The sequence below is a fragment of the Sphaerodactylus townsendi genome, linkage group LG01, assembly GCF_021028975.2.
Source record: "Sphaerodactylus townsendi isolate TG3544 linkage group LG01, MPM_Stown_v2.3, whole genome shotgun sequence".
NCBI classification, from domain to species: domain Eukaryota; kingdom Metazoa; phylum Chordata; class Lepidosauria; order Squamata; family Sphaerodactylidae; genus Sphaerodactylus; species Sphaerodactylus townsendi.
In genome coordinates, this window is record NC_059425.1 from 126358273 (window position 1) to 127354070 (window position 995798).

General features: G+C 41.6%; 1 protein-coding gene, 1 long non-coding RNA gene and 1 pseudogene across 3 annotated transcripts; all 3 read right to left on the minus strand.

The window, feature by feature from the left end:
- Positions 1–167238: 167238 nt before the first annotated feature.
- GRIK2 (glutamate ionotropic receptor kainate type subunit 2) lies at positions 167239–824112 on the minus strand. Of its 2 annotated transcripts, XM_048493875.1 has the most exons (18): positions 824016–824112; positions 817695–818171; positions 616356–616532; positions 612207–612464; positions 583625–583806; positions 578367–578420; positions 572011–572184; positions 479073–479216; positions 475677–475784; positions 467756–467869; positions 455765–455971; positions 414372–414595; positions 363693–363811; positions 358019–358236; positions 226342–226567; positions 187456–187706; positions 178212–178389; positions 169445–169594 (listed from the first exon to the last, which is right to left on the minus strand). In XM_048493875.1, exons 2-18 carry the CDS (start codon positions 817807–817809, stop codon positions 169581–169583), a joined length of 2763 nt encoding a protein of 920 aa, XP_048349832.1. In that variant the 5' UTR covers positions 817810–818171; positions 824016–824112; the 3' UTR covers positions 169445–169580. The 2 variants fall into 2 exon arrangements, with proteins under 2 accessions (XP_048349841.1, XP_048349832.1); XM_048493884.1 differs by lacking the exon at positions 178212–178389 and having other exon boundaries at positions 167239–169594.
- LOC125442540 lies at positions 461534–463603 on the minus strand (annotated as a pseudogene).
- LOC125431174 lies at positions 714838–728418 on the minus strand. The gene is made up of 3 exons (XR_007244289.1): positions 727795–728418; positions 717717–717720; positions 714838–714848 (listed from the first exon to the last, which is right to left on the minus strand). It is a non-coding gene; the product is annotated as an uncharacterized LOC125431174 (long non-coding RNA).
- Positions 824113–995798: the final 171686 nt, after the last annotated feature.

Sequence of the window (995798 nt, forward strand, 5' to 3'; positions counted from 1 at the left end):
CCCTCGACAATACAAAAAAGAAAAACCTATATTCAATTGAAGCTAAACTATCTGGACCTCACTTACCTGTGAGTAAGTTTTGCATACCACAGTTTCTACTATAAAGTCAGTAATTTCTACTATAAAGTCAGTACCAGGATAATCAGTAACCTCATCAAGGAAAACTTTGTCCAAGAGTATGGAGTCATGAAGAGTCTTCATGTAGGATGTATGTAGAACTGAAGTCCAAAATCTCCCTTCTTTCCTCCATTGCTTCTCAAAAGTCTTGGCAGAGTAGGGGGCATGAATGGCCCCCAAATACATTATTAATGACATTTTAATATTGGCATGATAAAGCAAATGAAAAGCTTCCCATGAAAAAAGACTGTACAAATAATATATGCTCTTTAAAAGCTCATTCTTGTTGTAAAAGATCCCATTAAGGAAAAAAAATCTACATATTTTTTGCATTACTATAATCCAGTATAAAATGGAGAGCATATGTCTGTGGAGAAAAGTCTGAGGACAAGGCAATAGAATTCTACATGTGTTTTCAAACTATCTTTCTTTGGCACTGAAGGCAGAATGATGTTTATGATGGCATATTGGAACAGTATGTCACTTATGCACACAAACATGCATGTTGGATTACTTAATATGCCTGTATGCACAAAAGTACAATAGCCCAATACTAAGACATAGTGATACCTGTACAGTCTTGATTCACATCACTGTTAGTAAAATATTAGTCCCTGAAGCTACATCAGTGTTGTAGGGATCAAAGTCAGTGGTGGGATTCAAAAATTTTAACAACAGGTTCCGATGGTGGTGGGGCCAACGGGACCAGGAGGGGAGTGACACGGTGGGGGCGTGGCCTGGGCGTTCTGGGGGCGGGGCATTCCAGAGCAGGGTGGGCAGTGCTGCGGCAGGGGTGCAGGGTCTGCGCGCCCCAGGTGCAGTTCCCCCTCACTCCGCCTCTGGATTTTTCTGTACCTCCCCTCCAGTACTGTTGTTGGTACTTTCACCAGTTTTCAAGCCCAGTGCCCTCCCTCATGAGGCAGAACTTAGCCTCTACAAAACTGAAAGTGGAAGGTCATATTTTCTTTTAACAGAGATGTATCTAGGGAAAATGGAGCCCGGGGACAAAATCTGAGTTTTGCGTCCCCACCCCCATGGGTGGCTGCCCTCTCCCACCATGACAAAACAATGAATTTTTTTTGCCCCAGGTCATACCAAAGTCACAATCACATTATAGAACATGCCCCAACTCACAAATCTGAACACAGCAATGGGGCCGTGCCACACAGAAGAAATAAAATTTGTTGACAACATTTTCAAAATGCTTTCAAAATGTTTTATTACTGCCGTGAAAACGTTTTATGGAATTATATCCAACACCCCCAATTGCCTCCCCCCCAACATTGGAAACACAGCACAGAGCAAGGGAGGGAGGGAGGACAGGGACAAATCTCAAGTCATGTTTTTCACAGTAGTTGCACTCACTGAATTTTAATACTGACAATGCTCTTAGTCTCAACTTTCCCAGTCCCAGGCTCTAACTGCTTTTCCTAGTTCTACCTTAACTCTGCCCATCAACTGACACTCTTCAAGGCATACCTCATCACACACATTGCGTAAAAACATGATTCTTTGTGGTCCGTTGCAAAGACTACAATCTTGCTTGGCATACAATCAAGGAACAAGCAGAAACATGAATGCGAAGATAGACAAAACACTAAATTTTTCAAAGAGCTTATAGAGGTGATATGCAGTGCAAGCTTTTGGTTAGGATCTGGGATACCCAAAGTAGCTTACGACATTATCCCCTTCTGACAGTGCCTGGCCCAGTTTCCATATCAGAGTGGGAATTCAGACTTGGGTCTCCCAGATCCTAACCACTTCATCATACTGGCTTTCCTGGTAGTAATGCCTACGCAATTCCAGTCTACTTTATTTAATGCATTTTATTTATTTATTTATTTATTTATTTATTTATTTATTTTATTATTTGGGTTTATAAACCGCCCTCCCCCGAAGGGCTCAGGGCGGTGTACAACATAGATAGAGCACAACATCAAAAATACAATAAATATAGATTAAAACAGCTCTAATAAAAATAAACCCTACCCCATTTAAAATGCAGCATTTATTAACTAAAGATGGCGCCTGCTATCAATTCCCATAAACCCCAAAACGGAAGGGGTGGCAGGATCTCCGATGTCATAAAGGAGGGAGAGGAAAAGGAGGACCCCTTATCAACGGCTGGTCTCCCCAAAGGCCTGGTGGAACAGCTCAGTCTTGCAGGCCCTGCGGAACTCAGCAAGATCCCGCAGGGCCCGGACAGCTGATGGAAGAGCGTTCCACCAGGCAGGGGCCAGAGCTGTAAAGGCTCTGGCCCGGGTGGAGGCCAGCCGTATCATCGAGGCTAAAGGGATCACCAGTAAATTGGCCTCTGCTGAGCATGAGGGACCTATTTGGGACATATGGGGTAAGACGGTCTTCGCCTCCCAGGCTCAGGGGAAGTTTCCAGTGTATAATAAACAATAAAATCATCACATTAAATAGTATTTGAACCATAGATGAACTAAAAACATCCATCTTAAATTCATTAAAAGTCTAAACTTAATACATTTTGGCTTATCACTGTAACAGAATAATTCCTTCTCAACTGGGTCAAAGGTGGACCCTGTTTTTAATACAAAGGTAATGCAGCCTGCATTTGGCTGCTCTGTGCTATAATATTCAAGTGTGCAGGAACAGCTGGGCGCAGATCTGTTACAACCCCACCCCCAGCAAAACATTTCCCAAACTGTACCTCACAGCAACGGTAACAGGATGGTAACAGGAGAAAAATAAATCTCTCTACAACACATAGTTCTCTGCTCTTCTATTTAAGATGGGACTCTTGTACCAGCCTTAGGGAAAATAGACTGTTATGGTCATGCTAGGGAAGAACATGTTGTTTATATTTCTTTCCATTGTGCACAAATAGCAAAGCTAAAGTTCACTGGCATTCATTTGCAAAGAACTTCAGCTAAATTGTCGAAGGCTTTCATGGCCAGATTCAACTGGTTGCTGTGGGTTTTCTGAACTGTGTGACCGTGGTCTAGTAGATCCTGTTCCTAACATTTTGCGTGCATCTGCAGCTGGCATCTTCAAAGTGTATCCCATAGAGAAGTGTGTTGTGATACACCTCTGAAGATGCCAGCTGCAGATGCAGGTGAAACATTTAGAACAGTGATGGCGAACCTATGGCACGGGTGCCAGAGGTGGCACTCGGAGCCCTCTCTGTAGGCACGCGCACACAGAGTTCGTTATGTGGGGGGCAGAAAATCACCCTTCCACACACACATCTAGGCTGGCCGGGGCCTCTGTGCGTGCACCGCGGTGAGCAGGGAGGACTCGGCTGGCGGGCCTGGTGCCTGTGCTTTGGGTGGCTGCTGCCTGGGGGGGAGGGGGGCGCAGAGGAGGCAGAGATGCTAGAGAGGTGCACAGAGGTGTGTGCGGGACTTGCTGGAGGCTAGAGCAGGCTGGCCCCTGCTCGAGCGGGTGGGGCGGAGGAAGAGGGAGCCAATAGTTTTCTCCTAAACTAAAACCGAGTTGGCACTTTGCGATAAATAAGTGGGGTTTGGGTTGCAATTTGGGCACTCGGTCTTAAAAAGGTTCGCCATCACTGATTTAGAACAAGATCTACCAGACCACGGCCAAACAGCCCGGAAAAACCACAACAACCAATCTATTTATAATTCATGAACAGGAAAGGCTGCCCTTTGCTAATCCCATAACTTCCTCATATTCATAATTAATGATTAGATATGAAGTTTAATTATATTTAAGTTTATTTAAGATATGAAGTTTAATTATATTTTTAACAACTCATTTAAAGGACAAGACGCATGGCCAACAAAAATTAAACTTCCACATAGGGCTAAAATATTAGAATATAAACAGTAGTAATAAATAATACCTCTATGTATTATATTTGTATCCTTTGTTTTGAATCAGCATCTGGGCATGCTATGCAGAAACTTCCCTTCCCCCCCCCCAGTAGCAAAAAAAAAGGGTTCTCCCCCAAACTTTTAAAATAAAAAAAGTCTTGCTTTAGCATAATACAGTAGTAATTCCACCCATCTGCAGATTAGCAACTCCAGTCTTTAATACACTTTTAGAATGAGACTTCTGAGATCGTTTTAGAACTCTGGTTACCTCCCTTTAATTTATTAACATTAAAAGGAAAGGGTGTGTGTGCACTGAGATCTCCTTCCAGAACTTCCAACAAGTGATGGCTTTTATTTAAACATAAGGTAATAGACAGAGTGTTGCTTTGCAAAAATCTGGGAGAAAGGAAAAATGATCCCCACTCCTGCCTTCTGCGCCCACTTCCCCAAACAGGTATTTTGCAATCCTGGAACACGGATTTCCCTGCATTGTTGCTCCCAAATGGAAGACCTGATGTGCCAGATCTGTGATCTGCTCCAGGTTTTGCCCTACCTTTGAAAATCTGGAGAGGACAAATTCAAAAACTGAAAGTAAACTGGAGGTTGCAATGCATAGAAAGCCAGAAAAGGACTTCTGTGACTGCAGCATCTTTGGAACTAAGGATAAGTGGGGGAAAAGGCTGAGGAGAGGAAAAGGCTTACTTAAGGCTATATGTTTAAAAAACCTAACCCTAACTTCCCCCCCACACACACACACACACACACCAGCTCGCTGCGTGTGCCCTATGGGATCCAAGCCTGCCCTGCCTGGCTGTGCATGAGCAGCAAGCAGAGCCCAAGCCGCGATGTGGGTGGGTGGGGTGCTTCCTTCTAGGTGCTGCTTGGACTCAGAGGCCACCGTGCCCATCCTCCTCTACCTCCTCCTCTGGGGTAGGTCCTCTGGCGCTGCTCTGCTTACCCTTCAGCAGTTTCCAGCCTGCCTCTCTGCCTGCTTCTCCTCTAACCCTGCGTATCTGGACTCCTCTCCCCTGGCAGTCAGCTGCTTCTCCCCTCTGCTTTGCTCAGCTTAGCTGTGGGCGGGGGAGGGACGGAGGCTGAAGAGAGACAGCCAGGCAGCAGGCTGCAGAAAAGAGACTTAAGTTAGGGATCGTCTGCAAATTCCTATCTCGTTCTGAAACGAAAGTAAGTGTGTGAGGGGTTGGGGTGGGATTGGGGTGCCATGGAGGGCAGGGGGGTGCCATGGAGGGCAGGGGGCCTCTGGGGGTGATTTTGCATCCCCCACTTGATGAGTTTTGTTGCACCCAGAGACAGAGATTGCCCCCTTGTCCCTTATGGAGTTAATCATTAACAACAGGTTCTGCGAACTGAGAAAATTTTAACAACCGGTTCTACCGAACCGTCTCGAACCGGCTGAATCCCACCTCTGACCAAAGTGTCACTACCCTGTTTCCCCGAATATAAGACAGTGTCTTATATTAATTTTTGCTCACAAAGATGCGCTATGTCTTATTTTCAGGGGATGTCTTATTTTTCCATGAAGAAGAATTCACATTTATTGTTGAACAAAAAAATGAACATTTATTATATACTGTACAGTAGTTGTAATCACAAACCAGCATAACTAGACAAAATGTGAATCCTATCAAGAATTTGTGCCTTCCCTCCTTCCCTATCTGGGGTGGTCTTGTCCCTGTCTGAGACCCCGGTTTTAGGGAGTCTGTCATTCAATAAGGCTGTTAGCCACAGAGTGATTGCTGTCCCACCCGTCTTCCAGACTGCAGGATGTCCCGGAGTTGTTGAAGAGGCACCACCCAGGGTTTGCCTCTTCCCTAGATACCCTCCTCTTTTCCCCTCCTTCTGACTCTCAGGGCTTCCAATTCCCCCTTCCCTTCCTGGTAGCCCTTTCTTGCAGTTTCTCTCTGTTCTCTCCCTGTCTTGCTTCGTCTTCTCTCTCTCCCCCCTTGCATTTCTCTCTTCTGTTTTGGCTCCCTCTCTGCTCCTTTCTCTTTCTCTTTCCTTCTGACTTTCTCCCTGCTCCGTTCACTCTCCTTCCTCCACCCCAGCGCCTCCTGCTTGCCCCCAAGCTGTCCCCTCCGGCCGGACTGGCTGCACGCCGCCAGCCTCCTCGTCTCATCCCGCCCGCTTTCTTGACAGCCCAGTGACGCTTCCTCCCCCTCTTGGAAGACTCGAGGGGCTTGGGCTGAGCTGTTGCTGGGCTCTGAAGTGAGCTGCAGGTTAGGGCTGCTAAGTCCTGAGAGGGGAATCCCGTCCGCCCCTTTCCATCTCCTGCATGAACAACCACACCCTAAACCTCAAAAGTCACTCTTTGCTTCTTCCAACGGGGCCTAAAAGTACGCTAATTCTCCCTACTGGCCTAAGCAGCGGTGCAAAAGCGCTGCAGAATCCAGCACCGCTAGGGAGCTGTTTGGTCCCCCTTCCCCACTTCAGCCGTGCATGCAGAAACCGACCCGGTGCGCCTTGCAAGCCGCGGGACCCATTGCCAAAACAAACCCCGGCCTGGGCCAGTCTTTCCAACCAACCCAAATGTGCCCAGGCCCGGGGGCAAGTTCGCAGTTTTGCATCTCCAGGCATCCCTTGCAAAAAAAATGGGAGGGAGCAATACCCACGATCCTTCCAGCGCTGCTTGCAAACCGCAGGGCGATGCTTGCAAGTTGCAACCCCCGGGCCGTTGTGGGGGGTGCAGGGAAAGGCTGCAACTTTGGGGTCTTTTTGCAAGCTGAAGCTTGCAAACTTGCAGGGTGTGGGGGAAGGAGGAGGAGGTGGTGGAGAAGCGGGGTGGTAAACAAGAGGAGGAAGAAGGAGCCCTGCGTGTGCTTGGTGAAGCTCCTGACCACCGCTTCGACGACCTCCCTCAGCACAACAGGCGTCCCTGTCATCATCCCTCCTGGGGAGATAGGGGCAGGAGCAGCGGCGGGAGAGGCAGCAAGGGTGGCGGAGGGGGCAGCGGCCGAGGCCCCAAGGTGAGCCCGAGCCTTGCAGGCGTGGGGAGGGGGAGAGGAAGGCAGCAGCAGCCCACTTGCTCCTGTGCCTGGACGCTGCCATCGCTGCCGCCGGCGAGCCCCACCAGCCAGAAACAGAGGCTGGACTGGCCCTCGGGCGCAGGTTTAAATGCCCACTTGCTGCTCGGCCAGCTAGCTCTGGGGGCGGGCAGCAACGTCTCAAAATATTAGAAGGGTTTTTTTTAACTTACTAGAAGAAGAGGAGGAGTTTGGATTAATAAACCACCTTTCTCTCCTGTAAGGAGACTCAAGGTGGCTTTCAAGTAGAAGGCGAGAGGGAGAAAAGAGGCACGACGACCTTTCCCAACGTGCACAAAGAAGCTGCTCTTTCCTCGGTGGCCCGAGGTTTCTTTCTATGGGAAAGAAAGGCGGGGTAAAAAGCCAAACGTTGCTGTTGCTGGTGCACTTCCTCCAGGGGCCGCTCCACAGCTTCCTGCTCTGGTGTTCTGTTCCGTGGCGGGCAAACAAAAACTTTGCTACGCCTTATTTTCGGGGGGTGCCTTATATTGATCACTTCAGCAAAACCTCTACTATGTCTTATTTCATGGGTATGCCTTATATTCGGGGAAACACGGTAGAAGACCGACAGTTCTAATGCTACATCATTGTGGAGGGATGTGGAGAGGTGTCCTATGCAATTACACTCACACCCAAGAATTGGAGCAACTTGACTTGAGAAGCTAGGTAGGCAGGGAGATCACAGCAGACCATCAGGCCAGCACCCTGGATGGGCCCCCAAACCATCCCCAATCCATATTGGGGCCTGGGACAAGGAGAATGGGAGCCACCAGGATGCAAAACCCATTCGTCCCCCCCTCCCTGCTGGGGTAGCAGGGCTTGGTTGCAAAGCCTCTACGGCTTGTGCCAAGCACCCCGCCCCACCCCAAGCCCCTTACAGGGGCCCCCAACCCTGGAGAGTTCCAGCACACAGGCACAGCTTCTCCTCCTCCCCTGCCTGACCCCGCCAATGAGCTGCGACGAAAAGCATGCACAAACAATACAAAACAGCAACCATTGAATATAACAAAGCAACTGAAACAGAGCAACAGAGGGTGGGTAGGGTGGTTTTTCCTTTCTCAGGCTGACTCCTGTCGATAATGAGGCTCTGACCACCTGAACTCTCCTACCAACAGCTCCTCCCACAATCACCGGCATGTGACCTGCCAAACGGCCTCGCCACTCATGCGCCGGCGCTACAAACCACCCTCCCTGGAGTGAATTGCTCCATTTCCTCCCTACCCCCGCAATGGCATTCCCCAGGTGATGCTGGGATGCTAATTATTACAAATGGTATATCATTTGTGTGGTATATCATTCTTACAAATAGATATTTCACTTAGGACTGCACATGGGAACTCAAATGGTCAAATGTTTCTCCTTTTTTGAAAAAAACAACCTGTACACAGATGAAGTATCTACAAAAAGTGTCCTAGCTTTTCCCTCTCCTTGACATACTTGCTTTCTATGTGACCTCAGCTTTTCTTTTTGTTTTTAGATGGAGGAAAATTCAGGTTTGTGGCCTCTCATTTGCAGAGGCAGAGCTACTAGGGGGAGGGGGGCATTGCATCGGGCGCATGCCTGGGGGTTGGAAAATCACCCCCATGGCACCCTTGAAGTGCCCCCTCCCCCATCATTTACCTTAGTTCTGTGATAAATGAAACAGTGCAGGCTGGAGAAGCGGCCTATTCCATTCAGGCTGAAAACGGCCTAGTGGGAACTACACTTGCAAGCCCCAAGGTCTCATGGGAAGTGTGGTTCCCACCAGGCCATTTTCAGCCTGAAGGGAACAGGCTGCACTTTTTCACTAAGGTAAGTGTGTGCAGGGCAAGGCAGGCAGGGCACCGTGGGGTGTGTGTGGAAAACACAGAGTGCGCACATACGCGGTTTGGACCAGCTACGCCTCTGCTCATTTGTAGCCCCAGTTTGACTCCTCACAAGGTTTGAGTAAAATTATGCCCTACAGTTGACCCCAAAAAAGCCAAATTCAGAATTGATTTGAAAGGTCCTATTTAGGAGGGCCATCTGAGAAATTTTGCAAGATGAAGAGTATTGGTAAATCTTAAAATATTTTCTTTCAAAAAGGACCAATTAACTTGATCGAAGGCTTTTTGGGCATCCAAAAATAAAAGTGCTGCTGGGATATCTGGTTTGTGGTCTAAAAGTTCAATTATGTTCAATACCATTCTGATATTTTGAGTTGTATTTCTTTTTGGGAGGAACCCTGCTTGTTCTTCACTAATTATTTCATTAAGAATAATTTTTAGGCAGTTAGCTAGTATTGATGCAAAGATCTTATAATCTACGTTTAATAACGAGATTGGTCTAAATTCTTCCTTTGTTAGTATGTTTTCTTTAGATTTTGGTATTAGTATGATGTTGGCTTCTTGCCAGGTTTTGGGCATCTTCTCTCCTTCTAATATATTATTAAATATAGTTTGTAAATAGGGGGTTAATTGTTCAAATATTTTATAATAAATAGCTGTTAGACCGTCTGTCCCAGGAGCTTTATTATTTTGCATTTTTGCTATAGCATTGCTAATTTCCTCCTGGGATATTTTTTGATTTAGCTTTTGTTGTATTTCTAGGGAGATTTTCACAGGTGGATTCTCTTTGAGGTATTTCGTTATGGAGATTATAGGCGCCTTTAATAATGCGATATCAACAATATATTTGGACCAAACAGCTAAAATAATATTTAATAATAATACATCTCATCCGATTAAAATTCATAAAGGAACCCGACAGGGGTGTCCATTATCACCTCTACTCTTCATTGTAGTAGCAGAGGTTCTACTAAAAACATAAGGGAGGATGATATTATTAAAGGTATAGAGCATAAAGGGAAAAAATACAAATCAAGGGCTTATGTCGATGATATGGTATTCTTTGTTAAGGACCCAATAGATAATACACCATTATTATTAGAAAAAATCAAAACATTTGGAGAATTGGCAGGATTTAAAATCAACAAGAATAAGACAAAAATACTGACAAAAAATTTAACGGAAAAAAACAATAAAATACTGGAACAAAGGACTGGATTACAAACGGAAAAAAAGATTAAATATTTAGGTATTCAAATAACAGGAAATAACCAACATCTATTCCAAAATAATTATTCTACTATATGGAGCAAGATTAAAACAGACCTAATTAAATGGGGGAAAATTAATCTGTCACTATTAGGGAGAATAGCCCTAATTAAAATGAATGTGCTACCAAAACTGATGTACTTATTTCAGAACATTCCATTGATAGAGACCGAAAAGCCACTAACAAACTGGAATAATGAGATCAAAAAATTTATATGGAATGGGGAAAAACCTCGCATCAAATATATAAATATGGTGGAAGAGAGAACAAAAGGAGGACTAGCTGTACCTGACCTTATATCATACCATAATGCGAACGCCTTAATTTGGATAAGCGAATGGATGAAACTTAAAAACGTTAATCTACTAGATTTAGAGAGCTATGGCTGCCCAACTGGCTGGCATGGCCAACTTTGGCCAGACAAAAAGACAAAAATACCTAGAACAACAGTAATAAAAAAACATTATATTAGAAAAACACTATTAAAAACTTGGAGCAAATACCAAAAACTATTTTATAACAAATTGCAATTATGGGTCTCAAGAGTAGAATCCCTACAAATTCATGACACCAGTTTTGACAAAAATGGCCCAATTATAAAGATTCCCTGCTTAAACATAATGACGAAATAAGATTCAAAACCAGAGAACATCTCAATTTAAATTTGAAGACTTGCAACTGGTACACTTACAAACGGTTATATAAAGACAGATAACAAAAATTGGGGATTTAACTGGAAAGAAAATGAACTAGATAAAATACTCCTGAATGAAGAGGGAAAACAAATTAGCAAAATTTACAGAATATTGTTAGAACAGAAAACAGAACAAGAAACAATAAAACCAGTAATGTTTAAATGGGCAAATAATATCGGACATAATATACAATTAGACACTTGGACAAAATATTGTGAAGACATATATTCCTTCACTCCATGTACATCACTCAGAGAAAATAATATAAAGATGTTTTATAGATGGCATCTCACACCGCAAAAGCTAGGTAAAATATACGAGAATTACTCACCAATCTGCTGGAAATGTGGAAAGGAGGTGGGATCCTATATACATGTATGGTGGTCCTGCAAAAAAAATTAAGAAATTTTGGAAAACTATTCATAAACAAATGCAAAAAATTCTAAGTTTTCAATTTAAAATGCCTAAAGAAATTTATCTATTAAGTCCGATATTTACAAACTTACAACTTACCACCCATAACTTACACCTCTTTCTTTATTTATCTTCAGTCGCAAGATTGCTTCTAGCTTCAAAGTGGAAAACGCCGGATATTCCAACATTAGAGGAATGGATTCACAAAGTGCAGGAGTACTACACTGCAGACAGTATTTCACAGCAATTAAAATGTCACCAGGAAAATTTAAAGTACCTAATAACAGTGATTCAAAATGGGAATTATGGAAACTGTATGTTACGAATAGATATAAGTTGTAAGAAAGAGATATATACACTGAAATATTTTATTTATGCGGGTAAAATGTTAGGAGAATTCTATAGAATTACTGATACTCGAGTGAGTAGTGTCCTGCTGACAAATGAACATTACAATGAAGAAAATTGTATCACAGGGATAAGCATATGATATGTAACTTACTAATTTAACGATATAAACAACATAAACAACATAACGTTGACATTTTAGTTCAAGGAGAAGTCCCATCACACTGGGGTTGGGATAAGGGTTCTCTCTTCTTTATTAAATCTTTTTCTCTTTTTTCTTTATCCCTCTTATCTTATTTCTAAATTACCCTTTCTTAGGGTTTATTTATTTCTAAATTACCCTTTATTACCCTTCTAAATTACCCTTTCTTTAGAAACTATACTTAAATCATGGTGTTGCCTCCCTTCACACCAGACTGTAAGAAAAGCTGAGAATTTAAGCAAATTTATGTTTCAAGACAAAATGTATGTATTTTACTAGGAACGGGGGGAAGAGGGCATGGCACTTGTACTTCTTTTCTTTGTATAATGTTTAACTTTCCTGCATGTACACAAAACTTAAATAAACAATTTTTTTAAAAAAGTAAATCTTAAAATATTTTACAGATGGATTACACACCTGAGGTTCCACTTGATATTGCTTAAAATCTACTTTAGAAACAACAATCTAAATCCCCCTTTAGGTGAATCCTCTGGAAAATGATGAGGGGAATCAGGAGTGTGTGGATACACTCAGGTATTCATACAATATTTATATACAAAGTTAATTAGCAAGGATTGTTCCTTTACTGGTTTTTTCAACACCGCACAAAATTTAATGTAGAACTGCTTTCTGATTACCTTTATTGCTATAAATTTCAACTGTACTGCAGAACAATAAGCCAAACCACAATCTAATGAAGTTAAGTCATTTGGATTTAAGATGATTAAAGGCTTTATCTTCTATTTTTACTGGGACAGTGTTGCATGGAGATGGATGCATGATATTTCATAAAATTCTACGAAGTTTTGTAGTCTATGTAGTGACCAATAGCCCTTACAAAGATTACTTACTCATTTCAAAGGCCATATATATAGTTTTAGCAATATATTTCATTTATCACAGAACAGAGATACTGGGTAAAAAAGTTTTAGCATTTTACCACCTTCTGTGAGGGGAAAAATGCATGCTGTAATTCTAGTCAGTATATCTTGATTAATTGTTTCAAGAGAACCCAGTATGAAATTTGTCTGCCTTGATATTAGATATTTTGTATATTAGTCTGAAATGAATTACTATGGAGGTGTTGGAATCCAGCCTAGAGATAAAGAGCAACAGTAATACTATTTCAGCTGCAGTAATTAATTACATATGAAGCTTAATCTTAATAGTGTGGGCTAGTCCATCTTGCAAAAATTGGTGAAACATGTCCTGATTTCTTGAATAAAGACTGATCCTTTGACAATTTTTTATTTTCTCATTCTGTTACAATATATTAAGGAATCTTGCCCATGTTGGAGGAATTTTTCTGAGCTAAAATTATCTTGTTAAATGTTCAGACGAAATCTACAATTTGAAGTTCTAAAGCTAAATTGTAAAGTCCATGATCAGATGTTGCAATTGACCTGAACAATAAAACAACAATGAGGAAAGCAATAATTATTTAAAATATATAGGCGTTAGAATTTACTACAAGTAGCAAGAAAATATTGAGAAGATTGGCAGCCCAATCTGGGGGGGAATCCCCCTCTGGAGGTGGTGCAGGTGTACACCAGTGGAGTTGCCCTCCCCAGGGCACTGGTAGAGGGATAAATGTGCCAGCACCCATCCTCTTTGGGGCCCTAGACACCTGACTGTTGCACCCAGCTCTCTGCTAACACTTTTACACTGTGCCCAGATGTGTCAACATGGTGGGGGCAATTCAGTGGGGCTGGGGTGACCTTAGTCAGCCTTCAGAGCTCACTTGGCCCCCATGTGCCAACAGATTTCCTGGCAGAGATTCACCATTCTTACCTGTGAAGGATTTGAAGGTGAAGTGTTTTTAAAAAAACATTTTTGGGCTTTCCACACTGCAGGAAAGCCCGTTAGAGTGGGCTGAGTAGTACTAAAGTGGCATCATCCCCACCTGTCTGACAGCTCTGGATTGAGCTGTAAGAAATGAATCCAGTATAAGTAGCATTTGTTGTAGATTAGATGTAGTGGTATAAATGTGGTGTGATTAATACAACAGGCATTAGAACTGAACTACAATGTAAACAGTATAGTGAGTGTATACAGCAAGAGTACACATTTTCAATTCTTTTGTATGACTGATGGAAAACAAGAAAGAACAAGCTTACCCAACACTGTCAACAAGCAGAGTCAGAACTAGAGAATATTTGTTAATATTTACATTGCAAAGTAAGGACAGAAAAAAACATTTCAATTATCTTCCAGTTCTGAACTATTACCTAGTGAACCAACACACTGTACCCAGCAATAATCAACCAAATGATCTGCGGAATCTCAGCAGTAGGAAATAATAGACCTATTGTTGTCTTCCATCATTTGATAGTTCTGTTCAGACTTCCTCTGAAAGTCCTGGATATTTTTGCCATGTGGTACATGCTCTGGTAACATCTAGATTAGATTACTGCAATGCACTGTATGTGTCCAGAAGTTACAATTGCTACAGAATGCTGTATATAGCAGAAATGCTGACTGGAGTAGCTCATAGGGACTACATCCCTCCAGTCTTGTTCCATGTACACTGGCTTCTTATTACTTCAGGGCCAATTCAAAGTGTTGGCATTGACCTTTAATGATCTATAAATCTCAAGACAAGCATATCTGATGGACTTGGCTGCTCCCATATGAACCTATGTAATCATTACAGTAGTCATAGGTCCCCTCTGCATTTATGGCTAGCTAGGTGATAACCCAAGAAAAGGCCTTCTTAGTTGTGACAATAAAGGAAAATGGCCACACTTTAGGGATATTCAACTGTTCTGCTGGATCATTACTTTTAGTCAGAGGGGAAAGAATTTTTAGTTTCATTGGAATTTTCTTATTGGTCCTCCTTCCTATGCATATTGTGTTTGTGTGAAGGGACAGGCTTCATCTTAACCAAAAAAGAACCAGGCTGTTCAACATTAAAAAGGTGGCAGAAAAGTTTTTAAACTGATCCCTTGGGGAAAGCCAACAGGAACTGAGGTGACTTCGGATTGGAATACAGTATCTATGGGGATACAGGCAGAGAGGGAGGTTTTTCTAAATTAACCACATGCAAGCATGGAACATAGCAATGTGTCTACAAAGGGCTAGAGGGCAAAGCACATAAATCCCAAGTTAGGGACAGAGACAGGGTACATAAGTATCTCTATGCTAAGAGTAGAAGCCTTCGACCTAAAATGGGTGATCTGTAGTACAGAGTTTTGAAGGAGGACATTGATATAGTGGGCATCACAGAGACATGGTGGAATGAGGAGAATCAGTGGGATGCTGTTATCCCAGGTTACAAGCTCTACAGAAAGGATAGGACAGGGCATATGGGGGTGGTGTTGCCCTCTATATCAAAGAGAGCATAGTGTCACATAAAATAGAAAAATGAAAGGAGAGCTGATTCCCCTACAGAAGCACTATGGATATCAATACAAGGTATGAAGGATAGTCTAACATTAGGAATATATTATCATCCCCCTGACCAAAGCACACAGGAGGATTCTGAGATGGAAAAAAAATTAGAGAGGCCAACAAAATTAAAAATGTAGTGGCAATGGGTGATTTCAACTATCCCCACATAAACTGGAAAAATGCATATTCAGGTCATAGTAAGGAGAGAGCATTCCTGGATATGCTAAATGACTGTGGCTTAGAGCAGATGGTTGTGGAACCAACCAGGGGACAGGTGATCCTATGTCTAATTCTGTGTGGGACCCAGGACCTGGTACGGGAAATAAGTGCTGTTGAGCCGATAGGGAACAGCGATCACAATACTGTCAGATTCACTATCTCTGCATGTGAGCAGGTGACAACTACTAATGTAGTTACATTCACCTTCAGAAGGAGAAATTTCTCAAAGATGAGGGGGATAGTGTGCAGGAAGCTGAAAGGGAAAATCAAGAGAGTCAAAACTGTCCAAGATGCTTGGAGGTTATTTAAAAACACAGTAATAAATGCTCAGCTGGAATGTGTTCCGCAGGTTAGGAAAGGCAGCACCCAGTCCAAAAGAAAGCCACCATGGTTAACAATGGAGGTTGAGGAAACTATCAGAAAAAAGATGTATTTTAGAAAATGGAAGTTCAGCTTGACTGATGAAAAATATGAGAAGGAACGCAAATGGTGGCAAAAGAGAAGCAAGTTAGCTGTAAGGGACACAAAAAAGGATTATGAGGAATGTATGACTGTGAACATCAAGACCAACAACAAACAGTTCTTCAAGCACATCAAAAGTACGAAGCCAGCTAGGGAAGCGGTAGGCCTGTTAGATGATGAAGGAACAAAAGGTGTACTAAAGGAAGACAGGGAGATTGCAGAGAAGCTGAATCAATTCTTTGTATCTGTCTTCACCCAAGAGGAAGTGAGGAAAATTCATGCACCTGAATCAAGCTTCTTAGGAGGCGAATCCGAGGAACTAGCGAAGTTAGTGGTAGACAAGGAAGAAGTTCTGGCAGCCATTGATAAACTAAATGCTACCAAATCCCCTGGCCCAGATTGCATTCGCCTAAGAGTTTTTAAGGAGCTCAAGCATGAAATTGCTGATCTTCTCACTTTAATATACAACTTATCCCTGAAATCAGCCTCCATCCCTGAAGAATGGAAGATGGCCAATGTCACACCAATCTTTAAGAAAGGATCTAAGGGGGATCCAAGAAATTACAAGCCAGTAAGTTTGACATCTGTTCCTGATAAATTAGTAGAATCTATCATTAAAGATAAAATTATAAAACATGTAGAAAAGCAAAACTTGCTGGGGAAGAGTCAGCATGGCCTTTATAGAGGCAAGTCCTGCCTTACAAATTTACTAGAGTTCTTTGAGGGTGTAAACAGGCATGTGGATAAGGTAAAACAAGTGGACATTGTCTACTTGGATTTCCAAAAGACTTTTGACAAAGTTCCTCACCAGAGACTATTGAGAAAACTCAGCAATCAAGGAATAAGAGCGGAAGTCCTCCTATGGATTAAAAACTGGTTGAGAAGCAAAGAGTGGGTGTAAATGGGAAGTTCTCACAATGGAGAAATGTAGGAAGTAGTTTCCCCCAAGGATCTGTTTTGGGACCAGTGCTCTTTAACCTATTCATAAATGACCTGGAAGTAGGGGTGGGTAGCGTGGTGGCCAAGTTTGCAGATGATACCAAATTATGTAGGGTGGTGAGAACCACAAAGGATTGTGAAGAGCTCCAAGCAGACCTTGATAAATTAGGTGAGTGGGCTAAGAAATGGCAAATGCAGTTCAATGTAGCAAAATGTAAAGTGATGCACATAGGGGCAAAAAATCCAAACTTCACATACACGCTACAGGGGTCAGTGCTATCAGTCACAGACCAGGAAAGGGATTCGTAGTTGATAGTTCCATGGGAATGTCAACTCAATGCATGGCAGCTGTAAAAAAGGCAAACTCTATGCTGGGGATAATTAGGAAAGGAGTTGATAATAAAACTGCAAGGATTGTCATGCCCTTATATAAAGCCGTGGTGTGACCTCACTTGGAGTACTGTGTTCAGTTCTGGTCGCCACATCTCAAAAAGGATATTGAAGAGATAGAAAAAGTGCAGAGAAGGGCATCGAGGATGATTGAAGGATTGGAGCACCTTCCTTATAAGGAGAGGCTGCAGCGTTTGGGACTCTTTAGTTTAGAGAGGAGACGTCTGAGGGGGGATATGATTGAAGTCTATAAAATTATGCATGGGGTAGAAAATGTTGACAGAGAGAAATTTTTCTCTCTTTCTCACAATACTGGAACCAGGGGGCATTCATTGAAAATGCTGGGGGGAAGAATTAGGACTAATAAAAAGAAATTAGGACTAATAAAAAGAAACGAGTGATTGGTGTTTGGAATATGCTGCCATAGGAGGTGGTGATGGCCATTAACCTGGATAGCTTTAAAAAGGGCTTGGACAGATTTATGGAGGAGAAGTCGGTCGATGGCTACCAATCTTGATCCTGTTTGATCTGAGATTGCAGATGCCTTAGCAGACCAGGTGCTGGGGAGCAGCAACAGCAGAAAGCCATTGCTTTCACATCCTGCACGTGAGCTCCCAAAGGCACCTGGTGGGCCACTGCGAGTAGCGGATTGCTGGACTAGGTGGACTCTGGTCTTATCCAGCAGGTTCTTTCTTATGTTCTTATGTGTGCACATACGTACGCGCATACGTGTGTGCATGCGTGCATTCATGGTGTGCCCCAACAACAATTTTGTTCTGATTTCAGATCAAGGAGAGAACACTTTTACTATTTTTTCTGTCTTTTTTTTCAGATAAGAACATAAGAACATAAGAACAAGCCAGCTGGATCAGACCAAAGTCCATCTAGTCCAGCTCTCTGCTACTAGCAGTGGCCCACCAGGTGCCTTTGGGAGCTCACATGCAGGATGTAAAAGCAATGGCCTTCTGCGGCTATTGCTCCCAAGCACCTGGACTGTTAAGGCATTTGCAATCTCAGATCAAGGAGGATCAAGATTGGTAGCCATAAATCTGTCCAAGCCCCTTTTAAAGCTATCCAGGTTAGTGGCCATCACCACCTCCTGTGGCAGCATATTCCAAACACCAATCACACGTTGCGTGAAGAAGTGTTTCCTTTTAGAACATTATATGTTGAGGATTCAAATCTTTGATGGGGAGGGGGAGTGCCCAAAATTTTGGGACCATTTTTTTCAATGTAAAAGTATATATGAGGGTCTGGTACTACTGTGGCTGCTTCCTACAATAAGTACCGAAACACACACGCACACACACACAAAGCATGGATTTTTTCAAGTGGTGTTTTTGTAGTACTTCAGAATTCTGCATTTGTGTTTACTCCGCTGGGAATCACAGTAACAGCATGTTCTTATGTTGGTTTTTAATACCTTTTTTATTATTTGGTCCTAATTTGGTTCCAAGGCAGGACAGAACATTTTAGATGTAATGGGTAAATAAAATTAGCTTTTAGGCCAATTGTATTAGTCATAATACTTCATTACCAAACTTCCTCTAGGCATTACTGAGGAAGGTTGAGCAATACAGCAGTATGTTGCGCTCTAGTACCAAATTAGTAGTGATAATGATTAAATGTAAGATAATAAGAATACAATAATTGCCCTGCTGGATCCCTCCATTTGTCAGTATACTCTGATATCCCATCTGCACATGGTTCAGGATGCTGTCCAAGAGGACATGATGGGTAATGTCCTTCCCTAATTGACCACACCATCTAGTATTTATGTGTGCCTCAAACATTTTTGTAACACTGACTTGTATCATCCAAAGCATTTCTTAGCAGCTTCTATAAACTGTAAATTATTTAGTACTATTATTATTAATTTAGTATTTACTTATGTTAATGACTGAGTTTATTTACCAAATCCCAATCATTTATGAAGGGATAAAGATTGGAAGGCGTAATTTTAGTGGGGAAGAGTGAATTTAAGATTAGGATGTAGAAAGTATTGCATACTTAAAAGTATTACATACTTGAAGACACTTTCAAAACTTAGTAGGGATGACATTCCGATCAATAACTATTGAAAACGAGGGATGAAGTAATGTGGCCATTTTATGCTTCTTTTTGATTTCATATGCTATTCTTGTTTGCCTAATTTGAGTTGACATCCCTGATTATTATTTTGTTTTATACAATTTGTAATCCATTTATATTCAAATGCCATCTGTTATACATAATTTCTATACAATGTATATGTAAATGATACAAAATAATGTTGAAAGATATGTTAACTTCAAAAAGAACATTTCCACTGATAGGAAAATAAAGGGAGTCAGTGTAGCATAAATAAAGATTTGGAAAACTCATGTTCAAATTTCCGTCTGGCCACTGAACTTGGTAGGTAGCCCTGAGACAGTCACCCTTTCATTCAACCTAACCTACTATGCAGGGTAGTTGTGAAGATAGAGGCAGGGAGAACTATATATGCTACCCTGAGAATCCTGGAGGATGGTTGGGATAAAAATGTTGCAGACAGAGTTTGACGGGTTTATTTCTCACAAGAAAGAAACAGAGTTTAAAGGGAAACATTCAGGCCTGATCCCTAAGAGGTGTGCTTTCGGCAAAGCTGAACCAGGACAAACACCCCAAATATACCCAGAAGAGGTGGCAGTTTAAAGATCCTGGATCCTGCTTTGTCCCTGTTTCAATTTCTTTAAGGAATCCTTTCTCCCGCACACCTCCTCTCACTTACCTACTAGTGCTGACGCAGCCTCCAGGTACCATGTAGGAGACCATGGTGAGTACAGAGCTCCACTGTTGTGAGGGGTTCAGAAATATCTAGGATTCCTCAAAAAACAAGCTTCCGTTAGATCCGAAATCTGAATTTTCTGGGGGGAGGGGACTGCACCAACTAATCCTCATTAACAACAGTGAAGCTGGTCCTTACTGTGTGTCCTGGGAGCTCAAAACACTTAATTCCAGATTGGTTACATTTTTTCGTGAGTCAGAAACTTATCTGGATTGTGCTCAGGCAAACTCTCAATGTTCTAATCAGTTCATATATAACAGAATTGGAAAAGGCATTCAAAACTGGTTCAATAGCTAAGCTGTAGATTGGTGTAAGCACTGGTTTTAAATGCTTGATATGTCCTTGTTCTAAAATGTACAGCTGTATTGCAGGGGGCCATAGTTTATTCACCGTCAAGTTTAATGCCTGGCATCTGGAGTTAAAAGGACTTCTATGAAAGATCAGTACTTCAAATCTTGGAGACTAACTTCTGTTTTGAGATGACCTTGTGCTAAGATGGACCAGTTTAGCTTCTTATATCTCAAAGTGCAGAAAAGTTTTGAATTCATGGATGTTCAGATGGAAAAAGATTGGAAACAGTTGCAAGAAAAACTAAACTGAACAAGAGACAACAAAATACAGCAGCAGTAAATAACGTGACAGTCTGCAATTGCTCTATTCCATCACTAGAGGGGGATCATTCTTAATACTCCTATTTAAACTGGTGAATTCTCAAATATGTACACACACTAATAAGTGTTTTTCAGACCACATTTGTAGAATTATTTTCTTACTTTTCCTTGCTTCTGCAGTCTATAATCATAATGCCTGCTGGATTATTAATGAGCTTGTATTTTATAAGCATATATGAAATGGAAAACTGATAGCACAGAGAAGCAAAATAAAAAATACAAGAAATAAACACATGGCTGAATTTTTTTTTCCATTTGCATAAAATAATGTTATTACTGATTAGATCTTTAGTAGGAACTGCTGCAGAAATAGAATTGAGTTCCAGAAGAGGACATCAGCTTCTGTCTATCTGGCCTTATTTATACATACCTTCTTTATACATACCTTTATACCTTTAATCCTGAGGAGATGACCCAACATATATAGGTCAGACATTGACCACTCCACATGTTAAAAATTGATAGAAACTGTTTAAATTGTTGTTTATTGAGATGTCTTTTTAAAGAAGCAGGTCATTATGTGGGTGGAACATTCCTACATTATTGTATTTAATTATCTGTATTTTCATCCTCTAAAGAATACTTATAGGGAACATGTTTTGCTTTGTATAATGTCAGTTGTATTTATACATGGGGTTCTTATTTATTTCTATAGTTTTTTAAATGTTCTTTATGTACCCCAGCAAGCATTATCTGAATCCACTGATTGTATAGAAAATAAAAATATATATTCCGCTCATCTTTTATCGTCAATTTTAATTTGAAAAAGTATGAAACAAATGTTCTGTTTTCATGTTCATTCACTGGAATCAAATGCCATGGTGAATTCTGTGCCAATAACACTTTCTATACAAGCAATTGACTCATAATACTAGCAAAATGATCTAGAACACAGAATCTCAACTAGAACATTGCTGCTCTGCTTGAAGCTGTAAATAAACACAGAAAATCAAGCTATCTGTTTGTTTCCCCAGGCTACTATATGCTTCTCTTAAAATATCCTGAACAGGGAGATGTTTGTGACAGGTTATGAGACTACAAGGGGCCACTTGTCTTCTTATGTTGTTATTATGAATGATATAACTATTCTCGCTTCTCGGAAAACCCTAGTCTTGCTCTCTCTATTTGGCACAGTCTCATCCACCAATTCTCTGTCTTTTCAACATCTAGAAGCAAGTTTTTATGGATCTGAGAAACAAGGGTTTCCTTCTCCCACCACTAACAGTTGAATACACACAGTGTGACCCTGTTCTCTCCACTACTACCTCTCCCTTTGCCTGAAGGACCAACTTTTGGGACTAAGTAGAATACTTTATGGCCATAAATTCCTGCACTTTCAGGTGGGCTATTCCTCCTGTTCCCAATACCCCCTCAGTTTTTAATAGAAGAGGCTGAAGATACATATGACTGTGAAGAGAATAACCATTTTGCTTGTATATTGCTATGTTCAAAGAAACTCCATTTTGATTGCTGGAAAAACTTACGAAAAACATTTTTAGCTTAGAAGCAGGTTTTTCCGATTAACTGATAGACCATACCATTCACCAAGGTCAAATTTCTCATTAGGTTCTTGGACTGTAAAACACTGAAACACCTATTCAGCATCAAACTCAAAAAAGGGAAAAATCATGTAACATCAGCCATGAATAATTTTGAAGGGGTTAGTATGGACATACATCATAGTAAAAGCGGGGGGGGGGGAGTGAGGGATTGAAAACAGTTTAGAAATGTTTTAGGTCAGTGATGGCGAACCTTTGGCACTCCAGATGTTATGGACTACAACTCCCATCAGCCCCTACAATTGGCCATGCTGGCAGGGGCTGATGGGAATTGTAGTCCATAATATCTGGAGTGCCAAAGGTTCGCAACCACGGTTTTAGGTGATTTGTATAGAAAGGGTCATAAGGTGCATTACAGTATTTTAACTTGGATGTAATCTGAGCATGGATCATCATGGCCAGATTATGCTTTTAGACGAACAGCTATAGCTGGTATATCAGCCAAAGCTTATAAAATACACTGCATGGTACAGAAGGAAAAGAGAAGTTTGGATTTATACCCTACTTTTCTCAATCCTGAGGAGTCTCAAAGCATCTTATTAAATCATTTCCTTCCTCTCTCTACAGCAGACACCTTGTAAGGTAGGTGGGGTTGAGAGAGTTCTGAAAAAACTATCCCAAGGTCACCCAACAGGCTTCAGGTGTAGGACTGGGGAAAACAATCTGGTTCACTAGATTAGAGTTAACATCTCATGTGGAGGAATGAGGAATCAAACCCAATACTCCAAATTAGAGTTCACCATGCTAAACATCATTCTGGGCCTCCAACTGTACACTCAAGTTACAATCCTGTACTTCAAGGGGAGTGCAACCCAGTCCAGGACAGGCTGACTTCTCAGTCTTCAAGCAGCTTTGTCACTGATCAGCAGTACCTCTGTCTTGTCTGGATAGGACTTTAGTTTATTGGCCATCATCTACCACATTATCTCCTGCCAGCTGTTCAAGATATCCACAGACCCACCTGATTCAGCTGTAGAACAGGATGTCTTCTATATATTGGTGGAAACTTACTCCAAATTCCCTTATGATTTCTCCCAGCAATCACATGTGGATTTTAAAAAGCATAGAAGACAAAATGAAATCCTGCTTCTCTTATAGTACCATCCTAACTAGAATTACATACTTTTAAGGTGCTTATCAGTATTCCTGATGTAGTCCTGTTTGTGGGAACATAGCAATCTGGAGGCTAGGGCAATGAATAAACAAGACAAATCATTCTACAAATCCAGGTTTGCAGGAAAATCTGAAACTTTAACAAATGAACACAGTGTGTTAAATCTCCTGAAATAATAGAAATAGTGTTCTTACCTTTAAGAAATTTGAGATCTCAGTGGTCGTTCTGGGCAACAAAAACAACAACAAAAATATTGTCAGTTTTAAAAACTTTGTTTCTGCAGGGAAAGACAGAGGAAATGCCTTTTTCCTCCTCTGCTCACCTTTCTCTCATCCTGGAGGGGCATATCCAGCAGCAACCACTGGGCAACTTGGTACCATGCAGTTTTTATAACATCTAGGTGCAGCATTGGCTATGATTTAATACCACAATCATGGGTCCACCTGAGGCCTCCATACAACTTATAAGACTTGGTCAGGCCCAACAGTGGCTTCCTCACAGCTCACCTGAGTGGCTTGAACAACTTTTGAAACTAAGCCAGAATTTTCTCAGAGAGAGGATTCAAAAGAGAGGGAAGGGGAAGAAAAGTTAAGACTATTATCTGGGAAACAGAGGTTTAAATCCTATCTCAGTCATGGAAGCTTGCTAGCTGATTTTGGGTGACTCATTCTGTCTCAACTTTATCTCACAACTGAGAAAATAAGTGGAGGAGAGGAGAATGATGTAAGCTGTTTGGGGTCCTCATTGGAGATAATGGTGAGGTATAGATGAAGTAAATTAGTACATAAAGTTGAAGATCAGGGGTAGATAAAAGATCTGTGAAGAGGAAAGAAAGAGAAAATGAAGTGACCCCTGCAAGTGCTTGCATGTTCTCCACTTGTATAGTGTATTACTTAATTGTAGGGCTGCTAACCTCCAGGAAGAATGCTCCTGGAACTACAGCTGCTCTCTAGACAACAGAGATCAGCACTCTGGAGAAAATGGAGGTTTTGGAGAGCAGACTATATGCTATTATATTCCACTGAGGTCTCTCTCTTCCTTAACTCCATCATCACTATTCTCTAGGCTCTACCTCCAAATTTCCAAGAATTTCCTAACGTGAAAGTGACAAACTTACTCAATAGAGGAGAAGGGAAGACTACTAAATGACACATTTGATGTCCATAGTGATTCTGCCAACAATTGGAGCTGAAATATTCAGTGAAATTTTAAGCATTATGAAGCCACTGAATGTGTCTATTTACCCCAGTTCTCTACATTTTTGTAGGGATTAAGACTTATTAATAATTCTGTTTCTCAACCAAGATTTCCCTTCTTGGTCTGAGGAAGCAAAATTGAGCAGGTCATATTGGAATCCTATTGAGGGTCTCTTCCCAGGAAAGCATTATTTTGTGTGTCTGAAGTGTCACAGGTCACAGCCGGATTATGGCAACTCAGTAGGATGTAGGGCTCATTCCGCACATGCAGAATAATGCACTTTCAAACTGCTTTCAATGCTCTTTGAAGCTGTGCGAAATGGTAAAATCCACTTGCAAACAGTTGTGAAAGTGGTTTGAAAACGCATTATTTTGCGTGTGCGGAAGGGGCCTAGGATGTTCAAGACAAGAGACTAACAAAAGTGGTTTGCCATTGCCTTCCTCTGCATAATGATGCTGGTATTCCTTGATCATCTCCCATCCAAGTACTTGCCAGGACTGACCTTTCTTAGCTTCTGAGATCTGATATCCAGCTCAGAACAAAGTATCCTTAGGATTACACTATTAGGGAAATACCAGAGAGAATTGACAGGGACTTGTAGGAGGCATATCATTTCCCCTCCCCACTGTTTCCTCTTCCCTTTCCTGAAAGCCCCCATAGCCTCTTCCATTTCTTGTTTCCTTCTACCCTCCTAGGGTTGCCAACCTCAAGGTGGGGTCTAGAAATCTGGAATCCCAATGACAGAGATCCTCTTAGGTTTCCCAGCTTCAGTTTAGGAAATTGTTGAATTTTTGAAAGTGGATCATTGGAAGGGCAAAGTCTGAGGAGGAAAGTGGCCTCAGTAGGGTACAATGCCGTAGAATCCACGCTCCAAAACAGCATTTTCTCCAGGGCAACTGATCTTGGTTTTCTGGAGAGCTGTTAACTTCCAAAACTGAGGAACAATAGTATTAAGAAGACCTTTATATCTCTACATAACTGGTTCCCAGATTAGATTACATGTTACAAGGTATGGAAATTTCAAACTAAGTATTAAGATTGAAGATCATAAGCATTCATTGCAAACAAGATCAACTAATTTGGAAACATAAGTTAGAGGAAAATAAGCATAGCTTACAAGCCATTGAGCAAAACGAGGAGAAACTAGCCCTGTTCAGACAGAAAACAAGCAGAAAGGTAACATTTACAATGAATTAATGAATTTATTTATTTTAATGATCAACTGCAAGCTTAATATACAAAACAAGATCACTAGTATAAAAGAGCCATTGACTTAAAAACCAATATGGTGATATTATTTTTGATGTTTTGTTGTTTCTGATTGTAGTTCACTGTCCTGAGCCCTACGGGGGAGGGCGAAATATAAGTAAAATAATAAAATTAAAACATAAAAATACTGCTGTATTATATCTGATATGTTATACATATCCTACCCTGGTTTAGCTGCGTACTAAGGTACAAATATACAGGCAAATACACATGCATATTTTCAGACTAGACCATATGTTATCACTTAGAGAACTATGTGATTAGTGGGGACCTTCTATGACCCAGCTGCCTTCCGATCTTTCCTAGAAGAAGACAAAATGGAACAACAGTACCTGCAATATAGTGGTTCCCACGTAGGAGCAGGTTCCCACGTAGGAGCAGGCTATAAACAAATTTATAGTTGTTATCAGGGGTGTTCCTAGGCAAACTGGAGCCTGGGGACAAAACCTGAGTTTGGCGCCCCCCCCCCCTGCGAATGGGCTGCCACCCTCCCCCACCATGAACAAACAATGATTTTTTGCACCAGCTCACAAAACACCTCCCACTCCCAGCAAAACATACATGGCTCTCTCCCCACCAACTCTTTTCTTAATTTCCTAATCACAACAGCCCTATAGGGTAGGTGAGTTGTTAGCCTGAAACAACTCCAAGCCAGTTACTGCAAGTGGGTATTAAGCATATGTAAAATCCCTCACAAATCACCCCAGCAAAACATTTTACCAAACAAATGTCAGCACATCATCTACTCACAAAGAAACACCTCAGTGGAATCCACCCCCCCAAACAGCATCACTTTCAATAGGTGCTTAAAGCCTTCAGAGGAGCTCAGATTCTTCTTTTAAATCACACCTTAAAGAAGGGAGAATCTGGGGTCCCCAGATTAAGCCTAAAATTAGAAAGTGATGCTGTTTGGGGAATGTAGTCCCTTCTCCTGAAACAGCATCACTTTTTTTGAGGGTTGGAGACTCCAGATAGAAACAAATACCAGATTCAATGGTCCAGGAATATCTGGAGCAAATTTGAGCACATTTGGACAAAAAAGGAGTGTCCAATTATGTCACATGCCCAAATATGAACAAATCTGCGAATGCAAAGGAATTATTTTGGAGCTTTTGGGGGGAGTATTTTGGAATTGTTTTTTTTCGTCGGCCTGCAGGGAGGGCATTTTTAAAGCTAAGCAGCACCATGATTTCCAGGACATCATCCAAAGAGACTGCCCTGATTGATACAACCCAAGTTTGAGTGATGTTTGGTTCAGGGGAAGCAAAGTTATGGATGTTACCCAAATGGGAATGCCCATCCCCATTGTTTTTCAATGGGGAGCTAACAGGAGATAGAGGGGCTGCCCATTTTGAGGGACCATAACTCTGGTCCCTCCCTGAACCTAACTCCACTGAAACTTGGGTGGCACATCTATAAGAATAGTTACCAGATGATACCCTGAAATTTTTTGAGTGTCCACTAACTTTTACAAAATACACCACTCAGAGCACCCCAAGAAAATTTGCCAAGATTCTTTGTTGTTTTGCAGTGACTTTTGCTCCATTGTAGCCAATAGAGAATTTCACTGGGGAGGCAAGGCTGCACATTTTTTTGAAGATAGAGGCACCAGACTTTCAAGGTGGCTCCAAGGAGGGTCTTAGGTAGTAATAGCATCCAGAAGCTTGGTGAGAGCTTTGTTGATTCTGGAGGGAGAGGGGAGAGTTGAGAGGAGTTCTGAGAGAACTCAGGCTGCTTGAGCTTTCATGTGTGCAGAAGCAAGGAAACAAAATATAAGCCTTTTAGGGGGGGCCCACTTAAAATTGAACCCCCAGAAGCAAAAGGTCTCCAAACCTGGATACACTATTACCAGGAGGGCTTCCTGGAGCCACCTTGAAAGTCTGGTGCCTCTATACTCTTCAAAAATATGCAGACTGCCTACACACTCCAAGAGAATTTCCCCCCATTGGCTTACAATGGAGCAAAGTCACTAAGGAAAACTGAAAGAATCTTGGAGCAACTTTCTTGGAGGTTGCCTGAGAAGGGAGTGTATTTTTAAAAGCTAAGTGAGCACCAAAAGGAAATTTACTACTCAAGTATCATCTGTGCTAACTATTCTTATGAATTCCACCCAGATTTGGGTAGAGAAGTTAGGTTTCCAAGGGGGGACCAAAGTTATGGTCCCTCAAATGGAGAAGTAACCCATCTCCCTGTTAGCTCCCATTGAAAACAATGGGGATTGGGGCACCCCGTTGGTAAGGGGGTCCATAACTGCTTCCCCTGAACCAAGCTGATAATACTTGAATTGGTATCATCAGGACAGTCTCTGGATGGTCCCCTGCAATTACAATACTTGGGTGGTATCATCAGGACAGTCTCTGGATGGTCCCCTGCAAAAAGCCCCCTGCAGGCCAAGCTTTGTAAAAACCCTAAAAATGTTAAAACACCTGAGCGACCCTTAAATGGTGGGTGCCCCCCACGTGATAAATGGGGAAGCCGGTGGGTACCCCCTGTCCCTAGGCAGGTATGCCAGTGATTGTTATTCCTTCCAGGCAATCTAGCTACCAAAGGGCTTATAGTTTCACTATGGATCGTTGTATCAATTTCCTTCAGTGGACAGGAACATATCATCTGGTCATATGGGATTTTCTTGTACCTGCCTTCCAGAACTAATTAGGGGATGGAGTTACTTTTTGTTAGTGTGAACACTCTCCTCACGTTGCCCATTCCCAAGAAGTATAGGTATGCTGCCTGGGCAACTTTGTATCTTAGGTTATCTGGATAAAGGTATCCTGGAGTGATAGCTAGATCTGTTTGTCTCTCTATACCCGGACTCTCTGCATAACTAATGTTCCTGCCTGACTCAGATCAAAAAGAGTTGGGGGAGAAAACCCCGTATTTTGAAGCATGCTTAACACAGTTTTTTGCCAGCTAGATTTGAAGTTATCTTGGGAAAGCAGTGGTAGGAACCCTTGAGGGTTAAGGTAACCAGTAAGCCATTTACAGATTGAATTTATATACTTTTCAGACTCCATCCTAAGCATTCCTGTTTTCAACCTATTCCATGCATTGAAAACATTCTTTGGCACCCACATTAAGGACTGAAGAAATTTGGACTGCACCTTTTTCAAAGATCTAAATGAAGAAGATGGGGGTCCCGAAAAGGTCCCACATGTTAACTGTGAACCTGATTCACCTTTAAAACGTTTAAGGTCTGCCAGGAGAAAGGACCCTGCTTGAGTTTTGCAGAATTTTAGGATACTGTGCACAGAACTTTCCCCACCAGTGGCCATGGCATTGTAGAGCTTTAGCACCTGTGACCTGTAAACTATCGACTTGTTCAATCTCATTTCCCTGTAGTTGCCACCCTCTTGTCTTGGGCCAGTTCTCAAATGACAACATCTTGGTCTTTCGGTAATTTCCAATTGTTCCTGATTACAGAAATGTTTCAACTTATTTAAGGCTCTCCTCAGACCAACCACAGTTCTAGATAGTAGAACTGCATTTTCTGCATACAATAGTACAGAGGTGTGCAGGTTCGCTACTTTGGGAGGATGCAACTTGGGATTATTCAAAAACTCCACCAAGTTATTCAGATAGAAAATAAACAACATGGGGGCCAATAGACACCTCTGTATCATCCCCTTATAGGTTTTGACAGAATCTGACAGGAAGCCATTCAGACCACATATGACTCTTAAAGAAGTGTTATTATGTCGGATTTGGATAAGTGTCAGTAGTCTCTTATCAATAGAGGTGGCCTGAAGTCTATTGCAGAGTCTTGTCCTAGAAACAGAGTTGAATGCTACCCGCAAGTCAATAAATGCTGCACACAAAGATATATTTACAAGGGCAACACAAAGCATATTTAGATTCATGATGAAATGTATGTCTATTCTGACAGAACTGTAAAAATGTGTTACTTACTTTAACAAATTTCATTATATCAATTGATTTGATGAATCAAAATTGGTTGTTAAAACATGTGCCAAACTCTCACCTTACCAATATAGCATATATACATTTGGTTGCACTCCCTGAATGTTTCCCTAAGGCAGATTCTGCATGGGCCAAAAACAGTGGTGTGAAAACAGTGTGAAAATGGTGTAAAAGGGTTTATACCGTTTTCATACCATTTTCACAGCACTGTTTTTGGCCCATATGGAATCCGCCTTAGACTCCATCTGGAAGTTGGCAACACTAGCTTTCTTGGAGGAAATGGCTGCTTTGGAGGGCGGAGTCTATGACAGTATACCCCTCTAAGGTCCCTCCTCTCCTCAAACTCCACCCTTCCCAGGCTCCACGCCACAAATATCTCAGAACTTCCTAACCTGGAGTTGATAACTGTGATGGATTGGGCTTTATAATTGTTAATTTTAAAAGGTGTATTTTTGGTTAAAGGCCTGTATGTGTGTGTGTGTGCGTGAGTTGGGGAGTGCAGAGACCAAAAACTGCTATCAATTCACCCACCCTTGGTACAGCACATATCCCTTCCTGCTGGACCTGTGTTTCACTGTGTTTGTACTGTTATAGCAACCCTATCTCCTTCCCACTCAATAGCCAATCTATCTTTATTTTCCCCTGTACCTTAAGCTGCAGCCTCTACCTTGGGAAACTGTGGCTCAGTTATATGATGCTGGCCACTTGCCAGGTCCTTTTGTAATGATAGGACCCCTCAAGGATAGGTGGGTGATACCTCACTTTCTCCCTTCATTCTATTTCTTCATTCCCTACTCCCGGCAATCCCCATAATATCTCTTCTTTCCCTGCCTCATTATATTCTTCTTAGCCATGCACCAACCTATCTTTTATATATCCCCCACTTTCAGCTATATTAATTATTTATTTACTTAATTTATACCCCACCTTGCTCCACAGTGGGGACCAAAGCATCTTGCATTATTCTGTCATCCTTTCTATCTGCACAACAGCTTTGAGAGATAAGTGAGACTGGAAGCATGTGACTGGTCCAAAATCACCAAGTGAGCTTCCACATTAAGATTGGAATACTTCCTTGCCTCCTCTGCCTCCTCCCCTCCCTGCTCCTTTCCCTCTGTAATTATAATTATATTTTGTTATTTTTTTCTTATTAGAATTTTAACTCTGCCATCTTGCTCTATAGAACTGATACTGTACATTTTAAAGAAACATGTTGACGTTCTTGTTATTTATTATGCATAGCATCTGTTAACTTTTTAAATTTCTGATGTGACTAGCACAATTCTATAGTCACAGGTAGGACAAGTTGGCCAGAAGTAAGTTCTGTTTACCTAAAGCAGAAGTAAGTTCTGTTTACCTAAAGCAACCATTAGTTGAAACCACAAACCAATGTTTAAGCTCATATCGTTATTCTTGAGTGATTATGAAAACTAATTAAGTTGAAACAATATATTTGGAAGTGCAAGAGGGCATATGAAAAGTTAATATCATATTAGAATATCCTGATGACTCTGGAAAATGTCACAAACTAAATAGAGAGTACAGTGTTTTGCACAGTAAGGGACCATGTCTTGAGGAAAAAGAAGGTCCAATATAGTTGAATTTATCTTCTTAAAAATTGAGTTATTTGAAACAGTTTGGTGTGACTTTTTGTCAAAACAACCAGCTGAAAGATGTTTATTCTGGGCTTATTCTGATCCTCAGTTTTTCAAAAGTTTCTGAAGTCCATAATACAATTTATATTTTTCAGTAATACTAGGGAGAAAATGAGAATATTTAACTGCTCAAGGCCTAAGGTATTTCTTTTCAATAGCAGAGACATTAAATTGTTCACAAGTGTTGGGTGTTTAAACCAGTAAAATGCCTTACTACATATGAAAATACTTAGCAGATGATGATAATATGCTTCAGATACTAATCCTGTCACTTTGATTGTCATGGGAAGCCATATCTGGGAGAAAGCCTTTTTTTTTTTTTTACAAAACTGGATTAATTCTCCGTAACTCAAACGCATGCATACTATCTCACCAGAAAAGACTGGCCAAACAGAGAGCATCACCAGCCTTGATTTGTATTGTTCTCTTAGACAAATGGCATCAGTTCTCTTATGTCATGGCCTGTGGCTTGTGCATCAATAAATGAACTGAACTGACAACAGTTTGTTATAGTAAAGCAGTAGAACTGCTCTATTAAAGCTAGGAAACAAGCTGAAAATCAAGGTCTAAAGGGGAAAGGCAAGTCTGGGTTAACCTCTCTGAGAGCCAACTGGAAATGATAAAGGAGGGAACAAATTCTATAAGATTTACTGGGATGTTTTAAAAAAAAATTCCAGTCTACGTAAGAAAGTGTGCCACCCATCATTCCTGCTTGGAGAGAATACGGTGGGTTTAACATGGAAGTAGTTAATGGCCTTCTCTGTACAGCACAAATATTACGACTTCAGGACATTATAAGAAGTGTTTTGGGGGGGGGTGGAACTCTGCATTGCTCTCACCCTCTCTCCAAATGTATTCATGTCATTTTATTTTTCTCAACCCCTATTTTCCAAAAATTGCTAAGATAGCAATCTTTTTTCTCCAAGTTGGGTTGAAGACATTTCCTGCTTGCCCCATGAGGACAAATCATTCAAGAAATGTCTTATTTCTCCCATGCATTTTTTTCTGCCTGATTGTGAAGCTTCCTGCCCCCTCGTTTGCTCTTCTACTTACAATTTTATGACTGCCCACCATTTAGGCTAACTTACTGCCTGCCCACTATTTTGTGAAGTTCACTTAGCATGTCCCCCCCACCCAGCAGCACTGCTGTCCAGCATTAAAGTACCCTTTTCTTCTTTTTAAAAATTTGCCTCTTTAAAATGCAAAGTTACGAAGTTGCATATGAGGGTGGCGACAATGCAGGGTTTGTGAGGGGGCAGGGAAGGTTCTTGTGCTTATTACCATCATATTTTTATTGATTGTATCAATTATTTAAAGAAGAATAGGGAGTGGGAAATTCTTTTCATTGTTAAAATGTTGTACTGTACTGGAGAGAAGGGAGAGAAAAGTATTGGTTGGGCAACTCAGGTCTGCTGTAGAAAATCTCCACCAGTCAGAAGTTTTCTCTCATCTGAGAGCAGGAACCAATAGAAGCAAGAGGAAAGACAGCAACGAATATATCCAATCAGAGTGTGGGCAGCAAATAAGTCAATCAGATCGCTCGAAAATTGGCATGGCTGTGAAGATTCCTGTCTCTGTGGCTTTGAAGCTATGCATGTGGGGTGGAAAAAAAATATTGAAAATAACTATTTTCTGTGTGAAAGAATCAAAATGACAGAAATTCTTTTCAGCAGCTTAAAATGCTTACAGAACATTATGAAAGGCACCAAACAAGCAAAAAGAAAAAGAAAGAAAGAAAAATGGGTCTTTTTAAAATGTCCTGAAGAAATTATATTTGTGCTGTGTGGAAAAAAACCATATGATGTATTTTTCTCACATAATTATTATGTGAACGAGGTAGACTCAGTGCGTAGCACATCTGACTCTGCCCTTCTTTTTTCCTACAATATTCCTTCTAAAAGTAAGATAAAGTTCCTTCATCAGATTACAAAGATTTTGCTTCTTATATCAACTTGTTAAAAGTAATACATCAGTTCTAGAATGGATATTGTATGTTATCATTTTGCACCTTAAGCCATGACTTTTAACAATGTATTCCAGTTCTCAATATTCTGTTACAATTTCTTGAAAATTCTAGTAGTCATAAAATCAATGCTAACCAGTATAAACCCGACATATTTATTAGTAACATAAGACTGAAATTTGGCAAAGAGAATCTACCTGGAGGGTTGTGTAACTGATGCAAGGGTATATGTTATGAATGCCATGTGGTTGGTGAATTGATTCTTCTCTGTAGAATGGCTTCTGCCTCTTAGCCCAACACAAAAGAGACAGCCTGACCCACTGCAGCAGAAGAGCAGAATCTGGAAAGGAGAGTCCTTGAAGAAAGAGGCAATAGAGAAATAGGCAACAGATGCAAGCATGCAAATGGCCATTGTCTCTCTCCCTACAGCAGGCAAATGTTTACCTATAGAAGCAAGTGATCTGTTTTGGTATTCCATAGCAAATCTGAGACTGCTGCACCCAGATTTGTTTCTTTCTGTTACATACCAATCAATTAGAGAATGCGCCTTAACTCTCATATCCTTTTAAAGTAATCTGAAGATTTTGTATATAAAATTATCTATTTACAAACTATATAGCACTCCATATTAAAATATCTTTATAAAACTATATAAATTTTAAAAAATTCATTGGCATAATAAACAACAGATTAATAGTGGTCGCAGAATAATACAATCACGGTTGCAATTTAATGACAACACAAGTACTTAGTCATCATTTCAGAGATAGCACAAGAATTGTTTAATAGATTAGAAAAAATTTTTGTTGGTCTGGTAGATCTTCTTTATTAATGAGTAGAGCGGTCAACAAGTTGGACCTGATTGTCTTATAAAATGGGTAATGTAGAAGCATACATTACAGCAGCATGAATTACAGATTAAGTCTGCTTAATGCCACAATTGCAAATGCTGTCCTGGTAGGAAATTCTTAAATGTCTTCCTGTTGCTTCAGCCAAAGAAAGCACCATGCACCTTGTCAAAAAGAAAGCTCTTTGTTGGTTGGATAAGATTAATTGACTCAGGTATTTGGCTGCCCTGGCTAAGGGAATTTCTAAAAAAAGGGGGAGAGCCAGTCACATGGGGCGGGGTGGGGGGCTCTGCACCACGGGTGCGTGCCATTGGGGTCATGTGTGGTGGAAAATTGCCCCCACAACCTTCCTTCTTTGCCTCTCGCTCTGGCTCACAAGGCCTGACCTGGCCTGGAGAAGGTGACTGCTGGGTGCTCCTGTCTGGCTCCGCCCCACCGTGGCCTGGAACAGCCTGGCAGGGCCAGGCTGTGGGGCTGGACAGCAGCCCAGCCAGGCTGAACTAAGGTAAGTGGGGGGAGAATGGGGGGTGGCTGCACCCCTGACAGGCACCCCAAGAAATTTGCCCAGATTCTCTGCTTGGCGGTGCCTTGGCTCCATTTTAGCCAGTGGGGAATTTCTGAGTGTGCAAGCAGGCTGCACATTTTCAAAGATAGAGGCACCAGACTTTCAAGGTGGCTCCAGGAGGCCCTCCTGGTAATAGCATCCAGGCTTGGTGAACTTTGCTTCTGGGGTTCAATTTTATGGGCTCCCCAAAGGCTTATTTTGTTTCCCCGCTCCTGCTTTTAAAAAAAACTTTAATTTTTTTTAAAGTTCCCACCCTAACACAACACAACAGCCCATCAGGATGAGGAAGAACAGACCCACCAAGCAGATTGTGTGTTTGTGGAGAGTGTTACATTGCTTGAATCCATGATAGACATCGAGGTCATCACTAGACACGTGCTGCAGTGGGGAGGGAGAAACCGGGATAAAAATAGCAGCCATCGATTCACCGGTGGCAGCCATTTCGGCAGAGATGAGCAACCAGAGGCAAGGAGGAAGGGGACTTTCAGCTCAAAGGGTGTAATTGCAGGGAGCTGCAATGATTGGCCCAAGCTGAAAAAGGTGGCAGCAGCAGGACGCATAAAAGCGCCACGCCCAGAGCCTCGGCCTTCTTGGCTTGCCGAGGTTCAAGAGCAACGGGACGCACCTACCCTCCCTAGTTTCAATGGTTAATGGTTGACTTGTTATAATGTTTATCACATAACTGTACTTTGTCGCAGCCCAGCGGATTGGCAACAGGAATCGCAACATCTGGGGGGAGAAGCCGAGCTGGGCAGCCAGTCTTCTCCATGGTTGTGCTCTTAGCAAAGGGCTGGGGGGGTGGGGTGGGCCGGTAGGCAAGCCGGTAGGCTTAGCCAGTGCCCGCCACCCCAGCAGGTGGGGGTGGGGCGGGCCGGTAGGCAAGCCAGTGCCCGCTACCCCAGCAGGAAGGGTTGAAGCCAAGAGGTAACCACCTGGTGGCTCCCAGCTTCCTGCGCAATGCCCCAATGGAGATTGGGGACAGCATGATGTTGCGACCCGTTTGTCTGCCCAGCTTCTTAAGTGTTTTTGATATTTTACCAGTTAATAAATTGGGCTGCGGCCCAATCCATTTCCAAACTCTGGTTTGTTGTGTTATTTGCCGGGGAAGGGTCTACACCATCTGCACTCAAGGTGCTGTTTCTTGTGAAACCTGGTTTTATATGGCTTTAATTTCTCAGTGGGGAAATGGCCATTCTGTTCTGGCCAACTACAAGGCACCTGATATTAGATCGCTAGAGGAACAGATCACAGGCTATATTCTGTTCTTCACGATACTGACTTATTGTCCAGTTCTGCAACACAAACAGTAACACCGGCAAATTGGTTAAAGTAGCAAACTGCATTATCTGGAAAATGAAACAGCAGGGTCTGTTTTTATTCTTTTGTCCTGAAATGTCTTTATTCCAAAGTTGTATTGGGGCAGAACTGCATTCATTGACTCCAATGGCAAAAAATAATGCCCAAATCCTTCGTGTCCTTGACACACCCTGCAACAAAGAAGAAGAGTAGGTTTTTATACCTCACTTTTCTCTACTATAAGGAGTCTCAAAGTGGCTTATAATCACAATCCCTCTCTCCTTAATAGGTACCTTGTGAGGTAGGTGGAGCTGAGAGGGTTCTGAGAACAATGTAACTGGCCCAAGGACACAAGCAATAGAGTTGTCAACTCTGGTTTGAAAACTTGCTGGAGATTTAAGGGTAGAACCCAGAGAATTGGTTTTAGGGTGTGGTGAGACTTTGGCAGTCCACCTTCCAAAGCAGCTATTTTTCAACAGGACAAGAGTTTTAAATAGTCTGGATATCAGTTGTATTTCCAGGAGATCTATAGTCACCACCTGGAGGTTGACAATCATACCCAGCAGACTTGATGTGGAGAAGTGGGGAATCAAACCTAGTTTTCCAGGTTGAAGTCCACCACTTTTAACCAATATATCACAGTGGCTAATTCTGTTGGCACATAGATTTTTAGAACATTAGAATTATTCAATTGTTTGGTGAACAATAGCTTATTAGTGTTCTCTGGTTTATTATGCATGAACTATGCCAAGTTAACCTGTCTGATGAGCCATATTAGATTTTATGGATGACCACTTACAGTAGCATGTAAGTAGCACTTACAGAGCAATTAGAGGAGATTTCAAATTGGATGTCATGCTTTAAGGAGTTATCTATTATAACCTGCACACTGTCCAGTAAAATCCTTTATGTCATTTACCTGTGAGTTTGATTTTACAGTCTTCACATCAAAGAAGAGTTCATTTAACCTCATTTATAATGTATACAGAAAGACTGAAGATATTGATCTAACAGTACAAGGGAATGTTTCCTTGTACTAAGATTTAACTGCTACCTTTTAAACTTGCACCCCAAAACATAACCTGTATGTGGAATAAATTACAGGAAGCCGTGATTACCTATAAGAGGAAAGCATGTCTTGTTTTGTTTGTTATTTTTTCTGGGGCAAGGGGGATTCAGGAAGTGTACTATTTAATACCAAACCAGGAGGATACTGGAATAGCTAATTGAGTTTTCAATGCTGTGGCCTATTTTTTATAATTAACTTCATTTGTACTCTGCTTTTCTCCATTATAGAAACCAAAGATGACTTATATTGCTTTCCACTCCTCCATTTTATTATTATAAGAACCCTATGAGATAGGTTGACAGTGTGTGATGGACTCAAGGTTATCTAAGAAGCTTCCATGGCAGAGTGGGGATTCAAATCTGCTCTTCCAGACCATAGTCTAATACTCTTTCCACTGCACCATAACCACTGGAACATACATTTCACTCTGGTAATCATTATTCACATCTAACTGGAAATGAGTACCACTGAACTTTATGCAACTTCTGAATAAACATAGATACAATATGACACCATACTTTCTTCCAAATTGTGCCTGATAGAACCCTTGCACCAGAGGAAAGTGTCCTCATTGTTGGAAAATTTCCACAGCATCCCTCCCATAATATAGATATTTCTGAATAATGGAATCTGAAATGGAAATGCTTAAACATGTTGATTGCAAGGAACTAAAGACATATTGGAGCTAATTACTTCATTGCACTGAAACCACTATTATTAAAGGCAGATGACCTGCTCAGCAAGAAAAATCACAAAGAGTTCATCATGAATATAAACACAGTTCAAAACTCCAACAAGATTATTTCATTGAGAGACTTCCAGGTCACAGTGGCATGTGAAAGTTCCTTACCCCTCACCTCTCTCTATCAGCAGCTAAAGTCCTATGTGAACTTGGGAATAGAATGGCAGATTTTTTAGACCAATCTATATGAGTCAGCATCTATATGACAGCCATATGTATTCTTCAGTCATTAAACATGTCATCCCCCCTCCATATGCCATAGCCTTTGTCAATTTGACAAGTGACTTTGTATGGGGTCAGTAAGCAAGGCTGGCACCTGAAGGCTTCTTCTTGTTTCTTTTCATCTTTTTGCCAGCTTTTAACTGAGCAGAAACTTTTCAAAAGGAAATGACACTATTAGGTCTTTCTAAAGGCCTTTCTAAAGAACTTTCAGGGGATTTTTTTTTCATTTCCAAATGACCATATTTGGGGTTACATGATATTATATTTACACTATTATTTTATCACATGCTGTTTATTCTAACTTCAGGAGCTGTATCCTGTTCCATGTAATGCAGAGCTTTCTTAATGTGAAAATAACCCAACAGTTGTTTTCAGTAGCTTACGCAAATATAGATCTTGAAGAAGAACATTGTATTAAGCTGGGGTGAAGAATGGTGATAGCAGGTTTTTATCTTTCACTTCCATTTCTGTTATTTTTACACTTCCATGCATCACTGAAGAGCAGAAAATAACAGAGGACAAATAAGAACATAAGAACATAAGAACATAAGAACAAGGCAGCTGGATCAGACCAGAGTCCATCTAGTCCAGTTCTCTGCTACTCGCAGTGGCCCACCAGGTGCCTTTGGGATCTCACATGCAGGATGTGAAAGCAATGGCCTTCTGCGGCTGTTGCTCCCGAGCACCTGGACTGTTAAGGCATTTGCAATCTCAGATCAAAGAGGATCAAGATTGGTAGCCATAAATCGACTTCTCCTCCATTAATCTGTCCAAGCCCCTTTTAAAGCTATCCAGGTTAGTGGCCATCACCACCTCCTATGGCAGCATATTCCAAACACCAATCACACGTTGCGTGAAGAAGTGTTTCCTTTTATTAGTCCTAATTCTTCCCCCCAGCATTTTCAATGTATGCCCCCTGGTTCTAGTATTGTGAGAAAGAGAAAAAAATTTCTCTCTGTCAACATTTTCTACCCCATGCATAATTTTATAGACTTCAATCATATCTCCCCTCAGATGCTCTCACTCTCCAAGCTAAAGAGTCCCAAAGCTCTGCAGCCCTCTCCCTCATGGAAAGGTGCTCCAGATCCCTCCAATCATCCACTCGTTGCCCCTTCTCTGCACTTTTTCTATCTCTTCAATATCCTTTTTGAGATGTGGCGACCAGGGCAGACTGAACTAACACAAGTACTCCAGGAGTGTGGGTGGCACCACTATATAAGGAGCATGACCGTCTTTGCAGTTTTATTCTCAGATTTCCTTTCCTAATTATCCCCAACATAGAGGTTTGCCTTTTCACAGCTGCCATGCATTGAGTTGCCATTCCCATGGAACTATCAACTAAGATACCCAAATCCCCTTTCCTGGTCTGTGACCCAGTAGCACTGACCCCTGTAGCGTGTATGTGAAGTTTGGATTTTTTGCCCCTATGTGCATCACTTTACATTTAGCTACATTGAACTGCATTTTGCCATTTCTTAGCCCACTCACCTAATTTATCAAGGTCCGGCTTGGAGCTCTTACGCCAATCAACTGCGGTTCTCCACCACACTACATAATTTGGGTATCATCTGCAAACTTGGCCACCACATTTCACCAGCCCCTACTTCCAGGTCGTTATATGAATGGGTTAAAGAGCACTGGTCCCAAAGTAGCGGATTCTTGGGGACACCACTCCTTACATCTCTCCATTGTGAGAATTTCCCACCCATTTTACACCCACTCTTTAGCTTCACTGTTTCTCAACCAGTTTTTAATCCCTTAGGAGGACTTCCCTCTCTTATTCCTTGATTGCTGGAGTTTTCTCAATAGTCTCTGGTGAGGGAACTTTGTCAAAACCTTTTGGAAATCCAAGTAGACAATGTCCACTGGTTCCCCCTTATCCACATGCCTGTTTACACCCTCAAAGGATAGTAAGTTTGTAAGACAGGATTTGCCTCTGCAAAGAAGCCAAAATGCTGACTCTCTTTCTCAGCAGGTCTTGCTTTTCTACATGTTTATAATTTTATCTTTAATGATATAGATTCTACTAATTTGCCAGGAACAGATGTCAAACTGGACTGGCCTGTAATTAATTTCCTGGGTCCCCCTAGATCCTTTCTTAAAGATTGGGTGTGACATTTGGCCCATACTTCAGTCTTCAGGGATGGAGCCTGATTTCAGGGATAAAGTTGCATATTAAAAGGTGAGAAGATCTACCCAATTTCGTAGCTTAAGGCTCTTTAAGAACTCGTTAGGTGAATGCAATCTCGGCCAGGGGATTTGGTAGCATTTAGTTTATCAATGGCTGCCAGAACTTCTTCCTTGACTACCACTAACCCAGCTAGTTCCTCGGATTAAGCCTCCTAAGAAGCTTGGTTCAGGTGCAGGAATTTTCCTCCACCTCCTCTTGGAGTGAACAGATGCAAAAGAATTCATTCAGCTTCTCTGCAAATCTCTCACCAATCATCTTTTTAGCACACCCTTTGTTCCTTTGTCATCTAACAGGGCCTACTGCTTCCCTTGCTGGCTTCCTGCTTTTGATATACTTAGAAGGAACTTGCTGTTTGTTGCTTTGGTTTTTTGATGTTCAAAAGCAGCCATCGTTCCTCATAATCTTTTTGCCTCCCCTTACCAGCTAACTTGGCTTCTCTTTTTGCCACTATTTGTGTTCCCTCTCCATATTCTTCACATCAGATCCAAACTGGACTTCCATTTTCTAAAAGACATTTTCTTTTCTGATAATTTTCCTCAACCTCTCTTGTTAACCATGGTGGCTTTCTTTTGGACTGGGTGCTGCCTTTCCTAACCTGCGGAACCACATTTCCAGCTGAGCTTTTATTACTGTGTTTTTTAAATAACCTCAAGCATCCCGGACAGTTTTTGCGCTCTTGATTTTCCCTTTCAGCTTCCTGCGCACTATCTCCCTTCTATTTGGGAAATTTCCCTTTCTGAAGGCGAAGATGTAACTACATTAGTAGTTGGATTTGTCCTTGATTGTTAAGCATTCAAAGATACTGAAAACTGACAGCATTGTAGTCGCTGTTCCCCTATCGGCTCAACAACACTGACTTCCTGCACCCAGGTCACTGGGTCCCCACATGAGAATTAGATCTAGGATCACCTCTCCCCTGGTTGGTTCCACACTTACATCTGCTCCTAAGCCACAGTCATTTAGCATATCCAGGAATGCTCTCTCCTTACTATGACCTGGAACATGCATTTTTCCAGTTTATATGGGGATAGTTAAAAATCCCACCCATTACCACTACATTTTTTTTTGTTTTGTTGGCCTCTCTAATTTCTTTTTTCCATCCTCAGAATCCTCTTGTGCACTTTGGTCAGGGGCGATAATATATTCCTAATATTAAACTGTCCTTCACACCTGAGTATTGATATCCACAAGTGATTCTGTAGGGGAACCAACTCCCCTACCATTGTCTATTTTAGCATGTGACACTATGCTCTCTTTGATGTAAAGACAACTCCACCCCAATGTCGCCCTGTCCTGTCCAGCTTCCCTATAGAGCCTGTAGCCACTGGTATAACAGCATCCCACTGGTTCTCCTCATTCCACCATGTCTCTGTAATGCCCACTATATCAAAGTCCTCCTTCAAAACTCTGTACTCCAGCTCCCCCATTTTAGGTCGAAGGCTTCTACTATTAGCATAGAGACACCTGTATACCCTGTCTTTGTCCTTAACCTGGGATTTATGTGCTTTACCCTCAAGTCTTTTGTAGACACTGTCCCTTGTCACAGGCACATTGCTATGTTCCTTGCTTGCATGTGGTTGATTTAGAAAAACCTCCCTCTCTGTCTGCATCCCCATAGATACTGTATTCCGAACCTAAGTCACCTCAGCTCCTGTCGGCTTTCCCCGACAGGAATGAGACAGAATCCCACTAGAATCACTAGTGTTCTAAACCAGATTACAAATATTTGTGCCTGAATGTTCTTGAGAATTATAGCTTGTGTGCAGTTTATTTATTTATTTATTGTGCTTGAATGCTATTAAAAATTATATATGGACAAAGGCCCTGTCCAAGAAAAGGTGCATAATTTTCCCCCAGCCCTATTCAACCCACACTGAACAGCAAAGGGGAAGAATTCCTAAGGGCTTTGGATAGTTTCCCCAGTTATTCCACATGATTTCCAGTCCTGTTAAAAAATAAAAAGGTATGCTATTTGGCTTTATTTTTTTCACTTGCACGCTCATGTTGGTTTTCAACTGTTTTAAATTGAATTGTACATGCACACTAGACTTTAACAAAACCTCACCCAAAATCAGTAAAATTCCAATTTGGAAGTTTTTCAGCTTTAAAATTATTGATAAAACCAAAAAAGCTGAATACTTGTATCAGTAAACTCAAATATTGTTTGAAAATATTCAGTTCCATCTTAGCCCATGGGGAATTTGTGGGAGGGGGTGTCCATCCATGGGGGGGATATTTTTCAAGGTTGGAGCATCAACCTTCCAGGGTACCTTTGGGAGAAACTTCCAAGAACAGCACCCAAGTTTGGTTTGGGGTGTGTGTCAAATTCTATGGAACCTCAAAGGGAGTGCCTATGTCCCATTAGAAACAATAGGAAACAATTACCTAGCAGATCAGCAGTAGCAGCAGTTTTTAATTTGTCAAAGAAAGGTTGGCAAGCAGACAACGGGAAACCCTGCACGCAGGATCCTCCCATCGCCGGGTGTTGATTTCCCGCTCTAAGCTCCACTAACGAGCCGAGTGAGGTAAGGAAAGGAGGCAAATATGGCCTGTAATCTTACATCATGTGAACCACCAACCAGCCAGGAGGCAAGCCGAAGCCACTGTCGCGCCCACGAGGCTGAAGGCAAACTGCCAGCTGGCAGCCACTGTCATGCCTGTCAGCCCCTACTAGCACCCCCGCTTTCCTAGAGCTCTTTTGCAACAGCCTGCAGAGCAAGAAAGAGACGTCTGCTCCTCTCAATTTGTGGCCTTGAAAGAAGCCGATTTCAGCCAGGCAGCCTTTTTAAAGGCTTGTCTGGCTCCTGTCATGTACCGGTTCCTGGTCACATGACAGGACCCAAGTTAGATCAGCAGAGAGGAGGGCAGCCGCTCATCCCTCTCCTGCTGCAACGGTGCTACAGGTTAATTCCTGGGGCGTGTTTTCACGTGACTGGGAAGGAGGGACACACCCTTCTCTCCAGATTTTTCTTTGCTGCTCCAAGGAGCAGAGATGTTTCTTTGTCTCCTCTGATAGCAGAGCTGGTCGAGGCCTACACTGGTGGTTCTAGGACTACTGGTTGACTAGTTGTTTTATCGTTCTTTCTTTCAACAGTTTCAATACAAGTTAGTATAGTTTTGGTTTTGGTTTTCTGTGGGCTAGACAGTTTTCTTGTAAGCTGTGCCACCTCATACTCAGGCACAATGGCACACACAAAGAAGTGCCGTGCTTGTGACTTGGGCGTAGTGACCAAAAGCGACCATGCAGAATCTTTTGTCTGCCCTGAGGAGGCTCACAAGACCTCCTCCTGCAAGACCTGCACTCAGTTCATGGGCAAGGTGTGCATTCAGAGGGCTGCTCAGGTTAATGCAGCCCTCTGTGAGGCTTCCCTATAACTAGAGGCTGGTCAGGCAAAACAGCCCAGGGATGACAACCTGTCCACCTCTGAAACCACTCAGACTGCAGAGCCATATAAAAAGATGACCAGAAAGATAAGGCATAGGTCAGGAGACTGTACTTCCCCACCGCTGGTGGGTCGGTGCTTCCCGCTCAAGGGTCTCTGGGCCATCAACTCACTATGACTGCCCTGCCATCAGCCCCACCCCAGAGGGCCTCTCCCAGGAGAACCTCCCATCCATTGCATCTCCCATCATCCTTTCTAGAGAAGGACTGTACAGTAAGAGTCAAAAGAGGTCACTTGTCAGGGCAGCACCATCATAGATTGCCACACCTCCACTTCTGGCTCCACTTCTTTTCATTCCCATGGACTCAGCTCCTCTTGCAAGTAGCATAGGATGTAGGTAAGGGGAGTTCCCAGGTTCAACCCCCCCCCCATTACATGTCCAAAGCTTCCCCCGCCCCTTTGAGGTGTTTTGTATTTTAAAGTGTTTTTTCAATTTTTGGCCTGCAGAGAATGCAGTGTTTAGGCTAGCTGCACCAAAATTTCAGAGATTTTCTGGGAGACTCTCCTGATGATACCATCCAGGTTGGGTGAGGTTTGGTTCAGGGGGTCCACAGTTATGGACTCCCAAAGGGAGTGCCCCATCCCCCATTGTTTCCAATGGGAGCTAATAGAAGATGGGGCTACATCTTTCAGGGTCCATAACTTTGGACCCCCTGAACCAAAATTCACCAAACCTGGGTGATATCATCAGGAAAGTCTCCTAAAGATACCCTGAAAGTTTGGTGCTGATAGCATAACAATTGCACCCCTGACAGCAGGCACCCCCCAAATTTCCCCTTGGCGGGGATTTAAAGGGAGAATCTGAGGTCCCCAGTTAAACATTAAAAGTGATGCTGTTTCAGGGTGGGGGAGAATCCACCCCAAACCAGCATCACTTTCAATGTTGTTTTAACTGGGGACCCCAGATTCTCCCTTTCAGGTGGGTTTAAAAGGAGAATCTGGGCTCCCTAGTTTAAACACCATTGAAAGTGATGCTGTTTGGGGGTGGATTCCAGCATCACAGTGGCCGCCCATGGGGGTGGATTCCAGCATCACAGTGGCCGCCCATGCCCCCCTCCCACAAAACTCAGATTTTGCACAGGGCTCCATTTTTCCTAGCTACGCCTCTGCCCGGAGGGGAGGGCAAAAAGGACTGCCAGCTGCTGGCTGGGAGCCCAGCCAATGGGGGGATGGGGGCAGAGGAGTCTGCCATCCCTTGCCTCTGAGAGCTGTTTTTATAACCATTGAGGTTGGGGGTAGGGCTTGGGGATGTGCGATGGGGGCATGGCCCCACCCCCCAAACCCACCCTATAAAAAATCTGTTCAGAATACATTTATGTCACTGTTCAGAATACAGTTATGTTAAATTAACATTGTGGAAATAAAATAGATTTCTTTTCAGATATGCAGTGGCGTAGTGGCTAAGAGCAGGTGCACTCTGATCTGGAGGAACCGGGTTTGATTCCCAGCTCTGTCACTTGAGTTCTGTAGGCTTATCTGGGGAATTCAGATTAGCCTGTGCACTCCCACACATGCCAGCTGGGTGACCTTGGGCTAGTCACAGCTTTTCGGAGCTCTCTCAGCCTCACCTACCTCACAGGGTGTTTGTTGTAAGGGGGGAAGGGAAAGGAGATTGTAAGCCCCTTTGAGTCTCCTACAAGAGAGAAAGGGGGGACATAAATCCAAACTCTTCTTCTTCTTAAATGAACATTGTGGAAATAAAATAGATTTCTTTTCAGATATGCATATGATGGGGCTGCTTGAATCCCAAGAAAATTGAGGATAGGATGCCTGTAGTCAGACACAGATTGGTTGGCGTAAGCAGTCAATCAGCACACTGGAAGAAGTCAGAGTTGGCAATCTGACAGCAGAACCACAAAATAGGAGGAAAGAAATAAAAGAAAGTGAGGTAGCAAAATTGTAAGTCCTTTGTAAAAGCTTAATGTTACAAATGAAACATCTTTGCTTTTCCAACAAATTCATACATATGCAGGAATACAGGATATTATAAAATGTTTTGTCTGGGTGCCTCTGGCAGACTTAATCATCTGGAAAATGAAAGCCATGTTATGCATCTTCATAACTACTCTTTCTTACAGGCACAATAGGAAAGAACTAAATGAACACAGCATCTGTTCTTAGGCTCAGACTTTAAAAAATAAGAATTCAAATATTTAGTTTAGGATCCAGGGTGCAGCAAAATTTTTGCCAATTATATACTGCTGGGCAGCTGGGCAGCTGGGCAGTGAGGGAACATTTCTTTCATGGCAGATATTTCTGTACAGATGTGCTTATACTTGTAGCTTGCTGATCCCAGAAGGCCCACCGTTAGTGAGAGTTTCCTCTTGTTGTTCTGGGTTGTTCCCCCATCCAAGCCAAAAATTACGATTGCTGTTTGGTGGGGGCAGGGAGTTAGCTCTTTACATGTAATATTGATATTACTTATTGCTACCATTCTTTTGGGGTAAGGTTTGAGGGACATGCTGGTCATCGATCCCTGAAAAAATTTGTGGGCGAGGAGAGACTCCTTGCAGAGATTGATGACCGGTATTCCCCCACCCCCCAAAAAAAGAATGGTAGCAGCTTGCACAATATTGATATAAAGAATATCAAAATTACATTTAAGGAGCTACTCCCCCTCCCCACCCGAAAAAGAGCAAATCTTAATTCCTGACTTGGATGGGGGACTGACCCAGAAGTGGATTCAAGTAAGTCGCACAAGACTGCAGCGGGCAGTGGGGCACCTCCTTTCATATAAAGAAGGGAACACAAGAAGGAGACTTGACTGCAAAGGCACTGCAGGCTGAGAAGTAGAATAGGAATTGCTTCATGTTTAATGGGTCTTAGAATAATGATGGTACAGAAACAACACTATTGCAATTTCCTAAAGAAAAATGGTACACACATCAGCCATAACTGGAGTTTAAAGTCCTTTTAATTAAATACCCATTTTTTGCACTTGAGCAAGGAGAGTTACAGCTTGACAAAGTCCGCAGAACAGAAATCTGAAGTTGGCTGAACTTCTTAGTAGTTATCAGATGAGGATCTGTTTATATGTAGATTACCTAGATATCTATTCCTAACACATTTTGAAAGATGAGTGTGGGGAGTATGCTTTTGATTTCCCATTATGCTGTGGCAAGAATATTTCTGTAACAGACAGCAAACAAACAATATTTTGTGGTTCAGCATTTTAAGTGTGCTGCTTGCTGACAACAAAGAAGGATGATAAACAGCCTGTTTCATGTGTGCCTTATACTTGCCCAAAGGCATCCTTAACTTATGCTTTGGCCTCATCAAAGATATGCAGTGCACAATAATCCTTAAATAGCACTGCTATGGCAACAACAACACCAAGGAGAAAGATGTTTCATATGAAAGCAAAGAATAGGACAACACAAGCAATATTCAAATCCAAATATTTTTATCACTTCTGAAGCTTGGGAATAACCTCAACATTCTCAGTGAACACATATTATTACTGAAATTGGGTGGTGTATTTACTTATTTATATGTATTTTTACTATTTGGTATTAGTAAGTGTTGTTTACTAAGGAATTATGGTGACTAAAAAATTGTTCTAGCCTAGTATATACAACATATTCAAGTACATCAATGTGCACAGGTGAGGTTATCAGTATCATGCCTTAGCTTCCACCTATATCCATCCAACCTAATGACTTCATAGGCTCTGTCACTGTTATAAGGCGTCCTGGAAGAGCAGGCAGTGTGTCTACAGTGTGAACACAGATGTTCTATGGTGATAGTTGACTGAACATGCTTAAATTGCCTATACCTGGTTATGTCAAATGTATATATGGTCACACATATGTCTTGAATAACATAACCATATTTTAGTACAATTTTGAATATTTGCATAACAAAACCAATTTACTAACAATATATGACCAGTACTCATGAACAATTTTTAAAAAATCCTTTTTAATGATCACAAACTCTCTGCACATGCAATTTCCATACTGCTATCCCCTTTCCTGTCCTTCATCCATCATCTTTACTACATGTTAGAAAAGACAGTAAAATAAAAATGTGTGCTCTGATTCTGATGGAGTTATTTGAGCCTTCTCTGTTTTGTTTGTCAATTCAGTGCAGATTATTGATTTGTGTTAAATTGGATCACATTTGCATGTTATTGTGCTGCTCCTAAAAAAAGTAGTTTGATCTAGTAAGTTTTAAGCATGCACCAGCATCATGAACAGTGCTGACTGATGAATGCCATCAACTGTGCAGGCACAAAAACAGTACATATATTCCAATTCAAGTGATTTTAAATGATCTCTTCTGTCCAATAGATCTGACTGACACAATCCAAATGAACAAGCAACTTGCAAGAGTATTTGTTAACAGTGGCTACATAGTCAAACTGAATGCCATCACTCTGCAGACATAAAACTACTCAAAGCAATACTCATTTTGAATCGGGAACAGATTATTGAGGCTATCTGTGGAGCTAGATGAAATAGCAAACAGGCATTGCAAACAAAATAAGCTACATTTTTTCAAACATTGATATTTTTTCTGTAGAAGCACAAGCTTAATATACCATGGTGTAGCTGTACTTCAAAGGCACGAAAGACAAAACAAGGGCAGGCTTCTAATTCTGATTCTGAGTATCTCTACATTGACAAAATTCAGTTAAGCCCTTACCATTCAGATAATGGTCCCCTGCCAAATATACAACTGCTGGTACAGTTGCACCTCAGTATACCCAGCCATTCTATTTAATTCCTCTATTCTTCATAGTCGTCCAGTGGCCTCTCTAAACAGAAATACTATACAGATCTTCAGCACACAGGCTATTACCGCTAACAGCATGAGGATTCTGAGCATGGGGCACAGGGAAAGGAATGGACTGCTTGGAAAATAGTATGTGAGGTGTGTATGGTCTTGGGCTACAAATAGCTATAAGCATCCTATGAATAGATGCAGAACCATAATTAAGATAGGAAAAGATCATATCTCTGGTTTCTTTGAATTCAAAGAGCCTGAAGTCTATGTCCTGACTGAATAATTTTCAATCCCAAACCTCTGAATAATAATTCTCCCTCCTCATTTATACCCAGAGGAGTTTCAAATCAAGCCATTTCCCAGAGGCCTAAAAATAATGCAGGACTTTTTAATAATCTATTTTTAAAAACTGGTACATTGTATTTTTTGACAAGCAGAGAAGATAAAATCTGACCTGAAAAATCCATGATAATTGAGAAAGATCTGCTGGAAAAAAAATAGAGGAACAAAACATAACTTTTCTAAAATTCCATTTATAGATTAGATTTTTGGGTAATAAACTATAGCCACATCAACAAACTTGACCAAAAGAGTGTAATGCAAATGTTTTGAATGAATGAATGAATGAATGAATGAATGAATGAATGAATGAATGAATGAATGAATGAATGAATGAATGAATTATATACTTTCTGGATAGAAATATGCTGTGTACTAAATAACAGTAAATTTCTCTGGGTTAGATATGCTGGTCATTGCAAATGGAACAAGTTTACAGGAAGGAGTCTCTGAGATGGCTTTGGATGTGGTATGAGGAAAACTGAAATCTGGGGGGGGGGGGGGCGGGAAAAAATTGCCATACCAACTTTTGATGAGTTATGGGAGAGTTTTTGCAGGAGAGATCTGAGTGGGTAATTTCTTCTCCTCCCTCTTCTACTTGTAGTTCTGCATTTCAAAGATTCCCTCATTCTCAGCAGCAACAATCCATGAGGTGAAAAGGCAACAGTGAGAAGGGAACAACAACACTCATTTCTAATGGATGGACACTTTGTCCATCTACAGTATCCACCCCTTTTTCAGATGAAGTTTTATTAGGGATTATTTTGTTTGTTGTGTGGTCGCTTTTTAACACACATATAAGAACTGTTCTGGCATACTGCAATTTTTTTAACAGAATCCATTCTTCCTTACAATTTGGATTCTTCTTCCCTCACAGAGCAGCTGAGAAATACTAAACAGAATGCTTATACTGCAGATCAAAGGTGAAGAGAATAAAAATGCAAATCTGAACTATCATCAGTATTACAAAGCCTGAAATGAAGAATTCCTTAAACTTATTTGGACTTCAGTGATCTAGAAAACAAGAAAAGCTGGAGAAAACAATTCATACTAAATGCAATGCAATTATACTATTTTGAAATGAGTTTTAATTACAACACACAGTAAAAAAAAATTTGATTCAACTGCATATTTGAAGAGGATCAGATATCAGCCTCCATACAGAGAGTTGGATACTGTAGACGAACAAAGCGTGACTCAGAAAAGTGGGGGGTGGGGGAAGGTTTGCTCCTTTGCCTTTTCACTGTTGCCTTTTTCCCATGGAAGAGCCAACACAACAAGCTCAACAGAACTAACACAAAAACCAGTTGTGGAGAAATTGGTCACATCACTTTAATTTTTCCAATCTGTAGCTCTGTCAGCTAAAAGTCATACCCAGCTGAAAACTATGTTCTTTCTGAATAGGACCCTAATCATCTTAGTAAGTAATTACATCTGTTAGCAATTATGACTGTTGGTCAAGCTGACTCAGCAAATTAACCTGAGAACGTTATTGGTCTGTTCATACCACCTGACGGGTAGTCTGTGTACAACTACCTTTCAATGCTCCCATTAGAGGCTATCTATCTTTTTGTCTTTCTTTGTTTTCACTGCTGTTACGCTGTTTTGATATACTGTCTGTTATCTGAAGTACTTTCAACTTGTTAATTGTTCCCAGTTAGTCTTATCAGTAATAGTTATTGTCATTCTCTGCTTGCATTGACTGTAAGAAAAGTTACTGAATATTTTAAACTGCTATAATTATATTTTGCATATGCAGTTTCAGCTGAGTTGTTTATTGAGCAGGAGCTCAATAAACTTTAAAATATATTTTTCCAAAAAAGTTTTTGTGTTTATGCATTTATGCGCGCACTCTTACAAAATCCTAACCCACGTTTCTTTGTTAAGAGTAGGCAGTAAGCTTATCTCGTTCGTTACACTAGTAATCACAGCAGAGCCACAGACCAATGTGCCAAGCCAAACATAACCAAAATCAAACCAGAGAATTTCTGCAGAAGAAGAGGAGGAGGAGGAGGAGGAGGAGGAGGAGGAGGAGGAGGTGGTTTGGATTTATATCTCACCTTTCTCTCCTATAAGGAGATTCAAGGTGACTTACAAGCTCCTTTTCCTTCCTCTGCCCACAGCAGACACCTTGTGAAGTAGGTGGGGCTGAGAGTGTTCTGAAGAACTGTGACTAGCCTGAATTTAGGAGTAGGAAAACAAATCTAGTTCACCAAATAAGAATTTGCCACTCATATAGAGGAGTGGGGAATCAAACCCAGCTCTCCTGATTAGAATCCACCTGCTCTTAACCACTACGCCATGCTCAAGGGGAGGCCGGGAGTTTGCCAATGGAGAAGAATGAATGGCAACATATAGAACAACTATAGCCACTCCAGCAGGATGGTCAGGAGCTGCAGCAGTCCTAGCACCAGCAGTGGTGATGGAGGGCAGGGGTCGGAAGAAGTCATAGTGGTTTTGAAATAGAAACAAGGAGCTGTGCCAGGCCCAATGGCAGAACCTGAGATGGTGGTGAGCAGGGGTCATGGTGTCCCCAGCAGTAGCAGATGATGGTGTGGTTGGCTGGTAGCCTCCTGTGAATAGTGTCCATTCCCACTTGTAATAAACATATGTGTGTTTGAACACATTGGGGCTTAAATTTAATTCCTGATATCAATAACCAAAAAAAGTTACAAAAATAGAGTGCTAAACACACATATCTCAGACAGGACTGGAAGCAACCTTACAAATTCCAGTTGGAGAAACTGTTACATGGGTGTCTGAGGGAACAATATCTGAGCCAAGCCCTATTTTATTGCTGATTCACACAAAATGACCCAGACAGGAGGACCAAACTATAAAGCTGTTGAATTTGTTCATGGTAGAATAGAGTAACCAGCAAGTTGAACTGTGAAAAATTGGATTGCTAATGCATAAGACATGAATCTTGGGAATTGACACGGTACAGGAAGAGTTTATGACTTCAGTTTAATAGCATGCTCGTCTGTAAATATTTCCAGGCAACCTAAAGGAATGGGGAGAGATTACAGAATCAAGCAACATTTTCAAAAATGTTTCTCGTTGAAGAGATTGAAAAAAGGTTTGGGCAAGTTAAATGAACTCAAACAAATATTAATCAAACTCGGCTGCTCCCATTTGCTGGGGTTTCATTCTATTTCTCTGCTGTTCTTTTCCTCACATAAACATACAGAGAAAAGTTTCTGCTCTGGGGGACTTAAAAGCTGGTAAAAATATATTGTTAATATTCACTTTGCTTTCCTAGCCAGGCAACTCAGACGGAAAACAGTATTTGTGTCCAATCTATCGAATACAATTCCCCACTTTTATATCTTTTGGGATCCAAAATAAAAAAATACAAATATAAGATGGCAAAGACAGAAAGAATATTTCAGCCATGGTGAGGTTGAAAATTGAAGACAAGGGAAAGGTGCCCTTTTTATATCTTTGCCATGTGTATTGCTCTTTACTAATACCAGGATTTCAACTTTATATCTAGCTTTTTTATCTCTCACTACTTCTTCTAGTGCTGTAGTGGCTTTGTGACAAAGCAGATGTGTGTCAGACCCCAAATCCAGAGAGAACATTGGGGGTTGCCAACTTTCAAGAACTGTGGGGCTTCCAGAATCTTACACGCCATAAGTCTGAGCATGTTTGCAATGAAAATTCTGCCCCAAGGGAAATGTATCCTCACTGTGAGGCGGAACACTAGTATATAATCAGCCATCATCTGCAAGCCAAATCCACATTTCAGAAACTCACCATAATTACAACAAAGCATGGTCTCATATTATGGTTAAACAAAGCCATATCCTTGCCCTGTTTCTATATACCTCAACCTCCCCTCCCTTCCTTTGTTGTTTCCTTTATTCTGAATTTTTGATGGCAGGAACATTTAGTAGGAGCTCTTCTAAATTTGCGAGGTACTTTAAGAGGTATTTTGCAACCTAAGTAGGATTTAATCTTTAGTGATTTACAGTATTTGTTGAAGTTTGGTGAATGTCCAGGCTCAGCTGAGAACTTCCAAAGGGAAGGAGAAAGTCATAGTTGTAACTAGATGACTTCATAATTTATTAAAAATAAACACACTAATTTAAACCTGCATAGTTCCCAGAATATCATTATACTCCCCAGTTCAGACCATTAGGGTTTCTGAGTAATGTTTGTATGTGGCAGTTTTGGGTTAGGTATTGATCGTGAAACAGCCCTCAGATATGTAATCCATTGGAGAATGGAAAGTCAACTTCTGAAAAGAAATATAAAGCCTATAAAGACAAACTGGAATCTAATTATAGACTTCAACAATATTCTACCATATGGATAGTCAGCCTTTCAGGGCAATCAGAAAGGCATCATAAATTTCAATCACTATATCCTATGAGAAAAAATCATGTGTATTTTAGAAAAATGATTGATTTTCTGCATTTAGTTTACCTCAAGAGAACACATGGCTGATGACCTTTAAAAAACATCCAATAGGCCAAAAAAACAAAACACAGGAGTTAAAATAAGGTATAAGGCCACAGTTAATGAGACCTTGTAATTTTTCCAGCACCACAAACAGTTGTGGTGAAATGATCTGAGCAGTACTTTATTTGAGGGAATACTTATAAAGACTTAGTCCCGGAATTGTGTTAGAACTTTATTTGGATAAAGGAATTAAAGGGAAAATCTCTTCTGAATATGGGCCTTACTTTCTTAATGGAGAAATCACAACTAACAGTGCATCCTGGGTAAATTGTAAAGATATCCAAAATATCCAAGTAACCACTAGCACAGAATAAGCACTACGTTACCACTAACATGCCACATAGAGTCTCTATTGGCAAATAGATAGTTTAAAATTTCTTACCCTGTTCTGTAATTAATGCAGATGAACTGGGGACAGATGGCTGAGCACCATGTGAAAGACATTTGGGACCTCATTACAGGCCCACAGCAGAGCTGGTATGAACCTGCATCCCTAAATTGAGTAACTGAGTGATAGAATGACATTACATTTGACAACCGGCCCAGTAGAAGGGATCACTGCCACTGACTTGCTTCACACAAGATTCTGTTCTAGCTACTTTGATGAACATTTTTTCATGTGGCATCATTTATGAAACTGGAGACTAGTTAAATCTCAGTATGTTAAGGATTGTTGCTCTAATTGTTGTTTTTATGAACTGAGCAAAAAAATGTCCCAGGTTGCTTTCAAATCTTAATAATGGCCTAAGGGATTTGATTATGTGGGTACATCTGACAGTGATAGGTTCATTCCAAACAGCCCAAAAAAGACTTCTGTGGGGCCTCTTCCTCTTTTCACACTGCACACCCAAAATGAGCTATTCAGGAGATGTCTTAAAAAGAAGCTACTTTTGGGTGCTTTCCAGACAGCAAAGGTGTCAGAGGGTAAAAGAAGCTGTTTCCTGCTGACCCGTTTTGCTCTCTGGTCAGTTTCACCCTCAGTTTGCACCCAACATTTTGTGTGCAGCTGTAAAGATTCTTCCTGCTTCCATTTGCTGAAGGTTGACCAAGAATGTTTGCTCTTCAGGTTCTGATCTGGGTGCCCTTTCAGACCAAAATGTACATAGTTGTACTCAGCTGATCCTACCAATTCCAGAAATATATAGTTTTCCTCTTTTTTATGTTCAAGGAGTTATCTTTGTAGCTACACAGACACACAGAAGAGAATCTTAGCTGCTTGAAAGATTGACCTGCCATTGAAAAGCATTCGGTTGACCTGCCCTCCATGGACTGACAGTTTTTCTGTGTGGTAAGGAAAAGATGCAGAGGACAGGTCAACCCAATACTTTTCAATGGGTGGCAGATTCATCTTCTGAGCAGCTAAGGTTATCTTCTATGTGTCTGCATAGCTGCAACAATAGCTCCTCTAAAAAAATTAAAAACTATATATTGCTGTAATTGGCAGGACCAGATAAATATTGTATGTACTTTTGGGGCTGAAAATGGGCCCAGCCTGCAGAGCAAACATCTTGAGCAGAAATAAGGTGTTTTAGGGATGTTTCGGGGAAAGGGCTGTGTAGAATGCCTTCCTAGGAGTCCTTTTTTTCCATCCTCAGAATGTCTTATTTCAGCTGTCCTGAACATACCATGAACTGAATTACTAACAGATGCTTGACATCATGTGAGACTATCCAAAGGATTTTATAACCATCAGCTAAGCTAATAAATCCTAGAGAAACGCATGGCATGTAGAAGGGCCTGGGCCTAGGAAAACAAATACAATGGCCCTGAGAAATCTAGAGAACATTGAAAACAAAAATGTTTTGAATTACTTACAGAAAAAGTGCTTTAAACTTGCCTAGAACCTGTGTGGCTTGTATTTTTAAGAGTTTTCCATGAGTGATTTTGGAACCATTCAGGAACTATTTATTTGCATACATGCATTTTCAAATTACTTAGACATAGATGTTCCCCCTCTCTATCTGCAAGAAAAGTTTTTAACTTAAGTGGCACTTTCTTTTACTCAAACTTGGGAGGGACTTGTGCTTTGTGGCTTCTTTCTTCAGTATTTTAGCCTTGCTCTTTTTTCTTGCTTTATTACCACTGTAGAGTATTCTCCCTCCAGCCAAGAAGCTGAACAGTTTGGAAAGAGATATTTATACAGCTTCGGTTAAAAGATCAGATCTCATCTTCACAAATTTTGAAGAGGAGCATCCCTACCAAAGAAATAGCAGATTTTAAAAGAAAGCTAGAAGTTAGAAGTGGAGACTGTAACCCTGGCCTTCATCCTCTGCCTTATAAAATATTGAAGTTCATATTATTTCTCATGCTATGTGCTGCAAAATGCCAGCTTCCATGTTTGTATGGGTGGATACCAGAATGTCCCAGCCAAGAGCAAGCCTAAGGCAAAACAGCCTGTTTGCAAAAAGTTAATCTATGAGTTACTCCAGGCAATTATCTGGACGTCTCATAACAAGGACATGCATCTTTGATTATCTTACCCCACCATAGTACTCCATTGACATAATGGAATCTGCACATCTCCTGAACACCACACCCCGCTAAGCTGTTGTGATACAATGGATCCCAGAGAACTCCCTGGTACTACATGTTATATCTGATGTGCTTTTGAGAAACCATTTCCTCAACAGTTGCCTCTTCCCTGCATTTTGTCAACCTATTGATACAATCTCCCTAAATTAATCACTCCCTTCCTAATCACAAACCTCAGCCAAATTTGACTAACCTGAGTGGAGGCTCCAAAGAGTTACTCTGCATAAAGCCATTCTGTGCTTCCTGATTTAATCTAAGAGCAATTGACTCAATTGTCCTGGGTACTTAGAACAATAGATGAGCTTTTGATTAGCTCAAGCCAGCAAGCCCAGCATGGAAAATTCCAGAGAATTTAGGAAAATGAAACTTAAACTTACCTGTCCCCGCCCCTACCCACGCAGAAGGTTTTAAAAATACTGTGCAACAAACAGTTCTTCAAGTTCTTCAAGTACATCAAAAGCAGGAAGCCAGCAAGGGAAGCGGTAGGCCCGTTAGATGACAAAGGAACAAAGGGTGTGCTAAAAGATGACAGGGAGATTGCAGAATGAATTCTTTGCATCTGTCTTTGCCCAAAGAGGAGGTGAGAAGATTCCTGCACCTGAACCAAGCTTCTTAGGAGGCGAATCCGAGGAACTAACAAAGATAGTGGTAGACAAGGAAGAAGTTCTGGCAGCCATTGATAAACTAAATGTTACCAAATCCCCTGGCCCAGATTGCATTCACCCAAAGAGTTCTTAAAAGGCTCAAGCATGAAATTGCTGATCTTCTCACTTTTAATATGCAACATCATAGAAATCAGGAGCACCATCCTGAAGACTGGAAGATGGCCAATGTCACCACCAATCTTTAAGAAAGGATCCTAGGGGGGGACCGGGAAATTACAGGAAGCCAGTCCAGTTTGACATCTGTTCCTGGTAAATTAGTAGAATCTGTCATTAAAGATAAAATTATAAAACATGTGAAAAGCAAGACCTGCTGAGAAAGAGTCAAATGGCTTTTGCAGAGGCTAAAATCTGTCTTACAAACTTTTGGGAGTTCTTTGAGGGATGTAAACAGGCATGTGGATAAGGGGAACAGGCGGACATTTGTCTACTTGGATTTCCAAAGAGGCTTTGACAAAGGTTCCTCACCAGAGACTATTGAGAAAACTCAGCAATGAAGGAATGAGAGGAAGTCCTCCTATGGATTAAACTGGTTGAAACAGGAAGCAAGAGTGGGTGTAAATGGGAAATTCTCACAATGGAGAGATGTAGGGGGGTGGTGTCCCCAAGGGATCGTGTGGGACCAGTGCTCTTTAACCTATTCATAAATGACCTGGAAGTAGGGGTGGAGTGGTGGCCAAGTTTGCAGATGATACCCAAATTATGTAGAATTGGTGAGAACCACAAAGGATTTAGGAGCTCAAGCGGACCTTGATAAATTAGGTGAGTGGGCTAAGAAATGGCAAATGCAGTTCAATGTAGCAAAATGCAAAGTGGTACACATAGGGGCAAAAATCCAAACTTCCACATACATGCTACAGGGGGTCAGTGCTATCGGTCACAGACCAGGAAAGGGATTTAGGCGTCTTAGTTGATAGTTCCCGTGGAATGTCAACTCAATGTATATGTAACAATGAAAAAGGCAAACTCTATGGGGGATGAGTGGGGAAAGGAACTGAGAATAAAAACTGCAAAAGATTGTCATGCCCTTATATAAAGCGCTGTGAGTGCTGGACACTTTGTGCACCCCAACTCCAGTGCTCATTGCTAACTTGAACCTCCCTTGGTCTTGTTGGTGTGAGACATGAATTCATCCTTTGCCTGGATTCAGATGCTGGTCATTTGAATCCTTGCCTTCTTCTAGACTTTCTTCATCTGATTTAGGTAAAGTATAAGTCCCCTGCCTCCCCAAAACTCCTACTCTATCATCCCACCTGTCTTTTCCTCCCTATCTATATACTTAGGAACTGTGTGTATGTGCCTTTACTTCTTACTGTATGATTGCTTGCAAACAAAATTTATATAAAAATATTTAAAACTGCAATTTGTTCTTTTGTGAATTCTCTGCAGATATGTTTCAAGCCGTTTCTGGTATACATAGTCTTAAAAGCCTGCCTCTCACATTGCCAAGCCTAGTTATTTTCCCCATTGCTTCTTTAAAAGCAATGTTACTGTTACACTCTTAGCAGCTGGTGGAGATTCCTTAGAAATAAGTAGGGTATTTGACTGGTGTGCTGTTACACTCTTAGCAGCTGGTGGAGATTCCTTAGAAATAAGTAGGGTATTTGACTGGAGATAAAATAAACATTGAGAGCAAAGCAAATTAATGTTTAATATTTGATATTCATTGCCTTGGGGGCAATGATTGATCAAAGATCAGTGTTGTCCCTATCCTGAAACCTCATTTGTCAGGCCACTCTGTCTTCTAGCAATCACACCCTCACCACATCCAGAGGATGTGGGCCTGTTGAAGTAGTCTAGGCTGACATGCAATTGCAAACTGAATGGCAGCCAGGAAGAAGTTCTAGCGAGCTCTCTCATTTGTCATTCAGAATAACTCCCTGTTGCCCAGCAAACCACAGTGCAGGTCAGGAAGAAAGAAGGAGGACTCTACTAGTGTTCTAACTTTTAAATCTCTCAGGGGGAGGGGATTTTTGGCAGCCTTCAAAGCTTACCTGGGAACCTCACAGAAACCCAGTCAATGTAAATTAAAAGGTGAGATTAATATTTGTTGCCCAATCTCCAGCTTCATAATTGGGCTTAAATTTTTGAGTGATCTTTTACCAACTTTCAGCAAAAGAACCATGGAATTAGCTGATAAGTCGGTGAAAGCTGAATCTATATTTGGCTATTTTGGTTGTCAGATATTCAACTCCCTTTTTCACCACAGGTTTCCCCCGCCCCCAGACAAAATCCCCCAGAAAAAGCCAAAAAGCTTGTGGGGGTTGGCATTTTGTATTTACTGAATGCCCAGACCTAGTAATAAACTTTTCTTGTGTTACTGAAAATGGTGGGATTCTATCCCCTTTAGAGTGAGGAATTAGTGAGAGCAGACTCTTTGCTTATCAAAAAGTCAGGTAACCTCGATATCTCTGTTACCTATGTATATCAAGATCAGCTTTTGCCAGAAATCTGCGGGAGAGCAAAATAAAGTTTAACAAATTTATTTAGGGATAATAGGGGTACACAAGCACATGACAAAGTGGCAGAGCACAAACACAGCCCTAGGCAGTGGTGTATCATTTATCGGGTATCCCATGTCCCCAGGCACATAACATTTCATCACAGGGGGACACCGGGCACCCCGCACATGACAAAACGTACCCTCCCGGGCTCCCTGCAGACTGGCTTCTTCCCTTCACCCCGAGCCCCAACCTCCCCTGGCCTTCCTGCTGGCTGCCGTAAGTGGGACATGGGGAGCCAGGCAGGGGGGTGGCGCACAGGGAGCCAGGTGGGAGTAGCGTAGGGAGACAGTCATGACCCTGGGTGCCATGTAGGCCCTGTATGCCACTGGTCCTGGGATACAAGCAGTGTTGAGAGGATAGGTTGGGAATAGCAGAGGAATTGGGGGAATTCATACTTCAGATCCTGAAGTAGCTTTGGGTCTGTCAAGCAGAGTCCAGTAACCTGCACTTGGCTCCAAGGAAGCAGGGTAGAAAGCAGATGGCACACAGCACAACTTAACCCAATTGTATGGTCAGAAGTACTGGAAGGTACAGTGTGGCCAGACTGGCAGTCCAGACACACTGAACACTGACTGGTGGATGAGGGCCTATTTTATAGAGGAGATAGGACCCTCTAGCCATGCTAAGAGAGCTTAATCTTCCTGGATGAAAGAGAGTTTTGCCTTTCTGGGGAGAGACAAGGCAGAAACATAAAATATAAGTATTGGGGCATTAGTCAATGGGTGAGCACTTGGCTTAAGTGGCTAAACTGGGAATGCCCCCAGAGGGGAGGAAGGTAGCTGAGAAAATTACAGCTGTAAAACATTAAGAATGTAAATAAGGTGGTCTTTAGCGAGATTAGTCAGAGGAAGGAATCAGGTTAGATTTTGTGCTGTTTGGAACACCTTGAAGCACTCTCCTTAGTGTGGCTTTTGCATCTCTGGAGTACCCTATCCAGGGCTGAAGATGGAGCAGCTGTTTCCTGGCTGCAAGTATTGTTTACCTTAATCCCTTGTTAAAAGGAGAGGCATGTTATCTGCATGACAGATGCAGGTGAAAAGAACACCAGATAAAATATTTTGTCCTTGTGGGTAACTCAGGTCATGCAGGAATGTGCTTTCCATCTTGGCACTGCATGCCAGGCACCCAAAGATTGGGCAGGTGGGTAGAAAACAGGTCTTCCCACTCACTATGAGTTGGTATGGTAACATGGATCATAAACAACTCAGGAAGGAATGAAATGTGGAGAACATCCCAGACCACCAGTATCGTCCACTGCCAGTTTGAAGGATCCATCTTATGATTTACTTACTGTTAAACTTTGCTTTTCATGTTTAATATACCACTAAATTTTAAAACATTAGCAGCTTTGTACTTTGGGGGATAATCCTGAAACGCTTTAATTTTCTTTTCTGTTTTTAAAATCTAAATTACAAGGAGGTCTACAATTTATTGTCCTGTTCTACCAAAGAACATGAAAACAGGGCCTTGACTGGAATACTCACACTAAAGTATAATAAGTTATATTTAAAATATCAAAACTAAGAAGTTAGATCAATACACCAATAGTGAACTGGTTTTAATTTCACTCCTAATTGTTGGATTCAAATTCCTTAGTTCTGATCCCGTTCATGGACTAATTGCTTTTTTATTATTACCTCTGTTTCTGCCTCTCATCTCTCTGCTGTTCATTTATATTGCAAATTTTGTCTTTGGTGATGCTACTCTGTAAAGCACTACGAATTCTAAACAAAAATACTAAAAATAACTGTTATTTTGTGAGAAGATAGAAAGCAATTCACTCATTCCTATAGAACCCAGGGATCTGGAAGCAGGTCTGCTGATAACACAATGTAAAACTTGTTTAACTTAAAAATGTTAATCATATTGTAGATGTGCCTGAGATTTTTCTTATTTCGATTAGCAAAAAGAAAGCCAACATGGACTTTCTTTGAAATACCAGAGTTTATTAATGAATCTGAACGCTGGATCTATTTTAAAGATAAAATGTTGTCCATTTTGCTTACAATCCTGTACTTTTTTTAGTTTGCACATCATGTGAGAGAATGTCAATCTACTGACATAGCAGCAGTAAACATATATTCTCAAGAATTTAAAAACCCAACCAAGTTTAGGAACATAAAATAGCACTCACCTTAGAATGCTTTCCCCATTTAATTTAGCAAATGCTGTGCTGTTCTGTTCCAAAGTCTAGTGACGGTAAAGAGAGGGAACATATTGTGGAGAATTATGCCACTTTGCAGACACTTTGAAGTTCAAAGAAGACTAAACATTGTATTTTACAATGCTCTTAGGCTGTTTGCTTTCTTAAAAGTGATAAAAATTACTGAGCAGTCCACAGCCTTCCACATGTCCCTGAAAATGGCTCCAAGTGTATTTACTGGAGCATTGTAGAAAAAAATACCCACTAGCATTTACAAATGGAAAGCTCTCTGGTGCAACTAGCATAATTTGAAAGCTGCAGGGGGGGGGGAGAGAAAAATGCTCTTTCAAAACTGAAGAACATTGTGGAAATCAAAAGCAAATCAAGCACATCTTATACTTGGATCCCAAGCAGACAAACTTGAAAGCACATTCTATAGGAAACAATGGGACTTGCTTTCAGTGAAATGTCATGTGCTCACTAATGGCGTCTTGGAGTTAGCAATTCCTATATGCAATTTCCCATTTCATTCATGGTTATACATATACAGTATAGCAGAAACAGAAGAGCTTTATTAAACTTACATATTAAATTGGTCAATCTAATTCTGCCTTGTCAGGTTTTCATTCAAACAATTTTACTGGGTACTGCAGCTTTCAGATATTATGATGAGCTGAAAGCATGTATTGCTAAATTCTAAGGGTAGGCAGACACAATGTTACCAGGAAAACACAGGCTGTTAATGTGGGTAATGTTGATATGATAATATTCTTCCTCTTTCCTCCATAACATGTTGATATGCTAATATTCTTTCCTCCACTTCATAAGGTCACTACTTGTGGGGACAAGAAATCCCGAAGCACAATCATGAAGTACCACGGGATTTTAGATGTTAAAACATAAAGGAGAAAGAGGTGTGGACAATGAGTTCCTGGGTGTAGCTAAAGATACTGAAAATTTCATTCCCAGTATCTTCAGCAAGCACATCATTTTTCAAGAGTTGCAAGGTGGTATGAATCTTTGATGTCCTCACTTTGCCAACATCCAGTTCCAGCAACTGTTGCACAGCTTTGTGGACACTCAGTATCTGTAGTAATGGAGTTTCATTTCCTTTTGTTTCCTTCCAGTAGATGAAATCAATTCTCCACAAGGTAGTAAATGGTTGGTTCAGGTAATTAAATACTTGATTGTGGAATTAGGACCACCATAAAGCAGTGCAAAAACACATATGTTTGAAATAACTTCAATAACACGGACTTGAATGAGCTTTAAATGGGGTTTTAAAAGGGGTTAATTTATAATCACTGGCTGACTGGGTTGCTTACTCTTTGTTTAAACAATTCCTCCCCACAGTAAAGTGAACATAGCCCTGTGAGGAGAAGCTAGGACTCCCACTGGGCTATGTGAGAACAGGCATGCATGAAATGCTGCTGATTATACTGCACTTTTTTATGTACACAAAAAGTAATAGGAGTGTGCACCATTTTCTCCCCAGTATTTTTCAAATTTATGTTATTGGACATGAAATTTTTAGAAGAAGCTGGAACCTTTTGCTATTTAGTTGATGGATGAAGCCATGTTCAATGGAAGATTTATATAATTGGTTCTAAATTGAGTTACATATTGAATATTATTTTTATTACTTTGAAGACTGTTTACTTTGATGTAAGCCAGGGTGAGCCCTGCTTTTCAAAGGAGAGGAGTATAAATTTGATGCCTAAAATAAATAACTACTTGAAACATGAAACGATGTCAAGTGTGTAACATAATTTTGTTATATTTCAATTTATTTTATTCTTATGTTTTTGAACTAGCCTGCAATATAAAAGTGCTAGAATTGGTAAAATTCATGGTTAGAATGGTGCAACTCTGCTTAGGACAACACTGAAGTCTGTTGAAGTCATGTCTTCATCATTGGTTTGGAAGAATCTAATTTCATAGAATAACACTCTAAAAATGGATCTCCCCCAATCCAGCCAAGTACCACCAAAGATACTCCAACTGACTGTCTTTCCACGGTTCTGGAGATACATGTTTTATCGCCTGCCTTGTCCAGGGTACAGGGCAACGTGTCCTGCACGACTCTCCTGAAATTTCAACTATGGACCATACACAGTGACACCAGGCCTCAATAAAACTTTCCATCCTGTCTTGGAACATCACAGGATGGGGAAATAAATCTCAAAATGGATCTCCATGTCCTTGGATATTGTGCCTAGGCTTGGTGACTCAGATATCTGAATCACCAAAAATGGCCTAATTGTGACCAATTCGGGCATATTCAGGCTATATTCAGCCCAAATACATTTTGCTCGAATACAAGCCAATCCGAATAGAAAGTATTCGGATCGGCTTGTATGTATTCAGCAGCATTTGGGGATCATTTAAACGATCCTCGAATGCTGCTGCTTTCCCCCTTCCCCCAGCAAGAGACTGCTAGACAGAGTCTCTTAAAAGATTCCAGGCTTGCAGGAACTTGGTGGGGAAATGGGGAGGGATGGACTCTCTGTCAAACTGAAGAGAGTCCAGCCCTGCTTCCTCCAGCCACCTGCAAGCCAGGAAACTTTAAAATGACTCCGGCTGACAGGCAGTGGTGAGGGGAAGCGGGGCTGGACTCTCTTCAGTTTGACAGAGAGTCCACCCCTCCCTCCTCTGCCAAGTGCCTGCTATCAAGAGCCCCTTCAAAGATTCCAGGCTTGCAGGCACTTGGTGGGGGAAGAAGGAGAGGGTGGACTAGACCCTCTGTCCAACTGAAGAGAGTCCAACACCTCTTGCTGTTGCTATCCACCCTTTCTTCTCCCAGTGCCTCTGCTATCCACCCCTACTTTCAAATTCCAGTGCCCCTGCTTGCCACCCCCCTCAACAATCATACATCCTATGTTCCATGGCCCCGCAGTAGCACATAAATGTGGTTAAAAAAGCATAGATCCTCATGACACCACCCAAATCTGGTGAACTTTGCTTCAGGGGGTGGTGGGAGATGAGCCCTACTCTTTTGGGGGCCCATAAACTGTAACCCCCAGAAGCAAAGGCCACCAAACCTGAGCGGGGTCATCAGGAGATTCTCCTGAAGGTACCCTGAAAGCTTTGTGCCTCTACCTTGACAAATGTGCAGCCAGCTCACATACTCAGAAATTCCCCATTGGCTACAGTGGAGCCAAGGCACTTCAGATCACAGAATCTGGAGAAATTTCTTGTGATGCCTGCCATGGGTGCATTTTTAAATTTAGCGGCCTTTGGTTCAGGGGTCAAAAGTTATGGACCCTCAAAGGGATAGCCCCCATCTCCTGTTAGCTCCCATTGGAAACAATGGGGAATGGGGCACCCCCTTTGGGGGTCCATAACTTTGGGCCCCCTAAACCAAACTTCACCAAACTTGGGTGGTATCATTTGGAGAGTCTTTGAAATTTTGATGCCACTAGCTTTAAAACTGCATCCGCTGCAGGCCGACACGTGAAAAAAAATAGCAAAAAATACCAAAAAAATTCAGATGGACTGAATATATTCGGATTCGATAGCTGAATATATTCGGGTACACAGAATATGGCATTCAGGCTTAATCAAGCATATAGATACCTTTATGCCCAAATCTGAATTTTACCAAATATTGTGGGTATTGTTCAACCCTAACTGTGCCAATTTACCAATTTCCTGCTGTATTTTACTCTCCAGACATGCAGATCTAAGAGGAAAATGAATAGAATAGTGCAGTATCTTACAGCACATGGAACTTAAAATGCTATATCAACAAAGTAGTATTAGGTTGGAGTCATGTTTCTGTAGACAGAAGGATTTCTGCCCACAGAGCCAAAATCTCAACTTCTTCCTCTCTCTGAAGTCCAAACTACATTCCAAATACTGTTCTTTTAAGCCACCTGTCTCCCAGAGGTAGAATTTCAGGAGGTACTTTGAGCTGCAGTGACATGGAGTGGATGATGGTAAGAAATCCTTCCAGTCACAGAAACACTCTGGTAGATCCAAGCCAGAATATTTTTTTCTTCTGGAACACTTCTTTTGGCAATAATTATTTTCAAAGAGACAATGTAAAACAGGTTTAGTGGTCATGAAAACTCCCTTTTGGATGGTAGTTTTCTTTTACTCTTTTGCCCTGGAATTAAGTGGACATGAGAGAAAAGAAATTAAAGACAGCATTTCACTGTCCTGGTGTCAGTAGCAGAAGCTAACATTTATTCTCTCTGAGGTGAAGACACTTGCTTTGACTTTGAAGTACAAAGACACTAAGTCCCCCCAAATATTCACATATTGGGACATTTACATGTGCTCTGTCTTTCACTATATGATAGTTTGATTTATAGGATAGGGAGCATAAGAAACCTGTGAATGCCAAATCATAGTTAACAAATATAACAAAATCATTTACAAACCTACAATGTATTCTTCTAGGCTGGCAATATAATCATCACATCTATGCATGTTTAATGGCTACTTGTTTTCCATCATGCTTGCAGAATAAATGTCATGAACCCATGCCAGTAGATAATAATGCCATGGAGGTACAACATGTCAGAACAACTTATATTAATTTTACTTCATTTATACCTCATCTTCCTCCCCAAATGGGAACCCGAAGTGGCTTACATCATTCCTTTCTCTTTCATTTCATCCTCACCTCAACTTTGTGAGGAAATTAGACTGAAGGTATATGACCAGCTCCAGACTTCTCTACTTCCATGGAAAACTGGAGATTCAAACCTGGTTTCCCATGTCCTAACCCTAGTCCTATACTGTAACCACTACATCCCACTACTTCTGCATATTCTACAATTTTATTCATGAATCTATTTCAAGAGCTGTGACTAGCCCAAGGCCACCCAGCTGGTATGTGTTGGAGTGCATAGGCTAATCTAGTTCCTCAGATAAGTCTCCACAGCTGAAGTGGCTGAACGCAGTGGTATAGCTACAAGGAGGTGGCACATTGCACTGGGTGTGAGCCTGGGGGGGTGCATAAAAATTGCCCCACCCCACCCACTTTCCTTTGATGTGCATCTGTGGGGGTGGGTGGGATGGGGTGGGGTGGGGAGGGGAGGGGGATGTGCCCTGGGCACCATTGTCTACCCTACAACCCTGGCTGAGCGGGTAATCAAACCTGGTTCTTCAGATTAGAGTATACCTGCTCTTAACCACTATGCCTCTGCTGCTCATTAAAAATGACTTGGTAACTGAAAATTACAAGTGCCCCTGAAAATATCCACAATATCTACAACAATCAAAAATGTGTTTCAGATGTTGATTATATGGGTAATTTGTAGCCAACCATATTTTCTCATATATGCCAAAACAATCCCCACAGTATTATTTGCACTGAAATGGGATTGCAAAATGCACAAATGGTTTAGCTGAACTTTCATGAACTTATAAAAGCAAGGGCTTAGATCAGCTTGACCTGCTAAAAACAGACTGCACTATTCCAAAGGTTTTAAGGCCATGTACCAACAGGCCATGTGTGAGATCATACTCAGATCTGAAGTCGAAACCAATAAGAGCACCAAATAAGAAGTGTCAAAAAGTTAATAGCTGCTATATTTTGCTCACTAAACTGGGTAACTTTCCTTCCAATCTCAATAGGGGGAAAATAGTTCTGATCTCATGTCATGGTAGGCAGATGCCAGCTGTATGACACCAGGAGGATTGTGACTGTATTCATTTCTGGAAAACTGAGTAGGAGGGTTTAAAGAGATCTGATAAGATGTCATTACAATAAGCTGACAACAGGGTTAACATTGAACAAGGAAAACATGGCTGGTGTAATTTATTGGGAAGGAAAAATCAGCTTGACATTTCCCAGGTTAAATATTTCCTCTTATTAGAATGCCACTAACTCAATTCACACTAACCATGAGACAACCATGCAATTGTAGTAAAGATCAGTGACTTTCTGAATAAATCTTGAGTAGGAAATTAATTTCAAGACAAATCTTCAACCAGATATGTATTAGGATTTAATCCAGTTTAGTTACAGTGTCCATAATATAAAGACCTACACACATGCCTAATGAGGGAAAGCTGTGATTTCCAAGATGCCAATCATTTCATTCCCCACATTGATATCCAACCCTTTCTTCAAGGGGCTCATGTTGTGTTGCTAAGGCTATCCCATTATTTTTTCTCAAAACAATCTTGTACAGTAGGTTAGTCTGCTACTGGCTGATTCTATGTTATCCATGGTATCTGATGAATGAAGCTTTGACTGAAAAACTTATACCCTGGGGGAAAATACAGGTCTTTAAGATGCCACTAATTTTGTTCAATGTGATAGTGAACTTAGGACCTAAGTCATTCTAGGCATGCCTGAAGTAGGTTTCTTCGTCCTTGTTTCAGATTTGAATTGACCCAAAATGATGAAAATATGCTCACTATTGGCCAAATAATCTATAGCAATACAAATTATTTGGTTTAACTTGTGCAGCAGCATCGACAGTCCAATCCTGAGAGTTGCTGTGGTGTTGGCAGCCAGCCATCAACATAAAAGAGAAACTGCTGCTCTCTTCCCTACGGACATTCTACAGAAGGAAAGAACAACATGCATCCATAAGTGAGTCTCAGACAGCATGGCAAGCACATGCGAGTCCATAACAAATCTCCGTCTCTCCTCTCTCTGTATGTATTTGTGTGTGTGTTAAACCTTTTGGGGTTCTCATTAGTTGTCTCACCCTATACCTCTTTAAAATAAATGTATACCTGAACCAGCTTAGGGAATTGAAGTGTTCCCCCCATTCCTTCTCTCATCTTCGATTTACCTCAGATCACTATGCAAGAAACTTTATAAAGTTCAACAAATAATTTTATTAAGCACTTCATGGGAATAGGATATGAAGGAATATTGGTTACAAGGAAAGAAGCAGTTCCATATACAGGTATGAAAAGTTCAGCACAGATGGTTTTTGGTTGATTGTTAAGATTCCTGTTGGTCACAGAGTTCATAATGCTTTAAAGTATGGTAGACTTTCAAGATCTTTTACAGACTGAACCCAAATGGAGAAGGGGAGGCAAGGGTGGACTCTTTGACCAAGTCTGCTAGATCCCCACCCCTGTCAGGGCATGGTTCATCATTTGTTTGAGTTTCTGGAGTGTGGGACCTCTAAGAGTTCTGAAACTAGACATGTTAGCCACAAAGTATGGCCTGTTTTCCCTTGGGGGCTTGTGCTCAGTGCTGTCTTAGTGGTTCTAAGTGCACTCTCTTTGCTTCTCCCACTATCAAAATCCAATGCTGTGCACACAGAGTCCCATGCTGTGTGTTCCACCATCTAAACTATGGGCTATCTTGGCTAGAGTTGATGGGGGTGATGTAATTGGATGCAGGGGGCAGGGGCTGGCAGGCACTGGAGAAGGGGATGATTGACTGAAACTATAATTGGTATATGTGCAACAGTAGGGCTTGTGGGTGGAGGACATTCCTGTAGCAAGGACATTTTACCTTTTCCATTGTACAAGTGTCTTTGAGCTAGGATGTGGTTTTTGTGGAAATAGCCTTCCACAAGTTTTGGCATTTCCAGATTGGGACAGCTTAAAGAGCTGACTAACTCTTGCTGTACCCCTGGGCTTGCCCCTTTCCCTGCCAGCACAGCAATTTGCACTAGTAGTGCCCCATGCTGCTACCTCACAGGCAACATGATGCAACTCTGAGCAAGTACTACACCATCATATATTATATGGTGTGCCAGAATAGTTGTTAGTTGATCTCTGAATACTTCCCACTCCAGTATTGTGCCATAAAATCTATCAACTGAAAATATTTTGATCAATTAAAAATGTGTCCTGCTTAATCAGGCAGAAATTTTAGTTTTAGCATATTCATTTAAAAGTATTTAAACCCATGGATGACAGGTTTCCTTTCAGAAGTGACTCCCCTTTTTCTTGCTCATAATGAAAGGAAATTTCTCTGAGGTTGTATCTCATTTTCATGTGAAGTTTTATATCACAGAAGAAAAAGTTAGCATGCTCATCTTTGTCAGAAGCATAAGTTCCTGCATTTTTCTTGTTCACCTTCATTTACCCTTCATGATTATTTAGCTGGTGACAGCCGAAGATGTAAAGACAGATATGTTTTCAGAGCCACTTATGCCAGGAAGGAAGCCGTCTTTTAGATGGTGTAAAAAGGGGGTATTGATTATAGGAAATGCTGCAAGTTGCATTTCCAAGTCCAAATCATGAAAAAAAATCTGGGAAGCTTCCATGAGTGACAAGATAAATGAGGTCTCTCAGAGAGGCACAGAAAATATGTAATGCTAACACTCATTGTAGTTCGTATAAGTACAGTAAGAGTTCAACACAGAGAGAAGAAACTAAGCATAAAGGCTTGAAATGGCAATTACTTTTCTTTAATTGGATACATAGCAACTGAAAACATCGTGGCTAAGCAATTGCGTTATGAACCAAGAAGACCACCAGTCAGCATCTCACTTCAGCCATATTTTTATGAAATAATCTTCAGCAAGCCATTGCTATCGTAGCCTTCTCTCTCCTTCATCAACTGGTGGAATGTCTGGATTCCCATTTTTAGCACAGTGCACAAAGGCAATTTACACAGCAAAGCACAAATGGTCTGTGTGCCGTTCTAAGAACAAACTCATACGCGAAGCATCTTTTATCTTTGCAAACTGACATGAACCCTTTATCGTAAGGAATTCTTTTCTGGCTAGGACAAGGTAGAGATAGGTTCCTAGTCTATTCTAGCTGCATAGCATGGATAGAAATGTGGGATCCACATTCATGATGCCAAGATGAGCTGTTTTGGGATGGCACAATTACACCAGGGTTGAGCGGGGATCATATATACCGGGGCTATTTTATACCAGTTTCTGCTTATGCACAGCTCCCTGCTTCTGCCAGGAGCAGATCTAGGACCTGAAGGAAATGCCCCAGTTTAATCCACAAAATACAGATACTTCTGTATTTACTTCGGAAGCATGTCTGAGTATGCCCAGTGTACCGTGTTTTGATTGGCTGTTGTTTTGAGTGGCAACTTGAATATACGTCAAGCGGGGAGATCAGGCAGCTGTTTGGAACAATAAACTTGGTCTGCTCCTGATTGGTGTTTTTGTGTATGTGCTGTAGGATTAGAAGAAGTTGATCTGTGTTTTTAATGGCTCAAAATAAGATTTTGCTGTCAGAGGGAGAATACTAGTGAATAGGTCTGCTAATTGATTTAAAGTAAAGCTTGTACTGAGGAAAATAGACCAAATGATTGTTCTGATTGGCTGTTGCTTTTGAGGGGCAGCTTGAATGAGCATCAGGTGGGAAGATCAGGCGGCTGGATGGGAAAAATAAACTGGCCCTGTTCCTGACTGGTTTTTGCACAGTACAGGTACAAGCAGGGTCACACCGGGACTTTTTAAAAGAACCTCCAAACTGGCGATTTTTTTAAATCCTGGGCTAAAGTAAATATTGTGGGGCAACTCCAGGGCTGACCCTGTGCAGCTTTGGGAACCATGCGGAATTCCTGGCTGCACAGGGATATTTTTCATGCTCACCCCAGGATATTTTGACTGTGCAAAAACAGCCATGGAGAAAAAAAAATGAGAGTGTAGGGAGAGAAGGTACAAAAGCAGGAAAAGGGAAGTGTTCCCTAAGATTAGCATTCTACATAGACTTGAGAAAAAGTGTAAAATTCAGATTTTGTTTTTTCTTTCTGAAAAAAAATGAATATGTGATTCAGGAAACGTTAAAAAATCTGGTCTGTTAAAGCTTAGGAGGAATTTTTGGTGTGTTTTTCATTTTCCACCTGTAAGGGTTGCACTTTAAGATAGCAGCACCAAACTTGCAGGATGGCTTTGGGAGAACCTCCAGTGAGGCCACCCAAGTTTGGTTCAGGGGGTCCAATTGTATGGACCACCAAAGGGGGTGCCCCCATCTCCCATTGTTTCCAATGGTTTCTACTGGAGTTGGGAACTACCCCTTCAATGACCTATAACATTGGTCCCCCTGAACCAAATTTCACCAAACTTGAATGCTGATATCAGGAAAATCTCCTGAAACCACCCTGAAAGTTTGGTGTCTCCATCTTGAACAATGTACCCCTCTGTAGTCATATCCAGAAATTCCCCAGATTCCCCCATTGAACTGACTTGGCTTTGGCTCCATTGTAGCCAATGGCAATTTCTGGGAGTGTATACAGGGAGCACATGTTTTCAAGATAAAGGCACCAAACTTTCAGGAATCTTCATGGAAGAGCAATGAGGTTTGGCTCAGGGGAGCCTGTGCTATGGGTCCTCAAAGGGGTAGCCCCCATCCCCGGTTGTCCCCTGAACCAAACATCACCAAAATTGGGTGCTCTCATCAGGAGAATTTCCCAAAGCCACCCTACAGATACTTTTATAACTCCCCCATTAGATACACTGGCGTCAAGTCAAGACCAAAGAATCTGGCAGGCTCCAGCAACTATCTATGGTGGGAAAATTTTCCACCATAGACTTGAATGTGTATGGGGGAAAGTAGTTACTTTTTCCCATCATAGATTTACATGGAGGTCTTGCTGTTGTGTTTTAAATTGCACTGTGCTGGAGATTTTATTGGGGGCTCTGGTGGGGGTCTTGCTCTGGGCAGGGACCTCAAGTTTGACACTCCTCACAGGAACCAATCAACTTTGGATAGGTATTATACATTTGACAGTTGTTTTCTCACAGCACAAAATAGTTGATATAAAACTACTTTATTTAGAGCAGATTAAAATTACAGAAAATATAGCAAGTAATCTAGCTCGAACTGTTCATGAGCACCCAAACTGTGCACCAAACAACTGGCTCCTTGCTTGTGGCAGATGAGTGAGACATGAACCAAACCAGTCCAGTGCTTAAATATCTATAGCAGTAATCAAGAAACTTTCATCTTCAGGGTAGTCAAGAAACTTAACAGAAGAACATACAGTGAGAGTAAATTCCATTGAATAAAGTGGAACTTACCTCTGAGTTAACATATATTGGCTTCACTGTAAATTCTGTGCCATTTTACTTTTTTTTCTTTTTAAAATGTCAGCATTCCAGTAGTCTTTGCTAAAATGATCCAATACACAATGTACCCAAACACTATGCAGGTACAAGCTACAGTTACATAATCATGTCTGTGGATGGGACCAGTGTTTGAAGAAGGAAATAGGGATGGAGAGGTAACTATTCACATGATTTGATAGGAAAATCACAAATATTATTCCACATTAGTGGAAATGAGCACAAATTAGACACTGTAATAAAGAACAACATAAAATAAAGTCATGAAATTTAACATGGGGGAATATATGAATGTGCTTCATGCTCTGGCAATTGGCATGAAAAGCTTTTAATGTCATTCTGGTGCTTCTAAATTCAATTTAAACATTTCCACTTTTTACACATCCAGACAAAGCTTCTATTGCACGATAGTTTAAAACTGTATTAACATAAGTTCAGTTCCACAACAAAAGGAATTTTATAACTACTGTAACTTGCATTGTGCTGCCATGGTGAGCACATATTCAACTGGTTTTCTCTCAGCTGTATGGCTCAAAGTGGAGTACCGGATCAGGTTGAAGGTTTTGGTACTGACCTTTAAAGCCCTAAGCGGTCTGAGATTTTGTATCTATGGCACTGCCTCTCTCAATACATCCCCCAAAGGGTACCTTGATCTGCAAATTACAACTTACTGGTGATCTCTGGCCTGAATGAAAATGTCCAATTGTCTTTAGCTAGACTCAGAGCTTTCTCATCCCTGACTTTGGCCTGGTGGAACACTCTTTCAAATGAGGACTGGGTCCTGTGGTATAGTTTTGCAGGGACTTCCAAATGAAACTTTTCTTCCAAACCTATGATTGAGGACAGCATCAGTATCCAACTCAGCTAGTCTTTCTACCTTCCCTTTCTTTTTAATTTTTTTTTTATTTCATACTTTTCTCATGATAGTAAATTCATTCCCTCACTCCATCTGATCTGTTACTCTTTAAGTTTGAAGCACTAGGATATTAATATTGTATAGTGAGTTTTAATATTGTTTTATTGTTATAAGCCACCCTCTCCAGTCCAGTGGAGAAGGGTGGCATATAAATCCAATAAATAAATAAATTTTGTGACAAAAGTAGTTTTAGATTATATTTAAAATAAATAGATCCAGAGCTAGTATCGGTATTGCTTAGCATTTCTTGAACTGAGAAATTCCAGGGAGTGAAGTCAGAATCTTATTCCTTATAAATACCTTTTCCTCAGTAACCTAGGTTCATTCTGCACATGCAGAATAATGCACTTTCAAACCACTTTCAGTGCTCTTTGAAGCTGTGCGGAATAGCAAAATCCACTTGCAAACAGTTGTGAAAGTGGTTTGAAAATGCATTATTTTGAGTGTGTGGAAGGGGCCTAAGTTTTGTAGAATTACTGTATTTCCCCAGAATTTTCCTCTTCCTGCAGCTAAGGGAGTTCTAAATCACAAAATTTGTGCAGCAATAAAGATGTTAAGGTGATTCAATATTCCCTTTCATTTTGCCTGCCAGATGTCTGTACAAGAAGCCCAATATGAAGCTTACAAAACCAGTACCTTTGATTCCTAACTTGATTAGATTAGATCCCACTCCTCCAATGAATATATGTTTATTTTTCATGCCTCACCCTGTTTCCTTAGAAATGATCCTGGATTTGTGACTTCTTGAATTTCTGAAATTCTGTCTATCCTTTGGAAAAACTGTGCAAGCACTATTCTCTGTATGATTTTGCAAGGACACTTTTGGCTTCTCTAGGACAGACACATTCTTGTGCACACAAAAAGGGTTGCACTTTAAAAAAACACTGTTTAGGTTAATTTACAGGGATAAGAATTTCATATTTGTGGGGCAGTCTATAAATCACTTGACTTTTCTGCCTGCTTTTGTAGATGACTATCATGCTGATTTACCAATGTCAGCCAGACATCCTGCACAGTTGTTATTTGCTGATCACCACTAGCACATACATGACCTAGCAACACTGGTGATAATAAGAGATAGGGAATAAAATAATTGCTCAGAACCAACAAAAATAGTTCCAAACCTCTAAGAGAACAGTTGGACATCTCTGGTATAATGAATTCCTGTTTGGTGCTGTAGTTGCTGATCTATGGCACCTGGAAGAATTCTTGGAATGTCCTCTATATGTCCCTGTCAGGTTATATTGCAGTCTCAAATACAGGGGTAAACTCATTTTGTACCAATTGCTGCAATGCTTATTGTATGATGTTCTTTTTCTCTTTGTAACTGCCTAAGACTTTTTGGGAGGTGGGATATAAATTTAATCAATCTAATCTAATAATTTTCTGAGCAGATTAATATAGCATGCTTGCTGGAGTACTAAAATAACATCTTTTTCATGTTCCTGAAACAGAACATAGATTGTGAGATTTGAGTATCCCTCATTTGTTCCTGTATATGGGAATTCCCCATGGATGTAGGGAAGGGACCAGAGCAAGGAAAAGGGTCGAGAAACACCAGCTGCCAAAGGCATTGCATATATACTGTAGAACATTTTGACTTAATGTGGATTAACACTGAGCCTCATCCCCAAAACAATATCATCATTCATCACTATCAGTGCTGTCTGGGCCTCTTCAGAGAGAAGCAGAGACAGCGACTGTAAAAAACATTGCTCTTTCTATCTTCTTGTCAGTTTCTTCTGAAGGACATAGAAGGTGTTTCGGCTCATTTGACTAATTTGTAACCCCTGTGAGCTGGCCTGAATTCCAAAGTTCAACATAAGTTCAAACTCAGAACTCAAGCTCTTCTTGTGAAAAGAGAAAAAGAGCTGAGGCAAATGATTTTGTGTGGAAAATATTGTTTAGAAACAACAGAGTAGGGACCAGAGGAAATGCAAAACTACCACGTTTTCTTACTGAAAAGTCTGGGAGGGCAGTGCAACATTGACTGATAGTGCAGAGGTGTCAAAATACAGAAGGGAGGGGACATCGTGGATGTTTAAGCTTTGGCTGATGGAACCAGGATACATTAGAATTACTTGTTCATTGAAAATATCATGTATTAGCCTGGCTATCTGACATAACATCAAAGAGTCACTCTGGCATACATAAACCTGACGGACAAAGATGGCAGTTTTAGAGAGGTAAGTAGGAGTGTGTGCTCAGATGTAACTGAGCTGGCTATATGTCTGGAAAATACCTCACTGGTATTTTTTAAAGATATATTTTGGTCTCCAAATCATATTCAGGATATTGGTAAATTGTTCTTAAAAATCCCAGAAGTATTTAGGATTAACTGGTAGTATGGGAAGCCAGCATTTGAAGGCTCCTAGGACTCTCTTCTTTTTTTCTAGAATGTCTGTGTCTTTTCTGGATTGGTATTGGCTTGTCAGGTTGATTTGTGTTAGGTTACACCCTTTTAAATTGCTTTTGCTGACTTTGCAAAGTTGTGTTCTTTTCTTGAGTTGCTTCAAGACAGGGTTGATTTTTGCAGTGGATTCCTGGTTTAGATTCTTTGACTGTACATTAGTAGTGATTCTCATGTTTGACAGTGATTCTTGGGTTTTACATTTCTATAGCTCAGGAACTCATGTTTTCCAGCTCATTTTTCCAGCATGGCCAATTGGCCATGCTGACAGAGGCTGATGTAACTGTAGTTCCTGAACATCCTGAGAGCCTAGGTTCTACCTCAAGCATAGCTTGGGGAACTCATGTTTTCCGATAAAATTAGAACTGTTCTATCAGCTACAATTGGCCATGCCTGACAGAGGCTTATGGAACGCAGCCCTGAACATCTGTAGGTTTCAGGTTCCCTACCCCTGCTATAGCTTCTCAAGTTTGACAGTGATTCTTGGATTTTACATTGGTATAGATTCTCAGACTGTACATTGGCTGATTCTGTGAATTTACATTTGCCAGTCTTGCAACAGCACCCCTATCCAGTTTGACTTGGGTGAATCATATATTGTATATTGCTGGTGATTCTCAGGTTTTATATTTTTAAACTTTTTTCCCAATAGGAATCAATGGAGAAAGGCTTGGTGTTATTTAAAGGACAGGCACCATCAGTTTTGCTGCCATTTTTGTGCAAGTAGCTTTAAAAACAGCCCCTCCAGTCCTCTAGAAAGATTCCCCATAGGGAACATTGAAGCTGAAAAATATCAGAACCTCCCCACCCCCACAGCCCAGATCCAGGAATACCAGTATTTTTTCAGCTCCCTAATATTCAGAGCTGAAAGAACTGAGGGGGTTTAGATGCATCATATAACGAACTTGCCCCACCCTGAAGGGCTGGCGTACAGCAGGCCAAAGGGAGAAGGCCTTAGCAACAGCCAGAAAAAGAGAAAAAGGCTCCACAAGTAGAGAACCAACCTGATTGGTTGAAAAAGGTCCAGTAACGTTTGGAAAAAGCTAGGGGGAGCCAGTGGGCTTACAGCACGGAGAGTGGAGTTCAGTTCTAATCAGAGGCTGTCAGAGAGCAGAGCAGAGTTGGGCAGTCTGTCAGCTCTGACAAGAGAAGGATTCTGACTCAAGCTGAGGAAGCTTCGAGGGAGTGTGTGTGGAAGGCCCTGGGTCTTGGTGGAGTGTGAACCGCCGCTCAGGTGCCTGGCAGCTAGCCTGCCCAGACATAGTCTGTCCGTCCCCTGTTCTAAACCCAGTCACCAGAAGTCCAGTCCAAAAAAGGGGCATTTTTAGGCCCGAGTAGTGAGGGACTGATAGGGTAGAGTGGCTAGTGTGTGCCAGTCCTACCAGACTTAGACTTGGGATATATGAACGAGAAAGGAGTGTGTGGAACAGAGACCATCTAGTGTCTGTGAGGTAACATCTCAAGAAATAAGTTTTTCCTTCTGCAACCGCTAAGCTTAAGACAAACTTATTCTGTAACCGACAAGCTTTTGAAACCTCTCAAATCACCTGAGAAGCCTCTTTCAAGCCATAAATAAACATTCTCAGTTTTGTTCATTTAAAATCTGTTCCAGTGTTTCTTTCTGTCTGTGTCTGTGTTCCCCAGTCAGGGTGGTGTCCCCCTTTTACGTTACACATATCCTTACATGTAATGTGAAAATCACTATATGGATCAGTTTTCTGGATCTACTTTAGAGGAAGGCATCTGGTCACACTTGTTGTGCACTGAGAATATACACCAGACAAAAAATCCTGGGGAAAGGATACTGAGTGCACAATCTGATCTTCCAAAACTGCATTGATGGCATACCTTTCTTCAATAATAGCACCTCTATTCTAACAGTAAGTAACACAACTCAGGTTGTTGAGATGTTTATTGATTCACATTGTTTCTCTAACAATGCAATCCTATGGAAAATGTTGCCAGTCAATCCTCATTGAATTCAGTTAGCTTGGAATGGAGTAATTCTGCACAGGATTGCACAGAAAGGTGCTTTTAAAAATCATTAAAAGCAAACTCTGTTTTTTTATTGCTGCTGTCCTTTATATTACAGTGTAATCCTTATGTTCCACTTTCAGCTATATTTTCTACATTGGTGAGTTCTCTATTATTGCCCTATTAGAAAATATATAAGTTAAATGGTTAGACAGCAACAAGACTGTCAGTACACGACAGTGTGTAACTCATTCAAGAAAAAAGAAGACAGTGGGTGTTAGAAGGGTTAGAAGGGTCATGGTTCCATTTGTGAACAACTTCAGGATGTGCAGACCTTCATGGGCTCACTGGTGTGTGTGTGAGGAGGTGAGGTATCATGTGTCTTCTTTCTTGCTCCCTTCTCTTTTAACTTTCCCCATCCTGGAAAACCTTGCAGCCTCTCTCCTTCTCTCTCACTCACCCTGCCTTTATCTGTTTTGTTCCCAGGCTGGGCTGTTCATTTGCTGGTCAGCTTGTCCACCTTCAACACTGCTTCCTCTGCCTATGTAGTTCATGTGGTGGTACTGCCTCCTCCACACTGACACCACCTGACAGTCTGAAATGGCAGTGAGTCATAGCTCTCGGTGTTCCCCTCCCCCACCCACAGCACAGTCTCTTCTCTGTGACTAACTCATGCAGTGGTCTGTGGAAAGTGGTGTCTCATCTTTCTCAAACTCCACCTGCCCACTGGAATCTTGCTCTTCCCCTCTGGCACTAATGCTACTTACATAGTTGAGTCAGCCACTCCATTTCCATTTTGTTAACTCAAGACTTAGGAAGGGGCAACTTAGGACCAGACCCAGGTTTGTACAAACGTTTCTTTACCCTCTGTCTCACCCCAATGAGTGGATTCATGGACCTGCGACCCATGGTCCTCGTTTAGAATAAGGGATAGGATGATTCCTGCACAAATTACTTTATTTTGGGAAAAAATGTAGAATGGCTATCACCATTTAACTAACTTTAGGGCACAGGTTTACACCTATGCTTGGTGTTCAAGAGCTTGGAATAATTTAAATTCAATATTCATTTTACCAATACTTTCTCAGTCCCAGAAGTACATCAAATAAGTGGTGCTATTGCCTATTATAGGACAATATATTTAGTGGGACACCTGGGAAGACTGAAGAACATCCAACAGAAGATATCATTGTGTTGTGCCCCATAAAGAGCACACTCTTTACTTCACAATCTGTTTATTAATCATATTCATCTAATATATTGACTACGTTCTCTGATTGAGGTGCTGCCAAAATGCAGTAATGAATGAATGCATACTAAATTGCCTTGTGCTCATCCTCAGAGCACCATGGCCCTTTCCGCATGGGCCAAAAACGATGGCCTGGGGGCGGTAAAAACGCCGCCCCCAGGCCACTGGCAGGTTTCAACCTGGCTGGCGCTTTGCTGCAACGCGAGCATGCAAGCTAACCTGATCATGCGCTCCCCCTCCCCCAGAGGCGGGCGTCACAAGCCTGGGCCTAAACCGCAACCACTTTAAAGGGTTGTTGTTGAAGCGTTTTTTCCAGTGATGCAGACATCTTACCGGGTCGCGCTGTCCCCTACCCGTTCCCCACTCACCTTGTCCCCATCAGTTGCCTGCTGGCCGTGAAGCCCCGCCGCGCTGTCCTCCGACCCTGGGAGGCTCTGGAGGGCAGCGTGAAATGGGCTTCGACGGCCAAAGCAGGCTACTCTTACGGGGACAAGGTGTAGTGGGATCGGGACAGGAAGAGGCGGCTCGATCGCGAGGACAAGCCGCCTCGGCCGTTTGCCGGCCTCTACTGAGGCCGCCCGCATGCGTGCATGCAAACGGCCTTCGCCTCCACGCCGGCGGAATTCTTGCCAGCGTGGAGGCGACAGGGAGGCCGTGCGGAAACGGCCCATCTCTTATGGATTATAATTACATTTATTTGCCCTTTCCTTTCAGAGATTACAGGGTTAGGGTTAGCCATTCACATGAAAAAAATTCCAAAAATTTCTGATAATCTCCAAATTTACATTATAGCTCTTTCTCCAATTCACAGAAGAGTAGCATGGTGATTTCCTGAAAATCTCTACCAAGGCAATGGCTTAGGGTTCCTGTGGTGACATGCTTTCTACTCCAAGAGTCAGTGTGGTGTAGTAGATAGAGTAGCAGACTGGGACCCTAGGCAACCTGAGTTTGAATCCTCACTTCTACCATGGAAGCTTGCTGAGTGACCTTGGATCAATCAGCCTGGCTTACCTGACAGGGTTGTTATTGTGAGAGAACAGTGTTCTGAAGCAGCTTTGAGTCCCAACTATGGGAAGAAAAATGGGATAGAAACAAACACATGCAAATGAATAATCTAATATCAAAGTTTACAGCCCCACAAGATGATTGCTATGTTTATCTTCTGTGCAGGCAAAGAGGCTATAGAGTGTCCCTTGCTGGTTAATAAGGAAGAAAGTTGACAAACAATTAGACATGAGTCACCTCTGAATGCAGAGCCATTCAGTTTCATATAAATACAGATGACTTGGCAGAAAAGACAATGGGCAAGCCTGAGTCACACCTACCTCCCAGGGTGATTGTTGTGAAAAAAATAGAGAAGGGGATAATGAAGTTCTCTCAAGCCTCAGGTAGGCCAGGTAAGACAAGATCTTTCTGCATTCAGTAGCATGCTGTGAGTGTGTGTGGGTTGGGTAAGATGGGAAAGAAAATTGTGTACCTGGTTAAGGAATAAAGCCATATTTACCCACACCTTCAGCAAGAAGACTCAGCTCATGAGAACAGCCATGACTTCATGTTCCTGAGAAAGCAAAGGATATTCCCCAAATACTGATACCAAGATAATAGATGAGCCAAAATGAATGAAACAGAGATTCAGATAGCCTCACTCTTACCTCCATCTGAAGAGGTAACTGTTGTGCCAAGAAAACAGGATGTACATTCATTCCAACTTCTTTTATCCTTGCTTGTCCAGCAGTGATGTAGGTATAGATTTTTAATGGGGTGGGTTCGGGGGGCAGGGCCACGCCTCCACCCGCCCCTGGGTGTGTGGCCACACCTCCCCAAGCCCCGTCCCCAGGCTCAGTGCTTATAAAAGCAGCTCTCCGAGGCCAGGGATGGCAGGCTCCCCTGCCCCGCCCTGCTCCCCCACCGGCTGGGCTCCTAGCCAACAGCCGGCAGTCCCTTCTGCCCTCTCCTCTTGACAGAGGCATAGCTAGGGAAAATGGAGCCCTGTGCAAAATCTGATTTTGCGGGGGGCATAGGCGGCCACTGTGATGCTGGAATCCACCCCCAAACAGCATCACTTTCAATGGTGATTAAACTAGGAAGCCCAGATTCTCCTTTTAAATGCACCTTAAAGGGAGAATCTGGGGTCCCCAGTTAAAACAACATTGAAAGTGATGCTGCTTTTGGGGTGGATTATCCCCCATCCTGAAACAGCATCACTTTTAATGTTTAACTGGGGACTTCAGATTCTCCCTTTAAATCCATGCTGAAGAGGGTGGATTTAAAAGGAGAATCTGGGGGAATTTGGGGGTGCCTGCTGTCAGGGGTGCAATTGTTAAGCTATCAGCACCAAACTTTCAGGGTATCTTTAGGAGACTCTCCTGATGATACCACCCAGGTTTGGTGAAGTTTGGTTCAGTGGGTCCAAAATTATGGACCCTCAAAGGTGTAGCTCCCATCTTCTATTAGCTCCCATTCGAAACAATGGAGGATGGGGCATCCCCTTTGGGAGTCCATAACTTTGGACCCCCTGACCCAAACCTCACCAATCCTGAGTGGTATAATCAGGAGAGTCCCCCAAAACATCCCTGAAGTTTTGGTGCAGCTAGCCTAAAAATTGAGCCCCCTTAAGGCCAAAAACAGAAAAAACATTTAAAAATACAAAAAAACACAAATGGGGCGGAGCTTCAGACATGTAATGAGGGTTGAACCTGGGAACCCCCCTTACCTATACCCTTGTCTAGTTGTGTTTGTCTATGCACCATGTACACAGTAAACCCTACTGACCTAGAGAGCTCACATAAAAGAACTTGGTCTCCTCTGTAGCAATCTGGAAAGAGAGACTCAAAAGAAGAGCCCTGATCCTGGTCTTGGACTGGGCAAACCTCTCATAATTTATCTGCTGGTGGTGGTAATGCATCCTGTGAAAGGAAGAAGTGGAGGAAGAGATACTTTGTTCAAGTCTAGTATTTGGTACTGAAGCTGGTTTCAGAACTTACTCATTCCCAGTGGCTCCCGTAGGCTTATCTCACGACTTCTCCCATTCCTTGACATTAGCAATTAAAAGCATGCCCAATTGCTACATGACATTCCTTTCCCAAAGGTGAGCCAGCAGTCACAAGTGTTCTACAGGAGTGTAATACAAAAAATACACATATATTCAATTCCAATAGAGAACTTTTATGTTAAGTGAAACATTTGGTGCCAAAGTACCACACCTATAAATTCTTCATGCATTAAAGCACTGGCCTGCAATGATGTCCTTTTTTAAAGAATTCTATTGCAGCCACACACTTGTTACAACAGTAATATGATATAACAATTGAAATGTGAATTAATACCACTAGAAAGGACAATACTAGGATTCTGTACTTCACTAAAAAAATTTGGCAGTAAAACAGCTACAGTTGAAAAGGAGTTCCAGCTTTTATCATTATTCATATGTGTTGACCTTAAATTGTCCCCATTCCCAGATGGCCAGTAAATCTAGCAGTCCTGAAATGCTAACTGGCACCACTGGATTTGTTATGTCATTGGGCAGTGATTCTACTGAATTTAGAACCATATGCCATGTTTTGTGACTGTTCAAGTGGTGCCAAAAGGCACATTCAAGATGGTGATAGATCCACATTTGAGTATGGGAGTAAATGGTTGCTAGTTAAACTGAGGGGAAAAATGTGGGTATAGTGCAAAAAAAAAGAGTACCACACTGGGGAAAATGCGCAGAGAGGTCTGGCCATAGTTGAGTGCTGGTGGAAGAAGTATTCAGGTTCTCAGATAAATCACTTTTACTCAAAAAAACAACAGCACAACAAGCACTCCTCTGGTACACTTGTTGATACATCTCTTTCTCCCCCAAAGTCACACTGTGATCTGTGGAACTGCTTCCTATTGTGACTTTTGGAAGGCAAGCTTTTAAGATAAATAACACCTTTTCATACTAACCAATTAACTACATGTACATAATTTGCTGAGTAAAACTATGGCATCTATCAAAGCCAACCACTATTATGAGAATGTTGTATACAGGATCTACTTGCAAACTGTAAGAACATAAAAATGTCCTTGTGGGATTGAACCAAAAATCCATCTAACCCAGCAATTTCCCATCCATTGCCATCCAGATACCAGATATGTCTGAGAGGTTCACAGGCATGATGTCATAGAGGCAGTTATCCTCTAATATTCATCCTCAGCAAGTGACTCATAAGATGGATGTCCAAGTTTTACCACTCACGCAGAACACTTTGGCCTTTCTGCATAGACACTTTAAAAAGGGTTTTTTTGTTGAAACATTTTCAAGACAGCTTTATTTGCCTGTGCTGTCCCTTTAAGTAATTTCCCACACCTCTCTGCCTTCCCTGCGCTTCTTCTGTTCACTCCTTGCCCCTCACATATTTTTTGACTGGTTTTTTCCTGGTTTTCCAGTAGGATTCTTTATTTTGGGGTGACTAATGATTGAAGATTGGACTATAGAAGGTTCAGAGAGTCACAGCACAAAGCTGTGACACATAGAAGCAATCATTTGGACAATGTAATAAAAAAGGGGAGAAATCACAAAATGCTGGCCAGGATGGGTGATTGTAGACATAGTACAGGAGGGGATTGAAAACGTTTTACAAACATTTCAGAAATTTGTACAGAAAGAGCCTTTTAAAAGACATCCAAACTAGCAGCCATCACTTGTGTCAATAAATTCTTCATAAAATCAACTTAATTGCTTTTCTACATCATTCTAGCTGAGGTCTATGTACAATTGCCTTTGTTATGGCCACAGATGGGCAGTCTTCATTTCTTTGAATCTGAAAAGGGCCCAAGGTTTCCTTGAAACATGATTTCTTAAAATACTATCAACAGGACTCTGTTTTTCACTGTGGTCAAATAAAAGATTCTCTTACTTGTATTCTTTTCATATTCAGAACTTTTCTGTGGCTGAATATCAGCTCCCCTAGTAGCCATTATACCAACAACATTTTGAACTTTAACAGAAATTTGAAAACGCTACTACTAGGAAGGACCATAACAGACTGTCAAGTGCAAATCAAACCAGTGTTTTTGTGTATTTGTTTTTGTACCCTGTTCTGTTTGCTCCTGCTGAATTTTTGCATGAAAACTGCATACTATTGTAGCATTATTTTTGTGCCTTTGTCATAGGCCATTTCCACAAGGCCACGCTCGGGGGTGCGCCGGCGTATATGACGCCGATGCACTCCCATGGGGTCGTTCGCACAAACGGTCCTGGTAGGGGCAGGGAAGACGGGGCAGCCTGCACAGAGGCTGCACTGTTGCCCGATGCCTTACCATCCCTTCGACCTTCCAGCGCATCGCCCAGGCCAGGGGACATGCCCCCCTGCTCTGCGTGACAGCCCCCCTGCCCTGCGTGACAGCAACGCGCCAGAAGGTCGGAGGGATGGTAAGGCATTTGGGAAAGGGGGGAAATGGTGCCTTCTAGCTGCTGCCGTTCGTATGGCAGCGGTTGGAAGTCGCTGTTTCCAAAAAACCTCGCTCAGGGAGCGAGGTTCAGAAACAGCGGCTTCGCGCCACTCAGGGGTTGCGAGCAGCGGCCATGCGAACCCCTCCCCAGGGATGCTGTTTTTAGCATCCCTGGGACGCTGTATTCTGCCCATGCGGAAACAGCCATAATGTGCCCTAAAAGAAGATAATAAAGTGGAAAACCAGCAAAGAAAACAGGAAAGATAGAAGCGCTCATAATTACAACATAATTACAACATACAAAAACAAAGATTTCCTGGTATATAGAAAACTATATAGAAAACTATAAGACAGAAGTTCCTAAACTTAAACAACATGATTGTTTTCTATTCACAAGGTTTTGCTTTCCATGAGAAAAAATTATGCCATCCCTGTGATCTGACATGGTAAAATCCACGAACTGTTTTATCCTTTGATGAAATATCTTTCCAGACTGGAGCCATAACTCCCAGCCCGTAGCAGGGCACACTTATACACAATAAAACAATTGCTAGTGTGCTAGAAGACTAAATACATTAAATAATTAAAGGCTCCTCAAAGTTCCGGTGCCCCAGTGGCCCGTGGGGCCACGTTCGCATGGGGCCGCCGATGCAGATCCCCTCTTATCTTGTCTCCTGGCTGCCGTCACACTGGAGAGGCCAGGGGACATGCCCCCATGGCCATGGCCATGGCAATACCTCCAGGTCTGGAGGCCAGGAGGCATGTCCCCTGGCCTCTCCAGAGTGATGGCAACCAGGAGACAAGGTAAGAGGAGATCTGCATTGGCACAGGGAAAATGGCGGCATCCACCTGGTGCCGTTTGCTCAGCACTGGAAAGACGCTGGCATTTTCCAGTCTGAAAACTGCTGTTGTGGGGTGAATGCAGCGGTGCGAAGTCCTCCCCCACAACTGCATCTTTACCGCCTCCTGCTGGTTTTTATGACCCATGCAGAACAGGCCCATGACCCAACATTGGCTCACTGAAAGTTACTTCCAATGATGCATACACAGAATTGGGCTGAGGAAATCCAGGTCAGGAAGCTTTCACATTTTATGCACTGCATGACTGTGTGTCTCTGGTTAACTCTGCACATCTACACCTCTGCACATGTTCCAAGGATAAAATAATGTAGAAAGTGGTCATAAGCACATTAATGTGCAAATCCTATAGGTTAAACAAAGGTGGATAGTCTGACATTATTTCCCACTTTTCTTAGAATCCTGAGCAATGTCAGTGATGCAGCTGTGGATATTTTACATTTCAAATGAAACTATATTAATATCAAGTACACTGTAAATCTTCTATTAGGCTAACAGAAAATGTCCAACGGGCTCTTTTTCATCACTAGTGCATGTTTATCAGAAAGTCAACTTTCTTCTCTTCCTAAAAGCAGCAGCTTTAAAGTGTACACATCCCCGCCCCCCATGAGTACTTGCTAAAGTAAATGTGTGAGGCAACCTCACCCTTTGATTATCTTTGATAGCACCACACACTTCCGTTATAGTAGAAAGCACCAGTTTTATGCAGCAAAGACATCAAACGTGGAAGCAAAATGTGTGCTTTTCTTTCAACACTGAGGGAGTCAATATGGTGTAAAGGTGGTGCTTGGGGGCAGACCCAGCAGTATAATGTTGGAGCTGGTCAGACCGAGTGTTCAGTTTGGTGCTGGGTTCAGCCTGGTTGGGTCAAGCTTTAAACAGCAGCTTGAGGCCTGAAGTTTAAAGTTAGACCCAGCTAAGCTGAGTCCAGCATAGACAGGGTGAGATCAGTGGGATGCTGGTTGGGTTCAGTGTTAAACTGTGTGCGTGCACCCAAACTCATTGTGGAGTTTCAGGGCAGAGGACAGTAACTCTCAGGCTGTTTCTGCATGGCCAGAGCAGAAGGGCTGCATTGGCACGGTTCATGCCGATGCAAGCCCCAGGGCAGTTCTCACGAATGGCCTCGCTGGTTGCGCAGCTGGCAGGGCAGGCTCCTTACAGCCCCGCAGCCCCCCAAAATGCCTCCTTACCTCCTCCCGGCTTCTGTCACCTTGTGGAGGCCAGGGGACATGCCCCCATGGCCAGAGCGATGACTGCAGGGATGGAGGCCAGGAGGAGTGTCCCCTGGCCTACACAGAGTGACGGAAGCCAGGAGGAGGTAAGGAGGTGTTCGGGGTCGGCGCAGGGAATACTCTGCACAGGATGGAAGCTGCCGTATTCCAAAAACCTTGCTCCCCGAGTGAGGTTGGAATACATCGGTGTGGGGGGGGGGTGAAGAGCGGTGCGTCATAATTTTGGCAGTCCTGCCAGTGCAAACCGTCCCTCCCTTCAAACAGTGTTTTACAGAAAGGGCCTCAGAGACAGCTCTCAGTCACTCTCAGAGGCTGAGGCGCCTTGTAGAGCAGCACCCAGGGCACAAAGGTGTATACCTTTGGAAGCTACCATTTCCTCCATGGAAACTAATCTTCATAGTCTGGGGACCGGTTGTAATTCCAGGAATTTTAGGTCCTACCAGGAAGTTGGCAACCCTAGACTTCAAACAGCTTTTGACCATGCCAATATTATTTCAATAACTGAAATAAATAAATGAGCAGGAAAACTATAGACACAGGGAACATTCTGGAGCAATTATGTACGAGACGTTCAGAACAGAGCTTCATTGATGATGGATATATGTCTGCATGGGCTCACCCACGCAGCACAGTCCTTCAGATAAGAGTTCTGTCAAGTTTTAAAAATCTTTCCTTTTTGCTCCACAGTGCTGGAGGCTACCCAAGAAAGGGTTTATTTTGTTTAAAACTGATTACTTTTGGAAGTCTTCCCAGCAAGAGTTTCTGCTTTGGAATGGACATTACTTGTCATGAATTGTTCTCATGAATGAACTTATTAATGAACATATACATGTGAATGAACTGAATTCTACTGGCCATTACACTCCAGTTACGGAGTATCATTTACCAGGTGTTTCAACTGTGAAAATATTATTTGTTGCTTTTCATTGCCTTTATTCTTGATTGCATACGTCCGTGGTGGCGAACCTTTGGCATTCCAGATGTTATGGACTACAATTCCCATCAGCCCCTGCCAGCATGGCGAATTGGCTGTGCTGGCAGGGGCTGATGGGTATTGTAGTCCATAACATCTGGAGTGCCAAAGGCTCGCCACCATTGCCATACGTGGTTTATTAGTGCTGTTGCACTGTATTTACAGAATAACTTCTGAATTTATATGTTTATAAAATTGCCTTGCCAGAGCCCAGTGGGTGTCACGTAATATTGTCCATTAGCCACAAGGTATGAAAAAAGGATCAAAAGTTTTTTCCAAAAGGTTCATTCTTCTGTCCATGCCCATGTTTGGGTTTCTGCAACAGGAGGAACAAAGTATCAATACTGTTATCAGTAACAGTATCAATACTGTTATCAAACCCCATTTCTTAAAATGAACAATGATATGCTAAAGATAATGAGTTTCATGACAAAAATCCAGCATTGATAGAAAAATAAGCAAACTATTCCTCAGACCCATGGAGCTTGTTACATTTGCCCATGAGTGGATGCCATTCCAATGTGTATTGCTTCAGCCAGAGCCTCATTAGATTGTACTTAACTTTGCAGCAGCAAAGCTATGGTGACGAATGGTTGTGGCAGAATTTCCATACCAAGCCAAGCCAAATATAGAAAACAAAAGAGTGGATACGACAAGGTTTATTGCCCAACTTGTTTGCTCTTTGAATTTTACACTGGTAAAACCAACCTTCTGGCATAACAGGGAGAAGCCATGTGTTGATCTGCTGAATATAATCATGAGGCAAATAAGCTTGGCTGGAACAAAGAGAAATTTGCCTTTCTTTTCTACTTATTAGTTGCAATTATAATTTCACACAGTGTTTGCATAGTGCGATGCTGCCATGCCTGCTGGATCATATTTGCCTGCATGTAGATATGAGAACTATCAAATCCCTCTTATTTCAAACAGGATTTCTCTGGGGCGAGGGGAGGGCTGAGTTGTTTTTTGTTAATGTAAATTATGGAACATTTTCAACAGTATTTACAAAAGTGAAGCAGTCTGATGATTCAAACCAAACTTTAATTTTGTGTATGGAGAAAGAGCAGAAAAATAACTATTTAGAGCAGCGTGTTGAACTTAGCATCATTCTTGGCTACTGGGTGATTTCTGGAGGGGAGAAAAGGAATGCCTCTGGCCCAGCAATTGTTTATAAAGACTGTGCTGTCAAGGTGTTGGAAGAAACACAAAGCATAATATGAAACTGGGAAGGAGAAGCAGAAGCAGCCATTTGGCCATTTAAAATTTTTAATAAGCATGATTGGGATGTCATGGAAGAATTAGGCGAGAAGCTTTCTCCTTGACAAGCTGTTATTTTGTTTACACAAAGGTTTCATAGTGGCAGAAAACCTGAGTCCTAGGCTTATCAGCTCCACATTGGGGAATTCCTGGGGATTTGGGGGTAGACCCAAAGGAAGACAGGGTTGGGAAAAGGGAGGGACCATGGTATAATGCTACAGAGTCTATCCTCCAAAGTAGTAATTCTGGAAGATCTCCACATGGAATATGGGAGCCCTGCAGTGCCATCTTCAATTCAAATTATACAGCCAGGTCGCATGATTCTCCCTCCCCTATGCTGTATGTCTATTCTTCTCTCTGAGAACAGTTTATACATTATGACGTCCCTGTCTCTTTCCATTCTGAGGCTCATTCCGCACATGCAGAATAATGCACTTTCAAACTGCTTTCAGTGCTCTTTGAAGCTGTGCGGAAGAGCAAAATCCACTTGCGAACAGTTGTGAAAGTGGTTTGAAAACACATTATTTTGTGTGTGCGGAAGGGGCCTAAGTCTATCCTGGTCCTGTTGACCATACATTGTCCGGGAGTTCCATGCTTGTAATTTAATTCACATGGGCATGCAGATATTGTCAATGGCAAAAGGAAGAGCTGTGATGGAAAGGGTTCTAGATTATCCTCTCCACTCATCTCAACCCTCAATGGCTGGTTAGCAGAAAGTAGCATACAATAAATGGGTGTGGGCAAATAGTCAAGAAAGCTAAATATCAATCTCAAAAAAGCTGGCTAACTTGGTGAAATCGCTGAGCAGGCCCATAGATGGCAAGTCAAGTTTTCAGGGGTGATTTATTCTTCCCCCTATGTTTTTTACTCATGCAGACACTTTATTTTAACACAATAATGAGTTCACTGTCTCCTCTGCAGAAGGGTCAAAAATCCTATTTTGGCTGACAAGTAAAACATTGTAAAAGTGTAATAGTGAGGCAACAATCACTTCAAGAATTATTGGTTACAGAACTGACAGGATGTTTCTCCAGGCACAGATTTTATCTAGAAAAGCCTCTCTGAATACCAGGATCTCTGATTCTGTCACTACTGACTTCAATATACTGGCAGAAATATTGAAAGAGTGTATTTTACATAAGAACATAAGAAAGAGCCTGCTGAATCAGACCAGAGTCCATCTAGTCCAGCACTCTGCTACTCGCAGTGGCCCACCAGATGCCTTTGGGAGCAGGATGTGAAAGTAATGGCCTTTTGCTGCTGCTGCTAAGGCATTTGCAATCTCAGATCAAGGAGGATCAAGATTGGTAGCGATAGCTCGACTTCTCCCCCATAAATCTGTCCAAGCCCCTTTTAAAGTTATCCAGGTTAATGATCATCAGAACCTCCTGTGGCAGCATATTCCAAACACCCATCACACGTTGCGTGAAGAAATGTTTCCTTTTATTATTCCTAATTTCCCCCCCAGCATTTTCAATGTATTCCCCCTGGCTCCAGTATTGTGAGAAAGAGAAAAATATATCTCTGTAGACATTTTCTACCCCATGCATAATTTTATAGACTTCAGTCATATCTCCCCACAGACATCTTCTCTCCAAAGAGTCCCAAACGCTGCAGCCTCTCCTCATAAGGAAGGTGCTCCAGTTCCTCAATCATCCTTGTTGCCCTTCTCTGCACTTTTTCTATCTCTTCGATATCCTTTTTGAGATGTGGTGACCAGAACTGAACACAGTACTCCAAGTGCAGTCACACCACTGCTTTATTACAATATTTGCAGTTTTATTATCAGTTCCTTTCCTAATTATCCCCAGCATAGAGTTTGCCTTTTTTTTTGCAGCTTCCATGCATTGAGTTGACATTCCCATGGAACTATCAACCAAAACACCCAAATCCCTTTCCTGGTCAGTGACTGATAGTACTGTAGTGTGTATGTGACATTTGGATTTTTTGCCCCTATGCGCATCACTTTACATTTTGCTACATTGAACTACATTTGCCATTTCTTAGCCCACTCACCTAATTTATAAAGGTCTGCTTGGAGCTCTTCACAATCCTTTGTTGTTCTCACCACCCTACATAATTTGGTATCATCTGCAAACTTCGCCACCACGCTGCCCACCCCTACTTCCAGGTCATTTATGAAGCACTGGTCCCAAAATGGATCCTTGGGGGACACCACTCCCTACATCTTTCCATTGTGAGAACTTCCCATTTACACCCACCCTTTGCTTCCTGTTTCTATTTAGTCTCTATAATTCCTTAGTCTGGTGACGCCTTGAAGATTCCTGGGAAACCTGGCCCATTTAGGTTTCTTACCAGCAACTATACAGATGTAAGATGTCTGCAATCTGCATCTTTGCTGTAAAAAAACTTCCTGTGTTTTTCACAGCAATTGTAATGTGTGACTGCCTTTAACACACCACTGGCTTCTTGAGTTCGTTTATACTTCAAAGCACATTCTTTGGAAGAGGAGAAGAAAAAGAGTTTGGATTTATACCTTACTTTTTTCAGCTGTAAAGAATCTCAAAGCAGCTTACTAACTCCTCTTTCCCTCCCTTCAACAGACACCTTGGCTCCTTCCACGCAGCAATAGTCACTTAAAGAATTATAATGGGTTGCAGGATAAAGGAACCCATTTTCCTGTTTTCGCATTTACATGCAACCGTGCAGGCAGCAATTGGAGCCCACAGAAACAATCTGGATTGCTGTTGTGCCTTTGCACAGAGATGCATCTATTTTTTTATCACTTCCCACACATGTATAGCTACACAGGCATGCACAAATGAACCCCCACCACCATGCCAATGTCCCACAATAGACCATCTGCACCTGCGTAGCTATGCAGATGCAAGCTGGAAAAAAATTTAAAGGAAAAGGGAGGAAAACAAAGCACTTCCTGCCCGGCTGTTCACTTGCAAGTGGCTGCAACCTGGGATTTTTGAAAAGACTCACTTGTTCAGCAATTTTCAAAAAACCCAGGTTGAGGGACTGTGACTAGCCCAAACCTGGTTCTCCAGATGAGAGTCCACCATGCTGGCTCCAGTACTATATCTGTAGTGAGTTTTTTGAAAAAATTATCAAGTCATATATAAAGGTGCACCAATTTTCACCAGTTCCCCTAGAATTTTTCAAGACAGCCCTGAAAAAAGATAATGGGATTTAGTGCTGGTGAGTACCAACAAAAAAATACCCCTCCCCAAAAAAGCCTTTCTTTTTATATTAATACCTTTCTTTTAATCAGTGTTGGCTTAGTTGTCTTTAACAAGCAATAGGGATGTGTATTTGGATGTACCTGAACCAAATATATAGCAAAAATACCTTATTGTGTTTTTTTTTCCAGATATATTCAAGTCTCCAAATGGTATCTGGGCTATTCCAGGATTCTAGTAAATGGGTCCCAAAAAATCCCCAAAATATTTGAGATTAGCTGGGAGTAAGAAAGGAAGTGTTTGAAGGTTCCTAGAACTTGACCCCCCCCCCCCACCTTGCCTGTCAGTATCATCCTTGAAATCATCTTGCCAGTTGATTGGTCTTAGATTATGCAGTTTTTATTTTTTTTCATTGACTTCGCAAAGTTGTGTTCTTTGCTCAAGTTGCTTTGTGTCAGATTTGCTTTTTGTGTTGGAATCTTAAGTTGCTGTAGATTCTTAAATTTTACTTGGCTGGATTCTCTAGTTTTACTTTTGCTAGATTTGCAACAGTGGTGCTCATCAGTTTGGCTTGGGCAATTCTTGGGTTTATATTGGCAACAATTCTCAGGGTTTATATTTTTAAAACATTTTAAAATATTTTAAAAGGATTCACTGGAGGATGGCTGGGGACACCTTGTTGATAGGCCCATCAAGCTGGAACTCTTGGGATGTGGAGGTTATTTGAAGTATCGGCACCAGTGGCTCCGCTGTAATTTTGGTGCCAATAGCTTTAAAAACAGCTTCTCCAGCCCTCCAGAGGTATTCCCCATAGGGAATAATGAAGCCAAAAAAATGGAATCCTGGTGAGTGGAGAAATCAATATTTGGAACCAGGAAACTGGAAATACTTATATATATATTTTCAGCTCCCTGAAATCTAGATCTGAAAAATACCTTTTTTAATAAAAAGTTGCAGATCCTTAGCAAGGAAATAATTATCATCCCCTAATATTTTTACTGACTGTGTTTAGCTGGCAGTCAGTCATGGATTGGCCACATTTCTAAGATTTTGTTAGGAAGCTGAAGAAAAAATTTCATTATAATTTCACAACTTTGCCTTCATGCTAGCTCTTCTGGTTTTCAGACTCTTTTTGAGCAATAAACACTACATACAGTATTTCAGATAGCACTGAAGTGAAAGTGAGAAGATGGGAATTGCCTCACCATCACGAATGAGAGCAGGCATTTGAGAAAAATCCATCAAGATCTTGTCAGCTGAAAGTAGAGCTGAGATACTCTGTTAATTTTTTCTGTCATGGTTCCTTCCCTTTGACTTAAGTATCTTAAAAATCTTGTATCCACTGGGTCCTGCAGAACAATCTCATTTCTCTCTATATTAGTGGTAACAGCTTGCTCAGATACTCAACAAGAGTTCTGCAACCAGTCTTATGTAAATCTCTACAGGTTTGCCACCTGGCCTTGATGTGCTACCATTCTTCATAGTTCTCATGGAAACTTCTTTTTCTTTGAACATTTTCAAGTGGAAGTAGTTCTTACTGAATCCAAACTGAAAAAAAGATGTGTATTACAAGAGCCACCTCCTTGTGGTGAACATCAGAGTAAAATACAATATATGAGCAATCATGTATTACAGACAGGTATGATTAACCTACTTTAGACAGTCTCTGTCTTTGCTAGTGAAAAATCAAATAGTTCACTGTGTTTATCTGTGATGTAAATATATTTTAAAAATTTGTTGACCTTATCATTGTCATACCTAATTATGCTTGTCTACTATGGCACAAATAAATAATTTTGCAACCCACCAAAAAAATTAAAATTTTATTTGGTGGGTTGCAAAATTATTTATTTGTGCCATAGTAGACAAGCATAATTATTTGGTACCAAATAGAGTGGAATGTCTTCTGGTAGCTTCTGGTACCAAATAGAGTGGAATGTCTTCTGGTTCACTTGTGCATCACAAGTTCAATGCTAGAAACTCATTTTTCATACAAATCTTACAGTGATCCTTTCAAGTCTATTGCTGCTCCTTACTCATGCAATTCTCTATAATTAATCTTTTTTAACCACTACTAATTCTTGACATCTAATAATATTCACTTCCTAACCCGCCTTACAGCTCAAGACAACCACTTCATATCTGTTTATTTTTAATATTGTATGAGAACGAGGCAGGTGAATGTACTGCAACTAACAATGCCCATCTATCCCATTTTCGAAAGAATGGCCTTGATAGTTTATGAATTTGTACAGTAAAACTACCATGCCAACTGACAATGCCCATTTTCACACAATTTTTGTATACAGCCATAGGTCTTTACAATCTACAACATATGGCTTGATAATCTATGGACGTGTACAGTAAAACAAGTGTAAATTAATAAAGTCATGTTTTATGAGTGGAAGGGAAATATTAAAATGGCTTTTTAATCATTTCAAACTTCCTATTCCTCTGTGTATTTCTTTTCCTGACTCCATTTATGTAGCCTATTTTACAGTTTAGATCTTAAAAGGCCATAGACCCACATACAGACTCTGCTATTCGATTCCCTGTTCAAGAATATAGCCAGTATTAATCTAGATAACTGAATAATAAATTCCCTCTTGAACTATATCTATCACTTATGTTTGTTAGTATTGTTTTGACTGATTCTTGAGCAGAGCTTGTACTGGGCACATTATTTTCTTTGCTTTCTGTGTCAGGATTCTGTATTTCAGAAACCTGACCAGAAATTGCATATAGAGCTATCTCAATGGAAATGACAAACTAAAACTGAAAATTATCCTAAAGATATCCATATTTTTAGAGATGACCTAACCACTAGGCAGATATAGGCAGAGGCGTAGCTAGGCCAAACTCTGTGGACTCTGCGTTTTCTGTTGATTTCGGCCCGACAAAACACTGTTTTGGAGGGGAGCCTTTGCACAGGTGCTGCTGCCAAATCAGGTACTGGCAGCGAAGTTTCGCCTGAATTGATGTTTTTTTCAAACCTACAGCATTTCGAGGGGGTGAGTTTTTGCAAATGCCAGCTCCCATTCAGTGCCGAGCAAACGGCATCGGGTGAAAGCCGACGTTTCCCCCCTGGCCCTCTCAAACGTCGCTTACCTCCTGTCACTTTCTGTCATGTTGTGAAGGCCAGGGGACATGCTTCCTGGCCTCCAATTACAGTGTCATCACTCTGGCAAGGGGGGCGTGTCCCCTGGCCTCCACAACGCAATGGCAGATGACAGGAGGTAAGCGACGTTTGGAGCGGTGCAGCCTATGCAAAGGCTGCACCACGGGCGGTGCACCCAGGAGGACCATCGTACAAATGGTCCCAAGGGGGTGCATCGGCATATACTATGCCAATGCACTCCCGCCAGAGGAAAAGGCCTCAGACAGAAAAGATCTGGTAGATGCTGAATATTTGGACAATAGATAAGTTGCATCACTGAAAAGATAAGCAAATGTGTCCTTTCAAGAGGAAGGATATAGTGGAAATAAATTGTTATCACCATGGAGGGAAATGTGTTCCCACAGGAATTAGTGGGACTAGAGCTATTAAATGTTTTCATAAAAGATTTGAAACTGAGAGTGAACAGCTTGTGGATGACACCAAATTATTCAAAATGTTGAAAACAAAAGGGGTGTTGTCTGGAATTCTGTGGATTTCGACTAACACTCTCAAGTGCACCTTCAAAATCCTGCGTCAGGGATTTTTATGTCCAAGCATTTTGGGATTGTTTAGGGTTATTTGGCCCTGTTTTGAATGGTAGACTTAGCATTTGAGTCTAGACATCAAATCTTCTGCGTGCTGAAAATCATGGAAGAAGGTCTGGCTTCTGTAATGCCAGGTCTAGTTCCACTATTTTTCAATAGATGGTAGACTTGGCATCCAATTCTACTGCACATTGAAAACAGTGCTTCAACAACCAGAAATAATCCCCACATTTTAGGAAATAATTTTTGGGAATTCTGAAATTCAACCAGTCCCTTGCTTGAGTTTGGGTTATTTCCCAATTTGGGATGCCATCAGATCAGGAGTATCTGAGTGCTCATCCATAAATATTGTAAAGTCTTTATACAAGTCCCTGATTTAGCTATATTTGGAATACTGGGTGTTATTTAGACCACCACATATTTTTAAAAAAATTATGAAGAGCTAGAAAAAATATAGAAAGGATTAAGAAAATGATCATAAGGTTGGAGCACCTTTCCTAGAAAGCATCTGGGACTTTTTTTAGTTTAGAAAAAAGGCAAGGGATGACATGACAGAGGTCCACAAAGTAATTTATTCTGTAGAGATTGTGGAACTACCTCTTTCATAACACTAAAATTCATGCACAATTTGTGACACTGATTGGCAATATATTCAAAGGCAAAAGAAAGTACTATTTCATACAACAGCTAGTTGACCTGAAGAGCTCACTGCCATAAGATGCGGTGATGGTAACTGGCTTTGATGGATGTTAAAGGAGATTGGACAGATTTATGGTGGTTTATTGCTGGCTTTTAATCATGACAGGTGAACTGGGCCTCCAGGTTAAGAGGCAGGATGTCTCCAATGGTCAGATGCTAGGGAATACTCAGTAGCTGAGGCTGCTGTCTGTAAACCCTGCTTGTTGACTTCCCTGTGGCATCAAGCTAGTCAGTGTTAGAAGTAGGATACTAGACTAAATGGACCATTGATTGATCCAGCATGGCTAGTCTTATGGGTTTTAAAAAATTATTATTATTTTTCATGTCAGAAGAATTACATATGAATTTTTTGATAGTTGAAAGAAGAAACAAGTTATTGCTCATGACTACTTTTATAGTTGGTAAATGAGAGCAAACGATAAGTGCTGTCAGGACAGAAGGTACTGGGGTGACATTTTTGTTCTATTAAGCCTTTGTAAGTAAGAACAACATAGTTCCTGCTATGTTATGGTGGATGGAACTGAATTGCTTTGCTTCATTTATTTTAAGGTCTTTTTTTGACATTTTCTGTAGTGTGTTCCACCTCTTCTCTAGCCTTTTCCTACTTACAAGCTTCTGGCTCCCCATCATCCTCTATTTTTTTTTCTTCTGAGATGTTGCTTTACATTTAAAATATGGGATTTTATTTCAAGAGTAATTATAATGCTGTTTTGTAAACAATACATGGTATTCTAATTTGTTTTAAATATTCATTGGGAGAGAGGGGGAGGAAGAGGGAGAAGGAGAGGAATTGTTTTGAGTTACATACAGACTCACACCAGGAAAGGCAAATTAGGGAGTGAAAAAATTGTAATCTTGTCAGTTCTGACAACCTTGAACGAATAAGTTGAAAATAACCTATATAGAAATGGATTACAGATGTCTTTTTTATGGTGACTCACAAAATCCTAATAACACTGGTAAGCAGTTGCTTATCTGAAGGAGATTTGCTCTAATTCATATTTGGTGCTGTTGCCATGGAAGCTAAATAGAAAAGATCCCCAGGTTTGCCTGGAGTTCCAGGCTCAACCTTGGAGCCTAACAGTGGCAACAGTGGTACCTGGGTGCTGATCCAAGCCTCAGCATCTGCCCACAGCAGATGAAATGTAGTTTGGCTCTCATAGTTGATCAAGATTTCCATTTGCCTCTCCTGGTGTGAGTCTGTATGTAACTCAAAACAGTTCCTCTCCTTCTCCCTCTTCCTCCCTCTCCCCCAATGCATATTTAAAACAAATTAGAATACCGTGTATTGTTTACAAAACAGCATTATAATTACTCTTGAAATAAAATCCCATATTTTAAATGTAAAGAAACATCTCAGAAGAAGAAAAAATGAGGATGATGGGGAGCCAGAAGCTTGTAGGTAGGAAAAGGCTAGAGAAGAGGTAGAACACACTACAGAAGAAAAATGAAGACATCAGACAAATGGAAAAGTGAATGGAATGCTTAGATCTGGATCAATTCATGCATGTTCCTGCATTTCTTCATGAGAACTGTAGTTTATTTATAATACCCACCCTCCAAGTTGTGAAAGCTACATGCTCTAGGCTTATTTGAACTCTGACATTGAAATAGAGTTGCTAACTGTTGAGATAAATGTCTAATACCTTAGAGAGACCACTTGATGATGCAATATATAATGGATCAAACTGGGGGGGAAAGGAATTTTTGATAGGTTATCAAATTAATAGGAAAAGGGCAAAAATAATTTGAATTCTTTTAATGAAGCAGGAAGAGGAAGATATTAGAAAAATTACTGGATGTGTAGTAACATCAAATTCAGTTAAATATTTGGAAATAAACCTGGCCAGACAAAATAATACATTATTTAAAGATAATTATAAAGCAATATGGCTGAAGATGCAAGAAGACCTCCAGAGATGCTCTAAATGAAAAAAAAAGTATGGCTAGGAAGAATCTACACATTAAAAATGGATGTATTACCAAAATTATTTGTTTTTATTTCATGTTACCAATCTGTATACATTAAAAATCTTGAAGGAATGGCAGAAACATATAAATATGTTCATATTGAATGATAAAAAGCCAAGATTCAAATTTTTACAAGATGGGAAGAAGAGAGGAAAACTAGCAGTACCTAATATTAAACTATATTACTAAGCAGTTTTGTCTGCTTTGGACTGTGGATTGATGAGATATATATACACTGTATTGAAAAGATGGACCTTGAGCTTGTTTGGAGGTTCTAGCAGGGGAATGGGGCTATTGTATTCTCTTGACCGAAAAAGGTACATTCCGATTAGTGATGGTTGTCCTCTTCCACCAAACATACAGCTTCAGAGGGACGCTCATGTAGCTGTGAGGGACGCAGGGAAAACCCACCCTGCCAGATCAGTCATATCAACCCTGGTAATCAAAGGGGTGATAGATTTCACAGCCAGATCACCCTCACACTTATCTTACAATATTGTTTAATGTCACTTTTGAGTTTATCAAATACTATATAGCACATTTTATGATGTATGTTAAGAATAGAAAACGAGTTTGAATTTATAATCCACCTTTCTTTCCTGTAAGGAGTTCCAAAGCTGCTTAAAAACTTCTTCACTTCCTATACTCACAACAGACATCTTGAGAGACAGGTAAGACTGAGAGAGTTCTGAGAGAACTGTGACTAGCACAAGATCACCCATCAAACTTTATGTGTAGGAGTGGGGAGACAAATCCAGTTTACCAGATTAAAGTCCATTGCTCATGAGGGAGACTGGGGAATAAAACCCAGTTAGCCAGATTAGAGTTCACCACTCTAACCACTATACCATGCTGGAGTGGACAGGGGGAGAGAACCTGGCTTTGCTAACAGATCCTAAGGCAAAACATATACACATATGAACACACACAAAGCTCAGGAAAACTGAGCTTTCTTTAATTGGTTGGCAACTCTATAATTGAAAAGCCTGATAAGAACATTGTATTCTGCATTCTTTTTCTGATGGACCTATGCTTCAACACTTATAATCCAAACATTATTATTGCTCTGAGAAATGCCAGTATGACTGTGGATGAAATATTCATGTTTATTATCATTATTTGTTAATTGAATTCCTTTTAACTCCCATAAACATGTGCCTGGGAATTTTGATTAGTGTATGAATTCTCAGACCTGCAGCAATTATAAATGTGTACAGCTTACCTGACTTTCACCAAGTAAGAACAGTATGAAACTTTAAAAAAAATGCAAATAGCATTTTCCAAGTTTCTGAGATCTAGATTAAAACTAAAAAAAACCAATGTAAAAAGCAAATTATGGTGTCAAATACAGGATTTGCATAGTATTACTTGAAAGATCAACAAGAACAATCAAAGAACAAACACCCAAGTTCTGGTGCATTTGCTCATTAGGCAAAATTAAGACTGTAACTGTATCCTGAAGCAACATTACATTTCAGTGAGAAGAGCTTGCCAATATCCAGTTGAATCTTTATTCTGCAGCTGTCCATGTTGCCCTACGGTGATAAATGAACACTGGGGTGTTAAATTGGTTGTGCAGAAAACTGCATACTTTAAAAACAATAGATGAAAAATAGATGTGGTAAAAAACTCCTTAAAGCTCCCTCCACCCTGCAATGACTGACAGCAAAAATGTGACAGCTGAACATTACTGCTGTCATGTTTGGCATTCTAAAAATATTCTGGAATTTTATGGATTTATTTTGATTCCTAGGGTAGCTATAATCTTGTGATTCCACTTTTATTTTTTACTCACAGTGCACACGAGATCTCTTTGTCATTAAAGGAACAAGGGCATGTTTGGTCTGCATAGAGTTTCTGTAGCTAAATTGCTCCAAGGTGGACATTGTCTAAGATATACAGGATGACCCAAAGGTTTTTGGTGCCCGGGGTGACTTGTGACTTTGGCATAGTTTATTCAATATAGAGAAAAGGAGGAAGACAACAACCAATTATAGGGCATTCAAAATTAACAATGAAAAATTAAATTAAATAGATAACCTAGTCAAAAGTCCTTTATGTTTCATCATGGCATCTATGGACCAGACTCAACAGATCTGGAGATTAAAGAAGCCTGTTAACATCAAGCTTCCCTTCAAGCCAACAGAGGAGGCTGTTCTTGCTTTGTTGGTCCCCCTCAAAATCTGGTACTGTAGGAGATTGCCTATATCCATAGGCGAAGATACAAGGGGGCGAGGGTGCGTCTCGCACTAGACGCATGCCTGGGGGGCAGAAATTCACCCCTAACCCCTACCCCGACCCCCTTCATGCCCCCCACATGCCCCCTCTTACCTTAGTTCTTTGTTTCAGGTTTAGTTTCAGGCTGAAAAGCAGCCTGTTCCGTTCATGTTGAAATGGGCCCTTTTGGGAATAACACTACTCAGGAGACCTTGCGAGCCCCATGGATTCCTGGGTAGTGTAGTTCCCACCTGGGGCTTTTTTTCACCCTGAACTGAACAGGTCACTTTTCAGCCTGAAACTAAGCATGAAACTGAGAACTAAGGTAAGCGGGGGTGCGGGGGCGCAGATGAGGTAGGGCAGGAGCGAGGCCCATGGGGGGAGGGGCAGAAAGGGCCTGGATGTTTGACAACACTCTTGGTTCTAAAAGGGTGGTGACTTGGGTAGGTCTCCCTTTACAGAGACTGTGTTTATTACTCCTCAGTAATCTTCACTTTAATTACTTTGTCTTTAAAATTATCTTCTACAAATCTACCCAGAACAGATGCTAAGCTAACAGGTCCTCCTGGATCCCTTCTAAATAGTTAGTGTGATGCTGGCTATTTTCCAATCTTCTGACTCAGAGGCTGACATTAAGGACTCCTTACATATTTTTAGAACAAATATTTTATTTTTGAGGTTTTTAATGACTATTTGAGTTCTAATCATCTGGAGCCAGTTATTTGTTCCTTTTTATTTTTTTTCTAAATAGTCCCACAACTCCTCCTTTGGATACCTCTCTATTATGAAACATTGTTCAGAAAATCATGAAAAATTGATAGAAAGGAAACTGCAAATTTTTAAATATGGCATATAACATGGCTCTTCAGTAAAAAAAACTAGTCAGAGAAGATGAAGATAAGGGCAGACCAAAGTTATTGAGTAAATCTCACGAGGTCATGGTATCAGAGAAGTATTTTTATTGCAATATTCTGTCAGATAACTTTGTTTTTGTGATTGTTTTCAATGTAATGCTAATATTTTTCAAGAAATTCTGGGGGGAAAACCCAGAATAGGTTCTTTCCAGTTTGAACCTGCATTGTAAGATATTAATATTTACCTGCTAAATACTGGCAATGGAAATAAAAGAGGATAATTTGGTGGAGGTTCCTTGAAATTCTTGTGTTTTGACAGCAATGGCCTCAGTGATAGATAGGTAAGTGGGTGGAGGAACTTCCCACTTCCACCTGTTCAGGATGTTACTCATCACCTGGACTGTAGTTATTGTAGGGTATAGAAAGAGGGACAGAGGTAGCTAGCCTCTTCAGATGAGAAGCGCAGGTAGGATTAGGAAAGGAACTTGAACATTCCCTTACTTCTCCAACCTTACCTATCAAACTTTAGCTTATTAAGAACTAGAAGAAAAGCCCATTGTTCTAACAAATGCAATGTGCTTTAGAAAACTATGGGTGGATTAACAGCACTCACCAAAGGGGCTAACTCTTCCTTGCCTTTCCTTTCCATTTTGCCTTGCAATTTACCACACATAACAAAAACCTTCCCTAATTATTCAATGAAAAAAAGGTTACTTATATATTTTCCCCCGCCTACACACACATAGAAACAAGCTTCCCAAAAATGTTGTGAGTTTTTCAGGTTGTGTGGCTGTATTTCAGTAGTATTTTCTCCCAATGTTTTGCTGGCATCTGCGGCTGGCATCTTCAGAGGATCTGGCTGAAGATGCCGGCCATAGATGCAGAGGAATATCAGGAGAAAATACTACTGGAACACGCCATACAACCTGGAAAACCCACAACATTCTCATGATTCCAACTATGAAAGCCTTCGACAAGGCTTCCCTCACTTTGCAAGTGGACTTACCTTTCTCAGATTTCCTCTACACACACACGCACGCATGTATGCATGCATGCGCACACACACACACACACACAGACTTCCTTAACTTTTCAAACAGGCTTATCCAGCTCAGCTGCAGCTTGACAAAGTTTGCCCCATGTTCCTAGGTAGAGAGTTCTTCAAAGTTCACCACAGGGGTCTAACACTGGAAGAGAGAAATGCATAGTAGGGATAGGAAGGGAGTATGGTTTTCTCCTGCACTTTTCCTCTTTTCATGGCTTGTTGCTGCCAGGATAAAGTACATTGTGGGGGATGGGAGGAGGAGATTATGGCTTTCTTCTGCACTTTTCCTCCTTTTCAAGGCTTGCCACCACCAGCACGGAACCAGGTTTTGGATGGATGGCTGGGCCAGATACGTACCTGCCAGAGGGACATATAGGAGCAAATGTCCCCAGGTGCAGGGAATTTAATCATGGGAGGGGGGTTGGAAAATCACTGCTTCTGCTGCTTAATTGTAGCTGACAGTCCCTGCAGTTGCCTCATTTGCAGAGCCATAGCAGCCAGGGCCAGATTGATTGGAAGCACAGTGCCACCCACCCCCACCCCCACCCCCACCCCACAGCACAGAGAGATATGCAGGCTCAGCCGCCACCTCCAGTAGCAGCAGCCGGGATGAAGGCCAATGAGCCACTCAACAGCCTTGCCTCAACCAGCAAATGGCTGGCACGTTGCCTGGAATGGTATCTTGGTTGGGTCACAGTCCAGTGCTCTGCCCATCTTAACAAGCCTTAAATCCTCCTTCCCTTGCCCCATCTGCCTGTGTCTATACCTTCTGCCTTCTGTGTCTATATCCCCCCCGATGGGCCCAGAAACAAGTTACTCTGGTCCAGGCGAGCCAGCAGGCCCAAGGACAGCCCCCACGGCTGACAGGGAGGGCATAAGTGGGGTGGGGCAGGGTGTATGTGTGGGGGAACATAAAAATCAAGTCTTGCCCTACACTCTATAAGGGGTAGAAAACTCTGGTCTTGCCCCATGGGAGGAGGGTCTTGTCCCAGGTGCCATTTTCTGTTGATACGCCTCTGGGCTGAGCAGGGGAAAGGAAAGGATGGCCAAATGATGTACAACACCATCCCAAGCTGTGAGTGTGTGGTGATGAGCTGGAAGTTAGTCTGTCATCATGGCTAGCCTTTTATGTAAATAGAATTATCAGTAATAGTCCATGTTCACCAGGTTTCTGGCACTGATTGTATCATTGGACTATCACTGGAGAGCCAGCGTGATTTAGTAGTTAAGAGCAGGTGGATTCTAATCTGGAGAACCAAGTTTGACTCCCCACTCCACCTGAGTGGCAGAGGCTAATCTGGTGGACCAGATGTGTTTCCTCACTCCTACATTCTACTGGATGACCTTGGGATAATCACAGTTCTTTGGAATTCTCTCAGCCCCACCTACCTCACAAGGTGTCTGTTGTGGGAAGAGAAGGGAAAGGAGCTTGTAAGCCTTACAGGAGAGAAAGATGGGGTATAAATCCAAACTCTTCTTCTCTTCCAAATAAGAACACATATTTATGATGTTAACAATGAATCTGCTAGTGCGTTACTTTTATCTGAACACAATACGATTTGTAATAAAATCACATCTGATCAACATTAGGGAAATACAAATACATAATGAAGATTTCAAATAAATTATCACATATATTTAAATAATTAACTGAATATTTTCTGCCATTTGCTAATGGTCAAAAGTGCTCAAACCAACCATTTTTCAGACATTTAAGATGCGGGATGGGAAGAGGAAAGGGAATGACTTACAGCCCAAACCAGAGGCTGATACAGCTGGGGATGGCTCTGACACTGCACCACCATACCTCTGCACCACCTCCTGAGGGCTTTCAGGTGGCACAGCCAAAAGGGGGGAAAAACAGGCTGCCTGAAAGCCCTCTGTGACAAATTACAGTAAAAATTGTTAATTTAAAAAGGTGCAATTCACTCAAGACAGGAGCACAAAGAGTTGACCAGAGCTCCACCTGATTGGTCGGCTGAAGTGCAGTAGCCAGGAGTCACAGAGAGGGTATGCTCAATATATATAAGCAGAGGAAGTCTGTCAGAGGCAGATAGAGATTGAGCCTGTCACAGTCAAGAGTCAGACACAGATCATGTCAGTCCACAGATCCAGTTAGTTTGAAATCATCTCTAAAGGCAAAGAAGGTCCGGATGGACTTGCCGCACCACCCCTGTCTAGGCGACGGGCTGATTTATGCCCGCCCGCGGAGACTTATGGATCCACTTGGTTTCCTGAATGCTCTGCGGGACCCTGAACCCGCCGGCACACTTGATGAGCAGGTGGAGGATTGGAACTCCTGGCTCTCCGATGCCATCGAGGTAGTTGCCCCCCGGCGTCCTCTACGCCCTCGTTCTCGGCGCGCTCCTTGGTACACGGAGGAGCTGCGCCGTATGAAGCGGGTGCTTAGACGTCTAGAGCGAGTGTGGAGGAAATCTCGTGACGAAGCTGCGCGAACATCTTATAGGACGTTTATGAAAGCCTATGAGGTGGCGACGAAGGAGGCGAAGAGAGCTTTCTTCTTCTCCTCTCTCGCATCCGCTAGCTCCCGCCCAGCGCAATTATTTCGTATAATTCGGTCCTAACCTCCCTATCAGAGAGGTCTTCAAATCCTCAATTGAGTATCAGCTGTGAGGCTTTCATAAGCTTTTTTGCGGACAAGGTCGCGTCGCTCCGCCAGGATCTTCCCTCCACATTGGCTACAATTACTGAACTGGAGGCTCCCTTGCCGTCTTCAGGCCCTTGTTTGGCCCAGTTTTCCCAGCTCTCTGAGGCCGCTGTTGACAGGACCTTAGCTGCTGTTAGACCTACTACCTGTCCTCTGGATCTGTGCCCCTCCTGGCTTGTAAAAACTTGCAGGGTGGAGCTACAACCCCATCTGTTGAGTATCATCAATGGCTCCCTTGAGCAAGGAGTCTTCCCGGATGGGTTGAGGGAGGCAGTGGTCCACCCACTCTTAAAAAGACCACCGTTAGATCCAAGTGATCTGGCCAATTACTGCCCCGTTTCGAATCTTTCGTTCCTGGGGAAGGTAATTGAGAGAGTGGTGTTGGAGCACCTTCAAGGTTTCCTGGATGACGCATCGGCCTTTGATCCCTTCCAGTCCGGCTTCTGTGCTGGGCATGGGACGGAGACTGTTCTCATCGCCGTCACAGATACGCTCCGTATTCAGCTTGACTGAGGCGGATCGGCGCTGCTGGTATTGTTAGATCTTACCGCAGCATTTGATGTGGTCGACCACGACCTTTTGACCCACCGCCTGGCCGCCTCCGGAGTGCGGGGCACTGTCCTTCAATGGATTGTCTCGTTCTTCCAGGGCCGGAGTCAGCAAGTGAGGTGTGGGGATCAAGCCTCCCGGAAGTGCCCGCTTTATTGCGGCGTACCCCAGGGGGCGTTGTTATCCCCACTGTTATTTAATATCTATTTGCGACCCCTTGCTCAGCTGGTACGGAGTTTTGGGCTGGCGTGCCACCAATATGCGGATGACACGCAGCTCATTCTGTTGATGGAGGGGGGAGCGGTCGCCGCCCCTGCGGCTCTGCAGCACTGTTTGGAGGCGGTCGCTGGTTGGTTGCGGCAGAACAGGTTAAAACTGAATCCATCGAAGACAGAGATCCTCTGGCTTGGCCGCGAAGGAGGGGGCGGGATTTTCCAGCCGCCGGTGTGGGAAGGGGTCAAATTGGCGCCGACCCCTTCCATGCACAACCTGGGGGTCCACTGGATTTGTCTCTCTCGATGGAGACCCAGGTGGCCCATGTAACCCGGGTTGCTTTTTTCCATCTTTGCCAGGCCCGGCGGCTGGCTCCCTTCCTCTTCCAAGTGGACCTAGCCACTGTGATCCATGCAACAGTTACCTCCAGATTGGACTATTGTAACTCGCTCTACGCGGGCCTTCCCTTGCGCTTGATCTGGAGACTCAAACTGGTCCAGTATGCAGCAGCGCGTTTGCTCACGGGCAGCGCCAGTTGGGACCATATCCAGCCTGTGCTACGCCAGCTGCACTGGCTCCCGGTGGAGTTCCGAATCATTTTCAAGGTGCTGGTGTTGACCGTTAAGGCCTTACGCGGCCTGGGACCCTTGTACCTTCAAAACCGCATCACCCCATACGTCCCTACGCGGCCTCTCCATTCGGCGGAGGCCAATCTGTTGGTGGTCCCTGGCCCCTCGATGATACGGCTGGCCTCCACGTGGGCCAGGGCCTTTATGGCTCTGGCCCTGTCCTGGTGGAACACTCTTCCTCCAACTGTCCGGGCCCTGCGGGATCTTGGTGAGTTCCGCAGGGCCTGTAAGATGGAGTTGTTCTGCCGGGCCTTTGGAGGGACCAGCCGCTGATGGCGCCCCCCCCGCTCCAACAAATGGGACTCGCCGTCCCTCCCTCCTAGGGAGGATTTTTAAAAGTGGGGTTGCTGGACGCCTCTTGTTATTATCGCTGCCTTAAATTGTTTTAACTTGTGTTTTAATTGTATTTTATGTTGTACACCGCCCAGAGCCCCTCGGGGATTGGGCGGTATAAAAATCCAATTAATTAGTTAATTGATTGATTGATTGATTGATTGATTGATTGATTGATTGATTGATTGATTGATTGATTGATTGATTGATTGATTAATAAAGAGAGACAGAGAGAGAGAGAGAAACGGTGGTCAGCCAGTGTTTTCAGAGAGATCTCAGAGACTGAGAGTGAGACAGATCCTTGTTTTCACCAGGGGGTTGGTGGCCAGGTGTTGGTGGAAGACAAGGGGGAAACGTATTTCATCGGGACACTCCTAAAACCACACAGAGGCTTGGCTAACGTTTCAGAAGAGGACTGTACCTAGATATTGGGACTGGAGAGTTCCTGAGGGTGTGTTAGCTTAACTGGCAAAGTGAGGGTTTAGAGAAACTCCAAAGTTTGATCTGTCCCGAGCCAGTGTGAAACCCTGAGGACTTACGGGTGGGTGTTTTAGAAAAGTGTTCAGGACCCTGTAGGAAAGGTTTATCCTAAAAAGAGACAACTGTGTGTGGATGAAGCTATAACTTGAAACTGAAACAGCCATTAACTGAAACAGCATTTTATTCGTAACATTGAAGCAATATCTTCTTAAAGAACAAGAAATGCTTAAAAACCTCCCTGTACTATCAACTTGAGGGGGGAAAAGCCTGTATATAAATTCTAGTTTGTTTTACTGTTAAAAAGGCTCCATTTTCCCTCCAAAAAGGTGGCAGCATATGTTTCCTGACAGGATTTTGCCTAAAGGGCTTGTGTGTGAGAGAGTGGCGGGGGGGTGTCTGAGCTATCAGCAGCTATCAACTGAGTCCTTCACACTCCCTGCTGCTAGGCCTCTGTCTCTGTCAGGGAGTGGAGTGTGTTGTACCCTTCATAGGGCTGAATGTACTTATGCCACCTTTTCAAGTGTTTAACTCTGAGGCCTGGGCCATAGACCCAGGGAGTGATGATCCACTCCTCTCCTCTCTGGATAGGGTCATAAGTATGCTTGGCAGAGATATCATCCAACCAAAAGTATGTGCCAGTATTCCAAATGAACAGGATTCTCCTAGTTGGTGCTTCTATGCAAAGTAGTACCACGTTTTATCAACCAAATACGAATTAATTGGTTGGGGGGGGGGGGTTGTACTCTTTGTTAGTACCCTGGAGACTAGGTTTTTTCCCTTTTGTACCATGAAAGCCTTTGTCCTTTGTAACTGATCTTAGTTCCCCCCTTCCACAAAATTTGTCATTTATCCCCCTGCTCTGCACTTTTCACTTTTTTCCTGCACTACTCTTTTCATTATCGTATGGCATTTTCACACCCATGTGGATGAAATATACTGTCCCACAAACCTCTCAGAAGTATGCATATAACAATGTCCACTTGCTCATATTTCTCAGGACAGCAACAGAATAGTAGGTTAAAAAGTTAGTCATATAGGACATGATTCGTGATAATTGACAATACAGGATATAGTTTCCTGACAAGGCTATGAGCCAGATGACCATATCTTCTGACACCGATTGTAGTGATAAGAATATTGGAATAGTATCTAGGAGTCCTGGGTTTTAATTTCTGCTTAGACTTGAAGCTGTTTGAGTAACCTTGGTCTAATCAATGTCTTTCTGCCTAACTTACCCCAAAGGACTGTTCTAGAAATAAAATGAGGGAAGGGACAGAGAAGAGTATGTGCTTCCCTGAGATTCTTGGGGAAAAGGTCAAATAAAAATATAATAGCCAGCCCTGTTATAAAAAATATAATAGCCAGCCCTGTCATGGTACAATCTATCAAAGTAGTATTTCTTGGTACAGGTTGTAAGAGCTCTTAAACTTCAGCTATGTTATTACACTCTTCAATGAATAACTAAAAGCAGGTAGAGATTTGAGATGAGGGTGGCTTTCTCTTCTAATAAATAACCCTTTGCCATTCTTATACAAAGTTTAACCAGTTTCGGAATTACTCATGGCCTTTAATTATTGGCAGCTCTGGATTTAAAACCATATGTTATATTCTATAAATTGTATAACTGTGTCATTACTAGCTTTGGAAATACTACAAGAAAAAGGGCACCTTTACAGTCAAGTCCAATAAGTTTTGGAAGGCCAGCTGGCAGCCTACAATTACAGCCAGATTTCTAGTCTTATGACTGTTTCAGCTTGAATCACCTAAGTGAGGAGGAGGAAGACTTAGGAGTCATCAAGGGCAGTGCAATAAAAAAGACTGCCAAGTGGGCAGCCATCAAAGATACAATAAATGGGTTCCCTGGGTATATTTATAAATGATAGTGGTTTGGGAAGTAGAAGTTACACCCTAGGTGGGATTGTTCTTCAAGTCACATAGCTCCCCTGAAGAATGAGTGTATGCTAAATGGAAAATTTGCCCCTTGTGCTCTTCAGCATTTAATAATTTTGAGGCCCTGATCTTATGCACATTTACTTGGAAGTAGCTTTTCTTGAATAAATTCCCACTTATTTCTAACACGAATAGTCTGAAACTTTCTGTTAATAGGAAATGGTATTTCTGAAAGTCACCCAAACTCAAATTAAGTTTGGCTAGGTTTGAGGTGCAGTAATATATGAATTTAGGCCTCAAAAGGATTAGCCTTGCAAATAAGTCATAGGGCTGGTAAAGGAATGGCATTTTCAGAACTAAACTTTGGGAAGGAAATAGTTGTTTTGTAGAGTTCAAATGTCAGAATAATTGTACAATAATTTGTGTAAAACTATTTCCATGACAAGATAAAAAATATTGCTGTCATTTAGATTTAGCCCACCCTTCTGTGAACATTCATATGAATTACAATATTGAAGCAAACATAAAAGAGAAAAAAAAATAACATGAAATGACAATAGATTGAAATCCCAATCTTAGCTCAACAGCAATTTAAAATCCAGTCAGAATGAAAAATCCTTACAGTCATTCTGAGAGATACTCAAGGCCAGTTCAGTTGCCCTCCTTTGCATATGTAATGTGGGCTAACAAAGCACAGTAAAGATCATGTCAATGCACATTTCACCTTACAAAAACAGCCTCATGAAGCAGCACATCAACCTAAACAAACCTTTTCGAGACCGAGTGCCCAAATTGCAACCCAAAACCCATTATTTAGTGCAAAGTGCCAACATGGCAATTTAACCTGAATACTGAGGTTTTAGTTTAAGAAAAACGGTTCATTCCAAGGCGTGCATTACTCAGGAGTAAGCTTGGTGGTAGTCGGTGGCTTTGCCTTGAAGTAACTGTGCAACTCTTCCAACGGGTGAATTATGACCCAAGGAGGGTTTACTCAGAAGCAAGCCCCATTGCCAGCAACTGAGCTTACTCCCAGGTAAAGGATTGCGCTTTAGTTCTTCCCATGAAAATCAGTGGGGTTTAACAGCGCTTAATAGGGTTACCTACACTGCTTCCCCAAAACTAGTTCTTAGGTTTAATGCTAATAATCGAGCCCAGGGGCCCAGGCCAGGCTATATGTGGGGGGGGGGGGCACTCTGTTTGTGCGTGCCTACAGAGAGAGTTCTGAGTGCCACCTCTGGCACCCGTGCCATAGGTTCGCCACCACTGCAGTAGAGCAACAGTGTCTAATCAGCCCTTACCCATGAGAAATTTCTCCCCAGAGTCAGGGGAAGGCTGTCTCCTTCCCCGCTTGCTGGGATTGACAACTGGCATTTCCCTTAAAAAAACAAAAAGCATGGTAGTGGCCTGCATGATATCGATATAACGAATATTGATACTATATTTAAAGGGATAAAAAAGCAGTTTTCATTCTTGACTTGGATGGGGGAGTGAACGATCGAAACCGCAAAGTGTGAGGAAACATTGGGGTTTCCTCACTCTTGCTAACTGGGAGGCTTCCCGGATCAGCAGTGCTGTAAGTGTAAGTTCATCTGTGTAGAAATTCCTGTTGCAAAGGAAATGCTCCCTCACTGCCCAGTAGAGCAGCAGTGTATAATCAATCCTTAACAGCAGGCAGCAATTTTTTCCACCTCCCACTTTATCTACTGAACCCTCCCAAATTTCATTCCTGTATGTCAGTGAACCTTCAGGAACAAAACAAAAAGGTGTCTGCAGTGCAAGGTGTGGAATTAGTAAAAACTAGTATACTCTGTCTCATCAGAAGATCACAGAAGATTTTTGAACTAATCTACCACTTCTTCCTGAACCCTCTTTGTGGTGGAATGCTCTGCTATGGTTTTAGTGCCTACCTAATCCACCACCCCCCTTCTGATTCTCAAAAAGCATTAAAGAATCTCTTTTAAATGCTGCTGCTGTTGTCAAAACCATTATTCTGTGCACTGTAAAAAATTGAATCAAAGTTCAATAAGAGAGCATTTATAGTTCACTGGAAGACTATTAGCAAGAGTTGCCTTTTTTGTATAGTAGCGGTAGCACCCACCATTTTTTCCCCCTTCAGGAGCCTCTGTACTGCCGTGGCCATTTTAAGACTCTTCCCAGCAGTTCACTCTTCTTGCAACTCATCTGGTGGGCATTTCACATCAAAAATAGATAAAGCTTGTTTTCTTGGTAATCCTGCACAAATTTGGTTTTTTCTTTTTTAAAATTTGTTCCAAATTTGCAATATTCAAAGCTTTGCAGATCTTATATTAAAATAGCAGCTGCTCAGAGGATTGGTCTACCTCCTGTTAAGAAGCATTGAGTAGACCTGGCTTTCACAGAGGGCAGGTCTACCGTAATTGTTTTTCCTCTCAAGTTCTATATGGGGCGGGACTCATTTAAGTCTTGTTCTATGTGCTCCAGCAAGAACGAAATTAAGACCTATTGTTTCTGCAACTTTATTGGATTAACTAAACTTAGTTGAGATATTTTGGCTTGGGTGTATGAATTGTGGAATTTCTGACTGAGCTGGTTTCATTCTCGAAATATGTAGATCTCTGTTTTCCTTGCACTTTATTTGATATATGTCAACTTGATGATGACCAGAATGGTCAAAATAGTAGGAAGGTGTTATTTAACCATGAATCAATTATTTGCTCCAGGACTAGAGCAAATTTTATGTTAGCTGCTATGCCGGATTGATGTATTTGCTGATATTCTGTGCTTTAAATTCTGTTCTCTATTATTTTTGTCTGAGTGCTTTAATTTAATTGTTAATGTTTATAGTTTTATGCAAATCGTGTTTCATTTTGTAAGCTGCCTTAAGGATTGTTTGTGCTGAATGCTGGAGTACACATTATAAATAAATGGAATACTGAAGTCAATTTTCTTTACTCCATGACACAGTGAAAAATACATGGATTACTGGATCTCTTGGTCACAGAAACAGAGAAATGGATTGGGCGTTTTTATGTCTTCAGTGCAGCATTGGATTATCACAAAAATTATTTTAGTGGAAAAGAAAGTGGTACACAAAATATCCTGTGAGGAATCCTGCTTTGGTATCAACCAGGTGCTGAATAACTAATTCTTAGCATACTGTGCTAACTGTATACCCCCTTCCAGTGAATCCTTATTAGTAGAAGTGTTACCAAACAGAGGCAATTAATATCCCACAGAGAAGTGCCTATGTGCTTAACCCTAATGGAAAGTACATGCATTAATTTAAGATTTGCCCTTTTAACAAAAATACTAGTACTTGAAATGCCTGCCCCTATAGATGCAGTAGGAACAAATTCCCTACATGGCATTTTGCAATTAATATAATCTCCTTGAACTAGAAACAAACAATCTGACAGGCATGCTTTATGCAAATACATGCTGTGTACCTCTATGATGTAGCTTTAAAAAAAGCAGATACCATCTCTGTTTAGGACTAAATGTTGGAATGATTTTTATAATTATTTCTAGATTTGTTTTTTAAAAAGCCAGCAGCTATTTTGTAGTGATTTATTCTATTAAATATATCTGTTTTGTCATAGAATGATAAACATGCAAGAACACAGAGCTAGAATTAATTATTTTTGGCTTGATGTCTAGTCAATTGCTTTAAGTGAAGGAAGGTTTATATTTGTTTCTGTTGTGGAAAGGGAAAGAAAATGATCCTTGTCCTGAGAAAGTTAGGTACTTCTAAGCTCCGTTCACACTGAAGTCAGAAAGATGTATGCGTACTTCCCCACATGACTCAGTGGGAGCTGAAAGTGTTAACTCTGGCAAGATTATCCCCTGTTTTACTAAAATGACTACACAACCCAGATAACTCAATATTTTCCTTTGAGCAAACCTTCTTAATTCTATAGAAAAACTATACGGCGTTCTGTTAAAATAGGAAGTATATCTATAAGTCAATCTCATTCAGACTATTAGCAGAGTAAAGGTTGCCTCAGATTCTATTAACTGAACTTTATGAGGTAGGCACAGCTGAAGATAGGACTGCGCTTGTTTTTGGCTTGTTACATTCAGTCAGTTTTACTGATCTGGAAGAAGGAAGGAAGCACCTACTGCATTCTTTCTTATGTTGAGAATGAGAGAATACTGCCTACAAGATCAGAATTTTACCCAGCATCAAATTGCCACCTTCCCACATATGAAGAAGGTGATGATGACAACCAGGCCCTGGGATAGCATTGTGAAGAATCTTCCTTGAAAAGGGATTAAATCATTATTCCCATCTAAAGTGGAAATGATGTGGTAAATGCACAAACCACCTTCCAGTCTTAATGTTCAATAGTGTTATTTCTATTCAAAGAGTTGTTGTGAGGCTAAAAAGGAGATGAGAGTGATGCCTGCTGCCCCAAGCTCATTATCAGAAGGGTGGAAAGAAACAATGATAGCTAGGAACTTTATGAGTCCGCTCCATATACATTGTGAGTAGCCATGTCCTCCTGAGTATATATTTATGCTATATCTCAAGTCATCATACCTACTAGAGGTTACTATGAACCAAACTAGATGTTACCTCTCATATGAATAGGGTTATTGTAAAAGTCAAATATTTTTTTAAGGCTACTGTGCCAGAATCCAATTTGGTTGAGGAAACCAGTGTGGGGAGATATGGGGTTTCAGAAATCCCTCTTGTGACATTTCCCCAAGACAAACCAGCCATGAAAGGTCATTTGTCCTATGATACGTGCATTGACTACCTGTTCTGGATGACCTGATTCAGGTCTGATTCAGGTAGAGGTGTGCACTTAAGAAACTCAAGGAATTTAGTTAGCTTTCCTATACCAAATTATTTAACTCCTAGCCAGAGGTATATCTCAGTGGCCTGTAACAAGATTCTAGCTCTCTATGTTTCTATAGTATAAGTATATATAAAGTATAAACAAGTATAATACACAGGTAAATACAATTTGATAATCTCTGGGCTCCGAGGCACTAAAAGCCCTGTTGCTCCCTCTCCCAGGGGAAGGGGAGCGAGGGGGCTTTTAACAACCAGTTCACCTGAACCAGGGTGAACTGGCTGAATCCCACCACTGGAGATCTTGCAATGAGTTCATAAGAATTTCTGGCCCCAAATGTAAGCAGGTCACAGGTCAGGAGCTCCTTTTGAGAAGAAGCTCTCAATCAGTACATCTTCCCATATTTGTAACATTTTAGCATCATCTCCTGATACAAGCTAACTGCCTCCTTAATAAGGGTCACATTCTTGGCAAACTCATAACTTCAAACACTATATGATGTTATTTTTAAAAGATATATTTTAATAAAAGAAATTAGTCTATTTTTTGCAACTTTTTACTTTAACAAAGCCTGTTTCAAAATAGTGACTACAAATTTCTCATTTATATGAATATCGTTTGGCCCTCAACCAATACTCCCATCTTGGAATAATATTTTCACTTCTACAAAGTTGAACATTCTTGTAATTCTCAGATGTTTCTGCACCTTGGCTTCAACAAATTGAATGAGTTGATAATAGGTGAGTCAGTTTCTGATCTACACAATCCCAAATAATTGTTGCCTCCCTGTCCTCTTCTTGCGACCCTTCAAGCCAATTTTATCTGGGTCTCTAGATTCCTTTCTTGGTGTGCTTCTCTAACAGGTCAGGTTTGTTCTGACTATGTATTCCCCAACAGGGCTAGGACCTGGGAGCAGTTCCTATTGGCAACAGAGGATAGAACTCTCATTAATGGGTTTAAATTATGGGCAAAAGGATACCTGCTGGATATTGCCGGGGGTGGGGGAGAGGAAAACAGTAAGATTTGTTCAGCAGTGAAATTAACTGCCTAGGGAGGGGTGAACTCTCCCTTGCTGGCAGTCTTTAAGCGGTGCTTGAATTAACAGTTGTCAGAAATGCTTTAGGACTAGGTCCGTGGTGGCGAACCTTTGGCACTCCAGATGTTATGGACTACAATTCCCATCAGCCCCTGCTAGATGGCCAACTGGCCGTGCTGGCAGGGGCTGATGGGAATTGTAGTCCATAACATCTGGAGTGCCAAAGGTTCGCCACTACTGGACTAGGTTCATCCTGCATTGATCATGGGGTTAGACCAGATAGCCTATATGACACATTCCAACTCTATTATACTATGATTCTAACATTCTCTATGATCTTTTTGGTCATGCCAGAATGGTAAGTTGCAGTACTACTCAGCCCACAGCTACTGTCATGGCAGAGTGGTAAGTGATAGTGCTACTCTGCTCACGACCTCAGTTTATACCAACGGGAATTGGTTTCAGGTAGCTGGCTCAAGGGTGATTCAGCCTTCCATCCTTCCAAGGACAGTAAAATGAATATCCAGCTTGCTGGGGATAAAGTGTAGATGACTGGGGAGGGTGATGGCAAACCACTCATAACAAAGTATGCCTAGCAAATGTTGTGATGTGGCATCATCACATGGGTAAGTAATGACCTGGTGCTTGCACAGGAGACTACCTCTACCTTTTACCAGAAATTGTTCCCCTATACTTCTGGCCTGTGACAAACCTCAGGGAATTCTGGCCTGATCCATGTCAGAAATAATGACCCATTTGACCCTAAAGCCCTTTCTGCACGGGCCAATAACAGCGCCCTAGGTACGGCAAAAACGCCATACCTAGGGAGCTGTTCGCATGGGGGGCGCAGCTGCATCACAGCCGCGCCACCCTCGCTCCCCCCACAGCGGCGCGAAGCCGCTGTTTCCCAACCTCGCTCCCCGAGTGAGGTTTTTGGGAAACAGCGGCTTCCAACCGCTGCCGTGCGAATGGCAGCGGCTGGAAGGCGCCATTCCCCCCTCTTTCCCAAATGCCTTACAGTGTCCTCCACCCTCCAGCACGTCGCACAGGCCAGGGGACAAGCCCCCCTGCCCTGCGACTTCTGAGCTGTTGCGCAGGGCAGGGGGGCGTGTCCCCTGGCCTGTGCAACGCACCGGAGGCCGGAGGACACGGTAAGGCGTTTAGGGGACGGCGCAGCCTGCACGGAGGCTGCTCCATCTTCCCCACCGCAACTGGGACTGTTTGTGAGAACGGTCCCAGGGGGTTGGGTCAGCATCATGTACTCCAACCCAACCCCCAGCATGGCCGCGCGGAAACGGCCTAAGTTTCTTGAAATTTAAATGTTGCTGTTCTGTTATCTAAGCCACATTATGGTCTATTTAATGGTGAAGGATTCTGCAATGTTTCATTGGATTACCTCAACAAGCATCCAACTGCAGTCTAAGTACACAAAAGAACTGTACAATCCACTCCATAAACTCATACTCCAATTTTGACTTTATTGGAAGTTTATTCTTTTGCTTGAATTAAAATCAGTATAAGGGACTTGAACTATAAGACCAATTTGTATGCCATTAAACCCACATCTTTCCTTTATAACAACAGCAAATCAGAGAGAGTTGGTTTTATATAGAGAAACTGCATGAAAATTGAATTCCATTTCCTGCACAGCCCTGGGGCTTATTGAGCCTACAATTGCACTGTATAGACTGACCAAGACTGTGATCTTTGTCTCAACTGTGTGCTATTAGCAAAATGCGTAGGAAGCGCAGAGCAAAACTTTTCAACTAAAGTTAACAGAACACAATGTTTGCATTGTTACTTTGAAATTAGTAGTCTCAGACCAGCAATTGGTCTTTTCTTTGTAAATTAACAATTTAAATATTAATCATATCTTTTAAAAATGTTTTTATCCACAGTCAAATTGCTCACTAGCTGAGTCAGAAAAATCACCAAAGGGTCCTGATCTCTTTCTCTAATTATTATACTCTAATAACTGTAATTACTAATAACTTGCACATGGATTTTTTTTCTTTTGCTGCAGTGGAAAGCATCTTCAAACTACACTTAATATATGCAGAGGACTGATAGATTATAGGAAATAAAACCACTTGCCTGATTTTTTTTCCCCACATACCGGTAGTTATGCAGGAAATCACAACATTCATGAGAGAACTGCAGCTGTAAACAATTTTTAAAGGGGGTAAGTGTGTGTCTGTTAAAAGTGTTATAGCTCAGCAGCTATTATATGTTTTATGTGTGTGTGTTTTTGTCACCAAGTCACATTTGACTTATGGAAAACCCTGGTGGGATTTTTAAGGTAAGAAGTGTTTGGAGGTGATTGCCATTGCCTGCCTGTGTGTTGCAACCCTGATTTTTCTGAGGAGATTTCCTATTCAAATCCTTGCTAGGGTCAACCCTGCTTAACTTCTGAGACCTGAGGAGATTGGGCTACCTTGGACTATTCAATTCAGGAAGCACTATAACGGTCAACTGACTGATCCTCACATGAATGATGAAAGCAATGGAACTGGACAACCCACAGACAAGGCAGAGATCTGAACCTATTTGAAAGAATTCCCGAATGTGAGCAAAATATGACTTTGTAAATTAATCTCCCAAAAATAATGCAATGCAACCTGATGAGAACTGAACATGTTCCATGAAAATCATAATATTGAGAGCAGTTGAGTGATAGTCAAAAAAGAAGACAGAGAGGAAAAAGAAATTGCTGAAGTCAAGACCCTAGGAGCTTGAAGGAAAGGTTTGCAAATGAGGTTTGCAAATAGTTCCCCCCAATTTTTCATGCTCCCTCTCTCCGTTTACAGCCCCTATTTTCTGGCTCTGTTGTCTTCTTGTTAGCTACAGGAGACCTTGTTAAAAATTAATGTAAGTAGCTAGGAGGAACTAGGCACTGGAAAGGGAAATAAGGTTCAAGTTGCTATAGTCCTTGACTACCCTGTGCAATATAAAATAACACCTGTTTGTGTAATGTTATTTAAAAAAACTATGCATTTTTCTGTGACTGTCTCTTTTTCTTTCTCTCTATGTGTGTGATCCAACTATATGAAGATGATAAATTATAGGACGCAAGAAAAACTTTTTCTAAAAATTGTCATAGAGGGACAGTTATGTTATTCTTTGATGCCTCCACTTGCACACTGGCATCCGTGGATTTCAAGCACTTCATAGATAGATGAGAAAGATATGGTTTTGCCATTTGCAATACTCTTTTTTGTTGTATGAAATAAAATGATAACATCAAATACAATAAATTGCAGGTTTCTGGAGGCTAGCAGTTACCTGCACCAGCTTCAATCCCATGTTCTTTTAGGGATATAGTACATCCATTGATATTGCATCCTAAGCTATTTAAGGCTCATTCCGCACATGCAAAATAATGCACTTTCAAACTGCTTTCAGTGCTCTTTGAAGCTGTGCGGAATGGCTAAATCCACTTGCAAACAGTTGTGAAAGTGGTTTGAAAACGCATTATTTTGCGTGTGTGGAAGGGGCCTAAGTGATTTAATGTCTATTAAACCTCCTAAAAGAATTGCAGGGTGGTGTATTGGCAATACCTGCAAAAGAATCCCTTGGCTGCTACATTATATATGTCATAGTTTTATATGGATTTTTTTAAGAGGAATGGAAACAAGTTTCTCTTACATGGGAGACTATTCACTGGCACTCTTTTTATTATAAACATTAGGGAAGGTATCAGAGGGTGGTTTGCAGAGTGAAAAGCAGCTCAGATCTTTGTTATCTATTAAATAATTACATACCAGTAGTAGTATTAGAATGACAGGTGAGCTCTTTGACCAGTTAGCTGAGGGAAAATACAACACCGTTATGAGTCTAGTGATCAATTCCAGTTATTGCTGAATCTTGATTTGCTGCTATTTAAAATAAAATCCAGTTCTGTGAAAATAGTAGAAGCAGGATGACTCTGAAGGAAGGGGAAAAAGATGTGACCAACTTTTCTTCTTGGACTAGTTTCCTGAGGCCACCCATACTGAACTCTTCCAGCATTAGCACTATTAGATGTCATTATTGCATCACTATTCTCTTTTAGTGAAGTTCAGTTTGTTTTTATTTGCATCAACCAAAGAACATTATAAAGTCCTTCAGTTAAATCAACAGTTAAAATGAATCCAATGTTCTTTAAGGATATAGCTATTTTTTATTAAAGAAAAAAACGTTATTTCAAACTTCTGTTAATACAAGCATAAACACATAAAATAATAAACTTACAATATCAACACCAATCTATCAAACAGGGTTAAAACCCGGACTTAAGTTCCAATACAACAGAAACAATATGAAACAGTACAGAACAAATTAAAGATATTCATTAACACAGCTAAACTTAACCATTGACCTCCTTCTCTAAACTTGAATGTGTAAGTATAAACCTTTTCAGCCTTCTGGATCTTTGTATCAATGCCATGAAATAGCATCAGCTTGCTTGCTAGAAAACTAAGCTAAAACTAGAAGGATTGAATGGTGGTAGGGTGACAATGAATGATTAAGCATTTAAATTTAGATTGGCTAATGTGAATTAATTTTGCTGTCATGTTTCAAAATGTTAGTGCCTAGTGGTTTATCCATGTTTTTGCTGTATGCATTCCTGTATCTTGCATCTGATTCAATTTTCCATTTGCAGTTGGTTGTATAATGTATTATGTAGTAATGCCTTCCAATAAATGCCTTCCACTTTAGAGTTTGTATCTTCCCATTGACAGTCATGTCCCCTCCAGGCTGATAAGAACTTGTAAAAATAGAAGCATCTTGCTTAAACGGAATGAACTAACAAAACCTATTTCTTTCCCATCTTTTCTTTTCTTAGATTGCAAGTATTTAGGGGGAAACTGTAGAATGTTCCATGGGACACATTATTTCACACTAACTTTAAGCAAACTAATGAAGTGTTTTATCTCAGTATAACTAAATGAGTAACTGTTCAGCACTATAATTACCAATAATATCAAAAGCATATAATCTAACTATTCCTTTTTTTCTAAAATCCTATTAATGTGATAAAATTATTTTATGGGTAAAATGGCTTTAATCAACCTTAACTTTCAGAGTCTATACATCATCTTATTAATATGCTTCAGCTCAATAACTTTATAAGAAGATTTTCACATATCTGTAGCAGTTTATTATGGGTGAATATCTAAAACCATTTTATTCAGCATTAAGCAAATTGATTGCCTTTTACATTTTCCCACAAATTGGCTTTTATTTCATAGATCCGATTAATAATCTCTCTGTAAACAGTTTACCAAGGTAATGTTCCTTCCATAGTAACATCTTCTGGAGAGAAGTAGTTCAGTTGACCTGGAAAATTGTCATGTTCTCACAGCAAATTGTTAATATATCTTCCTTATATGTTTATCTCCTGTCCTTCATTAGGCCCATTGTACAGGGGGACATAAGGGGACAGACGGTCCCTTAAGTATGAGGGTCCCAGGCTGCAGAGTGCCTTGAAGGTTAACACCAATACCTTTAAGATGATATGGTGTTCCATTGGGAGCCAGTGCAGCTGCCACAGGAAGATATGGTCCCGTATAGAGCTGCCTGCAAGAAGCCGCGCCACTACATGCTGGACCAACTTCAACCTCCACATCAGCCATAATGAAAAGCCTGTGTTGAGCGAGTTGCAATAATCTAGCCTGGAGGTCACTGTAGCATGGATCACAGTGGCCAGATTGGTCTGGGAGAGGTAAGGGGCCAGCTGCCGTACCTGGTGGAGATGGAAGAACACTGCCTGGGTTGTGTGGGCCACTTGGGTGTCCATAGATAGGAAGGACTCCAGGTGAACCCCCAAGGTACGAACAGAAAGAGCAATGGCAGAGAGACCTCCTCGAGCAATGGTGGCTGAAACCCATCCCCCTTCCATCACAACCCACCCACAGGATCTTAGCTGGATTCAGTTTTAACCTTCTTTGCTTCAACCATCCAGCAACCACCTCCAAACAGTGCTGTAGAGCTGCAGGGGCAGATGCCAGCCCTCCCTCCATCAACAGAATGAGCTGAATGTCATCAGTATGTGGGATTGTTGAAAAGAATCACCAAATTGGTGATTTCTGAGAATCCCAGGATGAAAAAAATATTGCAGGACAAACTATAATGAACTTGAAAAGTCCAGGCAAAAGTAACCTTTTAACAGTTCTTTATTGTACTAGCAGTCATAGTCGAAAACAAGCAATGTGAGTTCTGAAGCTTTCATTATTCTGCACATGCAGAATAATGAGTTTTCAAACCACTTTCACAACTGTTTGCAAGTGGATTTTGCTATTCCGCACAGCTTCAAAGAGCATTGAAAGCAGTTTGAAAGTGCATTATTCTGCATGTGCGGAATAGCAAACCTCTTTCCCACCACAGAAAAGATAAACAAAGAATAGTTTCACACAGGCAAGCAGAGATAATACCCAGCCGGAATCCCCCAGCCTAGGCACACAGCCAGAGTAAACAGGCAGGAAAAAGCCAAGGACAATACATATACATTAACATCACCCTGACACAAACCTGCTTTAGGACTGTGCGAACTTCATGGCCAAACTAGGATATTTCCCTTCCTCAATGTGGAATATTTGGATCGTGCAGAAACAACCATAGAAAAAACTGTGCCTTCTACACAATTTTAATGAGAAGGTTTCCAGCGACTGCTCTTCCAGTAGTACTAATTCTGATCATACTGATGATACTGGTTCTTTCAACCCTTCCAAATGCTTATTTTCTGGCATGACAGATGATAGCAATGATACATGATTTCTAGAGGTTCCTGATCACCATAATCTTAATTTTTATGACATGATTAAAAAACACATGAAAATACTCACAATGCTTCTGTGTTGTGCAACAGTGTGTTGAAGTTGTGATGTGGAAAAGTCACTTTCCATATAAATTATGCTTTTCCATGGGATCTCATGTCAGCACATAGCTGCTATCAAAAAGGTGCAATATGGATGTGGAGATTCTAATGCAAAGCGTTCATTCTTCATAGAGATCATATGATCAGTGACTCAATGTATCACTTGTGATACTGTCTATCTACAATCTAAAGAGTCAGTTTCCAACCACAAGAACACAAAGAGTGATGGTGTTTTAGCCTGAGCACCATTTGGAAAGATAAATCCTATCCTGTTTGGGATGGGCTTTAAGTCTCAGGGTTATTTTTTTATTTGCAAAATGCTACTCAAAACTGTTAGGCCGTTTCCGCATGGGCATTAAATGGCAGCCTGGAGACGGTAAAAACGCCGTCTCCAGGCCACCATTCACACGGGGGGCGCAGCTGCAACGCAGCCGCGCCGCCCTCGTGCCGCCCGCCCGGCCTGAAGCCAGCGTTTCCCCAGAGCGCTTCCCAGCGCTCTTTTTGGGGAAACGCCGCCATGAAGCCGCTGCCGAGTGAACGGCAGCAGCTTCACGGCGCCTCCCCCACCCGGCACTTACCTTGTCCCCGGGCCTCCGGCGCGTCGCCGAGGCCTGGGGACGCACCCCCCTGCCCTGCGCCGCTGGAGCAGGCCGGGTCGGCCGGGCATGCCGGGTCGGCCGGGCGCCGGCGCTCCGTGGCGCCGGCTGCCCAGCTGTTCCCAGGACCGTCCATGCGGACGGTCCCAGCATCGTCGGGTCGGCGTCAGAAACGCCGACCCAGCCGTTTCCGCCTTCGTGCGGAAAAGGCCTTAGAGAGACTTATGAGTTGTACACCTGAATACATGAATTATAAAGCTGATCCATAGGGGAGTGTTGTTGTGACATGTTTCAGTGATCCTGCTATATTGCAGGCATTTCTAGCCTTTGATGGCCTAATGATAGGTAACATCTCTTTCTCAGCTGAGTTTATTCCTTCAGCTTTGAGATATGACTCAGATAACTTGGTTTATATGTGGGCTAAAGAAGTGTGGTATTAACCAAACCTATTTAGGAACATGTTTTCAACTAGACACTTTCCACATTAGTTGTGCCTTCTCAGGGGCCCTATCAGAAATTTGTGACAGTCATTGCAAAGAAGTGGCTGAAAGCTCTTTAATAAGTCTGAAGTGTTAGAAAGTGTTCTGATTATGCCATATAGAGAGCAGCTTAACCACCTGTATTTAACTGTGGTCCTGGTCTTTTCAATTTAAGATCTAGTTCCTGTATAAATTTAGGATAATGGGTATAACACTGGAATAAATGGACCAGTCATTTTGAAAAAGTGTGTAATATTTTTTGTCCCTATAAAGGGCCAAAGAGTGATTATTGGTGAGAAACAAAGATTTGTCTTCCACTATTCAGTCTACCTACCTTTTACTTTGAAGAAGAGGTGGAAAGGTATAATGGTAAAAATTATATTTTGTTTTTTAAAAAGGCAACAAAGGATTCTCTGTGCTCCATCCTTCTGATGTAGCCTATGCCTAAAGCAAAAGCACAGAGAGCATATTCTTCAAAACCAAATGTACTCTCAGTAGTACCTGGGCATAGAAAGGAAAACAGTATTTCAAAGAAGCTGTCATTTTTATCAGGCTTCAGGGTTCTACGAATGTAACCTAGGTTTATGTCATAGCCAAAATGAAATTAATGATATAAAAATGTCTTCAGTAATTAAAAAAAAAGTTTGGTGTATCTTTTAAAGGATTATAAAAGTGGAGAACTTGCAAGGACTTTCAGGATCACTTCATTACCCCTTGTATTCCACACTATTGCATTTTCCTCCTCCTGACAGCTCCCATATCTCCTCCCATTTGCCTGCTTACTTCTAACCATCCCACTTACCAACCAGTCTTTCCTTCTGTCCCAGACTTCAGCTTCAGGAAAGGCTCAAGGCCACCCAGCAAGCTTCCATGGCAGAATGGGGATTTGAACCTGGATCTCTCTGATCATAGTTTGACACTAAGCAGCATGCTACACTGACTTTTTACATTTTAATTCCATCCTCTTGGCAACCTGTCCCTGGGATAAATCTGGCCAAGTTGCAAAAATTTCACATAACTCGGGTGATTTATATGATGCCTGATGATTGCATGTTGACCTGACTCTGATAAGTCTTTCCTGCAGGGCAAGAGGGAGGAAACTAGATTAACTGGGAGGCCAAAATACCTTTGTAGAGAACCCTGTTCCTGATTTTTAGTGATAAAAACCAAGACCCTTTCTGCACAGGCCGGAATCAACTATTCCCGCCCAGCAAAACATCGTTGGGGGGATCCTTCACACAGGCGGTGCTGCAAAAATTATGCAGTGCCGCTCTCTCTCCCCCACCCCCCCACACACACAAATGATGTATTCAAACCTTGCTTGGGAAGCGAGGTTTTTGGAATACTCCAGCTTCTATCTGGTGCCAAGCGAATGGCACCAGGTGAAAGCTGGCGTATTCCCTGCACCGGCCCCAAACACCTCCTTACCTCCTTTTGGCTTCTGTTGCTCTGTGGAGGCCAGGGGACACACCTCCTGGCCTCCATTCCCACTTTGACCATGGAGGCGTGTCCCCTGGCCTCCACAGAGCAACAGAAGCCAGGAAGAGGTAAGGAGGTGTTTGGGGGGTTGTGCAACCATGTGGAGCTTGCTCTGCCAGCTGAACAGCCAGCGGGGCCATTCGTGTGACAGCCCTGGGGCCTGCATCAAAATGAACCATGCTGATGCACCCTCTTTGCTCTGGCCATGCAGAAACGGCCCAAGTTTTGAAGGCTGGCACTAAGGTTTCAGAGGTCTATTACTGAGGGTTAGTGTAGTTATTCTTCCGATTTCAGATTCTATTGAAAATCTGAGGCTTTCTTGTATTTGTAGAAAGATCTGTGTTGTCTGCTGCAGAGGTGTAGCTGGGCCAAACTGCACCCGGTGCGCAGTCTATATTTTTCGCCCCCCATGGCCCCCCGTGGCGCCCCCTCCCCCTTCCCACACTTATCTTAGTTCCTTTCCTTTTCCTTGAAATCCAAGGGAGAAACTGGGTAACAACAGGATCAGATTATAATGCACATGCTCAAAGCTTCTCAGGATGATTCTTGGGACGTATTTTGACAAAAAAAATGTTATAGCAATTAAGTCTTAAGTATAACTAGTGTGTAAATGAGAAGGTTCATGAGCAAAAGTCCACTCAGCGGTCATATTTGTGTCAAGGTTCTCAGCATGCCTGATTTTATATCACTGTGATTGTGCAAGCTTAACTATCCTCAGAAAAAAAGTAATTTCTTAAATTCTCTTCCTCTATATATCATGAAGCATGCCCTTCTACAGACTGAATATAACACCAGTTTGGAAACTGTGGGATCCCCATCTCTAAAGACACAGCATTACTTCAGAAGGTAAGGGAACATGGAGGTTAATATAGTTTTGACTGAGTAGTTGTAGCTGATTCCTGGGTACAATTTAAGGCAGAAATAAAATGAGAACAGTGAAACAGTGCCTTATTTGTACACACTAACTCTGCTAGGAAATGGATTTTTAAATTCACTCAATCATAACCTTTTTGCCAGTTCTCTGGCATGCCTGGAAAAGTGATTGATGGTGTAAAAACAGTTTGGGATCAAGGAATGTAAGGAGTCCAGTGGGGGTTGACAGACCTGAAGATAATTTCCTAGTTTTAAGTATCTATGAAGATTCTTCTTCTAGCTATTTGGATTCTTGTGGGTTTTGACTTCCTCATGAAAAGAGCTGCAAAAATAACAACAGACAACACACTGCTTCTATATATATATAGAAGCAATACAAGAAGCAATACAAATCATATCCGTTATAATGTTGTCCTGTAATAGTCACTAGGACCCACCTGTGAGGGAGCATTACTTTAAACAGCCATAGGGAGACTGAATTTGACTGAATTAAAGCAGCACATTAACCATTAAATCATTGTGCAGCTTGGAGACTGAATCCTCCTGTTTAGTCTTTGCAAGTCACAGTCCTCAAACTCCAAAGAAGACTTTGAGGTTTGGGTTTTTTTGTTTTTTTTGCAGGTTCCAAGTGAAACTCTCTATTTATTTTTCTTATTTATTTATTTTGGATTTCTAGGCCACCCATTCCCAAAAAGGGCGTTATTTCCTAGCCAAGTCACTCTATTAATTAAAACTTCTATTTTAGAAGAATCTAATCACTCTAACTCAGATTCAACTAAATATGAACAGATGTCCAGGACACTGGCATGCGCCATGGAAATCAATCCTGTATAACCATACATCTCATTCCTATTTTACCTATGTTTACTTTTTTTAAAAAAAAGTTTAAATTCAAAGATTCTTACCCAGAGGTTTGCAAAAAAATAAAAATAAATAGGTGAAGTATGTTTCACTAAATTTCAGATCTGTGGCTAGAGTGTGTCTAACTTGTATAGGGTTTGGCTATCTTGCATAGAAACTGCTGCCTACATCACTTCACTAAATTTTCTAATTTGTGCACTCTAAGCATCATGAAGAATAACTGCTGCAACACCTGTTCCATATGTACTTGCATTAATGCTGGGAATACCACCATTTATTCATAAGTTATCTTTCATGGCTAAATCTGTAAATTACCTAGAACAGTAAAAATGCATGCTTGCAGATTTATGCAAGAACTTAAAAGCAAGCTCTCAGGACTAAAATGTCAAAGCATCCTTAACAGTGATTTAAAGTTAAAATCTGCAATAGCCCTGGGCAGTGACTGTAGTGAATCTACTTGCCAAATGCATTGTTGAGCCCATGAGTGGGCAGAATACTTAAATAAAGGGGGTAAAGTATGCCCAATTGAATCTTGCAGTTTGTGGTGATGGAGGAAACTATATCATAGTTGAAATAAAACTAAAAATCTCAAGTATGCATGGAAGAAGAATTCTCAATTTTTAAAACCTAGAAAGATACAGAAGTTTAATTGGTGTGTGTGTGTTATGTCAGAATTCATTTTCAGGGCTTATAGAGGATGTGCTTGGCTCAGTGTGTGGTGGACTAAGGTTGCAATGCACCTCTAGGTAAAAGCCTGCCTGTCCTATGAAAATCATTTGCAGAGACAGCTGTTTACCCAGCAACTGGTGGAAAGTTATTTATAAAATGGCCAAATAAATTATTAGCATGCCTGTAGGATATTCACAAACCTAGAAAATGCAAACTCAGCAACTCACTTCTTCTGCATCCTTGTTTTCATTCTCTTCTGATCGCTGAATCAAATAAAATCTCATTCTTAGCTTTGAGCAGTTTTTCTTTCATGTAAGGAGAAAAAATGAAATACAATGGTTCTTAGTATGAATACAATCTAGCAGGTAATATTAGTAACTCCTAAAACTCCTCGTATTCACAGGTTCTCAAAATGCCAGAGGATATTTCTTACAGTTACAGAACTGTGTTGAGGTTTGGAGGAGAGGTGGACCAAAAATGGTCAAGTTCTTCATTTAGTTTCTAGATAAACAAAGCCTTGAATTATTTTTTGTATTTTGCTGCTGATTAGAGTCTTCACTGGAAAATAGCAGGAAATAGCAGAATGTTTAAAACTAGTTTCCAAGGTGTCCCTAGAAAACCAGGTGTCCCTTGTTCAATTAAGCTCACCTTTATAATAATACTGAATTTCTAACAGGATTTTTTGAGTATACAAATGCTTTGTAATCATCTATTTCAGTTATCCTTACCAAAAAGTATGAAATAGACCAGAATTGCTATATCCATTTGTTATTGTTATTGCCATTTTGCCAATAGAGTAGGACTAAATCATGTTTTGTCTAAGGTCAACTTGTGTATTCACAGAAAAAGGCAAATTTGAAATAGCAACTTCCTAGTGGACTGCTAATTTGTTCAGCCATGAAACTGCACAGTTTCCTATGTATAGCTTTGTAGCTTAGGAAAATGCGGGTTGGATCCTGAGAACCACAATTGAACGACACCTCCTCATGTGTCATGGTCCCAAGCAGCATTGGGTCCTGTACAGTGGTGAAGCTACAAGGGGACGGGGGGTGCACCGTGCACTGGGCGAACGCTGGGGGGTGCAGAAAATCACCCTGTTCGCATGGCCTTTATCCCCTGCCTTATGTCATATTGGATTTTCATATTATCTCTTACACTGTGTGCTATAAAATGCCAGGTTCCATGTTTGTATGTGTAGGTAGCAGAGTGTCCATCTAAAAACAGGCCAAAGGCAAAAGGTCTGCTTGCAAAATTAAATCAATGCATGAGTTACTCCAGGCAATAGAATCTGGAAGTCTCATGAACCATGGACATATCTTGATTACCACACCCCACTAAAGATGTTGTGACTCAATAGATTCCAGAGAACTCCCAGATACTGGATGTTATATTTAATCTGCATTTGAGAAACCATTTCCTCAACAATTGCTTCTCCCATGCATTTCTTCAACCTCTAGATATGATCTCCCTAACAATCAATCCCTTCCTGATTCACTCAAGCCTCAGTCAAATTTGAATACTCTAGGCAGAGACTTTAGGAAGCATCTCTGCATAAACCATTCAAGGTTTCACTGATATAATCTAGGACCAATTGACCCCATTGTCCCGGGAAGTAGAGACAATAGATAGAGCTGCTAATTAGCTCAACTCTGCAAGTCCAGCAAGGAAACCCCAAGCAGATGCAGAGAAACGAAACCTAAGTTTGAATTTCCCGCCTTACCTGCACCAAGGGGTGTAAAAATACTGCACACCAGAGCCTCAGTGCTCAATACTGGCCTGAACCTCTCTTGGTCACGTTGGTTTGAGACACGATATATCGTCCTTCGCTTGGATCCCTATGCTGGCATAGAGATCCTTGCCTTCTCTGCAGATTCTAGGTAATGTACAAGTCCCCTGCCTCCCCTCCTATTCTATCATCCAAAACCTATCTTTTCCTCCCTGTTTATATACTTAGGAACTGTGTGTATGAGCCTTAACGTCTCACTGTATGACTGCTTGCAACCAAAATTTATATAAAAATATTTAAACTACAATTTGGTCTTTTTTGCCTTCTCTGTAGAATGTTTCAAAGTCAATTCTGGTATAGTTGTCTAAAAGATCCCACCTAGCCTACCTCTCGCACTGCCAAGCTGAGTTGTTTCCCCATTGCTACTATAAAAATATATTCATAAACTGTTAAGCTAGGTAACAGCCCACAGACCCCTTCCCCTTTCCCCTCCATGGAGCCCCTCTTTCCCCATGTTGTCCCCCTGCCCCCCTTTGCACACTTACCTTAGTTCCTTTCCTTTTTCTTGAACTTTTTCAGGGTGCAAAAGGCCTATTCGCATTAAAAACGGCCTGAGGAACTACTGGTCCCAGGAGACCTTGGTGCTCACAAATATAGTTCCCATCAGGAGCAGCAGTGGCACAGTGGTTAAGAGCAGGTGCATTCTAATCTGGAGGAACTGGGTTTGATTCCCTGCTCTGCTGCTTGAGCTGTGGAGGCTTATCTGGGGAATTCAGATTAGCCTGTGCATTCCCACACATGCCAGCTGGGTGACCTTGGGCTAGTCACAGTTTTTGGAGCTCTCTCAGCCCCACCTACCTCACAGGGTGTTTGTTGTGAGGGGGGAAAGGCAAGGAGATTATAAGCCCCTCTGAGTCTCCTACGGGAGAGAAAGGGGAGATATAAATCCAAACTCTTCTTCTTCTTCTTCTTTTACAGCCTGAAAAAGTTCTAGAAAAAGGAAAGGAACTAAGGTAAGTGTGGGAAGGGGGGAAGGGAGGGTGCCACAGGGGGGCGCTGCAGAAGGGCCATGGGGGGCGGAAAGTATAGAATGTGAACTGGGCGTAGTTTGGCCCAGCTATGCCTCTGGTCCTGTAGCATTTAAAAACTGGAAAATTCCTGAAATAAAATGGTTGTGGCATCCCCAGAGGTGCCATAGTTGTATCTTCAGCTGCTATAACTGTATAAAGTAATTAAAGTTTTCACGAACTGAATAAATCAATTAAAATACCAAAAGAGAGAAGGATTATTCATTAAAAAGTGTTGTTCATTTAGAATTGCCAGGTATCCCCAGCCTAGTCACTATCTGGCTGTAGGAGCATTAAATGTCCAGGCTGGGAAACTTCTGGAGATTTGGGGGATGGAGCCTGGGGTATAAAGCTGTAGAGTCCATCCTCCAAAGCATCCATTTTCACCTCAGTTTTTTTGCTGTTCATGGAGAGCCAAGAGGTGGACAATGACCAAGGAAATATCTGAAGAATTGTAAAGGCTTGTCTTAAATATGCAGATAAATCATTGGGTTCAAGCATTCTTGGATGAGGGAACAAACCCATCCTGTTTCTCTGGTGTCACCTGCACTGTAGAATTGTATCATGAGAAAAAAGTCCTTAGGCTGATGTTCAGCCATTTTTTAAATACATAAAACCATATTTATTTCTGATAGCATTACATGATTAATTTTTCCTGAGCTCACAAACTTCTGATATTTTGCATTTTAGTATACTATGCTGTGAATGGCTTTGGGGGGATTTTTGGTTGAGACAGCAGTATATGAAATGCACAAAATTTTGCAGTTTAGCTACAGTGCTTTTCAAATTTACTTGGACATAAGTACTAGTGAAACCAATAGTAATTGCTCCTTAGTAAATAACATTAGAATTGATGTGTATATAGATGTCAGAGTCCTGGATCTTTGATTAAAACACTTAGAATAGAAATTCTTTTGGTGTCTTACTCTCACTGCGCTAGTCTAATCTAATCTACAGTCTAAGAACAACATGTGCTTAAATGTGTGTAGCTGATTTAATTGTTAAAATAAAGAAACCAGTACATTGGTCAGATCCACGTGCCATTGGGTTGTGAGATGTTTGTGGAACAATAATTCCTGTATCAACTTTTCCATTTCAAATGGGTAATTACAGAAATCCTATGATCACAATGGCTACAAGAAGCAAGAAAACAGAATTTTCACTGCACACACACAAAAAGATAAAGTGTACTTCAGTGGTACTAATTTAATTTCAAATACCTGGAGTAAGTTTTATCAGCTCATTTAGTTCTATGCCAAGGGAAAATGGGACCTCCAGCCTACAAGTGACTCTGCCCTCAATCTCTCAAGCCATGGCTGAAATTTGCCCTTTTCTTCTATGCTTGTACTTTAAAGTTTCAATAATGTTACAGTGTGTGAGAGGCAGCATGGTGTAGTGATTAAGATGCTGGACTAGGACAGGTCCAAATTCCACTCACACCATGGAAGCTTGCTGGGTGTCATTGGGCCAGTCACACACTCTCAGCCCTCACTATTGTAAGTATTTGGATGTGAGGTCTCCAAGGAATATCAAGGAATACCCTGGAGGCAGTGGTGGGATTCAAAAATTTTAACAACAGGTTCCAATGGTGGTGGGGCCAACAGGACCAGGAGGGGAGTGATGTGGTGGGGGCGTGGCCTGGGCGTTCCGGGGGCAGGGTGTTCCGGAGCAGGGTGGGCAGTGCTGCGGCAGGGGTGCAGGGTCTGTGCACCCCAGATGCAGTTCCCCCTCACTCCGCCTCTAGACTTTTCTGCACCTCCCCTCGAGTACTGTTGGTACTTTCGCCAGTTTTCAAGCCCAGCGCCTTCCCGCATGAGCCTCTTAGCATCTACAAAACTGAAAGTAGAAGGTCATATTTTCTTTTAACAGAGACGTATCTAGGGAAAATGGAGCCTGGGGACAAAAATCTGAGTTTTGCGCCCCCACCCCCATGGGTGGCTGCCCTCCCCCACCATGACGGAACAATGATTTTTTTTTGCCCCAGGTCATATCAAAGTCACAATCACATTATAGAACATGCCCCAACTCACAAATCTGAACACAGCAATGGGGCTGCGCCACACAGCAGAAATAAAATTTGTTGACAATATTTTCAAAATGCTTTCAAAATGTTTTATTACTGTTGTGAAAACGTTTTGTGGAATTATATCCAACACCCCCAATTGCCTCCCCCCCCTCAGCATTGGAAACACAGCACAGAGCCAGGGAGGGAGGGAGGGAGGACAGGGACAAATTTCAAGTCATGTTTTTCACAGTAGTTGCACACATTGGATTTTAATACTGACAATGCTCTTAGTCTTAACTCTCCCAGTTCCAGGCTCTAACAGCTTTTCCCAGTTCTACCTTAACTCTGCCCATCAACTGATACTCTTCAAGGCATACCTCATCACACACATTGCGTAAAGACATGATTCTTTGTGGTCCGTTGCAAAGACTATCAAGCCAATCTTGCTTGGCATACAATCAAGGAACAAGCAGAAACATGAAGGCGCAGATAGCCAAAACACTAAATTTTTCAAAGAGCTTATAGAGTCTGTCAGGTCATATGCAGTGCAAGCTTTTGGTTAGGATCTGGGAGACCCAAAGTAGCTTACAACATTATCCCCTTCTGACAGTGCCCTGGCCCAGTTTCCATAGCAGAGGGGGAATTCAGACTTGGGTCTCCCAGATCCTAACCACTTCATCATACTGGCTTTCCTGGTAGTAATGTCTACGTAATTCCAGTTTACTGCATTTATTTTATACAGTTTACATGCCACCCTTCCCCTCCCATGCTCAGGGAAGTTTCCAGTATATAATAAACAATAAAGTCATCACATTAAATAATATTTAAAACACAGATGAACTAAAAACATCCATCTTAAATTCATTAAAAGTCTAAACTTAATACATTTTGGCTTATAATTGTAACAGAATAATTCCTTCTCAACTGGGTCAAAGGTGGACCCTGTTTTTAATACAAAGGTAATGCAGCCTGCACTTGGCTGCTATTTGCTATAATATTCAAGTGTGCAGGAACAGCTGGGCACAGGTCTGTTACAACCCCACCCCAAGGAAACATTTCCCAAACTGTACCTCACAGTAACAGTAACAGGAGAAAAATAAATCTCTCCACAACACATAGTTCTCTGCTCTTCTATTTAAGATGGGACTCTTGTACCAGCCTTAAGGAAAATAGACTGTTATGGTCATGCTAGGGAAGAAAATGCTGTTTATATATATTTCTTTCCATTGTGTACAAATAGCAAAGCTAAAGTTCACTGGCATTCATTTGCAAAGAACTTCAGCTGAATTGTCAAAGGTTTTCACGGCCAGATTCAATTGGTTGTTGTGGATTTTCTGGGCTGTGTGACCGTGGTCTGGTAGATCTTGTTCCTAATGTTTTGCGTGCATCTGCAGCTGGCATCTTCGGAGTGTATCCCATAGAGAAGTGTGTTGTGATACACCTCTGAAGATGCCAGCCGCAGATGCAGGCGAAACATTTAGAACAAGATCTACCAGACCACGGCCAAACAGCCTGGAAAACCCTCAACAACCAATCTATTTATAATTCATGAACATGAAAGGCTGCCCTTTGCTAATCCCATAACTTCCTCATATTCATAATTAATGATTAGATATGAAGTTTAATTATATTTAAGTTTATTTAAGATATGAAGTTTAATTATATTTTTAACAACTCAATTAATGGACAAGAGGCATGGCCAACAAAAATTAAACTTCCACATAGGGCTAAAATATTAGAATATAAACAGTAGTAATAAATAATACCTCTATGTATTATATTTGTATCCTTCGTTTTGAATCAGCATCTGGGCGTGCTATGCAGAAACTTCCCTTCCCCCTTAGTAGAAATAAAATGGTGTCCTCCCCCAAACTTTTAAAATAAAGAAATGTCTTGCTTCAGCATAATTCAGTAGTAATCCCACCCATCTGCAGAATAGCAACTTCAGTTGAAAGGGGGGGTGCACTGAGATCTCCTTCCAGAACTTCCAACAAGCGATGGCTTTTATTAAAACGATGTACCTTTTTAACGTAATAGACAGAGTGTTGCTTTGCAAAAATCTGGGAGAAAGGAAAAATGATTCCCACTCCTGGCTTCTGGGCCCACTTTCCCAAATGGGTTATTTGCAATCCTGGAACACGGATTTCCCTGTATTGTTGCTCCCAAATGAAAGAGCTGATGTGCCAGATCTGTGATCTGCTCCAGGTTTTGCCATACCTTTGAAAATCTGGAGAGGACAAATTCACAAACTGAAAGTAAACTGGAGGTTGCAATGGCAGTTCGCTGTGTGTGCCCTATGGGATCCAAGCCTGCCCTGCCTGGCTGTGCATGAGCAGCAAGCAGAGCCCCAGCCCCGATGGGGGGGGGGTGCTTCCTTCTAGGTGCTGATTGGACTCAGAGGCCACCGTGCCCATCCTCCTCCACCTCCTCCTCTGGGGTAGGTCCTCTGGCGCTGTTCTGCTTACCCTTCAGCAGTTTCCAGCCTGCCCCTCTGCCTGCCTCTCCTCTAACCCTGCTGCTGCTGGCTGGCGCTCCTGGACTCCTCTCCCCTGGCAGCCAGCTGCTTCTCCCCTCTGCTTTGCTCAGCTCCCCTGCCCACGCTCTGTGGGCAGGGGAGGAACAGAGCGGAGGCTGAAGAGAGACAACCAGGCAGCAGGCTGCAGAAAAGAGACTTAAGTTAGGGATCATCTGCAAATTCCTATCTCATTCTGAAACAAAAGTAAGTGTGTGGGGGTGGGCACTGCAGGGTGGGGTTGGGGTGCCATGGGGGGCAGGGGGCCCTGGGGGTGATTTTGTATCCCCCACTTGATGAGTTTTGTTGCACCCAGGGACAGGGATTGCCCCCTTGTCCCTTATGGAGTTAATCATTAACAACAGGTTCTGCTAACTGAGAAAAGAGAAAAAAAATTAACAACCGGTTCCACCTCTGCCTGGAGGCAGGCAATGACAAATGTCTCTTTCCTTGAAAACCCTATGGGTCACCAGAAGTCAGCTGTGACCTGACATCAAAACCCCCACAAAAGTTCCAATGTTTTTCAGCTCTTTAAAAACAAGGAAGCAATAAACAATATTTCGGTGTTGATTTTCAGTATATCTCAGTGTTTTCTCACATCAAAGAGGCAGTGCCGTAGGTATAGATTTTTTATGGGGTGGGTCTGGGGGGCATACCCCCACCTGCTCCTGGGGGCATGGTAACACTTACCCAAGCCCCTCCCCCAGCCTCAGTGCTTATAAAAGCAGCTCTCCAAGGCCAGGGATGGCAGACTCCCCTGCCCTGCCCTGCCCTACTGGCTGGGCTCCCAGCCAGCAGTCCCTTCTGCCCTTCCCTCTGGGCAGAGGCGTAGCTAGGGAAAATGGAGCCCAGTGCAAAATCTGCATTTTGAGGACCCCCACATGGGTGGCCACTGTGATGCTAGAATCCACGCTCAAACATCATCACTTTCAATGGTGTTTAAACTAGGGAGCCCAGATTCTCCTTTAAATCCACCTTAACGGGAGAACCTGGGGTCCCCAGTTAAAATAACATTGAAAGTGATGCTGTTTTGGGTTGGATTATCCCCCACCCTGAAACAGAATCACTTGCAATGTTAAAACTGGGGATCTCAGATTCTCCCTTTACATCCATGCCAAAGAGGGTGGATTTAAAAGGAGAATCTGGGGAAATTCAGGGGGTGCCTGCTGTCAAGGATGCAATTGTTAAGCTAGCAGCACCAAACTTTCAGAGTATCTTTAGAAGACTCTCCTGATGATACCATTCAGGTTTGGTGAAGTTTGACTCAGGGGGTCCAAAATTATGGACCATCAAAGGTGTAGCCCCATCTTCTATTAGCTCCCATTGGAAACAATGGGGGATGGGGCACCCCTTTTGGGAGTCCATCACTTTGGACCCCCAGAACCAAACTTCATGAAACCTGGGTGGTATCATCAGGAGAGCCAAAAAATCCCTGAAATTTTGGTGCTGCTAGCCTAAAATCTAAAAAAAACCCCTAAAAAGTAAAAAAACCCACAAACGGGGAGGGTGTGGAGCTTTGGACATGTAATAGGGGGGTTGAACCTGGGAACCCCCCTTAAGTACATCCTTGCTTTCATTCTATACCACACACATATATTTTGATAGAGCAAAATTGATTGATGCCTCCAACCGGGTAGAAGGGGAGCATTGTTAATTTTTGTACAGTCGCAGACATAAAGCAGGTGTGCATTCTTGAAATGTACATTGGCCAGAAGTAAAATGTGATGACTATATATGCATTGGTCAGAAGTAAAATGTGATGATTATATATGCCCCCCCCCCCGCAAGCCCAACCCATAAAAACTGTGTAATTGGGAAGCCTGAAGTTGCACAGTCCAGTACCACATCTGGTATTTAAAGAGGGTGGCTGAAATCTATTGAATTTAATTGAGCTTTTCTTAATTAGGTTGGGACCAGACTAATTATGTTTTCCCTGAGTTGTGCCTTGGTTCTCTGACCAAACTTTCATTCCCATCATTCAGGTGTCAGCTGTGGGAACAAATTTCCCAAGAACCACAGGGTGAGTCCTATTAGTATCAGGACCACGGTACAGGAGGAAAAGGGTCCTATTGGTCTTTTCCCTGCCCTTTTCCAAAGTGGCCTGGGGGTAGGAGGAGACATAAAGAGATTTGCCCTGTATATGTCCTGTGATACACAGAGAGAAGCTGTGAGCCTCTTTAACACAGCTTAATGGAACACATCCATTCCTCAAAGCATTTTGTAGAACTGTTAATGCCCTGGTTGTATGAACTCAGCTCTTTTGGAAAGTAAATTCTGCTGCATTCAGTGGAACATCCTAACAGGTAAATGTGCATAATTGCAGTTTAAATTAACAATTCGATAAATGGTTTTTTTAAAAATCCCATTTGGCCTATTTATCCAGCTATATACATCAGGATAAATGTTTGAATCAGATAACAATCAAACCTCAGGGCTTTTTAAATTGAGGGTGGTTCATTGTGGTTATTACTAATCCTCATACAATCAGTCAGAAAGAAAAATGTGACAAACTTCAGTCAGCTGTCATAACCATTCATTGTAAAAAATAATCGGAGCGAAACCAAAAAAATTTTTCTTTACATTTACTGGGCTGTTCCTCTCTATTAGATGCCTATCCTTTCCACTAGAAGTTTGCAGGCACTGAATATATGGAGCACATTATTTTTAAAATCTGCAGTCAAGCGTGATCTCTATCTTAAAATAGATATTTGAAGCAATAGGCAAAATAATCATAGGTATAATTATTTTAAAGCAACTTGTTCTGCTTCAAGCATGGTTGAATCCAGGTAATTTTTCAAGATAAGAGACGAAGTTTTCCAAATTTAAGATAAAAAGTTTGGATGCCACTGGAAAATATTTATAAATTGGGGTGAAAGCTAGCTTCACACTTGTAACTCAAATAGGACTAGTATTTAAATCAAGGTTAGTAACAATGTATTCTCAAAAGTTGCATCATTCCAAACCAACTGAGTTTAGAATGGACATAAAAGGGCATAACTGTTCATGGGAGCCCTGCTTAATTGCTAAAAAAACAATACTTAAATATTTAAAGTATTGAATTAAGTCAACGTTTTGAAAGTATTATGTAGAGTCTTCCTAAATATCAGTGCATAACATTTGTCTGTTCATACAATAAAAAAGTATTAATGTAAAATGTAATAGAACCCATATTAAGGATGCCAGCTTCCAGGTAGGGCCTGGAGATCTCCCAAAATTACAGCTTACCTGCAGACTATAGAGATCAGTTCTCCTGGAGAAAATGGATGCTTTGGACTCTGTGGCGTTTTATCCCACTGAGGTTCCTGTCCTCCCCAGGCATTGCTTCCAAATCTCCAGGAGTTTCACAACCTGGATCTGGCAACCCTATGCTCCAATCCCCAGCCATTGGCCAGGAGGGCCTGACAGCCCTAGGCCATATAGACCCTCAGAGGTTAGGCACAATCCACAAACACAGAAGGGGAATGCGTGGTCAGATTATGTTCCTAGGAAGGAGGTGGTAGGGCATGGTGGGTTTAATCCTCATACCTTTATACCCCAGATGACTCGTAGTATGAATGGAATTTGATCTACCTAGCTTTGAGTTCAGCGCAAGGAAATTAAGTTCAGTTTCTATATTCTACATGCATTTCTGCTGTTGAATTGGGATACATTCCTCAACCTGTATCTGAGAACATTTTGTGGTTGCTGTGTTTCTGGATATGCTTGCTTGTCCTTAATGACAGACAAACCTGATAAAGAAAACAGGCTAACCAAGATCTACAATTTCCCTCGGGTAAAGCAATTCATAGTTTCTTTCCCCTTCTTGGCCTATGACAAATGTAAAGCCTAGCATCTTTCCTTATGGGGAACATATCTGTGTCTCATAAGACAGCACTTTTCCATTTTGTCAGCCACACCAGCATACTAACAAAATTAACATTGATTAGCACGTAGCCATTAGTTGCCAAGAAGAATCAATAGTACCTGCAGGGATTAAATTACATGCTGCTTGGTTATGTCAGCATCATATGTGTTTAAAACTTTTATATATCATCTAGTCATAATGGCTTCTGCATAAATGTGTTACTGTGAATACACAAAGTTCCTCCCATATTTATATAAAATGTGCAATCATACACTGTTAAACAGTTTGGGATATGGCTGAAAGTATCTTGAGTTAAGGACTGTAATGGGGACAACTCACCCAACTCACCAGTTTAGAAAACCAACTGGGTATTTTAAAAGCAAGAAGTGAAATAGAAATTACATATGCAATGCAGGCGGGATTTGATCGGTCAAGTTGTGATCCTGTTGACCATAAATGTAGAATGGTAGCTGGCAGCAAAGGAGCAAAGACTTTAAAAAATGCTTCCACTGAAAAGGGAACATAAAACCATGGCAATATGGAAAGTTTATGATGGAAAAGGGCACACCATTATGCCACTATAGGAATGCCACAGGTAACATACAACAGCTAATCTCCACAATTCAGTTCAACAAATACCCTTACCTGGTAAACAGCTACACAAGAACAAGTTTATGTTAACCAAATGATCCTAATATTTAATTTGATCTGTGCAGATAATTAATGCTACTTGTTAGAATTAAGTAGAAGATAGAAGTTCTAATAGAATAACAGTGACATTTTAAGGGTGTAGCAGTGACGGCTGACTTCCTGCCAGCTTATTCAGAAGTAAGCACCACTGAGTCAATGGAGTCTACTCTTATGTAAGTGTGCCTAAGATTGCAACCTTATTCTACTACAGCAAAAACAAACAGATGTACTTAAAATCTAAGAGGTTAATTATATGACAGGAGATTTTGTGGACTACAACCCATTAATCAGTCACATGAATTATTCCTCAGCTAGTATAAATGCTGGGTCAGCCTGTGAAAAGGGGAAGGGGCAAAAGCCCTGCTCACATGCAGTGTAATAGAAGGGTACCAGATGTGGGAGTTAGTGTGTTGATACCTAAACCCAATTTGCTACTGAGCATGCTAGCCTACAGCATCTATATTTGCATTGTGTGGATTTAGCACTGACATTCATGCAAACTGGAACTGGGGAAAGGTCAACATTCTTGGTCAAGGAAACAGATTCTGCATGTATTCAGCTGGTACAAACGTAGGTATTGTGCATAGCAGGTACGGGGCAAAAAAGTATGATTGTGAGAGGTCAGTGTGCTACCTGAAATCAATGTAAAGAGAAAGCAGGATGGGGTGGGCATGAGGAGCTGGCCTCACCCCACCCCCTGGTTACACATACCCACTGGCTTGTGAGCATAGACCCTACATACACAGAAACTGTACATGCATAGGCTTCAACCCTGGGAACAGGAATGTTGCTTTTTTAACCATCCCTAACTCTATGTTCATGAACCAGTGATAGTATATGTGCTTATTTCAGCTTTCCCCTAAGCATGTGGAGTTCATCATACATAATGTTATGTATAAAGGGACTAGTATGTGCTCTTTTTACATAGATTCATAGTACCACCCTTTACCATTTTTTAAAAATTCACCATGCATTAAATTAATGTGAATTTTACTGGATAATTTCATGAACAGTCTGATAAATGTTCAAATTGTGACCATCTGTATTTGGAAAATAGGATTTGATGCAAGTTGTCATTCTGACATACATGTCAGAATTAAATACATCCTGTTAATTAAATGTCAGGAATAAAGTCAGATAGCCATTGGCTAGGTAGAGATTCTGTTTCTATTTTTCTGTTCCAATGCAAGAAGAACGCTACGATGTCTAGACAAGCAATACTGAGATAAGCCAAGTAATAAGACAGAGGATATTGTATCACATCTTGGTATAGCTGATTATGGGTAGCATACTGCCTTGGCTGTTGAAATCTGTCAAAACAGATAGGCACAAAGCAAAATTTGTATTAAATAAAGCAACTGTCTGGGTTTGACTAGAGACAAATCTAGGCATCTGATTTCAATTTAAATATATTATTTCAGAGTTCTGTTTCTTCTTGCTCCTTGAGAACCAAAACCAATATAAAATTATTTTTAAAAGCAAATAAACAAAAAATCCATTATCTCAAAAAGAGCTGGTAGTAAATGAGGCCTAAGAGATTCTATAAACCTTGAAATACTGTGTGAAAGTTGTATCTAACCAGCCTATAAAGTCTATATTATAGATATCTAGGTCTTACTAAAAATGTGTAATAAAACTGATCATTGGTTCTACAGAGGTCTAAACAGCAGGAAAATTCCAGGGGAGTTTTGGGTAATTTCATTATAACTCCTTATCTAATTGCCTTAGAAAATTATATTTGCATGAAATATATTTTCCTCTTAACTTCTTTGCTGAAGCCTAACTTCCTACTCACTATATTAGTTTCATACCTCAGTGAAACAGCAATACCTTGTTTGGGCCTATTCTCAGTTTTTAAGCAGAAACATATGAGTTGTGTGGAAATGTTTTTTGTCCTCAAGGTGCATAAGGTACAGTAATTTTCTGTGATATTATCTTTCACATTGCTAAGTTTGAGAAATTGCAAAAGTCCCCATGCAAATTTACAGTGTGGGTACATAGGTTAACTATGGTTGAATCCCCACTACCATCTTAGCCAGGTTTCAGAACACAAACTAACCAGGTTTGAGGGACGACCTCCCCGGTCGAATCCCCACTACCATCTTAGCCAGGTTTCGGAACACAAACGACCTCAAACCTGGTTAGTTTGTGTTCTGAAACCTGGCTAAGACGGTAGTGGGGATTCGACCGGGGAGGTCGTCCCTCAAACCTGGTTAGTTTATGTTCTGAAACCTGGCTAAGACGGTAGTGGGGATTCGACCTATATGGGGATGCTTTTGAAGCTGGTTCAAAACACAGCAGATATTATAATGTCAGTGCAGGATACAGGGATCATATCAATACTTTTCTTAAATATCTACACTAGCTGTTTCTGAGCACAATTCAAAGTGTTGGTTCTTGGCTTTAGGACTCTGGGGGCCAAGGTATTTTAAGAATTGACTCCTCCTATACTGTTTAGCCTTCCAGCTAAAATCTTCCTCATAAACTACACCCTCTATTTCCTGGCTTTCAGAGGTGAGGCAGAAAGTGACCAGTAAGGCTTTTTCAGCATTGGAATCTCACCTATAGAAGACCATTTCGCTTCAGTCTCACACAGTGTCTACCTTATCTTTTATGTGCCAGGCCATGTTTTTCCTTTTTACCTAAGCTTTTAGTGATCATGGTTGAGCACTTCCCATCTTTTAAATAGTTTGCTGCTAGTCCAAATAGTTTTGAGACTCTAAGCTGTTCAACATTTGTGTTGTTTTTTATATTCTAACTGGATTTGTAATGCTTTTAAAATTATTAACAGCATTTATGTCATCTTATGTGTTAACTGTTTTACTTTATAAGCTTGGTCAAGCATGTTCTCTGGAGAGGTTACATTATTTGTATGTAGTTGAAAACAGAGTCAGCACTGTTCATGGGCTCATATAAAAATTGGTCTATGACATAAGTGATTGTTGCTACGTTCAAATTGGTGATTTTTCCCCCATGTGTGGTCTAACTAGTGTTGATTTTAAAAAAAACACATACCCTATGTTTAACATCGGCTAGACTATGATGAATCAGATTGATGCTGCCTAAGTGGTCACATGAAAAAGGAGTGGAGCTAAATGCTTGCCTGTTTTTCCTTCCTCCTTATTTATTTTAAAGTAACTTGGGCATTTTAACTCTTTTTATATATTCTCCTGGATCATTCAGTTGCATAGCAGTTTCATCTTTCTTCCCTGTAGTTATTTTTTCCACTTCCCTGTTCATCTTCATTGGTTTTCTCTTTCACTTTCCCCCTATTTATTGGTAGATGGCATGCATAATCTCTGGGCATACAGAAATTTATCTTGGAACACTTTAAATTTCTCTCCATTACTCAAGCTCATTCAATTTCACCCATCATTTCCTGCATACTTCCAAAATTTGTTCTGCTGTAATTCACCATCCTCAGGTCTTCCTTCACTCCAAGCTATAAACTAGTGGGGACTGCATTACATTCACTGTAGTTACTTTTTCAACACATAGTGTAACTATTTCATGCTGTATTCACAGAATTACTGGTCAATTTCTTTCCTACTTAGTGAGTCTAAAATTGTTTCAATTGTTTGACTATCTCATTATGCTTTAGTATTAGGTTTTATTACTTTTGCTTGTTGGGTCCTCCATATCCATGTATACAGCAAGATTTCTAGTTCATTTAATCATGTTATATTTAACTCATCCACAAAGCCTCAAAACTATAACACACCAAAGAGTTAGGCATATCTAAGTGCCCTGTAGTCATTGTGCTAAAGTGCATCTAATTCTGTTCTTGGTTCGATGCTTGATGACTCATCAAAAATGACACTTCAGTAATTTAGGGTTTGGTTGCTTTTTGTTTGTTTGTTTGTTTGTTTGTTTGTTAGTTTGTTTCCATATTTTTGTATTGAAATGTTACTTTGGGAAAATGTGTGTGTGCTGTGAGCCCATTCCAGACTGGATGGGTCAAACGCCCCCTCCCCTATCGGCACACAATTCTCCAACAGGTACTTCCAGGTATGGGCACCACAGAGCTTCATAGCACCCCTGGAGGCATGGGTTCTCTCATCACTGCAGGGGTCCTTCTTATGCCAATGGGACGGGAACCCCCATCAGTGAGAGCTTGCACTGCATCCAGTGAGAGATTTCCCTCCCAACTCTGGATTGGGTTCACAATCCCAGCAGATGGTACATACAGTGAGAAAATTAAATACTAGAAGATGTTACCCTGCCCTTCATACCCTGGATTATGGAATAATGGATTCCATATTATTTTTCTACAATATGTACTGGAAAAAGCCAACTGTCATATTTGTGTGCATGTGTGAGTAGCAGAGTGCCCCAAACCTAAAAGCAGACCTAAGGCAATAGGTCTGTTTGCAAGATTAGATCGGTGAATGAGTTACTCCAGTCAATAGAAGCTGGAAGCCTCATGAACCATGGACATGCATCTTGATTACCACACCCCACCAAAGCTGCTGGAACACAATGACTCCAGGCTACTCCCTGTCACAAGGATTTTGCATTTCCTCTGCCTTTAGGTAGAATCTCCTTAACAATCAATCCCTTCCTGATCCAATCAAGACCTCAGCCAAATTTGAATACCTGGGCAGAGTCCTTTAAGATACTCTGCATAAAGCCATTCAGAGCTTCCTTGATGTAATCAAAATACAATTGACTCTACTATCCCAACACTTAGAAACAATAGATAGAGCTACTAATTAACTCAAGCCTGCAATCCCAGCATGGAAACCCAGAAAATCCAGGAATAGAAATTTACAGGAATAGAAACTTACTAGCTCCCGCCTCAAACTGCTCACAGAGGTATAAAAATACAGTGCACCCCAAGTTCCACGTTCTTAATGCTGACTCCAGCAGTGCTGGCTCAGGTTTTTAATGCTGGCTCCAGCTGCTGCTGACTCAAGTTCTCAGTGCTGGTTCTCAGTGCCAGCTGTATAAGCTGGCTATCCAAGCTCTCCATGCTCTCCATGCTGGCTTAAGCTCTTCAGACTGGCTCTCCAGGCTGGCTCCAGCTGCTGCTGGCTCCAGCTGCTGCAGGCCTCCACTCTCCATGCTGGCATAGGAATCACTGCCTTCTTCCAGAACTTCTTCAGCTGAATTTAGGTAACATATAAGTCCCCTGCTCCCCTTCCCTACCTATCATCCAAACCTATCTTTTTCCTCCCTGCTTATATCACTTAGGAACTATGTGTATGTTTCTCCATGTCTTACTGTGTGATTGTTTGCAACCAAAATTTATATAAAAATATTTAAAACTACAATTTGGTCTCTTTTGCATTCTCTGTAGAATGTTTCAAAAGCCAATTCTGGTATAGTTGTCTAAAAGATCCCACCTAGCCTGCCTCTCACACTGCCAAGCCAAGTTATTTCCCCGTTGCTACTTTGAAAAATATATTCATAACTGTTAACCTAGGTAACAAAGATGTGGCTTTGGATAAACTCTAGAATTTATGGGAGACTTTAGTTTTATTAGGGAACACTGATAATTGTCTATTTTGGAAGTTGTCAAAAGATCAAAGTTTGATTTATAAACATTTCACAAATGAAGACAACTTCCGTAGTATGATTGAACCAGGCAAAATCTATCTCCATTTCTGAGGATGAGTCTTAATTATATTCTTATGAGGTAGACTCTCATTACTGTGTTTATCCTATGTGGCAAATGGAATAGCAGTATGTCATAATGACTGCTTGATCAGAATTAAGTATTAGAAGTTGACTTTGTCCAAGCACCTGTCAGAAGACTCCACTGAGGGGAGATTCAAGTCACTGTGAAAAAAAAACACAGTTTAGTTTTGATGCTGGAATAAACAGAGAAAAACAGAGAATTGCTGCTGTGAGCTGGTAGAAATCTCCTGGGGGATTCATTATATCTCTCTTTGGGGATCCGATAGAGGGTAGCAGATATGCTGCTTTGTTGGAATGCCTCTTCGTCTTCATCTGTGTTTTACCTATACATTTATAAATAAAGCAAAATGTCATAATGCATCTGTTTTTTTGTCATTGTCTGGGAGAAAGAGAATGAGGACCCTAACACATATTATGTCAAGTTCCTTGCTTAATTACAAAGCTTTAATTTGTGATCAAGTTGACAGAGAAGATAGTGTCTCAGGGTCAGAAATGTGTATGGGTGAATTCCTGGAACAATTTTCAAGATCTGTGAACTTCCACAAGACCCAAGCCAACTTTGTCTCACAGCGTGGTTAATTTGGTGTGAAAGTATTTAGTTTGTCACAAAGACCTAATTATACTTGATTTTAAAAACAGGGAGATTTAGACTTGGTGCAGACATACCAGAAAAGAGTGGTTACCTGTTACTTGATTGAGCCTTAAAGAAACTTTGGGCCCTGTGATGTGATTGATTTTCCTCCGGCTGATTCTGCACAGCAAAAATATAATATCTTGAGAACAATATAAAAAATGTTTTGGGGAGGAATTCTGCACAGCTTTCTTCCCCAAGATGTCTTCAGGTTAGGTTTTTTCTCCCAACCTGGATTTTTCAAAAATTACTAAACAAGTGTTTCTTTTCCCCAAGATGAGGTCAAGTCATTTCCTACTTGCTAGGCAGAAAGCAGGTGAGTAGGAAACATATTATTTTTCCCACCCAATAATTTAAACCACTTATTTTCATTTTTGCTGCTTGTGCCTGCCATTTTGTGCTGCTGCAGAGATTTTCCATCCTTAGGTTTCCTAAGGAAGGCTCCCGTGCTAGCAGCTCATCTACATGCAATTTCACTGTAAAAAGTATATGAATAAAGTTTGTTTTGATTGGTGATCTCACATAGATATTTTTTGTTTTTGTTTTGAGGGAGATGTCTGTGAAGCTACGACATCACAATATGAGAATTGCAGCCATACAGAGAGCTGCTCTACCTCCCATAAAGAAGCAATGGGTAGACTGTCCATTACTTTAAATCATGGGTAGGCCAGCCCTTCAGAGAGCTGGTCTACCAGCTTCTTAGTGGGAGGTAGACCAGTCCTCCGAGTGGCTTCTTCCCATTGGAGCTTTCTTTGTGGTTGTCATGGTAGCTCTGTACCAGCAGGAGGCACACATGAGGCAGCATAGATGATGAAGCAGTGCATGAAGAGAGGGATAGCCAGGATCTAGATGTTGCTTGGAGACATGTAGTGGCATCTGGGTGGACTCCTCGTGGCTATCATGTGTCTGTCTTATTATAGCTGGCCCTTGGGTCTGGAGGACATTCAGAGATACCTACACCACTCACCTGAGCCATGACATGTACACCAGTAAACCTGGGGTAGTTCCCTGTGATGCATCTGAAGCACCAGTTCTTTTTTGGAGCCCTACACTGGTGTACTCCTCAACTGCAAAATCCACTTGTTTAGTGAACAGTTGGCTCCCTGTTCCCCTCTGTTCCACCCCCATCTTCAGATTAAAGTGGAAAGAACGTATTCAACTGTATGCATCAATTAGAAAAAAAATGAAAAAAATTAGTGACATTGACCAGCATTTATGGCTCCCAATTGCAGTTAACAAAGTAGAACTATGCTAGCGTATATCACATTCCATTCTATCACTGAAGCACCCTGCCAAAAATAAATAATAGTGATGATCTTGCACATTACTGCCAATACTTGTTTAATATGAAATTTCCCCCACCATGTTTGCATTCTAGAAAACTTGAACTTTGGCAGGATCGCTGGCTATTTCTCAAGGCTATTTTTTAAGCACTGACAAACTTGTGCAGTTTTCTGCTTCACTGAGGGCCTTTTTGTCTTTCTTTGTAAAATACCTCACAGGTTGAGTCACTGTTGTCAATGCAGTCTCTCACATCAAGACTTTGGTACTTGGTGGTCTCAAGTCTAGGACTGTAACGGAAAAAATTAATTGTTTGCTATGTCAGGGATTCTTCTGGGGATTTTTTTTTTTTACCAAGCCAGCTTCAAAATCAATTGTAGATTTCCAGTAAATTGAACACTTGGCATAAAACTGAACTCTTTTTATCTGACATTTACAGCTGCCAAAACTGGAAAATACCTTAGTTCAGACTGAAATGGAGAGAGCGCAGTCAAATTGCCCAGTGGTCGACTTTGCCCTATTAGAAGTCATAATGTTTAAGTCATTAAAATTAAAGATAATTTGCCACCACCGTTACTGGGCTATGGAGTGAAGAAAAGTTTTTACTTCTGCTATGTTAAATCTGACTCTAGCCATAAGGAACAACAATGAGGTCATCCATTTGCTAAACTCAGTTGTGGGGAAGTGGCAAGGGATATGGGGAGAGACAGGAGTCATTGCTTTATCTTGTCAGAGTAGACAACCAACTATCCAGAGCGACTAACTGACCCATAAAGTGGGGAGAAGTAATTTAATCTTCAAACAGAGCAAGAAGGAATTTTGTGTGGAGAGGGGAGAATTTTTGCCTGAGGATTGTTCTCTGTAACTCCAGAGGCTTTACAGCCAGGCACTTGCTTAACAGTCTATAACCTGGTGAATTGTGTAAGGCTCTTTTTTTCCTCTGAGACTTTCTGTCATTATCCTGGTACTTTTTTATTCCTTTTCTGAAGCTTTTTGACCAGTCAAATTGTACTCCTGTTCTTTGCTGCCCTGCTCTTTCCCCTCTGCCAGAGGGTATCATTCACTGCCATAATGTTGTCACTTGTCAGTATATAAAGGTAGGTATAAAATGGAGTTCCACACTTGGGAGGAATCCTAGCTGTCAAAATATAGTGTTACTTGCTTCCTACTTCCAAGCCATGAGAAGAAGTTCCAGGGACAAAGCTATTGGATTTAGTTTCTTTTGAAGAAGAGTATTGGAGAATTGTGATAAAATGCATCCCTCTAAGCACATACCCTGTATTATACTCCCAAAGAGCAATCTGTACAGTATCCTTTTACTCAAGGCAGGGTGCCCCTGTGTCTGTTCTCCTCCTTGCTGACCCTACTATGGTGGTGATGGGGTATTAGGGAAGAGTTCCACTGGATTTTTTTCCAGGAAAAGAAATGGTCAATCTGCTTTTGACTGGAACAAACCAGCAACATGTTTAACCAAGCAATGGTGATTAAGCAACTGTAACAGTAGAGTGGCCATTTAGAACTCTGCTGGATGGTCCTACTGAAAGAGAGTATATGGTTTAGGAATTCACCACCAGTTAGTATTATCAGTATTACTTTCTCAGCAGGTGTATTGAACCATATTTGCAATACATCAACCAAAAGAGCCACATTTACTTCCAATTCTGGAATGAGGCCTGTAGTTTTGAGAACTGTCCGCTACATGCCTCACTGGGAAAGGGGCCTAGCCCCACTGGCGTAATGCCCATTGGGCAAAGTGGGCAGCTGCCCAGGGCATCACCTTGTGGGGGGCATCAAAATGCTGGGTTTGTTTTTGGGTATTTTAGTGGTTTTCCATTTCTGGCCTGCAAGGGGCGCAGTTTTTAGGCTAGCGGCACCAAAATTTCAGCGTATCATCAGGAGACTGTCCTTATGCTACCCTCCAAGTTTGGTGAGGTTTGGTTCAGGGAGTCCAAAGTTATGGACTCCCAAAGGGGGTGCCCCTATCCCCCATTGTTTCCAATGGGAGCTAATAGGAGATGGGGGCTACAGTTTTGAGGGTCCATAACTTTGGCCCCCCTGAACCAAACTTCACCAAACTTGGGGGGTTTTATTAGGGCAGTCTCCTGATGAGACCCCAAAAAGCTTTGTGCCTTCAGAAATGTGCCTCCCACAGCCTGCAACCCCCATTGACAGCAATGCAGAAAACTCAATGGAGAACAAAGATTCTTGGGCAAATTTCTAGGATGTTCCTGCAGGGGGTGCATTTTTGGATGTATTGGCACCAACATTTCAGGGTATCATCTGAAGATGATGGCACCCCCCCCCCCAGTTTGGTGCAGTTTGGTTCAGGGGGGGCAAAGTTATGGACCCTCAAAACTGTAGCCCCCATCTCCTATTAGCTCCCATTGGAAACAATGGGGGATGGGGCACCCCCTTTGGGAGTCCATAACTTTGGACTCCTTGAACCAAACCTCACCAAACTTGGGGAGTAGCATAAGGACAGTCTCCTAATGATATGCTGAAATTGTGGTGCTGATATGTCTAAAAATGCACCCCCTGCAGGCACCAATGTCCTGGTGCAAAAAGAAATTTGGTCATGGTGGAGTGGCCGCCCATGGGGGGGGGGGATCCAACTCAGGTTTTGCCCAGGGCTACAGTTTGCCCAGGGCTGCCTTGTTACGCCCCTGCCTAGCCCACTTTCCTGAATCATAAGGTAAGGTGGCACATGTTATAACAGTGCATAGAAGAGCCACAAGTTGTATGTCAGAGAGCACTGAGCAGCTAGGACCCCTCCCAGCAACTGGCAAGAGCTTCATGGGGCTGGGTTGGGGATGACAATCTGCATGCCCAGCATGGTAACATCCCTTCTGGGTTGTTGAGGTGCTGAAATTGTGCCTGGGGACTCTCTTTCTCTTCCCAAAAATCCATGGCTTCTCAACTGGCCTGCTTCCAGCCACTGACCATCTGTGGGTTGGTGAGCAGCCTGATGAATTGGTGGATGATTGCCCACCATTACTGGGAATCCTACAAGCACTGGCACTTGGTGGGAGATGCTGGAGGAGGGGAGGCAATAAAAGTGGCATCATACCAACAGTGCAGCATCATTTCCAGAGTGAACCTGGATTCACACAAAATACTTACAGCTGAACTCCACCAAGCAGCAGTTGGTTGTTGAAGAAACACTGGCATCGTGCCTGGGGACTCTCTAGCTTTCTCTTCCCAAAAATCCATGAACTTCTGCTGGTCAGCTTCCATCCACTGACCATTTGTGCATTGGTGGGCAAAGAGCAGAAAGCCTCCCACTATAGACAGAGACTTGGACATGCAAATGTCTTGTGTTTGCTAGGCAGTTTACATTTTCCTGTAGCTAAATCTGAACACATTTTAGATTCCCCCGCCCTGCCCAAAAAGCATGCCACATCAGTTCCAATTCATGCACTCTGCATAAGTGCAGTGCACTGGTTTCATTGGATACTTCTTATAATTCTTGTTACGACTTCCTTGGACACTCTAAACTTCAGAAAACCTCTATGGAAAGAATATCTCTTCTTCAAAAAGATTAAGCTCCAGGAGCATATTCTGAAACCTTTTATCTCTAATGAGAAGATATAGTGAAGGATTTCAAAAAAATCAAAGCTTACACCGAGAGGAGAACGTTTTTTAAAAAAATCCTTGGCCTTGCAAATGAGCTACAGGCACTTTACAGTGCAATTTCAACACAACATTGGATGATCAGAAATTATTTTTGATGACCAGCAGCAGGACATGGCGGTTCTGAAATGATTCTACTTTTAAAAAGTGCAACCAAATTGCTTATAAAATGGGAAACTATTATTAAGCCTGGTTAGGCACTTTACACTGCAATATCAACACAACATTTGATTATGATAATTCTCTGGGAAAAAAATTCTCTGCAGCCCAATGAGGTAGTCCTTTCAACTCACCAGTGTGCTGGGACTAAAAGATCTAGCAGTGAAAAACAATTTCCCAAGAACATTTTTCTTCTGCCTGGAACTCAGTAGGTGACCTTAGTCAAGATTCTCTTTTCATATCCTCATTTGCAATGTTGAAGTAATATGATTCTATTTTAAAATGTGTGTTGTAAAATTACTAAGAATTTGTCCAGCATCCTGATGTGCTATACAAATACTTACACCTTTAAAAACAGGAATTATTTTCTGATTATGGTGCTCCAGAGCTTTTTAGAAACTTAGCTCTTTGTCTAACATCCAGAAGCATCATTCATTGCTATATTCAAGAAAAAACCACCATGTTTGTTTTCTTTCTAAAAGGATGGAGACTGGTAAGGATGGTGTTTCTTGTCTTTGAGAGTGTGAATGATTATCAAGAAGTTGCCTATCAAGCAATGGAGATGCTATAGGAACGAAAAATAGTCTGAATGTTAAATGTGATATAAAAGAATATGAGATCTATATGAACTGAAAATCAAGGAGTCTCTCTCTCAGAAGTAAAAAGTAAGTAAGTCAGCAAAGGTACAAAGGAGGAAGATCTTATCATATCACTAAGGAATTTATAACATCCTGGAAGAGGACTAAGGACTAAAAACAGCATCTCTCAGAGTCCAAAATACGTCTTCAGCTAGATAGAGAAACTTAGTTAATAAATACAAATGTCAAATACAAATGTTTAAAGGTTAGAAGACTGGTAAAATCTAATCAGATAATTAAAATGTGTTTTTCTATATTTTAATGAACTCTGAAATGATAGTGAAATATATGAAAAGTATATATAACATGTATTCTATTTGAATCACAGATTATAAGAATGGCTATAATCATTTTAACTGTTTTTAGTGAATAAGATGCATGTGAAATCATTTAATCCTGGAAGAGGTTACTCTGGACAGTAGCCCTCTTCAGGAATGTTGGAAAGTGGTTAATTTGATTGAAAAGTTGAAAATAGTTTTATTGCCTGACCTATGGAAGGGGCAAACGAACTAGCATAGTGAAATTTGTGTTTGTGTTAAACTGTTAGACTAGCAAAATTTGATTTTATGGTGGAGGGTATGTATGTAAGAAAATCATGACATACGTATTTTGAAAGTATAAGAACTGAAATCTGTGTCTGATAAATTGTGACTCTAGTATAGAGTACCCTGTATAGAGACTAAATCAGAGCAGTAAAAATACTCTCTTTAAAACCTACGTCTTCGGAAATTTTCTTTCTGTCTTTAAAACATGACTAACCTGGGCCAGGAAGGAGTCCTGGCTCAACAGTTCATGTGGGAAACTGGCCATAAAATGACTGTAGTCTGCCAGGCCCCAAGTCCCTTTTCCAGCTGGCTTTCCCTCATTTCTTCTCTTTAATCCTGCTTCTTCCCCCTTTCTGACAACTGGGATTCTTGTTTCTTTCCGTTTCTTTGTTTCACTGATTTTAGCTGTGTCTGTCTTATTATGTTCAACTGTTGTCCATCCCTGTGGCCATGTTAATAAGATGACATGAAAATTCTGCAACCCACACTTGGGTACTGTGACTCAATTGAGCTCCAGACAGCAGCTATTCATATGCTATTCATCCCTGCATAGTCACATTCCTACTTGAACCTAATTTCCAGGTCTCTGAAGCAATCATAGTAGTCTTTGCTTCATTCCATAATGTTCTGGATGTTGTAAATAGGTCTGAGATGGTCAAGGGGATTGATATAATGGCTATATCAACATCTGTCACAAGGCATGGATGCCTTCATTAAGCAAATGAAGGCAGAGCTATTACCAAATGCAGTTCTTTCAGGGAACTGGGGAGAACTTCCCTTTTCAAGGGGAAAATTACTGGCTTCCCAAATATAGTCTCTTGCCTTCTGGTTCTTATTTATTTATTTCTATTTATATGCCATCTTCCCCGCAAGGGCTCCCCTTGCCTAGATTATGATATTGTCTCTTCCACTGTGACAGCAAAGTTATTTTAAGAGATAGAGGCAACAACAACAAAGAACCTTTATTGGCATAACAACATTATATACACAGATTCACTTAACCAAGTAGAGGGAAACTAAAATAAATGTACAGGTAGAGAAGGCTGATGTTCAGGATTTGCTCCTAAAGCGCTGTTTTATATACAAATCCAAAAATTTGGTGACTGCATCGTTTGCATCACTACTGGAGCTGTCCAACAGAAAGGTAATCTTTTGCAAGTCAGATGCATACTCTTTTTTGAGTAGCAGAGGTGACAAGTATTTGACTCTAGGTCCTGTGTAAAGTGGACAATAAAGTAAAATATGGTCAATAGAGTCAACACAATTCCCGTTGCATATGCATAGCCTTTGGCGGTAAGGGGTTTTAGTGAATCTCCCTGTTGAGATAGAGGCAGTTAGACAACAGTGTGGCATGTTATGAAGTATACATTTTATGCTGCACTGTCAGTCAGTGGCATAGTGCCAGTGCGGCTGGATGAGGTGTGATGTCCAGGCGGTGCAGTGGAGGAGGCATGGCCGGGCCATGGAGGGGGCATGGTGGGGGCGTGGCATTCCGGATACATTTAAGGGCAGGGGCAAATGGTGCCGCAGCAGGGATGCGTGTGCACCTCAGGCGCAGTTCCTCATCACTCCACCTCTGCTGTCAGTTTCTCTGACACTTCATGATCTAAACAAAAGAGGCAGGCCCCTATCCCAAGGAGTTTACAATCAAAAGTTTGAGATTGGTGTTAAAGGTGGATTACGATAAGAGTAAGTTTTATGTATGTAGACATACATAAGTACATACTTAAGATAATTAAGATAATTTCTCCTAACAATGTTCAAGGTGTTACCATGTTCCAAAACATTGATTCTGTTTAACACTACATTTGAAGGATTTGTGATTAGTGTCAGTCTATTTCTGTTTTCTTTTTGTCATCTTTTTATAGGTCTAATCTTCTCCAGCCCTGCAATAGCATGCTACACCCTACAAGAGATGTTTTTGTAGACTAAACTGGGAACCATACCACATATGAGAGTGCAGCAGTGGGGGAAAACTCATTAGCTACTTTTCCATTCCTTCATTCACCCTGTAATAGGACAGGCCTGTGATAGTAGTATGCTTATTTATTACTTCACATCCTTCCCTCTTCTAACAGTTTAATACCCTTTGGCAATTATGCTACTCTTCAGGACAATAGATAAATGTGCCATGGCCATTGTGTCTTCAAAGTACAGGAAGTATAAAGGGCTCCAGACAAAGTAGGAATGGCTTTGGCCAGCCTTCAAATATAGATCCAGGCATCTATCAGTTTTTCAACCAGAAATGTTTAGCTGAGTTCTTAGCTCTTGGTTCATGTTCTAGGAGCTCTGGGTTAATAATACCTTAGAAGGGAAAACAGGGAGTCTTCATACAGAAACAAGTGCAGAGATGGATAGTCACAAAGCAGGATCATTACCTTAAAATTATGTGTTTGTCTTAAACTCATTTGTCCTTTATAGAATTCTCCGCATATACTTTGCAAGATCCATGATGAATAATCTAATATTAATCCTGCCACCTGCAAGATGTGTGACTGCAAATAACATTCCAGTAGGCTGTGGTGATCAGGCTGCATTCACTATTTATCATTGGTGTCCATTTCCCCTATGAAATATTTGACTACTACAAGAGAGAGCCTGCACTTTGTGTAGCACATCAGCATGTCTCAAAGCCCCGGGTTAATTAAATGAAGGATGCTGTGATGAACCTAAGCAGCAGGAAGCGGCAGAAAAGCCAGATTGTAAAGCATTAATCCCTCACAAATCTGAGAGTATGGCCCCTTCTGCACAGCAAATATATAATGGGTTGCAGTTGTGATAAAGGTACCCGTTTTCCTGTTTTCCCGTTCACATGCATTCTGTGCAGGCAGTGAATAGAGGTCACAGAAACAATCCGGGTTGCTGTTGTGCCTTTGCACAGATATGCTGCTCTTTTTTATTATTATTGCCCTGCAACACATGTGCAGCTACACATGCAGGCTGAAATGAACCCCCACAGCCATACCAATGTCCCATGATATGACCGGCTGCACCTGTGTAGCTATGCAGCTGCAAGTCACAAAATAAAAAAGGGAAAGGGGCCTTCCCTGAAATGGCTGGGCAATGGTGGGTGACTTCTTCCTGGAGGACAGGTGGAACGGAGGAAAATAAAGCACCTTCTACATTGCCATTTGCTTGGGAGCAGCTCCAACCTGGGATTTTTCAAAAGGATTGTTTGTTTACCGATTAAAAAAAACATGTTGGGAAAAATAAAATGGAGAAGACTTGTTTTGGGGGTTGGAACTGTGTGAAGTTCCTCTCTTTTAAATGGTTGTATAATGTCCTCTACCTGTGTTTTTTGGCCTGTGCAGAATGGGCATTTGAGTGACAAACTGAGAATTTTAAGATGAGTTAGAGCTTCAGACTAGATTGGAAGAAGTTCCACTCTGAGATCTAGAGACTGTCGATGGGTTTAGTATCTGTGAAATACCTGGGGTTTTGGAGGGAAGACAGTGGTGGGGAAAAGAAACCCTACTCTTGCCATGAAGGGAATTTACTTCTAGGGAGTGAAGAATTCCTAGCCTAGAGCAGAGCTAGGGGGTTTGTGTGTGTGTGTGTGTGTACAGCATAGGTAGAACTGAGATAACTGACTTAGCAAGTTTGTGTCAGAAAGGGACCATTCTTTTGCCAGAAGCCTGGGGCCGCAGACTTACCTGGAGCCCCATTTCCAAGCCCACTGGGGGGGGGAGGAGGAGGGGAGTATGCTTTTCCAGTGCAAGGGCTGGCATTCTGCTGGGTGGAGAGAGCACTAGCTGGCTTCTGGCCCTTTCTCCAGGCAGAGGATCTTCTTCCTGGTTGGGGAACTTTCCAGCATGGCTGTTCATGTCCTTCTACCCAGCTGGCCAATCTGGTGCTGCAGGGGCAGAACTGGGGTCCTTGCACTACCCCCTCCTTGCCTGTTTCAAGTGCTTCTGCTCTTCCTCGACTTCTTGTGGCCACATGTTTTCTACCACCCAGCCCGCCCTTTCTGTTGCACTTTTGAAACATTATGTTTGTGTGATTTGTTCATTTTGTCTTCCTTTGTCACAACCATATTGGCAGTAGTAGCATGGAGCTGGATTCTTTTGGGAGGAAAGTAGCTTGTTTGCCCCTTTTCCTTGCTTTGGGAATCCACTTAAGGGATATCAGTGGGAGTGTTTGGTGGACGTGCCAAGCTTGGGGGCTGTCACGAGCATTCTCACCTTGAGGGGACCACTGAGTGGCCAGAGCCCATGTGGAACCTATCTAATTGCCATTCTGGATGTCCTTCATCCTGACCCATATGACTGACTGGTGCAGGGCAGAGGGAGATATTAGCCAACAAGTTGTTGCCCAATAACTAGATCCATGTCCCATTCTGTGCCAATGCTCTGACAGCTGCTATTTTGATAAAGTTGTGGCCATTTCTCTCCATCTGAGGTGTTTGGTTACTCTGTGTTATTGCGGCTCTGCCTCCCCATTCTTTCCTCCCTCCCTTAATTGCTGGTTCCATAAGGGGAAATTACACTGTGTGGGAGATTTCCCATCCCTAGTTTGTTAGAAGGCTTTACATCAAACACTATGTGGTAATCCTAAAGTCTGAGAAGTCTGTAGGGAAAAGTGAATTGTGGACATACTCCTTTCCATATAGTTTATAGGCACCAGAGTTAACACATGAACCTCTGTGTTCTAATTTGGATATAATCTGTGAAACATCTTGAAAGTCTATCATATTTTAAAAGCATTAAAAACTGACATTTTTTCAAAAACCAATGACCATCTGTGCTGAATTTTGAAAATGTCTCTTTATAAATAAAATAGCTTATTTCCTTTTTGACAACATACCCTCCTTGCCTATTTCCCTGAAGATTTTAATAAAATTCTACTATTTGTTTGTTGAATTTGAAAAAAAAGCCTTTTGCGTGGTTATCTGAAGTAAAACACATAGAGAGAGAGTGAAGGGAGAGGGAATCGCCTCAGTTCCCTAAGCCGGTTCAAGTAAACATTTATTTTGAAAAGGATCAATGTGATACAACTGAAGAGCCCCCCTCCCCCTCCAAGTTACATATGTATTCATAGAAAAGCTGACCAACAGTGAAGAAAAGAAGAGCTTAGGAGAATTAGGGAACATTAATTGTTTTTTGATGTTGGGGGGTGGGAGATTTTTTCCCTTTGTGATTTTTTCCCTTTTTTCACCTTCGTGGTCTGTATCCTTGCCACTTTTTTCCTGCTTACCATTTATTAAAGCTTTTTAATTCCACCTTTCTTGCTTTAAATGGTAAGTCAAGTCAGGTTTCAATGCCAATTTTCATGATATAAATAGTTTATGCAAATACTGATTGTGGAAGTTTTGAGTATAATATTGCCCTGGTCTCCAACTAAGCTGCTGCTCATCACCAAGTAGTTAGTCACCATATGGTCCAGACCTAGTTCCAAAGACTCTGTTTGTTACAGATAGCTAAAACCAGTGGCTATTTTGTGTTGGCATTGCTAGTTCTAAGTCCAGTAGCATCCTAGAGACCAACAAGTTTTTTGGGATATAAACCTTCAAGAGTCAAAGCTCACTTTGTCAGATATGCAAAAGAAACTATGATTCTCATAGTTATAATCCCAAAATAGTGTTGGTCTCTAAGATGCTACTCCATTTGAATCTAGCTGTTCTGCTGCAAACCAACATGGCTTCCTTCTGAAAATATCTTAGCATTATTATATAACACAAACACTTGACCCTAGTTTGTCAATCAGATGTTTGACAGTGATTACTAGTTACTTGGGCACCGTCAAAACAGAAGGTACAAACACGTCCAAAGTCTGATAAATCAGTTATTGACAACAATTCCTATATGTGCCTTATTTAACTGTTTTTACAACAAAGCCTTCTACAAGGCACTATGCAACATAGAGCTGAATGTATATGCAGCATTCATAATGTTACTTCGTATATGAGATGAGTATCATGGTCTCTGCTGAAAAATGCTATTGCATGGTATTGCGGATTCCTTTATCACAACAATATTTTAATGACCTACTCAGTGGATTAGTCTAATCACACACACAAAATTCCTCAGTAGCACTGTATTTTGCTGATGTAAATATCAAATAGTCTTTAGCACATTCTTTCGTAGTACCCTTCTCTGAGTTGTTCTTTTTTGCATAACTGTTGTATCTTCTATAGTATAGCAACTCACTGAACTGTCTATTGTGGGTTTTCCAAGCTGTGTGGCCATGGAAACAAGTGTTACCATGATGCCAGCCAGAGATGTGGGTGATATAAGCTAAAACTACTAGCCATTGGACACACAGCCTAGAAAACCACAACAGACAGTTGATTCCATCCATGAAAGCCTTTGGCAATACATCACTGTACATCAGACACAACTGACACAGTTGAGGGAGTGTCCATGTTACAAGTGAAGCTCATCTTTTAAGCTGTGGTTATCAGAACTAGAATAGGTTTTACTGAGCATGTAAGTCATCCAGTCCTGCACAATGTGTGGTCACTAAGTCAAATGTGAACCACCAACTGGGCATTGTGGCTGGGTATGTTCCTAAACAATCCCCTGCTCTTGCAATCTCAGGCAGGCAACAAAAACTGGAGATTTATCAAGCCTCTCATGGGGCCATGCTTAGTGATACATAGTGATAGCTTTACATATACATAGTGATAGCTTTAGTGGGCCCCCAGGCTGCACAAGTGTGGTGTATGTAGCCGAAATGTCGAGAGTGAATTACAGATCATCTTTTACTGTGTGCCAATACTTTTAAAACAGTGTTCTTCCAATGCTTCACCATGCTTACTATCATAAATATTCTTTAATCTATTTTGATGACAGAAAAAGGGATTTCAAACAAAAAATCATTTCTATTTAAAGGAAATATTTGTTTTGGTGGAATTTCTGTATGCAATGAAATGACATTTCAGAGTTTTCCACAGCTAAATCGCTATGATCTCAAAATAAGCAATTTGTCCTCTTTGACAAAGATGGAAATGGAAAGAAATGATAGACTTGGTTCTCTGAACATTGTTGCCATTACCAGTTCTGACTCAAAATATTTCATGGTCTAGGGGCCATGTACCCTGGCCTCCACTCCCCTCTTCCAATGTTCTTTAAAATTAGCATAATAATTGTGAGATTCCTTCCTCTTATAAGAGTTTTGCCATCATATGGGTTGTCCTGGTAATATTGCCAGTTCCCAGGATTGTTGAATCAACTAAAATTATGGCTGAAATTTCATAAATAGAGGGAATTTTGCTAGAGTTTGGGAAGCCATGTTGTACACACATGGCTTGCTGTGCTGTTTTAAATGGCCCTGAGGAAGAAAGTGCAATGAGGATTAAGGTGTAAACAAGGGAAACAATGACAGGGGAGGAGTGAGATAAAGACTGCAGAGGTAAAGGAGGGAGTTGAAGGAAAAATCAAGAGATTGCTGTCATGACCCCCAAACCAACTACTGAGGCAGTCGTCTCAAGCAGATCTGACCCTGACCACACAGCAAAAGGAGAACATTAAATACATACTAGAGTGGCTTCTCAGCTCAAGGTTACTACTAGTAATGTTGCCCAACTGATATCACCAGTTCCCCCTGATGATCTGAGAGAGCACATAAGCATATCAAAGCATAGTCTTTAACTCACAGAGAATTCCTGGACAGCCTGAGTGATACATAAAGTATTTCCTGAAGAAGGGAAGATGGAAAAGAAAATGAACTCCAGGCAAATCCCCATGAACCCCTACAAGGCCTGTGACATTTCCCCTTTAGTTATATTTTCTTTTTTAATGTACCTCTTTGCTCAGAACAGTGCTCCCCACCCCCCTTCTCAGCCTTTCCATTTCTAGTTACCAAGCAGGGTTTTCAAGTTCTTGCATCAGATGAGAACACCCAGAATAGTGCTCAAAGAATTCATATTTCGGAAGCCTTTATAAATGTTCAAAGAAAGTGGTCCCCTTTGGTTTTCATCGGTTTCAGTTTTCATCAATTTTTTCAGTGAAAAATTTGTCTCGGTTTTCGATTTGCCTCGGTTTTCAATGATTTGCAGTAAGGTGCAGGGGTTTGTGGAGAAAAATCACCCGGACAAAACTGTTGCAGGCTGTGTCTGCAACTTGTTTAATGACAATGTCTTGCCCCATTTCAGACAAATCTTAAAGAGGCATCAGAAACAGACCTCTTTGGACAGCTTTCTGGTGTGACATTGGTCCACTGGCTCTGAAGCTGGTCCTAGTGTTATTGCTTGTTACTGTTTTCAGCAATTAAGCGCTATGGTTATTCACCAAAAATGTGTTTTTGGTATGTTTTTTGGAGTGCCTAGAACAGATTAATTGGATTTACATTGATTCCTATGGAAAAGTTTGCCTCAGTTTTCATCGGTTTCGGTTTTCATCGATTCTTTTCGGATGGATTACCAATGAAAACAGAGGTTCCACTGTAATACTATCTAGGCCTAGAGTTGGAAGAGATCTTCTATCTAGGCTATCTAGTCCAACTCCTTGTTTAATGGTTATTTTTAAGAAGCGCCGTATGAATATTCTTCCATGGAAAAGGACAATGATCTATTATTTTAATCCTGTGGCCAACATTATCTACAATTTTGATCAATTATTTGAAAACTGTAACACAATTGCACTTAATATGACTGTCTGAGAAATAGTCTCAAGGATGCTGAGATGGTGCAAGGCAAGGATGCTGTAATTAAAGCAACATACATAAAGGGGGCAGTTGTAATTATGAATAGGGAGGATTACTGAAAAGAAAACGTAAGGCAATTAAATGATGAAATCTCTTATCAGTCACTTTCTGCTAATTCAAAGTAAGACTGATGTCATTTTGGAAATGGGATTAAAATGATGTTCACTGGCAGACAAAAAGCAGTCTCATTCCAGGATAGCTAATGCAACTCCCTATATTAATGAATGTACTTAATAGAATATAAATCAATATTTATATATCCAAGCATTATTACACAGTTAGCATAGGTAACAAAGGATTAAAAGAAAAGTGGGCAGTCTTATTTACAGAAAGTCACAAAGGACACTTGAACATCAGAAATAGCCTGCAGCTGTAGAGACAGGAAATGAGATCCAGCGTGTTCAGCTTTTCCTAGTCATATCAGTGCACATTTATAGTTTAATAAAGTCTGACAATTCATGCCTTAATTCCAGGGCTTTGTATTTTCTACAAAAGGTATACAAGATTTCATTTTAATAACTCTTGCCACAAATAAGTTTTGTTCTGTATAATGTCGTTATTCCAACTCCCCATTTTAGACAGAATTGAGCCAAAAGATGTGAGTATATGAGACTGTGATTTTTCTGCAAATATTAAAATATGCCTTGACTTTTGGTCATTCTGCAGGGATTACTTCGAAAGGGAATAAAAGTGTTTGCCTGTTCTGGAAATGTTGCATTGAATAAACATGAGCCCTTAGGGGGAGGGCGGTGTATAACATGAGCCCTTAGGGGGAGGGCGGTGTATAAATTTAATAATAAATAAATAAATAAATAAATAAAATATAATGTTCCTCATTGAGTATTTAGCAGCAAGCCTTCATTGGCATAGACAACAATACAGCAATAGTAAAGGACTGATTTTTTTTTTAAAAAAACATAAATATACAATACTGGAAATAAATGTTAAGTGAAAGGAAATCTACTGGCATTTAATAATTTCCAAGAGGAAGTCTGCCACTATTATACAGATAGAAGGATCAGGATTGTCCAGCAAGTAGTGTAATCTAAATAAATTGGGGAGATCGGGTAAGTGTAAAGGAGTAAGATTCACATACTTGGATCTGATTTCCTTAAATCTGGGACAGTGTAATAATTGGTGGGCCAGAGATTCAACTGAGCCAGCATTACATGGGCATAATCTTTTAGAGTCTTCATGCTTGTTAAATCTGCCACGTAACAAGGCAGAAGGCATAACTGAAAACTGAATCCATCGAAGACAGATGGCTGGGCTGTGAAGCGGGGGGTTGGGGATTTCTAGCCACCGGTGTGGGAGGGGCCCAATTGGCACCGACCTCCTCTGTCTGCAGCCTGGGGCTCCTCCTGGATTCGTCTCTTTCAGTGGAGGCCCAGATGGGCTATGTAACCCGGGTTGCGTTTTTCCATCTGCGTCAGGCCCGTAGACTGCCCCCCTACCTCTCCCAAGCAGACCTAGCCACTGTGATCCATGCAACGTCATCTCCAGGTTACACTATTGTATCTCTCTCTACGCAGGCCTGCCCTTGCGTCTGATTCAGAAGCTGAAGCTGGTTCAAAATGCGGTGGCTCAATTGCTCAGTGGTTGTGCTGCTAGAGATCATATTTTGCCAGTGTTTCGTCACCTGCATTGACTCCCAGTTGAGTTCCGAATCATCTTCAAGGTGTTGATACTAACCTTTAAGGCCTTACACAGCCTGGGACCCTTATACCTTCGGGACCGTCTGACCCCATATGTCCCAATCCGACCTCTGCGCTCGGCATAGGCCAATCTTCTGGTGGTTCCCAGCCCCTCAATGATGCGGCTGGCCTCCACTAGGGCCAGGGCCTTTATAGCCCTGCCCCCTGCCTGGTGGAACGCTCTCCCTCCAACTATCCAGGCCCTGCAGGATCTTGGTGAGTTCTGCAGGGCCTGTAAGACCGAGCTGTTCCACTGGGCCTTGGGAGAAGCTGGCTGCTGATGGCGCCCATTTCCTCCCTCTTTTAACTTCTGCGGCCCTTACTACATCTATGGGCTGCCCTGTCCCCCTCTCGAGAGGGTTTTTAAATTGTCTGGATGCTATATTTGGTATGCTGTATTTTAACTGGTTTTAATTATTTTAATGCTATAGAGTCTATATACTATATTTAGATTTGATATTATGAGAGTTATATACTTGTTACTTTATGCATGTTGTTTCTGTTGTACACTGTTCAGAGCCCTTTGGGGGTGAATACTGCTCTATCAGTGCCTTCCCTTCATTCGTCTCTCAGGAACTGTTCTAAGCAAGAAACTTTGGACCTAGACCACCTTCATTGAGGTCATACAAGGTTCACTGTGCAGATGGTCTGTGTAGATCAGTTGAGAAGGTGGTCATTGTCAAGTGGAGAGAGAATAGTAGAATCCTTGGAGCCACCAACTGTAGAGAAATCCAAGGTTATTTTTCCTACTGGTATGCCCCCTGCTCAATAGCAACAGCCATCACATGCTGGAATTGCCATTGTACTCCTGCCCACAGAAACTGCATTGTACTCCTGCCCTGGAGTAGAACAAACACCTTGAAGCAGAGCCACAAGACATGTGAAAGAGTACCTTGTTGGAAGAAGGACTATGTTGGCTAAAACAGTCAGGATCGCATTGTGCATTTGGTTGGAACTATTTGGACCTCTTCAGTCACTATAGTTTGATGGGAGTGACAGAAGTAAGTGGGAGTTACTGTTCTCTGTTTTTGAATGTTTGGGGTGAGAATAAACTAGTTAAGCTTCAGGCTGAGCCTCATCCTTACCTTGGGTTATAAGTTTCTCCTAGCCATCAACAGAGGAGGGAGGGGGATCTTAAGATGAGGTCAGCTTTTAAGAGGTTAGATCTTAAGATGAGGCTTAAGATGAGGTTAGCTCTTGACATTGCCTGAATAATGATTTCCAGAAGTGATGTTATGTTGATGACAATGAGGGAGACACTCTGGCATTTGGGCCAAAAAACCTCTATCGTAGAAGCTCTTTTTTTACCACATAGTTCTGCCCAAATGCTAGAGTGCCTCCCCTGGCATCACCTGCGTGATCACTTCACTTCTGGAAGTGACGCCATTATGCCAACAATGGTGAGACCTAATCCTTATTGTAAGCTTGGTAAGACCCTTGTAGGTCTGCTGGGTGGATTGGGGAGAGGGGACCAAAAGTGAGGGATCCGTCATCCCTGGAAGGGATTTGGCAATCCATTCTCACTATTACTAGACATAGCATGGACCCTCAGGAACAGCATAAAATTCAGGGTATATGGGTAATGGAAAAATGGCAATTGCCAGGAACCTTTATTAGCAAAACTATCACAAGAGTGAAGAAGAATTAGGATCCAATATTATTTGTCAGTGTTGACGTTGACCTTCCTATGTATGAAGCCTGATATAGTTTACCTTTTTGTTCCATTTTTAAAGGCCTGCTTTGAACATTTGCAAGAATATTAAAAAGATATTTTGTATTGGAAGGCTAAGTCTACAGTCCCATGTACACTTATTTGGAAGTAAATCCCAATGTTTATAATAATAAATATGTAATATTTTTAACATATTTAGAACATTGACATTTTCTTGTAATCCTTTCACTGATTAGGTAACATAGGTCAATATTATTGCTGTACTTTAGATTAGAAGCACTGAGGCTAAGAGTGTGATACCCATGGATACCTAGTAAGTTCATTGCAGAGGTAAAATTTCAGTCCCAGATGTCCTGAGGCATAACTCAGTCTGTTAGCTGTTCTGCTACATTTGTTCTATACGTCTAAGTAGACATATATAGGATTGGCAGGAAATTTTTTTTTTTTTGGCAAAACAGTGTTCCTCCAGGTTGGAAGTAAAATATCTATGCTGTTTGTTTTGTAGCTATATTTAATTTGAACCCATTTGCATTATAGGACTTAAGTAACTTAAAGATCACAAAAAAGGTATAAAAATTGATCCCTAGATTTAGCAGACTATCCTGGTACAAAATAAGATGGCTTATCCTAGATCTTTTGTTATATCAAATAACTTACCAGTAGTTGTTTCTGGGCACAGTGGGAAGGCCACAATATTAAATTAATGAATTATTTATAATGTCATTTACAATTTACAGTTCATTGTATGATAGCCTGTTTATTCCCACAATCACTATTTTTTTAACATTGTGTTTCAGATGGTCTTTTTTCACTTGTAAGAAGAGATAAGCAGAATCTTTGTCCCTGACCATACCCTAAGGTATTTTGGGTTGTATATCTCTGAATCCTTCACTGATTCTGTTGTGGAGCAAACATTTCGTCAGAGTTAACTGTTTCTGTTTCTATTTTCTTGAGGAGAGGGGTGTTCAAACTTTATTATTTGTAAATAGATAAACAGAAATGACAGAATATATATAGCAGGGTTTCCTTATTCAGAGAAAGGATAATTTAAAAACTAAGCATGAAATTGCAACAGACAGATAAAGGGTACTAAAGAAAAACATTCCATTAATGAGTTGTATCCTCAAAAAAACTCCAATTACTGTTTTATAGGTTTCAAAGTAGTTACTTTTTTCCACTGTGATGTATTTTTACATTACTTTCAGAATGTATTCTTTTTATGATTTTTTTTAAAAAATAGCTTACAACGTTACTTTTTCATGGTGATAGCTCTATTAATGTGTATTATGATTACCTATGATCATCACCCAGGCAACATAATGAGCGAGCAATGATTTCTTCATCTTGCATGTTAAAAATATTAATTTGATTATAATACCTCTTTATAAGTTTATAACTTAGCAAAATTTTGGCATTATTGGTTCATGTAACAATCATTTTTTCAACACCTTGGTTCATTGGATAGAAATTAAAATTCATTGAGATAAATGAATTAGGGAATTTGATCAAATATGATTCTTTCTTTGAAGTCACATAAAAATTAAATTACTCACAGGTGGAGAGATACTGATTATAAAGTGACAAGAGGGAAAACTAGGAGTTCCCACCTGTATAACTTCATTTCTCAAGTATCTTAAAAATGCAGTTTGGGACAGAGATGTGATTTTTTAATCAGCTCACTGTACCCAGGAGGAAGCTATGGTATCACTTAGATTGCCATTGATTAGATCTCAGCAATTCTGAATTGGAAATAATGTTTTATGTACTTTACCAAGAGAGAATACTATAGAAAAGACTACAAGTAACAAACTGTGGCTCAGTTCTGGAGAATAAGCTTCTCAAGCAGAAAGAACAAGGTTGAACCTCCATCCCCAGTTAAAAGATTTCAGGATCAGGGGTTATGAAAGACAACATTCCTGGAGAATTGCTGCTTAGGAGGGCACATACTTTCCATGCTATTCTCAAGTTTAAGCCTGAGCTCAAAGATCAGGAACAGGGACTGGGAGAGACTTGAGGCCTTGGAAGGCAACTGCTAGTCAGAGTCAGTAAGGGTCAGCTAGGTGAGTATATTGTTTGACTCGGAATAATAAGGCAATTTCTTGTATTCGGGAGACACCTTTAAAAAATTTTTTTAGTCTTCTTATCATGCTTGAAATATTGTGCAGTCAGTCCTCATAGACTTTCAGTATGGATGACTATTCTTTGGCAGTACTATAACATAATATATCATATATCATTTAATAAACAGGGTTGTTACTGTAACCCCCATGCCCAGAATGGGTTGACCCAGTAAGCGGGTGGAGACTCAGAGCAGCAGAAAGGCTGCAAGAGCTCTTTGCAGAAGACAAGGCTACCAGACTCGGACCTTGATTTCTATAAGCCCTTAACACCTTGTTAAGGGTTTTCTTTTGTGGTTGTAATGGGTGAGAGTTCTCCTGGAGACCTTCATCATGTTGCAACCTGTTCATCAAGCCCTTGGAGTCTTCAGGAGCCAATAACTTGCAAGAAGGAGAATTTGGACTTGGCAATATCAGTAGACTGTAAATAGAAGGACTTGAAATGCAACCTGAACAGGACCTTGAATTGTAACGTTAAATGTTGATGTTTTAAAAGTGTAAATTGTAAAGAAAAGTAAACCATTTTGTTGTTTAAAAATTGTTGTTGCAACTCATTCCAAGTACTGCCCCACAGAACCCCCAAGCTGAGGTTACATTACCAATGCACGGGCTACCTTCTAAAACTTTTTAAAGCACCTTTACCTGTACCTTAAACAGGATGTTGATCTGCAAACTTCAGTACGTGGTAATACTATTGGGAAGAACACTAGTTGACAAAAAAGTTCACTTTTAACTATTAATAATATGATCTACCAACCATTTCAACTGGATTGCAGTTGAAACATCTGACCAGTTGAAATGTCTTTACAGCTACTGAAGAAAGTACAGCAGCATAATGCAAACAATAGCATGGCAAACACTGGATAGACAGAAGATAGGGAAGAGGGTGGTGATTTCCCTATACATGTCCATAAAATCTTCCCAGTTACTACTGAGATGGTTATATCAATAGGACCAAATTCAGAGCAATTGCACTTGAATCCTATTGAAATCACTATGGGGGTTAGTCATATTTGAATGAGATTTAAGCACAGCTGTCTTTCTTTGGACTGGAGAGGGGATGACAGAATTACATTTGTGCCTAACATGATTTCATTTGTATTTGTTTTGATCAGATCAACTGTACCAAATCAACTTCACACAATTAGTTTTCATGAAACATACATAATGGAGAGAGCAGGGCACATGAAAATCTTTTGGAGTCTTTAGGAACAGATAACAGGAAATGGAACTTAATATGCACCTAAGAAATGAAGAAATTCCTGAAGAGGGAGGGGAAAATGGGGAACATGGATGAAATATAAAGTTTGTAATATGTTTGTAAGAAACTGGTCCAAATATACCAATAATTTTTTTTAAAGGAACTTAATATGCAGGTTGACATGGCTATACTGGTTCTTTTGAAGCTACGCACGTTGATAGCAAGGAGTATTCTGTAAGCATCAACTTATACTTTAAATAATCTGTGAATCAAGCTTCAATGAACTAATGAGTCTAATAAAGTAAGCTTAAAAATACAGTCAAAGACCATAACCCCAATGATTTATGAAGCAGCCATTCACTTCAATAGAACAAACAACTCAAACAGCCTCATTTCTACTAAGGTGAATAAGAAAGCCTTTTAGGGCATTAGAGACCTGTAGACACCCAAGTGGAACAGTCAGAATGGAAAGGCCACATTCAGGCATTTCAAGGTATTTGATGACTGTGTGCTACACTTTGCACCGGCAATGTAGAAGAGCTTTAACATGGCTATATCTTAATTATGAGCTATAAAATAACCAGCACCAATGGATATGGTGTACATGTGAATCTAAGGCTGATAGGGGGATATTCTAGTTAAATCTGTATTAAACCCCCATACATGAGTCTATCTTTACAAATTGAACTGAAGATTATGAAAACGCTGACTTATTGCGAATTGTGTTCTTCATGTGGTTCCTTCATGTGATTGCCAACAGGCTGGGAGAATAATTTCTCTGCAGACCTTTTATGCGGTTTCTTTATGTAGTTGCCAGTAATTTCTCTACAGACCTTCTTTAAACTTGAAGGTTGGATTCTTCAGTCGTCCTCCACTTACAAGAAAGAACATGTGGAAACCCCTACATAGCAAGTTTATATGGCATCGGAAGGTTGGATATTTTTTTGAACTACTCAGGATATATATCCATTACAGGACTTAAAATAAGTGGATTTTGATGTGTAGTACATTACTGGTTGACAGCCTGTTGCTGTTATACAGACACAGCTGCTATTTCACTTTGTCTAGGTATACCTTATTTCACTTTGCATTTTTGGCACTATTTTGCACTTTATTTATTAAAACACTTTCACTGTTACCTTTTATATTTGTGTAAGCAGCCTTGATATGGTGGTTGCTGTTGTGTTTTGCTATATGTTAATTATAACAGTCAGCAGTGCCCTGAAAAGACAAATATTTCCATTATCCACAGATGACTCATTGTTTATACAAAATAGTGTTTGTATTCTGTTTATTTAAAAAAAAGAAATAAAACGTTTTTTTCCTGGAATAAAAAGCTATATTTATAAACTGTGTGTGTAGGCATGTCCCTACATATCACACTGTTATACATTTTATTTTCAGGATACAAATTTACAGTAAGACTAAGTTAAAATTATTAGGATGGTATCACATCTGTTTGAGCACCAAAAGGGCAGTTAAAACATCTGTTTTGAATATTACAAGGACAGACCCCCCCACCCTGCTGCCTCCAAGAAAGGGCTACAGGTACAATTATCAGATACTTCTTCTGTATGCATCCTGTGGAAATTAATGGAAGTTGTGCACGGAAATATTTGTGCAACTGGCATTCGTTCCTAGAGGTCATACAGAAGATGCTTCTGGCCGATTGCACTCTGTTTCTTGAAACGCTCATTAAACGAATAGTGGCAAATTTGATTTGTAGTAACCTGAAAACATTTTTCATATGCTGTCTTCAAGTAGCAACTTGAACATACTTGCCATCTTCAGGATGAATAGTAAGGATCTGCAGAACATGATCCTATTACAAGATGACTGCAGGTACCAGTTCAGACCGGACTGCACACACATGGCTGAAATCACACAGCAACCCCACCCCACCCATTCCAGAGAACAATTAAAACTGACAATTTTTAAAAAATGTGTGAGTGTGTGATTTTTTTTTTTATGTTGTGCATTGGATTCAAACAGCAAACTGTGTGCACTTTAACTGTTATCACAATGTGGTCAAGAGGTCTGTGTCTTTCATCATTTACACACAAACTGTTCATTACAATATGTTATCAAGCCAGTGGAAACCAGGGGTGTGGTATGGTAAGCAGTTTTGGTAGTGCACCTAGATTTTATATTAACTAATTTGAAAATATTTCTCTTCTAATAGTCCCCTTTTTTCCATGATAAAAATAGTTTTCACCAAACGTTGGTGGTGCACAAGCACTACCAGCCGCTCCTTGCACCACACCCCTGACCAGAATGCAGGTTCTTGAGTTGGTTGATTTAAAAAGTATTACAAAAAATGTCCATACAAAAATTATTTTCATAGAAATGTTGTGTTTCCAGAAATAAACCTGAACATTTTTTTTTCTTTATCTGGGGGAGGAAAAAAACTGCTCAAGAATTTGCGCATTTAAACATGGTGACTGCATTGAGAAATGCAGTCCATTTTAAAGTTTTCCACATTCCCTCCTTTTTTGGTGACCCACCCCACTTCCCCTAGTAACAACAATTCCAACGAGTTCAATTCAAAGCAGGAATGAATGTTTCTAAAACCCTCTAAGGGCAAAAAACTACAAGCCTCCATTGCATGAGATAAACCACTTGCTTCACAGTTAAACACTGAAGTAGTTGTTTAGAGGTAAACATAAGCTACATCATTTTTTCACTGAGGGAAACTTTTTGCATCATCTAAAATACAACCCACCTTCTTTTGATTCTGTGACATTGCATTTCCATTGCAGGTGAACTGTGTAATTTTCTGTCTTACTGAGGGTTTTGTTTTTATTCAGGTCAGCAACAGAGGCGGAAAAAAAGAAGGAATATGTTTTTGGGTTCATTCTTCTATTTCATGGGGCTCAATTTTCATTGTCTGGCATCTCCCATTGAATAAGCTCATATCAAATGCTGAATATAGCATGTAGCATTTGGCCAGCAAACACAAGGTCTTCTAGGTCTGGGAATATGGAACTCAGTCTCTTGCCCTCACACACACTAGAGTTTCAGCCTTTTAATTTCAATGACTCCCCCAGTCACTGCATTTCAAAGTTGCACATTGCTTTTAGAACCCCTTAAAACAGCTGAATTTCAGAAGAGGAACCTGCCATTTCTCACTGAGTCTGTATTTGCAACCAGCCATAAAACTCACATAGAACTTTTCATTCATTAAGGAATGGTGGAACCATGACAAATGGTGGAATGTGCCCACTCCCACCCCTCCCACCCCTTATAAACTTAGTTGATCCGTGATGGTTGTGATTCGAGTCTGGCCTTTGCAACTGCTTAGATCACAGAGTCTCTAGTTCATAGACACAGTGGCATGAGGTAACTCATTTTATTTTGTACAGGTTGCATATTTCCACAGGAAACACTCTCGCAAAAGTTCTTTTGGGAAAATAAAAACAAAAAAAAGACAACAGTTTGTGCTTGGGGTTGATTGGCCTCCCAGCTCTATGCCATGGTTTCTTTACCTGGCAACCTTCTGTCATTAAACGTGTGCATGTTGATAACCTCTTCTGTTTTCACAATAACGGGAGCTTGTGGCTTGTGTTTTAACCGACGCTGACATTTCAGAGACATTCTCAGCTCCTCTACCATGGCACTACAGAAGGACCTCTATGGGGGAAGTTTTCCAAATAATAAAAAAGAAGAGATGAAGAAAAGAAGAACTTATTATTATTATTGTTGTTATATTTCCATATCACATGTTAATTCATATTTCCATATCAAGTTTCAAATGTGCACATGTTCAGGATACTTTTTCTTGTTTGTAAATATACATTATTGGGAACAGTATCTGTCTCTCTGTCTCTATTTGGAAAATTAATTATTATTTTTTAAATAAACTAAGCTTGTATGCTTAGAAGAGGCATTAAGTTACCAGAACTGTCCATACCTTGATGAGGTCTTCCAGCTCCATGAATAACACTCTTTCCTATGTATCAATCATATCCCTAGCTGTATCTTCTGGAAGTGCATTCCAATTCCAAATACCATTTATTGGCATTGTAAAAAACGTATTTTACAATACATAATATAGTAACAAACTAATAGAATTATATAATCTAAAATACAATATTATCTCAGCATGGTTTGAACTAAGAATGAGTGAGTCAGTTGTTCAGTGAGTATACACATCAGGCTCTTGTATTTAATTGTGAATGTTGTTTCATAGCAAAACACAAGAATCTTGGGACCTTTTCAGTTACAATGCAAGACTTGTTATTTAGTAACAGGCAGATTTTGTGTTGGTCAAAAAAGGGATCAACAAGCAGAGGCGTATCTAGGCAAACTGGAGCCTGGTGACAAAACCTGAGTTTGGCACCCCCCATGGGCCAAACACACAAACTCTCCCCCACCATGACCAAACAATGATTTTTTTGCACCAGCTCACAAAACACCTCCCACCACCAGCAAAACATACATGGCTCTCTCCCCACCAACTCTCTTTCCTAATTTTGTCCTCACACCAACCCTATGAGGTAGGTTGTTAGCCTGAGAAACAGCTCCAAGCCAGTGCAAGTGGGTATTAAGCATGTAAATCTTTCACAAATCACCCCCAGCAAAACATTTACTAAACAAATGTCAGCATCATCTCTCACAAAACACCTCCAGTGGAATCCACCCGCAAACAGCATCACTTTCAATGGTCTTTAAACTAGGGGCCCTAGATTCTTCTTTTAAATCCACCTTAAAGGGAAAATCTGGGGTCCCCACTTAAAACAACATTGAAAGTGACATTGTTTTGGGGTGGATTCTTTGGACCCTCTAGACCAAACTTCACAAAACCTGAATGGTATCAGTAGGAGACTCTCTTGATTATACCTCCCAGGTTTGGTGAAGTTTGGTTCAGGGGGGTCAAAGTTATGAACCCTCAAATGTGTAGCCTCCATCTATTAGCTCCCATTGGAAACAATGGGGAATGAGGGCACCCCCTTTGGGAGTCCATAACTTTGGACCCCCTGAACCAAACCTGGGTGGTATCATCAGGAGTGTCTCCCAACAAATCCCTGAAATTTTGGTATTGCTAGTCGAAAAACTGTGCCCCCTGCAGGCCAAAAATTGAAAAAAACACTTTAAAATACAAAAAAACACAGATGGGAGGCGGAGTTTCAGACTTGTAATGGGGGGGGTTGAATCCAAGAAACCCCCCCTTACCTATGTCCTTGCACATGAGGTATTTCCATTATAGTCAAGACCTCTCTAAAAGCCAATGCAGAAACAACCGTGACTTTTCTAGAGCATGTCAACTCACAATTAAGGTGAAGCTAATCATAGCTCCTGACAAATATACACACTTATTACCCATTTAATGTACTCTTAAAAATCATCTAAAAATGTAATGTGTAAATTGGCCCTCTGGGTCGAGATTGATGGTAACACATATCTATATTGTTCTAATCTACCTTGTACAGTTTACAATATAGATGGCAGCCATGTGTGAAGAAAACTCACTCTTTGTACCCAGACACATTATGAAGAATGTGAATTAGGATAAACCATAAAGTTCAAACCTAGCCTGTTCTTTGTCCTTTTCTTTCCTCAAACAATCCCATGAGGCTACTAAGGCAGCCAGATTAGAAACCATGGGGAGAAGTATAATAAAAGACAGCCTGTAACTGCTGTCAGCATTTCTCTTTACCAGGCTCTGATGGCATGTGATTAGCAACAGGCCATCAGAACTCATTCACTGTGCCCTGTTTTCTTTCAGCCTTGGGGCCCCTATCCTACTTGTAAACAGGCTGCTCTACAGGACTCATGGGGCAGTTGTGACTTTCCTTGGTGCTTGCTGAATTTCAATGCATGGACTTTGAAATGGAGCTACAAAGAATCACGACATTTGCTTCTCAGTCTTGAAATGATACAATAATTAAGAAAAATGTAGGAATGCTCTTAATATCATCACTGTTTCAAAACCAATCCAGGAGGATACGAAACGATGACCAGGCAGCTAAACTTGTCAATCAATCTGATTTTAGATCTCCCTTCCTCTGTATATGAATGTAGCCATCATGGTATAATGGTTAGAGTGTTGAACCAGGATCTAGGAGACCCAGGTTGAAACCCTACCCTAACATGGAAGCTTGCTGGGTGACCTGGGGCCAGTAGCACACTCTCAGCCTAACCTGTCTCATAGTATTGCTATGAGGATAAAATGGAGGAGGGAAGAATGTTTCAGGCCACTTTGGGTCCCCACTAGGGAGAGAAGTGAGATTAAATGAAGTAAATAAATAAATATGGCCATGAATCAAGATTCTGCTAAGCATAGTTTTATAGAACATTGGGGATAGGTATAAAAATCGAAATAATAAATAAATACATAAATAATAAAGAGTAGTGCTGAACTGGCAATTTAGCCCAGGCTGTAAAGCCCAGGTATTTTTCTGGGCCCAATATCAAGGGACTGATACATTCATTGGTGTCCTATCAAATCCGAATCACATGGATTATAAAATAAAAAGAGAAAAAATGAAATAATTTATATTCATTCTCTCTCCCATGCCCACCCCCATTCTTGGGTACTGCCTAGCAGATAACGCTTCTAACTCTTATTACTGGTGAAACTAGACATTCTGTGATTATTTTGACATTTCTTTCCTTTTCAGAATGCTGCTGTAAGGGCTGAGCTTTATAGAAGAGGCCTGTGGGGGAAGGAGCTTCTTAACCGTTTGCCCTTTGGCTATTTTCCTACTTAAAATTACCCCCCTTCAGCTGTTTTTATCTGTGTTGAAAAAGCTTAAATGTAGCTGTTTCAACAGGAAAACTGGGTAAAGAAAGAAAGAAAAGAAACAGCCCCTGTCCCAAAGCTCTCCCTTTTACATTTCAGCCATAGCATTTGCATCCTTTGAAAGAAAAGAATGTACCTATCACAATTAATATGGAACTGCTGCTGACAAAGGAAATCCCACACAAAATTATTCTCCCCACTCAATTTATTACAGGTTCTTCTATTTACCTACGGTTGCCAATCTCCAAGTGGGGACGAGAGAGCTCCGGAATTAGAACTGATCTCTAGACTACAGAAACCATTTATTCCCCTTATGGAGATAATGGCTGCTTTGGAAGGTGAACTACATGTCATTATACCCTATCAAGGTTCTTCCCTACCTACATTCCACTCTGTAAAGTTCCACCCTCAAATTCCAAACATGGAGTTGACAACCCCAAATCTACCTTATGCCCTGACAACAAGAGAATCCATTCTACAGCACTCATTGTGACTGTTGGAGGATGGGGGGAAGGGGGGGGGACATATTATGCATAGTCCAGGCAAAGTGGACAGAGTAAGATTTTTCTTCCTCTCCTGTAAGGCTAGAACCCAGAGTCACCTTACCAAACTGACTGGCAATAGATTCAAGACAGCGAAAAGTAAGTACTAGTTCATACAATGGGTCACTGACTTGAGGAAATTACTGCCATGAGTAGTAGTGACTGCCACCAGCTTAGAAGGATTTAAAAGGGGGCTGGGCAGATTTATGGAAGCAATCGTTCTCTCACTGGCTGTCAGCTATAACAGCCAAATGGAGCCTCTGTTCTTTCGCAAAATAACAGAAAGCAGATGAGAGCTGTTGTCTATGGTCTCTGGATGTGTGCTCCTTCCCAGTGTTTGACAGGCCATTATTCTAAACAGGATGCTGGACTAAATGGATCATGGCTCTCAAAATGACTACTTTCACATTCTTTGTTCCTATGAAAAATAATAGCAGTAAGACAAGTTGAATTGTACTTTATGGGCCTCAGTAAGTGGAAGTCTTAACTCGAGGTTGCCTATTTCAGTGGCAGCATCATCTTATCTATAAAATGTAACTTTGGCCTGTGGCAGAGAGCTTTGCCAGCTCTGAAACCTGAGGCCATTTTAAATAGAGATAGCTGGGATACAAGTAGTGCGATTTTTATATTTTCCTGTATAATACTGAAATTTGTAATGCTCTCTATCCTGAAGGCTAACACAAGAATTTCAGCCAAATACAATAACTTGAAGCCTACATTAATTATACCAGCCACTTAAAAACAAAGGTCAATAACCCAGCATTACCATGGTTTCAAATGGCATTCAAGGTTTGGACTAGGTCAGATGGGCATGGGAAGTTGTCTAACTATCAGGCAGCCACTAAAAGTACAATACATGTTCAGAAGGAGTCAGTACAAAGCTCAGATCCTAGTTTGCAAGAGTGGAGCTCACACAAATGGGATTCTATAGTGGAGAAGGAATTTACAGAAATAACTTCCAATCAAAGCCAGTAGAGTGAAGAAGGCCCTCATAGCCAACTTTAAGCATCTCCTGGTATGTGACAGATACGGTGATCTCACGGGCTTATTGGACCATAAATAGAGTTGCTGTCCATGCTTGGTTTTCATAGAAACACTTTTTAAAGAGCATATGCTTTCATCTGCAGTTCTTTAACATCTCTCTCAATGCAGGCAGCTCCACTCATAGCAAAGACTTTCTCTATGGAACACTGATTTATAAAAGCAAAGGTTGGCATGATTACAGATTGTGTTTTAGGCATGGGCTTACAGCAAAAATTCAGTAGCAGCTACAAAACTGCTTGAACAGAGAATGGAATAGGACCATAAATCAGACACAGATGTACATGAGTTTGTTTGTTAGGCATTTTGTCAGTGACTTATTTCCTATCTTTGGCCCATTATACACAAGGTGTCTGCTGCATGGCAGGGGCGAATATCCGTCACAGCATGGTTTCTTGTATGGATGTATTTCTCCAAGCCCTGCTTTCAATTTCCATTCTCCCCACTCCAAGCAACACCACTGTAAATGTAACTAATTTTCTTTGCTGGAGAGATTTGCCAGTGAGCACAGCTTTGCCTTGCACATTTCCCCTCCACCTACCACCACACCTACCACCATCTTCTCCTACTCCCTCACACTCCCATGGACACCTCTTCTATTCCTCCCTTTCAGATTTGTTATTACTTTCATTTTAGTTGTTTATTAGATTGATATATTGATATATCGATATAATCAGAGAATCACTGCAAAATTGCTTTCTTTTATTGTATTTGAAAACCTCCAAATGGTGAATCAGCTATTTTCCTTGTGCTCTCACTTCCAGAGCCATTGCTGGTGGGCTGAGCATTTAATAATAAGCCTCTCTCTCCTCCTGTGGCAGCAGCAGCAGGAAGTACATGTGTGTGTGGAAGAGGCAAGGAGATATCAGTTCTAGGACATGGTCCCCTTCAGGAGCATGTGGTCCAGGAAATTGCTTTGCCTCTTTCTTTTGGAGGGTTACTTTTAGAAAGGGACTAAAATATTGATATAACTGCAATCACTAGTATATCAATATAACTGCAATTTAAAAGGCTTTAACAAAGCGTTTCATCTTGCAACTACCAAGTGTGATGAGAGTTAAGAGAACCAGAAAAAGTAGATTTCAGCCAGTATACTTCATTGGGACTTCAGCAAGCAAGCTGTGGAGCAGGCAGTGAATGCCTCCTTGTGTGTGAACAGACAAATGCTAAGGCTCATTCTGCACATGCAGAATAATGCACTTTCAAACTGCTTTCAGTGCTCTTTAAAGCTGTGCGGAATGGCAAAATCCACTTGCAAACAGTTGTGAAAGTGGCTTGAAAATGCATTATTTTGCGTGTGCAGAAGGGACCTAGGAGATCACACTACAGCCCCATATCACAGCTAAAAGCCCTGAAGTAAGTGTTCCATGCATAATGGGCCTTTGTCTGCTCTGTAAGTCCAAATACCATGCTCTTACATTTAGTCAGTTGAGAGAGCAAGCTATTAATATGGGCAAGTTCAGTTTTCATCTCTTTACAGTATTTTCTGTGCCCAGTGAAATTAATCCAGAGCCTCTGTATGTGCTGAGCGGTACACACAAAACTGGCAGACATGACTACCCAATTTACAGGGTAAATGCTCCATCTCCAGTTTTCCTTCCTTCCTCTGTTAGCTCTCCCCTCCCGACCATCCTGCCTGCCTTATCTGTCCATGCTTCCTCAAACCCACTGTCTATAGCTTAACGCAGCTCCCATGCAGCTCATCTCCTACCCTTACTAGCTTTGATCTCTGTCTTATACGCTGCCTCCACCATTTTTCTTTTCACCTCTTCTCCTCACTTCTGCTTTTATTTAATTTACTTCCTTCCATTGTCAGGCACCACTGTACTAGTAACCCAAAAGGCATCATAAAGAGCTCTTTTCGTTAATGTATATATAGATGTCATGATGGGAGGGGGGAAGCGATCCCCAATGCTTTTTGAACCCCTCTTTGTACTTTTCCACAAACCAGGACTTTCACCCAGCTTTTCACAAATATCTACCATAGGCCTGTGTACTACCATGTGGATTTTTAAAATTCACACAGCCTGTTTGATATGTTGCTAGTCTTAAAAATTAAGCTTTTGCATACCCACAAGTGCTAACTACCAGGCATATCAATATTGGTACTGAAATTTGACACTGCTGCATAACCTCTGCATAAGAGAATTCTTATTACTGTTTATCATCTTTAAATATACATAACCCTATGCATTTTATAATATTAAAAGGAACAATTACTTGCAGTGGGAAATAGCAAGCTTTGCAATCCAATTGGAACTTTCCTTTAATTAAAAACAGCAATACTGAAGTACACACACAAAAAGAAATTAACAGAACATCCATCCAACGCACAAAATATTATATAAAATGGGGAGGGGAACATGGGTGAAGAAACCAGCAAGAAATATAAACGTCTTTATTTTATTCTTACTTGGTCTTTTATCCCTCCCCCCATCCCCAGGTTTTCTGAAGAGAAATATATTTCAATTGGTTTGTCTTTTTAACATCTTTCTCCTCTTTAAATTTGATGGTATTTGCCATCAAATTGACTGTCAAAATCCAGTATAATTCTACAGGATTTACTCAGAAGTTCATTACCTTCAGCCTTGCATGTCAGATATTATTTGAAGCCTTGTTAAAATTTCGTAAAGCAGTAATGACAGTAATCCTGCTGCTTATATCTGATGTTATGGGTCAGTGTTCTAACATCTACCTCAACTTGTCAATCAAAATGCTCTTCATCTTTTTTGAAGTTGCCTGAGAATGGAGCCACATTGCCACTCCTCACTTCCTTTTTAATCAGCATATGTGACTTCCCTAGGGATTGTTTAACTGTGAGAGATAGTTAGGAGCTGTCAGTCTAGAAAGCCAAAGGCAGAAATTCAGGACCTAGGGCATATTTATATAGAAAATACACTCCTAGCGATGTGAAAATGGAGAATGGATTGTGAAAAGCAAATTTAGAGAGTATGGAAACGATTCATTTTGTTTTCCTTCAGGGTTAACAATCACTATATCTGAGTGCATGCATTCATGCTTTAGAATGGCACCAGCTGATGCATATTTCCATGACAGCCAACTTTTAAAGGTCTTGTGAGCCTTTTAAAAATTGCCACCGAAAGTGACACATATTGCCAATTAAAGGCATTGAAAGCACTGAAAGAGCACATAGAGTCCTCCTAAAATGCCTTGGGCTAGGATACCGAGCCTAAATTTCAAAACAATCAATGACATAATTTGTGAATCTGTTTTCTGCTTCAAGAGTTTTCAGACATGTAATAATTCTCAGACATATAATGCACCTAAACATTTCCATACACAGCAACTTCAGCTAATTAAAAAAATCCTGTGACTGTGCTTTGTAACAAAGAAACCTAAATTTAGATCTTCAGGATCTGTGTGCTATTAAGAGAAGATTAAAGCATTTAGTCTGCAATCCTTAGATGTTCAAGTCTGTACATGGCTGCCATTCTGGAGGCACTGCAAAGATATCTGTATCAGGTCTACACTAAGGAAAATTTTATCCCTGACTAGTTGCATTTCTAATGTTTCTTGGATATCTGTTTCATGACTTTGAAGAACATTAGCCTATCCCTGGAAAGCATAGATTAGGGAGCTATTTTTGTAAAGACTACTAGTATTTGTATGCAGAAAAAATAAGGTACCACCTTTTTTCAAATAGGATGTATTAGACCATTGTCTAGCAATCTACATCAACTTTCTGGCCACCTGATTTGCAGCATGGAACCTTATTTTATTACCAGATCTGAATGTGATAAGAATAGAATAGAGATTTTGTAAGTGTTCCAGTATTACCATTAGGCCATGCTATGGAAACGTTGGTGCTACTAGTGGATCAGATCCTGTTACTAAATGATGCACATAGATTTGGCACTGATGGGTAATTTCAGAGCAACCAAAGACCTTTGAGCTGACTCACCTGTGGGTCTAGGTTGCGGATGGTGGGACTGCACTTGTGTGGTTCCATTCTTCCCTCTCAAAGAGATCTCAGAGGATGATATGGGGCAATTGCTCATCTGCCCCGTGGGCTCTCTTTCATGCGGGATTCCACAAGGTTTCATTCTGTCATCCCTCCTTTCAACATGTATGTGAGGCCACTGGGGGAAGATAATGAAACAGTTTGGGCTGTGGTGCATCAAGGGACAGAAGACACACAGCCCATTTTTTTCTTTTTCTTTTTCTCAAAGAAGAGCAGTGAGCTCACTAATATTTCCAGGGCCACACACGAAGGAGTATCAGAAAAGATGGATATTAGGCTGGTGTTGTACTTATTGTGTCAGTTTATTCTTTTGTAGATGCCACTTAAGTTATTGTTGGTGGTAAGATTTTTATTCCAACGACTCTTCCTATTCTTAGATATTGTTGGAATGCATAAAGTTTTATGGAATGTAAAGACATCTCCTTTGAGATTTTGAAGTCTGTGGTCAGAGTATTTATACAATTTCATTAGGAAAACTAGTTATGAAGCTTTTCTATGAGACTTTTATCTTCATAAAGGAGCTTGTTATTCATTTCGAAAGATGTGGCAACTTTTGCACACATAATTCAGAATGCATGGCAGGGTTGCCAGCTCTGGGATGGGAAATACCTAGAGATTTTAGGAGTGGAGTCTGAGGAGATCAGGCCCTGGGGTGTAATGTCTACCTTCCAAAGTGGCCATTTGCTCCAAGTGAATAGTTTTCTGTCACTTAGAGATCGGTTATAATAGTGGGAGATCTCCAGCCACCATCTTTTGGTTGGCAGGCCTAAAGGATGAAGCCTTTTTCAATATTAAAAAAAGGAACAAAAATCTTGCATCATAGTTTAGTGCTCATTTTGAAATTCTGTTCCAGCAAGAAATTGCTACACTACATCTATCATTAAATATCTCTGCATCAGCATCTGTAAATGGTAACTTGTAAGACTGTATTTTGAAACAATGCTTCCTGTATCCTCCACACAGGATTCTATACCCTTAATAACCCCATTCCCCATTTCTACAATATGAAACTGGCTCATCTACACCACATCTTTTTCACTGTTATTTAAAATCAAGACTTTTAGTTATTTATAACTCTGATTTTTAGGTACCTGCAGTACCTCTCAGAGACAGGCAGACCATATACCTGATTAGTATGTACTTCTGTCTACCTCTCCATTGCTGCACTGTTCCTTGCTATCTGTCTTATTGTAACAGGACAAAACTACCTAAAGATGACCAGGGATGTAGGTATAGGTCTTTTATGGGGGAGGCATGGGTTCAATAGGTTTGCCCCCACCCAATCATGTTCTGCACAACAGTAAACATTATTTTCTTTGCATCCACAAATAACATAATTAAATTTCTCTTTATCAGTAACTGAGAAAAGGAAGAGAAGCATTTTAGAATACAGTTTGGTGTTGCCTAGTCTACATATGAAGCAGAATGGGATGGTAGATTTCTGGCATGATAGAATAGATTGTACACCTACAATTCTTGAGGGAGCAAGGGCACATGCTTAATATTCTCTATGTAAGAACTTTATGCATTTTTAAAAAGTACTCCAGGGACAAAGGTTTAAGCCTAATTCTTCACATACTATATTTGATTGTTATTTATAAGAAGTATTAATCTAGGGAAATGTTTAGAAATGTAACCCCTCACCTGTAGTCTGAAATAGCATTCTACCACTTAGCAACATTTCATTCAGCTACAGGTGTAAAGTGGGCTTTATTTGTCAATCTTTTGTTTTGTTTTTTGGGGGGAGGGTTTGCCATCAAGTCATACCTGACTTATGACTCCTCCTGGTGAGGTTTTCAAGGCAAGAAAAGTTCGGAGATGGCTAGCCATTGCCTACCTCTGGGTCACAACCCTGATATTGCTTGGAAGGCTCTCATCTGAATACATGCCAGGGTTGACCATGCTTAGCTACTGAGAACTGATGAGATCAGGCTTCCCTGTGCTATCCAGATCAGGTTATTTAACAGGCTAGCTAAAAATAAACCAAGCTGTTGAATATGGACAGTTAAACTGAAATTATTATTATTATTGGCATTTACATAACCAATAGGTTTGCCCCCACCCAATCATGTTCTGCACAACAGTAAACATTATTTTCTTTGCATCCACAAATAACATAATTAAATTTCTCTTTATCAGTAACTGAGAAAAGGAAGAGAAGCATTTTAGAATACAGTTTGGTGTTGCCTAGTCTACATATGAAGCAGAATGGGATGGTAGATTTCTGGCATGATAGAATAGATTGTACACCTACAATTCTTGAGGGAGCAAGGGCACATGCTTAATATTCTCTATGTAAGAACTTTATGCATTTTTAAAAAGTACTCCAGGGACAAAGGTTTAAGCCTAATTCTTCACATACTATATTTGATTGTTATTTATAAGAAGTATTAATCTAGGGAAATGTTTAGAAATGTAACCCCTCACCTGTAGTCTGAAATAGCATTCTACCACTTAGCAACATTTCATTCAGCTACAGGTGTAAAGTGGGCTTTATTTGTCAATCTTTTGTTTTGTTTTTTGGGGGGAGGGTTTGCCATCAAGTCATACCTGACTTATGACTCACTACAGTGAGGGTTTTCAAAGACAGAAAGAGTTCAGGAGATGGCCAGCCATTTGCCCACCACCTCTGGAGTCCCACAACCCTGATATTGCTTGGAAGGCTCTCATCTGAATACATGCCAGGGTTGACCATGCTTAGCTACTGAGAACTGATGAGATCAGGCTTCCCTGTGCTATCCAGATCAGGTTATTTAACAGGCTAGCTAAAAATAAACCAAGCTGTTGAATATGGACAGTTAAACTGAAATTATTATTATTATTGGCATTTACATAACCAATAGGCTTGTTCAATAATCCATGATATCAATGGATGGCTGAAAAATAACAGTTTCCTCAGGACTAATATGTAAATTCAGGTTTGAGACTCTAAGATCTTAATCAGCAACTTTGGACTCATGGTGCATGCTGTTAACTGCTATATTTGTCAAATACAGTGTGATTTTCTTTGGTAGACTCTTTATTTCTTTTATACATGGGACTCATGAGAGTTAGTTCTCATACCAGTGTTTGCTATTCCATTCTGAAACATCCTTCTGTAAAGAAGGCTAAAAAATTGCTCAAAACAAAAGCTAGCATTTCCACGACAGCAACAAGTAACACTTGTAATGTGTATAAAAGAACCTTGAGGCCATAAAATTTTCCTCTCCAAACACTGATTTGTTCTAGCCTTTTAAATCTGGAATGTGTGATTGGTTATGCCACCATGATTGCATTTAAGAGCTATTACGATTTTGGGAAGCTTTTTTGGTAAAGCACTATTGAGGAGACTTATTCATTCTGCAGATATTTTAATTATACCCACATATTTGGCCAAATGAAAATCTACTAGTCAAATTTAATTGATAACATAAAAGGGAAGCATATTATTTTAGAAAAAGTACGATTCTTAAGAATATCAGGATTTTTTGTATCAAATGTTATTGTTCTCTGTACATTCAAGTCACGATAATGGGCTAGGTAGTTATAAACATCACATTCACAAGAAACTATCCACTGTATGTGCTTATTCAGCACTCAGCTCAGCTCTTAAACTAGGATCATTTTCATATATATGTATATATATGTATGTATATATATGTGTGTGTGTGTGTGTGTATATATGTATATATGTATATATGTATATGTGTATATGTGTATATATATGTGTGTGTGTGTATATATGTATATGTATATACTATACAATGTGTCAAAGTATCCTGACGTTCAACAGAAAAAGGTCCATAGGCATATACTGTTCTCCAAGGTAACTTAATCAAGCTTTCTAGATTGTGGCCTCATTTTGCTATCAGAAAAACAAAATGTAGATGGAGTTCTGGGGCACAGCTGAAAGAACTAGGTTGGGCTCTTCAAGTTAAGTATAACAGTGTTCTAGGGAGAAAGGTACTGCTTACCCTAACAGATGAGTGATGCAGTGGCCAATTACAAACTGGTGCCTGCCAAGTAGACAAGGTTTGAATACATCTGGGTTGTAAATTGCCATTTATTTAACCTTGCAAAGCAACAAATCATTGTTTCAAAATAAGCATGCAGATTAAAAAAAAAACTAGAGAGGGTTTTGTGTGTGCATGATTCTAGTTGTCACTGTGCCAGAAACAATATAACATAGGCATGTATGAACAGGTAGGCTTGTAAAACATTTCCATGGGCTAGCAGATTTTGTGGAATTATTTAAAAGACTTGTAAACCCTGTGGCACTATCTGAAAATTCTTTATCATTGGCATATAGTAATTGCTTCTTTTCATATATACAGTGTGTGCATCCATGCAAGTGAGTTAAGCCTGTAACACCTCAAATCAGCTAAATCAACAACAAACAGACTGATAATTGTTTAACATGGTTTTGGTTTCTGAAAATGCTTAGTGAATGACCTCTAAGTGCCAACATAATGTTACGACCAAGGAGCAGGTCGTTTGCTAACAGAAGCAATTATAAAATGCAAATGGATGTGCACTTATTGCCAAGATTGCCTTAGAAAACAAATGTCTGCTTAATAACATGTCTCCAAGAAGATGACATAATTATGTGTTTGCATTATAAATGACAAGGCAAGAACACAAAATGGTGAGTGTTTAAAAAAAATCAGAGAGAGAGAGAGAGGAAAAAAGCACTTTTAACACATTGGATTGAATTCAGCAATGCTCCTCAGCCAGCAATAGAAAACCCCGCCACTTAAGCATAGGGCTTTTCTGGTCCCTCTAGCTCTCAAATGGCAGCCCAACAACCCTGCAAAACTTGTTCTAAAGAATCTGGAGATTGTAACATGATCCAGGGCTTCAGATCCAACCCATTATAACCATGAATGGTTGGAAACGAAATGTCCAACTCAGGAATCCACAAATGATGTTTCATTCATACAGTCTATATTCATTTCAAACCTTCTCGCTTGTCATACTTCAAACTATAGATTACTCTGGCTAATTAGGAGTAGCCAGCCCTGAAATTTTTAGAATCAAGTGAATGATCACTTCAAGGACGTTTGAGAACACAGATTAAAGCTACCTAGGATATTATACAGCTGTAAAACTACATACATCAACATTTAGCTTAGCACCTTTAGCAAAAAAACATTATTATATTTTCTGAACTGGGGAACGTTTGTGACCAGTGCGTGTGCAAGAGTGGTGGCTCCTTACGATAAAAAGGAGCAGTTGTTACCTCAGATGGCAGATAAGGAATATAAGAGGTTATCAGTGTTGGACATACACACATCTGCAGTCTATCAGCCTCTTGTGGTAATAGAATAAAGCAATGTATACATGCCCGTTGTGCCACTGGAACCCCAATATGTTTGAAATACTTTTAAAAATTGTCCATGTAACTTTTGCTAGGGTACCATTACATGGTATGGCAGATCCAGATCTCTACAAATACAGTGGGCCGTGCTTCCTGCTCCCCAACCAGATGAACAGCATAGCTAGAATACATCGTGGAGCACACTGCTGGACTTATAAGTCTTAATGTTATAGTGATAATTTCAAATACATCCCAGAAGTACGAGATGCAGAGCCACTATACACCTTCCCCTCCATCTATGCAACATTCTCTTTCACTTACCATTTGCTAGATAGGAGGAGGCCATCATGCTAGCATGCTAGAATTACATTTACAAACTATTTGACAGCTTTAGAACTAGGTATCTGTATTGATTTCCTAGTGATGCTTCTCTTTTTGAACAAAAGGCATTCAAAAGATATACTAAAGAAAGATGTCATCAAAATGCATAAACATGCATTGCTTGCATTGATGTTTGACTGCTCCCTGGATATGTGTATACTTGTTTTTTTCCTTTCAGAAAATCTGGTAGTGTGCAATGTCTGAAACAGCACTGTTTTAAACATGATACATTACTCAAAATGTCCTCATTTCTCGGATGCTAATTTGGAGCTTATTTTGTTTATTTCTCAGTCCTTGCATTTGAACTTGTAATTTCTCCATAATGAACTGTCCACATTTTATATTTTGCAGTGATACACCACTACTATATTTTGCAGTGATACACCACTACTATATACTTATGTATTGGCAAAGTCCATGATAGAATCAGACAAATAGGCCTCCCAAAAAACCTAAAGGCAGAATAGAATTCTAATGGACTGTGAGAATTCTAATATACATTAGAATTCTAATATACACATACATTAGAATTCTAATATACACATACAAACAACACAAGCACTGAACCAAAAATATAAACTCATGAAATGTATTTTGTAGGGCCAGTTACATGCTTTGGTTGTGGATCTGCATTTGATGTTGCGTGTAGCAAAAACAGACTGGCATAACTGTTACAATGTTTATTTTCAATGAAACAATGCACAAACAATAAAAATTAACTAATTGGCAGTTAGCAACCTATATGGTCCTCTGTTGTGCAATTCTTGACTACCTGATGAGATTCTTGGCTAAGTAATGACAAGCAAGCAAGCAGTAGAATGCCATTCTGCCTTTCAGCAGATAACTTGATGACCTGCACTGGCACGAATGGATGACATGGCTTGGTTTGTCTAGTGCAAAGGCAGCCATTTGAGCAAAAACCTGTAGTGGCTTATGATTCTATGAACTGATATCATCATAGACAGACTGCCCTAGGTATCTGTAAAGGTGCAAAATGGCTGCACCTACACTGAGAGAAATGGGCCCGCTATAACTTTCCCTCTTTCCTTAGTTATCATAGGTAGCTGCAGGGATCCAGTTTTTTCCTAATAGCAACTTTGTATTGGTGGCAGAAACATGCACTACAGCTAGGGCCATTGCTAGCTCTAAATATGATTTACTATTTTTGTAACTAAGGCTAATTTATGAATTCAGTTTCTGAAGTCATAAAGTCATCACATAGGAATGAAGTCAAATAATACTATACTTAAGTTACCAAGGTAAAAGTGCAAAAATACATATGGTTTCTCCCCAGTAATGGCTACTGTACATGGAAGTGGGATCAATTCCCATCATACTGTTTACTTCCATGCCTCTACTAAAAGATCCTCACAGTAAAATACAGGGCCGTGGGGGGAAAACGGACGTGTTGGGTGTTTAATCTACGTGGCATGATGACACACACTAAGTTGCACACTGTACAGCCAAAACAAAAACAAGTCCCAGTCACTTTCATGTGGCCATTGTATGTAAGAAGCAGTCATTAGCTAAAAGCTAATTATTTGCTCAAAAGTAACCTTACATTCTAAAAAAACGAAGATAAAAAATGTAACATAGCATAATACGATTTGAAGAAACTGGACAGTATATTGCTCAACCCCCAGTTTAATGGCAGACTCCCCTATGCTTCCATCATTAACCTTTTTACAGATTAGCCCATACATGCCAATCATTGTTTGCAAAACATGACTGCACAAGGTTCTTCATGCCAGATATACTTGAACAATTCATGGGATTGTTTTGTACAATGCACGAACTGATTTTTAATATTAGCACATTCTAAATAGTTGCCTTTTCATCTTCCTGCACCCTTTTCAGATGTACACTATACAGAAAAGCCATGCTGTTCACTTCATATTTCAAAATGTAAGAAAAGATACATCTGAGCCTTTTAAAATGGAATCTTATTTGGAGTACAAAAGTCACAATGAAAATGGTCCAACTTCACACAGATACATAAAGGTAAAGGCAATCTGCTGTGCAAGCACCAGGTCACTGTAGACCTTGGGGGGAGGGGGGGATGTCACATCACATCGTTTACCAGGCAGGCTATGTTTATGGAGTGGTTTGCTATATATCTATATCTATCTATATATATGAATATAGATAGATATATGACCATTTGATACAAAACACACTGACATTTGAATCTAACAAATAATTTCAAAACTGCTAAAGCCATTGTGATATTTAAAATCAACAGTCATTTTCTAAAATTAAAAAAATCATTTAAGTGATGAAAAACATTCCAAAATTAGCATGACAGAATTTAATCATCTTACATAATTGGAGAGAGGAACAGAATTTTTGACTTGTTCTTTGTTATTGCACAATGTAAAGACAGATAGACATGTTCAATTAATCAATAAGGAACTTGTGACCTCATCCAGTCTTACTGATTCGTATCAAAATTTCCATGAAAAGTACATTATTAAAAAGTATGTGCTGCTGATGAAAGACAACTAGACTGCAATCCCAAGCACATTTCCATGTCCCAATGAAAAATATGGGATTAAGTTCCAAGTAAATGGGCTCTAAGGTAACAAATGAATTTATATCAGTGCATATTCAGGAGTCCCAAAATAACTTAGATGTATTGAAATATTAACCATAGCATCTGAAAAAGAAAACTCTACATGCATATGCTTCTTGGATTTACTACCAATTTTAATACAGGTAAAATATTAAAAATGTGAATGTAAGGTCACAAGCTCCTCAGTTTTGCATAAGACATATGTTATCTTAATGTTTAAAATATAAATTCAAAGTATGACATAGAAATAGATGACACAATATAGCTCAGCTTTATATATTACATATACACACATCAATATTATTTAAATAAAATATAGGCTTAAGACTGTGCTGGAAAAAGTGATTATCCGCTTGTTATTCTGGTACAGACTGAGTTCTACCTTCTAAATTTTAAAACTGAAATGGGTCCAGTTTACAAGAGATAAAATCGTAATCAGTAGTAAATCCATAATATATTGATCTAATGCTTTTCCAGACGCTACCACCCTATGCCTGAAGAGTAAACATCTTCTAGAAAGGTCATGTTAGAAAGATGTTTTCTAGACTTCTGATTCTGGACTGATACAAACTTCTGCCACTTAAAACCCCAGATTTATCTGTAGAAAGTTAATTTTGTTTCCCAATACATATTTGTTTTCTTCTTCATCCATAACATTAACTGCAGTGAACTTCCAGGAGTAAAAAGGTATCTTTTTTCAAGCTTGAATAAGAAGAGAAATAGTCACTTGTCCTGAAAGCTGGCTACAATTAAAAATATTAGAAACAAATTAAAAGTTGTAAAGACGAATGTTCTAGTGCTCATTCACTATGAACTAATGACTTGAGCTACACTTGAGCTACACTTGAGCTACACATCAGAATGGCTTTTCGGATAGTTCCCCAATAAGTTAAGATTATAACTGCAAAATTAAATGCAGAAAGGACAATATTTACCTTTTCCAATTGAGCATTTTTTTTGGATTTGTACAAAAATTCTCCTACTGCCACAAAGACGGAAAGTACCAATCCCGCTGCTAGCACTATGAAGATTCCACCAATATTCTGTACTCCCAGGGCACTGGCATCTTTGCTTTCTTCCTCTGGACAACCGTTTCCTCGCCACCATTTCTCCTTCATCATATGCAGCTTGCCTTCCTCTTGCAAGTGAAGAATTGCTATAGTTATCTTGTCTCTATATGGAGACCCTGCCGAAGAAACAAGGAAATGCAAAAGTTACAAAAAATGTTCTCAAAGGACTGAATAGTGTCTTTTGGCTATTTTATACCTACCTCAATGAGAGTCTTCTAGTCTTTCCAAAATATTAAAGTCAGGTTTTTGAAGACAAATAGAGACTTTTTTTATACTGAGCTTTTTAAAAGTATCAAGTGCTGGCCATGAATGCATTGATAGATATCTTAACATCATAAATATGAATAAACACTTGGGTGATTATGCTTAGCTTTTATTTCTTTGGAGGAAGGTACTTTATTATTTATTTATTTAAAATTTATTTATTTAAAATATTTATGTGCTGCTTTTCCATTCAAATAAGAGTCCCCAAGGAAGCCAGAATCAAAACATTTAAAATATGAAAGTATGTGAAATATTTTTTTAAAAAAACAGTAAAACTTATAAATATGCAAACACATATAACAACACATCCAGGGAGGAAGACCAATTATGATTACAGAAGAATGCTGAACAAAACAATAATTTTCAGTGTACTGTCAAAGGCTTTCACGGCCAGATTCAACTGGTTCTGGTGGGTTTTCCAGGCTGTGTGGCCATGGTCTGGTGGATCTTGTTCCTAACGTTTCACCTGCATCTGTGGCTGGCATCTTCAGACGTATATCACAGAGGGAAGTCTGTTACATAACACAGATGTTACATAACACAGAAGTCTGTTACATAACACAGCCACAGATGCAGGCAAAACGTTAGGAACAAGATCCACCAGACCACGGCCACACAACCCGGAAAACCCACCAGAACCAATAATTTTCAGATTTATCATATCCTGTTGATTCCTAGAGCTAACTGTTGTCACCACTGGGAAGCTCTAGGAGTCTCCAGGACCTATATGGTAGGAATGTAATGTAAAAAGCTGAATTATTTTTCTTTTTAATGTTTTGCCCAGGATACTGCCCTCTTCTTCCTGTGAGCACTGCCTGGCAACCCTAGAGGGGTTCAAAAATTTAGCACCATAACTGTGACGACCCTTTCTCAAGTCACCATCCTTCTAGCCTCAGATGGTAGGACCATATTAAGATGATTTTAGTGTTCTGGCAGATTAATAGGGGAATAGGTATGCTAGCCTCAAAGGCTTGAATCAGCTGAGAGACAGTGTAGATGGAACAAGATTGCAGTGATACAATTCCTATAACCCACTTCAGTAAGCAATCTGGCTGCAGACTGTAGTTTCTGGACAATCTTTAAGGGCATCACAGTAATTTAATATTCACTGTTTGAGAAACCTTCAGGTTATTTTTGCCAAAAAAAATGAGTTTGGCTGTTTTGACTGTTCTACCAAATTTTAATCAATTGTTTTAGACTTGTTTTATGTCTGTTAAATGATTCTCCGTTCTGTGTTGAGCACTTTACCAATTGCTTCATCTCTATGTTGTGCCACATAATCAGTGATTAAATCCTTTGGAGAAAAAATATACATGCCCCATCAAATGCAACACTTCCATGTTTCTGAATGAACTACTTCCTTTCATGTAGCCAGCAGCACTTATCTTCTATTTATATATTAAAAACTTCAAGCAAACAAACTCTGAGTAAGCATTAGCCAAATTCTGAGTCATAGGCATGTCAAAAGAGTTATCAGCCAGTACATAATTAATATGATGACCTGAGTAACAGGCATCATTGACAATTTCAGCTTATTATTCTGTCTAAGCTTATCAAGCATTTGTAGTTTTGTCCCTCAGAATACATTTTCAAAATCCAAGTTAAAGATGCAAACCCGCAAAATTCTTTTTCATGCTAGATGAAAAGTCATGTGAATATGCACACATGTGTCAGTCAACATTGTATGCATTTTGTATAATTCTTCAGCTTACTGTCAGTGTTCATTAAAATATTATTATTAGAATATTTATTTTATTTTGTTAAGACGTTCAAGGAAATTTACAATAAAACACACACTCACATATGTAGGAACCTGGAAGAATTTGCAGGGTGGACCTCATTTCCTCTCCCCTGTTATTTCCTCCTTCTCTTCCTTGAAAGCCTCCATAGCCTCTCCTCCTTTTCTGCCTCTTCTTTCCTTCCCACTCACCAGTCATCTACCTTTATCCCTCCTTATCTTCAAGTTTCCACCCTTCTCTGCCACTAGCACCCTCTACCTCAGGAACCTATGGGTCAATTGCACAGTGCTGGTTGCCAAGACAGGCCCAGGTTGAACAAGAGGCAAGGTCTTGCAAGGAAACCCCATTTTCCCTATCTCACCTTCTCCACCCTATGTCATCTTTCTTTCTGCCTGGCTATCTCCCTGTCCTCATCCTTCTCTGCTTCCTTCTCTTCTTCCCAACCACTCACCAAACCAACTTTTAATTGTTGCCCCATCTTCAACTATAATTATTATTCATTTGATTTAAAGGCTATCTTTCCCCACAATGGGAACAACCTGTGAGCAGTATGACTAACCCAGACTGGGAGTAAAAAAGCATGGCAAAGGCACCTTTCTCAGATGGACCAGCCTCCCCCTCCCTGATGGAGGGAAAGACAGCCCACCCAACCAGTTGAATATATACTGATTTCTTCACCTTGGACATGCCTTAGGCAGGCTGCAAATTGCCTCCATCATCCAGTGCAGGCCTGGCACTGGTCAGCTTGCCCAAGGGCTGCCATCTCCCTCATGTAGGACTTGGCCAAGCTGAGTTGGGAGCCACTGTTTGCCTTGTTTCATGAAGAGCTTGGTTGAGTTGGATGCCACCAACTGAGCACCACCATCTATCTAATCTTGCAAGTGGTGGACCAGGCACTGTTATCTGTCTTGCTTTGTGTGGGGCCTGGCCAAGCTGAGTTGTTTGCTTAGCTTTGTACAGGCTTGGCTGAGCTGGATGTCACCATCTGTGGGCCAGGTAAAGTGCCACTATCTTACCTTATCTTTCATGGGGCTGGGCCCATGAAAGGTGCCATTACCTGATGCCTTGCCTGGAGCAAGCCAATCACTATCTGACTCCCCCATCTTGCCTCATGCTGGTCTCTAATAAACTGAACTTCATATCTCTTGTTTCACCTCAGGCAGATTGGACACCATCTCCTCAGCCTTGAACAGAGCTTTTGAAGGCTGGGATCAGTCCTTGTGTAACAGAGCTGGCCTGGCCAAGGTTGAGGGGAGACACCAGTCTATTTGGAGGAATCCCTAATCTGCACTTGCCTGGTCTGCTAAGGCATTTGCAATCTCAGATCAAGAATGATCTAGATTGGTAGCCACAGATCAACTTCTCCTCCATAAATCTGTCCAAGCCCCTTTTCAAGCTATCCAGGTTAGCAGCCATCACCACCTCCGGTGGCAGCATATTCCAAACACCAATCACGCATTGTGAAGAAATGTTTCCTTTTATTAGTCCTAATTCTTTCCCCCAGAATTTTCAATGTATGCCCCCTGGTTTTAGTATTGTGGGAAAGAGAGAAAAATGCATGATTTTATAGACTTCAATCATATCCCCCCTCAGATGTCTCCCCTCCAAACTAAAGAGTTCCAAACGCTGCAGCCTCTCCTCATTAAGGTTGGTAGATCCCAAAAAAATTCGGGCCCTGTTCAGGATCGGGCCCAGTGCAGATGTATGAGCTTGGATCCCCCGTGCTCCGAGCCTACCAGGCTCGGATATCTCCGATTTTCATTAACATCCGAGATTCTCGGATACTTTTTGTGTGTGTTTTCCTCTTTTCATCTTCTGTCCTCCCCCCTCCACCTTGCATTCAACCCTCCTCTCCTCCCCAGCATCCAACAACTCCCCACCACAAGGTTCTTCTCCCCTCCCTTCCTCCATGGCGACCTCCTCCTTTGCAACCAACCTTCAGCTGGCCGAGCGCAACAGTGCCCAAGCTCGGCAAGATGGCAGCAGCGCACGGGAAGAGCGTGAAGAAGACCTCGCGGATGGAGGAGCCTGCCCACGGGCCCAAGGAGTAACGCCAAAGAGCCGCAGCAGCCTGAGGGGAGTGCCAGCAGCTTGCAGGAAGGGTGCGCATGCCAATGGAGCCCATTCTGCCGCCAGCCTCCGCAGAGGCTCGCCTAGCGGCACTGTGGATCTCACCAGTGCCCAGCCCAGGAGAAGGGCATGTCGGGCACAGCAGAGTCCACGGATGCGGTGCACGGCAGCGGCAGCCCCCGAAGGGGAGGGGGCGGGGAGAGGAGGCCAGGGGAGCATTGGGAAGTTTGGTGCCGGGCAAGCCCCTGCGGGCACTGCCGCCGCCATGTGCCGCATCTGTGGGCTGTTCTGCGCCTGACGGGCCCTTCTCCTGGGCACTGGTGAGATCCACAGTGCCGCTATGCGAGCCTCTGCAGAGGCCGGCGGCGGAATGGGCTCCATTGGCACCCGGCGCCGAGCGTCCCAATACTCCCCTGACCTCCACCCGGCCCCCCTCCCCTTTGGGGATGAAGACAGAGCTGAGGGTCAGCAGGGAGATTACAGCGGTGCCAGTCCGCTGCTCGGGGAAGGCCTGTTCCAAACGCATGGCATTCGGAACGGGCATAGTTCGGAGGGGTCGGGCCCTTGACCCTCTGAGACCCTCCGAACAGGCTCAGCTTGGCCTGATCCAAGGGTCAGGCCAAGCCGAACCGCCATCCCTACTCCTCATAAGGAAGGTGCTCCAATCCCTCAATCATCCTCGTTGCCCTTTTCCATCTCTTCGATATCCTTTCTGAGATGTGGTGACCAGAACTGAACACAGTACTCCGAGGCTGATTCCGCATGGGCCAACCACACTTGGGCTGATTCTGCATGAGCCAAAAACAGCAGTGTGAAAACGGTGTGAAAACAGTATAAACCCTTTTACACCGTTTTAAACCCTTTTACACCATTTTCACACAGTTTTCACACTGCTGTTTTTGGCCCATGCAGAATCAGCCCAAGTGTGGTTGCACCACTGCTTTATATAAGGGGATGACAATCTTTGCAGTTTTATTATCAATTCCTTTCCTAATTATCCTTAGCATACAGTTTGCCTTTTTCACAGCTGCCATGCATTGAGTTGTGTCCTGAACCACTGCAGAACAGACCACTGATGATGATTCAGGGCAATTTCTTCATCACCTTTCAGCAAATGCAATAAGCAGGGGCAGTCTTAAGTGTGGGACAACTGAGGCAGCCACCCTGAGTTCCAAATTGGAGGGCTGAGTTGGGTACAGGGGTTACTGCCTGCCACCTGCTTTCTTAGCCACCATGCTCCAGTGCAACTTCACCTTTTCACCATGACACTCCATTGCATCCCCCCAGCCCTTGGGCTGCAAACAGTGGGCAATGCCCTCCCCATGCTTGATGATGTTTGTTTCCTGTGATGCTGGGGAGGGGGCCAGATCAGCAGTGGTGGGAGGCCTCTGGGTGCCCTTCAGAGCATCACTGTGAGGTAGCTGGTGATGCCAGGGACAAGCAAGCAATTCATTGGGGGTAGGGAGCTTTGACCATCCTCCACAGCATCCCTGCAAGGAAGCTGGCTGCAGAGGAACAGGCAAGGTGGTGAGGCAAGGTAATCAGCTAGATGGGGGACTGAGGGATAAAGATGGGCACAGGGAAGGATGGAAGCCCTGGTCCTCCATCACTAGTGTCAGTGTGTGCGCCCTGGGTTGTGCCTTTCTCCTGCACCTGCACAGCAGTTGGATGGAACAAGGGAGGCTTAGGACAACCCATCTTTGAATTTTGCCCATGATTCCAGAATGACGAAGACCACACTGGAACTATGAAAAGCTGCTTGGGTACAGAAAGCTCAAGTGCATGTCCCTGCATCCCTAGCCACTTGCAGTGGTGTTTTTTGAAAAGTGATCTGGGATTTTGTATATTAGATCAGCTGTTGAGTTTGCTGTGCATTCTCTTTTCCCATGATAAATGCCAATCTTTTCTCCAAATATGATTACTTTTGAAAGGCCATGTATTATGTAGAGGGTTTTGCTCTTAATTTTAATGAGATATTGTTGTTGCGGGCTTGGAGGGGGTAGTGCCCAGAGACGGAACACTTTACAAACGATATGAATTAATAATGTAAGCATAGAACAGTTTTATTTTTAGCAGGGAGTAAATCACTGACATAAGTGCTTTTCATGTTGAGACTCGGATGAAAACCATAATAGAAGCTTAAAAGCTTACTGTGCTGTGAATTAAATTGTACAGAAAGGTGGTCACTGGTAGCCTTTGGCCATACAGCAAGCTCAATGGGCTGCGTTTTATGCCATACCAGCTAAAACTAAAAGCAGAAATGGATTTTCCCTTCTCCCCCTTCCCCACCCGCCATCTGTGAGCCTCTAAAATGTGATGCCAAAACTTAGACAGGTGGGGGCTGCCAGGATGAAAAGCCACACAGCACAGGTTTCTATAGAAGAGGGGAAGTCCATGGTTCACTTTGCCCTCATCAGTACAGTCACCCAGGTTGTGTTGCTTTTTTTACCATATGGGTTTCTCAAGCCCTTGGTATGTATTTTTGAAGCACATTATCAACTGCTGGGAAAAGGGGAAGCTGGAAAAATCTAATTCTGCAAGTGTCTTGGGGCAAAACTACACATTATGTTTTTAATGCTGCAGGGGGAGGCAGGGACATCTTTCCCCATGCCACAATCCCAAACCAAATCAAGTGACTGCAGGCTTTTAAAATTATGATAGCTGAAGGTGGGCTTCTTGCTCAGAATTCCAGTCACCACGCAGAAAGCAGCAGCATCACTTGCTTAAACCACCTTTCCTCGTCACAGAAATACATTAGGCACAGGAGGTTTTTTAAAAGATAGAAAAATAAACTAGATGAAATTTACTTTAAAACAATAAAGATTTTTTGGCAAAGGAACTCAAAACAGGTAAGTTTATACGGCACTTTTTTGAGATGTTGTTGGTATCTTTCACACTGCTTCAAGTTAGTTCAGTTGTTCAGTCTTATGGAAGAAATTTCAAGCTTCTTATTACTTCAGTTTTCCCAGAGATGTTTTTTCTTTCTTATGATACTTTAATATCACTCAGGATTTTAAAGACTTATAAATGTTGTTACCGAACATTTTTTTCTTCCCAACTCTGAAGAGAGTTCTCTGAGGTAAAATATATTTTTTGCAGATTTTATTTTACATTGACTCAGGGCAATCTGTCCTCAGATGTGTCCCTTCTCACACTTAAATTTGACTAAGATTTCTCTTTTCTGATTCCTTTCAGAATAAATCCACTCTCTCCTCTGTGACTACAACTGACCAATAAGTCCTATTACTTATTTTCCTCTAGTGTATTCCACAGAGATATACAGTAACCAGTGTGTTTTCAGTGTTATACTATTTTACTGGGATCTCAGAACATATCACCCTGTCTGCCTGATTGGTCCCCTCACAAAGAGAAAGCTTTTTCACTCAGAGATCAAAGCAGTTCACTCCACAACTGCCTCCCAGCTTTCCCTACCTCCGACCGACCCTCTGACTGACAATCTGACTGTCTAGCTGCTGGCCAATCAGAAGCTGAACCTTTGTCCTGGTTACACTCAGCAAAGTCCTGGAATCTATCACCAGTGATGTGAAATATTAATGGGTAGAGTTGATGGATAGAATATTATTTAAATGGCATAATAGTTTATATTAATAATGAAAGGAAATGTATACACAAGAAGATGCACTAATGAAATGAGACATGGATGAAAATTTAATTTCAACCTTATATCATACAACTCATGTGAATGATAGAAGGGAACAATCTATATGTTTATTGCTGTGGATTGCTATGGAACTGTCCTATATACAGCAGCCTTCTTCAGATGATGTCTGTTTCAAATAAGGCATACTGAGGAAGACTTTTAACTAGTGCATATTCATAGGCAGTGCTCATTTCCATTCCTTTTTTCAGATGTAACCTGGAGAAAACTAGTTTGGTTTGAACATACCTATGCCGAGATATATGCATATACTTCAATATATCATCATTCTAATAATTCATTAAAATTGGTACTGTCACTTTTGATACAGTTGCATAGTTGTATATTAAGGGACAATTTCTGGAATAGCAACTGATCTCTAGATCATCAATTTTTCAGGAGCAAATGGCTGCTTTGGAGGAAAGCATGGCATTATAGTCTGACGAGGTTCCTTCTCTCCCCAAACCCTTTTTCCCACAGGCTCCATTCCCAAATCTCCAGAAAATTTTCAATAAAAAGCTGGCAACACTAGCATGTGCAGATTTCTAGATTACATTTAAAGATGCCTGGGGGAATAAGAAGAAAGGACACGTCAGTGGCTCAAGGGCAAGGGTAAAAGAGGAGGCAGAGAAAACAAGGCAGCAATGAGCAAGGTATGACAAGGCTGTTAGTGGAGACTGCCATGTACCTCCCCCCCCCCCAAACTACTGAGCCCGAAGCCTCACTTCATTCTGGAGCCCACTCTGAAGAAAATCATTTCCCACATTAGATTTGACATACTAGAAATCAGACATGGACACATCTCCACTGACCAAAGGCGGCATGGGGAGGTATGGACTATACAACTATACAACTGTGCAAGGTCAGATTGATATGTTTCTATGCATAACAAATGCCTAGATTTATGTACAAAATGTTTCAGACAAGTTAACTCACTACATTGTCTACTGCATTATTGTCATCTATTCTACACTTTTACCATGATCTGAGGCATTCCTGCCAGAGGGTGCCACCCATGAGGGCCCCCCGCAAAATCACTCCCCACACAACAAAGCCGGTTGCAGGCCTGTGAGGCACTCCTCAGCCCGAGCACCTTGCAAGAGGAAAAGACCCAGCAGGGAAGACAAAGCAGGAAGGCGGCAGAAGCAGTGGGCCACCGCTGATGGAGGTTGAACTGGGGTGGTGGTGGCAGCCATGGGCCCACGGCAGCCTCACCATGCCTTGCCAGCTGCTACCACCCCCGGCCCCAGCTCCACCTCCATTTGGTGACCATCTGCAGCCTCCCTGCCTTGTCTTCTCTGCTGGGCCTCTTCCTCTTGCAGGGCACCTGGGCAGGCCTGCTGGGTGCCTCTCACCACCCCCCATGGGTCTGCCTGGCCGCCCTGCAAGAGGAAGAGGCCCATCAGGGAAGATGAGGCAGGGAGGCAATGGAGGTGGCGGGCCGCTGCCGATGGAGGTTGAGACAGAGCCGGGGCGGCAGTAGCCAGTGGGTCTCAGCAATCCTGCTGTGGGTCCACCGGCTGCTGCCTCCTGGTCCCGCCTCAATCTCCATTGGCAGTGGCCCGCCACCTCCTTGCTGCCTCAGCAGCCACCGGAGAGGTCTCGCCGTCATTCCTGTTGCTTTGCCCGGTGAGGAGGTGGGCAAGCGGGCAGGGCGTCTTGGCTGGGCCCACGGGAGAGGGGTGCCATTTTTGTTCTTGCCCCAGGTGCCATTTAGTTCATTTAGTTGATCATGATTTTGGTTTCTTTGTTATTTACCTCCTGATGGGGACACAAAATCTACTTCAATGGAGTTTGTGTTATGATGTATACTAGTCATAAGCTTGTCAGGCCATCTGCTAGAGCTGGCGCTCACCGCTACACAGAGTGGAAGTGACTAAGGGTAGCTCTAGGAATCTGAAAACCTTACTTGTAGCCTATTGGAAGATATTTTTTGTAAGTGTCATGTTTCCCATGAACAATATGAAGGACACATAGGAAACAATACATCAGCAACAGAATCAGAATCAACAGAAACAATACATCAGAATCAATCAACAGAAACAATACATATGTAACTGTCAACAATATCATAGCTGGTTTAGAAAATAAGTAAGAAAAATGAGCAAATAAGAACATAAGAACATAAGAACAAGCCAGCTGGATCAGACCAGAGTCCATCTAGTCCAGCTTTCTGCTACTCGCAGTGGCCCACCAGGTGCCTTTGGGAGCTCACATGCAGGATGTGAGAGCAATGGCCTTCTGCGGCTGTTGCTCCCGATCACCTGGTCTGCTAAGGCATTTGCAATCTCAGATCAAGAGGATCAAGATTGGTAGCCATAAATCGACTTCTCCTCCATAAATCCGTCCAAGCCCTTCTTTTTAAAGCTATCCAGGTTAGTGGCCATCACTCACCTCCTCTGTGGCAGCAGCATATATTCCAAACACCAATCACATCAAAGCTATGAAGAAGTGTTTCCTTTATTAGTTCTAATTCTTCCCCCCAGCATTTTCAATGTATGCCCCCTGGTTCTAGTATTGTGAGAAAGAGAGAAAAATTTCTCTCTGTCAACATTTTCTACCCCATGCATAATTTTATAGACTTCAATCATATCCCCCCTCAGACGTCTCCTCTCCCAGCTAAAGAGTCCCAAATGCTGCAGCCTCTCCTCATAAGGAAGGTGCTCCAGTCCCTCAATCATCCTCGCTTGTCCCTTCTCTGCACTTTTTTCTATCTCTCTTCAATATCCTTTTTGAGTGATGTGGCTACCTCAGAACTGAACATACAGTACCTCCAAGTGCGGCGTCACACTACAACGGCTTTATATATATGGGCATGACAATCTTCTTGCAGTTCTTTATTCTCAATTCCTTTCCTAATTATCCCTCTAACATAGAGTTTGCTCTGTTTTTCACAGCTGCCATGCATTGAGTTGGACATTCCCAAGGAACTATCAACTAAGACGCCTAAATCCCTTTCCTGGTCTGTGACTGATAGCAGTGACCCCTGTAGCGTGTATGTGAAGTTTGGATCTGATTTGCCCCTATGTGCATTCTCAACTTCTACATTTTGCTACATTGAAACTGCATTTGCCATTGTCTAGCCCAGCTCACACTGTTAATTCTATCAAGGTCCAGCTTGGAGCTCTTCTAGCAATCCTTCCAAGTGCGGTTCTCACCACACTAATTATAATTTGGTATCATCTGCAAATCCTTCTACACCATGCTTACCCACCCCTACTTCCAGGTCATTTATGAATAATAGGTTAAAGAGCACTGGTCCCAAAACGGATCCTTTAGGGGACACCACTCCTTACATCTCTCTCCATTGTGAGAATTTCCCATTTACACCCACTCTTGCTTCCCTGTTTCTCAACCAGTTTTTAATCCATAGGGAGGACTTCCCCTCTTATTCCTTTCCTTCCCTTCATTGCTGAGTTTTCTCAATAGTCTCTGGTGAGGAACTTTTGTCAAAAGCCTTTTGAAAAATCCAAGTAGACAATGTCCACTGGTTCCCCCTTATCCACATGCCTGTTTACACCCTCTCTCAAAGAACTCCCAGTAAGTTTGTAAGACAGGATTTGCTCTCTGCAAAAGCCATGCTTGACTCTTCTTTCTCAGCAGGTCTTGCTTTTCTACATGTTTAATAATTTTATCTTTACTGATAGATTCTACTAATTTGCCAGGAACAGATGTCAAACTGACTGGCCTGTAATTTCCCGGGTCCCCCCCTAGATCCTTTCTTAAAGATTGGTGTGACATTGGCCATCTTCCAGTCTTCAGGGATGGAGCCTGATTTCAGGGATAAGTTGCATATTAAAGTGAGAAGATCAGCAATTTCATGCTTGAGCTCTTTTAAGAACTCTTTGGGTGAATGCAATCTGGGGCCATAGGGGATTTGGTGCAGCATTTAGTTTATCACATGGCTGCCAGAACTTCTTCCCTTTGTCTACCACTATCATCATGCTAGTTCCCTCAGAATCGCCTCCCTAAGAAGCTTGGTTCTAGGTGCAGGAATTTTTCACTCACCTCCTCTTTGGGTGAAGACAGATGCAAAGAATTCATTCAGCTTCTCTGCAATCTCCTCTCAAGCATCTTTTAGCATTACACCCCTTTGTTCCTTTGTCATCTAACGGGCCTACCGCTTTCCCTTTGCTGGCTTCCCTGCTTTTTGATGTACTTGAAGAACTGTTTGTTGCTGGTTTTGATGTTCACAGCCATAAGCTGTTCCCTCATAATCCTTTTTTTTGCCTCCCTTTATAGCTAGCAAGTAATCTTACTTCTCTTTTGGCCACTCATTTTGTGTTCCTCTCTCATATTCTCTTCATCAGTCAAACTGGACTTCTACATTTTCTAAAAATACATTTTCTTTTTTTCTGATAATTTCCTCAACCTCTCTTGTTAACCACCATGGTGGCTTTCTTTTGGACTGGGCGCTGCCTTTTCCCTAACCTGGCGGAACACATCTCCAGCTGAGCTTTTATGACTGTGTTTTTAAATAACCTCCAAGCATCCTGGACAGTTTTGACTCTCTTGATTTTCTCCTTTCAGCTTCCTACAAGCACTATCCCCTTCTCATCTTTGGAGAAATTTCCCTTTCTTGAAGGGCGAATGTAACTACATTAGTAGAAGTTTGTCACTCTTGTTCACTGCATGCAGAGATACTGAATCTGACAGCATTGTGGTCGCTTGTTCCCTCATCGGCTCAACAACACTGGACTCTCCTGCACCAGATCCTGGGTCCCACATAGAATCCCTAGATCTAGGATCACTTCCTCTCCCCCTGGTTGGGTTCCACAAACCATCTCCGCTCTAAGCCACAGTCATTTAGCATATCCAGGAATGCTCTCTCCTTACTATGACCTGAACATGCATTTTTCCAGTTTATATATGGGGATAGTTAAAATCACCCATTACCACTACATTTTTGTGTTTCTCTTGTTGGCCTCTCTAATTTCTTTTTTTTTTTCTATCTCTAGAATCCTCCTCTTGTGTAATCACTTTTGGTCAGGGGGGACCGATAATATATCTCTCTAATATTAAACTGTCCTTTTCTCACACCTGGTGCATTGATATCCACAGTGATTCTGTAGGGGAACCAGCTCCCCTTTCATTGTCTATTTTATGTGACACTATGCTCTCTTTTATGTAAAGGGCAACTCCACCCCCAATGCCCTGTCCTATCCTTTTCCTATAGAGCCTGTAGCCTGGGTATAACAGCATATCCCACTGGTTCCTCCTCATATTCCACCATGCTCTCTGTAATGCCCACTCTATATCAAAGTCCTCCTTCAAAACTCTGTACTCCAGCTCCCCCCATTTTAGGCTCTAAGGCTTCTACTATTAGCATAGAGACACCTGTATAAACCTCTGTCTCCTTGTCCTTAACCTGGGATTTATGTGCTTTACCCTCAAGTCTTTTTGTAGACATCTATATCCCTTTGTCACATGCACATTGCTATGTTCTCGCTTGCATGTGGTTGATTTAGAAAACCTCCTCTCTGTCTGCATCCCCATAGATACTGTATTCCGACCCGAAGTCACCTCAGCTCCTGTCGGCTTTCCCCCAGGGATCAGTTTAAAAGCTGTTCTGCCACCTTTTTAACGTTGAGCGCCAGCAGCCTGGTTCCTCTTTGGTTAAGATGAAGCTCCTCCCTTTTGTACAGGCCTGCCTTGTCCCAAGAGGTTCCCCAGTTCCTGACAAATCTGAAACCCTCTGCCTTACACCACCTTTTCATCCACGCATTGAGACCCTGTATCTCCGCTTGCCTAGCTCGGCCTGCACGTGGAACAGGTAGTATTTCTGAAAATGCCACCTTGGGGTCCTGGACTTCAACCTGTTACCTAGCAGGCTAAATGTAGTTTCCAGAACCTCCCGGCTAAATTTCCCAATGTTGTTGGTGCCAGTGTGGACTACAACTGCTGACTCCACCCCAGCACTGTCTAAAAGCCTATCTAGACGAAGCGTGACATCTGCAACCTTCGCACCAGGCAGGCAAGTCACCATGCGGTCATCACGCCTCTCGCAAACCCAACTCTCTATATTTCTAATGATCGAATCACCCACTACGAGAAGCCCCCCACCTCCCTGAGGGGTATCCTCAGTGCGAGAGGAAATCTGATCACCAGCTAAGGAAGGGGTCCCATCTAAGGGAGCATCTTCCCCCACCTCAGACTGGCACCCTCCGTCCCCAAGACCTTCATTCTCCATGACATCTGAATGGACGTCACCTTGGGAGTGGGATCCAGCTGTTAGGTCCCTGAAAGCCTTGCCTGTCACCCTCTCTACCTCTTTCAGCTTCTCCAGGTCTGCCACCTTGGCTTCAAGAGAACGCACACGTTCCTTGAGTGCCAGGAGCTCATTGCAGCTGTACTTTTTACAGTAAAACTTACTTTTTCTGAACTTTTTACAGTAAAACATAATTTCAATAGAAAAAAAACCTTTAGATCTTTGGCTTGATTTTTCTTTAAGACCCTGTTTTCTGAGTATAAGAAAAAGATATCTCACTGTGAGATGACCAAGATTTCAGAAGCAGCTGCATTCTTTATGATCAATTGTGTAATCTGGGATGGAACTGAATTTTAAATTTGATTGGGGCTATTGAAATGCAAAATAATTTAATGTATATACTTTCATTTCTTCTAAATGTTCAGTAAGTAAAATTACCTCCTAGGAGCTAGATGTAGCCTGCAGCTGAACCAGAACAGATCTGGCAAGAAAGTAAAGGAACTGATGACCCAGCTAAACCTTATTCTCATTGTATAGTCAGGAAATTGCCGCAAGTATACCGCTTTCCGCTGCTACTGATAAAGGGTGTTTTTTCAATCAGTATCAGTCTCTTTAGCCCAATTCTTTGAGGTGGATATTTATTTATTTATTTATTTTATTAATTTCTGTAGTCCTTATTTACTTCAGTATTACTAATAACAGTATAGAAAATAAGGAATCCAAAATATTCTTATAAATATTCACAATTATGTTTTTTACTGCACACAAAGGTGATGCAGTAGTTCAGTCTTTAATGCATGGGCCTTGAAAGAAGGCAATAAGCATAAAATTAAATAAACATATCATCGCATAAAACTAGAATCTTTATGCATGTACATCAATAGATGTCCTTACACTGTGGCTTGCCTTGATAGCCTACTGTTATTTTCTACTGGTAATGGAAAGTGACCATAGGGTTTTCAGAACAAGAGGCACATACAGGTAGTTTGCCATTGTCTGCCTCTGCATAGCAACCCTGGATAACCCTGGTCTCCCATCTAATTTTCTGCTAGTCACCTTTAAAATCCAAACCACAAGATTGCCTGTAATAATATGAATATTCCTATACAAAATTGACCTTATAATAATTGGGTGAATAAAAGGGAAATAATTATTTAAATGGAAAGAATTAAAAATACTTTCTTCGGTACTCATAGTCAGGTTGCTCTTTTTTCCAGGGAAACGGATCTCGACAGTTTGAACAACATGTGGTCTCCACTTTTAGATATCTAAATCTGCAGATCCAGGTTGCACAAATGATAAAACGTGCCCCAGGTATCGCCCTAGTGGTGCCGTTGCGACAGGGGAGGTAGGAGCGAAATGCCTCCTCCCTCGTATGCCGGCGGGGACCTGTCACATGGCCGGGTACCGGCACATGACAGGGGCCAGGCAAGCCTTTAGAAGGCTGAGCCCGCTGGGGGACGTCCTCTTTGCAAGGCAGGGAAGCAAAACGACCCTCCCACCCTCCCTGGGTCATGGTTTAAGTTAAGTTTTCATGTTTCATTATGTTTTGTCGCAGTTCGCTGGGGCCTTGGGCATAAGAGCACATCCTATTGGGGAAGGCAGTAGCTTACATGCTGGACCTTCCCGCATCAGGGGGGCCTCCTTAGGAGGTCCGAGGTAGTGGTAGAGCTTGATAGGGCAAGCCTTGGGGCTGCGCCAAGAGCTCGCTACCCAGCAGGAAGGGGTGTCACAATTTGGGTTTGCGTCCAAGTGGCATCTAGTAACTTCCTGTTCCTGGGTGTGTGTGCTGGACAGTGTTATCTGTCTGAAGAGCCTGAGGAGTTGGCTGGAGATGCCCTATAACCAGGTTCAGCATTGCTGCCTGGGGGCCAGGATGTGCTCGGTTATGCTCGCCCAGCTTCATGGTTGTTATATTGTTAAAATAAATTTGGGCTTCGGGCGATTTTATTTCCAACAAACAATTAGTTGTCTGTATTAATGCAGCGAGTATCCACACCTCCTCACGCAAACAGATTAATCAGCAAACTGGGGATACCCAAGTTTCAGAACAATCTGAAATCCTAAAAAATGCATTGTGGGGTCCAACAGAAAAGTAGAGATTCTGGTAGGACATAAAATCTCATGCGCTTTGATTCTCTTGGTGATAAAGGATTATGATGAAGATGATTACTTTTGTGCAAATGTATTTACTTATTTTTTGCCCAACTTTGCTGCTATGTGGAGACCCAAGATAGCTCCCCTTTTCCATACAAAACAATTTTATGCCACTGGGGATTTCTCTCCATGGAGTGGTTTTATGCTTACTTCATCTTGTAGATACAAATACTGTCCCAAAATTCTGTCCCTGGGGAAAGATTCCTCTGGGACAACATACATGGATCTGGAGGTCTGTGGAGGGAATGGGAATTGGCAAAAATCACTGCCCTTTTGTCCACTGAATTCAATCCATAGTAAGCAAAAGCCTTAGATTTCAGGAGCACTGACTATCAAGCAGAGGTTTCAGGATCTGAATGTATATGTTATTGATCAGGCAGGAAAGGAAATTAAGATTATTTAGGCCAAATAATTATATATTAATGGAGCCCAGATTTAACTACAGTCTCCTCTATCCCATTCCCAACTGCTGCTTGACAGACAGCAGAGGGGAACTGTTAGTGATTCTGCATCACACTAGTACAAAGAATCACTGATGACATGAAACTGGAGTGAACAGTTGTTGTGTCAGGGCAATGCCCTAGAATTCACCCAAAATGATATGGTTAATCCTAGAGCTTCATGCTGATGCAATGGCATCACTTCCACTTTCACAGTAATATTGTTCATTGACAAGACAACAGTTTGGACCTGCTCCCAAATTCTCCTATGTATTCACCTACAGATGGCAACCCTACAGTTTACAGTGCAGCAATACAATGGATTCCTGCCCACGAACTTCCAAAATTTGACCCAAGGGAAGCTATAAGAGAAAGAAGGATGAATGGCACAGGTGTTCCCACAGAATAATATGATTCCATTGCATTTATTATATTTAGGAGTGAGGGGTGTTGAAGGGTTTCACAGAAAATATAGGTTTGGATGAAAAATTTGATGAAACAGAGGAAGTTTAAATGTAGAAGATTATTCCAGGCCTATACATCGCAGGTTAACAAGTTTGAAACCAGGAGGCCTCCAAGGAACTGAAGATGATGAAGATGGACAAAGGAGATTGTAAAAGGATGACATAGAAGTAATCTTAGTAGCCCTGATAAGTGCATAAATGTGGAGTATAAATCTTGAAAATAAATACATGTAAATATTACAGCAGAGTAATGAGGGGAGCTATACAGGCATTTAAAAGTAAGAACAATTAGTCTGTGCTGTATTTCAGCCCTACAGAGGAGGTACAATGCAGGATTTTAAGGAAGGGTATTATGTTATCAGACAAATCAGAGGGGTGAATGATTTTGGTGACAAAGTGATAGAATTATTTTGGTGATAGAGATCAAAGAGTAGGCCAGAGGAAAAACTGCAGAGGTCCAGATAGCAGATGACTAAAATGTGAATCAGGAAGAACTGTATTTTCACAATGTGGTACGAGCTGATCCAATGTGATTTCTCAGGATTTCTCAGCAAAGTGAATACGGGGAACAAAGGAAAGATATAAAGCTTAGATTTAGGTTTGACAGGGGATATCAACAGCATTCTGTGAGAGGAGTCTTAATAAAAGAGTAATTAAAAAATCCAGGTAGAAACAACAGACAGTTGCAGGAATGGGACTAAATGAAGAGGGTGATTGTGGAGTACAAATGGAAAGCTGGCTGCCATCCAGGGGCAATTTAGGGATAAAACAGCAGAAGATTGAAAGGAAAAGCAGAGGATTAATTTATCCCCATAGATCTAGAACATCTACTAGTTGAAAGGAGATAATAAGGTGGAGGGATTCAAAAACAAAGAAGCCAGTTAAACACCATTTATGTTTCTATCCCAAATTGTCCCTCAGTTTCTTGTGGTAGACGAACAGTTCACGTTATTAGTTTGTGTATACATGCATGATTTCCTGGATCAGTAGAACTATCCTTTCTCACCACTATATATTTTACACTGTAGGTCATTACTATAATATTATATATAAACACAATATAACCATTAAATATGTATTAGTTCTTAATTATAAAACAGCAAAGTTCCCCACAGAGATTTCAACCATGTGTGCTATCCTAGATTTAATTAAGGTGGTTGGAGACTAGAAGCAGGCTCTTGGGGGAGACCAAAGAGCACATTTGTAATACCTCTTATCCTTATTATGAATTTCAGGCCAAGGGAATTGGCTTATGGGAATGTACAAGTCTTTATAAATGGTGCATAATATAAACATTTTAAAGTCCTTGCACAACCCCAATTCATATTTGCTTGCACTTCCATCCCATTTCTTTTCAGTTCTTGGAGGACTGTTATAAGCAGATACAAAACCACTTCGTAAGCTACAGAAATAAAATGTAATTCCAGTAATACTATTACTTAAACTGTTGGGAACACTGGAGCTGCGTGGAAATATGTAAACCAAACATCTGGGAGCACAGTTTTACTGTATTTGGAAACAGATTAGCTGAACATCTGTATCATTTTTATTTCAGTTCACAATCTGCAAGCCAAGGTATTGTTATGTCTGCCATATAAAGACCAGGCCGGCTGGTTGGGATGTAATGCAGCCACTACATTTATATTTTCATAAATGGGAAAAAAAGAAGTATCTGCTAGGTTGCTTCATATCCGCTCTTTGAGGGAAAAGCAGACCCAGCAGAATGAATACTCTTCAGTGAATAGCAAGGCAAACTGTTTCAATGTCTACAAAAGTGTTTATAAATGCAACCAAAATTGATTCCAGATTTTTCTGCTAGGGCAATTTTACACCTTCCATATTCATTTATTTACTATAAATATATCAAAAGAATTTATTAGGAGGGGCTTTGGTGAAGCTGCTCCTATCCCCAATGATTTACCAGCTGTTAACTATTTGAATTGATATAAATTTGCTGCATTTGCCAGCCACTTTGTTATTCTAAGATACAAGGATGACAAGCAGAAATCAAGGATTTACAAATGGTGACACAATTTGAGAACTGAAATCTATCAAAGAAATGCAAAAATAAGGAGTTAGATCCCAAATAGAGTTTCTGTGGGGGCAAGGCCTTCCATTTGTTCAGCATGATTTACCTGCACCTCCTGCAGAAGCCTGAAATGCCTCCCTATTTTAGGCTCCCATGAGAGAGAGTTGCAGGGACATTGTGCTGTAAATTGTGCTGTGCAAACAAAATAGATGGCATCAATAGAAACACCAGGGATGTACGATTAAGAAATTGACATAATTCACTGAATATTTCCTTATCCACATTCTATAATTCTGGATATTCAGAATCTCACTGGTTTCTACAGAAATCAAACTGAATAGACTGGGAAATGAACATATTGCTCAGGTAACCTGACAGAAGGGCAGGAGACAAGGGGATGAGTACCCTTTTTGGTGGCTGTGTATTTTTTTCAAGGGAAGGAAGACACGTGTGACAAATACAGACGGGCACATTCAGGCAAGTATAATGCTGACAGCCCAAAAGGTTAAACTGCTAATTGCCATTATGCATTCCTAAGGAGCAGTGGCGTAGCACCAATGGGACCAGGTGGGGTGCAACGCCCCGGGCAGAGCAGCAACAGAGGCGGAAGTGTAGCCAGGCTGCAGAAGGGGCATGGTGTGGCATTCTGGGGCGGGGGCAGATGGCACTGTGGCAGGGGCGCAGGGCACGTGCATGCCCCGGGTGCATTTCCCTCTTGCTCCACCTCTGCTAGGGAGATTTAATCAGCACTGTGAACAGACCATTACTTATCCTCTCTGCACCCATCCCAGCAATCAATTGGAATTCAAGAGAATTGGGTCCTGATGACTCATCAAGTCTTTCCTATCTTATTGCTGGAACCTTAGAAAAGCAATCAGGAAAGCCAGGGACAAAAAATTGATTGCCAGCTTATTTCATATTACCTCAGGACCCTTTTTGGAGTACAAAATATCGATCCTTCGGCCATTCATAGTTTGGATGTGTGTATTCTGGATCCATGCATACATGCTTTCCCCTCCTTGCTTGTTGGCTCTTTCTTTTGCTACTGGTCATTTTCCGCTTCAGCACTGCTTTCCTTGGATGACCCTTCAAGACTGATAACTATCACCCATCCCTGAAACCCTATACAACTTCTTCACTTTCTCTTAGTGAGTTCATTGCTTAAAATATTTTCTTGTTTTACTATTATTACCCTTTAATTTTTTAAAAAATCCTCCCCATAAACAGAATCTGCCATCATAATGTGATGACACACCATGGGTTAGTAATGACTTGGTGCTGGCACAGGGGACCACCTTTAAAACCATTTCTTAATTATACAACTGCCTGCTCATTTGACACTTTTCACTCAGCACTATCCTTGTATAAATAGGTTATGGATCCCAGTAACCCCTCTTGGCCTCTATCTCAAGCGAATCTCCCCCCCCCCTTCCAAATAAAGTGGAGACTGCCTACTTAGAGTACAAAACAGCCATTCATAGGACTTCAGTTTATTAAACCGTACACAAGCAAAAGTTTATTTGAATAAGCAGTACAGTGTCAAAGTAAAGGGGATTAAATTAGATAATATTCACCTGGGTCCAACAGCCTGTGACTTTGCTAGGGCTCTTGCAAAATCATTAGTAGTAGAAATTATTTTTGCAGTGTATGTAAAACTGATTAGGTCCGTGTTCAAAACAGTAACATCTGGCACAATAATTGCATGCACTTTTTGGACTGACAGCTATGGTAGACTTCAGCAAAATGTCCATTTGTTCTACAGAAATTATATGCAGTTGCCTTTGCAGGACATGTGTAGTTTGCAAGATGCTAAGCAGATCCATAATGGAACCATGTTTTTTCCTGTACTTCAAATTTGCTTTGCCTTTGGTTTTCACTTGTAAGCATTTGTCTGCATTTCAACACACTCTTCTACAGTAGATTCACACAGTGAAATGTGCCTTCTGTACCGAACCTCATTATCTGTGTTTCTGATTCTAGAAGCAAGCACACTTTATGTGAAGAGTAGTTTTTTTCTCAATAAGCTGATCTCCAATCATCTTATCCTCCATAATACCAAATTCATGGGTAATAATTACTTCCTTAGCAGCAATATACTGATAATATTGATCCCCTTACTTTATATTTAGGCTACTAAATTTTGCAGCAATTTGTTCTCATATACTATTTTGGCACATATCTTCAATACAGTCTCATATTTATCATCTTCAAAAAGGGTATAAACTATCTGTTCCAAGACACAAAAATAAGGTGTACATATTTTCTTACATCAAAAAGCTATCTGTTATTTATTGAAACAGAATGGTTCTCAGATATTCACCCTGTGAAAGAAATTGGTGGCTTCCATGGTATGGGGGAATGCTGAAGCTCCCTTTCCATGCATGCTACAGCCACAATCCAAACTGAGCATGGCACATTAAGGAACTGAGGAACTTCCAACTCATTTATAGCTATCCCCCAGGACACAAGTTGAACACTCTGAATCCAACTTATGTTCTCTATAATGTGTGAATCGGAAGTCACCAGGAAGGTTTCTTTTCTTCTACCTTCTTGCGTTTTATCATGTGGCTTGTCAACTCCAGTAGAGACTCCCATGATCCTCTGGCCTTCTGATGCCAAAGTTGAGGGAAAAGTATACTCTAAAAACATTTGGACTTAAGTTTGCTTAAATGAGGGAGAAAATATCTATTGGGATATTAAAGAAGAAGAAGAAGAAGAAGAAGAAGAAGAAGAAGAAGAAGAAGAAGAAGAAGAAGAAGAAGAAGAAGAAGAAGAAGAAGAAGAAGAAGAAGAAGAAGAAGAAGAAGAAGAAGAAGAAGAAGAAGAAGAAGAAGAAGAAGAAGAAGAGTTTGGATTTATATCCCCCCTTTCTCTCCTGTAGGAGACTCAAAGGGGCTGACAATATCCTTGCCCTTCCCCCCTCACAACAAACACCCTGTGAGGTAGGTGGGGCAGAGAGAGCTCCGAGAAGCTGTGACTAGCCCAAGGTCACCCAGCTGGCGTATGTGGGAGTGTACAGGCTAATCTGAATTCCCCAGATAAGCCTCCACAGCTCAGGCGGCAGAGCTGGGAATCAAACCCGGTTCCTCCAGATTAGATACATGAGCTCTTAACCTCCTACGCCACTGCGTAGTGTTTAATGTATTCCCAGCAGAAACAGCCTTGTTTCTTGGGGAAACATTCAAACCTCATGAGCTTCTCACATCCTTTGCCATAAGTAATTACTCAGGTTTATTTAGATGCTACAACCATAAATCCAGGAAAGCAAGCCTGCACCTATCTCCTCTCTCCGGGTTCATTTTCTTTAGACTAATCAAGTGGGAGGAACACACTTTGCAGTAAAAAAGTGACTTTAATCAACATTCACTAATGGAATCGAGACACATCGTGAATAGTTTTTATTGGTTTCTATCTTGCTTTTCATACTAATTTTCTGGTCTGTGTCTTGCTTAGGGTAACAAAGTTACTTGCTGGTTAAATTATCAAGCTGCAAAAAGTGTGTACAACAACTTTTATCTCTGGACTCCTGTTCAGGTTTTTTCCTGTGTATGGGAAGTTCTGGCATGACAGGTTTGATGTAGAGGCTGCTTTGAGTACCAGTCCCCTTCATTTCATTTGTAGTTTAAGCAGCAGACTGTATTGTACTTTGTGCTTGGAACCTCTGTGTTTGCCGCCCTCCTCACTCCAGTGTCAAAGCATTTCTGTGAAGAGTGTATGCTTTTGCACATTAATGGGAAGGTACTGGCAAAGGAAATCTGGGTCTCCTTTTCTCTTTTCAGGATCTCTCTATTAAACTCATAAAATGGGGGAGGAAAGAGATATCTTGCCCAGAAAACCAAGCTCATAGCTCAATTTGGGCTAGCTCAGCTGCTACCTGCGGTCCCCACTGTGTTCTCCGGTAAACTTGAAGGACTCTAGTTTTGCAGCTACCCTTGCCACACAAATCATACTACTAGCAAAAGCCCAGCTCAGTGCTTACCTTCTGTGGAATCTTCAGTACTGAGTGATGGAACAATCAGCAGTAGTGAGCCTGCAAGGCAATAAGCATGCTTCCCACCTTCCTCCAATGACTAATGTCCATTATGCACAAGGTTTCTGCCGCACAGCAGGGACAAATGTCCGTCACAGCAAGATTTCTTGTACGAATGTATTTTCCCAAGCCCCAATTTCAATTTCTATTCTTTCCATACTAAGCATCTTAAACGAAACTTTAATTTTCTTTGCCATTAGAGCAGGGGAGATTTGCCTGTGAGCACAGCTTTGCCCTGGACATATTCCCTCTCCTCACCACCAGCCCCTTGCACTCCTGGGCACACCTTTCCCCTTCTCCCTTTTCAGATTTGTTATTACTTTGATTTTTGTAATTTATTACATTGATCTAAACAGAGAATCATGGCGAAATCACTGTCTTTGCAAACCTCCAAATGGCAAATCAGCCATTTCCCTTGTACTGTCACTTTCAGAACTATTGCAGCTAACAACAGGTTAGGGTGGGGAGGGGGAGAGGGATGTCTGTAGGATGAATTACAAATGGTGGGCTAGCCATTTAGTAACAAGCTTCTGTCTCTTTCTGCAGCAACAACAGGAAGTGTGTGTGTATGTGTGTGTTTGTGTGTGTGTGTGTGTGTGTGTAGGGGGTAGGGGAGAAATATCATTTCTAGGAAATGGTCCTCTTCTTCAGCAGAGTGTGGTCCAGGGAATTACTTTGCCTCTTTCTTGGGGGGGGGGGGGTTGGAAAGGGACTACAATATTGATGTAACAGCAATCACAGATATATTGATATAACAGGTTTGATAAGATCTGTGCCATGAAGAGGGAGTTGATGGGTGAAGTTAACAAAACCAGGAAAGGCAGAAGCCATTGAGACTTCAGCAAGCAAGCTGAAGAGTAGGCAGTGAATGCCTCCTTGTATGTAAACAGACAAATATAACAGTGTGGGATAATGCAGCTTCTATTGTATTATCATTGGTCGTAGATATAGTAATAGAAGTAACTGAGGCCCTTTCTGCACGGGCCTAATACGGCAGCCCCGTTCTCACAGGGGGCGCCGCTGCTTTGCAGCGGCGCGAAGGCTCCGTTTTCCTACCTTGCTCCCCGAGTAAGGTTTACGGAAAACGGCGGCTTCGAGCCGCTGCCGTGCAAACGGCAGCAGCTCGAAGGCACCTTCCCTCCCCCCATGTCCGGTCAACCTACCTGCTCTGCGGTCCTCCGGTGTGTCGCCGAGGCCTGGGGACACCCCCCCTCTGCCCTGCGACTCCGGAGCGGGCGCGCAGGGCAGGGGGCGTGTCCCCTGGCCTCGGCGACGTGCCGGAGTGCCGCAGAGCAGGTAGGTCGAGCGGACGACGGCGCAGCGCAGCGCCGTCGTCCCAGTGAGTTCTGGGACCATTCATGCAAACGGTCCCAGAGGGGTTGGGTCGGCGTCATGTATGCCGACCCAACCCCTACCGTGGCCGTGCGGAAACTGCCAGAGAAATGTTCAAAACACAGAAAAGTTGCTGTATGTAAGAGATATGAAGAAAGCAGAACTGGATAATAGAGTGGGAGAGAGGAAAAGAGCTGAGAAATACTTAATCCCTGTATTTGAAAAAGCTGAAAACTTTATAAGTGGGTAGGGGAAGTACATAATGCAATATGTGGTAAATCTTTCAGAATAATCCTGACATGCTATCCATTGTATGTATGTCTCCAAGAAAGAAAGGCCATTCTTTGGTTAATTTGTGCTCTGCTGGAAACTTCTGTTCCCATTGTTGAGTTTAAGACAACATTGTTTGCAGAGTTTATCTATTTAAGAGTATCTTTCAGGGGACCATGGCTAGCTGTTATATTTATATAACATTCATCTGTCTTTAGCCTCAGAGTGAGGCACACAAGCAAGCTCTTATTTTAATTTACTATTCTTTGTAAGCAACATTCCCCCAGTGTTTGAGATAAGGCCTTCTATGCTTCCAACAACTTATAGCTACTAAAGAAAGATCAGCCAACATCCTGAATCATCAACGTAACAAAGGACTATCCCCCACCCCCCAACTCTAAAGAAAATTCCTCTTTATCAAAGTGGAAAGGGAGGGGAAAAAGAAACTCTGGCAAAATTTAACAACTGAGAGAGAACATCGTATACCTTTCACACTTAGAGCCAATTCACACACTATGTATCACAAACTCTGCATAGCCAACATAGAGGACGCAGTTCCCTATGGGCCCAATTTTGATCCAGGCAGAGTGCAGGAGGACAAAGAGCTTCAGACTTCCTCCCCATATCTTGACCCTAAATGATACCAAGGGAGTCACTATTTTTCCACCAAGGAAACGTATGTATGCTGATGGCTGTCTATGCCATTTTAAGATGGGAATTTGATGTAAGTAGGAGAGTGAAATCTCTTCTTAGTGTCACCATTGTGTTAATCTGAATTGACGCGAAATTGAGTTTCCTGAAGGGGAACTCCAGGACCACATATTTCCCAAAATCTTAAATGCCTGCCACATGTATACCATGTGTCAATTAGTGGCCATTTGTGGTCTTTGCAATGATTGTACATTTCCTTTGGGTTTGATTCTCGGTTACACACATGTTTTCAGAACTCTCCACTCTCACATCAACTCTCCACTCTCACATCAACTCTCCACTCTCACATCAAAAAATCCATGCAGTTTCTGAAACCAGCGAAAGTCTGGCCTTTTCTCTCACTTTGCAGGGAAAGTGGAGATCACTGTCCTTCCCCACTTTCCCTCACTCCCACAACTGCAGTTTCTCACACTCCTCAGGCAACCATTTCAAAACAATCAGAAGACTTTTAATAAATTAATCCTCAAGATCTGTCATTGGAGTGATAGATCCTTGAAACTGACATGTAATTGACATGACAACAACAAAAAGGTACCAAGGATAGGAGAAAAGCACAAATACATAAAAACCATGTGAACACTTGCAACAATTACAATGTATGTATTATTTTTATTAATCAGTTGTACAATGTATAAAACATATGTATGTGTAAATATAGTTCTATTATGGTGTAATAAACAACTTTAAATGATATACACTTGTTTTGTGTTTATTAATAACAAATTTATTTATTTATATTTATTTATTTATTTATTATATTTCTAAACCGCCCTCCCCCGAAGGGCTCAATCTCTATTGATTGATTAAAATTATAAGTAGGTACACCAGCCTTAACTAAAAACATACATGTTAACATTTACATATGCGCTGATATAGCTTCTTGCATATTACACAATATATCTTAAATGATAATCAACACAAATTTCTTTTGGACACCACTTCAAAGAAGTAGATATATGATACAAAACACTTGTAATGTGGTAGATAAAAGTGCTTACAAACTCCCAAATATATCATACAGCAAACGTATAGCAAATACGTATAGCAAATTTTTTATTACCTTGCATCTTTAAAATTAAAAAAGATGCCAATAAGCCCCTTTGCAGCACAGTTGTCAGTATATTGCCAGTATATTGTATAATATACTGATATTCAAACAATACAGATTTATTATTAATAAACACAAACAAGTGTGTATCATGTAAAGTTGTGTATTACAACATCACAGGACTGTATGTTTACACATACATATTTTATACACTGTACAGTTAATAGAAATAATACATACATTGTTATTGTTGCCAGTGTGCACACAACTTTTTTGTGTTTATGAAAGTTACATGGTCTAGAAAAGTAACTCTAGACTAAAGATGGTGCACACATACACACACACAAAAGGTGACAGGCAACCTTTCCAAGTGGAAGTTGCATGGAAAGAACAAGGATGCAGCTTGTAGACAAAAGGATGGAGTGGCTCGGCTAGAGATACTTCACAGAGGAAGAATCCCTGTGAAAACAAAAAAAAACTGTGGGAAAACCTACTGCAAAACAAACAGTTTCTGGATAGGTAATGCATGTATAAATGGCCTGTGCTTGGAAGCTAGTTAACATCAAGAATTGCAGGGGAGGAAAATTTGCAACCTCCATAGTGTGGGAATGCTCCAAGTATTTGTGATGAGGGCAGAGCTAGTTAATTTTTGTTTGTTCAGCAAAATACAGGAAAGCAGCGAAGTTTGGAGATGACAACAGATTATTTAGACTAATCACAGCTAAACTTCCATGGATCTATTTTAGTTTCTACCATATTCTTATCATCAGTTGTAATTATGACACTGATTTATAGGTGATTGAATTGACTGCTCACTGACATGTTCAGTGAAAAGCTGTGCGCCTACGAAAATAGTATGCACGCACCAATCTTTTGCCCATGAATGCTGTCTCACACATCTTGACAACTCTGTCATCCATGCCACACAAACATATTGCTCTTTAATCAAATTATAGATTTAAATAGGTGAATAAATGTTTGAGTGTTTTGTCTTGCCATCATTCTTCAGGTGGGATCAAGGGTTGTGTCATCTGAGATTGCTCTGACGCTCTGCCTGTTTTTTAGCCTGATTGTTTGCTTTGCTATCTCACTGCTTTGGCTGGCCTGACTGTTTCAGAATGATCTTACCACTGTATCTTCTGAGAGTATGGTGATCTGCTCTCATGGGGTAAATGCATGGTTGTACCCACTTGCAAGAAACTCTGCTGGTTAATTGAACCTGGGGAGCAGGGCTGCTGTATTTTCTGTTCGAGTTTTCCTGCCTGAATTCAGACTGGGCAATAATCCTAATCCAGTGTACAACTCTATAGATTCTCTATCAATAAATAAAAGATTTCATTCGCATTTGAGCTTGCATGTGGTAAAGGAGTAGCCTTTTGGGAGAAACAGAAGTGCAAAAGCCTGTTAGGTACTCAAAAAGTAGTTGCATACATATGTGGGCCTGCTGAAATTAAATGGGTGACAATGGTTAGGTCTATTCCTTTATAGCAGTTTTAAATGAGATTATAACTACTTTTCTAACACATGTTTTAAACCTGTTTTTATTTCCCTTTGTAGGGCCAAAACTAGTATTTAGTTTTATACTATAAAATAAAAAAGTTTTGTTAAGTTATTAAAAGGATTGAAGCATTTATTCTTTCATATAACATTTCTCCTTGCTATAGAAAGCTGACAAGTTTTTCTTGTTGAAGCTGCTTTAGAAGATACAAAACAGAATGTTCTTTTGTTATATAAATATTGTGTTATATAAATATTATGATCCGCACAGCCCCTATCTTGGTAAATCAAGGATATCTCTGCTGCTTTATGCAGATGATGCCATTTTGTTATCAGGACCAAAGTAGGGTTAAAGCTACTATTAGCCAGATGTACTGAATACTGTAATTAATTGAAATTAATTGAATACTTGAAATTAATTATTCCAAATCAAAAATCGTGGTTTTTGCAAGCTTGTGGTGCCCTTCTAACTGGATGCTGAATGGGGAAGCACTTGTGCAGGCTAATATCTTTAAATACGTAGGCTTAAATTTTCCTTATAGAGCAGGATGGTCCTCACACAGGAACAAAATAGTTGCCAGTAAAAATACAAAAAAAGAAGAAGAATCTATCTTGCGTTTCTTTTACAGAAATGGTCACCAATTTCTTCCTGCAGCCCTTAAAGCATTTAATGCAAAAGTCTGCCCGCAACTTTATATGGTGTTTCTTTATGGATCCAATCCTAGAATAGAAATATTGAGTGGCTCCAATCTGCCTCTTTGTATAAAATATTTGGACTGACACACTCTGTTCCCTATGCTTCCTTGTGCCTAGAAGCTGGACAACATCTTCTGGAGAACAGGGCTTGGTGCATAATGTTCAAGCACTAGTTTCAACTTTGCTTCAGGCATGAGGACATGAGCTTCATTGCACAGGCTTTAAGTTTTCTGCATGGTGGGCCCGTATAGAAGCGAAGCTCCTTGCCTTTGGCCTGTCTCCCGATGTATAACCATGGCCCTTTCCGCACAGGCCATAAACAGCGCCCTGGGGATGGCAAAAACGCCGTCCCCGGGGAGCTGTTGACATGGGGGGCACAGCTGCTGCGCAGCCACGCTGCGCTTGCACCTCCCGAGCGGCGCGAAGCCGCCATTTTCCGACCTTGCTCCCCGAGCGAGGTTTACGGAAAACAGCGGCTTCCAGCCGCTGCTGTGCGAATCGCAGCGGCCGGAAGGCGCCATCCCTCCCCCTGTGACCAGTCGACCTACCATCTCTGCAGCCATCCGGAGCGTCACCGAGGCCTGGGGACATGCCCCCCTGCCCTGTGATGCCGGAGCGGTCGCGCAGGGCAGGAGGGCGTGTCCCCTGGCTTCGGCAACATGTCGGATGGCCGCAGAGACAGTAGGTTGACCAGGCGATGGCGCTCCGCGGCGCCGTCTTCTCCACTGCAACCGTTCGTGCGAATGGTCCTGGGGGGGTTGGGTTGGCAACCGTTCGTGCGAATGGTCCTGGGGGGGTTGGGTTGGCATCATGTACACCAACCCAACCCCCATCGTGGCTGTGCGGAAATGGCCAAAGCTACCTCCCAATGAGATGTTCTCCACTATAAAATCTAGACTTTTTGAATTAGAATATCAGGAATTGATGGCTCATGCAAAAAAAGTTCTGCTCTCCCTTCTCCCTGGCATCCATACGGCTGCCTAGGTGTGGCCAGATATTGTTCACTGTTTCCGATCCAGAGCACCGATGGCCAGATTTCTTCTGCTTTGAGAGATGGAAGAGGCTCCAAAACACCCCATAGCACGCGTTTTTGCATCTTCATACTGAAAACTGCAGAAACTGTACACCATGTTCTGTATTATTGCCCCCGTCATAGCCGGGTCAGAACAAAGTTCCTCTCAACCTTATTGATGGGCTTAGAGTACTGGACAGACTAGCAGAACACCGTTTATCTGTTAAACAACCAATCCAGCGACGCTCTAGAGCAGACAGCCAGGTTTTTATGCACAGTCATAAACAAACGATCTTAATTTTGCTTTCTCTTTTGTCTTTTAATTTTTGTCTTTTATTTTAATTCTTTGTATTATGCCATTAAAAGTTATCTGTTATCTGTTTTCTAACTATATAAATGTTATTTGTTTTAGAACACTCGGATATAAGCAATCCAGAAAGGTCACTAGAATGTTTATTTACACCAGCAATGAAACAGCTATTTAACTATGAAAGAATATATCTTGTTCTACTTTGATGACTGAAATGTAATAAAGATCACTTTTGTGGTTTTATATTTCAAAACTGAGTTAGTTTTGAGATGTGGATTGCATGAATGAGAGAATGCAACTCATAACATCACAGGGCTGATAGATTTTTAGAGGAAATTAATGATAGATGTTCTTTTGCTCTTGGGCCATAACTCTGACAATGAGTCTTTTAATAACAAATACAGAGTTGTGGTCTTGTGGACAAAAATAATGTCATCAATGAGGTAGACATGAGGTCTCTGTGATGCACCTCTTACAACTTGTGATTTTGTATAAATGTCTGCATCTCACTTCTGTAAATTGCTTCCAACTTCCAGAAACTAGCAAAATATTCTTTTTATTCCTTCCTGCAGTGTAAATCTTTTATTTATAACTTATTTATAGCTTTTTGGGGTTTTGGACTTTGGAAATTTTTGTTGTGTCCAAAAGTGGCTGCAACACTTCACAACCTCAGGCTGTGGGCAGTTATAAGTCATTCTCAGTGTTAAAGTCTACTTTTTAAAATTATCTCAGGTGACTTTCCAAAACAATAAAGAGAGTTCTCTTTGGCTGGTCATTTCTATTTAAGAAAGAAAGAATAGACAATCAATAATTAAAGCTAGTTTTCTTGATAAATAAGTAGAACTCTTTTAAAAAAGGCAAAGTTAGCATTGTAAAAAGCCCAATCATAAAATCATAAGGTTTCAAATCACTCCCCAGAGGTAAAATCACAGGAAATGAACACTAGGTAGCCTAAACAGTTTATTATTGGCCGCTGAGTAGCAATTAAGTATTGGACTGCCTTGCTCTGTGGATTTAAAGCCTCCATGAAGCAGGGCTCTTCACACTAAGGTAGAACTAGCAGCATTGTAATGCACTCATTAATGGCTTAGATAAATATAAATAATTCATGAAGTCATATTCCTTGCAGAGGTAGGAAGGAGCAGATCATAAATTATTGCCTGAAACCCCTTTTCTGCAGTGAAGTCTTTAATTTAAGGGAGAAGAGCATGAAATACCTCTTTCTAGATCCCACGACTGATGAAATAATATGAACATGACTATCTTCAAAATAAGTTTATGCCATGAAGCATTTTAATCCTGTACTTTTCAGCTGACTGGATTTTTTTTAAAGAAAGAAATGTCCTCAAACAACAGTAGTAATAATGTCTGAATAAAAGTTAGGATGCCTGCAAGTAAGAAGCTAATCTAAGTCACGTGCCATATGCATACAAGCTACTATCCAACAAAGTGTATAACTTTTTTGACAAATTAATGAGAGTTACTCTTGAAGAAGACATAGCAATTTTTTTTAAAGAGTGGCATGCAATGATGGTCTTTCCTTGCCCACAGAATACCAGAAAACATTTGAGAATTCAATAAAATGGAATTCCTAGGCACATGCAGTATGAAAGCCTCAGAGTTTTAGTTCAAACTTATGAACTTTTATGAGTATCCTGATTTTAGAAGTTCATGACCACTGTATCTCTGCTGGAAGGCAGTGTGTTTTATCCCCATCCTTTGACATACACCACACAACTTTTAAAAAGTCCTGACAACTCTTCTCATAGTGGTACATGTTATGAGATATAAGCCACATTTTTGACAAGACTAATGCCTTATTCACAAGAAAGGGAAGAGAGAGGAAAGGCTTCTGTTTTAAAGGCTTCTGTTTTAATCTGCTAATATTGATGAAGAAAACATTTGCTTTCCATCTTTAGCCAGTCTACCCACTGGCTTGGAATCTAACCCTGATATTAAGGAACATCAGAGTCTGTTGAATTTCATGGGTGCTATTGAACTGGAGGATTATACATTGTTACCACTTTGGAAACTATCAGGGCAGAGTCCTATAAACTTGGGCTGTTTTTCTAAAGTTCTAGAGGAGGATCAAACTACCGATATTTGGAAGATTCTTAGAAGCTCCTAGTGTATGTGGTGAATAAAACAGTGCTCTCCACTTATAAAGTCTAGGAAATAAGGATACTATTATCCACTTGTTGGTAGGGTGAAACTATATGGTAGCTTGTTATAAAGATGGCTTCACTGCAAACATAAGAACATAAGAACTAGCCTGCTGGATCAGACCAGAGTCCATCTAGTCCAGCTCTCTGCTACTCGCAGTGGCCCACCAGGTGCCTTTAGGAGCTCACATGTGGGATGTGAAAGCAATGGCTTTCTGCTGCTGATGCTCCTGAGCACCTGGCCTGCTAAGGCATTTGCAATCTGAGATCAAGGAGGATCAAGATTGGTAGGCATAGATCGACTTCTCCTCCATAAATCTGTCCAAGCCCCTTTTAAAGCTATCCAGGTTAGTGGCTATCATCACCCCCTGTGGCAGCATATTCCAAACACCAATCACATGTTGCGTGAAGAAGTGTTTCCTTTTATTAGTCCTAATTCTCCCCCCCCCCCCCCAGCATTTTCAATGAATGCCCCCTGGTTCTAGTATTGTGAGAAAGAGAGAAAAATTTCTCTCTGTCAACATTTTCTACCCCATGCATAATTTTATAGACTTCAATCATATCCCCCCTCAGACGTCTCCTCTCCAAACTAAAGAGTCCCAAATGCTGCAGCCTCTCCTTATAAGGAAGGTGCTCCAATCCTTCAATCATCCTCATTGCCCTTCTCTGCACTTTTTCTATCTCTTCAATATCCTTTTTGAGATGTGGCGACCAGAACTGAACACAGTACTCCAAGTGCAGTCGCACCACGGCTTTATATAAGGGCATGACAATCCTTGCAGTTTATCAACTCCTTTCCTAATTATCCCCAGCATAGAGTTTGCCTTTTTCACAGCTGCCATGCATTGAGTTGACATTCCCATGGAACTATCAACTAAGACGCCTAAATCCCTTTCCTGGTCTGTGACTGATAGCACTGACCCTTGTAGCGTGTATGTGAAGTTTGGATTTTTTGCCCCTATGTGCATCACTTTGCATTTTGCTACATTGAACTGCATTTGCCATTTCTTAGCCCACTCACCTAATTTTTAAAGGTCCACTTGGAGCTCTTCGCAATCCTTTGTGGTTCTCACCACCCTACATAATTTGGTATCATCTGCAACTTGGCCACCACGCTACCCACCCCTACTTCCAGGTCATTTATGAATAGGTTAAAGAGCACTGGTCCCAAAACGGATCCTTGGGGGATACCACTCCTTACATCTCTCCATTGTGAGAATTTCCCATTTACACCCACTCTTTGCTTCCTGTTTCTCAACCAGTTTTTAATCCATAGGAGGACTTCCCCTCTTATTCCTTCATTGCTGAGTTTTCTCAATAGTCTCTGGTGAGGAACTTTGTCAAAAGCCTTTTGAAAATCCAAGTAGACAATGTCCACTGGTTCCCCCTTATCCACATGCCTGTTTACACCCTCAAAGAACTCTAGTAAGTTTGTAAGACAGGATTTGCCTCTGCAAAAGCCATGCTGACTCTTCCTCAGCAGGTCTTGCTTTTCTACATGTTTAATAATTTTATCTTTAATGATAAACATCAAAACTTCAACCATGTCAATAACATTTCAGGAGATCTTCATATTGGGTGATACAAGTAGGCTGAAGGGTAGAATCTGGGCTAATCATTAAGTATAAATGAATCCACAAGGACTTGTGGGAGGCATCTCATTTTCTTCTCCACCACTATTTCCTCTTTCTTTTTCCTGAAAGCCCCCATAGCCTTTCCCCTTTTCCTTCTTCCTTCTCTCCATCCTCACATGGGCCAGGGAGCAGTGTTATTTGTTTAAGACTAGGTTACAATGATGTAAATATTCAGTGAGACTGTCTTTTCAGTGGTTGTACAGGTTAACTACCCCTAAACATCCATCGAGCAACCTGTGCATATATGACTCTGTGGACTATAACCTGTATTATCTTTAGTTAAGTTTTTAAAAAGTAGTTTTCTGAACATGCAACATACAGAATAGATTTTACCGTTCTAGTCACACTTGCTTTCTTTAGTCATTTCTTTCTCTCAGGGTTGGTTCTTTGATTCTTCTTCAATTTTCTTTAATAAATGTGTTCTGCATATTTTGTTGCCCCATTCCCCAAGAGGCCCAATTATTCACTATCATGGGTGTTTGATTTATACTCAGTTGCATCTAAATGTTTATGTTTGTATTAATTCACAGCGCCATAATTTACCACCAATTTGTACCATTTTATACTCATCAATGATAACTCCCCACCACCACTGCAAAGGTAAACACTTATTTTACAGTTCTGTATATTTTAGTAAAGCATGTTAGAAATTATATTGTGCCTATGGACACTTCTGTTCCTACATCTACTATATGTTATTGTTTAAACAGGAACAACCAGAAATGCTAAAATATCATTAAGGGATATACTCTGTCATCAAATGAAGAAAAGAACTGGAACAAGACAGAGTCTGCAGCACCAGCACAATGCAATGGTGAAGTTGCTCTCCCCTTCATAAACTGGCTCCCGAGGCATCAAAAAGGTACTACTGAAATTTGGGAACACATGTGGATGAAATGTGAGTTTCAATTGGTAATTGCACTGAGAACAGCAAAGCAGACAAATTAACCGTCTCCATCCCTTTTGTTAGTGAGCCCTTCAGGGACAATTCTACCTCCTTGGTGTAGCTGACCATAATGTATGTCCATCAACACAGGTCCCCAGAGGAAGTGAAAGAAGAAGCCTCCCTCTACAATCATGTTATCTGTCACTGCATAGAATCCTGCTCACTATTTCTAAACTCTTTTTAAAAAATCTATACAGTTCTCAATACTGTTAATTCCATGCACCTTTGTAATTTGAATTGCCTAATGGCTAGTTTTCATTTTTCTTAACTTTTATGAAAAAAACAAATGCTTTGTCATGAAAGGCAGACACGGAGAAGCCTTTCAGAGGCCAAATAAACTTTAAACATTTTCCTGGAATTGCTGCATGTTGAACCAAGAGATTCAATATTTCTTTGCAAAAACAAATCTTGGTCATTTTACACCATGTAAGAATTGAGGCTGAGCATTGTCCTGTAGGCATACCAATTTCTTATTTACTTCAAAACATCCTGCAGTTGGAAATTAGAGAAATTCACTTCCGGGAGTACTCAAGCCATGCCCCTCCACATCAACTATTATACTTCACAAATTAAATACCTTTTATTTGCTTAGTAGGATATCTCACTTTGTTCCGTTGTACACGGGCCTGTGAAGCGGCAGCACATTGGCATATATGATGCCAGTGGAGCCCTGGGACCGTTCGCATGCTCCTATGCAGGCAGTCCAAGAACTGCCACAGCCCACAGAGGCACCTTCACACGGAGGCGCCTCCATTCTTTTTGTAAACTTTCCTTCTCTTCCCTGCGCAGCTCTGCAGGGACGAGAGGATATGCCCCTATGACAATGGCAATGCCTTGGGGTTTGGAAGGCAGGAGGTGTGTCCCCTCATCCCTGCGGAGCTGCTCAGGGAAGAGAAGGTAAGTTTACAGACAAAATGGAGGCACCTAAAATAGGCATCTCTGACCCAGTGCCGTTCGCTCGGCACAGGGTTCAAAACGCTGTTTTTGAAAAGACTCACATGACAAGAACAATCATAGCACTTATTATTCAAATACATTTAATAATATATTTAATGTTTCATTCATAAATCCAAGGCTCCTGAGCCTTTAGATCACCACTCAAATGATCTTTTTCTAGCATTAAAGATAAACATAATTTCAAACAACATGAACTGTGACCAGTAGTTATTTTGAGTAGACTGAAATTTATCTTTTTATATTGTATTACAGGTAACATGTTCTGGTTGATTGACAGTTGCTTTTCTATAGGGAGTTCAAAATCCACCTTAAACAGAATTCCATTCAATTACAACCCCACTGTTTAACAGCACGTTCCACATAGTTCAAAATAATCTTTTCCCCAGATTCAGCTAGCAAGTTTACATAACTGTTGGCAGTACATGAATTTATATTTATTTTTGGCATATTGTTACATACCATTGTTGTAACCTGCCAGAACAGTGGACAACCAAGAGTATATAACTGCCACTGTTATTGTGTTTTTTATAATGAGATGAATGAAGAATTGAAATTTACTCTACATATGTATTTATTTATTTCAATTTTGAGTTTTAGATGAGTGTTCAAACTGGGACATAAGAAATCCTGAGGGCCCATGATGCTACTCCAAGTGACTCACAAGTCCTTTGTAAGGACCAAGGGAGAGCCCTTTTCACATTCATTCAGCTAAAGTGAAGGTAGAAAATTCTCAGGTTTTTAGGAACAGGAGCAGAGGTTCTCTGCTTTAGGAACAGTGGATTGAATCATTTCATTATTCTTTGAGAGGAAGGGAGATTATAGAGCTACTGCTGGCCACAGCTACTACCACCTCAGAGCACTGGCCAGAAATGCTATGAATAAATCAACACAATCTCATCAGATTTTGGAATCCAAGCAGGGTCAGCCCTGGTCAATATCTAGATGGGAGACGATCAAGGAATACCAGGATTGCTACTCAGAGGCAAGTAATGACAAACCTCTAAATGTCTCTTGTCTTGAAAACCATCTGGAGCCACCATAAGTCATCTGTGACTTTATGGATAAATAAATGAAGGAAGGAAGGAAGGAAGGAAGGAAGGAAGGGAGGGAGGGAGGGAGGGAGGAAATAAATCTAATCAGCTGAGTGGCACTAAAGAAAGTAGCATCTTGTATAATCACCAACAACTTCAAGTATAAAGCTGAACTGGTCTTCACTCTATTTTTCAGCACAAAGGATTTCTCCATTGAAACAGAAATTCATGACTTTCCACCTATAGACAATAGTAGCAAATGGCAGTTTTCAATAGAACACTGGAAGCTCATGTTTTGTTTGATAATATATCTATGAGCAAGTCTGAAAAAAAATTCAAAACTCCTTCCCTGTTTGGCTAATGGATGACTAGAAGATTCACCAACTAGGATGCTCTAGCTGTCATCAGTATGAAGGTCCCTTCCAATTAAGGGCGTGAGACTGGTTAGGATTTGGGTTAGGTCTGGTTAGGACTTGCAGGTTGAAGACACTAGAGGATGTTGCATAATTTAAGGTGGCTTGTCAGAATTGGTAAGGAAGGAAGGAATAGCTTTGGGTCCTCAAAAGTGTTAAAATAACATTTTGAGCAAAATATTGCTCAAGTTTGAGAAACACTGTTTTAGATTGGTCAGTTCCATGTCATATCCAAAAGATTAGGCTAATCATTATTAGTACAAACCATTTATCCCAATGATGGTCAGATGTAATCTTTACTTTTTATCAGATTTTAGCTGGGTCCTAAGTCATTAACTGACAAGATACTCAGTGTTCAGTAAGCATTTGAGAATCAACCTCCAGATACATGACCACAACTGTCTGTGTGAAAGGCTAGATAACATAAGAGGTGTCCTCCTGGATTCCTAGTTGATGGAAGGCCAACAAATAAGGCATGCAGGCCAAATTGTCCCCTGGTGTTGAATCCTTGCATTAGTTTTCAGAAGTTTATTGCTTCTACACAAGAAAGCTCTGATCAGAGTTGTTAACTCCAGGCTGGGAATTTACTAGAGATTTTGGGGTGGAACATGGGAAGGGTAGGGTTGGGGATGCCAAGGACCTCACTGGGACACAATGACATGGAATTCAGCCATTGCCCCCATGGTTAGTAATCTCTGCAGTCTGGAAATAATTTCAATTCTGGAAGTTCTCTAGGTCTCACTTGGAGGCTGGCAATCTTATATTTAGTTCATGTGTAAAAGAGGCAGAATACAACAATGAACATGCATATAAGCAAGTCAACAGTCTTCTTCTCAGGGCCTACTGCAATAAGGGCAAGCAAATGCGCTGGAATAAACACCTTTAGACTGCAGTGTACCAAGCAAAGCATTATAAAAGGAAACAAAACACCAAGTCCATGTCTGACAGAAAACAGATAACCTTATGCCAGTTTTAGGAGAAAATAATGTTCCAAATGTTAAGTACTAATTCCCCCGAAGTGACTTGCTTCTAACCAAACAGTCTTTATCTGCTCATTCATTCACTTATTTAAATTTCTTTCCCACTTCATTCCTACAGATTGGAGTACATGTAATAATTTAACCATGTCCTCCAAAATGCAGCTCAGAGAAGAGGTTTTGTAAGATCTGGGAAAATGTTCAGACAAAACCTTAGGAATGCTAGCAGCAACTTGGTACACTATAACTGTAGAACAATCACTAAGAATTGCCCTTTTCACTCTCCATTGGTCTTGCCAATGCTACAGCTGCACAGTCAGTCACTTTAATATTTTTCATAACATCATGTTTCTTTGAAAGCCAACTATTTTCTTCGCTTGAAACCCATGATGTGCTCCAAAAGCACATGGTAGGGCCTCCCCATTTAAACTCACTCAAACATTGCTCAATTATATTACACATTTTTATTAGCACAAAGTTATGCTTGTTCAGCTGTAGTAGTAGTAATTATTTTATTTATATATTTTGTGAGTGATCATGCTTCCCATATATTAATTCAGTAAAGGCATTAACCTATTCAGAATAATAGGAAACAGCTGCTGGTACACTGAATTAATGCCAAACACTTTTTGATTGCTTGTGATATTACCACTAGTAAGATTTCATGAATATTGAACAAACGGGCATACAACTTACCCATAGGAGTTCCGACACCATAACCTTTTGAGTCTATCAGGCCACCAATCTGAGTCAGGTTGCAGTTCCGCTGTGTTACAAACTCAATGGTAGTCGACTCCATTAGGAAAGAATAATCAGAGGTGAGGACACGCTGGATACCTTCTTCATTACTTTTGACAAGCACCGACTGCCTCCTGCTATTCATAAAGGCCCACATTTTTTCATATGTGGCGATTTTTGATTTCTGAAACAAAAAATGTGATGTTAATAAGGTCAATTGGCCTATGATATCATGACGAAGCATGACTTGAATAAAAAAATTTTTGAGACACTTTTTATCATAGAGTAACAGGCAGTGCAATCTTTTACTGGAAGAGGTAGACAACATCTGCATTGTGATTTAATGTTTCATAGAACATTGAACTGTTTTAGTTAGCATGGCTCTGATCAAAGCTCCCCAGCTATTTCACATCTGAGAAGCTGAAGCTCATTTGTTATAGGTCACTAACTCCTTCACAGGACTACATTTTCCAGATTCCTTGAGGAATAAACAGTGAAAACATTGTTCTAATTATTAGAATGGTTGACACAAGCTTTTCTATTACAGGTTCATCATCAGGTTTGAGGATTTAGAACAAATATCAGTAGCAGTTTAATGGCTATAAAACATAAAAAAGGAAGGTGAAATCTGGAGCTCTCCAACATGAAGAAGGAAGAAATGCTGGGACTCAATGATAATTCAATTACAAACATACAGTGGAGTAGGGGGGCGTGATGCCCCAGGCACAGCTGCAGCAGGAGGGGTCGTGGGGGGCATTCTGGGGTGGACAATGCTGCGGCAGGAGTGCAGGGAGCGCATGCGCCCTGGGCACAGTTTCTCCTTGTTTTGTCTCTGCAAACATATACAGTGCATATCTGACATACAGTAGAGTTGCTTCATACTGGTCCATCTAGTAAAGTTCCATTGATTCAAATTAGAGGCAACTCTCTAGAATTTTAGGCAAAGATCTTTCCCAGCTTTGGACATCTGGGATTTTTAACTGCAGATGCTGGTGCTTGCAATTATTGCTGGTAAATTTTCAAAGTGTAACAGTCTGGCTAAAATCACTAGAATATGGTGAAAATGTCTGACAGCACTGCTTGCCACTAATTCAAGAACAAAGTTCCTTTCAAAGTAATGGATAACATGCTTTGTTTGACCTTCTAAGAACATATTTGCACCATCATCTTAAATGGTTATTCTCTCTTGCTCTCTTGCCAGCATTTTGAAATCCAGCTGCCCTCACAAGCAAGAGAGCATATTAAACACTGCATGGAAAAGATGAGTCAAGAAAGAAAGGGACAGCAAGGCTCTGGGCTATTGGGCTTCACAACTGGCTGGGAAGGTAGCTTGGGTTAGGAACAAGCCAGGTGAGTCAGAACAGATAGAGAACTTCTTGCCTTCAATTAATCCAGAAATCTAAAAAGGGAAAGGGAAAGGCAAGCCAGCTAACAGGCAACTTCATCAGGCATCTATTGAACTGGATGACTCACTGGGCACAAAAGCCTCTGCCTAAAATAACTGACATGGCTAAAATATCAAATAAAAGTCTGTTAACACAGTTGCAACTATAATGTATAAAACATGTCTGTTCAAATGAAGTCCAGTACAGTAATCATGAAAAAAACAATTGCTTTTTGCCAAGGAGGTAATCAGATTATTTTCCCTTCTAAATCCATCCACAAGGTCAATCCTTGTGGTTAACCTACCATATATCCTCGTGTATAAGCTGAGTTTTTCAGCCCTGTTTAAAGGCTGAGAAAAGCCCCCTCGGCTTATAGGCGAGTCACCATTTTCTATCAATGGCAAGCAGGCTGAGGGCGGGCCAGGACAACTTCCCTGCTGCCAGAAGCCCCTTGTTGCTGCCCTCCTCCAGGGTGAGGGGGGAAGCTGGAGGCACCCTGGCTGGCTGGGCTTCCTCAAACCAGGAGGCAGAGGGAGCTCCTTATTTGGGCAGTGACATTAGGGGGAGTCACTGCCCAAATAAGGAGCTCCCTCTGCCTGCTGTATGGGTTTGACAAAGCCTTCCCACCCTTGGCTTATACCAGAGTCAATAAGTTTTCCCAGGTTTGGGCAGTAAAATTAGGTGCCTCGGCTTATACACGGGTCGGCTTATACGTGAGTATATACGGTAAGTTAATAAGCAGATATATTGCAAGACAGATAACAATAAACCGTTTTTCTTTCTGCAATGAGCCTTAATGTTATCTCTCACAGTTCAATACTGTAAAAGACATTTATGTCTGTGATGACTGTATCCAAACTGTAGTGAACAGTAAGTCCTTTTACCAAACTAGAATGCTGCCTAATGCTGCCTAATTGCCAGGCTTATTTTTGAAGTGCAGAGATTATACTTGAAGTCTTTCTGAGAGTTTGCAGTGCTCAGGGCTAGTGCACACATAATCTTGTTTTTCTTGATTTTATTATTTATAAAGGACTGAAAATCATCAAAATAATATAAGCTCTGCATGCAGGCTCCAGAGTAATCAATGATAAGAATGTTAAGAAGGAAAAGAAAGGGGAGAAGGGACCAACTGGGAAAAGAAAAGGTGAAAAGATACATGTTATGGAATAAGTTTGACTCTTTGGCGGATTCTGCATGCGTCAAAAACAGCGGAGTGAAAACAGTGTGAAAATGGTTTAAAATGGTGTAAAAGGGTTTACACTGTTTTCACATCACTGTTTTTGGCCCATGCGGAATCCGCTTAACTGTAGTGATAAAGAAAGCTGAATGTCAGGTTTCAGGGTACTGAAAGGAAAAAGGAATACCAGCAGAGAATACATAAAATAATCTTGATAATCAATTAGATGATCCCCTCCTGCCAGCAGTACTCTGCAGCATCACTAAACTGGATTGGGGGGGGGGATGGTACAAAGCTAAAGGGATGTCAGCAGCATCCTAATGTTCTGAAATCACTACCCATGCACCTGGAAGTGTCATCATTGCATTGCTGAAGGATGTTTAGATGGTGCTCTAATAGTTGCAGAAAATCCAAATGATACAGCATTGCTGATGTCACTCCCAGACAATGAGAAAAATATTGCAAAAGATTATTAAGGACATAATACATTTTTTGGTATTGTCCCTTTAGAGACAAAAATTGACTCTGGCTGTTTTGACTAACTGTAAATGGAAAGATTTGGCAAGAGCCAGCTGAAAATGACAAGGGCTGCAGTTGTAGGTGAGTTTACCATTCTGCAAAGGTATCTTTAAAAACAAACAGGAGAACGTGACCTGAACATATGCATGATCGTATCACTCCAGAAATCTATACAAAAATAGGGAGTATTTTCTAGTGTACTAATGATACATTAAATATAATTATAACTTTAGCTCTAGGAAAGGAATTGAGCACATGACTGACATTATGGACCATTTTGAAGTTGAGTAGACTGACATCTGTAGTTTCTGCCCCCAAGGAGGATTAGTAGTATATATGGATCAAAAAGGTGTGACAAGCCTCTCTTTTTTCCCTACTAAGGGGATGCATGTAGTCTGCAAAGATTTTTGGGGTCTAGGTTTGTTTTGAACTATAAACCTTCCTTTCAGTTTCCAGGTGTTTTACAGGCAGCAAAGGCACTGGCTCTAGGTTTGCTGCTGTGAGGTAAATTTTGTGGTGCACAAGGAGATTATTAAGATCTCAGAGGATGAATTTATATATAAACAACTAAGATTTATTTATTGGTTTTAAAGGAGCAAACTAGCAAAAAAGGTCTCCAGGTAGACAAAGGAGAAACTTGGATGAGGGTCAAAAATTTTAACTAGTCATGACTTCAGAGAATAGCTAGACTTTTCTACAATGCTTCCAGGTACAAACACACATTTTCTGTATTGTCGAAGGCTTTCACGGCCGGAATCACTTGGGTGCTGTGTGGTTTCCGGGCTGTATGGCCGTGTTCTAGCAGCATTCTCTCCTGACGTTTCGCCTGCGTCTGTGGCTGGCATCTTCAGAGGATCTGATGTTGGGAAAGCAAGTGGAGTATATATCTGTTGGAGTGTCCAGGGTGGGTGGGGAAACCTTGTCTGTGAGTAACAAAGGCGGCAACCAGGTCAATAGTTGAGGGCATCTGAATAGAAGTATGAGTAACAATGAAGACTATAGCCTGGGAGTAACCCTGTAGATAGCAAGGTCACTGGTGGGAGCATCTGAATAGAAGTATCCTGGCCTTTGTTTCTTTTGTCTATGGTCATCCTGTGTTTGTGTGGAGCTGGTTTGACACAGTCTTGACCCTAGTATTTTTTCAACACTGGCAGCCAAGTTCTGTTCATTTTCATAGTTTCTTCCTTCCTGTTAAAATTGTCCATGTGCTTATGGATTTCAATTGCTTCTCTGTGTAGTCTGACGTAGTGGCTTTCAGAGTGGTCCAGAATTTCTGTTTTTTCAAATAATATTCTATGTCCAGGTTGGTTTATCATGTGTTCTGCTATTGCTGATTTTTCTGGCTGAAATAGTCTGCAGTGCCTTTTGTGTTCTTTGATACGTGTCTGTGCGCTGCATTTGGTGGTTCCTATGTAGACTTGTCCACAGCTGCATGGTATGCGATAGACTCCTGCAGTAGCTAAAGGATCCCTCTTATCCTTTGCTGAACGTAGCATCTGTTGAATTTTCTTAGTGGGTCTGTAGATTGTTTGTAGGTTGTGCTTCTTCATCAGTTTTCCTATGCGATCAGTGGTTCCCTTGAACCACTAGCTCCCTTGAACCACCCTAGTAGTTCCCTTGAACTCCCTAGTAGTTCCCTTGAACCACTAACACATTTTCTGACTAGCTCTCACACACAAAGCCACTCCTTTTCCTAGGCCCTTTCTGCACAGGCCATTTAAGGCGCCCTGGGGACGGCAAAAACGCCGTCCCCAGGGAGCCGTTCGCACAGGCGGCGCTGCTAAAACGCAGCAGCACCGACCTGGCTCCCCTCCTTCACCCCCAGGGCAGCGTCAGGCCGCCTCCAAAAACCTCCCTCCTGGAGGGAGGTTTTTTGAAAACAGTGCGTTCCCGTCCCTCTCCCACTCACCTCGTCGCCTTCATCGCTCTACTGGACTGCTGAGACCCTCCCTCGCTGTCCTCCGACCCCTGGAGGTCGGAGGGCAGCGTGGGTGGGTCTTAGGAGTCCAGCAGGGTGACGAAGGTGACGAGGTGAGTGGGAGAGGGATGGGGAAGAGGCAGCTCCGTGCGGAGCCGCCTCTCCTGCACTGGCCTCTGCGGGGGCCGCTCGCACACTCCTGTGCGAATGGCCCCCACCCCTCCACTGGCAAAATTCCTGCCGGTGGAGGAGCGCCCTTTCCGCAGTGCAGAAAGGGCCCTAGAATCAGACTAAATGACACAAGGTCTGTTTGTCACCAGAGACAGGCTGAACAATTGCACTCTCTTGTCTTTCAGAGATAGAACGAAACTTCTCTGCTATACTACCAGGCAGATCTACCATTTGCTATGCCTGTACTTTTTCCTGAGCCAGACCTGAGCTGTCACTGCTCTGTCCCTGACGCAGAACTCAACTCTCTTTTTCCTCTGTGTTCCTCCAACCAGTCATTCCCCTTTTCAAAAGAGATTGGATGCTGCAACAACACTCCTAAAGGCTAATATGAATAGCTGATTATCACTTCAGGAGTGGGACAGCCTTCTGTCCATCACAGAAGGGAACAACTGTTCTGATAAGGATAACTTAGTATTCCTGCTGAGATACAATCCAGGCCTCATTTCAATTTGCCAAGAGACTTTTGCACATTTATCATTCAAACATGTCTACTAACAGTAATAAAAACAGGATCTCATAACCATCTGCAAGAACTCACTGAGATGATGCCAACCTATGACATACTATTTAAAGCAGGGGCATTCCAATGATAAAATGGGGGGAAAAGCTTAATAAAATGAAAGGGGATCACACAGCTCCAGAAACAAATTATGCTTGAATTCATTTTATATCAATTTTGCTATTTAAGATAGGCTTGATAGGCTAGATCTAAAAATCTACAAATGCCATGGGACTCAAAATGATTCTGTCATTCAGAACAGACAACCAGTGTTTTCAAATAACTGGAAAACCTTGGTATCCAATTGTCTTTTCTGTTTAAATGCTATCCCAAGTGCACAGGATAAGTTTTTGTCTCTCCTGAACAATATGTATTACCACTGTAACATGATAGAGACAGCAAATCAACTGAAACATTTTAGAGGATGTTGAACAACAGAAGGGGCTCAGTGCTTGCATCTGAAAACAACCACCATGGTGCTCAATCGGCAACCTACCATGCCAACAGGGGAGTCTTGTATCTATCTGTTATTTGTGAATTTCCAGCCCTCATTTTATAGAGATGAGTTTTGCCTACAATCAGAATATCTCCCACTGTGGCAGTCACTGTGACAAGCAAGCAGCTTTTCCAAACATTTAATCAGTTGGGAAAGAAGTCTTTATTACTTTTGAAAAGGTATGACAGTCTCTAAAATCTTAACAATCTAATGCAACACAGAACAATAGGCTTCAGACTATAGCACTGTTGTTCACTTAACACACAATAGCACAAATATTAACATCTTATTTTTATTATTTATTAGAACATTTCTATCCAGGCTTTCTATTTTAATAAAATGTGTGTGAGCAATCTCTGTAACAGGAATTCAGCTATGTATCTTCCATTCTCCATGGTTTCACAGAGAAGAAATGACATATTCTTTCCACAGAAATAGAAAAAAAATCCCTACACATGGACCTGTGTTCATTGTCTCCCAGGAGATAACACTAAACTATAGGTATTTTCAGTGCAATCCTAAACACAGTCCGTGGGTTTTGAAGAGCGTAATTTGGTTTAGGATTAGTTTCTCAACTATCACGATTAGTTTATCAGTAGAAGTCCACTGGTCAAATCTTGTAATACTAACATGGGCAGTGGTCAATTGCCGTACAAAATCACCCTTGAATTGAAAACAGCTTAAATGACACTGCAGGAAAGAATACTGAATACGCTCTGCAGGCATTTCATTCTTCAATGGTGATGATAATCATCATTAGAACAATGAAACAAAAGGCTTCAGTTCATGAATAGTAATTTGCCTTTACTGGCAACTAGCACTTCAGTTCCTATGGTCTTTGTTTAGATTGGGGGATTTTAATTATCAATTTGTACAAGCTTGCAGATTCAGTTCAAAAATCCCCATTTTGGTTGTTCACCATATGAAACTAAAGCATGGGCCCTTATTTTTTATATCATTTGCTGAATATTTTCTAGAAAAGATATATTCTTCTATAGATAGGCAGACAGACAGATATTCTTCAGTGTAATATCTACACCGGAAAGCAAGCATTATATATCATGCACATATGATGCACTGATTCCCAATGTTTCTGAGCAGGTGGACATCTTTGACACAGGATGGTGGGCACAACTGCAAAATGGAAATGGAGTCAACCACAAAATACCAGGGAGTGAGGGTATGCTTAACAGTAATTCTTCAACATTTCAGGCAGAAGGTCTGTTTGGTAGGGCATCTTTTTGATTCAACATATTATTTAAAGATATTCTCTTGTTCACACATAGCTCACTTTTAGTCATGTGCTGCTGTAGTGGCAGCTGTTGCCAAAGCAATGATTTCAAACATCTGTAAATCCATCTGATCTCCTGTGGGCAATCAAGTTTTGCTGGGCAAAAGACCCTCCTGCTTACTTTCTAACAACATTTGGCAGGCACCACGGAAAAGGTGGGCACCATGATATCCATGGGCATCACATTGGGGACCTCTGGCATATAGGATGTGTATACACATAAATAAAACTGCAGAAAAAAATGCATAAAAGGACTATACTTAATGGGTACACAAATGGGTGGACAAAAACCTTCATAATGGGAGTATACAAAAACAAAGAAATATCAAAGGTCACGTTCATCTGTTTTTCATTGTAGCAACCCACCCTAGACCTGGAGCTGTGTCAAGTAGGCTTGTCATGAATAAAGGGACCACAGTAATAGAAGAGGTAGCTGCAACACTGAAATAAGGAATGTGACATTCTGAAATCTAGGCAGAGCTGCCAACCATTACCACCTCAAGGCTGATATTGATGCAGGATGATATTAAAATTTACATTGTATTTCTATCTTCCTTATTGTCAGGGAAGCCGATCAATTGATTTAATGGTTTCTGTGATGAAGTGTGTTATTTTATTTTCCTCAGTATCTGACCTAGCAGCAAACAGTCTGCCCCACTTGGAATAATATCTGGAAGGGAATACTTCTGATGGCATAATTTATTAAGCTTATTTTTGCTGCTGTAATGCAGGAGATAATGCAAAGCTGTAAAGTGAGATACTTATGACTTGTGACATTTCTTGGGGAAAAAATGAAACAATAATGACTCTGAAACCCTGAAGCCCATCCTGGCTAGCAAGACAATTAGAGGTTATGGCAAATCAAAGAGTTCCAGTACCTGGTGCTTCAAGATGGCAGATATCACAATGACATGCAGAGGAGAGACTACTTTCTAGCTAACTCAGCTCTCATAAATTAAAGATCACTGGATGATAACAATGTGTCAGATTGTGAATGTAAACAGTGAAAGAACCAAGTTCTGCAATTGCAGTGTGCATTTTGGAATAATATAAAGGGAACATCTTTAAAACAGCTCTGTTATTGCTATTTACAGAAATTATAAAGTCTAACTACATGCACAATTTAGAGACCAAGAAAGCATTTGCAGCATTGTACGCTATAGGAGAAAAGGCAAAAATCAGACTAAAAGAAAGGAATTGCACATGATTGCCAAAATGTGTCAATAGACAATAGAAAACAGAAATTAACAAAAGCCGTTTCCGCACGGCGCATCCCACGCCGACCCAACCCCCCTGGGACCGTTCGCACGAACGGTCCCAGAAACAGCCGGTACGACGGCGCCGTGGAGTGCCGTCACCCGGCCGACCCGGCGTGTCTCTGGCCGTCTGGCACATCGCCGAGGCCTGGAGACACGCCCCCCCGGCCCTGCGCGACTGCTCCAGAGTCGCAGGGCAGGGGGCCATGTCCCCAGGCCTTGGCGCCGCGCTGCACGGCTGGAGACAAGGTAAGTGAAGGGTGGGAGGGGGGAGGGTGCCTTGGAGCTGCTTTCGTTCGCACGGCAGCGGCTCCAAGCTGCTGTTTTCTGGAAACCTCGCTCCCCGAGCGAGGTCGGAAAACGGCAGCTTCGCGCCAATCGGGTGGCGCGAGGGAGGTGCGGCTGCGAAGCAGCTGCGCCCCCTGTGCGAATGGCTCCCTGGGGATGACGTTTTTGCCGTTCCCAGGGCACCATTAACCGCCCGTGCGGAAAGGGCCAAAGTTAGAATGTCGCAATTCCAACCTTTATGAATTTGCTTATTTATTTTAGCATATTTTTAGCATATTTTTATCCCACTTCTGTCTCCCAGGGCAGAACTAAGTGTCTTACAAAAATACTAATATAATTTAAATACATTTTAACAAATGAAACATAGGCCCTTTATGCATGCAGTGCTTATCCCATGGCTGTCAGCTTCACAGCGGGCTTTTCCCATGTTTTTGTTCTTGTTGTTGTTGTTTAAACAGGACACAAAGTATCCCCAGCTGCAAATTATCCGTAGCTGAGCCAAGCCATCATTTTACAGACCTATTTTCCCTGTGCAATCTTTAGCTGAGGAGGTTGCTCTCTGCTGCCATGCGCACGTGTGTGTGTGCGCCACCTAGACCATGTAGATTTCATGTAGGTTTCACTGGTCTATTGTTCCAGTGATAGACTGTCAGTGTTACCTAACGGCAACCATGTATGCCTCTTTGCTAGTTTTGACTTTTACCTCAATCTAAGTGGTACAGATGTTTACAGGTAACAATGAGTAAATGTCATACTATCTGTAAATTTCTTTGCACAACATTTGATGGAATCTATCTGGATTTGAGGCTATAGTGTGATCTCAGGCACAGATTAGGGAATGAATTATAGCTCATTGGTAAGGCAGTAAACCACATTAAGTATGCCTTGTGTTACTGATGATATCATAGAATAATAGGAAGTGGTTGAATTTTTCCAGTTGAATACTTATTGCTACTCTTTACAACCTCCTAATAATTTTCATGTGGACAGGAATTTGCATGATGCAGTTCCTTTATATATATAAACAAACTCAAAAGCTACAACATCAGAGAGATGCTAATTCACATAGTTTCCCTGAAGGATAATAAGATACATATCCAACTTCTGAAAAATAAACATATTAATTAGGCCTTAGTTCCCAGGAAATATGTTTAGCTCTGAGTTTCTAGTTGGCTTGCTTTGATTTTTTGAAAAGAAATCCTAAATCAAGAGAATGATTACTGACTTGTAACCTTAGAAGAATTTTCCCATTTAGCTCTGCCTGGAAAACAAACTTTTTTTCTTTACTATTGCTTTACTATTGCTCATGCATCACTTTTTCACAATACATCCTATAAAAGTTGTAAGCTACCATATCCCCCACCTAACTGCATTCTTCATTTGATACACTGAGGAGATGGAAGATTGTGAAAAATATTTCATGCAGGTTGGACTTGCAATCTATAATGTTGAACAAAATGGCTGTCACTTTTTTATGTGGAAGAACACAATGGGTTGGACCATATCTTAGCTTAAAATTGTGGGAGAGTGTTCATATTCGTCTGGTCTGCTCAGTTGCCAGAACCGGAACTGTGTTGGACCATATCAGTCTGGTTTACAGATGGCAGAAACTTATTTCTGGCATCACAACAAGACTCCTTGCATTGAAGAAAGGTCTACATTAGTGGAATGAATTCACAGAAACTAACCTAATATATTTCTTTTGTCATCCTAAAAAAATAAACATGTAACAAAGGGATGTTTCCACTTGTGTAACAATATGCTTCTGCAGCTCAGATAAAAATGGGAGGAGTTAGAAAGTTTGAAATAGACTGATTAGCAGTCTTAGAATCTTGACTTTAAGAATTTCATGCCAGTTAAACAAGGATCTACAAATAACACAGAAAAATGAAGTCTCCCACAGAAAGCATATATAAAACATGATATAGTTCTTTTTAGCACTCTAATTTTTTGTGAAAATGTATGTAACCACACCCCATTGTTGGGGATGATTTAAAGAGACATTGGAAAGAAACACTCAATAGCTTCAGTACTTTCCATTTCCCTACTCTAAATTGCTTCCCTAGTGCCCTTCTCCCATGGGAGTCTCAAAGTACATTTGCAAGTGAAAAGACACAGTTGAAACTTTGCAGAGATTGCTTGGTAGGGGAATGTATTTGGATAGGGAAGGATTAAGTGACTCCCTCCCTGCTTTTCTACTTCCTGTCATATCTTCCCAAAACAGCTTCAAAGGGAGGAGGGGAGAAAACTACCATCAAACCACAATTAGGTGGATTTGACTGTACGACAAAAATGACTTTTGATGGTTTGCTGAGTGTCTTAAAGATTCTGTTAAAAAAAGATTCACTCCTCAAATAACTGCAAGTACCCAGAAAAGCCTCAATAAAACACTGCGGAATTCAAGGGAAGTTCCATTACTCATATAACAAAAATATTTTATGTATGAAAGATGGTATATATGGATGTGAACAATGACACTTCTACAGTCATTATGTATTGCCTGTTAAGCAACAACTATACCAAACACTCTCAGAAATCAAAAAAAGGATACATCTGTGCATACACTGGAGACTCTGAAGGTTCCTTGGCTAAACCCCTCTCCTCCTCCAATCCCGGATATTTCAAAACCCTCTTACAATCAAAGTTGCCAGGCGGGCATCACGTGATCATCTTTCTCATAAGCTAAAATGGGTTTTCCAGATTGTAACCTGTAACTGTCTTATTTAAAATACTGACTTGGTAATGAAACTTTTTTTTAAAAAACACATAAATTCTACAAATTCAAAGCAAAAGGCTAGGTAACCAGGAACAACTAAATTGTACAATGATTCCTAATGAATAGGCTCCAATCTCTGTTTGCAAGGCTGACATAATATTATGTCTTTACTATACCATTCTAGTGCATTAGTAATTTTGTCTCAGACATTCAACTCAATCTTTCATCTGCTGACTATAAATCTAATGGGTAAAAAAAGTCATCGAAAACTCAATGTGCAACTAAAGTTGAATTTCTAGCCCTTGATGGCTGAAGACAAACTATCTTTATTAAAATTTTAAGGTTAAAAGTAACCATTCTTTTTAGTTTGAAATTGTTTTTCATGCCACCCAGAACTACGGCAGCGTAGTTTGCCTTCAGTCTTCAAGGAAAGGAATCAAAGATGAAAGATGCCTTTTCATTTTATACAACTGGCCTCTTCCATTCTGTGTCCTCGTGGTTTTTTTTTAATCAGAATGCTGAGGCCTGTAAAGCTTTAAGTGAAGCAGCCAAATTTGTTGCATCAGCACAAACTGATTTTTTTTTAAAAAGTCCATACAGTGTTCTTTTACATTGAAATGCGAGTTTTCATGGTCCATAGACCACAAATGAAGAAAAGGTAGGAAAGGTGTTCTTGCCAACAATTCAACTACATAAAAGAAAAATGTATCACTGAGCAAAATAAATTCTATCCTGTGTCCTATTGTCCTGCAAAAGGAGGAAGGGAATAATGTTTCTCTTTAAGAAGCCCCAAATAATTAGATTAAATATCCAAAATAGATATAACATATAACAAATGAATTGATAGTTAATTTTCAGTTATTACACTACCTCAGGGAAGTTTTCCACAAGACTAATATTGCTCCCATTGTGCATCCAGGTGCAATTTAATTCCTATGAAGACTGCCCTCTGGAACACAGCAAACACAAACTAGATGCTTTTGGGTTTCTTACTCAGAGGAAGGAGTAAAAATAGAAACTTCTCTTTACACATTCTGATAGAGTTTGTGGTCTTTATGATTCTATATAGCTTATTGTTCAGCAGGATCCTATTATTTAATTTTGGAATGGCTTAACTTGTTATGTTTATACTTATGCTGTGCTTCAGTTCTTTCTGGTGGCTCCAGACTAAAGTGGGGAAATAGCCCCAGCAATCTCTTTCTCTCCTGCTATGATGACAGCCTTTCCCCATACCTAAGGTGACCAGCCGTCCCGCTTTTGGCAGGACACTCACGCTTTTCCGCAATGTGTCCCGCGTTCTGCGGGGTTTTAAAATTGTCCCGATTAGGCAGTGTGCTCCTGTGGCCACGTGCGCCTCCTGCGCTGCCGCACTGCCTTCTGGGGCGCTTCCCTGTTTCCTGACCGGGGAGCGCCGCAAAAGGCAGTGTTCTCCTGCGGCCGCGCAGGTGCGCGCGCGTGCCCTGTGTTACAGGAGTAAAAATCTGGTCACCTTACCCATACCCATCCCTCTTCACCCTTCCCAAGGAGGTGGCTGTTACAGGAGCAGCCTTCAGGCTTCTCCCAGTGAAACAGGGCAGCCTGGAAGGCCTAACCAGGATAAGATTCTGTGGGAAAAGCCCAAAGGAAGTCTGTCCAAAATAAAGGGCAAAGGGTGAAACTGGACAAGGGATGGTAGTTAACAACAATAATGAGCTGAGGTGGCTGAAGTCGGTTTCCAGTTTGTGCAATTATCTTCAGTATTTTTAGACAGATTCACAAATAAGGAAATAGGAAATGTGAATAAGGAATACTCCCTAGCATTTTCTCCATTCAATTTTGGAACATCTTCAGGCTGATTTCAGTTTTTTTTTAAAAAATAGCAGAAGAATACACATAACTGAATGCCATACCTAACTATTTCTTCAGGAATCCCAGGCTAAAACCTACCTTTTCCCTGAAGCTTTTGGCATAACACCTAAAGCATAACTGCCTACTGCAACAAAGTACATAAAGCGCATACAAGCAAAGTACATATAGGATTTGTTCAGTTTTTGTTAGCCTTTTTTTTGCTAACTATATGCCATAAATTTCTTGATTCAGAGACATGTCATTTGTTTGTGCTGCTCTGCAGAGAACCAAGAGGAAAAGTGGGATATAAATGTTTTAATAAAGAATTAATAAATCTACAGAGATTTTAAAAACCTAATATAGTAACAATAATAACACAAGGAAGACTTATAGATACAAGAGAATGTTCTGTGTTCTGTGTGGTCACTTCCTGAGTGTCTTGACATACCCACATCTTTTTCTCTACCCTTACCTAATAAAGTCATTGCTTTTGCTGAGCAAAATGATACAGGACAGTAGTTGCCCACTTGGTCATCTGATTTGCTGCCTCAGCAAATTCTGTTTGGTTATCCTGTTGGTTATTCTGCTGATTCCTGCAACTAATAATGACTATAAGAATCATAAGAAACAGTCCACTGAATCAGACATATTTAAAAAGTCCAGTTATCAGTAATCATGTCTACACATCCTCCAATCCTAATCATGAATGCTGATTATATTGAGACAGAAGGACAGGTTTCTGACCACTTCCCTTGATCTCATTTTGCAGAAATGCTGAAAGAAGAGAAAGAACACAAAAATAATTCTGTGACATTGAATCACCTTTTGTCTCTTGGTCAATTTTTCATCTAATCAATCCTCTGTAATTGTTGTGTTGCATTTCATTCATGTGAGAAGGAACTCACCAGGCATGTGTTTAAAAAGTGTGATTTCTGTATCATGTGAACTGGGCAATGAAACACTCCATATCTTGTCTAATTCACATATGGCTCGTAGGTTCCTGTCCCATATCAGTGGAATACGGAATAACATCAATGGCAGACTACCATTTCACATGTAAGAAAAGAATTCTCTTTTGTCCACTGTAATATCAGTTGCTAATAAAAATATTTAGAACTAGCAGTAAAGCTCATTGTACAAACAAATACAGCGGGCTCTAGAAAACTGTTGGTGGGTTAATGGTGCCCACCAACCCCTTCTTCGTAACCTGCCCCTTTGATCCCATATCACCAGTTTCTTCCTTGTCCTTCTCCTCTTCCCAGATGCCTGCATTGGTTAATCTTTGAAGTGTCCACAAAAATATTTTGATTTGCCAGGCAAGCCAGTTTTTCCCTAAAGTGTAGCTAGAGTAAGAGTCCCTGGAAAAGAAATAATACATATGTGTTAAGTGCTGTCAAGTCACTTCCAGCTCATGGTAACCCTATGAATCAATTTCCTCCAAAACATCCTATCGATAACAGGTCTTGCAAACTAACACTAATGCTATGAAAAACTTAAAGCAGCAGGAAAAGAGGAAGCCCCAATAGGAAGTGTATTAACTCAGTCAAGGAAGCCACACAACCCTGTTTGCAAGAGCTGAGCAAGGCTGTTAACAATAGGACATTCTGGATATTATTATTCATAGGGGTACCATAAATTGGAAGCAGATTGTCTTGACTGTCCTTAACACACCTAGAGCAAAATAAATTCTGCTGGAGAAGAGTCTGCATACATGATTGAATGACTTTCCTCTGGAGGATAAGAAATTTAAATTGGAAGAAGTGGTTTCTGTTCAAAACCACTGCCCACTGCTTCTCTGCCCATGGAGAAAACTATGCAAAATAGAAAAACCAGGATAAAATTAAGCACCTAGTTCCTCTACCATTCTTCAACTGGCTGGCTATATATTTGTTAGGTTAATGGCTCTGAATGGCTGCTTAACATTGGGTGCTAATTTATCCGAAATAGGCCCTGATGGTTCTGTGAAATTTTCAGAACTGGGAAGAGGTAACCCACCTAACTGAATGGTGGGAAAGATGGATGCCTGTGCGTGTGAAGAATGATTAGCACAAAGTTGTGCTGATTAAAATAAAGTCAAGTCATCATGGTTAATTTAATCAGGTCACATTTATTAATTCAAAATCTTTTGTAATTGATTTCTTGGGAAAAAAAGGATGCAAACATTCATACTTAGCGGAGAACAAAAACACAGTTTGCAATCATCTCTATTGACAGCAACTGTCAAGGAAAAAATCCTTCAAGCCTCACTGGTTCAGAAAGGAGAGATTAACTTTAATTTTTGTAATTTTCATTTTACTAAGACCAAGCAAAATCACATAAAATTTGTAAAATGCACAGCAAGGCATTTATTTGGTGGGGGTTTTTTTGTAGAATGGTACAGGTGCAACATGAGACTACCCAAGGAGCAAAGGCTGCAATTTGAAGAACACAAGGCTCAGTGAATAAAATGGCAGTTACTTCTGAGTAGACTGATTCAGGATTGCTTCCAACAGATCTGAGAGATCATGCCCTGCAAGATCTTCCCTTTGTGAGCTCAATGGCCTGTATTCTCATGCTTTGGTTTGTCTTAATAAATGATGGCACTTGAGTCAACAAGGCCCGTAATTGCGACAGGGGGCAGGGTTACGCAAACTCCATGCACGGAGTGTGCGTGGCTCTGGGCAGCTGTGCAGCAGAGCCTTTCCACCTGGCAATGTTGTGCATGACGCACAGGGCAAGGGGTGGAACATGCTCCCTATATAATAGGCAGCGCGTGGTGGCTTCAGCTTCTTTTGGTGCCTTTGACAAACTGACCCACCCTCCCTCCCCTTATGGGACGGGGTCGTTAGATGTGCTACTACTCACATCACAGCCCTGGCGGCTTCGGCAGGGGAGTGCATCCTTATGGGGAGGTTGAAATCACACGACGGACCTCCCTGCGGTTCAAGGCCTCTGAATGAGACTTGGGATGGGTCGGGCTCAGGGAGCATGCCGGGAAGGCCTCTGCAGTGGAGCCCGATGACCCACCAGTTAGGAGCTGCAAGGGGATGAGCACCCGGCGGCCCGGGATCTGTAGGATCACCCCAATAATAAGAACATAAGAACATAAGAACAAGCCAGCTGGATCAGACCAAAGTCCATCTAGTCCAGCTCTCTGCTACTCGCAGTGGCCCACCAGGTGCCTTTGGGAGCTCACATGTAGGATGTGAACGCAATGGCCTTCTGTGGCTGTTGCTCCCGATCACCTGGTCTGTTAAGGCATTTGCAATCTCAGATCAAAGAGGATCAAGATTGGTAGCCATAAATCGACTTCTCCTCCATAAATCTGTCCAAGCCCCTTTTAAAGCTATCCAGGTTAGTGGCCATCACCACCTCCTGTGGCAGCATATTCCAAACACCAATCACACGTTGCGTGAAGAAGTGTTTCCTTTTATTAGTCCTAATTCTTCCCCCCAGCATTTTCAATGAATGCCCCCTAGTTCTAGTATTGTGAGAAAGAGAGAAAAATGTCTCTCTGTCAACATTTTCTACCCCATGCATAATTTTGTAGACTTCAATCATATCCCCCCTCAGCCGCCTCCTCTCCAAACTAAAGAGTCCCAAACGCTGCAGCCTCTCCTCATAGGGAAGGTGCTCCAGTCCCTCAATCATCCTTGTTGCCCTTCTCTGCACTTTTTCTATCTCCTCAATATCCTTTTTGAGATGTGGCGACCAGAACTGGACACAGTACTCCAAGTGCGGTCGCACCACTGCTTTATATAAGGGCATGACAATCTTTGCAGTTTTATTATCAATTCCTTTTCTAATGATCCCCAGCATAGAGTTTGCCTTTTTCACAGCTGCCATGCATTGAGTTGACATTCCCATGGAACTATCAACTAAGACGCCTAAATCGCTTTCCTGGTCTGTGACTGATAGCACTGACCCCTGTAGCGTGTATGTGAAGTTTGCATTTTTTGCCCCTATGTGCATCACTTTACATTTTGCTACATTGAGCTGCATTTGCCATTTCTGAGCCCACTCACCTAATTTATCAAGGTCCGCTTGGAGCTCTTCGCAATCCTTTGTGGTTCTCACCACCCTACATAATTTGGTATCATCTGCAAACTTGGCCACCACGCTACCCACCCCTACTTTCAGGTCATTTATGAATAGGTTAAAGAGCACTGGTCCCAAAACGGATCCTTGGGGGATACCACTCCCTACATCTCTCCATTGTGAGAACTTCCCATTTATACCCACTCTTTGCTTCCTGTTTCTCAACCAGTTTTTAATCCATAGGAGGACTTCCCCTCTTATTCCTTCATTGCTGAGTTTTCTCAACAGTCTCTGGTGAGGAACTTTGTCAAAAGCCTTTTGGAAATCTAAGTAGACAATGTCCACCGGTTCACCCCTGTCCACATGCCTGTTTACACCCTCAAAGAACTCTAGTAAGTTTGTAAGACAGGATTTGCCTCTGCAAAAGCCATGCTGACTCTTTCTCAGCAGGTCTTGCTTTTCTACATGTTTTATAATTTTATCTTTAATGATAGATTCTACTAATTTACCAGGAACAGATGTCAAACTGACTGGCCTGTAATTTCCTGGGTCCCCCCTAGATCCTTTCTTAAAGATTGGTGTGACATTGGCCATCTTCCAGTCTTCAGGGATGGAGCCTGATTTCAGGGATAAGTTGCATATTAAAGTGAGAAGATCAGCAATTTCATGCTTGAGCTCTTTAAGAACTCTTGGGTGAATGCAATCTGGGCCAGGGGAATAATGATTGGGGTTGGTACCGGGACAGTTGTGATGCTGTCCGGCTGCTAAGATGAGCTTCTCCTGTTCGCTCAGCTTCAGCATTCAATAAAAAGGGCTGTGGCCCATTTCAATCCAGAGCGTGTCCTGTGTTTATTCACTGGGGTAGCATCTGCACATCTGTCCGCAAAAGGTATTTCAAAGCTTTTGATTCAGCTTCTACCATGGACCCACATACTACCTACAGCTGTTTATGCCACAGAGATGGAAACCAAAACAGCACAAAACCAACATTAGAACAACATAAAGCCAGAATAGAAGAATCTCCCGATTAATATAATTTTCCTTGAATAACAGAGAGAGATGAAGTAGAGGATCTTTGGAAACAAGTGAACCGCCCTACCCAAGGACCAAATCTCACTGGGTTATGCATCCTTGAAAATAATATACTTGCAAATGAATTACAGAAATGTAGAACTTTTCCTTTTCTTGTATCTCTACATGTCCTTGTTAGATTATGGCTACCCAACCTACAAAATGATAGCAAGGAAGATAAATCTATGGTGCCGCTTATGTGCATTGACTCAGACTTTTGTCTTACTATCATGGCTGCACAATGTCACCTGCCTGTAAAGAATACTTGGTTTCCAGATTGCTTTCGAAAGGCAAATGGAATCTTCACCTCTGCTCATTCTGCCTGCTGTCAAATACAAATTATAATTTAGAACGCTGCATGAGAACACTTAGCCTCTATTATTAGGTTTAAAAGCAGTATCACCCCATATGGTGGAGAGATGAATCTTATGTTGTTTTTGTTTCACACCAAGAAACTTGGACTACAAATTAAATCTGAAAGCATGAACTTAAAATAAAGCTTACTTATACCTGGTAGCTGAGAAACTGTCAAAAACTCCAGACTTTATAAATCTACAGAGATTTCCTCCCAATTCCTCCCAATTTCTCCTTTACCAATTCTGCAAGCATTTTCAGAACAGAACCCTTTCACTACCACTTATTCCCATCCTTCTCTCAAAAGCCTTTCATAAGGTGTTGCAGACCATCCAGATTCAGAATGTTTTTCTGCTGAGACAAGTAATCTTTATGAAGGAAAGGGCATCTTTGGATCCAACTCGATGGTTTGAATTCAACCCATTTTGTTTGCAGTAAACATTTTCTTCTGCTTTTTCTCATTACACTGGGCGAGAAAAGAGAAATTACTGGTCTTTGTAAGTTAAGCACTTTGTCCTTGAGCATCAGGAAATTCAGCCTTCATTTTCAGTTACTCCTCAAATTAAGACAAATAGTCTAATAGCACCTCTAAAATATTTTACATCATCAGTTTCTGCCAGTTATGTGTACTTCCTAAGGCCTGTGGCTAATTAATCAGCATTGTAAGAGAGGTCAAAAAATAATGGTGAACATTTTTTTCCCAAAAGAACCTGTCTTTCCTGCAACCAAATCTGAAAGATGCCTCCTTTAGAGGTCTTTTGGGAGAAAAAAAGGAGTTTTAACCCAGGATTTTTCTTGACCATAAATAAATTGCCAGCAATACTGAACAATGTGTGATGGTCTCAACTCGAACAATTGAGTCTATTAATGGACCATAGTCAGTAGAAAACTGAACTAAACTATGTAGTAAAAAAAGAAACTTGTTTCATAGCTTGTATAAAAGTAGCACAATGTGTCTAGCATTGTGATCTGATAAAATGTGGTGATGTTTGCTAAAAGTTTTGGCTTTGAACTAAATACACAGTTTTATCTTGGGCATCTGTCCTCTCCCGTATAGTGAGGGACATATTTTACTGTATGTAGATTTGCAGACAAGGCAAGACATAAGGAGGTGTTTTCCTAATAAAACAAAAGGAGAGGCAATTTTATAGGATTAGAAAAATGACAATCAAGGTCAAGAGCTGTTTGCCCATAAATAGCTCATTCCTGATAATGACCAACATTGGTGATGATGTTGAATTTCATTTGGGGCCAGTATCAGACCACCATCTCTTTTAGCAAACAGCAATAAATAAGAGAGGTGGGTATTCCCTGCTGCTTCCTTTCCTCAGGAACCCCTAAAAGCCACCTCAAAGCATTCAGTTCAATTCTAAGAGTACAAGAAATCCTAGATAAAATGTTATGTAGCGTGATCAGCTGTTACTAGAACTGGGCAAAATTGTCCCCTTCTGACATTTGCTTGTAAATAAAATTCAGCAGAGCAAGGTCTCTTACAGCACAAAAAGGAAGGTTTTATTTTGCATGAGACCCCTGCCTCACTGCACCCCCCCCCCAAAACGTATGGAATGTTGTTTCCACAATGTCCACCATTATGCTGAATTAAACAAACTGCCAGCATAGTGTAGTAGTTACAGTGTCAGACTAGAACCTGCAGAAAATGAACTTAGCAAGGGAAGCTTGTTGGACTAACTGCTCTCTCACAGGGTTTTTAATGTGAGGATAAAATGAAAGAGGAGATATTTTAAGCTGCTTTGTTTCTCCACTCCCTACATTTATTGAGATACTTGTTACTCAGTAAGCCTGAATTCATCCAACCGACAGAAATTTATGTTGACTAAATTTATGCGAACTATATCTATACTTGCTGTGAAACAGTCATAGTTTTATCATTCCAAATTTTTCAGTACAGGCTACCATTCTCCTGTGTCACTGCAAAGCAAGTATCTTGGTAGTGATGTATCTGTATTCAAAAACAATCATAGATTTGTTTCTGAATGTACTGAAATTTTACTCCACACCTAAATATGCTTTCAGCATGCTTTTATAGTAATGCAAAATAACTGAAAGCAAGTTTATTTTAAAAATTGATTTCTGCATTTGTATAACGAAGCACCAATATATAGAATTAAAGAACAATAGGGTCAATGTAGAATTTACTTCAAAAGAGTGCTTCCAAATTTTAAAAGATTTATTATTATTATTGACAACTTTTAATGATGCTTGACAAACCTGAGAGTTAAAAGTTTTTTTTAAAGAAAATTGGGTAAGTTTTGCAAACTTACCCAATTCTCTTTATTCTCTAATACTTAATATTTAGTACCTGATCTGAAGGCATCATGAACAGATCATTATTTATAGAGGATCAGACTTATGAAAATACTAAGACTCTACAGAAGTGGGTAATTAAGATGATCTGTCTCCACAACCTGGATCTGACAGGTTTTGGATAGCTTTAGAGGATTTTCCTGCTGATATTTTTTGGTGTTCCTGACAATGCTCTATTGATCTCTGGAAAGAAGAAATAACCTAACCAATTGACATATTTGCTTCTAGATTGCCTCTCTTAATTCTAAGAGCTTAGACAGTGCTTTGTTTTACTGAGGACCTGCGGATGATGAAAAGGCAAGGGAGATGGCTAGAGTAACAGTGGAGAAAGACTCATGATAATGTTACTGCCCAAGAAAATGGTTAAAATATTTTCTTGAGTCAAGTTACACGACTACACTGGCTCCATGTCAAGACGCAGAGACCTGTGTGGTTCAGAAGCCTCCATAAGGCTTGCAAAGGACGTAAACATGTGATTGTGCCCATGTTATATGGCTTCCCTCTTGCCTCTGCCCTTTTAAGATATAATGAAAGCCCCTTTAGAGTTGAATTTATGATTTCCCCGCTGTTTAGGATTATAGTTTGACTAGGTTCTCCAGTTAGTTTAAGGTTTTGTTATTGTTAATTTAGGAGATTCGTATGTGCTTGTACTGTATTGTTTTCCCTAATATTTGAGTTTAGAAATGTTATTCTTGATATTTGTGTTTGTTAGTAAAAGCAGTAGCCTGTAAAAGCTGATATTAAGGGACAATGAAGTTAGCCCTGGAATGCAGCTTAGACCAACACCCTGCCAACTCCTTAGCGAAGACAAAGACCCCCTTTGGTTTTGCAAATTAAATCTGATAGCAGCACCCAGGGGTTCCAGCCATTGGAAAATGTGTCGGGACCACCATTGGACAGTTTTGAGCTCTCCTTTGTTGCGGAGCTGAGGCACGGGAGCCTCAGGTCATAACAGAAGGAAACAGCCATCTGATAACGCAGATAACTGGGTGCGGTAGCGAGCCCACCCAGATTCTCTGAATGGACCTTTTCCACTCTCCTTTCAGCCCCATTGCGAAGTCTCGTGGGAAGATGCTTGACAGCGGGATTTCATGATCCCATTCACAAAAGTTGTAATTGTATCTTGCTTTTGTATTGATGTTTCTTTATCTGTGTTCGGTAAGGGACTTGCCCCCTCACCTGCCCCCGTTACCTGCCCCTTTGCCCCTTTGATGTATGTGTATAAAAGTTCTTGCGCTTGGTTACAAGAGCGCGATTCTCTTGCCCGAGCTGTCACCACCACTTCCAAATAAAATGCTTTGCCTTGAAGAAACATCAGCTTCCTGTGCCCCAATACGTTGCTGAGCTGAAATCACTTATTGTTACCCGAGAAACAGCGGTAACAATAAAACCAATAAGGCATGGATTACCGCTCAATTTAAGCCTACTTCATGGTGGTAATGGTAGCAAAAAAACAACATTTCTCTGCCACCACTGCATCCTCAGCAGAGACCTCAGGAACTTTTTTGGTGGTCAAAAACCTATTGGGTTCTGGCCTAAAAGAAGGAGTTGACTGCTTTGTAGCTCCCTGCAAACATTTTGTTCAACGCTTTGTGGCTAACACTTCTCACATCCATTTTGACTTGAACTGTACAGTGGCAGGATCAGATAGTCTCAGGGGACTGACTTTTCCAGTTGTATAGGATACCTTTTAGCTTGTTCAGTCTGAAGTTGTAGACATGATTTTTGATAGTTTGAGACCTACCATCCCCTTGCATGATCCCTGTACATCCTGGCAGCTAAATTCTGCTTGTGGGGTTCAACTGAGAGGCAACTGGCAGCCAGGGTTTGAGAAACAATAAATAAATCTTTGAGAAAGGTGGTGGTAGCCTCTTCCTTGAAGAGGGAAGTGGTGCACCCACTCCTAAAGAAACCCACTATGGACCCAGTAGGATGGAATAATTACTGTCCAATATCAAATGAACAAGGAGACTGGATGAGTGGTTGCCAGGTAGCTTTAGAGATTTTTGAGTGAAGCATATTGTTTTGAACATTTCCAATCTAGTTTCAGGGCTGAAATGACCTTGTTTACCATGGTGGATGGCCTGCTCTGGAAGATGGATGATGGAATGTGACTCTGTTAATTTTCCTGGACTTTTTAGCAGCTTTTGAAACCATCTATCATGGTATTGTTCTGGACCACCTTTTGAGGCTGGGGTTGGAAGGCACAGTTTTGCAGTGCCTCAAAGGTGCATTTCAGAGTGCTGTGTTGAGGGACTTGTGGATTCATTTGTGGATTCATTTTCTGGACTGTCTTTGTTCCATAATGCTTCGCTTGAGTCCTACTGCCTACCTAGTTCTGTCTCTAAGACACTAGGACTCATGTGGAGCACTCTAAAACAAAGATGGACCAGGAAACGTTGGATGAATTCACACATTTCCTGTCATCTTTATCCTAAACGGGGTATACTTTATTATTCAAACCAGAGGACTGTCCAGCAATAAATACGATGAATATAGTGCAGAAGAAATGTGCACTCATATGCCATGATGATCTTTGCATGACTGAACATATACTGATGGACATACATTGTGTGGAGAAAATGTTTCATGCAATTGCCCTATATCCACTGAAGCTGATGCCGCCTATACTTTAGCATTATGTATACTGTGGCTGTAACAAGGTAATAACAACACTGAACCAAGCTCGCTAAAAGAAGACAAAGAGACTAGGAGTCAAGCTGGTATGTCCTTACCTCACCCAGTGCAGCAATTTATTGCTACCCAGCCTTACCCTGTGGCAAGTGCATATGTTTGAGAACAGAACATTGTGACACTCCAGTAATAAGCATAAATTGTTGAGTCAAGAGAGCATCCGAAACTTAACTAAGAGAATTGCCAAGAACAGTAGGTCACATCTTCCCTTTAAGGGTCTATAACACCATTCAAGCAGTCACAGTTAGTTTAGACAAATGACAAACAATTGATATTTGAAAAGACAGAAGGTGAAAGAGACAGGCAACTGAATGAAAGAGAACTAACAAGTGGAGATAGATGCATTTATTGGCCTATACATTTGTATGCTCCTTTACATCATCACCTTCTACAAGTGATATAGGATGACAGGACAGCGGAACATAAAAAGCTGGAGGCCTTTATGGTGCATTTGTTATATTCCTGGGAACTTTTTATAGTCTCCAAACCAGTTAGAGGAAAGATTTCAAGATAGGAAGAACAACCAAGAAGGGGCTACGAAATAGCATCACTTTCCTGCTTCAGTCCTTATGTTCCAACCACCAACCCCACCCCTGAGGGTGTGGCCACGCCTCCCCAAGCCCCGCCTCAGCCTCAGTGCTTATAAAAGCAGCTCTCTGAGGCCAGGGATGGCAGACTCTCCTGCCCCGGCCACCCCCCACCAGTTGGGCTCCCAGCCAGCAGCCAGCAGTCCCTTCTGCTCTCCCCTCCGGGCAGAGGCGTAGCTAGGGAAAATGGTGCCTGGTGAAAAATCTGAGTTTCATCCCCTCCCCATGGGCGGCCACTGTGATGCTGGAATCCACCCCCAAACAGCATCACTTTCAATTGTGTTTAAACTAGGGAGCCCAGATTCTCCTTTTAAATCCACCTTAAAGGGAGAATCTGGGGTCCCCAGTTAAAACAACATTGAAAGTGATGCTGTTTTGGGGTGAATTATCCCCCACCCTGAAACAGCATCGCTTTCAATGTTTAAACTGGGGACCTGTCCAGTGGTGGGATCCAAAAATTTTAGTAACAGGTTCCCATGGTGGTGGGATTCGAACAGTGGTGTAGCGCCAATGGGGCTGGGAGGGGCACAACGGGGGCATGGTCAGGCATTCCGGGGGCGGGGCATTAATAATGTCTCTGTTACTGTAAAAAACTCTTACTGTTTTAAAAAAGTTCCTAATTTCTAGCTGGTATCTTTGGCTTATTCCGCACATGCAGAATAATGCACTTTCAAACTCCTTTCAGTGCTCTTTGAAGCTGTGCGGCCTAAGTGCTTGATAAAAGCCAATGTTATATGGGTATTCCACAGTGCCACTCTTATGGTGCCATGCAAGGGAGAGGAGGGAGGGGGCCCAGCATCTGGACATGACCCATCCACCCTAGCAGAGGGAGGGGAAGGGGAGGGAGGAGTGTGGCATGGGGTGGCATGCAAGGGAAGGGGAGTGAGGGAGGAAAGGGAGTGAGGGGTGGCATGCAAGGTTGGGGAGGAAGGGGGCCCAGCATCTGGACATGGCCCACCCACCCTAGTGGAGGGAGGAGGAGGCGTGTGGCATGGGGTGGCATGCAAGGGAAGGAGAGGGAGGCGTGTGGCATGGGGTGGCCTGCAAGGGAAATGCAGACACAATTAGTAACCCCCTCTCGGCACACACAAATAATTAGTAACCCACTCTCGGGAACTGGTGAGAACCTGCTGGATCCCACCTCTGGACCTGTCAGAAGGCCTGTTAGAATTGGGTATTTGCTTATGCTGCTTTCTGTAAGATGGAGTGGTGGTGGAATGGGTTAACTGCAATACTGTCTGCCTTTTGACTGTTTCATGTATGAGATTTCACTTCCCAGGTGCTGCCCAAGGTCAGTGGCTGGGCATCTTCCTTGTTATTTGTCTTACAGTTACTTTTGGGCACATTTTCCCAGGATGGGGGGTGCGAGCTGCGTTAATTACTGGATTTTGAACGGGCAAAGTCAGTTCTGGCTATGTCCAGGGAAGATCCACAGGCTGATTAAACTACTGTTCAACACAAGAGTTTGTCTCAGTTTTTGGGATTCTGACAGGACCTCAGATTCTCCCTATAAATCCATGCCGAGGAGGGTGGATTTAAAAGGAGAATCTGGGGAAATTTGGGGGATGCCTGCTGTCAGGGGGGCAATTGTTAAGCTAGCAGCACCAAACTTTCAGGGTATCTTCAGGATACTCTCCTTCTGATACCACCCAGGTTTGGTGAAGTTTGGTGCAGGGGGGTCCAAAGTTATGGATGCCCATCTACTATTCGCTCCCATTAGAAATAAAGAGGATGGGAGCACCCCTGAACCAAACTTCACCAAACCTGGGTGGTATCAGCAGGAGACTATTCCGATGATACCACCTAGGTTTAATGAAGTTTGGTTCAGGGGGGTCCAAAGTTATGGACACTCAAAAGGGTAGCCCCATCGACTATTCGTTCCCATTGGAAATAATGAGGATGGGGCACCCCCTTTGGGAGTCCATAACTTTGGACCTCCTGAACCAAACCTCACCAAACCTGGGTGGTATCATCAGGAGAGTCTCCCAACAAATCCCTGAAACGTTGGTGCTGCTAGCTAAACACTACACCCCCTGCAGGGCAAAAACTGAAAAAAATTAAAAAATACAAAAAACCACAAATGGGTGGGCGGAGCTTTGGACATGTAATGGGGGTTTGAACCCAACCCCCCCTCACCTATGTCCTTGCCTGGAAGCAACTTAATACCACTCAACTTGCATGATTCAACTAGATCTGAATGATTGCTGCTGTTTAACAGGAGGAATTCTTTAAAAACCAGTGTGGTGTAGTGTTAAGAGCTTCAAAGTAGGATCTGGGAGACTCAAGTGCAAATCCCCATCTTGCCATGAAAGCTCACTGGTAGATTTTGGACCAGGCATTCAGCCTAACCTACTTCACAGGGTTAAGAGGAGAAAAAAAGGAAGAGAGTAGAATAATGTACAGTGTTTTTGTCCTCACTATGGAAAAAGGTAGAGATAAAAATAATAATAATAACTATCACTAAATATGGCAGGCAGATAAAAGGCACATTGAATGGCTGAAAAGGAGAGAATGATGAAGGAAAGGGAATGAGAGTTGCCAGGAGGAGAAAAAGATAAAATGAGTGGGGATAGAGGGGAAAGTGAGGTGCTCCCCCCAAAGTTCTTGAGAATTTCCTACTATGCATGTGGGTCTGGTCCAGTGGCCAGCACCATACTACTGGGCCTCCATTTTCCAAGGATGAGGCTGCCGAAGTGAAGGGAGAAAGATTAAGACAGAGTGGCAGATGCAGGTAGACGGGGTGTTGGATGGGATGGAGATAGAGTGATCAACTCTGGGTTAGGAAATACCGGTAAATTTGATGGGTGGAGACTGGATGGGGTGGGGTTTGAGGAGGGGAGAAACTTCAGAAAGGTATCATGTCATAGATTTCACTCTCTAAAGAAGTCATTTCTTCCATGGGAAATAAGGTTGCCAACCTCCCAGTGGGGGGCTGGAAATTAACTGCAATTACAACTGCTCTCCAGGCAGTGGCGTATCTACCCGGGGATGTGGGGTACCCTCTGCCCCGGGCACCACTAACCTGGTCACGTGGGGGGCACAAAATTGGCCCCTCACGTGACCAGGAAGAAGACTGCAAGGCAGCAGGAGGTCCTGCTGCCCCATTGTCTTCCGGCACCCTTGACCCCGCCCATGTCATCATTAACATGGGCAGGGTCCAGGGCGCCCCTCCTGCTGCTCCCCTTGCTCTTGGCAGCCAGCAGCCCCTGCTGCCCTCCCCTCTGGGGAGGCAGAAAAGACTGCCATCTACCAGCATCTGGCACTTGCTTTTATAGCACTGAGGCCGGGGGGGGGGCTTAGGGGACATGGCCACACCCACAGGGTGATGTGTGGGTGTGTCCACACCCTCCCCAAGCTCTGCCCCCAGCCTCAGTGCTGTAAAAGTAAGTGCCAGAGGCCGATAGATGACAATCTTTTCTGCATCCCCGGAGGGGAGGGCAGAATGGACTGCTGGCTGCCGGCTGTCTGGGAGCTGGGAGCAAAGGGGGAGGCAACCTGGAGAGGCTGGGGAGGTGTAGCCTTGGAGAGGTGTGGCCACGCACCCCAGGGCTTGGGGAGGTGTGGCCACACACCCCAGGGTGAGGTGGGGTGTGCCAATGCCCCCTAAACCCCACCCCCAATAGTCGGCTGTCTCCTCTGCCTCCCTGGAGGGGAAGGCAGAAGGGACTGTGGGCTCTGGGAGCAAAGGAGGGGCAGCAGTTGGGGGGCGGAGAGAGATCATCTGTCTTTAGAGTGCTGTTTTACAGTGCAGACTCTATGGCATTATACCCTGCCGAGGGCACTTGCCTCCCCAAGCTCCATTAACAAATCTCCAGGAATTCCTGGCATCCTAAGCGGGAACTGATCTCTGTAGTTGGCAGATTTGTTGTGATTCCATGTGATCTCCAAGCCCCAACCCTAAAGGAAAATGAGGAAGCAGGAAAATGAGAGAAGCCATGGGGACTTTCAGTAAAGGGAAAGAAGAAATAGTGAAGGGGGAAATGAGGTGCCTTCAGCAAGTCCTTGCAGACATCATAATGCCCAAGTAACTTATCCAGCAATTATATCTAAATGATTTACCTGCCCATTTATGAAAGACTTGTTGGGCAACCCTCAAAGTCAGTTAAATAATTTTTTAGGTTTGTCCTTTCAATCTCTATTATTTCAGTATATATAAATTAGTTTACATGGACTTGGAAGTCCAACTAAACTAGTTTGTAGATTTGGCTGTCTGAAAAACATTATGAACCTCATTTAATATTCTATTTTGTTTTAATATAAATGCTGGTAAATAATTAAAACTGTTACTCTAAGCAAATTACTTGAAATTTTAAAAAATAATGGAATCAGTAGGAGTTATCATTAAGACATGTTATCATTGTCAGTATACAAATCTAATATTTTAGAAGGTAGGGTAGACATTTGATGCAAAAATATATTACAATTCAAATAAAATGTGGCAAAGGGAAATATGGGCTAGAATTGTTTTACAGCATTAGATTAGATTTTACAGCATTGGGTTTTACTCACAAACTATTTGGGATAATTTAGATTTAAACTGATTTACAGTGTAAACTTATGCAAAGTTAACTCCAGGCTAAGCACACTAAAAAGGTTTAGGCTGGGTTTTTACACTGACTGCTAGTCTGATATGTGCAATAAGACAAACTGTAATCAAATGCATATGTTCAAACCCTTGCTAGCTGGGTAAATTTGGAAATTCACTCTGCTATCCTCTGCTTTGGTACTGATAACTTACCATTTAATTAGTAAAATACAGACACAGCTTAGAAGTTCTATGAGTAAATACAATTAAGTAGGATGATAAACTAACTAGTTAAGGATGCTCCCACAATTAACTGAGTCAATATGTTGTACTACCTCAGATAAGTGTGTCAGATGCCACTCTGCAGTATGGTGGCTCTTAGAATGCTGTCATAATTCTATAGAATAGCATTTCACAAGCAATGACAACAAACATTTCTTGCAGGGAAATGTTATGCACTTGAAGACAGCAGTTGCTGCATTCAGTTGTTAAACAGTCAGTCAACAAGTTTATCAGTTGGATGTCAAAAAGTCACTGGGCTGTTGATCTGACATCTTGCTAATGATGAATCAAGGTTCTGAGTGACAGCCTGAGTGGCTGGGAGGTTAGATCTAAATTGGTGCATTTTGTTAGCTTAAAAAGTACAGGATCCTACTACCTTGACATTTCATTCCACTACCTATACTTACAACACCAATGACATACCATGTGTTTTCAACATAGTTTCGTTACTTGTTGCCTTCATGTCTATTAAATATGCAACAAAACACTGTTGGTAACAGTAACATGCATAGCCTTTGAATTAAATTCCAGTAGACAACTTGCTGTCTCCTTGAAATTTTTGAATACATCTAACACTGATTTGTAGTCTGTAATCACTGTGAGTGAAGAGGATCTTTTTGTTTAAATGTAAAATGTATTATGTATTTATTTACAAATATATCCTACATTTTTGCCCTTACAAAGGGCTCTAACTACCAATTTAAAATCTATATAATACAATCACATTTTAAAAGATTAAATCAGTCCCACAAACACATAATCAAAACAATTTAAAACACTGTTAAAATACATACAAGACATAAAGACTAATAGCTGACAGAATGTCAAATGAAACAAACAAAAAAGACTTCACTGGCTGGAAGAGGAGATCAACAGAAGTGAAGAGACAAATCTTCTTATGAAGAATGTTCCAGAACTTTGGTGCTTTGACCAAGAAGGCCCTCTCCCATGATGCCATCCACCTAATCTCTGAAGGTGAAGAACCTAGAGCATGGCCTCCAAAGATGACCGTAATGGCTAGGCAGGTTCATAAGGGAGTAAGCAATCATTCAAGTATATTGTTTTCGACCTATATAGGGCTTTGAAGGTTAAGACCAACATCTTTGTCCAGAAAAACAAAGTTGCACTTACCTGTAACTGGCTGTGGAGAACTGATTAGAAGGCTTCTAGAAGCTTCTAATTACAGACTACAAATCAGTGTTAAATGTATTCAAACATTTGGCCTGCTCCCCCTCACCCTCCAAATCTGGAGCTGAGAGCAAGCTGGTTTCCCACCAAACGGTCACATGAAGGAGGCAAGGAGAACACTCTTTCCTTAGTTTTCCCTTTGCTGCCATGGGAGGAGTACCAAGAAAGCAAATGGAAGTCCACAGCAGGAAAAGGAGAGAAGAATGTGTGACTGCACAGAAGACACTCAATGAACAACAGTTACAGGTAAGTACCACTGTTTTCACTGCTGTGTCTTCAATGCAGTCCCACATGGAGATGAAATAACCCGACTGTAATACTGCTGTCCCAACAACTGCAACTCTCCTGGAATCCACATCGATGGAATAATGCCAGAGAAATGTGGATGGAGCAGACCAGGTTGCCACTTTACAGATGTCATACAGGAAAGAAAAGCAGGCTTGCGTCATAGTGAAATACATCTTAACTTGAAGAAAAAAATCCACCTTAGCAGTGGTATATGCTAGTCTAATGGCAGAAATAGTTTAGAAATAGTTTGGGGGAATGCAGCTTTGCCTAAAGCAAATAAATAAATTCTTGTCTCACTGAAATGAATTTATATGACTTAATTTTTTTTAAAAAAAAGGAATACCCTTTGGATATCAGGTGGGTGGAGTGATTAATCACCCGGGGACTGGGGATTTGAGAAAAATGCAACATAAAATCCTGAGACATATGGAACTGGAATACCACTTTAGGTCTAAATTCTAATTCAGGATGCAGGACTTTATCAGGATGGAACCTGGTGAATAGTAAGTCAACCCTGAGAGCCACTAACTTTCCTACTTTCCTGGCCAAGGTGATAGTGACAAGAAAGGCAATCTTACAAGATTAAAGTAAGTAAGACTTTGCTTGTGGCTCAAAATATTTATGTCTAGTTTGGATAAAACCAAAAAGAAAAACTGCAAACAGGGAGAGCAGCTTTAAATACAGGGAAAAGCTTAGTCAGGCCTCTCAAAAATCTTTTGGAATCAGGGGCTGAGAATACAAAATAAGGGCCAACAGGAATGTGGATTGCAGAAACTGCAACAAAGTAAACCTTGATATAAGTGAATAAGTGGCTAAACCAGTATCTTTTAAGTGCAACAAATATTGAAGAGTCAGATAAAGGACAGGTATTAAATCACAGAGCCTGAGATTGTGCTCAGTGGACAAAATGTGTTCACTTGGACCTCTGTGTGGAAGGTTTGTGTGATGTTAGTAACACCTCTGCAACTTTATATAAATCTGGAGCTAGGGCTGGATTAGCTATGCTGACAGGTACAGGAACAGGATGCTGTGGTGAAGAGTGGTCCCTATCATGAGGAAGTCTTCCTCTAATGGAAGGGTCCTGAAATTCCCTTGACAGATCCTGAACAGTGTAGGAAACCAGAAACCCTCTGCCCAAAAAGTCACTATAAGGATTCCAAATGACCAACCTGTGAAGAGAATAACCATTTTGCTTATATTTGGGTGCTGTGTGGTTTCCGGGCTGTATGGCCGTGTTCTAGCAGCATTCTCTCTTTTGCTTATATATTGCTATGATCAAAGAGACTCCATTTTACTTGTTGGAAAAGCTTACAAAAATCTTGTTTTCTAGCTCTCTTCTTTTCCACATAGATTAGAAGCAGGTGTTTGTAGATAGAAATAGGCTGTCCACTACCAAGGTCAGATTCCTCATTATGGGCATGGAATCATCTCCAATTATTTTCAGCTGGATACAACCAGTCAGCTAAATCCCTAATTGAAAGAGTTAAAAAAATGGCGTAACTTGCTCACCTTCCAGAGAATTCTCACTAACTTGATCCCTGATTGATTATTTGGTACTTATTTGGTGTGGCCCACTTATGCCATAAATTAATCTCATCAGAGTTAGAACCGATCTTTCCTTTGTCTAGTTGCCTCTACATGCTTGAAAAACTTTGTTCATGTGCTGTGGACTTCCATTATATTTTCTAGCCAGTATTTCTTTTAGTAAGGCCCTTTCTGCACAAGCCAATAAACGCAGGTGAAGGGCAGGATAAAATCCATGTTGGGTGGGAACTTTGCATGGTTCCCACCCCTAACACAGGGTTAACCACGCTATTGGCTGCAGGGTGTGTTTTCTGACAATCGCATTTTCAGCAATTCTTTTATTTTAACATGCCTCACAGCTGCAGCCGAGCGAACAGCCACGGCTGAAAGGGACATTCAGGGGCTGTGATCAAACTAGAGAATTGCAGCCCCTGGCTTCCACCTGCACAGTAATGCAGGGAGGAATGGGCCATAACATGGCCCTGGGGGCGGTCCTGCCTCCCTGCGAAGCTGCGCTTTGGAGGGTGGCAGGGACCCAAGACAACATGCGCCTCCATGAGAAGGTGAACACCCCATTCCCATTCCTGTGGATAGCCAGCCATATGAACAGCCTGGGGCATGGATGGGTTCATGTAACCAACCTCTCACCCAGATTCATTGGCCTGTGTGTAAAGGGCTTTAGTAAGCACACTTTATTGTTTGGTGGTGTATCTGAAAATACACCTTTTTTTATTCACAGCAAGTTTTTAAAAACTATTATTTTACAACTTTTCTTGTAAATAAAAATATAAAAAATTCACTTTGTGTTTTGACTACTAGTTCAGAACCCAGGGCTTGGTGTTGCTGCCACCCCAAAGGCTTGGATAGGTCTTTGACACAATCATAGACAATCTTTGCTATGGTCTGGTAAATGAGAAGGTAAGGAAGGAAAGCATAAAAGAGGCAGCCTGACTAGTGCAGTGGAAAAATATTCCCCAATGATCTGCTGCCCAATCCCATCCTGGAGCAGAAAAGAGGGCACTTTGCATTACTTGTGGTAGCGAAAAGATCCACATGAAGGAATTCCCATTTTCTGAAAATGGAAACTGAATACTGAGGGTTGAGGGACCATTTATGATTGGACAATGTCCACCTGCTCAGGAAATCTGTACTGTTGTTGCTCTCTGCTACACATGGATGGCCAACAGGAAAACAGTGGCTTAGCTACCATGGGGAAGGGGGATGCGTGTCACACCGGGCATGCTCCTGGAGGGGGGGGCAGCAAAAATGTATTTTTGATATTTTTAGTGTTTTTACTTTGTCAGCCAATAGGGGACGCAGTTTTTAGGATAGCGACACCAAAAGTTTAGGATATTGTCCAGCGACGCTCCTGCTGATACCAGCCAAGTTTGGTGAAATTTGGTTCAGGGGATCCAAAGTTATGGACCCCCAAAGAAGGTGACCCATCCCCCATTGTTTTCAATGGGAGCTAATAGTAGATGGGGCTACCTTCTGAAGGTCCATAACTTTGGACCCCCGGAACCAAACTTCACTAAACTTAGGTGGTATCATCAGGATAGTCTCCTGCTGATACCATCCAAGTTTGGTGAAGTTTGGTTTGGGGGGTTCAAAGTTATGGACCCCCAAAGGGATGCCCCATCTTCCATTGTTTCCAATGGGAGCTAATAGTAGATGGGGCTACCCTTTCAAGGGTCCATAACTTTGGACACCCTTAACCAAACTTAACCAAACCTGGGATGTATCATCAGGAGAGTCTCCTAAAGATACCCTGAAACTAAAAACTACGTCCCCTGCAGGCAGAAAACTGAAAAAAACTAAAAAATACAAAAAAACCACAAAACGAACATTGGGGGGCAGCAAAACTCTGATTTTGCACTGGGCTCCATTTCCCCTAGCTACGCCTCTGAGGGAAACACTGTGTTGAATGGCCAATTGCCACAATTGGGAGGCCTCGGCACAGAAGGACATGGAACCCAATCCTCCTTGTTTGTTAATGCAAAATATTACAGCTGTACTATCTATAGCAATGAGAAGCCATTTTCCTGTGTCTGTGGCTGAAACGGATGCATGAGTGTATCTGACCACCCTGATTTCTAAAAGATTGATACATATGTTGGACTCACTTTCTGACAAATTACCCCAAACTAGCAAGGACTTGCAGGAAGCTTCCCAAACCAATAAAAAGTCATCTGCATAAATCATGACGGAATGTGCCTAGGTGAAAACGTTTAAATAAATTATCTTGAGAAACCCACCAATGAAGAGACTTGAGAACTCCACTGAGTATGGACAGTTTACAACATTGGGAATCTACTTAAGTGTGAATTTCCTAAGGAACCAGTTTTGTAAACATCTCATATTCAACCTGGCATGCGGAATTAAAGAACTAGTGGGATCCATGAATGCCAGGGATTTTTGGATAGAGATTGTCTTTGGAAAATCTGATAGCAGAAAAAACAGTGACCAAGGACTGAATAGCCTTGAATCAAGAATTTGATAAAAAAAATTGTGCATAGAACCCAAAACTGCCCCGACAAACATTATGGTTGGTGTAGGGTCTAAACAGGATTTTTCTGTATTGATCACCACACCCAGGTGAGTTAATGTTTGGGAAGTGCAAGTTAGATCACATCCCAAAGATTGGTAGGAAGAGGTGACAAACACCCAGTCATCTAAGTTGGATTTTAATCCTTCCATGTTAAGAAAGCAATGATAACCAACATGCATTTAGTTAAAATAAGTGAGGCTGTAGCAAATCCAAAAGGGAGCACATTATCTTCATAGAGGCTACCCCCAAACTCAAATCTTAGTAACTTTCTATAGAATTGGTGAATGGATTCATTAACATAGGCAACATTTAAATCTAGAACTACAAACGAGATGTCCCTAAGTAATGGGTGGATGCCGGAAAGGAATTCCATCCTAAATTTGGGTATGTTTAAATCTTTATTAAAACATCTGAGATCCAGGATAGGTGTCTTTCCACCACCATTCTCAAGAAAATATCTGAAATAAAATCCTTTTTTTTTCCAGAAAAAGGTGGAGTGAGTTGACTGATGACACCCTTCTGTAGCAGCATCAAAATCTCGGCTGCAGTTAAAAAGAACTGGGAAGGAGGTGATGGAGAAAAAACAGGGAAGGTTAGATCAAATAGTTAGATCTAAAAGATCAAATAGCACAAATAGTAGCAAAACTTTATTATTCAGAGATCTTGAGTGAACTATTGGTTGTAGAACAATGAAAACATCAAGAAAATTGCATTCTGTAATCCTACCACTTGTTTGCCCCTGGAGGGCAGGTCGCTGTCAGATGGTTCCCCTGTTTTCTTCTTTTGCCTGCATTGGGAATGTCTCCCTTGTTGCTAAGGAACAAATGGAGACATAATTCAAGATTGCTGGTAGTAATATGACTCAGTAGAGAAATTCTTACTTGAATGATGAAGGAAGTATCTTTGTTTTAAATCCACAGCACCCTGGGAGATAATACCCATGAACTTCACTATCATCTGACTTTTCCTAATTCTCTCCAGGTTATTATCAGTTTCCTCACTGAAAAGAGTTTTTCCCCCAAAAGAGAGATCTTCAATCCTGGCTCTGGGGTTAGGAGGTAATGAGGAAACCCTCAGGCAAGCATGCTTTCTTAGACTTACTTCAGATGTCATGGCTCTTCTGACACTGTCAGCCAGATGTCAGGCAGCAAACAACACTTTGCCCAGAGTCATGTTGTCCTCTGGTAAAGATTCAACACATGGATATGAGAAGGAGGAGAATTCAATGGAAATGTATGAGACTGAACCAGAGAAGCTTGTGTAACCCCCATGCCCTGAATGGATTGGCCCAGAATGGGTTGACCCAGTAAGGGGGTGGAGACTCAGAGCAGCAGAAAGGCTGAAAGAGCTCTTTGCAGAAGACAAGGGTACCAGACTCGGACCTTGATTTCTATAAGCCCTTAACACCTTGTTAAGGTAACTGCAATATTATTGGGAACTACTGGGAAGGTAGTTGTTTTTGCTATGTTGTAAATGTTGAAGTTTATTGTTTCAGGGTTTTCTTTTGTGGTTGTAATGGGTGAGAGTTCTCCTGGAGACCTTCATCATGTTGCAACCTGTTCATCAAGCCCTTGGAGTCTTCAGGAGCCAGCCAACTTGCAAAGAAGAACTTGGACTTGGCAATATCAGTAGACTGTAAATAGAAGGACTTGAAATGCAACCTAAACAGGACCTTGAATTGTAACGTTAAATGTTGTTTTAAAAGTGTTAATTGTAAAGAAAAGTAAACCATTTTGTTGTTTAAAAACTGTTGTTGCAACTCATTCCAAGTACTGCCCCACAGAACCCACAAGCTGAGGGTTACAAATGGCGCCCAACCTCAGCGTAGGGGCTTGGAAGTGAGATTGCAACATATAAATTGCTTGCAAAAGAAGCGTGCAGCAAGTTGGGGCTTTGATCCCCATACAATTGTTTTGTTATGTGATGTAAGTTCAAAGAGATGTTGCTATGTGAATTTGAAGCACATGATTCTGTTTGGCAGTTGCATGAAGGAGGGATTCCAGTTGCAACCCCCCCATCCCTTCTGCCAAAACTAATTGGCTGAATAGCAACATTTGCTGGAAAGTTTTTGCAAACTTCTAGATTGCAGCTTAAGTTTGGAACAGTTAAAATCCTAAAAAGGGAAAGACAATGTTCTGCATTCAGATGCACCAAATGTGGTTCCTCCAAGTACCAGGAATCTCTGGGGAAATCATTGTGCAATGATTTCAAGAGTTGCATTGTAATTACTGTCGGGACGACAGAATTTTTTAGTGGGGGGAGAATGTAAGCCCCATGCCCTGAATGGATTGGCCCAGAATGGGTTGACCCAGTAAGGGGGTGGAGACTCAGAGCAGCAGAAAGTGCCTGAAAGAGCTCTTTGCAGAAGACAAAGGGGTACCAGACTCAGGACCTTGATTTCTATAAGCCCTTAACACCTTGTTAAGGTAATTGCAACATATTATTGGGAACTACTGGGAAGGTAGTTGTTTTGCTATGTTGTAAATGTTGAAGTTTTCTATTGTTTCAGGAGGTTTTCTTTTGTGGTTGCTTGTAATGGGTGAGAGTTGTCCTGGGGACCTTCATCATAAGTTGCAACCTGTTCATCAAGCCTTTGAGGTCTTCTGTGAGCCAGCCAAACTTACCAAAGAAGAATTTGGACTTGGCAATATCAGTAGACTGTAAATAGAAGGACTTGAAATGCAACCTGAACAGGACCTTGAATTGTAACGTTAAATGTTGATGTTTTAAAAGTGTTAATTGTAAAGAAAAGTAAACCATTTTGTTGTTTAAAAATTGTTGTTGCAACTCATTCCAAGTACTGCCCCACAGAACCCACAAGCTGAGGTTACACTTGGCATCAAGAAGATGATGGTGATAAACATTGACAGGAGACCTTCAAGTAATGAACCAGAGAATCAGGTTTGGGATGCAGCAGCAATGAGGCTTGGTGTCCTGAAAACTATGAAGTTTGACGTTGAGGGGAGATCTCTGGTGGACAAACCAGGGAATTCAACTGTGAATGTGTTGGCAACAAGTTTCAGTACAAAGTAGACAGCAGCTTGGACTGAGAAGTATTTTAACCTTATTTTTGGCCTTCTTAATTGGGTAATTTAAAGCAGCCTGTTGGCCACTAAAGTTGAGTAAGGAGTCAGTCCAGACAGGATCACAGGGACTGAAGTGTTCAAAGGTTTATGAGCCCTCTTGGAAGATTTTCCTGCGGTAGTATCCATCAAAACAAGAGACTTCTTACAAAGTGACCTTAAGTTTTGAAGCCCATTTATGTCTGGCTTTTGGAACAGAAAGGGAGTAAGATGGGCTAGTCTTAGAGACATGAGTAACACTGAGACAAAAAAGACAATCTTCATGCTCATCGTTTTAAGCCATCTTCATTCCACACTTCTATCATTATTTGAGCAACAGCATTTCGACAAAGAAGAAGCATCCTGAGGTAAAAGTTGAAGAGCTCAGCCAAACATTGTCCTTTGTCCTGGGTGGCAAGAAAGAACTGAGGCAGGAGTTCTCTCCCTGCCTCTATCATGTGACTGTCTGGGTGGGAAACCAGCCTACTTTCAGCTCCAGATAGGAGGGGGAGAGCACTACAAGTGCTCTGAAGCTTCTAGAAGGCTTCTAATTAATTCTTTGCAGTTGGTCTGTGCCTGAACAGTCCGAGTCCCCATGTAGGACTGCACTGAAAACATGATGATGAACACATTGGTACCTAGTATAGATGGGCCCAAGAGTGGAGTGATATGGTCCTTACCACAACATCCTGGGAGCAGCATTCTGTACCAATTGAATTTTCCAAACAATTCTCAAGGGCAGTCCCATGAACAGTGCAATGCAAGAATCGAATCTAGATGTAACCATGGCTGGCATCACAGTGACCTATGGTTAGTTACTAAATTGACGTGTCTTAGAATAAATAACTGTATTCCTTCATTTCTGGTTATCAGCTAACAGCTACTGACAACAGATCATTGGGTAATCTTTGCAGCATGATTGTGTGTTCTGAAATGTCTGCAGAATGCACTAAAGGAACTGCAAACACTCTGCTAGGCTTAACTACATGAAATTCTTACAATAAATCTGATTGTAATACCATCACAGCCTTCACCTTTTCAATGGTCTCATGGCAAAATATATTCACTATATCTAACATACAAGTTCTGCTGTGTATTACTGATCAGTATCTAGAACAGGGAGTTGACACAGTATCTAGAACAGCTAGTTGACACAATTAGAACTAGACTGTCTTCGTGAATAAATGAGTTACCATGGTGTGAAGAAAGGGCAATAACAAGCACTATCAAAAGAAAAATTAAGTTAAAAAAACACAGCACAGAGCACATCTGAAGGACTATCCTGGGGAAACGGTGAAGAAATATTCTAAAATTGCATTTTTATATGGCCTTCTTGGTCTTCACCTGAGGAAGCTATGAAATACTTGGAGGGATATGTGCCAGTTCACATTCACTGATTCTCTGTACTTTTTGGCTGAATCTTTGTCTAACCGTAATAATTTAGGGGTGTACACATATATGATGACAAGACAAGAGCTCTGTATTCTGAAAGAGGCAGGGGTTAGAGTACTTCTTTAAAAAGGCAATCTTTGTCCCACCCATCTGGGTACTTTTAGGATGGACTCTATTTTCTACTTCTGGGCTGTCAATTAAAGGCACACTTGGTAACAGATTAATGGAGCTTTGATTTGAAAGCTTTAGAATAAATGTAATGGGGAAAATTCAAGGTAAGGAAATGGATAACGGAGCAAAAACAAAAGCTTGTGGGATGATTGAATTGCTTAAGGAAGAGGAGAAGAAGAAGAAGAAGAAGAAGAAGAAGAAGAAGAAGAAGAAGAAGAAGAAGAAGAAGAAGAAGAAGAAGAAGAAGAAGAAGAAGAAGAAGTTCTGCGTCAAATCAACAGGGATGTGAAATTCTATAGTACAGATTAAGGAAGTGCACCTGCTAAACTACTGTTACAAATGCTGACAAGTCTTTTTCACTGTATTCTACAATTGTCCGGTGTACTGGATTTTCTTTCTTTCTCCCTTGCTCAAAGAATGAGGCATGAAAGATCTTTGAATTGAATGGGAAAAATGCATTGTAAAAGCTTTGAAACAGAAGAAAGAAAGATGGTAAGGCAAGATGTAAGTATAACACATGCAAGGCAATGACAAGTGGACAAAGCAAGCCTGAGAGGAGAGATGCAGGAGGGAGAATGTTTAAGTCTCTATGTGCCTCTGCTTAGTTACTTCAGCCACTTATTAAAATAAATATAATCACACATTTTAGCTTCTGACAGTTTAGAACATAATAATTTCCTTGAAAAAAAATCATTAAAACCAAAGGGTTTAATCACAGAAAAAACACACACAATATTATTTTTTTACTGAGACAATGGCTTAGATCCCCTCGAGCATTTCCATAAGTGGAAGGATATAGCTCTCCCATTGCAGCCTGCAATGTTTCCTGAAGCCTTGTTCCTGGGGACAGAGAACCTCAGAGACAGAATTTTGGTAAGCATTTCCAATTGTCACAGACTGGGGACAGTAAGGAAACTGTACTAGTTAGTATATATTCTTCCACCTGTGGAAATACTTCAGAGGGATCTAAACTAAAGTGTTTGACTGAGAACTTTACCCTGTAGCCCATTATTCTGATGTTCTGTATTGCCTATCAGACAGCCTTGGTAGTAGCTCAAAATCCAGTTTTTCACCTCTGAATATTTTCCCCATTGAATTCCAAAATGGCTGCTGACTATTAAATTTTATATCTAAGCCCAATCCTGACTATAGTTGCCCTTCCATATGTGCTATACTGATAGAAATAATAAAAGATGGCAGCAGTAAGGATGCCATTTGTAGCTGGGTGTGTGTGCATGTGCATATGTAAACAAATACATTAACATGTACTGAGAGAAGTCACATCATGAAATAGTTGATAGGTGTTATTTTTGACATATTTTCACTGACACTTGTTAAATTTGCTAAAGCTGTGGCTCTGAAGGTACATGGGACCGTCTCATAATTTCCCTTGAGTAATTGCATCTCTGAACAATTGTAAAATCAGAAAGCACCTAGGCATTCCAGTGATATCATCACTCATTCAACCTTGTGCTTTATGACACTTTATGATTCATTCTGGGATTTTTTTTTCATCCAGATGGTGGTATACATTTCCTTCAGGTTGGATTTTCAGTTACTCACCTCTCAGGAACACACAGCACTCTCAGATCTGAGAATGTCCATGGTTTCCGAAAGGTTTCAAAGTGTGACTTTTCAGGGAAAACGAAGAAAATAAATATGTGTTCCCCTTTCTTCCAGTTTTATTGCTCCTCCCAGCTTTCTCCACCCACAGAAGAGCAGTCTCTCCTGCACAGATTGAACAAGGAAGTAGAGGGCAGGTCAAATGGCAGATCAGCTCAGCTGTGGATGCTTCACAGTAGGTTTTTCCTGCTAAATATGTGGGAAAATCCCACTGCAAAGCATACAGCCATGAGGTAAGCACTACATGCATTAATGGCCTTAGATTAAAATTAACAGAAGGACTGAAACCCCATGCAATCCTACTATGTAACTGGAAGTCATGAAAACCTAGTTAAATATGTATAGACTATCAGGGGCAGATTAGCCATTTAACTTACTGTGAAATTTCCTAGTGGGTCACTGTTTTAGTGTGCCACTGGGGACCTGCAGGAAGCACAGCCAACCTCCAGCAATTCTGCCCAGGCCTCAAGCGTATGACATTGGAATTGTATTTCTGGTTGTTAGCCCCCCCAAGCCTGATGGCAGTCAGGAAGCAGCAGGACAGAAGTTGAAAAATAAATAAATAAAAATGTGCTAAATTGCCCAAATCCCTCATCAGTCATGGTAGTTGGTGTAAGCTCACAAATTGCCTATTCTCCTACACTGATGCAGCGAGAGAACTAATGCTCATTGTCAACTGAGTGGCTCTGTAGTGCTTCTGTAGTGTAACACAGCAGGAGCTGCTCAGTTTGATTTGCTCTAGGGCCATTGTCACTTCCCAGTTTGCTCCTGCCAGTTATAATTTCTCACCTTTTACTGGATGAACTTTCTCTGTTTACCTTACCTATTATAATGGTTGTCATTCTTAGCCACTAGTCAGTGTGATTGCTGGAACCCACCTAGGGTTGTTCTAGAAACTTGTAGCCCTGAAGTGCCTTCAAATACAATGCTAGTTATAAGTTATGTTCACTTGTCAATCAATTTTAGATTGTAACTCAGGGGTCTAGGATAACCTAAAATAGTGCCATACTCTTCTAAAGAAAGTGGACAATGTTTGTGTCAACCCAGGACTTCAGATTCCAAAACTACACACTTTACACAACAACAATGTATGTGTATCCAGTGCACTGGTAATGTAAGAAATATAGTTCATATGCTTCCCCATATTCCTGCATGTATTTGTGAGCACTGTTCTTTTAGCTTCATATAAGACATATGAATATTATATAAAGCCTCAGGAAATGTCACTTCATCTTTCAAAACAAGCTCTCCTATGCTTGGTGTTTCCCCAAACTCTGTCGCCCCTCACCACTGATGCAAACAAAAACTCCCCGTGGTTTATCTAGAGTCCTGACCTGTGTCTTGAAAGATCAAATGAGAAGTCTTCAATATTTGCTCACTGGGCATCCACAATCAGATTCTGCTCTCATGAACTTTGTTTTGCTGTAAAGGTTTCATTTTGTTCGAAATCACTAGTTTAGCTGGGGTGTGCATGTAGGATGTGATTTGTCTCCAATTTATTGTCGAAGGCTTTCACGGCCGAATTCAACTGGTTCTGGTGGGTTTTCCGGGCTGTGTGGCCGTGGTCTGGTGGATTTTGTTCCTAATGTTTCGCCTGCATCTGTGGCTGGCATCTTCAGAGGTGTATCACAGAGAAAAGTCTGTTTCTCACTGTGTCTAAGTGAGAAGGGAAAGTGGTAACGTTTTGTGGTAACAAAGGTCTACATAGGAACCACAAAACGCAGCATTCACACCCGTATTAAGGAACACGAAATACACTGTTGGCTTAACCATCCTGAAAAATCTGCAGTTGCAGAACATGTGTTAAACAAAACTGGACATAATATTTTATTTGAGAACACTGAACTTCTGGACAATTCAGAAGCTTACTATGTCAGACTGCACAGGGAGGCCATTGAAATTCACAAACACCAGGACAACTTCAATAAGAAAGAAGAGACGTTAAAAATTAGCAAATTCTGGCTCCCAGTACTTAAAAAATGGACTGATAACCCCACCGCAATACAATGCACTCAACCACACCTTTGCATAGCAAGTTCCACCCAAACACTTAATTATTGGTTCCCCACCCTGGGACATGGACAATATACCACACTAAACTTTCCCTTCTCACTTAGACACATTGAGAAACAAACTTTTCTCTGTAATACACCTCTGAAGATGCCAGCCACAGATGCAGGTGAAACATTAGGAACAAAATCCACCAGACCACGGCCACACAGCCTGGAAAACCCACCTGAACCTGTCTCCAATTTCAATCAAAAGATTTCTCATTTTCCTTATCTATCCACATCAAGTATGATTAATATTTCCACTAAACATTTTCTTTTACCATATTATTCTTCGGCTTTGCTTTTTTCACCCCACTTGGAGTCGTTTTAAAATGCTATGAAGCTAAGTCAGAAAAAGTGTCTGACAACAATCTCACTTTTCCACCTACACACATATTCCACATATTCCACATGATTTATCTAAAAAAAAATCTGAAGTAATTTGGTAATACTTCAGCTTTCCATTTTTTTGCGGAGGCAGGGTGCTGTCATGTGAACTCTCCCCCATAACCTAACACATATCAGTTGGTTGGAAGAGATCAACTGACAGCAAAGGCGTTAATATTAGATCATCCAAAAATCATCCTTCTTTGGGGTTAATTGCTTCACCTCTGTCAAAACAAACTATACAATTGTCTCAGGCACATTTAACCAGTATATGCTAATTACTTTTATTTCTTCTCTTTCATATCTTCTTTGAATTGGCATATTTAGTAAGGTGTTGGAAGATAAGTATGCTAGTAAATCACTTTAATTAACAGATATAACACAAAGCAAACCACATATACATTAAACAAAAACTGCAAACCAACCAGGATACAAGTCTGGGGAAAGAGGAGAGACCTTATTGGGCCCCAGAGATCCAGTGGGTCCAGCCAGTCCAGCCTTACCATGAGGAGAAAAGGTGAAGCTAAATCATAAATAATATTTGATATTTATAGAAACTTTTATTTCCCTGTACTGATGTGGCCATTTATGAGGTGACTATTGTAAGACTTATCAGAACCAAAGTAAAGTGCTACAGTAGAACAAGAAACAGTCTGAAGTTGCTGGCTGAACCCAGACCTTCTGTAGAATATGGAAAGAGTGTGATTGTGCCATTAAAATAAGACTTACAGTTGTAAAAATAAAAAAAAATCAATGCTTTCTGAAATTGCCAGGTCTCACCAGAAGATTTATTTTTGGGTGGTACCCTTGCCCATGTAACCATAGAGATTTCCCCAATTGCCCAAATGTTCCCAGCAACCCTCAGCAATGCACTTACATAGCTGCCAGATGCATGAGGTGTGTCAGCAAAGCATTGAGATGCCCCAAAATCCCTCCTGGTTTTCCATCATTTCCCCTCCTCTAAGGAACATTTATTTCTGAAATTACTTTTTTGCCATTTATATTTTTCTATGGCTTATATGATTATATATATGTATGGAATGGTATCATGGTACATGTTTTAACAAAGCTCCACAAAATAATGTTTGGAACATGCTGAAGACTCAGTAGCAGATTTGGGTGTGGGGGAAGAGGGGACAGATAACCCAGGCGTCACTTGAAGGCATCACATGGGGGGCACCATTGGGTCAGTCCCCCTCCCCAGCCCCTGCCAAAAAACACATTTTGGTATAGTACAGGGGTAGGGAACCTGCGGCTCTCCAGATGTTCAGGAACTACAATTCCCTTCAGCCTCTGTCAGCATGGCCAATTGGCCATGCTGGTAGGGGCTGATGGGAATTGTAGTTCCTGAACATCTGGAGAGCCGCAGGTTCCCTACCCCTGGTATAGTACCTTAAAAAATCAGAGAGTCACTGCTGGCTTGTGGTGGCAACCCATTGATTCCCTGCCTCCACCAGTCCGCAGGAGAGGTGGCAAGCTAAAAACCAGTGCACAAGTTAGGGCACTGGGCAATCTCTGGTCAGCCACTCAAGTCAGCTGGGCAGCAGGCTGCTCTGTTGTTTTGGGCCTGGTGGGCAGCAGGCTGCTCTGTTGTTCTGGACTTTCAAATGACTGCTTCTTTGCCCACTCCTCTTTTCCTTTTCCTCTGCTTCTTTCCAGAGGCGTATCTAGTCAAATTGGAGCTTGGGGACAAAACCTGAAATGGCACCCCCCCCATATGGGCAGCCACCCTCCCCAACCATGATCAAACAATGCAACAGCTCACAAAACACCTCCCATCCCCAGCAAAACATACATGGCTCTCTCCCCACCAACTCTTTCCTAGTTTTGTCCTCCCACCAACCCTATGAGGTAGGCTGTTAGCCTGAAAAACAGCTCAAAGCCAGTACAAGTGGATATTAAGCATATAAATCTCTCACAAATCACCCCCAGCAAAACATTTACCAAACAACATAAGAACATAATAAAGAGCCTGCTAGATCAGACCGGAGTCCATCTAGTCCAGCACTCTGCTACTCACAGTGGCCCACCAGGTGCCTTTGGGAGCTCACACGCATGATGTGAAAGCAATGGCCTTTTGCTGCTGCTGCTCCTGAGCACCTGGTTTGCTAAGGCATTTGCAATCTCAGATCAAGGAGGATCAAGATTGGTAGCCATAGATCGACTTCTCCTCCATAAATCTGACCAAGTCCTTTTAAAAGCTGTTCAGGTTAGTGAACATCACCACCTCCTGTGGCAGCATACTCCAAACAACAATCACACGTTGTGTGAATAAATGTTTCCTTTTATTAGTCCTAATTCTTCCCCCCAGCATTTTCAATGTATGCCCCCTGGTTTTAGTATTGTGAGAAAGAGAAAAATTTCTCTCTGTCAACATTTTCTACCTCATGCGTAATTTTATAGACTCCAATCATATCCCCTATCAGACGTCTCCTCTCCAAACTAAAGAGTCCCAAACGCTGCAACCTCTCCTCATAAGGAAGGTGCTCCAGTCCCTCAATCATCCTCGTTGCCCTTCTCTGCACTTTTTCTCTCTTCAATATCCTTTGTGAGATGTGGCGACCAGAGCTGAACACAGTGTGGTTGCACCACTGCTTTATATAAGGGCATGACAATCTTTGAAGTTTTATTATCAATTCCTTTCCTAATTATCCCCAGCATAGGATTTAAAAGGAGAATCTGGAGAAATGTGGGTGGTGCCTGCTGTCAAAGGTGCAATTGTTAAGCTAGCAGCACCAAAATTTAAGGATATTTTTAGGAGACTCTCCTGATGACACCACCCAGGTTTGGTGAAGTTTGGTTCAGGGGATCCAAAGTTATGGACCCTCAAAGGTGTAGCCCCCATATTCTATTAGCTCCCATTGGAAACAATGAGATATGGGGGCACCCCCTTTGGGAGCCCATAACTTTGGACCCCCTGAACCAGAGCTCACCAGATTTGGGTGGTATCATCAGAGAGTCTGCTGTAAAATCCCTGAAATTGTGGTGCTGCTAGCCAAAAAACAGAGCCCCCTGCAGGCAAAACCCTGAAAAAAAGTAAAAAATTCAAAACACACACAAACGAACCAGCATTTTTGCGCCCCCCAGAAGGGGGCGCCCGGGGACATTTGACCCCCTTATCCCTAGGCAGATATGCCACTGCTTCTTTCTTTTGCTACACCACAGTGAAAGGGAAAGAAGAATGGACAAGCAGTACAAAGATGCAACCATGTGGAAGTCCAAAACTGACAGAGCAGCTCACCACTCTAGCAGGGAGAGCCCAGTCAACTCAAACGGCGAGCAGGGATTACCCAGTGCCCAAACTCACCTCAATTACTTGTTGCTTTGCTCACCACTTCCTATGGGCTAGAGAGAACAGGGAAGCAGCAAGCCACTGCCACGACCCTGGGACTCTCCAACAACGTACCGCAACAAAACTGTTTTTTTACCTCCTCCTCCCTGGATGGTTGGGCACTGACCAGATGCTGAGCCCCCTACTAGGCCCCCTCCCCATTTCAGGTCCCTGGTGTGGAGCTACATTGAGTTCCTGTTGGGAAAAAAGGGAATGAATGAAAATCCTAGTGATCCATGGAACAGAGAGATTGCTCCAAATGCTCCTTCAAACAGGATAAGGCAGAAGAATTACAATAGGGCTGGAGTATAACTTAGCGCAGGGAAATAGACAGTGTGTGTGTTTTGGGAGAGGAGTTTGACCTGGGGCATCTGGGCAGAGCATGGCACCCAGAGCAGCGGGGGTGGGTGCCATTCGAGAGCTTGTCTTGGGCACCATTTTCCATAGATACACCCCTGTGAAGACTACAGTGTTTCCAAAATTGAACTCATATCTTTCTAAAAAGTTCAGGATTTATTTATGTCCTGCTTGTAGCCAACCTGATCTGGGTAGTGTGGAGGGAGATAGAATAGTCTTTCTCCCGGAATGCTGCCCTGTCAGACCTGGCAGAACAGTGCCCTGAAAGCAGAAGTCTGTTTGGATTCAGAAACTTCATTTGGAGACTGTGTCTGAACTTGCGAACAAAGAAGGACACATACACTCACCTCATGCCTAGCTCATACTCAGGAAACAGCATTTGAATATGGACAATAGCACACCTGGGCAAACACAGTTATTTTGTCTACCTCTCTTAATCTACTTAAGAGTCTTCCTCTGACTCATCCTTCTTGTGACCATATATGTTGTAACACCCATTAAGGGTCATTACCTGTATTGTCCAACAGCTGGCAAAACCCATCAAGATAATGGGTCAGCCATCAGGTCAATGTTCTGACACTCTGACTATTACCTCATCCTGGAACAGTAGGAAACATCCTTTGTTAAAGGATTTCCCCTGCCCCAAGATATGTTTTGCCCTATAAAAGCCCAATCCACCCCAGTCAGGTGTTCAATATTATCACATCATGGTGCTCGATAATATTGTTCCAATAGCACTGATCATCCAGAGTCTGCCATTAGGTTTCTGTCTCCTGGACATCCACTACAAGACTGGTAAATATATTCTTTGATGCCCCATCCCTTCTCTCTCTATATATCCAAAACCTGTCTTTCACCTCTAAATTACATCCTAGGGAACCTTGTGTGTGTGTGTTTTTACTCCAGTAATTGAGTGATTGTAAGTGAGATTTTATTTTATTCCATTTGTTATTTTCCCAATAAAGCCACTGAAAAGAATTTATTTTCTCTGCTGGTTTCTTATAGTGAGCTGAAACCCGTATACATAGGCAATATATATATATTGCGCTCTGCAGCTAATTTCCCCAACCAAAAGGGTCGTTGCGTCCCACCATTTTGGGTAACATGTTTATGTGAAGTGCCCATGAAAAACTGCTTTGCAATTCCTATTTACTGGTAAACTTAGGTATGAGTTATCTGAAGAAGAGAGCACAAAAACTGTCTCTCTCTCTGGTCTTTTAAAAATATTTTAAATTATGTCATTATGTCCATTTGGATGTCAAAAAGAATAATCTGTAATTAGCCTCAGGCAAGAGAGCAGCAAATGCAAATAGGAACAACTTCATGACTGTAGCTGAAACTGACTGAATCTTTGCTTTCAGCAATGCCTGGCTATCCCAGCAGGACTTGCACTGACACTACTAGTGCCATCTACAGGCAGACAATCTAATTGCCATAACATAAGAACATAAGAACTAGCCTGCTGGATCAGACCAGAGTCCATCTAGTCCAGCACTCTGCTACTCGCAGTGGCCCACCAGGTGCCTTTGGGAGCTCACGTGCAGCATGTGAAAGCAATGGCCAGACATTAATTTCTTCAATACATGGGAGAGTGAGAAAGATAATCATATAACCTGCCCAACTGTGAAACTTCAGAATTTAAAATAGATTAACTTTAATGAAAACAATACTAAAAACCAACTCTGTAATTCTAATCCTTAAAAGAAGGGTTCTGGGTAATGATTGTTGAGTCATGTCTGAACCTTCAAGATTACCAAGGAGCCAATATACACTCATGATCAGATATCTAATTATAAAACCTGGCCCAGATGTATTTTTAAATATGTTTAGAAAACTTGGAAACACTAACTAAAGCATACTTGTCAGTTTTTGGACTATGTCAACATATGATTTAATCATTTTGTTCCTCTATTCTCATTTTAACACTTATTTGCAAGATTTTTCTGCCATCTTCACCTGCCTATACTGAGAACCTAGACCGACTTTAAATGCAAAATTGCAATGCCTTCCTGCTTTATGGTTCCATTATGTTACATGTGCTGGGTCTGAAGGCCCAGTTTAAATGAGATGTTGTGCATGTGCAAAGTTTCAGAAAGTAGCCATGTTGCTCTCAGACATCAAACAATACTAAACCCTTATGTGGGGCAAGAGAATGATAGCAGAAGTCTTATCAGAGACTTGTTCTCTATATGAGGATGACAAAGTCATCCAAAACAGAATTATACCCTTCTAATCCCATTGTTTTAAAAATGAATTGTGAGAACAGGAACCTGTTAATAACATGAGTCCCACTGAATAAATAAAGGACATTCATCAGGCCCAGGTGAAGGGGAGAGATTATGTTTTACACTGATAGCACTATATGCTATGTAGTACATCACAACAAAGAGCAATCCGGGTGGCCAGATTCTAATCTTTTCTTTCTCACTGATCCTGACCCTAAAAGTTTCAACATCACTGGCAGAAACAGTTTAACTTCCATCTGAATAAAGCTTAACAAAAAAAACCTCTTAAAGCTATTAAAGAGAGCCTTTACACACATGAGTGAATTCTCAGACAGTGAAACTTGTGTGCTGTTCCTGTATGGCAGGAAAGCTTCATTAACTCTGCCTTCATATATGCATATACAATTGCACAGCCAGAACTTGGATAGCTAGATAAGTATATAACAAAATACTGATGTCTATTTCCCTACTCATTTTCCCTTTTCAGAAAAGTTGGAAGCTTTGTGAAGCAGCAAAAGGGAAGGGGGAGCGGGGGAAGAAACCAGCAATGCAAAATACTCTTGTCACCGTTTAGTCATGTACTTTCTGGAACTTTAAGGTGATTTAGTTGAATAAGGCCCTTTCCCCACTCACTGTTTGCTGCGCGCTACTCTCGCCGGGTAGCGCGGGGTCCAACTGCACTCCCCACTACAGGGGCGGCTACAACACAGCCTCCTCGACTCTGCTGCTCTTGTGCCCCCTCAGCTTTTTGCGATGCCTGAGCAGAGTGGACGGGCATTTCCAAAACTGTGCTCCTTGGCAAAGGCTCCTCATTCTGGCACTGCTCAAAACAGTGCCTTTTGATGACCCCGCGCAGGGCGCAGGGCAGTGGGGAAGCCCGGGGAACACAACCCTCGGGCTAAAAAGGTCCTGGACCAGACGAAACGGACGTCATTTAAAAGTGGGGAAACTGCCTAATTCTCCTTAAAGTGATGCAAATCTGCTTCACAACATGGGGGTTTCAGATTACACAATTAAGTTCTAAAATTAATCCATCCAATTCTCAACATGGCCCCCTCTGTGGATATTTAAATATGGAGACTGGGGACATGGAGAGGCAAGACAGAACTTCCTGCAAACCCAAGGAATGCTCGAGATTTGGTGAAAAATCTGAAATAGTAATAAATCTTCCCAACTTACAAAAGGAGTGCCTGTAGATTTAGGAACAGATGCTGTCACTGGCATAACTTGGCAACCACACCACAATTGTCAGTCTTCAAACTTCCATTTCTGTCAGGAAAAGGCAGGGGGAGGGGCAGAACTCTTTCCAGGGTTGTTTTGTCCTTTGAGAGAGGACTCATTGGAGCCAGGCCATGTAAAAACCACCAAGACAATTTGCGGTTACATGACTTACATGACTCATTCAGATACAGCTGCTTATTAATGTTCAATACCTGCCATCCTACAAAACTCAGTGTAGCATACTGGTTAGAGTTTCAGACTTAGGCCCTTTCCACATGGGCGTGAGCGGGGGTGCGTTGGCATAAACAATGCCGATGCACCCCCCCCAGAACCGTTTGCACGAACAGTCCCGGTAGGGGTGCAGGTGGCAGTGCAGCCTTCGCACAGGCTGCGCCATCTCTGCGCCGTCCCTCGTCTCCTGGCTTCCGGCACATCGCAGAAGCCAGGGGACACCCCCCCCCCGCGCAGGCTGGAGCGGCAGCTCTGGAGTCGCAGGCCAGGGGGTGTGTCCCCTGGCCTCTGCAACACACCAGAAGCCAGGAGACAAGGTACAGCACTCAGAGATGGTGGGGGGGGGGGAAATGGCACCTTCCAGCCACTGCAGTTCGCATGGCAGTGGTTGGAAGACGGTGCTTCCGAAAAACCTCAGAAGCAGCATCTTCGCGCCGCTCAGGGGTGGCAAGACCGGTGCTGCTGCGATGCAGCAGCGCTGGCTGTGCAAACCCCTCCCCAGGGACAGCGTTTTTGCCGTCCCTGAAGCGCTCTATTCTGCCAATGCAGAAAGAGACTAGGACTTGGGAGATCCTCCTTTTAATTCCTATTCTGCTGTGGAAGCTCATTAGGATACTCTGGGCCAGTTATTTAATTTTAACCTATTCTACTTCACAAGGTCATTGTGAAGACAAAATGGAGGAGTGGAGGATAATGTAAAATGCTTTGGGTCCACACTGTGGAGAAAGGCAGGATATAAATGAAGAAAATAAATATTAAACACAGCTGAAAGGGACAGTGAAAAGGTAGGATGATGTGTGGGTAGGAAGGAGAGAAAGGACCAAGGAATGGTGAGGCTAGGGGAACTTCCAGTAAAAGGAAAAGAGGAAATAGCGTGAGGATGAGATACAGGGGCAAGTGAATTACCCCTACAAGTTCTCACAGGAATACAGATAAAGTAAGTTGGCTGATAGGTAGGAAGAAGAGAAGAAAACAAAAAAGGGAGAGGCTATGGACATCTCAGAGAAGAAGGGTACTGCAGAAACTTTATACATTTATAGTCAATATGTATTCTCTTTGCTCTGAAAAACTATTCTGTAAATTATGGGACAACAATTTCTGACAACAATCCAGTCCACTTCCTATAGCATGACAAATTTGTCAGGTTTTTAAATATTTTAAAACATAAAATCTCCTGGCTCCTTCTCCCTATGTTTTTTTTAATGACATCTTTCACATACTAAATCCATTTTTACATTCAAATTCCTGACACAGCTTTCAGCATAATAAATGGATGCTTCGACACGTACTCAAAGATAGAGGTAAGGCTGCAAACAAGATACTTCAGTTCTCTCCAGCACAAATTTATATTATTCCCAAGATTTGCTTAATAAAGTTATGTATATTCTTTGCTTATGCCAATAAAGGACTTATTTGATTTGATTTAGTAAAGCAAAGCTTGAGAACAAAACAATTAAAGCTGCATTTACAACTCTAGGACACTTCTTATGTGATAGTCATTTATTTATATCTTACTCTTCCTTATGCTTGTGGCAGCCCAGAATCAATTAGAATCAGACATTTCATAGACTGATAAAAATATCTGAGCACAAAATGCATGCATACTGCTTAAAAATGCAGCATATTTAATATACTGTAAAATGCTTATGAGTGGCCAGCAGGAATACTTACATGCTTACATATATACTTGTGTATATATGTTACAAATACAGATGACATCTGGAGATGTTATGCCACTATTGATAAATCCCAAGATTGCATTAGCCTTTTTTGCCATGGCATCACACTGGCTGCTCATGTTTAGCTTACAGTCCACCCATACCCCAAGATCTTGTTCACACACAACCAGAAGTATATCCCCTTTCCAGTAAGCATGTTTTTCATCTTTGTTACCCAGATGTAGAACTTTGCACTTGTCCTTGTTGAATTGCATCTTGTTCCCATCTGCCCACTTTTCCAGTGTGTTCAGATCTCATTTGAATTCCCTCTGTACCTTCTGATGTGTTCGCTGCTTTTCCCAATTTGGTGTTATCTGCAAATTAAATGAGTAGTTCGTCCACCTCCTCATTCACATAATTTATACATGCTTCTGAGGATGCTCAGAAAGACCTGTGTCTTAATGATGCCTGCAAGGAATCTGCAGGAAGCCAGCCCTCCCCACGGTCAGTACAACCTTCTCCTAGAAAAATAGCTTTACATATAACCAGGATAGTAGCTGGTAGTGTGCTTGATGTGAGTTGGACCTGATCTTCAGAAAACATTTAGACTTATCTCAAAATGTGGATGGAAATTTCAAATTAGAGGAATCCATTCCTCAAACTCACAAAACACACTTCAGAATTTGACACCATCACTAATTTGAACTAGTTTAGTGACCAACTAAATAAGCATAGGCTGTTTCCGCATGGTCAAAATATCCTGGGTTGAGCAACAGAAATGCCCCGTTCTGTACAATTCTGAATGGTTCCTGATCCTAAAGCGGGTTTGCCCCGTGATATTTCCCTCATCCCAGGGTATTAAAAAAATGCCTAATTGGTGGTTCTTTTAAAAAATCCCAGGGTGAACTTGCTAGAACCTGCTATGGTGCAAACACCAGCTGGGAGCAGGACCAATTTATTTTTCCCGCCTAGCTGCCTGATCTCCCCCCCCCCAACGTTCATTCAAGCTGCCACTCAAAAACAACAGCCAATCAGAACACGTGACACCGGGCAAGCTCAGATATGTTTGCTGTTCCGAAGTCCCAGGCTCTTGCAAAATAAACTGGAATATTTCCTCCTGGACTTCACTGGATTCCTTCAAAAATGGGCAGCCATGTGAATGGACACCCCAGGGTAAAATAGACTTAGATTTAAAAAACCAGTGGTACACAGGTATGATTTTGCTATGCGGAAACAATCCTAAAGACAGGAGAAAACAAAATTAAAAACAATGGGAGAAAACTGTCATAGTTTTAAATGTACTTAAATAGAAGTAACAGTTTTGATTTCAGTAGCACACAACTAATTTTAAGCATTTGACCACTTTAGCACAAACAATGACACAATGCCTTTAATTATTGTAATTGCAAGATGCCAAACCAATGGTGAAACTTGAAAACTGGGTTTTCACAAGCTAGCTTTCCTTCTTGGTCCCCCCCCCCCTTTCTCCATCCTCCCATAAAACCTTCTCTGGTTCCTTTCCTACTTTTCCCACTTTAAGTCTGCTCCTGCATCAAGTGCACAAGATCTTGCTGTCTGCTGGAAATATATTCTTCTTTCTTGCAAAAACTATTCTACTTCAGTAGTGAAATTCCTAGCTCTTGGAAAACTAAATTAAGACATATAACAACATGATGTGAGGGATTAATAATCATAATGTATTATAGTTTTTTAGAAGAGACTGATCATTCTACTCCTCTGCTCTGAAGATGAGGAAAAGGTTACTGTTTTAACATCATATGTGTCATAAGAATTTAAATTGGTCCTCTGAAGCTGCAGTTATCTCCATGAGAGAGTGCCTTTCAGATGCAAAGTGGTGATTTAAATCACTGAAGAAGTAAAAGAGAAAAGGGTTAAATGTCCAACCTCAGGAACTCCCCCCTCATCTTCCAAGTGGCTTCATAGGGCTGCTACTTAGCTTTATAAATGTGACATATTTTCATCACAGAGCTCTTATACCATGTCTGGGTTGACGTTCAAAAGTTACTGCCACTAATGTTAGTCCTTCGAATTATTAGAAAAATGTTGAACTTTTTTTTCAAAAAAATCCAAAATCATTTGATCAACTTGGAATGTTAACTCTTCTGTATAGAAGTTTTTGACAACCGTTATTCTCTACATTGATTATTTTTTCCAAGGTTGTATAAGTGAACTGAATATAGAACCAGAATGTTGGATGCCATACCCCATACCAGGATAAAATTATGCCAGAAGTTTGAAAACTGCAATGTTGCTCTCTGCAATTTTTTTTCTAAATTTTTGTGAATTACTTCCCTAGGTACTTTTCTTTATGATTGTCTATGTCAGCTTTTCAAGATAAGGTAATTCTGTGACTGAGCTGGGACGCATGAATTATCTTAGACTGATAGAACACAATACAACTCTTTTTCAAGATTCTTCAGGAACCTGGGTGTTGTCCTGGATGCATGACTGATCACTGAACAGCAGTTCTAGACTGCTGCCAGAATAGCCTTTTATAATATTTGCCTTATTTGACAATTAGTCCCTTACCTGTCTTGTTTTGACTTGGGCACAGTGATCTACAAGGTTGCCTTCAGGCTGGATCACTATAACTCGCTCTACATAGGGCTGCACCCAAGACTTCTCCAGAAGCTTCAATTGGTACAGAATGCAGCTGCAAGTGTCCTAACAAGGACCCCTTGGAGAGTTTCTGTCCAACCCATTCTCCATTAGCTGCACTGGTTGCCGATTTGCTTCCCAATCAGGTTCAAGGTACTTGTTTTAACTTTTAAAGCCCTTAATGGTCTGGGACCCTGAAACTTGCAGGAGTTTTTCCCCTGCTACAGTCCTTCATTCTAGTTAACAAATTGCCCTTGACTAGGTGCAAGTGCCAGTGCCAGTTTGCTAGCTGCTGAGCAATAGGCAAAAGAGGACTGAAGGGCAGTTGGATGATTCTGATAGAACAACTCTTCATGATGATGTGCTTCAAACAGTTTCCAAGGTAACTGGCTGTGAGCCCGGAATCTATAAATAGGGGCACAAACTGGTTTGTCATTCCAAGATATGAAAGCAATCAATCTTCCTCTATAATGTAAGAAAATCAAAATGAAAGTCAAAGAAAAAATTAAAATAATATTAGCAGACTGTGATCAGAGAAGTGATTAATTTAAAAGTAAGACAAAGCCAAACAGATCCTGGCACAAGCAAAAGATTTTCAAGTCTTGAACCCTAACAATGTGACATCTAAATTAATCAATGTAGACATCATACCTTGTCTCACCACAAGATAGAAGCTCAGTTGTGACCAAATACCCCACTTCTTCCTGTGGAATGCTCCACTTGTAGGTCTGCTCCTGAAGAGCCACACCCACAGCAGAGCGTTCCACAGAAGAAGAGTGGTATTTGATCACAATACAGCTTCTATCTTTTGGTGAGAAAAGGTATAGCATGATGCAATTTATGATATTACCAGGATCTTATAGTTACTGATATAGACAAACTAGATGATTCACTTAAATTGATGAAACCTTCTTTCAACTTTTTGCTGCCTTCTTGATCAACAAGCCATGGGAAATAGAGAAAAAGATAAAAGTAGCCAGAAGGCAGTGGCGTATCTGCCCGGGCGCCACTCTTCTGGTCACGTGGGGGGTGCAAAATCGCCCCCCCCCCCGTGACTAAGAAGTTCTGCTGCCTCGTTTTTGCATGCCTCGACCCCGTCTGAGGCATGCAAAAATGATGAGACAGCAGGACTTCCTGCTGCCTCCAAGTGCCCTCAACCTCACCCTGGACTCCCCACTCCCTTCCTTCCCCTCCTGCCGGCTGGGCTCCCAGCTGGCAGCCTGCAGTCTCTTCTGACCTCCCCTCTGGGCAGGCCAGAAGAGACTGCAGTCCCGACCTCGGAGACCTTCTTTTATAAGCACTGAGGCTAGCGTTTGGCAGAAAGATTTGTTATAAACAACTCATGAGAAAAAGGCCTATGAGTTCAAGTTTCGCCTCAGAAGTGTCCTGTTATAGTCCACTGTTGTTTTTTTCCTCACAGGCAAGTGTCCTTAGGATTGTACCCTATGAATTCTTGAGGGTTTTTTTTTTTAAAGTCCTATTTGGATACACATATCATGGGAACACAATCAAAAATATCTTGCCCAGGCACATGAAAACTCTACAATATGGTTAGAACAAATTTCTACATATAAAGATGCTATCACTTTGGAAATCTCATTTTTTTAAATCAGCGTCACATAGCAAGTACTTGAAGACTCTGGACAGCATGGTGAGCGTCTGTTTGGTAAATAGTCCTATGAGCTATAGCCATGGTGCAGATCATGTACTATATATATTTTTTCAGGGATGTCCCTTCCTCACATGCAGAATAAGGCACTTCAATCTACTTTCAATGCACTTTGCAGCAGAAGAGCAAAATCCATTTGCAAACAGTTGTGAAAGTGGATTGAAAGTGCTATATTCTGCAAGTGCGGAAGGGCCATATGTAGTCCACCCCCATCTTGTAATCAGTGGAATAAATAGAACTTACAACTGTACAACTGGGACAATGGCTGCAGTGAAACAACAAACCTCCCAAAATCCACACAACACACTGTAAAACTGCAGCTGAACTTTTGTATCCTTTCCAGTTCAGCAGTTTCCCTATTAGATTATTTTTATTGTTTATGTACTACTTTTATAGGCAATCTATTTTACTGATAATCCAATGCAAGTTGTTAAAAATGCTGTCACATAACCTATATGTCAATATAGCTCCTTATATTTCATAAAATGATTCCGCTTTATTATAATACAAAATGCATTTTGCTACAGTAGTGATTTATTATGCCTTTTTGAATGCTTTTCCCATATTGGCTGGATGCTTATTTTTTTTTCAGATTTGATAAACATTTACCCAGTTATATTTTGAACTTATTAGTTTGATACACCTATTGGTAAGTTAATTTTGTAACCAGGTTGAGCTTGCATTTATAACCTATAAAATAAGGGCTTTATTAGAGATAAAAAGACAAATTGTCTTAAAGTTAAATTCTCACTAAGGACAGGCTCATGTATCATTTTTATCATTAAACTTGAAGAGAAAGACAAAGGGTTCAATTAGTCCAAAATATGGCTGCAAATTTGTTGACAGGTATAAGCTCATATGAACATGTGATACCAATGATGGACCAGCTCCATTCTTATCATCCTGTTTCTGAATGTGTTTTTATTTTTATTTAAAACATTTATTAGTTGTCTTTCTAGCTTACAGGAACTCAAGGCACCATGCAATGTAAGCCATAATAAAATATAAGCGAGAATCTCTTACTTTTGCACACTCACCCTGCAATGTTGCTCATCTGGATTTACTGGATTTACCTAATCTCCTGCAGATTTTTGTGCATTTCAGTTCATTTTGTTTTGTGGTCTCTGTGCTGTTATCACATTGCTTTTGTTTTCTGTTGTGCTTTTGTTCTGGATTCATTGTTTCTTCTGATTCCTATATACACGTTAATGTAATCTACTGTATGAGTGTTTTTTTTTCTTATCTGTTGTTCATAGCTGCTACAATGCAACATTAAAAAATCCATACAACCAATCAAATCTCTAATAGTCAATCAGAAATCTTGCTGGGCAAAAACCCTATTTGGCCTCACCCACTTTCTAAAAACATGTGGTGAATGCCAGAAGAGGTGTCATTGTGCCAATGTACCAGAGGCATAGCTTCCAGGGGGCCAGGGGGTGTGCGTTGCACCGTGTGCGCGCATGGGGGAGGGGGCACGCAAAAACTCAGGCTCAGTTGTGATTTTTTTTTTATTTTTTAGTGTTTTTCCATTTTTGGCCTGCGGGGAAGGGGGAAGCTTTCAGGCTAGCAGCACCAAAATTTCAGAGATTTTTTGTGAGGTTTGGCTCAGGGGGTCCGAAGTTATGGACACCCAAAGGGGTGTCCCTCCCCCATTGTTTCCAATGGGAGCTAAGAGAAGATGGGGCTACACTTTTGAGGGTCCATAACTTTGGACCCCCTGAACCAAACTTCACCAAACCTGGTGGTATCAGAAGGAGAACCTCCTAAAGCTACCCTGAAATTTTGGTGCTGCTAGCTTACCAATTGAACCCCTGACAGCAGGCACCCCCCAAATTTCCCTTTTAAATCCACCTTAAAGGGAGAATCTGGGGTCCCCAGTTTAAACATTGAAAGAGATGCTGTTTCAGGGTGGGGGATAATCCACCCCAAAACAGCATCACTTTCAATGTTGTTTTAACTGGGGACCCCAGATTCTCCCTTTAAAGTGGATTTAAAAGGAGAATCTGGGTTCCCTAGTTTAAACACCATTGAAAGTGATGCTGTTTGGGAGTGGATTCCAGCATCACAGCAGCTGTCCAGGCGGGGGGTGGGGGGGACACAAAACTCAGATTTTGCACAGGGCTCCATTTTCCCTAGCTACACCTCTGCATTGTGCTCAAAGCAACATGTTGGGGACAATAGGTATATGCCCCCATAGGTCTGCCCAAAATTTCCTCTTGGCTGTTCCTTCAGTTTGCATCACTTGCCTCCTAAGGGCTGGACCTTTCCACACTGTCTCTGTGGAATACTTTGCCTGAAACTGCCTATTAAGCCACTATCCCTGGGGGGCTTTGGTGACATTTGTCATTCATTTTTTTCTGTTTTGCTGTTTGCACAATTTTGTTGTAATTTTTTTCCACAATTGTGGTGAGTGAAGAAGTTTTTTTGACAATTATTAATTGCATGTTTAAACATTGTGTTTTTATATGACAGATGTTATTTTAGCAATGATTCCTAGCTAGCCTGAACTTTAGAGAAGACGCTGCATATGCAATTGTTTTAAATAGAATTTAAATAAAAACAAAATAATACAGATAGAGTACCCTACTCACAATGGCTCCATGAAAATGTCCATATTATCATTGGATTGTGAACCCCACCTGATCAGAATTGTGCTGGAAAAACTGAATTATTTCCCTATAATATGTGAATAGACTGGGGCTATTCCGAGTGTGTTCATCCCAGCTGCAACCGGGTCATTATTAGCAGTGCAGAAAGGGCCTTTTTGTATCTGAGGATTCCCTGAACTCAGTATATTGTACATAGCTTAGGATATGACTTATTCCTGAAGTTTTATTTTGGTTTACTCAAAGGGAGTAAAAGTCTTAGTGGTTCACCAACACTGGACTCGGAACTGTACAATACAAGTTGGGATACAATATTTCATTTAACCATTCAGTAACTGTTGTCTTCAAATCTGGCTTTCAACTGAATTATCTCTTACTTAATGTTGACACTTATTAGAAAGAGTTTATAAGTTTCCCATCTCCAAACAAAAGTCCCTCTAATTCCTTCCTCAGGACTCTGAAATAGACCCTGATTTCATAACTCAATCTTGGTCTTTCTTTTTACCCAGCTTTATATGGCAACTTAATGGTTTAGTTCTTTTGTCCATTTCCCCGACACTCTCCTGATGGGCTGGCTCACTGATCAGTGGTGATCGGTTGTTAAGAAATTCCCAGGGGAGGGTCATGCCTTTGATTGTCACACCCCTATACACTCTAACCTACCCCAAAACCTATTTACCTAGATGTTGGTGGGACATTATAGAAGACAACATATGTCTGGCCAACTAGACAACCAGACAATTAAAGAATAGGAAGAGATTTTCTCCCTCCCTTCTTCCATCTTGTTCACCCAAAATTTATTTTATTTATTCATTATAATATTTACATACTGCCTTTCTATTTAAAAATAATCAACATGTATTACAACATCCATCCAAAACAAGTAGACATGGATAGCAATTTTTTGTTTAACTAACTGGAAAATGTAGTTTCCAAAGGTTCCTGACTATAAGATCAGATTTCTTAGGTACATTTACCCACAATACGAGAAGTGTTGCCAAAGCAGCATCTGATTCGCCAGGAAGAGAGGGAGGGAGCAATAGGCTGGATTGAAAAGAGTACATCTTTCAGTCTGCCTCATATGTTGGCCAGCTGCTGTCTTTTTTGCCTTATCAGCTGCTGCTGCCAACTTCGTTCAGTGCCACTTTCTGAGCAATGGAGGGACAGAGATCCAGCTGGGTGAAGCAAGCCCCACTGAATATGACTGGGGAAAAGGAAAAAGAGAGTCCCCCCTTTAGATGCAAGTGAGGTTCCCAAGTTAAACCCCTCCAGCCCCTTCCACACATCACAGGTGGAGCAGGTCGCAGTCAGAATAAAGTAACCTGCTCTCCAGTTTCCATATTTGCATGCATCTGTCAGGCAGCAAATGGAGCCTGCAGAAACAATGCGGGTTGCTGTCACATCTTCGCATGGAGGCGCTTTTCTTTTTTTTTATTCACCTCCACTGCATAGCTACGCGGGCAGGCACAAATGGACCTCCACAGCCATGCTGATGTCTCACAATGCCATGAGACTTCCCTGTAACCCTGCATGGCTACGCAATTGTGAGGTGGAAAATGAAAACGAAAGGAAAGCATGGCCGATTAAAGCGCCTCTTGGCCATCTGTTTGCTCACAAGTGGCTGCAACTTGAGGGTTTTTTTAAAAAAAATTGCAGATAGTGTAAGTCTTTAAAAAAAACCAGTATGGGGGACTTAACAGGGGGAGCCTCGAGATCCGTGTGAAGTCCCCCCCCCCCCGTCGCCCAAGCGATAGAAAAAGTGCGGAGAAGAGCAACGAGGATGATTGAGGGATTGGAGCACCTTCCTTATGAGGAGAGGCTGCAGCATTTGGGGCTCTTTAGTTTGGAGAGGAGACGTCTGAGGGGGGATATGATTGAAGTCTGTAAAATTATGCATGGGGTAGAAAATGTTGACAGAGAGAACTTTTTCTCTCTTTCTCACAATACTAGAACCAGGGGGCATTCATTGAAAATGCTGGGTGGGAGAATAAGGACTAATAAAAGGAAACACTTCTTCATGTAACGTGTGATTGGTGTTTGGAATATGCTGCCACAGGAGGTGGTGATGGCCACTAACCTGGATAGCTTTAAAAGGGGCTTGGACAGATTTATGGAGAAGTCGATTTATGGCTATCAATCTTGATCCTCCTTGATCTGAGATTGCAAATGCCTTAACAGACCAGGTGCTCGGGAGCAACAGCCGCAGAAGGCCATTGCTTTCTCCTCCTGCACGTGAGATCCCAAAGGCACCTGGTGGGCCACTGTGAGTAGCAAAGAGCTGGACTAGATGGACTCTGGTCTGATCCAGCTGGCTTGTTCTTATGTTCTTATGTAGCCTGGGTTTATCGGCCCATGAGGAAGGAGCCTTCCCCTTTCCTTGGGGGTTCCTTCCCACAGCCAAGGAAGATTGTTGGGAGAAGGACCCTTTCAGCAGTGACACTTGATGGTGTCTCTTGGTCTTGCATAATTAAGAGGGTGTGGAGGAGAATAATTTTTGAATGGTTTCAGTAGATATATACAAATGTAACTATTTTGTTCAGTCATTCTCAAAACTTACTCCTGGGATATTTGAACTGAATCCTGGATTCCAGTTAGAACCTGTTCACTGGTGATTATTTAAACTAGAAGAATTGCTAACAGTTTCCAAGTAAATGTTTTTCACTTGTATGCACTGATGGGAAACATTGGCAAAAGATGCATTTTATACTCAAAATATTTCACTGAACCTTTAATGCCTTGAGTTTTTCCACACAAAAAGCAACAGCTGATTGGCACCTGAGCAGTAATGATGAGCAAGCTCTACAAGAAACTCATAAAGATGGAAAAACTGGAAATCATAAAGTGAAAAATGCTTTCTATTGTAACAAAATGTTTTTCTCTGGCACAAAATCAGCAACTTTTTAATATCCTTGGCATTTTTCTGTTCTGCAATTCAGCTTTTGAAAGCATTCCTATCTTGTGTTTTCCTTTCACTGGGTTTCATAAGATATCGAAGAAATAACCACTAATAAAAAAGCCACTTCTATATTCATATGCACCATGCATGATTCAATCGTACAATTTACATTTCCCAGATTCTATCTTGCTGGAGTTAATATTGTCAATCTCCAACATCTCCTCCTGGGAAAACTGAGCAGAAAGTAAAATGTCACCACACATATTTCATTCTGGAAGAAGTCAAGTATGGAAATTCTATCCATACCAGCACTGTACTTAATGCTATAGCAACAGCTTTCAAATTGTCCTCTGGTAAACTATTGGATTCCTCAAGAGCGTATCAAAAGGTTCTTCAAGGAGAGCCATAACGGTGAATAAGCTTCCCCAAAGACAGCTTACTTATTATTACTACTCTTGTCCTGCAAAGTGCAGCCACAGGGGAAGCATAGGAAAAATTCTAGAGTGCCTTTGCAGTTCAGGTAGGGAAACAGGAAAGCCTGTTTTTGTGTGTGTATGCATTGAAACATTCTCCAGAATCCTCTGTGGTGTGTCTAAAAGTTCTGTGGTAGAAACCCAGGGAACCTCACTAGAGAAGTTGATGTGCAAAGACTTCTCTAAAGACAAAAAAAATTAAAATCACTGCATATAGAAAAATAATGACGGGCATTGGAAGATTTTAGGGTAAGGCAGTACTAACGCCCAAGAAGAGAACAATACACATCCTGTACTCTGTAAGAATATATCCAGCCCTGCTTCAAAGAGAGATTAGCTAGACACAGTTAGTCATAGGGTGTTTGTCCCAAGCAAACGGATGTGCTTTGTTCCATGAAATGCATTTTGGACTGTTAAAGAGCAGGCACTATACAGAATTTAGCTGAAGCCTTATTGCTTCAAAGTGGCTGACAGATTGCTGGACTCTGCCTGCTTGAACTCCTGCCAGGAGATAATGTACAGCAATGGTGAGAGTCTGTAAAAGGCTATTACTAATAACAAAGGGAAGGAACTTATGCCGAAATGGAAGATGAATCAGAGAAACTTGTGCAGTAATGCTCTGAAGAAAGGGAAAAAGTCTCTCCAGGAAGTTTTCTTGACCTGCCCTCCTGAGGATTTTTGTTATACATGCCTGAAAACCCAAATCAAAATGGGGATTTATTTAAACATGTCTATGACTGAATTAAATCTTCTGCTTCAGTTTTTGCCCCAATACTACAGTTCAGAAGCCATCATCCTCTCACCTTTCCCAAGAACTCTTGCAGCTGTTTGTAACCACATTTTCTCCCCTCAGCTACTGCTTTGGCATTATCCCCCCACTCTGTTTCCATGTGTTTGACAGATACAAGCCAATCAGGGATCCCATATTGGAGAGTATGACACCATGTCAATCAGTTTTGAATATGTACTGATATGACAAAGGGGAAATTGAAATAAAATGCATCCTATACTAGTCACATGAGTGACCTTAGGATCCACATGACATCATTATCAAACAAAGAATTTTATAGTAATATCCTCTTTCAATAATGAAAAAGTTTTCACAAAATGAACATCTTTTTTTACCAGCCCTAATAACTACTTACTTATTTTTCAGCCCCAATAATTAATACTATTACTTATTTTTAAACAGACAAAATTGATTTAATGTAATATATTTTATCAAAGAGCAAATCGATCTAGGGTGTACTAAAACTGCCAGGTGTCTTGCTCTAAAGCAAATGTGACCCTATTGGTGAACCACTCATAGAACTATTTCTTCAAAACAACCAACACACTATACTTGATTTTGTTTTCCATTAATTTTTCAGTCATTCAGTGTTTTCCATAATAGGCTAATGTTAATTATAATGCTATATTAATACTGAAAATTGCATGTAATACATATTTCACAATGCCTGATACAGGGATGTAGGTATAGATTTTTATGGGGGGGCTTGGGGGCGGGGCCATGTCCCCCGACCCTGGAAACATGTCCATGCCTCCCCAAGCCCCGTCCTCAGCCTCAGTGTTTATAAAAGCAGCTCTCCTGAGGCCGGGGACGGCAGACTCCCCTGCCCTGCCCTCCCCTGCACCCCCACTAACTGGGCTCGCAGCCGGCAGCCCCTTCTATCCTCCCCTGTGGGCAGTGGCATAGCTAGGGAAATCCCGGTGCAGAATCTGAGTTTTGCGCGCACCCTCCCCCCCCCCCCCCATGGGCAGCCACTGTGATGCTGGAATCTACCTCAAACAGCATCACTTTCAGTGGTGTTTAAACTAGGGAACCCAGATTCTCCTTTTAAATGCGGCCTTAAAAGGAGTGGATTATCCCCCACCCTGAAACAGCATGACTTTTAATGTTTAAACTGGGGACCTCAGATTCTCCCTTTAAATCCATGCCAAAGGGGGTGGATTTAAAAGGAGAATCTGGGAAAATTTGGGGTGTGCCTGCTGCCAAAGTTATGTTTGGTTCAGGTGGTTCAAAGTTATGGACCCTCAAAAGTGTAGCCCCCATCTTCTATTAGCTCCCATTGGAAGCAATGGGGGATGGGACACCCCTTTTGGGAGTCCATAGCTTTGGACCCCCTGGACCAAACTTTACAAAACCTGGGTGGTATCAGTAAGAGACTCTCCTGATGATACCACCCAGGTTTGGTGAAGTTTGGTTCATGGGGGCCAAAGTTATGGACCCTCAAAGGTGTAGCCCCCATCTTCTATTAGCTCCCATTGGAAACAATGGGGGATGGGGCACCCCCTTTAGGAGTCCATAGCTTTGTACTCCCCTGAACCAAACTTCACAAAACCTGGTTGGTATCAGTAAGAGACTCTCCTGACGATTCCACCCAGGTTTTGTGAATTTTGGTTCATGGGGGCCAAAGTTATGGTCCCTCACAGGTAGCCCCCATCTTCTCTTAGCTCCCATTGGAAACAATGGGGGCACCCATAACTTTGGACCCCCTGAACCAAACCTCACCAAACCTGGGTAGAATCATCAGGAGAGTCTCCCAAAAAGTCCCTGAAATTGTGGTGCTGCTAACTTAAAAACTGTGCCCCCTGCAGTCCAAAAACAAAAAATCACTAAAAATACAAATAAACCCACAAACGGGGGGCGGAACTTTGGACATGCAATGGGGGGGTTGAACCCGAGAACCCCCCCCCTTACCTACGTCCTTGGCCTGATACAACACTGAGCAGTAGCAGGCAGCAAAGCTGGGTTATTTAAAAAGCTTGAAGAATAAAACAGTCAAACAGAGAGAGTAGACATGCATCTCATTGCTTTGGAGAATAAGGAAAAGGCATTTCTGAACTACATATTTCAATGTCAAAGTGCTAGAAAGATTTCATGTATAACAGTGAGTCTACAATATTATGCACATTATGAGCTAAGATCCCCAAGAAGCTTGAGGGATAAATCTCCCTAGGAAAATTATGTGAGACACATGGAAGAAAGTAACAGTAAAAATACAAAAATAATGATAAGATGAACGTATTTGTGTTACTGTCTAATCTCCTTATGTTTTATTTTTATTTTACTATATTTCTACCCCACCCATCTCAGCCGAAGCCGGGCTTAGGGCAACTTACAAGAGTTCACAAAAGCTCATCAGAATCATGAAGACATTCCCCCCCGCCCCCCAATGATTCATATAGATGGGAGCAGGTTGAGAAAGAGACCTTCCTCCCACCTGCTAAAACCCTATGTTACTGAACTTCAGGTGCCCAAAGAATACTTTATATACCAAACATTTTTGTAGGCTTTAATAGGATTTAAGATTATTTTGCTACTTTCTGTTGAGCTGATTTGAGCACAATTGATTTTGTTGATGATTTCATTTGTTTTTATTTTTGTGTTAGCTATTTTATTGCTTATGCTGTATTCTTAATTAGTGTTTGCAAGCTGCCTTGAGAACTCTGTGGGTAGCAGAAATATTTTACATACATTAAATGAATAAAATAAATATTTTATTTTCATATAAAGTAACCATAGGCATCTGAATGAACCTCATGCCAAAGGAATATCATTTGTTTTCTTATGAAAAGTAAGCAAAGGCCTGTGGCTTTGGTTTATGCTTTCTGAACAAAAATCTCTGCCTCTGAATCTGTGTGCAAAGGCTTTGACTCCATTTTATCTGTGGTAGGAACAGCGCCTTCAGTATGTTCAGTGGAATGCTTCTCTTCATTCACTTTGTGGATATAGAATGAAAAGGTACTACAAATGTAGGATTGTCAAGCAGCACCTGGCAACCAGTGGGAGGGCTGTGGAAGGGAAAACATCAGTGGTGGGATTCAAATAATGTAACAACCGGTTCCGGTGGTAGGATTCAAATAATTTAACAGCTGGTTGTTTACAAGCACCATTTTAAAAGCTGGTTCCGCAGAAGTGGTGCGAACCTGCTGAATTCCACTACTGGAAAACATCCTGGGAGAAAGATTAAAAAAGGAAAAAATAAGGCTTAATCTACTTAAAGAAAACTCTAACTACAGAGTTCCTGGAGATTCCTAGAGCTACTGAGAAGTAAAAAGGGTATATCTATAATTCACCAGAAATTCTACAGTAAAACCAACAGTTCTTACCATAGAGTATCTGACGATTCCCCAGGCTCCCCTTTTCACTTCAGGTAGCATTATGAATTGCCAGGAACATTATGGTAAGAACTTCCTCTAAGTAGAAGTGTAGGGGTGAGCCCTGTGAACCCAGCAGAGCCTCAGAAAGAGCGCATGGAATGCCTGTGCCATCTGTGTCCTTCTGGGCGCACACGCTCACCCATCCCCCAGACCCCCCGTGAGTCACAGGTCATGAACTACCTGACTCACGGTCACCAGATGTCCCAGACAAAGGGACAAAGGGGCGCTTGCCCCCAGGTATGGATTAGACCCAGACGCGAGCGTTTCCTCCCGCACGTAGGCAACCCCATGATGTCATGTATCATATGATATTCTCCCGCTCTCCCGCCTCCCATACACGCCCCTATTGTAAACCCTAATAAAAGGTGCCAGGGACTAGCACACGGCAAGTTGCCAGATCCATGGATCATGCTTCCTGCTGCTGGCTCTCTCCACCGGATGATATCACCGCGTCTCGCCTCTTCCTTGCGACCCCCGCGGGCCAACTTCATAGAAGTGGTCTTATTTTGCTAATTTATCTCCGGTTGCTGTTTCTAGCAGCAGTGGGCAACAGGACCTGAAGGTGGGTGGTGGGTGGGTTTCTCTACATTCAGTAGAGGCTTCCTAGATATATGATACAGCAAAATAAGAACTTCTATAGACACACTTTTGGTGAAATCAACATACAGAAATTGTACATAAGCATAAACTCTCTTTCCACAAGCAGTCAGTGTGGTGGATCACACTGACAATTTTCCATGGACAGAAAGACTTGAAATGCAACTTTCATACCTTCCTCCTCTCTCTATAGCCTGAAACATGCCCCCAAATGCTTTTCCTGGTGGCCACACAATTTCCCAGGATTCGGGGGAGATTTGGGGCTGCAGGGGTAGAGGGAAGTTGTTTCCAAGGAAAACACTTGGTTGTGATCCACCCAGTATCCAAAACAGACACTCACAAAATTTGAAGAACCTTACCTCAAACAAAAAGTTGAGCTTCTTGTTGTTGGCACAACACTACCACAGAGTCAAGCAGAGGTGTGTAAAATGTGTGGCTTGCCTCACTTGGCACTATGAGCAGCCATGGTAAAAATGCTAAGCAAAAATGGCCCTGTGAATATGTGTGAGCGTGTTAATTTCTTTTCCATGTGTATATAGTCCCCCCCCATGTGCAACTCCATGTAGTTCATAAGCAACTGTCCTTTCTTCACAATACAATGTGTGTATACCAAAGAGAATGAAATGTCTTATTCTTTTTGTTTTTGTCCCTTCCTTCCAGCAAAGAGTAATTGTATTAGAAAATGTTTGATACCCAGCAAGAAGAATTAATTAAAGGCAACAGAGAAATGTCAGAGGGAAAGAAACTGAGAATATAAATATGTTATTTTCATTCCTCTCACAGCCTTTTCTTCCTCCCCATCTCTCTGATTTAAAAAACAACAACAACTTGAGTGAAATATATCCATTTTGGCAGCTTTCAGGCTTTTATTTCTTATCATGATCTTAATGGGGTGAATGGCAATGAATTTCAGAAGTATCTTCAAACTAGCTTTTGATTTTTTTTTCTGCCACAGCTGATGGTGAATCACACAAAAGCACCTTGCTATATTTCTGATTAGAACCAAATTGAAAAACAAAAACAAAACCGATTAAATGATTTTGCTGCCTGCTAAAGCAATTTTGTTGCCTGTTTTCTACTTGTCTATCCATAAACTAGTTTTGCCACTGCCCTGGAAAAAAACGTCTAATAAAAGTACCTTACTTAATTTAAATCGTGATTTTGTTTATCACATTTTTATGAGATTTTTTTTAGTAGGTGATAGATGGAATGGAAGGAAGATATGGGCAATTTGGGACATAGATTTGCAGAAAGAAAAAGCACAAGTTGGAAGCATGATAAAAAAAGTGAAAATAGGATTTCTAGATTGGGGTCACTAATGGGTGCCATGGGACCTGCTGACACCTTCCCTGGGACCACCCAAGTGGGACAGATCAAGTGGGGCTTTTCCCAGCAGATCTTCTGATTTGTCACTGGTGATCTTTTCAGTTTTAAAAAGTTGCTTCAGCAGCTGCTGTCACCATGGCACAGGGATCTTCACTGTGTGACCTTTAGAATTATACATGACATCACTTCCTGACATTTTGTGGTTGGCACTGGCAGACATGAAAACCAACTGTAGGGATGGCGTACAGCTGGCAGATACACCAATTAACACTGTACTCAAGAGGAATTCTCTTTTAAAGGTCAACTTATTTTATTTTTTTATTTTTATTTATTTATTAAACTTTTATGCCGCCCCATCCTCCAGGGGCTCTGGGCGGTGTACAGCATAAAACATGGTAAAACAAGTCACTAAAATCTTTAAAACAGCGGTAACAAACATTAATAGTAATCCATAAAATAGCTTAAAACTCATAAAACAGCAAAAAACCATAATACATAATAAAAGGCGTCCGACCCCAATTTAAAACCTACCCCCCATGAGGGGGGATGGCAGGACCCCTCAATATGAGGGGACCCTGATGTAACTGCCCTAGGGGCAGGGCAGTAAGGGGGCACCATGTCAGCAGCTGGACACTCCAAAGGCCCGGTGGAACAACACAGTCTTACAGGCCCTTACAGGTCCCGCAGGGCCCGGACAGCTGGAGGAAGGGTGTTCCACCAGGCCGGGGCCAGTGCCGTAAAGGTCCTGGCCCGCGTGGAGGCCAGCCGCATCATAGAGGGGCCGGGGGCCACCAGTAAGTTGGCCTCTGCAGAGCGCAGAGGCCGAGTTGGGACATATGGGGTGATGCGGTCCCGAAGGTACGAAGGTCCCAGGCCGCGCAAAGCCTTAAAGGTCAAAACCCACACCTTGAAGATGATTCGGAATTCAACCGGGAGCCAATGCAGCTGTCGCAACACAGGCTGGATGTGTTCTCTGAAGGCGCCTCCTGTGAGCAGGCGTGCTGCCGCATGTTGGACCAGTTTTAACTTCCGAATCAAACGCAAGGGAAGGCCGGCGTACAGCGAGTTACAATAGTCCAGCCTGGAGGTGACCGTTGCATGGATCACAGTGGCCAGATCCGCCTGGGAGAGGAAGGGAGCCAACCGCCGGGCCTGGCGAAGATGGAAAAACTTATATAGTTCCTCAATCAGAGATGGCAGGATCATGAACTTAATGGGGTTTCACGGTGTCATACCTCTGAAGATGCCAGCCATAGATGAGGGCGAAACGTTAGGAGCAAAAACTACCAGACCATGGCCAAACAACCCAGAAAATATACAACAGACTGGTCAACCATGATTGTTGAGCCATTTCCTTGCAGTTTCTGATGCATTTTCTGTATCAGGCATAAAAAGTCATCAAAATGTTATTGACCTAAATGCAGCCTTCTTAGAAGCATCCAGGCCTTTCTGAGTTTTCGAGAAGCATGGAGACTGCCTGTCTCTTCCAGAAACAAGTGTGTCACTGTTTCAGCTAGAGGAGTGGCTTATTTCCCTCAACAGGAGTGACTTATTTCCCTCAATTGTTTGTTACAGAAGAACAAGGCCATCAGAGACCTACCCGATGTGCGCAAGGTCCAGATAAAACCCTAAAAGGGTCTGCCCAGTTCTATGCACTAGGATAGCTGCAACACGAACAGAAGATGTAGTCATGCATGGGATTACGTATGTTGCTGTCTGAGGGTGGATCTCTTTTGTGCGAGGCCCCTTACCAATAATACATACTATTCACTTGCTGGGGTAATAAATTGGCCATAGCCATTTTATTGAGCAGAAGCGTGAGGCTAAGCATGGGTCTGGATATGGTCATATGGGTACGTTCTACAGCTCAGCAGGGCGGGTGGCCCATCCCGAGCTTCGTTCTATTGTGGAGCTCTGCCGGGCAGACACTCCTGGCCAGAGATGTTCCCCTTCGGCCCAGTTCGGCAGGGGTGGTCGTTGTTGCCATTCCCGAGGGGAAGGCATAGCTCCCTAGTTCCCTTCCCCTTGCCCTTCCAGAGCCATACCCATGCGCCAACCGCCAAGAACTAGGCTATGACAAAATAAGCATGCATTAACAGGGAAAATAGGGAGAGACGGGTGACCAAATTGTCAGCAGGCGAGCACATGGCCCGGACAAAGGAGAGCGAGCCTCTTTAAAGTCTCTCGAGCCTTCAGGCCTCCTTTTTTCCTGGTGACGCTTAGCCCTTCTTCTGAAAGCTTTGGCTTTCCGCTTCCTCCGCTTTCTCTCCCACCCTCGGAGCAGCAACTGTGCCTTGTGGTGATTCACAGGCGTCTTTCAGGGTGATATAATACAGGGTGATGTAATGCAGTCAAAATGGGATGTTAGTTTGAACATTCTATTAAAAAGTGCTCTTTGAAGCAGAACAGGGCCAACTCTCTTGTAGATGAGATTCTGCCAGCCTGTCATCATACTCTGGGGCATAATGGCATGCTGTCAGGTATACCTTGTCTCTCTGCCCATTTCTGCACAGGCCAAAATCACAGGGGTTAGCCTGGTAAAAACATTGTTTGGCAGAGAGAACTACACACGGCTGCCACCTCCAAATCGAGGCAGTGCTTCTCTCCCCCCCTCCCCCAACAGTGTTTTGCTGCCTTGTTCAATAAGCAAGGCTTTTAAAAAACAGCTGCTTCTACCCGGTGCTGAGAGAATGGCACTGGGTAGAAAACACTGTTTTGGGGCCCTCTGCTTTTGTTATTAAAATTTTTCCCTCTTCCTGCATCGGTCATGGGGACAAGGGGACACGCCTCCTGTCTCTCAAGCTCCCTCAGGGTGCATTGCCAGGGACCCATGGAAGTGGCAGTCCCCTGTGTCCTGACCAGGGACGTTTAATGAGGAAGATGGGGTAAGTTTTAAAAACAAAAGCGGCCTTTCTCTTGCTAAATAAACTGTGCTTAACAGAGAACTTGCTCCTGTGAATCTGAGAGTGAAAGGGAATCATGAGAATTTCCTAACAGTGTATGATATTGGTGCTCTCCAAGAGGGGTCTGATCCTGCCCTGTCCGACAAAGGCATTATATAATTTGGCCTCTAAAAGAGAATTCCTCTTGGGTACAGTGTTACCTAGTGGATCTGCCCACTGTAGGCCATCCCTGCAAAGCAGGACAGTTTCAAGAAATGCTCAAACCCTGTTTTGTACCTAACAGCACTGCTTTGGGTAGAAATCATTTTGTGGTTAACGCCACTTCCTGTGGAAGTCATTTTGGTAGTTGCACCCATCAGCCTGTACCAGAATTTCAAAGGTGCCCCTAACCTCAAAAAGATTGGGACCCCTGTTCTAGATCACCCCAAATGCCATCCAATGCTTCACCCACATCTCAATTGCAGAGCCTTTGAGAGTTTTCTCTATAAACAATACTTCCAAAAATGCACTCCCTGTTAACACTATATAAAAAAAGATCAATTCTCTGCCAGATAGGAAAGTTCTGAAATTCACTGTGCACAGCCATTTAAATTTCCATGATATCCTCCCTCAGTCAACTCATTTGTTTCCCTAGCACCTTCATTTACTGAGAGCTCTTTGGAATAATTCACAAAGAACTGCATATGCTTTCAATCAAGGTACTAATGCTTTTACTGCTCTCAAGGCATTTTTGAGATCATTACCAAGGAGACATCATTGCTAACTATTTACTTTATGAATAGTGATGGACTATCAGGATCCCTTACATGGTTACATACATACACCACCACAGTTTTCGTCTATATGTGAAATAACATAACTAATTCTAGGTCAGCTTGAAGGCTGTCTCAAACATGAACCTGATGTTATCAAGTTCTACCTGTAGTTTTTTTTTCTTTAAATGTAAGCTATTACTCTTAAGGCTGTGGTTTTTAATAGTTCAATGACAGAACAGGTTGAGGAATAGATAATTATATGTACATTGTTCCTTAGTGAGAAAGAAACACAGTGGTAAGTGTGTGAGACTGCAGTCCCAAAATAAAGCAGCCTGTAGTTTTTCTTTAAAAAATGTAAGACTTTATTGAGAGATGAAGCATGCGAGGGATAGACGAATTCTGAGGAAGAACAAAACCTTAAATCCCTGCTGCCCTTGGCCCACCCCCTAGCCGAGCCCAAGAGCCGCAGTTACAGTAAAATAACAAAGGAAAGAATACCAACATTCAGATACAAAGTTAACATTACAAAAGGCAGGGCTTGGCCACACTTTGGAGAGCTGTGGCTGCATTTTAGCTTTTGTTTCCTGGAAGGCTAGAAGGGGGAGGGGGGATGAGCCAAGGGGTCCATCCTGACAAAGTGATTGTCTGGCACTGCTACTGCATTCACATACATCACTGAAGGTAGAACTCAAAGCAATGGTAGCCACAGGATGGCACCTCAATCCCTAAGTCAAAGGCTGTTTCCGCACAGCCTGTCAGACTCTCGAACGTGGCCCATGGGATGCGCAGCTGTTGGAGCAGGCTCCGCGCGATAGTTATGTATTCCCTCCCTCGCATCACAAATACCTTCTCACCTTCCTGCCTGATAGCCGGCGTCGCTCTGCTGTCACTCTGAGGAGGCCAGGGGACACGCCCCCAAGGCCAGAGCAACGGCTGCAGCTATGGAGGCCAGGGGGCGTGTCTCCTGGCCTCCTTGGAGCGACAGCAGAGCAATGGCTGCCAGCAGGAGGTAAGGAGGCATTTGGGGTTGGGGAGGGGAATACGCCAGCTTCCACCCACTGCCATTCGCATGGCAGCGGATGGAAGCCGGCGTTTGCAGGAAAACTCACTCCCTGAGCGAGTTTTGAAAACACCGTTTGGGCAGGCACTGAGCGCTGCTGCATCAATTTGGCAGCGGCGCCTGTGCGAAGGGTCCCCGCCCAAACGGTGTTTTGCCGGGCTGAAGTCGTTGCTTTCAGCCCGTGCGGAAATCGCCTAAGATTTACCAATATCCCTAATTTCCAAAAGGTAATTTATACAGGGATAGAGAGTGGAAAATAAACACTACAGGGAGGGTTTAACAGACACATGCCCAGCTTTCAATCTAGTTCTGCTCTTAAACACTGCAGACTTTAGCATGTAATAGCACTCATCTGAACCACCACAAAATATGCTATTCAAACGTTTCTCATGCACTTCTCAAACATTTTAGACATAACTAATGGGGTTTTTTTTGCATAGCACTGCAAATTTTGTGGGTTGATTGCCCATCAGTTTATGTACCACATTAATCTCATGAAGCTGGTCAGCGTAGAAGAAATGTAAAGGATTTGGATGAAATTCTCATGGGCAGAGATCATCCTGCATGCTTCATGGAACAGAGGAAGCTATAAATTCAGTTTGGCTCAGTAACTGCCTAGCATTTTTTTAAAAAAACCACACGATATGGTGCACCTTATAGTCATCCCGGTATTGTTAATCACAGAAAGAAGACAAGAATGCCATTGTGGAAAAGAAACGCACACACACACACAGTCACAATAATTTCTTGGCAAAAAAGAGAGAAATATTGAAGGCAGGTGTAACACAAGCCATATAACAGCAGAAGCAAAGGTCTGGTTTAGGATGACAGTAATCCAAGGCTTACTTCTAATAAAAAAATCTTTAAATATGAGGCAACTGTGAGAAATGTCTCCCATGTGTCATTCATTGTGTCATTCAGCCTGCAAACATATTTAATGGTATCTGACCTTTGTAAATGGTTTTTGGCTTATTCAAACATCTTAGCACTTGGGTGTTTTCACTTATCTTTCCATAAATCATGGCAGCCTGGACTGCTTAAATTTGGCTATATCGTGAAAAGACCTCAGCAACAGGGAGTTGCAGTAGGAAGTGAACAGAAAAGATGCACCTATATAGAGAGAGCTTTCCCATTTAGTATCTGATTCAAATTGGTCTCCAAGGCCTATTAGTACAGTTAATTCCCTTTTAAAACAACTCTCTGGCTGAAAATGTTTTGAAAATGTCTTCAGTTGTTTTGTGATCTATTTACTATGTTTCTCACACTTCTCTGCTTCGCTGAACCTCCTCCTTAGCACCATTATCTGAGGTCATTCAGTTCCCCCATCTCTTTATTTGCAGCATTTCTCTGTTCTTTTATTTGGGGCGGGGGGGGGGGATCTTCAAAGCATCAAGTATACAAGGAGTATAGAATGCAGCACGAGGATGTGAAGCATTGATTCAACACAGAACAACACAAACAACAACAAAAGGAAAAATCACATGATGGCAGCTAGAAATCTTTTCAAGGGAGTGAGCATAGACATACATAATTGTAAAGTGTGTGTGGGGGGGGGAGGGGGGGTTGAAAATGTTTTAGAAAGTTTTAGGGGATTGTGCGGAAAGGCCAATATCTGGCTTCTGCATTGTGAAAAGTGTAGCTGACTAAAGAACAAAGTAAGGAAGTTATTTTTACAGCTTCCTCTGAGGATGCTTCTGTGACTTGTTGAACATTTCTAATAGCACTGTATTGATTAACCAATGACGATCAGGAGATTGTCTCATTAAAATGGATAATTCCTAACTTCCAGAAATAACTAGACTACAGAAGGCCCACAGCTACTTGCAAATCTAGCTATCTGTTTAATCACAAATACCATCTGAACTCTTTCATGACTGAAAAACTGGCAGTTGCATATACCAACATGTCTGAGAAAAGAACATGCACAAGAGCACAAAACATTTGCCAGCTTTAAAGTGGCAAGAATTATTTTCATCCTGTTAAGTACCATTTAATCACCGTTACACTACATGTGATACATTTGGCCAGCAGTTAGTCTGCCTTAATACTCTCATATTTCTCAAATAAACTAAAGACAATGATTGCCATTGCAACCACCAGATTGCAACCACAGATGCAGTGGGAGACCTGGATGTCATGCTATCAACCCCCCCCCCCCCACCGCAAGATAACCAAGCCCTCTACTATAGCCAGCTAGGACACTCTGGATGCAGGGGCATATCTACAGAAAATGGTGCCCAGGGCAAGAACTGAAATTGCACGCCCTCCAAAACATTTTACCCTCCCTCACAAGAGTTGGGTTTGAAATAGCAGTGGGCACACTTCCTACAGCCTTACTAGAGAAATTAACATGACCTCTCTGTGTTCAAATCCTGCCTCAAGTGGCGAAGCGGCAAGAGGGCGGGGTGTGTGTGCGTTGCGCATGGGCGCATGCCTGAGGGGTGGAAAACTGCCACCGGCCCCTCACCCTTTTTCTTGCGCCCCCGTGCAGCCCCCTGCCCCCTTCCCACATTTACCTTAGTTCCTTTTCTTTTTCTAGTGCTTTTTCAGGCTGAAAAAAACTGCCTATTTACAGTTCAGGCTCAAAAACGGTCTGAGGAACTACAGTTCCCAGGAGACCTTTGAGCTCACAAGGTCTCCTGGGAAGTATAGTTCCTCAGGCAGTTTTTAGCCTGAACTGTGAAGAGGCCACTTTTTTCAGCCTGAAAAAGTTCTAGAAAAAGAAAAGGAACTAAGGTAAGTGTGGGAAGGGGAAAGGGAGTGACGTGGGTAGGGCGCCGCGGGGGGGGCATGGGTGGGCAGAAAAAACACACTAGGCGCAGTTTGGCCCAGTTACGCCTCTGCCTGCCTCTGCCATGAATGTGGCCAGATTTGGCCTCTGTGCTCCCACCCCCAATAGGGAAGATAGTGGCCTATCTTATAGGGTTGCCAGCCAGATGAGGGCAGTCACAGACCACACAATGATGACCAGAGTCATAAAACAAGCCACCAAATTGTAAATCCCATTAAATCAAGTTGGGTTTACTGCTGAGCAAGAATCACCCTTCACATGCTTTATAGTTTGCAGCCTGAAAGCCCGTCAGGAGATGCTCACAACTTTTTCTTTTTACAACTTTCCAAAAATCCATCAAGTATCCTTTAAGACACTGAAATATTAATTGGAACCATTTTGCTTTTTAAAATAAAAATTAGGGCAGTATTCTTAAATGAAACTCTGCCTTTCTAAAGCCATGGATTTCAGTGGATTTAGAAAAAGCCAAGAGGTGCACTGTAGGAGACTTTGAGGGCTGATCAACTTATTAGTAACTCCTGTTTCATTAAGGTGGGCTTACACCAAGAAAAGTGCTTTGAGGATCACAGCCTTTGATTCCTGAACACCTCTTCACCAATGTTCTGGAGATGTCAGTAGAACCAAGAGAACCAGCCAGATATTAGTTGTTTTCGAGGGCCAGAATTAGATTAAACAAATAAGTAAACACAACAATTATTTTCCTCCCAATTACTAAATAGGAGAGGCGATGGCAGCAACACCATAGTCCAGCCAGCAGCAGGAGGCAAGGCTGGCAAGACATGAGGAAGAAGCATGGTGCCTGTCTTCTAAAGGGATGGTCAGTGGTGCCCCCAGTCAAGTAGCCCCCAGGGCACACACCCTAGCTTGCCGTACCCTATCATACTGGCTGGTTTCACAGTTTTGGACAAGGCAAGCTGAAATAGTGGACTATATACTATTAACTCTACCCCTCAAAAATGTGACAGCTTAAGGTGCAACAGAATATCTTATTCTTGAAAAACCTGTCTGCCTACTCCACTTTTGTTACAAATTCTTTTTGACAGGAATTTAAACTAAGAATCATTCTGGTCCTTCAAAGAACAAATAAACATTGTACAGAATGTACACTTGATGGTAAAAAACAAACCTTGAATGTACAGATGTTAGGGACTAATTCATATTTCTTGACGTTTGTAAAAGAAATTGCCTTGACCAGAAACATGTACTTGTTCAATCTGTGAGCTTGTAAGTCTCATGTACTTGCTGACAGCAAATAAACAAAACTGAAAGGGCAATCTGGTCAAAGTTGTAAAAAGCAATAATTGTTCCATATGTTCATTAATTAAATAAAATTGAAGACTATGAGCTCTGAAGATAGTGAGTTTAGTGAGTCTTTCAGTTTAGATGACGGGTTGTTTTTTGAGCTGGTGCAAAAAATCATTGTTTGGTTGTGGTGGGGGAGGGTGGCTGCCCATACCAGGGGTGGGGGGTGGGGTAGGGAGTGCCAAACTCAGGTTTTGTCCTCGAGCTCCAGTTTACCTAGATACACCTCTGTGCAGCAGGGATACATGAAGTTGTGAATTTTTGGTTCTTCTTAGCTTTTAATTTTCTAGGTGCCAGGTTTGTTCCTCCCTGAGTTCTTTTTTTCTCCAAAACTCAAAATGATCTTTCTATATTGGTGTTATGTTAACTGGATACTTGCTTTTCAATGTCTACTTGTCAGAGTTAAAATACCTTCTTAAAATGGAATCCTTTATGCAAAGATTTTTTAAACTTTACAGAGCTGTGGATTATTACCCACAGCAAGATTGGTTTTCTCTATTGTTTTGGTCTCTCTTCCTATGGCAAACTAGAAGAAAGCATGATAAAATCTACCTTGTAAATTAACAAGTGTGTCACTGGCAACCAAGATCAAGTTAATTCATGCTGTAGTATTCCCTATTACTATGTATGGGTGTGAATATTGGTCAGTGAAGAAAGTTGACAGAAGAAGGTAGATTTCTTTTAAATGTGACGGGGAGGAGTTTTACTGATACCATGGACCATCAAAAAGACAAATAAGTGGGTTCTACATCAAATCAAGTGTGGATTGTCCCAAGAAGGTAAAATAACTAAACTGAGGCTATCATACTGTGATCCCATTATGGAAAGACAACAGTCATTGGAAAAGTCAATAATGCTAGGAAAAGTTGAAGGCAGTAAAAAAAGCAGCACCCAAGAAGAGATGTATTGACTCGAAAAAAAGGAAGCTACAGCCTTCAGTTTGCAAGACCTGAGCGAGGCTATTAATATGACAGGACATTTGGGAGGACGTTGATTCACAGAGTTGCTATGAGTCAGGAGCTACAAGACAGCACTTACACACAGGGCTTAAAAAGATCCTTTCTTTCTTCTAGTCAAAGTGAGGCAGCTGCCACTGGCTTGTGGTTTAAGCTGCAACCCCCCCCCACACACACACACACGCACACACATTTTGGAGGCTGCCAAGTTGTGGTGCTGGTGGCTCCCACCTACTTCATGCCCATTCACCTTGTGATAGCAGGACCCTCCCTGCAGCCTTTATTCATGCAGCATCTTCAGTCCTAAATGGAAAGATCACAGTCCATCACATTAGCCCTTTCCCTTTTCCCTAGCTGGACCTAACAGCTTGCTGTTATAGTATCCTTTTTCACAACAGTGTATAGATAAAACATGCAGTTTTATGAGGAGGCACCTTCAGTTTCATGTGGATGTAAAATTATTTATTCTGTTTTTTCTCCATACTATATATACGTATATAATCAAATGCCTGTACTTTGTAATATGAAAGCGATTGCCACAAAAGGTAGCTATAAGGATCTGGAAAACTAGAAGTGACTAAAAAAAAGCTTTCTAAAAACCAATTTCTCTGCTCTGTGGGATAATTCAGATGCAATATATATTATCAAATTAAGTAGGCTCAGCAGTAATGGGGAGGCATAGGTCTGCAGAAGCACACATTTAAGAGGAAGAACGGCCCGCATTCATATACAATTTAGGGAGAGATACCTTTTATCTAATCAGGTATTGATTAGTTAACTGTGGGCAAACTCTGATGACAGAATGTTTTAATATCAAAGCCTTGAGCAATAACAGCAGTGCCAGCACCAACCAGCCAGAACAGCAGAAAGGTTCACAATGAAGATGCTGCACTAAACGGGCTGCCCATTTTCCCAACTTCCTTCTGTCAGAGACTGCCAGATTGCTTAAAGGCTACAACACAAAGATAGTGGAGAGATAATAAGCTGAAAGAGAGCAATTTTCTAAAAGAAAAATGAGATGAGGGGGAACATCCAGCACCTGTCAATCAGAATTAAATGATACCATGAAGATGCTTACCTGGCAGTTGATGAATGACAGGCGAACAGGCCTCTGAAATTCTTCAATCTGCCTTTTTTTGTACACAAAATGTCATTCTTAAAAAAGAAGTCATAAAGTGGCAGAGACGTGTATCTCCTTTTCATAATGAATCTAAGTTATCAAATATTATACACACATGCACGCACACAGACACACACACACACACACACGAGTCAGCTTTCTTGATTAAGTTCCCTTTCACTCTTCTTTACCTCAAAGTACCTATGATGTCTTACTGCACTATTTAAGAAAAAAATTCTCAGATGTAGCAGCTCACCCTGAAACCCACTTCATGGAAGTCTAAAGTTCCTAACTGAAAGCAACATTCAAACCTCCCGCACGTTAATTCATAATTCAGTAGATCTTTGGGAATATGCATGAGTGAAGTTAAATAGCATTCTCTATTAATCTTGGGAGATGGGGAAAACTCTCAAATGCTGGCAAGCAGCAATAATTTCATGATCTAACTGAAATCATCATGACTGAAAATTTGCACAGCCCCTTACACACTTTAATTTATATTTGAGACGTTTATGACAAATGACTAATATAGTTCTATTTTTGAAATACATTAAAATTTAACAAGACCATACATTTGTAAGTTGAAAATATTTGTATAGGATTCTGTTAAAAGGAAGGTTCTTGGTTTGACTATATGAGTGTTTGAATGCAATGAAGTATTTTGACAGACACGTTATGTTTTCTTTTCATATGGCAATGGGAAATAATGGTTCCTTTCTACCCTGAACTATCTCCACAGCAGGCAGTATATGACAGGGAGCCATGAGACAGCAACGTGAATAATCTGTTCTTAAGGAAGGGTCAACAACATACTATCACTTTTCAATTGAAACCAGGGACCAATACATGTTAAATGTGGAGTTCAAATCACGTGCTCATCTGTTCATGTGTTGAGAATAACATGAGAATAATACCATGTAAAGAAAAATCAAAGCCCTGTTCACAAGTAATGCACATCCAATTCGCGCAGTCCACTTGATTTTTGTTTATACATACATTGAGTAATTCTCAAGTTATATCTGATACATGTACAATTGAATGTGTGATTCAAACTGTATATTTCTCCAGGCACTGATCCCCAGTTTCATCTGTAAAGTGAGTGATTATTGGGGTGCTGTGTGGTTTCCGGGCTGCATGGCCGTGTTCTAGTAGCATTCTCTCCTGACGTTTCGCCTGCATCTGTGGCTGGCATCTTCAGACGATCTGATGGTAGGAATGGAAAGCAGTGGAGTATATATACTGTGAGGTCAAAAGGTGAGGCCCTCTGAATAGAGTAGTCTGGCATGTGAGTCACAGAGAAGTCTGTAGACTTAATGTTTATGCCATTGGATTCAATTCCTTTTCCTTAAGCCACAAGTAAAACAGGAAAAATTGCTAAAGAACTAAATGTTTTTTAAAGTTTCCCACACATGCTTAAAAATCAGTTTTGGCTTTAAAATGTAAACTAAGAAGCAGTTTCCCACTTCAGCAGTGCAAGCAGATGCAATGGAAAGTTTGAAGAACCTCCTGGGCTAGATCCAATGAAATGTTGTGGGTGCAAGAACTTCTACCAGCCGAGTGGGATTTCGACATTGCAACCCAAAATCGACTTTGGTTTGGTGTGGAGAGGAAGAGAGCTAAGGAAACCACACTCTGCACTTCATTGGATCACAACACAGCAAGAAAAGCTTTTCAATACCAATCTGGCCGATAATGCACAACATGTTTGCTGCATGGTGGGGGCAAATGTCTGTCACAGCAAGATTTCTTGTACGGCCATGTATCTTCAAGCCCCACTTTCACTTTTCATTCTCTCTGCAGCAAGTGAGACCACACATGACACAGTTTTAATTCTGCTTCACTTCTAGAGCAGGTAGATTTGCCAGTGAGCACAGTTTTGCCCTGGACATCTTCCCTCCACCCACAGCCAACTTCCACTGCCATCTACGCCTTCCCCCTCTCCATGTTGCCAACTCCTTCAAGTGAAAGAAAAGAAGCTCACTCACATGGGCTTAGCTAAAACACACCAACCTCTGGATTCTATTGATATATGGAGATACTGACAAAGAATGCTTGGAAATAACAAGCCTCTATCCTATGGCAGGGGTAGCAGGAAGTGGGGGGTGGGGTGGAAAAATTTGTCTATTATACAATGTCCCCTTCTTTGAAAGCATGTGGTCCAGGCAACTGCTTTGCTCTTCCATTGGGGGGGGGGTTAATATTGATAAAAATGCAGTTTAAAGACTAAGACAGCAAGCTTGATGACCAAGTGTAAAGAGATCTGTGCCTTTAAGAATAAGTTGATAGGTGGAGTTAATAGAACCAGCCAGGTCAGAAGAGTTGTCTGCAGAACAACTGTGAACCCAGGAGGGTATGCCTCCTCATGTGTAAACAGAAAAATGTGTAAACAGGAAAAAAAATCTTATAACTCCACTGCACGCCCACTGTGCAGAGAAGAGTCTCCTTCCCTCCTGCTTCTTGGAGGATCAAGATGCCTGCATTCCTTAGTCCTGGACTAAGAGGAGAGAGGGAGAAACAGCAGACAAGTGCCAGCTCCACTGTGCTCCCTCCCTCCAGCTTCATGAAGCCTTGAGGCACAGCAGCTAGTGTGGCTTGTTTTCTTCCACCTCACCCCAGAAAAGGAGAACTATTAAAGAATAAGAAATCAGTGATGCTGGTGTACATTCCCTCCCAGTAATTTCTCAGTTTAATCCAGGAGAGGTGGACTCCATGAAAGTAGCAGAAAGATTCTCTTTGCTAGTGAGGTCAGTGTGGTTTCTTGGGCTCCTATCACTCACTGGACTTGACCTGAAGGTAACTAAAAACTGTTCAAAAGGAAAATTAATTGCTGAAAGGTTTGTGTGTGTTAAATGTATTGAATGATATTATAATTGGGTCATTTTGTTATTGCAGGGCTGTATTTTTTAGGCTCAATACTGAAGCCTGGTTTCTGTGATGTCCCTTTTGTTCCCTTTTGCAAGATGAGAGCACTCTTGCAAAGAAGAACCCAGAGCTTTGATGGACTGGAGAAATTGGAGTTGGCTCCCAACAGTTAAATTAGCAGCAAGATCTTACTTACTTAACTGAATTCATATAGATAATATGCTAGTCTAGCCTGGCAAATCTCCCACTATATTGGAAATGTTTTTGCTCCTGGAGTTTGGGAGCTCACTGCTGCTCGTGGGGCAGCCGGAGCAAACTGAAAGGAAAAGCAGCATCTCCACAAAACTGCAACATTACTTCCATTTGCATATCCAGAAGTGATGTCAAGGTGTTGTGGTGGCACTTCAGAAAATTTCCAGATATTTGTGGTTTTTACCATGGAGAAAATTCTGCAGCGGTGCCACTATGTCACTTTCAGCTACATAGGAGATGCTGTGGCACTATGCACTATGATGTAACCATTCATCACCTCCAAAAGCTTCCAGTGGTTTCTGGCAGATGGCTGGCAATATAGTGTTACCGTTCACTGAAATATCTATAAACTTCATTTTATTGCTCTGTTCGTTGAAGAGTTTTGAGTCAAATATTTATTTTTTTAACTTGTCTTACAAGTTCTGTTCTTGTGTTTTCCCTATAGGATCCAGACAGGTAGAAGTCACACCAGCAAACATTGTGTTGGAGGATCCATGATGTAACCACTCCCCCACTAGCCTGACGTAGGGATGCCAACTTTAGATTTGAAAATTCCTGGGGACTTGGGAGTGGAGCCTAGGAAGAGGAGGGTGCAATGCTGTAGAGTCCATTATCCAAAGTAACACATTTTATAACTCCAGGAGATATCCCAGCCCCACCTAGAGGTTATCAACCCCAGCCTGACCACTTTTTCAGGCCAGACCAGGCCCTTTGAATTTTGCCACATGTATCCACCACTATTGAGCCCATTTTCAAGCAATAAACATTAAATCTGAAAAGTAGTGGGTCAATAACGAGCCTCAAAGAAGGTTCATTAAACACTGTACTGCAATTTGAATTCTAAGCTCCATAATCGTCACTTCTTATTGAGTTTGATAGGAATTCTGATTTTTACAGCCAACCAATTCAATTCGTAATGCTACAGAAGCTACAGTTCTCCTTAGCACCAGCAGGAAATGATGGATGGAAAGATGTAAACTGCAAGCATTTTATGAATGTTCTCCTACTGCTGATTATGCCTTCCTTATCACAAAAAATAATCCCTGTTGCTTGTGAAGAGGAAGACAAGCAAGAAAGGGAGGCAGGTTTGCAAGTGCAAGAGCGTGCAGAGTGTTTTTCAGGTTGAGCTCAGGCAGGATTTGCTTATGACTAATGCATTTCATGCAGTGGTCCCCACAAGACAACTCTCAAGTATGTAAAAAAAAGTACAAAAGTACAAAAAAGTACACATCTATTTCATGTCACCTTCTGTTATTATTGTGCTAGTCTGTACATGTTTGAATTACCAATGCTCAAGAGGTTGCACAAGATTAAGGACAGAGCAAAATAACAGAGATCTCACCAAAGGGCTTCTAATGTAGACATACTTCCATCAATACATCTGGGAGATAACGGTAGCATCAGAAGCCACTGGAATGTCTAAATCTGTTTGCACTATTACTCAAGGGCTGTTGGCTTATATAGCCAAAACAACAAACAGCAGTTGCTCAGCGCCAGAACTAATATTGTCAAATGCTCCCTACCGTCATGACTCTAAAACAGTACTTCTTCCTATTCTCAGCAGCCTACATGCTTCTGAGTTCATGCCAATGTTGCTTATGCCATTTCTATCCAACTTCAGTTAAGGAATTCCAAAAAATCAGCATGTTAGCAGATGCAGAGCCACATGCCTTGTGGAGTTACTGAAAGTGAATACGTACTCTCTTTAGAATGCCCAAATTGCATATTTATTTCATAGTCTGTGATTGCACTTAAAGAGGTCCTGAACTATTGTTTAAATAATATGTGTTTTAACAGCTAATTACTCAGTCATCTCTGATTACAGGCTATTAGATAAGTACATAATTAGGGAGTCCTTTATCTCTTATCTGTAAAAGCAGGCTATGAAGGTACTTCACTGGTGTGTTTGCAATGTGGTATAATGTGTGGTAAAGATCATTCACTCTTATATGTGGGCTGTGTGAAAGGCATCCATAAAAATCCTGACCCCACTAAGATGTTCATCACAAAAGAAGCTGAAGGCAGCGATAGAGTGGTAAATAAGTAACCCTATTACAGCCAGTGCCCCCATCCCAAACATTAATTAAAGATATTGTCTCATCCTCCTGCAAAATCAAACGCCTGGCAGGAAGCAATTTATCACCTTCACATATGTGAACCTCTTGCTAATATGAGACTATAATTGTGCAGGGCAAACAATGTTTGGGGCTACAAGACAAATGAGTATTTATTAAGGTCTACTAAACAGAACTCACTGAGCAATTCTAAGACACTATGTTTCATCTTGCACACAACTTCATTTTTCTGTGTTTCCACAGGAGCCCTTTCTAGTAGGGGTGTGCAGATTTGCTCCATTCTGCTCCTTCATTGTTCCAGAAGTTGTCCAGGGCTGCATTCCATGTTTTCTTTACCAAGACAATTTCTGAAAACTGTAGTACTGAAGCATGTGCAATTTGTTACAGCTTTCATTTCCCTCTAACTTTCCCATCTCTATATTACTATGTATACTGATAATGCAATTCAAAAAGGCAACCTTGACATGATCATGTGTAAGGCTGCATTAATATAGTTTTTGCTGGGATTTTGCTGGGATTTTATCAATGCACATGTTTTCTCCTTCAGTATAATACCAAACCAAAACACACCCTAATGCAATCAAATTTACAATCATAAGAACATAAGAACATAAGAAAGAGCCTGCTGGATCAGACCAGAGTCCATCTAGACCAGCACTCTGCTACTCGCAGTGGCCTACCAGGTGCCTTTGGGAGCTCACATGCAGGATGTGAAAGCAATGGCCTTCTGCTGCTGCTGCTCCCGAACACCTGGTCTGCTAAGGCATTTGCAATCTCAGATTTAAAAAAATCATATCAATAATGCTTTTTCCCCCCTTACTGTGTTTTATTAAGGTATTCATACACATATTGATGTATTTAAGGAGGTACACATGCCCAGAAATCTGTATGAAAGTGGAAACAAACCAAACAAAACCACAGGCGATTCCTAAGTTTAGTTCAATTTTAAGTGAACAATTTCAAACTCCTAAGAGGAATTCAGATGAGGAAAGCTGTGGAAGTAACCCTACTGGATTGTCTTTTGTACATAATCTATTTTGGCACACTCACCAGACAGTCATACACAAACCCATACCATCTTTCCTCTACTGCTATCCAGAACACTGGTGAACTTTGTAGTACATTCAGACTAAGATGCAGGGGCATCCTTTCTGTAATAAGGTTAGTCAGAGAGAGGATAGAAAACTGGCATTAAAAGCAGAAAAGCAGTGGTTGGAGTTTTCAGTCACAAGTTGTCTACAGTACCTGAATTCCGTAAGATCTGAATTCCACAGTACCTGAATTTCAAAGAAAAACTGTGTTTAGGATTTCACACATGTGAGTGCTGATTTGAAACATAGGGTCTTTTGATCAGGGTCTCCAACCTTTTTGAGTCCATGGGCACATTTGGAATTTTGATACAAAATTGGGGAGGATGGTGCAGCAACAAAATGGCTGCCGCAAAATGGCTGCCTCATGAGGGAGGACCAACCACAAAAGGATTGCCACAGTTTAACTTCAGAAACACATTGTCCTCTGGTGGCAGTTCCTGCCAAAGCAACATTTTAAAATATTTGTACAGCCATTGTTATATCAATGGCAATTGTCACCACTTAAATAAAATGTATGGGGTTATGTGGATTGGTTCTGTAAATTACCAAATACAGATTATCTGCACATGTGGTTGACATGTTGTACAGCACAACCTACTGGTCTTCTATTATAACTTATCTAAAATATACTTTGGTATAGATTTTCCCTTTTCTACTGAGGTCATGCTACTGAGTTACACTGCAGTTTTTTTTTCAAAAGACAAACAAAATTTAATTGCACATCTGTTGACAGCTACTAGACTACTATTTGAAAGATACTGGAAATCAGATTTAAGTCTTACAGTTAATGATTGGATTCTAAAATGTAAGGAAATATTTCTCCTGATCAAACTGACAAATTTAAAGAAAGAATATATGTCACAATTTCAAAAAAGGAAATATTTATTGTAAAAATAGTTTCTATTTATATAGTATAGTATACTAATAAACTTTTTTCCTGAATTTTTTTTTCAACCAATCAAACCTCCAGTAATCAATTGGAAGCTTTTCTGAGCAAAATTCTAACTGGCTCACCCATGGGCCAAAAGCGGCAGCGTCGGGGACCGTTCGCACAGCTGCCGCTGCCAAATCGCTTCAGCGGCGCTCGGTTTCTGCCAAAACAGTGTTTTTTAACCTCACATGGGGAGCGAGGTTTTTTGCAAACACCGGCTTCCATTGGGTGCCATGTGAACAGCACCGGGTGGAAACCGGCATTTCTCCCCCGGCCCTCCCAAATGCTGCTTACCTCCCGTCGCCTTCTGTGGCGTTATGCAGGCCAGGAGACATGCCCCCTGGCCTCCAGGGCTGTCGCTCTGGCTGGGGGGGGGGGCGCGTTGCCTGGCCTCCACAATGTGACAGAAGGTGACGGGAGGTAAGCAGCCTTTGGAAGCGGCACAGCCTGTGTGAAGACTGTGCCACCGGCGCTGCTTCCAGTGGGACCGTCCATGCAAACGCCCCCCCCCCAGCCAGAGCAAATGGTTCCGCGGGGGTGTGCCAGCATAAACTATGCCGGTGCACCCTCTCTCAGCGCCCGTGCGGAAAGGGCCTAAGAAACACTTGGTAGGTGCCTGTCAAAAGACCAGGAGTGTGGGGTTGCACGCCTGAATTGTAAATCCTGGATTCTTTTTCCCCAGATACTCAAAAACCACTGAGTTTTTCTAAGATTTTATTGAAAAACAGAAAATAAGAAAAAGTTCTAATACATAGATTTTTCAGCTACAGCACAATTCCAAACCTGCTTTGTTGCAGACCCGGGATCAGGAGTTGGTTTCTCCTGCCCGCCTTGGGTCATAATCCCCTTTGTTCTCTCCCCTTGGTTCCCAGCGAAACTTTGCTTCCTGCCCCCACCCCCTGTAGATCAACCTCTCTGATCTACCACCGTTTGGCCACTAGCTTCCTTTGTGTAATTTATTCAAAGCATTTAAGCTTCCTATCCGGAGATCAAAGGTTCTTGTCAGGCTAGTGTGAATCTGCTTGATACTGGAATTGGAACAACATCTTCACAGTGCCAGAAAAGATTTTGGCAGGCACCATGGCATCTTCAGGCATCACATTGGGGGCCGCTGCTCTAAAAACTTGAAAGGGCAAAAATAGTATTATTTTAAGAGGAACTATAAACATAATTCTAGAAAATAACAGATATGATACAAATTGACTTACTACGCTGTGCGTCTTGAACACAGAAAAGAGGACAACATGGGAAGAAATAGAAAATGCAAAAACAAATATAATACAGATCTACAGTACACAAAATAAATGTAGCCCAGAAAAAAAAAACAATCTCTGATCTAAATCTGTATATGCTCTATTAACCCCCACACACAAACTCTGGACACTTCAGTCTGAGAACTTTGGCCATGGCCGACCTAAAGCACACATTTTGTATGTAGATGTAACTATAAGGACTGCACTTCTCTTGTCAGCAGCAAAGCTGAAAGCAGTGGTCTCAGCAAAGGAGAACTGGTCTGGCATACCTGCTCTACAATACAGAAGGATAGGCAATAGCCAGATATTGTTCCATGCTACACCTCACTGTCCCTCAGAGATCAGAGACAGTCAGATCCTGCCAGATAAGGGCTAAAAGTGCAAGAGGTGGGCTCTCAAGCTATGAAACTGGCCTTGAATACTGGGAAATCCAAAAGCAGCAAAAGCACATATCAATGGTGTGGCAAAACAGGCTTGGTGGGGCCTGGGAACTGATAAAATTGCTGGGAACAGAGAGGCGAGGTCTCTTTTTGCTGGGCTACTGAAGGGAGCAGAGCTCTTGCCTGGGCTCTGGAGAGCTCTTGCCTGTGCTCATGTACTTACCCGGGGAACTGACCCAATCTTCCAGGTAATGGGAACTCTGTGAGAATTGTAACCTTCTAAGCTTTAGAGCCTACCCTCTTGTAACAACTGCTGGGATATGTTTAGAGAAAGAAATAGAGGAATTGCATTTATATCTCATTTGTTTTGGAAACCTTTGCTCGATCTGGTACAGTGCTAAAACCTACTTGTAACCATTTTATTTTTAATAAATACTTTTGAACCTTAGATGTGGGAACAGTTCTCTGTACCGCCTAGGCCTCTGCCGTTGTGGATGCACTAATGGAATAGGAGGGGACCAGGAGGAAGGGAGGCAGTTGGCAAGCAACTGTTCCTCAAGGGTCTTCAATCTGCCCTGTGGAACCCAGGAGAAGAGAACCAGGGGAAACGGAGGCTAGGCCTCAGAGTTGGAAAGGAAGCTGGGGAGCCCTGACCCTCCCCAGCAGGCAGTTCCTCAAGCAGTCAGGTGGTGACAGCAGTTTACCCAGAGAGAGAAAGCAAGTCCTTTCCAGTAAAAGGTGGCAATCCCTAGGAGAGGCCCAGGGTGGAATATGACCTGCTAGGCAAAGCAAGCCCATTCCAGTAAAAATGGTATTGTTGGATGGTAAAGACAAAAAAAGCAAATACAGTCATTGTATTAAATTAAGACAGAATTATTTTTCATCCTGAGAAGAAGCAATAAGAAACACAGTCAAATTTTGCATACTCTTAGCCTCCTTTTCATTTTGCTCTTTAAATGATAACAAAGACTTGGTCAAATTTTAGAAACTAATCTAGAAGAAACTCCTTCTGAACATAACAGAGCCCTGTTGTTTTAACTATATAGGAACTCTTGTATTTATCTGATTTTCCTCTGGCTTCAGCTACTGACATTTCTACCTCTACACAAAGGACTACTGAGGGCCTAGGAGCAACTATGCTAGAAATAAGAACTAAAATCCATATTTCACCTCTCAAGCTCACTCTGTAAATTGGTTTTGGAAGAAGGAAACTAAGATAGTAAAGGTTAAAAATGTCACTCTAATAAACCCATGAAAGACTGCATTTTTTACTCTTCCAGTCATGTAAGTCACATTTCTATTCATACACAAGAGGAAGAATGTCTGCTGATTCCCCCCTACAGCAGTCAGACCACCATGTGTCTGGCATATTTGTGGCACAATTTAAATATTCTCACACTGATTTCATTTTTCAAGCATTTTAGTTGGGCCACCTATAACTATCATGTGGTTACAGATCTGAGACTGATACGGTTTTAAACTGGGTAGTTACTTGGACTTTTGGTCAATAAATGTGAAACAGAGACAGTCAAATTGTACTATTTAATTTCAAAAACCTTGCTCTTGTTCATCTTTGCAGTTCAGTTAGTGGTGTCAAACAGATATGAATCAGGAATCGCTTCTACTCTGACGTTTACCTGTGACCATTCCAAGTTCTGACTCTGGAAATATCTATTATTGAAACAGACAAAGGGCTCCCTCAGCTGGTTAAGTGATTCTAAATACAGCAAGAAATGCAAAGTAGGTTACCAAGCCTACTGGGAAACAATATTTGGACAGAAAGTAGCACATGCACCAAAATGTCTGATACAGAGCCTGAAGTGAGACATAGCAAGTGATGAGCCCCCATATGTTATGAAAATCACCTCGAGCAGAGAAAATTAGGCTACTATATATTCTGCACTTCTCTTCCATGAGAAAAGGAGGGAGGATGCTACGGAAAAGACATGTTTTTCCCTCAGAGCATTTTCCACGATAATTACTTTTTAATTATCCAATCCATCTTCATTTATGGGCTTTTATTTTACACATGCATATATATTTTATACATAAGCTTATCTGAAGTTTGTATCTTCAAATAATGACCTTCAGAGCTTCTTTTATTTTTCCTGAAATAGTTTTCATGTCCAGATATAGTAGTTTTTATAGAATACAGATCACAAATAAAGACAGAGTGCAAGACCCTGCCATGAAACTACATTTCTGGCATCAAGCAGTGATTTACCCCCTGCCCCATACTCCCATGCTATTTTACTCAGTTCAGTATTATATTATACAATATAAATTCTGTTGTTCCTATTAGCACTTCTTCTTAGCTACTAAATATGACAGGTGGGGAAATGTATTCCTAAACGATAACTATGGAAAAAAAGAAGAGTATATTAAAAAAAAATACTGATGGGCATGAAAACCATCATATTTGCTGAAAGACTAAATGGCTTTTTAAGTTTAGGATCTAAATTTAAGACACAATGCCTTCCAATATTTCAAAATTATTACGTCTAATAATGGTTTAGTAATTAGGATCTTTTCACAAATTACATTTTAAGATGTACATTTAAAATTGTTGAGTGCACGTGAATCAGTCTTGTTCGTACAGCTACACCCTTCCAATACTTCGGAATTACCAATACTTCCACGTTGGGCTAGCTAGCTCTGGGATGGGAAATATCTAGAGATTTTGGAGGTGCAGCCTAGAAAGGGTACAGTTTGGAGGCAGGACGGACCTTAGCAGGGTTTAATGTCACAAAGTCTACCCTTCAAAGCAGCCATTTTCTCCAGAAGAACTTATCTTGGTCATCAGGAGATCAATTGTAATAATGGGAGATCAGTATGTGCCACTTGGAGGTTGGCAACCCCTTGCCCAGTGTACACTCAATGGCAGTCTTGGGTTTGCTATCATGCAGTGGGTATAGTAACCTATGTGGGATTACTTATAACTTGATAAGCATACTATTTCTTACTAGTTTTCACAACATGTGTGAGGGAAAAGGAAATAATGGCAAATAGGCCTCTGAATAAATATTATTCTCTGTCTTGCACAACAGCAAGCACAAAACATTGCTTTCATACCAAGATGCTTTTCTATGAACAGGAGGTTGATCCTTTCAAGAATAGGGAAAATAAAGTGGCTTGCATCCAGTGGTGCAAAAGAGGAAAAAAGACCTTGTATAACACCTAGTGCTTCCTTCCTTGTATATTGTAGTCCCAGAAATTGGTTGCACAATATGTTGCACAAATAGAAATGCAAGTGGAAAATACAATAAATGTGACTTGGCACAACAAGCTACTGCAGTCTTTTTTTCTGCATTTCCATTTGTGAAACAGCTCTAGTGCAAGTGCAAAATTTGAATTGGATGCAAGCCAGTATGGGTACATGGTAATGTCCCCTGCCCACCCCCCGAAAAAAAAAATCAACAGTATTTTTGTACTCAAAGTTTTGGTTGGTACCCTTAATGCAGAACAATTATATTGAGTCAATGTGGCAATAAATCACACATGTCCAATATATTAGTGTACAACATTCCTGAAGTATTAACAGACATGCACGCAGAGTGCCTTCAAGATATGAGAAGAAAAAGATTGGTAGGGAAAAGTTCATGAAGGTATGTCACAAAAATAGCTAGAGTAGTCAAACCTTTCAATTTCTTTGCTTTCCATTACATTCCTCATTTAATATGAGAAGAATCTTTGAATCCTTTTTTGAATTTAAGTTGGAGAGAAATGTGGAGAAATCCAATTTAATTTTTGTGAAGTTTCGGTGTGAAAATTCACAGAGCAAGAATGTTCGTTTTATAACATGCTACACAAATATCTTTTTTTTTTTAAAAAAAGAATCTATTGGTGTTTTTATTAAATGGTACCGATGTTTCAAACCCTGCCATGATATTTTAATGTGACATGCCAGTCTTCAAATCAGCACACTCTCCATATCCCAAATAGGTAATTCAGGATTTTAGGATGTGCTAAATATGGAATAAAAAGGAAAATTACAGATTTTCCTTCCACAGAATTAATGGGGTATAGGTAGGATGAGACATACTACAGATGTTCTGTGGCAATTACCCATTTAACATGAATACTTGACTAATTACTGTGTTAAAACCCTATAGTAATGGACAGAGTACAAATTAAAGCTGCCAATAGTTTTCTTTCAACCAGTAATTTACTCTACTACTTTTTTATTTAATTGTAAAAACTTGTTGGCAGTATTTTTAATGTCAAAAAAAATTGAATTCTTTAGCTTTGGTACTAAACTCTCTAAGCTTTGGTAGTAAACTCTCTACTTTGAAACCAAGCTTATAACAAAAAGAGAACAAGATATGACACCCATTGCATGAGCAAAGCAAACAGATCAAGGGTCCATTCTGCACAGCACAAAAAAGATGTATTTTCACTCTACACACCCAAAATAAGACATCCAGGGGACATCTTAAAAAGCGGCAGCTTCTGGTGTGTTTTCCAGACAGCAAAGACATCAGAGAGGAAACAAGGCTGTTTCCTGCCCAACTGTTTTGATCTCTGGTCTGTTTCAACCTCAGCTTGCGCCCAACATTTTGTGTGCAAATTCTCACGGCTGCCATTTGCTGAAGGTTGTCCCAGGGCATTTGCTTTGCCGGCTCCAATCCTGGACACCTTTTCAGCCCAAACAGTATGCCCAGGATTGGAGCCTGCAGAGCAAATGTCCTTCAACAAATGGTGGCAGTGAGAATCCCTTCAGCTACACACAAAGCGTTGGGCTCAAGCTGAGGATAAAACTACCAGAGAACAATTGGTCAGGTGGGACAAATAAGACACCTACTGAGCTCTGAATTGTGCACAGCCAGGCAGGAGATATCTTGCAGGCAGCTTAGGAGAAAAAGGCACACTTTAAAACGTCCTCCAAAAAAGACATCTTGAGCTAAAAATAAGGCATCCTGGAAACATTTTGGGAAGAAAGCTGTGTGGAGTGCCTTCCCAGGATGCCTTTTTAAGCATCACCAGGACATCTTGTTTAGGCTGTGTGTAATGGACCAAGATCGTTATACGCCTCTATTTGCATCCAATACAAAATGTCCCTCAATCTTTTGTAAGCTGATTCTCAATATATTACAATAATTATTCAAGGTCAAATAAGCTGCCCTGAGACCTCTGTATAGGGTGGAGTATAAATCGAAACAGATAAATAAATAAATAGTGCTGGCTGCATCATTTAGCAACTTTTCTAGTCATCTTAATGTTTCTGGATTGCATCACAATATCTTGCTTTAAAATAAGTATGGTACTGTTTTTTAATCCAGTTCCATAGAACATTACATATTTCTTTTCCTAACTCATAAACAAAACAATCTGTCAGAAAACATTTTAATCTTTCACTGCTTTTCATCTCAACACTTTTAACTGGCCAAGTTAGGGAAAAAAGTGAAAAAGCCATAACAAATTAAGCAGCCAGTACTTGGTTTATGTCAGTGATCAAGCTGATACCTGAAAACAATGTTGGTATTTTAGAATCACCAGCCTATTGTAAAAATTTTAATCCAGGTCTTAATACCTTGTTCATTAAAAATGTCTCTCGGGGCCAAGACTTGATGGACTTAATAGGGCAGGTTTCAACCAATACTTTTCATTTTAATTGTCTGAAAAAGTCAATCCTACCCCATGGGCCTACTTTTAACTTTAATAAATGTTCAGTATTAAAAACGAAGTTTAAAAAAGTGGTGCCAAACAGTATGTGTTTTTTAACTCCAAGATTGCTTCGATTTCAAGATAGTATTCCTCAAATATCTAGGTTAGATCATCCAAACATGCTTACTACTTTAAAATGAAATTAAAACCAGCACTGACAATAATCACCTATAGTTTACAACTTGCTAATTATTTTAGATTAATACTATGATGTTATTTGCCGCATACATGGTATGTTTTTTTTCCTTCCATCAATTTAAGATGAAGAAATAAAGGAAATATGTTTTATACATATTTGTCATCTGATAACTATTTTCATGTAACTGTAGTCTATTAACTCATACCTTTGTCTATCCAAAAGACCAATTGATTTCCAGACAACTGAGGGGAATTATGTACTGGATGCAAACTTGCTTGAATGGAAGGAGTTTATCAAAGAAGATCATCTCCACTTTCTTCTAGCAGCTTCCAATGCAGCACAGAATAAATGGCAGGAACATTCCTTACTCTCCACAGCAGCTTTGTGTGTGTGGGTGGGTGGGTGGGGAGGGAGGGAGGGGGGGGACCTGCTTGGGGAAAGTGGAAATGACTTGCTTTTTAAATGTGTTCCATTTGCATGTGCTTGGATCCAGTTCACTGTAGCTGGAGGTGGTGGGGGTGATGAGAAGAGATGGTTTATTTGTTCCTAAACCTTTGTCCTTCCAGCATGTCCAAAAATACACATATAATAACACACCAAAAGACCTGAAAAAGCTCAACATATTTTCTGTGTTAACCAAAGGTCTTGAAGTATTTTAATTTTCTAAAATATTTACGAGTTTGCTTGTAAAACATGGACACGGAATGAGAACATGCGCCAGCACCTAAGCACTGACCTGGGCACTGAGGACTCTGATGTAGAACCTGAAGACACTATGCATTCAGAGCTGGCTCCTTGCAAGGAAATGCAGGCAGCAGCGCCACTTCCAAGCCCTTCCTTGCAAGCTCAGGCAGAACCTGATGTCATAGAGCTGAGAGAGTCTTCAGGAATCTCAGAAGAGCCATGAAATGAGCCAGCTGTTCAACGGAGGCAAAGGTAGAGACTACAGCTGCAAAGTCAAAGGAGAAGTGCTTGAATTGTTGCAAGGTATAGCAGAAGGCTCTGCTACATGGATGAAACTGTATCTGAGGAGGATTTATCTCTTGCAGGATCTCAGTCTCATTAGCCAGGACTTTCTATATAAATTCTGCTTTGAACTTGGCTCTGCCTGGGTGCAACAAGTGTACTTTCTGGTAAGCTCCATATGCCTGATCTCCCTCTATCTGTCAGCCTGCCTGCCTGATCTCCTGCCTGTGTTTTTGTTTGTTTGTTTGTGTGGTTGTTTGTTTGTTACTGAGATCTATACCCCACCTTACCCCTGAAGGGCTCAGGGTGGCAACAACAATAAAGCTATTACAATAAAACAGAGACAATCTTAATAAATAATTCAAAACAGTATTAAAGCTTAACAATAGATGGTGACTTTAACTTACTTTATCCTCTCCCCCCGGGAAGCCAGAACAGTTGATAAATGAATGAACCGATGGTAAAAACCAGCCGGCCTACAAAAAAGCCCGGAGGAACAGCTCCGTCTTACAGGCCCTGCAGAAGCAGCTTAGGGCCCTAACCTCAGATGGGAGTATGTTCCACCAGGTAGGGGCCAGGACTGAAAAGGTCCTGGCCCTTGTTGAGGTCAGCTGGATGGTTTTTGGGCCAGGAACTTCCAGAAGATTTCCCTCTGAAGAGTGGAGGGGCCTAATTGGGCAATATGGGGAGAGATGGTCCCTAAGGTACGCCGGTCCAAGACCGCTCAAGGCCTTAAAGGTCAAAACCAAAACCTTGAAGATAACCTGATACTCAATGGGCAACCAATGTAGGTGGAAGAGAACCGGTGTACTATGATCCCTACTTGAGGCCCCTACCAGGAGTCTCACTGCCGCATGCTGCATGAGTTTTAATTTCCAGATTAGGTTCAAGGGCAGGCCAGCATAGAGTGAGTTACAATAATCTAACCTGGAAGTGACCGTTGAATGGATCACTGTGGCTAGATCAGCATGGGAGAGATACAGGGCCAACTGTCTTGTATGGCAAAGATGGTAAAACGCAGCCTGGGCCATCCTGGTGATCTGGGCCTCCAGAGAAATCCTGGAGTCCAGAATCACCCCCAGACTAATCACTAATGAGGCCAGGTGTAGGGCCTTGTTGTCCAGCACAGGCAAAACAAAATTGGTCGGCATCTCACTGTTGCCTACCCACAGGACCTCCATCTTTGCTAGATTCCGTTTCAACCTGCTAGTTCTCAACCAACCAGCCACAGCCTCAAAACACAGCTGGACAGCCTCAGGGGCCGAATTTGGTCAGCCCATCATTGTAAGGAAGAGCTGAGTGTCATCCGCATATTGATGACACTGCAGCCCAAAACTCTGGGCCAGCTTGGCCAGGGGATCCATAAAGATGTTAAAAAGCATCAGGGAAAGGATCGCCTCCTGCAGCACCCCACAATCAATGGGGTATTGCCTGGAACTCTCCTCCCCCGACATCACCCGCTGTCCCCGGTCTCGGAAAAATGAGTTCATCCAGCTCAAGGCTGTCCCCTGTACTCCGATCTCAGTGAAGAGGTGAACCAAAAGGTCATGATCTACTGTGTTGAACGCTGCGGTGAGATCCAACAGCACCAGTGGCGCCAAACCGCCTCTGTCTAACTGGCACCAGATTTTGTCAACAATGGCGACCAAGACTGTCTCGGTCCCATGACCAGGGCAGAAGTTGGACTGGAAAGGGTCCAACACTTTGGTATCTTTCAGGAATTCCTGAAGCTGAGCTGCCACCACTCTCTCACCTTACCCAGGAACGGAAGGTTTGAAACTGGGCGGTAATTGACCAGATCCCAAAGATTTAAACTTGGTCTTTTGAAGAGGAGGCAGGCCACTGTCTCCTTAAGCCAACCTGGGAAAGCTCCTTGCTCAAGAGAGCTATTGATGATATCCAACAAGTGGCTCAGTAACCCCTCCCTGCAAGTTTTTATTAAACAGGAAGGGCATGGGTAAAAAGGACAAGTGGTAGATCTTACAGCTAACAGAAACCTGTCCATCTCACAGGGAGTAAACAAGTTGAAATGGTCAAAACTAGGACCAAAAGACAGGCAAGGCGCTTCCAGTTTCCTTATTGTATCATGGCCGGCAGAGCCTGGCAGAGAGACAAGATCTTGTCTCCAAACAAGCTCAGAAATGCCTCACAGCTAAATGCCAATTTGTTATGTTTAGGACCAACAGATGCGATCGTCAATGTCTGAATCACATGAAACAGTTGTGGTGGGCGTGAGCTAGCAGCTGCGATGGAGGAGGCAAAGAAATATTTCTTTGCCTCTTTCGTAGCTCTCTTGTAGGAATTCATAAGCGTCCAGTATGAGCGTCTTGATTCCTCATCACGAACCCGCTGCCACACTCGCTCAAGTCATCTCAGATACTGTTTCATCCTCCTCAGCTCCTTGGTATACAGGGAGCCGATTTGGGATGGGTACAGAGAGGAAGTCTTTTTATTATTATTATTATTATTATTATTATTTATTCAAATACAAATACAAATACAATACCTTTAATGGCATATAAAAAGTGGTAAAATGCAAATTATGTTAAAACCAATTGACTAAAATTTACACAAAGGTTTCACCCTTGATCCAAGTGCCTTTGTTAAAAACCTGGCAACTGATTCAGTAGTGTTGGGATGATGGTCACTAAGCAAGTATGAAACTATTTCCTTGTCTGATCTCACTGAAAATTTCTTCAAGATGGCCTCGAGAAAAAGCAACCCAAATCTTTACAATGAAGGAGCACGTGTTCAGTTGTTTCGGGTAGGCCCGCTGCGCAGGAACAAGTCCTGTTCTCCTGTGGGATGCCATGATATCTGCCTCTTGTTTGGGCAGTCGGTAGCACATTAAGCCGAGCAAGCATAAAATATCTACGGAGATGTGGATTGATTAAATTACTCAGATATTTAGCCATAAAACCCGGCAATGGTGGTGAAATGCCATAAAATGTGGGAGAACAAGATCTGCAGGCTCCAGCTGTGAGAAGCTGCCCTTCAATGTCAAGAGTACGTTGTTTCAAAACTCCGAAAGCCTGTCTTTCGTCCATCAGTAGGAGTTGGTCAAAAGATACACCTATGTTGTTTATTTGATTGATAATTTTGGTGTGCCAGGTGGAGTGGAAGTGGTCGCTTAACAGGAGATATGTCAGACTGCCCGGGAGGGCTCTAAAATGAAGGCGAAGCCAGTATTTAAACAAAGAAAGCCAAACCCGGGAAAAAATCGTCTTGGCTCCGGTTTCTAAACAAAGAACTTGGTACGTGACTGAGTTGGGAAGACCCAATAAACGACGTAAAAACAAAGATTGAACACTCTCTAATTTCTCAGCGGTTTTGCTCCCCAGATTGGAGCTCCGTGAAAGTAATTGTGGCAGTAGTTTTAACTGAAAACTTCCTTTGCGGCAGGAAAAAAGTGACCGCCTCTGGTGTGAAGAATCTGGATATTGCCAACACTTTGGTTTTACTTGTATTGAGAGTCTGGTGGATATGAGAGGTCCAGGTTAAGGAATGGTGGAAGGTGATTCCTAAATATCTGTATGAATGGACCTGTTCAATCAATGTACCGTTTATTTTCCACGTGCTGAGTTTTTTTGACTTCGAAAAAATCAGCACTTTGGATTTGTTGTAATTAATCGACAGGGCACTGTTTGTGCAGTACGTCGCAAAGGCTTGAAGTAGTCTTTGCAGGCCCACCTTGGACCGAGACAGTAACACAGTGTCGTCTGCATAGAGCAGTGCACATGTGGGTCTTTGTCCCAAAATGGGTGCGTGACTTTCAGTCTGAGATAAATGAGGAGCAAGGTCGTTTAAATAAAGATTGAACAGGAGAGGAGCAAGAATACAACCCTGCTTGACTCCCTTGTTAGAAACTATAGGTGAAGTTAGGGCGGCCAGCACGATCACAACGAACTTGACAGGTAGTTGAGGAATACAACTGGCTTAATAAGAAACAGTAATCTCTGGTCTATTCCCAACGCTGTCAATTTTTCCCACAGCTGATTCCTGGGGATAGAGTCAAATGCGCATTTCAGATCTAGGAAAGCCACAAGGAGTTTCCCACCCTTGGGGTGGCAATATTTCTCCGCCAAATGATTTAAAACCAGACAATGGTCAAGGGTGGATTTACCTGTGGCATATCCTATCTGTTCCGGGCCTAGCACTGAAGAGGACCAGGCAGTGAGACGTATCATAAGGTACCTTGCGTAAAGCTTACTAGCCACTGAAAGCAAGCTTATCGGGCGATAGTTAGATGGATTTGATGGATCACCTTTTTTATGTAGAGGTACAATGATAGCTTCAGTCCAATACTTAGGGATACAGCCACTGTTATTAATTTTGGTAAACAGGGTAGCCAAAATAGGGGCCCAGAACTCCGGGAATCTTCTAAAGAGTTCAGGTGGCAGGCCATCAGGGCCTGGCACTTTCCCTTGTTTTAGGTTAGATATAAGGGTGACCACCTCATCGCAGCTGACAGGAGGCCATTCTGGTAAATGCTTTGCTGCTCCAGTTGCACATGGAATATCCAAAAGTTCTGGATTGCAGAAAATGGCTGTAAAATGTGTCCTCCATGCTTCCACTGAAATCTGAGAACTGATGGCTGTATAGGGCTCACCGGCACTTGAATTAATTATGCGCCAAAAGCTTTTGCTGTCTCTGGAGTTAAAGGCTTGATGGAGATTGTTCCAAATCTTTGTAAGATGTAATTTCTTTTTGGTCTTTAAAAGATCATGATAGGACTTTCTAGCTGCGAGGTACTCTTTTGATAGCGACACTTTTCCTCTAAGTTCACAATGATGAAATAACTTCCGGAGTTGGGACTTGCTGCTCATACATTCTCCATCAAACCAGGTGGAAGGATTCACTGAATGTGAAAGTTTATGATGTGATTGATTACTGGAACCCTGAGTGGTTAGATAGGAAACCAGTTCATTATAGATTTGACAAACCTCCTCTGCTGTCCTTGCAGCAGTTAACTGTTGAAGAAAGTTAGCCATCCGATCATCAGAAATAGAATGAGCGACGTTTAGTTCAGTTTCTTGCGTCCAGCGAAGCCGGGCATAACAGGAAGACCCTTCTTCCTGGGTTGATTTGCTTCGAAGGGATTTGTTTATTAGTCTAAGAAGAAGGGGAGAGTGCTCGCTTTCCGTTCGAGCCATAATTGCAAAGTGGTCAATGTGGTTTGTTAGTTCAGGCGATATTATTACATAATCGATCACACTCACTCCACGTGCAGATCTAAACGTGAACTTTCCAGGGTAATCAAAGGGAGGAAGACCATTTAAATTATTATTTATTCAATTTCTATACCGCCCGATCCCCAAAGGGCTCCGGGCGGTGAACAACATAATATATAAACAATAAAAAGGAGCAAATCCAGTAAAATACAAACATAGGCTCCGTCAATAAAACATCTTAAAATACATAAAAACAGCGGCTAACAATTAGCAAATTAAACAAGAGGCGTCCAGGCTCAATTTAAAAACCCACCCCAAGAAGTGGGGGACGGCAGGCCCCTCAATATGAGGAGCTCTGTTGTACCAGTGCCAAAGCAGGAGCAGTGGGGGGGCACCATATCAGCGGCTGGACACTCCAAAGGCCCGGTGGAACAACACAGTCTTACAGGCCCTGCGGAACTCACCAAGGTCCCGCAGGGCCCGGACAGTTGGTGGGAGGGTGTTCCACCAGGCCGGGGCCAGTGCTGTGAAAGTCCTGGCCCGTGTGGAGGCCAGCCGCATCATTGAGGGGCCGGGGACCACCAGCAAATTGGCCTCTGCTGAACGCAGAGGCCAAGTAGGGACATATGGGGTGATGCGGTCCTGAAGGTACGAGGGTCCCAGACCGCGTAATGCCTTGAAGGTCAGAATCCACACCTTGAAGATGATTCAGAATTCAAACGGGAGCCGATGCAGCTGGCGCAACACAGGCTGGATATGCTCTCTAAAGGCGCCTCCTGTGAGCAGGCGCGCAGCTGCATTTTGGACCAGCTTTAGTTTCCGAATCAAACGCAAGGGAAGGCCCGTCTTGGGGCAACCTTCTCGATGGCTTCAGACAGCCTGGAATCCCAGCCTTCTACCAGCTCATCAACAGAGGAGCCAGTGGGAGGAGCATCCTGAAGAATATTCAGGAGTCCCACAGGATCCATAAGCCTCTGCGGATGGGCCCAAATAAGCCTGTCACCTAGATGGGGGGGGGGGCATGGCAGCATCACTCTGGGCCCTTAGGATGTAGTGGTCAGACCATGGCACTCTAACAACAGAGGATAGGACCACATGCACACCTGCTGAAAAGATGAGGTCAAGAGTGTGGCTTCCTTGATGCGTGGGAGTCCCAATGTTCACTAAGGAGAGGCCTAGCGTAGCCATGGATGACACCAGGTGTGTGGCGACCAAAAAGGAGGCCGTATCAACATGGATGTTGAAGTCCCCCAACCCTATCAGGTTAAGGAACCGCAACGCCCAGTTGGCGACCACCTCCAGCAGCCATGCCAGGCTGTCTGCTGGCGCACTAGGCAACTTTAGACTGCCTTTGCCTGCTGCCTGCCCTGACTCTAGACTGGTTGACTACGCCTCATGTGCTGCCCACCTTGTCTGGCCACACTCTTGTTCCTGACTGCAGCACTACAGTAATTTAAGATCACAGAAAAGAATGAGATGCTGTGAATGTTGAGGTTAAAATGAAGAAAAAAGACAATGGAAAGCATGTCCTAATATTATGATCTTGGGTTACATTTGCTTTAAAATATTTGTATTCTGCCTTTCCTAAATAATCCAAAGTGGCTTACAACAATCATAAATTTAATATCATGGGGAAAAAAGAATGATTGAGACCCAGCCAGCTATATCAAAAAGTTGAATATTCCTTTACTAAAAAGGCAATATATAATATATCACTAAACTAAATAAGCATTTCCTACATTTTTTAACATTCCCAAAGAAGCATGCACGCACGCTTATTCATGCACGCGCACACACACATACAACCCTCTACCACTTTTTCATGTTCTTTTTCATGCTTTTTATGTCTGATCAGGTGCTGCTTTGGTGGCATTTTAAAATCTGAATTGAGTGACTTTCACTTAATAATCCCAGCCTGCTAGTGAGTAGGAAGGAAACAGAGTTGTATATTTTTAAATCAGCTGAAGTCAAGGGGCTTAGAACTGTGTAATTCTACATAGGACAGCATTGTGTATCACCAAGGTCATCAGATAGTGGCAAGGGCAAATAAAGCTTCACTGCACTCTGAAAATGCAATCCAACCCTGTACACACCAGAATGTTCATACAGAACAGACACCCAATTTAGAACAATATAGCATGAATGGAAAACATCCACATTTCATTCGGTATTTGGATGTACATCGAATCCTACCTTCATTTTTGCCACAAAGTATTTTCTTTCACAGAAAACATGAAAGTTGCAAGGCAGTAAGGGCTTGCCCCTCCCCCCATCCCATGGCCACTTACTTTTAAGGGTGTAAAAAGCACTAATACATCTTCCCTTCCATGCAGTTCTAGATTTATCAGGCAACCTATGAGCATCTTAAAAGAAGTCACCAAAAGAAATTTTGAAATAATCTAAAACTCTGTTAAAATATTTTGACATTAACTCTATTGTTAGTGTAATACCTGACCACAGATTATAATATATGATTAAGATATCTTTACATGTAATTGCCAACTGTGAAGAAATAGCCCTATTTAAATATGTACTTCTAATGTAGAAGCTGTTCAGCTGCATCAATAATTGTTCCTAACCTTTTGCGCCTGCTAATAAAGTGCAAATTTCAATAAGAGACAATAAAACTTAATTCTGTAGCCTTTATTGATTTGTTTCAGCAGTAAAATAATCACAGGTTCACAGTAGAACGAGAGAGAGACTATCAGGGGACCTGACGAATTATAGAGTCCATAGACCATAATTAGCTATAATTGCAATATTTAATAAATGAGACACCTACCTGTAATGACAATCACAACTTTTCACTGAACTGCGCTTGGTGGATGTGCTGGCTTTTTTACAGTGCCTTTCAATATGCTAGAATATGCTAATAACAATCAGGGGCTTTATTCATGCATTGTCAGATATGCCTAAGTGTTTTCTTACTTTGAGAGAAAAATCAACTCTACTGTATCTCTTTGACAAAGCAGATGTGATAAAGAAGAGTAAGAATTTGCATAGATTTGTCACACATTTTAAATGTAATCCTGATTAAAGCAGCACCATTTTCTGCCACTTAAACAGCTCTCGTAGCTCAATGATCTCTATCCTATTGTTTGTACTTTCCCAGTTTCCTCTAAATTATACCACTCCATATGCCATTGCATATATGAGCTATATCGAGATAAATTCCATCAAACGCTGGGTGCAGTACACATTGCCTTTCAGGACAAAGAGACCCATGCAGGATCTACTGAACACAGAGCACAGTTTGTTAGTTCTAGGGGAAAAAAGTATAACAACAGGCAAATAACAATGTTTCCTCATTTTATGCTGTACTTAAAAAAATAATCTGCAATGTCCAGTTAGGCACACTTTCATTTCAAATAAATTACTCCTTACTAGCACTAAAACCCATTTTTAAATTAAAATAAAATTGACTCTAGATGGAGGGTGGGTGGGGACCACCCTCTCTCTCCCCTCTCCCAGACAGTGGTCCCAAACTAGTCTCCACTTCAGCCCCAGTCTCACTTACATGAGACCAGTGCTTGTTGTCCTTGTCAGGTAAGTCCTGCGGTTTGTTTGGAGTGGGGTGGGAAGTGGTGGGGCAATGTGCTGCCATGCTGTCCTGGGTAGTTTTGGGAGAAGAAGTAGGTGCAATGGAAAGGCTTGGGCAGTGGCGTAGCTAGGGAAAATGGAGCCCGGGACAAAATCTGAGTTTTGCGCCCCCCCCATATGGGCAGCGTCCCTCCCCCACCACCACCAATCAACATTTTTTTGCACCAGGTCATCTCAAAGTCACCATCACATTATAGAACATGCCCCGACACACAAATCTGAACACACCCAGGGCTCCCTAGTTTAAACAACATTGTAAGTGATGCTATTTTTGAAGGGGGGGGATCCACCCTGAAACAGCTTCACTTTTAATGTTGTTTAAACTAGAGAACCCAGATTCTCCTTTTAAATCCACCTTCAAGAGAGACTCTGGGCTCTCTAGTTTAAACAACATTGAAAGTGATGCTGTTTCAGGGTAGATTTCCCACCCATCCACCCCAAATAGCATCATTGTCAATGTTGGTTGTTGTGGGTTTTCTGGGCTGCGTGGCTGTGGTCTGGTAGATCTTGTTCCTAATGTTTCTGCTGCATCTGTGGCTGGTATCTTCAGAGGTGTATCACAGAGAGAAGTCTGTTATACACTGTGTCCAGACTTCTCTTATAACAGACTTCTCTCTGTGATACACCCCTGAAGATGCCAGCCACAGATGCAGGTGAAACACCCAGGGCAAGATCTACCAGACCATGGCCATACAGCCTGTAAAACCACAACAACCAGTTGAATCTGGTTGGGAAAGCCTTCAACAATACTTTCAATGGTTTTTTTTTAATCTAGGGAGCCCAGTTTCTCCCTTTAAATCCACTCCAAAGGAGGTGGATTTAAAGAGAGAACCTGGGGAAAATTTGAGGGTGCCTGTCAGGAGAGCAATGTTTAAGCTAACAGTACCAAAAATTTAGGCTATCTTTAGGAGACTATCCTGATTATACCACCCAGGTTTAGTGAAGTTTGATTCAGAGGGTCCAAAGTTATGGACCCTCAAAAGGGTAGCCCCATCTACCATTCGCTCCCATTGGAAACAATGGGGGATGGAGCACCCCCTTTGGGGGTCCATAACTTTGGACCCCCTGAACCAAACTTCACCAAACTTGGCTGGTATCATCAGGACTGTCACCTGACAATAGCCTGAAATTTTGGTGCCACTAGCCTAAAAACCACGGCCCCTGCACGCCAAAATTGAAAAAAAAACAGTAAAAAACACAGAAAGCAACCAACGAACCTGCAATTTTTGCACCCACCACAAGGTGGCGCCCGGGGCACTTGTCCCCGATGTCCCCATGGTAGCTATGCCCGTGGGCTTGGGGCAGGCTTGGCAGGGCAGAAGGTGACAAAGCACCACTGCTGTGCAGGGCCAGATTGCTTTTTGGGGGTAAGGAAGGGTGTAATGGGGAGGCCAAAGGAGGGCTTGGCAGCAACCTGCCATTGCTCCAGAATGCCGGTTTGTTGTTGGGGGGGGGGGAGACTCCTGGGTAAGAGGAAAGTGGATGGGGACAGGATGGTATGTCACCCACCCCCCCATGGGCATGCAGGACTCACTTTGAGAGTCCTGCATGTCCACTGCTTGGAGGTTCATCATTGGACTTCTGTCCCATAGGCAATTACATATAAGGATAGGAATTCTTTGATTCCTATTCAGATGTACCTGCCCACTATGACTTTCCCAACCATTCATTTCAAATAGAGAATTAAGATGTTTCAATAATACACATGAATGAATTTATGCCTACCAAAATGAATGAGACATCCTCATTCATAATTAGCAAGAACATTTCTTTGTAAAGGGGGCAATTGTGTGTATGGATCTATAAAAGTTTGGAGTATTTGATATTGTCTGCCTATAGTCACCCCATCCAGGAATAAGCTATAAAACTGTTAGACAATAGTGAATTGCAGCTTCTTAAAAGTCAGCTCCCTGCAAGTAAAACCACCAATGGTTAAAAATGTCTGGCAAAACTGCTGCAGCAAAACCTCAGTGTGCTACTGAGCTTTGAGGTTTTTGTTTTTAAAAGTGTGTATTCTGCCATTAGAATATTTTATTATATAAACATATAAGATGGGTGCCATCAATAGCATGCATAAGAAGCTTAAGTGACCCTTCTGTCTCTGTTACAATAATGCATTTGGGATCAGCTTGCCCATAATGTACACTCAGATTTCTCTTTGAACATGATTTTGTGATTGGAAACTACTATAATACAAGAAGTGTAGGACGTGCATTGATAGAAGAAGAGTTTGGATTCATATCCCACTTTTCTCAACTATACAGAGTCTCAAAGCAGCTTGCAAACCCCCATCCTTCCTTTCCCTATAACAGATGTCTTGTGAGGTAGGTGGGGCTGAGAAAGTTCTGAGAGAACTGTGACTAGCCCAAGGTCACCCAGTAGGCTTGTGGAGGAGTGAGGAGTCAACCCCAGTTCTCCACATAGGAGTCCATCGCTCTGAACTACTGTACCATGCTGGCTGATTTGTATGACCTTACAATATGAGATCCAACTTGACAGGACAGTGGAAAGACCATAAATAGGAAGAGATGCTGTGTGAACAGGTTCTTGGGAACCAGTGTGTGCCAACTGCATTTGGACTCCACAGAACTGATAGTTTAAAACAGGTAATACAGAACTTGCATGAAATGCTGTGTCCAAAATCAGATGCAAAGAACTTTGCATTAGATCACTGGAACACAAAGTCATAAGGTGATATATATGGTTACAATAGGTCTGGCTCCATTTGAGGAACCTTGGGTCTAGATGGGATATTATATCAGGTGAGACTGAAGGGTTCAATCTCCCTCCACACATTTTTTCTTCTTGTCATCCTTTGAATTTTATCTGATTTCTTTACAGCTTTACTCAAGAGGTTTAAGCCTTCCATTAACTTTATGTAGCTGACTGTTGATCAACCACTGAAACTCAGAATGGGCAAAACTAGCCATTCTAATCCTTCCCATCCAATTCAGAAGGACACATTTACTTGCAAAAAATTTTATTTCAACACATTATTAGAGACCTCTTGGGAAGAGATTTAACAGTGATAAAGGGCCTTGGTTTTCACCTCCAAATGGAATTTAAATTTAATAATCAGAATGTTGAGGAAAGAGGAATGATTGTTCAATTAGACAATTCAAAGCAAATAGAACAGAGTGTAATGACTTTATCCAGTGCAAACTATTAAATAAACTATACTAATAACGGCATGCAAATAAAAAGTAGAAGTTGAATCTTACAACCACTGACAGGGCAGAAGGAGCAACATTTGATCATCTGCATGCTTTGTTTCTGGTGCTTGTCCTTATGCTTCTAGGTCAACAAATACTCTTCCTTCCCCAGCAAAGGAAAAAGAAGTAATCATAAAGACCTGACCTAGACAGCATCCCTGACCCAGAGAGCCCAGGCTAGCCCGATCATATCTAATATTGTACACTAAGCAAGGATGGCCTTGTCTAGTCTTTTTATGGGAGACCTCTAAAAAAATTCCAGGGTTGTGATGCAGAGGCGGACAATGACAAACCAGCTCTGAATGTCCCTTGCCTTGAGAAAGGTTGCCATAAGTCACTTGTGACTTGACAGCACTTCCCACCACAATAAATAAAGACCTTCGTGGAAAAGATGTAACAGACAGGAAGGGAGGTGAGTATGCTGTGGTTAGGACAAAGAGTGCAAAGTACAGGGCAGAGCTGGCTAGGATGGTTTTCACACAGGGACAGATTTGCATGGTTTCCCATTACTGGTGTGGCTGGTGAGAAAGTGCATCAGCAGCAGGACAATCATTGTTTCTTGCTCCAGTTTTTCAGTAGTGCCCCCTTACCTGGGCCACAGGATATTTTGCAATTTTTAAAATATTAGATTACTTTATTGTTATATTATATGTTAAATAACATTACATGGAGATTAAATTATAACAATATGCATAATAGGCTTTCTGACTTTGCCAGTTTTGTTCTTTTCTTTTCTTTTGTTATTTTTGTTTTTTTAAGTAAGCCTGTAGCTTCTTTCCTTGTGGACATATACCTTTCTCCTGCAAGGGAAGGGGCTAGAAGCTCAATTTGTAAAGAAAAAAAAAGCTGGAAAACCTGAGAACCTGTTACAAATATTACAACGTTATGTCAATATAATAATGTTCTCGTGCTTTAAAAAAAGCCCCCTGGTGAGGAAACAGCTGCTCTGGGGACAGAACCATGTCTGCTATTTGGGTGGGAAAATCTGACTTTTCCCACCATCACAACAGCCAATCAAACTTTGCTGTATTTTCCCAGAACTTTGCATCATAGCAGGTTTTGAAAAAGATCAGAAAAAAAGCTTGGAAACGTAGCAAGATACACAAATGTACCACAATGCTGTGAGGAAATACAGGGGAAAACCCATCATGAAATAGCATGCAAAAGAATCAGACTAATATTTTAGTTAGAACAGATACATCCTGCAAATGCATCTTCAGCAAATGGCGGCAGGGAGAATGCCTTCAGCTGCATGCAAAATGTCGGGTGAAACTGACCAGAGAGCAAAATGGAAACAGACTGTTTTTCCCTGACAGCAAGAGAAGCACGCAAGAAGCCACCTCTTTTTAATACGTCCTCAGACATCTTATGTTGGGTGTGCAGAACGAAAAGTGGCAGTCACCTTTTAAGATATTCTACAGACATCTCTTTTTGTGCTGTACAGAACAGACCATAGTTAAGAATTTGTTTCTTTAACCAGATAAATCAAGCGTGTTTATTTAAATCAAATGCTTTCAAGTCTGGGTAGTAGTTGGACCTACAGTACAATACTGAGGTGGGTAGTTGCAATGTAGTTGGGGACAGCACAGCTACGCTGCCTCCTAAGAGACTTCCTGTGCTGAGACTAGCAAGCCAACAGGAATGATCTTCACAACCTCCATGCAGCTCAATGGACAGTGCCTACCTTTTTGCTGCATAACTCTATGCTGGCAAATGCAGCACCCCCAGGCCAAAAGGGCTCAGAAAGCCAATGGAAGCTGTCTCTGCCTCCATGAATGCCCCCTTCAGCCCCAGTCCTGTGCTGAACAAGTACAAATGTTGTGGTAATGCTGGTTCCTTAGCAGCATGCAGCTGCGGAGCTCCCCAGCACCAGTATAAGTTCCTCTTCACTAACATAAATCTCCTTATGCCAGCACAAGTGGCATTTACACCAGAGCCAGAGGGACATTGTCTCCAGAGGGACATTGTCCCCCTGCCCCCAGGATTGCACTGTAAGAATCTCAACAACAATCAATGTTTTCCACAACAGTTTTTAAAAGAAATTGCTACAACGTTGACAACCAGAGTAATAAATCTGCTTAGAGCTTGTATCAAATGCATTTTCCCCAAAATTATGCATAAGCATCATGAAGAAAGATTCATTTCAGCATGCTTTTAACTCACATTTGGCGCCTCCGCATAAGATTGTTATTGATTTATTCAAGGAGCTTTTTCACACATGAAGTTTAAAGAGGTTTTTGCTTAAATCAGGTTGGAATGCAAATGTGAATGTATCTTTGAATTACAAAATCTTTGAATTACAGAAGCCTCTCTTCTACTTTTTAATCTGCATTAACTATGATTACACATTAACGAACATGTTGCGGAAGAGGCGCAAAGACAATTTAAACCTCAAGTGTGCAAATGCTCCAAGGATCACTTTTCCATGCAGTATGCCCACAGCAGTGGAAAAAAAGTACCCAGAAATTACTTGAATTTGAAAGAAGTTACCTGCAAAGAATTGTTCTAACTAAAAGATTAACCAAGATTAGATCTTCAGGGGACAGGTCTACTCAATGCTTTTCAATGGGGGCCAGACCTGTCTTCCGAGTGGCAAAGGTTCTCTTATGTGAGTCTGCATTACCATGGAGATATCTCTTTGAATGTTTTTTTTAAAAAAAATCGGAAAACTATATATTGCCAGAATTGGCAGGGCCAGCTGAGTACAACTATGTACTTTTGGGGATGAGAGGCGCCTAGGATCAGAGCCTGCAGAGCAAACTTCTTGGGACAACCTTCAGCAAATGGCGGCAGGAAGAATCCCTTCAGCTGCACACAAAATGTCAGGTGCAAGCTGAGGGTGAAACTGACCAGAGAGCAAAATGGTTGGGCAGGAAAAATTAAATGCCTCCTGAGCTCTGCATTCCACAAAGCCAGGCAGGACACTATTTTCAGGAGACTTTTTTAGTATCCCCAGGACATCTGCTATATGGCGTGGAGAACAGACCTACGTTTATTCTTGTAGTCTTTTTTTATGAAAATTAAATAGTTGCTTCTTCTCTGCAGCTCTCTCCAAAGATGGCCTAACAATGTCAACAACTGAAATGTTCTGGATTGTCAACCATTATTTGGTGTCTTAATGTGCCTGTTCAACATCTCTCTATTAAATTACTTTTAAGACATTCTGGTCTCTTGCTAAATCATGACTCTCTGACTGCTGCAGTGAAATATTCAGTTCTTAAGTTGCAGTTTTTGGACCAAAACCAGCCTAAAAAATTATATTTTCTTTCTTAAAAAAAGAAAAGAGACTTTACACATTAATGCTCTTGAGCAATGAAGCTATTGTGCTTCTAATTTCTACATTTCTGGCACTGGTACAGCTTTATTTCTTTATTCAAAACACTTCCAAAAGCAATGTGCTCACTTGTTGAGAACATCAATGATCACTGAGGGAGCAAATGTCTGCCCCACAGATGTCCAACTGGAGCAACACTTTGGCAATAAAATAAGTTGCACTATCTGAGTTAAAGTATACTGAAGCCCTAATCATCTATTGCAATTCCCACAACAGAAGAATCTCTAACTTTTTAAACCATTGAAATCACTTTGGCAGAGCTGTGGTAATAAACCCCATCATATTCTAATTTTCTGACAGCTTGATAGAACCAATGTTCGCAGTAGTGATAAAATGAAATGAAGCACTTGCTTTCCCATCGGGAAGCCTTTTACTCCTACTCTTTGATGCCAACTAACCTTCACATCTGGTTACAGGTTGCTGTAACTTGGCATGATAAGAGAAAGAGTGCCTGAAGAGGCATTTCCATTATATAATTCTAACATCATTTCCCAAACAAAAGGCCAGGGGATGCTTAATAAAATAGTTCGTGATCTGTACCTCTGTGTACAAATTTCTGAAATGATTATCTGATCATTGCTCAAGTGTGCAAAAAAAAAGCATGTGCAGAGAGAAGGGATTTCTATTCCTTTGTGCTAATATATAATTAAGACTAAATTTAATGCAGATTAGATTTATGTTAATCGAATAAAGGATCACTTCATCTCTCAAGTGGGAAAAAACCCATAATGAAATGCACAGAGCTGTAGCTCTTTCTTTTACCAATGAACCTGAAACCAGTCACTTATGACACATGTAATTCAACAACACTGCTGTTACTATTACATATTAATCAATGGGAAACCGCCATTAAAGCACAGCACTAAAGCAATATTTCCAAGCACTGTTTTTGTATATACAGAATATATACAGAAATAAAAAGTGCTCAAGATTGTTTTTAACACAGTCAGAAATGCATGTTCAATGCATTTCTAAATAAATATTTCAAGAGATGATGCTACATAGAGAAAGATTAATCCCAAATGAAATATTTTAGTACAGACCTACACAGCTTGTGACCTTCTCCTCTAAGCACCACCAATCATGTATGCTGATTTACAAAGCACTAGAAAAAGCACTAGCTTTGCTGTCTGTCTGGATGACAGAAAAATGGGGTAGACAAGTACCTAAAGACAACAACATACTTCTGGGGTGCCCTAGCTATGATTAAAGATATGACTAAAATGTTTGACAGTTTGACGGTTATGCCAACCATATTTGAATGAAATATTTTTAACCCCCTCCCCGCCAGTAAAATATTTCTAAGCAATTACTGGAAGCAAGTGATATGCTATGGTTTAGTGCTCATTCTTTGACACAATTTGTATCTCTTTCTCTGTGTACAAAATATACAAAGAATATTCATATACTTCCCTTCCATCCTTTAATAGATCTCTATGGAAATTTACATTAAATTAAAAGTGCACTAAAGTAAAATACACTAAATACACACAATAAGATATGAGAGCCAGCCAAAACAAAATGTACCAAAAAATTATAGGCTCTTTAACATTAACAGGTTTTAATAATTAATAATGGAATCGAAAGCTGACCATTTGGCTCTGAACTCTGGATCTTCTTCACGTCGCAATCAGGTCGTATTATCCATACATTCCATACCCCTTTCTACTCCAAATCTATTTTCCAACTTATCTGTATCTTAGGAACTCTCTCTGTTATTGCACTGAATCAAGAGCTTGTGTACTAATGATCCCTACAATAAAGATTGTCAAATTTGCACTATATTCCTCTTTGTGGATTTTCCTCTAAGAGCTTATGTTTGTACACACTGGTATTAAAAGATCCCTTACCCAGCCTCTCGCAACATTAATAAGCAGTCTGCTCTAAGCTAATATTCCCCATTATATTAAGAGACTGTCTCTCTACCTTGAGTAACAAGGGTCCCCTGCTTGTTTTTTCATATTGCATGAACCACCTTGAGTTTCAGGAAGAAAAATGGATTATGAAGAAAAGAACAGAAAATAAAAGAAATGTTTTCCATTCCTAATATTTTGTGTGGTTTCAATTATGTTTTTACTGGAACTTTTTTTATAATGAGGTGTATTAAACTGACAAAGTAACATATCTTTATAGAAAGACAATATAGGGAAACCATTTGAAAGTTCCTGCAGTTTGTTGGATTCTAATATTGGTTTCCATAACTAGATTGCTGCAACTACTGAACTGTATCCTTGAATACAAAGTTTGTTCATGCAAATCTGTGCATAAAAATAAGGTTTGCCACATGCTTCTAACAAAATATGCAAACCGTATCAAATTAGTGATGCATATATCACAAAATTGCACCTGTCACCCTAACTTAATTTTTTCTTAAAAAAAAAACAAAAACAGAACTGGTAAGCTTAAAAACATGACAAGTTTTTCCTCATGTGACATGGTTACATCTGCCTTTCTGGTAGAAGACAAATGAGATTCTATTTTTAATAGGATGAAGCAAAGAAAATCATGGGCAGATCAAAATAGTATGTACTAGTTTCATTCTCCATAGTGATGGATTTAGCATCAAGTCCAAAGAAATTACCTTTTGATAGAAAAAGTCAAATAAGCTTTTCTGGATTGGTGACCAAGTTAAAGGCACAAAACAAAAGTTTATTTTACAGTGTACTACCTAAAGTAAAGGTAGGAATTTCTGTTAGAACCATGCTCTTTATGCTTTATACAAATCCATTTGAGGGGAGAGCTGGCTTATTTCTAGGTGTTTCATAAAAGGTGCCATATTTACAAAATTTTATATTTCACCTCCACAACTTTTCAGACAATTTAAAGTCCGGGTTTGGGGGGCACTGAAAACCAATGGAAGCCAATAGAAACCATGTCTTTGAGCATCATATAGAACAGAATCATAATAACATAACTTATAACATAAGATCATTCTTGTATAACATAAGATCATAAAACATGTAACGTAAAATATAACATAAGATCATAAAATCATAATAATTTTTAAGTCTATTCACATCTAGGGATGGTTGAACTAATGGGAATTCTGATCACCTTGTAATCACAAGTTGCAACTGTGTCACTGGCCGCTTCTGCATGGCCATGATGGGGGTTGGGTTGGCGTACATGATGCGACCCAACCCCCCCGGGACCGTTTGCACGAAACTCTCCAAAAACTGAAAAAATGCTAAAAAAATACAAAACACACACAAACAAACCTGAAATTTTTGCACCCTCCACTGGAGGGTGCTGGGGGACATAGGGTACCCCATGTCTCCTAGGTAAATACGCCACTGGTTACAGTTATCCATAAAACCAGGGTTGCATTACCTTAAACAGGGGAATGGGTCCTGTATGGTCAATGCAAATAGAATGAGGCTGAGTCCTTCATCTGAGTAGATCTGCTTAAAAGATGGACTCAGAGGCTGAAACACCTCTGGAAACACCCCCAGCCACAGTCTTATCATTCTTAGTTGGAAGAAGGGAATAGAATCCTAACCCCACACCCACTGGATCATACCACCCAGTTAGCCTTTCCCTTCATTTTTCTACCTTTACATTTTGCATATAGAGCTACACAACTTTGCCTATAAAAGCTGCAGACTTTATGCCTTCTTAAGAACAATTCCCAAGAGAAACACGTGGATAAATCTAATACCATATCTGTGGTAGAATAAGAATGAAATCTTTATTCCTTAGAGTAGGCTCATTGAATAAAAGTTGTTTTATGACGTCAGTTTTATAAACGTCAGTTTAAGGAGGCCAAAAAAGAACTGGGAAAAAATCCCTTTTTGACCTTGGGAGTGAGAATGTAGTCATAATCTGATTTACTCAGGAAAAGTTCCCATTTTATTTCATGAGGTTCACCTCTAGGGAAGAGGACTGCAGATCAATCTACTTTCATGCACTTTATCTGACCTATTCACTTGGTTTTTGTGACCTATTCCTTGTTTTATTTGCACTTTTCCAACAGAAGGAGCAATTTAGTTGTCTTCAACTGCAAATACTACTTGTTGGCTGCAGGTTTGCAAGGTTATTGGCCACACTATGGGTCACACCTTTCATAATAGTAAGTTCACCTGGCAAACTCATTCATGGTGAAGATCACCACATCCCTTACTCATAACAACCCAGTGAGAATGTTTACATAGAGAGAAAATGACTGGGCGAAGTCACTCAGAGAGATTTATGACACTCTAAATACTACATCACACTGTCTCTCAAATTGTTAGAATACAATTCTGTGCTTTGAAAACTGGAAATAAATCTCTGGAAAGACATTTTGTCAGCTGGCTTTCCACATAGGTGCAGAGATCATCAAAGCCTAGTTCTTTCTTCTATATAATGAGAGTTTCTTTGTTTCTTTTCTCAGATTCTGTTCTTTAGTTTCAAGGGATGCTCTGAGGTGATTATGCAGGATACAAACAGTTAATATTCAGACAGTGCCAGGTATATACAACAGGCATAGCAGAGTATCTAGTGGGAGCATAAGCCAAATACATGGAAAACATACTCACTTGTAATATGTTATACTCCCTTACATCAGTGTGGTTCATCCTTCCTTCTTTGATTTCTTTGTTCTGATTTCCAGTTATCAGTCAACAATATATTGGAATATCTATGGCTGTTTCTGCATGGGCAGAAAACAGCACCCTGGGGACGGTTAAAACATCAACCCTGGGGCGCTGTTAGCACAGCAGGCGCTGCTACATCGCAGCAGTGCCATGCTGGGCCTGCCCAAGTGGTGCGAAGATGTTGCTTTTAAACCTTGCTCCCTGAGCGAGGTTTTTACAAAGCGGTGTCTTCCTGCTGGTGTGATACAAACTGCACCGGCGTTAGGCGGTCACTTTTGGCCCCTCCAGTATCTGTGAGGGATTTACCTTGCCTGCCTCTGCAGCTCTGGGCGGCTGGAAAGACACACCCATGCTGCCCTGTGATCCCTGAGGGCAGCATGGGCGTGTCTTTCCAGCTTCCCGAAGCTGCACAGGAAAGCAAGGTAAGTCCCTCGCAGACACCCTGGGAAGCTCAGTGCAGAGCCACCCCTAAGGGCAGCGTCGTCGTCAGGACTGCCCGCATGGGACCATGCGAATGATCTCGATGCTCCACTGGCTTCATTTATGCTAGTGGGAAGCCGCTGCCTCTTGCTGTGTGGAAACAGTCTTTGATTAAATCCCAAGACATTCACTCAGGATTCCTCTCCCTGGAACCTGACAGTACTTCCTTAGGAATGGGCCAAATTTTTCAGAAAGTGTGCAAAACCAATATAAGTCATGGTTTGTTATTACTGGATGTTTTAATTCAAATGAAAGGGTTTTCTAGCCAATTACGGATCAGGACTGCTAAGTATTCAGGCTTTTCTTAGTCAGAACATAGTTTCATTACTTTCTTGGGCTTTCCTTGGATCATTTTAAACTCCCTCCCTCAGGGGCGTAGCTTAATGAAGCAGAACCCTGGGTTCACCCCAGGATCTGTGCCTGCTCGAACTGCACCCATGGAGAACAACTGACCAGGGGGGTCAGCCTGACTGGCCCGACCCCCAAACTTCACATGGAGTGTGAGTGTGGGGCCAGGCAGCCTGCTCTAATTTTCATGTGGTGTTTGGAGCAGCCTTTTTGCTGCTGGCCAGAGGCACTGAAAGCCAAAAGTTTAAAGCTGACCTTAAGCCTTGTTGAGACCAACAGCAAACTGAGCTAGCTGAGCTGATTAACTCTAACTTTATACTTTTGGCTCTGCCCCCACCCCAGCTCCATCTCCAGTCAGGTGGAGCTTAGAGGAGAAGTGGAGCCAACAGTTTAAAACTAAAGCTGGTCAGCCTTTCATGGTAATTTTGCTGCTGACCTCAGTGAAGCTTGAGGTCAGCTTTAAACTGCAGGCTGCCCGCAGTTCAAAGTTGGCCCTGGTCAGCTGAGGCCAGCAGCAAATGGGCTACTCCAAACAGCACATGAAGGGCTCCTGACCTGCTGACCCGGGGATCATTTGACCCCCCTGTCCCCTTGGGCAGTATGCGACACCTGTCCAAGCCACCTCCTTCCCTCCCCAGACCCTCGGGGGTGGGACTCAAAGGTGGGGCAGAGGCAGCTCAGAAGGGCACCATGGCAGAGGCTGCCTCCTGGGCCATCCACCGCAGCAACCTGTCCTCCAGCCTCCCTGTAGGCTGGCTTCTGGGCCTGGGAAGAGCAGGAGGCAGCCTACAGGAAGCCAGGGGGTGGCTTGGACAGGCTCCACAATAGTAGGCTGGCCCAGGAGCCAGCCTGCCACTGCAGTGCCCATTCAAGATGCCCCCAGCCCTGAGCCCTGGCCCTGAGCCCCACGTCCAAGCATGGGGGGTGGGGGGAGCAGTGCCAGGGGGCAGGGCAGGAGTAGGTGTTATCCCTGGGCACCATCTCCCCCAATGCACCTTTAATCAGTGTTGGGATTCAGTCGGTTCACACCACTTCGGCAGAACCGGTTGTTAAAATGGTGCTTATATACAACCAGTTGTTAAATTATTTGAATCCCACCACTGCCTCTAATGCACCGTCATGCCCCCTTGCTGTGCCAGTGTCCTCCCTCTTTTCCTTCCTCATTGTGATTTCCTTCATTTCTTCTTATACCCTTTCTGTGATTATTTTGTAAAGTGTGGGAGCAGGTATTGCACTTCACTACTTCCTGTAAAACACATCACTTCTCACAAAATTTCAGTGGTGCCTGCAGGCTTAAGAGTTGGGGTAGTAAAACATTAGCTTCCCACATTTGATGTCATTTTTCAACCTCAAAACCTGCTGATGCCATTTGCACTTTTGGCAAAACAGAAGTTGCCTGTAGGGTACTTGTATAACTGCTGAGGTTGGTCAAAATTGCATGACTTGACAGAATTAACAGTTCTAAAACACAAAGGCAAATCATCCTGGATATCATTCTGCAAGTCATTTGTTCCCATGGAGCTTTTCCAGGTGACAGAGGGGTTTTTCTCTTTGATGCCTGCTGTGCTACCCAAAGCTCCATTGCAAAATGGAAAATGTATTATGCGTATTATTCTCCCCCTTCCAAAAAAAGAATAATGTTGAAATGAGAAAAATATTGCTGAAATGATGGCTACAAACTATTAATAACCTCCTTGCTTTCTTATATATTTGTAAGATATGTAAGCCTGTCTCTCTGACACTACTCTGAGCCTATCTGATGAGGGAGAGTGGTTAATAAATCTAATAAAATAATAAACAAATAATATGACATATTATACTGAAAAAGGTAAAGGAAAACAAAAGAATGGGTCACTATATTGAATCAGATTATTATAATCTTCTTTTATGATTTATGTTTATATTTATATTTTTATGTTATGTAAGAAAACCTCTATAAACATATAACAGCGATCAATCATTAATCATTCATCAGTACGTTATATACATTTATTTAGAACTGTTAGAATTTATATCAAAAAGATCCAATAAAGGTAATTGTTTTAAGATTCCTACATAATAGTATATGTATACTTTTTCTCCTCTCACAGTCTTTAGAATTGTAAAGATGGTAAAATTCCATTTTCATTTTTTGTTATTTTCATTTACAATTTTTTAAAAAGTTAAATGAAATTATGGGTACAATCCTAAAAAAGTAAGTAATTTTCTTAGCCAAAACTGAAACAAAGAGAAGTATATTAATTCATCAAGTACGGTGCCATTCAAGGACGTAGGTAAGGGGTGTGTGTCTCGGGTTCAAACTCCCACATTACATGTCCAAAGCTCCGCCCCCGTTTGTGGTTTTTTGTATTTTAAAGTGTTTTTTGATATTTGGCCTGCAGGGGGTGCAATTTTCATGCTAGCAGCACCAACATTTCAGTGATTTGTTGGGAGACTCTCCTAATGATACTACCCAGGTTTGGTGCGGGTTAGGGTTAGGGTTCAGGGGGTCCAAAGTTATGGACTCCCAAAGGGGGTGCCCCATCCTCCATTGTTTCCAATGGGAGCTAATAGAAGATGGGGGCTACATATTTGAGGAACCATAACTTCGGACCCCCTCAACCAAACGTCACCAAACCTGGGAGGTATTATCAGGAGAGTCGCTTACTGATACCAGCCAGGTTTTGTGAAGTTTGGTAAAGGGGGTCCCAATCTAGGAACTCCCAAAAGTGGTGCCCCCATCCCCATTGTTTCAATGGGAGCTAATAGAAGATGGAAGCTACACATTTGAGGGTCCATAACTTTGTATTCCCTGAACCAAACTTCACCAAACCTGGGAGGTTTCATCAGGATAGTCTCTTACTGATACCATCCTGGGTTTTTTTTGAATTCTGGTCCAGGGGGTCCAAAGCTATGGACTCCCAAAGGGGGTGCCTGATCCCCCATTGTTTCTAATGGGGGCTAATAGAAGATGGGGGCTACACCTTTGAGGGTCCATAACTTTGGACCCCCTGAACCAAACTTCACCAAACCTGGGTGGTATCATTAGGAGATTCTCCTAAAGATACCTTGAAAGTTTGGTGCTGCTAGCTTAACAATTGCATCCCTGACAGCAGGCACCTCCCAAATTTCCCCAGATTCTCTTTTTAAATCCACCCCCTTCGGCATGGATTTAAAGGGAGAATCTGAGGTCCTCAGTTTAAACATTGAAAGTGATGCTGTTTCAGGGTGAGGGATTGAAAGCATCACTTTCAATTGTTCTAATTGGGGACCCCAGATTCTCCCTTTAAGGTGGATTTAAAAGAAAAATTTGGGCTCTTTAGTTCAAATACCATTGAAAGTGATGCTGTTTGGGGTGGATTCCAGCATCACTGCAGCCGCCCACTGGGGGCCCCCCGCAAAACTCAGATTTTGCACCAGGCTCCATTTTTCCTAGCTAAGTCTCTGCCTAGAGGGGAGGGCAGAAGCGGCTGCCAGCTGGGAGCCCAGCTGGTGGGGGGGGGGCGGGAGAGGGCAGGGCAGGAGAGTTTGCTGTCCCCAGCCTTGGAGAGCTGCTTTTATAAGCACTGAGGCAGGGGGTGGGACTTGGGAGGTGTGGCCATGCCCTGGGGTGGGTGAGGGTGTGGCCCTACCCCCAAGCCCCCCATAAAAAATCTATACCTACGTCCCCGGTGCCATTGTGCAGCAATGATAATTCACATTTTCATGTGCCACTGAGATAAGATAGCACTCCTAGAATTCCTCATTGAGCAATATGCATTCAACATAACACATACACACCAGAATTCCAAATCTATTGATAAGCATATTCATGTCAAAATCAGCTTGTACAATTACCACTATACACGTCTTCAGAAGGTGAGATGATTCACAGAGACAAGAATTCTGTTAAATCAGTGTATAAAACTCAAGAGAACAAGTTTTTATCTATGATATGAAGCAGAACTTAGGTTTGAAAACATCTCTTAGAAACAATTTTCATGTTGTTGGATGCTATATGTGAACTGACAAGGAAAAATCATAAATATTTGTTAATGTAGATGCAGTATTCTAACAAAGCTCTAGCCAGCTTGCTTTAGCTTTTAATTCAGTATACTGTTATTTTAAGAATATTGTAGCTGAAGGCGTGGAACTGATTTTACTTTCATTTTCAGTCCAATGCTGTGCTATGCCTCTGAGCAAGTAAGTAACATTATGTATATTGGGAATTCCATTTTGTCATGGTATCATTCCAGCCAGAAAAAGAAAGCACGGTAGCCGTATTCACATTACAGTGAATGCATGTATAACTTGCATGCACATGTGTATACCTGCTTGTAAAAAGAGTCAACAATCATTCATTTTACAAATGAAACCATGGATTAGGCCCAGATAAATGTAGGGTTTTAATTATATGCGCAATTGTATAAATATTGAATGTAACATGAGAAATACACAACGAACATACAAAGATCAATGAAGAGCACTGTACATGTATTCACTGTAACTTGTGAACATGTCTAGTACTTCTACAAAAAGCATTCCTTTTCACCATGATTATGTGCAAGTAGGTAAGAAAATGCACCCCAGGAATCAGCCTGGGGTGTCATTGCAGCAGGAGAGGAAGGAGCAGCTGCTCTCCTCCCGGTCGACCAATTGGGTGCCTGTCACATGGCCGGGAACTGTCATGTGATAGGGGCCGGGCGAGCCTTTAAAGTCAGCACTTGGCTGGGGACCGGCCTCTTTCGAGGCCCCAGTTCGTGTGGTGCGGACATTCACTCTCAGACTGGCTGAAGGCCGAAAGAGCTTGGGGAGTGACGGGCTGTTTAGCATGGCAGCGAGTGGTGGGCTTCCTCGTCCATCTTTGTGCAGCCTAGCCTTGGCTTCTATGTGGCCTCAGCGAGCGCATTGGCGGGCATTTGCCTCCCCTAAAACGAAAGATTGTGGTACAGAGGAGTTGAGGGGGCCATTTCTCAGGCGTGCAGCATGGCGGGGAGTGGTGAGCTTCAGCGGATTAGATGCTTCGGCCATTGCTGCCTGGACCTGGCAGCCAGGAGGCCTCACAGAGTGCTGTGGCGGGCATTCGCCTCCCCTCCCCAAAATTGTTTTTTCTTGTTCAGGGCTAGGTTGTGGGAGTTGGTTAGGCTGCGCGAGAAGGTCGCTGCATGTGTGGAGGGCTTCTCTATCGTTGTTCTCCAACTCCCAATGAACAACTCCCAATGTCTCTCGATGAACCTCTAAAACGGTAGTCGAGATGGCAAAGGAATTGTGTACCATTTCTTGGGATCATGGTATTGTCCATTTCCTTTACCAGCGCATGTACAGTGTACATGCATTTACTGTAACTTGTGAACACGTCAGTTACTTCTACAAAAAGCATCCCTTTTCACCATGATTATGTGCAAGTAGGTAAGAACACAGAGTTCTTTTTAAAAACTGAAATCAGAGTTGTTACTGATTTCTACAATAGAGCTTTCCCAAACCCAGTCACCAGGAAGTCTGTCTGATAACTTTTAAATAATAATACTTCACCTTTGCTCTTGCAGTGCAACGTAACTTTCTATTCTAAGATTAAAACACACAAAATATAATGAAACCCCCATAATTGTGCTCCCCAAGAAACTGCCTGTAGCTTGTACCAAATTAAAAGCCCTTGCAAATAAAATGGCCTTACAATCTCATAAAAACAACTGAAGTTAATGCTCCACTCACTTCCACAGGGACCTCAATACAGAGAAGGAATGGACTCTAGTAAATGCCAAGCAATTAGAAGATGGCAAGACAAATGCCACAGTAGGCACATGGGTTTATTTCTGATATATTTGAAGAAATTGACTATATGTAATAGTTTTAGCAACATGCTCTTCTATTTTTGTTTCTCTTGACTTACCATCGATGGAACACATTATCAGCTACATTCTTTGTAGGATAGAATAGGAGATAGATGGAGATATTTGTGAATCTGAACAGACATTTTATCAGACTACTCACAAAAAGTGGACTAGACCTAGGGCTGCCAGGGGTCCTCCAATGGCAAAAGGGCTCAACTGGCAACAGATGAACCCAGTTTACCTATGAAATTATCATCCTGCATGCATTTCTGTGAAACTATTCAAATAAATGTGGGTGCTTTCCTGAGGCAAATCAATATAATTCCACTTTGTCTTCATTTTCAATTAAATAGCCCATAGATGGAAGTGCTGTTGGTATCATACACTTACAGTCAGTCAACTGTGACCCCATCTGCAGATATTTAATCTGTAGATTGAGACCATGTAGATCAAAACAGTACACACACCCCCCCCCAAGACTATTGACACAGAGTCCCTTGGGGATGAGGCGGTATAGAAATTGAAATAATAAATAAAATAAATAATAAACTGTTCTCCCAACACAGGTAGAAATGGAAAGAGTAGGGTAAGGAGAGGCAGCTGAAGCCATTCTCATCAGCAGCTGAGGGTGCACCCCTGGAAAAGATAGCACACACCTCTCCCCAGTGAGTATCACAGGTTACCACTTGCTATGTATTATATTTACTTCAGGGTTTTCATGAAAGAAATGCTGACGCAAGTATTATATACCCACTGCATGTCTTACATATGACTGCTGCTACAGGATAACATGACATGAAACACCTCAAAGTTTCAATCCAGATAAAAAGCAACACAAAATGAAATGGCAATCCAAACTTAAAAAGAGATCACTCCTATTCGAAATATAGTATTCAAAATATTTCTAAATGACACATAAATCACATAAAATAAAAACAGTAAGCTGCCATAGAAACACTTACCTACAGTAGTATTACTGAAAATTATTAATTTGAAATGCAAATAAGACGTTCAGACATCACATAAAACAATGATTTAATTAAACAAAATGTGTCACATTTAGATTTAACTGTGTCTTCGTACTCTTCCCTGGCAGGGATATCCCTTGCGCCAGTGGAGGGGGCAAATGTGTTGGCAAAGCCCAGTGCTGTTGGCACATACCATTTGGCTTCTCACATCTGGATTGGGTGAACAAGTGAAGGGCTGAGGGCTTGGGGAAGCACCAGCAGCTATGAGCAAATCAAAATTCTTGGAAAAAAGACTAACCGCACCCCCTTCTCTGAGAATTGTCTAATGAGACTAGAAATTGTCATCAAGATTTGAAAAAAATATAGGGTGTTCCTCCATTAATATTCACCACATATTGTTATGGATAGGGGTTGCAGGAGACATACATGGATATGAAGGAACTGGGATTCCCATTGCGACAGCAAAAGAAGGGCTAAGAGAAAGGTGCTCCTCCTCCTCCCTTCACGTGACTTTAAGAAGACAGGTTTCCCACCTTCAGGAAGGGGCAGAGGGAGTGAGTGCCTTCTGGTTGTCTAGAGGAGAAATGAAAGAAGCTTTCTATTCTACCATGGCGGGCCTGCACAGGCCCAATGCAAGACTGCACAGTGAACCCATGAAGATGAACTGGGAGTATACTATTTCCACTCATGTTCGCTACATATTTAGTTAATGGTATAAATATAGTTTGTGTGCAAGTGCAAGTACTAAGTGCAGGTGCACACTTAGGCTGTTCATTTGAATATATGGAGATTGGGAGTAGGCCAGTGTCAGGGACTCTGCTTCTGTCATGAACACATTCAGTAAACATAAAGATGTCATCTGAAAAGGGTTAGTGCAATTGATATACATGCAACATTCAGAAGTATAATTGGTGTCTTAATATTCTCTCTTTTACTGTAAACTCTACAAAATAGCTGCCAAGTTTTTCTTCCCCACTTCTATTTCAGAACAGATTTTAGAAATTCTACTTGGGTTAAAGCAGTTTCCTGCTAGACCTGGGATGCCTGACCTAGGATCCACGGTACTTATTATCAGTAAGTTCTGTGTTTAACAGATAAATCAACATAAAGGAGCCCACTGTATCCCAGGGGCCTTATATTGCCTAAAGCATGGTACGCCATGAAAGATGGGGCCTCTAGGGAAGTTCAATATGTCCAAAGGTATGACAGGGATATGATTGAATTAGGACTATACTGTTTTATGTTTAATACATGATATTTCTGTTTAAGTAAAACATCTGTCTTATTTAGAATAAAGGATCTCCTTTTAGCCACTTCAATGTGCTGACCATTCTTTCAATCTACCAAATATAACTCAGCCATTCCAGTTTTGGGGTTAAACTGAGAGGTCTAAGGTGAAAGCTTGTGGTGTAAGTGAAAATGGTCACAGAATGCTAAGTAAGCTAAGGAGGCAACATAATGCAGGTCATCTCAGAACATTACAGAATGGTGTCATTACAGGTGTTACATAAAAAAAAGGTTTTCAGAAAGGGACCAATATGCAAGGACAGTTAGCAATCTCGAGTCGTGAATTGTGATTAGATTTTTCCGGTATCCTGTGGTAACAAAGACCAATTAAGCAAATACAAAGCCTGCCTACAAAGAACTGGTTTGTTAATCCAAATTAATATGCAAGATCATTACCTCCTTCTTGTTAGCCCTTTACTTTAATTCTTGGTTGCAATTTTCTTTAAACTTCCTTTTTCTTCACTGATTTTCTTTGGGATTCTTGATTCATTTCCTAATTGCAGTCTTTGGGCCATATTCTTTATTGGCTCTCTGTTCACTTCCCTGCTTCCTAAGATGTTTTAGTCCTTAGTATGAGTCACAGAACTACTGCAGTCCCAAAGTTGTTGGAGTTTTTGACTAACTGCTGAAATATTTAAAATATTTAAAATATTTCACCCCAGCCTAGCCAGTAAGAATCAAACAGACAAATGCCAAAACACAATATGGTTTAGACCTGACTGTTTTATCTCTGCTCATATTCAGAACCATGTAGTTAGGAATGAAAACTGAAAGTTCTATACAATGGTAGTGATAGGAAGGAAGAAGATGATCAAGAAGAATTTCAATTAAGAAAAAACTGACACAGTGATCCAGATCTCATAAATAATAATGAGGACAAGTAGAATATCATGTATTTATTTATTCACCCCTTCGTGAGGTATTCTAATCTAATTTTTAAAGCAGATCTATTGTTATATTAAGGAGAATGAAACAAATGAAAAACAACACACATTCTGAGATATTTGCTACCCCATGGTGAGAAAAGCAGTGGAATTCTGGCTTACATCTCTGGTGGTGGTAACTAGCAAGAGCTACATTTTGACAAAACCGAGGTGAAGGTCCAAAAGCCTACTCTTTCTTCCCACTTACTGCCTGCAGGAGCACACAAACCCACAAACCAAGATTACATAAAGATTTTTAGTTGTTAATATTCTGGGCAGAAAATATCGCAGAAGGAAACCCCAGAAGGCAATAGTCACACATATGTTATCCAACAGGTTCACACTGTCATCATGTAAATCTGATTGTTAGTCTCTTGCTGAACAAATGCTAACTATTCCAAAATCATAAGTAACGTTTCAAAAATAACTTTGATAAGCTTTTTGCAAAAAATAATACTATGGGAATTACCATCAATCACAAGAACTATTGTGCCTCACAGTGGTTGGTGCTAATAGCTATTACTGGGATTTCATAGTTTCATTTAATATCAAGGAACCATCTGGAGCCTTTAAATTATGTTGTAATACAATGCTACTGGATTTGCTCAGTTCTGGCAGTTAGTTACTTTATCTTACTATAATGAGACGCAGACATAAACACAGAAGCAAGAACAAATTCAAAACTGTCAGACTTGTACAATGTCAGTAAAATCAATAGGACTGAACAACTAGAAAGTCTTGTTTCACTTCCAGTGCCAAATAAAGCTCTTGACAGTGGCGGCCGTGCACTGGAATCAATGCTTGTACCATAGCTCTGAAAGGTTCCCCAAAAAGAGATCTGTCAAAGTACAAGTCCAGATAGAATTTAGAAAGGAGATACAGGTGGTAAATATCTTGTGTCCAGGGCTGCATAAGGATTGTTTCAGTTGTGTATTTATCTTAAGATATGTAATGATCAGAGCAGGATATAAATTTGGTAAAACAAAGCAAAAAAACTCCTCTGCACACCCTGTTACTATAGAGGTATGTATGTATGTATGTATGTATGTATGTATGTATGTATGTATGTATGTATGTATTTATTTATTTATTTATTTATTTATTTATTATATTTTTAGACCACCCTCCCCAATAGGCTCAGGGTGGTGTACATCATAATTAAAACATAAAATAAAATTTCGGGGGAAATGTATTAATTGAGCTTACTGCACATTCTTCATTAAGTAGCCGTAAAGCCCATTATGCTAAACAATACAACCGTCTCTAGACAGCTGTTGGTGGTAGGCGCAGCTGCGAGGCAATATCTGTTCCAATCAGTAGTGACCTTTGTGGCACCATTTTTTAAAAAGCACACATTGTAAGGTACTGTTCGAGAATATTGCAGCAGTTCTATATGTCGTGCAACTCATTAGCTTGAGCCATTCAGTTGCCTCACCTCCAAGCCATGTGTGCTATAGCCTGTGTCAGTAACACAGGGGCCCCCAATGGCACCCAGGGCAAGATGGTGCCCAGGCCTCACCCCCCCCTGAGGCCCCGCACCCTCCCCCTTCACTTACCTTAGTTCAGCCAGCTACAAAAAACAGCTGGCTGAAAAAGCAGCCTGGCTGGGCCACCGGCTAAACAAAGGTAAGTGGGGGATGCGGCACAGGGGGCATGGCAGTCTGGCTGGGCAGCCACCCAGCCCAGCCTGGCACTGCAGCCTGGCCCTTCCAGGCTGCTCTGGGCCACAACAACAACTTCTGTCAAGCCTGGCAAGGGGTGCGGAGGTGTGTGGGGCATCTCTCGAGCTTATAAAAGCAAAGCCCCCAGTGTGGAGCCTTCCAGTTGCTTGTCCTCCCCAGAGGGGAGGGCAGAAGGGACTGCTGGCTGCAGGCTCAGAGCCGGCAGTGGGGTGGGGCTTGGGGGGAGCCAACAACCAGGAGAGATCGAGGCTTGGAGGGACCTCTGGCTTCCTTGTCCCTGCCCATGTTGATAATGTCACAGGCAGGGCCAAAGGCGCCAGAAGACAAGGCAGCAGGACTTCCTGCTGCCTTGCTATCTTCCTGGTCACGTGGGGGGGCGGTTTTGTGCCCCTCATGTGACCAGATCATTGGCTTCTGGGGACAGAGGGTACCTTCTGTCCCTAGGCAAATACGCTACTGCCTACATCCATCATGACATCCCAAAGCAGGCAAAAAGGCATCCCTGGCAGCCAATCTGGAGAAACCCAAAAAAATTCTGCTTGGCCCCAACAATGATCAGCTAATCTTACCATGATGACTAAAGAGAAGGTGAGTGGATCAGAAAGCAGCAGCAAAAGCCTGTTTAGGTGAATCACAGCTAAAATAAAGTGTGGACAGTCACACCTCCCTGTTGGATGCTACTCTTTCAGTGACCGAAAAGATGTTCATACTTTCTTTGAATCTCATTGAGCCAGGGCAAACTGCTCAATAGCTTTAATGGCAAGAATTTGACTTTTTGTGTTACAATTCAGGACTTTATTAATTAAGAGGAAGCAGGAGAGGGAACATCCCATACCATAGTACAAAAGAGGTTATACTTGTATGGATGACTGTTTGCAACCCCAGAGGCAAGGGTATGGAGCAGAGTGAGGGAGAACATCAACCCTAAACCGGGGGAGGTCACAGCTTTATTAAACATAACCACACGAGCTTTGGTACAGAATGGGGACATGTCCAGCATTGGAAGACCCGCCTGTCACCCAATAAAACACAGCCCCCCAGCATGCGTGCTGATGAGGAAACTACTGAATGGCAAGCCCTGTGATTCTGCGTAAGTTCAAGGCATTATGTGGTGACAACCTGTCAACAAGCCATGAGCAGGGTATGCCATTGAGTGACTCCACCCCCAGGAGTCCTTGAAACAGTGGAGGTGGGCTTATCGGCACCGCCTCCCCTCACAAATGGATCGATCCCAATGCTCAAATCACCATCCAAGGTGTGACAGAAGGTTAAAAAGTACAATATTAACCTCCCCCCCCAAAAAAACCCCCAACCAACTGAAATGCAAAGGATGAGTGGAAAAGCAGGAGTTTGAGGGAACAGCCCATGTTGTAGCCTAGCTAAATAGTAGAAAAGCAGGGCATACTTGCACTGCAACTCCTTGAACAGGCCAGTTTGTAAATCAACACAATCCCTGAGTCTGCCCCTAGAAGCCTGCTGCTGGCCCAGGCTGCAGGGCCTCACCTCTCCCCTGAGCCACTCCCAGACCTGAGTGGCAGACATGGTTCCTGGGCCTTTGCTTCTCCAAATCAACTGGCGGGGTGTGTGTGTGTGTATGTGTGTTTAATTCTTCTAAAGACTTCAATAAGCACCTGTTTCGCTGAAGGCTATTTCCATTCAGAGCAAACTGTGTTGAAAGTCACCAACAAGGGGAACAGTGATTGAAAAAGTTTTAAAAGGTCTATGCTAAATAGAGTCAATAAATAAGAATGAAATATAAAGAAACAAATAGATGGAAGAAAGACAAAGAAACTGGGAGAAGAAAATAAGTATTTTTTTTAAAAAAAACAATAAATACATTTGAGCAACAGAGCACTTCTAGCAACTGGGCTAGATGAAGCTCAGAACAAAAACATACCCCTCAAAATGCTTTCCAGTCGAGCCTGACAATCAGAAAGAATACAAGATCAAAGCTTTCTACCACACCAAGAAATGAAATTAAAGCCGTGTAGTGTTCTTTGGTAACTCAATAAATGCACTATGTCATCTCTTTATGTCCTGGGACTTTAATCATATTGGCTCTTTCTAAAGAAAAATTGCACCCTTTAAACTTTTTCCAAATTTGTTTTATGAGACATCTTCAAAATATCCCTGCCATTAAGGCAGCTCTAACTGATTAGTACTCCTAAAAATTTCTTTAGCCTTTTCTTCTCATAAAAAACTTTCAAAAGGCACTATTCACAACTTCTGTATCACAAGGTACAGTTTCTACAGTACTAAGTACTAACCTGTCCAAATTTTCTAGAGGAAGCTGAAATTTCACTATGAATATACACTAATGCTTACTTGAAGCTAAAAGCATTGTGGACCCAGGGGAAAGGGAGGGAGTGGGTCAAGGGAAGAAGTAACACACCACGTAGCACCAATTGGGGAAAAGAAGGCCACGGGAACACTGACACAGCATGGGAATGGGTCCAGCATCAGGGAACCTGCCTGCTGCCTGATAACCCAAACTTCTAGTATGTCTGCTGTTAGGGGAGAAGCATGGAGTGGCAAGCTACAGGATGACACATAAGTAGAAGCCACTGGCCCTTTCCCCACTTACCTTTAGCCCCGCGCTACTCTCCTCGAGTAGCGCGGGGTCCCTCGGCACTCCCCACTGAGAGGGGTGGCGACAGCGCAGCCGCCCTGACGCTGCTGCTGTCGCGCCCTTCAGCGCGAGGCATTCCCGGCGCTCTTTCAAAGGGCGCCTTTTGATGACCCCGTGGGGACGCCCGGGCGCGCGCCAGGGATGCCGCGCGCTGGGGATTGCGCGCAGCAACCCTCGGAAAAGGGTAAGTGGGGAAAGGGCCACTGAGTGGTTCTCTTGGTACCTAGTGGTGAGAGCCAGCTGAAAGCCCCTGTCCACACATACTGCCTAATACCTCCACCCCATAAAATCCTGTAAGGTGGTCCTCAAAATGGCGGAGACAGGCTCACAGGCTTGTCCCCACAGGCCCCCTCCCTACCCTCCCTTGCATGCCAACTCTCACTCCCTCCCCTCATTCCCCTTCCCTTACATGCCACCCCCTCCCTTTGCTAGGGAGGGTGGACCATGTCCAGATGCTGGACCCCCTTCCTCTCCCTTGCATGCCACCCCTTACTCCTTCCCCTCCCTCCCCTTCCCTCATATGCCACTCCTCCCCCTCCCTTCGCTAGGGTGGGTGGGCCATGTCCAGATGCCAGGCCCCCTCCTCCTCCCTCGCATGTCACCCCTCACTCCCTCCCCTCCCCTACCTTTGCATGCCATCCCATGCCTCCCTCCCCTCCCTCTCCCTTGCATACCACCCCTCCCTCTCCTCCCCTCCCTCCTGCCCCCCATTGGGATTTGTCCTAATACCCAAACAACCATCCCAGCTGTGACAGAAATCAGAATAGAAGCAAATATCCCAAAACTCAACCCATGACAACCAAGGCACAAGGGTGGGTGAACAGGACAGCCAGCATTAAGCGAGGAGGCCTGACTGCAACCCTAAGTAAGGGAGGGCTAGGGAGGCCTGCGTAGAAACAGCACCCATAGGTTTGCCTGGGCTCTATGCTGGGCTGCTTAGCATCAAATGACCCATTCTTCTCACCTTTAGAACCATATATGATTGATTTGATCTTTACTAGAAAAGTGTTTAACATGTTGTTTCTCTTACCACTCCCCATTAAAATTAGAGGGATATCCATGAGCAAATGATAAAAAGATATTAGTTCATCTGTGTATCTTTTATCCTTCTGTAGCACCAAGACTATAGTGAGAAGGGAGATTGTATTAGTCAAGGAACTTCAGTCCCAAGATGACCCTGACAAGCGAGTGAAAGTGTAAAAAAGAGCTAATACATTTAATAGCAGGGAAAAAATGAAATGGAAAAAGTAGCAATTCTCAATGGAAAAAAAAGTGAAGATAACAATTAGAGTATCCCCCTCTTTTATCTTCCGGGATAATGTCCACAAATTTTATACAACTTTACTTGTTTTATAGTAATGATGTATAAAGAAGAGAAAATAACTTGGATTTTCTTCCTCATGCTTCTAGGACTTGTGTATAGTCAGACAGCCTGTGTCAATAGACTGAGGCATTATCTACAACTTCTCAAAAAAAGGGGGGCTGGCCAATATATACTGAATTTAGAAAGCAATTTGGTCTTAATTTGCAGATATAATGGCAATATGAGATACCCATGACAAAAACACCTGGCCAATTTTATTTCTTTGCTAGTTAGAAATGTGTCTTTGTACATATACTGTAATCAATAAAATTGGTATCAGGATTATTTTGATGTGTCACAACAAACTCAAACATCAAGTGCCCGAAATGGGTGCCAGACTAGCACAGATGGACTCTACTGAAATATAAACATAATTTCCTATAACGAGTTGACATCAGGAATAAATAAAAAGAATTTAAGTTAAGGAAGGAAGAGAGAGAGAAAACAATCTCATTTTCCATTACATGGAAGACAACAAAGATGGACATATTGATCCTATTCAGAACAAAATTTCCCTGAGTTAAATGGGACTTACTCCAAACAAGCGATCAAAAGACTACAAACTCCAAGAAAGCTATTTTTTTACTTTTCAAAAATTTAAGGCCTTTGAAAACCTGCCTTTATTGGTTTTGATGAATAATGTTCACTTCCACTAACCTACTGCACAGCAGTAGTGACTTCCCCCCGCCAATTAAATCATAAGGGCCTACCTTGAAAAAAGTCATTGTTGCGCCGTCTTCAACTGCTCCATATTCTATCTTTGTTTGCTTTGCCAAATCATCCGCTGAATCAATGGGGGACTCCATGCGCTCCACTGTCAGAAAGGCGGCTAGATTAGCAGTGTACGAGGAAATGATGATAAGTGTGAAAAACCACCAAATGCCTCCTACTATCCTGGTGGAGAGGGCTTTGGGCATGAGCTCGGAACCTAACGAAAATCAGGGGAAAAGGTGAATCCAGTGCATAAAACAGTTTAAACTTATTGTAAGAATCCAGTGCTTTTTGGCACGATGGTGAGAATAGCATCACTAAGCAATTTTTTTAAAAAAATGTTACATGCTTATATAAATGGAAGATTTAATAAGAAAAATTACACTCAAAATGGAAAAGGTTTTAGGAACTCTTGAGTTCATGAGATGCAAAACATAGCAATGGAGACCAAATTAATGTTGGATCACAAACTGGCTAACGTATGCTATTTTTAACTTAAAGGGACAATGAAAAACGAAATGACAAAGAGCAGATATTGAGCTGTTAAAGAGAAGCATTGCTCCAAAAAAGCCAAAAAAAAAATAAGCAGCAACTCTGAGCCTCTCAGTTAGTAATCATAGCAGCTCTTATATAATCTTCAAAGCATTTATGATAAAGCAGCTCACGAAATGTTTTGACTCCCATAACAAATAAGCTGTTGCCACAAACAAACAAATAAACCCCAAGCTCTGCTTACAAAGGAACTAGGAAATGTGTATCAGGAAAATCTGATACAAAGAGGGGTACTACAAACCTGAGACTCTTAGGTAACCTTTAAAAAATCACTGCAATGAAGCCACATGGAGAAAGGCAATGGTAAAAGAAAACATCCTGTTTCTATGCTTAGCCCTTTAAACAGGGGTGACCAAGCTATACATTTCATTTTTAGAGCAGCAATGAAATAAAATAAAGATTATTCTTTTGTCTAAACTAGACTGAGACAAACTAGAAATGCATTGCTGGAGTTGCCTGCTCATGGCATCAAAAATGGAGGGGGCTCCAGACATTGGTAGGCAATATACGCCACAATGCAAATTTAGAAGGAAACATACCGTTGGAAGCACTTCACCTCCTTTTGTACTTCAAAAGCTCCTTACGTGCTTCAGGTTTTTTTTCTCTTAATTTGCAAATGAAAGTCGACATGCATGAAATTTTTGAAAATGTAAAATTGAATAATTCAATTAACTAATAGCAGCAAGGCAAACAAATGTACATTTTTCTACAATGCACAGAAGAATGTTGCAAGTCATTTATGCAACAACATTTTCTTAAAGAAAAATATTTATATATCTGCAGGGTCATTAATATAATGTATTAGAATATTTAGTCGAATAACAGGGGAATTTCCCCTTTAACTTTTTGTTTTGTTTTGTTTAACTTGGGTAAAATGGAATGAAGGCAAGATGGACTATTTTATTCCTGATTAATTATGCTGTTTATAAAATTGCATCAGTTAAGGAACTGGTCCAGCAAGGTAACACATCTTCCAATGAATGGAGCTTACGCCATACTTAACATCAGTTACAGAACAGAAAAATAAAATAAAATAAAAAGAAGTGGTATCATAACTGGACTATTCAGTCCAAAACAGCCCATCTTACACTGCAGTTCATCTTACCCTTGCTGTTTCAAACAAAAAAAGCTGATAGACTTGGACATGACAGCCAACTCCAGCGCCAGACTTTGCCTAGAATTCTGCAAGGAAAAAAGTAGAAAAGTACCTTTTCTGATGTAGTTGCTCCTAGGCCCTGTCAGTCAGACACTTAGACACTATATTATCACTAATACTGCCAAATAAGCTCAACAGCTTTTACCGCTTTCTTAAAAACCAACACTTAGGAAAGTCAAAGAGACTTGGAAGTAAAGAACAGTAGAAATGTTTGCCATAGTTGCCCCAATTACCACAAGTTCATATCTTACCCAAGGATTTAAAAAGCGTGCCACCAAAGCCTGTGAAACAGAGCCTGGTTAGGGGCTGACTGTCATGTACCCAAGGTAACGTCATGTCCAGCACTATATCCCACAATTTCCTGGGAGCGAAGGGCCATGGGCAAGGAATGTATGAGTTTCCTCTATCATGTAGCCTCCAGCATTCATGAAAATGTGTTAGAACAATATGGTAATGACGGAAGTTTAATGTGTTATCAGTTATTATTATAGTTTTTATGGGAACTTTATTTAAGAATTAAACCCTGATTCATTCAATGGACATAGGCCAAGAAGGGATTTCATCCATATCTCATGCTCAAACCCAATATTTAGCACACACCCATTTTTCTTAACATATCAATTATTGTAAAATCCACATTGTAAGCTATGCTATAGTGTAAAGAAAAGGTATAGAAATATTAGGTATTTCCCTGTTGATTATTAAATGAAGTTATATCTTTGTCCCCTTAAAGTAACAGGCAACATTATGTCTCTTAAGAGAGAAGTGTTTTTGAGTTGAAAATATTTTTTCCCAAAACATGGCTAAGATATAAAGTAATGAACTAATTATTAATGTCTGGGTTAGTTGGGTTCCTCATTCACAGATAATGTTTCCAGTGTCACATGACAATCTACATCAAAACTGTAATTACTTTGAAAAGCATTTTTCAATATGGTATAGGACCACTGCTCAAAGAAATATTTTTTTTAAAAAAAAACCTTGGTTACACATGTCTAAAGTAGTTTTTTATACATATTGGTGTACATTTACACTAGTTGTAAGACTTTTTGCCCAAATGTGCTCATGACAGGAACTGTGAACTGTTGAGCAGAACAAGTCTGACAACCATATTATTGACATTTCAGATATTCTAGATTAGTTCAAATAGTTTTGGACTTGGTTGTAAGGATTAAAGTGTAATTCTGGTCAATTCTGTGTGAGTTAAACTTTGCATTCTAGACTAAGGCCCTTTCCGCACGGGCCAATAACAGCGCCCTAGGGACGGCAAAAACGCTGTCCCTAGGGAGCTGTTCGCATGGGGGGTGCTGCTGCATTGCTTGCTCCCCCCAGCACTCCCCATCCTCGCTCCCCACCTGCGCCACAAAGGCGCTGTTTCCAAACCTTGCTCCCCGAGCGAGGTTTTCTGGAAACAGTGGCTTCCAGCCGCTGCTGTGTCGTGCAGGGCAGGAGGCATGTCCCCTGGCGTGGGTGACACGCCAGAAGGTCGGAGGGAAGGTATGTCGTTCGGGTGACGGTGCAGCGCTGCACCGTCTTCCCTGCCCCTACCGAGACAGTTCATGCGAACAGTCCCGGGGGGGGTGCGTCAGCGTTGTATACACTGATGCACACCCGAGCGTGGCCGTGCGGAAACAGCCTTAGTGTATGGGAAAAGCTAGTGCAATGTAGAAAAAGTAAATGGACCATTGACGTTTTCATAATTCCAACCCTGTTCATGTTTTAGTTGGTCATTTATCAAATTTCTGCCCCTCCATGAGGATAACAAAAATTGTAGGCTGGAGCCAAAAGGATACCTGCGCTAGCAGAAGGGCACTTCCATTAGGAAAAAGAACAATTTTTGACAAATCCCCTTTCGAACTGCTGACTTCTAAGGCAATTTGTGGAAGCCTACAGAAATCGAGTTCCGGAGAGCTCAGCGGAGTGCAGCAAGGTGGAGGAAATAGAAAAATCTTTTTCTACAATCTTCACCACATTCATTTTACTCTGGATTCAACCCCAAATGTATTGCTATGTTAATTTTTTCCTGAACAATAGTTGAGAGACTATTCAGAAATGCCAAGGTTATTCCTGGAAGTACTCACAATTTCCATAAATGAAGATGTTTTAAAAGACAACAGGGTTTTTAAAAACCATTTTATACCTTTTCAGCTTTGCCTTACAAAATTATGATTAATATTCAGCATACAAATAAATGGGATTGAAACTGATACTTTATCTTATAATATAATGAAAACTGTGTATGTACAGAATTGCTCCCATCCTTTCCCATTACCAGTTATTAAAATATAGTTTGCAGATGGAATAATTGAGTAGGTTGTAATCACTAGGCTCTATTTATAGCTAGAAGTGGGGGGAGGGGTTGTGTGTCAGGGGGAACGAGGTTGTGTGTCAAGAGTTTATTAAAGGGAGTAAGACATTGTTTTACAGTGTAATGTATTTGGATCATTAGCGTGCTAAGAACCATAGAACGCTGAACATTGTCTGAACATTTGTCACCAAAACTATAGAAACATTTAAGAATAGACTGTAGACCCCACAGAAATATTGTGTTTAAATAATCTAGCTACAGTAAAATTAGGTTTAAGTCCCATTCATTTCACTGGGTGAGTCTTGTATATTTCTTAACTGTGTGCTCATCATTGTTTTAGTCATTCTGGGTCTCTTTGCATTGTTTAAAAAAAACAAAAAAAAAACAAAAAGCCAGACTGGTTTAAAAGAACTACAGTGGTTTATTAAAGTTTCTTTAACTTCCTTCTCCTGGGCAGTCATATCAATATCCTCTTATATATTTGGTATGACATGCTATCAAATACATTAATTACTTTTTCCAAAAGGAAATGCTGTTCTTTAAAAGTAAATGTTTTTCCCCACAGGATACCCAAAGATACATGTCCATCTTATACACTATTGGCTGCCAAAATGCTCTGCCGAGAGAAATGCTGGTTTTAGCACCTAAGTGTATACAAGTGTATATGTTCCTGAAACTGCCAGCTTTGATTAAATTCAGTGATGAAAATGTGGCCAAGAAAGAGAAGTAGCATGGACACAATTTCTTGGGTATTCCATGGAAACATGGGCAAGTTCTTGTAAAGAAAAACAGTAGCAGTAGCATGAAAAAAGCTCAAATTGTTTTCAAGTAGGAATTTTTATTAACTGTATCACAAACATTACACTGCACTCCTTTTCTACACAACATTATCTTACAGTGAAAAAAAAACTGATGACAATTTGCCATCAATTGCATTGATGAACAATACTGCTTGTATCGACCATCTTGTACATGAAATAAAATGGCTAAATTGAATGAAACGCAACAGGTACAAGAGGAGTGCACTGTATAATCAACAAAAAAACCTCGCTGGTTTATTATTGATTATTAATTGATTGGCATTCCTATAATTTTAGCAACCATATTTTTAAAAAAGAAAATTTGATTCATAACACATTTCTTTACATGCACTGTAAAGCATGCAATACGTGAGCTATGGTTGGCCTGCTGTATGCAGATGCTCATTTCTCAATTGTCCTTTAGGGAAATCTGAAACACAACATGGTTGCAACAATTATAATAAACTGAGGTGACATTTATCAACCATGCAATAAATGGCATCTCATTTCAGGACTAAACAAGGTCTACATCAAAGTGAGACAATAGTGGAGACAGAGGGAGAGAAGTATTTTCCACTCTTGTCTCACAGAGATGTAGGATGTTAACTGTAGTGTTCATGTAATTATGTACCTACATTTGTGGGTCAAATGTTTATTTCTAGATTTGTATGGATTTCCAGGGTACTCTGTTGCCTGAAAGTGAGATTCAAGGATGCCTAGATGTAAAAAAGCTGGTTTATGGTTACATGCACAGAGGCACTCATGCAAGCAGTTAGCGCCAGAGAAAGAGAGAATGGTTACCCCCAGCAAAAAGTGGGACATGGCGCCCAAGAGAAAGAGCAGGCTGAATCGTATACCTTGCTGCATGAGAGCTCCAACTCCAAACCAGAAACTATTTAGCAAGGTAAAATTGTTTTCCACCACGTCTGAGTCGGGGTTGCAAGGGTGTGGATTATACCACTCATAGGGACTAAACCTGTGGTAATTGACAGAAAAAAGAACATATTTAACAAGCAGTGAGCAGAAAGGCTATCCAGCAAATTTGCTGTAAAAGAAACAGAAAAAAAACAGGAAAGGGTTAAATAGAAAGTAGAAAAAGAAAGGCTTCACAAAGTCATTGCATTATATAAATGACAGAAAGCATTACGAGAAAAAAATAATATCACCAATGATGAAACTCAGGTCTTCATTATTGAATTCTCATAGCAGCATAGTTAGAAACATTGTGGTGTCAAAAGTTGTTGCCAAAATTCACTGAAATTGCCTCAGCATTGCTCAGGGCCTCAGAAAATATCACATCTGATAGTTCATCAGCACAGATATAGACACATACACAGAAAAGGGAACTACTACAAGACATTAATTAACAAGGAAACCATTATGCTTTAACATTAAGACTTTGTAACAGAGAATATCAGATAACGATTGCAACTTTTTTTCACACAAATGTGTTAATATGGTTGTTGAAGTATATTAGAACTGCACCTACAATTCAAATGAAATTGCTTATTATGGCAATAATTTGGGGGGGGAGTTCTATGTGGCTTCACCTAAAATAATTAAAAATACTCAGCAGGACTGCCTTTGGGTTGTAATGTGGCTGACTTGAGAATCATCCCAAATCTCTCTCTCTCTCTCTCTCTCTCTCTCTCTCTTTGTCTCCCTCTGTCTTCAACAATATCTTGGGAGTATCAACTTTCAAGAATCAAAGCTTCCTTCATCCAATCTTGTTGGTCTCTAAGGTGCTACTGCTCTTGTACTGTAGATCAATATGGCTACCCTCCTGAAACAATCTTGATAAAGCCAATAGGATCACTGATCACTGGATTGGAAAACATTATCTGGAACTATGAACAGGTAATTCATTTATTCCAAAACTGATATTGACAATATAAAGTGTGATATTTACATCACTGATAGCTTTGAGTCCAAAACCTCATTTGCCAAATGGCTAAAACATGCAAACATGTCTACAGTTTTTTACAGTTTTTTCTCATAGAGAAAAGCAAACTGGGTTGAGATTTTCAGTTTAAATGAGCTTCAGATCAGGGTTTTCATGTACAGGCTCTCTGCTCATTCCCTCAACAATGTATATTTTGATCTCATAATACCACTGTGATGTCTCATTTTTTTTTAGTTTTATCTACAGAACACATTGGAAAAATCTTTTCACACTGGACACAGAGTTGGATTTAAGATGCTTACTTTCTTTTAAATCAAGTCCTCAAAATGTTACACAGTGAGAAAATCTCATGCTTATTACCCACAGCACATTAGAAAAAAATATACAACACAGTTAAAACAATAGATCATAACTATTGCAATAATTAAAATCTCAGAGGAGTTTAAGTACTAAACTAGTGATAATGTATTTTTATAATTTCTCAAATCTTTAAAGCCACTCTGTTACAAACCCAAATTGGAATATGCACTCATTATGAATGTATTAAGAAAAATCTATCTTGTAATTAAAGATATCTAAATAATGTTTCTGTCACTTCAGAGAATGCAATTTTCTTCCCAATAATCTCTTCAACACATTAAAACTCAGAAGATCAAACAATCCATTTTTATCCTCTTAATACAATGATAGAACACCTCCTGACTTAAAAGCCTATGCTTGAAAAACAAAGAAATGTTTCATTTAATTCTCAAAAGTAGAAGTGACATGCTGTTCAGAAAGGTTGATTGGGCTATAATTAAAAATTCTGACCTTATTCCTTGTACAGGATTCAGAAGAATCTAAAATAGTCTTATTCCTTTTGTTGTTATTGTTAAACAACAAGGATCTTTTTCAATTCATTGTGTGTTTAATTGGGTAAATTGTTTAAAAGTTAAATTTAAGAATAGGAAGTATGGCATCTTTATCTTTAAAAGGCAAAAAATATAGGGAACAAAAATTTTGCTCATTTATTTTACTGTAACTTTTGTTCTTAGTACATTTTAGGCACTTCAGCATTAAGTGAAGCCATTTTGTATCATACATTATTTCAGTCTTTCTTAATCACAGTCTCTGACTAAATGAATAACAGTAAATATACTTTCATGATTTTCCTTCCTCCATCTTCTCTTTTCTTTAATCAATAAAACCACCTCCCCTTCCTGGAACAGTAAATCCCTTCTTTCCCACTTCTTATTCTACTTTTTTCTGAATGTTTAAGATGCATAGGATAAAAACCAAAACATTTTAGATTATTTTATTCCTTCTCTTCCATAGAACAAGCCCTTTATTTTATCAAAAAATGTCCATGTGGAATGTGAATGCACCAGAAAGGTTCCTATTTACATAATTTATGACCTTAAAATTTTCTCTAATGCCAAGGGGAGATGTTATTGTTCAATTTTTTTCTTGAAAAGTAACACCTCATCAGTTTTCATACAGTATCCACCAGCTGCATCCAACAATTATGTATACACATTTCATAAAGGATTCATGGCTTCAGTAAACATGCTATTGGGAGCAGACAGGAGGGGACACAGGAAAGCTTATTCCTCTGTTTCAAGAACTGTGCCTTGAAAAATCAGAAAACAGGAGGCACTCAGCACCAAAGGGCAACTTTAAGGAAAGATGACTTGACTTCTAGTAAGAAAGTGGTAACATAATTTGCTATACAAAAACTAATTTTTTAAAGAAGCTCATGTTTGGGCATCTGGTGTTGCCATGATTACAGCACCTATTTTATTCCATGAGTACTGAAAGAAAAAAAAATTACCACATGTATCAAAATAAGATAGATATTTGCCCTTCCCAAAGAACAGAGGATTAACAGATTGCTCAAAGTTACTTCATTTCTTACAGTTATACATATGTCTTCACACTGAACAGAATGTGATGACAGCATAATAGGACTGGCTATTCCTATAGCAATTCACGCACTTATATTGACATGTCAGGAGAATAAGTTTGAAAATGCTGTAAATGCACTATTATTATATGCACTATTTTATTAAATACACTAAGTCAAAGGCCATTTCTGCATGAATGAATGCCGGTCTTGTGTGGGCAGTGCCGAGGTTGCTGGGACCCACAGAGGTGGGTCCACACAGAGCTGCCTGCAGGTCATCCCGTTCACCTACCTCTCCTCCCTGCGCAGCTCTGGAAAGCTGGAGGGACATGCCCACGCTGCCCTCCGACCCCCGGGAGTCCGAGGGCAGCATGGGCGTGTCTCTCCAACCATCCATAGCTGCACAGGAAGGAGAGGTAGGTGAACGGAAATGCCAGAGGGGCCAAAAGTGACGCTCTCACACCTGTGCGCTGCGCACCGCACCGGTGGGAAGATGCGGCTTTTGAAAAGTGGCTTTTTTCAAAAGCGACATTTTCGCGCTGGTTGGGGGGGCGAGTATGCCGCTGTTGCAATGCAGCAGCACCAGCTGTGGGAACAGCATCCCAGGGACGGGTTTTTCCCATCCCTAGGGCACTGTTTTTTGGCTTTGTGGAAAAGACCAAAGAGTAGGAACCTACACTTATTCATTATTCTATAGTTTTGAGAATAATCTGTTCAGTTCAAGAGGTTATTATATTTATTTCATTGAATTTCTGGGCCTACATCTAGGCCTCATAGACTGACTCAAAGGGTTGCTAATGGAACCCAGTTATCATTGGTGTGCAACCTATCTTATGGGGTTCCACAGGGTGCAATTTTATCCCCCATGCTTTTTAATCCCTTAGGACAAATCAGTCAAAATTTGAGGGTTGACTCTCATCAATATGGTGACAATATTCTTATGTGTTCATCCAAATCTCCTGGTAGTGCAGCAGAGGTCCTGAATCACTGCCTAGCCATGGGGTTAACTGGCTAAAAGTGAACAAACTGAAACTAAACCCTGAAAAGGAAAGGTAACGGTGATTGTATGCTTGCTTGCTTATTGATGAGGCTTAAAAGGACATTGGTCTCCCCACTTTTGCTGGAGTTTAACTGGCCCTTTCTGACTGATTTATACTGGACCCAATGTTAGTGTTGGAGAATCAACTTAATGCAACTGGACAAATGGCTTTCTACCAAGTCGTCCTAACCTGTAAAATGCAACCTCATCTTGATAGGCTGACCTGATCACTTGGATCCACGCTGCAGTGACACTGAAGCTGGACTACTATAATGCACTGTACATTGGTTTCCCCTCAAAATCAACTTGGAAAACCCAGGTGGTCCAGAGTGCCATGACTTGGCTATTAACAGGAGCTAGACAGAGCATTTATATCACTTCCATTTTGCAGACAATCCATTTGCTATCCATCTGTTACTGGGTTCAGTTTAAGATACTGGCTATCACATACAATGTCCTTCATAGAATTGGCCCCACTTAGTTGAAGGACCTCCTCTCTACTTATGCTCCATCTTGACAACTTTGCTCATGTCAACAAGGACATCTGTAGGTGACAATGTGCAAATGGGAAAAAAATCAACTACTGCCTGTACACATGCTTTCTCTGTTGTAGCTGCTGCCTTGTGGAATGGCCTGCCAGAGGGGGTCAGAAAAGTTTCCACTCATCTGGCATTCTGCAAATTATTCAAGAGAACTTTCCTGTGCCGGTAATAGGGCTGAATTGTACAAAAAATTCCTTGAATAAATGATCGAGACTATGGTCTATACTGCTGCATATAGTTTATTATAAGTAGGATCCTATTATTATTATTTGTTGTTGTACCACTAATATGTCATGTTAATATGTCATATTAATACACATACTATGCCTCAGTTCTTTCTGATTGTTCCAGACTTCTAAAGACCCATTTAGTTGATTGTACTAACTTACTTTGGGTAATCTGCCTTGAGTTATTGTGAGAAAGGCAGATGATAGATAGAATTAGAGGCAATGGATGAACACTAAACACACAATGCTCAGGTTCCAGGTGAGAAACAGCTGTCTTTTCCACTTCCATACCTGTGTATTGCTAATGACCCAATTTTCAACAAGATTTTTTTTAAAAAAAAAAAGCACTGGGAGGGGCTTTACGATATTGGTCTAACCCTTACCATGGTCTCCCAAAGCAAAAAATTCAGACCCATTCATAAGCTTTGATTTGCAATTTAGGGTGTCTGAATAGTACTTTGTTTTGGCCCTTCCCACTCAAGTCTGGTTGTAAACATGTTGAGTTCCATCTGCCACGTGAAAACATATTCTCATCCCAAATTCACTGTGATTTACTTTTATTTTCCAATACAATTTTGCCCTCTTCCTTATAGAGACCACTCCAGAAAATCATTATTATTGTCTGGCTTGCTTTCTTCTCCCTTTGTGGACTGGTTTTACGCTGGAGCATTGTTGTCAACTATTTTTTACAAATTATTATTTTAAATATAATTTAATCAAATGGTTTTCTTAGCATGACTGTGTAACTTGCGGATTATTGTGTTAAAAGAATCAGCAAAAGCACCGAGAAATAAAGGTGGAGAAAGCTGACCCAGCTCCTGATGAAGCAGACAAAATAGAGTCTCAAGCAGTCTGCCCAACCCTCCACATGTATTTAAGCAAAAGGTGGTTGGGAAAGAATAAAAAGCACTGTTACTGTGGGATCAAGGCTTATTCTGCTTTCAGTGGCGGGGAGTGTTATCCACTTTTTCTGGATCACCATTTCTCATGAATTGTGAAAGGTATCATTTTAATAAAGATTTATCTCCTAAAAAGGGTGGTCAATCTCCTAGTGGGAACTGGAGATCTCCTAGAATTACAGTTGATCTCCAGACTATAGATATCACTTTCCATGGAGAAATGGCATTACTGAGGTCCCTCTTCTCCACAAAACCTGCCCCTCTCCCAGGCTCCTCCTCCAAACAACCAGGACTTTTTAAACCCAGAGTCAGCAGCTATACTCCTAAAGCAGATCACAGGGTTTTTTTCCCCACTTCAATTCCCAGTTTTCAAGCTGAACTAGCTGAATCATGTGAAAGTGGCATGACTCTGCTCCTACAATACAGTTTTATGTGCTCAATATTAATCTAATGGTAAAGTATTCTAATATTGTTTAATTATCTCATGATAAATAATGGTGCTTTTATAGGACATACTTTAAAAAGCCAGGGCTTTCAGGAAAATTTCATCCATGTATTCATATAACATTGTCAATTTTGTATGTTTCACTGATTTAGGAGGATTTATATATATATATTCATGGATTTCTAATTTTAGAAATGACTGAACAGAATCCATTAGTCATTTCTTTTAATAATCTATTGTGGGCCTTATAGATTTAAACACAGCACTTAATAACCCATCATCTTCTAACATAACCAGCTAAAGTTTCATAAAGAAAATCTAAAAATAGAAAAAAATAGAAAAATACCATCAACATGTGTAAAAAGAAACATGTGTAACCATGTGGTCTTTTTGTATTCCATGCAAAAATTAGATTGCATGGTCTACCTCACAAACCAAGAACTAAAGTATTATTCTGTTAAATGCTTCCAGCTTGGCAAAGAATAGAAACACCAGCAGCAATTGTGAAGTGCATTTACAGTACTCTTAACTATAGGTAATCATATGAGTTGAAAGAATAATACCGAGAAACCTATTCATAGGAAATTATCATATTTGCTCCCACAAGTTTCCAACACGAACACCAACTTCTCTCTAATTCAACTTTATGAACTAACTTTCTACTCCCACTATAAATTGTTTTGTTCTATGATATTTTCACACAACAATTCAATATAGCAAGAGAAGTGTTCACCAAGACTAAAACCTTCACAGCTCTGCCCCTTCTCATGTTCAGATATAGGGGAAAAGACATATTTCCGTGAAAAAAATGGGATAGAAGCTTAGTGCTATTTTTAAAAATGAAAACTGGGAATGTAGAAAATTTGCTTGAACTATCATTATAACACTGTAGCTTTATAGTAATATTTTAGGGGCATTAAAAACACCTGAAATCCCTTGTCTGGAGAGGCAGTGGTTTAATGGCAACAGTCCAATCATTGAAAAGTGGTCTGTAGGTGAGTAGGACAAAGAAAATCATAGAAAAAAATGTACCAGGGGGGAAAAAAACTCAAAATTAATTCCCAGAGAAACAAGTCTCAAAAGGGCAGTAAAAAGAGAGCGAAGACAAAAACTAGGAAGTGAAAACAAAAGTCACAAAAACACACATGAAAATCAGGGGATAAACGAAAGCAGTATGGAGCCACAACTGACCTGACCTCCCCCCCCCAAACCTAATGGAGAAAAAAAAGTGTGTTGCGGTGATGCACTGTTAGTCCTTGTGATTTCTATGGAACTTCTGGGTTTAGGGTCTGAAGTTATGTTGTGATATTGCATGACACCATTTTTCCCTCCCTGTTTCTTTTTTCCTGCTGAACATTTGAGCAGGGGTGGGGGAGTCCAACCTGTGGGGAGCCTCAACAGCAGATGATATATGAAATATTTTAGGAGTATGCTTGCCAGAGAAGAAACATTCTTGAGCCTTGGTTTTTTTAAAATCAAGATAGTTTGGCTGGTATCCCTACCCCCTCAGTACTGCTCCAGTTTCAAATTGCATTGAAGTGTTCCAGGTGATTCACCTGAGACCATATTTGTTGTACTATTTTTATGGTTTAATAATGTGAGTTGCTTGGATCTTCTAAAAATGTCAAATCAGTCTTTCACAGATCGTTCAGTGTGAAAATGAAGACCCACTTTGTTAACAGACAAAGTTATGTTATGGGTTTGAGGAATAACTCCCTTTCAAATTTATGGTATTTGATTTTGCCCATTTGGCAAAGACTGGTGCTATAAATTTAGGAGAAATTGCTGCTAGAATGAAAAAATATAGGAAGGATATAAAATGTTACAATGACAGAAGCAAAAGGCTCCTATTCATGGCTGGATTCCAGACAAACCCAAAAATTTGTTCCTGAACAGGGAGCAATTATAGTGATAGATACAGACCTCACCTTCTCCAGATTTCATTTGGGATTCCCTTCCTCAAAGTTGTTGTCTAATTGATCTAATTGATCACTGTTCAGGTTTACTGTAGTGAGAACTTTTGGCTAATGAGGAAAATGATTATATAAGCATACAATACAAATCTGGGGAGAAATGAAGAAGAGTTGCCAAGAAATCCTTGCAGGCCTACCTGGAAGTAAGTTCCACTGTATTCAAGTATTCAATGTATTCCATCTTAACAGAATAAATTTCTTGTACATTTCTTAAATAAGAGTTTTCCTGGCTTGTAAATCAGGGATTAATTTAACGTGGTTCATTTTAATTGAAACATGAGGCTAGATTGACTGCAAGTCAAAGGTTGCCACTTAATTAGAAGGCCAGAGGGAGAGACTTTTAGTGCTGTTTCTCCCTCATGAGCCAACTTTTATTGGATCCAAGCATCCACCCTTGGATTTCAACTGGAGCTAAGCAGGAATTTTGTGGGGGCTTCTTCCCTGGTTGGCTTTTTGGAGAAGTCTTTTTGCCTGCTTTGTGATGTTCAGAGTGGCTGGTTATTAATCGTTTAACTGGGCCTGGCCATTGACAGTTCAAGCCATAATTAGTTTGACAGGGATAGGGTGGGCTGCTTATTAGTACGTAAGGAGCAGCAGTGAGCATTGTGAACCTTGGGCGTGATGGAGGACGTGTTCTGAACAGACCATCACTTGCTTTATGGTTGGATGGACCATGTGAAAATGTGCCTTTGGTGCTCAGCAACCAGGGGGGAAACCTGGTAGTGGCTTCACATCACATCAGGGAAAGGGGCTGGGGCTGGGCAACTCTTTGCACAATATGTGTAGGCAATGACAAACAAGGTTGCCTGCAGCCGTTAACTAAGATTGAAGCCAGGGTGGTTTTGCCAAAACTAAAGATAGCCATGGCTAGCCTGCCTAGCACAGCCTGCTCTCAATTGAACATTATAGTTAATCAATAATGTAGATCAGCTGCTATAAACAAACTAGTTAAACCTATACTGTCATCTCATGTTTTTACTGGGTACTGGGGCAAATAATGCAGGATAAGTCATTCACTAATAAAAAAATAACAAACTTCCAGAATGTTTGGAAGAGATTACTAATAGGAGGGGCATCAGAATTAAAGTCTAGGCCACAGAACATGAAAATGTATTTACGAATTTATTAAAAATTCAAAATTCTTCTATATTTAATAGGAAGTATTTACACACGTACCCAAGAGCAAAAATGAAGTGTTTCTGCTCACACAAAGGCTGTTTCTGAACAGCCAGAGCAGTGGGGCTGCATCGGCATGATTCATGCCGATGCAAGCCCCGGGGCCATTCGCACAAACAGCCCCTCTGGCTGCGCAGCTGGCAGAGCAGGCTCTGCACAGCCGCACAGCCCCACAAATGGCTCCTTACCTCCTCCTGGCTTCCATTGCTCTGTGGTGATCAGGGGACACGCCCCATGGCCAGAGTGACGGCTGCAGGAATGGAGGCCAGGAGACGTGTCCTCTGGCCTCCACAGAATGAAAGAAGCCAGGAGGAGGTAAGGAGCCGTTTGGGGCCAGCATGGGGAAAACACCACCTTCCACCTGCTGCCGTTTGTACAGCAGCAAGTGGAAGACGCCGCTTTTGAAAAACCTCGCTCCCCAAGCAAGATTCAAAAGTGGCTTTTTCTTGCTGCTTGGGCAGCACAAGCACAGTGCTGGTGCGAACAGTGCCCCAGGATGGTGTTTTCACTGTCCCTAGGGTGCTGTTATGGAGCTGTGCAGAAACAGCCAAAGATAGAAAGCCATTACTCCTCAGTATCAGCCTCTTATGCTTAAGGGGGTGCTGTTTTAGATGTGTCAACCTTTTGTGGGTGGCTCTTGCAAAAGCTATTTTAGAAGAATCCATGCATGAGCTGAACAATTGCATACTCCAGTTAATAGAAAAGTCTATTAGGTATAGTGCATTATAGAGAAGTAACTGACACAAATAGTTTAAGTGCTACATTAACTTTAACATGTATTTTCAAAGCACATTTGATTTTATTGAAGTCATATTTTTTAAAAAAATCTTGAAAATTATATTAAAAAATTAAAAATGAACCAATTTTTTAATGTTAAACCGTAAAGACCAAGAATGTCAAAGGCCTGCAGGCTTCCAAGGCACATAAAAGAGTATAACAGAAAGTGTTGTCCATATATCAAAGGCCGTTTCTGCATGGCCCCGCAGGCCCCCCCCCCCCCCCCCCCCCCCCCCCCCCCACCCACCCCCCCCCCCCCCCCCCCCCCCCCCCCCCCCCCCCCCCCCCCCCACCCCCCCCCACCCCCCCCCGCCCCCCCACCCCCCCCCCCCCCCCCCCCCCCCCCCCCCCACCCCCCCTCCCCCCCCCCCCCCCGCCCCCCCCCCCCCCCCCGCCCCCCACCCCCCCCCCCCACCCCCACGCCCCCCCCCCCCCCCCCCGCCCTCCCCCCCCCCCCCAGACCACGCCCCCCCACCCCCCCCCCCCCCCACCCCCCCCCCCCCCCACCCCCCCCCCCCCCCACCCCCCCCCCCCCCCTCCCCCCCCCCCCCCCACCCCCCCCTCCCCCTCTCCCCCCCCCGCCCACCCCCCCCCTCCCCAACCCCCCCCCCCCCCCAATATTCTACAATATACCTGTTAGCCCTCATATTGTGACATAGATGTGTCTGGGTGTGTCAGAGAATGTGTGCAATGGTCAGTGCTCACATTCTCGGACTCAGAGAATGCAGAGGGTAACAATGGGAGTTCTGTTGCTCACTGCTGATACTGTGGAAAGCAGTGATTAAAATACACAGAATATTCATAAAATTTAATCTACATCCTAAGTAAAAATGAGATTCTGTTTCTTTTGAAACCTGGTTGTATCCACCTTTAATTTTCAGTGGGGATTACACCAGAGTAAGAAGTAACTATCTGATTTCAACTTAAGTCAGAAGAGGCACATAAGAAATTTGGCTTGACAAGTTCACCAATTAAAATAAATAATACAGTGGAGCTAAGAAAATGTACAGAACTCTTTACATTTCCATATATTATATCCTATTAATTTGGAAGCTGCCATGAACACTTTTCTAAATTTGGAAATGTATTAAATAAACTGAAATAAGGAATTATTCTTTGCATGGAGGTCATACAACCCAGCAGAGTTGTAGTCACCTATTCACCTTAATTGTATGCTATCGAAATACCTGTTTGACTAGAGCATTTGGATACGTATAGCATATGCAGTGTATTCTTTGTTCCTTTCTCTATGAGGCAAACAGTGCTTCAACTCTGTTTTTCAATGTAGGATCAGATGGCTTAGAAGAAACACCACAGACATACAGGTGGCTAACTGTAATCCAGATTCAGCCGGGGGACACTGAGGTAACTGGGGACAGTGCAGCAAAAGCTTTGGATGGTGCAGAAAAGAAGGCAATTGAAAAAACCTCCTCTCACTGAAACTGCCCCACAGCCCAAATAGACTGGAATATTGGTGGAAATTGAGTAAGTTGACTCCACCCCGGAAATGGCCCAGTACACTCACCCCCTGCGCTGGTGTTCACTCAGATGCCAGTGTAGCTCGATGGCAACATCTATTTCCAGGTTTGCCCACTACAGAGTTCTGGGGTGGCCAGATGCCGATGGAATTGTTCCTTCCCATAGCATGTGTGTCCTTACACTAAAGGAGGAGGAGGCAAGTGCATTGTCACAGCCCTCCACTATAGCCAATGGCCATCCCCTCTTTCTCCAATCTGGATTGGGCTGCCCATTTCCAATCTTTCAAACATTTTAGAATCAGAACACAATGGCTGATACATTCCAAAAGCCTTATTCCTAATAGCATAATGCAAATATTCTACCACAAACTTAAAGAGGTCAGTTGAAATAATCTCGAAATTCTTGTGGTGGACTTCTGAGATGACAAGCTAACAACTCAGCATGTCAAACGTATGTGGTGTTCTTATAAATTAAGAAATACGTCAAATGAAAACAAAAACCTCCATGTGGTAATATATGGTCTAGACAAGACCTGAGATATACAAGATGGCGTGGATCTATGCCTGAATCTGACAAATGGCAAAAGAGACAAAGGAAGGATGAAGAAGCAAAAATTAAGTGCCTGGGATCAGCAGCTGTTTTTCTTTTCAGTCTGATTTTTTTCTCATTTAATGCGTTAAAAACAGTTTTTCCCTTTCCAAGTGGAGAAAACAAAAAGTATGAGAATACTTTGGCCATGCCCTTCATTGTTCTTCAGACTAAGGATACTCTATTAGAACTCAGATGTTAGCAGGTGGAGATTTGCTACGCACTTTCCACTCCATCTGGCCATGCCATTAATTTCGTTCCCCCCCCCCCCCCGAGTAGAATCTTCCATGCTCTTCCTTTCAAATTCTGGAATTGGAAGCATAGCAATTTCCTCCTCACACTGGCAAATATTACAAGTGATTAATTTCCCCTATGTGTAGAAGTATGCACTGGGTAAATGGTCCCCTGAGGCGGTAGGTTTCTGAAATACTATTTTGAAGGCAACATTTTGTATGCGATCCTCTATGCTACAAATACAATGCCATAAATAACATGCTTCTTCAGATAAGTCTTCAGAGTCTTACATGCACAGTGCACAGTGTGAATGCATGCATCAAATGATAGGAACATGCAAGGTACACCTGACGGAGCAGGGCCAACTTTTGATGTTTTCCCTTATTAAGTTGAAATAATTTTACACAGTAGTAAGCAATAGTTCAAAAGCCTTTAAGTGCCAGCATGAGGCCAAGCATCACGACCAGGCATTGTGGGGAGCTGCAGCAGCTGGGCACAAGTGGGTTTGCCCTCCACTGGCATAAGTGCTCCAGAGAGAGCATTTATGCTGGCGGAAGCCCACACTGCATCCAGAGACGGGATTTGCCCTGCCCTCGATTGTGCAGCCTGTCTCAGAATTTGAAATCAATGCCATTGTATTAATTTATAAAGAATTCTGAACATCAACTGGAAGCATAATCTCTGCACTAGAACAGAGAAGGAAACCAGTCAAATCTGTGTAAGAGGAAGGTTTTCCCCCTCTAATGACAAAGGAATTACACTGAGATTAGAGCAGCCTGCCACTCTGATACCTCCCCACCTTCTTGTTTACACTAACCTTGCTTGCCCCCCCCCCAAAAAAAACCCACCATCCTGCTGTGCTTGAAGCTACAGGGTACTGTAAACTAATTACAGCATGCCTGTCACATGAATAGCTGCAAGGCAGCAACTTCATATCTAGCTACCTAGAGTGGCAAACAGGAAAAAGATGCTCATTCAAGTCTTTTCAATTTAAACTACAATGTTTACCACTCTCAGCATATTATTTCTGTGATTCTTTTTGAGTGGGATCAAGGTATATATATATAAAACTCATGATCAAAAGAAAAACAAAATAGGCATATTATTTATAATAGAGACAGACAAAAGAAATTTTATAGTTTGATACTAGAAATATCAAGATTAATGACTGGCTGTAATCTAAATCTCACTGTCTAAGAATAAATGGACTCTGAGCTGCACCCAGTGATTACTGATGTACTCTGCAGCATGCCATCAATGCATGCACTGTGTGATCCAGTAAGTATATCTTACACTTCTAATGCTATCTAGAGCAGCAGTGGCGTGGTGGCTAAGAGCAGGTGCACTCTGATCTGGAGGAACCAGGTTTGATTCCCAGCTCTGCTGCTTGAGTTGTGGAGGCTTATCTGGGGAATTCACACGCCAGCTGGGTGACCTTGGGCTAGTCACAGCTTTCTGGAGCTCTCTCAGCCCCACCTACCTCACAGGGTGTTTGTTGTGAGGGGGGGAAGGGCAAGGAGATTGTAAGCCCCTTTGAGTCTCCTATAGGAGAGAAAGGGGGGATATAAATCCAAACTACTATTCCTCCTCCTCCTCCTCCTCCTCCTCCTCCTCCTCTTCTTCTTCTTCTATCTAGTCATAAATAAAGGCAATACACCTATATACCTAACAGAGGGGCATAGGTTGATAGAAAGGTAAACAGAGAACATACTTATCTCTGTCAGCTTCATATGGTTGCAATGGGCCCAATCCATTGTCCGTGGTAAACAAACTGCTATGTATACACAATGATGATTCTGAAAAAGGATAGTTCAGCACACTATCTTATAATTTACATCTATCCTTTTTTCTATAAGCTCAAAAGGATATATAAACTAACAAATTCTTTTACTCCAGGTTGTACGCCAAAATCACAAATGCTTTGCTTATGCTTGGTATGCAGAAAGAATATATTCCTTTACATTAATCATATAATATATAAACTTATATACTGAACCATTATTGGTTTACTTGAGTAATACTGCTATGTATGCTTTCCCCCAAATTGCTTTATGATGTAATAAATAGTTTCAGAGGTGTTTTCTGGACGGACATAATATCCCAGGGGAAAACCGGAATCATACATACCAGGATGTTTCTATCTCAGTTTCTCACTCCGCATGGCAGCCCATCAGCACGTTCAAGCCAGGGGGAAGAACTACATTTGATTATGAATGGCTCCCCAGTTCAGTTTCATTTTCCTCGCCAACACTGCCATGCTTGTGCTAACTGCCCCGGTTTTCCAACGTTCTTATTGGCTGCAGGCGATGAGGCAGGACAAATAAACTGGTCTGTCTCCCACAATGTTTGCATGGGAGTGGGATCAGTGCTTTAAAAAAAAGAATTGCCAATTTAGCAGTTTTTTAAAGCTACGGGATAAGGGAAATCTTGCGGGCGAGCTCGAGTTAGACCTGGAAGTCATGCGGAAATCATGGCCGAACCGGGATGTTTCACCTCCTTATTCCAAGATATATGGTCAATGTGGAAAACACCAGAGTGTATAAGTCTCTCTTTCTCTCTCTTTGTGTGTGTGTTTGCATGTGTGTGTTTATATAAGGATCTGGACATTCAGCTACTCACTCCAATCAGATCATGAACTTAGGGGAACCTGGAGCTCCAGAAAACCTTCTGAGGAAAGGATTCCTTCCATAACAATATTGAGACACAAGTTCTTTTTTGAACTGCGTTTAGTGGAAATACTTACATGAGGAGGAACAAGATCTACCAGACCACGGCAACACAGTCCAGAAAACCCGCAACAACCAGTGGTATCCGGCCGTGAAAGCCTTCGACAATACGTTGAACGGAAGAAGTTTTAAAATATTTAACAGATCTTAATTGTCCATAACCTATTGCCTCATTTATTGGTCACTGTAATAAGTGTTGTACTATAGAGCCTAATTTTATATTGAACAGCACACTAGAACAATCCAATACTTTGTTCTTTAAGTAGCAACTACAATTGTATTACTCAAATCGGTTTGTAATCATGTGGAATTAAAATTTATGCTCTACTCCACTTTATATCTGCATAAAACAAACCACAGGCAATGTCCAAGACTTCTTATCATTAATTTGAGCATTGGGCACTCCTTCTACTCCCAAACGCTCTAATGTCTAAGCTCTCTTTACAGTACGCAATGCTACAAAAACATTTCAGGAAAAACTCAGTTTCCAGATAGGTGTGGCCATAGTACTATGTTATAGCAAGACAGAGTGTTGTTTCACCCAGTTGGTTACCTGATAAACTCCAATGGACCACAGCATACTTTACCACATAAATTAGATATGCTTACATGAGCACAGAAAAAAGACTGCAAACAGTGCAGTCAAAGGTCAATGAATGCAACAGGTTAAGTGTGACATTCTATGCAAAAGTAAAATATATACAAGATAAAGAGTGATTATTTGTAATACACAAGTTTCTCTACATTTGCTAAGCTAATTCAACAGCTATAGTATGAGAGGAAACCATAACTGCAAATGAAGCTTGATGTTATAGACTCTTTTTGAACACATGGAACTGTCTTATACTAAATTAGACCATTGACATGGCTCTCCAGGGTCTCACAGAGAGGTCTTTCACATCACCTACTACCTGATTCTTTTAACTGGAGATACCAGGAGATGAACCGGGACCTTCTGGATAGCAAGCAGATGCTACCAGCACTAAAACCCAGCCACAACTTTCTTCTTTTGTCAGCAGCAGAGTCTCCTGAGAAATTTCTGAGTCTGATTGCTGTAAATGTGATGTTAAATTGCTTAATTAGAATCAATCAGGAAATCCGATCTTGTTTTGACTTCAATGTTGATAATGGGTTTCTTCATACAGCTAGTGTTAAATTAGTTTAGAAGTCTAAGAAGGCAGTATTATCACTAAATACTGCCATGGTGCCTGTGTTATCAACAGATGAACTTTACATGTACATGTCACAGACAATGGCGAATTCCGCATGGATCAAAAACAGCTCTGTCAAAATGGTGTGAAAACAGTGTAAACCCTTTTACACTGTTTTAAACCATTTTACACTGTTTTCACACCGCTGTTTTTAGCCGATGCGGAATCCACCTATATTTGTGTTCAGAGAAATTAAGAATTCTTGATTGATTCTAATTAAGTACTTTATCAGATTCTAATTAAGCAATTTCTCAGTTTTTCCCTAAAATCAAACAATCCATTTTATTTCCCTCTTTTTTTTAGGAATTTGGAGTGTTTTTGGAATCAATTTCATTATGACCAATTAAAAGTTCAAAGAGAGGAGTAGACAGAGTTCTGCAGAATTTCAGAATTTTACTCTTTAGATGCTCACAGGCAGGCAATCTGTTCCCAAACCTTCCTGTTCTTCTGTTAAAACTAATAACTGCAAGGGATGAAAGCACAAAAAGATGCATAGGTAAGTACCAGAAAACTCCTCTTCTAAAAGAGAAAAAGAAAATAGGAGAAAGTGGTTGTATGCAAAAAAGAAAATTTTTGATGGAAAAAAATCCTCTTCAAAATACTATTATCTCTGCCTCCTGCATTTCATTGTCTTTAACACCACCATTCACAGTTTCTACGCTCTATATCTATATATAAATCTAACAATGGATGACTCTTAAGAATTCTTATGAAATAGACTCTAATCCAAGCAAGTTTATTCTACAATATACCTGTTAGCCCTCATATTGTGACATAGATGTGTATATGTAAATTTGAGTCTTTTCAATAATGGAAGATATGATATACAATGAACAATATATTTTGGTAAATGCCTAGTAGCTTATTTCAGATTCACAATTATTATTAAAAATATTAAAATCATATTTTAGAAATGTTTGTTTCTAAATGTTGTTTTCTGCTGCCACTCAGAACAGCAACAGAAGAAAAATAAAAATTTAAAAAATGGTCACTGAACAGTCATTGGCTGACAGCGTGACATTATCTCCAGAGACAGGTTTTCTGCAAAAAATGACAACAGTGTTCTCTAAGAATTACCGAGAACTCTTTGGTTTTATCACAGATTTTCAGCCAATGCTTAGAAATATATCACTTCTGGGTTTTTCTCACAGTGACATCATGCAATCAGTTGACAAAGCCCCCCATGTCCCTGTCTCCCAATGATTGCCATGAAGCTGTTACAACTTGCCCAGGACTAAACTTACCTGGGGCCCCATTTGCAAGCCTGTGGGGTAGAGGGAAAAAAAGAGGTGCTGATTCTAAGCACAGGCAGCTGCCCACATGGCACTGGGCCAGGTAGAAAAGGCTGTGAGTGGCTCCAGCTGCCAAGGCCTTCTTTTGGGCTGGACAATGTTCTTCTGGGACTGGAGGGACATTTCTAGCATGGTTGCCAACCTGCTCCTGCTGGGCCAACCAATCTGGTATGGTGATTTAATGCCCCATGCTATGCCAAGGTTTTGATAGCTGCTGTTCAAATAATAGTTGTGGCCAATTTATCACCACCCAATGTCTCTGTTTGGTTACTCTGGGGAGCTGTGGTTGTGTCTCTCCATTCCTTCATCTCCACGCACCATCGCTTGGCCCACAAATCATCTGCTGGTTCATATCTGCTCCCTCAGTTAAGACCTGACTTTATCAATCTACACTAACCAGATCTATTTAAGTAACTTTAAGCTCCCGCACACACCATGAAGCAAACAAAGAACTCTCACAGTCACACAGAGAAACAGGTTGAGGACCTTTTAAAAAGCATTTTGGGGAGGAGGAGTTCTCACAGAATTTGTTATCCAAATGCTTCTAACACATTTAATTGGCCAGAACCTTGGGTAAATGAAAATTGCGAAATTAGCACTTTTTTTTCTTTCACCCAGATTGCAAACACTTCCTGCTTGCCTGTACAAACTATGGCAAGCAGGAAGTATTCAATCCCCATTCCCTTCCATGAATGGTGGATTCCCCAGGCAGCTGCCATTAGATTGGATACTCTAATAGGTGGCTACCACACCATACAGGGAGACGAGGGAGATTCTTGGGTGGGGGATTCTTGGCTGTGCAGTTCGCATGGAAACACAGTGTTTCCATTTGAACCATATTGCCTCCTGCCTCCAGGATCTCAGCAATCCTGGCTGGCCCCTGCAGCCACTGTACAAACAGTGGCACAGGCAAATGGGATCCACGAACCCATGTTGCCTGTGCAAAATCAGTCCATGTCCCACTGTAGATAGATAGTACTCACAGTTATGTTGTTAGAACAAATCTTTTTAAAACTGGAAGTTTGGATCCACTGCCTCTCATTTGACGTCAGGATTCTCTCAGGAAGGATCTTTCCTTTAGAAAATGACTCAATTAAGTGAAAGGATAAAATTCAGGACATTAGTCCTATGTCTTCCTTCACTGAGTAATTTTCCTGCACTAAACCAAGGCTTCCCACTCAACAGAAAGGATTCATCGTCCAGGGTATGAATTTGATCTATGCAATTCAAAGAGAAGCTGTTATTCTGTCCAGGATCAACACAAGGGCATGTGAACAAAAGGGCCTCTTTTACACAGTGATCAGTCTTTTCTAGAGTGTATTTCCCACAGAATTATTGATACGTGGGAAAGATTTCTGCGAGTACTCTGACAGCTTGAAAATTCAAGTAGCTTTCCAATCAGTTATCAATAGTTCTTTTGACCAGTGGCATATAAGTGTATTTTTCCCCTTTTTCCCCTTTGTCTTTGAAGTAGGAGATATGATACCATCTTGCCTGCATAAAAGAGTTCCTCTAGCTGCAGAAAAGATATTTGGCTACCCAAAATGTTCTTGAAGTTTGTTTGATTACATGGATTTGCAACGAAACCATAAGTCCATTTAAAGCATGTTACCAGCCAGTCACATATTCTACTGTGATGTACTCCTTACTAACAAGAGTTTAAAACATATACAACCCTTGAGCATTATCTGTATTTTTGCCATGCAGTCATTATAGAACAATATTTCTGAGTTATTTGTAAAAACAAAGCTTGTACAATATATTAAACAGTTTGGCAGGTTGTCATTTGCAAATGTTTTCAGCTAACAACATATTTTGTATTGAATGGGCTAAGACCTGAGCTATAACACTCTCCATTAGTTTTCACTGAGGAAGTGTGAAGAGCGCTGGAAGGCTGTAAACAAAATATTAAAATGCATGAATGCCTAACATGGCAGACCGTATAATCTTGTGATAATTGCATCCATTTAAAGATGAGGCATTCAAAATTGCCACCTGCTCACCTACTAAAGACAAGCAAATAAAAATCTTGTGGATGAAAATTGAAGCTTGCCCAGTGGATGGACATTTTTAACACATATCATTCCCAGTTTCAGATCTCACAGAGTGAAATCTGTTATTTATTCACCCCTTTTTTCCTGAAGCAAGTACTTGCTACATTAATATCTTAGAGCCTCAGGACAAGAAAACAAAAATTCTAATTGCTTTTTTTAAAAAAAAAATCAGGCAAATATTTAAATTTGTTAACATCAAAATAATCTTAAAATTCATTCCTATGGAGCATTTATTATGGCAGAAACGCAATAAAATATATGGGGGGAATAGTGTTGCACTCTGATTATTTTTATTTCCGTCAGTAGATCTGTACAAGAACTTCTAAAGAGAATCATACAACCATCAAGATTGGTTATATATAGTCTATGCATAGGCTGTGAACAATAGTTCCAGTGAGCTACCGTCATATACCATATATAATTCCCTGTGGTCACAAATCACTGCTTTCTGATGACAAACACCCTCCCCCCCGCACCAACCAGCACATAGAACTCAATCCTTCAAACCTATTGGTGGAGAGTCACCCTTCACATTACAGCAACCCCCATGCACCCGCCTGCCTTCTCTTGATCCAGCAGCAATCCCAGCCTGGCAGCCAGTTCACTGCCCTTCCCACCAGGCCCGCCATCAGTTTCCCCACCTGCAACTACCCTCCCACTTCCCCCTGCCTGCCCATCAACTTCACAAACCACCCAGGCTTGGCAGAGGAGCATTACCTTGCCATCTGCTGATCCGCCAGGACCCAGACTACAATCCCCATTCTCACCACCACCAAAAAACCACCCCTGCCTCATGGAGCAGCAGCACCAAGTGGCCTGCTGCACCATCAGCCCTGATACCATTCTCCTGTGTCCCCCAGCCACCCTCCTCCTGCCCTCAAAACCAATCAAGGCTCAGAAGAGAAGTGGCACCAAGCCGCCCTCTCCTCAGGCCTCCTATCTGGCTTCCCATTTCTCCAGCCACCCTCCCGAATTTGAAAAGTGGTGCCAAGTTTCCCTCCTGCCAGGCCTCCCATCCACCTCACAATTCCTCCAACTATTCTCCCCTCACCCTAAAACCCAATCCTGGCCCAACGGAGAAGTGCCAAGCTGCCCTCCTCCCATTCCCCCAGCCACCCTCAGTCACCCCAAAACCTAACCCTGGCCTAGTGAAGAAATGGCACCTCCTGCTGGGCCTCCCATTCACCTCCCCATTCACCCAGCCATTCTTCCCCTGCCCCACAAAATCAACCTGGCCCTCCTTTCTGGGCCCTAACATCTGGGTTTCCACCATGGCCATGGTAACATAAAATGGTGGCAGAGTGTTAGAGTGACCCTGGAGTGAGTGGAGGGGTAGCAGAAAAAACAGGAGAAGCCTGGCCGGGGGACGGGGAGAGAGAAGGTCAGCAGCCAGGAAAACCTGCCATCAGCCCACTCAGTCCCCAGTCGCACTCTCCCACCCCCTGCCTAGAGCCCATTTCATTGCAGTTTGAAATGGGTTTTACTACTAGTCCAAATATAAATAAATATAGTTGCATTAACGCTTAGAGCACAGAGACTAGTTAATGGGAACTTCTTCAGCATAGAGCAGTGGTAGCAAACCTATGGCACTCCAGATGTTAATGGACTACAATTCCCATCAGCCCCTGCCAGCATGGCCAATTGGCCATGTTGGCAGAGGTTGATGGGAATTGTAGTCCATTAACATCTGGAGTGCCACAGGTTCACCACCACGGGCATAGAGGGACTGCTGACTCTCCAAGATTAAAATGTTTTATCTGTGAAACTGTCAAATTCATAGGGTGTTTTAGTTAAGGAGAATCTGACCACAGACTGAAGACCCAAGCAGGTGCCTATCAGGAAACTAAGATAACTGATTTCACAGTGAGAGATCCTTCTGTCAGGAAATATACAGCGCAATCCAAAAAAAAAAATTTGGCGGGGGGGAGAGTGAAGCAACCTCTTGAAGTGGTGAAGAGCTACAATGACAGATTTGCCTTCCCAAGGTCATTTACCCTGGTGGAAAGGGAATAAGATCTACCAGACCACGACCACACAGCCCGGAAAGCCCACAACAACAAGTTGAGGCCGGCCGTGAAAGCCTTCGACAATACTTTCTGTCCTTGCTTTTTTTTTTTGCTCTGGATAATGCTGTTTTCCATGTAAAGTTGGTTAGCCAGGTCAAAACAACAACAACATTGCACACTATTAATTACCAAATAGGTATCTTCTTCTTATTGGAAAATAGTGATACAGGCCTCTGATACAACCTTTCATTTCCAGACAGAGTTGCCTGCCATGTAAGAATTGAATGAAGAGAAATAAGGGTTTAAATATAATACTCACTAACCACTGTCTGTAATCCAAAACAGAGATCTCCAGAAACAAAATAAGTTTATAAAGAATTCTGCTATGCTAAGTTATTTGGGCCTTGTTGATACAAAATATATATTTGTCACCAAACTGTAATTTCTTCATATATTCCTCATCACATACAAACATATTCACACCTCTTTCTTGGAAAACTGCAACTATATAATTAATGCTTTCCACTTGCCATGTCTACTCAAGTCAATTGTACAGCTACATGTTCCAGAAACACACATAAACTTCAAATTATTCTGTAAAACTATGTTACTCACTTTTGGGGGAAAAATAGAACTAAGAGGAGGAAACTCTAGCTGCTAAAAGTAATAATCAATTAAGGCATCTTAAAATTTATATTTCAGCAAGTTAGGTTTTTGCTAGGAGTGGGATTTTTTCTGGCTCAGAGGCTAATTCCGCATGGGCTGTAAAGAGCGGTGAATTGTGCAGCTGGTAAAAAGCCCATGGTGGGGAAGAACTTCACACAGCTGCCGCAGCTGGAGCAAAGCCACAATGGCGTATTCCCTCCACAACGACATTTTTGTGAGTCCTTTAGTAAGTCTTTTGGAAAGCAGTGGCATCCAGTGGCATCCAGCCGAGTGAACGACATCGGGTAGAAGGCGCCTTTTTTCCTAACCCTTACTCTCCTCTTCCCTTTGTAGCTCAGAGAGGATGAGGGGACATGCCCCCTGCCCTCCAACCCCCCAGGCCATTCCCAGGGCCAACGGAGCTATGCAGGGAAGAGGAGGTGAGTTTTTAAAAGTGGCATGCCTTCATGCAAGTGTACGAATAGCACCAGGCCTGCACCTGTGTCATGTACACCAGTGTGCTGCTGCTCCACAGGCCCATGCTCCCCAGGTCCAAGCAGAATCCGACAGAGGGAATCTATGCTTTCTTTGCCATTAAATTGTTAATATTATAATTCTTTACCTGCTGCATTAATCCAAAAGCCTGGGTTTGCTGTAATATGCAGCGGGGTAGGAAAAATTTAATTTGGATTTTGAATATTCCTATTGTTAAGAAAAATCATTTAATTCTTTGCAACACTTTTATTGACCATTTCAATACGTGCAAAGCATCAGAATTGGATGGGATTTTCTGATAGTATTTAATCCTATGTGGCTACTAGCCTTGCTCTGATGAACTGGACAATAACTAAGCAGAGTTCCACCTTTTAAAATCCACTGAAGTAAAGGCAGAACTCTGGTTAGGATTTCTCTGGTGGTATGACATGTGGTCCAATTCACCTTAGCTTATAATTAAATCTAGATGCTTACAATATGAAACAACATCTTCTCTCATGTTTTACACCCAATGTACACACCAGCATAGCTTAATTTTTTTTTTCTACATAAGGAGATTTATTTTATTTTATGGTACAAATCTAGACATTTGAGATAGTTTAATGTACATGCAGACTTGGAGCCTAGGAGTATAGACTGAAGATCAAATCTATTCAAATAAGACTGTTCTATGAATGGGATACATGTTAAATCTTTCACATAAAAATACCTGACTGCATCCCAAAAGCATCCTGGATTAAACTGAAACAAACTAGTTGTCTTTAGAATCCCATTTGGAATGACACTGTTCTCATACAGGAAGGGAGTAGTGCTTGAGAGATTTAGCCATGATGCAAAATTGGTAGCCATGATGCAAAATTGCAGAAAAAAAGGAGTACCTGATCACTGTATCTGCCCACCACAAAAGGTACTGAGAGACCTCTGGCCTATGATTTTGGCTTCATAGGGAACAAAGGGAAAATGTAACTCCAGAGCACTTAACTGTAAATGAATCTTTTAAAGACTGATTTTTTTAAAACTTCACTCTATCAGCAAGCTAATTTTCATAACAGCAAATAGTTTAGAAAGAACGTGTGATGGTTAGAAGGTAAAAAAGTTAATTAATCATTCCACATTTTGTACACTTACTTCAGAACGACAGCACTATTCAAGTCAAACAGCCAATCATGTTTAATTCTGAAAGTTACCCCCACCTTTTTTCATTAAGGTACATTAAAACATTCAAGACTTATTTCAATAGCATAGTGTCACTTACATTGGTCCAATCTAATCTAATTGTCTGCCAATTCTGAGGAAAAATGTAGAAGCAGAAAGGCCTGTAATTAACTGTGGCATTAGGTTAAACAAGAACAATCAATACAATGTCATTGCTTTTCACCACCAGTGCCTTTTACCTACACAGCAAGTCTCCAAGGGAACTCCAGGACAAACTAGACAACCCAATGGACCAATGTTAAAAATAATGTTAATACTGATGCGACACCAGCACAATTGTTAAAAATAATGTTAAAAAATAATTTAAAGACTGATGCGACACCAAAAAAATTTCTCAAGGATACAGGCTCTAATGCAATCCCATTTAAAAAAAAAACTAGGGGCAAATACATTTGGCAAGCAGCAATCAAGCAGCATCCTACGCAAGACATACAACATATAATGCCAAGTGCAGATTCAACCATTCATCACTTTTATGCTGATCCCTGAACTAGGGAAGACTGTGTCATCTGATTGCTTTAGACTGAGTGTGTAAACCTAGAATGCAGCATGCACAAAATAACTTTTCACCCACCCACTGTCAGGGGGATTGTATCTAGGTGATTGAGATGCATTCCTACCTCATTGGAACTGCTTAACACTACAAATCAATGTTGCTAAAATATATATGTAACCAGCCTACTATATCTTACCACTGCCATCTGGGGCATTCTTTCCTTAATCTTTCCTTTATGACTTCACATGCTTTGTAGATAACTAGGCTTTCTCCTGACACCCTGGTACCATGAGAAATAGAGCTATATCTGTTATCTCATGGGGGCAGGAAGCCAGGTGGCTTTCTCTTACTATCTGCCACCGACCTTGGGATGCCTCAGCTCCAGGGACTGTTTTTCACAATTTCTTGGGAATTTGGGAGCGGGGATTCGCAGGGAATAAAGTAGGTGGCAAAAGCCCGGTTTGTCAGAACTGGCTTTGCCAAGCTTTGGTGCTCTGACGCTTATCAATAAATGCTACTGATCAACAATACAGAGTCTGTGTATTGGCTAGAGGTTTGAGGTTTAACATCCACCCATCAGGCCATACACACAAACTAAATTAAAAATATTTACAGAACTAAATGGTTTAAAAGTCTTGAGTTAAACATATTGACTTCTGCTCCTCCCCCAAAAAAACTGTTGCTGAAGGCACAATATATTATTAATACCATGTTTTTTATAATAACTCAAGGACAGTCAAATACATGACTTGGCAGTTCTAAGAATATCATCAGTCACACCAGCAAAGCAAGAAAGAAACTGCTTGATTTCTATCCTTTTCTCTATAATAGTAGCACCATCCACAGATTTTTCCAGCCTAAGCAACACATTCCTGCACAAATCTCAAGGGGAGGCGATACATTGTGACAGATCCCATGGTTAAAATGCTGATGAATCTTTGTGTTCAACAGCTGCATCCCATAACATCCAAGGCAGGTGTTACTCCAGCTTGGATCAGTTATAAATTATAAGCCTTTTATGGCAAGAATGTGCATTAAGAGCTTTCAGAGTTATGGGGCTGGGTGCCATGAGTCCAGCTCTCTGCAGGGCCATTCTATCACTCTGTGATCCGGAAATATATAGCTCATGTACTTCCAGCCATACATCTGCCTTGTTTTAAGTGGGGGTGGTACTCGTGTACAATAATTTTTCTCAACAGGCAACATTCTGTTACTATACTGTGTTGCTACATTTAATAGAACATTATTAGGAAAATGAAGAAGCACATAAGCAGTAGAGTTCAACAAATATAACTTGATCATCTTTGGGTTAGATCCAGAGACCTGTGAGTAAGAAGCAAGTAGCATATTCTGTTCTACAATTGCTGGGGAAGGGGGCTTGTACAAGAATTCACACAGCGATATGGTAGGTAGGTTTTTCTCTAGTTGTTATGCTCCTTCAAAAGACTGCCCAATCTCTCACAGAAATGCAAATACATGCAAAGATTTAGTTCCATTTTTCTTGTGCAGCAATGCAATGCAAGTTGTAAAGAGAACCTTTCATTAGCGAAAAACATATTTCTATATAATGGAGCACCTTTGCATCCAATCCAATTGATACAAAATGTGTACTTTAAATTAGGGTATAGTATGCTTGCAGTATATTAGATTGACAAGGGGAAGGAAAATTAGGGGAAGGAACAATTAGATACAAATTTGAGACTGGCTATCTAAATATAAGGCCAAGTTTTAAACATATAGAAAAGCAAAAGAATAAAATAGTGAATAGAGAATTTTGTTGCTAAATTATCCTCCAAAATAATAGAAGGAATTTCTTTTTAAAATAGCAATGTTGTTCCAAAAGTTGCCACGAGGATTTTTCTGAAGGAAAATTTGAATTCAGCATAGTTACCCAATGTATACCCCATACTAATTTAACATTAATCAGCTGCAGTCCTGTGCAGAACAACCTACATTGAAGTGTATGTCCTTAAAAGATTAAGAGAAAATAATTGCAAACTACTGCTTTGAAAACTCCATTAAGTGACAAATGAAGAATCCAATTGCAAACTTAAAAAACTAATTTACTTCAGGTTAGCTGCTGCCTGTCCTAAAACAATCTGCTTAAAATGTTCACATAGTATTATCTCAGAATTCATCTATATTAGCTACAGTAATCTTTCACTACAGATATGAAACTATCCAGTTACAGACAAATTTCTTCCATTAATAATCATATTTTGATGTTGGCAGAGTGGCTTTAAATTTGAGAAGTATTTTTAAAGTCCATTTCCTATTCCCCCCTCCAAAAAAAAAATGTTTTTAACACCCAATGTATACGGGGGAGGGGGAGGAACAAAAAAAATTCTAAGTATTATCGATACAAAAAATTCTAAGTATTTGTTAGCGTAGATTCTCAGATCATCTAGAAATTTGATACTATATCTTCCAATAATTCTGTAGTGCGCATATATCAAAGATGAACATACAAGCACTCCCAGTCAACTCTGGATAGTGAAGTCAATACTAATGTATGAAAAAAGGAGTTAGAAATGTGTCACTATTATAGCAAAATTAGTAAACATATTTGCTGTTCTAACATCAGTGAGTTGGAGCAATGTAAAGACACACAATGCATCATCAATTTTTATATCTTGTTCCGATCTAAGTGATTTAAATAATAATATTTTAAAATCTACTCTTATGGGTCTTTCTTAATATACATAATTATAGACAGAATAAGAGAATAACAAATTTAGACAACAAACAAAATAAATATAGAAGTTTCTTAAATTCATGTAGTGCTGAAAGTTTGTATCTGAATTTGTAAAAGCAAATATCAAAGGGACATATTACAGATAAAAAGGGAAAGAACCAGAAGACTGAAATACACATAAACACACAGTAATGGTAAACAGGTACAGACATGCTTTAGGATAACTACTGAATATATTTTACCTTCACTGCAAAATTGAATTAATATTCATAATGCAACATAACTGTACACCAACAACAGTTATTTAAATAAACCACTTATAAAGAGAAATACGAAAACGGATAACAATATTGCAATATCAGTAAGTTCAATTTTTGTTTCATTTTTTTAAAAAGGTGATATGTTTAAATATGCTATAATGCTTTCTCTCATTTTAAAAGAACATTTCAAAGTTTGCCTCAGTTGTTATGTTACCTTTCCCACCCCATCTTTACACTAAGAACCCTCTGCGTAACGTAGAATGGCTATCTATTACAACACTGAAGAATACTGAAAATTCCAGGTATATATTCATATTTTGATTGACTCTGATGACAAGATACAATCTTTACCTGTTTACCACTCTGTAATTTATAGCTATGTGATTACAAAATTATCAGCTTTCAAGTTCAATGCATGCAGTATAACCTAACTGGGTAGCTAAAGACTTATTTTCATATTAAGGATTATTAAAAGGGGAAAGCAGGGAAAACTTACCTAAATTCTTTTCATTTAAATATATTAAAATAAATAAATATTCAGGTGCATATTCTGAACCAACTTAGATGACAGTTGCAGCCCTTGGTTTGGTATGGTCATAATGCCAGTAACATTCAAAAAGACCTACAAAAAAGGTTATTTCCCCACAATTGCTTCAAAAGCTAATAGAGGAAACTCAACATAAATTCATCAATTTGGACTTATGTGGAGACTTTGGACATCCTTACTTAGAATGCTGTGTTCTCCTCTAGCCTCTTGTCATACTATAAACGTATACTGAAGAAAAGTTTAAAAAGGAAATGTTGAATATATAATAAATAAATACACATTTTAATGACCTTTTCTACCATGTTGAACCTTACATTTGTGCATAACATATCATTAGAAATCTGGAAAATATTTCTATACTGGACCAAATGGCAGAAAAGTGCCAGTGATATAATGGCTTTATTAAATAATAGCTCATTGCAATACCTTCCCACAGTAATGAACTAAATTTGAAACTGAAAAACCGAAAACAGGTTCTTACATCCTGTTGCTAGTGACAAGTCCTATTGTAACTAGTAGACTTAAGCATAAATGACTGGTACAACTGTCTTCACTTTTTCCAGATTCATGTTTCATGATCATGTCAACACATGTGATCACTGAAAAATGACACAATCCTGTTATTCAAGAATGAGTTTTCCATTAGCTAACACATGCTCAGATAATTGTTAAGAAAATGTAAATGGATAACTTTTCTCCCAAGAAAGCTAATAACTGCTTATTTCAATTCACTTTTGTATCTCCCTGCCCTCTTTGTCCTGTATTTTGGAATACATCAGTTCTATGTCTTTTTGACAGAAATTCTGGCTCTAACATCACAATCCAATTTTGTCATTTAATACCTTAAATATACAGAGTGACGGCTACGTGCTTTCTTCCACCTGGATATATGCTGCCTTCTGCAGCACTCATTGTACCACCAGTGCTTTGCCCATTTACTTTATAATTAGCAGTGGCAGGATCAACTTAGCACAGCTATGTACCCTGGGGGCTGAAAAGGCATCCAGGATCAAAACCTGCAGAGCAAGAATCTTAGGGCTACCTTCGGCAAATGACAGCAGGGAAAATCCCTTCAGTTGCACACAAAATATCAGGTACAAACTGAGGGTGAAACTGATTAGAGAGCAAAACAGTAGGGCAGGAGACAGCCTCTTTTACCCTCTGATACTTTTGCTCCTCTTTTTAAGATATCCCTTGGGTCTGTGTAGTGAAAAGAGGCTATTGCCTCTTTTTAAGAAGTCCCACAGAAGTCTCTTTTGTGCTGTGCGGAATGTACAATTGCTTTTATGATTTTAGGGTTTTTAGTCCCTAAGCTGTTGTTATTGTTGTTTTTATTGTTTATTTTGGTGGGGGTTTACATTATATATTTTTTGTTATTTAAATGTGGGATTTTCTCCAGACTTATAAATACCCACTGTCTCATGGCCTCCTGCAGAGTATTGATCCCCCCACCTCCACACTCTTGTGACCAGTTCATAATTAGATGCAATGATTTTACATTTGTAGAAATCATACATTACTTCATGATGAAATACTTACAAATTAGTCACAATTAAATATCTTTAAACCCTTGTCTAGCCATAGGGTGAAGACTCTGTGATGAAGGTGAAGGATGCAGTATACTGTTCTTTATAGTGAAGCCACCCACCCACCTTATCAGCATACATGGGATATTGCTATGTTTCTACCACATGGACATAATTTCTGATAATTTTTATGTGATCAGTAGATATACCCAAGAGACCTAATGACTTCTTTGTGTAAACTGAATTGAGGCAAGCACTTTCTCAACCTATATGAATTCAATGACGTGTATAGGGTTTACACTCTGTAACTGGGAACCCTGAAAAAACATAATTTTAGTCACATGAAAAAAACCATACATATACATACAATCTAGTATACAAATATTGGTTGAGATAGTACATACTCCAAAAATCCCGTCCTCACATATGCATTCTTTTTTGTCTATGAAGAATGTATAAACAGAGCTTCTGATATCCTTTGATGTACATCAGTAAAACATGGAGCCACAAATGCTAAAATACATCCCTGGAAAAATTAATTTAAACCAAATTATATTTCAAGATAAACAAAATTACTTTTGTTCATATGAGAATGATATAATGTTAATGTCAGGTCGGAGCCTGTCAGTGCCAAATGGCAGGTAGGGCAAGGGGAGGCGGTGTGCCATCCTGTGATGTGGGGCGAGAGTCCGGCATCTTTCCTGCGGGGCCCTAGGGTATTCCGGACACAGGTCCCATCAAAGGAAGGTGTGAACTGTTCCCAGGATCGCAATGCTTTGTACTGAATGCTTTGTAGTTTGTAGAGGGGAATTGAAGCCATTTGGCTCGGTGGGAGGGGGCAATGGGATATAGGCAAGGGGTTTGCACGGGAATCGCCAGATTCCTCTTTTACGATGTTACCTACGCTCTGAATTAAAGGCTTTAGAACAAATCTACAGTCCCCATGATTCCTAGATCCGAGGTTTGATAGTTTAAGAACAATGCAATAATATGTGATTTGTATAAATAATATCCAACACCTGAAACAGAGGTGTTTCTGAGATGCTACTGGAATGCCAATTTAGCTGTTTATTGGCAGAGCCTCTTCTTTGAACATAAATTGAATATCATTTTTGAACATATTTATAAATGGTTTTCAAACAAAATATGCCTATATAATTTTGGTTTAAATAGTCAAAAAAGTGATGTGTTTGGCATCTGTGGTTCCATAGCTTCACACACTGTTGTTCCTTGGTACTTGTAATTCTCCTAATGTCCTGGTACACAGGGGAAAAATAGCTTAGGGTACTAAGGCAATACTTCATTTCAGATGCTGAATTAGTATCCAAATTAAAATATGAATACTAAAATAACTGTGTTATCGGGGGGGGGGGGACAGGGACGTGGGACTGGAACAGACTGGTAAAGTAATGATGGGGGAAATCCATATAAGATTTTTCAGAAAGACTGGCCTCTTTTCAATGTGATATCAGCATTCTTGACAGCAGATTAGCTTAACATGGAGCATCTCAGAAAAACAAGTTATCCACTGTAGAGTGCATAATAATTCATTGTTGTCCTTCACTGTACATTAAATGTCACCCATCACAGTGACAGGAATATAAAAATTATTGCACTATAGCCAGAAACCAGACAAAAGCTGTTAATGTAGGCACTTTGCACATGATCTTTATAACCCGGCTAATTCATTAAAAAAAAGGCCACATTTGAAACAAGACTGTGTTTATGGCATAATTTTTATAAGAGTGAATGACAAATGCCCTTCAAGCATACAAAAGAACAATGATGGCAGAAGCTAAAGAATTTACCAAAATGGCAGTTAAAGTCACTTCTTTTATGCTTTTATGCAATGCTTCTCTCTCCCTCTTTCTCCCAGCCTCCCCTACATCCCAGAAGAACTTATTCTGAGCGGTAGCTTCAGGACCAACTCAAGCAATTCATATATGGAGACTATGGTTCAGGCTGCAACTGGAAACCCTGTGACAAAATCATACAGCCACTTTACAATTACCAAATACCTAACAATGCATAGCTATTCAACTTTCTTTTAGATTTCATGGATTGACCCTGCATTAGCACCCTATATTCTATTTGGGTCCCCACCAGTACCACCATGTCTCACACTGTGCTTTATTAATTATGCTGAGTTTGTTCAAAAGGTAAACAAACTTGCTTGCTTTTAGGCTGTTTCACTGAAATGTTCCGACAGTTTCTGCAGAAATGTATTATTCACTAAATTTTTTCTAGTCCAAGTTGTGAACTCTGAACAGTTCTGAGGTTCACATAAGAAATTCATACAAAACAATCTGAGATGCATACTAAGTGATACTATTTGTATATTAGTTTATCCTGTGTACACAAGATGTCATGTACAGGCTGTAAGTCAGAGTGTCCTTACATGCATAAACCAGCCTATACCTACAGGAGAATCACATGCTATGTACCCCTTCAGACTCCTGGCAGGAAATTATGTGCTTGAATGCTATATTGTGGAAAGGGAAGGAAATACATTCTTTGACCTAATAAAACTAACACATCAAGAAGGGTTAGTCTTCTCCACCCCCCTAGATTGGTATTTCACTCAATTGTTCCATCCTTCAGCCACTATAAATATCCAGCAAATTATTCAGATATAAGGCTCTTCAGAACTGGTTTGGTATATATGCATTTTGCATCTGGTGCAAAAATCTAAGAAAAAATACATTAAAAGGAAAAGACCTGAAAGTTTTTCAGTAGTGGAAAAAGTCATACTAGAACCCCTTATTCTGTAAGAGAACTTTGATATCTACATTTACAGCTTTCACCTAATTAAAGCTGCATTTGAAGCAAGGTGAAAATTCATCTCATTACCAGTAAATGAAGGGCACCCTGACCAGAATTTTGACATGATTAACTACCACAGCCTCTGCACTAACAGGCCTACTCAGAGAAAAAGAGAGGAAAAGAAAGAAAGAAAAGTACTATGTGCAGGACACATATAACTAATTAGAAGCCTCTTTTTAGATTTTTCCTTCCTCTAGGGTTTGATATTATCTTTACCATACTCCATAAGTATAATAAACCAACGCAATATAGAAAATCCTGTTAACTGCTCCTATTTTTCTTCTGGACAGGTCTCATTGCTTACTTTTGTCAGACCTAACACCAGAAAGTTTTCAGAGCTTTTGGTAGAACCTCATTATTAGAAACTTTCCAAACCCTGATAATTTAATAGAGAAGATTTCCCCTTCACACTAAAAATTTTACTAGAAAGTAATAAGGCTCTCATCAAAATTGCCACAGTCCCTGTCAGCTAAAACTGCCTATCGATATACAGATAATGGCACTATGGCCCCTTTTGCACACGCAAAATAATGCGTTTTCAAACCACTTTCACAACTGTTTGAAAGTGGATTTTGCTATTCCGCACAGCTTCAAAGAGCACTGAAAGCAGTTTGAAAGTGCATTATTCTGCATGTGTGGAATGAGCCTATGCTAGAGAAACACTGTTATGTTCCCCAAAACATGTGTGTGTGTGTGTGTGTGTGCACGCGTGTACATGGGTGGGATCTAATAGCAGTTACTAATCTCATAGCTATGCAGAGCTAAATGTGTTTACTATGGACTCAGACATTAAAGTCCTGCTAAAAGATTTGAGCTCTTTCTTATTTAGTACTGCTGTGAGCTCAATAGTTCTGGGCCTGTAAATAATGCAGAAGTTTCATTTAGGAAGTAAGGAGAATACTCAAATATATCTTAGGTCTCCCCATCTAGAAACCAAATCTACTACTAATGGTTCCTCTGCTAATGGTCTCTGTGGGAACTGAAAACACATACATACATACATACATACATACATACATACATACATACATACATACATACATACATACATACATAACCTATTTTAAGATGGCAGCCTGGTTGAGAGACATATATTTATACTGTAAAATCTAATTGAACGTTGATATTTTGCTAACTAAAATAAAGAAGTGAGTCCTGAACATGTTTTTCTGCAGTTCTGTATTACTTTAGAATCCACATGTGTAGAAATGGGAAATACGTACATAAATCCCAACAATAGAACCAATTCCCACAACAGCACCAAAGTACATTCTGATAAAGAACATAAACAACTAAAAAACATAAATAGAGAAGAACCTCACATTGTAGTTAAATTTCTTTTTTTCAGTCTTCCTGCCTCACAGGATTGGGAAGATAAATGGATTGTGTGTGTGTGTGTGTGACCCTTTCCGCACGGGCGTTAAATGGCGGCCTGGGGACGGCAAAAACGCCATCCCCAGGGAGCCATTCGCACAGGGGGCGCAGCTGCTGCGCAGCCGCGCCGTCCTCGCGCCACCTGACCGGCACGAAGCCGGCATTTCCCAACCTCACTTGAGGAGCGAGGTTGTTAGGAAATGCCAGCTTGGAGCCGCTGCCCCCCCCCTTGATTTACCTGGTCCCCGGCCCTCCGGCGTGTTGCCAAGACCTGGGGACACGCCCCCCTGCCCTGCGACGCTGAAGCAGGCGTGCAGGGCCTGGGGGGGCGTGTCTCCAGGCCTTGGCGACGTGCCGGAGGGCCAGGGACAAGCCGGGTCAGCCGGGCGACGGCGCTCCGCAGCGTTGGCGTCCCAGCCGGTTCTGGGACTGTCCGCATGGGGTCGGCATGGTTTACGCCAACCCAACCCCTTCCGCCTCCGTGCGGAAGGGGCCTGTGTGTGTGTGTGTGTGTGTGTGTGTGTGTGTGTGTGTGTGTGTAATGTACTTTGGTTTGAATTCTTCGTGAAAGATAAGGACACAATTTTAAAAAACATATACTTTTATAGTAGTACACATGTACTAGTATAGTAGTACACATCTATTCTGCACAGTCCATCACATTGATTTCTTGCCTTATAAACCTAGTGGTAAATAACTCAGGACCAGTATGGCCGGCACAGCCTTAATGGATATTTGCATTTTCAGGTTTCCACTTGACTATTACCTACCACCAAAGCCAGAGTTTTGAAGCGGCTCTGCACAATGCATAAGAAGCTGAGTGCCTTGAAGATGTAAAAGTACCTACCCATTATGTATAATTATCTTAAAACAGCTACCCTTGAAGAATGTGAAGACCAATCTAAATAGAAAACAGAATTCTCTAAGTTTCTTAAAGCAAAATCATAGGTATATGTGGCTCCAATTTTGACTGGGGTATACCGAAGGAAGATGGAATTTTTCCCCTTCCCTAAATTTCTGCATAGGTTCACTAATTAAAACAGCTTCTGCATTGCCATTTGCAAGAAAGAGGGTAAAATGTGTGCCTGCTTATTGCTCTTTAAAGAGTAGTAAAGCAAGACCAGTTTTGATTAGCAAAATGATGCAGGAATAAAAATATCAACACTCTTCTACATCACTTTCACACATGATTTTGATCTAATCTGGGTCTTTGTAAGGGCACAACTGTAGCTTAAAAAGTTGCTGAGAAGAGCAAGTTATAGATCAAACTAGAATGTCTTTTGATCCTGACGTAAAAATGGGAAGTTTCAGACTTATGCAATTACTTCTTCTTGTAAGATATCAAAGGTAATAACAACAAATGTTCTTAAAGTAAATTCCTGTATTTTTAATATATTCATGATTGAGTCTTTTACACTTATGTTTCCTCTCCCCCACTGAAATTTTTCTGCCTCCTCCACAGAGACCTGAAACTTTGCCTCTGTTGACATGACCATTTATCAGTTTCAGGAGATGGGATTTTTCTATGGGTAATATAACAAAGCAACAAAGGCTAATTAAGCTTTGGAAAGTTTGGGGATCTCTCTTCAAAGAGGCCAGTTACAGACCATACATTGTTTGCTGACCCCTCTCTCCTCAGCTTTCCCACAATACTTGTCTTACTTGCTTCAGCAAAGGCATTCAGGAGGACAAGGCTGTCAGACATTAATTTGCTCACAGACATCAGAAGCATATAGTAGATGACTTGTACTTAAATATACAGGCAGTTATTTTAATCTGTGCTCCAACAAACTACTAAAGGCCTTCACTATTGTTATGACCTCATAGAATATTGTGGTTTAGTCTAAGTGACATTTTAGGCAGATACTTGATTGTGAGATCACAGTGCGTGAATGTATTCCAATGGCTTGGGGTAGGATGTAAAGATTATCAGTGCAATCCTGGGAGGGGGGGAAGGATAATTGCACCAGGGATGGCACAGCCACAGTGCAGCTGTTCTGCTACAGCCAGGAAGCTGACAGCGACACTGTCCCTTCCTCATGTGAAAGTGCCCCAGGGCTAAAAAGCTCAGAAAGCTGACCAGATCCAGCCCTTCCCTTAGGAATGCCCCCTTCGGCAGTAGTGCAGGCTCCTGAACCAGAGGAGCACTGTGGCTGTGGCTGCACTGGTGTTCAGATGTTGCACTGCTATGCTGTTCCCCAACACCTGCGTAAGTACCCTTGCACCAAAATACACACTTACAATGGTTTTTTGTTTTTTGTGCACTTACATCACATCTGGTAAAAACCAGACATGACATGGTAGATACTCTAGCATTTTGCAAATCTCTATGGTAAAACCCACCACCCATTCCTTCCCTGGGACTGCTGGCTGCAGTGTGGCAACTAAACTGAAAAAGGAAAAGTTATGGACTGAGTCTTTTATCTTCTAATGTGCTGCCTTTTTCCACTCTAGGTCTTTAATATGACATGCCATGGGAAAGATCTTTTGTTCAAGATTTCCCCTCTGCATTTATATAGCAGCTATTGAATCCAAATGACCTGCCAATCCCCCTTTTTCTCTGAAGGACTAAAATGATCCTCTCTGCAATTTTAACAGAATTCTATGACAACTTTGTTTTCCATTTTATACCCAAAATATGGCTGGAAACAACAGTGCCTCTTTGCCCATTGTTTGAGGCAATAAGAAAAGATAATGGAGATTGTCAAACACTTTCTATTTGACAGGATGCAATTTATTAAAATACGCTTTTGGCAACATATTGATTTTTACAATCACATATGCTCAGTGTGGCATACTGATGAATGAGGTTGCCACTGCTGTTGTTGCTAAGGTTGAAGCACAGTGCCATAATGGACATATAATGAGTGGTTTGACCATGAGAAAATGGAATGAACTATCCTTGTAGCTCTTAAGGCTGTGACCCCTATAATACACATAAGACTAGCTTAATAGTGACAAGGTAAAGGTTTCTTTTTTTTTTGTGAGAACACCTTGCTTTTTCTAAACTTATTCACAAACAAAATTGACACCTAATATTGCTCTGAAAAGATGATGTACCCTTGATGCAAAACGCATGTAGAACCACCATATGACTAGATTACATCAAAATTTGGCTTTCCAGATGGTGGTTTTGGCTCACCGATGTTACTCTGCTATGAATTCCACATACATCTCATTACAGAATACTGTAGTATATAGAATTCCAACAGTTGCTGCATGAAATGTGAAATAGTACCCTGTGTCCTGTCTCCAGGGCAAAGGAAGGGAGAATTCTAACACTTTCATTTACCAATATCTACAAGCAAGTTCTTGTCAATGTTAATCACCTTCATCTTTCCCTCCTCAAGCTGTGTGTTACAAGCAGTCTGCAAAGGATGCTGTCTTAAATTCATAAAAGTAGCAGAACAGTGAAGTGACATCTATGTTAAGGATAACAAATGCTATCTATTATGAAAAGTGAACAAGGATCTAATTTTTCCTTCCACTGGCATTTCAGGAATTCTTGATTACACAAATGCCAATTCGGGATTTGTTGATTATTTACTTTAATAAAGCAGCAAGCATTCACATCATTAAAACTGTTTGGAATTGGGAGAAGTACAGCAGCTGGGTTTTGTTTTTGTTTTCCAGAACTGACAGCAGTAACCCATCGTACCACAAAAAAGCCATCAGCACACTCCCACAGCGATAACATCTGGTAAGTGGTAAAAGATTGAGACTGAACATGAAATCAAAATTTCAATAAATGTCATTAAGAAAGGAGTTGAAATATTACTAGCAGTGGATGGGTGAGGACTTTTTATGACAGTTTCCATTAACTGCCCTGGCCAGAGACCAGAAATTAAAATGTGTAGTGAAAGAACTGAGATCCTCCCGGTGAAGAGCAGGGTACTCCCATCAAGAACATGGCGGCAGCCCAAAAGAACACTGGAACTACTACTTGTAACATTGGTAGACACTGGACATTTTTTTTTCAATTACCCAAGGTAGAATGATGGTTACAGCTGCAGTAAAATTGGGGTATTTTTGTGGGGTGTCATAGTAGAGTTTAGTTTAGTGGAAGTACAGTATTAGGTCATTGAGTTAATAGGCTTGCACTAAAATTGGATCCTTGTTAGTGTAGGTAGGATGTTGTAGCTTAGGTTGTTTTTGGGTTGTGAAAATAATAGGAAGTTCGTTTTGTGATGGCCTGTGATATTGTTATGCAATGATGTTTATTGTAGATTTAGGTTGAGAATTGCTGGTAATATTATGTTATTGACATTGCTATTGTACTATTGTTGTTGAGACTGTTATGCTATTGTTATATTATTATTATGTGTTCATTGCTATGAAATGTTCTGCTGATGTTCTGCTGATGTTGTTGAAAGTGCATTAATCTGATATTAATTTAACATCTCTACGGGGAGAAATTGTTCCAAGACACACGGAGATTGGAAAAACTACGGCTCAGGAAAGCATACCTACTGTGTTCTCTAACCTTTCTGCTACACTGCAGAGACACAGGTACTATCCCATCATTTCTTGTAGCCAAAAGGACTTTCAAAACACCACCCCCAGTGATTCCGGCCGTGAAAGCCTTCGACAATACAAATCTGTTATTAGTTTGTTAACCTGATACTGATTTATTAAGTATTTACTGGATTATTGATTATTGTGGGGCTATTGTACTGGATTTGTTCTTATGTTTAGTCCTACTGTATTATTATATTATTGTTATTTATTATGTTGTGCACTGCCCTGAGCCCTTTGAGGGAAGGAGGTATATAAATTAAATATCTAATCTAATCTAAAATGGACCTTTAGACAGGTATGTAGATAAATACAGTAATGCTTAGCTATTCTGAAAGGTGACAAAAACAAAGAGTTAGCAACTAATAAATGAATTCAAGAAATACAAGAATAATGTGACATAAAAACTAGTTCCTGAAATGACCACCATTTTGTGCAACAATGTTAAACTATCCATGGGAGTTCACTATAGTAATCTCCACAGATTATTCAAAGTGAAGCTAAATAATATAAATATCTTGTTCCAAAAGCAGGAGAAAAATGATGATTCAATCAGGGTGGCAGATCAGACAAAGTATAGGCAGAAGATGCTATCATTCTTGTAGTTATCATAATTGCAAATCATGTTTGCTTTTGATAATCAAAATAACACATGATTTGAACCTCAAACATTAAAATGTTAGGGTTCCAGAAAATGATGCACAGAAATAAATTTCTTCTAACAGTTCAACTTTTCTGAAAATGTGAGGAAAACACAGAATTCAAGACCAAAAAAGAATAACAAAAATAAGCATGATTAACTCCACTGACTGAGCATAACCACATATATAGATAATTTTGTCAAACAGATACCTAAGAAAAGGCAATTATTCTGTTTTATTACCTGAATATCTAGGAAAAGAAAGAAATTTACATGTACAAAGAGTGATGACAGCAAAATCCAATTTCTAGCTATCATCTGGAAGATAAGATTCTCTTGTCTTCGGATCAGTAATCAGTAGATTATTTGAAGGCTTACAGGTCATGTTTGCACTTATTAAGAAAGTCTGTCAAGACACCTGAATACTTTGCCTATAGTCACTTTTCCCAGATACTCCATGGGGGCAGGAGGCCAGAGTGGAGAAACTGTCTAAATAAAAATGGCAAGAATATGGTTATAAGCATCAGTTTCCAGTCTGATTATATGTTATTATTATAACTAATTTAGCCAATGAAAAAGTTTTACTTCTTTCATGAAATCAATAGACATTTAGATGTATGTGTATTGAGTACTGTGACGAATGCACTTATCCTGCATTCAGATTACAGGGTGGACCCGCCCCTGAAAGAGTTAAGCCCTGGCCAGCCCTGATTGGCCAGAGAAAAACACCAAGGCTATAAATTCTGTCAGCGCCAGTGCTGAGGGGTTCTTCATTTTTAGTCTTCGGACTGTTGGGCTCTGTGTGAGCTTGTGTGCCCTCGGGTACTTTTTGGTGACAGAGTGAGGAGAATCCGCTAGATCTCTCACGGCTGTGGTGTTAGGAATAGCTGAGGAGGCTATTCAGTGATCAAATACCCTGAGATTGGAGGCGTGTGTCCGCCCTCAGGTGTTTTGTTTTATTTTTGAGGGAAACCTCTTAACAGTCTGTAAGTCTGTCCTCCAAGGTAACATCAGTCTTGGGAGGCCCAGCTCCTGTGGCAGAGAAGCCGAGTTTTAGGAGTGTGGGAGAGGGAGGCTGTATGCCTGAATCCCACAGGGCGTAGACTGAGTGTGTTATTTTTGTGGGAAGGTACAGCAGACTGGTATTTTTATTTTTATGAGGGAGTGTGAAACCTCCAAAAGAAACATCTTTGTGAAACATCTTTTTGTGAAACAACATCTTAAGTAAAGCGACACCTGTGAGTGTCCATTGTGTAACATAAGTAAAGTGCCTGAAACCATTAAGCTTTTAAGAAACAAACTTACTCTGAAACCGCTAAGCTTAATCAAACTCTCTGCAACCAATACGCTTATTTCCTCTCCAGTTCACCTGAGAAGCCTCTGTGTTAAAGCCAGCAATAAAAAATTTGAGTTTTGTTCAACTAAAAACTCGTTCCAGTTATTTTTGTTCTCTGTCTGTATGTGTCTTCCCCAGTCAAGGTGGTGGCCGTTTAGAATCAGTTTTATTTTTGTGGGCTTTGTTTTTATATTTTTGGTGGCAGCGCAGAATATAAGCGCCTTCTTTTACAAGTACCTTATCAAAAGTCCTAATTTCTGCAAGTTTGGCTTTTGCTAATATAAATTTGTTTTCCTGTTCAGTTTTGAGATGGCAGATGATTATCATTATACTTTACCACCCAAACAGTCCCAAAGCAGACTGCCCTACTGCTGATTTATTTGTGAAATTATTTACAAAATAAACTTCTGCATTTCTTCTCATGGAAAATTAAGCATTTTTAAGTAAATGGATGAAGCTGGACATTTGGCCAACCAACTGGATCCCTTCACAGGAAACAGTTTCCATACATGGAAAAGTTAGTATGTGGCTACTGTGAAGCAACTGAGGGGTGCATTGCTGCAATATTCACTGCAATATTCACCTGCAAAGTACAGTCATTACCACCCCAGATCTGCATTTGCTAATACAAATGGAGAATATCTTTATTGGGAAATCTTTCTGAAGATTAAATTAGTGTAATCATTGGCAAGCGCAGAATTTCAATCGATGGGTGACAGGATAAAATACGATTTATGTTTAAAATAATTAACTAATACAAATGCAAAATGCAAATCTACAAATGTCATAATATTCTCAATTAAAATACCATATTGATTATATAGTTTTAAAAAATAAATGTTAATTTAAAAGACAAAATCTGAGAACAATTAAATTTTTGAAACTGCCTTCCCAGGAGGCTGACTGGGGTATATATTTCATCAGTTTCCAAAGCATATATTTTGTTTGAACTACATTTTAATAGCCAGACTTATGAAAGTATGAGGTGATTTAAACATGCTTTCCAATGATAATAGTGTTCTACTTACCACCTTTGCTGAATGTTGGACTGTTATTTACTATTGGAAAGAATGCAACTTCAACTAAATCCATAACTCCAACATGAAATACATTTAAAACAAGAATTAAATTATCATTGGCTATGTAGGGGTTTTTTTTCTGATTTAGAAGCAGCAAGTTCTAAAAACATCTAAGAACAAAGTAATAGACTGTCCGGGCTCGGCCACAGCGCCCGGACTTGCCCCGCTGGGTCACACACAGGCTGACACCGTGGGAGATGGGAAGGCGAGGGCACCGGGAGGTTAGGGGAAACGCCACATAGACCTTATAATTTTCCTTGATTTTAGTGAAGTAAAATTTTCTACTTTGATCTTCCATTAACTAAGAGGTTTAGCAACTATAATCCTCTTCTAGCACATATAAGCACCTTACCAATGCATTCTAAGACATAATCCAGCAGGATCACTATGAATTAGCCAGGTGATTGGTCACATGCAATTGTGAAAATGTTAAAAGTTTATTTTTAAAAAATTATTTTTAAATCAAGACATTTTAACCTCTCTGAATTCAAGTCAGGATTTAAATTGCGTGTTCAGAGCAGTGAATATATATACTAAGGTTTCATATTTCATTATCTTTTTAAAAAAGCAGCTCCCTAAATATGCAACCTTCTGGATATGGGAAAACTGCCAACAATGAGAGCTCTCCTCCCTAAACACTCTTCAATGTTGCGGTGTGCCAGCAGGGGTCAAGGAATAATGTCAGGGCCCTGTTGACTTGTGTATAGAAGAATATAAATGTCAAGTATGCCAAATTCCTTTTCAGCTAGTAGAAAAATGATCAGAGAGAAAGAGCAGATCTTTCACTTTGGGATGACCTTCCTTTGGTCAAAAGTAGCTTAAATGATTCAGGGCTTCATCATGACCAGCATCAAGGAGCTTAAGGAAGTAATCATTGGGCCTAGAGAACACAGAGGGGCAAGAAATCCAGGCCCTATGACTTTTTAATGTGAAAAATATAAGTTTAGAAGAACAGAATCCTTTTGTGAATTAGTTGGATCTACCTGAATGACTAAAGCTTTACTGCTCTGATAACTTTCATTATTTTATGGGTTTGGTGAAAGCTTTCTAATGTTCTTTACTAATAAAAAAAATGAAACATCTCTGAAATGATTTTCTTAGTTGTGATAAATGAATACACTAATAATGAAAAGAAACAGAAATCTTTCATCTTGGATACACAATGCCTCTGCCTTGGAAGCTGTTGCTTCCATCTCCAGCCCTGGGCTATCCATCCCACAAAGACAAAGGACTTGTTAATGTGTTTGTCCCAAGTGTTCCTGCCAGTGTTGTATTAACACTGGAGACAGTGAGCAAAAGACTTCTCTCTGTGAAACACCTCTGAAGATGCCAGCCACAGATGCAGGCAAAACATTGAACTAGTTGAATCCAGCCATGAAAGCCTTTGAGGAAATAAATGGTTTCCTCCATATAGTTCCACACTGTTTTTACCCCCAAACATTTCATTTCAAAATGTTTTAAAAGAATCCCCCTTTAAAACAATTATTTGGCCGAAATGTTCTGAAAATGTCTTCAGTTGCTATGTGATCAGTTTACTATGTTTCCCATGCTTCTCTGAACTTCCTCCTTGGCACCATTTTCTGAGCTCGCTCAGTTTCCCTCACCTGTTTATTTGCATAGTTTCACTATTTGTTCTTTCATTTGGAACGGACCAGTCTTTGCAGCATCTACTAAACAAGGAGTATAAAATGCAGCATGAGGCTGTGAAGCACTGAAGCAGCAATTCCACACAAAACTTTTTTAAAAGGGAAAATCGCATAATGGCAGCCAGGAATTGTTGTGTGGGGGCGAGTGCAGAAATACAGTGTTGTAAAAGGAGGGATTGAAACATTTTGGAAACATTTTAGGGGATTTGGGCAGAAAGGGACATAGTAATCAGTTGATTTTACCATACTGACTATCATACCTGCCATGAGTAGTATAAAATAAATATTTGAACATGGGACAATTTTATTTCCAACAGAGCTGGTCTAAGTGTCTTAACAAAACAGATGTATGAAAGGAAAAGCTATACGCCAAGTTGGATAATTAGGAATTTTTATGTGCTTTAAGCCTATAAAACTATTGATATCTCATTATAAAGGCACAGAACAAAGTGAGATTACTAGGGTACATTAATCATCCACTTAAAATTGCTGGAAATTGCTTTTACTTTTTCTTAAATAAATATTGTGTGTCATCAGAGAGACATAAACAATAAGACTCTTTCTGCCAAGGTAACATACTTTAAAGGTTCACTGATTATACTCCAATAAAGTTTTAGTGTCATCCCACTGAAATCAGTGGGGAGCACTTCTGCATAGGACTGCCCTGTTAAATATAGATTATTTCACTCTTCCATCAATAAGGAAAGTGCTTCACTTTGGATGGATCATGCCAGCCTACTGGATAATGGCAATGACAGAGACTGTAGAGATCTGGAACTGAATCTATTCAACATCAATATAAGATGTTTTTGCCTGTCATTTTGTTCATATTACAACACACTCCTACTGAATATATAATTAATAATTTGGTATTTATATTTAAAATAAAATATTGAATAAAAAAGATTAAATCCATATGTTTCACTCAAAATTAATGTGTTTATGCACAAACATTTGGTACAAAAATAGAATAGACATTAAAAAGTGAAAATTTAAATAAAGTAATCTGACAAACTTTGCTTTCAAAAACTATGAAAGCAGTTTTCAAAGGTGGAAATTTGTATGATTTAGTAGAACTTATTAATGTGTAACTGCCCATTTTATCGCATCCTAAGTATGGAATTCAGGTATGCACAAAATTAAATGTAAGATTTCACATGAAATAAATCTAATCTCCTTGTGTCACTTATTCTGAAACTATTCTGAAACTATTCTGAAAGATTAGGATCTTGTTCATCCTCCTCACAGACAGTGAAATCATCCTCGCCTCTTTCAATACCAATATCTTTTAGAGCTTCAGCTCATCAACCACACTATGGATATAGCCTGGACTTACTGGCATGAATCAAATCACACAGTCCAAAGAATTAAGGGCACTAGTCTTTGGAAGAGGAAATGGTGATTTCCATTGATTCCACATTGTACTGCAGACATACTCACATGAAGTTGTTTTATACTGAATCAGACCATTGGTCTACTAATGTCAGTTCTGTTCAGTCTTACTGGTAGCAGTTCTTAAGGGTCTCAGGTAGAGGTCTTGTACATAAACTGCTATCGATCTTTATAACTGGATAGAACATGGATTTCTGCATGCTAAGCAGATGCTCTACCACTAATCCATGCTCTCTCTCCCTTTTGTTTTCTAAACTACTTATAGGAGTTCACTGACTCCCATGAACAAAGAATTGGGGGAATCCTAGGGCTGAAATGAGAAAGTCATGATCCATGAAACCCACTCTTAATTGAATAAATATTCTGTCACACATGCACTGGTATTACTACAGTCTTAGGTTTCAAGAGGTATAGTAAGTTTAGAAGTGAGTCTTACACCAAGAATTTTGGTAACCAGTGCCTTGTGTGTTATTCTGTTTGACTGGCTTTCTTTTAACATGTTTTCTAAATATTCCTTTAAGCGAAGAGAGTCTATGCCACATTACCAAACATACAGTTCACACACAAAAGATTTCCTCATGCACCATATCTATTATACAGTTGTATCCTATTGTTAATGCATGAAAATCTGCTCAGTTTGATAGTTTTAAAAACCTTGTTAAAACAACTATGACTAATTCATCATTAAAACATCTAAGGCCCCTTCCGCACACGCAAAATAATGTGTTTTCAAATCACTTTCACAACTGTTTTGCAAGTGGATTTTGCTATTCCGCACAGCTTCAAAGAGCACTGAAAGCAGTTTGAAAGTGCATTATTCTGCATGTGCGGAATGAGCCAAAGTTACAAATTTGTTAGATAAATGTAGCACAATGAAAACCATTAAATGCAGTAATTACAGAATACATGATCACAAAGATATTGTATATCACACAACACTTCAAGCATACACATCAATGTTATCACATGGATATTGTATCTGATAGAAGGCACACTAGCAATTACACAAATGTGCAATATCTTGTAACTACAATGTAAAAAATCTTATTTGGTGAAACTAAAGACAAATTAGCAGTTTAGAAGGGGAGGAAACTGTCTTCATGACACATAACTGTTTATATGAAGTCAGGATACAACTAACCATCACCTAATTAAATCTACTAGAAACAGCCACTGTCTAGTTGAAAATCTGTTATCAGTCCTCTAGAATGTTTCAGAATTATATCCATCCCCAAAATAGGTGCAATTTTATAATTCTCAGAACATAAAGTTATGTCAATTATCTGTTTCTTTGCACAACATTAGTAATTGATGGTGCTGATAGCATTAGTACTATCTGATTCTTTCTTAAAAACTACATACTAACCATTTGGAAAAAGAAAATTCAGGGGTGTTTTCTTATGTACTAAATACTATATAATGAAAGCTAATCAGCTGAACTTTTAAGAATACATATATCTGAGTTCATGGGATAGTTTAATGTTTAATGTAATTTACAGTGCAATCCAGAGTTTCAGGTGGTGTGGTAAGGGGAGTTATTCCAAAACTCTCCTGCCACCCAAATTGACTGATAGCCCAAACAAGCTTACGTCTGAGAGTTCCAACAGCGGCATTCCTAGACTTGAACACTGGTGGAAGCTGATTATAGTCATGTTTACCCCTGGGAAAACCCTGGTTCACCAAACCCCCAGTGCAGGTGTCCATTCAGAAGCCAGTGTTGCTCAGTAGCAGTGCCCATTCTAGGTTTCACTGCCACAGAACTATGGGGCACCTGGTTGTTGGTGCCTTTGCCTTCTCCACCAGTAATGGGGGTACCCCTTGTGCAATGGAGGGGGCAAACAAATAGGCACAGCCTGATGCCACAGCCCAATCACACACACATCCTATCTGGATTGGGATGTTAATGCCATATGCTAGCAGCAATATGTGCTTATTATGTTTTCAGGTCAGATGTTTTCAATATCTAACACAACATGGCAAGAAATTAAAAGAGAAAGTTCAAAATGGCCCTTTAAAATATGTGGATTACAGACAACATCCCTTCATGCTCAGTGAGGGAGGAAAGGTGAACATTTCAAGAATTAGAGAGAAACTGGGGGATGGAGTGCTTAAATGCTGATCAAAATGTTCCCTCTGCAAGAAAACATTTTTAGGAAGGTGAATTTATTAGTACACCACTTTATAATATGAGTGCCATTAACTTGTTTAAAATTGCACACCATGCAAGAAATTACTCTGTAGAACAGTGAGGGTAAGTAGTTGGCTATTTCCAAACACAAATAATCCATGGCACAACTTCTATATCATTATTTTGCTTGTGTGCTAAAGCATGACATACAAACACAGGATTTTGAAATAGTATGTTTCAGAAATGTAATTTCATACGTTCAAAATATTTCTGAATTCTACAATACTCTTGAAGAAGCTTTCAATGTACAGAGTATAGCTTATTATAATAATACCTTGTTCAAACAAAAAATGTAAAATATAACAAGACTGATTGACACATAAATGAGTTGGGTCAAGTTGCATCTTAAATATCAATGAGATTTCTAGGGTATAAGTTTTTGACAGTCAAAGCTCCCTTTGTCAGCTGTATAATGAAGGGAGCTTTGACTCTCAAAAGCATATATCTTGGAAACCTTGTAGATCATAAGGTGCCACTGAACTAGAACATTGCTCCTACTGCAGACCAACACAGCTACCAAACTGAAATTATGACACATGCATATGATTCATTGGGCCTCTTCAAGTTATATAATTTTACTCAGGGCATATGCAAATAAACAAGTAAAGCAAACAAAATAAAATCATCTCTGCTGTCATACATTCAGTTCTCTAAAGCACTCATCATACTGAGAAAGTACCAAAATGAACTGTGAGAGAAGGGTTACCAACTCCAGGTTAGGAAGTTTCTGGAGCATTGGGGAGAGGGGGAGAGCCTGAAGAAGACAGGTGAAAGGAACCTTGGCATGGTATAATTCCATAGATCCCATCCTCAAAAACAGCCATTTTCTCTAGGAGGACTAATTTCTGTAATCTGGAGGTCATCTGTAATTCCATGAGATCTCTAGGCCCCATCCGAGGGTTGGCAACCATACGCAAGAGTCTCACTGAACATAAGATAGTGCTGACCTAATGTGATGAAACCTAGTTGACATATTTTCTTTCACAAGGTGAGGGATACCTCAACAAACAAAAGGAGACTTCTTGGTCCACATGACAGCTTCCTACCACAAATAGAAAAGGAATGCAAGGCCACTATGATTCTTGCCCCAAGAAAAACATCCTGGGGGGCAGGGGCATTGCCTAAACAGGTGTCAGCGTCTGATTAATAGCATCTTTATTTTCACTCTCTTCACGTAAGTATTTAACACACAAGTGTTTAACAGTGCAGTCTTGAGGGAGGGGGAAGGCTCTGGATGCAGTGTGATCTCTGTGTCACCATTGATGCCACTAAAAGTGGTATAGGTAACATCCTGGGGCACTTATGCCAGCACCAGGGGACTACATAACACCCAGGTTCCAATGCTGCTGAAGCTCTAGCACTTTTACAGCACAGGAGCCCATGCAAATCAGATGGGACCAACCGGGAATGAAACCAACTTTAGTCAGCATCTTTTTTTTGCTGGCATAGACTTATGTCAACAAAAAGGGCGGTGCAGTCCATTGGGAAGCTGAAGATGTTTATCTTTTTTTGCTTGCCACATAGCCACAAACTTTTTTGAAGGTGGCGGGGCTGCGCCACGCCCAATCACCATGCTTCTGTTCACCCTTCAGCAATGGTCTGCCCATTTCTTTCCTATGAGAAGTCACAATCTCTATGAAGCCCTTCTAGCTAGTGTCCTAGTGTAGATGATATGGACTTTACACTGAATCCTACCTATATCATTCTGTTGTCCAGTTAACTTTCTTGGAACCCTTCAATTTCTGTTCATTGGAGTGGACCTTGCTCATATCCTACCACTCCATTAAGCAAAGTTAATTCATTCATTCAATTCAGTCATTCAAATGTTTATACGCTATCTTCCCTTTTGGCTAAAGTTTGAGACTTCCTCTCATCTAAGAGCCTTCTTTCAACTTAAGCAGCTCTTCTGTTGAAGAAAGAGTTACTTAAGTTGAAGGAAGTCTTCTTGGGCTGGAGAGGGCTCTTGGAGGGCAGTTAGTTCCACACCAATGTAACTCATATTAAGTAGTACTAATAAATATCACGGAATCATATCTCACTTAATTGTTTACCTCTTTCCTTTGTAAACACTGACTGTATATTCCTACTCTTTGCTGCTTTGGATGTATAATTTCCCACCTTTTGTATTGTGCCTGTTAAATTTATTTATGATTGTGGTGACTTTAAAGACCATTTACCCAATATTTGCAGATATCACCAAAGAACTGTTTAAAAGGATGCTTCTGACCCCTTCCACACATGAAGAATAATGCACTTTCAATCCACTTTCAAACTGTTTGCAAGTGGATTTTGCTCTTCCACACAGCTGCAAAGTGCACTGAAAGTGGATCGAAAGTGCACTATTCTGCATGTGCGGAAGCGGCCTTAGTCATCTCTTACAAAAGGAGAAAGTAGTACCCATGGAATATTATGAAAGTAGCAGAAATTTAGCACATATAAATAAAGTGAACTATGTTCATCTTCACTGTGAATACAAAGGTAAAACAATACATGCAAAGTTGAGAAAGCCTGTACCAAAAAACCCCCAGGAGCACTGGTTAAGAAATCTTTTTAAAAATACACATAGGAAAACAGGTAGATACCCTTTTCTCTGCCACATTTGTTATCATTTCTATTTTTCTGTGTATTATATAATGAGGATCCCCATAGCACCGTCATAATAGGCTTCTCTTGTTTAATTCAAAAAGTGTCAAAGCTTCCCTATGTGTGACTAAAACAGAACAGTTAATATAGGTTCCATTCCATAAGTAGTTAGTGAAAACTTCAATGGAACAATAAGGAATTTAAGAGAGTAAACAGGTGTTGGAGAGTTTGAAATCAAGAAATCAGCAGCCTGGCATCAATGAAGCAACAAGAGTCTTCAGTCAGACAGTCCCAAGCACAAATATACAATGGCTTCATCATATAGTCTTCAGTGTATTGTTTTAATAGTGGTGAGCTGAACAGTTTGGGTTCATTTGTACATATAGAGTACTGAAACATCAGGATCAATGGAATTAAAACTGTTCAGGATTGCAGTCTCTGTTAAGGTTGCCAGCTCCAAGTTCGGAAATTTCTGGAGATTTTGGGATAGAGTTTAGGAAGGGTGTGGTTTGGGAAGGGACAGGCCTTAACCAGATATAATGTCATAAAGCAGCCATTTTCTTCAGGAGGACAGAACTCTGTCATCTGGAGATCAGCTGCAATTCGGAGATCTCCAAGTCCTGCTTGGAAGTTGGCAATTCTAGTCTCAGTGTCCAGCCTAAATATCTATAGAAACTTTTGAGCAGATGGTGACGTCTTGTCTGCACAGGAGCACCTAGCCATTGCAAAACCAAGGCAACTACACATGTGACTAATGTAATACCCCTAATTTATATGAGAGCTTCATGGATGTGTGGGAGGCCTAGAATGTACAAAGATTCATAGGACTGGGTGCCTGACTCTTGGTGCCATGCAAGTTTCCAGGAAGGAACTCTTAGCTTCACCTTGATCTGTTTTAGTCTTCTCAGGAAAGCCATGTTTTTAGCTATCTGGTTTTGTGTAAAAAGTAGTATTTCTCACCCCAATCCTCCAGGACTAATGTTGATGAAAAGTTTTTTTTAAAAAAAGTTTGTGGGGAGAATGCCGAATAAATTAATAGGAAATAAGACAAGACAGAGAACTGGGAAAATATGGTGGCAGGTTAATCTAGTATTTCCTAACTAACTAAGGCCCAGGCCTAGAAACACACCCAGAGGCAGTTTCATCATTCATTATCTGGTACATTTTGCTGATCTGATGATTTACTATGAAGTAATGCTGCCCTAAAGGAGAAAGGATTTTATTACCTTTCCTAAAATTCTTGTGTGCATAATTTAAATACTTACCTCCTTTTCTAACCAATCCAAACCTTCACTAATACTATTATAAAAAGAAACAAAAATGTGCAGGTGATATCAATTTCTAACCCCTAGCTCAAGTCCTCCAATTTATTGCTAAGAAATGCACATACCCAATCTATCGACTGTTTGGGAGATACAGCATACATGCTTAGAAGCCTTGAAGCATCACATGGTGTAGGGCAATACAATTAATTATGAGAGCCCTTTGCAAAACTGTTTTTTTCTCTACCCACCACAGATTAGAAAACAAGTATAAGAAGTTAAGAAAGAATTTGTGACTTTTGACAATTATTCTTGAAGCAAAAAGGTAACAATTGCCAAAAACATCACAAAAGGTTGACATGTTACCTGGCTATGACAAAGAGCACACAACTGACACCCAAGTAAGCCAGCAGAATATACATCCAGATATCAGGGGACAGAGGATTCAGGAAGGAGAAGACGCCCGGGTTTGTACCATTGGGCTTGCGGTACAAAATACTTATTCCGAGAGTCATAAAGGGCTTGGAAAAGTCGATGACCGTCTCTCGAACATACGTAATAGCCAAGGGCGCAACCGCAAGGTCAGCTTTCTGTTTGCAAGGGGGGAAAAGACAGAAAGAGAGAGAAAGAAAAATAGGCCATAAGTCAAAAGCAGCAGGCAGAAGCAGGCAATCAAATTAAACAAAACACATACTTTACACTTTGAGAAACCTGTCTCATTACCAATTAAGTGGAAATTTAAAGCTATGCTTCTCCTCCTTCTCTAGTAAAGAAGTTGATTTATACTGCTACTCTTCCAACCAAGAGCTTACTGCTCCATTCACAGACACCATTATATATATGAAAGAAAACAGGACAGAAAATTGCTTTGTGAAATTATTTTTTGGAAAATGTTTTCTTTTTAATTCTCAGTTAGTTTAAGTGTCTTTTCAAAAAGCCAGGTAAATGTAATGAATGTCGAGCATAAAAGCTTGGGCTCATTCCGCACATGCCGAATAATGCACTTTCAAACTGCTTTCAGTGCTCTTTGAAGATGTGCGGAATGGCAAAATCCACTTGCAAACAGTTGTGAAAGTGGTTTGAAAATGCATTATTTTGCGTGTGTGGAAGGGGCCTCGGTCTCTATTTTATTAAACCTGTCCTGATCCACATGATGTGAGAAGTAAGCTCATATTTTAAGCACTCTGGTCACAATCAAACAGGGAACCATGCAATTAGCTCTGTGTGGAGTTGTGGGCTTTTGGACTTTTTTCATGATGAAATACATTTGAAACACAGAGAGGTTTCAAAGGCAGTTTGAAAAGCTAAGTGAGAAACTACTGTTATTCTCCACACCATTACAATGAAAATAAAACCCCACAAGAAACGTCTCCATCTGCTCTTTTGTACTCCTGAAGCAATGCTCAGGTTCACAGTCTTCAGCTCAAGTTCAATTTATATTAGTCACTTTGGATAGAAAGTTGAAACTTTCTTGCTGAAATGAACATCAAGTGAAATTCTACACATCTCCGCTGAACATCCTATCTTCCATACTTACTCGGCACTTGAAGAAAAAAGGTTTTGACATTCATTGACTTCATAACTTTACTGCACTTTATGAATCAAAGTGCAAACAGAAGTCACTAGGGGTTTGTGGGTTTTTTTGGTAAGATTTGTTACACTTACATGGCTGCTGTAAGTTAGGGAAACCATGAAAAATCAGAGAAGGTGGTTAATGATTGAGTGTCCCCTTCCCCTGTCTTTAATAAACAATACTCTGAGCAGGCAATTTTCCTATACCACTATTTTTTAAACCCTTTGATGCTCAGCTGTCCTCAGCTTCCAAAAATGCTCTTCAAAATGTCATTCCTGGGGACCAGGACAAAATAATTACAATCCAAAGAAAAGATTTCAAAAATTTATAATAACCAGGACTGAGATTCAATTGAAACTTTCACACCAAGACGGTGTATTTCTTGGCAGGCTGGCTTTTTCTTTCTCAACTGTTTCTCTTTAACTGACACCTCAGCAGTCTTCACTTTCCATGCCATCTGATTAGTAAAGCACAGTATCAGTTCTCATGAGGCCATTTGAAGGGGTGTCTGCTTTTTAATTTTCATGCTAAGGTTTTTGAGGGTTTTTTATTTTTTTGCATAGCTAGAGAGGTCCCACCAAGTATACATACATTTAATCCCTGTCCTATTGATAGTGAAGTTAATTATTGTCTCCAGATGAAACAATGGCTTCCCTCTTCTGGTAGCCTCTCCCAGGAGAAACTGTACAGTTCTGGCTGCCAGGTTGTACTGGGCGCATTTTGGTGATAGAAAATCTGAAAGGATTTGAGACACTTGCCCCTCCCCACACTATTGCCTCTTTCCCTCCTCCTGTCAGCCCCCATATTGCAGCTTTTCCTTACTTCTTCTTGTTCTTCTCACCCACCAACAAACCTTTTATCTGCCCCCTTCAGCAATATTTATTGTATTACTTTACTTAATTTATACCCCATCTTTCTCTGCAATGGGGACCCAAGTGACTAATATCATTCTTTGATCCTACATTTTATCCTCACAACAATACTATGAGGTTGGTTAGACTGGGAGTATGTGACTGGAACAAGGTCACCAAGTGAGCTTTTATAGCAGGCTGGGAATTCAAACCTGGATCTCTTAGATCCTGATCTGAAACTCCAAACACAATACTACACTGGCATTCCTGTGGTGGCTGCTGTTGAGCCAATAGCAAGCAGCCAGTCTTGGATTACCCATGCCAACCAGCCCCAAAGAGTCCTCCCTCAGAAGCCAAAACAGCTCTGTAAAGAGTCTTGCTCCCATCCTTGCTTTTCACTGACAGAGACCAACACATTAAGGCTAACAACACTAATATCATTTATTTCTTCAAGCTAAGGTGTCATTTTTATTATTTTGAAGAGTTTTAACGAATAGTAATAATAACAACTGTTGTTGCTCTTGTTGTTGTTATTATATACCACGGATCAGGAAAGGTAGTGTAAAGTCTAAGAGGTGACCACCATAGGTATCAGGTAATGTGAAGGAAGCTATTAGAGAGGGGGGAAAGCCTTCCTTCAGAAACTGGAAGGCTTACCCAAATGGGGCAAACAAAAGGGAACACATTTATGCACAAAGGAAATGCAAGTAAACAACTGGAGATGCAAAAAAAAAAAAGATTTTAAAGACCAACAATAAGGAATTGTTTAAGTACATTAGAAATGGGAAATCAGTTAGGGAAGCAGTTGGACCACTGGATGACAATGGGAGTAAAAAGATACTAAATGTATCAGGATAAAGCAGTTGCTGAGAAGCTAAATGAATTCTTCTCATCTGCCTTCACAGTTGAAGGTATAGGGCAGATAGCGTTTCCTGAATAGATGTCTTAGGGAGGGGAGAATAAGGACAAATTGTGGCAACATGGAAGGAAGCTTTAGAACATATAAACAAACTGCAAACTACCGAGTCACATGGCTCAGATTATATTCTTCAAGAACTCAAACAGGAAATTGCTGAACTTCTTTTGATGATATGTAACATGTCCCTAAGATCAGCATCTGCATCAGAGTACTTAAGACTGGCCAATGGAACACCCATTTATAAAAAGATTCTAAGGGAGACACAGGAAATTACAGATCAGTTAGTGTAAAATCTGTTTCTAATAATGTATTATCGAAGGCTTTCACGGCCAGATTCAACTGGTTCTGGAGGGTTTTCCAGGCTGTGTGGCTGTGATCTGGTGGATTTTGTTCCTAACGTTTCACCTGCATCTGTGACTGGCATTTTCAGAGGTATATCACAGAGAAAAGTATGTTTTCTAAGTGAGAAAGGAAAGTTTAGTGTGGTATATTGTCCATGTCCCAGGATGGGGAACCAATCATTAACTGTTTGGGTGGAACTTGCTTTGCAAAGGTGTGGTTGAGTGCATTGTATTGTGGGTGGGGTTATCAGTCCATTTTTTAAGTACTGGGAGCCAGGCCCTGCTAATCTTCAAAGTCTCTTCTTCCTTATTGAAGTTGTCCTGGTGTTTGTGAAGTTGTCCTGGTGTTTGTAAGTTTCTAGTAAATTCATGGAAAACATTATTAAAGATAGAATTGTCAAACATGTAGAAGGGCAAATCTTACTGAACAAAACCCAAAGGTAGATTCTGTCCAGTGGTGGAATTCAAATAATTTAACAACTGGTTGTTTATAAGCACCATGTTAACAACTGGTTCTGCTGAAGTGGTGCGAACCTGCTGAATCCCACCACTGGTTCTGTCTTACTAAACTTTTAGAGGGCTTTTTTGTTTAAAATGTCAATAAACATGTGAACAGGAATGAGCCTATGGTCACTGTACGTGGCTTTTGTCAAAGTCCCCCACCAAAGACTGCTAAGCAAACTTCATAATCATGGGATAAGAGGACAAGTCCTCCTATGTATTGAGAGCTTGCTAAAAAAACAGGAACCAAAGAGTGAGAATAAATGTTCACATAATGAAGGGATGTGAACAGTGGAGCTGCTTTGGGAGTGGGTGCTTCTCAACCTCTTCATCAATTACCTGGGTCTTGATGTGAACAGCAAGGTGGCCAAATTGCAAATGACACCAAATTATTTAGGACAGATAAAACAAAAATAAACTATGAAGATGTCCAAAAAGATGTCTCCAAACTGGAGGAATGGACATGAAAATGACAAATGAGATTCAATGCAAGCAATTCAGTGACAAAGTGAGGGAAAACTGCGCCTGGGACATGAACTGTCCGCACGTTACTTCCCGCCCCGAAACACCCCGCCCTGCCCCCAACACACTCCCGGCCCAACACGTGACTGCAATGGCGGTGCCCGGGGCAAGCTGCCCCAGATGTCCCAATTGCAGCAATTGTAAAGAGATGGAGGAGGTCAATCCCTGCCAGGGCTGATGACAGAGAATAACAAGAAGGTAAAAGTTGTAATAGGAGCAGTCACAGATATACGTTGTGAAACCATATACTCAGCCCTCCAGTTCAGGAACTTAAGCTATGCCTGAGACCCAGTTGGCAGTCTCATCTTTGGGATCACCAGAGCCTGTAGAGCAGTGAAGGAGGCATTTATGATGTGAAATTCAGGAGTGACAAAGAAGTGCAAGATTGCTGGCTCAGTGGAGATTAATTCCTGACAGCAGCATTGTTGAATTATAAAGGTTTTGGAATGCCAAAACAACCTAATTAACTGCAACTGGTTTATCTGTCCCAACAAGTTAATTCCCCAATTTAAACAACCAGTGAAGAGAGTCTTGTCTGGGACCAATGGGTTGTTCATATGCCTGCCTGTGTAGCTGGGATATGTGTTGGAATCTACAAACTTTACTCTTCTAGACTAGACCTGACCACACCTTTGGGATTTGTCCTCTTCTGCTTTGATGCTTCCAACTTGGAGTTATCTGTGCTTTACTTTGGAATGTATCCACTGACCATATTCCCTATCTGCTGTAGCCAGCTGCCTGATTTTGGACATTTGGTCAGATCCAGCATGGCCTTTCTTGTTTTTATGATTGCATTACTATCACAATCATTTTCTTGGAAATCTGGAGGGTTTAGTGATGTAGTTGTTAAGAGCAGGTAGACTCTGGAATACCAGGTTTGATTCCCCACTCCTACATATGAATCCTGCTGGCTAACCATGGGCTAGTCATAGTTCTCTCAGAACTCTCTCAGCCCCACCTACCTTACGAAGTATGTGTTGTGGGGCTGGAAGGGAGGGCACTTGGAGATTCTTTATGCTTGAGAAAAGTGGAGTATAAATCCAAACTCTTCTTTTCAGGTTTGTTGAAAGCTCAGCCTTGTCTGTTCATGGCTCCAGTCTCTAAATATTCACAGATTTGGCCATGTTGAAAATTTGTCTATGTTGCCTTTGGCCACACTGAGAATATATATTGATGGTATTGCACATCAGTGCTAATTTATGCTGGTTTCAAGTATACAATGTTTCAACATACAATTGAACGAACATTGGTATAAAAGTAACAGGATCTTTGCTGCATGAGATCTGACTACAAGACCTGCTTACTTCCAACTTACACTTAATAAGATGATTAGAATATAAACTACAGATTACAAAATACAAAATTTAGGAACTGGTTAAAAAAGACTGTAAAAACATAAGGAGAGTGTTTCTGGTTGATTTAAACTCCATTTTGTCCAGCACCTTGTTTCTTAAACCAACCAACCATATGAATTCTGAAAGCAGGGCTAGATGCAAACCCTCTACTCAGCTATTTGTGTCCCAGCATCTAATATTGTCAGGCATATTTCATTTGCCTAGTCTCCTATTAAAACTATCTAAACCACTGGCTATCATAAGCCAGTGTGGCAGTAAATTATGCACTGTGTAAACATTTGCTTTCTTTCATCTTTTCTGAATTGTCATTGACTGTTAGCAATATATGTCAACCCTCTTCTCAAGATAACATAAATTCTCAGAGATGTTGAGAAAATAGCATACAGTTTCCAAAAATAATACCACACTCCTAAATAACAACTGCTTTCTGTTTCAAAGACTTCACCTTATTATCTGTTTCACTCAAAAGAGAGTATAGATCTATTGGAGAAAGAACACAATAGGTTTAGGATACCAGATCCAGATTTTCAGTTCACAGAAAGCAATAACCTAAGGTCAAAAATTGTTATCTTTTCCCCTAGTCTAGTATCACTAACCTGGTACCAATGACTCTGGAGTACCATTGGCAAGTCTTAAAAGACACAATTTGATCACAGGCAGGTCCTACCAGCTAGTGGCTGAAAACTGAGCATGGATGAAGGAGGAAGGAGCAGGAAAGGTCAAGGAGAGACAAGGTCTCCATAAATCCCACCTTCTGCGTGTCATTAAAAAACTGGATGATTTAGGATGTGATTGCCCCCCATTAATCAGGTGGGGGGGGACATCAGCAGTGAGGAGAAAGCCCAATTCAGTGTTGTAGTGATGTCCCCGAAATCACCACTTCCAGTGGAGCACTAGAAGGGATGTCACTGCATCACCAGTTGTATGTGGCTGTCTAGTATTTGGGCAATTTCTCCATGGTAGAAGCCATTTTTAACACAGAGATTTGCCCAAATACCAAACCATCCTACACTGCCAACAGAGAAGTGATATCACTTCTGGTGTATGCCAAAAGAAATGTTTCATTTTGTTGTTGCTATGGCTCCCCCTGATGCTAGTAAGGCCAGTGCCAGCCAAATGATAGACAGCAGGAGATCCTACACTTCTAGCAGGGGCTTGGCAGTCCTAAGGGACTCTGAGGTCGATTCCTCACTGGAAAGATGAAGCCAGATTCAACCAGGTTTGAAAAGAATTGGGAGCTTTTGAGCAAGGATTCATGCTCCCCACTGCTACCTCTACCCCCTTGCTCCTAAACACTGTCGGCGGATCAAATGCGCGATCCGCTCAGGGGCTATCCTGATCAGCTGCCGCATTGTGCTGGGGCGGGAATTTTTTTAATCTTTGAAAGGATGGATCCACGTCTCCACAAGCATGCGTAGAAGAACTGTATCAGGAAGTGGAAATGGGTGATTAAAACAAGGCCCCGTTTCCATGTGCCTTCGTCTGTAATCGTTTAAGACAGTAAATGCAAGGTAGACACAAGCATACACTTCCCCATTTCATTAAAACAACTTTTCCCTGGCTGGAATTGAACCAGCAACCCTTTAGCTCAACAGGCAAATACTCAAACCACTTTGCTATCGAAGAACTGCTGGCTTCAGGATGCGGAAAATCTTACTTAAGTCTCCCTCTCTGTGTATTTCTTTAGTGAGGAAACTGGCCCCATGTTGCTTCATATAGATGTGGATCTATATTACATTACATCAATTATAACAAGAACAAATGAAACCCTCTTTCTGAAAACCTGCAAGAAGGAGAAAATCCTTGTCAAGCCCATTCAAAAATGGCCCAGTTGGCAAATCTGCAGTCAACATCACAGTCTTATTTTGTTTTTACCGCTTTTACTATACACAGTTTCTTCCTGTGGTGCTTCTGTAGTAGGTCTGCTTTAAACCAGATTAGCAATGTCCAAAAAGTATGAATAGGCAGGCTTCTAATGTCTAACAAACTTGGAGCATATATTCAAAGGATAATTACTATTCCAAAAAGAATGCCTGCATTACATAAAACGGTAATGCTGGTTACCTTCAGTTCTGAACTTGACTGCATATTTTTATTGCATATCTCTTTCCAATTGCAAGGAAAATAAGTCAAGTTAGGTCATAAAACCTACAGAGGTTTGACACTCATAAAGCTGCTCATGCCCTCATATGTAAACACCTATATTTTTATAGAAAATAAAATCACCACCTTATTCTTTCAGCTCCATTTGATGTAGTAAAATATTATGACTTTTAAAACAAAGGTTGAATATAAAATATGTAAATGTGTATTGTGAATTGGTCCTCAAGAAGCTGAAATCTGGTATGCACAAAGCTAAGTCACAATGAATCTACATGTCTGAATTTAAAATTAAAACTCATGCTAGAATCTTATGTAATGTATGAAAAAGTTACAGCAGACCTTTTAAGAAACACTTTTTATTACAAAACTTGTAAAATCTATTGAGATTTAACATTTATTTCCATTAGAGTTCATGTCTTTTCAATTCAAGTGAAATTAACTTGCAGAGTAATTTAAAGGGGTAGTTTTAGCAATGTTAAAGAGAAGTCCAGAAGCATCTTAAACATGAATATAATTTATTGCTGCATAGACGTCTGTGAGTCAAAGTTCACTCCATCAGATGCAGGTGGTGTATATCCTTTAAGTTGACACATTTATATTCATAACAGAAAGAAGGGGAAAAGGAAAGAAGCTACCAAAAAAAGCATCAGATGGAGTGAGATCTGACTTGTGAAAACTTATGCTGGAATAAGGTATCACTTTAAGTAACCACTGGCCTAGAGAACTTAAGTGGCACTACCAGAAACATTTAGAACCTCTACATGCTATCCTAATTCTTGTGGCTAGGTGCTGTATTGAATTGCCAGAACTTCCTCAGAAAATGTCAAGGATTTGGAGGGTGGTACATGGAGAAGGTGGAGTTTAGGGAGGATGTGACATCAACAGAGGTGGAGCTACCAGGGGACCAGGGGTGCGTGTTGCACCAGGTGCATGCCTGGGGGGTGAAAAATTGCCCCCGTGCCCCCGCAGCACCCCACTCCCCTACTCCTCCATGGAACCCTCCAGCCCCCACACTTACCTTATTGAAACAGTGCAGGCTGGAGAAGTGGCCTGTTCCCTTCAGGCTTAAAATGACCTGGTGAGAATTACACTTCCCAGGAGACCTTGCAAGCTCCAAAGGGTGTCATGGCAAGTGTAGTTCCCACCAGGCCATTTTCATTCTGAAGGGAACAGGCCATTTTTCCAGGCTGAACTAAGGTAAAGGGGGGGCAGGGGGCAGGGCATTGCATGGAAGAGGGGCGGAAAACACAGAGTGCACAGCAGGCACACTCTGGTCCAGCTACACCTTTGGATATCACTTCCAGGAATTTCCCCTTACCTCTATGATAACGACCACAGAGATGGACAAATTTCTAGAACCTCGCTATGGAAGCCATTTTGCAACCATTTTTCTCTTGCTCCTCAGTTTCTTGAGGTTAAGGAATTAGGATAAGTGGTAAGAGTTTACCTGCTCCAGATATGCAGCTAGTAATCCTACTTCTCTACTATGCCCATCAGCTACCATGCAGAAGCTGGTCCATGTAGCCCCACAGGAAAAATGTAACTAAAACCAACACATGCCCATACAAAATTGGCTACTGCTAGGGCTACTGCAGTAAATGTATTTGGAACTAACTTCCCAATTTGAAAGAGCTGAATTCTACAACCAATTTTATTGGTTTTCTTAAAACAGTTATATCCCACCTTTTAATATGGTTCAAAGCAGCTTACAGTAATTATTAAAACATCCAGCTAAAAGCAAAGATAAAAAAACAAGTTCTAATTTGGGCGTCTTAGTTGATAGTTCCATGGGAAGGTCAACTCAATGCATGGCAGCTGTGAAAAAGGCAAACTCTATGCTGGGGATAATTAGGAAAGGAGTTGATAATAAAACTGCAAGGATTGTCATGCCCTTATATAAAGCCGTGGTGCGATCACATTTGGAGTACTGTGTTCAGTTCTGGTCACCACATCTAAAAAAGGATATCGAAGAGATAGAAAATGTGCAGAGAAGAGCAACAAGGATGATTGAGGGATTGGAGCATCTTCCTTATGAGGAGAGGCTGCAGCGTTTGGGACTCTTTAGCTGGGAGAGGAGACGTCTGAGGGGAGATATGACTGAAGTCTATAAAATTATGCATGGGGTAGAAAATGTTGACAGAGAGAAATTTTTCTCTTTTTCTCACAATACTAGAACCAGGGGGCATTCATTGAAAATGCTGGGGGGAAGAATTAGGACTAATAAAAGGAAACACTTCTTCACGCAACGTGGGATTGGTGTTTGGAATATGCTGCCACAGGAGGTGGTGATGGCCATTAACCTGGATGGCTTTAAAAAAGGGCTTGGACAGATTTATGGAGGAGAAGTCGATCTATGGCTACCAACCTTGATCCTCCTTGATCTCAGCTTGCAAATGCCTTAGCAGGCTGAGGGCCTTAGCAGACCAGGTGCTCAGGAGCAGCAGCAGCAGAAGGCCGTTGCTTTCACATCCTGCATGTGAGCTCCCAAAGGCACCTGGTGGGCCACTGCGAGTAGCAGAGTGCTGGACTAGATGGACTAGATGGATTAGATGGACTCTGGTCTGATCCAGCAGGCTAGTTCTTATGTTCTTAATTTAGGGGTGTATATTTGGCACAGCTGACCCCCCCTCCCCAAAAGATAAAGAATACCTTATTGGTATTTACCAGTCAGAAAAAAAGAGGTTTTAACTTGTACCTGGCAATCCAAATTCACAAAAAAGTCAGAAAAAGTGACTTCTTTCTGGATCATTTTGGGATCATTTTTGTGGACTGTGAAGAATCTTTCTGGATCTCGGGGTGGGGGAGGCTTTTTCAAGGCAGAGGCACTAATTTTTCAGCATAACTGCTGGTGACTCTCCAAGAACACACAAATTTGAGAAAGACTGAAGTAGAGGATCAATTATATTCTTTCATGGAAAACAATGGAAGAAAACAATGAAGAAAACAATGGAAGAAAACAATGGCACCCCCTTTGGAGCATAAAATTGGACCCCCTTAGTCAATATTTACCAAACATGAAGATTCTCTAAAGATGGTCACCAGCAGCTATGCTGAAAATTTGGTGCTTCTATTCTGAAAAAATGGCCCCCCAGAGTCCCAGAAAGTTTCCCTATAGGGTATGATGGACTTTTTTTTTTTTTTTTTTAGATTCTCCCTCTGACTTCCAACCATATCAGCATGGGGATTTGGGATTTTTGGGCAGCTCACAAAAATTTTCAGTCTCCATATATATCCAGAATTTGAATATTACCAATTTTTTATGTACATCCCTACTCTAAATCCATCCTCCCTCATCGCAGAAAGTTAAAGAGAATGTGTGATTGGCCAAGATCACCCAGCAAATGACTATGGCATGAGCGGGTGTTCAAACCTGGATTTTTTCAGAATTTTATCCAATACCTTAACCACTATACCAACTGACTTTCAAATCTTGGTCTTTTCCTTCTTATCTCTGTCCTGCTTGGCAACAGAATGTACTTAATACTAGTAAAGCAGCAAACCTTTGGGGGGGGGGGGATAATATTTCCCCATGATCTATCAAAGTAGTTAAAAGAGGTTTTTCCCCTCCTCTACTCTTTATATACATGTTAATGGAACATTAATCTGTTTTAATGGCAATATACGTAGAAGAGATCTAATAGCCTTTAATAAAGGCTATTTTATTATATGACAAATGACATAATCTTTTTAATGTTATTAAAAATTAAATGTACAACAAATTCCATTCCTAGTCTTTCTCCCAAGTGGTGATCCAAATTGTTCCCTTGTCCTCTATTTTATTCTTGTGAGGTAGCTCTGCCTGAGACTGTGTCACCCAGCAACCTTCCAGAGGGGACTGGAGATCTGAGTATTACCATACATAATATTACATAGTACATTGTATATTACATATTACATACATAAAAAGCTGCTTCAAAGCTCTTTTATGTCATGATGCCTTTCATGAAGATTACCTGGTTCAGAGAGTTGAAATTCACTTCAGTTTTGGAACTACGGCCCTTTCCCCACTTACCTTAAGCCCCGCACTACTCGAGGAGAGTAGCGCGGGGTCCCTCGGCACTCCCCACTGAGAGGGGCGGCGACAGCACAGCCGCCCCGACGCTGCTGCTGTCGCGCCCCTCAGCGCGAGGCATTCCTGGCGCTCTTTCAAAGGGCTCCTTTTGATGACCCCGCCCGGGCACGCGCCAGGGATGCCGCGCGCTGGGAATTGCGCGCAGCAACCCTCGGAAAAGGGTAAGTGGGGAAAGGGCCTACCACTTCCATCATCATTCTAGGGTTGTTGGCCAATTTTCAAACATGTAGTATTATTTTCTGATGAGTTATACCAAATACCTTTAGATTCCACTGCAGATAGGATGTGTGTGTGACCTGGGTTGAGATATTCCCATGATTTTTATTTTTGGCCCTGGAACTCCCACAACTATTCCGAAGTTGATGACCAATTTTGAGCCTCCTAGCTATATTCTCTGATGAGTTGTGCCTGCCATAAATGGACAGATGGACAGGGCAATTCTTTTATTACTACAGATTAATGACAACAACAAGCAAAGTAATTTGTTTTGTTAAGATATTGGTTTGGATCAAGGTCATATGGTGGGCCCAGGTGGCATCTTTGTCTGAGAGCCCATGGTGACTTTTGACAGCTGTGGTAATCAGGACTCAACACAATTCTCTAAAATCAGGCCTGAACAATTTATAATCCACTAATCAAGTATTTATTTTGGCTTGCCAGTTGATTTGTAATTCCTATGCTTATGAAGGCAAGCAGCAAAAACCAGGAGATGACTAAGTTCACCATATTTTTACATATATGGACAGGTGCTCTGTGTCCAGTTATGAAGGTTTGCTACCAGCAGATTTTCAGGCCTCTCTTCAGTGACTGGAAATTGAAATGAAAACCAAACAAGCTCTTGCATTTTAACATTGACAAGTGCCATTTTATAATTAAAACCAGGATGATGAGGTATACAGGAATTGTTCTACTCCTTTATTTTTATTGGAAATGTAACATGAATCATTGTTCCTCTGAACTTAGGTGTAAAATATTCCTGTTAAGACAGCATCTTACATTTCGTTAATTTGAATCACACCCTGGCTGAAATTTTGATTTAGATTTAGATGATGTGTAATGATTTGGTGAAATAGTGTTTGAAGCCTCAAAATTCTGACTTAATAAATCTTCTTTTTACAAAGTTTGTAAGTTATAACAAGCTCTGCACAAAGGTTCCAAAAAGACACCAAATAGACAGCTGACTTTAAAGAATATATAGGTCAGAGGTTGGATTCAGCTGGTTTGCAATGGTTCGCTAGAACCTGTAGCTAATTTGAATCCCACAACTGATATATATGTTCCACTTTCAAACAGCTGACTCATACTAAGTAAATGAAAAAGAAAACTCACAACGAGATGATCATTTGCTATACCTATAGACTTTTGGATATGCAAATTTGTTACATTCATATCCTTCTGTCTTGTGGCAGACTTGCAGGAGCAATCCACTTCAGCTGAGATGAGCCATACACAACTGGCAGCTGCAGTAGCCAAACCAGAACATGCCCAGAACAGGAAGAGTGGAGCTGCAAATTCTGGGTTCAGTAATAGAGTTTGGCAGCCAGGTGAACCAATCACATCAGCATGGCATAGTGGTTAAGGCCTGTGGATTCTAATCTGGAGAACATGGTTTGATTCCCCACTCCTCCACATGAGTGGTGGACTCTATCTGGTGAGCTGGATTTGTTTCCCTGCTCCCACACATAATGCCTGCTGGGTGACCTTGGGCTAATCACAGTTCATTGAGAACTCTCTCAGTCCTACCTACCTCATAATGTTTCTGTTGTGGGAAGAGGAAGGGTAGGAGTTTGTAAGCCACTTTAAGTCTATAGGAGAAAATTTATAGAAGAAAAAGGCAGGGTGTAAATCCAAACTCTTTTTCATCATCATAATCATCATAAAATCCTGCCTGGGAAAGGGAGCAACTTAGGAGGCAGCTGTAGCTGAAACAGGACTTTACGACATTTCTGCTTCGGTACAGGGGCAGAGGGAAGGAACATATCAGAGAAGGTACTGGAAGAGGGGGCTGCTTAAGAAGGATCTGCAGCAGATCAGGGAAATGAAATGTCCTAGCTCAGAAAGCATAGCTATGTAAAGGTGAAGGAACAAGGTAGTCAACCTTCTGTCCATGCCTTGTAGGTCCTCCACTATACAGAAGATCACAGCAGAGGAAGGGCAATGCAACACTGACGAGGGAATCATCTCACCCTTAGTTGATAAACTTTAAAACTGTTTGGCTATAGTGATGAATCAGGTACTTTTATACGTATCTTAAGAGAAGTTTGTGTAGGTGCAGAGGTGGGATGCAGCCTATTCGAACCTATTCGGTAGAACCAGTTACTAAAAATTTTCTCAGTTCGGAGAACCGGTTATTAATGATTAATTCCACTTGGGACAAGGGGGTAATCTCTGTTCCAGGGTACAACAAATCTCATCAAGTGGAGGATGCAAAATCGCCCCCCAGGGTCCCCTGCCCCCATGGTACCCCCCCCTACATGTGTATGAACTGTATGAAATAATACAATATATAGTAATTCTATTTTTTTGTTTATTGGTAAAGGTTGGGAAAGTATTTTAGGTAAAGATTTTTCATTTTCTTTTTTCCCCTTGAAATTTATATTGGAAAGAGAGTAAACTACTCCTTTAGATTAAGGATTTTGGATCTCTCCCTCTGTTAGTTTTTTCAAGTAGAATAGATAAAGTAGTTATAGGAATCTGAAGGGGAAGTAGAAAGTAGAGAGGGAGGGAAATATGGGAAGGAGGGAGGCAATATAGGATGTTTTAGTTGGGGGGGTTGAGAGAGATAGACAATTAGATATGTTTGTAATATGTTAACAATTGTAAACAGTTTTTGGTTTCTCTCCTTACTTATGTTATTATTTAAAATCAATCAATATAATTATATAAAAAAGAAATAATACACTACCTTTTGGTATATTGCTTTTTTAATACTTTAAACAGTCATTATTTGAATCTAGAGGCGGGGAGAAGAGAAACTGCACCTGGGGCGCGCGCGCCCTGTGTCCTTGCCACAGCCCCGCCCAGGAATGCCCCACCCCTGGAATGCCTGGCCATGCCCCCGCCATGCCCCGCCCAGATCCATTGGTGCTACGCCACTGTTTGAATCCCACCACCATCGGAACCTGTTACTAATATGCATTTTGGGAGTTGATGGATGACATGGTCATCCTTTCTGCACAGTATAGATTTACCCTGACCTACCATTACTGGTTCTTGTTCAGTGAAGCAAGTCTGTTTAACTGTTTAACTGTTTAATACGTTGTTTCCCATTTTTGAAGTAGAAGAAAGGGGGCAGAGACCAGAGGTATGTTGGAATCAGAAGAAAAAAGATGCTTTGAGGGGTATCTCCCACTCCTCCCCACCATTGCTGTGGTTCCTTTCACCCTTGTTTAACTGTACCCTGATTTTGTATGCTCTGTTAGATCCCTGGAGTTGAGATTCCTATTGGGTTATCAATAAGTTCTTTGCTTTTTTGCTACTTCTGAATATTTATATAGAGTGCTTTTTTGCATTTTATTAAAGTAGTAATGCTTTTACATACCAAAGATTATGCATACATGATTTTGATAAGCAATTATTTTCACAGACTTTTAATTAAATTTTTACTCTTCAAAAGCACCTGTTATAACACCTGTTTGAAAATGGCCTTTTCTGGACACTGAACCAAAATGAGCCTGACAGTGAACATGATACTTCATCTCCCTAGTGTGACTCTATAGTGGAATTGTACAAGAAGTATGGCTGCTGGGAAATGTAGTTTCTGATGTCATACTTAGCAATATACACATGCAATAGATTTTGAGAATACCACTACTGCTATTTTAATAGAAGTCTGAACAGGTCTACATGTTAAACAAAATGCTAGTGTTTATCTTGATAGCCTTTCATGAGCTGGGGCCCCCACTTCAGAAGAATACTTTACTCACTTTACATTTCCATGTGGTAGCTTTCCTCTTCCCAGAAAGATCTATTATTAGTATCCCCGCTACCCAAGGCATGACCTGCAACAACCTGGAATGTTCCATGGCTGTCAGACAAAGTTATTCTGTAGAGCAAAATGGAACACCTAGTGAGGTGTAAATTGCTTCTAGATTTTAAAAATATATGATTTAATGCATTGTTAGGGTTGCCAGGTCCATCTTGGCAACTGATGGGATCTTTATGGGAATCAGTGTTGCAATCCATGTACCTGGAGTGATGCTGTCACTTCTGGATTTAGCTGAAAGTGTATCCTATCATGCTAGGATACTCTAGCATTCTCCAAAAACTCTGTGGGTTTGGGGGGGAAAGACTAGAGCGTCCCCAGTACTATGCCCGTGCTTGCTTTTGTGTAAATCCAGAAATGATATAATTGTGCCAGCATGTGGATCATTCCCCCTCTCCAGCTGGCCTGCTTACTCCCGCTTACTTGCGCTGACCAGCTGAAGGGTGAAAATTGCCCACCAATACTGGGAAATTGGGAACGCCACTACTACTATTATAATACAACTCTGAACTGGTCTACATATTAAACAGGTTGTTACTAGTCTTGGGTCCTGGTGCCTAGGAAAAAGGTGGATATATAAATATTTAAATAAATATACTAACCATGGGAATTGATACCCCTAGCAGTGATACCCACTCCTCTAGTCATATCATCATAGCATAACAAGTCATTATATGAATCGCACACATTTGTAAATTCACCTGACTATGAATCACATCAATGAGATTTGTTGTGGGGATTTGGCCTTGATGGCAAATGCACAATGCAATGGCATTCAAATCAATTTGTATTAAATATAATCAATGGTGGAGTGTTCTATTGCAATATCAGAGACTAACCCCAGATATTTGTGTGTATGTGTGTGTTTTAAATGAGGTCTATCAGTGTACAGATTTAAACAGAGTAAAGTTTAACATATCAGTATCCTATGCTGTTACAATCTATGTAAGCCCACTGACTTCAGTTATTAGGATTTAATTCTGTTTATGATTGCACTAATAGCCAATTTCTTGGTAATGTTTGTTTATTTTGTATTGTTGTGAGATGAACTGCAAGAGAACCCCTAGGGGTTTTCTCATCACATGTAATATAAAGAGTTTAATTTACTTCAGAAATAATATTCACTTACTTGCTATATATACTGCCAACTTTTTATTATTAACAATAAAGTGATACCATTCATTTAAATGGAAAAGATTTTTACTTATGCTGTGCTAGTTTTCTTGTTCTAAAATTCATAGTATCAATAGACTAGCACAGAGGCTTGGACCTTTAAAGAAATTTAATAAAGCACTTATTGTAGCCCTTGGCAATATACACAAATTAAAAACATAAATATTAGAAAATTAATGCAATGCAAATATCTGCTTGGTACGTTTTATTCCTACCCTTCTTCCACGCAGCCCAGGATGGTAATTATTATTCAGTTCATCTTACTAGCACAACAACCTTGTAAAGTAATTGTAGGCTGAGTGCCTACCTCAAGACAACCCAACAAATATCATAGCAAAATAGGGCATGTCCCCCAAATCTTAATCTACTCCACAAATAAAATGCCACATTTCAAATTTGTTCTCAACAGGGTCAAAGCACTATACAGTAACAGTGGTTTACCAGCAGAAAATGGTGCCCGGCACAAAACCAGAGTTTTCTGCCCTGCCCCCAAAGAGCCCAGGGCAAGACCTGATTTTTCTGCCTCCCTTTCTTGGACTGAGGCCCATGACTCATTCTGAGTCTTACAGGGAGGAGTAAGCAAAGTTTCCCCCGAGCCTCTTGCAGGGCGGTCCCAGCTTTGCCTCTTTCTCTCAGCCTACCTCTACTTCGCTGGTTGTAAGGCCAGGCGGGCAGTCCAGCAAGCTAGCCAGAGTTTTCCTATGGAAGCTGCTCGGCTGAACCTTGGCCTGGACTTTAATCCCCAGTAGTTTTGAAAAAGGATATTATTAAAGACCATGGTGAATACAAGCATTTTAACCCTATGCTTAAATGAAAACAAAACAGGTATCTGAGTGTGTTTTGGGAGATTATTCCAAAACCTGAGTGCTACCATGGGAAAAGTCATCAGTCTGGAAGTAGACAACCCTTAGACCAGTTACTGAAACCTGGTGGTTATTTTGTGGGTTTTTTTTAAAAAAAAAAGATTGATCAACTATTCAGCTCAAACTTTTGAAGCTCAAATAAACGAGCTTTTTTTTGTTGTCGTTTGGTATCAAGTCACAGCTGACTCATGGCCACCCCACAGGGTTTTCAAGGCAAGATGCATTCAGAAGTAGTTTCCATTGCCTGCCTCTGCATCATGCCCCAGATATTTCCTGGAGGGCACCCATCCAGCAAGTTTCCATGGCATAAACTTCTATACTTTTTTGAGAACTGAAGAAGGATACTTTCATCTCAGCAGGTCAACATCAATGTGTAAATTACTACCAGTCTTATGGAATCCCTTTACCGGAAGAAAGAATTACCGTATTTTCTATTATCTATGGTCTGAGCCTACTTGAATTATTCCAACAAGCAGTAACAGGCTTGTTATCTTTTGTTTGCAACATCTTTAGCATGTATTGCTTTTTACAACGGTTCAGGCTGTAAATCTACCACAGCTTAAATCTACCACATCAGTGCATTAAATAATAAAAAAGTGCAAGTTTTATATTTCAGGGAAATGCATTCTAAGTAGTTTTTGCTCTCATTTTGCTATGCCATTTTCTGAACAGAAATAAATTGCAGCCCTGCAATTTTATTTCCATTTTACATAAAGAGGCAAGCTGACAAATGTGCTTCCACAAACTGAATGAGAATTATCTAGATGTTTTGTTGCTAGAATGGCAGTAGAAGAGGACATTTCACATTGGAAATGTACAAAGAAATGTAAACTAATGATTTAGAAATAACTTGAGGGAGACACAATAGGGACACAAATGAGCTCAGCTGCCTCCTGACAGGTCTTTGACCTCACTTAACCCTGAGTACTACAGAAGAATGTAAAATATAGAATTATGCTTGCTTTACTTTACTGAGCACTACTGAGAGACGAAGACAGAACTTACTTACCCATAACACTACAATAATTTCAGTGGAAATCTCTGTTAAGTAAACACATGAATTAAAAATAAACATAGTATTTCTAGTTAATATCTCCTAACAGGAATTTCAAAGTTATGTTCATCCATGTGCATCAGCTATGAGCATCGTGCATACACAGGGCCAGTTCCTTCTGCCAAATGTTTGCATATGATCATACACACTGTGTGGGGAAAAAAGAATAATGTGGACTAGGCTATTTTTTTTTCTTTACAAATAACGTTTTGTCATAACAGATATAATTGAAAAATTCCTGATTCACACTAGTTCACAGGCACATAATAACAAAGCTATGTATCTTTAAACAGTGTTTTAAGATGTACACATTCATCTCAGTGAAACTAATTTCAATGAAGGTTAAGAAGAACAATGGTACACCTTAAGTGCACATCCAAGTGAGCTGTACTATGTTGCTGGGAATAATAATCTGTCTCCTTGGGCATTGCAAATCTACCGCCCCCCACTGAGGCTGCCAGTTTCCATCTTAGCAGGGCCTTGATTCCATCTTGGGCCCTGTCTTTCCCCTCCTGGCCTTTTGATCGGGCACCTGTCTTCAATTTTGCTTGCTCTTAACTTTGTTATTTAAATAACTGTTGCTGTTGGAAAAATTGTTTTAATGGGGTTAAGTTTTATTTATGTATTTTATGTGCTGTTATTGGAAACAGTTGTACTGTGAGCCGCCTCAAGCCCTTTGGGGGTGAGGCGGCCTATAAGTCCAATAAATAAATAAATAAATAAAAGGAGAAATGAAAACCTCCAAACCACTGCATCATTCCTGTCAGAAATCTCTACCTTAGTATCAGGAAGCCTCTCATATTCTACAGAAGGGAAAATACCATTTCATAATTCCTGATCAGAAACTAAATTCTTTAAGTCATTTCCCATAATATGGTGACAATGAAGCTGTGAAGAGCAGGAGATCACAAGGGGAAAATTATCCCACATTCCTTATACTGAGAGACAATGAATGTTCTCAAAAAGCCCAATCTGGGGAAGGGGAGTAAATTGACTCCTGGGAACAGTATGAACACTTTCCCTGGCAAAGGGGGAAAATGTCAGCGGGCAGATGCAGCGCTGCTCTGGAAAGCACGAATGCAGTGCTGGGCACTGTGTCAGCAATCCTGTGCCACAGCCAGTCCTGTTGGCACAGCAGGTGCAGAACAGAAACATTGCCAGGGGAGAAGTTGATCATAGTTGGCTTCCATTTGGCGTTTAGCACCGGGAATGCTGCAGACCAAGCTTGGAATTACACACACTCCATTCAATCCTATGGAAGTTTTTCAGGTGGCCAGATTTTTTTCTTTTTTTGCTGCACCTTCACATTGCCTGAAAGTTTTCTTGAGGCAGCATGGCAGTGGAGCCATCTCCAGCTGAAGTAGCATCTGGATTGGGTCGCTCATCTCCTAAATTCTTCTTTTCTTTGCTGCTGGTCAGTTTTCCTGTGTATGTACATAACCTTTATGTGGGTTCTCTTTATTTGTGCCATCCTGTTCCACTTCACAACAAACATTTAACTGAACAAGCTTAGGAAACTAAAGTGTTCTCCCCTCCACTCTCTTTCTCTCTCTCTCTCTGCTTTTTAAAAGTATAGCAAATAAATCATAGAATTTTATTAATGACTTCAGGGGATTTGATTAGTAATGGTCAGCATAGAAAAAGGCAGTTTTTATTTTCAGATATTAAGGTGTTTTCAAAGTTCAGCATGGATGATGAAAAGATTTCAGTTTGTCACAGAGTTCTTAATGCTTGTAAAATATGATAGACTTCCAAGATGTTTCACGAAATATATTCAACTTAGCACCCAAAGGAACATTTGGTAACTCTGGTGCCTCGTTAACTATATGGAAAGGAATATTTCCTAATTTACTTTCCCCTTCAGACCTCGAACCCTTAAGGTTACCTCACAGCATTTGAAGTAAATCCTACTACAGAACTAGGGATGGGAAATCTCAATCATACATACAGTGTGGTTCACCTTTTGACAAAATAAATGGTTCTTCTCTGATACAATCACTTCCTTTATCAATTCCCAGCGTTCTTCCCACTCTGACCAAAAGACTGTTTAGTTCTGTTTCAAAATCCTGGGTTAGGAATTCTTTTCTACCTAAAAGTAAACTTCTTTGCTGGCTAGAGATTCTATCTCTCCCAATATTTTCTCTTCCCACCAAAACCACAGGTTTCTCCCAGACACTAAAAATGCTCTGCTCTTTCTGGAACTCAGAACTGAACTCCTCTCAAATTCTGTCTGAAGCTCTAAGTGCTTCTAAAACTCTGCCCTCTCCCAGCCAGTCACTCACACTCTCAGACACTCTGAGGTTGTAAAACTTTACACTCTGGCTTTTATAACTCTGCTGTCAGATCTATCACAGAAGCTAATGACACTGCTCCAGAAGTATGCAATTTGGTGGCAGCCACTTTACATGCTTTTAAAACCACAGTGAATTGATGGATGGAAAAGCTAGCACTGGGATGGACACACAAAAATATATTTTTAAATTAGATGTCACTGGTTTCTTTAATATGGATTTAACTAATATTAAACTAATATTTTCAATTAAATAAATAATAGATAATCCAGATCAGCTGCTTTTGTCCTAATATCAAGTGACAGAAACTACATGTAACAGAAATGGTTTGATCACATTTTTCAAGTGTCAGTTCACATCCCCAAGAATGAGTCATGTATAATTTTAAAAGTCTATCGACTAGTCCTAATATGTTTAGAATCATCCCACTGCATGAGGGTGCTACTGCATGTATAATTTGCTGCACAATTGTGTACATAATTTAGCATCTCATCTAAATTTGACCAAACAAAATAATGCAGACAAATAAAATAAGGGGAAAAATGGCACTGGACACTTCTAATATAGTTGACACTACATGGACTCCCACATAACTACTCTGTTGTACAGCCTAGTACACTTATTACAAAATAAGTTTTTTAAAAATAAAATGGTGGATGTTTGTCTGAAGAATTATAAAGGAATGTGGAAAGTTTTGAATTTTTTAATTTTAATCAAATTCAATCTAGAAACTAATTTACATGACTATACCCTTTTTCACCAAAAGGACAAAGTAGAAGTATAAATTCATTCGCCACTTCTTCCTCCCCCTCTCCATGTGCTCCATGCCCACCACTAGTCACAGCCTTTGTGAGGTTCCAACCACATGAAAACTAAAACTTCTTTCCCCCCAGGGTCTGACATCAGTGAAGTAGGGAAGGGAACATGGGCAGAAGATGCTTACCAGAGAAGTGCTGCAGAGCAGAGGCCTTGATGGAGGGGCCCAGGAGGCTGGTTGTCTTTGTTGGCATTGCTTTCTCCCACCCCCACCTGCAGGTGTGACTTTTCTTTCTGCATGGGGAGAGTGCGTCGAGACCGAGGAATATATTATCGAAGAATATATTAACTGGGGGCAAGGTAGGAGCATTTTCAAGAGTGGAGCTGACTTCAGCTTTCAGACTGAGAACACCCCCTTGGGGGCTTCAGATTTATTCCATGGGAAACTATGGCATAAGCCTGTTTACTCTACAGAGCTACTCAGGCAGCAGAAGGATTTTTCATATTGCCCTCCTTCCTGTGCTGCCCAAAACCCCAGCCACTGCAAAGCTCCTTCCACTGTCTGCATTGGGCTGTTAGCTATATTAGCCCAACAGGCTTTGTTTAATCGGCCTTTGTTAGTGTAATTTTTTTTTACAAAAAAGGATTTGACATGCAATGGAAGTTTATCATATTTTTTTCTTTCATTTATTTCACTTTTTTTTTAGTTTTAGATGAAATCCAAAACAGTGCATAGATAAGAACTGTACAAGATGTTATAGTAAAACTTCAGTAGTTCTGGAACTGCTTTCACAATCTTTATTACCGGTATATTGTATTTTAAATGACTTAATATATTTGAATCTTGAAATCTGGGTGTCTCAATAATATTTCATCACAATAAGTGAGATATATTACATTAAGAAACATATCATTTTAGATTTTTTCCAATGTTTATTATAATTTTATCAATTCTTAATAAGAGGTCAGTGCATTAGTAAGAGGCTATCAAGGCCAGTTTTGAACAGTTAAAGAAGAATTTTGATGTTTTTTTAAAAAAGCATTATATTAAAGAAAGAATGTAAACAATTATGTCATCCACTGGGATTAAAAACAAAATTTAAACTTCCCACACACTGAAACTCACATAAATACTCTCCTGATGGAGCAGATTCCAATTATGTGGCAAGCTAGCCCAATGTTGTCAGATGCCAAAAGCTGAACAAGGGTGGCCCAAAATTAATACTTGGATGGCAACTCCATGGTTACTACACATAGGCAGATAATGGCAAATCACCTCGGTTCATCTGTTCGCTTGAAAACCCTATGTCATAAATTGGCTGCAACTTGAGGGCACTTTCCATAATCAAAGAAAGGGTAAACAATGACAAGAGTTCCCTACCAAGGAAATGAACAGTACAATCCTAAACAGAATTAGACCATTCTAAGTTAATAGCCTTGAATGGTAACTGTGCTTAGCATGGCATACTTCACTACATTAGCGCCCCCCACCCCCAAAAGGAACTGAGATCCTTGGTGAAAATTGTTTGGAAAGAAAGAAGTTCACAATCACAAGAATGAATGACTTCCTTGTTCCTGGTCACACTTTCCTCAACAGGTGGAATAGGAAGAATTACACCATCACCTACCAAGAATAGTGAAACAGTCAGTGTCAGAGATAAGTACTGCTTTTTTTCATCGTTGTAAAATTTACATGAGTTGTCTAATACATAGGGGAGAAAAGTTGGAGAATGTAGAGGTGATGCCTAACACTTCCTTACCATTTGCAAAGCAGCCAGCCCTATCTTAAAAAGCATTGCTCCAGATCACTGCCAGTGTGTGCAGGGCCAGGCCAGATTGTGAGTGGTGGTGGTGGTGGGGGGGGGGGGGAAGAAGAAGAAGAGGAGGAGGAGGAGGAGGAGGAGGAGGAGGAGGAGGAGGAGGAGGAGTTTGGATTTATATCTCCCCTTTCTCTCCTATAGGAGACACAATCTCCCTGCCCTTCCCCCTCCCAACAAACACCCTGTGAGGTGGGTGGGGCTGAGAGAGCTCCGAAAAGCTGTGACTACCCCAAGGTCACCCAGCTGGCATGTGTGGGAATGCACAGGCTAATCTGAATTCCCCAGATAAGCCTCCACAACTCAAGTGGCAGAGCGGGGAATCAAACCCGGTTCCTCCAGACCAGAGTGCACCTGCTCTTAGCCACTATGCCACTGCTGCTCCTGAAAGGTCCCCTGACTGGGGGTGGGGAGGAGAGGAAATGACATTCCCCAGCACTGAAGCAGGTAGGCCAACTCTTCCTTGCATGGAGCTGCCCAGCTCATGTCCCTTTGGTGGCAGCTGCTATGGAAATGGCATGGGCACATGCTGGCCATTGGGGGATGTGAGAGGCTCAGACTGGGCTCCTGTGGTGGGCTGGGGCTCTGGCAATTGACATCCTGGGCAGGAGTGGAGGAAGGCTTGACACATACATCTTGAGCCCTGCAGAGTCAGCCCTGTGCTCCGCACAGAGGGCAAATGTCATGGCCCTCCCTGCTGCAACTCTGAGGAAGCTCCTCTGAGGAAGCCCCTGCTGCAGCAGACAGCTCGTCTGAGAAAGGGTTAACTGAGCCTTGCAGAAAGACGCCAGCTGAATAAGTACAGGCTTCTCACTCAGAACTAATTAGCAGAGCTAAAGAAGATGATAGCAGCTCTGGGTCTCCAGATGTAAGCCAACGTTGCAGACGGTGGTTGAGACTGGCCTTAAGGGAGAGATGCCGCTCACCAAGATTACAGGTTAGGAATTACCCAGAGTCTTTGCAGGAGCAGTCCAAGGCAATAAAGGAATAAAAGGCCTTTGGCTGGAACTGTAATTGTGGTTGCAAAGTGGGTTCTGCCTGATCTTGCCTACACCCCACTGTTGTCTCCAGACCCTTATTGACTACAGACCAGCTTCTGATCTTGATTCTCGGTTTCTCCTTGTTGCTGTATACATTCCTGGCATTCGACTCCTGGCCTGATTGACATCTCGTTGGACTCTCTCACGGACTTGGGATCTTTGGAACTATTCCTTGCTGAACTGTCAGCAGCACAGCCCCAGCTCTGAGCCTCCTCAGTACTTCATGTAGCTGTGACAGCACAGCAGCCGTGCCCAGCAAATTTTCTGAAGGCCAAATGATCCTGACCCAGACTGAGGAAGGGCTGTTGGGGTTGGTAGCCTCCTGGGTCACACAGATGTCTAACAGGAGGCTGGGGAGGAGGGACAAGGCATTCCTCCTTCTTCTCTCTCATCCCAATTCCCTGATTTAGCAATTAGAGAGAGGGAGAGAGCATGAGCATGATAGTGTCATCATCATGCAACCATGCAATGCTTCGAATGGGTGAATCATGACCCTAGGAAGGTTTAGAAGCAAGCCCCATTGCCAGCAACTGAGCTTACTCCCAGGTAAGGATTGCGCTTTAGTTCCCATGAAAATCAGTGGGGTTTAACAGCACTTAGCAGGGTTACCTACATGTTGTGCCCAGCGGCCCAGGCCAGCCTAGTTGTGTGTGTGGGGGGGTGATTTTCCGCCCCCCCCCCACATGACGAACTCTGGGCATGAGTGCCCACAGAGAGGGCTCTGAGTGCCACCTCTGGCACCCGTGCTATAGGTTCGCCACCACTGCTCTAGGCCCTCAAACCTAGGCTCTGCCATTCAGACAATGGGCACTATTTTTCTTGGGTGAAGAGGTTAAAATACATATAAAAATACAAATTATGTTCTCACTGTGTTTTAAAGCATCAAATGGATTCAGCTTGCTAGAAGCAAGAGCAAGGGGCAGAACAAACAATGTTACCAGGATAACAGAGTCATGTCTGGCACACTCATTTAGATTATAACAAATAGTGTTGGGAATAAAAGATCAGAGAATTTAATCCAGAGGCTCCAGTGCTTACTAATTAACCTGTACAGTGTAAAATCTTTATTGGCATATTCTTACTTTTCACAAAAAATAGTCTGTGAGGAGAGAAACAGAAGAGGAATACAGTGCTATACTAACGTGAACAAAAATTAAAATATAACAGTGAAATAATAAACATAAAATAATAAAAATAATAAACATTAAAAAAATTGAAAAGTTTATCACATAGTAAAAGAGAAAGCTGTGTATCTGCTAATCTCTAATTGCTATGCAATGACCAAGATGGAATAATTAGGGGAAAAGTGAATTGGGGAACCCTAATCGGATTGAACATTGGGGATTTGTAAACATCACTTCAGAAAGCCTAGCACTAGAGGTATGCCAAAGAAGCTTAATCAAATATAATTGATAATGATTAATGGAACTGAAGAGAAATGGTTGAGGCATAAAACAATAATGGTTAATCTAGATGCTAAATAAATGCATGCCCAAAAATAAAATGCAGTCTAAACAGATGGGCATCAAAGAGCTAGAGATATAAATCAGGAAAGAGCTATATTAAAACAACGATGTGATGTCTAAGAATGAAGAAGCATAAGAAAACAAAAGATATAAATACATGAATAAATCTGAGAACACAAGAAATTCAGTACAAACCAGTACAAATGATCCTTTTTAAGGTTTATCATTAATGAAACTCACAAATGTGTACTTCCCCAGATTGTTCTTCAGCTATCTGAGGTACTTATATAACAAATTACTTCCACGTCCATCAGGCAGTTTGTTGTGAGACTTATGAAAATCAAGTTAGGTCACATTGAGATAATAAACCTGTATCTCAAATGTAGACTGAATAAGAAAACAAGCTCTCCTCCCCCCCGCCAAAAAAACCCCCCAAATGAACTGTAGATATCAAAGAAAAAGTTCAAGCCTTACTCCTGACATGTTATTGAGATTTTATATACACCTGGCTACTATCCACTAAAACAGTGACCCTTTAAACTTTAAAGGTGTTTAAAGGGAAGATGCACCACCTAGGGTCCATTCCCTCCTGCTGTTGCTTCAAGTAGACAGTGTGGGCTTAAAATTCATGGTTAATTTCAGGACACGATTATTATTTTCACTCAGTTTTGGGAGTATTGTTCTGACATCCAGACACAACTTTACCATACAATAACAATACTTCAGATATTGAACAAAAATAATAATCATATACTTCCCAACTTCCACGTACAGGATTATGACAATTTTTGCAGTGACTTCTAGCACTGGTTAGATACAGATCACCACCTCAATATTTAGGCTTTATGCTTGGTCTATTAACACAGCAAAATTAGAATGTAGACTGAATTCTGGATGTTCCAACTTACACTAAAGCTGTGGGTACTATCTTTTAGTAACCCCCTCAGTATAACAATCAAAAAAATATGAAAAGAAGTTGGAAAAAAATTGATGCATCTGACAGAAGGTTACGCTGAAACTTTTCTCCCCAATGTGACAGTTTACTACATTTCTTTGCATTCAGAAATGGGATTCCATATCAACACTCTGACATGGAATAACCTAATCACCTCTCCCACCTCAGAATTCTTCCACCTTTTTCTCATCTCCTTTTACTGCATACTTAGACTAGACCTTATAGAGATCTTCTCGATAGGCATTGATTGCCAAGGAAAGAGACTTATAGCTTTGAGGAAGCTATAAACTTGAACTGTGAGCTTAGCTTATTTATCCTCCATCTTGATGTCTGGAGCTTCAAATGGACAATATACAACTATACAGGAATTAAGTAATATTAGGTGGTGTTCATGTCTCTCAAGTGCTTGCTTTGATCTGTTCCATGTATTGTTCTTCTAGGTTGGCACTGCACTTTGCACTTTTCTACTTTAAAATCACCTGTATTGTTTACTTAATTGTTCTGGACTTTGACCAGTGGGCATAATGCAATAGTTGTTGTCTAAAATTATTCTTGCCTTTGTGAACTCTTCTCGCATTTCCTTGCAAGGCCCTTATAGGTCTGAGTTGATGGTCTGAATGAATGCTGCTACAAGAGACCATAAATTTGTGAATCAGTTATGGGAACTGCCTTTCAAACTGTGGTGCAATATGTGAAGCAAATAATTTAACTACGATATATTACAAATGTAAAGTTTCAGCAGAAATTTAAATATGCAAAAGAAAAAGAATGCTCCCAGGGGATTCCTTCTCCTACCACAGAAAGGGCTGCTAATTATAAAATGCCAGTGTAATTTTTTTCACATATTCAGCATTTGATTACTAATGGAAAAAAGTTAAAATGAGCAACACCAAGAGTGGCTTTTCATAGCTACTTATGTAGAAGGTGTCATGTAAAGTTAACAAAGCTGTTTGCTGTCTACATATGATTACTAAATGCCTATCTATTATTTCTGAAAAATACAAAAAGCCTTGTAAAGCAACCTCCCCTGACAAAAGACAGTGATTAGAAGTGGTGTGCAGTAAATAATTGCAGCATTGCATGGATAAGTGGAATCTCCTACTAAACACTTGTAAGCATCATTAGCAGTTCACTGATAACTAACTTCAGAAGAGAGCTATCTTAATAAAACTGTCATTTCTAAACTATGCCTACACAGGGAAACCAGCAAAACAATGTTAGAGATTCTACATTTAAAATAAACCAGTTTTGGACCCACTGTCCTTCATGTTAAAGTTGAGACCATCAGTTTCTGTCAAGATTACTTACATACGTTGCATTTCCCAAGACTCAGAAGGGATAGTTCACAATATTACACTGTGAAAAATTGTTTTCTCTTTTGAAGGGGTGCAACTTCTATACAAATTCTTTGCCCATTCCTTTGGCTGTATCTTTACAGACTGCCTCCTCCCAGTATAATCAACACCATTGTACTGGACTTTTAAAGCTGCTTCTTGTTTCCAGTGTACTCGGAATGATACAAACTTTACTACCACTTCCTGATGACCAATGTTCCATTCCTAGAAAAGATACTGGAACATGTGGCAATTAAGCAACTTGGTCTTTGAAAAAACAATAACTTGATTCATTTGAAGATGGAAATGGTCTTGTTACTCCGACTGGCAGGCTTCACTGAGAGAGAAACAGAGTACTGCATTCCTTCTAACTTATCTGGAACTTTCAGTTCAGTACCATCAACCATGTCATCCTTATGAAGCCTCTATCTGAGCTGGAAGTGGACAACATCAAGTGTCAGTGATTTCACTCAAACATTGTTGGCCACTTTCAGAAAGTGCTGCTATGGGACTATAGTTAAGTCGCATGGCATTAATGCTATAGGGTCCCAACAAAGGTTAATCCTGTTTCTCATGCTACTTAACATCTACATGAAATTGCTTGAAGAGAGGGTTTGGAAATTAGGGATAAGATGACACTCAGCTCAATTCCTTCTAAAAACTGAGTCAAGTGAGTCTGCAAAGATCCTGAACAAATAATTGAAGAAGGTAAAGAAATAGATTTATGCCAATAAGCTGAAAATCAGTTCAAGGAGAGTAAAGCAGTAAATACTAAAGTGATATCAGACAGACCTGTTGTCAAAAGGGTTGGGGGAGAGATTTATGCTACGATCAACTACAATGCCCTACCAGTAATATCTTGATATCATGTACAGCTGAGCCTCATGGAGCAGAACAAGGATAAGATGGATAGCAGCCTTGATTCAGGAATTAAGCAAGAGTTAAAAATCAAGAGTCACATTATAGAACATGCCCCAACTCACAAATCTGAACACAGCAATGGGCCATGCCACACAGCAGAAATATTTTTTGAAAATATTTTCAAAATGCTTTCAAAATGTTTTATTACTGCTATGAAAACATTTTATGGTGTTGTATCCAGTCCCCCCAATTGGGGGAAACAGCATCACTTTCAAAGTTATTTAAACTGGGGAGCCCAGATTCTCCCTTTAAGATGGATTTAAAAAGAGAATCTGGGCTCCCACCTTTGGGAGTCCATAGCTTTGGACCCCCTTGACGAAACTTCACAAAACCTTGGTGGTATCAGTAATAGACTATCCTGATGATACCTTCCAGGTTTGGTGAAGTTTTGTTCAGGGGGTCCAAAGTTATGGACCCTCAAATATTTAGCCCCATCTCCTATTAGCTCCCATTGGAAACAATGGGGGTGGGGTACCCCCTTTGGGAGTACATAACTTTGGACTCCCTGGACCAAATCTCACCAAACCTGGGTGATAGCATCAGGAGAGTCTCCCAAAACATCCCTGAAATTTTGGTGCTGCTAGCCTAAAAGTGTGCCCCCTGCAGGCCAAAAAAGGAAAACATACTGAAAATACAAAAAAATCCCACAAACGAACCTGCATTTTTGGTGCCCACCACAAGGTGGTGCCCTGGGCAACTGCCCACTTTGCCCAATGGGAGGAACACCTCTAAATGTCATTTTAACAGCCTCAACTTTAATCTTCACCTAGTCCACTACAAATTCCAGATACTAATTCAGGAATCTATGTACTGCTGCCAAATTTGTAGAAAACAAAATTACAGGCAGAAGTCATCATTATAGTGAGAATACCATACTCTACCCAATTGGAAGATCTTGACCAGCAGTAGTGAAGAACCAATTAAATGCCTCTTATTGCCAATCCTCAAGAGGAACTGATTAGGGTTGGTCAATACTAAAAAAATTCGGTAAAATTCGGATTTGGGTATTTTGGGGCATAAAATGATTTGTATGCCCAAATCCGAATCATAGCCAATTCGGATATACCCGAAAATTCGGGTAAATCCGAAAAATTCGGGTCCGTTTTATTATTTTTTTGAATTTTGGGTGTTTTTACAAGTTTTGGCCTGCAGGGGACGCAATTTTAAAGCTAGCGGCACCAAAATTTCAGGATATCATCTGGAGACTGTCCTGATGATTCTCCCCAAGTTTGGTGCAGTTTGGTTCAGGGGGGGAAAAGTTATTGACACTCAAAAGGGGTGCCCCATCCCCCATTGTTTCCAATGGAAGCTAACAGGAGATGGGGGCTACACTTTTGAAGGTCCATAACGTTGGACCCCTGAACCAAACTTCACCAAACTTGGGGAGTATCATAGGGACAGTACATTTATGATACCCCGAAATTTTGGTGACAGTAGCTCTAAAACTGCACCCCTCACAGTCACCCAAAGAAATTTCCCCAGATTCTGTGCTCTGTAGTGGCTGGCTGGCTCCATTGCAGCCAATAGGAAATTTCTGTGGGAGGGCTGTGGAGTGCACATTTCTCATGGTAAACCCACAAAACTTTCAGGGTGTCTTCAGGAGAGTCTCTTCATGACACCATCCAGGTTTGGTGACCGTTGCTTCAAGGGGTTCAATGTTATGGGTAGGGTCCATCTCCCACTGCCCCCATAAGCAAAGTTCCTCAAACCTGGATGGTGTCATTCAGAGACTCTCCTGAAGATACCCTGAACATTTTGTGACTGTACCTTGATAAATGTGCACCACACAGCCCTCCACCAGAAATTCCACATTGACAGCAATGCAGAAGTCACTGCAGAAAAAAGAACCTTGGGCAAATTTTTGGGGGTGCCTGCAGGGGCACATTTTTAGACATATCAGCACCAAAATATCAGGGTATCATCAGGAGACTGTCCTGATGACACCCCACGCTTGGTGCAGTTTGGTTTAGGGGGGCCAAAGTTATGGACCCTCAAAATGGTAGCCACCATCTCCTTAGCTGTCATTGGAAACAATGGGGGATAGAGGCCCCCCTTTGAGGGTCCATAACTTTGGCCCCCCTGAACCAAACTGCACCAAACTTGGGGGGTGTCATCAGGCAGTCTCCTGATGATACCCTGAAATTTGGTGCCACTAGCTTTAAAAATTCCGGTTTTCATGTTTCACCGCTCCTGCACATGAAGCCTGCTGGAGTGAGTGAGCGGTGAAACACGCAAACCAGCATTTTTAAAGCTAGTGACACCAAACTTTCAGGGTAACATCAGGAGACTGTCCTGATGATACCCCCAAAGTTTGGTGCAGTTTGGTTCAGGGGGGAGCCAAAAGTTATGGACCCTCAAAGGTGTAGCCCCCATCCCTATCAGCTCCCATTGGAAACAATGGGGATAGTTGCACCCCTTTTGAGGGTCCATACCTGAACCAAACTGCACCAAACTTGGTGGGCAACATCAGGACAGTCACCTGATGATACTCTGATAATTTGGTGCCGATACATCTCAAAATGCGTCCCCTGCAGGCACCCCCAGAAATTTGCCCAAGATTCTTTGTTCTGCAGTGACTTAGCTGTATTGCTGTCAATGGGGAATTTCTGGTAGAGGGCTGTGAGGTGCACATTTCTGAAGGTATGGTCACAAAACTTTCAGGGTATCTTCAGGAGAGTCTCTGGATGACACCATCCAGGTTTGGGGAATTTTGCTTCAGGGGGTTTAATTCTATGGGACCCAAAAAGGGTAGGGCCCATCTCCCACTCCCCCCTGAAGTAAAGTTCCCCAACCCTGGATGGTGTCATCCAGAGACTCTCCTGAAGATACCCTGAAAGTTTTGTGGGTTTACCATGAAAAATGTGCACTCCACAGCCCCCTCAGAAATTCCCTATTGACAGCAATGCAGCTAAGTCACTGCAGAACAAAGAATCTTGTGCAAATTTCTGGGGGTGCCTGCAGGGGGTGCATTTGTAGATGTATCGGTACCAATATTTCAGTGTATCATCAGGAGACTGTCCTGATGATACCCTCCAAGTTTGGTGCAGATTTGTTCAGAAGGGGCCACAGTTATGGACCCTGAAAAGGATAGCCCTCATCTCCTTAATTCCCATTGAAAAGAATGGGTGATTGGGCCACCACTTTTGTGGGTCCATAACTTTGGCCCCCCTAAACCAAAATGCAATTAGTCTTGGAGGGTATCATCAGGACAGTCTCCTGATGATACCCTGAAAATTTGGTGCTGATATGTTTAAAAATGTCTCCCCTGCAGGCCAAAATGTGAAAAAAACACCAAAAAATAAAAACGCAATTCGGCTGGTAATCCGAATCCCATGGATTCGGATCTGTTAGGATTCGGACAGCTCAGATTCGGCTCCTGCTCGTCCGAATCCGTCCGAATCAGTGCAGATTCGGTAAAAATTTGGATTTGGACTGTCCGAATCTCCAACCCTAGAACTGATCATTGGTAATACTGAAGACTGCTGAAAGGTCCAGAAGGATCATACTTCCCATGTCTATTTTTAGAGGAATACAAGGTCTACTAATGCAGTTTCCATGTTCAAAGTCAGAACAAAATGTGTCAAAATGAACAAGCATTCTGATCTAGAATTCCCAGAGTTGGTTCATCATTGCACACTTAATTACCTTCTCATAAAATGGTAAATTGGACACATAACATAAAATATTTGAATTTTAAACTCAAAACTAACTGATATTTTAAATAACTCAAAATCTGGGGAAGACTAGATATATTTAGAACTGACATTTAAGAGTAAGCATGAGTATGTGAACTTTGTCGATGGGTAGAACAAAAAATGGCTGATGCATTGGTGAGGCATCACTTCAGTTAGGTGTTACTACTAAAATCAAAGTTGTCCTGAAATAGAAAATTGTGTGTTATCTAATTTGCTTCTTGTTTTCGATCCAAACACATGTTTTTAAATTACAATAAATATTACAAAAAATATTACAAGCCAATGCAGCACACAAACAGAGCACGAAACAGAAGATGTTAATTATTTGTGTTTGGTGGCAGAGCAATAGATGAGGACAGAGGCATCTTGAGGATAACTTTCTGCAAGAACACCTAATTACCACCCTATCTGAGAGTATACAGTTAGCAATGTAATGCTTGTCATGTTGTCCAACATGTGCACAACATTGTTTAAGGCTTCACAGGATTTGTAGGTATGACAAAGATAACACATGCTGTGCTATGAAGAGAGAGAAAATATAGCAGAAAAAACATTCAAGTTAACAAAGTGAAACATTGCAGGGAACAAGGGGCTAATACGAATGATACTGTTAAAGATCACTATTGGAATTAGGTTTGAATCAAAGGTGAGACTCCAGAAAGCAACTTGTGAAGCAAGCCAATGCAGCACACAAACAGAGCAGCTAACAGAAGATGTTAATTATGCGTGTTTGGTGGCAGAGCAAGAGATGAGGACAGAGGCAAATTGTCTTTAAACAAGAGACAAATAAAGTGCCTGTGTAAGTCCAACATTGGGCAAGAATGTTTGACTGTTCTATAATAACTTTCTAGGTACAGGATTTTACATACCATATAAGGACCTTTTTCAAAACCTTAATCACTAGAAATTAGAATGGAGTGGAGGTTATCCACTGTTACGCCAAGAGCATTGAATGTACTGCATGTATTGGCTCATGGGATAGAAATTGTGGGTGTGTGCTCATATGGAGGTCTTGTTTCTCAGGGAACAGGTGAGTTCCTTTGAAACTAGGGCTGCCAACTCAGAGAAGTTGTGAAAGACACAACACTATGTGGATGTTATCATTAATGACCTGTTAAAATTATTCCACTCCTGTACAGATACCTTCTCCATTGTAATGGAGAGTCTAGAACTTGAGGTTGGAAGATGTTGAAACAATCCCTTAGAAGGGGCCCCTTCTTTGCAGTATAAAGCAATGTCCTCTTATGCTAAGGATACCCATCTAAGATTGAGGGATCGGCTTTTGGTAATGGGACATTCGATCATTAGGAATATAGAGAACAAGGTCTGTGGCAGAAATTTTCACCACAGGATGAACTGCCTGCTCTATATAAAGAGTGCAGACATTATCTAGGTAAGCTGATAGCTAGTACAGATGATGAGTCAACAATCATGGTTATCAGTAACATTAGGAAATGCAGTCTTGTGGTCCTGGAGAATAAATGAGGTCACTAGGCAGTAGACTAAAGCCCAGAACCTCAAAGGCAGCATTCTCAGAACTACTGTTTGTTCTGTGTGCAGGGCCAGCTAGACCAGCACAGATCAGAGATCTCGAAGGGGAGATGAGAAAGTGGAGCTAGGAGGAAGACTTTAAATTTGTTAAGAACTAGGGAATTTTTTGAGACAAGCCAAACCTGTATAAAAGAGATGGGATTCACTTAAACCAAGAGAGTGTCAGGTTGCTGGTTATATCAAAAGGGGCAACACAGTTTTAAAACTAGCTTCTAGGAGAAAGCTAGCAGGAGCTAGGCAGCCTATGCTTCAGAATGAATCATCCCAAAGGAGTAATGTGGTAAATTGTTAGGAAAATTTTGATGGAAGAAGAGTAGAACATGAAAAGAAGAATTGGGCAATAAAGGAGAGCTGAGGGAGGTGGGGATCCATAGAAAGTGAAATGTACAGGTTCCTGTATGCCAAAGCTAGAAGACTCTGAGCCAAGATCAGAAAGCAGGTTGCTAAATGACAATGCAGATGTAATAGACATTTCATAAAGCTGGAGGAATGAGGAAAATCAAGTGAGTCATTTTTATCCCTGGATAAAAACTAGCTGGACAAATTTGTGCTCAAGTCATGCAACAGAAACAAACTTTCTAGATAATGAGTGTGCTGGTCCTATTAGTCACATAGCCAAGTAGAGGTATAGCAACTCTAAACTTGTCTCTAACCAGGGCTGAAGACTATGTAAATGTTGCATTTGGGAACAGTAACCAAAATGTTGTTCAGTTTTAACAGTCACATCAACAGAAATTTCCACCCAAGATTCAAAATAATCATTTTTGTTTACAAAAGAGGGGATTTTTGCTAAAATGAAAACAACTGAATATCAAGAAGTCAAAGAAATGACTAATGAGCAATTTCTCAACTTTAAGGTTAACAATGGGGATAGTGAAACGGGTCAAAATTTTCCACTCCTGGGCTCTATCATCAATCAAAGGGAGACTGCTACCAATAAATCAGAAGGATTGAGATTGAGACCAGGAAGGGTAGTGTGAAGAAGTCATTATTATCTGTCGAGTCATTATTATTTACAATTAGAGAGAGGCATAGACATCTAGAAACAGGGAAGCCACCTGATTGGCTGAGGCAACCCTACACTCTGATTCATGAAGTATATTGATGACACTGAGAGGGAGGAGGGTATCTCTCTGTGTAAAACAATCTGAGAGTCTTTTGGAGTTTGAAGTTCCTGAAATAAAGAGCTATTGGCCTTTGCTGTGACAAAACATAATAACTCTAAAGAAAGTAATGATAGTCAGTGTTTGATTCTGGCTTGTCCTACTGTATGACAGCCCTGTGTGCTGTGGTGGAAAATAAATATTATGGGAGAGGGAGAAACATCTCTATCTACCTTCTCCACTAGAACTCCAGGCATCCAATGAAATTGTTAGGATTCATGGAGGCCAGGCTGCCTTCATATTCTGAGATGGCAGTCTTTTGAGTACCAATGCTGAGAGGCAGCAGGAAGAGAATGCCTGGACCTGTATGCCCAATTTGTCCTTCAGGGCAATTGGTTGGCCACTGGATGAAGCAGGATGCTGGATGAAATGGACCAGCAGGCTTTTCGTGTGGTCTTATTAGATTGTGAGGTAATAATTCTAATGATATTCTACAAGATGACCAATGAAAAATGTGCATATTTGTTTTTCAATGTTTATACAAAAGCATTTTTTGTAAATCATTAAAGTGGTACAATATATTTGTGCAAACAGAATACCATTTCAAGTAAACTGATTTTGTATTTCATAGCCCAAGCAATGTGTACATGTTTATATGTGTGTGTAATACTGCTGCAATTCTTAAGTATTTCTTCAGTAAATGCACACATAGAAAAGCACATTGCTGATATAAAAATAAATAACCTACAAAGGGCACAAGGAAACAATTTTTTAAAATATAATAGAAAAAAAGAAATATGAACAAACAGAAGCAGACTGCTTGTTCCTTAGACATAGAGACTCAAAAGCTGTACCATCTACCATCTTCATTTATCAACCACAAGACTTAAAGCAACCACTTGAGGGCTAGATATAAATCAATGGGATTACTTGTGTAAGTGCTCACCAATGTGAGAAATTGGCTGTACAGTCTAGCCCTTCCAGCTGAACTGTGTATATCTTTTAACTAAAGAGAGGTTCATGTTAGGCAACCTATATTTTCTTGTCTTCCTGGTGGTATGGAAGAGAGGAAAAATAATGTGTGTGTATTTGAGCAAGACAGAAAGGAGACATAATGGCTGCACACAACAAACGATGCAATCTTAGTTAGTGGGTAAATGCCCTCTTTTCTTTACATTTCTATTTTTTCAGTGTAGTTTATCTGAAGGGATCACCATTTTGGATTGTTCTCTTCTCGCCCCAGAAAGAAAATGACAGAATACACGTGGCAAGTATACACTGAGAGTGCACCATTGAAGGGGAGATGACACGAACAGGCAAACAGGGAAAATAGAATAATTGTACCTTTACAAATTTGGCTTACAATACAGAAACCTCGTTACTTTCTCTGTGCATTTTCACTCCTTTACTATAACAGCAGCTGTGTGACAAGCCACTTGGAGAGAATTCTAAAAGTTGTTTCCCTGGGTAAGGCTCAAAAAGTACACTTTGGTAATGCTGAGAGGGAGGGCGATGTTCCCCATGGACTTGTACAGCATTTTGAAACAATAAAGTCAGTTTTCTCAGATGATGTAATCATTGTAATTAGTACTTGAATTATGTGGATTTTTTTTACTGTAAAGTCACAGCTAACCTCTGGCAACACCATAGGGTTTTCAAGGTAAGAGATGTCCAAAGATAGTTTGCCATTGCCTGCCTCCATATCATCACCCTGGTGTTCCTTGGAGATACCCCATCCAAATGCTTATCAGTCTGATGCTGCTTAGCTTCTGAAGTCTGATAACACTGGTCAGGATGGGGGAAAATATGAGGGGACTCAACCTAAACAACCCCTTTTTCAATTCAGTGGCTATGCAGTCACTATGGATAGGAAGCAAGACTCCTGCCTCATAATTCAATCACTGATTTGTAGCATGTCACTTGCATTTAGAATGAGGGAACATAATACTGGAGACACAATACAAAAACACAAAAAGCGTAAAGGCTGTGGCAAAACCAATAGAAACCAACTGTTAACAATGCTGTTTTAACAGTCCTGTTTTGGGGGAGTTTGGGTTGTGTGGCCATGGTCAGGTACTTTTTGCTCCAATGTTTTGCCCGCAACAATGGCTAGCATCTTCAGTTAAATGTTAAAACACTGTGACATGCCTTTGAAGATGCCAACCAGAGATGCAGGCAAAATATTAGCAGCAAAAACTACTAGACCACAGTCACATAACCTGGAAAACTCAAAACCAACAGTTAAATCTGGCCATGAAAGCCTTCAACAGAGAGATGCTATTTTAGCTTGAGAAAATCTGGACACATGACTTGTATACAAATTTTCTCAAACTAAAACAACATATTGTCAAAGGCTTTCACAGTCAGAATAAATTATTTTAGGTTTTCCAGGTTATGTGGTGCAAGGCTTTAGACATTCTGTTAATATAGGAAATACACCAGTGTTTGGGTACACTCATCTGTTTATGAGCAACATTCACACAGATGGGAATTTTTTTGACTTTCAATATTTAGTAAAAAGTTGCATTAAATAATGCAAGATACATATGATTAGAAGGATAGGATCAATGAGAGGAAGAGGCCTCAAGTAACACAAGAAGGTTTTGAAAAAGGCTCAAAAGCTGTGGCTGATCTATCACCATTAAAAACTGATTTTACTTAAGACACACTTTTCTTAACAATGAAGTACAACTGTGAATGATAGAACTATCTTCCTTTCTGTTGCATTAAATGTTAGCAGCTTTCAGAATACTTGTTTTATTACAAGTGGCTTTGATCAGATGTCGTGCTATTGAGTGGCTTGCCAAAATAAATGCAAATTTGACACAACACAAAGAAACCAGAGATAATTGGATCGTTTTCAAAGAGACTAAACTCCATTTTGAGGAGACCAAATTCAATTGGCACCACCCACTGAGCAAGTGTGCTTTAAAAGCTATAAAGTGAAGGGATGCCTGACTTATTCAATTATAAACAATTGCTAGTAATGATATCTATTTTGACTCACATTGGAATTACCCTGGTGCTTCACAATGCATTGATATTTTTGTCTTTCTGTCTAAGGCTTCCTAGCTGATAGCTTAAATGGAAGACTCTTCTCAGTATATGCTTCTAGAAGGTGATGGCACATATTTTAAAGGTTACATATAGGTTCCTCTGAGTCACAGCAACAGCACTGTTATCTTAAGGATAATTCTGACTTTGTTCCCGATTTTCCATCTACAGAGTACTTTTGTGCATACTATATGTATTTAAGCACTTTAATTTGAAAAAAGGTCAACGTGTGTCCAAGAAAATGCAAATTAAGCAAAGGCCTTTGCTGATAAGTTTCAGGCTGGTACATAAAATCAAGCCATTACATGGTGGCCATTTTACATGCAGTCACATGGATGCTGTGCCATGCGTCAAGCTTTTGTGTACAGTCATTCACTTCTGGTTTTACTTGGCAAGCTACTATATGCTAATAATTAACCCCAGAGAGAAACCCTCACTTATTTCCCTGGTTGTATGCATTGTCTCTCATCATTTAAATTGATGTGTATCATTCAGAAGCTGTTCATCATATAGAAGCAGTTTCACTAACTTAAGGAAATCAAACCTACTTTACACAAACTGCAGATGACATAGCAAAAGTATTCCTGGACTTGAGCCATCAGGTAAAGTAGCATACAAGTGACTATTCTCATATATATACATAAAGAAATAAGCAGTCCTCAAGTTACGCTCAATAACTAGAGGAAACAAAATTACTTCCTGTTGGTTTTTTCTCAAATGTTTCAGGGTTCTGGTGCAACATGAAAACAAAAGATTCTTGGAAATAATGGTCTGTGTATGGAAGAATTTGTATTTTAACATATTTACAAATGCGGAGATGGCAGGGCATGTTACCAGTGTGGTGGCACCACTCCACCTCTAAGAGGACTTTCCAGCAGCACAGGGAGCTTGGAAAAGGCCAGTGGTGTAGCGCCAAGAGAAGAGTGTGCGATGCACCGGGAACGCGTCAGTGCAGGGGTGTGGTGGGGGCGTTCCAGGGCATGGCGGGGGGAAGAGGGGCATGGCAGGGAAACAGAGCACACCCGTGCCCCAGGACCAGTTCCCCCTTGCTCCGGCCCTGGAAAAGGCCAGACGAGTTGTGTAAGTCTGAAGGCCAGTGCACTGCGCTCCCCTACCCACCCACACCCACACACTGGTGTCCAATCAGGACATCACCACAGCCCTGCTGCAGCCCAAACTTCTGTATTCTGTGGTGGTGCAAATATGGGATAGGTGGCCACCAGCACATCTGCCCCCTCCACCAGAATAAGCACCCAAGGGAGAGCAAATGTGCTAGTGCAAGGTCACACCACTCCCTAGAACCCTTTTGCCTCCCCACCCTTTGGATTGAGTGGCGAGAGTTTTGAAGAGGCTTCTATTTCTGTTGGATTTTATGTTGCAGAAGAGTGCAATTCATTTTATTTATTTAAAACATTTTATGCAATCTTTCCACCTAAATAGGATCCCCAAGATATTAAACACCAAAACATAAAATCATTGAAAATAAAAAATATATAACATATTTTGATGAAAACATATAAACAACAAAATATCAGTTGTGTAGCTACAATGGGATGGGGGCAGCACCCCAGGCATGCACCACTGAGGTCACATGGGGTGGAAAATCATCCCCTACACCCCTCCCCCTTCATCTTTCTGCCTGGCTTCTGCCTGGCAGAAGCTGCTGCTGGGCCAGTTCACCAGACCATGCCAGGTGGGGCTGCCACTGAGCATCCCTACTGGCCCTGCCCCACCAGCCAGACCCCGCAGCCTGGAGCAGCCTGACGGGGCCAGGCTGCAGGGCTGTTTTTTCAGCCAGCTGCTCTTTGTAGCCAGCTGAAATAAGGTAAGTGAGGGTGGGGGCTGGAGGAGAGTGGAAATGGGGGGCGATGGGGGTGGGGCCCCCACCCCCCACTTCCACCCCCACTTACCCTAGTTCAACAGGCGACCCAGTCAGGCTGCTTTTTCAGCCAAACAAAGGTAAGTGGGGGAGAGCAGGGGTGGGGGGCCCCACGCCCCACATCTCCCCACTCACTTTAGTTCAGCCAGCGGTACAGCCAGGCTGCTTGACTGCTTTTTCAGCCAGCTGCTTTATGGTAAGTGCGGGGCACTGAGGGGAGCGTGGTGGGGGCGTCATTTACTTGGTCACCTGTCATTTACTTGGTATTGACAAATAACCATTGTATCAATTAGTCTTCTGTGATGCATATTCTGTATTATTCCCATGTTGTTACTTGTGCTTACTAATGCATTTACAAGTACTTACTTAGGCCTTACAGCAATGCTATGATGTAGGATAAACTGAGAGATGGTGATGTACACAAAGCTACTAATTAACTTCATGATGGAGTAGTTACCTGAAAGCAAACCTACCATCTACAACACTCTACAGAGACAATTAGCACAGCTAATATTTGTAGAACTTGCATAGGTTCTCCTGAAATGTGGAGAATGTGTTGATCTGCGTTTCTGAAAAGCAACTTACGTGATCAATTAGTTCACGAACCATGCCATTCCACTGTCCACTGGCATCATCTCGGGCTCCATATTTCCCATCTTCTACCAGTCTAATTTCATAAGTAAATCCTAGGAATGTTGATAATTCTCTGAGAAGGTCAATGCAATATCCCTCAAATCTATCGTTTCCGTACAAAGGTTTGTCAGACTTCTTGAACATCACATATGGCTCTTCCTGGAAAAAAAAAACCTCATTAAGATATATTTCTAGGATATATGGCACAGAATGTACAAAAGATAATTTGATCAGTTTACACTGGATGTTAATCTTATTGTGATGCAATGTACTTTCAGTTTACTTGAGAATTTTTGTTTGCTTGTTTTTGCTGTTGCTTACTCCAGTGATTACAGCAGTTTAGGTTGGATCTGAAACAGGTTCTTTAATAAATTACTTTACCAATTGTGGCATTTGGCAAAAACTCAAAGCTAATTACACATGGCAGCAAATTGTCTCCACTGAAATAAATTCTCAGTTTTATAAGTTTTTTTCTGAATTGTCCAGTAAAAGCAAATAATTTTGGGGGAAAAAGATTTGGAAACATTTTTTTCTTTCACATTTATCTTCCAAGTTTCGATATTATTCAGCAACTGATTCTTGCTGCACTTTTGCACATAGATCATAAGAAGGCACTGATAATGAATACAAATAAAGGCAAATTTCCTGGACCAGTGGCCTTGCCTATTGAATGGTATAAATCCTTTTCGGACTTCTTAATTCCAAACTTAGCATACTGTATAACAAGATTTTTTAATCTGCTTCACTGCACTGTTTTATGATGCCTAAACTGCTCTGGTCACAAAACAAGGGGTGCAAATTTTTGACCTATTACTATAATGTTCCTAAAATATTAACTGCTATTCTTGTTAACAGACTCCAAATAGTTGTTACAACTTTGATACACATAGACAAGGTAGGTTTTACATGAGTCTCTGATAATCATAGGCTAATTACTGATCCGGCTGTTTTAAACTGTAGGAGATCTGATCAAGTTGCCATTCTCTCGATGCTGAAAAAGCTTTTGACAAAATATACTGAAAAATTATTTTGCTATACGGACTAAGTTTGATTTTCCACATACATTTGTGAAGTGGGTAAGAATTCTTTAACCATCTCCCAGATCCAGAGAGCTAACAGCATATTTTCTACACCATTGCCTCTTGAGAGGGATACTATATAGAGTTGATCTCTTACACTTCTTATTTTATATCTGGTTTGTGCTATTAAACAAAATATATTTATCATGACTTTGTACATAACTCCTTGGAAATTAAAATAATTCTTTATGCATATAATCATTTATTATTTATTTTCTGCCCTTCCCAAAGCCCCTGAGAAGTTGGCATTACACTGCCTTTGGGGCGTCATCCCTAGCCACCTCCAGCCCCCACCCCCTCACCTGGATTGCAGTGTTCATGTATTAAATAATGGAGTAGCAAACACTACAGCAACTAGTAATTTGCTTAACAGCAACTCACCGTCTAAAACAATGTAGAATTAATTTTGCTAATTATCTTAAACTGGGGTATTGTGTGGTTTCCAGGCTGTATGGCCGTGTTCTAGCAGCATTTTCTCCTGACATTTCTCCTACATCTGTGGCTGCCATCTTCAGAGGAGCTGATGGTAGTAAAGCAAGTGGAGTATATATACCTGTTAAATGTCCAGGGCGGGAGAAAGAACCATTTGCCTGTTTTTACAAGTGTAAAGGGTGCAATTAGCAAGCTTGATTTGCATGTGCTGAGTGGGATCTACCCATTTTAGCATGTGGGAAACCATGAAGAAAGAATAATCAGTTAGTGAGGGCATCTGCATAGTAGTCGCCTGGCCTTTTGATCCCTTTTGATTGCTTACTACCTGGAGGTGTTCTGGGTGGCCTAGGTGGTGTTCACAAGCCTTTTGATTGCTTTCTGCCTGGAGACATGCTGTATCTGGGTGGTGTTCATTAGTCACTTTTTTATTCTAGAGTTTTTCAGTACTGAAGAAGAAGAAGAAAAGTTTGGATTTATATCCCCCCTTTCTCTCCTGTAGGAGACTCAAAGGGGCTTACAATCTCCTTGCCCTTCCCCCCTCACAACAAACACCCTGTGAGGTAGGTGGGACTGGCAGCCAAATTTTGTTCATTTTCATGGTTTCTTCCTTTTTGTTGAAATTGTCCATGTGCTTGTGGATTTCAATGGTTTCTCTGTGTAGTTTGACATAGTGGTTGTCCAAGTGGTCCAGAATTTCTGTGTTTTCAAATAATATTCTGTGTCCAGCTTGGTTTATCTTGTGTTCTGCTATTGCTGATTTTTTTGGCTAAATTAATCTGCAGTGCCTTTCATGTTCTTTGATTCATGTCTGGGAGCTGCATTTGGTGGTCCCTATGTAGTCTTGTCCACAGCTACATGGTAGTGGTAGACTCCTGCAAAAGATAGAGGATCTCTCTTGTCCTTCATTGAACATAGCAGTTGTTTAATTTTCTTTGTGGATCTGTAGATTGTTTGTAGGTTATGTTTCTTCATCAGTTTTCTTATATGGTCAGTGATTCCCTTGATGTATAGTAAGAACACTTTCCCTCTAGGTGGCTGTTTATCTTTATTGCTGTGGCTTGTTCTTGGTTTTGCAGCTCTTCTGATGTCTGTTGTAGAGAAACCATTAGCCTATAGAGCCCAGTTTAGGTGATTTAGTTCATCTGGAAGGAGGTGGGGTTCACAGATTCTTTTTGCATGATCTATCAAAGTTTTTATTGTGCTCCTTTTTTGTCCTGGGTGATGACTGGAGTTTTTATGTAGATATCTACCGGTGTGTGTAGGTTTTCTGTATACTGTGTGGCCCAATTGTTGGTTTGGTTTGTAGATGACTAAGACATCTAGAAATTGTAGTTTCCCCCGTTTTCTTTTTCCATAGTAAATTGTATGTTCAGGTGGATATTGTTAATATGCTCCAGAAACTTGTTTAGCTCTTCTCCATGGCTCCAAATTGTGAATATGTCATCCACATAATGGAACCATATAGTGGGCTTTTTTGGTGCTGTTTCCAGGGCTTGTTTTTCAAAGTGTTCCATGTAAAAATTTGCTATTACAAGGCTAAGAGGGCTACCCACGGCTACCCCATCTCTCTATTCATAGAATTCATTATCCCACTGGAAGTAGCTTGTAGTGAGGCAATGTTGAAACAGGGCTGTAATGTCTTTAGGGAAAATCTGGTTAATGAGTGTGACGATGTCTCCTATGGGACCCTGGTGAATAAGGAAACCATGTCAAAGCTGATTAGTTTGTCATTGGGGTTGAGTTTAAGATTGCCATTTTTTTCTATGAAATGGGCTGAATCCCTAATGTAGCATGTGGTAAGTCCAATATGGCTTTGTAATTGTGCAGCCAGAAATTTTGCCAAATTGTACATAGGGGATCCGATGGCGCTCACAATGGGTTTGAGAAGAGTGGAGACCTTGGGAATTTTGGGGAATCCGTATCTTAAACTGCTTACCTTAAACACAGTGCAGCTATGCACTGAAAATCTCCTAGCAATATAAAGTCTAAATAGTTTTACACAATACAGTCACTGTAATCAGGGAATGAATGGTAATGGGCCACACATACACATTCCCCACTGTCCAAAAGTCCCACTCTCCTAATTGCCATGCACCGTGCAATTCATGGGAGTGGAGCAGATTTGCAGTGGCTAGGAATGGTGCTGCCACAGCAGAACCGTGCTGCCTCCAATGGGGTTTTAGGTGGTGTGGTAACTGGAAAAAGAAACCCACAGCCTTCCAAAAAACACCATATAGGACAGTGGTGGCGAACCTTTGGCACTCCAGATGTTATGGACTACAATTCCCATCAACCCCTGCCAACATGGCCAATTGACCGTGCTGGCAAGGGCTGATGGGAATTGTAGTCCATAGCATCTGGAGTGCCAAAGGTTCGCCACCACGGATATAGGACAAGGGGCTATACCACACTTTTGGGTGGCATAAGTCTGCTGCTGCTGGAGAAGATATTCCTGGACTGGAAGTCCTTTAAAAACCAATTAAAGTCAGCTCCATGTGCAAAAACTATCATGTTGAAGAGATTCGAATTGTATTAGAATATAAAAGCCCCAAAAGGCACCTTTATAATGGAATAGGATTATAGTCCACTGCAATGATTAATGTAGAAATGCCAGCTTTTACTGCATTGCCATATATCTTACTAGCAGGACACCCGTGCTTCGCTACGCATACTTCATCACAGGCTCTCTATGAATTTCGGGGTGACATTCAACATACTTCTTTACAGCCTGTTTGTGAACTTTGGGGTGACATGCAGCATATTTCCTCACAGCCTGTCTGTGGACTGATGGGTTTGTTTTTGCATTATTTTGCAGCAGCTTCCTGTAGTTGTCTTTTTCTAATGCAATTTGTTATTGCTCTCTTTCACCTGGTGGGCTCCAAAAGACGTCATTTGGAAGCAGCCATTGTATTTTTGGGATGCAGAAAGGAAGTGTTCTGCCATTGGAAGCTGATGAGTGAGAAGGCTGTGAAGAGGTTCAGGGTAGGGTTGAAGGACAGGGAGCTGGATTGTACCGCCATTGCAGCACATTCCTGGGGACTCATCCCGCCACTTCAGAGCACGACATGAAGCATAGGGTGATCAGAGGCCGAGAGCAATAAACTTGTCTCCACAGTAAGCAATCTGATGTCCATATGCAAAACCTGACAAATGTTTAGTAGTCCAAGGTGATAGTGTGGTTTGTAATCTATGTTGATAGTATTTGGCTGTAGTGGTGTTAACGTGAGGGTGGGTGGAGGAGTACTTTTTCACAGCCTGTCTGTTAACTTCGGGGTGACATTCAGCATACTTTTTGCAGCCTGTTTGTGAACTTTGGGGTGACATGCAGTATATTTCCTGGCAGCCTGTCTGTGGACTGATGGGTTTGTGTTCAAATAGGTTCACATGCATTGTGGAGGGCAGTGGTAGAGTGCAGTTGGTGAAGGACATGAAGCTACTGGTGTGTAACTGTCACCCTTAGAATGTTCGTGCAGCATGTCTGTGGACTGAGGGATTGATTTGCCGTTAGAATGTTCGCACAGATGGCCAGAGATGAGCAGTTAAAACAGTAAATAGGTAATAAATCGAGTGGAAGTGAATATTTTGGGAAATCCTTTCTTAGTGAGCACCTGGAGTACGTAAGGAACAGGTGTGCCAAATTTCATGTGTGGGGCTTCAGTGGTTTTTGAGTTCTGTTGATGAGTTAGTGAGTCAGTCAGTGGTATTTCGCGTTTATAGAGTCAGGGTACCCTTGACCTCACTCTTCATATCTCATGGTACCCCGCCGCCACCCTCCACCTTCCCCTCCCATTGCCCCTGCTTGCCACACACCCCACCTTCCCCTCCCAGGGTGAAGGGTAGCACTGGGGGTGGTGGTGGCTGCTGACCTTGTGGCAGGCCCTGCCCCATGGGCCAGCTTCATGTCCTTACTGGCGCCGGTGGACACCACAAAAATGAAGGAGGCGGTAGTGTTGCCAGGGTACCCCTGGGACATGCTCACGGCACCCCAGGGTACCAGGGAACCCTGGTTGAGAATGGCTGATATAAAGCTAGTAACAGTTACTGTCTTAATAAGTGCTAGTAACAGTTACTGTCTTTGAACTGAAGATCAATAGGAAAAGACATTTGACTTATAATGCTATTTTGATTTGCTTCAGAATTCAGCCCTTATACATTCAGACTTCCACAAAGTTGTAGAATTGCTTCTCATGGTACAGCTCTGGGATTAGCTTCATGCTTTCTTGAAAACCTGCCTGTTTACATAGTCTCCACACTGGAGTTCCAAACACAGTTCATCTCTTTCAACACAGTGACACCATCCTCTGCTTTTCTTCTCTCTCATTTGGACACAAATGAGTTTGTCATTCTTGCATTTTCTGTTGTCCAGACCTTTGTTGTCTTCCTCAAACTCTTCCCCAATTTTGAACTGGATGAAGTGTTTTCATAAAGTGCTTACTGTGCAGATAGAGAAGAAGTCCTCATCCTGTTCAATAGTCTTCCCAGTCTTCAGCATTTTTGCTACCTTGTGAGTTTTAAAATCAATACCTAAGGCATATAGCCTTTAAAATTATTGCTAGAAATGAAGTTCCAGGTGCCACTGAAACTTACAGGCCTTATTATAGACAGGCAACACCCAAATGGATTCTGCACAGCAGATTTATAATGAGTTGCAATTGTTATTAATGAATTTGTTGTCTATTTATAACAAGGGAAAACGAGTTCATTTATAATGATTGCAACTTGTTATAAATCTGCTCTGTGGAACAAGCCTAACAGATGAAAATAGCTAAGCATCACTTTCTTTATTGTTGATAGTATACTTTATCTTAGGTAGTTTGTTGTTCATGTTTATCTCAAATTATGCAATCCTAGTCCTACTGCATTGTTCAATAGTTGTTTTATGCTGTTTGACTACCCTGTTTTATACATTATAATCCACTCACCATGAAGTTCAGTGGGAATGACACACCATAAATAGGGGAAATAAATAGGGCAGACCATCTAGCAATTGTGTGAGCTATGAGGACAAATGTGTGAAAAAAGTTTTAGATACTTTAAAAACATGTAGATGGCTTTCTCATGGTTGGAAATGCTTTTTGATTTTATCCTGTAATGTCATGTTCATATTTAGATTACTCTTTTTTAAGGATTTCCAATGATAGATTATAATCATCTGTCAACATGACAAGAGACCTAGAACCAAAAAATATTTTTATTGTGGGTATCAGTTGCGCTTTATATCCATTTTAAGAAGAAAATATGATACTACAGAGCAAAACCAAGGCTGATACACACTGTCCAATTGTATCCAACCTTATTTATAACTTATCCCCACAGAAGTGCAGATCTACTTACTGACTTAAAATAAAGATTATTCTGCTCACTATGGCCACTAGAGTTAAAAAGCTGACATACCTAATTAACATTTATGTCAAATATAAAGAATATATAAAGGACTTTAATATTTAAAAGTTAAGACTTGAGAGAAAAGAGAGGCAAATATATCTAATAGCCATGATTAGTCAAAACAATTCAATATCTTACTCTGACATCCTACTAGTCACCTGACAGGAGTCCCAGGCTGGGGACAGACTTACAGCAAGATGAACTTTCCATATATGTTCAGTATAGATCTCTGTGTGCCAGGATTCTAGTTGAACTCTACAGGCACAACTGAGCCAAATTGAAGAACTATAGAATTATGAATCAATGGAGATATAGTGCCTTTTAGTTACTTTCTTAAAATGTTTAGACAAAAATAGTTTAATAGAATAAATTTGGGGAAAGCACATGCTGCGTTCACCCCCACCCCCAATACCTATATACACTTTTTGTTATCAGATTTCAAACAATTCCAACTTGCCACCTTCCAACTAGTTAAGACATGCATAGAAAGTACTGAAGGGTCATCACAGCGATACTACTAAAAATCTGGTAATTCTATTACATTGTATATACATGCAAATCAAATTACAGTCTGTTACTAGGTTGACTGTTTATTTTTGCAAACAGTGTAGAATATGAAACATGAGAGAAAGTTAATCCATTACTGCTCAGGGCAAAGAACCAACCAAAAAGATTTTTTTTTCCTGGCTTCACCAGTCCTGTGAAGGGGGGACAGATTCAGGGCCAAAATCCTCTCCTCCTGCAGGTGTGGTTGGAGCAGTTTGAAGATTAAATAGATCAGACTGCCTTTTGAGAGCAATTTAACTATTTTTTTTCTGTCAGCACACCACAGAGTTAGGAAAAGGTGTTTAGGGAGAAGTTTGACCTTTGGGTGCATTGCAATTTATTACGTCATGTGTTTGATGTTTTATGATTTGTTTAGGATATTATTTATTTTATTTTGGTATCTAACTTTCCCTGTGCGGTTTAAAGCTTTTAAGATGGCAGGGAGATTGCAGAGAAGCTGAATGAATTCTTTGCATCTGTCTTCACCCAAGAGGAGGTGAGGAACATCCCTGCACCTGAACCAAGCTTCTTAGGAGGCAAATCCGAGGAACTAGCGAAGATAGTGGTAGACAAGGAAGAAGTTCTGGCAGCCATTGATAAACTAAATGTTACCAAATCCCCTGGCCCAGATTGCATTCACCCAAGAGTTCTTAAAGAGCTCAAGCATGAAATTGCTGATCTTCTCACTTTAATATGCAACTTATCCCTGAAATCAGGCTCCATCCCTGAAGACTGGAAGATGGCCAATGTCACACCAATCTTTAAGAAAGGATCTAGGGGGGACCCGGGAAATTACAGGCCAGTCAGTTTGACATCTGTTCCTGTAAATTATTAGAATCTATCATTAAAGATAAAATTATAAAACATGTAGAAAAGCAAGACCTGCTGAGAAAGAGTCAGCATGGCTTTTGCAGAGGCAAATCCTGTCTTACAAACTTACTAGAGTTCTTTGAGGGTGTAAACAGGCATGTGGACAGGGGTGAACCGGTGGACATTGTTCACTTGGATTTCCAAAAGGCTTTTGACAAAGTTCCCTACTCAGAGACTGTTGAAAACTCAGCAATGAAGGAATAAGAGGGAAGTCCTCCTATGGATTAAAAAACTGGTTGAGGAACAGGAAACAAAGGGTGGGTATAAATGGGAAGTTCTCTAAGCAATGGAGAGGATAGTCGGAGTGGTGTCCCCTGCTGATCTGTATTGGGACCAGTGCCTCTTAACCTATTCATAAAATGACCTGGAAGTAGGTGGTAGCGTAAGTGGCCAAGTTTGCAGATGATACCAAATTATGTAGGGTGGTGAGGAACCACAAAGGATTGCTAAGAGCCCAATCGCTGACCTTGATAAATTAGGTGAGTAAGGCTCCCTAGAAATGGCAAAATGCAGTTCAATGTAGATAAATGTAAGAAGTGATGGTACTTTTATAGGGCAAAAAAAATCCCAAACTTCATAATATTTCTAAGCCAGGGTTTTCAGTGCTACTATCAAGCAGACCAGGAAAGAGGATTTAGGTGTCTTAGCTGATAGAAGTTCCATGGGAATGCCAACTCAATGCATGGCAGCTGTGAAAAAGGCAAACTCTATGCTGGGGTAGGGGATAACTAGGGAAAGGAATTCGAGAATAAAACTGCAAAGATTGTCATGCCCCTTATATAAAGCAGTGGTGCCAGGCCGCATTCTTGGAGTGCACAATTGCAGGTCCAATTCCCTGGTCACGATCTCAAAAAAGGGAGGCTTGATATTGAGGAGGAAAAAAAGTGCAGAGAGAAAGGGCAACATAAGGATGATTGAGGGAATTGGAGCACCTTTCCCTAATGAGGAGAGGCTGCAGCGCTTTGGGACTCTTTGGAGTTTGGAAGGAGGATGCGCTGAGGGGCGGGGATATGATTGAAGTCTACAAAATTATGCATGGGGTAGAAAATGTTGACAGAGAGGACATTTTTTTTCTCTTTCTGTTACAATACTAGAACCTAGGGGACACTTCATTGCAAGAAAAATGCTGGGGAAGAATTTAGAACTACTAACAAGGAAACACTTCTTCAATGCATAACGCGTGTGATTGGTGTTTGGGAATATGCTGCCACAGAGGAGGTGGTGGATGGGCCACTAACCTTGGATAGCTTTAAAAGTGGGCTTCTGGACAGGATTTTATGGATGGAGAAGCTCGATTTATGGCGCAGCTACCAATCTTGGATCCCCTCTTTGATCTGAGATTGCAAATGCCTTAACAGACCAGGTGATCGGAGCAACAGGCCACGTGAGAAGGCCATTGGCGCTTCACATCCTATAAGCCATGTGAACTCCCCAAAGGCAATTCCTGGTGGGCCACTCTCAAGTGCAGTAGCAGAGAGCTGGGACTAGGATGGATTCCTTTGGTCTGATCCAGCTGGCTTGTTCTTATGTTCTTATGTTCTTATGTTCTTATGTTCTTAAGGTTTTATAGTCTTTCAGGTGTTTGGATTTTAAAAATTGGGCCAAACAGAAGGATTAATGTACTCTTAACTAATTTACCTTTCCCTTATGTGATTAATGAATTATGGTAATTGCCAATAATTACCAGGGTTTTAGAGTTTTAAAAATTTAAATCTTAAATAAATTAATGTTAATTAGCTGCTAGGGTTTTTTATGAGTAGGAAAAGAGTTCATCCTCTGATTCTGCAAGCTTCCTGTTAATAAACAAACTAAGCTAGACATCTTTTTATTATAATGTTAAATCTAGCAATCACTTTTCTCATTTACAAGGTAAATCTTCCCTTTTAATTGAAAAATGAATTACAAGCAAATTCTTCAGCTCCAGTGCCTAATCTTACTCGTGCAATGCTTATGCATAGTCCATCCCCTGATTTACCTATAGAGGGGCAAGGATACTCCTCTGTTTTTGAGAAGGATACTCTCCAACTCTTCACCTTCCATGCTTTTCTAATTGTTGAGACTCTAGGGAAAATGTTTGATAAATCAATGCTTTATCCTGTATCCCAAGTTCTTTCTGATCCTTTTGGGACCACACCTTATCTCAAGATTTGCCTGGAACCCATGCCAGTACCCAAAATTATTTCCCTAGGCTATAAAATACAATTTAAGAGGCGCCTCACGTTTTATGAATCTCTACTTTGATTCAGTAAAATATCATTGACCATACAGCCCTCAACTGATTTTGAGGCTTTACAGAGTGTTCATTGGCATACACCAAGCAATTGAGTAGAATCAAAATTAAAGGTAGACACTAAGGTTTGGATCCCCTCTTTGGTAAAGTGCCCTTCTATCATCTTTGTTGCATTAAATTACTTCTAGTTGGATTTTTTTTTTCTTGATGCTCAGCCCTAACTATAGGAATTTCACAGAGCTTGTTGTGTTCCACTTTTGATTTCTTTTGTTTTTGACTGCTGTGTATGCCTTCAAGTGCAGACTTTCAGAGAAGAAATTTAAAGGAAGTTATCTCTGGGTGCCCAATACTGCAATTAAGTTGTTAGAAAGGTTGTCTGGTGTCTGCCAACAGTGGAAAAGAGAGGAAGAGGGATCTATGGAAGTACAATGCTATGATTGTGAGAATAAAAGAAAGCGTTTCCAATTGAGTATGAAGGATTTCATTGTGTCTTATTCAAAAAGAAATAAAGGGAGAAGGTTTTAGTGGAATTTTAACAACTAGCTCTTAGGTCTAAGTTTTTAATAATGTTTTTTTAGCAGGCTCTGTCGTTGCTCTGATTCTCTAATGTGATATATAAAAAAGTTATAACAATGTGTAGGTCTGACCTGTTACTATTTTCCTACATCACTTTAAAAAATACACATCCATCCATATAAGTATTTTGTAAGTTGGTTAACAACATAGACACAGAGGAAATGGCCAATCAGTACAAATGAACAGAAAGTAAAATAACAAAAATAACAAAAACAATAGAAGGGAATCAGAGCAACTAATGATCAGCAAAGAACTGAATAAAATTGGAGCAAAACTCTGCTCATCCCTAATCCCTAATAAAAAGTCTGGTTTTCCAGGTGGTCACTTCATACTGTGCCAGGTTTTTTTGTCAAAACAAGTGGAATTTTAGCAGCTCAAGTGTAGAAAACAAAAGATAAGCAACCCTTCTTGCCTACGAGGAGAAGCCCTAACTATTACTTGTGAAAGTAATATTCTTAATGAATGTATCTTGAATTCTCACATAAGTCAATGATCTCATTTCTTTCAATTACAAAATAGATCCTTACGTTTCCCCAAACCTAAAACAGCAGCTTCTGCCAAAATTTTAAAGTTAAGCGATCATAAACATACTAGATGGTGAATCAACTGAGTTTGAAATGAACTGCCATCCTCATAGTCAGCAGTAAAAGCCCATAACTAAATGAACAGATCATTCATTATCTACTAATTGCAAAATAACTACTATAAAAGTGCATTTTACATAACGGCTCATTACTTACATTACATATAATTAACATCACTTTTCTCCACAACTTTCATTAACAGCTATACAGAAGGAAAATGATTGCTCATATGATTACTTACCAAGATGGTGGTTACAGTGAGGGAGCGATTAGATAGTGAATCAGTAATGTTTGCTGGTTTTCCTTTCTGATTCTCAGTCATGTTAAGACCACTTGCAGGATCCCAAGTTCCAATCTATAAAACAGAATATGCACTTTACTGTCCATAAGGGGAGGGGGGTTCATTGCTACTGTGACAGAGCAGCATAAGGAAAAAGTTAAAAGTTTTCGAAGACCTATAATTTAACTGTGCTGCAAAATCTGCTTTCGTTTGATTAAAGGAAACTTGCTTAAAATAAGATTCACCACACTTCAAAATACATCTGGTGAAATATTACTTTCAGAGCTAAAATGTTGTGCAAAGTTCTAAGTATTTAATTTTCCATTTAAATTTCAATTCTCCAAGGGAGAAAAAACACATCTGATGCCACCTTTAAAACTGAAGGAAAAGTCATTTGCAATGTATATTCTGTTCTCCACTTTAATTTGAACTATGCTTTCTTTCTGTTGGTGTATGGAACATACATGCATACATACATACATATGTATACACACACACACACACACACACACACACACACACGAATATATAACTTACATTCTGCAACCATAAGTGTAATTCTGGATGTCAGGGGTAAAAATCTTTCTCTTTGGATTTCAGGAAACTTTACAAAGGAAAAACACTTATAACTTTCCATCTTGCCATAAAAATTGAACTGTCCTAAATATAGGACAGAAGTTATGCTTTTGGTAAAGCATGAGGTAAAGCATCAGCAATACCTGGAGTAAAATACCAGGTGATACCTTGAGAAAGACAACCTTAAAACATAAATCAGTCAGGTATAGCAATATCAACTCCCAGACTAACCACATATTCCTTACAGAACAGCCAGATTGACTGTTAACTGCCTGCACCATCGCCTGGTTGTCACATTCAAAGGCACCAGATGGCCCCGAAAGAGGTCGTTGCAGGTGTAGACTGCAAACCACACTGGGAATGTTCCCGAAGGATACACAAAGTAGACCCATAAAGGAGGGGGGAAGTGTACACCCCAGCATCGGCGGCTGAAATATAAAACACCTAAGCCTTGCTGATAATAATAACAGCCTCACCATAACCCTTTGCTATGCTCAAAGCCCTTCCCGGGCATTATGTCAGCCAGGGCCCTTCCAAGTAATTGGATTTTTGGAAAGTATTGCAGAATGTCCTTGTCATTCATATAGTTTTCAAACCTCTTACTTTGTTAGTAAGGTTAGCAAACTCTCCCATACAGAATATGTCAGGGTGCCAACATTCATTCATACCTGAACTTGCTTCAACAACCTCCCAATGTTTATTAAATGCTGGGAGGCATATATATGTTCCTAAATTTTAATTGTTTTGAAGTAACTGTGAAATCTATCTTACCATCAGTTGCAATAACTCTACTCATTATGGTATTAATTACCATGACTGTCATAATTCATTATTGGTTAGATTCATCCAGCTGAGTAATCAATTAATGTGAAAATATAAAAACAAGAGTAATCAATTAAGGGAATATATAATTTCAAGAAGGTGGGGAAAACAACAGTAGACCACTATAGAGAGATTTAAAAACAGCCGTGTCTAGCATAATGAGCACTGAAAAATACCTTCTTCCTGTGCTGGCATCAGCAGCTTACTTCCTCAAAGCTGTAGCACTGACATGAGAACCATCCATGTCAGGCCCCAAAATGCTATAACCAAAGTTACTAGAAATTAGTCATAGCCAGTGTTATCATAATGTTCATAATGTGTTTGTCCTACTCTGATTCCAAATGTCTCCCTGACCATACTTCCCATTTTTATCTTGTACTATAGCGTAAGGATGTGCCTTTTTTTTTGTCTAATCTGTTGTTGGTTTAAATCTGGCTAAGCAGATCTGTTCATATCTGCTAAAGCTTTCTCAGTTACTGAGATCATGCACAATCTGTGTTCATCCAATAGTCTCCTGAGGTTTCTAGACTAATGTGGTGGATTAAACATGGATAAACTTATGAATTAAACATGAATAAACAATTATCTAGTAAGGAATCCTTGTTCTCACCTGGCCTCCTCACCACCCACTCGGCCCCTTCTAAGACCCAAGGCCTTTTTGGGCCTTCAAAGCCTTTTATATGCTTCAATGGGGCCTGCAAGGCCTTTACAGCCACCAGAGGCCTGCCAGGCCCTCCCAGGCCTTCATGTGCCAGCTGAGCCTTTACAACCTCCTGGGGGCTTGCAAAGCTATCAGAGCATTGATAATGCTGAAATTCATTCACCCATCGCTTCAGTTTAGAAAGAGGCCTGAAACAGGAGAGGATAACACTTGATGTAATCTTTCACAAATACCTTGCATGATGTAAGAAAACAGCAATTTTTTGTTTTGTTTTTCCTCCCCCATCCCCACTTTTGCCCACAATAACCTGGAGAAGGCTGGAACTGGGAGGCTAAGTGGTAAAAAAGGCCATCCTGGCCTAGCCTGAAGAAGCTTGGGGAGGGGCATTTTGGAGGCAAAAGGCCTAGCGCCACGCTATTGCCACACTAGTTAGCCTCGATGCCCTGCCTCGGCCCAGAGGTTTTCCTGACATCAGAGCCGACAACAATGGGGAAAAACAGCACTTCCCAGGGCTTCCCCCACATCGCTCTTAGCTTAGTAAGACGAGCTGTGGGAGGCTCCAACAGGCCTGCAAAACAACACATAGCAACTTTAAAGCTGAGAGAGCGCAGCGCTCATTTTGCTCACTGATAGGTCTCGAAAGGGGCATTGGATCAGCCGAGGCTTCACCCTTATATAGGTGTGCTTCAGGAAGCTCCCCGGCACATAAGGATGTGGGCCCTAGTCATGTGACTACTCAGCCTAACGGCAGTCCTGCCGCTATGCAGCCAGTCTCTTGCTTGCCTCCGCTCACGTTCATGCGCAATAGCAGCCCTGGGTAATTCGGGACTGCGTTTCGGGATCGTCGGTAAAACTCTTTCCTCTTTGGATTTCAGAAAACTTTACAAAGGGAAGAACACTTATAACTTTCCATCCTGCCATATAAATTGAACTGTCCTAAATATAGGACAGAAGTTATGTTTTTGATTCCCCTTCCCATTCTTGGAACTAATATGACTGAAGGTCGATTCCGCGACTTGGCGTTATGTCGACCCTAAGTTCAAGCTCCTGCTTCGCTGCCAACCTAAGTGCTCCGCATAAACCACTGGGATCAACATGGTTTTGTGCCAGCTCTCTTCCGCGATGTAGCGGCCAAATTTCCTGACTCCAGTTGGGAACTGCACTTCACCTTTCAGGAAACTATGCCTCGAACTCAGCTCTGGATTCCAGTAAGAGTCGCTGAATCTTTCTGGTGTCAGGAGTCTCCCATTCAGCCAATCACAGCTGAGTGTTCTTGTGTATCGTGACAGCTGGCTGGAATCAGCATAAGCGCCACCTTCAGTCCCTCCATTTCCTGTAAGTGCGGTTTCTTTTATAGCGGTGTGGGATAGGCCGGAACATGGCTGCAGAATATGCAGCTATGTCGAACGGAGCTTAAGAGGCACAGGGGATGATTCCGCCCTCTGAGCTGGGATCAAGCTGGTTGCAGAGGGGAACAACAATGGCTTCGACCTAGGTCAGTACCCTTCTCAGGGAACTGGATCGAACCTATTTTACTCATGTGCGGAATCGCCCTGAAACAAGGAGACACCACCACAGGTGGGCGGCGGGGGCTTGTTGCAAATAGTCCAGTAGTTCATTAGCTTCTTTGGGCACCCTGAATAGAATCAGGGTGGATAGAATCATTGTACCCCATGCCCATTTTTAGAAATGGGTGGCTTTGTTTCGGAACAATGTGTTTTAATTAAATTTGGCATCTTGATTATGATAAGTGTAAGAAACAGATAAACACCAACAAAGCGATCAGAAATTGTACTGCTGCTAAATTCAGAAGTCCTGTTCACAATTGAAGAACCAGTTTAAAGAAGAAATGGAAGGAAGTAGATTTGGTTGACTGGCAAGTCCAAAAGTTTCTGCTCCATCTATATACTCTGGATGAAAGATCAAATTATAGCCTTGAAACAGGATGTGGTGTGTCTACTTTTAAAAAAATGTTCTTGGAAATTTCAGTTGGTAGTAAATAGAGAAGCCAGTTTGTTGACTGGAAATGGGTTAAATCTTGACCCATCTATACTGGCTCTTGATTTATTTCCAAACCCAATTTAATGTGTCAGTGTTGACCTCTAAAGTCCTATATGAGAAGGGATCAACATAGCTCAAGAACATTCTACTCCCATAAGAAATGATCTGCTAAGTTCATCTCTTTTGAGGCCCTGTTTTGAGCACTCCATCTTTCGGGTTGGGAAGATACCAACCCACGAGAAGGACCTTCACAGTTTTAATAACTGTTTTATGCTCATTTAATATCCATTTTCATTTTAATTATTTTTATGAATGTAATGGCATGGTTTCATAATTTCTTGGTCAAAACTTAGCTGCCTTGGTGGCCATAACTGGCAAGAAAGGTGGCATACAAATTCTGTAAATAAACAAATAATAAAGAAAATATGACTCCTTGCAGAGTCAGATTCATCGCTTCCTGCTACTAATTTTTATTCCCCAAAACACTACAGGGCGGGAAGGCAGCATGGGATCAAAGGCATACGGGGGGGATGGCACCACTAGGCGCCCCCATCCCCCACAGAGCACTGCTTACTCACGTCAGGCTATAGCTCCTCTTCCCAGCTCAGCAGCCAGGGCACCAGTTTCTTTGGCATTCAGTCTGCTGGGAGAGAAGAGGAGCTGAGGGCAGCCCCTCTTTCCAGCCCAGCATCCGGCTGCAGCCTGCGCCCAGCTCAGATCTGAGCTGGATCCAAGCTGGGCGCAGGCTGCAGCTGCCCCCTCCCTACCTCCATGAGAGACCCCTCAAAGCCTCCAATAAAGATGGGGAGAGCAAGCCCAGCTGCAGCCTGCACCCAGCTTGGATCCCGGCTGCAGCCACCCCTCCCCACCTCCATCAGACACCCCGCCGGGCCTCCAATAAAGGTAGGGAGAGCAAGCCCAGCTGCAGCCTGCACCCCAGCCAGGATCTGAGCTGGGTGCAGGCTGCAGCTGCCCCCTCCCCACCTCCATCAGAGACCCCCAGTTGCAGCCTAATATTGTGAGATCTTGGAAAAGCAGAGTCCCAGTACCTTGAAGAAGAGCACCACCAAGAAAGAGACTCTTTAGAGGGGAAGGCAATAGCAAACCAATTCTCCACTTCTCACTCTTGCCTTGAGAAAGCCCTTCGCTGGGGTGCCAGAAGTCAGCTGTGTCTTGATGACACATTAAATACAAATAAAGAAAGCTGCACTGTAAGCAATAAAATAAGACATTATGTCAATGTGTGGTTTGAAAACAACTGAAAAATTACATTAGTTTATGTGTAAAATGTTGTGCTCTGCTCAACCATGCTTGCCTAGAATTATTATTTTAATTTTTATTATTTATTTTTATTATTTTAAAATGTTTTAGAAGCATTCTTTGAATCTGTGTTTAATAATTTTAACTTAATATCTCCATTAGTGTATTTAATTGCAGCTTTTAAAATATGTTTGACAATTTTTTAAACAAAAGAATACATAACTGTTTGGCATGATCTTCTCAGGTGCTTTATAAAAGATGCGAAGGCAACAGCTCTGGCACATTATGTCCATGGATCCTAATATGCCACTGCTTTTGTTAAATTCAGTAGGCAGTATAAGAGTATTGCTTGCTCCTAAAAGCAAATTTGCCAAGATTGCAAAGTTTAGAGTAAAAGATTAACCTTGGTGCATCAAATCTGCTGCCAGTCATTTTGCTCGTTACCAATGTTTTGAATTCTATAGCTGCTTTAAAATGAACTGAATAGGTTCTAATAATACGTGCTCAACAGGAAGATGGAAAACAATTCTCTCTAGCCAAAATATGTGCTGGGATCACAGCCATTATTTTATTGTAATATAGCTTAAAGCTTGTTTGCTTCAACAGTGTTAGGCACTCAAAATATTTTCAAAACATTCAACTTCCCATTGGCCTTTTCCGCAAGAGTTGTTTACAACAAATCTTGCCTTTTAAAAAAAATCAGACTTTTCCCCACTGTTTGGTTAGGGAAACATTTTCTCTTCATTTTTCCTCCATTGTTTTCCAAAGCACTTTGACTGCAATGTTTTTTTCTCTCACAGGCCATTTCCTTGCGTACGTAGCGCGGAGCGGCCCGGTCGGGCGTTCTGAGCTGATCCGGCGATGTTAACAGGACCGTCTCGCACGTAACGGTCCTGGGAAATAAGGCGGCCCGAGCTGGCATGCCGGGCGCCAGAGCTTTCGCGCCTGCCACCTCGGTGATGTTCCTGGGCCTCCGCGCGTCGCTATTAAGCGAGGCCTGGGGATTTGACCCTGCGATACCCCTCTTCCCTTAGCTCCTGCGCAGATTTTGCAGAAGCATCCCCAGGGTAGGTTATCCTGTAACTTCGGCGACGCAGCCGGAGGCCCAGATGGACAGTAAGGTAAAACCCGGGTGGGGGAGGAGGTCAGCTGGGAAGCTTACGCTGCAGTTCGGGCTTCAGCAAAGCGGCTCTTGGCTGGCAGTTTCCCCAAAAAGAGCGCTTCAAAGCGTTCTGGGAAGCGCCGGCCTACCGCTGACGGGCAGGCGTGGCCCGGCTGGCGCAGCTTCACAATGCACAGCTGAGCCCCTCCCTTAGTCGCGAATGGCTGGCGGCCTGGAGACGGCGTTTTTACCATCTCCAGGCCGCCATTAATTGCCCATGCGGAAGCGGCCACAGTTTCCAAGCCAGCTTCTCAGTATCAACCACCCCATAAAAACTGGGAGACCTTATGGGCAACCTGCTGCAGTTTTTATGGGGTGGTTGATACTGAATAGCATCCGGCAGCCAGTCCTGGTGACTCCTGTAAATTTTGCAGTAGTATGTCATCAGTGGTTGCTGCTGGGCCTGGCAGCCATGAGTCTTCTTTTAAAAGCCAAAACAGCCCTGGAAAAGAACCTGCCCTTTCTTCCCTGTCTTTTATCAATGTAAACCAAGGTTTGAAGGCAGGAATATTTTTGTGGTTGCCTATAATAGCAACTCACACAATAGCAACTGACAGTAAATTCAGTTCTTATAGGTACAAGTGCTGTTTTTATTTTTTCTGAGGTAGGTTAACCCACCCAACACATCATTTTTTTTTAATATGCAGAATTTTTCTGAAAACCTGGGGCTTTTCTCAGGTGTAAAGATCTGTCTTGTTCATTCATGTCCCCAACCTTTGGGTATTCTAAGTAAACTCCAGCATGATACTTTTTGCCAAAAGATGAACCATGTAAAATAATCATGTAACTCTAATGCAGATGACTTGAAAGGTGCATGACCTGCCCATGATGACAGTGGAACGTACATCTTCCAAAAAAGCAAGCAAAACAGCTATTTAGTCAGTCACTATGCTTCCAAGGCAGAAATGCAAACTAATCAAAATGCTATTTGGTTTGAATTGCAAACACATTTTCATTTCTGGTATTTCAAATGTATTTGTTTCTTTTATGCCCCTGATACACTATGTACTATTTATATGTAACTGATGTATAAATAATGTTAAATAGTGGATGCATTTAGAAGAAGATGATAATGGATACATTTAGAAGAAGAGGCCCACAACAGACACATGAGAGTTCTGAGAGAACTGTGACTAACCCAAGGTTACCCAGCAGGCTTCATATGTAGAAACGAGGAATCAAACCCAGTTTTCCATATTAGAGTCCACTGCTCTTAACCACTACACCATGCTGGCTTTGACCCAAGGAAACAGGAACAGCATAAAAAAGTCTCACAGGTCTGATTACACAAAACTGAAATATGGATTTTTGCAGTAAAGTAGTGGGGCTTCAAAATATGGCAGCTTCTTGAAACATTTCATATAGGTCCAAGAGCAAATTGGCAAAAATATTTCTAATACCTTTTCAAGACCTTCCTCCTTGAGGCTAATCACATCTAAATCAAAATCTGTTCTCAAGCCGTTGGTTTTGTTGAATGTTATCCTGCCAGTGAGGCCTTCCCAGTGAGCCTACAAGAATAAAGGGGGGGGAGGGAGGGAAAAATCATATTTAAGCAATGTGAGAAGTAAAAGAAGAAGGAATTAACATGATCCAAAATGGAAATATTAATAATTCATTACATTTAAATAATTTTCCTTGTGGCTGATTAACAAAAAAATTCTATTCAGTTCATGGATTCTCAGCTTTATGCACACATATGAATTAAACCAACTTCTCTCTTTAATCTGAACATACAATTCTTTAATAGCTTTGGACTTCACGTACACACACACAAAATGCATCTTGCTCAGGCTGCTCAAAGGCTGAGGGTTTTTTCTTTTTTCTTTTGCCTCTCTTTAGAGGGTCAGAATGTATTGCTGCCTTCGACTATCTTATAAATAAAGCCTCAATTTTGTGAAGAATTGAGTCATTTTGGTTCCCACTGTGGCAACACACACCAATGTGATATACAACAGTGGGTAGCACAATCTCTTGGTAACATTAATTCTTGTATGCAACACAATTCTGAAGATGGAAGGGCAAAACTGTGATGCTCATTTCTGAGAACTGAAAATAAAGATATGCATTTCAAACTACTGTAGGAATGTGGTTGATTGTTGTAGTTGCAAGAGAGGGAGAAAATATCAATGCAAAGCAGGCAGGAAACTAGCACGGAAAAAGGACAGATAGCTCAGAATTACCACTTTGAAGATGCTTTTATGCATCATCAGTTCTTTATTATAAAAAGGTTGCTACTTTTCCATTTGCACAGTAGGTACACCAAAGATCTTACCATTTACTTTAGTACTGTAGCATGTTTAAGACATTATTGATTCCATACAAACTGTGAGCTCTTGCTTACTTAGCTTTTCAGAAATAGAGGAGTTTTGTTCATTTATTTTGCATTTCCAACAGAGTACACTTTGACAATACCCAGGCCAGGCCAGTATATTAGTACTATTGCAACTGATCCAGTGCAAAGGTGGAGAAAAGACACTTGCCCCCAGAATCAAATGGCCACCACAGTATTGCTAAGACATATTTAGCCTGTGCCAGGAGGACCAAGAAGCCCAACCATTGTTCACTTGTGGGTATATCAGAGTTAAAGCTGTATCTGACTAATTGTATCTAATAGTTCTTCTTTTGAGCCAACGTGTGTGGTTTTCAAGGTAAAAGATGTTCAGAGGTGGTTTGTCATTGCTGCCAAGTTCTTCTAACTCACCACAAATATAAACAGAAAACAGTAAAGCATAAAAATAAAATGTGTTACCAAAAAACCCTCCTAGACTAGCAGTGAACAAACTCTTGCAGTTATGAGAGTCCTTGGAGGACAGTCAAGAAAAAGATTTTCTTCCTACAGTTTTAAATTGAATCATAATTGGGCTGGGGGGGGGGTGCAAAAGAGAAAAAAACAACCAAATAAAAAATATGTAACAATCCACAGCTCATATAGCTAAGAATGCTTCCCCAACCACTGACATTCCAGGCTCCAGAGAACCAAAAGAGGAAGCTTCAGGTGCCTGTTAGGAGATGGAAAGAAACTGAGTCTCTCTGATCAGCTTATGAGAAAACTCAGATCCTAAACCCATCAATCTGAGACTTTTAAAAATATAGTTCTCTTTGTGCATCAGTGTTAAATGCAAAAATTATTACTAGGGCTTTTATGAAAATGAAACTAAAAGCAGACTCCACACATGTGCAGATTATCATTTTAGCAGCTCAGTCAATAAATTTGGAGGGAATCAGCATTTCATCTGTAACAGATGCAAGCTCAGCAAGCTGTGTGATAAGTAATTTTTGAGCAAACCATGAAAGAAACTTTGGTACTATCACCATTGTTGCTTAATAATAATTTTTGCTTGACAAGAAGGCGGTACAGGCTTTTCCCATGTATATCTGTACCTCCCATGCATATCTGTTTCCATGCATATCTGAATGTCTGAGTAATTTTTTTTCTATTAATTTTCTATACTTGTTAACCAATAATGGAAAGCAGTTTAAAAAAAGGTTAGAAAAATAGAAGTATAATCATTTACATGTAGGGACTCATGGGGGAAATCTCATTTCCCCTCTCAGTCTTGCTTTTTGTCTCTGTGGTCCCCTGGCAGTGCTTGCAGCCTCTCTCCTTTTCTTCTTCCGATTTGTCTACTTCTTTTTGTCTTCCTCACTGTTAACTTTTCCTTCCATGAACAGTTTCTCCCCCTTCCTTCTCTCCCAGTCACATGCCACATTTTTCTGTTTCTCTCCCTGGCAGTCTGTATTCCTCCCTCAGTCACTGACACATTCAAAACTTTTCTAATTTCCTCCCTCATTTTCAGTTTTCAGTTTTTATCTTTCTGATCCTCTTCCCCCCGGCTTTACCTTCCCTTCATGACTTTTATTCTCTCCTCCCAGTGACACTAAGCATGGCTTGGAATCCTCAGCAATGGTGGTCAAAGGCTGCCTGACAACCCCCAAATTGGCCACCAAGATCTCACAGCATCTTGACAGCACTGTTTTCTTAAAGAAGCAAATACTGCTTCCATGATTTTAAGATTTTTAAACCCTCTATTTATATTTTCTCTATCCAAATCTAGGGGTTTTTGCAGGCTTTAAAAAAATACTCTTTATTTATACACAGCAGCAGTATTCATTTATAAATCCAAACATCTTTCAACTTTTTTGGGGGGGAAGGGCTGTCCTCAGAGCTAGTGGGGTGGGTTTCAGTATTCCTATGTAAAAAATTAAAAACTGAAAATAGATAGCAATGGCTTTCCAAGGCCACCTAGAGAGTAAACTGACCTGGCACTTGAACTCACTCCCCAGTTCCCAGAACAAACAAACTAATTTGCAGAGCTGTAGAGCTTCCCAGGGTCAGGTTCACAGTGACAATGTCACAATTGTATATTAAAAAACAGCTTTAATAAATAAAGGCTGTATCTTTAAGTTTGTTTTAAAAACAACATATTATGGATTATTGAAAAATCTAAATCAGAAAATAAAGATTTCACCAAAGCATATGAACAGTTTTGATAAAATGGGAAGAATGCGGATGCATTTCTGACTTAAAGGAGGAATAAAACTGCATTATGCAATTTATCATTATGACTACTCACAAATGATATCTCCTAGCAAAAAAATTCCTGTTATTTATTTGTGACTTAGGTTAGTACAGCTTTTGTGCCTGTTTTTATACAACATTTCAGAGTGGACTGTCTGTGAACATACATATTTATCTTGACTGAAAGTCTCATTGCAAGAGGCATTGTAAACCTGAGTATCAACAGATGGAGGATACAAAAAAAAGCAAGCCGGAGCATATTTTGTTAGTGACATACCTCTTTAATGAGATTCATAAAGCGGGTCCCAAAGCGCCAAGGCTTGTGCCGATTACACTGTAATGAACTGACAGTCATCTGTGGGAACTGCTGGACAGCCACTGACACCACATGAACGGCATCATACATTAAAGCAGCATCCGTCTGAAATTAGAATGTAATCAACACTGTGAAAATGCCCGGTTGAAAGTGCATGACAGACAGCAGGTATGAGGAGGGAAACAAATCCTTCTTGCCTCTCACTGTGAGACAGGGAAGGGGGGAGAATAATATGGCTTGCTGAAGAGAGTTTATTAAACAAAACAGTAGTACTAAGAGATGGCTACAAGATATACAATCACCTTGTCAAAAGGTTCCTTCCACCACAGGCAGAGAAAGGTGAAGGAAAGAGAAACCACAGATATAATGATGGAAGAGCTGTTGTCAAATTGGGACATCAGACAACAGAAAGTGGGTTCAACCGGTTTTTATTTAACATTATTTAAATGAATTAAATGGTGGATCTACATCACTGTTTATTTGAATAACCTGATGACTTTGAGGGTAGGCTGAACTAGGCATTTGCCTGGTCGGACTTCTGGACAGATCCACTCTGGCTCCACACTTAATCAGCACTTCCACCAGCTTGTTTATCACTTCATCCCCCTCCTCCGATGTTCCACAAGGCTTGGACCAGATCTAAAAGATGCTGCACATCATCAAGGGCACACCTTCATATTGAATCCAGTCATAAGGCCTATAATGGCCTGTTCTTGACACCCCTGCCTAGTTGTGCCCAACTCAGATTTACAGCCAGCAACTTATTCTTATCTATGAATGCTTATCTATGAATGCTGTTCCCCTCTAGCTTTTTTTAACACATTGGTAATATAGCCTTTAGAAATCCATGTTCTTAGACATAGTTTAGATCCTAGTCCAATATCGCTACAACAGTTTCTGTACTCTACTCAAAATATTCCCTTAATTTTCCATCTTGAAATGTACATTCAAAAAGTAACTGTTCAGAATTGCTGCTGTACTCTTAACTGACAAACTGTAAACTCATTAGTAATTGATTACACAGCAGATTGAACAATCTGTAAATTCCTGTACATAGATCCACACATCCATGTGCAAACTCAATGAATGTATTCTGTAATATGGAAATGCTGAATAATGTTATGTTATTTATTAATAATATTTATTTCAGTTTACAATCAAATTGGGCAAACCCTGGAAATCTATGAAAAGTTCTGTAACATTTTTAAACCAAACTACAACATCAGAAGGAGTTTGTGATTATTAATTTATATGCAGACTGATTAAAACCACACACAGAGCTGCTTGAAGGAAAAGTTCTCCATAACCCAATGTTGGTGGGAGGGGGGCATTTGGAGGAGGTGGACTTGACTTGACAGCATTCAACTGTAAACATACACACACACCTCAACATAAGAGAAGTTGGCTATTGTGGGTTTTCTGGGTTGTGTGGCGGTGGCCTGGAACAAAAACTACCAGCCTCTGACAATAAATAAAGGAAAAAATTTACTTCTCTCCACATCATGGCCGTTTCCGCACAGCCACGATTGGGGTTGAGTCGGCGTATACAACGCCGACCCAATCCCCCTGGGACCGTTCACACGACCCAACCCCCCTGGGACCGTTTAAACAGCCGAGAAGATGGCACCGCGGAGCGCCGTCGCCCAGCTGACCTGCTGTGTCTGTGGCCGTCTGGCACATCGCCGAGGCCTGGGGACACGCCCCCCTGCCTGCGCGAGTGCTCCGGCGTCGCAGGGCAGGGGGATGTGTCCCCAGGCCTCGGCGATGCACTGGACGGCCACAGACACGGTAGGTGGAGGGTGAAAGGGGGGAGGGTGCCTTCGAGCCACTGCCATTCGCACGGCAGCGGCTCGAAGCCACCATTTTCCGAAAACCTCGCTGGGGAAGCTGAGGGTCCGAAAACGGGCGGCTGACCGGCAGCTGCTTTCGGGTGGCGTGGCTGCATAAACGGCGGCTCCCTAGGGGCGTCCCCAGGGAGCTTTCATTTGCCACAGAGCGCGCAGCTGCTTTGCAGCCATCGCCACCCGAGCAGCGCAGAAGGCCGCCGATTTTCCTCGACCCTCGCTTCCCAGCGGGCACCGGGAAAAGCGGCGGCTTCGAGCTGCTGCCGTGCGCCGTATATGGCCCATGTGGAAAGGGCCCATGTTTCGTTAACACCAAAAATAGAGATGATTCTCATATGTGTTGATGACAGAATGTAATGAATTTAATCAATTTACTAGCTTAATTTCTCTGGTTTACTTTAGCAATTTATAGGACAGACATAACAATTTATGTGTAATTTTTGTCTGTTGCTGCCTAAATAAAGCATGTTTTCAGATCAATTGCAATTTGTGGTCCTTGCAAATAACATACTTGAAAACCAGAGGTGTATGGGGGGGGGGAAATGGCACCCAGAGACAGCCGTTCTCTGGGCACACACACACACCCGCTATGCCTTGGAGCAGGGCTCAGGGGGGTGGGGGCCCACCCCCAATCCCTTCCTTCAGGCCTCGCTCACCTCCTGGCTCCCGGCTCCCAGCCAGCAGCCCCTTCTGCTCTCCCCTCTGGGGAAAACAGATGCAACTGCAAGGCTCCATCCTTTGCCCTGCCCCCAAGCCCCACCTCCTTACTTATAAAAATAAAGGAGATGAGAACAGAGCCTTGCAGTTGCTTCTGCTCTCCCCAGAGGGCTGGGGGGGCAAGATTTGGGGGGGCAGTGTTTTCAATGACAACATGGATGGGGCCAAGGGCACCCGAACATGATGAGGTAGCAGGAAGTCTTTACCTGCCATCTACCTGGTCATGTGGGGGGGAAATTTTGCGCCCCCACATGACTAAATTAGTGGTGCCGTGGACAGAGGGTACCCCCGTCCCAAGACAGATATGCCACTGTTGAAAACTGAACTGACCCCTACTCACAGTGTTAATTTTGTCTTGAGTACCTCCTTGAGTACCTCCTAATCTCAAATTTCTGATTTGTTTCTAGTATTTCAATTGTGTTTACATCCTTGACAGAATTTGGCATACTGTAGGTGCCTACATTGTGACCAATATTAGCACATGTTTACAACCTACTGAATTCTTGGAATTAGCAAGCACTCTAGTCCTCTTGACCTTCTGACTGGATTCAAGAGACTGCAAAATTACTGACCTGGCAAGAGGCCAGACTCAGAAAATTGGGAAATCCTCCATTTAAAGAGACACCTTGATGGTAGATATCCCACTTGGAAAAAAGAATGGCTTGGGGAGAAGATGAATTGATGGGGAGGAGAGAGGGCACCTTTGTATGCACACAAGCATGCATTTCATTAATACCCTAAATCTACACAATTGCCTTTTAAGCATCTTATTATATGACCATGATAATCACAAAAAATGTCCATTCAGAAAGAGTTCTCATCTAGTTGTTGTGGGTTTTCTGGGCTGTGTAGCCGTAGTCTGGTAGATCTTGTTCCTAACGTTTCGCCTGCATCTGTGGCTGGCATCTTCAGAGGTGTATCACAGAGAGAAATCTGTTACACACTGTCTCCAGTCTTCTTTCTGTGATACTCCTCTGATGATGCCAGCCACAGATGCAGGCGAAATGTTAGGAACAGATCTACCAGACCACAGCCACACAGCCCGGAAAACCCACAACAACCAGTTGAATCAGGCCATGAAAGCCTTTGACAGTTTTCACCTACTTTTAGTAGGGAATGTTGAACTCTTCAATACTGAAGCTCTGTGAAAGTGAGGAGTGGTGGTGGTACTTGAGCAGAACAATCCCAACATTCATTCATTCCCTTTACAACAAACCATGCTTTGTTATGTCTGCCAGTGTTATGTATGCTAGTGACCAAAATTGGCATAACATGGGCATAACATAAACATATTTGGATTGTGCAATTATTTTGGCTCTGAAAAGAAGTAAAGTTATAAATCAATGTTAATGTAATGAATTCAATTAAAATGATATTGATGCAAATCTAAGTGAATCAAAAATATCAAAAGACTTGGTAATAAATGACTTGAACAGGGAATACTAAAATCAAGATAAATTAGAATCTATACTGGGATTTAACTGACAATAGATTAGACTAAGATGGCAATTAATACAAAATACTGATATACATGTTCCTTAATGAATTTTTTCAGAGAGGGATATATTTGTATTCATCTGAGATCAAATCAAGGACTAAAATAACCTTGAGAAAATTATTGTATTTTGACTGAGAAATTAAAATCTGCTGTGCCTTAAGTAAACATGAAATTAAACTAAAAATACATACATGTTTTAAGAATGAAATTTAATTTTCTATATTAGACAGAAGGCAGCTGAGACAGTTGAATAAAACATAGGCTGAGCATTTGTCCCTTTGCTGAAGGTAAATCAAAGGCTGAGGATTGCCAGAGGCACAAGCCTAAGGCAAGAAGAGCCAATGGGATCTTTCAGCAATGACTCGCATCTTGTAGCCTATGTGAACCGTACCAGGAGAATCAGCAAGAATCCGAGATGTCTTCAAGTCTCAACGCCTGTTTTATGTCTGATGGGGTCTCCTGGGAACTATGGTTTTGTATACATTTGTATGGGTTATATGCATTACTTTGTGAGCTGTTTTGATTCTCCACAGAAGGAGAAAGATGGAATAGAAATAAATTATCCTCTGCTCAAATTGTAAGCTGATCCTAAATTACAAGTGGCATCTTTGTATACTCAGAATTTCTCAATCGTAGTAGATTGAAAATATTTGCACTGGAGCTAGGAAATTGTGGTCTGTATGCTGGCAATGGCATAATATTGCCAATGCAATCATGAAATTCTCTGTGTACACTATGACACATGCCTCATTCCATGATGAGTGTGTACCAACAACAGCTCCTTGTCAGCTGTCTGACACGATGACAGTTATAGTACAATGATGAATACTAAAGACTGAGCAGTGCTAAAGCAACATGCACACACAAAACATAGCTTATTTTAAAACATACCAGCAATTAATATGGAAAACTGACTTGAGAGGAAAATGAGCACTATGAGCATGGAAAGTTTAATTTCTAAGAGACATCATTAGTAGGGACAGCAGCACCAGGTTTTTTTAAAAAATGTTCACGTTTTAATCACTGTTCTGGACAAAAATCTGAGGTTCAGAACATACCACAGAGAGTTGAAAGCAGCTTCCATGTAAAAGGTGATCCTTTGTCTGACCACAGTAGTTAGCATTCAAAGACTATTTCACATATTGTGCCAGAATTTTACAGAAGGAAAGAAAATATATAAATTCCTATAGCTTGCATAAGCATAAAATGACTATAGGACACAGTTATTACTGTATGTTATGAACAAACTCTTTTAAACAGCACAAACTTATGGTTCTTTGGATACAGACCATTTTAAGAACATTTTACTTTATAAGCCCTGTTCACAAGTTACAGTGAACATGCACAATCTACGTAGAATGCACAATTATTCTTTGTAGCTACACTAATTCTCAAGTTGCATTCAACATATGTACAGCTGAATGTTTGGTTTGAAGTCCACATTTATCCAGATGATGATTTCCAGTTTCATTTGAACGTAAATATATATTGGGTCTAGGTTACAAATCAGTATACGCATGTACATGCAGATTATATGTGCATTCACTGTAAAATGTGAACAAGGCTATGGATTGCTACCATCATCATGCAAGTCTCCTTTCCCCAACTTCACACTCCTAGCAAATACTGACAGGGCCATAGAAAACACACAACAAGATGGTAGGAAGCAACCGTAAAATAGATTTCGTTACAGCATAGGTGGGGTAGGGATAACTTTCCATAAAGAAGAGCTGTTTCAGCCTGCTTTCCCATGATAAGTATAATGTATGTTCTGGACCTTTTGTTCCACAATTAAGAAAACAGTTTCCATAATCAAAGCCAGAGATATCACCTTTGTGCGACCCATTCATGTTGTCTTACTCAAGAAGAATCTTTTGTCGCTCTTCATTGATAAAATTAGTCAGCTATGAAATGGGTTAATTATTGATAGAAAACCTGGAAATTATTGCAGTTGTCCTAACACAATGTAATACAGAATGAATTTCCATAGATCCTTTCATGCAAATGAATCCCCACTCACTTTTGCATAAAAACGCAAAAGTGCTCTCTGCTGTTACAGACCATAAACTGGTGCTAATAGAAAACATGTTTAGATGCAAATGAGTCTCCTGTAGTGACATTTCAAAAATGAAAACAGGGATAAATCTCAGGTTTGAAATAGCTAAAACAGGATCATGTAACCTCCATATCATCTACACTTACACTTTTCCTTTAACTCCAGTAAAAACAGCAGAGATCTCAAACAGTTTACTGATTTATAACTTCAAAATGCTTTAAAGGACAATTTGGTATCTTCATAGCGAATAATACTACATACTCAACTGTGGCCCCTTCTACAGATAGTTAATTCTGCAGATCAGAGCCATCTTGACAGAAAACAGATATTTCTTTCAATTCAGTAGACACCCCCCCCCAACCCAGACTTGCAAAAACAAAACTTGAATAGTTGCAAACCATGGGGGAGGAATTAAATCCCCCCAAGACAGAAATATTGTACATGTGCACAGGAGAGAAGAAGGAACCACTCCAATGCACACACGCTGGAATTCATAGTACCAATGGCAACCATGCCCCAGCAGCCTCTTGCATGCAGATGGTGAGACTCTTTTCCAGCAAATAAACACACCACAACCAGGGGTTGGAAAATGGATTGGGCCGCAGTCCAATTTATTAACTAATAACATTATAACCAAACCAGAAGCTGGGCAGCAAACGGGTCGCAACATCAAGCGGTCCCCAATCTCCAGTGGGGACCCCTCAGGAAGCTGGGAGCTCCAGGGGTGAACCCTTCCTGCTGCTGGGGTGTCGGGCACTGGCTAAGCCTACCGGCTTGCCTACTGGCCCGACCCACCCTCCACCTGCTGGGGTGTCGGGCACCGGCTAAGCCTACTGGCTTGCCTACCGGCCCGCCACACACCCCGGCCCTTCCGCAGGGCACAACCATGGAGAAGACCGGCCGCCTGGCTCGGCTTCTCCCCCAGATGTTGCTACTCCCGTTGTTAACCCGCTGGGCTGCGACAAATACAGTAAAGCAGTACATTCTCAGACATTTCAACATAACATGTAACTTAGGGAGGGTGGGTGGGTCACCTCGGAAAGCCAAGAAGGCCGAGCTCAGGGTGTGGCACCTTTTATCCATTTGCTCCTCCCGCCTTTACGGCTTGGAGCCAATCATTGCAGTTCCCTGCAAACCTCTCTGCACTTTGCACCATGCAACCTGCAATTTTCCTTTGCCTATTCTGCTCACCACAGCTGCAATGGCTGCCCCCATTGAGTTGGTTGCTGCTATTTTTTGGACAGCTTTAAGCTGCTCTTCTCCACAGCTTTACTCAGCCAGATTCATTCCCAATCAATGTAACTGCTGTTTTTCCACTGTCGCCCTTACCAACATGCCACCAGCTCCCATTCGCTGCTCGTAAGTAGTGTTCGAACATAACCTGTCTGTCACATCCAGACTGCTACTTTATAAGGTTATTATTTTTATTTTATACTTAAAATAACAAAAACTATGTTTTGAACCCAAAGTATTAGAAAATCAATATGAACTAAATTGTCCTAAACTGTAAAGGAAAACATCTAACATATCATCACTGGAGTTATTTTCCTATACTTGAAACATATCTGTCTGTGGTAAGAAAACGGTTCACCAGTGAAAGTCCACTGTTTCTGCCAAGCTATAGGCAACACAGGCCCCTTCCGCACACGCAAAATAATGCGTTTTCAAACCATTTTCACAATTGTTTGCAAGTGGATTTTGCTATTCCGCACAGCTTCAAAGAGCACTGAAAGCAGTTTGAAAGTGCATTATTCTGCATGTGCGGAATGAGCCTATAAGACACTACTGGATCAGTTTTACTTTGCAAAAATTCACATGATATTTATTACTCTGATAAGTTACAATGGGCGGGGTAAGAAAGTACTCTAATGATAAAATCAACAGGGTTTTGAAAATGTTTACTGTCTCAGGTGTTGCTGTTTAGAGACGCACAATTTTGAACCATATGTAGCTGTATTAGCAGACATTGTTTACAAATGAAAATGTTTGCACGCGAAAATGTCCTGAAAGAACGGGCAGCCCCATCCAAAGCTCTCATCAGCAGGATGCAGTGCAGTGGGCAAAAGGGGCAAAAAAAGAAAACCATACTCTGGAACATACAGCTTTTGTCGTAGTATAATTCAGGGCATTTCTAGTGGTTTTAAGAATTAATAAGTAACTTTAAGAAGCAGAAAATATAACTTGTATGTTGAAATTTTTATTGTATGTTTCACAAGCCCAGACATAACATTACTTTATGGGTGCTTATTTGAGGCTAATTTCCTATCTATATTTAACATTTCAAAGGAATTTATCTTCTTCAGAGTGAAAATTCTACAGTAATTGTCACTATGAAAAAAAAATCCAGATTCTTTTGACCCTTAATTTACAAATTCCAAAATGTAATTGAATTATGTGGAATAACTCTTTATTGCTTTAAAAAAATGAAAAAGCAGATATGATTAAGAACTCACTGCTTTTTAATTAAAATATTAATTTGTTTTTTTAGTTGAGTTTTCCTTAATAAAAAAGATCTCTCATGAGATGCACAGATTTTTGTTTAAAAGATGAATATTTAGAGTCATTAGGAAGCTTTTCTAAATGGAATGTGTGGCTAAACTCTGCTATCGACTGGACAGATATTTTTAATAATTAGACTTATTTTAGGGCAGTGGTGGAGAACCTATGGCATGGGTGCCAGACATGGCACTCAGAGCCATTTCTGTGGGAACGCGTGCACAGAGTTCATCATGTGGGGGGGGGCAGAAAATCACACACACACCCCACACACACATGCCTAGGCTGGCCTAGGCATGATCCTTTACCTGGGAGTAAGCTCGGTTGCTGGCAATGGGGCTTGCTTCTGAGTAAAGCCTCCTAGAGTCGTGATTCATCCATTCGAAGCATTGCACAGTTGCTTCACGAAGCTTACTCCCAAGTAACATGCGCCTTGGAGCCAACTGTGTTTTCTAAACTAAAACCTCAGAATTCAGGTTAAATTGCAGTGTTGGCACTTTGCGATAAATAAGTGGGTTTTGGGTTGCAATTTGGGCACTCAGTCTCGAAAAGGTTCACCATCACTGTTTTAAGGCTTATGTAGCCGTTTATATTTATTAGTCCTAAATTCAAATAAGGAAAATGGAAATTATAAATACTCTTGCAACTATCAGGCCATTCTAGCATTTTCATGTGTACATTTGTAAACAATTTACAGAAAATAATTTTATGGAAGCATACAATGATTTTTGAAAATGTATTGACAAAGATTAATGTAAAACACTGACTTTTTATTCTGTGGATCAAAACATTTTCCTCACTAATTTAGTGGTTTGCATTGCTTCCTCACAGAAGGTTTCCGTCATCTTCAGTAGGAAGATGCTACATTTGGAAGGAGGGGGGAGAGTATTCACATTGGTGCAGTTACCTAATTGTCATCCAGCCATCTTTTCCCTGTACTTGTTACACCCTTTTCCTTCCAACTTGGGGGGGGGGGATAATAGCAGTCCAAGCACATTATCAGTGGGCTTTAATGGGAAGGTATGCATTATTCAAGGTCTCACCCACGTCATTGCCATTTTTCTTCCCATACAGATACCATTTTCCCTGCCAAGCCACTAGAGGGCTTTTGGGATTTTTAAAAAAAGGGATAATTACTAAATCACGATGCCATTATGAGAATCTACTACCACACTTCATTAGTTCCTCTGAATTGCAAGTTTTTATTTAAAAATGATCTTATTGGATGTTGCAGAAGAATTCTTCATTGCTGCACAAAAAATGTGAACAGACATGATTAAGAAGAAGTAGGAAATCAGGTCTCTGGCCCTTGTCATTGGGAAGAAGATAAATTCCCCATTAGCTTTATGCCATATATTGCTACAAATATTTTTCTTAATGAAGGACAGTAATTTGAGAAACTAGTAGATTGTGATAAGATCCTTCTTATCATTTTTTTCAAAGCATGAAAATAATTCTGTGGGGGCAAGGGAGGGAAAATAGACACCATGGTACATCTATGGAAAGGAAACTGGAAAAACTGCCACTTAGATTCTCCAATACCACTGCAACTGCCTCTGTGTGTGCAGCAGCAAAAAGGGCTACACAAAGAATAATTGTTGTATAGAAGCAGCCTTGACTTCAGCCTGTGGTGAAGCCAAGGTTCAGACAGTAAGTGCTGCCTTACTGAGACAGCCAAAATTGTAGTCTTGCTTAGAACCAAAGATGTCCAAAAAACAAGAATGTAGGTAAGAGGGGTTACAGGTTCAACCTCCATTACATGTCTGGAGCTCCGCCCACCTTGCCCCACCCCACCCCACCTGCCCCCTCTCTCCCTCACCCACCCACCAGCTGGGCTCCCAGCCGACAGTCCCTTCTTCCCTCCCCTCTGGGGAGAAGAGACTGCAGTCCCCAGGCTCAGAGAGTTGCTTTTATAAGCCCTGAAGCTAGGAGTAGGGCTTGGTAGGTGTGGCCATGCCCCCACCTGAACTTGGGGGCATAGCCACACCTCCCAAGCCCCACGCCCTGGCCTTAGTACTTATACAAGCAGGTCTCCGAGGCCGGGGACTGCAGTCTCTTCTCCCTGGAGGGGAGGGAAGAAGGGACTGCCAGCTGCCGGCTGGGTGGGGTGGGGGCAGGGGAGACTGCCATCACCTGCCTTGGGGCACTGAGGCAGGTGGCGGAGCTTGGGGAGACATGGCCATGCCCCCAGGCGTGGGCAGGGCATGGCCACACCCCCGAACCCACCCCATTAAAAATCTATAGCTACGTCACTGCCAGAGAACAAAGAATATATTAGCTTTACACCAGCAGTTAATGAAGGGCTTTTCCACATGCTCTATTTGCACCTGGTTTTCATGGCAGTCGATCCACAAGCTCTGGAATCGATTTGGGCTGTTCTTCAAGAAGAAGAAGAAGAAGAGTTTGGATTTATATCCCCCCTTTCTCTCCTGCAGGTGACTCAAAGGGGCTTACAATCTCCTTGCCCTTCCCCCCTCACAACAAACACCCTGTGAGGTGGGTGGGGCTGAGAGAGCTCCAAGAAGCTGTGACTAGCCCAAGGTCACCCATCTGGCGTGTGTGGGAGTGTACAGGCTAATCTGAATTCCCCAGATAAGCCTCCACAGCTCAGGCGGCAGAGCTGGGAATCAAATCCGGTTCCTCCAGATTAGATACACGAGCTCTTAACCTCCTACGCCACTGCTGCTTCAACATTTCTGTCCTCTCTCTGCATTTTCACAGTTGTAGAGTCAGTTTATTTTCTTTCACACATGGAAGAAAAATGAAGATTTTCAAGAAAGGGTGCTGTTGTAATCGGTGAGGTCACCAACAGCACCACAGCACACACACCTCTGTTTGTTATTATTACTTTTTGCACATTTGTATATTGATATATCAGAGGTATGAAAGGATAAAGGCATATTTCCCCCTCCCTGTCAGTAACCAAGGGGACATGGCAACCCACTAATGTGCCAAACATTCTATGTTAATTCAGATGTTAACAATCCTAACGCTTGTCAACCTACACTGTGCTCATTAGATGTCTATTTTTGTGGACTTTCATCTGCTTAGACAGTCTTTTTCTGTACAGCACAAATAAAATGCCTTGGAAACATTATAAAAAGAACCATTTTCACTTTCCCCCCCACATAGCATGGAAAAATAAAGTGTTATCAGTGAAAATGATTCTTTTTTTTTGCAACCTTCTGCAGCTGATCCTCATATTAGGTCTTCATAGCCTCAAAGACAGCTACTTGGGGGAAAAGGAAAAAATGACACATTCACAGAGCTGCCAGGTAAAACTAAATTTATTCATGTACTTTAAACACTGAAATGGTGGGCAGCTGTGATGCAAGCAGAGGAAACCTTCAGCAAATAGTGAGCAGCACAGAGGATCACTGCAGTGGCAGAAAATGGCGAGCACAAGTGGCAGAGAAAACAAAAGTGAGAGCTTTGCAATAGACGGGAAAAATAAGATGTTTTCTGAGCTCTGCCCAGCAAGCAGGAAATATCTTGAACTTGTCTTGAGGGAAAAGATCACTAATTTAGCATTTTCAAAATATATCTGGTTGAGCTGAAGACATCTTGGGGAAGACATCTTGGGGAAAAAAGCTATGGAATGTTCCTCCCCCAAATGCTTGTTTTTATGCCCTCGACATTTTATTTGTGCTATACAGAAAAAGCCTGTATAATCTTTTTCTATTTATTTTATTTATTTATTGTGGTGTACTGATCTATACAAATAAAATAACCATAAACAAATTATAAAACACAATGCCAGTCAAATAACCGAGCAGCAAATAAATTCTGTAAACTTGCACTAGGAATGCAAAAATATTTGCACAAAAAATCAACATCTGAGGCTCTCTGGTTTTTCAGTCTAAATACCTCCACCAAAAATTTACAATCTTCAATGTAATCCTGATGTAACCCAGGGTCCAATGTGGGGGAGGGGGCTAAAGAGCGCAGATTTTCCATATAAGGAAAAAAGAGCTCCATTCCCTCAGACCTGTTAGAGGCCTGTAACTGGAGCCAACCTACTTCACAGAGTTCTGTTGTTATGAACTATATTTGCACATTTCAGGTATGAAAATGAGGTATTAAATATTGAGAAGGAAATTTTGGATTCATATTGATTGACTATTAGTTTGTATTTTGGTTTCCTGTTATAAAATGTTACAATGGGTACTATATAAATGATTCCCTCAGACCTGTTTGAAGCCTGTAACTGGAGCCAACCTACTTCACAGAGTTCTGTTGTTATGAACTATATTTGCACATTTCAGGGCTACCCTTGAAGCCTTGACAACCAGGAGAGAGGGCTCAGCAAAGAACAGCAAAGCTGCAAGTCTATGAACAGTGCCACAGGACACAGCTAGAGAAAATTGCAAAGGACTGAGACCCTGCTACTCTGTTTTGCACAACAGGCTAGAACTATTACATGTTGATTATTGTTTCTGCATTAGTTTGCCATATTTCATTGTTGTACTGCACATTATTGTTTATGAAACAGATTTAAAGTTTATTTTAAGTCTGGTGAATGGCAAGGGTCACAAGGTGGGAATCACACTGTCAGAGACTTGAACTCTTCTTCCATTAATGATAATATCCCTCTTAAACTCTAAGCTGGGTTACACTGACACTTTTATCTTCTAGCAGTAAGTGGACACAGGAGTGAAGAGCACTTCCTCTCAGGTTTAACAATAGGGGAAAGATCCTTTGTCGGCACACATGATGGTACAACGTACAATCTAATAGAATGTGTTGGAGAGTTTTTGTGACCTAAGAAGTACAAGGATGCACTCTGGGTGAGAATGGAACACTTTTGAACCTGCCTGACAGGTATTTGCAGCGGCGTACCACCCTAGGGACATGGGGACCCCCATGTTCCCAGGAGCACACCTTTCAGTCACATGGGGGGGCGCCGGAGGTAACCAAACAGTGTGCGTCCCAGCCACACACCACCAAGCCCCACCCCCCAGGAGTCGGCCTGCAAGGAGGCAAGGCAGATTAAAATCTTATTAGATAGATAAACAAATAGATACAGACCCTTGGAAGAACTATAGAAACATGAAGGCACTTGTTTAGCTTACTTTAGAAAAGCAATATATAACCCAGTTAAAAGACCCTGGTATGGATCAATATATTCATGCATGTTGCTTTAATCAGATCTCTTCATTTTGAATTCTTTCACTGAGGTGTAGCTGAAGGTCAGCATTTAACTACCAAAAGGTTTCTGATTGAAAAATTAGTCACACTCAGTTCATCATTTGGAAAATAAATCTTTTATAAATTCTAATTTAGACCATCATTTAGTTATGTTAATTTTTTCTTTCCTTTGTTCTCATGCAAGAGAAATAGTTTGTACTTGGAAATATACAGAAATATATGGAAACAGCTAATTCTAAAAGTCATTCCCCTATTCTCCATTTTCTTATGACTTCCTGGTTTTTTTTTACTTGTACATGCAGTCTGATGAGACAGAAGCATTTTCTTCATCACCCACAAAAGCACCCACCCCAAACACTCACACATTAACATCTTACTTTGAATTAGGTTTTGTGTTTGAGTTTTCAAATCCAAGCTATTATACAGTTTTGATTCAATTTCTTAGGGAGAACTTATTTTAACCAATTTGAGAAAAAGAGAGGAAAAATAACTGGCAGATCTTGGTCTCTCTTGAATATTCATATGGCTTCCATCAATTTCATCTGATTTACTTTTAAAGCAGTGGCGTAGGAGGTTAAGAGCTTGTGTATCTAATCTGGAGGAACCGGGTTTGATTCCCAGCTCTGCCGCCTGAGCTGTGGAGGCTTATCTGGGGAATTCAGATTAGCCTGTACACTCCCCCACACGCTAGCTGGGTGACCTTGGGATGGTCACAGCTTCTTGGAGCTCTCTCAGCCCCACCCACCTCACGGGGTGTTTGTTGTAAGGGGGGAAGAGCAAGAAGATTGTGAGCCCCTTTGAGTCTCCTGCAGGAGAGAAAGGGGGGATATAAATCCAAACTCTTCTCTTCTTCTACTTTTATGGAAGAGAAATATCTTTATCAAATCAAAGATCCACGTTCCAATTTCAACCACAGTGGCTCTAAAAAGGCACTCTCTCATGTATGTCAGATGTTCCAGATACATAATAGGAATAATAATTATATGACTGCTTGGTAGTTATATGGAGTTTTAGAATGCTAATGTCATAGAAGGCATTCTCTCAGAAAAGCTTACAACTATCCTGTAAAGTCGCAGATTGTTATAATCTCCTTGTTGCTGAAGCAAAGCAGTCATGACAAAATTCATGGTTGAAGGAAGATTTGAGCCTCACCACTTACATTCTTAATCAATGCCGCAACAAGCTCTCATACATTAATTTTGTTAATTACCCTTCCTGATGTAACCATTATGAATGAAACAAAATCATATATAATGTTGTGAGTTAAAAGTTTGTTTTCTTATTTTCTTTATCAGTGAATAACTTCCTCCTTCTCAGACTTCAGCAACTGTTTAAGATGTAGGAGTGTCATGGTACAAATGAGACATGTGTTGGGGCTTCCACTTTACCTTTTTGAGATCTTTTAAATGTTCCCCTGTCAAAGCAAAACCCAGCGTACCATTAATGCTTTGTGTCTGATCTGGAGAGATCCTAGACTAAGCTACAGGTGCTTCTAATGTCTTAGTTGTCCTCATCATTCATAGTGTCAAGTTCAGGTCAATTGTGAAACTTGCATAAGTTGTTATCCTGTTATGCCCCCCCTCCCCATATATTCCATGCCTCCCATTTGTCTTGAGTTAGTGGGCATTTCATTATATAGTATATATAACTTGTTCCTGCAAGCGGATTATGAAGAAAGTCAACTGTATACTATAAAGAACATTTGGTTTATTCCATAAATAATTTTTCCTTCCTTGAGAAGCCTGGCATTTCAGTAACTCCAAATTAGCTGTTGATGGTACTATCCGCCTAAAATTCCACAATTATATTTCTAATGATTAACTTTACTTGGTCAACCAAATGGGAAACCAAACGTAAGGAAAAGGCTGTCAAAGATTTAGGGTGCAGCTAATATAGTCTAGGCCCCACTCTGTAATAAAGCTGCTAATTCAAGAAGAAATATAGGCTGTTTCCACACAGCCAAGGGAGAGAGCCTGCATTGGCATTAATCATGCTGATGCAGGCTCTGGGGCCGTTCGCACAAACAGCCCCATGGGCTGCGCAGCTTTTGGAGCAGGCTCTGCACAGCTGCGTAGCCCCCTTGCCTCCTGCTGGCAGCTGTCGCTCTGCTGACGCTCTGAGGAGGCCAGGGGACACGCCCCCATGGCCAGAGCGACAGCTGCAGCTACGGAGGCCAGGGGGCATGTCCCCTGGGCTCTTCAGAGCGACGACAGCCAATAGGAGGTAAGGAGGCATTTGGGGCCAGGGCGGGGAGGGGAATATGTCAGCTTCTACTCGCTGCCGTTCGTATGGCAGCAGATGGAAGCCGGCGTTTGCAGAAAAACTCGCTCCCCGAGCAAGTTTTGAAAACACCATTTTGGCGAAAACAGAGCACTGCTGCATTGATTTGGCAGCGGTGCCTGTGCAAAGGGTCCCCGCCAAAACGGTGTTGCTGAAGGCGTTGCTTTCTGCTCGTGCAGAAACAGCCAATGTAATTGGCTCTAGGGTAGACTTCCTAAAGCCCAGTACAAATGTTACATTATTCCTTGACGTTCTCAGTACTCCAGCTTCAGATTTAAAATGGATCTATAACTAACTAAATGTATAGCAAGGGGGCATAATTAAGGCCAAGTAGTTAAAGGAGAACAGTGATCGTGGAGAGCCAACTCTCTCTTCAGACAGATTTTGTGCCTCTCAACTGAGCCAGATGCAACAGAGCTGGGAACAAAACTGCCAGTGGACTGCTCGTTTCACAAGGGTGGGCTTAGGGGAAGTGATCATGTGTGAGGAGAGAAAATCCACTTGCAAACAGTTGTGAAAGTGGTTTGAAAACGCATTTTTTTGCGTGTGCGGAAGGGGCCTCAGACTGCCAGCCTCCAAGGGGAGCCTGGAGATCTCCCAGAATTATACCTTATCTTCAGAAGATAAAGATCAGTTCTCCTGGAGAACATGGCTGCTTGGGAGAATAGAATCTATTCTATTAAACCCTGCTGAGCTTTCTCATGTTAATCCCTATGCTTTGAATCAGTTTTGTTTTCAGATTTCTAGTTGGTTCCAGATTTTTAGTTAGTGGGGCTTGTACCCTGTTTCTCCAAAAATAAGACATCCCCTGAGAATAAGACGTAGTAAAGGTTTTGCTGAAGTGCTAAATATAAAACATCCCCCGAAAGTAAGTCGTAGCAAAATTTTTGTTTGGAAGCATGCCTGTCAAACAGAACACCAGAGCATGCAGCTGTGGAGCGGAAAAATAAGACATCCCCTGAAAATAAGACATAGCGCATCTTTGGGAGCAAAAATTAATATAAGACACTGTCTTGTTTTTGGAGAAACATGGTAGGGCCTCTACAGGTCTCAGACTACAGAGGGGAAGACAATGACAGCACCATAGGCCTTTAGTTGGCCACAGGACTGGCATATCCTTCAAGATCTGACTCCTGGGCTCTTATGAGGGACACTCCCTGGATTATGCCTGTCCCATCCTCTTTTTGCCTCCTCTTCCTGCTTCACCCATCCTCCTGAATTGATTGGCAGGAGTTGTTGTTAGGTACAAGTAGGCCAGACAGACCTCCAGTCTCACCTTCCATCTCTCTTAAATGGCTGTCCTTCTTTCCCCTAGCCACCTGGTACCAGCACATCAAGGCACAGGGTTTCCATAGATGGTGGTAGTTCCTCCTTCAGCCAGCCTTGCTGGGTCATCAGGCATGCCACCGACCTAGCTTCAAGGGTTTGCCACCTGGAGAGCTGTCAGCCTCACCTTGTACACCAGCAGAGATGGGGTTGAATTCTACTGTATGCAGGCCATTGCCAGACAGGATGCTCCAGCTGGCCCTCTCCTATCCACCTCTGGTAAGTACAGGGGTGTTCAGGTTAACCACAGATAGGTTTCCTAAGCCAAGAGATACAGTTTCCATAATTCTTCTTCCAATTCCAGTGCTTTATCCATTTTTAAAAAGCAGAGAGGGAACCAAGTTATTCCTGAGATCTCTTTTCACCATGGTAGAATACCCCTTTGCATAGAATGCTGACAAAACAATGAAAGTGCATCTGCATGATAAATGTGACACAACTGAGTTGGGCCCTGTTTGCCCCTTCTGTGGGGTCCATGTATTCTGGAAGCATATGATCAAGGATATGTGAAACCCTAGAAAGGTCCCCTGTGATTATGCTAATCAAAATGGTACAGCTAGGAGGGTGCAAGCTGAGACTTGTGCCAAATAAACAAGTAGTTTTAAAAGATGACTCCCCAACAGTATGGGTGACTGTGAGAGGGATTGGAGACCCCTTATGGTTTATGTTACATGTATAATGTAAATGTACCCTGAAAATATGGGGCAGTATGTTAAGGATAATTCTGAAGTCATAATACAGATCCCCTTACATTTACTTATATGTGAGTATCTGAGCAGGAAATGAAAGTGTAATAAATATAATTTTTGTTCCCTAAGAACATACATTTTTTTCTGATATATTTACATTATTTTAACAATTACTAATTAGAGCAACAATAAAACAAAATATCCAAAATAATATATCTCTTCTTTTCCTGGCATTCTTATTCAAGGGCAATTAGAAAGACTGCATAAAATTAAGGGGAAAAAACCAATCTGAATAAGTAGTCACCCTCTACCTACATAAGGTAATAAAGTCTATTGTCCCTGAAATAATTTCACTTACTTGTCAGTGGCTCACACATCCCACACCCCATTTTGCTGAGTGAGATTTAATAAATCTCCTGGTCCAGGATTAAATTTTACTGTTTTATGAACTGTTAAATTGCATTGTATGCTTATTAAAGCTGGTGTTCTCTCACTTCTTGACACATTCAAAACTCCACCCTGGGGTACAATTAAACAAGCGGAAGAGATTTTATTTTCATCAGTGCAGCACATCCCAACTGGGAGCAAAACATGAGTATCAGCAAGTGATTGAACAATAAAAAATGCACACTTAATTTTCTAAATATGACTGAAGTGGCAAGCCTAACTATTTTAAAAACAGGGTAATTTATCACATGAATATTAATTTTCACGTCGTGGGGCAATGGTTACTTTTCTTAAAAATCATCTATAGTAAATCAGTTAATAGTAAGAAAAAAAACCCAGTAGTATTATATAATGGCATTTTAGTAAAGATTCTTCTAAAATCCATTAAGCGGGTTTTTTCATAATCAGTATCACAAAGGAGCACAAAGATGGAAAAGATAAAACATAAATTAAGCACATCTTCCAATTTTCTGAGTCATCTGTTTCTGTTAGATCCGAACAATCTCCAATAAAGCAATACTTCCATTTGTCTAAAATCTGAACACTCAAATGTTACGAGGTCTTAATACTAAGGCCTTAATACTATACTATATACACATTAAAACAAACACAAAATCTTCACATATTGTCTTTCCATTATAAAAAATCCTAAAGATAGCTTGCAGTCTTTAAAAATAAAATAATAAAACTGAAATAAAAACCAACATTTTTTTAAAAAAAATAGAAAGTTCAGAATATTTGTACCAGTGTAAACTATATAAATTATGTACTAGTAAAAGCCTGCATGAATAAGACTTAGGCTGCTTCTGCACGGAGGCGGAAGCGGCCGGGTCGGCATAGTCCACGCTGACCCGACGCGAACGGTCCCAGAAAGAACCGGGCAGCCGTCGCTGCTGGGCGCCGTCGCCCGGTCGACTTACCGTTCCTGCGGCCATCCGGCGCGTCAGCGGGGTTTGGGGACATGCCTCCCCTGCCCTGCGCAACAGCTCCGGCGTTGCAGGGCAGGGGGGCGTGTCCCCAGGCCACGGTGACGCGCTGGATGGCCACAGGAACAGTAAGTCGCTGGGTGAGAGGGGGAGGGATGGCGCCTTGGAGCCGCTGCCGTTCGCACGGCAGCAGCTCCAAGCCGGCATTTCCAGAAAACCACGCTGGGGAAGCGTGGTTTGGAAACGCCGGCTTCACGCCGGGTTAGCAAGGCAGGCGGCGCGTATAGCGCGGCAGCTGCGCCTGTCGCGAATGGCGGCCTGGGGGCCGGCGTTTTTTTTTTTTTTTTGCGGAGAATCCCCAGGCATGCCATATTCCGCCCGTCTTCGCGGAAAGGGCGCAGATTAGCCTGGTAATTGAAGTTCTGCAATGACAGTGACTGTGCTGCCCATTCAGGTCAGCAGCTGACCATTGTGACCTACCAGCCAACCATGTCCAGCCTGGGGCCCAACTGGCCAGTGGCATACTGTCACACCCAGCCCCTGCTGAACTCCCCTTGCCCCCACTGAACTGCCTCTTCCACCCACCCATTGTGCTGCCACCTGGCAAAAAACAAACAACCCTTTTCCTGTGCTCTGTCTTAGAGGTGCTGGCTAGCAGTGGGGGCAGGGGAGGACAAGGGGTTTATTTTTTTGCAGCTACTACAACAGCAGCACAGTGAAATTGGCAAAGGGCACTGCTGCTGGCCTCACTCAGACTCCAGCTGGCCACCTGGCTCCAAACCACCATTGCTGCAGCATAGGTGAGGGGCATGGGACCAGAACGAACAAAGTGTGGAAGAGGTACAGCCTTGCTGCCCCGCCATGCTGGCTAGAAGGGGGAGGGGGCAGGCTAGGAGCCAAAATGCTCCCTCCATGTGACCCAGGCACCATGATTCCTCTGCCCTCTATGAATACACCACTGTAACTGACATGAATGACTGCTCCCCAGCCACCAGGAGCAAGGATAGGCTGACTATCACCTGGGAAAGGGACAGAAGGGATGGCACATCTGGTGGGATTTGGCCAGGAGTGATGGAGCCTTTACAATTTTTCACAACAATTAAATAATATGGTTAACTTTCATTTATATATGAAGTTATGTTTCTCTTTCTTATGTTTTGCTGACCCATAATGTAAGAACATGATATCTGCACAACCGCATCAGGAAGATAATGCTGGCACCAATGTCTAAATTGTCATAGGATGTAATGAAGTAGGGTGCCACTTAGGGAAACTCATGCATAATACATCAGTTAAGTAGAATTCTATGCACATTTACCAGAATTAAGACCTGCTAACTCAGAGGGACTTATTCTCAAATAAAGAAGCAAAAGATAAGACTGTTTGTCTCAAAAGTTACAATATTTTCTGTTCCATTTGAATTTTCAGCTTTAGGATGAGAACAGATTGCATTACATTAAATGGTTTACACTCTCAAAAGGTTCATGAGTTAAACATGCTCATGCAAGCTCTACTGATTTCAAAAGGAACATTTTGTGTGAATGGAGTGAATCATCTGAAAAAAAATATTTATTAAGATCAGGTCTACAGCTCATACACTGATGTTTTACGTACCAGAAAGAGACACTGAATGATAATGTTCTTGTTACCTTGGAAACAAGATGCACTCTTCACATTGAAACTGTTAGTCCCAATCTTAGCACTCAATTCTTAAAATAATGGTATACCCTGGAACATCATCTAAAAGAATAATGGTTTTGGATCATTTTTATAGACAGATTTTATAGAGTTTTGATATGCTTGAAAAAATAGTCACTATTTAACTGTGTTTTCTTCAGAAGAGAAAGAAGGAAAAAAGATCTAAAGCTGACCCCCACAGAAGCTAATATATTAACTATATGGTGCCCTGTGAATGGACTCTTGAACTATGCTGAACTATATGGTAGTACCTTGACTGTCACATTAAACTGAATGCGAGCAAGTTATATCCTGCCCCTGGCTTGTGAACAGGCACTAAGTTTTGATGAATGCTAATGGCTTTTAGGACTTTATAGAACTTCATGTGGACCTTAGCTTCTGTTGCTTTCACCTTTAAAAAACTGAAGTTTCCATCTATGGACTCACTGTGTGATCCACCTTGAATCCCTGTGAGAAAGGTGGATGATACACATTTTTTTTAAAAAAGATTGTTTCAATTTCCTCCAATACCAGTGCAAAACCCTTAAGAAATATTATTGTCTGTAAATTAACATGTGTACTGTAGATAAACTTCAGTTTCCTTATAAAACCTCCCCCCCCCCTTAACTGCAATCTGGAAAGAGGGGCCAAAGCGACATTGGAAGCTGTGCAATCCCTGCACAGGCGCCAGAGAAGACTCAATGTTGATGTTCCTCCAATGGAGGAGTTTGCACCAAATGTGAGTGGAGGTTTTGGGGGCGTTCCTGCGGACAGAGCCAACTTTAGTCAGTTTCCAGTGCCCTTTTAGATTGGGAATGGCATCTTTTATGGGAGCAAACTTACACTTCCCCAAAAGAGCGGTGTAAGGGGTTGCCCTCAGTGGGACTTTTTGGGACACAGGACTTTATAGCAACCAGTGGGTTTTTCTCCCCCCCCCCCTCCATGATTACTATGTTGCCAATTACTGCTTTAGAGGCAACTCAGTGCTGTGGTCACCATGGATCTACCTTCTTCCATTTGGACTGTGCTAAGTAATTTTTTTAGTGATATATTGGAGAACACACTTTCTATTTCAGACAAGAACTTCCCAGTCCAACCCACTGCAATGCAGGAACACACAATCAAAGCAACCTTGATAAAAGGTCGTCCAGCTTCTGTTTAAAATCCTCCCAAGAAGGAGACTCCACCTCCCCACCTCCAAGGCTGTGTATTCCACTGTTGAACAGCCCTTACTGTCAGGAAGTTCTTCCTAATGTTTAGGGGTTAAACACCCATTTGAGACGCCAAGCCCTGAATGATGTGAAAGGTTATAAAAACACCTTTTATTCAAACAAATTTGGCTGAGTATACAGCATCATCTTATATTCTTTCTCTCTCCAATTCAATGATGGCCAAAAATAGCACAAACCTAAACCCTGGCACCCTCCCCCCCCCTCAGCAAGGGTGTTGGAGAAGAAGAAGGTCAATGGCTCCCAAGACAGGGTGTTGGGAGGGCCACCTAGCTGCAGCTAGGAGAAGGTGAGGGAGGGAGGGAAAGAGTAGAGGTGTCCTTTAAGGCAGGGTGGGGGGGACTGAGGGTGCATGGAAGGCATGGCCACAGGCAACTGATAGCAGCTGGTGGCCACAGTGGCAGCTGAAGCAACCCAAGCAGGTTTGAGGTGAAGATTCCAGCTCCACACTTACTCACTCACTCCTGGGTGGGGGAGGGGGAGGGAGCAGCCAAATGTGTCCCTGTGTGATCTTCTCAAGTTGCACCCAGGGCTTGATTCTTCCTAGCCCAGGGGTCTGCAACCTGCGGCTCTCCAGATGTTCATGGACTACAAATCCCATCAGCCTCCAGATGTTCATGGACTACAAATCCCATTGGCCATGCTGACAGGGGCTGATGGGATTTGTAGTCCATGAACATCTAGAGAGCCGCAGGTTGCAGATCCCTGTCCTATCCCTATCCCTCATGAGGCCTATGTAGGAACTCCTGGCCACCACCTCCACCTGAACTTCCAGTGTCATAGCAGAGTCGCCCAGATTTCACATCTGTCCTTTGCAGGGCAGTACAGTAATAACAGGGTGTCTCCCCACTTCACAGACCCAAAAACCCACTGACACCTTGCACATCTGTTTTGTCTGGATTCAATTTACTGGCCCTCATCCTAGCCCAGTGGTGGCGAACCTTTGACACTCCAGATGTTATGGGCTACATTTCCCATCAGCCCCTGCCAGAATGGCCAATTGGCGATGCTGGCAAGGGCTGATGGGAAATTGTAGTCCATAACATCTGGAGTGCAAAGGTTCGCCACCACGGTCCTAGCCCATTACTGGCAAATCTCCTGATAACCTCCTCCAGAGGCTTCATGTAGTTAAAAAGGCTCATGGTTACATGCACAATTGGCTAGGTTAATGAACCTTGCTTTCAGATCTAACTCCAAACAGGAAAAGCTCAACCACTTCTATATTTAAAACTCACATATCTCTTTCCTGCCAGCAAGATGATTTGGCTGTCCACCATCAAAAGTAATACAAACAACTGGATTTTACAGTGTTCCAAAGAAGATTATTTTCACTACCATGCCAAGAAAGCATTTGGTTAATGGTCTGGAGTGAGATGATAATACCCCATAGTCATCTACAACCAAGACTGTTCTGAATGTTGTCTTATCAGCTTTGTAATCTCCAGTGATGAAATCAGAATGCCTTGTTCTGAATCAGTATAACTTTGTATGTATTTTTAAAAGTGTTAAGAAACAAATTTCTTTATTGTCACCACAACACTACTATGCTGATATTTTAGAAGTAATATTCTTCTGCAAGTTCTGGCTCTTCTTGCTCCCTCTATTCTACAGTTTTCTGTTTTCTTCTCTTTCTATTCCAGCCATTATTCACTTTGTTTATAGACATTCTACGTATTCAATAACATTAAATTTATTTATGATAGCAAATGTACAATACAACAAATATCTCATACTTTTGACTATGTAAGATTATAGTGAAGGAATTCATAGAACACTTAAACAAGAGTGAGATCCCACTTCTTAAAACTATCTTTAAGTGAAGTTACCCCCTCTTCTAACCCGTGTCTTGAAATCTTACTATTTGACTGACAGGTGAAAAAGGTCTTTGTATGGAAGTATCAGAAGGCACCTAGGATTCCTTCCCTTACAAATGTTTTTTTTTTAATTTGAACAGAAGACAAAGTAAAAAATTGCTTCTTTTTTCCTTTCCCCGGCACCTAAGGAGAATTTATTGGTTTAAATGAATTGGTTTATGTCTTTTAGTAAAATATTCTGAGTAAAAATTAATATAAAAAATACTGAATGAAATCAGTAAGAGAACATGAAAGACATTGATAACCCTAACAAATAAGAAGTAGAAAGAGAGTAAAAGATTAACATTTTACATTCTTCAGCATTCTATGTATAGAATTTCAAGTTTAAAAATAATATTAAATTTAACAATAAGAGGTTGATCAACTAGTTGTCGGGCAGATTTATACACTCTCACCTATACACACACACAGTATTAAAAAACAGCAATACTAAATCATAATCTCCTGGTCAAATCAGATTAAACTGGTCCATTGCAGTCTTAATACAAGGAAAACTAGTTAAGTCGAGAAACTGATGCTATGAATGCCATACCTCTAGAAAAGACAGTCTGAAGATCTTTCAGTCTCTTGTATTTAAAGTACAATAAAGAACAGACTTAAAAAAACTCCCCTAAAAGTATTGTGCAATGAACTTTTTACAAAGGACTAGGTTATGTAAGCACACAGACAACAGTAGAAATAATGTAAAAATCTTGTGCTCTCTCTCTTTCTCATCAACAGCAAGTTCACTTATTTCAAATGCTGCTTCCTGAGAGGTATAATCCATACAGGATAGCTCAGTAAACTGCTTGCCTGTGGAGGCTACAACCCTAAGTCCTGGTCTGTTTGTGAAAATATGCCATTACGCTTGCTATAAAAAGAGAACATATCTCTGGTTATTTACTGATGCTAGTTTCCCGTTTGCAATTGAGAACCACCAAATGGTAATTCAAAAGCAAATTAAAACAAAATGGTAGCTTGCACTGCTCTGTGGAATGTACAGCATACATTCTAATATAAAAGTAAGGAATAAAATAATAAATATATCATAAATTTGGGATTGGCACAGGAACATGGATCTCTATTCACTCATGAAAAATAAACTCTGTCCTGTATCTCGCCCAATTCCAAAATTTGCTAACAGAGCATATATACTAAAATTTTTGAATAGAGTCTTCAGGGTTTGGAATTGCCACTCAGGCATCCAGAGGCGTACCTAGGCAAACTGGAGCCCTGGGAAAAACCTGAGTTTGATGTCCCCCCCATGGGTGGACACCTTCCCCCACCGTGACCAAACAATGATTTTTTCCACCTGGTCGTTTCAAAATCACCATCACATTACAGAACATCCCCCAACTCACAAATCTGAACACAGCAATGGGCCATGTCACACAGCAGAAATATTTTTTGGAAAACATTTTCAAAATGCTTTCAAAATGTTTTATTACTGCTATGAAAACATTTTATGGTGTTGTATCCAGTCGCCCCAATTGGGGGAAACAGCATCACTTTCAATTTTATTTAAACTGGGGACCCCAGATTCTCCCTTTAAGGTGGATTTAAAAGGAGAATCTGGGCTCCCTAGTTTAAACAAGTAATGCTGGAATCCACCCCCAAACAGCATCATTTTCAATGGTGTTTAAATAGGGAGCCCCAGCCTGAAACACCATCCCTTTCAATGTTAAAACCTCAGATTGTCCCTTTAAATCCATGCCGAAGGGGGTGGATTTAATAATAATAATAATAATAACAACAACAACAACCACCACCACCACCACCACCACCACCTTTATTAGGCATTGAGAGAATAAAAGAAAGAAAGAAAACAAGCAATTGGCAGGAAGAGAGTGGAAAAAAGAGAATCTGGGAAAATTTAGGGGGTGCCTGCTGTCAGAGGTGCAATTATTAAGATAGCAGCACCAAAATTTCAGAGTATCTCCATGAGACCCTACTGATGATACCACCCAGGTTTGCTGAAGTTTGGTTCAGGGGGTCCAAAGTTATGGACCCTCAAAAGTGTAGCCCCCATCTCCTATTAGCTCCCATTGGAAACAATGGGGGATGGGGCACTCCCTTTGGGAGTCCATAACTTTGAACTCAATAAACCAAACCTCACCAAACCCGGGTCATATCATCAAGAGAGTCTCCCCAAAAATTCCTGAAATGTTGGTGCTGCTAGCTTAAAATCTGCGCCCCCTGCAGGCCAAAAACAGAAAAAACACTGAAAATACAAAATCCCCCACAAACGAACCTGCAATTTTGTCGCCCACCACAAGGTGGCGCCGTGGGCAGCTGCCCACTTTGCCCAATGGGAGGAACGGCTCTACAGGCAGCCAATAGGAGCTTGGCAGAGGAATATATTCAGCCAAGCTGTGACTACTAAGCAGGTTTTGTAGCCTATTGTAGCAAAAACATTTGGCCTTGCCTAGCAGTGGGGTTCGTATCTTACATTTCAACTGTCTTTTGATTAGTCTTTCATAGGTGTGAATTATGCCCATCACCAAAAGAAATCTGTGGTCCTAATCAAGTGAAAGGGGAAGTCACACTCAATCATGGGCACAACTACTTATTATTATGTTCACAACAGATTCTAGTATCCACGTCCCTCAACAAAGAAGGGAGACGTTTTGAAAGAAATTTTTTTAATCTACTGGGCTCAAGGATAAGTCTGAGCCCAGAAGAGGCAACATAATTATTATGGAGGGGAAATGATATGGTTGCCAGCCTACAGGCAGGGTTTGGGGTTCTCATGGAATTACCATTAATCTTCAGACCACAGAGATCTGTTCCTTGGTTAAAATGCCAGGTTCAGATGGCTGACTCTATGGCACCATGACCCCTCTGAGCTCCTTCTCCAAGCACCCCCCCCCAAAAAAAAAAATCCAGGAATGTCTCAAGCCACAATTAGCAACCCTAAATAATGGTGGAAAGCCTAAAATTAGCAAGATAAAGGAAGCAAAGGCAATTTAGTAACTCAGGATCATTTTCACAGGTTACAACAGAGTAGTCCAAATACCATATTCTAAGTAGGGAAAGCATATCCTCAATTATTCTGGAATACTACATGGATATAGTTTGGCTGCTTCACAGCCCCTTCAGGAGAGCTCAATCTGTCAGTGAAAGCAGCATGGACTTTCGCTGGTGGAAATGCCCTTCCCAAGGCATTTACCGTGGTAGAGAAGTGAAACCACCAGTGCGTGGCTCCCACTGACCTCCCCTGGTGCTGAGACACAGCTCATGATACTGAACCAGCATCCTTGTGGCTGCCATTGGTAGGGCTAGGGAAGGAGTGAACATTAGTCTTTTGGGTTGCATTACCCTTTCTGGTAACATAAGTCCAGCCATCCATAGAGGCTTCTCAGCAGCAGGGAGGCTGCTTTGTTTTGCAAGCTTTCCCACACCACTGGGAAGCCTCTCTGGGAATAGTGGAATGGTGCAGTTAGAGGGAGGGAGGGGGAGGGAGGGAGGGAGGGGGAGGGTGGCATGCAAGGGAGGGAAGGGGAGGGGCCCCGGCATCTGGACCTGGCCCACCCACCGTAGCAGGGGGAGGGAGGGAGGGAGGGAGGGGGAGGGTGGCATGCAAAGGAAGGAGAGGAAGGGGAGGGAGGGGTGGCATGCAAAGAAGGGAAGGGGAGGGGGGCCGGCATCTGGACCTGGCCCACCCACCCTAGCAGAGGGAGGGAGGGGGAGGGTGGCATGCAAGGGAGGGAGAGGAAGGGGAGGGAGGGGTGGCATGCAAGGGAGGGAAGGGGAGGGGGGCCGGCATCTGGACCTGGCCCACCCACCCTAGCAGAGGGAGGGAGGGGGAGGGAGGGAGGGGGAGGATGGCATGCAAGGGAGGGAAGGGGAGGGGGCCGGCATCTGGACCTGGCCCACCCACAATCACAGGGGGAGGGAGGGAGGGAGGGGGAGGGTGGCATGCAAGGGAAGGAGAGGAAGGGGAGGGAGGAGTGGCATGCAAGGGAGGGAAGGGGAGGGTTGCATGCCACCCCTCCTTCCCCTCCCTCCCTCCTGTTCCCTTGCATGCCACCCCTCCCCGCCCTTCACTAGGGTGGGTGGGCCATGTCCATATGCCGGGCCCCCTCCACCCTCCCTTGCATGCCACCCCTCCCTCCCCTCCCTCTCCCTTTGTTAGGGTGGGTGGGCCATGTCCATATGCCGGGCTCCCTCCCTCCCCTCCCTTGCATGCCACCCCTCACTCCCTCCCATCCCCTCCCTCACTCCCTCCCTGCAAGCACAGCATTTGGTTGACTGTTCTGAGCTGAGGCAGGATGAGTGGGTGATCTTCCCCAAGTGCCTGGTGTTGTTTGGAGTGGAGTGATAGTAAGGAAATCTCAAGTCTGGGATTTCTGAGAGCCAGCGTGGTGTAATGGTTAATAGAACAGGTGCACCCTCCCCTCCCCCTTCCTCCACTAGGGTGGGTGGGCCATGTCCAGATGCCGGCCCCCTCCCTCCCCTCCCTTGCATGCCACCCCTCACTCACTCCCCTCCCCTACTTCCCTCCCTCCCCTCCCTTGCGTGCCACCTCTCACTCCCTCCCCTACTTCCCTCCCTTACATGTCACCCACACTCCCTCTCCTCCCCTACTTCCCTCCCTCCCCTCCCTTGCATGCCACCCCTCACTCCCTCCCCTCACTCCCTCCCTTTGCATGCCACTCTTCCCCCTCCCTCCCTTCCCTCTCCCTACGCTAGGGTGGGTGGGCCATGTCCAGATGCCGGGCCCCCTCCCTCCCCCCACTTGCATGCCACCCCTCACTCCCTTCCTCCCCTTCCCTTGCATGCTACCCCTCCCCCTCCCTCCCCTCCCCCTTCCTCCGCTAGGGTGGGTGGGCCATGTCTAGATGCCGGGCCCCTCCTTCTCCTCCCTTGCTTGCCACCCCTCACTCACTCCCCTCACTCCCTTCCTCCCCTTCCCTTGCATGCCACCCCTCCCCCTCTTGCCGCTGGGATGGGGTTGCCCATCAGTTTTGGCTTACAATGAAACTGTTTAGCAAATGGGGAGAGAATAATCAATGAAATAGTTGCAATAAGACATACAATGATATACTGATGGAGATGGTGGTCACAAACTAAAATTAAAAAGACAGTGGCTGACAGAATAGAAAAAATTTTGAGTTCCATGCAATGATATATATTAGAATTTGGTCTAGGGTTTGGTGTGCTCTAGGTGGGGCTCAGAATTCTCCCAGAATTATATCTCTTTAGACCACAATTCCACCAGCGGAAATGCCAACTTCCCAGAATATACCAGGTATTCCATTCCAGTTGAGCTCACTTTCTTCGTCAAATTCCAGTCTCTTCATAAACCACCTTTAAATATCCAGGAATTTCCCAAACCAGAGTGGGCAACACTAATTAGGACTACTTATTTCAGAGCAATAAAAATACATACATGATTCTTATAACTGCTGTAGTCTCTATCTGAGTTTCATCTGTTTTCCTCTACTGTGAAAAATGTATATATCCTGTTTAAAATATGTATTGTGGACTAATGATAGATTGAATTATTAATCCTAAACCAATATCTTTCACAAAATGTCATTTTTAAAGAGAAAAACCTATCATGATGTAATCCATTCAGGTAGAATAAAGTCATAAATGATCTCTGTTGCACTATTTTCCAAAGAACCTTTCTGCCAAAGGATCATGACCTGGAGAATTGAGTAATTTTATGAATAACTACCAGATCATCATTTTAGTTAGTTACTTAATCAAGCAATAGGGTACTTTTTATTTCTTTTCGTTGACTGGGCTGGGCTTCTGACCTGGATGAAGAAACCTTTTAAAATGCACACAAAACCTCATAACTACTTCAGAAAACCTCTTTTTCAGCTGAGGAAATGGCTATTAAGTATCTCTCTCAAACAGTATAGCCTGAAAAGAATAATTTATTGTTAGATTTTGAAAGGTGGGGCACTGCAATTAATTTCAAAGGAATTTCTAACTGACATCAATTCCCATCAATTCCAAAATTCATGAAAGGGAACAGACAATCTAAGGGGTTGTTTATTTAATCTTTTCTTCTGCATTATTTATCCAAATTATAGTCCTGCACGCCCAAACAGCCATTGTCCTGAAGTGGAAAAATAATCATATCAATACATCTGCATCACCTCCAGGTTAGACTATTGTAACTCGCTCTACGCGGGCCTTCCCTTGCGTTTGCTCCGGAGACTAAAGCTGGTTCAACATGCAGCGGCGCGCTTACTCACAGGCAGCGCCATTTACGACCATATTCAGCCTGTATTGCGCCAGCTGCATTGGCTCCTGGTGGAGTTCCGGATCATCTTCAAGGTATTGGTGTTGACCTTCAAGGCCTTATGCGGCCTGGGACCCTCGTACCTTCGAGACCGCATCACCCCGTATGTCCCGGCACGGCCTCTTCGTTCTGCGGAGGCCAATTTATTAGTGGTCCCTGGCCCCTCAATGATGCGGCTGGCCCCGCCCCCCCCCCGGAGCCCCCCCCCCCCCCGCCCCCCCCCCCCGGCCCCCGCCCCCCCCCCGCCCCCGCCCCCCCCCCCCCCCCCCCCCCCGCCCGCCCCCCCCCCCCCCCCCCCCCCCCCCTCCCCGCCCCCCCCCCCCCCCCCCCCCCCCCCCCCCGCCCCCCGCCCCCCCCCGCGGCCCCCCCCGCCCCCCCCCCCCCCCCCCCCCCCCCCCCCCCCCCCCCCCCACCGCCCCCCCCCCCCACCCCCCCCCCCCCCCACCCCCCCCCCCCCCCCCCCCCCCCCCCCCCCACCCCCTTCTCCCCCCACCCCCCCCCCCCCCCCCCCCCCCCCCCCCCCCTCCCCCCCCCCCCCACCCCTCGCCCCCCCCGCGCCCCCCCCCCCCCAACCCCCCCCGCCCCCAATTCTATTCTATTCTATTCTATTCTATTCTATTCTATTCTATTCTATCTCATTTAAGTGAACTTTTGAACATCTCTCCACTTGTATAATTAAAATGCAAAGAAAACGCAGCCCCGGAATTAGCCAGGGCGGCTGTTCTGGCAGGCAGCGGGGCAAGGATAGCCCCAGGCCCCAAGCAATGTGCATGCACGCGCTCTGGATTTTGTCACGTGATGGAAGCCCTTCATGTGACAGGGGAGGAGGTGGGCACACTTATAAAAGGCAGTGCCCGGTGTGGACTGGCCTCTTTCGAGGCCCACGAGCAAGCAGAGAGGTGCTAGCTCACTGCTGTTAGAGGCCGCGTGCTCTGCATTGGTCATTAGGCCCGAGCTGTGGCTACTCCGAAAGAGCTTGGGGGGCAGTTAAGGTGCTCCGGAGTGAGCTGGAGCATCGTAGAGCTCATTTTAGGAAGGAAGTGGCACAGCAACTGGGGGGCTTTGGGAGGGTTGGACCCTCCCCCCTTAAGGGGCTAAGGGATGCAGAGGCTGCAGTGGCATCCACCCAGTTAGGCAGCAGGGGGCGTCTGACGTTAGTTCCTCGCCCCACCTCCCCCTCCATCCATATTTGGCCTTTTCCTGCCCAGCAACAGAGATGGGGCAGGCCTGGAAGGGGTAGATAGCTGGGCCTGGGATAGCAGGCCTAGCTAATGGGCATTAGTTGGGTAGAAGGTATGGTGTTATCTCATCCCCACCCCCACCCTTTTTATTCATTTCACCATTAAAATAAGAGCCTTTCTGTTTTTGTTTCAGTACTGGGAGGGGCTAGGCTGCATCACCAGAGCACTGCAACAGACCATATTGACCTTACCCATGTCGTGTGTTTCCATTGTGAAGTGGCGTTTTTCACAAAATTTTACTTTGGCATTCCTGGGAACCCGTTCCCTTTTGATATACAGAATGTGAGTGCCTTGCAAGACCTGTGAAGGATCCCGGGCTGGTCAGTTTGACGATGTGTCAGTGTAAGGACAGTGGTCTGTCAATCTGGCTAGGCAGTACCAAACAGATCAGCCTTGCTGAGGGCAATACTTACCCACAACCCACACCCCGGGTTTTCATGACAGTCGTTGAGACTGCGGTGGTACTAGCTCAGCAACCAGCAATTGCAGGCGCTCTCTTTGGTCGCTGGGAGATGGGTCTACCCTATCTAGATGGCAATTTATTCTGTGCTATGACACTGAATGGTGTTTTGGGTTACACACTAGGGATTTGGGATCACATTCATTTTACATAAGGACCATCACATTAGTGGCCCAAGGCGGGCTCACCCCAGAGCAAATTCGGCTTGCCAGCCATTGGCATGCGTTAGTTGGTAGAACACACGGGCAACCTCACTTTCTCTAATTTATTCAATTTAGTCTCGTCAGGCCAGTGGACCAGTGTGTGGATGGTTGGACACAGCATTGTACATTGGGCCAGTTGGTTTGCAGCACGATCCAGATGGGAACGGAACATCATCCTGGACTCCATCGTGGCTCTACACTGGCTCGGATAACAGGGTTTGGAATGGGACGCACTGCCGCTGCTTGTTTCCTGAGTTGGTTTGCCGCACACCATAGACCTTCAGCTGGGAAGGAACGACATCCCAGCTCAGAAGGACATTGTGCTGCCATGCTAAATGGCTGAAGTCTTGGGGGGGGGCTACATTAGCAGCTGACGATGATCATGCAATTTGGTCATGCCGGCCACGGAGGCAGGCATGGCAGGATGCTATATGCCTGGTAGAGTGGAAGGTATTACAAGAGCGCATTTTAGCTGAAGCTTGCTAGCTCTAAAAACTAAGCAGGGGAGGCCCTGGGTCTCTGTCCATACTTTTAAATTGGTCCAGGTATAAGATAAGCAAGGATGAAGACCAAGAGGTATGGTTGTCAAGCAGTGAGTTATCCCGCAGGCTAAAATTATTAGGCTGAGTAATTTTGCCGTGACAGCATTCACCTGTCTGAGTGGCGCACAGATGTGAGATCACACGCAGTATGGCATGCATTATTACATTGGCTAAAGGCTTTGGAGGTATGTGGCACAAGGCTGCAGCCCAAGTGGTATGGGAATTGGGTGGTGAGGTTATCCCACTGGTGGAAATCTCCCATCACCATGACACATATTTTCGCCCTGACGAAGTGCACTGGTCCGATTGGGGTATGGACGTCTGGTTGCATGCACTATGTTATACACTGCTGCAGTGGCTAAGGGCTTGGAAGCTGTAGCTGGAACTGCAACTGGAAGGCCAGCTCTGTGGTGGGTATGGGCATAGGAGCACATCCTTTTGGGGATGCCGAACTTGCGTGCTAGACCTCCCTGAGGTGGGGGCCTCCATAAGAGACCTGGGGGTGGGGCTTGCTCCCTAATGCAAGCCACGGAGGTTTTGCAAGAATTTGCTACCCCCGGCAGAAAGGGGTGTCACCTAATGGGTATATGCTCAGGGGGCATCTAGTAACTTTCTGTCTCATTCCCCAATAGGGATTGGGAATGGTGCCGGGTTCAGCAGGCAGGCTGCCTGGCAGCTAGGATGTGTCCCTTATGCTCGCCCAGCTTCCATGTTGTTTAATAAAAAGGGCTGCAGCCAAATTCTATTCCAAAAAGGAAGTTGTGTTGTGTTATTGGGGCAATGGGAGCTCCGCAAATCAGCACACAAATCTACACTGAAGAACCTTCACCTTTTTTTGTTTCTGTTGTAACTAAAGAATCCAAGTATTTAGCTACAAGAAATCAGCAGGTTAATCAAAGGAGCCATGCTTACACAATCGAAATCACTAATGTGCATGAATGTTTATCTTCTAATTTACCATTAGCAACAAGTTCACGACTTTGTGATACAGGCTGCCAACAACATATTAAGAGAAATAAACCACATTTTTATAGGCATTAATGCAATTTACAACCAGCCTCTTAACAATTTTATTATTTGAACATATTACATTTAAAAAACAAGCTCTGGAGGGTTGATATTCCAATAATTCACATTTCTATAAGATTCAAATTGAGCCAGTTTTTTCCCATGTGTACAGTACCAGAAGCAAGGGCCTGTACTACTGAAAGGGAGGATGACATAAAGGATTCATGGCTTTCTGCAGCCAGTGGCATGGCTGTGTCATGATTGGGAGGCCTCTGTGGCTGTACAGGATCCCAATCATCCCTTCTCCTTGCCTACAAATGAAATGTGGGCTCATTTTAATTTGAAAGAAAGCTCCAGCCAAAGTAATCTTAAGTATAAGTTTTTTTTTTTTTGCATTTTAGTCCACCTGGCCTGGACATTAAGCGCGCCTGTACCACCTCTGGATCTTAGTTGGCTTTTGTATCAGAATCAATTCCTTTCATATATTCCAACTATAAATATACCCATCTACAATTTCTAGAACTTTAAGCAGCCATAATCAGTTGGGGTTTTGTGTGTGTGTGTGTGTGTGTGTTTTTACAAAGACTGAATTACTTATGTACTCACTACAGGTCCTCACAAAATACTACTGATTAGTCAGCTCCCTATTTTTTTTTTACTATTTCTGTTAACAATATCTCCCTGTCCTCTCTTCCTCTCTTATTTTTACAAGAAGTTATAATTATATGTGAACCTCTAATTAAAGCTTGAAAAGTGGTTCAACTGTTGTCAAATTTTCTTAAGTAGTAGAATTAATTTGAAAAACACATTTCTGCATTATCCCCCTTGAAGTTTTAACTTTTTTCCACAAACAGTAGCTGTATTTAAAACATATCCTTTTGTCCTCCTCCTCATCCTCCATCTCAAAACATAAAGGTATTATTAAAGTATACAATTGGGCAATTTTTTACAGATATTATCTTACTCCAGAAAAATAGTCATGGTTAAATATAGAAGACTTGAACATGTCTAGAAATTTAAAATGTATTCAATTAATTATATAGACCCATACTTTTTTTGTTTACTAAAGGTGACCCAACTCCTGACCTGATGGCACAGGCTAGCTCGATCTTATAAGTTAAGCAGGGGCTGCCCTGGTTAGTATTTGGATGGGACACCATCAGGGTTTCTATGGAAGGCACTTCTGTCTCTTGTCCTGAAAACTCCATAAAGGGTTTTTATAAGACATGTGTGACTTGATGGCACTTTACACAAATACACAAGGTGACCTTTCATTAATCAAGCAACACAGCTTTTAAACTTGTTATTTTAAAAATATATAAGTATTTACAAATACAGTTAATAGTATCTGTGGAAAAATGACCCCTCGGGCTATTTTTTTTAATCATGGAGAATGAGGAATTCACACAGTTGGCACAGGTCTCAAGCTGCTAGACCAGGGGTCGGCAACCTTTACCACCCAAGGAGCCATTTGGACCATTTTCCATGGCCCCAAAGATCTACTGAGTGGGAGAGGCAGCTCCACACAGAGCCGCCTCCAGTTTGGCCCTTCGACTCACCTTTCCTTCCAGAGCTGGAAGGCGGAGGTGGCGGGCAGGGAAACCCCCTCTGGCTAACGGAGCAGGCAGCCACCTCCTCCATGGGGCAGAGGGGGAGGGTGGCTGCAGCCTGCCTGGTGCTGCCTCCTTTCATGCTGCAGGCGAGAGGGAAACTTCCTCTGCCCGATGGAGCAGGCTGCCACCTTTCGCGCTGCAGGAGGCAGAGGTGCCGGGCAGGGAAACCCCCTCTGCTCACCTGCTCCGTGGGGCAGAGGGGGGATGGCAACTGTGGGAATGGCAGAGGGGAGATGGCGGCTCCTCTGGAGGGACACAGCCACGCTACCCTCCAACCTCCAGGGGTCGGAGGACAGCATGGGTGCGTCCCTCCAGCCCTCCAGGGGAGTGCTGGAAGGAGAGGTGAGTGGAAGGGACATGAAAAGTGACACCCTCATGCACAGAGCCAACTCCGGTTCGACCCTTCCACTCACCTTTCCTTCCAGCGCTGCTCTGGAGGGCTGGAGGGATACACCCATGCTACCCTCCAACCTCCAGGCCACGCGGAGCCACAGTATGAAGCTAAAAAAGCCGCATGCAGCTCCAGAGTCACGGGTTGCAGACCCCTGTACTAGCCAATAGTAAGGAGCTGACTTGCTTTGCTTTCAGAAGCTGGATCAGCCAGCCTCTGCTCTCGGGTCCAAAGAGGGTGCTCAGGGAAAGAGAAATTTTGTGTGCTCAAAATGGTGTTTATTAAAGATTACATACATGTTACAGGCAAGGTGATGGTTACAAAATCCAGCAAAGAAAGGCCTTTCAACATCTTTTCAGCTCCTAAGAGAGGTGAATGTACAAGGATTTATACAGGTTAAAAACTATGCTCTGAGAATGAGTCAGATACCCATGAGTCAGGCAATGAGTCAGATACCCATCTGGGAAAGTTGTCTTGACCAGACTGCCTGCCTATTTAGGCCATTCCTTATCTGAGTTCAGAAATGCACTCAGTACCGAGCCCAGTAGCTGGGAATGTATCTTGGCAGGGCACAGTCTGCCATGGAGTAAAAGAGAATAAATGAAGGGCAGTCATGGGGTCAGTGAAAATTCCTTATCGCTTCCTAGTGATGCAATGGTCTTCCAACTTACCTTACTCCAGGTTCATTAACTCATTCTTTTTCACAAACAGTATTTACTCTCCACTGCAACCAGCATTCCAATAGAGTTGCAGTCTGAGATCTACAGCCACACTTTCTGTAGAAAACCAAAGCCTTCTCCTTCTGTTCATCTGAGATGGAGGTGGGGACAGGGAGTACTTCAAACTTCAGTTGAGAATAGCTTTAGGCAGGAGCTTTCTTCTTCTCTCTTATGCATTGATAAGCACATGCCAAGGCATGAAGTTTTCTTGTGATTGCAGAGACCAAATGAATCTAATTTCAGAAAAAGATTGCTTTTTTTCTTTAAAAATGCAGCATACCATTGATAAAAAAGTAAAAACTCTCCCTGGATCAGGCTCATATGATTTCTTTACACCTGCTTCATTGCTCCTTCTAAGCTGTTCGTCAGTAGCCTGATTAGTTTTATCCCAGGGTGTATGTATGTTCTTTTTTATTGTGACCCTCACCACCTCTAATATAAGTTTTTCTAATAGAAGTTTGAATTGTTCTATTTTCATCTTGCTTATTTCTCGAATCTGTGCCCAACAGCCAGGTGCTGCTCAGATTGGAACCCTGGTAAACACCAGGCATTGATCTCTTAATAAGCACATGTGTTTGGACAAGACATGCAAGGGGGCTACTACAAACTTTATGAGTTTTAACTTGTACCCCTATTTGAATAACACCTCCCTAGGTCTACATTTATCTCGTTGGGGTTAAAAAAAAACAGGCAAAAATTGCTTCAGGTTTGTTGTTCTAGCTCTAATCAAATTAGATTAGCTCCTCTCTCCATCTGGTTGACCACATCTCTTCAGACCCTGAGGTACTGTTTCTCCTTCAAAATCTCAAGCATGTCCGCTCTAAAGAATGTCTCCCTTTTCCTAGTGTGGCTGTTTCCCTAACAGTAGGGCTTCTTCTTTCCCCAGCACACACAACCCGTCCTTTTGGCAATTCAGCAGGAAAGGAAAAGGAAAAAAAAACATAAGGCCATCAGATAACCTTGAGGTGAGAGTGCCCATTGCATATGTTTACAGGCTAATGCTCTTAGGCTGCATTACCTTTACTATTCCAAACTCTGCATTTTGGAATTCAGTGGGAATTGAAAAAAAGGGCAGAGGAGGGAAGTAGGTTTTTGTTTTCACCAGCATAGTAGTAAAGGCAGTTTGACCTTAACTTCTGAGAATACACAGAATCTAAAGCTAACATTCATGAAGGATAAACAGAAAAATTCTTACTGCAGTTCCTGGGTAAAGTGTCATTTCACTTAGAAGTTGCGTGTGTACTTCTCTCAACCGTAGCAAGGAATACCTCCTGAAAGATCGTTTTTGTCCACCAGTGAACATTTCTATCTCCCAAAAACATTTTCTTCTGAGATAGGTTTTTATATGTGCAAATGCATGAGGATAATATTGGCATTAATTTATGAAAATTTATCAAATGGATTGATTCATTTAATTTGGTAACAGTATCACTGCCTTATAGTGATGAAAATATCACACAAGGATTGGGGAGTCACAGGGTCACACAAATATGAATTTTGGACCAGGGATTATCTCTCAGACTAAGCTTCCAAAGGGTTGTTAAAATACAATGGAGTGAAAAACCATGTATACCACCCTACCCTACTCTACCCTACTCAGAGAAAGAATGGGATTAAAAAAATGTGACAGACAGATAGGAAGTTATACTCAAACAAAATCCATATACTGTTTCTTTAACCTTTTCCCTATTTTGTGTGTATGTGTGTGGAAGTGGGAGACATTTAATCAGTTACCAAATAGGTATAGCTGTATTACAGTCTCCTACAAGAATCAATACACTGTATCTGAATTTTGACACGAGTTGACAGCGTAGGCGCAACTGAGCATACACAGAGTGCGGCAATAACCACTGGAGCCAGGGAGTTCACTCAAAGAAAGGATGTATTGGCATTGATACAATATATACAGTTTACACGGACAGAGCCTTCAGCTTAGGTCCTGTCCCCAGCAAGGAACATGCTTAACTGAGTTAGCTTACTTATATACACTATGATACATTAATTAGCCTATGGCTAGTACAGTCAAAGGTCACATGACTCTTATATATAGCTGATGCAATCATGCTTAGTCATTCCCTTTGGCTGACTGCTAACAGGTGACTGTAGTTAGTCCTTCAGCAGTCCATTAAGGCAATCAAGGGTTTTGCCATGCAGCTGTTATACCTTCAGCTCCTGACAAATTTGACAAGGCCCATCATAATTACTCACTATGTTTGTCTTCCATGCCTCACCCACAAACCCAAGGTGATAGTGACATAATTTAATTTACCTTTAACTAGAACATCTCCCCTTTCCAGCCACATAAAAAGCAGCTTAAGCTTAAGTCACTTATGCAGTGTAAAACAGTTCATTTTTATTGCATAAAATAGTCTTTTTATTGCATAAAATAGTATTTTAGTGATACAACTTCTACACTTCTCTTTACATTCACCTTTTTATTAGCATGTTGTTTCAATAATACTTATGACTGTAATAGTATGTACAAGAGATTCTAACTACATGAATCACTGACCAAGGAAAAAATTGTCCAAATATGAAAAAAGTACATGGAGGAGGTATGGATTATGAAATCTAAACAGGAACACTGTGCATTTTCCACATGTGTAGAAAGAGGGATTACCACATAATCATTGTGCTTGATGAGAATACATTCTAATTTGCAGTGGTCAAATAAATGATGAGGTTACAAAGCCACTCTTAAGGCTATGTCCATCATTTCATATCAGATGAAAATGTATGCCTTGGGCTGAAGCATTTAAAGAACAGAAAATGGAGGACAGGCAAAATTATCAATTATCAATGCTCATCACAGTCTTCTAGGAGCTGCTTTGGGTAAGAAATCAATAGGGCAGAGCTCATTTAATTACCTTCAACCTAAATGTCCTGTCAGCAGCAGGAAAGTCTTCCTGATTTTAATTAATATTGCAATCATTGATTCTTAGCATTCCCCCTTCCTTTCCAGTTGTGTCAAATGCAGATGTAGAGAACTGAGGAGCTACACAAAAGCACAGATGTTTAAAGTATCAGATAATTACAATCTTTTTACTCAAACTGATGCATTTTGTTGTATAACACTTTATTTTTAAACCTTTTGTAGTCAATAAATGTGTATATGTTATCTCCAAACTAGATGGCCTAACCGTGAAATGGACACTTTGGTATCCATTTCCAAGTGCTCAATAGTTGTTTTGCATATTGATGAATGTTCTTTAACTTACTTCAAAACAAAAACAAAAGCCCAACAACATATGAAAATGTCAAATGATGTCATTGAAAAGCACCACACTTTAGATTATGTAATAACCATATCTGGCATTGCCATAGGGTTTTCACTAATCAAAATGCTGTGGGCACATTAGTTTTTTACTAGTCCTTGCAAGAGCCCTATAAGGTAGACCAGTGTTATCACCACCCTATTTCAAATGGACCTGTGACTGAGAAAAAGTCGTTTGCACAAAGATACTTACTAAATTCATGGCAGAGGCAAGAATGTGAGCTACGGTATGCGACAGAAAGTGAAATGTAAAGGTTTGCGAGTTGTATTTGATCACACAGAAAACTCATCACTTGCCATCAACTGTTCTGAATGCTGATGGAAGGCAGTTTGCTCTTTCCCTGAGAATTCTGAAGGAACAGGTTGGGACTAAAATGCCAAAAGGATGGAAGTAAAATATGATATCTCTTTAGCAAAGGATTAATAAGACATTATTTATCACATGGTGTTATTTGTCTCCATGCCATAAATATCTTCAACTGCCTATTTTCGCCCAAGAAGCATCTACTAAAGGAATGGGACATTTCACTTCCAGCCTGTTGGCAACCTTAGACACGGGAGGCCTCCCATACATGCCCTCCCTCAGTTTAGAAAGTGACTGTGCAAAACATACCAAAGATTTGCAAGAAAGAATGAAATGTTTAAGGCTGTTTGCCTCATGGAAGCAAAAAAAAAACCAAACTCCTGCCAAAAACTTCCTAGGAAAGTTGGCAAGAAAACTAATGTAATTGGGTAATGCTTTTTTTTTTTGAGGCAGGGGGAGGTATCAATGTGAGACTGGCATTTTTCATCCACCACTCTGGGGATTATGTATAACAAGATCTAAAGAGATGATTCAAAGTTTATTCATAGAGCTCATTTCTTGCAGAAGATCTGTAATCCTTATCATGTAATGGATAAAGTATGCCCTTGGTGGTGGGGGGTGTGTGTGTCTAATCTACATTCTTTAGGAGCTCCACCGAAGAAACAATGCTTTATGTCATCGTGAGAAATCTAGCCCATTTTTTGAAGGATATTCATTATGGACTGCAAAAAGAGATAATGCCAGTAGCTACCTTGGAACTTTCTAATGGTTTTTCATTACGATGTTCAATTAACAGGCTTTGATCCTCCTAGTAATCATATTAACTTTGTTGTTAATACAAATTTCCAATTAGTGGCTGTATTTTAAATTTTCCCTGCAAACAAATTAGTCTGAAGTAGCGTAAAGAAGAAAATAGAAGCTCTTCATCTTACTCAAGCTATCACCACAGAAGATATGCAAAAGAATAATGTGTATAATTACAAAGAAAAAGGGTGAAAATACCTTCAAATTAATTCTTTTACTTGTGTGGTGGTAGAGAATATATATTAGTGCTCAGGCAGTCATTTTGGCAAGCAGCGCTCATTCTTCTCCAATTTGGCATGGGGTGATGTTAGATTAGCGGTTTAATGCTCGTGCTATCAGGCCAGGCTAAGAACAGAGAGGATAGCACAAGCCCTACCATTCCATCAGGTGACATGGCAGTATTCACTTGCCTGCACTCCCAGCCCACTAAGCTGCCTCTTATCCAATATAAGCACAGGTAAAGAGTTGGCCTCCCTCATGCCTTCGACCCCAAGTAGATGCCAAGTGGAAAAGACTTATTCATGGGTACAGCAGAGACAGCTTTGGAGACTGGATTAAGAAACAGAGATAGGTCTTTTTCCATTCCCAAACTAAGGCTCATTCCGCACTTGCAGAATAATGCACTTTCAAACTGCTTTCAATGCTCTTTGAAGCTGTGCTGAATGGCAAAATCCACTTGCAAACAGTTGTGAAAGTGGTTTGAAAATGCATTATTTTGCGTGTGCGGAAGGGGCCTAAGTATCTTTTGTAGCTGCAGCTAGAACTTCTACTGAGCAGCAGACACTCTACAGCTTAACACAAGCTCCTGCAGAAGTAACTTGGACAATGGAAAATGAGAGAAGCCCTTCTTCTCCCTACCTTTAAAGCCAAATTGCTCAGATCATCAACAATGAACTGAAGGCACAGATATGCTGGGTCTTTCATTGTGCCTGGGTACTTCATGGAGGACAGAATAGTCTGCTAGTTTGTAAAGGCTGCAATCCTCTCTAGCAGTCATCCCCACTGGGAGCAGGGAAAGGGAGTTATTCTTGAGCAGACTTGCTTAGGATTGCTTTCCCTGCTTCCAAATCTTTGAAATATGTTCTTGAAATAGTTTTATGATAATCAGATTACTTTATCCAGGGAAGTTATACTACATTGACAGAATTGCTTCTGAATAAGCAGTTTTAAAATTGCTTCCAAAGAATTTAAAACAGTGGGTGAAGGTTTACTCAGCAAGCAAGGATAATTGCCAAGGAAGCACAAGTTTCTCTTCCTATGATGTATTTTGATTGAACCAACAACAGAGTATCACTCTACCATCCATTATCATGACCATATTAGAAGCTATACGCCCACTTCTCAGTACATGACAATCAACAAAGGTTACTAAGGCCAAGTTAAATTGCTTTTATTTGCTTATTGCAGGATCTGCCATCTTAAATTTTTCCTAGAAGGGTTCCCTCATGTGTGGGCTTTGTTTGGGAGAAAGATGCCATTTATTGGTACTGAATTAATTTTCTTGTAGGTGAAGAATATATCTATGATGCTTCTCCATGTACAATGGTTGCATTTCTGTTCCAGACTTGGATATTGCAGTTTGGTATTAATTGCGATCAAATTTGCTAGAAAAATCTATGATGCTCGAACTTGTCAATGGCGGGAGAAGACCTGGATGCCAAAGAACACGATGGCTAGATACCATAAAAGCTGATACAGGCATGAGCATCAACCAGCTGAAGGAAGCAGTACTTAATAGAAAAATGTGTAAAGAGCTTGCATATTGGGTCGCCAAGGGTCGAGAACGACTGAATGGATATCATCATCATCATCATCATCATCATCATCATCATCATCATCATCATCATCATCATTATTAATCCCTGGTCTGTACACTGTTTAAGTTTCTAGAAATCTAGCAACCTTGCCTAATTGGATAATTGGTACTTAATAGAAAGAGACTTGGAATGCCAACAAAAGAAAAAGATAAAAACAGACTAGTGCAGTTCTGTACCTCTGTTCTGAAACTATATCCATAGATGCAGAAAAGAGCAATAGTCCGGTAACACCTTAAAAACTAACAACATTTCTGGTTGAGTATAAATTTTCTTTTGTCACATCTTCAGATACCCGAAGTATTTGAAGAAGTACCTGAAGAAGTGATCTGTGACTCATAAAAGCTCATACCCAGCCAGGAATTTTGCTAATCTTTTAGGTGCTGTAGGACTCTTGTTCTTTTCTGCTGCTACAGACAAACATGGCTACCCACTGTGTTCTATATTCACAGATGTTTCGCTTCCACTTATTTTTTAAAGCAGTGAAGGCACATTTAATCAATGTCAAGGCTGGCACACGCATCCCAGGAGGTGGAGCCAGAATGCTGAACAAGGCATTGAATCAGCACCTCTGCTGGCCAAACGCTAAACGGGCAGCCCAACCCAGAAACTTTGATTCACTGTAAAACGTCTTCCTTGGCAGATTTACTACACTAGACTGCAGCTGCAATGGTAATTTTCCAAAATGAAAAATGTCTTAAAGGTCTCTGCATCAGAAAGTAGATGGCTACAAAGAGATGTCATTTTCAAACATACCCAAGTACACAAACAGTGTTAATTTTGTTCATTAGCCAAGTTTGAGAAAAATAATCAAAATTATGAAAAATTTGCAACTGGATCATCAAAAACGTTCAGTGCAATACTGCATAATCATCCAAATACATTGGGGAATTGCAGATTTTGTGCCAAAAGTGAAACATAAATAAAGTCAAGAAAACTCCACAAAGTAGCTTTGCTCCAATTGAAGAAGCAGGTAGCGTATCTTTAGTAGTCACTCCTTAGGGAACTCAATGTGAACAGAAAAGCCAACACTAGAAAGTTCTCTGAGCCACAAAGCACAATTGTAAAATATTCTACCACATGCTAAAATACCCAGGGGAGCTGTTATACTGTTCAAACAAATCCAGCTCAGTAAAACTGACAGTTGTGCCTGGCCTTTTTCTTAAAGGATTAACATTAGAGAATTTTTTTCCCCTTTGAAAAATACTTCTAGATATAATCTCACGAAAGGAATTTGTGTGTGTGTGTGTGCGTGCGTGTGTGAGCTAAGAGTTTGTTGTGTGTTATAATTCAGGATATTCTATTTTCCTTATCATTACTTAGTTACTTTTCCTTGACCTTTTAGTAGCTTCCAGTACCATTGTATAAGTATCCTTGTAAACGGATTGCCTGCATCGGAAGAAGTGGACACTGAAGTCCAGTGGTTCTGTTCTTATTTGGTTTACAGATTTCATAAAGTGTTCCTCAGAGACCAGGCACATGACTGCTAGAGAAATGGTCTTTTCTGCAGTAGTGTACAGGTTTGGAATTTTTTTCTTAAACATGGCACAAGATCTTGATGCAGGAGAGTTGAACAGGGAAGGCAGCAAAATAATCCAGAAAAATAGCATGGCTCAGACATGTTCCAGATCATGTTTGATCTTATTGCTATTTGTTAAAAAAATTGGTATTTCAGCATTTTTAGAATGTTGGATTAAGACTGGGGAGGCTAGGTGACCTTGGGCCAGTCACTCAATCTCAGCCTAACTTATATTAGAATCCCCCCATCCCAGGATAAATTTGAAGATTGGAAATGGGCAATCTGCTCATACAAGGGTTATAGATCTATACCCTTCCCACCCCACCCCACCCCCCGCTCTCCCCACCCCACCCCCGCTCAGCCCCTTTCTTCCACAGAACTATTGGTTTCCAGGCTTTTTGAACTGCATGAAGAGATAGTTATGGAAGTCAGGGCATGCAATTGTGCTTCCTACTGCTTCTGTCACTAGAACTGCACTGGCAGAAGAGGAAGGAGGGAGCCATTTCATTCCCTTCCCCCATTTTTACTCTAGTCCTCCAACCCATGTGATTATTACTCCCAGTAGGTCCTGAAATCTCTGAAATGAATATTTCTGAGGTCAAAAAAAACTGCTGTGAGAGGAGAAATAGGGAACAATGCACAATTATCAACTATGTGAATGCCACCATGACACTTGGAGAAAGATTAGGATAAAACGTCATAGATAGATGACTTAGATGGTTCCTTAGATGGTTTCGATATTGCCACATGTAGATTTCATTTGCAAGTTTCACTCTGGTACCACAGCATTAAGATAAATAACTTTTTGTTGCATTTGATTGATATGAATGAATCAATTTAAAATGGAAAAAATAAATCAGAAGAAGAGTTGGATTTATATCCCCCCCTTTCTCTCCTATAGGAGACTCAAAGGGGCTTACCCTTCCCCCCTCACAACAAACACCCTGTGAGGTAGGTGGAACTGAGAAAGCTCAGAAGAACTGTGACTTGCCCAAGGTCACCCAGGTGGCGTGTGTTGGGAGTGTACAGGCTAATCTGAATTCCCCAGATAAGCCTCCACGGCTCAGGCGGCAGAGCAGGGAAGGAAGGAAGGAAGGAAGGAAGGAAGGAAGGAAGGAAGGAAGGAAGGAAGGAAGGAAGGAAGGAAGGAAGGAAGGAAGGAAGGAAGGAAGGAAGGAAGGAAGGAAGGAAGGAAGGAATCTGAAGTTCCCTAATTAAATGCATAATCATGGATACAGATCTGTGTTACCAATGCTAAATGGCTTCCACTTTAATGGGCCATTTGAAATGAAATGGTTGCCTGCAATTAGACATCTGCAGTGGAAGGAACACAAGCCAACTATGTCGTCTGCCTGCCAGAATTACAGTTGCATTCCTGAGCAGGACAATGAGGGGAGTAGATAACTATAATTATACCATATACATCTTTTAGCATTCTATGTTGCAGGAAGAGCATGAACAAACAACAGCTCTTAATTCATTTAATCACTTGCTGCTAATAGAAGGTTGTCAAAAAAAAGAGAGCTGTGATTTTACTGCATTCCAGTTCCATCAGCAACGTTATCTATTCAGGTCATTTCTTACAAGTGGGAGAGCGGGGCACGCATGAAGTGTTGGGAGGAGCAAACAAATTTCCCATACGAAAGGTATGGATGCCAGCTTCCAGGTAGGGCCTGGGGATCCCCCGAAGTACAGCTCATCTCCAGACTACATAGATCAGTTTTCCTTGAGAAAATGGATACTTTGGACAGTGGGCTCTATGGCATTGTACCCCACTGAGGTCCCTATCTGCCCCAGGCTCCATCCCCAAATCTCCAGGCGTTTTCCAATCTGAATGTGGCAAGCCTAAGGTTGGGGATACAAATCAGGACTTCCACAATTGCTGTAGTCTTCAGAGAGGTTACATAAGAACAAGTATTACATTAGATAGGTTTAGTCAAGCAGGAAATGTGTGCCAGGGGTCATCACACCCCAACTCTGGCAACAGTCTGAATGCTATGAGCAAATGAAATATAGATAATTAAGTTCAAGCTGCACATGCCTGCCTCAGCAGTGTGGGAGGGGGAGGGGCACAAAAGTTCTTGCACACGAGGAATAGGAGAAAAAGCTTTCCAATAAAAGTAAGGGGCTTCAAGAGGGACTTTCACTCTAGTACTTCTCTTTCTAGAAATTAAAAATTGTTAAAAAGTAAGTCACGTGGATAGTAATCACATTTACTGCAATACATGCTTAGTGCTGCAATTTTGCTTCTAATAAAATCAATACCACTTACTCAAGTGGAACTCTTCTGGACTGTCCTGAACATCATTTATGAATGTGCATATTTTTATGCTATCATACTTTGTTACCTGACTGTGTGTGCAAATGAAATGGCCTGTTTATTATCAAAGGACCACTGTAACCAATTCAGGAGGACATCATGCGATTTAGTCCTCTTTAAGAATTAAATAAAATGTGCATCTGGCTCTATTAGATACTCTCTTTCTCACCGGTTTCCATTAACTGCTGTGAACTCAGTAGCATATTGCTTCAAAGCCACAGACAGTTGCCTTCACACAGTTGTTCTTAGCTCCCTATTAAAAGTGAGGCACAATGAAGCAAGACTGCATTTAATGAAGATTGGATGTCTTCTTTAGATATTGTTTTTGTAAAGGCTTATCAAACATACAAGGATCATTTCTCAAATCTCCCCGAGAATTAAAACACAGCAATCAGTAGAAAAGTTGGCTTTGTCCCAATGGCTCAGGGCACAGTGGTTAACAATCATGAAAAGAAACAAATGTCTAAAATGAATGGCTCTGGCACATTTAATATAACATTATTAGTTTAAACAACATTTTTATCCAATTTATTTGTTCCACCATGTAGAAACCTGAAGACTTATGACAGAACTAAAGGTCACAGTAGACAGAGAACTACTGTCACAAAGGAATTCCTGAGTCGTGTTGCTTTCCTCTTCTTTTTAATGTCTAGTGAAACATAGGCCGTTTCCGCACGGCCAAAAGCAGCGACGCGATGACGTCGCAAATTGCGACGCCTCCGAAAAAAAGCGTTTGCACAGACAGGCGGAACTGCGGGCGTCCGCAGCCCCGCAGATAAATGTCGGTTCGCACGGAAGCGCTGCGAAAGCGGCTGCTGACCTCACCATCATGGCCGCTGGAGCAGTTCACCCCTCCCAAAATGGCCGCCGCTACTGCGGGAGATCGTTTGGCAGGCGCCGTTTGAGGACGGCTCCGTGGCGGCTGTTCGCACGAGTGCGCCGTCGATGCGTCACATGGGGAAAAAGAGTGGTTTAAAGCGTTTTCTGAATACGGCGTCTTCGCGCCGGTTTAGCGTTTTCGCGACGGCGCGAATGCGCACCTCCGCCGCTGCGCGTGCGAACGCTCTCGCTATGGCGGTTCTTTTTCCGTTGCCACGACGTCATATTTCGCCCGTGCGGAAACGGCCATAATATCTTTTCCATTATCACATAGTTAGACTCATACGACTAACCTGGAATCAGTAATCCCATAATGCATAGCATGGTAGAGGTCTGCATATCCCCTGCTATCAGCAACCCCATAAGATGTAGCATTGAAGACATTATAGAAGGATAAGGAGGTACAAGACATGGAAAGCCATTTTCAGCAACCAGTGTTTCTACTGAAATGTGTAGTTTTGACCTTAAAACAGGAAGCAGGACAGAAAATCTAAGTTCAATGGAAGAACCTTTCCTTCACCAGGAAAACCTTTGCACTGTGTAAGTTATGAAGTTATGACACAATGGGTTGGTGCTTACATGTCCCCTCTTGCAAAATACCTTTCACTGATGTAATATGCTCTTAGGCCATTATGCTGAAGGAACCTGTGATGCCAATAGAACCATATAGTAAGATACAACTCAATAATTCCTTTAAAGCTTAACATATCGGATCAAATTCAAGGTGTGTATCAGTGTATGTGAGCAATACAAACAATTAAAAAAATCTTTTTTTGTTCAGTGATGGTACCTTACCTAGAACATGTATGTACATATCATTCAATATTTTCAATACAAATAGTCCATATAATGTTAGAAGTAGTCTAACCTACCTAGAGGATGGGGCGGTATAAAAGTTTAATAAATAAATAAATAAATAAATAAATAAAATATCCAATAGTCTACTTCATTTCCTATCAACTGACTGCAGATGACATTCTGTACTTTCAGTTATGGACTGTGTTGCGTATTGAGCAACTGAGGTTTCTATAGTTGTGCGGGTGATGTCAGTTAAGAGTTTTATATTTAAGTGAGTGCATGCATAGTTTTTGCCTGCTTTGCCTGATGTATTGCTGTGGAAGCTGTCCATGTAAATAAACCTTGTTTTTACCTTGCTGTTTGCCTGATCATTGAGACTTAACAGACTGAACAGTCCTATCACATCACTTTTCCTGTCCTCCACTTTTCCTTCCTGTTTACTATACAGTAGCAATATGTTTTACTGTTCAATCATTATTCTTAGTTATTATATCAGTTTGGGGAGGGGAAGCCACATAAGAATGTTAATATGCTCTGAACTGTATTATGTCTACAGTATTTCTACATCACAACTTTTTAAAATGTCCACAAACATATTCTCCACTAATTAAGCTCCATGTAGATGTTAGAGATGTTAAAGTTCTTTTCTGCCATGTTCCTCCAAAAAGTTCAGTTAACTTTTATCTTATCTTACCAGGATTTGCTATTAGTTATATTGAATCATCTGCCAGCTCAACTTATGTCTCTTCACCTGTTGAAAGCAGGAAACAGATTGTTTGGTGATCACTTGGGAATCTAGATACATCCAACTTGCTTAATCACGCTGCTTTCTCAGAACTGCTCACCTACCACTTGGCTTTCACCATCACTGTTAAAAGCCACATAGTTAAAATGTTTTTACTATTACAAGCTACCACTTAAGCATCTCTGTGTGCCTTCAGTATCTAGTCATTAATCCTGTTTATTATGTAATCTGATCTTGTGACCACTTTTTTTACTAGATGTTGCTGATTGAGCAGGTGCAAACAGCATGAAATGCAAATCTATCCAGTGTCAGTGGTTTAAACATTGCATCAGATAGCACAAGCACTAAAAGGAGACAACTGTGTGATTCTGTGTTTTACCATACAAGTCTGCCAATTTAATTACCTGACTGTGGCCCCAGAGGATATTGCTGTCTCCCAAGTAAAACTGATGATTTAGTTAGCAAGACAGACAAAAGCTGCTGCAAATGGCAACCACCTCAACACAGTAAATAGACACTATGCAGGTATAAAATAGTACAGAGGGGTAATATACATCAGATGAACTATAGGGCTTGGCCTGGCTGGGTTCAGCTTTATACTACTGGCTCTGCCTTTGAATTTCTGCCTCCAAAGTCACATGAATTTTGGAGACAAAGCCAGCATTTAAAAGCTGGACCTGGCTTAGCCTGCAATTTGACACTAGGCTCAGCCTGGCTGGGTCCAGCATCGAACTTTGAGATTGGCCTGGCTGGGTCCAGTTTTACAGTGTACCTCTGCTCCCAAAGCTCTACCTCTGAAGTGGGCTTCGGAGGTGGAGCCAGCAATATAAAGCTGGACTTGGCCAGACTAAGGACACAATTAAATGCTGAGGCCTGCCTGGTCAGGTCCATGGTTGAAATGCAGACTCCTTCTGAATTCCACATGGACTTTGGATGTGGCGCACGGAGTTTAATGCTGGACCCAGCCAGGCTGCAGAGGAGGAAGAAGGGTTTTCATACTTGCACAAAGCCCTGTTTTCCATAGATACAGAGCTACTTAAAATGACATCTCTGCTGGGCACTGCTCTTACTCCAGCCAGGAACAGCCTCCTCTGGGCCACTTGCTGGGAAATATGGACAATTCAAAGAAAAACAAGGTCTCTGGTACTGATGATGGTAAGCACTTGAACATGAAAAAACCTGAAGATTTTGGGATGGTATTTTTCATAAGGCAGAAGAATCCCAGATTTATGTGACTGCTCTGGAAAACCAAAGCAAGGACCCAAAACAACAATTTTCATGCATATTTTCTGCTGGTAAATTCTAGAATGAACACCCATAATAGCAGCTCATCATCGAGACTGGGGTATTTCTACCAAATATATGAGAAAGCCTGCAATGTTATCATAGAACTACCTAATCTGCAAGGTCAGTTACAGCACACACAACAGCTCACTGCAAGTTAACAGTTATTACCTAATACAGTTAGATGACTTGCATGGGGTAGCCATAACATAGATCATTACTTCAGAAGATAGTGAGCTAATATAAAAGAATGTCCTCTACATTTCCATGGTACAGGAAAGGGTAACATACATTTTCATATTATTCATTGTTTTGGATTCATGCTTTCATCTGCCAAAGTCAAGTCCTTCTCTTTGCTAAACCTTTCCTAGGAGTCCTAAAACAGTGGCAAAATAAAATGTTCAGCAAGCATAACTGTACGTTTTATGATTCAAGAACATATCATGATGCAGAAGGAAGCAATTTTTATTCAAAAATTCTCAGGCATCTTTCTTGAATTCCGAATAAAATATTTTCCAAAATCACAGTGGTAGACTCTCTTTAATACTGATATTTATCTTCTTCTTTTTTTTAAAAAAAAGAATATTTTTTATTAAATCTTTAAATCTAAAACTACCCAAACCAATACAAGAGAAAAAGAAGAAGAAAAAATAACAGTGGTGATCCAGTCACCCTAGTCTACATCCAGAAAATAGCTTCATTGTCTGGAGCAGTTCCAGACACATCCACCCAGAGTTATTTTCATAGCGAAAGTCTATATCACTATTTATCTTTAACAAATGCAGACTGAAACAGTAACATATTCCAGAAATGAAAATCTATTGTTACTGTTTTGTTTAAGGTAAATTGAACTGAACTGTTGGCAGACAATCCATGTTCCGAGATACCACAACTACTTATGAGAAGGGGAAACATCCCTTATTTAACCATTCTGCAATGTTCCACAGAAGTAATCAACCAACACGAAGGCCTGTTGAAAAATCTACTGAAAAGCTATTCTAAAGAAAATCACTCTGGTGGGATTAGAACATTAACAAATTCTAGAGCTGGGTATAAGCATTATTGAAGGATTAGCAGCAATACCTTTTAATTCTTGTGAGAGCCCAAGCTATACCCATCCCTGGTGACAGATACCAACTCTGACAAGACTGACAGGACACTGAATAATGCCTAAAGCAGAATACAGCTGCTCTTTGCTGCCAATGTATCAACTGAGATTACAGTCTTAAATTTCCTGATCTCTTTCTTTTTGGTCTCTTGTTTTCTAGGCATACTGGGAAACATCTAAAAAAGAACAAAATAATATTACTCAGCCTGAACAGATAGTTCAGAATCATTATTGAAGCCATCTGTAATTCCATCAACAAAATCTAATAATGTGACAAAGCGATCATACTTAAAACCTTCAATACTAGAACTGGGTTTTGGACCCTGGGAAGGAACACACTTTTTGATACTGCTGTTTATATTCTATAGAACTATAATAAAAGCAGACTCAACTTTACCATTCCTAAATATTAGTTCTCAACCAGGGGAAACACCTGCAGCCAATATTCCCTGTAAGCCGTGTGGCCAAATGGCCAACATACTGGTGTTGCACAGAAAAGCAGCTGCCAAGCCATTCTGTGCACCAAAGGGGGATGCTTAGAGAAGTGGTTCTCAACCTTCCTAATGCCGCAACCCTTCAATACAGTTCCTCATGTTGTGGTGATCCCCAACCCTAATATTTATCCATTTTACAGATGGAGAACACTGATGCAGAAAGTCTTAGGCGACCCCTGTGAAAGGGTCGTTCGACCCTAAAGGGGTCACGACCCACAGGTTGAGAACCACTGGCTTGGAGGGACTATTGCCTGCAGCAGTACTGTTAGGAAGATATTTCTAATAATGTGCAATACAGAAAAAAACACCCATATGAATAAGCATCAAAAGGTCCTTTTATCATGCCATGCCTTTTTCTCCCTGTGATTTTTGGTACAATATGGCAGAATCCTGACCTGCCCTGGATAACCCCAGGCTAGCGTCATGTCGTTAGATCTCAGAAACTAAGCAAGGTCACCCTGGCAAAGTGTCTGGATGGGAGACCTCCAAGGAATATCAGGGCTGTGACTTGGAGGGAGGCAATGGCACACCACCTCTGAACCTCTTGTCTTAATAACTCTATGGAGTTACCATAAGTCAGCTGTGACTTGATAGCAAAAAAAGTGCTTAACAATCCCCCACCCCTCCCACCACAGCCCTGAGAGCCAGCATGGTGCAGAAGTTAAGGTTTTGTGATAGGATCTGGGAAACCCAGGTTTGAATCCCCACTCTGCCATAAAAACTTGCTGGACCTGGAGTATTGACCAGTCACACACTCTCAGCCCTGCTAATATTTGGATGGGAGACCTGCAAGAAATACTAGGGGTGTTATATGAAAGCAAGCAATGACAACCCACCTCCAAATGTCTCTTGATTTGAAAATTCTGCAGGGTTGTCATCAGTCAGTTATGACTTGACAGCAAAAAAAAGAGAGTAAAATCCAAGTGGAGCTAGGCTTTGCAGATTCAGTTCATGATGTCTTTTGCAGCCTCTTTGATGCAAACAAAGCCTGACAAAAAGTGGCAGACATCCCATAATACCCTGAATAGGGCAGACTGCCTTGTTCCACCACAGAATAGTATTACAACTATACTGTATGAATACCTGCTTGTCTAAATCCATCCTTCATCACAAGACATAATCATCCAAGCATCCTCGCAACAGAAAAGCTCTGAAAAAATACTTTAAGGACTCTAACTTGCATAACCTTTGAGCAGTGGCATAGCACCAACAGGGCAGGAGTGCACGACGCCCTGGGTGTGCAGTGCGGCAAGGACATGGCAGGGGCTCAGGGCACGTGTGCGCCCCGGGCCCTGTTTCCCCTTGCTCCGCCCCTGCCTCTGAGGCACAAAGGTCATTTTCTTGCATCGAAACCATGTGGGCAGAACCAGTCCCATATATACTGTCATCCTTTCCCAGCTAGGTAAAGTTGAAAAAACACAGGCAATCAGTTCCAGCTTTGTGGTTCTGGGTGTCACAGTAATATGCAACTGGGATCACTTTTCAATACAATCTTAAATGGTCCCTTCATAGATCCTGCTTAATCTCATCAACCAGACGTACCATGTCTGGCATAATTCAATTTTACTATGGAAAAGGAAACCAATCAGTAAAAGCCGTATTAAAAATTTTCCAAGCAAAGTTGTTGCCTAAAATCCTCTACGGCATCCCAATTTGGATAAGCGATTACCAACGTGATGTTGAACAAATCCAAGCATATTTTCTGAGAAGGATTTTGGGAGTCCCAAATAGTGTCACCTATCCAACTTTATGTCTTGAAGTTGGCCTCTCATACGTGGAAACAGAAGCTTGGATTGCCACCATAAAGTATTGGCTCAAAATACATTTTATATCACTTGCAGGTGATATAAACTCAAACCTTTTTAAAGACAACTTTCAATTCTACTGGTTCAAAGTCATTGAGAACAAAATCAGAACCATAGGATTTGATTTGGACAATGTTGGGACTGATAGTGAACTGCATATTTTCAATCAGATCTGCGAAAGACTGAGGGATCTGGAACATCATCGTTTCTATCCAACAAAGGCGGCTGTATGTTCTCCCCGCTCCCTCGGAATACAACCAAGTTACAGAGCAAGAGCTAAATATCTCTTATCTCTGTTATCCATCAACCAACGTCGTGCATTCATGCTAGCACGCCTCAATATTTTCCCATCAGCGGAAACCTCAGGGAGATACCTCCAGATCCCTAAACATCAGAGACTATGCCGTTGCGGATGTGGATCTATAGAAACCATAACTCATATTCTTCTGGAATGCTGTCTTCACAGTAACCTGCGCATGATTTTAATTCACCCCCTGCTGCTTCCAAGACTTGAGCACTCCAAGTTCCAGACCACTCGCTTTCTGCTAAGTGACTGTAATCCACTGATCACCTTGGTAGTGGCTAAATTCTTGGAAAGCATTTTAAACACCCGTATTTAAATGTTTTAAAAGTTTTCTCTTTTAAATGGAAATATGCTAATAATAATTTATATGCCATTAAAGGTTAAAATGAAATGAAAGTAATATGCAACATAATAACAGGGGGATAGTTTCCATAGGGATGAGAGTGAAGGGGGTCTCAGAAACCCAAGAGGAAGCCACTCTCTTTGGAGAACAAACCTGTGGACAAAAGACAAACAGCAACAAGTCCAGCCATAACTCAAGGTCTCCTACATGAGACAGAATGAGAGCTGTGCCCACAGGGGAGCAAAAGTGGAAGTCAGGCACCTGAGGGGCAGTTTTGTCCCTAACAAACAGTATAAGAACTATGAAAGAAGGTGATAGCAATATTTATAAAGAGGTGCAAGACTACAAATAAAGTCAGGACAGGAAAACTACTCACTGTAAGTGTGAAAGACAAAGTTATTGTGGGGAACTCTTAATAGCTCATACAGGGGCAACTAGAGCAGTTGTCCTAGATTCTAACCTTGAGGGGAACTTCATGGGGGCTCCTGAGGATTCTGGGCTGCCAAGCTGCCACAGCACTGCACCCGCTGTATTCTCTGGAGCTGGGGCAAGCAGCAGCTCCAAAGCAGCAATCAGAGCTGAACCTAGTCTGCAGACAAAAATGGCACTGGAAAGCACTCTGTCCATTGCCATGCTAACAACAATAGATGAGAAGGGCCCTACAATCGCTCCAACTTAACTGATAAAGAATACCAGAGAGAACACAAATGGTGGCAAAAGAGAAGCAAGTTAGCTGTAAGGGAGGCAAAAAAGGATTATGAGGAACACATGGCTGTGAACATCAAAACCAGCAACAAACAGTTCTTGAAGTACATCAAAAGCAGGAAGCCAGCAAGGGAAGCGGTAGGCCCGTTAGATGACAAAGGAACAAAGGGTGTGCTAAAAGATGACAGGGAGATTGCAGAAAAGCTGAATGAATTCTTTGCATCTGTCTTCACCCAAGAGGAGGTGAGGAAAATTCCTGCACCTGAACCAAGCTTCTTAGGAGGCGAATCCGAGGAACTAACAAAGATAGTGGTAGACAAGGAAGAAGTTCTGGCAGCCATTGATAAACTAAATGTTACCAAATCCCCTGGCCCAGATTGCATTCACCCAAGAGTTCTTAAAGAGCTCAAGCATGAAATTGCTGATCTTCTCACTTTAATATGCAACTTATCCTTGAAATCAGGCTCCATCCCTGAAGACTGGAAGATGGCCAATGTCACACCAATCTTTAAGAAAGGATCTAGGGGGGACCCGGGAAATTACAGGCCAGTCATTTGGACATCTTTCCCTGGTAAATTAGTAGAATCTGTCATAAAAGATAAAATTATAAAACATGTAGAAAAGCAAGACCTGCTGAGAAAGAGTCAGCATGGCTTTTGCAGAGGCAAATCCTGTCTTACAAACTTACTAGAGTTCTTTGAGGATGTAAACAGGCATGTGGATAAGGGGGAACCAGTGGACATTGTCTACTTGGATTTCCAAAAGGCTTTTGACAAAGTTGCTCACCAGAGACTATTGAGAAAACTCAGCAATGAAGGAATAAGAGGGGAAGTCCTCCTATGGATTAAAAACTGGTTGAGAAACAGGAAGCAAAGAGTGGGTGTAAATGGGAAATTCTCACAATGGAGAGATGTAGGGAGTGGTGTCCCCCAAGGATCCGTATTGGGACCAGTGCTGTTTAACCTATTCATAAATGACCTGGAAGTAGGGGTGGGTAGCGTGGTGGCCAAGTTTGCAGATGATACCAAATTATGTAGGGTGGTGAGAACCACAAAGGATTGCGAGGAGCTCCAAGCGGACCTTGATAAATTAGGTGAGTGGGCTAAGAAATGGCAAATGCAGTTCAATGTAGCAAAATGCAAAGTGATGCACATAGGGGCAAAAAATCCAAACTTCACATACATGCTACAGGGGTCAGTGCTATCAGTCACAGACCAGGAAAGGGATTTGGGCGTCTTAGTTGATAGTTCCATGGGAATGTCAACTCAATGTATGGCAGCTGTGAAAAAAGGCAAACTCTATGCTGGGGATAATTAGGAAAGGAATTGAGAATAAAACTGCAAAGATTGTCATGCCCTTATATAAAGCTGTGGTGCGACCGCACTTGGAGTACTGTGTTCAGTTCTGGTCGCCACATCTCAAAAAGGATATTGAAGAGATAGAAAAAGTGCAGAGAAGGGCAACGAGGATGATTGAGGGACTGCAGCACCTTCCTTATGAGGAAAGGCTGCAGCGTTTGGGACTCTTTAGTTTGGAGAGGAGACGTCTGAGGGGGGATATGATTGAAGTCTATAAAATTATGCATGGGGTAGAAAATGTTGACAGAGAGAAATTTTTCTCTCTTTCTCACAATACTAGAACCAGGGGGCATTCATTGAACATGCTGGGGGGAAGAATTAGAACTAATAAAAGGAAACACTTCTTCACGCAACGTGTGATTGGTGTTTGGAATATGCTGCCACAGGAGGTGGTGATGGCCACTAACCTGGATAGCTTTAAAAGGGGCTTGGACAGATTTATGGAGGAGAAGTCGATTTATGGCTACCAATCTTGATCCTCTTTGATCTGAGATTGCAAATGCCTTAACAGTCCAGGTGCTCGGGAGCAACAGCCACAGAAGGCCATTGCTTTCACATCCTACATGTGAACTCCCAAAGGCACCTGGTGGGCCACTGCGAGTAGCAGAGAGCTGGACTAGATGGACTCTGGTCTGATCCAGCTGGCTTGTTCTTATGTTCTTATGTTCTCATTGCAATCAGGATGCCATTGCATAAATACTGAGTCCTCATGTTGACCAAGTGATCGGGAGAAATATTCTTGTACCTAGTGGACCAGTTGATCAAGCACGGTAGTCTTCCTAAGCCTCTGCTAAATGAGGCTGAAAGGTAATTGGGTCCTGCTACTCTGCTGGCAGTGATGGAGTTCCAGAGGTTGTGCAAGGAAGTATGATTTTCAGAACAGTGTTCTGTTCACAGATCACAGTGGAGTTGCATGCAGCCAATATGGAACTTAGCTTACTTTATACTACCCCAGCAAAGACCTTCTGTCACTGCAGTTCCTGTTGAGATGGAATATATCTTGAAGGACTACATGTTCAGGTTTGTTTCCTGCCCAAATGAAGCTGGGTAACTGTCTCGTGGGCTAGTGGCAAAGCATCTCTTGCAGGCTTGGGCAGGGTGAATTTCTGGCACTGTTAGACCATTGTCAACAGCCATCTCTGCAGCGCTGGCTCCTGTGGTCCTCCTCAGCTATTGGCCTTGGCTCCTCAGGTTGTTCTCCTTCAAAGTCTGAGACAGCTGATAAGGGAGGTAATGATGGGCTCCACCATGTTCCTACAAGCTTGGCTGGCAGTGAGCATCTCAGTGAACCTGTGAATGCTCACACTCCAATCACATAGGGGTTTGACCACCACTGGTTTGAACTAGGAGATCCCCATGATGATGCAGCAGCAATAAGTTTGGAGACCCATTCTGGACTTTTGCTCTACATTGAGGCTTCTCTTGGTAGTAATGTTTTCGGCATACTTTATGTAATGGTGTCAATGTCTCTGTCATTTATACAGATGATTTATTTATTGGTTTTCATCTCTGAATTTATCTGAAGAAAAAATGTATTTTGGAACAGGATGGATACCCATTTCCTGTAATAATTATGTATGCTGAGATCCTCATTTATGTCAATACTATGCTGATTACAAGAGGAGGTTGCTTGTTATTGCTATCGCTGGTATATAACAGGGGTGACCAACCTATGGCACTCCAGAATGTTCATGGACTGCAATTCTCATCAGCCAATTGGCCATATGGCAGGGGCTGATGGGAGTTGTAGTCCATGAACATCTGGAGTGCCATAGGTTGGCCAGCCTTGGTATATAACAACATACCTTTAAAACTGTATCATCTTGTCTCAGTGAGTGCTGCAACAGCACTCTTTATTTCTGTTACCATTATTTTTGTCATTTTATGTTTGTTGTTGAACAGTAGCAAACTGCCAGTCCTGGGTAATTCATACAAGTAACATGGAATCAAGTCACCTAGTGATTGATAATTATTCTGGCCATAATGAATACTCTCACAAAGGCCAAAAAAGCCCTGGAAAGAGCCCTGCCTGAAGGTAGGCAATATTGTTTTGGTTGCCTAGCAACCCCCACAAGGACCACTGACAAGACCTAGGCCTTTCAAATCCAATTCTGAAACACTTTCCACTTCCTGCTACCTACACTCCTTTTCACTCAGCAGCCAACCTATCTTTACCTCTTTCTGCAACGTCTTCAGATGCCCCCCGTTTCATCACCCCTGGCAGCTTTCACCCCCCCCCCCAATAGAGGCTAGTGGGATAGTGGGGAATATGCAAGTACTTGATGGCATCTTACTTTTTTTGTGGATCCACCTCCCCGTGCTATGTCCTCTTTCTCTCCTTCTGGCCACCTTTCTCTGCTTCCTTCTCCACTTTCCACCCACCAGATTTGAGTATCTACAAATTTGGCCACGATGAAAGTTAGCCATGAAACAGCTACTGAAAATTAACCATGTTGATGTATTTCAATTTTATAAAAAATTACATTTATCTATGTAAAATGTCCTCCACATTTTCTGAAAATCTTATATAACTGAGAACAAGTGAAAGTTTGTTAATTGTTCACAATCAAGAAATAATGGACAATAAGGAAATGTATTAAGGATACTTTTTCTGTAGGCACAGAGAACAACTTATAACAGAAACTCCAGTAACATTTAAAGAAGGCAAAAATGAAACTGCTTGATGTATTATGCAGCAGCTACCCAGAAAATACAGTAATAAAAAACTTATTCTAACTAAACCCAAATTGACGGGGAAAAAACATGCAAACATAAAACTTTAATGCTAGTAACCTTTTTCAATAATAGATACAGACTGACAGGCAACACAGACAAACAGAACAGTCAGACCATAGGCAGAAAGCCTGCTATAGTTTGGCATGGCATATAAACAGCTTGAGTTTGATTGTGCAAAGGAAATAAAGAGCACAGCCATCATGGTAGAGGTGAAGCCCTTAGGAAGAAAGTCAATGGAGTATTAAATGGGAAATCATCTGTTTTCAGGTTCTCTTTCACCACTATTAGATTCCTCTGGTGAGCAGTTATCTGGTAGAAGGGACCTTAATCTTCTCATTTTCTGGCAGGGAATTTCATTGCGTTTAGTGCTGCTATTCATATCATAATGTGTAATCACCCCCTCATAAGACATTCCAGCTAAAATGTCTGCTCGCCCAGCACGGTGTCTCCATTAATGCATCTAACTGCCCACTGAACTTAAAATGCTTAATGTTATTCCATTACTGCCTGTTGAAGGTCTCATTATTTAATCTTGGTCTACTTGATGGATCATAGCTAAGCAGATTGATTCCCCTCACCCCAACTTCCTTGTATTCCAAAAAAGCATTATCCCAGTGTTATAAGCCATAAAACAAAAACAGGTAAATAATGTAATCTTAATAGCCAGAAAGGCCTTCAGGTCATACATACTATTTGACTAGTTCTGAAGTATATACATGTGGATTAACAGCTACAGATTCCTTCTGCTATGCAGCTAATGGGGACAAGTGTAGAAAGCATAACCATAACAAATTAGCCAGCACAGAGTTGTCCCTGCTAGTTCCTGCAGAGTTGCTGCTTGATGGTTTGAGGAAGATATGAATTGTACACAAATTTCATATAGTTGGACACAATTGGGGTCCCAGCAAAAGAAATGCCCTGAAGCTCTTTCTGCTTTTCTAACAAACTAACAGCTAATCACACTATATTGTCATATAGTTATAATACAACAAGAAAGGGTAAACACTAATACTCACTGTATTGTCAAAGGCTTTCACGGCTGGATTCAACTGGTTCTGGTGAGTTTTCCAGGTTGTGTAGCTGTGGTCTGGTGAATCTTGTTCCTAACATTTCGCATGCATCTGTGGCTGGCATCTTCAGCAGAGGTGTATCACAGAGGGAAGTCTGACTTCCCTCTGGCCCTTTCTGCACCGCGACAGTGGGGGGGGGTGCGTCGACGTAAAAGATACCAACGCAACCCCCCCCCCGGGGCCGTTTGCATGGACGGTCCTGGGAGGGCGGCAGGTGGTGGCGCAGCCTTCACACAGGCTGCGCCGTCCCTGAAAGCTTACCTCGTCCCCTGACCTCCAGCTCGTCGCAGAGGCCAGGGGACACGCCCCCACAGGCTGGAGCGACGGCTCTAGAGTCGCAGACCAGCGAGGCGTGTCCCCTGGCCTCTGAGATGAGCCGGAAGCCAGGAGATGAAGTAAGCTTTCAGGGATGGTGCGGGGGACATGGCGCCTTCAAGCCGCTGCTTCTGGAAAACAGCAGCTTCGCACCGCTGGGGGGGGGAGCGAGGGCAGTGCTGCTGCGATTCAGCAGCGCCCCCCATGCGAACAGCTCCCTAGGGACAGCGTTTTTGCTGTCCCTAGGGTGCTGTTTTTGGCCCGTGCGGAAAAGGCCTCTGTGATACACTTCTGAAGATTCCAGCCACAGATGCAGGCAAAACATTAAGAACAAGATCCACCAGACCACAGCCACACAGCCCGGAAAATCCACCAAAACCAATAATACTCACATTGGCCTTTTCAGCATGAGTTGTTTACAGCATATCTTGCTGCCAAATGTGATAGTTTTTTCTTGTAATTTCACATTTTTTCCTGTTTAGTTCTAGAAATGTTTTCCCTTCATTTTTCATCTGTATTTTTCCTGGGCATTTTTACTGCAATTGTTTTATCCATTTCCAAGCTAGCTTTCCTTTAGCATGTGATAATAGCCTTTATTTCTCTGCCCCACCAAACATCTGGCCCTTATCCATGCCCCTGTGTAGTTGCCTAACCTCCCCTTCACTCATTCATTTCCTCTGTCCTCCGTTTTTGAAAGGAATTTGAAAAATTATTTTCTTTTTTTTGCAGTAGTGATGTAATGTTAGGGCATAGGCATGAACCAGGTTGATTGTACCAGCTTTGTTAATTTCATCTTAAATTAGCTATATAACATTAAGGCAAAGACACATACCTTAGGAGCTAGTGAAAGTGACATGGGAAGTTGATTTTTGCAGGAAGAAATTGACAAAAGCCTACCGCACTAATGATCAGGCATTACTGCAGATCAAATCTGGCTGGAAAATGTGTCAAGTTTTTGGGGTAGGGGAAAACATGTTTCTTTTTCTTCATGTAATGGCACCTGCTCCAGTAGTGGGATTTTTTTTTGGGGGGGGGGTTGTTAGTTTTTAAAGGCAGAAATGGAGGCTGAGACATTTTGAATTGCCACTTCAGTGTAACTGCACAGTAACACTAGTGCATTCACCAAAGAAAAAAGGAAGAAAGTTGTTCTTCTGTGTCATGGATGACATCCCACCAACATTATGAATAATATACTAATTTTCAGGAATTGCATGTGAAATAAATGCAACTGAAGAGACAAAGGGAAGAATAATGGCAGAAATTGAGGTATGTGGAACGATTTCACAGAACACATTTCCAAGACACAAAGTTTGACCACTGGGAAAATCTATAGTAAGCCAATGCAGAAAAGGCCATTTATTCACAAGAAGGATTGAAAATCAAGGGAGTTCAAAGGGGGAAAAAAGTTAACTAGTCATTTGAGATGTCACTTACAAAACTTCAGTGGTCTACATGAGACAATCTATTTTGCTCTGCTAAAGGTCCTTCAAAGTGGGCTGCTTGGCTTTTTAGTAGCTGTTGGAAAGCAACTTAGGGACATTTATTGAAGGGCGCATTCAGCTTCAGGGTCACAAACCAACCATGTAAATTGCCACAAAGTAGCCAGTTAGTAGGGTTCCCAGATCTGCTGTGGTGGTAGACCTCCCACTGGCAAGCCTCATTGGTCACTACTGCTTCAAATGGCAATAGGACAATAAAAAAAAATGTCAGTGCTGTGGAGTATGTCACTTCTGAGGAAAACCCAGAAGTGATGCCTCTCTACTCTAGGAATTGCCAGAAACTGTATTGTTTTACCACAGAGATTCCAGCAATTCCTAGAGAAACAAGACTAAGCACCCTCATGCCCCCTACTCCCCAAGTTCCCAGCATTCCCTGCCATAGCTTTTTATGATCCACACAGTTAAAAGCTCCCTACATGTATGTATCCAAAGAGAATATCACACTATTAAACTTCTCTTTTTGAGCACAAAGGTGAAAAACATTGGCCAAGCTTCAAGCCTTGCGGCCCGTGGAGGGCGCCTCCATCGCTTCGGCAGCAGAATTCTCGCCGGCGTGGAGGCGGAGGCCGTTCGCATGGAAGCATGCAGGCGGCCTCCCAGACGAGCGTCAGACGGCGAGGCGCATGCTCCGGCACGCGAGCCGCCTCTTCCCAGGGACGTAACGAGGCAGCCCTGGGCAAACTGTAGCCCTGGGCAAAACCTCGCGCTGGATGCCCCCCCCCATGGGGCTACGCCACTCCACCCACCTTAACCTCAAAACATTTTTTGCACCCGGACATTGTTGGTGCCTCGCAGGGGGCGCGTTTAGATGTATCGGCACCAAGGGCAGGGTATCATCTGGAAATCTGTCCTTATGGTACTTCTGCTAGATTTTGGTGCAGTTTGGTTTAGGGGGTCAAGTTATGGTTGACCATCAAAGGGGTACCCCCCATCCTGGCACATTCTTTGCTAAGGAGATGGGGCATACCCTTTTGAGGGATCCATAACTTTGGACCCCTGAACCAAACTGCACGCAAACCTTGGGGTGCCATCATGACAGTCTCCCAGATGATACCCCTGAAATTTCCTTGGTGCATTGATATCGGCCCAAGAATTCCCTCCCTGCACGAACATCCCAAAATTTGCCCAAGAATCTTTGTTCTCCATTGAGTTTTCTGCATTGCTGTCAATGGGGGTTGCAGGCTGGGGGGGGGACATGTTTGAAGGCACAGTCTCAAAACTTTCAGGGTCTCATTAGGAAACTGCCCTAATGATTACCCCCAAGTTTGGTGCAGTTTGGTTCAGGGGGGCCAAAGTTATGGACCCTCAAAACTGTAGCCCCCATCTCCTATTAGCTCCCATTGGAAACTTTGGACTCCCTAAACTTAGGGAGTCCATAACTTTGGACTCCCTAAACCAAACCTCACCAAACTTGGGGGGTAGCATAAGGACAGTCTCCTGGTGATACGCTGAAATTTTGGTGCCGCTAGCCTAAAAACTGCGCCCCCTGCAGGCCAAAAATGGAAAACCACTAAAAATACCCAAAAACGAACCCAGCATTTTGATGCCCCCCACAAGGTGATGCCCTGGGCAGCTGCCCACCTTGCCCAATGGGCATTACGCCAGTGCCTCTTCCCCCTTCCCCGTCCCACTCACAGTGTACCCGTCGTCGGCCTGCTGGCCGTCGCAGCCCTGCCCACGCTGCCCTCCGACCTCCAGGGGTCGGAGGACAGCATGGGCGGGGCTTCGACGGCCAGCAGGCCGACGATGGGGACACGGTGAGTGGAATGGGGAAGGGAAACAGCGTGTTCCCGGCGGTGCTCTGTTCGCACCGCGCTGCCGGGAACACGCTGTTGAAGGAAAAACAACCCTTTAAAGGGTTGTTTTTCAGGGCGGCTTGACGCCGCCCTGGGGGAGAGGGAGCGGAGTCATGTCGGCGTTGTTGCAGCAGCACCGCCTGTGCGAATGGCTCCCTGGGGACGGCGTTTATCCCGTCCCCAGGGCGCCATTAATGGGCCATGCGGAAACGGCCATTGATTTTGAAGGAACTAAAGGATCACAGTTTCCTTTGAGTGCCCTGATAAATGACCATAAAATGGAAAGACTGCTATTAATCACTATGAATTAATCCTTTGTTACTGCTATTAACAAAACTAATGCATTGTTGAGAGAAAGGCTAGACGTGGAACTAAATTCTACCATAAAGCAGAAGAAACCAATCAAATATCCCAGAAGCCAGAAACAACAGTATTAAAGCCTCTCTCATTTAAAGAGTTTATGGATAGCCTGACAATCTTTTTTATTTAATGCAAATACCAGAAAACTAAAAAGTTATTAATGTGTACCATGCATAAATGAAGAAAAATATTATTTAAAAGAAACAAACAAAAAATTACAAAACAGAATACTCATATAAATAAAAAATTAAATGACTTCTAAAAACCTCTTTCTATAAGATACAAAAAAGAGGAAGATATTTTACATAATTTTTTTTAAAAAATCTCTATAACAGTTGCTTTTGAACATATTGAAACATTGAACTTATTTGCCAATTATTCTGATAATTTTGTTTTAATTTCTAATCAAACATACAATACATTTTAGCCAATTTAACCAATTCTAGAACTTTAATTTGCCATTCATGCTTAGTTGGTACCTTGTCCATTTTCCAATACCTGGCCCAAACTAATTTGGCAGCAGCTGCCAAATGTTGAAACAGCATATATTGGGTTTTAATAAACTTCAAATCTTACATTTCTCATAAATATCATTCCAGTTTTAATGTTATTTCAATTTTCAATATCTTCTTAATTTCTATACTAATCATTTTCCAAAATACCCTTGCTGACTCACAGGATCACCATTGGTGACAATCAAATATTGCTGTCACAACTAAAATACTTACAACACTGTTACCTGTATGACTCAATTGTAGATATTCTCATACCATTTAACCATGAGTAGTCCTAAAATTATTTCATTCAAAACTTCAAGCTTATTGTAATATTATTCTTTCTCTTGCACCTACATAAAAAAAGTGTTTCTAGCAAACTAAAGTGGTATCCCATTAGTTTGGTGTGCGATAATATCAACAATGCTACTTTCTCAGAAAAACAACTTTAGTAGAATAGAATAGAATAGAATAGAATAGAATAGAATAGAATAGAATAGAATAGAATAGAATCTTTATTGGCCAAGTGTGATTGGACACACAAGGAATTTGTCTCCGGTGCATATGCTCTCAGTGTACATAAAAGAAAAATACATTTGTCAAGAATCATAAGGTACAACACTTAATGATTGTCATATAGGTCTAGTAAGCAATCAGGAAACAATCAATAGTAATGAAAACATAAAATGTAAAATCATAAAAGAAATGAAATGAAATGTCAGCACAGGCTATAGTCATACAGTCATAAAGTAAGGAGGAGATGGGTAATAGGGAATGATAGAAAAAGTAGTGCAGTAATTATATAATAAATATATAATAAATAGTTTGACATTATCGAGGGAATTATTTGTTTAGCAGAGTGATGGCATTCGGGAAAACTGTTCTTATGTTCAGTTGTCTTGGTGTGCAGCGCTCTGTAGCTTATCGCTTAGAGAGTAAAGAGCTGAAACAGTTTATGTCCAGGATGCCGAGGGGTCAGTAAAAAATATTTTTCACAGCCCTTTTTTGACCGATCCGCAGCATACAGGTCCTCAATGGAAGGCAGGTTAGCAGCAATTGTTTTTTCTGGCAGTTCTGATTATTCTCTGGAAGTCTGTTAATCATCTTGTTGGGCTTTCGCAGAACCAAAACCACACAGTTATAGAGGTGCAGATGACGAAAGACTCAATGATTCCTCTGTGGTAGAACTGTATCAGCAGCTCCCTTGGGCAGTTTGAGCTTCCTGGAGCTGGCGAGAAAGAACATTCTTTGTTTGTGCTTTTTTGATGACATTTTTTTGATGTTAGGTGACCATTTTAGGTCATGAGATATGATGGAGCCTAGAAATTTTAAAGGTCTCTACCGTTGATACTGTGTTGTTCAGTATTTATTGAGAGGAGGTAGGATGGGGATGGTTTCTCCTGAAATCTACCAACCATTTCGTACGGTTTTGGCGGTGTTCAGTTCTAGATTGTTCCAGTGGCATATGTTTAGGCCAGTTGTTCAACTCCTCCCATCTGTATGCTTGGTTTCCATCGTTGTCTCAATGAGACACCAATCACATGCTGTATTGATCTGCAAATTTCTGTGCATTTTAACAGATGGATCGTTTGAGATGCAGTCATTGGTATACAGAGAGAAGAGAAGTGAAAGTGCACACATTGTCTTGGGGCCCTTGTGCTCCATTTTACAGGTGTCTGATGTAATTTTTTCCTAGCTTCACCTGCTGTTTCCTATCTGTTAGGAAGCTTGTGATCCACTTTTACAAATATGCTCTGTGTACTGTTGCTGATTTAGTTTGGTTAGAAGAATGTCCGTATGATAGTATTGAATGCTGAACTAAAACAACAAAGAGGACCCTTGTATAGGTCTTTGATGCGATTCAAGATGCTGTAGGATATAGTGCAAAGACATATTAACAGCATCATGTCGATCCTATTTGCTCGGTGGGCGTAAACGTTCGTAAAGGGGTCTTAACAGTGGATCCGCGGATGGTTTTCAAATGGTACATCACTAGGCTCTCGAAAGTTTTCATAACTACAGATGTTAGAGCAACTGGTCTGTATTCAGGGGCCGTTCAGTCTCTTTGATGGAAAGGCTTCTTCGCATTGGACCTATAATGGAGTGTTTGAAGCAAGAAGGAAATATAGCACATCTCTGAAGTGATTTGCTTGAAGATTTGGGTGAAGATAAAATAAATTGGACAGCACAGACTTTTTAAGCAAAAGAAAGGTGTTGTCTTGTCTGGGCCTGGTGCTTTTCCAGGCTTCTGTGTGTGTGAAAATAGATCTTGCACTTCCTTTTCATGAGAATCACTCATTAGGGCTGTAAACCCAACGAAATGGGTTCAGCTGTAGGAAGTTCTGGCTATTGTTGGTGCATCTGAAATAAGAGGTTGTGGAGAGAAAGGTGACTGTGGGTAGATTGCTTCAAAACCTACAGTAGAGACACATTCAGGTCAGTCTGCCAATTGCTGATTTCCTTCAGCTTCTTGGGAAGGTGGTTTGCTGTAACCGGTGATATCTCTTTGGAGAGTTTTCCACATGTTTGCTGTTTCGCTTTGGTGAAAACTGATTTTTTAGCTTTTCAGAGTAGTTTCTTTTGCTACTCCTGATCTCCTTTCTGTTAATACATTTCTGGCCTGATTGTACAGCAGCATTCTATCACCTTTTCTGTAGGCCTCTTCTTTGGAACGACGTAATCGCTTAAGTTTAGCACTGTGAACCAAGGTTTGTTGTTACTATATATACTAAAGTTCCTGGTTGGTATATATACAAAGATCTTCACAGAAGCTGACATATGATGTTACAGTATCTGTGAGTTCATCCAAAATCTGCAGAGGTGTCTTTAAAAATATTCCAGTCTGTACAGTCAAGGGTAAGTCTGCAGCTTTAACTTTGCCTCTTCAGTCCAAGTTCTCACTGGATTTAGTTATTGGTTTTGTGGCTTTAAATCAAATCTTTGTTTGTAAGCAGGTACAAGGTGAATCATGCAATGATCAGAATGGCCCTACAGCTGCTTTCGCGGTAAAGACCGGAGCAAAGCATCTTTCAGCGTTATGTATAGCAGTGGTCTAAGATATTCTGCCCTCTGGTGGGACAGTTGACATGCTGGAAAGTATTTTGGCAGGTCTTCCCTTGGCTCTGTTTTGTTTAAATCTCCCAAAATAATAAATCCAGTGAATCAGGGTGAGTCGGTATTTCAGCCTCCATATAATCTGATCGGCTAGAGTTCTTAATGCCTTTTGTACAGACGCTTGTGGATGAATATAAACCAAAAAAAACAGAACTGAGATCTCGATCTCTAGGAATGTAAGGGCTTGTAATTACTAGAAGTAAGGACTCCAGAAGTTTCTATCACATAATTTTTTTGAATTCATTGTTATGTCTTGACAATTCAGCTTTTGTTGATGGGTATATATACATAATCCTCCCTCCTTTTTCTCTTTCCCTGATAATTCTGCAATCCTGTTTGAACAGAAACATCTGAAACCCCGGTATGCATTACATGCTATTATTATCATCCAATGCTCTCATTTAGCCAGGTTTCAGTAAAGCATAGGGCAGGATGTGCGCTTGTAAAAACTCAGAATTCCACCTGTTTGGGGTGCATAGAAGTATTTCATCTCATCTTGGTTGGCAAGTGAGCAAAATTGGTAAGAAGATTGAAGGAGCCGGGTTTTTTAATCCCCATTCCTTAGTCTATTTAAAAAATTCCTCCCGCCCTTTTACCTCTTCGTCTCTGCCGCCTGTGCTTGTTTTTGCTGATCTGTTGTTGCCGGGAAATGGCTGCCTCCTGTGCTGAAATTTCCTCCGTGGTTGTAAAGACAGATAGGGGTAAAGTTACAGAGAGCCACTCCTTAAGGAAACGTTCCCTAATTCTTAGCAGATGGTCTCTGGAGTATGAAGTTCGTTGTAAGTTGCAGGAAATAATAGAAAATGTAGAAGCCATTTGAGAGCATTCCACTGAGGCAGCCCTCGTCGGCGCCATTTTGGATATAAAGCCACAGGGCTGACACAGTAGTAGTAGTACTACTAGTAGTTGTAGTAGTACAACTCCATAACTGTGACTTATTTCAGTTCAAATGAATTCTTAGCATCATGAAGTAGCTCCAACTTGAGATAGAGTGGAGGATGAATTTTAGTTGCATTTCCTATAAAAATAATCCAATGGTTAGAAAGACATTGAAACTATCACAGTTGTGTTATGAATATAAAAACAAAAAAGGCTATTGACAGTCTTTCAGTAATACACTCACTATTGTTGAAATATTCTTATTCCCTGGAAAGTTCACAAACAGATTCAGCTATAGAACAAGGATATGGTCTTCACACAGCGGGATGATTCATACACATATGCTGAAAAACTAATATACTGTCAGACTAGGACCAGAAAGAAATGGTTTTAAGTCAGTCTCCAGATCACTTAGTAACTTGGGACCAATCACCTTCCTCAGTATAACCCAGTATAACCCAGGATTACTGAGAGGACAGAGGAGCAGAGACGTATGGCCTATAGGGACATGGGGTCACCTATATTCCCGGGCGCATGCCTTTCTGTCACATGGGGGCACCGGGTGTCCTCCCATTTGACAAAATGGCACACACCCCAGTTTCACCCCAACGAGCCCTGCTCCCCCTGCAGGGAAATGGGGGTGGGGCTCGGTGGCAGATGACTGTGGCACCTGCCTGGGCCACCCGCCACTGCTGAGTCACCACCCCGGCCTCCGTGCAGGCTGGCTTTTGCTCTCCCCAGGCTCTGGGGATGGCAGGAGCCAGCCTGCAGAGAGGTGAAGGCAGGCTCTGTCCCATGAGCCCCACCCCCAAGCGTGTGCGGGTAGAAGACTTTATTTACAGTCAATGACCAAATATATTACAAATCTCCAATTTAGCAAAAATATCTACAACAAAACAAGAATGCAGATCTCTCTCCTGTATTCCAGCACTAAAGCATGTGAGGGTAGGGGACGGGAGGCAGTGCCAGGGCCAGGGGGAGTGCCCAGAGGAGGTGTTGCCCCCGGGCACCATTTCCCCTCGATACTCTTCTGTAGAGGAGGAATCACGTGTGCCATCCTGCCTCCTTTGAGGAAGATCAATGTTAAAATAGATCAATAATGGCCATTGCTTGATCACTGCAATATCAATTGATGATTTCAATAAGTGAATGAACTATTCCAGATATCTAGCTTCTCAACAGTAATGGGTTCAGAAGTTATTAATGTTTACAATGTACAAATAGAAAATAATGAAGTAATTCACTTTCATTGATTTCTTCAAATTTCTAGATTTTTCTCTTATTATTATGAAATTTGGGAGTGACCGTATACTTTTCAAGATACCTCTGTTCACTGGAAGGAAAAGAGATTCAACAGTGGAATCTTCCTTCTGACTTCAAACTGCACCTAAGTTGAATAAATGCTGATTAACTGGCTGCTCCCATAGCAAAATGGCATCTATGATCTTTTAATAAGTTCATTGTGTGGCACACATCAGAGCTACAGCCTCCTTATATGACATTTTATAACACAATGGTTACCTTGTCAAAAAAATACAGATGGAAATTTGGCTTTGAGGTCTAAATTGGGCCATTTACCCACAACAACATTTCAATTGATGATAGATGAGATACAACTAAACTTCTGCAAATACAACTGTGCTAAATTGTTTTTTTTTTTATGATAAACTTAGCATACTGTCAAAGTATTTAGTGTATTACATCTATGGAAAAACCGAGGTGAAGACCTCTGCCATATAATTCTATTTAAAAGCATCTAATTTTCACAACAAATAATACTACCCATGGAAGGAATGAGACATTGTTAATTTCCATATCATTAATAGGAAACACAGCTTTCAAAGGAAATATTTTTAAAAAGAATTGAAGTAATGCAAGCATCAAAAAGCTTGCAGTCCAAATTTATAAAAAAGCAAGTTCATTACCCCACTGACTCTGCAGAGCACTCAACTAATTCTTACCATCTAATCCAACAGAGCGCTTTCAATGATCTAAGGAGCTACCTTTCAGAAGCACATGCGTGCTGCTGCCAGGCTGCCATTTCAGCACATCTCAAAAGGTCAGATAGTACCCACACAGCCTCCAAACAGTTTTCCCAAAGTACAGAAGACAGCTGGTCCCTACTCCTGCCCAAGCTTTTTAGAAAAGGTAATGGGCCTGGATAGGTCACTTCACTGACTTCTAACTTTACACCTCTCTCTACTTTATTTTCTACTATTTTCTGCTGCTACAGCTTAGAGCATTTATTTAAATTGTACTTCTGATTATATGCAGTTCTAGTTTCACGAAAGCTTATTTTGAAATTCCTCTCTTTACAGACAAATCACTTTTTGATCAGTTCTCTGTCTGCAGGTCATAATCATAAAGGTTCAAATAATCTTGAGGCATTTCTTTAAATAATCTTCACATATGTATCACTATTAATAGACATTTTAGAAATATAAGCAAGTAGGTTGATTCAAAAATTAAGATGCAAGCTTCTACCTGCATACTCTCTCAAGCATACGTACATTTAGATTAATTTTACCAGGTCTCGATACTGTATCATATTCTAAACTAATTTGTAACTGTCATCTAGTACTATCTTTTAACAGCAAAACATTGATATAGCCCTGGTAAGTACAGTTCATTCTGCCATTTCCCTCAACTTCTTTAATTGTCATTGAACTGTCACTCTTTTTGCACATTTCTAAAGCAGGTCTCGCTATGCAATAGTAATACCCAACCAACCCTCTCCTGGTTATTTTCTAAACAACAGATCTCTGCATTACAATTTTAAATAACAAAACTTAATATTCATTCTAAATTGTTTAATATGACCTATATCAAAAAAGCACACAAAACAAACAAAAACACCTTAAAATGTAATCAAAACAGTGTAGTAATTCATGTTATCACCTGTATCATAGCAGAACAACAGGTAACTTGCTTAAATGATCTCTCCCCATATGTAATATCCTTACCAAGGAGATGCCTTTGTTTAAGCTCACATAAAACAGGCATAGCAGTTGATACCAAGTTGTATCCCCAAAGGAGCTGTTAAGTACAAGCAAAACTCTAATAAACCTGATGCTTATAATCCCGACAGTTAAAATTCTTTCCTGATAGCATTTTACTTCCCACAGTTTTATTGACTGACTTTGTCTCTTGATCTCATATGTAAATCAGTAAGGGCTTCTGACATTCGAAGTGTAAGCAAAAAGGAAAATATCCATTGGGTAATTCACAAAAGAGATGTTTCGATAATAAGACAAGTTAACAATAAAGGGATTGCATTCCCTGAAGAACAATTTTGTTGCCATTATCAGGAGGGCAAAAAAGTACTCCTTTCTTGGTTATCAGACAGGCAGAATCTAGATAAAGTTCAGTTGTTGTTTTTAATAGTCATTGTTTCGATGAAAGCATAGCTCTTGCACTCAAATTTGGTGCTCTCACTGTCTATACCAAACTTCTAAAAATACAAACTGAATTCAATCTGTGTCAATTTAGCAACAAGGCTGTTATTTCTATGTAGAAATATTCATTAGTCTTTCCTTTTAGTACAATACTTAAACCAGGGTTCTAGGACAATGTTCGGATTTCCCAATACAACAAAAGAGGCCTAGCCTGTTATAGGACTCAACACAGTGGCAGCATTTCTGATAAATACTTTTGAAGACAAATAGTAACATTAAGAGGCTTGAATTAAACATAGAACCTTTTGTTTGGTGCTATTCAAACAATCTGCTGGTTTCTCTTTTTATGATTTTAGATGCTCACACATTTTATACAGGGTCTTTCATTAAACTTGGTTTTGTGTGTAAATTTAACTGACAGTATACTTTTAATGGAAGATTTGAATCTTCAATAAAACACACTGACAAGCTGGATTTTCCTTCTCCTTCCCATCTTATTTTACTTCATTCACATTATCTTCATCCCCAGCTGCTCAAAAATACATTCTCATTTCACAGCAGTTTGTCATGCCTACCACTAACATAATGAAGGAAGGAAAACATCATTTTGGTGACCATAAGGTGGATACAGAATGATTTCCAGAACTCACAATTCTAGGGCTGTTTCCGCATGGGCGGAATACAGCGACCCAGGGACGCTAAAAACAGCGTCCCTGGGGAGGGGTTCGCACGGCCGCCGCTGCATCGCGGCGGTAGCGACCTCGCAACTTCCAAGCGACGCGAAGCCGCTGTTTCCGAACCTCGCTCCCTGAGCGAGGTATTTCGGAAACAGCAGCTTCCAACCGCTGCTGTGCGAATGGCAGCGGCTGGAAGGCACCATTCCCCCCCTTCCCGAACGCCTACCTTGTCTCCTGGCTTCTGGCTTGTCGCAGAGGTCAGGGGACATGCCTCCCTGGCCTGTGACTCCAGAGCCGTCGCTCCAGGCTGCGGGGGCGTGTCCCCTGGCTTCTGTGACGAGCTGGAAGCCAGGAGACAAGGTAGGTGTTCGGCGAAGGTGCAACCTGTGCCGCTGCCTGCCGCCCTCCTGGGACCATCCATGCGAACGGTCCCAGGGGTGTGTGTCAGCATTGTTTATGCCGACGCACCCCAGCACCATTGCAGTGCAGAAGGGGCCTATGTATCCTGGCTCCACCGTATACTCCACTTGTGACTGCAATATGTGATCATCATAAGCCAAACCAGAATTTGCCTGAGCATGCCTGATTTTCAAACTACTTGTTCTGAATGACTTCAACTGAAGCCCTTTCCACACGAGTCAATAAAAGCAGGGTGAAGGCAGGTTACATGAACAAACCCTCACCCCGGCCCTTTTGCATGGTTGGCTGTCCTGTGGAAAGCCAGTGTGTTGGGCAGAATGTGCGCCTTCACACAAAGGTGATTTTTAAAAAACGTTCCTGCCTGCCTTTTTCCCCCCTGCCTGCCTGCAAAGTGCAGCTTTGCAGGTAGGCAGGACTGACCGCCCCCCCGCCCCCCCGGGCCATTTCCCCTCTGCAGATGGGATCCCGGGAAGATGTTTTCGGGAACCATGTTATGTGCGATTCTTTTATTTTAACATGGCTCACAGCCCCAGCCATTTGCTCGGCCGCAGCTGTGAGTTATGTTAAAACAAAAGAATTGCACATAATGCAATTATAAAAAAACCCAGGTTTGGGGCGGCGAACACGGAGCGAATCCACATTAGGATTGTGATCTGTGTGAAGTTCCCCCCAACCCAGTTTTTTACGGGGTTTATTCCAGTTTAATTGGCCCATGTGGAAAGGCCCTGAAATAAGAACACTGTGTTACAAATATGTTATGAAGAGTACAATGAATTAAATTCAGCAGTTCTCTGTCATTAAATGAGATATCTTTCATGGAAGATAAACACCACCTAATAAATAAAACTTGTTTCTCAAGTGGGCCATGGAAAAATATTTAAAATTTACTTCTGACTAAACATTGTAGGTTGGATCCTAAATTTCACCAGCAATAGCCTGTTGTCAACCCTGCCAGAAAATTAAATCGATTGTCTATAAAAATGAACTGTTTTAAATAGGTGTGAAATTAGTAAACATGATCAAATCAGACCATGGAAGCAAATAATCTTCTCAGATGAAAGAAAGCAATTTATTTACTATCCATGGAAGTTAAAAGGAGCACAGCTAGGAGAAATCAGAACAGAAAACACAAAACATTTCCCCAGACCTATGCTATTAAATTTTGTTTCCATAAACAGTTATGGTCGTATTATGTCTTCTGTGATATAAAAACTGAGAATAACAATGCTGATAAACAAGCCACAGTCACAAGCATTTACAAGATTTTTACATTTTACAAAAAGAATTCATAAAGCAGATAGCATAAACTGTCAGTTCAGGAACACCAGATGAAGTATTTTGAATTTACAACATCTTTTTGGAATGCTAGAAATTTGTTTCTACAAAGTTTAATTTTTCCACAAGTGTTACTTTAAACCTCAGCTCTAAAACATTATTTTTTCTTTGTTTTTAAATCTAGAACTGACTATTTCTAAATTTAGAATTGACTATTCAGATGCAACATGGCCTTGAAGTGAACCCTTTCAATTTAAAAAGGTAAGACTTTCAATGACAGAAGTGCAGAATGAGATCCTCAAGTGCTGATGAGATGAAAGCACTATTCATATGTCCACCAGAGGTATCTCTAATTCACATGTTACAAAACTGACCTACCATTGACAAGTTCTACTGCAAACTGGCTCAGACTTCAGCTATCATAAAAAGAAGGAATGAAGAGTCTGTGTGAGGTTCCAGTTTCTAAAAGAAATTACCCCAGTAAAGGCCATCTGGAAATTAAAGCTCTATCTAAACAGTGGGATGGGGTAAGGGTGAAATGGAGGAGAGAAAACCCAAGAAAGATGCTTTCTAAGTTGAACAGTCTTTAGTATTCAAGGCTGCCTGTCAGCCTCTGCAGCTCAGTGTCCACTGTTTGCCAACACAGTTACTACACTAACAGATTTTCATTCATTGGCCGTTTCCGCACGGGCAAAATATGACGTCGTCGCAACGGAAAAAGAAGCGTCAGAGCGAGAGCGTTCGCACGCGCAGCGGCGGAGGTGCGCAGTCGCGCCGTCGCGAAAACGCTAAACCGGCGCGAAGACGGTGTATTCAGAAAACGCTTAAAACCACTCTTTGTCCCCATGTGACGCATCGACGCCGCACTCGTGCGAACAGCCGCCACGGAGCTGTCGTCACAAATGGCGTCGGGCCTGCACGGCTTCGCAAGTGCGCAGGCGCAACGTCGCGAGACGCCGCTTCCGCAGCGCTTCCGTGCGAACCGTCACATTTCTGCGGGGCTGCGGACGCCCGCAGCTCCGCCTGTCTGTGTGAACGCTTTTTTTGGGATGCGTCGCAATTTGCGACGTCATCGCGTCGCTGCTTTTGGCCGTGCGGAAACGGCCATTGATTTCTAAAGCACTGCCGGGAAAACCTCAAGTATGAAAATGGTCATACAAAGCCAACTCAATGTTATTACAGCTCGAAATCTTTACAAGGACTTTATATGCTTACAGATGTGTTAAAAGGGAAAAATAGCTTCAAGGACATAATCTAGTTACACATCAGCTGCACTTTTTATTAATGACTTAAAAATACCTTTCCATTACTGATGTTACAGATATTAAATAATTAGTATGCCAAAAATAAGGATATGAAATATATTCTGGGGAAAAAAATCTAATCTTTTAATTTACTGAGTTCCAGTATATTTTCCCCAGTAAATCATTTAAAGAAACAACAATCACCAAATCATTTTTAAAAGAAAGCTAAAGAAAAGGTTATAAATGCATACCAAACAAACAAATAAATAGAAGAAAAACATTAACACTTCCATTCAAAGGAAAATATGTGGAATAGCCAGAGTAGCACATGAAAAAGCCTTTCAAAATAGTTAAAATGCCTTGATATTGAATGGGAAAGAGTTAGTATCACTCTAATATCCTGACTCCCTTCTGAACAGCTGTTAGAACGTCATTCTTTTTAAAAGGACTCTGACACCCATAGCCACAGCTGTTGGAACACAGAGAGGAACTATGAATCAAGGACCAAATGTGGTTCTCTGCTGTGGTTCTCTGCACAGATAGTATATATAGCAAGAGATTTTCACACACATCAAACTGCTAGCTAGGTCAGAATGTGTAGGAATAAGACAGACAAGGCAAAAGAAGAAGACTGTTGCTCAGACTTCAGTTACAAATGTACTGGCTTAAATCCAAAACAGATTCATGCAGACATATCAGTGTTTGCTGAGGATCCACAACTAAATTTCAAACATCAATAGAAGGTATAGGAGGTACTGTGATGTCAAGCCAGCCATTCCTTCCTTAAATCTCCATTATCTATTGTAATTAAAATGTTGGTTTTGTTTATGTAATGATTAGGGGTGTGCATTCGGCAAAAGCCAAACCAAAAAACCTTGTAGTCACCGAAAAATGGCAGCAATTTAAAGGGAGCTGAAATGCAGCTTCGAACCTGCCACCAATGCTGCTGCCTTCCAACTCCACATGGAACTCTGTGCCTGTTGCCTCCCAGCTCCATGTGGAGCTCAGAAGCAGCAGGAATTTGGGGGCTTAATACACCTGAAAATTTGCAAAAAATAAACCTCTCAAAAAAGCCAATGTGGAAATTCAGCTTTTTGAGTTTTTTTGAAAATTTCCAGGACTAAAAAACCCGAACCAAAAATAAATAAAAAAGACACATACCTGAGTAACTTTAATTTCCAGCTCACAATTAAATTGTATCTATATAAAACTCAACCTGAGAATGTTCAGCTGAATTCTCAGCTGAAAGTGCTCTATGATGAAAATGTTCTACATATGGTGATATATTAAAATATATATGTAATACAGCTTTGTTTACACAGTTACTGCCCTCCCCATGAATATTTTTAACCAGTGAAACTCCACATGAAACTCAACCTGACACTGTCAGCTGAATTATCTGATGAAAGTGTTCTATGATGAAAGGGTGGTTTTGATGAATACCAACACTTAACCTTATTTCCTGCAAGTGAATGGCAGCACACAAAGAGTTAAGTCAGGACTGCTTGTGATTGGCTGGCTACAAAAGGAAGAATTCTAAAGGCTGTGTGAGGAGATTTTGAAAGGAGTTCTACTCAGAATGCCAGAGTGTACAGATGTGTGCCTATTGGGCTTTGTTCTGACTCTATCTGAGCAACTGGAGGGTCAGATTAAAGGAGGATCTGTACTGAATCCCTGATGAAACAAAAAACAGTGACACCAAATAAACACATGGGCTGCTTGGTTGCTTTACTCTGAAGAAAACTCGACTCAGATACTAAGCAATAAAGATCATGAGAGTATGGGATTTTTAATACAAAGATAAAGAGAGGAATTGGCTTCCTGAGGGATGGCTGGAATTCCTGGTTTTGGAAGCAGTGTTTGGGCAAGACATATCTAGTGGTGAGGATTGTATAGAAGTTAATGTTTTAAGGAACTGTTTTTGAAAAAGCGCACCCGGAATCACCCGGGGCGCCATTATGGCAGGGGAGGACCAAGCGGCTGCTCGCCTTCCCTTTGGCCGGCAGAGTTGTCACGTGACGGTGGGGAACCATCATGTGGCGAGGGAGCTGAGCTGGCTATAAAAGCCTCTGCCGGCTCAGCTCGGCCTCTTCATGAGGCGACGAGCAAGCAAAGTGCTTGCTCTTTCTGATGGCTCGAAGGCCCAAGGCATTGTCCAGGCCATTCGAGTAGCGCTGGAGGGTGCCTCTGAGAGCAGGGGAGAGCCCCGCTAGAGCAGGGAGCAGTGCCTCTGTTGCCTGGAGGCTAGGTTCAGCAGTTACTGCCTGGTGGCCAGGATGTGAAGGTCTGATTACCTGCCCGCAACAGGGAGGAACGTCATGTGAAAATTTGGGGGTCATCCATCCAGCCATTTCGGCATTAGGGCATGACTAACAAAGTCACTGTTAGCTTTTTATATATATGGATAGAGTATTTTATGAAAAATTATATGATTTGAAATAACACCAATGTTCAAGTGCTACTAACTGCAAAATAGATCTACACAGTAAAGAGAACTTGTACTTTTTCAATACAAAAATTAATAACCATTCAATACAGTGCCTGGCATTTATATTTGTTGAAATATGTAAATTTAGGCCAAAAAGCTATAGACAGTAGTATGAATATCACATGGCTTAATAGTTCCATTTGCTCTCTTATTAATCTTCCATGGTGTGCTGCGCCTCAAGTCATAGCTAAGTATGCATAATTAAGATGACCTACCAAGCTCTGCTGCCTTATTAGCATAAAGTTTTCCTTGCTAATTGCTTTTGCCTATCATCTGATATAGCTATCTTCTTTCATCTTATGTTGATATGAATGGGATTTTTCCCCTGTTCCAAACATTAATGCAATTCTTTAAGATTCACTTTAGCAGTTCAATATGGCTAGTTGAGCGAGGCATTTTGCTGCATGGTAAATGCTGAAGTATAAGGTCAATATAAAAGTATTCCCTAAGAAAATTAAGTTTATATTTGATATTTGCCTTATACTGCAGAGAGAAATAAACCATGAGATGAGCAGTTTTGCTGACCCTAAGCATTCACTTTGTCTATTTCATCAATATTTTTCTTCATTTTTCATTCTGTGCACGTGTGATCCTGTTGTCCAGCTCAAAATTTCTGCAGGAAATATAATTACAACATAAATGCAGAGCACCACTAAATATACACAGGCAAAATGATATCTATGGATTTGATAAGTGCCGAAATATGCTTGGGAGAAGAAGCAATAATCTTAGGATAACCATCAAAACAAGGACATTAGTAGAGTTACTACCTTAATAAATTGCTAGGTGCTGATATACAAGAAATAGGCAGGCATTTTTTTCAAACTCATTAAATCAACCACTTCACTGACACAACAGTTGCACAGACTGTCAACTTCCACATGACACTTGGAACTCTTCCAGAAATAAAACCAATCTCTCTATATAGCTATCAGTTGCCCTGGAAAAAATGGCTGCTGGGGGGGAGGGTGGACTGAAAGGCATTATGCCCTGCTGAGGTCCCTTCTGGCTCCAAACCCCACCTTTCACAAGCTTTACCACCTAATATTCATGAATTTCCTAAATCAGATTTGGCAACCCTAATACAGCATCATTCCCTATGATTTACAAAATTGGTTCCAAAAATGCATTGCTTTTAACTGGAAGACCTAAAGGATTACCCCATGTATGCTCCAGATGAAAGCAAAATCAGATCTGTAGATTACGTTTTGTAAGTGACAACCAGTGATTTTTACCATTTGTATTGATTATATTGGGTTATGCATGGGTTATTTTTAAATATATGCTCTTTATATGAATTATATACATATTGCAACTGATGCTGTTTCCTTTTCTAAATGCTACTGTTTTTGGTTTTTGTGTCTATAAATGTGACTCAAAAATAGCACCCTAGGAATGGTAAAAACACCATTCCTGGGGTGCTGTTCGCACAGCTGCTGCTGCTGCAATGCAGCAGTTCCTTGCTCCTCCCCAAAAAATGGTGGGAAAATGCTGCTTTCAAAATTCACTCCATGGGTCAGAGGGCAGCGTGGGCATGTCACTTCCGTTCTCTAGAGCCTCAGAGGGAAGACAAGGTAAACAAAATACACAGACCGGAGGCAGCTCCACATTCGCAGCAGCTTTGGGTCACCTGCACGAGACCATGTGAACGGTCCTGTGACTCCACTGGCATTAATTATGCCGGTGGACAGCCACTTCTGCTGCCGTGCAGAAACAGCCCAAGAATCACAGTAAGTGTGCATTTGCCAGAGGAAAAGATTCATTATATATAAAGAAACAGATTTCCATTTCCATGCTGAGATCACCCCTCTGAATCTGTTTATATGCATACATAAGGGCAGTGGGGAAAGTGAATGCACATCCATCAGAGTTAATCTGTAAATTCTGTGATTGTAAGGTGATGATTACTGTTTACTGATGGATGGGAGTGGGAGGGCGCAGGCAAGATATAATCCAGACAATCTTTTTCTTCCACAGATAAACAGGAATGGCAAGCACAAATCATATTGTTTAACTGTGCCCATTGCACAGTCTCCAAACTTTTTGAGCCTAGAGCACTGGTAAAATTTTTGGTGCCAGGACAAAAAATCTTCCACAGAAGATAAAGCCTAGCATAAATAGCTGCCATTGGAGGCAGAGTCAAACTTATTTGCTTATTTGCTTATTCATTTGTTTATTTGTTTATTTATCTGGATGCCTCTCCAGAAATTTGCCATAGGTTGTTTGTGTGTGCGTGTGTAAAGTGCCGTCAAGTTACAGCCAACTTATGGCATTCCCAGGAAGGGCTTTCGAGGCAAGTGAAATCAGAGGTGGTTTGACATTGCCTTTTTTTTTTTACAAAGTCTTCCTTTGTGAAGCCTTTCCAAGTATAAACTCTGCTCAGCTTCTGAGATGTGACAAGATCAACCTATAGAATACCACCTTCCCTCCCAAAGATAAAAGTATTCTCTTTGCAAGCATCAGGCCATTACTAACCCATGGGATGATGTCAAATCAAGACAGACTATATTTACAGGATGATTTTAATAACAAGACCCTTAATGGCATCAATACACAAAATAAAACATATTCAGAAAAATCAAAGCAAATTCTGAAGATAGTAAAATTACTCGTAAGAGCTAAAAGCCTTAAATAAAAATCTGGCGACCATTTCTGTAATATGTGACTGTTGGTCGCTAAGCAAATAGGTTACTGTTCCATGATCTCTTTTTTCTGGTCTCTTCTTTAGAATAGCTTCAATAAAAAGTGACCATATGTGTGCCAAGTTGTTACAAAACAGGAGTACGTGTTCTGTCATTTCGGGAAGTCCTGCTGAGCAGGAACAAAGTCTTCCACATTTTGGGATATTTAGTTATCTACGTTTAGTATCGGCAGTTAGTAAAACATTTAATTGGGCTAGCATAAAGTATCAGCGGAGAGAAGGCATTGTCAGATTGCTCATGTACTTCAGTATAGAACCTGGCTTGGGTGGATGAATGCCGTAGTGAATTGGGGAGCAGATTCTTCTAGCACCTGCCATCAGCATCTAACCTTCAATGTCCAGGGCTCACAGTTTCAGAACTCTAAATGCTTTAGCTTCATCCAGTGGGAGAAGTTGGTCGAAAGAGATTCCAGTATATTTAATCTGATTTTTAATTGTGATTCGCCAAGTAGAATTGAAATGGTCATTTAGCAAAGAGTATATCAGACTTCCCGGTGATGCTCTGAAGTGTAGCATAACCAGTATCTGTAGATGGAAAACGAGACCTGTGAGGCAATTGTAATTGCACCAGACTCTAGGCAGAGAACATGGTAGGTTATGGAATTTGAAAGCCCCAGTAGACAATGGAGAAAAAGAGATTGAACACTCTCTAAATTTGTAGTGGTTTTAACTCATAAGAACTTAAGAACATAAGAACAAGCCAGCTGGATCAGACCAGAGTCCATCTAGTCCAGCTCTCTTCTACTCGCAGTGGCCCACCAGGTGCTTTTGGGATCTGACATGCAGGATGTGAAAGCAATGGCCTTCTGCGGCTGTTGCTCCTGAGCACCTGGTCTGTTAAGGCATTTGCAATCTCAGATCAAGGAGGATCAAGATTGGTAACCCCAAATTGGGGCTCCGTAAAGTAGTTGAGGCAATAGTTTTAATTTGAAGACCCTAATTGCAGCAGGCACAAACTGTCCACCTTGGGAATGGAAGAACCTAGATACTGCCAGCATCTTGATTTTTGTAGTATTAAGTGATGAGTGAATGTGAGGTGACCATATCAGAGAGTGATGAAAGTTTATTCTCAGATATTGAACCTGTTCAATCTGCCTGTTGTTTACCTTCCATATATTGAGTTTTCTAGACTTGGAGAAAACCAGGATTTTAGATTTGTTGAAATTTATCATCAATGCGTTGTTTTGGCAATAGATAACAAAACCTTGAAGCAGTCTTCATAAACTCACAGGGTGATTTTGTCATTGCCTTCTTCAGTCATCAGCCCTCAGCAAGCTGGATACTCAAAGTTACACAGCAAGAATGCTGTTTGAATTGTGACCATTTCTCCGACTTCGTTATTAATAATGATGCAGCTCTTTAGGTTTTTGAAGTACCATACAAACATTGGCTAATTAATCACTCAGACATGCTGCATTGTAAATTAAATAAGTGTCTGTATACTATTGCAGTGGTTGAGGGAATAAGAGACATGGAAAGTAAGTCATTTGTTCCCAAGCAAATTAGCTTAAAACCCTAGCTGCTAGCCATTTCTTGGTTTCCACTATGCCTTTCATTCTCACTAGCAGCTGGAGTTTCTCAGCTCCATGGCAATCCTGCTCCTTTTGTCACACGTGGCTGAGAAGAATTCTCCTATAACCCTAATCTGGTAAAATCTTGATAAAACCTCTGCATTGCTTATAGTAATCAGGAAATAGAAAATAGCTGCTGTGGAGAAAATGTTTAGAAGACACTTTCTATGGAAAATAAATTAACAACTGTTAACTTTTTCTTCTGTGTTCTCAAACACACTCAAACATATATGCACCCACAAATATCACTATAGTTGATACTGCTGAACAACAAACGTAAGGTTATTTTATTCATAAAATATATGCAAGAGCTCTGTTTTGATAAATGATGGTGTTTATTTTTTGTAGTAATGCACTGCTGACCCAGCAGCACCGTGGTAGAACGTTGGGACGCCAATGGACCTATGGCCTTGCTGGTCGCACCGCACCCCCACTCCTCATCCCCCCATGAGTCACGGGTCATGAACTGCCTGGCTCAATCACCGGGCGCAGGGACAATGGTCTTGCCCCCAGGTGAGGATTAGGCTCAGACGCTTACGCTCCTCTCCGCACGTAGCCAGATGAGATCATGCATCACATGATGATCTCCCGACCTCCCGCTCTCCCGGAACTCCCCGGTCCTCCCTCACATACGCCCCAATGGGATAACAATAAAAGGTGCAGGAACCGGCAGGCGGGGCTTCGCTGGAACCACCGGACCTCCGGTCTCTCCGCTGCTGGCGATCTCCACCAGATGTTATCTCAGCGTCTCGTCTGCGTTCGCTGACCGGCGTGGAGTGGAGAGGCTACCAAGCTGGTGCGAAGCCGAGAATCCTCCCGAACCTCCCACCCTGCTCACCGTCGCCTGGGGAAGAGACGCTGATACCCGAGAAGTCAGCTGGATGCGAGCATCCAGGGACCCACCCGTTCCCGGTATCATGCAATATCAGGTCGGCGCATCCAAAGTCATAGCGTCCTAGGACACTCTCTCGTCAGTGAACACGGTGAAGTATGGGAGCTTGCAAAAAAGCAGGGCTTATGACAAAGCCGCGTTAATGAACTGGCGTTAAAATCGGCAGGAATCCCCGTAAAGAGCGCTCGCCAAATTGGTTGAGATTGAAGCTCAGTGTCCATGGTACCCAGAGGGGGGGGACGTGAATCTTAAGGACTGGGAAAACGCTCAAGGGGCGCACTCTTGGCACAGAGCCTCGCTGGCGCCCGATGTAAGCTGCTACTGACGTGGAGACAATGTTTTGGCCATGCATCAGCCTGCAGACCTGTAAATGCTCCTTGCTGTAGGCCGCCTCCTTTTCGATCTTTCCTTCAATTTCCAGATTTTCTCTATCCACTAAATTGGGCCTGTCCTCCTTCTGCCCCCCGCATCCCTTCACCCAATTCAAACCCTCCCAGCGGCTCAGCCGCCCCTCTACCCGCCTTCATTTTCGAAACGCTGCATCCCGTCAAAGCGCCACATAATGTGTATGAGTTTCAAAACTCTCGCCAGAAGCGTGTGCTTACGATCTGCAGAAGAAAAAAAACCCTGGCGGAAGGCGATACCCGATATCCTTGCATTGTGCCCGTCCACTTCACGAATGCCGTGGGGAGGATTGGCATAGTTGTTGAGGTTGGCAAGGTACGCCCTTGAGCTATAATATCCTCACCGAGCTCCGCCAGCTGATGCCGGGACGTGAAGTCACCAGCCTATGTAAGCTATGCTTGGGAAGATGCGAGGAGTCACCTAATATGGTCGAGACTGACTGGGAAGACCACCTTCCACATGCTCCTGGAGCCCTGCAATTTGTGATCTGGGAAGCGAGTTCGCCAAGCAATGCCTTAGCAGGCAACGCCTCGGCGCCCTACACCACGCCGCACAACTGCGGCCGATGCAGCCCCGGTAACCCCAACAATAATCAGATTGTCCTGCAAGCCACCCTTACAGTGCTGGAGTAAACACAGAAGGCGTTTGTCAGGGTCTGATTCTGGCCAGCCCACTGGGCTTCTCGCCATCAGGCAAAACCCCAGAACCTATGCGAGGTTGTGAGCAGGCTCAGGAAGCTCTCAGAGAGGCAGGTTGATGCGAGGAGGCTCAGAGGCGAACTCGGCAAAGCGTCTTGCCAAGGGAAGCCTCAGCTGAGTGCGCGCCGTAATCACAGGCTTAGGTAGAGCCGAACTGGCCCGACATGCTTAAGGCTTGCAGGATGCTCGAGGTCGCTTAAGCCCACCCGCGAACCTCCTGACCGCCCGGCCCTCTCATTGCTAGAAGCGGCCCGAGGCAAATGTTCAATTTCCACCAGTCCGGACACTTCCGTAGATTGCAGACTGCCCAGTAGGGGGGGGCCTACAACCCGCACCGAGGGTCTCCCGAGGAAAAGACTCCTCAGGGAGGCCGATCCCCAGGCCACTCATCCACCCCATAACAAGAACTATCCCTTATTGCAGGGGCACTGACCTCGCTCGTCCGAGGCCAGCGTGCACCCAATGTGGCGGGCATCGCAGGGAGCGGCCTCACGAGGGCAGCCCGCGGCTGCGGGCTCCCAGCCCCAGAGCGTCCCGCCGCCCTCCCAGCTCCAGAGGCTAGGTGAACCCCAGGTGCGGGGAGCCCGGCCGGCCATCAGCGAAGTGACCAGGCGGCCCTGATCGTGGCGGCTGGGACACATTTGGGCACCGGGGAGGAGGAAGGGGAACCCAGGCCACACGGGAGGCCCCAGAGTCGGAGGCGGCAACTCATGCGCCCTCCCATTGCCATGGGAGGCTTCGGGAGGCAGAGTAAGCCCGCCCCTCCCCTCACATGGACCCGCGAAGACCCCAGTATGGGTAGAAGACAGTGGCCACACTGCCCAGAGAAGTGAGCTGCCATGCACCAGCTCGTGGAGGAGCAGCTGGCCCTTGGAGCCACAGTGAGACCAGCCTGCAGCCATGGAACACACCTGTCTTTGTAATAAAAAAAGAAGAGTGGCCGATGGCGATTGCTACAAGGATCTCAGAGCAGTAAATGCCATCCAGCCCATGGGCCCTCTTCAATCGCAGTTTAACCCCAACCTCATCCCCTCGGACTACCAGGTCCTGGTTGGTGACCTGAAGGATTGTTTCTTTTGTATTCCCTCTCCCGAGACGAGTACATTTACGGCTTTCCGGTGCGGTGCTTAATCATCAGCAGCCCGGCCGAATACCAATGGAAAGTCTTGCCCCAGAGTGCTCAACAGCCCACCTTGTGTCAGTTCTTCTCCATCACGCTGCCCGTTTAGCCAGCCGGAGCCATAGTCATCCATTACATGGATGATATCCTAAATGCCCTTCGACCATCCCGCGGTGGGTAGCGCTGCTGGCGGCCGCGTTAAAACAGTCAGGCCTATACGCCGGCTCCCGAGGTGCAGAAGAGCAGGCCATTCTTGTCTGGGGCAGCTCCTCCGCTCCTCACTCCGCCCTGTCGCGCAGAGATACCATCCCAGACCATGCGGCTCACTCAGCTGCAGCTGCTGGAACCTCAAGCAGGTCGTCCTTCTTCTGCCCTGCCCACCTCACTCCAGCCCCTGTTTTAGCTACTCCCTTTCGCCAAAATCCGGGGGGACAGGATCAACTCACCCAAAAAAAGCACAGGGCGCCTTCCGGGCAGTAAGGAGGGTCCTAGCCCGCCGATGGGTGGATCGGGTCCCCTCAGGGGATCAGCCTCTCCCTCTTCCTCTTGAACACCCCCCCTCTCCCAGCGGAGTACTAGGGCCTGCAGCCGCCACAAACCTTCTTGGTGAATGGCTCTATCTGCCTCATGTGCCTGCAAAAATCTCTCCGCAGGGCCAACTGCGCCAGATCTCGGCGTAACCAAAGTCAAGCGCCTCTGAGAGCCAATGGTGGGATGGGACGAAAAAATCGTCATGCCTCCTAAACAGAACAGAATTCCAGCATCTTAGGCAGCTTCCTCCACCCCTCCAGCTGGCCTAGAAAATTTAGTGGGGCAGATCCTTTCCACCTCCCCAGACCCTCGCCTCACTCTCCTCCACTCCACCCCCCTGTCCCGTTCGGCTGGCCTCTGCCCCACTCCAAAGCCCCACCATCTTCGCCCGGCCGGGGCAAAGCAACGTCGGCGCCATTGCATTCAACAAAATGGTCAATGGCAGCGGACCGGCTTACCATACCCAAGCCTCCGCTCAGCGGGCCGAGCCATGTGACCATTCTGGCCTTTCAGACTCCCAACCCTTCAGCCTTCTGGTGGATTCCCCATCACGTTAGGCGTGATGCGTGCCCACCTACCGGGCCTCGTGGCCCCGAATCGACTCAAACCTCATGAGTCTCTTCCTGACATTCACGGAACTTCTGGCATCCAGAACCTCTCAGTATTTAAGTAGGCCATATCGCAGCCACCGCGCGCTCCCAGGCCCCTCAGCCCGAGGGAACAATGGCGCAGATAGCATACCCATCTCCACCCTCTTCTCGACCCCTTCCAGTCACCCGCGATTTCTTCCACCAGGGGGCAAAAGCACTTCGCCGATCCTGTAGCATCCCCTCAACCAGGCACAATCCATGCGTTAAAATCTTGTGCTCCAATGCTCCGCGCCTTGGCCTCGTCAGACCGGGGTAAACCGAGGGGGGGCCTGGCAAATGACTTGTGGCAAATGGGCGTAACCCTGGTCCTGCCCTAGCTTCGACACCACTACATGCCAACTATAGATACCTGCTGGAATGCGTCTGGGCCACGCTCGGTGAGAGCAACCAATCCGTCATCCAGCACCTCTTTGCATGCATAACAACGCGTCATGGGCAGCCCCTCCGGCAAAGCGGACAGCAGCCGCTATGTATTCCTCAGCGGCCATGCTCCAGTTCTGCACCAACTGGGAATCGATGTTAGCTTACGGAATTCCCTACAACAGCACCCGGGCAAGCAATCGTTGAGAGAGCAAATCGCCTTCAAAGAAATTTTAGCCAGACAAACTAAAGAAAGGGGGTAGCCCCATTTAGGCCACATGCACAACAAACAGTTTCAAAGTACTCTTCACCATCAATCATGCAATCTGCTGCGCCCTACCATCAGGGCAACAGGTCACCCGTGAAGACACTTCCAGGCAGTCAGACCCCCTCCCCCGCCAAAGGTCTACTGCAGCCAGCTCCCAGATCGAACCTGGCGGACCGGCCCCCCTCATAACCTGGGGGAGGGGTATGCTTCAGTCCTTCTTTCCCTACAGGTCCTCTATGGATTCCAGCCGACATGTCCGACCGGCTTCGAGGAGCGATGCCAGGCGAAGCCAGGCCACACCAGAAGATGGAACAGGCCCCGGATGCCCGTCCACACAATCAACGCCGGAGCGACCGAAGATCAGAAGATCGCTTAACCGGAGACTCCGCAGCAGCGACCGCCTCCTAGGCAAAGAATCCCAAAGCTGCGGCCTTTGCGGCTACCACCGTTTGGCCATCCCGGCAGTTACTCATACAACTACCCCCCCACCCGGTGATGTCCGGTCACCCCTGCAGGATCTTCATCTGCAACCGCATACTCCTTTTCCTCCCCGCTGGCTGGGTGTTTGAACCTGGCCGGGAACATCCCTGATAGGTTAACCTTGGAACTCTCCGGCTGCCTTCAGTCACTTGAATATTGTTGGAACCGCGCCTTTTCTATACAACCTTGCTGCGTGAGATCACTGGACCTACAATGCTAAAGACTATCGGTAGCTCTCCCTGTCTTGAGAAATCCATGGACTCCTAGCATGCATGCTCTGTAGCCTTGGTAGTCAAACAGCAGAGCCATGCATTGAACAATTATGCAACCGGGTTGCCTTCCTTCCGTCGTCATCAGCCTATGTCGTTTTAGCCATGTTTTATTGTTTGAATTTGTGCATGCCTAAATTTTTGAGTTATGTTAATTGCTATTGCTGCATTTCGCCTGTTTGCCCTGCGGGACTCTCTGCTACCCAGGCTCCGCCCCAGGAGCCGGGCCGCCCCGCCCGCCCGCCCGCTCAGCTCTGCTTCGATCCCTCCTATCCCGAAGCTTGGCCGAGTCGCCCTCTCCAGAAGTGGAGCCTGTCTCCCTCGCGACTTCCCTTGTAGGAGCCGGACTTGTTCCTGCCAACACCAAGACTATTGGCCGGCTGGCCTGTGCCCCTTCGCGAAGTCCATCAGCTCCACCTCCACGCTCTGGGCGCCCTGGCCTCGAGCAGCAGGAACTTAGATCAAATGACCCTGAACAATCGTGCAGCTATTGATTGCTTGTTGTTGTTACACCACCAAGGTTGTGAGAATGTACATATGTGTTGTTTTAATCTTTCTGATAATTCCCAGTTGATTCCACATGAAAGTCGTGAGCTGCAAGTTGTATCTAATCGAAGTATGATGTTTGCCCCAGTGGTGGTCAGCCCTCTGGAGCTGGCTGCGGGAGGATGGTTGAGTGCTATTATGCAGCTCTGCATTGGTTTAATTAGCATGCCTCATTATCCGGATCTTGTTTAGTTCAATGGAAGTGTCTAATATTGCCTGTAGCGTGTGTAGAAGCCCCTCGAATTTCCTTACCCGCGGCCAAGTTCTAATGTTACACAAGCAGCTTGGTCAGCTCGACCAGGCGGAGGATAAGCGTCACTAAATGCAGCTATGGCGTTTGGCCCCCTTTTTTTCTAAAATGTAAAAAAGGAGGAGATGTAGTAATGCACTGCCGACCCAGCAGCACCGTGAGTAGAAACGTTGGGGCCTTAATGGACCCTCTGGCCTTACTGGAGTAGCACCGCGCCCCTCCTCATCCCATGAGTCGCGGGTCATGAACTGCACAAGCTCAATCACGGCAGGGACAATGGTCTTGCCCCAGGTGAGGATTAGGCTCCAGGCAGCTTCATCCTCCGCCTGCATTAGCCAGATGAGATCATGCATCACGTGATCTCCCGACCTCCGGCTCTCCGGAACTCCCCGGTCTCCTCCCTTGCGTAGCCCCAATAGGATAACAATAAAGGTGCCAGGAGGAACGGCCAGGCGGGGAGACTTCAGCTAGAGTACCGGACCTCCGGTCTCCCGCTGCTGGCGATCTCCACCAGATGTTATCTCCGCGTCTCGTCTCGTTCTTACGCTGACCGCGTGGGTCGACTACAATTTTTAATGTGCCCCAAGACAACATGTGAACCAATTAGATTTGCCAATCTCCAGATAGACCTGGAGAGCTTGTGGAATTACAAATGATCTCCAGATGCCAAAAATTAGTTCGCCTACAGCAAATGACTGCCTTGGAAAATAGTTTTGATGGGGTTCCACCCTCCTCAACCCTGTGTTCCTGTGTTCTCCTCATGAAGCAAAAACATTATAAGTGGTATTTACTGAATACAAGTGAAGTAGCTGCTGGAAACTCTTTTGCATCATTTCCTGCCCACTTACTCATGTATGTGACAAAGCAAATAAAAAAGGATGCAATTGTCTGACAGTCCAGATGGAATTTCATGAACTTTGCTACATCCCTGCCTAGTCTCAATGTAGAACTTAGAAATCATTATTGATATCTACAGGTTTTTTGACAGGCCACCATTCTCATCACTTCTAGTGAACTTGATGCATTTATTAACTGTAAGGATGTTTCAATATAATTTTGTAGTTGCTGAGAAGACCACAACTAGATCTCCTAGCCCACAGGCTAGATGGGATAGAGTCCACATGAAGTAAGACCACCATTGATTATATTACACCTCAACCCCCCTCAAATGCTTCCTGTCAGCTCTGAAATGCAAAATAAGAGTTAAGGAAGACATATTTGGAACATTTGTGACAGTTGTGCCGCCAGAAAGTTTCCTAGAAATTGTTAAAAAAGTGAAGAAGAAAAAGAAGAAGAACAAGAAGAACAAGAACAAGAAGCAGCAGCAGCAGCAGGCCACTAAAGGGGACAATGGCTGCTTCATTTATATAAAGGCAGCTGAGAGGTCCTGACTTTACATTGACCCTGCCCAAATTCCAGAAACACATAGTGGTCAGGGTCAATGTAAAGTCAGGATGTGCAGTCAGGCACCATGTTGCCCTTGGACACAAGGTTGGGGAGTTCTGATCTAGCAAAGACCACAGGCCATACACACTGTTGACAGCAGTTGAGTGAGTGAAGCTTCCTATAATTAATCATGCAACCTTGGAAATGCTCCTGTTTGCCATTATCACCTTGCTTGCATATAAAACACAAAATAATCATTACTGTGTAGCTGAATAGATGGACTCAGATGATAGCTCCTAGGAACCAATTAAAGGGGTTAACTGAGCCATGGGACTTCGCAAATGAATTCAGTTCTTTTTTTATTTCTTTCTATAGCTTGAAGATAAAGCCAGGGAGAAAAGCATAAGCTCTGGGATCTTATATAGTGACAAATTACTATGCTACCTCTAGTAATAATAAGTCTGTTTGCCAGAGACAAGGAGCTCTGCTGAGCCTCCAACTGCCTTCCTACAGTCTTAAATAATGGGGGTGGGGGGTGGGGAAACATGAGATGTACAAGTAATTTAAACTTGTGTATGAAGCAAATGAGGATGTTCTAAGTGCAGGAAATAGCTTATTATCTTGCAACCAGAAGTTTACTGAATCTTTTGGTGAGCAAAGTATAAATGATGAAATAATATAAATAGAAAATACCCTTCTTCCTCAAATCTTTAAAGAAAGAAAAACAGTTACTCCGGCTCAAATAAACTGATTCTCAAAAAAGGGGTTAGAATGGTAGCAATTGATTTGCATATGACTGAACATATACGCACACGCTTACACATCATAGGTACAACCCACCTTCACACCTTGTACTTGTTTTGTATCTGGGAATAGTATAGATAATATATTCACTGATTTCATGATTCAGGCATTTGATACTAACAACTTATATCTTTCTTTACTGGATTTTGTTGTGTAACTTTCTATTATAGTCCAAGGTTCATTTTACTATTGAGATGGAAATAAATTGAGTTTCTCTCTTTACATTGTTATTTTAAATTGTTTTTTCCAAATGATTATGGCAAAAATTAGAACTTTATTTAAACTTTGTATTTATGCAAGTATGATAACACTGGTCAATCGATCAATACACTGATTACAAAATAAGATACAATTTGAATGAACAAATAATATTGGATCCTTTACTGCAATAAAAATTACTTGCTGAAGGACAGCTCTTCTGCTTCCTGCCTCTGTACATTATCTTGTGATATCCCACAGAATAGCCACAGCACAAGTGTTTCAAAGTGGATAGTTTACTGAACTTGAATTCTGGTGTCTTACATCCCCACTGAGCAAAACATATTTATCTTTCAGCCCTGCTGGTCTCACAGCGTTAGTGTAAAGCAGAGGTCTTCAAACTATGGCCCTCCAGATGTTCAGGAACTATAATTCCCATCAGCCTCTGCCAGCATGGCCAAGTAATAGGGCTGATGGGAATTGTAGTTCCTGAACATCTGGAGGGCCATAGTTTGAAGACCCCTGGTGTAAAAGAAATGGTATAACACAACCCAAAATTTGTAAGAAAGGGCAAACATATCAACTAAATCCAAAAATGTTTCTATTTTTTTTAAAAGCATCTTCCTTTCTCTCTCAATTGTATCTCCTTAGCTTCTCTCCTTAGTTGTACATTCTTTGGAAGCTGTGCTTTCCATGCCTCCCATGCTGGTCATGAATCTAATCAGGTTTTCATAAAGAGTCAGGTTGTATAACTGCACAGACGCCATTCCCTAATTTCACAGCAATACCATATTTTACACTGCTCAACTCAATCTGGGCACATGTGAAAGGGATATTATTCTACTGTTGCTAAAAGGCTATTACACAAAGGCAGTCACAAATCAGGTTATGGCTCTTCGACTGATTGTAAGGAAATGTCCTCTGTTCACCCCTTTTAACAATAATTATGATAAGAGTTCTCCAACACCTACTCAAATGGTATCAATATTTAATGAATGAAGACTGTTTCAGATCAATATTTCATAGATTTAAGATAATTGAACAATAGATGTGTAATGTTGGCCCCATTGCAATGATTCTGCCACATAACAGGGTCCCCTACTACATCAAGGAGAAATAATTCCATATCATTATCAAGTAGCTGCTGCATTCTTATAACCTATAACATGTCATATTAAATAAAACTTATTAGTAACAAAAGGTGAGCTGGTGATTTGCGTAGCAGTTAAAACCAGCCCCAACATTTGTCAAGCTACAAAAAGTCCAAACAGGTCTTGTCTATTTGCAAGATGTATAAAATTATTCAAATGCACGTAAATATATTTCAGGTACGTTGTGTACTTACACAACGAAATGCAGGATTTAAGCCGCACACATTTGTGAATTATTAACAGTGAGGAACATTATGATTACACTAAAGCGACTAAGGAGAAATTATGCAATAATGATATGTTGCTGAATGGAAGGCTGAAATTGTGAACAATGAAGTTAGGTATGCACAAACAAAACAATAAATTGGTATCCATACCGTCATAAATCCATCCAGCAAACCTGAATCGGGTTTCGGAGGTGCCTGCAATCTTTCCATGGACCACTTTTCGATTATTGATGCCACCTGGCTATTTTCTATATTTAAAATTCTAAATCCAGTCATGTTCACACCACTGTATCGATAGGGTTCTACATCAAGAGCAAAAAGGTCCTGAAGGAAGGAAAAGACAGACTTTGTAAGCACTTTCATATGTTCTAAATCTTCACTCATCCATTCAAACAGGGATGTTTTGCAGGTTTAGTTTTCAAATGTAGGCATGAGACTTCACAATAAATCAGAGTTGTGAACAAGTTCAAAATGATACACATATGGAAGAGAATATGGAAATAGTGGGCAGGGAGAAGCTGTCTCCCTCTCTCATAATACTAGAATGTGGAGTCATCTGATGAAGCCAAAGGGTGACAGATTCCAAATAGACAAAAGGAAGTATTTCCTCACATGACACATAATTAAATTGTTGAACTTGAAGTGATGGCTGCCAACCTGGAAGGCTTTAAGAGGAGAGTGGACATTTTCATGGAGAATGGGGCTATTCAGGGCCACTAGTCAAAATGGATATTAGTCATGATGCATAGTTATCCTCTCCAGTATAAAAGGAGCATGCCTATTGTTTCAGGTGCGGTGGAAGACAAGCAGGATAATGCTGCTGCAGTCATCTTGTTTGTGGCTTCCTGGTTGGCCCCTTGGGAACAGACTGCTGGACTTGATGGGCCTTGGTCTCATCCAGAATGGTTTTTCTTATGGAATTAATTTGCTAATAGTTCCACAAAATAAATTAATCTAATTTATGCAGCTACTTGGTATCTACATGTACTGAGAGTTTGAAATGAACAGACTTAATATAAAAAGGAAAGGAAAGGTCACCAAAAGATACTGAACCACATCCCTTGCTTTTTATCTGTAAGTGTGAATTAGAAGATGGATATTGTTGTATTTTACTTTAATGAACTTGTTTTCTGTGATTCATCAGATATTCCAAATTTCACAATATGGTATTTCAACACCAGCACAGCTTGTCTAGAACTATGAATATCCATAAGTTTAAGTATCTTTGTTCTGGTCACCCTATTTCCCCAGCAGTATTTTTCTTCATGTCAATGTTCGGTTCAGAACATGGATAAGACACATAGGGACCAAAACTCTAAATAAAACATCTAGATGGTATATTAGAGGTTCTAAGCATCATGGACGAGAGCTGAATGTGTCTACAGTTATCAGAGTTCCAGTTAGTGCAATAAGTCTTCCAAGACCAAAGAACAGTGAACCCACTGAGATATTGACAACCTGACCCTTAGTCATACTATTGATATGAAGAAGTTAAGGAAAGCCTATTTGTGTAGTACTCTGACTGAACTACTTGTGACTTGCCAATCCACCAGCCATGTGCTGTAACTTGTCAAGCGCTAAACCCATTTTTATTTATTCATACCGTCTGAGGAAGGCAACAAAATCAAAAAGTTCAGGAGCTTCCTGTTAAACCACCATAGCTCTCTGATGGGATGCAGTCACTTCAGTGAGCCATATGCTCTGGAAACCTGCTCTAGCATGTAATGATCATATTGTTGGAATTGATTGATTTAGTTCTTTTTTAAAAGTTTATTGAAAGATTAAAATTAATTCAATATTATCACTTCTTACATCATTTTTCGCTTTTTCAAAAAAGATGGCAAGAAGTAAAAAGTAAAAGCAATGGAAGAAAACAAAGGCCCCTTCCGCACACACAAAATAATGCATTTTCAAACCACTTTAACAACTGTTTGCAAGTGGATTTTGCCATTCCGCACAGCTTCAAAGAGCACTGAAAGCAGTTTGAAAGTGCATTATTCTGCATGTGCAGAATGAGCTGAAGAAAGATGAAAAAAGTTATATATGTATGATTTAGTTCTGAATGCCTTGTTTCAGTTTACCGTCATGCATGAGTGATGGGGTCCCTAGAGTCACCTAGCTGGCCACTGTGTAAAAATAGGATACTGAACAAGATATACTTTGAGTAAACTTAACTATCAAAATACAACAGTGTCTTTTCCACAATGTTAATTTATCAAATAATTTTATAATTTTATAATTGCAATTTGGGGTGAGTAGAGTGTAGTTAGCTAAATTCATGGAGACCAGGCCTATCATTTGCTAAATGTAACCTCCACATTCACACAGTCACACCTTCATGCCAGCTTCTGGATGGGGGAATGCAGTGACGGCTTAATCATTGGCTTGTGGGCTTCTTGGAAGTATTTGTTTGGCTGCAGTGAAAATAAAGATGCTGGACAGATCCAAATGATGGCTCCTCTGATTTGACCTGGTAAGGGTCCTTTTCTTACAACTGGACCTATGCTTTGTCTAGAATAGGCTATTGAAAATGTGGTGCTGATCCATTTCCACAGGCTTAATATCTTGATCTATATTAATTGGACAGAGTGCAAGGGAATCCACATGGGTGATTTCTAGCACTCTTACCAGTTAACATGGGATAACTCAATATGAAAGAAGCTCCTATGTATGCAAAGACTGCCTAAAAAAAAGTCAAATCAATGAGAGAGAGCTCCTTGCCTGACAAAGTTCTTTCACATTCTTTGTTTTGATAAATACAGCCTCCCTCCTAAATCCCTAGAATGATGTTTTTGTTTTGTATTTTAAAAAAGCAATTGCCAGACTGCCTTTTTAAGTGGTAATGCTTGGGCTGGGATTGGCCTGAGTACCTTTACTTATTCTCTGGGGAGGGGTGGAGAGAAAAATAGACAGAAAAGAGAGCACAACCACCCTTCCACAGCAGTATCATATGATTAATTGCACATTGTTAATATAAGAACCCAAACTAATCTCAAAGATAGTTAACATTCCAAATTCCAATTAGGGCTTATAGTATCATTTTTCACAGTGTGACTAGGTCATGTTTTCTTCCAGCTCTATATTACACTGTGTTGGGTGCCTTTTAAAAAAAACCCAATATATCCTTCCATATTTGTTTTAAAATACTATTCAGTTTGCTCTCTCTCTCTCTCTCTCTCTCTCTCTCTCTCTCTCTCTCTCTCTCTCACACACACACACACACACACACACACACACACACACACACATTCATCAAAGTACACACACCATTGCCATCATATATAGACTAAATACAATTCACCCCAGCTATAGCACATCACATAAAACAAGAGAGAGGGAGGGAGAACACATGAAAAAGATGTCTAACACATTTCAAGAAGGCATTAGCAAAACAATCCTGCTGGCAGAATCCAACAGACAATGCAAAACACTGCAGGAGATGGCAAAATTCCCTGACAGGTAAAGAACATTAAACAATTTGGCTAGGTGTAAAAGTACTTAGAAGAATGTATAATCACAGCACATTCACATTACCAAAGCCTTTTGCTTTTAAATCAGGGATGATTCCAGACAACTTGGACAATTGCATAAGCAATTATGTAATTTAAACTCATTCCTGTTTACTCAAAATTATAATAAATATGCACAACAGTTCAGAGAATTAATGAGCTATTACATTAGGCTCCAAATCAATCATGGGAAAGTACACTTCCAAACAGCACAGCTAAACAGTGTGACTGGAAAATTTATTAGACAAGACTTCGCTGTGTCAGGTAAGAAGTAATTAATAAAGCAGAAGAGCCAAAAGTGATGCAAGTTACATGGCTCCACTGAGCACCAAAATCTATCATCTGCTGGCATGTCCCAAATTATCCTTAGCTGTCACCAGATCAAGTTTATCTTCAATTTCTCAGAAACAAAGGTGCCTTAATAAGCAAATGGAATATTTCATTATAGTAGAAGTACAGTTATTAATTGGACCTCTCTTTTTCTGCCCCATTTTATTATTTCTTTAATTATTTTTACACACCTTACCACTAGCACTGTTGACTATTCATCTTATATTCTACAGAAGTGTGCTTCAAATAACCACAAAGCACATCACTGTCAGCTACCTACTGCTGTGGCAACTGGGTTACTTTACATTCATTCTCGTTTGCCAGAGCTGATTTCCTCAAAAGGATATCTCAGTGTCCCAATATATTTGCCTTTATGATCCTTTCATTCTTTCCATATTGCACAAGCAATGCATGTATGCATTGAAAAAGGGGGGCACTAGTAGATGGATGGACTCTACCATGGACAAACATAAGCAAATATATTGTTGTCTTTCACAAATGCACAGGTTCACATATTTGCCTGTTTGTTTTATAGGCCTTCCTTCCCCATCAACAGGATCAGGGCAGTTCACAACAACCATATCTAATAATAATAATAAGATCAGCCATAACATATCAATATTTCTGCACTTTAACAGGTGGAAGTCAATTGGGAAAAAATAAGCAGAAAATAAAATACATAAGTAGCATCCAAAATAAAGGATGGGAAGGAAAGGGAGAGAAGAGAAGAGGAGGGGGCAGGAAGGGGACCCAGTTAAGTTGGAACCTACTGCTACCCTCAACTATACATCTGATGGAATAACTGTAACTTACAGGTCCTGTGAAATTGAAGAAGGTACCACGGGTCCTGCACCTCAGTTGAGAAAACATTCCAACAGGCCAGGACCAGATCCAAAAGGGCTCTGGCTTTAGTCAATGACATAGGGTGCAGGAAAATGTACCAATATCTAACCAAAGCAACTACCAGTATTGTCCCTGTGATGCTCACCTGTTCAAAGCCTTCCTATTGCTGTTTATGAATTGAAGGCCCTACTTACATGTACACAACCCATTCTGTGCATATATCAAGAGTTAGATTTCAAAAACACAGTTCTGTTTTTCCCTGCATCCAAGGACCTAAGGCAGTGTTTCCCAACCTTTTCGACATCGCGGTACCCATGACCTCGCTCGTCATATCTCAGGGTACCCTTGAGGTTTGTTTGATTTTTTTTGCATTTTTTAGGGTTTTTTCCATTTTTGGCCTGTTGGTGGGGGGAGTGGCAAGCAGGGGGAGGGGAGGGAAAGCAGCATTGACAACTGTGTTGTTTGCCTAAATTCGGCAAACAATTCCTTAGCAGTTAGGAGCAGATTACAGGCTATTAAAGGAATTTATGAACCAAATCTGCTGATAGAAAGATTATTAGTAGACTGTTTAGAGCTGCAAATGTGAAAGAAGCTTACAGTTTTACATATTAATGGGATCACAGTTGCCAACCGAAAAAAAAAATTCGGCATGGATTGGGGGGATTTAAAGGGAGAGCTCCCTTTAAATCTACCCCCCCCATCCACACCAAATTTAGGCAATGGTGGGCCACTGCGAGTAGCAGAGAGCTGGACTAGACGGACTCTGGTCTGATCCAGCTGGCTTGTTCTTATGTTCTTAATTAAAACAATGCTGTTTTTCAATGTTGTTTAAAGGGAGCCCATGAGGCTTCCAACCCCCCCTTCAAAATTCATTTTATTCTGGGGGGGCAGGCGGTAGCATTGTCATGGTACCCCTGGGATGTGCTCATGGTACCCCAGGGTACCACGGAACCCTGGTTGGGAATCACTGACCTAAGGTCTTTGTCTGTGGTTTGGCAAAATATGTTTATGATCTGATCTTCTCCACACTTAGACAAATGTCCATTTCTTTGTGGTGAACAGGAACAGAGTTATTTATTTATTTATTTATTTATTTATTTATTTATTTATTTATTTATTTATTTATTTATTTATTTGCCATGCTTAGGAGTCACCAAAGCAAATTAGACTTTGGAATTAAACTATGATTTAGAACTTCAGTTTTTGGGGAGAACCAAACCAAATCCTCTTTTCCCCTTTTGGACTTCACAGCTAGCTGCAGTTTGACTGAAAGCTTTCCAAAAATGGAAACTTTCAACAGCCCTCCGCATGCAAAGGGGAACAGCAGGAGGAGGAAGCCAATGCGGGAGCACAACAAAGCAGCCAAGTTCATGCCAGTCACAGCACAGATGTGTCTGATGTCTGAGTTCAGAACCTTCTAGGTCTCAAGGCAACAGCGAAAAGAAAATAAGTGTTAAAGGGCAGTTTGAGCTTCAGATACTCTCAAATATGACATCACAGACAATGTTCTCAATAAACAAGCACAATCAAAGTGGATGGAGAACCCTATACATTCTAAATTACGTAGCATATTCTCTTTTCAACCCCACCCACCAAATCTGCAATGTTACAAAACCAGTTCCGCCCCCCGCAAAAGGCAAGCCACTTTCCAGAAAAATATTTCTGAGCACAAATAAACCCATCCTCACAAATTTCCACTACAACACATCAAAAGGAAATGGAGAAAACATTCAGTATTTCTTCCATCTCTGCTCCTGAGAGGCCACTTTCAGTTTGTCTAGTTGAAAAGCAAGATCTTTGTTCGAAGTTTTATAAGCTGCTTACCAGTGTGGTAAAGATGTAATGATAGTATTCGGTCATCATTCCCATTGCTAAAGCCTAAAAAAAACAAAAAACACAATTTTAGGATCAGATAACATTGCTTTTAATATTTTGGATGTTACACATAACACTGCTTTTAATCACATCTCCCCCCAAAAAATGAAAAGTTCCCAGAAGATTGCTACCAGGGTAAAACTATAGAGCTGGAATCATACTAAAATTGGGTCAAGCAAATCATTCCTTAGCAGTTAGGAGCAGATTACAGGCTATTAAAGGAATTTATGAACCAAATCTGCTGATAGAAAGATTATTAGTAGACTGTTTAGAGCTGCAAATGTGAAAGAAGCTTACAGTTTTACATATTAATGGGATCACAGTTGCCAACCGAAAAAAAAAACTAAACTGAGGATGCTTTCATTAATTGTATTTATTATATGTATTCACTAGAAAAGATACCCTAATGAGAAAAATGCAGTGCTACTTCAAGTGAGCATATTATTCAATAAAAAGAGGGGATTTGCTGGAAACCAGCTTTGAGCACTTCAATCAGAAATATATAGTACTAGCTTTAAGCACTGGAACTACATTTCTAAGCATTAATGGAGCATATCAAATGTCAGCATTATTAATTCAAGGGGTCCCATCTAACTAACAAGTGTTATTCCCCATCTTTCTAAACAACCCACCATCTTTGGTGATGCCTTTTAGAGGTTTTTCATTTTTAAAAATTATTTATTGGAGTAGTCAGCAGCAAAGAAACTAACTTAACTTCATTAACCTCTCTGACACACAGCTCAAGTCAAACTGGATTGTCTTGTGATGATGGGAGGTTTGAACACCACACACTTTTCTTGGCAAACGAGACAGAAAGCTTGTAGCACACAAGTTATATCACCCCCAGGTTCCAAGAACTCTGGTGAAGAGAGGTGGAACTGTTTTCATTTCTCCCTTTTATCATCAGAGGCCTTAAGACATGGAATGGGCAGACTAATATCAAGGTTCAACGTTCATCTGAAGATGAGTCAGGGATTATATTAATGTTGCTGTTTCATGAAGAAATTCCATAATTCTGAAGTAATTTCCAGATTTTTCATACTCATGATTTTTCCTTTGAAAAGAATAGCATATACTGTAAAGATATATTCAGACATCATAAACAATCTCAGTGAGAAAAACCCAGGAAATAATTCCTCTCATATGTTCCTTCTTACTGCTCCCTCTCCACATACACACCCTGCTGCAGCACAGTTGAAAAGCTAAAGGCTTTATAGTACTAATGGGCAGGGTGTTAAAACATCCAGTTCTAATGAACTAGTATTCCAAATCAGTAACAAACTAGTATTCCAAATCAGGATTTGTCTATGGTTTTTGAATACTGGTTGTAGGCAGGATACCTGGAAACATTTTGCCATTTCACTCACTTTGAACATAATGACAACTGTGATTAACCTGTACAAAAAAAAAATTCCCTCCATCCATGAAGAAGCAGAAATAGAATGGAGCATACTACCAGAGTTCTGGGCTCATTCTAATCATGCATACTTTTTGTGGCATCTATATTCAGCCCAGCACACTTAAATTCAGCATATGTGGATGAAATTCAAAATACGAAACTGATGTTCCCTGTGCTGTTTTTCATAGATTCATAGACGTTCAAGCAAAAGTTTCAAAAGCACAGGCGTTGCATTATTAAACTAACTGATTCTGGGTGCCTCATTTTAAGTTTTAATAAAAAAGGGAACAAATCTACAAATATTACAAGTATGAATGCAAAAAAGCACTCCGTTTAATAAATGCATCTTCAAGGCAGTGTTCTTTTTGAACACAGAAGTAGCTTTGGAATCCATTCTGTACAGCTGGAGTATTATGCAGAACAGAATAATTCATTTACTAAAAAAGATGTAGAAAAGATAATTCAGCCTCCAAAAAAAGTACACATTTTTTTCTTCTACAAAGGTAAAGCAGTAATGGGCCCTTTCCCCACTTACCGTTTGCTGCATGCTACTCTCCCCAGATAGCACGGGGTTCAGCAGTGCTCCCCACGAGTCCAGGCGGCGACAACGCAGTCGCCCCGACTCTGCCACTCTCAAGTCCCCTCAGCGTGCATCATTTCTGGCGCTGAAGAAATGGCACCTTCCGACACGGGGCAGTGGGGAACATGACCCCGCGGCAGAAATCACGTGCTCTGAGAGTAGCGCACCACAAACGGTAAGTGGGGAAAGGGCCATGGTCAGAGTTCTAGTTGGCTTTAATCCATGTATAGCATAAATCTGGTTTCCTGATATAGATACTGACCATTAAAAAATTGCTGTTCACCTACTAGGTACATTATAAATATTGCAGTTTGATTGATGAACTTTCTTATTGTTAAGGTTGCTGGGGTGCTAACACATGACATAAACATTTTATATTCAAGTATTTTACAATGTATGGATAATTATTTGAGATGAACAGTTTTAGTCACACTTTTAAAGTGTGGACTAATTAAGTTAGGAACAAACAAGGGACTGGGAGAAGTGGAAGGTAAGCTTTCTTCATTTACTAACATTACTTGGGGCACTGAAAAGATAAGCTATCATTTCAACTGAATAGTGGCAGACATGAGACAAATGCCGAAGATAGCCCTAGCTCATCAAGCAACAAGCTGACTAAAATGTCATCTGCAGTACCTGTGTTGTCATAAATCTGATATATTATGTAAGTTTGGAGGGCAAGCTAAGCTTAAGGTAAGTGGGGAAAGGCCCCTGGTTTCCTGAGAAACCTCCCATTTTTCCTCCTCATTGGAACTGTTTGAAATTGTGCCTTCAAGGTCTCACTTTTAAGAAACTCCCATCCATCTTGTATTCCCTTCTCTTTTAGTATTCTTAACCCAGTAGTTTTCTAAACTTACTGAAATCAGCTTTCTTAAAATCTACAACACATGTCCAACTAGACTTGGCATTCCTTTTCCATTGTACAATGAACTGCAGAAGAACATGATCAGTCCCACCTAAGGACCCTACCACTTCCATCGCATTAATCAGGTTATTGTTGTTGTTTAGGAGCAGATCTAAAATAGCCAATCCCCTTGTTGCCTCTTCCACCTTCTGGACCATGAAATTGCCTGCAATTACAATTAAGTTATTTAAGCTGAAGGAGAGAAAAGAAAACACCATCTTATGCTTAGCTCCGGAACCAGAAACCCACCAGTGAGGAAATTGTTGGACCTGGTAGTCTTGGAAGAGTTTGACTCCCAGCAAATATCTGGATAATTGAAATCTCCTATTGCTACTATTTCTCTTCTTTGTGAAAGTGTGGTCATCTGCTCCAGGAAGGCATCATCCAACTCTTCAGTCTGGCTTGGGGGTCTGCAATAGACCCCCACAATGAGATCACTGTTGTTTTCCTCCCCCTTAATTTTTACCCAGATACTCTCAACCTGGTTCCCAGGATGTAATTCATGCTCTCTGGTCCTTCTGCTTCTATGGGTTACATTTCTCCAGCTGCCCACCTCCTCTGTATGAGAGCTACCATTCTCCTCAGAGATGTCCCCAGTGTGTTCTCCACCCAGTACTGTCTGCTCCATTCTGCCCAGGAAAGTCTTGTTCTTCTTAATGTGCTGAAGTGTATATATTTGTGTTTCAAGCTGCTGTATCTTCTCTTCTAACAAAGTAACCAACTTGCACTTGCTGGCAGAAAAACAAACATTCCACAGCTGTTGTAGGTGACAGTAGAAACTCCTTGATGATCCACATTAGCTGTTTCAAATTCTGCAGAACAGATTTCTTGGCCTCCCTTTCAAAAGTCCTGTTCTACACTTAACCACCAAAAAAATCCAAGTTAGCTTTGTTTTTTTATAGCCCAGCCCCACTGAGTTCCTGACCGTGACCTAAAGATTGAAGACTTTTGACCCTAGTCACTATTGCTATCTCCCCGAAGATGGGTCCTTATTGGTAAGAACTGTGCACACCATAGGCCTGAGGCAAACACACAGCCACAACAAAGAACCTCCTACACAGACAAAAGCTTCCTCAAGCCCTTAAAAAACAAACACACAAGCCCTCAAAAACACACACACCAGATAAGGATGGAGCTTTAAGGATAACCCCCCCCCCCCAAAAAAAAATAGAGTTCACCTTTTTCTCACTGTCTTTTCCCCTGGTCTCAGAGAGTACAGTCTGTGCGGCTGCTTCTGACTGGCAAGTAGAATCAGATGGTCCTTAACCTTCTCCAGTACCAACCATAATTTCCCTGATCCAAGAATTTCATTTACGGAGGCAGGAGGGGGGATATCAAGTCACAGCTGTCTTATGGAGAGTCCATAGGGTTTTCAAAGCAAGAGATGTTTCAAGATGGTTTGCCATTGCCTGACTCTGTATCATGACTCTGGGATTCCCTGGAGGCAGTGGTGGGATTCAGCAGGTTGGTACCACTTTGGCAGAACCGGTTGTTAAAATGGTGCTTGTAAACAACCAGTTGTGAAATTATTTGAATCCCACCACTGGAACTGGTTGTGAAATTATTTGAATCCCACCACTGCCTGGAGGTCTCCCATCCAAATACTAGCCAGGGGTTGGGGCTGAGTGTATGACTGGACTAAGGTCACCCAGCAAGCTTCCATGGATCAAGTAGGAATTTGAACCTGGGTTTCCCAGGTCCTAATCCAACACCTTAACCATTATGCACACTGGCTTCATAGCAAACCAATATCTTAACCATTATGCCACACTAGCTTCATAGAAAACAAGAAAGAGAAAAGAGAAACAACAGATAATGGTAGTAGGTAGAAATAATGAGTCTACAGAACATTTTATGTTCTCTTAAGCATGGCTTGAAAGATCAGCAAGTGACATCTAAATCAGGCTTAAGACTCTGTGAGAGTATAAAGAAGTACAAGTACAAGTACACTGATGGTCTGTGTTGGAATAAATTCATGAAATAACAGGTCAACAGGGAGATTTACCATAGGGTGGCAACCAGCCAGGAATACCCTAGCTTTAAAAGCAGCAATTCATCTTAATAGAATACTTATAGTTGCACATTACAATGATATTCCTAAAACAGTTCAAAAGGAGGGGAGAACCTGGCAAAAAGGATTCCTTTAGCTGAGCATTTAGCTATGTCTTTATTTTCTAATTTTAAACATGATTTTAAGATTGATACAGATAAATTTAATTCCAACAATTTCTACAAGCCATGGTTTGCTAAAAATCAACACAATGTCTGCACAGGATTTTAACAAATGGAGAAAATCAGGATACTTAAAGAAAGGAGATCATTACCTGTTTTAGAATGCCTGCAGCCATTTCATGACTGCAGTCAAAGATGACGTGGAATTCCTTGCCTCTTTTCATCTCCTTGAGCAAGGGCTTTGCATCCTTTGTGTCAGCTGGTAACTGGCGGATTTTTAGACGCAGATTGTACCGTGATGGAGCCTTAATAAGCTCTTGTAATCGAATGAGACCTTTTTCAGAAAAAGACAAAAAGACACCAAAAGATAAATTATTAAAATATGACCTTGTAGGAGCAGATTCCTTAACTTAAATTTTAGGGATTTTTAAAATTTTCTCTTCCTCTTTAATGCACTTAAATTTTAGGGATTTTTTAAATTTTCTCTTCCTCTTTAATGCACTCACCTTCATGTTTAAGAATAATGTCTAGACTCCTTGTCCTTTCTGTTTGAATTTTTTCCCGTATTCTCCTTTGTTAATATTAATCAAAATATTAATATGAATTAAGTTAAGATTACCTTCTGAGATATGAATTAATGTGAATTGATATGACGGTTCCACCAAACAATAAGAAATAATAAGAAACAATAAGAAAGACTTGAATGCAGAACCACAACAGCAGTTTGTTATCAGGCTATTTGTTATAATAGACTAATCTCAAGTTTACATACAGATTCAGTTTATGGGACTTCTCCAACAATGTGCACTGGTTCTTAATTACATAATTAGAGTCGCTAAATTTATTACTGTGATAACAGTTGTTGCCAAAACCCAGTTTCTGCATGACAGCAGCTCCAGTTGGCTGCCACAATGCATGTAAGGCACTTTAAACTTTGGGCTGACTCTATTAATTGAAAATCTCACACACCAGCAGCACCCAAACAGGCTGAATACCAGGATGATTCTCCTCTCGAGAACAGCAGTGGTGTAGTGGCTAAGAGAAGGTGCACACTGATCTGGAGGAACCGGGTTTGATTCCCAGCTCTGCCGCTTGAGTTGTGGAGGCTTAACTGGGGGATTCAGATTAGCCTGCGCACTCCCACACATGCCAGCTGGGTGACCTTGGGCTAGTCACAGCTTTCCAGAGCTCTCAGCCCCACCCACTTCACAGGGTGTTTGTTGTGAGGGGGGAAGGGAAAGGAGATTGTCAGCCCCTTTGAGTCTCCTACAGGAGAGAAAGGGGGGATATAAATCCAAACTCCTCCTCCTCCTCCTCCTCCTCCTCCTCCTCCTCCTCCTCTTCTTCTTCTTCTTCTTCTTCTTCTTCTTCTTCTTCTTCTTCTTCTTCTTCTTCTTCCCTTCCCCCCACCCTGATACACATACAGACTCCTGATGAATGTAAGACACATACTGGTATATATGGAACACTACAGCTCCTGTCTCAGTAAAAGTTCTTTTAGCTGCACCTACTCATACTTCCCACAGCTGCACAAAACAATGCTAAAATAATAGCACAGGTACATGCCAAGAAGGATTCATCTGCTGTTAGTCAGCCCTATTTTTTTTCTTTTAGAATACTAAACTATACTGCTTCATGGTACTAGACTAGAGTATGAAAACCCAATACCCTCAAAATTCTGGATTTGTTTTATCTGCTACAGTTTTGGTCTCCAGCACTGCTCAGGAGGCCAATTTTTTTGGCAACAGCAGCCTCAGTACTAAATATAGTGGGGCATAGTTCAATCAGGATGCATCTTTTGCTGGGAAATGTAATGTAGGAAAGGAGAATCTCAAGGTTAATTCCATCAAATAAGGTGTAAGTATTCCTATGTATTTAAGATAAAAGGCAATTCATCCAGAAATTACCACATATTCCAGGCACACTATTGCAACAACCACATTGCTGGAAGAGATGGATAAATGGCACGTAAACCTGTCTAGTTCACAAGAATGAATTATGAAGAGAACTTAATCTATGCCAAATTTAAGAGGCTCAATAGTATTACCAAAAAAAATTCAAACTTGAAATTTAGTAACTTTTTGTATTTAGGGGTGCTTCATAACATAGGGTTCTAGCTGCAGCTTACTTGTGTATAAATCTAGCGCTGACAATGCTTGATATTATCATTATCTGGCACAGCAACAGGCAGTGATCATTTTAACTGAGATCATGCAAATGGCTCTCCTTTTCATGCCAATCACAGGTTGCTGCCACCAATATTCATTCACTGAAGGGAAAGACCAGAAAGTTGCTTATTTCAGCTACTGAGTTAGGTAGTGGATGCCACCTGCACTGGCAATAACCGCTACCCCTCCCCACCCAGGTAAAGAAACAAGCCCAAGTGAACAGGTAGATAAGAAAACAATAAAGATATGTGAGGAGAGGCACTGTAAAGAACTATACACTTGATGCTTGAATCAGCCCTGGTAAAATGTCATGTGTGAACAAGGTATTCAAGGTGCTATTTTGTATTCCCACCTCTCCAAAAAAACAACACTTGTTTCCTGAAGCTTCATAGGATTCTACCATGAACTGTGTCCATCAAGACCTTTCCCTGGTTGCTGAAGCTCACAAGGGTTCCTTGGTGGTGAATAGCACGGTCTGCTGACCTTCTTGTCTTGCTCAATCTCAGATGTTTCCTTAAAACCACTCTCAGGTTCTTTGTTACACTGTTCTGGACAAGGCTGTTCTAATCTCTTTCATTCACTGAAATGGTTTGGACAAAAGTTAAGACTAAAGGACTGGGATCATAGAGGAGGAACAGAAATGGTGAGATATATTTTCACACAAAAGAAACTAGCAAGAAAGATAGTATCAGTTAAGATTATCTCCAGACTAAAAAGACAGTTAAGACCCTGGAGAGAAACATCCTTAAAAATTAAAGTAGAAAGTTTAATAAGACTAAAAAATAGGTTGTAAAACACCACTTTAAGTTTTAGATAAAAAATAAATGTTTCTATATTAGAGTGGGAGGGAGAGAAAAGCTTACCACTGGATTTTTAAAAGAAAAATGCTATAGAATAGGAACATAAGGAAGGCCGCACTGTATCAGACCAAGACCTATCATGTGCAACAGTCTACTCACACAATGGCCAACCAGGTGCCTTCAGATAGTCCACAAACAAGACTATTTCTGTGGCATTATCCTCCTTGTGTTCCACAAATCCTAATATAACAGGCATGATACTGGAGAGAATAGGTATGATTCATGACTAGTATCCATTTTGACTAGTAGCTCTGGATAGCCCTATGTTCCATAAACATGCCCACTCCCCTCTTAAAGACTTCCAAGTTGGCAGGCATCACCACATCCTCTGACAGGGAGTTCCACCATTTAACTAAGGCACTGTTTCTTTTGTCTGTTTTGAATCTGTCACTCTTCAGCTTCAGCATGATGACCCCCCATTTTCATATTATGAGAGAAGGGCAAAAACTACTCCCTGTCCACACTCTGCACACCGTGCATAATTGTATAGGCCCCTATCATGTCTCTCCTTACCTTTTTTCTAATAGGGAAGTTCCTCTAGCCCCCTGATCATTATGGACATTCTTTTCTGCATCTCCTCAACATCATTTTTAAATATGGTGACTATAACTGAACACAATATTCCAAGTATGGTCTCACCACAGATTTGTATAGGGTTGTATAGTAGCAGCAATTTTATTCTCTATTCTTTGTCGAATTAGGGCCAGCATGAAATTTGCCTTTTCTCACAATAACTCAGTTGACATTTTCATCAAGCGATCCACTGCCACCCCAAGATCCCGCTCTTGGTCTGTGGCTGCCAGTACAGATTACAACAGGGTATATGAAGTTGGAATTTTTTGCCTCAATATCCATCAGTGTACACTCCGATTGAATCTCATCTGCCATTTTAATAAGATTTCCCCAGTCTGCAGAGATACAGTTGGAACTCTTCACAATCTGTTTTTGTTTTAAACCCTAAATAATTTGATGTCATCTGCAAACAAATAACAGGAATGGCTACATGAAGTAGACAGTTGTTTCCTTCAGAGGTTTCCACCAGGCATACTCTTTTTTCTGAACTCCTTTGGTCTTCATTTTTGAGAGAGACCATAGTGGAGCCCTACAGCTCAACAGCTTTTTTCACAAAATGGTTATCAAGAAGAAATAGCAAAAACAGTCAGCTACCACTCCAGCTGGCAGCTAATTCTAAAGAGATCAATCACACATTACCCCTTCTTCATGCTCTACTTCCACCAGCACTGGAAAATGAGCATCCCAGATTTGCTTCAAATACCTAGGTCTCCTGTTTAGCAACCTTACATGCCACTGTTATGCCACCTGGCCAGATGTCTAGCTATTTATCATTCTGCTAATTCCCTACAAGCATATTCCATACTTCTCAACAGCTGAAAATTCTGCCAGCATTCCAAACCTATCTATTTCTGTATGTAAAAGTCTTAAACTTCACTTCTCTTTCTTTTTTCTGGATCAGTTATCTTCCCTGTCTGAAGAATATATGGTATTTCTAATTACAAGGCTACATACTGGGGGGGAAAGCATACTTAATTTTGTGTGGTTTTTGTTTGCTAAACCTTGGCACATGGTAGATGGCCAATGATCACACTTAAAAATCACTAATTTAGGAGGGGGGCATTAAATGATAAACATTAAAGTCATATTGAAATGGGGGGGCATCAGCATTGTAATAATACCTGTTGCCAAATTATCAAAAATGTAAAAGGGAAGGGAACAAGGAAAGGCACATGTATTTGCTACACTGCATATCAGAAGATAAAACTTAAAACTGCTGTTTTTTTAAACAAAGCAGTGCACACTAATTAGGAACAGCTAGGAGAAAGAGATAAGGGCTCAACAGATAAAATCCAGGGTTTAATAAGAAAGCAAAGAATATGAAAAAGACCGAACATGAGTAGAAACATAACTGGGGGGGGGGGGGGAATATAGTAAAGATTGCAAATATGAAAAGCTTTGAATATACAAAGGAATAATTTGATGTAGATGTGATCGAAGCCAGCTGTTCTCTTAACATTAGCCTAGAAAATTAAAGTAGCAGCACTCTGAAGTAAAGATAATGAAAAAAGACAAAAAGGGGGAAAATGTCATTGTAAATTCTAGCAATCAATCAATAGTAGGACAAAAATGTGTGGACCCAAGTCCTGGTATGAGTGATGGCAGAAAAGGATGCCTTTTAGATAAGTTAAAGCAAAAGAGAAGCACAACTGTATGAATCAATCAAGAGGAATCCAAAGCAATGCCATGGAAGCTAGTCAGTAGGGCTATAGGCCCGTGGTGGCGAACCTTTGGCACTCCAGATGTTATGGAGTACAACTCCCATCATCCCCTGCCAGCAGGGCCAATTGGTCATGCTGGCAGGGGCTGATGGGAATTGTAGTCCATAACATCTGGAATGCCAAAGATTCGCCACCACTGCTATAGACAATTTGAAATAAAGAAAGAACAATATTATATTGGGAATCATCAGTATATAGATGTTAAATCACATGAACAAATTGGTTGACCAAGGAAAGAAATTTGTAGAATTTGTATTGAAGAGAAAAAGAGATGGTGCACAACTGAAATTCTGGGATGAAATACCAGAAAAATACAGTGGAACCCCGGTTTTCCTTGCCTTCGGTTTTCATCAGTTTTGGTTTTCATTGATTTTTTCAGTGAAAAATTTGTCTTAGTTTTCATCAATTTGCATCGGTTTTCATCGATTTGCAGTAAGGTGCAGGGGTTTGTGGAGAAAAATCACCCGGACAAAGCTGTTGCAGGCCATGTCTGCAACTTGTTTAATGACAATGTCTTGCCCCATTTTAGACAAATCTTAAAGAGGCGTCAGAAACAGACCTCTTTGGACAGCTGTCTGGTGTGACATTGGTCCACTGGCTCTGAAGCTGGTCCTAGTGTTATTGTTTGTTACTCTTTTCAGCATTAAACACTATGTTTATTCACCAAAAATGTGTTTTGGTATGTTTTTTGGAGTGCCTAGAATGGATTAATTGGATTTACATTGATTCCTATGGAAAAGTTTGCCTCGGTTTTCATTGGTTTCAGTTTTCATCGATTCTTTTCGGATGGATGACCAACGAAAACCGAGGCTCCACTGTAGGACTGAAATAAAATAAAATAATTCAGACAGGAACAGAAGACCATATTAAAAGCAAATGGCATGTTTACCTTAAAGTACAAAAATCAGGTTTATTTCCTACTGGCAGCATGTAGCCAAAAATATCTGAACATTAAATGGACCCCACAACAACCAAGTCTTCAGAGGGGACAACAAGCATAATCTAAATGATAATGCAGGCAGTAATCTCATATTTTGGCACTTGATTATATGCTGTACTTTCATTACTTTTTTTAGGTTTCTATGAATGGATATAATGTTTTAGTATATTGAGCTGTAAGAAAAAGAATAATGGCTAGTTGTACTCGACACTAATTGGTATTAACTGCATGCCACATATCAGCCAGCTGACCTGATCATTTACAGTCCAATATTAGAAAACAATTCATGAAATGTTCACAAACCTTGGCTACCTGAATAGAACACAGAATATCAAAGGTTCTCAAAGGACTATTTTATGATCATTACACATTATCCTGAACTGATCCATAGAGTGTGAATTTTTTTTAAAAAAAATCTACATGGTAAAGCCAGAGGTAGATGTGAGCTTTTTCTACAAACCAGAAAAAAGCTCCAGATTTGCAAAAACACTGAAAACTTAAACACACACACACACACACACACACACAGAGAGAGAGAGAGAGAGAGAGAGAGAGAGAGAGAGAGAGAGAGAGAGAGAGAGAGAGAGAGAGAGAGATGGAGTTTACAACCCTCCAAAATAACAGAAGCAGTGCCAATAGCTTTAAGAAATTAATGCCTTCAGATATCCTAGAAAGGATTCTGTCCCCTCTTTTGTCATGTCCCCTGATGGAGGGCGGACTCGTCAGAGTCAGCAGCAATCACTGAACAACTTACTATCATGCAACAGTAGCTACTGCATGACTAACCTGAATCACTATCTTGCCATTTGCCCAACTTGTTTCAGGTATGACAGTAGCTATTAGATGACCTGATGACACATGCCGGTAACTCATCTGTACCGAAGAGTAGCAACCACAAATTTTGTGCAACTTAGCAAGCCATGCAGCTTTGTCCAGGTAACACTTCACAACATAATTTGAACAACTTGGCTGAGCTCGGCGCATACACAGCTTTGCCCCCCCTCCCCAGGGTACATCATGTAGCACCAGCCCAGGTCAGAAGGGAGGGATGGTGGGGTGGGTATAGCCCCTTAAGTGGTTCTTGCCATCTCCTGGTGCCCTTTCCACTCTATATCTGGAATTGCGGGCTTGTTTCTGTTACAGGACCAAAGAGAAGGGACAGGGTTGCTGTTCTACCATTCACCTCAGAGCCCAAGAGCATCCCTGTTTGAGGAGATGGAGGTACTCTCTGAGTTGGTATTACAGGCCCCCAGTACATGTTGGAGGACCTCAATTGGAGGACACCTCTTATAGACCATCTCTGGACCTCATGGCTTTTATGATAACTAGGCTGTCTCAGTACGTGCAGTGCCCAACACGCAGGGCAGGACATACTCTCCATATGGTTTTTGGTACAAAGCAGTTAGGGGGTGATTCGTTGGTAAGGGATTGCAAAGTGTGCCCTTTATCATAGATGGACCATTACCTGATGACTTTTGGACTGAAGATCTTACCCCACAGCTGTCAGGGTGTAGGACCTATTCTTATGGTCTGTCCCTGGAGGAAGATAGAATCTGAAGGATTTCTGAGGGCTCTGGGGGATTTTTTGGCTAGCATGTCCAGTGCTCCTGTCTTGTCCCTGATCTCACTTTGAAATGGTAAGGTAAGGAGGGCCAGAGACACAATTGCTCCTAGGTGCCCTTGATTAGCCCACAGAGATCTGAAGGGCCCTTGGTATTCAAAGGAGCTCAGGACAATGAAACAGGAAGATCAATGGCTATAGCATAGATGGAGGAAATCCCATGCCAAATCTGACCTGATATTAGTGAGAGCCCATTATCGGGCCTACCAGATGGCAGTGGCGGAAGCAAAGAAGGCACACTTCATATCAATGAGTCTGCAAGTAGTTGTCTGGCTGAGCTTTTTCAAGTGATGAAGGGGCTGACAGTCCCAGAGATTGAGGCATCAGCACTACCCACAGAAGTCAGTGGTGACATGTTTGTAAGACATTTTCGGGATAAAATCCCCCAGATTTGCCAAGAATTGGACTACATGTTTAGAGATACTCTAGAGAAGGTGAGCAGCACACAGTCTTTTCAGGTTGTTTGGGATCAGTTCTAACTGTTGCACCCCAATGATGTGGACAAGGTGCTTGCAGGGTCTGCCCTACTACCTGTCACCTTAATCCTTACCCATCTTGGCTGATTAAAACTAACTGGAAGGGGGCGGCCAAGTGGATTCAGGAAGCTGTTAATTCCTTTCTGGAGGTGGGCAAGGTGCCAATTGACTTAAAGGAGGCCATTCTCCATCCCTTCTTGAAGAGATCAGTTCTGGATCCAATGATGCCTAAAAACTACTGCTCAGTGGCCAACATCCCCCTTTTTGATAAGATCTTGGAGAGGGTGGTGGTGACTCAACTGCAGCCGCACCTGGATTACACTGATTTTATGGACCTGTATTAGTCAGGTTTCAAACACAGACATAGTAATGAGACTGCCTTGGTCACCCTGATGGATGACCTTCTCAGGGAGAGAGACAGGGGCCATGTGTCCCTGTTGGTTCTTCTTGATCTAACCATGGCTTTTGATACTGTCAACTAAGGGATTCTCCTGGATCAGCTGCGGGGGTTGGGAGCAGGAGGCATCATATTACAGTGGTTCTCCTTTTATCTCAGTGGCAGGTTCCAGTAGGTGGCAGTGTGGGACAGCTACTTGGTACCCTGTGAGCTCCCTTGTGGGGTTCCCCAGGGCTCAGTGCTGTCCTCTATGTTGTTTAACATCAATCTGAAACTGCCAGAAGAGGTCATCAGGGAGTTCAGGATTGATTGTACCCAGTACTCTGATGACATCCAGCTCTACTTTTCAGGGGTTCTGTTTATTAATTTGTAAATTTAGAAGGAAATAGTAAGTGAACAGATATTAAGTTTTTCAACTAGAAAGATGCAATTTTATATAGTACTTTTAAAAAGTATTCTCTTTGAAGGTACTATTTTAATCTTTGTATATATTGTATTTCTGCTGATACTGATAGATGTCCATAAAATAGGTTATTGTTTATTTGAACTGGTCATTGACTGTAATAAAAATATGATGATGATGATGATGATGATGATGATGATGATGATGATGATGATGATGATGATGATGATGATGATGAGTCCTCAAGTAGCTTTGTCATTGACCAAAAGTACCTCAGTCATGTCCAGAATGAACTTCTGTTTATTGGCCCTCATCTACCCGATTACCATTTTCACCTACCTGTTCAAGATTTCTACAGACCCACCTAACTCAGTTGTTAAAGAGAAGTAGAACAAGATGTTTTCCATATATTGCCAGCAACTTATTCCAAATCCCTTTATAAGCTCTCTCAGCAGTTTAATGTAAATGAAACCCTGAAGAACCTGTGGCATCTGTCCAAAATCCAGGCCTGAATCCAGATTAAAATAGGTTTAGTTTTCCAAAAGATTTCAAGATAATTTCTTTTCTTTTCTTTTTTAAAAAAGGTGTATAACAGTACCAAGTAGATACTTGAAAATCTAATGGATTTTAGAGTTTTCCACAAAAGTGGAAAGAGAAAAAAAAGGAAAAATACGCCAAAGACAAGTATGCATGAATGAATAACTTTTAAACATGTGTTGAGAACATTTCAACTACCATACAATTCAAGTAAATTAAAATTCAGTGCCCAAACTGGCAGATGTAATCAGGACTACTATTTTAGGCAGAGGATTAGAATGAGAACTGCATAGTAGAAGCAGTTCTGTAAAACACAATGACAAAAAACAAGCTATCCATTGAAGATCATAGAAATTAATATCTTGTAAAAAAGTTCATGACTCAATTGATCTCCAGAACTTAGGAACATTCCAACATAAAGTCCCTTAAAACAAAAAAAAAATATTCCCAGCTGAAGGCTGTGCATTTACCCAGTTTATACAGAAGGTCAGTTTGAAAGAGTTGGGAAGAACGTAGCATATGATAATGCCCTGAGCTACTTGAAGGAAAAGCTACTGAAACATGAATTCCATATGGGTATACTTCCAAACCATGAAAAGGTTGAAATCAAGATTTATATGACAGCAACAATTTAAAAACCATCAGGGATTGCAGTCTGCTCTTGAGATTCTGACTGCAAAATGTCCTTTTCCACTAGCCTTGAAGTGTATATGAGACCGGTCCACATCCGAGTATGTGTTAGCTTAGCCGATGCTTACTGTGTTTTATTCAGTCTGGAACTCAGATACCTTGTTCTACTTTTGAATGTGTATTTGAAGATGTACTTGATGATGTTTCACACAATACTCACACCAGAGATTTTTTTTTCAGAAAAGTGTTGTCAAACTTTATTTGAATATAGACAGCAACTGCCATGAGCCTTTTTCAGTGTATTTTGTACTGGTTTTCACTGTGTGCACTGATCCCCACTTAACAGTTAACAGTTTGAGTTTGTCTTGTTTATTTCCCATGCTCTGTGCATTAGTGTAGAGACATTTAAGACCATAGTTCATTACCTCTGAACCATGTAAGAATGTGCAGACTTAACTGGGATGCCTTTCCTAAAGCAGGGGTGCACCTGAGTCGTTATCTTGAAAAGTGCGCCTTGGGAAAGTGCAGGCTTGTACTGGAAGATGAAAGGGACATGTTCATTAGCAATGGAGCAAAAAAAGGGGTGCAATGTGGGAACTAGTGTAATGATTAGGTGCAAAAACTTTAGTTTTGGCAAAGATCTATTAAGTGTAATCAATAACTATGAAGTGTAATCCAATCAAAAATTGATTTTGTATCCACTAAGTTTGTTTACTGGGGAGATCCACAGAATATGACACATCCTTCCTGTTAAAAACTGACCCTCCCCCACTCTTCTCTGTGTGTATTACTGCAGATCTAAATATATGTGATAATACTGTATACCATTGTATCTGTTTTTACAAAATAAGGAAAGAAACTATGCCACCTACAGCCATTCCTTCATCTAAGCATGGAAGGCACCCAAATGTTAAAGTCTTTAGTAACAATTTATTACATATCCCACTGCATTGTAACTAATCAAAAAGAAAACACATTTCCTAAGGAATATAAATCTCCCAGAAATAGTTCCTAGCAATGTTATAAAGTATGCTAGATGTAATCTGAATGTATGTCATTGCATGATTGCATTGTACAGATTACTTAATATTTTTCTAAACCCCATTATTTTATGCATAACTTCAATCAGCATGTGTCTGTGGACATGCCACAATAAAACAAGCCTTGACACTGAAATATATGAGGGCTGTTAACTGAATATATGTTGTGAAAACTCTTCCCTAAACTGCCAAAATGGAGGATGAGGATTTATCGCTATGCAGCAAAAATTAGTTCAGAATCCCAATGAGAACTTTCTCAAGCATAGAAGCTGATGGGGGGAAACAATGATCTTCAGAATGGTTGCAATCCATTTGAGGAATAGCTTAATTCATGTAGAGAGAGAGAGACAGGGAGAAAAAGTGAGGGCAAAGTGATTTGTTAGATTTAATATAAGAAATTAATGTTTGTAGATATTAGCTTACAGATTTTATATCAGAGTGTGAAGAAAAATAATCTTGTCTCAGCAAAGCTAAAAAGTAATTTATGACTACAGTTGACTGGATGTCAAACATTTGCTTAAATGCATGATGAAAACCAACAGGTAGAATTTGAACTGTGTTGTACCATGCTGAACACATTTAATTAAATTGCATTTTTAAAATTTCTTCATACGGTACTTTTAAAAGTACATTAGTTTATTTCTTTGCAGAGATGACCCTATCATGCAGCTAGCTGAAGTAAACAGCAATACATAGAAAACACCCCCCTCCCACGCACACACACGTACAAAAAAAAGTCTATAGATTGATTTACCTTTGTTCATTTGTAAGTTGGGACTGGGAGATGTTTTATACCAACATAGATTAACTTACACATTTTCCTCCAGAATGACAGTGAACAAAAAATCCTACAAGCTCAGACAAGTGACTATCATGAGGCAAGTCTCATAAATATCTGAACAGTTATTTTGTTGGGGGAGGTTTTACATGCAAAGGTCACAGGAAATCTGCCTTGGAGATTCTATATTCCTCCTGTCTTCCTAAAGCTCACTCAAAGGGAAACAATGTTTAGGATATCATGAGGTCAGTGACTCAGACTCTTCAAATGAGAAGACTAAATCTTTTGCTCTGATGGTATACTATCATTCGATGTTTCCCTGTAATGTTTCCAGTTACAGTGGATGGCTCAATGAAAATTTTAGTGTAGCATGCCGTTGTCTGGAGAACAGGCTCAATGAAAATTTCAGCTAGTTTTTAAAAAGACAAAGTCCATGAAAGGGGTTATTAGAAAACTGATTGAAAATAAAATGGGCAAGACTGTAATGCTCTTATATAGATCTATGGAGTGCTCTTATTTGGAATGCAGTTCTGGTCAGCAATGCAGAACTGGAAAAGTACTTCCTCCATAAATGTGATCTTAATCAAAAGCTGCTTGCAGATCAATAAATGTGGTGTGCAGTTTTCCTTTTTTCAGATGGAGTATACTTCTCGCAGTTCTAGTGTATAGAATATAGTCCAGCGGTTCTCAACCTGTGGGTCGTGACCCCTTTGGGGGTTGAATGATCCTTTCACAGGGTCAGACTCTCTGCATCAGTGTTCTCCATCTGTAAAATGGATAAATGTTAGGGTTGGGGTCACCACAACATGAGGAACTTTATTGAAGGGTTGCGGCATTAGGAAGGTTGAGAACCACTGATATAGTCAAACTCCTTTTCTGATAAACTATTTGCTCTGGGCCCAAGATTTGAGATAATGTGTCTAAGGTACACATGTGAAACATAAAGCTTATCTATGATAGAGCACAAACTAATTGATTAATAAGTATTTTGATCATTTATTTCCCCTTATTCCTCATAAATTGGAACAGCAATTGCCTGCCACCATTGGATTGAGAACAATGTCTGATCTATCAGAGAGAATAGGATAACAATTACAGAAGACCACCAATCTTGTAAAAGTGCGAGTGGAATCATATCCAGTCCATACCCCTTTAGATAATTGATCAGAAGCTTAACTTTGTCCAAGGAAACTGAGCCATAATTTTTACCTTCACATTACCATCTGACATTGTAGCAGAAGACTTATTAAACCAAGTTTTAAAATGTTGTTCCGAAAAGTGTGGTGGCTTTCCAGCTTATTCTGGTACACTGTGGACCCTAAAGAATTACAAACTATTTTCCAAAAGGATTTGTTGTCCTCACTAATATAGAAACCTGAGGTTGTATAGAATATAGAAACCAAACCACAAATATATTCTTAAAAATCTAAGAAAGGCTGCACAATGCTGCTTTCCCCTTATATAACAGTCAAGGGAAGCAAAGGTGTTAATCCATTCTAAAGACCTTTAGTGCCTAACTTTCACTTTTTAAGAGGTGACAATAACTATCAGACAATCCAGTATTCTGATAAGTAGTTTGAAGTTTAAAACAACCAGGTACCTTTTTATAAAGAACTTGCAACTGGCCAAATTTCTTAATGCAAATCTCCAAACTAAACAGAATCTGTAATATCATTCTGTTTAGCACTTGAAAAGTACTGAAGAAAAGTACTGAAGAAGGCAACAAAGACAATTAAAAAGTTAGGGCATCTTTCCTATGAGGAAAGGGCAAGAATATGAGGTTTTTCAATTAAAAAAACCCCAAGATGACTAAGGTGAAATGACTAAAAGGATGAAGGTTTATAAAACAGTGCATAGACTGGAGAAAGTACCGGTAAGTAGAACTTTTCCTCCATCTCTCACAAAACTAAAGTATAACCAATGAAGATGATAAGCAACAGATTCAGAACATACAAAGGGAAGCAGTTCTTTACTCAATGAGTAATTAAATTGTGGAATTCATACCTAGTGGGCAGTTTAAAAAGATTAGAATCATGGAGGATGGGTACATCACTGGTTCAAGTAGATCTTACCAGAATACCAGGTGCTAGGAGGTACCATCAGGGCAAGATCTGGGCCATGTAGTCTTTTTAGCTTTTCAAGGCATTTAATGGATCACTGTGTAAACCAAGATGCTAGACCGTATAGTCCATTGCTATAATCATCAGATTTCTTCTTGTACTCTACTTGGGCAATGTCAGTTGTAAACCTTTGGGCCTATGAGGTTTTATAACCCCTATTTAACAAGCATTAAAGCTTAAAATTGTTTTTCAGATTAACAAGCTGCAGAGCATATGCAAAGCAGAAGTTGGTAGTAGAACTTTATATCATGAAGCAGGAAGCTAATTTGTCATTTATGTGGTTTCCATTTCAGACAGAAAATTTCACAGCAAATAAAAGCGGAATGCTGGCAGTTTGAAATGAACTTATGTAAATGGTGGGGGAGAGTGTAATTCAGCTCTTCATCAAACTCAAAAAGGAGATATGACTGAGCCTTAAGAAAAGGTGCATGCCAATAAAAAGCTCCAGAAGGTCTGTGAATCAAGATCATCAAGACCATGTGAACTGAAGCAGTGGGTACATTTATTTAAAACATTCTATGGTCACTTTCTACCCTATCAGAGATTACAATGCAAAAAACATAAAAAGCATTAAAACATTTGAGCAATTAAAAAACAATTAAAATGATAAAATAATTAAATTAAAACATAGAGACAAACAGCACTAAGAGGAGGGCAAGTAACTAGTATTGGGGATGTGTCCTCTCTTAGTCCTATTAGAATTAAATGAAAACATAATTAGAAATTTTCAATGACTTAATGTAAAAAGAGTTTTTGTTTTCCATTGAGAATGAAAGAGAGAAATCATTACCCAGACGTGAAATTGGAATGTCAACTTGATAATCAGCTCCTATATATGATTTTACACAAACAACTGTATTCTAGGACAGGCTTTAGAATGCTTCTCAATATTCAGACCACTCCTAAGATCCATCTTCCTCGAGATGGTCTGATTAAAACAAAACTGGTATTTTATGCCTTATCAAAACACAAACTGCCTCTTTTCAAACAATTTCAGGTTGGTAGCCACATAGAGGAACAAGATTTGAGTCCATTAACACTGTAAAACACAACAAGATTTCCCAGGTATAAGCTTTTGAGAGTTGAGCTCCCTGTGTTTAGATTCTAAGACAAGGAGTCCGAATCAATATGAGTCCCATTCTTTGGTTTTAGGTCAGGCGTCTTGGCTCTTTTTGTAGCCAAGAATGTTTTCCTATATAATTTATGGGGTAAAAAACAGAGTATTTAAGCATTCGTCAAATTAATGTTCACAATCATGAGAGATTCTTAATGCAGAGACTTTAAAACCATCAGAACAATAATTAAAGTATAAATTTTCACTTGCTTTTTAGCAGGGAGAAACAAATACTGTTAAACAACACTGAACTAATAAAACAACAGCTTTCCATTACAGTAAGGTGCCATGCAGTAATTAGCTTTAGCACATAATTACTAATTGTGCTTGCCCTTGGAGTTATTGCATAGGTCATTTATACAAAATATTCTGTACCGAGAGGTTGTGGAACAATGCAATGCTGTCTTGAATCAATATTCTCACACCCCACAAAATAGACTGCAAAGTGTTGTTTACTAATAGCATATTTTACCATTCCTTCTACTGAACAACAAAGTCATTTGAAAGAAGTAAAATTTCATATTCTTTGTGAAATGAAAATGTCATACGTATACACCTTTTGAAAATACTGTTAACATTTACATTTTGGCTCCCACCAGTGTAAATTGTTTTCCACTAACTCCATCTGTTGAGTAGCATGAGATGCTTTTTTTTTTGCCATATTCAGTTGCTGCAACTATAAATCAGGTCTTTGTAACCACACAGCTCTGGGTTGATTTCTACTATATTTTGAAATGGCTAAGTCACCCTGAAGTATTATTTTCCTTCACGTTTTACACTGTGAAGTGGTCTTATGAAAGCAGCCCTATGAATAAATTGCAACTTGCTATTTTCCAGAAAACAGCACTATAATAACTAGGCAGGCCAAGTAAATCTAAATACTGTGAGCTCCGTCTCTAGATGGAGTTATGAGAAGGTCTACACATTCAGAGTTTTTGTACTGTTGCGTGCAAATGTGCGGGCTTCGCTTTGCCCAGTAATAACAAGATAACTCTTATTTGTTGGAATAGAAATGGCCGCAGCCCTGTTTATTAATAACAATAACTGTAGGAAGCTGGGCAAGCATAAATGGGACACATCCGTACTGCTGAACCTGGCCACGGTCAGTCCCATGGCTGACCCCTGGCCCTTCGGGCAGCAAACCGCTGAACCCGGCACCGTCCCCCCATGGGGATCGGGACAGGGGGTTACTAGGTGCCACTTGAGCGCATACCCATTTTGTGACACCCCCTCCTGCTGGGGATGGCGAGCTTGAAACATGTGGATGCAGGTTAAGTATATGTCCCATGTTGTCACTGGTGTTGGCATGGGAAGCATTCATGTCAAAGCATGAATACCCTTAAACAGTGGTGGGATTCAAATAATTCAACAACCAGTTCTGAACTTCCAGTGGTGGGATTCAAATAATTTAACAACCAGTTTGCTGCCCTAATGACCATTTTAAGTATTAAAAAAAATACTGAAAGGTAGTTCATTATTTCATATTGTTAATACTTAAATAAGAACAAAAAAGAGGTGCACAAAACTAGATTATGTTATAAGAAAGAGTTTTAAAATATTAATGAAAAAACCTGCTTGAAAAACACAGATCCTCATGATTTTTGCACGGTCAACCCAAAATCACCAGCACATCATAACTCCAGCCATTAACCAAATGTCTGAACAAACAATCACACATCCCACACTTCGTGGTGTAAAAATCTGCTTGAAAAACATGGATCCCCATGATTTTTCCACTTGGTCACCCAAAAATCACCTGCACATCACAGCTAAAGCCCCTGGCCATATGTCTGAACACAAAAATCATGCATCCCATGCTTCGCGGTGCCGCAGTGGCACAAAAATCTGCTTGAACAACTTGGATCCTCATGGATCCACATGATTCTTGCACTAAGTCACCCCAACATCACCAGCACATCATGCATTCCACGCCACGTGGCACCGCAGTGGTGCAAAAACCTGCTTGGAAAACACAGATCCACACGGATTCTCATGATTTTTGCATTAACTCACTCCAAAATCACCATCTCTCAGAACAATACCAGCTGAGCTAGTGTGAGGGAAGGAGGCAAGGGGAGTCTAGGAGTGTGGGAAATGGGGTGGCAGGGGGAAGGCCAACTGGCCTTTTGGAGGGAGTGGGGGAAAAGGGAAAGCTTCTGCCGGGCCCCCAAGGGTCCAACTGGCCTTTTGGGGTGTTTGAAGGGAGAGGGAAGGCTTCTGCCAGGGTCGTGCCACCCCCCCACTCCCACTCCCTTTTGGTGGCTCTGTTTCAGTTTCAGGCAGCCGGCATGGCCTGGAGGTCTTCCTCTTTTAAGTCTTTTAAGTCTTTTAAGATGGTTGAAAACTTGTTCAGCTGCACGTACTCCGCCACTTGTAACGACCAATCTTCAATTGTGGGTGGTTGTTCCTTCCGCCATGCATCCCGCCAAACCTTCCAGGGATCCCGCCCAACAGCCCAGGCATCGTGCCCAAACTCCCAGGTGTCCAGACAAACCTCCGAGACATACCGCCCAACCTCCCAGGCAACCTCCAAGGCATCCTGCCTGGTAAACTCCACTTTCCAGGCTGACCTCGGCCCCTCCCTTAGACTCTTAAAGGGAAAGGTCCTGTTAAGGGGAAAAGTCTTCTTAAAGGGAAAGGTGCTTTCCCTTTAAGAGCCTGGGTTTAAGGGAGAGGCAGAGAATCCAGGCTGGTAACAACCGGTTCTGTGAACTAGAAAAAAAATTAGCTACAGGTTCTAGCAAACCATTGAGAACTGTCTGCATCCCACCTCTGCCTTTAAAACATTTAAATTGTATATTTTTTGAAAAAGTTTTTCTCCCTTCTACTGTTATGGATTCATCATGCATTCATTCTACATTCTGGACTAAATTGCAGAATGTGTTTCTGCAGCATTAGAGCCAAAAGAGATCTGACAAGTGTCCTGCCTTTCCCCTTATGCTTGTTTTTTTTCTGATCTGAAATGGTTCCAGAGGACATATGGACAAATAACTGCCCCAGGTACCATTTCTAGTCCCAACATTTCTAGTCCCAACCAGAACTGGGCTTGCACAGCACAGTTTAAATGAGTTCCTGGGGAGAATTTTTTAAATGGTGACACATTGCCAGGGCAAACTCAGGGACACCAATCTTATCTAGCTTGGCCCTTAATTCGATTCATTTCTGGGGAACCTATTATTTCTCCCTTTATCCTTTAGTCAGAGCTACAAAGAGACTCTATGGTGCTTAAATCTTTCACCTACAACCTCAGTAAATGCTAATAGGAGAAAAAGCTTCTGCTGATAGCAATGAATTTGCATATGCCATTATATGCCACTGAGCTATGTAACCAAAAGGTACTAGCAAGTTACAGTTTATGCAAATATGAAGTAGAAATAGCATGTTCCTTTGTACTTCAACTTGAAATCCTGCTTCACAACTTTGGAGTTTACAAAGTGTTTTTTAGAATGGGACTGATCTCCTTTTCCAGTTTAGAGGATTAGCTCATGTAGCTGGATTTTAGAAATGTGGAAAAAAGCAGCATGTAATTTTGTTCTCTATGGATTTTTTAAGACCTCAGGAGGAATACAGCGAGAGATCAAACTTTGCCACTTACTTTATCTAGCATAAAAGAGACAGACTTAATTAAAATTTGCAGATATTTTGCAGGTGTGTATCAAGGCTGGTGTATCATATCACTAAACCATACCAATATAATTCTAGGCTTGTTTATTTCAAAACTGTCAGAGAATTAAATGTGATTTGCATAGTAGTGAGGACTGGGTTGAAAACTGGAGCAAAAGAAATATTGTCTGGGCAGAATATTATTTTCTTTGAATATTCTTATGTACTGGGGCTGCTATCTTTTGATTTCAAATAATATCAACTGTTCAAGGAGGACACAATAATCAAAAGTCATGGGACAGAAACAGGGATAAATCTGGTTAACTAGAAGAGGCACAACAAAATCATGTTAGACATAATTCACCTAGAGTAAAATATACTGAGCTATCGATGCTGCATGGCAGATTATTAAGCACCTCTGGGATCCTAAGGACCTAAGCAGGAAAATGTTTTTGATCGTTTCTGATATGTATTAGCTTCTTAGTCCCTGGTGATGGTCATTTGCCAGAATATGCTTCCTCTGGATGATTAAAAAAACATCAGCCACAAATGAAAGTATTACATTCTCTAAGTATTACACTCTCTAAGGCCCTTTCTGCATGCGTGGAATAGAGCGCCCCAGGGACGGCAAAAACACTGTCCCTGGGGAAAGCGTTCACACAGGAGCAGCAGCACTGTCGTCGCCGCCCCGGAGCAGCATGAAGCTGCCACTTTAAACCTCGCTCATCGAGTGAGGTTTTTGAAAAGCGGCATCTTCCGGCCGGCACGGTGCGAACCACACCGGCGGGCTGCCGCCGCTTTTCCTGTCACCTCCACTGACCTGCCTGTCCAGCGTTGCCCTGAAGGGCTGCAGAGACCTGTCCACACTGCCGTCCAACCCCCAGAGGTCGGAGGGCAGCATGGGCGGGACCCTGCAGTTCTCCAAAGCGACGCTGGACAGGCAGGTCAGCGGAGGCGACGGACCGAAGGTGGCATTGTGCGGAGCCGCCTCTCCGATGCGGGAGATCTGCGGGGCTGCTCGCACGCTGTCATGCGAGCAGTCCCCGAGCCCTGATGCTGGTGGAGCTGCATTTCCACCGCCGTGCGGAAAGGGCCTAAATATCAACAAGCCTAATGATGTGACAGAGTAACAATGGCATTTTTTTAAATCTAAAAAATACTTATGTGGGGGGGTGTCTACATTTCAGTGACAGAATACAAGTTTTACATGCAAAAGTTCACATGCCTGGATCTAGTGGAAAGTTTCTGTGGTCACATGTTCTGACCACTTTGCTCAGAACAGTCAGCAAAATGCTGTGGTGGATGTTAGCCAAAGATTCAGTTCCCAGGATCTCAGACAATTTTGGATACTTGCAAAAAGCCTCTTTCACACTGTTCCATGTAAACAATTTCAGTCTGGTAACCAAGCCAGTGCTAGCTTTGAAGATGAGGGTTGCCCCCAAAGCCATTCTGCATAACTTTGAAACTTTAAGATTAGGTTTTCAGCCAGGTTATAGTACTGAGATGGTTTTGGTAACTCTGGTGAACAATATAAGGTAACAGAGGAAAAGTTCCCCTATTAGCTCATTTGAATAGCTTAGGTGTCCAACTCTGGTGCCCCAGATGTTCATGGACTATGATTCCCATCTGTCCCTGCCAGCATGGCCAATTGACCCTGCATACCTGAGGGACCGCTTCTCCCCATATTGCCCCGGTAGGACCTACTCGTGATCCCTGGCCCAAAAATGATCAGGCTGGCCTCGATGAGGGGCAGGGCCTTTTCAGCCCTGGCCCCTACCTGGTGGAACAGGCTCCCTAGAAAGATCAGGGCCCTGCGGGACTTACAGAGTTTCCACAGGGCCTGCAAGACGGACCTGTTCCACCAGGCGTTTGGCCAGCCTGGTTAAAAATACATCTACCGTGTCATCTGGCCTCCAGTGGGCGCAAGGGGGGGAGGGGGGTAGCCAGATGCCGTCCACATTTTTAATGGGTTCTGTTTTTATGTAATTGGTATTTAAATTATGTTTTAATGTATGTTTTAACCTGTTGTGAACCACCCTGAGCCCTCAGGGGGAGGGCGGTATATAAAACTAATAATAAATAAATAAATAAAAAACATCTGGGGCACCAGAGTTGGACCCCCCTGGCTTAGAAGCATTCAATTACTTTTGGAATATTCCATTCTTCTACACCAGCTAGCTCAGATAGATGTGGCTACATTACGATGATCCCACTCTTATGCAATGGGACACAGCATTAGGAGAGGCACATTCAATTTCCCAGAGGCTACTTGTGTGGAATTTATAAAAGTAATGCTGTCACCTGCATTGAATATCCATATAAAACTACTGGTGGTATCTCAAAGATTCAGAATGGTGACTCATTTTGATTATATTTTTGTCTACATTTCATTAATTCAATTGCTGTGTGGCTACTGTCAAGCATATAAGACTAATCAATTAGAAACGGAATCTAAACATGATGGAGTTGTTGCTACTGGAGGCATGAAAAAGTTGGTGGGGGGTTGCTATGGTTCATGAGATCAAACTTTACCCACAGAAGAGCTGGTCTTTGGGTCTGTGGTCAGGAGTCTGTTCCAACATATATATTTAATATGAAGAGTGTTCCTTTTTACTGGACAAGGATTCTCTCCATTCTTATATACTCCTTTGCAGTCCCTTGAATTTGGTCTTCCAGCGTGCTTTATATGTAGCCTTCACTGAATAGACTTGAATGTTTGAACTGATGCAAATACTGCCTCATGTATTTTTTATAAAAGATTTATGCGTCACCTCTCTACCAAAGCACCCAAAGCAACACAAACATACAAAATGCTTTAAAAAAAAACTCAGCAAGGGCTGCCTCTTCCAAGATGAGCCTATTACCATCTTAGATCAGCACAGTAGATGCTAGTGGATGTACCCCATCCTCAAAAAGATTATACATTTACAGCAAGCTCATGCACTCTCAATGGCAATAACCAGTGAGTCCATAAGGTTGACATTTCTCTTTACCAGTATCTAATTAGGCTTGCAATTATTTTCATTTGCTTGTTCCCTAAGACATTTGCAAATTGAATGTATTGTCTTGTTTGTCAGCTGAATATGTGAACACTGGAGGAGTCTGTTACCACAATCTTGCTTCCTTCTACATATTTAGAGTTTAATACACAGATGGCGAAAGCTGTGAACAGAGTTATGGCTGTGTCTTTTGCTGGTAAAATACATTCAGACAGGGGTTTATCTCAATTAAGATACTACATATATGTATATATGTATGTGTATATATAAATATACAGCTATAGTATATATAGACAGAGTGTAAATAGTGTAATTTATTCACATTCACAGTATTCATCAAAATGTTGCCACTCTGCAATTTGTTTCTAGAAGCAAACACTAAAGAGAAATCTAGCAAAACAACTTGCATTTGATCGTGTGCAGTTGAAGGACAGGATTCATTCAGAATCTGAGAGTGGTCTGAGAGCTTGATAACTGTGCCATATTTTCTTTTCCAGTTCCAAAATACATTGAAAACAAACATGTTAACTTCTTAGAGAGAACGTAATTGCGTGTCACAAATCTGTGAAATGAGACTTCATCATTATTATAAGAGTATATACTCTGGTTTCTCTTTCGATCGTATATTATAAGAGTATAGCGCAAAACATGAAAGGAAAACTGCTTACAGCAGAGGGGGGAGTATGCTTTTACTGCCAAAGGTCTAACCATGAGAAATTATTAGAGAAAGGATGAAACATTTAATATATGCTGCTGGAGATCTGACAAGAGAATTTTATATAAACCAGCACACAATTTATTATTATTTGCCATCAACAGCTCATAAGGATGAGACGCTGAACAAACAAAAATTAAACCAAAAATTTACACCTACAATCCAACACTGATTTCATTGATCTAAGCAAGCTCAGCTCTGTGTTGGATTGAAGCCAATATTTGTTTTGATAGCTTTCATTCATTGCAATGCATTTAAACTCAATTTAAAGCTCTGGGGCACCCTCGGGATCTTTTGTAAAGCTCTCCCTGCCTGCTTGTATTTATCACCTTCACATTCACCGCTGACAATTTAATTTTTGCTTCCAGGGTTTCCAGGGTTTTGCCTGAAAGCATTCTCATCCTGGAGAAATTAAAATGATTTTTAAAACAAATCTGATTGTACAACACATTCACATCACAGTACTCCTTACTAACGAAATTCACATGCTTTGCCCTCTTTGAATCTCCAACAAGCAGCAGATTAGTCATGAGACAGCTCATCTATCCTGATGGTGCTAAATTCCTTCCTCTGAGGCAGGACTGGCAATTGAGTAAGTCTCTATCCTATTTTAAATTGCAGCACAATTCTCTTTTCACCTGTGAATCTACTGATGAATAAGTAACCCCAGACCTTCCCTCTTGGCAAAACCAGTGGTTCTGACACTTCAGCAAAGATATAAGATCACAGAGATGTGAGATCCCTTTATATTAAGACCTCATTTTCATGGAGGTGATAAACAATATGTTTCCACTATACTCATTAAAAATGAAATAGTTATGAAGTCCAACCAATAAAAATACTTGCTTATAACTATAGTTTATCATTCCCTTACCAGTTTTGATAATATTGTGCTTGAAATAAGCCATCTGTAAATCAAATATGTATCCATTATTTTATATTGCACCCTTAAATATATAGCACTTCATAACTGTCCAGGTCTAAGCCATACTTGTAATCATAAATTGTTTATTACAAACTGTTTTCTGTAAAGCATTTGTAAAATAACATTTAATCTAGAACATGACCTGTAAATTGTGTTAAACAAGGGGAGATTTTTCCAAAAGGATGGAAGTATTCATTCATCTACTTTCCCACCCCCCCACCCCCTGCCTCCAACTGAAGAAATATTGCTGTATTCAGTTCTGGCAGACCTGATATACACATAAATTAAAATATAACTTGGTAGTATGCGAAAGGAGCATCATCACGTAAACAGTTAGATATGATGGATTTACTGAAGTTAGGTCAACTGATAATTTCACTCATAATCCCATGAAATTACTTGTAGAGCTATGAATGATTCAGATCAGTATGTTTCATCCAGATTTTAGTGCAAAATGGAGTAAAGGTGCATTTAAAAATTCAAGATAGCTATAATCTGCTACCAACTAATATTTCCCAAGAGTTTACATGAGCTGGAGTAATGCAGTAACTAAAGACAATCTCTACCTGCTCCAAAGCAGAAGACTGAAGAATGTGAAGACCTTCTTCCTGCAGCATGAGAACCACAAGTGTATGAGCATCAACTGCATTTATGGATTTTGCACTGTAAGAGGGGTGGCATGAAGCCATGGAAGACCATCACTGTCTATCAATGGATGATTCCACACAGGTAAAATGTAATGGGTTAAGCAATGTGAAAAATGTGTTATGGGGGGAGAAGTTTCCAAAGAACTCGCCCCCTAAATGCTTCTGGGCTATTTAATTTTGCTGAACCCAAGTTAAATGAAAGTCACTAAATTAGCAACTTTTCCCCTTTAACTCAGGTTTCACACACTTCCTGCTTGCCTGTGCAGACTACAGCAAGCAAGAAGCATTCTGTTTATCCCCACCCCCTTCTGTTCACCATTATAGTGTATTCTGTAGGTAGCTGCCATTAGAGTGGATTCTCTAGGCCGTCACTATTTTGTGTCAGTATTCTGTTGTGGGGGATTCTCAGGTGGAGGGATTCTTGGGTGGGGGGATTCTTGAATGTGTGTTTCACAGGGAAACAAAGTGTTTCCTGTGTGAAACATCCCACATCCTGTTGCTGGACTGGCCCCTGTCACTGGATGGCCCCTGTACCTGCTTGCAAACGGTGAAACAGGCAACACGGGTTCATTTAACCTGTTTGTACTGCCTGTGCAGAAGGGACCAATATTGCCACTACTGATAAGGGCTGTATGATTGTTACCCAGCCTTCATAGGGCATATCCAATAAACTTTCTTGGTATGAATTTGACAAATCATGGCTTCCACAGATATGCTTGATTATAGTTTTTCTTACAGTGTTTCTGGACAAAAAGACATGTAAGGCTGGTGTAAGACTTGACTGTGGATTGTTTTCCACATTTGGTGCAGAAGTCATTACTAATATCCAGCACACACGATCTGGTCTCGATCTATTGCATAAAATGACAGCTGGTAATACTATTTTCCGCACCTTACTACTGTATCAAATTTGATATTGCCCGCATAATTACAATTGGATGTAGCTATTTTGAGGAAACCTTTGGCCACCAGAAAAGCCACAGGGGTGTTGTCTGGAGTGTAGAGGATGCTGAGGACAGGATTGGAAGAAGCTGATGCCAGTGGTTAGTAGATGAGGTTGAGGGCACTAGCCATTCTGATAAGGTGCTCAGAGTAGTGCTTGAGATCATCAGAGGGTGATACATCTGCAAGAGATGTGCCCAGATTGTTGTCCAGTGAGGATCCAGTGCCCTTGTCCAAAGATGCACTGGAGGAGTCCACTCTAGAAGGCAAATGCCACCCTGAAGTACAGGATGGAAAATGTTCAAGATATTGGGGGCTTAGGGATGAGGTGTTGTAGGAGATCCTCTGTTTTTACAGGCAGAGTCTTTACCCCAACAAGAGGAAGCTGGTGAGGCAGATCAACTTGGGTGAGCACTAGAAGGCCACCATGATGGATACTGGGGTGGCATAGAAATCTAAATGGTGATGGTGATGACAGTGACAATGATGACGACGACAATAACGATGATGACGACGACGACGACAACGATGATGATGATGATGATGATGATGATGATGATGATGCCAGAATTACAACATTAGGACAGCTAAAATTTGTTGGAAACACTGTTCAGAGAAAGTAATGGAAAATGAGAAGGTCAGGATCTTGTGGGACTTTCAAATCCAAACAAAGTGTTAGCACATAATACACCAGACATCACAGTAATTGAGGACAAGAAAGTAACCATTGTTGACATAGTGGTACACAGCAGGGTCATTGAAAAAGAATATGAGAATGACACTAAATACCATAATTTGAAAATTGAGATTCAGCAACTATGGCATAAACCAGCTGAGGTCGTCCCAATGGTAGTTGGCACCCTGGGCACCATTTCAAAAACACAAGGGCAGGACTTAAAGCATCCTCAAATTGATAAGATTAACTTTTGTCAAATTCAACAGGACACCCTGCTGGCATCTGCACAAATACTACACTGATACATTACAACTTTCTAGGTCTCTGGGTGAGGCTCGAATTGTAATGAAAGGCCAACAACCAGCTAGAGAACTGGAAGCTGTGATATCAAACATAATAAATATTTTGCCATTTTATAATTTAGGCATTTTTCTACAAGAAATGTTATGTATAAGATGCTGCATGGTTCATTGAAACAAAAAATGCATAAACATTAAATTTTAATGTTACACTAACATTATGCAGGGAGTTCTGCATTTCCTAAATTTCAGATTAGCCCTGTAAATTAGGAGATGCTACAGGGATAGTTATGGGTAATACTTTATAGCTTTAGTTAAGCATACCTCTCTCTAAACCAGTTTGGTCATGTGTATGTAAAGTTAGAGCATTTCCATCATATTTACCACACTAAATTTACATCACCATAGCAGTAAGCAACGTACAGCATGATCTCAACTCCTATATGAAGATGGAGTTCTTAAACAAGCTATTACTAACTCCAGCATCAGAACAATTCTATTTTTTGTATTCGTGACCAGTTTCAATACTGAAATTCATGGGAAGCATCTTCTTACACATTTGGAAAAAAAGCTGCCACATTTAGAATGTGCAGATTTTATGCGGCAGCAGGGGCAGGGGGAGAATTTCAAACCTCAAAGAAATTTCAGGGTTAAAATTAAAAATTGTGTTACAAAAAATCAACAGCAGCATTCATACAGTGCTATGCAAACAGAGCTTGTCTTTTCTTGATAAATGACAAAATGATATTTTTCTCATGAAATTTGCAGCAGTTTTTTCCTTAATTTCTGACTCGTATAATTGCTACGATAAACCTTTTGTTTTTAACTGAAATTCTCATTTTATTTCAGTGTCAGCTCTCTTGCCAATTTTATGTAATATCTATATGTGCCCTCTTGCTGGCTTGATCCAGAGGTTTGAACTAGGTTGTCATCAACGTAGTCCACCCTCTTCTTAAAAGTTTTAACTTAGATCTATTGGATCTGGGCAATTATCGCCCAGTATCAAACTTACCATTCCTGGGCGAGGTAATGGAGAGAGCAGTAGAGGATCAGCTCCAGAAATTTTTGGATGATGCTAAAGTATTGGATCCCTACCAGTCCAGCTTCTGCCCTGGTCATGGGACCAAGACGGTTTTGGTTGCTGTTCTGGACAAGCTCCAGTGCCAGTTAGACAGAGGAAGTTTGGCGTTGCTGGTGTTGCTAATGCTCACTGTGACATTCAACATGGTAGGTCAGTGGTGGCGAACCTTTGGCACTCCAGATGTTATGGACTACAATTCCCATCAGCCCCTACAATTTGCCATGCTGGCAGGGGCTGATGGGAATTGTAGTCCATAACATCTGGAGTGCCAAAGGTTTGCCACCACGGTGGTAGGTCATGAGCTTTTGGTCCACCACCTCGCTGATGTAGAGGTACAGGGGCAGCCTTGTACTGGATGGACTTGTTCCTCCGGGACCAGGGATAGCAGGTGACGTCTGGGGAGGAGAGTTCCAGGCGGCATCCCATTGTGTGTGGGGTGCCACGGGGGCAATCCTTTCCCTGATGCTTTGTAACATCTATATGTACCCCTTGGCCAAGCTAGTCCAGAGTTTTGGGCTGTGGTGTCACCAATATGATGATGACACCCAGCTTATCCTCACAATAGCAGGCCAGCCACACTTGGTCCCTGAAGCTCTCCAGCGTTGTCTTGAAGCTGTGGCTGGTTGGTTAAGAGCTAGCAGGTTGAAACTGAATCTCTCATAGATGGCGGTTCTGTGGGTGGGTCAGGGAGAGAGGCCAGCTGACTTTAGTTCGCCTGTGCTAGATGGTGAGACTTTACATCTGGCCTTGTAGGTTAGAAGTCTGGGGGTAATCCTGGATGTTAGGATTTATTTGGAAGCTCAGGTCAGCAAAACAACCCAGACTGTTTTTTATCATCTTCACCATGCACAACAGTTGGCCACCATCTCTCCTGTTCTGACCTGGCGACAGCGATCCATGAAATGGTCACCTCCCGATTGGACTTTTGTAAGTCGCTCTACATGGGACTGCCCTTGACTCTAATCCAGAAATTAAAAGTTGTTCAACCTGCAGCTGCTAGGCTCCTAGTTGGGGTCTCTACCAGGGACCATATAACACCTGCTACCCCCAGTGAGTGGTGGTCATTGGTAAGCGAGCCTCTGCACATCAGCACGCAAACCATGTAAAATTATTTTAGATATAATATATTTTTATATGATTGTGGAATAGTTATTTTATTGACTCTAGATTTTACAATTGTTACAGTGCGTTTTGTACAATGTGATACACTGGAAAATGCCCCAAGCCTGCAAGGGGAGGGGCAGTATAAAAGTCTCATAAACAAAATAAAATAAAATATTAATAAAATATATTACAACACTGATATATATTATAACACAATGAAAAGGGGAATGTATCACTGCATTTCATAGCATTTCAATGGTAGTACTAAAGTGGCATGTAAAAAAATTATGTTTTTTAAAATATTACAAAAAATATTTCGTAACACAAATACCTTTACATAAAGAACTAACTGCAGGTCTGCTTACCTGTGCTATCATCATAAACAATAGTGACAGTTTTCCACTTGAAGAATTGGACAAGGTCAAGGATGGCACGGCTGAGTGAAGAGAAATCTGGATAAAGACTGACATAGAAAGAGTCTTTGTTGTCTGAAACCTGATGCTTCCAGCGAGTCTGTATATGTGGAACCCCCAAGGCATTGCAGATAGATTGCACAGCATTAGCTGAAGAGCTATGTGAAGGTCCAAAGATAGCTGCTACTCCAAGAGAGAGCTGATCGCAAGCTGAAAAGCAAGACAGGCATGATCAACAGTGTGTAAACAGGGGAGAGGGGACTCACTTTCAGAATATGTGTGTGTGCGTGCGTGCGTGCGCGCGCGCATGCATTAAAATGGAGTTTACTATCCATGTCAACAGCCCTGTGATTAGTCCCTGTTACAGTTTTCTAGGAAGGAAACACAGATTCTACTGCAATTATTGCAGATGAATCCAAAGACTACTTTTCAGCTGTCTTCCCTATAGTCTCAGTTTCCTAGGGCATGTTAAATTCACTGAAATTGCTTTTTTTTTTTTGCAAAAATGGATGCAGAGATTACAAAAACTACACTGCTTCTTTCTTTGTAACACCTCACCCATCAACCTGTGTACTGTAGCAAATGAAGAAAGACAGCAAGAGGGAATCAGATCTACATGCTGTATCCTGTACACAGATCTGTAACCTGATAATAGTGAATGAAGAGAATAACTTGCACTAAACACTAAATAACTTGCATGACATCAAACAATTCCACCTTGTATTTGCCTGAAACATTATTTTCCACTAATGTCATACCACAGACTGTGCTTTTATGCGCCTACGTTTGTTAAGCTCACCTAGAACAGCTGAGTATGTCTCGCAGACTCTGGAAGTGCAAAATCATAACAGGCAGCCAGGAATTCTGTTTCCTGCTGTCTCCCTATGCCACCTGGAAACCCTCTAGTGGCAGCATGGCAGTGGAGCCCTATGTGGCTGCAACAGCCTCTGCATTGGGCTGTCCATTCTCACCTGAACCTGAACATTTCCCAATAGTAAAGGGGCTCCATGTACTAAAGCCCTATGAAGGAAAAATCCAGCCATAATCTTGCTGACTGTTCACTTCCTTGGTGCTTAAAGTGGTGGTGGTGGGGGACTAGATTTACTATGAGAGAAATGGTGTAAGGAGGGTAAGGGAAAGCCCTTTTCTGCAATATTGCAGCTCAAATATGTACTGGGATTCCCCATGGCTTCTTTATGCAGCTCACATTCACACAGGGTTCCCCCAGGGTCATGTGTGGTTTGGCACTCAGTACGATTTTCTACGGTGGATAATTCATGGGATGTGCCCTACTTCTGTTTTAGCTATGTTTTATTTATGCTCTTCATAATGTACCTATCTTTTCCTTAAAGGAGATTCACATTTAATGCAGGTCACTTATCCTGTGTGATCCTTTAAAAGACTGACCACAAAATAGTCATTACCCAAACAAAAAGGTTGGTAATAATGTACCATTTGCTGAAGTCAAATGATGCAACTTATATTATGACTACTGTAAGTGGGAACTTAGCCATTTACTTCAGTGGCATGCAGATTAACCCTATGATGCTTGGAACACTTTCACCCTTATTTAGAAAAATAATCCAATAGTATACACTGATATACTACTTTTCACTACTGTAGTTATACAAAAGCTAAGAGATGGAATTTCTAATAGCACTAATAGCTGGATGATGGACATTTCTTTTCCAACACATTTCTCTTTTTTAAGTAGAACAGGTTTTCATGGTTTAGAGTTACTTTATTAGCTGTTATCTGTTTTGTTTTTTGCTGCAGCAAACATAGATAACTGGCCTTGCATATACTGCAGAGATGCCCTATACACAGTGTATATAGGGATGTTGCATATAGAGTATTCTTCATTCAAACAGTACTTTAAACCAGTTCTAGCTTTACTTCAAATTTTTCATCTGTAGGGTATTTATCAAATCAAATCAGATGCCCACTCCAGGCCTCTACTTCATGAGCTGCCTGCAGAGGTACTAGATATTCTGAAATCCAAGTATTTGGACTTCTGTAGCCTAAGGTCTTTTGATAAATATCTGTTTATTTCTTAGTGGAAGAATCACGAATCACCACACTGGCTGAGAACATACATTAAGGCTCCTTTCACAATAAATACACTATTATACCTGAGCCATTCACCTTTCATACATGACTTTTGAAACTTACAGTAATGGCTGCCAAAGGCAATCAGCCATCTAGGATCCACAAAGTCATGAAAGTAAGTAGAGAAAATTTTAGACCAGTTCCAAAAAGCTGAAAATCCCTCCTCTCTTGGCAGGGTTGGAAAAAATAATGTCCTCTGTCAGTTTCACATTTCTGGGATAAAAAAGCAATAGCTTATCTTGCAGGGATGTTGCCTGGATTAACGAAATAACTACTGCACATAATATAGTGCAAATTAAAAATACAACCGAGAAGGAATGTGCAAATGCTATGCCTGGTGGTTCATACATGACTTCCTTTGCAATGGCCACTTCTTTCTTTGTGAGTGAGAAGTATTTACTTATTTCTAGAGATTTGGTTCAGTTTTCCTTTGGTTCAGCTTTCTCCATGAGTTGTTTACAACATATGTTGCTACTTTTTTTCTTTTAATTCTTCATGTTTTTTTCCTCCGTTAGGTTCAAGAAACAATTTCCCTTAACTTTCCGTCTGTTGTTTTCCCAAGCACATTCAAAATGATTTTTAACTGTTCTGGAGCCAGCTTACCTTGAGTGTGTAATAATGTTGAAATAGTCTTTATTTCTCCATCTCACCAAACACCTGGCCCTTATCCGTGTCCCCATGTTGTTGCCCAAACTCCCCTCAGCCATTTTCTCCTCCCTCCCATCCGCTATTTTCAAAATGATTTTTTCTCTTCCTCATATCAAACTAGTGATATAGCATTGAGGCAGAGAAACAAACTATCATGGTTGATTTAATGAGCTTTTCAATTTCATATCAAACTAGTGATCTTAACATTCAGATAGCGATACCAAATAGCACGGTCAATTGGATCAGCTTTATCAAATTCATATAGAACTTGCAATATTAATGTTCAGGCAGAGATACAAACCAGAATAGTTGATTGGATCAGCTTTGTCAATTTCACATAAAATTTACCATCTTAATATTCAAGCAGAAATTAAATTAGCATGGTCAATTGGATCAGCTTTGTCAATTTCATCTTGAACTACCAATGTAACATTAGGGCAGAGAGTGATTTGAAACTGGGAGCATTTCAAAAGAGTACTAGCAATAATCACTGCATATAATCAAGGACTACTAAAGTAGCAATCATGTATTACTGCTGATCAAAATTGGCTAAAAGATGTGGTTCTTTGTGTGTGGGGATTAGTTGGCTACATATTTTTGTTCCTTCAGGTAATGGCACCTTCCCCCAGAGTTCTCAACAGTAGAAACAGAGACTGAGACATTTTTGAATTGGCAATTGAGTACCCAATTTTTTGTGGTGACTCTCTTCACAAAATGACATTGAACACCGGAATTAAAAATGAGACTGGACAATATGATTCCATTCTCTCTCCAAGTATTTTTTTTCATGCCACATAAAACAGGTTACTGACATTATGGCAGACACGCATCGCAACAATGCCATCCTGGCTGCCCGGGAGCGGCATGAAGGCGCCGCTTTAAAGCGCAGTCTTCCCGTCAGCACAGTGCGAACCACACCGCTGGGAAGACGCCGCTTTCCCCATTGCCTCCATTGACCTACATGTCCAGCGTCACTCTGGAGGGCTGCAGAGACCTGCCCACGCTGCCCTCCAACCCCTGGAGGTCGGAAGGCAGCATGGGTGGGTCCCTGCAGCCCTCCAGAGCGATGCTGGACATGAAGGTCAGTGGAAGGGGCTGACCGACAGGTGGCTTCATGCGTAGCCGCCTCTCCAGCTGGGGGGGAGTGAGGGCCACTTCCCGAGCCTCCACTGAGACTCCAACAGCATAAATTATGCCGGTGGAGGCTCGTTTCCGTGCGTGTGTGGAAAGGGCTCATGTGAGGAAAGTCATTGCAGTGGATCAAAATTTATTCCCCTTAAATGGGAACACTGATGCCAAAGCCCAGCAAACACCTACATCTCTCGAAAACTTTTAAAAACTTACCTTTTTTTGATGCTTCAAAACTGTCATAGAGGTTTATCTTCTGTGTGTCATATGTTAATGTAGTGTTTGGCAACAGAGTTCTATTTCTATTGATTGTGTTCACAGCAAATCTGAAGGCTAGTTCCTCTGCTCCCATTGCTCCCGTTGGGCCAGATTCCACACATTCAAAAATACCCCCTAAAGAAATTAAGGCACAGAAAAAAGAACAAGGAAAAGGTCAGCAAAAATAATGCAACAGTACACATTACACGTAACTGAAATATATACCTTTAGGTTATTTTTTCATTATGACCTAAATATAAAAACCAGACCCCAAGATTAATGTAGGTCAGAAACTGTAATGAGAAAAATAGTTGTAAACATTGCAGGACCCCATAGTAGGACAGTTTTGCTATTAATTGTGGCAGACAATAGGATTGCCCTGCAGCTGTCAAAATCCTGTGAACTGAAATGCCCCAAATATAACAAATAATCCTTGCATAAGCAGCCTAAAGTCATGGGCTGGGGAATTTTGGAATGGGTCAGCTCACAGTCTCTTCTGAGTCCAAGAGAAGAGAAGTATACAGATGATCCTGGGCTTGCAAAAAAAAAAACCACCCCTAAAATGAGCCCTTTCTCTTTTTAGCTGGGAAAAATGTTGCCATGATCTGAGCTGACCAATGTTCCTGATGGCGCACGACAACTAAGCATCAAGATCTAGGCATCTAGATGGTTGCCACATAGCCAAGACAAGTACCACATTTGGAAAAGATAATAGAAAACCCATGTAACACTTGATATATTTCAGGGACATTCCACCCTATATCGATCACTTCTGGTGTGTATGGCCCAAAGGTCCATGCTGATCCTAAAAGTGCTTGATGCAAAATCCACATAATCCTAGAATAATTAATTGATTTGGACTTTTCTGGAAGGCGCATTTTCATAACCCCCTGCCCACTTTCTAACTGGTGAAAGATAAATCCCCTTTTTTTCCATGGAACCCTGAAAAAGAGCAAACAAGGAGCCAATTTTACACAGGTTGTATCCAAATTTCTCCCTCTGATTTTCAGTCAAATGTGCACTTGCAAGTTCCCCACTGGGAACTCAATTCCCACTCATGTAGGCTCCATTTAAAATTGAGACACAGACATGCTTAAAAAAGAGGCTTTGGCCTCACTCCCACTCCCCCCACCCCAACAATTTTTCTGAGCTGAAATGGTCCGGGGAGGCATTATTTTCCCCTCTGGGGGAAAACTTTGTATAGTTCAGTAGAATACATGGAATGCACATGCATGTTGCCACCTTAAAAATTGCAAACCAAGAGATGCTGAGAAGGCATGGAACTTTCCCCTTGCATCATTTTGATTATTATGCATGCATATTAGTTTTCTTCCTGTTCTCCACCATCAATGTGGGCCAGAGGTCCAGAACACCTGCTGGCTGTTGTGTTGCATTTGACCGGTACTGCAACCTTCTGACAATTCAAAGATATGCTTTTGCTTTTTGCCAAGGTCTGTCTGTATAGGAGATGAGCCAAATGGAATTCACAGAGTGTAAATAACTTGAGCAGAACAACCTGCATTCAATAATGCGCACTTCATAAGTTCCTTATACCATTCCTGATTTGTATATTATCAGATCCCTGAAGGAGTTTAGCTTCATAAACTGTTTCTTTATTTTATCTTCTCACAACTAGAGAGAGAAAATAATTTTTTTCCTGCTGGTGAAGCTTGTTAAACCCCAATCCTTGGGAAATGGATGCTCCAATAATAATTTTGGAACAGAAACTCTACATATCATGAGAAAAAGTGATAAACCGTTATAGATAGCTTGTGGTACAAATTTAGATCTCTAAATTTAAGTATCATTGTTACAATAAGATGCTACAAATATGTAAATATAATTAGAAATTAGCAGGAAAGAAAGCTTGGAGGATAATCATGAGATACACACAATTACAGGCATCCAACAAGGTAGCAGTGTCCCTAGATAATAGCCAAGTAATATATTAAACAAAAAAGGAAATGAGGAAATTGGTTGACTGAATAATGTTAATATGAAGATCAGGCATAGTTAAGCTAACTATGGATTAATATTATATTATATTATATTAATATTTTGGAGAATCTAACAATATCAAAATCTCTGTATTTGCTCGTTTCCAAGCCTTAGATTATTAAACCATATGAAGCTGCAGCATGAAAGCAGATGGTATTTTGATTTCAGCAGGCACTGAAAAATAGTTTTGCAGCAGAATGCTGGAGATTAATGCATCTGCTTGATAAATATAGTTACCACCTAACATAGAAGAGCAAAATGCTGTTTGACCAATACAATTTGGAAGAGGGGATTTTGATTTTCTGATTTGCCACTTAGTCGTTATTAAATAAAAAGTGTCCATGCAAGCAGGTTTAATTGTACAATAGAGACATGCGAGCAAGAGACTTCAAGGACTTTAGCAGTTCAATCCAGAGCTGAGGCAGATGTAGACGGCACCACTTGAGCACCTCTCTTTCCACTCCACAGGACTTTTCCATGGCATGGAAAGTCCAAAAATGCTTTTTAAAAAACCTCCAACTCCCCCATAGGGAAGAATAGAGATATGCCATGATTATCTCCGTTGGCACCTTCATCAGTGTTTGGAGGTCAAGAGGAGTCTGGAGGCTGACTAAGGTCTGCCCTGCCCCCTGGAATGCCCCTGGAATGCCCTGGAATGCTGGTGTAACTGGGGGTGGTGTGCAAGCACCGGCACAAGGCCAGGCACTCCTTTATATGGGTGGAGCTGGTGAACCAGCCAGAGCTGCTGGTAGGCACTTTTGGCCACCGCTGTCACCTGTGATTTCTGGGGACATGGCTGGTCCAATAGCATCCCCAGATCTTGCACCGGGTCCACCAGAGGCAATACCTTCCCATCCAGCACTGGGTGCTCCATGATTTCCTGGACTCAGGATCCCACTACCCACAGCATTTCTGCCTTATCTAGATTCAGCTTCAGTTTATTGGTCCTCATCCAGTCCTGTCCCACTTTCAGGTAAGTGTCCAGCACCCGAAGAGCCTCACCTGATTAAGTTGGGTGTCATCAGCATACTGATGGCACCCAAATCCAACCCCCCTGATATCTGCAGCCAGCAGTTTCATATAGATATTAAGCAAGGGAGATAGCAGCAAGCCCTGAGGCACCCTACAATGAAGCTCCCAGGGCTGGAAGCATGAACCACCCACTTCCATTCTCCCAACTCTGCCCCAGAGAAATGAGGAGAGCCACTGAAGAACAGTGACCCTTGGACCCAATCCCCAGAGCCACTTTAGGAGGATACCATGGTCGATGGTATTGAAAGCTGCTGAGAAATCCAAGAGAATCAATAGAGAGGCATCCCCCCTGTTCCTCTCCCAGTACAGGTCATCCTTCAGGGTGACCAAGGCCATTTACACTGCAAGCTTGATAATAATATTTCTCCACTCCATACTTTAGAATTTTCCACAGATTTTCATTCTGTTCAAAATACAGCCACACGACTATTAAGACATCTATATACTGTCTTGAATTGGAAGCTACAGCCAAGCACCACAAAGCCAATTAATTGTTTCCTACAGAATTTCTGCAGTGATGTCTGTAGTCCATAGGTCTTACGGAGACATTTCTTGCCTTGTGCAAAAAAGATACAATTCAACACAGTAGGAAATAGGAACATTTGTACCTGGAAAAGGAACTGAACCAGCGTAAAAGAGTTCAGCTTCCCAATCTTGTAATCCTTCAAACATGCTCATCAGGGATTCCCACACTGATCTCAATCTGTCTTGCTCCTGGCTCGTCTTCAAATAAACTAACTGCCTTTTATTTATAAAAGCTCAGCATAATTTTTTATTCATTTGAATGGCGTAACCATTACTGTCTCTTTTTCACACACCCCTTTCATTAACCAACCCTGGCCCCATACTTTCTGCCATCAACTAGCGTTGGTGGGAGAAAAGTGGGGTTACATTTGGTTAATAAAAGGAGGGTGGGGTGAAAAGCAGTGCCACCACCACATGGGTTTTTACTTCTCCTAATAAGGAAGGGAGTGTGGCAGTGGAAAGTGCCATCCACGTGCAGCCAACTTATGGAGACCTTGATGTCTTCCATACAAGTACTAACTAGGGCCAACCCTGCTTATCGTGTGAGATATAACAAGATTGGGCTATCCAAGTCATGATAGGAAGAAAATATCAGCAGGCGAAATAAAATGGACTGGGGGGTGGGGACAAGCAATGAATTCCAGAGCCATAGTACTACCAGATGCTGCCTTCCAAAAGACTGTCATGAGTCATGTTGCTCCATCCAAACTAGACAGTTGATCTGCCTGCCATTGTTGTGCCTATTCATGATAGCTTTATTAATAATCTAAGTAAGGCATGCAACACATGCTCTCAGATAAGCTGAGAGAAAAGTAATAAATCTTGCAATTCAGAAGTAGACAAGCAGCCAAACCACTGCCTATCTCTGTCTAACAGCTTGAGGGAGGCAGATGTGGGAGTTGTCTGATTTCCAACACAGTTTTTGGACCTCATATTAAATATCCAAACTGGCACTAGCACAGTGAAGTGGGTCCTTTATCCAAAACAGACATGGCCAAAATATTTAAATGCTTTCTTTGTGCACGCCCGGATTATCTTCCTCCTGTGTATTCAAAATTCTTAATAAGATATGAACAATTACTCCTGTTGGATTTCACAAACAATTAAGGACTCTGGTCCAATATTTTATAATATACAAATTGTCCTAATATGTGCACTGGACTTAATTAGTACCTGGTGATTTGTATTTTACCACTTTTTATATGCCATTAAAGGTATTGTATTTGTATTTGTTTGTAGTACCTGGTGGGAATTGCATCAGGGACATGATCTGTAAGTTTGATGTCAGGATGGAAGCTACTAAACAAAATCCTTCTAAGTCCATATATGTATGTGGACATTAATATCCATCTTACATTTCACCGGGGAAGCTCAGGGAGGCTAAGGGGGGGGGCGCCTGGGGAAGGCTTGTCTCCAGGTGCCATTTCCCCCCCATACACCTCTGGTGGGGCAGAAATGTTATCCACACACAATGACACAATTTTCAGCATGATTGGAAAGTGGAGGCATCATGCTGTGGCAACACTCTAGCACTCAGCCCAAAACCCTATGGTGAGAGCTAGAGCATCACTCCAGTACAACGTTGTTACACCTCAATGTACTACTGGCGCCCAATCAAGAAGGCTGGGAGGGGAAAGGCAGGGCCCAAGATGGAATCAAGGCCCTGCTAAGATGGAAAACTGGCAGCCTCAGTGCGGGGGCGGTAGACCAGCGGCTAGCCCCGCCAAAGGCCCAGTGGAACAGCTCTGTCTTACAGGCCCTGCGGAACTCACCAAGGTCCTGCAGGGCCTGGACAGCTGGAGGGAGAGCATTCCACCAGGCAGGGATCAGAGCCATAAAGGCCCTGGCCTGGGTCGAGGCCAGCCGCATTGTCGCAGGGCTAGGGGTTTCCAGCAGTTCCACCACTGCCAAACGTAGCAGTCTATGCGGGACATAAGGGGTGATGCGGTCCCGCAGAAATGAAAGCCCCATGCCGCGTAGGACCTTAAAGGTCAATACCTTTATGCTAGGTATAATACATCATGCTAGAAGTTGCATCATTGTGCAAGGACAACAATTGTGCCCTCATCCTCACTACATCCCTGCCTCCTTCTATCTCCATTTAGTGGCCTGACACCCCATTTGAATTCAGAGTAAAAAAACCCTGGAAAATGTCTCAGTTGAGGTACTCTGGAAATCTATGTGTATACAAGGAGGAAACTACTGACACCATTTACAGAAGGATATATTCACCAGACCTTTTCAAGACATGGTTTCCTCTACTCCCTGAGGGAAGCAAAATAAAATGTCTTTTGGTCACCACTTGCAACTGATTAAAAAACTTGAGGAAAAAAATGAAAAACTAACACTAGTTAGATTTATATATTCTATATATTTTGTCAGGGAGATTAAAGTACAATGTTGGAAGGCAAAACTACACTCTTTCTCAGTGTAAATATATTGCAACCATAATTTTAAAAGAAATATTGCTTTCACCACATTAAGAGTCCCCATGCATGCTCTGAGCAATATAAAAGGGGCCTCAGGGCAAACTGGAATTAGGCAATAAACATTTCTGAACATTACTCGTAATCCTAACAAGACTAATATCTATGACTTAAAGAATAAAAATGGATTGGGGTGTGTGAATCAGCACACTGATGGAGTACTGCAGCAAACTTACTACTTGCCAGAGCAGATTGTAAATGTTGCTGCCTATTTACCATTCAACATTTCCTTCAGCCAGGATGTTAATGGACCATGACTACAGAAGGCAGCAAAATAGGAACACATACTTATTTACATTATGCAAAACAGGTTATCCCACATATTTCCTTCCTGCTTTTTATGGCTGAGCAAAACACTTTGCTGGACTGCATGCCTCATGATAGTCCTTAAATTGCCTGCTTTCTTAGATTGCAGTCATTGTCTCTCCAATAGGCACGGAGAAGCGGTACCTTTTAACAAATATTAAAGTTAAAAAATATAGGGTAAAGTTGTATTTGTTTTCTCATTTGTTAATATTACAACACAGTATTCTTTCTGTGCCACCTAACAACTTGAGGCAGTAAGACACTATAGAAAGAAATGTTTGTGTAGTAGTGTTTCTTTAGGAGAACTTGAAATAGCGTAATTGGGCATACTGGGTTGGACCCAGACAAAACTGGCAATTTCTATCAATTCCCCTTTCCTGCTGCAGGTGCTCCTCATGCCATTCCTCAGACTCCTCTCTTCCCTAGGGGCAGTATTTGGTGATGAGATAAAACCTGGCAACAAGACAATTACTGCGAAATTTCAAAAAAGCACTGCCTTTTTGAAACCAGGGTGGGGACAAACCATTATGTGGAAGTAGCCAAGAAATCTCTCTCTCTCTCTCTCTCTCTCTCTCTCTCTCTCTCTCTCACACACACACACACACACACACACACACACACACACACACACACACACACACACACACACACACACACAGATGGCTGCCCAAGATCAACACTGTTGTCAGATGGCCTCTGCTTAAAAATTTACAAAGGAGAGCCCATCACCTCTATTTTGTTCACTTGAACCCACTGCTCATCAGCTTCTTTGAATCAGGATTCCCTTGAGTTCTAATATTTTGGAAAAGAGATAAAAAAAGTTCTCTTTGGTGGATTCTGTATAGGCCAAATATAACGGGTGTAGAATGTTATACAAGCCGGCGGGTGGGGGGTGGGGGGGACTTTATACAGATCCTGTTCCCAAAATGAGTTTGGCTTACTTTATTCTCCTCAACCCAAGATTTTTGAAGATTGGTAAACCAGCCATCCTTTTGCACAATCCTGGGTCGGAGGAGCTCCTGTGCAAACACAACAAGCAGGAAACTCTTTATTTCCCTCCCTTGTACCCATTCCCTTTAAGTTCTGCACTGTCCACTGTCAGGGAGAATCTGCCTAACTGCCATTCTGTGCAGGTCACCCAGCAGGATGTGGGCAGATTCTGTAAGCATGCGATAGAGTATAAAGTCCCCAGGGATGTTTTCTCCCCACGGCAGTGAGTATGACCAATCTACAGTAACACATTCATTATTGCCCACCTGTTGCAGGGAGGTCCCTTTTTCTTTTCTTTTTTGTTGCACCTGCGCAGCTACACAGGTGCAGCTGATCATATTGTGGGATGATTGGCAGAGTTGCAGGAGTTCATTTTTGTATGGCTTCGTAGATATGCATGTGTTGCAGGAAATAAAAAATGAAGAAGCATCTCCATGCGTAGCTGCGAAAGCAACCCAGGTTGTTTCCACGGGCTCCAATCATTGCCTGGACAGGTGAAGGGCACACATGTAAATGGGAAAAGGTAAAATGGGTTCCTTTAAAATTATTGCAACCCGTTATACTGTGCAGAATTCACTTTTGTCAACTCTCCACTTAGTTGCATCTTTTCTAAACTGAGAAGTCCCAGACTCTTCAGACTTTCCTCATAGGGAAGGTGCTCCAACCCCCTAACCATCCTGACTGCTCTCTCTTGTACTTCTTATAGCTCAGTAATGTCCTTTTTGAGATGGTTACTAGAACTGTGTACAGTTATTCCAAATGAGGCTGCACCATAGATCTTCACAAAGGGGTTATAATATCAGCCATTTTGTTTTCAAACCCTGTCCTAATAATCTCCATAAATTTGCCTTTTTAACCACTGCAGCACACAGGGTTGACCCTTTCATTGAGCTATCTACTACGACCCCAAGATCTTTCTCCGTCTCGGTCTCAGCCTACAGTACTTCTAGGCACTTGCTGCAGATGTTGGATAGCCTAAACCATTAATGCTTACACAGAAAACAGAATTTTGATTACCAGTCCATTATGATCCATTGGGGAGCCCTTAAGCATTAGACTTCTCAGTCAGCACAGCATTTTTCTCCATCAGTGGTAAAGAGTGGATTTCAAAGCAGACTCCACTGAACCACTTAACTTGGCAATCTTTTCTTTTCAACCCATAATGGTTTTTGATATGCTTGCAAAGGGGTAGCTGGTTATGTTTTTGTTGATAGTCCATTTCTTGAAGTATCCATTTCCAGGCCCACTGAGGATTCTCTAATGCTAATGATGCTGTTTGTTATGCAGCTGCAGAGTGGTATTTACATTCACGCAAATGGGAGTAATATCTTCCCACACTTAAAAGACAAACAAGACAATCACTCAATCTAAAGCAAACCATCCATTTGTGAGTCGTGCTCTAACTCTGAAACCACTAGATGGATTGCTTTCAAATTTTCATTCGATGTGCCTTTTCTATATGGGCAGGTTTTCAGATATTCACATTGCTGAAATTCAATACCTGAGCCAGGTAAAATTTCTTTTTCCTGGCACACCAGGCCATGAAACTGGTTGTGTTTAACTGTCACCCTTAGAATGTTCATGCAGCATGTCTGTGGCCTGTGGCATTGGTATGCCCTTACAATGTTTGAGCAGATGGCCAGAGATGAGCAGAGAAAACAGTAAATAGGTAATACTGTTAGGTAATAAGAGTGGAAGTGAAACACGTACACACTTTGCCATGTGAGATGTCAGGTGGGATTCCCCCCTCTTCACACGCAGGTAACTTTCACTCTCTGTGCCTCACCCACTGCTACCACACAACACACATACTCTCATACACATCCAGCTCATCCTCACACACCTCACTCTGCCCTCCCTCACATCCAACCACCACTTACCCACTTCCTCACCCATATTCGCCACAGCTCTTTTACTAAAAGTGAGCTGGAGTTTGCCTTTTTCTTTTAAGAAAATCTGTGGGGTGGGGGCGAACCAACACTACTGGCTCCGCTTCTTTTACACGTGGCCCTTTAAGAACCCAGGAAGCTGACCTCGATCTGAGCGCCTCACCACCCTGCCTCTGTTGCCTGACTAGGATAGCCTCCTAGCCCCAGTTCTGCCTTCCCTGAGCCAGGACTGTGCATGTCAGCCTCATGGACAGCGGGATTCGCACTCTGGACTGTTCCGTTGTGGAATGGAAAGGGTTATCTTATACTAAAAAAAGACACCACCATATAACAATGTGAATTGAAAAGGGAAACAGAGATTCCTTTTGACCACCCCAAAAGGCTATGCTGGGGATCATTGGACCTGCATGGACATCTGTGTGGGTTGCGGACTGTGATGAGAAGGACAATTGCCACAGCAATGCATGGCCAGGCCCCACTAGTACTGTATACCTTTTCAAATGGCATGACTTTTTAAAACTGTATGTAAACCATGCCTGTGCATGGCAGAAAGTCACAATCACTCCTTTAAAACTCGGTATCACCCCAAAACTCGGTATCACCCCAAATCAGTATGCCTACACTGAACAATTCTTTTTAGTGAGTACGCATTATGGAGCTATAGTAAGTGTCCACTTGAAATGGAATTTGTGAAATTGCCCTTTAAAAGGAAACTCAGGCTTATTATGTATTTGTGGTCTGCCCCACTGCCAGCTTACCTTCCCTTGAATTTTTTTTTTGTTACGTGCTCTTTTAAGCCAGTTCTGAATTCACTGTATTCCAGAGCATAGAAGCTTTAGAAACCTATTAAAGCATGACTTTTCTAGCCCATTCACTTTCTTTGTGGAGGAAATCAGGAAGCATTAAGCTTGCTTAGGATTTTCTGGCTGCTCCCACCTTCCCAACCCACAGCACAACACAGCAATCTAGGGCAGCCATTTCAAGATGATGATAAGAGTTTTGTGTTTTTGTGTGAGGGGTTTTAACACTAAAGATTGAATGGTCTCTGAAATCTTCCCCCTTCCAGATAGCTCTCTGCCCAATGCATGGTCTATAGAGAACTGAGAAGTGCATAAAGGGCCTCAGTAATATCCCTGGTGGATTTGATCACTGCCCTATCTAATCTAGCATCCTGTTTCCACCAGTAGCTTTCCAGATGCTTCCGGGAAGCATAGAGGTAGATGATAGCCCTTCTCTGCCTGTTCAAGTAGTTGGTATTCAGAACTTGCCTTTGGAAAGGCAGGTTCCATTTAGTTGTCATGGGTAAAAGCTATTGATTGACTGATCCTGTCTGAATTTGTTTAATACATTTTTGAAGTTTTCTGAACCAGCAGCCACCATCACAGCTTATGACAGCTAATCCTATAAGTTAATTATATATTGTGAGGCAAAATGCTTTTGTCAGGTCTGAATGTGCCAGCAGTTATTTTAGCTGGATAATCCCAAGTTATAGCATTAAAAGAAATAAATGTCTATCTACTTTTCTCACACTATTCATAATTTTTATAAGCAGGATCATACCACAACCAGGATCACACACACCTTTTAAAAACTAACAAAAACCCTAAAGGAAACAGGTTATCCTTGGATCATTTGGATGCCTTCTCTAGAATGACAATGATCTTTTAGAGCTGGGGCAATCAAAATAGACCAATGCCTAGGAGTCAATATGATTAGAGTAGCAACAAATGTGTGCAGTATTCCAAATGTGGCTGCTTTGGTCGAGTGTCTATGCAGGAGTCAGGCCGTGAAACTGATTATGAGTAACAAAAGCTTTATTTATAGAACTAACAAACTGGATAGAAAGAAAAGAGATAAACCTAGCTGCCTTAAAAGCTGAGGGAAAGAGTTGGAGAAGAAAAAACTTAAGAGTAGCATTCTTCAGACAGACAAGGAAAAGACCCTTAGGAAAGAAGGCACTCCCCCTTGTTAGCATAATCTAACTAGAACTTGCTGCCAGCTTACTTCCTCTTGGATAATGATATGTTCCATCTGCTGCACCACAAGTTTATATCCAGCACATACCCAGTTTATATTTCTATGTGAAATAATTTAAAATATTAGAGGAAAGATAGTAAGGTTTTATAGCCAAGTATCAGTGATATTGTAAGTCCCCTCTCCTCTTTTCAGTTGAGATCCCCAATTTGATCCCAATCCGCTCTTTGGAAAACCTAAAGGGCACAATGGAGAACTTCTTGGCATAAGCTTCAGAAAGTGCCTCTCACTGCCATGTCTACAGTACATCCTAGTGTAACCCCCATGCTCAAAATGGGTTGACCCAGAAAGGGGTGGAGACTAAAAGCAGCAAGAGGCTGCAGAGCTCATGTAGTTTATTGATTGATTGATTGATTGATTGATTAATTGATTGTTTAAACTTTTATACCGCCCCATCCCCAAGGGGCTCTGGGCGGTGTACAACATAAATTATAAATATAAATAAATTATTAAAAAGCCCTTGATTTGTAACAGCAATAACAATGACAATGGTAATAATAGTAATAATAGAGGCGTCCGGTCAACCCCACTTTTAAAATTCTCCCCGGGAAAGAGGGGGAGGAGGGCGGCGAGTCACATTGGATAGTAGACCCAGATGAAAGGGCCAGCTGGGGGCACCATGTCAGCAGCTGGTCCCTCCAAAGGCCCGGCGGAACAACTCCGTTTTACAGGCCCCACGGAACTCATTAAGGTCCCGCAGGGCCTGGACAGCCAGAGGAAGGGTGTTCCACCAGGCCGGGGCCAGAGCCGTAAAGGCCCTGGCCCGCGTGGAGTCCAGCTGCATCATTGAGGGGTCAGGGACCACTAATAAATTGGCCTCCACTGAACGAAGAGGCCGTGCAGGGACATATGGGGTGATGCGGTCCCGAAGATACGAGCGTCCCAGGCCGCGTAAGGCCTTGAAGGTCAACACCAATACCTTGAAGATGATCCGGAACTCTACTGGGAGCCAAATGCAGCTGGCGCAGCACAGGCTGAATATGATCGTAGATGGCACTGCCTGTGAGTAGGCGCACCGCTGCATGCTGGACCAGTTTTAGTCTCCAGATCAAACGCAAGGGAAGACCCGCGTAGAGCGAGTTACAATAGTCTAATCTGGCGGTGACCGTTGCGTGGATCACAGTGGCTAGGTCCGCTTGGGAGAGGAAAGGAGCCAGCCGTCGGGCCTGACAGAGGTGGAAAACCCGGGTTATATGGGCCACCTGGGTCTCCATTGAGAGAGACAAATCCAGGTGGACCCCCAGGCTGCACACGGAGGGGGTCGGTGCCAATGTGACCCCCTCCCACACCGGTGGCTGGAAAATCCTGTCCTGGAAAATCCTGTTTGGAGGAGACAAGGCTACCAGACTCGGACCTTGATTTGTATAAGCCCTTAACACCTTGTTAAGGTAACTGCAATGTTGTTGGGAACTAGTGGGAAGGTAGTTGTTTATTTTTGCTATGTTGTAAATGTTGGAGTTTATTGTTTCAGGGGTTTTTTTGTGTTTGTAATGGGTGAGAGTTCTCCTGGAAACCTTCATCATGTTGAATCCTGTTCACCAAACCCTTGGAGTCTTCAGGAGCCAACCTACTTGCAGGAAGAATTGGACTTGGCAATATCAGAAGACTGTAACTAGAAGGACTTGAAGTGAAATTTGAACAGGACCTTGAAGTGTGATATAAATGTTGATGTTTGATGTTATATGTTAAGAAAGTAAACCATTTTGTTTTTAAAATTTGTTGTTGCAAACTCATTTCAAGTTCTGGCCCACAGAACCCACAGATAGAGGTTACACTAGCACAAAGGCAGGATCAGGTATTTACATACCAGGCAGCTCCACAACATGCATAATACCATCATATGCTTCAAGGGATGTTTTCATCAGAGTGGGCCGTTTCCAGTTAATGGAGGAAAGTATCACCTCCACTTCAGCTCACGTTCAAGCCCATCCACCCAGGATCAGCCATCAGCCTTTACTGCAATCCTCTAGTTCCCTGTCAATATGCTAAAGATACACATGAATGACCTCACCCTGGAATATTAGTTGTCATTTTCACTCTTCCTCTTGAATTTTGGGGACAAATACTTTCAAATTGCCCAATCAAATTAAAGCTTCATGTCTTGGGCTCAGCCTGAGAAAGTCAGATCCCTAGCCAAACTATGGCATTTTCCCCCATAATAGGAGGAACCCAGATTCATAAAATGTGTGTGACCGATTTCTTCCATTTCCTGAACGCCCTTGCAATGGCTTTGCAGGCTCTTCTCTACTGAATTTCTGCCTTATGGACTCCTTACAGTTCTCAACTCTCACTTCCTTCCGTCCCCCTCATTCCTTTCCCCCATGTTCAGTGTTTTGTGTGTGAGAGTGTGTGTGTGTGTTTTATTGGGAAGGAGACGGCAGTTTTATTTGGGGTTTACATGTACACTTGTATTCATGGTGTTAATGTTTAAAGGCAGTTTTGGTCTATTTCTACCTGCATGTCTGAGAACTAGCTAATAAATACCCAATTTACTTAGAATCAGTTCCTTTTTTCTTTGTAATATTATGCAGGAATAAAAGCTTTATATACATGGGGAAAGATCCCTTGTTTATCTGGCTGGAGAACATGCTAATTTCTCCCTCTATGGGTCTTGTTCTTGTTACAGTTTTTGAGGGGAAATGCGGGCACTCACATGTCTTTTGAGTCTTGTATGTCTGGCCAGCACACATCTCTTGAAAGCATGCAATTAGAGAAACTAGTACTGCATAATATTTCCTGTTTGAGCTTGCATTAGATGCATGTGTCTGTGAAGAAGTTAGTCTTGTTTTTTGTTTTTGTGTTTTTTAAAAGGAGCTTATGCTTTCTACATCTCTCTCTCTAGGTAACCTTGGATATAAGGACACAGTTTTAGAAGGTTTCTTTCTTATCTTCTCTCTGTGAAACTGATGGAGGCCTAGCTGCCTCTAGCAAATCACTTTTGTGAACCTTGAGCTATCCATCAAAACTACTGGATTTCTGATTAGTCATGGTTAAGACAGTAGGAGCTAAGCATATGATTGCATTCTAAGCCCCTGTTCCATCCAGTGTGAAATTTCCATTCCTACTCCTGTCAAACTTGTTTAAAGTTTCAATTTATATAAATAGCTTACTGTAACAGAAAGTTTAAAACATTGTAATTAAACCTAAATGCATCAATTTGATTTTTGAAATGAAGTAATACCAATTATTTCACATATAAATCTAAGCTAAATATCAACTTTCCCCATTGATCTGTTTCATATGGCAAATATTGTCCCAGTAAGGTGGAAAGGGCATTCAACATAGATCAACAATTTCTTGTAAGCATACTTTCTTATATAATGTGTTTATATACAGAAGTTCTGTTCAGTAGTGTAACAAAACAAAGCTTTCATGCCAGCATGTGTCAATACTTGGACATGTCCTATATAGTCTCAACAATGAGCTAACAACAGTCTACTGGCTACTTAATAAATATATAAAGTCTGATTGGTTCAGCCATGTTTACGAAACCAGGAGGGATTGCACATTGGGAGGGAGAATTCATGCTTGAGATACAAAGTGGGAACAGTAAGATTGCTTTCAGTTGGAGGTTCTACTATGCCGCCTAAACTGTAGGAGGGTTTTCTTTTTTTCCCTTTTTTGTGCAGTTATCTACTTCTGGGTTTCCCCCATTCCACTGTTTTTCCCTCCAAAATTCTAATGGTCAGTTAGGCTTTGACTGAGTCATCCTTTTGTTTGTCAATATGCAATGCAGTAGCATGAATGTGGTAATTTATATTTTGTGCATACACTTTGCATTTTCCCACTTTATAAATTAAATTAAACAGTAAGGATGGTCCTCAGTTGTTCAAATGGGGCATTTCACAGACAGGAAAATAGCAGATCTGTATGGATGCCAAAATAATCTTTTCTTTCTGTCAGGAAAAAATAATAAACTGGCACCAGAGGCTTGTAACATTTAAACAAAGAATAAAAAGTTTCTATTTACAAGAAATGAATCAGGAAGTTTTTCTGGCAAAGGATAAAATTGAAATTACATACAAGAAGCCAGTTTCTGAGAGGTTACAATTTTACAAGTTTTTTCAGTATCTTTTAATAGTTGATGCAAGGTTCTCAAAGGTCACTAACTTTAGTGCCTTAAATTTGTTACGATCATTTAAATTCTCCACAAACTAAGGACCCACCAGGATGTGTGTTCAGTTTTCTGTATGGCTCTCCAGTTAATGTGCTAACAAAACCTTAATTTTCACCGTCTGGTAAGTGTAACTTACACAGTTCCTTAAACACTAACTCTAAGATAGTCTGTCCTGTAGAGTGTCTATCACACAAGATGCTTATCAGAAATGGACTTGTGGCTTACCTCCAGAAAATCCAATCTATTCTTTCTTTAAACTCAACCAACCTCAGGAGCTTCACTGTCTCATATCTGAGTGGGTTCTCCTCAGAGAAAATCAACCAAGCCACCAGTGTGATTAATCGGTGTTACTGCCTTATGGTTAGCTCCAGGACCTTGGCACAGATCCCTAACTTAAATCTGTCCTTCCTGGCATTTAATAAGAGTAGCTCAACTCACTTAGAACTGGCCCTTAGCCTCCATAGAACAGAGCTCTAACAGACCACCCATTCCCTCTGGTGTTCAAATCAGTTCTCCCTCAGAACTCTCAGTGCTCCAAGAATCCTCTGCAGTTCTCTCTAGCCAATCATGTGGTGTTCTATATTAATCCTTTGGGCTCTCAACATTCTATTGCCTGAATGTGCCAGAGTCTCTGTACACCATGTGTCCTCACAACCACTGTTCCCCACACTGTTCAAGGTGGGCAGTGGTTAAGAGCAGGTGGGCTCTTATCTGGAGAACCCGGTTTGATTCCCCTCTTCTCCAAATGAGCAGTGGACTCTTATCTGGTGAATCAGATTTGTTTCCCAACTCCTACATTCTTGCTGGATGACCTTGGGCTAGTCACAGTTTGATTAGAACTCCACATTGGGGACCAACACAGCTTACATTATTATAGCCTCTTTCTTTTTATCTGTACAGGATCCATTCCAGACCTATTTTGCCCTCTGAGGAAGGACTTATTGGGATCAGGCTGGCTAGTGTTGCCAGCTCTAAGATGAGAAATTCCTGCAGATTGTGGTAGAGTTTGAGGAGAGCAGGGTTTGGGGAAGAGAGTGACCTCAGCAATGTATAATGCCATATAGTCCACCCTCCAAAACAGCCATTTTTAGGGGGACAGACTTTTAGAGTTTACTTGTAACTATGGGAGATCTCTAAGTCCTATCTAAAAGTTGGCAACCCTAGGTCACCTGGCAACCTGCTATCATTTGACTTGTGTGATGAACCCCCATACCTTCCTAACATTAGACAGGGAAACAACTCACTGCCCAGGCTTGTCAGATTTCTCCATCTTTTCCCTGTTAGGGACTGAGATGCTTCAGAAATTGTAGTGTTTAATGTCAAGAAGTACTTTTCCTCAGCCCTGTTATACTAGAAGGTAAAAAAAGCCTATTATTTTAAAACCTTCCTTGGCAAACCCCTTCATATAAAACTTGAACAGAACAAAATATGTATTTGACAAGATAAGGGATGGGAATGGGAGATTAATAACTTAGTGAAAGGAATGGATAATGCATCAGAAATATATATTCACAATAGATATCTTTGGCATATTTGTTTTCAGGCACAGACTGAAATAAGTTTGGTAGTTTCTATAAGCTTAGATGTTCTTCAGATAATACAGTTATTTAAATGGTTCAGTTAGTTCAGTTCCTTGTATAAGATGGTATTCTGACTAATGGATTACTTCTCTCTCTCACAGGGCCTATTAGGCTTGGTACATTAACTTCAGTACTGTCACTCAGCTCTCACAGGTAGAAAACCCTCAAAATAAACATAAAATACTCTGCCTTTTGCTGAGAGAACCAAACATGAAATTTGGCGGCTGTCTAGCAATGGCCACTGAGACAATCTGTTAATTCAAGCTTGTTTTATCATTTTGGGTGGGATTTAGACCCCCATTGATTTTTTTTAAAAAATTCACATTTTTCTGCATGCCTGCCACCTTTATCAGGTTTGTAGAAAGATGTGTCTTGCTTTTCACTGCTCCATTCACTTGATTTAAGTATTCTCATATGTGGCCAACTTCACTATTCGTGTATAGACAAGTGGGAGCCCACAAAACATGTGGGACGATCCTATCTCTTCCCCCCCCACACACACACACCAATTGTTGACCCTGCTGAAGTCAGCACACTCCTACAAATGGTCCCAATATCAGCAGGCAAGCTAGGAGTTGTTCCAGGCTCATTTGCTGAGACCACCACCCCACGGTCCTGATCTCATCTATCTTAAGCATTTTGCTACTTCAGCAGGCAGGCCTGGAGCCTTTCCTGGCACCTGACACCATACAGCATCTGCTCTGGACTGGCAGGGATGCCTGCAGCAGCTCCAGGCTCAATCAAGCTGGTGTAGGATGCTGGTAGCCAACAAAGGTAGGTCCAATTTCTGCACATGTGCAGAGAATACTTTATTTACTTTTTAAGGATTTAAACTCCCCATTTACTTGTTTATTTATTAAAAAAAACCTTTTTGGATTTTTTTTGCAGACCCAAGGGGGGTTTCAAGTCTGCCAAAAAACATGTTGGGGGTCAGTATGCCCCCTATCTGAAGATGTAAGTATCTGCAGGAAGGAGAACATGCGGGAATGATATGTATGGATTACTGTCTGTGTTTTCCATAATATACAGAAGTCAGGTTTTCTCCAATCTATACCATATAAATGCACATGAACCTGCCTTACACCAAGTGAAACTATTAAGGTCAGTATTGTGCATTCTGACTGGCAAGCAGCTCTCAAGAACAGATTCTTCATATTAGCTAGTCCTTGATTCTTTTCAACTTGAAAGACTGCTGATTGAAACCTGGATCTCATGCAGCCAGGACAGATGCTCTACCACTGTGTTCCAGTTCCTCTCCTGAATTTCCAAACAATCCTGCCCAATAGCAAAGATCAGCTGTAGAGTTTCTACTGTATATTTACCTTTCATCCTAAGAAAAATCCACTAGGCTTTCTCTGTTATGGAACCTAGATGATGATGATGATGATGATGATGATGATGATGATGATGATGATGATGATGATGATGATGATGATGATGATGATGATTTTTATACCGCCCTATCCCCGAGGGGCTCCGGGCGGTGTACAATAAACATAATATAACATAAAATGGCTAAATCTTTAAAAGCAGCGATAAAACAGTAAAAGCTAGATCTCATAAATACAATATTAAAATACTAGCATAAAAATAAAGGGTGTCCAGCAGTTCCATATTCAAAATCCTCTTCCCAAGAGGGAGGAATGGCAAGTCCCGTTGAATGACAAACGGCCCAGATGTAGAGGGCCATGAAAGGGGGGGGGGAAGGGGGCACCATCAGCAGCCGGTTCCTCCAAAGGCTGGCGGAACAGCTCCGTCTTACAGGCCCTGCGGAACTCACCAAGGGCCCGGACAGTTGGAGGAAGAGTGTTTCACCAGGCTGGGGCCAGAGCCGTAAAGGCCCTGGCCCGTGTGGAGGCCAGCCGCATCACCGAGGGGCCAGGGACCACTAGTAGGTTCTTCCCACATAGGTTTGAATCTCATTTTTACGCACCAGGAGACTAGCCTTTTTTCTTCTTCTTCAGACTGTTTATTGAATAGGGGTTTTTTTTGAGCAGGGAGTGGTTGTTCCCTTCTCCCTCCCTTAGATTCTCTTATAGATCTTAGAGTTTACTGCTCAGGTATTTTGTGTTTCAACTAATTATTGATAATTTTCCTGATACTTTTATTAACCACTGGAAGCCACCTCAAGAACAATACAGAAAGAAGAAGGAATAATACTTTAATAAACTATACTCAGAAGATGGTCAGGCAGCCTTTTCTTCATTCTCGTTTGTAAGCGCTTCCAAGATATTAAATGCATGCTTGTTCTCTCGTCATTCAAAATACCCTATTATCAAGTTGTTTTATGCCAACTGAGATGCCCACATGAGAAAAAAATGCTCTGTGAGGAAGTTGAACAATTCACAGATTTTAAAAAAACAATGTAATTGTACACCATGTCTAATGGAAGATAGCACAATTTCAAAGGACATAGACTTCAAAAGCAAATCATATGAGATATGCATATGTGCTTTCCACCAAAAACAGATTTTCACTCCCCCACTCCAGGGGATAAGTAATTAGGAACTAATTATCATATTAGTCTTCATTACTAAACAATTATGTATCAGCTGCTAAATATCTAGCCATTAAATTCTTAACGAAAAAAATATATCCGTATCTACGTAGGGATTAGATAAATCCAAGCCCTGTATTTGACTAGTCAGGTTTTTTTGCAGAGTTACTTAATTCTCAACAAGCACTACAGATTATTCTTAAGGAACACAGAAACTCAAAATTCAGAGGGAGAATGTTGAAACCAAATGGTTAGGCTAGTGAGGTGATCCCCTCATCCTGCACCACACAGAGAGACTCACTGTAAATTAGACCACTCACATAAATAAATGGTGATTTGCATAGAAGTCTTGTCTATTTCTATTTGCAAGCAATTGGTAAAATAAACCTGTCACAACTGGGCATTCAAATGAAAACTTTCTGCACAGTGGAGTGGAGGGGATTGTTCTACTTCTCCACTATGCTATTTTACCACTTCCATTGCCTCAATAGTGATTCTGTACAACACAAATAAAATGTCTTGATGTTAAAAGAAGCATTTTGGGGAGGAAGTCCATATAGTTTTTTCCCTCAAAAAAAGTTTTATTTCAGCTCAGCCTGTTTGTTTTTAAAAAAGCTAAACTAGTGATTTTTATTCCCCAAGGCGGGGACAAGAAATTTCCTGCTTGCTGTGCAGAGAGTAGGAAACCTCTTATTTTTCCTGCCAGATCTGCAAGCTCTCACTTTCACTTTCTCCTGCCTGCCATGTTCTGCCATTTGAATCCTCCGTGCCACTTGCAATTTGGGGCAGTTCCATTGAGACATTTGCTGTGCTAGCATCATGGCTGGGAACCTTTTCAGTGAATAAAGGAAATGAATTTTTGGAGAGACAGCTTTGAAACGACAAAGAGTCAACATGAGAATCCATGCTGATTCTCATACAAATCTTTGTAGCTTCGAAGCCACCTCCCAAAAATGTTTTTAGAAATTGGAAAACAACATGTTGCTGTAATTAGTAAGAGAAGCTGAGCCCATACAGGTACTTTATTTACTGAAAATGTGCCCAGCATAATGCCAACAGAACAAACGTCCCAGGGGAACTTTACCAAATGGCTGGCAGCATGAAGGATTCAAGCAGCAGAACATGGAGCACAAGAGAAAATGAAGTGAGAACTTGCAGATCAGGCAGGATAAAAAACCCACCATCTCCTCAAATGGTTTACTTGTCTGTGCTATCCAGACCAAAAAAAAAAAAAGGCCGAGCAGATGATTTTTTAAAAAGACGTCTCATAATGGTTGTACAGAAAAGAACAATGTTTGAATCAAGGCTGAAAAAGAAATCCATATCCCAATTAGAGAAGCTAAGGAATATGTCATATATTCTTAGCTGGATTTTCTATTTATGTCAATGGCACTAACACACTTGCAACATAACGTTCTATCGTGGAAAGTCACCCGACCCTCAGTATTAACTTTTAAAGGAATAGAGCAGAATTGCAGGAGCCTGGAAACTCTCAGATGCTCAGGAATCTGGTAATTCCTATCAGTTTTACCAGCATGGCCAATTGGCCATGCTGACAGAGGCTGATGGGAATTGTAGTTCCTGAACATCTGGAGAGCCGCAGGTTCCCTACCCCTGGAATAGAGCAACTGGATAATTATGAGGATTGATCTACCAATGTGGTACATTTCACAGGTAGCTCATTAAAACAAAACAAAAAAACCATGGCTGTAATTTATATCGTGTTTCTCTGAAAATAAGACAGTGTCTTATATTAATTTTTGCTCCCAAAGATGTGCTATGTCTTATTTTCAGGGGATTTCTTATTTTTCTGTGTTCTGTTCGTCGGGCATGCTTCCAAACAAAAAACTTTGCTACATCTTACTTTTGGGGGATGCCTTATATTTTGCACTTCAGCAAAACCTCTACGACGTCTTATTTTCAGGGGATGTCTTATATTCGGGGAAACAGGGTACCTGCATGAACATTTGGTTCACAGGACCTATTAGGAGCTTATTCTTCAGCATAGTCAGATTTTATTTCCTTTTAAAAATTTCTTAGCAAATCAGAAACACTCAAATGACAAAAGAGAATTGTAGCGGAGTGTAAACTCAAATACAATCAAATACCATCTGTTTCTCAAAGTGCACTTCCTCATTGCCATCACAACACATCTTTGAGTTTCAACATTCTCTCAGTCAGGATAGAGCTTTGCATTTTTCACAGAGACAAAATCATTACATATACAGATATGACCTCAAAATAGTCTTTTTGTGCAAGTCCCATCTGTAATTTTTTTAAAAAAAATACCCGTTATCTCTTTTAAAATGTTGAATCATGGAATGTAAAATCAAAGAATCTTGAAGTTAACATGTTCCCCTCTATTTCTGCGAAATCTTATTATTTATCCTAAAAGAGCAGTGTATAGGCCAAAGCACTGCATATTTACACCAGACAAATGTGTAATATATACAACTCCCACATTCACAATCTCTGTGAACTTTTGAATCACTGAAAGCAATAAATATTACTGCCAATAATGCTTTCGGACTCAATGTTTACATTGCCCAGTCCAAGTGGTCCAGCATCAATGAACAAAATTAATACTTCTAAGAGCTTGCAATTCAGGATTCCATAAAGTATACCTGGTAAGAAAAACAGCAACACAGCACTTAATGATTCAAGTGACTTTCTGTTACATCCTTCTGTTACCAGGCTCACATTTTTGCTCTGTCCACTGAATGAACCTTTCCCAAAGTGAGATAAAACTGTGATCCAAGACTGATCACATCCCCTCAATACACTCTGTGCCTAATACATAATTTATCTAGTGTGAGAAAGTCTCTGCCTCAGTCACTTCCATTTTGTATGCCTGGCAGTTAAATGCATTTGTTTCCCCTAAAAAAGGGTAGTTTATTTCCAATACCTGGAGCATTTCATGCTCAGCTGACAAATAAAAGTTTCAATAAATATTTCTTTGTGACAAATATAAGATAAAAATATGTTATTAAAATTTATCAAGAAAGAAAAGGTCACAGACTAAATTATATTTTGTACTTTCTGAGATGTCAAAACATAGCTATATTTTTGCCAGATTGCCAGATAAAAGCCATACTTTAATATATCAGAACATACATTCCTGGATCTAGCTTTCCTTTACCCCTGTTGAATTATGGAACGTAAAGTATAATTCCAAACTATTCTTTTTTATGTTTTGTCAAGGGGTTAAATCCTTTCTTGTTTCTGTTCAGAAATATATGTTTGAACTCAGCCTCGGGACATAGAGCCACACCGGACAAGCTGCTGAAAAACACTTGATCAGGTCAATCCCAGCATTTTTCAATAGAAATTGTAGTTCTTAGGACCCCTGATTCAGAGTCAGGCTATAGTGTAACATAAGAAGAAATATAACCCCATCAACGATGGCATTCTATTGATCAGAACCAAACTTCTGGATGTGCGTGCCGACACTGCTATTATTACCCTTGAAAGGAAAAAAAGGACAAGCATGGCAGGCTAAACCTATTACCCAGGGGTTGACAGTTCTGGATTGGGAAATACCTGGACGTTTCAAAAGTAGAAACTGAACAGGCAGGCTTGGGGAGGGGATGGACCTCAGCATGGTATAATGCCATAGAGTCCACACTCTAAAACAGCTATTTTCTCCAGTGGAACCGGTCACTGTTCTGACAGGACACCAAAGTAATGGAGCTGCCAGTCTCTCTCTATTGCAGGCCCCTCTGTTGGAAGTAACAGTGGCTGTTTCTGCACACCAAAATAAGGCAGGGACCTATTTAAAAACTTCACCTCATTTTTTGTCCAGGCAGCATCAGAGGAGATGGTGGTTTTTTCCCCTCCACCCATTTTCAGTTTCTCTTTTTTTCACATCCACCATTTTCTGTCATTTGACTCCTCTGTTCTACATGGCATTCACTAATGATCCACCAGGATGTTTGCTCTGTGGGCATAAGTGCTGGCTGTTTTTTAGTTTATAAAGTACACCAGTGATGGCGAACCTATGGCACGGGTGCCAGAGGTGGCACTCAGAGCCCTCTCTGTGGGCACGTGCAAACAGAGTGCCCCCCCCCCACACATCTAGGCTGGCTTGGGCCACTGGGCTTGATTATTAGCATTAACCCTAAGACCTAGTTTTGGGGAAGCAGTGTAGGTAACCTTGTTAAGCACTGTTAAACCCATTGATTTTCGTGTGAAGAACTAAAGCACGATCCTTTACCTGGGAGAAAGCCTGCTAAGTAGCAATGGGGCTTGTTTCTGAGTAAACCCTCCTAGGTCAGTGATTCACCCATTGAAGAGCTGTATGGCTGCTTCCAAAGCAAAGCCACTGACTACCAAATTTCAAGATTACTCCTGAGTAAAAGCATGCCTCGAGTCAACTGTTTTTTTCTAAACCAAACCTCAGTATTCAGTTTAAATTCGTCGCAGACACTTTATGGATAAATAAGTGAGTTTTGGGTTGCAATTTGGGCACTTGGCCTCAAAAAGGTTCGCCATCACTGAAGTACACAATTCAACTCTGCATTTCCTGACAATTCTGGCAATATACTATTTTCCAGTTTTTTTAAATTTTCAATGAGATGTCTTCTAAGACATGTACAATATGAGAATCACATCTGTGTTCATGTTTTTGAAGACACCTCATTGAAAATTTTAAAAATCCAGAAAATTATATACTACTGGAATTAGTTGGAAACACTGAGTTGAATCATGAACTTTATAAGCTAAAAAGCGATATCTGCAAAGCATAGATTCCAGGACTTAGCAAATGGCCGGTGGCACTGAGAAGTTAACTGACGGAAAATGGCGGGTGCGCAGAAGAGAGAAACCAAAAGTCAGAGCTGTGTGATTGGATGGGAGAAATACCGTATACACTCATGTATAAGTCGACTTTTTCAGCACATTTTTAATGCTGAAAAATCCCCCCTCAGTTTATATTCGGGTTTTATACTCAAGTATATATGGTATTTGTATACAACTGTATGTGCTATAGCTAAAGCTCTGTTTGTGTAACCCAGGGTCCATTAGGGGGAGATAAAGAGCTCAGATTTTCCAAATAAGGAAGAAAAGGCTCCATTTCAGCAGAAAGAGGCCTGTAGCCAGTCAACTTCACAGAGTTCAGTTAAGAGGCCTGGAGCCAGTCAACTTCACAGAGTTCAGTTGTTATGAACTGTATTTGCATATTTCAGGTATGAGAATGTTTGTATCAATTGTTGAGAAGGGGATATTGTGTTTATATTAACTGACTATTAGTTTGTATTTTGGTTTCATGTTATAATGGGTGCTATATAAATATTATTTTCCTCAGAATTGTTAAGAGGCCTGTAGTTGGAGCCAGTCAACTTCACAAGAGTTCAGTTGTTATGAATTGTATTTGCATATTTCAGGGCTACCCTTGACAATAAGGGGAGGGGGCTCAGCAAAGGTTTGACAGTAAGGGGAGGGGGCTCAGCAAAGAACAGCAAAGCTGCAAGTCCATATACGGCACCGTCCCCAGGGAGCAGCAGCGCCAACCTGGCTCCCCTTCACCACCCCCAGGGCGGCGTCAGGAGGGAGGTTTTTGGGAAAACAGCACATTCCCTGGCCACAAGCGCTTAACGCACCGGGCTGGGAACACGCTGTTTTCTGTCTCGTCGTCGCTTCTACTGGACTGTTGAGACCTTCTCCGCTGTCCTCCCACCCCTGGAGGTCGGAGGGCAGCTGAGGCGGTCTCAGCAGTCCACAGTAGAGCCATCGGCTACGAGGTGAATGGGAGAGGGACGGGGAAGCTCTCCTGCGCTGGCCTCTGTGGGGGCTGCTTGCACGCTCCCATGCAAACGGCCCCCACCCCTCCACCGGCAGAATTCCTGCCGGTGGAGGAGCACCCTTTCTGCAGTGCGGAAAGGGCCATAGTTTCACACATAGTTTCACATAGTTTCACACAGGCAAGTAGAGATAACCTACAAGCAAAAATCCCCATCCTAGGCAGAAAGCCAGAAGCAGCCAGCGGCCAGCTCCCAAGGACAGATCACACACTAACCACATCCTGACACTCGGCTTATATTCAAGTCGTCTTATACTCGAGTATATACGGTAAGTAATCTCCTAAACTCCATACAGCAAGCAGGAGATGACTTTCAGCTGACTTCAGAAAAAAGATCTCTAACATTTTCAAAACCTTGGTTGAGCTGAAATAAAATGTCCCAAGGACATTTTGGGGGAAAAGCTGTGCAGAGTTCCTCCCCAAATCTCTTTCTTTTTATGCTAGACATTTTATTTGTGCTGTGCAGAAAGGGCCATGTATAGCATGCCAAAGAACTGAGAAGAATAACCAATAGAGGACAGGCAAGTTATCAGCTAGATAAGTGATCAGCTAGACAACTGATGATCTAATTGTCTGATTCAATATAAGGCAGCTTCATGTATAAGTGATAACTGTAAGCATATCAAGAAGACAAATGTTATATATATTAATTTCTTAGCATGTGTGGTGTAGTGGTGTAGTGGTGTACTGGATATGAGCAGGTGGATTCTAATCTGGAGAATCGGGTCTGATTCCCCACTCCTCCACCTGAGTGGCGGAGACTTATCTGGTGAACCAGATGTGTTTCCACACTCCTACATTCCTGCCTTGGGCTAATTACAGTTCTTCTGAACTCTCTCAGATCACCTACCTCGCAAGGGAAGGGAAAGGAGATTTTAAGCCACCTTGAGTCTCCTTACAGGAGAGAAAAGTGGGGTGTAAATCCAAACTCTTCTTCTTCTCTTCTTCTCTTCTTCTTCTGTTGTTAGCCCTGGCTGTTTGGTGATGGTAACTGTTGAAAAGACACCCTGCACGGCAAACAAAGATCTTGCTAGTGTGCTGCAGATGACTTTAAATATGGTATAACCACATGCCACATACTGATATGCAAGATGCATGTTCATGCCACATACTGATACACAAGATGCATGTTCCTATATGATAATGAGATATGATTCATCACTTGGAATCCATTCTTCTACTGACTGTAAAGAGAGGAAAGAGTCAGCAGTTTGGGCTCTCTATTTGTCTGCAGTGAGGGTATACACAGTTTACACTTCTTCTGAAGCCAGAAAGCTATATCATTCTGAAGCCAGAAAGCTATATCATAATAGTACAATGTGAATGTAAATCCAGTATGTCTGTATATTTTCACGTCACATTAGAAACAGCAGCTTTAGTAGTGATCCTATTTTCACTCATGGATATGGCTGAAGAACAGTTCTATTAAAACCTAAAGTTTCTTATAGGAAAAAAAAAGAATGAGGCTCAGGGGTAAATAATGTACATGAAAATATAAACACAGAGAATAGAACTTGGGTCACACAAATATTAACAAACTACACTGAAGATACTACAGAATTAGCATCCATATTTGTCTTGCTCTGACCAGCAAGATCACAGCAAGATCACAGGCCACTTATACAAAGACAGGTGGGTAACATTAAAATACATAATAGTCTGTTCCTACTAGATATCAGATCACACACGCACCCCAAAGTTTCAATCTTGGTTTTGAGGCAAACATCATCCTGAGATATCTCATCAAACTGTAATAGTTTACAACAAGGTCTGAAGACAGTACTTGGCTCCACGGCAATCTGTTGCATTAACAGTGGTGTGGGTGGTATAAACAAACATGTATACAATGCAAAAGCATATTTCAGAAAAGGGAGGAAAGGGAAGGGGAGGAATATTCTAAAGCAAAAAAAGAGAAGGGAGGGGAGGGCAAACATATTGCTAATTTGCAGGCTACGAGTTGCCAGGAGCTGCTGTGTTCCATCTGTATCTGAGAAAATGCAAAGACAGAGGCTGGTGTCCAGCTGCCGCTATTCACAGTTGTCTAATCCAGGGCCTGGGGAAGCTTGCTTTTGTGCATTCAAGCAATGCTATTAAACATAATTCACAATCAAAGTTGTTATCCACAAGGGGCCTATATATATCTTGTAAGTCATTCCATTTTTGCACTCCATTAGGTCTCCCTTTTCCCCTTTTTTTCATGATTTTCCTTCTGTAATAACACTGAAGCCACCTGTTCTAATCCTGTTATCCATGATGTTTTTGTTTTTATAGAAGTCATAAATTTATTCAGCCACAAAACAGTTTGAACAAAATTATAACTGAGTCTAGAAACACCGTAAAAGAACATAGAATTGTTTTGTTGTTCTAATGCTACTTTCTGTAAGATTGCCCTTCTAATTCTGATGCTTTTAATCTACTTAGTATAAAAAAGCAACATACAAAAACTCTACAGCAATGATGGATTTTTCAAGCTTAGGAAAAAAATAAGGCAGGAGGGGAGGCTTGCTCTAAAACTGACAGAGGTGAAAGCAATTGCTTCACTTCAAGGGTGGTGAGATTGCTTTGTGGTATTTATAGTTTTCGAGATAATTTAAATTAGATTTAAACAAAGTCATCTTAAGTTACAAGCCAATACTTATTAGTAGCCACCCTTAAGAGAGACTCAGGTTTCAGATGCTGGATATCGATTTCTTCAGCTACTGCTACCCTCCCCTCCCCTTCCCAATAATGCATTTCCAGACAGGAGTGAGTCACAGTCATAGAAAGGCCTACTCTGAACAAGCATTGATATGCCGCTCGCACTCTGGAAACAATGAAGTGTGACATTTTGTGCATTAAGACTGGCAGCAACTGTTCTGAGAAATCAAACCAATTCTTACCTTTTTCTCCCTCTTCCTGTCTCCTCCCACATAAGGGAGAAGGAAATCTGAATTGTTATTTAATTTACAGCATGAAGAGTTGCCAACCTCCAGGTAGGGCCTGGAGATATTTCCAGATGATAAAGATCAATTGCCTTGGAGAAAATAGCTCATTTACAGGGTGAATTTTGTGGCATTACATCCACTGAGGTTGTTGCTTCCCCAAAGCCCACTGTTTCCAGGTTCTATCTCCAAATATCCAAGAATTTCCCAACCCAAAGTTGCCAACCCAAGAGGTCACCCATGTGGTACCCAGAAGCTCAGTAGGCAATCCACATAAAATACTTCCAACAATGTCAAAATTCCAATGAAATACCTAATAATTACAAGACAAATAGGTAGTATTTGTAAAACAGCCAAAGCTGATAGAAATAAAATGTTTTGGTCAGACAGCTAATGGACAGAAGAAATGGATTTGAAGCTCCAGTTAATGGTTCAAAAGGAGCCACATGCCTGCCCAGATCAAGGAAAAAGCTAAAGGAAGCTACATGGAGTTCGGGTGGAAGAACTGTCAACTCGAGGAATCCCCTGCTTGGACTCTGACACCCCAGTGCAGCTTCTCAGTCCTTCTTCACTGAAGAAGGGCTGTGAAAGCTGAACTGGGGCAGCAAAGCAGAGTCCATGGGGCAGGTGGGGACACTGAAATGAGCAACCCTCTGCCCCTCCTCACAGCCTTCACAGCCCTTCCACAGCTGGATTCGGTGTGCCAGATTCTGTGGGGAGGAGTCTCTGTCAGAACCCTTGCCCAAGGAGCACCTGGGGTTCAAGCCCTCACCCCGGGTTATGCATCTGCTGTCTCATCATTTTAATAGGTCTCGAGTGTTTGTGGTGACTTATATTCAGATGTTATGGACTACAATTCCCAATTGGCCATGCTGGCAGGGGCTGATGGGAATTGTAGTCCATAACATCTGGAGTGCCAAAGGTTCGCCACCACTGCTCTATGCTTTCACTCTGTCAGAACCATTATCAGAGCTCTTGCTTTTACCAGCGAAGGCAAGGCTCCCAAATCCACACCACTGTGCAAATCAATAAAAAGTTTTTCCACAAGTTTACAAATTAAGTTCATTTTATCATTAATGGATAATGATGACTGTAAAATATGTCAGTGTTTGAAGCCAGCCAGCCAGTCACCTTGGTTCTGGTTTAAATGTTGCATGCAACATAAGAGCATCCATGCATACTGTACATCTGCTGTTTTCTGCTTCCCAGATTTTTTCTTGTAAGCTGGGAGGGTAATGAATTTACAAATCTAGCACTTGATTGTGAGTTGATCCAGCCTTTTTTGCCTGCTAAAAAGAACAGCTGACAGATACACACACACACACACACACAGGGACTGTCCAGACAAGGGGAGCTCCACGACGGCCTGGGACAATATGGCAAAGGTGGTGCTGCACCATCTCCACAGCAGTTTCAGATGGCATAGGGAGGAGGGAAATTCAGAAACCCTTCAACTGCCCAAATACTCCCTTAGGCTTACGCCTCACTTTCCATTGGCGTAACCCTGCAGCAAGGGAGGAGGGTATTCCCAGGCTAGAAGCCTAGTGGAAGCCAAATAAAATTGCCCCTGCACCCAGTAATGCTCTTTGCTGTGCCAACATGCTCACCTAGGCCAGTGTAGCTTCAGAGCAGCAAGTTCTTCCAGGTCTGAGCACTTGCTCTTTCTGCCAGTGTAGGTGCCCCTCACACTGATAGAGTGGGCAAACACACTGGCACAGGCCCACACTGCTCTCAGGGCTCCATTTGCCCCCCTCCTCTGGATTGGGCTGTTAAAGCATTAAGTATTTCACCAGTTGATTAAGTTTTCAGAATATCTTTCTGAAGTTCAAATTAAACCAGTAATCCACCTAGTCCACTTTTCCACCTTTATCATCAGCCAGTATTGCCTTGAAAAAGCTATATAAAAGACACAAATGTGTAGTAACCCCAGTGACCACACTTAAGTTTTAATATCTAGTAGCTCACCAAATGAAGCATATGAAAATGTTTTTAGGGTTCATCACTGGAATAATGAGAAAATATACTAGCAACACAATCCTATCCAGAGTTACTCCAGTCTAAAATCATTCATATCAATAGGTTTCGACTGGAGAATGTGTGACTAGGATTGGATCCTAAATGACCTACAATGAGTATGAATGAAGAGTCAAATGTCTGTTTTTCATGAAAGCACTTAGGGCACTTGATCAGAACAGGAGAAAGCATGCAAACCAGCCTAGCAGTAAGGCAACACTGCACAACCACGCATGGCCACTTTCAGAACAACTGTTGGTACTTACTCATGAAAGGTTCTTCTCCTCTGAGCAATGGGAGAACATCTTGTAGGTGATTCCCACCATGCAATCAGGGAGGCAGGAAATGAATTCTTTTTCCTCTTCCTGTTGGACTGGGATTGCCCCCTGTTCCTCAACTTGGTTGCCTCTGAATAGCAGTAAAGAACTATCTAACAACAGCTCAACAATAATTTCAATCAGAATCATTTCTAAAGCTTACAACATAGTAACCAGAACAAGAAGAAAAAAACAGGAAAAGGTAATTCATAATAGTGAACATGCAAGTATCCTGATAGACAGTAAGATACATAAGAATGTAATATGTATAGAACTACGTTAGTGAGACAATGAACTGTAAGGGAGGGCAAGATGTCCTCCTGTCGCTCAGACGTGAAGGACCTTTCACAAGTAAACCCCAATGGTTGTTCTCCCCTGAGATGGAGGGCATCTTGGGAGATCTCTCATTGTTGTGCCCTTTACAAGGGTGGGTCATTGTCAGGAATGAAAAGGACACATTGGAGCACTCTGTGCTTATAGGCTGAATCAGCAGAACTATATGCATTGATTTTGCAGTGCCTGATGAAGGCTGAAATTGTGGTCCATGTAGCATCCTTCTGCACCTCTTCTATGGAAACATTGTTTGAGAATGTCATGTTAACTGTGGCTCCTCTAACAGAGTGTGCTGTTATGCCTGTGGGTAGGGCTCCAACTTTTGGGAGCAGTAGGCCTCGACGATCCATGATTTTAAGTATCTGCTAACAGTGCTACTGGAGAAAACTTTGCCGGTTGGAAGGAGTTACTGAGATAAACAAAGAATCTGTCTTCTGGATCAGTTACGTTCTGATGATGTACACTTTTAGGGCCTTCCTCACATTTAAAGTGCATCAGAGTACCTCTTGGGGTGCTTGAGGTTCCAGCAGAAAGAGGGTAAACAGAGCTCCTGCATTTAATGAAACCTTGTGTCAATTTTAGGTCCAAACATTGGATCATTTTGTAGGACCATCTTGCCTTGTGAAAGGTGCAAAAGTCTGGTATTTCTTACACCTGACATGCTGAGGTTATGGCCAAAAGGAATGTGGTTTTCAATCTCAGGAACTTAAGGGAAATCTGGCTAATGGCTTCGAAAAGTGGCTTGGTTAGAGCATTTAGCACAGAGTTTAATCTCCAGGTAAGGAGCTGATAGGTGAGAGGTTTGTCCTAGCTCTGTGTAGAAAATGAACAATGTTAAGGATGCCTGCTCATCCGCCAGGTGTCTAGTAGAGGGATTACAGTAGCCAAGGCAGCCACTTGTCTCTGCAATGTGGAAGAATTCAGGTCTGAGTCCAGACTGCCCTGTAGAAATCATAAGATGGACAAGATGCTTGGTCAGGCTGGGAGTACCAGGGTATCCTTGGTCACTTGGGGGTTATTACTATCACTTCAGCCTGGAGGGCTACAATCTTCTGTAGTAGTTTTGGTAGGACCAGAATAGGCAGAAAGGCATAGAAATGGGCATTTGGCCACTGGGCACTTAGTGCATCCATGTCCTAGGAAACCAAGTGAAAGTAGCAAGTGAAGAACCTTGCTGTCTAGGCATAATCTAGAGATGTGAAAAAATCCACATCTGAACATCTGAGATGCGTTATCCAGTGGAAGATGTCCTTCTTGAAACTCCATTCTCCCTCTTGTATCTCCTGATGACTGAGCCCACCTGCCTGATTGGTTGTCTAGACCCTTCATGTCTTCAGCTTGTAAGGATAGTAGAGAACGTTCCACCAGAGTGAGGATCTTCAAAGTGTCCCTGTGAAGTTCCAAGGAACAGGAGACCCCTTAGTGGTTGATGTAAGTCTTTGTGGCAATATTGTCCATCCTGATGAAGACATGTTAGTTTTTGAGGGTCTGACTGAAAGTTAAAAGAGCCAGGAAAATGACTCTCATCTCTAGCCTGTTGATTGGTAGAGTCACTTTCTTGGGGGACCAAAGACCCTGGCCAGAACATCTACAACCACAGCTCCCCAGCCCTAGAGACTGGTGTCCATGAAGACTTGAACTTGCTGTGGGACCCAATAGCATGTCCTTTGTAAAAGATTGAATGACTTGGTCCACCATGCCAGGCTGCACTTCACATGGTGTGAGACTTGAATTGGGTGGCTCATTTTTGAATGATGTCTTCTTGGTAAGGACCTAACAACTGTAGTAGACTCTTGGTGTGGAATCTTCCCCACTGGATAGCATGCATCATGGAGGTCAGGGGGCATAGCAGGGATGATATGGACATCAAACTGAAGGATCTGCTATGAATTGTGGTCCTGGTTAGCTCTTTGATCTTTTGAATCTTTCTGGAGAAGAATACAAAGCTTGTTGGCAAGTGTTCCACCTCTGCATTGGGGTGAGGGAGCTTTTGGTGAGATTCACTGGAAAGACTTGAGACAGGTCAAGACCTCTGGCATGGTCTTAGTTTTTTCCTTGGTCTTGCTTAATATTTGGACCAAGGTCTTGCCAAACAAATTTTCTCCCTGGAAGGGATATGCTGAGATGATGCTCTACAAATAATGGTCGCTAGCCATGCTCTAAACCACAGCATGCAGTGGATCACTGCCACTGAAGCCATTGCTCTGGCTAAAAAGGTCAAAAAGTCAAGTATCGCATTTATGGAAAAGGCAGACCCCTTGAGTAAGTGAGTTGCGCTCTCACATAATCTGTGTTCATTCTCAGGTAGCTGTGTTCATTCTCAGGTAGCAAGGCTATACAATCACAGCTCTGCACACTATGGATACTGTAGATCAGGGGTCCCCAAACTTTTTAAACAGGGGGCCAGTTCACTGTCCCTCAGACTGTTGGAGGGCCGGACTAAAAAAAACTATGAACAAATTCCTATGCACAAATGATTGTAAAATGTTTGATTTCACCTTTCAGCCTTTCTGTCATGGTCTATTTTTAGAACAGTGACCAAAGTATTTCAAGTACAGGGTGGGCTCCAAATATTGTTGGGGAGGCTGTGGAATACCTTCCCCTGTAAAAAAAAAGCAGAACTTTCCCAATGAAGCATTCCATCTAACCCAGGATTAGGTATCTTCCTGGGTTCTTCCTCCCTAGCAGCCAGCGAGCGATTCACCAGCCTGGCTGATGCCAATGGGAGTGAGGCGGAACAGAAAGCCTGAGAGCAACACATGGAGTAGCCGAGAGGGAAGGGCGGAGCAGGAGTTGCCACATGTAAGGTTTCCAACTCTGGGTCAGAAAATTCATGGAGATTTGGGGGTGCCATCATGTAATTGCAATCAACAGCCGTTGGGGCCGGTTCCTCCTCTCCCTCGAGCCCTCACTGCACATGAATGGAGCCATCGCTGCCATGCCTGGCGGGCCGGATAAATGCCTTCAGGGGGCCACATTTGGCCCCCGGGCCGTAGTTTGGGGACCCCTGCTGTAGATCATCTTGCTAAGTCTTCCCGGGAATTCCTGGTGGCTTGGTCTGACTGGCGATCCAGGATGTCCTTGATGTGCCTCCCCCCACCCCATCCTTGGAGACTAGGCCATAGGACTGCAGTGAAGCTATTGGGGAGTCCACCAGCAATACCTTTAAAAATTCTTCAGCACATCTAGGTGGGGCATACAATTTTTTTAACAGAGTTGGAAAATTGCCTATTTGCCAGAGGTTTATGCCATTCTGCCCTGAGTTGGTTCTCAAAGAAAGAGTGGAAGGGGAATACTTTCTTTTTAAAAAGACCCATGGGGGGATCCTTATCCCCAGTATGAATAGACTTGATCTCAGGATCAGAAGGTTCTTGCAGATGAAGGACTGCCATGAACCTAGAGAGCAGATATTTGTAATCCTCTGCTTTAAAGACCTGGTATCTTGTTCAGGAACTTCAGAATGGCTCACCTCCTCTTCACCTTCAGAAAGAATGCTCTTCCTCATCCTTTTCAGACTCACTCTCAAGTGGGGAGAAGAGTCATTAATGGAGGTGCATGAGATCTTTTGAGAGCAGCTTTGGTGAGCCAACATTCCCCCCCCCCCATCCCATCTGAGAGGAGAAGTGGAGGCGCAGCTAGGAGGTCTAGAATCCAGCTCTAGAATAATTTGCTGTATGATGGATTTAATCTCCTCTTGCAAGGCCTCCTTAATGAAGGAGGAGAAGTCAGCTGAGAGGAGGGGTGACTGGGCATGGATATATTACCAAGGCTTCCATCTCATTCTTCTTGCATGGGGAGGAGGGGTCTAAAAATCTCCCTGACTGTGGTTGCACTATGTTGTAGCTTGCCAGAGCTCTCAAAGCCTTGGGAACAGCAATTTGATGTTGCAGCAACCATTCTGTCCTGTTTCATGTTCCTTTTTGCTTCTGGTGTCAAAATGGTCACTGCATTCTTTGCTGCCTAAGCAGCAGCCGCTAAAAGCATGCTTGAAAGGGCCAGCTGCCAGAGGAGAGTCCATCTCATCTCTGAGAGGAACTACTCTGAATCAGAGCCTTTGTGCATGGCTCAGCTCACCTAGCCATAGCAGGAAAGAGAGATTGGGAATGGTCTCAACAGCACAGTTTGAAGCCTGCTGCAAGTTTTGCTATTATTTCCAAGGATCAGGAGTAGGAAAGGATCATATATAGAAGCTGGGGAAGGGTTATGGTAGGTATAGATATAGACTGATAGGGCATTAGAGATAGGAAGACAGAATTTTAAAAGGTACATAATAATCTAGCTAAGCTGCTTCTCTCCTTGAGGCAAGAAAAGAACTGTGGAACAGGGAGCTATCCCACTCCAACAGGAAGAGGAAAAAGAACTCATTTCCTGCCTCCCTGATTGGACAGTGGGAATCACCCACAAGATGTCCTCCAGCTCAAGGGAAACTCCAAATGATTGTTCCTATCGGCAATAATATCTACAGTCTCTACTCTTGTTTTGCATGAATAGACTAAAACCTATTTGAGGCAGGCAGTGAGAAATGGATCTGATCTGTTGAAGCTTGTGGGCAATTTCCGAAGTATCTCCTTCCAGATATTGTTTCTAAATTTGTTAGTCATATCCATTTGTGATACACTCAAGAACTTGAGAAAAAATTATATTGGTTTGGAACACAGGATGCTTTATCAAAAAGTAGCTTGCGAAAATTCTTAGAAATTTATGAACTATTATTTTCTGGGGACCTCACAAACCCTCCAGTTCTCAAAAGCATCAGGAAAGACCTGACTAGCAATGAAGGTCCAAGCCACAGATACTGCTAGGAGAGCATTTTTTCATCATTGCCAAATTATGCAGCTGGTTTCCTATCCACCCTGTCCTGATCTAGTTATAGTGATCCATGCAACAGTCACTTCCAGGATAGACTACTGTAACTTGCTCTGTGTATGGCTATTCTTGAGACTGCTCTGAAAATTACAACTGGTCCAGTAGGAGGCAGCACAGGTTCTTATGAAGATCCCATGGAGAGCATATATTCAACCTGTGCACTGGTTCCAGACTGAGTATTAAATCAGGTTCAAGATTTTGGTATTGACCTTTAAAGAGCTATAGGTCTGGGACCGTCATACCTATGGGATTGTCATTCCCAATATATCCCCGTAAGAGCACTGTGCTTTTCTGGAATTAATCTATTAATGATCCCTGGCCCAAGGCATATCTGGCTGTCCTCAACCAGAGCCAGGGCTTTTTCAGCCATGGAACCAGCCTGATGAAATTCTCTGTCAAATGAGACCTGGATCCTGAAAGACTTGGGTCAGTTCCACAGGACCTGCAAGACAGAAATGTTCCACCAGGCCTATGGTTGAGGGCAGCAACAGTTCCATATTAGTTGACCTCACTACTGAGTCCTCTCATGGAATCGCTCCCTGATGTTTTTGCACTGTGCTCTCCCATATTTTATATCAGGCTTCTGCTGCTGCCTGATCGCTTTTTTAAAATGGAAATGGAGGGCACCATCTTTTAAGTACAAAGTATTTTAGACATTGTTACTCATAGGTTTATTGTTATTACTATATTGGCTGTATGCTCTGTTTTATCCAATGTTAGCCACTCTGAGCCCACCTTAATTGGGAAGAGAAGAATAAAAAAAATTGAACCAACAATAAATGTATGGGCCTCCTTACCAGTGTATATCAAGGCCACAGTGTCCAACAATGGCAGAAGAATCTGAATAATCAGCATCTGAGGGCCATTTCACACATTTTCCCCTGCATGAGTAGATGGACCTATGTGCACTATCATGAGAATGAACAAACTGAAGCTGATTCCCAGCAATAAAACATCATGAGGCAAAATGAGCATGTTTTATATTAGGAGGGAAGGTGGCATCTGATCTCAACAGACCTTGGAAACTAAGCAAGGTCAGTATTTGGAATAAAGACCACCAAGTCAGACTCTGCAGAGTATTGCAATAGCAAACCACCTCTGTTTCTCAATTGCCTTGAAAGCCCCTTGCTGGGGTCACCATACATCCATTCGTTCTTGACAGCACTTTATATATACACATGCTTTATATCCAGTAGGATACACAAACCACATTTTCCCATTATACCTTACAGGGGGAAAAAGCATAATTACATCAGCAAAATAATATTTTCTTGCATGGCATAAAGGCCAAGAAGAATTCTCTCCCCTAGGGTTAAATGTGCATACTCTGTGTCTTTCTACTCTTTATTGCAGTGTTACAGTGAATACTTTTTCCAATATACTCTTGCTTTTTAATAGTTATGTTCGCCTCCAACACAATCTTAAACAGCCTTCATTATAGATTTTAAGAAAGTCAATGAACCATGTAATTAGAAGTTCAGTGGTGTTTTGTTTAAATATACAGTTGACCAATTATGTTGTTACAATTTGTTTAGCATATCTTTGTTGGACAGGCCCTCCCACAGAAGCAAGGTTTTTATTATGTTCTACTGAATAAAAAGAGGATCAGTCATGCTGGAATGTGTCTACCACATTATGATATTGGAATTCACATAAAATATATTCCACGAATGCATTACATATCACCAAAGTTGAACCCTGTGATGAATCATTAATATAAGTTTTGCTTCCCTCCTACCACCCCCCACCCCCATATTCCTGCAGAAATCTGCTTGGTGGCCCTATTATAGACAAGACCATATCGTTCCATATCATATAATATTTCCCAAAAATTCTTCCCATACCCTGTTTCCATCAAAGCTCCCAAAAAGTGCATTTCAATCTAAACCAGTTTTAAAAGGAGGACATTGCCATGTTTCTTGAAACATGCTCTCCCCTGTCAAATCCTTTGTAGCAGGGATGCTGAACCAGACAGCTCCATTCATCAGAAAGGAAAAACTACATCCCTGAAAAAATCTTAGTGGCACTGGAGAGCAAACTGCCAAAAAACACATTGTACTCAATTAAGTAGTAAGCTAGAAAGTAATCCGGCTCCTTGGAAGGTGCTGAAATCTGTTAAAGTTTCAAAGAGGTCATTACTGGGGTTTCAGGGTTTCTCTTAGGAAACAATGAATCTATTGTTTTGCCATGCAAATATTTAAGGGTGATAGTTAAGAGTAACTGTTAAATAAGAGTTTGCATTCAGGGCCATTATGATAGCCTTTCTTCATCCACAAGGATAGCAATGAGGCAAAAGATTTATAGTGGCACATAAAGAAACCGGTGTGTGTGTTTGTGTGTGTGTGTGTGTTAGAATCTGTACAGTTATAAGTAGACAGTTCAGCCCAACAGCCAGTAGCCAACAGTGGGAAATCATCCTCAATACACATTTGTGGCATGATCTAACCAAACTTAAGCATTACAGATTTCTAGTAATATTTGTAGAGAAAGTCCAATATGTACTTAACAACTTAAACTGGATCATGCCTTTAATTTATTATAGCATGCTACCATGGAAAAAGAATAATCTTTTATCTAACTAGTTGATATGATGACTTATAACAACTCCCACCCATAACAAGAACCTGAAGGATGTATGCATAAGAAGATTTCAAGGTATTTAAATATGATGATACTATGGCAAAATCGTAGAGATCAGGGAAATCTTTGGTTCATCCTCTTAGCAATTTGGTTTCAACTATAACAATATGTCCCCCTCCCATTATCTCCTGGTGTGAGAGTGTGCAGAGCAGAGGAAAGCCAGCATTAACTGGAGGTGGTCCACAACGGCATGTCATCTGGCAAGACTAAGAGATAACCAAGAGAGCACAGAGGACAAGGGCTTCCTGATGCTTCTTCCTAGTCCTGGGATTCAGCAGCTTACTGCTCCAGGAGAGCAAAAAGTGTAAAGAGAGGAGCACTTGTTGCTGTCTACAAGAGAGAAGGGAATGGGATACTAGCATAGGGTTCAGAGACTCAGAGCATGGCTAGGAAAGGGAATCTTTCCCCATCACTCTCCTGATATTGCATAACAACATGCAAAATTCAGATTATAAAGTGGGCGGCGGGGGGGTAGCATTTCCAATATACCAACCCAGAAGAAATTGACCCCAACAGTAATACTACTTAAACATCAAATAAATGTATTTTACATGGTGAGGAACATGTTTTGCAATTTATAGTTCAAAAATTCGTCAGTGAGGTGAACAAAAGATACTGTTAAAATGGTTTATTCATCCTATGTGTTTGCTATTTTCACTCCCAATTGAAGCTACTTGGCAGGTTTGCATAAAATACTTTTGCACATGTGTTTGATATCTCTCTCAAGGTGCCTCAAATCATTTCACCGCCAAAGAAAGGAAGGACACGTGTGAGTCAGTAGGAGAATGATATTGGATTAAATGCAAGCGAAGAAACTGTGTTCTCAATGTAGAAACAGACTGAGGCCTATTAAATAAATTATGGAATAGCATTCTTATCTGTTGAATCATTTAAAATTGGAATGTAATTGTAAGTTTGATGTAGGTAGCAATTTTATGCTGTCAAGCTCTTTACTACTCTGATTTCTGTTATTTTGCATCCTTCAATTAACGCATTATTGTCATTTTCTAAGATTAGAATTTTCAAACTGCACTTTATTATGTGCAACAGGTCAATACCAATCTTAGCAAAATGTGCCTGAGTTACTGGAGTGTGTAAAGGGAGGGCTTAGGCTTCATTCAACAGGCAGTGTATATAGGGGAATTCTCAAACATGCAACAAGAAAAATGTTGCATCATTATTATTTCTTTTTTAGCCAGCCCTTTCTTTAGGAATCACAAAATATATATACTTTCTACAACCCCCCCCCTCCCCCCCCCCCCCCGCCACACAAACATACCTTTCATGCACACAACTATTATGTGAATACCTTGAATTGAGAGATATTGACAACTCCAAGGATACCCAGTGAGCTTCTTTCCTCAGTGGCTATTTGAATCCCAGTCTCCCTGCTCCAAGTCAAACATTACCTCCAATACACCACAGCAGTCTGATGATTCAATATTGTGTGATGTTCTTCAATGTCAATGCCAAACTAACAAATCTTTCAACCACTAGACACTGCCATCAAATTGAACTAGTGATGAATTATACCTCAAATACAATGAGAGAAATATCCAACTGGCTGCTCGTTATTATGTTATGAGAAATATCCCTTTTTATTCCAGATAATTTTGTCATCACAACTCCAAGGCTAGTTTTAATTCACATCTAGCTTACTTCGTGCAGCATAAAACCTCTCCCTCTGCTCATAGCAATAAACCATGCTGGAAGATTGTATACTAGAAGCCTGCTATGTATTTGTGATATACATTGATGAAACTAGACAGGGAGTGTCCTCAGCTTTGGTTAACACTTAGAGCTCTCCAAACCTGAAGTGGGAGGCTGTTAACAATCTAATAAATAAAGAAGTGTTAACACAGCAGCAGAAGAGCAATTGCCACAAAGCTTCAACATTTTCTTTTTATTTACCTTGTTTTAAGCATCGTAGAATTTTAACATCCCACTTGTTTGGGAAAGAGGAGAAGGAGGAGGAGAGGAAGAGGAAGAAGAGGAGGAGGAGTTTGGATTTATATCCCCCCTTTCTCTCCTATAGGAGACTCAAAGGGGCTTACAATCTCCTTGCCCTTCCCCCCTCACAACAAACACCCTGTGAGGTGGGTGGGGCTGAGAGAGCTCCGAAAAGCTGTGACTAGCTCAAGGTCACCCAGTTGGCATGTATGGGAGTGCACAGGCTAATCTGAATTCCCCAGATAAGCCTCCACAACTCAAGCAGCAGAGCTGGGAATCAAACCCGGTTCCTCCAGATCAGAGTGCACCTGCTCTTAACCTCCTACACCACTGCTGCTCCAGAAGAGGAAGAGGAAGAGTTTGAATTTATATCCCACCTTTCTCTCCTGTAAGGAGACTCAAGGAGTCTTACAAGCTCCCTTCCTCTCCCCACAACTGTGACTAGCCCAAGGTCACCCAGTAGGAATGTAGGAGTGTGGAAATACATCTGATTCACCAGATAAGCCTCTGCCGCTCAGGTGGAGGAGTGGGGAATCAAACCCAGTTCTCCAGATTAGAATCCATCTGCTCTTAACCACTATACCTTTCTAATTTCTAGCCTTTCTAATTTCTAAATGTTATGACTCTGTCAGGGACACCTTTCCTATTTCTAAGCTCTCTTTATTTGGAAAGTTTTATGTTGCAAAAGCCCCTTCTGGCAATAACAGGAAGGCTCACCCCTTTCACCTCAATTTTCCGTAGTCTCCCAGTCCAAGAAAACCAAATCTAAAAAAAAACCCTAATTCCCCCAACAACAGCTGCTATCCTTATTGCTTCAGATGGATAGCCATGCTAGTCTGTAGTAATAGAACAAAATTCATGTCCAGCAGCATCTCAAAGACCAACAAAATGTTCCAGGATATAAGGTTTGTTTTGAGTCAAAACTCACTTTGTTAGAAACACAAAAGCTTATACCCTAGACCTAGAATAGGGGTATCCAACTCTTTCGTCCAGATGTTCACGGACTATGATTCCCATCAGGCCTTGCCAGCATGGCCAATTGGGCTAATAAACTAAAGCTTAATCCCAACAAGATGGGAAGTGCTGGTGGGGGAAAAGGTGTCACCTAGGATTTAAGGTGTCATTCATTCTGGATAGAGTTAAGAGTCATCCATTCTGGATAGAGTTAAAATAGGTTCATAGTTTGTGAGTGCTCTTGGACCCAGGCCTATTACTGAATAAACAGGCAGCAGCTGTGGCCAAGAGTGCTTTTTATAGCTTTGACTGGTTAGTCATCTGTGACCTTTCCTGGACAGAAAGATATGGCTACTGTGGTTACATTTAGATTCAATGACTGCACTGTGTTCTCTATGGCCTTTCCCCTGAAGTTCAGAATCTTCAGTTGGTACAGAATGCTGCTGCCAGGATGGTAACTGGAATAGGTCACAGGGGCCATATCACTCCAGTTTTGGTCCATCTACTCTGGCTTCCAATTTGCTTCTGGTTTCATATTGTTTGTTATTGTGTGTGTTTCAAATTGTTAGGTGCCTTGGTAGTCCTTGTAAAGTCAAAAAGGTGGGATGTAAATTTTTGTAAATAAATTAATAGGAGAAGTCTTCATCCAGAAGAGAAAACCTAGTCAATCAACACAAGGGATTTGTTGAATCTCTTCCATTAAGTTATGCATGCAATCATGCAACCACTATGAGCTGAAGAGGATGAAAGTCCACTAAGCTTGGTTAGTAACTGAAGAAAATGTTTGGACAACATTTTACTACAGCATTAACTTAATTGTTGTAGCTATACCTATCAATCCTAACTATAATGAAGATACATTAGCAATAACATGCCAATTGATCCAACATATAAGATCAGAAGCCTCTCCCACACACAGGAGACATTCCACTTGTTTCTTACTTGTTTTTGGTTCCAGATAGCTGAATAGTGTTGTTGCTTTTTAAAAGCAAACTTAAAAATGTACATATTTCATTCACAATCCCTGTTAGGATATCAAAACACAGAGCATTGCTGAAGACATAATGTTGAGCCAAAGAGAAGAGCCTCTTTATTTTAAAACTTTGTGTACCTTACAACCATCTCTGTTATTGTGCCAAGACAGACAAAACAATTTCCCACACAGACAATTACTGAACTAATTAGGGTCAGCAGAAGCTCTTCCTGAGCAATGGATTTATCCACTGAAGACTAAGCAGTCATCAGTGAATAAAGTTTTCAACTCACAGTGAAAACAAAACAGCTGCCATAAATTCAATTCACTGCATTTCAATGGAGAACAGTATTATTTATTTAAAGCATCTTCATTCCCCCTTTCTGCTAAATTACAAATTCAATCAACACAGTGAATAATTAAATACAGAATAAAGCAGCAATTCTATGCATGCATAGCTAATTGTAAGCCCACTGAACAAAATTGGATTTACTTGTGAGTAAACATGTATTGACTACACTGTGGACACAACAGCAGCAAAGCAACACAAAACGTAAGCAGGTTAAAATATAGGAATATATAAAACGTCATTACTCCAAATCCAAACATTGATTATTTACTCTTGACTGGCAGCAACTTTTTGGATCTCAAACAAGAAAGACTCCAGTTGCTGGAGACCCTTCTCCTTTCAATGACAGAGATTTAAGCCTGGAATATTTTGCAAACTTAAAGTTTACATTTCAGATTCTGACTGCGGTGTTGCTTCTGATAACTATATAACTCCCTAGATTTTATTTATTTATATTTATACCCCATTCTGTCCTGGACAGAGCCAGGCTCGGGGCGACTTACACATACAGATTTAAAACATTATAATAATCACATTTAACAATTTAAAACCAAACATTAAAACCTGAAGCGATAATAGGTGGCGATGTATCAATATCAAAATAACCCTTTAGCTGCTCAGCCCCGCACTCTGATTGCCAAGCCTTTAGAAGAAGCTTCTTCCTAGAGGTCCTGCCTTTTGCCCGGGCAGATTTTTTTAATCAATAGTTGACAATTTGATATATCAAAGTAGTATTTTATATCTACTATAATAGGATTTCAAGTGTTGTCACCACAAGATCCTCTAGATAAGTGGCAACTACATGCCGGTAAATAAAAAATAAAATACGATAATGCTGGTATCTCCGCATCACACAAATAAGAATGGCTATAGCAGCCAGGAAATTGATTAGAAATTATATCAACCCAATGCCAACTTTATCCACATATGCTGGGCATGTTAAAAACTTTTGAATTTATTTTGGAGAGGGGATTTGGATATTGAAAAAATAATATGATATTTCACCACAATTTTCTTGACAACCCCATTCAAGTAGATTTTAAGTGTCAGGGGAGACAAAACAGAGAGATAATATAAATAATATCAACTTTTAAAAACTGCCAGTCAGACAGAAACATTGGAGCCTGTGCCCCAATTACCTTTCAATCAAGGCTATCAAGCCACCCAGGAGGCTACTAAAAGTGAAGGTGCATGAGCAGGCCTGTCTCTCCCTGTAGATTATTTACAAGGATGACCACTTTCAATTCAAAACCAGAAGCCAGATTAAAATAGGTATAGAAAAAACAGTGACATCCAGGAATGATAGGAGTCAATTCCACCATTTCTTCTAGGTCCTTCTATCAGTGAACTGACACTTAGCAATTTGACACACCTAGGAACCCCCCCTCCTTAGGGATGTGTCAAAAGCAGCTCCTTCAAGACAGCAGCTTTTTTAATGTGTTTTGTTTTTATTGAAGGTATTTTCTAGATGTAAAGTTGGTGGTGAAGAATTTTTTTTCTGCTCTCCATTACTGCCACATGCTAGTCTTTCAATTGCACTCAACTTTGTATTCAGGGTAATCTCTCAAATGCACTCTATTTCTCCTCCACTTGAATTTTGATCGTGGTCCCATCTGCTCTCACTAATCCAGAATATTAGGGAGCTGATATGACCCTAGTCACTGATAGAAGAAATTCTAAATTTCCTAAGCAAGGAATGTGTTCTAAGCAATGGCATCTATTGCCAAGGCTATATTCATATTTCCAGGACAACGAGGGTATTAACTGAGCCACCAGCCAAATCAGCAAGAAAGGTCTTCAAAATCATCTAGAATCCCTCAATGATTGAGGGAGACTAATCTAACTGATCTCCCAAACTTTTCAGAAAGTCATTGTCTGCTTAGATCTCACCAGGCAATGATCTGCTTATGAGGAATAACAAAGCTTTTAAGATGGGGGGAGGGGGAATCCCCCCCAAAGAAGTCTAAAAATAGAAGAAATAATGGACTGTCAGAAGAGGTACACAAGGATCTCCTGAAATAAAAATGGCCAAAGTTTACATATGGATCTGAAATTGCAGAACAACTCACTGATGCAGGCATCTAATAATTTGTTTTAACAAGACAATAAATAGTGTTTTCTGAAAAAGCTGAAGTTACCTAGAAATACTACGTTGTATGACTATTCCATGATAAATTTGTTATTGGTAAGAAAACATTTAGTGAACAATAAACACAACAGAAAAATTGTGTATCTTCTATTTCCAAAATGTTGACATGTAGACAAACATCAACTTTAGTATTTATACCTCCAGCTGCTTAGTAACAATAAAGGATATAATTACAGTACAGTACAGTAAGCCTTTATTGGCATAATAATAACAAAAAAGAATAATAAGAATATAACAATAAGTATAATAATAAGAGCATAAAGTGCATAAGATGATAAGCAATATGGAATATATAGGAAAATTACTGATAACTCTGTATTATTTCCAAAAGAAAATCTGCAACCTTCACACAGAAAGAAGGATAATAGTCTAACTAATAGATCTAACAAATAGAGTAGTCTAAATGGATCAGGGAGTTCAATTTGGAATAAGGAAGTAAGGTTCACAAACTTAGATTTAATTCCCTTAAATCTAGAGCAGTGCAATAATTGGTGGGCCAAGGATTCAACTTGTCCAGTATTGCAAGGGCACAATCTGTTAGACTTTACAATATTGTTGAATCTGCCTAATAAAAAAGCAGGAGGCATAACATTAAACCTAGCAAGCATTCTCCTTTGAACAGGGTTAACTAAGCAAAATAAATAATGGACCATATGACCCTGTTCAAATGGGATTGAGAAAACTATAGGTGAACAGGTTTTCATGACTGCAATGACTAAACTAGAAAACTTCTATCCAGTAATTGACCTTTTAGTCTTTTATAAACTTCTGAATAGGACAAGGAACATAGTAAATCCAATGACAGTCCGATAAATTGGGGTTGGCTTGCATATCAGATAGCAGCAGGTGAACCAGGGAACTGTTATCTGTGAAATAATGGACATGTAGCCAAAACTTAAAGGTCCTGAGCCAAGCATTTAATTCCAAGGAATTTTGGCCTAACTCCAAACATAGGGCTACAAAGGGTACACAATTGGGTAGTTCTGTTATTTTATGAAAGAATTTAGATTGAAGGGAATTTAAGTAGTAATTAACTACCTGAATCCATATTGGGATTTCATAAAGTAGCTGTGAGCCAGCTTTAGAATTAAAGATCTTAAGAGCTGGAGGAATAAAGAAATGGCCATATCAATAAAAAAATTGCAAGCACAGAAATAGTATTAATGTTGCCAAAAGTGCAACCTTCCTATGGGAAATTCATGATAGATTAGGGCCGTTTCCGCACGAAGGTGGAAACAGCCGGGTGGGCGTTTATGACGCTGACCTGACGACACTGGGACCCTCCGAATGGACGGTCCTGGGAACAGCTGGGCAGCCGGCGCCACGGAGCGCCGGCGCCCAGCCGACTCAGTATTGGCTCCGCGCTGTCGCCGGAGGCCTGGGGACACGCCTCTGGCCCTGCCTGCTCCAGTGGCGCGAGGGCGGAATGTCCCCAGGCCTCGGCGACACGCCTGAGGCCCAGGGACAAGGTAAGTGCCTGGTGGGGGAGGCGGCGTGAAGCCACTGCCGTTCGCTCGGCAGCGGCTTCACGGCGGCGTTTCCCCAAAAAGAGCGCTGGGAAGCGCTCTGGGGAAACGCCAGCTTCAGGCCGGCCGGGTGGCGTGAGGGCAGCGCGGCTGCGTTGCAGCTGCACCCCCAGTGCCAATGGTGGCCTGGAGACGGCGTTTTTACCGTCTCCAGGCCGCCATGAACTGCCCGTGCGGAAACGGCCTAAGAGAGAATAAGAGGCCAAGGTAATTAAAGCATTTAACCTGCTCAACTTGAATGCTGTTTATTAATCAACTACAATTCTTTTGGTGTTTAGAAAAGACCAAGACTTTGATTTTCTCATAGTTGATTGCCAAACTATTTGATTCATAGTAGTCTGCACAGTGCTTCATTAATTGTCTGAGGCCAACTCTGAACTAGGAGAGTAACATAGCATCATCTGCATATAGCAGAATTGATGCATGGGATGGACCTAGCTTTGAAGCATGGCTATTAACTACAAAAAAAGCAGAGTGAAGGTCACTTAAAAGTGGTTTTAAAAGACAGGGGCTAAAACACATCTTTGTTTGACCACTTTAGAAGCGGGGATACTATCAGACAAAAGGCCCTCTTGCAAGCACTCAATCCAGCAGCTTGTGTTACTATGTAGTTGCCTTGTCAAAAAGAGAAGTCTGGGATCAATGTTATGTCAGTCAGTTTTGCCCAGAGCAATGCTCTGGGGACAGAGTCGAAGGCTGCCTTCAAATCAAAGAACGTGGCATAGCCACGGATATTTAAGCGGATATTTATTGGCTAAGTGCAATAGCATGGTCTAAGGGAAATTTCCCTTTTCAGAAGCCTATTTATTCAGCCCCCACTATATGAGAGTGAAGCAGCCATAACTGTAATTTCCTTAGCAATAATTTAGCGTAAATTTTCCCAATTACAGAGAGAAGACCAATGGGATGAAAATTAGCTGGATCTGAGTGAACCTGGTTTTTTATAAATGGAAACCACAGTTGCTAACAGCCAAGACTTAGGGAACATACCTGAGCTATTAACTTGAGTAAAAGGAGTAGCCAAAATGGGGGCTCACCAGACAGTATGTAGTTTCAGAACCTCTGGGATGATAATATCAGGGCCAGGGGCTTTCCTTCCTTCCTTTTATTTATTTTTATTTATTATTTCTTAGTTTTTTATACCGCCCTATCCCCAAGGGGCTTCAGGCAGTTTACAACATAAAATCCAACACACTATTAACAAGGAGCAAACAATAAAAATAGATTACATAGGTTCCAACAATTTAAATTACTAAAATAAGTAATAAAATCCCATTTAAAACAGCAGCAATACAATAAAAGGCACCCTTTCAGGTCATCTAATAACTCAGACACTTGTATTGAAACAGGTGGTCAATTTGGTAAACCTGTAGGTGTGATCAAGGAAGGTACATTTCTTAATGTCTTCTTTAAAAAGATGACAAAAGTAGTCATACCAAATATCAGGGGAAATAGAAGTAGGAGTGGATAGATTCCCTTGGTCAACATTGTTAAACCCACCCCAAAATTGCTTAGAATTTTGGTTACCACTGCTAAGTGAAGATGTTCCCATTGAGTGTTGACATGTTCGAATTTTTTTTTTAAATTAACAAATGGAGGTTATTCCTACATTGTATTAATTAATTGAGAAGGTCAAAGGATCTAGATCCCCTGTAGCTCCAATAAAGGGTGTGGATACGACTGTTACACTCTTGCTCCCTATTGAACCAATAAGTTCACTTACTACTATTCCTTGGTACCTCAACACAGGACTTAATAAGAGTGCCCACAATTTGCTTAAGGAGGGATTCAAACCTAGAAATTGTCCCGAAGGGAAATCTGCAGTGAGAACAGAGGATTTAAGAATAGGAACTCTGGGAGATCTAAGTAAATTTTTTAGTAACTGATGCCAACTTTGGTGACCAGAATAATCTAGGTAAATAATCACTGGAAGATGATCGAACCACATTATCACCTTCCTCAGGAAGCAAAACAAGTCCAAGGGGAAGATAGTTACCCAACAAAAGATCTTCAATCTGAAAAGATACAACTGATGATCTTAAGTTCGTAGATATTAGGAGGTAATCAACAATACTGCAACTATAAGGAGAAACAAAAGGAAAATCTTCGGTGTGATCATAGCATTTTAAACCATTCAGCCATAGCTTGTTATGCTTAATGCCCAGTTGGATTGATTTCCTACCCACAGCATTAAGCTGAGAGTCCTTTGAATCACAAAGAGCAGGAAGTAAAAGTAGATGGAGATTTCATCATCAAAACCATCCTGCTGTAGAAGAGAAGTTAAATTAGCACCAACTCTAGCATTAAAATCACCCATTAAAATAATCTCAGAGAGGGGTGGCTACACTTAAGCTCCTTAATAAAGATGGATAAGGTGTCCTATGTTTCACTCAAGGTTTCCTTTAATTACAGAGTTATATAGCTATATATAGATCGTAGAGGAGACTAAGGAACAAAGGCTGCCAGAAAAGTGGCCGAATGTAGACAGTTTAGAAGCTGAAAGGCAAAAGAACCTAAATCCCTTAAAACAAGCTAATTAGCCTACACTTCCTGTAATAGGATCACATCAACCCCACTAAGATATCTACAAAAGTGAGAGTTATGGAACATATTTCTCCTTCCAGAAATGTTCCACAACATGATGGAAAGGCCGACTGAGTTCTGACATCATTCAGTAGTGCCTAAATCTGAGGCTCATTCCGCACATGCAGAATAATGCACTTTCAAACTGCTTTCAGTGCTCTTTGAAGCTGTGTGGAATACCAAAATCCACTTGCAAACAGTTGTGAAAGTGTATTGATCCTCTGAAGATGCCAGCCACAGATGCAGGTGAAACGTCAGGAGAGAATGCTGCTAGAACACGGCCATACAGCCCGGAAACCACACAGCACCCCAGTGATTCCGGCCGTGAAAGCCTTCGACAAGATCCTCTGAAGATGCCAGCCACAGATGCAGGCGAAACGTCAGGAGAGAATGCTGCTAGAACACGGCCATACAGCCCAGTTGTGAAAGTGGTTTGAAAACGCATTATTTTGCATGTGCGGAAGGGGCCTAAGATTCTGGGAGCTTCGTGATGAATACAGTCATTGCCACCCGAGGGCAGACTAACACTGCTCAGAGTAGTAATAATGACACAACACTCTTGTCTGTGGGTTAAAATTTTGGCCATAGCCAAACCATTTTATTGACAAAGGATGAAGAGAAGCGTGAGGCGCAGCATGGGATCTGATCTGAACACTGGGCAGCCCAAGTGCTGTCCCCCAGTGAAAACCTGAGACCTAAGTTGGACCTTCCTCAGATCACAACTCAGCAATTTTCTCGACAACATCCAAATTCTTTTAAAATTAGACCATTTACCAAAATCGAGATCAGTATCCTTGATTGCTACAGCCACTTAGCATTTCTGGAGAATCAAAGACACAGGAGAATGTATAAGGTTCGGAAACAAATATGCTGAGGGAATGATGGAATGAAGTCCACAAGGCAGGTTTATTGCTGTTGTTAATAGTTATTCTCCCAACTATGGAAATAACAGAATGCCTCCTATTTGGTGGTTAAGGAAGTGAAATTGACTAGCAGTGCCTCAAATGTTTCAGAGATTAAAAAGGCCTGATTTACTAGAAGTTCCATCAAAGTGCGCATATTAGAGGAAACCTCAAAGCGATTTCCACAGTTAATAACAGAGTCACTAATCTCACTAACCCCCTCCGCTGTTGAAGAAATAGCTTCAGAAAGCAAGGGAGGAGGAGCTGGCTCATTTTCACTCTCAGGAGGAGGGATCAGAGAGCACTCCAAGGCCGAAGATCTGTTTGTAAGATTGAGCCCATTCACAAGAGAAACTCTATTGCTAATAAGTGAGTCAGTTCTAGTTTGTTTGCAGGATTTTTTAGTTAAATTTGTGTTTGAACGACAGCGTTTCCTCGCTTGCATTGCATGGCAGCAGAAGTGAAAGACAACAACAACCGAGACTATCAGCCCTAAGTAGTAGCATCTCTTCAAGCTCTTCAAGGCTAACAAAACAATTCAAATGCCTTTCTCCGAAACAGACAGGAGATTAGCAAAGTTAAGGAGAAAATAAAAGTTAAGGATTAAAAGCTTTAAAAAGTTAAAACCAGCATTTGAAGATAAATAGCTCATGAGTTACAGCGAGTTACAGCGAGTCAGTAGCTGTCGCCATCTTTTCTCCCCAATAAAGGATATAATTCAAAGGGACTGGGAATAGCATCTTGTTCAAGTTCTCTGTAGAAGCAATGTGTCAGTTATGTCAAACATTTCTATTATCTTTATTATTGATTAAGAACTATTTTTTGAAGTAAGACTGCTTTGGTATATGAAGGTTGGAAATCATATGTAGAACCAAGGCCACTAACAGCTTTGTCTCATATGGATCATGAGTTTACATGACTGTAAACCAATCATACATCTATCTCACATGCACAGTCATATACATTAACCTGTGTACACAGATACATTTTTACAGGTGTGTTTTAAAAATATAATGTCCTTCATGGTTGTCTGAGCGTATACAGGCAACGAGGTTCCAGGAAGCCAGGACTGGACATGGCACCTACATTTGAAAACATGAACTTTGTTGTAGGACACATTACAACTTTATGGTTACATGAAAAATGTTTTGCATGTTCCCTAAAAACAGAGTAAAATGTGATGTAGTTATCACAGTGTTTATCCCTATTGTATATCCTCCAAAGATGCCATTTCCTCCAGGTGAACTGATTTCTGGACTCTGAAGATCAGCTGTAATTCTGAAATAATTGCAGGCACCACCTGGAACTTGGTAACTAAGGATTTGTGTGAAATACACTGAATTTTATGTTTTCTCTGGTTCTGTGAGACATGAGCCTGGGTGTACAGGTTATGAACCCAATTCTCAGATGCATATAGGTCTGGGATTGTGAGGTACAAACTCTTAACACATGTCAGGTTGAGGACTTAAGGAAAAATTTAATATCTATTTGGCTCTGAATTTGTGCTGCATTTGGGTATTAACATCTAGAATTACAGTGCACATTCAAGAGGTTCTTCAGACAAGTCATCATATCTGTCATGCCCCCACAGAAGCCTTTATTATTTTCATTGTTGTTTCCCATAGATAACATGGGTTTAGTCCTCTGTATAGTCTCCAAAGGGAGGGAATTTTAGTTAGCCCCTGTTCCTTTAAGAAATCTCCCAAGAGGCAGTCTTTCTGTTATCTCCCAGCAATGCCCCTGTTTAACTCAGTTCAGTTCAGTACAGGTGCCCAAGGAGTTAGGAGGCAGCTGTATTTTAGGAAGCGGCAGTTAGGAAGCAGCAGCCATGTCAAAGGTGTACTGAGAGCACAAAGTTGAGGTTTACAGATAAGAGTATTATTATTATTATTATTATTATTATTATTATTATTATTATTATTATTATTATTATTATTATTATTATTATTTATTAAACTTGTTATACCGCCCTATCCCCGGAGGGCTCAGGGCGGTGAACAACATAAAGTCATACAAAAAACATAAAAATCTTAAAACAGGTACATTCTACAATAGGGCCCGCGAGACCCATATACCACCCTCTTCCAAAAATGAGGAGGGGTCCCAATGATGTTAGGGGACCCTACTAGCAGGGGGGGGGCATTATCGGCGGCTGGACTCTCCAAAGGCCCGGTGGAATAATTCGGTTTTACAGGCCCTGCGGAACTCTCCAAGGTCCCGCAGGGCCCGAATAGCTGATGGTAATGTGTTCCACCAGGCCGGTGCCAGGGCTGTAAAGGCCCTGGCCCATGTGGAGGCCAGCCGCGTCATCGAGGGGCCAGGGATCTCCAGTAGATTCGCCTCTGCTGATCGCAGAGGATGAGCCGGGACATATGGGGTAATGCGGTCCCGAAGGTACGAGGGTCCCGGGCCGCGTAAGGCCTTAAAGGTCAACACCCACACCTTAAACACGATTCGGAATTCGATAGGTAACCAATGCAGACGGCGCAACACAGGGGAGATGTGTTCACGAAAGGCACCCCCTGTGAGCAACCGGGCCGCCGCATGTTGGACCAATTTCAGTTTCCGAATCAGGCGCAAGGGAAGGCCCGCATAAAGCAAGTTACAATAGTCCAGTCTGGAGGTGACCGTTGCATGGATCACAGTGGCTAGGTCAGTGTTGGAGAGAAAGGGGGCCAGCCGACGGGCCTGTCGAAGATGGAAAAACGCAACCCGGGTTATATGGGCCACCTGGGTCTCCATTGAAAGAGACGAATCCAGGTGGACCCCCAGGCTGTGAACGGAGGGGGTCGGTGCCAATATGGCCCCCTCCCACACCGGCGGCTGGAAATCCCCAATCTCACCCCCACGACCAAGCCAAAGGATCTCAGTCTTCGATGGGTTAAGTTTTAACCTGCTCTGTTGTAGCCAACCAGCGACCGCCTCCAAACATTGCTGTAGAGCTGCAGGGGCGGCGGCAGCTCCCCCCTCCATCAACAGAATGAGCTGAGTGTCATCAGCGTACTGATGGCAGATCAGCCCAAAGCTCCGTACCAGCTGAGCAAGTGGTCGCATATAGATGTTAAATAACAGTGGGGACAGCAATGCCCCCTGAGGCACACCGCAATGAAGCGGGCACCTCCGGGAAGCTTTGTCCCCGCACCACACTTGCTGACTACGCCCCTGGAGGAATGAGGCAATCCACTGAAGGACAGTGCCCCGAACCCCGGAAGCGGCCAGGCGGTGGGTCAAAAGGTCGTGATCGACCATATCAAACGCTGCGGTGAGATCTAACAACACCAGCAGCGCCGATCCGCCTCGGTCTAGCTGCATACGGAGCGTATCTGTGACAGCGAGGAGAACTGTCTCCGTCCCATGCCCAGCACGGAAGCCGGACTGGAAGGGATCGAAGGCCGATGTGTCATCCAGAAAGCCCTGAAGCTGCTCCAACACCACTCTCTCAATTACCTTCCCCAGAAACGAAAGATTCGAGACGGGGCGGTAATTGGCCAGATCTCCAGGATCTAAGGATGGTCTTTTCAAGAGCGGGCGGACCACCGCCTCCTTCAACCCATCTGGAAAGACTCCTTGCTCAAGGGAGAGTAGCCAAATAAAGACTCAAAGAACTTAAAGAAGTGGACTTTCTTGGAAGCAGTCAAAGAAAGAACAAAAGTCTACAGCTTCTACTGTCCAGTTAAGCAAGTACTTTATTTTAAGCAGACCCTGGGAGGAATTAGGGTCTCCATTCTTCTAAATATTAAACCTTTTATTTGAACTGTTAAACCTTGCTTGTGGCTCTCCCATTCTGTTCTGGCCAGGCACAGGGCACCAAAAACAGCTTTGCTTGGGGGACAGAACAATATCTCATCCTTGTCGAGAGATTGTCAAGCTTGTGGAAATCAATCTTACAGTTTAAAAGCAAGCATTTGGTCAGGTCATAAACTCAGAGCAATATCCTGATTCCTGATCTAAGTGTGTAGAGCAACATAGGTAGGGGAGGGAATTCCCATGTCAAACAATTCCAAAGCTCAGGTGAAGATCTGAACTGAACTCCCATCATCTAAGTCAGATGGGAGGGAGGAGACTTGCTCATCTTCCACAATCAGCTTTGAAATCATATCCTTGATTCACTTACATTAATCAGGCGGTCAATGATCCAGTTTCATATAAGTAGTCTATGACCATCTGTAGTCTATGACCATCTGACATTAGAGAAGAGTAACAATTTGTGGCCCTTGATAACATCAGGAGCAGCAATGAGTCTGAAACCAGCTTGTGGCGTCTTCTATCTGATGCTTTATTTTGCGTTGATCTGCCTACCTTCATGTATGTAAGTACCTATATATTAGGAAGTTAGATTTTATTATTATAATGCATCTATTTGTTTGTCTTATCATTAAGCCTGGACCTTTAAAAATCTTTTAAACAAGGGTTGCTGCTTTTATTGATGTGTTCTACTGTTTCTGAAATAGTCCAAATGCAACCTCAGTTGAGCTACCAGAGGGGGTTTATTCCAGGGGTCCAGATCTGAGACAAACTGAATCACCCTGGGATGTTGAAAAACCAGGCCCTAATCTAATTAATAATTGTGTACAACCGAGTAGCAACTGAAATGTGGTGAAGAGTAATTTGGAGAAGAACCTATAGTTTTGGAAAGTAAATGAAAGCTGCAATGAGAGGACTTGGGAAGAACGAATTACCAGAAGCAGACAAGATATCAATAGAGCTATTCCAAACCACACAAGCAGAGTCCATCAAAATCTTCACAAGAATGTGCCAACAAATATGGAAAGCAAAACAATGGCCCACAGACATGAAACGGTCAATTTACATTTCCATTCCCCAAAAAGGATCCATCAGGGACTACAGCAACTGTTAGACCATTGCACTAATTTCTCATGTGAATAAACTGATGGCTCAAAATCCTACCATAAAGATTGTTACCTTATATGAAATGAGAAATGTTTGTTGTTCAAGCTGGATTCAGAAAAGGAAGAGGTACTACAGATCACACTGCAAACTTGCGTTACTGCAGCATTCGAGGGAATTTTAAAAGAAAATCAGCTTGTGTTTCATACATTACAGCAAACCTGTTGACTTGTGAGTCATGAAAAGCTACGGCTGGTTTAAAAAAATGAGTGTATCATAGCATCTGTTTATTTTGATGTGCAACCTGTACTATGGATAAGGGGCTACTGTTAGGACAGAATAGGTGTTAGACAAGGATGTATTTTATCCCCCTATCTCTTCAGTCTGCATTCAGATTATATCACAAGAAAAGCTGGGTTAGATTTAGATGAAGGTAGAGTAAAAATTGGGGGCAGGATCAACAATTTGTGATAGGCTGATTGTACTACATTACTGGACAAGAATAGTGAAGATCTGAAACAACTGTTGCTGAAATTTAAAGTAGAAAGTGCCATCAAGCAAACAAAAGTAATGACTGCTGGAGATTGCTCAGCTGTAGGGTGGACAGGAGCACATTGAAATCATTCAAGATTTTTTATTCCTTGGTTCCATCATCAACCAAAAGGGAGACCACAACAAAGAAATCAGAAGGAAATTGAGACTAGGACAGGCAGCCATGAAGGAGCTAGAAAAGATGCTTAAGGTCCATTTCGCACAGACCATTTCGCACAGACCAAGAAACACGGGTGTGGGATGCTATAGAACTCATGGGGGGGGGCTTTGCACAGGTCCTGCCACCGAAACAAGTCTGCCCATTTTATTTCCCCCAACTCAGGTTTTTTAAAAAATTGCTAAACAAGCAATCCTTTTGAAAAATTCTGGGTTGGAGCCACTCCCAAGTGAACGGCCAGGCAGGAGGCACTTTATTTCCCTCCCTTCCACCCCATCCTGAACAGTGAGGGAGAAGCCACCCACCATTGCCCGGCTGCTGTAGGGAGGCAGTTTTTCCTTTTTCTTAATTTTGCAGCTTGCAACTGTGTAACTACACAGGCGTAGCCAGTCATATTGTGGGACATCGGTATGGCTGTGGGGGTTCATTTCAGCCTGCCTGCGTAACTACGCATGTGTTGCAGGACAACAAAAAACAAAAAAGTCTCTGTGCAGAGGCATGATAGCAACCCGGATTGTTTCGGTGGCCTCCAATCACTGGCTGCATGGAATGCATGTGAAAAGGAAAACAGGTTCCTTTATCTCTACTGCAACCCGTTATAAATTTGCTAAGCAGAAGGAGCCTAAGTGTGAGGATGTGTCACTGGCAACCAAGATCAAGTTAATTCATGCCATAGTATTCTCCATTACTATGTGTGGGTGTGACAGCTGAACTGAAGAAAGCTTTAATTCCTTTGAAATATGGTGTTGGAGGAGAGTATTACAGATATCACAGACTGCCCCACCCCCCAAATATCACCAAATAAGTGGATTCTAGATCAAATCAAGTCTTAAAAGTCACTGGGAACTAAAACGACTTAAACTGAGGCTGTTGTACTTTGGTCACTAAATGAGAAGACAGGAGTCACTAGAAAAGATAATAATGCTAGAAAGATTGAAGGCATCAGGAAAAGAGAAAGACCCAGTGTGAGATAGATTGACTCTATAAAGGAAGCCCCAGCCCTCAGTTTGCAAGACCTGGCAACACTGTTAATGATAGGATGTTTTGGAGAACATTGATTCAAATTCAAACATTGCCAAGTGACTAGATGGCACATAACACACAGATTCTCCTTCACAATATGCCCAATATAAAAGGCAGAAAAATCAGTGCTGCCACATGTTGACCTATATCACCCTAGAAGGAGAAGGTGAAAAAATGCTTGGGTCACATAGTGAAGTTACTAAGTGTTGTGATGGTATCCATTGAGCGATACAATTGCTGTCATGTCACTGTAACATTGTGCATCAGATGAAAAAGGCTCTAATTCACAGGAAATGCCAAAACAAATTTGCCAGCCTGCACTATGCCACAAGACTGTCATGTTGGCTGCACTCACTTCTATCCCTCAGGAACCTGCCTTTTTGTATACATTTGTTTCAAAATAGCAGTGTCCTTTTATGTCCACAGTTTATTCATTGCTTGAATGCATGCACCCATCCATACAAATGATTAAAATATTGTTTAAGGCTCTTTCCTGACCCTGCCTTTTAAGATCATTTAAACTACAATATCATCTGAACTAAAATGATTTAGCCAAAGCACAAACACGGTTATTTTAATATACTGTTAATTTACACATACACATACACAATTTTAAAACATGCTAAAATATTCTCACAGTTCAAAATGATGCAATAGAATTAAGAGATATCTACTCAAAGACTTCCATGACAATCCTAAACAGATATATTCTGAGGGGGGCAAGGAAGTGTTCTAAGGACTGTCCTGCTAATTTTTACTGATTTGTCAGAACAGAACTGCAGCTGAAAGATTGTAGCATATGTGTTTACACAGAAATGAGAACAAAAATACATTGTCCAGCATATCTTCAAATGACAAGAACAGACAACATGAGAACAGTTATATACCAGGACAGGCTGTAAGAAATATCTGGGATTATCCCTGGTATAGACAACGGAACCATATATTGTTAGATTTGAGGGAGAAAAAATGTGTATAGAGCTGAAGTGAAATTTCTGCAAATACATAGCAGGGTACTCTTTGTTTATTCGATATCATAAATCTTGTAGGGGGCGAAAACAAGCCATGTCGCCTTGGCAACAAAATCGTCTATGTGCAGAGAGGGAGATAAGTAGTTGCTAATGTAACATCAGCGGCTCAGTCAATATGTACTGTCACTGCATACAGTAGCCAAATATGAGTACGCTTCGTAAAATGGCCTTTTAGATTTATTCAGTGACCATAACAGCACAAAACAATAAACAGACGAAATCACAAAATTAAGTCATGAACAATATTTTTAGCATGCAAGGTCACATTAGCAATGCTTGACAAATTACAAGCTCACAGATAATTCACATACTGTAAATGTATGGTGGAACATGCTAATATATAGCAAAGTCAGAATGTAACAGTTTAGGGATAAACAGGGACCTAGGAAACTATGTTATTTACTTATTTACTTATTTACTTGCTCACTTACTTCATTTATACCTTGTCTTTCTCCCAAAAGGGATTCAAATCAGCTAACATAATTCTTCTCTCCTCCATTTTATCCTCACGAACACCCTATGTGAGTGGCCCAAGCTCATCCAGCAAGCTTCTGTGGCAAAACACCCTGGCTCCTTTCAAACTGCTGTTACAGTCCATTTTAGCAGACATTTGCTAACGTATTTTTGGCTCTCAGCTGCTAACAGATTTATTTTAACCTTTTCTGACAAAACCACTTGTGTCCCGTTGGCATCTTGAGGCTCAGCCGTTTTTTATGAAAACTGCTTTTGTCCCATTTTCAATTTTAAGTTGCACTTCTGAATCACTACAGCATTTGTGGAAGGACTGCTTTTCTCTACCTTTTTCTGGAATGTGTTCTCTTTCCGGAATTTGTTCTTTTTTAACATTCTGAAATTTGCAGTATAGTGCCATAGCAATCTAATACACCCCAGTGCTGATGATAGAGCGCTGAATTACTATATCACTAGCAATGGGATGAACTGGATTGCTATGGTGCTATAGTGCAAACCTCAGAACATTTTTTCAAAGGTCAACAAAAGAACACACCATGGGAAAAGGCAGGAAAAAAGCAGTGCGGTTTGAAATGGCCAAAGTGCTTCAGAGACAGCTCATAGACAGATTGAAATGCGCTGTATGAAATGCCTGTGTCTGTATCACTTTACTTGGAAATGGGCCAACAAGAGATGACATCCAGTTTAGAATGGTAATCTGAAAAGGGCAAGGATTCAAACTCTCTGACTATTGCAACTACACTGGCTTTTCATATCTTCTGGCTTATTTGCAGAAAATCTCGTATCAGGTGAACTAGATCCATTGTTACCAGCTATAACAAACTGCGTTGTGACTACTATATTCCACTGTTGTGATATAAGAAAATCTGTCACTCTTCCCAACTCTTAATATTGTCTTTAAAAATCACCAGCCAAACAATTCTGCAAATATTGACAGTTCTTTTCTATATATAGTTACTGGGAAGCAAGCTTGCTGATTTCAGTAGCACATTCTTCTCATAAATGTGTATAGCTCTGCAGCCTTCGATAATTATCATAGGCCTACAATAAAAAATATAAGTAGTCCAGGAGTCATATTTCCACCTTTCCTATGATATGTACTATGGCTTGCTTGATTTACCTGGAGTTGCTTACTCTGCCAGCAATATAAAGTATTCATTTTCCATCTGGCCATTGGATTGTGTATATAGTTCTTCCAGATATTATAAACTTCTGTATCTAGGATCCTTCCAAAATCTTAATAGGAGGCATTTGCAGTCCATGGCTAATTTATTTAACTGAATGCCATGCAGGCACTCTCTGGCACCTCATACAGCCACGTCTTATGATGCTGTTGATAGCTGTCTGGCTGACTCTCATTTCAAAAGAAATAATCAGAGTCAGAGAAGAATGAAATTAGGCTGTGTTCAGAGAATGCATTTCATTTTCAGGCAGCAAAAACAGACAGTTACATGCTATTATTGGACAAGTCCTGCACTGTTAACACACTTGTACAATCTCAGTTGAAACCCAGTATTTCATGAATACTTTTCATTTCTAAACAATTTATGGCTACCAATAGCAAACATATCACATTTTACAGCCATTTTTTTCTATTACTGTGTCATACAGTTTCAGTGAGACACTTTAAAGCCATCTTTAAGTGTTCTGTTGTACTGAAGCAGAGCTTGTTTACCTTCAGACAAATCCGCATAAACATAGTAGGACTGTTAATTTATTTTCTCCCCACTATATAACACACACTCGTTTCTTGTAGGAAATGGGGAGTACTACGCTTCCAGAATGAAGCCATTTCAACTTCAAGTCCTGAGCAATATGTTAATGATGTATCAGCGAGTCAGGCAAAATAATGTCAACATAATCTGTGCAGCAAAAAAAATGAAATGTCAGCCAATTTTACCAAATGGCAAATGATTTTTACAGTTCGAGGAGATGTCCTATGAATCTGTTTGTTCAGGCAACACAAAACAAAAATGGAAAATTTAAGGCTTAGGGGTCAATATAAGCTACAACTTCTTCAGTGATAAGAACTGGGGCTTAGTGAACATGCACTTGTTTCAACAAAACTCCCGCCACCATCACCTTTCCAGTTGATATGCTTTATTAATCCTATGTGCAGAATAATAGAAGAATCAATATTGTTTTAATGTCAAAAAATGAATTACTTTAAGAAAAGAGCGTGTTTATCTTTCTGTACAACTAAAACACCAGAACAGTCTATACAAAATGAGATCTATAGATACTAAGCAGAATATATGAAGTATTGCTAAGATACTAAGTAAAAGGCTACTAAAATCAATGGACCGTGTTTTTAATGATCTTCAGCAGCCTGTCTATTCCTGGATCAAGTTCAGCTGATTCTTAAAAAGACAAGGTGAAAAAAAATCTGATCTCAGTACTATGTGTTAGATCCCCTTGGGATTTTGGTGAGAAGGGGAGGGTGTATGGTGCATAATCTACACATAAAAGGAGCAGAGAGTAAAGAAAGAATTTAAAACTATTGTTTATTGGCCAGTCATGCACATATTTTTGTACTTCTCTAAATCTGTCAGGAGTAGTTTTTGTGGTTTAGCTTTCAAGCATACACTTTATTTTGGGCAACTTAAAAGTTGTATAGTTCAGGAAAAATTCTGGATCCATTTGGCTGTTTTCTCACAATGAGATTTCTGTGTTGCTTTAATTTCTCCTGCAAATGCCGAGCCAGGTGCATTGGCAATGGAGCTTCCACATACAGCATATGTTGGCACACTTTTTTGTGCCTTTCCCCAACATTCCCTTCCAAACATATTCTGCAGCAACTCCACACTGGTTCTCAGAAGCATGGTTGTCACAACTACTATGGCAATGCATTGTTCTTTTCTTCACATGTGCTAAAGAGCTAAAACAATTCTATTAATATTTGAAAGAGATAAGTGGCACCAGATAGTCAATAGTATTCCTCCAGACATCTTGCCACTTCTCTTTCCTTTACAGGCAGTTGTTACAAAATTGTCCATACCTTCCACCTTAATTCTTTTTACAGGTTTTTTAAATTGAAAACTAGGGATTCAGAACAATTTAAATTTTAGATGAAAACAAATAAGTGATAATACATACTATTATACACAAAATACCCTGTGGAGACATAGCACCAAAAAGTTGAGAAAATGGCATGTGTCTATGGGTGACAGTGGGAAAATGGCACTAGTGTGAGAGGGATAGTTGTAACTGAAAAAATCACCCAACTTCTTCACAGATCACGCTATCATGCTTAAAATGTGTTCTTTCTGAAAAGATTAAAGAGTCAATATCCATTGAATAGTGCTTCATGAATTTCAACTAGAAAGTGGCGGCTTTGCAGATATGAAGAATGCTGATGCTGGCATCCCAAGCAGTGGAAGTAGCCTGCGCTCAAGTGGAATGGGCATGGATCCCCAAGGGGTAGAGGACCTTGGCAAGTCCATATGCTTTAGTAATAGCCTTGTTAAGTCATTTTTGATAATGTTTGTTTGGAAACCTTCTGACCCTTCTGACCACTAAAGCAAATAAACAAATTTTTGTCTTTAGGAAACATAGTGGTCCTGTCAATATAGAACAAGAGTGCCCTGCGACATCTAAAGAGTACATGGCAACTCTGCTGAAGAGGAAGGGGAAAAGGTAGGCAACACAATGTCCTAGCTGATGGAAGATGGAGATCACCTTTGGGAGTTAGTCAGTACTTGGCCAAAGGATAACCTTGCTCTTGTGGAACTTAGTAAAGAGAGGATCCCACCTTAGAGTCTGTAAATCCCCCACCAGGAATGAAGTTTTGTAAGAGAGTAATGCCCCCACTTGGGAACACACTTCAAGTTCTGCTGTGAAGCAAATAGATCAATGTGTAGTCTCCCACAGTCTTTGAACACCACGTTGAGACAAAATAAGCTGAAAGGCTATTGTGGATGGGGGCCATGCCAAAGTTCCTCACCAGAGACTATTGAGAAAACTCAGCAATGAAGGAATAAGAGGGGAAGTCCTCCTATGGATTAAAAACTGGTTGAGAAACAGGAAGCAAAGAGTGGGTGTAAATGGGAAATTCTCACAATGGAGAGATGTAGGGAGTGGTGTCCCCCAAGGATCCGTATTGGGACCAGTGCTCTTTAACCTATTCATAAATGACCTGGAAGTAGGGGTGGGTAGCGTGGTGGCCAAGTTTGCAGATGATACCAAATTATGTAGGGTGGTGAGAACCACAAAGGATTAGAGGAGCTCAAGGCGGACCTTGATAAAGTGGGTGAGTGGAGCTAAGAAATGGCAAATGCACAGTTCAATGTAACAAAATGCAAAAGTGATGCACATAGAGGGCAAAAAAAATCCAAACTTCACGCCACGCTACAGGGTCCAGTGCTATCAATCTCAGACCAGAGGAAAGGGATTTGAAGTCTTTAGTTGATAGTTCCATGGGAATGTCAACTCAATGTATGGCAGCTGTGAAAAGAATATGCAAACTCTATGCTGGGGATAATTAGGAAAGGAATTGAGAATAAACTGCAAAGATTGTCATGCCCCTTATAAAGCTGTGGTGCGACCGCGACCTGGAGTAATTGTGTTCAGTTCTGGTCGCCACATCTCAAAAAAAAAAGCGATATTGAAGAGATAGAAAAGTGCAGAGAAGGCCGTGAGGATGATTGAGGGACTGCTTGCAATCTTCCTTATGAGGAAAAGGCTGCAGCGCTTTGGAACTCCTTTTTTTTTTTTTTAGTTTGGAGAGGGAGACGTCTGAGGGGGATATGATTGGGAAGTCTATAAAATTATGCATGGGGTAGAAAATGTTGACAGAGAGAAATTTTTTCTCTCTTTCTCACATACACTAGAACCAGGGGGGCATTCCATTGAAAATGCTGGGGAAGAATTGGGACTAATAAAGGAAACACTTCTTCAATGCTAGCGCAGTGATTGGTGTTTTGGAATAATGCTGCCACAGGGAGGTGGTGTGATGGCCACCACTAACCTGGATAGCTTTTAAAAGGGAGCTTGGACAGATTTTATGGAGTGAGAAGTCGATTTATGGCTGCAATCTTGGATCCTCTTTGATCTGAGATTGCAAATGCCTTAACAGTCCAGGTGCTCAGGGAGCAGCAGCCACAGAGAGCCATTGCTTTCACATCCCACCATATGAACTCCCAAAGGCACCTGGGTGGAGCCACTCATGCAGTAGCAGAGAGCTGGACTAGATGGACTCTGGTCTGATCCAGCTGGCTTGTTCTTATGTTCTTATGTTCTTATGTTCTTATGTTCTTATGTTCTTATGTTCATGCAACATCTCAGAAAATCCACTATTGAGTTGTCTTGTCCAGCAATGTGACTGGCCAACAGATACAACCAATATTTGATCACCCAGGGCCACATCATAGTGGTTTCTCAGCACAGGCAATCTGATATTGTGCCCCCTTGCCTTTTCAGATGACATTTCGTAGTGGTATTGTCTGTCACAATTTGAACAATTTGGAGGAACATCAGAGGGAGGAACATCAGATGGAGTCTCCAGTAGCTGCACCAATGGAGATTTGCTCTAAGACCGATAACTGGTGCCTTGAACCACAAGAGATAAAAGGTGAAGGAAAGGGCAAATCATGCTAGAAGCGGAGCAAGAGACATGCTGATGCTTGTGCCAAGTGGAGGATGAGCAGCTGCAGCTGAAAGACTCGTGCCAACATTGACAGGAATAATGGTGAGGCAGGGGAGTGCTCCCGAAGATCAGCTGCTGTCATCGAAGAAGAGAAGTGTGGGGAGCGACAATCACTGATCTACTGCCTATGGCAACAGGAGACAGAATGCAAATCCTCTGACAATCATCTCTGAGAAGCAGAACAGCAGTCCTCCGAAAACTGGTGCCTGGATAAGGACCGACAATGATGCAAAGAATGGCACTGACTCCCCAAAGAACTGCAGCAGCGGTGATAACAGGGAGGATCCAACAATATCCCAGCAAGGAACTCTGAACCAAGTGTCATGACTCAAAGTCGAATAGGCAACCCCCAAAGCCACATCCAGTGCAGACTGATGAGAAGCAGCAGCAGAAGAGGAGGGAAGTGATGAGCCCTTTGGCAGATTCTTTGTGGAGGCAATCCTGCCTTACAATGAAGGAGGCACTGAAATTACCCTTCCTCCTGCTGTTGAGGCTGAAATCTTCGAAGTCTCTGCAGGGGCCCAAACCTGTTCATACAAGAGCAACTTCAGGTGTCTTCAAGTTGTTTGTCTCTAATCTGGCGGACTTTAGAAGTGATAGCAGGAATGTGGATTTTTCCAAGACAAAGGAGGAACTCTTGGTGAGCTTCCATCCATGCCATTTTTTGCTCCACAGGAGGAGCACTTCTTGGATAATGCTATGTCCTTCTTTTAAGACATACCCAAAGAAGGAGAGAAACAAACCAAGAGAAAAGTCAAAAGAACAGAAAGTCAGTGAAGAGCAAAAAAGAAATCCTTCTAAACACCATGCTGACAAAAGGAGGACTGGAGGAAAATGCACTCCTCCCCCTCTCATCATTTGACCTTAGGCAGGAAGGTTTTTTCCTCCTTTGGCATTAGGAAGCGGGAGCAAGTGCACTTCTAGTCAGCTGGTTAGAATGTAAAAGGTTTCTCTTCTACCATGGTTGGGTTGTGTGCATGCGCGGACACCATGTGGGCTTGCACAGTGAACCCATGACAATTAACAGACATTTTCAGGATAACTTGATTTATTTGCTTTCCGGGAATTGACTCAGGGATCAGTACCTGAATGTTTACAGTGAGTGCTGGTAAAAGGAGACAGAGGAAAGTGACAACAGAGGAATAACAATTAGGTAGTCTTGCGATCAGGAAGCTTACAAATAGGAAGCTTGAGTTCCATCATCAATTATAAGGCATTAGATCTTCTTGATGAAGGAAGTAGTGGAGCAGCTTCTTAGAAATTAAACTCTTCATTCCTGGACAAACCCTTATGAAACAGGCAGCAATACCCACCATTGTTCATAGAAATAAATGAATCTTGCAGGGAGTGCAGTCAGGTGCATATAGGGAAGAGAAGATAGTACTGGACAAGGACCCTGCCCCCCAGCCAGCACAATCCTCACCCTCATAAAGGAGGGAGAAAGAGCTAGCTAGCCCCTCACCTTGCCCAGTTTGGTTGAACATCTCTCTCAGTTCTGTTGCACCCAGTTCTGCACATGGCTTGCCCAGGAAGGGGCCACCTTTCCCAAGGCAGGCACACTTGCCCAGGGCATGAATGGTCTTTTTACCATGGGCAGGATCAGTCCAAGTGGGGGAGTACTCCACAGACCAACCAGGAAATTCCCCAGAGGCTATAATGACTATAATGACTGTGAGCAATATTAGTTTTAAAATTCAGCATCCAGCTTCATATTTAAGGGCCTTATCTGTTTCTCAAAGCTACCAATAATTTCCCCCTCAGACTTCAGATTCTGCAACAGAAAAAAATATGTATGGGTTGGATTAATATTTTCAAGATGTTTTATAGTTATATAACATATTGCTATATGAGTGTGTGTGTGTATACACACACACACACACAAAGGGAGGGAGGGAGAGAAGGAGCAATACTTAAAAATTGTGCTTAGTCCACTTTATTAATTGATAGTATAGGTCTTGTTTTTTATACACATTTAAGCAGCTGACTCCAAATATGATATTTCTCTTTAAAGCAACAGAAGTCCAATACAAAAAGCTGTAAATTCAATCTTATTAGAATATAGTAAGGAAAAGATGTATCTCCTCCCTTATTCTAGTGGGCTCCTAGCCCACATCACATTTTAGTTTTCCCCCCACTGTCTCCCTAAAGTTACTTCTGAAACATTAAAAAAAGATTACCGATCAACTACTCCAGGTTATTAGACACTAGCCAGACCTAAGGAACTTCTCTCCAAGATGCTTCATTCAGTCCTATAAGTAAAAAAAGAAAACGTCCCCTTACCTTATAATGAGATAGACCAATCAACCATCTGGTCATAACTTGGACCAAGCTAGGGACATGTGAGGAATTACAATTGAGTTAAACAATTGGAAATTATTTCCAACCCCTTTCAGGATTCTGTAAGTTTTGTAATACTGCATTCTGGATTTCTGTAAATTCCCTGTATTTCCCCCTTTACCTGAATCACTGTTCTCAGTGTTCCCTGCTCTTAGAACCCATTCAGATATCATCAAACTGGGCTGTATTTGTAGGGATTCCCCTTAAGTAGATTGAGACATTGAATTTACCTGTGAATGCCTCCTTTTGCTGGTGTCATAACTGGCACAGTTATCAGCCACTGTGTTATTGGACTACATAGCCACAGAACTTAACTTTTAGGGGAATAAAAATTTTAAGACATATTTAAGCTGACGGCTGAAAATTATTTTTGAAATAGTTGTTAGGTTTATCTGCTGTATTCACGACATTTCTCCATAACTGCACTGAATTGCTTGTGATCATATCAAGAGCCTTATCATTTCGCTCCATATAAGTCAATCTGGTCTGTGTGATTCACTACAAATTGCACAGTTCTGAAACTTTGCATGAACACTTCAAAAGAATTCTGTGAGCAACATTAACAACCGAACCACTAAAGATCCCAAGCAGCTGTATGGCCCTATGGGATGCAACACGGCCATTTAGAACATGAAAGCTTTTATTGGCATCTCTTTTGCAAGTCGCAACTGATACTAAAATGTAATTGAAATGCCAAATTGTTAATGAGGGATTAATGAACTAAAGAATTAATGGAACAAACTAACCTTGTTATATCACCAGTTCCTAATAAAAAGAAGTATTGTCCTACAATTGCCTCTGAACATTTTTATTGCAAGTAACACTGCTTAGTATATTGTATTCCTGTCCTAGTAGTGGTATGCTGATGTACTCAGTGTTATTCCAAATACTCTTCCAGTTTCTGGATTTGTAGAACTTCCTGCAGCAGGACTAGAGAAGCTAACAATCAGGAAAGGATATGTAATGGTCTGTTCTTACAGACGGCAAATTCAAGCATCAAATTACAAAGAGAGGTGCTCCATGAATAAAATACTTAGTAGGGAAACAGGAAATTAGTATGTTTCAACCATGTTTCTACAGGTGAACAATAAGGAAGCATTAAAAAGTGAGCTGCAGTGTTATGAAAGGCAAGAGAAGACTGCAGCAAGTGTCTAAAAGAAGAGACAAGACAGGCAGACAGTTAAGATTAACTATCCTAATTAAATATAAAGCAGAAAATCAAGCTTTTACAGTGGAACCTTGGTTTTTGTTGGTAATCCGTCTGAAAAGAATCGATGAAAATCGAAACCGATGAAAACCGAGGCAAACTTTTCCATAGGAATCAATGTAAATCCAATTAATCTGTTCTAGGCACTCCAAAAAACATACCAAAAACACATTTTTGGTGAATAAACATAGTGTTTAATGCTGAAAACAGTAACAAACAATAACACTAGGACCAGCTTCAGAGCCAGTAGACCAATGTCACACCAGAAAGCTGTCCAAAGAGGTCTGTTTCTGACGCCTCTTTAAGATTTTTCTGAAATGGGGCAAGACATTGTCATTAAAAAGTTGCAGACATGGCCTGCAAACAGCTTGGTCTGGGTGATTTTTTTCCACAAACCCCTGCACCTTACTGCAAATCGATGAAAACAGAGGCAAATTGATGAAAACCGAGACAAATTTTTCACTGAAAAAATCAATGAAAACCGAAACCAATGAAAACCGAGGTTCCACTGTATGTATATGATTTTGGTAAACTAAGTAGACAATATTTATAAAATAAAATGCTATCCTCTCTGAACTCTCTGAACAATTTCCAGTTGGTGCTATGTGGAACACTGAACAGATTCCTGCTATACAGTTCTGAAGTTACTGATCGCTGAGTACTGATGTTAATAGAGATGTTCCAAATTAAGTAATGTGGTTATGGCAATATTAGGCACCTGGAAAGAAACTAAAAGTGGAAGAGCTATTATACCTTTCAAAACTATCCAACTGTTCCATTGTATTTTTTTGGAGCCAGGTACCGTTTTTTCATTAATATAAAAAGAAGTATTGGAAACAGAGGAGTATCAGGGGGAAATGGTGCCTGGGGACAACACCTGCTCCAGGCATCTCCCCACCCCACACACACCCGCACTCAGGGGCAGGACTCAGGTGGGCACTGCAGCGGCAGTTTGGCTCCTGGGCCAGCCTACTACTGCGGCACCCATCTGAGCCTTCCCCGCCTCCCTACAGGTTACCTCCTGTCCTCCCAAGGCCCTGGGGAGAACAGAAACTGGACTGCAGGGAGGTATGGGGCAGGATGCTGTGGCAGATACCTAGCAGGAGAGAGGCTTCCTAGCCGCTTGGCTGGGCCCTGCCTTGGCTGCCAGTGATCAGCGCCCCAACATGGGGGGAGCCACCAGGTGCCAGCCGGGTCACCATGCCGTGGGAGAGGTCGTGCACAGGGACCCGGCCAGTGCCTGGTGCCCCTCCCATGTGACCAAATGGTGTGCGCCCGGTAACATGTCCCTATGGGCAATACTCCACTGATTGGAAATATATTATGTACCAAAGTTACCTTAGCACTTACCTTAGCACCATCTGCCTGTAATTACCCAAAACATAAGGGGACTTAACTACACACAAATTATTAGGCATGACACACAAACAGATTGTAACAAAGATGGCATTAAGTTCCTTCAAAGTTACCCTGTTGCGAGACGAATGGAGATGGAGACAGAGATGCAGTTGGGTGAGAGAGGGCTCCGCAGAGTGGCTCTGTGAGGTTCTGAGGATCAGAGCTCCCAACACCCGTTTATTTAAGTGATTTGCAGGAAGGCAAGACTATGGGAGGGCAGGGTCTTTAGGCAAAGGTTGCAACATTGCTAAAGGTGAGTGCATGTAGCCACAGCGAGCCAGGAGTGACTAAGAGTCATGAGTTGGTCCAGAATACACATTCACCCAGGGGAGATGGGTGGCCACGAGGGCATCCTGTGCGCTTGGCATGGCCAAGTGGGATGACAGCTCCAGGTCAGGAGTGTGCTCACCGGGGGGAAACTGCCTCCGGACGCCCATGTTTTCCCCATATTACCCTACATCACAGAGGCTCTGAGGAAGATCAGGCAGGTAATGTCACACCCTTCCCTAGAAAGATGGACCCATTCATTCATATACAGATGCAGCATATCATGGTGAACTAAAAGATGGGTGATGCAACCCCCCCTCCCCCATTCCAGCAGCAGGAAAATGCCAGCAAGTAAGAGAGTATAGTTTAATAAGTAACTTGTTGCCCTCTCTTGATTGGCAGACCAATTTTCAGCTGCATCAGTGCTGCCCCATGCCTCATTTGAAGTTAATGGGCCTGGGCAAATTGACCCATCCATTGCATTATCTGTGGTGAATGTCCTGCCTGCCTCCTGTTTTTTGTATTTTATCACATTTTCAGAGGTCAGATATTTTACTTTAAATTTCATGAATAGTTAGGTGAAACACAGAAATTAGATTTTGGCTGATGCTTAGCACAGTCCTGAAATAAATGTACCCTTCTTCCCCATCAAAAAGTCTGATAATGCCCAATTCCATAATGTCATATTTTAAAAATGCCTATGTTAAAGTGATCAGAAACACCGAGTTTTCTATCTCCAAGTTTTCATCAAAGCTGAACCAGGGAATCATTGCACAAAACTCACATCCCATAGAAAATTTGCCCCTATTAGGTCACAAATCAAGCTGTAAATATCCACCTAATAAAAGCCAGGGCAATTCATGATGCTCTGTTTCCAGAAAATGACAACTTAAGGTAATTTTGAAAAGGAAATGGAAGATTTTTTAGGGAAAAAATGAGGTTCCAGTCAATGCTAAACACTTCCAAGTTCCACTGAATTAAATAGAAGGATTAAGCATATGTTTAAATCTCTTCCATTAAAATCAAAATGGCCTAAATGTGCATAACTCTGGGTTGCACCCATAGTTACACATCACTGGAGACTTTCTCTGAATCTAACCTTCTGCTTCGTTACCTTTTGGATAAGTAACACAAGTGTTAATTATGGAGGCAATTAATTATGAAGCTTTAACTGAAGTGTTGGTAACAGTGATGATAAAATGGTGCAACAAATGAAATTAAAACTGGCCTCAAACTTTGTTTCCCTCACCAAATATAATTACTGCTTCATTGCTCTAATTATATCTTTTATCATTTTGTAGTTGTATATTAAAATTTCTTCTTATTCCAATAGTAGTGTGAAGGAAGAAGGCACACTACACATGTCAGCTGTAGGTTCATTCGGTTTCTCTTTTTCTTTACCAGAGTTATTAGATTTGTTCATTTATTTATTTCCTCCTTTATTTGTATCCATTGCTTTCAAAGACACGAGGGGCCCCTGCATACATATGGTGGCAGAACTGACAAAGTGAAAGGTCTCACAGTAGGATGTACCGCTGATGCAAAATACTGAATGGGGGATGCTTCCAACCATAATTGTTTAAACAAACCTGCCCTCCAGGTAGGAATGGCAACCTCCAAGCAGTAACAACAACTGATCTCCAGACTGCAGAGATCATTTCACCAAAGAAATGGCTGCTTTGGACACAAGAAGAAGAAGAAGAAGAAGAAGAAGAAGAAGAAGAAGAAGAAGAAGAAGAAGAAGAAGAAGAAGAAGAAGAAGAAGAAGAAGAAGAAGAAGAAGAAGAAGAAGAAGAAGAAGAAGAAGAAGAAGAAGAAGAAGAAGAAGAAGAAGAAGAAGAAGAAGAAGAAGAAGATTTATATCCCCCCTTTCTCTCCTGCAGGAGACTCAAAGGGGCTCACAATCTTCTTGCTCTTCCCCCCTCACAACAAACACCCTGTGAGGTAGGTGGGGCTGAGAGAGCTCCGAGAAGCTGTGACTAGCCCAAGGTCACCCAGCTGGCGTGTGGGGGAGTGTACAGGCTAATCTGAATTCCCCAGATAAGCCTCCACAGCTCAGGCGGCAGAGCTGGGAATCAAACCCAGTTCCTCCAGATTAGATACACAAGCTCTTAACCTCCTACGCCACTGCTACAGCATTATACCTTGTTCATCCCCTCCACAGGCTCCACCCCCAAAATCTTCACCTATTTTCCAACTCAGAGCTGGCAACCCTACAGCCAAGTCAACCCCAACCTTTGTATGTGTTTTCAGTTGCACTTCACATTGTTGCTGAAATATGGATACAGCATCATTAAAGCACAGAATGTAGAAATGCAGAAAAAGTGCAGTCATTTTGCCAATTTATTAGAACATGCAAACTTAAAAAACACAGTAAAAGTAAACACTTCTTATATCATTTGAAACCTTCTCATCTTTTATACATGCAACTTTTGAACCAATTTTGCAAAGGAAATCAAAAAGAATTTTCTAGTACACAACAGGAAACTCAGATTACCATTCTTGCTCCTCTACTGGCTGAACACATACTTTCACATCCACAGCAAGTTTCCAAGGTCCATCCAAATGTCAGGCCAATTTATTAATTCTACTACATACAAAAGACTTGGTATAAGATACCACCAGGTATCTTTCCTAAGGCAAACTGTCTTTACTTAAAAATATCGCTATACTTATGAGATATCAAATAAATGAAACACAGAACATCTGAGAACAGAGCTTCATATCCTCTCCCTATACAATATGAAATCTCATTCACTTAAATCCAAAATAGTGACCCCATGATTTTTAAGTTCAACTTTTATAATCCCTGTGCTAATAACTAACTCTATGCTGATTATTTCTAGAAACAAGGTGAATCTATCTAGGAGCCATAGGTTGCTCTTCTGGGTGTTCCAAGAAAACCCCAAAAGTTGGTTTGCAAGTGCAACTAAAGAGTGGAGGTTATGTTGCCCAGTGAGGTCATGGGCTACAGGAGTTTTGAGCTTATAAAAGCAGCTCTCCAAGGCTCAGGGACGAAATACTCCCCTGCCCCGCCCCCCCAGCTGGACTCCCAGCCAGCAGATGGCAGTCCCTTCTGCCCTTCCCTCTGGGTAGAGACATAGCTTGGGAAAATGGAGCCCGGTGCAAAATCTGAGTTTTGCGCCACCCCCTCCCAAATGGGCAGCCACTGTGATGCTGAAATCCACCACCAAACAGCATCACTTTCAATGGTGGTTAAACTAGGGAGCCCAGATTCTCCTTTTAAATACACCTTAAAGGGAGAATCTGGGGTCCACAGTTAAAACAACATTGAAAGTGATGCTGTTTTAGGGTGGATTATCCCCCACCCTGAAACAGCATTGCTTTCAATCTTTAAACTGGAGACCTCAGATTCTCCCTTTAAATCCATGCAGAGGAGGTGGATTTAAAAGGAGAATCTGGGGAAATTTGGGGGGAGCCTGCTGTCAGGGTGCAATTGTTAAGCTAGCAGCACCAAACTTTCAGGGTATCTTTAGGAGACTCTCCTGGTGATACCACTCAGGTTTGGTAGAGTTTGGTTCAGGGGGTCCAAAGTTACGGACCCTTAAAGGTGTAGCCCCATCTCCCCTTGGAAATTCATAACTTTGGATCCCCTGACCCAAACCTCACCAAACCTGGGTGGCATCATCAGAAGAGTATCCCAACAAATCCCTGAAATTTTAGTGCTGCTAGCCTAAAAACTGCACCCCCTGCAGGCCAAAACTCGAAAAACACTTAAAAATACAAAAAAACCACAAATGGGGGGCAGAACTTCAGACATGTAATGGGGGAGTTTGAACATGAGAAAAAAACCCCTTACCTGCATCCTTGCATTAGGGTGCTCAGTCTGGTCACTAGCTTCAGCGTACTACAAAACACTCAATGTTAAGGTTAGGGTGGAGCATGCTCCCTATATATTAGGCAGCACATGTGCTCCAGCCTTTTTTGGCGCCTGGAAGCGAACTGACCCACCCACCCTACCTGAATTAAGGGTTGAGGTTTTGTTTTCTCTTTATTGTCGCAGTCCTGGGTGGTTTGGGCAGAGGAGCACATCCTTGGGGGGAGGCGAGCTTGCATGTTGGACCTCCCTGTGTATGGGGGTCTCCATAAGAGGCTTGGGGTGGGGCAGGCTCAAGGCACATGCTGCGGAGGCCTCTGCAGGCGAGCCTGACACCCTAGCAGTTTGGGGGCCACAAGGACGGGTGGACGCCCCCTGGCCCAGTACCCCTCTGTCCTTCCCAATAAGGATTGGGGTTGTTGCCGGGGGCAGCCATGGAGGCTGACCGGATCCTAACGATGTGCTCCTCTTGCTTGCCCAGCTTCTGTATAATAAAGGGCTGCGGCCCAATTTAATCCAAGCTGTGTCCTGTGATTATTACAAAGCATCTGCACATCTGGCTGCAAATTAACACTCCTGTTGTTCAAAGTGCTGAACACAAACTTGGGGCACTGGAAACAAATGAAATGTTATACATGAATGTTCACAAATTGGGCTGGGTTTGGTATCCAAACATCGTTTCTAGGGACCAGCAAAGCTCAGTTCTCTTGCTTTTAGCTCCAAATACAAATCAACTGTATTTCTTATATCTGTTGTATGGCAAGAGTTGATTTTTTTTAAAATAGAGAAGGAATTCTCAGACATGGTATAGAAGTCCATTAACCCCAAGCGATGACAGTGATGCTGTTTCTCTTCACCAGACATAACCCGCAGCCATTTTTAGAGACACGTTCTCTTTCCCAAAATGCCAAAGGCTTTTAAAAAATCTTGCAGTGAAGCATAGTTGACTTTCCCCAGCTGAGTACCAGAAATAAATTTCTAGCTGCCATCTGTGGACTTCCTGGCTATAAGACCGCAGCTAGTTTTTCTTTCAACAAGAAAAGAATGCTGGTAAATGCTGCAGTTGGGCCTTTTTGTTCAAGAACCTGAGCAATCAAATAGAAAGAAGGAAGAATTATGGCATTACAGCAGAGACTATTCCAGTAACAACTTTTTCCAAATGCCTACAGAAAAACAGCTTTTCACATAAATGTTACAGCTACCAGGCATTGATACAGGATTAACCTGGGAAAGATAGGGAAGCTATAGGCAGTCATAGAAAGGAACAGTGATGGTGACATAATAGCCCTTTCTGCACAAACATTTTAAAACATTTCAGGCAGGCAATAAAACCCTTCCTTGGTTGAGTTCTGCACTATTTGTCCCCCTTTGATTTCGAAAACATTTTATTTCCAGCCTGAAAATGTTTTATCTGAAACCCCTTTTATAACCATTTTATATCTGAAACATTTTTAAACCATCTTCTCTTGCTGTGTGGTCAAATATACAAGATTTTATTTCTCCTGCTCTGTTCTCCCCAGTTAGATGCTTGCAGCTGAGTTTATTTCCTGCCTTGTTGCAGTGTCAGGAGATTTCTCCTCATTCTGAGGAGACTGCCTCTTTGTTCTTTGTTTCCTCTTACAAACAAAACAAAACAACCCCCCTCTTTTCTTCTTATCATTTGTCTGGAGTCAGCTCCCACCACCGATCAGAGGTCTCCACAACACTCGCCTTGGCTGATTCCCCACGGTCAATTAATTGCGTGATACTCACAAAAAATATCAAGGATTTAGGAAGAACTCCCCATTGCCTGGGGAGGTCACCACAGGCTATGTCACTTGTGAGGCTGTGGGCAGACAGGCTTGGTGGGGGATGGGTGCAGGTGGACCCAGGGGAGATACGTGGCAGCTGTGGTTGGGCAAGCCTGCCAATGGGTGGCCCGGCACTGAAGCAAACCAGGCAATCCCCCAATCTCAGGCCTTTAAAGAGGCTCTTGTGCCAAGGCTCTTGTGCCAAGAGTCCAATCTTCAAGACAGTAGGACCCGAAGAATGTTCCAAGAGCCAACAGGAGCCTAAAAGGGAGCCTTGGCCCAGTGGATGGAGGTGAACGGGGTGGGGGTGGGGGATAAAAGGAAGAACAAAGGGAAACATGAATGTAAAATGAATGTAAAGGAGAGGAGAGAAGGGGACAGAAATGAAAGTAGTAGTAGAGAAAGTGCAGAGAGAAAAAGAGGGGGAAAGGAAGGAGAGCATTGGGAGCTATTGACCAATAGGTGAAAGGCTAAGGGCCCCAAGGGCTCAAGGCTCAGGTCTTCAAAGCAGCCCTGAGATCTGGTCCACAGAATGGGCTCAAGACCATCCATGAAGGGAAGGAGGAATGGCTGAAAGCTCTGACTGTGGACTGGCACAGGAGGTCTCCACATCTTTGCTCAGTTTAGTTACCTCACCACTCCTCTACTCCTCACTCCTGATCTACTCCTCACAGCTAGTTCTCTTGAAGACAAAATTCAAATGCAGGAGGAATGCTGAGAAATGCAAAAACATAGGCTGATTCCGCATGGGGCCAAAAACAGCAGTGTGAAAATGGTGTAAAAGGGTTTAAAACGGTGTAAAAGGGTTTATACTGTTTTCACACCGTTTTCACACTGCTGTGTTTAGCCCATGCGGAATCAGCCATAGATAAACCAGCCCTTTTCTTAAGCCCAATGCTGTTTCAACTTTATCTATTTTCTTTTTTTGTTCTGTTCTGTTTTTGGATATCAACAAAGCAACAAGCTATAAATTAACAAAAAAGCCACGTCTGGAAGAGGAGAGTGTAGACAAACATCATGATGAACGGTTTTTCTGAAAATGTTTTTGGAAGATTTTAAGCAACTTGTGAGAAAAAGACCAATGTTGAACTCAGCAACTATTTGCAAATATTAGCAATTTTGAAGACCTGCATGGAAATTACAGTTTTAGCCAAGCAGAAATACTCAGATCTACATAACCTGCAGCCATTTTGAAAGAGGCACATTCTTGGGATGCCAAACAAGGCAAGGCCAAAGCATCTTCAAGCTATTGCTAAAAAGACTTATGACAGCAAGGGCAGAAGGAAGTTGGACCACACAGTTTGCTTGCTTGTACCTCTTGAAGGTCTTGCAACAGATTCATCAAAGCACATTTTTAAAGTTGCCCTATATAGAATTTCACCCCCACCCACATACAACCCCACAATCCCACATACATACATAAGTAAAAAATACCATCTAAATAAATGTAATCATGAGTGATATGAAACACAAATGGGTTAAATGTATATTACATCAAGCCTACCAATACTATAGCCCAGATTTATTAAACAGAACATTTTAGAACAGGTTATAAGCAGAATAGAGAACAAAAAAGCATTTTCTAGAATAGCAACCAATCCATGACAGACCTGGTGTAACCCCCATGCCCTGAATGGATTGGCCCAGAATGGGTTGACCCAGTAAGGGGGTGGAGACTCGGAGCAGCAGAGAGGCTGAAAGAGCTCTTTTGCAGAAGAACAAGGCTACCAGACTCGGACCTTGATTTCTATAAGCCCTTAACACCTTGTTAAGGTAATTGCAATATTGTTGGAAACTACTGGGAAGGTAGTTGTTGTTTTTGCTATGTTGTAAATGTTGGAGTTTATTGTTTCAGGGTTTTCTTTTGTGGTTGTAATGGGTGAGAATTCTCCTGGAGACCTTCATCATGTTGCAACCTGTTCATCAAGCCCTTGGAGTCTTCAGGAGCCAGCCAACTTGCAAAGAAGAAATTGGACTTGGCAATATCAGTAGACTGTAAATAGAAGGACTTGAAATGCAACCTGAACAGGACCTTGAATTGTAACGTTAAATGTTGATGTTATATGTTATATGTAAAGAAAAGTAAACCATTTTGTTGTTTAAAAATTGTTGTTGCAACTCATTCCAAGTACTGCCCCACAGAACCCACAAGCTGAGGTTACACTGGCACACTCAGAATAGACCTGTTGTTCATATCGGTACCTCGGGGTCATTGTCCAAAATAATGGCATGAATAATTTAAATTTGGCAAATGCAACCACTAAAGCTGAGATGTGTGCTGATGAAATCAAAATATACTATTGGAGGAAGGGTGCACGCAATACGGAGGCTCCCTTAAGATAATACAAAGCAAAACCCTTGGCCCAATTGCTATATGGTTCGGTGTTCTGTGTGGTATGTAACAAAAGGACTGCTGAAAATGTTCAATCAAAATTTATCAGCGCTATTTTTCAAGCACCTCCATACATTTTAAATGCTACCATTAGATTAGATGTGGGGTTGATTTCAATTGAGGCCAAGATATGTCTGTGAGATTTTTTACACTGCTTGAGGGTATCTGATCCTCCCAAAAGGCTTGCTACACCTTATAAGTAAAGATCTATACATTTCACCTTGGAGACTTAAAATGGAAACTAAGGCCCCTTCTGCACATGCAAAATAATTTTAAACTTATTTGTTAAAACCCATTTCAAATTATGTGATATTTGTTTTAAATCTTTTTAGTTGTTAAATTACAGTAACTGATTTAATTTTAACTTGGACTATTGCCTGGTCTACGACTGTAAATAAAGTATACTATACTATACAGAATAGGCCTGAGTAACTGTCCTAAATCCCTTGTAATCCCCCCTGTTTGGCTGTTGAATAAAGCTCTGAATTTAAAATCACTGTGGTGCACACAGAGGAAAAAATGGGAAAACAATGAGCATTAAGATGACAAGCCTGAGGAAGAGAAATGAAGCAAGAAGAAAAATTAAGCAATAAGAAACAGAATTTTTGCTTATCTGATGTGATGCCAACTACTTTTTAGGCAAAACACGCCATGATCTATGCTTACTTCACTCCATATTGTAACATGTTGGTGGGTGTGGGTGTGATCATGAAGTCGTAGGATCCAGAGAAGAAAAGTTAAAATTGTGCATAAACATTTTAAATATTTGAGGGGATAAAAATGGGAAACATAGGCCCCTTCCCCACATGCAGAATAATGCACTTTCAATCCGCTTTCAATATACTTTGCAGCTGGATTTTACTGTGCGGAATAGTAAAAATCATTTGCAAACAATTGTGAAAGTGGATTGAAAGTGCATTATTCTGCATGTGTGGAAGGGAAGGAGCCATAGAATATTGAGTCCCTCTCAAAGGAAGTTAGCAGAGGTTTACCAGGTTCTTGCCCCACTGGATTTCCCCCACTCTCACCACAGGACAAAATGGGAGGAAAAGGAATGACATCACAAACAGAGAAATATCACTTTTAATTTTCATGCCAGTGATGCTCCAAAAATTTCCCCAATCACCATGTTCTTTACCATAGAGATGGTGGAGGTTCCTAGAGCAATTCAGGGAGGTGATGATGCCACACAAGGGACATTCCCCCCTACCCATGCGCCACACCTCAAAAATTGCTAGAAGTTACCAAAACAAAGCTTTCAACCTAAGCTGGAAGTAAAAGCCTCACACAGACTGTAGGACCAAAATAAAGGCAGAAGACTCAAGTGTAGAAGTAAATCTGCCACTCCATCCCAAGACCAGTGCTGTGGGATAATCTCAAGTACACTTTTATGCAATTTCTCCCATTTAAATCAAATTATTTCAAGGGTCTTAAATTTGAGTAAAACCTTTCATAAGACTGAAGGTAGTAAACTACATGGTGACTCACAGTCCCATCCAAATGGGGGCCAAATCTGCTAGTGGGAGTGGCGCACCAATGGATTTGCCCTGGCAGAGGGGAGAACCCAGTGGCATACAGCCACAGCATTCTCCTGGCGCTGGAATGTTATGCCAAATGCAGAGCCGGTGTCCCAGCCCCTACCACCGGCATAATGGGGGCAGTCAGGGGGATTGGCCGGGTTGGCTTCCTCTCAGTCATTTGGTGCGCTACATCAGGGGGCTTAGGCTGTGAAGCCCAATGGGGGCTTCTCACCAGCAAGGAGTCTTTCACACTTGTGAAGACTCCCTGCACCACCAGGAAGTCCCTTTGAAAGTGGTGGGGGAGCCGTGGCCAACTGGCTGACCGTCTGGACATGGATGGAACTTTTTGATCAGAAAGTTAAATTTCCCCATATTTCATCGTCTCCCTTAAAAATCTATTTTTCATCTGGTAATGCTTAAAAATCTTCTTAAAGATTGCTACTCAAAAATTCAGGTTATGACTATGCAAATAATTTAGATCACCCTCTCATTAGCCTACACTGAATTTCATTCCCTAATCTGCCATATGTCTTAGCCTGGATGGTCCAGGTTAGTTCTCTCTTGTTAGAAGCTAAGCAGGGTCAGCTTTGGTTAGTTCTTAGATAGGGAACCACCAAGAATGTCCAGAATAGCTACAGCAAAGCAGACAGTGGTAAAACAGCTCCCTGCCTTGAAAACACTGAGATTACCATAAATTGGCTTTGACTCAATCGCACTTTCCACCATCCTGCGATATACCATTCACATGAAATCAGCAGAAAGGATTTGAATAACAGTACTAGGAGCTTAGGACTATGTCCAGTTTGTTGTCCCTCCAGGGTAAATGGCTGGCTGCTATATGAAACAAAGTGCTAAATAAGACAGACCACCGATCTGATCCAGCAAAACACCTTTTATAGACTTCTCTCTTTAAATTAACAAAAAAATTATCTAAATGACTCTCAAAGATAATACTACTAGAAAGAAACGCTTACAAATTCATTGTCACCGCTAGAATGGCTGATTAGCTGGTGCTATATTTGTTCTTCCTGAAACTCTTTGGTCTAACAGGAGTAAAATAAAATGAGTATGCATTAGGAATTAGATAACTAAAGAAGGGTGTTAATTTTGCCAGATCAAAATATCTTCAAAAACGGTGACATTAACACTGCAATCATGCAAACAAAAATGTATTGATTTTAGCTTTAAAAAAGCAATGTTATGTAAAAAGTTTGAAACTATGCAAACATTTCCTCTATATAAATAAAATGGCAATAAAATATCTTCATTTTAATGTGTCATTTAAAACTGCTTTATTAGATAGAATGAGATTGCTATTATGCACACAGTAAGAAGTGATTGAGAATTAAAAGATGAAATTAAATACACAGATTTTATGTCTTTTAAGAATGAAAAACAAATTGATCTCATTTGGTTTCTAAAGTGTAAAAAGGTGAATTTTCTCAGTCTTGCAGATTTATCCTCAGCAATTACTGCCAAGAAGCCATCTTGTGCCAATATATTTGCAGACACTTTTTAACAAAGAGGCACAGCTGTGTTAACATGCCCTATTTCAACCGAGTGGCAAATAGCCCAACCCTGAACATGTTTACTTGGAAATAAATTCCATAGAGGCCAAAGGAGATTATACTTTGGTATGCTGCAAGATGTAGCCAAAAGTTAGGCTTCTATTAAGTTACTAGGTGTGAAATATTCTACTTCAACCTGATACACAGTACTAGATTGCTTATTCTTTGATAAAGTTGTATCACAAACCAAACCAAAAACTATTTTGCTATAGAAAAAATAATTGTCTTTCTTCTTAAGCCCCTTCAATTTGCCTCAGAGCCATGAGGGGAAAATACAAGGTTTAACTCTTTAATATCAATGGTTTCACTATCACTATTAAAAATGAATTTTATCAGCACAGAGCTTGTAATTTTATGGATGGAATGAAACATGGGGTGTGATCTTATTTGTTTGAGTTTCTGGAGGAAAAAAAATAAGACTTCCACAAATTCAGAAAACTTATTCTTTCACAACGTTTGGGAATATCCATACAAGGGTAGTTTGTGCTACTGAAGGATTAATCTTATGCCACCAACTAGAAGCTGAATTGAAGTTGGGATTTCACATGACCCTGCTTGCTATAATTGGATTGGGTCCTCTGCCTAGTTACAGCAAAGCCCCTGCCTCATAGCCTACTACTTACTGTGATGCATTTGACTCCTGACTTCACTACAATCATACTCTGTAGTTTCTGACCTTGCACATCCAGTTTGCAGCCAGGTTGGGGTGGTTTAGTCTGACTGGATCCCAGTCAACAATATCTTACTACGTGTTTACTCAAAGTTAAGTTTCAAGCAGCAAATGGGCATTTTCCTTTTTTCTTCTGGTTGTCTCTACAGCCACCCACAGAATTTCTTAGGGAAGGAAGGAGAAGTGCTGCTTTCTCCCCATTTTACAGCCAAAGTTACTACTATTTTTAATAATAATTTTGTGATAATATTGTAACATTTTTTTAAAAAAATGGAAGTGGCTTGAGCTGAGAAGTAAAAAAATAGTACTCAATCCCCTCATACATATGAATATCCTGTCCAGTTGCCAAACATTAGTTGTGGTGGCAAGTGCCATTAAATTGTAGCCAATTTAAGGTGACCCTCTAGGGTTTTCATGAGGTAGTTTGGCATTTCCTGCTTCTGCATGCCAACTCTGGACTTCCTTGTAATATCCCATCCAAATACTGATCAGGGCTGACCCTGCTTAGCTAGCTGGCAGAAGTAATTAAACTGGAAGCAAAGAAAGGAGAAAATTTTAAAGGCTAGATACTCTGAGAGACTTCAGTTGTTTGTCCATGCTGGACAACTGTTCAGTTCCCTGTTTTAAAAATTGCAGCCAATCAAGTCTACAAATAGAAAGGAAAGACAATGTCATAATTATTTACATGATATTTATTATTTTAATTAGAATTCTGTGTTTTTAGCTACCCTGAGCCTGGCTTTAGTTAGGAAGGTTACGATAAAAAATGTAATAAATAAACACAACAGGAAAATTCAACAGACTGCCAATAACTCTGGGGTTTTTGCTAAAAGCATGATGGCAAATCCAGACAAAATGGCAACTGAGAGAAGCACTACAATATTTACCACCCATCTACCCATTCAGGACATATGTCTATTTAGTTACATTACTTATAGTCTGGGACTCAAGGCAGATTACACAGAGTGAGTCAATACAATCAACTCTTTCCCCCCGTGAATTTAGAATGTACCCTAAATTCTGCCCCATATCCAAAGCCACGAGAAATGAATGGTGTTTGAAAGGGAGATGGGTGGGAAGTCAAGAAATTAGAAGGCCTTGCTGATAGAAGAGCTGAGAGTGCCTCAGCCAGAGGAAGATGATGATTAGCAAGGCCAAAAAAAGTTACCTGAGGGTCTGTGTCTCCCACTGCACAGAACTTGAACATCTGTGAATATCCCTCAGGAACCTTTAGCTCCACCTCCTCTTTGCTCTCCTTAGTCTCATCCAACTAGCAGCCACAGGTTCTACCATGCCAAAAGTTGTAATTCTCTGTTGAGGCCCAGGGTCTCTCTATCTCATCCCCTTCCACCTCCTAGCAGCTGCCTAACAAAGCATACACAATGCAGAATGAACCATCTCTTCTAAGCAATTGAGCTTCCCTCACCTCCTAGCAACAGCCTAATCAGGAGAAGGAGGCATACGTGCTGCAATATGAGCCATCTCTGCCAAGCAGTTCAACCTTCCCCACCTCCTAGTAGCAGTCTGTACAGGGGGCGATGTGCTGTAGAGTCATCTCTTCCATGCAATTGAGCCTCCCCCACCTCCTAATAGCAGCTTCACCAGGTGAACAAGGTGCACATGCTGCAAAGTGAGCCATCTCTGCTGGGCAATTAAACCTCCCCCTCCTCCTAGCAGCAGCCTATTTGGGGGAACCAGCCATACATGTTGCTGAATGAGCCATCTCTTCTGTGCAATTGAACCTCCCCCATCTCCTAGCAGCAGCCTAATTGGGGAAACCAGCCATACATGTTGCTGAATGAGCCATCTCTTCCACGCAGTTGAGCCTCCCCCACCTCTTGCTACCTCCATCTCTCTGTCCGCTGCTTGGGGCACCTGCCTACCTCCAGCCCTGAATATGTCCAGTACAGATAAACCCACAGAGAGAAAAAGAAAGTCTGAAGACTTCGGATAACAGAAAATCACATCTTTCCATTTATTCAATGACCATATTCTGTCCCTTCTCATCAGTTCTACACACAATTCCCAGCTGCTTACTAAGCAGAGCATACATGTAATGAATTATCCATGTGAGAGTAACCAACCATATAACCCATACGCAGTCTGGTAGAAAAAGGAGGCCTGACATTGCAATAGCAGCAAGAATCCTTTTAATAGTCAAGCACCATCTTCAGTAGAGAAAAAATAAAATAAAAACTTTGTCTATGTGGTCCGGAGATGAGTTTCCCTGTCCCTTGCTGTGTTTGACCTAGATTTACTACCAATAGTACACAGTGTACATGTTTAGCACCTATCACCTTTCATTCATGTGGATTCCAAAGCACTTAAGAGCATAAGAGTATTCAGTATGAACATACTAACAATCTATTACTCAAGAAATCTTTGCATCCTGTGAATAATATCAGAAAAAATTAAGGAAACATTTCATAGTATTGACATCACAATTTTGAGCACACTTACTTAGAGCGAGTTGTATTGAGATGTCTCAAGATACTTCTTGTTGCATATTCATGTCTATGTGCACTGAGAATCACACACTTAATTGCTAGCTGGCATAATTTGGGTGATCTGATTAAGTACATTTAGCCTTAAGAAAATTTAGGAATAAGAATAAAATGAATAATCTCTACTGATACCTTTTGTCTACTTGCCTCCTTTCTGTATATGGTCATGTGGTTAGTACCTCACGGATCTGAACAGGGGTGAAACCTATTATTAATTCCCTTCTTTGGCAACCAGTCTTGCAGGGAGTTTAATATATAACGTAGCTAAACAATGAGTTTCTTCATGTAGACTGTGACCAAAGCTAACTGTCATAATGCTGTTTAAGAATGTCTAAGAGAATGAAATATCATTCACCAACAGTGCAGTCCTAAACAGTTACACCCTTCTAAACTCATTGAATTCTATTTTCAGACTGGTATTGAACATGGTGACAAGTTGTAATTGTGTTCAGAATTAAACTATTACAAAAATTGCACAACCTGTGGTAATGCTATTGAATGGCTGGTATTACTCTGTAAATATACATATAATCTTTTTGATAATCCATGTTGATTAGATATCTATACAATAATCTGAAATATCAAATGATTCCTGATTTTATACTGTAAGGTTCAGTGGCGTAGCGCCAAGGGGACGGGAGGCATGGCACACCAGTGCAGGGGCATGGTGGGGGCATTCTGGAGTATTCCTGGGGCAAGGCAACAGCATGTGGGGGCATGGCAGGGGTGCAGAGGGCACACGTGCCCCGGGCACAGTTTCCCCTCGCTATAGCTCTGGTAAGTGTCTGTTACTCCAGTCAATAATTGAGACTCAGGAATGGTTCAAGAGCTTTATTGAACTGTGTCAGGACCTTAGTTTCAAAAAGCCAGAGCTGGTACTTAAGCTTTTGTAGCAGATATATATCTTCAAACATTGCCTATTCGGGTGCTTCCCCCTCCCACTGGTTCCCACAATAGCCTACATAAGAAAAGGATAGTGTGAAGACAGTATTGTTATGTGTTTAGCCCAAGGACAGTGATAAAGCTCACTCCCTTCTCCAGGAAATAGAGGAAGGGGGAGGTATGCATATTTCACTAGTTACAAGCTCAGTCATTGAAACAGGAAGGGCCCTCAGGCCGCAGATAACAGCAAGTGCAGGTGTGACCTTGGCTCTAGCCCGCAGAAGCCAGGCCTGACACATACTCAAGAGCAGTGGTTCTCAATTTTCCTAATGCCGCGACCCTTTAATACAGTTCCTCATGTTGTGGTGACCCCCATCCCTAACATTTATCCATTTTACAGATGGAGAACACTGATGCAGAGAGTCTTAGGCCACCCCTGTGAAAGGGTCATTCGACCCCCAAAAGGGTCGCGACCCACAGGTTGAGAACCGCTGCTCAAGAGTAACCCATACTCAAAAGATTTGGATTCTTGCATAAACTTGTACTGAAAGATCTTTAACTTTTAGCCCAGGGTTCAAATCCCAGTCCTTTAACATTTCCTAGGTAGAGCTGTCCCAGTCACTGTCCATTACTATGAACCCTCAAACTCAAAAAACAGGAATAATTAACAAAGGATTCAAAACAGACATAAATCATTGATATTACAAATTTAATGATTTTTTGTTTCATTTATTGAAATATGTTTCAATATATTGTCACTAAACCAGCAACTCTGGAACCCATCTATAATTCTCAGAGTTGGAAACAGGAAACACAAGCCAAACACACAGAAGTATGCCACAGGAATTCTCTCTAATACAGAATGTCTTTACCTCACATCTCCTGCTACTCCACTCAGTTATGCCCAGAAACAAATTGGGTACCCCTGTAGACAGACCAAGACTGGAGTGATATGGTCCTTCTGGCCCACTGCAATCAACACTCTGGCAGTAAAATTCCATACAGATGAGAAGGAGAGGTCAAGATGTTGCCTATGGAGCTTATTGCTATGAAGTGGAACTTTTAAACCACCACAGAATTTCAATCTAGCAACAACAACAAAAAGCTAACAATGATCACTGTTTCTTTTTCATTAATTTGGATGAAGTCATTTTCTATGCATTTCTTCAGTTCATCTTTATACCTCAGGATCCATTGCTAGCTTGAGATTGCTCTTTTAGAGAGAATAAAAATGTTATAGCCAAAACGAATGAGATTGCTGTATAAACTAGAACACTGAACCCTTATGCCAATAAAAGTACTCACACAGTGAATCTCATTAACACTGGCGAGATATGCAGCTGAACTGACAAAGCATGAAAGACTGGAAACAGCATCAAGTAGTTTATTCTTAATGGATTTGGCATGTTCTTCTGTGAGAAAGAAACTGTGTGTGCTCTGCTGACATCGATCTAATTAATTTCTAATCAGGAGTCGTGCCAATGCTTGACATAAGTTAGGGCCAAAGCCAGCTGTTTGGAAACGCATGTTTACTCAGGCACACATCTAACCATTTCTTAGCGCTTTTGGTAGAATTAGCTCCACTGCAGCTCCAGGACACAAACCTCTCTTCAGCGGTTTTTCAATGAGGTCAACACAACACAGTTAAGACTACAATTCCATGCCCTGCTGTACTTGTGTAACTCGCCTCAGAAAGTAGTAAGATTCTAGTAACCTAAAGCAGGGAACAAAACTGTAAGACTATTATTTGGGGTCGAAATACAAGAATATCATTGCTTCATCTGAACAAGATACGTGATTTGTTTTTTCAGTTTGATTATGTAAAGCAATAGTGCTCTTTATTCAAGATTTGACATTAAAAATTCAGTCATTTCTAAGGCAATTTTTTTACACATTGGCATTAATAGCGATTTAGTCACATCAATGTTTTCTATTAATTATTCCCTTCTTCTCACTGTTGCCTCCACCACTAAGTTAATTAACCATGCGTTTACTTCTGCATTATTTTTGATTGATTTAGTTTGTCAAACTTTATTAGAAAAACATGAAAATGAATTACCGGTACATTTAAACTAAACATTTAAGGCGGGGGGGGGGGGAGTGTTTACAACAATTAGAAATAATGAGTGTTCAGACCGGGATGAGCTGTAAAACAATTTTACCTATTAAAAAACATACAAAAGCATACTTTTGGCTTTTATCCCACAGATGTATCATTAAATATAACATATTAACAATGCTAGTGTTCTAGAATCCTTAATGTTATTAGACAGACATTTATATTAGAATAATTATTTTTAAACAATATTGTTTTAAGATCCCATATGTTCAAACAGACCAAAGTTAAAATGTATAGTCCTTATTTTTGATACATGGCACAAATAAATCATTCATGATTTTGCTTTTAGGAACGTCATTTAAATTTTTGTAGGTGTGCACATATATGTGCTAGGCTTCTTCAAATTTCAGTTCCTGTACCCAGATCTCTAAACATTTAATCTCTGGAAGGATAAGAGGATATGTGTGTTTGTATGTTAAGAGTCATCACACTGCTACTAACATACTTATTCTATGAATTAATGAACCTGCAGGTGCTGGCACTAGGCAGGGGTCTACTGCTCAGGCGGTCCCTTCTCCAGCTCATGATGAGTCTTCCCAGCAGCAGCAGCCTGAGCTCTCTTTTGGGGTGAGCTTTGGGGAGGAGATTGTTGAAGCTCTGGAGCTCACTCCAGGGATTAAGAGAATGCTGGAGTATCTAGAGGAGGGCCTGTGTGCACCACCTCCATCTTTGGCTGCTCCAGAGTCCAGCAGGCCTTCTAAGAGTAGACAGGATGAGAGGTCAGAGGTGTTGCAGGAGGAAGAGAAGAAGGGGCACCCCAAAGTGTTGCCCTTTCAGCTCCGTCCTTTCTGCCATCTCTTCCTGTGTTACCCAGGCACAGCATGCCTGTCCCTATCTCCTTACAGAAGGCAACTGCAGGGGTGATTGCAGATGCTAATCAGAATGGATGCTCCTTCACATCCTTAGTCTGGAAACACTTCCAGGTGACAGAGGAACCACAGTTTTCCAGTGCCAGCTGTGTGGGGCCTCGATCAGTGAAGGGAAAGATATCTCTCAACTTCTGGTCTCCAGAACAATCTGATGAAGCACCATCAGCCAATGATTCTTCAGGGTGAGAGAGGCTGGTGAGATGGCAAACAGCCAGCCAAGAGGTTAGTTAACCAGTGACCTCAGCTCATGCTGTCACTGCTGCCTGCATTGCACAGTCTCCGCTAGGCAAAGGACAGCAAGCATCTTTGATGGAGACAACTAGTGGCTCTACCCATCCCACCAACCAGTGGGGTGCCTAGCAGTGCAGTACCAAGAGGGGAGTTCAGTCTCTGCATTGGCTACTGTACCCACAAGAACAGAAACTTGTTCTGAACTTGCCTTTGTCCATATCTGCCTTGCAAAATAGCCTGCCACACCCTTCCTAAAGGGATTAAAGCAAAGACAATATTTCCGCCGCAGAAGTTCACTTCCCATCTCCAGTCCTGGGCTTTCTGCCTGGCTAAGACAAAGAACTTGCTAATGTGATCGTTCCAAGTGTTCCTGCCAGTACAATGCTAATCTTAATTTCTTCCTCTAACTCACAGGTATCAAACTCGCGGCCCTCCAGATGTTAATGAACTACAATTCCCATCAGCCCTTGCTAGTATAGCCAATGCTAATGTTGGGAGGGACTGATGGGAATTGTAGCTCATGAACATCTGGAGGGCTGTGAGTTTGACACCCCTGCTCTAACTTCTCTCGAAAGACACCTGTTCTTACTAACTCCCCACCTCTAAAAGTGACAGATCCCCACCACTTTGAGTAACCGAGTGCCACAGGTTCTTCTTATATTCTTAATTGAGGGCAGATTCCATGGTGAATTAGAACACCGTGCTCTTCAGCCACAGTCTAAATTATAACACACCAATCTCAAAATAAGTTACTTGAACATAATGAAATAATGTTGTAGTTTGTGTATAATGGTCTTACCTCTTTTGTTATACTTTTTCTGTAGAACCATGAAAGTGTACTGTGGAGAAGAAAAAGGTGCAGGACAAATCTCTAAACTGTGTGTGTATACAGTGTGATGTTGTTGCTGTCGTTGTTGTTTACATCCTGGCCTTTTTAATGATTTAAAGCACCCAAAAGTTTTGTTTTGTGTGGTTATGTGCATCTCACTATGAGGAATCCATTACTATCCTCTTGTGAGGCCTACTTCAGTTTCAAGAGGTTCTTCACAGTGCACAGTACATGGAGTTCCTTCAGCACTGAGAAGGGGAAAGTAGTGATCTTTCTGCAGCAATAACTCTTGGAGTGATAACGTCCTTGTTTTCATGTGCAGAAATGTTGAAAGGTATGAAAATATTTTTTGTAACACAGGGTACTCATTGCAGATTCTGTCATGTGCTAGGTTTACCAACTTCTAGGTGGTGCCTGGAGATCTCCTGGGATTACAATTATCTCCAGACTACAGAGATCAGTTTACGTGGAGTGGCTGCTTTGGAGAACAGCCACTATTATAACATCACATCCCTGCTGAGGTTGCCACCCTCCTCAAACCTCATTCTCTCCAGGCTCCATCCTCCAAAAGTGCAGGGGTTTCTGAACCCAGAATTTGCAGCCTTATCACAGGTGTATGTTACATATACTGCTAGGTTAGCTGTAAGTAAATCCAAGTCAATCTAATTTTTCTAGTGGAATATAGTAAAGTCTCTCTGCATATGTATGTTATCACATCACAATTGATGGCAATCCTGTTGGGTTTTCAAGGCAAAAGATGTTTGGAGATGGTTTGCTATTGCCTGCCTCCACTCGGGCTGAGAGAGTTCTGAGAGAATTGTTACAGGCCCAGGGTCAAGCAGCAGGTTTAATGTGGATAAGTAAAGCCTACCTTTTGCTAAAATGGTGCCCATTAACTTGAAGGTTAATATTTTGTTCTTAAAAGGAATGGGCAAATAAGCTTTCTAGTACTTTTTGACATAACCTGCATCATATTTTCATATACTTTTTATAAATAGGCCTCACAAAACCAAAGAAAACAGAAAGCTTCAGTCTTCAACAATTGTTTATATAATCCAAACCTGAACTCTTTTCACGATTCTTTTTAAATGTAAGAATAAAGTGGGGTGTTTGGTCCACTCAGGGAAACTATTCTGCCAAAACCAATTTAGAAACTTTTAAATGGGAAGGAATGTCTGAAGTGTCAAAGAAAATCACAGCTTCGGTTCTTCTCTTTCTTTTCCAGCCATATATTTGTACAGTACGGCTATCTATGGTACATATAGCTGCAAGCAGTATTTTGATGTCTGTTGTAAAACAACTTTTTTTCTGACAAATTTAATATAACTGTAAAAAATTGTTATATTTGCTTGCAAGACCACCAAACCTGCTCTGACACACATCAGCTATAAAACTCTTCACATTTGCAGCAGAAAGTAATGGTATGGTACATATACCAGCCACTAGTGGTTCAAACACTGCCTGTATGAACATGTCAAATCAAATAGCACCTGACTCTGTTTCAGGCAATATAATGCCAGTAATCATTCCAGTGATGCTACTGGAAATAGGGTTCTCATTCTCTTTTTCAAGCAAGCAAATTAGATATGTACTAAATGTTCAGATATAGGATTTCAGGTCTTTAAGTGGAACAGTGATATTCAGAAGACAGGCAATTCAAAACAAACCTTTTCCTTTCACCATGGGACAGAAAACTCGTTTCCCCATATCCTATTTAAATTTACCTGACAGAACCACCAAGTGTTTCTGGAGGTATACTAACTTATTGTTTCTCCTCATTTACACAGATGATTTAGATTACAGAAATATTGCACAGCATTTCTCAGAATGATCCACAGTGTTCTAGAGATACAGAAAGCATGAGATATGAAGGCATTCACATTATAGCACTTCTGAGCTGTAGTTTCAGCAGGACTGGAGGAGGGAGCAACTGTTTTGAAAAAAAAATCCTCACCTTCTTATATTTCTGGCTAAGGAAGAGTGAAAAGTTGCAGTACTGCAGTCAAAGCTCTGCTCACAACTATCCATTTCCCTATGTTCCTGACCACCAACTATGCAGTGGTGGCGAACCTTTGGCACTCCAGATGTTATGAACTACAATTCCCATCAGCCCCTGCCAGTATGGCCAATTGGCCATGCTGGCAGGGGCTGATGGGAATTGTAGTCCATAACATCTGGAGTGCCAAAGGTTCGCCACCACTGAACTATGGTCTTCAGGTTGCCACCTACTGGTTGTTCCCCCCACTTCAGGTAGTCCACAGCTGGTATTAACTGAAGCCCATTCTTTTTCTGTCATGGCACCCATTCCTGGAGTGGGTTCCCTGAGGAGGCAGGGAAGATGATGTCACTAGAAATCTTCAGACAGCATTGCAAGAGTTTTTTTTATTTACCACCACTTTTATAGATTGCAAGTATTTTATGGAGGGAGGGAGTTATTTGGGGTTTCATTTTGTTTGAAACTCCGCTGTTTTAAATTGTAATCTGTACGCAGCCTTGAGCCATGAAGAAAGGCAAAATATAAATATCTTGATAAATAAAATACATAAATAAACTGTAGAACATGGAAGTCCACCCTGTGAATTATTGGCTTTATGTGAAATAGGGCTTCTTGGATCACAGCCCATCTTCTTAGCCATTATGCTGAACTCAAGACCAATGTAAAAATCTAAAACACATGTCTACAGATGTCTTAAGAAACATTCATGATGTAATTAAACCTAGAAAATTTACATTAAACCATTATTTGCAGATTCATGTTGACCATGCCAACCATCAAGAACAGGGTTACAAGCCAAAAGACAGTACTTATTGGGAGATTGCTGGTGGTGATTACTTATCTTTCAATGTCACTTTCAGTGGATCCCAAAGTGATGACATGGTTTTGGGCAATGTTCTAGAATTCACTGAATGTCAGAGTAACACCCCAATGTGATAACATAACTTCTAGGTCTTGCTGGAAGCATCATCATGGTGTCAGTGCAACACTGATCCACCCACCCCTCCACTTTCTCTGGGATTTTTCTCTTGCTGCTTTCCTAATCAGGAAGCATAATTTTCTAATTTGGGGAAGGGGTCTGTGGTAGAGCAGAAGGTCCTAAGTAGAATTACCATCATATCCAGTTAAAAGGATCAGATTGTAAGAGACAGAACAGACCTCTGCCTAAGACCCTGCAGAACCCTGCCAGTCTGAGTAGACAATACTGACTTTTATTTATATATCTGTTAGAACATGTATATTCCCTCTTTCTTTGTGGCTCAAGGTGGCTTACAATATTTTCAGTTAAAATGGACCAATAGTCTGATTTAGCACAAGCTTCCTATCTTCATGGGTAGATCAGTGGTTTAACCATTAATCTACTGCCATCAAACCGCCCCCCCCCCCGTAACATGATCATGATTGAACGTTTTCCAAGCACACAATTTAAAAAATTAGGAAATTCAAAATGCATTCCAGACAAAGAAATATAGTTGCATAGATATATGAATATTTCTATGTGTAATTGATAAACAAGCATATATTCAGTTAAACCGTTGTGCCATATGGACATCAGTCAACTTCTCATTGGCTGTATGCAAACAGGGGCAATGGGGGAAATCTAGGATATTATCCTTAGCCCAGGGTAAGTAGAATAAAACAACTCTTCTTTGCTTGCAATCAGAAGCCATAGCAAAGTGAAGAGACGTTGCTGGATAAAATCATAAATCATTCCCCTCCCCCCAATTCAGAATGGTCCCTGTGATTTGTAGCTTGCCTTTCAAGGGAGTAGCTTATTATGGTTTTAATAATACAATAATAAGAATAGACCTTGTATACAAGTTTCAGGTTAGCATTCAACACTTTTATATAACTTGCCTCTAGCGTTCAGAAACCTATATGTCATATGCCGCAAGTAAATCACATGTATTTCTGACAATAACTTGTACATTTATTTACTGCTATGGTGGCTGCCTTTCTTTCAAACACATGTGGGTTTTGAATGTAACAAAATGAGACACAAAGTGATGCATGTGCTATTCTTATTTAATTCAAAAAGGTATACACACAAGAAACTTTTTAAAAGTTTAACAAATAAATAGAATGTTATTAAAACGCAGGATATAAGGTTAGGAAGGAATACTTTTAACAAGAAACAGTTTTATTTACAAATATTAAGATGTTTGGGCAGAGGAGCCATCCTTGTGGGGAGGCCGAGCTTGCATGACGGACCTCCCCACAGTTGGGGGCCTCCATAAGAGGCTTGGGGTGGGGCGGGCTCATGGTGCATGCCGCGGAGGCCTCTGAAATTCGAGCCCGACACCCTAGCAGTTGGGCGCCCCAGTGGCCCAGTACCTCTCTGTCCTCCCCAATAGGGATTGGGGTTGTTGCCGGGGTCAGCCAGGAGTACTGATGTGCTCCTCTTGCTTGCCCAGCTTCTGCCTTAATAATAAAAGGGCTGTGGCCCATTTTAATTCCAAGATGTGTCCTGTGGTTATTCACCAGATGAAACCGCTGCACATCTGGGTGCAAAAAGATGTCAGTTCTTAATGCTTGTAAAATATAACAGACTTTCAAGATGTTTCACAGATTATATCTAGGCTAGTATCCAGAGGTTCATGTGTTAACTGGTGCCTATAAACTATATGGAGAGGAGTATTCGTCCCTATTCATTTTCCATTCAGTCTCAAATTTTATGATTACCTCACAGTATTTGAAGTAAATCCTTCAGAAAAACTAGGGATGGGAATCCTCTCACATGCAGGTTTCCCCTTTTGACAAGAGAGTGGTCCCTCTCTGATACAAACTCAAAGTCCATTTCCTCAGTTCTACCCACTCTGTCCAAAAGATGGACTAGCTCTGCATTAAGAACCTGGGCTAGGAATTCTTCTCTCCCTAGAAGTAAATTCCAGGCTAGAGTAGGGTTTCTCTTTCCCCAATACTGTGTTCTGATCAAAACCACAGGTCTTTTAACAGGCACTAAATACATCTGTTCTCCCTGGGACTTAGAGATGAACTTTTTCCAATCCTGTCAGAACCCCTGGCTCCTTCTAAGACATCACCCATTCCTAGCCTGTCAATCACACAATCAGGCTCTGTAGAAATTAACACTTCACATTCTGGTTTTTCTACCTCTGCTCCTTAGGGCCATCACAACAGCCATATTTGTTTGTCTTTTTATTGTACTATATTTTTATGTTTATGATCATGAACCTTCTTATAAAGGCATATAGGTCAACAATGCAGGAGAGATTTTGTTAACAAAAATGAAGAGTGAGATTAAGCATGCTATGGTCATTGCAATTAGCTGTGACCAATCTGTGATAGGATGTAGCATACTGAATTAAATATGCAGAATTATAAATGATGGCAAGAAAAGATTGTGTATTGGTTTGTATTTGTGCTAAGCAGTGGAAAATATGACAATCAAGGTAGCTTATCACTAGGAAAAAAATATGTTAAACTTTAATTTCCTTAAGAGAAACTCTACATGGCAGGGTAATTCTGCACTTTAAAAAAACAACTGAATCCAAAAGAATGTGAAAAATGCTAAATTCTATTTTACTTTGGGTACATTGTGATGGAAACCAAATCTAAACAGGATATAAGAAACAATGTCAAATGCATATTTAGTGTTATGTACAAAAGTAGCTTTCAACTATATATATGCAGACTGGAAGTAAGTTAACAAAATACTAAAAGTCCTTCTGATTTCAGTAGAATTTCCAGCTAAGGTAGCTATGATGACATTTCTGACCTGACTTACTGGGGAATTAAACACACACTGAACACATGAGGCTGTCTTATAATCTGGCAGGCAACTGGTCTGCCACAATCACTATGGTCTCTTCTGATGGGCTATAGCTCTCCAGCTCTCATGTACATGTACATGAAAACTGTAATTGAAAACTGCAGATGCAAACAACTGAACCTGAGACTCCTACATGTAAAACAGATGCTACACAACTCAACTACCAATATGGACCCTACTGACATTATATTTTAATGCTACTGGCCTCTAGAAGGAGTTACTTCCACTCTCCTTAATACAATTAAAAACTTCCAGTGTCAACTGAAAGGTTATAAGGTAGTTATCAGGATTTCTAACTGGACAGAAGATTCTGTTAGGATTGGTATTTTAAATAATCAGATTACTGGAAGTGACATCACAGCCACCACACACACTCCTGGGATTTTCCATATCTAGGGAACTAACTAGAACATCATGTGACAGCTGTAATGACACTACTGGGTTTTCATCAGAAGTGATGTCATGATGCACAGAACACTGTTTTTCAAGAGTTCTGCTGTCCCGCCATGCCCTGCCCCGCCCCACCTGCCTGCCCACCTGCAGCTCCTGCTATTTGTAGATACTAGGCTGGCAATTCTAAGTAATATATCAGGGAAAACCACTGCAAAACCACTGCAAACAGAAATCCTCCCCAGCAAGTGTTGAGGTCTTCTACATTCCCCATTTATCCCACTATCGGACTGAGATCACACATTTGCTGAAATTTAATCCTTCCTGCCAAGACTGAGTGGAACAGCCATGGTTTTTTCTTCCTACTCTCACTTATCCTCACAACTTAGTAAGGCTCCCTGCTTGAGGGGATTTAATTAACAAGCTAGATTTAGCTGAGAGCAAGAGTAAATGACTCAAGATTATCTAGCAAGCTTTGAAGACAAAATAATCCTGAGTGTATGAGAGTCACCTCCCCTTAAACATCTCATTACACAAAACTAAAATTGAATTTACCCACTTCATTTACAAATAGAGAAGACCTTTAGGATACCTACAAAAAACCTCAACACTGTGTATGATGAGTCCAGCAGCTTTCTACAAAGCTGCATGAATGCATGAAGGGACAGATAATTAAGATGGCCCCTTTGATGAGAATGATGGACAATGAAAGGAGTTTGCTTGGAAAAGAATGGTCATGTTTGAACTCTGAATACGATTGAATAAGCAGGAGGAAATTGTCCCATCTCCTTGAACTGGGAACGATGCCTCTGATCAATTAAAAAGGGTGTTAACAAGAAGATTGGAAAACACTAGTCAGCCCTTCCTCTCAAGTTCTCAAAGTTTATTCTACCTCCCCCCTTTACTTGCACACTAGTATTACTTTGCTTCTTTCTGATTTCACTGACTGTTTTAGGTCTGCTTCTGCCTTTCCTTCTCTCCTTGTTTGCTTCCTTCCTTTTTGGAGGCATTTTTGAGGGTTTCTCAAGTAGAGGAATTCCATCCAGGACCTCCAGGATAAAGAAGAAGAAGAAGAAGAAGAAGAAGAAGAAGAAGAAGAAGAAGAAGAAGAAGAAGAAGAAGAAGAAGAAGAGGAGGAGGAGGAGGAGGAGGAGGAGTTTGGATTTATATCCCCCCTTTCTCTCCTGCAGGAGACTCAAAGGGGCTTACAATCTTCTTGCCCTTCCCCCCTCACAACAAACACCCTTTGAGGTGGGTGGGGCTAAGAGAGCTCCGAAAAGCTGTGACTAGCCCAAGGTCACCCAGCTGGCATGTGTGGGAGTGTACAGGCTAATCTGAATTCCCCAGATAAGCCTCCACAGCTCAGGCGGCAGAGCTGGGAATCAAACCTGGTTCCTCCAGATTAGATACATGAGCTCTTAACCTCCTACGCCACTGCTGCTCATATATAGGAAGAACATGTGGAACCAGAGAAAAGGGGCAAAAAGCTTCCCACTCCCAGCTGCTGTTTCCACTGCCAAAAACTAGGTGGGAGAGAAACCAGAAGCTCCTTCTCCTTCTCCCTCTCCCCTCCTGCCCCCAGCATTATCTTGAAGTGATGAGTGAACATGGCTTAGAGTGATTTCCCCTGATATATTTCCATTTGGGCACCTGTGACCCAACATGCGGCAGTGTATGGTGTATCTGAGCTCTTAGAGGGCTTAGTCTGGCTTTCAGATAGGTGGGATAGAGATGATTGTGAGGTTAGAATACATAGGTTATTGCTAAGTAATCTTCTGTTATTAGCCTATGTGATTTTTTTACTGGCCAAATTCATGTTTTTCATTTATGGCTTAATTTCATTGCATTAAATGCATAAGAAATTTGCACGTTTTTCGACTGCCCCTGTTTTAGGATTCGATTGAATGGTTTATTGCTCCTGGATTATTTTATTTACTGTATTGTGCATTGTTTGTAATCATGTCCATTTATGTTGAGCCAGCTATGGAGAATGCATGTGTACCTCACTAGTCAGTCATGTCCCACTCTGAGCAAACTGGGACCACGTGTCAAATTTTGCCCTTTTAAGGATACCCTTCCATTATTGAAAATGAGAATTTATACACCTGGGTTAGTGTTGCTAAGCTTTGTCCAGAGAAAAAGACTTTCTAGAGTTTTAAAGTACATTTATAATTCAAACAAACTATTTACAGCACTCACTGTGCTTTTCTTCATTCACAGAATGGTAAAAATAACACTACGTAAACTCTCACCATTTACTACAGTCATTTTAAGACATCAGAAGAAGTCCCTGTTATTTGTAGCAATGTTCAGCATTATTCACTGAAAACAGGAAACGGCAGCTGTGGTATAATGGACAGTTTTCTGTTTGTCATATAACTGTAAGACAAGATAATTTCCCTATCTTACAACCACAATTTCTGTGTGCTTAAGAAACTCAATGGAAGATTGAGTCAATGGAACTCAATTGCTGCAAGAAGTTATTTAGTTCCATGGTGACTTGTAGGACCACTTTCCCTGACCAGTGTCTTATTCAAGAATAACCACAGTGTAGGGCGGTGATCCTCAACCCATACAGGATTCTGTTTTAAACTCAGGGAGATTCAGAAGATACCCAAGCCACATAAATTCACTTTTGCTTCTCCCTCTGCCCATCAGCTGGCACAGCCCATCCATCACCCACCAGTCAGCTGACCCATGTTCATGGCATAGGATTCTTTGTTCCCACTAATGAAATCAAATTGGTGATCCCCTTCTTCCTGTCAAATGACTGCAGCTCATGCCACCTCCTAGGTGAACTATAGATATGGAAAGCATTGCTATAGAGCAAAATATGCATCCATGTGCAATGTCAAGATCCAAAAGGGTATGTTTAATCTGACAAAACTGCAGCACACAGTATCCAAACATGATACGAAATGAGGACTACAGAAACTGGGAAAGGTCATGTGCAAGGATAATGAAGCTTCTATCATCCACTGCAGAAATGAACCCAGGAGCAGCAGTGGCGTAGGAGGTTAAGAGCTCATGTATCTAATCGGGTTTGATTCTCCGCTCTGCCGCCTGAGCTGTGGAGCCTTATCTGGGGAATTCAGATTAGCCTGTACGCTCCCACACACGCCAGCTGGGTGACCTTGGGCTAGTCACAGCTTCTTGGAGCTCTCTCAGCCCCATCTACCTCACAGGGTGTTGTTGTGAGGGGGGAAGGGCAAGGAGATTGAAAGCCCCTTTGAGTCTTCTACAGGAGAGAAAGGGGGAATATAAATCCACAGCCCAGAAAACCCACAACAAGCAGAAAAAGCTAAGTTAGTTAATGTTTTGAATACAATCTTCCCAGATTTTTGAACATTAGATGTTGGAAGATAAAAAGAAGAAAAAGTACAATAAGCTCCTTTGGGCTTGAGATGTCTAAAGTGTGATCAAATGGCCCTTTTTTCACCACACAGGGGATGGTTTTGATCATTCTCAAGGATGAAACATCTTTCATTCATTGTGCTTTAGAGAGAGTCACAACTATGCTTCTTTAAGGACAAATTAAAGGCAAGTAATGGGATAACCTAGCTGAATGAAAATTAGTTGGCCAAACTTAGAGAAAACAAAATCATGTACTGTATGATGAATAATAAAACAATCAAATTAGATCCCAGCAAGTTTTAAACTGGAAAGTAACTAATCTAATATTTCAATTAGTAGTGCTGGAAACAAAGGGTGAGAATATCTGTATCTATAAATGGCTAGCTGTGGTGGCAACAACTCACTTCCAGCCAGTCACCACGCACACCTGGTTTGGGGATGGGTCTTATACAAAGCAGGTAAAAACCCAACAAAACAGCAGAATATGATGGCTACTTAGTTTCTGAGCCTCTGATGAGACTGGCTAACTTGGACCATCCAGGTTAGGGCACCCTGGTATAACTTGGACGGCTAAATACTGGGGCTAAAAGGAAAAGGGGTTCACTAGGATCCATTAAACCCTAAATTCTCTTCTCAGTAAAATAAATTTAAAAGTTCTTTGCCAGAGTGGAGTACAGGAGAAAATGGGTGCTTCTGAATATACATGAATGAGTTTTCTTGACAGTTCCTCACTGCTGAAGAATCATAGCCAGCTTACACTGGGTACAACTTCCATGAATCCTGGAGCCTCTCTATTCATAAACTAAGCACAGCAAGTAAAAGAAAGGGAGAGAAGGGAGACATACATCTTTGATTACAGCAGAACAACAAAACAAAAAACTCTCCCCTGACCATATTTCTGGATAGTGTTCTTGTTTTAAAAAGAAAAACATGACCTACATGGATTGTCATGGATTGCTTGCAATTTACATCCTCCCCTTGCTTGCATCAACTCAGTGTCCCTGATTTTCAATTTCACCATGAAAATCACACCACATCTTTTTCTTCCTCATCAGGACAAATAAACCAAAAAATAACCAACTCTGCGGACTATCTTCAACAACTACAACCTTGTGTTTTTACCCCTATTACTTACCAGACAGCACAGCAAAAAGCCCATGTCTTTCCAGAGCAGCAAAGTACATGTCCCACCCAGGCATAAGTCGAGTCAAGCAGTAAGAAACTGAGCTTGGTGGGGCACTGCCCCTGTTGCCTTAATGTACCAGCCACTCTTGCTTGGTGGGCTGAACTTGAATTTCTAGAAATGCACCTAGGGATCCCAGGTTCCCAGTATTGGAGGGCAATCACTCACCAATTCACTGGGCTGCCCCTCAACCCACAGCTGCGCAGCAGGTGGAAGCAGGCCAGCTGAAAGGGGGGAATGATCCATCTGCCCTGTGCAATGATGCAACTTCCATATTAACACCAACATTCTGGCACTGGGGATGCTCAAACACTTTACCTTAAAATTGTTATGGAAACCATACATTTGTCACCTTCTAAACATTGTTCTTTGCAACAGTTCCAGTTTATGTTCTTAGTACGGACTATTCACTGCAATGGCATTCTAATCACTCTACATTAACTGTATACTCTACAGTGCAACTAATTCTTCCCTGTCTTTCCCTCTTGCTTACTGCTACAGAAACTGGGTGGGTACATATGATGCTGTTGAGGGTAGTCTACTGGCACTGCAATGATTGCACATCTCCAGTCATATTACCAACTGCTTCTTTGCCTAATCCTCCTACTGGGATACTTCAGCAGTACTTTGCCAATACACATTGAACAGGCTGGCACCACAACTGCACAGCAAGTCACACAGATCACAAAACAGATCGAGAGAGAGAGAGAAACAGGGAAAACACTGGAATACAGCCTATGTGCTTATGCTGTTACCTGATTTCAGCTGAGTAAAAAAATTATAACAATCCAGACAGAAAGGCCAATGAGAAATCAACCATCTATGTTATGTTACAAAATAAAAGACAAATAGTTGTTACACACATATCATCTCTATACAATATGGCATACACAAAACAACCTCCACTAACCTTTTAGTGGAGTAAACATTTTAGATCTTCTCCTAGGTCCTCAAGTACAGCATTTCTTGCTTTTAGTTAAAGTTGATTTCATCTAAAAAGGAGTTTTTTTCCTACTCTGTTGTGTAGATGCCTGCATAATATGCTGTTTTCTTTTCTAATGAACAAAACAAAGCTCATGACAAACTCAGTTTGTACCCAAACTGTACAAATTATACCCAAGGTAATTTGAGCAATTTTAGACAGTTCAGCAGGACTGTGGCAAACACAGATTTAAAATGTTGATTAGTTCCTGTGAGGTTACTATCTCCATAAAGGTATTTACTCTTACTATTCCCTTCCTGAAAACTCATATTATAGCCCAAATGTGCCACACATGTTCCATGAAATAAAGGCATACTTGACTCTGCTAACATTGGAAAATCAATTCCTATTCTCTGCGCTTAAGAATGCAGATAGATGTTTCCAAGTGCTCACAACCAGGACAGAAAATAATCTCTCCTGGTGCTTGCCACATATTGAGAAAATCAAAAGTACCCTTTTTCAAAACCATGATTTTTATTGTAACAAACAAGGAAACATATCCTTTAACAGCAGGTATAGTGTCACGAAGTTATTGCATAATTAAAGAATATAAAATGCATGCTCCCATCTTTACAAACTGTCATTCTTGGACTGTTCATATTGTTCATAAACAGCTTTATGAATCCCAGAGGTAAACATAATCAAGAATAGAAGGATCCCCTAAATTAGTTTCACAACTGTTGCATCTTGCACCCTGGATTGTAATAATTCAAACAGCTGATTTATGGTAACCCTGTTTGTACTTTCCCTCTGAATGGTATACATTTCATACCTTACTCGGCTATTTTATGATAGCTACTAAGAAATATTTTAACATTCAAGGAACATAGTTTGCTTAGATATCCCTTATTGTTTCTGCAGGTGAAAGAAGACAGCTGATAGAGAAGGGAAATATTTAACAATACAAAGGCACATAAATAACAACAGTAAGCAGCAGATAATCAGGACATGTAGTATGCATGAGTAAGTCTATGAAGGGAAAAATATGCACTCTTTGAGAATATAATCTAAGCAACATACATTAGTAAAGTCAGGGTTTAATTATTTAGTATCAGAGTTAAGGTAAAACACTGAAAATGTCATCAATGTTGAGGCCAGCCTTATTGAGTAATATTGTGTGTGAGAGAGAACTCATGTGCTGAGTCACAAAGATCACAGAACACTTCCCACACTATTGAACAACCTCCACAAATTTATGGTTAGAATACAGAACACTGAGGCAGCAAGTGCTTCCAGGCAAACCTACAATTACTATTTTAAGTGTTCAACTAATGCTTTAACTCCCATGAAAATATGATCACGTTTGCTGCTAGGGAAACCCTTGAAACATGACTATTTAATTCCAGAAATTCATTGAGTGATTTCTCAAATCATTCCTCACTTCTAAAAATGTCAAGACTGCTGTTTTACTTTGGGGTTGTGGATCTCCTTTTCTCACAATGTCTTGAATAGGGATGTGTGCTGAGAAAAATTCTGTTATAATTTTGAATCTAGGTTTGAGGGGGATTTTTTTTTACCATGATGGCTTATTTAGGATTAGAATGTGACTGGTTTAATGCTGTTTGTATTTTGGTTCCAGATTTCAGTGAGGAGCAAGGATCTTGAACAGCTCTTTATGAAGATAATAGCACCAAATTTGCACAAAACACAGTCCTCCTCCTAATCTAAATGCCCCCTAAATCAAGCAAATTGAACAATGGGGTTCAACTTTACAGACCCCCCAAGTAAGTGACACTCTGTATAGTTGAACTTCTCTCTGATTCCTAAAATGGTAGTCAAGCAACAGCCTAGCAGGAGAGTTCTGACTGACCACAATATTTTAAAAAAACACCCTTGGCTACATTCATTTCATTTTCCTACTTTTACAGTGACTGACTGAAAATAATAGTGTTTTTTTTCCCCTAGCCACTGAAAACTTTGCATTTGTCAGACTTCCTTATTATGGTCTGTTTCCTTTCACAAAATGAAAATGGTTTCCTTTGCAGAACTCCATCCCCTTTCTAGTTGGTCTTTCATCATTTTTTGTGAGATTTTAGGGAGACATTTTAGGGAGACTGAAGTAACAGTTTTTCAACCACATGATACAAAAATTGCAGCATAATGGGTGCTGCCTGTCCCCTAAAGAACTCCCGGGGTTTAAGTGAACCATTCAATGGTTTGAATTCTACAGACACCTGACCAGTCTACCTCCACCTCTTTATTTCCCCAGCCATAGTACTTTCAAAGAGCCAAATGGTTCAATTTCCATACAAGAGGGAATGAAAAAGAACAGCAGCAGACTCCAAAGTTGATTGGCTGGGAGTGTTCTGTGCTCCTCCTTTGCAAGCATCTGATTGGAAGGGGGAAATAGTATTGCCCAGGGAATCAGTGGAATCAAAGAGAAATATGAGCTCATGCTACTTTGCTGGCAAGTACCCAAACAAAAACAAAACCATTTTGTTCAGTGGGGTGGGATTGTTATATCAATGACCCTGCAATTAAGCCACTGATGCCATGTTCTGTAATGTGTCAAGTACTATGTAAATACTATGTAGATACATAACTTTTTCACTGTCTTTCACAGCAGGTATTTGAGGCCACTCTCAACTCTACCCCACATATTATGGGATGCAGACCAAACAGTAAACATGCAAAGCAGCTAATAGGGAAATGGAGCTAGAAGATAGGAATGCCTGCACAGCAAGATTAAGCATACTATTGAGACAGTCATTCCACAAAACAATTCAATTGTGCCTATTGATGGTTTCCATGGTGCTAAGCTCAAACAAGGCCACAGCCATGCTTCCAATCTTCAGTCCACAACAGAGACTTTCCTAGACAACCCATAATCACAACAGTCATGCATAAACCAGCAGAATAAAGTGAGCAGATAGTGTTGCACTTTTTCCAGCGGCTAATTTTTAAAATTTAGTAAACATGCAATAGTCAGAGGTAAGTGTTCATAATCTCCAAGCTGTTTCACCTTCATCTACTCAGTTTCCAAAGAAAATGTACTCTCAGCACAATTGGGGGGGGGGAGGGTGAAACTGCTTATGAGACTGTGTTAGTCCAGTAGTCCCTTGTGTCAGCATAATGGACATTTACCACTATTTGTTTGTTTGTTTGTTTGTTTGTTTGTTAGATTTTTATACCGCTCTATCCCCTAGGGGCTACAGGCAGTGTACAACACAAAATCAATACTATACCAAACAGGGGAGCAAACTATACAAATACACAATAACAAATTACATAGGCTCCATCCAAAATAGGCATTAAAATGTACTAAAATTCTATTAAAACAGCGGTTAATACAATAAAAGGCGTCCAGTAAACCCATATTTAAAACCCTCCCAAAAAAGAGGGGAACGGCTAACACCCTCCATAGGAGGGCTACCCAGATGTAAAAGAGCAGAGAGCAGAGAGAGGGCACCATACTCAGCGGCTGGTCACTCCAAAGGCCCGGTAGAACAACTCAGTCTTGCAGGTCCTGCGGAATTCACCAAGATCCCGCAGGGCCCGGACAGCTGGAGGAAGAGTGTTCCACCAGGCCAGGGCCAGAGCTGTAAAGGCCCTGGCCCACGTGGAGGCCAGTCGCATCATTGAGGAGAAGGGAACCACCAGCAAACCACCATGGCACAGATGCACTTATACTGGTTCTGAGGAGCCATGCAGGAGCCTGTGCTGACACTGAAGGGGTCATTGCAAAATCTGTGGTACAGGCCATTGAGCTACAAGAGCTACTTTCATGGGAGAAGGGGCAGTGTCACTTTCTGGTTTCTGTCTGTAGCACAGCAAGTGCAACTACACCCCCTCCCCCGGATTGTACTAGCTGTACATTAGTTCACTTCCAGATTTCAATGCCAATTTCAGCCTACTCTGATAACAAGAATCGTAGAGGTGAACATGAACAACTGTCTATTGAAGCAGTAACTTGATATGGTGTGACATTACTCATAAAGGCAGTCCTCTGAATTGTTCACACCAAAATGAGAAAACAATACCATGCATTCATGATCCGAAGGGAATTATCACTATTTAATAAGGCACAAACTTAAGGCTAGTTTGTGTACATAATCAGATTTATACTACAATTATAATATTTATTGTAGGCCTTACTGTATTTTTTTAAAAAAAAAATTTGATAACCAGGCCTGTAAATGTAAATTTAGCATGCGCAGCAACCAAAAATGATACATTACTCAGCAAATATTTCTCAGTCAATTGAATATGTGAGCCTTCACCCAATATGATTATTTTGGTGATGATATAGAAGTGCCATCCTGGTATCTGATCCATCATAGCTACTTATACATGCAGATCACTGCTCAATATCACAGTCATCAAGAGTCAAAAATACATGTGAAGTTTCCAGATGAATGGCTGATCAAGTGTTTACAATTACATATAGGTCATTGTAAATAAGTACTTGTAAAATAGGCATTTGTATGTATGCTAGCAATGTAATAACCTGAACTACTGAGGTCTTTTCCAAAACAACTTAATCAGCTAAACTCAGCTCATTTTTTCTCCTGCTATAAATTGGGAGTAGTATTGCTATCATTTTAGAATCTAAAAGTCAGTGTAGGAGCTGTGCAAAAATGCTGGTGAATCCTGCAACAGAACTGGCATAATGCAAATTTACTTGTATAAACAACTGGTGCCATTAGATTAACCCTTATGTTACCCTAGTTAATGGTTTCAGTTCTGTAAATCATCAATAATATACATAGTAAAGTTAATACCAAATAGTTGCTATGATTTATTTGCACGTTACAAAGACCCAGTGATGATGCAATGCATCTGCATAGTTTAGAATATTGAACTTCCTGTGAGTGACACTGTCAGCATGGAACAAGCCACCTGTTGTCATGTACAGATAGCAGGCTTGTACCTCTTTATGCCAACCCTCCATTACAACAGGTTAGCTTTTCCCATAGAAGTAAATAACACTTTATTGATAGATTGTTACCAAGATGAATACACCTCAATTTTTGGCATCATTCCCTGCTGTTTATTAAGGCATGAGCAGGCAGCCTTTGCCAGATCTGGAATATTCTTCTAGATTTTATGGGGAAAAGTGGAGGTGGACTGATAAAAGGAGTGTAAGACTATGAGCTTTTATGCTGCTGTGTACTTGGGTTTTTTCCATGGTTTTTTGTGGGATTATGGGATTATCTCTCTGTGAAGTGTCCACAGCTAAGCAGATCTGCCATTTGCCCTTTCCTTGTTCTGACTGAAAGGGAGGAACTTCTTTTGTGGTGGTGAGGAAAGCCAGGGGAACAAAAAAAAACCAAAGAAGCAAAACACATATTGATTCCCCTCACTTTTCCTTGGGTTTTCCCTGAAAATCAGTCTCAGAAACCACAGGGAGAGTGGAGTAAGTTCTGAAAAGTGGAAAACACATATGTAAGCAAGAATCCAACCTGAATTTACACTGAATACAAATAAGATTATTTGGACTAACCACTCAGCGTGACTAAATCTGAGGCTCATCAAGTCTCATCAAGGAAACCACTAAGGAAAGCATGGCATTAAGAAGAGTCCTGGGGTAAACAGAAATGTTGTTGCTGTATTGTGAAGAGTCATCAGGTTCCATTTTTATTTTCATTAAGATTTCAGATGTCTACCAGTTGTTTTCTGGCCACTGGTTTTGCATATATACATACGTACACACACTTTAGTTTCTCTTCAGATTTTGCCTTGTTTTTTTTTTACCAAACTTAGTAACTTCAAGTAAAAGTACTTCTCCCAGAGTGTCTGTCTAGTGAGACACCCACACACCCTGTTGATCACGTTGTAGAGGAAAAAAGGCCTATCTACCCAAACATAAGTAACAAAAAATGAAACATTACCGAAAATCACTGATTAAGGTAGTAAATAGATAATCCACTATCTGAAAGTATCTTAAAATGCCAACAAATTAAAAAAAACAGTTCAGAAAACAAGAAACAAAAAAGGAAAGGCCAAAGATCAAATTAAACGTTAAACTGCAAATAACTTAAACAACTACAAAAATACTTTGCCTAACCTCCCCCCACGACCCAATGTGCCCCCTTAATAACCTTCTCCCATGGAGGCTGGCTAGTAGTAATAATAATGAAACAACCACACGAGTCTATCAAGAAGCTGTTTTTAGGAAGGATCAAATAGGTCACAGTCTAGTATAATCCAAGCAAGGCATCTCTCTCAGGATTCAAGGAGCAGTGAGAACAACACACACATAGCACAAAATGGCCAGCATAATGAACAGCTGCAATTTAACAGCTCCCAATCAAGAACACTGTGTTATTGTCCAAGGCGACTTACCTGATCAATTCCAGGATTAGAGAAATGCTATTCCTGGGGAATGAGGAGAACATTTAAAAAGTAATGGGCAGGCAAACTCCATTAAATTTCCAACAATTAATTCACAGTGTTAAGAGATACAGGGGGTCATTCTGGGAGGCTTTGATTGCCTCCAGTATAGCCTACCTGATCCGAGCAAAATCTGAATACACACGTCCAAGATGTGCAGGATATTGTGCTGAAATCCACTGACATATTGCTCAGACTATTTGCCTATATCCTTGATTCCCCTCAATAAACGATCTGAATATTTTGGTTTGTTGAAGCCTCCGTTTCCCTTCCTAAGTCACCACTTTCCATTCTGGTCACAAACATTTAGGCACATATTATTTACTCCCTTTCCAGCTGAGCTTGGTTCTGGCTCCAGTTTAAACAGAAGAGAAATGTTACACGTGTTGCTCTTGGCACTTTTGCTAACAGCAGGAAATAGCGAGGGGATTACCCCTGAAGCATATGCAAGCCCAGTCCGTGACTCTGACCAGCAATTAAGCCTTCTCCTATCTGCAGCTCTATCTGCTTCCTGCTCATGTTAAGGTGGGACAGGATGCTCAAAAAGGCAATCCATCTGTGTTACTTCACTCTATCATCGCTTGTTCCTAGTGCTTGTATTGTATTTAGCTGTTTGAGCTTCTTGTTAAAAGGATTTTGTCCCATTTCTGTTTGTAAAGCAGCAGACTTAAATAAAATCTGTATCAAGTAAATAGAAGAAAATCAGAAAATTGTGAATGACAGTGTCAGAGTTGCAGGCTTCATTCTTAAAATGCAATTCCCACACTGGGCATTTTTAATTTTTATTGCACTTTGCCTTTCCTTATTCTGCACAATCCTGGCTTCTACAACAGTTTCTTTTCCAGGTACCTAAGAGACTGGATATTGTTTGTTCAGAATTGTTTTTTTTAATACCTGAACTAGCTACAGTTCTTTGTATCTTTATTGCTATGCCCATAGCAAACTGATGGCCAGGAAGAATAGAAGTTTTTGGCACACACTTACTGCTAGCCAAAGGAGCAGAATACCTATAATATAATGTTTTCACTGTAAGTAACCCAACATTGTTGCTCTCCTCATATTTTCCGTTTTTTACAGTCACATTAGACATTAACACTGTAAAACCAAAGATAGCTTGTGTAGCCAATTCAATCCCTGGGGAACAGGCATGTATTGAATTGCCATATTGTTATAGCACTTCAGGTTTCATCCCTGCATAACAAAGGATTTGTTCTTATAACACTGTTCTATTTTGGACACCCAGGAACCAATACTCTTTCCATCTGATCTCCACACAATTCCATCAGAAACATAAATCTAGTCCATAATTTTGACAACTGTCCTTCATTGATTGAATACAAGAAATCTGTCCAATGACAGGATAACACATGAGACAGCATATCAAAAAGCACCTTGCAGATACAGAACATGAACAGATGTAAGACAATCCTAGTCACATCCTTCTCACCCTAACCATCCTTCTCCCTTTTAAAGGACACAAACTTCTACTGTCTTCAGCATGCAAATGCACATTCACTGCATTAATTGCCAGAGCACCCATAGTTGCAAGGAAACCAGGAAGTTAATTGTAACTGCAGTACATACCTGAGAAATTAGCCTCACACAGAGGCATTTATAAAATTGTTTTTATATTATTACTAGCCATACCTGGCCATGTGTTGCTGTGGCCCAGTCTGGTGAAATGGGAAAAAAAGAAAAACAAAAGCATACGTTTCTAAGTTGTTTGATTTAACAAGGCTTATGGGTATACAATATTTTTGTTGTTGCATTGTCTGTGCAGATGTAGAGATTGTGTGGTTTGCCAACTGTGGAACACGCAACATATAATTGACCATGTGAGAAGCAATCAGTGTCTAGATCTAAATCGCACAATTTTAAAGATTGGCCCTGAGCTTTGCTGATGGTGATTGCAAATGGCAATCAAATTGGGAATTGCAATCTGTAAAATTGAAATGGGATATTCGTTGGAATCCTCTGTTGACGTCACTAAATTGCAAGGCGGGCACAAAAGAACTTTGCAAGAAGTGAGGATGTTGTGTCGTTCAAACCAACCGAGCCTTGGGCAATGCGAAGGGGGTCCCGTGGTGCTTTTACCCCCCAAATTTCCCTAGCAACAGCTTGGGGAGCCTGAAGGAAACACAGGTGGGGATGGTGGGTTTCCTGACCAGGCGGGCAAAAGCTTATTGTCCGAGAGATATCGAGAAGCTGCAGGTCTCCATGGAGTTTGATACCCGTTTGCATTAGTTGTGCCCGGTTGACCTCTCCCTGCCAGATTTCCCAGTCTGCATTGGCGAGGCTTCAAAACGAAGATCTGTGATTATACTGTGTGTCAGAGAAAGTTGTGTAATATGGTCCTTTGAGGTGTAGATGTTGAAAAAACTGTCCACATTAGAATATAGTCCCAAACGAATATGAGCACAGGCAACCAGAGCACAGGCAACATCGGAATTTATGAAAAATAAGACGCGCCCCAGGCATTAACCTGGGGTGCTGTTGCGGCGAGGAGAGGGGGAAACGACCGCCCAGCCGTTCTCGGCCGGCGAAGCCCCGGTCACGTGACCAGGAATCGGCATGTGACAGGGGCCAAGCAACCCCATATAAGGGGCTTGGCCGGGAGGAACAGCCTCTTCCGAGTGGCTGTGCGCCTCACAATAAGCTATGACTCCGGGCTCGGGAAGCTGGGGCGGGAGCTGTGTTTACAGCTCAGTGGCAATGGGGGCTTAGGAGCACACCCGTTTGTGGGAAGGCAGAGCTTGCGTGCCGGACCTTCCCGCTTTGGGGGCCTCCATAAGAGGTCCGAGGCAGGACAGAGCTCGATATGCATGCCTGGGGGCCATGCAAGAGCTCGCTGCCCAGCAGGAAGGGGTGTCACATAATGAGTGTGCACTCATGTGACACCTAGTAACTTCCTGTTCCAGTCCCTTGGGGGACGTGCTGGACAGTAGTGGCTGTCCGAAGGGTCCGGGGGGCAGCTGGGGGCTGCCCCATGAACCAGGTCAGTGCTTGCTGCCTGGGGGCCATGGATGTGCTCCTTTATGCCTCGCCCAGCTTCCTTATTGGTTGCAGTTATAAAATGTTATACTGTTAATAAATGGGCTGCAGCCTATTCTCTTCCAATTTAACAATGGTGTTAATGGTTATTGGAGTGAACCTCCGCATATCCGCACGCAACTGTAACAGTGCAATCAGAAACATTGAAGTGGAAGCGTAAAAGTGGAAATGTGGGAACCGTACATGGCTTGTAAATGGGAAACATTGAGATGGAATCGTAAAGTAGTGAGTATAGCGTGTGTTGCGGTAACATCCACCAGATGGCACTGTTTTTAAAGAAAAGGATGGTTTTACCTGTCACAGGTGTGAGACCTGTATCATAGTATAATAGTAGGTATATAAAAACACGCACATATTCGAATGCAACGTTGTGTCAAAATTTCAAACCAATCAGTGCAGAGCTTTCTGAGATTTAAGAATTTGAACAAACGAACATTTACATTTTTATTTATGTAGATGCTGATGCTGGTGGTGGTGGTGGTGGTGGTGGTGGTTACATTTTGTTAAGTATCACAGCTGCCAGTTCAGTAGCTGGTTGCTGGCCTTTCATTACAATTTGAGCCTCACCCAGAGTCCCAGAAAGTTGTAACGTATCAGTGTAGTTCAACTGTTCTAGTGTCTAGTAAGTACCTTCTAATTAGTTATTTCATGATCTTGCCATTCTTTAATCTTTGTTCCTTCATATTTTTCAGGTTAGTGGCATCTGATTTTAGTTTTTTGATCTTCTGTTCCAGTTTAATTTTCCACTTTGGTTTTGATGTTTGATTTATCTTGAGTTTAGGTGTTTCAATGCCCAGTTCTTTTGTGACCACTGCAGTTGTACTGTACTTAAGCGAACAGGTTTGTTTGATGAATGTTATTTCAATTATCATCAGTGCCTTGTTTACGTTCCTCATTATGGGTGCCAGGTCTTTTTTGGATACCATTTTCAATGCTGGCAGCTGTTGTCTTTCCTCATTTGATGGTGCATACTTGATTATCTTTTCTCTTGGTTCTTTTTGTCTTTCAGTCAGTCCATTATGTTTTCATTGGGTATTATCTCTGGTCGGTGAATTATTATTTCCTCTCCTGTACTGGTATTTTCATCAGGCAGTTCTACTGTTACATCTCCTGATGTTCCTTGAACATGTACTGTTCTTTCTTCTGGTGTTACAGTTAATTTCTTTATGACATGTATGTAAATGTAATGAGATTCCTTACAAGACAAGATCATTAACAAATGAGTAACACACTACTTGCCAGTAAACATTCTGCAACCTTTCAGGAGCTTAATAAAACCTGCTTTTGTGTTTGGTAGCTCAGCTAAGTTTACTTGGCTCTAATGAGTGATGGAATGGAGGAGAGGGTGAAAAAGATGGACAAGGCCAAATAAATTTGCAACTGACCTTGAAAAAGTAGTCTAACAGCCATCATAGTAAAAAAAAGAGAGTCCCTTTGGCTATTTCCCCACTGAGAAATTAAATCCAGATACAACCAGGTTTCAAAAGAAAAGGCACCTTTTCATTGCGGTTCCACCCTCCCCACTGCAGCATGTGTGTGATGAGGACATCGATGTCTATCACTCTTTCAAACAGCGCAGCACCCCCCAGAATCGCGCGATCAAATGCCCGATCTGCTCAGCGGCTTTTTCTTCCTTGTCCTGATTGGCTGTTGCACTGTGTTGGGGTGGAATTTTTTAAAAAAACATTTTTTGTGCAGCTACGTCACCACACAATGTGTAGATAGGACAGTAGCTGTTTTTCATGTTAAGCTACATTTATGAATGGCTTCGGCACTCTTTACCCATGCACCTGCGCTGGCACAAAGGTATAATTTTAGTGTACAGTTGGCACAGAAATTACATTCCATGCAGCCACATTTCCACGTAGCCTCTGCTGATGCGAAACCAAAAAAAAGGGCTCTGATTGGCTGGAAGGCTCCACATCATTCCCTACTGTGGGAAAAAACAAATCTACATTAAAACCCCTAATCTCCCCACCAATTTGGATTTGGCACATGTTTTTTAAAAAGGTGCACTTTCATGCAGGTTCTTAAAAAACACGTGATAGGGAGGAGAGGGAGCACCAGAACCAGGATGAATCTGTGTTCGGTGATCAGGCAGTAGGGAGTTCTTCCTGAAACCTTGATATTCCGCATAAGTATCATGCGATTAATTGACCATGGGGATTCCACCTTTGTTCAGTAATTGTATTGCTGAACAATACAATGGGCTCTACAGTGGCAGAGGCTTATCTGTGAACCAAATGTTCTGCACTCCTGCTGGTGACCTTGGGCTAGTCACAGTTTTTCGGAACTCTCTCAGCCCCACCTACCTCGCAAGATGTCTATTGTGGGAGAGGAAGGGAAAGGAGTTTGTAAGCCACCTTGAGTCTCCTTACAGGACAGAAAGGTGGGGTATAAATTCAAACTACTACTACTACTACTACTACTACTACTACTACTACTCTTCTTCTTCCATAGCTGTTGGTGATGGGAGTAGCAGTGAGACAGATTTGTTCAAATCAATAGTGAACATTGCAAGATTTTTCAGTGGTCACAATTATCCGTGGCTTATAACATTCTTGTTTTTCTTATCCAAGTTTTATGTCTATGTTTACAATACCCCAAACCACCTTTCTTCTGAAACTGGCTTACGAAAATAGGATATATTTAAAAGTGTCCAGCGATTGTTGGGGTTATTTTGGGATCAGCTGGGAGTGAGTTGTTGCCATCTGCCTAGGGCTTACTAAATTATATATTATGATGATTATTTAAATGAACTAAATGTACAGAATGTCATCACAGAAATTTCATCTGTATAAGCAATACATAGATGCATAAAGGCAAAGAGGACTGCATCTGCAGGAAAATGACCAGGCCTTTTCTTATAGAATACTGTTCCACACCCTCACTTTTTGCACAACATGGTTCATATCATTGGAAGAACATACAAACCTGTAACTTGTGTGCAGTTACCACCCACTGTGTAGAGTCACTCCCATATCTAGACAGGCATCATAATAACTGTACTGGAATGAATAGACTGGCAGAAATGTGTAGCATTCATTTATAGAAGACATCTGCATATTATTTTCAACATAAGAGCAATTCACCAAGAGTAAAGGTACATTTTAAAACATAATGAAAGAACCAGTCAAATCTGTTTCATGCTTACAAAGAATACTGGGTCTGCAGAAGTTATTCATAAGTCTCCCTGAAAGCTTGTTCCTGCAGGGTTTCTGTGCCTAAAGTCACAGTCACAGTGGATAAAGCATGTAAGTAGAGGTTGGCCACAGCAGCTCTGCTTGGGACTCTCACATCTGAAGCAAACACATATCCCTTTGGAGACTATGGATAAAGCATGCATTTTAGTTTTACATTTCACACAGAAAACTCAAAAGCAGCAGAGCCATTCTATTTCATTTGCTTGTCTGTCAGTGAAAGACACTGCACAGAGGTGGCTGAACTTCACAAAAGGCAAACAGAGTCCACCAATGAACCGACCACTGCTCTAAGAACCTGTCACACTCCTTTAAAGCTTGAAAGTTAACACTGACAAGAGTTCCCAGTTTGATGATCCAACTCCCCTTTTAACCAAGTCTTTTATCTCAATGTCAAGACTCCACTTTGATCAACTTTTTTCCGTGTGAAAGCCTATCAAAACTGCAGAACAAAATCCACAATGCTTCTCCTCACCTACCATGGCAGATTTATCTTTGAAGAAGTCCTACATGAACTTGGGCAAGTTCCTTGCAAATGATAAGCTACTGTTAGTCAGGCACCAAGTCACTACCCTAAACTAAATTTTATTTAAGTTTAATAGAAGCAGAACCTTTTATCATCACAAATTTCAAAATAGAAACTGGGCAGTTTTTCACATAATTCAGTTCAGCTGTATTCCACTAGCTTTGAAAGAAATGAGCTAGAAATGACAGACTATATAACAAAACTGTATTTTTTCAAAAAAACTCCATCAGTACGTCATTTCTATTACATATGCACATGCACACATATATATTCCCTATCTAAAACACACAAACTTTAAACCATTCAGCAGAAGATTTCTATGAAATATTTGTTTTAAGCATGACAATATTTGTTTTAAGCATGTTAATATTTGTTTTAAGCATGTTAAAATATTGTTCTGTGGCGGCTTTTTCCAAATGAGTGATCATAGTCATTTTAACAATATTCACATCAGATAAATTCCCAGTAGATTATGCTCCAAATATCTGGCATATAGCTTCATTCAAACCACCTTTTTCTCACAATTTAAAAGGAGAGTTCATAATTAGAGAAACAGTTATGTGTAACTCTTTCATTGTATTCCACAGAAAGGAGACACTTCCAAAATATTTAAACTTTGAAAACCAATAATCAGTAACAACTAACCTGCCATTAGTGTGTCCAATTACACAACTGCATAGTCATAGGAGTATTCATGATTTCAAAACAGAAGGCCGTGGTTTCTGGCAGTTTTCTCCTCACATTGCAGATCCACACATTGCTACAATACCATTTATAAAGGTTCACTTACCACAAGAACAAAATTTCAGGGGATTCAATGGGCGGCATCAGAAGTCAAATGAGGAAAAGTTCTACTCTATGAATACTGCAGATCTTTGTATATGCACCACTATTCTGGAGCTTGTATTTATCCTAAATTAGCAAATTCAAATTAAAACGTCTCTAATAATGCTTGCAGAGCAGTTCTGAAAGAATACTGCAATGCAAAAAATTAAACTCAATAAATGAATATGGTATTCCCAGAGAGTTTCATGTATTTGCCTTTAGTCCAGTCAATAAACTCTTATTTTGATGCTGTATGGAAACTAGAAAAATAAACTGTCTATCTTTTTTCCCTTCTCTGTATGACACCTGATTAACTGATACACCCACACAGCCAAATCAGCTATTCTTCTCTCTGGCTATAAATCAGGGTCCATGCAACTTCTGGCAATCTACAAAAAACGTGAGGGAGTCCACACATGGAACTTTGAATGTGCAGTAACGAGTGCAAGAGTTAGTAAATGGATGAGAAGGCCGAAGCACTCAACAACCAACTGGAGCTATGGTAAGGACAGCTTGAATAAATACCCCCTCCCCCTTTATTCCTGTGATGAAAGGATTGGGGAATGCCAAAAATCAGTTTTGTTTTGTTTTTACCATTTCACACTGTACATCAAAATTTGGAAACATTTTGGCTGAAACTCCCCATGTCCCTTTTTTTCAGATATGTATAGCTAATTGATTAGGTTCAACAGACCAAAAATAAATACAGATAGGTCTGCCAAATCCTGGTTGGGAGATTCCTAGATATTTAGGGGGTACAGCCTGGGAAAAAAACAGAGTTTGGAGAAGAGAGGGACCTCAGCAGGGTATAATGCTATAGAACCTACTAACAACCATTTTCTCAAAGGGAATTGATCCCTGTAAGCATTGAGATCAGTTGTAATTCCCGGACATCTCCAGGCCCCAATACAGGTTATATTACATCGGAAGGTGATTCAAGGCAATTGCCCAATTTTATATTTAGTTAAAAAACCGTAATCATAACAAGGGTGTGATTCAATCATACTCAGGCACCTTTTGTAAGAAATTCCCCACTAAAATAAATAGAGCGCTTGTGTGGGTGTGTTGTCAAGACAACTTATTTATTGTGACCCTGTAGGGTTTTCAAGGTGGGAGACATTTGGAAGTGGTTTACCATTGCCTGCCTCTGAATAGGCTGAGAGAGTTTCAAGACTGGCCCAAGATCACCCAGTTGTGACTGGCCAAGGTCACCCAGCAGGCTTTATGTGGAGGAGTGGAGAACCTGGTTCTCTAGATTAGAGTCCACTATTCTTAACCACTACTCCACGCTGGCTTCTCAGTAGAAAGTATTTATTTTGGTGGAAGCTTCCTCACAATATTGAAAGTGACAGGACTACAGAGTAACAATTTTACTCACTTGCAGAATTATAACTTTTTGTTGAGGGGTGGGGGGATAATTCACACTGCTAGAATCATCAGTCTGTTTTGCTTCCATTTCAGGCATTTCACAATGCTGCCTAATTGAAAGCAATAAATGCTATCATGGCTGCTACCAAAGTTACAGACCTATTCTAATAAAACAAAAGTTAGATGTCAGCGCTGATAATTTCCCCTGTGAAAGCATAACAAAAAGCTATAGGTAGACCCCTTTGTTCCATATTTCAAGTAATCAAAAATGATTCATCTTTAGGCCACTTTTTAAACTTAGCATGGCAGACAAAGATTTGCTTTCAAATATACTCTTGTGAAATAATTCACTGCATATTACTTATCTTACATGACTTTAAATGAAGAAGAAAAATCTGTCATAAAGATATCTAAATACTACTTCTCATTTTACATGCAAAAATTATAACTTTGCTCATCAAAAATCTGACTTATGAAAATATATGAAAAGATAAATACACATAGAAGTAGAATAAGAGTGCAATCCAAAGCAATCCATAATTTTACATGGAGCCTTGGAAGAGGTGCTATTATGCTGGCAACAGGATACTGTGCAGCTGTTCAGTGTCTGAATCCAGAAACTGCCACACACTTCGGCACCCCTCTGCCACAGGAACCCATGCCAGCAGTTTCCCAGTTTCAGCCCCAAAATACCCCCTTTTTGCAGTGCAGACTTACGCCACCAAAACCTCATTCCCAGCAATGGGCTTTCCTGAAAAAGACAAGGTTTTTCTCCTTCTCTCCCAGTGCCTATGCCACCGCTTGCCTTTGGAGGCAGCACCATAGCACAGTCCATGGCTGTCACTCTATTGCCCTCCCCCTTTGGATTGGGCTGTAATTAAAGGTCCCACATGCAAAAGTCCTACCAGTCAAGGTAGCAGTGATTTTAGCAAAATGTTTTTTTCTAATGTACTTATTTGAAACCATCATTTTGGATGCAACATGGACTCACGTAGATGACACTTCCAAGTCAGAGGCATATTAAAGATATGGTTCCCCATCTAACTTTTCTGTCTTATGTAGAGGGCACCTTCTGGTCTTCTCCAGATCTGTAAATGAATGCATCACCCCAATGCTAGCTAGATCCTAGCAAATAAGTCATTGTTTTTCTTATGACTTACAACAGCAGTGATGCTTCTATGGTCCTACTGGACTTCTGCATTAGATAAACATATATGTATTTAAATTATTCAGTAAGATTCAAAGCATTTTCCTTGAACACTCTCCATTATACTTTTAGAACTGCCAGATTCATACATTTGAATAAACTACTGCTTCTTTTTTCTTTTCTTTTTTACTAAAATTGCCAGATCTGTGAACTTCAGGAGCCAAAGGGAATTCAGTCTGTGTACTTGTGAAGTGACTTAAATTCTTTAAAAAATTAAAAATGTACTCTTTATGAACATAACACGAAAAATGAACAAATCTAGCTTTTCACTTTCTCTGTTGTTCGTAAGAGAGTACCTTCGAGTACCTGGATATTTTCTTGTTTTTTAATAGATAAGTTATAACAAAAAAGCTACTATTAAGAATGCACTAAAACTACAGTTTTTGATACCAATGAATAACCTCATAAATGCAACGCCATACTGATTCAGAATGAACAACATAAGAGCGATGTCTTATTGTGAAAGATTAAATCCATTCCTGTGGGCTTTCCTTGAATAGCGCTGGCTTCAGCAAGGCTGCTATACCGATTCCAAAGCAAAGAAAAACAACATGACAGGCTTCGAGTCCAAGAGAGCCTTACACTTTCCAATATTTATATTGGACATTAAATAAAGCAGAATAGCTTTTGCTAAGGCAACAGTTGTTGCATCAGATGGTTCTTGAGAAGGAAATAGTCGTCATGCCCAATGTAATAAAGGTTACATCTGAAAGGATTTTAATGTGTTTGGAAACAAGATGATTTTCTGTCCTCACAGTACAATTTTTGCCTGGAAAAACAGAGCTGACCCTGCCCTGACTTGGGGAAATGATAGACATGATTAAGGCAGCAGCAATTTCCATGACTGCCTCAGCTGGGAAAGGTAATTAGAACACATATTCTACTTATCCAAAAGAGACACTAATTTCTAAGCTTCTTACAAAATAAATCAGTGCTTTCAAGATTGCAAAACAATGTCACTAGCACTAGAGAAGACATTAATTAAGGCACAACAAAACCTGAGAAAACACTCAGCTAAACCTACAAATCTAACAAAATGACTGCCAGAACCATAGATACTGATGCTATATTTGTAGTCCAACAGTTTGTAGCTTATGTTTCTACACGTAAGCACGCACCAGCAGAAGGCTAAAACTGACCTCATAGATAAAAATTTGCTGGGTGAATTTGGAGATCTCTGAAGTTTAGCTCCACAGTCCTTTGTTTGCTGTGGTTGCCGTTACATGACAAATAACAATGGTTTCTTTGCTCTGCAAAAGTCACATGGATATACTAGCTTCTTTGTGTAAATATATTCGATCTGTGCCTTGAGTTAGCCAGTAACAGTCAAGACTATGAAAACAAACAGGCCTAAAAAATAAGTACAATCCTGTTGACTCCAAACCATCTTCCTACCACTGCTACCAGCTAAGCTAATATTGTAGCATGCCCCAAAGCTCTGTAATTATGAAGAGAGAAAAGGTGTCTGCAAAAATGTGTTGACAGTCAGCACACCAGTGTTCAGGCAAAGAACAGAGTGACAAGAAAGCTTTTTTTCAGCCACAGTGCCTTATTGTCAGTGAGACCATCAAAGCAATGACTGTAATGGCTGCAATAAAAATAAGGGAAAGAATTAGGGAGGAACTGAATAGACTTTGGCCTGTACAGATAGATTTGAGTTCTATTATTAGTAACTAAAACAACAAAATCTTCCCTGGGAAAAAAAAAGAAGTACTATTCTATTTTTATGGAACCATGTTATGGGGACAATATAGCATCAGGAGCTGTTTGTTGGTGGAAAGTGTCATCAAAATTGTGGATTACTTACTACAACCCTGCAGATTTTCAAGGAACAAAAGAATAGTGGTAGCTTACCATTGTGAACTCCCTCATATGAACCCTAAACTTCCTTGGCAATCTGTTGTCCAGGCACTAACCATGGTCAATCCTGATTAGCTTCCAAGACTGGGCAACAGTTCTATAGTGTTCATTCAATTCTATAAATCTCAATACTGGGTAGGACAGCAGAAGAGTGGCTAACACTAGATAGAATACATTCATCTCTCACATGACATCTGTCAGAAAAGGATTCTAGAACACTCTATCATTTCTGAGTGAATCAACACAGCATATCCAAGGGTAGCTCACTGCTGACTGTGGCATAGACAATAGGTAGAAGGGGGATTAGCCAGTTCCTTGAAGACATAAAGTGATGGGTCTAACAGACTTTTAGCTTTCTTCATCTGTAAGGGTGCTGTGAAGGATTTCCATCCTGTCAGCAGCTCAAGATTACATGAACCAAGAAGGCAAGAAAGCAAATTCATCCCTTAATATCAAGTTATCAATCTGACCTACTGCTCAGAATCCATACACTCAACACTCAATGTAACATTATTGTGTTATCTGGCATCACTGAATGCCATTACTGCAGTAAGTCTAGCTGATTCTCCCACATCCTGATTAAGACAGTGCATAGTAATGATACTACATCACATTCACTTGCATCACCTCAATAATCTCTACAACTACACCAGAGGCATAGCAAGGGGGGGGGAGCGCTCAGTGCACTGATCTGTCCTCCACCCCGTCCCGCCCAGGGACGTAGGTATAGATTTTTATGGGGGGCTAGGGGTGTGGCCACGCCTCCCCAAGCCGCACCCCGGCCTCAGTACTTATAAAGCAGCTCTCCAAGGCCAGGAACGGCAGACTCCCCTGCCCCGCCCCCCGCCCCCCCACCACCATCTGGGCTCCCAGCTGGTAGTCCCTTCTGCCCTCTCCTCCGGACAGAGGTGTAGCTAGGGAAAACAGAGCTCGGTGCAAAATCTGAGTTTTGCACACCCCCTCCATGGGTGGCTGCTGTGATGCTGGAATCCACCCCCAAACTGCATCACTTTCAATGGTGTTTAACCCTAACCCTAACCCAGATTCTCCTTTTAAATCCACCTTAAAGGGAGAATCTGGGGTCCACAGTTAAAACAGAATTTAAAGTGATGCTGTTTTGGGGTAAATTATCCCCCACCCTTAAACAGCATCACTTTCAATGTTTAAATTGGGGACCTCAGATTCTCCCTTTAAATCCATGCCGAAGGGGGTGGATTTAAAAGGAAAATCTGGGGAAATTTGGGGGGTGTCTGCTGTCAGGGGTGCAATTGTTAAGCTTGTAGCACCAAAATTTCTGGGTATCTTTAGGAGACCCTTCTGATGATATCACCCAGGTTTGGTGAAGTTTGGTTCATGGGGGCCAAAGTTATTGACCCTCAAATGTGTAGCCCCATCTCTTATTAGCTTCCATTGGAAACAATGGGGGATGGGGCACCCCTTTTGGGAGTCCATATCTTTGGACCCCCTGGACCAAACTTCACAAAACATGGGTGGTATCAGTAGGAGACTCTCCTGATGATACCACCCATGTTTGGAGAAGTTTGGTTCATGGGGGTTAAAGTTATGGACCCTCAAATATGTAGCCCCATCTCCTATTAGCTTCCATTGGAAACAATGGGGTATGGGGCACTCCCTAAACCAAACCTCACCAAACCTGGGTGGCATCATTAGGAGAGTCTCCAAACAAATTCCTGAAATGTTGGTGCTGCTAGCTTAAAAACTGCACCCCCTTCAGGCCAAAAATCAAAAAACACTTTAAAATACAAAAAACCCACAAACACTAGATGGAGCTTCGGACATATAATGGGGGGGGGGGTGAACCCAAGAAACCACCCTTACCTACGTCCTTGGTCCTGCCCCAAAACCTCCTCTAAAACTAAAAACTGGAAATCATTTTCAGTATGCTCTTTTCATTCATTCATTCATTCATTCATTCATTCATTCATTCATTCATTCATTCATTCATTCATTCATTCATTCAATTTATACCCTGTCCTCCCCTGAAAGGCTCAGGGTGGCTTAACAATAAACAATCAAAAAATAAACATCATCAATCATAACATCAACAATAAACAGCATTTCAATACATAATAGCAAACATCCAAATGTACCACACCAGCCACCTCTGGAGGGATCTGGGCAGCGTACAACTTAATACATCAGCTAAAATACATCATACATCATAAAATCTTAAAATCATAAAACACTGTACAAGCTTAAAATTAATTTCAGATGGCAGCACATTCTATATACTAGAGAAAGTACCCAACTGTTTAAACATATCCCAAAAATTAAAACATTGGGCGAAACAAATGAATTTACTTTGTTTTTCTTGGAGGCTTAAACTGAAAAAGCTGTCTTATCTGAATTCACTTTGCATTATCTCAATATTAACTCATTAAACATATTCTTGTGTTGTTCCATTGTATTCCTCACTTCCTGCATGATGACTGCAGAACTTTCTGTTCCCTGACATTCTTCTTTCTACTCCTTGTCACTTCTTTTTTCAAAACTATCTTTCCCCCCTTTTGTGTTTACAAAATGATTGTTTTTGAATAGATATTGATAGCTCCTATTCCACTCGTATTGTTTTTTTCCACTCAGTATTGACAAAGTCTTTTCCTTTTGCCTCTTGTCTGATTAAACACAGATGGGCAGGAAGCTCTGTGATTTTGAAATAATGCACACCACTTAAAGCACATTAAGCATTACAGTAATAATCCATAATAATGAAGAAAAAATGAAGGTCAAATTATGGGTAAACACAATTATATTTCCGTTAGCAAGATCAAACACCTATCACAATCTACACCGAGACAAATTCCTAATAATGCACTCAATAAAGGCAGATTACTTACAAGAAATGTGCAGGACATTAGCATGGCATTAATGTAAAAGATCAACAATTAATGGTGACCTGTAAGGCAAGCGCTAAAGGAACTTGTACATTAGCAAGCAATTTAAGTCATCTTTTCTGTTTAACCATGTTCATTGATGGTAAAATTCTTGAAAATTTCAAAATTAATAGCAGTACACAGGTCATAAAGTGTGTGTCGGAGTCTAACGGTGGGCAGGAATACAGCTCAGAATACAGCAGCAGACCTTCCCTTTCCTCAGCATTGATGACTCTAATATCAATATTCTATGAGGCAAACATTTCTATATGAGGTGTGAAATGTTTGTGATCAGAGTGCTTTAGGGCTTGTTTTTTGTTTGTTTGTTTTTAAAAGCCATGGGGGATAAAGTAGGATTTGGCTGCCTATTTTCATTCTGCACTTGAAGAAAGAGGGATTTCTATCCACAAAATGACCCCAGCAAGGAGCTTTCAAGGCAAGTGAGAAACAGAGGTAGTTTCAGGTACATTCCTCTGCAGAGTCTTCCTTGGTGGTCTCCCCTCCAAGTAGTTACTCTGCGTAGTTTTTGAGAGCTGGCAGGACAAGGCTATACCATGCCACATTCCCTCCAAGCAACTGTCTAGTCAAGCCTTTTTTTCTGGAAAATCATCTTGAATTCAGTCACCAGTGATATCAAGAGAAGACCATATACCAATCATTTTTTCATAGGCATGCTTCCTATTTGAAATTCACACTAAAAGTGTCTAATTACTCTTCTTTAAATATAATATCACATATTAAAGCTGTAATCACATTAGTTAAAATCTCATCTCATCCAAGGATTCATTGGATAGCCTTCAGCCAGTCTTCTTCTGTAATATGCATACCCATCTAAAATTGTTATAAAGGGTCATTACGCATCAGTAGAACGTATGCCTTGTATGATTACTTTCTCTGTCCTGCCCTGGCAAGGTGCTCATTGCAGTTCTCCCGCCAAAATTTTAACTTGCACTGTGAGGGTTCACTGAGCCGCCCCTAATGTATTTTGGCATGAAGGCAGCATAAATGGATATGTATTTCCCACCTTACAAAATGAGTGAACTACATAAGAGAACAAGAAACTGCTCAGCAGGGACAGAGGATTATATTATCATGATAAAAAATCCCCAAAACGTTTTCCCCGTCAGACTTTCTAACAATGAATAGAGGCACAAGGGGCTTTTAGTGTAAAAGACTCTACAGAACCTCCAGTCCCAACCCCCCAGTTCCTGTGTGGTGGCCAAAGAACTCTCCTCTTCCCCTTCCCTCTAGCTCATCACACAGAGTTCTAAGTTTAACCCTTCAAGATCTGCTTTCTACTTGCCTGTATGCATCTAAGTGTCTGTATTCGTTGCACCTTGCATGCAGGAAGTCCCCATTTTAATACCAGTGATATAATACCAGTAAAACAATGGTTGATCTACAGAATGGAGATAGAAAAAAGTATTCTGTCTAAAGACTCTGTCAACTGAACTACATAATACTAGTCTAGATAGACCCATAGTCTAACTCATATGGGGCTGCTGCCCAGGAGACAGATTCCCTGAGCACTCAAAACAATTAAGTAAATTAAAATTATTATCACACCACAGTCATCAGATGGGGAATTATAGCCTCCTGGTGATGTTGTGGGGACTGGAAGTAGAACTATCCCTCTGTTTACCTTAGACATGATCCCACCAGCAGAGTCCAATGTCTCCCAACCTCATGTTCCCATTTGTACAATGGACATAAATATATTATGGAATGAATGTAAATACAGAAAATATGGTACTCTGGAGGCTCAGAAAATAATACCTAAAATGCAAAAGATTACAGTGTGTGCCCTATGACACTACAGTTGTTGAAATAAAAGACATAAAGGGTTTTTTTTTGTTAATTCAATATATTGTTCAGGCATTCTACTTCACAAATTTGATTTTCCTGAAATATGGCTTCCTGCCCTCAGGATTTTTAAATTTTATAAACAGGATAAAATAATTGTCATGAAAAATTACAGCTTCAAAACAAATGGCCAATGAAGAAATGTTTAAACAAGTGTGATCTAATCATGACTGGAATGCTTGTAGGCTAATAAATGAGGACTGCACAATCCATTCAAACATGAATTTCAGGTCTTGTTTTTGAATGATGGCATAACCTTGGACATAATTTGGATAAAGCATACGTTACTAACTGCAAGGAGAAATAGAGCTCTTCAAGTCTTCAGTTACAGCTGCCTTTTCCCTGCTTATCTCCTTCACTAGAGTGCAAACATTCTGGTCATGAATAGGTCACATTCAATCATTCATTCTTCACTCATTAACTATGCATTGCCTACAGTACAGAAACTCTGAATAATTATGCACAAATGTTATTTTAGAGCACAAAGGATCACACAGATTTCCTTGTAATGTATATTTCAGAAAGGTTCTATTATTCCTTGCTATACCACATTTCCCTTCTGAAGACAATGAGATGATGCCCCCCCACCTCACAAAAATACAATGTCAAATGCAGAACCATGGCCAAAAATGTTCTTATATTAGTAGACTTACAGTTGTCACAAAGAAACAGCAGCTTTGAAATTACAGACTCCAGAACGTGTGCTCTGTATAGACGGCTGAGTATCTTTACACCTGTAGTCTCTGCACTGAATGTGTACCATGCTAATGAGACTTTGCAATCTCATAGATGCTGGAATCAAGTCACCTTTTCAGTATTTGAAGCTTCTTTTGTTGCCCTTCAAAAGTACAGGAAAATGAACAACACTCTTCTCCCCACTGCTGCTAATTTGAAATTGGCATATCCATGTGGCAGATGGCAACCTCATCCCAGCACTTTAGCTACAATCATTTTTATTAAGCCTAATCAAGGGCAAACAGTGCTAATTTCCTGCAGTAGGCAGAATGAGTGCATTCAATTGTAGGAAGAGCCTCCCCTCACCATATGCAAGAGTGTACTATGTGCCAGTATATTTGGCCATTAAATCAACTATTTGAAAGGAGCATGCTGACTTATGATAAGCTAAAGGTTTTTTTTCCATTTTGGAGGACCCATAGAGAGATTGTTCTATAAGTCAGCTCATCACTGCCACTGTCCACCTTGTTTTATACAGTCCACATTCTTTTTCTGCAGCATGACACCAGGAGAAGAGGGGGAGGAGGAGTTTGAATTTATATCCTGCTTTTCTCTCCTTAAGGAGTCTCAAAATGGCTTGCAAACTCCTTCCTTTCCTCTCCCCACAACAGACACCTTGTGAGGTAGGTGGGATTAAGAGTTTAGACAGAACTGTAACTAGCCCAAGGTCACCCAGCAGGCTTCATGTTTAGGAGCAGAAACAAATCCAGTTCACCAGATAAGATTCTGTCACTCATGAGGAGTGAGGAATCAAACCTGGTTCTCCAGATTAGAGTCCAAATTAACCACTTCACCATGTTGGCTCCAGCTAGTTTGCAAAACATTGCCATCATAAGGATGCTAGGCAAAGGGTTTCCTACCATAGCCTGAGTGGCATCCTGCTCTTTACCACTGATTCTTGATTTACTTCCCACCATTCTTCTGTGGCACTCAAGATACCATTCATAGGCTTCTCATACCTGCTTAGCTGCAACAGTGCTGCTGAATTATGTGCCTCCAGACCATACTCCAAAAACTGATTCATTGAGTTACCATGGTCAGTGAGTGACATGGATCATAATATCTCAAACCAACTGTTGCCAGAGCATAGTCTGGAGGCACATGATTCAGAAGTGGCATTAGTCAACAACATAACCACAATGCTAAGATCAGAACCTCAGTGGGGACTTGTACCAAATGGCATTTGAAAAACATATCAGCTGGTCCCAGGAACTTTCAGTTTATGTTCAGAATTATAGATATGACTGTTGCCAAACACATCACACCTGTATTGCTTGTTTGCTTTCCTGCTATTACAAACATGTGGCATGATGAGATGCCATCATGTTCTGATAAACAGAAGTCAATGAATAGAATAAGACCATAATTCATGCAAGGACAGTACCAGGAAGAAGACACAAGAGCTGCTATCAGCTGCAGCTATAAATCTCACCCGTAAAGTGGTTCTGACTTAGGGCAGAGAGGCTCATAATACGAGTAACACAAATCTAAGAGAGAATAGATGGTAGAAATAAGAGATAATCTGACTGACTAAAACCTGGGAATAGGTTTGAGGAGATTCTGACTAGTCCTACCGAGGTAGTCAAGAGATGAATATAGATTTGTATTTTCAATCATAACTGGATAATTGATCTGGAGTATAGCATATCAGTATTAAGTTACAAGGTGGGGAGTGTTAAGAATTGCATGAAAAACTGCAGCTGAGCAATAAAATATGTATCCATCGACCAGCAGCCTAAAGGATAAATATTCCATAGTTTAACACAGTCTTGACAGGGCCAAAATAGCACTAAAGAGATTTTTGCTTCCATTAGTTTACTTAAATACTATGAATTCTTGAAATCCTACCAAACTGGTTACTCTTTTTAAAAAATTAACATATGATTTCCAGCAGAACTGGTTCTTCAAGCCTACTTAACAATACAAAGGATGCAATACGCTACATTCCATCCAGCACTGGACATAGTGCATTGTGTTGTCTCCATCACAGAATAGAATTCTTCCATTCTTCAAGCAAACCAGAAAGAAAATCTTCTATTACACATTAAGATGAGTGTCACATGGTGACACTATAACCAGGTTTCTCCATTGCTTCTGTGGTTCTCTGTGTAGTACAGTTTCAATGAAGATTACAAAGGCATTCTTTAGCTTGTTCACGAAGGGCTCCTTTCTTTACTCATAGTGCCACCAGCAGGGTACCTGCAGGTGAAACCGCAAAGGGATTTCCTTCTTTTTGCTACAGTTCTTATTCCCTCTCCAGGCCACCCACTCACTGGCCTTCTAGATTAATAATCTCACAAACTAAAGACCTTTCACTGGGCCGTTTCCGCAAGGGCAGAAAATGACGGCCTGGAGACGGTAAAAATGCCGTCTCCAGGCCGCCATTCGCTATTGGTGGGCACAGCTGCAGCGCTGTGCTCGCGCCACCCTGCGCGCCACCCCGGCCAACCTCGGGGCCGGATTCTGTATTCCCAGAGCGCTCGGAAGCGCTATTCTAGGGAATACGCTTCGTCAGTGAAGCCGCTTTTGCTGAGCTGAACGGCAGCGCGGCTTCATCGCCGCCTCCCCGCCTCGCACTCTTACCTTTTGTCTTGGGCCTCCGGCGTGTCGCCGAGGCCTGGGGACAGAGTGTCCCCTGGCCTGTGCTGCTGGAGCAGGCGGTGCCAGCAGCCAGGGCGTGTCCCCAGGCCTCGGCGACGTACCGAGGCCCAGGGACACGGAAGCCGGGCCGCTTCAATGCGCGCCGGCCCCGCTCTTCCCGGGACCATCCGCGACAATCCTGAAGTTCTGGTCGGCGCTGCTAATGCGCCACTCCAGCCATTTCGGCCGGCCGCAGAAACGGCCCTGGTTAAAGAGACATTTGCAGATTACTTTAGTGATTCATCCCCATCCCTACCAATTTTCAGGACATCTCACATGTGATTCCTCCATTTTCAGGTCTGAATTGCTGATTTCATATGCACCATGCAGCTATTCAAGTTCTTCTATAAACCTTTGTGTGTGCTGACTTATGGTGATTCAGCAGGGTTTTCAAAGCAAGAGACATTCAGAGGTGGTTTGCTTTTGCCTGCCTCTTAGCTGTCTGCAGCTAAGCAGGTAGAAGAAGAAGAAGAGGAGGAGGAGGAGGAGGAGTTTGGATTTATATCCCCCTTTCTCTCCTGAAGGAGACTGAAAGGGGCTTTACAAACTCTTTCTTCCTCACAACAAACAATTCCTGTGAGGTAGGTGGGCTGAGAGAGCTCTGTGAGCTGTGACTAGCTCCAAGGTCACCCAGCTGGAGCGCAGTGGGAGCGTGGCTAGACTAATCTGAATTCTCAGATAAGCTAATACATCATCATTAGCTCAAGGCAGAGCTGGGAATCAAACCCGGTTCCTCCAGATTAGATGCACGAGCTCTTAACCTCCTGTGCCACTGCTGCTCCTATGAATGGTATCTTGAAGCCTATGAATGGTATCTTGAGTGCCACAGAAAAATGGTGGGAAGTAAATCAAAACTGAAAAAAGTTTCAGTTTTTTTGCCATGCAAGGGAAGGGGAGGGAGGGAGGGGTGGCATGCAAGGGAGGGAAGGGGAGGGGGCCTGGCATCTGGACATGGCCCACCCACCCTAGAGGAGGGAGGGGGAGGGGAAGGAGTGAGGGGTGTCATGCAAGGGAAGGGGAGGGAGTGGAGGGGTGGTGCATGCAAGGGGAGGAAAGGGAAGAGAGGGGGGGCATTTTTTTATAATTCCTCAGAAGGCACGGGGTATCCCAAGTTAGTTATAAATATAGACAGGATAAATTTGGCAAAAACTGCAGGATATTTCATGCCCAAAAGGTAAACCTCTCTGTTTTTAACAACAAGAAAAATGAAAGAAATCATGTAACTAACATGGCTGGAAGAAAAACACATACTTAAGAACCTTAGAAGCAAATATTTTGCTCCATTACACATGATTTCCAAATTTTATAATAAACGAATATAGAAACATTAAACTACTAGAAGTCCCATTTCCCAAGAATCCAAATACATCCCCAGTACTACTGGGTATGAAGATCCATCTTCATTTTCTCTCTAGGAGGCTATTTTAAGAGCCAAAATTACTTGCCACTGGTGTGTACTTACATTTTTAGCTAGGCATGCAGTGAAAGAAAGATTAATCTAACATGCCTGCAGTGATAAAGTACTAAAGGAAATTCTATCGTCATAAATTTCTGTTAAAACAATGAATAAACAAATGTGATTTAAATCATTCACATCAAAGATCTATTCTGTCATATTTAGCATTGCCAGGTACCATTTTCTTCCTGCAGGGCTCTATGCTTTCAACAGAGTTATATACAAGGCAGAAATTCAATAGGCCACACTTTTCCCATCACCTGATGAATCACCAACCCACACACAACAGTCAAGGTGACAGATTATTTGTCAGGAAGATAGGTTGCAATCACATTTAATATTTACAACCAACTCACAGAAATTACTCTGGCCCGTTCAAGCAAATGGCACTGTTCTCTACCATATTATTCACTCTAAACTGGAAAGATATCCACCATAATCATAAAGACTCTGAAAGTGCAGCCACAAGAGTTTAGGAATGGGGTGGAAGGCAACATCCATTTTTTTCTTTAATATTAATCACCACAATTGAAGATTATGGTCAATTTTTGTATTTCAAAACAATCCCATTTAAAACCTTCCCCAGAAAGTAATGTCAATCAATTGCAATGGTTTTCATACACCCAAATTTGCTATAAACTGTTCAGAAAAGAATGCATCTGCTTTCTCCCTAACCTATCTTTTTACCTATGTTAAGATACAGACCTAAATTAGACTTGATAAAAATCAATATATTTAAATTTCAACTATTGCCAATCACTGTTAACAATATCCTTGTTCCAAAAAAGGATCCATTTGGAAGGACTATCAGAATGATTAAGCCTAAGGTGTATCTATGTATCTGTCAAGCAAAGGCTGAGCTAGCCCTACCCACACAATAAACTTTTTCAGTCAACTCTAAAAACAAAAACTGCTGTACGAAAATGACCGTCTTAATCTCTCAAGATAATAATTTTCAAGAAGTAATATCTTGTTCACTTGGGAAATTAGAAGAGCAGTTTGTTAGAATTAAGATTTGACATTCTTGTTTTGGTAAAATATACAAACATGCCTTGTTATCCACTTCTAGTTATCCCAGAAGACAAAACGCCTATATGAAGTCCTGTAGTCTTTAGGGAAAGTTCAAACACTTTGCTCTTCAGAACTTTTCCTCAAACTGTTGCAGTCTTCTATATAATTTACAATCGGCAACACTTTTTTTGTTTTAAAAAAAGACATTTGTCCTGGACAGCTTTTTTATTCAAAAAGAATATCCAAGAAACAGAACTCAGTGAGGAGCTGCCCAAGATTTAAAGGAACAGTAACTAACACAAGGTACCATTGTGGTCGATTCCACACAGCAAATGTTTAACAGGTTGCAGTTGTTATAAAGGACTTGTTTTCTAGTTCACACATGTACTGTGCAGGCAGTGCAGGAAACAATCCATGTTGCTGTCAAACCTTCGCATGAGCTGTGGAGGCTCATCTGGGGAATTCAGATTAGCCTGTACACTCCAACACACACCCGAAGCTAAGTGGACTCCTGTGGGCTACACACAGCTCTATCGGTGAAGCTCTCTCAGTCCCCACCTCTCACAGGGTGTTTGTTGTGAGGGGGAAGGGAAAGGAAGAGCTCTTTAGGGTAAGCCCTTTGAGTCTCCTGCAGGAGAGAAAGGGGGGATATAAATCCAACTCTTCTTCTTCTTTGCATGGATACATTTCTCTTTTTTCAAATTTTCTGAAACATATGCGTAGCTACACACTATGCAGGCATGCCATACCAATGACCCCATGATACATCTGGCTGCATCTGTGTAGCTATGCAGAGGCAACCTGCAAAAATTTTTTTAAGAATAATGGGCCTCCCTGCAACAGCAGGGCAATGTCAGGTGGATTCTCCCTGACCATGGACGGCACAGTGGAAGGGATGGAAATAAAGGGTCCTTCCTTCCTGTTTAATGTTTCAGTATAGGCAGCAGTTCCTGAACTCCAGGATTTTTTCAAAAAGACTATTGCTGGTTTAAGCTTTGAATATTTTTGAAAAAAAAACTGAGGTTAGGGGAAAATAAAAAAACTTCAGCAGGCTTTTGGGGGGGGGTGCATCTCAAAGCGGGTCCCCCCCAGAAAAAACAGCTTTTATAGCATCCTACACCCAGTCTATTTGGACTGTGCAGAATCACCTTGTATTTCAGAGGAATAGCATAAGTTTACAAAGATGAATGGAAGCTCATTCTGAATAGAAGTGGTCTGAACATGTTTCCTACATTTCAGGAAATATGTTTTTTAGGATGAAGAGTGGATGCCATGATCCTTTCCATAACAGTCAAAATACATATCTGACTTCATTCTAACAAGCAGATTCAATGCAAGCTTTCTTGCAAGTCAGCCACAGTGCACAGATTTCAGTCAGAGTTTAAAACGTTCATGTTCAGAGGCATTATATTTCCCTGCGCACAATACTGAGACAAAACAAAAAGGGAACAACATCATGCCATACTCTGCTTCTGAGCTTCCAGACAGTTTTGACTCATCATTTACGGAATCAGAAGCATGAACTTGACAGACCTCGGTCTTATCTAGCAAGGCAGCTGTTTTATTGTAGCTTTCATTTTTAATGAGATAAGAATCCTTGATAAAATATTTCAACTCGGGGCAATATGCTTCTGGACCTTTTTTTGACCAAGTGACTTTTACTCCGTACAATTTTGAACAGTCTGAGGAGTAGGTCAAGGTCATCCTTTAAAACACGCAATATTTCTGATTGAAAAATCAGTTACACACCATCATTTGAAATCTACATCTTTAAAAATTTCAAACAAGTGTATAGAGTTGCTATTTCTTTGTCTTCATGTGAGAGTAATAGTTTCTACTTGTAGTGAAAGTAAGACTTCATCTCTTCTTCTGTATGTATTCCATGAAAAATGCAATTTCTTTTGTCTGCCCCTCAGTGTATTGATGATTTTCTTCGTTTCTTTTGTATCCACCAGATTTTTCACCTTATGGCAAGGGTTGCCATTCGGTGCCTTTGGATATCATAGTATCGTCTGACAACTTTCCTGGTGCCTACCAAGTACTTTTAGAAAGTGGGTGGAGCCAGGTGAAATACTTTCCCATCATGGTTTCTGATTGGCCACTGGAGATCTGAGATTAGCCAGACCAGTGGAATTTGGTATACCTTTGGCACTCAGGATGTTAAGGGGATTGCTCTGCAGTTCTGCCAGCATGGCCAATTGACCATGCTGGCAGGGGCTGATGGGAATTGTAGTCCATAACATCTGGAGTGCCAAAGGTTCACCACCACGGGTCTAGACAGATTAAAATAATATTGTTTCATTGGCAACTGCCCACACAGTGTTGATTTTATTCTCTCTCACTCCTCTTTCTTAAACTACCCCTCTTCTGCCCATCACCTGGGCTTCCTCTGAGTGTAGTTCCATTTCCTGTGGCAGCCATTTTGTAGTTGTACCAACCAACCTGTATCAGAATTCCAAAGTTGCCCAGAGTTTTGAAAAGTTGGAGACCCATGCCTTAAAACATTAGTTCTGATTTAGACTCAATGTAACCAAAAGAGTTTAAATAAGACTTCAGTAAAAAAAAAAAACAGTTATACCCTTTGTGAAGAAATTGTAAATCTACATAGGTTTGTATGCTAGTTTAGCATGATAGTAGCCATTTTGTAGGAGGCACCTGCATTAGATGAAGATAACATTCCAGTAGTTGTGCTAATTAGAGGCAATGATTTCATTGGGTGTAGCATGTCATAAGAACATAAGAACATAAGAAGAAGCCAGCTGGATCAGACCAAAGTCCATCTAGTCCAGCTCTCTGCTACTCGCAGTGGCCCACCAGGTGCCTTTGGGAGCTCACATGTAGGATTTGAACGCAATGGCCTTCTGCGGCTGTTGCTCCCGATCACCTGGTCTGTTAAGGCATTTGCAATCTCAGATCAAAGAGGATCAAGATTGGTAGCCATAAATCAACTTCTCCTACATAAATCTGTCCAAGCCCCTTTTAAAGCTATCCAGGTTAGTGGCCATCACCACCTCCTGTGGCAGCATATTTCCTGTAAACACCCTCGAATCACACGCTATGTAAGAAGTGTTTTCCTTTTATTAGTCCCACTTTCCCCAGCATTTTTTCAATGAATGCCCCTGGTTCTAGTATTGTGAGAAGAGAGAGAAAAATTTCTCTCTGTCAACATTTTTCTACCCCATGCATAATTTTATAGACTTCAAATCATATCCCTCAGTCAGCCTCTCCAAACTAAAGTAGTCCCAAATGTTGCAGCCTCTCCTCATAGGGGAAGGTGCTCCAGTCCCTCAATCATCCTTGTTGCTGTCCTTCTCTGCACTTTTTCTATCTCCTCAATATCCTTTTTTGAGATGCAGCTTACTCAGAACTGGACAATAGTACTCCGGCGCGGGTCACGATCTAGCACTGCTGCTTTATATAAGGTGCATGGACAATCTCTTTGCAGTTTTATTATCAATTCCTTTTCTAATGATCCCCAGCATAGAGTTTGCCTTTTTCACAGCTGCCATGCATTGAGTTGACATTCCCATGGAACTATCAACTAAGACGCCCTAGAAATCCCCTTTCCTGGTCTGTGACTGATAGCACTGACCCCTGTAGCGTGTATGTGAAGTTTGGATTTTTTGCCCCTATGTGCATCACTTTACATTTTGCTACATTGAACTGCACCTGATATGTCACCTGATATGTTGCTAGGCCCATAATCCAGTAGTATATGCTAAGGGTAGTGGCATATCTTCCAGAGGGAGATGGGGTCAATTGACCCCAGGTGCCCCATTAGATCACATGGGGGGCACCCAGTGGGCCCACCAGGCTCCCCCCAGCCTGGTCCCACAATGCTGCTTCTTCACAATAAACTATCTTCATAGGATGCTATCGACACTTACTTTCGGTAACGCAGTGAGTGGACGGAGGTCCCATCGCGTTTTTTTTTGAACTTTCTCTCAATGGACTACGCACGAGTAGAAATGGACTAAATGTTTGGAAATAATTCTTGGATATCTATCATGATTTTTGCTTATTGTTTGCTGACCAGTATATGAGTAATACTGAATATAATACAATTTGTTGTTGCTTCCCAGTATTGCCAGGCAAGGGTAATTTGTTGGGAGCTTGGCTTACACCCTCAGACTCTGGAGCATTATAACGGTAGCTCATGTAATGTGATCCCGCCTGCCAGATGACTCTGACCCGGCTCTGTCACTTGCTGGGAGGCACAGCATGCGTTTTGCCTAGGGACAGTACCCTCTTGTCCCCTCGGGCTTATCCATTTTGGTCCACGGTGAAGCCAAAAGCGTCCCCTGCACGCTAAGCTGATTCTCAGTAGGTCTTAGCAAGGCTCGGCACCGAGGCAGCCACTGCTGCCAGTGCTCTGTTGTAGCCCCCTCGCCCTCACGGCTGTACATGGGTGGGCCTGGAGTGTCCAGGGGCTGGGAAACCTCACCTGTGCTCCCCAGGAGCAGGACTGGGGCCGCCCGCCTCCCATCCTGACCCAGTGTGCCTTATTCTCCCTTACTCACAAGCCTTCTCAGCAAGATCTGGTCTGCATAGGTACAGGAGAAGGGAAAGCTGAGCTAAATCCCAGCAGCAACAGAATGGATGATGATGTTGGCATTTGTTTGGTGAAACCTTCAGGATGGGGAATTTGATTTGTGAGACGATTTATATGCTTAAAAGTTAAATTTCCTCTTGCACTGGCTTTGGGAGCTGTTTCTCAGGCCAGCCTACCTCACAGGGTTGGTGTAAGGACAAAAGAATTAGGAAAGAGAGTTGGTGGGGGAGAGAGCCATGTATGTTTGCTAATGGGGTGGGGGTGATCTGTGAGATATTATTGCTGACATTTGTTTGGCAAATCTTCTGATGGGGGTGATTTGTGAGTGAGATTTACATGCTTAAAGTTAATTTTTCCCTTGAACTGGCTTGGAGCTGTTTCTCAGGCCTACCTCCCTAGCTGTTTCTCAAGGCTAACCTACCCTCACAGGGTTGGTGTAAGGATAGGAATTAGGAAAAGAGAGTTGGTGGGGAGAGAGCCATGTATGTGTTTGGTGGGGGTGGGGGGGGGTTTGTGCAGTGGTGCAAAAAAATCATTGTTTGGTCGCGTGGTGGGAAGGGTGGCTGCCCATGCCGGGGAGTGGGGGGGCTTTCAAATTCAGGCCTTTTGTCCTCGGGCTCCAGTTTGCATAGATACACTTCTTCGTTGCAAGGGGAGTGAAAGGGCGTTTGAAAGTCTCCGCATGAAGCTGGTTGCCTACGTCGGCTTCAAGTGAGCTTTCAAAACCACCTACGGCCTCTGAGCTAGCAGCTGGGGGTTACGCTTGAAAGTCCACTTCCGCAGAAGTCCGGTTGCCTTTACGGCTGCCGGCTTTCTCATGGGCTTTGCAAAACCACCTCGCCTCTGGCTTGCTGGGGGCTTAGCGAGGCGCTTTTGAAAGCCCCGCATGAAGCTGGGTTGCCTTGGCTGGCCCGGCTTCTGCCCGATGGACTTTCAAAACCACCTCGCCCCTGGTTTGGTGCTGGGGTGAGTGAGGCGCTTGAGTTCCCCGCGAGTAGCCGGGTTGCAGCTTGGCTGCCGGGCTCTCATGGGCTTTCAAAACCACCTCAGCTACTTCTGTCTTTTCTGGGGAATGAGGGCTTTGAAAGCCCCGGCGCAGAAGCTGGTTGCCTTGGCCGGCTTCTCGCGGGGCTTTCAAAACCACCTCGCCTGCTGGTTTAAAGTGCCAAGTGGCTTTGGAAAGCCCCCGCGAAGCCGGGTTGCCTTGGCTGTCGGCTTCGCAATGTAGCTTTCAAACCACCTCACTTCATGCTTTTTGGCTGCCCCGGCCCTCCACAATATTTTCTGTTTCTTATGCGGCCCCATGGAAAAAATAATTGCCCACCCCTGGCTTACCTGGTTCTTGCTCCATTTCTAGGTAGCAGAGTGTCCATCTAAAAACAGGCCAAAGGCAAAAGGTCTGTTTGCAAAACTAAATCAATGTATGAGTTACTCCAGGCAATAGAATCCGGAAGCCTCATTGACTGTGGGCATATCTTGCTTACCATACCCCGCTAAAGATGTTATGACACAATGGATCCCCGAGAACTCCCTGGTACTAGATGTTATATCTGATGTGTTTTTGAGAAACCATTTCCTCAAACAATTGCTTCTTTCATGCATTTCTTCAACCCCTATAGACGATATCCCTAACAACAAAATCCCTTCCTGATTCACTCAAGCCTCAGCCAAATTTGAATACTTTAGGCAGAGACTTTAGTAAGTACCTCTGCATAAACCATTCAAGGTATCACTGATATGATCTAGAACCAATTGACCCCATTGTCCCGGGAAGTAGAGACAATAGATAGAACTGCTAATTAGCTCAACCCCGCAAGTCCAGCAAGGGACCCCAAGCAGTTGCAGAGAAATGAAACCTAAGTTTGAATTTCCTGCCTTACCTGCGCAAAGGGGTATAAAAATACTGCAAACCAGAGCCTCAGTGCTCAATACTAGCCTGAACCTTCGTCACATTGGTGTGAGACGCGATATATCGTCCTTCGCTTGGGTTTCTGTGCTGGCATAGAAATTCTTGCCTTCTTCTAGATCAGGGGTAGGGAACCTGCGGCTCTCCAGATGTTCAGGAACTACAATTCCCATCAGCCTCTGTCAGCATGGCCAATTGGCTCTCCAGATGTTCAGGAACTACAATTGGCCATGCTGGTAGGGGCTGATGGGAATTGTAGTTCCTGAACATCTGGAGAGCCACAGGTTCCCTACCCCTGTTCTAGATCCTCTTCAGCTTTAATTTAGGTAACGTATGATCCCCGCTTCCCCTCCTATTCTATCATCCAAAACCTATCTTTTCCTCCCTGTTTATATACTTAGGAACTGTGTGTATGTGCCTTAACGTCTCACTGTATGATTGCTTGCAAACAACATTTATATAAAAATATTTAAACTACAATTTGGTCTCTTTTGCATTCTCTTTTGGTCTCTTTTGCATTGGTCTCTTTTGCATTGGCGTTTCAAAAGCCAATTCTGGTATAGCTGTCTAAAATATCCCACCTAGCCTGCCTCTTGCACTGCCAAGCTGAGTTATATTCGCCATTGCTACTTTGAAAAAGTTCTCATAACTATTAAGCTAGGTAACAGCATCATCTTGCTGAATAAATTTTTTGCTACTTCCATCCTTCTTTAAACTTCAGATGAGATGAAGCACTTAAGTGTGGTAAAATATTTCTTCCCATTTTGCAGGATGATCCACATGCATATCTTATGAAGTGAGCTACATATAACTCATGAAGAATTATGATGTTTAAAACTAGCTTTCTGTATTTTCTGAATTGGGGGGAAGGTTTTAGAGAAAACCAACCAAATGTTTTTTTCAAATAGCATTCAACTCTGAAATTTGCCAGTTCTCAGTCAATTACAGTAATGCTGTTCCTCACTAGGAAGACAAAAATATCAGTGTTTGGGTCCAGGACAGCAAAAGGCAAGGTAGAGACTGTATGTATATGCATGAGAAAATACATGTGTAATGATGTCTTCTACTATTAGTGAATACTTCTCACCTTCCCAGATTTCCTTCCATGACACATAAATTCTGTGAAAAAGAAGATACAATAAGAGAGGGAGCAGCCTAGGATCTGGAGGACATATTCCAAAGCAATGACTCATAAAACAATCAGCGTATCTGCACTCAAACATATTATTTTATTTCCATGTATCTGTCATGTCTTCTCAAAAAATCATGAAAATTGTAGTTTAATGAGAGAACTGAAGAAGAAGAAGAAGAAGAAGAAGAAGAAGAAGAAGAAGAAGAAGAAGAAGAAGAAGAAGAAGAAGAAGAAGAAGAAGAAGAAGAAGAAGAAGAAGAAGAAGAAGAAGAAGAAGAGTTGGAACTTGGATTTATATCCCCCCTTTCTCTCCTGTAAGGAGACTCAAAGGGGCTGATAATCTCCTTTCCCTTCCCCCCTCACAACAAACACCCAGTGAGGTAAGTGGGGCTGAGAGAGCGCGGAAAAACTGTGACTAGCTCAAGGTCACCCAGCTGGTATGTGTGGGAGTGCACAGGCTAATCTGAATAAACCTCCACAGCTCAAGCGGCAGAACAGGGAATCACTCGGTTAGAGAACACTTCCAGGTTAGAGTACACCTGCTCTTAACCACTACGTCACTGCTGCTCCACACTTTCCTATACAATTTTCCTATACAATTCCTATACAAAAATTCTTATCAATCAACAATCTCACTCCCAAGTAAATTTTCAAGTGTTTCCTAAAGAATAGCAACTATTTTTCAAGCCACTTTACATCTCTGGAATGTGTGTGTGCCTGTCCTCATATCAGCATCTGCCATTATAGAGGCAAACTATATGCTGCATGCATGGATGTAAAATAAAAGCAAGCCAATCCAGCTATATGGTGGTGTTTTAAGGCATTTAAAGGTGAAACAATTGGTTTTGCTTTAAAAGTCCAAAAGCATGAATGTGAAAATTTTAATTTAACTTTCAATACAAAGGAACCTCAACAACCATAAAATAATAGAATTTACTGTGGTATGCTTTTGGGGAATTTACTGTGGTATGCTTTTTCAGTTAGATGATTGATCACCAAACTGTTTTTTTTTCTCAAAGACACTGAACTTAAATAGTTTCTTTACACCAAGGTTGATAAATATAATGTTCAACATAGCTAAGGGCAAAAAAGGTCCTTTGAAAATGTCACAAGAACAAAACATATACACAAAACTAATAATAGAACTGAATCACTCAGCTGTTACCTGAGTGGGAACACTGTAAACAAACTGAAAAAACTGTTCATGCTCCTCCACGAATATAATTAAGGTGTTAAAATATTGCAATACTAGCAAGAACCATGCTATACGATTTTTCTTTGTTCATAATGACTACCACCACAATTTTGAGCCATGGTTAGTGGCTTGACTTACTAGCAATCTAGGCTGTTTTTCAATTCGGAAGTTAAAACTGGTCCAACATGCGGCAGCACGCCTGCTCACAGGAGGCGCCTTCAGAGAACACATCCAGCCTGTGTTGCGACAGCTGCATTGGCTCCCGGTTGAATTCCGAATCATCTTCAAGGTGTGGGTTTTGACCTTTAAGGCTTTGCGCGGCCTGGGACCCTCGTACCTTCGGGACCGCATCACCCCATATGTCCCAACTTCGGCCTCTGCGCTCTGCAGAGGCCAACTTACTGGTGGCCCCCGGCCCCTCTATGATATCGCGGCTGGCCTCCACGCGGGCCAGGGACGCTTTACGGCACTGGCTATCTCCGGCCTGCAATTGGAACACCCTTCCTCCAGCTGTCCGGACCAATCTACGTGGTTACCTGGGTGAGTTCCGCAGGGCCTGTAAGACTGTGTTGTTCCACCGGGCGCTTTGGAGTGTCCAGCTGCTGATAATGGAGTGCCCTTACTGCCCTGCCCCTAGGGCAGTTAAGCATCAGGGTCCCCTCCATATTGAGGGGTCTCATGCCATCCCTCATGGGGGAGTAGGTTTTTTAAATCTGAGGCCTGGACGCCTTTTATTATGTATTATGGTTTTTTGCTGTTTTATGAGTTTTAAGCTATTTTATGGATTACTATTAGTGTTTGTTACTGCTGTTTTAAAGATTTTAGTGACTTGTTTTACCATGTTTTATGCTGTACACCGCCCGGAGCCCCTAGAGGATGGGGCGGTATAAAAGTTTAATAAATAAATAAATAAAAATAAAAAAAATTAACAGTGGTGACTCCCAGCAAGTACCTGCCTGACAACTGTTGTCCATAGAAGCATGCACTCTCAGGAATAACCAGAACCAAATACAGAATTTCTACTAGAAAAGCTCGATTTTTTACAGGCATTGGAAGATAGAAGTTTTGCTCTAGCACAATTCAAAGTGCTTACTCTAACCATTAATGTCCCAAATGGCTAAGGAGTGGGGTCCTGGAAGGACTGCATTTTTCCACCAGCAAATATTATTTTACTAAATCCTGTTATTCCTGCTCCTTACTGGCAGTGGGGAGGTTGATAGTGACCATAAACCGATGATGAAGAAGAAGAGTTTGGCATTATACCCTGCCGTTCTCTCCTGTAAGGAGTCTCAAAGGTCAAATCCCCACTACCGTCTTAGGCAGGTTTCAGAACACAAACAACCTCAAACCTGGTTAGTTTGTGTTCTGAAACCTGGCTAAGACGGTAGTGGGGATTTGACCGGGGAGGTCGTCCCTCAAACCTGGTTAGTTTGTGTTCTGAAACCTGCCTAAGACGGTAGTGGGGATTCGACCAAAGAGGCTTACAAACTCCTTTGCCTTTCTCTCTTCACAACAGACACCTTGTGAGGGAGCTGGGGATGAAAGAAGTCTAAAAGAACTGTGACTAGCCCAAGATCACCCATCATGTGTAGGGGCAAGGAAACAAATCCAGTTCACCAGGTAAGAGACTGCCACTCATGTAGAGGAGCAGGGAATCAAACCCAGTTCTCCAGATTAAAGTCCACCGCTCTTAACCACTACACCATACTGGTTCTCTTAATGGCTGCCCCTCATCTTTGAGATCTCTTCCCCCAAGAGGCTTGCCTGGAGCCCAGCTTACTTTCCTTTAAGCACATATTGTGTGTGTGTGTGTGTGTGTGTGTGTGTGTTTTACCCAGGGTTTTTTAACAGAGGAGGTTCCGTCTTTTTAAATTCTACATCTGATAAAGAAATGAGAAAAAGCAAAATTTCAAAAGTAACAGTAGAAAATAAAACTAGTGGTAGTTAGCAGATTGGTCTGAATATGGAGTTCAAATATCCTCTCCGCCTTGGAGCTCAGTAGGAGTCCTTGGGCCAGTCATTCTCTTTATCACAGCCTAACCCACCTTGCAGGAGAGGTAAAGATTGGGGAACCATGTACACCACCAAGCTCCTTGAAGGAAGGGTGGGGGGAAATGTAACAGATGAATAGACGCACATTCTATAGAAGCAGTCAAATAGGATGCACAAGTGAAGTGTGCTTCTTTCCCATGTGATTCTGGGTTTTGTGTGAAGTAGCAATATGTCTTCTTTTTTGCACTCAGGTCCATGGTCTGTTTCTACACTGTAATGAACATGCCAGATATATGCATGTAACTCTCCTCAGCATGAGATGTGGCAGTGGAGAGAGGGCAAATGCAATCCTCATTCTTCCTCCCTTACCACTTTGTAGAAAGTGGCCATTATGGTGGCACTGTTGTTTTGGAAGCTTAAGTGCTCCTCTCAATCACATTAAAGTGTTCCACTTCTTTTGCAAGTACGGGCAGGCCTGAATGAACCACTCTCCGCTGAACTGAATAATTTCAAACCCATAAAACACCTATTTACTTTTCTTAGGGTGACATTAAGCTAATGCAGCAGGCCTACAACAGCAGAACCATCAACAGCAAAAAAAAAAAAAAAACCAACCGTGCTACCAAAGATGTAGTAGCTGTAAAACAAATGCAGTTAGAGCAGGGAGAAGGAGGGATAATTATTTTTACAAAACACTGAAATGCCAGGAGGAGCACAAAAAAAAAAAGCTAGACAAGGCAATCAATTTAGTGAAACCCCAAGCTTGCCATAAATTGCAGGTCCTATAGCCTGCAGTAAATTACACTAACACTTTTTGCTAAAGTGAGGCATCCATGCCTTGGTTTCAATTAAATAAAACTGGCTATATATTTATAGGTAAGCTCTTACCTCTCTTCTGCCTTCAGCTATGTAAAACGAAGTTATACACATACAGTACATACAAAGAAAAGAGGTTCAATAGGCCAAAAAAAACCTCTCACTTTCCTTGCAGAAAAAAAAAATCTATTTCTTACAGCAACAAGTGAGAATTGCCTAGAAATAGACTGAATAAATTGTGTTCAAATCAAACCACTTATAGATACATTCAACACCTCAGGTGTCAAACTATTTCTTTCTCCATTCAGTCTGCTCAAGGACTCCATTAAGCACTAAAAAACTGTAAATTAACATGGCTTATAACTACCTTGCTCCTTCACATATATAGATTTTTCAAGCAGATGGGTGCATCATTTTTTAAAATGAGCAATCAAAGAATTTTAAGAAAGGACAGCGGAACAAATCATGTAATGTTAGACTATTATCCTGTTGAAGGATGGCCAATCAGCTATCTGTAATTGTGCATTATGCCTGTTTAAAAGAAATGGCAAATAATATCTTATAAAAACATAATTCTTCTCCAAAGAACTTCATAGATGTTTCAGTGAACCTACTGGATTTTAAACATATTTATTTATTTGTGTGAAGGTTTATCATGATGACCTCCCTTGGACAACCCCCATTTCCTGATTCCACTCTGACAGAAGAAAAATTAATTTTAAAATTTCTGTTGACATGGCAACGGCCCCTTCTGCACAGGCCAATAAACATGGGTGTAAGATGGTACAAAGTCTGTTTTTTTGGGGGGGGGGGACTTTGCACAGATCCTGCCCCTAAAACTAGGATGTCCCAAGTTATTTTCCCCAAACCCCAAATCATGCTATGGGCGATTCTGTTCAAAAATCCTGGGTTGCAGCTGCTCAAGAGTGAACAACCAGGCAGGAGGTGCTTTATTTTTCTCCATAATCCTTTTTTTAAAAATTGCAGCTTATTTCTGCATAGCGACACAAGTGCAGATGGTCGTATCATGAGACATCAGCATGGTTGTGCGGGGTTCATTTGTGCATGCCTGCATAGCTACGCATCAGTGGGAAGTAAATAAAAAAAGAGATGCGTCTCCATGCGAAGGTTTGACAGCAACCCAGATTGTTTCCGTGGGCTCCAATTGCTGCCTGCACAGATGCATGTGAAAGTGAAAATGGGTTACTTTATCCCATTTTACTGCAACTCATACATTTGCTGAGGGGGCCAATGTGATGTCACTTCCTGGGAAAATCCAGAACTGATATCACATTGCCTTGGAATTGCCCTTGGAATTTTACCAGAGTTTCTGGTGATTCCTGGAGAGGTATGTCATGCTAATAGCCCATGTTCCTGACCCCAAACTGCCCATGTTCCTGACCCCAAACTGCCTTCAGAAGCCAACCATACTTTGGGTGTACACCTGTGTATTCGGTTCAAATTCTGCCCACAAAAAATGCTTTAAATTTAAACTTTGGACTTAATCAAAGGTGTGATATATGTACTTCACTTTTTGCTCACCTTTTTTCCCAGCAGAGTCCCAAACCAGCTTAGATTATTCTACCCGCCACTTTATCCTCACAACTGAACATAAGAACATAAGAACAAGCCAGCTGGATCAGACCAAAGTCCATCTAGTCCAGCATTCTGCTACTCGCAGTGGCCCACCAGGTGCCTTTGGGAGCTCACATGTAGGATGTGAACCCAATGGCCTTCTGCGGCTGTTGCTCCCGATCACCTGGTCTGTTAAGGCATTTGCAATCTCAGATCAAGGAGGATCAAGATTGGTAGCCATAAATCGACTTCTCCTCCATAAATCTGTCCAAGCCCCTTTTAAAGCTATCCAGGTTAGTGGCCATCACCACCTCCTGTGGCAGCATATTCCAAACACCAATCACACGTTGTGTGAAGAAGTGTTTCCTTTTATTAGTTCTAATTCTTTCCCCCAGCATTTTCAATGAATGCTCCCTGGTTCTAGTATTGTGAGAAAGAAAGAAAAATTTCTCTCTGTCAACATTTTCTACCCCATGCATAATTTTATAGACTTCAATCATATCCCCCCTCAGCCGCCTCCTCTCCAAACTAAAAGGGAGGTCCCAAAACGCTGCAGCCTCTCCTCATAGGGAAGGTGCTCCAGTCCCTCAATCATCCCTTTAAGGTTGCCCTCTCTGCACCTTTTTTCTTATCTCCTCCAATATCCTTTTTGAGATCGTACACCAGAACTGGACACAGTACTCCAAGTGCGGTCGCACCACTGCTTTATATAAGGGCATGACAATCTTTGCAGTTTTATTATCAATTCCTTTCCTAATTATCCCCAGCATAGAGTTTGCCTTTTTTACAGCTGCCATGCAATGAGTTGACATTCCCATGGAACTATCAACTAAGATGCCTAAATCCCTTTCCTGGTCTGTGACTGATAGCACTGACCCCTGTAGCATGTATGTGAAGTTTGGATGTGAAGTACTGCTATGTGAAGTAGGTGAAATAGATGAGGTTCAAAGTTTGTGACTGATTCAACCTTTGGTCTCCAAGATCCTAGCTGAACACTCTAAACACTACACCACACTGACATTTCCAACACAATGGATTGAATTTTAAGGGTTAAAAATACAAATAATTTGGGTAAGTTTTGTTCTTATAAGTGAAAGAAACTTCCTTTAGAACATTGTTCAGTAGGACAGCTTCTATTGTGTAAAATCTGGAAATGGAAAAAATTAATTCATTGAAATGGTAACTGAGAGAAACAAATATATTGAAATGGTAACTGAGAGAAACAAATATGCATTACAAAAATATACAAGGACTTTTATGTTTTCAGTGGTTTGAGGTGTGAAAACATTTTCCCACCCATTTTGACCCTGCTACCCTGCCAATAATGCAAATTCATCATAATGGAAGTTAAAAAGCAAAGGCTTTGCCCAGACACTGACAGTCATTTCTCACTTCATGTTTCTCCATATTCATCAGCTCAATACACCCATATTTCAGAATATTCCCACTGACTGGAATCCTCCTGTGGGAGTGAATATTTAGTAAACTAAAAGTTTCTTTAATTCCTATGTATTTCATTTAGAAATTCAAATTTCACTTAAACATGTTGATGACTAGGTATGCTGAAAACCTCAATATGAATACAATTTGCCAGGCAAACTTACTTTTGTTTATTTCTTTGACTGCATGCAAAGCAAGTTGCTGACTGGATTGCCTCAATTGTTTTTTTGCTAAAACACATTTCAAAGACTGTGGCAAGAAACTACTACTACTGAACATTAAATGCTTATTTTAAGATTCACTCTGTCTACAAGTGATCTGGCTTTGATGCTTTCATGATCTGAGTGGAATTTATGCATGCATTCAAAATTTTCAGAAAGCATCACTGACATCCAACTGGTTTGGTGTTTGTCAAGTTTGAGCCTATGAACCACAGAGGCCTCCTCTAATCAGAATCATTGGGAGCAGTTGCCTTTCAACTAACAGAAGACAGAAACTGTGGAGGGAGTAAAAAATAGAAATTGTGGAAGGAGTGAAAAATAGAATCCTAGAGGGTCGTCTTGGTGTTATGTTAGCAATGTGACACCGCTTTCCCGTATTATTTTGGAAGTTACTCTGTTTATTTTCGCCCAGCAAGCCGTAAGGAAGAAGGCTGAGGAGGTCTCTTGCTGAAGTTGGGAGACCTATTCTCCATACATTGTGCCAAGTCAATTCATCGTATCAGTTCATCATAAGCTCACTTTTTACATATGCATTTGGATGGGCAGCCTGTAGTTTATATATCACGAGTAATAACAAAGCAACCTTCTCTCACTCCAAGCTTCACTCCCATTTTTTCTCTGTCATCATTATTCTCTTGTTCATCCATCTCTTGGGGAAACCTGTCTAGTCATTTTAACATATTCACTTGTTTGCCACCTAACCAAAATTAGCATGCCCATCACCTTTCCCAGAAATTACAACCAAATTGGGGGCAGTCATCTTTAAACGCTCTTGTTTTATATAGATTAAACTAACTCCTGAGCCCAAGAATCATTTTGCAAAGTTTGGACACATAATTAGCCCCTGACTCTACTCCCGTTTTTCCAGTTTGATTTCATTTTCCTAATTCTGAAAGAAAAGCAATTTTTTTCTGTGCTTGCCCCCACTGGAGAAGGATTATTTCCCTAAAATGTGCTTTTTGCCTGCTTGCCACATCTTGAAAGCTGCTGAAACCCATGTTTAGAACATAAAATATGGTATTCCTTTCTAATTATAGGGATTACTAACTGCCCATCCTTCTGGATTTACTTTGTTGAGTGTGCTTCTTCTTCTTCTTCTTCTTCTTCTTCTTCTTCTTCTTCTTCTTCTTCTTCTTCTTCTTCTTCTTCTTCTTCTTCTTCTTCTTCTTCTTCTTTGCTAGATCTGGGGATATCAGTAGTTCTCTCTCCCCTTCCACTTGTTTTCACTTATTTTTCCCTTCTCATTCACCTGAGTGAATAAATGTATCATATTCTCAATGCCTGGAATCATACTCATATCCAGATCTGCCAATTCCCCCACCTTGATGCTTTGCATGATTTACCTTTAAAAAACTTGATTGCTGGCAATAATTCCATTTGGGATTGCAAACTTCACAATAGCACTTTATGACCCAGTCAATAGATCATTACGTTAGCATGTGGAACTTTGCTTTGAATTGAGTTGCTCAGTATTATTGGAGTTAAAGAAGCATGCAACAATATTGGTCAGTGACATTTAGCTTTAGCCAGCATTAAATTCCAAACCAGAATTCAAAGCAGAAATGAGAGGCACTGGCAAAGAGCTAATTTCTCCACAATGGGTTTCTGAGATCAGGTTTGTGACTGTAGGCGCTGTTTGACGAGTAGAACCATATTCACACAGACACCTGTCTAGGGAATGCATGTGCCAAACTACGTATGATACACTTGCAGATGAAAAACAAAGACAGAACGCTACCAATCTGTAGGACAAAATGTTTTTTTTAAAAAAAAAACTGTGCTCAGATTGCTCCAGCTGGCTCAACTTGTAAAGGCAGAGTAACACCCAGCATGAGATTTAGAGAGAATGCTACCAGGGAATATTGATTCCCCTGCTTCTAAGTGACATATTGTGATTTCTGTTGCCTTGTTAATGTTAGTAGGCAATCATATGTCACTACTTCACTGGGGAATTGTGAAGCTTTTCCTTCTGTCCCCCCTCCCTTTTCCTAAAAGAGATGCTACATTGTCCGTTGTCTCACAATGTAAATATCACATTTCAAAACAGTCCTGCCAGCCCTTGTGCAATAGTGACTGGCAGGCATTCCATTAACAGGAAGTCCATAATTCTACACCATCTATGTGCCTAAATAATTTTATGTGTCACCAATGCTGGCCAAAGCCAATGTGATATAGTATTGTGCACATTTATCAAAAACATTTTCCAGTTTGATTTCATTTTCCAAAAAGAAAATACAAGAAAGCAAATAATTAGTCCATGCATTTTTTTAATTGGGTTAGATCAAGAAGAAATGTGCATGGAAGGAGATGGTAGAACAGATTTCCTTTTTCAAACAGCATGTCATTTGCTCTGAAAATGCCTTCCTGACCTTCCAAAAGGGTTTTGAGTACAAAAAGCCTCTCTCTTGGAGAAGGGAGGAAAGTATCCATTATCCCAATTCCTTCTGTATACTGCACATGCAGTTCCAAAATGGTCAAATAATTTTCAGGTCAGGAAAATGACATGAGGAGAGGCCAAAGTCCTTCCCTCATAATACAGTCTGAATCTGAACCCAGTCCCTCTGACACTTTAAAAATTAGTTCCTTGCTGCTGCTGCTGTCTGGCTGGCTGCAGGGAAAACAACTCAGGTCAGGGTTACCCTGGCTCAACCCATTAAAAATGTGTATATGAATCAAGTGACATGAGTTGGGTTGGTGGCCTCCCAACCCAACACACAGTCACACTATGGGGGACTCACCTTAGAAACTGCCTATCACTCACTGCAGCTTAGAGCACTGCGATGTGGAAGGAAGGGCTTCTGTCTTCACGTTTGTTGAAGGAAGCAGTCTGGGAAAATTCATTCTGCCCCTTCCTCAAGCTCCATGCAACCTCAGTCATATGATCCTAGGACACATGGAGCTCAAGGAAAGGAGAAAGTGGGCTTCCTCTGGCTGTTTCCACTATTGAAAATGGAGCTGGAGCAAAGGCAGAAGACCTCCCAGGCAGCATTTGAAGCCACACTGAGCAGCTTCTAAGGGGTGTTGCCATCCTCCCAACTCAGACACAAAGCAGGACCCATGTGGCAAGGATGAGGAGCAGTGGCCCCAGGTAAGTCCAGCTGGGGCTGGGTTGGTGGCTGGTGTGGAGCAACACTTTGGGGGAGGAAAAGGGAGAGGTGGGGTCCCCCACCTGCTCTCCCTCCCCCATCTAGAACCCATTTTATTTTAACTTAAAATGGGCTTTAGTGCTAGTCTCTATATGAGCAACATTTCATATTTTTACACTACATTACTCATGCCTATGACCTCCATGTCACTCACTGAAACCCTACATTTCAAAGTGCTGTCAATTGGGAATGTTACAGAGTCTCAGGTATTAGTAAAGAACACTGTAATGAATTATGTAAGCTCTGAAAATCTGCCAAGTGAGGTTGCTAGTTGTAGCTATGCCACATTATGTAAATAGAGAAGGGAAGGGAAGAAGCAACATATATCACTGCTATTTATTTGCTGCCTAAAATATATGCAAAGGGGTGGGGGGGGGAACTGCTACACAGATTTACCTCTAGAATGGTGTGTGTGTGTTTGGAAAATTAGCCAGATTTGAATCATTGTTTACTTTCATTTCAGTCACATGATTCCACTACTCACACAGTCAGCTCAGCCAAAAGATCAGAGCAATAGCATGAACCAGGCAATCAGAGCTCTTCCATTGTCATGTGAGATACCTCTGTTTTTTGCACAATGCAGACAGCTATCCTAATTAGAAGCCTAGTCAAGCTGATTTAATAGGGTTTATTCCAAGGGCTCCGTTTCTTAGGGTGGCACTGTTAATACGGTACATGCTTCATCTGTCCCAATGTTGCTAATATTGATAATGGTGCTGCTATGGCAACACACACATTATTCTCATATGCTAGTTGTGTGATTTTAAAAATTCAGCTGTGTGTGTGTTAAAAACAATGTTGGTAATTTCATTTTTGAATTTTGGCCATAACTGTGTGATGCAGTTCTTCCAGCAAATATTTTGAGTTCCATCTGAGCAGCAAAACAGAACAATTGGTCATAGAACCAAATGATATTTAGTTCTTTTAACTGAGAATACTTGATTTTGCTGAGTGTAGAGAAACACACTTTCAGTTAGTTTTTGCACAAGAGTTCAGATTAGTAACCCACCCATTTTTTCTGATTACTACATGAATCAAACAAATTGGGTTTAACAGAGCAATAAAATATTAATGCTGACAATTTTAAAATTGAAGCCTCTGAGGTAATCTGTATGGAAACAGAACTGACTATACACATATATGACCTCAGGCTACAAAGATCAGCAATTCATATCCAAAGCAGGTAGGAACTTTCACACTAGGAATGATGACCGATGCTTCTAATGTACTGACTCAAACTGTGCCCTCAGTGAGAACATGGCTTTTATGCAAGTGTGACTTATGACTGAATACAGCATTACAAACTTTAATCCTATGTCAAACTGCATAGTAAATGTTTTGCCTGAGAAATGTCATAAAGTCACTCGACCTGTTAAAAGTACATAATTTGCTGTATTATTACCAAGTTCCATTAGGTGATCTCATAAGACAATGTAAATTAAAATGTTTTAAATGGGATGTTTGGGAAATCACTGCTATTCCTGGATTATTGCAAGAATAAAAGGGGGGGCAACGGGGGCAAAATGAGACTTTTTTTAAAAAAAAAGAAGCCAAACAATCTAGCCTGAGAGATTGAGTTTGAAATCAGGAGTCAGTGGCTGCCAGTTGATGCAGGAGTACCGTATATACCGGCGTATAAGACGACTGGGTGTATAAGACAACCCCCCCACACACACACTTTTCCAGTTAAAATATAGAGTTTGGGATATACTCGCCATATAAGAGTACCCGGCGTATAAGACGACCCCACACTTTACAGATGATTTCCCAGGGTTCAAAAGTAGTCTTATACGCCAGTATATACAGTAGCCAATTCAGCTCTTGCTTTACCCTCTTCCTTTTTTTTCTCCTCACCATCTTGTATGGTAGTATGTAGGCAAGAATATTGTCTGCAGTTCTGGTAACTTAGTCTGAATGCACCTGAGCATACACAGAGAGCCCTTTTCCCCAGAGAAAAATTAAGGTTTGTTTCTTTTAAAAGAAAAGGGAAATGATTTTTAAAAAATTTAAGAATGATTATAACAAAACTGTGTTTCTGATCATCTGAAGATTGTATTTGCGCTTCAAAATACAGCCAATGTGTAGTTCAGAGGTAAGTTTACACTTAGGTCCAGGACGCACTTGTAAACATTTATGAACACCACCAAACTTTCTCCAAATTTCCAACATATAAGGTTGGATCCAGTGCAAAGAGCTAGAGTTATTTGTGAAAGAGCTCTTGTGCAAGTAGAAACACAAGAAGTAGACCTTGAAAGTTGCTTGTACTGAGTCCACTGTAACCCAACTAGTGTTTCTTCTCTTACAGGATCTCATACAACCAGTTTCTGGGTGCTAGAACATATGGGGAAGAAAGCACTAGGTGTTGTACAAGATCTCACTTAAGTGGAACTGCTCTAAGTGCGTTCATTTTTCTGCTTGCATATTGCTGGATCCAAGCTATAGATTAGAAATAGACTACAAAACTACAATTGCACAGGGAAATAAAACCTGATGTTTACTGAAGTCTAGAAAATCTAGCCTATTCTAGTAAGATGAGAAAGAAGGATTGAAGGCAAGCTTTCTGTAGCTAACACTAAACTATTGTATGAACTATTGTAAAAATGCTTGCACTTTCCAAGCAGTGTCCTGATGCTCATGTAGACATTGTAACAGCCTATGCCTGTGTCTCAACAGCAAAAGAAAAACACCCCTTCCCCTCCCCTGCTCAACAGAACATTTTGCTATATCCTGTTCAGGATAAAGACGACAAGATTTGTGAATTGGTCCACTATTTCTGGGAACAGACAAGGGCCCAAGCAGAGCATTCAAGAACAAAGATGGTTCAATAAATAATGGATCAATTCACAAATTTTCTATCATCTTTATCATGATAGAGTATAGCTTTACATCCTTTAATTCAGTTATCTACTGAATAAGCCAAAATACCTAAATAACCAGTGGAAGGGATGGCTGCGGCTTCTTTTTCCAGATCATGATTAATAAGGGCATTGAAAATTATTTATGAGGCACAATTAGCTCTGTTACAGAATTTCAGTCTGAAGAGTTTGTTAGAGAACTGGGTTATGCAAACTGTCAGAGTAAGTAGACGGGAAAGATATCTTTTTTCTGTATCTGTATCCTCTGTGATCTATGAAATGCATGTTTTATGGCACATTCTCTTTGCAAATTAATGTTAAGAGCCTATTTTTATATGGTTGCAAGTTTGCTGGGATGTAATGAATGCTAAACAGTACAGGGGTTCCTAATATTTTGAGTGGCGTGATATTGACCGCCCTGCATGAGAATTGAGTTTGGCATCTTTGCCAACACAATTCAAAATCTGCTATATTTGGCAGCAAGTGATTGTGATGTCTCAGTGCAGAATTTCTGTTTCTGGATTGATATTATCTATTGATAGATTTATATATATATTTATATTAATAAGATTAAAGATAAAGATCATATTAAAAAATAAAGCATGCAAGCATGATAGAGCCCCATGAAACATTCTCCCCCTTCCCCTGGATGCCAGCAAAAAGCCAGCTGATGCCTGCCCAACTGCAAACAGGATGGTGTTTGGGGCAAACATGCCCCAAAACAAAGCCTCCCCAGCCAACTCTTTTTGAAGTCATGGGAACCTCGACATGAGTAATCGGCCCATGTGTGCACATTAAAGACCTATTCACTGAGTTGTTGAACCAAAATAACTGACCCTTGTTTCATCTTTCACCTTGTACCTGAATAATTGAATAGAGAGTGATGTAGTTGTCTTAATGAATCAAGGAGGGCCTTATGTGTAGCATCTCTAGCTTGACAAAAAGAAGCTTTTTATTCTAACATCTGAGCAGCATAAAGTTAAATATAGGCATATCATGCTTTCATTGCTGCAGCATTTTCTATTTTCGCTTGTCTCATGTCAAACACTAGTCAAGTCTCATCCTGAAGACATACAGACATGCTAAAATATTTGTTCTGTTTTTCAGGAGAATGACAGACTGTGATCAACTGTGAACATTCTAATCATTGATATGACTAGGTTGCATTCACATTGAAGCCTCTTCCCAAACAAAAAAAGTAGGGGGAAATTCTGGGATACATGCTACTATGGAAAGGACAAGCTTTCTCTCAGTTTGAGCTAGAAATGAGAGGAAGTTAGAAAAAAATTAAAAATCCAAATTTGCATGCACTATCAACCAGACACTCTGGCCTGGATGGTTCAAATGATCCCTGCAGACCTAAAAGCAGCAGTCACCCCTGGGTCCAGGCTGGATTCCATCACCAACCTTCCCCTTCCCACCCAGTGCTTGGCCGGGTAAACAGTCCTGCTGTTGTCCTCCCACTGGGCTGCCCATTCATTCCCCATGTGGCGTTACCTCCTGCATCCTGGGGAGGTGTCCCTGAGGCTGGTGCAGAGAGGCAGGTGGCCAGGTCCCACACTCTTCCCAGGCCTTGTGGAGTGTACCAGCTGGGGATGCCATAGTCCTCAGGACTTCTCTGTCCACCAGTCTAAGGGTTCCTTGTGTTAAAATTAACTGTCTCAAAACGGTGTTTGTTACCAAAGGTCAGCAGACGGGTGACCATTTCTTGCAGATCTCCCTGACTGTTCTTTGCCCTCCTTCTTCTCAGCCACTGCCTTCTTCTTCCTCTGCCTCCTCCTGCTTTCTTGTAGAGCTCAGGGGTGGTTGTGAGGAGGAAGGAGGTTCCCTACCTTGCAAGAGGGCCTGGCTGAGAGACTAGCACCACACAGCTGGGCCACAGTTTTCTTAGGCTGCTGGATAGAGGGATTAACAAAGATAGGTTTGATGTTGGGTGGGAAGGAGATAGGGTTATCAACTCCACGTTAGGAAGCATCTAAAAATGGGGCAGGGGTTTAGGGAGGATGGAGCTTGATATGGGAGGGACTTCAGAAGAGTATAATGCTTTATAGACTCCACCCTCCAACTCAGCCAATTCCTCTAAGGGAACTAGAGTTGCCAACCTCCAGGTGGGGGCCAGAGATCTCATGGAATTACAACTGACCACCAGACAACAAAAATCAGTTGCCCTGGAGAAAATGGCTGCTTTGGAAGGTGACTCTGTGGCATTATACCCAGCTGAGTTTGCTTCCTTCCCCAAACTCCATCTTCCCAAGCCCCTAATCTCCAGGAATTTCTCAGCCTGGAGCTAGCAATCCTAAAGGGGAACTGATATCTGTTGAGAGATCTGCTGTGGTTCCAGGAGATTCTAGATTCCACAGTGTAAAGGTTTCAATGGTGTTGATTCTCAGCACAGCCGCTTGGCCCCCCCCCCCCTTTCAACCAACAAAGCCTTTTATTTCTGCTCTATGGAATTCCTTACACACGTGGAGGTTGGCAACCCTATAAAGGGAGAAGAGAGGAAAAGGAAAGAGGCTACTGGGGATTTCAGAAAAGGGAAATGTGAAGAAAGAAATGGAATGCCTTCCAAAAGTCCCTGAGGATTATTTGTAATTCTTGACTGGCTTTTCCTGACTCATATTAATAACTGAAAACCACATGCATACACCACCTTTGTTGTGCCTCAAGCAACAATTAAGACATAAAACAGACTTATTCAAAATGATCAGTACTTCAAAGGACTATGTTCCAAGTCATCATCTAGCTCTCTTCCCTGCGGTTTTACCTTCAGAACTTAATGGAGTCCCTCCCCTTCTTCTTCTTGTTAAATGGATTTTTATGCCACATACCCTTGCAAATGGGTTGTTTTCTCTTCTCAGGTTGCTAACTGGAAGAACCATGGTGTGAATAAACTACAGCACTACATGTGATGAATACCTAGTGAGCAATAAGGACTGTTCAGGGCAACTCTGAGATTACTCAGTGAAAATAAAAGACACCAGAGGAAAATATTTTTTTACACTTTTCAGAATTTCCTAAGCCACCCCCCCCTTTCATCTTCAATGCACATTTTCCTAGTCTGTCTTATAAGACTACGGTGGGGGGAAAGCATGCTTCACTCATTCATATGAAGCTACACAGGATGTTTTATCATCTGAATGGTTTAGTGAGAGATGGCATAACATTTTAATGTCATGAAAGGGTATCATGGTTATGTGTGGATTCATCTGCACTGAAGTTACAGGGATAACTGAAGAGCCATAATGAAAAAAATAAGAACTAGTATGATATAATAGTGTCAGTCAAAAAAAAGGGACAAGAATTGGTTTCAAACTCAGACATGAAGACTGAAAACATTAAATAAAATCATTTATAACTTTGTTAGCATATAAAACTGTATTATGTAGCTATGCAAACAAAATTGTAGTCAGTACTAGAGAAAGAACTGCAAAACTGCTGCATCTAATGCTACATAAGTGCATATATATTAGTTTTAAAGGTTATCAGAAGATGAAAAGCAGCAATACCCAAGTGTGCATACTCATTTCATGGAGATGGGGCACCCAGTCATGGGTCTAAGTGCTAAATTGGTCTGCAGTATACAGATGCATTAGCATTCTCTAATTCTGCAGATAGTCTTGCTCATATTACACAACGGCTTGGATCCACAGATGGAAGAATTTCCATTTATGGAAAGTGACTTTCTCACTTCCTCTCCCTACGGCAGCACCAATTATCCTGAAATTCTATTCACTGTTCTCTCCCAGGAGCAACACTGGAAAGGAAGCCAGCGTGGTATAACCTGTTCTTGTCAGATCTGGGAAGCTAAGCAAGGTCAGTATGTGGAAGGGAGACCTCCAGGGAAGGCAGTGGCATACCACTTCTGGTTCTCACTTTCCTTGAAAGCCCCTTGCTGGGGTCGCCATAAGTTGATGGTGACTTGATAGCACTTTACATACACACAATGTGTCATTATGCATTTTAAAACTTGGAGCTAGCAAGGAATGTCTTTAACAGAATCCTTCCTGAACCAAGAAACTACAGCACATAAATAATAGAAGCTCAGATTAGAGGCAAGGTTAGGAAGACATCTGCTTTGCATTGTACAGCCACAACCATTTTTTAAATGCCAGACCTTAAGTAGATATTTTAGATAAGTTTTTTTAAAAAAAACCACCCAAAATGGAAAGCAGGTAGGCAAAATATTATAGCAACATAATCAGATACTTTGTGCAAGAAAATATTTTTAAACATGTAAAGCTTTATTTCTTTGTGGGAGAGGGGGAAGAGTGTGTGGAGCTGACTGGTCTTTCTTCGTAAAATGCAAAAAGTAAATTGAAACTGAGTTAAACAAGCTGGAGGCATGAGTTGCAGGATGCCTGGTTGATGTTTGAGAAAAGGAACTAGCTCTGGGGGTTGAGTATTAAATGCAGAGGGAGGGAGGCTGGGTGGGTGGGCCTTTGGAAAGAGTTTGTCTTCACTTGGTTTGCTAAACTATATAAGCATAATGCTTTTTTCTACAAGCAGCATTTTAATTAATTGTATTAATGTTAATTTTATATTAAATAAATATTGTGGTGCTTATAGTAGTAAAGAGCCCTCCAAAGAAAAATTTGGGGATCCACCCCCCCAGTCCTCCCCTCCACTAAGGTTTTTTTTTAAATTCTGATAGAAAATGGGGGATTTGGGGAAGCACTGGAAAATTAATGTATGAAATATTATTTCTTTTGGAATGAATGTTTCTTTTGGAATTAATCATCTTTTTTGGAATGAATCACTGACCCAGAAGGTGATCCCACATCACAACAACTAGGCAGACTTTGTTTAGGGGGTGCTTTGCTATTGCCTTCCCCAGTAATCTGCACTTTACTGCAAGCAAGCTGGTACTCATTTTACCAACCACAGGAAGACCGCTGAGGCAACCTTGAGCCAGTCATCTGAAACCAACTTGTTCCAGGATCAGAGACAAGTCTTGAGCAGTCCTGCACCTTACTACTCTGCACCACAGGGCTCATCTTAGCCAAAGAAAAAATGTGATTAGTTCTGCATTCAACTTCATGGAGGCAATTTCAGGCTATAACGTTCAACAGTGCCATACTAAAATAGACTTACAACAGTCTAAGCCATTGAAAGTCAATACATTTACTCTGGAATAACTCTGCGTAGGATTGCAATGTATGTGATTTGTAGTGTCATGGCATCCTAAGTACAGTTATTGTATTCTAGTTTAATGGGACTAAAAAGGTATAACTAAAAATAAAATCTAACCAAGTTTACTCCAAATCATACTCAGGTCTGCTACAGTGTGGGATAAAAAACAGACTATGGACTGCAAATTCTTTTTTGGAAAACTTTACAAAAACTAGAGAACAGAGACTTTCAAATGATCTATGTGAGACTCTTGAGAATAGTGAATAAGCTTAACAGAGGTTATCAGGCAATTACCTTTATTCTAAAGAAATAGTGAAGTGTTAGTGGTTCTTAAGTATGATATCTGTGTGATGAAAAGGCCTCATTACCATGAATGTTTTTGAAGGTGAGAAATGAATGAGAAGAACTTCATTTAAAATTACATTCACCACAAACTGCAACTTTAATGAATATAAAACAGGAAAACACATTACAGTACAAAGACTCTGCTCCCTTTCATACAGCCTTAGTTTACAAATTTCAGACTTCACATTTATAGAATCCAACTATCAAAAATTGGTCACATTATTTTGCTGCTTGAACAGACAATGCCTGAATGCATAAAGAATTACTGATGAAAAACTACTTCAGCTTAGTTATTAATAATGTGACACCATTCTACTTCCTGAGATTCAGCTCAGATTCTTAGATTGTGGATCTGGGTGGCAGACTATTATCCTTCTCTAAAACTCATTGTTCACACTGATGGTCTCTTTCTGATTTCAGCAAGCTGGAGTTCCTTGTTATTCCAATTTTAAATGTATTGATTTCACAAAAGGAAGAACTGAAGAATACAGCAGATACCGCACACTCTGTCTCAGTTCAGACCTCACACAAGGCCATGTTTTAATTAAACTCACGATATAATTTCAGATGCAGAGCTACTCCGTTGTTGAGGCAAACCAGGATTTGAATGCTTGTTTAAAAGCTGAAGCCTGGTTTCATACACTAACCATCATTAGAATAAATGAGGGTTTCATGCTGATCTATAATGTCCTGCATACACATTTTATATTACATATACAAACAGACACAAACAGACACAGGTAGCTTTACAGTGAAAGAAGGAACAGATTTTTTCTAAACTTGCTTTTCATTTGTCTATTGGATTTTTTTAAAAAAAAATCATTTAACTCGGACTGAGGGATTTTTTTTAAGATGACACATTGTATGTGGGGTTTGACAGTTGATTATACCTACTTGAACAATTGCAAGCACTAGAACTGGATAATATTATTCCACCCAATTGTGATTGTTCTTAAGATCACAAATCATCAAAGATGAAGAGAGCACATCCTGATCTCTTACTTGAAAATACATGCCAGCAGCTTTTTGTTCCTTTCTGGAGTGTAGTTCATGTGCGCATGAAAGGGAAAAACCACGCTTTGTACCTACATACGCACGAAGTGTTAGATGTGAAGGATGTATTTCCTCACTCAGGTGCAAGAACTCTAGTACAAAATGCCACATAGAAAGTGACCCCCCCCCCCTCAAAAAAAGCACTCAGTTGACAGAAATGGAACCAATATCAGAATTAATGGCACTTTTAAATGTTTTATGTGCTTTTGATTAGAGTTGTTTTAGGCTATATAGCTCATTATTTGATTACTGACTTTGAAGAAGTTACATGTTTCGGTTCCCATATTTTGTCCCATCGAGAGTGCTGAACTCATACATTTGTATATATCCAAAAATGCAAGGGGTAATCAGCTTACTTTTTTTTTCATAAGATATTTTCCCAAAAATTTCCTACAAGTTTGTCATGTACATCAAGCCTATTTCTTACCATCTTTCTGTATGCCTCATACAAAACAGCATATCATTGTCAAAAAGGAGCAACAAATGGAAACCTGCCAGAAATTGTGGAAAACGTCTTATTTCCGCCTCCCCAATTATTTCCTCTTTCTCTATCCTGAAAGCTCCCATTGCCTCTCACCTTTTCTTGATTCCTTCTCGACTTGCCACCCAACAGCCAATCTTCATTTATCTGCCCCTTTGTCTTCAGATTTTGCTCCCCCACCTGCCATAGCAGCTTCTGTCTAGGAAAACGATGGTCCACTTGTGTGGTGTCAGTCACTGGACAAGGAATACTTGCGTGGAAGGGAAACCGGGGTACCTAACTTTCCCTTGTATCCTCCTCCTCACACTATTTCCTCTTTCCCTTCTCTTGGCAACCCCCACATCTTCTCCCCTTTCCCTGCATCAATCTTGCCTTCACATCCATTCACCAACCTACTTATTATCTGCCTCCCATATTCTGCAGTACTAATCATTTATTTACCTCTTTTATACCCCACTATTCTTTGCAGTGAAGACCAACACAGCTTACATTATTTCCTTTCCGGCCATTTCCACACAATACAAATAAAACAACTTGAGGGTGGAAATAGAAGTGTTTTGGAGAGCTCTGCACAGCTTTTCCCAAAAATGTTTTGAAAATTAATTATTTCAGCTCAAAACATTTTATTTAGGATCCACTAAACTAGTAATCTTTCCCCAAAAAAACAGTTTCAACAAATTTCCTGCTTGTTGTGCAGAGATCAGTAAACATTTTATTTCTCCCACTCAATTTTTAAAATCTTCACTTTAGTTTCTCCGCTGCTTACTGCCCACCATTTTCTACCACTTCAGTGTGATTCTCTGTGTAGTCCACCATTTGCTGAAGTGTATTATGAACTTTTAAATCTAGCATTTCAGCTGCTCTCCATTTCCATCACTTCTGTGTACTAATAAACTCGGTATTGTCTGCTGATCCTGCAAACATGTCTTTTTCTGTTTTACTTTTTTTTCTGTGAAGTATATTCAATGCTATGTAGATATGACATCTGAATCAGAAAGGCTTCAGATCTCTTAGCTTTGAAGATGTTGTGTGTGTGTGTGTTTAAAGATGGTGTGTGTATCAGAGACACATAATTTTTCCATGCTATGCAGACGAAAATCCCCAAATTGTTCTTTTCAAAATGTTCACAGAACATTTTAAATGTCCTATGCAGAAAAAAGCCTTCTACTTATAAACTTCACAACAACCTTATGAGGTAGCTTAGGCTGTAAGTATGCTACTGACCCAAAATCACTCAGCAAACATCGATAGCAAGATGGGGATTTGAGCATGGTTCTCCCAGATCTTGCTTTGAAGATCTAACTGCTCCTTCACATTGGCTTTCATAGGGTGGTTGCTGTTGAACAGCAGCAAGCTGCCAGGCCTAGTTGAGTCATGCAAATCAGGTGGTATCAAGTTACCTAGTGGCTGGGGCCAAGCTTAAGATGCCAGCCTTTAAGTGGAGTTTGGAGATCTCCTTTGATTAGAACTGATCTCCCCATGGTAAAGAGATGTCCCCCTGGACAAAATGACTGCTTTGGACAGCTTTGAAAATGACTCTATGGCATTCTGTTTGACTGAAGGTTCTCCTTTCCCCAAACCCTGCCCTCCTCAGACTGTACCACGAAATCTCCAGGAATTTCCCAACCTCGAGATGGCAACCTAGTCATGTCTGACCCCAATGAGTTCTCTCTCAGAGGCCAAAATAGGCCTGGAAAAGACCCTGTACTCTCCCACAGGAACCCAGTCTTGAATACTATAGTTCCTTCAATAGTCACTGAAGGAATCTGTTTGTTAAAGCTATGGGTACTTATTTTATTATTGTCTGGTGTGTTTTTTTAAAAAAACAAAACTCCAATGTCTTTTTCTTTTAGATGTCACATTTTCCTACAAATCTAAACCCCTTTTCAGTTGTTTAGAATGATTCGTCTTGACCATTCACAGCTCCAGTCATTGGATTTAAGTTTCTCCAACTTGGTCAACTTCACATTTAGTATATAGATTTAAATAAGCACATGATATCTAATTTAGAAATAATGATATTACAAGTAAGAAACAGGACACTACTGTGCTATTTCCAGCTTCCCTCCCCTTTTAGTAGTAGTAAACTACTAGACCTGCTTAAGCTATAATAGATTTAATAGCAACTAGGGAATACATTTTTAAAGAACTACTTATATTTGTAGTCAGTGAGTGAAGTCATTTTGCCACCTCTGAGATCTAAAGGAGGCAAACTTATTTTGTGGTGGAGAGCCCATTATTAGTTCTGAGAGATGATTTCTGGGAGAAAATTAAGGCATGAACAGTGAAAATTGAAGATTCACTGCAGGCGGATAGCACCCTGTCGTTCATATATTGAGTGCAAATGCAAACAGTAGGAGGTTGCCTTATCTCTTATCTCTGTATATGAAATGATCACCAAGCATTAATATCATATTGTTCATCAAGCATCATAAAAAGAATGGCATATCAAAAGGTCGTTCTGATTTATTTTCAGTATGGCCTAGTTAAATGACATCTGTCTTTATCTTGCAAACATAGGTTATTTTGCTAACTTATTATGTATCACTCCCCCTCAAAAATATTTCAATCCCATAGAGAACCTATTCAAAAGAAGGGAAGGACTGTTAAAACACAGTTACCACACCATGGCATAATCAAAAGATGGTATGAACCTGAAGAATAGCATATATATTCACAGGGTGTGATCTAGTTGTAGGTACATGAGGGTTCCATACATGTACTGTTCTAGAAAGAAAGAAAGAAAGAAAGAAAGAAAGAAAGAAAGAAAGAAAGAAAGAAAGAAAGAAAGAAAGAAAGAAAGAAAGAAAGAAAGAAAGAAAGAAAGAAAGAAAGAAAGAAAGAAAGAAAGAAAGAATTTTGTGGGGGGCATATTTGGTATCAAGCCATCCTTTCCTGACCCCAAACCACAAGAATCAGTTCTGGACATAAGCAATATCTCCAGCAGCAATTCTGAGAATATGGAATACCAAATTTGGCTAGAGTCAGGAGATCAATTTAACATAAGAAATAACAAATGCTGTTGTGATGGTCTGCAAGGAAATATGATTTTTTTAAAGTGCAGTTTTGTCAGAGTGACAGAGTGAGGCAGAAAAACCAAGGAACAGGGAAGCCACCTGATTGGCTGTGGCCTCATGCACTGTGATTGGCCAAGTAACTGGGTGATGTAAAGGAGGGAGGAGGTTAACTTGCTGTCAGAACAATCTGTGATTTTTTGGGTCTTAAGCATTCCTGCTGTCAAGTGCTGTGTGTGTGTGAAAAACTAAACATCTTTGAGGGAAGTAGTCACTCAAAGTTTGGGACTGCTACTGAGTGCTGTGTGAAAGCAAATATATACACAAAGTATGCTGGTGGAAGGGTTTATAGGGCCAAGGTGTAGGGCCATAATAAACCAGCATAGGAAAATCTTCTAATGAGAGAAGGATTCCTGTATACCAGTAGGTCTTGGTTATTGGGATTTACTTTGGTTTACCACAGTAGAGAGTTGATATATTATTTTGAGGGGGGGGTTGTTACTGTGTGAGCTGTGTGAGGATACTGTGTATAAGTACCAAACCAGAACCCTGTATGTGAAGAAGACTTCACATAAATCTGTACAATTGTACAATGTGTCTTGTACAATTGTCTTGTACAAGAAGAACCTGACTAACCTGCCAACCCTCCTCAGCCTCATACTCACCTACCAACCCACCCCATCCCTAGCCACACCTTCCAACCTTGCCCCATCCCCAAGACTAACTTTGTCACTCTGCGCCACCCCAATACTAACTTGCCAACCATCCCCACCCTCATAGTCTCCTACCAACCCTCCCCTCACTCCTAACCACACCTTCTACCAGTCCTCCACTCCAAGCCTTACCTTTCAACCCTCCCCCATGCCTCACATTGCCACCCTGTCCCACCAGAACCCTCGCCTTTCTGACCTCTCCCACCTGAAGCCTCCCATTCTACCCTCTCCCAATTGGTCATCCCAAGCCTGCCATTTCAATCCTTCCACCACCCCAAGACACTCCTCTCCACCCTCCCCATCCTCCCCTTCCTACCTATCCCAAGCCACACTCTCCAATCTCTCCCACCCTGAAGCCACAGCCGCACACCCAGGTTATGTGTCGTGCCACGAGCAAGGGTGGGGTGGGGGCTGCTTCAGCTCCACTAAAGCACATTGCTGGGGAGATGCTTCCAGTTCCACCCTTTGCTAGGGCCCATTGCATCTCCCCAGCTTTGCTGCTAGCATACATATTTTTATCCTGCCTCCTGCTTTATTTGCCTCATCAAAATCCAAGTTATTATTCCTCCCTTTCCCATCTCCTCTATCTGTTAATAAATCTTTAATCTGTTTACATTTAAAATATGCCTCAAGTATTTATTTGAGAATGCCTTAGTGAGGGGTGTGCCTGGAAAGGAAGAAAATCAAGGGGAGTCCTTCACTTTCTGGGTGTGTTACAGGGCTGAGGGGAAGTGTTTTCAACCAAATGCTACCATTTTCTGAAGCACTTCAGTCCCTAAAGGGGAAAAGGTAGGGAAAAAATTGACAAGACAAGACAGTGATTGGTTTCCTGCCTGAAGAAATTAAGAAGGTGTGAGGTGGCTCAGTCTCAGCTGTCTCCCAACAAATTCCTTCAGAGTTGTGAGAAAAACTAAGACTTCTTCTGAAGTGATTGGTTGTGTCCATAGGAGGTGTGATTCTGAGGCAATATGGTATTCTATTTCTTGCCTATAAGGAAATACAAATCTTGAAAATTTTCATTTCAAATAAGCATTTGAAAGTGGCCCTGTGTTGAAGCTTAGAAAGGATCTTGGATGTGGAAAGTATTAAAATACTTAGAAAAATGTGGGTTCAATCCTTTCCCACTTGTTACATCTATATATGAAGAACAATAATTAATATGTCATGTGTGTTTTTTTACCTGAGTGCAGAGCCTCTCATGAGAACCAGCCCTTGTTGATCCTCTCAAAGAATTCACTAATGTAAGTCATAGCTATTCTTATTTGCAAGTGGCAAGACTACCTAGAGACTTGAAGAGTGAGCTATAATTTTAGCGCAACTTTATCAGGTCCAAGCCTCATGTTCTACCCACTGGGTTGTATTTTATCACTCTCATGTCAATGCACAAGTTTGTCAGCTAGTTGCCTTTCAATTACATGACATTAAACTTTAAAAAGCAGGCCTGGGAGCATTAATCGATGAACTGATGGTCAACTGACTCATTAAACACAGCTTTCAGAATCGGATTTTATTTACAATTGTAATCAAAGCTGTCCCTTACAAAAGGGATCATTACTGAGGATATTCTTTCAACTATTCAGGTATCTTTCTTTAATCAGATAAGGATAATGTGTTTTGAATAATTTTCCAAGGGAGGAACAGGCCACTTAACCTCAAGATTCTCATTAAAAACAAGCATTGAAGAAATACAAGAGAGTATAGAAATAGAACATTAATTATCCATTTTTAGTTTATAATTGCATTTGGATTTATGCCCAAAACAGAGGTAGGAACGTTTCTACAATCTAGGAATTATATTTTTTAAAAATTCATTATGATTGCTAAGGAGAACAAATACTTCCTTTTGGTAGTCAGCAATGTTTGTTTTACCAAAGAAGTTACCCTTTTTGACTCAGTAAAAAGTCTAGACCAGCATTTTGTTTCCCATAGTGGCCAGCCAGACAATTTCAGGAAGTAAACATGTCAGGAAAAGCTCATGTCTACTCTTTCTTCCACAGCCCCTATCAACTGGCATTTAGCCACAGACTGTGTAAGAACTTGGAGGTTCCATTTTGCTATTTTAGCTAATAGCCATTGACAGGGGCTCATTCCGCACATGCAAAATAATGCACTTTCAAACTGCTTTCAGTGCTCTTTGAAGCTGTGCGGAATGGCAAAATCCACTTGCAAACAGTTGTGAAAGTGGTTTGAAAACGCATTATTTTGCGTGTGTGGAACGGGCCAGAGCTAGCCTCCATGAAGCTAAATTCATATAAACCATTATAATAGCTATCACCACATCTTGTAGCAATGAACTGCTTAAACTGTTACTTGAAAACAAGTCTTGCTGAAGTATATGAGACAGACATTCATTCATATGCTTAGGTATGGATCTGTTAAGGGATTTTTTGCTATCAGATTGTCCTGCAGCTCTTTGATGGATAATGCACATTTAAAAAATCCGAAAGCCATCATTCATATGTTTGTTATCTATTGTGATCTTGAAGTTAGACTGCTGTTGTGCTATCTACATGGTCATGTCCAAATTGACTGAATGGGCACTTCACCTGGTTCCAGAATCTTCCTGACAGAAATAAATCATTGGAAGTCTATTATATAGGATCTATGGGTCTGCACTTGCTCATGCAGCCTTCTGATTACCACTTGAGGTAACAGCATTAATGAAATCTAACTTGGTTTACAATGAAATCCTAAGAAAAAGAACACCCTTCTAAACCCATTGACTTCTATTGTTTTGATGGATGCTAGCTAAGATTAGGATTGCACTGTTTCTATCATAATGCTGCCCTTTGTTATGCTACAGATCCTATAATCTAAGGCTTTGTTTTGATGGTGGCACGAAGGGTAGTTTTAAGAAACCATATTTTTATGTGTGCAAATTTTGTTTAGTTAAGATTTCATTTTTTTCTTTGAATGCAGTCGGAAAAGCTCTATTTTCATGCATATTCTCACTTTCACATTTCAGATGATAGATAGTGCTTATTTTGCAGCCAGAGCAAGAGTATGTTGTATTTCTCTATTACAAGGTATTTGTTGCAATAATTTTTAGACTCCTCAACATCTGCCCCACCACAAATTGGAACCTAAACTTCAGAAGAAGCAATTTTCTTCCCCTTCTGATATTTGTAGATCAAAAATTTTCATTTCTATTACACAGATTTCATCATTTTTATCACATGCTTCTTCAGGATTACTGTCAGCCTAAATATATATGTTGGCATAGATTGTAGGTATTCATTTTTATAGAACGTAATAGAATAACCTTGTAGAGTAACAGTAAAAAATTCTATTGGTCTGTGGTGAAGGATGTTATTTGTTTAAAATAAATTCATATAATCTTATTTGGGTTTGGTATATGGAAAATGTGCAGAAAGATTTATCTTTGTCATATAATTATACAGGCTTTGAAACACAAGACCACTGGCTCTTTCTAACTTCAATTTCCATTTTTATTCTTCATCACATTCTTAGGAAGAAATCCAGAGTTTCTCAAAATGTCTAGCCGTATATTAACTGCATGAGAAAACAGAAAAGTGTGATTATATAACCATGTAATACAGTGACTGTAAGAGGCTCTTGCATGTATTTTACAATCAAAATAATCAAAGCTGCTATTTAGGAACACAGATTCAACAAAACATGGAAACAGGAGAGACATATCCTCCACCAAATAGAAAGGAACTAATTGTCCTTACCTGTGTATCATCCTTAACTCTTATCTCTCATATCCAAAATCTTGATCCACTCATAAGAAAACTAATATAATATCACCCAGAGCCGACTGGGCTAAATCAACCCTGAGAAATGGCGGCTACCATTGGTAAACCTTGGAACCTGTTATAATGGACTAATTTTTAAGCAGACCACGCTAAAATGCTGCTGCTAGTTGAACAAGTGTATGAGGATTGGACTAGAGTAAGAATTTGATTAGATTTGACTTGACACCTTCTGAGGAAACTGGAAGTGTACAAACTTCCACAGGGCATGGTTGTTGTGGGTTTTCCTGGCTGTGTGGCCGTGGTCTGGTAGATCTTGTTCCTAACATTTTGCCTGCATCTGTGGTTGGCATCTTCAGAGGTGTATCACAGAAGGAAGTCTGTTACACACTATGTCCAGGGACAAGATCTACTAGACCACAGCCACACAGCCCAGAAAACCCACAATAACCAGTTGAATCTGGCCGTGAAAGCCTTCCAGAAAGCTTGTTTTAGAAACAGAGTACTGCCATTAAAATTATCATTTGAGTTGAAGGTTCAGCTCCCTGCTACAGCAAGGCTAAAGCCTCCAGCTTAGGTTGTTTCACTGCCTAAGTGACCCAAGCAACTTTTTGGGTTGCTAGACTATTGGTAGCAGCAATGTGGAAGAAGCCAAAAGGGACAGAGAGGATTCAAGTCAGGCAGCAGCAGAATTTGAGGTACCCTTCTTTATATGTTTCTGCCATCATCACCCCTAGGAGGATCCAACACTTTAGAAGTGTTCTTCTTTGTGCATTCTACCTTGAACACTGTATACATGTGGGGACAACATGGAAGTAGTATGCTTGTGGCAAGTTTGACTATTCTAGGTCCTAATATATCATTCCTAGACCAAAATTTAAATATGCTTTCTGGGCACATCTGAGGCCCCTTCCGCACATGCAAAATAATGCATTTTCAAACCACTTTCACAACTGTTTGCAAGTGGATTTTGCTATTCCGCACAGCTTCATAGAGCACTGAAAGCAGTTTGAAAGTGCATTATTCTGCGTGTGCGGAATGAGCCTGAAGAAATAGAAGAGTAATTGTTCTGTCCCACAGGATGAACAACAAGTCTCCTGTAGCTGGGCAGAACAGGAGCTCAATGTTTACAAATTACTGCCCCAACGTTATTCGTTGCTTATTGTAAACATCATGTAGTTTACTCACAGGATCAAACTTTTACTGTAAAATAAAAAAACAGTTCTTATCTTGTTAAAGACTGAAATATTTTGACATATCTGAATTCTTGCTCTCATTCACATTATATACAACAAAGAGAAGGCAAGGAAATATTTTACTGCAGCTGTAGTCATTCATCCTTAACAAACATGACACTGAAACTGAAGCAGACAACCCAGAACCAATACACACATCTCTTCTATCACCTGAGCTGTCATAGGGGATACAGAAAATCAAGCTCTGTTTCTTTCCTCCCACTTTCACAAGCAAGAGGAGGGTACTTTTGTGTGCAGCCACCCAAGAACAAGGTGAACTGATAGAGCTGTTGGCTAGCCAAACCTGCATCATCCTCACCACTCTCAAGAAGAGAAAGGCAATGGACAAATTTTACAAGTTGTCTCCAGCATGTATTTTCAGGCAGATTAACACCTGGGATAGCCATGACACAGTTTAGCTCAGTTCGCAGCAGTAAAGAGAAAAAGCAAAAATATAACTGCTCCTTGGCTTAAAACAAGGTAAGATCATCCCAGTTTGGAGAAGTGCTACACACCAAAACTACACCCACCTTGGCCATACCCAGGTCATTATTAATTTGAAAGACAAAATGCCCCTCTCCCCCACTATCTGGGTTTACACAAACATGGCACCATGTTATTACAGGGAAGCAAGGAATTTCAGCTTCTGACAATGTGCTTAATGATTCTTATAGAAACATCTCCCAGCCACGAGAGACCTGCAGCCACTGATAAATTGTATAATAACAGTGAACATGGCCTTTGACCCTAACTGCTGAGTCATAAGAAATAGACTTTAAGATCAGACCAAAAGCATTCATCAAATAAATATATTAGTATATTTTCTTGAAATGTTCTGATTTTATGTTTCAGCTTTTAGACCTTGCCTATCACATAGTGCTTCTGTAGAACTATTTTACAATCCAATTTGGAACAATACACATTTTGCAACTGCTCTGCAGTTCAATTTACATGTTAATTTCATAAAAGAAGCTTGAAGGAATTGCCAGAGTATTTGCCTTAGAAACGCCTGGAAATTACAGAAGTGTGCCCTAATGAAAGCAAACATATGCTCAGTTTGCGTCTAGCCTTTTCTGTCTTTATTCTTTCTGGCTCCTTAGTTTAGCAATATTAGGTTTAAGTCATCGGCTTCTCATAACGTCTACTATTATTCATAATTTTATACACTAGAACCTGAACTAGAAGAGATTAAAAATATGCAAACTGAAAAAAGATATGATTTGCATCAACTTCATTAAATAGTCCTCTTAGCCTTTCAGTTATTTCACAAATCAGATAAACAAGAGTCTACACTGCTGCTATAAAGTGGCCTACATATCCATGGGGTTTCTATATGTGCAAGGGACACACATTTGCATGATATATATATACAAATGTTATTAGCATGAATTTGCGTGCTTCTACCAAAGTCATTCTACCAAGCAAAATACAGTTCTCATAATTTGTCATAGGCACAGAAGAAGCCAGAGTAGAACTTTGATTTGGACCTTACAGACCTAATCCTATAATTGACATACCTCCTAGGGAATGAAAAAGGATTAACAAAATGTATTAGGAAAAAACAGAACATAGAATTATTTCTGAGAAATCAGAGAAAATTTAGTAATACAATGTATGTTTTCAAGGCATCAAGACAGAGAGAGAGAGCTATGCTGAACTAATTTGTGCTGAAAAGAATCACAAGGAAATCTGGTGCACAGTTTCAGCATGGGGATTCCTGCTAGCTGGCACAGCATAGTTCTTGATACATATGAACAATTGTTAATGAACTGGGGAAAGAACTGCACAAATGTGGATTCTAAGCCAGAAAGTAAGTTTCAAACTTTAGGACAAGTGATGCTCCAGGGCATATGGCTGTAAAGAAGTGAATGCAATTGCATGCTAAATATGATGCAGTGTAACAGAGACAAATATTTGTGCTGCTTACTTTCCTGAAAGGACCAGTGAAATTCATTGACCCTCCCAAGCATAGCAAAGAGAAGCTGCTTGATCACCTTAGCTCTTTCCTTTCACTGTGGGGCAGAAGTGAAGCTACTAGGGGGCCGGGGGTGCACGTTGCACTGGGCGCATGTCTGGGACGCATGAAATCGCCCCCTCCCGCAACACTCCCCTTTCCCCCACACGCAGCACCCCCCTTCCCCCACACTGATCTTATTACAACAGTGCAGGCTGGAGAAGCAGCCTGATCCCTTCAGGTTGAAAATGGTCTGGTGGGAATTACATTTCCCAGGAGACCTTGAGAGCCCCAAGGTCTCATGGGAAGTGTAGTTCCCACCAGACCATTTTCAGCCTGAAGGGAACAGGCTGCTTTTCCAGGCTGAAGTAAGGTAAGTGTGGGGGGAGGGGGGCAGGCTTAGGGCGCCACGGAGGGGGGGGGCAGAAAACACAGAATGCTCACTGGGTGCACTCTGGCCCAGCTATGCTTCTGCTGTGGGGTAGTGTGCATTACAGCTGCCTTTTCCAAGTAGCAGTGAAAATGCAGAAAGTGCTTGACCAGGGAGAGGGTTTCTTTCCAGCCCTAACCCAACACTTTAGTAACTACAGTGCTACCCTGTGCTTACAGCAGGAAAGGTGAGAAGAATCGTGAATATGCCTAAGGAGGAATATGGTGTAAAAGGTTTACATTGCCATCCTCAGCAGAGACATGCCCTTCTTGACCTCCATGAATTCAATGAACTTAGGTGTAACTGTCCTTAGGATGGCACTGTTAGTTGCATCTTCTCTCAGATCTTTGGATCTTCTCTCAGATCCATATAGGCATAGGCAGGGACGTAGGTAAGGGGGGGTTCACGGTTTCAAACCCCTCCCACTACATTTCCGGCTTGCTTGAAACAATGCATGAAATGGAACAGCTGGAAAGTCAGCTCAGTCACTGAACCCATCCCATTAAAAAATCTGTACCTACGTCACTGGATAAGGCCTCCAAACAAGACCCCAACAACCCTAAAATAGGGCCATGTGAATGCATGCAGTTCCTTTAAAATGTTAATAACTCTCTTTACTGAGAAGCACATCCATACATTTTGGCTACTTTGAATTCTCAGAAAATAAAATAGCTGATTGTTGATTCCCTCGACCCCAGCTCCCATAGAAAAACATTAGGTAGCGATGTCCATGTGCTGGGATTACATGGGAAATTACTTTAACCTTCACACAGTTATATTGCTATAGATCTCCACCAGAATCACATTACTCAACATATGGCCTGATTAAGAATGGAATTGGATACTTCAGGTGCCTTCTGAAACTTGTACTGAATATTACTATTTTTCATTATGCATTTTTAAACAAAGTGGAACTTTAGATGTATTTATCTTGTGTAAGTAAATTGGAACACAAATCTATTTGCTGTTTAAATCAGCTTTTACATTTCAGTGTTTTTGTGTTTTGTACACCTGGACCAGTAATATAGAATTTGCAGCCCAATCCACATCCTGAGACAACTGGGACAGCATGGTAGCTGCCTCCAGAGGGCTTCCAGGTTGCATGGGGAGGCAGGAGGAAAAAAGAAACCCGCTGCTTGGAAGCGCTCCATAGGGTTTAGCAGAATCATTCCACCCTTTTCGGGTGGCATAAGTCTGAAGCCCTGGCTCTGGCACTCCCAGGTCCAAAGCCCCAGAGGAAACGAACTAAAGTTCTGGGTTTTGTCACCCTGGACCTCCCAATTGCTAGTGCCTTTGCTCTCTCCACTGGCAGAATGCCCCTTATGCCAGTGGAGGGGGCGGACAAGTTGGAGCAACCTAGTGCTACTCCTACAGCCCATATGGTCTCTCCCCATCTGGACTGAACTGCCCATCTAAGATCCACTAACTTCAACTTCAGTTTAGTACACTATAGAAAAATCATATAGGAGAAGAAGAGAGTTTGGATATATATCCCCCCTTTCTCTCCTGTAGGAGACTCAAAGGGGCTTACAATCTCCTTGCCCCTCCCCCCTCACAAAAAACACCCTGGGAGGTAGGTGGGGCTGAGAGTTCTGAAAAGCCCAAGGCAAGGACGTAGGTAAGGAGGGTTTCTCGGGTTAACCCCTCCCCCCATTCATGTCTGAAGCTCCACCCACCAGTTTGTGGGTTTTTAAAACATTTTTAGTGTTTTGGGGTTTTTGGCCTGCAGGGGGTGCACTGTTTGGGCTAGCAGCACCAAACTTTCAGGGATTGTTTGGGGGAATCTCCTGATGATACCACCCAGGTTTGGTGAGGTTTGGTTCAGGGGGCCCAAAGTTATGGACTCCCAAAGGGGGTGATCCCATCCTCCATTGTTTCCAATGGGAGCTAATAGAAGATGGGGGCTACACCTTGAGTGTCCATACCTTTGGACACCCTGAACTAAATTTCACCAAACCTGAGAGGTATCATCAGGAGAGTCTCTTATTGATACCACCCAGGTTTTGTGAAGTTTGATCCAGGGGTTCCGAAGCTATGGGGGTGATCCATCCTCCATTGTTTCCAATGGGAGCTAATAGAAGATGGGGGCTACACCTTGAGGGTCCATAACCTTGGACATCCTAAACTAAATTTCACCAAACATGAGAGGTATCATCAGGAGAGTCTCTTACTGATACCACCCAGGTTTTGTGAAGTTTGGTCCAGGGGGTCCAAAGCTATGGACTTCCAAAGGGGGTACCCCCATCCCCCATTGTTTCCAATGGGAGCTAATAGGAGATGGGGCTACACCTTTGAGGATCCATAACTTTGGACCCCCTGAACCAAACTTCACCAAACCTGGGTGGTATCATTAGGAGAGGCTCCTAAAAATACCCTAAAAGTTTGGTGCTGCTAGCTTAACAATTGCACCCCTGACAGCAGGCACCCCCCAAATTTCCCCAGATTCTCCTTTTAAGTCCACCCCCTTCAGCATGGATTTAAAGGGAGAATCTGAGGTCCTCAGTTTAGAAGAAGAGTTGGGATTTATATCCTCCCTTTCTCTCCTGTAGGAGACTCAAAAGAGCTTACAATCTCCTTGCCTTTCCTCCCTCAGATTTTGCACCAGGCTCCATTTTCCCTCTATGCCTCTGCCCAGCTGGTGGGGGACCGGGGAGGGCAGGGTGGGGGAGTCTGCCGTCCCCGGCCTTGGAGAGCTGCTTTTATAAGAGCTAGGCCGGGGCAGGGCTTGAGGAGGAGTGGCCATGGCCTAGGGGTGGGTGTGGGTGTGGGTGTGGCCCCACCCCCGAACCTCCCCCCATTAAAAAACTATACCTACGTCCCTGGCCCAAGGTCACCCAGCTGACATGTGTGGGAGTGTACAGGCTAATCTGAATTCCCCAGATAAGCCTCCACAACTCATGCGGCAGAGCTGGGAATCAAACCCGGTTCCTCCAGATCAGAGTGCACTTGCTCTTAGCCACTGCTCTTAGCCACTACGCCACTGCTGCAGGTAAACTGTAAGCTACAGTCTGTTGTTTGTATATTCATAGGATTTATAATGGCTTGTTTGGTTTTGTTATATGGCTTACTGATATAACAAAACCTTGGGAATTGCAGCATTTAATTTTTTAAACAAATCCATAATTCTCTTTCCAATGTTATTACTGAAGTGGGGAAAGTCCTATGTATGCTTATGAGGCTTAGCTCGTGTGGAGCTAAACTCACATTATATAGGACAGATGCAGAACTAGTCTCACTACATGCAAAATATTTAAAAAGTGGCTTCGCTTTGCACTGCTTTTGATCAAAATATTTAACATACGTACAAATAAAGTATTCCCAGCATGCTAGCGACTAGCAAATTTCAAATGAATAGGATATTTTAATTCCAGTGCCACTAATGAGACAATTAAACTCTTTCCTATTAGGTGAAGTTAACAGTAACTACAAGTTCGGACAATATGCCTGATAATTCAAATATGTTTCTTGCCGTATAACAGGTTTGCATGTCTTAAATGGTTTCATAGTTCTCAAAACCACAGGAAGAGCATAGCATGAATATTTTAAGCAGCTTAGCTTGATTTAAATATATTTGTCGAGGATATGCTGGCAGCAACCCAAAATGCAGTGTAATACCCGCAAAGCTGGCAATCCCAAATAAGAAAGCAGATAATATGGACTGGCAGCATTAAAGCAAATAAAGTCAATTAACAGAGGGTTTTTTTCCTTGATTTATTTTCTCTTTCTTGAAATTGCAAAGGACGGATATAACTGGGAGATTAATGAAGAAAGAAATTGATTGAAATGGAAGCGGGGAAAGAAAATAAGGAATCCAAATGTTATTATTCATTGGATAGATCTTAATAGAGGGTCATGGCCACGCATTAAAACTACATTGATTTAGGGCCATTTATTTTTGAAATCTCATACCTGAACACTTCTTTAGGCAGGTAATAGCAACATATTATAGTGTAAACACAGTCCTTGTCCCTACATTCATACGTCCCCATTTCCCCCACACTTCATTTTTTCTTTAATGTAACATATTTATACAAATCTGGGGGTTCACCTAGCTCGCTAGGAACATCATCTAATTGAGTGGATTTTTTGATCCACATGCTGGGGACCAGGTCAGTGGGGGGCCAAGATACTGAATTTTTTAAGATGAACATTGATAAAGATGGTATTTAGAAGAAAAGCAAACATAGGATCAGAGATACTGTCAGATATTGGTGTACATTACACTACCCTTTAGATATTTTATTTGATTTGAGGAAGAAATGTTCGTGAGAAGCATTAGATATATTTTGAGTAAAATAACACCACATTTCTTTATTTTTGCTACATGATAGCACATTTATAGGCCCTTTCCACACAGCCCTCATGAGGGGGGGTGCACCAGCATACTTGCAGCCAGTGCACCCCCCGGGGCCATTCGCACGTTGTCCTGCCAATGACCCGATGCCCCAGCAGCCTACAAGTCTGCCTTTGCACAGGACCCACTGCTTTTTTCCCCCCTCTTACCTCCACTCGGCTGCTGTCATTCAGCAAAGGCCAGGGGACATGCCGAGGCATGTCTCTTGGTCTCTGTAGAGCAATGGCAGCTGAGAGGAGGTAAGAGGCAAAAAAAGTGGCGCAGGGAAAATGCAACCTTCCACCTGGTGCCATTCACTCAGCATCGGGTGGAAGGCTGCATCATTGAGCGAGTCAAGAAACCACCGGTGTGGGGGGTATTCGCCACTGCAGCAGTGCTCCAGCAGCGTCAGCAGGGTAAACACCTCCCCCACACAGGCTTTATCGGCCCTTCACCACTCTAAATGGACCGTGCGGAAGGGGCCATATACTTATGATGCAGGGAACCTGCAGTAACATGTTGATGCCTGGAATTTTTCTAGTGTCACCATTAGGATATATATATATATATATATTTGGATGCGGACAACCTTTTTTGTTATCAATTGGTATGAATGTATAGCTTATGAAAAATAATGTGTAAAGCTAAAGAATGGAAACTAATCTTCTTACATTTGTGCACCACCTCCCAAGGCAGCCAATTCCACTCATAAAAAACTCTTACAGTTAAAAAAAGTCTGCAGGAGACACCTATTTCATGACTGCCTTCATTCACAGTTCATAGCCCCTAAGACATCTTGGGGGAAAATGATTTAACTTGCCCTCCTAGGGTATAACCCTCTGCCTCCCACTGAGTACAATATATTTGTACATCTTATTTTGATTTCATGATTATGTCATCTGTTTCTTCATGATTGCTGAGGATAATACAGGAGCTTAACGTCAGATTGTGTCATGGACAATCAAGAACCAGCCCAGTTAACTCTTTTACTAAAAAGCCAATTAAGTCTTCAGTTCCCTTGCAAAAACTCCACAGGCAAAGGTTAAGCCTTCTCAATCAGATTTCATGATCTTCCAATTTAATATAAATTTCTTCTTCGTCTTTAATTAAGTGTTTAATGGCAATCTGTGATTGCTGCCCTAATTCAAATGAAGCATTAGCTGAGCTTCTTATAGGTACTGTTTTTAAGATTGCATCATGTTTTTGCTTTGGATGCTTAACTATATTTGTCTATACTTGGTTCATCGTCTTTAAAAACAAATTATTGTTTTGTGAATTTGCTTCTGACAGCTTCGGTTGCCTTGGAGCCATATGTGTTAAAATGACTGCTTCCGAAGGATCCTGTTATCATGACTTCTAAAACTAGCTTTCAGTGCTCTTATTTTTTGTCTGAAGTGCTTTGCTTTTTTTCTACAGACAACCTTGAGGCTTTTTAACACTCAAGGTATTTTTTCTTAATAGATTCATTTGATTTCTGTTATGTAGGGATGGGCATCACAGTTTAAGCCACCATCACAATTGGGTGACACCATACATTACACTTTATTTAATATATTTTAGCCCACCTTTCACCCATAAAGGACTGAAGACAGATATGTTTGATATATATTCCGTGGTAATGGTTGCAGTTTGTTCATAGGTTTTGCTGTTGTGCTATTTAAAAAGCTAATAATCGCATCTAATAAGAAAATACAAAATTTCTTAATCCAGTGGCGAGTTGAAAGATGCCTGTTCTTCAGCTGGTATCTACAATACAAAGGGAAAATCTATTTCAGTGTAAGGAAACCAGGATGTCCTCTTTTTGTAGAAATCTGAAGCCATATAGGAGAAAGAGCAAGGGTATGAAGGGACATATGGACATGTAATGCTGAGATTGCAGTATAGGCTCTGACATTCCCTTACCCTTCCCTACACCTTTTCCTATGATAGCTTCCTTTCTTTCAGTTTCTTGACAAACCAAATGCAAAGTAGGTAAATGATAAAAGCATAGTTTGTCTGAAAGCAGAGCTGACTGTCACAGTCTCACAGTGGCTTTCAATCCTGGGTTTCTAGACAAAGTCTGGCTTGCACAGTATGGGTTTTGTATGCTAGATGTCATAGTCTAACAGTGCTCAGTTTAATGCTGAATTTTTAGGCAAAATTTGGCTTGCACAGTATGGGGTTTGTGTACCTGTACCAAGGTTTACAAAGAAAGCAGAAGAGGGCATCTGAACATATGAAGGGGAGTGCATTAATTTGAAGTGCATGAACCTATTTATTATCAGCCAAAGTCCTGAGATCCTTCCCCAGCTAAATGAAATTAGTCTGATCTATTTTAGAAACTTTAAATCAGCCTGAAAACAAAAGAATGATTTGCAGACTCGTGTCAATAAACTTCTTTAGGTAAGTAATAAAACTATTAGAAGACAAATTTTACACACACACACACACACACACACACACACACACACACACACACACACACACACCTATCTATCCACCTTGGTGCATCTTTTATCCTAAATATTCTAACTTGATATATAATCCTGGCATTAAACCTTTGCAAATATTCTAGCATTGAGAATTAATGTGCAATGTGACAAGCTGCATCTTCTCCTGCTGGTTGAACCTAAGCAATTCATTAGGCATATGTAGTAAGAATGCATAGAATTCAAATGTATGCGCATGTAAGTCTGGCCACACAACTAGAAACTATGTATTTTCCAGTGTGTCTGCTTATATTGGTGGGAGCTATGTAAGGGGGACATTAATTTGCAACTTTAATCCGGTCCCCTCCCCCTATGCATGATTCTTCTCTAACTACAGAACTACTGGAAATGGCTATTGCATTCCTGCAATGATACATTTTACAGTATGAAAACAATTATTAGGGCATGTGCAAAACTGTTTGACTGATTGCATGAGGGATTATTTGCCTACGTAGTTGTTCAATGAAATATAGTAGACTGGAAAGAAAAGGACAAAAGCACATGGACTGAGATACAGTAGAGAATCAACCAAATCAATGAAGCATGAATTCAACTTAATAGTAATGCAAACATGCCCTGATTAGTGGAGCACCAAGAAATAGAATATGTGCAATACAAAACAGAACATTTGTCTTCTAGTCTTATGAGCAAGCTGTTAGACTGCGCAAGTCCATGTAAACCAGCAATTATTGTGCTGTGCTGAGAAACCCAGAGGCTCGACCAAGTGTTGTATTTGTTTATTCTAAGAATCAAAAGAGATTGTATTGCATAGTTTTGCTTCTTTTCAAAAATAACAATCCACAAATACAGCATGAATTGAAATAACCATGCTGTCAATTCATGCTATTTTCCTGCCAGCTTAGATAAGGCAGGTTAATTCATTTAATTGTAAAATCAATTATGCAGGTGGTTTTATTTCATGCACAAGGAGATGTTGGCAACTAGGTGTTTCAAGACTGCGATAGTAGCAAGAAAAGCCAAAAATGGTTAGCAAATACTAACACATTTCCCAATGAAAACAAACCATTTGCATTATTTAGTGATGGCTTGGAGGCATTTCAATTTTTGATGCCTAGAATTCACTCAGCTTAAGAGTTGAGAAAACATGTTCTTTTTTATGCTATGCTCCCTGCACTTCCAGTGGAGAGGTTTGTGAAAAGTGCTGTTGAATGGGGGTTTTTTAGTAACTCAGCAACTTCGATTGATACGATGTTTTGTAACTACTATTTTTTCCAAGTAATATTATGATGGCAACTGAAGGTCAGAAGCCTTTAATTGTACCAGCACAGTGTGTTGTACTTCCTCTCAGCTGCATGACATGTTTCCTCCTGAAGATATGTTATAACATATGGAGTGCCCATATGTCTTTTTCCATACCCATATGCTTTGATTTGATTTATAGGCTTCATAATAATATTTGATTGTGACAACATCTCTGTTTTTGAGGAAAATTAAGTTCATTCACTAGTCAAGTTTGGTAAACACTGGAAGATGTCTTGTCATTTTTTGTCATTCTTTTGACAGAATCATTTCTACAGTATAATAAAACAGCCACCGTTATTTGTCTGTATATGGTGAGATATATTTCTGCAAGGTAAAGGTATTAATATATTTCAGAATGATATTAATCTGTGGGGATGAAAGGAAATATTTCAAAATGATATGTTCCTTTCAAAAACCATCTTGATAAATAGGGCTTCTACCTGAAATGCTGAAGAGTTATTACTCAAAAAGTTTAGGGCCCCTTGATTTTGGAACTGGATTTGAAACAAGGATCTCACATTTTTCTAGCCCTGAGCTCTGGAGGTGGGACCTGTAGCTGGTTCTTTATCTTTCTCTGAAAGTTTCTAGCGACCCACTGCCCTGGGATGCTGATGGTGTCTAGGAGGAAGCTCAGTGTACTACTGATAGTGCTAGAGGTCCCAGCATGCTTGCTCAGGTTGGATATGAATAGTGACAGAATGGGAGGAAATGACAGGTGTGCCTACACCTCTCATCTAAAATTCCACTGTGGAATTTTGTAGGAGCCGGAGAAGTACAGACACAGGTCTATTTCTGGTATTACATGTCTACTCATGGAAGAGAATAAAACACACCCAGTCACTTCTTCCTGTAAGTCTCAAAGCAATTGAACAGGACATCCAGAGAGGCAATGCAGGGCAGGAGCAGAGGATTAGTCAAAGATTCTTTCTCGCAAGCATTGTAGGACCTGGATCATATCAATGGTAGATAATAATCACTAATTATGGTCACAGTATCAAGGTCTATGCTTTCACATTTCCCATGGTTACTTTGGGGGTAACTGGATTATGGGTCATATTATGATCATAGATCATTATTGAGAGGAGTTATTTACTTAACATGGAGATAGATTACATTCTAAACAGTTTAGTAAACTGATATAATTAGAATTGATTTGCCAGATGCTTGAGATTATTTTGCATATTACATTTTGAACATTTTTTGTGTTCCAAAATTTTATACTTGTATTTTTAGTAGCAGCATTCAAATTTATTTGATACTTATGAATACATTAAAATATGTGTTTGATACTTGTGTGTGCCAAAAGGAGCTCCTGAAGTTCATACATGGGAAGATCATGCATTAGAAGACTTAAGGCTTTCACGAGAATAATGTCAAATAGCTTTTTGTGAGAATCATGAGAAATAGCCTTTCCTTTTAGATACATACCTTAATGCGGTAAGGGGAACTGTGTATTTCAAAAAAGCTAATAGTAGTACCATAAGGGGTCTAAACTCTATTAAGAGGCTAAATTCCTACTAGAGTCACTCAAGGTGGAATGGTCACAGCTGAGACATCAGATTAAGATGTGCTCACCCCATTCATGGATCAATGGCCACATTAGCAGAAGAGAACAGACAGTTCCAATGTTGATGAGGTGGAAGAATCTTTAAGGGATAGCTACTGGGCAACAGCAGTGGTGGAAAGGGACATTGGCAGAGGATCTTCCGTAAACAACAGCAGTGCTACTTCAGTGAACCCTGGCTGGTACAACTTTGAAGAAGGCAAAGAAGGCAATAGTAAACCACATATGATCAATCCTTACCTTAAAAACCCTATGATGAGACAATCCAAAATGAAATAAGATGCTTTGGAGGACAATCATTCATAGGCTCGTTCCGCACATGCAGAATAATGCACTTTCAAACTGCTTTCAGTGCTCTTTGCAGCTGTGAGGAATAGCAAAATCCACTTGCAAACAGTTGTGAAAGTGGTTTGAAAATGAATTATTTTGCGTGTGCGGAAGGGGCCATAGAGTTGTCATGAATTGGAAACAACTTGACGGCACTTAACATACAAACTGTGTTTAGATTCTGGGAGTCAGGTTATCTCCCTCTTTTCCCCACCTTTTCATCCTTCAACAATATTTGTAAGATGATGAAATGTCAAGAGCACATTGTTTTCTTTTTCATATTCCACAGTGTAAAGTGGAGAATCAATGTCTTAACAGATCACTATATTATTTTAATATAGCTCATTGCTTTGTCGTTATATCAAATGTCTCTCAAGGAAGACATTTGCTGGGTGTGCTGACCTTTCAGCTTGCTGCTCTTTACACTTCTGAATTCCTTTGAGAAAATGGTCCTGCTGAGTTAAATCCGGCAAAAGGACACACATACTGTTCCAACCAAAACCTAGCAAGTTGCCATTTAAAAATTTAGACTGCTGAATCTGTGATGATAAAAGCAAAGCTCAACAAAAAGAAAATGTATTGTGAAACAAGCAGTTCTTACTAATTGTTTGACTTTAGTATTACGTGATTCAGTCAACAGACCACTCATTGGAATAGTTTTCAACCTTGGTTGCTAAGATCAATCCTAGGATACTTATTAGGATTCCCTGAAGAGATTATGTATAATGGTGGGCAGGTTGCTTTGAACAGCATCTTTACTGATTTTTCTATGTGGCACAATGTTAGACATTCTTTATAGTTCACATTTCTGAGGTAAAAGTGCAGCTTAATGGGCCTGCAGTGAGAGTGTCAATAGCCCTTTGGCAAATGGAAAATATTCCTCAAGGGTTAAACGTTTGATCAGTTTTTTTCTTGAATTGCTCTGTATCCTTGCCATTCTAATCCTACCCACTTAGTATTACATTTAATGCATTCTTGTTTTGTAGATCATATTGTTATACATTCTAATGGAACATTATACAAGGAGGGTCCAAGGGACTCCATGTGAATGTGTGCGTATGTGTATTTGGGTGCAAATGGAGCATGAGTGTCAAGCCTGAACTCAGCTGGCTGAATCTTGTAGAGGAAATTTATCTTCATGGAAAGAATCCTTCATTCTCAGAACAGAAGAACCCTCTGTGAACAGGACCTTATGATTTAATCTGGTCTTCCCAGCACAATTGTGCTGCACATATTTATACTATGAAGATTATTTATAATATTTACCTTGAATGGACAATCTGGTAAAATCACAGTTACTGGATTTGAACCAACTCAATAGGACTGTTCTATAAGATCATGCTTTTAAAAAAATCATAATGGTTTAATTCCATACACTTGATACGTTTCCCAGTGTTCATTCTAATGAATTTTTAATTGGCTATACTAAATATGCAAGGTGCTCAATTCTGTGTTTTAAATAATGTATTGCTCAAGCAATTAAAATTTGCTGATTGGTATTTATTTTGTTATGTATTGTTAGGCTTTCTCAAGTGGCCCTGGTTTATCAAGGTGTAAACATCAGCCATTTTATGAGCATTTGTGTTTGTGTTTGTGTGCAGTCTGTGTGAGTCTGTGTAGCAGATGGTATCTGGAGATACAAGATGGTAGAAGGGCTTTCCCACTGTAGATGAGAACCCAAAGTTAGAATGATGGTCAAGAAATATATAGGTAACATTAAACCTCATCTGCACTCAAAAAGTCAAAGATCATATTTTAATACAATCAGTTGATCTACCAGAAGCTTAGAGGGTAGGTGTGGTGGGAAAGGGGGGGATTTATCCTTTCAATATTTTTTATAAGTAGACTTGGCCCATTCTGCTTCAAATAAAGAATTTGAATGAGTTTTGAATAATTAGAAATCACATGATAACATGACTATTTGACCTTCATTGGAATAATTAGGATTACATATGTTAAAGGGAATGTTAGGATCTTTGAATTATAATATGTTAGACTCTCACTTCACGAGAAGTATCTTCCTTTAGATATTCTCTAGGATAGGAAACTATAGATCCCTTCAGTTAAGGTTGCCAACTTCCAGAATTACAACTGATCTCTGTACAAGGGAGACAAGGATGTAGGTAAAGGGGGGTTCTCGGGTTCAACCCCCCATTACAGGTCCGAAGCTCCACCCCCCTGTTTGTGTTTTTTGTATTTTTTAGTGTTGTTTCAGTTCTTGGCCTGCAGGGGGCACAGTTTTTAGACTAGCAGCACCAAAATTGTAGGGATGTTTTAGGAGACTCTCCTGATGATACCACCCAGGTTTGGTGAGGTTTGGAACTTAGCAGTAAACTTAGGTTGAGACCTCTGTTTTCTGCAACACAGGAACAATATTTCTGGTGTTCATAGGAAGTGATGTCAACTGTGGGAACATTCTGGTGTCTCTGGTATTTTAACAAAACTCTACAGTAGACGCTTTTTCATCACAAAGTTTTGTCAAAATACCAGCGCATCCCTGCAGTCGATGATGACACAATAACATCACTTCCATTGCACACCTGAAATGGCATTGCCATGTTGAAATGGCATTGCGAGAGGCCTTGGCCTAAGTTTACCACTGTAAAGTTCCCCTGCTAGCTGGCTGAATTGGGCCAGGGGCCAAAGTGAAGGATCCCCTGCTACCAGTGGAGATTCTGGAGACATGGTGTAGTTAGAGTATTGGACTAGGACTAGGTTCTGAGAGACCCAGGTTTCAATCCCCACTCAACAGTGGAAGCTTACTGGGTGGTCGTAGGCCAGTCACACAAACTTAGCCTAATCTACCTGACAAAATTGTTGTGAGAATAAAATGGAGATGAAAACCATATAAGGTACTTTGGGTCCCTTTGGGGAGAAAGAAAAGGCATGAATGAAGTGAAAAAAACCCACATAAATAAATGTGAACTTTGTGTTCCTTCTCAGTCTATAAGAACATAAGTTTTCATTGTTAACTTTAATTTTTTGTTTTTAGTTTGTAAATTGAAACCATAACCAGCAAACTGATTTGTGTGTGTGTATAGCTGCCTTGTCATTTCCCACCATATTAGATACAGAGAAATTTATTTTAGGAAAGCAGCATATCAAGAATTTTGGCAATTTAATGTGACTTTTTTAATTGCTCTAGTTCCTGCTAAGTTTATAGTAAGTCTCTTAACTTAAAGTGTACTTAATAAGACATCAATATTCCCTTAAAGCCTTCCATGAAGATGCTGACTGGGATATCATACTGTTTTATTTTGTTCACCACAGAGCCCAGTTTCCTTTGGGCTTTGGGGCCTTCAAGAGCTATAATACAGCTGCAGGATCATACTGAGCAATAAAAATTTCCCCTGTGGAAGAAATGATGAAAGTGATCTATTGATATGTCAGTGACCACTGACACTTTACTTGTGACACAATCATGCTCAGTGCGGCAGAGAAAGTTTGACTGGAATATGAAACAAATCTCTGGTTTCTAAGCTTTTGGAAATAGTACTGAAAAAATAAAAGAATTCAAGTCCAAAATACCAGTGTGACTAGTCATACTGGAATCTTTTTAGCACATTGTGACTCAAGATATTACTGGAATAGGTTTAGTTAACCGAGTTCTAAATAATTCCCTTTCAAGATAGTAATGCAAGGCTCGAGTAACTATTGTTATTTTCAATATTCTTCAGAACTGTTCAGGTAACACTGAATTGTCCACAATTTAGTTCCAGGGTCTCCCAGCCAGGTGTAGCTGCTGATAACAAACTGTTCTGGATACTTGCTTAACCCTTCTTACTTGGAAATAATTTGTTGTCAAAATTATAAAGGCAGAAAGCATCAGTAGGTGCTGAAAATTGCAGCAGGCAGGGAGAGGAAATATTGCGCCTAATAGTTTGTAAGCTGGCCCAACTGTTAACTAAAGTTATTGTTCTAAGTACACTAATTAGAAAAAAGCCACATTTAAATAAGTGAGACTTGTTTCTAAATAAACATGATTGGAAATAGACTGCATAAGAGTAATGAGGATTATAGAAGATGGACAGGGAAACTATTTTAATATTGTTCTTAGTATTTTAAGGTAGGGTTGGTTATCAATCAACTAAAACTGCCATTCTAAGTGAAGGTTAGAGCACCTTTGTTTAGGGAACCTCCAGCAGCTGGTTTATTTTCAGCAAGCCCCAAAAAGCAAAAACTGGTGAATGAGAGAATCAGTCTTAGGACAGTTAGACCTAACATCTCCTCCCAGATCAGTTGTTTAACACATATTAAACATAACTGAAGACGTGAACAAAATATAACCAGAAAGTAGGTGTGAGTCTAGCACATACAACTGATGGTTTTTCCTTGCCTACATGAGTGCATGTGGTGATGAAGAAGGAGGAGGAGGAGGAGTTGTTGTTGTGGTGGTGGTTATTGTTGTTTGGATTTATACCCCACCTTTCTCAAGGTGGCTTATAAGCTCCTTTCCCTTCTCCCACAAATAGACACTTTATGAGGTAGGTGGAGCTGAGCCCAAGAACTGTGACTAGGTCACCCAGCAGGAATGTAGGAGTGCGAAAACACATCTGGTTCACCAGATAAGTCTCTGCCACTCAGGGAGAGGAGTGGGGAATCAAACCCCGGTTCTCCAGATTAGCACCTGCTCTTAACCACTACAGAACTCTGGCTGTAAGAAAAAAACACCGTTGACAAATTCCAGTTTTTAGGATTCAAAATGCATAACCTTTTAAAAGATTTTTTCATCACTACTTGCTATGATAATGGCAGTCATGCTATTTGCAAACCTGTGCATGAAATCCAGTTCTGCGTGTATTTGGCAAGTGGACAAAAAGTGAATGATTCAGGGATGTGCAACTGAATAACACAGGTTGTTGACTTGTGTGAACACATGGTGTATTGAGAGGACAGTGCACATAGCCATGCAGAAAGTCCAATTTAATCTCTTTTTCATCACATACAACAGCCATCTGCAAGCAGTAGGAAATTAATTGCCGCTGATTTTGAAGGAATTATATGATTGGATACTATGAAAAAAAGAATCTGCCCGGTATGTTGTGTAGATTATTTTGGAAAGGTGTGGCAGTGCAAACCATGAGCATGGGGCTGGTCAACAGTAAGCTCTGGCACATCAAAGAAAACCAACATGTATTGCAACACAGAAGACAAATTGACACTCCAGCATCATTTTATATTTGTTTCCATTGGCTAACTCTTGAAAAGGAACAATTACAATCTTTAACCTTCTTGACTTGTCTTTACCAGTTAAACCCTAGGACGTCTAATTGCCGTCATTATGGTGATTTGTTTTCTAAGTTATCATGTAAGCATTTGTTTTCCCTCTTGTCGTTCTGGGCTTCTGAGAAACATTTTTCATTCATTCATTCCATCAGTTCTGGCTGTCTGCCATGGCTCCTTTTCTTGAATTCTCCTAGATGCTTCTTGCTTCTTCTAAGAGCTTACTCCTAACTAGAATATTCTCACCAGGCAATAACATTTCTGCCACCTTCACAACTTGAGTGAATTTCCATTGGCACCCCCGTTGGCACAAAACAGAGGCAAGTTATTAAAAAAAACTTTTTTGGAAATTACAAAGATTTCACCTACAGAAATCTGAGACACCCAATCAAAACTTAAGAAATAAGAGCTGGCTTAAAGAAAAACACTTAAATGACAGAATTTCATGGCTTTGAGGAGGCTGATCAGGACATGACAGTGCATGCAGAGGCAGAGACAAATGTGTTTCCAAAAGAGAGAGAGACAGAGACAGAGACAGAGACAGAGACAGAGACAGAGACAGAGACAGATTCGCCTACTTTTAGGCAACTGCCTCAGTCCATACATTTTGTGCCACATTAACAGAAAATGAGTTGTAAGTTATCTGACATTATACTGGATAATGTCAAATTGGACGAGTAAAAAATCTTGTATAATGGGATCTTCTCTGCACAATGGGATCTTCTCTCTTTCTCATGCATTCTCTCTTTCTCATTCTCTCTCCTTCCTGAGGAGGGCTATATGACTGTTATGAAATTAATGTCATGCATCATGGGGGACCAGGGGGGAGAGGTCATATGTCCCTGAATGCCTGCCATTTGGTCACATGGAGGTGGAAAATCACCCCCACACCCTCCTCCTCCCCCCCGGTGGCCCTCCCACTTTCCCCTGGCTTGGGGTGCTCAGCACAATCTGTCTGGCTCGGTGGTAGGCAGTGAGCAAGCAAGCGAGGAAAAAGGTAAGGCTTAGCTCATCCTGCTCCCCGCCTGGCCCTGCTCTCTGCTCACCGCCCCCACTGCTGCCTGAAGAGCCCCATGCTGCACCCTGCCAAGCAAGCCCTCCTTGCCTTCCCCACACACCCCATAAGTCCTCCCTGCCTCCCCCACACCCCCACAAGGAAGCATGGGCCCACAGTGCATTTCCCCAGCAATGGGCTTCACTGCTAATAGATTGTTTGGTCGTGATGAGGGATGGCCCATGGTGGGGTGGGGCAGAAAACTCAGATTTTGCCCTGGGCTCCATTTTTCCTATCTACACCTCTGTGGGGGTCTATAGTGAAGAGGGAGAGGAATCAAGTTAAATTATTTCCTTTACTCTTCCATGAGCAAGGCAAGTAGGCCTTGAGATATTTCCACAGAAGAAAGGGAAGTCATTTTTTAATTTATTTTGTTGACAAGATTTATATCCCACTTTAGTCCAATCAGGGCCACCCATTTGCACTGCCCCCCATCCTCATTCCACCTTTTAATGACACATGCCACTTTGCCCATTTGGGCACTTGACTCTAGTATAGAGGTGGTCTTAGCCTTCCCACATGCTATCTAAGTTATTTTGGGTGATTCTGGAGACCTATTCTCACGTTTTGCCTGGAGTCTCCACCCTTGACTTAGTAGAGCTTTTGGGGGACCATGCAAGAGCTTGGTAAAGAAGGGGGGAGGATAAAAAAAAGATCCTCCTCATGAGATCTTTCTGCCAGCACAACCATAGAATCCAACTTCATATGTCTACCACAGAGGTAGAAATGTTATTTGGATTTTGCCTTTTGGATGCTAAAATGCCCTGGGGCATATATCTCTACCTATCGCTATAGATATTATAAATAATACAACAGGGACATCAAGTTTAGAGGACCACCCCATAAATGCCAAAAATGTCAGACCTTCTTTTAAAAAAACATTTAATTCAGGTCAGCCAAATTTAACATCAAATTATCCATTTCTATCTCTTTTTGTTTTGATTCAAAAATCAAAACACTGCAGTCTTGACGTACCCTGTAAGTCAAGTCAGCCAGATTTGACATTGAAATATCAATTCTGTCTCTGTTAGTTTTGATTTAAAAATCAAATCACTGTGATCTTGATGCACCCTGTTTTTTCAGTCATTTATATGGGGAGGTCAGTTTTCAGGGTGGAAGTAACCAGAAAAGTACCAAGTTCAATTCTCTGGCTCTAAGTGGCATTGTCAAAGCCAGACGCAGAGCATCAAAGAGTCATGCCCTGTTGCTAACTTAGCAGTTCATTGGCCCTTCCAGGGCTTAATGGGAAGATACTCTAGGGCAGTGGTGGCGAACCTTTGGCACTCCAGATGTTATGGACTACAATTCCCATCAGCCCCTGCCAGCATGGCCAATTGGCCATGCTGGTAGGGGCTGATGGGAATTGTAGTCCATAACATCTAGAGTGCCAAAGGTTCGCCACCACTGCCCTAGGCCTAGGGATTGCTTCACTATCACAGAGCTCTCTAGGTCATCTTTCCATTTAGAACTCAAGAGGTAGATAGTTGTGTGGAGTAACATTAGGGAAGATGGTACAGTATTGTCGAAGGCCAGCCATAGATGTGGGCAAAACATTAGCAGCAAAAACTGTCATATCATGGCCACCCAGCCTAGAAACCCCACAACACCCAGATGATGATGTTATTGGTTTGAGATCTGGGAACAGAACCATTTGACACTGGTCAATACTGAATTATTATATCAAATTAACCCCATATACCAGATCACTGCAAACCAAAAACAGAGAGCAGCCATAGAAAAGGTGGTGCACTAGCAAAGAAGGGAAAAGCAATCAAGACGGTTGCCATAAAGTGAACACTCTAAACTCTATGTAATCAATTTATTTAAAGGATCACATCCAAAAAAATTATCCAAACTTTAGCATCATCTTTGAAGCTATTTTTTTATTATGTACCAATAGGATATCTAAATTTCCCCCTTGTCTTTTACATGTGACCTTTAGAAGAATATTGCTTCTCTTGTGTCTGCATAACAGTAAGCTTGAGGATTTGCTTTCCAGTGGTTCCCTGCAGCTGTTACTGACAAGAAAAGGACCAGCCCTGTTAGTCAAGCAAGGCTGTTTCATTTGTCTGTCAGGCAATTAGCAAAAAATAAAACTAAAAATCTAAAAGCTAGTTAAAACAAATAGGGCAATTTCTCAACATGTTTGGAAATTATTTAACGAAATGAATACTATAATTAGACTTAATTACTGGTACAGATAAATGACAGTTTCATTAAACTCATTGCCTGCGTGAATATGTATCTCCCACAGCTACCATTTCAGAAATGAACTAGTCTTTAACATGAGGGTTTTTTTTTAAAAAAAAAAATCAAAATCCAGCCAATCCATATTCAGAATTAGTCGTTAACAAGCTGAGACCGTCTCTGTTAAACGAATGATTGATTTTAATAAGCTATTTATTTATTTAATTCATGAGCAAGGGTTTCACTCAATAAATGCTTTAAAAACACCACTTTGAGAGACATAAAAAAAGTTTAGAAACTTGTTGAAGTCTGCTGTTATTGCCGTATTCTGCTGTTGCCAACAGTCCTAGGGAAAATTGTCTTGTTCCTTTTATAGAGAAACCCTGAACATTTGGAAATGGATAGCTGAAGCTTTTTGTGGCAGGGAGGCAAACGGCATCACCTAGGAAATAGCATCCCATTAAGCCTCTGTTATAGGGACGGGACATTTCCCCCCACCCCTCTAGGCTGTTGGCAACCCTGAGAAATCCAGCACTTCTTGTATATACGGATAAGCAAGTTCACTCATTGTTGCCCACTTATCACAGAAGAGGCTTACATGATTATAGTCACAGACCTGCCCATCAGGTCCAAAGCTCCCAGACAGACACAGCAGAGGGTTGACATTGCCAACATTAAAACTGGCAGAGTCCACCCTGCAGCACGATTAGCAGCAGAAAGAAGTGATGGAAAGAGGAGCAGCCCCACTATTATGTGTGCGGTGGGGGATTCAAGGGTTTGACCAGCAGACTGTCATTCAGTATGTTATTTTTTTTACCCTCACAGAGAGGACTTTTAAACTTCCTTTGCCTAAGGAACAAAGATGTCTTGGTTTGTCAATGGCAAGGTGGCCATTAATGCCCTTGTGGTCTCTTGATTTAAGTGAGCACTCCCTTCTGGTTTGATCCTCAGTTATGCGCATGTTTGCCCCTCTTTAAAACACAGTGTTTTCTCAGATCAAAGAATCCCCGTGGTTTTCGAAAGCTGTGAAAGTGTGAACTTTTTTCTCCCTTCACAGGCAAAGCAGAGGAGATCACAATGCATTACTGTTTCATTGGGTTTTCTCGCTCCTCCCTGACTTTCCCCACCCACCCCACAGCAGTTCTTCCCATTCTTCAGTCCACCATTTCAAAATGATTTTTAATGCTGAAGATCGATTGTTGCAGGGATGGACTCTTTGTCAAATTGTCATGGCTACAGAAGTAATGCTAGCCCAAAGATGGCAGGGAAACAAGGTGGCAGGCAACCTCCCCAAATGGAATTTGCATAGAAACAACAAGGAAACAGTGGGCAGGCAAAATGGCAGATCAGCTCAGCTTGGGACACTTTGCATGAGGGAGAATCTGTGTAAAAAAAATTGGGGAAACCCCACTGTGAAGCTATGAAGTAAGTAGCGCATCCATAAATGGCCAATGTCTCACCAGGGGAATAGAATGTTACAATGTTCACATTACAAATCCTGGAGATAGTTATATATTATTTTACTATTATTGTAAGGTTGCCTGTCACTGGGAACAATGTCAGAAGGATGCTGGTATCAGAAATGAACTGCAATGAAGCCATATGAAATGCTTAAGATTTTTTTTTAATCCTAAACCCTAAAGCCTCTGAATAAAATTACAGGACTGGCATGAACTCACCAGAGCCTGGGGATTCACATTAAACTATAAAACTTGAGTGTCTAGAAACAAAAGGTCACAACTGGGCAACGCTTGAGATAATGTCCTGGTGTGGCTAGCTAATGTTAGTTTGATCTTTAATGTGATTTTCTCCCTCGCCTTGAGATGTTTAAACAGATCCTTTAATGTCTTTTTAATGGTTTTTGAAAACTTTGCTAGGTTTTTTTTTAATCCTCAGCATATTCTGCAGACTGAATGAGTGGGTAGTTAAGTTCACTACAAAAAATGGACAAAACTGCTGGTGCCTAGGAATACAAAGTATACATCTAGTAAAAATAATTCTCACTCCTGCTGTTCTTTTATACATATATGCACGCTGTTATGAGCACTGATTCTGAGCTACTAGAATACTGATGAAATATACTTAGTGGAACAATTCTCTACAGGTTTCATTCTACATTGGTCTTCCAGTTCACTCAAGGAATGTATTGGGAAATCCATCCCGCACTTCTTCCTTCAGGTCAATTAAGCTTGTGTTGCAACTACCATCTTGCTAAGGCATCATTATCACCTGATTTGTACATATAGGCTCTGCAAATCAAGTTTATCAGAGTTTTATTTTTGTCAAAACAGCACAGGTACTTGAACCTCAAAATCTCCTCCTGAAAATTTTTCTAGAAACAGTTTTTCAGAGCTGAACCCAAAGAAACAGGTGCCTATTAATACAATTAAGGCTACAGTCCTAATAACACTTGTCTGGGAGTGAGATCCACCAGATAACATGGAACTTATTTCTGACACCTGCTTAGGATTTCTCCTTTAAAGTAAGAAAGTTTGAACAGTACTGACAAGAACCAAGGAATTGGAAAGGGGAAGAATGGGAGAGATTTGAAAAAGATGCAATGTTTTGCTATATTTTTATTTGTTTATTATTTGATTTGGTAACACAACTAACAAAGCCAATCCACAGGCCAGATCCATACCATTCCTTATCTATATCACTGAAAACCTCAGATTTTGCATATTATCTTGTAAGGTGCCTAGATAGGGGGAAGGTCCACATTCATTTCAGTAAAGGAGACAGACTCACATATCCTTTGGCATGCTCAGATTAATTCTCTGAGCTGGAATGAATGGAGCCGTGGCACCCTACATACAAAGGATCTCCATCTGGACTTCATGCCACTCACTAGATTTTGAATTGCAGTTAGTTCTGGTTGACTTTCCTTTCACTGATGACCAAGAGCAACTGTTGAAAAAGTCCTCAATATTGTACAATATATTGAAATTAAAGAAGTTAATAAAACTGCAAATTAATTTTCCTGAGGTGCTGAGTCTTGATATTGGACCTCGTTAAGTGCTGTAATGAATTATTTATGTAATAGCTGAGCATATTCTGATAATTTTTGAAGGACTCCAGGTGAAATAGATGACTGTCTTTCAACTGCTGATATGGGCAGAATGTTTATATCAGTTTAAGCATCTATCCCCTAGCCAAGACACCCAAAGCGGCTAAAACTGTAGATCTAAAATAATTTCAGTAGAAATTACTTCAGTTTCAAAAGACTCGGTCACCTTGATTTTCATTTATTAAAAGGGAGCTTTTTTTTTGAAAAAGAGTCTAGGTTTACTTCAATATTCCCATTTGTTCCTTTTTTTTCTTTCTTCTATGGAAAAAGGTTATAAACTACATATAACAATTTCCTTCACTGCACAGCAAATTGCTGCTGATTGAATCAGCTTATTGTTTAAATAGAAAGTTTCCATTGTAGAGAGATGCCTGGGAATCTTTAGTGTTAATTACTGCAATAAGTTCAGTTTCACATGCCATAAAAATTGCCTGGTTGCATATCAGTTATTGTCATAAACCAGGCATACTAATCCCATCTGATAATGTACCTTGTAAGCAGCAGGTGTGAGCATACAAGCAATTTAAATACTCACACATTCCAGACAGTGGTTTATATCACTATGGTTTATATATAATTGTCCATCTGTGCAATCCTAAAAACACTATCCTGAGACCCCTACTGATTAGATATGTGTGGATCTGCTTAGGATAACCCTGTAAATGTACTCATATAGGCACATGGGTTCTTCCTTTGCCCATTTGAAGGCCCAGTATGGATGTCCAGTGTGGTGTGTTCATTAATATCTGAGATACTTGAGTTCAAAAGTCTACTGAACTGTAAAACTTCCTGCATTTACAGTTACATGCTACAAGGCTGACCTTATTAACAAGATGTTGTAGACCTATAACAAGAAGGGAAGAACTATGTATTCCACCCTGTGCTCCTTGGAGAAATGAAAGGACACAAAATTGGTAGGCTGGTCATTTTTCTTGCTGATCCAATCCTCATGCACAGGGAGAAATCTTTAGAGGATCTGTGTGTGTGCATGCATGAGCATGTGTGTTTACCGACCTTCACATCAAAACCTTCTGGAGTAAGTAGCTGCAATCTATATGTTTGCTCAGAGGTAAGTACTAGTAACCATAAGGGGAGCTATAGCAAAAGTCTACACATGTTTATTCAGAAGTAAAATACGACTAACTGAGGCCCTTTCTGCACGGGCCATTTATGGCGCCCTGGGGACGGCAAAAACGCCATCCCCGGGGAGCCGTTCGCACAGGCGGCGCTGCGAAAATGCAGCAGCGCCAACCTGGCTCCCCTCCCCCTCCCCCAGGGAGGTGTCAGGCCGCCTCCAAAAACCTCCCACCTGAAGGGAGGTTTTTGGAAAACAGCGCATTCCCAGCGGCGCGGTGCAAATGGCACCGCCGGAAATGCGCTGTTTTCCCCGTCCCTCTCCCACTCACCTCGTCGCCTTCGTCGCCCTGCTGGCCTCCTAAGACCCTCCCTCGCTGTCCTCTTACCCCTGGAGGTCGGAGGGCAGCGTGGGCGGGTCTTAGGAGGCCAGCAGGGCGACAAAGGCGACGAGGTGAGTGGGAGACTGAGTGGTGCGAACAGCCCCCACCCCTCCACCGGCAGAATTCCTGCCAGTGGGGGAGCGCCCTTTCCGCACTGCGGAAAGGGCCTGAGCTTTTTTGCTGTTAAGTCACAGCTGAGTTATGGCAACCCTATAATGTTTTTGAGAAAATGTACATTCAGGGGTGGTTTGCCATTGCCTGCCTTTGCATCATGACCCTGTTATTCCTTTGAAGTGGACCTCAATCCTATGTAAATATACACATGACTATAGCCCTTCAAACAGTGAGTTCTGTACATTACAGAATGCTGGAAATTATTTGGCATGGGTGGAAATATTTCTGGATTAATGTCATTGGTTTCTTGTATCTGACAGAATGTGTTTACATCACTTTGTTCAGAAATGTATGCTTAAGCTTGCAACCAGTAACCCTCTCCTATATCTCTTACACCTGACAAAACATGTCTATATTCTGACCAGAATAAGTCTGCAATCTTAACAACACTTACTACAGTGTAAATTCCCTTGGACTCAGTGAATTTACTTGTATGTGGCCATGCACTGTTAGGATTGCATTGTAAGAATCCCTGAACAATTTGAAAACTTGCAATCAATAATTAAGAAACAAAATATTCACCAATAACCTTGACCAGTTCAGTCTCTCTCCTAAGATTTTTAATTGTATGAGTTAATACATTTTCATTTGTCACTGGAAAAGGTCTCAGAATGTTCTGTTTGGATAAAGATTCGTGTTGAGATTAAAATGCCTTGTGGCTATTTGCTTTTGTTTAACAAACTTCAGAGGATAAATCAGCTTTATAAAAATGGATAGCCTCATAGGCCCATAGGCGATACACAGACCTTGAGGGTAAGGTCCTAATTAGAGCCAATTTCTGTCTCCAATCCAAACACCCAAGACCTGCTCACACAATTCCTAGCAGGTATGCAGGTGAAGCTCAAGCCTTACCCCTATCAGTGCCAGGCCATTGCATCTTATTTAGGGAAATGTCCATAGAAGAACAGAAGGTAGCAAGAACACTTATATTTTGGTTTCAGTAACCACTACAGGAAATTTAATTGCGTAGGAAAAAAAGGTGAGAGGTTTCAGTAAAATATGGAAAAGAAATGGTAAGAAGGAAGAATAAGTATATAAATTTATAGTGAGTAGATGGGATCAGGGACCTAGGGACATATACATTCTGAAACAGTGATTGTTTTCTGAGTTTGAAAAATCCATGCCAGCATTGTTTGGGATAATATTAGTATGCTGTCTGCAACGCCCTCTTACCCCTCAAAAAAAAAGAAGAGAAGGACAAAACCAGGGAGGTTTTGATAAGGATAAAATAGAAGAGAGGAGAACTATGTATGTTGCTTTGGATCCCCACTGGGGAGAAAAGTGGGGCATAAATGAAGTGAATAAAAATAAGTAAATGCATGGGTGTTGCATAGGAATGGGTAGAACTGATTCCTGGTTAATTAAAGTTTTCAGGATTCGAATGGCTAGGTATCACATATCTAAGGATAGGGAAAGCATTTCTGTACACTAAATTCAACACTCTGGCTAAATTGATTATTGCCAGTTAGAGTGGGTGGAAACATGTTGTAGATCCAACTCCATGTTTTACTCACTGAATACATTCAGCCTTATCAAATGTAACACAATGATGTGTGATAAATCAATTGTCAATTTTTGACATATTTAGCCTGACTTTCTTCATAAAGGACGCATGGTAGGGGTCAGTCAGATTGTGGATAATGATCATGCCTATATCAACTAGTACTCGATGTTCTCTCTCATTTCTGCTTCTCTTCTCATGTGAAATTCTATGGAAAACACTGCCATAGAAATCTTCATGTTGGAGTTCCCTGGTTAAGATGCTACCATGCTACCCTAAGCAGAGTCACACCTTTCTAAGATTTCAAGGGGCCCAAAAGAGTGTAACTCTGTCTAGAGGTCTTCTAGCAGTTCCTTTTAAAATGGGACTTCCTTCTGAGAAGGTATAGTCAAGATGAGGCTGTTGTTTTTAACATCCATCTCAATAAAACTTCAAACACAACAATCTGACAATGCAGTTCTAAAATCTGACCAAATTTTGTTTCAGAACTATTTTGAATATGAGTTGGGTGCATGCATCAAAAAGGCAATCCTCAGCAGATATACTCTTTTCTAAGTCCAGTGTTTTCAAAGGCCTTCAGTTTAGGGCAGCACTTTAACTATCTCAATGTTTCTGTCAGGTTGATTTGGTGTAAAAGGAATTTGTATATGGATGTGCACTCTAAAGGATAGTTCTGTTTTTAACTTTGTTGTGTCACTCTGGCCTTTTCCGCACGGGCCTTTTACAGCGCCCTAGGGACGGCAAAAATGCTGTCCCTAGGGAGCTGTTCGCATGGGGGGCACAGCTGCATCGCAGCCGCACCACCCTCGCTCCCTCCCAGCGGCGCAAAGCCGCTGTTTCCAAACCTCGCTCCCCGAGTGAGGTTTTCTGGAAACAGCGGCTTCCAGCTGCTGCCGTGCAAATGGCAGCGGCTGGAAGGCACCATCCCCCCTTTTCCGATCAACTTACCTTCCTTGCGACCTTCTGGTGCTTCGCCAAGGCCTGGGGACACGCCCCCCCTGCCCTGTGACTCCAGAGTGGTTGCACAGGGCAGGGGGGGGTGTCCCCTGGCCTCGGCAACATGCCGGAAGGTCGCAGGGAAGGTAAGTTGATCGGGCGATGGCGCAGCGCTGGTTGATCAGGCGACGGCGCAGCGCTGCGCCGTCTTCCCTGTCTTTACCGGGACCATCCATGCGAACGGTCCTGGGGGGTGTGTGTCGGCGTCGTATACGCCAACACACACACACAGCATGGCCATGCAGAAGCAGCCTCTGTTATTAAGAGATTCTTTGCTATCATTTTCTTTGGGGATTGTTTTAAATCTGTTTTTTTGTTTTGTTTGCTTTACTGTATTTTACCTGTACTGTCTTATATGCCAATAAAGGCTTGGCACTATTATTACATATGGATGTGCAACTGCACAAAAATAGTGAGTGTGCTTAGTGGTAACGTGCATACTTTTCATGCAGAAGATCCAAAACTTCAGTAGCTACTATCTATGAATAAAGCATACTGGAAAGCACTGTTGGAGACAATACCTACCTAGGGGGCCTTCCAATGACCTCCTCCATAAATCTGTTCAGTATAACTTGGAAGTCTGCTTCAAATCTGATAAAAGCCATTTGTTAACTTGTATGATGTAACTGATTTAGAGGCCTGTGAAGGGACAACTATATTAATACTGTAACACTAAGTATACTTTCCTGGATGTAAACACTTTTGAACGGACCTGAGTAGGTTTCTGAGCAGACATGCTAAGGATTGATCCCTAAGTCTCTTTTCTAATATAATGCCGGGAATATTAGATTATATAGCTACAGTTTAGGATACCAATGTGCTGTTTCACAATTCCTTACAAGTCCACCATAGTGATACTATGAATATTCAGATAACTAGAGAGTTGAAGATCTACGAAAGGAAAATTGATCCTATTTTTGAATGGCTGGACTTTTTATCTCCTAAATAGGGTGACATGACATGACTATATAATATTATTCAAGGGGTTTCATTAAAATTCCCAGCTACATGACTGAACCATATCTGCACACAGCCATGACAACTGAATAGAACAGAAACAGAGTTTTTTACGGGGTTGCATCATTAGATGGCCTTCAAACAATAATTTCAGTGGCAGATTTAAGGAGAGTAAAATGAAACCTAAAAAGAAAAACAAAGCTCTCTCTGTGGCAAGTAAAAAATGTTGCACAGAACTAATGCAGAGTAAGTCTCAGTGTTAAATGAAAATCTTTCTATCCTGAATTCTACAGATATATTGGTTCCCAAATTCCCTACGTCCAGCATCATAAAGCACTTTACCCATTATCCACATTCATATGGATAGCATTACTTGACCTCCTCATGACTTCCAGAAACCAAAAGTAGCCATTAAAAAATAATGTTATATTTCTGATCAATAGAACATCCTCTCACAAGTTTCTTTGGCTCAAAATTGTGGATGGGAAAGGCCTGGGAATCCCCCCAAGATTCCCCAGAGAAAAGAGTTTGCTTAACCTGCTTTTAATCTCAATAATGCATTAATGAGTCTTTTTAAAAGGATAATGTTAGTTCCCTATCTCCATCCATAAAGACTACATACACCTAATCTGGCTTGCCCTTTCAATTAAACTTGTTCCAGGACATTGTATTTAGTCAGCACCCTGAATGGATCATTAAAATTCTTGTTCGGTAAGAGTTGTGTGCTGCGCACTGTTGTTTTTAAATTCCATTAAATCCAAATGGTCTTTATCGCTCCATGACCACTGTGACTTCAATCAGCCAATTTAATTACCTTACAAAATTGTCAGCACAAGCGGCAAAGAAAAACAGGAAGGGCTGTGACGTTATCAAATTGAAATCTTCCTCTTTGCTCTTTAATCTGAACCAGTCAATAACAATGCTTTACACCGTCTTCCTTCCTCCTAGAGACTCTTAACCTTTTCTTTCCTCCAAATATTTTTTTGTGCTGTTATTGCTGAAGACTGAGTTTAAATACCTTGTTAATATACACTGAAGGCCTCCTGCCCTTGGCAAGGGAATCCCCCCCACTAGCTTCCGATAAACAAACAAACAGGAAAAAATACTCCCATTTTCAGCTCCATAGGGGCTGCTAAGCGAACCAACTTTCGCAGCTCTCTCTGAATTCAAAAGTCAGAGTTACTCTCTGCCATACAAATACCCCCAAGCACAGTTTAAATACCTGCCGAAAAAGAAACAAGAAGTAGTGGGGATCTCTGCCACTTCAGTGCGTTAATGCATAATTCAGTTTGACTCGACTGGCCTGCTTGGAGGACTGACTGCAACAGCGGCGAAGAGTCATTTTCCAGAAAGAGAGTAATCAGTTGGAAAGAAATCTGAGTCAAGATGCCTGCTGCGGGCACATTCAAGTAAAAGACACTATTCCATTGCAGAAAGAGACCCTGGGAAATTCAAGTATGGTCCCAACGTCCCCCCTTTCTGCCCCCTGTTACTATAATAATGGCTGTGCAAAAACAATCATCCAGCTGTCAATACTATATCATTAAATCTCCATTAGCAAACGCATTAGTGGGTTACTCCATGCAAGGGCCTAGCTGTGCTTTACTTCCCATCACTGAGGCTAGATAGAAGGTAAGGTTTAATTCTGGCTGTTTGCATAGCCATTTTCATTTGTCACCGCTTTTACCCAACCAGAAGAAAGCAATAGGCAAATTTAAAAGCTTCAACTTCCCTATTACCACTATTAAAATCATAATGGGAGCTATATCACACTGTTTGTTTAATTTAGTTTTATTCCTTCCTCTTGAGATTACCTTGAGGTTTTTTTCTCTTGAGATTACCTTGAGGTCTTTTTATTCAGGCAGTTTCTACCAGGCCAATGACATGTCATTAATTGTTTCATAATCTCCATGTTGGAACATGCTGGTCTTTGACTAACAAAGTCATAGAGGTCAGGAAGACTCTAAAAATGTATTCACTAAATTACAGAAACATTTCAGTCCTGAAATTCAAAGAACGATTTTAGATTTGGGTAGAACATATGTGAGGGAATGATTTAAAGCAAGGCTCAAAAGATACTTTCAGGATTAAAATTCAGGCTTTTTTAAAGAGTCAGTCTTGAAGTTTCTTGTTAAAATATATAACGGTCAGTGATATAGGAGCTTGTATACCATATGAAACACACAGAGTTGCAACTCCTCCATTTAATCTAAAATGATGCTCTTGATGCCCAACCAAATATGGACATTGTTGGTTAGCCGTATAAACAATGAAATATTATAAGAAACTGTCAGATTTCTATTTTCCACAATTCTTTCTGTTCCACTATAAAGAGCCATTTTCCAGAAAGTGTAATCAGATGGTGTATGTGTGGGGTGTGTGTGTGTGGGTGGGGTGGGGTGGGGGGTTTGTCACAATAAACCTGTTATGGTCAGAGTTTAGAAAACACATGATCATGATACAGACAGAACCATAATTGAGGACCATGAAAAACTTGACAGGAGAAGTTGTGCTACTCTTTTGTACTGCAATAATTTTCTAGAAACATAACTGCTAAAATTATTTTATTTTAAATACAGCCACCACAAAGAAAGAAGATTAGAAGGAGAAGAACAAGAAAATTAGAAACAGTACTGTTCTATAGCCAAAGGTTCCTCTTCAGTCCCTCCCATGCATTCTCATTGATGAATAGGAATCATTGCAGAAAAAAAAGTTTGTTTGAAAATTGCAGGTTGGATTATATACATAGTGATGCATATACTACTACAAGTTCCTGTTTATATACTATCTGTTCAAAGACTGCTAGTATTTGGATGAAAGGTATTTACCAACTTTAACTGAATCCCCAAAGACAACATATAAGACCACAACTGCGGTGCAAAATTATTTCAGAGTTAAGGGAATTAAAACATGGGATCCTTGAGCCAAAAATATGAGCCCCATACTTCCCTGATTTCTGTAGGCCACACTTCATTGTTTTCATGTGCTTACAAAGCATACAGAGATAACCACAACAGTACGGTCCCAGTAAATATTATCGCACAGGATAATGTGAGTCACAACCATGTGGATTGTTGCCACATGAACAAGAACCTCTTATTAAGTACTGAGCTATAACAAATGATAATGAACCAGTAAACAGAAAGGAATGCTCTAGACACCATACAAACATAGTCTCAAATACTAACACAAAAGCTCAGTCTTCTCTTCACCCATGGTCCTATTTGACACCATATTTCACAGTAACAGCTAATCCAGAGTACAGTCTTTGCCAACTGACTGTTGTGAGCTTGGAATAATTTTATTTCATTTCGTTTTGGGTTTTTTTCCAAATGGTTGCAAAAATGGATTTTAATTTTTAATTTTAATTATTGACTTTTGCAATTGTAAACATTTGATATTTGGAACTGGCTTTATTGTTATTCATTGATAGCTTTTGTAAGACATCCTGCTGACATACATCACTGATGCCCTTTATAATGGTTTGATGATAACATATTGCAGAAAAGGTAAGATTTAAATGTGTGACTTTTTCATGTTAAATAGGTGAATGGAAACAACTTCAAGAATGTAAGTGTCTAGAAATAGTAATGTATATGGCTGTCAAACTAAGAGATGCTTATCATTATAATTATATATTTTTGCTGAAAATTCTTTGAGTATCCTTTCTAGCAAGAAGAGTGCTTGTGCGGACCCTCTGTTCTCTTAATTAGATTTTGCACACAGCAAAAGGCTTCCAAAAGCTGCTGTCCAAATCAATTTGAGTTGAAAGCAAATGTCAGTAAAAATCAGAGGGACTTACTTTCAAGTAATACTGTTTGCCTGCATTCTATACTGGTGGTAAATTAAGAAGTGAAACATCATGGAACATGTACAAAATGCTGATTGATTGAAACCTGCTGTTCTATTTGAGCGACAATATTGAGCCTATATACAGTTCCCTGCAGTAAAGTTCACATACATATATAAGTATACAGTTGATGTCCCACCCATTTCTAAAGAAACTCTGAATGACGGCAGGTTGCCCCAAACACCAAACTCACCAATCAAAGGCAACTCCAGTTATTGGCCTTGGTACTGAAACAATATCCTGATATACATTCTGATATACAGCTTCATTCTGAACAATTAAACATATCAACATCAAGTAGTTGCCTGGATGGAAAACAGTATTGTAAAGAAAAAAGTCTGGACATGGATAGATCTGGTATTATTTATCCTTTGCTTTCAAACATAAAATGTCCCCAACTAAGAAAATGACTCAAAAGATACCGAAGGTTATGCTATTTTACATTTTTTTTTACAGGAGGTGGCCAATTTGATATTCTCACCAAAATCAATGCCCATGCTTCTGTTGATTAGTTTGGATGGGGAATGCATCCAGTGAAGCAACCCTGCTCTTGAAATATTGACTGTCAGCTGAACGGTCCAGCATCCAAATGCATGAGCACTTTATTCTGAAATAATGAGCTCCAGCAGCAGGAGGTGGTGAACAATGCAGGCTTTTCTTTTGATTCGTTTGGCTTGAGTGGACCAGAATCAGTTGGCTGAGTGAGGAGAGTGAATTATGAGCTCCCATCAGCTTTTATAGACTCTGATTCACCTTCTTTGACCATTGAGTTGTCCACTAGGATGGACAATCAGCGTGGCTGGCGAGACAGGGGTGCTGGCAGTGGGACATGCTGGGAGTCCTGCTAACAACCAGTAGGCAAACAGGATGTCAAAAGAAGGAGAAAAATGGGATTCTGGCAGGCTGCTAGCAAGGAAGGCGGTGGGTCTTCTGAGCTCTTTTCTTTTTCAGCAAGATGAACTGCTGCTCAGCTTTCTGTAAGTCACCCACCACAAGCCCTGGTTCTTTCCCCATCTCTCCCAGGCTAAGCTCCTTTCAAAGAACTGCAGGTGGAAAGCATTCACTTGTGTCGCCAGGAGGACTCTTACATTCCCCGGCACCATTAAGGGAGATGCAAACGTGGGCGGGGGGCGGGGGGCGGGGGGAGCCCTCCTTCCAGCATCTCTTTCCATCCACTTTCCTCCCTCCCAACCCTGGCAGGGTTGAAAAAAGTAACTGCTGCTCAGCTGTGCCCAGCTTCACGCATGGGCTGCCTTCAGTGTTCACAAGCTCCAGGAGACGGGGTTTGTTTTTTTTATCCCGGAGATAAATTGGGAAGTGAAAGTTTAGGCAACGCGGGGAAAGTTCCAGGATTTAACCCACCCACCCCTCTCCCATTGAGATCAATGGGATAAACCTTGGTTTGGATCCCCTTGTACCTCAGTGTGCACTGGCCCCTTAGTTTAGAAATGGGGGCTGTGGTTTCGTCAGGGTACGGAGAGTTGCATTGTCCTCAGGAAAAGGTTGCGGTCACCTCCACTGCGGGATCGATCAGCCACGGTCAATGTTTTATTTGAATGACCCAACGCTGATGAGAACTTCCAGATTAGGGCATTTTTAATTAACCCGCACCAGGGGTAGTGGAGGTGTGCGGGTGGGGTGGGGGTGGGGGTGGGGGTGGGGGTGGAGGGGCATATTGACTTTTGTATACCGGCAGCGTTCAGCCGCAATGAGACCGGCCCATCTTCTGGTACAAACAACAATCGTGTCGCCTCCAGGTCCCATCCCCTTGGAACTGAAACCCACCCCCACCCCGCAGGTGTTCCAAGGACCTTCTTTAGCCGTGTTCAAAGGAAGCAGCATTCCTGAAGACGGTTGCTAAGAGCAACCTGCCTTATTACACCGTGCAAAGGGGGTGCAGCAGGAAAGTGTAAACTAAGAATTCAGCACACGCGATCCCTGTCTTTTCGCTGCCTCCTGTTCAGCAGCAAAAGCAAGGGTTCTTTCCTTCCTTTCTAGCGGGGCGGAGAACTGCCGCTACGACCATCACGGAGGCAGAGCCGTGAAACAGCCGTGTCGTGATGGGGAAAGAGACGGACCGCCTCAATGGAAACTCAACACGGTCTCTGGTTGGCACAACAACTTTCCCAGCGTTATAAACCCTCTTGGCATAAGCTTCAGTGGAAGTTTTGCCATTGACTAGACGGGATGTAACTTCGCGGACTGGCAGCTGGGGGACCCGAGGGGTGCCGCTCCCTCTGGCTGCTCTCCCGAGCTCAACCTTCGCTTCATTCTGGAAGAACTTTTCTCGCACACCTTTGCTGCCGGCCATTAAAACAACCCGGGCTTTAGCCCTGTGGCTTGAACACTCCTTCCAGCTGCGCTTGCTCTACGGGACTGACCCGTGTCCCACGAAGGGAAAACCGTCCCAGAGCGGTTTGGGGAGGGGTGGGGGGTCTGCTAAACTTTGTGATGGCCCCAGAACCATCCTGACCGGGACATACTTGTAGGAAATCTTGGCTAGGCTCTTCGGATCTCAGTGATAAAAAAAACCTTACTCAGGTTTACTCGAAGCTAAGTCCCACTGCATTCGGTGGGGTTTACTTCCAAGTAAGTGGACATAGCAGTTGCATTGCTAGTCCGACCTTTTCTCTCCTTCCTCGCACACGCATAGGTTAGCGCCGAGCATAAGCAGATAACATTCTCCTCGGGAGTTACCCCGCGGACTTTATATTGTGAGTGGTTGGCACCGGTAGACTTTAGTCACGACTGTTTAACCGGGCGACACGCCGCCTGAGAGATGCGTCGGTCGCACCCTCCGTGTCACTGAGCCAAATCATGTGCTTATTTTAGAGAAAGGGAATTGTGCAAAGCAGTTTGCGAGCTGGGTCTCTTGGCAAACGGCCCGATCAGTCGCCTCACCAAGGTCTCTTAAGTGCAAGTCAACCAGGTGCTAGAGTTTCTTCACGGTGAGCATTGGGTCCGTCCTGGTGTTTGGGTCTTAAGTGGACCAGCCGAGCAACGGAACACTTAAGAGATGGACCGATCTGAATGAATCAACAGTTCTCCGACCCCAGAAACTCTCTTGCTCTCCCTGGCAACTCGGAAGAGAAAGCACCACGCAAGTCAACGCAACCCCTAGGCTTGATTCCGCACCCCCCCCCCCAACTCCCCGGCGCCGATCCGCCTCGGTTTGGTAGGCTCTGTTTGTTAGTCAATTTCCGAGGCTTTCTTTGATCAGCAGCCACCGCTCAGCTTTGCAGCTAGAGAAAGCAGCAGAGGACCAAACTAGCGCCTTACGTGCCATCGGGAGGCGAAATGCCCATCTTGGCCCGGAAGTCGCTCCATCTCCTTTCCCCTCCTCCCAGCAAGCCCCCCCCCCCGCTCCCCGCCCTCCAAACGGGCAAAATCCTAGGGACACGTAACGATGCCAAGAAACGCCAGAAAAGCCGCCTTACCGAATCTCAACACATGCGTGGTTCCTTGGGAATATCCAATCCACAGTAAGCAAAACAGGAGCCGAAGGGCGCCTCTGAAGACTGGATGACTTAGAATCGGGGGAATAATCTTCATGGTGTTTCCTCCGCACACAAGCGCCGCTTTCCTCTGTTCCCCCCCTTGCTTAAGCGTCGGGTGTCCCCCCCGGTCGAGTCGAGAGCAGAGGCGCCGTAGAACTGGTTGGCCCCGAGACGCGATCACGGCATGGTCGCGCACAGGGGCAAAGGCTCGCCGCTTCCAAAAGCCATTAGCAATCCCTGCATGATCTTCGTTCACTGCGCCAAGGAGCAACCTTCGACTGCAAGGAATGGCGGGACATCCATGGTAGTCGGGCGAGCGGCGGGGTGGGGGAGAAGCCTGGAGGAATCCAAACGCACTCGCACACGCACACACACGCGGGCGGGCGGGCGGGCAGGCAGGCAGGCAGCCGGGCGAACCTGGGAGGTAGGCAAAAGCGGGGGGGGGGAGAGAGAATGGGGGGATCAGTAGGAAATCCGAGCTTGCGGAACCGCCGCCGAAGGAGAGGCGGGCCCTGCCTCGCCTGGCTGTTGGACTCCCCTTCCACTGCACTGCTGCACGGCTTCTGACGCGCAGCCAAGATGAAGAGCTGGAGACGGAGATCGCGGCTCCGGGCTCCAGGGGGCTGGCTAAGCAGCCCTTCCCCAGGTCTCTTACACAACGCGGTCTGGTGGAATTATTAATCTGGTTATTCCTACTAGTGTTTTGGAGCAACTTGGCTACGTGACGTGCCTTACGTGATGGGGGTTGTCTTCCAATAACCTCCCGGCGTCTGGGAAAGGAGCGGCGCTGAGCGTGGAAGTCGGGTGTCTGCTCTGTCTGGGGCTCTGAACTATACACAGTCTGCTTAAGCAGAAGTAGTTGCTGGGACTCCAGCCAATTAGAGTGCGGGTCGATGAGGCCGGATTCAGATCCCAGTTAAAAGGGAACCAAGCCTGGCCAGCGCCTTAAGCTCTCAGTACTCTTTGACTGGAACCCCACAATCCCATTCAAGTCCGAAGACAATACAAGCAACCAGTGGGGAGGGGGAGGGGGAGGGGGAGGGGGAGGGGACTCTAGCAAAATTAGTTTAAAGATGTTCACAGCTGACTAGTTGGGACCACAACAGTGAGCTTAAGAGAAGGGCATCGCCATTGTTTCGAAACGTATACCAACTACAGCCTTGCCTTCGAATGTCCAGCCATTAATTTCCTACGGCCTGCTTACGTTAAACGGTACTTGCTCCAAAAAAACAAAACACCCTTTGGCTCTGACTTTCAGGTTAGGGCAGGAAGAGGGATTGCCAGGACTATACCGCACTGTCTGAGGTATACGGAGCACCCAGAAATAACAAGACGGAAGGAAGTTTTTCAATTGCACATCCTGAAAGCCACCCTCTATAGCCTCAGCAATGACTGGAGGGCTCACTTTGTAAAATAGTACGTAAATACCAAGTGTTAAAGTAATGCTGACAAAGGTTGTCTTTGGGTGATTTTCCTTCCAAGTATTGCTATTGAAATCAAAAGGCCTGTGTCTGCAGTGACTAGTTCGCAGTCTTTGCCAGCTAGCATATACCTGCATTTGTGAACAGTTGTTCTTTATATCTCTTCAGCTGCTCAATTTGACTCTAGTTGGGTGATTCATTCCCTGATGTTACACTTTTCTGGGAAACGCAATTCAGATTCCTTTATTTCTGAAGGAGGGAGGATTTTTCCTTTTGTGGATTCATTAAAATACATTGGTGGCGAATGAACGATTCTTTTGTGCAACTAGAATGGAAATATCGTCCTTGAATCTATTTAAGTATTGACTGGTGGATAAGATAATTCCTATTACGGCTACATGAAAACGAATAGATATTAATCTTATGTCTGGAGGGTCTTCCAATTTTAAGGCAAAAGAAACTGAGAAAGGAGACGCTGACTTCAATATGACTTCCTATCTGGTAGGAATGGACAGGGCAGCAGTCTCTATTTTTATTCTGAACCTCTTGTACCTCATGTTCGGACCTGTGACTCTTAGAAGCTCATGTTATTTCAAAGCTATTCAGAATAAGTTGCTAGTGTTATGGGAACTGATTTCTTCTGCACATGTTTGCTTTTAAACCACGGCGACCCGAAGCGTACCTTCTGCTAAGGTATTCCTGAATATTATTGGATTTTTTTAAAGGATGGAAACCTAACTGCAGCGTCAAAACTAAGTATAATGAATGGCTACTCCTGCAGTCTAGCAGGCAATTCAATCAAACGAGCTGACTATTGGAGTACTTGAAGGAGAGGGGGGCGGGAAGAGTACCTAGTGCTGAAAGCAAGGAGATCTAGCGACTCCTTCAGTACACAGCTGGGATATCTCACCAGGAAAATGTAGAGTTTGGAGCCGGATCAAAAAAAGGGCGAGTCCTAGCTTCTGTGAGAGCGAGGAGATTTCTTATTGAGTCCGAGTACTGACATAACACATCAGGTGTCTACCGGTATGGCCGGACAGATCACAGCAAAGTAAACATATTGAGCAGACTCCTACCAAGAATTTTATAAAACTACAAGGTATTAACTTTCATCATAAACTTCGGCAGATACAACAACTGGGGGGAGGGAGGTATCTGTTGTTAGATCAGGAGCTTTTGTAAATTTCCTCTTTTCACAGCATACCTTCCTCCTTTGAAGAAGCTTATGACATGCTGATGACATGCCACCCTTACAAATGAAACTATGACTGCAATCTATTGTGATTTCTACAACGTTTCACGTTCCTAGTTGGATACTTAGGAACTAGAAACGTGTCACCACCACCACCACCACGGACAGCTACCGAATTTATTCTGTAGTGTTTACTAGAGCTAACGGCCACTCTCCGTTTCAGCACCACGGAGAGCATCACAGCATCGAGCTCGCGGCCTATGCGGTGCCGACACACATGGCCAGAGGATAAGCTATTGGAATAAAAAAATAATAAGCCATTGTTCTCTGGGCTTCCTAACATGGAAGCGCGCGGGGGGGGGGGGGGGGAGATATGTTATCTGATTATATGGCTCATACTGCTCTAACCACACTATTGTTGTGATGATCTACATAGAATTACTTCGACAGTTTCCAACAGATGGTATAATATACCTTCACTCCCTTTCAGTGTTAAAGGAAACATTTCTCATTTCTCTCCAAGACAATCTCTCTCTCTCTCTCTCTCTCTCTCTCTCTCTCTCTCTCTCTCAGTTCTTCGATCCAGAGCTGTGACATAATAGGACGAATCTTAGGGCTGCCAACTCTTTAGAAGGTAGTGAAAAATCAATTGACCACGTTCAGGGCACTATCCACATCCTATTAAAGTCAAGGCTAATGGCTAGTTGATGGCAATGGTTGCGAACAGCTCCCTGTGGACATAGGCCATTCATGAAATATATCATTAATTTCGGCTTCAAAGCCACCATCCCTGTTCCCATCTGTTAAGCAAGGTTGCAGTTGGCATTTGCGTCTTTATTACGTAACTCTTGCAAAACAGATACACCAGTAACAGCCATCCTTATCTACATAAGCCTGCCGTTCTAACATCCAGAGAGCAACTAGTTCTGCCACTTTCCTTTGGAGTTCAGTTGGAAGGTCTGTGCCCTGACTGCATGAAATTCTGCTGAGGGAGCTGATTATGCCCCCTCCAGGTGCATCTGACCTGCAGTACATCTATTTTCTCATACAGGCACCCTGAAACCTCTTCCATTGCGATCCCGCCTCCCGCCATCAGTGAGCTCTGGCTCTAAATGCTCAATTTCCTGTTGTGTATTTTGATTTACTCTTCCTCTCCGCCATACCGAGACTAGCAGGAACATCTTTTCACTATCCAAGGTCACAGCCCAGGTGAAGTGGAAATGAAAATACGTATATCAAGTAAAGCAGGTTGGGATGAAAATAATAGGAGACCAATAAAAAAATTGCCGTCTCTGGATAATAGAACCCTGTCTCTGATGGTCTTCCTGTGCCTAATAAACCTAAATAAAAATAAGGCTTGCATTGAGAAAGGAGGGTCTTGAAATTGTGCCCTTACTGGTCCTCTGTTTCACATCGTATCTTGGTCCCTCTTAACTGGTCGGTATTTATAACATTATTTGGAGGCCTGGCTTTCCATCTTCAGTGTAAGGAGACTGTTTTAAGACCTGATGCCAGTGGTTTTGTGATGGGCCCTTAGACTTAAAAAAAAGATGGCGTTAGGATGTGTGCTTACAGCAGGCCTTTGACAAGCATTGGATCGTGGACATTTGTGGTGAATCCTGATTTCCTGCTGTTGTGTAGGGATCACTGGCTTAGTTCCTGAGCAGGACCTAAACAGCATCCCCTTTACCTACGAGAGCTGCAGACCAAAGTCGTTCGCCCCTCTGCTGCCACATCCAGCTAGGCCTCCCCTTCCTCGGCCGTTTCTTCTCTCTCTCTCTCTCTCTCTCTCTCTCTCTCTCTCTCTCTCTCTCTCTCCCCCCCCCCCTTAATGCTGCTTGCCGAAGTGCTGAAACGAATGTTGATATTATCAGTTAAGACCACATTGCGGCCCACTCGCTTTCCACTCCCACACGCCAAGAAAAGCGATTGGGTTCCCCTCTGTCTCTTATTAGCTCAACTCAGATTCACAACCTCGTTTCTGCTGTGCCGATGATTAATGGCATTTTAAGATGGTAATTAATTTTTTAGCTGCCAAAGAGACGTGCATCCTAATTAAGGAGCTGAAGATATGATAGATTTACTTGTTCAGGCACTTTCTGGACTTCACAGCGGTGCACATTTTAGCATATTTTAAAGCAACCAATGCAAACATTTGTGATTTCATCCATCTATCTCTCCCCCGCCTTATTTCCTCTCTGGATGGCTTCCTCCCCTCCTCCCCTCCCGCCTCCCGAGAAAACTGAGGATTGAGGTTCGGCTCCAGGCTTTATTCCACGACAAAGTTTTGAAAATGTACAAAGGTTTCATTGGAGACGCTGCCTCAGTTTCTACATCTGCTCCCACTCATCCAAAGGAATGTCTCCAGTGTCTCACTCAACGCTTGGGCAGCAAAGGCTATTTCCTAACAAAGCAGGTGCGAGGTTTGTTTTTTGTAAGGCTGTAGAGAAAGGGGACAGGAAAGGAAGCACTATTTGTAGGTCCACTTTCTACGAATCAATAATTAAGTCAGGTATTTGGTTCTGAGCCATTAGGGGACAGTTTGGCAAACGCCCAAGGGCTTGCATATATGCGGATTCAGTATGTTGGGCTATCTGGGCGGTAAATCGGGGCTGGCAAGCGATTTCATGTCGAGTGCTCTGACTTGACCAGATTGTAGAACCGGGCAACAAATGCTCCGGCACCTGCAACACAAAGGTTGTCATTCACACTCCGCGCTTAGCGAAGCCCCACGGAAGTCAACACTCCCGCGGCGGAGTTAATAGGCTTGACGACCTAAGGGGGCAACTCCCAGGCATTCAGGTTCAAGCCAGACCCTTTCCACAGGCACGAGAGGGCTACGGATCTCCAACAGACACCTCTCTGGGCTCCGGGAGGCGTGCTGAACGGGCGACTGACTGCATGATAAGGACACACACAAAGCGTTGCTATGGAGAGGAAAGCTTTCGGAGAAGTGCGGTGGGCACGGGGAAGCTGCGGGAGGAGATCGCACGCCTGAAGCTCGGGCTGGGAACCTGGCAGGCTCTCCTGGCAAGAGCCGAGAGAGTTTGCTTGTCGAGCCGTTTTCGGGATCGACCAGACACCCCCGGATCCGATTTTGATGGGATCCCCCTCAGCAGGAAGGGGGGGGGGGTAGGAGGGATAGCACAGAAGGCTGGGGAGACGGACGGGCAGGCGAAGTTCATGTGTAGCCCTCGCCTTGACTTGGCAGCCAGTCCCGTTCTTTTCCCTTGAACTTATTCCCTAGTAAGTGAGCTGAGGCAGGCAGGTATGGGGGGGGGGGGCACGACGACAGAAAGAATGAGACGCCCAGGAGACGTAGTATAGAGGGAAATGGAAGAGGTGGAGAAATGGACATTATATGGACAGGAGGGGAAAGACAGACGCTTCCTGTAGGAGTTTTGTTTGCCCAGCAAATACCCCGCCTGTCTTCCCGCCCGCCCGCCTGCCTAGGTGTGGTGCGGATCATCTCTCAAACTAGGGGAGAGCGGGGCGCAGGTGCCCGGAGGTTCGGGACGACAGGTTCGGGACGCGCCCCCACCCCCCCCCCGCCCCCGTTTCCCGCGCAGCCACTGTCTCGCCCAAGCCCTGGAGGGGAAGGGGCTGCGGCGGCGGCGGTGGCGGCGGGGTCTGGGGCTGGGTCCTTACCTTGCCCGCTGCTGAGAAGAGCCGGGCCGAGGGACCGGGCGGACGGCACGGGTCGCCCCGAGAAAGTCGCCGAGCCGCCGTCGGACCGGGCTGCGGGTCTGAGGAGCGGAGGCGGCGCGCCGAGCTCAATGGCAAGCGGCAGCCGAGCGGCGGCGAGCCAGAGAGAGCCACGCCTCCTGCCGGGAGCTCCGCGCAGAGCCCTTTAAAGTCACAGAGCTGCTTTCCCGGCCTCATTCGGCCGAGCCCCGGCTTCGAACCCGGGCGAGTTGGCTCCCGGGTCCCTCCTGGAGCCCGATCCCCCGGGCATGGGCCCAGGGCTGCCTAACCCACACACCACTTTCCCATAAGGATGTGGACTTGCTCGAGAGAAGCTCCCGGCTTCAGTTCAGCCGGCGGCCATTCGCTTGGAATGGGCAGTGTCAGGAGCAGGAGCTTCTAGCCATGTGCAGAGTGCTTCATCACAACTGCCCTTCCCCCCTTCCCCGGATTCTAAATGGTACGACGTTTTGTTCAAAACAGCTGGTGGTCGATGGAACTGAATCGGCTTTCATGAAACTATTCGGGCTTCCGTGGGTGGCGGATTAATCGGTCGATCCATTGTGCCTCCTACAAACGACAGTCACCAGTAAGAGAAGGCAAGGGATTGGGGAGGGGGGGGGGCAATGCATCCCGAGCAACTGTGACCCCGCCACTTCCACCCCATTCCAAATCACATGTTCAAAGAGAAAATCCAGGGATTACTATAAAAAAGCCAGAGCGATCGCGCTAAAACACGCGAGCCAGCAGGGTTTTAATGGACGTCCCAAAAGGAAAAGTAATACTGATTCCCAGCGTACGTTTTCGTGAGTCGCAACCCACTTCTTCGCATGCAAGTCGGGGTTCAGTGACCTTCACGGTGCTCCAGGAGGACTGGGGGCATTGCAAGACTCACTGAAAGGCCCGCTGCGGAAATAAGGGAACAGCCCGAAGGTGGATGGACCGACCTGCCACCAGGAAGAGTTCTAGTGGGCCAAACAGGCTCCGCCACCCTCCCTGTCTAAAGAGTGGCGGATCTGCCCGAGAGCATCGTGGCTACTATATTGGCCTGCACAGCTCTCGCTTCCTAGGCTGTCTAGAACAGGGGAGGTGAGCCACCTTCCTCGAGTCTCCCCCCCCCGGAGGGGGGGAGAGGAAGCACCTGTTAGAACCCACTGAGTAGCCCTCCAGTCCTCCCAGAATAACTTTTGGGACAGAAGCTGTGACTTGCAGTTCTCCCTCCCAAAGAGAGAGCTGGCCTGTCTCTTTCTCTTCTTCCCTACAGGTGCCTTGCCTCTTCTAGCTACCCAGCCGTCCGCCTCGTCTTTCCATCGTGAAAGCCCCCTTGCGTTCGCTTGTTGCCCTGCTCGGCCTGCACCATCCGGGCCGGCCATTATGCCTCGCCTGCTCGCCAGACACCAGGCATTTCCCCACCCAGGGATCTCCCCCTAGCTCCCCTCGGATTGGACCGAGAAAAGGGGCCCGCCTCCAGATCTTGGAGGGGTTCGGCGGCAGATCGCTCTGCCTCTCTCCGCCGTCGGCGTAATCCAGGCTTCCTTTCGTCTGGCCAGGCAGGCAGGCAGGCAGAGCTGCCCAGCAGCCCTGCGCTTGGCTTGCCCGGCTCCACAGCCTCCCCGTGACCGAGGAGAGACAGCAGCCTCCTTGTGCAGAGCCCGTAAATAGTCAATGAGGCCATTCATTGTACGGGAGGAAAGAGGCAGCGCGCCCTGGGAGGCGGCGGGCTGGGGCGGCTGGCTCTGTGACTTGCAGTTTAATCGACCCCAGAGCAGGGGCTGAGGACTCCCCCCGGGCGCCTCCCCACAGCCAGGGAGAAATGCCGGCGTTGAGGCCGCTCCCAGCCCAGCTTCAGAGCCGCCGTCTAGATGCTCTTTGCTTCTTCCGAGGGGACCTGGGAAAGGGCCCATTTCCCGAGCCTGGCTGGCTGCTGCTCTTTTCCAGTCCCTGCTACCAGCGGCAATGCCTTGAGCATTCAGGAAGGGGCTCCTGCCTGCCTGTACCTGTTCAGGCTACCACTGCTGAGGAGCTGGACTGAAGGGCCCTGCCTGCAGCCAGAGTTCTCTTTTAGTTGCAGTGGTGCTAATAAAGTCTGCTGCAGTGTGAGACACTGTTTTGCCCCAGTCCTCAAAGGAGACTGATTCTGTTTTCCAAAAGGCTAGATGATGCATTGCAACAACGGCAGGGAACCCAAGGGGTCAATGTGGAGGGACTGTGTCGCTGGCACAGTTGAGCAAAATGGCCCAGTTAGATTGATTTAATGGCTCAGTGTGGTACCTAACATCCACTTCTTATGTGGTACCTAACATCCACTAGCTATGCTTTCAGTAGCTTTCACTAGCTATGCTTACTTTCAGCAGCCCATATATCAAACATTCCTTTAGTAAGGAAAGTGCTCTGGGGGCTGCATTTTTAGAGAAGACCATAAAGGATGCAATACGAAATACATCCCTTCCCTTCTTTTATATGTATTTTTTTAAAGGTCAAAATTATTCACCTCATTCCAGATTTTGAAAGATGCAAGGAATCCATCCAGCATGTTGAATAATTTATTCTCAGTGATTTGCAGGGATTAACTGCGAAGATGGAAAACAGAACAGTGTTCTATAGCAGTCAAAAGACCGTTTCCATCCAATGACCCATTAGAAACCCGGGCCTGCCATTCTGTTCCGTTAACTATATTCCCTATTGCTGTGTTTCCCTCCAGTGGACTATTGCTGGCTCCTACTAAAACATATGATGGTTATATTGCGCAGTAAGGATTCAGGTGAATCATGAAGGGATCCTTTTTCTTTTTGTAACTTATGACTAATATTATATATCTTCAGAGATACTGACAATTCAATACCAGATTTAAAATGTTGCTGCAGTTTCAGGTGTTGGTGCAGTTATTATAGAAGGAGGTCTGAGGCCCACTTCAAACATTTTTATCCATTGCACAACAGACCAGGAAGCAACTCCTGATTTGGATTGACACATCAGCTCTTGAATGTGCTTCTTTTCAAATGTTACTGTTATTATTGACCACTGAGGAAGGTCACAAGGGTCAAAATACTTACAGAGCTTTGGTGGTCATTTGATATATTCATTAGTTGTAATAATACCTGAGTTGTACTTTTGTGTGATTTATGTGCAATGTATGTTGGGATCTGGTTTTCTGAACCTATCTTTTACATTATATATATATATATATATTTATTCTGTATGATATGTACACTAACATATAAGACAGACAGACAGACAGACAGACAGACAGATGGCCCCTGCAGGCATTTATTAGGACAAGCCCAGGTAACCTAAGCAAACAGAAGGTGGACCAAGGGCTGGAGAGAGACATCTAAGCTATTGTAAATGTCTCTCCCCTCCTTCGTTGAGCCTGAGACTCCTATGGGATGTGTTAAAGAGAGGAGGAGAATGGAGGGCATAACCTCTTAGGAAATGGAGTCTGACATAAATATTCTATATCAATATAAGTTCAAGGGCTCTTGATTAGGGGAGAGGAATGGCTTTTCTAGGAAAGACAATTTTAGCAGCAGTGCTGACAGAGGAGAAATATGACATAACCTTGTAGACATCCTAGGATCTGATCTGACAGAAGTATGGATCAGAGAACCCTAAACAAGGCTTAAATTCTGAAGCCGAAGAAAGACAGCAGAGCAGCCTTTTGGTGCCATCAACACCATAAGGAGCATTTCTAGACACTTTTTCTGAGCTGTAAGCCATCAGCTCAGAAAAAGTATCTAAAAACTGTTCTTCATCCTCTGCCAAAATATGAAAAAATACAATGCAGAAGTCCAGTGAACATTAAAAAAGACAAAGGGAAGTTTTTCTCCAGTGTAAGGTTTTCTTTGGAGCTTAATTTAATAAATGGAGAGAATATAGATTAAAAAGCAGCTCATTGATGAGGCAGCGCCAAGTAGAGAGGACAATCTGGATCCAAAAGCGGAAAGTGCATTTCTAACAGTGGCAATCCAAGTGCTGAATCTTCCACTTTAATTTTCAGCTGATTTGTCTTCATAATAAATAATGTACAAATGTTGATCTGATTATTTTTCTCCTTATTCTGCATATTTGATTCCTGATGCTTGGGCTAGGAACGTGATGACAGCAATGTATCACCGAAGTACGCCAATCATTCACGTGGGAAATATATACTTAACAGTCTCTCCCTATTTTGTAGATTGTCTCAGTTGATCACTGTTCCAATGGAAATTAGCAACTCTTTGAAGAACGCTTTGTAATGCAGGAAAAGAATATAGATAGTCAAAACGTGTAGGCCTTTACAATGCATCTAAAGGCAGAGGAAGGAACAGCCCAGTCTATTCGTCCAGGACAAGTTAATTTTCAGAGAACCAATGCCAGTGTGTATAATGTGACTGAAATGACTGAAAACCAAGAATTCTGACATTTCCCCCTCAGTCTGAATAGACTTCACTTGTTGAATGTAACCACATTACACACAAGTACCAGCTGGTCCAGCAACTGACAGCGCAAACCTGAACAGAGTTAAACCCTTCTAAACCTCTTGAAATCAGTAGGATTAGGTGTAACTGACTCCATTTAGAAATGAACTATAAATCACTCAGGTTTCAGTTTCTTCCACACTTGGGGTGGTGAGAGGGTGGGGGTGGGATGGAGAATGTCACAGACCTGGAAGTGTCTGGCTGCTTGTGACAAGGAAACAAAATGTACAGGAAACATGTGGATGCCTGTTTTTCTAATGGGTGCCTATTTTTCACCTAGCATCATACTGAAAGCATTTCATTCTCATGATGGGGAATCCATCCATCCTAAGCTGTTTCCATATGTGCTTCATATGGGGCCTGACTCAGGTTTTGGTAGCCTCCATTTGGCAAGCTCTGTTGTTGTTAGGTCATCGTTCAGCTCTAGTATGACTCTGTTTATCCATGAGTGTAGTCTTCTGCCTGAAAAAACTTTTCAGACCTAGATGGCAGTGACCACTTGTTACTAGAATTGTAAGTGCAGTGCCTCCATACATTTTGGTCTTCATTAGAACCCGTGTCCCATTCTGTCACATGCAGGAACCCACACATGCACACACACACACATGTTTTAGTTACAAAATTGGGTCTGAGGGTTCTTTGGAACTGCCCTTCCTTGCAGGGATAGCCTGCAGTGGGTAGATCCACCAGTTAAGCCTATACCCAAGGGGGATTGTCTTGAGAGGTCAGGTTACACAGCTTCCTCAGTCAGAGAAAGGAGAAACAGGTAGAGCAGCAGGATCACTCACTATTAGGAAATCTCCACTATTCCCTTTCAACCAGAGAATCACAGCAGCAAGATTACAGTAATGCACAATTTATTTGAAATGTACAGAAAGACAGAGTTCTGTTAGTAAGCCTTCCAACACTTATGCTCAAGGCAAGAAACCAACATTTTCCCAAAAGCCAGTTCCCTTGAGGTAGGAGAGAATCTACTACCGACGTTTACATCGAGCTAGGTCAGGGGTAGGGAACCTGCGGCTCTCCAGATGTTCAGGAACTACAATTCCCATCAGCCTCTGTCAGCATGGCCAATTGGCCATGCTGGTGGGGCTGATGGGAATTGTAGTTCCTGAACATCTGGAGAGCCGCAGGTTCCCTACCCCTGAGCTAGGTATACCAGCCCTATGCTTTGATGCTCAGGATTCTAATGGTAGGCCAGGCAATGGTGCCTTTCTATAGGAGGATGGTTGACCCTGTTCAAAAGATCTCTCTTTTATTGGGTGTTCAAACTAATGGTCTTTTGTGCCTGCATTACATCACTTTGGTCATACATAACTGTGTGAGCAGCTGCATGATCTGTATGTTCTCTCCATGTTGCAGGTGTTCTAGCAGATAAAACAGGGTAGACCATTCCAGATTCTTATCCAGGCCTTGGTAATTGTATGTGCTCATCGGGTGGCCCTCTGATGGTCTTATTGTTTTGCAATGAACAACTGATCTTCAGGGTAAGAAGCCAATCCTCTGGCTATCTCTTGCAGATGTAATGTGGAGACACTTCTGAGAGATATAGGTAGTCTCTGGTTTCTCAGAAACACAGCAAGGCCTGGATACTTCTCAAGATGACTATGCTTTAATCAATAAAAAGCTTAACTGAAGTGCATAAAATAAATCAAAAACGACAGGAAAACGGCTCAAAAATGCAGGGTTGGTTTTCATATTTGTCAGAAGCAAAACAGTGGTGGTGGTTTAATCAGAAGGGTTCCCAAGAGAAAAAACAACAATTTTGATTCAAACTGTGCATAAAAGCAATTTAAGGACACTGTGCCAAATTCTTTACTGGTATAAAACTCTATTAGTGTCAATGAAATGTTACAATCAAAATGAATTTGTCCCACTGGCCCGATGGTATGGTTGTAAATTTCTGCTGCAGAAACTTGAAATAAGAAAGGCTGTCCTGGAATGTTAGGGTAGAAGGCCATGCATATAATACAAAAACAAAAGTATTTAAGACATTGCATAACATTTTATTATTAAAAAATTAATGTCTTTTGCAGATTTAGCATCTTAGCAACTGGTACACATGCTGAGCCCAGAAATAGTACTCTTGACTCAGGAACTTTCTTGCATTTGCTTTAGTCTCCATTAAAAGTTTCTGGTCTTATCCATATGCGAATGGGTCTGCCTCATCCTTATCTTTGTAGCTTTGTTATCCCATGCCAACAGTGATGAAGGGAGGGGAAACTGTGCCCAGGACATGAGCTGCCCACACACCCCCTCCCACCCCTTCTCCGCCCCAACTCTGCTCTGCCCCACCCCCAAAACACCCCCCGCCTCGCCCCAACACATGACGGCAATGGTGGCACTTGGAACAAGCTGCCTGGATGGCCCCATTGCTGCTATGCGTCTGCATGCCAATAGTTGCAGTGCCATGTTTTGTACTAGTTTTAATATCAGAAAACAAAATAGTTTTGCTTTTTTGTCTCAAACCACAAACAGGACCGGATCAGGTAATTTCTCAAAGGACTAAGTCTACTTTTTTTGTTCACATTTGTAAAAATAAAGCAGATTCTGTTTACCTTGAACTCATCTTTACACTCTTTTATGTTTATAAACTATCTAATATCTATTCCCTTGAATCATTCTGTGGACCCAGAGCACTATGTCAGTTGACATCTGTTAAAATTACCTCCATAATCTATTGCTACTTATCTGTCCTACTACTGGTCATCCACTGCAATAAGCATCCAATCCTATCTTAATTAATCTAGCTCCCCCCCCCCACCCACCTCAACTTCAGAAGATGGGTAAATTATGCCATATAGATTTTATGTAAACTAGGAATGTGGGGGTCATTTAGATCAACATTTGGGACACATATGCCTTCTGTCCTGTCCTACTAAAATGTAGTCTTAGGAATTTAAACTGATTATTTTTTCAAAAAATATCCCACCTTTCTAGCCATAGATGGCAATCTAAGATGGCCTACATAAGTCAGCTAAAGCTGACATAAGAGGACATTACCTTAGATCCTATACCTTCTTTCCATTTGCAATCCTCTTTGTCAGCTAGGGAGTCAGTCTTCTACTGCAGAAAGTATTCCTGTGGTGTTTGGCAGTTTTTAGCTCTTTGAAAGACATTGGTTTTATGTAAACAGAACTACCAAATGTCATTTTGGAGTGGAGGACTGCCTCACAAAGAATGAAGTGGAGCTCAAGCAGCAAAAAAGAGAGATAGAATCAAAGCCATTAAAATAGACAGTCCCACAAAATTTAAAGCATAAACAGTCCCCATTCTGCATCAAAAAGAATATCTACCACCCAACCTGACACGAAAAGTTGTGCTCCATATATAGACTAGGACAAAAGCTGGAGCTCTCCCAACTTCTTCCAGCAAACTATTCCAGAAAGCTATAATGGAGCAAGGCAGGATGGTGGTCAAATTGATAGATTTTAAAGAGAGTTCTGATATGAAGAGAGGACCAGCATAGCTTCACATTGGGGAAGTCAGTCCTTCAAACTGATCAATGACCAAACTAAATAGTTGGTTTTACAGATCTTGCTTTTCCCATATTGTCTTTTAAATTCAGTCTCAGGACTGGTTTACATAAGCAATTAGCACAATATTAGGGAATCATCATACATTTGCATTCTGCAGGCTCTGCACCAATAATTCCAAAATTGATGGATATGGTAGCTGGGATTCCTACAGTGACCATGTTTCTGATTGAAGGACAGTTTACATATACATGTGCATCATATTCCTCAACACTTGATTGCTATAATTGAGACCCGGGTCTACACATTGGTAGAACGAAGTAGCAGCACAGTAAGATGGTATAGAAGAATGTTTCATTTCCATGAACCAGGAGAATGACTTTTCAAAAAAAATCTTTTCCTGGTCAACGCTGGCTTAGCAGGGTCCATGGTAACACTGTTCTGGGTTCAAGGCAAGTAAAACAAAACAACCAGGGCATCAAGGAGAAATCCCTGTTAACTTATCACACCATTTGCTGCTAAGCAAGTTTATTCTTGAATGGGTTTCTGTAATATAGGTGAGCATTCAGGGACCAATCCTCAGACACATCCTGAGATAGCAGAGTTGCAGAAAGTGTGCAGCTGCAGACCTCAAAAGGTACCTGCAGACCTACTGGAAGTTTCATATAACACTGGAATATAACAAGCATATAATAGGTAGGGGAAGTGCTGTAAAAATATGATTATCCAAGTCAACTAACTCATTTCCTTTCCATTGCCACAGTTCCACAGATCTTACTCATAATTTAAAATTAGGAATATTGAGATCTAGTGATGTTTAAACTGGATTCATACAGGGTAGATGGAGATTTGAGTCTGTAATAAGAGAGAACTCCTGCACACCTCATTCCTGTAGCTGACTCTACTACGTATATTAAATACAACTCAGCCACATGGCTGTGTGAACCTTATCAATCAGTAAGTAAGTATTATGTGTGAGTCATTCTGGTTAATGTTGCGCTCATTTAGGATACATAAATAGTCTAAATACACTGTCTAATTTAGGAAATGATCTAAAACTATGTTCTTGTGTATTCGTTACACTCACTGCAGTGCTAGGGAGGTTGCCCTTCAAATGTTTGGGTCCTATGTATGAACCATAAATGCAAGGTGCTCAAGAAGGAAGATTATTCTTCACTTTCCTCTTCCCCCTTGCTTAAAAGTCAATGCTGAGGGCTGGTGAAGTCTCATGGATTAATTCTTCCAAAATATGAGAGCCTGAATTCAAAAGGGGGAGTTGGGGGGGGGGGGAAGCTCTTTTCTCTCTTATGTCAGTAGAACCCAATGAGGTTTCCCCAATCCCTAGCATTGGTTTACAGGAGTCTTAGGGGGCTCCTGGAAAAAGAATTGTGAAGAAAAAAGAAAAGTGTACTCTATTACACGAGAAAAGCTGCATATAACTATACTAAATACAATAAATAAAGATTGACTTGTACTTCATTGTATCTAGTTTAGCATCAAATACAATATATGAAGCAATCAAGTATAGCATATACAAGCAACAGTGGCTTTTAAAAGAGTGAAATAATGAAGGAACTAGGTTGAAATAAGGCACATGGAGTTGACCTGTAGTGGGATATAATTAGCAGCTGTTGCAACAGCATCAAGAGAGAGGAGAAACAAAAAAATATGGGTATGGTACACAGTACCCTTCTACTCCTATGTAATTAGCCATTGATGCCGTCTCATGTGCTGAGACCTGAAAGCTACATTCCACTGAGCTAAAAGAAGTGGGGTGGATGTGTATTTAAAGGGCATTTTATGCTGATTAGATGCACTGAATGCTATCTTGCTGGACAGGGTCTTCCAATTTATTAACTGTTAATTGTTAAGTTTCTCTATACATTTGTGCAGATAGACACTGCTTGGTAGCCAACAAACAGGACTCTTTTGTTTCCAAACATCTCCCTCAAGCTTTGGATAGTAAAATAAAATTAAATGGAAGATCAGCTTAAAGATAAGAAGATGAAGTATCCACTGCCATTCTTGGCTGTCTGTACATAATTACTATGTTGGGTTTCTCTAGGTCACTATAATAGACATCCCCCCATTTGATAAAGCAGTAAAAGGAAAAATGGTTTTGCCAATACACTATGAAAGAATATTGCTCTTCTTCGATTGCCACATTAATGAAAGTCAGCTTCCACCCTCTTTCTCTTTTGCAAAGAAGCTGCAGAGCACGAGAGAATATTTGCAAACAGAGAATCTCCAGATCTATATATATATCACCAAGCATCTCTCAGTAGTAAAATTCCCACTATAGTTTTTAATGAGAAAGGGGAAAAATCCCAACCATAACAGCTTCAATATGCAGTTATCAGAGGACCACGGAAATGACTGGATGAATTTAGGATAGACTAAGCGTGATATGCTTCAGACAGACTGTGTAAATGTCAGTATATCATTAGTGCAATTTGCTGGAGAGCTTTGCTAAATATAGAAATGTTGTTATGGGATACTCTGCTCCCTCACCTGGATTATAGCATTAAATAATCAGAAAAGAAGGCCAGTTCCCCAGCAAGAAGAACCAGTCAAGATTCATTATGGTGGGTAGAATCTTGAAGAGACTTCTTGTGTTTTTTGCTATTAAAGTTAATAACTTTTTATCCTACGTTCAATAATTAAATACTCCAGACAAATTCTTGTTTTGCACTTGTGCCAGGGGACTAGAGTCCAGAGTGTGATGGCAGTTTGTTTTAACTATATTAATTTCTGACAGATTTCATGATGATGTAGAACAGTGATGTAGAGCAGCCATCCCCAAAATGTTGACATGAGAGAACACAAACTAGGTTCAACTAGTTTTTATTTATTAAAAAATATATCGAACTAATGAAATGGCTGACCTACATCATGACTTATTCAAATAAGATGACAACTGTGAAGATGGACTGTGCTAGGCATCTGCCCCTTGGGGCAGATCCATCTCAGATCCAAACTCAGCTAGTGCGTCCACCAGCCTTGCTTGTCACTATCTGCACAGCTGTATGTGCAGAGAGGAGCCCAGCTTCATCCCTTTCCCCTGATGTGTCACAAGCCTCCTATCAGGTTCACAAGATGCCACTCAGCACCAAGGGCATTCCTCCACAGTTCAACCAGCACAAGGCATGTGATAGCCTCTCCCCACCCAATCACTCGGGATCTCTCTGGGGGCTTGCCAATTAATCCTACCTAACCTGATCAACCCCCTACTCCTTCCAACTAATTGTGGCCTAACCAGTTTCATAACCAGGCCTATTTAATCAATAACACATTATTCACAGAGACAGCATGGAACAGATGAAAGAAAAAGGTTTCTCATCTAGTCAATGTGGTAAAACCTCAAAAAATTCCCACTTCTATAATTTTAAACAGATAATTTTGTACTGCCTTTAGAGAGGGCAGGAGAGTGGGTCAACTGCAGCAAAATGCTGAAGGTAACAGAGTGCTGTTGAATGCATTGCCTGATGTTCTCTCCTAATTGGCTGAACAAATCTGCACTGAACCAATCATATCCTGTTCCTCATTTGAAGAGGATGGGGCCAGACCAAGTTGTGAACAGTATAACCTGCTGCGAACATCTCAACCTTCTGAGCAAAAACTATGGATGACAATTTTAAAAAACAAAGTACTAGAATCAGGATTATGGAACTGGAATGTATTGAATAGATTCAAGTGAATACATGGTTCCTAGTAGTACAATCACAACTGGTGACCAACCAAGCTAAGCAAAGCTCATTAGCCATTTATGATTGCTTCTAAATGCTTCAAAATTTACTGTATTTGCAATTCCAAATAGGCAGGAGAAAAAAGGGGTCATTTAACCCTGGATGGGATGCCTACATATAGCTGGCCATGGCTGTGTTCAGTCTGGAAGGTCAAAGGATATGTAGACTGTATGACGTATAGGTACACATTTGTTCTTGGAGAGATATTCCAACAAGCTGTGTTATATTTTCATCTGATTTTTAAAAGGATTAGCATTCAGTTTGCACAGGGAATATTGAGCATAATATATGAAGACACACATTTTAGAAATTCAGCGAAGGATAGAGGCTCATCTTTAACGCATATGAACTTTTTGTTCAAAATCAATAGCTGGATGTCTCCCAACATTACAAATAGCGTTATGAAGGAAACAAAATCTGTAATGTATCATTGAAAACTTTGTCAAGGCCTCACACAAAGCCATCTTTCTTTGATTTTTGTCTTTGCTATCCTACTGACCTGCTGACTGGAATTCATTCATCTGTTTCATCGGTTCAGTTGCTATAGCACTTAAAAGAATCACACATATTTAAAAACAGGATGAACATTATTGTCACTGGTCTTAATAGGAATACTTAAATTGGCATTTCATCAAAATCTATTATGTTTCTAGAGTGTTTACATTTTTTGTCATTAGCATCCATTGCAATAAAGCCAAGAAAGGATTAAATCCCATTTTCTCTTAATTCCCCCATCAAAAAAGAAATGTATCAACCTGATCCAATTGCTTTCTCACTTGCTTCCAATACATGATGTTCCAGATGTTAAAATAAGAGAAGAGAAGGTGTGCTGCTGTTCTCCTGAAGAAAATTGTAGTACAGATGTCTTGCAGCTGAGCAGCAAAAGGGCATAAAGGCAAAACTGCTATGTGCGTCCAGATGTTCTTGATTGTATTTTCTGATTTCTGGTAGCTGCTGGTATTCTCTCTGATAGGAAAGGCCACTTCTGATTCACTGTTCTGTTGATTGATTTTTTTTTCTTTACATGGCATTGAGGCAAAAGGCTTTGCTGGTTGTGAAGGACATCTCTGTTTGATGTAGAACTGTAACTTTTACAACAGGCTTTGAGTAGTTACAAAATATCTCATTGATTGGTTACTCTGTGACTTGGATCATTACATACTCTGACTTGAATGCATGGTCTTGTACACTATGATATATACTCCAAAATTTGGGGTTAGTGGGCTGCATTCCTATCTGCAGTGAAAATAAAACAATGGATATCACATATGGCACTTGAAGATGGCCTGGTGGGAAAACCACCTTGAGCCACGGGGGAAAGTGGGATATACATTATTTTATCATAAAAAAAAACATAAATAGCTGGTTTCTTCTTTACCACTCATTAGCATCATTTATCACTGTGGTAACTGTAATAAGGAAGGCTTCCTTTTCTTTTTACTCATACACTTTGCTCACTGTGCTTCACAACTCACAATTCAGGAGAAATTCCCTTGTACAAAGTTTTGAACGCACATGTCTATGAAAGCACATTTTTATTGTAGTTCTGTTGACTTTAACGGGGTTATCATTAAAAGAATAATGGTTCACATGGATTTCCCTGAACATCTGGAATATGTATACACGAAAAGAATATGCAAACAAACTCTAATATGTATTAATATTTGAACAGGTATTTAAGAAGTCAGAGTGGGCTGGCAAGAATGGTTGAGTTTGTGTGTGATGAGGAACCACACACACATATGTCCCTTCTCTGCCCCTTCCCATGGGCAGTAGACCATTCCTGCCAACACACTCTGACTACTTGAATAACTGTTCAAAAATGAATACATATATATATACACACATGGGATGAAGGACTTTGATATCATCCAGTGATGACCAACTCAAGATCATGAATAGAGTACTACAAATAAAAACCTGCAAGGACTTATGGGAGGCTTCTCACTTTCTCCTCTCCCATTTTCCTTCTTCCTTCTTTCTTTCCCAACCAATCTAGAAAACATTCTGCCTCTTCCCTCTTGTTTTTACTGACAGAAACAATCCTTGCAACACTGTGGTTGACCAGGAAAAGCCACTGAGAGAAATCTATTTGTAAAAGCTATAGGAGTTCCTTTTATCATTTGGGGTTCATAACAGTCCCACTGGTGGGTGTTTTTTTTGTAATATTTCACTTCTTTTTTTTGCAATCCTTTTTTTTCAAGCTTGTAGAATGGACTTTCTTTTTCATTCACACCTCCATTCACCAGACTGCAGTATCCAAAGATTTGTCTGACTTTGCTATTGGAATATAAGATGATGATAGTATATACTTTTGGGTTGATTCAGGGGTTACAGCCACAAATGCAGTTTGATTAGCAGTATAGCTGCCATCTGGAAACACTTCTGAAACACCATAAACAGGCTCATGCCTGGTGCCATGCACACAGCAAGCAGCTATCACAGCTGTCACTCTTGATCCCCTTTATGATGGACATCGTGATTACAAAGCAGATTCTTCCAGCGTTATACTCATCCAATGTGTCCAGGTGTGCTGACCCCTGAAATTTCCCCAAATATGGAAAACCCAACTGCATAATTTGTGGTAGAGGGGGACTGCATTGCACTTTTGTAAGAGAGTTAAAGCATATGCTTAACAACTCTCCAATGGAAATCACTGGAAGTTTTAAATGCTGTGGACATGTATCAGAGAATCACCCCAGCAGTATCTGGGGATTTAAATTCAACACGTCCTTTGACTAAAATTTATTTCTAAAAAATCTTGTTCCTTCTCAACAATTTATAAAACATAAAGCCATTTCTAAGGATGCAAGCACTGTCTCATTTGATCAAGGGCAAATCCATGCCAATCAATAAGTCTTATTAATTAATTATTATTAGATTTTTTTAAAGTCACTGCTCATCCATAGCATCTTGCTGCAATTTACAATAAATAAGTTAAAAATAATAGAAAAGCAGCTAACAAATATACAATTTTAACATTACAATAATAAACTATTGTAACTGGCATCATCCCATTAATGAAATACTTCAGCCTTGTGGATTACACTCCAAAGATCAACGTAAACAATTCAGCCTTGCACAACCAGTGGAGACTAAACAAGTTTGGCAGGGCACAGGTGTCATATAAAAGTGCATTCTACAATGTAGGGGGCACAACTGAGAAGGCCCTTTTCTTGGTGGCAGCTAACCAAGCCATACTAAGGCCAGACACTGCAAGAGACCCCCAAGGATGACCAAAGGGAGCATGGAGGCTTGGAACAGGAGAGGCAGTCCCATAGATATGAGGGTCCCAGACCACTGGGTTTTCCTTCACAGTAGCTGTAATCTTTGCTGGCACTTTATCTAGTTCTGTTGTTAGCTATAGGTCAACATGTAAACTAGTGTGAGAATGAAGGTTTTTAGGAGATATCACATCTATTGCAATTAGGACCTCTCAATTCCAGATATACCCTAGATCATCTTCTGTAAGGCTGCTAACCGTACCAGATGATAAATTATTCAGAGCTGTTAGAAATCCAGTCAAATTTGTTCCTCCATGCAAGGCTATGAATCTGCATTGTTATTATTATTATTCATAGTTACTTCATTTATTACAATCTTTGTTCTTTTCCAATAGTTTCAATTGAAAACATATTTCTGATTGTATTGGCTCTCCCTATAAGCTTGGAGTCAAATTCTTAGGAATTACATCCTTTGCACAAGTTAAAAATAATATGAATGGTCAGCATTATAGCCCCATCCAAAGGAAGGGGGGCAAATTTGCTATTGGGAGTGACGCAGGGTCAAACCAGTGGATTTGCCCTCGCCAAGGCACTTGTCCCAGTAGAGGGGTTGATCTGCTCGCATGCAGCTGCTACAGCCCTCCATGGTAGTGGGACGCAGCATAGAATGCTGTACCAGCATCTGTGTGCCCCTGGGGGTGGTCTGGCTGGGGTGGGGGGGTGGAAACCAACACTAGTTGTCTTCCTCCTGGACACTGCCTCCATTGTGTTGGTGGCTGGGGCTTTGGACTTATGCCACTTTTTTCAGCGGCATAAGTCTGTTAAACCCAATGGGGGATTTTATATCAGGGGACAGGATTGTTTGCATTTGTAGCCTCTCCACACCACCAGAAAACCTCATTAGGAGTGGAAGGTCAGTGTGGCTGCAGCACCACAGTCGAGTACCCAGTCCATTGGATGGGGCTGCAAGTCTAGGGTCTTGCATTCTTTAGCACTCATACATTGGTTCAGTAAAGACAACAATACAGCATTAAGTAAAATTTCAGCAAACTGGTGTTTCCCAAAGTGCTATATAACTTCAGGCAGTTTTTAAAAAAATACTAAAATGGAAATATGATACAATTAATCATGATTATAATTATTATTCATCACTACTGTTGCTGGAAAATGCTATTAAGTTGTGGCTGACTTGTGGCAACTCCATAAAGTTTCCAAGGCAAGAGATGAACAGATATGGTTTGCTATCATCTGCCTTTGAGTAGTAGCCCTTATCTTCTTTGGTGGACTCCCATACAAGAACTAACTAGGGCTGTTCCTGCTTAGCTTCCAAGGTCTGATAAGATCAGGATAGTCTCGGCCATCCAAGTCATAGTATTGCTATTGAATTAATCTTATTTCTTAAATTGTATCTGTAATTATTAATGTGGTTAAAAACTGAAACAAAAAATCATCCTGAGGCAGGATAATGTGAGGTGGACAAAGTAATCTCAAGGACTGGATACAGCCCATCTACTACCAGTTGTTCATTCTGATCCAAAACAGTTATTCATCAAAGTGGAAAAAAATGTGTGGATATGTATTCAGTGCCATCAAGTCACTTCCAAGTTACCATGACCCTTTGAATTAATCATCCCCAAATATCCTATTATTAACAGGCTTGCTCAGGTCTTGCAAACTGAGGACCATGGCTTCCTTTAGTGAGTCAATCGATCTCATGTTGGGTCTGATTCTTTTCTTGCTGTCTTCAACTTTTCCAAGCACTATTGTCTTTTCCAGTGAGTCTTTTCATAACATGACCGAAATATGATAGCCTTAGTTTGAACATTTTTTCAGGGAGAGATCAAGCTTGATTTGAGCTGGAATCCACTTGTCTTTTTTTTGTGATCTGGAGAATCCAACAAACTCTTTTCCACCACCACATTTCAAGTGCATCAACTTTCTTCCTGTCAGCTGCCTTCATTGTCCAGCAAATGCATAGTAATGGAAAATTATCTTGATCTTAGTTGCCAGTGATATGTCCTTACACTCCTTCATGACTTCCTTTCCCACTCTCAGCCATTAGAATGTTTTACAATCCTGCACACTTTTTGTTATGGATATAGTGACGTGATGTGTGCTTTTAGTGACCAACTATTCATGTTAAACATTTTGTTGATATTCACCATCTAAATATTTTGAACTGCTTTGAGACTTGACTACCCCTTTTCCCACCGACTGAGCTATTCTTTAACTGTATAGAATTAGGGTTGAGTCACACTGATGGAGGTGACTACAACGAATCTGATGTGGCAGCTGCCTTCCCTTATTATGCTGGTAAGTAGTAGAGTGAATTCCAACCCCAAATCCCATATCTAGACTTCATAGTTTTCAGTACCCTTCCATTTTATGCCAGTGCAAATCAGAAATAACTATTGAGATTGCTGAGGTTACGCTGATGAAAATGCTATACAAACGAGATGAAATCAAGCCTTCACTTCTCCATAATTTACTGAGCCATTTGGAGGTATTTTTGAAAGCACTTATTCCAAGCTTTAAGTGCTTGTGCAAAAACAATAAAATACACTCCACTAAAACTCAGAATCACATCATATACACTGGCAATTTGCATTTAGACCACCCTCCCAATTAATCAGCCTTAAATCCTGGAACACATTATTTCATCAGGGCATAGCTTTGACAGGAAGTGAGTTCCCTCTGTTGCCCAGAGGTCATCAAAATTCAATCTCAAAAATACTCAAGGACAGAACTGATTTTTCCCCACAGTGAAGCATATCTCCAAACAGGGATACAAGTAGATATGACAGAACTTAATCACATATTCATATAAAGGGGAAATGGCAAAGTCCTATGGAAGCAGGACACATAATTTCCTCTGCAATTGGTTGTTCCAGGCGCTGATCTTTCCCAGTTTCAATACAGGAACTATGCAAGGGGCACAACGTGCCAGAGACCTCCACCCAGACATCTTCCCTATATGAACAGAGCAGAAAACAAACCTGTTATTTGCTACCATCATGTCTAGTTTGATCCTGAGTCTGAAGAAACATCAACAATTCAGCAGCAACGGTGTAACCTGGCAGTTGAAGTAGTGGGAGACCCAGGTTCAAATCCTCATTCTGCCATGGAAGCTTGCTGGGTGCCGGTGCCCTTGGACCAGCTGTTCAGTCTAAGGACAACATGCTTAGCTTCCAAGATCTGATGAAATCAGCCTAGACTAGGCTGAGTTAGGGATTTGGGCTATTAGCCTCCCCCATTCTTCTACTCTTCTCCATTGGTGCTAGCAGTTGCTACTGCTTCTTCTTTGGAGATTGATGCACATATATTACATTTTAACAACAGATTTCCTGTGTAAAAGATCAGGACTTTTAGAAAGTGCAGTATAATGATGCTTGCAGGAGAGAGAGGAAAGAGAAACTAATATGAATGGTTTTATGTAACTTGTTTTGTTCTGTAAATAGGAATACCTAATGTGAGTTAATGCTATTTTGTGTTGTGATTTGAGGGATCTGTGGATCATAGTGAGTAGTTAAGCAAAGGCTTGAGGATATTTTCAGAAGAGCTGAAGAGAGTGGTGGGCAGTGTTTTTTCCTTGGGTTTTTTTGGAATAAGAAAGTACTGGATTTGACATAGGCCGCTTCCGCACGGAGGTGGAAGCGGCCGGGTCGGTGTAGTCCACGCCGACCCAACGCCGCTGGGACTGTTCGCACGAACGGTCCCAGAAAGAACCGGGAAGACGGCGCCACTGGGCGCCGTCGCCCGGTCAACTTACCGTTCCTGCGGCCATCTGGCGTGTCGCCGGGGCCTGGGGACACGCCTCCCCTGCCCTGCGCGACTGCTCTGGCATTGCAGGGCAGGGGGGCGTGTCCCCAGGCCCCGGTGACGCGCTGGATGGCCGCAGGAACTGTAAGTCGCTGGGTGAGAGGGGGGAGGGATGGCGCCTTGGAGCGAACGGCAGCAGCTCCAAGCCGCCGTTTCCCAAAAACCTCGCTGGGGAAGCGAGGTTGGGAAACGGCGGCTTCGAAGCAGCTGCGCCCCCTGTGCGAATGGCTCCCTGGGGATGGCGTTTTTGCTGTCCCCAGGCCGCCATATTCCGCCCGTGCGGAAGGGGCCAAAGAGTTTTATTGCAACAGGGAAAAGGGAAGTTTCCTTCTTTTCCTTAGAGACCTGATACTTCCTGTTCAGCTTCAAGAGAGAAACTGATGACTATGACCAGTCTAGAGGGTGAGTTGCTTGGGAAGCCACAGTGGCTGAAGGAGCTGACATCCTCTTTGTGTGTGTGAAATGCTGTCAGGTCACAGTTGACTAATGGTGACTCCATAGGGCTTTCAAGGCAAGAGACTAACAGAGGTGGTTTGCCACCTCTAGACAGTGACCCTGGACTTCTTTGTTGGTCTCCCATTCAAATACTAACCAGGGCTGACCTTGCTTAAATTCCAAGATCTGACGAGACTAGGTTAGCTTGGGTCATCTAGATATCCTCTTTGCTGGCCATTAAAACTAGCCAAGGAGAGTCCGTTGAGGAAGGGAAGATACCGAAAATGGAAGTATTAAAGATTTATAGTCCGTTTTTTACCTTGTGGAACTCAAGGAGGTTTACAATATAAATAAAACAATATAAATAAAAATAAAAATCCACATTTGAAACCTTCAGTTAGGACTACCAATAAATAAAAACCAAATAAGTCCAGGTCAAATTTACTTAAATGAAGTTCTAAATAAAACTGAGGGGGCCAAAGTGAGGGGGCCAGTGCCCACAAGATGAGCTTCTTTGATTGGAGGGACAGTTATGAGGGTCTCTCCCTCTGATTTTAATACCCAGGCAGCAACATATAGGAGAAGCCAATCCTTCAGCTCCCCATTGCCAAAACCAAGAGGGATCAGAATGGCAAAACTAATACCTTTAATTAACCTTGGGAGTGGATTTATAGTCAGTATAATAGCTGTAAAATCAAGATCACATGTTTTTGGCAGCAGGCCTAAACCAGTAGTCTAGCCACAGCTCTTTGTACTAGTAGCAGTTCCTTGACACTTTTCATGGGTAGCCCCAATGCAATAGTCCAGTCTAGATACAGCTATGACATAGATGTGGCTTGATATATGTGAACCAAGAATGGACACAGATGACACTGCAACCAAATTTGGTCAGAAGCACTCCAAGCCATCACAGTCATCTGATTACCTATCAAGCAGCATTACCATAACTGCTAATTTGGCTTTTTAGACAAATCAGAAAATCAGATGTTAAAGGTATTGTCAGGCTCTATTTTCTAGAAGTCCAGGGTGAGTGCACCCTCCATTCTCCTCATTTTCCCAATATACATCACACATAGCACAGGGGAAGAAGAGTGTTTACTGTACACTTAGCCGTCTCTCCTCAGCCAATCCTCTGACTGCTTAGGTGTGACTAGACCTGTCCTTAGGTGTGACTAGACCTGTCCCCCCCAGCTGCCTTGGGGTTTTGCCCAATAAAGGCCTACCTGGTGACAGGGAAATTCCAGATAGGGATGAGGCCTGGTTTATTCCTAGTTTCTGAGCCAATGAACCAATTGGTCACAGCTGGCTGTCACATGTTCAGAGTCCAGTTTCTTGGGGTCATATGTAAAAAGCCCCTGAATCATAAGAAATTGCTCAGCTGGTTGATTACATGGAGGCGCAATGGTGGCAGAGGAAATATTGCCTTTTTGCCCTCACCAGCTCCACAGAATAGATTCTAATATGGGCTCTATGCTGTGTTCAGCATGTCTCTCTCCAAGTTCTCCAAGCCAGTGATGCACTAGCTGTGATACCTCCTATTTCATTGCTATCAGTTTCCCAGTGAACCAGGGATACTACTTGGTTCTGTTCAGGGCAAGAGGGCTCTTATGGGACAACTGGGGCAACTACCTGGGCTGTCTCCCTATTCCAGAGAGTGGTCAGGGCCTTGACAGAATTGTTATTTCCTGGTTCAGCTCTTCCCTCCACCAACAGCACCTGGTGGATTAAATTTCAGGTCTCATGGCAGGAAATGTATTTCCTCTTGAAAGCGCCTGGGGAAAATGCAGAGAAGGGGGATGTGGGCCAAGATGATAGGGAACAGCAGAATAGGATGTTTGGAAGCTATTAGAAGTGATGATCTTCCTACCCCACTAGACGCTGGGCTGACTGCCAGAGGCTCATTTCCAATTCAACACATGCTTGCACAGGTATAACTGTGTGTATAACTGTGTGTAACATTTCAGCCATAATAAGTTATTCTGGTTAAGACTCTCTAGATTTCCATCTCGCTCCCTAAACAGAAAGACAAAAACTGATTAAAATGGGCATTCACTGGTCTTTTGGTTCCATAAATAGCTCTTCTCCATAACACCCATGCATATTTGAGTGTATATAGTTTGAATGCAAATCCATCTGGTTCTTCCCTAAAGCAAGAAAGCAGTACTCCTGAAAACTCTCATTTGCTCAATGTAAGCAAAATGTACAGATTTGTTTTTATTTGCTATTTTTGAAATGAGCCCAGTGGACTCATCCTCAAACCAGATGCTCAGTTAGTGGCAAATAACCCTAGAGGAAATGACCATAAACTTTTTTTAAAGTTAAGTCTTTCCTTTTCTTTGATGTTCTCTTCAGGATCAAAAAGTAAACTGCTGCTTGTCCAAACTTCTAACATGAAAATATATTTCAATAACAGTAGAGAAAAGAGGTCAAAAACAGATTTCTTAAGGAGATATTTCATTCTGGTCTGTTTAATGTAAATCCATTGTCATCTCTCTGTAGATTGTTGTCTCTCTACAAACTGATCAGTCTACAAACAATGCACATTTTAAAATGCTCATTGTCTCCTTTAGCTGTAATCTAAACATATTTAGAATGATTCCATTATTAGCTCATCAGGTTATGACTCTGAATCACAGCACATATTGTACCACATTCAAAAGCACAGAATGTTCCAAGTTTCCTTGAGTACAACTTAAGTACAATAATAACCCTAAAATCAGTGAGGGGGGATTACATAAAAAGCACTTTCAAGACATGATTCTGAATGGTGTTGCAATTGGTAGATGGGTGCCTATTTGTATCTATGTGACCAACTTCGCCATCACAAAGGATGTCTTCCCTCTCTCAGAACATTTGAGGTCATTGATTCAGCCACCAGTTCACCCGATAATACGAGAGTGTGCAAATGTAGTCTACTTGCCTGACAAAGTAGGAATATTCTTTATTGTTCATTTAAGATTCAAAATGCTTTGCTCCAGAAGGCCAGCACAATTTAGTATCATCTACAAATTTCATGCACACTCCCTTTTGTAAATCATGAACAGAAGTATTAAATACAAGATGAGTTCAATGAAATTCCCAATATCCCTTTAGTAGCAAGGGACAGATTAATTAACTTGAAGGCATCCTGACAATATGTACTTTAGGGCTCTATACAACTTCCAGTCACCAGACATATCCTTTTGCTGTGAGCTATTTGCATATAGATTCATGCATGCACACACATATCAGACAGTCTTTTTTTCCACCTTCAATTCTGTTGTCTTAAAAAGTCACAAGTATAGTAATTCTGCATCTTAGGTCAACCCATTGATCCTCTTTAAAATCTTTGGCATCTGAGGAGGAAAGTATTTCACTGCCATTCAGTGAAGCAATTGCAACTGCTTTTGGAACAGGATAACCTAACACAGCCTTCAGGGTTGACTTAAATATGACACTTGGATGTTGTACTTGAGATGATCTACGAATGTGTTTTATATGATCTGCAGCATATTTGAATGATAGATATGCCAAGTACCAGCCCACATTTTTGCACTGGCATTCACTTTTGGCCAAGTATTCCTGGTACACAAAAAACAGAACATATGTCCCAGGGCAGAAAGTAAGTTTTTTAAAGCCTTCAAAGAGAAAGAAAAGAAGAGGAGGAAGAGTTTGGAATTGTACCCACCTTTCTTTCCTGTAAGAAGTCTCAAAATAGCTTACTTGTTCCCTTTCTCTCCCCACAACAGACACCTTATGAGGTAGGTGGTGCTGAGAGAGTTCAGAGAGAATTGTGACTAGCCCAAGGTCACCCACCAGGCTGCATGTGTAGGAGCTGGGAAACAAATCCAGTTCAGCAGATAAGGGTTCACTGCTCATACCAAGAAGTGGGAAATCAAGCCCAAGTCTCCAGATTAGAGTCCATTGCTCTTAACCACCACACCATGTTGGTTCTTCGGGTAGCCAAGTTAACATAAACAAGGGAATACAAATTATAACAGGGAACGTGGAATGCATGGGTATTTTAGCTTTATTTACACAACATGTCTATGGAAATGAACGTGATGAGCAAAAGGGGGCAGTGGAATCACTATATATATATATAGTTGTATATGCTTATGCCCTGTAAATATGATTAGGGTATATGGATAGCAATTTCATTACATTAAATTACTACTATTTTCAATACTAATGTGTTTCAACATTGTTCTAGCTCGCCATATTATTTAAACCTACTTGCTGAGAGGTAACCCAAAGTTGTGTTTTCCCCGCTAATGAGATAAAGTTGCTGACAATAGCAGAGATTCATGAGCTAAATGCATAACATATTCAGAAAGGTCATGTATCTCCAATCAAAATTTTGTCTCTTTAGCTTCCATTGCATATACCCCATCCCTAAATGAACCCAAAATCATGTTTTCAAGATGAATGGCTCTAATTCCAACATTCTGTGCACTGGGAAGTCCTGGAAAATTGATCTTATTCTATATAAAAAATACAAAACAGCTGTCTAGTGATCAAAAATTATGAGCTGAAAAGCTTTAGTCTGATGAGCATTCAAACAGCTGATTTAACTCTTCAAACCAGAATTTATAGAATATGTAATGCAGTCATTTTCTCCATTTCAAATCTGATATACATTTAGCATAATTATGATGTATCTGTTTTCATAACAGGCGTGCAGCTGTGATTCTACAGCAAGTTGATAAGAGAAGCAGTTAAGAGCAATCATAGGAGCCAGTCAGTATACAAGGACCTCTGTATAGGATGCTACTATGCAACAAGGACCTTTGGGCTAGTAAATGTGGCAGTGGCTTATTTGGAGACCTGCATGTTTAAACTGGAAGGGAGGTAACAATAGCAATGATACTGTAAATGGATGTACAACGCAGTTAAGCTACTGCTTTCATTTCTGTCAATACCGTTAGCTTCAGTTCTTAAAGGCTGTATTCAGAGATATCCAAGATTATTCTGAAGGTAATTCAGGGTCTTTTTAATAAATCAAGAATTTCCAGGAAATGCAGGGGCTCAGTGAGAGGGCAAGGGGACTCTTGCCCCAGGTGGCAGGCGCGGCGCCTAGAGGCGCCCTAGCTTGGGCCCCACAGTCTCCCTTGCAAAAAAAGGCTGGCAAGATACTGGAGGCAGGGACAAGGCCAGGGTAGGAGCGCACCCTCTCTGGTCTTATCCTCCTTCCCAGTCTCTTGCCAGACTTGGTGCCACTTGGCTAGAAGGAAAGTCAGCTGAATTTTAAAGGAACCATTCCTTTAAAATTCAGCTTACTTATCTCCCAGCCATCCAAGTTGCACTGAGGCCAATAAGAGACTGGGGGATGGGACATATCTGAGAAAATTTCCAGATCACTTTTGACCTGGCTCCTTATTTTGTGATATAATTATGGTGATTGAAGAGCTATAATTATTTAGAACTAATTTCTTGACCAATTTCATCATACAAACAAATCAAGAGTTTGAAACGAGTTAATTCATTGTTTTCTTAGAATAATTAACCATATCAACAAGCTGGAGGACCATGGGCTAAACAGACCAAATACAATTAATCCTTGATTAGATGATAGATTAAAATCTTAGTTTTACATGTCAAGATTTTAAAATACATATTCCAAACAGTGGTTGGTATTGGGGACAACACTTATAAAAATTTGGGAAATTATAGAGTTTTGCAAATTTACAGGGTCCTACCTGTATTGTGTGACCAGTTGCTGAATTTGTTTCATATGAACATGCCTTATCAGCAGGGCTGGAGTGAGGGTGAACTGTGCCCAGGGCGTGCATACACCCTGTGCCTCCACCCTCTCCGGAACACCCCCAGAATGCCCCTGCCATGCCCCCTCCATACCCCCACACCAGTGCGCACCCGGTGCATTTCGCACTCCCCCCGCCCCCTTGATCCTATGCCACTGCTTATCAGACCAATAGTTCTGTCTGTTTTGTCAGTGCCTTCCATGATAATAATTCAAGAAAGGCAGATACCTTAGTCCATTGCCTCAGAATTAAATAGAACTCAAGTGGCACCCTAAAGTGCAACAAATTTTATTTCAGAGTCAGCTTTCATGAATCAGAACTCAATTGTCAGCTGCAAGGGAGCTCTGACTCACACAAGTTTACACTGAAATAAATTTTGGTTATCTTTCAAGTGCCACTTTAAACTCCTATTTAATTTTACTGTGGCAGTAGCTCTTCAGAATCTCAGAAAGATACTAGTGCTGATATTTGACTGAAAGCCTTTAACTGGAAATGGATGGACTGAATCTAAAACCTGCTACATGTAAAACCTGTGTTCTGCCACTAAGTCATGGCCCCTCTATGTACTCAGACCTCCTGAAGTGCACCACAGCATTAAAAAATCTGTGCATCTTTGCTATACTTTCTCCTGACCAATGGAATAATGTACAAGCTTACCATATTTTTACCATGCTTTACAATTTTAGTTTGTTGTGAATAAAAAAACCATATTATAATGGATTACAAATACAGTACCAGTGTGCATGACATCTTTCCTGCAAAGCCTAGTGAAAGGAAGGGATGTGTAACAATCACCATAGCAAATAGGACAATGCTCCTAAAATATCACAAGGACTACTTCATTCTGTAGAAAAACAGAACACAGGCAGCTTGGTGTCTTATGGATAATGTCAAGATATTAATTCATATATTATCATTAAGTACAAAGAATAGTGGATCAAATTAGTATTGAGGACATGTGTTAGTTAATATGGCAAAGATGTCCAGTCACAGAAATGTGGCATTGCGTGCAGTTAATAAATAAATATATTGCAAAAAAGGGAAAGCTTTAAATTTACTGAGATAGATTATGTTCACATTCATACTGGAGAGAAAGAGAGAAGCCTAATCTAAAGAATAGTATTCCCTGTCACAAGTGGCCAGCCAATATGGCATCATGTGTGTACAAGTAAAAGGACATGGTTTCTACAGGAGAGACCTATAGATGCATCCTTCTCCTTGCAGATCCTCAAGGAAAGAAAAGGGCACAAAAAGAGAAGAAGGTGTCAGAGATCATCTCCCAGATTAGACAAAGAGAAGTATCTTATTTATTAACAAGATAACACATATATACAGTGGCGTAGATGCTACGTGGACATCTGGGAAAATACGCCCCAGGTGCCCCCTGTGGGAGTCACATTGGGGGTGCAAAAATCACACCCACACTTCCGGGAAGGAGGAGGGGCATGGCTGGGCCTCGGCACAATGTGCACATGTCATGCTGAGGCCCAGCAATCCCCCTCCTCCTTCCCAGAATTCACTAGGCCTCCGGGGCAACAGGAGGACCAACTCCTCCCCCTTTCCCCCTTGTTCTGCCCCAGCAAGGCTACTTCTTCAGGCAGCAAAGCAGTTGGCTGAGAAAGCTTTTTTTCTACTGGTTGCTTTGCCAGCAGAAAAAGGTAAGTGGGAGGGGGGAGGGACCGTGGGGGTGCCCCTGACCTCTTCCCCCCTGCCCCAGCCAGCCTGCTTTTTCAGCTGGCAAAGCAGCAGGCTGAAAAAGTTTTTTTTATATGCATCCTACTCCTTGCAGGTCCTAAAGGAAAGAAAAGGGCACAAAAAAGGAGTCAGAAATCATCTCCCAGATTAGACAAAGAGAAGTATCTTATTTATTAATAAGATAACACATATACACAGTGGCATAGCTGCTACGGGGACATTTGGGGACAAACACCTCGGGCGCTCCCTGTGGGAGTAACGTGGGGGGTGCAAAAATCAGGGTGCCCCCACTTTTTTCAGCCATCTGCTTTGCCAGCAGAAAAAGGTAAGGAGGAGGGGCCATGGGGGAAGTGTCCAGGTGCCATTTTGCCCTGTAGTATCCTTCACATCCTCTACCTTTGTAAAAAATATGCCAAGGCTCCTGAATAACATTTTATGGTCTTTGGTGTTAGCCCCCTATCTTAGAGAGCTATCATGAATCTCAGAACATGAGCCACAGGCAAAGGCCAAACTTGCTGTAAGCCTGATTGCCCATGAACACCCTTCCCCCCAAAAAATTCTTATAGTGCCTCTCGTATGCTATTCTTGTGTTTGGAGCCAGTGATACCATCATAGCCCATCATGCCTCAAATTCCCAAGAAGCTGCAACTCAACTGACATCGGATTCTGGTTCATGCCTGGTGCCAGTGTACATAAGTGTCACTCTTGAAAAGGAGGCACTGTGTTGGCAATGCTGTTATTGAGCCCTGACATGTGCCTAGATTTAAAAAAAATACCTTTAAGCTGTAATCACTTCAAAACCAAAACCCTGACCAATTGCATGACCCTTTTTTATTCTTAGAGGACAGGCAGTTCACTACATGCACTATGGCCTGATTGTCACATTTAAATAATATTACCAAGTCTCTGAACCACTCACCCCAGATTTGCATACCCATAATGATGGGCAGAAGCACCAAAAACTTTAAATCTTTCAGCTTCCTTCATTACTCCTAATTTTCTGACCAGTGCTGTGACCCCAAAAGTAAATCCTAAAACAATGTTACCTAGTCAGATCCAGTGGCGGGGGGGGGGAAGGTGCTTGGGGCAAAGTGGCACCTCCCCCCATGGGGCCACGCCTCCCACCACTTACCTTAGTTCAGGGCTGCCAGTTGAACTAAGGTAAGTGGGGAAGGGTGAGGGTTGGGTTGCAAGGGGGCCTGCCATTCCACAATCCCCTTAATGCCCCCCCCACTTACTTTAGTTCAGCCAGCTGCAAAGAGCAGTTGGCTGAAAAAGCAGCCCCGTGACCTGGCCCCGCAGGCTGCTCTGGGCTGTGGGGTCTGGCTGGTGGAGTGGGGCAGGGGCGCCCAGCAGCAGACTCCGCTGGTGAATAAGAGAGAGGGGAAGGGGGAGGGGTGTGGCGGTGATTTTCCACACCCCATGTTACCACAACAGCGCCACCCCCATCCCATGGTAGCTACGCGACTGGCCACATCCATCTGGACTTGGAAATCTTACCCTAATAGGAGCTGCTGCCTTTAGAAGGACACTCCATTAAAGCCCTGCAAAAACATTAACCAGGTATGCATATCAGCCTTTACCAAGTCAGAGATCCTTATCAATTGGTGATGCCTCTTCTCTCATTGCCCTAGTCATGCAACTCAAAAGATCCTACCCAACCCTACATGCAAAACAGTCTGCATGTGCTTCAGCATAACTTTTTTGCTGTGGCAGAAATTCAGAGGCAGTTCCTTTCACTTAATCATCTTATCCATTGGCAGCCTACAAGTTTCTGCCACTGAATCAATTTCTATGCCTAAGAAAGACAAACAATGGGTTGGGCCCTCTGTGTTTTCCTCAGCCAACATGCATGCCTCTCAGCCACTTCTTTTTTAAAACTGCCAGTGGTCTGGCACACTCACTTGTCCCCTCTGGGACCATTAAAAATCACCTAGTTCATGACCCTAGACTTTCAGGAAAAAACCCCACTCAAGCATCATACCAAAACTTTACAAACAGCACAGGAGATGCAGCACCCCACAGGCAATGCCTTATCAAATGACCCCAAAAAGGAAAACCTAGCAACTCAAAATCATGGGAGTCGACTGGGATTCTATGCTGCATTTTGCCATCATGGTACCATAGCGACAAGATTGCACGATTCTCACAGCTGAGCCAAAGGATGTATATCAAGCTGAACAAAACGATCATGTCATCATTAACAGCTTTTGCATTAGGAAAGGAAAGGTGGTGGATAATCTGAAACTTCCCTGGCACTTTCTTGGGCACCACCCCCTAAGAGGAGATCCTCAAGGAAATAAATCAAATTCACAAAAAGGCCCACTATTCTATCCCTTTTCTCACTGGGGCAGATTCTGCATGGGCCAAAAACAGCGGTGTGAAAACAGTGTGAAAACAGTGTAAAACCTTTACACCATTTTTACACTGTTTTCACACCGCTGTTTTTGGCCCATGCAGAATCTGCCTAACTTTCAGCAATCACAAGTTCCAGACCCTTGACCAACAAGTTCTTAGCCTAGAAGAACCAAAGTGGGCCCAGATAAGGGAACTGAAAGACATCCTTAAAACACAATGACATGTACTGCACATGTGTTGAAATGGCATAACTTTCTGCTGCAGCCACTGACATGGTTGAAGTTCTAGCACAAGAGTCAGGGTTGAACTAACTGCTGAGATGCACTTGTAGAATTAGCTTCACTCCCCTTAACTTTCAGATGGCCACTGTCAGAATGCCAGCTAGTTAGTGGTTGTGCTGGACCAAAACACTGAGACCATGACTGCCCTTTGGTTGCCTCTTATCCCTGCCTGATTCCCTGTCCCAGCTGTCTGCCTGAGTTCTGTAGCCTGACTGCAAATTTCAGTTTTAATTAACTTAAAGTCCAGTCAACAGCCAGTTACCATTGGTGAGCAGCAACTCCTGCAGATCTCAGGATAGTGAAGGATACTGATTGTCATGGTAAAATAGTTTGGCAGCCCTTGTTGTACTGAGAAGGTCACTTTGATTTATTTTAGGTGGGGAGGGTGGAATTATGGAGGAAGAGGGGACCCCAGGGATAACTGAGAGGGGATTTTCAACCCCACCCTCCACATCTGAGCCTAACACATTATTTGCCAAGAGCAAAGAAATGTCATTAATGTAGAGGAATGAACTATCTCTTGCACTTTTGTTGGTGGTGTCAGAATATCCAGTTCTATTTTGTGCCTCAGACTCCAGCATCAGCTATCTCTGTTTTTACATGTGAGAAGGGGACTGCTGTTTTTTAAAAATCTATTAAAGAATAAAAAAGATTTTTTTAAAGAAAAAGGCCCTTCAGTAGGTATAAAAATGGTTCATTAATGAAACCTGTCTTTGATCCTGTTCTGCTCTAGAAATAATCATTTTTCTTTGATATTACTATTCTTTACTGAGGTCTAAGTGATAGATCTATGATTATTGTGGGTCAAAAATTTAGGATCTCAGGGAAGCCACAGCAGTTTTCCATGTCTGATTTTTCCAGGTTTTTATGAACATATTTTCAATCAGGAAGACAATCACATGTTCACCACATCCACAGGCAGCAAACATGAAGTTGTTTCATCACAGGGGCGATTCTAAGTTTTCTCCAGTACCACAGAATTGTTGAGACCACCCTAGTGCAGACTCAGATAAAAATATATATTGAATAGTTAGATCCTGCCAGAATTTATTTATTTAAGTATGTATATGCTGGGGACCCAAAGTAGCTGTAAGTACAACATAAAATGTAATTAAATAGGATAAGTGCAGGGGAAAGACTTCTGAGTTCAGGATGGATCTTTCTGTCAAATGCTACCACAACCGAAACAGAGTCTCCATCATAACTAGTCTCAAAATATTATTGTTTTTGTTTTGCTTATAACCATATGGTTTTTAACTTGGGGAAGTGGCATAATGCAGATATTGCAAAGCAAAATGTAGCTGTGTGTGCCTGTTTTCATAACTGAATATGCATGAGATGTTCAGATGAACAGCACATTGAACTCTGGCAATTACAAGTTGTGAACAGGTCGTCAGCTGAATCAGTGGGTGATCAAGAATCCCTGAATAAAATTGACCCCCCCAATATAATATGAAAAGAGGACAGCCCTAAAACCACAGAATCATTTCCATGTTTCAACATCAAAGGGTTCTGAAAATAAAGATGTTTTGAGTGGCTGCCTAAAAGCAAAGAGTTGCTGCTGAAAGAACCTATTGAGAGAGAACACTGGATAAAAGTTTCTAATAAAGACCTTCATGGATAGCCCTACAGAACTCTGGACCCCCAAGTTACCACAAGAGGCAATGGGCTAGATAAGTAAAGCAGTTCTTGCTAGGCAGTAGGAGACTGACTGTTCTCCATTTATGACAAGTGTTTTCAACCTGTGACTGGTTCTTGCACTTTGTTTGGAGAGTCTGCCACTTTAGCAATGATTGCCTCAATGCTCCTGTAACCTCTCAGCTCTCTATGCCTCCCTACAGATCAAAGAAGGACAACAGCAGTCTCCCAGCACAGAGCAGTAAAGAGGCTATTGAAGCAAACTGAGAAATTAAAATATGACCTGGTGAGGAGGATTCTTAGTGGTTTCCCTCATGGCAAGTTGCCATGGCAATCAGTTATGTTGATTGTAATAGCAGATACATGGAGATAGACCATGAAGTGGAGCCAGAGGATCTCTTTGCAAACAGGATTGCTTTAAGAAGTCAGATAAAATAGAAGCAGATGTCTCCTGCTAAAACCCACAACAGTACAAAGTAAAGAGAGGAAGCATTGATACTGCACCCTTCTACTAAAAAACTTACAACACAAGATTTTTTAAAAACCCACAAATCCTGAAACAGTCAAAGTTCAGATCACGAAAACAATAGCATCATTTTCACACAAGCATTCAATTGTATGACTACAGCAGGGGCCCCCCAATCTGGTGCCTGAGAGCACCTGCCAAAACCTTTTCTGCTGCCTGTCAAGTGTTTTTAGAAAGTGGGCAGGACCAGATAAGGCTTTTGCCCGGCAGGGCTTCTGGTTTGATTGACTGTGCAAGGTTTGATTGACTCTGCAAACCTTGCTTTGGTAGCAGCTGCCAACATATCTTCAATGTGTGACTCAAAGTAAGCTGCATCACACATTTTGTGGCGGTCGCTATCCCATGTAGCAACCATTTTGTGGCAGCCATTTTGTTAATATAGCCACTGTGCTGTGTCAGAATCCCAAATTTGCTAGCAGGCTCAAAAACGCTGGGAACCTCTGATTTAGAGGCTCTTAACATGGGCTACAAGTGAAGTACAAGGCAAAAAAGAAGCAACAAGGGGATCAACTATTTTTTATTTGTTCCTAACCCACAATAATGACCTGGAAGGAAGTGGTAGGATCTTTAAGGGGGAGTGACCATGTTCTCCTGGAGTTTGTTATACAGTGGAAAGGGAATGCTAAGAGTAGTCAGACAAGCATTCTAGAGTTTAAGAAAGCTGATTTCAATAAACTTAGGAAACTGCTGGTTAAGAATACTAAAGAGGAGGGAGTGCATGATGGATGGAAGTTTCTCAAAAGTAAGATCTTGAAGGCACAATTTTATACAGTTCCAATGAGGATGAAAAATGGGAGGTGTTTAAGGAAATCAGAATGGATGTATAAAGAACTTTCAACTGAGCTGAGATTTAAAAGGGACATGTACAAGGAATGGAAAAGGGGGGGAAATCACCAAAAAAGAATTCAATGAACTAGCCAGGATGTGTAGGGAGAAAGTCAGAAAACCTAAAGCTCAGAATGAGCTCAGGCTTGCCAGAGAGGTTAAAAACAATTAAAAAGCCTTTTTTGTTTTTGTTATGTCCACAGCAAAAAAGGGAAGAAAAGGATAAGATAGGGTCACTGTGTGGAGAAGATGGGAAAATGCTAACAGAGGACAGAGAAAAGGCAGAACTACTCAACACCTTCTTTGCCTTAGCCTTTTCCCAAAAGGGAAACAGTGCTCAGCCAGGGGGAAATGAAACAGAAGATACAGAATAAATAGAGGTACTGTGTTTCTCCAAAAATAATTACTTTATATTAATTAATTAATTAATTAATTAATATTATATTAATTTTTGCTTCTAAAGATGCACTATGTCTTATTTTCAGGGGATGTCTTATTTTTCTGTGTTCTGTTCGTCGGGCATGCTTCCAAACAAAAACTTTTCTACATCTTACTTTCGGGGGATGCCTTATATTTCACACTTCAGTAAAACCGCTACTACGTCTTATTTTCAGGGGATGTCTTATATTCGGGGAAACAGGGTAGTACAGGAATATTTACTACTTTAAATGAATTCAAATATCCAGGGTTTGATGATCTACATCCCAGGGTATTAAAAGAACTGGCAGAAGTAATCTCATAACCACTTGCTATAATCTTTGATAACTCCTGGAGAACAGGAGAAGTCCAAGAACACTGGAGGAGGACTAATATTGTCCTGATCTTCAGAAAGGGGAAAATAGAGGACCCTAATAATTACCACCCAGTCAGTCTGCCATGAATACCAGCAAACATTGTAGAGCAGATAATTAAAGAGACAGTCTGTAAGCACTTAGAAGGGAATACTATAACATTCATTGTGAGTTTCTCAGAAACTAGTCATGCCAGACTAATCTTATCTCTCTCTTTTTTTGATAGAGTGACAAGCTTGGTAGAAAAAGGGAATGCTGTGGACATAACACACTTTGATTTTAGTAAGGCCTTTGACAAGGTGCCGCATGATATTCTTGCAAGCAAGCTAGTAAAATGTGGCCTAGACAGTGCTACTGTTAGATAGATTTGTAATTAGTTGACTGACTGAATCCAAAGGATGCTCACCAATGGCTCATCTTCAGCCTGGAAAGAAGTGACTAGTGGGGTGCTGCAGGTTTATGTCCTGGCCCCGGTGAGTTTCAATATTGTTATCAATGACTTGGATGATAGAATAGAAGGCATACTAATCAAATTTGCAGATGAAACCAAATTAGGATATGTAGCTAATACTCCAAAGGACAGGTCAGAAATCAAAATGATCTGGTCAGATTAGAGAGCTGAGCCAAAATGAATTTCAACAGATATTAATGTAAGCTACTACACTTAGGCAGAAAAAATGAAATGCACAGATATTGGATTGGTGACACCTGACTTGGCAACAGTCCATGTGAAAGGGATCTGGAAGTCTTAGTAAACTACAAACTGAACATGAGTCAGTCTGATGCAGCTACCAAGAAAACCAATGCAATTCTGGGCTGCATCAATAGTGTCTAGATCGAGGGATGTAATAATACATCTCTATTCTGCATTGGTCAGACCTCACCTGGAATACTGTGTCCAGTTCTGGGCACTGAAAATCAAGAACAATATTGACAAGCTGAAAGTACATTTGTTCAGTCTCCATTTCATTATCAATGGTGTTTGCAGAGCACAATTTCTTCTTGAATTGCTTTAAGTATTAGAAAAGTTCTGTGAAGAATAAAGAAGTGGGGGAAATTTGCATGGAAAATTATTGGCAAAACTATTGCGCATATCATATGCAAACAGTAAAGTGCATGATGCCCGGGGCCATTCGCCATATCATAAACATTAAAGCATTAAATGAATCTTGGGGGCTTGACTGGTCATTTCTCAACATTAATACTCTTGAGACCATACACAGATCATACCTTATGATTAGAACATCATCCCAGGAATTCCCACAACCAAATTACTAAGATATTGATAATGTAGACTGTCTGTGCAGCTATTTCTTTAAAAGAGACCCTGTGTAAATACTGTGCCCATTGCACATTTAACTGTTATTGAGACAGCACCAGATGTAGATTTATCCTAGAGGAGTTTATGTGTTTTGCAGTAGCATATCCTAAAAAACTGCAATAAATATGCTAATTTTAACATCTTTATAGTTCAGTATCATATTTTATCAACTTATAAAACAAAGATTAAATGTATATGGATATTGTACTCCTACATATTGCTTTCAAAAGTGATATGACAAGGGGCAATAATCAAAGTTATTTATTTTTTTAATAAAGAGAGAGGAGCACAACTATTTTTTTCTCATTTTGAACATTTAGCATGCCTGGATCTTGGACTCCTCTAAAACTGAGGATGATTATCAAGGAACATTAATGACATTCAGCCAATATGGGACTTTTACCTTCACTTTAATATTTTGGCTTCAATTGGTCTGTCCCTCTTGGAGATAGCTTGATCCCCCATGCATTTGTTTTTAGGGCATAATTTTGAGAAACATTAAGTTAGTAGCAATGGAGATACAGCAGAACAATTACAATAGGATCCTACATTTGCTTTACTGGAACCAAATTCTGTTGATTTCAGCATGATGTTGTATTGGCATATATGGTAGAGGTTAAGAACATGAGAATAGCACTGCTGGACTAGATCAGTGGTCCATTTAGTGCAGTGGCCAATCACTGTGGCTCTGAAGGGCCGACTATAGGCATATAGGCCAAGGCCTTTCTCTTATGCAGCCTTCTGGCACTGGTATTCAGAGGTTTACTGCCTCTGAATGTGGAGGTTCCCTTTAGCCATTATAGCCAGTAGCCACTGCTTGACTTATCCTCCATGAATCTCCATGAATCTAACCCATCTTTTAAGAGTCCATGCCTGTGGCCATCAATACATTTTCTGGTAGCAAATTCCAGATTTGACTAATTTGTTGAGTAAATCAGTATTTCCTTCTGTCCATGCTGAATATTTTGCCCATTAACTTCATTGAATGGTCTCTGGATGGAGAATTTGGTGAGGGCAAAGAGAAAGTTCTTTCTGTCCACTCTCAGTACCCTGTAAATAATTTTATAAACCTCTATCATTTCATCCTTTATTCATTTTTTTTCTAAACTGAAAAGTCTCAGTCACTCCAGGCCTTCCTCACAGGAAAAGTACTTGGACACCATAATCATCTTGGTTGCCTTTTTCTGTACTTTGTCCAGTGAGATACTGTGACCAGAACTTCATAGTATTCCAAATGAGGCCATATATCATAGATCACCCTGCAGCTCTTCTCAATCTCCCTTGGTTTTCACCGTGATGAATAATTTTTGTGTCATCTAAATACTTGGCAACTACACTTCTCAGTCTCAATTTCAGATTATTTATGAACAAATTAAATAGCACCAACCCCGGTCAATTCCCCACTTCTAAAATGGAGATCAATACGCACTGGTTTCGTTTGCTTCAGGACTTTTTGAGTGTGGGTTCATGGTCCCCACCACAGCTTCTGCCCCCTTGGTCCAATGAATGCGGCAGCCGTGCAGCAGCCACACAGGACTCCCCACGATCTGCTCAGGGGCCGTCCTGATTGGCTGCTGCGTTGTGCTGTGTGTCCTGATTGGCTGCTGCATTGTGCTGGGGCTTTGCTGAGGAATCCACATCTATTTGAACACACACAATATGCTCTCTATGCCCATCTGCACTCAAGATGATGTGCAGATGTCTATTTCTGGTGTTAAAAATAAAAAACCAGGCTGTGCGCGCATCACGCACACCCTGCCGTGGCCTAATTGGATGGATGGCTCTACGTCACCAGCAGTGGTGGGAAACGCAAACCTGGAGTCACCCCCCCCCCCCAGAGTTGTCTTCACTGGTGTAGTGGGGAGTGCTGCAGGACCCTAGGTTATATGACGCGAGTAGCCTGCATCAAATGGTGAGTGGGGAATCGACCCCTAATACAATCCCTGAGGGACATGATTGATGGCATCCCTCATTGTGAGAAGAGCATCTTTCTGTCATTTAAGAAAGAGAGGGGAGTTAAGGCTGTGGAGTTTATCCCTGCTGCTGGAGGGGAGAGGAGGGGAAAGAAGGAAAGGAAGCAGCTGCCAGTGGCATAGGTGTGAACCTCTGACAGAGCACTGGTTGGGGGGAGTGCGCACCAGATGCTAATTCTCTGTTATAATATTGATACATATTATAATATTGACACATATCAATGCAGGAGCTTTTGGAGAAGCAGAAAGGAGCTGGCAACATGGAAGAGGGTCAAGGTGGAAGGTGTGCAAAGCAGTGCGAGGGAATAGGAAGAGTTGCAGTGGGTGAAGGGAAGAGGCTCAATGAAAAGCTGTGGTCAGTGGCAAATCTGTCCAGTTTTTGTGGCAAAGCAAAATTAAAATAATGCTACAAGTGGTTTCACTTGCTGCGGAGAGAGTGGAGAATGAAAGTGGAGCTAAAGGAGATACATCTGTACAAAAAAATCTTGTCACGGCAGACATTCACCTCCACTACACAGTAAATACCTTGTGCATGATCAGCCTGTATGTGTTTTTCTCCCTCTAGTGTTTTTCTCCCTCTACTATAATTTATATAGTATTAATGTCATGACTCTTTATCCTTGTAATGAACTGAGATGGATGAGGTTAACCATGCCATTAGGCATTTGGGGTTTAAACCATCAACTTGCAGCTAATGGGTGGCAACTCCATAGAGTTTTCAAGGCATGATATGTTCAGAGGTTGTTATTAGCTGCCTCTGTGAAGCAATTGGTGACTTCCTTGGTGGGTACCTGTTAGAATATTTGGCATCTCTTATATTTGGGTTATTGCAGGAGCAAGATAGTTGCACCATTTGGTTGCTGTATGCTAATGCAGGGCAGCTGGGCAGTTAACTGGTTGATTGAGGTTGACCTTTCAGGTTGTATATTATGGTGTATGTTATGGTGTATATTATGTTGTACATTATGGTGTAGCTTCCATGCTCCTTACCTCTCTTCTCTTCCTCTATCTTTTTACTCCTTGTTCTTATTTGCTTAATGTGTAAACTTGTTTTGCTTGCCAATGATTTTTAGCACAGGACTATTTTGTCTTCTTCTTCTTTTGTAAACATATTTTTGTAGGCTGACTTTTATATTTGGAACTCTATTAAAGTCTAATTTCTTTTTACAACTCTACTGCGTTTCACTCTGCTAAGGAACAGGGTAGTTTCAGTTCTTCTATCAGGAGCCAGATACCATCCAAGTGCTAACCAAGCTGACCCTGTGTAGCTTTATAGATCTGACAAGACTGGGCTAGCCTGGGCCACCCAGGTCAGGGCTTGGTCTAATTACCTGTCAATAAACATCCTCTTTAAGAAAACAGTGCTTGAGCTGGTGTTTCCAAGACTTCATGGGCTCCAGGTATGATGATCCTCTGTCAGAGAGTGCCAGAGGGTGCAACAGCTGAATATTAGTCTCTTCTTTAAGCATAAAAGTAAGGAACTAAAATAGTTCTGCTTTAGAAATTTTGTATGGAACATCAATGTTTCATTTTTAGTAAGTACACCTAGCAGTATAATTACAATGGATAAGAAGAAGAAGGGTTGGTTTTATACCCCACTTTTCTCTACTGTAAGGAGTGTCAAAGCAGCTTGCAATTGCCTTGCCTTCCTTGCCTCATGAAAGGCACCTTGTGATGTAGGTGGGGCTGAGAGAGTTCAGAGAGAACTGTGACTAGCCCAAGATCACCCAGCAGGCTTCATGAGAAGAAGTGGGGAATCCAACCTGGTTCTCTGAATTAAGAGGGGCAGACTCTAAGGTCTGACCCTAAAAGATGTACTGTATGTGGAGTCCTGGTAGCTCACAAGGATACTGGTGAGAGAGTTTAGAATAACTACACTGCAATATCTAATTTTAAATGACTTCTCTTTACAGAAGGAGAACTCCTCCTTGGGGCTGTACTTGCTTTCAGCCTGCTTTTCTGCCTGCCAGCCATGACCTGTCACCTCAATGACAATCATACTGAGTCCCTATTGTGAAAGCTGGGCCTCTTCTAATTTTGCTCAGGCATCTCTGAAATGCTTCACAAATCTAACTGCATGAAAGAAGAGGGAATGTTACAGAAGTGTGGAATTTAAAATGATAGAAGTCTAGGTAGCCTCTTGCCTTTGCATCTGTAAGCAAGGCTGCCAACTCCAGCTGATGAAATTCCTGGTGACTCAGGAGGATGGAGTTCAAGGAGAGGAAGGTGCTCAGCAGTAATCTAAAGCAACCGAGAAAAGAAGAGCAATGCAGAATCTTCTTAGAGTGAAATGAAATCATTCTATCTCACACAGCTTTGCTTCAGTTGTTAAAGTATGCATATATTTTGCTTAGCACAATTTCATCCTCTCTTTGAAAGGGAATATAAGGTGGTTTTCAGTTCTGGGTGATAGAAAAAGGAAGACTAGCAGATTCACTCATAGCCAGCAATACATTCTTTCCTCTCCCACACCTGTATTATATATTCATTTTCCTCCCCTGCCAGGTTGTGAATCTCTTCCCTGACCACACATATACTCCAGTTCTAGAGCCATCATCCTTCATCTGCAGGGGAAATACTTGAATCTGAGGAAGAGCTGAAAAATGAACAACAATGTGTCTGCTCACTGGTTCAAATCTAATCCACAAGCACAGGCAAGGGGATTTTTAAAGCCCTCTTTTTCTGTGTGAATGGTTAAAAGATGATTTCCCAAAGCTTTTGTTTCAGCACAACCTCCATTTCCCCAGTCTTGGCTTGTGCATAGGAGTAAGCAGTTTAAATGCAGAAGGAGATAGGCTTCACAAAATATCTATTGTTAGTTATAATGAAGGAAAGGCAGTTAAAAGCCTAAAAGTCAAGATCACCTGGGACTTACTACAATTAGGATAGACTCCTGGGTGAGGAGCTGAAGAAGTCTGTGCCAATCAAGAGCAGAATCTTGGGAACAGATGTCACATGATCAATCTATATGGCCAGAGACATGGTCAAGGGCAGACAGGAGATTCATATCAGCAACAGGAAAAACATCTGGTAATAAACATGAAATGCAAGGTTCTCTCATATTCCTAGGTCTGTAGACAGAGGTGTACCTGGGGGGAAATGGTGCCCAGTTCAGGGTGCCCCCATGCACCCCCCGCTCCCCATTTAACTTAGCATGGCCGGTCTCATGGCAGGGGGCTAAGGTGGTCACCGCATCCCTGTCAGCAGGGAGACCCTGCCTATCTGTCAGCGAGGAGGCTGGGAAGGGCAGGAACCAGCCTCAGGCCCCCTCCTGAGTCGTGAGCTGTTGAGCCCCAGCTGCAGGCCAGCTCCTGCGCCTGCTTCCCCAGCCTCCCTGCTGCCAGGGAGACCTGCTCTCAGGCAGGAATCAGCCTGCAGCCACAGCAAACAACTCAGACAGGCACCTGAGGCTGACTTCTGGCTCCCTGGCCTTCCTGCTGTAGCCTGTGGCTACAGCTCAGCAGCATACAGCTCAGGTGGGCACCGCAGCTGGCCTCCCGGTCAGCAGGAAGGCCGGGAGTGCAGGAGCCAGCCTTCGGACATGGCGCCCACCTGAACAGCACAGAGGGAGCCACCAAGCACCCCCCCCCCCGTTATCAAATGGTGTGCACCTGGGGATATGGGATACCCCATGTCCCCATTAGCAGTACACCACTATCTGTAGACCCCAGTCAGAGCCAGAACTTAAACAGCCTCAGCTCTGTCCTGATTGGCTTTCTAGGTTGCCTGCTTCTGCTAAGCTAGCCTATGCTGAAGTTCGTAGGTTGGCTCCCCTCAGGATCACTGAGTAATGTATTGGGTTCTGGCTCCCAAAAAACCTAGGTTTGAGACACCATATATGGTGTCTTAGTTTTAGGGAAAAAATGGCTATAGTTAAAAATTAATAGCTTATGTTGTTTCCTTCTGATGAGAAATGGTATAAACTGGATTGAGGACTAAAATTGACTTCTGGCCATCAAGTGCTTCTGTATTACAGGTTGTGCCTTTCTAGAGCTGAACTGCACAACCAAACTGCTAAATGAGAATATGTTTTAATCTCTGTAAGCATCCTTGAGGCAATTTGCCTCAAGTGACATATCCAAATGGGGATTTGATTGAAATTATTTGTTTCAAAGACCATGATTTTATGCACTAAATTGGTTTCCAAATTTGTTGAGTGATTTCAGACCAATGACTTACAGTGATACAAAGCTGCTTCTCAGGTTTCTAGCAAAGTTTAAAAACCATTGGGGAAGTATTTAGAAGAATGCTCAGTCACATAATTTTCTAGTGCCACAAAGATCAGATCCATATGTGAGATACAAGAAATTTCATAAGAGAGTTCATCTAAGGTTAGGTGTTTCGCTGTTGCATTTGATCCTTCCTTAGGGTTGCTCAGAAGTATCATTGGTTCCAGGCAAAAATTTATTCTAGGCTCCTGTTCCATAGACCAAACTCAAACTTGATATGACAACAAAATCCATGACCTCAGTTCCTTAAGTCCACAGGAGGACCAAGGCCTTAATGGTTCTTTCTCTTAGATATCTTCCTTTTTACAATGTGCCTTTGTGATATTATGTGCACATTTTACTGTTTTATGAAAACTTTATTATATGTCATTTTTTAAAAAAGTAGGAAAATATAACAGCAGATGCAACACAATGGATCGAGGGTAAAATACTTACAAGCAGGGGACTCTCAAGGACATGTGAGTTCATCACATTTTCCTCTGTAACTCCTCCTCTATTTTTTTTCTTTCCCTTGCCTGGTAACCCCTGTAACCTCTCTCTTTTTCCTATCTACCAGCCAATCCATCTTTATCTGCTTCCCAACTTTTGTCTCTTTCCCTTCCCCTGGCAGTCTCTCTCTAGAAAAAGCCTAGCCTAGTTGTGTGGTGAGTCCTTCTCCATTAGGGCACATGACACAGGAGCTGTTCTTGTGAAGTCCACATCTTCTTCCCCAAGACTCACACACTCGAAGTTTCAGCAATATTATAGCAGTTGCTAGCAAACCACAAAATTGGAAGTGAGAGGTCAGTGGGCATTTTCCCCCTTAAAGCTACAGGCATTGCTTCTATAACTGTGGGAAAGTTTAATCCATGGTTTTGGTTTGGGGGTGTTTTTTTTTTTTAGATTTCAGATTTTTCAACAAATTGAGTTTTTTTTCAGGTTTATGGAGAAATCCCTCCTATCTATCCCTAGCTCCACTTTGCTGATATATTAATCCATACTGTGTTGCCTAGTTTGCCATTGGATATGTGATTGGCGTTTAATTCTTAAAGTGGGAGTTCATTCAAACTGGGCCTTTGGGCATTCACGTGAAAGAAATCATTCATACAGAAGACTTTTTGCATGAAGGAAGAAGAGGGGCTTCTTGTGCCATGCTATTTAATGTGCCAGCCCCCAGCAATATGCATGAATCAGGACGCTAAATATAAGGTATTGGCTGCCAAACAGAATAGATACAAACATTACCATTAGCTATTTAGAATATAAATCCAGACACCTTTAAGTCATCACTGAATTTCACTTAAAAGGGGGAAAAAAGGAATGGCAACACATGAACAGAAACACTGCATGCTGGGAAGTACTTCACTGTGATTATGAAATTACCCTTTGACAGAACAGAATCTAAATGCAGATGAGAGCACTGGCAGGGATTTAAAGGGCACTTCTGCATAAGAAAAGGGACTTAGAAATGGGGTTCCAAGGTTATTGCATCTCAGTACTCCACAATTTTATTCCCCCTCACATTTTAAAACAGAAGGACTCTGCTCTTCTTAGTTCCTAGGCATGTCGACTCAAACCTTTATTTGCAGAGAATCAAGGTACAGTTTCCAGTTTGCTTGTGCTGAGCTTCCTGCCAGGAAGAATTAGTTACAGGGTTTTTTTAAAAAAAAATTTTTTTCAAGTGACTTGGGAGAAATCAATTTGTTATCGCTGACTGAAGTGATTATGCACAATCAAGTGATTCCTAGGAAATGTTCAAAAATTCTGAACACATACAAATGCTACAGGCTGACGGGAGCTAATGAACAGCTACAAGTCTCATACTCACTGAAGCACTGATGGGTCTTGCTGGTGGGCTGCTCTCTGCGAGCGTTATGAATCAGGTCAATTCAGTCAACGAAAACAATCTTATTGTTTACAGGTTGACTCAGTTCAAAGCTGCAACTATTCTGAGTAGTGTATTGTTGAAGACTTGGAAGACTTGGAAGGAGAAAAAAGCAAAAGGCTTGTTGCCAGAAGTTTATCCTGAAGGGCCCTGAGTACACTGAGATTGGTGGGTAAGGTTGCCAGGTGCACAATGTCCTAAACACTAAGACTTCATGGGCAAGTGCTGATGACTTGAATGATATCTAGTGATGTCTCTGGGTGGGATCTGGTGATGTCATAATTGTCATGCCCCCACAGAAGCCTTTGTTATTTTCCTATTAAGTCTAAATTTCCCTATAGCTAGCATGTACAGTGTTCTAAGGGAGGGAATTTTAGTCAGACCCTATCCCTTTTAGAAGGCAGTCTTCCTTTATTACCCAGCAATGCCCCTGCTTAGCTCAGTCAGTCTAAGGTGCCTAGGGAGTTGGAAGGCTGCCATATCTGTTACGTTTATGGTGCATAGACTAAAGGGCGTCCCCCCTTACTCACTTACTTTTACCATTCTTTTTTTTGTCTACATCTCCCTTACCCTCCTAGGGAGGAGTCCGGCCATTCCCTCCTTTTTGGGAGGCTTTTTAATAAATTGGGTTATGGGACGCCTGTTATTATTGTATTGACCGCTGTTTTAATGGATTTTAATGGATTTTAGTAAATGTAATAATTGTTTATGTGTTCACTTATCGTGATCTTTTGTTATAAACTGTATATACGTTGATGTTGTTGTGCACCGGCCAGAGCCCCTTGGGGATGGGGCGGTCTACAAATCTAAACAATAAATAAAGTGTATGTAATCTAGAGAACGCAAATTTAAGGTGTCAACAGAAAATAGAATCCAGACAAAAGACTGAAGGAACCAGGAGGAAGCACAGACAAGTGGACTTTTTTGAAAGGAGCCAAGAAAGGATAAAAGTCTACAGCTTCAAATTTGTTCACCAGTTAAGTAAGTACCTTATCTTAGTCAGACCCTGGGAGAAGTTAGGGTCTCAATTCTTCTAAGCAATAAACCTTGTTTTTGAACAGTTATACCTTACTTGTGTGTCTCCCACTCTGTTCCAGCCAAGAACAGGGCACCTTTAGATTGTTTTACTTGGGGAACAGAACAACAATGAATAGTGGTACTATTCACAGACAGTATTTCTACATACCACTAGGTGTCTGTGCATACTCACAATCATGTGGTTTTGAAGATATGAGCTATTTAGTAGATTAAAAAGTAAAAGTGGCACAGATATTAACTGTGAGCTAAATGTAAAAAAATAGTTGAGCCATCAGTGCCAGACTGTGGCCACACAATTCCAGTTTACATAAGCAGTAGCTGCAATAAGTAGGAATGTATAGAAGACAGCAGAGCATCCCCCTGGTGCAATTATGTCACTTCCAGGTCATAAATCATTGCACCAGGCCTGCCAATAGCCTAGATTGCCCTGATTGTTGCATCCGTGTCTCCCCTATTTCCTGGTTTTCAGGCTGTGCCTGGTAACCTAGTCGATGTTCTTGTCTCATGACATCATGCAGGGCATAGATATGAGGGGTAAGATTCAAAGCTGCGTTTGGAAAGTTAATGTATGGGGGTGATGGCAATTAGTCCTTGAACTGCTAAAATGGGATATTTCTGTGTTACACCTGCCTGGAAATAGCATTTTTGTACTCTATTGCAGTTTGCTCTACTATTATATACAGACCATATGGAAGGAATCCTAACAATGTAATTACCTTCATCCAATATAAGAAACCTCCCATTAATTCCCTCATTCCTTCATTACCGGAGCATCACAAGAATGGGCTGAATTGAACCATGAGGGAACAGCAACTTCTCTGGTTTAAGAATGGTTCCTAAGGGCATCTCCATTCCTGTCTAAAGAACTGAATGAATTGTATTATAGTGAAGTGTGCTCTGTAGACTTAATTGGAGATTTCTGTTACTTGAATCACTTTTCATCAGACACTTCAGTCCAAGCAGAGGAAATACAAACAGCCAAAAAAGAGAGATAGGCCAAGAACAATCCTCGCTTGCCTTTTCCTGTTCCTGGTACAACAGTATCAAATAACATCACCAAAGGTGGGAAATGGCCATTTTCCCATTTGACTACACTGCTCTGGTCACATTATTACTAATTGCCAGAGAAAGAGAAAAGGTTTTCCCTTCAATTTTCTGTTGGGTTATAGTGACTTGTCATTATACGACTGTTATTTTTATTTTCACAATGCATTGATTCACTTAAGCCATTGTTTAGTCTTCTATTGATTGGTTTATCCAATGCTGATTTTGATAGAGACTTTGAGCATACAAATGGAAAGGCCGGATATAAATTAAATAAATTAATATTGATTTGTCTGCAGAGAACAAAGATAAAAAAAGACTACATGGCAAAAGATGTGTTTAGAATTTGATTTTTGAAAAATAGGGCAAACAATATAGCATCAATTGCCAGGGTAAATGACGGGCAGTGCAAACCTGAGGAGGGGTGGACATAGGGCCTTTCACCACTTACCTTAAGCCCCGTGCTACTCTCCTCAAGTAGCGCAGGGTCCCCCTGCACTCCCCACTACAGGGGCGGCGACAGCGCAGTTGCCCCGACGCTGCCGCTGTCGCACCCTCTCAGCACGCGGCATCCCTGGCGCTGGAGAAACGGTGCCTTTTGATGACCCCGCGCAGAGTGCGGGGTCGTGGGGACGCCCGGGCACACACCAGGGATGCCGCGCGCTAGGGGGGATCCTTGTGAGTGGGGAAATGCCCATAGTTGCACCATGGCCAGGGATAGTGCTTCCATGGCACAGCTGTGCAGCCTTCAAAGAGGCTTGCTGTGCCACAGATAGCAAGCTAAAAGTGACACTGCTTTAATCCCCATGAAAGCAGCCTATGCAGCTCAATGGACTGCACCACTGTTTTTGCTGGCATAGGTCTGCACCAGCAGAAGGGGGTGTTCCTAAGTTGAAAGAGCTCAGGAGCCCCTTTGGTGGCAGCTTGGGCTTCTGAGCCGGAGATGTATTGGCACCATGGCTAAGCTGCCGTCTGGGTGTCACACTGCTGCGTGGCTCCCCAACACCAGTGTTAGTGCCTCTGCCCCAGTGTAAATGCCTCTTACGACAGGTGACATTTATGCTGACTGCAGGGTCATGTCACCTCCTGAGCAATTCCCAAAGGCCACCCCAAAGATTGCACAGTGAGGCAGCACGGTGGTTAAGAAAATGAGCTGAGAACAAAATAAAAAATCACAATTTCAAATCTCAGCTATGCCACTGACTTGCTAGGTAGCCTTAGGAAAGCCACTCTTCCTTCAGTTTTAGCTACCAAATCTGAGTAAGAGAGCAATTATAGGCTAGATGTATTAGGCCAATGACCTGTCAGTCCAGCATCCTGTTTTACACTATGCCACCCAGATGATCTTGGAAGGCAGGACACTGTTGTCCCCCAGCCCTGGGGAAGGTTTACTGCATGGATCTTCCATTTTGTCATCATTGCTAGCAATCACTGATAGAACTCTCCTCCTCGAATTTCTCTTGATGTCCTTCTATAGCCATCAAATGTAGCATCTGTCACTACATCCTATGGCCATGTGTTCCTCAAATGTGTTGCATGAAGAGGTATGTTCTTTTGTCTGTCTTGCATCTACTACATATTAACTTCATTAACTGTCCACAAATTCTAGTATTTTGAAAGAAACACCATTTTATGAACTTATTTCAGTTGTTTACCCTAACCTGAAGAAAAATCCATATTTCTTGGTTTTTCCTCAGATGGAAGATGTCCCAACCTCTTAATTATTTTTATTGACCTTTTCTTCACCTTTTCCAGTGCAATATCCTTTGTGAGATGAGATGACTAAAACTGTGCACAGTATTTGAAATATGGCACCCTATGGATTTAATACAAAGGCATTATGATACTGACCATTTTATTTTCAGTTCCTTTCCTAATAATCTCTAGCATAGAATTTTATAATGATATTGCTCTACCCTACAGATATATTATAAGGATTGATAAGGAAATTTGAATACTCTAAAGCTCAGTTCTGTATGTTACCATCAGCTACGAAAAGGAAGAAAATCCTTCAATATCAGCTGAAAGGCTCCAAAAACAAGCACTGTTTCTAATACATTTTTATTTTAAATATTTAGATGTTTATACCATGGTTTTCTTTCCTATTAGGACCCAAAGCAGCTTATAACATCATTCTCCCTGCAAACTTCCATGATAGAGTGGGTTTCAAACCCGGGACTCTGATGTCAGTCTAACTATCACAAGGTGTTTGCTCTTGCAACATCAGTGTTCTCAGACTGTCACTTAGGCTAGCTGTACCCATCTGGGAACAGAGCATCCAAGGTAATATTGCCAAATGCGCTTACAGATGTTGTGGCAACCTAACTGAGAAATCACCAGGCAGGCACAAATGAGGTTGGAAGTGAGCAAGTGGCTGGAAAGAGGCTTCATGCCAAAATGGGTAGATTGTCTCCCAGTAGGTTGAGTATTGCCAGGGATGCCCTTGGAAAGGTGTGGCTGGTTAATCCACATGGAAGGCTTCACATGGTTTACAGCATGGAAAATGAAAAAGTAAGGAAAGGAATTCTTTTTTTGTTCAGTGTAGGTGACAGCTGATATGCCTACGGCATTTCTGTCACAAGAAGCTGTAGAAAAATGATTAAGGTCTACAGTGCTGCTCCTAGGCACTCATCTAAGATAAACTGTTGTGAGGGAGAGAGGAGAGGTGTGTAAAAGTGTATGAAGAGTGAGAATTTTAAAAGAAACCCAATTTTTTAAAACTTTGGAGTGAGGATTCCAGAATCCTGTGCCACATTCAAATTATTGCTTGCTGAAGGCAGGATTTGTATGAGGCAGGGAACCAGATAAGATGGTCTGTCCACAAAGACTGATGGATGCAGCTGGATTTCGAATGGTTCTGGGGAATTTTCAGGGTCTGGATGGTGACTGTACAGGATGGTGACTGTGTTACCGCCAGGAAAATAGGAAAATATTTTCCTGAGCCTATTGCTGAACTACAGTGGCTAAGGATCAGAGCAAAGAGACCAGTGTTGTCCAAAAGTCTCCATAAGGCCTGGAAAGAATGTGTATATATGAATGTGCTGATGTTTCACATGGTTTCCTTCTTGCCTTTGTCCCTTTTAAGATGTAATGTAAGCCCCTCAGTGTTGGATTTATTATTTGCCAAATGTTTAGGATTATAATTTGGCTAGGTTCTCCAGTTGATTTAAGGTTTTGTTACTGTTAATTTAGGATACTCTTGCTTATATGTTTATATGGGCTTGTACTGTACTGTTCTTTAAGATTTCCTTTAATGTTTAAGTTTAGAAATGTTATTTTAGATATCTGTATCTGTTGGAAAAAGCAGCAGCTTGTAACAGCTGATATTAAGGCCCAAGGAAGTTAGTCCTGGAATTCAGTTTGGAGTCGGACCAACATCCAGGTAATCCCATCTTCACCAACAAAAGGGCCTTTTGACTAACAAAGGACGGACTCAGGGTGTGGACTGACTGTTGGAAGATGTCACCCTGTTTTGCTTTGGACTGTTTGAAGTTTTACTCTCAGGATCCAGAAGCTCATTGGACTGTTCACATTCTTACTTTCAGGATTCAAGAATTCATTGGATCATTTAAACTTGTCTTTGTGTAACACTCCCAAGGAACCACCTCAGGCAAGAAGATTCAACCTTTTCTTCTGGGATTTGATCTCATCAGCATGTGCAAAAGGATTGTTTTCTCCCTTTGGTGTTCTAGGATATTTTCTCTGTATTAGATGGAAGGAGACTGCCCCCTTCCTGGTTTTTGCACTACAGGAGTGGGACTGCCCTACACCCCCTTTCTGGGTTACTGGGGAAATGTATAAAAGGGGCTGATGCACAGCCATGTGCGGGTCCTTTTTGCTGAGCTGTGCCAAGAAATCACTTGCCAGTAAAGAACCTCCCTGCTTTCGAAGCAACTCTGGTCTCCTGCGCCTTTCCTCCTTGCCTTGCTGTCACGAGCTGAAGTCACTCCTAGAAATCACTTTATGTTACCGAGGAGGAGGAGGAGGAGGAGGAGGAGGAGGAGGAGGAGGAGGAGGAGGAGGAAGAAGAAGAAGAAGAAGAAGAAGAAGAAGAAGAAGAAGAAGAAGAAGAAGAAGAAGAAGAAGATGATGATGATGATGATGATGATGATGATGATGATGATGATGATGATGATGATAAAGAATATGATGATCCTCCTCCTCCTCCACTGGATCCAGAAGACTTTTAGAATGGTTTGGACACTAATGTCAGCTGGGTCTCACATTCTTAGTCAGGGGATTAGCTGTGATAATTTTGCTAGATTCTTGGTGAAAAAGTGTCTCTCAACCAGGTAAACTCAAGTACCAGTTTGAGAGCCAGTCCTGAGTTTTAGGAGCCTCTTCATCAGAGTTCTGTTGATAACTTCAGGTTATTGTCTCTGACTTGGGACACTTGGGGTTGTGAAAGCCATATCTCATAAAATGGGGGATTGTTCAACATGGCTATGAAGCACATATCAGAAGAAAAGGATGTTTTCCTTGAGAGAGACTGTTAATATATCCTTCTTTGAAGGGGAGTTTCCTTTCATGTATTGTCGAAGGCTTTCAAAGCTGGAATCAATTGGCTGTTGTGGGTTTTCTAGGCTATGTGACTGTAGTCTGGTAATTTAAACTAAAATGCTGTAAGTCCTCCTGAGAGGACTTATAGACTGTAGTCTGGTAATTTAAACTAAAATGCCCGGATCAAAGAATATGCTAGCCATCAATGAAGGTGAAATGCTAGGTGTAAAAACTACCAGACCATGGCCACACTGCTTGGAAAACCATCAACAGTCAGGAGTTTCATTTACAGCTAAAAAGAGCTTTGATTAGTCCACTTAAAGTAATCATCTTTGGATAAGAGGGATGCAGGAAGAAAAGATATTTGAATGTATACCCTACTTTTCTCAATCATAAGGAGTCCCAAATTGGCTTACAAACTCCTTCCTTTCCACAACTAACACCTTGTGAGGTAGGTGGAGGTGAGAGAGTTCTCAGAGAAGTGTGATTAGCCCAAGGTCACACAGCAAGCTTCATGTGTAGGAACAGGGAAGCAAATCCAATTTGCTCAGGTGGAGGAATAGGTATGGAAGGCGCACCTTTTAAGAAGGTGTGCTGCAAAGGATCAATTTCAGAGGACATTTACAGGAGAGTTTTACCATAGAGGTCTGGAAGATCATTAGAGTATCAGCATTATATGACATCATTTTGGTTATGTGATTGAAACTGATATTGTGGTGTTGCGCACTGCTATGCAACATGTCCTGGCTCCCAAAACTTCCAGAAGTTCTCCGCACTCAGCACTCAGCAGGCAACCATATCTTGACTGGATTTGAGGCTGGGCCTCACATTCCTTCTTAATACTCTATCTTATGTGCTACACCAATCTGTTAAAACTTCTCCAGTGTTTTTGGGGAGCTGTCAAAAATGGGATACCACGTTCACACTGAATACTTTGTGTGAGGTTTTATTTTCTAAAAGCCTTCTCTGAACTCAAGACATTTCAGATATGTGTGAACATCACAGGTTTTTAAAGAAGTGTTTTTGACTATAAGCCAGCCTTTTACATAAATCACAATGCAGTTTGGTATGACTCACCATCGCCTGAATGCATTACTTAAAATCCTTTACGGATTTTATAGAGGCATCTAATTGCTGGAAAGTGTGTTATCTTTAAAACACATGTAAAAAGTAGGTTCTATGTACAGAATACACTCAATGTGTGTAACAGAGCCAGTGAGACCCCTTCCTTTAAAAAAAAAAGCAGGAGCAGTTTGGAATACGGAAGTGGGAAGGGGGGATGGATGTCTGTACATATCTCTTTTTACAACTGTCATTCACAATATACTTGGAACTATGCAGGCTGAAAAAAATTGAAGCCAAATGATTGTCAGGAAAAGTTTAAGCAACCCTGCTACCCCACACTTTGTTTCAAAATAGTCCTGTTTCAAAGTTACTTTTCCCTATTGGGCAAAAAAAAAGGTCACCAGGTTTCTGATTTACACATGTATTTTTATTTAAGACTTTTCTATGCAATCCTTCAGGAGGGAAGTTGGCATATTTAAGACATATTTAAGATTGATAAATTTCTTTGGTTGTAGCAACCTCATGCAACTGGTATACGGAATAATTATTTTCATCCCAACAACACTGATAATATGTTTGGTACATTGATACATGAATGATACATTTCTTTGGTTGTATGAAAGTATTATTTTAGGCAATTGTCAAGTTTTTAACTGAAGTTTGGAAGTCAAATATCCTAAGCCTTAATATGCAGAGTTAAAATATTTGCATTTGCTTTCAAGATGTCTCATCATATATCAGATTTCAAAATCTACAACTGAAGTTTTCTATTAAATCTCAGTTGCACTTTGGAAACCCACCTCCTTTAATGTTCTTACTTATTATCCACATTTGGTAAAATTCTGCTTTCCTTATTCTGCTAGTCTTCTAATGCTCTCGCAACACTTGATTTCTATCAAGACTGCGGCAAACCTTATTTTACATTCCTGAGGAAATTTGTGTAGTACATTAAGGCTGTTGGGATGCAATAATGAAGCAATCCTATACTGACAGCTTATGAAAAGTGTATGAATCCTTCTATAAACCTCTGATGTTTTTATATTCTTTTTTAAAAAATCTAGTCTGTATATATAATCAGGAAACATTTTGCTGTCATAGTTACAGACTGTGGGAGAGTACTCATGCTGAATTTTAAAGACACAGATGTACTCTTGAGAATCACTCTCATGTCACTAAACACATGCAAATATAACACTAAAATGACAATATGCAAACTAGTCCAGGGGGGGAAAAAAGCTCAAGAGTTGAAGATCAGGGGTTCAGAGATCTTCTGTTAGAGCAGTGTCAAAATCGATGCTAACCTGGAATGCACCACTTGTGAATACTGCAAGTATAAAACTGGGAGCAAAAGAAAGCCCATTTTGAACCAAATATTTTCTAGCTAGTGTAGACTTTACATTCAAAGTACAGATCTGGGAAATGGGTTTTTAAAATCAATATGAGAAGTGTATGGGGAAAACAAGGTCAACAGAGCAAGCCTAAATGGAGTTACCTTCTCAATTCATTGATGTCAGTGGTGTTGCTCAGCTTAACAAAAGAATCGACCTTTGCTACACTTCTGAGATCTGATGAGATCACACTAGCCTGAGACTACCCAGATCAGGGCAATGGCTTAGTCAGGACTGAAACCCTGGAATTTTAGAAAAAAATGAGATTTGAAGCACTGAACTGTTCTCTAGATCTTTAAATAACAGGTGTCTGGATATGCCATAGCTGGTATGATTGCAGTAATGTTACAGGATTTCTATCGATACAGGACACTATCCAAGAGATATCTTCCTTTCAGAGGTCCCATTGATTTGCATATTATTTCAATGATAGTGAAGAGAATTTCTTGGAGGACTACATCCATGGTCCAGGTATATTTAGACATATCTTAACTAAATAAATTATGACTACAAAACAGAATTCTCTTTGATAGAATAAATTATAAATATTTTAAATAAACAAGTAAAAGTTTGGCATGCTTAAGCATTCCTGTTGTGTAAGTTGTTGAACTGAAAGCTTGATAAGCATTTTGCCAATGACTAATTAAAAAGTGGGTTCCAAATACAATAATCCAGAATCAGTTTGCATTTACAATTCTTTTAAAGGTTAATGAATGAGCAATTAAACTAATTTGGTCTAATTGTTGCTTCCCAGTGCTACTATAGAATAGTTAATTTTAACTTTTAGCTGAAAGTATTTTACAGTATTGTATTTACACACCAAGGGCAAATCCCCACTGAGAAATAAAAGGCAGATACATCTAGGTTTCAAAAGAAATAGTATCTTTTCATCACGCATTCTCCCTCCCCACTCCACTGAAGACCTTGATGTCTATCAAGGATTCAAGCAATATATAACTCCCCACGAACATGCTATCTGCTTGGTGGGTGTTCTTCCTCGACCTGATTGGCTGTTGTGTTGTGTTGGGATGGGACCTTTTTTTTTCATGTGCAGCTACATAACTACATAATTATGTCACTACATAGCTGTGTTGGTGGAAAGTGATTAGCTATTGGGTTGGAGCAGGAACATTACTCCACCCCTGATTAAAAATTCATATTCTTATTTTCGTTTTTACGTTGCTATTTAGGCACATATGACTAATTTTTACAAACCATTGCCTTGTGCTACATAGCCATGCCCAGCACACAGCAAAAAAAAAAAAGACTGCGTGTACTAGGCGCACAACCCACTGAGCTCTGATTGGCTGTAAGGCTCCAAGGGCAGGAACAATAAAACGTGTCTGTCCCCTGTTTCTCCCCACTGAACCAACTTTGGTGCTTGATTAACTAAAAGGGGCACTTCAATAAAGGTTCTGAAAAAATGCATGATGGCAGGGGACGTGCGCCAGAACCTTGATGAAGCTGTGTTTTGTACTTGAGCGGGGGGAGGTCTGATTAAAAGCGTGATTTATCACGTGACTAGTACTCAATTAATCCCCCATGGGAATTGCCCCAACACTGAGTCAAGGACTAATGAAAATCTTCAGGTTTTCATATTGTGCAGCATGTCAAGTGATACTGTTTCTTTTATGGGGATTCAATTATCACCCCATTGAAGAATATACTATGTAATGATGGGTGCTTACCTGGAAGTGGACTGGTAATCTGCTAAGTGATTAAATGAATGACAGATAATTTGAAGGAGGAAAAATGTTTTCTCAACTATAATTATGTTAGTTTAGGTCAAACTGTGTACTACTGTAAGCAGAAGAGTGGTGTTTCTAATTGCTCCCAGTTCTTGATTCAAATTTCAGCTTCACCTTCAGCTCCCCCACACTGAACTGCATTAAATATCTTGTTCCAGAAGTAAGCTAGCAACCCTCAAACCATTTTGGGGACAGGGCTGAGTTCTTATAGTGTCACTTGTGGTCACATAACTGAAGTGATATCATACAATGGTAGTGATACTCTAGCAATTTACCCAAATTCCTTGTGACTTGTAATCTCAGTTCCAGTTTTACCACAGCATTGCTTTTTTGCCTAATTCCTCCCACTGCTGTGTTGAGCAGCTGTCCTGGATGAGGGACATGGGCAAGAGGTCTCTGGTCCCCCAAGTCTTCTGGAGGACCACAGACAGCTACAGCATGAAGGGTGATTGCACAAAAGAAATATTAGAAACCACCACTAGGACAGACGGAAAGCAGCAATTATGGCATTTGTTCCATTGAGGGAGACTATTCCATTAAAGGTTGTTGTTTTACCTACTCAATCCAATCTTCTGAGTACTCAGCCCTGATAAGGAGCTGCTACCTGGTACTGTCTGGGCTGCTGCTTGCCAGAAAAGACTATTGACCTTTAAGGCCTTACGCGGCCTGGGACCCTCGTATCTTCGAGACCGCATCACCCCATATGTCCCTGCACGGCCTCTCCGCTCGGTGGAGGCTAATCTTCTAGTGGTCCCTGGCCCCTCTATGATGCGGCTGGCCTCCACGCGGGCCAGGGCCTTTACGGCTCTGGCCCCGGCCTGGTGGAACACCCTTCCTCCGGCTGTTCGGGCCCTGCGGGACCTCAATGAGTTCCGCAGGGCCTGTAAAACGGAGTTGTTCCGCCGGGCCTTTGGAGAGACCAGCCGCTGAAATGGTGCTTACCCCTCAATTGGCCTTTCATCTTGGCCATTATCAAATGTGACTCATCACCCTCCTCCCCCTTTTTTGGGGAGAATTTTAAAAATGGGGTTAGTCGGACGCCTCTATTATTAATTTTACTGCTATTGTTATCGCTGTTTTAAAGATTTTATAATTCGTCTATTTATATTTTTTGTTGTACACCGCCCAGAGCCCTCCGGGGATGGGGCGGTATAGAAGCTGTAACAATAAATAAATAAAATAAAATAAATATTCCATCAACGACTGAGTTCTTACAGTTGTTCAACCCCACCCCTTGCCTCTGCTTCTGTTATCATATTTGTGATTTTAGATTATTGTTTATTTTCTGGGTTTTGGCAACTATGTTGAATCCTGCTTTGCAGGAGAAAAACTGAATAAAATATCTAAATGAATAGAAAGCTGAAGGATAAAAAAAGGCAACAAAGTGAGCCTTCCTTCTCTATGGTGGCACTGGCCTCATGTCGAAGCCTTGTTTCCTTATTTGCACATTATTTGCACAGTATTTCAGGATAACAACTCTGTGGTAATAATATTTGCATTAGGACAGTATAAACAAATCCTATGTTTTGAACTACCATGAAATCTACTGTGTGATCATGTTAGAGTTTTTGCACTGACCCACCTATGGCTGTGATTATTTGATGCTGATTGCCATCTTGCATATTAAGAATCCCAGGCACTAGTCAAGGCTTGCCAAGCATCAAGTGGGGTCTGGAAATCTCCCAGAATTACAACTGACCTCCAGTCTATAGAGATCAGTTCTCTCAGAGAAAATGGCTTTTTTGGAGGATGGACTCTATGGAATTACATTTTTCTAGGGTCCCTCCACACCCCTAACCTTGCCCTTCCCAGGCTTCACTCCTAAATTTCAAGGAATTTCCCAACCTGGAGTTAGTAACCTTACCCTAGACCCATTCCTTGTAGGTTGCTGTTTGAAGGACTGCAGATGTTGCTGATAATCCACTGACATTAGCTGCACCTTTGACTTCAGCTGATGAGTCTGTTTTGAGAAAATGCTGTCAGATTGCTGGACAATATTCAAATCCTGAGAGAGGAGAAATGGCAAATCCTGAGAGAGGGGAAATGGCAAAATGCCCAGGACCTCAAGTCAGCCTGATGACCCTGTGGAGACAAAATTCTGCTGGTGTTTTAGTAGCAAATAACTTGTGTGTTGCATGAATTTTCTTCTCCCCTTCAACAACGATAGAAAAATCCCACAGGCATTCAGGAATAAAACTCCAGTTCTGGTTGACAGCAGCAGAAGAATACATTATTAAAAGGTTCTAGAATTGTTACCTCTATCCCAAAAATGTCAGTGCTGTAGAAAAGGGATCCACAATGTGGTGCCCATGGGCACCATGGCCACCATTCCTGTGGCTCTTCAATTGTTTGTAGGAAGTGTGTGGGGCCAGGGGGAGGTCTTGCCCAGCAGGGCTTCAGATTGGCCACTGACGATCTGACTGTCTACCTGCCATAGAGTTGATTATATCATTTCTCACTTCTCTTTCTTGTTACTGCTGCTGCTCGGGTAACAATAAGTGGTTTCAGCTCAAGCAACGTAGTGAGGCGCAGGAACCCGGTGTTCTTCAAAGCAAAGTATTTTATTCGGAAGTGGTGGTGACAGCTTGGGCAGGAGAATCACGCTCTTGTAACCAAGCACAAGAACTTTTATACACATACATCAAAGGGGGCAAAGGGGCAGGTAAAGGGGGCAGGTACGGGGGCAGGTCCCTTACCGAACACCAATAAAGAAACATCAATACAAAAGAAAGATACAGTTACAACTTTTGTGAATGGGATCATGAAATCCCACTGTCAAGCGTCTTCCCGCGAGACTTCACAATGATGCTGAAAGGAAAGCGGAGAAGATCCATTCATAGAACTGGGTGGGCCTGCTACCGCACCCAGTTATCTCTGTAATCAGATGGGCTATTTCCTTAAGTTATGACATGAGGCTCCCGCGCCTCCCGTTCCACAATAAAAGAAAGTTCAAACTGTCCAATGGTGGTCCCGACACTTTTTCCAATGGCTGGGACATCTGGGTGCTGTCATCAGATTTGATTTGCAAAACCAAAGGGGTCTTTGTCTTTGCTGATGAGTCGGCTGGGTGTTGGTCTAAGCTGAATTCCAAGGCTAACTTCCTTGTCCCTTAATATCAGCTTCTACAGGCTATTGCTTTTACTAACAAACACAAATATCAAAAATAACATTTCTAAACTTAAACATTAGAGAAAACCTTAAAGAGTACAAGTACATATACTTATAGGCAAGAATATCCTAAATTAATAAAACCTTAATTCAACTGGAAAACCTAGCTAAAATATTATCCTAGGCAGTGGGCAAATAGTAAATTCAACACTAAAGGGGCTTTCATTACATCTTGAAAGGGCAGAGGCAAGAGGGAAACCATATAACATTGGCACAATCACATATATACGTCCTTTGCAAGCCTTATGGAGGCTTCTGATCCACACAGGTCTCTGCGTCCTTACATGGAGCCGGTGTAGTCAGGTAACTAGACTCAGGAAAATATTTTGGCTATTTTCCTGGGCAGTAACATTCTCAGTATATATATTTTAAATTACCCATCTTCTGTCCTGCACTTGGGCTTCCTGTATTTGTACTTCAATTTATACCCTGCCCCATCCCTGCAGGGTTCAGGGCGACTAACAACATCACAAAACAGGATACATTATAACAGAGTAATACTAATAAAATACATAAAACTAATAATAAAGATCACATTACAGATGGGACTTAAACATCAAGCCTAACTATTTGCTAAACCAATAACAGCAGCAATAACAAACAAATCAATACTTATCCATACTAAATCCATACAATAGCAATAAATCAACAATACATTAACAAAGCATTAAATATCAAAAATATCAATACATGGACAATTTCAATGCATTAACAATAAATCAATATCAATACATTTACAACAATACGTTAACAATATATCAATACATAGCACTATGCCAATGCACAACATTAAACTAAAAACTTCTCTACTATATAACTGCTGCAAGGATAACCTAGCAATATTACCTAATTATTCCAACAAGGGAACTGGCTACACCTGACCAACCTACCCATTTCTAACAGTATACAGGAAAAAAAAAACTAACTACATTCCTTAACAAAATGCAACATGCATGTGTGGCTCCACCTCCTGCAAAAGCCATTTTGTGGTTGGCTTCAGTTCCCACAGCAGCCATTTTGTGGTTGTCCCTACAGCATCCTGTGAAAGAATTCCAAAGGACAGTAAAGGTTGGGGACCCTTGTTCTAAACCCAACTATTTGCTAAGTGGAATCTTTCCTACCCCACTACAGATAAGGACATACCTATATAGAGTAAGGAAGGAAAAGTAGATCCAACTTCAAACTTTGCCCAGCAAACAGAAGTTGTTAAACAAACCAATTAATTTTTTTAAGCTTGACAAATGAAGTACATAGAGTTGATTCTATCATTTCTCACTCCTCTTAGGTTATTTTTTTAAATTATCCATCTTCTGTTCTGCAACAATGTAATAGCTGCCCTGATCTGGATAAGCCAGTCTAGGCTGATCATGTCAAATTTCAGTTGCTAAGCAAGGTCAGCCTTGTTTAGTATTTGAATGGAAGAGTATCAAGGAAGCCCAGAGTTGTTATGCAGAGGGAGGCAATGACAAACCACCTCTGTTTGTCTCTTGCATTGAAAACCCTTCCAGGATCACATAGTACAGGTGCAACTTCATGGCACTTTCCACCACCAAAGTAATAGTTATATTGCAAAGTGGTGAGCAAGCTTTTGAGCAAAGTAGTAAGCAAGCTTTTGAGTGCTCTACAGTTATTCATCAGATGGTATGCTGAGCAAAAAAAGAAAAAGTAGAGAAGGGCTACTACAAAGCATGATGTGCTTGTAGTTTATAACAGTAGCAAAGTTGAATTAAAATGATCCATGGAGCAATCATATACAGGTTCATTACGAAGTCAACCTTGTTGTGTTCAGTGTGACTTATTCCCAGGTAAATGTTCATTGAATTGCAGCCTAACTCCAAAAGATGCCATGCTAACCAAAGTATGCTTGGACATTGAAGCAACACTTGTTCACTAGCACTACACACCAACAGCTACTTGGGCTGATCCCTTCTGAAACAGACTAGAATCAAAGAACAATGGTATAGTGGTTGTCTTAATGAAAAAAATCTGGATATTAATTTTAAGTAGTTCAGTAAAAATACCATTGTAATTTGTTTTCTTAGGGTTTGGATCTGAGTGGTATTGATGCAGACAGTCTGGGGGCACATAGTAGTTCACAGCAGCCTTAACAGTATCCATAATACAGCCCGGAAAACCCACCACAACCAGTATCCATGATGTTTAGGGTTGTTCTGTCTATATTTTTGGAAGCATATTTTGCTGATATAAACAATGTTGACTGAATAATCTTGATCACAAAAGCATCACATAGATTATTTTGTATACTTTATATTTTTTTTGTAAGCATCACAAATAATTTTGCCTCAACACAGGTTTTTGTTATTATTCTTAAAAGAGTGGTGGCATTTTCTGTGCATAGGTATGCAGACAACTTTAATCTTTCCATTTCAGTTCTGTGTGACTAGACTCACAGTAGGTAGAAATGAGTTTTAGGCACAGTTCTCACAATAAAATCAGACAGAAAGGTTTCTTCTGGCTACTATAGCTCACACTTTGGACCTATAGTTTGTTAAGCCCAAGGGAATTTGTTTATAGGAAACAAAATACAAGTAATTAACGTATCAACATGAGTTCCCAAGAGGATGTTATCAGAAATGATGGCTTGAGGGTAGTCACTGCTCTTTGCCACCTTGCGGTGAGATCAATTAAATTATCTAACACAAATTGCATGGGGCTTTTTAAAGTCAAAACCTATGAAGCACAGCAATCTGCAGCTGAAGAGCAGTGACATCCTAAGAGGTCGGGAGATGAGGCTCATGAGAAGAAAACTAATTTTTTTAAGCAACACTGTGACATTCTACCTTGTAGCTGTATCTCTCATGTTGCCACTCAAAGCCAGCATATGGCACTGCAGATGGATCATCAACAACACAGACGTACGGTACATAGGTGTTGGAGTTTGTCTTTGCCAGCTAGGCAGGAGACAGACTTTTTGGAATTCACTCCACATATTTTATCACAGGCTCTGTGCTTGGCTTTCACTGTTCTCTTCAAACTCACACATCCGCCTGGACACTTTAAAGACTATTCCTGACACTGAAGAAACGTCAGGACTGGATTCATTGATACAATGAACTTGAAATGCATCTCCCATTTTCTTCATAAATGGGCTGTTCATGGTATACAGATCCTGCTTATTGAATAGCTTGTTTTAATTCTGAGAATGCAAAACAAAAAGGTGTGCTTCATATTTTCTAGTCGGTTTGATAATTTATTTCACAAGCTAACAGTGCCATCCTACAGTTACACCCTTCTGAGCCCATTGACTGGGTGACAGTGGGAAGCATCATCAACTTGCAGCCAACTTGGGGTGATACTGCAGGATTTTAAAGACAAAAGAAAAACGAAAGTGGTTTGCCATTGCCTGTCTCTGGGTAGAAACTCTGGATGTCCTTGGTGTCTTCTTCCATCTAAGTACTAACCAGGGCTGACCCTGCTTAACTTCCAAGATTTTCACCCTGCTTAAAACTGTATTGTAAAATGCAAGACAAAGTTTCCACTTCCTCTAAAGAGCTGAGCATCACATAGACAGACTGATCATATTGTATCATTACAACAGCCTGGTGAACCGCTGGCTGTTTTGGTGGTGCTGGCCAGAGTAATTTGGATTCTTGGACAGTGGGGTAGGTTTTCTGGATGATGACCTACAGGCATGTGATGGATTTCACCTGTCAAAATCAGGGAAGAATGTGTTTGGCAGAAACCTGAGGCGATTCATCTGGAGGGCTTTAAACTGATGCCACAAGAGGAAGGAGAGAATCAACATAGGGATTTAAATGAAGAAAAGCAAACAGCAGAGACCCACCTGGGATGACTGGTCTCATAGACAAAAGTGTGGGGATTCAGGTGTCTATGTACTAATGCCTAAAGCCTGGGAAATAAGAATGAAAAGTTGGGCAATAAGAACAGAGCTGAGTCAGATTTATACTTCCAGCTTCATTTTTCAGGATTAAAGACTGAATGGCAATTGTTTTTCTGTAATTCAGCAGCAGGACCCAGCTTCAGTACAACCAGATCTTTCTTGGCAGGACGTAGACTTGAAGGATAGTCAGCAGTCAAGCTTATTGCTTCTGGAATGGCCAGTCCTTATCTCATTATCATATCTACGTCTGCCTCACAGTGACTCCCTCAAAGTAAACCCATTTGAGTGTTGTCTCTTCAATGGTGATCCTACTGAAAGCAGTCCCATTCTGGCAAGAGTCCACACTTTATCCCAAAGTCCCAGGGAGAGATGATGCAAGTCTGTGAGGGAGACTTCTGACCACGAGCCAGTTCCAACAAAGAGGCACAAGATGGCTGACTGTTTACAAAAAAAAGTCACATTTGGTAACTACTACTTTTTCTGTGTAATTTACTTAATGTATGTTTTACATACACGGCCCACAGACAAAGTACGCAGTATGTTTGGCCACAAGTCAGGTTGCAGAAATACTGCACATGCAACTCTCCAACAGGGCAAAATGGACAGGGGAAATTTTGCTCAGAAAAACAGTGCAACAGGAAGGCCCCCTCCATCCTGGTACCATGGCCCCAATCCAAATTGCACCCTTCAGCACTCAGGTAATTAAGTTTCTTTCAACTGCCATGTGACAGGAAAAGCTGTCATCTTGGTTTATCTTGTCCACCATTTTATCTACATGTGTACCACCTGATTGGCTATGATTTGTGGGACGGGGATGGGGACTGGACAACACACTTTGAAAATAACATGACGTTTGGCCTTCATATTTCTCCACAGATTCCTGGACTTCAGTGGATTTAGAAGGGCGTAAATTTGCTTAGAGTGGCACTGTTAATCATGTTCATGTGGTGTACTTTGAACATAAAATGCTATTTTGAAACTCATGTATTTGGGGTTCAGTTACTTCTAGGTCCATGGGTAGGAGCTCAAATACATTATTATCATCTATTTAAACAGATCTTCTACTGACTGTTTCCAATTGACCCCAAGCCTATCTCTTCTGAACAAGAATTTTACTAGTGATTGAAATAAATAGTACTCTGCTTTCTATATTGTGCTTAGTAGATTGGTATTGATCTTTAATGTTCTGTTTGATTAGCTGAAACCTGATGAAGCTCAAGGAAGGTAATAACAGTGCTAATGTATTATTGACAGACATGTTAGGATTTTGCAAGCAACATTCTTCTGGCTATTTGGTTTGAAATTCCATAGAGGTAATTGTGATAATCTATTGCAGCAAAACCAAAAAAGACTCTTGTGACAAGTTAAAGACTAATACATTTATTAGATCATAGACGTTTGTGGACTATAGCACACTTCATCAGATGTATAAAGTATATCCTCAGTTGGCAGAGTATACAGAGTATAATACAAAAAGAAAATGTTTAAATGAGGGAGGGTCAAAGAAATGCAGTAGATACAGACTATGATATTTCTAAACAGAGCTATAGAAGATAACAATAATGACTTCTCACAACAGCTATAACAGGTAACAGTACAACCTTTCTAGTCTTGCTCAGCAAATATTAATCCTATGGTGGAATAGGAATCACTTGTGGGAACCTACTGAAGTTGTAGTGAATGCACATAAGAACATAAGAACATAAGAACTAGCCTGCTGGATCAGACCAGAGTCCATCTAGTCCAGCATTCTGCTACTTGCAGTGGCCCACCAGGTGCCTTTGGGAGCTCGCATGCAGGATGTGAAAGCAATGGCCTGTGGGCATCTGTACACATCTGTTTGTAGGAAGGAGTGAGCATGCATTTGCTTTACAAATGAACCAAGATAAATGTGGGATTTGAGTTACACATTGAGGTATAACATGTGAACAGAGCTTATATCAAGAATTCCAGTTCACTACCTTCATGCTGGAATCTCCTTTTGTAGTTCATTTGATTGAAAATGATGACTTTCACGTTTGTACCCATGTTCTGAAGGTTCTCACACTGCTTTTTTAAGTATGCCATTGTTATGTCAAATTTGTGCTCTTTTGCATAGAAACTGACCTGTTTCTGCTAAGTAGACATCAGAATATTTTTTATTGATTTGTTAATTATATTGGTCCATTCCATGCAGCCTAGACAAGATGTCCTGGGCATGCTAAAAATGGCATCCTGGGAAGCCACTCCATCCAGCTTTCTTCCCAAGATGTCTTCAGGATGCTTTATTTTAGCTCAAGGCATCTTTTTTGGAGAATGCTTCAATGTGTACCGGGCTCTCTGAATTTGCATGATGATGATGATGATGATGATGATGATGATGATGATGATGATGATGATGATGATGATGATGATGATGTAAGGCTCTCACTTCTTCTGTTGCAGATATGCCTTTTCTTTTATATCTCCACTGGCCACACCAATAGCCAAGCCATGCAGGAGTCTAGGAGTCAATGGTCCGTTCTGCACAGCATAAAAAAGACATCTGTGGAAGGTGTACCAGGCTCTCTGAATTGCTGTACAATTATATTGTTATTCAGTTTTTAACAGTAAAAAACCAGTAAGAAATAGTTATTCTGACAGTCAATACTCACATGAGTCCAGGAGTCTGCCAATTTGCTCACCATTTTTCAGATGATAGTATGGGTTCTTTGCTTCTTATGCCGGCATACAGGGAGAAACCTGCAATGGGGATAATGCTGACATGGTAAATCTGGGTTCTGTTGAGCCCTTTTCCGTTTAAAATTGAAAAGGCCACGATTGAAGGCCAGGTCTAGCTCACCATGAGCTGTTAGTTGGTGTCTATATTCTCAAAGGAAAAGAAGCGCCACCCAACAGGTGTTTCTTGTCCTGGTTTCCTTTCTTTCCCTCCTGTTTCCTGGTTGTCCCCGAAATCCCAAAACACTCTCAAAATTCCATGTTTTAAATTTTCATTATTCCTGAAATTTCAGGATTATTTGGGCCATTTTGGGTGTTTCAGAGCCAACCCCAAAAAGCTTATTTATGGTATAATTTCGATCCAGGTGTGCTGAACACATAGTGGTACACACAGGCAAGCTGTGGTGCCAACACTTGAAGTACCATGGTAAGATGCAGAAAGGAAAAGGCTTCAACTCATTTCTTCTATATACCTTGTGGTTTTTTTGTTTAAAACAGTGGAATATGCAACATCTCTAGTGTCCAAGTGTAGAAGCTCCAACAGAGCTAGCCAGAAAGGTATTGATCACTACATTCTTTCTTCTGCTAAATGTCATTTACTTGTTTGTCCCCAGAATGCAATTCTCATTTCTTTCTTTTTCTTCTCCAGTTCTTTGCTCTCGTCCCATCAGCCCTTGGTTAGGTTGCTTGCCTCTCTCTCTTTTTCTTATGCAATAATATTGATTCTCAAAATAAACTATATTGTTTTCTTTAATTGTCTGCATTTCCTTCAATTCTATTTTTTAGACTTCTCGCTGGTTCTGCAACCCAAACCTTGTCTCATTGTTTATTGATTGTCCCATGTTGGTTGATTTGATTCACTCTGTGGAATCTACCTTGAGTCCTAGTGAGAATGACAGACTATAAATAATGTAAATAGTGTGATCCCAGAAAATCAGGGATAACATATTGAACATATTGCAGCAGCACTTAGCTATGTGATTATGTTATTGAGGGTAAACAAATTTGATTGCCTACTTTATGAATGGAACTGAGGGGATCCACACAGCCTCTGATGACTTGTTTCAAACTCTGAACCTTCCCCTCAGTTACCAGATATTTTAAGGTAAAAATGGTAAAAGCTTTGGGTTCTCTGCCATTAGGTAAGTTTTGTGATGAGCAAGTAGAACATGGAGATCACCGAGGTAGAAATTATATATAAAGAACAAAGATTTATTTATTTACAGGTTGATTTCAATGAGCAGATCAGCAGCACAGATCTGCAGGTAGTCAAAGGAGAAACCTGGCAGAAGTACATATATTTATGCTACGTATGGCTTCCATATAGTTTGAATTTTCTTTAATGCTTTCAGGCACAGGCTTTTACCGATTAGCCACTATGTTGGATCATTTGACATGCACAGAATTTCACCTATACCAGCCTGCCTGCCGTTTCCTAAGATTCAAACTAAATGGTACAATTATCAGAGATGGGCCTAACAATCAGGTACTCTTTTCTCTTCCAGACCAGAGTTAAACCACTCTGCCACATTACCAGGCAGAGCCATCCTTCAAACTGTACACTCTTTTGCTGAGGCAGATCTAAAAATTGTCACTGCACTCTCCTATCATTGAACTCCTGCTGCTGCTGTGTTTCCCTCCAACATTGTATCTCCCTCCCTTCAAAAAGGTGATTGGAGGTTGGATCAGCACTTCCTTAGGCTCAACTGAGTGGCTCAAGCCTTGCGTCTGCTACAACATTATTATTATTATTATTATTATTATTATTATTATTATTATTATTATTATTATTATTATTATTATTATTATTATTGATTTGCATTCCTATGATCCAAGAATCAGGTGTCGTATCTTGTCGTACTTTGCAGGCCATTTCATTGCCAACCTATATTGTGCAGCAGAAATATATAGTTGTGAGGAGTTAGGGCATGAGTAGTTGGATAGAACTGAATCAGCTGAGCTGAGAGAAAGAGCGGAGAACAAAACTGCTAGGATTGGGTTATTAGTTTTGTCTTTCCTAAACTACTGGGGAACATTAACTGCAGTTACTGTGTAGGAGGAAAGCGCATTAGGGTGAGTGGGTGCTTGGAGCCTGTTGGATAGGGGTTGCTGGTCAGTTCTCTGTGTTGTTTTGTCCAGTTTGCTGCTGAGTGAGAAGGGCCTGTTTGCCTGGGGATGATTGCTGACCACTCCCTTTGCTGTGGCTGTGATTGTTGAGAGGTGGGGACTGTAAACCTTTAAATGGTAAGGCAAATGCAAGTCTTTGGCATGAGCTGAAGGGCAAGAGCTAGAGTGGGCTCTTGCCCTGCAGCTCTTAGTCTGGGAAGTGGACCTAAGGACCCTATAAGTAGTTAAGAAGCTGTGCTTGTTGACATTTGGTCAGGTCTGGAAGTTTCAAGCTAGATCAATGCACCAAGGTATTTCTAGGGTGAAATAATCTACATACAAGGTGATGATGAATGCTGGACCATTTCCAGCCACCTGCATGGAGTGTACCATGTTTGGTTTCCTCCTTGAGGACAAGATGGATTTCATTTGTCACAGCTCTTAGATGAGAAGGTTCAGAGCCTGGAGGAAAGGATTGCTATTCTTCATGAGATTAAGAAAGGGAAGGATTTCATTAACAGAAGCCTTGATTCCTGCATGGGAAGGAGAGACTAGTCAAAGGGAAAGAAGCATGGTTGACTTGCCCAACAATAGGGCACTACAGCACCTCCAAAGGTGTTGTGCGAGAAGGCATTCAATGCCATTAGAATTCAAGAATCAATTCCAGGCCCTGCAGAGATGGAAACACTGCCAGTGGAAGAATTACACACTTGCAAACTTGCAAGCAAGCAGTTGTCTGCTTTTTGGGTTTCCTTGCTTGCAAGCAAGAGATTGCTCTGTCTGGCGTTTCCTTGCTTGCAAAAGCAGGTGAATGCTCTGTCTGGCGTTTCCTTGCTTGCAAACAAGGAAACACCAGAGCAGCCAAGGGCTGGGCCGCTGTGGGGATCTTATAAGATGCCTCAATTAATGTGATTTTTTGGTATCTATTTTTATTTTTTTAATTTACCACCCTAGACTTATACACAAGTCAATAAGTTTTCTCAGTTTTTTGTGGTAAAATTAGGTGCCTCGACTTATATGAGGGTCAACTTATACATGAGTATCTGTGGTAGTAAATGTCCAGAAAAACTGAAAACCTTTTCCAGGACAGAAGGCTAGTTCCAAGATGAAAACATAGGGTCCATTCTGCACACCACAAATAAGATGTCCTCAGAACAGGGGAAAATCTCGTCTTCTGGAGGAACTGCACATAGCTTTTTCTTCGAGATGTCCTCAGGATGCCTTATTTTTAGCTTGAGCTGTCCTATTTTGAGGACTTTCCCCCCCAAGTTGTCTGCAAGTTATCTCCTTTCACTGTGCGGAGCTCAAAAGCTGAGGAAACGTCTTATTTTTCCCACCTGACTATTAAAGCTCTCTTGTCAGTTTCCTCTGCTGCGTGTGCCTGACGTTATGTGCTGCAGGGATTTTCCATGCCTGCAGCTATTTGCTTGATGTTTCCCCAGGACATTTACTCTGCAGGCTCCACTGCTGGGCACCTTTTCAGTACATGGTTGTACTCAGCTTGACCTGCTGATTCCACTAAAGTATAGTCCTTTTTTAAAAATTTTCAATGAGCTGTCTTCAAAGACATATCATGATATGAAAATTGGCATAGATTTTGAAATTGTGTCTGCGTGTCTTTAAAGACAGCTTATCGAATTTTTTAAAAAAGGGGGAAAACTATATATTGCCGGAATCAGCAGGATGAGCTGAGTCCAACCATGCACTTTTCGGGCTGAAAGGCATCATAAAATGTTGAGCCCAAGAACTTTAAACTTGGGTGGAAGGAAAAGGCAGGCAGGGGAAAAAAGCCTCTTTCTCTTCTGATGCCTTTTTTGCCCATGCTGTCGAAACAAAAAAAATGAAGAGGCGGCTTTTTAAAAAATGTCCCCAGGAAATCTTATTTGTGTTGCATGCAGTGGTGGGATCCAAAAATTTTAGTAACAGGTTCCCATGGTGGTGGGATTCAAACTGTGGCGTAGCGTCAATGGGGATGGGTCCGAGGACTGCAGCCCAGGGGGCATGGCTGGAGACATTCTGAGGGCCCAGGCATTCCTGGGTGGGGCTGTGGCAAAGGGATGCAGCCGCTTCATGGTCACTGGGCAGGAAACAAAATGCACGTAGGTGCAAGGCCTGCCACCTGCCTTGATTGCACCTCCACCTTCTAGACTTAACTTCAAGATTCTGCGCTACTGCACTGAGAGGAGGGGCATAGCTGGGCAAAGAAATCACGTGTGAAATCACCAATTAATAACCTTGCCTGAGCACACACAAATGATTAGTAACCTACTCTCGGGAACCTGTGAGAACCTGCTGGATCCCGCCTCTGGTTGCATGATGGACCAAGGTTAGGGACAGTGGAACAGCAAGAAGCAAATCATGTACTTTGAATCCCAAAATTTTGTAGATGTGTCCTTTTATTCATCTATGTTAAATAGTTGTCATTCCAAGATGATTACTTCCAAAGCAGTTATAGACTCATATAATAAAGTCAGTGTGATAAGTGAATTGTCTCGGTATTGTTAGTCTAGGAACATGAGCTGGAATCTAGCTTAGTGAACAACCTAGGACTGTGAGTGGTTCATAAACTAAAAAGTAATAGTGGCATGCAATATTATCTCCAGTAATTGGCACAAAGTATGAAACATCTGGACTGGCCCAGCCTCATTCAGGGGTATAAACAGGCTAAGTTTTTACTGCTGTCAGTCAAAAACATTTGCAATATATTTTCACAATTGCAAAAGGCCTTTTCAGATATTCAATGTGGTGCTCCAGCTGCTCAAAATAGGAGCATATATAGTCGTCCCAATATGCATAGCTGCCATTTGTATGAATAGGGCAGTTTTCTATGGTGTGAATACATGCAAATGGAACTACAGATTTATGAAAGAATGTGCTTCCATATACTGAAGAACATGAAGAATATGCATATTACTTGTCTACAGGGAAGAAGTAGTGGCACAGAATCAGAAATTGGGGGTTTGATGTGTCATGGGAAAAATGATGAATAAAACAACTTATGCCTTTTATTCCCAGTATCAGTCCTAGTCTGAGCTGCCTTGAGTCTCTGGAGATATGGTGGGATATAAATGTAATAAATAAATTAAAAATGTGATATCCATATGTTTTTTCTTCACAGATTCCATATGTTTTGCATGAGTACAACATGAAACCAGAGAGGTAGAGTCCCATGTCACACACACAGTCATCTTGGATAGGGGTCTCTTGGCTGTGGATTATACAATTGCCAAGCCTGCCAGTTGAGATCCTCTTTTGACATACTACTCTTGGTGGATTCTGCATGGGTCCCTACAGCAGCATCTCTGGCACATATAATGCCAGTGGAGCCCTGGGGCCATTCACACACTGATATGCGAGCGGCCCCTGAGCGACTGTGACCCCCCAAGGATGCCTCCGTGCACCTCAATTTTCCTCCTCACACTTACCTTCTCTCCCTGAAGGAAGCTCTCCGCCCAGGGACCAGGGGAGAGCATGCTCGAAAAAAGCTTCCCCAGGGGTCAAAAGAGGCATGAGGGCATGCCTCCCTGTCAATGTCAGGCTCTACAGAAGAAGAGTGAAAGGAAAATGGAGGTGCCGAAAAGCGGCACTTCCAACCCGATGCCATTCCCACTGGAAACCCTGTTTCCCAAAATCCTCGCTCATTGAGCGAGGCAGGGAAACAGCATTTCTGCCCTTGTGTGGGAGGAAGCACGGTACTGCCTTGTGGAGGTGGCAGCCATGTAAACAAATTCCTGGAATGGTGTTTTTACCATTCCAGGGGCACTGTTTTGGGCCAGTGCAGACTCCACCTCTGTGCCCCAGTTCCAATCAAGTGGAATGCCCTATCCCTAGAGGGTTATCTAGAACCTACCTTGAGATAAGCACAAGGTTAAAGCATTTTTCTTTATCTAGGCTTTTAACAAAGGAGTTCCAACTTTTTAAGATGTTTTATGGTCAGCTCCTTCATGAAAAATGTTTTATGACCATTATTTTAAACTGTTCTTTTTCATGTGTTTTTAAGCTCTGGCTTCTCTTTGTTTGTTTGCTTGCTTGATTTCTAGGCTACCCTTCCTCTTCTGGGCTCAAGTCAACTTCCAACAAAGCAATTCACAACAGTCTAACCATCAATTTCAAAAAATCATGGCTCCCTGAGTATATATCAATTAAGGATGGAATTAAAACAAAGGACCTCAACAATAACAAAGAGAAGAGACAAAGAGAAGGGAAGAGTGGCCATGCAGATGGATACCATTTCTGTCCTCAGCCAAAGGCCTGACAGTACATCTCTGCATTACAGGCCCTGTGAAACCGTGATAAATCCTGCTGGGCCCTCTTTCATTTGATGGAGCATTCTCCTAGGTGGGTCTGGAGATGGAAAGCTCTGGCCTGATCAATGATAGCAGAATAACTTTGGGGCCAGGGACCACCAACAAGTTGTAATTTGCACTGCAGTGCAATGTTCTCTGTGGGGCTGTCTTGGAGAGGCAGTCCCAAAGATACAAGGGCCCCAGACTGCTTGGAGCTTTAAAGGTTAAAAGCAAGACCTTAAACCCAATTCAGTCCTCCACCAGAAGTCTGTGCAGCTAAGTGAGTGCTGGGTTGTATGTGCTTGCCACAGGTTCCTGTGAGGACCTGTTGCAACTATTGCATAGATCACTGTAGCTAGGTTGGAGCACCAAGAGCAGAAATGGTAGGGAGCCAGTAACCTGGCCTGGCAAAGATGGGGGGAAAAGCCAGCTTTAATTTCTTGTTGGTCTGGTTTCTATATAGGTTTTCTTGTTATCTGCTTGGTTTTGTTGTATTGTTTCAGTTATGAGCATCCTCAAGCAGGTCTGGAAAGGCACATACAATTTTTCTAGATGTGGGTTAGTCTTGATCCAGAGGCCACTGTGGTTAGGGAGGGTGCAAAGATCCAGATGGCTTCTAGGAGGCATGGTGAGGCCGCAAAGATCAGGAAAACTCAGGCCACCTGAAAGTCCTCCATAGCCCCAAACAGACTTTCAAGTGGCATAAGTTTGAGTCCTCAGCCAGAGGTGTTTCCAGGCTGACAGTCTAGTGGAAGCCAACTAAAGTAATCTTGGGACTAGGGCAGGGGTAGGGAACCTGCGGCTCTCCAGATGTTCAGGAACTACAATTCCCATCAGCCCCTACCAGCATGGCCAATTGGCCATGCTGACAGAGGCTGATGGGAATTGTAGTTCCTGAACATCTGGAGAGCCGCAGGTTCCCTACCCCTGGACTAGGGGAACACCCCTAGTCCTCCTCCATTATCCATCTGCAGGTTGGCACGGCTGTTTGAGCAGTAGGCTTTTTCAGGTCAGGTCCTGCTGAGCCGTGCAGCATCAGAGTAAGGACCACTTATGCCAGCATGGTGGGCAAACTCACTAGCACAGACCAACATTGTCTCCAAGAGCTGATTTGCCTCCCCTCTCTGTATTGTGCAGCTAAACTCTAGCTAAGCCAGGACAGGAGCCAGTTAGAGGGACTGCTGGTTTTTCTTTCCATTACATTCAGTTGGATTTAAATGTCATAAGACTGCACTGGCATCTGAGCCAAGAAAGCTTAGGCTGTTGTCTAGGTAGGTCCCAGTCCTGGGCTGATACTGCCTTTGCACTGAATAGGGAGCACCAAAGGCAGCTGTAGCTGTGCCATCTCTCAGGTAAAGACTAGCAAGCATCATGTATGCTGCACATTCATGGGTGTTTATGTTTTGGAGTTGGATTATTGTCTGGGTTTCTGATGGCTGTTAATTCTACCTATTTTATGTTTTGTATTATGTTGATTTATTTTGTTTGCCACTTCAAGAGGATTCTAAAGAAATGCCATGTCCATATTTTAAATAAATAAATGCTGCAGTATCTGTGAGATATGCAGGTTCGTGGGGCTGAGTTATCTTCCTAAATCTCTTAGCAAAGCCTTAGGATTATGCTCTTAAAATAGGAAACCATATACACATCAGCCATTAGAGTATATATACATAAAAACAGTCTCCTATGCATATATGTCCTTAGCTGAATTAAGTTTATGTATTTTCATAATTGGTGCTGTTACAAATGAAAAATTATGCAAAAAATCATAGAAAAATAATGAGTCATTTGGAGGAGCGGAAATAACAATACTAATTCAGTCAGCAAATGTGATATGCTTTATAGGAAGTGTATTTATTTATTTATTTATATATATTTAAAATTTTCTTATATATATATATTTTATATATATATATAAAATAATTTTTTTAAAAAAAATTATCCTCTTGGTAGTTTTGCTTATTTTGTCAAAAACTAGCCTTTAAATTTAAAATCATTTTCAGTGAGTTTTATTTTCATTCATTACATGCTTCTCCTTTAGGAAAATAATCTTTCTCTTTTTTTACAAGAGGGTGTTACAGTGGTGCAGTGCAATAAAAATCTAATATGGATTGAACTGATAATTTTCCTAGTAATGTTACAGAGCACAAAATAATTATAATTATTGTTCTTGATAATTACAAATGGAAATTATATCTGAAGTCACAGTAAGCTTAAAACTTATACATCAAAAAGGAAGTACAATGCCACTTTCAGGCTGCTAAAATAATTCCCTTATACTGTGAGCCAATTGGAAATCTTTTAACAAGCTCACTATATGGACAATACAGAATACTTGCCAAGGGCACAACTAAGATTACAAAGCACTCTTTTTATTGTACTGGGGGGGGGGGGGCGGATTGCTCATTTGATATGCAGGTCACTTTTACTGTACCATTTTAAGAACATAAGAACATAAGAACATAAGAACAAGCCAGCTGGATCAGACCAGAGTCCATCTAGTCCAGCTCTCTGCTACTCGCAGTGGCCCACCAGGTGCCTTTGGGAGTTCACATGTAGGATGTGAAAGCAATGGCCTTCTGCGGCTGTTGCTCCCGAGCACCTGGACTGTTAAGGCATTTGCAATCTCAGATCAAAGAGGATCAAGATTGGTAGCCATAAATCGACTTCTCCTCCATAAATCTGTCCAAGCCCCCTTTAAAGCTATCCAGGTTAGTGGCCATCACCACCTCCTGTGGCAGCATATTCAAAACACCAATCACACGTTTCTTGTCCTTTATGCATTTCAAATGCAAAGGAAGTATATTGTAGTAAATTAGTCCTAGAATTATTAATGTTTTCTCCCAATAAGAAACATTTTTTAACACTGAAGAACCTAGCAAGTTAGAAGATGGAGTCCATGTTTGAAATACTGTGAATAGGCTCCTATGTTTGTGCTTTTCTTCAATGCACAGAGCCATCCTTTAGCAGAGAGTGACACTATATGCAGCTGGAACGGGAAGGAAACCATTGTTGCGAAGATGGAACTTTAATTCATTTCTAAACATGGAGCAGAAATAATACCGTGCATTTATGGGTATATAATGTCTTCATTTGAATACAGACTAAAATTTCCATTACCAAAATAGTACTCTCCTACCCTTGCCTCACACACACATTGCAGCCTACCGATCGCCATAAATATTTCTCTTGGGGGAGAAAGGACCCCACGGGGGGAGGGGCACAATAGGAATCTGTAGCAGAAAAGGGAAATTCTTGGAAATAGTCAGTTTAGGCTAAATCCAACTCGTTTATGCATCTGAAGATCATAGTTTGGGGAAGACATTGCATATCTGAGATCCTACAGTTCCTCTGCCAATGGCAATAAAGAATACGATGGATCATGATTTAACTCAATATAACAAATCATCATATATTCAACTTAAGCTGCTGAATATAAGATCTAGTGTAATTGTAAACTGTATAGTGTAAAAAATAAATATTTTATTTTAGTTTGTGGAGACAATTTTTTTTACCAAGCTTAATATCTGATGGAGCTGTTGAATAAACATTATATTTTAACAGAATGTGAATGTGGAAACATTGGAAATGGCTTTTAAAATTTCCATTAAAATTGGGAAAATTGGAATTCATTACATTTGAGGGAATTGTTGCTTTATTATAATTGTTGTCAACATGTAATTGAGGAAGAAAGGATTTTCCAAAAATCTGAAAGGGGTCAACTTTAAACTTTAACCTTTCCAAATATCTGTTAAAAGGATGGAAGAGATGTTGAAATCTGTATTACAAAGATTGGGAGAAATGCCTTCAGTTTGATTAACATCTATACATTTGTGTACAGGAGTGTGTAAGTGGCATCAAGTCACTTCCAACTTAGGCTCATTCCGCACATGCAGAATAATGCACTTTCAAACTGCTTTCAGTGCTCTTTGAAGCTGTGTGGAATGGCAAAATCCACTTGCAAACAGTTGTGAAAGTGGTTTGAAAACTCATTATTTTGCATGTGCGGAAGGGGCCTTAGTATTAATGACCTCCAAAATGTCCTGTCATTAACTGTCTTGTTCAGGTCTTGTAAACTGAAGGCCAATGAATCAATCCATCTCATGATGGGTTTTCCTCTTTTCCAGTTGCCTTCAAATTATCCTAACATTACTGTCTTTTCAAGTCACTCTTGTCTTCTCTCTGGCCTGTTATGCATACAGTGCTTACCACAGTCATGAACAGTATTCACTTTGAGATCTTTGATTTTGTGGCGTGCCACTTCTTGGGATCTGCAGTGGCACACATTACAGGAAGACTGTTAACACCTGTTACATATTTAGCTGCATCCCTTGCAGAATGCACTCGAGGTTACAGGAGCAGGGGGACAGGAGGTTCCTTATTTTGGGTATGTGTTTGTGTCTGTAAAAGCAACACTGTGGAACTGATCAAACTCACCAAATTCTTGTTCTTATGTATCCTGATCAACAGCCTAAAGCAGCTGCTGCAGCTGTACCTGTGAATGTGGGGACAGTTAGTAGAAGACTCAAAAAATTGAGAAGACTCTATTTCCCAAAGAAATAGTGGCTGCTGAATGGACCACATTCAGCTTTTGATGAATTTAATGCAACAAGAAAATTGCAACAGCAAGCTATGGGGTGAGTCATTACAGCAGCTGAAAACTAACCCATTCCCTTAAAGCCAGGAGAAACCAAAGAAGTGAGAGGATGGATGAGGTTTGAAGTAATGGTGACTAATCCAAATTATTAAGTGTTTCCTACCGGGTTGGTAGTAAAAACGCAATTTGCTGAAATGACTGCAGTTTTGTGCAACCTTATCAGTGTTCACTTGAGTAATGAGAGCTCTCATTGCATAACTTTGCTTCAATACTGTATACTGGGAAAAGGGCGGGATAGATTGGAGGGGGGTATAGATTGGGTTAGACCAGTGCCTCATGCTTTAACAGTGAGAGAGAGTGGATTTTTTTTAGATTTTGGAGATTCTCCTATTGATCCTGAGCTTCATGTTCAAGTGCAAGAGGATATCAAAAGAAGTAGGCGGAACTTTTTCAAAACATGAACTGAATTTAGGTCATGTGAGGGTAATCACACATACTATTCACTTGTCTAACAACACACCTTTTCTGGGTTTATCTGGGTACTACAGAAGACTTGTAAAACAGTATGCAACATTAGCTAGGCCCCTAAATGCACTTCTATCAGGACAAAAACTGAAAGGTAAAAAGGGTAGATTTTCAATCCGTTTAGAAAACCAGTGGATAGATGTTAGGATTTGCAAACTGGAAACTACCATATGTCCTATATACTGATGCTAGTCTTACAGGGCTTCGGTTTTCTCTTTATCAGGTATTGAAAGGGAAGAATCAAGCCATAGTTTATGAAAATAGGGGTTTGAGTCCCAGGAAGAGGAGATATCCCATGCATAAGCTTGAATTTCTAGCCCTCAAATGGGCCATAACAGAAAAAGTTCATGATTATTTATATGGGGCAAAGTTCAAAGTAGTCACTGATTAAAAAAACCGTTACTGTTATTCTAATCACTGCAAAATTAGATACCTCATACCATAGGTGGTTAGTTTTATATGATTTTGACATTAGTTACAAGGCTGGAAGATTAAATTGTGAAGCATTTAGGTTGTTACATCGGCCTAATGAACCTGTGTAGGGGATGATAATGAGGCACAGAAGATTTGGGAAATAGTAGCTGATCTGATAACAAGAGAGTACATAGTGGCAGAGGAGACAGTTTCAAGTCGTAGCTTATAGAACAACCATGTAATTTATGTGGTTTTCTTTATCTTCTGATGAGAATTTGGACTATATCATAAGTTCCTTAATCAAAATGATGTTGTTGCAGCGCACAACACATCATTTTCATCTCTTAATCCAGAAGCTGATGAATATTCACCTTCTAGATTTGACTCACCAAAAACAATGCATAGTGAGCCTCAAACTACAAGTGGAATAAGTGATTTGGTACTGAATTTTAAATATATTACCTCTGCCAGGTGACAGTATTTTGGTAGGAGAGAATGTAACCCAGAGTCCACTAGGAGAGCTAAAGAGTTGGGATATTCCCACTTAAGGAAGAAAAGGCACAATTTTCCCAGATTTGTTGGAAAGCCTGAAACTAGTAGGTAGTTAGAAGGATTCCAAGTTTGTTATGAGAATATGAGAATATGAGGTATGAGAATATGAGGTATGAGAATATTTGTATTGTTATGAGGTATGAGAATATTTGTATTTGATTGATGAAAGGGGATGGGGGGTCTTTGTATTGTTTGGCTAATCATCTGTATTTTGATTTTCTGCTATGAATGTTGCAATGAATGTTATATGAATTTTTCCAAATGTGGTTGTGGTGGGTTTTCCAGGCTGTGTGGCCGTGGTCTGGTAGATCTTGTTCCTAACATTCTGCCTGCATTTGTGGCTGGTATCTTCAGAGGTGTATTACAGAGGGAAGTCTGTTACACACTGTGTCCAGTTTTCCAGATTTGTTGGAGAACCAGAAGCTGTAGGTAGTTCACCTTAGAAGGACTCCAAGTTTGTTATGAACTATACATTGATTTTCCAGGGCTATGTTGGAATCCTTGAAGAGAAGAACAGATGGTTCAGCAAAGACAAAGCAAAGCTGCAAGCCGATCCCTCTCTAAGGGCACTTTCACATATGCAGAATAATGCACTTTCAATTTTCTTTCACAATTGTTTGCAAGTGGATTTTGCTGTTTCACATGGTAAAATCCAGCTGCAAAGTGCATTGAGAGTGGATTGAAAGTGCATTATTCTGCATGTGTGAAAGCGCCCTAGGGGACTCTGCTAGTCTGTTTGAGCACAACAGGTCTGAACTTTTACATGTTAATTATTATTTTTTTATATTTGATTGCTGTTCTGTACATTATTTTTTATGAAAAAAAGAAAAAAGGAAGAACAATTTGGAAAATGGTTTGCTGTAGTTTTTGTATGTGCTGAATGTCACAAGGTGGGATCACACTAGCAAAAGAAAGTGAATTCTTTTAATTTTCAATGGAGAATGACATCTCTCTTGGAATTTAAGTTGGGTTACACAAGCACAGTCACAGCATCAGAACTCCTCTGGTACAGGAACCCGTGCTAGCACTGAAGGGGACATTCCTGGGGTATGGCTGGCTTTAGTCACCTTCCTGGCGCTTTCAGCCTGGGAATGCCTCCATATGCTCACACAAACGTACACTGACAAAATCTGTGGCACAGCCCATTGAACTGTGAAGGCCACTTTCACAGGGAAAGGAGCAGTGTCGCTTTCAGCTTGTTGTCTGTGGCACCAGCTGCCGTGCAACTACCCCTTCTCAGGATTGCACATCCATTTCATTTAACTCAGCTGCTTTGGAGAAACTGTAGTATAGTCTTACCACATTGTTTAGTGAATGTCTGATTGAGTTGTCTTTCTGTTCTGTAATCCACCTTGAGTCCCAGAGAGAAAGACAGGCTGCAAATTAGATAAATAGATAGATAAATAAGTAAATGGATAAGACTACAAGCCTACAATATAAGCATTACAAGAAATGTCTCAGTAAAAATCCTCAAAATGTAGCATCATCATATTTGTTGGTTCAATATCAGCTGAAGCAGCAAATTCCCATGTCCTTTAAAAATACACAGTTCATGAGACATTTAAGAATTAAACAGATGGCTAGTTTTGCGGAGATGTTATAGCAGATGGTTGGCATAACGTTCTAACAGTGTAAAGACCAGCTTGCTTGGTTTTGAAAGTTCTAAGTAAATCCCCACCTCTACTGATGTCCTTAAATTTAAAATGCAGCAAGGTCTCTGAACTCATGGAATGCAAATATTCTTTTCTTGGGCATTTAACACAACTGTTTAGGCACAAAGGACAGGCCATTTCATGGGCAGTATAGTGCCTCTCTTGAGGAAATGATAGTAAGTCCCAGAAAAAGAGAAGATAGGTGCTCTGCTAATAAGACTAATAATCCAGTCCCTTTCTCTTACAAATAGCTGCTATCTTGTTTATATCGATCACTGCAGATTGATGGCTGCTACCACTTGTCCTGTGTTTGACATGGTGGTAGTAACATCTATCTTCCTAGGAGGTCTACACAGGGCAAAGGTTAGAGTGTTGTTAAACCAGGAAAACTTATAATTCACTCCAGGGTTCATTCACTGTAAAGCATGGGTCAATTAAAATGGAATGAGGCTTTTTTGAAAAGTGTTTTGGAGAGAGGCCCTTTTGAAAAGTGTTTTGGAGAGAGAGTTCCCAAAGAACAAAAAGCTGTGTGGACATCCTGCAGGAAATGTTTTATTTTCTGACCTCAAAATGTTTTGTGTTGCGTGGAATCAGTCATTGGCTACATCCAATGCTGCTAATAAGTTGAAAAGCAACAGCAGCGCTGACCTGCCTAGGTCAAGTTGCCTCTAGAGATTGTCCATGAGGGTGACCATTCCATGACCATGTCAGAAGCCAGAATGAAATAGGGTCATTTGAAATGGGGTGGTTTTGGACATCATGGAGAGCCAAAAAAGTTGGTTCTAAATCAAATCAAGTCTGAATTCTCCCTAGAACCTAAAATAATTAAACTTAGCTAAGGTATTTTAGTCATACCATGAGAAAATAAAACTTTCTGGAATATACAATAATGCTAGAAAAATGTAAAGGGAGTAGGAAAACAGGAAGACCCAACATGTGGTGGATTGACTCAATAAAGGAAGCCCTAGCCTTCAGTGTGCAAGACCTGAGCAAGGCTGTTAATGACAGGACATTTTGGACAAAAATAATTCATAAGGTCACCATAAGCTGGTAGTGACTTGATGGCATGTAAGTCACACACAGAAAATAATTACTTTGTTTTTATTCTGTAAACCACCTTGAATCTCAGCAAGAAAAGTGAACTATAAATCCAGTAAGTAAACTAAATAAAAGTAATATACAAAGGGGCTATTTTAAACACTTCTGTGCAGAAAGAAGTCCACTTTTATTCAATGGAGATTACTCCCAGGAAAGCATTCTTAAGGTTGTGGACAAAGTATTGATTTTGCTGCTAGTTTACATGCTAGGACTCTGACATGGATGGCCCAGACTAGCCTGATCTCATCGATCTCAGAAGCCCGGGTTGCCCCTGGTTAATACTTCGATGAGAGACCATCAAGACAAGAAGTCAAGGGTTGCTAAGCAGAGCATCTCTTGCCTTAAAAGTCCTGTGAGTTTGCTATAATTCAGTTTTGTTTTAACAGCAGTTTCCACCACATATTTTATAGATTCTCACTCAACATCAACTTTTCAAAACTTTTCACATCTGTGCAGAGAAAAGTTGGGTGACCCTCATAGGCAACAATATGCCTTTTAATTTATGGGTTGGTTGGAACTGACTTGAAAATAGCCTAGATATAATGTTTAAAATCATTTTCCCATGCAATAATGTTTCGAAAGCTCAATTATTCTCCTTACTCAGATACACTAAGCAACAGTTATCACCGTCTCAGGCTTATGTGAAATGAAAGCTTTATCATTGTGAAAGTGATGCACAAGTTAACAAAAGCAAGCAACTGATGCACAAGTTAGCAAAAGCAAGGCAAAATAAAATTACATGGCCAGTGAAAGATTGATGACAGTGATTAAGCAAGGCTCCTGTCTGTCTAATATACTGGGTTAGATAATATATAATTTGAGTGCAGAGATGGTTGTAGGCCCTTTGGTCAATGCCATTCTAACTAGCCCCTTTACAGTTACTAATGCGCTTTCTGTAGTTAGTTATTCATTTTTTACAACAGATATAATATTTGGAACTGAATCCTCTCATATTTAGAATCGCAGGGGTGGGCAACTGAAGTACACTAAAGACTACTCTAAAATCCAGTCTGAGACCTCATAGTCTGGGTACAGCTATTTAGCAAGGTAATAACCAGAGGAGAAATAACAATGCAATCCTAAACATAGTTACACCCTTCTAAGCCCAATGGACAGTGTTTAGGATTGTACTGTACATAATGTGTCACTTTGCCCAGAAAAATGTTTAGAATGGCAACTAATATGCCATCAAAAAGCGAATATCACTTTTTTGCAACATTGACAGTATGCATCTTGCTGCTTTGGATTGATCTGCAGTTACTGTAGTAGAATATGTGCTTCCTGTACCACTTCATATAGTCATCAACAGAGCCACAAAAGAAGCTGATCCATCAGCATCAATGTCTTACTCTATTACTGTTTGCTAATTTAAGAGACTGAGCCATAGCTGATGCTTGCTTAGATGGTTTTAATCATAGTCTTTTGGCTGAAATTAATCAGAGTACAAGTGATTTTTGCATTTTGGGCAGACTAAAAACTAGTTCAAACATACATGCTCATCACTTGATTTCTGATCACTTGATTACTCAGCACTTGATGACTCACAGCTGGATGCGTGAACTGACTCCAGTGAAAAGCCTGGTCTGAGGTTCTTGTGTAGTGACATGGAAGTCCTGTTCATGGTATTTAATCTCTGATGGCCCATTCACATATGCAAGTCTACATAGCAGTTATTATCCCGGAAGGGCGGTATAGAAATTAAATTACCAGTTACCAATTACCAACTGTCAGCCAGGGAGATATTGTTTTATATTATCAGCTTGACAAATCTTTCAGGTGGGATGAAATACATACCCCTACAAACAAACAACTTGTCAGAAGAAGCCTAAGGTGGTATAAAACTGTGTTTGTTCAGGGGAGCACATGCATGTTTATCTTATCTAGCTATAGTTACACATGCCCTGATAGCACAACTGTAACATGCTCTGTGCCCTGACATGGATGGCCCAAGCTAGCCTAATCTTTTCAGATCTCTGAAGCTAAGTAGGGTCAGCTCTGGCTAGTTCTTGGGTGGGCGACTACTGAGTTAATCCACGGTTGCTATGCCGAGGCTGGCAATGGTAAACCACTTCTGAATATCACTTGCCTTGAAAACCTTAGAGGTTGCCACAAGTCATCTGTAACTTGAAGCATTTTCTACCATGAATATGCTGTTCACCCAGCTGTCCTTGAAAGTATTCATGTACTCCAATTGATCCTAGAATGTGGGGTGAGAGTCCTGTTGAAAACCTGCTGAAAAGTGCCTGTAACGTACCTATCTGTGGGCATGATTGGTATAACTGGGCACTAGGACCCAAAATAACTAAGGATGACATTAAGTAAAATGTGAATGAAAGTTTCCCCCTGCTTACATAAACACAAAAACACAAAAACATCTCCTTGTGTTCCAAGAAAAGACATTGTCAATATTCTATAGCAAAGTACATAGCACAGGTTATGCTGCCTATTCCAAACTACAAATGTAACAGTGGCTACACAAATGATAGAAAGCATACATATACTTTAAAAAGAAATAAAGGAGTTACAAAAAAGATTGTGATGTGATCTTATTAGCAAGCCAAAGCCAAAGGAAGACATAGGCAGAAAAAAAGTATTTAATTTCCTGAACTGATAAGAAATAAACGTTGCTTGGCCACCATCCACTTATTTCCAGTCAAAGGCTTATTGTCTGCTCTGGCTATTTGAATATCTTTTTACATCATTTCCTTTGTCTTCAGGTATCTCATTTCTTCAAGGGCTGTGTTGTGTTTCCCCTTGGTTATCCAGGACCACATTAAAGTTTTTGGTGTTACCACGTTTTAGGTAGGTTTCTGTTAAACATTACAACATAGAAAAGACACATTTTCCCATCTTTTCAAAATCAAATAAGAACCTTTTGAGCCATGACAATTTTTGTTGATCTGTACATAAGGATAGATTATGCTATGTGTAATTCTATTGATATACTTGGACAGCAGCTTCATTATACACAATTACATTTAGGCTACAAGTGGATTCTAGATCTAAAAACCACTAATACTGAAAGACCCCAACATTAAAGATAAGCATCCAGACAATTATATTATTACATTTTTAAAAGAAAATCAACTGAAATCTCTCATAATCATGCTTAGAATTACAGCATTAAAAACAAACAAACAAACAAGAAGGCAGAGGGGAGACAGAGGAAGCCATAGCAGGAGCATAGAGAGAAAATAGAAAGGAGAAAGGGAGGTGGTGACATGGGAGGAGAAGCCATGGCAATAAGGCCATGGCTTAGCAGCAGAGCATCCGCTGGGTATGCAGAAGGTCCCAGGTTCAAACCTCGGCATCTCCAGTTAAAGAATCTAGTAGTAGGTGACATTAAAGACCTCCCCCTGAGAGCCTGGAGAGCTGCTGCTAGTCTGAGTAGACAATACTGGCTGGGATGGGCCAGGAGACTGATTCAGTACAGGGCATTTTCATGTGTGTAAGTGACATCAGATATGGAAACAAAAGGAGATGTAGCAGAGAGCAGCAGACAGTGAGGTATTCCCTGCCCTGTGTGTTTTTCTCAGGGCTTCCACTTGTATACCAAAATAATTTCTTTACAGCATATAGATTCCGTGCTGCTCACCCGATCAGTGATCTGGTCTCTCTGTTCTAACATCTTCTACATTCACCAGTTTTTCAAGTGACTGGGTTCAATAACTTACTTTTCATCTTAATTACAGCAGGGTCACCTGTATGACTTTCAGTTTATCTTCAGCAAATTTTTCCTAATGCTGTTACATACATTATAGAGCTAGTTGATTGATTTTAATAGGCATTTTAATTATAAATTGACCCTTATTTGACATAATAATAAAAAATAATCGAAATACAGTAAAAAAACATAATGCAATTTATAAATGTATTGGTGATTCAAGTTGAACATAATTTTAGCACCTTGTGAATCATGCTAATCATGTTTAACGCATTTTAAAGCCCCTCTCACTTGATAATATTCAAAAATGGGGTATTTTCAAGGCCAAGTGCTTTAATAAGATTCCCAGTTCAAGAAGCGGCAATTGGCAGTATTCGTTGCATTGTGCAGTTCCACCAGATTTTGTTCTTCAATAAGAAAAAAGTAATTACCAACATTTTGAATGAGATACCATGAAGCTTTAAGAAGCTGCCAGTACAGAGAATCCTCTTGAGCCTTCCGCAGATTTTGATGCACAATGGGTGAATTATCATTTTACTCTGGTCCCTTTTATTCCATGCCAAGATTTTGTGCCCAATTGCTTTCCTCTTGTGAATAGTCTGTTATAATAGTTCTTATCCCATTAACATCAAATAGCAAATATATGGCTGAAGTGTGACATCAAAGTTTTCAAAGGGAAACTTATGGGGGCAAATCCGCTTCCACCTTGGCATCCATCCCTTGAGTTCTGCTGCCTTTGTACGGGCAACCCACATTACCATGAACCGGAGACCATGCAAAACTTTGAACTGGAGCAAAGGTCCTTTTGAAAAGACTATAAAACTCAAGCATATGGGTTTTTAAATGTTTCAATGAACAAAAACATTAAAGTGGGAAACTGGCAAAGAAGAAGACCTTCCAATAACACTCAGAATTTAAACGTCAGATCTGCAAAATGGTCATAGCGCAGTTTGGATTTCAAGACCAAACTATACAGCAAAATAAGACTTCATGCAACTGAGAATTTTGTTTATTTTGAGACAAAATTGGGTAGGATCTTGCCTGTTTTTCTGCTGATTAAAGTGGCAGAAGGAGTCCTTTTTGACTATTACAAAGGCTGTGCAGCTATTTGTGAGAAATGTATGGGAAAGCCACACAGGCCAAGCGGAGCAGGTCCAACTACTTATGATGCCTTAGATGAGCTTCCCCCATCCTACCCCCTCCCCTACCTACCAGGTATGATGAAAAGTTGCTGCCACCCCCTTTATAACAGGAAGCTATTCTGCATCCTCCTCACTCACCTTTCACTCTTCAGCAAACCACCTCAACAGAAAGGTGGAAAATGAAGTGTGGAAGCACCTTCTCTACTTTTTCCTCCCACTCATTAGAGTCAGAGCTCAGTAGCTTCATCTGCAGAGGTGCAGCACAACAGTAGCTGCCCTTCTCCCCTACCCTGATTGTGGGGCTGCGGACAGCAGCACTTCTATTTCAGCGTTGGATCCCATTCTGTGAGACCAAGAGTGTGGTATGCTGACTTCAGCCTGAGACTCCCTCAGCCTGAGACTCCCTCTCTCCACCATATCTGGCTAGGTCTGGCTTCTCAGTCTCTTCCTTATCTGAGAAGGCATTGGTAGGCTCTTCCATGACAAAGAGGGAGCAAAGCCATGTCCCCTCCTTTTCAACTCCCCCTCCACAGTGTCAAGCTCAGCATCCACCAGGTCCAGTGAAGTGACTGATGCACCTTATAAAGAACTATATACCAGCCCACTGATCAATGGCAGTTGGGCCTTTAATTGTCAACCACTGACTGACAGTTGGTCTTTTGATAGCCAGTTGTCTAATAATCAGCTGTTGGAATGCTCCACCCTAGGGGTTGGGATGGGGAAGGGGAGTAACAAGGCAGAGATCACTTAAGAGGCTGTGTCCCATGTCTTACTGTACTTTTGAGTACAGTAAGGCCACTGGGTATGCCTCAGGCCTAGGTGGGACCTTCAAAAGGTTTGAGAAGGAGGTCAAAGCCTCTCAGCTCAGAAGGAAGTAGATCTAGGGGAGAAGGTGGATTGGAGTGGTACCTACCCCTGCCCCTGTCTGTATGAAACAAAAGGAAGGTACTCCATCCAAATTAGCCCCTGGTACATGATAGCTGGGGCTGAGATCCCTGCACTATTATACTGTTTTGCAATGAGTACTCTTTCTCAATATGTATGAGAACTGAAATATGTATGAGAACTGAAGCAAGAAATAAAAGTGTTTTAAGAGTACTAGTGAAATTTTTCAAGGAAGTTCCATACATGTCCCTAAGATCTTCTCCATATGAATTTATGTTGCATAAGACCCTACAGCTTGTCATACTAGGATATACTGGGATTCAGTCTCTTAGCAAGAGTAATTTCCATTTCTACCCCCAGTTCAATTTGGTTCTTGCTAGCAGACAGTTCAGTTCAAGTTGTCTTCCTGATGTTTTATTTGTGACTATAATAGTTCTCAAATTGTTGCATATTTTCTCTTCTTCATGACACTAAACATATGAAGGTAGAATTTTTGGAACATAGGGCTTTCTGAGATAATGGAACAGACTCTTAGATGAGGTTTCTCAGAGTACAGTTTTGCTTCCCAACTTCTGTGTACTGATCTGACAGTTGAAACACAGTCTACCTGTTACATCATGTGAGCATGTCGTTTTCTTCCCACGCATACATATATATGTTGTGTCTTTACAAATTCTGACAGTGTGAAAGAACTTTAGCATTGAGCCATAAAATTAATTGCTGTAAGCCTTGCCAGTTGTGTGAACTTACTAAACATGAAGGACGAAATTTAACTTCGGTAAAAATATCACTGTCAAACATATAGCAACACTTAGACTTGTAATTAGACATGATAGGAGACATTACACCTACTGCAAGAAATAAAGTTCTGAAGTGACTAATGTGCTGTCATTTTTAAAATCATACAAAATCAGTGAAGATACTTGTAAGAGTTCAATGTCAATGTCAAACATTTGTCATTCCCCATTAAAACAATTTTCATTTATTTATTTACTAAATTTTTATCCCACTTTTTTTGATTCCAAGGGCCATTCTGTCCAATAAGTCCTGTAAAGACATAGCCACAGGGCCTTCTCCATATGAATTTGAAGCCAGCGTGGCGTAGTGGTTAAGAGTATGTGGATTCTAATCTGGAGAACTGGATTTGCTTCCCCACTCCTCCACCTGAGTGGCAGAGACTTATCTGGTGAACAAGATGTGTTTCTGCACTCCGACATTCCTGCTGGGTGACCTTGGGCTAGCCACAGTTCTTCGGAACTGTCCCAGCCCCATCTACCTCACAAGGTGTCTGTTGTGGTGAGAGGAAGGGAAAGGAGTTTGTAAGCTACCTTGAGTCTCCTTACAGGAGAGAAAGGTGGGTTATAAATCCCTTCTTCTCTTCCTCAGTCTGAACAACTAAGCTTTTGGGTGAGGTTGAAGTAAGGTCTTTCTCTATTTCCTTAATTGCTGCATTGTAACTCAAATCCTACCTGGTTTTAACTCCATATCTATTCCCACCCTCTCCCAATCTTACTCCTGGGTGCCAGTCTCAACTGCCAACCTAAAGACTGTACCTGGTCTTATTCCAGATTTGCAACTAATATCAGGCTACAGAGATCAGTTCCTCTGGGAGAAATGGCAGCTTTGGAGGGCAGACTTTATGGCATTTACATACTCTCTAAATTCACTTCCCTCCCTAAACTCTGCCCTTTCCAAGCACTGCCTCCAAATCTCCAGGAATTTCCCAAGTCAAAATTGGCAAACATCCCTACATACTTCTTTTGGTCCTCTGATGACTGCATATATGGAGAAACCTCTTATGTTAACTAGACGTGTGCACTATTCAAAACTTTGACACTTCCATAGTTTGTGCCTGTTGGGGAAGTCAGTTAATCAAATCTTTTAATGTCAAAGTTCGTAATATTTCTGAATAAATCAGAGCAGCAAACCTTTATCTCCACAGAAATCGAGTAGCCTATTCTTTTAAAATTTCTGATTCAATTTGATAGTTATAGGGTGTGGGGGTTTTGTGATATTTTTATTACCTAGGTCCCAGGATATTTACTTGGATATAGTATTTTTATAGAGATGGAAACTCGGTGAGAAGTATGGAAGATTTTATACCATCCTTTCATGGACGATAAAGATACATGCTCACACATTATTTATTCATACAAAAAAAATCATCATCATGACCATAATGCTTCACGGTGATTCATTAGGCAATGCTACCTGTATTCTATTCATTTCCATACAGTAAATAAATGAGGACTTCTAGACCTCCTTCATTCACCTGGTGACATTCCCAGTTTTACTTTTTCACTGGCCATAAGGATTTTCTCTGCCCTGCAAGCAAGAGCAACTGTAGGGTACATGCATTGCCCTCACATTTATGGAAGACACCACTCGGGCTTTGCATAGGGAATTTGATCAGAAAACATATACACAGGAGCTCCTATCTGGCTCTCTGTACTTTGGCAGCTGATTATCTTCCTCATCTTGTCCTCCATGCAGACTGTTGTGATGGACTGAACAGGAAAAGAGTTTTTTAAAAGTGCAGGTCAGTCTTAGGCCAGGTTGTTTACAAGTCAGAGTGGGGAATAAATGCCCTAGGAACAGAGGAAGCCACCTGACTGGACATATAAACCTGCACTCTGATTGGGTGAAATAGCTGCATGACACAGAGGGGGAGGAAAGTTTGACAGGAAAGTTTGAAAGGTTTTTTGGATCTGGACTCCTTGAAGGGAACAGCTAACTGTCTTAACTGTGCTTAACATATGTGCTAGACATATATGTCCAGTCAGGTGGCTTCCTCTGTTCCTAGGGCATTTATTTATCTTTTCTGAGAGTAGTTCAGCCAGTGTGTGTGTGTGTGAATCTGACTGGTTCTACATGAGTCAACCTGAGCTGAAAGCAAAATATACACAGACAAGAGAACTGGTGGTTTATTGGAAGGCTGAAGCTAAGTGGGAGACCAGAGTCTTTTCACAGGGTGCCATATAAAATAAAACATACACGAATATATCTTCTAGAGAGGGTAAAAGAATTCCTGGGACCAGTTAGTCTAGTGTATTGGGGTTTTGCTTTGTAATTTCAAGAGAGTGATTTATCTTTAAGTTTTGGGATTTCTAGTTGAGTGAAGACTGTTTGTGAGGGTACTTTGCATAGTTACCAGCCTACTAGGATCCTGCATTTAATCCATAAACCAGTGCTATCAGAATACACTGTACCATCTCAATGACATCTAAGCTACTGTGCATGAAAATTAATGAGCCTAAATGGCACTTCCTGTGCCTGGAACCATACTCTTGTATATATTTTTCTTGTCTACTTTCCATACAAGTTTTTCCTGTTTCCCTCTCCTGTCTGTTAATAACATTTAATTCTGTTGTGTTTTTTTTAATCTGCCTCAAGAAGTCCGGAAAGTGAAGAGTATATCTCAATTGACTAGAGCTGAATCACTCTGTTTGCTAAGCCTTGTTAGGAAGCATCTTTTTTTCTACTTTTTTGCCACAACCAATTCAACAAGCATTTGCAAATATCCCACACTTTCATGGTTTTTAGCTCTGACCTGATGTCTCATCAGTTCTAATTATAGCATATAGCTCATATTCAGTGAAGTCATGTTTGATATTTTTGACCACTTTTGGCTAAGCACACCTTTAGCAAACAAGACTGGAACTGCATATTATACTGATATACAGTTGTTACTGGAAACCAAGCACCCTAATCTCCACTCTGCCCTATAATATTCACTAAAGCAAAAATAGGGTTGCCATATACCCACTGTGATCAAAAGATCTCTCTCTGCCCTCAGTGGACATAACCCACAGGTACTCTACGGCTGGTGGAAGAAACAAAAATTAAAATGCCATGAGTGATAGTATCATAAAACCATAGAGTTTTCATCAATTCTTAGATATTACTTCCTGGAAACTTGCTGGTTGCCTAGCAATCCTAGAACATGTGACAATACATCTTTGCATTATGAATTTCCCCATCCTCACTCCATTACAACATAAATTCATGACATACTCATTTTGTCACATCTGAATAAATATTACAGAAGTGGGAAGGATATATGGAGTTGATTCTTTCATCAGTAGCCGCATGGTAGCCATAACATGTAATTTCAATCTGCTGCATGGCTTTATTTGGTTGAGTTATTGATATAGAGTTTTCAAGAAATGTTTTCAAAGAGCTGCAAGCCTGAACAATCTGCATAATTATGGTTATGCTCAAAAGTTATTCCCATCATATGAATCTTCCTGTTCCCCTCCCTTCTAGGCACCATTCAAACAATTCCACTTTGACAACTTAGGAACTGCTGGTTCTTCAGCCTGGTTAGTTTTTATATTCCACTCAATAAAATTTTAATTCTATTTTCATTCTATCTGGATCACAGAGTTCCTTCTAAGCTTTTGGCACCACTTCATTAATCAGTCAAGCATTCCTTACTGCTTAGATTTGAGGGCATTTGAGGTATGAAATCAAAACCTTCATTCCATTATTTTGGGAGTGTAAGGTGGCAGGAGGGTTCCCCTCCCTTACTATTTACTTACTATACAGCCTTATTGGGCTATATTTTAATGTAGATTTTGGCTCAGATTGGTGAGTAGGCCATAGTCATTGTCTAGTTTGGTGTACATGTCTGCTGGCCAAATTGTTCATGATGCTAGATCAAACCAGCACCCATAACATTGAACAGATGAATAACAGAAGATAAAGAGTTTGGATGTATACCCCACTTTTCTCTCCTAAAGGGAGTCTCAAAGTAGCTTACAAACTCCTTTCCTACCTCTTCCCACAATAGATACCTTGTGAGGAAGGTGGGATTGAAACAGAAGATGAACAGGAGTGGGAAATAAATCCAGTTCACCAGATAAGAGTCCACCTACTCATGTGAATGAGTGGGGAATCAAACCTGGTTCACTAGATTAGAGCTCACTGCTTTTAACCACCACACTGATGATGGAACAGGATTAGATAAACTGGCATGGATATGAATATGTTCTCTTTTCCTCCCCGAACTAGGAATGAGCAGGCAACTCTTTCTTCAAATTTATTTGTAGAAGCAAGCACTGATCTTTGGAGCAGTACCAGAATGTTTTTAGATATGAAGATGACATCTCAATTTTTGCTTTTCAATCAATTTGCAAAAATAATATTTTGATCAATCTGAGAAGAACAGAATCCTTTAACCACCATTGCTTCATATTTTGTTACAGCTTTAAAAAACAGTCTTCTAAAGAAGCACTACCTAGAGATCTGTAACAGAGGCCGCTTCCGCACGGCCACGCTCCCCATGCGAACAGCTCCCCATGCGAACAGCATTTTTGCTGTCCCTAAGGCACTGTAAAAGGCCTGTGCGGAAAGGGCCAGAGACTAAAAGGGACTGGCAAAGACTAAGTTTTCCTTTATACTTATTTAGTGCTTCTAGTGAAAATTCAGCATCCTTTTTCCTTTTCTAGAGTAGATGATCCAGAGGATTGGAGTACACCTGTTTTGAGTCATACCATGTTTTATTACAATGAGGATCAAATCCAAACTACCCAAGCTTTTAATTAGCTACTAGTGGGCCCAGCCACGAGTTGCTGTGGCAATTGTCCTTCTCATCACAGTCCGCAACCCACACAGATGTCCATGCAGGTCCAATGATCCCCAACCTAGCCTTTTGGGTGGTCAAATGGAATCCCTCTTTCCCTTTTCAATGCACATCATTATATGGTGCTGTCTTGTTTTTTTAGTATAAGGTAACCCTTCCCATTGCACAATGGAACTGTCCAGAGTATGAATCCCGCTGTCCATGAGGCTGGTTGACATGCATAGTCCTGGCTTGGGTAAGGCAGAACTGGGGCAAGGAGGCTATCCCAGTCAGGTAGCAGAGGCAGGGTGGTGAGGCGCTCAGATTGAGGCCAGCTCCCTGGGTTCTTAAAGGGCCACGTGCAAAAAGGGCCACGTGCAAAAGTGGAGCCGGTGGTGTTGGTTCACCCCCACCCTGCGGATTATTTTAGAAGAAAAAGGCGAACTCCAGCTCGCTTTTAGTAAAACAGAGCTGTGGCGAATATGGGTAAGGAAGTGGTTGGATGTGAGGGAGGGCAGAGTGAGGTGTGTGAGGATGTGCTTGGATGTGTATTGTGTGGTAGTGTAACCTCAGCTTGTGGGTTCTGTGGGGCAGTATTTGGAAGGAGTTGCAAAGAACCAAATTTAAACAAAACAGTTTACTTCTCTTTACAAATAACATTAAACATCAACATTTAACATTACAATTCAAGGTCCTGTTCAGGTTGCATTTCAAGTCCTTCTAGTTACAGTCTACTGACACTGCTAAGTCCAATTCTTCTTTGCAAGTGGGTTGGCTCCTGAAGACTCCAAGGGCTTGATGAACAGGATGCAACATGATGAAGGTTTCCAGGAGAACTCTCACCCATTACAACCACAAAAAGAAACCCTTAACAAGGTGTCAAGGGCTTATACAATCAAGGTCCGAGTCTGGTAGCCTTGTCTCCTCCAAAGAGCTCTGCAGCCTTTCGCTGCTCTGAGTCTCCACCCCCTTACTGGTTCAACCCATTCTGGGCATGGGGGTTACAGTAGCAGTGGGTGAGGCACAGAAAGTGAAAGTTACCTGCGTGTGTGTGTGGGGGGGGGTAACCCCACCTGACGTCTCACATGGCAAAGTGTGTATGTGTTTCACTTCCACTCATATTACCTAACAGTATTACCTATTTATTGTTTTCACTGCTCATCTCTGCCCATCTGCACGAACATTCTAAGCCCTCATACCAACCCCTCAGGCCACAGACAGACAGGCTGCACAAACATTCTAAGGGTGACAGTTAAACACAACCAGCTTCATGGCCTGGTGCGCCAGGAAAAATATGTTTTACCTGGCTCAGGTATGGACTTTCGGCGATTTGAAGGTCCAATTACCTGCCCGCAGCAGGGAAGGACGTCCTGTGAAAATTTGGGGGTGATCTGTCCAGCAGCTTCTGAGGGAGACCATCAGGGACAAACACACTGTTAGATTTTTATATATATAGATTATGTAATGCAATTTTATATCAGGAAATGCCAGTCCACCTCTATCAACTCTGCTTTGGAATAAAACAAATCCTACCCCTGTGCCTTTTATTATTATTTTTAAATGAAAGATTTTATTAGGAGTTTTCAGTGAAAAAGTATTGAATAAAAATATGTGAAGTAAGTATTCATCTTGATGATCAAAATATATGTTCCCATACAAACAGAGGAGTCCCAAGAATATTGATATTATTTTGCAGTTACAGAGCAGGAAAAAGTGAAAGGAAAGCATCAGTATATTCTGAAGCACTGTGATGACTGCAGAAAGAAGTGATCATTTACTGGTGTTTATGTGAACTGTGTGAGTGAGAAGAATATCTGGTATTATATAGCAATCAGGAATGCTCAATCACTCACTGGTTTGGCTTACGTCCTGCTTGCAGGTAGAAATGATGGAAAAATTCAAACATTCAACAATTCAAATGTATCTGACTGAAGAAATAAAATTGCTGCACATGTGCAATTACAGACTGCTTCTCTATGAGACTGAATTTGAAGCAAGGCATCCCACATTGGTTTCCTATCTGGAAAGGTTCTATCAGGACCTCTGAGATACTCCAGACCCCAAGTGGTTAAAACTTTAGAGGACAAAGTCAGCAATTTGAATGCAATTTGGAAATATGAAGAAACATACTGAAGTTATGTGACCTTCTATAGAAGTGCCAGAGTGCTTCTCAACATAGAATTTTTGGCAAATCTTCATGCACTACCCCTGATATCATGACATCACTTCATTTGATTACCAGAAGTTATGTGAATGTACCTGTCCTGACTCCCCAAATCCTCCAAGGGTGTCAGATGGCAGCCTGGCATCCCTATCCCACAGCTAAGTGCCTGACAATATGGGATAGTAGCATGTGGTACCAGCTACAAGGGCACCCCCATGTAGCAGTAGTCTAACATATAAAATATGATGAGAATGTTTCATGAGATGTTCATATCCATTTTTTGTGATTTTTTTCCTATTCCTAAAAATAGAAAATAAATGGAAAGAGCAAGATCATTGCCATTTTTGGTGGGGGGGGGAGGTATGTATTATGTTCAGAGCTCTGCTAATAAACAGACTGAGATGATATTGAAATCAATTTATTAATCAGAGTTCAAAGCAAGTTACACTAAAGCTTTTCCCACCAAACTATCCCAATAAAGTGGTTGTGCCCTTCCTCCTTGTACTCCGATACTAGGCAACAGCTTCCGCTCTGTTTTCACAAGCTTGCTCCATCACCTAAGGCCACACTCCCAGATAATGGTCCAAGGTATTAGAAAGATGTTGCTGAAGGCCAACATTCCTACATAGCAAAACTACAAGCAAAAACAGTTAGGGTTCCAACTCCTCTCAAACTCCCCAGGAGACATGGCAAGTCCACTTAGTGTACAGATAAGTCTTGACAATTTGGAAAATAGTTTAATTTAGCAAGCTAGCATTTAGAATGTTTTAAAAAATGACTGATGACTGCGCATTCAAACTCAAACCTGTTTTCAGAGAAACTGAAATCATAATTGTGCCATGTCCTTACAAATTGGCAGGTTCTGTGAGTTAGAAGGAGAGGGATAGTAGGAGCTTCTATTGTCACGGAATCCAGTTTCCCCAGTTACCCCATATAGAATTACTCCTATCTATGCCCACTGATTGATTTGTGCTGAAGTTTAGGATTGGACTGTCGTTTCCATGGATTACTTTCTGTATGAAACACTAGACCCAGTGTTGCGTATCTGAATGCAAAATATCATTTTTTCATATGCATAGAATTATTAATTACTCTGTGAATTTGAAAGCATAAAATCAATAAGTTCCATGAAACAAATTACTAGTTCTAGTCACACTTGGACATTCATTAATACAATAACTAAACAAAGAAAGTCATTTTAATTATTCTCGGAATTATACTACATTCACTTATTTAATGAACACAGTAATCTCTAGAATTCTTCAGAAATGGTAACTTCTAACAATTGTACTGCCTGTTGTTCACAAATGCATGAGGAGGGAGCTGGAAAGAGACAGTGATATGGGAGATCACAATGTCTAGAATGAGGCAATTTGACAAAGACGATCTCATGGATTACTGGTACAATCTGTGAAAATGTCATCCCAAGTGGAAAAAAATTACAAGGGCACAGACAGAAGTGAATTTACCATTAAATCAGTGTAATGGAAAAATTAAAGAATTAATGAAATAATTAAAACAAATCGTGACCAAAACAAGGATAAAAATGTTTCTGTGTCTAATCTAGAACATTCAAAAATTAAATATTTTAAGGTAAAAGGACAACAAGTGAGTGAGATCCAAGTGAGTGAGATACCAAAATCTGCCACAGCAATCTGCAGAATGTAAAAGTCTTCAACTCTTGCTGGTTCATGTCAATGGATTTTTTAAAGAAATAAACTAGATTTGAGAACATATTATTGATGTTCTGCAAGAAAATAAATGGGAGTTGAAGAATTCTTTAAACAGAATGAAATTAAAGGGTTGGGTCATTTTCTACAATTCTTGACGCAACTGTAGACCATTCACATTCGAACTATTTATCATCTTTGATTTTTCATGATGCAAAAGGGAATCAAGAGAAATACTTTCCATTCTTCATATGAAACTTAAGATTTATGAGCTATGCATATGACGCATATGACAGAGAGAAATTTTTCTCTCTTTCTCACAATACTAGAACCAGGGGGCATTCATTGAAAATGCTGGGGGGAAGAATTAGAACTAATAAAAGGAAACACTTCTTCACGCAACGTGTGATTGGTGTTTGGAATATGCTGCCACAGGAGGTGGTGATGGCCACTAACCTGGATAGCTTTAAAAGGGGCTTGGACAGATTTATGGAGGAGAAGTCGATTTATGGCTACCAATCTTGATCCTCTTTGATCTGAGATTGCAAATGCCTTAACAGTCCAGGTGCTCGGGAGCAACAGCCACAGAAGGCCATTGCTTTCACATCCTACATGTGAACTCCCAAAGGCACCTGGTGGGCCACTGCGAGTAGCAGAGAGCTGGACTAGATGGACTCTGGTCTGATCCAGCTGGCTTGTTCTTATGTTCTTATGTTCTCATCTCATCTGTAAGCTAGTGGAGTTATCACTGATATAAAATATCAAGGCACTTTAATTATTCTGAAGATTTACAATTAAAGTTCAAGGTTGTGAATTCACTTTGATCTTTCCACTTGTAAGCGCTTCATAAATGAGCATAATTCTTAATAAAGAGAAAAAATTCTCTTGCTAGAATTATAATTATGCCATCTGTAGTTTCAAGTCATTCAAGTCATAAGGTGAGGAGGATCACTCAAAAATGCTCTGTTGGAGAAAGCTTCATTCACTCACTGTACAAATAGTGACCATGACTGTTTGTTTATTTGCTTCCTCTACAGCTGACCTTTCTGATGACAACTCAAGGCAAATGACTAGATATAAAACACAATTGAATCTGATAGCATAAGATATCCAATAAACAAAGCAAAAGGAGTACGATTACAGAATTAGAAAGTTATACAAACAAAAAATATCTAAGGCATGACATACAGTAATTCAGAAGGCGAATTACAAAGTAAGATGACAATGCAGTAAAAGCAAGGTGATATCTACACCAAACACTGCAAAAACTGCAATCCTACTTTCCTAGAAAAGCAATCTCCTGAGCTGTTCATTCATCCTTTATAAAAATGGCTTCCTGAATGTTTCTATTTTGCAATTGTGCAAATGATAGAAATGTGTGAGGGGGCATTCCTGATCTCCTTGAGCAGGCTGTTCCCTAAGGTGGGAGCCACAGAGAATGTATGTGTACAGGATGATGTTGATCTTACCCATTTGTAGGGTGGCACCCTCAGAAGGCTTTGCTCATCTGAGCAAAGATCAGCATAGTATGAAAGGGAGTTCTGTGAGATGTGTGGGTCCAAGGCAATGAAGGGCTTTGTAAATGATGATCAGTACTTTGAACTGAACATATTAAAAATGGAGTTACAGTAGAATGGGTGTAATATTCATGATCCTCCTAGCTGCCATTAGCAATCGAGCTACATTGTTCCATATCAACCTGAGCTTCCAAAGTGGCTTTAAAGACAGATTCCTGTAGAGTGTTGGCAGCCCTAAAACTACCTCCTTGAGGTCAAAATTCAGTTTCAACTTGTTCATTCTTAACCAATTAACCACAGCAATCAGGCAGTGTCTCAGGACCTCTGCAGAATCACCATGTGATTTGGATAAAGAAATGTTGAGTTGGGTGTATTCGGGTTCTTTTATATGTTGGCCTCTCCACCCTCTGGGTCGAATCCAGTGCCTTAGTTTATTATGGTCTAGGGGACTTGAATAAGACCAAGAGATGTATAGCTGGCAGAAAACTTGAACTGAATCTGACAGAGCAATTGCATTGAAAGAACTATGAACTGTGAAGAGAGTCTGAGAGCCGACTTCCAGTCTAAGCAATGGTGGACCTCCAGTTTAAGTAATGGTGGACTTCCAGTCTAAACAATGGCACCGGGTGGGTGATCAAAATTGCTCCAGTACCCAAAGCTCAAACCTGTGGTTCTATGGAGAGCTGTATGCCTCTTTGGATCAAAGAGAGAGCCAGAGAAAGTCACCCAGATTCCTGAGATAGTCTCCCCTGGCTAGGATCATGTGGCAATACATACCATAGGGACTCACCGGAGTTGAGAAGTTTGAGTTAGTGGCATTGCAATCAAGTCTCACTTTGCCCTGGGGGGATTGCATTCAAGCCATGCACCTCTTGTTGTTAGGATGAAGGAAAAAAGAGAGACCTAAAAGAAAAGCCCAAAACAAAGAAGCCCAAAAGCAAGGTATTGAATGAAGGTATGAAATAAAGGATGAAACATAGAAGTTTGAAAATAGTAAAAATGGGATTTGACTATGGGAGAATCTCTAAGCTGAAGGTGCTAGAAAGAGATAGCTGCTTAGCGACTATGAAGTAAGACTGAACTGATAATTCCTCCGGCTGGTGGTGTGCCAGAGTACAACTGGAAAAGAAATGCCATTCTGGAAGCATCACTGAATAAGACTGTGAAGCAAGAGCAGTTTCTGTGATAGATTACTATTGATTTGGGGTGACTATTGAAGTGACATTTAGTGGCCAGTCATTAAAATGGCCATAGTGAGGAAAAGCTCAGCTTCCTTGGAGATTGTGAAGATTTCCAGACAATGTGAAAGCAATGGCTGTGAGTGTACAGAATCTAAAGTCTGAAACAGACTCTTTAAAAAACAGTGTTTAAACAAATACTCCAAAAACAATGTCTGAACTAATGAAGGAATTTAAGGAAATAAGGAGTGATCTTTTTAAAAAATCATACAGTTAAAAGAAGATATAAAAACAGCAAAGAAGTCAACGATTTGAAAAAGGGAACTAACTCCATACAGCTGAAACTCAAAGTGCATAATCAAGTCATTTTTCAATGTGAGTATCAGATCAGAGAGAAGGCCTGAAGACTGAGGCGAGTTCCTTCAAAAGAGAATTTTAAAAAGAAAATTTCCTCAGCTTTGGCCAAATTTCTGAAGATGAAAGATGAAGAGATAGCTTCAAAGATTGACAAAATTTACAGAGTTAATTCAAAGAATCCAAAATTTCATGGACTGTGTAGAGACAAATTTTAGAGGTTCATCGAAAATTAATGTTCAAGATGGAAGATAAAGACATCATTGCTATGAAATACCATTAAGAGTCTTACAGAAGAGAAAGGACTGTGTGGAGGTTCTAAGGCAAGAAGATAGGATTTACATGGTTTAAGTGGGGAGGACTCCTCTTTACTTACAAAGAAAAGCAACAGAGAATCACCTCAAGAGCAAGTGCCAAGGAATTCTACAAGAAAAAAATTCTAGTTGTTGAAATAGTTGAATGAAATATGAAAGTTGATAAAACAGATTAGAACACTAGAGATTAAGGCGGATTCCGCATGGGCCAAAAACAGCTGTGTGAAAACTGTGTAAAATTGTTTAAAATGGTGTAAAGGGGTTTACACTGTTTTCACACCATTTTCACACAGCTGTTTTTGGGTAATGCGGAATCTATCTAAGTGTTATAAAAAGGAATGGGAGCCAGTGAAAGAGAGGAAATATAGGGAAAATAGATATTTCATGCTGCACTGGGCATGAAATATCTGTCCCCTGCTTGTACGCCTCAGAGTCACAATAGATAGTAGTAAGCTAAGAGTCATACTGAGTCAATCTAAGTCTGAGTCAGTCTAAGACTATCTCATAAGAAAATATGCTTAAGAAAATATGTGAATGAAGTGGACTTTTCCAACACTGTCCAATCCCTGAATAGCTCATGTAGTATAATTTACAGATAACCACTCCCTGGTATCCATCCCCAGTCAAAAAACCCACTAATGCTGAGCATTGCAGGATCATTGTTTAGGTATTACACCTAATTACATTTGCTTAAACCTTTTTATAAATGCTGTTTACATCATCAGAACATTATATGACAATGAAATTTTCATAAACTAATTATGCATTCTGTGAAGAATTTGAAGTTATTTACTGAAATTCAAGCAATAAGTAAACAAAACGGATTACTGGGCACAGTGATTCAATAAACCTAAATCACAGAAAAACCAGGAAAAGTAATATTTTTCAGGTTTTTCTTTTGTCAATAAAAATCAGGTGTATTCAAAGAACTGAATTCACCTGGGGTCAAAAGAGATGAATAACATTCTGCTTTTTTGGCTTTTTAAGTCTCCCTCCTCCTGCTACCATTTCCCAAGCCTACCTGGACTTGGGAGCCAGCTGAGGGCAGAAAGGGAAAGATCTCCAAGCCATGGTGAGCAAGCTTAGTGTGGCATAGAGAATGTGTCCCTGTCTGTGCTTTCCCTAAGGGCCTGGAAAGTATGGGCAAATAAAGAGACAGCCAGCTCCTCTATGGTGCACTGAGCAAACTCAGTGCAATATGGAGGATGTGTCCCCTGCCAATGCTTTCCAAGCCCTTTGGGATTTTTTTTTAACCTGAATATTGTCAGTAATAGCTGAATAAAGTTGGTGGATATTAGCTTTATTCAAATTTACCAAAAATTTCTGGATGAAAAAAATTCAAACTCAAAATTTAATGATAATTGTTATTGGTGCTCTTACTTAAATTCTGGGGTAACTTTCAATGCTACAGTTTGGATACAATGACTACTTTCCATTGCCTTCTTTGATAGGGAAAATCTTTATCTGCAAGAGAAATACTTTGTCTGATAAAGGCATGTATGCATGTGGTGACTCCAGCAAAGGCAAGTGAGAAGCAGAAGTCGTTTGCCATTGACCCCTTCTGCACAACCCCAGCCTGCCCCTCCCCCCCACACACACACCAGCACAGCTCTGCTGCATTTGGGACTTCCAGAGTTTGCAGCAGTGGGGCTGAGGGGTGCCCAGCCACCTGCATATTGGGTCCTCCACCAGTACATTTACCCCTTGCATCAGAGGGTGTGTATTGGGCTGCCAGTGAACCAGTGTCAACCTGAATATTCTGTGAGTTGTGCTCACAGGAGGTATCTGCTTGTTTGGAAAAATTGTCTTCCAAGACAATTTACCAGGCAAATTTTCATCCAAGTACAGCAGGAAATACAGCTCTCTGCTATCTTATGGAGATTATGATTATGAGATATCTAGGAGGAATTTTCCCATAAAGTTTAATTGCCAGCAACAGAGCTGCAATAAAATCTCTAAACTTCATTTCCCTCCAGGGTCAGATTAAATATCAATACAAGCAAAAGGATTTTGCGATTATAGCTGTGGCAGGTGAGATACTTATACAGAAATATACCTAAGCCTGTCAGTATATGGACATACTGATTTACAACTGTAGTATTACGTTGTTTAGTGTTACTTAAAGGTGTCCTAAGGTTTCTTCAGGCAAGTGCTGAAGTAGTTTCTGAGAAGCTGATACGTCGTTTCATGGGTGGTGGACATGTCTAAAAGTACACAAATTTTGAAAGATAGATTTTAAAGTTTAACTTATATCTGTCGATATCTCTGTTTTTCTTGGGATTTATAAGACTTGAAAATCTTCCACAAATATATGTTTTCAACATCATAAGAGTTTGACTTCAAGTGTCACTGCATCTAAACTGGCTGTCTTGTCCCACATCAAACATTGGTTCAAGAACCTCTGTATTCATCTTGTGATCAAAGACACTGGCAGTGCTAAACTTGTGCCAATGATAAACCCAAGTTATGTGAATGGCCAGTCACCAGGGCATATACAAGTCCTGTTTTAGCAATCTTATGCTAAACTGTTAACACTGTTCATTAACTGAACATGAACACTGTTAGCCTTTTATTTGTTCGTATTTCCCCTCTCCCCTTCCTTCAGTAGTCTTGAATTGGGGCTGACATGCCTCCATTAGGATGCGGTATCCCTTGGCCTCATCTCCTGTTTCCCACTGCTGTTCAGTTCAGTTCAATAGACAAAAATGGTGGCATCACTGCTGTAGAAAACCATAGAATTTTCAGTGATTCCTGGAGAAGACTGGCATCACTTCCAGGAAAAACCTGGAAGTGACTTTGCAATGTCACCGATAGTGCTCTCCATGTCCCTGCCCCTCCCATGTCCTGCTGATCATTAGATAATACCTAGCAACCCTATCTTGAAAGTTTCTGGCAGGCCCACCAGTAAACTCCTGACCTGTTGTGGTTTAGTGCCAGCAGCAGCCACTACCTCTGATCCTCTTGTGTTGGGTAATAATAGATGTATTACAGCAGAAATAACAGCTGGGGGGGGGGGGAGTTCCTACCACCAATTTTTGCTTGCTCCTCTTTCAGCATGGTGGTAATGCTGCTACTTCTGGGAGTTGTTGCCAAATCTGTTTATGGAAAGTGATATATTGTCAGGAGGCCTGTTATGATGGGGATTTTGATATTGCTGCTTTCTGTATGCTGGGGGTGGAGGAATGGGTTAATTGCATTTCTAACTGACTTTTAACTGTCTTCTGTATGATGTTATACTGTACCAGGTGCTGCTCAAGGTCAGTGCCTGGCCATCTCTACAGTTATCTCTTTCACAGTTCCTTTTGGGCACGCTTTCCCAGGATGGGGGTGTAGTCTGCTTTAACTACTGGGTTTTGCACAGGCAAATCTCAGTTCTGGCATGACCAGAGAAGATCCTCAATACTCAATAAACTACTGTTCTTATGCATGAGTTTGTTTCAGTTTTTGGGATTCTGACATATACAAGTAGAAAATTAAACTAATCTTGGCACAATCCAGCCAATTACTGTTTGCTTTCAGTGGGTTTATCATTTTGGGGAGGGGGGGTCACATGTTTAAATCTTTTCCATATACCAATGATATATAAAATGTTCATCTTTGTGCCCTTATGAAAGGACTAATCTTGCACCATTTCAGAAATTATTTGAACTTCATTAGGAATAGGTTTGCTTTCCATATGGTTCCATACTACTAACAAGACATGGAATTTGCCAACATGGAATTTGTGCCAACATTGAATCTGCAAGAGAAATAGGGCACATATGGACCATCATAGGAATAGATACTTTTTTTAAAAAAACAAAAAGTTCATTGCAGACCAAGAAAAATTGTTATTTGAAGAGCTATAGAGCTCTATTGTGTTGTAAATGTGATTAGGCACTGCCAGCTCATGCAAATCTCTTGTTAATGGGGCTATTGTCCATTTTGCAAAGTACTGCAGAGCAATGTAGGCAGTTATCCCAAGCATCATCAAAGCTATTTACAAACCATTCATCAACATTAACTTCCATTGTGGAAATACATGGTTTGCTGGTTTTCAGAAGCAGTTGTTAAAACTGCATACAAAAGGCAGGAATGGCAAGCTCTGATCAATTCAGATGTTTTCTGTATACCCTGTTTGCAATGTCTGCATTGTCAGGCATAAAGGTTTGAAAGGCGAATGGGAGATATAATGATAGTGCATCAGAAATGAAAGGCTTTCTGAGGACTGGAATAATAGTACCAAACCAATAAAGATGTGGCTGTCTTGCACAAGGTGACCACTCAAAACATCTGCACAGCAGCAAAGGCCAAGGCCAACATTCTTCCGGAGTTTCAACAGAATGTCTGCTAAAGAGTGGATGGGAATGTTTGAGAGAAAGACAGCAGGCCACAGTTTCTTGCGATTGTCTTGCATTGTCAGCAAGGAGAGAGAGAGTTCAAAGGTCTCCACAATTATTATTCTTCCAACTAAAATCTTTACTGAAATATGCACTGAAATCTACTTTACAGCAGGATTACCTGTTTTCCCTGGCTTTTCTGAAAATATCTTATTTATCAATGAAACATTTTCCTTTCATCTTGGCATGGTAGAACACCCATGCCTGTGTGTTTAAAGTGCCATTGTCGCAGCCGCCTCATGGTGTCTCCATAGGGTTTTCAAGGCAAGTTGATTAAGCAGAGGTGGTGTGCCACTGCCTTCCTCTGTAAACACTTCTTGGCAGTCCCCATTCACATTACTGGTTCTGCTTAGCTTCCAACATCAGGTTCCAACATTCCTTTCCCACATACCAGAATGCCATTTATTTCTATACATAGCCTTAGATTATACTAACATTATAAATGCATAATTTCCATTGACGTTAATATCGATAGTACCCCCATGGCTCTATTCAAACATCTTCTTACTTCTATTATATAGCTTTAGTTAACACAAATAACTCACAATTGCATCTGTAATTTTAGAATTATCATTAACAACTCCTTACAGCACCTCTTAATCCTGTTGAAATCAACAAGGCTCAAGTATTTAATTGCACCCTTTTGTTCTGTGTATTTCATTGAGCTTTGACACACTCAGCTTTAATTGTAATCCACTCAGGGACTGTCCATAAAGCACGCTGTACCTTTTAAGGCCTTTCAAAATCTGCTCCCCATTCCCTGTGTTGCATTTTAATTTCTTTAGAGCACTGCTAAACCCTTTTCTTGTCACAACCTTGCTATTCCGTCTCATGCTAATGCATGGCATAAAGGTGGTTTCTTATTGGTTCTGGAGGGTTTTCTGGGCTGTGTGGCCGTGGTCTGGTGGATTTTGTTCCTAACGTTTCGCCTACATCTGTGGCTGACATCTTCAGAGGTGTATCACAGAGAAAAGTCTGTAGTAATGCACTGCTGACCCAGCAGCACCGTAGTAGAACGTTGGCACACCAACGGACCTACGGCCTTCTGGTCGCACCGCACCCCCACTCCTCAACCCCGTATGAGTCACGGGTCATGAACTATCTGGCTCAGTCACCGGGCGCAGGGACAATGGTGCCCCAGGTGAGGGATTAGGCTTAGGCGGCAGCTCCTCTCCGCCGTGTAGGTGAGATCATGCATCACATGATGATCTCCGACCTCCAGCTCTCCCGGAACTCCCCTCCGTTCCTCCCTTCTACGCCCGATGGGAATGATAATAAAGGTGCCAGAAGGAACCAGCGGGAGATTCGCTAGGAACCTGGACCTTGGCTCCGCTGCTGGCGATCTCCACCAGATGTTATCTCAGCGTCGTCTGCGTTCTTAGCTGACCGATGGAGTGCGACTACAAGCTGGTGCGAAACCGGAATCCTCGAACCTCCACCCTGCTCACGTCGCCTGGGAAAGACGCTCGATACCCGAAGTCCAGCTGGATCGGCATCCAGGGACCACCACGTTCCGATATCGCCTGTCCCTCTGGATCAGCGCATCAGAACTTCACCCAGCGTCCTGGACCTCTCGTCCAAGGAACACCGGTGAGTATGGGGCTTGCAAAAGCAGGGCTTGCCTTGCGCAACAAACGCGTTGGCCAGACTAAAGCGTTAAGCGAAATCGGCAGAGGTCCCAGTAAAGAGAAGGGAGCTCGCCAAATTGGTTCGAGGAGATTGAGCTCAATGTCCATGGTACCCAGAGGGGGGGGACATTGAATCTTAAAGGACTGGGGAAAACATCGGGCTGCTCTTAAAAGCTTTTAAGAGCCTGGCGCCCGATGTCACTGCTACTGGCGTGGGGAGACAATGTTATGTAAATACATCCAGCCTGCAGACCTATAAACCCTTGCTGTAGGCAGCCCTCCTTTGATCTTTCACCTTCAATTTCAACCCGAATTTTCTCTATCCACGCTAAATTGGGCGCCTGTCCTCCTTCTGCACCCCACTTGCTCCTTAGCCCATTTCCAAACTCTCAGCGGCTCAACCCCTCTACTGCTCCTTCATTTTCGAAGCCACTGCACCTCCGTCAGCCCGCGTATTAGGCGGGTTTCAAAACTCTTCGCCAGGCGGTATTAGCCACGATCTGCAGAAGAAACCCACAATGACGATGCGATATTCTTGCGGTGGCCCGTCAAACTGCCGATACCGGGGAGGGTAAGCGTCATTCGGGTTAGCCGAGTACCGCCCTTCAAGCTATAACATCCTCCACTGAGCTCCATAGCGTCACGAGCGTAGAATCTTTACTTCGGTAGAGGCATGCTGGAGAGCAATCGCGAGGAGATCACCCTAATGGTTCCGGACGACTGGAAAACCACCTTTAGCATGCTCCTGAGCCCTGCACAATTTGTGATCTGGGAAGCCCGAGTTCCGCCAGCAATGCATCAACAGAGGAGCACGCCTCGGTAGCGCCTACCACCAACAGCTCAGCTACGGTTTCGATGCTTCGCCAACTAGCTTGATCAGATTGTCCTGCCTGAGGCCACTGCTTCGATTAAGCCTCTGGAATTAAATACCTGGGCATTTATCAAAGTCCCCAATGCCGGCCAGCCAACCCAGAGTTTCTCCACCATCCGGCAAAAACCCCAAGAGCCCATGCGAGTTTGTGAACTGAGCTTCAGGAAGCTCTCAAAAGGCAAGGTAGATAGCGAAGGCCCAGAATGAGGCTCCATCATCGCCCTCAGCTAAAGAGAAGCGCCTCACTGGGTGCCATAGAGCAATCCAGACCTGGGCAAAGAATCCTGAATTGGCCGACGCCGCTACCGGCTTGCCAGGACGTGGGGTCCTCCGGCTCACCAAGCCCAACCTCCCTCGCCGCGGCACTCTCCACCCGGCCAGGGAGACAGCCTCCAGGATGACTGCTTTAACTTCGCGGCGGAGTCGGGACACTTCGAGGAGGGAGTGCAGGCAGCCAGGGGGGGCCTACAACCCGATGGAGGAGGTCCTCCCCCAGGAGAGAGCGCCCTAAAACCAGTTGCCCGCGATGCCGAAGGCTTCCCACTGGAGCTTGACGCTGCCCGTCCGAGAATGACTCCCGCCGGGCATCTCACAACCAGGACCAAGGAGGAAGGTACTAGAGCAGACCCCAAACACGAGGCCCCTGCCAAAAGCTCCACCCCTCTCTGCGTGGCATCTGGCTTCGCATGCACCCAGCCTATCTCCTTTAAGTTCCCCCACGAGGTTCTTGTAGCTAACCCAATATGGCGAGGCCATCCCTACCAGGACTATTGGGCTAGTGCTGCCAAAGAGCCTCTACGCTGAACAGGGACTGTTCATGCGTCCCAGTGTTGCGACTCCACGCTGGAGACCCACATCCATCTCCAGGTCTGGACAAACATCCCACAAGGAATTGCCTGCGAACCAGCTCGCAGCTCAGTTGATTCTCTTGCCCCATCACGTTTGCCAGCTGCCCGACCCAATAAAGGCTACGAGGCCCCAGCAGCCAACATGCGGCGCAGCCCACCACCTACATCGTAGCGGTGGAGGCGTACGATCGGGAGCTCCGCCCATACCTGGAGCTTCGCCATGGAAGGATGTATGTTCAAAGGGGCCTGGTAGACACCAGCGTGATGTTACCGTCATCAGAGCGGCAATTAGCCCGACCAGTGGCGACCGGAGGGCTTGCCCGCTTTCATCTGGGGGGGGTGGGGAGACAAACCCAGCGAATGAGGAGCATCCGCGCCAGCTCCACGGTCCAACAGCCGGGACTTCGGCGGCAGCTCACGAAAGTCCGCCTTATCGTTTTAGACATCCATGTCAATCTCTGGGAAGGGACCTCATGAGTCAAGTCAAAAGCGACTTTGGTCTGGGATGGGTAAAGCCATCACAGATCGTTGATCCTTGTCTGTGCTTTCGAAATTCACTTCCCTAATAATTTCCGTGGAAACTGTTTCCCTCTCCCCTCTCTTCTCCCTTCTGTTTTACGACCAGTTAAAGGCGGGAGGGCCAATTGGCTGACTAGCCACTCCCTGGATTAAAAAATCTGGGCCCGATCCTGAGAAGGTACGCCCAGCACTGCCAGGACAGGCCCCAGAGTTAAAAGGGGGGCCTGCCACCATTATGCCCCTAATACCCAAACCTGCTTGGGTTATGGCTGCCCGGCGCCTGGCAACTTTACCAATACCACGTTAAAGCCAGGCTTGAAGCCGCTATAGAAGCCGGTCGGCAACAGATCCCAAAGATAATTCGATCACAAATTTGGCGCCACTCCAGCCTTCCTGCATTAGCCACCAAGGTCACGGTAGAGATTACAACTCCCTTGCAAAGAACCCCCCCCCCCTTTTTTCCTTTGGGTATTAGAGGAATCTTCTCTAATAAGCCTGATTACTTCATTCCCGGATGCACCCATCCCCAAAGGCGCTTCCAAAGCCCCTTTGTGTTGCTGATTAAGCATGCATACCCACAATCCCCAGGACCACGCCTGTCCCTCCCCTCGAGGGGCTCGGACCCTGCCTTGGCACCCTGATGGCTCGACTGAATTCCACCAGGGTGCATTACCTCCTGCCCTCCCTGTCAAACAATTAAAGAGGGTAAAATTTAGTGGGGATGCATTAAAAGCAACCTTCAGGGCTGCAAAACAAGCCTTCTTATAGTAAACTCTAAACCCCAACTCAAACTAAAAGCTTCGATCTGCTTGATCTCCGCCCACCGGCTCTACAGAACCGGAGCCTGGGGACCCGACCCTCCTATAACTGGGAAGGGGTGTGCTTCAGTCCCTATTCCTACAGGCTCCCTGTGGATTCGACTGTCATGGCCAGGCCAGCCCATGGAATAAGCCAGGAAGAAACCAACCCCCATCAGAGATAGACACATCTCTGAAGGATCCCATGGCGGCCTCAGCGAATGCCGGCCTTGGCGGCCCAGGCGGTCAAGACCCGGATGACCTGGGGGGGGGGAAGCGTCAAGCAGCAGCCAGCCAAGCTCAGGGCTGCTTTCATGGCAAAGGCCACCCGAGGCGCCGAGAACCTCTGTGCAGCTCTGCTGCGATCATCACCGCCAACTTTCGGCGGCCACCATCCTTGCCTGCTCCGCTGCCTCCCTACGGTGGCAATGTTACACCCCTGACGAGCTTCCGCAGACCAACATCTGGGAGCAGTTTGCTGCGCTGCCAGCGTCTCATCTTTCTGCCTGGGCCAGTACCTACAGGAGTGGGGAGCCTGCTAAGCTCACCGCCTGCTCCCGTTTGCAAAGCCCGGAGACTTCCTAGCGGAGTCTGGCTTAAGCTTATACAGGGCCTTCATCCATCCAAGTACTCTGAAGCTGACTGGGGACCCGATGGGTCAAACCACTCCCGGCCGGCTCTCCCTTAATCACCAAGACTGTAACCGGCTAATCGCAGGTCCAACACTCGCCCGCATCTCCGGGCGAAGGAACCGACCAGACCCATTCACCCGGTTGACCAACTCGTTTCTGCGCACACCGGGGACATTCCCCGTGTTAGAACATCTTGCTCGAAGGGTTGGTTCTGGACTTGCGGGGAGAACTTTCAACTTCAGCCCTGCTCGGCTCTCTGCGGGACTCTCTGTTGCCTTAATTAAGCCTCACCATCGTCCTGCCTCAGGCTCCACCCGAGGAAGCCGAGGCGCCGCCACTTGCCGCTCCACTCCTGACCCTCGACCCCTCTTGCGGAGGCGATCGCGGTTGCCCCTCTCAGCGGGAGTTAGGTCTCCTCGCCCAGCTTCCCTGGTGGGAGTCCCGGTTCGCTTCTTACAATACTAAGACTATTGGCCCGGCTGGCCTGTACCCCTTCTTGAAAGTCCATCAACTCTACCTCCGCCGCTCTGGATGCCCTGGCCTCCGAGCAGCAGACCGTCAGCGACCCTGAATGTCGTGCAGCTATTGATTACTTATTGTTGTTGCATCACCAGGAGTTGTGAAAATGTGCGTGTATATTGTTGCTTTAATCTCTCTGGTATTCCCAATTGAGTTCATATGAAAGTCTGCGCTGAATTGCGGGAAGTTGTATCTAATCTGAAGTATGATGTTTTGCCCCAGTGGTGGTCAGCCCTCTGGAGCGCTGGCTGCGGAGGATGGTTAAGTGCTGTGTACAGCTCTGCATTGGTTTAATTGTATGCCTCATTATGGATCTTGTTTACGTTCAATGTATGTCTAATGTGCCTGTAACCTATGTAAGAAGCCCTCGACTTTCCCTTACCTGGCCAAGTTCACAATGTTGCACAAACAACTTCGGTCAACTTCGACCAAACAGCCCGGAGGATAAGCGTCCCCTAAATCAGCCACTTAACTTAATTCGGTCCCCCTTTTTCACAAAATGTAAGGAGGAGATGTAGTAATGCTGCTGACCCAGCAGCACCGTAGTGAAACGTTAGCACGCAAGCGGACCTCTGACGCTTCTGGTCGCCACCGCACCCCTCCTCAACCCATTATGAGTCACGGGTCATGAACTGTCTGGCTCAGTCACCGGGCGCAGGGACAATGGTCTTGCCCCCAGGTGAGGATTAGGCAAATACGCTCCTCTCCGCCGTGAAGCCAGGTGAGATCATGCATCACATGATGATCTCCCGATACTCCGCTCTCCGGAACTCCCTCCGTTCCTATCCCCTTCTACGCCCCGATAGAATGATAATAAAGGTGCAGGAACCAGCCGCGGGAGATTAGTAGAACGGACCTCAGCTCCCGCTGCTGGCGTCCACAGATGTTATCTCAGCGTCGTCGTTCTTGCGCTGACCCGTGGAGTGGAGCTACAAAAGTCTGTTTCTCACTGTGTCTAAGTGAGGGAAAGTTTAGTGTGGTATATTGTCCATGTCCCAGAGTGGGGAACCAATCATTAACTGTTGGGTGGGACTTGCTATGCAAGGTGTGGTTGAGTGCATTGTATTGCGGGTGGGATTATCAGTCCATTTTTTAAGTACTGGCAGCCAGGCCCTGCTAATCTTCAAAGTCTCTTCTTTCTTATTGAAGTTGTCCTGGTGTTTGTGAATTTCAATTTCAGTTTGTGAATTTCCCTTCTCACTTAGACACAGTGAGAAACAGACTTTTCTCTGTGATACACCTCTGAAGATGCCAGCCACAGATGCAGCCGAAACGTTAGGAACAAAATCCACCAGACCATGGCCACACAGCCCAGAAAACCCTCCAGAACCAGTTGAATCCGGCCGTGAAAGCCTTCGGCAATACAGTGGTTTCTTATTCTTTGTACTTGTAGAGAATTAGAACAACCCAGCACTCAAATGATCTATGTTACCAGCATATTTGCTTACTTTGCATTTCTGACACCTGCACTGACTAAACTGGCTTTATTGTCCACCCAAAGCCACTTTCCGCTTTATCAAGTCAATTACACCTTATCAAGTCAATTTTGAAACTTTTCTAAGTAGGCTATGACATAAGAGATAGTATGTTGAAATTATATTAGGATTTATTATTGCCTTCCTGACTGAAGCTCATTTAGAATAAAAATTCTTTCTCATGCTGTTACTGTTGTTGTTAACATGAATAACAATTCTTGCATTTTAAAAATAGTTGTGTTCATTGCTATCTAGATCTAGCTAGTAGTTGTGGCAAGTAGACCACAGGTCTGCTTACACAGTAATGTGTTCTCCTAGCAATAGGAACATACTTTTCTAGCCAATCCAACTGGGATGGAAGCATATTGTAAGGTGGACTGGCATCAGTGGCAGGAGCTTTGGCAGCATGTGTGTAAATTTGCTTTTGCACATATGTGTCCCATGGTAGATTGGGGCATATTTTTTTAGTTCACCAGCAGGCCATGGGATCTGATAGCAAAACTTTAATGTTCTGCTTCCAGAAAGTACAATTCCATCATTTCCCATGCAATAACAAGAAGAGTGCAAGTATTCTGTAACTTTGTCCCTGAAAATAAATGGAAACTTGTCTTTTAGCATCCTCAGGATGCCAGAATATAGACACTAATCTAACTGTTTCTGACATGCTTCCATTATTAGGTTTCCATTAAAGAAAACTGGGTATAAAAAGCCAGTGGTTCTTTTGTGTGGGTGCCATGAAACCGATATTGAAGAAAACATGACAGAGCGACTGTAGATAAGTGTAATGCATTTTAATCATTTCCAAGTGTGCAGAGACTATTTACCTAGTAATGCTTGTTTAACAATATTATCATTTAGAAAGGCTTTTCATGAAGTAAATAAAAAAAGCGATGTGATGGGTTTTTGTGTACAGGAACGGGGCGGAGCAGAACGTGGTGTAACCTTCGCGACAGCTCCGGCGGCGTTTATGTTCGGCAGCAGCGACAACTATATACAACGAAGAATATTGTAGTAATGCACTGCTGACCCAGCAGCACCGTGGTGAAACGTTGGGGCGCCAACGGACCTACGACCTTGCTGGTCGCCCGCACCCCCTCCCTCATCCCCTGAGTCCACGGGTCATGAACTGTCTGAAGCTCAGTCACGAGAACAGGGACAATGAATCTTGCCCCAGGTGAGGGATTAGGCTCAGGCAACACGCTCCTCGCCGCGTATTAGCCAGGTGGTCAGGCATCACATGATGATCTCCAGATCCTCGGTCCAGCTCATCTCCCTACCCACCTCCTTTACGCCACAATGAAACCACAATAAAGGTGCAGAGACCAGCACAGGGCGAGTTGTCCAGGATCCGCAATCCAGCTTCCCTGTTGCTGGCTCTCACCAGATGAGACCTCCTCCAGCGTCACAAGCCTATTCCTTAGCGGCGACCCTGCGGGGATGACTACAAGCTGGTGCGAAACCGGGAATCCTCGAACCTCCACCCTGCTCACGCCCGTCGCCTGGGAAAGGCCAGCGATACGAAGTCCGGCTGGATCGACATCAGGGATACCGTTTCAATCGCCCTGTCCTCTGGATCGGTATCAGAGATTTTCTGGCGATCCTACCGGGACACTCTCGTCCGGCCAGACACGGTGAGTATGGGGCTTGCAAAAGCAGGGCTTATGACAGAAGCCGTTGGCCGAGGCTGGCGTTAGCGAGGGAAATCTTGACGAAGTCCCCGTAAAGAGAGGGCTGTAAATTGGTTGAGAGATTGAGCTCAGTGTCCATGGGTACCCAGGGGACATTGAATCTTAAGGACTGGGAAAACATCGAGCACTCTTACGCGCAGAATTACCAGCCGATGTCACTACTACTGGCGATGGAGACAATGTTTGTGCATGCATCAGCCTGCAGACCTGGCTCCTTGCTGTAGGCCTTCCCTCTTCGATCTGCTAATTTCAACCCGATTTTCTCTATCCATTCGTTGGGCCTGTCCTCCTTCTGCCCTTGCTCCTTCACCCATTTCAAAATATCAGCGGCTCAACCCAGCCCCTCCTACTCCGCCCTTCATTTCCCGAAGCCACTGCACCTCCGTCAAGCGCCACATAATGCGGTTTCAAACTTTCGCGAAGCGTATTAGCCACGATCTGCAGAAAACCCACAATGACGTCGCAATTCTTGCATTGTGCCCGTCCATTTCACAGATACCGAGGGTGCGTGTTGTTGAGGTTGTCGATATCGCCCTTAAGCTAACATCCTCGCGACTCCGCAAAAGTGCTTGCCGGGCGTAGAGTCCACCAGCCTATGTAGAGGAGCATGCTGGAAGTGATTCGAGGAATCATAATGGTTCGGACGACTGGAAGACCACCTTCCGCGTATCTGGAGCCCTGCACAATTTAATGATCTGGGAGGCGAGTTCCGCCAGCAATGCTTTAGCAGGGCAACCTCGGCGGCGCCTACACAACCGCTCAACTACGGCCGTGCCTTCAGTAACCCCAACAATCAGATCGTCCTGCGGTTGTACCCTTCACGGTGCATACTCTGAATGCGCCTACAGGCATTTTGAAAGTCCCAATACCCGGACAGCCAACCCAAAGGAAGTTTTTCTAGCACCGGCAGGAAGCCTCAGGGAAACCCTATGCTGGAGTTTGTGAACCCAGGCTCCAGGAGGCCCTCAAGAGCGGAGTTGACAGCAGGGAGGCCAGAGGCCGAACTCCTTAAAGCGCCTTGCCAAGGAGAGCATACTCAGCTGAGTGCCGCCAGCGATCACAGGCCTAGGAAGGAACCCGAGCTGGCGACATGCTCAAAACTTGCCGGGATATCCGGGTCTTTAAACATCAAGCCAGCCTTCTAGCCGCCCGCCTTCTCCGTGCCATGAGACGGCCCGAGGCCGAGTGTCTCCAGTGCGGCAACCAGGACATTTCGGTGTGACTGCCAGTGAGGAGACCTACAACCCTGACGGAGGAGGTCTCCCAGAGGCGAACCCCAGGAGATCTAAAGACGAGCTCCCCAATGCCAGCTGGGAGGCCAGCGCCGGGCATCTCCCAGCCGAGACCAGATCCGCACCTCAAACCCTTCCCAGACTCCCCATGAGATCTTGGCTGCCCCAGCTCAGTATAGTGATCCCATCCCCACCGGAGACCATTGGGCTGGTCTTGCCAGCTTACTTCCCCGTCTATACTTCCACTTTGATAACCCCTTCTACTTCCAAAGTCACCCATGCCTCCGCCAGTGCCCCAGAGATAGCCGCGCATTTCAAAATCTCTGCAGAGTCCACAGTCACTGAATTGCAGCAGAAAGGAATACTTTGACGGAAGAGGACTGCCGCTTTGAGCCCTCCTCAGAATGCTTCCCATAGCCAATCTACAGGACAATGAGGCATGGAAAGGGGAAGATGCTGCTAATCAATGTATCTTAAGCTAAAAGTCCTTAGTGAAGAAGAAGCCCTTGGCCCCTCTCTCCAGCTGTAAGGTTCAAACCGGATCTCATAGCCTCTGAGCCTGTGCAAAGCCCTAAGCTCCTTTAAAGCTCCCAGTGGCAACAAAAGTGATCCAGCACTCCAGAGAGAGAGAGCAAAAAAAAAAATCTCAAATCAGAGTTGCAATCCTCCCTCAAGTTACTTTTATATGTGCTCTGTATGCCTATGTATGTTCTGTATGTCTTGCCCCTTTCAAAGAGGTCTCCCTAAGGAACCTCATGAGGGGATTTCTTCCATTAGCTTCTAAGCTATGCTCTTGTGCTTCAATTAAAGTTTTTCTCCTTCTGATTGTGTGTGCCAAATGCCTTGAAAGGCTTCTAGCCCATTACAGCATCCGGCATGTAAGCGGGACACAGCTTCGTCGTGCTCCCAGGATACCCGATAGGACCCATACTTCAAGAAGCCGCCTCCATCTTAGTTTAAACCTTCAAAACTTTTTTTCTTCGGCTCTCCTCTTGAGAACCTTTTTCCTTAAGTCCATCACAGACTACACTGCCACATTGGTAGCATGAAGTTTACATAATATGAAGCCAAAATCATTTTCATGCTCCCACATTCTCTGCTGAGCTCCCTGGCTAGTCCTGGCAGTGCCAAGGGGTCTCTCAGCCACACCTATCTTACACAGCCTCCGCTGTGAAGGTGGTAGGAAGCGAGCTCAAACCGGCCAAAGTCCCTTACGGGAGGGAAGGTAGAGCTGACTTCCAAACCCCTTCCCCCTGCCTTCCTTTCTGCACACCCTCCCTTCTTTCTAATGGGCTGGCGCACCCCACCTCTAGATCCAGGGATCTGATAAAGGGTTTTGCAAACCCTCTCAATTTGTCTTCTGTGATCAAACCCTCAAGCCCAGGAACTGTTTTCTTTCATCTTCTGTATCTTTCCTCTATAGATGCTATATATTACGATATGACTATAATTGTGAATTGTTCAAGTTGCTTTTGCAAAACCCACACCTTAGGCGGTGATTGGGATGGCTTTGCTACAAACAAACATCCGACCTGGATATGACCTCTCCTTCTCCTCTAAGCCTTCTGGTGAATTCCACCACCTTGTATCTCTTTAATGCCTTAGCAGATATTTGCAAGTGGGGTGATTGTTGACCGAATGGAGCCAGCTAAGCTCTAGCGAAAAGCTTGGCCAAAACAAGCGAAAGAAAGGGGAGTAGTTCCCTCCCTATTGACCCAATCAAGGGTCTCATCCTCTCATCCAGCAGACCATATCCAGAGTACTCTTCTCTATTCTCTATCAAAAAAAATTGCCCCGCCTCTCACCTCAGGACTCGAGGCCTTCCATTGCTTCTTCATCTATAAGGACCTTTAACTCAGCCAGCACGCCAAAACCCCTAGGGGAAAAGCTGTTGCTTGTCTTTCTCTTCAACCTGGGAGTCCCAGCCTCGCCATGCCAGACCAGCCCCATCCCGAGGAGATGGGCGGGGGCCTCCCTGGAGGGATCCCGACCCGCCCGCCCTGTCGAGGGCCCTCATTGCCCCCAGCCTGGGCGAGATGGGGAGGGATCTCTCTGGAGCCAGCACACCCATTCTTCCACAAGTGATCACAGTCTCCGCTGGTGCCTCTGGGGAAGCGGCAGGTGCCTGGAGCCAGCTGTGGCTCAGGAGGGTTGATACCCGGCGTGTTGCTGCCTCCTCATCTACAATGGCTATTCTCTCTCCCTCTCTACGCCCCCTGGCTGAAGCTTGGAGTTGCAGCCAGGGACATTCCTGATAGATTAACCCTCTTGGAACTCTCCATTGTTTCTCAGTCAGCTAGCTGAATCATTGTTGGAACCGCCTTCTCTCAAGAATACAACCTTGCTTTCGTGAGAATCCACTGAACCTACAATGCTAAAGAGACTATCAGTAGCTCTCCCTACGCTCTTGAGAAACCCATGGACTCGCATACATGCCAGCTCTGTAGCTTTGGTAGTCAAACAGCAAAAGAGCCATTACATTGGACAATTATGCAAACTGTACGGGTTGCCTTCCTTCCCTTACACATCATCCAGCCTATGTAATACGTTTTAGCCATGTTTTATTGTTTAAATTCCTATTGCATGCCCCATGAGTGCAGTTATGTTAATTGTTATTGCTGCATTTCCGCCTGTCTGTCTGCCGGGACTCTCTGCTACCCCAGGCTCCACCTCAGAGGAGCCCGGACGCTTGCCCGCCAGCTCATGCCTCTGCCTTTCGGATCCCCTCCTGTGGCCGGCTTGGCCATCGCTGGTCGCCCTCTCAAAGGCGAACCCTGTCTCCCCTCGCAACTTCCCCTTTGTGGGAGCTCCCAGGACTTGTTTCCTGTAACACCAAGACTATTGGCCTGACTGGCCTGTGCCCTTCTATGAAGCCCATCGTTCTACCTCCATTGCTCTGAATGTCTGGCCTCCGAGCAGCAGGAATCCTTAAGTCAAAGCGACCCTAGACAATCTGTTACGCTATTGATTACTTATTGTTATTACATCACCAAGGTTGTGAGAATGTACATAATATGTGTTGTTTTGATCTTCCTGATAATTCCCAATTGATTCATAGGAAAGTACGTGAGCTGCAAGAAGGTGTATCTAATCGGAAGGATGATGTTTGCTCCCATTGATGGTCCAGCCCTCCTTGGAGCTGTGGCTGTCGGGAGGATGGTTGGAGTGCTATTGTACAGCTCTTGCATTGGTTTAATTGTGTGTGCCTCGTTATCGGATCTTGTTTACGTTCAATGTGTGTCTAATATTGCCTGTAGCGTGTGCAAAGAAGCTTCTCCCTCGAATTTCCCTTACCCGCCCAGCCAAGTTCTAATGTTTTACAACAGCTTGGTCCAGCTTTGATGGCAGGCAGTGGCGAGGAGGAGATAGCGTCCCTTTAAATGCAGCCCCTTAGCATTTCTCGGGTCCCCTTTTTCCTAAAATGTAAAAAAGGAGGAGATGTAGTAATGCACTGCTGACCGAGTAGCAGCACCGTTAAATTTAGAAACGTTAGGGACGCCAAGCGGACTCCTCTGACACTTACTGGTCGCCACCATGACTCCCCTCTCTCATCCCCTAAGTGAGTCACGGGTCATGAAACTTTCTCTGGCTCAGTTTCACGAGCTATGGGACAATGGTCTTGCCTCCCAGGTGAGGATTAGGCTCAGGCAACACGCTCCTTCCGCCGCATTAGCCAGGTGAGATCATGCATCACATGATGATCTCCAGGTCTCCCGGTCTCCAGCTCATCTCCTACCCAACTTCCTCCTTTTACACGCCTGGCACAATGAAACCCTAATAAAAGGTGCCAGAGACCAGCACTGGGGCAGAGTTGAATGGGATCACGCGAAAATCCCGCGCTTCCTGTTGCTGACGCTCTCCACTCAGATGAGAGAGACCTCCCCTCGGCGTCAGCCTATTCTCATTGCTAATTTGACGACCCTGCTGAGGGATGACTACAAGCATATTCAGCAGACAATCAAAGTGTTTCGCATTTAACACCTGCTTTCCCAAAGGGAACGCACTTGACCCAGTATCATACAAGTGCTTTTATACAAGACTCCAACCAATCATGTTAAAGGTCACTTGGAACAGGTAAAGAACCGGGTTTGTCAGCTCAGTCTCATGCTGCTGAACTCATGCTGGGATGGAAGGATACCTGGACACTTTAACTATCATGACACCCCTTCTCATATCCTAGGAAGCAGTCATTACATACAATTACTAATATTTACAAAGAAAAAATTACATATGAACATTGACAATACCTCCAACAAAGGCAACATATCGTTCAAATTTCAGTTCTGGTAAACTGCTTTAGTAAACAAGTCAGCTTGATTGTTTTCACTTTCAATATAAGGAACAAAGAAAATTGTTTTATTTTGCAATGCACCATTTGCTTTTACATTTTGGTACCTAACAACACCGCAATGTATTTTGTTCTTGTTCTCATGCTTTCAGTTTCAGCTAAACTTTATAAGTACAAGTTTATGGAATCATTTTGAATGACTACAGGTTCTACACATTGCACCTTTAAGTCAGATAGCAATTGCTTCATCCTATCCATTGCAACTCTGTGCATGTCTCTCCAGATAGCGCATCTAATACTCTGCCTCAGATGTTGACAAGGCAGTTGTTGTCTCATTTCTTCGATCTCCATACAACAAGCAAGAACATCAGCATATATTTAATAAGATAACCTGTGCAGGGACTTATTTTCAGAATCATCTGCAAAAGAACTATCTGCTGCAGCTGTTAACAACTTGGCTCTTTTGTTTGGAGCTATCACCAAGCAAAAAATGCTGTGTACCTTTAACAACTTAACGAGCGATACGCTTTCACCCTTGCCGCTAAGCGATGAGTGTGGGTTTAGACACAAGTCTGGCTTAAATAGCTAACAGCAAACATTATATCTGGATCTTGTCCAGTTTGCCAAAATGGGCCAAACTTCCAATGACAGAACGATATAATCCAGGGATTATCAAAAGAAACATCAGGAATCCTTCTTTCCTTTAGTAAAACCTCAGTAGACATAGGTGTTTCTTTTGCTACTTTGGCTTTCTCTAAATGCCAGTACTCACTGTAAGTGCGAGCTTCTTCAATTTTGTCTTTCTGACTTGAAGCAAGCAAGGTTCCCTTCTGCTGTTTTAGTTATGCTAATACCTGAGATAGGTTTTCAGATAGCCTAAATCTTTCACCTGAAATGTCTCTCCTCAAACTGTCATGGTAGACATCAGGTGATTTGAGCATCAAGTTAAGGCAGACAGTAACACACATGTCATCGTACTTAAAACAATTATGATGACTTCGCTTCCTTGGCCTTCAACCTTAGTAGTATACACATACAAGTGATCCGCATGCAACACTTGCCGTTGGAAACCCTGGTTTTCTACACAAACCATCATGCAAAACACTGATTCCAATTTCCTAGCTGCCTTACAAAGTAGGTCGGTACAGATGATTTATGGCATATATATATAATTTGTACACTTTGCCTTTTTTTTCAACTGCATATCCATAGGGTGCTGGTTTCATGCAACACACATCCTCTGCCAGAGGAGCGTGTAAATATGCGCACTGGAAGTCAAAGTGGCAGCATTTTTCCATTCCCTTTTGCATTGCTATATAGCTAGCAACCAGTCCTAGAAAGTATAGACTCAGCCTTAGCGAGTAGGCTTAATATGTTTGCTCATAATTTTCATAGATAGGTTTGCCCGTGAGCCCTGGGCAACCAAACAAACTTTATTACAAGCTATCCCCATTGGAGCAATGGGATTTCTTCTTGTACACCCAACGTGATCCAACCACTTCTCTGGTCTCTGTGGCGGAAGTCTACAATTTCAAAAAACATTTTTTGGCTTCACTAAGGATTCAAATTCATCAATCCATAGCTTGGCATTCCCACAATTCTTGTTCCTCAGGGAGGTCTAGTTACCATTTCCCTGGAAACTTTGAAGCTCTACCCATGTTTGACAGATCCTAACAACCTGAGTAACAATCCAAATCTTTGTATGCACTCGCTATTTTCTCTGTTGGACCTGCGGAAAATCAACACACTTGCGTTTTTCCTCTTCTTTCTCTGAGTCTGAACTACTGCTGTCCTCTCTCTCTCTCTTCACTCTAGGAATGTGACCTTGAGTAGAGGGATGGAGTGCGGCTCTGGCTACAATTGCTGCACCTGCAGGCTGTTCCAGTTAAGGCAGGCAGAAAAACCTCTGGAATTAGAATGAACATGCTCCCAACCTGTGTGTGTCTCTCAAAGTTGGCACTTCTAGAGACCACAATTCTGCCAAAATTCAGACTAAATCTATAACCTTTCGTGTTTTCTGAATAACCTGTAAATCTTAATCTTTGATACCTGGGTTTCCCTTTAGTTCTTTGTGCACTTGGTATCAAGACATTGGCAAAGCTCCCCAAACCTTCTCAGGTGTTTCAAAGAGGGTTTCTTGCCAAACAACATGTAATGGGTGTTTCCTGAATACTGGAACTCCAGAGACGATTAATTACGTGGTGGCAGCACAGACAGCCTCTCTCCCCAATAGTGAAAGGGTAGTTTTGCATCCTCAAGCATGCACAGTCGCATTACCTGCAAAACTCCCAGGCGTCTGATACCCCGTTCTCCTGAGGCTAAAAGGGTTAGTTGTCTGTGCACAATCCCCTTCTTTGCCAACCAGGATTGAAAGGTTTTACTCATGTACTCTCCCAGCGATCTGTTTGTAGCCTCGCTACCTTTATAGGGTGGTTTCTTTCAACCATGGCAACCCAGTCCTGGAACCTTTCACAAGCTTCTGCTTTGGATCTTAACAGTAGACAATAAGAGTACCTACTACTATAATCATCCACAATCAACATGATATAACGCGTGCACCCCTTGGCTGGCTGGGAAAGGTCCAGCAAGGTCAGAATGGACCAAATAAAGGTGCATGTCTGTCTGTCTATTGCTTACTTGCTTAACAGGAAAGGCTTTGACTTTGCAGCCACTACAAACAGAACACTCCAGGTAATGTTTACAGGGTTTTACTTGTATGTCACACACTTTAGCTAACTGCTTGCTAGTAGACCACCCTGCATGACCCTAGTACACGTGTAACTTCGTGCACACAGTTGTCGTGTAAAGAGGCTTATTAGACAGACTGGATAGTTGTTTTACACTCCCACTAGTACCTTTGGGAATCATGTGTGGTACAACATAATCCCATAGTTGTCCCTTTGCAATACAACACATTATTTCTGTTCACATAGCAATATGTCATTATTAAATGTGACTTTATACCCTCCTGAACAAGGCATGGAACACTTAACAAATTAAAGTCTAGGTGGGGACTAGTAACACATTTTGAATATTTAGTCCAAATGCAGGTACATACACAGTTCCTTGTAAAGGAACACCTCTGATGATGAACCATCAACAGGAAACTACGTGGGAAATGGTAGCAGCAGTTTTCATCTGAGCAAACTTCTGTCGTTTACACAATGTACCGTGCAGGCACTATCCATCAACCAGCTGCTTTGCTTTTTCTCCACAGCACTAGACACCAACATAGCTTTCGCCATACCGTCAGGCTTGTTCTGGGCTGTAAATCTTCCGTTTAAGCCCCTTCTGTCCTTTCATCTGCCTTTTATTGCCGGGCGCCTGGACAGTGTTTGGCGATGTAGTTCTGGACCCACAGCAGTAACATCTCCGGACAGAATGGGCTTTCACAGGCACCGCCTCTGATGAAACCTTCACCTCAGAGCGTTATTCGTCTCATAGGGGCAGCTCAACAGCAAGGCCCTCCTGCTGGAATACCCTCTGTTGCTGACCTTCAAGCAGCTTAGCAGTCACGCGAAGGAAAAGGTGAGGTCTGCTTCTTTCACACTTTGTAAACTAGCAAACCAGCTGATCCCAACCTTGATCAAGTGATGATAAGATGATATAAGATTTATGGGACTCTGGAAAACCATCCCACGGTCTTCCAATTGGACGAATAGGGACCTCATTAGCTGCAAATGAGTGGCAGCGACTCACCAGCTTTCAGCTTGCAGTTATATAGCGATCTAAGCTATCAGCATTTTAGACCCTGCTGTGTCTTGCTGATATTATATGGCCTTTGAGCCTCCCAATAACATTCTTCGCGTTCATTTGTTGAACATGCAAATGGGAGTTCTCCACGCCAGAATTATGGAGGCACGGGCTTTTTTTGATCAGCTGGCGATCGACCATGTCGGCAGCAGCCGGGTTGCTCTCCACCACAGACCACAAATCTTCCCGAATAAGATAGGACTGCATCTTACGCCCACGACAAGTAGTTGTCCTCATTACATGCGTTCAAACGGCATGCCGGCTGCTGTGACCGCCATCGTGAACTCTGTACTGGACAGCCACACCCACAGCTCACAGGAACACACAGGAACCACGCCCTTACTCCTGGAGTAGACCACACCGCCTGGGCCCATAACCTGATAGCAGAATTTGAGCGGGGCTACTTAGAGTAGAACTAGTGGTCTTGTACAGCAACACTCCCACCTTCACGAAGTAAACTCCACACAGCTTTGTCATTCATAAGAAGGCTTTTATCATTCTGTTGCTCTATGTACAAGTAACTATATACAACGAAGAATATTCAGCAGACAATCAAAGTGCTTCGCCTAACACCTGTTTCCCAAAGGAACACTGACCCAGTATCATACAAGTGCTTTTATACAAGACTCAACCAATCATGTTAAAGGTCACTTGGAACAGGTAAGAACCGGTTTGTCAGCTCAGTCTCATGCTGACTCATGCTGGATAGGATATGGACACTTTAACTATCATGACAGTATTCTGTTTTATGTAAGTATACCTGAACCTCTTGTAGAAATCAAGGATATTCAGAGTTTAGGCAGAAAATTTAAGACATATAGTGAATGCTTAGTTCTTAACATCAAATATCCATCAGATGATAAACATAAAAGCTTGGTTGTTTACTTTCTCTTATTTCCCATTACATGAGGAAGGACCATGCATCAGGATTCCAAAGAAAATGCAGCCTTGGAGTCAACTAGGGCTGCCGTTGTGGCGAGAGCAGGGATGGCAAGCCCCAAATGGCAAGCAGCGTGCATGCTCCATCACGTGACACGGGAGGGGGCAGGCAAGCCTTTACAAGGCAATCCCCTCCGTACTCCGGCCTCTTTTGAAGCTTGGACAACAAGCAGAAAGTTGCTCTTTTGTTCGTAGCTGCCGGCCGCACACTCCCGAGTAGTTGTTAGGCCCAAGCTGTGGTTTCCCCGGAAGAGCTTGGGCATTGTTAAGGTGCTCTGGAGTGAGCCAGAGCACCAGAGAAAACACTAACTGGGGGGGTCCTATGAGGGTTGGACCCTTCCCCCCCTGATTTGTGAAGGCTAGGAGCCAGGGCTGGTGCAGTGCCGCTGCCCAGGCAAGTGACAGGGGAGTTGGACGTTTGTCTGTCAGCCCACCACTTCCTCTTCCACCCTTCTATTCTACCCAGCAACAGAGCTGGGGCAGGCTTGGAAGAGGAAGGCATCCAGGAATTGAATGGGAGGCTTGGCTAGGGGGCATTAGTTGAACTTTACAGAGTGAAATTCCCCCCCCCCCCCCATATAGCTATTGGTTTTCCTCCCCCTGCCATTTTTGGCTCACCCCTCCCAAAAAATTATTAATTCAAGTTGCTGAGCAGGTTAAGCAGGTCAGTTTCATAATACTTAAAGCAAATTGACAGGCCATTATTTAGTTCATAATTAGTAGTTAGTTCATAGTGAGTAGCTGGTTCATCGCTAGTGACTCATTTATAGTTGATAGTTAGTTCATAGTTAGTAGTGTTAATTAGATGGTTATATTTTAATTAATCATTGGGCCATCACCTGAGCATAGCACCCAAGGAAAAGACTCTCTGAGTAACTGCTCTGGGCAGATCAGGTCTCATTAACACACCAGCTCAGCTGGCATGTGCAGCGCGTCCTTAGACCCGCCGATCCGTGGCAGGTCTAGTAGGTCAGCCCTCTCAACTGCCTCAACTGGCCAGCTGGTTCTGAGCCAAGTTGGGGGGGGACAGCGGAGACCGGCAGGGGTTGGCTCACCCATGGCATCTCTTTTGACTCCATACGCAGGCTCGCCTGTGCTGGGTAGTTGGCTAGGGCCATATGCACCTGCACTGGCTAGTACACAGATGTTTATGGGGTTGGAAGCAGGTCACACAAGTCAGCCAGTGTTGGGCAGAAGTCCCTTTTTGTATTTTTTTCCCTTTCAATAGTCCAGACTTAACTGTGGGGCCAGCTTTGGTTTGGTCAGCCCAGCAGGGTCTGCCATACGGAGTTCCGGCGAATTGATGTTTTATGCCAGGGCTTTCCAATTCCCTCATGCACCTGTCCCAGTGTGTTGGGGGCAGGCTACCTCAGGTTCATTTCCCCCACCAGCTGTTCCTCCTCCTATCAGGGTGGTGAGTCTACCTGCGACTGACAGAGATGCCCATGACATCCAGGGTTGTTGGGCACTCAGGTGATATGCCCAGAGGTCAGGATAGGAGAGGACGAAGGTCCTCTCAGCACTCCAGATCATACAGCACCTTTTCTCCAGTGAGTCATCAGAGAAGGCATCAGTACAGGCCATGGGTGGATTTTGGGTGCTGGGAGAGCAGGTTCCCCCTCTTCTCCAGTGGCTGGCTTGGAGGTGGAAGCCCAGTGATGGCACCCAAGGGACTCCACTCGCTGGCATCGGCTCTGAGCTGGCAGTTTTGTGGGATGCTGGGGATCCTCCCTGGCCTCACCTTTGTAGAAAACTCAGGGAGAGGGCCCTTAATGGGTGTTATATGGGTATATTCCAACTTCTTCAGCCTGAGGTTGAACAAGGGGTGCCTGGGTCTTGAGTCAGCAAGAGAAAAAAAGGGGAAGGTGTGCATATCTTTGGTGATTGGTTGAAGGGATACACAGAATATTTGGTACTGATAGGGGCTGCTTACCCCCTCAGGGTTTGGCACTTGTCAACTTATTTATTGCACGTGCTCAGGTCTTGCTTGATAGTGGGGGAGGCTGCTGCCATGGAGTACGATGAGGCATTCCGAAAGAGTGCATCTCATACGGTGGTCCAGTGTTGGGACTTGATTCACAACCAATTCTGGGTTTGGTGCAGCCTTACTACCATGAGTGTGAAAAATCTTCCAGAATCTTCACTCTTCCTTTGAATCTAAGTCAGGCTGAATCTACCTGGAGTATTTCATTTGTTTTAGAGGCAGGAATGACAAGTAGAAACGGGAAAGACCACAGTATGTAACAAATAGTTATGTATCTTTACCCCAAAAAAATCTGAGTTGGTTCACTGTAAGTAAAGCATAGGTGGCAAAAATCATCTGAAAACACAGCACCTGGACTTTTTGTTTCTCTGAAGATTACAAAACCTTGTTTTAATGTTGGAAGAAAATACACAGACATCTGTCACATAAGATAAATTAAGAGCCATTCATCCACACCAGCCAAAGAATAAATCAATATTTATTTCCAAAGATTATATAATGTTTCAGGTTTTCAATATAATACCTCTCAAACATACCTGCTCTCCTTTGTGCAACACAGAAAATATAAAATAGTATGATACAAAGAGGGGGGACCATTAACCTGAAACATGTCTGGATACTCCAGCAATGCATAATTTATTACAGAATCAATGTCTTCAATCCAGCATGCAAAAACAGAAACAGAAATGGACATAGCGAGGTACCACTTACAAGTGATCCTATACTTTCTTCCTATATATTATAGTTACGTTATGCGGAAACTGGTTACACAACATCTTGTGTAGATTTCAACCCAAGCATGAGTTACTGGATTTTGAGCAAGTTATTCAGCCTCACCTTCTCCTTCTGTAAAATGAAATGGAACAAATGATATAACCATGAAGATTAGCAAGACAAAAGTATAAGTCATGAGATATATTAATATCTGTGAAAGCATGTCATATTTCATTTGCACATGATGTTATGTTAGGCATAGCAAGTGAAACAAGCAAACAAAATGTTTCTTAATATTGTATTCAGAGCAACAGGACACATTCACCAGGAAATGTGGGCATAAATCAAGAAAAACCTACAAGGCTGCTGTCCAAATTTGACTTCCAATCATTACCCAAATTCTCAGTGATAGACACATGCAAATATGATACTCTACTTCTAAAAATGCAAACATACAATCCAGAAAAATTTCTGGCATCTTAAGTGATACTTCAACCCATTTATCATAGCCAAGAGACTGAAAGTGTGCAGATAATTTGGGTGCTGTGTGGTTTCCGGGCTGTATGGCCGTGTTCTAGCAGCATTCTCTCCTGACGTTTCGCCTGCATCTGTGGCTGGCATCTTCAGAGGATCTGATGTTGGGAAAGCAAGTGGAGTATATATCTGTTGGAGTGTCCAGGGTGGGTGGAGAAACCTTGTCTGTGAGTAACAAAGAAGGCAACCAGGTCAATAGTTGAGGGCATCTGAATAGAAGTATGAGTAACAATGAAGACTATAGTATGGGCGTAACACTGGAGATAGCAAGGTCACTGGTGGAAGCATCTGAATAGAAGTATCCTGGCCTTTGTTTCTTTTGTCTATGGTCATCCTGTGTTTGTGTGGAGCTGGTTAGACACTGTCTTGACTCTAGTATTTTTCAACACTGGCAGCCAAGGTCTGTTCATTTTCATAGTTTCTTCCTTCCTGTTAAAATTGTCCATGTGCTTATGGATTTCAATTGCTTCTCTGTGTAGTCTGACGTAGTGGCTTTCAGAGTGGTCCAGAATTTCTGTTTTTTCAAATAATATTCTATGTCCAGGTTGGTTTATCATGTGTTCTGCTATTGCTGATTTTTCTGGCTGAAATAGTCTGCAGTGCCTTTCGTGCTCTTTGATACGTGTCTGAGCCGGCGGTTGGTGGTTCCTATGTAGACTTGTCCACAGCTGCATGGTATGCGATAGACTCCTGCAGTAGCTAAAGGATCCCTCTTATCCTTTGCTGAACGTAGCATCTGTTGAATTTTCTTAGTGGGTCTGTAGATTGTTTGTAGGTTGTGCTTCTTCATCAGTTTTCCTATGCGATCAGTGGTTCCCTTGATGTATGGTAAGAACACTTTCCCTCTAGATGGCTCTTTATCTTTGTTCATGTGGCTTGTTCTTGGTCTTGCAGCCCTTCTGATTTCTGTATTAGAGTAACCATTAGCCTGTAGAGCCCTGTTTAGGTGATTCAATTCATCTTGTAGGAGGTGAGGTTCACAGATTCTGTTTGCGCGATGTACCAGAGTTTTTATGGTGCTCCTTTTTTGCCCTGGATGGTGATTGGAGTTTTTGTGTAGATATCTGTCTGTGTGCGTAGGTTTTCTGTATACTGTGTGTCCCAATTGCTGGTTTGGTTTGTGGTGACTAAAACATCTAAAAATGGCAGTTTTCCTTCATTTTCTTTCTCCATAGTAAATTGGATGTTTGGGTGGATCTTGCTGATATGGTCCAGGAACTTGTTTAGTTCTTCTTCTCCATGGCTCCAAATGGTGAATGTGTCATCCACATAACGGAACCATATGGTGGGCTTTTTTGGGGTTGTTTTCAGGGCTTGTTTCTCAAAATGTTCCATATAAAAATTAGCTATTACAGGGCTAAGAGGGCTACCCATGGCTACCCCACACAAACATAGGATGACTATAGACAGGATACTTCTATTCAGATGCTCCCACCTATTGACCTTGCTATCTTCATTGTTACTCCCATGCTATAGTCTTTATTGTTACTCATATTTCTATTCAGATGCCCTCTATTCATACTTCTATTCAGATACCCTCAACTATTGGCCTGGCTGTCTTCTTTGTTACTCACAGACAATGTTTCTTCACCCACCCTGGACACTCCAACAGGTATATATACTCCACTTGCTTTCCCAACATCAGATCCTCTGAAGATGCCAGCCACAGATGCAGGCAAAACGTCAGGAGAGAATGCTGCTAGAACACGGCCATACAGCCCGGAAACCACACAGCACCCAAGTGATTCCGGCCGTGAAAGCCTTCGACAATACATTGTGCAGATAATATTTCACTTCATCAAAAAAAAAAAGTCTAAACTTAGGACTCAATAGCATAGATATGTTACATTTCTATGACCAGGAAAAGGGGGAGGGTTGTTTTAATAAGATACATCACAGAAGTACATTAAGGATGGATAGCATGGATTCTGGTATTGGATACCCATTCTTACCTAGAACATTTGAGTTCTTTGAATAAGTTTCTGCTATGTGAAGTAAGGGAGATCAGTACATGCAATATGCAATTTTTAAAAAGACACTTGACAAGAATTTAACAAGTATATCTTGGTAGTAGTCCCTCACCTCAATCACGAAATATACAATAGAAATGAGGCTATTTCTTTCTCTAGGGCAGAGCCCACCAGCAAATCTCAGAAACTAAGCAGAACTGGCCCTGGCTAGTGTTTGAATGGGAGACTACCGTGGAATATCAGGATCATGATGCAAAGGCAGTCAACACTACTCTTTGCCTTGAGAACCCTATGGGGTTCCATAAGTCAACTGAGAATCTATTCCAAAATCTGTGAAGGCAAACCAGAATTCTCATGATCCATTATTTACATCAGAGTTGGTGTTGCAGGCTCTAGGAAATAGATTCTTCAGTCCAACCACTAAGGCTTTCTGATCACCAGATGGACTGATCTGTCTGTTCCTTCCTTTCATTTCTTCACAGACAGTATTGTCCAGCGAAGCTCCCTTCCCTCCACTTATCTTTACAAAAAGAAAACAAAACTGGGCCTGGGCTTCCTAGAAAAGTAAGGTGCTGCAAAGATAAACAGGACTAACTGAACTTAAGAAACTGACAGCCTGTGCAGCTTCATGAGCAGCTACTGGAAGCTTTGGGAAGGGCATTGCCCCTACCAGGAGATCCCAGAGCACAGGATAGGCAGGAGGCGGAGCACTGCCTCTGCCAGGAACTCCTGGGAGGGTGGGGAGTCCCTGAAGTTTATCCCTCATCAGATCTTCTAAAAGGGGTGGCAATTTGATTCTGTTTTGCTTGCAACACACTAAACTTCACACAGCACCCTAAACTTCAGCAAGCAGAAAAGAACTGTTTGACTTTGCTCTCTGCTTCAAGCAACACTAAAGAGAGGTATATAGTTTTCTCCATAAGTGACTCTTTCTTTTTGTGTTCCTCATTTATTTTCCCTGAAACATTCCAACATCAGTTGTGTTTTGCCCAGAAATGAGAGGTTTAGTAAACTGTTGCTGCAGACAATGAGCCTAGCATTTGAATAAAAATTACTGTGCTTTCTGTCCTATAAATCATCATCTGTCAGAAGATGCTGCAATTATATGCAGCTGATAATACATGTGCCAGGCTAAACAAAGTACAACTCATTTTTCTGTCATTTCAAATGGCATCAACTCACAGATCCACTAAGATCAACATGTTCACTAACAATGAGGCATTTCTGCTCACTCTGGGTCATAATTTTGATTTTCAAATATTGATGCTTCATTTTTAATATTGAGAAATCCAGGTAATACAAAATTCTCGGGGAAGGCAATATGATACTTATCAGCTATAAGGCTGCACTCTTTGGTCAGGTTAATCAATAGACTGATTAACTGAAGCCTAATCAATATGGATGAAAAGAGGACACACATTTTCTACCTTTAAAAACTATATTGGTTAAGTTGTGTTCCTGTAAAATGTCAAAGATAGCCATTTCTTCAAATAAATGATAAGAAAAGAGTTATATAAATGTGATTACTCTTTTTAAAGCTTTCCAAAGCATTTTGGTTGTGCTGAAGTCTACTCAAATGCAGTTTTGTTTGACAGACTAAAGATCCTCAGGCCAAATATTGAGCTGATGTGACTGCCTATGGTAACTAAATTATAGGGTTTCCTATATTGAGTTACTGTATCAAGTTACAATTAGGGGTACTCAGTGCCTGGTTCAAATCATGTCCTGATCACCAGACAACTGAATCATGTCAGACAATTGATTTTTGATAACTGATTTTGACTATTCACAATCTAGTTGCAGCTGCTTGAGCTGTTAGCTGCTGAATTGAACAAATCTGGGGATCAACTTACCTTGATCACAACCAGTTAAATTTGACTAATATATTTGCCACAAAAATCATGGCATCCATACTTACTATAGGTGTGTCCCATATTAAATTGTGCGTTCAAAACTTGGGTCAAAGAGAACACTGATTACCTTAACCATGGCTGTATCTGTGCTGGTGTACTTGAAGGCTGATTCCCAGGTTGTTTACTGTAGTTAACAGGGAATAAGCATTATATTTCCACTAACCCATAAATGAAATTATCTAGAATTTCTTGGTGGCTTAATGATGCACTGTCAACATTTCCTGTTGATTTCTGAACAGTTACATACTTACACTTGTATCAACCTATCATGGCCAATTCAAAAAGGTTTTTTAGTAGAATTTTCAACTGTGTCTCCGGTAAATCATAAATTTTCATCTAAGAAGTTTTTATGCAGAAAAACACAAATCAAGACATTATTTTCCAGACATGATACATGGTAACTAACTTGCAGAGAATGATAAAGGCAAGCAAATAAGAAATGAAAATAAAAGCAAGGCCAGTCCCATCCAAATAGTATCTGAATATTTTCATGAAACATTTTGGGGGTACATATGATATAACTATTTATTTATTTATAAATATTCATACCCTGTTTTATACCAGAGTCTCTAAGGGACTCGCACAGGTTAAAAACAATAAAAATTATAACAATTAAAACAACAATAACATTAGCATAAAATTAGCCCCAAATCTCGGTTCACCAACTGTAGAGGGGGTTTCCAGGAGGCTAGACAAATGCTTGGGCAAAGAGAAAGTGCCATGTACCTAATTCCATACAGGGTATGTGCGTGGCAAATCTCAGAGGAAAGACTACTCCAGAGTCTGAGGGCAATCACAGAGAAAGCCCTTCCATGTGTCTCTGACTCTGCATCTCAGTGGAGGGAGGTACCACTAGGAGCGCCTTTCCCTGTGACCTCAGTTGCCTGGCAGGTACATATGGGCACAGGCAGACAGGGCCCAAGCACAGGCAGGCAGGACCCAAGACATCAACATCAACACCTTGAACTGAGCCTAGGAGCAAATCAGGAGCCAATATAGTTCCTTAAGGACTGGTATAATGTGTGTCTAGTCAGATGTACTGGCTAACAATCTAAGAGCTTGGTACATTTATAGTTTTTGGTTTCTTTAGCACAGTACTTAAAATTACTGGGTTCTGTTTAGCTTAGATGTTTGTTTCAGAGATGTTGTTTCATAAGATGGTACAGTTCTTTACATTTTAGATGTTCTCTGGGTAATGGATTTCCCTTCTACTCAAGGTCTAACTCAGGCTGACACTTAACACTGTGCTCTCATAAGCCTCACACAGTTAGATAATCCTCAAAATAAACACACACACATGTGTGTGTGTGTTGTTTTATTCCCCTTTCCATTCTAAGCTTATTTCAATTTCCTGATATTATCTCATCAGCTGCAACTTCTTTCTTCACAGCTGTCCTCTCCTCCAAAGCCATGCAATTTGCTCTGTTTGCCCTTGAGGTTTCCTGATCAGCTCTTGAGCTTGCCAAGGTTTTATTTTTCAATGAGCTGTTTAACACATGCAAGGTTTCTGTATAATGTTCAAGGAAACTGGTAGGAGCTTCTGCCCCAGATAGACCAGCAACAGGGTTCTTAATCCATTCAGGTATGTGAATAAATTTTTACTACAGTGTTCATTTTGGGCCAATTCTTAGAAGTACAAATCAATACCATCGTGCAAGCAATGGATGTGATGGCATCACCCCTCAGTGTCCGCATGACTGACTGACATCACTGTGCCAAACTCATAGGAAAGACCATGTGATGGATGCAGGTAATTCTGCTTCCATGTTGACTATCTCCTTGCCATCCCCTTTAGAGATATTTCACTAGGGAGATGGTCAATATAATATACTTTTTTCCATGCAGTCCTTTTTTCTCTAATGATGCTAAATTGAGAACATTTGTAATGCAAGCTATAAAAGCTAGAGGGTTTGTCAGACTTCCAGCACTCCATGACATTAGTCTTGGTTGCCAATAAAGCCAGATGTATACATTTCCTGAAGTGAGTGTGTTGTGAGTTAGTTCATTTATATGCTGAAAGAGACAGATGTCAAGGGAAGGCGATGATGGTAATGCTCATAATCTTACTGACAGCCCAAGCTACAATGTTCCAGTATCTCAATATGAGTCTAATTCTGCTCTTATTAAAGTCACTATGAATTTGGCTGTTGATTTTAATAGGAGCACAGGAACAGGGTATGGATGAAGCCAGACCACAGCTCGCTGAGACAGAGTGCCATTTCATGTCGTAAAATGCTCAAGGCTGTTTTTTTGGGGGGGGGGGGGTTGCTTGAGATATGACAGATAACGGGTAGAGTGACTTGCATGAAATCACTAGCAAACACCAAGAACTAGATACTTACTGAAAGCATCCTTCCTTTGGCCTTAAAGCAAAACCTAGTTCAGCTAAGCAAACTCCTTTCTAAAAAAATATTCAGTTTGGAGCTGGCACCCAAGTGCTACCACATGCACTTCCGCCAGTCTTCCCCCCCCCCCCTAACAGCTAGCTACATTTTTGCTCCAAATGCAGACACCATGAAATCATTTTCAGTTAGAATGTCGGGTAAAAAAATATGTTTAGGGATTACATCTCTGAAAGGAGCTTTGAAGTTTAGAGACTATGCAGTTGGTCGGAAAGAAGCAGGAGCTTTTTAGGCTAGCTAATGATCACTTGTTTCCCCTGCAGTGTGCAAATAAGATGATCTTTGCCACAGAGGGTATACTTACATTCATTGACGCCAGACAGATCTAAGGCTTGAAACCATCCACTCATCAGGTTTTAAAGGAAGGTGATTTCTACAAGCCAAATAACAGAGTAGCAGACAAAAGCCTAGATATTTAATGTAGATGTTCTGTATCAGAGGGATATAGTTGTCAGCCCTAGAAAGTTAGGAATGCTAGAACAAGCATACGTCAATTCCAGGACAGATTCTTCATCAAAAGGCAGGTGTTTTATCTATCAGATCATCTGACATTATGAATCTGTGGTTCCAGTTGAGGAAGCAAGAGGACTACTATGAAGGGCACTCTACCATTAGAAGAGATCCAGAGAGGAATTAATCAACATTTTCTTTCTTATATGTGCCATGTACATTCATCTGAGGGATTCCTTATATGCCGTCTCTTGGCTAGTCCTTCAACTACTTACTGTGCCCTAGCCAACATGAAAATAGGCTTAGCATTTTGTTAAGAGGAGAATAGCCACAGTCTTCAGCCAGTGCTGCTGAAGATATAAATACTGGACTGCTACTCTGGCTGCTAATTACTACTTCCAGAGAGAAGAACTTCCCACCATGCAGCATGACATATCAAAATTACATGTATTCAGATATCAGTACTTTTGCTTTTGAATACTTAATATAATGACATAAAAATGCTTCAGATTATTTTCCCCTAAAACAGGTGTACTGTTGTTATTTAGTTGGGGCAAGGGATTCAAATGGAATTCCTTAAGGCAACATTTCTGTTACATTCTTCTTCCCCCATCTCAGAGTGTCAATTGCCCAGAAGATGGGCTCTACCTTTACTCTGTTGATCTGGCAACCAAGAGCCATGTCATGGCAACCTTGAGACTAGACTACTGTAATGCATTCTATGAAGGTCTCTCCTCGAAGTCAATTCAGAATATGCAGCTGGTTTTCTGCAAATGCTCAGAAACAGAGTCACCTTTAAGTAATCTGAGATGATACAGTTGTCTCATCAAAAAGACTTTGATCCCAACAGACTCACGTTGATAGACGTCTCTGAGTAAGTCCCAGCATTCAGAAGCAGAAACAGTATTTTTGATGTACAGCAGCTGGGAGCTTTCCACAGAAAGGATGATGGACGCTCTCGCCTTCTCCTCAGCCCCTTATCTGAGCCGCTGTGGGCTGAGCAGGGAGGGGTGTTTCCACGACACTCCATAAATCTTCACGCAGAAGATAAGCCTTCATCTTCAGGCACCAGGTCACATAATTATGCTCTGTTAGCCACTCAAAAGGCAAGCCAGCAAAAGACGCAGCCATGGTGCAGCCGTAAACTGTTTAGCACACAGTAACACAAACAGTTACTCACAAGTAAAGGCAGAATAACCTGTTGAAGCAGCAGATTTACTTGGAGTAGACCACCTTGTAGGACACAACGTAGACAAGAACTGATAGAAACACAGTCACCAGTGGAGTTCTATTTTATTGCTGTCTACTAACAAAGTGCTTTGCCAGACAAGTGTTTTCAGGCACACATTACTCTGCTGTCTGTGCTAACTATATACAAAAGTGGTACCAATCAGGTGCCCTCACCTTATCAGGTTTGCACACGGTACATGCTGTGCACTCGGTACTAATCTGCACACGGCACCAGTTTGAAGGAGGGTCCAGCTGTCATTTAGATTTTGCTCATCTAAACATTTACACATGTTCTGACAGAACACTACAACTTAGTTATTATCAGAGGCTAGGCAGAGCATCCATGACTAGGGTCACGATGCAGAGGCACACAATGGCAAACCACATCTATATATCTTTCTTTGAAATCCCTACATGAAATCATACACACACATACAAAGGCAGAGCATGCATAGCATTCTGTGACCATTCTATTAGCTGTCCATCAGTTACTGCATTCAATTCAAGATACTGGCTACTACATACAAAGAACTTCATGGTCTTGGTTCCTCCTAACTATGAGACCACCTCTTCCCCAACACAACAGATTCACTCATCTAAGCAGGACCTTCTGCAGGTGCCACCCTACAAATGGGCAAATGCCTAAATGCTCTTATTCTTGGTTGTAGTCTCATCTTATGGAATGATCTGTCAGATGAGGTCAGAAAGGCTCACCTCCTTGATTTCCACAAACTGTGCAAAACTAAATACTTCACGAGTGCTTTTTAAACATGTAATTTGGGGTAGTACTCTAATGAAATGCTTCAAAAAGATGCTTTGTAAAAGAACAAGATAATGGACAACACTACTGTGTACACACTGTCTGTTGACATAAGCATGATCCTACTATGTTCTTTCTGTACTGTGTAACGAGTCGTGTTAATGCTTATGCTGTGTTTTATTTTTACTTCAGTTCTGTTTCCAGATTTCAGAAATACATATCTTATTGCACTGTTTAAGGGATTGCCAATCTTGTTGACTGTAATTGACACACATAGTGTAATCAACCTTGAGTCTGAGTGAGAAAAGCAGACTATAAATAGAGTAAATAAAAATAAATAAATGGCAATGGTGAGCATTGCATGCGGTTGTTCAGATGATAAGAATAGAACATCTTTTGGATTATGTCGCAAAGTAATTCATGACAAACAATAGCTCAGTCACAAAATGTCTCTGATATTTTGCAACTCATATTTTATTAAGATGAGATTCTTTAGCTGCTGAGTTCTTTGCCACTGGATTACTGAAACATTTGTATGTAGAACCCATCTTTGAGGCTTTCCTCCTGTATCATACCATTCCATAAGTATTTCTCCTGCTTTTATCATACCTAGCAAAAAAAGGTTATCCATCTTTGATGCAGGCCTAATTGCCATTATTCTGTAGGCATGGCCTCTCAAAATTCTGGCACCAAGTGACTGGTGTATTAAAGATAAAATCTGGATTTTAAAAAATTATACAGGAAAAGAATCAAGAGAGGCTTCTGTTTCTGAAGATTGTATTGCGCACAACAAAAGAAATGGCCCATACAAATAATGCAGGAAATGTTGTACCATCTCAAGAAGGCAGATGTCATGCAATCCAGGGTGTGGAATACCATGCTGTCTTGCTGCAATTGTTCACAAAGTATCAATATGCCAAAACATGTTTTGAGACCTTGTATGAAACTCCATGTGGCTTCCTTGGTTTTTTCAGTCTATTTCACAAATAGAAACTATCAACCGAACAATAAAATAGTTCTCTTTAAAATAGTTAATGAGAACTTCAAAATTCTACTACAAGATTATTTCATTCATATTGAAATACCACATCCATCACTGTGGCATGAATCTCTCACGGCTGTTGCTTATTGGGATGGTCTCAGTGAAGGTCAAACAGGACAGGCATCAATTCTTCTCAGCAGGGGTTATGCCACTATCACATATCAATGAGAGGCAGTTAGAAAGATGTCTTAAGTCCACAGTGGGTTCCAATCACTTTTGTGCTGCCCACACTAGCCCCTTTTGTTAAGAAATGTGATACCAACTCTTCCAGTTGCAGTGCTGTCACTCTGTTTCACAGTGTAACACAGAACGACGCAATGGGGCTTAAATAATTCTACTCTATGCTGCCATACAAAGAAGTTCTAGGGTGATTTTCTAAGTGTGGCTGCTTTTCTTTCCAAGTATCCCATCTATCTTTGTTTTGTTTTGTTTGTTTCTAAATGTCATGCATCTGAGCAATCCACCCCCAGTCCCCAGAAGAGAAGGACAAGACTCTCTTCTCCTGATCTAAGCAGCTGTAGTGACAGACTGAAATGATAACTAGTTTTCTACCGGACTGAATTATTTAGTCATCTGTATCTAAACAAAGAGGTTCTAAAGAAATTCACAATATGTGGACTGAATGACCAAGTGTTATTTACTGGGCACATTTTAAAATTGTTTTCTTTAAACATAAGGAGGAAAGCAAGGTTCATGTTTGTTAAAATATACGTATATTCCTGAAACTGAAGCAGGAGAGACACTAACCTAAACAGCTGTATGGAATAAAAATGGTCTGCTAAAGTCTGAATTATTTACTTGTTTGTTGGATTCAAATTCAGTTCTGGTGTAAGCAAGCAATGCACATTAATGGATGGTTGATGGCCTATCACAACCATTGAATTTGGCCTACTGTTTCCATTAAGCCTTTGGAGTTGTTCAAATTAAGAATGTCATCATTGTGCTAAATGTAAATGCAGTGGGTGTGTTTTGGATGAAACAGTCCATGAGAGTAAATGGGCTTATTCAGAAGATTCAGTAATCAATCATGTCTGAGTGAAGCAACTTGAACATCCAGGATGGTTGCCACTTGAGAGTCAGTGCAAGGTAATATGAATATGTAAACCTTATTTTCAGTCACTGATTATTTTCTCCTTCAGGATCCCCAACTTTAAAAATATGAGAGAAAAAAACCTTTTGCTGTGCATTCTAAACATTAACCTGAAATCTGCATGACACCCCTGAATCAACAGCCCATTCATTATTGTTTTAAATATACGTTAGAATTTAATGGCATTACATCGTTCTGTGAGCTGAGGCACCATCGTTTCTTGTTAGCCTTGGCCCAGCCTACATAAGGCATGCTTTGAATCCACAGAAGTGATACTGGATCCATTTCATGTCACTGAAAAAGGGCACATTTGGGAATAGGAATGTGCAAAACTTACATAAACTAGATTTTTTAAAAGTAAGTTGTGCCAAAGTGATTTGTGAATCAAATCCCACTTCATCAAGGCTCCATGCTAGTCCTGTTAAGGCAGAATTAATGGTTGACTGGTTTCAGCAGCTAATTTTTAAAATATGGATTGCCAAGTCGGTGGTTCCTTATGCTGACATTTGCTGTTTCTATCCTATATGCCACTGTTAATTCTTATTTGGCGACACTGCAAGTGCTTTACTTTTAATATCCCAGTTCTAGTTTTCAATTCCTCATTAGCTGAATGCTAAAAATGTAATGAAACTAAGCACAACTTAGCAAAACTCACGTGCAATCCCTGAATTAATCTTTCATTACTTCATTTAAAACTCAACAGAAGCTTTTGTCATAAATTTGAAGTATTTCATTTCAAAAGCAAACATGTTATATCATATTTTATAGGAACTGAAATATTTGGGCATGAAATGTTTTACTGGGTTGGAGGTCCTTCCAAACACACATGTACCTGGAAAAAACAAGGAGCCTCTTGTTGAGGGGAAACAACTTGTAAACAGGGGAAACAACTTGTTTTTGAAGATTTTTTAATAAAGTAAAATTAAAAATTCTACTGCAGTTGAACCAAAGAGCAATCATGGCTGAGGTAAGAAAGTTCCAGCAAAAGAAACACAGTGGCATGAACTACTCAGAGATAACTATAATATATGCATCTTCTTCTTTCTGGACTGGTTTCCTGCATGTGCAGGGTCAGTTTTGTAACTGTCTCTTCCAAAGATCACGATTTTGAGTGTCTTCTGGGGGAAGGTTCTTTGGCCGCAGGTCTTCATTGATTGTGTCCATCCATCGTTTTTTGGGTATGCCACTTGGGGCAGCATCCACCCGGTTCAAGGTTCAGGGCTGTCTTTGCTACGGATGTTTCTTCACGGCGCATGACATGGCCATACCACCTTAGCCGTGCCTGCCTCATGTACTGTTTAATTGGTGTTATTTTTAGTTATATAATATGCACATAAGCAGTTCATATAGCGTTTGAAACACTTAGGAGAAGAATACTAAACGCAAGATTCTTGGGTGGTTGTGGGGAATCTTGGACAGTATCATTCAAAGACTTGACTGAGAATAAGAAGCTCCAATGTACACAGAGAGACACAGGGTGCATGAGATCAGGAAGAAGAATGCTGAGAACCATAGACACACCTACCACACAGGAGAGTGGGGGAGCAAGAAAAACAAATTTTGGAAGTAATGTACGAGTGCACCCACATCTGTTTTGCTTCATGTACACCCTGCAAAACAGATGTGGGCAATTATCACTACACACACTACACAAAGGATGTGTGCTTTATCCCGCATGCAAGTTGAACATGTTTGAAATTGCCTAGTGATCAATCTTGATGGAAGTAATCAAACCAAGCACAGCTGTGGTTATTTGGAATTTGGTGGGAGCACTGCAGTGTACAGGAAGGGAATTTTTAAAATAATACTGCAAATGGAAATCTTGTGCATTTGCCATGAGAGATGTTTGTATGTCCTTTTTGAATATGATCAAAAATGGTGGAAAAAGAATTTTATCAGGATTCCTGCATCATTAGCATTTTTTACTGAGAAATTCTAAGCAAGTCTACTCAGAATCCTATTCAGGTTTACTAAAAGTAGCTTACTTCCATAAAAATGTTTTAGCGTTGCCCTGCAACTGTCACAAATTGCTCTGATAAAGAATTACGAGACAAGAATAAACTCTGGAGACATGAACAGTAAAAAGAAACACGAGAGATGACAAGGAACAAAGTCAGAATGAGGAGGAAATGAAACAAAAATGGAAAACAAGCAATGGAAAAGCTGGTCAACTGAGAACAACACAATTATTACACCATGTTGATTTTCTGTACCAATAGCAACAAATACTTATACTGAAATACTAGATTGGGGAGAAGGGTGATGAAATACAAATCGAGTGTGGTTTAAATGTTATTCGAAACTTTATTTGTAGAAAATATTTGTTTTGGAAAAATAGTTGTAAACATTTTTTTAAATCACTATATAACAAGTACTTCCTTTACAGTGTATAATGATTTTTCCCCTTAAACCAAAGGTGCTGAAAACTGGTGACACATGAACAGTGCCATGTTAAGAAGAGTTGCCTCCTTCTAAGCCCATTGACTTCAACGGACTTATAAGGGTACAACTTGGCTTAAGATGGCGCTATAATTTTAGCACACCCAAAGAACTGTGCAAGATACACTTCCATATATGCCACTGGAGCATACCAGTTACACCATCACTCTGGCCCCTTCTGCACATGCAGAATAGTGCACTTTCAATCTACTTTCACAATTGTTTGCAAGTGAATTTTGCTATTCTACACAGCTGCAAAGTGCACTGAAAGTGGATTGAAAGTGCATTATTCTGCATGTGTGGAACGGGCCTCTCTCTAGCATAATTTCTATTACTTTTTAGTTCTGTATCAAACCACCCCATAAAAATAGTTTGCCTAAGAAGTGTTGTGATGTGATGTCACCCACAGATCAGTAATAACCCAGTGCTTGCAAAGGAGACTAGCTTTCCTTTTATTAGATTGATGATTCATTGTTCCTTTTACAGTCAGCAGATTCATAACTTTATTTTTTTTAAATTTGGATTGTTATTCATACTTGTTGTACTATCATCCCAACCAGCATTTAATATTAAATAAAACATCCATGTACTCTCTGGCACAGTTCCTCAGTCCAGTCACCTGAAAACTGCAAATTATAATTTTGAAACTGCCAAGCTCGCCATTTATGGCACTGGCAATGGTATCCATTCACTGCCATTCATGTTATGAAACCGTGAATATTTAGAAATGAAAACATTTTCATGAAAAAATAAAGCATTGGAAATTTTTCTGGAAAAATTTCTACTCTGACGACTGGCAATGCTCGCAATGCTCAAGCCGCTATTGATGTTGTATTGAGTAATGAACATATTCGCCATCAATGTTATTTCATTAGAATTCAGCCAGTATTTATTTCATATGTCATAAATGGATATGCAGAAGTCTTTAATTAATATGGTGTAAAGGTAGAACAGTATCATCCACCTGCCTCTCATGAGTATATATGAATATCTGAGTATCTGAATCATATATATCTAAGAAGTCCAATCAATGGTTAATGGTTAACTTGCCCTTCATTTTCCATCATGCTGTGGGGTGAGGTGGCAGCTTTATGTAACCTTGAATTCATATCCACCTAATCACATTCTTCCAACTTGGCCAACAAGGATAGTATTAGCCATTTATCTCCTTAAACAGATGAACCACTAATCACCTGGGATTTCTCATATCTCAGTCTACCTTGAAAGATAAAACCAATGCCAGTTTTAATACAAGGAAACTTACCTGGAAAAAAAATTGTCAGTAATATACAGGTTACTGCAAAGACGGTAATCTCTGACCTAAATAAGATATAACTTTCCTAGTGTCTGAAATAAAGTACTGTTTGAAATAAAGTTCTTAAGAATTTTGAAATAAGTACCTCACTAATAAGCTATATATAGGTAAAGATGATCCTCTGTGCAAGTACCTATCATTACTGACTCATGTGGTGACATCATATCACATGTCCTAGGCAGACTATGTTTACAGAGTGGTTTGCCATTGCCTTCCCCAGTCATCTACACTTCCCCAAGCAAGCCTCATTTTACTGACCTCAAAAGGATGGAAGGCTAAGTCAACCTTGAGTTGGCTACCTGAAACTGACTTCTGTCAGGATAGAACTCAGGTCATGAGCATAGCTTCCACTAGAATACTGCAACTTACCATTCTGGAACCCAAGGCACTTTCAGTTGTATATAACTCTTACCATTATGTATTAATGGCTCTTTCTGCACAAGAAACTTATGTTTTCAGGTTGGAAATAAAATGTTTCCTCCATGGAGTTCGGCATTGGTTTTTCCCTTTGGTTTCAAAAAAGCTTCCAAGCAGCTTTTTGCTCTGTTTTTTTTTTTAAAAACCCTTCTTACAATTATTATTTTGATTAAAATGTTTCCAAGCCATCTTCCCTCACTGTGTAGTCATATTTATAGTGCTTTATTTTTCTTGCTGCCATTTTCCATGCCTCTGTACCATTGCTCAATTTTCCTCTTGAAGCCCCCCCTTTTTTTCAAATCTAACTTCACTCCTTTCTCCTCACCTACTCATTTTTGTCATTTCTGTGTGGGGTGGGTGGGTGGGGGTGGGGGTTGTTTGGTTAAATCTATGGACCATATAATAAATAGAGCTACAGAGAATAGAAGCAAAGAATCAATGAAGCATTATTTCTACAAATAACACCCCCCCTCCAAATTAAAAAAAAAACCTATCATGGCAGCCATGAAATGTTTGAAGTGGGGGTATAAAAATATTCTGGAAATATTCCAGGTGACTTGGGCAGGAAAGGCCAATGAATAACAGAGTGGTTAGGCTGGGCTATGGACAGCTAGTACTGAAACAAGAACTGAAACTATGTTTGTCTGAACAAGCTCCACCAGGTTACTACTTGGTAAAAGTTGAAGCCTAGATTTTAGAAGAATAGTGCTTTGTGGACCAGTTTAAAAGCACAAGCTGGTAATATTTATATCAGCATAATATGTCAATCATATTATGACTGCCTACCAATCATAGGGGCCAATATTGAATAGCCACAGTTCCCTTGATGCCTGAAGAGAGATGTGAGGACTAGACTTATATACAGTGGTGGGATTCATCAGGTTCGCACCACTTCAGCAGAACTGGTTGTTAAAATGGTGCCAGTTGTTAAATTATTTGAATCCCACCACCGGAACTGGTGGTTAAATTATTTGAATTCCACCACTGCTTATATAGTACCAATAGTTGGGAATCACAGTGAGGGGAGCATTCAGTTTTGGATGCTGAAGTCCAGATAGCTCCAATGTTACAAATTATACAAAATCATAAATCTATTTCTATAGTTTAAAAAAGAAAATATAATCTATTTATTTCTCAAGTGTGACTACTATTTGTAAATATCTAAATCCATGGGTCAGGGCCATATTTACCCTAAACAGATTTTTCTGTAAACTTAAGAAACCCCTAGGTTTGCAGAAAAATCTGAAAAGTTAAAAAAAGATCATTGGGGGCTTAAATTCCCCTAAATTAAGTAAAATATTATCTGTGCACTTACTGTTGGTAAGCTGGAGGGGGCCTGGCAGCAGTTGCTGTGGTGGAACCCTGGAGTTCAGTGGCAGAGTGCAGGAGTTGCTTTAGGCCCAGGGATGGTGGTGGAGCCTGGGAGCTGCTCTGTGCCAAGCCATGGTAGCAGTGAACACCAGGGGCTAGTCTGGGCCTGGTTGTGGTTATGGCCATAGCAAGTCCCAAACACTGCCACCACTGCAGCCAGGTTAAGGTGTGTTGTGCCAGATGGTGATGGGAAAAGATGCCCCCCTTGTACAGGCAGTGCAATCCAGATGGGGAAAGTCCTACAGCAGCCAGGGATGGCATCTGCAAAGGGATTCAGGTGACACAGAAAGGAGGAAAATTTAAAAACCCTTCTGCTGCCTGAATTGCCCTATACTTTAAACAGGCTTATGCCAATTTTTTAGGTGATGTAAGCCTGCAGTTGCTGAGAACATTCCAAAGCTGGAATGCTGGTGGGAGTCAATTAATGTTGCTTCCGGAAAGTCAATTAAAGTTGCCCTTGGAAATGGCCTTGGCCCAACCACCCCTGCACCAGCATCCACTCAGATGCCAGTGTAGCTCCCCAGTGGTGCCGACTTCTGGCTGCCACAGAACAGCTCCTGTTCTCTCTGCCGTCCAACATGGTTGTTCCTTATGCCAGCAAAGGGGGGAAACAGACTGGTGGGGCCCTCCACTGCCCCCATATGTTGTTTCAGCCACCTCCCATCTGGATTGGGCCATAAAACTATTTAATACTATGCAATTTCTGGACTCTTAAAATAATAAAAACAAGAGTAGAAAAACATACAGAAAGAGCTCTTTAGATTTTACTCATGGCCTTTAACTTCATGACAGAACCCTATCCTCTGTGTACATTCAAGTAGTGTTCAAGAATCATTGAAATTTTTAGACATACCGGTAGTTTTCCTTTGGAAATGGACAAAGGATAGAATTCTTTACTAGACTTTTTAAAGGCTTTCCTGTAACTACTAGAACCTAATATTACAATGTTACAACTGGTTGTATTAAGCAAAAGATTTGGAAATATTTTTTCTAAACAACAATAATCAGATCCCCATTTCATTAGGACCCCAGAGTAAGAAACCACAGATGATTTAGAGTTACATGATGTTATGGACCACTATCATTTGACAGCAAATATTTTTTCACAAAATGCTTAATAACAGTAACGCCACCGCCACCATCATCATTCAATGGAAATCAATCTTGAAATTATTCTCAGATAACAGAATCTGAAATTTATTATCACTTATTGGATTTTAACTATAAAATTCCTGGTTTCCATATTTTGTTCGCCAATGCAGAAAAATATAATACTTATACATTCTTATCTATGTTGAACAATTCTCGATGACAATTTTCAGAACATAAAAAGAGAGACGTGGTTTAATTTTATTAAATTTATGTGCATAAATTTAGTGCATAAATTTATGCACATGTTGTTTGTAATATTTCCAGAACAATAATGAAAACTTCCATTTTTGGACTTCGACACTTCATTCCCCCCCATTGGTGTGGGAAACATTTCATTTACCTTTTACTCTGTCATTTCTGAAAATGGTTTTAGAACACTGTTTTATGCTGAAACGTTTCCTTAGCTAGCTTCCCTCGCAATGCAGTCATACTTCAAACATTTTGTATTTTCCACCAAAATGCCTGGCTATTTTCAATGCCTCTGTGCCACCACCTAACTTTCCTCTCTACGCTTGGTCCATCATTTTTTCACATCCCTCACCTCATACCTTTCCCCTTTGTCTCTTCATTTTCATCATTTTGTATTGGGGTTTTTTTCTGCTATTTTGGGTAAATAAACAAAGCATCAAAACGTATTTACAAAGAATTGAATCAATGGATCAACAAAGCATCATCTCAACAAATGAACATCATGGCAACCATGAAATATTTGGAGGAGGTAAGGACAAACATTGTGGTAAAGGTGGGGGGGGGGATCAAAACATTCTGAAAACATTCTACACAACTTGTGCAAAAAGCACCAAACAATACTTGGTAGCAAGTAAAGCAGTACTTCATACTTACCAGTACAGTGGGAAACTCCCTCGACCCACTGGCGTAATGCCCATTGGGCAAGGTGGGCAGCTGCCCAGGGCATCACCTTGTGGGGGGCATCAAAATGCTGGGTTCGTTTTTGGGTATTTTAGTGGTTTACCATTTTTGGCCTGCAGGGGCGCAGTTTTTAGGCTAGCGGCACCAAAATTTCAGCATATCATCAGGAGACGGTCCTCATGCTACCCCCCAAGTTTGGTGAGGTTTGGTTCAGGGAGTCCAAAGTTATGGACTCCCAAAGGGGGTGCCCCATCCCCCATTGTTTCAAATGGGAGCTAATAGGAGATGGGGCTACAGTTTTGAGGGTCCATAACTTTGGCCCCCCTGAACCAAACTGCACCAAACCTGGGGGGTATAATTAGGGCAGTCTCCTGATGAGACCCTGAAAGTTTTGAGACTGTGCCTTCAGAAATGTGCCCCCCACAGCCTGCAACCCCCATTGACAGCAATGCAGAAAACTCAATGAAGAACAAAGATTCTTGGGCAAATTTCTAGGATGTTCCTGTAGGGGGTGCATTTTTGGATGTATCGGCACCAAAATTTCAGGGTATCATCTGGAGATGATGGCACCCCCCAAGTTTGGTTCAGTTTGGTTCAGGGGGTCCAAAGTTATGGACCCTCAAAGGGTAGCCCCCATCTCCTTAGCAAAGAATGGGGGATGGGGCAGCCCCTTTGAGGGTCCATAACTTTGGACCCCCTAAACCAAACTGCACCAAAATTTGGGGGTACCATAAGGACAGTTTCCAGATGATACACTGAAATTTTGGTGTCGATACATCCAAAAATGCTCCCCCTGCAGGAACACCCCAGAAATTTGCCCAAGAATCTTTGTTCTGCATTGAGTTTTCTGTATTGCTGTCCATGGGGGTTGCAGGCTGGGGGGGGGACATTTCTGAAGGCACAGTCTCAAAACTTTCAGGGTCTCATCATGAGACTGCCCTGATGATACCCCCAGGTTTAGTGCAGTTTGGTTCAGGGGGGCCAAAGTTATGGACCCTCAAAACTGTAGCCCCATCTCCTATTAGCTCCCATTTGAAACAATGGGGGATGGGGCACCCCCTTTGGGAGTCCATAACTTTGGACTCCCTGAACCAAACCTCACCAAACCTGGGGAGTAGCGTAAGGACAGTCTCCTGATGATATGCCGAAATTATGGTGCTTATATGTCTAAAAAGGCACCCCCTGCAGGCACCAATGCCTTGGTGCAAAAAAAAATTTGGTCGTGGTGGAGTGGCCGCCCATTGGGGGGGGCCTTCCAACTCAGGTTTTGCCCAGGGCTACAGTTTGCCCAGGGCTGCCTTGTTACGCCCCTGCCTTGACCCAAGGGGTCCCTGGAAAGTACTCCTGTAACAAACTGCCACCAATCAGAACCTCCTGAGAGCATCAAGATTGATGTGTTGAGAAGGTAGTCTTCCAGTGCATTTCTAGAACAATAAAAATAACTTATAACAAACTTGGTGGCATTCATGTAGTCTAGCTCAAGAAAAGATTAAAAGAAATGTTCCAGAGAAATAGATTGTACCAAGCAAAGCCAAAAAAAGTTTTTATAATCAGATTTATTGTAAAAGAGAAAAAAGGCATTTGGGTTCAAAAAGAGGTGGAAAGGGTAAACAAACTACAGGGAAAACCACACAGGAACAAAAACATTGAGTTTTCAATGTGCAGGGATTATGTGTATGGCAATATCCAGTTGACTGAACCTCCATCTGCATTCTGGCCCTTTTCAAACAGAAATTTACAGCGGGTTGCAGTTGGGATAAAATAACCTGCTTTCCTGGTTTTGCGTTTGCATGCAACCATGCAGGCAGCTATTGGAGCCCACGGAAACAATGTGGGTTGCTGTCACACCTTCGGACGGAGGCATGTCAATTTTTTTAATGAACCTTCCATCGATGCGTAGCTACGCAGGAATGCATAAATGAACCCCCACAGCCATGCTGACGTTTCACTATCCCACAATGTGACCATTTGCACCTGTGTGGCTACGCAGAAGTAAGCTGGGATTTTTTTTTTTTAAAAAAAGGAACACGCAGCTGAATAAAGCACCACCTGCTGGGCTGTTTGCTCCCAAGCAGCTGCAATCTGGGATTTTTCAAAAGATAGCGTGATTCTCAAAAAACCCGATTTGGGGGAAATAACACCGGAGAGACTTGCTTTAGGGGTGGGATCCATGTGAAATCCCCCCCCCCCATGGGTTTTTTTTTAACCATCCTTAACCAGTGTTTATTGGTCCGTGCAGAACATGCCTCTTACAGGTCACACATTGTTTTACCACTTCAGTGATAACAAGGTCTAAGAAACACAGTGTAACAGGGGCTGCTTCAACATGGGAGGATTACCCATGTTGTTTCAGTTGCAACTATGAATGCAGAAGCACATGCATTGGCAACAGAGCTTCTACATGAGAAACTTTCTGTGCACTTTCCTCTGCCATTTTTTTTTGGGGGGGGGCCTGATTGTTTCTTCCAAAGTGTTTTGCGGTGACTCCATTTTAATTCTGGAAGACAGGATTGTCATGAATGTCATGGTGACTCACCAACCTTTTTTTCTTCACACAGGCATTATAATACAATATTGGCACTAAGTAATGTCCCTCTAGGTATCTTACAGCTTTCATTCCCCATTCCTTTCCAGGCAATTGGGGTAAAAAACTACCCATACCTTTCCCCTTATTTCTCCCAGTGAAAAAGACTGGATACATAATTTAATTTTTAAATAGGAATTCAGAGGGACTAATTGACATGGAAATATGGTATAGTTATAGCATAATTGCTGTTACAATTTTTTTTAAGAACACTAGCAGCTCTATGGTGACACACAAAGGAAAAAATGTTGGGAGAATGGCACCTGTGAGAGGCTGATGGTGGGGAAATGGCACTGGTGTCAAGGAAAATGTCACTTACTTTGCAGCAGGAAACATGCTCCATTTCATCCACATGATGTGCTAAGGCTGTCCCTCCCTCAAAAAAAAAAGACAGACATAAAAGTAAATTTGGGAAATAGTATCAGGAAAACTTGAAGAGCACACTGTGTTTCGTGTCAAGACTCTTTCGAACCAGACAATGAAACACTTGTAGAAAGTTCAAAGGTTTCTTTATTGCTGGACTCAAAGTGAAGAATGAAGTAGCAAAGAGAGTTCTGGGGATCAACCCAGTATACAGAGATAATATAGAACAAGGAACAACACTTCCCCCATTTTGTGAAGAGAAACAGGCAAGCTTTCACACAGCACCAAAATCACTGATAAGGCACCTGGTGAAGCAAAGGAAAGGAAAGGAAAACACTCCACAGTCTTTCAAGACTTCCATCCCCCTTCCAAGGCACAGCCTGACATTTGGACACAAGGTGGAGAAAAATCTCTGGGTGGAACTAGCCATGACTGTGCTACTAGGAACAGCTACCAAGTCTCTCTTCTTCCCTCCCATGCATGCCACCCCTCCCTCCCTCCCCTTCCCTTGCATACCACCTCTCCCTCCCCTCTCCCTCCCTCCGCTAGGGTGGGTGGGCCAGGTCCAGATGCTGGTCCCCCTCCCCTCCCCTTCCTTGCATGCCACCCCTCCCTCCCTCCGCTAGGTGGGTGGGCCAGGTCCAGATGCTGGGCCCCCTTCCCTCCCCTCATCTCCATTGCACGCGACCCCTCCCTCCTCTTTCCCTCCCTCCCTCCGCTAGGGTGGGTGGGCCAGGTCCAGATGCTGGGCCCCCTCCCCTTTCCCCCTTCCTTACATGCCAACCCACCCTCACCTCCCCCTCCCTCCGCTAGGGTGGGTGGGCCAGGTCCAGATGCTGGGCCCCTCCCCTCCCTTGTATGCAACCCCTCCCTCCCCTCTCCCTCCCTCCACTAGGGTGTGTGGGTCAAGTCCAGATGCCGGGCTCCCTCCCCTTTCCTCCTCTTCCATGCATGCCACCCCTCCCTCCCCTCCCCTGCCCCGCCCTCTGCTAGGGTGGGTGGGCCACATCCAGATACCAGCCCCCCCTCCCACCCCTCCCTTCCCTGCCACCCCTCCCTTCCCTGTACTAGTGTGGGTGGGCCATGTCCAGATGCTGGACCTTTTTTTTGGTAAATGGCCTTTTTTGGGACCTTCCTCTTCTTCCCACCACTATCTTGCCAGTCTCTCTTTAATGTTCAGCAGACTCTTATTATAGAAGCCAATGGTGACCTAGGTCTAAGATCACAGGTTTCTTGGGGCGAGAAATACTAGAATTTTTAGCCAGAGATCATAGCATCAAGGGTTCAGATGGGTTATCAAAAAAGATTTCATATGGATGAAGTTCACTTGAAAATAAAACTTGATTTATAGTGTGAAACTTTCACAGTTCACACAAACTGAAAAGCATATAGCAGCAGCGGCAGAGTACCAAAGAGTTATGCCGTATGTTATTGATTGTGACTGTATGCCCGTGGTGGCGAACCTTTGGCACTCTAGATGTTATGGACTACAATTCCCATCAGCCCCTGCAATTGGCCATGCTGGCAGGGGCTGATGGGAATTGTAGTCCATAACATCTGGAGTGCCAAAGGTTTGCCACCACTGCTGTATGCACTTTATCCAGTCGTTCTGAACCTGAGTTGCATTTAGTTAAATTACTCTGTTACATTTCTTCAGTATTTTATTTTAAGTTGAAAAGTTCACAGTGTAAAAGTAGCTGTCACTTGTAAAGTCTGACATTCTTTTTTTAAACCACACACCTTTCAAATGTCACTGAATTGCCTGTGTTCTCACAAGCATTATTATCATAGATGCCAATGCAGTACCTGAGTACTTCATAAACATTGCAAAATGCATCTTTCAAGCACTGATGTGTGCTGAGGGAACTAGAGAACATTAATTAAAAGTGTGCATTTGGTTATGTTGCTTGAAATGCCTGGAGTGAGATTTGTTTTCTATTTATTCTGGAGTGAGATTTGTATTTCAATTTTTTTTGCATGCAACATATTGAAAATGGATGTGGGTCCCATTACAAACATTTACAATGAAGCTAACCCAAGTGCTGCGTGTCCCCCCACTATTGAAGGCAGGCGAATGGGGTTCATTCTGCCTGTAACCTCCAAACGGAGATTGGGAATAGAGCCAGCCGGTCTCCATGTGGAAGTTGGGTGGGTGTCTGATCTCCATGTGGATATGGGAGCAGAAGGGACTGTTTGAGCTTGGCCTCAGCCAGGCTTGGATCCAGCTTCAAGGTGCAGTCTCCCAGTCTGCACCTTAGAGCTGGATCCAAGCCTGGCTGAAGGTTGGCTCAGATTGAAGCTGGCTGTTGCTGAATGTCTAGCTTTATACTGTTGGCCCCACCCTCAAGCTCCTGTGCCCCTGGCCCAAACTCCTCAGGGAATTCAGAACCAGGGCATAGTTACAACGGTTAGGAACGTGGCCATAAATGTGCCCCCAAAGAAGTGGTGCCTGGAGTTCCAGCCCCCACATGCCCTCTAGCTACACCAGTGTGTCTGCAAGATACTGACTTCTATCTAACATGAAAATGTATTTAAATTACATTAGATTAAAAAGAAAGAAGCAGGGATGGAATCCAATGTATAAAGTTTATTATATTATACTGCCCTGCACCACTGATTCATCTATTTGACTACCCATTCTGAGTGTTCTTGGACTGTCTTTCCTCTCAGTACACAAGTTGCATTCTAAAATCAGTACAAAATAAGAGAAAGCCATCTTAAAAGCACAAGGGCATAAACCATAATCAGTGCTGTCCCCAAATCAGTATTTTCAAAGACCTTCTAGAAAAGTATATCTCCATCCAGAATGTCTGCAGGCAGAGGCATAGCTAGAGAAAATGGAGCCCGGTGCAAAATCTGAGTTTTGTGTGCGCCCCCCCCCCCACCACCATGGGCGGCTGCTATGATGCTGGAATCCACCCTCAAACAGCATAATTATCAATAGTGTTTAAACTAGGGAGCCCAGATTCTCTTTTTAAATCCACCTTAAAGGGAGAATCTGGGGTCCCAGTTAAAATAACATTGAAAGTGATGCTGTTTTGGGGTGGATTCTCCCCCACCTGAAACATCATCACTTTCAATGTTTAAACTGGGGACCTCAGATTCTCCCTTTAAATCCATGCTGAAGCAGGTGGATTTAAAAGGAGAATCTTGGGAAATTTGAGGTGTGCCTGCTGCCAGGGGTGCAATTGTTAAGATAGCAGCACCAAAATTTCAGGGTATCTTTAGGAGACTCCCCTGATTGTTACCGCTGCTGTTCGGGTAACATTAAGTGATCTCAGCTCAGGCAACATAGTGAAGCGCAGAAAGCCGGTGTTCTTAAAAAGCAAAGTATTTATTCGGAAGTGGTTGCTAAAGCACAGGCAGGGGAATCACACTTTCGTAGCCAAACGCAAGAACTTTTATACACACAGATCAAAGGGGGCAAAGGGGCAGGTAAAGGGGCGGGTCCCTTACCATACAACAATAAAGAAACATCAACACATAAAAGGGAGGTACAATTACAACTTTGTGAATGGGATCCTGAGATCTCGCTGTCAGGCGTCTTCCCGTGAGACTTTACGATAGCACAGAAGGGGTTGAAGAGTGTCCATTCATAAAACTGGGTGAGGCTGTTAACGCACCCAGGTATCTGGTTATCAGATGGGCTGCTTCCTTGAGTTATGTCCTGAGGCTCCCGTGCCTCAGTCCCGCAAAAGAAAGTTCAAATGGTCCAATGATGATCTTGGCAAGTTCTTCAACAGCTGGGATATCTGGGGTGCTGTCATCAGATTCAATTTGTAAATCCAAAGGGGTCTTTGTTTTTGCTAAAGAGATTTACCGGGTGTTGGCCCAAACTGAATTCCAATAGTAACAAAACCTCAAATCAACTGGAGAACCTAGTTAAAGTATAATCCTAAACATTGGGCAAATAATAAATCCAACACTGAGGGGGCTTACATTAAATCTTTAAAGGGATAAAAGGAAGAAGGAAGCCATGAAAAACATTGACACAATCACATATATGCATCCTTTCCAAGCCTTATGGAGGTTTCTGGACAACACTGGTCTCTTTGCTCTGATCCTTAGCCAGTATAGTTCAGTGACAGGCTCAGGAAAATATTTTCCTAGCGGTAACATGATGATACCACCCAGGTTTGGTGAAGTTTGGTTCAGGGGGTCCAAAGTTATGGACCCTCAAAGGTGTAGCCCCATCTCCTATTAGCTCCCATTGGAAACAATGGGGGATGGGGCACCTCCTTTGGGAGTCCATAAATTTGGACCCCTAAACCAAACCTCACCAAACCTGGGTGATATTATCAGGAAAGTTTCCCAAAAAATCCCTGAAATTTTGGTGCTGCTAGTCTAAAAACTACATCCTCTGCAGGCCAAAAACTGAAAAAACTAAAAATGCAAAATACAAAAAAATCACAAACAAACCTGATTTTTTTGTGCCCCCCCCCTCCCCAGGCACGCACCCCCCGACTCCCTGGTAGCTATGCCTCTGCTGCAGGGATAATGTCAGCTTCATTTCTGGGAAGTGGGGATGTCACTGTTTGGGGGGGGGGTGTTGTTGAAGAGACTCTATTGCTGGTCCAGCCTATCTAAACCAGTGCTGGTTTACTGCTAACAGCTCTTCAGAGTCTCAGGTCTTGTTCATCAAGGTTTGAGCCTGGGACCATCTCTATGCAGAGCACGTATGCCTCAACTGCCCCACAGCTGCTCATCAAGCTTCTTCAACTGCACAATTTCAGTTCTAATGCTCTTATACTACATGCATATGTTACATATTGCTGAATGTGTTTATGCTGCAGTCATTCTAGTGTAAACCAGGCTCATTGTTCAATGATTTCTCTCTTCCAAGAAAATCATTTTGGTCATTTGTCTGAATGTCCTTTAGCAAAGCCAGGACAGAAAGCTACTGCAGAATAAATAAATGGAGAGGACAGCAGGGAGAGAAGAACTTTCAATAATGCGTAACTGGGGATGTAGGTGGAGAGATGATACTGGTGCAAAGACAGAAACATCAACACATAAAATGTGTTGCTACAGAGATGCTACAAAACATGAGAGTTCTCTGAAGGGAAAAGATGTGTCAATCATTAAGTGAAAGCAAAGCCCACAGAGACTTGCCTGGGGGCTTAGAATTCTGCTGACATTCCTGTACCATTTGTTTAGAATGAACACTGTAAAAACCTTGGGTTATAAATACCTCTATTCTCCTCAGGTATATAGACCCCCAGTTGTTTTCATCCTAAATTCTTGCTGATTGCACCCAAACCAGAATTATTTTTTTTGAAAATAGAGTAGAATTAAAACACATTTGGACAAAAAGTCTTTTATTTTTATGTCTACCCTATCCATCTTTGGTAGATGACTGTAGTCTCATTAACAAGGTATCTTAATTAGCTTCTTCTGCAACAAAAGCACCATTAGATGTGTACACAATTAAAAACAGCTCATTATGTACATTTGCATTTCAAATGTATCAACAGAAGTAATTAGTCATAGCATTATTTGGATTCTTAATGCAGGGGCTTGGTTCACAGGAATAAACAAGGCCAGAACCTCTATTGTTATCAAAGCTTTTGCTCTTCACTAATATTTATGTTCTAGTTTACAATCACAGCCAGCATCAAGTCCACCATCAAAACATTATCACCCAAGAACACATGAAGTATTTATGAATGAATGTCTTACAAATACTACAAGATACGTAAAAGATAAATCACAAAATACAGTCTATCCTCTCAATATAATTTAATCTTGTCTCAGTGCTTCAATGCAACATGTAAAGTTCCAAAATCTTCACACATGCATTCTCTATGGAAGGCTGGCCCACTAACTCCAGTTTTGAAATAGAAAAGTTTGTTCACATGCAGCAGAACGTGGTAGAATGGACACCACCAGCAGTTAATGCTAGTAAAGAAGTACATGTTAATTGTCAGTGTTATAAATTCATAACCCACCATGAATGTTTTTAAAAGTTACACTGGTGTACTAGAAGATAGAATGTACACATTGTGGGGTACATTATCTTAACCTTCAGCTGCTGAAGTAACTTATAGACAGCGTGAGAGAAAGGCTTTTCATGCTACACCAGTTAGCTGGTGTATAAGCAGACACTGTCATATTCACTATGAAAAGTTGTGACTATTGAAGAAAAAAAATGTATTACAGACATTTTTTTCTGACTAGATTTTAAACCCCAGTCCAAATATCATTCTCTCACTTGGTGTGCTCAGGGTTTTTACCTAGATATGGGATTATGTAAATTGTATGTTTCTAATATATAAACCTCTGGCCATAAGCAGTCTCCTGTCATGCTAGGTAACATGCTGGTATCTATCCCAAAGACATCACAATTAACTGTGATTTCTTCAAGTGATATGCGAATGCAAACAGTCCAACTGAGGTTTGTTGGTTGGCACTAAATTGGATTTTCAACTAGGATCTGTAGCTGGTTTATACTATTGTCTATTTAAACATCTAAAATTCACATCTAAAAAGAGATGGCAGCACTGAAAGGAAATTGAATTACTACCTTTATGTTGCAAAAATCATCCATACACACAACTATTCAAGATAGTAGAGCTGGACCTAGAAGACCTCATTTAAGATGGCTTCTCAAATGCTTTGCTGTGATAAGCAAAGTAGGGGAAATACAGTTTGCCTTGAGAAGATACTGAGATGAAAACAAACTAAAAAGATTGAATTACTAATACATTTTGGACCTAGAAGCTCTCTTTCATAGGTAGGAAAAACTTCATTAGTTAAACAGATATAAACCTAATTTGCTGCTCATTAAGACAGCTTTAGATTTGGCTAATGCTAGTTTCCAGGCAAGAATATGAGTTATGGGAAGAGATGCTCCTTCTGTGAACCAGAAGGTAAACAGAATGGGCAGGAAAATGCAGAAGGTAAATGGAATGGATGGAAATTGTGAGAAAAGGCACATTATTCCTTCAATGAAAGTAAGCCCTACATGGCTCGAAGGATACATCTTAGAATGCTCACGCATGACATTAGTTATCTAATCTTAACACTATGCAGGCGCTGAAAGACTAGAATCACATCAGCAGGTTAACATTGGAAGAGTGGTACTTTTAAAAGCATTGATCATTGAACTGAACTAATAACTATTTACATAGTCTTTGCATAATGTCTGTTATTTGAAAGGAACATTTTAAATAAACACCCTTCATGGCTGTGAATTATGCACATTTTCATTAGTTAAATAAGCACACTGAGAAGTTCACCCTTTCCATGTTAAAACATCCATTATCTTACATTCAGTCACATTGCCTCCAGGCTATTGTCTCAGATTAATCTGGTGTTTGTGCAAAATAAATAAGAAAACACTTCATTGACTTGATTATTGTGTCTAACAACTAAGTGCTTCTGAGACCTCATCTATTGTACTTCCCATTCAAGGTAAAAGCAGCTCAGAACACTAACTTGACCACCAGTGTCTGCTGTCACATAATATTTATTCATAGGAAGTGGGATTGTTTTTGAATAATTCCACCCACAGTGTTCTATACTTGCGACAATAACTCCTCTCCAGTAGTTCAAGCCTATTTTTTACTCCTGCAAGCTTCACGTACCGTCATTCCCTTTCTTATGAACTTATAAAGCTGCCTTCTGAGTCAGACCAATCATCCATCTAGCTTGGTATTGTCTACTTGACAGCAGGTATCCCCAACACGACACCTATAGGGTGTCATAGCACCTGCTGACACCTTTCATGGCACTCACCAAATATTTTTAGAAATTAGGCAGGGTCTGATAGGGCTCCTGATCAGCAGGGCTTTTGACTGGCTGAATGTATAAAAATAATGTTGTTTTTGCTGCAATTGCCACCACAGTGTTAGTTTTATTCTCTCTCTCCTTTCCTGTATGCATTTGTGTATTTGTGTGTGGTTCTGCCTTCTGTGGTAGCCATTTTGAGGTTGCACACACAACTTAGTACCAGAATTCCGACTGCCCTCAGACTCAAAAAGGTTGGGAACCCTGCTGTAGAGGGTCCCTATTCAGGACTACCAAGATCTTGTTATGGCCCTGATCACAACCCCCCCCCCACACACACATATATATGGCAATATAGTTTCTTTAAAATCATATTGGCAGAAGCCAGTTTTCACAGTACCTCTCTGTGTAGGTAGCAGCATGTCCAAAGGTCACAGGTCTGCTTTACAAAATCTAATCAAGAGGATGAGTTACTCCTGCATAACCTGGAGGTCTCATTTTGTTTAAGGGCATGCTTGAGTACCACACCTTGCTGAAACACTGTTAAGACAAAGAATATGGAAAGCCACCTTAGTATCAGATACTGCATTTCCCTATCTCTTCTGGAAACCAGGTCAGCAACAAATGGTTGCTTCTCTGAATCTCCTCTGCCCATTGTCATGACTTTCCTAAACCACTCACCTTATCCCGGTCTAACGTCTCAGCCAAATCTGAATAACTTGGGCAGTAACTCTAAAGAGTTATTCTGCATGGAAGCCTTGCAGCGTTTCCTCGTTTAGCTTAAAATGTAATTTGGCCCCATTGTCCCAGACTTAGCAATAGATGAGCTGATTAATTAGCTCTGCACCCCAAACCCAGCACAGATGTGAAATTTAGTGTAATTGGTTCCTTTTCCCGTCAAGAGAACGATCTACCTTATAAAAGTTTAGTTCACCTGCAACACTTTGCTCATTACTAGCCTGTGACTCCCTTGGTCTGGTCCGTATGAGACACGATATCGTCTTCTACTGGGTTTCTGTGCTGGCATGGAATCCCTGCCTTCTAGTGCTTCGTGTGCTCCTTAAAATCGTTAGGTAACGTATCACCCTGCTGCTTCCCAATTCCCTCTCTATCCTCCCACCTACTTTTCCAACCTTTCTATATACTAGGAACTTGTATGTATGTGCTCTTATGCCTTGCTGTATGTATGCTTTTTAAACCGAATTTATATAAATATTTTGAAACTCAATTTGGACTCTTGCATTACTCTGCGGAACGCTCCTTGCCAATCCCTTCCCTGTATACATAGTCTAAAAAATCCCCTCCTAGCCACCTCTCGCACTGCCAAATTGAGTGCTTGTTCCCCTTTCACTGTTTAAACCATATGTGTGCGGTTTCACTCTTAGCAGCTGGTGGAGATTCCATTTTAACAAATTTATAACCCCTGTTAGGCTAGGTAACAATCTTTTAGTAAGATATGTTAGAGATGGGCCCTGGGATCATCCACATTAACAGTATGCACCCAACCACTCAGCCTCATTCCCCTCTTCCTCCCAATTACAAAAAGGTATGAAAGCCCTGCCTTCTATTTTATTTTGTCACTAAGGTTGTCACTAAGTTTGCAGTATTTTATCATTATTTTTATTTGTGTTTTTATCATCCATCTTTCTCATAGAGATTCAAGGAGGATTACACAGTGTAAGTCAATGTCATCAATAGGATGGGACATCAGATAAGCAATATAATAGAATTAGGATTGTGAAAAACTAAAACCAAGCAAAAATCTAAAACAAAACTGAAACGGAAAAGTATAAACATGAGTTTAAAATGTAGAATTTATCTTCTTCTTTTTCTTCTTCTTGTAGTAGTAGTAGTAGTAGTAGTAGTAGTAGTAAACTCTGCAGCAACTGGATTGTCTGAATTGGTTTTGGAGGGAAGCCCTACATAGAGTGCATTATAGTAGTCTAGTTTCAGTGTTACTGTGGTATTGATCTAAGCACTAGGCCAAAATGGCTGAAGGGAAGGGGTCATCTTCTGGGCTAAACTAAGCTGGAAGAAACCTTCCTTCCTTCCTTCCTTCCTTCCTTCCTTCCTTCCTTCCTTCCTTCCTTCCTTCCTTCCTTCCTTCCTTCCTTCCTTCCTTCCTTCCTTCCTTCCTTCCTTCCTTCCTTCCTTCCTTCCTTCCTTCCTTCCTTCCTTTTGCAGCTGCATTAACTTGCCTCTTCAGAAGTAATTTTGGATCCAGTATAACTCCTAAGTGCTTGTCTGAGTCAGTTGAAGTCCACAGATGTTGGCAAGCACAATGTGCTTCAAGATCTCTACCTTTCCAGCCAGCATTACCTCTTGTCTTTTTAGGATTTGGTTTCAATTTGTTCACTCCTAACCATGTAACCATGTAACCACAGCAGATAAGCAGTTATTCAGTTATTCAGGAACTCCACTGCATCACCAGGAGAGTTGTTTAAGAAGATACAGAGCTGGGGAGGGGATCTTAGCATATTGATAAAAGCCAACCCCAAAACTATGCATCATCTGACCTAAGGGCTTTACTTAAAGGATGAATAGCAGTCAGGTTTCCTCAGAGTGGTACAAGGAAGTTATTCAAATGAACAAGATTTGCAGGAGATTTTAGGAGGAAGAGGAGGAGTTTGGACTTATATCCCACCTTCCTGTCCTGTAAGGAGACTCACAGTGGCTTACAAGCTCCTTTCCCTTCCTCTCCCCACAACAGACACCTTGTGAGGTAGGCGGGGCTGATAGAGTTCCAAAGAACTGTGACTAGCCCAAGGTCACTCAGCAGAAATGTAGGAGTGCGGAAACACTCCTGGTTCACCAGATAAGCCTCTACCACTCAGGTGGAGGAGTGGGGAATCAAACCCGGTTCTCCAGATTAGAATCCACCTGCTCTTAACTGCTACACCATGCTGGTTCTCCACTAAATAATTGTAGACTGCTGGCTATACACTAAATAAATGTGGAATGTACAAAGCAGAGGTGTAGCTGGGCCAAACTGTGCCCGGTGCGCATTCCACATTTTCTGCCCCCCTGCCCCCCCCCCCCCGCAGTGCCCCCCACGGTGTCCCCCCTGCCCCCCCACGGCGCCCCCTTCCCCTCTTCCCCCCACTTACCTTAGTTCCTTTTTCAGTAAAAAAAGGCCTGATGGGAACTATACTTCCCAGGAGACCTTGTGAGCCCCAAGGTCTTCTGGGAACTGTAGTTCCTCAGGCCGTTTTTACTGAGAACAAGGCCTGTTGAAGCCTGAAAAAGTTCTGAAAAAGGAGCTAAGGTAAGTGTGGGAAGGGGTGGGGGGCACCATGGGGGGCCACGGGGGGAAGGGGGAGGGGCCTGAAGGCAATTTTTGCACCCCCCTAGGCATGCACCTGGTGCACAACGCACCCCCCTGCCCCCTTGTGGCTTTGCCGCTGGTACAAATACATCAGTAATACCAAATTATTAATTGCATTGTTTGCCATGTGAAACATATAAACATTGTTATTAGTTTTAGCTCAGTGTATACAGCCCGTTGTGGGAAGATGTTAAGCAGAAACCAATTTTCTAACCCTAAATGGCACTGGGTTGCCATAAATTTTTCTATAATAATTTCAAATAATTTTATAATCTTTCAGAGAATGATGAGCAAAGAATGACTACATTTTATGCTGAATATGTTTTCTAGAAAATATATTCTAACTCTTGAGAAGTATCTTTAATTAGATACTGGATGTAGACTGATTTTCTAGAAAATGTTCTCTCACTCTTCAGATGTTTAGCTATTGGATGCTTATTTGCTGAATGGTGGGGATTTCAAGTACTTGTCCAGTTGGTGCTGCCTCATTTGGTAAAAGGGATGCAACTAGGTTAAAAAACACCTTCTATTCTTGAATGTTACAAAAGTACTATCTAAGTATGATCATCAGATAAATCACAAGTATCTCTCTTGTTTAGTGGAAGTCAACCCCTGTTGTTAAACTTCTGGTTTATTCGCAGAAACCCATTTAAAATTAGCGGGAACAAATGCAGATGGAATTGTTACAATCCCACTCAACTGGGATGTCTTCTACTGACCCTAACAAAAAGACCTATCCTCTCTCACTTCATCCTCAATGACCCTGCTTACTTCATCTTCTGCTTAACCAGAGAGCTTATACATTTGTTACAATTAATACTGCTCTTCCTCCTCTTCTCATCACTGTCTTACCAGGTAGTAGCCAATGTTTTCAAATTGTCAGTGATTACTCTGCTCATCTCAGAACATCAGAAGGTTTTCACCCATGTAGTCAATGCCAGATGGGCCTGAAGATTTACACTGGCTCAAAGAATGATTGTTTTACACAATGTAACTCATACGCTGTTACTCGTACATGTAACTCATATATTATTTTAGTTTTAAAGGAGATTAAGTAAAGGAGATACTGGTGCATTATGTGTAAACTGTCATGCCTTTTGGGAATATTTTTTTTCCTATTTAAAAGTACAGCATGTAGTTTGTTTATTCAAGCTAGCAGCACCACAGCATAATCCAAACACATGGCTTTCATTCATGGCAAAAAGAAGAAAAACATGCTCCTTTACTGAAAGAGATCTCATTTACAGTATAAAACACAGAAGATTTGAAACAAACAACATTCAGGCCTTGCAATATATCTGTTTTATGTTTGTACACTGATGGCATGAATTTCATGGATCTGAACAACAGGTTTTAAAAATCATACTTGTTCTGAAAAATTCACATTGGGAAGATGGGTATGCTACAATAAATAAATATATCTTATAGTAAAAACAGGGAAAGCAGATAAAGTACCAAAAAAATTACCTCTTCCACCAGAATAATATACGGGTATATTGAGACATCCACAGACTTTGCAGAACAGGACTTTATAGTTTGCTGTTCTTTCTGCAGCCCACAGTACCCTCCCAATTTTTGCTTCTGGGTTTTATCAGTTCCTTAGAATCAACATAGAAGGTAAAATGAAGGTCTGCAATGGGAAGGGAAGGGAAATGGTTGAAAGTACAACCCCCTTTTCCACAAAGGGAAATGCCAGTCTATCTTGCATGGTTCTTATGACTTGCATGGTTGGATATCTGTCTAAGTATTTATTTCACAATGATCAAACCAGTGATGCTTTATTCTTACAGAAGTTTCGGGCTTTTATCAGATATGAATAGAAATTCAGCAGCTGACCCTTCTTATGACATGGAGATGAAATGGAATCAATTTATTCCTGTCATACAGCTGAGAATGTCTGGGACATGAGGACACTTCACTAGAAAAAATGTGGTGACCTCAAGTTGCCAATTTATTTTCCTGCACACAACAAGAAAAATAGCAGTTGGTGTTTCCTGTCCCTTCATATAGGGAAAATGTGAACTTGCTGAACTTCTGTATTTTAAGCAGCTGCAAAACAAAACAAAAACTTTGCAAGGATCCTTCTAACAATGATAGCAAATTTAGTAAACTGAGGGCCCTAATGAGCTTACTCTAAATATCAGCATGTCTACAGTATGATACTAAAAACAGTAACCAGAATTATACTCTTCTAAGGTCACTGACTTTAATTGACTTAGCAGGATGTAACTCTGCAAATGATGCAAGATGGCAGCATGGAGATCTGCACTGAAACCCTGATATCAATCTCTGATGGTCTGTACAGGTGCTCAAAGCTAGTAATAGATTGCCTTGGACTACTGCCTCAGAAAAGTTGCTTTTTATGTCCAACTATTGAGAAATGACCCAGTTGGCCACCAAGATGTGTAGCAGACCTGTGGTTGATTTTTCATTGGTCACCTAAGTGCTGTCAGCACCATCTGCTCTATTTTGTCCTGTGCATAACTGCATCCTCCTCCTGCGTTCTTCTTTGAATTATATAAAACCACACAGAATATTTTTGAGGGGTATGCATAAGTGGCTGCAGCCTTCAGAACTTACCGCTGATTTCTACTCTTTTGGACTATTTCAGTGCTTTCCCGTCAAAATCCTGGACCACCGATTTTATATATATAACACATCCTTCAATATGCACCCCTACAGACAGGGCTCATGCTGGCATTTTCAGCTTTTCAGTCCTCCACCAAAAACAAACAAACAAAAAGCAACTAACACAGTAATGGCCAAACATTGCACAGAATAATCTTCAATTACAACATGAGAACGATTATACAAATTCTACTCCAATGAAAAATTCTGCTTAAAATTAGAATGGTACTTATTTCTTGAATGAACCATTGAAAGTAATTTCATCTTTAGATCTTCTGGTGCTACTTTTTAAATCTCTCCAGGCAGCTGGCCTGACTGAGCAAACAAGACAAAGAACTAAGTTGGTAAGACATGTATAGCAGTGGCCACCTACAATGTGGATAAGGACAAGGTCATTCAAATTCTAAGGCTGAAAGCCTTAGAATGCCTTTGAACTGCCCACACCTGCGCTGGTGCTGGCTCCTGTGGTAGAGGCTTGTCAGCATGCATGACAGATTCTGGGTTCAGGTGCGGCACAGTTGCCCAGTGTCCTAGCACTGCAAAGACATAGGTGAGGGGTTTTTTCTTGGGTTCAACCCCCGCACTGCATGTCTGAAGCTCCACCTCCCATTTGTGGGTTTTTTTTGTATTTTTAACGTGTTTTTTCGGTTTTTGGCCTGTAGGGGGCGCATTTTTAGGCTAGCAGCACCAAAAATTCAGGCTATCATCAGGTGACACTCCTGATGATACCAGACAAGTTTGGTGAAGTTTGGTTCAGGGGGTCCAAAGTCATGGACCCCAAAAAGGGGTGCCCCATCCCCCATTGTTTCCAATGGGAGCTAATAGTAGATGGGGTTACACTTTTGAGGGTCCATTTCTTTGGACCCCCTGAATCAAACTTCACTAAACCTAGGTGGTATCATCAGGATAGTCTCCTGCTGATACCATCCAGGTTTGGTGAAGGTTGGTTGTTTCCAATGGGAGCTTATAGAAGATGGGGCTACACCTTTGAGGGTCCATAACTTTGAACTCCCTAAGCCAAACTTTACCAAACATGGGTGGATTCATCAAGAGAGTTTCCTAAAGATACCCTGACAGTTTGGTGCTGCTAGCTTAATAATTGTACCCCTGATAACCAGCACCCCCCAAAGTTCCCCTCATTCTCCTTTTAAATCCACCCCCTTCAGCATGGATTTAAAGGGAGAATCTGAGGTCTTCAGTTTAAACATTGAAAGTGATGCTGTTTCAGGGTGGGGGATAATCCATCCCAAAACAGCATCACTTTCAATGTTGTTTTAACTGGGGACCCCAGATTCTCCCTTTAAGATGGATTCAAAAGGAGAATCTGGGGTCTCCAGTTAAAACAACATTGAAAGTGATGCTGTTTGGGGGAAGATTCCAGCATCACAGCCACCGCCCAAAGGGGGGGGGGTTTGCAGAAACCTCAGATTTTCCACCGGGCTCTATTTTCCCTAGCTACCCCTCTGCCTGGAGGGGAGGGAGAAGGGACTGCCCGCTGCCAGCTGGGAGCCAGCCGGTGTGGGGGGAAGGGACTCTTCAATCCCTGGCCTCGGAGAGCTGCTTTTATAAGCACTGAGGCTGGGGGTGGGGCTTGGGGAGGCATGGTCACACCCCCAGAGGCAGGTGGGGGTGTGGCCTCGCCCCCCAACCCCCCATAAAAAATCTATATCTACGTCACTGTAGCACTGGCATATTAGCCCCTTCCTGCTGCATTTGCCTCTTATGGTAGTGGAGTAGGCATCCACATTTGTGTGTCTTTGCACTGCTTCCAGGACTCCATTCCCTCCACCTCACCCCTTTGGACTGCACTGTAAGAACCTAATTAACACTAAATGAACTATTATTATCTAGGCTTACAGTTCTCTTTTGTTGTTGAGATGCAACCATAATTGGCTCTGAATTTCAGCAAAAGTAAACATTTCTTTTCTTTGTTTGTTGCCATTTTGAACAAGGTCAACAGTTGCTTTATGGAAAGCTAGACCAGTGTAATGATGTGGAAACTGGCCAGTTGTGGTAAAAGATCATGTAAGCCCCAAATGCACTAGGTCATTCTATCAGCATCAGCATCGTCTCCTAACCCATCTGTAACGTGGGGTAACAATGAAGACCTTACGTTTAAGTTTAGAATTACTGTTAAGAATGACTTAAGAACTCCCCCGCCCAGCTTCTTAAAATTGTCTATGATTATTTTCATGAAAAAGAGTTTTATGAAATGTACTCAATTTATTAGTATACTTGTATGGAAAACCTTTTTAAATTTAGAAGAACCACTGCAGTATTCTTCACATACAGCAAAATAGTTATAAGGAGTAATTCTGAGTTTCAGTTGTTTGTAGGGCTGAGTATCATGATAATCAGTCTTCAGTGTGATCTGGTTATTCTAGGACAGTTTTAAATTAACACTAAGTGAACTATTATTATCTAGGCTTACAGCTCTCTTTTGTTGTTGAAAACAAAAAGTGTGGCCATGATGATCCATACATTGATCATATCCAGATTAGATTACTGTAAAGCACCCTAATAGGAATAACTAGTTCACACTCAAGACACTTTTCTTTTGAAAACGGTCCTGAAACTTCAATTGGTTCAAAATACAGCAGTCAGGCTACTGTCAAGGGCTGGATACAGAGGTTGTATTGCTCACATACCGACAGATCTATACTACTGGATGCATGCTTGCCTGCTTGTTGGAGAGCACAATTCAAGGTATGATTCTTACCTTCAAGCCCCTAAATAGCTTGGGATCAGATTACTTGATGGATTGCCTCCTCCTAAACTGTCCAGCCTATCAGATCCTCTTCTCAGACTCTGCTCAGGTTCTTGCCTGAAGAGGAGAGGTGGGTGGTGAGCAGAGAGAGCTGGTTTAGTGGTGGTATTTTGACTTTGGAATTCTCACCCCCTTGAGGCTTGCCTGGTGCCTACCGTGCTTTAGTTTAGGTGCCGTTCAGGTGATGATTCCTAGGAATTGTGTGAGACAGTACATGTATGTTTTATTGATTTGTAAACCCAGAGAGAGGGAGGATAAAATATTTCTTTTTACACAGGCTTTTAATTGAAGGGTTTCATCTTTTTTAGTTATGGCGTGACTATAGCCTGAGGGTTTTTTACTGAATATCATTATACTCTGCTCAGTGTTTGTTTCGTGCTGCTTTTATGTCCTGAATTATTTTAAAATGCTTTTAAAAAAGAAACTGAGCCACCTTGAGCAGGTCTCTGGGAAGCTAGTGTATATTTTAGTAAACCAACAAACAATGTAAAACAATCTAGGGCTAACAACCTGGAAGAACTGTAGAGAATTCTGAATGCAAAATAATAGACATAAATTTTCCTTTCCTAAAAATATTTATGCAGGAATAAAGATCATTCATTAGTTTGAAAAGAATTCAAAGGTCAGACTAAAGGAAGGTAATTTGAGAATCATCTGTGTGCACCTTCATTTAATTTTTGCATGCCAAATATCACATGCAATTTCTTTTAGATCTATAGAAAGGTGTAGTATGGAGAACAGTTTGAAGTGTACTCTGACTAAGGACTCTACCATTTCATTACAATTCCATTCACTGAAATAGAGAAAGAATGTCATATGACTAAAATGACTAAAACCCATGCGGTAATGAAACAAGGAATTCCATTGTGAATACAAATTGCAAACAGTCTATTACTGGAATTCTCTACCCATTAACTACTCAAGGAATTTATAACCAACAAACAAATCAGAACTAGTCAAAATCTTCTAAAAACAAATCAAGGTCATATCACTCAAATAAAATACTCTAAGTGCTGAGTTGAGTAACAAAGTAGAACAAAAATATTTCCAGTGCTTTACTTTGGTGTGGAAAAAATTCTTTCTAAATATTGTTTTATAAAATTAATAACAATGGATGCTATTGCCCATACAAGCTCAACAATTTCAATATTGTGATTAATGTTTTTCTGGTGATGACTCCTAGGAATTGTGTGACAGTACATGTATGTTTTATTGATTTGTAAACCTAGAGAGAAAGAAGATAAAATCACAAACATACATAATACTTCAAATATAAAATTACACTATCAATTCCCCATGCTGGCTGTGTAGGTCACATCAAAACTAAAACGGAAATTCTCATTTATGCAGTAGAAGGCATATCATAATCACAGATCTGCCATGGAACCAACAAGTAATGCAAGTGATGAGATGGACCAGGCTGTAATCCTACGCAAATTTTCATAGGAATAAGTACCACTGATTAACATGGGTCTTTCTTTTGAGTAGAAATGTCCAGGGTTGCTTGCTCAGTGACCTCCATGGTTGAGAATTAAATTGTATTGAAATAGATAACGGCCACCCAGGCCCACAGCATTTCGACAAACATCCTTAATTGATGGGAAACACTGCCTAGGTGGCTCTCAGCATCAGGGGAGTCGAAGAAAAATGACTCATCCCAGAACATCTTTCCTCTGAATTACAGTTGGGCTTTTCTTCCCTGTCCTAGACCAGAATCTTTATTCCAAGCATTATGGTTCAAAGATCAACCAATCACTCATATTGTGGCAATGGCCATCCCTTGGATATTCCATTCTGCCAGTCAATTGAGGGCAGCCGTGCTCCTGAACACTGGCCTTTCTTCCAGGGTTATAGTTTGGTTCCCTTGAGAAAAGAATTGCACAAAAGGAATAGCTTTGATCTTCACCAAGATATACATTGCCTTTTGCAAAAGACAACAGCTAATGATGCATAGAATGCTTACCTTGTGGCTGTTAACTACGCGGTGAGGCTCTAGTGTCATCTCCTTGCATTTCTCTGTTTACACACGAACAGCCATTCTTTGCCTACCCTGCAGCTAGCCTGTTGGTCTCAATGGGCCTCTACAGCTTTTCGTGGTTCTCTTAACTCCGGCCATCAACTCCTCTTAAAGGCACAGATCTCATCCAACCCATAGTTGTAAGATAAAGGACTCAGTTAAAGCTTTTTCAATTGCATTTATATCAATATACTGTGATAGCACATTTATTGGTATTGTATCCCCTTTCCCAACATAATCTCCCACAAAGAAACAGGTAGAGCTATTCCCTGGACCACATGTTGCTGAAGGAGACCATGTGCTAGATTTCCCTCCCTACCCCTCCACACACACTCTCTCTCTCTTTCTCTCTCTCTTCCTGCTGCTGTTATAGCCGTGGAAAACTTCTGGCAGCTGGGGCAGAGTGTTTTTCCCCCTCACCAGTGCTCTTTTTTGAATGCCTTAGAGCTTGCAAGGAGGGAGGCTACTGAAAACATTCTTTTGCACATGGGAAGCAGCCTCCATGGCACTAAGCAAAGGGCTGAGGCTGCTGTGGAAGCAGGAGCCCATGCCAACTGCCCTGCTGGAGGCACACGGACGCCACAACTGCCTTCTGTTGGAAGCCAGCACCGTGGCCACCCTCAGTAAGTCTTCAGGGGCATGAGGGTGGGCGTCGGGAAGGAAGTGGTATTGAACATGCACATACCTGCAGCCGGGCTGGGAGCCTGCCACCCAGAGGAGAGCTGCCGGGCTGGGAGCCTGCCGTCCCTGGCCAAGGAGTGCCCAGTGGGCCTACAGCGGGCTACTGGCCTGGCTGCTCCTTCTCTGAGGTGGCAGGCTGGGGTGATAGGCTCCTGACCCTGCTTCTCCTTCAGGTCATGTGTGGGGGTGCAATGTTGTGCTCCATGTGACCAAAGGGTGCTGCCTGGGGTCAATTGACCCCCATGTCCCTCTGGCAGATATGCCCCTGCTGGGGCAAAGCTGCACTCATTGGCAAATCTGCCTGCTCTGGTGGTGAAACAAGTTAAAAGTCATGCTAGAACTGGTCTTGTTGGCTGCAGTGAGAATGGAAAATGAAAGCAGGGTACAAGGAAATCATCCATACAAGAAATCTTGCTGGGAGGGACATCCATCTCCATCACACAGCAAACAATGTGTAATTGTATGACTATATTGTTTTCCCTTATGTACATCACAGGAATATTAGTGGTAGAAAAATGCTTAATTCTGTTTATCAGGCTGCTCTTTAAGGTGTAGGTGAAAAGTTGGCACATAAAAAGTATGCATATACCAGGGAGTGGCCTAACGGGGTTAGCCTTTTGCAGCAAACTATAAAAAGGAGTCTCAAGGAACCTTAAAGATTTGTTGAAGCATAAGCTTTTGTGGTCACATCATCATATGCATCATATACACGGCAGAGACAAAGTGTGTGTTTGTGTGAACAATGGGATTAAAAGACCGTGAAATGCAAAATAAATTTGTTTTGAAGTCAAAGAATGGCATCTGTAACTATTACTTCTCTTCTAGTCCAGTTTAGCAGTGGCTCCATGGTTGCCAGATAATAGAGAGGGATTAAAACTCTCCAAAGTACCCAAGGGATATCACACAAGGGGCATAAATATTTTATCACTATGAACATAAATACTTTATTTACGTGCTGCTTTCCCACCCAAATAGGATCTCCCCAAACAGGGTCCCCAAAGCCAGTATCCATTGCAAAAAGCTCAAATTTGTGTGTGTAGTGTGTGTGTGTGTGAGAGAGAGAGAGATTTTATTAAAATTATTTACAGTCTGCGTGTGGCTAGAGTATCCAAGTGCCTAACGCCAGCAAAGGGATTAAAAAACAAACTTGCATTACCTAGCCAAAATTCAATTTAGGCTAAATGGAGTTGTGCTTGCAAACATTCACAGAGAAGCTTAGTTGTCTAGGTAATATTGAAGTTCCGCTCTGTTCACTGGACGAATTGCTGTGAGATTGCCATGTGAGGTGCAAGAGCACTGATAAGAGCAACAATTGAGATAGGTAGTTGCTAACTCCTTGGTGCTTTCGAATGTTTTTTTTTTTTTGGATTGTGTAAAAAGCAACAAGCGATACATTTGAGATAAGCAGACTGGCACTATCTCCAGAGCATGTAAGTGAAGTGAAGCAAGACACAGGAGGCAAGGCTAATGACCACAGGCTATTATGCAAGTAAGAATTGCCTGGCCAAGTTCTGTTTTAGATTTGCTGTTTCCTCCACAGAAAGAAAAAGGAGAGGGCACATTACTTACAACAGTGAACAGAAGAAAGCCCAATTGGCTGAAGGAAGCTGCTACTTTTAAAGTAAATGAGCCAACATTACAGCACATTATGTGGAGTAGAGTTATCTTCCATCATTGCTGGACTTAAACTTAAGGGTTCTCTCTCTCAGTAGGACAGAACTAGTTCTGGTCTCTACATGTACTAGAATGGGGAAGCCAAATGCTGAGGTGCTAGAAAGGACTGCACCATCCCAGGCAGTTTTGCCAGAGGCTGTTTTCTTGCCTGTGGGAAGGGTTCTTTCTAACAAAGCAATATTTGCGTGGTCAAAGGAAGCCCAAAGAGGCAAGATAACATAAAAACACATAAATTTCAGGAAAGAAAACAAACAACAATATTCATAAAGACAATTCTTCATGTCCTTTTGATTGTGCAGGGGAAGAGTGGGGACTTCCAACAAGTGTTTCCAACAGCTCCTGGTCTCCAATGTTTCCTCTTTTGTAGCCTGCTTTGATGCAGCCTCCTAGCATAAGTATCAAGGATTATTAGGAGTCTAGGAGAAATTGATCCTGCAGCCACTTGGATGGAACCTAGCTGTCAATAAGCTCTAAGGTCAGATAAGGTTCCCTAGTTCTTCTTGAGATGTTCTTCTGTGATGGCACTGCACAAGCTGCATGTGGGAGTATGAAAGACAAGGAATTGATCCAGAACAGTGGTGGCGGACCTTTGGCACTCCAGATGTTATGGACTACAATTCCCATCAGCCTCTGCAAATTGGCCATGCTGGCAGGGGCTGATGGGAATTGTAGTCCATAACATCTGGAGTGCCAAAGGTTCGCCACCACGGATCTAGAACTTTTCTCCATGTTTCAGGTTTTAAACAAAAATTTTATAGGGAGCTTTTTTGAACCTGGATGGCATTTCAAAAGTAGAACCTCCTCCTACAGTCAGGAGTGGTGCAGTCCTACTTCCACTATCAATTTACTCATAAGATTCTTAGCCATTATTGCCTGGATAATGGTTATCAATAGCAGTCAAAACCTCACTGAACGATACATTTTTAAAAACATCTGTTATTTAGGCAGCTGTAACAGTGTCAATTAGATGCTTGGGGAGGATAGGAGATATTCCATTCACTTATACTCCTGCCCCAATCAGTAGACCACCATTGTATCAAAGTTCATAGTGCTGTCCATCTGCTAAGTGTGGAGGTCTACTTAGCTCTGATCTCTTGGCTAGGATGCAAACAGTTCATTCAGACACATACAAGGGTATCTTACTATGGCCCTTTCCGCACGGGCCACGTGAGCGGGGGTGCACCAGCATAGTCCATGCCTGTGCAGTGCACCCTTCGGGGCCATTCGAATGTACAGCCCCGCTGGCCCAGCAGCCGGTGACGTGGTGTCTGCACAGGCTGCGCTGCTTGTAAATCAAAACAGCCATAGCAATGTCTCCGGGGTTGGAGGCCAGGAGGTGTGTCCTCTGGGCTCCACAGGGTGACAGGAGCCAGCAGGAGGTAAAAGGGCATCAGGAGCGGCATGGTGAAAATGCCGGCTTCCCCCTGATGTTGTTCGCTCGGCACCTGATGGAAGCTGGCATTTTTCAAAAAGACTCGCTCAATGAGCAAGTTGAGAAAACACCATTGTGTGTGTGTGTGGGGGGGGAAATGCCACCACTGCTGCCCTGCAGCATCAGCAGTTGTGCAATCTTCTCCCCCACAATGGCGTTTTTACCGGCCCCACGCCGGTCTAAACAGCCTGTGCGGAACGGGCCTATGTTTCTCCTGACAACAGCCATTGGGTCCTGTCTTAGAAAATTTGTATGAAGTGTGACTAGTTGCATCATGTAAATTTCTAATCATCTTAGTCCTTGCTAGTAGGACATTCCAAGGATCTATTGAAATGAGACAAATAAAATAAACATAACTGATCTTATGCACACCATTACTTCAGTGGTTCAAAAATTATTCACAATCCACAGTCTTTTAGGAATTAGCACAAGATCCATAAATGTAATTATAAAACATGATGATGGTGTTCATAAGCTTTTTGCTAGGTGCTGGGAAACTACAGCAGTACATGGACATTGTACATTGTGGGCATCTTAAGCTCTGTTGAGCTTTAGCAGCTCTATAAGATGCAAGAGGGCAATGATAATACAACTCATCCTGCAGGTTGAAATAGCAGCATGGAAAAAACACCATAGGGATACTGCCACCTAACAGCTGCACAAGATGCCAGTATATAGATCAATCTATGCTTCAGGATTTCACAGAGACATATTACTAGTCACTGTGGGAAACATAATGCTGAACTAGATGGATCTTTGATGTGATTCAGAAGGTTCTTCATATATTAGCCAAGCTGTGATCAAGCAGTCAAGGTATTTTGGTCTAGAGCACAGATGATAAAATATGTTTCCTACACAAACTAGCCAGTATTCAGATAAAGAATGAAATCCACAAAAAGCAAGTTAGATGTGTAAATTTTACAGAGAGGTGGATAAGTAATATCTTTTTGGCAACACAATGTATTCAGCTGCAATAACCTACAGGCCACTTAGATTGTTCCTGTCATTTTCAAAGGAAGTATTAAAAGCCACAGGAACAAAATCATTGGGAAGAATGACAGCTGATTCTGAATGACAGCAACCCAGTAAGATGCACTGCTGTTGTTGCCATGAACAGTATGAAAGCTTCATAATCATGGGCAATAGAGATGTTGGATATTTTCTGAGGAAGCTGCATTGTCCCCGCATAATAACACTGATTTAGGATTCTTCTCCCAATTTCCATAACAGTAGCATCTGCAGAGAGGAGTTTTGTTTCAATAGCTTGATACTCGCCCACAACAGAGAGCACTCAAAGATCAACGATGAGTCAAATGTGTCTGGCAGGTTTGACCAAAAAAAAATGAAAATCAAAACGAAACTTCAAAGGAGAATAAAACTTTGAACAAGGATAAATTAGTTTTTCTGTAATAAAAAAATGTTTCAGATACTGACTTGGTCCCTCTTTTTTTATTTAATTGCATCCATTACATGCATGTATCCTGCATCAATTAGTAGAAATTACCATCCTATGTCTCATGGCCATGATTCCCAGACTTGTGTGTTTGTATGATATAGAAAAGATACCATGCTCCCAAAACACTGGCTCCATATGGCTGTTACCCAAAGGGATGTGTGTTAAGAAAATTTCAGCTAACATCAGATACCAGCTAAAAGATTCCAAACACAACTCATATGTGATGTGAACATTATGACACTGGGACTCCTCTGTTCATGCTCCACCACTTTCTGCATCATACCTTCTCTGTAACGTTCTTTTTAGAGGCCGCAGAAACAGGCGCAGGGCTGGTTGTTCATCTTCCAATCTTTCAATCAAGGAGTGGCATAGCCCCCCCCCCCAATTTCTTTCTCACTGTGGTGTGTCATTTCCCCTAGTCATCCTTCCCCCTCCCTCTGCATCCATCCCTGCTGTTTTCTTGCCTTTTCCTGCTCTCCCTGGCCAATATGATTCCAGCTGATTTATATCTGCTCCCCTGACCACAACCATTCTAGTCAAACCCTGGGCCTGCCTTCTGCTTGGGTTGGCCAGCCCCAACCTTTCTCTCCAACTCAGGGAGTCAAAGAACAGGCAGCCCTCCTGAGGAAGGCCTCATAGTTATGAGAATGAAATGGAGAGCAGGAAGATGTCAACTTGTTTGGGTCCCCACCGTGGAGAAAGGCAGAATATAAATGAAGCAAATAAGTATAGCCTGAAAATGGGGGGAAGGGGGAGATGAAAAGTAGATGGTTGGTGGGTGGAAAAGAGAGAAGAAAACAGGGTAAGGTGAGGTTATAGGGGACTGCCAAGCAGTGACGTAGGTATAGATTTTTTATGGGGGGGTCGGGGGGGCCACACCCCCACACGCCCCTAGGGCATGGCCACGCCTCCCCAAGCCCTGCTCCTGGCTTAGCGCTTATAAAAGCAGCTCTCCAAGGTCGGGGATGGCAGATTGCCCTGCCCTGCCCTGCCCTGCCCTGCCCTGCCCTGCCCCTCCCCTCTGGGCAGAGGCATAGGGGGGAAAGGGAGCCTGGGGCAAAATCTGTGTTTTGGCAGCAGCTGTGATGCTGGAATCCCACCCCCAAACAGCATCACTTTCCAATGAATTGACACAAACTACAGAGCCAAATTCTCCTTTAAATCCACCTTAGAGAGGGAGAATCTGGGGTCCCCTGATTAAACAACATTGAAATTGATAATCTTTGGGAGTGGAATATCCCACCCTGAAACTGACATCCTTTCAATGTGGTGTAGTGGTTAAGAGCAGGTGCATTCCAATCGGGAGGAACCGGGTTTGATTCCCTGCTCTACCAACTGAGCTAATGGAGAGCTTATCGATTTAGATCCAACCCTGCACTCTACATGCCAGCTGGGTGATCTTGGGCTAGTCACAGCTTTTTCAAGAGTTCTCACTCCAGCTCCACCCACCTCACAGGGTGTTTGTTGCTTGAGGAGCAAGAAGGGCAAGGGATTGTAAGCCCCTTTGGGTCTCCTACAGGAGAGAAAGGGGAGATTTAAATCTAACTCTTCTTCTTCTTCTAAACTAGGGACCTCAGATTCTCCCACTTTAAATGCGATGCAGAAGGGTGGATTTAAAGAGAGAATCTGAGAAATTTGGGGGTGCCTGCTGTCCCAGGGTGTAATTGTTAAAGCTAGAGAGCAGCAAACTTTCAGGGTATCTTTAGGGTCTGCCTCCTAATTAATTTCATGATTCAGTGAAGTTTGGTTCAGAAGGTCCAGTTATGGACCCTCTAAGGTGTAGCCCCATCTCCCTGTGGCTCCCATTTGGAAACAATGGGATGGGGTACCCAGCTGGGAGTCATGGCTGGACTCCCTGAACCAAACTTCACAAAACCTAATTGAGTAATATCAGAGACTCTCCCTGATAGAACATCCCAGGTTTGGTGAAGTTTGGACAGGATGTCAAAGTTATGGACCCTCAAGGCCTTAGCCTTCATCTTCTAGCCAGCTCCCATTGGAAACAATGGAGGATGGGGGCACGCCCCAGCACAGGAGTCCATAACTTTGGATCTGAACCAAACCTCCCTCAAACCTAAGATGGCATCAGAGTCCCAAACAATCCCTGAGGGTGTGGTGCTGCTAGCCCGGGAGTGAGCCTAGGCTCTCCAGATGTTCCAGGAACTACAATTCCCCATCCAGCCCTGCCAGCATGGCCCAGTGGCCCATGTGACTGGAACTGATAGAGTGGACCCTAATTTTATCCTAGGCTTTCCTCTGTCTGCTCTGTGTGCCTACAGACCACAAACCAAAAGACACTAAAATGTTTTAAAAGCCACAAGCGGGTGTGGGGCTTGGGACATGAATGGAGGGGGGTTCAAACCTGAGGAACCTTATGGAACATAAGAACATGGGAACTAGCCTGCTGGATCCAGACCAGAGTCCGTCCTGGTCCAGCGCGCATTCTGCTACTACTTCGCGGTGACCCACCAGGTGCCTTTGGGAGCTCACATGCAGGATGTAGAAACAGTAGCCTTCTGCTGCTGCTGCTGCTCCTGAGCACCTGGTCTGCTAAGGCATTTGCAATCTGAGATCAGGAGGACCAAGATTGGTAGCCATGAAATTGACTTCTCCTCCATAAATCTGTCCAAGGCCTTTTTAAAAGCTATCCAGGTTAGTAGCCATCCCACCACCTCCTGTGGCAGCATATTCCAAACACCAATCACCGCGTTAAGTGAAAGTGTTTCCTTTTATTAGTCCTAATTCTTCCCCAGCATTTTTCAGTGGAATGCCCCTGGTTTCTAGTATTTGTGAGAAGAGAAAAATTTCTCTCTGTCAACATTTTCTACCCATGCATAATTTTATAGACTTCAATCCTTATCACCCCTCCAGACGTCTCCTCTCCAAACTAAAGAGAGTCCCCAAGCTGCAGCCCTCCTCATAAAGGAAGGTGCTCCAATCCTTCAATCATCCCTCGTTGCCCTTCTCTACTTTTTTTCTATCTCCTTGATATCCTTTTTTTGAGATGTGGTGACCAAGAACTGAATACAATTACTCCAAGTCTTGGTCCATACCACGTGTCTTTATATAAGGGGCATGACAATCCCTTGCAGTTTATTATCAACTCCTTTCCTAATGATCCCACAGCATAGGTTTGCCTTTTCACAGCTACCATGCATTGAGTTGACATTCCCATGGAACTATCAACTAAGGCATGCTAAAATCCCTTTCTGGTCTGTGACTGATAGCACTGACCCCTGAAGCTGATGTATGTGAAGTTTGGATTTTTTTTGCCCCTATAT

Excerpts from the sequence above, each read along its gene's own strand:
- GRIK2 (XM_048493875.1), bottom strand. The coding sequence starts at position 817,809 with ATGAAGATTATTCCCCCGATTCTAAGTCATCCAGTCTTCAGAGGCGCC. Across the intron at positions 475,785-479,072 it reads TTATGAATCTCATTAAAGAG|GCTCACTGGGAAGGCCTCAC; the intron begins GTATGTCACTAA and ends TTATTCTTGTAG. Across the intron at positions 178,390-187,455 it reads AAAATGCTCAATTGGAAAAG|TGGCCTCACATACATGTTGA; the intron begins GTAAATATTGTC and ends ATCTTCCCCCAG.